This window comes from Ambystoma mexicanum, chromosome 13 (assembly GCF_040938575.1).
Source record: "Ambystoma mexicanum isolate Mex_15411 chromosome 13, UKY_AmexF1_1, whole genome shotgun sequence".
NCBI classification, from domain to species: Eukaryota; Metazoa; Chordata; class Amphibia; order Caudata; family Ambystomatidae; genus Ambystoma; species Ambystoma mexicanum.
In genome coordinates, this window is record NC_090938.1 from 207356925 (window position 1) to 208510357 (window position 1153433).

The following is a 1153433-nucleotide window of genomic DNA, read 5'->3' on the forward strand; positions in this document are numbered from 1 at the left end:
GCGATGCTTTCTTGCTCATTCCGCCTCAGCCGCGTAGCGTCTATGGCAGGGATGTCTGGTTCTGGAGCTATCCACTGGGGGTGTATGGGTAGTTCCGCCTGAATGGGTACGCCTAGCATGAGGGCTGCCGGGCTGATCCCCGTAGAGGAGTGCAGGGTTTGCCTGTGTGTTCTCAGGAACCGGTACACTGTTTTCAGCCACGGGCGTCCCTGTTCTTTGGCGATCCTGATGACTTTGTTGAGTGACCCCATGAATCTTTCAGCGTCACCGTTCGCTTGGGGCCATCTTGGGGTGATTCGCTGGTGTTTGACATTTACTTCTTGGAAGTACTCGCGCAGCTCTTGACTAGTGAATGATGGTCCGTTGTCGCTTTTCACTTTCCTCGGTATTCCATGTGTGGCAAATATCTTCTCTAGTGTGAGGATTGTGGTCTCTGCGTTAGTAGATGCTACGTGTTCCACCTCCGGGTATCGGCTAAACTCGTCGATCACTACGAGAAGATACCCTTCGCCAGCAATTGTGCAGTGGTCCATGCTGACAGCGTCCCAGCGTTTGCAGCTTCTTGGGGTGCTGCTAATCGGTTCGGGGTGTTCTGGTCTTCTGGATGCTTGGCATGCTGCACAGGATTCGACTAACTCTACTACCTTTTGTTGTATGTTGGGCATCCACATCCTGGACTTGAGGTATGCAGTGGTTTTGACGATGCCTTGATGGCCACTGTGTGCTAGGCATAGAGCTCTGTCTTCTAAGGACGCGGGCAGCACGATTCTATGTCCTTTGAGTAAGATGCCTTCTGGGGCTACCGAGAGTTCATGTCGGATCCCAAACAGAGCTCTGAGTTTGACTTGGGCTGACGCAGTGCGCTGGGCCATCAACGTGAGATAGTTCTTCCAGTTGCCAGCTCGGACAGCGGCAGTGGTGTGTTGCAGGACAGTGTCTGTTTCAGTTTCACTGGCCACTTCTTGTAGGGTCAGGGCCCGTGGCCTCGCGCAGGCGACTATGTGACAGACGTGTTCGTCGGTTTCCTTCGCTTGGCGCCGTTCTCTGTCAGTGGCAGGCCGCGGGTGGCGGGATACGTAGTCAGCTGGGTTGTCTGTTCCGGGGCGATACTCAACCTCGATGTTGTACGGTTGTAGCTGCAGCATCCATTTCTCGATGCGTGTTGGTGGGTGAGGAGCGGATCCACGGAAAATCGGGATCAGAGGTTTGTGATCCGTGAGGACTTTTGCTTGTTTGCCTAACAGGTACACTTTGAAGTGACGGCATCCCCATAAGATGGCTAGTGCTTCTTTCTCTATGTGTGCGTAGTTCTGTTCAGGTTTTGTAAGCGCTCGGCTGGCGAACGCCATGGGGACCACGTTTCCCTCGTTGTCAGTTTGGGTTAGGACTGCTCCGAGGCCGACGGGGCTGGTGTCGACCAGGAGTTCAGTCTGCCTATCTGTGTTGAAGAATGCCATGGTGGTGGACGCGGATAGGGTGTCTTTAATTTGTTGAAACGCTTGCTGGTGGGAGGTGGTCCATTCCCACTTCTGGTCCTTCTTCGTTAGTTCCCTGAGTGGGCTTGCCATGCTGGCGAGATCGGGGATGAAGCGTGCACAATATGTCGCCATACCCATGAAGCTTCTCACTTCGGAGGCTGATTGGGGTGCTTTGGTGTCCTTTATGTCTCGTACCTTGGACGGGTCGGGGGATACGCCCTTGGCGCTGAAGATATACCCGAAGAAGCATATTTCATCTTTGTCGAACTCGCACTTTTCGGCGTTGAGCGTTAGGCCCGCTTCTTCTAACCTTGCTAGGACCGCTGCCAGTCGTTTGTGGTGGTCCTTCTTGTTTGATGCGTATACGAGAATATCGTCGCTGATATTGGTGGTGCCTTCTAACCCCGTGATGACTTTTCGGATTTCGTGCTGGAACACTTCCGCGGCAGATTATATTCCGAAGTTGAGTCATTTATACCTCATCAGGCCGAGGTGAGAGGAGAATGTAGTGATGTATCTCGACTCTCTGGACAGCCTCAGTTGGTGATAGCCTGATCTAAGGTCAAGTTTGCTGAAGACTGTTGCTCCTGTGAGGTCTACAATAAGCTCGTCTATCGTAGGTGTTACATGCCGTTCTCTCCCGATGGCTGTGTTGGGAAGCCTCATGTCAATACAAATTCTTACCGCGTCTGGTTGTTTGGGTTTTTGAGCCACCACCATGGGCGAGACCCACGGGGTAGGGCCTGACGTTTTTTCTATGATTCCCGCTTTTTCTAGCTTGGCCAGCTCTTTTTCCACTGCTCCTCTTAAGTGGAATGGAATCCGTCGATGTCTTACTGCTTTAGGTTCAATGGTGGGGTCTATGTGGAGCTTGATGGTTCTTCCTTTTAGGCATCCGATGCCTTGGAACAGTCCCTTGTGTCGTTTTAGCAGGCTGTTGAGTTCGTCATGTTGAAGGTTGAAAGCGAAGTGGATCAACTCCAGTTTTTCTGCTGTTCTGCAGCTCAGTAATGTCTCGCAGCCGGCATCTACTACATAGATGCGTGCTCTATGGTTGGCGTTTTTGTAGGTGAAATCCGACTTGAAGGATCCTTGTACGGGCAAAGGCTTCTTGCTTCCGTAGGCATAGAGCCGGACTTTCCTCTTTTGGAGGGTAGGCTTCGGGCAGAGCTTGCTGTACGCCGTCACCGGCATGACGTTCACGGTTGCGCTGGTGTCGATGACTACTTTCAGTGGTGCCCCGTTGGAAAGAACGTTTCTGTCTGTTTTTGTCTCTCCCTTCTGGGGACGAGCTGTCGTCGCTGTCATCGCTGCTGCTCGTGTCTGGGGACTTTTGGGAGTCGTCTACGGCTCTAGCTTTTCCTCTTCGCTCTTGTTGGCGGGAGGATTCTCTGGGTGCAAACTTTTTTCTGCGATCCTGTGCAGGCTGCTGTGCTGCGTCATTTCTGTTCGGTGGGTTCAAACAGACTGCGGCATAGTGGTTAAGGCGGTTGCATTTTCTGCACGTGGATCCCCATGCTGGGCAAGACTCACCCTTGTGCCATGGGCCTCCGCACCATTTGCAGTTCCTGTCTCGTCCCTGTGCCGTGTTGGGCCTTTGGCCTTGTTTCGTGTGATTGCTCTGATGTTTAGAGATGGCAGCGACGTCCTCGGTGGGTTTAGGGCTGTCTAGCGGCAATCTTTGAATCGCGGCCTCCATGATCACCACCTGGTCTTCTGTTTGTTCACGGAGGCGTGCCATTTCTAGGATGCGAGAGAGTCTTATGTTTCTCTTAGATAGGATGGCTCTTCTTAGCTTTTCTGAGGATATCCCGTTGATGATCTGGAGGCGGATGGCAAACTCTTCGTCCGGGAAATCGCAGCCTACTGCCATTTCTCGAAGGCGAGCGTGGAATTTGTCTACTGTCTCTTTCTCTCGTTGTCTCGCCATGCAGAAATGGAAACGTTCGTAATCTGGGTTGAGATCAGGCTTGAACATATTAGTCAGCGTAGCTTTGGCCGCGTCGTAGTTGTTGTCGTTACCACGATTTGGGGTCGCGTTGAATAGGCGCAGGGTGGCTGCTCCAATGTTGAGTAGGAGGAACGTGCGCTTCTTCTTCGCTATGGTAATGTCTCTCGCATCTAGATGCATTTCAAATTGCTGTAGCCAGATTTCCCACCTAATAGCGGCTCCGGTGGTAAAAGGATCAAACGGCGGCATGAAGGTTGTCTGCGCTGGGTCTGGAGGGTCTAAAGTGAGGCTCCTTCTGGATGATGAATTTGTGCTGGCCATGTTCTGGAAAGTTCACGGTGCTGCCCTTCCAGGTTAGGTTTGAGCTCACCAGATTTGGTTTGAGGCGTAGTTTGTGGGGGTTTGTGATGGCTCCTGGGGTGAGGTGAGGGCTGTGTCTTCACCTCTCGAGGTGCAGGGTGCCTGCGTTGCTGCTACACTCCCCTTTTCTCGTTTCTGGGTGATGGTAGAGGGTTGTTGTGTGAGGAGAAGCTTGCTGCTTGCCAGTCTTGTGAAAAAAAAATTCTTTTCAGTGCCCCACGTGTTGTAGCCGACTTATGGCATGTGGGAGAGGTTGTCCGTGTGATGCACGGCTCATTTGTCCGTGTGGGAGAGGCCCCGGCGTGTTGTAGTGCTGCTGCGTGGATTCGCCGGGTAGATGCAGCAGCAGCTGGTCATCCGCGTTTGCAGGCGGAGGGATGATACGCGGCTCCGCGTCGCGCTGGCACGCGGAGTGATGATGAGCGGCTGTGCTTCCCAGGGGCGCGGGTTCTTACCGCCTCGTCGCCAGTGTGATGATATGCCCCCGGGGTCCCTGGTTCTGCGTCGGACCTCGGGATGGCAGGCCTCTGGTTCGCGGCGCGGGAAAGGGGGGCGCAGCAAAGAAACACACGCACCACTTCGATCAGTGCATAAACCCGGACTGGCGTTATGACGCCAGTTCCGGTGATTCCTTTATTTCCTGTGTGTCACGTGACCCTCGATTGGCGGGGCACGTGACACCACAGTTAGTACCATAATGGCAGTGCCTGTCAAATTCTATCTATATTAATAAAAGTCAAAATGTGTGGGATTGCGGCTTGGCAAAGCGTTGTTCCTTATACAATTCCACACCGTTTCACGAATCTGCACTAAATTGTGCATAGTTCCTACATGCCAACCCTCCTGATTTAGGCTGGAGGCTCCGGATTTTATTAGCAAACAAGTTGCTGTTTTTTATTGCCTCCCTCCTAAAATAATTCTAACCCCAATACATTCTAATGGGGAAATTCAGCTCTCCCGATTGCTTGGAGAGAATCTCCCTCCCAGCTGCTGCAAAATGTTGCCATGTATGCAGACATGCCAACATTCTGAATCCCTTGAGAGGGAGATTTCAGCACCAAAATCGGGAGAATGCATTTTCCCCATAGGAATGCATTGGGGATATTGTTATTTTAGGCGGGAGACAGTAACAAATAGTACAGTTTTTAATGAAAAAATCGTCAGTCTCCCGCCTGAATCGGGAGGGTTGGCATGTATGTGTATGATAGGTACCTGTTAGGACCCTGAAGACAATACTGGCTACTTGCCATTTGGACACCCCACCCCCTTCACCACCTTAACACATGCAAACCTCTCAAATCACATGCTTTTGGAGGGTGTCTCCCACCACTTAGGCAGCTCTCTCACCCGCTAAGCTTCCCACACTCCCATAAGAATCAATGGGCTTTCATCCGCCAAAAACAAAATTGGGTGTTTTCACCCGCCGAGGCCAAATGAAAGGTTGAGAGCTATGCGCATGTGTTGGCTGCCGCAAATCGGTGAAACATCAAAACATCAAAGTGGTCGTAGAAGGACTGGTCCCGACACGAGGAACAAAACTCGAGGTAGGATACACGGTTTCCGAGATATTTGTACCAAACAGCACCACGCCAGGGTGAGGCGACAGGTGGGGACAGAGCACAGAAGGTCCCAGTATGCAGCAGCACACCAACTCTCGCCACCCCCCAATGTCTGCTGCAGGGTAGGTGAGCCAGCCACACCGGCCCTTTGTCAGTGCAGTTTACTTCAGGGTGCAAAGCATATCAAGCAATAAGCGAATCAGGGCAGCGACCTACAGGATCATTGATTTTCATTGATGAGAGTGTTATCATGTCTGTCTACAGAACCCGTTTGGAGAACGGGTACTTTTGCTAGTGCCTTATAAAAGACAAAACTGTAGGCGTTGTAGATTTACTTTACTTTAATATATTATATTTGTAACATGTACCAAATGACCCAGAGGCTTATGGGCGCAGACAACATATAACAAGAAAGAACACATACAGTAAGTGTTTCCAACATAAACAGAAAAGTTAGGACCTCTCAAAAAAAAAAATAATAATAATAAGAGAACCCGCAAGGAGAAACACCTCGAAGAGGAAAAAGAGGATATGTTTGACCCGGACAGCATCAGGAATCCGAGGTCGTCAGACTGACAGCCCTCCCCCAGGGTCGCTCAATACATGACCATAAGGTTGAGGAAAGCCCTAGATAAGGAAGTCAAACAGCGCCTTTCGAGCAAAGTGACTGAGACCAGACCTTCCGGGGAAGGTAGCAGAGACTCCCGAGCTGGACCCCAAGATGCTAACTTTCGTATCTAAGACCAGCGAGGATCCCCGCAAGGGCATCGACCATTCATGGAAGAGTTGCCAGGAGAAAGTCCTAGACCTAGCAGGCCGCTAGCTAAGATCATGGATCTGGCGGAGAGGGCGAAAGATACGGGCGAAGAGGTAGACCCCGACGCCCTAGCAGGCTGGGCGCAGAGAGCCATATGCTTACTGGCGAACCCTAATTGCGCCATTGCCTCTGAAAGAAGGAGAGGCTTGCTATTGAAGACTGACCCTAAGCTCAGTGACCTCGCTTCTCACGAAGCAGGTGAAGCAGCGCAAGGTTTTCTTTTCGGTGACACCTTCGGAGAAGAGATGGGTCGCTTCGTGGGAAATTATACTTCGCTGGAGAAGGCGCAAGCGTCCATCAGGAAGATCTTCCCAAACAGAGTTTTTGGCGGGACCGGTCGCTTCAGGGGTTGTGCGCCCGATTGAAACCAAGATGGTAGAAGACCCCACAATCCCTGAGCCCAATACTGGGAGAGCAGGCAACAGGATTCCTTCTTCCCAGCTAGGGGACGTTTCCCTAGAGGGCGTAGAGGAAGAGGAGCCAGCCGAAGACAAGCATTCACTCAAGGTGAGAAAAGTTCATTACCCTCCGGTGGGAGGGAGGACTGCTATGTTCTGTGGAAACAGGCGCGCACTTTCCAGCGATGCCTGGATTTTGCAAACCGTGGAAGGACAGCGACTAGAATTTATAGAGCCGCCAAGGCAAGAGCGCAGGCCCTATCAGCAGAACCTATCGCAAGTAGAGCAGAACTGCTTAGACCACGAGTTAGCGCAACTCGCGCAGAAGGAAGCTATAGAGAGGTGCCCAAAGCCCCCCAGCTTTGTGAACAATATGTTCCTGGTACACAGGAAAGAGAAGGTTCGCCCAGTAATAAATCTGAAGGAACTGAACGGCTGGATAGTCTACCGCCATTTCAAAATGGAAGGCATTCACCAGCTCCGAGACTTCCTCAGGGAAGGAGACTGGTTGACGAGGTTAGACCAGAAAGATGCGTATCTGACGGTTCCAGTGCTAGAGGAATACAGGGAGTTCCTAGCTTTTCATTGGAAAGGGCAGCTTTGGTGATTCAAGACGATGCCCTCAGTCTTGTGTCAGCACCCTGGGCTTTTACCAAGCTCATGAAGCCGGTAGCAGCAGCAATCCGAGAGAAGGGTATACAATTAATTATATACCTAGACGACTTGCTGCTGCTTAGCCGAAGACCGGGAGACGCTGGTGTACCAGACAAAATGGGTGCAAGGCTTAATACAGTCACTGGGATTCCTAGTGATGTCAGTCTAGAAAAAGTAGGCACCCCCCAATGATGGAGGCAATGTATTTTGTTGGCCAAAGACCAACCGCCTCATGTGTTCGTTATTAGAAATACGCATCTACCAGCTTGACTAAAGTGCAGCCATTTTGATGTGATTGAAATTGCCATTTTGTTTTTAACATTCGCCTCTTGCTTTCTGTTGAAACTGCTTTGCTGAAAGCTTATTCTGCTCCACTATTACATTACTATTCATGCATAGAGCAAGGTCGCGAGATACTTGGTGAATCATGACGCAGGCGATCCAGACAGAAATGCCCAGTCTCCTCCCTCACAAGTCCTTGGAAGTAAGCAGCAAGGCATTTAATCATTACACAGGTGCCAGCCAGTCTCGCTCATGCAGTAGAAATGGTAGGAAAGAACAATTAATGGCTTGAATTATGCTCTTCTTTGCGGCCCCCCTTTCCTGAGCCCTGGAGAGCCCTGGAGAGCGAGTTGACCCCTAGCACACGAATAGAAACTAGGAGATAGCGAGGCCTGGAATGTGTCTCTCCCCTGCATGCAGCTTCCTTACAAAAACAGAAGCAGTGTGTTCTTTAAAACAAAGAACTTTGTCTGAAACTGTTGCTAAAATGAATGTCTGAAGGTGTCATACCCGTCACAATTGTCAATCATCGAACCCAGTTCAAAGGAAATGCATTAAGGGCGGTATCAAATGTGTCACCACTGATTGTAAGATGCTAATTTTTTATATATGTAACTGTTGTAGAATGATTCGCTCTCTTGCGTCCCTCGGGGTCTGGAGACACAAGCCGCGGGGCGTGAGACCGAGTTGGCCAACTGAGACTATTTGCTTTGCAATAAACCCTAGCATTTGGGAATACAACCTCATGTCTGGCGTATCAGTTTGTGAGTGGTGATTGTGCCTTGTTTCCATACGCGAGGGTCCCCTAGGGGCCCCATCAACATGGCGCCCCAAAAAGGGACCCTCCCCCACTTGATCCATCGTGCACGTTGTAAGATAAGGAAGGCGGAGAGAACGGCGAGGACGGGACGATCGAGTCGGGATCAAGAGGTGTTCGGGGCGCCCCTGTGTAAGTGATGAGAGACTCCTTTGCAGATCTGCACGCAACTGATCCCTGATCGACGTGTCCGGCCAGAGAACAAGGAGGCGAGGGTCCCGAAATGAGGCAGAGTGAGCCAAGATACGCAGACAGGACGATTATTGGTTGCGTCAGTATACGGACGAATTGCATTTTGAAAGACGACTAGATTGTTCAGGTGAGTCGTGCCCCGATTCAAAGTAACCCTGATATTGGTTGAGAGTTGATTTTGCTAAATCAAATGCCCAGTGTAAGGTTGATTAGCTGAGGGTAAGAATAAAACATGCCTGGGGTATTGTCCACCTTAGCGGGATTTTTCCACTGCGGTATACAATCTTTGCAAACTGGCCAGGTCGCGCCACCCGTGGGGTCGCAGGCATATGAGATGTATGTGAAGTATGGTGTCGGGGCGATAATGTTTTGTGACATTTGGCATAGGCAAACCAGAAAAGAGGAAGATTTACAATGGCCGAATCACAGGAGTTTTGAGATTTTGAGGATAGATTATTTGGAGAAGGTGTTGTTGAAAAAGAAAACATGTCTCGCGGCATTTGATATCCTTACGGACTGGAGGAAGGAAGCTATGCTTCGTTGGAAGAGCAGAGAGAAGAGCGCACGCAGGCATAAGTCGAAAGCAGAAAGAATGAAAGAAAAGCAGGAGGAGGAGTGGGATGATAGTTTGAGAAAATCAGACAGACGAGGTCAGTTGAGTATAGACAAGATATATCCACAACTAGAGCTGCTTTCATCAGATGAGTTGATAAGCAAAATACTAACTGAAACCAGGCGAGAGCGCCCAACGAGAGGGACTAAGAAGACCGCATCAGTGACTATTGCTCAGCCCCTTCCAGTTGCTCAGCCCCTCCCATTAGCCAGCCAGTGCTGCAGCAGTTACTTCCCGTTCCCGTTGTCCCATCCGCACCTCCCTCCCAAGAGATTGCTTCTGTCCCATCCGCACCTCCAATTATTGAACTTGAACTCACTGAAAGAAGAGAGGGGACGGGACGAAGTGAATGCACTAGAGTGACCCGTAGCGTGATTAGCAAGGAGAGAAAATGGGAGTTGCAAGAACAGGCAGAGATGTTTATAGACGGGAATGATGAAACGTCGACGCTGGCTACGATGTATGATTTCAGGAGGAGCAATGAAAGGCAGGTATTGTTGGAATGCATGGGGGAATATTTAAAGGGGAAATGGAAGCAGTTAATTGAGAGGGTACCATCGCAGCAGTTCTTGGATTTGAATGCGTTGGCACGTTGTAGAGAGAGAGATGAAGAGATAAAGGAACATGTAGACAGGCTTTTTGAATTTAAGAATGAACTTGATGATGCATATGCTGAAATGTTTGGTATACCAGGGTATAGGAAAAAGGATATAGGGAGAGACAGGGGGGAGGCGGCGATACCATATGTACAGCGGCGATTTCTTCCGTCGTCAAGACAGGCGAGTGAAAAACTAAAAGTATGTATACGAGAGGCGTTAAGATGGATTACAGATCCTAGTATTCCCACAATGGAAATACATGAGATATTTGATGAATACCCCTTTCCAATGAAAAGAAAAGCACTGCAGACAATGGTTGAATATTTGGTAGACAAAGATATAGATGATAAGAAAGCTAGCCCCCCAGAATTGATGGCGATATACAAGAGAGCATTAGAACGTGAAACAGGAGAAACAGCCTTATCACTTGATTTGGGAATAATATTGCATATGAGAGAAGGGGTAGGAAAAGTGAGTGCGGCCTTCCCTATGAGAGAAGTCCCACCTACTTTTGTGCCTATGGTGGAGATTCCTGCAACAGCCGACACACCAGCGCAGGTAACGGAAGCACATTTTACAGCACAATATGTGCATGTCCCCTTCTCCAGACATGAAGTGAATAATATAAAACAGACGGTTCCCGATATAAGGAAGAATCCGGTGGGATTCTATAAGGAAATAGAGTCATATTTGAGATCGTCCATGTTTACTATGAATGATATAGATTTAATATTCCCAGTAGTTGTACCAGCAGATATATGGAAGCAGATCAGAAAAGTGGATGATGATGTGGCCTATGGTGCCACTTGGGCGGATTTAGTAGCAGAGGATAAGAACAGAGAAGCGGGAAGAAAACCATCGGCAAATATGGGCGGTGTTACCAGCCCGGATAATACAAAAACAGAAGGAAATTGTTCCAGAAAAAAGAATTGTATGGGACAAATTGACTGCATGTGTTCAGGGCAAGGATGAGTTATCCACATATTATTTTAATAGATTTGAGGAAGTATTCACAGATTTTAGTGGACAGGATGTAAGCACAGAAGCAGGTTAAATACTATTTGTTGATAAGTTTGTGAGAGGGTTCATACCTGCAATCCAAAATGTAATAATGACATCAGAAAGTGCATGGCAAGAAAAAACGCTGAGCGAAGTATTGCATATGGCCCAATATTATGAGAACAGAGTGAATACAGAGAAAGAGAAAGAGGTAAAGGATAGGGTGAATTTGAAAACAAGGGTGCTACTTCAGCAAGTGACAGGACACAATAGAGGGAGAGGAAACGCACAAGGCAGAAATAATTCGAACATGCATGGAGGGCCTCTGGGACAAAATCACTGTGCGTACTGCAGAGAGGAAGGTCACTGGAGAGCGCAATGTCCACATTTACAAAATAGAAATGGGTATGGACAGAGAAGACAGCATAGGGGACACCCAGGAACAAATGGGCAGAATAGAAACAATATGCAGCAGCACCAAAATAATCAAGGAAATGTTACCCAGAATCAGAACCAAGCCCAAAATCAGACTGTTCACAGTCAAAACCAGAGCCAACAGAACACACAGTATAGAAATAGAGGGAGGAGAGGAAACATTTTTGATACACAACCAAATACATATTATAGTAGTGATTACACATCGGATGATGTGTTGTTCCCTCAATAGGACAGCCCAAGACAGGGGTCGGAACCAGTCTCTATTCCCGTGAATCAAACAGGTCCCTACGTAGAAATGAAAGTCGGGAATAGAGAGCATAGCTTTCTCGTAGATGCAGGGGCGCAAAAGTGCTCGATAAACCATCACTTGGGTCCGGAAATACCACTGTCAGGAATATTTCAGTAGGGTTCGCAGGTATCCCAGTGATCAATCCAGTGTCCCAACCAGTAGCAGTGACATTAGGTCCATTCACTGAATATTGTCCATTTCTCTTAACAGAAAATTGTGGGGAGAATCTTTTTGGATTAAATCTGTTGAAAAAACTGAGTGCAGTTATCCATTGCACTCCTGATGGAGTGTTCTTGACAATTTCACCACAGAATATACCAGTGTCTGAATTTTTGTCCACACCTTTGCCAGGAGAATTGAGTAAAGTGCCAACTTGCATATGGGCGATGAATGACAATGATGTGGGATGCTTGAAAATAGAGCCAGTGAAAATTGTTCTAAAAGAGGGAGTAACGTTGCCACGTATTCCACAGTATAAAATTTCGGTAGAGGGAGAGAAAGGATGGAAGAGTATTGTTTCAGATTTGGTAAAACTGGGGGTGATTGAAGAGATTACTGGCAGTACATTCTCCCGGTATATAAGAAAGGAGGTAATGAAGTACCATATGATTTCATAATTAATCTGCATGCATTAAACAAAGTGGTTGACCTTCAATTCCCATTGGTCCCAGACATCACCACGATTTTGACCATGATATCCGCCTCGGAAGAGTACTTTAGTGTTACAGATTTGAAGAATAACTTCTTCAGTGTTCCAGTACACAAGGAAAGTAGATATCTGTTTGCCTTCACATTAGGAGGACGATCATTTACATTCACGTGCATTCCACAGGGCTACACAGAGAGTCCGAGTATTTAGAGTAGGGCATTGAAAAAACAACTAGATATGCTAGAATTACCGACCGGATGTGTATTGTTACAATATATAGATGATCTATTGCTCGCTGCTGATACAGAAGAAATTTGTAAAAAAAGGTACTGTTTTACTATTGTCACATTTAGCAGTGCATGGCCATAAAGCGAGCTTAAAGAAATTCCAATATTGTCGAAAGGAGGTGGCTTATTTGGGCTACCTACTTTCGGGAGAGGGGAGAAGACTGACGCCAGAGAGAATAGAGAGTATTTCTGGTATGCCTATTCCAAAAACACAGAAAGGAGTCATAGCTATAATAGGCATGGCTCCTTATTGCCGGCAGTGGATTATGAATATTGCATTGATTGTGAAGCCAATGGTGGCATTGACAAAAAAGGATGCTGTGATGCCTTTGCAGTGGAATGAAGAATGTCAGAGAGCATTTGATCTGCTCAAAACTGCATTGTGTTCTGCTCCAGTTTTGGGCACACCAAATTATGAAACCATTTTCAGATTGTTTGTACACGAGAGAGAAGGCTGCGCGTTGGCTGTTTTGACCCAGGAACAAGGTGGAAGAAATAGGCTATGCGGCTATTTTTCTTCCGTGCTGGACCCTGTAGCGCACGCACTACCACGTTGTTTGCGAGCTGTTGCAGCGGCTGCTGCGTCAGTGAAACATACTGAAAGAATGGTGTTGGGGCACACCTTAATTTTGATGGTGCCACATGCCATAGACGTTCTATTAAATAGAACGCAGACGCAACACCTCACATCTGCTAGATTAACTAGATACGAAATGGTCCTCTTTGTGCCACACATCCAAATTATGAGGTGTAGCGCTTTGAATCCTGCAGAACTAATGCCACTGCCCACGGAAGAATTAGGGGAGAATGAATCCCCTCCCCATGATTGTTTAATGACCACTGAGGAAGAAACGAAAGGAAGAATTGATTTAACAGATACCCCACAAAAAAAGCCAGATGGAGAATTGTTTTTTGACGGCTCCTGTTTTAAATTACCTGATGACACATCAACTGCTGCCTATGCTATCACTACACTGAAAAGAATTGTGCAAAGCAAAAGAATCCCCTACAACTCCGCACAGGCCGCAGAGATAATAGCTTTGACGAGAGCCTGTGAGATTTCTGAAAATCTGAGAGTAAACTTATATACTGACAGCCAATACGCCTTTGGCGTGGTTCATAACTTTGGCCGACTCTGGGCTGAGAGGGGTTTCTTGACATCACATGGAGCCAGAATTCAACATGGCCCTTTGATTGTACGATTGCTGTCTGCACTTACGTTTCCAAAATGCCTAGCAATAGTGAAATTCGAGGCGCATAAAAAAGTAACATACAAAGTGGGAGAGGGAAACGCATTTGCAGGCAGAATTGCAAAGCAAACTGCCACTGATTTGAATACCAAAATGTTGACAGTGCAGTCTGAGGAAGTGCCCTGCATGATAGAAAATGGAATTGCTACTGTTAAAGAGATGCAGGCAGAAGCAAGCTACTGCTGATGAGATACAAGAGTGGGCTGAGGGCTCTGCAGAATTAGATCTAGAAGGTTGCTGGGTAGACAAGAAAAGTAAAAACTGGATGCCGCCCAACATCTATGTAACTGCAATGGTCATGATGGCCCACAGTCCTACACACATTTGTGCTAGGAAGATAGTCCAGCATTTAGCCACAGTATGGGAGAACACAAACATAAAGAAAAATGCCGAAAGGCTGGTCCAAAATTGTATCACGTGCCTACAACACAATGTGGGGAAAGGAACGGTGACTCCAACAGGCAGTTTCGGCCCTCCCTCTATGCCATTTGAGGTAATCCATTTTGATTTCATAGAGATGGAGAAGTGCCAAAAACTTGAAGTAGGTTTTAGTGGTTATATGTGCGTTCAGTAAGTGGGTGGAAGCATATCCATTAAAAGACTGCACCGCCATGAGCACTGCAAAAGTAATGTTAAAGGAGTATTTTTCCCGGTTCGGTCTGCCCCGTGACATATGGTCAGATAATGGCCTGCATTTTGTGGGCACAGTGATATTACAGATTTGCGCAGGTCTCCAGATTGACAAGAGATTCCATTGTTCTAGACACCCCATGAGTGCTGGTCTTATTGAACGTCACAACAGCATTTTAAAGGCCAAAATAAGTAAAATTTGTGCAGGAAACAAATTGAGTTGGGTGGACGCATTACCGCTAGCGTTACTGTGCATGCGCACATCTGTGCAGGCAAGAACTGGGCTCTCCCCATAAGAGATAGTGATGGGGAGACTGGCGAATGTTAGGTGTGCACCACAGCCAAAGCGGCTAAATGAGATAGAATATCCTGTGCTCAGTATTTACTGTAATCTTTTAATGCAGAAATTGCGTTTGATTCATTAGCAGGTGGAGGAGGCTATACCCGTCAGGTACACTGGTCCGGGGCATTCACTGAAACCCGGAGAGTGGGTTCTAGTGAAGAATTTCGAAAGGAAGTCATCACTTGCACCCAGATGGCGTGGACCCTACCAGATACTTTTGGCAACACAGACTGCAATCCGCGTGGACGGGAGGAAGGCGTGGATACATGCAACACATGCTAAAAAGATCCCATCGCCGTTGAAAGAACTGCCTGATCGAGACGAGAAAAAGAGACAGCGGCCCCAGAGACGAAAGAAATTGTTGCCAGTTCCTTGCCACAAAATCTGTCTGATCCTGAAATAAAGCCTGAAACGAAGCCTGAAAAATTGCTATAAAGGAGAAAGGGCAAAGAGTGCCCCAACGTTGCCCAGCAGAACCTGCATCACTGCTGGCTGACACAAAGCATGTACCACTTTGGCGCCCACCATCTGCCATTGCACCGCAAGCTGACTCTGAGCCTGAGTCTGGAAGTGCGCCTGCACTATTCATTGATCACACAATACCAGGAGTAAGACGGTATAATTTACGGCCTCGGAAGAAGGAGTGATCAAATCTTCATTTCTTTTGATCTTTTGTTGCCTCTGTTTCCCATAACGGGTGAAGTGGGACCTGGAGGCCTAGGGGAGAGCGGCGTGAGGGTTGTGCAAATTGGACAGCTCAGGAGCGCGGTTCCTCAGTGATAAAAAAATCCATGTGCAGATCACCCCTTATGGACAAGAGGGGCTCACATGGTACGAAGGCAATTGATAACTGCTCTGGAGTTCTTTGAGCAATGTGCAGACGAACATAAATCTTGCCCAACATATAGCAAATCAGGCTGCTGAGAACTGGCAGAACAAACTGTTGACATTTTCTGAACTTAATTGACATCCGAACGAGTGCAACGGGAAGAGATATTCACGACGAACATTGTTGGAGAAGAAGTACCGGGAGGGAAAAATGCCGGAACCAACTGTTGCCCCCTCCTGCACCACTGCTGATAATGAGTTAACTATAGAGACTGGAAGAAAGAAATTGCCGAAAAAATGGTATGCTGATCTTAGCAATAGTCATGTGTGTGATGAGTATATTAGCCCCAATAATAACAGTACAGGAATTATGGTACTTAGAAGAAATACACCCATTAGAAGTGTTCTTGCCTTTTAGAAACATCTCCACTACTGAAAGTCCGGTCCATGTGATTACTTACACTTTGCCCCCGATGGAAGAAAGACACAGGGAAGGTTATGGAAATAACACATTATTGTTGATAATGAATGACTCACTCAATATTGAGAAAAAATAATTGTTGGGTATGTGCCCACTTGCCACAGCATGGTGGTAAGGGAATTGGTTGGTATGTGCAGCCACTGCCATTGAGTTCTGCATGCTACGCGTCCTTCAGTGCATTATATTATGGGAAATGGAACAAAAGTGAAACTGGTCAATTAGATAGGACAAATATGAATGAATTCGAGGAGAGTATTATGAAACCTGTAGGTTGTTCTATATTTCACAAAGCACAACTGATCACACCAGTAGTGATGCCACAGGACAGATTATTTGTGCCCTATAAATCATCTTTAATCACGTGTCATATGAACCGAGAAGGAAATAAATATACAGTGCCCCCCTCCTATACAGTAAATTACAGTCCACGCTCTGTCCCCTTTTGCCTAAGGAAAGAGGGCTCCTATTCAGTGGGGACATTCACTAGATGCATGAATATAGCATTCCTTGATAAAGAGGTAGAACCAGTTTATGTAGGTGACCCTGTTTATTTCATATGGGGAGAAAAAGCGTATCCTTGGTTGCCTAGAAACTGGGGAGGTACTTGTTACTTGGGACTTCTGTTCCCGGGGGTATTCCTTTCAAGAACAGCAGATATAGCCAAATTGTCAAGGTCAAGACCACAGCGAGATGGGGAAGGAGGTTTGATCGCGGAAGACATAGCAAAATAATTCATACCATTTTGGGGCCAAGCAATAAACTCCTATAATATAAGACAACTGTCTAGGATATTCGAAAAAAACAATAAATGGAACAACGGGTATATTATACAATATGACATTAGAGGAGAAAGCAATTAGATTGATGACACTCCAAAATAGGATGGCTCTTGATGTAATCTTAGTTGATCGTGGGGGAGTTTGTAAAATCGTGGGATCAGCATGTTGCGTATTTGTAAACGACTCCTCCCCTACGATTTTCGAACCAATAAGAAAATTGCACGTTTTGAGCTCTGACCTACTCCCCCCAGAGGGAAGTTCGGAATTGAACATAAGCTCCTGGTTCTGGAAGTATTACGCTAATGGGGATGGAAATTAGTTGCGATCCTAGTAGCAGTTCTAGGAATATTTATGACATGTTGTTGTTGTATACACTGCTTACCTATAATTTGTACTGAAATAAGTGAGGAGTGTATACAGATAGTAACAAAAAAGAGCACCACTAAATCAGACACTCAAATAAATGATGAAATGAAGACAGTGAAAGAATTCATGTCAATTAATATTGATGATAATGATAATGAGGAGGAAACTAGCAGTATGCAAGATTCAGAATCAGATACTTGGTCAGAAGAGGATGCAATGTATGGATGAGATGTTTGGCATACGGCCAAAAGGAGGGTTTGTCAGTCTAGAAAAAGTAGGCACCCCCCAATGATGGAGGCAATGTATTTTGTTGGCCGAAGACCAACCGCCTCATGTGTTCGTTATTAGCGCAATACGCATCTACCAGCTTGACTTAAGTGTGGCCATTTTGATGTGATTGAAATTGCCATTTTGTTTTTAACTTTCGCCTCTTGCTTTCTGTTGAAACTGCTTTGCTGAAAGCTTATTCTGCTCCACTATTACATTACTATTCATGCATAGAGCAAGGCCGCGAGATACTTTTTGAAACATAACGCAGGCAATCCAGACAGAAATGCCGGTCTCCTCCCTCACAAGTCCTTGGAGGTAAGCAGGAAGGCATTTAATCATTACACAGGTGCCAGCCAGTCTCGCTCATGCGGTAGAAATGGTAGGAAAGAACAATTAATGGCTTGAATTATGCTCTTCTTTGTGGGCCCCCTTTCCTGAGCCCTGTAGAGCCCTGGAGAGCGAGTTGACCCCTAGCACACAAATAGAAACTAGGAGATAGCGAGGCCTGCAATGTGTCTCTCCCCTGCACGCAGCTTGCTTGCAAAAACAGAAGCAGTGTGTTCTCTGAAACAAAGAACTTTGCAGGCTCACAAAATTGCAAACTGTTGCTAAAATGAATGTCTGAAGGTGCCATACTCGTCACAATTGTCAATCATCGAACCCAGTTCAAAGGAAATGCATTATGGGCGGTATTGAATGTGTCACCGCTGATTGTAAGATGCTCATTTTGTATATATGTAACCGTTGTAGAATGATTCGCTCTCTTGCATCCCTCGGGGTCTGGAGACACACGTCGCGGGGCGTGAGACCGAGTTGGCCAACTGAGACTATTTGCTTTGCAATAAACCCTAGCTTTTGGGAATACAACCTCGTGTCTAGCGTATCAGTTCGTGTGTGGTCATTGTGCCTTGTTTGCATACGCGAGGGTCCCTCGGGGCCCCATCAGTGAACGTAGAGAAGTCAGACACGACCCCAGCGCAAAGACTGGACTTTCTAGGATTTGTCCTAAACGCCAGGAAGGCCACGCTAGAGCTTCCAGCGCGGAAGTTAAGAGACATCAAAAGAGAAATACGAGGATGTCTGCAGAAGCAAGTAGTCTCCCTCAGAGTTCTAGCGAGGACAGTGGGGATGCTAGCTGCCTCCATCAAAGCTATATTTCCAGGGCCGTTACATTATCGAGTCCTACAGAGGTTGAAGATTCAACATCTGCAACAAGGACTGAAATATCTTCAATTAGTGCCTTTGAATCAAGATTCCATATCAGAACTGGCATGGTGGTTAAAGAATATGGACGCCTGGAATGGGAGTGCCATTTTCGGAGATCGACCAGACCTGATCATAGAATCTGACGCCAGTCGCCTAGGCCTGGGTGCGCGATGCAGAGACCTGCCGACAGGACAGAAATGGAGCGAGGAGGAGCTTCTCCTCCACATAAACTGTCTAGAGCTGCTAGCGGGCTCTTTCGCGATCAAGGCCTTTACAAAAGGAAAGATGAAATCTTGTGTACTGCTAAAGATGGACAATATTTCAGCAGTCCAATCCTTGAAGCACCTCAGTGGGACGAGGTCCAAGATTCTAGCCGAGCTGGCAAAGGACTTTTGGCATTTTTGTCTCCAGTCAGAGACATCAGTGACGGCGGAATACCTGCCCGAAGTGCAGAATGTAGTAGCCGACTGGAATTCGAGGTACCTCACAGACTCCAGAGACTGGAGATTGAATCCGACAGTGTTTCAGACTCTGAATCACTTATGGGGCCCGTTGCACATAGATCTGTTCGCATCGCGCCTCAACGCGCAAACAGCAGATTATTTCAGCTGGAGACTGGATCCGGGAGCATGCAGCATGGATGTGTTCCTGCAGGAATGGGTAGATGGGCCGCATTACGCCTTTCCTTCCTTCATGATGCTGAGCAGAGTGCTCGCGAAGTGTCGGAGGGAGAGAGCGGAGCTACTGTTGGTCGCACCACTGTGGAAGTCACAAGTATGTTTTCCCACACTGATGGAGGTATCAGTGGAACTTCTGAGGATTCTGCCGGATGGAGAACGACTACTCACGGACCCAGCTGGGTCATATCATCCTCTGAGAGTGAGAGGGACACTCCCGCTCATCACATGCAGGATATCAGAAGACGCTGGGCGTTGCCAGGTATTTCGACGCAAGCTGCAGAGCTTATCGCGGAATCCTGGGCTCCTTCCACTAGAAGGAGCTACAACGTGGCTTGGGCCAAGTGGACTAGCTGGTGCAAAGGGAGAGGTGTTCATCCCATTTCAGCCACTGTAGAAGTGATTCTGAATTTCCTGGCACAACTGCTGCAAGACGGCAGAGCTTTCAGGACCATAGGGGCGTATAGATTGGCAATATCGGCAGGGCACCTACCGATTGAAGGAATACCAGCGTGTGAATATCCAGCGGTAGTAAGGCTCATTCAAGGAGCAAAATTTAGAGTACCTCCGGAGCCTCGTTATAACACAGTTTGGGACGTGGCGTCAGTCCTCCAGCTATTGGAGAGTTGGCCCTCAGACAGGTATCTATCCCTCAAGCAGCTATCAGGTAAACTAGCAATGCTGTTTTACCTCATATCTTGTAAGCGCATATCAGATGTTAAAGTGCTGGAGACTACCAGGAGATCCTTTGGTCCAGAGGGAGTTACATTTAATATAGTCAGAAGGACTAAAACAGGGACCGCTTCGGTTCACTACCCATACTTCCCAAATAGAAAGAAGTGGTGCGTAGCTAGTTGCATCAAGGAATATGAAAGTAGGACGGCAGAATATAGAGCAGCTAGTACTACACAATTGCTTATAGCTCTCAGGAAGACGTATCAAGCAGTGTCCATGGCCATGATTGCTAGATGGGTTAAGGAGATAATGCAAACAGCAGGTATAGATCTAAGTAGATACGGTGCACATTCTGTACGGGGAGCGATGGCCTCTAAAGCATAAAAGGCAGGAGTATCATTGAGAGAAATAATGCTAGCAGCAGATTGGGCAAGTGATCGCACATTTAAGGAATTTTATTTTAAGCAAACAGACAATCTAGCAGTAACTGTATTGGGGAAGCTTTGAACAAGCATAATGCTTACCTCCAGTCTTGTCATAGAATGAAGATTACCCCTGCTAACTGCGCAGGGAGTATTAATTCTATTAAAGACTAGGAGGCAAGCATTAATTTCCCGCCTGTATATGTATTGTGATTGATGATGTTGATTGATGATAACAATACAAGACGCCACCCTGATACAGATGTTTGATGTTTCCCTAGTAGAAGATTAGAAGAGTAATTGAAGAATAGAACAATCAGAGGAGTTGGACGAGTCGTCGAGAGCAGATCGGCGTGTCAGTTTGCAGTGATTAAAGTCTTCGCTCTGTTGGCAGGACATAGTTGGAAGTGTTTGAGGGATAGTTCAGAGCACGTAAAAGAGAGGAGGAGCTCAGGGACAGGATGTGGTCATAGCTGAGCAGAGGAGATCATGGACTACAGAGATCATAGAGTTTGTAGTTCGGAAAAAAAAGCCACTGTGGGCATTTTATGTGTTTTGGTGTTAATTTGTTGAAACTGCTGGAGAGTAGTGAATAAAGAAGTTGAAGCATAATGCTCGCCTCCTAGTCTTTAATAGAATGAATACTCCCTGCGCAGTTAGCACGGCTAATCTTTATTGGTGTTGTTAGATCTAAGGGCCCTTGTGCTAGATTTAGTAACCGAAGCTTCACTCAAATATAGAGGACTAGTGCCAACCAGGACAGAGGAGGCAAAATTCCATTCTAGCTTCAATAGGAAGCCAGTGCAAACTGCATCTGGCCTCCAACACATGATCCCTCCTATTAAGACGAATGATTACGAATGATTACTCTAACTGCACTGTTTTGCAGAGTTTGCAATCTGGCGCTGACTTAGCAATGCCCATCAACAAGCTGCTACAACGATCTATGTTTGACCCTATGATAGCTCTCGATAAGGTCTCACAACTAATTTGGGAGATATATGGTTGAATCTGTGCTAACAATTTAATAGAGTAGGCAGTAGACGAGACCAACATTCTCACGTGAGCCCGCACATTCAGATTCATGGCTACGTAAACTCCCAACATTTTCGCGTTATCTTTGGTTTTAATATCGCATACAGCCACTAGAAAGTGGGTGTAGTCTGAACACATCTTACAGAATTTGGCCTCTATGCCTATCACAATTAATTCAGTCTTTTCTTTGTTCAGTGCAAGGCCATTACTTATCATCCAGGTTTGTATAAGGTGATATATTTTACTGACAGACTTTACGTCCTCTCAATAGTTGCTAGACAATGGGATGGCACACTGTGTGTCATCAGTGTAATTCGTGAAGCCGACACTATTTTCTTCCAGGAAGTCGAAAAAGGGCACAGTACAAATATTTAAAAGGAAGGGGATAGACAAGCCCCTTGTGGCACTCCCTAGGCTAAGAGCGTTGGTTCAGCTTCTGCATCCTTACTGCCTACTCTACACCAACGGTTGTTCAGAAATGAGCTAATCCACAGGGTAACACTGCCTGAAAAACCTGCAACACCGTTGAGCCCGGTGACCAACAACCTGTAGTCCACCAAGTCAAAAGTCGCTGATAAGTCTACCAGCATGAGCGTTGCAGTCTGCCCTCTGTCCATTATCTGAAGAAGTCTAGATTTCAGGTCGAGCAGAGTCATCTCCGTTCTTTTGCCCCTGCCTGAAACCTGACTGCCATTTATTAAGGATCCCATGTTCATTAAGGAGTGTCGAGATTTGGGCATAGGCTACACTGGCCAAGATTTTTCACAAAAACAGAGTGTTAGTAATAGGCCAGTAATTAGCTGGTGTCTCTGGACATAAACCTGGCTTTTTTGTATCAGGGTTATCCATGCTTTTTGAAGATTCATAGGAACGTGATTTCTTTAAAAGAAGCATTGACAAATTTACAAACAGTGCTAATCAGTATATGGGCACAAGCCTTTATGACCATGCCAGGAAGGCATCCCTTTCGCAGCTGGTCGGTTTAAGATTCTCAATAATTAAACCACGTTCTGATTCTGAAATAGGTTTAAAATGGAACTGGTTGCATGGCCGGTTAGGTATAAATACTACCACATCAGGAGTATCAATACCTTATTTACTAGTCTACTCACTAATCTCAATGTTATGTTTTATTCGATTCAGTTTACCTAACATGGCTTCTTTAATAGACGTGCACCGGGAAACATCTTTAACAATTGTATTTAATTTATTTGGACATGGGTGTTCTAGTTCTCTCAGAATTTTAAACAGTTCTTTAGATTCAGATTGAGCTTCGTCAATCCTAACGTCCAAGAAGGTTTTCTTTGTAGCTATGACAGCTGTTTTAAATAACATAACCACCCCCTTATACTCCTCCCTATCTTGAGTGTCCTAGGAGGATCTCCAGTTATAACAGCATTTGGTTTTATTTGATTTCAGTTTGTGGAGCTCTGGGCACAACCACGAATTGCTAATTCTAACCATAGTCTGCTTCGTTTTTAGTGGTGCCAGATATTAGTCACCTCTTCAATAGTATGTTGATAGGCCTCCATAATATCTTCTGCTTGTGTGAGATCTCTTCCTTGCTCCAGCAGAGGAAGCAGCAAATGCTCCACAGCATCTTGTGTACGTTTCTTAAGGTTCCTGGATAGTATAGTTACTTTTTTCACCTTCCTTAGTTTGAATAACATTTCACAAACTATAGTAAAATGAACAAAAGAAATGGTCCGACCATGGACATAGTAAAGATACCATCAAATCAGTAGTAGCAACCTTGTGCAAGGCCACCCAATCTAATGTATTTCCTTTATTAGTACCCGGCGAGAGTCAAGCAGAATGCAACACGCATTCTGATTGCCTCTCGCCGGGTCCTTACCCGGCCGGGAATCCCTCCGTCAGGATTCCACGGCCTTTTTATTCCCTTCCCTCCCTCCCATCCGCCCCCCAACCTACCTTCTTGTTCCTGCGTCCCCGGCGAGGGACGAGGGAAGCCTCCAGCCATGTGGAGACTCAGAGCTCCACATGGCTGGAGGCTTCCCTCATCCCCCGCCGGGGACGCAGGTACGTTTTTGTTTTTTTTTGTCTTCCACCGTCCCACTCCCGCCCTCCCAACCCCACTTACCTTCTTTTTGATCCTTTTTCGGGAGCGGTCGCGCTGGGAAACAAGTGTTACCAGCGCGTCCGCTCCCGATGGCGCCGCCATGGAAAGGGAAAACAGACCCCGTTTTCCCTTTCCATGGTGGTGGCCATTTTCTTGGTCGTTTTTATTTTTCTGTCCCGAAACCGCAGCGTTTCGGGACAAAAACAATTATTTTAGTGCCCCGGTCACGCACATAATGCGGGCCGGGGTACTAATAGCAATATAACCCTCGTGGCGGGGGCATTACCGACTCAGGTAATGCCCCAGGGCCTTTGTTAAGGCCCTCGCTTCGCTCGGGGCCTTACCTATGGGCCCCGGGGCATTACCTGAGTCGGTAATGCCCCCGCTGCGAGGGTTATATTGCTTAAATATGAATAGGAAGTTTAATGAGTTTCTTTAGGCCGGTATTCTCTAATGACTCTTCAAGAAACCTAGCTTGAAAGTCATTTTTGTTACCGAACCACTGATTAAAGTCTCCTAGGACCATCGCTCTGGTATTGGGTTTTTGGGTTTAAGAAGAGGTAAGAAGATATTACGCAATTGTGCAGCAAACTCTGACATGGTGGATGGAGGTCTATAGACCAGTGCCAAGTTGTAAGTAATTTCTGCATTAGTTTGGATTTTTAATATTACCATTTCACTCCCCATAATACCCGCTGTCTCGATTTCCCACACATAAAGGTTTATTTTAAAAATAAAGGCAACCCTCCCTCATTTGCCTACCTCTCTGTCCTTGCGCACAATATTATAGCCAGGATGGATGGCCAGTGCAAGTGTAGGTCCCGCTGCACCATAGCACCATGTCTCCGTAAGAGCACAAATATCTATGTCCTGGTTAGTAATATAGGTAGCTACATCAAGTGCATGTTTAAGAAGAGACCTAGCATTGGGTAAGATTATTTTAAGCTTGCCAAGATATATAGTTTTCACAAAAGTCCCTTTATTAGGTAGCATATTCGTGTTTTGCATTTCTGGGGTATCATACTTCACACCACCATCTCTACTTGCTGTCGCAAAATTTAGTACAGTACTGGTCATTGCTACAATATACTGTTCTTCCCTGTGCACAACATTTTTTCCCAGACTAATGCTGACACTCTCTGGGGTTATCAGTGTAGACGATGGGGCATTGACAGTCTCATCCATGTCTGCTGCTGCTACTGCTGATCTATAGGCAGAGGCGACCTTAATGTGGGCAGTCTCTGTATTTACTTGCCCCATTAAGGTAGATGCCCCATCAAGATAACGTTTGACTATAGCTGCCCTGCGTGAAGCTCTCAGCGCTTCCAACGCATCAAGTCTCGTACTGACATTATCAGTCACAGCCTCAGCGTGCATAATGTGCAAACAGCTTACCACGTCCTTGAACAAAGTCTGCAACGGGCATCACCGAGCGCCACTGACCGGCCCAGACCGGCTTCGTTCTCACGTGCCGGCGCTCATGCTCCTGTTTGGCAAAAATATATACCCCAAAAACTACAGCGCTGATGGAAAACATAGTTCCAGGTAGCACGCTGTACAGTCACAGGCAGGTAGGAATTCCTCGTGGAGCAAAGCACGTTAAAATGAAACAAGGCTAAATATCTAGTACATTTTTAACAAATCAAGAAAATACTAAAAGTAAACAAATATAGGAGCACATCCGGTGGAATTGCCCCGCTCTATCAAACTTTTGGGAAGAGATAAAAATGACGCTGATCATTGCAGCATGGCTAACAATAGGGAAACAATTGGCTCCAAAAAGTGTGGAGATCTGTATCAATGGAATGGATGACGTATAGAAAAGGGGATCCCAGAAACCTTCTGGACAGAATGGGGGAATATCTTATGCTACAAAGTGATTATATGCTCCAAAGATTTCTTTCTTCAGCTGGGGCCTCCCTCTGGAACAGCCTCCTTGCCTCCCTTAAACTTGAGGCGAACCATCTCCGGCTCCGGAAGCACCTCAAAACCTTTCTCTTTGCCTCTGCCTTTTCTCCTCCCCTCCCCTGCTGACCTCCTGGTTGTAACCTGATCTGCACTGGTTACCTGGACACCCTCTGAACTCGGGTCCAGGTCCTCCCCTGTCAGTCTCACACACCTGCGCTGCCTGCCTGCCAAACCCTGCACTTAGGGACTGTTTCTGTATCCCTGCAGTCCCCTACCAGCACTTGACACCTGATGTCTGCACTTACCCTTGCACTGGCTACTTGCTGGCCCTTACCTTACTTATCGCTATTCCCTTGCACTGTACTGCACTCTCCCCCTCCCCCCCATCCCATGCACTTGCGCGATCTGAATGACACCTGGCCTAGTAAGATCGCTGTCTGTCCCCCCTTTGTTCCCCCTCCCTTGCCTCATAGTGCCTTGAAACAAGTCGTGTATAGGAGCGGTATAAATGCCATATCATATCATCATATCATATCATATCATATGAATGGTGCCCACACAACATCAGAATTATAGACATCTTTGAAACCAATGCGCATCTCGAACTCTAGCGACCGAACTGCCACCCGAGGGGAGGGGGGGGGGGAGTTAAGATGTTATTTTTGTCTGTATAACCTGTAAAACAAATAAAAACACATTTTATTTAAAAAAAAAGTAAGCAAATATAAAATCAATATTTTTAAAGCAGTTTGTAAAAAGAGTATTTCAAATGAAATGACAATGTATAATAGCAAGGTAGGAGTTGGTACTAAGTAAAGCTAATCTGATAGCGATTTGTGACGTGGATAAAGGGCCATTTTGGCTGCTAGAACAGTTTAAGATTGCTTACATTGGGATGTGTTAACCTCTTCATTATGGAACCCCGTTGGTTTTACACAGCACTTCATTAATAATGACACTTCCAGCTATGTCCACACTGTTCCTTCAGGTGGACTGAAGGAAAAGAAAAGTGCACACTTGCTGTGGGTAATTTTGTAAAAAAATTGTAGTTGGATCCAGGGTACCACCGCGGCTTAAACATACGTGTTGCTGGTCCCTTGCATGCAATTTTTAACACTCTCAAAGCAGTGCGTAAAAGTAATAAGTAAATAAATCCGAAACCCCATGTATTCTTTTACTCGTACTCTCCACTCTAGGAGAAATAAAACGCTGCCTGAAAATATACTTTGTAGTTTGCATTTTACTATAGATTTCAATGGAATCTGTCTTTTCTTTAGCAGGTGATAATGTGAGGCATATTCAGTTGGAATCCATTTTCTTGAGGGCTGCATAAAACACATATGCAGGCGTAAAGCAAAGTGCTCTGTTGAGACGGTGGAGAAAAGGGAAGTGGGGATGCTATCTCCTCGTTGCTGCCTTTCTACACCTCAGGACGGCTACACGAGGAACTGGAGAGGAAAATGAAAGCGTAAAAACACATGCACGCTTTCATGTTCTGCACCACTCACTTTAAAGTGACCCCATGCTGGCCGGTGAACAGCACGGCTGATGGCAAATGCAGTATTGACTCACTTTCTTTCAAAACATGTATCCATGATTGGTTGGGTACCTTAACTATCCAGAGAACAGTCTCCCAATAGTCGCTACAATAGTGATACAGAAACAATACGACAAGCATTGATTCAGGTCCAAAATTACTCGTAAAATGTAACAATAAAATTAATTTACATGTCTGTGCATCAAAACATTTGTGATCTAAACGGTATGAACACGATGAATATAAATGTATTTCAAATTGTAATGACTGCCAGCATTTTCTTGATTCCATTACTCTTTAAATTACCATTTGATGCTAACAAGTTTGTATTTTTACTGGGAATCTGTCCACTGATTCACTGATTGTGCAATCTCAGTAATAAAAAGCACAAAGAGATAATATGGATTGTTTGGCATAAAACAATATTTTAAAGAGGGATGCAATCAAATTAAATGATCAGTCAGTAAGATTTGGAATACGTTTATAATTGGGCATCATGGAGTATACGGCTTTGAGGCCAAATGTGTAGTGCACAGACATGTACACTTTGATTTTTTTGGATTACTGTTGGATTTTAGTCAATGGTGTAATTTGTACTGTATGGATATTGTAGAGACAAGTTTAAGGCTATTTTGCTTTTACCTAGCACTTAGGTAGCAAACCATTCATGGATATATGTCCTGACATAAACTACGATTCTCATCAGCCACGGTGTTCAGCGGACAGCACTGTATAAACACTGATATGAAGATACACAAATAATATAAGTTATGACTCAGTCAAATAAGATTTTGTGAACTTTGCTGTGATTTCCTGTTATATTTTCTGCTTTAAATTTCTGTATTAACGCCATCAGAATATTACAGAAACCTCCTTAATCTCTCACTAGCAACAGGAACGGTACCAAGAGCCTTCAAATCAGCATATATCAAACCGCTTTTAAAAAACACAAGTCGTGACGTAGAAGACCTCTCCAACTATAGGCTGATCTCAACCATTCCCTGCCCAGCAAAACTCCTTGAAACCTACGTATATAAAATAACCCAAACACACGTAGAAAAGCACCACCTGCTAGACCAAGCACATGTCGGTTTCAGACCCGCAAGAGGAACAGAAACAGCACTACTATCCATCTGGGACGACCTAAAAACTAACGCTGATTCCAACACAACCTCAGCCCTGATTCTGCTCGACCTTTCCGCAGCCTTAGACACGGTCAGCCATGACACCCTAACTAAAAGACTAGAAGACATAGGCATAGCGGACATGGCACTGCTCTGGACAAAATCATTCCTAGCAGACCGCACAGAAACCGGATGGATAAAATCCTTCAAATCCACCCCACGAGTTAACGACTGTGGAGTACCACAAGGGTCTTCGCTATCACCGCTGTACTTCACCATCTACCAGACTCCAGTAATCAGAATCTTCAAAAAATAAAACATTACATGCTACAACTATGCAGATGACACTCAAATCATCTACAAAATCGAAGACACTCAAGCCGATCACTCAACCCTAATCGAGTGCCTAAAAGAAGTCCTTCATTGGATGAATGCCAACAACCTGAAAATCAACCCAGGTAAGACAGAAATCATGATCATATCCAATAACCAAGAGAACAACACCTACATTCCTTGGCCAACGGTAATGGGAACTGCACCAACACCATCTAAGGTAGTAAAAAATCTAGGAGTACTGATGGACAACACCCTAACCTTAGAACCACAAATAAATGCAATCATCAAGAAATGCTTCTTCCTCCTCCACACGGCAAGAAGAATCCTACCTTTCCTATCCTTCACCCACAAAACACTCACAATCGTCGCCCTCATCATGTCAAGAATTGACTATGCAAACAGCCTCTATCTCGGGATACCAGAATACCTCCTGAAGAAACTACAACAGATCCAAAATACAGCAGCCAGAGTGCTCCTCAAACTATCCCAAAGAGACCATTCAGCCCAGCACAAAAAACACTGCACTGGCACCCAGTCAAACATCGCATCACCTTCAAAACAATGTGCATAACACACAGGGCAATCAGCAGACAAGGAGCTGAATTCCTACAAAAGAAAATAACAATCTACAAGCCAACAAGACTCCTCAGATCAAGCAATGAAATCCGCCTGGAACAAAAACCATACTGTAAGAAAAAGCTTGGGGGCGCCTCCTTCTCCCACTTAGCCGCAAAAACCTGGAACAACATCCCAAAAGAAATAAGAAACACCAAAGACCACCTACAATTCAGAAAATCACTAAAACCCTGGCTCTTCAACACCACAGATCCAAACTGAAAAACCAAAACAACTGAAAGGGAAACACAAGCAAAAGGAGGACTCAACATAGGATGACACTGACCACAGCCAGAACCGACAAGAAACCCTCACTATAACAATAGAGACAATGCAAAGTCAAATAGGACACAAGCGACACACATGAGGACAGAAATCAGCATCCCTAGCCAACTCCATCCAACAACCTCACCGCCCCATAATTGCTACCAGATTTCATTCTTGTATAGAGTTGTGTGAATGTTAGCACTGGCCACTCTTGAACTAAGTTGTGGAGATTGGAATGGGCACTGACTGTGGAGTTATGCATGAAGATACGTGCCGCCCCTGGACATAATTGCAAGCGTTGGCATGTGCCACGTCTCGAAGGGGCTGGGAGGAATAGCTGGCAAACAACCGTATAAGACGATGAATGCCAACCACCCACCACATATGGATGGAGTAGTATTAGCTAGTCAACGCCAAGCCCCGACTGGATTACGAATGCTCTATGGGACAAATCTGAAGGACACACAAATGCCTGCCCGCCCCACATACAGACAGGTGCCAAGTAGGTGGCTGAGGCCGAACTGGGGTAAGGTTATGAATGTGACTGGATGCCATGTGTGAAAGGGACTGTGAGTATCGGACGGTCCAGATCAGGACAGAGACGCAGAGATACTCCTGCACCCCACCTACAGAGAATACGGAAATTTAACGCCTAACTTCCAGACAGCAATACCAATTTACCTATTCACTAATGATTTCACCCCTCCGCATACACCTCTCCAACTCTAACCAAACACAACCACAATCCTACAACACAACAATCTGCACAAACTTCACTACACTGCAACAACAAAACAAACCACATATAGACTCGCACAACAGCACACAATGACTACCTACCGTAAAACACCCCAAACCCAACCAACGGACCCACCGGGTTGAGGCTGCCAACAGCACATCACCGCTCTCTTGCACTTTTCTAGCTTATTCCCACTGACTGACCCCCCCCCACCCTTCCCTCTTTTTTTTCAGAGCCGCCAGAGCGCCAGTGGACCACTCTGATGATGATAGTGCAAGGTACAAATGTCCTTTAACATTAACATTAACATCAAGCTTGTGCATCCAAGGTTGTGATGTTATATAATTTCTTTTTTGTTTTATTTTTATAATTTTTATTGAAGTATATAATGTACAATAATAAAGTCCTTATATCCAAAGCATAATGCATTTATCCATTGAATAAAAAACACTTAATAAACAATAGTTAAACAAATGTGACTATATAGAACAATTAAGAGAAAAAAGTGCACTGTAAGCCTATTCTGCTAGTATAATAGCTGAAGAGTGTAACTTTGCAATAAGGTTTACACAAACCAATATGAAGTATAGCCATATGTTGTGCACAACTTAGTGTAGAAACATTTCTGCATTATGATAGATTAAAATGAGGGAGGACAAACACATGACAAACACAGGACAAACACGAGAAGATGGGGGAGATTGGGGAAAGGGGGGGAAGTCGTAGCGAGCTAAGTAAGGACGTAAGGCACTTTAGTGGTTAATACAAATATTCAATGAAGTATCAGGAGTAATATTCATATATAAACAAAACTTTGGAGCATCCTAGGAGTGTTATATATTAAGCAAAGTTCTTGTTCAGAGGAGAATTGCCTAGCATTTCGGCGCTGGACTGCCCCTGGGCAGGACAAAGGCTGATATGCGGGAAAATTTCTTCTCTGTGAAAAGGACAGTGAGCTAAAGACTTGGTAGAGTCTCTCCCAGGGGTTATTCACCCAAGAACAGGTCATTGGGCTGTGTTCGTGCTGGTAGAGAGATTCCCAGACCCCCCTTTGTTTGCATACATTTACTTTGGGTTTCACCCTAAGTTAACAGGGCAATCCAGACGTGGACCCCTTGCTCACTGTTCTTAGAGAGGCAACAGTTTCACCTCACTGATGATGCCCAACAAGGCTGAAACACGTGTATGGGGTTACTGATGGTACTCTTGTTCAGAGGAGAATTGCCTAGCATTTCGGCGCTGGACTGCCCCTGGGCAGGACAAAGGCTGATATGCGGGGACATTTCTTCTCTGTGAAAAGGACAGTGAGCTAAAGACTTGGTAGAGTCTCTCCCAGGGGTTATTCACCCAAGAACAGGTCATTGGGCTGTGTTCGTGCTGGTAGAGAGATTCCCAGACCCCCCTGTGTTTGCATATGTTAAGCAAAGTCACATTCCATGTGTGGTTGCATTAAAGTGATCAAGATAGCAAATTAAAAAAATGACCATTTAGCATTGTACTTAGATATAGCATGGAGATTATTTGCCATGCACAGTTCCATCCGTTGTGTGAGACAAATGTTATTCCACCAGCTTCTGATGCACAGCGAACAAGAGTTTTTCCAATTAGCAGTTATGCTTTTCAAAGTGAGACAAATAAAGAGATCATAGAGTTTAGAAGCACCTGTCGGTAAGTATGTGGTAATAGCAAGGCTTCCTATAACAATATTCATGAAAGAAAGTGGGATATCTAAGAAAAAAACAGAACTAAGGTATTTCCATACTTGTTGCAAAAACTTGAAAGTATAGGGACACAAAAAACACATATGCATAAATGATGCTGAGGCAGCTCCACATGACCAACAGTTATCGTTGGTATTTATCTTGGATGAAAATAGTTTAGCAGGTGTGATGAATGCTCTGTGTATAAAGAAGAAGAAACGCTGAGAGATATTTGCTGAGTTGGAGATATGTTTAATTCTGGAAAAAAGCATAGACCATGTGTGATCATCTAAGATGTGGCCAAAGTCGTCTTCCCATTTGTGGCGCATTGTACATAGCTCTAGAGAAGTGCTGAGAATATGGTAGAATTCTGAAGCTTTAGTGTCAGAAGGCATTGTAAGTTGTAGCAGTCTTGAGGCATCCAGTGTGAAAATATCATTGGAGGAGCTATGAAGTGCATCTAAGCAGGAGTTAACTAATTTGTTGTAGAAATTGTATTCTGTATTGGGAATGGAGAACTGATTTTTGAGCTGTTGAAAAGAAAGAATAGTTGACCTGTTTGTGATTTGTTGTATAAATCTAATTCCCTTTTTCAACCATGATTTTCTGTTTAGGGTTCTGTTATTAATCAGAATCTTACTATTATGCCTTAAGAAAGGGGAAAGGCATTTTTTTGGAAAGTTTGCATGAGGAAATAAAAATAATTGGAGTGCGGATATTGTGGCTCTAATAGGGTCTCATGTGATCATTGAGGAATGATTGAATACATAAATAAGGTCAGTTATTTCAACAGGGCACACTAACTGCTTTTCTATGGTACACCATGAGGGGATATCTGATAATATTGGACAGGCGAGCCAACTTCTAGCTTGTTTTAGGAGAAAGGCAGTGTGGTATGCTTTAAAATCTGGAAACCTAATTGCTCCTTTATCGTAGGGAGCCTTCAGTTTAATCAGAGCTATTCTTTTGCTTTTGCCCTCACCCCAAAGGAAATTAAGTAATATGGAGTAAATAGATTTGTAAAAGGAGGGAGAAATTGGAACACAAAGGTGTTGTAGATAGTATAAGATTATTGGAGATAGCATCATCTTGATCGTATCAAGTCGTCCCCAAAATGATAGATATAAGGGGGACCATCTGGATGTTAGTTATTTTAGTCTATTTAATAAAGATTGTGTGTTAAGTTTTATGGTATCCTGGATAGTAGGAGCAACTCTTAAACCTAGATATTTAATAGAAGAACTACTCCATTTAAAACAGAAGGCGTCAATGTCATGTTTAAGGCAGTAGGGATTGAGGGGCATAATTTCAGATTTGTCTTTATTAAGTTTATACCCTGATACTGAGCTGAATTGAGATAGTACTTTGAGTAAATGTGGAAGGTATATTTTAGGGTTCTTAATGAGGATGAGGATGTCATCAGCGCAAGCAGCTATTTTAATAAAAGATGAACCACTTGGTATACCTGGGATATTTTTGTTAGATCTGATTAGTTCTAATAATGGTTCTAAGGAGAGTATATATAAAATGGGTGAGAAGGGGCAGCCCTGTCTGGTGCCTCTACTAAGGGAAAAAAATGGGGAGAATAAGCCATTAATACATATTGAAGATTTCGGGGAACAGTAAAGTAACCGAACTAGGGAAATGAACTCGTCGCCACAACCATGCCAGTGTAGGGCTTGAAACATAAAGTCCCAATTGACCCGATCAAAGGCCTTTTCTGTATCTAGTGCTATGACAGCCGAGCCTTCCACGTTGGGAAGAGAGATAGGGCGATAATTTCCGGGTAAAGAGGGATCCTTATCAGGTTTGGGGAAGAGTATGAGTAAGGCTTCTGAAAGGGATCCAGAGGAGGCTTTCTGGGAAATAAAGTAAGAGGATAGATTCAGGAGCTTAGGAGTGAGGGATTGAGATAGGCTATTGAAGAATTCAGTAGAGAAACCGTCAGGGCCCGTAGCCTTACCTTGACCTAAGCCTTTTATTGCCTTGGAAATCTATGGAGTAGTAATTTTGTTATCAAGATGAGATAAATCTAATTGAGGATAAGAGGATTTGTTTATGTTATCGAAAAAGGATGTGATGGTGTTATGGGGAATAGAATTTTCAGGGGTGTATAGGTTAGTATAGAAATCTCTGAAGCAATTTCGAATATCCTTAGGATGGTGCTTAACGGTACCGGATGAGTCTTTAATATGAGAGATAAGAAATTTCTCTTTTTTTGTTTTCAAGTAAGAGGCTAATGCTTTTCCGGCTTTATTGGATGTTTGGTATATTTTCGTTTTATATTTAAGAATAGTCCCAGCTGCAAGGTTTGTAATCTCCTTATTTATAAGGAAGCGAATAGACAATACCAGACGGAGGTTGTAAGGGTTGGAATCATTATAATAATGTTGTTCAGCGGTAGTAAGCTGAGAGTAAAGGTCATCTGGAAGTTGTTTGCGTAGAGCTTTCGTTTGACCTGAATAGGCCATAATATGACCTCTTAAAGCAGCCTTAAAAGCGTCCCAATTATTCACTGCCGACGTGTCACAATCTCGATTATCAGCATAGAATTGATGAACAAACGACTCAACAGATAGAATAAATTGAGGATCTTGTAAAAGAAAATTATTAAGCTTCCAGCGTGATGACGGTTTATGCACGTCTGAAATGATGATATTGTCTATTTTAGAATCAATGATGGTGCCTGTAAAGTTTTTAGTAGTGAAAATACAGTCTAGGCGGGAGAGAGTATTATGTGCGGAAGAGTGGAAGGTGTAGTCAAGTTGGGTAGGGTGAGAAATCCTCCAAGTGTCAATAAGGCCAGTTTCTGCTAGACATCCCAAATACGACTTGTGTGATTTGCTGTTTTTGAACAGGCAACTCGATTTTCTATCAAGAAAAGGGTCAAGGACTTGATTCATGTCCCCACACATAATAAGATTTGTAAAGTTGTTTTGAAGTATCAATTGTTTTATGGAGATCCAAAATTTGGGTTCAGGATTAGTGGGACCTTAAAATTCAGAATAGTAACACATGTAGATTCTATTTTTAGTTTGACCCAAACCCACCTTCCTTCCGTATCAGCTTGTTGCTCAAGAACTTTGTAGGGTAAGTTTTTATTCATTAGGATAGCTACACCATTTTTCTTAGCAACAGCAGGACTAGAAATGATTTCCTTAACCCATCGGGATTTCAGTTTCAATGCTTCTTTGTTAGAAAGATGTGTTTCTTGTATGCATGCTATTGTGGGGTGGAATTTGTTAAAATGAGAAATGACCTTACATCTCTTAATGGGGTTATTACATCCTTTGATGTTCTATGTGACACATTTGAGAATCATTGTAACATTTCAAAGCTTATGATAACAAAGCAATAACCTAAGACCATATAAATACAAATAATAGGTGCCAAAGAGCAATATCTTGAATAATACTTGCCAAGAGTAAGACACATAAGGAAGACACATAAGGTAGAGGGGTGAGGGTTGGGGAGTCTGATCATGAATGACTGCTTGAAGACTTAAGAATATGAAGTGGAACACAGATTAGACAGGAAAAGGGAAGCTAGGGGAGAATAAAATTGTAAGAAGGTGTGACACCCACTGAGTCGTCAAAAAGGAAAAAGAGCGACTCAGGATGGAAGACGGACGTCACAAGGTCACCCGTCCTACAGTTAATATATATGTGATAATCCTGGCATTATATTTAAGATTGCTAGGTAGATGAAGGAAGTAAAGCATTCATGCAACAAAAGAAGAGGAGGTACTTGCAATAGAGGATGTGTCCATATTATCAGATTTGATGGACCGTATGAATGTCCTTAGTTCTGTAGGTTCTTCAAACATTATAGTATGGCCTTCATGTGTTATTTTAAAAGAACAAGGATGGTATAGACCATATCGTATATTGAGCTGTTTCAAGGCTGGACGGAAGGATAAGAATACTTCGCTGAGCTGTGCTTTTAGCCACATCTTGTGAAATATAGATCTTGTTGCCATTCCATATGAGAGATTTGCGTTCTTTTACAGCAGATATGATGAGCTGAAGTTGGGAGTATTCAAGTAGATATAAAATCAGTGTTCTGGCTAGTGGTCGATGAGAGGTTGAAGTGGTTACTTGGCCGATTCTATGAGCACGTTGAATATTAAGCATTAAATCTGAGGGTAGGTGAAGCAGAGTTGTTAGAAATCTTTGCAAAAAGACAATGGCGTCAGATCCTTCTGAGCCCTCTGGAAGACCCGAAATACGGAGGTTGTTTCGTCTACTACGATTTTCCAAATCTTCATTATGTTTTTGAAGATCCTTAATTGATTTTTCAAGTTGTGCTACTTTTAGAGTAGTTTCTTCCACTAGACCGACTCTTTTTTCAACCTCATCCATTCTGTTCTCAAAGCCTTTCCATCTGTCATCCAGCTGTTGTAATTTTAGATTTGTAGTCTCTATGAAGGGTTTGAGAGATCTGATTTCCGATAGAATTGCATCAATAGCAGGGTCAGAGATGCTTAACCGAGGAGGAGAGTCACTTTTGGGTCTCTTGAGGTTGGAAGCAGGCGTATTGGATTCTTTGGTAGTAGATGTATTGTTTTTTTTTGTTAGCAGCCATGTTATTAGCTGTAATTAATTGATATAAGAACAGTTGCAGGGAGTTTGGTTAGATATATTAATGTTGGGAGGTAAAGAGACGTTGGAAATTGCTATGGAAAAAGCAATTATAAGTATCACTTCAGAGGAAAACTGTTTAGAGGAAGGCTTGTGGTAGCAAACACAGATGTATAGAGAGTCTTAGCAACTAATATGTGAGGCTCTATAACCCAGAGTTTAAAATTATTATATCCATATTATAAATGTAGTGCTACTCCTGCTATAGGAGGTTAATAGGAGCACTTTTAAATAATAAGGCGTAAACTTAGGCACAGATTAGTAGTACTACCAGCCTTATACCAATAAGATGCATCCAATTCATATAGGTATCCAGTAATAGGTAGATGCATTTAAGAATTATGGTAGCACATGGTTTCCAGCATATTCCAATATGTTGAATTTGAAGTTTATATATAGTGAGGATATGAGCAGGTCAGATATATACCAGCTGTAATAAACAAGAACTGAAATAGGAAGGGTTGTGCAACTGTTGTAGCAAGAAATGGTTAATATCCTCTGGAATAATGCAGTGTTCTTTTCAAAGTTTTACTTGTCAAAAATAGATTAGAAAATAACAGAAGGGAGATATTCAGGGTAGCTGTTGTGAGGAGGTATATTGCAGAAATGTTAGTACCTCAGTCAGTACCTCAGTGTCTCTTAATATTGTTATGGAAATATAAAATAACGTTCTGCTTTCTTCTTTTTTTAATTTTTTTTTTAATTTTCCCTCCCACTCCTTTGCTAAAGGAGGGTTTTGAATATTATGCAATTGCGCGCCTTCACCATAGGCGGCAAAGCTAATGGAGGAGGGCCGACCAGGCCGCAGCCGGCGCGTCACAGTGGGCGTGACGCCGACACTTACTTCATCTGAAGTGGATTGCAGATGGCAGCTGCCGCGGTCGTCGGGATAACATTTTCAGAGCCCCCGACGCTGGAGGAATAACGAGGAACAGCGCCGAACTTCAATCCAGAGTTACAGGTCGCGGTCCGGTCCACTGTACTGAGAGGATCAGGTAGGTAAAATTCTGATTTAGTTAATAAATGCTGTGTTTTAAAGTTCTGTGGGACGGAGCTGCCAGGTTACACGTCCGTCTTCATTGGCGTCAAGCCACGCCCCCAAATATATAATTTCTTTGAGAACACTTGCATATCATGTAGTCATATAAGCATATTTACTCACCAGAAACTGCTCTGCCGAATCAGACTGGCAGTAATTCGGTAAGATTCTTGGACATTTCAGGCAATTGGGCATATCGCGGCTTGGGGACATTTATGTGCTGAACACTGGAACACATTACATATGTTTTACTTTAGTGATACAGCATTATGTGAATACATTTATTTTCTTTAGTGCCCCTAAGAAAGTGTTGAATATAGCCCAAAAGGTTATGATCACCTGGGACTGTGGTCCTCAATCAGAAATGAAGTGTCATGTATCACGAACGGGAAAACATAAACAAGATATTAATATCCTCATTTAAGCAATTAATACAATTAATCTCAACGATTTGACCTTTTGTTTCTGCCACAGCATATTGAAAGAGTGCAGGACTTCTAGAAAAGAATTTATTTTAGATTGTAAAAAAACAGGTTTAGCAAGGAATTACCTTTTAGGCCTCAAGGCAAGAGGATGAGGTTTTAGTATATCAAAATATAGACTTCTAGTTACAATAGCGACTGCATTGCCTATAACTATCATGGAAAGTGTATCATTCACAACTGCTTTAAGGGGGTTCTATTGGGAACAAAGCAGAGAGGAAGCATTAAAAATATCTCAATGCTTTCTTTTTAACAGGACTTCAGTGCAAAGAACAGATATAAATCAAGTGGCTGGAGGCACACTTGGTTAAAACATTTTCATTACATCATTAGTACACATTAAAACTGCAATCAAGCCATTAACTCTCAGCAGACAGCTTGGAAATAACACTGGTAGGCCAAAGTTTGATATTACTGCTTCAGAAAGATAGCTCAAAGAGATCCAAGGAGGATGTGTTGTGGTTGAGGACCAGAAGGTACTGGGAGGAAGTAGACATAGGAATAAGTGCAGAGATGGGCACTCAATGGGTGGGCAAACAAGCAAAAAAAATGCAAGCTGTGTGTCACTCCTCACTGTAGGAAATCTAATTCAAAGAAAAGATGCAGAGCAATGTGCCACTTTAAAAATAAACATCTAGCTGTGTCTTGTGCACAGCATTAAAAAAAATATGTGCAAGAAAAGTGTGAAATATTTCCAATCTACCTAAAATCAAAATATAGTGACAAGGCCCGAGATAAACATTTCCAAGTACAAGACAGTATTCTGGAAATGATTAATCTGAGGGGAAAAGCACAGCATTTTAAAGTGACAAAGAAAAACGAATTTGCATTTTCTGCTACTGGTTGTTCTATTTTCATTTACAGGAATGAAGAGTTTGGATTAGGAAACCTGAAAAGGGGGACATTGATAAGAGTTGATAAGCTAATACAATGGATAAACTGCTGTGTTTGGTGAGAATGTGAAGTATAGGGGAACAGGACAATTTTCATTTAGAAGCTGCAGTTTTGAATGGGAACAAATTAAATGAAGCCAGGAAGGAACTCTGACCTATGGTATTATGTCGTTCAACTTCCCAATGCCAGAAACAAGATGGGTAAACAGATAATTTCCCCTCTCAAGGAATTGGAATTTGTGTGAAGCTGAGCCATAATGAAGACTAACCGGCTGTCCAGTTGTTTGCAGAAAGAACGTATACAATCTGGAGAACAGTGCATGGAGATTTCTAGTCGAGGTTTCCATCGGTGTATGAAATGCAAAGCCTGCCAATTTGCACTCAACTGCACAGCATATGAACATCCGGTGTTGAAATACCACATTAATATCGAGGATAACATATCATGCAATACTGAGTATATAGTCTATGTATTGATGTGTACTTGCAAAAAGTTGTATGTAAGCAGCACAATGGTAGATTGAAGTTACGTATATGACAACATATAAAAAATACTGATCAATCTTACCCTATGGCCAAGCATTTTAAGGAAACACACAACAGTGAATTGACTGGTTTCAGGTTTTTTGGTGTGTTTAATATTCCAAAGTGTCAGAGAGGGAGACTATATTAGATTTCGAAACACAGTTCCCCGAAGGACACCATATAGATGAGGAATTGATTATGTTTTTGTAGCATTTATATATTTTTGTTGAAACATATTTGTTTTGTTTTTTTGTTGATTCCTTGATGAATTTTATCTACATTTATGGATTTTTATTCATTCTGTGATGGGTTTTATATGTTGTGTTATGTCGAATAATATTGCGTTTGTGGAGATGTCTGTTTGTTAGTTATTGTTGTCGGTATCTTATGGTTGTAGCTCGATTCATTTATATCATTGATAGTCTGATGGCCATGAGCACAAGTCACTTTATACAGCATGAATTATCATTCTAGTTTTTAATCAATCTCAGGTAAAGCGCCATGCACTTTTACAACGCAATCCAGCCTGACCATTACAATATAGAATGCTTCTACATGTTTCTGGTTGTTGAAGAGTAATTCAACTGCGTTTTTTTCCATATATTTTTCCATCATAATAATTATGTGAACTTTAAGATTAAGTTTACAGCACTCAGCACATTATCAAAATGATTTTAAATTTTGATAATGTTGATAAGGATGTTCTTATTACAGTGTTATTGATTTTTATCTATGTGTGAGGATTACCCGTCGGGATAACATTTTCAGAGCCCCCGACGCTGGAGTAATAACGAGGAACAGCGCCGAACTTCAATCCAGAGTTACAGGTCGCGGTCCGGTCCACTGTACTGAGAGGATCAGGTAGGTAAAATTCTGATTTAGTTAATAAATGCTGTGTTTTAAAGTTCTGTGGGACGGAGCTGCCAGGTTACACGTCCGTCTTCATTGGCGTCAAGCCACGCCCCCAAATATATAATTTCTTTGAGAACACTTGCATATCATGTAGTCATATAAGCATATTTACTCACCAGAAACTGCTCTGCCGAATCAGACTGGCAGTCATTCGGTAAGATTCTTGGACATTTCAGGCAATTGGGCATATCGCGGCTTGGGGACATTTATGTGCTGAACACTGGAACACATTACATATGTTTTACTTTAGTGATACAGCATTATGTGAATACATTTATTTTCTTTAGTGCCCCTAAGAAAGTGTTGAATATAGCCCAAAAGGTTATGATCACCTGGGACTGTGGTCCTCAATCAGAAATGAAGTGTCATGTATCACGAACGGGAAAACATAAACAAGATATTAATATCCTCATTTAAGCAATTAATACAATTAATCTCAACGATTTGACCTTTTGTTTCTGCCACAGCATATTGAAAGAGTGCAGGACTTCTAGAAAAGAATTTATTTTAGATTGTAAAAAAACAGGTTTAGCAAGGAATTACCTTTTAGGCCTCAAGGCAAGAGGATGAGGTTTTAGTATATCAAAATATAGACTTCTAGTTACAATAGCGACTGCATTGCCTATAACTATCATGGAAAGTGTATCATTCACATCTGCTTTAAGGGTGTTCTATTGGGAACAAAGCATAGAGGAAGCATTAAAAATATCTCAATGCTTTCTTTTTAACAGGACTTCAGTGCAAAGAACAGATATAAATCAAGTGGCTGGAGGCACACTTGGTTAAAACATTTTCATTACATCATTAGTACACATTAAAACTGCAATCAAGCCATTAACTCTCAGCAGACAGCTTAGAAATAACACTGGTAGGCCAAAGTTTGATATTACTGCTTCAGAAAGATAGCTCAAAGAGATCCAAGGAGGATGTGTTGTGGTTGAGGACCAGAAGGTACTGGGAGGAAGTAGACATAGGAATAAGTGCAGAGATGGGCACTCAGTGGGTGGGCAAACAAGCAAAAAAAAATGCAAGCTGTGTGTCACTCCTCACTGTAGGAAATCTAATTCAAAGAAAAGATGCAGAGCAATGTGCCACTTTAAAAATAAACATCTAGCTGTGTCTTGTGCACAGCATTAAAAAAAATATGTGCAAGAAAAGTGTGAAATATTTCCAATCTACCTAAAATCAAAATATAGTGACAAGGCCCGAGATAAACATTTCCAAGTACAAGACAGTATTCTGGAAATGATTAATCTGAGGGGAAAAGCACAGCATTTTAAAGTGACAAAGAAAAACGAATTTGCATTTTCTGCTACTGGTTGTTCTATTTTCCTTTACAGGAATGAAGAGTTTGGATTAGGAAACCTGAAAAGGGGGACATTGATAAGAGTTGATAAGCTAATACAATGGATAAACTGCTGTGTTTGGTGAGAATGTGAAGTATAGGGGAACAGGACAATTTTCATTTAGAAGCTGCAGTTTTGAATGGGAACAAATTAAATGAAGCCAGGAAGGAACTCTGACCTATGGTATTATGTCGTTCAACTTCCCAATGCCAGAAACAAGATGGGTAAACAGATAATTTCCCCTCTCAAGGAATTGGAATTTGTGTGAAGCTGAGCCATAATGAAGACTAACCGGCTGTCCAGTTGTTTGCAGAAAGAACGTATACAATCTGGAGAACAGTGCATGGAGATTTCTAGTCGAGGTTTCCATCGGTGTATGAAATGCAAAGCCTGCCAATTTGCACTCAACTGCACAGCATATGAACATCCGGTGTTGAAATACCACATTAATATCGAGGATAACATATCATGCAATACTGAGTATATAGTCTATGTATTGATGTGTACTTGCAAAAAGTTGTATGTAAGCAGCACAATGGTAGATTGAAGTTACGTATATGACAACATATAAAAAATACTGATCAATCTTACCCTATGGCCAAGCATTTCAAGGAAACACACAACAGTGAATTGACTGGTTTCAGGTTTTTTGGTGTGTTTAATATTCCAAAGTGTCAGAGAGGGAGACTATATTAGATTTCGAAACACAGTTCCCCGAAGGACACCATATAGATGAGGAATTGATTATGTTTTTGTAGCATTTATATCTTTTTGTTGAAACATATTTGTTTTGTTTTTTTGTTGATTCCTTGATGAATTTTATCTACATTTATTCATTCTGTGATGGGTTTTATATGTTGTGTTATGTCGAATAATATTGCGTTTGTGGGGATGTCTGTTTGTTAGTTCTTGTTGTCGGTATCTTATGGTTGTAGCTCGATTCATTTATATCATTGATAGTCTGATGGCCATGAGCACAAGTCACTTTATACAGCATGAATTATCATTGTAGTTTTTAATCAATCTCAGGTAAAGCGCCATGCACTTTTACAACGCAATCCAGCCTGACCATTACAAAATAGTATGCTTCTACATGTTTCTGGTTGTTGAAGAGTAATTCACCTGCGTTTTTTTCCATATATTTTTCCATCATAATAATTATGTGAACTTTAAGATTAAGTTTACAGCACTCAACACATTATCAAAATGATTTTAAATTTTGATAATGTTGATAAGGATGTTCTTATTACAGTGTTATTGATTTTTATCTATGTGTGAGGATTACCCGTGTATGTGATTTTTGGGGAGAATAAGAATTATTTCTATGGAATAAATAGTTAATTTTATTAAGGTTCAATACCATGCTTCGGGAGGATATCTCAGGGGCAACTTGCTCGCCTTGGAAGCAAGCCGACACAGAGCACCGGAGGCTCAATCCCCGGGTTTGCGCTTAGAAACCTCTGGCTATTAGGAACGTCATAAATAACCCATCATATCATAGCATGCACTTTACCCTGCATAAACCCCTTTTAAATCATTTTTTAGAGATAATTGAATTTTTAAGAAACTCAATTTGCAACTTTGCACATGCATGAGGATACTTGAATTTATGGTTTGCAGCACTATGCACTTTAAGATCAGGGTTGTATTGGGCATATATGAATTCTTGTTATATGAATATTAAGAATGTATTGTATATGAAACATTATTTGTTTTAAATCATCTATTGCTGATTTGCCTTACTTTATGTTGGTAGTGGTGATAATAACACATAAAAATCTGATGTCTCAATACGTATATGGATGGGGCGGCGGTATAAGTTCCAGGATTTATCCCTTCAAACATTCAAATATCCGGAAAGATAGTTTTGCCTCCCCGCACACTACTTTTCTAGCTTAAAACATTTTGTCTATGAATACAAAGCAATATATATATTTATTTATTGTGCATTTGTAAGGCACTTATGCATCAAGAATTTGTGTTTCAAAGCGCCCACTCGGCAAAGGGGAGGGAACATGGGAACAAAGGCAAATTGAAAAAACGGATGAACAGAAAAGGGGCAGTCCTACCAGTCCTTGGTGCATTCAGATCATGCAAGTGCAGAGAGAGAGTGAAGGGAAAGGGAAGGGGGTAAGTGCTGGGAGTATACAGAGGGAAGTGCCAAGGAGTTAGTTGTGTGCAACACTAACAGGGTAATTCATAGAATTTCGCAGAAAAGTGTCGCAAGCGGCTGGCGCAGAGTGTCCGCGTGCGATTGTCTGCGCCAGGCACGTGCGCTAAAACCGATTTCCGCGCACAGCGTATTCATGGATTTTAGGCTCCCAAACCAGCCGTGGCGCAGAGTATCGCAGCGACCCTGCAGCAGCGCCAGTAACGCCCCCAAGAACGCCCTCGCGCAAGGAAAAGCCATCAAAATCGCTAAATCATCGCAAAGGGCAGCGCTAACCCTGGACCAGTCCACAGGGCTGCCAAACAAGGAACGCAAAGCGGGTAACGTGCATATCAGGGGTATGCGTGAAGTTATACACGCGATTAGCCAGGGTACGTGTATTACAGGGGTACGCGTGAAGTTTCACACGCGATTAGCCAGGGCACGTGTATCACAGGGGTACGCAGGAATTATCACACGCGATTTGGCTGGGTACGTGTATTACAGGGGTGCGCTGGAATTATCACACGCGATTTGGCTGGGTACGTGTATTACAGGGGTGCGCGGGAATTATCACACGCGATTTGGCTGGGTACGTGTATTCCAGGGGTGCGCGGGAATCATCACACGCGATTTGGCTGGGTAGGTGTATTACAGGGGTACACGGGAAGTCCTACACGCGATTCGGCTGGGTACGTGTATTACAGGGGTGCGCGGGAATTCTCACATGCGATTTGGCCAGGTACGTGTATTACAGGGGTGCGCGGGAATTATCAGACGCGATTTGGCTTGGTACGTGTATTACAGGGGTGCGTGGGAAGTTCTACACGCGATTGGCCAGGGTACGTGTATTACAGGGGTACGTGGGAATTATCACACGCGATTTGGCTGGGTACGTGTATTACAGGGGTACACGGGAAGTTCTACACGCGATTCGGCTGGGTACGTGTATCACAGGGGTGCGCGGGAATTCTCACATGCGATTTGGCCAGGTACGTGTATTACAGGGGTGTGCGGGAATTATCACACGCAATTAGGCTGGGTGGGTCCTCACAGGTGTTCCCTGTACACCCTCCACGGCCCCTGCAGGCAGCCCACAAAACAGGGGACTACCCTGCACACCTGCTCATGTCCCCCTGAACCCCCACCCCCCAGCAGTGCAGGGGCAGCCTCCACCAGGCCCCCACCCATGTCTCCCACCCCCCCCACCCCCCAGCAGTGCAGGGTCAACCTCCACCAGGCCCCCACTCATGTCCCCCTGCACCCCCACACCCCAGCATCCAGGGTCACCCTCCACCAGGCCCCCACTCATGTCTCCCACCACCCCCACCCCCCGGCAGTGCAGGGGCAGCCTCCACCAGGCCCCCACTCATGTCCCCCTGCACCCCCACCCCCCGGCAGTGCAGGGGCAGCCTCCACCAGGCCCCCACTCATGTCTCCCACCACCCCCACCCCCCAGCAGTGCAGGGTCAACCTCCACCAGGCCCCCACTCATGTCCCCCTGCACCCCCACACCCCAGCATCCAGGGTCACCCTCCACCAGGCCCCCACTCATGTCTCCCACCACCCCCACCCCCCGGCAGTGCAGGGTCAACCTCCACCAGGCCCCCACTCATGTCTCCCACCACCCCCACCCCCCAGCAGTGCAGGGGCACCCTCCACCAGGCCCCCACCCATGTCTCCCACTACCCCCAACCCCCAGCAGTGCAGGGGCACCCTCCACCAGGCCCCCACCCATGTCTCCCACCACCCCCAACCCCCAGCAGTGCAGGGTCAACCTCCACCAGGCCCCCACTCATGTCCCCCTGCACCCCCACACCCCAGCATCCAGGGTCACCCTCCACCAGGCCCCCACTCATGTCTCCCACCACCCCCACCCCCCGGCAGTGCAGGGTCAACCTCCACCAGGCCCCCACTCATGTCTCCCACCACCCCCACCCCCCAGCAGTGCAGGGGCACCCTCCACCAGGCCCCCACCCATGTCTCCCACCACCCCCAACCCCCAGCAGTGCAGGGGCACCCTCCACCAGTCCCCCACTCATGTCTCCCACCACCCCCACCCCCCTGCCACCATGGGCAGCCCCCACCAGGCCCCCACTCATGTCTCCCACCCCCCCACCCCCCAGCAGTGCAGGGTCAACCTCCACCAGGCCCCCACTCATGTCCCCCTGCACCCCCACACCCCAGCATCCAGGGTCACCCTCCACCAGGCCCCCACCCATGTCTCCCACCACCCCCAACCCCCAGCAGTGCAGGGGCAGCCTCCACCAGGCCCCCACTCATGTCTCCCACCACCCCCACCCCCCTGCCACCATGGGCAGCCCCCACCAGGCCCCCACCCATGTCTCCCACCACCCCCACCCCCCAGCAGTGCAGGGTCAACCTCCACCAGGCCCCCACCATGTCTCCCACCACCCCCAACCCCCAGCAGTGCAGGGTCAACCTCCACCAGGCCCCCACTCATGTCCCCCTGCACCCCCACACCCCAGCATCCAGGGTCACCCTCCACCAGGCCCCCACTCATGTCTCCCACCACCCCCACCCCCCGGCAGTGCAGGGGCAGCCTCCACCAGGCCCCCACTCATGTCCCCCTGCACCCCCACCCCCCGGCAGTGCAGGGGCAGCCTCCACCAGGCCCCCACTCATGTCCCCCTGCACCCCCACACCCCAGCATCCAGGGTCACCCTCCACCAGGCCCCCACTCATGTCTCCCACCACCCCCACCCCCCGGCAGTGCAGGGGCAGCCTCCACCAGGCCCCCACTCATGTCTCCCACCCCCCCACCTCCCAGCAGTGCAGGGTCAACCTCCACCAGGCCCCCACTCATGTCCCCCTGCACCCCCACACCCCAGCATCCAGGGTCACCCTCCACCAGGCCCCCACTCATGTCTCCCACCACCCCCACCCCCCGGCAGTGCAGGGTCAACCTCCACCAGGCCCCCACTCATGTCTCCCACCACCCCCACCCCCCAGCAGTGCAGGGGCACCCTCCACCAGGCCCCCACCCATGTCTCCCACCACCCCCAACCCCCAGCAGTGCAGGGGCAGCCTCCACCAGGCCCCCACTCATGTCTCCCACCACCCCCACCCCCCTGCCACCATGGGCAGCCCCCACCAGGCCCCCACTCATGTCTCCCACCCCCCCCACCCCCCAGCAGTGCAGGGTCAACCTCCACCAGGCCCCCACTCATGTCCCCCTGCACCCCCACACCCCAGCATCCAGGGTCACCCTCCACCAGGCCCCCACTCATGTCTCCCACCACCCCCACCCCCCGGCAGTGCAGGGGCAGCCTCCACCAGGCCCCCACTCATGTCTCCCACCACCCCCACCCCCCTGCCACCATGGGCAGCCCCCACCAGGCCCCCACTCATGTCTCCCACCACCCCCACCCCCCAGCAGTGCAGGGTCAACCTCCACCAGGCCCCCACTCATGTCCCCCTGCACCCCCACACCCCAGCATCCAGGGTCACCCTCCACCAGGCCCCCACTCATGTCTCCCACCACCCCCACCCCCCGGCAGTGCAGGGGCAGCCTCCACCAGGCCCCCACTCATGTCCCCCTGCACCCCCACCCCCGGCAGTGCAGGGGCAGCCTCCACCAGGCCCCCACTCATGTCTCCCACCACCCCCACCCCCCAGCAGTGCAGGGTCAACCTCCACCAGGCCCCCACTCATGTCCCCCTGCACCCCCACACCCCAGCATCCAGGGTCACCCTCCACCAGGCCCCCACTCATGTCTCCCACCACCCCCACCCCCCGGCAGTGCAGGGTCAACCTCCACCAGGCCCCCACTCATGTCTCCCACCACCCCCACCCCCCAGCAGTGCAGGGGCACCCTCCACCAGGCCCCCACCCATGTCTCCCACCACCCCCAACCCCCAGCAGTGCAGGGGCAGCCTCCACCAGGCCCCCACTCATGTCTCCCACCACCCCCACCCCCCTGCCACCATGGGCAGCCCCCACCAGGCCCCCACTCATGTCTCCCACCACCCCCACCCCCCAGCAGTGCAGGGTCAACCTCCACCAGGCCCCCACCCATGTCTCCCACCACCCCCAACCCCCAGCAGTGCAGGGTCAACCTCCACCAGGCCCCCACTCATGCCCCCCTGCACCCCCACACCCCAGCATCCAGGGTCACCCTCCACCAGGCCCCCACTCATGTCTCCCACCACCCCCACCCCCCGGCAGTGCAGGGGCAGCCTCCACCAGGCTCCCACTCATGTCCCCCTGCACCCCACCCCCCGGCAGTGCAGGGGCAGCCTCCACCAGGCCCCCACTCATGTCTCCCACCACCCCCACCCCCCAGCAGTGCAGGGTCAACCTCCACCAGGCCCCCACTCATGTCCCCCTGCACCCCCACACCCCAGCATCCAGGGTCACCCTCCACCAGGCCCCCACTCATGTCTCCCACCACCCCCACCCCCCGGCAGTGCAGGGTCAACCTCCACCAGGCCCCCACTCATGTCTCCCACCACCCCCACCCCCCAGCAGTGCAGGGGCACCCTCCACCAGGCCCCCACCCATGTCTCCCCCAACCCCCAGCAGTGCAGGGGCAGCCTCCACCAGGCCCCCACTCATGTCTCCCACCACCCCCACCCCCCTGCCACCATGGGCAGCCCCCACCAGGCCCCCACTCATGTCTCCCACCACCCCCACCCCCCAGCAGTGCAGGGTCAACCTCCACCAGGCCCCCACTCATGTCCCCCTGCACCCCCACACCCCAGCATCCAGGGTCACCCTCCACCAGGCCCCCACTCATGTCTCCCACCACCCCCACCCCCCGGCAGTGCAGGGGCAGCCTCCACCAGGCCCCCACTCATGTCCCCCTGCACCCCCACCCCCCGGCAGTGCAGGGGCAGCCTCCACCAGGCCCCCACTCATGTCTCCCACCACCCCCACCCCCCAGCAGTGCAGGGTCAACCTCCACCAGGCCCCCACTCATGTCCCCCTGCACCCCCACACCCCAGCATCCAGGGTCACCCTCCACCAGGCCCCCACTCATGTCTCCCACCACCCCCACCCCCCGGCAGTGCAGGGTCAACCTCCACCAGGCCCCCACTCATGTCTCCCACCACCCCCACCCCCCAGCAGTGCAGGGGCACCCTCCACCAGGCCCCCACCCATGTCTCCCACCACCCCCAACCCCCAGCAGTGCAGGGGCAGCCTCCACCAGGCCCCCACTCATGTCTCCCACCACCCCCACCCCCCTGCCACCATGTGCAGCCCCCACCAGGTCCTCACAATCCCCAATCATGTGCGTAATGGTCAGCCTCCACAGCCAAAAAGCCCTACCAAGTAACCCATTCACCCACATGGAAATGGAAATCACATGTTACACCCCCAATGTTCATGAAGCAAATGAACCCATGTCCGTCACACACATATTTTCCAATTGAATGGGAAAACACACAACATGACATGCATGAAACCAATGAGATGAAACCACACAGTGAACAATGGAAAAAAAAATGTATTGGAAAAAAATACAAATGCTAAAGAAAGAAAACTAACTACAATGTAAATGTGAAAAAATAAGCTGCATGTCCGCATAAAAACACAAAACTAGAAAATCAAATCCAAAAAATTTTGTCCAAAGTGAAATGTAAAAACTCTCCATGCAACAAAGAACTATGTACAAAAATAACAAGGGTCCATCATCACAACTGAACTAAGGAAACCTCCTAAAAAACCTACCTAAATATCAACTATATACAAAAAGTGGAGCAGTGTCCGTCGACTCCAAATCATAAGAAAAACCAAAGGAAACCTAAAACAAAAGAACTATATACAAAGGCGGCGGGCAAGTCCAGCGGCTCACTCCGTGGTGTTCCGGGCCAGGGCATCATCGAACTCCTGTTCGATGTCCCGGAGGCGGTCCAGTTCCATGCCCCCGAGGGTCCGCAGGGACGACGCCGTGTCCTCCTCCAACCCGCTGCGGATTGCCTCGAGGCACTCGGCCCGCCTCAGGGCCCTCCGCATGGAGTTCTCCGCCCTGACCATTGTGAGCCGCGCCTCTTCCGCCCGCCGCCGCTCCGCACCTATGGCGTGGCCCAACCGCTGCCACACGGAAGACACTCTCTGTCCTGGGTCCTCCTACCCTCCGGCCGATGCCTGCCCCTCCGATGTCGAAGGCCCCGAGCCTTCATGGCTCCCACCATGTTGCTGCTGCTGCTCTGCCTCTGCCGTGCACTGCCTCCTGCTGCCTGCACATCCTCCGCCGGCTGGGGTGCAGTTGTTGATGTGGCCACCCCTGCTGGACGTCCGACTCCCGACTGTGGCAGGGATGCCTCCTCCACCAGCCTGGCCGCACTGTCAGAGGCAGCTCCACAGGGCACCCAGGTGACTGATGGGTGGGAAGATGGCACAGAGGACGACTGGCGCGTAGGGGGTCCAGTTGAGGAGGGGGTCGGAACAAGCCCCATCAGACGGAGGAATCCGGTCTGGGTGACCTGTCCCAGCAGGCTGACGTGGTCAACGAGCCATTCGAGATGACGTGCAGTCTCTCCATGAAAAGACTGCAGGTCACCTCGCATGGCCCGTTGATGCAACGCCACACCAGCCAGGACAGGCTCAACCCGGACCTGGATAGCCACGTCCGCAGGCAGAGGAAGGCCAGTTGACGTCAGCTCATCCCCTGCCTGGAAACGGGTCTGGACGTAGGCATCCCTGCTGGTGCAAGATGATGCAGGGACAGGATTGGGGACAGGATTGCACACAGGCACCTCCGCGGCGGCCTGTGCTGCCTCCTGTCCCTGGTCCTGGACTGCACCACTAGCACCAGTGGGATCCCCACCTCCAGACCCCGTCTCTGGTGCTTGCACGGCCTCCTCCTCCACCAGACCCCCCACCAACCTGGATGACTCCGTGCCATCTTCCCCTGTTGGGCCCTGTGGGGTCCCAGCTGCCCCTTCTGCTGCCGAGGAGTCCAACTCCAACCTCCGCCTCTTGGACCTCCCCCCGGCAGCTGCGGCCTGGGATGCGGCACCGGACTCCTCACTCCCCGACGAGATGACAACACGGGAGGGGAGCCGGGCCTTGCGTCTCCGGCTGGCGGTCGGATCCCCGCCGCTGTGCTCCACAGCACCTTCTCCGCCCTCTTCATCAGTTGACGCTGCAGACAGGGAGAAACAAAACACAGGCATCAGGGCACTGTACAATGGACACATACACACATGACAGTTGCACATGAGTGGCATTGGCAAACCTCAGACATGTCATCACAATCCCCAACACACATGTCATTGCAACTCGCACACATGAGCCATACCACAGCCATATCGCAACTGCCACCACCATCCATACACATACAACAGCATGAGCAGCCAAAGGTGACCCAGACATCACATGCAACACAGGAAGTGCACCACACATGTACACACACCACCACACTTGCATGCATGTGTACACCTCTGCCAAGTGTCGCACTGTTCAGACGGGCATCCATGTCACATCTGCCAATCAGGCTTACACATACCGCAGTCACATGCATCCATGTTGCATCACTGTTGCACCCTTGTCAAATACACACACATGCACATGTACACAGTGCTCATACATGCAGCCCAAAACAACATACATGCGTGACATCACGGACATGTCTACTTACATACACATACATACAAACATGTGTGCACGCACAACTGCATTTGCCATGCAAGCCTACACACACAAGCACCATCCATGTCTCACACATTACAGCCTTCGCATGTGTCAGCCCCACGGCCATGTACACCCCCACCCATACTCGACCCCATACAAACAGATGTGCAACCTGCACAATACCGAATAATCACCACACGCACTGCTCACAATCAGGATGCATGTACACTCACCGCTCGACTCCAGACGGGTCTGCTTCTCCAGGACCTGGACGTGGAGCGCTGGGGATATGCGTTCCAGGACCCCCATCTGTTCTTCCGACAAGTGGCCCCGGCGCCCCTTGGCATCCGCTGCCTTCAAGAGGCGCCGGGCCTTGTTCAGGGTCCTGGACCTGAAGTCCTCCCAGCGCTTCCTGACATGTTGTAAGTCCCGGACTGCCACCCCCTCCGCGTTGATGGCAGTCACGATGTCAGTCCAGATCCGAGTCCGTCCTTCCTTGTCGGCGCGGGAACTTCCGAAGAGGGCATCATACTGCCCCAGGACTTGCTCCACCAGGACACCAACTTCGGTGGCACTGAAGCTGGTGCCCCTCTGCCTCTCTGGCCGGGGGTTGTCAGTGGTCACAGATGGTGTTTGCCCCGACATGACAACCCCAGAGGCAGGAGTGGGTGGGCAACTGGGTCCTGGGGCTGGGCTGTGGAGCGATGGAATTCCAGTCGGGAGTCTTCGGTTCCAGCAGGGGTGGTCACAGCAACAGCACCCCTGGCTGATGTGCAGGCAGCAAATGGCAGTGCACGTGGGCAGCAGGCAGTCAGGCAGCAGCAGATGGTAGGTGGGAGCGTGCTCGGGGCTCTGGGGGGCAGTAGTTCGGCCTTCTGGGCAGGAGCGTGGTCTTCCGTGTGCTTACGCGTGGCCAGCTTGGTACGGAGTGATTTGGCACGTGAAAATCCTGCACGTCAGCGTTAAAATCGGGGAAAGGCCCTTAGCGCGTAAGCGCGTCAGCACGCATACGCGATTCTATTGGACCAAAGGCCCTCAGCGCGTAAGCGCGTCTGTGACGTGACCCGCACGGGTGTTTCCCACACAGCACGTGATGACAGAGCACACGTGGAAAGACTGCACGTCAGAGTCTCATCGCGTGTGATTGGTGGAAATGGCCCTACACGCAGAAGTGACAAAGCGTGTAATTGGTGGAAATGGCCCTACACGCAGAAGTGACAAAGCGTGTAATTGGCGGAAATGGCCCTACACGCAGAAGTGACAAAGCGTGTAATTGGTAGAAATGTCCCCACACGCAGAAGTGACAAAGCGTGTAATTGGTGGAAATGGCCCTAGCGCGTACACGCCGCGTAAGTGACGCTGGACGTGTGGCCCTGTATAAAAGGTATGTGTAGAACACGTTTTCCTTGTACGTGCTTTTCGTGGAGAGCGAGTGGGTGAATTCTGTACTTCTTGTCGTTTCACACGCGATTTACTTCACGGCGTTTCTAGTTCGTATTCCCTGTTACCTCTGACAGCTTTTTCTCTTTTTTCGCTTTTACTGGTTTACCTGGGCCTGTTCCCTCAAACAGTGTTCCCTTCTACTGTTGTCCTGTCTCCTCAGACAGCGTACAAATCTTCTTTTGGCGGGGGTGTTGCCAACCAAACGTGCTCCTTTTACACGCTCGTTTACCAGGCAGACGGTGAGTCACGCACGTATCTAACATCTGTGCTTGCCCCGTGTGTAGCCTACCCCTTCAGAGGTCATTCTAGGCTGCGTGTGACACGCATACGTTCATTCTTGTGTTACTGGGTGCCACAGCATAGTGCAGGTTTATCTTTCTGCACACGTGGTCTAGGAGGGGTTGCGTGCACGTCATCTCCCTTTTTTGGGGCTCCTGTGCGTAGCGTGACCCGTCATCTTTCCCCAGGGGTTACAATCAGCCTTTCAAGAGCACTAGGGTACAATTACCATCTGGTACCCAACCCCTTTGACCCCCAATTGCCCAGGACAATAGTTTCCAGCCACTCCCATACGCACATTTACATCAGTGCCATGGCTGGGAGGCGAGGATTCCGTAAGGGTGGCAAAGGTGGAAGAGCCACAAGTGGTGGCCGTGGTGGATCCGGTAGGGGATATGGTCGTTAATTGCAGGGTGAGCCTGTCCCCCCATGTGTGGAGGACCAGTCAAGGGCACCCATAATCCCCCCCCCCTCCCGTTGAGGCTGATGTGGCTGACACCATCCATGCTCAGCCCTTGTTGGACCAGCCCATTGTGGCACCAGATCTGGCTGACTCCATGGCTGACTTCCAGGTCAGCAGGCCTATGACACGTGCGCTGGTGCACGTTGATGTCACCATGCCACGTGCATCTGGGCCAGCAAGGTCATCTGCTGCACCAAGGAGGCAGGGCGGAGAGGCTGCAGGGGCAGCTGCGGCTCCATCCACCCCAGCCCTCACACACCCAGCCAGGACAGTGTCGGTCCTAGTCCATGCTGCTGACATTCCCCCTGACACCATCACACTAGAGCCAATGCCTGCACCAACTCCCATGCTGAGTGTGCCATCCCACACTCCTGATACAGAGTCCACCAGGGCTCCTGCCCCTAGTGTCCAGAGCGGCGCAGGACACTCAGGATCACCACCACCTTCCAAGCGGAAGAGGAAGAGTGCTCGTCCCGCACAGGCTGATGCCCCAGACACGGCTACACAGTCCGGCCCATCCAGGAAGCCCAGCTTCACGGATGACGAACTGAATGCACTTGTCGAGTATGTGTCCGGACATGACAACGAGATGGTCATTGTTGCAGGATCCAAGACCACACCTGCACAACGCCAGGCACACTGGCAGACCGTTGCGGACATCGTAAGTGCCCTTGGAATCGTGAGGCGCACAGCCAATGATTGCTATAAGCGCTGGAATGACCTAAAGCGCAGGGCAAAGAGTAAGCTGGCCTCAAGTCATGCCGCAACTCTAGTGACTGGAGGTGGGTCTCCAGTAGTAGACATGGAACTCACTCCACATGAGTCAGTCGCTGGGACCTACGTCACGGAGGAACAGATCCAAGGCGTGGGAGATCTGGCTGATTACGAGGCATTGTCCGGTGAGTGCACATGCATGTGTGTGTCATCCATGTGCATGGTGTGTGTGTGAGGGCTTCTGTTTGTGTGCCAGGTGAGAGTGTGTGCGCCTGAGTCGTATGGGTCAGCCATGTGCTTCATGCAATACTTCCTGCGCAGCTGCATTTGGCCATAGCAGTATCCCTTCTGCCAACAGTAGACATCTAGCCCAACTGCACGCCAGTTGCCCTTGAAGTGTCACCTTGCCACAACATAGTTGCTTATTTTTCACTGTTCATTCAGTCAGTTTGTTTGCATTCCACCACTTTCACTAGGCATGTCGCTGTCCACTAGTCACATGTCTGACATGGCTATGGTAAAGTGGAGTGACTTTGTTACCTGGATATCATTTGTACACACATGTCTCTGTGCAATTGGACCATTTCAGACTGGCAGCTCCAGGTGAAAAATCTGACCTGTTAGAATTAGAAAAGCGATTACATGCGGGAACTGGACTGAATGAATAGGTGCTGCCCTCCTCTCCATCTTCACTCAATAGCAATGGTACATGCCATCTGTGTGATGGCATGTGTGTATCACCTGGCAATCACAGGCCAATGTGTGATGCCACTGCCAGGCAGCATGCAGAAAATGTGTTCATCTTCCATCTTGGTGTCATCAGTGTGTGCCATTTGCCTGCACTTCATACGCAGTGAGGGTGCATGCATGGGAGGGTTTCAGTCATGTGGGACATGTGTCAATCAAGTACTGGTTCTCTTGCTTCTCAGCCCTCATTGTGTGCCATGGTGCTAATGCCTGTTTCCATTTCTTTGTTTTCATGTCTTTGCAGGGGAAGACGCACCTGATACTGCTGGGGTTGTGGAGATGGTGCAGACCCAGGAGGGGTCCGAGGGCCGACCAACCACCAGTGAGGGACGTGGTGTGGTGGTGGGGGAGAACCCACAAGTGCTGCAGGTCGTGCTCTCAAGGGGTGTCTCTGGCTGCACCTCCCCCGAGCTGTACTCAGGTGTTGATTCGGATGAGACCTACGTGCCGTCGCAGGTGAGTGTTCCAGGGAGGGATTCTGTTCTGTCTCACCCACCTGCACCAGGGTCAGAACCCTCCATGGGGATGTCAGTGTTGGCAGCTACGCCTTCGGTGGTTACGGATGCAGGGTCACACTCCGCGACATCTGATCCTGTTCCTGGGCCAGCAGATCAGAGGGGGAATGCAGTCCTGCAGCCTCAGGCAGTGCCGGCACAGCAAGGCGCAGTTCGCCTTGCCCCAGACAGGTGTGGTGCCCGCCGACGTGGTGGCCGTACGCCACCCGGCAATACCGCATGGGAGCAATCCATTTACGGTATGGCAACCCAACAGGCTGCATCATCCGAGATGATGGCTCAGGCCATGGATAGGGTGGCCACTTCCATTGTCCCCCCAGAAAGGCTGATGGAGCGACTAGAGCAGGCAACCGACTCTATCTGCCAGTCACACAGGGAGGACATGTTGGGGTCCAACAGGGACAGGCGGGCGGCACTGGCGACTCTGCAGGAGGCCATCTCCATTGAGTCCCAGGGCCACAGGGAAGCCCTGAGGCAGGAGCTCCTTCACCTCAGGACGACTCTTGTTGAGCTTGAGGCTTCAACACACCAAAGGACAGAACAGCAGCTGGAGCGTCTCACCCGTACGCTCTCAGCTGAGATGCAGGCAACGAGGGCGGAGGTCCGGGCATCCCGTGAGTTGTTGCATGGGGACCTCCGCACACTCATCCTCCAGAACCAGACCTACCACACCCGCATGCTTGCAGCCATGGAGGAGCAGACTAGGGCCTTGCGTGGGCTGCCTCCCATAGTGCAACCACCTCCGGATGCAGCTGCACAGGGTGATAATAGCGACAGCAGTGATACTCCCACAATAGGGTAGCCGTGTGGGCCATGAGCCCATGGAGGTGTTTTATCTTCCCAGGATCCACGCAGGTGGGTTCTGGTGTGCATCCTGTCCTCGGACCTCCTGGGTGGCCTCCCCAACCCCCCCGGGCCCATCAATGGCCATTTTTGATTGTTTCTTTTTTTTATTTTTATTTTGATTTCTTTTATTCCCAATTTTTTTGGGACGATTTGTTGGCTTCCGTGGTTCCTGTGGGCATACGCTGCATTGTGGCTGGGCACATGCAGGCTTGTAATGTATTTGGTTCAGATGCTTGGGTTTGAGTCACACACACCCCTCCTGCTTCCCGTTTCCATGGGCTTGCAAAGGGTGTGCCCAAGTGACAGTGAATTACACAGTGACGTTGGACTCCCATGAGCTGTGTGGCCAGTCTGTAGTCAATACTGTGTATACATTCCTAGTGCATATTGCTGTTGTGTTGTACACTGCATGTTGCATTGATGTGTAACTCTTCTTCTGTGTCTACCTCCCAATTTGCAGGTCCCTTCCTCATGTCTACACAAGGACCTCTAGTCTGGAGATGGGGTCCATGTTGGCAGCAGTGCACCTACAACTCTACATGGCGCCAACACTGCACAGTTGGTAGTGGTGGGAGTGCAGGCATTTCCAGGTGGTGAGACTACTAATATGTAACATTTGTGATGTCATGTTAATGGTACTGCGTGCTCAAGTATGTTGTTGGTCCGGCATTGCTGTGAGCATTTCAGGTGTTGCAGGTTTCTAATAGGGACACTGTACATAGTGAGACTAGTGTCATGTTGTGGGGATTACTTTGTTTACCTGCAATTAGCATGACATGGCACGGTGTGTCGTGTGGCGGTGCTGGGGTTGGGTTGGCTGACATGGCACTGTCCTCTTGTTGCATTTTGCAAGTGGGTATTCATTTTAGCTGCTTGAATGTGTAACTTCACAAAACTGCATTGGTGGTGTCTGTGTGGGTAGGGATGCACACATTGTGACACTTCCAGGTGAACAATCTCAGGCTGATATGGTATTCACGGTTCATTCTCCAGACATTCAGGATCAGTGTCAGGTTGAGTCATCATTGATTGTCAGATGGAATGTGCCAGGCCAGTGTGCACTCCACAGGGGTGTGATTTCTATGTGAAGTAATTAGCCACTAGCTGTGTACCGGCTGCCTCCCCCCGTGCCCTTTCCCCTCCCATGCGCAGCGGCTGTGCATGTGGTTGGGGATGTGGGGCCACCACCATGTCCACGGCCAGGCCCCGGCGTGTTGCAACGTTGTGCAGGACACATGCTGCCACTATGATCCTGCACACTACTGGGGGAGCGTATAACAGCTGCCCGCCAGAACGGTCAAGGGAGCGAAAGCGTGACTTTAGCACTCCGAATGTGCGCTCCACTATGCCCCGGGTCGTAATGTGGGCTGTGTTATATCTTACCTCGGGTGGCGTGGTGGGGTTCCGAATTGGCGTCATCATGTGGGGGCTGAGAGGGTAGGCACTGTCCCCTGTGGAGGTGGTGATTGGTATCATTGGTGGGGTTGTGACCTTGCTCATTATCCAACATGAATGCATGTGCAGTGGCATACATACTCACCAAGCAGCCATGTATCGCCATGCCGCCCAGCTTCTAGGTCCCGGCTTAGGGTGGACATTCGGTAAATGAAGCTGTCGTGGGTGGAGCCGGGATAGTTGGCATATACTGAGGTGATGATTCCCTTGGCATTACATGCTACCTGCACGTTGATGGAATGCCAGTGCTTGCGGTTCCTATAGATGTGCTCAGATGCCCTGGGGGGACGTAGAGCCACATGGGTGCAGTCGATGGCACCTAGCACTTTGGGGAATCGTGCCACACCGTAAAAATCCAGGTTGGCAGCATGCCTTTCTGCAGGTGTTCTGGGCAGGTATATGTGCCTGCGGACTGATGGGCGTGCAGTCATGATGTTCAAGACCTGGTGTAGGCAGCGTGACTGGGTGGCCTGTGACACCCCACCCACTATGGCACTTGTCCGCTGAAATGATCCAGTGGCTAAGAAGTGCAGTACATTGAGGACCTTCTCCAGGGGGCTGAGTGCTTGGGAGCACAGGGTGGGTGATGTGAGGTCATCCTCCCACTCACCAGGTCCAGTATAATGTGTGGTGGAAACCTGTACCTCCCATACACCTGGTCATCAGGCATCCCGAAAAGGCTGGTTCTAGGTGTGAATATTCTGGCCCTGACTATCCTCCTCCTCCTCCTTTGGTAGCCCACTGCCACTGCTGCTAGGAACGGTATGTTCATCCTGGCGTCTGAGCTTGTTATTGTTAAAGTGCGCAAATTTATGCTTTGCGCGTGTTCTAGGCGAGCGTGTGACCCGCGCACCCCTGGAATCCAGTTCCCAGTCCAATAGCGTGTGGAAATTCACACGCACCACGGGATACAGGTTCGCTGACATACTTGCGTGTGTAAGTGCCCGCGCACCCATGAAATACACGTACATAGGCCAATCGCGTGTACGCGCACTTTTGTCCAATTACACGCGATGACACTCTGACGTGCAGTATTTCCACGTGTGCCCCGTCATCACGTGCTGAGTGGGGAACACCCGTGCGGGTCACGTCACAGACGCGCTTACGCGCTGAGGGACTCTGGTCCAATAGAATCGCGTATGCGTGCTGACGCGCTTACGCGCTAAGGGCCTTTCCTCGGATTTCACGCTGACGTGCAGGATTTTCACGTGCCAAATCACTCCGTATCAAGCTGGCCACGCGAAAACACACGGAAGACCACGCTCCTGCCCAGAAGGCCGAGTTACTGCCCCCCAGTGCCCCGAGCAGCCTCCCACGTGCCATCTGCTGCTGCCTGCCTGCCTGCCTGCTGCCACCGTGCCCTGCCATTTGGTGCCTGCACATCAGCCATCTGCAGGGGTCCAGTTGCTGTGTCCACCCCTGCTGGAACTGAAGACTCCCGACTGGGATTACATCGCTCGACAGCCCAGCCCCAGGACCCAGTTGCCCACCCACACCTGCCTCTGGGGTTGCCATGTCGGGCACTTCCACATCTGGCACCAGTGGCAACCCCAGGCCAGAGGGGCAGAGGGGCACCAGCTTCACTGCCACCAAAGTTGGTGTCCTGGTGGAGCATGTCCTGGGGCAGTATGATGCCCTCTTTGGATCGTCCCGCGCCAGCAAGGAAGGACGGGAGAGGATCTGGGCCGACTGTGTGGTTGCCATCAACGCGGAGGGGGTGGCAACCCGCAACGTCCTGAAGATCAAGAAGCGCTGGGAGGACTTGAGGTCCAGGACCCTTGTGAAGGCCCGGCGCCTCGTGGAGGGGGGCCGGGGCCGCATGAGTTCCATCCAGATGAGGGTCCTGGAACGCGTACGCCCAGCGCTCCACGCCCAGATCCTTGAGAGGGAGGCCCGTCTGGAGTTGAGCGGTAAGTGTCCAAGCATTACTGTGTGAGACAGGGCATGTTGCGGTGTGCTGGTTCTATGATACTTGCCTGTATGTGTGCTATAGGCCATGTATGCATGTATGTGTGCAGGGACATCATGGTAATGCATGTGCGACCAGTGATGTGTGACCCACATGGTTGTTGCATGTGTTCAAATGCCGCATGGGGAGCCCTATGCAGATTTTGAACATGAGAGCATGCCAGTCTCTGTACCTGGACATGGGTAGGGGTGAGGGATGGGTGCTGATGCCAGGTACATATATGGTAGCCATGTCTGTGTGCCTGACCTGCGTGTCTGTGACTTGTGCATGCCATGGATGCATGACACATGTGTGTGACAATGCACAGATTCAGTGAAGCAGCCAAATTACCCTTGTATCCGCTGTGTTTGGTGTGTTTGGGGCCAGATGGATGTGACTGAGGTGAAGTGTGTGCATGTGATAGGCATGAGCCATGATGCATGTGAGTTACATATCATTGAATGTTTCAAGAGTCCATTGGACATGCATGGAAATGTCCATGGCATGCACCATGCCTGTTACTGTGTGTGTTTTGCCTGGACTGACCCATGTGTTGTGGAGGGACATGATGGAAGTGTACTTTGACAGTGGTGCTCATCTGCTATTGCTTCCTGTCTAGGGGACCATTGTACAGTGCCCTGATGCTTGTGTTCTTTGTCTCCCTCTACGCAGCGGCTAGTGAAGAAGAGGGCGGAGACGGCGCTGTGGAGCAAGGCGGCGGGGATGCCCCCACGGCTGCAGCGGAAGGGGTGGGTGAGCCCCCACAGGGGCCTGCTACGGTGGGAGACGGTGAGGAGCCATCCAGGTTGGTGGTTTGCACAGAGGAGGAGGAGGCCGCCACTGGGGCACACATGGGGCCTGGTGGGGGCATCCCTGCTGGTGCAAGTGGTGCAGTCCAGGGCCAGGGGCAGGAGGCAGCACAGGTCACCGTGGAGGGGCCTGTGCATGTCGCTGTCCCTGACCCTGTGAGTGCACCACCATGCACCAGCAGGGATGCCCCGTCCCAGGCCCGTCCGCAGGTAGAGGGGATGTCCATGTCACCTGACTCCCCTCCACCTGCGGACGTGGGAACCCCTGGCCGTGTGGAGAAGGTCCTGATTGGGGTCACGATGCGCACGGCTGTGATTCGTGATGCCGTGCGTGCTTCCCGGGAGGACGACGCACGTCATCACGAAGTGCACCGTGCCGACGTGGCCCAATTGGGATCGGCCATGTTCGGGGGTTTTCTGCATGTGTTGTCCAATCTGGCGGCCCTCTCCTCCTCTGTGCAGGCTATACACCAGTCGTTCTCCTTGCCGTCTTCCGGCCCAGATGCCACCAGGGCCCCCTGTGGACCTGCCCCGACCAATGCAGCCAGCTCGGTGGGGATCCCATCCCTGCCACAGTTGGGAGTCGGAGGTCCAGCAGGGGTGGACAACACAGCAACTGGACCCCAGCAGGTGGAAGATGTGACAGCATCATCAGGCAGGGCACGTGCACGACGGCGTCGGTGGTTTCCATCAGCCTGGATGCCGTCGTGCTGGCAGAGGCAGTGGCGTCGGAGGCAGCAGCAGGCTCGACGTGGGAGGCATCATGGCTCGGGGCCTTCAAGATCAGAGGGGCAGGCATCGGCCGGAGGGCAGGGCAACCCTGGGATGGTGGTGTCTTCCGTGTGGGAGCAGTTGTTCCAGCGGATAGGTGCGGAGCGGCAGCGGGCGGAAGAGGAGCGGCTCACCATGGTCAGGGCGGAGTTCTCCATGCGTCGGGCGTTGAGGCGGGCTGAGTGCCTCGAGGAAGCTCGCAGGGAGTTTGAGCTGGACATGGGGTTATCCCTGCGAGACCTCGGGGCCAGGACAGAGTCCCGCCTCCAGGACATCGACATGGAGTTCGATGATGCCCTGGCCAGCAACATCACCGAGTGAGCCGCAGGACTTGCCCGCTGCCTTTGTATATAGTTATTTAGTTAGTTAGTGTTAGGTTTCCTTTATTAATTTTTGTTTTTTTGGACCGCTCGGACAATGGCCACTTTTTGGTATATATTATTTTCATTAGGTAGTAGTAGGTTTCATTTATGGTGTTGGGCTCATGGACCCTGGAATTTTCGTGTATATAGTTTGCTTTTTGAAGAAACATTTTTTTTATTAATTATTGTGTTCACCATGAGGAAATGGTTTTTCATTATTTTACTTCCACATGATTTGGCTTTGGACAACATTTGTTTTTGGATTACTTTGTTTTTTTTATTTTTACATTTGTTCTCGGACATGGACCATTTATTTTGTTATCCCCATTGTTGTATGTTTGATTTTTTTACTTATTTTTCATCTTTAATACATGTTCTTTTTAACTTTCACTTGTGGTATTTTCTCATTGGTTTCATACATGTCATGATATGGGTTTTGACATTGACTTGCACCCATTGTGTATGTGTGTGTGACGGACATGTGTTCATTTACAGACTTGCCATTCGGGTTGTATCATGTAATTGCATTCACTATGTGGGTGGATGCAATCCTTGCCTGGGTGTTTGTGCTGGGTATGCTGCCCATTACTGCCATGATTGAGTATCGTCAGGACCTGGGGGCAGGGGGACATGTGTGGGTGCCTGGTGGAGGGTGCCCCTGCACTGCTGGGGTGTGGGGGTGGTGGGAGACATGAGTGGGGGCCTGGTGGAGGGTGCCCCTGGTGGCTGGGGGGTGGGGGTGGTGGGTGACATGAGTGGGGGCCTGGTGGAGGGTGCCCCTGATGGCTGGGGGGTGGGGGTGGTGGGAGACATGAGTGGGGGCCTGGTGGAGGGTGCCCCTGGTGGCTGGGGTGTGGGGGTGGTGGGAGACATGGGTGGGGGCCTGGTGGAGGGTGCCCCTGGTGGCTGGGGGGGTGGGGGTGGTGGTAGACATGAGTGGGGGCCTGGTGGAGGGTGGCCCTGCACTGCTGGGGTGTGGGGGTGGTGGGAGACATGAGTGGGGGCCTGGTGGAGGGTGACCCTGGTGGCTGGAGGGTGGGGGTGGTGGGTGACATGAGTGGGGGCCTGGTGGAGGGTGCCCCTGGTGGCTGGGGGGTGGGGGTGGTGGGAGACATGGGTGGGGGCCTGGTGGAGGGTGCCCCTGCACTGCTGGGGTGTGGGGGTGGTGGGAGACATGAGTGGGGGCCTGGTGGAGGCTGCCCCTGCACTGCTGGGGTGTGGGGGTGGTGGGAGACATGAGTGGGGGCCTGGTGGAGGGTGCCCCTGGTGGCTGGGGGGTGGTGGGTGACATGAGTGGGGGCCTGGTGGAGGGTGCCCCTGGTGGCTGGGGGGTGGGGGTGGTGGGAGACATGAGTGGGGGCCTGGTGGAGGGTGCCCCTGCACTGCTGGGGTGTGGGGGTGGTGGGAGACATGAGTGGGGGCCTGGTGGAGGGTGCCCCTGGTGGCTGGGGTGTGGGGGTGGTGGGAGACATGGGTGGGGGCCTGGTGGAGGGTGCCCCTGGTGGCTGGGGTGTGGGGGTGGTGGGAGACATGAGTGGGGGCCTGGTGGAGGGTGACCCTGGTGGCTGGGGGGTGGGGGTGGTGGGTGACATGAGTGGGGGCCTGGTGGAGGGTGCCCCTGGTGGCTGGGGGGTGGGGGTGGTGGGAGACATGAGTGGGGGCCTGGTGGAGGGTGACCCTGCACTGCTGGGGTGTGGGGGTGGTGGGAGACATGAGTGGGGGCCTGGTGGAGGGTGCCCCTGGTGGCTGGGGGGTGGGGGTGGTGGAAGAGATGAGTGGGGGCCTGGTGGAGGCTGCCCCTGCACTGCTGGGGTGTGGGGGTGGTGGGAGACATGCGTGGGGGCCTGGTGGAGGGTGACCCTGCACTGCTGGGGTGTGGGGGTGGTGGGAGACATGAGTGGGGGCCTGGTGGAGGGTGCCCCTGGTGGCTGGGGGGTGGGGGTGGTGGGAGACATGAGTGGGGGCCTGGTGGAGGGTGCCCCTGCACTGCTGGGGTGTGGGGGTGGTGGGAGACATGAGTGGGGGCCTGGTGGAGGGTGACCCAGGTGGCTGGGGGGTGGGGGTGGTGGGTGACATGAGTGGGGGCCTGGTGGAGGGTGCCCCTGGTGGCTGGGGGGTGGGGGTGGTGGGTGACATGAGTGGGGGCCTGGTGGAGGCTGCCCCTGCACTGCTGGGGTGTGGGGGTGGTGGGAGACATGAGTGGGGGCCTGGTGGAGGCTGCCCCTGCACTGCTGGGGTGTGGGGGTGGTGGGAGACATGAGTGGGGGCCTGGTGGAGGGTGGCCCTGCACTGCTGGGGTGTGGGGGTGGTGGGAGACATGAGTGGGGGCCTGGTGGAGGGTGCCCCTGCACTGCTGGGGTGTGGGGGTGGTGGGAGACATGAGTGGGGGCCTGGTGGAGGGTGACCCTGGTGGCTGGGGGGTGGGGGTGGTGGGTGACATGAGTGGGGGCCTGGTGGAGGGTGCCCCTTGTGGCTGGGGGGTGGGGGTGGTGGGTGACATGAGTGGGGGCCTGGTGGAGGCTGCCCCTGCACTGCTGGGGTGTGGGGGTGGTGGGAGACATGAGTGGGGGCCTGGTGGAGGCTGCCCATGCACTGCTGGGGTGTGGGGGTGGTGGGAGACATGAGTGGGGGCCTGGTGGAGGGTGGCCCTGCACTGCTGGGGTGTGGGGGTGGTGGGAGACATGAGTGGGGGCCTGGTGGAGGGTGGTCCTGGTGGCTGGGGGGTGGGGGTGGTGGGAGACATGGGTGGGGGCCTGGTGGAGGGTGCCCCTGCACTGCTGGGGTGTGGGGGTGGTGGGAGACATGAGTGGGGGCCTGGTGGAGGGTGCCCCTGGTGGCTGGGGGGTGGGGGTGGTGGGAGACATGGGTGGGGGCCTGGTGGAGGGTGACCCTGGTGGCTGGGGGGTGGGGGTGGTGGGTGACATGAGTGGGGGCCTGGTGGAGGGTGCCCCTGGTGGCTGGGGGGTGGGGGTGGTGGGAGACATGAGTGGGGGCCTGGTGGAGGGTGCCCCTGGTGGCTGGGGGGTGGGGGTGGTGGGTGACATGAGTGGGGGCCTGGTGGAGGGTGCCCCTGGTGGCTGGGGGGTGGGGGTGGTGGGAGACATGAGTGGGGGCCTGGTGGAGGGTGCCCCTGGTGGCTGGGGGGTGGGGGTGGTGGGAGACATGGGTGGGGGCCTGGTGGAGGGTGACCCTGGTGGCTGGGGGGTGGGGGTGGTGGGTGACATGAGTGGGGGCCTGGTGGAGGGTGCCCCTGGTGGCTGGGGGGTGGGGGTGGTGGGTGACATGAGTGGGGGCCTGGTGGAGGCTGCCCCTGCACTGCTGGGGTGTGGGGGTGGTGGGAGACATGAGTGGGGGCCTGGTGGAGGCTGCCCCTGCACTGCTGGGGTGTGGGGGTGGTGGGAGACATGAGTGGGGGCCTGGTGGAGGGTGGCCCTGCACTGCTGGGGTGTGGGGGTGGTGGGAGACATGAGTGGGGGCCTGGTGGAGGGTGACCCTTGTGGCTGGGGGGTGGGGGTGGTGGGAGACATGGGTGGGGGCCTGGTGGAGGGTGCCCCTGCACTGCTGGGGTGTGGGGGTGGTGGGAGACATGAGTGGGGGCCTGGTGGAGGGTGCCCCTGGTGGCCGGGGGGGGGGGTGGTGGGAGACATGAGTGGGGGCCTGGTGGAGGGTGACCCTGCACTGCTGGGGGGTGGGGGTGGTGGGAGACATGAGTGGGGGCCTGGTGGAGGGTGCCCCTGGTGGCTGGGGGTGGTGGGTGACATGAGTGGGGGCCTGCTGGCAGGTGCCCCACAGTGCTGAGGGGTGGGGGTGCAAGGGGACATGAGTTGGTGTTCATTAGTTCAAGGAGACATGTGCCTTTGCTGGGGGGCATGCCCATGTTGGGTGGGCTGCCTGCGGGACATGACCAGGGATGCAGGGTAGTCCCCTGTGGTGTGGGCTGCCTGCAGGGGCCGTGGATGGTGTACAGGGTACACCTGGGAGGACCCACACTGTCAAATCACATGTGGGACTCCCCGGCACCCCTGAAATACACGTACCGTGCAGAAATCGCGTGTAAAACTTCCCGCGCACCCCTGAAATACACGCGCCCAGGCTATTCGCGTGTGGAACTTCCCGCGCACCCCTGAAATACACGCGCCCAGGCTATTCGCGTGTAAAACTTCCCGCGCACCCCTGAAATACACGCGCCCAGGCTATTCGCGTGTGGAACTTCCCGCGCACCCCTGAAATACACGCGCCCAGGCTATTCGCGTGTGGGACTCCCCGGCACCCCTGAAATACACGTACCGTGCAGAAATCGCGTGTAAAACTTCCCGCGCACCCCTGAAATACACACGCCCAGGCTATTCGCGTGTGGAACTTCCCGCGCACCCCTGAAATACACGCGCCCAGGCTATTCGCGTGTAAAACTTCCTGCGCACCCCTGAAATACACGCGCCCAGGCTATTCGCGTGTGGAACTTCCCGCGCACCCCTGAAATACACGCGCCCAGGCTATTCGCGTGTGGAACTTCCCGCGCACCCCTGAAATACACGCACCCAGGCTATTCGCGTGTGGAACTCCCCGCGCACCCCTGAAATACACGCGCCCAGGCTATTCGCGTGTGGAACTTCCCGCGCACCCCTGAAATACACGCGCCCAGGCTATTCGCGTGTGGAACTTCCCGCGCACCCCTGAAATACACGCGCCCAGGCTATTCGCGTGTGGAACTTCCCGCGCACCCCTGGAATACACGTAGCCCGCTCCCCCAGGCCCGATCGCGTGAGGAACTTCACGCGAACCCCTGTAATACACGTAGCCCGCTCCCCCAGGCCCGATCGCGTGTGAAACTTCACGCGAACCCCTGAAATACACGTAGCACGCTCCCCCAGGCCCGATCGCGTGAGGAACTTCACGCGAACCCCTGTAATACACGTAGCCCGCTCCCCCAGGCCCGATCGCGTGTGAAACTTCACGCGAACCCCTGAAATACACGTAGCACGCTCCCCCAGGCCCGATCGCGTGAGAAACTTCACGCGAACCCCTGAAATGCACGTAGCCCGCTCCCCCAGGCCCGATCGCGTGAATTACTTCACGCGAACCCCTGTGATGCATGTACCCTGCTGAAATCGCGTGTGAGACTTCCCGCGCACCCCTGAAATACACGCGCCCAGGCTATTCGCGTGTGGAACTTCCCGCGCACCCCTGAAATACACGCGCCCAGGCTATTCGCGTGTAAAACTTCCTGCGCACCCCTGAAATACACGCGCCCAGGCTATTCGCGTGTGGAACTTCCCGCGCACCCCTGAAATACACGCGCCCAGGCTATTCGCGTGTGGAACTTCCCGCGCACCCCTGAAATACACGCACCCAGGCTATTCGCGTGTGGAACTCCCCGCGCACCCCTGAAATACACGCGCCCAGGCTATTCGCGTGTGGAACTTCCCGCGCACCCCTGAAATACACGCGCCCAGGCTATTCGCGTGTGGAACTTCCCGCGCACCCCTGAAATACACGCGCCCAGGCTATTCGCGTGTGGAACTTCCCGCGCACCCCTGGAATACACGTAGCCCGCTCCCCCAGGCCCGATCGCGTGAGGAACTTCACGCGAACCCCTGTAATACACGTAGCCCGCTCCCCCAGGCCCGATCGCGTGTGAAACTTCACGCGAACCCCTGAAATACACGTAGCACGCTCCCCCAGGCCCGATCGCGTGAGGAACTTCACGCGAACCCCTGTAATACACGTAGCCCGCTCCCCCAGGCCCGATCGCGTGTGAAACTTCACGCGAACCCCTGAAATACACGTAGCACGCTCCCCCAGGCCCGATCGCGTGAGAAACTTCACGCGAACCCCTGAAATGCACGTAGCCCGCTCCCCCAGGCCCGATCGCGTGAATTACTTCACGCGAACCCCTGTGATGCATGTACCCTGCTGAAATCGCGTGTGAGACTTCCCGCGCCCCCGGTATACACGCACACGTATTTTTTGTCAGCGGGTGTCCGTGTTTGTGGGTACCCCTTTGCACGTCATTTTTCCTGGAGGGCCACAGTATGGGACATTCATCATGGCAGTATATAGGTGCTATTTGTTGGCGCACCTTTTGGCGCACATTTCTTACAGCCGCAGAGACGCTACCGCCTGCTTTCTTGTGGCGGTCGTGTTTGTGCCTGTGCGCTGGTTTGAGCGTGCGCTTTTTTCCCCTATTCTATTCCATGAATACGTGTTGTAGGCGAGCGTGTGGGCGTTCCGCGCACTTGTGCCCTGTACTTCCCCCGTGACGCCCACGTTTTGGCAAGTTGTTCCCCATTCCGAGTGTTACGCCCGTGTTCCGCCTACTTTTGTTGCGTGCGCCGCGCTATGTGCGAATTTCGCTGTGGCCTGTGCGATTTTCGCTGTGACCTGGCGCACGCTGTTAGATGGCCTGTGCGCCAACGTGCGCCGCGCACTTTTTTATCGCACATCCGCTGGTTTTCTCGCGCACGGCCTTCCATGAATCGACGTGCGCTGCTTTTCGCGCGATTTTCGCACTTGCACTGCGATTTTCGCTATTCCACTGCGATTCGCACGTTTTTGCCCACTTGCGCCGCGCTAATTATTCCATGAATCGGCCTGTAAGTGCCTGGGAGAGATTGCTTGGTACAGAAGTGATCACCTGCCAATAATAAGTGCAATCCTGTGGCAACACAAGCCAGTGGGCGCTCCCAGGGGGGAGTGCTTGGATGGGGCGGAAGGCTGAGGGCGATTTGGCGGAAGGCCGGGACCTAGAGGGACACATACGTTTCCAGGCCACCAATCTCAATGACTGTGGGGTATTAGTATGGGAGTGAGAGGGAGAAGGAAGAGGTGAAGAGGAAAGTCTTGTGGAGCTTCCGGAATTTGAGGAGATCCGGCTCAAGATGTAGAGGAAGGGGGAGGCTCTTTTCTGAGGAGGGAGCCAGCCAAAGAGAGAGATCTACCACAAACCTGTTGCTTAGAAAATCACCTGACACGCAGAGAGTTGGAGCCGGAGGAGCGTAAAGATCTGTAAAGAAAGAACGTTTTTGGTGAGAGCAAGTTGTAGATAGATTGGTCCATGGCCGTAGACAGCCTTATGGATGATGTAGAGGGATTTGAATTTGACCATTGCAGCAACCGGGAGCAAGTGGAGAGTTTTTAGGCTGGAGAGATACGGTCCCTGGGCTTGAGGCCAAGGAGCCGTATTCTGGACAAGCTGGAGGGGGCAGAGAGAGGAAGAAGGTAGATTGATGAAGAGGCTGTTGCAGTAGTCAAGGCTAGAGAGTACCAGAGCTCTAGAGACATTCAGTTTCTGGGGAAAAGTGAGGAAAGGCAGGATACCTCTGAGGAGGTGAAGTTGAAAGTGGCCTTCATGGCAAGGTCCAGGAGGTGAGGGAGAAAAGAGAGAGATGAGTCGAAGATGACTCCAAGGTTTCAGGCTTCAGGTGCAGGAAAAGGGGGGAGACCAAAGAGGGTGGCCAGAGTGAAGGGAGGAAAGAGGGGATGGGAGTCACAATAGGAAGGATTTCAGTCTTGCTGGCATTGAGGCAGAGATCATTGGTGGCACACCAGGACTGGATAGCAGATTGGCAGTCTGGAATGGTAGAGGAAGTAGGGAGAGCATCAGAGGGAAGTTTGAAGAAGAGTTGAGTGTCATCTGCATAACACTGGTAGTGAGTGGAGAAGTGGAGATAAGGTGATCGAGATAGACGTTATAGAGCCCGGGTGAGAGGTTAGAGTCCTGGGGAATGGCACATGTGGAGATGGAGGTATGAGAGGAGAAAGAGCCCAGAATGACCTGGGAGTGGAGGTCGGTGAGGAAGGAGGTCAGCCAGTCCAGTGGCCGCTCCGGGATATCAAGGGTGGTAATGTGAGTAACCTGTGGGTATCCTCACACCTACTCCCCTTGCATCCTCTTCTCAGGTGGCCACGGAAAGGCCATCATTTTTGGATCCTGACCCTGTGGGTGGAGAAGTAAGGAAAAATCACTTGGGTGGAGGGTCCTTGGTGATTGTGGGGAGGATGTCCACAGACGAGACATGGTATCCCCCTTTTCCTTGTGAGAATCAACCTTACCCCATCCCCGGCCTTTGTGGGCTGTTGCAAACCATCTTCCTTCATTTCCCCTCATTCAACCCACTATAGTACTGGAATGCGGAAAAGGCAACTAGGAGTAGTGAACACCAGTAAGTCATTTCACCAAGGGCCGGGCAAGCTGAGAGAAGGTCTCAGGTGTGGGAACCACACTTGTCAGAAGTTCGCTGCCAGAGCTGTGGACACAGAAGAAAGGAACAAAGTTACTGACATCGTCCGCGGCGAGAAAGCGGAGCTGCCGGCGAGATACGAAGAGAAGCTGAAGTGCGAGCAGGGCTTACGGTCAAAGGGAGGTGTGTCAGCGGAGCAGAAGCCGAAAGCACAACTGCACGGGGAAGACGCCAGGGACCGGTCAGTGAGAATGGAAGAGCTGTCAAACCGGGAAGCTCCTGTGGGGGGCTCACCACCACATGTCCTTGAACAAAAAAAAACAATTTCTTTTTTAGTCACTACGCCTTCATAAAGAAATTATTTCTTTTTCAGCACAACATAAATTATTTCTTTATGACGGCACAGTGACTAGAAAAAGAAACTATTTCTTCAGGGGTGCAACGAAACCTAAATTTGGGGGAGTGCTAACTCTTCAAATGTTGGATGAGGTGCTAACGTCACGGGCGGTGGGGGAGGGGCAAACTTATTTTCTTGGGGCATCTAACTTTATGAATTCTAATGAGACTATTCTAGTGCAGCATCAACGTTACAAGCAGTTAACCCTCTCCTTTAAGCCTGAAAGCACCCACTTATGGACTACTGTGAGAGTAAGCGACGTCCTGTCCCCTCTCTACCCTTCCAATCACTTCCCTGGCATGCAAGTACTAAACCCACATCAAGGTTTTAATTGCCTAAATAATTATTCATTTGAATGCAGGTACTAACAGTGAAATGCTTTTCCTTAGTAATTGCTGGGCCTTTGTTAACAGCGAAACCCAGGTGCCGTTTAACATCTGTGTCCTGTTCTGTCCGGCAACGGCTCTGTAGGTCAGCCAAGTCGAGTCAACATAGTCCAAAATGTCAAGGGGGGGGCTGAAGCCCACTCAGCCCAATGGTATTGCACCACTTCTTATGTTTAATCCCTTGGTTACTTACTGGTAATCTTCATTACTCATAACCATATTCTTCCTCGTCCCAGTACTTGTTAATGAGGCACTTTGACTCACACACAAGTACTGGGATGAGGTAAAGGGACATGGAGGCAATGCCTGGCTTAGTTACCTGTAATCATCATTACTTCTAGTCCCACTCTTCCTCATCTCAGTACTTACCTATGAAGCAAGGAGGCTCATACGTAAATACTGGGACAAGGAAAAGGGACATGGAGGTAATTCTGGGCCGAGAATCTGATTTTGGGGGTTGGGAGGGAGATGGGATGCACGGGGTTTCTCACTGGAGAATTGTGGGGGGCCACTGGGGGGTGGGACTTCAATTGTGCAATAAATCGTCATGGTCATCCAAGTCCAGCCTAAGCAGGCACAATATGTGGTATTAGTGGCTAGAGAGGCATTTTGGTGCAGATAGTCTATTCATTTCTTAGTTTGGCTTGACTTTTTTTTTAACTGGGCATCTCTGATAAAGCAGTCCTGCTAAGTCTAATTACCTGGCTAGACTGGCATTTGGGTGCTGCCAGTCTAGCTGTTTCTCACTGGAGAATTGTATATATTTATGGGCATCTGTGATAAAATAACCATGATAAGTGTTATGGCTTCGACTGTCATTTTGGTGAAACCAGTCTAGGTATGTCTAAATGTGGCCTGGCATGCTTTACTGTAATATGTTATTATGTGTCTAGACTGGTCTACTTTGTGCAGCCAGTTGGACATGTTTTCATTGTGGCATGGCATTTTTAATAGCAAAGTATTATATTAATTAAAGCATTAATGTTCCTGTGCACTGTTGGTGAATTGCATGTATTGGATTTTTGGATTGTTATTACCCTACAAAACAATTGGAAACGCTCTGGCCTTTTAGCCAATTTTTCTCAGAAAGTGTGCTGTAAAATGCAGTAAAACACATATTTCTCTCTTACTCCTAGTGCAGTGTGCACTGTACCCCTGCATACTGCACAACCGTGGTAATCTAGGCCGGCCAAGAGAGTGACACGACACATGATTTGTTGCCGAGTTGGGGGTGGGGGTTGTCCTCAGCATGGCTCGCAGGGGGCCCCCACATTTTGTATTACGTCAGAGACCTTTGATGAGTGGACCGCATGGTCCAACAACTGCGCTTAGACCGGGAAACCCCAATTGTGAAACCCAAAGAGGTTGCTTAAGAGAAAGCAATCTGATTCAACTGTTAAGAAACCATAAGGAGTACAAAGTTGGTCTGGAACAGTTGTTGAACATTGAGAGATGGAGAATAAGTATAAATCGACAAGCTGAGCTTGGGGAAGGCAACCATGAGACTTTGTGGAACTGTCTTGAACTTAAGAAAGGGAATCCCGAGACTTTGTGGAACTGTCTTGAACTTGGCGAAGGGGAGTTGGAAAGTAAGCCAGGAGCTGGAAGAAGCTCAGAACTTTATTTGGAACACTGTTTTGTTTATTACTGACATCCCTGCACATATTTAGCTATAGTTTTGATGGAAAGAATAGGATTTGGACACATACAGACCTTTAAGTTGAACTTTCTGACTCAGACTTTCCATAGTTTCTTTAGGTGGGGAAATCCCACCTTAGTACAGGGCAAGTTAGGCCTTCAACCATCCTGACATTTGAGTTAATAAAACATTTATTTTTGAACTTTGAATCTGTTGTGTGTGGCTTGCTTCATAATGCCTTCACAGTAATCAAACATAGGTTAAAATGGCCGATGAGTTTCTTATGAAGAGAGCTTAGTTTAGTGTGGCACTAACAAAGGACTGATGTAATTCATAAGTGAACCATAGAGGTGATATAAAGACTGACAATGGACTGTGTAATGTGTATGTGAACAAGCTACACATGTGTAGCGAAACGCGTATTACCAGTGTTTCCTTTTTACCCTGAGCTCAGGGCATTTATTAAAGATCCCATTTGCACTTGCTTTTTTTCTATTTTTGGGATTGGGGGTTGAGTGAATTTGTGGGGTGCTGCTGTGCCGCATGCTTTTGAATTTGGATATATATAAATGTATATTGCAGGGACGTTAAGGTGAGAAATTAACGCAACAAAACCCCTGAAATTCAGCTAAAGCCACCTTAACTTTGCGTCCCCTATTGCGCAGCCTATAACCAAAATGACATCACAGATCACATAACTGATGACATCTCTATTTACATTACAACAGTAATTGGCATTAAGCATGGCCTTCAGCCATGGGCAGTGTGCATGGCCAAATATATTTTAACAAATGAATGGGTACTAGTCATGGCCTTCAGTTATGGACAGTGGTCACAACCTTCACCCATGTGCACTGAATATTTTCAAACACTAACAGGCTGCCAACCATAGATTTTGGCTTTTACCAGTGGATACAGCTTTCAACCATGTCCACTGTATATTATATGCACTTATCAGGCACTAGCCATGGACTTTAGAACAATACTGGCCAGCGGCCACAATCTTGGCTGTGCCCACTGTATATTCTAACACATAAATGGGCCACTAGCCATGTCCTTTGACCTTGAGAAGTTTGTACATCTTTTGGCCATGTCCACTGCATATTTTAAAATAATAAAATGCAGTAAGCAATGGCCTCCAGCCGTGACCACTGTGCATTATGCAACACTAACCAACCTCTAGCCATTACCTTCAGCTGTGCCCACTGTACATTATATACACTAACCAGCCAATAGCCATGGTCTTCAGCACAATACTAGCCAGTGGCCACACCCGACTGTATATTCTAACATATTACTGGGCACTTGCTATGGCCTTTAGCCATGGCCACTGACTAAACCTTTCAACGTTGCCCACTGTATTGTTTAAAACAGTGATGGGCTTCTAGGCATGTATTTTAACCATGCACATTGGTATTTTTTAACACGAACCGAACACTAGCTTTGGCCTTTGGTGCTGGCCAGTGACCAAGCCTTTGTCATGGCCAAGTCCATGGCCTAAATCGTTATTAAGGTAATCAAAGTTTTCATGAGCTAACTTATAAATGATTTTATGTCTAATTTCATTATTGATGTAATCAGTAATATACAATGCAATCAGTGTTGTCACCAGAGGTGTCATCAGTAATGTGATTTGTAATGTCATCAGTGTTCTCATACAACATGTAATTAGTGATGACATCAGTCATGTGTTCTGTGATGTCATCATTGTGGTCATAGGCTGCACAACGGGGCGTTAAGTTAAGGTGGCTCTCGCTGAATTTCAGGGATTTTATTGCATTAAGTTCTCACCTTCCCGTCCCTCCAATTAAAGTTCTTTCCTTGAATTTCAAGGGTTTTATTATTCCCTAAATGTTTAGAACGCTTCCAGATCATGGCCTTTGGCCATGTACATTTTAAAACGCTATCAAACCACTAGCCATGGCTTTCGGTGGGCACAGCCACTCTATATTTTAAAACACTTGCAACCCATCGCTCAAAGACGTTCATCAATCACAAACTGATTTTGTCATGTTTTGACAGTGGTATTGTTATGTATAAAAGATTGACGGCTTTGAGAACTCTCAATGTTTTTAGGCAATGTGCAGTGAGATAAAATTATTTGCCATGGACCACACACTTTGGGTTAAGCAGCTTGCTCCAAGCCCCTTGTTTTATGACCAGTCTCTTGGTGACTGTTGTGATACATCGCACAACCCCAATTTACCACATTTAAGCAGCACAGAAATGGGGAATAAATGATGGCTGCAAGAATAACATATGCCCAGGAACTTTCTGCACCCATACAGAAAATCAAAAGCTTCCACCCATGAATATATGCACGGTAAGTGAACATATATCTTAAATGTAGGTAATCTGACTTGCCCCTTCGAAGTTAGTGAACAAGACAAAATAGCATTGGATTTTAAAACAAAGTATTGAACACCAGAAAAATAACCTCACAAAGGAAATGTTCCAATTAATATGCTGGCAAAGTATAAAAGGTGCTCACCTTTTAAACTCAGCAATCTGTCGTGAAATATTCCCTGATAAACAAAATCCCAATACGAAACTTGTGGTCTTGTGGGTAAGCGTCTGCACTGGGAACATGACAACCTGAGTAAAATCCTGGTATTCAAATACTTGAGCGAGTTTGCCAACCTTAAAAATCCCAAGAGGATGTGTGCGCCGCTGAAAAAATGTTACGTTGTCCACCCACATGTGTCCTTTACTAGTGCCCTGGAAAGCAGCAGCCACAATCAGGGGAGAATAACTGTACCAGTGTCCAGAATTACAAACTCTCTTGCCACATTGTGGGCAAGTACTCATGACTTACTTGCTCTCTCATCATTTCCCCTCCTAACCCTCTTGGCTGACTTTCAACAATGCTCTACTTTATAAAGATAACTTGAAAAATACACATTCCATAGTGGCACTTCAATATATACATTTTTATTGAACTATGTTAGGCTAAACGTGTACCATTGTGCCATTATCTCTCCCTCTTGACTGGCAGACTACAAATACCAGAATACAATTCAGTAAAAGGCACAAAAATTGTCTCTGAGTGCAATACTTTCAAGGACTGACAGTAGCATGTTTAAAAAAAAAGTGGATGCCATGTGTTTTCTTAATGTGCTTTGAGATATTCAAAACAAATAACACACACAGCACCAGACTGTGGAATGTCTTCCATACATGCAGTAACTAGAACCAACCCTGCTTAGCTTCAAAGGGAGGAAGGGGACAGCCCCCTCAGGACATGTCTCTTTAAGTGGTCTTGCAATTTTGCCTTATTTATTAGGCACCATGTCCTGAGGGGGCTGGCTGGCCATTTCTTCACTTTGACTCTAAGCAGGGTCGGTCCTGGTTACTGCATGGATTGGAGATCTGGGTACCCCTGATGTCACTGTAGCTGTATAAATATCTATCTTCTTTTATTATGTATAAAAGATTCAGGCTTTGAGAACTCCCAATGTGTTTAGTTAGTGCCCTGTGTGATTAAATTATTTGCTGAGGATCACACACTTTGGTTAAGCAGCATGCTACAAGCCCCTTGTTTTATGGCTGGTCTCTTGGTGACTGTTGTGATACAGCATACAACCCCAACTAGCTGTATTTAAGCAGCACATAAAAAGTGGAAAAATGACCAGCTGCAAGAATAACATATGTCCAGGAACTTTTGCCCCCATATTGAAAATCAAAAGCTGGCACCCATGAATATATGCACAGTAAATGAACACATATCTTAAAGAGAAATATACAAATGTAGTTCAATAGACCTACTCCTTAGATGAAAGTGAGCAAGACAAAATATCATTGGACTTTTAAATAAAGTAATGAACACCAGAAACATAATCTGAGAGAGGAAATGTTCCAATAAATATGCAGTTAAAGTAGGAAGGGTGCTCACCTTTTAAACCCAGCAACCTGTCGGGAAATATTCCCTGGAAAACTAAATCCAATACGAAACAAGTGCTTGTGGTCTTGTGAGTAAGTGTCTGCACTGGGAACATGACAATCTGAGTCAAATCCTGGTAGACAAATACTTGAGCAAGCTTGCCAACCTCAAAAAAAAGAAGGGGTTGCATCCGTATTCTGATGAAAAGTTACGCTGTCCACCCACATGTGTACTTTACTTGTGCACTGAAGAGCAGCCACAATTAAGGAAAAATAACTGCACCAGTGTCCAGGATTGCAAACTCTCTTGCCACATCATAGGCAAATACTCATGAATTACTTGCCCTCTCATCATTTACCCTCCTAACCCCATGTCTGGTTTTCAACAATAATCTGGTTTATAAAGATAACTGGAAAAGTACACATACCATAGTGTCACTCACATATATAAATCTCTATAGAACTATGTTAGGCAAAAAGTGTACAATTGTGGCATTATTTCCCCCAACTTCACTGGGAGACTAAAAATACCAGAATGCAATGTAGCAAAAGGCAAAAAATGGTCTCTGAGTGCAAAGCTTTGAAGGACTGACAGTAGCATGGTTTAAAATAAATAATGCATATGCTGTGTGTTATGAGATATTTAAAACTAGGGAAACACCAACATTCTGGACTGTGGACTGTTTCCTTTACAGGCAGTAACCAGGACCAACCATGCTTAGCTTCAAAGTGAGGAAGGATCCAGCCCCCTCAGGCCATACTGCTCTAAGTGGTCTTGTAAGGGGGTCACATTTATGAGGCAACATGGCCTGAGGTGGCTGGCCCTTTACTTGCTTTGAATCTAAGCAGGGTCAGTCCCAGTTACTGCATGTATGGGAAACCCACTGTAGCCGTAAACATGTCTATTTTTTTAAATTATGTGTAAAAGATTGCAAGTTTTGAGAACCCACAATGTTTTTAGTCAATGCACAGTGAGATTAAATTATTTGCAGAGAATCACACAGTTTTGGTTAAGCAGTGTGCTACAAGCCCCTTGTTTAACGGCTGGTCTCTTGGTGACTGGTATGATACATGGCATGACCCTAATAGCCACATTTAAGCTGCACGGAAAAGGGTAAAAAATGATCAGCTGCAAGAATCACATATGCACAGGTACTTTTCCCCAGAGTGAAAATCAAAAGCTGGAAGCCATGAATATAAGCACGTTAAGTGACCATATATTTTAAAATGAAATATACAAATGTAGTTCAATTGATCTTCTCCTTAGAAGAAAGTGCACAAGACAAAATAGCATTGGACTTTAAAAAAAAGTAAGTAACATCAGAAAAATAACCTGAGAGAGGAAATCTTCCAATAAATATGCTGGCAAAGTATAAAGGGTGCTCACCTTTTAAACCCAGCCATCTGTAGTGAAATATTAAATGGAAAACCAAAATCTCAATAGGAAACAAGTGCTTGTGGTCTTGTGGGTAAGCATCTGCACTGGAAACATGGCAACCTGAGTAAAATCCTATTATCCAAATACTTGAGCAAACTTGCCAACCTTAAAAAACCCAAGGGGTTGCATCCGTCTCTGAAGAAAAGTTGTGCTGTCCACTCACATGTGTCCTTTACTGGTGCCCTGAAAAGCAGCTACAATCAGGGAAAAATAACTGCACCAGTGTTCAGGGTTGCAAACTCTCTTGCCACATCGTAAACAAATACTCATGACTTACTTGCCTTCTCATAATTTCCCCACCTAACCCCCATGTCTGGTTTTCAACAATACTCTGCTTTATAAAGATAACTGGAACATTACACATACCATAGTGTCACTCAAATATATAAATCTGTATAGAACTATGTTAGGTAAAAAGTGTACAATTGTGGCATTATTCCCCCCAGCTTGACTGGGCGACTACAAATACCAAAATGCAATGTAGCAAAAGGCAAAACATGGGGCCTCATTACGAGTCTGCTGGTCCGGAAACAACAGTGGCGGTAAACACGCTGCCACCGTTGTTTCCGGACCAGCAGATTACGAGTTCTGCAGGCAGGTTGTGTCACTCCCGCCAGGTCTTACCTGGCGTGAGTAACGCCACCCGTCTGCAGGCGGTAATGGAAACACCGGCTTCGTCATAGACGGAACCGGTGTCACCATGGTCCCCATTCCCATAGAATCCTATGGGACACTATGGGAAAGGGGAACAACACAGTTACCGCCTCCGGAATTACCAGCACCCAGGGTTGTAATATCCCAGTGTTACCCAGTGGTCCGGAGGCGGTAACTGTTTACGAGTCCGGCGGCTTCCTGCCGGTTTTTCCGGCACGGTTACCGCCGGACTCGTAATGAGGCCCATGGCCAATGAGCGCAAAGCTGTCAAGGACTGACAGTAGCATGGTTTAACATAAATAATGCGTATGCTGTGTGTTATGAGATATGTAAAACTAGGAAAACACACAGCATTCGGTACTGTGGACTGTTTCCTTTACATGCAGTAACTGGGACCGATCCTTCTTAGCTTCAAAGTGTGGTAGGATCCAGCCCCCTCAGTTCATACTCCTCTAAGTGGACTTGTAAGGGGGTCACATTTATTAGGCAAGATGGCCTGAGGGGGCTGGCCCTTTCTTTGCGTTGAAACTAAGCAGAGTCAGTCCCAGTTACTGCATGTATGGGAAACCCACTGTAGCCTTAAACATATATATTTTTTTAAATTATGTGTAAAAGATTGTAGGCTTTGAGAACTCACAATGTTTTAGTCAATGCACAGTGAGATTAAATAATTTGAAGAGGATCACACAGTTTTGGTTAAGCAGTGTGCTACAAGCCCCTTATTTACAGCTGGTCTCTTGGTGACTGGTGTGATACATCGCATGACCCTACTAACCGCATTTAAGCAGCACAGAAAAGGGTAAAAAATTATCAGCTGCAAGAATAATATATGCACAGGTACTTTTCACCAGAGTGAAAATCAAAAGCTGGAACCCATGAATATACACAAGTTAAGTGACCATATATTTTAAAGTGAAATATACAAATGTAGTTCAATTGACCTTCTCCTTAGAAGAAAGTGTGCAAGACAAAATAGCATTGGACTGTAAAAAATTTAATGAACACCAGAAAAATAACCTGAGAGAGGCAATCTTTCAATAGATATGCTGGCAAAGTATAAAAGGTGCTCACCTTTTAAACCCAGCCATCTGTGGTGAAACGTTCAATGGAAAACCAAAATCTCAACAGGAAACAAGCGCTTGTGCTCTTGTGGGTAAGCGTCTGCACTGGGAACATGGCAACCTGAGTAAAATCCTATTATCCAAATACTTGAGCAATCTTTCCAACCTTAAAAAACCCAAGGGGTTGCATCCGCCTCTGAAGAAAAGTTGTGCTGTCCAGCGACATGTGTCCTTTACTGGTGCGCTGAAAAGCAGCCACAATCAGGGAAAAATAACTGCACCAGTGTTCAGGATTGAAAATTCTCTTGCCACACCGTAGACAAATACTCATGACTTACTTGCCCTCTCATCATTTCCCCACCTAACCCCCATGTCTGGTTTTCAACAATACTCTGCTTTATAAAGATAACTGGACAATTACACATACCATAGTGTCACTCAAATATATAAATCTGTAAAGAACTATGTTAGGCAAAAAGTGTACAATTGTGGCATTATTCCCCCCAGCTTGACTGGGCGACTACAAATACCAGAATGCAATTGAGCACAAGGAACAAAATGGTCTCTGAGTGCAAAGCTTTCAAGGAATGAAAGTAGCCCGGTTTAAAAAAATAAAATAATTTGGATGCTCATTTGGTCAGCCATAACCAGTAACCAGAACTGACCCTGCTTAGCTTCAAAGGCGGGACTGACCCTCCCTCCTCACTTTGAAGCTAAGCAGGGTCTGTCCTGGTTAGTGCATGGATGGAGACTTGGATGGCAATTTTTTCACTCGCCATGTCCTTGGGCCATAGCCATTTATTTTTACCCCCGATGTCATTATAGCTGTAAAAATATCTTTAAAAAAAATAAAAACTGTAACTGCGGATACTGAACTGCACATACCCTCGGCTATCCAGCAGAAAAAAATGTTTTCCTGCCCCCTCAGGCCTCACCAAGTGCCCCCTCATCTGTGCCAGCTCCCACTACTCCCCAGATGGCCCCCCTGTGCGCTCTTCCTTCCCCCAACACACTCTGTTTCTGTGACGCAGTTTGCTTTGAGATGTCAGCTATTCGCAACTATAGCCAAGGCTACAGAATGCTTGTGTTGCAAACTCAGTCCCTAGACTCCCTCCAACTCCCACATTTCACTTGGTGCCCTCTAGCCAACCACCCCCCTTCTAATGGCATTTGCATGTTTTCTGACCTGCAAATGGCTTTTGTTCCCTCTGTTTCATTTTCCCATATCCTCAGCTATAACCTTGAATACACCTCACATCGAGAGAAAAACAAGATGGTGGCTGTTTTATTTCTAAAAACACCCAGTTTTGGGGTACATCCCTGAGATATAGCCATTTTTGAGAGGGGGATACGCCCTTCTTCATCAAATATTTAAATAACTACTGCACAGAATAACCCCAAACCAAGCATGGATCGGGAGTTAACGCTTTGTGCCCAAGTAGTTTCAGACCTGGTTCAAATCCATCCAGCGGTTTGGGCTGTGTGCTTTGGCAAATAAATGACCTTATTTGTCTATGAGAAAATTGATGGGAATTAGGCCGCAACTTTGGAAAATATATTTGTTTGTCTTCTTAATAACGTGCTTATTTTTTAACGTATCTTTACAAAGAATCCTGAAGGGGGGGGGGTTTGGTGAGAGTCCCTAATCACTTATGACATTTCGGTCACATCGGCTACTCAAATCAAAAGTTATTAACAATATCATTTTAAGGGGGACCTATGAGTGTCCGACTCACCTTAACTATAGGGTGGCTATCTCCGCCCTATAAAATATATATATATATATATATATATATATATATATATATATATATATATATATGCATGTATATGCCCTAGTGTACACATTGGTGAGCCTGTTACTTTGAGATGGGAAAATAATTTGCATATAAAGGTGGAAGTGAGTAAAATGGAAAAATATGTAAGTCAGCAACCGTAGGTCCAACTAAGATAAAAATTGTATTATTTAATTCATGTCGGAGAGTTCAATCTGGTAAATCTATTAGTATGATGAGTACATGTGTGGAATTTACTATTTCAGAATATTGCAATGTTTAATGCAAGACACCTGTAAGATGATATCACATCAAATGGGAAGGAAGTTGGGTTTAGAAGTTACTGACTGCCCTCTTCATTAATATACCCAATGCCTATGAAGGGGTCAATCTAATGTGATGTCACTTTTGGAACATTGTCCAATCACATAAATTGACCAATGCGATTAGAGATATCGTACACACCTCAAAAGGGGGTGGTTTCTGTTCTATAAAGGTCAAATACACTCACTCAGGGAGACTCACTCGCTCACTCACTGACTGATGGGGAAGAAGGAGAGAAAGGGGAATTGATAATAACAGTAAGATGAAGGAATAGATTTCCCTCCTTTTGGATGCATATTAGATTATCATCAGGGCCCTGTAAGTGAGGCCTAGCAGGAGGTAAAATCCCAGGCCTTCTTCAGTTTAAGAGACAGCAAACAGGCTGTGGAGAAAAGGTGATCCCATCTTGCTGAGTGATGCCCACCTGGTCCTAGATGGGGAGAATTGAACCAGTCCTTAAGAAGGTGCCCACCTTTCTGTGAGACAGCCAAAGAAATTAATATGTCAGTATGATCTAAAAGGAAAGGCATCCAGAGGGGAGCGATAATACTATAAAGGGAATTAGATTAATCCTGACCCCTGTTATTTGTCAGTATTGTGAGTTGGGGTATATAAATTGACTCCATATCCTGGGAAATAAGTAAAAATTCCATAAACCTATGTGCATCTGGAATTATAGATTGATGACATTGAACCTGTGGTGTATATCAGGGGATATTCCTTGACTCCTATTCTGTGCAATGAACGAGCACAGAAGAGAAGACGACATCTCGATGTCTGCATACCTAGACAAAGTAATAGAAACCACTTCCTGGATACACCATCAAGCAGAACACTGTTATTAATGCTGAGATGCTTCAGACCAAAGGGAGAGGGTGAACATTTGTTACCCATTTTCCCGCTTTTTAATTTGCCCATTAAAAGTCAGAAAGAGACACCTTTACACAATAATTAAACAAGAAACATCACTGAAGGGATTCTAGCCTACATACATGTTGAAAATACATTTGCCTTTCTACGAGCCATTCACATACAGGAAGGTGCAGGCGCCCCTTTGTTGCAATTGAGTTTTTGGAATGCGTCTGAAATTCCGACATGTCTATTGAGTAAAGGGGCTGGTATGGAGAATTGGATAGGAAGGAATAGCGTGAACTAATTTGTTTTTTTTTAACAAATCAAAGATTACTCCTGGTCTCAAATGCATTTTCAATCCATGGTGCATGTACACTCAGGGTGAATAAAACGTATAGATACCTACAGTGATGGGTGTGTTACAAAAGTCTCTATTGCTATAACTGTAACATGGAGGCATAACTTGTTTATCCTTAAACTGGTTAAATTATTTCTATTTGGCTAATAAATATACCTTCTGTGCAACCCTATGTGTTTCTTGTCCCGAAAGAGGATGTAGTCTGTAAGGAATCAATTATGTTAAATTGAGGGTCCCAAATTCATAAAAATAACTTTATTAAATAAAGGAAAATTGTGCATGCCTGGTTTGGGGTGGGTGGAAAGTTCCCCTGAATTGGTTGACGCACGATTGAAACATCCTACATCACATGCCATTCCCCTCCTAGCTGTACACCAATGCAATCTTAAACTCAATGCTTAGGAAGCTTATTAATGCATACTTGCCACCTAATTGCCAAAACTAAAAATGTAAACAAGGTATGTTTGTTAAAAATACTGCCAAAAAAAACCAAACAACACAAGATCTTGTAGACATCATACCTTTTTCTTGTGACACATATTTGTCTCTTCTATCTTTCAAGATCACTTGTGTCCATTCCACAGGTGAAGTACAGCCATTTCCCTTTAACACACCACATAATTCAACCAGAGTAAATGCATATTAGAGAACAACAAACAAAGCAGTAATGCTTCTCAGTGGTTGCCTAACCCTATTACCTCCACATCCCTCTTGCTCATCCCAGTACTTACATTTGAGGTTTACCTTGCCAAACAGGAACCATACTCATTTTTCTTTCCTTTCCCCACCCCTTCAGGAGTTATGAATAATGCCTCAATCCCCGGTCCTCAGTAAATAATTTTCCTGTATTCAACAGGAATGCTAGGTCACTGGGGGGGATCTTCCCTTATTGTAGTGCTTAAGGGATAAAAGTAGCTGGGTCTTGCCCAGGGCTAGACCCCACTGGGCAGGACTATGCCAGGAGGTGATGCTTTGCCCCAATAGGAATGTGGAGCAAGCCCGAATGGGGAGAGATATGAGCAGCAGTGGCCCGGTGGTGGAGGCAGTTCCCTGGTGCACCATTCACCTGTATTTAAACCTGCAATTAAATGGGGAAGAAGCCAGTTTACTGCCAGTGGTAAGTCACTCTTCTAGAGGGATGATCACTGCAGGAAGGGTTGCTTCGGGAGGTAGAGGGAGTACTCCTCACAGTCTAGAAAACTTCTTCTACTACAGCCGAAGACGTCACCGGCACAGAAACAGAGGCCCTGACAATTACAGCAGTCCATTTAGTGCCAGACCGTGTTTTTTGTGGATGAATGGGAGAAAGTGGCATTGATCACTGAGTCCTCAGATTCTGAAAAAGGGGTACAAAATCAAGTTCATCCATCCCCTGCTATGGTCAGGGTATTAATTACTCATATTCCCAAGAAAGAAATCGAGGAAGATCGAAAGGTCATGATCATCGGCATTCTAAACCTCTTGGAAAAGGAGGTCATTATAAAGGTTCCGGTAAGTGAACAGGGTGAGTCTTCTCCTCCATTATATTCCTGGTACCCAAGCCGTCAGGAAAATTTAGGATCACTTCAAGCTTGAAAGCCCCCAAAAGGTTTACAGAGAAAAATAGTTTTAAAATAGACTCCCTACAGGCAATAATCCCCTTGATCTTGGGGGAAGATATTCTGGTGTTGCTGGACATTCAGTATGCCTACTTTCATGTCCTAATTCATCTAGAACATTAAAAATGGTTGGTTTTGCAGGACTATCTTCCCATTACCCCTGTCGGGCCCTCCCTTTTGGAATGATATTGGCTGTGCGTGTCTTTACAAAGATCTTGGCTTCTGCAGTGTCTACACCATGAAGGGATGCAAGCATTTGCCTCAATGGACGAATGTCTGTTCAGAGCACCTGTGATAGAGTTGTTAATATGGAGGTGGAGCAGACATGCACAATGTTGTCTCATCTGGGAAGGCTGATAAAGTCATGACAACTGCCTTCACAAAATCTCCAATATGTATGGGCAGTGTTCAGGATGGACTTGGACAGGGTCTTGCTTCCCACAGTTATAGCAAGCAAATTAAAGAGATTACTGCAGAACATTTGTGGTCTACAGGAAACATCAACAAGACATTGTTTGTAGACGCAGAGGCGCATAGTGGTCTGTGTTCGGGTGGTTCTGTGAGCCATATCATATCTTTACCTCTGCTGAGGCACTTGCACAATCATTGGGTCATTGCAACACAGGCCGTTGAAGCAATTCTTTTGGCGACCAAGAGGCTTAGGAGAGGGTTCAGCTGGTAGAACCTAAGCAAAGGATTCTCTTTGAAATGTCCTTTTCTGATCACACTTACCAGCAACGCCATTGAGGTAAGTTGGGGGCAACAGTGGGGAAACTCTCTCATAGGAAGAAGTGGGAAGAGGAAGTGAAGCACCAATAATAGAATTGCAAGCAGCTGGCAGCTTTATACAGGGCTCTTCTTTGGTTCTGAGCTCAAGTTCATCAAAAGAAAGTGGTGGTGCAGACGGATATTGTGACAAAAATGGCTCATATCAACAAGCAAAGGGGTTCACAGTCCCACCCCCTGGCTCTTCTGGATCACTGGTTGGGTTTCCAGTTGGAGAACACCTTGGTCTCCCTGACAGTTGTCCATATCAGGCGGTGGAGAACACAGCTGCAGATCTGTTGAGCACATCTTTCTGACATCTCAAGAGTAGTTAATTAATTCCTGGGTGTTCAGGGAAGTATGAGTTATATTAGAGACCCCTTTGCTGAATGTTCTTGCTACCCTGGGAATGCAGCACCTCCATCCTTTCGCTCAGGATTCCTGTGAAACTAGGTCTGCGAGTGGAATCCCTTTTACTACAATGGACAGATGGCCTGTTGTATGCCGTATCCTAGGCACCTTTGATTCTTAAGGTAGTACAGATAATCGGGGGGCAGAGTCCTGGTCATTCTGGTGTTCCTTCATGGAATTGAAGGCCTTGGTTCTCTCTCTGTCACAAATTGGGGATTTATCCGTAATGTCCAAATCACTTTCTAGTTCTGTTTCCTCCCCCTCCTCCTCACCTGAAGAAATATCCTTGGAGGCTTTCTTTCTTCTTTCCTTGACGGATGATTTATTTTTTATGAGACACGGTCTACCACAGAACGACGCCACACTGGTTGCGGAAGGCTTCTGGAAACCAGTGGCCCCGGGACCGTGATAGCCAGAAAGGGGAAAAAACCACACAGGCAAAAGAAAAACAGAACCTTCTTGCAGAAGGGATGGTAACCACGAGGCACTGGAGATCGTTGGGTGACACGAAAGCTTCGAGCAGGCAAGTGAGTATCAGGTTGCGGAACAGGGACTTGAGAGAAATCCCCAGTAGAAACGGAAGCGCTCGGGGAAACCTGGAGAAGGCGCCGCCGAGAGCAACCCCACTGGGAAGGAGAGACGAGAAGCTGAGGCAAAATACACCGAAGCTTCCCGGAGGGCAGTGCAGAGAGACAGAGAGAGCGAAGGGAGTGGAACTGAGAGAGAGTTCCGGCTGGTAAGAGCATAGAGAGAGAGAAGGAGAAAAAGAAGGTACGGAGAGAGGGGCGAGTACCCAAGGAAAGGCAGGGCTCAGCAGAGCTAGAGAAACGAACAGGAGCATGACAACAGCAGGATAGCGAAACACACACAGTTGCAACGCGGCAAGCCGGCAGCAACTGAACGCTGATATGCTGGGGGCGGCCATGTTGGAAAAAGACTAGACCACAGCTCAGAAAACGTGTCAAATGTAATGGAACAAACGATGGTGGCCCAATTTCCATCGATCCCAATGCTTGGCGAAAAAGGGGTGCATGACAGTATGCCCCCCTCCAGTGCGGGAGAACCCTGGTTTACCCAGATGGGCCCGATAGAACTGTTTTACCAGCGGGGGGCATGAACATTGCTACTTGGTTCCCAGGAGTCTTCTGATGATGGGTAACCCTTCCAAGAAAGCAGAAATTCCAAACATCCCCGATGATAACGGGAATCCTTGATCTTGGCTACTTCATATTCTTCCCCCTCAGGCCCTTGTTCCTCCACCAAGGGACCCAAAGGGGCTGTCGGAATGTCAGCCAAAGCCGGGCGTAACTGGGAAGCATGAAACACAGGATGAATTCTTTTCATGATGTTAGGCAGCTGTAATCGGAAAGCGACTGGATTTATTTGAGAAGTCACTGTATAGGGTCCCACGAACCTGGGTGACAACTTAGATGGGTGAATCCACCGGGGAAGAAATCTGGTGGACAGCCGGACCCTTGATCCTGTCTTAATTGCGGGTGCCTCAACACTTCTTCGATCTGCCAAGCGCTTGTATCGGTCTCGAGCTTGAATCAGGACTGTCTTGGCCGTTCGGTGTGCCTCCGTAATTTGCTGTAGACGGTCCTCAATGGTGGGACATACTGATGTGGAATCCGAGACTGGTAAAATACTTCTTGGATGTATTCCAAAGGTATTGAAAAAAAGACTCAGTCCTGTGGCAGAATGGATGCAATTATTATAAGCAAATTCGGCGGTAGGCAATAGATCATACCAGTTGTCTTGTGTATCATTGGTATAGCATCGAAGATATTGTTCCAATGTTCCATTGAGTCTCTCGGTCTGCCCGTTGGTCTGAGGATGGAAGCCGGAGGATAGTGCTCGTTCGATACCCAATCTCTGACAGAGAGCTGTCCAGAATTTCGAGGTATATTGGCTTCCTCGTCCGAGATAATTTTAGTAGGCAATCCGTGCAACCGAAATATATCTCGTAGAAATACCTCAGCCATCTGGGAGGCCGTAGGAATTCCCGGGAAGGGGGAAAAATGAGCCAATTTAGTGAGTGTATCGATAGTGACCATGATACATGTGTGGCCTTGAGATTCTGGAAGGTCCACTACAAAATCTGTAGAAATCTGTTCCCACAGGACCTTGGGTAAGGGAATCTGTTCTAATAATCCGATGGGTTTTTTATTACAATTCTTGTTTCGGGTACATTGAGCACATGCTTGGACATACTTCTTTATGTCAGAGGAGATTCCTTGCCAAAAGAACGATCTTTGAACTAGAGCCTCTGTGTTCTTCATACCCTGATGCCCTGCAGTGGGGTGGTCGTGACACCAAGATAACACCTTCTGCTGCAAGCTGACCTTCGGCAAGAACAATCTCTTGTCAACAAAGCACAAACCGTCTCTAAGGTCCACTTGAATATGAGGTGAAGAAGAAACGGGTAATGGTGCTTTAGTGGTGGCGGACCTGACTTGAGAGAGGAATGATGAGACAACGGCAATAAACACTCTGTCGGGCAACAACCTTTCTTTTAGGATCACTGAAGGGTCTTCCGTGGTATAACAACAGGAGAGTGCATCTGCAATCACGTTCTGAGTACCTGGTACGTATGTGATCTCGAAGTCAAAATGGGCAAAGAAGTGTGCCCACCTAGCTTGGCGAGAGTTTACACATTCCATATTCTGCAAAGACCTGAGATTCTTGTGATCTGTTCTAATGAGGAAAGGATGACCTCCTCCTTGCAACAGATGCCTCCACTCTTCACAGGCCAATTTGATGGCTAATAGTTCTCGCTCAATAACAGAATAATTCAGTTGGCTGGTTGTGAGAGTCTTCGAGAGTTATGCGATGGGATGTTCCTCTCCTTCCTCTTCCTGCAGGAGAACAGCTCCCACTGCGTTGGCTGTGGCATCCGCCTCTACAATAAACCTTTTGTCTTGGTTAGGTTGAACCAGAATGGGTGCCGAACTAAATCTTTGCTTCAAGGCCAGAAATGCTGTCTCAGCTGCAGGAGACCAAACAAAGGGTTGATTTTCTTTCTTTAAAAGAGCGGTAATGGGAGCTACTGTGGCAGAAAAATCTTGAATACATTTCCTGTAAAAATTTGTGAAACCCAGGAATCTCTGGACCTCCTTTATAGCCTTCGGAGATGGCCAGTCCAAGATGGCTGAGACCTTCTTATTGTCCATCTTTATCCCCTCTTGGGAGAGTATGAATCCTAAATATTGGATAGATGAGACAAGGAATTCACATTTACTGGGTTTTACTAAAAGATGGTTCTCTTGAAGACGATGGAAGACTTTGTGGAGATGAATGATGTGATCTTGGTGGGTTTTTGAAAATACCAAGATGTCGTCAAGGTAAATGATCACTGAATGAAATAACAAGTCAGAAAAAGTGCGATCCATGAATCGTTAAAAAATGGCAGGGGCATTGACCAAACCAAAAGGCATGACCTTATACTCATACAGGCCGTAGGGTGTTTCGAAACGCCGTTTTCCATTCATCACCTGTCCGGATGCGCAAGAGATGATAAGCATTTCTTAAGTCGAGCTTCGAAAAAACTGTGGCTCCTCTCACAGCTTCCATTATGTCTGCAATAAGGGGCATGGGGTATCTATCATGAATAGTTACCAAGTTAAGCCCACGATAGTCAATGCAGGGTCTAAGCTCTGTGGAGTCTCTCTTAGCGATGAAAAACAACAGGGCACCAGCAGGAGATTTTGAGGGTTGAATAAGGCCATTGGTTAACTTGGCATCCAAGTATTTCCAGAGTACATCCTTTTCTTTCAGGGACAGAGAAAACATTCTGCCAAAAGGAACTAAGGCATCAGGTACTAAATCGATGGCACAGTCTTCAGGACGGTGTGGAGGAAGATCATGCTCTGCCTTTTCCATGAAGACTTGATGATGTACCTGAAACTGAGGAGGAATCAAGTGAATAGTTCGTGATTGAGCTTCCACTGACTGTAGAATCGCAGGTTGGTAGCTTGCAGATTGTAGGCAGGATTGTTGGCAATGGGGTGAAAGGAAACTGAGGGTGTTCTTAGACCAGTCTATGGTGGGATTGTGTAGACGAAGCCAGGCAATGCCCAGGATGATGTGGAAATGAGCTGCCCGAATAATCTTGAAGGAAATGTCCTCCTTATGCTGTTGAATGGTAAGGCTGATCAGTTCCGTGGAATGGGTAATGGGACCCGAGCAAAAAGGAGTACCATCAACTCCCTCTACCTTGAGATCTTCCTGATACCCATCTTCCCGGCCCACAAGGTGTCACCAAAATTGCCTGCTGCTCCGCAATCTATAAGAGCAAGAGTCTCTACTGACTCATCCCTCCAGGACAAGTGTAGAGTAACCACCATCAAACGGGTGTCTTCTGACTGCATGGAAGGTGTGATGGATAATGAAACATAGGGACTTTCTGTAATTCCTCGAACCATGGTCCCCCCTAGGTTTCCCGACCTTCTTAGAGGGACTTCGGGACAATTCCGAAGCAGGTATGAAGAGGATCCACAATACATGCAGAGACCCAAGTCTCTGCGTCTCTTCCGTTCTTCTTGAGTAAGTGGAGCCCTCATGGATCCAATATTTGCATTGGTTCTTCCTTGGTTAGGGTTGTAGACGAAGGTGAGGGAGGTGGAACGGGAGCAGGAAAACCTGTTATTCCTTTCCCTCTCTTCTTCTCTTGTCTGCGTTCATTTATTCGGTGTTCCATCTGTAGGACTACTGACACAGGTTCTGAGAAAGAGGCGGGCCTAGGAACTCTTGCCAATTCATCCTTTAGTTCCTCCTTGAGACCTCTGCGAAATGTGGTGAATTGCACCTGTTCTGACCAGGTGGATTCGGTAGCTAGTCGCTTAAATTTTGTGATGTAGGACAAAAGATTCATCTGGCCTTGGTGTACCTCCAGGAGCTCCTCACACGCCATGTAGGTTATTTCTGGTCTTTCAAAAGTCTGTCTTAGCTTAGTAAGGAATGCTTCCCAATCTTGTAGGACCGGATCATTTCCGGTGACCAACGGGTTGGCCCAGGCCAAAGTGTTTCCGGACATATTGGAAACTGCAAACCCTACTTTGCTCAGACCTGTCGAGTATGCTGTGGGTCGAAAGGCAAAGTACACATTACAGGCTTCAATGAATTCTTTAAGTGATTTAGGTGTGCCATCAAACCTACCCACAGACAGAGGTAGTGAAGGGAGATCAGAACGTGTTTCCCGGGTAGACACCAATTGTCTAAGTACATTGTTCTCCACCTTAAGGTTTTGTACTTCTTGATTGAGATTACGGACTTCCACATTAAGGGACTGGACTGCAGTAACCAATTCCTGGAGTTGTTCAGGGGTAGCCATCTCGGTTTGTGTTGGGCGTTGCAAACTGTCACAAATTGGGGATTTATCCGTAATGTCCAAATCACTTTCTAGTTCTGTTTCCTCCCCCTCCTCCTCACCTGAAGAAATATCATTGGAGGTTTTCTTTCTTCTTTCCTTGACGGATGATTTCTTTTTTATGAGATACGGTCTACCACGGAACAATGCCACACCGGTTGCGGAAGGCTTCCGGAAACTAGTGGCGCCGGGACTGTGATAGCCAGAATGGGGAAAAAGCCACACAGGCAAAAAAAAACGGAACCTTCCTGCAGAAGGGATGGTAACCACAAGGCACTGAAGATAGTTGGGTGACACGAAAGCTTCAAGCAGGCAAGTGAGTATCAGGTTGCGGAACAGGGACTTGAGAGAAATCCCCCGTAGAAACGGAAGCGCTCGGGGAAACCTGGAGAAGGCGCCGCCGAGAGCGACCCCACTTAGAAGGAGAGACGAGAAGCCGAGGCAAAAATACGCTGAAGCTTCCCGGAGGGCAGTGCAGAGAGACAGAGAGAGCGAAGGGAGTGGAACTGAGAGAGAGTTCCGGCTGATAACAGCGTATAGAGAGAAGGAGAAAAAGAAGGTACGGAGAGAGGGGCGAGTACCCAAGGAAAGGCAGGGCTCAGCAGAGCCTATAGAAATGAACAGGAGCGTGACAACAGCAGGATAGCGAAACACACACAGTTGCAACGCGGCGAGCCGGCAGCAACTGAACGCTGATAAGCTGGGAGCGGCCATGTTGGAAAAAGACTAGACCGCAGCTCAGAAAACGTGTCAAACGTAATGGAACAAACGATGGCGGCCCGATTTCCATCGATCCCAATGCTTGGCGAAAAAGGGGTGCATGACACTCTCTTACTGGAGAAGGCAGCTGAGCCAATATGGTGGATTCCCCGGTTCCTTCCTCAAGACTTGGGGTCACAACTAAAACACTCCTATGGCAGGAGGAGTTGGGGGTATGGAAATCGAGAGGCGCCTTATACCAAGCTGTGGCTTCTCAACTCAGCTAGCCTAACTGTCCAGAAATCTGTGTGTCCTTCCACACAAAGTTTACAACAGGCATTGGAAAATCTTTGTCTCATGGGGTGATAGGAATGGGGTCACTCGCCTGTCATGTAGGCTACTGGAAGTAATGCAGTTGTTAGAAGATGATTTCATGGGGGCTTTGGTGTTGTCCACCTCACGTTCCCATTGGGAAACTTTCAAGGCATTTAGAACACTGTGGGTGGAGCTTTCTCAAGGGAGGTTTTGGTTAACCAGCTTTTGTAAGGAGTTTTCTCCCCTCCAGGTCCACCGCTTCAAGTGTGGTTCCTCAGTGGGATCTGCACTTGGTTCTAAAGGTTCTTCGGCCCCTCTTTGGAGCCTCTTGAGGAAATTGATCTAAACCTCTTTACTTTTAAAACATTGTTTTCAGTGGCTATAACATCTGGCAGAAGGTTGGGAGAAATTGGTGCTCTGATGATAAAACCACTATTTTGTCTGTGCTTCCAGAAGCCATATAAACAAAGAACAGAGAATTGATTACCCCTCTCTATGCTGCTTGAAGGTTTGAGATTGGTGAGGTCTTTACACTATACTTAACAGACAAACAAACATGTTCAATATATTGTTTACACTTTTATGGCATGATCAATGAGAGAAGAAGTAGAACCACAATTATATTAAATACTTGGATTTTTATTAATTGTTAAACAAATTTGAAAATAATTAAGAAACTGGACATAGTCAATATATTTTCATCACAGTTGACAAAAGACTAAAAATCGAGTTATAAAGGGGTATAGGTCACTAAATGGACATCACTATACAGAGGTAGCTCAACAGACTTCTATTATTTGTGGCCGTTGTGCAGATCGTCGACATGTTTCGGCCACAACTTTACATTAGACACTATCCCTAGTGTTTTTTCAAAAACAAGTATACGGGCCTTCTTCAGGACAAAATATTTCTTCCAACTGCTGGCTCATGCTGGGAAAGCACGAGCGTGTGCTGTGCTCCAGAATCCTACCTTGTCCTGTGCTTAAAACGTGGGGGAGGGAGACCCCGACTCCTGCATCCTGATTTATTATTTGTGAACACTTCTTTCTTTCTTAGGATCATTATCCCACACTTCTTTTGTATTTAGGGTAAGGATTGGCAATAGGTTTTTCTTAGTATATGACCTTTTATTTGACAAAGACACCACTAGGACTGCCTTATTATTGTTTGAGGCTCGAAGCTTGCTGCTATCTTATATTTAGGTTTAGAATACACGTTTTCCCAACCTACCTATACAGTTTAATAAACACCCTTGAACTGTGATCACTTGTGTCTGTCTTTACTGTTGCTACCATGAGTCCCTTACATCCCCCAGGGGCAGGATCCAAAAGCAATGGCCTTTCCCTGGCCACCTGCATAGAGGATGCTGAGGCAATAGATGTGAGAACACCCCTATGTTTCTCACACTGGCCACCCAACAGGTGGATATAGGGGGAAAAGAAGTGAGGACGCCTTCAGGTCCTCACATACCCTTCCCCTATGCGAGTTAGACTAAGGTGTTTCACAGGGAAACCGGGAAAGGAAGTTGACGTTTCCCTTATCTCAACCCTTCTCGTGTTCCACAGTGAAGCAATATGTTTGAAGGTCCAAAAACAATTGCATAATTCTTGGGTTTGTCTATTTTTATTGGCTGATCCATACTAGAGCAGAATGATCAGTAACTACTCTGAATTTGCATCCCAACATGTGATTTTTCAGATGGAGTATGGCCCTCTTGGTTGCAAGTGCCTCGAGTTCAATAACTGAATAATTATTTTCTCTGGGAAAAAACTGTCTACTGATGTAGAGTAGGGGTTGTTCTAGTCCATAATGATCTTAAGAGAGGACAGCTCCTAATCCCTTTAAAAGGGCATCCGTTTGTAGGATTAACTCTTTTGAGAAATAAGCTACCTCTAAAATGGGGCTCTGGCAAAGGGTCTTCTTCATTGTGGTATAACAGTTTTGATCTTCATTCCACCTGATCTTTTAGGGCTCAGCCTTTTTCAACATGCCTATGAGTCTAGTAGTCTTACATGAGAAGTTACGGATAAACTGACAATAGTAGCCGATTAATCCTAAAATGGCTCTAAGGTCTTTCTTTATCCTTGGAGTGGGGGTATCGAGGATGGCTTTAACTTTTTCCTGTTGGGGCTTTACAGTGTCATTGCCCACGAAAAAGCCTAAATATTTGACTGCAGATTGAACCAATTAAAAATGTTTTGGATTAGCTGTTATGTCTGCCTTCCTCAAGACTCACATGACTATATAGAGGCGATAAACATGATCTTCCCAAGTTTTACTATGTATTACAATATTGCCTATATAAGTCCCACAAAAATCAGAGTACGGTTCTAGGATCTTATCTACCAACCATTGGAATGTTGCTGGGGCTCCATGTAATCCGAATGGGAGGACCTTAGAATGGAACAGACCTATGAGGTGGCAAAGGCATTCTTTTCCTTGCCAGGACTGTATAACAGAACTTGCCAATAGCCTTTTGTAAGGTCTATGGCAGAGAGATAGACAGCGTTACCCAGCTGGTAAATCAGGACATCAATACGCAGGATCGAGTACTGTAGGGAAGGCATGTATCACAAGTATGACACTGACACAATGTATACAATTTGTAAAACCTTTATTGAAAATGTTGGGGTCAGAGAAATTCCTATTTGGCCCTATAACTAAGATGGGAGTAGTCTCGACCATCAAACGATAAACAAAACAGTCCTAGTGGAGTCAGTCAAATCAAAATGGCCTATGCTAACAAAACCTAATGCCAGCCCTATCTCTTGTACAAAAAGTGTAAAAAAGGAGAAAAGTATGCCAAGGAAAAATCAGTGTTCAAAAGAATAAAGGTAGTTGAACCAGCTCTCCTCCTCACATTAAACCTCTCAGTCTAAGGCTGTCCTTGTAGGCAGGACGACCCACTCTGTCTCAGTTACTAACACTCTAAGCAGTTCCAAATCGTGGATTGAGGCCTGCCTCGCCTTCCACGTTAAAGTTTCTTTCTTGACTTTCAAAATTGTATTCCAATGTAAAGTTCCCAAAGGTCCCCCTCTGCCAGGCTCAGACCTTACAGCACACAGTTCATGTAGGTCCCCCTCTGTCGGCTCAGACCTCTCACGTCACAGTTCAATACAGACTTGCCGGAGCTCCCTTCCCCAAGCTTTTTGTACTTTGGGTCTCCCTCAACCGGGCTAGGACCCTTTTCGGATGTATAAGACTTTCGGATGTGCATGGTTCTTTTTACAGACCACCACAGGACCACTTCAACTGAAAGTTCACGTTTACTCTTGCTTAATTCACTTTTGCTGTTTGTTCACTTTACAGCCTCAAACTATGTACCTTTAACAGAGACTTTCGAATGGGCAACTTCCTTTTGCAGGACCACTCAGTTACTTAGTATCACTGATCTCAGAGATGCCTTTTACTTCAAAGTTCATTCACAGGTCTGACTTTCTTCGCGTCTCATCCACACACATGCAGCCTTCCCTTGTGATATATTGTTGCTACTTCATTCGCTTTAACAGACACCAGTCTCTCAGGTCGCTTTCCAACTCACCGTCTGTGTGCACTTCTTTCTTGTTTTGCTATTTCCAATTCACGAGTCAAGGTTAGTACCACAGGCGTTCACCCGGGAGGGTTGCTGGCGTCCTTGAAACACAATGCAATCTTCACTTGTGGGATCTGGCCATCTTCACGTGTCTTTCGCTGCCTGTCAGAGGCAACAACCTCCAGCAGGGAACCCTTGCGGTTTTTGGCCCTCTTCTCTCGTCCCTTGGTCCGTTGCTCTGCTCCAGTAGGTGTACCTTCATCCCGGAAGTTCTGCTCATACTCATGTTTCACCTTGCTCAGAGTGTGTCTTTAAGTGTTGCCTTTTATTTGAGTGAAGAGAGCTAACTGGTATCAGGTGTGTACTTATTGTAAAGTGCCTGACTTTGCCTGACCTGATTAACGGGACATGTCCAGTACGATGTGAGAGAGTTAGACTGGTTATTCTCAGTCACCCTCTTCCTCAGCCCAGTGTTTGTATAAAAAGGGGGAGGTTGGGACTTCGGAAAATCCTACAAAATAGGATGGGCTAGATTAACAAAAAAGTGGGGAATACCACGTCTCACCATCGGCTATCTCACCCCCACTCCCTGAAGATCCCACACTGGTCCACCACCAGGGTCTGAATCCAAAGGTGATGGCTGTGCCCTGGCAACCTGAGAGAGATCCCCAGGGACTAGCGGGTGAGACACCCTCTGGTTTCTCACAGTGTTCATCAAAGGCAGATTTGGCATTGACTTTCCTGAAGTCAATACACAATCTCAAGCTCCCATCGAGTTTTGCCACCAACACAATGGGGGAGGTCCAGGGGTTAGTAGATGGTTGAATTCTATTAGCCTCAAGCATCTGCTTGACTTCCTGGATGATGGTTGCTTTTCTGGATTCAGGTAGTCTATACGGTTTTAAATATCCCACTTTGCCTTCAGAAATGCAGATATGATGGTAGATATCCTTCACTCTCCCTGGTTCCTCGCTAACTACATCAGTAAATTGGAGTATGAGGTCAAAAATATCTTGTTTCTGGTTATTACTAAGTTCAGGTGGGACCAGAACTTTATTATCAGAGTCTTCAGGCAACAAACAAGATAAAATGGTGGTAGCAGACTCTGTAGAATTTTCCTTACATTCCTTTAAAAGGTTAATATGATACACCTGGGTCTTTTATCTGTGGTCAGGTTGGAAAATGTGTAGTTACAGGGTACTGTCCGTACTAACACCTCATACCATCCATGCCACTTAGATATTAATTTATTCTCAGAGGTTGGCATCAATACTAATACCTTTTGAACTACTGAAAAAGATCTTAAGGTCACCTTTCTATCATAAGAGGTTTTCTGTTGTTCCTGTGGCTTGGCCATATGGGTCTTGTAATGGAGGCGCGGCATCACAAGTATGACACTGACGCAAGAGATACAATTTCAAAAACCTGTATTCAATTTTCGGTGTTTGGAAAAACTCCTGCTTTGCCATATAGCTAGGATGGGAGTAGTCTCTACCATCAAGTGATAAAGAAAACACAGTCCTAGTCAGTCCTTGTCAAATCAAAATGGACTATACTAACAAAACCTAATGCCTGCCCTATCTCTTATACAAAAAGTGTGTAAAGGGGAATATGTATGCAAAGACAAGTCAGTGTTATAACATAAAAAATAAATGTGGCTGAGTCAGCTCTCCTTCTCCATGTTGGATAGTATGGAGTAAGGCGGTCCCTGTAAACAGGATGACACACTCTGGCTCAGGTTCTCAAAACAAAGGCAGTTCAAAACATGGATTGAGGCCTGCTTGTCTTTCACAGTTCAATAAAGAGTTCACATAGGTCTCCTACAGCCAGGCTCGAACCTCTCAAATCCAAAAGTTCACCTTGTGCTCCCTCAGTCGGGCTCGGACCTTTCAATCACAGCACTTGCAGGGGTTCCCTTCCCCAAGTTTAATTCACATTCTTTAAGGGTTCCCTTCCCCTACCTTATCATACTTTCGGACTCCCTCAGTCGGGCTCAAACCGTTTCGTGATGTCAAAGACTTTCGAATGTGCGAGGCTTTTACTATAGACCTCCGCAGGACCACTTCGACTTTCCCTTCAGTTCACACTCTTATATTATTTGCCCCAGTGTCTCTTGGTCTGAGTATTTCAGTATTTTAAGCACAAAAGTTCAACATTCACCTTTTCACTTCCCCTTTTGCCGGAGTTAATCTTGATCATTACAAAGTGGTCCGGCAGAGGGCTATAGTAAAAGCCTCGCACATTCGTTGCTTCATAACAACAAAAACTCACCTTTCGCAGAGACTTTCGAGAGGGCTACTTCCTTTCACTGGACCACTCCACTACTGTGTATCACTGGCTTCACAGTTATCAGTAATTTAAAGTTCACCACAAGTATGCTTTCCTTCACGTCTCATCCACACGTGTGCATCCTTCAATTGTGAGATATACTTTTGTAACTTCAATCTTTCTTTAACACACACCAGTTTTTCATGTCGCTTGCCAACTCACTGGTTGTGTGCATTCCTTTCTTGTCCTTGCGTTTTTTAATTCACGAGTCAAGGTTAATAACACAGCTTTTGGCTCCCCTCCCCAACTTTGTCGTTCACCCAGGAGGGTCACTGCTACCCTTGAAACACAATGCAGTTTTCTTGTCTGGGATTTGGCATCTGTGTATCTTTCACTGTTGTTCTGATGCAACAGTCTCCTGTAGGTATCTCCTGGGTTTCTTTACCCCTGGCTCTCGTCCCTCTGTTGCTCACTCTGCTCCAGTAGGTTCGCCTTTGCCCCAGAAGTTATGCTCCTTCTCGGGTTCCACCTTTCCCATTTTGGGTCTCTATGTTCCGCCTTTTATCCGTGTGGGGAGAGCTAAGGTGTACCAGATGTATGTAATTAAAGTCAAGTGCCTGACATTGCCTGACCCGATTAGCAGGACATGTCCAATGTGAAAGTGTTTATGTAGGGAAGGGGGGAGTTGAAGTCTCAAGATATCCTACCTGGTAGGATGAGTACGGGAAAGGGGAGAATATTGTGTTTCACTGTTGGTTGCCTCACCCCCACTCCCCGAAGACCCTCCGCCCAGGTGATTCTCCTGCACTGGTCCATCCCCAGGAACTGGATCCAAAAGCAACAGGTGTGTCCTGGACACCTGGATGACAAGCCCCCGAGGATTAGCAGGTGAGACACCCTTTGGTTTCTCGCAGTCTGAACTAAAGACCTAACTACTGTCATGTGTTCTTTAAGTCAGTTGGCAGTTTGGGAGAGTGGAATTTGGGCTTCTTCTCTTTCTTACCAGGTTTCTCTCAACATATCCAGGATATCTCGAGGTTCCCATCCTTAGAGTAATTAGAACAGGGAGAATCCTGTCAAAGACTGGGCTGCTCTTCTTAACAGCAAATATGGCACAAGGTATCATTTGATCTCAATTTCTGCCATCCAGTTTCACAAATTTCCGCAACATGGTCTTCATGGTCTTATTTAACCTTTCTACAAGGCCATCTGTTTGTGGGTGATATACTGATGTTCTTAACGTGGTAATATGTAGTAGTTGTTTCACTTCCCCAGTGAGTTTGCTCATAAATGTAGAGCCCTGATCTGTCAAGATTTCTCTGGGAAACCCTACTCTCAAAAAGAAAGGGAGTAGGTATTTCTAGATCTGGTGGGTGGTATTAGCTCTAAGCGGAAAAGCTTCTGGATATCGGGTGGCATAATCTACTATTACCAAGAAATACTTGTTCCCTAATTTTGAAGTTTCCAAGGGGCCTACAATGTCCATGTCAATTCTTGAGAATGCAACTTCAATAATTGGAAGTGGTTGTAAGGGGACTGATGGTGGTATATGGGTACTGGTCTTTTGGCAAATTACAAAACCCTGAAGAAAGATTTTAATGTCAAATGTGTTAAGGGTTTGTGTCACACGCCGAAGACACTGGGGCGTGTGGTCTCGGTGGCGACTGGGCAGCCATTATTGAGGTTCCCAGCACGTCTCTTCCACGTTTCATTTTTGATGGACTAGCTTCTGCAGCCTCGGCCGCAAGAAGCCTTTTTTGTCTGTTTCACCTGGAAGCCTGCGCGTTGCAACCCATACGCATCAGGCTCTGACTGAGACGCTTCCGAGTTTTCCTCGCTCCGTCTGTACTTCGTTTCGCTTGATTTCTTTTCTTTGTCCCTGGTTCCTTGCCCCTCTCCACGGCCCCCCAGCTCCCCTTCTCGGCCGTGTCTCTCTCTCTCTCTCGCTCTCTCTCTCTTTCTCTCTCTCTCTTTCTTCTTGCCTGTCGCTTCTCCCCGCTCCAGTCATTTCCTCCTCTTTTCTTTCCTTCCGTGTATTTAGCATTTTCTGCCCTGCCCTCCCTGCTGTTTATTATTTTTTCCGGACCTTATTTCTGCAGACTCCAGTTCTTCCCATCCGTATATTGGGTACTACAGGTTCCCACTCCTGGCAACTTTCCAACTCAGAAGTCAACGTCTTCTAGTACCTGCACAACACCTACCCTGAGGGTTTTTTTGTGCTGTCAGGCTTTTCCCCCCTAATTGTTTGTTCCGGAAGAGGGGGCCCCCCAGACCTGTCTGCTCGAGGTCAGGGTGGCTTCCTTCTGGGGTAGACCTTATCCGCTAAAAAAAAAAAAGGCCTTGTGGAAGAAGAAACCTGTGCAAACTGTGGATTCTGATACTTCAGGTGAGGAGGAGGCTGAGGGGTTAGACCGGGAAGAGGGTTTAACTTCTGCAAGCACTGACAGTTTGTGTCTGAATTTTTGTCTGTCCTACAGGACCTCCTGTCAGATGGGATTTAGTTATTTCTAGGACAACCTGCTTATGACTTTTAGGAATGACTAACTGGGCTCTTATTATGTCCTCTGGAGTAGTGCCTCTCTGTATATTAACCCATGTCTTAGAAAGAAAAAATGTCCCCCTATCTCACAGCCCTATTGTTCAGGTACAATTTGCAAGAAGGCTTCGGCCATCAGTGGGTCGCTCCTTTGGACAAAGGCTAGGTTGTAAACAGTTTCTGTTTCTTCTTCCCTAAGCCTTCTGGGTTCAGGGTTTTGAGGGGTGTCAGGTGTATCATCAGCCTCACCAAAGCTTCAGGTATCTCGATCTGTAACTTCCTTCCCAGCCTCGTCCTTTACCCTAGGGAACACTTGAGCACCCCTTGTACAATTGCATCACCCTGACAGATTTGGAAGGGGTCCTTTCCATGATTTTGTAATAACACTTTGACGTCACCCCTGAAGTCTGGATCTAATACTCCTGCTAGCACAGCAATCACAAACCTCCATGCTAACCCTGACTTGGGAGCCAACCTAATGTAGGTATTTGGGTGTGGAATCAGAATCAAATCAGATGGTATTAGTCTTCTTTCACCTGGGGGAATGATCTCTTCCCTGCTGCTGCAGATATGAAACCCAATAGAGCCCTTTGTGACTACCGATGGCTCTGATGATTTGGGACTTCTCAAACTTTAGGGTTTCCCAACTTGTATCGGTTGAGCCGCATCCCATGCCTGACACCATTTGTGAAGGCATCACGAAGTAGACACAGACAACTGAATTCAAAGTTTACTTCGAAACTTGTTTTAATAGAAACAGTTTGGAAGAAGGCCTATTTTGCCCCATACTAAGGTCGGATTTCCCTACCTAAATAAACTAAGGATAGTCTGTGTCAGGAAAACCAAAGCAAATGTCTGTCTGTGTCCACAACATATACTTGCCCTCACGTCTAACGGTATACAATGTGTAGGGATGTCAGCCTCAAAATAAGTAGTGTTCAAAATAAAGTTCAAAGTTCCTTTCTGCTCTTGACTTGTAATCAGTTTTACCTTCTGCAAGTTGAAAATAGTTTATGAGGCACAGGGGTTCCGTTCCCCAAGAGTTAAAATCTTCCAGCTTTTCAAAACAACACAATTAGTTGGGACACTTCCCAGCTCTTCTGTTGTTGTTACTTTTCACTATTTTACATAAGCAGTTCAGTATCTTGACTTCAAAATCACATACAAATTGTTGCAGTTTAAACACAAGCTTATTTATGGGTGCTTCCAGTGGTTTTTCCATACAGGGGCACTCAGTCTAAGGGGCAGTGGTCAGACAACATACCATCCCTTAACAGGTCACGCAACCAGTACCCCTTCTTTGCTGCTTTTCTATCAACATTAGGCCACTGGTTCAACTTGACAGCGATGCTCGATTTATTCACCTGTGTCACACAGTCCTGACACTGTACTGTGGCTTGGTTAACTGCTATGCACTTATTAAACTTTCTTGTATTCTCATGGCTCTTGCCAATGCAGGTTTTCTCATGACATACCGTTTCTTGAATTCTCTTGGCTATTGCCAAAGCTTGTTTATCTTATAATACAATTCTTTGTATCAGGCAGAGTCACAAACTTTTTTTCCCTCAGATCAATATTCAAAAGTGTTCAAACTTGCTTTCACTCCGATCGGTATTCAAAAAGTACTTATATATATTTGCTTTCACTCAAATTGGTATCTGTAGCAATGCGTGCTTCTATTCAAATCAATGTTCTTTACTTGATTCGTATGTTCGCCTGCCAGCCCGGTGTTCCCCCTACCGGGTCCCTCGCCGGTTGGAGCTTACAGCTTTCCTGCGAGGTCCTCTGCCACCACGAGTTCTTTCCTTCCGTGCGGTACCTCGTGTACTCTCCCAGTACCTCTCCGTGGCTCCACTCACCCAGCGATGCTCCTTCTGAAGCTCGGGACTCACACAACTGATTCGCATGGCCTCCAGCTTTGATTCCAGCTGCATATACTGCGTCTCAAGTACTTTGCTTGCCGCACAGCTGCTTCGGAGAGGTCTGCTTTCAGCCAGCAGTCCGTAGTCCCTCTTCCACACCTTCCTCCACACCCTCTTTCATTTCCACAATGATTCCGGCTTTTAAAGTTCCTGCCTCCAGGATTGGGCCAAAAAAGAAAAGACCGCTGCTTATCGAAACGGTAGTCCTCCCTTATTAGTGCTGTCCTCCACCTCATCGCAGTAAGCAGCTAAGGCCGGTATGTATAGGGGATAATAAAATGTGGATGTGTCTCTCGAGTTGGTCTCTTCCTCGTCCCAGTGCCAATTTGATGTTTCTTGGGGAATGTTTCAAGGGAAGAACAGGGAAAGGGCTGACAATGCCTATGATGGCTTGAGGGATAGATGGTTAATTATGAAAAGGAAATGGGGGATAGCATGTCTCGCCTAAGGACATCCTCTCTCCACTACCCATGTGTCCTGCACTCAGGTGATCCTCCCTCGGATATCCACCCCCAGGGTCAGGATCCAAGAGCAATGGCCTTTCTTTGGCCACCCGAGAGGAGCATACAGGGGGAAAAGAAGTGAGGATGCCCTCAGGTTCCTCACACTACCAATACATTTGTAGAGCTGTATGACCACATGCTGGAGTGGTACTTGTCAAGCTTGATGGCCTGAGTTTTGGTTCCCTTTCTTATTTATTTATTTATGTAGGCATTTATATAAGCGCACCAAGCCTGTGGGCATCTAGGCGTTGGTTACAATAAAGCAGAGAAGTAACATATCACAATTGCAGAAAAGGAGGTAGAAGAGTGTCAGTTAAAGAGGTAGGTTTTGAGCCTTTTCCTGAAGATGTTGTAGTAAGGTTTGTCCGGCAGGTGGATGGGAAGGTCGTTCCAGAGAGTGGACACACACACAGGGATGCTAGACCCCCCAGATCTTTCGTGTTTGAATCTTGGGGTGACGAGGCAATGTTTGTAGGCAGATCTTATAGGTCTTACAGGGCTGTGTATTTTGAGTTTTTGTGCAAGGTATGATGGGGCGTTGTTAGTCAGACAGTGATGAGTAATGGAGAGGATCTTAAAGTTGATTCTATCCTTGACCGGGAGCCAATGGGTGGATTTTCCAACCGCTGTGAAGTGGTCACTCTTGCCAATGTCAAGGGCCACTCGCAAGGCATTGTTCTGTATCGTTTGAAGCTTGCGCAAACTTTTGGCAGATGTGCTGCTGAGCAGGCAGTAGCAATAGTCACATTTTGAGCAGATTACACCATGTCCAACTTCAAGCTGGTTTTTAGCAGGCAGGAAGAGTTTGCTGGCAGTGATGAGTCCGTGGCATATCCAGATGTGGAGGCAATATTATTGACCTGACGAGTCATGTTTAGCAAGGAGTCCAGGTATACACAGAGGGTTTTATTGAGGTGGCAACAGGGATGTTATGGTGTATAAGATGCCTGACAAATTGAAGTAGTTGAATAGTAATTTTGTGTATATGTTGTACAAAGTGGGGGAGCCTTGTGGTACTCCAGAGGAGGTTGAAGTGGGGCATGCAGATGCTTCGCCAGCAAAAACCCGAGAGGTTCTGTCGGGTAGGAATGAGGTAATCCAGTTAGCAGCATCCAGGGAGGAATGAGCTGAAGTTGGCCAGAGCGTTTTGGTGGTCAACAAGGTTGAAGGCTGCAGAGAGGTCCAAAAGTAAAAGAAGGGAAAAGTTGCCTTGGTCATTTGCACCATCCAGCTGATTCTTGAGATCCAGAAGGGTTGTTTGGGTTCCATGCTTGTGGCGGAAACCTGTCCATGTAGACACCATGGAAACAGCTTTCCTCACAGAGACACGCCGTGGTTTGTCACCATGGCAAACACCACCGTTGCAAGAATGGAGCAGCCAGGTGACGGGGTGGAAACAAAGTATGCATACTGGCACGGGAGGCCTGTGGACCCCGAAGTGTAACAGGCCACATACTAAGCCCAACAGATAAGGAAATGCGGGCTGTTCACAAGGCGCAAGGTTGCACAGCAGGCTGGAGTGTGGAGCAGGCCGGAGCTGGAAGCTGATGAGCCGGAGAGACAGGAGTGGGAGGCGCGAGTGCAGGAAGCCATGTCAGGCAAGGACCAGAGATGCCGGAGCTGTGGCAGGGTTAGAGAAGGTCAGGAAGTTCTGTGAACCCTCGGTGTCGAGCGCAAGCGGAAGCTGCGCAGCGCCAAAACATTCTGGTCACTGCGGACCTCCGGGAGAGCAAGCAGCGCTCTCCTCCACCTCCGCGAGAGAAGAGCGGAGACTGTGGAAGCTGGAAAGGAAAGGTGAGGAAAGGAACGAAGTCGACGGGAGCTGCCGCCTGAAGCCTGTGAGTGCAGATTGGAAACAGTCATACTGGGGCACTCCAAAAACATGAAATAAGACTTTCTTGAATATTGAACATTTTGGAAACTGTCATAAGCACTTTTGACTACTGAAGCAAGTGCTTATAATCTTAAATTAACTGAAGGTGATTTCAAGGGTGAAACAGATGATTTTTGAATATAGGATGAACTGAAAGCATTACTGAATACCGTACAGAATTAGAGCAAGTCAAATCCCAAGAAGGGTGTGAGAAGAGAAACCAAGTATTGACAAACGCCAAGTGGTCAAGGAACTACAGGTTAAGAGGAAACTTATATTGGCAAGTGCCAGAGAAGTGCTGAAAGGGTAATCAAGTGCATAGTGGCCAACCTAGCCACGAGAAAGTGCTGGAAGAAAATAATCCTGATACAAGGAATACTCTTCACTGTCAAGGGAAAGCAGTGGACAATTGTTAACACAGATGGAAAAAGGGTATTAGTTGCGTGACCTATAATGGGTGGACCTGCTCTGTCTATGTGCAGTTGTCTGTCAACTGCACATAGACAGAGCAGACATGGGAGCAGCATTGATGAACAACAGCTAAGAAGAGGGTATCGGTAGGGTGACCTGTTATGGGTGGACTTTGTGGTCCGACAGCTGCGCCTAGACCAAGTGCCCTGCATAAAAAAGCAAACAAAAGGAGTGAAGATTGTTGATATCAAAAGGAGCAAGTCAATGAAAATATACATGGAAAGACTTGTGTTGTAACAGACGTATGTTGGTGAACCAGAGAAATTACCTATGGTAAGAAGGTTGGAGAGGATCCCAACCCTTTGTGAACTGTTTTGTTTTGAACTTTGATCTTTCTATCTTGGACTTGGGGAAGGGAAGCCCCTAGCCTTTGTGGAACTGCCTTGAACCTGGACTTGGGGAAGAGAAACCCAAGAGTTTTGTGGAACTGCTTTGAACTTGGGGAAGGGGAGCTGAGCTGAAAAGTAAGCCCACAGCTGGAAGAAGCTCTGAACTTTATTTGAACACTATTTCTTTTTATTGCTGCCATCGTTACACATTTTGTAGTTTTAGTTGTGAGGGCAAGTATAGATTTTGTACACAGACAGACCTTTACGCGGCACGTTAAGCAAGCCTTGATCAACTGATCGTAAATGTCTCCGGGGGTGTACTTTGAAAACTGTTTTTTAAAGTAGGTAGGTGCATCACCAAATAAACACCTATGAACTATTGTCATTGACTTAAATTTGACTCTGTCTTCAATTCTGAGCCAGTGTAGAGATTTTCTTCCTGTCGTTATGTGCTCGCTGTTTTTAATCCTCTTTTCTATACGTACCGCGTCGTTTTCCATTACTTGGCATCTTAGTGGCTCCAAGTAAGAGGGCATTCCAATAATCTAGTCGCGACAAGATTATTGCCCTGGCGATCGTGGCTGTATTTTCCTTGTTCAGAAATGGTCTAATGGCTTTCAGGAGATGCAAATAATATGCATTTTTCTTGTACAGGTAGTTAACCTGTACCTCTGAGCCTACTGAGGCCTCTACCATCATCTTGAGTGTTTTGACTTGCGTCTTTACAGGGATTTTTGCCTCTTTTATGGAGAATTCCTCATATTCATTTCCTAGCTTAGCTCTAGCCTGGCGTGTTCCAAAAACCAGTAACTCCATTTTGGTGTTATTCAAACACATCCAGTGTTGTTGCATCCAGCGGTCTATGATGTTATAGACCTCTGATATTTTTGCACTATCTTTAAGATGATCGCCTTCTAGTTCAATAATTAGTTGAGTATCGTTAGCGTCATTGTAAAGAAAACCCTGACGCTTTCTAACAAATCACAAAGACGGCGGTCCTTGAGAAATGAGGAGAGCCAGGCCAGGGCAACCGGGGAACAACCTGCTATTTTATCTAGGGCGTTTTGTAATAACTGGTGGCCTACCAGGTCAAAAGCTGCACTGAGGTCGAGCAGCATCAATATCCCTATTTTGCCTTTATCTACTAACTCAAGCATGTGATTTTGTAAGGGAAAGATAGGCCTTCAACCATCCTGACATTTTGGGTAATAAAACCTTTCTGTTTGAACTTTGAAACTGTTGTCTGTGTCTTGCTTTCACTGCATGTCCAAATGCCACAAGGCCTGGTAGGACCACGATTGTATATTACTGTTTTTTGCTACTCTTATTCACTCCCCTGTTCCCTCCCCACTTAGCCTTGTGGCGCTTCAAAACACAATTCTGTTGTAAAGGCGCCAAAAAAATGCTGAATAAATAAATAAATGCCTACACAGTAGGCAAGTCTATCAATCATTTTCAAGAGGAATGGGACTGTCATGATTGATCGGGAATTGGTGGGGTTTGAGGAGTCGAGGGAGTTTTCTAGCAGCGGCGAGATCCAGTATTCTTTGAGGATAGTTGGGATGTGGCAGGTGGCGAAGGAGGAGTTGATTATGGTGGCGATGAGAGGGAGAAGTGGTTCTGCACAATCTTTTACAATAGAGGCTGGGCAGGTGTTGTGTTTGCATCGAGAAGGTTTGAGACCTTTAATTATGTTGCCAAGAGCGGAGGCACAGGTAGGTTGAAACTCGAAGGGTGGAATATTTATGGGTTCTGCAGGCAGTGGGATAAGGGGAGGGGCTGCCAAGGTACAGGATCATTTGGCTTCGATCTTAGCTTGCAGTAGTGCAATTTTGTTTGTGAGGGTATCTTGGACAGTGTTACACCAAGAGTTGTCTTTAAGGATGGTGGGGGCTGGGTGGAATGAAGGGGTCTCCAGCTCTCAAGGATGGCAAATAGTTTGCTCAAGCTGGAGGACGCCTTGGTGATTCTGTCATTGTAGGCGGCCGCTTTGCCAGCATTAGTGGTTTGTCTGTAGCGGAGTGCAGTAGTGGAGGGAAGTCTTGGTGAAAATAGCTTTGTTGGCAGTGGCAGTGGTGGGACCTTTGTGTGAGACAGCATCAGCTGCTCTTTGTTTTGCACATGTGTCCCTAAGCTCTGGGGTGAACCATGAGTTGAGGCGTTGGATGTTTTCCACTTTCTGGGCTTTGGGGGATAAGGGGGCAGGCGGTCTACAGTTTTACTGAGCAGAGTGTTGTAGTGATGTACCAAGGAGGCAGTGTCCTTGGTGTGTGGGAGGGGGTGCCGAAGGAGTGGGATGATCCGGGCACTGGTCAGGTTGCGGGTTGTGTGAGCCATAATGGTAGCCGGCGTGGTGATTGGTTTGGTACACAATGGTCTGTGTTGAGTTTTTACTCCAAAAATGAGGCTACTGCAAATAAATGAAAACACACCAGTCACGAGGAGCAAAGTACAACGTTTGTTTGTATTTCATATGAAAGTCTCAGTCTCAGTCATGCATGGTCTTGGGAGGTTAGCTCATGGGCAACATGCTTGCCTTGGAAGCAAGACGACATGAAGCAACACAGGTTTGATCCACAGGTCCGCGCCTAGAAAACTCTGTGGATTAAGTATGTTATAAATAACATATCATATCATATCATATACACAGGCATAGCGTAGATTGAGCAAAGAACTCTGGGCAACTGCCCGTTATATACCTTCCGGATAGCATATACCAAGCTTGTCCTACCCCTTCATGTATTAGGGTTCGTGACCTATAGACGTGGATAAACTACCATAGCAAAATACAGCTAAAACCTGCACCTCATGTCTCAGACAATTTACTGTCTGGGAACAGGGCAAAAACGGAGTATGGGAGCATATCTTGTTCTTTAGTACAAGGTAACATTCATCGCGCTACTTATCTGTGTTGCTCCTAGAGCCTAAGGTCAGACTGCATTTCAGCTTAGCAATATGGTTTCTCTAAAGCAGCAAGTTTCAGAGGCACATTATTGCATTTAACAGTGGAGAGGAAAACACAGCCCCGACAGGATGGCACCTAATTTACAGATTAACTACGCTCTGTGTGAGATCTTCAAGGTTCTTCAGTGAAAGACAAATAACGGGTTCAGCAGTTTGGGCATTCCTGTACTGGAGTGTCAGAAAGGTTCAAGTAGCGGTATTTTACCGCATTCAGGATGGAAAGGACAGTGAATCGAGCAAAGCAACCAAAATGGCGAAGAAAACAAAATGGCAGTCTAGTGGGCATCAGCGCCTTGGTGTAAGGCGCTCAATAAATAAATCAATCAATAACACGGTTCAATGCGTTTGTGCTTAGGCCAACATTATACTAGTACAATACTACAACATAATGCATATATCAGTGAGGCTGAACTTCTAGTTCGTCCCCAACATGCCAAAAAAAAGCTCGAGATTTGGGACTGGATCGCTACATACAACAGTCGCTCATCCCTTAAATCAACTCTGCCCCTTTCTCGAAGCATAGTTAAATTGCATTTTCAACCGAAATATCTTACGAACTGCCCGTCACGCCATCATAGGAGCCAGTTCTTAAGATTCCACCTAAATGCCCTATGCAATAAAGAAATGCAAAGGAATCAGCATCAAAAAGATCTTAGGGACAACAAATGTCGGTTCTGTGACTCTCAGGTGGATGAGTCCTTAAAACATCTTGTAACCGAATGTCCCATGCTTAGTTGTCAACGGGAACTCCACCTGAGTAAATCCAAGCCCTCTTGTTATGATGTGGACGACTGGTGGGACTTTGTTGTTGCCGGCAGAAACATCAATCTTTCTTGCAGCTTAGTCAATTTTTTAGATATGATTTTGAAGGATGACCTGATTTGAGTAGACCTTCACTAAAGTTATGAACCTGGAGATTTTACTTTGGACTTCCTTACGAAAGGACGTAACTAATCTCATGAAGGGAGATAACGTTTTGGAAATTTTGTGATATAATCCTCTTTTGCTTGCTGCTTTCTCTCTTTTCTTCTTTTCTTTTTTTCTCCCTTCTACGAGATTGTTCTGAGTTTTTTTCTCTCTGAGTTGATTAAGTTGGTCTGGAATCCACTATTGACAAAGGATGTTGACTTAATGTAACAAAAGTTTGATATTTCATATTGAACTGTAGTTTTACAATACATTTTTTTTTTTAAATGCATATTTACATGGTGGGGAAGGGGATGGTAACAGTAATGGTGTTGTGGTCTGACCATGGGCAAGGGAGGTTGTATAGGATAGCGATGTTGCTTTTGTGATCCAAGATCCAATCTAGCGTGCGGCCATTGGAGTAGGTGCTAATAGAATTAAGATATTTGCCTTCTTTGTAAAATGAGGCACAAGTACAATCACTGGGGTCATTTCTTGCATGCAGAGTTATGTAAACCACATATAGCTGACTGACACGTCTTTCATCAAATATGTCACTTAATTTATTGTCAATAAACTGTGACATGATTGAGGAAAATCCTGGATTCTGTTCGGCCGACTCCAAAATCCTCCGTTCATCATCCTGTACTAAAATAGAAAATATTGTGACTCACTCTCTGAAAATGTTAAGGCCAGTACCCCTTCTCTCTGTGGACAGGTCCATTGTTCCTTGTGACCTATGCTCTCGATGACTCTGCGGACTATTTAGTGAAACAAGTCAAGGTGTGCTGGGCAGGCTCCACGGGGAGTTCTGCCACATACGGCAGTGATGTAAGTGAGGTTAGAGCTAGATCCAAGAGGATATCAGGAGTAGATATTCAGGTCATTCGGTCTGGAATAGTATGGCATGTGCCAAAAGCCATCCAAACGAGGGCTAACCCTGTCGGTACACCAAACACCAGAATCTGATTGATGATAACATTTGCTTGGCCATTCTCCATTAAAGGTGGGTCAGTGTGACACAATGTTACACTCCTTCCAAGGTACGGGTAAGTCAGGAGGGACAACCGAGACCCCCTTAAATTCACAACATGTGGTTGGGTGGTTCTGTGTGAGGAAAAGGAACGTACATCAGTTAGGATCCCCCCACATCCGACAGGAGACCCATTTTGTGTCTGTGGCTATGCAGATACCACAGAAAAGGCAGCTGGCCTCTGCCTGCCAATCAGCTTTTAAACGCTGGAAGTATGATTTGTGCAGGACTCCCGTTCTAGAATTCACAGTCCCTAGGAATGGAATCATATAGCAGATAGGCACATGCAATTCTGGAATTGGAGCAGGCTCAGTGCAGTGCAGCTGAGCTCAGAAGGGGTTGATTAGTGGTGGCTAATTGAAAGAGGGAGAAACTGGGCCACAGTTGAAAAGTGTCCAGGGCTTTGACACTGGCCCATATCTCTATGGAGATCCGTAATGTACATACAAGCGAAGCCTGTATTGCAACATTTCAAGGCAAATGGCCTCAGTATATTTTCTTGATTGGCGGATGAGCTCGACCCTTCTAAGTGTGATGACACCACGAAGAGAACACATCGATGGTGAAGTCAGAGAAAGAGATGTGAAAAAGAAGCCGACCAACATACCGACCAACAGAGAAATGCATCTGAGAAAGACTTTAATATTGGGGACAAGGTAATTGTTCAACAAAGACAGACAAGGAAAAAAGACTCGAGATATATGAAACAGTCATGGTTACATACAGCAGCTGCATCAGGGAACAGAGAAGTAACTAGGAATGCGTCGCAGTTTAGACATTTCAGAAGACCGGATGCGGAAGGAAGAGGAATGTCCTAGGCCAGGAGACAGGAACTGCAGACAAAGGCACGAGAAAGCTGAGAACCCTGACGCAGAAGCACAAGTAGGGCAAGGCGATGATCAGGAAGAGCAATAAGGAAGCCTCGTCAATGGGTGGATGAAATATAGACATGGACAGTAAAGAGGGGGTGGGCGTGCTGTGTCCTCGGCAGACAGACACCTTACCGGAAGCCATGAGGGTGGAACTGAAAGGAGGAAAGGAAGTGACGTGAGAGAAGAGAGTTAGTTGGATATATACGAATAAAGAAGATGGTATTAAGGCCGCCAGATGGTGCCATACAAATGTTCTTTAACATACACAACGTGTGGAGTATTAATACTAGGCAAATACCTACAACAGACAGTATTCCTGTTTTTAGGCAGCAAAACACCCCTAGAGGAGATGGAAGTAGACTGCCTGTTGAACCCCTGAAAATTCGTTCGTGCTTCTTTATTTATTTTAATAGGTTTTTTTTATAACCTGCTAATTACCCGAGTTCGGTTTCTAAGTGCAGAGTGCTAAGTGCTTGCTATCCTCCTTTCACAGGAGCTTTGTTATAAAAGCTATCTACACACTTTAAGTATCTTGCTGGAATATTCCCAGAACTCGTTTGGGACCTATATTTGAAAGATGTCCTTGCATTATTGTAAGCAGTTCCCCACAGCTCTCCGAATTGTTAGGCAGGCATGAGAGTTACAGATATGAATAAGGGGAGTGCCTGGCCCCAGGCATGGAATAGGAAACCTGTGTGTACCACATACCATGACCTTTGCTGGGCAATAGTTGAGTGTGACTTGAAACTTGGCCCTTGTTGCACGAAGACAGCTCAGAAAGTGTGCAGAAGCGGCAAGCATGTGTGAAATTAACACAAGTTATAGGAGGCTTTCAGGAGTGCTTCAGTTTGCAGAGCACCGTGCACCACGCACCCAATTACTTGGGCAGATTGAGAGGAACTGGGCAGAGGAGAACAAGAGGGCATTTGGTCATTGACACCAGAAACCACTATTGAGCTTGGTGCTCCTCTGTTTTAATGGTTTGGTGCAGGCTCCACTAATAGCCTGCACCACTGCTATAGAAAGCAAGAGGGGGTTAGAAGAGGATAGTACAAAGAAAGTATAAGGATTGTTATCAGGGTTGGCCCTTTTCAATAGGATGCCACCTTAACATGAGCTTGCCTTAAGGTCGGCAGTATCAGATATAAGACATATGATATGATAGGATATTTGTAATGCGCGTAATACCCAGTGGTTTCTAAGCGATAGGTTATTTGTAACGCTCTTAATACCCAGTGGTTTCTAAGCACGGACTGGGGATCGAACCAGTGGTGCTCCATGTCGTCTTGCTTCCAAGGTGAGCACGTTGCCCCTGAGCTAACATCCCGAGACTGGATGGGAAAGGAGAGATGGCATACGCGCCAGCGTGAGATTCCATCGTGCCCTGTGCCAGCCAGTGAGGGTAGCCTGGCTCTTGTAGTAAAGGGCAGAGTGACTATAGGACTGTTTGATTTGGCTCATTCCCTTGTAAGTTGGACTTCACTCCTCGCTTGTGTAGGACTCTAGCCTTGTTGTGCAAGCGGAGCAGTGCCACAGACCTCCACTTGGATCTGCCATCACACCTTCACCGAAGCCTGCGGCCTGTTCCTTTCAGAGAACAAGTGTTCACTTGAAGCTTGGCCAATGTACCTTATTTCTGACCTAAAGTGCCACTGCTGGTTACGCACTGGGACCAAATACATCACCAAGGACCATTGTATAGACACCATTTGCACTGCAGTTCTGGCAATTCCACCAATATCTCAGCCAGTCTTTTGCAGCCCTAACCTGCAGTGGAGTGTGCCTGGTATTCCTAGTGGAGCCAAGTGACCCAGCACAAATACTGGACACCAGATGAAAAGCGTGACTCTCACAGTTTTGAGTGAGAGGGCGCCTGAGGATCACACTTGCTTCCCAACCATATTTTCAGAATAAAATATGAAGTAGTGTAAATTGCTGCCTGCAGAATGAAACAAATATAATTGCCAGACATTATTACATAAGGGCCATATTATTCACTGTAGGTCGTATACGCCGATCATGGCACCCTATATAAGGGAGTGTGGGGATTGGAGTAGAGGTCAGTGTAAGGGCGCTCAGCGTAGAAATGCATTGCAATATTTACTAGTAAAAGCTGCTATGCTTAACAGCAGGGCACTGACTTCTGCACTGCATCAAAGAGTACAGGGCCGTCTTCCCCCAAGCATTCCTACCCCATCTCTCTGTCTCTCAGCTCAGCTCCCACTTCTATCACGTGGGCGGTGCTCTCTCAGCACCAAGGAAACAGGATAAAGAGCAGATGTACAGGGGCGCGATGACTAGCAGGCGGCAGTGACGTCAGGAATCTGGGCGTTCCGTCTGAATCCAGCCTTTACAGTGTCCAGTCTGTCAGATAAGGCTGTGCATTTCACCCCTCTTCAGCTTCACTTCCGGGGGCATGCAGCACTCCCCAGGATCAGCACGAAGTGGCGGGGAGGGGGCACTGTGGAAGAGGGGTGGGTTTTTAGCCTGGCTTCCCACCTTGATCAGTAGCTGCCAAATGCTTGTGTGGGATGGGTGGTGTTACAATGCCAATTGAGTATACACATGCGCGAGCCTCGTTTGATGCTCACGCATGCGCGTTAATAATAAACGCGGCCGGAACAGCAGTTGCCGCCGGGACCTCCACAGCACCAGATGTGTGTCAGAGTCTTACTCCGGATGAATGCGTGTGTGCGTGTGTGAGATGGCCCGAGGCCCAGGCGGGATACTAACATTGGCGACGAGGACAGCGGATGGAAGGAGGATTACAATTGCGTTCGTGAGCGCAATTTATATCAGCACTTCCTCCGATGCTGCCCGAATCCGAGGCTGATGCGGTCGGCCATCTTACATTCTACTTGTGGTGCAGTTGTGGCCCGCGAGAGTGCTCGTGCGCTGCCCACGAGTTGGAAACAATTACATTTTTGGAATCTTCGCGGTTCTCCTGAAAGGGGAGCCGCGGTCTTGGCCTGAGGGGCCTTTTTCTCCAAGGCCTAATGGAGAGCCAGCAATCCAGTCCATGCCCGCAGGCCCAGCCCAATAGGGTCACCTACAGGGAAGCCTGCGCGCCATCCAGTCAAGACATCCAGGTCAGTGGACAGTAGTGGAGAAGTGCTCCAGGGGAGAAGGTTTGCGGCCTCAGCCACGAGAGTGAGGTGCCTGTGCGACCTACAAGGATGAGTGGCACTGATGAGGAGTCTGCAGCACCCACTTGAGGGGCATGTCGGCAACATGGAACTCTGGCGCCCATGCCGGAGTTCGACACGTCAGGCCCACCCTCCAAGCTAGGGCATAAGTGTCTCAGATGGATAAAGAAGTTGGAAATGTTCTTCAGAGCAACTGGGGAAGATGATGATGACGCAAAGGTCGCTACACTTCTATACTCAGCATGAACAGAAGTGCTACGCATCTATGAGTCGCTAACATTCCAGCGGCAACGTATGCTGCTGTCAAGACGGCTCTTTAAAACCACTTCATCCCGCTTTCCAATGTAGACTTTGACAGGTTCGTGATGTGTGGGGAAAAGCAACATGACGATGAGTCCCTGAATCAGTTCTGCGCCCGACTGCGCCAACTATCGAGCACATGCAGGTGGAACAATGAGGAGGTAATGATAAGGAACCAATTGATACAAGGCTGCACCTCCAGTAAGTTGCAGAGGCAGATCCTGAGGGAACCGGAAATTACTTTGGTTCAGATCTTGGACAGTGGCAGAATATATGAACTAGTTGAGAGCACAGGGGCTAAAATGGACGCAGCAATACTCCCTAGCAAGGGGGAGGAGGCTTTCGCCCTGAAGAAGTCCACCCCGTCAAAGTCTAGGAGGAGCCAAAAGCATCAAGACACGTCTCCTGCCCAAGGGTCTCCAGCAGTATGTCAATATTGCGGGTATGATCTGCTGCACGCCGAGGACTGCCCCGCAAAGTCAAAGGTGTGCGGGAGGTGCAACACACCAGGCCACTACGCGAGAATGTGTCGAGCGCCAGCCCCGGTGATGACACACAGGGGCCCGGGGAGGGCAGGCGGGAGTAACTTCAGGAGGCCACGTAGTGTTGCGGCACTGGAACAGGACACACAGAGACTGAACATGGCGGAGGAGGAAGAAGACGGCGAAGAGATCTTCTTCATATCCAATATTGGCACGGGAACCAAGAAAAGGAGGCAACCAATCTGTGTTGTGGACATAAAGAACACCCCCACTCCTGTCCTCATTGGCATGGGAGCATCTGTATGTGTCCTGGCCACGGAACACTACAAGGCTATTCTAGGCCCACCACAGCTGGACCAGTCAAAAGCAAGAATCTACACGTTCGGAGGTGACACGCCCCTGCCAATACTAGGAGAATTTGTCGCACCGGTCACTCATGGCCCGAATGCAATTAAGGCTTGTTATTATGTGACCGACGTCAGCCCACACTCCCTCCTGAGCTGCGCTGCGTCAGAGGCCCTCAACATCGTCCACTTCACGCTAGCAGTGTACCAGGCGGACATTGAAGAACTCCTGAGTAGGTTCGAGAACTTCTTTCAAGGGGTGGGCAAGCTCAAAGCGGCACCGGTTTGCTTACACATCGTCAAAACAATCAGACCTACCACTCTTAAGCACAGGAGGATACCTTTCCACCTCAGACCGCAAGTGGAGAAAGAGCTGCAGACTTTAATCGAGCTGGATATCATTGAGAAAGTGGAAGGCCCCACGCCCTGGGAGTCGCCAATCGTTGTAGCACCCAAACCAAAACAACCAGGGGCCGTCCGCATCTGTGTGGACATGCAACTACCCAACGCGGCGATAAAAAGGGAACGCCACATTACCCCAACCCTATACGATATAGTGAGTGAATTACAAAGGGCCAAAGTCTTCTCGAAACTGGACCTACAATCCGGGTACCACCAGCTAGAACTCCACCCGGAATCTGGTACATAACGATTTTCAACACCCACGAGGGGCTATATCAATTCAAATGGCTTAGCTTTGGTGTGTATTTGGCCGCTGAAGTTTTTCAGAACACAATCAGGGGTGCGCTGGCTGGCTTAGGTGGAGTTCTCAACATGAGCGATGACATTTTGGTATTCGCGTTGTCGGAAATTGAACACATGAAGCGGCTGGAACTGACGCTGCAAAGACTGCAAGAGCTGGGCCTGACTCTACACCGCAACAAGTGCGAATTGTCCCAGGATCGCACAGAGTTTTTCGGATTCATCTTTCATGCGAAGGGGATCTCCCCCGATCCGGAAAAAGTCTGCGCTGGAGTCACCTGCTGAAGTGCGCAGCTTCCTTGGAATGGTGAACTATTGCGGCCGTTTCATAAAAGGACTTGCATCACTCTCGGAACCTCTCCGAGCCCTGACCAAGAATGACGTGCCGTGGACATGGGACAAAAGGGAACAGGAAGTGTTTCAAGACATCAAGATGGCCTTATCTGATCAGGACACCATGACCTACTTTGACCCTACGGTCGAGTCAGAGATTGTAGTCGACGCCAGTACCGTGGGGTTGGGAGCCGTACTGGTGCAGGCGGGCGCTCAAGGCGGCATGCGTCCAATTGCGAACGCCAGCAAGGCACTATCAGAGATGGAAAGAAGATACTCCCAGATAGAGAGAGAGGCACTCGTCATCTTATGGGGCTGCCGGCACTTCCGCCTCTACATCCTCGGAAAGCCGGTGATCGTGGTCACCGACCACAAACCACTCATTCTCATCATGGCCGCAGTGTCATCGAAACCCCTGCCACGCATTGAACGTTGGATGCTGTCACTCATAAAATATGGTGTGAGACTACTGTACAGACCTGGGACGAACAATCCCACAGACTACCTGTCTCGCCACCCGAACAGCAAACGGGAGCAAGGCCTAGGGGAGATTGTGGCGTGCCAGGAACTGATACAACACATTGTGGAAGTGGCCATGCCCGTAGCACTGTTCAGAGAGGTCGTTACTAAGGCATCCAACGAAGATGAAATCTTCAAAATAATTCAGTCAGCCATCCGGAGTGGGAAATGGAAGGAGGTTCTGAACAACAATGCCAGGCGAGAGGCGAGAGCACAACGGGATTTACAGGCGCTGTGGAAAGTAAAGGAAGAGCTCTCGATCTCGGAGGAAGGCATGCTCCTACGGGGTAGACAGATTGTGATTCCCTGTGCATTAGTACCCAGAGTACTTGAACTCGTGCACACCAGCCATCAGGGAGCGGAGAAAACGAAGGCGAGGTTGAGACCAAAATTATGGTTTCCCGACCTAGAGGATCGAGTGGGTGGGCACGTGAGAAGATGTTTGCAGTGCCAGGCCGCGAGCCCGGCAGTAAGGGCACCTTCCATCAAGTCCATGGACCGGAGCGAACTCCCCTGGGGGACAGTGCATGCCGACTTTGGCTCAACGGGCAGAGGGATGTATTTCCTGGCGGTCGTGGACCAGTGGTCGAGGTACCCCGAAGTTGAGCTAGTGGACTCCACCTTGTGTGATCACACCATCGTAGCCCTCGAGAAAATGTTTGCAACCCATGGGTACCCGCATATCCTGTGTTCGGACAATGGAGCACCGTTCATGGGGAACCAGTTTGCAAAGTACATGGAAGAGAGGGGGATACAACACCGGAGGGTAACACCACTATGGCCCAGGGCGAATGGGGAAGCCAAAAGATTTATGAGAACATTGAACTAAGTGTTTCGGATCTTGGCAAGTGGAGGGGGCGAACTAAAAAGAAACTTGTTTGAGTTCCTGCGTGAATATAGAACCACCCCTCACCAATCAACCGGGGTGTCCGTGGTGTCCCCGGCTCAGGCCCTGTTTGGACGCTGCCCCAGAGGGCTCCTGCCCAAACTGGAAGGCAGAGAGCCAGGCGTGATCGATGACGCCCGGGTGTACCAAGAAAGAGTGACCAGGAATGAGAGAGAGAGAGCGAGAGGAGAGGCCTACAGTTCGGTTCATAGACTACATCATGGACTCAGGAGACTGAACTGATAGCACTGTGAAGTAAGCTACTCACGTTGAGTCATGGTTATGTTGTATTCTGTTGTTTGTTTCTGTTTAAAGAAAAGGAGGGATGTTACAATGCCAATTGAGAATACACATGCTCAAGCCTCGTTTGGGCCCACGCATGCGCGTTAATAATAAACACGGCCAGAACGGCAGTTGCCGCCGGGACCTCCACAGCACCAGATGTGTGTCAGAATCTTACTCCGGATGAATGCGTGTGTGCATGTGTGAGGCGGCCCGAGGCCCAGGCGCGATACTAACAGGTGGTATAGTGGAGAGATCCCCCCACCCCAGAGTGATCCCCAAGCATTTGGGTGAGTGTTATGGCCCAGGTGCCCCTAGGGGAGGTCAGGAAGGGAATTGTTTCAGAGGTAGCTACCATTCTGCCCAGGGGCTTTTCAGGGCCAGTTGGGTGAGTGGCTCCTTCCATCCTTTGCTAGCATGGGTAGTGGTTAAGCGTACGCTCCATTAGCCTTTTTGTCTTGGGTCATTGTCGGGTCATGAGGCATGGTTGATGAGTGATGTTACTTCGGTCCTCTGGGCGAGTGTTTCGGTATTAAAGAGCATGGGGGTGGGCCCAGCGTTGGGCCAGCGTGCTTGTGTCATCTCTCGGCCTAGCTGTATGCTGGTTTTGTGTGCATGTGACTTTGAAGGGTTGATCCTGGGGCTGCTGGCCAAGGTGCCATTGTGTGACCAGTTAGGTAGGATTCGGCCCATCTCCCTGGTGGTGTCTGCTTAGTTCACAAAGCAACTGTGAGGCTCCATGAACTCTGGCTTGTGTGGCATGGTTTGAGTACTTTCCAGATGTTGCCGGCGAGTGCAAAGCATGGGTAACCTAGAGTGAGTTTGGTGGGGGCATAGCAGGGATTGCCTGTGTTCTCTGTATGGTGTGTATGGTCTCATGGTCATGGCCCAGTCCGAAAAGGATTACCAACAGCCAAGGGACACCGCAAGTGAAACTGGGCCAGGTGCCGTGGGTGGTAGGTAGCATAGCTGTGCAGGAGCGTGGCTGCAGAGTTGGTAGCAGTGCACAGGCTGATTGGTACGGGCAACCATGGGTGGGTCACAAAGGTCTCTGCAGCCATGGAGAACAGTAGGGATCAGCCAGGTGGAGTCTGCTTGGCATGTTTGGTGGGCAGCACCAGGAGGTGTTTCAGCTGTGGTTCTGAAATCCATACTGAATAGAGCCAAGGACCGAAAGAAATTGGATAGGTTCTCGAAGGGTTTGGTGGAGCAGGCTTTGGCGTATGCCGCAAAGGGGTCTAAATGGCAGAGGGTGATAAGGCAAGGGCAGAGGAGGATTCAGCCTGTAGGCAAAAGAAGAAATGAGGGAGGGGTGAAGCCCCCCAGAGGCTTGTGTGTTTTTAGGAAAAACATGGGCATGGTGTCCATGTGATGGATAAGGTGGGAAAATGGGAAGTTGGGCATTGGGAGGTTGCACCAGGGTGGAAACAGGATTTGGGTGCGGTTTTTCCAGTCCCCAAAAGAAGGCATGGGGCGGAGGCACATGTGGTTTAAAGGGAATGGAGACAGAGCTTAAGAGAAGGGGAAAGAGGTCCATGTCCAGGAGGAAAAGGAGATGGAGGAGTGGTGAGGGAGAGGCGGTAGATGAGGTGGTAAATCGAGCAAAGCTTGGAGGAGGTTGAGTCATGAACCTGGTGCAAAAAAGTAGAGAGGCAAGGAATCTCTTATAGAGGTGTTAGATGGGGGAGGGGAATGGCAGCAGGGAACTATCTGGTTGGGGGAATCAGCTCCTTTGGCAATGTGGGCTTGATGCCACCTGCAGAGAGACCTGGTCATGGGTCCAGATGCTGTACGCGTAGTACAGAGGTAGGTGGTGAGGCATGGTGGGACTGGGTAGCTGCACGGGGCACTTGAATGGGTTTTGATGGAAATGGTTAAGAAGTAACTACAGAAAGGCCAATATCTGCTGAGGAAGGTTTGAAAGGAGAGCTCAGGAAGGTCCAGTGAGATGAGGCGCCTGGTCCTTGGTGGACCAGATTTGGGAACTAGTGCTTGAGAGGTACAAGAAGAGTGCAAATCCCATCGCCGGGGAATAATGAGCAAGGAGGAATTGCTGTTTTAAAGTAAGAGGTGCCTATACCGTATGGCAGAGGAGAGCCCCCCACACACAACTTGCAGTATTACCGAACTGGTGGGCGGAGATTGCTTGGAGACATGGATGCAAGAGTGGCCAAGAATGGTTTGTAGGCTGCAGAAAGGTGAGGATACAGGATAATAAGAGTTTGTAACGGGGACTTGAAACAAAGAGATGAAGCGGGGGGGCTTGGGATGATCAGGCTTGGGAACTGGGTATCAACAGGGGTGCACTGGACAAGTGCAAGGTGTATAAGGGGGTGGGTTAAGGATGCCATTGTAGTTCCACAGTGTGAGAAAGAGAGGGACTATGGCTGAGGGGACCCTGGAGTATAGGGGAGCAGTGGAGGCAATAGGCAAAGGTGCATCACTGCCGTGAAAGTGGGGACTCGGGGGAGAGGTAGAGGTTTTCCTATATTGGGATTACTAAATCGCTGAAGGCCTGCCACAAGGCATCTAAAGAGGAAATCCGTCCTTTAAGGAGAGTCCCAGCCAAGAACAGGTGGGATGGGGCAAGCATCCACAATAAACATGGTTCTGCAGGGCATACAATCAAGAAATATGCAAAAGAGCATGTTGCAAGACCCAGCATGTGGGTAACGAGCGAGATAGAAGGAACCTGGACATCCAGTATTTGGCACCAATTGTGGGGGATTTCAAGGCTGGAGAGTCGAAGGGCTTCTCAAAGAAGTGCCAGAGGTAAGGCTGCTTATGCAAATTAAGGGTTTGTAAACCTATATGGACGGCGGCAGCACTGATGTTGGAAGACTTAAAAAAGGTTTTACGTTAGTGATATGGGGGCGCCATAGTTGTTGCAATGAGCAGGGAATTTAAGATCGGTCACAGGGAGGCCCGATGTCTTGAGGCTGAAGTTGGAGAAGGAGTCCGCCACATGGAGTATTTAGGGGTGCATGGACACAGTGGCCATGGAAAGAGAGAGAGGTAAGATCAAGAATTAGGGGAATTTTCTTACCATTGGCATATCAATGTTTTTGGCCGTAGGGGTATTGGGGTATCGGGGGAGCAGAGGATTTGGTTTGTTTAGACAGGACGGGGCATATGGCTTATATGTGGAATGGGTTTTGTACAGTAAGGCTGGGTAGACGAGCTGAAGATGATAAACACATGATTTCTAATTAATACATTTGTTAAACAACTGAACATATGTTTACACGAAGCACATTAGTTGCGGGGTAAGTTTATGTGCACTTCTCGAATATTGTGAATTTAGAATAAATAATACTAAACTTGGGCAAAGTGATTGTATCATATATTAGCTATTAAAATATAAGATGGATTGGTAAATTTGAAATTTACCATAAGGTTGGTATCTCATACCCATGTCTTCTACCCATGCACTAGCTGATTAATTTCCCTACCTTTAATGTAATTCACAGAATGTCAGACCTCTCAACTCACACGCTTTAGATGGGTGTCATCGGCCTTGGAATTAATTAATTCACCCACCAAGCCTCCTACCCATCCATTAATTTCAATGGGTTCTCACCAGCACAAAACACCATTCTTCTTTATCACCGGCAATGGGGCCTAACAAGGTTCAGAGGTGTTCAATGTAGTTCATTGCACTATTTCATGTGTTCTATGCGAGTGCATGTAGACTGGCATAGGATCTAGGTGCATATAGTTCACTAATTATGAAATTAAAATTGTTAATGTTCATCTGCGACTAACAGAGGGACCTCAAACACCTCCCATGGTGTATTTGTTATAATTCTTGTCACACACCAGTATGTATTCACTCACATAGAAGATACGAAGTAATGCACAGAACTACAGTGTATGAATTACATTAAAGAAAAGGAAATTAACTAGCACACTCTAGATTGTAGCTAAGGTCTTGAATCTAGGTGAATTTGATTGGGTAGCCAATGTATTGAATGTAGGTCCTTTTTAGAGTGTAGCCAATGTATTGTATCTAGCTGAATTTGAGAGGGTAGCCAATGTTTTGAATCTAGGTCATTTTTAGAGTGTAGCCAATGGATTGAATCTAGGTGAATTTGATTGGGTAGCCAATGTATTGAATGTAGGTCCTTTTTAGAGTGTAGCCAATGTATTGTATCTAGCTGAATTTGAGAGGGTAGCCAATGTTTTGAATCTAGGTCATTTTTAGAGTGTAGCCAATGGATTGAATCTAGGTGAATTTGAGTGGGTAGCCAATGTATTGAATCTTGCTGACTTTGAGAGTGTAGCCAATATATTGAATCTAGGTCCTTTTTAGAGTGTAGCCAATGTATTGTATCTAGCTGAATTTGAGAGGGTAGCCAATGTATTGAATCTAGGTCATTTTTAGAGTGTAGCCAATGTATTGAATGTAGGTTAATTTGAGAGTGTAGCCAATGTATTGAATCTAGCTGAATTTGAGAGGGTAGCCAATGTATTGAATGTAGGTTAATTTGAGAGTGTAGCCAATGTATTGAATCTAGCTGAATTTGAGAGTGTAGCCAATATATTATATTGGGAGCATTTTCTATAGCCAATGAGTAGAATTTTGCCGCTCTTTGAATTGACCCCTTCCTAAATTCGGCTGCATCTACGCAACCAAGAAGCCAGCTAGGACACACGGGTACGTATCACACTCTAAGCTTATGGAAACTAGCCAAAGGCACGTTCACCCACCCGCACGCATCTGCTATCATACACTACTCAAAGACACTTTCACAACACCTCTGCCATAAGAAAGCAGCTACCACCCACAATACAAATTAGGTCTAGAGCTGGACACATAATGATTGTCCTGCTCTCGCATACTCTCCAAACTACCTCTCAGCACCCTTCCACATGCCAGCTCGACATGGGTGGCTAGTAGGGACTTGGCCACCCCAATGTACCTTCGTTTTGCCTAAAATGCACACACACATTCTAAACCCCTCTGACGAGTTTCCCATACTTGGACTTTGGTCCCCCGAGGGTGTTCAACCTACAGCGCATTGAGACCAAACCAATGGCGAAAGGCGCTATACAAATGACATAGAGGTGAGGTTGAGAGCATTAGGAAAAATAGATCATTGCGCTGATCATACTGTATATAGGGTGTGGAACCTGCTGCCGGTTGTTGGGTTCTTAGGCGACAGTGCTCTACTGTCCAGTGTTATAGTGAGAAAAGGAGTTTATAAGAACTACGTACACTCAGCCGCTGGACCTCGCATAGTGTGACCAGTTAGGTTGTGTCTATGAAGCGAGTAAATAAAAAGTCTTGTCACTTCCATTTGGATTTTAAGGTGCTGATTTATTGTCATGTAAAGTGCCCTGGTTTGTTAGCATACATAGTGCCTGATTGCATGCAAAGTGCCGACATGAAAGATCACTGTGACCGCTCATATTGTCTGGCCATCTTGTCTGCAGATGCCTCGCTGGCTCTATCCTTGCTATCCAGCAAAAAAATCACATTGGAAATCTCCCTCAAGCCCCCAGGCTCAGCACCTTACCTTACCCGCCTTGATAAAGACGTAATGGTCGAAACATGTGTCGGCGCTTTGCATGCAATCAAGAACTTTATATGCCAATAAATCAGCACTTTAAATTCCAAACGGAAGTGCCGACTTTTTATTTACTCGCTTAATACACACAACCTAAGTGGTCACGCTATCCACGGTCCAGTGCCTGAGTGTACGTGGTTCTTACTAACCTCTTTTGCTATACAAATGACAATTACATTACAAATGCATGGGAAGAAGACATGCATGAGATACTCCCCTTATGGGAACTGTCAGATTTAGCGCCCATTTTACGTTTTAATTGCTAATATTACAGGTAGGATATGCTCACTGTGACCAAGTTTAGTAGTCTTCTTTACAAACCCACAATATTCGACATCTGCACCTACATTTACTAAGAAATTCACACCTTTTCCTTAAAAGTAAGTTCAATCATTTTGATTTAATAAAAAATAATGCACTTTTATGGCTCCAACAGTGAACAACCTTATTTACAGAAGACCACATTGACCCTAGCAACTTAATTTTCAAAGCACAGTATTGTGATAGTCTTATTTTCCACCCGGTACCTTTCAATGACATGATTCTCACAAAACATTTAGCCGCATTGACTCTCCAGACAAATAATGTGATATATACATATCCTTTAAGCACATTCTTTATTTTGAATGTAAACATTCTGAAACTTGTATCCTCTCTATACAGCACATGCTGTTCCCTTTGCAAAACGTGCTGTTGTATTCTTAAGTGCTGAGGACGAGCATGCTCGTCCTATTTGCATAGACATACATAATTGCCCAGCAGTTAAGGGGTTAATCTCTTCCAAAAAAGCATTGAATCCACATTGTTCCCCTTTAAAAAAAACATAAAGCACATTTTATTCTCTAGGGACACAAGTTTGAAGTTTGAAGTCTGCATTTAACACCCACATCATTCTGATGCCTTTGTTTTATTCACCAATAATTATCATGGTGCTTTTCTGTACGGTGTCAGGTTTCGGGCAAATGCAGGTCCAGGAGGGCAAATGCAGGTACATGAGAAATAAAGAAATAAAAGCTAATGCAGGTCCTGAGAAATAATAAAAGTTAATATTTTATTTTGATTAAGTTTTCTTCTATTTGCTGGTTAGGCCTTAACTTTTTTTAGAGTGCAGTTGGGAGCCTAAGCCAAAATGGAGGAAAGCAGCCACAGCCATGATTGGTTGAGAAAGAAACAAAGACTAAACCTGAACATTCTAAACTGACTTTCATTTTGTGATTCTTGAAAACAAGTGATGTTTCTGTGTTCTCCTGAGTTTTTAGGGCCTATAGCCTCTTGAAGTAAAGAAAAGTATTCTGAAAGTAATCTGTTAAAGACTGTTCTCAACTCAAAAGAAGAAGGATGCCGTTTCTGTGATAAGAAGGCTTAAAGTTCATCTACATGAAACTCCAGTACAAAAGCTAAGTACCTCTTCATGAATATTTGTGGATTATTTTTGGAAAGTTAAGTTCTTGCTAAATCACTTCAAATATTTTTGACTATTGTGTAATTTTTATCACGCGGTAATTTTTTATGCGCGTGTTGTCATGAGCGCTGTGCTAATTTTTATCATGCGTTCATTTTTATGCACGTATTGTTTAAATATGTAAATAGTAGCTTTATCTAATTTATATTTGCTTACCTCTAGGGAATCCTTTCGTCTTCTTCCCATTGTTGGTTGACGTGCTGCGTGTTTTGAGTCGCGTGTGACAGCCGCGTGTGAGTAGTTCCGAGCAGATTCAACGTCGTGCGTATGCTCGTCTTCTTTTGTAAGTCCTTCCTAAGTAAGTCCTTTCTGGGTTGGGACTTGAAGAAAAGGTAAGCGATCCTTGTATTTGCTAGTTTTGTTTCTTTTATTATCTTTTTGTGGCTACGCGAACGTCCAGTTTTCTTGTTTGTTTACATTGCTTTTAAATGCTATTACGCGTGCGCGGCGACTGAACTGCTTTAGACAGAGACTTTCCTTTTGAGTGAAATTGATTTTTGGAAAGCGCCTTTCAATGTAAAATACAAAAAGACTATTCTTAAATGTAATGTTCTATTGAAGTAAGAGTTTATTTTAACAAAGTTGGATTTACAGCATTACAGAGTTTATTTCAAAGCAAGAATTATTTTCTTCAGATGCAATTTATTTTAAAACTGAATAAACAAATGTCATCTTTTGAAAACTCTTCAGAGTGAAACCAACGTTAACAGTTTTTAAAGAAAAAAGGATCACAGTTCAGTTTTATCCTTAAAGGTTCATTGTGCTCCAGCCTTTTGATTTTAAAAACTGATTGACTGATTCAATTCATAAGTGGTGACTTCAAGGCAATCAAAAGAACTCTTCATTTTTATTTCTTTTTATTTAGTCTCTAGTAAGTCCTGAAAGAAGAAGTCTTATGTTAAATTAAATGGTGCACATTGTATTTTACAAGGAATATGAACACTTGCTGAGCAAATTTCATTTTGAGTGCTAATCTTTTAAAAGAGAAAATTACTGGAGAAAACTAGTAATATAAGAAATATATATATACCCTCCTGGCAATTGCAGAGTATTATCAGGTAATTCTAGTTTTAAGTGATTTTATTGTGTAAGCTAGAAATACATATTATTTGCATACTTAACTTGTTAAATTTGTTAATTTTTCACTATGCAGATACTTACCTCCTGAAGGAAGTTCAAGTTCCAGTGTCTGATTTAGTTTGTTACTTCATCCAAATTCCCTTTTCCCCTCGGGGTGTCACAAGCTCAACTATATTTTATAGTTAGTTGAGAACCCTACGCTTTGGTGGGTCTGTGGGGCTCAGAAGCTTCCACGTTGGATTGAAGACAAGACCTGACATACAGAAATCATTCTTATTGCTTTATTCTCAATGTTAAGTATTCCCATAGTGTCACTCTTCAAGGATATTGACCTGGTGTCTTCATTCTCTATGCAAAGCATCCTGGTCAATGTAGTCTTGAAAGTAAATCATGCTGCTATATTGCATTTAACTCCTGTATTCTTACTCCTTTACCCTTTTTGGTTATGCAAATGTGGCATCCTTCCACTGGACCGTAGTGTAGGTGCCCTACCATGAATACTGAGCTCAGAGGCTTGATGGCAGAAACCAGAGTGTTGTGGCGCCGCCCACTCAACCTTCTGCCTGCTTCGGGCTCATCCAATGCGCTTGCAGTTGGTACTCCTTTGACCATCACAGTGGCAGGATGTGTGCTGAATGGGCTCATATGTAACAATATGTTATCTATCCAAATTCTTGCCGCCTTTCTTTAAAGGTGTGCTTCTACGCCCACAAATGCTAAGGCGCATTATAGACACATCCCTGCTCCACATAGGATGTTTCACTGGTTGCATTTGGAAGTGCAGATTAATATAAAAATTGATTGTCCTCAAGGGTCAAGTCCTAAAAAAAAGAAAAGTGGGCGGACCCATTAACATACCAATTGAATGTGGTGTCACCAGAAATTAGCATACCAAGGTGCCCTCTGAAAAAAGTGGGAGGAATTCTGAAAAAAGTGGGGGGTACTCCTTCGACTTGAGCCCTGGTTCTCCTACTTTAAAGGCTTTACTAACTTTGACTAATTTGATGGAAACCTCATTCATTAGATGGCAGCCAAAATGATTACAGCCAAGCTAATCTGTCACTGAACCCTCAGGATCGCCTAAATCACACATCTTCCATCACTAATTCTTGGCTGCTCCCCACGTGCTCCCTTTGCATCCCAGCCTTCATTGCTGACCTCCAGGAAGCATACACAAACCTGGACTTCTCATAGATGTTTATAGACAAGGTTATAATATCTAGCACGATTCCTGGGTGTACATATTAGGGATTACTCTTAATCCTATATAAACATCAATTATTATGATAATAATGATGATTACTTGGTGATATTCATCAAACTGACACCGTTTTATGCCCATTTTCAACACTTTATTATAAACTTGTTACCAAGCAAAAACTGAAATATTCTCGCGGCAAGATGTACATTATTCTAAATATAAGGCATTGCTTTTGCTAATACTTAAACAGGAAGGACAACTAAAATTGTATTCTGGCATTTATGGGATGCTGCATAGGCTTGCTAGTATGTGGGGAACATGCAGAGAGAGAATGCTGTTATCTCACTGTGTGATGTTGTCAGGTTTATCTATGAAACAAATCCCGTTTCTACTCAGGTGCTCTGAAAGCTATGTTTAAATATGCACCATTTTTGCATGTAAGTTGTTGGGTTCATGTCTTGCAAAACTATGTATCATTACAGAGGCCCTTGATCAATTCTGTTCTGAACTCTGCCCTTGGTGCACTACTGGAAAAAGAAAAGAAAGAGAACTTTGAGAAGGACCCGCACAGAGCCCTGACAATACATCTTGCATGTGACTGCAGCCCCGGACCACAATCAAATACTAAAGCTCTGCAACTTGCTGCTCTACTGAGGTTTTCGGTTGTCACTCCCATTATCCCTTGCCATTCACTGTGCTAGCTAGGGCAGATGGTTGTTGTGGTCCAAAATATCTGGAGCATACCTGGGTTGCAAGCTACCTGGCTCTGAACTCCTGTTCCCATTGTATGTGGGATACCTTAACAGGATTCTGTGTCTTTAGCCCACAGCACTGTGATTCTATGAAGAGGATTTCCATCTGTGTGTGGGTCCTCTAATGTGCCAAAGTCTCCTTCAGATGCAAATCTGAGCTGAGAGGGTTCAACAATAAGGCAATGATAGGCACCTCTTCAGGGCGCCAACAGCCACGGCATACCAGAACATACCGAATGGGTCTGGCAAACAGCAACTGGAACACTAGTTCAATGGAGTTCAGGTATCAAAGTGGCACTAAGCCTGATTTGGAATGCATCTCTGTAACACTCCGCTGTCTGAGGAAGGTTCCTCAGTCGCCCGCATGCTTTTTTAGATAAATATCTGAGGTAGTATCCCCAGATGTTCTGGATGTCCATCAGATATATATCTGAGGAATGGCCCTCTTTGATTCCAATGCCTTCTTCTCATGCAAACCTGAGGAAAGGTCCTCTGATATCCTACAAATTATCTGAGCAGGGGTCCACTGAGAGCTCCAAAGTTCTCGCAGAGATATATAGCCGAGGTAGGTTCAGCTGTGACCTCTTAGAGCTTTCTCAGATGTCTAGCTGAGGACGTGTCCTCTAAGGTATCCCAAAACGGTTCCATGTAATAATGTCCCTGCAAAAATGTCCCCTGACAAAAAAGTCGCTGTTTTTTGCAGAGACATTATTACATTGAACATGCGGGGGACACCCCCGCAACCCCCAAATTGTTTTTTTTTTACACAGGAAGAGCAGGGGGCATCCCCACAACCAGTCCTCATACTTAATGTCACCATGTATAATGTCGCCAATGGCTTTTCCTGGCGACATTATATATGGGGACATTACATTATGTATGGGGACATTATTACCTGATGCCCCCAAAACTGCCTCAGATATATATCTGAGGAACGGTCCTCTGAGATCTCAAAAGCATCCTCAGATATATGTCTGCGGAAGGATGCGAAGCGTCCCCTGAGCTCTCTCAAACCTGTATCAGAATATATCTGAGGGAGGTCCTGACAAAATAAGGCCCTCTTTCCTTCCAATGGCTTCCTCAAATGCATTTCTGAGGAAGGCCCACTGAGGTTCCAACACCTCCCTCAGTTGTATGTCTTGGGACTGCCCCAGAGGCTTCATCATATATATAAATATACATATCGGTGGAAGGGTCTTATCATATCACGAAAAGCTCCATCCGGTATATATTTCAGAAACAGCCTTCTGAGGTCGCAAATGCTTCTTTCGATATGCCCACGCATTCTAGAACACAGTTAGTGATGGCAGAGGAGCAATTTTGCTTTCACTATAGATTGGAGTTGCAAGCGCTGTGCTCCCCTTGTGATGCATTTTATCTGCTGGTAAATTATGTTTTATACTTACGGTGGGAATATATATCCACGTGGGTTCCATGTAATAATGTCGCCACAAAAATCTCGCCATGCAAAAATATCGCCGAAAAATGGCCGTTTTTTGTGGCGAAATTATTGCATGGAACATGCGGGGGACACCCCCGCAACCCCTAAAGTTTTTTTAAAAAAGTTTACATTTTTTAAAAAAACATTTTTTTTGCCCCTGTCCCCATATATATGGTCACCTAAATAATATTGCCACGACATTTTCCCGGCGATATTATTTACGGCGACCATATATATGGTGATATTATTACCTGATTCCTCCACATGCTGTGATTTGATCAGGGTTAACATTTCGTTAACATTTCGTTGATTTCCATTGCAGTGATGTCATTGCGGCAAATGGTCATATAATGCCACTCTTGTGCTATCACCATGAGTCAACGGGCATACGTTGTCACACTCACTAGCACTATGATTTTGGTACTCGGACGCCATTGCACCCTAACCTTCCATTTGTTTGGTTGAATGAACTTTGGCGTAATGGTGATAATTCAACGGAGCCCCCAGAACCCACAAAAGTGAGGAGACAGTCTACAGCTGCTTGAGCGATGTCATATGTTAATGTAAGAAGGCAAGTACCTTAGACACAGACATAACAAATAGCAGACAAGATTTTCAAAATTGACCAAAATGTATATTTTATTTCATCAAAAGTAACAACGACCCTCTTATCGCTTACAATCTATAATATCTTTGCAAGCCATGTAAAAATGAATTGACAAAACCCCTGTTCAAATCGTTTCCCCCACATCTGACTCGAAAAAAGTGTATTCCATTGTTTCAATGTTTATAAATATAACTACGTCATATTCAATGTACAAACATAAAAAAGAAAACAACACTTCATTTTAAGAAGGCTATTTTTTGCTGTTCCTACATAACACTGGTTCACATACATTTCTGTACACCGAAAGCGAGCTCTAATCAAGATGGCAGCTTTAAACAGTTTCTTAATTAATTGTGCACTGTTTAGTCTAGTCTTGTGTCAGAGATAGAGTAAATTCCATAATTGAGAACCTATTCTCGTTACCTGTTTGTTTTCCGTAACAAAGTTTGGAAGCAAAACAATGCAGTGATGATTGTCTGACACTTTTGCTTGACAAATACCAATCGTAAATGATCTGGCAACAAAAAAATAATGTTTTTTCATATGAAGGCCCCAAGCAGATCCTGTTAGAAAGACATTGGTGATATGCTTCGAGGGGACCGAATCTTTCACCCTCCCCTTCCCCATGTTTCCCTCATCTTAACGATCATGGCAATCGGCAGCACAATGTTCCCTTAATAGCACTATCCTTTTGTGTGACATCACATGCCCCAGTGTCTTCTGGGACTCCTCTAGGAAAATGGTGTAGTGGTTCATTACTTCCCCAACTCCAAAGAGACTATTATGAGTGGAATTATGATTGCCCGACAGCCATAATGGCTTTGACTGATGGTCCACGCACAATTCTATAAACCAGTCAAGTACTTCATTCGGCATCCCTGTACAAAATTTAATTAATTACTGGTTGTGGTGTCAGGTCAGCAACACAGAAAATCAACGTAGGATTATGAAATGCATCTAGCACCATCGAGATATGAAACTGATATAAAATGTGATTACTTTCCCATTGTTTAGGGCAGCTGAACTATCAAAACAGGTTCTTATCATCTTCAAAGGTAGTAATATCAGGAAAACACTTTGGCATGACATAGCACTGTTTTTCAGAGAATTCTCTTGGATTCCCGAGTAAAAAATTTCCTTGACATTTCAGAAGATCTCTTGCAATATAACCACTTTGAAATATTGTAGATCTAAAAGCTTCCAAGATGTTTTGTGAGAAAAAGCTTTTACTTGTAGGTTCGCAAAGCTTTAAGTGAAGATATATCACAAATGCAGAACTGCCTCCGAAAAGTGAAATGTTTTTACTGATGTTTGATTGATTATTCCACATATTTGATGAAAGTATAGATATGTACAATTGGATTATCCTCCCAATGTAGGGAGTGCAGTTGATTTCACACTTACAGACACAATGTAAAAACACAGTCAATTTCTAGTTAATTTGCTCATCTGAGAAATGTGGCAGTGGTCTTGTAATTTATTTCTATGCGTTCCACCAAGCGGTAAGGCGGGGCCTTTATACGATTAATGGTGACTATACTATAGAGGAATCCATCATGTTGCATTTACAATAAAACATATTAATTATGACAGATTTTAAACGAAAGTGACTATGAAGAAACTGTATTATGCTTTAAAAATGATTCACATTTACTTAATTTATGTTTAACAATTAGAAAATAAAATTATGATTAATTAAAAATTAAGGACAATTTGGAAAATGAGCTGTCATACTATTAAATGACCTGATGTGAACTGCTATTATTATTATTGTGATTATTATAAAGAACATAATTGTTAAAGTGTGTAAAGTAACAAAACAATTCAGTAACAGGGAAATCATCGAGTGTCTTATAATTACTAGCAATGATACCAATTAAATTAACAATTACAATAATGGTGAAACAGAGTAATAATGATAACACAATATCTTGAAACTACAAAGAGCCTGAATACATAATTATAGAAATTGAAGCGTTGCAGATGGGGCAGGTGTTCAGTGTTTTAACAGACAATCTACTCTAGAAATAGTGTCAGAGGTCAACATAAAAACCAAGACAAGGATGCCTCCAATTGGATGTTTCCATTCAGGGCATTCATCATTATGGGTTTGGCATAATTAACAAGGAAATGTGAAATAAATAAAACATATCCTAATTAATTCTTCATAATGAATCACAGAGCTCCTGGGGGACAGCACCCACCGGTTTCATAGTGTTATCAGGGAAACAGCGGGCTTGAATCACGTCGAGAAAAAGCACATAGGGTTGGGGCTAGTCATTGGTATAGGCTTGGTAAGAGAAACCATTAACCCCGTCTAAAGGGCAGTGGGTGGTTAGGTGGTGTGACCTCTACAGTAAGAAAGTTGTTTCAGTCTATTTTGGGAAGTCAGATTGCAAAGCTTCAATTCCAGAGATTTCTCTGGGGTCACTCTGGCGTGATAGTTCAACAAGCAGGGTCTGCGTATGTTTCAAGGGAAGGGTGATCACGCGTGCACTGGATGCTAGTGGAGGTAGCAATGATAGCATTCTTTGACAATCTGCCTGCGTATGTCCCTCAGGGTAGACAGAACCTGACTCATGCCCTTGAATCTAGTGGAGGTGTTTAGGGTGGCAGTGATGAGATTCCTTAGAGTTCAGTCTGTATAAGTTCCTCATTTTAGAAGAAATGTGGCACATCCCCTGGGCACTAGTGGAGATGTTTCATAATCGCAGTGATGAGATTCCTTGATCCTAAGCCTGTGTATATCTCTCCGGGTAGAAGTTTTGTGACAGAGGAAGTTGGTGGAGGTGTATAATTGAAGCAACAGTGCAATTCCTTGGCTTGTTGCCAGTGTATGCTCCACATGGCAATCCGTTCCTGGCAACAGCTGAACATCCACATTGTTATAATCTCTTCCTGGCAGCGGCTGTCAGAATCATAAACATGGTTTAGGTTGCTAAAGCTGTGGACTGACCACATGCTGGCTCAGTCTATATAGGGACAGTTCATTATGTCTGGCAACCCCTAACCACAAGACCCTGGGTTTAAAGAGCTAGGTAGTTCTATGGATGAACAACCCATTTAAGATTGAATGTATTATCCACATAGTAGAGTGTGGTTAGCAACCTAGTATCTATGAATAACGAAGAAGGATCCTCATCACTGTGCTCTTACATCTTAACTTCAAATACTTCTTTAAATCCCATTGTACTTATTGTCTCAGGCTGCGGCCAAGTTACCCTGTTTTGAGCTGGGCTTGTCGACTCATTCCATATTAACTTGCGCCCCGTTTTTAAGGATATCCAAAATGAATGAATGAGGAATACATTTACCGTGATTCCGAGCAGAGCATATTTGTATTTATTTCGGTTATTCTGAAAATCTAGATTTTACTATTCAAGAAATCTGCGAGACCAGCTTTGGTTCTCTCTGGTTGGACCTTAAGCATAGAATAAGTAATGTTTAGGAAACATGGCGGCTTGTTACTCTGCTGCCTTCTTCTCTACATCAAGCATCTTAAGACCCATGCTTGAAGATTTAATTACTGTTCTCGAACTTAGGGTACGGAATATGCCCCTCTGGGTGTCCAATAAAGCCCGCATTCAACCACAACCAATGACATTAAGTCCAAATCACCTTCTCAAAGATATGAGCCACACGTACTGGGTGGGCACGTAATGTCCAAACTTAGGTTGCGCATCTCCGTCAAAGACATACTGAAAGGCTTAGTGGAACCTATATAGTTTAGGAAGGCACATGCTAAAATGACTTTGATGCGGCTTCAATGGACCTCCATATCACAAGTGTACAAATTGTAAAAGGCTGTATCAGGCTGGTAAATGCTAAAAGACCCAGTAGAACCGCAACATCTCAGAGTACAACTTACTGGAAGTTTGAATGGAACCTAAAAACTTAAGAGTGGCACATAAGGGAGGACTGAGCAGAACCTGCATATCTCAGGAAGGTACACAATGAGAAACGGAGAAGTGGCACGTCTCAGGCTGGCATGCAGTGAATGACAGTTGAATCTGCATATCTAGGGATTGGCACATATTGAAGCTATGTTAAAGGTGCACATCTCAAGGCAACGCAAATTGAGAGCATAAGCTGAACTTGTAATTCGCAGGTTGGCACAGTATGTAAAGCTGAGATAATCATTCAACCTTTCAGGTATTTCAGCACTGAAGTACTTAGCTTGGGCTGTACATCCCTCATCTCGGGCTGTCACATGCTGAATGCAACTGAATAGGCGCCGGTCAGGATGTCACATATGAGAGGCTAAGCTATAATTGCACCACTCGTGATGTGCACAAACCGAGAGGCTGAGCTGACTTTACACATTACACATACACTCAAAGGCTGAGTTGAACTTGCAAATTGCAGGTTGGCACATCAATAAAAGCTACACACATGCTGAAACAACGAGCCGCACTTGCACCTCTCACACAGGAACGACTGAGCCATAAATGGCAGGTACTACATGGTGGAGCTGAAGATGCCCGTCCAAAGATGGCACTTAGTCAAAGGTTGAGAAGACTTTTCAAATCACAAACTGGCACGTGCTGAAAGGTTGAGTTGAAACGCCACCTCTCAGACTGGCACAAACAAAAAAGGATTAAGCAAATCTGGACATTTATTGCTGGCACATACTGAAAGGTTGACCTGAACATAAATATCTCAGGATGGCAACATATGAAATGGTGACCAAATCTTTTGTGGTCCAGCATGATAAAAGGCTGAGCTAAACCAACACATCACATTTCAGCACATCCTGAAGCACTACCTGGACATGTAAATCTCAAGAGGGTGCACAAAGAAACTCAACAATGAGAGCCCACAATGCGATGTAGCTCACTATGAAAAGTGGAGATACACTAGTGCACTAAAAGACTGAACTGAACAATGCACCTCAATATTTCACTCACTGAAAAGTGTCGCTGGTCTACCTGTTGGTGTGCCCACATCAAGCTGGTCAAAGTGTTACTTGCTGATGTGCCCTAGAGGGAGTGCTAAAAAGCGTGCTGTGAAAGTGAAGATGGATACCTTAGTCCTTATAAAAGTCTTGTGAGTTTCCAAAACTTAAGCAAACATTCCATTAACTGGGTAAGCTTCTAAATCATGTCTGCAAACCTTTGTGATGCAAACCTTCCAAGGGAGTGTGTAGGGGTATTCGTTTTTGTAATCCAGCACTAGCGCATGTTAAGGCACTGAGTTAATAACACACCGCAATCTTTCACATGCTGAAAAGCCAAGCTCATCTGCCTGTTGCTTTGCCCACATCAACCTTGTAAACGTGAAGACAGATCCTTACTGCTTATAGGATTCTTGCAAATTGTGACTGTTTCACGAAATTACAGCAAACATTCCATAAACTGGGAATACTTCTAAATTCATGGCTATGAACCTTTCCAATGCAAACCTATGATGAGCGAGCGCTGGGGGCCGGCGTTTGTGCAAACAAAATACTTGATGGCTACACATTGTGAGATTACAGTTTTCTTCTTGTAGATGTTGCATGTTGTGTTGGGTCGTGCTTTACACCGCAATCAGGCTATCTCAAAGCACTAAGAATGAAGACGAAACGGGGATGAGAATTAGGGTAGCGTTAGAGAGACTAGTGGCCTAAGCGGTCAACCGCCGACCCTGTAACACCGTTTCCGCCACCTGACATCCCGGTGCCACCGGGCTATCGGAGGCAGCGCCAGAACGGTTATTTCCCATGAGAATGGGAAACCGGACGCACCGCCCCAGTTAGTAACGTTGCTGGTGCTTCAGTGAAATGCCTGCCGTTAGGGGCTGAGCTCCCGGTAGGTCAGGCATGCTGGGAGTTCTGTGCCCCTACCGGCACACTCTTAGTTTGGCAGTCCGGAAAGGGTCCCGTATGTTGTTACCAGCACCCTTATTTCCGGACCAGAAAAATTATAATGAAGCCTTAGATTGGATCGGCTGTAATAAACCTGTAAGAGAGAGTAGTTGATGAATGTTGGTTACCTGTTGGCAGCCTCGCCTGTCTTAGAAAGTGAGTGAGGGGAAGTTAAAGTTTTTCAGCGATGGGTTACAATGCAGAAAAATACAGCTAAATGGTACAACTTAGGGACAAAAAGCAACAAAGAAAACAAATCCTTGGAGGGGTCATGGCACTGTAATCAGATGCTTCCAGAGAACCCGTGGTGCAAATTCACTCTACTGCAGCTGATCATTATCAGGCCCAACCATTGCACCAGAATTGGGGCAAGAGAGCATGGCATACAATGCCTAGCATGTGAGACCTGGGTCAGGTTGAAACGCCCACTTCCGTCAAAATAGGAAAATTGATCTCTACCATGCAGCGATCATGAGAACCAGAGCACGCTGTAGCGTATGGTAACCATGAAACGAACTCCCATAGAGCCAGGGACGTCTTTGAACGATACACGAAGGCGATTGCAGGGCGAAGTAAAATCATTGCATTAACAAACCAGCATAAATGTTAAAAAAAGAACCGTCTTGGCAACATAACTTACAATAGGCGAGCTTAATGTTAGGCACAAGGGCTATACATATAGGGCCTCATTACGAGTATGGAGGCAGCCATGCCCTTAGCAAGGGCATGGCTGCCTCCATACCCGGTTCCAGTACCGGGTTCCTCCAATGAGGACTTACCGGGCTATTCCAACCATGGAGGACCCGGTAAATCCTCATTGGAAAAACCCATCCCCATTCCCATTTGACCCCCCATAGGGCTTAATGGGAATGGGACGGGAGCTAATAACGGGCCCGTTATTAGCTCCCTGGTCCCCTTGCAGAACCCGCTAAGGACACCTGGTTTTACCAGGGGTCCTTACCGGGTCCCGCAAGGGAACCTCGTAATAGGGTCTCCCGCAATGAAGGGTGCCGGTCCCGTACCGGCACCCTTCATTATGGGATCGCCATGGCCGTAATGAGGCCCATAGTCTCATACATCTGCTGCTACCCCAAGTTACCCACTAATCACAGAATGGCCTAAAGCACACGTGCTGATAAAGCCTGTCTCTTAAATTAAACGGTTCTTGTTTTTGCCTCTTAACATTCCTTGATTCAGTTTTGGCTCAGGCAAGAAGAACAACTCAGAGACAAGTCCCTCCTAAAAGAAAACAAGCCAGAACAATGGCAACTTCCTGACAGAGACACAAAGGATTGCATTGGGGGTGTAAGAGAGCAGGGGGAGGAAAAGGCAGGTACATAACCTTTGCCATATCCACATCAACATTCCACTTCCGGTAGGGAGAGGGTCATATTAACAGGCAGCACATATTGGCCAATTTTGGCAACACATTATAAGAAAATTAGTTGTAGAGAAACAAAGGCAAATAATCGCCAAGTTGTTTGGCTGTGCCTTGTGCTGCACTGATTTCCACAACCCTTTGTCTTCCCTCATTTTGCTACTGCCAACAACAAAATAGCTGTATATACATACACAGACTAACATACACAACTTGTGTTTCAGTCTAGGTCTAAGACAGCAGGATCAGAAAAAGGAAACAAACATGGGACAACTTCATTGTAAAATTGATCCCTGTATTTGGTAGTGTTGCTAGCAATGTCACATTTAGTGTAAAAAAAGACAAGACATAAATACATCAAGAAGAACAATCAGCAAAAATGTTGTCCATTAAGGCCACAGAACTTGCTTTCCAAACAGCAGACATCCGGGCAGGAATGTAGCAAATCCCCTCGCCGTCTTAGAGTGCTTACTGCAGGTAATATGTCGACATTTTGTCCTCATGTGACGGATGGTACATGGAACCTCAGCAGGTGTCTCTGCAGGAATGTTCTTAGTGTAGCAGTGGAAATGAGGTGGTGGTGGCGGCGAAGGTGCTTCAAAGATCCATGTCTGTGATTCCAGAGGAACTTTTAAGTGGGACAGAATCAAAGCCGTCTGATGTTCTCTGCAAAGAAAGAATAATATCAGATGAATGTGATTTCTCAATGTAAGTGTCTAACGCAATGATTGATAACTTTACTGCAGCAGCAGCATGCGCAGGAGAAAGGCCGCACGGAACACTTATGCCATCAAGATTCACAGCAGGGAGGATTCTGACCACAAACTGATTAGAATTTCAAAGGTGAAAGCAACAGTTTAAGAGACAATGGGTGTCAGCTACCCCATCAAATAAAAAATGTCATTCGTAAGGTCACATGTTTCTAGTTACATGGTGTTTTTGGCATGACAAACAAGTAATGCAAAGGTATGGGATGTCTCGAGAGTCAGAACTTCAGATTGAAGCAATGGAAATGTTGTTGGGCACCATAGGCGTCTTCATCAGGACTAAATATTGGGAACATGTGCTCTTTTCTTCTTGGGAGTGAGGAGTGTACTCTGGATCCAAGCTCTTTTTACCTCACAGCGCAGTGATGGCCTACTCCAAATGTTTTCGTGCCTTGTGCAATTATCAGGAAGGCAGTCTTGCGGAAAGGAAGGCCAGTGTGCATGGATTGCAAGGCTAATTAATGTACTTGAAATATCGATGGAATGTGCATGCTATAATTTATTTTGTGATGTGGTTTGAAAAAGTAAACCTTTCGCAAACATTTAACAGCATACTGACAATTGGTTAAAAACAATCGGCACAATTAATGGAATCAAAATTAAAAATACAATAATTGATTCTCCAACCATGGAGATTTAAAACACTAGCGCATACCTCAGTAATAACTATGATAACATTCATTAACTGTAAAAGCCAAAATAGCATTTCACAATAATGAAGATACATTCCTAACCCTCACTATGTTCAGAAATAATGCAGGGGATTCAACCCTTTTAAAGTAAGTTATCTCATAGAACGCATAGTTCTGAATACAATAGACGCAACTCCTTATGTGACAGGAGAGATATATTCCTTGCAGAGCAACAAATGCAAATAAATTGTATGGTTAGCATTTCTATTCTAACAGACCACCCACTTTACTCTGATCTCATAGCCGTGGGCTCATTTCCCAAGGTAAAACATATTTATTTAAAAAAAAATATACCAGTGCTATTGTCAGAGGACGTTGCCATTCCATTCATTGTTCTCAACAAGAATGCTTCAGACAGGACACCACCTCCAAACTAAATACATTTCTCAAAATAGTAGTCGTCTATATGAATTAAAATAGTGCAATCCAGTGCTAGATGCCAAAAGGTTTCTAGATGATTCTTATTGCAAATTTTACAGGAATGTAACTATTGGAGGATTTTTCAGCAGAGACTAAAATATGTAGAATATTAAATAAAAATATTAGATGCCAATACCTATAAGAAGAAGCAGGACATGTTTGGGTGCAGACCATTGCTGACTCTAATACTATAAGACACTTTGCAATCGTTTCATATAGTTTCCACTTTGAAAATATCTCCCTGTTTTTAATATTATCCAACTCTCTTAATTTCTTTTGAACTAAAGCAGGGTTATCTCTCGTGAGAGTCGACTCTATGTTAACTTCCACAAGATATTCTTTGCAACAAGAAGAAAAATTCTTCAGTGACTGGTCTGAACCTTGATCCAACTTTGTTTTTTTACTCCCCTGTCATATCATTTTGGACACATGTTGACCATATTCACAACCTGAATTGATGGTGGGAGATTCAACACTGAACACCAAATCTTACCTTCCAATGCAGTTAGCCAATTCCAATTACTGAATTTAAATAGTTCCAACACATACATAATAATTGGGGAAACTTTGTTTTATAGAATTCAATTGAGGGTTGGACAGAATAGTAACAATATTTGTCCATTAGGATTTTCATCTCGATTATACATTCATTTTTTACAGAACATTTATCTTTACTGAAGCCTGATTGCTTCCTATTTGAAATGTTCAACCCTAGGAGTGAGAGATGATCTACCTCCTTAACATTTTTATGATTGATATACCATTTAACATTTCTAAATTTCCACTTAATATTCCTCTTAAAATAAATGATTTTTGTTTTCAAGGGATTGATCTCCAGGTTGTTAGCATTTTCAAAATGACCAAAGTAATCTAAGCTCAGTTGTAAGGCTATTGGGATTGCGTCTAGAAGAATTACGTCATCTACGTAGACTAGTCAGCCAACCGAAAGGGAGCCTATTTATCTCTGTTATCTAAATCTCCCAAAGCTACAGCGAAAAGAAAATTACATTTAAAGTGTCCCTTTTGTGCAGCCACGTTAGACAGAAATGATAAATGGTTGTATATTATATATGTTAAAGAAAGGCAAAATTGGATTATAAAAAATAGACAATAGGCGGAGCATGTGGAGAGAGTTTTGCAACATTGTGATGGCAGGAGTCTTGCTACTCTCCTGATTGCTTTTGGAGGTGGACCTTCACCTTTTTCAACACCGTTCCCAAGCGGAGATGTGCGGAGTGCGCAGAGAGTGTTTTGCAACATTGTGATGGCAGGAGTCTTTGTACTATCCTGATTGCTTTGGAGGTGGACCTACACTTGTTTCAACACCGTTCCCAAGCAGAGCAGTGCAGAGAGCGTGGGGAGTGTGTTGTGTTCTGTGGCTCTGTGGCTGCATGCTCAGTGTCTACAGAAAGCTTTTAATAATCCTGGTGCCTCCTGGAAATCTTGTCATAAGTAAAGATTGTACCAGTAAGTGACTGCCTATTTGTGGTCTTCTGTTTTGATCCAACTTTGAGAGGCGTTCCGCAGCAGCCTAAATGTTTTTGTTTGCTCGAGAACATTCTTTTATAATAATGGTGAGGAGTGGACAGCTCTGCTTGTAACTGTTGCCAGTAATTTAATTGCGGGTAGCGGTGACGTCCCTTTGAGCCGCTTAATGCTTACTGTGACTTGGGTGTGGGTGATGGTGACTCTGGGGTGAAGCATAGGGTTTTTCTCTTTGAGCCACTTACTGCAACCAGGCAGCATGTAGAGGTGAAGCGTTCAGCTTTTCCATTTGAGCCACTAACTGTAGTCTCCTCCTTTAAAAAGAAAGCAATCTTATGGCTTTGCACACTTGTCTGAGAAGCCAGTCTGGCCCTGTTTGCCCTAACCAGTCGGGCACTCCTAGTAGTGGCACTCCATTGTGACTCAAGTCTGGACATTCAATATGCAATGCTGTAAAAACGAATGCTACGATTCATCAACAAGAGGTAATTGTAGCCGTTTTAATGTATAATCTTGGAGATGAGAGGCAGTATTCAATGCACATTCCTGAGGTTGGAGGGCTGTCTGTCCATTTAATTGAGTCCCGCTCCAAAAGAAGAGGGAAGCATCCTTTAAATTCTATTTCTTACGTGCAGACATCTATGCTTCAGCCTATTTTTTCTCCTGTAACGAGTCAGAAGATGACAATTTCCCCAAATCTTCTGGCACTAGTACTGAAATTAAATCCATTGTGCCAATTTGAAGTATTGCCATGCTGGATTGCACGCACATGAATGACCTGAATGACTTAAGTATTATTGAGCATGCAGACTCTCAGGGTAACGAATGCTGTGCAGCGGGAAACATGGTTCAAGAAACTTGTGACATGTCCTATATTAGGTCCCCTAACAATTTGACTAATTTTTGGAACATGATATGGGAAAAAACATATCACCCAAGGGCCTGGAGGAGGATGGTTGGCAGGATGATGGTGTTATTCATCATACTCTAAGGGAAGTTGACAAACGCATTCGCCTAAGGTGTCTGCAATCAACATGGTGTTGAGTTCATGTGTTGAAGATTTGGAATTGAATCTGGGGCTTCACATCCACAGATGTGAACGTGTTATCATGTGTTCTAACAATAATGCCCTTAAGAACACCCCATTATCATTCATGATGAAGCTTGTGAATTTGACATTAATCCAGTTTCGTCAATTGTTTCTGTTGGTGTTTGTGAGGACGCTTTAGCGATTTCAGATTAAGTGAATATTGGGGTTCAACCTGTTTTATTTGAAAGTGGCCCTACAACAAGTATTGGGGATGCAGGGAAGAAAATGGCACTTACATCAAATAATTGTGGGGTGTAGTCAGAAGAAGACACAAAATCAAAAATTGGTGAAAAGAAGAAATGTCTCCTCTTGAAAATTCTCAAGAAATCTTATGATTGTGAAGTCAATGAAAAGGGCACATACAGGGGTCCAACAAGTTCACATGGTAATTACCCAATATTGGAAGAATGCATACATTCTCCAACTGTGACTGTAGAGGTTTTGAGTATTGAAAGCTTACATACTCACAACCTCTAGCTTAAAACCTACAGAGTATTTGAGTTATTTTTTGGGTAAAGGAAGGGGCTTTTCAGAACAAGGCACCTGTACTAAAAAGGATTTCGGAATACACACTGATGGTAAACAGGTCCATTATGAAGAGGGGATTGTTACGAATAATCAGTTCGTACGATCGTCTTGCGTGGTGTGTGCAGTTCCTGTAACCATTCTAAAGAGATCCAATTATTATGCTCCTTCATTGCACAGCGAACCATTCATTATTCAACATAGCTTTCAATACACAGTTGGATGCTGTGCCCCTGAGCAGCCCCCTTTGAGTGATACTCCTTCCATTGGCTTTTTGAGCAAATTATACAATCCAGGAAGTGCAAGGGTTAGTTACCATGGTAAGTTTTCCCCAGGTGAACAGACAATGGGGAATCTTGCACCAATGCATCCACTCATCTGGTTTATGAGAGAGAGGTTGAAACAAGTGACCAACCTAGCCTTCACAGTACTGAAAATAATAAGCTGTATAGCATACCAAGGCAGTCTAGAAGTTGTGATGTCCCACAGAATGTTAATGAAAGTATGTCCTTGTAAAAATCTATCCAAAAAGTCCACAATATGCCCTTAGTCCATCAATTGTGTAAGGACCACTCAGCCAAAGTTGATATTAACAAATTAGTGGTCTCTAGTATACTGGGTGATAGCTTCCCAGTTTGTTTGAACCGTAGTACTGTTTTAACAATATTTTCTGAGATCCCTAGCTTGAGTGCTCTGTCCTTGGCCGCTATTGAGAACTGAGGGAAATCAGACCGTTGTATACTTTATCTTGGTTCAGATTAGTGAAATATTTGGTCTACACAGAACATGAAAACCTAAATAACCTTGGGTTTAAAATTAACCAGTGGAGTGAGGGTGATGCAATCAAATAGGATTTGTTATGCAGGGGTAACTTAACAATATCTTCTTTTTCTGATGCAAGAAGATCTACCAAATGGAATGAGCATCAGGACAAATGTTATGATTCACAGGTAAACTGTCCAAAAGTTACATCTTCCTTGTGCAATAGGAGTGGACGGTGATGACCTTGGCGTTGGTGACCCTGTTGGCAATTGGGAAGATTTAAAATTATTATCATGGAACACCTGGGGCAGCACCCATTTGTTGTCAAAGGTTGACATTTGGTTACTTTTAGGAGGGTCTACCTGTCTGTTTTTCAAGAAACGTGGATTATTGCCCCTACTGTATTATATGGTTTCTAAGTTTTCACCCAATCAGCCAAGCCGAGTAAAGTAGGACGGCACACTGGTGGGTTGATCATTGCTATCAAAAGTAGTCTTGAGTTATCTGCTCAAACACTTCCTAATATGCCATCTGGTGTACTGGCAGTATCTCATTCCAGGCCAGGCATCATACTTAATGTACTACTGATAAACATTTATTGGCATAGAGAGGTGGGCCCCTTTGATGGGTTTCTTCAAACTGGTATGGATTGTATAGCACTGTGGCAAAATAACTCTGAGAAGGGTCACATAATTGTTGCTGGAGACCTAAATGTTACCTGTTTTCTGCCAGATCTGGGCTGTGAGCCATGGGATATTTCCTCAGTCATGGTTGCTATATATGTTAAATCCCAAGCTGGCAGGAAATACTTTTTGGCAATGTCATCTTTAGGGCTTCATTTAATAGATGGCAGGATAGGGGGTAATCAAAGTACCGTGCCAACTTGGTATTGAGGGAATAGTGCATACATTTTGGATTATAATTTTGTGGACCACTTTTTGTCGGACTGCTGCTCTGACTTTAAAATACCTGGAGCGATCACTGTGTTCTGAAGGCTAACTTAAGAAAACTGTTAAAAACAAGATACCTAGGTGGCCCTACAAAGTTGAAGGTAAATGCACAGTACATTTCCCTCGTTGGTCACCTCATAACATTGGGATTCTGAATTATAATTTTAAGTGGGCTATGAAACACTTTACGCTCTTTTGGAAAAATGAGGGTTTTAATGTAGAGCATTTTGATATATCAATCTGGATACAGTGTTAAAGAACCCTTCTGTTACGAAAGAGAAACAGCATGTACATGTTTTCTGTGACTTTATAGCTGCGGAAAAACGATTGATGAGGCAGACTGTTAGGGACATTACTAGTTCTGATGAAACAAGGGAAGTACAGCTGAGTAAATGCAAAAAAGTGAAACAGATATACACAAATCTCTGTAATTCAAGACATGCACTAATAATGCAGACAGATGCTGAAAACATGCTTATTAAAAATATGTTAGCGCATTTTGGTCTCCGGTGAATGGGCAAGATTCCTCTCTTGAATGCTGTATCTGAAAGAGAATGAGTTAAGTTATTTGAGGCTCTGTATTCCCCAAGGGAAGAAAATCAGAATTTGAATCTCATAAAAAGTAATTCCCAGAATATAATGGTTACTGAGTGTTCTATACGTATTAAAGTCGATAAGGTTTTGGAGTTGATAAAAGCTGGTAAAATCTCAAGGGCATCCGGTCCTAACGGACATACAAATAATACTCTTAAGGTTGATCCAATTCTTTGGGCAAATGCCCTAACAATCCTCTCAATCCAAATTCCTGGGGCACGGCCTATGTTGTACCAATTTTTAAGAGGGGTGCAAGATCTGATCCTAAAAACTACCGCCCAATCTCTTTGATCGACGTGGATAGTAAGATCTTTGCATCCCTCTTGCTTCAACATTTGGAATCATGGCCCTCCTCTATACATTGATTACATAAATTGCAAACGGGCTGGTTTTAAGAGCTAACCAAGAAATTGCATGGTCGGATCTGTCTAGATGTACCTATGTGGCTTCAATGGATCTCGCTGCAGCCTTTGATAGTGTGGAAATCAGTGGGCTTTGGTGGAAATTAGATTCTTGGGGGCTTCAGAACAATCTATTGAAGCTACTTAAGGGTTTGTATGAAAATTCTGGTATTCATGTTCTTCTGGACAGAGGGTGCACTGTCTAGAAGAATTCTGACTAAAACAGATCTAAGGCAGTGGTGTATTGTGGCCCCCTGCCTCTTTAATTTGTATGTATCCAACATTAATGAGTATTTGACATCTGCAGCTTTTATCACTCCAAAGCCCAGAATATTCCATGGATGGCATATGCAGATAACAAGGGGGGTCCTGGGAGTCCCTCTGCCGGACATTAGTCCCAGTTACAAGAAACTTACCCAGAGTCTTTAGCTCACAATCTTTCACAGAGGAGAAATATTTAAAACATCAGTCTTTGTCTTGCCCTAGGGCACCACAGCACCAAAATGCTAAGCAATTCTCCTCTGAACAAGAGTACCAACAGCAACCCCAGACACATGTTTCTGTCTGGTTGGACCTCATCAGTAGGGTGGAGTTGTGCCTCTCTAAGAATAGTAAGCAAAGGGTCCACGTCTGGATTCCCCTAGTAACTTAGGGTGAGACCCAAAGTTACTTGAATATGCAAAAAACAAGGGGGGTCCTGGGAGTCCCTCTGCCGGACATTAGACCCGGTTACGAGAGACTTACCCAGAGTTTTTAGCTGACTATCTTTCACAGAGGAGAAATATCTAAAACATGTATTTATATATTTATTTATTCATATTTGTAGAGAGCGCAACAGCCCGGAGGCATCGTGGGGCTTGTTACAGTGAATGAACAGAGCCTAATTACATGTAAAACAGACATACTTATTGTACATTTTGTATACAACAGTTTATATAGGACATAGAGCGAGGTGGAGGCTAAGAAGGTGGTGGGAGAATTGAACGTTGGAGAGTAGTTGGTTAAAGAGGGACGTTTTCAGGTTTTTATGAAATGCAGGGAGAGAGGTTTCTGCTCTGAGGGCAGTGGGGAGAGCATTCCAGAGCTTCAGGGCTAAGTATGGGAAGCTTATCCCTGCTGCTTTGGCTCTGTTGATAAGCAGAATGGTGCGTTGGTTGGTGTAGCATGTTCTGGTGGGTCTGTCTGAGATAGATCTGGATAGTGTGTCTGAAAGGTAGGACGGTGCAGTGAGGTTAATGCATTTGTGTGTGATCGTGAGGATTTTAAAGGTGATGCGTTCTTTGACTGGGAGCCAGTGAACAGTCTGCTTTGCATGTGAGATGTGGTCTCTTCTTGGGATGCTTAAAGCTGCTCTTAATGACTTAGTTTGGGTGATTTGGAGTCTGTTTATGTTTTTTATGGAGGTGCCAGCTAGGAGAGCTTTGCAATAGTCAAGCTTAGCCCCTATGGTGGCTCTATTGAGAGACAGTTGTCCTTTGTTAGGAAAGGTTTTATGGCGTTAATGAGATTGGTACTTAAGGCGGAGGCGGAGACAATGGCGCTGACTTGCTTGTTCATGGACAGTGTTGCATCAATGTGAACCCCTAATGTCTTAACAGAAGATAGGACTGGGGTGATGCAGTTGTCAATGCTAAAGTTGGAATAGAGACAGGCTAGCTTAGCTAGAGTGGTCTTTTGCCCAAGAATAAGAATCTCTGTCTTGTCTCCATTGAGGCATAAGCCATTTGTGGCCATCCATGCTTGGATGGTGGAATAGATTTGACATAGTGCTGTAGCGTCTTGGACATATGTGCCTGTTAGAGGAAGGAGCACCTGAGTATCATCAGCATACTTTGTGTATGCGATCCCAAGTGCATCAAGTTTATCAAAAAGGGGCTTAGTAAAGAGATTGTATAGCGTTGGGGCAGTACAGCATCCCTTTGGGACTCCACAGAGAATGATAGGGGAAGCTGCATTCGCTGTGTTTGAAAAGACTTTCATTGCTCTACCTTCAAAGAAGGAAGTGATCAAGGAAGCTGCTTGGTCAGAAAAGTGCGCTGCTTGCGTTAGGTGTGCGGTGAGGGTTTTGTGGTATACAAGATCGAAAGCCACTGAGAGATCTAGTAGGAGAAAATATCAGTCTTTGTCCTGCCCTAGGGCAGTCCGGCACTGAAATGCCAAGCAATTCTCCTCTGAACAAGAGCACTAACAGCAACCCAAACACGTGTTTTGGTCTGGTTGGACCTCATCAGCAGGCTGGAGCTGTGTCTCTCTAGGAATAGTGAGCAAGGGGTCTGCGTCTGCAGATGACATCCTGCTTTTTGATATTTCTTGTGTTGGACTGAAGACTATTGCAAGCCTTTTCAGTTTATGTAGAGGACAACGGCCTCCATATAAATCCGTCCAAAACTAAGATCGCCATTATCAAAGAGCAGGAAACGTAGGAATGCTGTATGGTCATTTGGAAACACCACACTCAAATCAACTGAAAGAATGGTTTATTTGGGATACCACTTCTCGGCCCAGGTGGGTTTTTTCGGAACGTACATCACGTGTTGATCCAAAAGGCGGCGGTTTTATCCAATTAAATGGTAATGCTTAACCAAAATGTGAGCTTTTTAGATTAGACAAGCTATTCATTTTTATGAGGGGGAAAGTAGTTTCCAAGATCATATATGGTTTGGAATTATACACAGATGCAGACCTTAAATGACTTGATCCTCTTGAAGCTACGATTTGGAAGTGGGTTTTGGGCATCCCAAATCCAGTTCCTTTAGCTGCAATAAGATATGAGTGTGGTATGCTCTCTTTCAGAGCTTGCATGTATTGGAACCTGCTGACACTTTATCGTAATATAAAAGCCTTACATGACGAAATGAAATCTAGCATGAATCTGAAATGTTCTTAGAATGGTACTCCTAATTTTGTGCCAAAATTGGGATTGCTATGTGAAAGTATTTTCTGCAAACTGAGTACGACTGTGGAGATCTTGTTTACTAATCCCGTTAAAGTAAAAAACTTGCTATATGATAGCGAGTGGGTAAACACTATTGAAAGCTTTCATGACTATCCCTCTATGAAACATTTCTCTCATGAATATAAGAAGAGAGGCATAGTATCACTCTTTTTATTGCGATTTCCCAATACCATTTATAGATCAATCCTTTTGAGGTTTCAATAGAACCTGTTGTTAACTAAGGAAGTTCTATTGAGAAGGGGTAAGATAGTACCTTTGGATGTAACATGCAGATTTTGTAAGAAGGTGGATACAATTGAAACTATTAAACACTTGGTTGTACATTGTCCATCACAGAATATTCAGAGGATGAGTTATTTAGGGAAAATGTTTTCATTTATCCACTGGAACGATGAAGAAAATCTATCTCCGGAGGCGCTGTCTGTACAGCGTGAATATGTCAATCCCATAAATATTTCTGATTAATGCTTATTAGTGGCATCCAGTACATTTTCTTTTTTAATAGAAAAGAAAAAAGTTAAAATAATGTTTGCTGTGGGTTTTAGCAATTCTCTGTGGAACATCTTATGGTTTTATATTTCAAATGTATTTCCAATATTATGATGTGTATATTCTGTGAAGAAAGACATTTTATCTAAGAATTCAAGTTCTGCATTGATATTTCTTCTTTATTTTACATTGTTGTACTGTAAGTTCTTTTTTGTAAATCTTTTTTAATCTATATACTTCTTTTTTGTAAATCTTTTTTAATCTATATACAATAAAAGAAATAGACACTATAAGGATTGAATTTAATTACAGTATCAATTTCTGAATATAGAAGAAAATACACCATGGCCCTGCTTCATATTTTACATGTCATGTCAGAAATGTGCAAATGCAGCTGAGTCCTGACCTGTGTTTGTTAAAAAGCAGTTCCCAAAACCAGAGGTCACCCATCTAGCAAAACAAGGCGTATCAGCAATCATAAAATCCATTAACTCAACAGAACAGAAACTGGTGCAGTATTCAGAACACATGGGCCCTCATTACGACCCTGGCGGAGGACCATGGTGCAATTTGCACCATGGTCCATGGCGCAAAGCTGCCAACTCCGCCATGGGGGTTGGCGGACTTACCGCCCCATTCCGACCTTGGCGGGGCGGTAAGTCCCCAATCCCCATTTACCCTTCCCCATTCCCATTTTTGCCCCATAGGGTATAATGGGAGTGGGGAAGGCGTTAATTATGCCACAGTAAATTACGGTGGCGTAATTAACAACAGGTCCCGTAGCGCCATGGATTTTTCCGCCCGGAAAAACCAGGCGAAAAAAGCACCATGGCGCTACGGGAACACGTAGTAAGGCGGAAAGGTACGCCATGCATTACGCTGGCGTAAACCCCTTTCCGCCAGGGTCGTAATGAGGGCCATGGTGTTTCTTATAAATATAACAAACAAGGTCCTTTTACGTTCCAGAATTCTCATGTTTGCATTGTTTGAAAGGTTTTATGATGGAGCTCCATCAAGGGGTCTTAATCTGTTTCTTAAGAAACAATACAACAAACAACCAGGTTTCTAGAAAACCTTTAACTTATCACCCTGTGGCATAGCCATTAATGCCCATTTGTGCGTGTCTGTTTCATGATTTGGAGCATAAACAAGCATTCCAAAGATAATTACTAGCTAATATGGGGACTTCCAAAAATGAAATTGCAATATTTAATTTAACATTGCACATAAATTAAATCACCTTTTTGGTCAGAACTTCGTAACGCCTTGCTTGTTTTAAAAACTGAAAACAGATTAAAGTTCCCACATATGAACTATTAGTAAATGTTCATATTTCCTTAACTTTTTCAATTAACCAGTTATTGATATATATATGGGATATATGCAAATGCAGAATTCTCAACTGATTTCGAATATTTGGTCCTCGATAATGTGAGATCTTCATAACAGAAGTTATGAGGGGGAAATGGATTTCAGTTCAAACTGACCAAAAACTCCAGATGGGAAACATACCATTGTCAGATTATAAAATACATTGGACCAATCAAAATAAAGGAGAAACTAATTGGGAGTGCCAGTATCTGAAGAGCACCAGTGATAAAACCCATCTAATGAGAAACTGTAGCATCAAATTATGCTGCAAGGATGGGAATGATCCGTTATTTAAGCCCAGATACATAGAAAATAGAGGTGATTTTGGAAATATCTGCATTCAAAGGGGATTGTATGGCGAGAGAGATGTTGGGTGGGATTCTACCTTGGTTGTAGCTGATGGGAATCCTCTTAAGAAGGACTTTTTTCTGGAGGAGGCTGCTGCAGAACACCTTGCCAAGATAGTGCCTGATTGCCTGACAGGGATTTTGGAAGCAGGGGCCAGACTGGAATCAGCATTTACCTGACTAGATTGGCTGGAGCTGTAGATGGTCCTACATGTCCACTGCCTTAAAAAGACAAACCAAAAGTGAGTATACTATTACTTATGTGATAACATATATACATAAGTATTTAAATATATGTCCTACAAATAAGCTACAACCCTTGATAGTAATTGAAAGCCTTCAAAAGGCAATCCTTTTCTAGCTAGGCCACCCAATGTGGACAGGGCTGTGAGGGAAACTTTGTGGAGGTATATATAAAATAGAGTGCCCCATAATTAATGATTGCGCAGGGAACATAACATTGTCTGACTGTAGTCAAATAAATTATTTACCGAGTTTTCACAGGGGCATTTTAAGCCTGGATCTGTGAAATGTAAAACATATTCACAGATTTGCAGGAAATTATTCAACATCTTCCCTGTGAAAACCATAGTTACATAAAAAGAGAAATTCAGAGTAAACTGATTGCCTTAGTTTGGGATATTAATGAGGTTTTTTTGACCATTTTATTATCAGAAAAATTATATCAATGTGTCCATTGTCATTTTACCCATTGTAATTCTAGCAAATAATATTGCACAGAAAAATGAACTCTGCATTAAGCAGACTTCTAATGCCAAGTAGAAATAAAATATTTTCTCATGTCCTATCTTAAAGTTAGATTCCTGTTTGCCTGGCACTTTAAATGAACCTAGATTTTACGCTCTCCAAAAACAAATTCTATTCTAAACCAAAACCTGCAGAATAAATAGTGAAATAAAACACACACTGTATTTTATATCCATGCGCAAACTAGGAACCAGCTATACACAACATTAAGAGTAGAATTGTCTAAAGAACAAGAAAACTATATGCACATTACAAAGTAAATATTTCTTTGCTGCCAATACTAATCCACGGTGTCAGAGAAACCCAAGTAAAATGCATAATGCAAAATTTATCTCTGATGCCGGCTCTTGCCGATGGCATGAGAGAAGATAATGTGAAAAATATATAATACCATTTCTCAAGAGAATATTTGATGTTTATATTAAAAAAGTGATGTCGACAAGCAGCAACAATTTGAATGTTTACTTTGGAGATGCATAAATATATTTGTATAGAATAGTTATTCAGACTTGTTTCATTATAATGGTTGTTAGTGTGTATCGGGAATCCAGTTAAAAGGCAGGTTGTGTTTTCTTTTCTGTAGGCAAGATGCCTGTACTTAATTGTACATAATATTATGTGATTTCCCCAGTATATGGAGGTACCTTTGATTGGATAAAATATTTTAAATAAAACAGAATATTCAGATCAAAATCTGGTTCCCTATCCAATAATTTTGGGTGGGGCTGTAGAGGGAGTCAGACTAAGGAACGTGTCTAAGTAACATAAATATTTAAAATTAAGGAATATTTTCTAGCTCAAATAACATTACATATAGTACCATTAATGCTAGGCATTCTGGTCAATGTAGTCATTTGAGTCAGCCAGGAAACAGCTGTTTCCCAGCTCTTTCCCCCTCACAGCTCAGTGAATTTCTCCTCCAAACGTGTTCATGCCCTCTGCAGCGGTCATCGTGGTTATCTAGCAGATTAGACAGTCCAGGTGTGTATGGCTGGTACCATTGCTGCTAGGAATTCTGCAAACCTGTAGCCTCTCCATGGAGCCATAAATCAACGTACCCACATTCCTTTAAAATTGCAACCACATTGGGTATAGGTTAGTAGTCAGCAGTCTGTCACTCCTAAATCTGGCATGAATCAACACGGTTTCATAACAGATAATCGTGGATGCAAGCATTAAGATCAATAGTTGGAAACATATGAGGAACTCTATAATGCCTCCTTATAAGCAACTAAAGTACCCCTGTTGATTACCTTTGACATACAAATGTTACTTACCTGTTATTCTTGAATTGTGGTGCTGATGGGTTCTGAAATATCAATCTTGGTAGATGTGAGCAATCTGAAATAAATTTAAATAGTCTCCACCATAGTGGCTTCCTAGGCCCTTATCATATTTAAGTATCAGCCATAAAAACAAACAAAAGAAAAGGACAGCAGGTCAGTGGGACTTCCTGTTTCTCTACCTATTGTTCGCTTGGGAGACCCGGTTTGCCCTTTACGTTTAAAAGCAGAGCTCATTCCCTGAATCATCTTTACATGCACTGATGGCTAAGAAATGCTGATGCCCTTGGTAGAGTTCTCATTGGATGTCTGCCGTGCACCCAGGTTAGGGTACACATTTCCGAGAGAGCCTAAAGACTAGTCTGCCATCGAAGCAGGGCTGACAATACTGTGCCCTGGCCAGCTCATTTTAGGTACACATCTCCCTTCCTACCCACCACATCCTACATATTGACTATCCCTGATACCCTTACAGCTATTTTAGGGAGCTGGCACCACTGTCTATGGGACACCCTTCTTCCTCTTCCATTCCCTGTCAGTCCAACCTTTAGAAAAAAAGATGTATTCATGGGAAGGGGTAAATGAACCATGGGGTTTAGAGGGCGGCATAGCCGTGGCCCTCCCGCTGATTCAACTGCTCACGAACTGATGCCTGCATGCATGAAGAAGGCAAGTATGAGGTAAGGTTTATACTAAATATTTTCCAGATAAGCACATTTACTTCTTGGTTAGCAATACTTTTTCTAAAAAAGAAAAGTAATCAGTGAAACTTTGTCCCACATTAATGACAGACTTGCTGAGGCTTAACAGCGAAAGCCCTCATTTTCTGGTGGCTGATAAGTAGTGCTGACAGAGAGCTCCAGACAAAGTTCAAGAATCTATCCAGGTCAATTCCTTTTGGGTTGCAGGGCTTTCCCACCTTTTTAATTAGAACCATACCAAAGGTGACACAACTTTGTAGGACAGTGTTCCAAATCCTTGCATCAGAGCTAGCATCAGGGCCATCACAGTAATGGTTATGGTGTGCTTGTGAAGTTGGCCCTTGAGCATGCTTGCACATGCCAAAGTAATTGAATCTCACTTAGAAGAAAAGTAGTAACAGCTGTAGAACTTGTTTAGAGTGTAGGGAAAGGTGGTCTTTGCTATGTTTCTGTTTTGTGGATGGACAGTGACATTAGGATCAAAAGTCACAAAAACACACACAACTGAAAATATTTAGCGTATTTATCCTCACTAGATAAAAGATGGGTGCTCTGATAACATCAGTTTTATGACACCTTTTCCCCCATTTGATATTCAAGGCCAGAGAAAACAAAACCGTCTGATTTAGATAGAAGTTTGGCGCCACAATTTGCACAATAGGTTTCCACCCTTTATGTACTTCCTCACAGAAAGGAACTAATAGCTGCTTTTTCCAAATCCTTTTCAGTAGACTGAAATAGCACTGGGGTAGACATTAACTATGTTCATTTTCTTTCGCGTTTAGTCTTGCAAGATAATTCTGTGAGAGGAAGGACTGAGTTTATTTGTAAGACTCCAAATTGCCAGTTCTAGCTGTATATTAGGTTGGTGTGTGGCTTCTTCCCGATACGATCAGAACACTAATAGATTTTTATAAGAGATGATGCAGCAACCTTTTATGTACCAGCTCTATGTGGTGAAATAGACCAGAAACAGATAAATGAATTTCAGCTCCACAGTGGAATTGATTGCTTCTGGAGGTCCCATTTGCCACTCTTCACTAATTGGTAATGCTATCCATTGAAGATGAACTGTATCTGAAGAGTGGAACACTCTTTTTCTGTTCATGAGAAATACATCTATTTGGGGCAAGGTTCCCTGACCTTCACAATGTTTATATAAAGAAGAATATCCTGCTCACCATATAAGCCACCTAATGAAAGGTCGCCACGTTGTGAACCAGCCACTGGGTAAAAAATTGGTCACACTCAAAGCATGTTGTCGAGGCTCATGAAAAGGAGTCTGCAGAGAAAGAAGAGAGACACATGCCCCAGATGACAGAGGCCTCACTAATTCTAATTGACTGGGTTGGGGAACAGCTTGTGCATCTCTGGAGAAATGTCCCAGAGACTTTGTACTGTTAATAAAATATCTACCATAGAAGACAAATGTGAAATGTCAGCATAACAAGATTCTCAGTGGAAAATATCATGATACATCAGAATGATTACAGCCCTACAAGAAAACAGCAACCCATTTACAACACAGTCAGTGGAAGATCAGATTGGCAGTTCAACACACTAGTCCTTTAATTGACAAGTGGAGAAAGGTTCTGAGCAAATGAATGGTGCTGTAGGAAGGAATGGTGGCTAGCTGGATGCAGACTAGTGCTGGCACGAGACTCAAATATGCACTTCCCCAAACACAGCATTTGGATGCAAAACAACCAGCGGAGTGTACATTTCCTTCACAAAGAAATATACTCTAGTAGTGTCAGCCTAAATCATAAGAATAGTTCTAATCACAACATGCCGACATTCCAGCCTCACCACCAGCACTACACAGCTCTCCCAAAGATGAAGAGCAGCCCAAGGAAAAAAAGCCTTTGTGCACCTTCAGTGAATCTTTTGTATCTCATTTTTCTGAAAACATTTTTAATTTCACAAAACAAGTAGGAGATGGCCACAGTGAAAAATATATTTTTGTACATCTGTCAAAGTGGAAGGGGTTTCCTTATGTGTGACTTACATGCACAGAGTAGACATGTCTTGATAATTCATTTGAGATGATCTTCTGCAACAATGGATATTCGAAGTGTCAGGATATATTGAGGAAACTGTGCATGAAAGGTTGACATCCTAAGAATCGTTGGCAGGAAGGCTATGCTAAGCAGCCGGAGCAGACCTCCAGAAACGGTATATATGCCAGGTGGGGTGGGAGTGGGCAGAACGTGGAACGGGGCACAGCCACCACCCTCAAACGTCTTAACTTAGCTTCAAAGCTCAATAACAATGAAGAAGGAAGACGCTAGGTTAGATTATGCAGTCTGGCATATGTGGGTGAGAAGAGTAGACTGGATTTTAAAGTCAATATTTTGAATTAATGCCTTGCTGCAAAGAATTATGCTAAAAAAGACCTTGAGGGGAATTTTCTAGTTATAAAGACTGTGGCTGATTTTATCAAAATATTGACTTAAAAGAAAGTGAAAATATATCCCAATCTTCTTTGCCATGAGAAAAGGGAGTGGAGCTGGTACATATTGCAGCTGTTACCAAGATTACCAAAGTATAGGACCTATCCATTTTGAGAGTTTTTGTGCTGACGGTTCATGTTTGGGATCTGATATATCTTGGACGCTCTCATTAGGAAAGTTTAGTTAGGGGAATAGAAAATGCGTGGGTGATGTGTTCAATGCATGCGTTGTGAGGTGGTCCTAGTGTTAGCTCTGTGCTTATTTTCTATTTTTCTCCAAATATGAAGCAGACAGATGGAAGGTGTGTTTCACTGTACAACAAATATACTTGGTGGGCACCCATCGTGGCTTCCCGTTCTCCAGCAATGGTGGTTTGATATTCCTTGACGAAGGTCAGAGAATTCTGAACTTCTGAGGCAGAATGTTCAAAGTGTGTGAATGTAGGAAAGATTCCAATGCTAAAGAACTGTAGTTAAAGGTAAGTAACATTTTCATTGCGTATAACACAAGTAAACTCTGTCCGTCCTTTATTCGTTCTACTGAATCCCACCTTCTTCTACTTTAATGAAGCCTGTGTGGCCTCCAAGCATTCGTCAGAATACAGAAAATCCCTGAGAAATGCCAATAAGAAGACAAACATCCAGGTTAAAATACAGCTCTTACGATACTTTTAAAGTCAAAGGAATTTTTTTTTAGCAGGATCTACTTGAGTTCAAAGACCAAGAACTGAAGGCAATGCTGGCAGCATGTTCGGAAATGTTTCAGAAGCTTTTCCCCCTACGCCTTGACATTTTAAGGAAAGAAGACTCAGGGCATTTGGTTTGATTAAAGGCTCTCACTGCCACCCTTCAGTCACATTGTTTGTGCAGTTTTCATGAATCTTAAGGTATCTCGGGAAAGGAGAAAGCCTCTTCCACACCTTACAGGGCAGGATTTGTTCACGGCTCTTCCCAAACTCCAAGGACCTCTGGTGATGGTCACTGCAGCTGCATACCTCCCCACCCCCCAAAACAATCAAGGAATAGCGGGTTTGTAGAGCACTTGTCAAATTCAAATTTAGTCAGACAATGGCTGGTGATGGTTCTGACTAAATTTCCCAACATCCGTGAGGGGCCGGAGTAAGGAGACACTGACACAGGTAGGTAGTTTGCCGAGAATGCGCCCCACTTTCCCTAACTCTATGAGGGGTCTCCCTGCCTTAACAAAAATAGCTAATGAGACAGTGGTCAGGATGTCAAAATAAAGTCCACCGTCCAGTGCCAAAACCTGATCTGACCCTCACACTCTATGTTCTACAAAAACTAGATTAAGGGAAAAATAATATGTAATTCCTACAGCCTTCCTTCACTTGGATTGTACCAAGTTTCTACTTGAAAGTTCCGCCCCTCACAATAATCGCAAGAACAAGGTTTCACAATGTCACATGTGAGATTATCTCACTTGTTGTCTGCTTATCATTAGGGAAAATTGTGTCTTTTCCCCTCCAGTGGATTTAACAATGCCTGGGGTGGGGACAATCCACTTCCCCTGGTCTTTTCCTGTGGATGACAATTTTGGGGGAGCAATTTGTTTTAAATAATGTTTCCCTATTTATAGGTAGGCCGGTTTTGTTCCTTGCCAAATATTGTTAATGTGGTATTCCTAGAACCACTGAGCCCAGAAGGAGTTGAATAAGGTTCTCCATGTTACTCTCTCACTCTTCCTGTTTATAGTTCACTTGCTGGACTCAACTGAACACTGAACGTCTTACAGTGCATTAGGGTCCATTATTTGGGCTTGGATTCATGGTGTTTAAGAACAGGCTTGATGTGTTTCTTTTAAACCACACATCCATTTTCCGCCCTGCCCCGTTTCTGTAACTTCAGCACCATTATCTGCTTTGTCAGTCAGCTGCTCACCGAGTTGTTGCAGTCTTGAGCCGTGTTGCTGATTCCTTCCCGAACGGCACTGAAAACAACAGTCATGAAAACGCTGCTCTTCTGACTGCCCCTGCGGATTACGTATTAACAGATTTTCCTTAACGCGGCATCTCGCATCCTTAGCTGTAGTGATCCTTACTTTGTAGCCAGCATCTTCACTTGACTAAACATTACGGGAAAGCAGGTTTTGTTTCCCGTACAGCAGTGGTGTCAGAGTCATAACACCACTGGTCCCCCACTGGCAGGGGTTAGTTTGGCGGTTTTCCTGTGAGGTTGTGAACAAGAGACAGTCTTGCGTTCAGGCTTTCCGTTTCCTAAGGCAATGCTGGGTTTCTTTGAGTCCTCCTGACAAGCTGGGCCGTGTCTCCTCGCTTCCCGTCGGCACTCCGGTACAGCTGCTTTGCCTGTCAAACGAAGGTGGCACCAATTCAGCCAGCCCTGGTTTCTTCCAGCGCTTGTGCTGGAAGAGTTGTTTCCCACAGCTTTCGACAGTAAATTAATAGCTTGCACTCTTGTGTTTCTCTACACTTCTTCCACTCCCGTTCTTACTGTCACATAGTATACACGGGTCTCCTGTCTTCTTTCTGTTGCAGTTTCATTTTGTGTGCGTTCTACGGCTCAAACTCTTCCTTCCCACTCCTCCAAAGTGTCTGCCACGACCATTGAAACTACTGTTACTGCCACCACAACAACCTCTTCCTCTACTGCTTCTACCACAACTACAACAACATGTGTTTTGTCCTTCTTCTGTTTTTATGCCTGGATTACTCTTGGTTAGAGGAAAGCAAGTATAATGTTGCTGGTACTTTCCTAGTACCTCTGTATAGGGCCTCCTCGTCCCAGTACAATGCATTCCTGTTACTGGTGTCGGTTTGCAGAAGTATCTCAGTTGTTCTGCCGCAAACGAGTTCAGAGGGGTAGTTAAGGGTAACCCTTTTTGGTTAAGTACTGCGTAAACCAGTGGAATAGTGTTTGCTGTCCTAGACAAAGGGCTGATACCCCTAGGTACATCACACTTCCCACTCCCATCTTACTGAATGACCTCAACTAATAACAGACCGTGCACGTTTCCCAGCTTCCGAAACACGTTTCTCGCGCTCTGAAACACGTGTGTATGAGCGCGATACAAATAAAATATCATATCATATCCTAGGATATATGGTAAACAACCCTAATACCTTCTATCTCCCAATTTCTTAACTCTTCCTATTATTTACAATTATTTGCATTTTGAATAAGGAAGATCTTTAGGGTAATTTTATTATTGTCTTCTCCCTGTCTCCTTGTGTGCTCTGGGAATCCTGCATAGATCTCCATCTCAATAAGGAGAAGGGAGATCTACAACAGGGCCACATCTGCAACCTTCAAGTATGTTTGCATTGAGAGACATGTATGTGCAGCAAACACCAACTGTGGTAGGTTACACCAACAACCGCCTATTGTCATAAGCGTATTTAAGCCCAACCAATTCCCAGATTCCTAAAGGTTTGGGGGAGTACTGACAATGCCAAAATTATTCTAAACTTTGAAACATGCTCTAAAAATGTTTTTGTGAGTCTGGTAGAGCCCCCCCAACATACCTCACATTCTTGAAGTCTGTGGCAGGCCTGACAATCCCCAGGCTCTCTGAAGTTTGGGAGAGCCCTTGACACTCCTCTCATTCCACGGCATTTGGCAAAAGGCCCGAAAATGTTCAGAAATAGTGAATGAGAGAGTCTGGAAAAAGGACAAGCGGGAAAGTGTTAACCTGTTTATGGGTTCTGGTGGCTTCCAAAGCACAAGAGCAAACTTTGATCTATTGGCAATGCTAAGACACTGTTACATGAGGCATGCTTGTTTCATCTCTTGTAAATAGTAGTGCACCATTACATAAGGTCACGGAAAGTGCACACAAAGTAAGAAGGGAACACCAAAGCAGACACAGTCTACCACTGGTAACAGGCTGTGACGCCTTGAGTGAAGAATACATTCTTAACTCAAGCTGCAATGGTAAATACCAAAGGGAGGAAGCCATCACGCATTTTCTCTTGAATATGTCTCAGTGTGCCAGCCTTGCCATTGTACAAAATATGTATATCTGCCATTTCAAATTAAAGGGGCAATTACTTTGGAATATGATGAACATTCCATCTTCTGACTAATTCCAAGATTTCTAGAATTCATAAGAAACACAATGCACCTATTGCAAGTGCGTGGCTGCTTTCCTGGTAGCCAATGTCTCTCCCTGGGACTATTCCTGCATCCTGGCAGAGCGTGCCTTTCATGTACACAGCGCTCTGGCTGAGGCACCGCCTACTCATACACAAGTTGAGTGCAGAGTGTGACATGGCAGCTGCTCCTCTAGGCTGATGTTCCACCAAGCTATCCAGTCTTTCATAGATCCCTAACATCTGGCATTGTCTACCTGGAGAGTGAGGGGGATTGGGGACCACTTTCTTACTCTGACCCTCTGTATTGGACTAATGGCTACTGGATGCAGACTTGTCCTCTGCCGACACCATCTCTCCACATCCCCACATGGAAAAGGCCACATGCTATAGATCTGTTGTGCTAAAATAGCAAAATAGCCTCTTTCTCACAAGACTACATAATTCAGAAGCCACTGCATATTGCTCTTGGCCCTGTACGTATAGTATTCCTGGCTTTGAACATCGCTAAAACATCCAATGGGAGGCTTCTATTTATTTGCTGAACCTGATTGCTTTTAATTTACTCTTATAGATAAGCCCCCCCACTGTATGTAGGGTTGAGATCCAAGAGAAAGCACTATTCTCCAGTCGCTTCTTGCTTAGCAAATTAGCTGCAATCATGGCCCTCAATTTGTTCTACATTACCCCATTTCCTGTGTACAAAATCCTGCTATATAGGAATTTTGTCTCTGTTTCTTACCAAACTGGAATTTGAGTTCAGGGGTGTTGCTAGGTTTGTAAAAGATCTGGGGCTACGCTAATGTCAGGACTGCCAGGATAGCCTGTATCCTTGGCTACAAAAGAAAAGACCCTGGGCTATAGCTCCCCAGTCCATCCTTAGAGATGCCTCAGCTTGAGTTGCTACTGAATCACTGACCGCTTCTTCACTGACCTACTCGGTGGAGAGGCAGAGCACCTAAGGGGTCAGCGAGATGGAATCGCTGCATGGCCTGCTACCACTGAAGACACTATGACTGCACATTTCTAAACATCTTAAAATATGATATCAGCAGAGACATGTACCAGCCACCAAGGGTGGTCGCTGTGCGATCAAATCCTATTGCTTTCGTTCAGAGATTCATTATTATAGGTGAACCTAGATAAGTGCAATTCTTTTCACTTCCTTCTGTTTGTAGCCACACAGACATCACTTGAGCTAATTGCCACATGAGCACCCCTTTAACCAATAAAGGAGAGGGCTAGAATGGGAATTCCTACAAAAGCATGGCATTATCCATAGTTTCCAGTGTGCACAATAGCATTTAGTGGGGCCTGTGTGTTAGGATTTCCACTTCATTGACGATTCTGAGAAAAGCAGTTGCCTTCCTTCTACTAGAGTTGGCATCAAGCACTTTGGAGAACAGTTAATCCTCCAATCCGCAATGAAACCTTGTGCATTCCAAAGGATTCTCTGTGCTTCTCTGATTCAGTGTGGTCCTGAATAGTTGAGTCCTCTCCTGAGAGGTAGTGAGGTGTTTTCTTCATGATGCACTGTTCAAAGCCACTGAAAATGCATTTGGTTCTTGGAACAACCTTCCATTGCTGTAATCCAATAGGAGCACCAGAGGAAAATGGTCTTAGCCTGCTTATCGTCATTATGTCGGACACAAAATACTTTTAGAATGTAATCTCGGGGTGTCTTTTTTTTTTCGGGCTCTATCCCATTGTCCATCCGTCATGGGTTCACCCACCTCCTCCTCCCAGTCTCGCCTCAGTTGGAGCAGATCCTTCCCCGCCTTAATTCCCAGTAACTCATATATACGAGATATTTCATGCCCAGCCTCCGAGACATCCTACATTGTCTCTATGGTAGCATCAGGTTGTTCCGCTAGCACTACACTGCCCCAGGCCACCTTTCTCTCACCCGTTTAATGATTCTAGAATAAGTAATGTGTTGGCCTTTATGCACCCGGTATCTTGCATTAATCTCTGAAAATCCAATGCCTCCCCCTCTTGCCATATATCTCCAAGGGTGGCCACGCCCACCGGTTCCCAATATCTGCGGACCGCTTTTATCAGTTGGAGGTCTCCCTCACCTAACGCCACCAACGGCACCTGTAGGGAGAACGGGACTGGGTCACCCACTGTTTGCCATGCTCTATGCCACACCTCCCAGCCAAGCACCAACAATCTCGCCATTTCTAGTATCTTAAATTTAGGCAACCACACTGTCTCTCTGAGGAAATAGGGAGCAGGATCCTTCTGCAAAAGCCTGGCTTCAGCCGTGTCCTCTTCGGACAACCACCTGGCCACATATAGTAGCTGTCCCGCCAAGTAATATAATTCAAAGTTCGGCAGGTTTATACCCCCATTATCGCACGAGTTTTGTAGTTTCCAGAGGGCCACCCTATTCCTAGAATTGTGCCATATGAAACCCCTGCACAGGCTATGGAGTTTGGCAAAGAAGCGTTTTGGGATCAAATACAGTATATTTCCAAAAAAGTGTAGCAATCTGGGTAGGACTACCATCTTAAGCAAGGTCGCTCTCCCCATCATGGCCAGGGGCAACCTGGACCAAAATACCATGCTATTTTTAATACGTTGCACTGCCTTCTCCGTGTTGTGTTTGTGTTCTGCCCCCGTCGTGTGGTATATATCGATACCTAGGTATCGAAACGTCTCGGTTCGCCAAGGTATTGGCAAGATGGGCAGGCTATCCAACGGGGTGCCTTTGTATCTCCCCAGGGGGAACACACTGGACTTCCTGGGGTTCACCGGTATGCCGGAGAGGATAGCGTAACGTTCCATCACATCCAGGACATATTGTAGGTTCTCCTCCGGGAAGCGCAGATATAAAAGCATGTCATTGGCATACAGAGATATAAAATGTGCACCTCCTGCAGTGCGGATCCCTATCTCCCCGTATTGTTACCTAAGGCAGACTGCCAGCAGCTCCAACGCGAGGATATATAGCATGGGTGACCAGGGGCATCCCTGTCTAGATCCCCTACCAAGTCGCCATTTATCTGAGATTATAGCACCCGTTTTAACCCTCGCAATTGGGGAGCTGTATAGCATCTTAACCCATCTCAGGTACCCCGGCCCCATCCCATATTCTTTCAAAGTTGCCATCAACCAGGGCCATCTCAGTGAATCGAAGGCCTTGACCGCATCCAGCGAGACAATAGCCACCTCGCCGGGGTCTTTCTCTCTTTGGTCAATAATGTGATGAAGTCTCCTATGATTATCAGTTATGTTCCTGCCTGGGACGTATCTTGTTTGGTCCGGGTGTATCAGTCTGCCGATGACTCGCTTAAGCCTATTAGCCAGCACAGCTGTAAGGATTTTACTGTCCTGATTGAGCATTGATAAGGGCCTATGTGACCCACAGTCTGTACTTGGCTTGCCTGGTTTCAATAGCAGGATGATCACTGCCTCCCGTAGGGACCCTGGCAACCTCTTGGGGTGTCTTCACTAGGACACTCTTGCCCCATAATTAAAGCTGCTTAAGAATGAATTCAGTAAAAGGATAAGAACTACAATTGGAGCTGTATGAACAAACTCTACAGCAATCGCCCCGTCAGTGACAAATGAGAGAGGAGTCAAATATTTCTATAGGTCATTTTCATCTTTATGATCACACACAATCGGAGCCTGGGTCAGACAAAGCTAAGCTCTTTGATAGCGAGGGGCGGGCAGGCAGGCACTACTCCAATAAATTCTTAAATGGACAAAAGGCATTCTTCTAACAACACACAAAAACACTCTCAAATTTGGAGAAGTACATTTTGGCATTAGAAAGTATTGCATTGTACTGTGATGAAACATCTATTATTTTGTGTTTCTGTTGTGCTGCTGGATGTTTGGTTTGAAAATTAATTAAAAGTTTCAATCACAAAAAAAGTATTTTTTGCTTCTTTGATGAAACAATCTTCCCACACAGCTGGCAAGATGGCACACTGCAGTGAGATATGTACAGGATGCAAAGCTTGTGTTATGCCACCCTACTATGGATCCAGTCCACCCGCTTATCTGCCATGGCAAATGTAGGCTCTTGTGTTACCTACTCTGACCCAATACACTCACCTGGGTGTGTATATTAATATGAAGAAATTGATTTGTTAAATAAATATTTGCTTTGTATATGGTTTCCTTTTCACCTAAAACATTAAATGGTCTGCAGACAAAAACCTTTTGGGGCAAGTTAACAATCTCAAACATGTAATGCGTGGCATTGTCTGGCCTAAAAGGAACCCAGTGAATCTGTGAGCAGGTCTGATGGGGCTGTTGAAGAAAGGGTGTTATTATCTGAGCCACCTTCTTTTATGGTAGATGTTGTCAGGACCCTAGCAACCACTTAAATTATTTATTTTTTAGAGCATTGTATTAGATCTTAGATCAAGCCCGCATCTTAGCTTCCCATGTTTTAGGGAACAAGTTTAAAAGGGGGAAAACCTTCCTTTTCTTGATTTTATCAACCTTTGTCACTGTATCTGAACACAAAAAGCCCTTGTGTGTAAAGAGTCTGGTAGAACAGGCCTTCTAGTTTGACCTTTGTGAATACATAGTATGATATACCCCCTTGCCACTGAGTTTGCAGTTCAAAGGGACTTCAAATTGTCACCCCATCTCAGATAAAAGCAGCCAGTCTACCTCCAACTGGAGAGTGATGGGAGGAACCCTTTGTGGTTACACCCAGAGTATCACTGATAACGTGAAGCATTCCGAAGCCTGTTTGGGATTTTGACACCGGGACTGTCCCATGTCTGCAGATGCAGATCACAGTGGCTTCTCTTTAGGGTTACCTTTCAAAAGTGTGGTTGTAAAAGAAGTCTTCTTATTTACGCATGGTGCGTATGAGGTTTGTGTCTTAAAGATTTGATTTCTATATCAAACCAGAATTCTAAAACTCCATCAGGATCTTGTAATCAGAGCGACCAAAGTCAATATTAGAGGACTACAAAGTATTTCCCTTGTAACAAAGATCCATAATCATCTGATGGATTCAGAATGCACCCCATGCATGCTCAAACAGGCAGGCTGCACATTTCCAATCCATGCAACTGTAGTCTACTGCACCATGTGTAGAGGTAAAACTGCCCAGTGTGATATACAGCACTTTCCATGCTCTACTGAGGAACCTGCAGTAACTTCTCCATCATGGATGAGAAGCACTCGTCCAGAGGCTTGGAAATCTGAGGTTTGTATTGGTCGTCATCCCCAGTGAGTTTTACATTCTTAGCTGTGATCCGCAGCTCAGGAGGCCTTCCTGAACACAGTATCCAACCTATTGATCAGTGTTTTACTAGCGGGAGCAGAGACCGGAATGCCCATTCTCTCTAGCAGCTGGCATCTCTCTGCCTTTGGATTCTGGAAGACAGCACAGAGATGTACATGAACCTTCCTGATTGGTCGGCAGTTCTTCTTTTCTGCTATTACTGACATGGTATCTTCACAAGATACCAAACAACCAAACACGCTCAATTACAGAACCTTTCCAAAATGTAAAACAGTCACTTGCACCAAAGGCAGTGCTCTTCCAAGGGCACAGAGGACACCTCTTACTTTTGGGGTGGTATTTTAATTGGGTACTTTGACAAAGTCCACTGCCTAACTTCCTAGATTATGGTTGGTTCACCAAGGGGGACAGTTCCGTGTGAAATCAATGGATGCTGACACCGGGTGAGGTATGCAGCGGATCCCCTATCCAACGCCATGACAACACCAGAAGATAGAGGCTTGCTTCATGCATTCTGTGCACTGTGCTCTCCCCCAGAAAGTTCTAGTACTGTTGTTAATTCTCTCTAGACCACCCACCCTTTGAATCTGACCCTACAGAAATGCCCTGGCTCTTGAGTTAGGTATGTAAGCATGTAGGAGAAAACTGTCTCAAAGCCCACTGGAAAGGTTGAGTGGTAGTGTGAGTCCTGCGGGGTTCAGAGAAATAGAGCCAAGAGCCAGCGAGTAGCCACACTTGTAGCTCAAGTCCCAATGGCTGAGACTCAGATAGTACCAGATATGCACATGTGTCAGTCACGCAATGTACCCAAGATAGAGCACTGGAATTGTGATGGCCCAGTCTGTGTAGCCTGGCGCATTTGAGCAAGAAATTTGAAAACACTTGAACCAAACAGACAATTAAGGGGGACACTGATCTCAGGAAAGGTAAAATGAAAACACACATGCAGACCCTTGATTTTGGCTGAACCACAGTCAGGGGGCGGACGTTCAGAAGATTGTTTGGGATGTTGAATTCGGAGCCGAGGTAAGTTTGGTGAAGTCAGGAGAGGAGCAGAGAGTCATAAAGAGATGAGCTGGAGAAATGAAAGTTGGAATGGGATGAAGTAGAGAGTAGGAGGTGGAGCGGCAAGGAGGAGAGAGAGGAGCGTTGTTGAAAAGGGGAGGCAAAGTGTTCTCAGGAGGGTGAAAAGCTATCAGAAAGAGAGAAGTGGAGGTTAATTGTTTTCAAGTGGGTAGAGGAGTGATACAGAGAGAAAGATTCTAAGCGAGGTACACAGCACATACAAGAGGGACTGTGGTAAGTCATGGGGAGGCACCTCTCTAGCTTTTTGCAACTATTAAACAAACCTTTATTTATCAGTATTTGAGGAGATATCATCCCGTTTTGTTTGTAGGAATACAATTAATTTACCCAAAGAACCACTGTGATCATTCTAATAAACCAGGTTTAATCCATCTTCTGTTCTTGTCCTATTTGAGGAGTCCACTTGATTTGGTGATAGTACACACCAGAGGGCATCGCCAACAGAAACCTGATGCATGTCATTGCTGAGGGAGATGCTCTCAAATGACTTATCTGCAGAGTATGGAAGAAGGACACCTGATCTTGGATTTCCCCTCCTGAACAGATAGCGCAGTCCTGGCAAAATCTGTGTTTCTCGCTGAGCCTTAGGTTCCCTGTAATGTGCAAATCGGGTATGGGGCCCGCGGTGGCAAAAGACAATTTTGTGTGCAGTGCACAGTATACAAAAATAAATTCACTACGCCTGCCCGTAGGTAGTGGGATAGAGGAGAATCATAAAGGCCATCCTGTTTGGGACGTCATTTGCGCAGAGCCGAATTCATGAATATGCATTGCCCGGTTCCCCTTCCTTCCAAAAGAGGAGTGTCCAGGCCAGCACCCTTACCCTCATTGCTTCTTTCCTTGCTGGGCAACTGGAAGACAGAGGCCCTTCCTGATGCATGATAATGCATCCAGAATGAACTCAAAATTCCTTTCTGCCTGATGTGGGGTTTATTTCTGTCTGATTAGTCGGTGTGGAAGGTACAACAGCGCTCGTGACATTAATGCTAACAAGCAGCAACTGAATAAGCACCCCAAAAGAGACAACACCTTCATGGGAGACTCGTCCATGATTCCTGAAATAGCAGCCGCAATCAAATAATGTTGGTCACTCTCTTCGGAAGGACCACTTGGGCATCTCAGGTTCAAAAAAAGGGATATTCCATTGGTGTGGGGTTTAAATTGAAGGTAGAGATCACCCGACACCCAAGGTCATCCCAGCCAAGGTCAGTGCCAATGATAGAGGTTTGAGCTCAGGTGCAATTCCCAGAGAGCCAACCATCATTGGTGCAAATGTTAGGGAGCAGAGAATCATTAAGTTTCATCACCAAATAATAAGCAGTGCAGCAGGTATTGTTGACTTCATTATCCGTGTCATTACAGCCTGTGAAGCAGGTCTTATTGTTAATCAGAAGAAGGCTTTCTTACTGGAACCCTGTACATACCTTTTACAGATCATTGGTCGGACTGTCGTTTTCTTTCACCCCAGGAAGCTGACAGGTGCAGTGAGTCCCTTGCAGTCTGCCAACTCCATCTTCTTCCATTATACTCATCCGTACACTTAGCAACGTGAAGGTGTGCCAGAGTCTGACCGCATACGTTGTAAAACTGATGTACATCTGTGTGTCTTTCAGATATTTCCCAAGCAAGCAGAATGGGACAAGCAAGTACAGGCAACAGTAATTGCCCAGGGATCCCAGAAGAAAAGAGGTCCTGGTGCTTTGTCAGAACTACAGCGAAGGCCAAATAGATGTTTCTCTTGATACAGGGCCATAGAATATGCCAAGAATCCCAAGAACATGGCCGCAGTACTGAATAACAGGATTAAATAATACAGAGAAGATACAGAACCGCTGTTCGTCATGCAAGCTTGAGGGACAAGGCATGAGTTCATAGTATTCCAAGAGCAAAATCCTTATAAAGGAAAGGGAAAGTGTTAGGAATGATTTCTTAATTGTGGGTAATTTTCCTTCCATGTGGCAACCCCTAGACTTTTTGCTGTTGTTTTCACCATGATCTAGACTTTGCCAGAGAAGTGCAGCCTTCTGCCACACTCCTCTGGGCTTTCGCTCCATTCATACAGGGAAACTGACATGCCCTTAAGACAGTCAGTACCGGGAAACGTTGTTTTCCGTAGTTTCTTTATCATGTTGCAGCTTTCGCGCAACATGGCACAAGAGGGCACTGTAAGCTAAGTTACTGCTCTCTTGGGTCTCAGTCTTCTACAGGCCTTAGATACTCTATTTGGGTTGTAATGAACGATGCAAGTGAATCACGGACGGGACTGGTGGCAGCGATCGTTTCTTGTGTTTTTGAGCTCCTTTTGGCGTTTAAGCGCGTTTCTCGCGCTAAGCCCAAAATGGTGGCCTTGCTTCCAAAATGGCCAGACCACGAGGCTCTTAGTCCTGTCCGCTGACCGTCTTGCCCCCTTCACCTCCCCCAGGTCGAGCCGACCCGGGGCCTTCCTTATTTGGGCATGTACTTTCCCGCGAAACACAGCTGCTTTTGCGGGCTTCTACAGGCCTTGTGTGTGCCGCCAGGATGTGGGCTGGGATGTCTGGTCCCAATACACATCCTGGGCGCCAGAGAGTCTAGGTTTCGTAAATGCCTGGGACCGTCGTGGTCTGTGATAGGTCCACATATGGTGTGAGTGTTTTATGAGCAGATCTCCCATTGGGTCCCCTCCGTTTTGGCGCGAAGGGAACCGTGGATAAGAGGGAGCTGGAAACACCACTACCATGTCGATCTCCTGAGTTCTCACGAACGAAGGAATACAGGAGCCAAATATTCTGCAACCACGAGGCTGAACCGAGGAATCGCTGGTGACCCGCTAAAGGACTGCTCCTCTGCACTGCTGTCACTTTGTGAAACCCTTTCTACCTCTGATCGAACGAGAAGGCCTGTACTGGTACTTCGACCCTTGGAATAGTGGGAACAACTATTCTCGGCATCTTCACCATCTCCTGCACGTAAGCCTTCGGAAGTGTCTATGGGCCATCCAGCAGACTGATCAGCCTACCCAGGAGTCTTGCTCTGTAACCGCCGTCAGGTTGTGTTGTATTACGAGTCCTTGCACTCTCACACGATTCGTACACTTGGCATTCCCAGGTCTGAAGTGAGTAGTGTACATTGGGCTGAAATACACACGGCGGCTCCGTTGTCCTGCTGTGGTAACAAACTGTGCGGGTTCACTGCGTTTGGGACATCCTCAACTCAACCTCTGCTACTGCGGAATCTACACAACGCCGAGACGTCCCCTGCTCGTATCTGAACCTGCCAGCACTGAAACTGATGCGGAGAAGCCTGGGTCTGCCTGCATCGGGGACCGGTGAGTAGTATCACTAGGAACTGGTCGCCCTCCTGCAGTAGCCCATCGCTTTTCCCCGCTGTGTCTAACAGCACGCCTTTCCGTACTCGCGCTCTGCTTCTGCCCACAGTGGAGGCTGCGCTTGAGTCGCGGAGCTCTGTTCATCTTCATTTGTTCATCGAACTAAACTGCCTGAGTCCCTCGAAGAGACTCCCCTTTTGCCCGTTGGCACCAGCGTGTGCAGGTACTTTTGAGCACAAGGCTCCACTCTTCGAAGGGCTTGGACTCCCTTTTAGTTGGGTGCCTCTGAAGGCGGACTGGGTCTAATTATTATTCGCACTGCCTGTTTTCCTCTCCATCTATGTGGTCTACACATTTCGTGCGTCTAACTCGTTAGACTTGTTTGTATTTGTATATATATTGTATTAGATTTGTATATGTTGGTTTACTTGAGTTTTATTGTGATTTCTCGCTACGGTCAGTGTTACAAAGGCCTTGTAATAAATGTGTCTATATTTTTAATATAACACCTGCTTGGAGTAATTTGTAAGTGTCCTTGCTTTGTGTGCTCATTGCGGGCTTTCAGTCACCCTCACCCCTCTTGAGACCTAGTCTTGACTGCCGCGATTGCTACGCTGATTGGTCTGGCTTGTCCAGAGGTTACCCTGTTCCAAGAAACTAGGCAGGCCTTCTGAACCTCTGCCCCTCCAGGACAGAGTTCAGAAATCCATCTTAACAAATTGGTGTACAGCGGTGGGATACGAATGAAGGTATCCAGTGTTGCGAAAGTGCAAAGGCATTTCAAGTTATTCCTACCAGGACACGTAGTGAATTGTCGTAGTATAACTTTTAAAAGGCCATAGTCCTTTCTAAACAGTATGGAAACAAATACCTTGTTAACTTTAAATGCTTCTAAATCCGAAACATTGAAAAAGATGTGTGCGGAGAGAGGTGTCTCCTCTCAAGGCACCAAAAAAAAAGTCCAAAGATAAGGAGGGTGGAGAATCTGATAAATCTTCTTCTCAAAAGGGCCACAAAAAAAAAAAGTGTAAGACACAAGAGAACTCACAGGGTAGAGGAGGTCAGCCTCCGAAACAGAACTCTGGTTACAGTAAGCCTCCCTATGTAAACAGACCTAATGGATCTTGTTTTGCTTGTGGAGCAATTGACCACGTGAAGGGGGATCCCCGGTGTAAGGTTAAACCTTTGGGGGTCTACTCCGCTAATCTGGCCTTCTCCTCCTACGAGGAAGAACAGATTACAGGAGCATCCTTCTCCTCACACTCCTTCCCCAGCGGGATAGAAGCTGAGGTAGTTTTAGTTTCCCTGGGTTCCTGGGAGCCTAAAGTCGCAGAGGCTTATGCTAGGATTCCAGATAATACCAAGCACTACTTTAAAGACAGTGTGCTGATCAATGGAGTGGATACTCCGGCTCTTAGGGATAGTGGGTGCAGTCGAACTGTAGTGGATTCTACCTTGGTAGACTCAGAGGAAGTTGCCAGAGCTACTCTGATGCCCACTAAATTGGCTGACGGCCCACCTCGCATGTTTCCAGTAATACCTGTAAATCTTACTTTAAATGGTACAGCAGTCAGGATTCCAGTGAGCATTCAGAGAAACGTCCCAGGAAAGGTCTAGTTAGGCAACGATCACAGAGCTTTAGGGCTCGTAGGAGACACTGCCGACAGACCCGGCACACAGGCTCAAAGACGGGCAGCATTGGCCAAGACCAATACGCCGCCCCAGCCGAAGGGGAAACCCAAGGCGAAAGGAGTAAGCAAGTGAAGACAAGGGAAAGAGAGCATTCCCCCGAACTCGCCTACCACTGCGGTGGAGGAAGTTGGTCAATCGCCCGGGCCTGACGAGGAGGTGGCGATGCCTGAAGTATTTGACCCCAACGACCATCCGGAACTAAAAGACTTGTTAGTAGAAGGTGGTCCTGACAGGGAAGAATTCAGTAAAGGCCAACGTGAGTGCCCATCTCTGGAAGGCCTTAGAAGACAGGCTTGCTCCCAGTTTGAAGGTGAACCTCCTGGGACGCATCAGATTTATTGGGAAGGTGGACTCCTGTATAGTGAGCCCACAGAGTCTACAGAAGGAGACTATAGGAGGTTGGTGGTTCCCCTTGCTGTAAGACCCTTCCTCCTGCAGTTGGCGCATGAAGTGCCCCTTGCTGGTCACCTTGGTATTAAGAGGACCAAGCAAAGGTGATCCATGCACTTCTACTGGCTCAAGATGGGGGTGCAAGTAGAAAGTCACTGCAGGAGTTGTGCCTCCTACCAGTTATCTGGTAAGAGTGGCTCAACAATCCAAGCTCCATTGGTACCACTCCCAGTTGTGGGAATACCCTTCGAAACGGTAGGGATCGACATTGTTGATCCTCTTGACCCGCAGACATCCTCAGGCAATAGTTTTATCTTGGTGCTAGACGACTATGCAACTAGATATCCTGAAGCCATCCCATTGAAAACTGTAACTGCCAAGTCAGTTGCAAAAGCGTTACTTGGGGCCTCATTACGACCCAGGCGCTGGACCATGGTGCTATTAGCACCATGGTCCATGCCGGTCTCCGGCATGGTGGATGGCGGAATTACCGCCCCCATCACAAGGTTGGCGGGGGCGGTAATTCTCCATTCACCATTTGACCTTCCCCATTCCCATTTTGCCCCATAGGGCATAATGGGGATGGGGAAGGCGCTAATTACGGCACCGTAAATTACGGTTGCCGTAATTAGATCCAAGGTCCCTTAGCGGGTTGGATTTTAACGCCTGCAAAAAGTAGGCGTTAAAGCCTCCAACCCGCTAAGGGACCTTGTAATCAGGCGCTAATGGTTTAATGGCGCCGACGCTCTTTACTGCGCCGTTAAACCATTAGCGTCAGGGTCGTAATGAGGCCCTTGGCACCTTTAATAGGGTTGGCTTCCCTAAAGAAGTTGTGTCTGACAGAGGCAGCAACTTTATGTCAAAGTATATGCAGGCTATGTGGAAAGAATGTGGGGTCACCTACAAGTTCTCTTCTGCATACCGCCCCCAGGCCAATGGTCTGGTGGAACGTTTAAACAGAACGTTAAAGAGCATGATTGGGGCTCTGGGAGAACCTCAGAGAAGAAAATGGGATCTTCTTTTACCATGCTTACTGTTTGCCTACCGAGAGGTACCACAGGAGGGTGTTGGCTTCAGCCCCTTCGAACTTCTGTTCGGTCATTCTGTACGGGGACCCTTAGCCATAGTCAAAGAGGGATGGGAGATGCCCACTCCCCCTGTTACTACCAACGTAGTAGATTATGTGCTGGGGCTCAGAAAACGGATGGTACTTCTGATGGGCTTGGCTAGTGATAAATTGAAGGCAGGACAAGCGCTGGTGAAACATTGGTACGACCAGAAAGCTTCCCTCATCAACTTTACACCTGGTCAGCAAGTCCTGATCATGAATCCCATAAGGCCTCGAGCTTTACAGGACAAGTGGTCAGGCCCTTCCACAGTGGTGGAGCCCCTGGGTGAGGTTAACTATTTAGTGGACCTTGGAAGGCCTGGACAGGCCCCAAAAGTGTTCCACGTAAATAGGCTGAAGGCTTTCGTCCCAAGAGTCGAAATCGCAGCACTGCTACTGGCTTCAGATGTTGAGGAAGAGGAGTCTGAACCTCTCCCCGACCTGTTCCAAAGCGGTCCTTCAGATAGCTCCTTTGAGGGTGTCCGAGTGGCCCCTCACCTGACTTCTGATCAGCAGGCTGAGGTGAAAAAGTTGCTTAGGCAGTTTTCCCCCCTGTTTTCACAGTCGCCTGGTTTGACACCTTGGTGCAAACATAACATAGACACAGGAGACAGTGTACCTACCAAAAGTAGGGGATACAGGATGTCAGACAAAGTACAGTCTTACATTAAGACCGAGGTCAACAGGATGTTAGACCTTGGGGTGATTGAACCCTCTAGTAGTCCTTGGTCCAGCCCTGTGGTTTTGGTTCCAAAGGCAGGCACTTCTGACTTGAGGTTCTCCGTGGATTACAGGGCTCTGAATGCTGTCACCAAGACAGATGCACACCCCTTGCCTCGAACAGATGAGCTGGTGGATACTTTGGGTGCCTCCAAGTACCTCAGCACGTTTGACCTCACTGCTGGCTATTGGCAAATAGCTTTAGCCGAACATGCCAAGGAGAAGACAGCGTTTTCTACTCCAGACGGCCTTTACTAATTCAGGGTAATGCCGTTCGGGTTGAAGAATGCACCTGCCACTTTCCAGAGGCTGGTGAATCATGTGTTGAATGGGTTGGACGAATTCTGTCTTGCATATCTGGACGATGTAGCAGTTTTCAGTGCCACCTGGAAAAACCATGTGAAACACCTCGGGATTGTGCTCCAAGCTCTTCAGAAAGCACACTTGACCATAAAGGCTAGTAAATGCCAAATTGGACAAGGCTCAGTGGTTTACCTTGGACATGAAGTAGGTGGAGGGAGGATACAGCCTCTTCCCAGTAAAGTACAAGCAGTACAAGCCTGGCCTACCCCCACTACGCAGACCCAAGTGAGAGCCTTCTTAGGACTCACGGGGTATTACCACAATTAATGGCAGACTATGGCACCATAGCTGCCCCTCTGACTGCCCTCACCACTCCGAAGAAACCCAAGAAGGTATCTTGGACCGACGAGTGTGAGAAGGCCTTCAACGGCTTAAAAGAATCCTTGTGCCAGGCCCCTGTCCTCAGGGCCCCTGATTATCAAAGACCTTTTATTGTGCAGACAGACGCCTCTGACACTGGGATAAGAGCTGTACTATCGCAAGTAGATGAGAAGGGTAAGGAACACCCTATTGGTTTTATTAGTCGCCATCTTAAGGACAGAGAACTCAGATGGTCCACAGTGGAGAAAGAATGTTTCTCTGTTGTGTGGGCCCTACGGAAGCTGAGGCCCTACCTCTATGGGACCCACTTCACTGTGCAAATGACCATAAGCCCTTAAAGTGGCTAATGAACATGAAGGGAGAGAATCCAAAGTTGCTTAGGTGGTCCATAAGTCTACAAGGCTTCGACTTCACTATTGAGCATAGGCCAGGTGTCCAACATAGCAATGCTGATGGGTTGTCCAGAATGTTTAACCAACCTGAACACGAGACTCATCCAGGGGGGGATTAGTTCCCCCTGTCCATAGTCTGGGAGGGGCGAGTGTTAGGAAAGATTTCTTAATTGTGGGTAATTTTCCTTCCATGTGGCAACCCCTAGAATTTTTGCTGTTGTTTTCACCATGATCTACACTTTGCCAGAGAGGTGCAGCCTTCTGCCGCACTCCTCTGGGCTTTCGCTCCATTCTTACGGGGAAACTGACATGCCCTTAAAACAGTCAGTACCGGGAAACATTGTTTTCCGTAGTTTCTTTATCATGTTGCAGCTTTCGCGCAACATGGCAGAAGAGGGCACTGTAAGCTAAGTTACTGCTCTCTTGGGTCTCTAGTCTTCTACAGGCCCTAGATACTCTCTTTGGATTGTAAATGAACGGTGCAAGTGAATCACGGACGTGATTGGTGGCAGCGATCGTTTCTTGTGTTTTTGAGCTCCTTTTGACGTTTAAGCGCGTTTCTCACGCTTAGCCCAAAATGGTGGCCTGGCTTCCAAAATGGCCAGACCACAAGGCTCTTTGTCCTGTCCGCTGACCGTCTTGCCCCCTTCACCTCCCCCAGGTCGAGCCGATCCGGGGCCTTCCTTATTTGGGCATATACTTTCCCGCGTAACACAGATGCTTTCGCGGGCTTCTACAGGCCTTGTGTGTGCCTTCAGGATGTGGGCTGGGAGTCTGGTCCCAATACACATCCTGGGCGCCAGAGAGTCTAGGGTGTCGTAAATGCCTGGGACCCCCGTGGTCCGTGATAGGTCCAGATATGGTGTGAGTGTTTTATGAGCAGATCTCCCATTGGGTCCCCTCTGTTTTGGCGCGAAGGGAACCGTGGATAAGAGGGGGCTGGAAACACCACTACCATGTCGATCTCCTGAGTTCTCACGAACGAAGGAATACAGGAGCCAAGTATCCTGCAACCACGAGGCTGAACCGAGGAATCGCTGGTGACCCGCTGAAGGACTGCTCCTCTGCACTGCTGTCGCTTTGTGAAACCCTTTCTACCTCTGATCGAACGAGAAGGCCTGTACTGGTACTTCGACCCTTGAAATAGTGGGAACAACTATTCTCGGCATCTTCACCATCTCCTGCACGTTAGCCTTCGGAAGTGTCTCTGGGCCATCCAGCAGACTGACCAGCCTACCCAGGAGTCTTACTCTGTAACAGCCTTCAGGTTGTGTTGTATTACGAGTCCTTGTCACTCTCACACGATTCGTACACTTGGCATTCCCAGGTCTGAAGTGAGTAGTGTACTTTGGGCTGAAATACACACGGCCACTCCGTTGTCCTGCTGTGGTAACAAACTGTGTGGGTTCACTGCGTTTGGGACATCCTCAACTCAACTTCTGCTGCTGCGGAATCTACACAACGCCGAGACGTCCCCTGCTCGTATCTGAACCTGCCAGCACTGAAACTGACGCGGAGAAGCCTGGGTCTGCCTGCATCGGGGACCGGTGAGTAGTATCACTATGAACTGGTCACCCTCCTGCAGTAGCCCTTCGCTTTTCCCCGCTGTGTCTAAAAGCACGCCTTTCCGTACTCGCGCTCAGCTTCTGCCCACAGTGGAGGCTGCGCTTGAGTCGCGGAGCTCTGTTCATCTTCATTTGTTCATCGAACTAAACTGCCTGAGTCCCTCGAAGAGCCTCCCCTTTTGCCCGTTTGCACCAGCGTGTGCAGGTACTTTTGAGCTCAAGGCTCCACTCTTCGTAGGGCTTGGACTTCCTTTTAGTTGGGTGCCTCTGAAGGCGGACTGGGTCTAATTATTATTCGCACTGCCTGTTTTCCCCTCCATCTAGGTGGTCTACACATTTCGTGCGTCTAACTCGTTAGACTCGTTTGTATTTGTATATATATTGTATTAGATTTGTATGTGTTGGTTTACTTGAGTTTTATTGTGATTTCTCGCTACGGTCAGTGTTACAAAGGCCTTGTTATAAATGTGTCTATATTTTTATTATAACACCTGCTTGGAGTAATTTGTGAGTGTCCTTGCTTTGTGTGCTCATTGTGGGCTTTCAGTCACCCTCACCCCCCTTGAGACCTAGTCTTGACCGCCGCGATCGCTACCCTGATTGATCTGGCTTGTCCAGAGGTTACCCTGTTCCAAGAAACTAGGCTGGCCTTCTGAACCTCTGCCCCTCCAGGACAGAGTTCAGAAATCCATCTTAACAGAAAGGTTTGCACATTTTGTGTGTAACCAGAAGAACAGAGGTGGGATTGAATACAATTGTATTGTATTATATTGTAATTGTCATTTATATAGCGCCTTTTACCATTGTTATAGTCTCAATGAACGCCCTCAGGGACTGAAATCCAGAGTTTTGGAGGTCATGAAGTAGGATTAGAATGCGTGAGGGAATTTGGCCCAATAAGGCTTAGCAGGGCTGGCAAGGATCCGGTAGAAAGCAAACAAACCATAAGGTCTGGCACGTGGATGGGTGCTGAGAGGAGTCAGGAGATGCTGTTAGTGCTATAGACTCGCTATGTGTCCAGGGGGCCCGTATTTGTCGTAGGTCTTCACTGCAAACTGATGTCAGAAGTATTGAGCCGTAGGCTGGTGTAAGTAGGCGGTAAAATTAAGTGATCAGCGAGGCCGCATTTGTCATAGTCGTTGCTGTATTCTGACATGTGTGGGTAGCCATGCCTGTGGACAGTGTCCACCAGGGTGGTGCGTTATATGTAACTAGCAGTTTGGTGCCGATTCTTGTGGCTGCGATAAAACGGTTGGCAGCCGTCTACGCTTCAGAAATTGGAACTAGAGCAGCACGGGCTATAATTACAAGCTCTTCCAGGTGGAGAGCATGGTGAATCTTCCATGTGGGCGTACTAAGCAGATATTGTGTGGATACTAAACCTTCACAATTGTTACCTTAACCATCGAAGGCCAACCCTATAGTTCATACAGGGGCAATACCCACCTATCCCTCAAGTACTCCCAGTTTGATTCTGGACTAGCTCTTGATTGCCTTCACTGATTTACACCAGAAAAACCTCCACCTGGCCTTCTGGCGGGAGACGTGGCCATGGCAACATAATTCTTTCCATGGCAATGCCCTGCTGTACATCCCAATCTATCCAAGTGCGTTGGTGTTGTCATACTATCTCAACCACTTTGACTGCGATTTGCCTGTTTTCCCTGTACGTGCAAGGTGCAGTGACTAATCAATCCTGTGACATTTCATAGTGTGAAAAACGAGATGAGGGGCTGTGTTCCCAGCTGCGGGTGCTTGTGGGAACCAAGGTCATGATTGCTGTTTGATAGTTTGTCTGGTCCGTGCTGCTGCAATAACAGCCGACGCCGCCAGTGCTGCAAAGTCAGGCCACTGTGAAGACAGCTGGTGCCACCTGGTGGTGAATGTTCATATGCTCTGATTGAGAATTGGAAGGCATGGGATGGGTTTCAGGATAATGCAGCAAATAGCCAGGTTTTGAGGGCTTTTTTGAAGGACACGTAGTCATTTGCTGTGGCGGATGTGCATAGGAAGAGTGTTCCAGATGGCGGGAGCTTGGATATAGAAAGCAGAAGCACCAACTCTAGTGGAGAGGTGAGGGGGAATAGTGAGGAGGAAAGTCGAGCCCGATCAGAGGTTTCTGGGTGGGTGGTGGGGGGGCTGGTAGTAGATGATTATTTTCTGTAGGAACTCTGGTCCTGTATTATGGAGCGCCCGATGTGTGATGCACATGGCTTTGAAGGTCGCTCTTAGGCTGATAGGGAGCCAGTGTAGTACTCTGAGGGCAGGGTGGTATGTTCTCTGGGCGAGAGGATAAGGGGCAGTCTGCCTGCTGAGTTTTGGATTTGTTAGAGCTTCCTGAGCTGGCATGTGGGACGCTGAGATAGAGGGAGTTGGCATAGTCTAAGCAGAGGTGATGATGGCAAGTATTGCAGAGACTCTTTGAGGATAGGTGAGATAGGGAACGATTCGCTTTAGGATGTGTAAGTGGAAGTAGCAGGTTCGGGATATGAAGTTGGTGAGTTTGGAGAGAGATAGGTCTGCGTCCATGGTGCATCCAAGAATTGTAATGGAGGTGGAGGCCGGCAGGTGGGGCACATTGGGTTTGTGGCCATCGTATATGTAGGGGAATAAGAGCAGTTTAACATCATATCAGGATTTCTCATTTTCCCGGTTTGAGGATAAGGTGGTTGGTCATCATCCCTAGATCAATATACGAGAGGCAAGAGGAGAGGTCGGGAAGTGGAGGCTGGAGTCTTGGGAATTTTAAAAATGATCTGAGTGTCATCTGCATAATTGTAGGAGGTAAGATTGTGAGAGTGGATGAGAGTTGGCAATGAGCTTAGGTAGATGTTGAAGAGGAGGGGTGTAAGGAAGACTCCTTGTGGGACCCCTTTTGGGCCAGGGTGAGATGTGGAGGAGAAAGATGGGAGGAGAATAATTTGTTAGTGATTAGAAATGAATGAGGAGAGCCAATTGACGGCACAATCTTTGATGCCTATGGTGTTGAACCTGTTCCTGAGTATTGTGTGGTTGATGGTGCCAAAGGCCACACATAGATCGAGGTGGATGAGAACAGCGCATCCTTCTGAATCAGCATTTTTGTTTAGGTCATCCCAGATAGAGACCAGCGTGGATTCCATTCCACAGAGGGGTTGGAACCCTGATTGGGCTAGGTCGGCTTTTGTGAAGAGGCCAAGTTCCTTGTATGCAGCGCAGTCAATTAGTTTAGCAATGAAGTGGGTGCTGGAGATTGGGCGGTAGCTAGATGGGGAGAGTGGGTCGAGGCTGGGTTTTTTGAGTAGCAGTTTGACATGAGAGGTTTTGAAAGCCTCTGTGAAGGTCCCAGATGAGGGGGAGTTATTGATGATGGAGCAGACAACGCAGCCTGCACAGGTGGTGGTAAGGACCTTTTTTTCTCCAGCTGAGCCAGAGGGTCAGGTAAGTGATATTAGGTTGTATATATCAGCTTGGGAAATAGGTGTGAATGAAGAGAAGGTTGGTAGGGAGGGTGAGGAAAGGATTCTGTTTGAGAGAGGGCAGGATGTGGATAGTTCAACGCAGACAGCTTGTGTGTTAGAGGAGGGGGTTTAAGCAACTAGGGGAATTGTATTCCCTAGGATTTTGTGGAGTTCCCTGCATGGATTATTGGAGTTGGAGATTCTGTTTCCATAGTAGTTTTTCCTTTGGCTTTCTAGATTTTGGACAGGCCTGGCCTGCAGTCTTGCGACGGCTGTTTTGTTTTGTGGAGTAGGGTAGGTCCTCCAATTTTTCTCTAGGTGATGTTTGAGGGTTTTGAGAGCTTTGAGGGAAGGAGTGTACCACTTGGGGTGTGGGCACGATCATGGGGAGGGGCAGCGGGTTGGTTTGAGGGGGTCATAGCTTTGGAGAGCCATTGGCCGAAGAGGTCAATGGAGGGGTGTCCTTCCATGCAAGAGAGATCAGGAAGTGTGAGTATTTGGGAATTGGCCGGTTCTGGGTTGATGATGATTGTATTCCAGAGATGGAGGGTGAAGGGGGTAGTTGAGGAGAGGTGGGGTTACGGGTGGTACCGAAGTGAGAATAGTATAGCATGGTGATCAGTCCTGATGAGGGGGCAAGGCGGCAGTAGCGAGATTAGGTCTGATGTGCAGAATAGTGCATCAAGGGTGTGCCCTGCAATGTGGGTAGGGTGGGAAATCAGCTGTGTTAGACCGAGAGCTTCCAGATTGTTGGTGAGGGAGCAGGCCATAGGGTTGGCAGGAATATGAAACCAAATGTTGAAATCTCCTAGCAAAGTGAACGAGGGGTGCTGGATCAGTGTAGTTGAGAGGGAGTCACAGAGGTAGTCTGCGAAGTTCTGGTCGTAGCCGGGTGGCCTATATAGAAGGAAACTGTGAGAGAAGGAAGGGTTGAGGTGGAACTTTGTGACAATAGATTTACATTCAGTGCCGCAAAGCAGATTCTCAAACAAAAATAAAAATAAGTGAAAGGTGTTGTTTGTGGGGGTTGGCTGAACCCCCTGCTCTGCTGGCCCTGTTATGTAGGAGCAGGGAGTAGCCGTGGTGGAAACGCCTTTTGTGCAATGGGATTGAAGTCATCAGTGAACCCGGTTTCAGTGATGAATAGGATGTCTGGGTTCTCAGTGGCTATGAGGTCGAAGATGTGTTTATTATTTGTCACCCATCTGGCGTTACTGAGTATGCAAGATAGTTTGAGAGAGTTCTGGTGTAAGGTGGGATTTAGGAGTGGCGGGGGTTGGGAGGGGTGGGTGGAGTGAGGATGTGAGAGCGCAATGTGGGAAATCCAGACAGAGGGAGGTTGAGAGGAATGCTGGTCTGGGAAGGGGGTTTTAGAGGGGAGGTGAATAGGGCTGGGAATGGGTTGGGTGTGGGCGTGTAAAGCTGAGAAGAATAGGGATGGGGTACAGGGGGTGCATTAGGGCAGAAAAGGGGAGAGCAATGTGTCAGTGACGGTTTACGATGAGTATGGCCTGTGCTATTTGCGGGGTGCTTGAGGGGCTCAGGAGTGTGCGAGAGAGTAGGAGGGCTTGTTGATTGGGTTGTGTTGGCCAGGGTGGCTCATGCAGTGCTGAGGGAGGGGAAGAATGAGTTTGGTGTTGGGGGGGGGGGTGGAGGGCAGAGAGGAGGAAGGGGGTTTTTGCAGGGCTGGTGGGTTATGGTGTGAGATGTAGACTGGAGTGAAAAGATGGGGATTGGGAGGGTGGTGCTCCAGTGAGTTGCCTGAGCCGCCTATTCCTGTAGGGGTGTGGGGAGTGGGTGGGAATGGTCTAGAGTGAATTTGGACAGGCGGGATGAGTTGTGTGAGCCGGGGGCTGTTGTATACTAATGGGGCTCTGGAGGGTGGCGCGCCAGTGACCTACCTGCCTGGTCACCTTATTATTGCCGAAATGTGGGGGTGCACAGGGAGGGTTGCTGATAGAGGGAAGAGAACGGGGGTGGGGAAGGGGTATGGGGTGGGGTGTGGCACATCCAGGGTCGCCATGACAGGGCGAGGACTGAAAACTATGCCCTGCCAAACTCTGAGCTCCCCTGGGAGAGAAAATATAACAGCAATGAAATGTTTACATAAATTCCTATTTGTTTGCGCAACTGGGCGTGAAATTAGTAAAATGTGAATCCTTACAAAGAGTCTCTTTTCTGCGCGCAGTTATAGCCTCTTTCGAATTCAGGTTTGGCAAGGCAATAGGAGCCAATTAGATTCAACAATTTCTGAGTGATGAATACCACTTAGATTCCAACTTTGCCAGTGAAATGGGGAACCACCCTGAATAAACTTTCGACAGTGCAATAGAAAAAACACCTAGATTCACCCTTGGCACTGCAAGGAGAAATCACCTAGATTTAACGTTGGCACAGCAATAGAAAGCCACCTTCATTTAAACTTGGCACTGCCATGGAAAAACTCAGATTCCATTTTGACAGGGCAGTGGAAAAGCACTCAGATTTAACTTTGGCACAGCAATGTAAACCACATAGAATCAGCGTTGGCAGTGCAATGGAAAACACCTGGATTTAACTTTGGCACAGCAATGTAAACCACATAGAATCAGCGTTGGCAGTGCAATGGAAAACACCTGGATTTAACTTTGGAACAGCAATGGAAATACCACCATGAAACAGAATGTTTTGTCAGTGTGAGGAAAACCACTCTGGTTCAACTTGGCAGTGTAGATGAAATCATTTAGATATGGTTTTGGCCCAACTGTGAGGCTAGGTAGATCTTATTTTGGAAGTACAATGAATGCCAGTTAAGTGATTAGGCTAGGTTCATGTAGGTATAAGATATTAGGTAGTAACAGTGGTGGGGTTTTACTAGAGTACAGTAATGGCTGTACACCCCACCGACACCAATGATGCAATAATGGCTGTGGATTGAAGAAGGCCCATCTATTTCTGCACCATTGCTATCTGATGTGCCTGAGGTCCTGGAACAAGTCTTACTGGGATAGTGTCAATACCCAAAAGCACAGAAGAGGTTCATAACATTCAGGGCACCTGGTACTTCCCGATCTCCAAAATTAAAAATCTATACAATCTGAATTGACCTAGATAAACATCACCCATCTATTGGATGGGAATGCATGCATGATAGCTTGCACAGAGTGAAGCTTGGTTTGTTTGAAAGAAATTAAATTACTGTTTAAGACAAACTGCAGTTGTGATGATAGGTGCTGCTGAAACTTTATAAAGATGTTACTGGGCTCAACTTTAAACCATTTATGCGCAAGGCACAGCAAACTCGCATTTCTCATATTGTGGTGAGTGTAATCATTTTCTCTAACCAAAACCTGGACTGATAACGGATTGAGGGCATATCGAATTATTATCTTGTGTTAAAGAACAGGATTTATAAAGGTAAGAGAGAGAGTTTAAGCAGTTCTGCTGCCCTCACCCCTTCGCCCGCCTCCCTAGCCCAAAGTCACTTCCCCTGGAAAGTGGCCCCAACATGGGCCGACCCACATAACGATGCAACTAGGTAATGTAGAATTAACTTCAAGCATTGGATCACTACTTGTGTAGGTGAGTCAAGCACTTAGGGACAAACTCGTTCAACAAGGTAAAGGGATAAACAAAAAAGCACATTTATCTGTTGCAAGAACTGATATGAATGAAAGAGCACTAATGAGAGGGTCTTCCCTCGCTGACCTAAAAGCCTTGTTCCTTCCAGAAATAAGACAAGGGGAATCAGACCAGCTCCCTTGCTAAAGGCCGGGGGCCTGGACCTTGGACCTTGAGTCCAGGATTAGAGTTAAGACTAGAGATGGGGCTGTGATCACTGTACTAGGTCAAGGGCGAAGGAGTCTCCTTTACTTAGCTAAGTTCAAGGATAAATGTTTAGCTCACTAAGCTTACTGCATAGTGTCACAGTCAGGACAAATGGAATGGCAGCTGGAATCCTGGTTTCCGCTCAGAGATCAAAAACAGGCCAACGATGAGAGTGAACAGGACTGTTTACAGAAATAAAGCAGGGCGCAGTCTATGTGTTGGGCCTCAGGTAGATATGAATTGAGAAGGCCTATCTGTGGAAAACGCCTGAGTCCATTTGACACCAAAAGGCCTTAACAGGAATGATATGATGTGATAAGTCATTTATAACGCACCTGTACACAAGTGTTTCTTACCGGCCTCATTACAAGTGTGCCGGTTCGAAAACAACAGTGCCGGTAAGCTATCGGCACCGTTGTTACCTGACTGGCAAACTACGAGTTCTGCTAGCGGGTGCCTTTCCGGCTGCCAGGTCTGACCTGACGGGCGGACCGGCACCTGAGAGCAGACCTCAACAGATGCACCGGCACCATTCATTAATAGTGCCGGTGCATCCGGCCTCCCCATTCCCATTGAGTCCAATGGGACTCAAATGGGAATGGGGAGTAATAATTACCGGCAATGGGGATGTACCGGGTCCGCCGGAGCTGTAATGCCCGGTAAGTCCCCATTGCCGGGTGCCGGCAAATTCATGACTCCGGTGGCAGCCGTGCTGGTATTTTTACCGGTACGGCTACCACCAGGGTCATAATGACACCCTATGAATTGGTCCACAGCCATAGAGGTGGATGATGTGAAAGCATCAACTATGTATTTTACATAAATATGGTTTAAACTATATCACTGAAAAACATATTGTCCCTCGTTCCAAGCAAATACATATCATCCATTAAATATCGTCCTGCACTGACATCTAGAGACGTTTAAAACACACATGATGAAAATGCACATACATCTGCCTTGCTTCCAATTTCTTTTTTTGCTTGCTCTATATATATACACAACGGAGAGAAACCCCCCGAGCCCCACTCAGCCCCCTCTCCTCAGCCTCAGATCGATGGAATTTTACTTGACACCATTCAGCACACTATGTTCTCCTAACCATGTTTCAATTTTGGCTCGGTTGTTTACAATGATATTTACAGGACCGATGTAATCACTGGCCACCCTAGCTCCGATGATTTCTGGAATCATGGCTGGTTGCACTTAGCATGACCACTCGTGAGAAACATTGCCAGCTTGACTCGTGTCCGCAACAATGTGTATTGTGATGCCCTTGTAGCTTGCTTTGCATGGCTTGGTAAGAGAATGTTCACACTTGCTTCCGGTGACCAGTTTTCCCTTTCAATATCCCAATTCAGCAACAGAATTCCCCTCTCCCTGTAAGATATGTCACTCCTGAACCCCTTTTCAAGAATATACGTAAAGTCCACATACCTTTGCAGAGAAGGATTTTATCTTCCCAAAGATAGATTTCCGGCTGGTAAAGATCAGGTCGTCCTCTGCGTCTTCGCCCTCCATGATGGCGCAGCTGTCGGCCGCCGGCAGGTCACCGTCGTGGTTGCTGGAATTTATCATCAGTTTGGAGTATTTGTATTCCAGCCTAACCAAAGGAAAACATGGTGAGGATTCCAAAATCGGGGCGCACATCAGTCCATCTGTAATTATTCATGGATTCATTTCAATATTTGTTTAGCGCTGGCCCTACCCAAAGGGTCTCGGAGCGCCTTACATCGTTTCAAATATTGAAAAGGTGAGAGTTGAAAAACAAAGTTACAAATAATGTTTTCAGGAAAGGATAGGAAGATTAGGATAGACAGGTGGTAGCATTGGAGGAGGGCAGGGTTACATGGGGGCAAAGAGGTATGTTTTGAGGCTCTTTCTGAAAGTGGTGATGGAGGATGCATCTTAGGTGAAATCTCATAAAATACAACAGGTTGGCAGAAGGACATGCCATTGCAGTTGGTGATACCATGAAATGTCCACTAAGTTATCGCTGGTCGTTCATCCGTCAGGTCATCAAATACACTGCACCAATCAAAAGAAGTCCCTCAGCCTCCACTTCACAGATCAACACCAAGGAAGAACACAACCACTTATGCATCGGTGGCCCTTATATTCTCTGCAGAGTTCTCTAGTGATGAGCACCTCAGATATGCAAGTCAGAGGGTGTCTGCAGGCACGCGGCAACCCTATGGGTAGGAGCCCTTTAGGCCGCACCTTCCTGAAGGGTTTCTGCATGTCTGCCGGCAATCATTGCTTTCTCGCTGTTGCATGAAGGGGCAATCATTGATTTCTCGCTGTTGCATGAAAGGGCAATCATTGCTTTCTCGCTGTTGCATGAAGGGGCAATCATTGCTTTTTCGCTGTTGCATGAAGGCGAGATTGCCAAGACAAAATCCTCGATTTTCATCACTCCCGTTCTCAGGAGGATTCAATGAGTGCTCACACCCCAAGCACACGACCTGGAAACACAATTGTGATAATGGATGAGGCCTTAGAAAAGGATTTTCCAGGGAAGGCGGCTGAGCCAGGCATAGGGTGGCACAGAATCTCCATGGGACGATAACGCACAATTACGAAGGCTACCCGGTCAGTCAGTGATCGAAGTGAGTGGGAACGGTCGGAGGCGGTGTTCCACAACTTTTAGTTTTTTCTGTTTACCCTTCCTCTACTTTTTACGACCATATGCACCATTCTATACAGTGCATTTGCCAATTCATGTCCCTGTGCAAGTGTAAAGTTGTAATAGGAGCCTTAGTTACTAGTCACTTAGACTATTGCAATGCCCCGGCTGCAAGACCTTGCACATGTTGCACTAGGCTACCTCCTACCCTCTCCCCTGCTGAGACCACAGTTCCACTACTTTCTTTGGTGTAGTTCTACCACTGTTTTCAGGAGAATGGCCTGTGGTTCAGGCAGTGCTGTGCTCCTTTGTCTGCAGTGAGCACTAGGGCATGGAGGCACACCTCGGCCAGATCCCTGCTCACAGCTGAATCGGGGATGCATCAGAACTATGTCTTTCTCTGCATTTTTCGCCTGCATCCGGTATTGGAGTGATCACAGAATGTTTGCAACAGGTGTATCATAATTTTCCAGCCGCAAACCAACTCTTTCTGCACAAACCATCCATAATACCACTCTAGTCAATATCCATATCAACAATTCAGCACGAGTGGTAAAAACTGAGCAAATGCTATTAGCAGCAGTTTTACTGCTTTGTGTGAAAAGGAATGAGACAGCCACATTTTTCACCAATTCCATTTTACCTTCTGCTTTTTGCAATAGATTGAAATGGTTTGGTCTATTTTGTCTGCTACCGTGCTAGTAAATGCAGCAATTAGGGATTACTCCAAATTTAACTAGGACAGAATTGCAAAACATTTTGAACCAAGGCAATAAAACTAACCATACAAATGGATTTGTCCTTTTTATTGAAGAAAAGAAGAAAATATTTTTCCATTGTGAAAGATTTGACTTTGAGGCAAAGTCACTTTTCTTTTGATGTCACACAGGAAATATTGCAAACACAAAACTGACTTTTGTTGCTAGCTGTTTGCTCAATCCCTATTACAAGAGCAGCAAAACTGGTTCCTGGTATATTTGCTCAATGTTAGGCATTGTTGCAAATGTTAGATAATGTGCACCCGTGCGGCTCCATGCCGCTTGGAAAACACTTTTCCAGTCCAGGTGTTTCCTTTAACATATCATTTGTTGGCATAGTCGTAGGTCACACATGTTCAAGTGAAGGGAACTCAAATTATAACTCCGAAAAAGGCAACAGTTTCTTAAATGAAAGCTTGAAAATGGTAAAGTGTGTCACAATAAGAGGGAGCCATCTGTTTGGCATTCTAATGAGCAGTGTAGGTGCTCTATGGGATACCTGCTACATGACACAACCAGCAAGGTTCTTGCTCTCTTTTGACGGCTGTATGCTGGGTTAGCGAAAATGTGAACTAGTGTTAAAGCAGTTTCCAATTGCACAATGGATGCCATTTTTTCTGTCACAAATGCAATTGCACAGAAAATGCATTTGCGTTTGCACGCATTTTTGTTAATGCACACCTGGTTGAGATTCTTTTGTTAGGCGTGTGTCTCCCCCTTTTGTACAAGGAGCAATTCACCAACCTAGACAGTTCTCTCTCTGAACACTGGGAGGCACTGTTCTTCCACAATTTGGAAACGCGAGTGAGTCAGCCTGCACAGTGAGAACATTGGAAACCAGCATCACGGTTCTTACAACCCATACAAAGCCAGTGCTTTAAGTTGGTCGGAGTTGCCCAGGCAGTCTCCAAAAAGTGAGGCTGAGCCGGGGCCCTGCCGAGGGGCCCCCAGTCCCACAAAGCTATGGCGCTGGCAGGTTATCCGCTTCCACAGCCGGGACAGATGATGAGCCTACCGGCCGCTCATGAATAAGTCAGGCAACAGCTATGACTGATAGAAATGCCAGTCAGGCGCAGCGTCACGCAAACTATTTGAGCGATGCTGTGACTGGCTGACACTTCTGCAAGTCACACCTGCCTGCTGCCGGAAGTGCTTCACTTTTGTAAACTCTAACTTCCTCTGGTGTCCCCTCCCGAGGGTCACCAGAGGAAGTTAGACAGTCCCAGCCTGACCAGCCCTAATAAAAGGGTGCGCCATTTTAGAATGACTTACCTTTGGCACTGGATTCTATGCCCATGCTGCGATGGGCGACGATCACCATTCGACAAGAATGCACCCGATGAGAAGGAGAAGCCCCACATCCACAGTAACTGATGTTATGTGTACGCCCGTGCCTCGGGTCGTACCGCACTCACGCTTGCACGCAGGCATGCACACAAGAAGACACGGGACGCGATGTGTTCTGTTCCGCGTCCCGGCGGCAACTGCCCGCACGGGCGTGATTTATTCAATCGCGCATGCGCATAGCCAGAACGAGGCTCGCGCATGCGTCAATCGTGACTGGCACGTCACACCCCTTTTTTTCTTTAACGAAAAACACAACATAACATAATATTCCAGCAACAGTGCAAACTTCCAAAACATAAACATTTTATCTCGCTAACGGAAAATCGCCCGTGACCTTGGCTCAGTCTCCCGAGTCCAGGACGTAGTCCTTGAGGTAAGCAGGTGGTCTGCGGTCCCTCCGCACTGGATACCTCAAGGCACTGGGCATGGTTTTGCTGGGACCGTCTCCACATGGGACTGCGGCCCTCGGGCCATCTTCAGCTGGACCTTCTGAGATCGCCTCGGGGTCAGGGCTCTCTCCGGGGTCAACGGTTTCCGACAAAGTGTCCACCTTCTTGAAGAAAGACCTGTTGCGGGTGACCGTGCCACGTTCACAGGCCGCCGTCACCATGGTCCCTTTCACTTGCGTGATCTTCCACGGGTGAGGCTCATACGACAGAGACAGTTTGCCCTCTGGGCGACGGTTCCGGACTAGCACTGAATCGCCTACACACACTTCTTTGTCTTGAAGACCTCTTCTTACATTTTCCCTCTGATTGCGTGCCTCGCGCTCCTCTCTTACTTTCTCGTTGTCGATGACACCTGGCTCTCGGCCATCCATTTCCGGTATCATGCCTTGGGGGCAGCGTCCAAACAGTGCTTCCGCGGGAGCCACCCCAGTTGACTGGTGAGGGGTGGTCCGGTACTCTCTTAGGAATTCCACGAGCTTCTTCGGAAGGTCATCCCCCCATGAGTGGATATCCTTAGCACTTTGTTCAAAGTACGCATTAGCCTCTCGGCTTCTCCATTGGCACGAGGCCACAGCGGCGATACTCTGCGGTGATGGATGCCTCTCTTCTTGAGGTATTGGGCGAACAGACTGCCAGTAAAAGGGGGCCCATTGTCCGAGCATATTATTTCTGGGAACCCGTGGGTCGCAAACATTTTATCCAAGGCCCTGGTGGTGTAGTCCGTTGCAGTGGATTGCACTACCTCCACCTCAGGATACCTTGACCATTGGTCTACGGCCACTAAGAAATACATGCCCCGACCTGTCGACCCGAAATCCATGTGGACCGTTCCCCAGGGCTTTTCGCTCTGTTCCATGGAGCTGGTCGGTGGGGCCTTGTCCCCCAGAGCCGCTGTTTGACATGGCAAAACCTTTTCACAAAACACTCAACCATCCCTTCAAGATCAGGGAACCACACCTTGGGCCGGAGCCTCGCCTTGGTCTTCACGACCCCTTGATGGCCAATGTGTGCTAACTCCAGGATGCGATTCCTTAATGCCTGTGGGATCACGATTTGTCTCCCCCTCAGCAGCAATCCGTCATCCGAAATGGACAGCTCATCTCTGACCTTCCAAAGTGCCTGAAGGTCTTTTTGGGCGTTTGCCTGCCGCCTGGAGTTGTTTCTTAGTACCTCTCTCCAGTCTCCACTTCTCACAGCAGCCTTGATGATGTGGAACACCTCATCCTTGGATGACTCCGTCGCTATGGCAAGTCTCGATAGCGCCACCGGTAACGCACCTTCCACCATGTGACAGAGTAGCCCTTGACAGTCCGCCACCTCGTCGTTCTTCTCCACACTCCCAGTGCTGGGGTGACGCGACAGGTAGTCCACCGGGTTATTGGTCCCTGGCCTGTACACGAGTCTAACCCCGTACTCCATCAGTGCCAACATCCAACGCTCAATTCGGGGCGGCGGCTTGGATGACACGCCCGCCAGGATGGGCAGCAATGGCTAGTGGTCTGTCACCACCACAACAGGTTTTCCCAGAATGTAGAGACGAAAATGGCAACAGCCCCATAGGATGGCCAAAGCTTCTCTTTCGATCTGCGAGTAACGCTTCTCTGTGTCCGAAAGCACCTTGCTCGCATAAGCGATGGGTCGCATGTCCCCTCTTTTGTCTGGCTGCAGCAGCACCGCTCCAACACCCACGGGACTGGCATCAACAACAATCTCGGATTCCACCGATGGGTTAAAGTACGCCATGGTGTCTCCGTCAGACAAGGCATTCTTGAGGAGCTGAAAGGCCTCCTGCTCCTTCCTTTCCCATGTCCATACGGCGTCATTCCTGGTCAACACCCTGAGGGGCACCGACAAAGAGGCCAAACCTTTGATGAAGCGCCCGCAGTAATTTACCATCCCCAGAAAGCTCCTCACCTCGGTGGGGGACTGGGACGCTGCGGCCTCTCGAATGTCCTTGATTTTAGCCGGATCGGGTGATACACCACTGGCGTGAAAAATGAAACCAAAAAACCCAATCCTGTCCTTGAAAAATTCACATTTCTCACGGTGGAGAGTAAGACCCAAATCATCCAGCCTCTTCAGTATGCAGTGCAGCCTTTTCAAGTGTTCTGTCTCCGATTCCGCAAACACTAAAATGTCATCACTCATATTCAAAACACCTTTGAGGCCAGCCAGCGCCCCCCTGATGGTATTCTGAAAGACCTCGGCGGCAGATGAAATGCCGAAGCTCAGGCGCTTAAACTGATAGAGACCTTCATGTGTTGTGAATGTCGTGATAAATCTGGAGTCTGGGTAGAGCTCGAGCTGATGATAGCCCGCACGTAGATCTAACTTTGAGAAAACTCTTGCGCCCTGCAGTTCTCCAATAATATCATCAAGAGTGGGCATAATGTGTCTCTCCCTCTTGATGGCGGCTTTGGGGAGACGCATATCTACACATATGCGCACCGCTCTGGGCTGTTTTGGCTTTGGGGCCACCACGATGGGCGAGACCCAGGGAGTTGGGCCCTCCACCCTCTCGATAATGTCCATCTGCATGAGCGATCGGAGCTCCTCCTCTACCTTCTCTCGGAGGTGAAACGGGATCCTGCGATGCTTGAGAGCCGTAGGTCTGATGGTGTCGTCAATGTGTAGACGTACCGGGGGAGCCTTCAAATTCCCCACACCCTTGAAAATTCCTGAGAACTTGCCCAGTAGCTGCTCAATGTCCACTTGGTAGACCTCCCATGCAAAATGCACTAGGTCCACGGCCTCTGATGCCGCACAGCTGAGTAAAGAGTGAGGGCTCACGTCTGTGACGAAAAATCGGGCTTTAATGGTCTTGCCGCCTTTGGACACAGGCGCAACGAAAACGCCCTTGATTGGGAGTGGCGTGTCTCCGGCAAACGTGAACATTTTCACTGTCGAAACATCTAGCACCGGTGGTCCCGGGATAGATTGGTAGTGATCGGACGCCAGCACACAGACTGAGGCCCCCGTGTCGACCAGCACTTGTGTCGGTACTCCCTCAATGTCCACGACACACTTGGGTTGTCTCTTCTTTTTCGCCCCTGTTGCAATGCTCGAAATGAAGAACACTTCATCCTCCTCGTCCTCCTCTTCCTCGGCCATGTTGAGCTTCTGCATTTCCTGTTCTAACGCTGCGATGCTCCTCTGCCCCCTCAAATTCCTGCCAAGTGCCCTGGCCGGACCCCTCTGTACAGTTATTGGGGCGGGAGCGCGACACATCCGGGCATAGTGTCCAGGTCCATTGCATCGGCCACAAGTTCTCGATTTGGCGGGACACTCCTCAGAGTGCGGCAGGTCATATCCGCAATATTGGCAAATAGACATCGCCCCTTGCATCGGGCCTGCTTCCTGGCACTTCTGGCCCCATTTGGCTTTCGACGCCGACTGCCTCCCAACGGCAAATGCTTCTTCCGACTTTCCCGGACGCACCGCCGCGTCCATTTTGGCGCCCCTCGATTCTGCCAGTTCATATGTTCTTCCGCTGTCCAAAATCTGTTGCAGAGACCATCCAGGCTCCCTCAGCACTTGCCTACGTAGCTTGCCTGAGCTACAGCCTTGGAGGACCTGATGCCTGATCATGGACTCTTCATTGTCCCATCGACAAGTTGTGGCCATTTGTCGCAGGCGAGCGCAGAATTGGTCAAGTGACTCCTCATCCCGCTGTTTTTCACCACTAAACAGAAATCTCTCGTAGTCCATGTTGGACAACGGAATGAAGTAGTTTTTTAGAGCAGTTTTAACAGCATCATAGGTGTCTACCTGCAGGTTGAGGGACTCATAAATGCGCAGAACGTCCATGCCCACTGAGTACAGGAGAGTGGCTTTCTTAGTGTCATCATCGGTTTCCCCAGTTGCCGTAAAGTACATGTCCAATTTTGTTGTCCACAACAACCATCTTGGGCCCAATTTGGAGGGGGGACCGGATGTGTCGAATTCTTGCATGGGTAACAAAGCCCCCTGTTGTCTCCTTACCGCCACTCTCGCTGTTTCTGCCTCGCCGTCACTTTCCGCCATGTTCGCAGGTCGCACAGGTACCTCGTGGTGATTCAGAGGCCGCAAACCGGACTTGGGTGAACCGTGGACGTACCTTGGGTCACTGCGTCATCATGGAACGTTCGAGGTGACGAGGGCCTTCCCCTTCAGTTGCCCCTTGTGTAGTGACAACTAGTCCAGGTGCAGTCCTCCTGGATGGTGAAGACTGCTAGGTTTCCAAAAATTGTTCAGATGTATTTTCAGGTATAAGCAGCGCACGAGCACCTTTTCAGGCCGCTACTGCCTCCTACCGTGCGTGAAAACACGTCCGCTGTGTTCGCGCCGGGTTCATAACGCTCAGCGGTGTAGCGTTATGATGAATGACACGCGGCGGTGTGTCAACAAACGCTCCGCTTGCATCCCACTTCGTCACCAGATGTTATGTGTACGCCCGTGCCTTGGGTCGTACCGCACTCACGCTTGTACGCAGGCATGCACACAAGAAGACACGGGACGCGATGTGTTCTGTTCCGTGTCCCGGTGGCAAATGCCCGCACGGGCGTGATTTATTGAAATGCGCATGCGCATAGCCAGAACGAGGCTCGCGCATGCGTCAATCGTGACTGGCACGTCACAACTAACTGCTGCCACTGGCTTTGCTGTTTCTTGTTGCAGTTTCAACTGGTTGAGGCAAACTTCTCACTTCAGTGTGTTCGCCTCGACCAGCTGAAAAACTGCAACAGGCACTTCTGTTACTTTCACTTTCTTTATTTCTTCTTTGTTCCCTTTGCTTTCTGTTCTCTGTTTCTTTGCTTTTTTTTTATTTTATTTTTCCCGTTTCAAACTTTCTGCTGTCTGTCACCACGCTTTTCCTTTCATTTTCTTTGTTCCCGTTTGGAACTTTCTACTTTCGGTTCCCTCGATTTTTCTTTAATTTTTTTGTTCCCGTGAAGAACTTTCTGCTCTGCTTGTTCCCTCGCTTTTTCTTTCATTTTTTATCCTACACATTTTCATGTAGTCATGTTTTGTGATAACACGACAGAAAAGGCTTCATATTGTGGATGAGTTTTAGGGTAACGTTGACAGAATGAAGTTGAGCTGCTGTGGGTGTTCAGTGAGAGGGTGGGTTAATTGAATTCAAACGGCTTGCATTTGTCAACCACATTTTAACGTGCCTTTTTGTTGCTCGTTGCACACTGGTCAGTGTTTGTGAAGTAGGGTGCACTTAAAATAAAGTATGAAATGGAAGGGGTTCATTTCACGCTTTATTTTAAGTGCACCCTCGCCTCACTACTTGCCATACATGCTTCCCAAAGTACTTTTGTCCTGAGTTTTTTTAATGAAAATTCAAGTACTGCGAAATGGAAATGTGGGCCACTTTTTTCTTTATGCCCAAGCATATTTTGTATTCTCAGTCGGTAATTACACCAACAGCTGCTTTCTCTGTGGTATGGTTTATGACCTGTTGGGATGTTGGAAAAACAAGGTCTAGGAGTGCTTTAAACCGGTATTTGGTGGTAATGTTCTCTAGTGCCGAAGCTCATTAGTGAGTTTCGCACTTAACGCAGAGACCACCTGTGACTCACTGCAGACAATTCACCTATATTATCATTGAAAGCTTGGTTTTAAGGTGTTTTAATTGGGAAAGCATGGTTACCAATAAAAGTATTTGGGCCATATTATCTCTTGCAAATTCAGTCTATACCTACAGCCCATTGGAAGAACCCCATGCAATAAAAAGGCACTCCCATGCCTGTTTACTGTGAAAACTCTGTGCCACAGATGGCCCAATTAATGAAGCTGGCAACTTTAATTAGCAAACTCTGATGTTGAACCAACTGTTGGCTGTGCTAGCACGTTTCAGCTCTGTGGAGGTCACTTGCGTTCGATGCCAAGGCTAAAAGACAGCCCTTATTGAACAAATCACATTTCTGGAGTTGCATAATTTTGTATTGTATCTGAAAACTGCATAGGGTGTCTGATCTGTGTGAAGGAGCTCAATACTTGCCTGCCTACTTTTTCAATATTCCGGAAAATTCTAATTGTCACAAGTGGTATACGGTTTATTTAACTGTTGCAAATTCACATTTAAAAATGCCACCAGGCAAAAACTATTGTGTCTTTTGCAATGTGACTCAGTAGCAATGTTCCCTTATTGGAAATGTGTGGTCTATAAAAAATGCATGTGGATAGCGTAAGAGAGCAGGGCATGGGTAGCTTAAAATCTGATTCACAAATAAGATATAGTAACTTACATATAAGCTATGTTCAGTGCAGTAAACCACATTTTAATGTTTTACAGATAGTAAGCGAGAATTTCGAGCGTGCACAGGTTACAAACAGATGCGCTAGTGATATATCTCTCCAAGACTTTCTGCAGCCATTCACGATTTAGGCAAAGTCTGTGGTACTTCCCAAGCACAAGTCTTTGCAGACTTCTCTGTTTGACTACTTGCCATCAGTGAAAAGATGTAAGGTGGCGGAGGCTGCCACCAGTCTGAGTGGGGATGAGGAAGCTAGCCCAGTCAATTTGAGTACTGAGGCTGCAGAAATATGCCAGGATATTTGCGCTAAGGAGGCCAGAAGCTCCAGTGCATCTCTCGCTACACTGCAGCCTGTGGCAGAAGAGCCTCTTCTAACCCCTGATTGCTGGAGCGTGCGGCAATGGTGCTATTTTAATAAGGAATATGAATGGATTTTTCTGGCTTCAGGTCACATTGGATGCTCTGTATGTAGGGACATGAAAGCAATAGGTGGCTTATCAGTGCACTCTAGTGGGCAAGGTTTGCTCCTAAGCATAGAAGAACAAGTTACTTACCAACTGGTAACATTCTTTCGACTGGATGTTCCTCCAACGTATTCCTCATCTTTGATATCGCGTCCAGCTTCGGCTGCTTTTGGTAAAAAAATTCTCGCCAGAGGGATTCATGCATGGCTTCTTTGCCATCCCTAACAATAGCTAGGAAACCCTCTCTTTCTTCCCCTTCTGGAATTTGCTCCGCCGTCATTGAAATGCACTCCCACAGAGTGTATGTAAATTTTGCTAAGGCACATGTGCAGTTGGCCGATTTTAGGGCCATACTCCAAGCTGAAAATACTATGCGGCCCCATCCATCCACACGCTTGTCATCCCTATCCGGAGGGATGGTAGGGTACACCACCTTATTAGATGTAGCTGTGGCTGCTTGGACCACCAAACTCTTGGGAGTGGGTTGCTTAGACACATAGCCGGGGTCGCGACTGGAAGGGCAGTATTTTCTTGTGAGGGATTTATCCACCGCAGGGATAGAATCCGGGGACTCCCAATTTTTGGCCACTCTATTTTGCAAGGCCACATGAAAGGGTAAGATTGAGTCTGTAGGTGGTCCTTGGTCCAGAATGTCAGTAAGATCATCTTGGATGAATTTAACAGGTGGTCTAGCCCAGCACAGATAATCAACTACTTTTGAAATCAGTTGTCGGTATGAAGAGTCAACTTGTTCTCCTGGCTTTGGTCTGCTGAACTCATGTTTCAGGTGATGTATCTACACCACTGGCATTGTGCAATGTGTCAATGAGGTCTATCATTTTACTCTCTTCTGAGATTAGACATTCTGGCACATTAGGAGTTCCGAACTCAAGACCAAAAGGAACCTCCTCTTCCTCAATGCCATGATTCGAGCCCCCTGGAAGCTGTGGGAACGATGGAGGAGGAAATGAGTTGAGTACGCTTCTGGCGAAGTCGGTGTAACGTTCTAGTGTTTCACCCTGACTTCGCAATGACGTGTTTAAAGATGCGTCAAAGCTAGCACTCGGCGCGTTGCAACCCTGCTTTCTACCCTAACATCTGCAAAGAAAAGCCTAACAACTCCTGGCGAGAAAGACGACAGATTTCCTCCGGAAGTTCCTCAGACGAAGAATCCACAGGTGAGGAGGCGGAGGAGGTGGGAGACTTGGAGGTTGAGAATATATTTACTATCAAACCAGAGAGTTTGCAACGCCAAAACATGGCTAGTCTAGAACAATACCAGGAGTTGGTGAACGCTATCCAAGGGATCAATGTTGAGGTACAGAACCTCAAGACTGATAATGCTGGTTTCAGAGCAGATAATACCGCCATGAGACAACAGTTACTTCAGAGGGAGGAAGTAAGAGGAGACCTCCCCCCATTACCACTATCATGTGGCAAATATGACGGGAACCCAAGGAAGGTCAAGGAGTACTTGGATGCCTGTTTGATATACTTTACATTCCGCCCTAAGGCATTTGAACAGGATAAGGCCAAGGTTGGCTTTCTTATATCTAATATGGTGGGTAATGCTCTAGCATGGGCCACCCCATTGGTGACAGGTTCCGATCCTGTGTTGGATGACTACGGTCAGTTTGTTCAGCTGTTCCGTACCCGCTTTGAGAGACCCGAAGTACAGTATTCTTCCTATGAGAACTTGTTGGATACCAAACAAGGGACTTCGGATGTACAATCTTATGTGTCCACATTTCAAAGACTGGCGCAAGAAACCGGATGGCCGGATACTGCTAAACAAACCTTATTCCGGAGAGGATTACAAGAGGAAATAAAAGACGAACTGCCCAGAGTTGCCAGACCCTCCACATTTCAGGATTTGGTTACACTAGCTCTACAGATTTAGTTTCACCTGTCAGAAAGGCGAGCAGAAAAGAAAAGACCCAAGTCTTACCCTCTGTTACCTCCTAACCTCCCGATCCTTTCTGAGAAGACATCCGTAACATCCTGTTCCGAAGAACCTATGCAGATCGGATCAACCAGAGGACCCTTAACAGCAGCAGAAAGAAAGCGAAGGAAAGACCTGAATCTCTGTTTGTATTGTGGTTCGGAGAGGCACTTACTCCGAGACTGCCCTGAAGTTCCTCCCAGAAAAGCGGGAAACGAAAGACCCCGACCCTGAACAGGGACAAGGAAGGGGTTCAAACTGCTAATCCCTGTCTTCCTACCCCTTCAGTCACTTTGGACGCATCCCATCATTTGATGGTGTTTAAAATATTCCTCAAATGGGTGAACCACCCTGGAGTGGAGTGTCTTGCCATGTTGGACTGTGGGGCTGCAGGTAATTTTATGGACGACCAATGGGCCAGAAGTCAGTCCATACCGAGGAAGGTAAAAACCCAGCCCATTCCAGTTGAATGTGTAGACGGCACTCCCTTGACATCAGGACCCATCATTGAAGAAACCCAGGAATTATCGGTACAGATGCATTTCCACCAAGAACGACTGGGTTTCGATCTCATAAAGGCTGCACATTTTCCAGTTATACTGGGTATACCTTGGCTCAGAAAACATAATCCGTGTATTGACTGGAAGGCTAATACAGTGGAATTCCAATCCGAATATTGTTCTGGTTCTTGTTTTACACAAACGGAAAAGACCATAACTCAAGAAAAACCAGTACCTATTCTTAGTCTAAACATCGTGCCTCCACAATACAAAGATTACACGGATATCTTTTTGGACGTGCAACCCCGGCCTTTACCTCCTCACAGACCAGAAGACTGTAAGATTGACTTACTGCCAGGGGCGGTGGTTCCATTCGGGCGTATGTTCCCGTTATCCCTACCAGAAAAAGAAGCTTTGAGGGAATACCTAAATACAAACCTTCAGAATGGATTAATTCAGACATCCACTTTCTCTGTGGGAGCATCGCTGTTCTTCATTTCTAAAAAAGGGACCACAGAACTTAGGCCATGCATAGATTACAGAGGTCTAAACAGCTATACTATCAGAGATAGATATCCTATGCCTCTTATCAAGGATATCATGGAAGCAGTTCAGGGGGCCAAATGGTTCACCAAATTGGACCTGAGAGGCGCCTATCACCTGCTCAGAATAAAAAAGGGGACGAGTGGAAGACGGCATTCAGAACACCTCTGGGGCATTATGAGTATTGTGTTATGCCTTTTGGTTTGGTCAACGCTCCTGCTCAGTTCCAACGATTTATGGACAAGGTCTTTGCGGATTTACTCTTCACATCAGTTATTGTATACTTAGACGATATACTGATCTTTTCAAACACCCTGGAAACCCATCGTCAACATGTCAGAGAAGTGTTACAAAGACTCTGTCAAAACAACCTTCTTGCCAAACCAGAAAAATGCATATTTGAAGGTACCACTTTCCCATATTTAGGCTTTATCCGAGGCGCTAATCTAATAGAGATGGACCCACACAAGACGGAAGCCATAAACAAATGGCCTATTCCTGAGTCAGTCAAGGATGTTCAACGTTTTTTGGGCCTAGCAAACTTTTATAGGAAGTTTATCGCCAGGTTCTCAGAAATGGTTTTACCCATCACTGCGTTATTAAAGAAGGGAGTGAAGTTTACATGGAGCCCAGAGGCTGATTTGGCATTCAATCAACTGAAAAGAGCCTTTACTTCGGCACCCGTACTCAGACAACCGGACCAGTCATTACCTTTCATTCTGGAAACCGACGCCTCCCAAGGAGCGATAGGTGCTGTCCTTTTACAGAAGAAGGAAGATCAATTGGAACACCCCATAGCCTACTATTCGAAGACATTAACCTCAAGTGAAAGAAACTATTCGGTACTCGGAAAAGAACTACTCGCTATCAAGAGAGCCTGTGAGGAATGGAGGCATCTGTTACAAGGGGCTCAACATCCCTTTTGTGTACGTACAGATCACCAAAACCTAAGTATTTTACAACAAATGGAATGTCGAAATTCACGTCACGCAAGGTGGGCCTATTTTTTTTCTCAGTTCGATTTTGAACTCACCTATGTACCCGGGAGGGACAATCAATTAGCAGACGCTCTATCCAGAAGTTATGGAGAAGAATCTGGGAAGTACATTGGACAAGAGCTTTTGTTATCAGGAAAGAGATTTGTGTGCGCCGTTAACCTGTTTCTACAACAGGTGTACGATGCACAAAAAGACAACCCCATTCCCCTTGAGGAATCATTAAACAAGAAAGGAAAATACTGGTTTAAGGAGAACCAGTTGTACCTACCTACTCAAGAACTTCAATCCAGGGCCTTATCATGGTGTCATGATACACCTACGGCAGGACACAAGGGTCAAGCAGCCTCTCTGGAGCTAATCAGAAGACACTTTTGGTGGCCTACTGTCGTCAGTGATGTCAAAAGATATGTTTCCTCTTGTCCCACATGTGCTCAAAACAAATACAGCACAGCCAAACCATTGGGCCTTCTACAACAAGAGGAACCTCCAACCGGACCCTGGCAACACATATCAATGGACTTCATAGTGGAATTACCTGATTCTATGGGTCATACGGCCATTATGGTGGTAGTGGATTCATTCAGTAAATTGGCTCACTTTGCCGCCTTAAAAGGAACACCCTCTGCCTCCATAACGGCAGAAGTATTCCTGCGAGAAGTAGTCTGACTCCATGGAGTCCCTGTTACTATTGTGTCCGACAGAGGAACACAATTTACCTCCAAGTTCTGGGCTTCTCTTTGTAAGCAACTCCACATCCAGCGGGCCATGTCCTCTGGATATCACCCAGAAAGTAACGGTCAAACAGAACGTCTCAACGGTACCCTGGAACAGTACCTAAGGTGTTTCTGTAATCAAGCACAAGACAACTGGTATCAACTCCTGTCAGTTGCTGAATTTTCGTACAACAACACCTTTCACTCAGCCATTGGTATGAGCCTGTTCCATTGTACATATGGGTACAACCCCAGACATTTACCTTTTTCCGTAATCCAACCTACCAAAGCACCCACACTTGATCAGGTTTTAAGCATCCTGAAAGATACCCATAAAAAGGCTCAAGAGGCTCTCAGAAACAGTCGACAAAGATACAAAAGGTGGGCCGATCCAGAAAGAAGACCTAATCCAGAATGGCAGATCGGAACCAAGGTTTGGCTTTCTACCAAGTTTCTACCCAGGTGGGTTCATCCCGGGAAATTTGCCCCAAGATACATAGGTCCGTTTACCATCACAGAATGCATCAATCCAGTAGCGTTCAAGCTGTTGTTGCCTCAGTCATTACGAAGGATCCATCCTGTATTCCACTCATCACTACTCAAAAAATATATATCTGATCCCCATCAAAGGAGATACAAAAAGGAAATCACAAAGACAATCCTTCCACAAGAATATGAAGTATCCCGTATTCTTGATTCCAGATACAAGAATGGAACATTGAAGTACCTGATACTCTGGAAAGGATATCCCTGGTCAGAAAGGACCTGGGAACCAGCAGGGAATCTTAAGGCTCCTCGGCTCCTATGTCTTTTTCATAGGCAGCATCCCGGAAAACCAGGAGGGATGCCATTGAAAAGGGGTCATACTGTCATGATTCAAGCCCCCTGGAAGCTGTGGGAACGATGGAGGAGGAAATGAGTTGAGTACCCTACTGGCGAAGTCGGTGTAACGTTCTAGTGTTTCACCCTGACTTCGCAATGACGTGTTTAAAGATGCGTCGAAGCTAGCACTCGGCGCGTTGCAACCCTGCTTTCACCGTCGGGTTTACACGCTGCTCGAGTGTTCCGCTTTCTTCCTTCAGTTATACTTTCCCCTCTAGGCATTTCGCCTTTGTTTCTTCTCCTTCAGCGTTACTCTTAACGCTCCTCTGGCATTTCTGCTGCCGTCTCGTCTGTGGTTCGGTGCCGGTCTCCTGGTTTCCTCCTCTCCTCTTCCGCCCTTTTACCTCTGAGTATTTCCTACCTTATCCACGGCTATTCTTGTTCCTACCTGAAGCTTCACCGGCAACTAGTCAATCTTTCTCCCGGGTCCGGTGCATTCTGGGTATCGTAGTATCTACGCTCTCAAGATCTACGCTCTCAAGATCTACGCTCTCAAGATCTACCGACAGGATAAGAAGAGTATTTACCCGGTCATTCCATTATCAACCATCAGAGGATCGACATCAGGTTTTTTCTGCAAAGGCTTTTCCCTGAAGTGGGGTGGACTCCGTGGGAGCCCCTACTGCCATCTTATCGCTAATAGGCAGTGTGGCTTCCAGAGGAGCATACCCTAAAATCTGCAAAGAAAAGCCTAACAACTCCTGGCGAGAAAGATGACAGATTTCCTCCGGAAGTTCCTCAGACGAAGAATCCACAGGTGAGGAAGCAGAGGAGGTGGGAGACTTGGAGGTTGAGAATATATTTACTATCAAACCTGAGACTCAGACCTTTCTTCTTCTTCCTCAAAAATCGAAGAAAGGGATTTGATTAACTCCTTTCTGTGCAAAGGAGTGTAAATTTTCTCAGTAGATGCCAAAGGTGTAGCAAGCTTAGCAGAAGGCTTGGGTTTAGCACCCTTGTCAGGCTTAAAATGCTCAGAGGGCTGCGCTGAAACCTTAGGAATCTTCGGCGCCGATGGTTTCAGCGTTGACATCGACAAAGGAGTCGATGGCGTCGATGGTAATGCCGCAGATGGTGTTTAGGGTTCGACGGCCCCCTTCAAAGATTTTTCGTCTTCGAGGTGTGTGGAGTCTTTGATGGCATTGAGGACCTTGTGCGCTTGTCTCGACCCGAATTACTTTTCTTCTTTGGAGACCTCAAAGGCTCTCGATGGGTTTTTCTTCGACCAGCCGAGCTCGAGGACGCACGAGTGTCGGGACGGGACTGCTCTCGGCCGGATCCCGAAGAAGGCACGGACAGAGGCTTGCCCTTCTTGAACTTTTCAAGCATTTTCAAACAAAATGCCTTCCACTCAGCAGATGAAGAATGTTTGGTGGGGCACTTAAATTTAGTGGGGGAATCATCTGACGAAGAGGACGGCGACCGATGGTGCCGTCTCTTCAATCGTTTTGTCGAGAACTACCGGATCTCGATCCTTTTTTGTCACCCTTGCGTCGAGGAGAGCGATCTCCAGAGTCAACAGTCGAGGACCGATCAGTTTTGGCTTTACGGCCTACCTGCAACTTCCCCTTCCTTTCTCGCAGGGCTTTGCCAGTCATTGCCTGATACTTCGAGCAGGACATTGTGTTGTGGTTTTCCCCCAAACACCACAGGCAAGAGAAATGCGGATTGGTGAGGCAAATCTTCGAATTGCATTCCTTGCTCTGGGTCGATGACGAAGACATGTCAATGTCGCTCGATGATTTTCTTCGTTTTGGCAGAAACTACGTAGTAATAATACTATCGAGGTGCGCCGAGTCTCCGAAGCAACACGTTCTGTGGAAAAACGGAACTGAAGCCAAGGGACGCAGCGTGTGCTACTTATACCCCCGATGGCGTCACCCTTGACAGAGGCCTTCGAGGGACAGCGACTCGATGCCAACGACACACCGCGCCCTCTTCCAAGAATTCTTTTGCCGAAAGCAGCCAAAGCTGGACGAGATATCAAAGATGAGAAATACGTTGGAGGACACAATCAATTTGAATGGGCCGATGGAAAGGTGGGTCCTTCAAGTTCTGGCAAACATGCTAGGAAGAAGCAGCTCCGAAAGAAGAATATGGAGCACAAGTCAAGTGGTGCTCATTAGGCATCAGAAGACATTCTAACAGCGCGAAAAAAGAGCTACATGACCTAAGCGATACAGCAAAGTAGTGGCAAACATTTGGAAAGCACATGCAGTGTTTCACACCGTTTTCTGCCTGGCCAAAAAGAATCAGCCATTCACAGATCACCCTGATTTGGTGGACCATCAGGAAGTGTGTTATATCAGAGAACACAAGCCAAAGATTGCTGTGTTTGTGAATGAGAGCACGACTGTCAGCAACAAATCAACATTGATTATTCATCTGAGGGGTCTTTCTGGGGCTTATGGTAACCCAGTCACCATTTTATTTGCACTACTGGAGCTGCAAGAGACACATGCCTTGGCAATGAAGGCAGCTCTGCAGGGATATTTTGAGAATGTTGGCATTACAAAGACCCTGTTGCATGAGATCTGGATTGCTATTTGTTCTGATGGTGCAGCCGTAATGTTTGTTAGCAAAGGTGAGGAGACAACATTATTGTGAGCTGAATTCCCATGTCTTGTTTTATCATGGCATTGTCTAGCTCACTGCCTTGGACTGGCCGTAGAGGACACAATTGATGAAGTCGGCGAGGCCAATCATTTCAAAATGTTCCTGGACTCTTTGGACGCCACATACAGCACATCGCCAAAAAACACAAGACAGCTAGAAATGGCTGCCAGCTGCAGAAGATAGGGAAAATGCTGGACACACCATGGGTTGCATCAAGCTTTAGGACGGCTCAAGCTGTATGGAAATGCTTCCCTGCTTTGTTTAAGCATTTCGGAGAAGCTTCTAAGGACCACTCAAAACCTATTAGGCACCGAAGCAAATGTGAGGGTCTGCTTAGGAAGCTTACCTCCTGTTCTTTCGTGAAAGATTTGAGGCTGATGTGCGATGCCCTTCAAGAACTAAAGGACTTGTCTCTGACTCTTCAGAGACGGGATATCACAATTGTGGAAGCACAAAGACTCTTGGTAGGGCAAGTCTGGAGATTTTTTGTGATGAAAGAATCTCCTGGGGAGTTTACTTCTACTGCTCAGAGTGCAATTGATTGTGGACAATTCAAGGATGTTCATATTTCCCAGGAAGGGCAAACTCTGTGTCACTGAATGGAAGGTAATTTTATAAAAAGCCTTTCAGTTAACCTTGCCAAAAGGTGTGCTCCAGACTCTGATAAAGAACTTGTAGCCAGTTTTAGTGTCTTGGATGGAAAGAATGTACCTAATGATGAAGAAATTGTACTTTATGGTGAAAATGAGATTCAAAGACTGTGTACGAAATTTTAGCTCCCAAACAGAGACACCATCAATCCCTTCAGGGATTTTAAGGACTTTGGTGGCAAAAGGTGCCCTGAAGCATTTAGGGCTTTGGTTGCTTGCATGGAAATCTTGCCTGCAATTAATACAGATTGCGAAAGGGGCTTCAGCGCCATTAATTTAATTGCTTTGCTAAGCCGAGCATCCCTCCATGTGGCCACTATTTCCTCATGTTTATGGCTGAATATTAATGGCCCTCTAGTAAAAGCTTTTATGCCACTGTCCCTTGTGAAAAGCTGGCAGATAAAAGAGAGACACACCTCTGAGGAAAGGCACTGTGAGCAACCTCATGCAAAGAAGGAGTCCCTTGAAGATTATTATGTGGGGTTCTGGGAAAGTGTCAATTAATTGTTTACAAATTTGAATGCACCTGCTAATGTTCCTCAACACCTACCCATTCATCAATGGCCCCAGTTAAGGGTCCAATAAATAAGTAATGTCCTTGACCTTTGATTTGTTATACTTTAAGGCATGTAGCAAGCAGTCTGTTACACGATATGTACTTAGTAATGTAGGCCAGACCAGTTTTACATGTTCGTCTTTAGGCCATGCCCATCAATTAGGCCACGCCTATCAATTCTTAGGCCACGACCCCAAATGATGCCCCCCCTCAATGTCTTACCCCACTTAAAGCACTGTGCAGAGCAATTGAGCATTAAAGGCCTCATGCATTGTTCACTCTTCCCATTCCAAGCTGCAGCCTTCATCAACTCAGAGCGGGTGCTATGTGCAGCTACCATTGTGAGCTTACATGATCCATTTCTGGAAGTCAGTCACTGTGTGGCCATTCAGGGCTGAGGGGTGCTTTCAGTGAAGAACTTTGGGGGCCCTGGCGCTTAAATTATTGGCCTGCAGTCTCGCTCCCTGCTCCTACAATCAGTGTTGTGTGGTGGTTGGCCTCACTGCTGCATAAAGTGCCATGCAAACAACCTGGTGACATTCCTGAAACACACACAGCCCCCTGTACAGGAACCCTGAGCTGTTCCTGTACACGGGGCACCCTCAGACACATGTCTACAATATATGATCAGACTATTGCATTATTTCCTCGCACTGTGTGCACCCTCAGTTTGAGACCATGTAAATATGGCACTTTGTGAGGCGGCCCATACATCTGATTTCTCTTCCGCTGCATGCCCCCCTCCATTCTCCTCACCCACTGCCCACTTTGGGCTCTGTCCCTTCTGACAGTTGGCTGGCAGTCCCAGGTCTATATCTCTCAGCAGTTTGCGAGCTTACACTAACACCTAAGGGATAAACAAGCCACCATACTTTAAGGGTACGCTTGTGCACACTTAAAGGCCACCACACACAATTACTCAGTGGCTAATTAAGTACTTCCGGGTAAGAAATAGAAATTGCCCACATGGGTATAGACTGCTTCACAGGAGCTCTTGGATGTGTCCTTTTCTGACCTGCGCTAAGGGCCTGATGGTTCAGCACTGACCCTGCAAGCATTAATATGACCACAAACTCCATCCCTACCCCTCACTCCCCTTCTTCAAGGTAGACATGTTTTAAGTGGATTTAAACGTTGTTCAACGTTATCCCCTTCTTCCACCCCTTTCAAGCGTCCCACAGACTAAATTCTGGCTACTCCGGCCAGGGGCGCAATGAGCCCCTTCCCAGAGAAGCCCCCACTCTGCTAGAACACTAGAGTGGTGGCTGGTGCGCTATAACAACTCTTCATATAATATTCTTCCAGTTTCGCCTATTCCTCCTCCTCTTCCTCCCTCTTTACGTTCTTTTCCACCATCTGTTTTTCCTATCTCTTCTTCTGCTCGCAACCCTGGTGTTATTCTAGTTTCTTCCTTATCTTTTCTACTCATGTTTCCCCTATTTCCCGCTCCTGTCTCTATCAACTTTTTAATATTCTTACTTTTTCCTCTGCTAAACTGCTTATTTCTTTGTTTTTGTCTCGCTTGTTTTATTGTTGTTCTCTACTCTTGGGACTTCCTGCATCTCATCTCACCCCTCTTTGTTCAATTTATCGTTCTTCAGTTCAGTTTCTTTGTTCTCTTGCTCGCGGGAGTCTATTTCTTCTGCCCTACTTTCTTCAAATTTGGCTCTCTTTTGAAAATCGGCTACGTTTTAATTTCCTTTGTATTGTTTTCAAGTGTCTGTATGGTCTAGTGCCTCACTATCTGTCAGGCTTTATTTCCTTTTACATGCCTGCTCGTTCTCTTGGTTCGGAATCCCTCTTCTTTTTGCTGTCCCTCGTGCTCCGCTCAGTTCCGTTTCTTTGCCCTTTTGGCCCCTAAGAATTGGAATCCTTTCTACCTTTACTTGCATTCTATATCATCTTTTTTGCTTTTCAAGACTCGGCTGAAAACCTATATTTGTAATCTGTTGGTTCCCTTTTGTTTTTATTTGCTCATGTGATTGTACCGTGGGTTGTTTTGTATAGCGCTTAGATGTCAAGCGCTATAGAAATGCAATAAAAACACAAACAAATACAAATAACATAATTGGTTGCCAAGGCCCTTGCCTTTAGAGAAGCTGGCAAAGGGCTCAGTGCGACAACAGGACCTGCACATATTGAATACTAAATTGGGGATTTGCATTTAAGCAGATCGTTCAACACTCACAACATTTCATACATACAATTTGAGAATGTGGGCAGTACACGTCGTGATGCCAGGCTGAAATTCTGCCTGGTTTCATTTGTAAAGCTGGTCCTGTAAAGCACACAGTGATGGCTATAGTACTTGCTAGGATGTGTGATATGCTGAGTGTCTGATTGATGGCACCTAGTTGCAGTGAAGACCTCCTTATTCGCACAGTGTTCCCCATCCCAAAATCTGATTGCTTGCGGTGTAAAGACAAGCCCCTGTCCATCTGCTGTGTGTTACACTGAGGTTCTGCCTGCACATAGCTGTAAGGCAGGCACCAGAGTGCTCTCTGTGTATGCTGTACAGCTAACAGCACACACACAGGCCCTTCTGCATCCCTGGGCGTGTGCTATATTCAGAACTGGCTGCACCAGACTATAGGATAGTGCTTGCAATAGCAGCTCATGTACAGACACTCTCTGAATTCTGTCTGAAGTACGGCTTAGTTGGACCTACTTTTGATTTTTCTTCCAGAAGTAGCAGGTCATGACGACTAGCAGCATGGCCGTGCAGGTTCCAACAGCGATTCCGACCTTCAGCCAGAAATCCATGGCTTTGCAGATGGTCACGCCCGCTTCGGGCAGGGCGACGCCCCCGTGGCACCTGCGCGGCTCCCTCCAGATAAATGTTGTTTTCTGTGAAGGTAACAGAGAAGTCATACTGCCCATCAGATAGGTGGTTAGGAGTGTGTGGCAACTTTTGACTCTTGTGTGTGTTTGGTGACGAGTCCAGCCATCAGTTATCAGACTGTTTTTAGTTATTAGTCAAGAACAATGGGCAGTTTCGATTTAGCGACATGTAAGGTCCACCCAACCTGCACCATGCATTGAGAGGTGAGGTGTTCCAAGATCAGATGCTGTCATGTTCACACTGGAGCCTCAACTACTGCGTGAACAGGATTGCTTTGCAAAATGGGTTGGAAAGGTGTGATGGATTAAATAACCCTACAGAAAAAGCATGAACATGTGGCGTGCAACCATGAATTGCACAATCAGGAAACATCAGAGAGTACCCATATAGCAGTGGTATTCAAACTTTTTCATACCAACCCCCCCCCCCACTCTCTCAGTAAAAATATTGTTTCTGGGCTGCCCACCTTGGGCTGGAGCTCTTTTAAAACGGATTACGGTGACTGCTTTTAATAGAAAATATAAGCAGTAGAAATATATTTAAAATTGTATCTTAACCCTTTATTAAAGAGTCCCCCTCCGGACTTCCTTCAGGCCCCTCTCTGGGGGGGGCAGCCTCATAGTTTGAAGACCACTACCATATATAGTTAAATAAGGGCCCCCAGCCGTGGGAAGGCATTAGGTTAGGCAGATCAGGCGTATGCTGGTTAAATAGCAAGTATACAACCACCATAAGACTAATGGGGATTCTAAAGGTGCATTAAAAACCTTTGAAATTCAGTGGCAAAAACCTTGGTTAAAGGGGTGCTATGGTTGCAGCACAAAATAGAAAAACACCAAACATTCACAAGTTATGGTTTCTAAAGCAACCATAACCTGGCCACTGCCAAGTTTGTGGTGTGTGGCTGTGGCTCATTACAAGTTTGCCGGTATCCTGACGGTAAATCCGCACTGATAGCGGCAAACTCTCTTACCGTTACCGGCACTCGGTCCGGTGGAATGTCGAATGGATTACGAGTCCCGGGTGATGGTGTAACTCCCCATTCCATGAGTTTGCCAGTATTACAGGCACCGGTATTGCTGGAGCCTGTAATCCTATCGGTTTTTACCGGTAAATTGGCAGAATAACCTCCAGCATTTAGTTGAAGGTCATTCTGCCACCTCTCTGGCCAACTTGTGGTTGGCCGGTGCAGAAACGTGCCAGTAAACTTAATACCGGCACGTTAATTCCACACCGGCCAACTCGTAATGAGGCTCATTTGAATTTAAAAAGCATTTAATTTTAGTAATGTTTAATAAAGTTAAAGTGCGTCATGGGGTGTGGAAAGGGCACAAGAATGATCCGGGCCAAGCACTCTCAACACATATAGGAGGTCATGTTGCTCACTTTTGTAATTTGAGGACGGAGAAGTGCCGCCATTTGTCCTGCACTTTTACACTCCGTCATTGCAAAGTGAGTAAACACTGCCTGGCATTGTACACGCTGCGTGCACAATTACAATTAAAACGCTGTCCAACATGCGTGCATGCTGGTGCATAAAGCTGGTGGACTCCATAGCGATCTCCAGCATATGCGACGGCATGAAAATTCCACGCCGGTGCTGAAGCTAGAGCACTTGCATGGCGGTGAGGAAGGAAAGAAGCGGAAACGCAATTTGCATTGTGCTGCTCCTCTCCGCCACACACACGCTTGAAAATGTGGCGTGGCATAAAAGAAAGGCGTAAACGTCTTTATTAAGGCTTTTACGCCTATGATTAACATTACGCCACAATAACATAATGAGCTCCATAGTGTGCAGTGCGCAAGTGCTAACGCAGTGTTGCTGAAAGTGCTCCTCCCATCTGCTAGAGAACGGGGCGTGAGAGGGAGGAGCTGGCATGCGGGTGTGGTTTTCATATACTCCCCAACTCTTTTTTTTTATTATTGTTATACAGAGTGCACCAGGCCTGGCCCCACAAGGCCTTTATGCTGTGAGTGTGGAGGAAGGGGAACAGGAGCTCAAAGTGCCCAGGTCGCCATCATTCGTCCGGTACTTTCCATGTCTCCTCTCTTTGTCCCCTACGGCACAGTTAACTACCAATCTGTTCCTTACATGCTTCACTTTGACCACATGGCTCATTTACTGTTCTTGAGTAGGGCATATCAGTAGGAAAGGATTACAAATAAAAGAAAAACACAGTTAAAACCTTGAAATATTTGTGAACTCATTTGAAGAGTGGCAGAATGTTAGAATGTCTGAGATAGACCCTCTGCCCCAGCAACCCATATCCCTGGTTCAAGCAGAACATCTTCTGCTGAATGGATGGTGTGCTTCAACAGCCTGGCATGGAGCGATATGCCAGTCAATGCCAAGATGGCACTTCCTTCTCTGGGAGTGGGCATATGTAATGATTAGTATGGCCCAAGCTGATTGCTAGAATAAGAACAAAACCCTTGCACAATACCAATTCTTATAGCGGCCCTGTGCCTGGTTTCTGATAGAGACTAATGACAGAGCACAACACTCCCGCCCAATTTTCTAAGTTAGAGACTAGGGAAAGTTCTTCAATGAGTGGGTTCCCAAGGTACTAGTGTCCTGCCCACAGGGTCACCTGGGGGAGTGTACCTGGATTCCGTGAGAGCAGGAGCTCACTATGGTGTGGTAATCATGAGAGGAGCAGAGTGGGCAGGCATCGGCCGTCTCACGCAGGAAGTGGAAGGTGCATCCGTCACAGGTCCCGTCCATGCATTTGCTGTGGAAATAGAACACCTCATTACGGATCCATCTTGAGCAGTGTCTCACTGCGCACATTCTGACCAATGTTTACAGAGATAAAGAGAGAGCCATTTCATACGTCAGGAAATGGGAGCGAGAGAGAGGGACAGCTAGGTGGTGTAGGGGAGGAATGGCCACGAGGCCCTCCTCACCTACAGCTCCCTCCCCAGGTGAGGGCCATGGCTCGGTGGGCGCACCCTCATGCCACCCGGGCCCAGGTGGAGGAGGGTTCACCCGCCGACGACATTGCCCACACGCACCCTGTCTTTGCATTTACCGAAAATTAAGTTAGGCCTAGACGCCATCTTGCACAGCAAACATGGTGTGAGTTCAGCACACTGTAACGAGGCCCCCACCTTTGGAGGGCCTTTCATGCATCTCTGCCGCCTCAGCAGCCCTGGCAGATCCGCTGCGAGCGCGTTCCCATGAGAAAGTCGGAGATGAGCTAAACCCGAGATGCCAACACGGCAACATTATATTAGTAACAATGTGATATTGCACCCCGTATGACCCGGACCGCAAGGCCGGGGCAACGGGGAAAAAAGCTGAAGCATCACTATCTGAAGAAGGTAGAAAATAGTTCAAGTATTGGTATTAATGAACTACCTCTGTTTAAAATGTGAATGAACCATAAAAATGTAACGTTATATGATATCCCTCCAGGTCTGGACTAATGCTGCTATAACCACGGAGAAAGATGTTGACCAAACGTGTAACCTCTATTTGTAAAAGTGTTTTTCAATAGTATGTAGAAACTTGAACTCATATATGTTTTGAATCACCCAAAGCGGCGAGCATCAATCTCTGTAGGCCATAACCTAGATATCCCTCGTATAACGTCTAATGTACATACAATACGCACACAATGTAGTGAACATAATGTTAGGTAATGAAAAGGTACTGGAACCGACTGTATTAAAGAAATGTGTAACGAAATTGAAATATATATATATATATATGTGTGTCTGAATAACGTTAAAATAAGGCAGAACAGTATAAAACTTCTGCATTCACTGATCAGCAACGCACGAGGAAAATACCTTTGTGAGTATATGCAAGGTCATTCCCTCTCCCACCCCACCAAGCCTGCCAGATAAAAAAGCTAAGACTTGTGCCGCGCTCCCTCACCTCCCCCAACCAAGCTGGCGTTACTTCAGAGAGTCAGAGGCCCCGGCGCCGCAACCAAGGCCACAGCCCGCCACCTGTGTTATTTACAGCACGGTAATAAACCCACGGATGAACCCACTGATCTACCAGCACCCTCTCATAAATCCCACGAACCCCCCAAGAATCCTGACCCCGTGTAAGGACGACCCCCATCATTGGGACAAGACACAGAGACCCATCTATATAATAACTTCTAACGCAGCAGACAGACATGTATCACTCGGCCCAGGTCCCAGAGCCCCGTCCCGTGACCTAAAATACCGGTCAATAAGACACAGGTAAATCTCACCCCAACCGACAACCACCAGACCTCTCACGAGGTGCATTCCTCATGTGTTGTGTTTATTTTATAAGATAAGCTGGTGAAGCGATTTATTAATGAACGTAAATGTCATTTTCTGAATAACTGTAGTGTGCATGGCCTAGGGCAAATGAGACAGGAAAGGTATTCGTCATTGTCACAGGCTGCCCCAGCACATCAACACCGCACGGATGACCTCAAGCCGGCCTGCCAGGCCCAACCCAACCCACGAGGCTGACCAGTGACGTCGTCCCGCCAAGACCAACCCCGCGGCAGCAACACCTATAGTTAGTCGACGCCACCCAATCCCAATTGACTTGTGCCCCCTATAGTGTTTAGGTGTTGATGACGTCTTTTGTATTAGAAATACGCCTGTCTTTGCTATTGTCAGACAGAGCGCTCTCGTAGGTTGCAGAGTTCTTTGCATGCCTTATCCTTGGATAAACTCCCACTTACGCTCACCCGCACTCTGTCTTGGTCTTATTCCCACTACGGGAGAGTCCCTTATTGTCTCTCATTGCGGGGAGGATCGTGCTGAATTGGGGGCGCTTCCTTTCAGTGGTGACCCCGATAGCGTGATATCTCCAAACTATTTTTCCTAACTCCTTCTTAAACGACCCCCTTGTGGCACGAGAATCTCCGGTCGAGAAGGGATACGCACGGTGAGCCGTCTCCGGGAGGCCGCCCGCCAACGGCGACCGGCACAATAAGAAGTGCGCACTCAATGAGAAAGGGTACGGGATCCCGATTGGAAAAAAATCCCCTTTGAGTGCCGCTCGCCGGAGCCAGGGGCTGACCGTTGAGTTACCGGTGACGCCGCCTGGACGGACCCAGTTTCGGAGAGTATCGGTTCAAGACGGGCACGTGAGTACCGAGTGCGAGTGATCGTCAAGGGGAAAAGAAAGGGAATTGGGAATAACAGAACGGGGACAGGTAGAGGAGAAGAATATCGGGGGTCTACTACAGACGGGTCTTGAAACTTTCTTTATTCTTTCTTTTTGCATATGGCCATTAGGAGTAAGAAATAAGTGACGTGGTAAAAGTGACGGAAACCTAGCTCCGAGAGGGGGTGGAAGGCGGCGCCGCATAGTGCTATCTAGACTAGTACTGGGAATATATGAAGAAGTGAGAAATAAGTTATTGGTGTCTAGCAAAAGGAGACACCGGGAATATTTTTTAGTGATTGTGCTCTCTCTCTCTCTATTTCTTCTTTTTCCATTTCCACGGGGTAGGGGGCGAAAATGAGAAGGGTATAAAGAAGTTAGAACATCTTAAAAAGTGGGGACTCAGTAGTGGCACGTACAGACGTGAACACAGTAACCTTAGCAGGAAAACAGGGACAGCTGGCTAGGGAGGAAAGGGAGGAGAAAGACAAAGAGTGTGAGTGGAAAGCATTGTGAAGGGTGCGCGCACCGTACGAGTGTGAGAGACGAACGGGTGGCCGCGAGGTGGTGTCAGAGAGTGTGGCCATAACCAGTACTTGATCAATTACAAGTGAGATCACATAAGAGTGCCTGGGAATGGGAAGGAGATGAGATATGGTGAGTGAGAAGAGATTTGTGCAGTGAATAACGGTGGGTGATAATTTTAAGAGGTCCGCTCTTGTCTGTGCCATAAAGGAATACATACGCATATTTACAGCTAATAAAAAGTAACGAAAGCGAACGTGGTAGCGCTAGCGATTTAAAGGATGGGGGCTGAAACTCCCTTGTCACACATTTGCAAGAGCTTGCCGGGATATGCTGAACGCATAAATAAATATCATGATCAATGGTTAACAGAATTGAAAGGGGAGGGGTTGCCCCAGATTTGGCCAGAAGGAGGGTCTTTTGACAAAAGCGTTCTTGATATGGTATGTACATGTATTCGCCTCAAGTATAAGGGAAAACAATGGCAGAATAGGAAGGAGATATTGGATCTGTGGAGATTGTTTGAGGAAGTACCCCCACCCAAAGCTCCAGCTCCAAATATTGATTTACCTTCCACCACAGACAATCCACTAATGATCCCGCGAGAGGAAAAGGAACAGTTAAGTACAGAACAACCTACTGAAGTGGTTATGTTGTACCCAATATTACCTAAACCAGCCCCTGCAGCAGGATACAGCGACCCGATTTATGTACCTCCCCCTTCGACCAGCACGCCACAAAGACCAACTGCACCCCCACCCTACGAAAACACCAGAGAGCGCGCCCAGGGAGGCACACAGAGAGTGGACATAGAGAAGTTAACGAGTGACTTAGAGTCGAGGCTTACAGTGGCACGAGATGAACTCTCAAGAATAAAAGACATATGTGAACGCACAGCATGCGCCCCCACACAATCTGGACGCACGTCTAGAGCGTCGAGCGAAAGTAGACAAATTGAGGAAGGATGGAAAAAGGGGGAAATACTGTTCAGAATAGAGGAAGAACCAACCAGGATAATAGAAGTAGGGACAGCAGAAGGAAGCATTGGTGATGTCTCGCGAGAGAGAGGGATCAGAGAGGATTTGTTATGTGATGTCAGAGGAGGGGGGGATGAGAGTGATAGATTGAGCATGGCAGTAGGAGGAGACGGCGAGGAGCTAGATGGTGCATGTTCACTGGGGACTATAGAAGATGAATGGATGGGACGACTAAGAAATAGGGTGGGGAAGATGGCGTCATTAGAGTCAGCAGTGACTAAGGGAAAGGAAGCTGCAACGGCAAAAGGGAAATTACAACTCCCATTACTCCATAGGGGGGGCGGGAGGCCGAACTATATACCGTGGGCTCAGATGGACAAGGCTAATTTAATGAAATTACTACCACAGCTGTCAGGAGGGGCAAGCAAGTGGATATATGCATTTGAGAAACATACCGCGGGTATACCGCTGGCAGTAGGCGATGTGAAAAGCCTACTAGTGTCCGCAGTAGGGGATCAGGCAGACAGAGTGTGGGCTAAAGCGGGTTTTCCAGCTGTAACTTTAGAGTGTGATCGCCATGATGGGGCTTCTTTTAACACCGTGCGAGCAAGGGTGTGGGACGCACTGCGGGAAACCTTCCCAGATACCCCTGATTTGCAGTCAGTAATGCAATGTACCATGAATGATGGGGAGGACGCTATGGATTACATTCTCCGGGTGCAGGAGATGTGGAGAGCGGAAACGGGTACGCCCTGGCACCAATCCACGTCTCTATTTTACTTCATCATTAAGAGAGGGCTCCCAAAGGAAGTGCAAAAGGCACTAGATAAAATAGCAGGTGTTGAGGCAAAAGGCTGGCCGGAGATCCAAAGCATAATAGTACACCATTGTAAACGGATCAAAGAAAGAGAGAGGGAAGTAGCACAGAAAAGGTTGGCGGACGAGGCGAAGTTGGTGCAATCAAAATTGGTGAAGGTCGCAGCAGCGGTAGCGGGACTCCCACTCATAAGGGAGGGAGAGGAAGGAGAGGAGGGGCAAATAGCAATACAAGGAAGAATAGCAGCGAATTGGGCAGGACAAGGGCAACGACAGTGGACAGAGCAGGAGCAGAACGGAGGTCCAACGTGGCAAGAGTGGGCCCCAAGAGGAGGAAGAGGTGGGTACAGGGGGCGAAGAGGAGGACAAGGGTATGGAGGAATGGGAGGAAATGGGTGGCAGGGTCCCAGAGGTCCACAGGGGAGCTGTTGGAATTGTGGGAGATGGGGGCATTACTCAAGGGAATGTAGGAGCAGACAAAACAACGGTTTCCAAGAGATAGAACAGTACGGACACCCCCATCCAGGAAGCCCCTACGGCCTCCCCATGGGACAATACCAGCAACCAGACAATGTAGTACAAAGGAGTAACGCACAACTACACGGACATCAATACCGAACACAAACCAGCCCACAGAATAATGACAATGTGCACTACACGCCTGGTAATACTTTCGCCACAGGAGCTAATGGGGCACCAGCCCCCGCACCTTACAGTGGAGTGTCAGTAGTTTCGGGGAACATTTTCGATCAAGGGGGGGCAATGAGACACCCCGCATAGGACAGCCCACAGAGAGCACTTGCGTGTCCAGTACTGTCTACGACCCACAATGCATCAGAGGAACCATTGATAGGAGCGCAGATAGGAGACAAGCAATTCATATTCATGGTGGATTCGGGAGCGGAGAAATCATGCATTAGAGAGGGCCGGTTCCCGTTATCTAATAGAACGTTAGAGACGCAGGGGTTCTCTGGGGCTGTAATTGAAGTTCCTTACACAGAGGTATTGGATGTGACAGTGGGGGGTAAAACAGTGAAAGCACCCTTACTGTACTATGAAAACTCTCCCATCAACTTACTGGGGAGAGATCTCTTGAGCAAACTAAACATGACCATATCATTCACAGGGAGCGGCATCGTATGTTCAACGCCAGGCATATGCCCCCTCCGTATATTAGCAGTAATACACGGCCACACAATAATAAAAGAGATCAGAGGGGTACCAAGAAATGAGGAGATGTTTGTTGAAGGCATGAGAACATTGGCTCTCATAGTACCAGAACTAAAAAGGGTGGAGTGGAGGATCCCAGCAGAATTCCTTTTTCGTCCCATAGCAAGCCCTGACACTGCTCTTGGGGCAGTACTATCGTTGGATTTGCATGCAATACATGTATCAGCAAACAGGATATGTGTGATTGGTATTGACATGGAAGGGTGTGAGTGGCGGACAGTATTGTGTACAAATGCAAATATCCCGCTGAGAGAGCTCTCGGACGAGGAGCTATTTTCTGACACCGAGGGAGATGGTGAAGTAGTGATGGAACTGGCAATGCCCTGCGACATTGTAGTTACAGCCAGACAAACTAAGGTTGAACTAATGGCGGTAGTAGGAGCACCGCACACATTTTTTGATGAAGACATGAGGTCAGTACCCACTAACTTATGGACTAATGGCCCCCACGATGTAGGGTTGCTACATGAAGTTCAGCCTGTGGTGATAAAAATAAAACAGGGAGCAATACTACCCCGGGTGAAACAATATCCACTGTCGCGAGAAGCAGAAGAAGGGATCAGAGAGACAATCGAAGCACTGCTAGCACAGGGTATAATAGTGCCCTCAAACTCCCCATGCAACACATGCATTTACCCAATCAAAAAAGCGAAGGGGGGTTCATGGAGGATGATACAAGATTTACGCCCATTGAACGATGTGGTAATGAAGGAGTTCCCTTTAGTCCCGAACCCGGCGACAATACTGTGCAACATTCCAAAAATAGCATCACACTTCACAGTAATTGACTTAAAAAATGCATTCTTTTCGATTCCCTTGGCAGAAGAGAGCAGGTACTTGACAGCATTTACATTGGGAGGAAGGAGGTTCGAACACTGCAGACTACCACAAGGATATTGCGAGAGCCCAAGCATATTTAACAGGGTACTACATGAAGATCTGGGGAATTTGTCTGTAGAAAGCACAGTGATTCAGTACGTTGATGATTTATTGGTTTGTGCACAGGCTGAGGAAGAATGCAGACAGGACTCGATAACACTCTTGACATTGTTGGCAAATAAGGGGTACAAGGTGGACAAGGGGAAGTTACAATACTGTCTGACGGAGGTCCTATACTTGGGTCAGTTGATATCAAAGGATGGCAAGCGAATTATACCAGACAGGGCACAGGCGATTAGAACAATTGGGGAGCCCAAAACAGTAAAAGAGATGCAGAAATTTCTGGGTATGTGTAACTATTGCCGAGCATGGATATTGGACTATGCGGCGTACACAAGGCCCCTGCTACAGGCACTGAAAGAAGCACAACAAGAACACAAACACATAGAATGGACAGAGGTGATGAACACAGCATTTAACTCACTAAAAGAGCTGATATCAAGCGCTCCAGTACTAGCAAACCCAGATTATGGGCGCGAATTCTTCTTATTTTCACACTGCAAAGGAACATTGATGACAGCAGTACTGACACAGAAAACATCCTTAGGGCACAAACCACTAGCTTACTATAGCGGCACCCTAGACGCAGTAATGCAAGGTCATTTCGCCTGCGAGCAATCCCTAGCTGCAGCCGCGTTCGCAATTGAAAAAAGTGCCACTATAGTAATGGGCTGCCCGGTGACACTGTTTGTGGAACACTCACTTTTTGCAATATTAGAGCGAACAAAGAGCACATTGACAACACAACGCGCCACAGCATATGAGATAATACTGTCCAGCGCTAACATCCATATAGTAAGATGTAAAACAGTGAACCCAGCCACATTCATCACAGAGGCATGCACCATAGAGGACATGGAAAACCACAACTGCGCCACGTACTCAGGTGACGAAAGTAAGGATCCAGTGATTTTTGGAAACGCCCTGACCGAGGGTGAGGTGTATTTTGTGGACGGGTCAGCATCAATTGACCTGGAGACAGGAGAAAAGCATGTGGGTATGGCAGTGGTACGATTAGAGGAAGATGAATATGAGATACTAGTACAACACCGCCTCCCATCACACTATTCAGCGCAAGCAGCAGAACTAATAGCGCTAATAGAAGCATTGCATGCCGCCAAGGGGTGCGCAGTGACCATATATACAGACTCAGCATACATGACAACAACAGTTCACGGTGGGTTGGCCCGGTGGGGGCGGAGAGGGTTCCGACGAGCAGACGGAACGCCAGTCCAGCATGCAGAATTATTGAAAGAACTGATTGAGGCCCTGCAAGACCCCACGGCAGTGGCCATCGTAAAATGTCAAGCTCATACCACCAATACAGATTTTGTATCTTTGGGGAACGCGGCAGCAGACGCCGCTGCCAAAGCAGCTTCATATCTACAAAAAGGTGAAATAGGAGAGTACATGTTGCACCACACAGCAAGCCAAGAGGTCCCCACAGGATACAACATGATGTCCACACAGGAGATAATAGAGCTGCAAGAGGGAGCTAGTGCAGAGGAAAAATTGCTGTGGACTAAGAGAGGATGCAGCAAATCACCGACTGATTTATTGTGGCGACAAGAGAGTTCAGGAAAAGTGGTAATGCCAATTACGCTGTTAGAAATAGCATTTCAACAACTACACTTTCCTGCACACAACACAAAGAAACACATAATGGCAGAGATACAAGAAGATTGGTTTACACCTTGCCTCCAAGAACACGTCACAAGGTTAGCTCTAGAATGCACGACATGTCAAATTTACAACTCAGGTATGACATTGCGTACACTAAGGGGTACGATACCAAAACCAAGTGGCCCATTCAGAGAGCTCCACATTGATTATGTAGACATGGGAGAAAGGTGTAACGGGGCTCGATACATGATTGTGGTTGTATGTCCATTTTCGAGGTGGGTGGAGGCAGGCCCATGTGCCCGCCCTGACGCGAAGGGCGCCGCGAAGTTCCTAGTGCGGGAAGTGTTTCCGCGCTGGGGAATTTGCGACGTTATTCGCTCAGATAACGGGACGCATTTTGTTAATGAATTATTTAAAGAAGTGACTACATTATTGGGTATAAAGCACAAATTATGTTCGATTTATCATCCTCAAAGTAATGGCGTCGTGGAAAAGATAAATGGCCTGTTAAAAGGCAGATTATCAAAACTTTGTTTTTCCCTTAAAAAGACTTGGATGTACTGCCTGCCTTTGGCCTTGTTTGAACTACGAAACCAGCCAAGTAAGGATCACCATTTGTCCCCGCACGAGATCGTCACGGGAAGAAGAATGCACACAGCGCATTCGCCTCTCCGTGAACGTTCTGATGCACACAGAAGCGCAGCTATATTGGGGGAGGAGTTCACAGAATACCTGCGAAAATTGACACGGGCAGCGCGCGTAATTGCAAAACAACTAGCCCCCCCCTCGACAAGAGAGGAGGGGAACGCGACTGAACCAAACGGTTTGCCTGAAAAACCACTACAGCTAATGCCTGGTGACCTTATATATGTTAGAAGTTTTGTGCGGAGGTGGAACGCACCACGCTTCCATGGCCCCTATGAGGTAGTGTTTTGCACGCCTACAGCAGTAAAGGTTAAGGGCCTGCGATATTGGGTGCATTTGACAGATGTACGTAAAGCTTACAGCGCTGCGGAGAGTGAGGTGCAGGATGAGGCACAGGCAACAGCGGACGATGAAGTTGTGCGGAATGAATGATTGGAATTTTGTGTGCTTCATGAAATGAACAGTGAACACAATTAGCGCGCAACAAATGTCCTGGACTAAAACATGTACACATGTATATGTAAATTTTCTTTTTTACAATTTTTGAAAGTTTTGCGTGGGGTTCTTTTTTCCCCTCCTGTGCTCTTTAAGATGTTTTTTTATTATTGTTGTTTTTAAAATGTCATGTTTTTTTATTATTTATATATATATATAGTAAGGTACGAATAATGATGACTGAAAGCTACCTTGTCTGTCAACAAACCCCCTCCCTCACCCAACCCTATATTTTATCACCGAAACGTTACAATGTGGAAATGCTTACATGTTTGTATTTAATGAACTTTTGTGTCTCAAACAGGATTTATCATGGCATCGAATGGGCAGCCTGCAACTAACAGATATGTTAGATTTAGAGAAATGTTAGTGGCTAGATTAACATATTCATTTGAATGTGGTTTATCAATGTGTGCTATCGTGTTCTTCATCTCAATGTTTTGTCTGGTGTTACACTGGATTATAGCGTTCATCTCTACCGAGATGAACGAGGGGGGAGGGGGGAACAACACCACCCTTGCTCCTGGAACGAAAACAATTCCGACTGTAGGTATCAAAGAAGGTGATTTCTTGATCTGGGATGGATCACACTTTGTGTGGGGATACTATACTACACCACCCACTGCTGTCCTCTCACAATGGAGAACCAAAAATGTAGAAAATGACACAATGTCCCAACCTGGAACATACAACAACCACACGATCCCTCCCGCCCCAATTTCAAACAACGATCTCTTGTTTATTAAGGAGGATGGAAAAGTGATTATGATGACAGAACACAAGTCCCTATATGAAGAATTAGAAAAGGGGGGTGGGAGGGAGAAAGGGGGGCCTGGTTCTTCACCTCCTATAACGAGAAGGTACAGAAGAAGGGAGAAAAGTAGGCGGAGAAGAGAGACTGGTGGAAAAGGGTATGATGAGTATTATGGGCTAGGGTTAGACAAAATGGAAGACCCACGACACCCTCACCAAGCAAATAAATGGTATGCAGATATGAGCACAACAGCCAAACAAACAACCAATGAGAGCTGTTATGTCTGCTCACTTATCCCCCATGCATCAGGCACACCTAAAGTATTGTTGCCACGAGAATTGCCCATTGTGGATGCCCAATGTCTCCTTCATCTCACGCTGTGTAGAATAAAGAACACTTTCCAAGCACACGATGTCTCTTTCAGAATGTTACAGAACAACAAAACGTGCTATTCGCAAGCTACTGGAGTGATCTGCCTTAAAGAACCTTTCTTTGCAATACAAGGGACACTGTTTTCCGAAAACAAATGGAAAGACGAAGAAGTGCTGTGCAAGGCAGAAGCACTGAAGGGTGTCCAACCAGAAAAGCTGCGGTGGATGGAAAGAACGTGCTTGCCAATATGGAAAGAACACATCCCTAAATTAACATGGGTAACAGCGATGGAGAAACCCTTCAAGTTACAAAGTGAAATACAAAACGAACTATGTTTCAAGGGAGAAGGAAAAATGGCAATAGGAACGAACAAGAACTGTAACAAAACTCTCACCATCCCAGATATGAAAAAGGGAACAGCAGCACTAATGGACACCTACTGGGTATGCGGAAACAAGGCGTACCTGCACCTTCCCCAATCATGGAGTGGTAGCTGCTCAATGGCCACTTTGCATTCAACACTAATGGTGATTCCCGAAAGCCATATTGACAGAAGTAACATGATGAACGGAGGCTTGAACCAGAATGCAGCGTCTCCAACTACACAAGCGCACCTTTATGTCCTGTCCTCCGGAGGGAAAGGAGAAGAGCTCTCAAGGAACAAGCGAGCCTCGAACTACATATCACAAGCATCATCTGATTTATTGGCACAGATCCCAGACAAGTATCGCCTGTTCAGCTCCGTGGAAACATTCTTTGCTTCGCTAGTATCAAGTGTCCAAGCAAGAGCAAATGCAAAATGGCTCCAGATCACACGGTGGGAACTGATCCAGTTGGCCAATGACACTGAAGAAGGGTTTAACATAATAAAGGTGGAACTACGAGCTCTGCGATTAATGACCATGCAGAACAGGTATGTTCTAGACCTGTTAACAGCAATCGATGGAGGTGTTTGCCGAAAAATAGGAAGTGCGTGCTGCACGTTCGTACCTTCCGAAGACGCAGAAAATGGGTCCCTGTCCCACGTTATTGAAGCAGTACATAACCTGGGCGAGAAGATGAAAATGGAAGGTGGAGCTGAGGATAGCTCGTGGTTCGACAATATCTTCTCTTGGGTTCCCTCATGGCTTGGAGTGACAATGAAGTTCCTGATACCAATAGTGGTGGTCATCCTTGTGATGTTCTGCCTGTGCCAGGTGGGCCTCCGATGTTGTGCTAATGCAGTTCCTAACGGTGCAATGATGATGGTGACAATGGGCAACTCCGGTGGTACAATTAAAGCAACACAAGAAGTACATGTGCAGACAGGAACAGACAACACCCCCAGGTACCAGTTAGTGCCTATGTGCCGTGACAAGTACATAGTAGATAAGCTATGGCACACCACGATTAAAGAACCACGAGACGTAGAACTGGAATGGTATGAGGAGGTCTGGGTAGATCTGGAAGAAACTGGCGACTGTATATATTTGACATGTACACCAGACGAGTATGCTAGGAGAGGTGAGAGCTTAAGGGGGGTGTGCAGAGCATGGATGCCTATAAAAGGAACCCCTGCATGGGATGGTGCAGTGTTAGAGGAACAAGAATGTAGAAGATTAGAAGAGCTAAAGAAATTCGTTACTTTAAGTAACGAAAGGGGGGAAATGTAGGGGAGGAATGGCCACGAGGCCCTCCTCACCTACAGCTCCCTCCCCAGGTGAGGGCCATGGCTCGGTGGGCGCACCCTCATGCCACCCGGGCCCAGGTGGAGGAGGGTTCACCCGCCGACGACATTGCCCACACGCACCCTGTCTTTGCATTTACCGAAAATTAAGTTAGGCCTAGACGCCATCTTGCACAGCAAACATGGTGTGAGTTCAGCACACTGTAACGAGGCCCCCACCTTTGGAGGGCCTTTCATGCATCTCTGCCGCCTCAGCAGCCCTGGCAGATCCGCTGCGAGCGCGTTCCCATGAGAAAGTCGGAGATGAGCTAAACCCGAGATGCCAACACGGCAACATTATATTAGTAACAATGTGATATTGCACCCCGTATGACCCGGACCGCAAGGCCGGGGCAACGGGGAAAAAAGCTGAAGCATCACTATCTGAAGAAGGTAGAAAATAGTTCAAGTATTGGTATTAATGAACTACCTCTGTTTAAAATGTGAATGAACCATAAAAATGTAACGTTATATGATATCCCTCCAGGTCTGGACTAATGCTGCTATAACCACGGAGAAAGATGTTGACCAAACGTGTAACCTCTATTTGTAAAAGTGTTTTTCAATAGTATGTAGAAACTTGAACTCATATATGTTTTGAATCACCCAAAGCGGCGAGCATCAATCTCTGTAGGCCATAACCTAGATATCCCTCGTATAACGTCTAATGTACATACAATACGCACACAATGTAGTGAACATAATGTTAGGTAATGAAAAGGTACTGGAACCGACTGTATTAAAGAAATGTGTAACGAAATTGAAATATATATATATATATATGTGTGTCTGAATAACGTTAAAATAAGGCAGAACAGTATAAAACTTCTGCATTCACTGATCAGCAACGCACGAGGAAAATACCTTTGTGAGTATATGCAAGGTCATTCCCTCTCCCACCCCACCAAGCCTGCCAGATAAAAAAGCTAAGACTTGTGCCGCGCTCCCTCACCTCCCCCAACCAAGCTGGCGTTACTTCAGAGAGTCAGAGGCCCCGGCGCCGCAACCAAGGCCACAGCCCGCCACCTGTGTTATTTACAGCACGGTAATAAACCCACGGATGAACCCACTGATCTACCAGCACCCTCTCATAAATCCCACGAACCCCCCAAGAATCCTGACCCCGTGTAAGGACGACCCCCATCATTGGGACAAGACACAGAGACCCATCTATATAATAACTTCTAACGCAGCAGACAGACATGTATCACTCGGCCCAGGTCCCAGAGCCCCGTCCCATGACCTAAAATACCGGTCAATAAGACACAGGTAAATCTCACCCCAACCGACAACCACCAGACCTCTCACGAGGTGCATTCCTCATGTGTTGTGTTTATTTTATAAGATAAGCTGGTGAAGCGATTTATTAATGAACGTAAATGTCATTTTCTGAATAACTGTAGTGTGCATGGCCTAGGGCAAATGAGACAGGAAAGGTATTCGTCATTGTCACAGGCTGCCCCAGCACATCAACACCGCACGGATGACCTCAAGCCGGCCTGCCAGGCCCAACCCAACCCACGAGGCTGACCAGTGACGTCGTCCCGCCAAGACCAACCCCGCGGCAGCAACACCTATAGTTAGTCGACGCCACCCAATCCCAATTGACTTGTGCCCCCTATAGTGTTTAGGTGTTGATGACGTCTTTTGTATTAGAAATACGCCTGTCTTTGCTATTGTCAGACAGAGCGCTCTCGTAGGTTGCAGAGTTCTTTGCATGCCTTATCCTTGGATAAACTCCCACTTACGCTCACCCGCACTCTGTCTTGGTCTTATTCCCACTACGGGAGAGTCCCTTATTGTCTCTCATTGCGGGGAGGATCGTGCTGAATTGGGGGCGCTTCCTTTCAGTGGCAAGGCACAGGGATTGCCTACCTGAAGACACAGTAGCAGAAGAAGGGGGGGTGACAGACTCCCTGGGACCTCTCAATGTGCCCCCTGACCTTTCACACAGACTCTTTTTCTTCATAATGTTTTCCCTTGCTTCTCAGCTAAAAAAGCTCTCTTTCAGCCGCACCTCCTTCACTCTCCCCTAGTCCCAGTCCTCGTCCCCTTTTTTGCGTTGTGATGTGCCCTGAGAGTCATATCGCTTGCTATACAATAATTCGACATACATAGGTAGAATAATAGTCGGTCCATGTCAGGTTAATCCCTACATGTGTTATGAAGGGTGAGTCGTAGGTGGGGATTACATTATCGGTGTTGGATGACCACCCCATATTTATGTGCTATCATGGGCCTGCACTTATTGTATTGGCAGTTGACCACTCTTACCAAGTGATCTCTGCCAGTCACTTAACAGTCTGCAATTTACTCCGTAGCAGTTCCCCTCCTTGTTACTCCTAGCACTGACCCCCACCCCCTCCCTCATTCCTCTCTCTTCACTTGCACGCTCCGAAGGATCACAAGGCCTGGTAAATCCGCCTCTCTCATTCATTGTTATGTGTGCCTTTCATTCCCATGTTCCCTCCCTGTTGCCCTGTGGGTGCTTTGAAACACAATTTACTTGATGTATAAGCGCCGTACAAATGCACAATGAAATAAAATAAAAAAATGTTTGTGGAATTAGTAATCCTTGGACACTATAACCAGGCGCTCACTGATTCCAACAATGTATGACTCATAGGGATGGAAGACTATTTCCAAGCAATGATTGTTGGAATTTCTGGACCTTCACTAATCCATTTATTTTGAGCTTGAAGAAGAGTTCAGAACTTGAGTTCATGCCCTCGTTCTCTTCTGTGTCTGTTAAATCTGAGTTTCCCCCAAGGTAGATGTCCAAATTAATGGGGGTAGTCTTGGCTGCAACTCTGACCAAAACAATGACCTCCATTTTGGTGTTATTAAGAACAAAGAAATCCCCCTCCATCTAGAAAGCTATCTGGTATTAACCCTTTATGGCATTACTCGCAGCGCCACAGACTCCTTTTCTAGGCAGAGGTGGGTTTCATCTGAATGATAGCTGGTGCCTTTGGATAACGTATCAAGTAGCTAGAGAACATTAAAGCACAGAGCGAGGATCCGTGTGTGTGCCACATGTTACCTTACACCCGGGTGACACGATTTAGTACAATTACTTTTGATAAACTGAGAAATTCTACAGGAATGAAAGAGCCCATTTGTGTTCTAATAATCAAACTCAAATTCACTCCCTCGAGCATTTGATCTCAATGTTTTTGTCTGCCATACTGGAGGCTGCCGATAGGTTAAGTGCTGATCCCTTTTACAAAGACAATCTTCCTTGAGGAAGGCTAGTATTGAGAAGATTAAGGCATTGCACATCCTATGCAGTTACCTGTGCTTCAATTTCTACAACTGTGCAGGCTCTGGGAGGTTTGAGAGTGGTAATAGTGGCTAAGATCAACTGGACCAGATGTGGGTGTTTTTCAACAGGAGTATGAAAATTGCATGTTTCAATGGGCTAGACCGATTGCCTTTCACTAGGTCTGTGATGTAGGGCAAGTATTGGGAAGATATCCTTAATCCAAGATGCCGGACACAACAAGTCATTCAGTAATTTGGAAGCTTGAAAGATGTCCTTCGCAATGCCTCTCCGGCCATGGGTCTTCCTGTCAATGAAGTCAGAGGAATGTGTGCGGGTGGGTGGGTGGGGGTTCATTACTACGGGCTCCAATACCATCCAAAAAAGTGAGTGCTCGGTAAAATGGATCCTTAAAATAATTTGTCAAATTTCAATGAAAGGCCAGATTCTCTCCAGATCACTATTTAAAAAACTGAAATAGGAAAAAGGAGAACCTCTGAAGGGCCACCTTCCCCAGGTACACACACTACAGCCCTATGTTTTGGTAGAACAGAAAACCGCTCGAAAGAGATGAAAACAGGCCAGCACTCTCCTGTAGTAAATCACCAGACTGACTCTTGTGACTGGTATTGGGCCACAGGTTCTGACTCAATAAATTGGCGTTAGGCCACGCGCTGATTCTGTTGACCTAGTAATGAGTTAACATGTGTTCCAGAATGTGGTATTTGGACCACATATTCTGCCATTGCTTCCTTGAAAAATGCCAAAGGGGTAGACTCTGGCACCTTGTATTGGGTCACAGATTTTGACTCTAGTATCTGATGCTAGAATATGGTATATGTTATTGGGTCTGAGTACAGTATATGGTACTAGAACCCTTGCGCCTGGATCTGGGGCAGAGGTTTCAACTGTGGTAGCTGACGATTGTATTTTTGCATTATCGTATTCTTGATCCCTCTGCATTGCTTCCTGGTTATGAATGTTATGTTATATGGCATTTGTATAGCATCTACTGCCATTGGTATGGCCTCAAAGCGCTTTGGGGGTGAAGACCGTGGTCCGAGATGTGGAGGTAGGGTTTTAAAATGCATATATGCATTTTTAACCAGCACGAAGGGAGGTCGCAAATGGCTAGGTCCCAATGTTATCTAATGCATGTGTGCATTTGTTAGCCAGCTGAGGTAACCAGTGAGTGGCTAGAACCATAGTAGCGGGCCCATAGAACTCAGAGAAGATGGGAGCCATGATGGACAGTCGGGCAGGAAGATAGTCAAGGAGAATAATTATGTGCACAGCTGGGCCGAAATGTTATCGTGGGACTAAGCTGTATTCTTTTGAAAGTAGGGCTATGTGTTGGGAGCGTGGAGTCGAGCAGTGTTTACTGCAGATGCATGGGGGTGAGAGGCTATGCCCCGGGAGCGGCACAGCTAAGTTCCATTGTGATGGAGTGCAAGACATTGTAGAGGAGCAGGGTTGAGACTTAGCTGGAGCGATGCCATGCAGGGATTCTCATGGTCCCTGACTGAGAAGTCCCTACATAAACACCTAATGAGAGGAGCTTTCATGAATCTGGCCTGCTGCAGCAGCAATGTTCCAATTATAAAGGACAGGGGAAGAGTGCATAAGGGATTACAGATTGCTTTCCCATGCTTATTCCAGGTACCAGTTGAAGATTGTTCCCCCAAGAATTCAGTTGGCTTAGTAAATTCTTATTTCTATCCGATTAGTACACCCATGCAAGTCTAGTACTCAGCCATAACACCAAAACGATTCACTTTGTGACGAGTTCATTTATTTACAGTTTTGTACATTATGCAAATGTGCAAAACATGTACATGACAGATGGTTGGATTTTTAATATTAGTTTTTCTGCTGACATTCAACTCATTTTGCAAGCTCAGGACAGGCTGGTCTACCCATACCCTAATTTGATTTACAGTTGTCCCATTGAGTGAGTAGTCAGGGGTGTCTGTTGTACTAATTCTACAGACAAGGAAGGCATCTTCAACAAGTCATGGAGTTGTGGGCGATTGGTCCAGTTGACTTCTTCAGGACCATGATTTGGAGACGGCTTTAGGAAAGGCCTCCTGCAATGAGCAAACCCTGGCTCCATGATTTGATCAGTGGCAGCAGCTCGGGAGGGTCCCTAGGTATAGACTCTGCCTCTCCCACCAGGGCCGTGGTGTTCGACTGGCTTGGGTTGAGAAGGACTGGGATGCGGGTGACTCTCGGGGAACTTAGTTTGTACTCCAAGGTGACAGTGGAGGGTGTAGCAATACGTTACATGTGGCGGGGCCCAGGAGGAGAGTGCAGGGATTTGCAGCTTCCCCTCCTAATGCAGTAGGGAAAATTGGGCCCCAGGTTCTGCCCTGATACCAGGCCGCATGTTATGATGATGGGGCTTGATCTTATGCTACAGGTTCTGATCCTATTTCCTGGTGTGGGCCCACAGGCTTGGATATCAAGGAATTTGTGATGGTGCATTGTGCAGCTGTAGGTTATTTGCCCATCGTAAACAATACCTCGTACCACCCTCCCTTTACCTTGGCACATAGAGGGATCCAGGTCCAACCTTTGCTGGATCACAGCGCAGACGTATTGCAGTTGCTCTTCCAGACGGGCAGGCCTTTGTTACATCATTTGATCTTTGGGCAAAGAAGAGATAGAATAAGCACAGTAACATGAAAGACATTGTCCTACTTAAGGACATTCTAACGTATGGCAATCTTACCTGTAATAAAATATTACATCCGATAATGGAGAGTTGCCCGGGGGGAAGAGATCAGCTGGCGAGGTGATGTTGTCCAAGGTTTCATCTGCTGTTACTCCTGTAATGACATTGAAAGCAGAGGATAGCTGTACATACTGATTGGGCAGAAGAAGATGATAGGTGAACAGGTTTTCAAATTAGGCTGCTCCAAATGGCATATTAAAGAGAATGGCTATTGATGTCCAATGAAGATTACCAGGCCCATTTGGTACGTCCACTTCCTTGATTGAACACTGAGGGATTTGATTACTCATCTCCTTCTTCGTCTCAGCTGAGCTGTCTCCAATTATGAGTGAAGACCAACTATGCGCAAATCAGTCTGACCCCACTCCAAAAGGAACAGATCCAGCTGAACGGCCAATGGGTACAAATAAATAGTAGCACTGCAGCTCCAATGGGGAATCCCAGTTACTCATGATATAAAAATGATGCCAGTCATATCATAACATTTGGGGTTGTTGTAACTATAACGTGTGTGGAATATGCAAAGATCGACTTGCATACTCCAAGTCCCTAAGAACTCAACCTACACACCACTGACAAGATCCAAAGGGACAAAAAACATGCCTGCCTCTGTCCTTGTTTTGTGTAGAGACGATGTGGTCTAGAAATGTGAGTTCAACTGCTCTCTTTAGACAGAGGTCTGGCTGCGTGGCTGTTCTCTTTCCCAAGGAATCAGCGAAGTGCACAGAATGTGATGAAATACATCTCAGAGAATCAGAGGGAATATTCTTTGTAGAAAAAATGCAAATGTGCAAATATCCTCATTTAAACTAAAACACCCCAAGAGCAGACATTCTTTCTAGTTGGTAGTACATCTGGGAAGAATCCAGGGTATTCGTCACTTCTCCCCAAGGGGGAGCTGTCCCTTTTCAGGTTAGGGAGGTGAGCCCGCTCCGCAAGACTCTTCCTAGGGGTTTGGGAAAGCAGATCCTCACTGGGAGTGACCACCACTTTGGGGATGAGGACTCCCGGGGGAGGGTAGGAAACACTATAGAACCTGTGCTCTCAGCCTAGGTGGAAAACACAAAAGTTGTAAAGACGATAAAGCCTTTTTATTTGACTGACACCACTACTAAGCTCTTCTCTGACTTGACCTCCTTTAATCAGAAACCTGTTACTTCTCATTACAGAGACAACTATAAAAACATTGGGGTCCTCACCTGGGGGAGGAGACTCCCTGACGTGGAGCTAGGTGGCAGGGGAGGAGACATGCTGCAGTGCAGAACAAAGACTGCCTGGGTACAGGACCACACAGAAGACGTGGTGGGCCAGGAGCCTGTGAAACGCTGCCAAGTTCAGGGATTCTGCGGGCGGAAGCCCTCCAGTTCCCGTACCAAGAAGGAAAGAGAGAGAGAAAATGCTGTGCAGTGGTAAGGCCCCGAGAAAGCCGTTAAACCGGAGGAAAGCAAATGGCAGGCAAAGATTAACGCTACAGGCACAGGCATCACCAAGCCTTCATGGTAACCCCTGTCCTGGGAGAATAGCTCAGCAGCAACGTGCTCACCTTGGAAGCAAGACGACAAGAAGCAATACAGGTTCGATCCCCGGGTCCGTGCTTAGAAACCTATGGGTATTAAGCGCGTTATAAATAACCTATCATATCATATCATGGTGGAAGCTCCTTGAAAAAGCAGGGAATTGGGCCACCTGCGAAAAAAGGAAGAGATCAGTGGATTTCTGTGAAAGGGGAATTCAGACCCGATTGGCTGCCACAACCAGAGGAAAGCTAATGGCAGGTGAAGACTAACGCTGCAGACACAGTGATCACCGACCCACCCTGATGGAAGCGCCAAAACAAAAGCAGGTGCGCGGGCCACCGAGGAAGAAGGGGAGAGGGTGGTGGATCATTTTATCAGGTAACCAAAGTCTGAGTCTGGACAGGAGGGTCCTGAATGATATAAAATAAGTTAAAAAGTGATAAAACTACAAATAAGCAGAATGAAAAGTCACATGGGGAGAAAGAGACGCAATCTCCGGGAGAAAGCAACAAGAGCAGTACAGGGGCTAGACAACAGCACTAAGGGGTCCCTACGGACGCAAGAACTAATAATGGAGAGTGTCAAGAGAATAGGAATATTGAGTTGCCAAGTGAAAAGTCCACGCTGCCCCATGGTGGGAAATGCAGAGGTAGCGAGGCGGACTTCAACATAAGACGTTGTTGGGGGGGGTATTAGTTGAATATCCGACTGGATCAAAGAAATGAAAGCTTTGGTGCATGGAAGGATCAAAGACTGAGTGACTGCCTTTTTGATAGAAGAAAATGAGAAAGATTGGGATTTTCGTTGCAGGAACCTTTGCAGGAACCCTGACGAGGAACCATGTACTGCGATGAACATTTGTTTTGAAGGTTGTCTGCAGCAGAGGGGATCAGTTAACAGGTGTTGAAAGCCTCCATGGTGAAAGCCTGTCTTTTTGGTTTTGATTGTTTTCATCTAGTGGTAGGGCCAGATAGTTCGACAGATTAGGACGGGGGACTGTGTTTTGTATTCAACATTCTGATGAGCACCTTAGTTTGAGGTGTTAGGAAGGGAATCCCCTTTTAGCAATGGGGTCAGTGAGGCGTTTTCTTTTGAATTTACTAAATGAAAGTTAAATCCTGTCTTACTTCTGGTTCGCCACATACCCCATGATTCAGTTTGCCACTTTACCTGTAGTTCCCACTGAGTCAGTCCCGTTTCTATCAGTCAGATTAAAGTCTCCCATAAACCAGAGCTCACTTGGTTAGCTTTGGCTATTATGTGGCACGGTGCTTAAGAGCGACCTTTAAGCTGAAACTATTGCATTGGATTACAGCTAGGAGGGAAATGACATGTAAAGAGGGGAACATTGCTTGTGGACGTTGTTTGGGTATTTGCCCACTGTTTCACTGCCCTGGACCTTGCTAATCCCTATGCCCATTCTCACCCACTAACAGCCCCTCCCCACCCCTGGCATCTCTTTAAGTTAGTTCTATAATGCAGTAACATCAAGCCCTAGCCTGACAGCTCTAAATGTGCTACTGCTGCAATAAAATGGCTTATCCAAGTATATTCAGCCACTGCCACTTGATGTATAGCTGCTCCTTGCACTGAAGCCATCTTAAAAATAAGCATTGACAAGGCAAGCAGTTGTGGCCCCTCTTTCTACAGGTATTAGGCATTTGCCAAACACTGCTATCATATGCCCAGGATGGCACACCATTTTCCAGCTGTTGTCAACTCATGGCCAGGTAGTACCATTATGGAAGGGCCCAGCAAATGTTTACCTATGCCTATTATTACACTATTGTAACAAATCCCAGGGAATTGTCACTGCTCCCATCGGGGGAGTCCCCTCCCGTGAAGCCAGGGAGGTGAGGCCGCTACCTGATAGTCCCGCACTCAGCGGGTGGATCTCATGGGTAGGGAAACCCTCCAGGGCACCAGCGACGACTATCCTGGAAGAACATGGTATGCACCCCTTTCCATCTCTGTCCCCTCACACCTCTCACCCCACTCCACCCTCTATAGTTCCCCAGAAATCTATATATTTTTGTAGGGCAGAAGACCCCATCTACTCAGAACACACTGGGAAGAGGAAGAGTAAGAACTACCCAGATGGAGTGCTTTTTACAAATTACACAAAGAAGATTGGGCAAGGAGGATAAAACCCACCACAGAACCAACAAACGTGGTATAGTCAATCAGAGTCAATGCAAAACATAAAAAGGGAAGAAGGACTGTGCACTGTGTCAGATCCTCACTGGAGGAACCATAGCTGATTGGAGGCTCGCCGAGGGGAACAGGGAACGCTGACAGAGCCTCGATGAACACAAATTGTATTCACAGTTATCTGGGCTGGAGAATCAGAGGTCCGGAGCAACCGGGAGCCGGACCACACGATAGGAGCAAGTGACGCTAACCAAGGGGGACCAACCTGGAAACACAATGAGGAGAAACGGAGACCGTTGGAAAGTGCACGGAATCCCTCAGCTGAACAAGCCAGTCCTGCAAAGCCACCCGAGCAAGCTGGTAACGCCACTAAAGTTACATGGGTTACCATAGCGGGTGGTCGTGATTACAGAGAATGAAGGAGGCAGTTTGGAGAAAGCAGAAGAACCCCATCTTCCTCATACCAGTAATTGGGGAAATATATGAAATGGACATATGAGAAACAGTGTCTGGCAGGTTAGTGAACCAGGCCTGAGCAGTACATTCGATAGACCTGAGAGAGGGTCCGGGACCCACATGAAACTGGGGAAGCCCACAGAAGCACGCAAACAAGGGGCTGATGCCCCCAGCAAGTCGGGGAAGCCTCAAGACAGTATAAAGGGTTTGGGGACCCACATGAAAGAGAGAGAAGATACTGAGAAAATCAGGGAGATCCTGAGGCATCCGTTAGAGGTCTGGGACCCACGCAAAAGTGTGAAAGAAGACATAAAGATAAAGGGACAAGGATCCATTGTTAAAAGAAGACAAACTTTCTGGAGCAAAAAGAGCGACAGTCAAGTCTGGCAGGAGAGTGAACCAGACTTGATGCTACACTTGCGAACTTTGTTTTTGTTAAACACAACTTCAGGTGAAAAGAACCACAGTCAAGTCTTTCTGTGAAAGTATAACTTGTCTGAAACAAGAAGAGTTACAAATCAAGTCTGGCAGGGTAGTGAACGAGACTTGATAAGACCTTTGTGAAGCGAAAGAAGACGAGGGGAAGGTACTTCCCCCTGATACTTGGGAACTGTGTTCTCCTGCCAACAATTAAACATTTAGAATCAAACATTTGAGTTGAAGTCCAGAACAAGAGAAGCCTCCTCTGCATCAAGAAGACCCCAGTTTTCCTTAGTTAATTTAGTGTGTAAGGGACAGAAAAAGGTTTGGACACAGGACCGTGGACATATTACGTTTTCGGACATCCTGACAGTGTCCTTAGTCTTTTTGTTGAGGTAGGGAAACCCCTCTTAGAAATACGGCCAGATAGGTTTTCCTTTTCTTTACTTTTAATAAAAGTCTTTGCCATCAAATATGCCTCCTTTGTGTCAGACGTGTACTTCTGCACCCTTACACTATACAAAGATCCAAATTGTCGGCTTTGCCAGTGCATGTTTTTTTAATCTTATGGAAGGATTCACCCATATTTCTCCAGCTGTGTGAATGTGACTTGCATATATCACCATTGAGAAGGTCAGTCATAAGTCAACATTCTACAGAAAAAACAAAGTGGATTTGCATACACTTGGCTTTCTCACAGGCTCTTCCTCCCCACCAACTTTCCTTACTAACCACTCTCCCTGACGCCGGCACTCTCCCTGAGAACACAACCAAGAATCGTTCAACTGTGCTTATTTTCTCACTACTCATGAAGGTATTTAGAGCTTCATTTTGAAAACAGTTATTGATCAGGTTGCAACCGTGTGTCCGCACAACGGCAATTGTTTTTCTAACCTGGATCATTGAGTTTTTAGGTGAAAATCAAGCACATCTAGTCTTACATGGTCCTGTGAAAAGTGTCAAAGGATGATCAACTTCTATAGTTCCACCTATTGGACACAAGAAGGATGGCGATGCTGCATAATCATCGATGCACGTGAAAGATCATCGGGGCATTGGTAGGGGGGTGCCCATAGTGAAATGTGTATATTAAGTTCCAATAAGAGCCACAGACACAAAGGCAGGCGTAAGAAAAGTCTTTCATATGAGTGGCATCCAGAAGGTCAGGGATCTCATAGGGATTTTGTATGGATTGTGGAAGCCGGGACTAAAGCACTACAAACTTTAGATGAGAACTCAAGATTGCGCATGGAATTACAAATGGGCTACAAAGTGAGTAGCGTTCTTAGCCATGTGCGGCACTGGAAATATTTAGTAAGAAATTACATTGAAAATGGACCGGGAAAGACCAAATAGACTCCCCATGCAGCGTGAATCCCAGCACCAACAGACAATCAATTAGATTTCACAGAGAGGAGATTATTCCGTATAATCGTCAATGATCAGTAAAACAGTTGAATTGCCAATTTGGAGGGCAGGCACTGCATGGTATTTTGGTTTTTGGGCCTCACACATCAAGATGGCTGGAATATAGAAGAAAGGGCAATATGTTGAGGAGGATATGCAAATAAAACAAGGCGTTGCCTGAGAATTCAGACAGTGAGTTTCAAAGTTACCGATGGCAAAGAAAAAGCCCACACTGTGTCCCACTTACCTACAAAGCGATCAGCCAGACTGACCGGCTGAGAAGAGACCGCTGCCTTTAAGCCCATTGCTTCAGATGGGATGATGATGGCCTGGCACGCGTAGGACACGACGGTCGTTGTGAAATCTTCCGATGTTTCCATTCCTCGCACGTCGGTAATATTTTCAACACAGACCGACGTCTTCTTTCCCTTCAGCAAGACAAGAAAAGCAGAAATGACACAACCTTTGAACAGGGTGTTTTGTACTATAGTACTATAGTACTGGTGACCTTTGTAGATGGTAGATTTCCAGGACATACAGTCTAGTCTACTTAGCACTCAGACGTCAACTGCACATCAAACTGGGGCTTTACAAATACTTAATATCATTACAGGGCATGCAGGTATTGTGGTCCAGTGGGATGACTAGGTGGTTCGGTTGACATTTACAAACCACCCAGTCCTTGGCCTTATTATTCGTCTTTCTGTCACTGAAACTCTGTATTGGCACTGTATGACAATAATGCACAGATTCCTGTCATGCATCCTTTGATGACATGTATATGTCATCCCCATAGATAACTAACTAGTCCCTGGCCTTGTTATTTGGTTCTGTCGGTATTCCTCTTCAGTGTGGCACAACCACATAATGGGTCCTAGACCCCTTACATCCAAACATTTCCAAGGAACAGGATAACTTGGCTCAAACACAAACAAGAAGCCTACAAGGCCATCCACAAAAGATTGAAAGGACCATTTAGCCAACCTGAAAAAAGCAGTACTGGTTCTCGAGTGGGAACTATGCCTCAACTCTGACAAGACCAAACTCCTCCTGGTAGGTTCCCCCGACATGCTAAAAAATCTAGACTCACAATTCAGCCACTTCACCATCGACACCATCAAAATTCCTGTCTCAGATTCTGTCAAAACTCTTGGAGTCTATCTGGATTCCAGCCTATCGATGGACAGACAAGTCAATGCAATAGCCTCCGCAGCTGCATATCATGCTAAACTTATCAACGCAGTCAGACCCTTTCTCTCCAAAGAGAACTGCACCAACATAGCCAGAGCCATCACCGGCTCTAGGCTAGACTATTGCAATGTACTCCTTTTAGGAACCTCCACTAAAATCCTAGAGAGACTACAAGTCATACAGAACAATGCTCTCCGGGCAGCCCAAGGCATTGCCAAAAGAGAACACACTGACCCACAAATGCATTCACCTCACTGCTCCTGCCTACCTCTCAAAAATAATCCACCCTGTCTCCACTACCAGGCCAACTAGATCACCGTATACCAACATGCTCTCTGTGCCACTTGTAAAAAAAGCAGAGCGGGCGGATCCAGTTTCCCCAATCTCGCACCCATTCACTGGAATGCCCTGCCCCCCACGATCCGAGGTGAGGCCTCCCTCACCACCTTCCGCAAAGCTATGAAAACTATCCTCTTCACATAAGGCCTCGCACACTAGCATTTATACTCACCACATGACCCAATGCATAAGTTGTAACACAATGACCAAGTGCAATGGCTGTAACAACAGTATGATGTTCTGTAGTATTCACAATGTATCAACGACCGCCATTATGCCTGTACCTGTGTAACTACGTTTTTTCCAAGTAACAGCGCCTCAATGCCCTCGGGCTGCTTGCGCGCTATATAAATATAAATAAATAAATAAACAACAAAGTACGGCCGGAAAGCTCCTCATAAGGATATCTGTGAACTGAAAAAATGATTTAGCTCAGGGCTAGTACCGCTGAGGAACTTCTTATTATTTATTTCTAGGTCCTCAAGAGAGGATAACAACAGGCAGTGAAAAGATTAATGAACAAATACTTTTCTATTAAGATCAATGATGCCCCAAACCTGCTAGGGAGTTAATTTCTGTCTTCCATGAAATCGTCAAGGCCACATTCTATAGAGTTAAACCCAAATGCGTCATTGTGTGCTACAACATACGGGCAACTCACCGAGCTGTAATAGACATTCTATGTCATGGGTATCTTTATTCTATTCATAAGTATCTTTAATCTAGTAGATCTATTTGTAAAAGGGCAGATTCACAGTCCTGAAGAAGGTGAGGTACTCTAAAACATGCTCTGCACATAAAAGGGCCCTTACTCCATCCTGGCACTGAGGTATTTAGGTGGCACTCTTAATGATGGCTTTGTGATAATTGGATTTACAGATGCAATGTGGGGCAGCATATTAACCTACTTATGCTTACACACTATCATTTTAGCTTGGAATGTTTCCTACTCGGCTTGTTGTTCAGGGTTATCCTTGAATAAAGTGTACACCCAATTGCTAATAGATTAATGACACAGCGAAGTTTGAGTAGAATTCTGTAGCGTGTTGTCATTTTAGAGCCCAGCCCTGTAATACTCGCAATTACTAGCACTGACCCAGTAACGTGGACCCCATAAAGCTACAATAAAGATACCAGGCATTTCTGGAATATGGGGGGAATTGGAGTGCAAATACCAATCAGACTAAAGTACTTGAAATGGAGGACTTCCATTAGAGGTAAGTCATATTTCATTCACACGAATAGCAGCTTACGTCTAGGTGGGTGTGGGTCTCAATAGTGTCTTCGGAGAGCTGTGGGTGAGTTCTGAAGGTCTGGCAAACTGAGTGCCTCATTGAGAGCTCACATCCATAAAGCAGTGCTAGCAAAATGTGTGATTTATATGTACCAGAATCAGTGAGGACCTTAATCAGCATCTATGGGCCTCATTCCGAGTAGGGCGGTAAGGGATACCGGGCACCGGTAAGGAGACCGGTGCTGGTAATCCCTTACCGCCCTACTACGAGGTCCCTTAGCGGGTCCCTCCTTTAACGCCTGGTCTGACCAAGCGTTGTGGACGGGACCCGTTAAGGGATCAGGGCGAAAATAACGGGCTAGACATGTGCCAGTCCGTTATTTGCGCCCTCTCCATTCTCATTGAGCCCTGTGGGGGCTCAAATGGGAATGGGGAGTGGTTTGGTGAATGGGGACTTACCGGTCCCGCCAAGGTACAACTAGACCAGTAAGTCCCCATTGCACCAAACCGGACACGGTACCGTTATTGGTGGCAGTCATGGCGCAAATAGCACCATGACTACCACAAAACCCGAATGAGGGCCTATGATTTATTACTATGAGCACCTTTCCATACGTAAAACACTGCATGATTCACAGAAGCAGAGAGCCTGTCATTTGCCAACCCTCACCCTTCAAATAGAGATCAAAGTAACAAGGAAAACAGTCTAAGACTGGAGGCCATGGGCTTAGAAGGCTTGAAAGCTGCAACAAACAAAATCACCATTAAGATCCTGAAAAGAAAATATTTATTTTGGAGTTCAACCCCTTTGCATATTAGGCTTAAGGATTCTGCAAACCTTAATTCTTGGAATTCTTAAGTGCTGTGAACATCGACATATAATTTAATATCGACATATAATGTACAGGATGGATCCGACCTACATACCTGACCTGTATAGTTCAGCAACAAAAGACAAACTATCACCACAGGAACATTTTAGGGGATTGATCTTTGTGTATAAGGCTTAATGGCAGAATGGGAACCATTTTCTCTTTACTACTCTATAGTTGAGCACTCTATCCATTCCTCTTGCAAAGCCCTTAGTGCCATTGCTGCCGAAAGGCAAAAAATCCCTACTTTTGCAGAGAACCAATCAGAAGATTGGGGGTGCCACCAGGTCAAACTGTGCTCCAAACCAGAGCACATTTGGCAAATATGGAGCTGCAGAATCACCAGACAACATGAAGATTTCCTGAATTTCTTCACAACATTGGAGTAAGAATGCAAGAAGGGAAGAGACATAACCAAATCTATCCTGCCAATTCAGAAGAAATACATCCCAGATGAAGGTGGAATTTAGTCACGCGCAAGAAGAAAACAGACTGCAATTGACACTGAACACAAACAAATCCCCCTCACGTGTGACACCAACTCACAAAAAGTGAGGGCGACTACTGAGTCGTTGAGCTCCCCTCTCCCACTTGTGATGAAAAGTGTATGTAAAGCAAAACACCTGAGTGTTTGTGGATGCGGTGTGAGGAACCTGAGGCCGTCTCCCATTTACTCCCCTTGGGTCTTCCTCTTAGGTGGCCAAGGAAGGGCCTTCACTTTTTGATCCAAAGCCTTGTGGTGGATGTGCGAGGGAGGCTCACCAAGGTGGAGGGTCCTTGGGGATTGGAAGGAGAATGTCATCAGGTGAAAGACGGTACTCCCGGGTCCCATTTCATAATGAACCCTCAGTCCCTGAAGCTTTTATAGGGTACTGTCAAAAACCCTCCAGTTCTTCTTTTCAAATAAAACCCCGGTACCAAGGAACTTAAAAGAAAACCCTAACAAGAACACCTCATTACAGAATACTCCCACATTCTAAACCACTGGTAAAAGCGAGAAGTTATCAGAATAACCTTTGCCCTCCACATAATTCTGTTGGGTATTATCAATCTTCCTCATTACCACACACTCCAGCTGCCGCATATGTACTTCAATATAGTACTGGGACGAGGGGGGGGCGACTAGGAGTAATGCACACACTAACATATCCTTTAACCACTCTAGTACTGAGACGAAGAAGAGGCCTACAGATTTGTGTAAGGGTAAGGCATGTCCAGAGTGCTCCATTAATTGTGGTCAGACAATTGGGCATGAAGACTCACACCTGCAACCTGTTAAACAGTTGCAGGTGTATAAAAGGTGGAGTCGGAGAGATCACAGAGAGACAAGCAGGGAGGCCTGCAAAGGGAGAAATCATGTGGAATACAAGGCAGCCGAGGGTGGTCCTATCGAGAAACCAGGATGCCAGCAAGAACTGGAAGGAACTGTGGTGCTGGGCCCTGGAAGGGTCATGTGAAGGCCACAGTACTGGTCAGTGCCTGCATCAAGAGCTGCGGGCCGCAGAAGAAATCCAATCATTGTAATTCACCGGCAGCACCGGCAACCCACAGAGAGACAGAGAGAAGTGAACAGTGAGCAGGGCTCGCCGTCCATGGAGGATGTGTACTCGGAGCAGAGCAGGAGGTGACAGCCGCCCGGAGTAGGCGCCGGAGACCGGTGAGTGAGAAAAAAGGGATCACTCGAACCAGAGTGCTCCTGCAGTTGTTACATGGCAAAAGGGAATGCCGAATAAACGAGAAGTAATTTACAAGACACAGTGAACCAAAGTAAATGGATTTTGACCATTACTGCAAACTGTGAGCAAATAATAACTGGAAACTATTCAATACCGAACTGAATGGAAGCTTTTGATAAGCATATGAAAGCTGGTGTGAAGAACGAATACCATATATTGCAAGTTAAGAGTGAATTTAATGAAATGCAATGTAAAGTCAGTATAGAACATTGCTGAGGAGTGTGAGAGCAATGCGGTGAAGGGAACAGATCACCACAAAGGGAACTGTTTATCAAAACTCATGGTGGCAAAGTTCAGAGAGTGGCAAAGAGTGAAACATGTTGTGGCAAAGCCAAAAGGCTGGCAAAGAGAGAGCCAAGTGAGTGCGACCAGAACACAGATGCAGCAACAAAAGAACATGTGTGGGCAAGCAAGCCTAGGGTGACCGATTGCGTGACCTGTAACGGGTGGACCGTGTGGTCTGACAACTGTGCCTAGACTGAGTATACCCTATCTGGGGAAGCCAAAGAAGTATACAGAAAGCAATTACAAGTGACTGAAAGAGGTTTCTGAAGTTAAGCAGAAGAAAGCAATCTATATAAACTATCAATAACCAGAAGGAGTGTAAAGTTGACCTGTAACTGGTTTTGAATATTGAGAGACTGAACTTAAGTACCAGTTGGCAAGCAGAGCAAGCGCGTGTCTTGGGGATGGAGAATCCTGAGACCAACTTTGAACTGTGTTGTCTTCTCGAGGAAGGGAACCCAGAGATTCCTGTTGAACGGTGTGCAGCTGTGTTGTCGGTTAGGATGAGAACCATATTTATTCTAAATTAAAGTAGGAAAGAAAGGTTCAGGACTTGGAGAAAACTTGTTTCAGTTGCAGAAAATGTATATGTCTGAAGGACATCACAAGAGCCTATATGGCAAAGAGTGGTGGCGCCTTGTCTGTATCCCAGCGAGTCTGGGATAACTATGATTGGAGTATTTTGTGGATGAATCACAATTTGGCACCAGGGACCACCAAAGCAGACATTAGGAAACATGTAATTTGAAGTTTGCTGGATTCAATGAGAGGCAGCTGCTTCTTAGACTAGTAGGTCATAGGTGAGCAAGGGGAAATATTCGTACACAAATGGCCACCAGGTGCTTAGCTGTCTGAGGCCACCTTGAAGGGATGTAGGTGCGAGAACTGAGGTGTTTGTAGTTTTCTTGGATTGCTCTGTGGTTCTCTAAAAAAGCAATGGCCTGTCTAGACAGAATAGCCCTGATGAGGGAGCAGCTCTTGGAAGGTGTAAATAAGAACTTTGGTATCTTGACTGAAATACCCAGATTACATAGCAGTCACAATGCTCGAGGAGCAAGTATGCAGCTCTTTTGGGAGAGGCATACCCAACACTCATGCATCCAAACAGTGATAGCGGTAGATTGCTTTGTTCCTGGGACCTCTGCTTCTAATGCCATGCTTTTCAGAAGCTCTGACCATATGGGAGAACTTTGTATTGGAACGTGCTCCTCCCACACCAAATCCCAGGAATGTTCTGTATGGCATCTAGAGGGAATCTTGGAAATGTGCTTCCAGGATATCAATGGCATAATGCAAGGCCCTCTTCTGAATGCATGTGGACCGAAGGGACCATCTTGAAGGGATTGCTGAGTCATCAAAATAATAAGACCAACCCAGTAGGTGTTGCAGATGTCCAGATCTGCAATCCTCATCTCCACAATAAGAAACAGTAGATATTTCAAATAGTACTCGTCGAAAGGTACGTGGCTCTGTTTACCCCAGGCTCTCTACGTTTCAATGTCTACAGTCAGTGTTCAGGCAAATTGTGTAATAGGAGGGTGGAGAAAAGGTAATGGAAGGAGACACAGCTTAAAAATCTGCAAGGTGCATCAGAGAAAAATTGCATGTGTAATTATGTGGTGGTTTACATGGCAGCCAAATTATTTAAACCCATGTATGCCCAACACAGGCTGAATTCTTCCTCACGTTTCTAGGAGGGGAGTGAGATTTGCCTCTCGCTCAATAGAGGGCAAAGAAAATAAGTATCTCTCGCGTTATGCTGACCGTCCTCTCATTGCTGATAGGCATGTCCTCTCTATTGTGTTGTTTCGAAATGCCTCCACATTTCTGCAAGGATCTCAATATGCCATTGAAGGGGAAACCAAGGGCTATTGAAAAGGCTTAATAATACCCTGAGTGGCAGTGATGATGGCTTGCCTGCTTGCACCCCAAACAACCCATCTGCAAAGATGACATACAAATATTTTTAAAAAAAAATAAAACAGGAGATCTATCTCTTCTTCCGCTGCCTTGTATTTTTAAGCAGAAGCAGCCCAGCCATGTAGCTGTATGCATGGAATCACCAACATTCATGTCCTAGTCACAGAATCTGGAGCTTCCGGTTTAGAACAGGATGGAATAGAGGAGGAAAGGTCCAGTCTGGTAAGTGTTACATTCTTCTTGCAGTGCAAAGATCTTGAACAAAATCAAATAAGAGTAATGTGACTTTTGTGACAGCATCAAATTAAGATGGCATCTGCAGTAGCGTTGCGGAGCAAAGTGACGAACAATGGGACAATTCCTTCTCTGTAGAACAGAGCACCCAAAGTGTTTACAATTCAGAAAAAAATTAGTGCACCTGCCCAAATTAACACTGAACATACCTCACCCTAAGAACGTGAAAGTTGCACAAGCCTTTGCAAGCAAAATTCACAACATCAAGACAGCATCAACGGTTACCGGAGGTATGAAGTCAGTCCTGCATTTTGTGATGTCACCAATAAAAGTATTTTGCCCACATATTTGTTTATACATTCAGCGGAAGGCATATTTTCAATCACTACCCTGAAAAGTTCTAAACTAGTAGGGAACTCACACCCAGCACGACAGACAATTTCTCCAGTGACGAGCCTAATTTGTGATATCTACTTTTGTTCATTAGTCTCAGTTTATATAGGTACCGCAAAAATTCAAATGAAAGTAGGCATTTATCAACCCACACATAATAATCACAAGAATCCCTGCCTTAATCCAACTGCTCCACCACGGTTGTCTATTTTCCACTGTATCCCCTAATTACCACCATAGGGTTGCAGCCCTGTGCAGTGGCGACTCGTTCAAAATGGGCAAAAGGGCACCAATACACCGGTTTGTGGCCCCCTCTCGCCCATTACGGAGGAGCCGACAGCCGAAGAGCCAGCCCAGTGAAACACTGAGCGGCCAGGGCAGTGAAACACTGAGCGCTTGCTCCTCCACTTTTTCCAGCTAAGGGAGTGCTCCTGGGCTGGTTGAACTGTCAAAGGGCAGGACAAAGACTGATATGTTATGGATATTTCTCCTCTGTGAAAGAGACAGTGAGCTAAAGAATCTGGGTAAGACTCTCGTAACCGGGACTTATTGGCCAGCATACGGACTCCCAGGACCCCCTTGGTTTTTGCATAATTAAAGTAACTTTGGGTCTCACCCTAAGTTACTAGGGTAATCCAGACATGGACCCTTGCTCACTGCTCTCAGAGAGGCACAGCTCTGCCTTACAGTGGAGGCCCAACAAAGCTGAAACACATGTCTGGGGTTGCTGTTGGTACACCTGTTCAGAGGAGAATTGTCTGGCATTTCGGTGTTGGACTGCTCCAGGGCAGCTCAAAAACTGATATGTTATCCATATTTCTCCTCTGTGAAAGAGATAGTGAGCTAAAGAATCTGAGTAAGACTCTCAAAAGCGGGACTTATTGGCCAGCAGAGGGACTCCCAGGACTCCCTTGTTTATGCATAATTAAATTAACTTTGGGTCTCACCCTAAGTTACTAGGGTAATCAAGACGTCGTCCCCTTGCTCACTGCTCTTCGACAGGCACAATTCCACTCTTCTGATGAGGTCCAACGAGGACAAAACATGTGTTTGGGGTTGCTGTTGGTACCCTGGCTCAGAGGAAAATTGGCTGGGATTTGGGTTAGGGGTAAGGTGGGTGGAGTGATTCAAGGAAAACTGCAGGAGGTTTTGGAGAAAATGGAAAGGTGGTGTCCGGCTTGGGCTTTTAAGGTGTCCTCCTCAAAAACAGTGTGTGCGTTGTTTAACAGGTGACATAGTGGTGTACATTTGGATCTCAAGTACAGCGGGGATGTGATGGTTTGGGTGTCAGAATTCCGGTATCTTGGTGTGCTCTTGGATGAGCGCCTGTCATGCAAGTTGCAAGTGGAGAAGACGGTGGCAAAGTGTAAAAGCGATCTTCCTGTCGGGTCAGGAATGGGGTGGGGAGCAGAGGAGTATGAGGATGTTGTATGTCGGGTTGGTCAGGAGTGTGCTGGAGTTCGGAGTTCAGCTGCAGTGCAGTTATAGTAGGGCTCAGCTTGATGAGCTGGATGGTGTCCAGGCAAGGGCAATGAGGATTGTGACTGGGACTGGTTCGGTCATCCCCCACAGAGGCTGTGCAAGTGTTGACTGGGATGTTGCCATTGTATTTGAGAAGGGAGGAGCTGAGTCCTAGGTATTGGTTGCGATGTAAGTCCCTCAGTGTGTGGCATCCTGTGAAGAAGTGTCTGGTGGTTAATTAGTTACATGCCTATAAGAGTGGGAGTTGGGAGAGGAAAGGGGGGACTTTTGGGTTCCATGCGGACAGTCTGGTGAAACAAAGGGGTTGTGTATGGTGGAAGATGTGGATAGGGTGGTAGTGCCGGTTTGGATGCAGCATGATCCAATTGTCTGTTTGGATTTGGCCAAGTTGGTGGTCAAGAAGAGTGGTGATCGGGGGGTGATTAAGAGATTGGCGGTGCAGTGTGTGGAGGGGAAAGTTGGCACTCAGGTATATACGAATGGTTCCAGGGATTCAGAGAGGAACAGGGTTGGTATGGCCTGCTATTTTCAGATGGATGAGGAGTTTTGTGTGGTTAGGTTGTCGGAAGATGTATCCATCTGCACGGCAGAGTTGATGGCTGTTAATGTGACAGTACTTTGGATTATGGGGAAACAGTTGGCTAAGGTGGTGGTGTTTGTAGATTTGATAAGTGTGTTGTTGGCTATCAAGAAGGGGAATTGTGATGGGGGGATTTAGTTGTGCTCATTAGACAGCGATTAGAGGAGTGTATTGCGGGGGGTACCATGGTGGAATTGGCCTGGATCCCCAGTAATTGTGGGGTGCTTCGGTAATAAGTTGGTGGATCGGGCTCTGTATGGGGCCACATTGAGGGGGGAGGTCGATGTGGAAGTCCCATTGCGTGTGGCTGAGGTACAGGTGATGGTGTGTGGCAAGATTAAGGATATGCAGCAGGATCAGTGGGATATGAGTTTGAAGGAGCGGCAGTTGTATGCAGTGTGCAGGGAGGTGCGGATTCAGGAGTTTGAGGGTGGGGTGGAGTTGGCACGAAGGGAGGAAACTATTTTGAATCGCCTTAGGGTGGGTCATGCAGGGTTGGCAGGATGGAAGTGTATGATGGGTAGAGTTGATTCAGTGGCATGTGAGGCTTGCGGTTGTCTCATTATATGTTGGACTGTGTGAGGTTTCATGTGCAGAGGGAATCGCTGAGATTCAGGATGAGTGGCGTGGGGTGGTTGTATAGGGATCTGTTCTGTTGGAAAAGAGGGATGGAGGATAAACAGTCTAGGTGCCTGCTTCAGTTTGTGCAGGAGACTGGGAATTGGGAAGAGATCTAGTGAGGATGGTTGGCTGATTGGTGCCTATTTTGGCGAACCTCATCTAGATAGAGGGAAATCGCCAGCTCCAGGTTTCTGGAGTCACCCTAACAAGAATAAGAGAATTGCCTGGCATTTCGGTGCTGGACTGCCCCAAGGCAGGACAAAGACCAATATGTTATGGATATTTCTCCTCTGTGAAAGAGATACTGAGCTAAAGAATCTGGGTAAGACTCACGAAACCAGGACTTATTGGCCGGCAGAGGGAGTTCCAGGACCCCCCTTGTTTTTGAACTGTCAAAGGGAAACATTGTTTGTTACTTTGACAGTTTATTTCCCCAGTCACGCAAGCTCAATGAGCCATGCAAGGCTGGGAGGATTTTTGCTTCCTCAGACTTGCATAGCTCATTGTAAAGGCTGGCTGGGGAACTGCATGTCTGTATGTGCAAGGGGGCGCGCCTGCGCCTCCTCACACATACAGACAGAGCAGGCTGGAGTAGGGCGTCTTGTCACCCATGCTCAGGCCCCTGCACGCATGTGTACAAACCAGAAAGTATCCTGATTCCTGTTCATGCTAGCAGGGGCTGTAGCACCAGGGAGGAAACTTCTGGCCCGGTGGCAGAATGTACGATTATGTTTGTGTATTTATAATTTAAATATGTTTATGGATATGTGCATGATTGTGTTGTTGTGAGTGAGTGTATGATGATGGATGCTCATGTGAATGAGAGAGTGCTTGCTGTGTGTATGTTGTGTAAATGTGTGTGTTTGCATGTTCATCATTTATTTATTGTTGAAATGTGTGTTATGAATGAGTGCATAATTATAGGTTCTTGCGTGAATGAGAGAGTGCTTGTTGTGTGAATGTGTGTGTATGTTTGTACTGGCCCGTGGAGCTGATTTTAGCGAGGTGGGGGTTATACAATAAAGCACAATCTCCCTCCCCACCGGCCAAAATCAGCTCTCCTTCTGAGGCACTGGGGTGCCCAGGGGACAGGGATGGTATGTTTTTACTGGATATCTTTGATAGATGTCTAGTAATAAATACAATGCCTGCTCCCTGGGCCCCAGCGCCTTGCATACATGGATAATCACTTTAATTGAGTGCATGTGTTAGGCACTGCGGGGCCCAGGGGACAGGGATGGCATTTTTTGGGACAGGGATGGCATTTTTTACTGGAATCTATCATTGTCTCCCTGATCTGTCGCCCAATGTCCTAACACATCAATTACTTATGTGAGTCTCCTGTTGCCATATGCCCATTGATTCTGCCTGCCAGACGGTGAACTAGGTAAGTGTTCTATCTGTGTGATGCATGAGAATGGTGAGTGAGATGGATGCTTAGTGAGACGTACTCGGACTATTTGGTTTTCATTTCTCATTCATTTTGCCTAACTGCCTTCCAGCATCCCTCAAATTCTCGAACGTCTCCCCAGGTCCATGAGCACCCACCTCCTGTACCAGTTGTTCCGCACCCACTCCAATTCTCCTCTTCCACGCGTCCTCAGCCCGCCCGTTCCCTACCACGCCTTATTATCATATTGAGGTGCTCCAGTGATGTGATAGGGTCAATACTATTCATTCATCGTGTACAGTGCGACTACAGTTACAGGAAAGCACAAGCATGGCAGGATAAACGTCTGCATAAGTAGGAGAGTCTTATACATAATCATAACCATTATTGCAAATCAATGTACTTTTTACGGAATTGTTGAATGGAGGCTCATATTTGTATAACGTCTTGCCTTCATAATTCTGAACTTTCTTTAGGTGATGTATTATTCTTATGGAGCTCCAGTGAAATTGGAATTACATCATTTGGACTTTGTAGTGGTTATTACCTAGAAATAGTGGTAAGTTATTGCTGTTAAAGTTATGCTGGATGTGATGCCATAGTTCTATGGAACAAACCACTCATTAGCACATGCTTTGCAGCCACTAAAAACTATCTTACAGCTTCATGACTTGACTAGATTCTTTTTTTTTCTATTTTATGGGCTTTTAATGGTTGTTTCCAGGAAAGAAATCAAATAAGCAGGGCAGCCCAACCCATTCTACTAATGTAAGAGGAGTACACAACAAATAAGCGCCATGCAACTTCCCCAGGCTCACCTGGTTCCCACACATAGCGAATTTAAACAGATGGAAGTACTTCCGACCCTTGGAGGTAAAGCTTGAACCACTCGTGAAGGAGGTGCTGTTGGCAAGGGCTGAGAAGTCATATCGAAAGTTCACGCCCCCCTTCTGGACTGTAAAATGGCAGCCGCTGTAGCACAGTGATTTGATCTGTTGGAGGCAAATACCACAAGAAGCGTTAGAACTTGCATTCATCCAGCCCACGAGTACGGCCATACCATTCAGCAGTTGACCGAGGAAAAGAGAGAAGATGTCTTCAGCTTTGCCTAGCATTACAATGGGGAAAAGCCATTGTGACTACGCAACTCTTCCCTGTCAAGTGCCAATCACCTTAAAGAAGTAGCACATACAAAAATAGGAACATCCCAAACACTGTAACATTGAGTAAAACAAGATATGTTTGACAGGAACATATACCTAAAACAGCCCAATTACAGCCCTTAGTTAAACATAGTTGCATGGCCATAATTAAGATACATGGAGGAGCTGAGAACGTCCATCTATAGGGGCTACCAGCACAATCTGCTTTCCTATTAATTCTCTGCTCTCCTCCTACCCCTACACTTGAGTCTGTTGATTCTCTCCTTGGCAATTTTGCAGCAGTTTTTAATTTCTATCCAATCACAGCAACATATTTAATCAATTTTGTTTTCAAAACCAAGTTTACTTAATGTTCCTCCGATCCCTGCCCTGACAATATTAACACCCACTGCATGAGGGAATTGGTATCTTGTGTTAGTTGGTTTATTAATTATGACATTGAATATGAAACTATTCCAAGTAATCTCAAACAGGCTTGCATTACTCCTCTGTCAAAGAGATCCAACCTAGACACTGACGTGCCTAGTAGTTGTTGGCCAATCCAAATCTACCTTATCTTGCAAACATTGTTGAGTAGGTGATTATCTTGCAATTGCAAATTGTTTTTATTTGTATTTGAGTTTTTGAATAGCAAAAACCTAGCACGGGAGAACCAGAGCGATGTACACGATTTTAAGGAACAGGAAGACCATTCAATCTAATACACGTCTAGGGGCCAGATTATAGAAACTTTGCACAGGCGCAAGTGCAACGTTTGCACGGTATTAGCACTAGAGCAAAGTTTGCCCTATTTTTAAAAACACTGGGACATGAAAAAAAACATTGCACCCCGACAAGTGCAGTTTGGCATAATAAAAGCACCAGGGCAAAAATAGCCCTAGTGCAGAAAAGATGCATTTTCACTAAACTTTTGCACCAGGACAAAGTTTGCCCTTGTGCTAATACTGTGCAAACTTTGCACTTGCACCGGTGCAAAGCTTCTGTAATTTGGCCCTTGGAAATATTAGAAAACCTTTGCACCATGACAAGTGCATTTTGGCATGTTATAAGCATAAGGGCAAAAATTGCCCTAGTGCAGAAAAGATACCTTTTCACTGTCTTTTTACACCAGGGCAAAGTTTGCCATGATGCTAATACAGAATAGTATTAGCACTAGGACACACTTTGTCCTGGTTAAAAAATGAATCGAAAATGTATCTTTTTTGAACTAGTGTAACTTTTATCTTGGTGCTTACACCATGCCAAACTGCACTTGTAATGGCGCAATGGTTTTCTAATGTGTCCCAGTGTTTTAAGAAATAGGGCAAACTTTGTCCTAGTGCTAATACTGTGCAAACCTTGCAGTTGCACCGGTGCAAAGCTTCTGTAATTTGGCCCTAGGTATACATCACTCGGTATCCACGCAGCAGATGATATAGAAACAGCACTGGCTGACGTCTGTAAACACCTTTTTTTCTGATGGACACCCTCTCTGTTGTCGTACTACACCTCTCAACTGCCTTTCCGACCTTCGACTCTGTTGAGTCATTTTTGGCTGCCAGATCTCACTGTGTGCCTCTTGCTAATTTATCTACTCAACCCTCATCCATCCAAATCGGCATCCCTCATGGATCATCCTTTTCCCTGCTGCTTTCCAAATATTTGTAAAAACCTTTTCCATGATCTGCTCCAGTTGCTAAATGTCGGGTTTCATAGCTTACGCTGATGACTCCAAGTTTTATTTTATGGCAATTTTGGTCGAAATATACTTAACATTAAATCCATATTTGCCAGCATCAAGAACTGGATGAAAACCCCCCTGGCTAAGTTTAAATTATAGAAAAACAGGAATGCTGAGGAATAATTCAGCAAGAAATGAAAAACCTAATGAAGGCCTGTCGCCTGTTTAACAGTAGATTCACGGTCTCTACCTTTGGGGGAGGTGTCGATCGATCGATCGCTCTCCACGAATCCTTAACGGAATGCAGTGGTCAGTAGCTCCAACTACTACATTCAATCTTTCCGACACAATCATACATCTATCTCTGATGATCATGGTATCACCGCTAGAGCCAATATTGCCTGAAAACCTGCTTAGGAAAACTATTCATATGTGGGCACTCTGAAATATTTATTGTAGCATCTACAAACCGTACAGAACTGTGCAGCCTGAATAGCTACTCTGGCTCCCCGGAGGGACCACATATCTCCTACACTATTCCTTCTTCACAGGATACCAGTCGAGGCCTGAATCAAATTGAAGCTAGATACTGTCGTTTTTTAAAAAAAATATCTTAACAATATGGGTCCCTGTATCTGGTCCCCTGAATCGATTTTTAAAAGACCTGTAGAACCTTGTGCTCCTCTTCTTTGATCCTGGCTATCCCGCAGATTTAAACTTAGGTTGGCAGGGAGGAAAAACTTTGCAGTCAAAGTTTCCACTATTTGGAATTCTCTGCCAGAATATCTCTCTTCATGCCCCTATCTCCTCCAGTTTTTTGTTTCAGACTTCCTTCTGTTCTTAGTCCACTTCTGGGGTACTGTTCTATACCATATGTGCTTTTTGTGAAACTATTGAGGTTGAAGGGCTACAAGCACCTAATAAAAATAGCAATAACAATAGTTTTCATTGCTCTCCATGCTTTTTGTAATGAGGCAGCATAGCCGAGATGTGTGGCATAGAACACATGCTTTCAGAGAAAATGGTCCCAAGGAAGAATAAAGAAAACTGCATCCCTCAATTGTACAGCAAGAGAAATATTGAGAAAACCATACTCTTATGCATCTGTGAAAGATAAACACCTATCGTTATCTGAAAATATTAGGATTAATTTAAGACATCCTATACATTTTGACAATATTCTGAACTTTTGTCTGGAATCTCAGAAGCTAAAAATGGGTGTTTACTAGTAATATGTTCCATCATCACTCTCTTTCTCCAGGTGCCATGGCTCTTGGATATACCTCGGTATGACGTGATCAAGGGTAAAGTTGTGATATGTAAATCTTCCTAAGTAAGTGGAAGCATTCTTAATTGGCTGCTCTGGATACATTACCTGGTTGGCTGTAGTGCCAGGGCCACAGGGGATGCAGGCCTGTTTGCCGTAGGGCTGATGTGCCTTGAGGTAGGTGTTTACCGGACAGTGCTGGCACGTGCTGGTCACCCGGTCAATGTAGTTCCCTGGTGGGCATGAGGAGCACAGAGATTCGGACTGGGAGGACTCAAGGGCACAGGGCTGGCAGTAGGAGGCTACTCCATCCAACACATTTGTCACATTGATGGAGTAGATCCTAGCAAAGTCGTTGCTGAACTTTGGTGTCTGAAACAAAACAAGCATTGGCAAATCCATCAGTTTTGGTTTTTCTATAGGTAGAGCCTTTGCCCCAATTCAGAATTTTTTTTAACATTAAAGCCTTTGTATATTGCAATTTCCTACAAATCATTACAATACAATTAAAATGTCATTGCTGGTGTTGACATTTTCTACACAGTAAAAAAAAGTATACAAGATAAGTACTTTAATTCTGGTCTGTCTGTGTGTTGCAATGCCGGATTGATTAAAAATGAAGTTGCAGAAGGATCACTTGGCTAAGAAGTTTTTACTACACCAGCTGCTGCTTCATAGATGCAGCTAACCCATTGCCTTTCAGGCACATGTGCTTCCAGTCCGGAAAGAATGTTTTAAATTAACTGAATGTGACAAGGATTTAGAAAACAGAGGGAATTTGCCAATGGAATGTGTGTCTCAACAAATGTAAGAAAGAAGTGCCAAGCCAAAAAGTCGCTTTCATACCAATATTTCCTTGCTATTTTACCAAATCACATAACACCACCTACATTTCCTAACCTATCAAAAGTTTAATTTCATAAGCAACCAGAAAATCACATGGAGTTGAAAGAATGGTGAATAGACCAAGCAAGTATAAGAAATAAGTGCAAGTGTATTTACAATTGGAACAATTTGTAGGAATTTGATATACCCCAGCAGTGCTGGGTATAGAATACAAATGGTTGCAGTTCACAATCCTATACCAAGTGACAGGGCCGCATCCCTAATTAAAAAGACTCCCACCGATATACTTGGTGTTCATGGATTTGGCTGTCTGTGTCAAAATGAACTACCGTCATGTACATTCGCACTTATTAACCATTATGTTCAATACATTTCCATATAAAATGTAAGCCCAATAAAGTGTAAAGACAGATTTCAAGGTGATCACAACCCAACACTTGTTTCGGGTCTATTGCCTCTTCTTCGTAAATGCTATACAACTTTTTGTGATGTTAATAAATGTGGGTGTTAAATATTATTAATCACAGAATAAATTCAGTTAGTACATCCCACTTAGGACATATAGCACTAATATCTTCATGTGGTTTTCCGTCAGAACACACGCTGATCTGCTTCAGACAGCCAGACGGCTATCGACACGCCGAGTGACGGAGACCACAATCAAATACTAGGCAGCCTCCAACCGCTGTACAGGACCACGTGCGACACAAAGCCTCAAGCTCTACAGAGTATCACCCTCCCTCAACACCATTTAATGGTGTACGCAAGCAGTCTTAGAACAGCAGTCCCTTCTCTGATTCTGACATGCTCCCATTAATGGAAAACCTCAAAGGGATACCCAAACCACGGTCGAGATGAAGGCCGCTCCACACTTTACTTCGCCTAAACGTCACTGGACAAGGACAAGCCATATCAGCTCTAGCTCCTGACCTCAATTGCAGCTAATTAATAGAGACGTCAACCCAGGATTGATTATTTTGAGTATTATTACAAAATACAAAAAAGGAAATGCTAAATGATTGACTAGAAGCTATTTGAACAACAGGACACACATGATGGTATATATATATATATATATATATATATATATATATATATATATATATATATATATATATATATATATAGGCACTGCTACAATGAGTGAAAATAAGCCAAGTGCCCAGTTGCCCAAAAAAGCACTGCAGGATAAGCACTGGAATTTTGTTTTGACCATTGTTCTTCTTGATGTCCTTTTTTGTTCTTGTTGTGAAAATCTTAAATAAGGCGGCCAAAACAGTAGCTCAAAATCAAAAATGTACCTATGCAGCATTTTGTCTTATATGTTTATGTCAATGTACCAGGAGTAATAACCTTTCCAGTACTCCGAATACACTTACATGTTGTTTTTTCACCATGTATATGTCCATGCAACTGTCTGTTCACATAAAAACACAATACCTTGAGAAATGATCATGGTACTGTTCAAAAATGTTATAAATAAATAAAACAGGGCAATTTTAAAACACCCAAGAATGGAAAAAGGAAAACTGTCAGAAATGCTTATGTACCTATATGAATGTCTAGACTAATGGTATTTGAAGGTTAGGTGGGAATCAAACGCCTCACACCAACGAATATTATAAGATGCAGGATTGATGTATGTTGAATTTGAACATGTTAGGACACCTTTAGTTATAGGAGTATTCTTTGCCCACCAGCCTCACACTTTAGGGCCACCCTTCTGTTTAATTCAGCCTGAACACAGGCTGCATCCTGAATCTTTAAGATCACGTTTAATTTAATAGTGAAACAAAATATCAATTCATTTAATTAATCTCACCGATAATCCTAGTTTAAAAATAACGATTATCACGAGTTGATGATTTATAGGAGACATTTTAGTAAATGACAAGAAGGAAGGTTGATATGAAAAACAAGGGTTGGTCAAACCACACGAAATATGTGTAGAATATGTTATAGTTGATATGAGGATAACAGTGCTATATGTCCTAAGTGGAATGGACTAATTATTACATGTCCTAAACGGAATGGACTAGTTTTATTTTTTCTGTGATTGATAACGTTACCACTCCCAATTATTAACATAACAAGTAGTTGAATAGCCCTGAAGAAGAGTTAATAAACACTGAACACGTATTGGCTTGTAATCAGCTTGAAATCGGTCATTACACTTAGGACCAGTAATTCATTTTGGCACAGAGATAGCGGAATCCATAAAGATCAAGTAGATCAGTTGATTCCTACTAGTGCATTAACGATGTGTATACTCTGTTCTCTTCCCATCACCAGAGCTACCAAGTGGGCCATGCCAGGAATGCAAACTCGAACAAGTCCTGGTTTCTCACTAACATAACTTAGTATGTTTGCGCCTACAGGCCCTTGTGTAAAATGTGAAAAACTGAATTATAAGTTATTGGGCCTCATTACGACCCTGGCGCTAAGGGGTCTGCGCCAGCGTTAGCTGCGCGGACCCCTTACCGCCAACTACGAGTTCCCGGAGCGCCATGGTCATTTTTCCGCCCGCTTTTTGCGGGCGGAAAAATCCATGGCGCTCTGGGACCTTGGTGTTAATTACGCCACCGTATTTTACGGTGGCGTAATTAACTCCTTCCCCACTCCCATTGAGCCCTATGGGGCCGGAATGGGAATGGGGAAGGGTAAATGGGTCAATGGGGACTTACCGCCCCGCCGACCTCGGAATGGGGCGGTAAGTCCGCCATCCGCCATGGCGTAAAGGGACTTTGCGCCATGGCCGGAAAGTCCGTCGATGGCGGAAAAAATCCGCCAGGGTCGTAATGAGGGCCATTGAATGGCCTCGGCTAAGAGGCCCGAACAGATGGTGTTGGTCGCGCATGTCATAGGTCGACGTGATTGTGGACTTCATACTAAACCACCTGCCGATGGACTAAACCTTGGAGTCAAGATATCTCTTGCTGCTGTTGGATCACAGGAAAGGTTGGGTAATGCATGGACCCAAGAGTCTATGTATTCAGGTGCACTCCCGTTTTATTTAGAGTCACAGAAGGAGAGAGGAGGTAGGACAATCTGAGTGGCCTGGCTCTTGATGTGTTGCTGCATCGAGGTGTCTGATTTGATCACCAGGCTTACTCTGGATGTACCCATTGCAGCAAATGTAACAACGGTACAATTTGATATATCTGCACACTGTTTCAGCAATAGCCCTCAAATCAATGGGCAGGCAAATAGCAAGCAGGTGAGAATGCACATTCTGACGTGCAGTGTAATATTTCTATGTGCAACATTTATTGCACTGTGAACATCCTTTGACATGGTGAAAACACACCTGTTTACACATACTGGCTTGGCACTGGCTGGAAGGGCTTAAGGCATCCAGACATAAGTAGGGAGGTCATCCGGTGCTAGACAAGGTATGGGCAAACTCAGGAAACATGGTGGACCTATAGCTATGGCGTTCTATGTATAAATATGTATGAATCGCTCGATGGGGCGTGGCCTCTGGAATTCCCTGGCAAAGTCATGATTACAGATGAAAAGCTCTAATTTGCAGTTTCCAGTGGCTGGGACGTAGGTGTTTCTGTATAATGGGAAGATAAAGGACACCTGGGACATTCTCATCACATCACAGAGACTCTTCTTTGGAATACTTTGTTGGAGCTCTTTTCATATTATGGGCAGGTCCCATTGGAATGCCCTGGTGAAGGCCTTACCATGTTATGGGAAGGGACTTTTTGGAAGGTTTTGATGAAAGTCGGACATGTGTTTGGAACTGCCCACTAAATATCCTGAAGATGGATCCACCATATCAGGAAAGGCTGACCTGCGGCGTGCCCTAATGAGGATAATGCACATCAAGAGGCACTTCCTTTCGGAATGCCCGGCTGAAATTCTCAAGTATCCTGGGCAGCTGTGGCATGGAGTGCCCTAATAAAGGTCTTACATATTGAGGCGGCAGGCCCTTCAGAGTGAAGGAACATTGGTTTTGATCATCATATGTAACTACTCTTGGGAATGCCTTGATTAGGATCTTACCATGACATGGGACACTGCTCTTCAGAATCACCAGGGAATGTTCTTACTGTGGGCGAGTATGTTACCTACAGTGGGAACATACCCTTTCTTTGGTAATCCGTCATGAAGCTCTTACGTTATACTGAGACGCTGCTCTTTGGAATGCGCGGGTAAAGGAATTACCGTGTCATGGGAAGCTGCCCTTTGGAATGCCCAGGTGAAGGTTGTTGTGGCGTTCTTTTCAATCCTATAAGTGTAGGACTGCTTCCCCTTGGATCCGTTCCAGTTTTCCACAACTACTTTCTTCTTGTAATTCATACCCTAAAAAATAAACATTAAACAAAGTGTTATGTGAATTCAGAGTCCCTACCACATGCTCGTCTTAAAGGCATGGTTTAGAGGGCTCATCTTCTAAGAGGGAAAACACTAATTGAGAAGAAGCCATGCTTGTCTTGAAAAGTCAGCAACATTAAACCACTGAAGGAGACAATCATGTAGCATAACTCAAAGCTCCCCAACTAATTCCTTAAGTAGAAACCCATCCATCCACCCATGTAGCCAGCCATCCACCCATCCAGCCACCTATCCAGCCACCTATCCAGCATCGAGCCATCCAGGTTGCTATTCATCCAGCCAGCCACCTATCCAGGCAGCTATCCATCCAGCCAGCCATCCAGCCATCCAGCATCCAGCCGGCCATCCATCCAGACACCTATCCAGCCGTCCAACCATCCAGACATCCAGTCAGCCATCTATCCATCCATCCATCCATCCAGCCACCTCTCCATCCAGCACCTATCCATCCTTCCAGCCACCCAGCCAGCCATTCAACCAGCCATCCAGCTAGTCATCCAGCTAGCCATCGATCCACCCAGTCATCCATCTGCATGGCGTCTGTGGCTCAAATGATGAATAGTGAACAGGACTAGTCTTAACACAGATCCACCATACAACTTCCTTAAAAACGGCCAAAAAGAAAGTTGTCATCTTGTGCTTGTTTCTTTTTGGTTGAGAAAACTACCCCAGATGTCATCACATGCATCCCATAAAGCACATGACAGTTCAATCAGCCCTAGAGCATTAATCCACAGGATATGAAATGCTGCTTTGGAAACAGTGCTTTAATAAAAGAAGGATCTTTTGATAGAGACTCTGTACACCTGCCCTTTCCTTACTGGCTTTTACTATCAGCACTGTCTTTTTTGCAATTTATCTCCCCGAAACAATGTAAATTATATCATATAAATATAATAAAAGAATGCATTCAATAACTGAATAAAAACTGGCAAATGCATTTCTTATTGGTCTAGTTGTGACATCATTGCTCAACTGTAATAAAAATATGACATCATTATCCAGCGGTAATATCTTATTAAAGGAGAGTTGTGATGTCACAATACCTGCTGCTAGTGGCAGCAAACGGCAGAATTCAAGTGACCACTGGAGCATATGATTAAAATCCTGACAAGCCAGTCACATTCTTTTCTTCTAAATTGACATCCACGAGGGGGGCGTGATCCAATCGGGTGGCCACAAACGTGGACAGAATCTGCCAGTAACTGCCTTCATTCTTTCTTGGTCACCTGCACATCTCCCACAGGCCCATCATGTTTTGCCTGTCCCTCGCCCAAATGGCCCCTGCGCCCCAGCCCTGAGTTTCCCCTCACTTTGTCACTTACCTGTCTGCGCCTACGTCACTCTTTCATCATCCACCGCCAGCTTCCAATGAGAAAGCCAGCCAGTGCTTTATTTGTAAAAAATAAAAAAGTGGCAGGGCCATAAAAATATTGGCCCCATAATCCCGGGCGCGTCGCCGCCCACAGTGCGGGCGTGCGGCCCGGGCCACCTCAGTGCTAGACCTAGATCACCCCACCACCAGCCCATCACACTGCTGCTGCTCCATGTCATATGTTTGGCGCTTTGGGGAAGGGCACACATGGGTTGAGGTAGTATAATGCTTTTTAAACACTTGTTATGGTAGGTGTAGTGGTTCCAGCATTCCGGCAACCCCAGAGGCAAAAGAGTGCATTTGAACACACTTCTAGACCACACTTGGTAGACGTCTGGACCATACTTGTTGTCCTCAAAGTGATAATGCATTTGATAAAATTGTTGTTGTTATTTGTCAATTTTGTAAAATGACCCCCCACACCCTCCCACCACCCGGTTTCCCAAATGGCTCTGAGTGGAGCTGCCCGACCATGGCTCGCGCCGTGGTGGGCACTAGATTAAACTATTGTAATGCTCAATTTGCCAGCACCTCCTGCTACAATCTAAAAAAACTGCAAGTCATATCAAATAATGTCCTAAGAGCTTCCCTCAACCTCCCCAAAACCGAACACATCAGCTGCCTGCAGGAAGGTACACCGGCTCCCTATCCGGGAAAGAATTCTCCTCAAGACACTAACCATTACCCACAGATGCATATCCAAGTTAGCGCCACCCTACGTGTCTCAAATATTTGCCAAACCGCAACCAGCCCCGTCAGAACCTCCTATACACAAGGGCTAGTTCAACCCACCTTCAAACGTGACAAAGCAGGTGGCTCAAGCTTTCTTGTCACTGCAGCCAAGCAATAGAACTCCCTCTCACACAATCGCAGATCAGAAGGCTCATACTGGGCTTTCTGTAAAGGCCTCAAAACCTGCCTGTTCGACTAACTCAAAGGTCTTTGGCCTCCCACCGTTTCCAGACCCTTGCAGCAATACTATGCACTGTTTATACTTTGTCTTTATGCACCAATGTAACCCATGCACCAATGTAACCTGTAACCGCCTTCTGGGCCAAAGTGGCCTCAGTCATGTAACCTTTTGTCCGCAACGTCCTGATGCCTGAGGGTTTGTCCGTGCTATACAAATGCAAGAAAAAATAAATAAATAAATCTAGGGCTACAAGTTTCAGAATGCTAAAATGAAACCATTACAGACCTAGTGTCTCCTGAATGGAGTGGATAATGTTAGCCTGTATTGTCGGAGTGTTAGATCACTGTAAATCAGTTTTACGTCTATAATAATATAAGTCTAAATCTTAAATTCATTTAATTTAGAATGCCATAAAAACGATGAATGGCACTTGAAAATAAGCAAGATCACATTTCTAAAAGTTGTCAAATGGTTTAGATCACCTCTGGTGGCATTGTGGCGTCACGGGCACCATGAATACATCAGAAATTAAATCAGAAATGGAAAAAAATCTCCTACTTTAATGACTTGACTTTAAACAATGACACACAAAGTTTGTGTGGAAAAAGCTGATATGAATGTTAAAACGTATGAATGTGTGGATTGCAAACAAAAACACGATATGCTTGCTGTGGATACGGGTACTTGAGAGGAGTCAAACGAATGCTGAGCAAATAGACATCCTTTGATAGCAGGGACGATATGCTATCCCTTCCCTCCGCGCACTTCCCATCACGAATATGTGTGACCTTACACCTCCAGCTCTGGCATTGTTCAGCCATGCTACACAACAAGTACATTTCCATTATTTGCTCAGGGGTGGCATACATTAAACCTTCCAGAATTATCTACCAAAGCGCAATGACATGAAGGAAGAAGGCAACGGGAAGAGAGAAGGCCGGGGAGAGGAAGGGAAAGGACAGAACAGAAACCTTCCAAAATGATTTACCAAAATGCGATGACATAAGGGAAGAAGGCAGCGGGAAGAGAGAAGGCAGGTGAGAGGAAGGGAAAAGGACAGGACAGAAATCTTCAGGAATTGTTTACCAAAATGCGATGATAAGAAGGAAGAAGGCAGCGTGAAGAGAGAAGGCAGGTGAGAGGAAGGGACAGAACAGGACAGAAACCTTACAGAATTATTTACCAAAACGTGATGACAAGAAGGAAGAAGGCAGCGGGAAGAGGAAGAGAGAAGGAAGTTGAGAGGAAGGGAAAGGACACAGGATCACTAGCGTCTAAGCCAAAGAGCAGGGAAGCAAGTGGTTGCAACACAAGGCGTTCAGTGAGTAGGGACAGGTCAGGACAGTTGTTAGAAACATTCGAGAATTATTTACCAAAAAGCGATGACATGAAGGAAGAAGGCAGCATGAAGAGAGAAGGCAGGTGAGAGGAAGGGAAAGGACAGAACAGAAGCCTTCCAGAATTATTTACCAAAATGGGATGACAAGAAGGAAGTAGGCAGCGGGAAGAGAGAAGGCAGGTGAGAGGAAGGGAAAGGACAGAACAGAAGCCTTCCAGAATTATTTACCAAAATGCGATGACAAGAAGGAAGAAGGCAGCGGGAAGAGAGAAGGCAGGTGAGAGGTAGGGAAAGGACAGAACAGAAGCCTTCCAGAATTATTTACCAAAATGCAATGACAAGAAGGAAGAAGGCAGCGGGAAGAGAGAAGGCAGGCGAGAGGTAGGGAAAGGACACAGGATCACTAGCGTCTAAACCAGAGGGCAGGGAAGCAAGTGGTTGCAACACAGAGCAGTTAAGTGAGCAAGGACAGAAAGGAAGAATATATACTTACCTGAGAGCAGCAGAAAGCAGTCTTCTAGTCTCACAACCGTAGTCACCGAGTCAGGCTCACACTGACTCTCGGAAGCCTAGCAGTACGCGTCGCTGCCTGCTGGCTTCTGAAGGTGAGGAGGAGGCTGGCAAGCTGCGCAGAAGTGCACTGCGCACTCCAGCCCAGCCTAGGGTGGCATGTGCCATATTCCCCGGGGGTGGGGTAGGAGGGGAACTCACGAGTTGTTAAAAAGTCTTGCTCGTGGAACTGTGTCCTTCTCCTCCCCCTCCCCCACTGTTGTTGCGTGAAATTAATCATGCCATGGAATCGAATCCACGGCCCACGCCTGCTGCGTGTAAATGTCAGACAGAGTCTGAGGTTTGCACGCATCAGTGAACATGATGGCACACACAGGCCCCCCTCCCCCCCATGTCCTACCTTGTTGTGCTGCACTCCTAGGCCCAGCCAGGCCCTGCAAGCAGAGCAGACTCTGAATGATTTATGATGGAAGCTCAAAGTTGGAACAAACAAAGCAATTTCAGGTGCGCCAGCAGGCCCAATGATGTTCTGGTGCCCAAAAAAGAGTGCTGGTGTTGCCCACCGGCAAACAGCGGCACAAATTAAGCACTGAAGCCAGCATGGAAATATTAAAGGGACTTTCCCCTTTTCAAGCCATTTTGGTTTGCAGTGTTCAATGGGAAAAAGGCAAGCACGATTTCTCATAATGAAATAACCTATTCATACCTTGGATGTTTGACCATGGTGTTAATAGGGATTGTCCTGAGCCCTCGCCAAGGCTCGAGCTGGTAGGACATTACCACCTAAGTCCACTCCTGACTCAGTGATTATCATGGTAATAGCTTTCTGTGACACCTTAAACACAGCAGTCTTCCAATTTTTCATAAATGAGGTCCTTCGAGAATTGTTGGACATATTGGTCAAAGTGTATATCAATAACACACTTATTTTTTCTCAAGACCAACCACAACATCAGAGCCAGGATCAACAGGTGTTACAGAAATTGCAGACAAATCATTGGAAAATAACAAATTTTGCATAGAGAAGGTGGTGTTTTGAGCACTTCTTAAATATCCCTGTCCTCTGGAAATGGATTCCCACAAGGGTCAAGCGGTGTGTGAAGGAGGTGCAAAGTTTCCTAGGCTTGCGGATTTCTGTAGGCAGCTAATCAGAGACTTTTTGCATGTGCCAATTCAGCTTTAGGAACAGAACAGGTTCTCCTTCCTAGGCAGTAAGTTATCAACGTGATCCTTAATTGCCAAGCATGTTAGGTCAGAAGGATTTGGGACTTCTGACTCTATACACGTGCCCTACTGTACCCTCCAGAACCTTACAAATCTCCTTTAGGCTCTGTAAGGTCCACCAGTCTAGAACCTAATGTTTTAGGGGAAGCTAATTAAGAACCGTCAATGGTATAATTGTTATTTGTGGTGTTTTTGTGTGCCCGCGCGCATTTGTGCACGTGTGTGTGTGTATGTGTCTTTTCTTTGGAAGGTGCTGTCCTTATGTTTTCCAAGAGACTAGGCCTTTCCCAGTACAAGATGGTGAGGGGAGTAGTGAGTGCTGATTGGTCCTGAGGCCTTGAACCTCCCACTGACGTCTGCCAGCTGCTGCTGTTGCCTGGGAGCTGTGCGCACTCCGCAGTACGAGCAAAAAGACTGCACTTCACTATATGGCCGTTATTATTTTGATTTGTATGCAGCAATGCTTTTTGACACTTTACTTTATTAAATTTGTATCGCAAACATAGACCCTTAGGCTTTAGGGCGCTGACTTACAACAAAAAACACAAAAGGGTGCTGCCTCAATATATAGTGTAAAAAACAGTGCAGTGATCAGAATCCATGGCGGAGATCTATGCGAACAATAGAGTCTTCACCCTCTTTTTAAACATATCCGTGGAGTCGATGCTTCTTATGTCCCTGGGCAAATCATTCCATATCCTGGGAGCAATCTCACAAAAGGCTCCTTTTAGAGCCTTCTCAGTTCTGCATCTAGGAGCCAATAAGACATCCTGATAATTCGACCTCAATATTGTACCATAACTTTTTTTGGTGATTAGAGTTTGCAGGTATGCCGCATTCTTACGCTGCCTATACTTTTGGATAATAACCAGGACTCGGAACTGGATTCTGGATTCCACCGGAAGCCAGTGAAGTGAGCGTCTCGCCATAGTTACAGGGTCTCTGCGAGAGAGTCCTACTACCAGCCTTATCGCTCCATTTTGGACTACCTGCAGTTTCTTGCCGATAGACCTATTTATTCCAATCAAGAGACTCGAGCAATAATCGATCTTGGCACCTACTATTGCCCTTGCTATCGTCTCTACATTGGTTTGCGAAATCAGGGGCCTAAGTTGAGCCAGAAATCAAATATAATAGGCGCATTATGAAACAATACTAGAGACATGGGGCTTCATGGTATAATATTGGTCTAAAACAACCACCAACATCTTTACTTTCTTAAGAGGACAGATGTTTACATCTCCTATATGGAAATAGTCATATGCTGTGCCCATTTTTCGTAAAATATTAGGCGAGCCGACAACTTAAAGCTCAGTCATCCCTCTGTTCAAGGCTAGTCTGTTCTGTACCATCCACGACTCAGTCAGTTGGTAAGTTTTGTTGATCAATACTTCATCCAGGTCATGATTCCCAGAGAGAGGGATGATACACTGTGTATCATCCGCGTTGTTCCGAATGATAACCCTCTCATGTGCTAAAATCACAAAAAAAGGAACAGTAAAGAGGTTATATAGGCATGGCAAGGTGCAGGAGCCCCGAGGCACCCCAAAGCTGACGATAATAGGTGCAGCTTCTGCTTCCGGACCAAATAGACAACTCTCTCGGTTACTAAGAAAAGACAGCATCCACTGAGTCGCCTCCGGGGAGAAATTAGCAACCTCACCCAACCTAGTGGCCAGGATGTAGTGGTCTACCAGGTCGAATGCTGCGGACAGATCCAACAACATAAGAAGGGAGGCCTCCCCCTTATCCATACGATGAAGTAACTAAGACTTAAGTACTAGGAGTGCCGATTCTGAACCAAATCCGGCCCTAAAACCTGACTGAAAGTCATTAAGAATGGGATATTCCTTCACATGCTTTGATATCTGTCGATAGGCCACCTGATCTAGAATTCTCAGGAGGAACGGTGTGTTTGTGATAGGCCTGAAATTATTAGGACTATCAGTGGAGAGTCCTGTATTTTTAAACATTGGTGTGACCCAAGCCTTTTTTTGGACTTGTGGGACGACTCCCGTCTCCAAGGAAGTGTTAATATAAATGTACAAATAGATGCCAGTAAGGTAGGAGAGCAGGTTTTGATAATCATGGTCACTGAAATGTTATTCTTACATTTTTTTTTTTTAGAACTCTGTTTATTGAGTTTAAACAACACAACATCAATCAATACAAGCATGAATCATAGGCATACATCAGACCAAGGCAGTATGGCAGTATCAAAAGCAAGAGGAGCCCTGCAGGGCCAAGGGCCGTGAGACATTTGTAAGACAAGGTAGGTAACCAATGTTAACAGCAGTACCGATCAACATTCATTAACGAATATCAGTGAGCATCAAGCCATTTACCCCATACTTTTTCGAATTTGCGGGGGCAGCGCTGTGCGTTATAGATCCGGCGTTCCAAAGTCGCGCATCTGTCCAGCTCATTACTCCAGCGGTTCAGAGATAGTGGGTCGGCAGAGCCCCATTTAGCCGCGATTAGCCTTTTGCCTGCCCCCAATGCTATTGCCAGAATTTTTTTTTTCATATTTTCAGAGGTCAACTTCACCCCGGATGCCTAAGAGTACCATTTTGGGATCCCTAGGGACAGGCGTCGCCAGGGCAGTCGAGATCATGTTAATACAGCTCTCCCAGAAGACAAGTACTACCCGGCAGTCCCATATCATATGGTAGAAGGTGGCAGGGTCCGTTTTGCATCTAAGGCATGTCTCGTCTTCTAATCCCCCCCATCTGGCATAGCAGTGCGTGAGTGGTATGAGCGGTGAAGGATTCTCAATTGTATTAGCCTGAGTTTAGATTCTATACCAATTTCTCTAGGGAACATTAATGCCTCGACCCAGTCTTCTGGTTCCAGCTGACCTATATCTCTTTCCCACTTCTCCCTGAGCCCATCGAGCTGAGTAGCCCTGAAGGAGTTAAGGGCTTGATAGAGAGTGGAAGTGACCTTAGAGGCAATGCATTGCGGGAGGACATTGGTCTCAATGGGAGAACAGGGGGGAATGTTTGTCGTATCAGGGAATTGGGTGCGGATGGCGTGGTCCAGCTGCGCATGTCGAAACCGATCCATGGGTGCCAGGTCGAATTGCTCTTGCATGGCCTCGAAGTCCAGGAGGTGACCTCCTTGTATCACGTGTGCTAATGTGTGTATCCCTTTTGCGCGCCAGTGACCGAAGGAGCCCATTTTCACTATTTCCTTGAGGAGCGCGTTGTGCCATAGGGGTTGGGATAGCGTTGGCTTTCCTTTCCAGCCAATTAGTTTGTGCGCATCCCGCCAAGCCTGGCAGATATGGTGCGTCATTCTGGGTAACATCGGGGGTTGGTCGTGGGTGGCGTACAGGATCTGTAGTGGGGTTAACGGGGCCATGATCTCTATTTCAATACGGATGTGGGGGAGTGTGGGGTCTGCGTGCATCCAGTCGTATACTACGTTATTCTTACATTTAATGGCTTTTAATTGTTTTATAATCAATTCCAGTTCATCAATTGAGATGGTATTAAAATTGAAAGTGGGAATAGAAGGCATCTCTCAAAAACCCAATCTAAGTTTGGAGTGTCGGCACGAGGAAAATTAGCTTGTTTCATATCAATATCTGCCCGAATGCTGCTAAGTTTCTCTTGCATAGCCTGCTGGATTCCTGAACACCAGGTCTTATCCTTGATCAGTCTTTCGGGGTCGACCGTGTTCGTCGTTTCATGTTCTTTTAAGATTTTAAATAGCTCCCTGGTATCAGACTTATGATACCTGATCCAATTAGTAAAAAGTAATTTTTTGCTTCCAAGACAGCTGCTTTATAGGATCTGGCTGCCGTCTTATATGCTTGTAGAGTTAACCTCTGGTTGGACTATGTTTAAAGTCCGCGCCGGAGTGATCTGTTTTCAATCAGACTTGTTCTTGTGTTCCTGATCCTGAATGTAGTGAAGTCTTTTGCATTCTCTGTTACGATGAAAGAAAACATCTTTTTCTTACATCTTTACGTTTTGGATGGCGGGATTGAGATCGATCTTATCTTGTAGGTAAAAACCCACCTGGACAGTGGTATGGGGTGTGCATGTGGATAACAGGGCCTGCACATATGAACATGTAGGGTGGTCCGCCTCCTTTCTGGTGTCGAGTGAGTGACCTGTTTACTTCTAGTAAACAAGACAGAAGGCGGTCAGTGTTTACACATCGCCATAGTGATCATCACTAAAACATAAATTGCCCCAGTGCACTAAATGCGTATCCTCAACTTGCTATTCTCATGCAAGCTTTCCGCAATCCAGTTTGTTATGCACAATGCATCTCCTATTGAATATCTCTCTAAATGCGGTTTCTGTTCATCTGCATCGACCTGTTTTATTTACATTCTTTATCCCTCAACTACTTTTCTTGCCCCCATTACTCTGTTCCACCTTCCAGTGTTACGCATCTGTTCATGTGACTACACTGTTCTGTTTGGCTAATTATGCAAAGTGTTTCAAGCGCAAGTACACTTCTTTTATCTTTAATAGTGAAAAGACGTTTTCAACAAAGTGTTAGTTCAGTTTAAAATCATACAAGATGCAGATATGGAACACGCAGTGTAAGAAGCTAGGCAGTGTGAGCATATTGCATTGAAGAGCAGTGTGATGAGCTCCTAAACTTGTGGGCAGTGTGAGAAGTGCCACTGGGAGCAATGTGAGCAACTGGCATTGCTGATCATTGTGAGGACACTGCACTGATGAGCAGTGGGAGGAGCTTGACGTGACGGGGCAGCGTCTGGACAGTGTGAAACATTTTCATTGTTAGCCATTTCAGATGTTTGCAGGAGCAGGCGATGAGAGGTGCTGGCCCTGGGGTAGTCTCAGAATCTGTCACCGATGCTACTGGGCAAGAATTTTTTTAATTAATTTACACGCTATCGTTTCTATAGAACCTTCTGTGCAAAAGACAGAGAAAACACCCATTGGCAATGCCAACAGTTTGGGTTTTTCTGTTGGCATGGGGCCACACCACTTGTTTTATCTTGCAGCAAGTGGTGACTTTATATGACAGATCTGAACCCCCGCAGAGGTTTTAACTTGTTTTGTTAGCTTCCTGGTACTTCTTCCCAAAGTGGAAGAATGGGTCATCAATGCGATAATTATATACTTATGGAAACTGATTCAGTGATCGCTTCAAATATTCAATACAGGCACGCTTACTTTTGAATGGATTGTGGAGCCGTCAGCCCTTTGAGGTGCTTTCGCGAGCTTCCACGCATTGACTGTTGCCGGAGACATACACACAGCACACCGTTTCTTACTGATCAAGAGACAAATATCACTAGCCAGTGGCTAGAGGCGAGTGCACATTTTGCACCGTGGCATGCACTACAGGGTGCATCTCTGATTTGCTCCAGATATGGAGAGGGTAAAGGGCAGGGTCCCATCCTGGGTTATACGCCTCAAACATGGTGTGCTCTTGTGAGCACCAAGAGGCACAGATTACAAATTGCCTTTCTGAAGGTGGGAGTCACTGAGTTAGCAAGCAAGATATACATTTGGTAGGAATAATTTAACTTCAGTAAAAATAACGTGTGTTCCCTCTCTGGGGACCAATTTATTCATCTACATTTACATGGAGAATTGAGGAAAGTCTTCACAGAAAGGGGAACTCTGCAGGGATTTCCTGTGGGAGACTGTCCTGTTATGAAGGATGTTGTGGCTCGCTCCCGGACCACTGGGGCGGGCCACATATGCCGTCTGGATCTCCCGACATGGACCATTTGGGCTGCGCTCACGCAGCAAACAATGAGCAGGGATCACCCTGCTTGCCCCGGAACACAGGAGCGTGTCACGTGGGCTGGGGGCACCCAGCTCAGAGCAGCCCTGGCTCTGGGGGCACCCAGACCAGGGTTGCACCTTCAGCCATGGTCACATGGCCTGTACCTTCAAGGGGGACGGTGTTGCCCAGCAGGGGCACCGTCCTCGTGCAGGGCCCCATCCTTGGGCCTCCTGCACACAGTGTGGCACCAGCAGGGTGCCTGGAAGAACGACACCAGAGTCAGGCTAGGATCGACTGACCCGCCGGAAACGGCTGGTCACTTTCATAAACTTGGTCACATGGTAACCACCATGTGACCATTATTCACATCCTGGGAGCTACCAAGCTCCCAGGAGGGGGTGACATACAACAAAGGAGGCACATTTTCTTTGTTCATTCCCATAAACTGTACTGTGTTTCCCATGCCACGAAGATAGGTTTGGTGGGTTGCATAGGGATTTCGGGGTGGGGGGGTGATCCAAGGGTCTAACAGGCAGATGACGCGGGAGCTTTGGGCCTGATTGGCTGTGAAAAAGGGAAGGCTCTTCCCAAAGGCTGCTTTTCCACACTCGTGTTAGTAGACCTTTTACTATGAAAATGTAAAACAATGAAACCAGAAATGCTCTGTTATACCAAGATGGACAGAGTTAGTGAATTGGCGCACCTGTTAGAGATTAGTGCACACACATTCTAGTAATCTGATTAGATCGCCTTAGCAGGTCTCCCGATTCACAGTGCATTTTTGGTTTGCGTGCATTTTGGTGGTTGTTGCTCTATTCCCCTTCCTTCTCATTCTCTTGCACACACCCACCCCTTATCGCGACCTCCTTTGAAACTTTGCATCCTCCTCCTTACACCCTGGTACCTATGAATGAAAAATGCAAATAACGTCAGTAAACGCCAAAACTATTGGCATTGGCAATGCTTGTTTTATTGTATCCACTTCCCCGAAACTCTATTTGGGGGCTGTGGAGTTTAGCAGCTCTGGCAGAATTCGCCCAGGGGGGTTCTGACAATAGCTTTCTGTGACAGCTGAAACCCATTCATTGAAAAGGAATTGTTTATGGTACCATGTTTATTACATTTTCCTTTGGAGATCCCTATTGCAGGAACCCCATGCAGAGGTTTCAGCTTTTCACCCCTCATTTGAGGTAGTCCTGCAGGCTGCCTGCCTTAGTGCCCTAGAATTTTAAGATCTTCACCCTCGACTGCGCTAGCTGTCTGGCTAGTGAGTCACAAGAGAAACTGTGAGATTAAAAGGCATCTGCCCTAGTAGCCCCTACTCTTCCTCCTCTGTCCCTGGTGTCAAGTCTTTCCTTCTTCTCTTAAGGTGGTCCCTCATTTAAGGTGGCTCGCCCTTTTCCTCTGCAACAATATCCTTTCAGCCAACAACGGAATGGCAGAGTCATGCTGCTGTGGACTTTAGAGCATCTTGTATTCCAGCTATACTCAACAGCATGGACATCTGCTCCTCTGAAGAGAGCATAGCTTCCCAGATGCCCGACAGAGGTGATCGAAGAAGAGTTGTCACTTCGGGCTAATAGGACCTATGGGCCAGGTCCAAGAGTCCAAACTTTGACTCCAATTGATGCAAATGGACTGCTCGGCTCAGAGTTAATAGATTGTAGTCTGCTCGCTTTTTAGAATTATTCAGAATTATTCAGAATGTTTTTAATGTTTATCAGATTGTATGCTTGTGCTTTTACAGTTCTTACATTCTTGTGATTCCATGTTGTTATTATTTGTCTAGGTGTTAGGGATAGAGTGCGGCAACCTTTGGGTGCGAGGGATAACATATTAATTGACAAACGACTTGCAAGATATAGCGGAACACTGTTTCAGTGTAGTCTGCTCTCTAGCTCTAATTTCAAATACTGTTTAAACAAAACAGCATAGCGCGACCCGGCATTACTTGAGGAAAACTGACTGCATGGCTCACAGTTAACATTAGGAATAGATTGCACTAGCTTTTGGGTGCAAGGGATAACATATTAATTGACAAACCACTTGCGAGGTATTAACAAAGTTACTCACCGTAGTGACTCCCTTACTCGTAGACCGTAGTCCCATTTCCTCCATACTTTTGGGACATTCCGTCCTTTGGGACGGGACCAGAGCACTTTTGAAGCATCAAAAACATGTTTTGCCCATCTTTTATTTTTATGCAGGTCCACCGCACGTGGCTGTATCCCCTCCTTCCTGAGCCCTGCCCAGTGCATGGCCCTTCAGTCTTTTTCTCCATGCAGGAGGGGTCCGACGCACTTGCATCTTGGGGATTTAGTTTTTTCCTCTTGTCCTTCAACTCTTCCTTCGGTCCAGTCCAGCAGGACAGAATGTCCCAAAACTAAGGAGGAAAGGGGGGACAGGACGTAGGAGTAAGCAGAACACTGTTTGAGTGTAGTCTGTTCTATAGCACTAATTTCAAATACTTTTTAAATAAGGGGATGGTGCGACTGCACAACATAAGTGCACTGTCAGCGCGCCAAAGGCAAACCATCTGGAATGAATCCAAGCAAGAGGCTAAACCACACTCGCAGGAACACCAACATACTGACGCTGACACAACAGATTACCTAAATGTAATCCTGAAGTACTTCCCAACTTCTCATACTCCCGACCGCTCAAAAGATCAGAAGATCCTTTGTGATGACTACCCAGATGTCGTCACTTCTGGCCTAGGGTGAGCCCCTTCCCGTGAGGCCAGGGAGGTAAGGCCGCTACCCGATAGTCCCCCTGTGGTTGATACTCAACAGGTGGATCTCATGGGATGGGAAGCCCCCTATGGGATTAGTGATGATCTGGGGAGAACATGGTATCACGATAGCCCACCTAACCATAACACACCTTCGTACCCCCTTACACCAACACTGTCCTTAGTGTTCCTATTTGTTTTTGCCATGCCAACAATATAGGAGGTACCGGGACAGGAAGAGTGTGGACTCCTCAAGGGACATGTATCCCTTAAGTACTGAGATGAGGGAGAGACCAATTGACTCACTGGAAGACCTCAATATCAGTACTAGGACACAAGAAGAAGTGCAGAAGCATAGAGAGCCCTCATGAGAACTTGAATGAATGGCCTAATGCTTCCTGAAACCTGATTGTGTCATAAATCTCCCCCCGTCTCACCTGGGATTGCTTCTTGCTCTGTTCTGCGGGAGGATTCCTCTTGTGGACGGATCGGGTCTTGTATAGACTCGCTCGAGTCCCGTCCGGCTGCAGAGCGCGTTCAGAGTTCCGGGAAGGCCGTTGTTCCAGGATGTCCAGGGAAGTAGGTAGCGGTGGCTAAGAATGGGGATTCCAGGAGTCGAGTAGAGGGAAAGGAAGAAGGAAGGAGGAAGGGAACCAGGATCTTGGATAGAAGATTCGCCGAACAGCATACACAAGTCACTACCGAATGATAACGTTGAGACGCGCGGGGCCGCGGGGGCGTGGCCAATTTATAGGACGTGCCGTGTGCGTTGTGAAAGCTGGTGTGAGGCTAGTCGCTTATTGCGGCCATGTTGGAAGTAACAAGGAATACAAGCCCCGGCGCCATAAGGACCAGGAGGTCCAGAAAGGGCAAGTTCTATGGGTCATGACAGATTGGGCAGAACCTGTTCAGAAGTGAAGAGGGAAACCAGGAAGGAGAGAAAAGTCCTTCCTGGAGGAACCGTGAGACGGGAAGCAGACCGGAGAGGAGAACAGAGGAATTTGTTGCTGGGGATGCAGCCCTGCACGTGGAGCTGTGCCTATCCAGTCTGTCATGGAGAGACTGACTGGAGCCATGGAGAAGCAGACGTCGAGGCTGCAGAAGGAGCTGGAACATACGGTCAAAGGGAGATACGCAGTCCACGAGGAATCAAATGCTGTGCAGCAGGCATTTATTTTACTACAGCCAGAACATTGATTCAGCTTCGAATTCCACCCAAAAACTATCCACAGTGGTGAATGTTTTATACGTTGGACCGCAAACGCCAGAACTAATTCCATCTCAACCTCTTGTGGATCTACTTTCATCTAACTTCACACAGAAAATTGAAAGAATTATAACCAAACTGGATAGGTTCTCCTTAAATAGAGGCCCACCCAGTTCGAATGAGGTACACACAGAAACTTCACCATTTTTGTTCTTCAAAACCTTTACAACTCTTGAGGAGAATGTACTTCTGTATCTCTTACTATCAGCCAAATGCTCAGGTTCTCCATCTGACATGGTTGAGTAGGAGGTCCTCGGGGAATGGGGGAGAAGCACCCAACGGTGAGATATGGTATCCCCCTTTTCCCACAACCAATCTAACCCCTATGCCTGCTTATGTTATGGGAAGCTATAACTCCCATAATTCCTCCCCACTTTATCTTAACAACAGTCCTGCGTGAGGAAGATGAGGAATGCGGTCAGAAAGATTACCTCCCCTAACTTGCATTGCTCCTGTCCCTGTAATGAGGCCAGGCAGAGTCAGGCACGTAACTCTAACAATGTACACCTGACAGTTATTAACACTCCCTGTGAAGATAAAAGGTGGCGCACACAAGCACACTTTGAGCAAGGCTGGGTAAGAGAAGAAACAGCTCTTTCGAGGCTGATGCAAACCAGGCTGTGGAAGTTGGAAGTCCAACGGGCTGATCGGCAGTTGAAAGGCTCAAGAGAAAGATAAGATTTCCATGCTTTTGGGAAGCCGCGAGCGTTCGAAGAGCAAACGCGAGCAGAGGAAAGAAACCTCAAAGTTGCCACAAAGCGGCCTGCAACCTTCCCGGGTGAACGGCAGAGTTAGTGAGGAGCAGAGGAGGTGTTGGTAATCGCCTTTAGCTGCAGGAAAAATATTAAAGAAATCCCTTTAACACAACGGGTGAGTTATCAAAGGAAACAAAAGTCCGGTTGATATTAAAGGGAAAGTGAATGTAATTTGAAAATTTAAGGTTGCGCGTGTGCCGATAAAACCCGAATGAAGAGGACAATAGTTGAAAGGAAAGGATTCAAAGTAACAGAGTGGCCCTGCGAGGGAAAGTGACTGTGATAAAGAAAGAAAGTTGAATAAGAGGAAAGTGAAATTTGTGAACTGGGAATATGCCAAGAGGGCAAAATATAAGAACTATGGAAAAGTCTAAGAGGGCAAATGAAAGAGAATAAGAACTACAAGTACCAAAAGGCATTGGTGGAAAAGAAATACCAAGAGGAATTGGGTGTTACACATGAACTTTTGAAAAGGCCAAGAGGGTAGACTAAAAAGAGTGAGAACCACAAGTACCAGGAAGTATTGATGCCACAAGATGAGTACTGTTTGTGAATTTAAGAATTTTTGAAAAAGAAGTTGAAGTGGTCATGCAAAGGTCTATATAAATTCCTTGCAGTTTCGAAAGTCTTTGACAGTAGAAAAGGATACCATAGATTAAACGTGGGGTAGGGAACCCCCCCAAAAGAGAGTCAGGCTCGAGCCCGTCAGATGGAAACCTGTGCAGAACTGTGAGAAATTGAGAAAGTGAATGCAGACTGAATATTGATGGCAAGGCAGGCAAAGCCTAAAGGAATTAATTGGACTACCAGAAGACGGAAGCCTAAGAGTGAACTGTTGAATTATACCAGTAAGCCAAAGTGTACAAGACTGATAGAATTGTGCCATCCACCTATCCTTTGTTTTTTTAAGAGACTCTTTAGAACCCGTGCGGTTGAACCTGGGGAAGGGAGTTGGCGCTGAAGCCATTCTGACATAACTCTTTGAGACACTATTGTCCTTTTGCACTCCCCTAACACATTTATCAATGAGAAGGAGGGCAAGGTTAGGTTTTCTTAGTATAAGCCTTTTTATTTTGACCAGGCGGACTTGGACATATTTTTTATTTGTTTTATGGTCGAGATTACTCCGATGTTAGAGTTAGGGCTAATTAGGAAATTTACCAACCCAACTTAAACTTTAAATAAAGGTTTTTGAAACTTGTATCCATTGTGTCTGTCTCTACTGCTTGATACCATGCCTTCCTCACAATTGTAGCACTTTTTTAAACCTATTTAACCAGAATGAATGCAGTCACTAACATCTCTCTCTTATCCAGTCCAATAAAGTTTGTGCCAACATACCTTCCAGTAATAGCTGCGCTTTATCAAAACTCCCATAACATAACATAACATAACATAACAAATAAAGTGAACCTTATGACACCTGGAACTAGTTTAGATTTCACATAATTATTTGGGTCAGGCCATTTCTGTCCCCACAGTCTGCAGGTGTGAGGCAACTTTGCTTGGAGTATTGACCACATTTTTTCCCTGTTGGCCTACAATAAATTGTTTCCCCAGTGCTGCTGGAGCAGGATTATGCTTCATGAGGCAGAGGACATGGTACCACAAACCCCCTCACTGTGCCAAGGACAGTAATTGGACCTTCGTGGGTATAGAATTGCAATCAGTACATGCCATGAAAATCATTTGCGAGGTTCACGGTAAGTGTATTCATTTTACGCATGTAGACTTAAGTAAGGTGGGTCAATGAGTGTTTCACAAGAAATTGTTTCTTCGGGAGTCATTGCATTGCAGTATGTTTCACTGCATATGGACAGATGTGTCTTCACCTGACTTTCTGTGGGTTGCCACCATGAGCCGAGATGACACTGGCAGCCAGTAGTCAATTCAGCAACAAGTGGAGCTCCCACCGACCTAAGGATTCAGTGCTGACATTAACAAGCAATACAAATGGCAAATTACGCAAACTGCCCCACCACCTCTCCTAAATATGTCTTTCAACAAATTATGCTAAGGGTCCAGCCTTTGCTCCAAAGTAGCATCATCCAGAAGTGACCACAGAGCAGTTTCTCTCTGCCTGGATTACCAGTCTATTTTATTTATTTATTTGTTTGATTTAATCAATTTAATGATTTTTACAAAACAATGTAGAAGAAGAAAACTGCTGAGAACAAAACAGAACAACATATGTAGAAGGTAAAAAGAAGGAGAAGAAGAAGAAGAAGAAAGATGAAGTAGATGAAGCAAGGAGAAAGAAGAACATGGTTGCAGGAAATAATGTAGGTGAGTAAATTTGAGTCCTTGAGGTCGCTGTGAATTCTTAGTTGCTCAAGAACCCAGCGTTTACATCACAGAGACAGAATGTGTTTGAGAGTCTGAGTGGTGGCAATTGTCCAGGTGGTCCTTTCTCCGCTGATCAAGCGACCCCACCAGAGGTCCTCTTCTTTTGTGTAAGATCCCGAAAGATGTGATAGCAAAAAATGTTCGCCTGTTGTCTTTGTTGCTGGACAATTTAGTAACAAGTGGCGTAGGGTTTCCAGTCTATTTTCAAGCTCTCAAGGAAGAACTTTAAGATCTCCAGTCGATCCAGATCCGAGTGTCCAAGCTCTCTCTGGGATTCAGGAAGACGCACCTGATCTCACAAGTATTTGAAGAACTTCACAGCTTCCCGTCTAGCAAAGAATTGCCCTTAGGGGAAAGCACAAGAAACCCCTGTGAATAATAATATTCTGTTATATTCCGTTCAGTATCACGTGGGACACTGACTACGGCTGGTTATTTCATGGTTGGATTTTGAACACTGGATTCGCCGAACACTATAAGTCCTTTCTCGGAGTCGATAGTCGGCGTATGGTCGGCGTATGAGTGCTTCCGGGTGTGGCAGAAGAGGACAGACAGTAAGATGGAGCAGGGACGACAAAGGTAAGTGAACGACGACATGTTAATTAAGAGGTCGTGGGTGGGCATAGTTGGTGATATGGAATGGGGCCCAGTCAAAGAACGTGGGGGGGCAGTGACAGCGGTATGGGGTGGAAGGTGGCTGCACCGATGAATTGGTGCACAGGAGAGGGATGGTATGGGGAGACCCTCCCACTGACACTCCACAAAGTTTGAACAAAAAAACAGGAAAAGAAGAAACGGGGCGAAGCGCTAGCAAACATAGTTGGTGAAACAGCATAGAACCATTCCTCTCAGGATGAAACCTACAGTTAAAAAAACGCCATCCTGCCCAACTAATCGATATTTCAATGCAAGGATCTTGGAAGAAAAAAGTATCAGACTGCAGTGATACCTGAGCTGAAATGACAACATAGAAGGACTATGTTGTGTTTGGTTAAAAGAATCCTGAAAAGAAGCCTATTTGAGGGGACAGTTGCCACTTAATTCACTGCTACCGGAACCACACCCGCCCACTCAAGAAAAGGAACTGGGTTACATCTCTGCTCCACAAGCTCTCGCCACACCCTTCACTGCTAACAACACCGCTCCACAGGCTCTCGCCACACCCTTCACTGCTGACAACACTGCTCCACTGGCTCTCGCCACAGCCTTCACTGCTGATAACACTGCTCCACAGGCTCTCGCCACACCCTTCACTACTGACAACACTGCTCCACAGGCTCTCGCCACACCCTTCACTGCTGACAACACCGCTCCACAGGCTCTCGCCACACCCTTCACTGCTGACAATACCGCTCCACAGGCTCACGCCACTCCCTTCGCTGATGACAACCCTGCTCCAGAGGCTCTCGCCACACCCTTCACTGCTGACAACCCTGCTCCAGAGGCTCACGCCACTCCCTTCGCTGATGACAACCCTGCTCCAGAGGCTCCCGCCACACCCTTCACTGTTGATAACACCGCTCCTCTGGCTCTCGCCACACCCTTCACTGCTGACAACACTGCTTCACAGGCTCTCGTCACACCCTTCAATGCTGACAACACCGCTCCATAGGCTCTCTCCGCACCCTTCACTGCTGACAACACTGCTTCACAGGCTCTCGTCACACCCTTCAATGCTGACAACACCGCTCCATAGGCTCTCTCCGCACCCTTCACTGCTGACAACATCGCCACGCCTCACTGCCGGTGATAGACTGGGCCAAGAATCAACTCATGACTTGGGTTGTGAGTTGGTAACTCAGTGGCATGCTATATGTTATACAACAGTTACATGTCTAAATACATCAATACATATAGGACACTCAATATGCAAATAAGATATCATCAATAAAGGTTTGGTGGGCTGTTATGGTAGTATTGCTTCTAGAAATGTTTTTGAATGATTTCATATAAATGTTTATAATATGCATATACTGCATAGAAACATTTTGATAGAGCATTTTTTCAATACATTGTCGGTATGCGGAAGGTGGCAATTTCATCTGCTATTTTATTGCATGAATAAATGATGTTCAGTCTATGATGTGTCACTCAATTAGCTGTCAATAATAAACAATTAACTGACCATCTCACAGACTGTGCGTTGCTTGCATAGAGTTTCTATAGGGACTACAACCATTGTTTATCCCATATGCTAACCTCAGCATTCATATTGGTTGAGTCATTGCTAAAAAACACATCATATTTCATCCTATTTTTATTTCCATTATCCACATCAATAGGTAACTTCGTCCAGTTTGAGGCTGAGTGTACAGCGCAGCTTCACTCACCGTCATGAAGTAGAGCTCACAGTTGCTGGTGCAGACTGTCTCGAATACAAAGGTGATGCGACCCACTTCCTTATTCTCCACGTCCTCAGTCAAAGAGAAAGGGGGGCTGCAAAGGCAAATCCGGCATTAGGACCAAGCCTGGAAACATGGGGTGCCTAGCTTGCAATAACACATTGAGAGGAATTACGTCATGAGGTGCTTTTCAATGAGACAAAGTAGACAAACAATTAAATACCTCGGCCACCTCTAATGCCCAAATGAGACAGGGGCTCTCATTAGGAGGCAGGCGGCAACGTAATGAACGGTGCCGGTACGGGACCGGCACTGTTCATTACGGGCTGCCCTATTACGAGGACTGCTGCGGGACCCGCTAAGGAACGCCTGGTCAGACCACTGGTCCTTAGCGGGTCCCGCTAGCAGACCAGGATGCTAACAACGGGCCCGTCATTAACGGGCCTGTTGTTAGCATCCTCCCCATTCCCATTGAGCCCTATGGGGGCTCAAATGGGAATGGGGGTTGTACCGGGTCCGGGTCCCGTGAAAGGGATTTACCGGGCCCTCCAAGGTCGGAATGGCCCGGTAAGTCCCCTTTTGCGGGACCCGGACCTGGAACCCAGTATGGAGGTAGCCATGCCGCTTTTAGCTTTTAGCGGCATGGCTACCTCCATACTCGTAATGAGGCCCAGTATCTTGCCTATGAGTGTGGAAGTTGAAAATATTGGTTTGGAAAGAGCAGTGAGGTAGGTAGAAGCACCATGAAGAGTACATGGATCCAGTTGAACACCATAAACAGGGTTACATATCTATGGCTCCTTCTGCCTCACTGTGCAACCTCTGTAGGTGAAACCTGGCTACCAATGTCTTACAAAGATGCTATGCATATAAAGGTAAACACCTCAGTGTTTTGGACCTAACGCTTCTAAATGTGATGCATATCCTTAAAGAGTGCCCATGGCAAAAGTCGTCTGAATGTTTCATGTACATTTGCTTGTGAGTGGTGATGACCAGAGGGCAAGGTTGGAAGAATTGATAGGGTCTCGAGGGGGCAGTGTAATGTCTGGCCAAGCCTTTGCCCTACCTTTCATCCCAAGGCATAAGCTGCTGGTCTGCCTCTGTTGGTCACCAAAAGATATTTCTAAATTGTGTTCCAAAAAAACATTGTTTTCCTACCACATTGTGCTATCACAAGCACTGCTTACATAAAAGAGTTTTAAAAAAAAACAACTCGCCATGTGTTTAAAATACATTTGTTTGCCTTCAAAAGCTGAACGTTATATATGTTCCCTTTAACGTAGGTAGCCCCCAGCAGAATGGTGGTGGTACGAACAGTAGATCTGCAGCACAGTGGCAGTGGGCTCTGGATCCCCAGATCCTGACAGGCTGGACATACTGCAGCCTGCAAGTACAGACGGTCTAAAACTGCAGCCAGGATAGCCCGCACTAGGAGCTGGTGACAATCGAACCATTAGGTGTCTTTTCACATCAGAAGAATGATGAGAACAGTGTGCTTCAAAAGCTGCAATGTGTTTAATAGACAATGGGCCTCATCATGAGTTGTGTGGAATGGTAAAATGCGTCAGTAACGCTATTACCGCCGCATTTACCGCTCCACCCTTTCTCGAGTTGGGTACAAAGTGTGAGTTTACCTTCTTTTTGCTGGAGGTAAATATCTCCCATTTCTTCCCATTTTCGGCGCTATTGTGCTATTAGCGCAGCGCTAATTGTGCCGATGCTAATAGCGCCAAGAAACCCCATTAGGTCCAATGGACCCTATGGAAACAGGGATTTACCTCCACACCGCAACTCTGGATCCGGCGTAAATTGCGCCAGACTGAGTTGTGGTAACTCTAATAGCTTTGGGTGGTATCCCGGTGCAGTTAGCGCAGGGGATACCGTGCAACTCAGAATGAGGCCCAATGAGTCCACAAAGCAGGAACTCTGTTCAGAACAAGAAATCGATTGGAGACACAAGGTCTCCTCAGTCAAAAGCCATGTTGCAAATCTTGCTTCCTACATCCTGTTCTCTTATACTTAACATCATGTTTTTTTTTACCAGTCTTACTGGCACCTGGCGGAGGTTGCCCCCTCCACCCACCTGACCTGCCCAGGAAGAGCACTCGGCATGTGTGGACATTTAAAAAAATGTATTCACTTTTTTTCATAAAGCACTGTGTTCCTTGGCTAGCCATGTTAAGATTTAAATGATTTTTATTTTTATTTCACTGTTTTTCACAAATTTTCTACATTCCAGTCATATGCCTTGTGTCACAATTGTATAGTTATTACATCATCACCCTGGGTTTATGAATTGGTACATCCTTTCTGAACCCCCCTAAACCTGCACTTGGTATATTTCCAAACTCTTTAAAAGCTGAGCCTTTCCCTTGTGTGTTGTGTCTATCCTGTCCCTTCTATAGGGACCTGTTGCTGAGTCACCCTGTGCTCCACAGACCCTTTTCCAGACTAACCTGTTCCTGCAGCCCATACTCTGAAGTAGGCCTTGCCATGAGACATTGATGCTGATCCCGTCATATCCTGCACCCAGATTTGATTGTTGTTGTGGGTACTCTGCAGCAACAGCTGTGTCCCCTGCTTAACCGCAAGGCACGTCAGACTGTGAGAGAGCTGCTGCAGCTACAATGCTCATGAACCGGAGAGACGAGAGAGGTAGAAGATTGACAACACTGCCTCTGCTGTTGGGGTGTCCCCCGCACCCTTGTTCACTATAATGTCGGCAGGGGTGTCCCCAGCAGCCGTTCGCATAAAGTTTTAAAAAAAGAAAAGGACCCTGCGTCAAAGGTTCCCGATCACGGAAATGAATGGGAACAGGTGTCGCAGGGTCACAGTGAGTCGGCGGTAAACAGCTAAATTTGCTGCCACAAGGTAAGTAAGGGGGGGAGCAGGTAATGTATTTGGTTTGGGTTGTTTTACTGTAACAACTAAACAGTATTTTCAAGCAAAAACGCAACGTTTTTTTCAGCCGTGGTTTTATTTGTTACTGTAAAACAACCCAAATCCAAATTAATCCCTGCTCAAACTTTCCCAAAGCACCTTGGCCCTTCACCCAGCCCGTATTTTCCCCTTATGTACTGTTCAGATAAACAACACATGTCTCTAAAAGACAGTGGGCCTCATTCCGAGTCGGGCGACAAGGGTTAATGGTCACCGGTAACGAGACCGGTGCCGTTAAACCCTTACCGCCCTATTCCGAGTTCCCTTTGCGGGTTGGAACTTAACACCTGCTTTTTGCAGGCGTTAAAAAAACAACCCGCAAAGGGACCTTGGAACTAATTACGGCACCGTAATTTACGGTGCCATAATTAGCACCTTCCCCATTCCCATTGAGCCCTATGGGGCAAAAATGGGAATGGGGAAGGGCCCATGGTGAATGGGGAATTACCTCCCCCGCCAACCTTGGAATGGGGCGGTAATTCTGCCATTCACCATGGCGGAGTCGGAGTGATAACGGCGTCAACCAAGGCGCTAATAACGCCTTGGTTAACGCCAGGGTCGGAATGAGGCCCAGTGTAAATAAGTGAAGTTATTGCAAAAGCCCCAAGTGCTAAACATCAATACTCAAGTTGCAGGTGAATAATAAGTGGTTATTGTGGGTGGGTCACTTGCTTCCTATTTTTGGAAAATATGAATGTTGCTATTGAACTCCCTAGCATACGGATTCTAGGCTACATATATGTGATAGTTGTGTTTTCCTTGTGTGAACTATATAATGCAGTTTATAATACACAGTGACACCTATTCCCTGTTTTGATAAAAATACAGTGTGCTGTTTCAGGAATTTTCTAGTGGTTGAAGTAAACAGTGTTATATCTGAACAGTTTCAGTTGCCTCTGAATTCAGAATATACCTAGCATATTTTAAACTGCCAACATTTATTCCACCTATGTAATAGTCAACCTGATTTAACATTTCCGCCACAGGAACTATGTAAATGCTTATTTTATATTATCTGACTGGTCTCAGAGTTAGCTGCTATTATTCTGCCTTGCCTTATATCATTTGCATTCACCTGGCATATTATTCTGCCTTGCTTTATATCATTTGCATTCACCTAGCATATTATTCTGCCTTGCTTTATATAATTTGTATTCACCTGGCATTGCTTTATATCATTTGCATTCACCTGGCATATTATCCTGCCTTTCCTGATATCATTTGCATTCACCTGGCATATTATTCTGCCTTGCTTTATATTATTTACATTCACCTGGCATATTATCCTGCCTTGCTGTACATCATTTGCATTGACCCTATATATTATTCTGCCTTGTTGTGTATCATTTGCATTTATCTTGCATGTTAGTCTGCCCAGCTATACATTATTTGCCTTCCCCTTCCATTGTATTCTGCCAATTCAATTATACGAAACTAAGGTCTGAATGGGATTCCTGGTGCCAGTCTTCTTCATTGCCAATTGTATTACCTATTGAGCACTGAGGCCCCCGGTATGGAAGGGGGATGAAAACACAATGCTAAAGTTTATTGCTTGGATAAATCAGCAAAATCAGCATTTGAAGTTCACCTCTAATTACAGTAAGGATGAAATAAACTACCTCGACATCACGATAAAAGCTGACAGAGCAAACAGAATATTATATGCAAAACCATATAAAAAAAACCCACAGACCGGAATGCTATTCTCCACTATAAAAGCTTCCATCCAGTACACATACGCTACAATTTGCCCTTTTGGGCAATTTTTGAGGCTCAAACGGAATAGCACTAATCGAGTGAAACTGCGAAAAAATCTGCAAAACCGAGAATACCCAACGAGTTTGACGAAGAAAGAGATGAAGAGAGTAGACAACAATAACAGAGAAGCTCTACTTGAATACCAGCAGAAATCAATGACAAACAAAAAAGACGGTATAGCCTTTGCAAATACATACAGCAACTAGTCTAACAGAATTAGAAAAATCATTTTTTCGAAACTGGAAGATCCTGGAAAAAAGTAGTGTTCCAATACAGAAACCACTGATTACAGAAACATTCCATACTAGGAGCACATCATCTATATATATTCTCCATATTTGGATATTGTCTTTAAAGGGGTTGTTTTCCATATAGATGATGCCTTTTTCAAATGCCTCCATGTAGAGATTGGCTATACTTGGGGATAAAGTAGCCCCCATTGCCGTTCCCTGCGTTTGTTGTAATAGTTCCTTTTTCTGGTCAGCTTTCTGCTATATGAAGTAAATATTAAAAAAGGCAAGCATTTCCCTCATCAACAATGCCCAGCCCAAAAGCAAGTCAGAGGGTAACCTCTCTACATTCTTCACTGAAAAGTTGAAAATAGCCACATCCAAGGCTTAGGCCCTATTTTATTGAGCACCCCTGCCATAACTGTTTCTCACTTGAATAGTTTGTCACCATTGCTATTAGAATACATTCATATTAAGGAGCAGTGATGAAGATAAGAAGTGGTACATTCTACAAGAAAGGCCGTATATGGAATGTTTTTGTTTTTTTTTAGATTATTCACTGAAACACAGGGAACTCCAGCGGGCGCCCATCATATTATTACTGCAGTTCTGAAAAAGGATTAAAATAAGCAAGTTATAAGGCATCTCTCACTTAGCTCCTCTAAAATCTGTTTTCAATGTTTCCATTTGTCTTTTATATTTGCTCTCTCCCCGTGACTCTGTTTCACTGTCCTTATCGTCTTTTGGTTGGCTTTCTTTTCATTTACACCTTAAATTCAATTTCCTCTCTATTGTCTTTAGCCTCTTTATGGCTGTGTGCCTCCTTTTCTTTCATCTCTTGTCTCTTTTTATCTTCCCTCTAGTTCACTTCACTCTCAGTCTCAATTTCTATTATCAGTTCTTCTCCCATGTGTGCTCAATCACGGTTTTGTTTGTTTTCGTTGCTTGCCCCACTCTACTGCAATGCTCTTCCCCTCTCTCTTCGTTCTGTTACCTCCTACTCTCTATTTCACACTACTCTTAAGAGCCATCTCTTCACTCTTGATGTAAATCTTGGTAATTTTGTATAGTCTGTAAACTTAATTTTATTGTATTATTAGTGTGTTCTTTACAGTGCTTTGGAGTAAAGAGTTATATAAATGTCAAATAAATACAAATAAATACAACTGGAAAGGATGCTATCTTTATAGGCCTAATTAATATTTCTCTTTGGAAGCTTCCAGAAATACATGTGCCCCTTCTTCAGGCAGTTCATGCACAACTGAGCAGTTTGTCTCATTTCCAGGAAGGCAAGACAAATAAATAATATTTGACCATTTTTACAAAGCACGTATGTCAGTATTATTCAAGTTCAACAAGTTCAGGTAAGATTGACCGCTGCTGAGAGTTCAGAGAGTGTATTGTGAAAGGTATTCAGAACAACTGACTCTGGGGCAAGGTGAGAGAAATGCATCCTGTGTGGAGTACAGTAACATTCTTTCTCCCATCCAGCCGGGGTTTAGACCATGTCTTGGAACTGCTGAGTAGTCTTTGAACCTTTGTTTGGTTGTGGCCCACACAATGAACATCAAGGAGGGGCACCTTTTTCTTGCCTTCGTCGATCTGAGCACCGCCTTCGATAAGGTCAATCGTGAGAATCCCTGGTGTGTGCTCAGGTCCATGAACTGCCCAGGTGCATTGGTAGTTTTCCTGGAGAGGCTGCATCTTTCAATGGTGGCCTGTGTGAGGAGTGGACGGTGTTCTGCCCTTTTTTAAGTGGCGGGTGTGGCGGTTCAGGGCTGCATGTTGGCCGCCCTGCTTTTCTGCTTGTACATTAATGGTTTATCTGACCACTTAAATCTACTCCAGATGTCGCTCCGCAATAGGCTTCTGCCACTTCTGGCTTACGCAGGTGATAATGTCTTGCTGGCCCATACTCATTGAGCATTGCAGCGTCTCATCAATGATTATTCTTCATTCATGGACGCACTGGACCTAAAGGTCAATGCTCAAAAATCGGCCATCATGGTCTGCAGTAGTTTAGTTTAGTTTGTTTATTTATAAAGCGCATCCGAGCCCTCAGGTAACTGGGCGCATAATCATGTGTACAGCAGGGTTACATATCGTTGCACGAACATCATATTAAAACAGACAGAGCGTACATTAGTGCAAGCTCTGAGTGCTTACATACAAGAGTAGAATATACCAAGAAAAGAAAAGTATGTACAGAGAAAATGGAATGAGGAATAAAAGTTACAGTGGATAATGCGGACCGGGTTATAGGTTGGTCCTGACTATGCTGTAGGTAGAGTAAACATTACTACAGGTGGAGAGCGGCGACTAGCAGGTCATGACGGTGAGAATCTGGGTGCTTAGGCTAGTAGCCATGATTTTACCATGACTCTGAATGGCCAGAATGCGGCTTCCGATCTAATTGTAGTGGGGAGGGTGTTCCAACATTGTGCTGCGAGCACTGGAAAACTGGAGCCCCTGCTGTTTTTAGGTTATAATTCGGGATCTTTAGTTGGTGTAGGTAAGGTGTTCTGGTGGGTCTAATGGGGCAGTGTCTAGAAAATTTGTCAGAAAGGTACCGTGGGGCAGTGTGTGATAGGCACTTGTGGGTGATGACCATTGTTCCTAGCTTAATTCTGTCACGGATCGGGAGCCAGTGGACTTCTTTTCTAGCCGTAGATATGTGCGCCTTGCGCGGGAGGTTGAGGACACATCTTAGTGCATTATTTTGCAGGATCTGGAGTCTATTCAAGTTTTTAGTGGTAGTGCCTAAGTAGAGTGTGTTGCAATAGTCTAATTTAGACAATATCAGCGCTCTAGATAGGGTGAGGCAGCTAGAGGTGGAGAGAAAAGGCCTGCAGGCATTGATCAATTTATTGGTGAATGAGGTAGCTGCGATGGTAGAGTTTATTTGTTTCTTTAGTGATAGGGTAGAATCGAGGTATACACCTAGTGTTTTAACCTCTTTGTAGACTTTTATGATGTTGCCATCAATAGTAAAGGAATGGTACCTTTGGTCCAGTTTGTTGAGGCGCGCCTGGGAGCCTACGATAAGCAATTCTGTCTTATCGTCGTTAAGGCAAAGACTGTGTGTGGCCATCCAGGCTTGGATTTCTAAGTAGATATCATTAAGCTTTGCAACATCTTCCTCATAGCTACCAGTGAGCGTGATGAGGACCTGGGTGTCGTCAGCATAATTAGTGTAGCTGACACCCAGATCGTCAAGACGGTCAAATAGGAGCTTTGTGAAGATGTTGTAAAGTGTGGGAGAAATGCAGGAGCCTTGTGGCACTCCACATGTGATTGGGATAGGGACGGCAGCCGTAGTGGGGGTGAAGACTCTAGTCGTCCTGTCAGACAGAAATGACTGGATCCATTTAGTGGCATTCTGGGAGAATGCAGCAGCCGAGGAGAGGTGTTGAGTGAGGATCTGGTGGTCAACCAGATCAAAGGCAGCAGAGAGATCCAGCAAGAGCAAAATGGCCAGTTTGCCCTTGTCTTTGGCGTCATCCATTTGGATTTTTAGATCCAAGAGGGCAGTTTCAGTCCCGTGCCTTGGTCTGAAGCCGGATTGTCGCAGGCCTAGGAGGTTGTTATCTTCCAAATGTTGTTGTATTTGGAGATAGGCTACCCTGTCCAAGATTTTGAGAAGAAATGGGACTGTGGTGATGGGCCTGTAATTTGTGGGAATGTTGGGATCTAGGTTAGGTTTTTTGAGCAGGGGTAGGACCCACGCTTCTTTAAGGTTGTTGGGGACCACTGAGTTTTTGAAGGAGGAGTTGATCAGAGAGGTGATGAGAGGGGCTAACTCATTAGCGCCATCTTTGATGACGCAGGCTGGGCAAATGTCACCTTTGCAGTTGGATGGTTTGAGGCTGGCGATTATCTTGATTACTTCCTCTTCTGTGACTGGTGAGAAGTGGTAAGATGGGCAGATAGGGGTAGTGTGGTTAATTTTGCTGCTGGGGTTCTGTTTAGAGGCAAGGCTAGCTTTTTTTGCTTCTATCTTAGTTTGTAGGAGGGCACTTTCGTTAGCAAGGGCGAGCTGGATATTGTTACACCAGGCCTTGTCTTTGATGCAGTCCTCTGTAGGGGGCAGTGGTGATTCAAGTTCTCTTAGTATAGAGAAAAAGTTCTTTGGTGCCAGATTTGGCATTTTGTATTCTCAAATTGTAGGTCTCTTTCTTAGCATTTAAGATGGCGGATGTGTAGGTGGAGGCAGCTGAAGCGAATTTGTCTTTAGTGGAGAGAGAAGGGGCTTTTCTCCAGCTAGTTTCTGCAGTTCTTTTAATATTGCGGAGAGCTTTTAATTCTGCTGAGAACCATTTGTTGGAATGGGAAATAGGTTTGGCTTTTCGTTGTTTGAGAGGAGCTATTTGGTTAAGGGCTAGTTCTAAAGTCTTGTTATATAGGTCTACTATGGCTGCTGGTTGTTTTTTTGCGTGGGTAGATTAGCTTTACTGATAGGCGCGAGAAGAGGTTTGAAGTTCTCTATAGTGATGTTGTGGTTGTTTCTGGAGATTATTTGAGGTAACTTTGTGAGTTGTGTGATAGATGGTAGGGATCTGGGTAAGGAGAAGGTAATGAGATGATGGTCAGTCCAAGCACAGGGTGTGATGTCAGTCAGTGAAAGGTTGCAATTAGCATCTGCAAGCCAATCCAAGGATCTTCCTTTTGTGTATGTAGGTTGGTTAATGTGTTGGGTGAAGCCTAGATGAGTAATCGTGTCGTTTAGGGAAGTGGCTTGGTTGTCATTAGGGTCGTTGAGTCCCAGGTTGAAATCTCCCAGAATGATGATTTGGGATTTCGGTTTCAAATTGGTAGTGGGTAGGAGAGAGATATCCTCTTCAAAGGTAGAAGGGGGTCCTGGGGGTCTGTATATAATATGGAGCAAGATGGTTTGTGTGTCAGATAATGGGAGTTTGACAGATAGTAGTTCGGCAGAAGGTAGGGTTGTGCTGGTTACTTCTCTGATGTTGAGGGTGGATTTTGCAATAATTGCTATTCCTCCGCTATTCCACTTTTCCTGTGAGCTCGGATGATGTTGGAGTTGTCTGGAGTGGCTAGCGCTATTGTGGGACCGGCTGCTGGGTGGAGCCATGTCTCCGTGATGGCCATAAAGTCTAGGTGGTTAGTGGAGATAATGTCGGCGACATCAGTCGCGTGGGAAACCAATGAGCGAGCGTTGATGAGGGCTCCCTTGATAGAAGTCTGTGGAGGGTTAGTTTTCGTGTGTGGTGGCGAGTGCGGTATAGTAGGGTTGTGACTGGGTGGGAGTTCAGAAAGTGAGGTAGGCTGCTTGGGGTTCGTAGTCTGATTGGTGAGCATTCTAGTGAATTTTGTGACAGGATTCGTACGATAGCTGAGTCTATCGTTTCTAGTTATGGTCAGTGGGGCTGCGTTCAGGCATGTGGTAGAGGGTACAACAAGGCGAGAACCTAGTCTTGTGTTTCTAAGGGGTGTGGGACAGGGTATGCATGGTGAAGGTGGGCGGGCGAATCTGTTTATCCATTCTATTGGAGATAGTAGGTCTGGGTAAAGTGGTGTGGTTGTGTGGGCGCGGAGCAACGGGAGGAGGGTAGCCATAGTTAGAGTGGCGCCTCTAAATGTGGCCATTGTAGGTGGCTTGGCTCTGATGGTGGGGGCAGTGAAATTCATAGGTTTTTAGCAAGAGTGCAGTAGTGACTACAGGTAAGGCACAACACAGGTCAATGAGGTCTATTAGCGACCCTAAGGCACAACACAGATCAAATGAGGTCTACTAGTGACCATAGGGCACAGAACAGATCAAATGAGGTCTATTAGCGACCATAGGGCACAACACAGGTCAAGTGAGGTCTATTAGCGACCATAGGGCACACACAGGTCAAATGAGGTCTATTAGCGACCATAGGGCACAGCACAGATCAAATGAGGTCTATTAGCGACCATAGGGCACAACACAGGTCAAGTGAGGTCTATTAGCGACCATAGGGCACACACAGGTCAAATGAGGCCTATTAGCGACCATAGAGCACAACACAGATCAAATGAGGTCTCTTAGCGACCATAGGGCACAGCACAGATCAAATGAGGTCTATTAGCGACTATAGGGCACAACACAGGTCAAGTGAGGTCTATTAGCGACCATAGGGCACACACAGGTCAAATGAGGTCTATTAGCGACCATAGGGCACAACACAAATCAAATGAGGTCTATTAGCGACCATAGGGCACAACACAAATCAAATGCAGCACATGATGCAGTGTGGCAGCATCTAGGTCCAGAGTAGTGCATCGTGCGTTAGGTAGCGCCTAGGATTGGGTGACAGTTTACTCACATGGCCGACTGGATATACGGGGTGCAAGGTTGTGATGGATCATCGATGGCGCCTCATCGGTAAATGCAGGATTTAACGGATGCCCTGGGCAGTTATATGGTTGTGGTCAGAATGTTCAGATGGTGTTCAGGAAGGATCTGGTGAGGGGCAGCGTCTCTGGCCCAGGCTCAGAATGCTCGGAACAGGCGCAGGAACAGGCCTTTGTGTGGCCTTTGTGTGCGCCGCCGTCGGATCCGCCTGCCGGCGGGAAATTGGATTCAAATGCGAGGCTCAGCCTCGTTTTTGCGCCGCGAAGCGCCCGGCATGCTGGGGTCAGGCAGGGCGAAGAGACAAGGTCAGGCAGGCCTTGTAATGTGCCTCGGATGATGCCGCACAGCTAACAGCTGTAATCCTGGCTTCTGTGATGGGGAAGGGGCTCCTGTCCTCTTCCCTTGGCGAGGGGGACGGAATAGTAGGGGGAAGCGTCCACCCAAATTCCAAGCATTGTTCATCAAGGGTGTGCTGATTTCTGGATTGTATAGTTTTGACTATCTGGGGGTCAGATTCTCTTCGAACCTTAGTCCTAAAGCCCATGTTAATGAGCAGACTGTAAGATTCAACCAGACCACCGGTAGGGTGGCCAGAGCAACGGGCATGTTTAAAGCAAAACCGGTTGAACTGGTGCTCAAAATGTACAGTGGGAAAGCTACCTCTGTTGCTAGGTATGGCATACTGCTGTGAGGATATAGTAATATTGAGCCCGTCCATGTGGTGGAGAACACCTTTTTTAAAAGAGTATTAGGGCTTCCTCGATCGGCTCCAAATTTCACTGTGCACCTGGAATTGGACTGTAGGTTTTTCAGTGATCTCATTGCTGTTCAGCCTGCCAGTCATTGGCCCAGTGGTTGGGGGAACAGTGAAGCTGTTCTGACTCATGAGGTAATTAACTATCTGGTTTGCAGGGACCCTCATCTGGAGATTCCCTGGCGCAGGCATGTAAAAGCTATGCTGGCGGAAGTGGACGTGGCTCAATGTTTTAATATGACAGATGTCATGCCTTGTAATGTTTTGAAGTCTGTGAATGTTTGGGTACACCACCATATCCTGGATGAAAGGGAGTTATCTGAGATCATGAGGCCGGCCAATAGGAAGCATATGATCATTGCGGGCTCAGGTCTCCCAAAGTATTTGCAATGGGCTCAGAATCTTTCTCAGTACATTATTAAAAGGGCCAGTTTTAATTGTATTCCTCTGAGAGCAGTGGCGGCGGCCTGGTAATGAGAATCAACCGTGTATTTTCTGTGATGCATCCATGGAAGACCTGGCCCATTTTCTACTGTTTTGCCGCGCATTCTCGCCTATCAGAGGTCGCGCGCTCAGGCCACTCTCGCAGGGCCAGGGATCCCTTCAGTATGGACCTGGTTTACGTTATCTCTTACGGGCAGATTCACCATGTGTGGGCGGGGCTTTACTATCATTTTTAAGGAATGCGTAATATGCCTGGAAACCTTTATTAAAATCTGATGCAAAGTTTTTTCTTGTATCTGCAAAATGTTTGATGGTTTTAATGATGGGATTTTCTGTCTGTGTTGACTTGTAATTATGCTGTTTATTGGTGTTGTTTTTATGGGAACGTTTTGTGCTCCCGAACCAAACTTTCTACTACTACTACTACTCCTACTACTACTACTACTACTACAACAGCATCCTTTACGCTTGTGCAGAGATTTGCATTTTAAATGTTAAGCATCTGACTTCTGTTTCCAGCAGGAAAGGAGAAAATAACCTCATGGTGTTTTGAAAAATAAATTGGAATGCACCATCTCGGGAGGATAGCTCAGGGGAAATGTGCTCGCCTTGGAAACAAGACGACACGGAGCACCACAGGTTCGATCCGTGGGTCCGCGCTTAGAATCCTCTGGGTATTACATGCGTTATAAATAATCTATCATATCATATCATCTAAAAGTACGGGACACTTGGACGCCTCCTAGAGTCTATTTGTGCATGTCCAGGTTTGTTTCACTGATGTCTGCGGAATAAAGGGCACATGTTAAATTCGGTAATGTGCCATGAACCGATGCCTGTGGGCTGCAGCGCATAATAAGAAGATAAATAATAATAAATAATGAACCCTGTGTGCCAGTACAGTGCTTGCATGCTCTCAGTATATACACTCCCTGCATCGTTTTATATCCACGCGATCATTAGTGTGCACACTATCAGGACTCTTCAATTGGGAATATTGGCTTAGTCAATGATGCCCCGGATGAAAAAAGTCATGATTGTTTGCACCGCGGCTACCATTTCTGATCCTACCTGAATCCAGGGACAGTCAATGACAGGACTATGAAATCGTTATCAGAGGCACCAGCCACAGTGTAAATGTAGTCGCCAGCCACTTCCCACCCTGGAGCAGAAAAGAAAGAGACACTGTGTTATAAAATCAAAACAAAAGAGATGTATAAACTTTAAGAAAAATACATGTATGTACTAAATCTACTGGGTAGCCTATGCCTTACCCGTCCCAATAGGACACCTGACTTACCTCGGTACACATAAAACTGATGAATTCTGCCCTAGGTTATAGAAAGGCTTTCATGGCTACATAGTATGTGAGGACGGGTTGGTTTGATGTTATATAGTAGATATCCCCAGGACGCCTTGTTTTCAGATTTTCACGTAAGTGAATTTGGGCCGCAACATACTAGAGCATATCTTTCTGGCTATTCAGTCCCTGTATTGGCTACACGGGAAAAATTGTATTGATTTGAAGATTATATATGCTTGACACACAAAAAGAACAGAAGTCAACCAGACCAAATAGCTTCTGCTACCTTAGACACAATCAGGAACAAGAGCCTCCTAAAAGATATAGGAGACGAAGAACTAAAAGGAATCTTTCTATGCTGGATCACCTCATTCCTGACCGGGAGGAGAGCAGCAAAAGACAAGGCCCCTTTCAGATCACATCCTCTGAGGCCGACATGCGGAGTACCCCAGGTATCCAATTTCTGGCCGCTCCATTTCAACATGACCCCACTCCTGAAACTCAAACAACTTGGGCTTTAAATGCTTCAACAATTTAGATGACAAGCAAATCATCTACAAATTCACAAACAACCGCAAAACTAACCCACCGGATCTCAGCACATCCCTCACACACTTGCACTGCTGGATGAAGGGAGACTCAAACTCAACCCAACCAAAACTGAGCTTTTGATTTGGGACCCACGCCAAGATACTCCGCCATGCCAATCCCCTGGCCTGAAGATCCGTCAGTAGCCCTTTGCCTACAGTAACCATCCAAAATCTTCAATTCACTTTGGCCCGCAACCTTACACTGGAACGTCTGGTTAAAGGATTGCAAGGAGTTGCTTCTTCCAGCTTCGGATTACCCCACGCGTCATGTGCTATTTGACTTTCACGCACCGAATGGGAGTTATGTACTCTCAAGACTAGATTATGCCACCCGCCTTTATCTAAGGCTCCCACAATAGCAACGCAAGAGGCTGCAAATAGTCCAAATCAAGGCAGCAAATGAGTACAGCACTCTGAAGACTCCACAGGCTCACACTAAAATGGAGGATTCGCCTAAAACACTGTGCATTCCCACCATGCTTTCCAGGACAGGGGTCCAGAATCCATCACAAGGAAACTAAAGATCAAGAGCGCTTCATTCGAACAATAAGGCCCTCGCAGTGGTATCAAGCTTCAATAAGATATGCCACAGGGAATTATCCTGCTCCTTCCTCTCAACCAAACTCTGGAACTACACTGCCCAAACTCCCAGTCCCAGCGCCCTGACCCAAACGCCTTCACACAGAGGACCAGGTGACCTTGGGAAGACAGCTGAATACCTGGCTACTCGTCTAAGACCAGCACAAAACCAGCACTAAAACCTCAACCAACAAAAGCCATCTCACAGTAAATTTGGTAGGAGGAAGCCAAGTGGAGCTGATCAATTACACCAACAACACTCACTTTTGCAAGCACAGATGTTGCAATTGTTGCAAAGTCTGCCAGCAGTAGCTAGTGTGATTATAGCCTATCAGAGTTCCTCCTTTCTGTTTTGTATTGCAGTTCTCTGTTTCTAAAATGTGCTTCCAAGTTTGCTTGGGAAGGCAAGAAAGGAAAGGACAGGGAGAATAAAAAGGCTTGACCATAAAGATAGTCCCCAAAATAGTGGTCAATCCCTGAATGTGTATAACTCAACAACACCAAAGTCTCTTTAGGCATATGTTTAAGGCTTTCGAGGCTCCAGAAATCACATTCCTACCAGTTATCCCCTTGTACTGCAAGTTGAAACCATTGAGGACGTTGGTCTGCATGTTCTCCGGGAGGGTGTTCCACCATTTATACTCATATCCCAGGGAGGGTTCTGTCCCAACAGGGCAAGGGATGCAAACTGCAAAGGAACGAAAATCAGGGCTTATCACAGAGAGCTTCCAATTGACAAGTCATAGCTACCTTGCTTTCACTGGGCTGAAATGCCATTAAAGGAATTCATACTGAATGCATGGATTTACAGGACATCTGTAGTCTTGTTAGAGTGTTTTGGTGCATAGTATGTATAGTTCCTTCCCGTTGATCCAATTATTTCATACTGCTTGCCTGCAACATGAACTTCCAGTGACTCTGCATCAATGTTTGCCTTATAGTTTGAGAAAGTGTTCAACACAAATTGTTTTTAAAAAATGTGTGAAGAAACATATATCAATAAAGAGAGTTCAGAGAGGCTAGGTGAACGTGCTGACTTAGTAAGCATCCATCAACAGCTGGTTCCAACTCAAGATGCTCAGTGACTGATGTCCGAAAGATCATCAGCGATGCATGAATGGGAGGATCTTTATGTGAGGTGCTGAGCTTCCTAAGAATAACATATTAAACCTGCCTGTAAAGCGATGGGGGGCCTGTTGATTGGCTTAGTCTACATTCCTCAAGTATCACATCAATCCTCATTGCCTGCCAATCACTGTATCCCTCATTTGTGTCACTCATTTTCTTGAAGTTCCTTGTGTTTGGAAGGAATGGGCTTTAAGCATGGACATGATGTGAAAAGGCAGAATCCTTCTATTGATGTCCTCGACTTCGGAATCGTACCAGTACTGCGACCCTACAATGTCGTCCAGTAGGAAAACTGCATCTTTGCGCACTTCATAAATCCTGACCCCCATTACTGCGCCCAAGCAGAGTGGGGGTTGCAGGGTTGTCCCACACTCTGCTTGGTCGCAATAACAGGAGTCGAGGGTTGCAGGGGTGTCCCTCGCTTGCCAATACGGCAAGCAGGGACAGGAAAAAAAAAGACTGAGATGCGTCAGCACCGGCCCACGTAAGTGGGAGGAACTTACGCTGCATGGGTACAAGGGAGTTGGCGAAACACACATAAGTGCACCGCGGTAAAGGCAGGTGGGGTGGGGGTTGGCGGTTGGACAATTGCAGGTAAAGGTGATCTATTTGATCACTGCACTGTGCCGTAATTGGCGTCAACATTTTCGTCAGCACAGTTATGGGCGGCGCAGTGAACACAGATTCCTCGACTTCCCTATGTATTGCTTGTTGCTGATGGGAGCCCTTGGCATTTGGGCCAGCATGAGACAACCTCCATGGCAGTGGCAGTCAGCAGCACGAATCCTGTATACAGAAGCTGAGTGGAACGGAAGTGGACTTTCCTTCTGTTACCACTGTACAGTCCTTTCTTAACTATGGAAGAGGACATTCTACCAAGCCATTTATCAAAGCACCACCATTTCCCTGCACCGAGCGGCCATTAAGTTTTGCTGTTTACAATGTATTAGTCCGGGGTCTGCAACCTTTGGTTCTACAGCCTCTATCAGTACTAGCCAGAATAGTGAATGGTGGGGGATCATGGGTGTCTTAGTAAAAAACATCTGGAGAGCCACATGTTGCAGACTCCTGGTATGAGCCTCTCCTTTCTGGTATTACTTGTGTTGTGTTTGGAAGTCACTGGAAGGTTAGGAAAGGTGGAAAGGTGCTGCGCAACGATAGCCTTGTCAGAAAAGCAATCTGTGGGAAGAGGCACGGACATCTCTTAAGATATGTGTTCTCTCTTTTTATCATGCAAGGAGGTCTAAATACAAAAACTCTACCGACTGCATGGGCTGAGAAGTAAAGAAAACAAAGGCAAGATTCCATAGTCCCGTCTGTGATGGCAGTGGTAAAGGACATGATGTCATACATTATGTTTAGGCTCTTCCGCACATGGCAGGTGTCACCTTGGTCCCAACACAGTACAAAACAGATTTAGTGTTCTAATATCCTCATCTTAGGGCGAGGGATAAGAGTGGCTGCATAGTCCATAGGAAGCCCCACATCAATATATATTCATATATAATTTTGACAGAAGCAATACTCTTCGGATTCATTTAATATCCTGATGCAACAGGTATTGTCCAACCCATCATCAAGTATTGGTCCCAAAGAGCCACAATTACCGGACAGAATAATAAGAGACCTTATTCCTATTGGAAGAAGCAAACGTTTTCCCAAGGCTTTCCATTTGAATACTATACAATGGCAGGGCTCTGCAAGCAATGTTGGACCACAACTCCCATCAGCCGTAGCCAGCATTGTCAATATGTGAGTGAGCATGGGAGTTGCAGCCGAAGCATCTGTAGAGTCAAAGGTTTCAGGCCCCTGTATAATGGAGATATTAAATGCATGTCAGTATTACTGCCCCTGCTCTGGAGGTAGATCATGGGGAGGTCCAGTATCTCCTTCATGAGACCAGAAGATGCTTTGCCTGGCCATCAATGCCTCATGAGCACAGCAGTGCTCACCAGCACAACACTACAGTACCAGTCACTGTAACTTTACCCGATCCATTGGAGTATGACCCATACAGGCAGGGCTCGCAGACACTGGTGTTGGTCTGGAAGAATCCCGGGTTGCACGGTGGACATCGCGTCTTGGTTCCCGAGGCAGGGAGCTTCACCGCGTCTTTTGCTTCTTCGGTGCAGATCTTTGGCTCAATCCATTTGTACATCATTTGAGTCTTGGAAGAAAATATGAGAAGACAGTACAAAGCGACATCATGATTATTAACCTTATTATTAATATTTTCTATTTTGTAAGGACAGACAACGCTCAAATGGTTACCATGGCAGCAGAAATATAAAATTACATGATAAAAACATGTCAACGGGGCAACAAAATGGCAAAGTAAAGATGTACAAAGCACCATTCTGCTCTTAGGTAAAATACTGCATGAATATTTTCCTTCTCTGCCAAGAACACTCCTCTCTCCAGTCTCTCAGATAGAGCTGTGGCATATCCCAGGGGTGTTTGACTCACTGTACTGTAAGCCCATTCTAACTGATTGTACAGACACATTTCCAAACAAGAAAATTGTACCGCTCTTGGCCATGACCAAAGCGTGTATTTGTGGCTTTATATAGCTCAAATCTAGCTAGAAAGTCCAGAGCGGTGTACAAGTCATTGGGCCTCATCACGAGTTGGGCGGTAACGCCGGCGCTATTAGCGCTGGCGTTAATAGCCCTACCGCCAAACCCCCCGGCACTAATAACGCCGGATCACGGGTTTGGCGGAACGGGAAATCCCCATTCCCCATTGAGCCCATTCGGGAATGCCCCATTCCACATTGGGCTCAATGGGGAGATTTCTCGCTCAGACCGCCGGTGGATTTCCTGCCGGCGGTAAGAGCGTGGATTTTCGGCAGATTTCCCCCCAGCTCAGAGCAGGGGGGGAAATCAGCCTAAGCCTTGATTTGGCAGAGCCTTAAATGCAGTGGTAATAGCGCTACCGCTGCATTTAAGGGTTACCTCCAAACTCGTGATGAGGCCCATTGAGAGTAACACATGAGATAAGGATGGGTGCTTACATGGTGGTTGCTATAGACTTTTATTCACCAAGAAAATAAAGAGAAAACTTAACTTTGCCTACTTCTATGAGGGGTTTTCCCGGCTCAAGTAAAATAATAATGGGTATGTCAGAATGTCTGTGTAAACTAAAGAGTCCACCATTCTGTGTCAAAATCTCTAACTCTGTCCCTCACACTTATTGTATTGTATTGGTTATTTATACAGCACCTTTGTATGGCCTCAATGCGCTTTCTTATATGATATATGATATGATACGTTATTCATAATTCGCTTAATACCAAGAGGTTTCTAAGCACGGACCCAGGGATCGGACCTGTGTTCCTGCGTGTCGTCTTGCTTCCAATGCGAGCCCGTTGCCCCTGAGCTATCCTCCCGAGCCTTGTAGTTGAAATGCGCTCAGGGACCGAAGTCCATGTATGGGACATTCTAAGAGTTAACTTTAAGATGCGTGTGTGTATTTTGCCAGGTTAGGACTTAGGAGGGCTGGTTGTACCCCAGTAAGCAACACAGAGGTTAGGCACGTGGGTGGGTGCTGTTGGCGGTTTTAATGCAGGAGACTCGATGTGTGTCCAGCTAGACCGAATTTGTACATAGGTTGTCGCTGTATACGAATGGCAGAGGTGTTGAGGCACATCAGGGGTTTCAGTGTGGACGGCTATGACTAAATTTGACATAGCCATAGCTGCATTCTAGAGTTCATGGATGGGGAGCCATGCCTGTGGCATGTGTCCACAGACGTGATGCGATTTATACATACCTTAGACTATGACTGATTTTTGTCTTCAGTGTTGTTTTCTTAGGTCTCTCAAGACAATAGACTGGTCGTTCCAGTGCATCTTCTGGTGGGGTTAGCATACTACCTTTGGGCAGGACCTGGCTGGTGGCATTCTTTCAGTGCAACAGGAAACAAATTAAATAGATCTTGCCACCTATGGCCTATGACCAATGGTAATGTTCCCGAACTCATTGCAACAAACCGTCTAAATGCGTCTTAGTGCACCTCTATTCCTATCCCCAAAAGTCATTAAAGTGCGTTCCGTGCCCAATGGCCCCAGTTGAAATGGTGCATTTCCACTCTACCACCAGTGAGACCTATGTGTTGAGCGTTCTGAGTGCTTGGGTGAGCCTCTTTATAATTTGGTAGGGACATACAGGGGAAATGACTCCCCTGGCTCTGGCCTGGCTGACCTCTTTCCTCTCTGATCGACCCTCCTAGGTCAAACTTGGGTCCTTCCTATCATCTATCTTCCTCTCTACCTGTGGTGTTCCCCAGGGGTCTAACCTCTCGCCCTGGCTTTTCAACCAATACCTGGCAACTGTCGCCCACTGCATTGCCATTTTCTGCTCAAATTTCCAGTGCTACGCTGACGACACTCAACTCATTTTCAGGCTGCCCTTAGCCACCTCCTCTTCCACTCTTATCTCTGATTGCCTAACTGCCATTCAAGATTGGTGTGCCGCCAATGATCTTTGTCTGAATGCCAGCAAGTCAGAGATCCTCCTCATCAGCACACCTTCACCATCCTTTCCTCTCACTCTCTGGCCAGCCTCCCTTGGCCCTCCTCCTACCCCCAACTGCGAGGCTAAGAATCTCTGGGTCATCTTTGACTCCACACTTTCCTTCTCCACCCACATCTCTGAGGTCTCTAAACAGTCAAACTTCCTACTGCTCCCCCTCAGAGGAACTCTGCCTTTCCTCTCCTTCCCCCAGAAGCTCATGGTATCCCAAGCTGTGGTTCTCTCTAGGTTGTACTATTGTAACAGCCTCTTTCTAAATCTACCTGTCTCTACTCTCTGCCCTCTGCAACTAATACAGAACAGGACTGCAAGACTTGTCCTTGGCCTCAAACTCTGGAATCGTATCTCTCCAGCTCTGAAATCTCTCCATTGGCTCCCAGTGGATGCCAGGATTAAATTCAAAACCCTCTGCATTGTCCACAAGGTTTTCTGGGGCCTGGGTCCAAAATACCTTCAGTTATCCCTCTGCACATACCTCCCCTCTCGAGCTCTTCGCTCCTCTACCTCTAACTCCCTCAGGGTCAGTCGTTTTTAAAAGAAACGAGCTGGGGGTAGACCTCTGTCTTTGGCTGGGGCCTCCCTCTAGAATAACCTCCCTGCCACTCTAAAACTTGTGGAGAACCATCTCCGGTTCTGGAAGCACCTAAAGACCTTCCTCTTTGCTTCTGCCTTTGCTCCCCCTCTCCCCTGCTGATCTGCTCTCTCTTGGCACTGTGCATCTGGCCACCCTCTGTCCCCTGGGCCCAGGTACCCGCTCACCCTGACACCCTCCTGCACTGCCTCCTGGCCACCCCTTCCTCTGGGGACTGTATATGTACTCATATAGTCCCCACCCCCACATTTTCTTCTTTTCCTGCACTTATCAGACTTACCCAGTCTGCTACCATCTACACAGCACTTGCCACTTGCTGGCTGCACTACCACTGTTTATTGCCTCTATTATATATTTATTTGTATTTATTATTATTTATCCATTCTCCTCTGCTCCGCACTCTCCACTCTCCCCCTTCATGCACTTTCCCCTTTCCCTTGCGCGTTCTCAATGTCACTGGGCCTAGAAAGATCGCTGTTGTGTTGTGCCCTGTTCCCTTCCCTTGCCTTATCGCGCTCTGAAACAGTTGTGTATGATCGCGATACAAATAAAATATCATATAATATCTTCCCCGGGATCACAAAATTCTGTGGTTTGATCCTTTTTTGCAGATTCAACTACCAGGACAATGGGCCTCATTACGATTGTGGCGGTAAGGCAACAACGGCGCTGGTAGTGCTACCGGTGCCGTTGTTACCAATGTGCCACATTACAAATACTGCTCGCGGGTGCGCTCTGCACACCTGGCCAGACCAGGCATGCAGAGTGGCACCAGCGAGCAATACAGGATGGTAGCAAAGGTATCGTTATGAACGGTACCACTGCTACCATTCTCCCCATTCCCATTGAGCTCTATGTGGGCTCAAATGGGAATGGGAACGTACCGGCCCGGGTCCGGCGCAAGGGAAATTACCGGGCCCGCCAAGGTCGGAATGGCTAGTAATTCCCCTTTCGCGGGACCCGGAGCCAGATCCGAGTTTGGGGGTAGCCATGCCGGTATAAACGGCATGGCTACCTCCAACCTCGTAATGAGGCCAATGACTCCCCGCTCCTGGTCTCTGGCTTTCACTGTTCCTCATACAAAACCAGGGGGAATCACTCCCTCGCCCTGGTGATCCTTGTTTCACTAATTCCTACTTTCTCAACAGTTCATGTACAAGTATGATCCCTGAACCAGATTTCCCCAGTATAGCCCACTTGGTCTTCTGGCTTGCCAAGTACAGCCACGAGGAAGAGGGTCACTCTCTCTCTTGCCTTTTGAAATCCTATGCCCCAGACCCGTATTTCTCTATTCAGCTTATTGGACAGACCTGGTTCACTATCCTGCTAAGTACTGAAATGAAGAAGACGATTTACTAAGTTCTCTTGACTCACTCTTAGTTCATTGGACAGACTTGGTTCACTAACTTGCCAAATACTGCCACAAAGAAGATTATTTGTAGGGCTCTTCTTTTATGGGTGTCGGTCCCAGACCTGTGTCTATCCTGCTCTAGTTTGGCAGACCAGGTTTACTCTCCTGCCAGGTACTTCCACAAAGAAGATAATTTGTACTTCTCTCTCGTGGGTGCGGGTACCAGACCTATCTTTCTCTTTCAGTGTTCACTTCTCCCCCAAGGGTTTCCTTATTGCCCCTGCTCTTTGGGTTCTTGTCTGCTCTCTTCTTCTGAGTCCTCCTCAACTCTCTCAGGCCCCCACCAACCGTCCCGGCAGCCCAGATACCTTCTGGGTTCTCACTGCTGTCCTCCGGACGGTCTTGAGCATTCTGTTCTTCTGCTTCACTTTTCGGCATGCTGCGGTGTCTCTGCAGCCTGTGGTTCCTCGCAGGATGGGTGTCTTCACTTGATCATGTGGTCCAGCTTCCTCGCACACCTGGGCCTTTGCTTCATGAGCTTTCCAGTCGGTCCGTCCACAGTGCACCGGATAGGGACGCCTCTAACTTCTCACCAGCAGCCTCTTCAGTCTTCCGCTTTGAATGGCTCACCCACTAGCGTCTCCTCCAGAGTTAGCTTGGCACAGAAAACAGTCCTTCTTTAGTTTTTGTTTTGTAGCAAGGTCCATTTCCTTGCAGAACACTAGAGCGTAGCTCTTGGCTCCATCGAGCCTTCTCTATGCTTCTATGCCTCTTGTTCGTCCTAGTACTTTGAAAGTCAGTTATCTTTAATCTTCCTGTGCTCTCCTTCATCTTAGTGGATTTTATGTCACTGGCCCTACAGTGGTACATATAGTGGTTGGGTATAATACTGGGTTGTAGGACAAGTGTAGGATTAGGAGGGGTGATTGGGAGGGGATCATAACGCATTCTCCTTAGATGTCTGTCCCTGTCCCCACGTTCTCCTTAGATGTCTGTCCCTGTCCCCAGAGGGGGAGTCTCTCCCCACGAGATACTCCCGCTGTGCACCATCCCCAGGGGAACTATCGGGTAGCAGCCTCACCTCCCTGGCCTCATGGGAAGGGGTTGCCCTTTGGGGAAAAGTGACGACATCTAGGGATTCGTCACACTTCCTGAAAACCAAATATGTCTTTCCTTGTAGTGTTCAACTTTTCATGAGAACAGTGGGTTGTTGGAACATTTGAAATGATAGAAGAAGTTATAGAAGTAGATTCTTTAAAACTGTCATCGAGTGTGCTGTCATGTATATGCCCAGTGTTGGTTATGTGTCATTTTTTCTTACCGTTCTTTTTGGGTGTCACCTTTATTCTACCTATAATTTGCAATTTTATCCACTTTAAGTTCATCTTCTGTATGAGTAAACCGATAATTTGTAAGTCTTATAGACCTTTCTTTACTAGTTTGATGGATGTGCCTATTCTTTTGTTAAGGATGAAAAGGGATGTGTTAAAGTGACATATTTTAGTAGTGCAAATAACTGTGATTCAGTACATGATGTCCCCCATCAATGTCTGTAGAGCACAATTCTATCAAGAAAAGGTGTCCTATGAATAAGACGATCTTACCACGTTTCATAGAAAGCACTGAAGTACCTGACACTTTGGAGGAGAACCTTCACAGCGTTGCTAGCTGGGCTTAAAAGAGCACTCTGATGAGATTTACGATTTCTTACATACAGTATGAGACTTCCTCAAATGTGGAACACTCCTGGTGATCCTAAAAAGTGTTAATACCTTGAAATGCTACAGAAGTCACCCCAAATGTATATCTGTGAAGGTAAGACAGGCCATATTGTACTATGTGATATTTACTAAAATATTTCCTATTATTATTAAAAGGTGGTATGACCTTTAGATAGCATTTTGCGTCTTAGTTTGGAAGGTAGAATTCAATTTACAGAGTGTGAATGTCCCTTTTCCTGCTAATGCTATTAGATTGTGCTAACACCCACTGAAAATACAGAGTTGGAAAGAATTTCCAAACTCAGTGTTACCTTAGGACAAGAAAATACCAGGCGGTCACCTACGGCTCGCTCCCTTTTCCTGCTAATGCTATTAGATTGTGTTAACAGGTGTCCAGTCAAACGATCAAAAAAAATGATCGAATGACCTTTTGCACGAATGCAAAAGGATAAAAAAAAGGGTCGAATTCTTTTTATTTATTTATATATATATTTTTAGTTTTGGTTGGTAAAAAATGTATTTAATAAAGAAAACAGGGGGTTTTGGGGGAGGGACCATAAAAAGAAAAAAAGAAATTCAACCCTTTTTTCGTTCCTTTGACTGTCAATCAAAAGGCATTCGGTCCTTTTGTTTTTGACCCTATCACTGGTAACCGTGTTAACAACCACTGAACATCCAGAGTTGGAAAGAATTTCCAAACCCAGTGCTACCTTAGGACAAGATAATACTAGGCGATCACCTACGGCTCGCCAGCAGGGAGTTTCTGCTTCCCTTTGCAAGCAGCAAAGTAATCTCATTGTCGGGTGTCAGATGTATCAAAATCGCACCTAGGGTGCAAAATATTCCTTGTACCAGCCAAGCCAAACACATTTGCTTTATCTTGCTTTTTAGGGTTAACTCTTTTAGGAAAAAAGGGTTCATAATTCAGTAGCTTGCTTGGGACCATAAATCTACACACCCAAAGGCGAGACCTACTTACCTCTCGCCAGAGTGCATAAAGGCTTGCCTCTAGCTTCACAAAAGACAACTCAAATGCAAGGATAAACAATTTTATAAAGAACTAACTTTCCTATTATCTTATCACCTGCATATTCACAGAAATGATTTTCCTTCTCACTGTGCTAGCGTAGGTAAAGCGATGAGGGACTGGTAACTGGGGGACAATCAGTGCCAGTGGGTGTTTTTTAAACATCACTAAAAGAAAAGTTGACTGAATGAAAGTTTGCAGCCTTTCAGGTGATTTTCACTAGGAGCAAGGAGATACTATGCATCTGAATGCAGTGCAATTACAAGCACATGGTGTTCAATGCCCAGCGACGGTTCATTTGTACACAACGCACAAGAACACCATTGTCTGTCTCCAAACAAGACTTATTATAATTTATTATTACCCGTGAATCCTGGCAATGTTGCAAATCGGATTTCTGCTTACCTCCCCATTTTGATCACATGCCGTGTGTGTGTAGAAAAAATCATGGTCGGTGCACGGGGGGCGATCGATGCATGAGCTGGATCCCGCCACTGCAAAACAATGCAAGGAGAACTCAAATTAAAATCTTTTGCGAAAACTGCCATTATCTAGTAATGATCCCATAGAGTGCCAACAAGTGTGTGTGTGTGTGTGTGTCTGTGTGTGTGTTTCCACTTCGTTGCCAGTCCATGACAACGAACCAGTATCACAAGTAAGGAACAAAAAATTATTAGAACACTCAGTCCGCTTTTATGTGTAAAAAAATATATTTAATTTTTATTTGTACAAGGATCCACAATTGCAATTCATTTAACTAACATGGATTTACATAGCAGTATAACTAGTCCCTCCTCTTCACACCACGCGTTCCACTCCAAGCACTGGCACTTCTTCAGGTGAAATTAAATCATATTTTCAACTGGCATTATTTATTTCTACACACCTCTCTGAGTCATCACTTATCCGGTCATGTGACTTACTCTCTACTTATTCCCAACCAAATGTGTGAAAGTCCAGCGGCCATCTTAGACTGGCTAATGATAGATGTACTAATGTTGTTACTGACTTTTGATGTTAGTTTAAAATAAACCTACAACATACATGATATATGTAACTCCATTTGGTGCTTTTTCTCTCAAATATCGTTTTTCGATACTGGTTTGTTATTATGGAACAGCAACCAAGTGGAATAATTGTTTGAGATTTTTTTCCCGGTTTGTCCCGCAACTGTAGTTAGAGCATCTCCTTGTTGTAGGCTTGTGCACCACTTTTGTGGGACCTTCTTGTTTTCATATACATATACATATATTTATATATATAGTCACTGAAAAAGCTTTGTTAAAGGGACATTATGGTTAAGTTGCACTAATCAAAACCAATGAAATTCAATGAAAAAACATGTCATCTTTGATGTCCTGGGTGTTAGTATTAGCAGTGTACGGTGGTGGCGTGAGTTATGGTTGCTTAGCTTACCATAACTGGCGAATTTCTGAGGTTTTTCGGTTTTACTTGTTACCATAATGTCCCTTTAACAAAGTTGTTTTCAGTGAATTTTACAGGTTTTTGTTAATACAGCTTAACCATAACGTCCCTTTAACAAAGTTGTTTCAGTGAATTTCATGGGTTTTTACCAGTGCACGCTAATTTCTTACAACTTACTAATATCATACTTACCCCAATCTAGCAACATTTTCATCCAATTTACAAAGTTTCACCGTGAGATTCTGCCATTTCCCATCTTCTAGAATCATTTTTAAAACTTTTGCACGTCTCACGTCATCGCAGACTTTCCGGACAGTGTCACGTGACCATGCGCAGCAGTTCGGAACTGCATTTTCTGTTGATCTGGCAACTTTCAAGTTTAAAATGTACCCTTGCCCAATTCCTACACCTATTCTTACTCATTATCCATTAACAATCTAGCACAGAGCACATACTAGGAATAATATTAGCAAAACTGCTATTTATCTTAGAAATGGAATCAGCTATTGCCATTCCTCCTTCCCAAGAGCCACCACCACCACCACCACCACCACCAGCTGGAGGACCTACACAACATAAAAAGCACTGTACTTCCAAAGACAATGAAGAGGACCAAGAGGCTGAGGCATAGCTCTCAACTCACACGCTTTTGGCGGGTGTCACCCGCCTTGTAAAGGGCTGACTCACCCGCCAAGCCTCCTGCACGCCCATTTATTCCAATGGACGTCTCACCCGCCAAAAACAAAATCGGGTGATTTCACCCGCCTTTGCAACACAAATGGTTGAGAGCTATGGCTGAGGTACAGGAAGTGCCGACCTTTACCCCCCAAAGAGAATCATAGGTGTGGCAGTTCTTTACCACTTTTGGGAATGTATCAAAGGCTAAAGCTACCAAAGTGAAATGCACTGTCTGCAACGTGGCACTCAGTCACGGACTACCTCGACAGTAATCCTACGGGACCACCTCCATGTGCCGCCGCACCAAATCCAACCACGCAATGCTCTCAGAAATGTTATTCCTTTGTTAGCAAGAAGTAGGCTGTCTTCCTCCACCTCATCTTCCTCAACCAATACTATAACCACACAGCCTACTTATGTGGGACATAAAATTCCACCAGCGATAAAAGTGGCTTTTGATCCATATCTTTCGAAGACAACAGTACTCTGTATATACTGCAACACACCACTCTGCACAGGGAGCAATTTTGAAGTGTTTTTCAAGCTGTAATCATGGAACATGGGAAACACTGCCCTACCTTATATGCAACACACGTGCAACATCTTCCCCAGTCAACCTGCCCCCCCATATTAGTGCTTGGTGCCATTTCCCTCCCCAGCTTACATTCTGACCTCTCCAGCAAAAAAGAAACAAAAAAAAGGTTCCTTTAGGAACCTTTCACAGTTAAAAAATAGAACTAAAAAAATAATCTTATAGACTCCATTTACTTTACATTTCTCAGTAAAGTAGATAGACTCAATAAGATATTTCAACATTTCCATTAGCATTTTGTGTTATGCTAATGGGAATAATGTAGCGTTCATGCCCCATTACAGGGTCTGGAACAGGGGACAATGGCCCAGCAGCCCAAATTATTGTCCCAAGTGAAGCGAGGGTAGATAACAAGGGACTCCGGACCATTACCCCCATGTTCCAGCCCCTGCAACGGGGGATGAAGGCCATTAGCACCCAGGGTTGCCAAGGCGGTAACCCGGGGTACTAAAAAAAAAGGATTTTCCTTCCTACACCGGGACGCGCGCATACAGAGTCCCTCTTCCCTTTCCATGGCGGCCTGCGGGAGGCAAAGAGAAGGAGTGAATGCGGCAGCAGCACCTGCCACAACCGAAATAAGATAAGTAGGTGCGTGGGGGGAAAAAAGAAAAAAGAAACCGGATGGAGGGTGGGGAGGAAGATGGCAGTGGGGCAAGCCAGCCGGCAGGCGGCTTGGAACGTGGACTTGTACCGGCGGTTCAAGCCTGAGTTCGTAGCCACCTGATTGGCTATCTCCCCCACCCATAGTGCTAATGTACAATTCTATATTAAAGAAAAATATAAAAAGACAGAAATCATTTTCTGTCTCAAATACTTTTCTCTAGCATACAATAAGGAACATAATCGGTGGACCTTTATAACTATCCACGGTTTCCACAGACCCTTTTCCACGCCATGGATCATTAAAACACCTGGATGGCACATGCACACCATCGCACAGAGCAGCCATTCTACCCTTTTTAATTTTATATTTGTAACACTCCCTCAATGTCTGCTTTCAAACAGTCACACATCCATCCACTAATCACTTCCAATAAACTTTCCATATAACGCTATGACCATATTAAGCTTCCACACACCAACTACCACTTAAAGGGATGGTCTAGTAAAAATGTTTATTAAAAAAATAGATAGGCCACATAAAAAAAAAAATACTAGCATCCTCCGTTTTAAAACTTCCTATGTAAAATTTTGAGCTATTCAAGCTCAAAATTCGAAAAAGCAAGCACAGTGGCGCAGCCATTTTGTGAAATGGAGGCCCTCCTGTGCTGGCTTTTGCTTTTGCGGCACTAATGAAGGAAAAGCCAGCCAGCTGTAGTAAACAAAGTCTACCGCTGGGTGGCTTTCCCTTCATTAGTGCCGGGACTCGGAGGACGCGGACTGGAGACCAGAGCAGGAAAGCTGCAGCTGAATCTCGGTAAGTGCTATTTATTTTTTTTACAAAAGATAAGCACTAGCTGCATTTTTTTTTCTAAGTTTTCCGGGCTGGAGGAGCCCAGAAAACTTAGAAATAAAATCGCAGCTTTAAAAACGTTGTATTCATGTTTGTGGTCGCTTTTGAAGCGACCGCAAACATAAATACAACGTTATTGTGTTGGAAAACGCTGCGGTTTTTCTTTCCAAGTTTCTCAGGCTCCTCCGGCTCGGAGGAGCCTGAGAAACTTGGAAAGAAAAAACGCAGCGTTTTCCAACACAACCGCGTTGTGTCTGCCTGAATCTGCTTTACCATTTGGGGCTCTCGGGCTCCCCTTGATTCAGGCAGAAACAATGCGGCATTGCGGAAAACAACCGCGTTGTTTCTGCCTGAATCTGCTTTTCCATTTGGGGCTCTCGGGCTCCAGGGAGCCCGAGAGCCCCAAATGGAAAAGCAGATTCAGGCAGAAACAACGCGGCATTGCGGAAAACAACCGCATTGTGTCTGCCTGAATCTGCTTTACCATTTGGGGCTCTCGGGCTCCCCGGAGCCCGAGAGCCCCAAATGGAAAAGCAGATTCAGGCAGAAACAACGCGGCATTGCGGAAAACGGAGCCTGAGAGCCCCAAATGGAAAAGCAGATTCAGGCAGAAACAACGCGGCATTGCGGAAAACAACCGCGTTGTTTCTGCCTGAATCTGCTTTTCTATTTGGGGCTCTCGGGCTCCCCACGGGGAGCCCGAGAGCCCCAAATGGGAAAGCAGATTTAGGCAGACAACGCAGCATTTAGCATTTCCCATTTGGGGCTCTTGGGTTCCCCACGGGGAGCTCGAGAGCCCCAAATGGGAAATCAGCTGCAGGTAGAAACACTACGCGGCATGTAAACATAACCGCGTGTGTTTCTGCCTGCTGTGGCTTTCACTTTGGGTCTCCGGTGCTCCGGAGCACCGGAGACCCAAAGTGATAGCCACAGCAGGCAGAAACACACACGGTTGTGTTGGAAAACGCTGCAGTTTTTCTTTCCAAGTTTCTCAGGCTCCTCTGAGCCGGAGGAGCCTGAGAAACTTGGAAAGAAAAACCGCAGCGTTTGCCAACACAATAACGTTGTATTTATATTTGCGGTCGCTTCAAAAGCGGCCACAAACATAAATACAACGTTTTTAAAGCTGCGGTTTTATTTCTAAGTTTTCCGGGCTCCTCCAGCCTGGAAAACTTAGAAAAAAAAACGCAGCTAGTGCTTATTTTTTGTAAAAAAAATAAATAGCACTTACCGAGATTCAGCTGCAGCTTTCCTGCTCTGGTCTCCGGTCCGCGTCCTCCGAGTCTCGGCACTAATGAAGGGAAAGCCACCCAGCGGTAGACTTTGTTTACTACAGCTGGCTGGCTTTTCCTTCATTAGTGCCGCAAAAGCAAAAGCCAGCACAGGAGGGCCTGCATTTCACAAAATGGCTGTGCCCCTGTGCTTGCTTTTTCGAATTTTGAGCTTGAATAGCTCAAAATTTTACATAGGAAGTTTTAAAACGGAGGGTGCCAGTATTTTTTTTTTTATGTGGCCTATCTATTTTTTAAATACAAATTTTTACTAGACCATCCCTTTAACAATCTTTTACAAATCTTTTGCTTTTTGAAATTTATTTTTTTAGTTCTCTTCTTCCAAATGATTGTATTGTTTTTATGTTGATTGCACAGTCAATCTGCTGTTCTAATATGAACTTGCGTTCTGTGGATCACTTGAAAATGGTTTCATGGAACGCAAATGGAATTAATAATGTTGTAAAGGATCCAAGGTGTTGTCTTGCTTAAAAACAATGTCTTGTGATGTTGACTTTTCTCCAGACGACACACCTCACTGATGATGAGGCCGCCAAACTTAGGCGGCGTTGGGTGGGTCAAACATACTTTTCAACACTCAGTTCGAACAAAAGGGATCTCTCGATTTTAATTTAAAAAAATCTACAAATATAGGTTCTGTCTAGCAACTCTGCCAAAGAAGGGATAATTGTCTCGCTAATAGTTAATTTGATGTCTCTCCTTACAATATATGCTGAACAAATCCATCAGGTGGAGAATGAACACAGCCATATTGCAGAATAAGCGTATAAAAGAAGAGATTGTGAATGAAATTGAGAATTTTATTGCAATTAACAGAACTGCTGCTGTTGCTCTTTCAACGGTCTGGTAGACAATGAAGTGCTATATGTCAGGCAGACTGATGTCTAAAACAGGGAAATACTGGAGAATGAAAGAGAAGGAATTGAAGAGATTAACCAGCGAAGCAAAAGCACTGGCGAAACAATGTGCGATGAATCAGGACCAGAATGTACAGTCTGAACTCAGGAAAAATATGAGTTAAACAAAATTATATCTGACCAGGTTAACAACACTTTATTCAGGAGTTTAATTAATTACTTTGAGAATGGGGAAAAGGCTGGAAGGTTACTGGCCCACAGCCTAAAGGTTGAAGAGAGTGTACAATGTATTACTGCGATAAGAGATCCATTTCGGCAATCTGGTGACACATCATAAGAGCATAAATTACATATACATGGGATTTTATGAGGATCTGTACCAATCTGAATTAAGTTGTGACCAGAACACAATAAAATCGATTCTTGACTGTGTTGAGATCCCTCAGCTATCGAAAAAGCAAGAAACACTCTTAGAAAACACAATAACAGTGGAGGATGCTCATCTGGCAACTTCGACGGTCCGAGGAGGCAAAACGCCAGGAACCGATGGATTGCCTGCTGAATTACACCGGATCTTACATGAGTATGCCCTACAGCTACTATGTGATGTGCTGAACCCATCGTTCGAAACTGGGTCCTTGCCAGACTCTATGACATGCATTGGTGATGGTACTGATGAAAAAAGTCAAATCACCAACACAATGTGGGAACTATAGGTCAATTAGCCTGATTAATTCTGACTGCAAGCTCCTGGCAAAGATATTGGCCAAACGATTGGAACCTGTGGTGCCATCGCTAGTGCATGACAACCAGGTGGGATTTGTGTCTAGAAGGTCAGTGGCGGATAATGTGAGGCGGCTGCTCCAGGCGATTGATATTGGATGTAAGCAAATGTGCCCAGCTGCAGTGTTCTCACTGGATGCACAGAAGGCCTTTGATAGGGTTGAGTGGCCATACCTATTCGAGTGCTTAAATAAAATGGGTTTCGGGGTGAACTTCCAGCAGTGGGTGAGGCTTTTATATACTGACCCTAATACTAGTGTGCTCACAAATGGACTCATCTCAGAACTCTTCAGGCTAAATAGGGGTACCAGACAGGGATGCCCACTGTCCCCTCTACTATTCATCCAAGCTATGGAGCCATTGGCGGTGATGCTGCAATCAAATGAGGATATCCATACTGTCGGCGAGGGTGTAGGTGCTCAAAAGATTTGGTACTATGCTGATGACTTGCTTGTGTTTCTCAGTTACCCTGCCACAGGTATTTCGCACCTGATAGAGGATTTTCAGTGTTTTTCTAATTTGACAGGGTACAAGATAAACTGGTCTAAATCTGAGATTCTACAAGTCGACGTTTTCTTGCATGAGACACACGTGCTGCCAATATGACTTTATTTGGTGCCCAGGAAAAATGAAATATTTTGGAGTCTGGATTTGTTCCAAGGTTGAGAAATTGCCAATGATGAATTTTGATTTGATAATTCCCAAGCTAGAATCTGACATGTACAGGTTGGCACTTCTGAGACTCTCATTGTGGTGCAAAACGCACTGTGAGTAAAACTGAAACTGAGAACTGTAGTAAAAATGAATTTAGCACCAAAAATGCACTCAGTTCTCTCAATGCTCCCTATGTGCCAAGGCAGATTTTCAAAGAGCTGGATATGCAATACAAAAGTTCCTGTGGGATGGCAAGCCGCCGAGCTTGGCTCTATGGAAAATGCAGCTTGCACTGAGACAAGGCGGTATGAACCTGCCGAACTTCTTTGACTACCATCTCGCTTTTTCCACCCGACACTTGTGTCGGACTATAGGTTCAGAGCATGAACTTTCAGGTGAGATTGTGGCTGAGTGGAATGGTGTCTCGCATCTGGCACCACAAGCCTTGTTTAACAGTGACTATACCTTCTCGTCTTGTGAACACCCTGACAGCGTTATTGCGTGAGTTCTGGTGCAACATATCACGAAAGATTGGAAGTGACCCATACCAATTCTTGGATGCATCAATCTGGTTGAATCCTGCATTGACCAGCAATGGGAAGGAACTCTTCTGGTCATCTTGGTTCCTGGGAGGAGTTAGATATATCAGAGGTCTGATTAAGGAAGGAAAATTATTCCCCTTTGCATGTCTGTGCAATGACTTTAACTTGGCTGATTGTTCTTACGCAGAGTACAGACAACTAAGGGGAATCGTTGCCACCAAAATAAATCCTGCGCAAATGATGCCTCCAAATACAGCATGGACGGCGCTGGAGCTCTGCAAGAATGCCCTGCATCCAGCAGCTACAATGTATGGCATACTGTTATCCAGTCGGAAAGGAGACCCTAAACTGGCCAATGTCTGGGCTATTGAACTAGGTTAAAGAATCGATCAGGACTGCTGGCAGCGATGCTGCAATAATGTCTGCCTGGTGAGCTTGGATTGGGGCTTGAGGGCATCACAGACCAAGCTCCTCGTCAGAACATATTCGAGTCCGGATCGTATGTTTAAGAGACACCTTATTGACTGTGACCAATGCTGAAAATGTAAATTTGAGAAGGGCACCTTAAGTCACGTGCGCTGGGCCTGCCCCAAAACAAAAGACTTTTGGAAACTAGTTTGTGAAAGGCTGGGCTTGGTTTTAAGCTGCACGATTGCAATGAAAGCATCTATTTTGGTTCTCGGAGATGTTACAAAAATGTGTGGCTGCTCCAAGCTTGTATGGTGGCAAAAAAATGATTCTAAAGGGATAGAAGTCTGCGGCCTCCTTTTGTATTCATGACTGGGTGGACGAATTATTGACTGTCTCCACATATGAGAGAGCAATTTACAAGTAGTCTATGAATGATGATACTTTTGCAGACATTTGGGGATAATTCCTTGATGCATATGGTTGATGTTTTAACTATATAATGCATGTTGTTAACTGTGCACTTATCTCCCACGCATTTGTTTTTTTTGTTTGTTTTCTTTTTTCTCTCTCTTCTCTTTTTCTATTCTTCCGTTAATTCAATGTTTGATTTTTATGAACCATTATTGACTATTCAATGCTGTTTTAATATTTGCTGGTCTGTACTCAGTGGTTGGATTTCAATGTTATGTACCATTTGTTATGGCTCTTGTGACTTGCTTTTGACAAGGGAAAATAAAAAATTTACTGAAAAAACAAATCTTTTGCATTTACATTTCCCTTACTTATACAAAGCAATTGTACACAGTGTTCCTATAAATGCACGTATGCATTTTGCAGTGAGAGAAGTGCAAACATAGAACGGGCGCTACTGATGGGCAAATGCTCATGAGTACCCAGGAGGGAAATGCCAAGGGGGAACGCCACTGGGTAACTACTGGAGCAGAGGAGTTCCAAAAGCGCGATGCATCTTAAGCATAGCATCCCTTTAACACATTTTTTCTGTCAATTTAATAGGTATTTTATAAGTGAAAATGTTTCATGGTGTTATATCACTATTAATAATTCCTCTTTTCATATATATGAAAGAACTATAAACCTCCTTCCTTAAAGATACACATTTTTTGCAACACATACTTATGCCTGTCATTATGAGCAGCGCATGTTGCACATGGAAATCATTGTTCAATTGCCTACAGCATAAGGCTCAACCATAACCCCAGCAAACCAAACCACCCCTATTATTCACTGCACCTACACTGCATCTTAGCTCAGTGTCCACTATACCCTAATAATATAACCAATGGCCAGTGCTCATATCTGACCAGTCTCCAAATCCATGGGGCATAGGCTTTGGCCATGCCGCATTCTCAAATTAGCAAATCAGAGTACACATTTGCGTTTTTGCTGAGGACCAGACCCACTACCCAGACACCAAATGTATATCACTAGTTTTTCTAATTATAATCTTACACTTTCGAAAAATAAAACACAAGACATATTTCCAAAAAACATGCTATTAGGTCCCTGCTAATGCTTGTTGCACAGGTTTGTTGTAATCTAAACCACTACTTCAGGCTGTAACCGCAAGCAGAATATTTTTTCTCATTCAAACCTACCACTATGGCTGCATGCCCCAATAAGCAAATTACAGAACACATTTTTCTTTGCTGACGGCCAGGCCCATTGCCCAGACACCAATGTTATATAACTGTGGTGTGTACACTTTAAAAAAAACAAAAAAACACAGGAATATTTTCAAAACCATGCTTTCCAGTTCTTGCTGACCCTCCTCGTGCACATTTGCTGCAATCCCATCCAGCACTTCAACCAGTACCCATGAGCAACATTGTTTTCCCTTTTAAACCTATACCAATTTTCAAAAACGTTACGACATAGCGGTCCCTGGTGGCCATGCCCAGTTTAACCCCATTGCTGGTCCCACGTAGTCATGGCCAGTAGCCAGATTGTTCGGGTCATAGCACTAGGCCATGACCCGGACAATCTGCACACTACCCATGGCCACAGGCTATACCTCAGTCACCAAAGGTATATCACTATTTTTGGTACCTACTAAATTATGACACTTTTCCAAAAATAAAGAAGAGGCCCATTTACAAAACCATGCTCTCAGGTCCTTGCCAATGCTCCTTACAGAAGTTTGCTGCAAATCCGCCCATGTTTTATTTTTTCAAAAGTGTACATACATACAATAGTCATATAACTTAGCCCCCACTTGACAAAATAAATCCATTCACACTTTGCACAAACATTCAAGGTTGGGTATAAAATCTTTCTGAAAATATTCGTCAAACGGCAACAAAGTTAGAAACCACATAAACATTTTGAGACCCGTCCCTCTAATGTTGCCCCCTATTGACAAAATCCCACTAAACTTTCATATCTAGATCTAAAATCTCTTTGCAAACTTTTGTGCAGATTCATCAAATGACACCACATTTATAAGCCTTTACAATATTTTGGGACCCCCCCTCTAATTTTGTGCGCTCTCGGCAAAACAGCACCAAACTTGTAGAACCATTCAAGATCACGTCTTGAATAATATCATAACATTTCATACAGTTTCATTGAGTGGCGCCAAAGTTACACAGCATCCAAAAACTGCTTTTCACCAACCCTGTAATGCAAAAATATGTATGGATACCCCCAGGCCTCCAGATAAGGTGCGCCCGAGGCCTTTTTACGCATGAAAATCTTGTAAATACGACAGCTTTAGTATTTCCCTGTGTACATTTACACACAAGTTTAGAGCAGAGGGCCGTTCAAACGTCAGCTTACTTGACAGCAACCAGAAGGCTTCTTTTGATTTTTATCTACCTAGATGTAATCGCAAACCATGGATAAATGCCTCTGAAACAGTATGCATTTCTCTGAAGCCTTTCAAAAAAAGAAACTGCACACTGTGATTAAAGAAATGGTTTACTTAATTCAGCTTCTGCTGTGTTGCTGCTCATGGAGCAAACAGAAGCACTGTGCATAATTATTTTCCTAGCATTTTAGGATTGTAAAATTAATAAGATGGAAAATTAAGATGCAATTGAGAGTTAATATTTTGTAAGAAATGATGCGTTTTTCCCAGTGAATGCAAACCAGTATTGCACTATTGTATTTTTTAGAGAAGTTCTGTGCTGTGTGCATAATCATGCAAAGGCAGATCATTTTTACACTTATAATTTAATTTACACTCTAATTATAGAAACCGTGTGTAAAATAACTATGCACGGTCTAGTTTACATCCATTCAACCTTGCAGTAAAGGGGTACATTATTATAAATGGTCAGTGGCAGCAGAGTCTTTGTTCAAGGGTGAGTGATTGTCATTTCACCAATCACAGGTCTTCTAGCCTCTCAAATCTTCAAGACTACAATTAAAACATCCAAAACCTGACTCTCCAGGAAGTGCAAGCACTGCTCAAAAATAAACAAATGAAAGTTAAATTTGTAATTGAAATAGAAACTCAGCAAAACATGCCCCTGTGATAATCCAGGTAGGTATTTAACTTTATGTAGCGCTTCATACATGGTTCGTCCAACATCTAGGCACTGTGATTATTATACCTCAATCGATACTCAGTTAACCGACCTCGGAAGGATGTTAGCCAATAAGATAGCTCAGCTGGTTGGGCACTCGTTGCTGTAATCTGTTCATGATCTGTAAATTGCAGGTTTGAATCTCAGCAAGGCCAACTCATCCTTTCAAGTTTGATAATGGAGTACCGACTACGGTTTGATGATAATTGTGATCAATATGTTTTATGTACAGCGCTTTGCCAAAAGCACTATATAAATAACCATTTAACCATGATAGTAGATATAGAATTTAGCATGGAGTCCTTCCCTCAATGCACTGTTGTACCATCAGGTAGTAATAGCTCCAGAAAACGAAGACTTTCATTAAACCTCAAAAGACAATTCTGCTATCGAACCTCAAAACACACAATACAAATTATGCTTGCTTTACTATGTAATTTGCTAGGTTTTTGTGTTTTCAATATTGAAATATATACAGGTGAGATCAAATGGCAGGCCTTACAGAAATAATGAAAGGTGTATTCTGTCACAATGCAGAAAGCTGCCACATAGTAATGATTTCCATACAGTTTTTGCACATGTCGGCTCGATGTCACATACATTTTTCTCTCTTGCATAGGAGAAAAGTAATTTTTACTCTCTTAAAATCACATTTATTCTCAAAGAGTTAAAATAAGAAGTAAAATACTCCCACCTCAAAATCTTATTTGGAGCACAGGATGCCCCTGAACATCTGAGATGTTTGCTAACATCACAGGGCTGTCCCCAAACTGTTTGCGGACATCGTAGATGAAAAAACACCTGTTTTGGGGCTTTTTATGGCCATATCACATCCCATCCTCATCACCCCTCACCTCCCCAGAGATCGTTTGATTAGTTTGACAAGTGCAATGTTGTGTGTTTTTATGTTTTTACTGCAAAGTTCACAGAGAACAGGCCCTGTCTGCGAATCCAACATGACGGGCATTTCCAAAAAATAAGATGCACCTCATGCTTATCACCATCCAATCAGCTGGCATGGTTAAAAGCCATGCCTAGTAGCCTGTCACTGTTTTAAAATATATAGTGGGCAACGTTGAAAGCTTTAGTCAGTGGCCAGGGCTAAAGGCCATAGCTAGTGCCCATTCATATGTCAGAATATACAATTGAGACAGCCAAAGGCCGTGGGCACTGGCTAGTATTGCATTGAAAACTATGGCTAGCGTCTGGTTAGTGAAGTGGGAGAATGGAAGAACAGGCTCCCGTCCTTCACCTCTCGCGCTTGGCCTAGAGGGTCACGGCCCAGACACCCGCCGCGAGAAGAGTTTGTCCATTTACCAGACGACCAGGTACCCTGGTACAGGAACATACGGATGTGTCCACCTGCCTGCCCAGCAGCCCGCACTGGCCATGCCGACACCTGCGGCTCGGATCAGCTAGACTAAAAACCACACGTCGTTAGAGATGCCATGACGACCTAGACAACGGGAAGCACATCTGTACAAGTATACACACTTAACATTTCCACACCAATCTACACGAAGAACATACTCAGTGCTCTGACGTAGGCGACAGGCATATTCACGGACGTGCATCTTTATTATTTTTACATAGGCTTTCAGAATGCAGAAACGCAAGATGCATCATGAACTCATCTATAACGCTTGCTCACGCTTCCCTTGAAACCCGTTACCACCATGAGAGGTATAATGGAAACACGATACTGGTCATGGAAATGTATGCTACTATAATCTAAAGCACCTATGCACCAAACAGACTACTTAAGCACCAGGCCCGAGTAGGCCTCAAACAAGAGCTCCCGTGGACATTAACAAAGCAAGAGTCAGGTTGCTGATCCTGCAGAAAGAACCCGATGGAGCAACCAGCCAAGGTCGCAATGTTGCAAGCCCACATCCAAGAACAAATCATCAAAGGCACGATGTTGCAACCTCGCACTCCGCGTACCAACGTTAAAGTCATATCTACAAATTAAACCAGACACACAGTGGAAAAGCAATATTAATTGTGCAGAATTCTGCCTCAAACACGGTCCCGCCTCACGTGACCAAGCCGAATCTGACGAGATGCCAAAACCCAGGAGAGAAAAGGCGTCTGGGTCCCTCACTACGAGACACAGGCCGAGACACTTGAAAGGCTCAATGGACACCTGCTACAGTGGGAGCGGTCAGCCTTCCACCTATGAATAAATCCTCACATTGTCTGCACGTACCCATATTGAAACATTGTTGCAAACACAGGTACACCGAGAGCTGGGAACAACGGTGGTCCCAGGCTGGGGAGCTCACGGATGCACCAATCAGAACATGGGGCTCTTATCTCAGACGTCAGTAACATTAGCCAATCCTCAGGAGCCTTCATGTAACAATTCTTATGTATCCAATTATAGGGACAACCCAGATATACCACCTGACTACACCTTGTCCACTAATATCATTCTCTATATGTGTACTATACTAACCCTACCACTCGAGCAACCAATTAAGAGTGGCGATAGGTTTTTTGTTAACTTTCTGAAGTGACGCAAGTAGCGCGTCATAATGCAGTAAAAAGGGCCTGCGAGCCCCACGATTATGTGTGTGTCAGGACGGACGCGTACGCTCCTTGACCCATCCCTGCCGTTTTGTATAAATAAACAGCAGAGTCGCCTTGCTCCTTGTGTGTGTGTCTCATACTCTATCTCATCTGGGATATACGGGAGGAGTTGGGGCCTCCCTGCCCGGAGGTCTGCGGACGGCCCGGCCGACCCCGGCAGAATTTCCCCCCGACAAGTTGGAGGCACTGCTGAGATCTGTTTAAGATCAACTTTTATTTTTAGTTTTTCCAGGCACTCCCGTTGCGAGGAGGCCCGGCGGCGCGGCCCCCTCTGCCGTTGCCCCCTTCTGAGGACTACAGGACCATCGCGGAGCCGCGAGAAGACCGGACAGCGCAATCCGGATATTGGCCCTCGGGAGCCGGTTGAGAAGTATCCCGCCCGCGGTCGGCGAGTGTCCAGACGTGGTCCAGACGAGGGGAGGTGGCGAGCCGCTTGGAGGGTGCACGCAGTCGAGCGGCCCTGCATCGAGAGAACTTGGTGAGCATGACACGCACAACAAGCAATGCGAAATTGTGAGGGAGGGGGAGGAAGTAAATAAGGGAGGGGGGAGGTATTGTAGAGATGTGCGGCGAAGGTTTAACTGAGTGTTGCTAATGGAATGAATGGTAGCAAAACGAGTGCGAGAACAGTCGGCTAACGTTACGCGAAAGAGGGGGGCGGGGCACGAAAACATCACGTGCAGCCGCTCGTAACAGTCAGCTAACGTTACGCGAAAGAGGGGGGCGGGGCACGAAAACATCACGTGCAGCCGCTTGTAACAGTGAGCTAACGTTACGCGAAAGAGGGGGGCGGGGCACGAAAACATCACGTGCAGCCGCTCGTAAGACACTGATGGTCTAAATTGCGACTAAGTGTGAGGGTGGGTGTGTGTGGTTTCCTACGACTTGACATTTATTGATCAATGAGTAGATGAGGTTCCCTATTGTTCGAGCAAGAAACTCGATAGGTAGATGACGTTTCCCTGTGGGCGGTAGCTAGTTACATAGTTGCCCAAAACGGAAGATAATTGGCTGGTTAAGCCCTCCTGTTAAGGGGCGTATCACACGCGAGGCGACGCAGCGTGCGCAGTCCGGTTATATTATTGATGAGATTACCTTGTTCCAGGAGAGACAGGAAGACAGCTGTAGGGTTAGCGGGGTAGATTGCAAGTGTATTTTGAACTTAAAAAACATAACAAGAATATACCAGTAGCTCGAAGAAATCGGTGACGTCACCAGTAGGGATTTAATAGGATATCGCGAGCACAAGGAATTTTGGGTTTGAGAGTGGTGGGGAAGAGAAGCATGATAAAGGAGCTGGTACGGAGATAAACTATAAACCAGTGGATCGAAAAAAGGGGAAAGGGGCGTGGCTGCGCACGGAGAACGCCGGCCACGGCAAGTGTAAACGGGGGAGGAGAACGGAGAAACAGGACGACTGTATAAGATCATCGTAAGGGGTACGCAGCCGCAGGGGGCTGCGTGCGCTTCGGCCGCAGGGGGCCGTAGGGGAAGGAATATAATATAACATCATATTTATTATCATTGCATAATTTGTCAAAAGGATTGTCGAAAGTCCCCACACTTGCGGGGCGAGGTAAGCAATACAAGGTTGTATATCGTAAACTGCTAGTAAGGGGAAGGGTAACAAGGGGAGTGAATTTATGTCATACGGGAGAGGGTCGGGAGGGTGGGGGAACACCCTCACTACCCCACTACAGCACATATGCACCACACTGCCACCACATAGGGAGAAGTTAATTAAGTACAGCATAGAGTGGACCCAGGGGACAGATAACAAAATGTTAACACCATGGCCGCCTAATGGTAGTTTCGATCCATATGCCCAACATTCACTACTGAACCATCTGCACAATACATACAAGGGGAAGAAGTTGGCAAACCATGTGGAGGTGTTTAACTTATGGAGGATGTTCCAGGGGTCTCGACCAGGACCAAATGGAATGTTCACTATGGGGGAAACACCGGAAGAAAAGGAGATTAAGAAAGAAGGAACGGGTGGGGAAAAGGAGTGCGAAAGCACAAAGAATACGGGGAACGAAAGACAGGGAGGAGAAAAGATTGATAAATCAGACGACATAAAAAAGGAACCGAGCAATGGGATACCCATAACACCGGGAGTGAAAACAGAGGGAGGAGGGTTGTACCCTTTAAGAGAATTAGGAGAAATAGCAGGACAGTTAAGGGCGGCTGAAGGATACTCAAACCCGGCATACAGCCCTCCACCATATGTGGCTCATGGGAAGATACCAATGGGGGACAGGAGGATTAGAGAAGAGCAGACTGTAGAGATAGGAAACGATGAGTGGATAGCTGCACAGATATTGTTGAAATTACGAGGCTCACTAACTGGAGAAGAAAGGGAGGCGGTAAGGAGAACAAACGAGGATAGTGCCAGAGAGAGTGAAATGAGGGGAGAGGAGCTACTACGGCAGAAGGAAGAGATTTTGGAGGAAAGATTAGCAGAACTAAGGGATGAGCAGAATGAACTGATCAAACAACTTGAGCGGGAGGAAAGAGAGAGAGTGAGGAAAAGGAAAGAAGGTAAGGACGAATTGGAAAAATTAAGGGAACGAAGTGAGGAACAAAAGAGAGAAGCTGAAAGGGTAAAAGGAGCAGCAGATAGGGTATCAAGAGTAGTGCTGAGAGAGAAGAAGAAGGAAGAAGAAGAAAAGGAAAAAGAAATGGAAATATGGAGGAGGAGGATAATATCAGAGGCAACTAAGAAATATGAAGAGGGGAAGGTAATAGAGAGTATAGTAGAAAGAGAAAGGGTGAAATGGGAAAGGAAGAAAGAGGATGAAAGGATATTGGAACAGATGAGCAACGAAGTAATGGAGGAGTTGAAAAGGAAAAGGGAGGAAAATAGTAGGGAAATGGAGGAGAGGAGTGAAGGAGGAAGAGAAGAGAGGGGTTGGGAGAGTGAAAGATGGGGAGATGTATATAAAAGTAGAGAGGTAGCAACAACATCAGCACAAAGGGGGACAGTTGGTAACAACGGAAAGGGAGAAAGAGACCTAATAGACTTAAAAACAGTAACAATAAAAGGAAAAAAGGCAGAGTGGGGGGTGCAATTTATGAATGATTTTTGCAGTGAGGAGGAAGGAGGAGTGGAGAAGGATGGAAGGAAGAGTGAAAGGGAAAGCTTAGATAAACTATACCTTACTAGAACAAACATAGATTCGCCCTGGATGAGTAGAAGATGGGAGGAGCTGGAGAGAAGTAAGGAGGAAGTGAAAAGAATAGGGGAAGCACAAACCAATGAAACCACGCCACCCACATCACCATCGCACCCTCCCACGTCACGCCCTACATGTTCAACTACCGCGCGCTCTCTGCACAGAATAAAGCTCGCGCCCTTCATGAATGAACTTACACCTTATGCATGTCGGCTTAGGGACCTCCCTAGTCGCAGGCAAGACAGACAAATAAACATACCCATATTGAACACAGGAAATGATGAAAAAAGGGGAAAGGAAGAAGAGGGAGATAGGAGCAGAGGTAGTAAGGAAGAATTTGAAGTAGTAAAAGAAATGGGGGAAGAGGAGGGGTGTGAAGACTCAACATTATGGAGCGTAAAGGGTGACACAAGACAGAATTTAATGCCACTGCTGGAGAGAGGAGGGGTTAGACCACAGTATGTACCTTGGAAACATACGGATAAGGAAAATATAAAATGTAGGCTCCCATCACTAAGTGGAGGTGCGGGTAAGTGGATATATGAAATGGAAAAACACACCGCAGGACAGAAACTAGCAGTAGGAGATGTGAAGGGCCTGTTAATATCAATATTAGGGGATAGAGCGGATGACATTTGGAAAAGAGCGGGATTCCATGGGGTAACAATAACGAACACATCGCATGATGGGGCACCATTTGCAAACTGCAGACATGCGCTATGGCAGGCACTGAGAGTGCAGTACCCAGACACATCAGACATAGGAGCCATTACTTCCCGTAAGATGGGTGAAAATGAGGATCCTGTTGATTATATACAGGATGTTCAAGAGAAGTGGCGCATGGAAACTAGAGAACAATGGGACAAAACACCAGCCATATTTTATCATATACTAGTACAAGGGCTCCCAGAAGGAGTTCAAAAACAACTAAAGAAAGTAGTGGGGATGGAAGCAAAACCATGGCCAGAAATACAACTGACTATAGTACATCACTGCAGAACATGGCAAGGAAAAATGAAACAAAAGGAAGAGGATAGGAAAACAGAAGAGGCCAAATTAGTACAGAAAAAACTTACTAAATACACAATGGAAGGGGCACTAATAACTACGCCCACACCAATGGCCCAAAGCCCAACGCAAGTAGTGGCTGCACAAGATCCCGCACAAATAACGCCTCCACAAGGTGTAATACAGCAAGTGCCGCCTCTGCAATTACACGCACCAAACATGGGAGGAGGGTACCCAATGCAAGGAACTGGGTATTATAGTTATAACAGAGGGAGAGGAGGGTTTATGAGGGGGAGAGGATATGGATATAATACCCAACAACAGGCTGGGGGACTAAGAAATAACTACCCCACAGGGCAACCCGTATACCAGGACAACACAGGGAGCTTCCCATGGCAAAACAGGGAACCACCCGTGTGTTGGAGCTGCGGACTATTAGGACACATGTCACGTACATGTAGGGTCAGGCCAGGAACACCAGCATGGAATGAACAAGCACAACCTAGGACATTACAAGAACAGCAGGGCATACAACAACAGCAGACGTCACAAAAAGGGAGTGACCCACAACAACAAACAACACAACAGCCACAAACCTATTCACTGCCACAACAACAAATAACACAGTACCTGCCACCGCCACAACAACAAGTAGCGTTAATACAACCACCACCCCAAAATGAACGAACACAATTGGGTGGGGTGACGGTGTTGGGACACAACCCTTACACAGGGAATGGCCAATCATTGTACCCCCAATAGGCCAGCCCACAGACGGCCTTGGTGTGTCCCATCCTGTCAGTAACACCTAATAGTGCGGAGGAACCACGCATAGAGGTAACGATAGGTGACAAAAAATTATCATTTCTTGTTGACACCGGGGCAACCCGGTCTTGCATAAGGGAAGGTAAATTTAAGATGTCAGGCGAAGCCATGAACACCCAAGGATTTTCTGGGGCTAAAGGGTTGGTTCCATTTACTGATAATGTTCCCTTATCTATTGGAGATTATGATCTGTCAGTTCCACTCTTGTATTATAGTGCCTCACCAGTAAATATACTGGGGAGGGACATAATGAACAGGTTGAACATGACGATCTCCTTTACAGAGGATGGCATAATTTGCTCTACTCCAGGGATTAACATGCTCGCAGCACGACAGATTTTGCAAGCATACTGTGGACAGACAGCGATTAGGGCGGAGCCAGTAGATGGCGAGATATTCCAATATGGCACTGACATGGCATTTGCATGGATGCCAGGGATAGAAGGGAAAATATGGAGGAGACCAGCAGCCTATCTATTCCGACCAGAAACACCAGTTAATGAACTAGAAGGGAAGGTGTTTGTAGTGGACATTGAGAGCATTATTGCAACAGCTGATTATGTTGCTGTGCACGCCCAAGATAAAGAAGGAAGAGCATGGAGGGCGGTGATAGCACTAGCAGAAGGATGTAGGCTGACCCAGGTGTCAGATGAAGAGCTGTTCTCAGAAGAAAAGGAAGAAAATGAAATGGTGTTCATGATGAGTGTAGAAATATGGCTAAGAGTGGCTCACAAACAAGTAGCACAGAAAATTGCAATGGCACTTGAGGCACCCGCAGGCACCCCAGTCCCATTTTTTAAGGAGGATATGTCAAAGGTGCCCAAATCATTATGGACTATTAGCCCTTATGACGTGGGATGCATAAAAAGCATAGGGGGTGTAAGGATAAAATTGAAAAAAGGTGCCATACTACCAAGAGTTAAACAGTACCCATTGTCAAAAGAGGCAGATGAGGGCATATTTGAAACCATAACAGCCCTTATAAACAATGGCATATTGGTCCCCTCAGAATCACCATGTAACACAGCTGTGTACCCGGTGCGCAAGGCTAAAGGGGGGTCTTGGCGCTTCATACAGGACCTCAGACCCTTGAACAACATAGTAGAAGCAGAGTATCCAGTAACAGCAAACCCGGCCACAATATTGTGTGGCATTCCAGCAGAAGCATCACGATTTACAGTGATTGACCTTAAAAATGCTTTCTTCTCAATACCATTACACCCAGACTCACAAGATTTGACAAGCTTCACTTACCGAAATACAAAGTGGAAACATACCAGATTACCACAGGGGTATTGTGAATCACCCTCAATTTTCAATAGAGTAATACAGATGGATTTGGGTAACGTTGAGGTGGAAAGCACAGTGTTACAGTATGTGGATGACATAATAATTTGCAGTACAAACGAAAGTAAATGTAGAGAGGACTCCTTAAAAATGTTGACGATACTGGCAGAAAAGGGGTACAAGGTAGACATGGAAAAGATACAATACTGTCAGGAACAGGTACTTTACATTGGTCAACTGATATCCCAACATGGAAGAAGGATTGCACCACAAAGAGCACAGGCCATCTCAAGCACTCCCGTGCCACAGACTGTGAGAGAACTGCAGCAATTTCTGGGGCTGTGCAACTACTGTAGAGCATGGGTATTTGATTACAGCTCATACATAGGACCCCTGCTTGAGGGTTTGAAGGAAGCAAATAAAGGGGAGAAAAAGTTGGGATGGACTATGGAAATGAGGGAGGCATTTGACGAATTAAAAGACGCGATATCAACTGCTCCAGTACTTGCATCCCCAGACTATGAGCGGCGCTTCTTTATATTTTCACATTGCGACTCAGCAGTGATGAAAGCAGTATTGGCCCAAAAAACTAGCATGGGCTATAAACCAGTAGCATTTTACAGCGGTCACTTAGACCCTATAATGTTAGGCCACTTCTCTTGTGAACAAGGTCTTGCTGCAGCTGCTTTTGCAGTAGAAAAAGCATCAGCAATAACTATGGGGTGTCCAACTACACTATTTGTGGAACATGCACTATTTGCGATATTGAATAAACCTAAGTCCACATTAACGACACAGAGGGCATCAGGTTATGAGATTATTTTGTCTAAAGCTGAACTGGCAATTGTTAGATGTAGCACGGTTAACCCTGCAAGGTTCCTAGCAGAAGTAATTGAAGAGGGAGATTACGCCCACGACTGCACCCAAGTAACTGAAATATACTCATGTACTAGGAAAGTTGAAGAAAACGCACTAGAGGGAGGTGAGCTTTTGTTTATTGATGGGTCATCAACTATTGATCAAGGAGATGGGATACGAAGGACTGGGGCAGCAGTAGTAAAAATGATGGAGGCGCCGGTGTGTGTGGCTATGAAGTGTGTACAATTACCACAGCATTACTCTGCTCAAGCGGCGGAACTCGTTGCACTAATATTGGCATTAAAGGAAAGTTTTAATAAAAGAGTAACTATATATTCCGACAGTGCATATGTTACATCCACTGTCCACTCAGGGCTATCAAAATGGAGAAGGAGAGGGTTTAGGAGAGCTGATGGCACTCCAGTACAACATGCCCTCTTGTTGGCTGAACTAATTGAAGTAATAAACGACCCCCAAGAACTAGCCCTAGTAAAATGCACCGCACACACCAATGGAGAAGACTACGTTTCAAAAGGAAATGCAGCAGCAGACGCACATGCGAAATATGCTGCATATTTTGGTGAGATATGGAACCCCACAGACTCACAGAGAGGGAGAGGGAGGGGAATAGCGAGGGAGATGTTAATAAGAGAAGGGTACACCCATCTCCCAGCCACACAGATTATGGAGCTACAAGCGGCTGCACCAATGGCCGAAAAAGAAGTATGGGTGAAAAGAGGATGCACAATGTCACCAACCGACGCACTATGGCGCCAGGGTGGCACTGGGAAAGTTGTAATACCGTTGGCACTGTTAAATACCGCCTTGAGCCAATTACATCACCCTGCCCATACAGGCAAGGAAATAATTGCAGCACGAATTAGAGAAGATTGGTTTTGTCCCGAGTTAACCTCCCATGTGTCAAATTTTATCAGCAATTGCCTCACATGTCAACAGTTTACGGCCGGTCATACTCTAAAAGTGATAAGAGGTACAATACCCCGGCCAGAAGGACCTTTTCGGCACCTTCAAATTGACTATGTTGATATGATCAACATCTGTCAAGGCAATAGGTATATGATTGTAGTAGTATGTCCATTTTCTAGGTGGATTGAAGCAGGGCCCTGTTCACACCCTGATGCGTTTAGAGCAGCCAAATTCATAGTAAGGGAGGTCTTCCCCAGGTGGGGAGTGTGCGAGGTGTTAAGATCAGACAACGGCCCCCATTTCGCAAATGAAATGTTCCAGCATATCACATCCCTGCTGAACATTAAACACAAATTTGCATGTGCATACCACCCACAGGCTAATGGTGTATGTGAACGCCTGAATGGCCTATTGAAGGAGGCAATTGCTAAAATACAACAAACAACAAAGAAAAGTTGGTTGTATTGCCTTCCGTTAGCATTGTTTGAACTTAGAAACAGGCCAGGGTCCGACCACCACCTCACCCCTCACGAAGTGGTTACTGGACGTCAAATGCGCCTTCCCCTAACACCAACGTCAAGGGCATTCACCGATAACGAAAGTTCAGCGAATGTGTTAGGAGATGAAATGTATCAATATGTGTCTTCTTTGATTACTAGTGTCGTGTTTGTGTCTCAACAGCTCGAGCGCACACGGGGCGGGTCTACCAGCAATCAAGAAAAAGACGAAAGTACGGAATTGGGAAAGGAGAACTCGTGCAAACTTGCCAAAGGTGACCACGTACTACTTCGCAATTTCAATAGAAGGTGGAACGAGAAGAGGTTCACTGGCCCCCATCTGGTAGAGGACGTATCAACAAGAGCAGTAAAACTAAAGGATAAGCGTGCCTGGAACCACCTACATGACGTAAAGATCTACAAACTGCAGACCCGCCCCAGCGCCAACGACAGGTCCATTGGAAGAACAGCAACAACATCGCCGACAGCGGAAGAAAGTTCCACCACAGACAACGACCCAATTGTTCCCTCGGAGACAATAACTAACGAAGAAGGGGGTGACCCCCATACTGCCCACCCCATGATCACTCGCTCAAAGAGTAAAAATACTTCCGCCATCTGAGCGCAAACCCCCCCCATTGACTGCTAAGTACAGTTGTAACTAAAATTGAAGGACATTGCTTGCACCAATACACATGTAAACACGTGAATGTTCTCTTTTTCTCTCGCACATACAGGAACTGCGTAATATTGTATTGTTAAGAAAAGCTAATTAACAAGTTCAGTGTGCAGGTGTAGATGGTGCTGCCAGACGATAACTACCCAGAAGAATTGTCACACCAATTTGTATACGAAATAAAGAGGCCAACATACTTAAAAAGGAGAAGGGTACGTGTATACTACACAGCCTTCCTCCTGGCCATAGAATATTACATGCCCCACCTCCGCCCATACTTGCCGGTCCTAAGAGACCCATCACTTAGAGTAGCGTGGGAGCAGCTCTTCGCCTGGGCACTGAATGACTACTTGATAGGGAGAGCTTAAAGGAAACAAAACTAACATTTAATAACGAGCACTTTTGAGAATTTTTAGGCGGGCAACTGTAACGTCGCAAGAATAAGCTGCCAGGACCGCAGCAAGGTAAGAGCAAAATGCCGGTGAAATTAGCATATGTAATAAAAATAATAGGGATTTTTATGATCACCGGGTTCTTGGCTGCCTCTGTCTGGCAGTACAGCTATGCTATTGATTTTATTGCTGCACCCAAACTTAATATACCCCCGTCCCCTGCTGCAACAGGTGTTACGTCAGGTGGTAATCGTAATTTTGCACCCAAGCAAAATAGAGTTAAACGCAGCACGTACTCAGACAATAAAGGTATTGATAATTATGTACAAGACTCAGCACACGTCACAAACAACATATGGTACCAACACATGACCCGCATTGGTAAGCAGACAACTGAGGATAGCTGTTACGTTTGCTCATTAATACCATACGCCATGAGCGCTTCACGAACATTTGTTGCCACAGAAATAGATGAAAAAACAGCACAGTGCATAATATATTTGGCCCTGTTCCAAACGAAAGGAAGATTTCAAGGAACAGTAGTGCACATGACATGGAAAACACGAGACTCATACCCATATGAAAACAACTTCCTCAAGACCTATCTGAGTTATCACAAGACCAGTTTACATGCTGAAGCATTCAGGTACATAACAAGTGGCCCTGCAAAAGGAGAAACAAAGAAGGTAACACTGCAGTATCTACCATGTGATTGGTACGCAACTGAAGTTCCGGGTAAACAAGGATGCTGGGACAGGCCGCTACTGACGATAACAGGAAAGGTGTTCCTGGGCAACAGCTGGGAGATAGGAGTGATTGGCAGCAACATGGTAACAAAAGAAACTATCTCAACTATCGAGACACACAATCATCGATGTTGGACGACGTGGATCAAGTATGTACCAATGCTCACGTGGGTAGAAGAAGATGAAGACCCGATAACTATACTACCATTGACTGCGCCTAAAGTATGCTACCAGCATAAAGGAGAGGTGGACGTAGGATATAACACCAATTGTGCAAGCGTGATGGAGTTGCCTGAGGGGGGAGCGGGAACAGCAGTAATAATGGACCATTATTGGGCCTGTGGAGAAAAGGCATATCATACACTGCCTCCCCTGTGGAATGGTGTGTGCACAATGGTACACGTCAATGTACCATCACTAGTGGTACCTAAGAAGCATGTCGATGTGGCGAAATTTCCTAAAATGGATGAAGGGGATAAGAGAAGAAAGAGATCTGCACCACTTCAGAAGGAGCAAGGAAACAGGACCAACAGCAATGATACTGTCCTAAATAGGAGAAAAAGACAAGGAGAGCCATTGACAGGAAATTACCTGTGGGGAAGGTCGGAAACGGAACTAACATCAATACCGCCAGAACACAGACTATTCAGCAGAGCAGCAATGTTCTTCTCATCAATAATACATCCGGGACTGCAGGCATACGCAAACGCAAAATGGCTCCAAATAACAAGGTGGGAACTAATGATGACCATCAATTCAACAGTAAATGGGTTCAACGCAATTAAAGAGGAGCTGCGAGCTGTAAGGATGGTAGCACTCCAGAACAGATATGTATTGGACCTTCTCACAGCAATGGAAGGAGGAGTTTGTGCAAAAATAGGACAATCTTGCTGCACGTTCATACCTGCCAACGATGCTGACAATGGTACACTGACAGAAGCAGTTTCACAATTGGCCCAGATGCACTCCAAAATGATGGACGAAAGTAACGGTGTAAACAAGGATAAGAGCTGGTTTTCACTATTATGGTCATGGATGCCATCTTGGCTGTCAGATGGACTGAAAATAATAGTGGGATGTGCTATTTTGGCTGGAGCTACCCTGATCATAATTAGATTTTGGAAGGCCCGGAAGGCACGCACGACTGACGAGTTGCTGGAAATGGTGGGAATGCACCCCTTAATGCCAGCAGATGACGGCCAGCATACAGGTGTGATAATACAAGAAAGGGAGAAGTTGCGCACCCAAATCATCACCAATCATCTAGACCCACCATCAGTGAAGATTGAGAACCCAAGGAACCCCAGGAGCTACATAGGAAGATGGGTATACTGTACTCCTGGAGGAACATGTGAATACATGTATTGGTCATTTGAAGATCATGTAAACCATTATGGACATCTCGGAGGGATAACTAAGATATGGAGGGTAAGAGGAGATAACGAGAAGGATATGTTTGTGGTCGACAGGTCGACCAGAGGGGGGACTGAAGTGGGAGAATGGAAGAACAGGCTCCCGTCCTTCACCTCTCGCGCTTGGCCTAGAGGGTCACGGCCCAGACACCCGCCGCGAGAAGAGTTTGTCCATTTACCAGACGACCAGGTACCCTGGTACAGGAACATACGGATGTGTCCACCTGCCTGCCCAGCAGCCCGCACTGGCCATGCCGACACCTGCGGCTCGGATCAGCTAGACTAAAAACCACACGTCGTTAGAGATGCCATGACGACCTAGACAACGGGAAGCACATCTGTACAAGTATACACACTTAACATTTCCACACCAATCTACACGAAGAACATACTCAGTGCTCTGACGTAGGCGACAGGCATATTCACGGACGTGCATCTTTATTATTTTTACATAGGCTTTCAGAATGCAGAAACGCAAGATGCATCATGAACTCATCTATAACGCTTGCTCACGCTTCCCTTGAAACCCGTTACCACCATGAGAGGTATAATGGAAACACGATACTGGTCATGGAAATGTATGCTACTATAATCTAAAGCACCTATGCACCAAACAGACTACTTAAGCACCAGGCCCGAGTAGGCCTCAAACAAGAGCTCCCGTGGACATTAACAAAGCAAGAGTCAGGTTGCTGATCCTGCAGAAAGAACCCGATGGAGCAACCAGCCAAGGTCGCAATGTTGCAAGCCCACATCCAAGAACAAATCATCAAAGGCACGATGTTGCAACCTCGCACTCCGCGTACCAACGTTAAAGTCATATCTACAAATTAAACCAGACACACAGTGGAAAAGCAATATTAATTGTGCAGAATTCTGCCTCAAACACGGTCCCGCCTCACGTGACCAAGCCGAATCTGACGAGATGCCAAAACCCAGGAGAGAAAAGGCGTCTGGGTCCCTCACTACGAGACACAGGCCGAGACACTTGAAAGGCTCAATGGACACCTGCTACAGTGGGAGCGGTCAGCCTTCCACCTATGAATAAATCCTTACATTGTATGCACGTACCCATATTGAAACATTGTTGCAAACACAGGTACACCGAGAGCTGGGAACAACGGTGGTCCCAGGCTGGGGAGCTCACGGATGCACCAATCAGAACATGGGGCTCTTATCTCAGACGTCAGTAACATTAGCCAATCCTCAGGAGCCTTCATGTAACAATTCTTATGTATCCAATTATAGGGAAAACCCAGATATACCACCTGACTACACCTTGTCCACTAATATCATTCTCTATATGTGTACTATACTAACCCTACCACTCGAGCAACCAATTAAGAGTGGCGATAGGTTTTTTGTTAACTTTCTGAAGTGACGCAAGTAGCGCGTCATGATGCAGTAAAAAGGGCCTGCGAGCCCCACGATTATGTGTGTGTCAGGACGGACGCGTACGCTCCTTGACCCATCCCTGCCGTTTTGTATAAATAAACAGCAGAGTCGCCTTGCTCCTTGTGTGTGTGTCTCATACTCTATCTCATCTGGGATATACGGGAGGAGTTGGGGCCTCCCTGCCCGGAGGTCTGCGGACGGCCCGGCCGACCCCGGCAGAATTTCCCCCCGACATTAGTGTATATAACATACAGTGAACACAGTCAAAGGCCAGATCTAGTGGCTGGTTGGTGTTGTGTAATACACAGTGGGCAAGGCTGAAGGCCATTGCTTATTGCATTTTATTATTTTAAAATGTACAGCCGAAATGGCCAAAAGATGTACAAACTGATCAAGGTCAAAGGCCATGGCTAGTAGCCCATTTATATGTTAGAATATATAGTGGGCACAGTCGCAGATTGTGGCCGCTGGCCAGTATTGTGCTAAAGTCCATGGCTAGTGCCTTTTCAGTGCATATAATATACAGTGGACACTGTTGAAAGCTGCATCCACTGGTAAAGGCCAAAATCTATTGTTGGCAGCCTGTTAGTGTTTTAAAATATTCAGTGCACATGGGTGAAAGTTGTGACCACTGTCCATAACTGAAGGCCATGACCAGTACCCATTCATGTGTTCAAATGTATTTGGCCATGCACACTGACCATGGCTGAAGGCCATGCTTAATGCCAGTTACTGTTGTAATTAGTGATGTCATCAGTGATGTGATCTGAAATGTTATCATTGTGGTCATAGTCTGCGCAACAGGGGGCGCGAAGTTAAGGTGGCTTTGGCTGAATTTCCAGGGTTTTGTTGCATTACATTCTAACCTTAACGTCCCTGCAATTAACGTTTCTTCCTTGCATTTCAAAGGTTTTGTTATTCCATAGATTTTTAGAACACTTCCAGACCACCAGCATGGTCTTCGGCCATGGTACACCGCTTTTTGGTGCCATCATTTAGGCACGGGCCTGATTTGGCACGCCCATTCTACCACACTGTCCATTTCGGCATGCTCTTTTAGGCGCAAAAAGCCCTTCCAATGCTGATAATTTGGTGTGAAGGATGTTTGGACGTGGCTGACATTGCAGCCACGTCTATATGCCCTCATGCTAAATAAGATCACAGGACTGCACTGCAACAAAGCTCGCCACCTCCCACTTGCATTGCTTTTCTTTTAATTAAATAAAATTAGTTAAATAAAATATTAAAAAACAGCCTTGAACCCTGGTCTGCCAGAGGTTGAGGACCAGCATTTAACCACTAGGCCACAATGGCTTGGTGCTTCATAGGGCATCCATTTCATACTTAGCCTATAATTTAATATGTTCAATGATAAAAGGCTAGGTACGAAACTTGTGAAAATCCAAACAATAACATCATTGTAGCATAATGGTTAAGTGCTGCGTCTCTAACTCCTTAACGCCAGGGTTCTCTAATAGCGGTGCTCAGCATAAATGTGATTTTTCTTTTATTTCATTTTTTCTGTTTTATAAAACTGCAGATGCTCTGTGTTATGGGATGCTTAAAACTAAGAAAACACACAGCATTCAGGACTGTGGACTGTCTGCCATTCATGCAGTAACCAGGACCGACCATGCTTAGTTTAAAAGCGAGGAAGGATCCAGCCCCCTTAGCCCTGTTTCTCTATGTGTTCTTCTAAGTGGGGCCACATATATTAGGCAACACAACCTTAGTGGGCTGACCCCCTTTCTCACTTTGAAGCTAAGCAGGGTTTGTCCCAGTTAATACAGGGATGGAAAACCCACTGCTGCTGTAAAAATAACTATTTTTTTTATTTTATTGACTGGGATACTACGAATACCAGAATGCAAGTCAGCAAAATGCAAAACATTGTCTCTGACTGCAAAACCTTCAAGGACTGACAGTAGCACGGTTTAAAAAAAGTAAATCATTCAGATACCCATTTGGTCGCCCATCTATTCAGTAACCGGGACTGAACCTGTTTAGCTTCAAAGCGGGGCTAACACGGCTTAGCTTCAAAGCAAGAAAAGGGCCAGCCCCTTTCTCCAAGTGGTCTTGTAAGTTTGAATGATTTATCAGGCAACATGGCCTGAGGAAGCTGCCCCCTTCCTCAATTTGAATCTAAGCAGAGTCTGTCCTGGTTACTGCATGGACGGGAGACTTGGATGGCAGTTGAGTCCCTAGCCAGTGATTTTTCACCCTGATGACAATATAGTTATAAAAATATGTTTCCCCCAAAAGAAGTTTTAAAAATGTAACTGCGGGTACCAAACTACACATGCCTGCGGTTGTAACCTGGGCAAAACAGCCACAAAAACTAAAAAATGTCCCTGCCCCCCTCATCTGTGCCAGCTCCCCCGCTCCCTCCACTCCCCAGGTGGCCTCCTCACTTCCCCTCCCCTCTTCCCTTTAACCCAGAGCACACGCGGCTTCTGTGATGTCAGCTATTCGCAGCTATAGCGGAGGCTACAGAAAGCTTTGTGTTGCAAACTTGGTCCCTGGACCCACTCCAACTCCCAGATGGCATTTTAATGTTTTTTGACCTGCAAATAGCTTTTTACTGCATTTCATTTTCCCATAACCTCGAGTATAGCCGCGAATATCTCTTGCACCAAGAGAAAAACAAGATAGCGGTCATTTCATTTCTGAACATCATGATCCTGCAATGCACCATGGAGATACAACTATAATTTTTGGGGAAGGGGGCACCCCTTCTCCTTCCAATTTTAAAATAACTACAGCATGAATAACCCCGAACCACTCATGGATCACGAGTCAATGCTTCGTGCCCAAGTTGTTTCGTAGCTGGTCCGAATCCGCCCAGCGGTTTAGGCTGTGCGCTTTGGCAAAAAATGACCTTTTTTGTCTATGCGAAAATGAATGGGAAGAAGTCTGTCAAATCCGTTACTCGAATCAAAAGTTATTAACAATATAATTTTGAAGGGTTCCTATGTGTCTCCGACTCACCTTTACTATGATGGAACGCCTAAGTAAGGGCAACAAAACAAATGCATGAGAATATGCAACAATACATGTAAATATTTGGCAGGATTTTTCATCTGTTTCTATGCAAAACTGCACACAAATCATACTCTTCATAACTGGGACTGTGTCTGTGCTCTATGAAATAATATGTATATATGAGATATTGTGTTTCAAACTCTTCTACTACCTTGATCGTGAGAAAATAACCTCAAAGAAATTAGCTTCTGCTGTCCTTCTACCATAACCACCATTGCCCGATTGTTCCGGCCTTGGATTGGCATCAAATGTCCTGCAAATTAGTTCAGATCCCAATAACCATCAGGAAGCTCCGAAGAAGGAAAAAAGCAAGCACAGTATGGCTGTCCCCAGTGTAGAAAATAGATCTTTGGAATTCAGATTCTCGCGTTAATTGGGCTCTTCTAAGCCAGGGGTCTGCAACCTGTGGCTATCCCGATGTTTCAGGACTGCAATGCCATGATCCCTCACCATTGAATATGTTGTCTAGTGCTGCTGGAAGCTGTCATTTAAAAAATCTGCAGAGCCAAAGGTTGCAGACATGTGTCCTTGCACATTCCCCATTCATACAGCTTGTTTGTGCTACAATTCGTCGATACACAACCAACGGGATAGGTCATCATTAAAATGGCTGTACCAAGACTCCTGCAGCCATCATGAATATCTTACATGATAAACTAGTAGAGCGAGATGTGGGCCATTGGCATAGCCAAACACGAGATGACAAAAGTAGTGATTACCATGACTCTGTTTGGGAAGGCCATGTAGTGGGAAATTCTGACGTTCAATTGACAATTCTTCACCTCCATATAACATTTCTGTGCTAGTTCACACATTCAGAATGTTGCCCGGTATAACCTACATCACATGGGATAGAAGGTGGTAAGGTAAGAAGATGTATCTTGTAAGTGTCATGCGTAGTAGGAAGGATACCCTCAGGCACATCGCTCTGCATAAGACTCATACTCATAGGGATATGGACACTCGCGCTCTCACCCCCGGGGATTCCCCGACACATAACACAGCTAGAATCCCCAAGTCACAGTCAGCTCCTCGTAATGTCACGCTACCTGTGGTGCAGGGGAGGCGTCAGAGGGCGACTTCCTTGGTTCCCTCGTTTCCAGTGGCAACTGCCATGGAGATTGCGAGCGGGCTGGAGCAGCTGAGTGCAACCATTTCCTGGTTTCAGAACGACTTCCCGATCACGTGCCCTGAGCTCCGCTCACGTGATCGGGAGTCGACAGACATAAAAGTCAGGCAATTTGAATCGTTCGCCGCTTCACAGCTGTTTTCATGACACTGTTCGGCGTTCTCGATACACGTCTCAGATTATTTGGACAAAGACCTCATTTTACGGATTACGGACTGGCTATTCTTGCATCTTGGATACTGTTGTTGGTTTCTGCTCGGATACACAGACTTTTGATTTTGGATAACTGTTAAAGTATTTTTTCGGATTCCACTTCTCTGCTTTGCCACTTACCCATCGCTGCCCGGATTCGACAATAAGATTGTTTTTGACCTGTCTTCGAATTTCTCCTTGAACTGCTACGGTGCCTCCACGTGTTCCACGATAACCATAGTGCCCAAATACATCAAGGATCACACAGGTGTGTAGCCAGCGCTGATTTTCTGGCGCTAGGCTTGATGGATTGCTGACGCTCCCTTGCACCCTAGCCTCAGAGCCCCTAGCACCTTTCCATTGAAACTAGGTAAGCCTTTTTTGAAATACCGTTACATTGTTTGAAAGTACTGTGCTTGTTTGTGCTAATACATGACTTCCTTACAACAGCTCTGGGGTCCTCGGCGGCGTCTGATCCTGTGAAACAACAACCACCTGTGGCCTCAAGGCTCGCACAGGGAGTTGTTTTCTCTCTCCCTGTGGGGAACTTGGGGACAGAGGCCCATATACTCTTCACGACGCAGCAAGTCAAGACAGACTGTGAAGCCTCAGTGTTGTGTTGAGTATGGAGGCCGTAGCCGACAACCCCGTGGCTGCATTGGTACAGGCAATCACAGTGTTGAGGCCAATACTGCTATACATCAGCGGTTAGATCTCATCCAAAGTGCACAACACTCGAGCTATTGGACTTAACTCATGGAAAGGGCTCACTCATAGAATACATTGCCCGATTCAATCAATTGGCTGCTGAGACCTCATGGCCCGAAACAAAGAAGGCAGTGGTGTTCTATAGAGGACTCAATAATTCCTTGAAAGATGCTATGGCTGTCGTCCCCTCTCTGCCCACACAACACACTGAATTAGTAGACCTCGCCCTACAGATTGACGCACGGCGTTCTGAACGCAAATCCGAAGCGGGGTTTCCTAATACAGTTCAGGCCTCCCCTTCCACAGATACAGGTGGCAAACCCATGCAAATAGGCGGAATCCGCAGCCCGATTTCACAAATAGAGAGAGCGCGCCGAAGAACTGACAACGCTTGCTACCATTGTGGCCGAAGTGGACATTTTGTAAAGACCTGTCCTCGACGTCCCAAGTCTAAAAATCCGGTTTTTCGGAATGCTCGACCCTAGATCCGAGGGCCGGATCGAGCAGTTCTTCTACTCCCTCGGACACGGTACCCGCCTTTGGGAGGCTTAGGCCGGTGGTGGTACAGGCTACATTAAAACCCACCATACAGTTTCCATTGTTATTGATTCAGGTGCCACAGGCAATTATGTCGATATCATGTTGGCCGAGTCATTGAATCTACCTCTGGTTACCAAACAACACCCAGAACCTGTACAGGCAGTGGACTGCACGGCACTGATTTCCGGTCCGATCAGACAACAAACTGCCCCAATCACCCTGAATATACAGAGCACCCATCAGGAAGTTATTTCCTTGTACTTAATTTCAATGCCGCAATTTGATTTGATTTTGGGTCTTCCCTGGTTGAAACAACATAATCCACTGATTGACTGGAAGTCTGGGCATGTTCATTTTGAGTCAATATTATGTCAGAATTTTTGCCTCACCGCACCCGAAGGCATTGAATCACCCCCACGTGCGTTGGGGGCCATCGCTCAACTCACACTGAACGATGACATTCCTTCTCCTTCAGACCCACACCTGGTGAGGGCTGTTGCAACCGGTATTCCTGTAGAATATCAGGACTTTCAGGAGGTTTTCGATAAGGGCTCTTCCGAAATTCTTTCTCCACTTCGCCCTTACGATTGTCCCATTGACCTAATTCCTGATTCCATCATTCCTTCGGGACGCATCTACTAACTGTCTCCCTCGGAGGAACAGGCTCTAAAGGAATACATCCAAGAGGCCCTGAAGATTGGTCACATATGCCCTTCTACCTCCCCGGTGGCCAGCCCTATTTTTTTTGTTCCCAAGAAGGAGGTCGACTTACGTCCCTGTGTGGACTACCGCCGCTTGAACTCCATTACTGTAAAAAATCGGTATCCAATCCCTTTGATCACCCCGTTTTTGGATAGACTAAGTCACGCCAATATCTTTACGAAGCTCAATCTCCGTGGAGCATATAACCTGATTAGGATTTGCCCCAGAGACGAGTGGAAAACGGTCTTCTGTACTCGCTATGGGCTGTTTGAATATGTGGTTATGCCCTTTGGTCTTTGTAACGCCCCAGCCATGTTCCAACGTATTCTGAACAAAGTATTCCATGATTTGCTGGACGTATATTTAGCAGTATACCTCGATGATATCCTCATTTTCTCACAAAACCTAAAAGAACATGTCTACACGTCCGCAAGGTTTTGTCTCGTCTTCATCAATATTCACTCTTCGCTAAGCCTGAGAAGTGTCAGTTTCATACCGACAGTGTGGAATTTCTGGGATTCCATATTACCCCTGGGGGTCTATCCATGAATCATTCCAAGGTCCGTGCTGTGTTAGATTGGCCGAAGCCCAGTAACCTCAAGGCATTACAATCATTCCTGGGTTTCTCGAATTACTACAGGCGTTTTATTCAGGATTTTTCCTCCATTGTAACACCCCTTACTGCATTGACCAGCCCTAAAGTGCCTTTTGTGTGGCTAGAAGAACACCAGGCAGATTTTGATGCATTAAAGACAGCATTTACCACTGCCTCCGTTCTAAAGCACCCCGACCCAGAACTCCCCTTCATAGTGGAAGCAGATGCATCCTCATTTGCTCTTGGCGCAGTGTTATCCCAGCATTGTCCCTTTTCAGGTCAGCTACATCCGGTGGTGTTTCATTCCTGGAAGTTTTCCCCTACTGAAAACCATTACACTGTCATGGAAAAAGAGTTATTGGCCATCAAAGATGCCTTTCAAGTCTGGTGGAATCACCTGTTAGGGGCAAAACATCCAATCACGGTATTCACAGATCACTGTAATATCCAGGACTTGGCTTCGCTCAAATGTATCAATAGCCGGCAGGTGCGGTGGCATTTATTCTTTGCGGCCTTCGACTTCCAGATCAAACATCGATCAGGTTTGTCCCATGGAAAGCCAGACGCATTGTCTCGTTCCCCTGGCGGGGTCTCCTTGCCCGTTTTCCCTGAAAGCCTATTAGACCAACACGTCATTTGGCTTTGTATACCCCCTTTACCACTACTGAAGTCAATCCGTACATGGGTTTCGCTACATCCCGAACAAATCTCCAAGTGGGATCCTGTGTTTCATGATGGGTTGCCATTCATCCAGAATAGATTATGGTTACCAACAAAGACCTCAGTTTACGGATTACGGACTGGTTGTTCTTGCTCCTTGGACACTGTTGTTGGTTTCTGCTCGGATTCACAGACTTTTGATTTTGGCTAACTGTTAACAGATTGTTTCGGATTCCACTTCTCTGCTTTGCCACTTACCCATCGCTGCCCGGATTCGACCATTGGATTGTTTGTTACTTGTCTTCGAATTTCTCCTTGAACTGCTACGGTGCCTCCACGTGTTCCACGATTACCATAGTGCCACAAATACATCAAGGATCACACAGGTGTGTAGCCAGCGCTGATTTTCTTGCACTAGGCTTTATGGATTGCTGATGCTCCCTTGCACCATAGCCTCAGAGTCCCTAGCACCTTTCCATTGAAATTAGGTAAGCCCTTTTTGAAATACCGTTACATTGTTTGAAAGTACTGTGCTTGTTTGTGCTAATACCTGACTTCCTTCCAACAGCTCTGGGGTCCTCGGCGGCGTCTGATCCTGTGAAACAACAACCACCTGTGGCCTCAAGGTTCGCACAGGGAGTAGTTTTCTCTCTACCTGTGGGGAACTTGGGGACAGAGGCCCATATACTCTTCACGACGCAGCAAGTCAAGACAGTAAGTAGCCGACTGGGTTATGTCTGCCAAGGAAAATCTGCACCACCTCTGGCATCAAGTTCCATATTTTAATTAATTTCTGTGTAAGGAATATTATGAAGGTCAATAAGCAAATCTGCTCTACAAGTAGAGATCTGAAAAAACATAAGAATTTTTTATCTAGTGTGGAGAGTCCTAAAATGTACAGGAACAGGCTACTTCGTGAGTTGACATTAAAGCAAAACGTAACCAACAAACTGTTTATGAGTCCGTCTTCTAGAGACAGATCCTGGTTTAAAGTAATAAACAGCTTTCAGGACTTGTAGAACCACCTCTGCCTCAGAAGGAATTTTGATCTTCTTCCTATCTGCCTGATTTGTCAAATTGTGAAGCAGATGAAGCAAAGCTAGTTATAATATGTGACCAAAAGTACAGTAATGGCGATGTAGGGAGTAGTGGTAGTAGGTGGACAGAGTAACTAGCATAGGATTAGAGTGGGAGTTAGTAGAAGGGGAGCAGGGCACCATATCCATGGGTGAGCAGGGCACCATATCCCTGGCAGTCCCTGAAGGTTGAACAGGGGCTAGTACAGAGGGTGAGCAGGGCACCCTGTCCCTCGGTCTGTAACAGTGAGAGTGGTGCACAGTGCACCTTATCTTGGAATACTAGAGACAGAGAGAGGTAGTGGTAGTAGCATAGTGGGATCAGTAGTCCTGGTAGTAGCCAGAAGAGCGACAGCGAGTGAGAAGTTAGGAGTAGATATTGGTATACAGTTGAAGAGGAGTTAGGATTAGAGGGATAGTAGTAAGCAGAGAAGTGGGTGAGAGGAAGGAGGGAGAAGACAGAACAGAGGTAGACGAGTAGTGGGAGATATCAGTCATAGTAAGAACAGGAGTGGGAAAGGAAGCAAGATCGAAGGGTGGAGGTGGAAAGGCAGAGTGTGATATTGGAGGGGCAGTGACATGGTGGAAGAACACTACATAAAAAGTTTAGTATAGAAAAGGGTCAGGAGTGAGAGGCTGTGAAAAGTGTGAGCGTGACATTGGGTGAACGAAGGCACCATTCCCGATTTTCCCAGCAACTAACCAACGATAGGAGAGGGAGAGTTAGAAATTCCCTAAGGAGTCTGATAGCCAACGACTTAGGGAGAACACCATTAGTTGTAGTAAGAAGAGAGAAAAACAGGGGTTACCGATCCATAGTCACTAACAGCCCGGTTGGGACATCTGGTGCTGGGAGGTGGGTCCCAAGCCCGGGGCAGTTGAGATAGAGAAAAGGGGCGGCCCTAGAGCCAATTATTTCCCAGTCCCTTAGACCCCAAAGAGGAATCAAGAAACAGCTATTCTGACAATTTATTTAAATAAACACCCTTGGAAGAGTCAGCAAGGTTATTTGTGGCGGATAGCCCGTCACAACATTTATTGCCAAATTGTTAACAAGCAGAGAATGACTAGGTTTAAAGCAATCGTTTTTAGTCATGCAGCACATACTGCAAAGGCATAAGAAACAGTGCTGCGTCAGTGGGCTTTGTGACAACTGGAACACATTTTTCTTGGGGCTCAGTTGTATTCTATGGGATGCAGCGTGAGAGAGGGTGAAGGTGATGTAAGAAGCCGGTCAATCCCTAAGTCAATTGTCTGCAGATGAGGGCTCTGCTGTAAGTTATCTGCATGACACCTGCCTCACAGTCCGCGTGCAAATCACATGCACAAGTGTAAGATAAGGCACAGCTACCACCAGTGTACATCCTCTTGTCTGTACCATCTTTTTTTGTTGAGTAGAAAATGCTAAGTTGGCTTCAACCGTGGTGATGATAATGCATCGTCCCCTATGGAAAATCAAGCTTGTCGTCCATGCGATTGCCAGTCTCCTGGAGTACCCATTCTCTAGAGAGAAACCACATGCTAATCCCCCCCCCCGATCACCCACCTGCCTGAGTCCCCTGGGTGACCGATTCTCCACATGGGAGAGTTCTGACTGTCTAGTCCATATTGCTTGGCGAGGTTGGGGAACCTGATGGAGAGGCTGAGTACCTACGAGTGTATACTAGTGCGTGACGGGTCACGGAAGGCTTCAAAGAGTGGATGGAAGGTCCATATGGGGAAAAAGAAGCTTATGGTTAGGAAAGCCTACATTATGAAATACTGGAATGAGAGGTCTCCATGGGGTGCTAGGACAGCTCAAGTTAAGAGAGCCTAAAGTCATGTAAATTCAACTAACAGGTGGGATCCAGGAAAGCCTACAGAGAGTTATGCTGGGAGAGCCTGATTCATTCAGTCTCATTTGATGACACTTTTCGATCAGCCAGATCTGAAGAGAGTAGGTAGGAAGGCTGATAGATGGCTTGTGTGAGAGGAGGGAATGGGGTGCTGAGGATGGGCGCATCAGGTGGTTATTTGCCGTGCTGGGCAAGTGGCTCTGATTATGAATGCTAGGGTGCAGGAAGGAAGGCTGATGGATAGGGTTGTGTGGGCTGTAGAAGGGGAGAATAGGGTGTTGAGAATTAGTAGGGTGGATGAGGCTGGGGAGGGGGTTGATTGTCGTGCTGGGCAAGTGGCCCAGATTTCTTATGCAGAGGGGAAGAGCCAGGTTTTTCGTGCTTTCCTGAAGGCAAGGCGGTCCTCTACGCGGTGGATGGTTACAGAGAGAGAGTGCCAAAGTGTGGGTGCTTGCATTGAGAAGGAGGTACCCACCATACGAGATGATCTGGTCACTGGAATTACGAATAGAAGTACTGAGCCAGTTCTTGGGCTTCTGTTCCGCCTGTATCGAGAACATTTTTGCTGCAGGTATTCAGGTCCTTTGTTGTAAAAGGCTCGATGAGTGATACACTTCACCTTGGAGGAAGCTCGCCGACCGATCAGAAGCCAGCAGAGACCTCAGAGGGCGAGAGAGATGTGTTCTCTAGGGCCTAAAGCTAGGAGGAGTCCTGTGGCATTGTTTTGTATGCTGAATCTTTGCAGTTGTGAGGTGGGAGCTCCTAAGTATAGTGTGTTGACATAATCTAGGCATGAAAGGATGATTGCAACAATAGCAGTGAACGTGTTGAAAGGTCAGGAAAGTAAAATGCACCAGATGATGCGTATGTGGAGGAAGCAGCTTTTTACCACTGAGTTGATTTGATGAGACAGAGTCCGGTCCGAGTCATGACGCACACAATATGTTTTACTGTGTTGTTGGTGGTGGGGGTTGGGCCTAGAGAGGAGGAGTGGGTTGAGGTGGGGATCTGTTTGGGGTGGCTGCGGTGCATTTGAGAGAGTAATGTTAGTTGAAGTGAGGGGGATGTGGTTTATGATAAGGTGGACCAGGTGGGTGGGAGAGAGCTGGATTGAAAGGCTACGTGGGATGGATGATGGTGGATGAGTTGCTGGGAGGGGGGTCATATCGGGAGGGGGAGATTGAGTGTGCAGGGGCAGATCCTGCAGATGAGCTAAGAGCTGTGGGTCAGGGGAAGAGGTCAGGATTTGACTGAGAAGTAACAGCCAAAGGGGCTTGTGAGGATTTTGGATGGGAGGTGGGGTATACTATTAGAAGAGGTGGAACTTGTGAATGGTGTTATGTGGGGTGAAAGTTAGAGATGTGGGAGTAAGTGGAGATGGGGCAGGCAGGGATGGTAGGGTTGATGACAGTGGGGGTTTGTGGGTGCAAGGAGGAGGAGACTGAGTTAGCGTCAGAGGTGGCGAGTGGAGTGTGCCCAATGGGCAATGGATGGAGGTTGAGGGGGGAAGAAGGGATTGGGTAGGAGGCCAGTGTCTTTTGGGAAGATATTGAATGCTGATGGGAAGGGTGGAATTGAAAGCTGTTAGCAGGGCAGGAGGATTGAGTCTTAGTCGAGAGGTTGGAAGGGGGATGTAAGATTGTTGCTCAAATTGTGTGAATAGCAATGGTGGATAAGTGGTGAAATTGTTGGAAGTGTTTGATCGTCGAGAGAGCTTGAGTTCTGGAAGCGGGCGAGAGTAGGTTTGTTGAAAGAGGGCTGTATGTCAGGTGTCCACTGAAGATTGAGGGTGTGTGAGTTGAAGGAAGTTGAGTTTTTATCAGGGAAGGGCGGGCGGGGGTCAGACCAGCTGTAAGGTGGTAGGGTTTGTGTTGTTGGATGCCATGAGAGAGAGAGGGGGTAAATCTATGGGTGAGTGCAGAGGGGATAGTTAAGGGGTAGGTATGGGGTGCTACATGTTGCTTCTTTTGAATGCTTGGGTGGGTGAGGGCCATGGAGGAGAGAGGATGGTGTTTGACCGGATGATCTGTGACCTTTCTGGTGTGCCATTTGTAACCTCTTATTTTGAAGCTGTTGGTCATTGTTGGATGTTGTATGCTTTAAGATAGATAGATAGATAGATAGATAGGTAGGTAGATAGATAGATAGATAGATAGATAGATAGATAGATAGATAGATAGATAGATAGATAGATAGATAGATAGATAGATAGATAGATAGATAGATAGATAGATAGATACTAGCCTTGTGGAATGGGTGTAAGTCATTATTCGGCATCTCATGAGGTAGAGAATTGAGGCCAGCACTGCCCTAGTGGGAAGCCACGGAGACCAAATCAGGACAGTTCTTGTTGGAAATAATTCAAAGTTAAAAACTCGCAGTAGCCAGGTTTAACGTGACAGGGTCAAACAGTGGCAAAATTCAAAGATAAAAGTCTCACAGAGGCAAAATTCAAAAGGACAGAGCCCCACAGGAGTAAACATCAAAGTTAAAAACTCACAGCAGCAAAGTCCAAACTGACATAATCTCACAGTGGCAAACTTCAGAGTGACAGTATCTCACACAGTGGCAGAATCAAAATTAAGAAAGTCCCACAGTGGCACAAGTCAGAGTTAAAGCCTCAATGCAGCAAAAGCTCAAAAAATGACAGTCTCGCAGTGGCAACATTCAAAGTTGAACACTCACAGCATCTAAGTTCAAAGTAACAGTCACACAGTGGCAAAACTCAGAAGGACAGAGTCTCATAGTGGTAAAAATCAAAATTAAGAGCGTCTCACTGTGGCAAAGTTCAAAATGACAGTGGCAAAATCAAAGTTTGGAAGATCACAGCAACTACGTTTAAAGTTACAGAAAATCACAGTGGAATAAAACAAAGTTAATGACGTCCCACCATGGCAGGATTCAAAATTAGAACTCACAGCAGCTTAATTTAAAGTGAGTGGCAAACTATAACAGTGGCAAAGTCTTGTGGTAGAACAATGTAAGAGTGGCAAAATACTAGAATGGCCCAATCGCACAGTGGCATAATTTAAAGTGTTAAAAGTTCATGCTGGGAAAACTCAAAGTGGCAAAATGCAACCTGTGGCAAAATCTCACAGCAGAAAAATTGATTGTGGTCAAAGTCTTCCAATAGCAGAATTAAAAGTGTCAGAGTGCAGGAGTGGCACAATTTAGATTGGAAAAATGTGAAGGTGGCAACATCTCACAGTGGCAGAAATTTGAGTGTATTAGGTTTTTTCTTATCTTCTTCTCTGTGTTCCCCTTGGTTGGTGGGATCTGGAGGGTTGGGCTGGGCATCAAACAAATAGGGAATTTCCCTTATCCACTGCCCTTCGCCGGCTGCCCGGCAAGGCTGCCCTGGGTGGATCTAACAGAGCAAGAACAGTCAGAGAGATAGGACTGAAACCACTGTGGGATAGTACCTGAGACACTGATAGGAAATAGATGAAAGTAGAACAGAGTGATTGATGGTGTCAAAAGCGATAGTTTGGTGTGACAGGCAGCCAGAAGAGAGTTAGAAACTGAATCGAGTGCAGATAGCATAAGGAGGCTGTTGGACAAATGTGATTTAACCCTACGGTGCTCAGCCTTTCAATGCAAAAAATGAAGGGATAGAAGAAGAGAAGCGTAGCTTTGCCTGGGCTTAATAAAAAGAGCCACTAAGGTTGTTAGCAGCACATGCCTTTACTAAAAGAAGGGCCCAGGGCTCCTGCCACCTACATAGTGACACCTTTTGAGGGGGGTGGCCCACAAAAGTATGAGGATAAATGTCCTGACCTTCAAGAGAACCAGGTCAAACCGAACCTTTAGGGCAGAGGTCTCCACATACAGCCTTGCAGATCCAAATCCATTCCATGTTTTGAAAATATCCTCACAACATAAACGTGAGAACGCGAATCTAGATAACAGTTATTGACATAGTCAGTGGTTATCCTGAAACTCTGGTGGGATTTTTACTCTCGAGGAGCGGACTTGATGACACCAGCAGTAAGGTAAAAATGATCTAAAGTACATGTACTGAACCCTATTTTGTAATGCACCCTTCGTATGGCAGATGGTGTCCTACAAAATCCTTATGATAGAGCATGAAGAACATTGCACAGTAAGCCCAGCAAAATCAGAATGCTCAAAATCATCAGGCAGAGCAGAAAGAGGAGTAGTGCACCCCTGCAAAGCAGATGACTTGCTGAAGCTTTGCCAACAGTGGTGACAACTGTAAGAAACCCATAGAGGTCAGTCAGAACCACCACATTCTTCACTTTGCAGCTAAAGAACCTCACTTTGCAAGTTGATGGAGAAGCCCACTCTGCACAGGTGAATTGTGGGTCTGTGGGTCCTAAGAAAGGAAAAACCTATTCTTTCCCTAAAGGAAATATTTGCACAAAACCCATACCATGCTAAGCAAAAGGGTGCAAGTCCTCTCGGACAGATTAAAAGCAATTGTTAGTCTAAAAGGGTGTTCAAAATCCCCTGCTTTTAACAGAACATAGAGGAAGCTGTGAGCCACTGAAAACATTCAGACTAAAACACCCGCTGAGAAAACAATGATGTCACAGTTGCATGGAACACAACGGTGAGACTAGGGGCCTGATTCTGAGCTTGTGATAAAAAGTTTGTGAAAATACGACATTGTCCCCTCCAGTTTCCAGCATCACCATTCTGAGGTTGGTGAAAATATTGGAGGGGAGATGTCCTGCTTTCCAGCAGCAAAAGCTTCTAAAATCACGCATTGTGGGGGAAACATGTGCTCCAGTGGCATTGTGAGCCTTTCTTAATAAACGGCCACTTTTCTAATTTGAGAAAGTTTTCTTAAACTTTCATTAAAGTGGAAAAGTGCTACTGCAGTCTAAGAAATGCTGTATTTATAAAGATAAAAAGTGTGCAGTGAAGTTTAACTGCACCTCAAAGGTACCATATTTCTACTTCTTTTTCTGTCAGGCTAAACCAGTGCTTCTCGGAGGAGAATCCCCTCCATGTGGCTGCCCTGCATTCCTGATGGTTGCTAGGGCTGCCCTGCATTCCTGATGGTTGCTATGGCTGCCCTGCATTCCTGATGGTTGCTAGGGCTGCCCTGCATTCCTGATGGTTGCTAGGGCTGCCCTGCATTCCTGATGGTTGCTAGGGCTGCCCTGCATTCCTGATGGTTGCCAGGGCAGTTGTCAAGCCGTAAATCAGGCACGTGCAAAAGCCGAAGCTTTTCATGCCCCTGCACCACATTCTTTCATCATCAGAATACGGTGTTTGTAAGTTAAGTGTTCCTCCTTCAAGAAAGAACACTTTCTTACATCTGTACGCACCTCAGAATCAGCACCATCACCAGTTTAGGGAAAGTGACAGCTGTCCGTTTTGGAAACGCAACCGCATGGGGCTGCATAAGAATTAATGGGGAATCAATTGGATAGGAGAAAATAAAGGCAAAATTGGCATGAAAACTGAATATGAAAAGATGAGGTTAACCAACTGAGACCCCTTATTCAAAAAGCTGGAAAGGTATATAGGGATTATTGTAACTATTTCCTGGAATTTCTAAGTATGGTTTTTTCGCCTTCTTTGAAATAACAGATGGATCAGAAGGTTGGCAGTTGCAAAAGTCTAAAGCTCATCACCAAATAATCCAATAGGGAGTCGGGCAGCAAAAAAGGTAGAGAGAAGTTCGATTTCCATACAGATGTGCAGAAATGAGTCAAGAAACCAGCATAGCACCCCTTTCATGAAAGTGTTGGCCATGAGCACAGAAACCTCTGTTTTGTTTACAGTTTTACACAATGAACAGAAATCAGTAAGATACATTTAGAGTGTTACATTAGAAACTGACATCCTAAGGTACATCCTGGGGGCATGCCTTTACAGGACTAGCTGCACTCCATGAAATTCAGATCGGCCCAATCATGTGACACAGACCACCTCCTCATTGGCAGATTTCCATCGCACCTAATGGTACCAAAACTGCGGATGCAGTGCTCATGCGGTCGGTGTTCCGGTTCTCTGGCTACTAAACCTGCCTAAACGATCTCATGCAGATTGTGTAGGTAGGCATACCTTCGCCACTACGTTGGCTGACAGGCTCGCACAGCCTTGTGGGTCCTCATACGCGTGCCAATCAATCGGTATTCCCTAGCTTGGCTGCAGCTCCTATGCCATTGCCACAATTAGGGCTGCCATTCTGCACCGTCTGAGGATAATGTACGTCCACAGACCTAAAGTAAAATGCTAGCAGCTCTCACACATGTCACAGTACCACCTGCATCGTACAGGGTCCACTCCATACGTGTATAAACCCCTGACATCTTTCAGGCTCATTTGCTGTTTTCCCTGAGCAGTAACTTGGGTCCCTAGGCATGGCAAGCTCGGGATCCACAAGTGGGACATATATGTCCCACTTGGGGCAAAACAAAAAGAAGATGGCTGGAAGGTTTGAAAAACAATGGTGTGGAGGCCTGTCCCGAGCAATTGCCAGTGGTGAGATTAATTCATACCCCTCCATGGATTAACCTTCACTTTTGCAGTTGTCGCCCCAGGAGGACGGCTATGTCCAGAAGTGGGTCTTGAGCCTGACGTGCCTAGAGACCAAAGCTACACCTCACTAGTGATAGCCAATGGGGCTGAAACATGTCTGGGGTTGCTTGTGGTCTCGTGTAGAAGGGATGTGACCTAGCAGTTTGGGCTGGATTGCCCCTTTAGGGGTGGGGTCTAGACAGGCCTTATCCCTTCTTTAGTGGCATAGGAGGCCAATATACAATGGTCTGGAGGGTTATCCGGGGCAATTGCCAGTGCTTAAGCCACCAACCCTCAGTTTTGCCTTTGTAGGAAGAAAATGACCAAGACGTTCTTTAGATTATAGGGGAGATTACAAAAAAAAACCTTCTTGTCAATTCTAGGTGTGCAGTATTACATACAACTGATTACATGTTTAGATGGAACCATGCCAGCAGGGTGGGACGTGATCAAAAGATTTGGTTAAAACAAAGTCTTGAAATGTGGAGTGACCAAATTGAGCGAAACTGTTGATGTTTGCGATGTCCCTCTTTGCAGTAAGAATGTCATCTTTTTAAAAAGGCTTAATACTGGTACGATTTCTATATATAGTGTATGGCAACTGCAAAATGAAGTCACATGTAACTAAGACTATTAGTAAGAAAAAAATGATGTGATACCTATTTAGCGACATGTGAGTGCTATGGCCATTACCATGGATTCCGTAAACAAGATGAGGTGCTGGAGCTCTACTCCATTTTGGCTTTAATTTGCACTGTGCTCCTCATCTCCTGACAAGGAATATGGGATGGTCCCTATGCATAAATTATCAGTGCTCTGGCACAGATAATAGAGTCAAGAGAGTCTTTCTTCCCTTTCTAGTGGCTTATTACGCAAGCTATTTTCTGTGTTCCATGTGTTTATGTGTGGGTTGCGTATTTTTATGGCTAGAGTTGTGTGTAAATGCTCGAACTGTGCCACGTCGTGGCATTGGCAGTCTGTTAATGCAAGCATGGCTCCCAAGCAGCCCCTGTCATGTGTGGCCCCTTGCGCCACTGCTGTTTTTCTCATTGAAAGCTGAGACTTGCGGTTTCGTTTTTCCCATCGCCAGTAGGGGCTTTCAAGTCCCAAGAGGCACAGTTAAACGCCAGGGCTGGGGCAACGTGCCCCGCATGACTTGGGGCCCCTTGGCAGCTCTGTCTAATCGTGACTCTTTTGTGTGTGACACAAAGAAAGCTTTGATGCCTCAGACTGTCATGGAGGGTCGCGCAGCGTGTTAGGTAAGTGCTAGAGGCACTATTTTGTTTCTAGTTGGGATGACTGAAGGGCCAGTCGGGTATATAAGTCTTTGGATGCTGCTTTTCAGTGTCCGCATGAGACCATGAACGCTTTACCTGAGTACTTCTCTTTGTCACACTCCTGGCAGGAAGTGGCCCCTTTGCCAGAATAGGAGCCCGCCGGGCACTCCTTGCAGGTTGGAGAACCCCGCTTCGAGGCGTAGGTCCCTGGTTTGCACGGGAAGCATTCAGATGTGTACGCCACTCCTGGGAGAAGGATAGGGAAGAGGATGGAGAGGAAAAATAGAATGATCATTTCGGCAGATTATGGTGAAAGGCGCTATACAAATGAGAAAATGAATGAATGAATGGATTAATTAAATGAAATGTACCAAGCAATCCAGACACCTCTCAAGACCTCAATTCTATTATACATTCATTTAAAACACATATATTTTTATTCCATTTTTCAGAGAATGCATGCTACAAACAAACAGCAATAACTCCTATCCTGATAACCAGCCCCTGAAATCATTTTGAACCCGAGGACCTTGAATACATTTAAATCCCAAGTGCCACCTGCGCTCTCTAGGATCCCCTGAAACAGCCTACCCTACTTAAATGGTGAGGGGATACCCGCCCCCTTGTTTGCCCTAACATTTCGACCTTGCAATGTCAGTTATGCCTCTAGACCAGGCTGAGCCACGAAGTAGAGTGAGTCCAGAGCCCCCCAATTCTTAAACATGAGATTAGGGTTTAAATGATGCCCACACAGCTACAGCAACAACATATATTACACATTGATGGAGTTGGAGTCTCAAGGGTGTTAGGCTCTTTCACTGGTAATTATCATGCCCAGGCCTCAGATGGAGAATGTGCCACCTTCATCTCCCACTAACTTCTAATGGTCAAACGTGCTTTATCAGTGAGTTACTTCTAGCACGTGATTAAAATTTAGCGGGTTATGGTTGCAGAGCTTCACCACACAGTATAGTGAACAGAGTTCACATACACCATTAGTACCCGGCACGGAGCGTCCGCGAGAAACATTAAACGTGGATTGGCTTGTTTCCGAGCCATACCACAGTGTACTCCTGTGGACGCACGAACGTTGTTCGCGTGCTGGGTACACTCTTTTTTTGTTCAAGGCAACCTTTGAAAGAGAGAAGGAACCACACGTAGCCCCTTCTCCCTTTTCCAAGGTGGTCTTTTTTTATAAAAATGTTTCTCCCATTCATTAGTACGGAGCAACTTGTCCCAAAATAGCGCCCTGTTGCTCCATATTAATGAGCAGTAGGCTCGTTCTAGTGTTCCTAGAACCAACACGTATTGTGACGAAACCTTTTCAAACGGCAAAAGAAATGCTGCTTGATAAGGTTTCGTCAGCCATTAGTGTTCCGGGGCTGCAAACTCGGGAAAATCAATATCCCAAGCCTGCAAACCCCGGAATACCAATGGCAATAACCGCCTCGCCGGTGGGACATTACCACCTTATAGTAATGCCCCCCGGGGCCACCGTTAAGGCCCTCGCTATGCTCGGGCCTGTAACTTCAGGCCCCGGGGCAATACCATAGCCGGTAATGGCCCGCCGGCTCAGCGGTTATTGTCACAATAGGATGCTACACCCAAGGCGGTCTACAAAACGTTCCACCACAATCATGATGGCTGGTCAAAGGGTGCATGCCCAATGCTGTGGTGTCTCTGCTAAACACAGAAAGTGTACTAGGAGTTCACCACATTTGCAGCACACACACACACAAACCCACACACACAAACACCCATAGAACTTCTCTAAGCATGGAGAGGGTGCACAAGGATGACATTGACTCAGGTTGTGACTTGTGACACACAGCTTTCAGCTAAGGAAGGACTGCCACCACTCCTTTTATAGCGCATGCCGTTTCTTCGCCAATTGGATGTGGAAAAGGAATTCAGACAACCACTGAAATACTGCTGAAGAGGATGATTACAGCTACATTTGGGAGCAAACAGATCTTTGCATCTTAAATGATGGCGCACAGGGATACCCCTCAAACACAGCTTGGTAAGGATAGCGTTAATGTGCCTAGCAGATGGTACACACAGCAGCACAGGCCACAAGAATGTCGCACAGCGCCTTGTCAGTCAACACGATGGTAGAGAGGGCCTTTGCACACATACAATATCTAGGGCAGTGCTGTCCTCTACTGACAGGTGATTAAAGTAATCACCCATCCGTAGGGTGTGGGGACATTGCTTGGCCAGCACAGGAACAACTTTGTTCGATTGCACACCCAAAACGTTTGCATCGATAGGTCGTAGCAGAGGTCTTCTCCCACCCACAAGATGGTTGACTGAATTCAGTTTCAGTGTGCAAAGTTTGGAAATCGTAGTGTAACCCCTAACAAAGGCATTGGATAGAAGCTCAGGGGGTACAACCAAAAGGCTAGCTAGCCCCGAATATGATGCCTATACACAAGTGTTTCCAGGCGCGACGAGGCAAGGGAGGGGGAACAGAGGGAAGACAAAGACAGCGATCTTACTAGGCCAGGTGGCATTGAGATCGCGCAAGTGCAGGGAAAGGGGAAAGGGGTAGGGGGCAGTGCAGTACATAGGAACGACAGTAAAAAAACAAAAAAATTGAATAAATAAAAGCAATGAGTAAAAGTGCGGCCAGCTGGTGGCAAGTGCAAGGGTAAGTGCAGGCATTAGGTGTCAAGTGCTGGTAGGGGGCTGTAGGGATAAGGAAAAACGGTCCCCACGAGCGGAGGATGCCAGGGAGGCAGTGCATGTGTGCAACTGGTGGGGGAGGGTTCCTGAGCCCGAGATCAGAGGGTAGCCAGGTGACCAGTGCAGTTTCAGAATACCAACAGTCCCGGCATTGGCATAACCCCGGTACTTTTCCAGACCTAGCAACACCCCTGAACCCTAAGAACAGTTCAGAGGACAGGGAAAGGAAGGAGCGTTAGAAGAGTGCACATTGGAAAAGTAAGGGGCTAGAGAATGAAGACATGAAAGTGGGAAATAATGAGAGGGGGTTGAGAGATGTGCAAAGATGAACGCAGGAAGGAGGAGGTGAGAGTGGCAGTCTGGTGGGGGGGGGGGAAATAATGCTGGGGGCGGACCACTTACCAGTAATGCTGATGGATCTGAGCAGCACAGGCTTCGGGGGCTTCAAGCCCACTGCAAACGCGGTGGTCCTCCAGTACAGAACATTGTTGCCTCGGGTCAGGTCCAGCTTAAAAACAAACCATACGTCGTTTGATTATGATAAGTATTGATAACAATCTTTTTGTTGTTGTTTTAATAAAACGTAAACTATGCACTTGAGTGTGCGAGAGTGCTCTACTAAGTTACAAATTAATCAAAAACTCAAAAAATACATGCACAAATATAAACGACAAACTGCTGCCTAACCATGGATAATGCATCCAATAACGTAACAACTACTTATAGCAGAGGAATAAATGAGCACCATACACCGTCGTAAATAAGCAGCGCTCAGACGCCTGAGGGTTCGTAGCGCTATATAAATGCAAAAAATAAAATAAATAATAAATAATGAGCAACAGTATAGCTCTACAACAAAGTACATGTCGTGAAGACCCTAAAATTAGAGCCCAAAGCTAGGTCTCAACGTGCTCCGTGTTGTAATCCTCATACTAACAGGTAATAGTTAGCGAGAGAACAGTATCACCAAAAAAGGCAGAGTGGCTTAGACACTCTTCAATGTATTGCTGAATTTGGCCGCAAAGTCCTGCCAGACAACCAGACATTTTTTGCTAGTTAAGTGGTTGCATGAGTGGGCCGAAGAGTTAAAAATACCATTTTAAATTGGTAACGAATGTCAATGTCGTTGTCTCGGGAGGATAGCTCAGTGGCAACGTGCTCGCCTTGGAAGCAAGATGGCACGGAGCAACACAGGTTCGATTCCTGGGTCCGCGCTTAGAAACCTCTGAGGATCAAGCGCGTTATAAAAAAAACCTATCATATCAATGATGCAGTGATTAAAAGAGAACGCAGAGCGCCTACACTTGAAATAATGTATATCATTTCAAAGGCTGCACATTCCAAAATCACAGCTAGCGTTCCTCGGCACCATATAATTTGACATAAGGTTATAACAACTCGAGGAACGTGCGCCTAAAGAGAGATTGGTGAAGTACACTTGTCCACAGCTAAACCTATTGTTCTTGTAGAAAAAAAGGAAATCTCTGGAGTAATGTGGAAAAACCTTTCATTTTAATCCATGGTGATTCTTTTACAAATGTGAGGTCATTTGGCCAGCACATGTTTCTCTCCACTTGGGAGCTGCTTCAGGGCCATGGAGGTCATACGTCGGAGTTAAAGTAGCCAACACTGAACCTGTTGCTCGTTTAGAGCTTTCAATGTGATGCTTGTTTCTTATGGTCGAAAGCAAAATCTTTAAAAGTTAAAGAAACATTTCAAATAGTTCTGTTGTTAGTTGCCAATGCTTTAAATCCATAGTCATGAATTTATTAAATCCAAATCCCCTATAAATGAAGTGTTTTGGTAATCCGACTCTGCACCAAGAATCGAAGACAGAGAGGATTATACTAATATTAGTGTCTATTTTCTAGTCGAAATTGATGAGCATGCTATACAGAGTAAGCACCGCAAAATTGTATCAAGTGCAAAAGAAAAAGTACTCTGGGCACTAACGCACAAGATACTAAATGTATTATTCTTGCACCAGTAAACTCTTACTGGATATACACTGTTACTTATCAATGAAAGAATAACACATCTATCGGTAGTGCCCAGAGTACTTTTTCTTTTATATTAAATCAAAATCTCGCTTTGTAGCTTTATGGTTGTCACTGGTTGTTTAATTCCATTGGAGCGGACTACTCTTCAAACAAACATGTTAGTACAAGTTCGGACACACGTTCCTCAATAAGTTTGTAATGGGGAAAGAGTCAGCAATAGAAACCCAGGGCTTGAACCAGGCACCGACCTGGGTGCGGCTTGAAGCACTCCCCTCAAAGGGGCAGCCAAAACCGAGTATGTGAAACCAGTCTAGAAAAGCATGGAGGACCAGGCAAGTACAAGCAGGGCAGAATGAGGCAGAGTATGTGCTTCAAGATGGACCAGATGGAGTGCAGGCAGTTTTCTGGATATGAGACTTCTATGTCATTTCATCGACACCCGTTTTTACGACAGGGGTTTTTACGATGAGTTTTTGCTGTTGTGGAGGGTTCCCCCTTAAAGCCTCCCATCCTCTACCTATTTTTTGTTATTCCCGACCCCCCAACCCTTTATATGCCCATTCCCACCCCCCCGAAAAGAATTTGAAAAGCACCCGTCGTAAAAACGGTTGTCGATGAAAGGACGTTGTAATCATATTTAGGTGAGAATACTTCAACCAAGGGACTTTCAGGGGTGGAAATTGGAGGGTTGACACAATCATGTGCCAGCTCTTGTATCAAATGCTCAACAGCTGAAAGAGGAATTGATAAAAACAGGAACTCCACTTTGGTAATGGTAATCGTCAAATAATCGGCAGGCGCCCAACCCTCTGATCCCTGGAGACTGTGTCTCAGCACCTGTATGTCCTCGTCCAATGCACCCTTGAGTACAGTTAAGTATCGTCTACAGTCATGGCATACCACCTGAAAGATTCCCCCAATAACTCCATATACATATTAAACATTAATGGACAAAGGAGCAAGCCCTGGGGCACATCGGAGAGAATGGGGACCTCCTCGGACTCGACTTCTACCCCAAGCAAGTGTGACTATCAAGGAAAGAAGCGAATCAAGCCAAAGCAAAATCCCCAAGCTGATTGCTATTTAGCCGGGATGGCGGATAGACTGGATAGAATGTTACAATTCTGGCTGGCATAAGAAAATGGAGATTTGCAATTCCTTGCACCAAAAATGTAGAGTCCATGATTTTTCCAGACCAGCTCGTTATGAAGCAATTGATACAGCCTTAAAGATTTGGATGTAGTGTAGTCAAGATTTAGGAGACTTTAGCTCTGCGGAATATCTTAGCCAACCTGAACTGAACTTAGATTTCAAGTTGGAGGACTACTGCGGGATCTGCTTCTGATTGGGTCCTAAACCTTTGCTAGGCCTAGAAATCACATTAATTGCTTAATCTATTTTACTTATTGTGCATTTGTTATGTGCTTATACAATAAGTCAATTCTGTTTCAAAACACCCACAGGGCAACAGGGATAGAACATGGGATTGAAAAACAATGAATACAGTGGAAAATAAAGACAAACCGACTATGCCTTGTGAGAGACAATAAGGCTTGGCATGGCGGAAACTTGACGGCACTATGCGATCTGAAGCAATACCCCTGTGGTAAACTTTTGCAAAAGATTTTGCCACATTGGAAAGGGAGCTGGTCCAACAGTTAGTTAGCTGCTAGATCTAATTATGAAGGTAAATAACCGTAAGTCGAAAGGACGGGTAAAATGTCATATATTTCACAATATTGAATGGCATGATTTCTAGCACCACATCAGTACCACATGAGACATGGGGGAAGGAAAACATTACGCACCTTAGTGACAACTCTACTCTTAGTCCAGAGTCTGTGCGAGAAAGTTCTAGAAAATGCTGCTATGCAACATGATCCGAGTTCCGTGGGACGTCCCACCAGTATGGAGGAAAGGGGATGGGACGTAAAAGTAATGGTGCCATCTAGGGCATCGAAATGTAAAGGTGTGTTTACAAAGTTGTGCGCAGTCATAAAGAATTGGATTACTTTATGTTAAGATTATAGAAGCCATGATTTTTACTCCTATCACTGAGTGTGCGTCACAAAGTCACGCAGTCATAGCGTGGGACAGCAGGGAAACCGCTCAAGGAGTGCTGGAAGCTGGTCCTGTTAGGTATTCCCTGTCAACTGCTTGTACAGCCTTGAGGCCTGTGTTAAAACACTAGATTTCACTATCAGCAGTGAGTTTAGAGGGACTTGCTTATGTTTGTTTTGGTATGGGTGACTTAGATAGTATAGTTTGAGTGGGAAAACGTAGGAAGTCTTTTGTTTGGACTGAACACAAGCAACAAAGCAATTTGAACAATTATGCAATATAAAAAAACCACGCATATATCTACTCTTTCATGTTTTGGTTTTGTGATTGTTGAACAGGCTAATAGAGCCTTCCATAAAGGTGTAGGCATCCCAATATGGAGCCTATAGGGCATTTCCAGAAAAAATGAAAGTGCAGAAGTCTTCTTTATGTTATTGTCTGATATCCGGTCCAATAGCACAGCAAATCATTGGAAGTAGTTAAATCCTTTCTTAAGGAAGAAAGGCTATTTAATTGTTAAATATCTTAGAAGCCCTCCTGGTAGAAAGTATCAATGAGGAGAGGAGCATAACCTGCATTGCATGTGGCAAATACAACAGCGGAACAAACAACACCAATATGTACCTTGTCTTCCAAAAGAAGTTGTGAATTTCAATGTTGTTGAAAGTGAAAGACTTTTCTAAAAGGTTTGAAGTAAACCTCCCCACAGAGTACTTGTAGTAGTGTTAGGAGCTTTAGTCCTGGCAGGTGAGTCTACCAGGATAGGGACCTTTAGTGGTAGTCCTGGCAGGTTAATGGACCAGGAATACATCATTTAAGTACTGCATTGTGGTTAAAGGTTGTGGAGAAGAAGAAGTGGCAAGACCACTAAAGTGTTCACTTAAATTGTTGTGGAATTATCCTGGCAAAAACATTGTTGTTGATACAGAACAATTGTGAAAGTGTTTTGGTTTTCTTAAGGAGAAGAGGTTGTGTTGAACGTTTGTCTCTATGTGTGGAGAGATACAGACTGTTTGCTAGGTTGAACCTTTGTTAAAGTCCAAGTGAAAGACCTTTGGAGTAAGAAGAGCTTTATGATCAGAACTTTGCTACAAAACAAACTTTTCTTATTTGAACCTTTGATTGAAACTCCTCCTTTGAATCTGGGAAAGGGGATCCGACCCAGGATACAAGGATATACAGTGAAAAGGTTTATGGTGAACATAACTGTTATTTCTGTTACATTTGAATTGCTATATATTACCTTTATGAGTTTGATGTATGTATAAGTGTGAGGGACAGATCCCTTTTATTAGAGTGTTTTCCTTTAGTTTATTTTGATAGGGAGGGAAATCTTCTTTAGGGTAGGGATGGTGAGGCGTTTGTCAAATCCTTATGATTTAATAAAATGGCTTCTTGTGAAAAACCTTTACAAAGTTGTCCGCTTCACATTTCTGACCTCTCACAATAGTTAACCAGTGCATGCTTAGGTGCAGGAATGCAACAATTAATGGAAGGGCTGCCAGCTTGTCTTGCACCTGCAACCAGCCCTGCACCCAAATCCCTTTGTGAATCAGTGTTTGCATGTAGGGAAACCAGGGTGCTGAATGTAAAGCACACTTGAATCTCATATTCCTTATTTAGGGGGCTTTGCGAATTGATCCCAATATGTACTTTCTCCTCCAGATAACTACTCTCTTGACCATACACCTTTGAAGGAGCTAAAACAATTGCTCAGCATGTCGTGTGACATCTCAAATGTAGACTGGAAAACCTTTTCAAAGATGTCTCCTGTGAACACAAAACCTTAGTTATGCATCAGGTTTGTGATTGCAGTGATATACGTGATTGTGAAAACAAAAAGATAATAGAATCCTGGGTTTCCTATATGGATATCTTGGTGGATATTTGAACACCTGCTGTGAGAATCGTCATTGGAAAAAGAGAGGAAGTTACACATAAGAACACACAGTAGTGTGATTCTCTGTGCTCCAGGGTCTATGTTTGAAGCTGGGCAAGTATGGTCTGAGTATGCACACATCATGGAAATTGTTCTGCATGACACTCTTAGAGGCTATGATATATGATTTTAGCTCTTAGGACTGTGATGAATCTGGACAATTTGTCCCTTCTCCTCAGGGGGGGAGCCACTCCCTTTGAGGATGGGGAGTGAGCCCGATCAGCAAGACCCTCCCTATGGGTCTGGGCAAGTGGAACCTCACTGGCAGTGACTCCTCTCTTGAGGACAAGGACTCCTATTCCAATAAGAAACTCCCAGTAAAGAGTACATAATCTGCCTAGCTGGGAATCGGAAAGACTGTTGCTAACCCTGATCTGGATTCACCAAATACTGACATTTCTTCATTCACGTTGGCTTTAGGTAATGCTGGATCACACCTGAATGCTATAATCAAAGAAGAAAGATACAGGCCCTTTTGTTTCTGATGATGTATATAAAACCTCTAGGGACATGGGATGAGGAGGAGAGAATCCTATGCAGAGACAAGTGTCTGACGGGATGACGTCTGAGAGGGGTGGAGCCACGTTAGACCCCAGAGCTGGCAGTGGACTGAAGAGCAAGCAAATTGCTATTTAGGCACCGGAAGGCTGGCATCCTGATGGAATGAGAAGCCAAGGTCGGTAAAGAGATGGAAAAGCAACTGTCTTGCCTGGTGTCATGATCACACAAATGCTGTTGTTGGCCTGGGTCCTCGTAACTGACACAGAGACCAAACTGAAGCAGAAAGAGCAAATCCCCGAGTTCCACAGGAGAAGTGCATTAGCTGCCAAGCTGAGCAGCGGAAAGAAAGCAAATGCTCTCGAACAAGTAACGACATCGAGAGAGGCGAACAGTGTGAATCGAGGCTGGGAGAGCCACAAGAGTTACAGGAACCAGACAAACCTGAATACAGACAAAGCATGGCTATCCGAGGACCATAGGGCTTTGGGGAGCACTGAGAAAACGAATGACAATGACGCTCAAGGCTGGAGAAGCCTCAAGGGTTACGGGAGAAAAACCCTGAATGGGCAGATGCCGTATTGAGGGCCTGTTAAAACAAGTCTGATAGAAGGCCAGTGAACTGTGGGGAGTCCAAGACATCTGAAATATAAAAGTCCAAATTGGGAAGAGAGAGAACCTTCAGGGTCCAATTGTTCAAAACAATCTAAGGCCATGTTCAAACACTGAGTGGGAAATGGCGGAGTTGTGTGAAGAAAACCTTGTCTTTACTGAGAAGAAAAATTGTATGAAACATATGAAGACTGAGAGCCAGGGCATACTGAACCTGTAGAGAGGATGAGGATTGCATTGCAAAAAATTGATGTACTTTCACAAACCTTTAAAACCTGCTTCTTGCAGAAGAGATGAAAGTGTTGGGCTATTGCTCAGGCCTCCTTCTTCTTGTCAAGTTTTCTTAGTGGTAGGGCCAGTTAGCAGAATAGGATTTCAACTAAGGAATCTTTTTATTTTGGACTTTGACAAGCACCTTTAGTTTTAGTTTGTTAGGCAGGGAACTTCCCTCATAGCAGTAGAGCTAGACAGGTGTTTTTCTTTTCTTTTAAATAAACACCCTTGAACAAGCCATTACTTGGTGTTATTCGACATTGTTCATATTAGTAGCCTTCGTGTGTATTATCTAAAGCAGGATCATCCAGGATTTTTTCGTCTGATCCAGGAAGTCTGAGGGATCTCTTGGTCTGACAAGGCAACGCTTAGGGAAGAGGTGGGTTGAGCATGAAGCTCTCTGGTCCTCTTGATGGAAGTCTGAAACTTAGCTGTGGGGTCAGGATCCATAACCATTGGGGTAATTGTTTGAGCTATAAACTCACAAGGTGATTTTGGTCCGAGTCTTCTCATTTCTGGTAAAAAATGGTCTGACGTTGCAGGACTCAGGGGGATCTTGGTATGTGCATGTAGCTTCAGGGAGTGTATGGATTGATCTGCATCTGCAACCCTCACACATCCCTTTCATTTGCGTCTGCAGTTTTCAGGCCAATGTGGTTTGAATTTGCAGCATTCAGTGAATATGGTGTAATGAGAGAAATGTAATGAGTGGTTTCATCAACCACATTTAACTTGACCACCTTTAGTTTCACCCCTGTCGGTTGTACAACAAACATACATATATATATATATATATATATACATATATATATATATATATATGTATATATATATATATATATATATATATATATATATATATATATATATACACTAGCTGCCCAAAAGTGCTCTTCCTATGAGTTGAGCAACTTAACCATAACTACACAGCTGCTATATATCTATATATATTATATATATATATTCAGTGAAAAAACTTTATTACAGGGACGTTATGCTTAAGTTGCGCTAATAAAAACCTATCTAATTCACTGAAAAATCTATACTGAATGAACTTTCTGGTTCCACTGCCCTACTAAAAAACTATCAAATAAACCAACAAAAAACATTGTTAAAGGAACGTTATGGTTAAGTTGCACTACTAAAAAACCTATGAAATTCAATGGAAAAACGTTGCTACAGGGACCTTATGGTTACAGGTAAAACCGAAAACCCCCAGAAATTCACCAGTTATGGTAAGGTACGCAACCTTAACTTGCACTACCACTGTGAACTGCAAGGACTAACACCCATGACCTCAAAGATGACATCACATCATATGTAGTGGTGGCTCTAAAAAGAGCCTTTGTGGTTTTGATTTTTAGATGCTTTTAAGCAAACACTTTTTTGTGGTTTTTATAGATATTGTTATTTTTCTGCACTTTGCCCATTCTTACAGTAAGCTCTTCACTGCATCCTGTAGATGGAACAACAAAACACCATTGCCAACATTGGACAAAGAAATGCCATTGTCATGGAATACGTCTGCATGTTTGGAAACAATGATGTCATTGTTGCAGAAGAACATTGCAGCATCATACAAAAAAGTAGACATGCTTCCTTTGATGATGCACCTTCCGCCCTCTCGCTTTGAACAAACTGCATTAGAACAGGCGCATACTCTTTTTAGTGGTATGGATAAGAAAAGATTTTCGCTTTGTATACAGATTTTTCTTTTTCTGTACTCTGCACATTCTTACAGTGAGCTCTTCAACGCATCTTGTAGATGTAGCACCACAATGCCATTGCCAATGTTGGACAAAGAAATGCCATTGTCATGGAATAAATCCGCATTTTGAGAATCAATGATGTCAGTGTTGCAGAAGAACATTCCAGAATTGCACAAAAAAGTCACACTTTTTCCATTGATGATACACCTTCCGCCCTCTGGGTGTGAACAAACTGCATTAGAACAGCCCCACCCTCTTCTTGGCGGTATAGATGAGAATAGAATTTTCTGCACTTGGAAGAAAACGATCAATGCTTTCATCAATCTCTTGAGTTGATGCAACACATATGAACACGGCGTGTAACCCAAATGCTGAGCTCCGTACTGTACCACAACAACATGAAAAGGCGCAAAAGTGACCACTTCTTTGCAAAGGTCAATGACAATGCCGAAATTGCACACATTGGCAGCGCACCACAATGCCTCCACTCCTTCCAACCCGAAATTGCCATGCAAGTCTCTTTCCTGGGCATACCTGTGCAAATGTACCACAAAGACATCACCCAGTAACAGCACTCTGCATCTCCCCATTTCTACCAGTCTGAGTACACAAAGTAAAGTAAGAATGTGTTACTGCCCCTTCCTGTGAGGCGGAACCTAAGCAGCTATTTGGATAATCCCCACAGTCACATTCCGATTGGCCAGCATGCTTAGAAGGGCAGAATGTGGCACGTGCGCTTTCTGAACTAGTGCAAGGTCCGCGCCCCAGTGAAGCAGGAGGAGTCCTTCCTATTGGTGCACTTTCCTGTGACGCACAGCCTGAGCGCCTGATAAGACAATCCCTACAGCCCCATTTCCACAGGCCAGAATGGCAAGAAGCGCAGAATGTGGCACGTGTGCTTCCCCAATTACGGCGAGGGCCGCAACCGAGTGAAGCAGGAGTCCTTCTTCCTATTGCCGCACACCCTAATCACCTGATTGGACAATCCCCACAGTCCCATGTCAATTGGGCAACATGATGGGAAGGGCAGATTCTAGCACGTGTGCCTCACAAAGTACCGCGAGGGCTGCACCCCTGTAAAACTGCAGCACTACCTCATTGGGTTATGTGTAAATAGGGACACGCGCATCCACCAATCGCATTCAAGCCGCCATCATCCAACACTGTCACTGCTGTACAATACTTCAAATATACCGTTATACATTTGCAGTAAAAGTGTCGTGCCATTCCAAAGCAAGTCCACTGCAAACCTCAGTAAAAGTATGCACAATTTCTCCATCGGCATACATCCACATGGCCACCTAGGATGTGGCACGTGTAATACTGAAAGTACAGCGGAATCCGCTAACTTTTCTTGATAGTGAGTCGAGGGGGTTACGGGGGGTGTGCGGGCGAAGCAATATCAATCTGGGTAGGGGATTGAGTCTTCCATCGTAGATGTATAAAGGTTTTTTTTATGTGCGTGCAAGCAACTTCTTTTGCTTTTTCTCTTTATGTGTGTTTCTGTTTACCTCTCCTCACATTTTTACCACATTCTGGTCAATGCTTCTTGCACAGTGTAAAAGAAAACAGGATTGCCAATGGCGCTCAAATAAATCCAATTTCTACGGAACCACTGCATATTTTACCACCTCATGATCTCATAGTGGGTGGAGAACATGCCAGCAGTCTGCATAAATTCACACATGCTTCTGTTTATAACACACCTTCCGACCTCTGGCTGGGGTCAAAATGCACCGGCATGGGCCCATATCCTCTTGGTGTTATGCATGCGAAAACAACCTTGGCATTAGGAACAATCTGCATCACTGTGTTCAGCAATTTCTTCAGGTGACGGATTAAACATCCACACGACATGTAACCCAAATGTAGAGTTCCATAGTGCACCATGACAAAGTCTACGTTTGTGACAGAGGCCACATATCTGCAAAGCCGAACCATCCCGCCGAAACTGCAGTCACCCTGACAGCCCCAGAAAGTGTCCACTCCTTCCAAACCTCACGACACAGTACTGGGAAGGTGTGGTACCGCCCCTTCCTGTGAACCACACCCTAAACAGGTAATTTCCTATTTCCCACAATTCCATTTCCATGGCCAGCATGCTCATAATGGCACGATGGGCCACATGCGCTTTCCCATCTACAGTGAGGGCCACAGCCCAGTAAAGCAGACACAATACTTCTTTCCTTTGCAGTGGCATTTTTGCAGCGTTCCCTCATTGAATGCTGTAAAAATTATAAACACAAATGCAGCTATCACATACAAAACCTCTGCATTGCACACTATCATTTCTGTACACCACTCCATATTTACCGTTACACACTGTCAGTGCACGTTCCGTTTCATTCCAAAACCCCTCCACCAGAAACTTCTGCTAACAAATATACGATTGCAGCATCACCAAAGATTCTGCGGCGCACCCAGCACACCTTTGGCCATGCACACAACAGTGCAGCCCTTGCCCACACCCACCACAACACTATGGATACATGCATGCAACCATGTGGGCAGCTAACAATATGCACAAATGTAACATACGTACTAGCACTTCTACCCAACTCCCCCACACCATAGCACATCCATTCAAGAAAATGTTCACAATTAGCAGAATCCACAAACATACCACAGCCTGCACCACCCCTACCCACTGCCATTCACAAAGTCTTGCGTCACTGGCAACCTAAGCCAACAGCTTCACAACATTGGGCCTACTTCAATAAGTCTGCACACAGCACACTAACCAAGCACATATAAGCTGCAATTCAACCATACCCTCTTCCATACTCACATTCTATAAACACTGCACCCTGTGGCCACACTGTACACCTTCTCACTGCACCATCTCCTACTGCACACCAAATACTGTAGCATGTTGCAACTATCACCACAACCATGGAACGCACAACTATCTTCTGCTGCTGTAGCACGTCTACACACCCATTCTCCAAAGATCACCACCCTGTGTCTCATGCACTGTCAAGCCTGCATTGCTGCAGTGGGTGTGCTCCTTACAAACATTCCCCGCAGCGTATTGCATCCTTGCATGTCAGCATGTCACCAGCTACCACTGTGCACATACGCAGCACTGGCACCAGCACTCCTACCCAACCTCTGCACCGAAATGGAGCTATACAGCATTAAATGCAACAGTTACCATATTCTACAAACATTACACTATCTCCGGCACCCCTACACCCTTTAATTCACATACTATGGTCTTACCCACTTCCACTCAGAAAGTATTGTGTCACTGCGAACCTAACTACAAACTGTTCACAACATTGCCCCTACTCCAAGCAATCTGCACACAGCGCATTATCCAAGCACATATAAGCTACACTTCAACAATACCCTCTTCCATACTGACAATATGCAAACACTGCAGCCAGTCCCCACACTGCGTGACTTTTCACTGCACCATCTCCAACCACACATAAAAACTTGACTATGTTCTAACAGTGACCTCACCTGCGCAACCAAACGTACACGCATGCAAGCTCACTTCTGCTGCTCTATTGTGTCTGAAATGTGCTCCTCACCCATTCCGGGCAGGTCACCACCCTCTAACTGATGCAGAGTCACAAATGCATTACTGCTGTAAATGTGTTCTCAGCCTAGGGTCTTGACTGCATGGCCTACGGCCTTCTACTGAAGAGTCACACATTCATTACAGTTGTGAGTGTGCTCAAGCCCTAGGCTCTTCAGTGCATGGGCTACGGCCTACGGCCTTCGGCCATGCACCCAATAGTCTAGGCCTTAGACACACTCACTGTAACGTAATGCCACCATGCATGTCACCATGGCACCAATTATGACAATCCACATTCACACCACTGCCACCAGCACTCCTACCCACCATGTGCACTGCCATGGAGCTACGCAGCAAAAAAGTGGAAATGGTACCACGATGTAGAAAGAAACCACTGTCTCCTGCACTTTCATTCACATACTATGGGCGTACCCACTTCCATTCACAAAGTATTCTGTCACTGCCAACCTACCCATATACTGTTCGCAACATTGGCCCTACTCTAACCTATCTGCACACACCACACTATGGAAGCACCACCCTCTACCGAATGCAGAGTAAGACATTGCTCCGGTGGGTGTGCTGAAGGCCTAGGCTCTTGACTGCATGCCCTATAGCCTACGGCCATGCACCCAATAGTCTAACCCTTCAACAGACCCACCGCAACTTCATGCACCCATGCATGCAACCATGTGCATAACTACGGCAATCCATCTGCACAGCACAGCCACCCGCGCTCCCACCCAACCTATGTTATGTGCAAATCACTCCCCTTCTGAAAATCACCTGCCACCACTCACCACGGAAAGAGGTTGGCGCAAACAGGACATGGCACAAGCTATCGGGCCGTTATGACAGCTGCCTCCAATCACCACACAAAGTAGTTGCCTGCCTAGGTACCCACGATTTGGAGCTATACACATGAATACTGCAGCCACTCCTCTGTCTTCTACACCTATTCACATATCTCACATGAACCACGTCTCACTCCCCCAGCTTTTCCCCTCCAACAAATGGCGTACAGTATATTTTCCAGACCCTTCTGCCAGCGCACTCTCCTCCGATACACCATGCAGCATTTCCCAAAATCTTTTTTACCCAACACGCTTCCCTCCAGCCAACCACCGGCCGCATCCACTGTTCGCTGACAGCACGGCGTAGCGCAGGCCAATTAGACTTCAGTCCGCGGAGCGAACAGGGAAATGGGTCCACGGAGCGGACCCAGATATCACTAATTTTTTTAGACGTACATTTCAGTCGTTTCCAACAAAAGTACTGATCGGATTCCCACCAAACACACAAAAGCACGCTTTCTGACCCAAGCCCCTGCTCCTGTGGCAAATTTGGTGCAAATCCGTCCAGCCGTTTGGGCTGTAGCCGTGCACAGTTTTTGCCCATTCAGTCTATGGAGAAAAAATAAATGTGGGACCTCCCCTATAACTTTGCCCTCCCTGTACGAAACCTGACCCAACTTGGCAAAAAAAATCAGAGGTGGCCATATACTTTTTTTTGCAAAATTTGGTGAGGATACCTCCAGGGGGAGCGGAGTTATAAGCCGCTGAAAAAGTGCTCTTCCTATGAGTTTAGCAACTTAACCATAACTACACGCCCGCTACCGCGGGCCGTGTGATATTATATATATATTTTTTTTTACTGAAAGAAATATAGGGCCTCATTACACGGAAGGCGGTGAACCATGGCGCTATTAGAGCCATGGTTCATGCCGGTAAAATACCGGCACCACCTTGGTGGAAAGGGGAATTACCGCCCCATTCCAAGGTTGGCGGGGCGGTAATTCCCCCTTCCACCATTGCCCTTCCCCATTCTCATTTTTGCCCCATAGAGTTCTATGGGAATGGGGAAGGCGCTAATTACGGTACCGCAAATTGCGGTACCGTAATTAGCTCCATTGGTTCCTTTGCGGGTTGGTTTTTAACACCTGCAAAAAGCAGGCGTTATATTCCCCAACCCGCAAAGGGACCTCGTAGTAAGGCGGTAAGGATTTACCGGTACTGGTAAAATACTGGTACCAGTAAACCCTTACCGCCTACCGTGTAATGAGGCCCATAGTTACATTGATCAGATTTAATGCAATAAAACCCTTAAAATTCAGCAGCGGTGGGAATTGATGATCATCTTAACTTGGTGTTGCCCTGTTGATGACCCCTAAGATTTAATGATGTATTATTTATATAGAGCTTAAGCCTTAGCGCTTTACATAGATCACATATACATACAATATCACCCAACCAGAGTTGGTACTCATTTATGAACCTCGGAAAGATGAAAGGCTGGATTTGCCTTGCTTGGATTTAAACCTGCATATCACACACAGATTGCAGCAGCAAGTGCTCAACCAACCGAGTGATCTTGCCGGCCTCTAACTGTGTATGTTATTGTAATTACCATCTGTTATGTATGGGCTCATGGGCTTTGCAGCAGTGGGGTGCCGAGTTAAGATGATCATCACTTCCCACATCTGCTGAATTTCAAGGATTTTGTTGCGTTAAATCTGATAAACTTAACTGTCCCTTAACTAAAGATTTTTCAGTGAATTTCAAGGGTTTTGCTATTCCATAGTTTATTCAAGGGCACCTAGCCATGGCCTTTGACCATAGCCAGTGGCCACAGCCGAATCTTTAGTGCCCACTAGCCATGGCCTTCAGCAATGGCCACTGTACATGTTCCACCTATAGGTTTCCTTGGGGCCCACTAGCCTTGGCCTTCATCCCTGCCCACTATATATTTTTAAACACTAAGTCTCTTTCAAGCCCACTCGTTATGGCCTTCAGCCATAGCCAGTGTACATTTTGCACCAATAGGTTTCTTTGGGGTCCAATAGCAATGGCCTTCGTCTATGGCCACTGGCACCGGACTTTGAGCAGGACTACTGTACATGTTGCACCAATAGGTTTATTTGGGGGCCACTAGCCATGGCATTTGGCCGTATCCACTGTAAATGTTGCACAAATAGGTTACTTTGGGCCCACTAGGTATAACATTTCTTTTATTTTCACTCTCTTCTGATTCCAGTGGGATTCCCCCGAGATTCCTCCGATAATGCCAATGAACTACAGATACAGAGGCAATGAACTCATGCCCGCGGTGTTCCCCAGGTATTTCGGCGATAATGCGAAAACTCTCACATTTAAAAAAATTAAAAAATATTCTTCCCTGCCCTCACAGGCACTCAACAAGCACCCACTCCTCTTTCCATGGTCCCCCCACACCTCTCAGCTGTTTTTCCCCGTGGACCTCTCCCCTTAGCCCCTTGCACTCTTTGCTAAATGAGATGCATTTTCTTGTCCCAGCGCGGCGTGCGTTATTACTGTTGGAATCTTGCGAGATTCCCCAGGTATTCCCCCAACAATCCAAAAACATGTAACAGGCTCCCTGGACCAACCCAACGCTCCAATTTCACATGGTATCCTCTTTCCACTTCCCCCTCATCTAGCCTGATGCAACTTCATCCTTTTTCCTCCTCCAAATAGCTTTTAGGAGGCTGGTACGGTAATACACGTGAAAATCAATTTTTCCAACTCATTTTCATGATGCCTTTGTCCAAAATATAGGGCAGCATAAAAACATTTTTGCTGGCCCATACTTGTCCATGCATGCTGCACCAATTTATGGAAGTGTTATCATATAGGAACATACTCCTGTTGACTTTTCCAGTAAAACATGCCATACCACAGTAAGAAGATAAGTCCAGTCAGGCTGCATCAATGTAGGCCAGTATTGCCACATAGGAACACTCACTATGTTGGCTTTACCCTTGATGTAAGCAGAAAATGCCATGCGTCATTAAGAAAATATATCCAGACTGACTGCACCAATGTAGTTCATTCTAGCAAAATAATGCAAATGCTGAACCACAGTAAGCAAATATAACCAACTGGATGTACTGATATAGGCCATACTAGACAGGCCATACCACTTATGAAGTTTGTTTTACCGTCGAGGACCAGTAATAAATGCCATGCCAGAGTAAGACCATACAACCCAAATGGCTGCAGCAAAGGCAGCCAGTCTAGCCACATAATAGCACTTATGTTTTACATACATACATACACACATACATTATTTACACTTAATGCCATGATGCAATAAGAAAATATACCCTGACTGGCTGCACCAATGTAGGCCAGTCTAGCAATGTAACAACGCTCATCACCCTAGCCTCACCCTTGATACTAGTAGAAGATGTCAAACCACAGTAAGAAAATATGCTTGCTGCTGCACACATTTAATTTGCCTATACCCAAATCAGAGGCCCATTCCCTTGCACACCAACAAATGCACTCATACAAATCCACCTGCGCACCCATGAAATATACACTCTCTCATTTACACGCACACCCATACAACATACACCTTTTAATTCACATGCGCACCACAACACACACTCATTATTCACATGTGGCCATGCACACATACTCTCATGCATACTTTTTCAATGTTTTCCTTACCTGCAGCCCTGGCCCAGAGAATCTGGTTTAGTGAATGCTTCTATGATGGTTGTGAAAAATCAGACAGTTTTTCACAACCTAGTCCCCAGGGATCCTATACTCTGGTGGCCAGGGAAAGGCCATCGCTTTTGGATCCCGAACCTGGGGGTGACTAGCGAGGGAGGATCACCTGGGTAGGGGGTCCTCAGGTAGTGGGGGAAAAGCACCTGGTGGTGAGACCTGGTATCCCCCTTTTTCCACAACCCATCTAACCCCTATCCCTGCATATTTTATGGGAAACTACAGCTCCCATAATTCCTCTCCACTTCACATTGACAACAGTACTGAGCCAAGGAAGATAAGGAATGAGGCCAGGAAGATTATCTGACTTGCAATGGTTCTGTCTCTTTAATGAGACCCGGCAGAGTCAGGCACGTAATCCTAACTATACACACCTCCCTGATGAAAGTTGGAAGGCCAAGTGGCTGATCGGCAGTTGCAGAAAACAAGAGCGAGAGACGGTCGAGAATCCCACACTTTTGGGAAGCCGTAAGCGTTCCAAGACTGAAACCGAGTGAGTGGAAGGGAGAAACCTTTGAGCTGCTTCAAAGCGGGCCTCTCCCCCCACCCCACCCCCCCCAGGAGAACAACAGAGTTGGGGAAGAGCAGAGGAGGTGTTGCTAACAGCCTTGACTGCTACATGAAATGCGTTGAAGAAAGAAGCCCAATTAACATGACCAGTGAGTTATCGAAGGGAACAAAAGCCTGGTTTGTGTTAAAAGCAAAAGTAACTGTAACCAAAGGTTGAAGGTTGCGTGTGTGCTGATAAAATGTGTAATGGATAGGACAACTGCTGAATGGTGACGAAAGTATACAAGTAACAGAGAGGTCCTGTGAGGTGGAATCACACATTCGAAGGTCTCTGTGAAATGTTCTGAGTTGAAGTGTATTAAAACGGGAACTGAAGGCAAGAAAGTAACCGCAATCCTGAACAAAAGTTGAAAAGCGGAGTGAGCAGCAGAGTGAGGTCGCAGACAGTGGCAGATTGGAGTCTTTCTGCTGTTTCTCTACTTTTCCCAGCATACCTGTGTCTACAAAAAGGCCTCCCACCCGCGGAGCAGCCGCGGAGTGAGCAGCAGAGTGAGGTCGCAGACAGTGGCAGACCGTGGCCCGACTGTGGACCAAAGGGAAAAGTTACCGGTATGGACACACACCCGTGCACAGACAAGTCTGAGAGGACTACCCTTGCAATGAATACTTTGAACGAAACTCCAGTTGCAAGGGAGGAGTCACCGCTACCACAATCAGGAGCGGTCACAGGTACGGCACCTCTTACCTACCTCATTCGGGGAGTGGAGGGTTCTTTAAAGGGTCCCTTAGCCTCGGACTCTTTAGCCCCCCATGTTTCCCGCACTCCCTCTCCGTTTCCCTTTTCGGAGAAGTCCCCCTTTCCCGTTACCTGTTTTCCCGTTATCTTACCCAATTCCCTTGTCATCTCCCCGCCTTCCCTCTCCCTTACCTGCCCGCTCACCGAGGTTGAGACTGCAACAAATCACCGGGTGCTCAGACCGTTGAAGGAGTCCTGTCTGGGAAGAGGAAATCCCAGGAAGCGCGGAGAGAAGATCACGGCTCTCAAGCGGGTGCCGAAGCGTACCATCTCATCTGATCAATCCGAGTTTCCTGTGACACCCAAATTCAAGAACACGAGGCTGCTGCTGAATAATTCCAGCGGCGGAGTGCTCCCCCTCATACCGGAAACGGAACAAGTTTGGCCATTGCCTTCGGTGGACCTGAGAGGCGACCTGCAAGCAGAGGCTCAGCTGGCAGGAACTACTGAGTCAACGACGCCGGCCCCCCGATCCGCACGCGTGTGCCCAGAAGGGGAGGGGAACCAGACTATAAGAAAATACACAGTCCACGCCGCATTGCCTGCTGACATTACGAACTACAGTAGCCCAAAGGGAGAAAAAGAACAAACTGAGAACCATGTTGGACAATGCTTAAGGATGGCCGTGGCCGCCAATGGTGAGTCTTCAGAGCCTTCAAATAACACAGGCAGCAATCAAGACCGAATGTCTAAGCCATCAGGGCTTGCAATGAAAACTTTATGCGCTGTGCAAATTCATAATACATCAGCAGCAGTAAACCAAGAGAGTCAACTAAAGGAACATCGGCCGATACTAATTCTGGCCAACGAAAAGCCAGGAGAAGCACTTCATTGTAAAACTGCACATCGAAACCCGGCGGTTTTCGACTCTGCAGAGGATGGAAGCATTGAGGATAATGAAATCGTCACTGAATTGGACATTGCACCCAAGATTCTTGAAAAACCGACAGTTGCATATTTTCAAATGAAAACCCAACTGAAAAAGAAAAAAGAAAAAACGGGAGTGGATAATGAGTGTCAGAATAGCATACCCTTAACGACGACCTGCAAACCGCACCGATATAATTACAATAAAGTGAGAAGTAGAATGACCTCAAGACCCAAAGCTCTCTTAAAAAAAAAACTGGGGCCAAAAATCGGTCCTATTAAAGGCTGCACAGCGGCAGCCATGAATGATTTTTTTAAAAAGAAGATGGAGCTAAATTTAAATCAAGGACAAGAGTTGTCAGACTGTGGAATTCTCGAGAGTTTAGGTGAAGCAGAAATAAACACATTAAAACTAGACTGCCATACAGTAGAGGTCCCTGCAAGTCCAGAAGCATCGAACAGCACATCAACCAAGACACAAGGAGGGATTGTCCCTTCTCTAAGATGGCATTACTCAAGTAACCACAAGGAGATGATTGAAATTAGCGAATTAACGGGAAAGATCACTGAAATAAGCACCCAAGCTTTACCTGGGGTTGAACTAAGGTCAGACATAGAGATCACTGAAGAAGAGGCTTTGAAGCGAAAGCTGAACACACACCTGCATGAAACTATACCTATAGAATGCAGCTCTACCAAAGAGCCTCGAGATATGGCCTCTAAAAGTGAAGAGAATAAGGGATCACAGGCAGACGAGAAGCAAGAGATGGATATCGGAGCATTGATGCCTTTAGTCGAACGGGGCCCAATCACCCCCCCCGAAAGAAAACGAGATCAACGGGGGAAATACAATTTTACTGCATCCCGCCCCAGTCGTAACGAGGAGAATCGAGGAAACCCAACAACTACCTCCACCAAATCTCGTGCAGCAAAGTATGGACCTACCAACATTAATGTCGTCAGTGACGATAGCAATGGCACCATTTACAAAGATGTACGAGACTATAAATGACACACTCCGGGACCAGGTGTCTATGCTTACCATAATGCAATCTAAACTGCAATACTTGGAAGGCTACATTATGGGGGCCCAAAATCCTGAATCGGATGGAAGAATGCAAAAAAAAAGGCAGGCTGAAACCCGCCTTTGCTGTTGCGTTCATGGATCCCACTCGTCAGTTGATGAACCTGAGAACAAACAATCACAATATCCCAATATATATCAGACAGCTTCATCTGTCACAAAGGATGAAACTGCAAGATCACTAGCTCATGACGAAAGAATCGCCAACATCTCCAACCCCAAACAAGGGGACGAGCCATTGGATGCCATTATAGCCATTCTTGAGGAAGGAGATAATCACATGGTGACGGAAAAAGAAGTAGATACGCTCTGGGCAGCCCAAGAAGCACCTAATCCCTTCTCCTATATCAAGACCGGGGAAAAAGTCTGGAAACCTAGTAAAGACATCAATACAAAGCCAAAGAACTTCACATTTGGAATATTTTCGCAACAAAAATCCATCGTCAATCGAAATTTGAAGAAGGACGTGAACAGACCAACTGCTTCACTGGCTCCTCAATCACTGCCGAAGCAGCAAAAAGTCGCCGTTAGGAAAAACGGTCCTTCAACCAAACCAGAAACGAAATCTATTGCTCGTATTATCGATGGGAGAGAAAAGCGATCTAATTGTGTAAAGGAAAAAGGGCCCGTTTTTGTGGTAGAGGAGCAGTCGGATTGGAGCATTTTGACAGTGGATGAGATAGGGTTCGAAAATCACCCAAAAAAATCATCAAAGAGAAAGGCACATAAAGTGATTACTGACTCTCCTAAAAACGAACCACCACACAAGGTCCAAGTGCACGAAATTCCTGACTCGCCAACAGAAGTAACAGCGAAAAACCTAAGATCTCAAAAAGCCGAATCCACGTCTACCATAAATCCAAGGCCTAATGTCCAGGAAGAAAAAAGATCAAACGAGGGACGTAAATACGTTACAAATATATGGAAGGAAAATAAAAACCGGTCTATTCCGGCTTATACCCGAGGACAGGATGACAAAGGGGAGCGGAAAAAGCCTAGTAAATTTAGCCATGACAACAAAAAAAAGACATCCGATTCCTACCTCCAATACATCACTGAGGTGAATTTGAAAAAAAAAGGAGAAAGCAAATCAGAACAAGATCGAGAGCGGAAAAAAGGAGCAAAACAAATTATAAGTGCCCATATGCTAAGACTGAAAAACATCAACTCAAAGCAAGACGACATAATCATGAACAGAACTAACATCATTAAAATCTTAACTCAAATTACAAGCCTGCAGCACATTGGCAATAAAGATCTCTGGATAGTAGAACCGAGTACCACAGGGAGAACTGATTATTCTTACATACATCTCTCTTCGGAAAATACCAAATGCTACCTATTGAGAGAATCCGAAAATTTGCTGTCCATGGGATTTGAATTATCAGAACCCAAATGTGCACATGAAAAAGAGGATTTAATTAAACGAAGTGATAGAGACACGAGAAATCAAAAGGCCACCCAACAAACGAGTACTAGATATATCAGTAAAATGCCTCATGCGCAGCCTGTTCAGATGAGCCGAGGACCATACAATTTAGGAACAGGAGCGGTCAAACAGAAAGAAAGAAAAAGATCTGAGACAAATCTTCAAAAGGAACCTCAACGGGAACAAAACTTTCATCGAAACAAAAGACCTCAGCAATCTAATTGTAATAATCAATCTTCCAACAAAGATGGTAGATTAAGGTTAAACGAAGTGGAATCATGGACATGGCATAGAACTGAAGCAATAGATAGAAAAGACCATTAGCAACGAACGACGGAAAAGAAGACTTCCACATATTTGGGCAAGCTTAAAGTAAAGGAGACACAAATTCCATCGCCAAACCCACTAAGAATTGGTTGTTGGAACACGAGAGGCTTTGCTCATTTAACAAAGGAAACCGATGTTAACCTGGGAAATTTTGACGCACTTTGCCTACAGGAGACCTGGCTAACCACCAAACCTCAACTAGATGGTTATGACATAGTATTCACGTGCGCCAGAAAAGGAGTATCGGGAAGACCGTCAGCAGGACTTATTACCGCCATCAAAGCAGGGTCAGGCCTGGAAATTTTCGAAACATTAAAATCTCCTTACTGGATACAGGCCTCGCTTCTCATAAGAAAACCTTCCACTATGAACTGAAAGGAAAGTATGGTTCTTTTGGTCAACGTCTACTGGAATCCCCAGTTAACAACTAACGAAGATTTCATTAACGAACTTCAAAATGTTTTGGAGGGAGCACAGAAGATACGGATTGACCATAGTACCATCATAAGTGGGGACTTCAATGCCATCTGTGAAGGAATTGGAAATCGCTCTACATCGCTAACCCAAAAGTCTCCCGCACGGGAGAGAGGCAAATTCCTTGAAAAGATCATGGCTGAACGAGATATGCACAACCTGCACTGGCAGCGAAATAAGGCAAACCTGGCAATCCCATCATGGCAAAGAGACGAACAAACAGGAACGATAGATCATATATTCGTATCGAGAGACATCTTGCCAGAGATTTGCTCCTTTACAATCAGGCCAACAACTTTTAGTGATCACAATCTCTTAGTGGCAGAAGTTTGGGCAGCCAAACCTCAAATGACCCTGAGCGATTTGTCATTGGAGACAACAGAAAAAGGCAAGCGAGTCAAAATATCTGCAAAGGGCCTACGGGAATTGGAAGCCCAATTTGTAGGTTCTCAAACTCTAAGATCGACGGAGCAAAAAAGAAAAGAGATTGACCTGGATTATACACCCTTACTAACTAGGTTTCTAATGGCCCCAGCGAAAGCATCAGCCGTGAAGAAAGATCATTCTCATTCTCATGCATACAGTAAAGATCTAGTAGAGAAAAGGAAGGAGTACAGAAAACTTAAAAGACTAGCACAAAGGGACCCATCTCTAGAGAATAACGAAAACTGGCTAAAATCGGTACGGCTTTACAGAAGCTGGCTTCAAAATCATCGCCATCAGCTGTATTTGAATGATTCCCAGCAATTGCTGTCGACCATCTGCGGCAAAAAGCCTAAAGAGTTCTGGAACTTGATCAAAGGAACACAAAATAATGCTAACGAGAGTATCCAGAACAACGTGGGTGAGGCACGTTGGATCGAACACTTTTCAAAACTATTCGCACCCATCAGGGTAGTGAATATAACTGAAATTTCCAAGAGCGATCGCCATAAAATGACAACCCCATGGTCAATCCCCGACGATAAAGAGTCCATCTTAGACAAACTCAAGAAATTAAACAACTCGAGGGCTCCAGGACCTGATGGGATCAGTAACTTGGAACTGAAAAAAAATCCTGAGTGTTGGGCCAACATCATGAGTGAGCTTTTCGCAAATTGTAATAGAAAAAGAGCAATACCATTAACATGGCGAAAAGCTAACATCATGCCCATTTACAAAAGAGGTGCTACTGACGATCCGAATCAATACAGGCCTATTGCCCTCTTGGACGTAATGGGAAAAGTATTCGCGTCTCTGGCCCTAGAGGCGTTCCAAGATTGGACGCGCTCGTCAAAAGTAATGGACCCATTCCAGAACGGTTTTATCAGAAACTCTGGAACATCGACGAACATCCTACTTATGAGTGCTTTAAAGGGAAAGGTTCTTCAAAGTGGTAATCCAATCTACCTTGTCTTTATCGACCTGGTTCAAGCGTTTGACCAAGTAGATAGGGATCGGCTTTGGGCGAAATTGGAATCAAAAGGTTGTCCGGAGTCAATATTAAATCCTATAAAGGCTCTACATCAAGGGACCTCAATTCGAGTTCGCCTGAGTGCAGAAGGTCGACTTTCGGAAGAGATTGAAACAGCTCGTGGAGTCAAGCATGGCTGCCCTCTGGCCCCATCGCTGTACAACTCCTATATTGCAGACTATGGAGACACCATCCACACGGTTAGACATTTTCCCCCGACGATGGGTGGGGAGAAGATAGATCGCCTATTGTACGCGGATGATATCATCCTGATGGATTTAACACCTATAGGCCTTCAACGCCAACTGGACAATATGGTATCATATATGTCTGAAAACAACCTGCGTTTAAATAATGCAAAGACAAAAGTGCTCATTTTGAGCAGACCTGCAAAGCAGAATCCTAAATTTACTTGGCACTGTGACGGTAAGAAGCTAGAAAGAGTGGAAGCCTTTAAATATCTTGGGATTACAATTAGCAACGACAAAGATGAAAAGACCATGCTTGAAACACTCTGGGTAAAGTTAAAAAATCTCACAGCCCAAGCTAAGGCTGTGGATAAGAAATACGGTCGTTTTTCGATCGTTCCTATCGTGAGATTTTACAAAGCCAAGGTCGTTCCGGCCTTAATTTACGGCATGGATGCAACGTTGCTGGCTCCGAATACCATCTGGGAGAAATTGGAAGCTTTCTTTTGGCGAAGGGTCCTTGGCTTAGCCCAATCTACACCTATTGCACTAATAAGACGAGAGTTATGTACTTCCTCAATGTTGGCAATAAAATTGAGAGCCACCTTGATGTTATACCGCAAGGTAATAAATAATCCAGAAGCCCGAGTATTGGACCTCATACGGAAAGAACTTTCTGAGGGCGACAATCGGACGCTTGTAACCTGGGAACAATCTAATCGGAGAATATTGGAAGTACTGGACCTGCCTGTTGAGACACTCATACACAATCCAAATCGAGTGTCGAAAAAACTATTAGAAGCCGACTGGATTCATACTCAAGAAGTGGCTTGGTCGTATTCCATCACAGCAAAGTTACCAACTGCTCCAATGAAGCTTAATGCCACGCGTGGTTACTTACTTAGGTTCCCAGATAAGAATCTTAGTCGTCTGTTTTTAAGACTCAAGCTGAACCAAATAAAAACCAACGAGATTTTGGCTATGCGTAATCAAGTACCATTGAGCACCTGCCGCTTCTGTCAGTCTATAAACGTCATAGAAAGCACAAAACATCTACTAATGGAATGCTCTAGTCTAAAAACGGAAAGAGCCAAGTTTCTTGCAGACCCGCTGAAAAACTATTCAACTCTCGATGAGGACAACCTCTGGTCACTGCTGACGAATGGGAATAACACTAGATGTGTTATAGGAGTAACACTTTTTTTAAATCCCTGAATCTCGAGTAGGAGGAATTCCTACTATGCATTTGTTACACTGGACTTTGGACAGAAGGGGAAAAGGGGAAGGGGAAGGGAAAAAAAAAAAAAGATTAAGAACAAAGAACTGTTTTAAAGGAAGTTTGCTGTCTGGTGTCTGTAGACTACTTACGTCTTATTTTTGTAAAAATTGTGATACAATTAAAACAAAAAGGAAAAAAAAAAAGAAAAGCAAAGCATATGAACTTTGAAAGTGGCCAACAGGGCAAAGTAAAGAGAATAAGAAACTACAAGTACCAAGTGGCATTGGTGTTGCGAGAAGAGGAAGACTGTTGATTGTTGAATTGTTTATAGAGAGGTTGAAGTGGTCATGCAAAGGTCTATGTAAAATCCTTGCAGTTTCAAAAGTCTTCGAAAGTAAAAAGATATAAACACAAAACGTAGCGAAGGGAATCCTCACAAAGAGAAAGACAAGCTCAAGCCCGGCAGAGGGAGGCCTGTGATGAACTGTAACAGAGTTAAAGTTAGTGTGAAGGAAAGTGGGGAAGGGAACCCCCACAAAGTGAATAGACAGGCTCGAGCCCGGCAGATGGAAGCCTGGGCTGAACTGTGATAAAGTGAAAAGGTGAATGTGAAAAGAGAGGCAGGCTCTAGCCCGGTGGAGGGAACCCTGTGTTGAACTGTGGCAAAGTAAAAGTCAAGAGCAGAACTGTGTATTTATGACAAGGTTGGACGAATCCTAAGGAACTGATTGAACTGCCAAAAGCTTGAAGGCCAGGTCTGAACTGTTGAATTGTACCAGTAAGCCAAAGTATGAAAGACTGATAGACCTGTGCCATCCACCTATCCTTTTTAAGAAACTCTCGAGACCTTGTGCTGCTGAATGTGGGGGAGGGAGTTGTTACTTAAGCCATTCTGACGTTTCTTTTAAGACACTATTTTTCCTTTTGTATTCCCTTAACACATTTATCAATTTATCATTTGAGAAGGAGGGCAAGGTTAGGTATTTTTAGTATTGGCCTTTTTTATTTTGACTAGACTGGCTTGGCCGTGTTTGTTATTTGTTTAATGGTGGAGACTACTCCCATTCTAGAGTTAGGGCCAGCTAGGAATTCTACCAACCCAACCAAAATACCAAAAGAAAGGTTTCAAAACTTGCATCTATTGTACCTCTGTCTACTATTGATGCCATGCCTTCCTTACATGGCCCTGTGGCACCAACACAGCACACAACAGGAACCAGGAGAAGAAGAGAGTGCTTCCTGGTTTCTTCACATTCGTGGTGGAGTCACAGTGGTTCTAACTCTAAGCCCCAGGTCCCAGACTGTGTGGGGAGGCACAAATGTACCTCCTATGCACATTCAGGAGTGCAGTAGCCTAGGCTGCAGTCCCAGTTGGCCCTTCAAGGGACTAAAAACACCCCTGTAGTTGCATGGCCCATTTGGAATGCGAGCTGTGGTACTACAAAATTCCAAGGGGGACATTTTTCCTTTCCTCTCCGTCCCCCAGAAGATTACTGTCTCTAGAGCTCTGGTTCTCTCTAGGCTAGACTACTGCAACAGCCTCTTTCTAAATATGCCTGCTCCTACTCTCCACCCTCTGCAACTCATCCAGAACAGGACTGCGAGACTTGCCCTTGGCCTCAAGCACTGGGATCATATCTCTCCAGCCCTGAAATCTCTTCATTGGCTCCCAGTGGCTGCAAGGGTTAAGTTCAAGACCCTCTGCATTATCCACAAGGCTGCCTGGGGCCTGGGTCCAAAATACCTTCAACTCTCCCTATGGAATTACCCCCCACTCAAGCTCTTCGCTCCTCCACCTCCAACTCCCTCAGGGTCAGTCACTTCTCCAAGCAACGCCTTGGGGGTAGATCTCGTTCCTTGGCTGGGGCCTCCCTCTGCAACAGCCTCCCTGCCACTCTGAAACTTGAGGAGAACCATCTCCAGTTCCGGAAGCCCCTCAAGACCTTCCTCTTTGTTTCTGCCTTCGCTCTTCCTCTCTCCTGCTGAACTGTCTGCTTTGGTACCGTGCACCTGGCTACCCTCTGACTTTGGGCCCGGGTCCCTGCCAACCCAGACACTCAACCGCACTGCCTCCTGGCAACCCACACACTTGGGTCTGTAGCTGTAATTCTGCAGTCCCCTTAGCTGCACTTATTAGACACCCCCTGTCTGCACCTTAAACCTCGCACTTGCCACCTTGCTGGCTGCACTACCAGTTGTTGTTTTTATCCCTTGCCCAACACTTTTCACCTCTCCCCTCTCCCATGTACTTTTCCCCCTTCCCTCTCCCCTGCACTTGCGTGTTGCCAATCTCACTGGGCCCAGTAAGATCGTTTTGTCCTCCCTTGTTCCCCTCCCTTGCCTCGTCGCTCTCTGAAACACGCGTGCATGAGCGCAATACAAATAAAACATCACATCATATCATAACCACTGTCCCTTCGCCAGTTAAAGCAAGCCCAGGAAATCTCACTCAGCTACTTGCTGCAGCTAAGGTAATGCTCAGTGCTTACACTGGGCTGGCTTGGATCGTCCATAATGAGAGGCAGGTTGGCGCCCTGTTGTCCATTATGGAAAGGCCGCCCCTGTTGCTGACATGTCTTTCTGTTTGAGTGTTTTGCTGTTGTGTATAGAAATATCATACTGCCTTCCAGCTTCTGCGCGCTTTCAGACAGTGCGGCATGCTGCAATGCCAGAAAAGGCCACGGAACAGACGGCCACATTAAATAAAGTGATCATCAGTGGAGAACAGGATCGGTGCTAGGGCACTGTTCCCTAGGAACACACGAGGGTGCAACACTCATGAAATGCTCTGCTCCATAGGAGGATCACAGGCTAGTACTCCAAACACTCTCAATTGATGGTGGCCTTCGATGTGTATTCCCAACTGAACACAAAGGTCTGCGACCACTCTCCTGGAGAGTCTCCCAGTGTTCCTTTGGCATTCCGGTGGTGTGGTTCTGACAGGGCCCCTCTACAGCTGTGACTGTTTACATCTGGGACTCATAGTCATAGACCTCCGGTTCCCAAACACCCTTGCTGTGCTGAAGTTACCTGCTTGCATTGAATAGGGAGCCTTGGGACATTCTGAATGTGCCCCTATGGGATTGTGTCAGAAAGATGTGTAGGGGTGCTCTTTATTGTATTGTATTGTATATTGTTATTTATATAGCGCTCTTTCCCCACTTGTGTGGCCTCAATTCGCTTTTTCCTTGGTTGAACGTCCTTGGTGACCGTAGTGGATGTGGTTAGAGATTTTAGGGGATTAGTTTAGATGCATGTGCATGTTTGCCATTCTAAGACTTGGGCGGCTGGCAAGGCTCGACTAAGCTGCCCAGTAGTGGTCAGACATGTGGGTGGGTGCTAGGTCAGAGATAGATAGCTGTTGTTGGGGGAGTCTATGTGAGGCCAGCTATACTGGGTGGTGGTCGCTGTATGCTAGTGGCAGATACGTTGTTGTACGTCAGGTGTTTCAGTCTGAATGGCTATGTGGCAGTGCTGGGGACGGTCCAGGTCTACTAAGATAGAGAGAGAGGAAGACACAAGGAAAACATATGAAGCAGTAGGCCACAGACCCAACAAAATCTGGCAGTGCATGAATGAGTGAATGGCAAATGCGCGCCCGCGCACGTGAGTGTGTTTCAGGGCAGCTTGCTCTGAGGTACTGAGGAGGGAAGGATACCTGTTTGGCCAACGGTTTCTGGTGAATCGTTGACAATAAGGCAATTTTGATGGACTCAGTGGCATTTCAATGTTTTTTTTGTTTAGGTGTTTGTATAGTGCTAGATTTCGCCTTGTATGCCTTGCGGACAGCTGCTAGTTGCATGATCCGTCCTTAGATTGAGCAGTTGCTGTGGTCTGATTGGTTGATTGGTTGGAGCAACTGTAGAAGGAAGGGAGAGACCAGCTGAGTTGCCTTCGATGGGTTGAACCCTCACTTAATGAGCTCTGTGAAGGTTGGTCTGCGTCTGCGCCCCATTGCAGGTCTCGTTTCAATCCCCCCTAAACCAAGGTTTTATGTTGCAACTTCTCTTGATCTTAACAATATGAAAAGTAGAATTGAGATAAAACGGCTCTCACGTGATGGTACTCCCATCCGTTCTCCGTGGCTTTCATCCACCTGGATTCTTCCACCGTCGGCTGGCACTGGTCATTCTGTACCTAAAGAGGGCACAGGGAACAGTGTAAACATAGCATGGTACCAGGCAGAGACATACAACTTGCCAACAGTTGTGGACCATCCGGTCTATTCATGCTGTCCATTCCCTATGGGACCATGAGTAGGATGAACCTCAGGTTTAAACTCATCAACCAGGAGCATCCTCAGAGGCACATCTCTCCGACCAGTGTGGGAGGTCATGTACTTCCTAGTGCTACTTTTTGGCCTTCCTCCATCGCTAGTCGTGCATTCCGGCCACTTGTTTTTGATGCACGCTTCATCGAACACTTCACTATCGTCTACCTTGTTTTCCCACTAGGGATTTGAATGTGTAAATCATATCTTGGCTCGAATTTCTTCCCTTAAAGGTCTAAAAGCTTATATTTTTTAGACTAATCTTCAAGATCTTCCAGTGCAACCAATCACAATGTAGGGACTGCTTGCAATCAGCCTTTACCATTGGAGCGAAGGAGCCTGAACAATAGGTCTCAATAGTCTGGAGGAGTCCACAATAGTGACCTGTACGGTGGTAACAACATTTTTTTTTTGGGGTATCAGGTGGCGCTTGCACCACCTATAAGCAGAAACTATTACATTAGAATATAGATAGGGAGTAATTGCATAAGAGGTACATAGTTTGTAGGTGTTGTTTGATTATTTGCCCACCCATTGACTGTCCATGGCAATGCTAATCCCTATGGCCATTCCCACCCAGTTCCTGCCCCTATCTGCCGAAAATACCTCCTCATCTCCTCATGGGAACTCTTTGAGCTTGCTTTAATCAAGCCTTACCATTACACTTTGCACTCAAAGTGCCTGCCAGTGTTTTTGCAGAGCAGTCTTATGAGAGTTAATGGCTTAATTTGAGCTGTAAACCCGCTACTGGAGTAATAATAATATCTTAACCAGGTCTGCCTTCAGCCACTCGATTTATAAGCACCATGCATGTCCTTGACTGAAGTCCTGTTAAAGACAAGCATTGGCAAAGCAACAGTTTTGGCATGTGTATAATTATTAGACATTTGTCAGGCACTGCTATTAGATGCCCAGGTTCCCTCACCATTTTGCATCTGCTACCATTAATCGCCAGTTCATACCAATACGTCGGTGTCTTGCCTTTCCCAAACTGTTGGCGTTGCCAATGCTTATATTTTATTTACGAACCTAATTCCCACCTTGTGCAGCTCCTCGTGATATCTCATGACCTAAAATCCATGACTTTGCATATGAATATATTGACCCTTTGCAGGCCATCCTGGCATGTTTTTCGTTTCCATTCCATCTTCAACATGAGGCTAAAGACAGGCCTCTATCATGTGATAATGCACCCACCTTCTGTACCAGCCGGCCCAGAATATGAGGAGTATGGACTGATTATTGGTTGTATTATGTTATTGTACCCCATTGGGGGATATTTTGGCATTGCAGTACAACACTTGCCCTTGCACTTGCCACTTGTTGGCCGTTACTTACTTATTGTTATCATCTTTTCCCATGCACTGCACTATCCCTGCCCCTCCCCATGATCTTGCGCGATCTGAATGGCACCTGGCCTAGTAGGATTGTTGTCTCTGTCTTCCCTCTGATACCCTCCCTTGCCTCGTCGCGCCTTGAAACACTTGTGTACAGGCGCGTTATAAATGCCATATCATATCATATCATAACATATCATATCACATCATAACATATGATATGATATGATATGATGTTTTATTTCTATCGCGCTCGAACACAAGTGTTGCAGAGCGCGACAAGGCAAGGGAGGGGAACAGGGGAGAACAAAATAGCGATCTTACTAGGCCCAGTGACATTGAAAACGCGCAAGTGCATGGGAGAGTGGGAGGGGAAAAGTGCATGGAAGGGGGAGAAGTGGAAAGTGCAGAGCAGAGGAGAAACAGATAAATAAAATAAATAAATAATAAAGGCAAAAAAACAGTTTTAGTGCAGCCAGCAATTTGCAAGTGATAGGTTTAAGGCACCAGACAGGGTAGGTCTGATAAGTGCAGGAAGAAAAAGGTGCAGGGATATCATATATCATATCATATCATAATATATCATATGATATCATAACACAGTGTTTCTGCAAACCTGGAGTCCCCCAGATATGTATAAGTGCAACTGTAATTAGCCCCAGGGAGCATTGTCAACGGCGAGGGATCATGTGAGCCATAGTTCAAAACATTTGGCGAGACCGAGGTTGCGGACCCTTGTTGTAGTGGCATACATTAGTTATGATGTCAGGACATACCTATATTTGCAAACCTGCGATTTGACCAATCCTTGAACATTGGCTAGTTTCCATAACTCACTGTACACACATGCTTTTTTTATCGATTGTTATACACATGCTAAAGCCTCATGTTGCTCTAATCATTGGTTACATTAATCTTAGAGTAATGTGTGTAATTGGGTCAAAGACTATTTGATGTGACGTTCTGTGATGTCATTGAGGATCAAGGTTCATGAAATGACACTTATACCACCCTTATTGTTTTGGAGAAAAGAATGCACCACTGCTTTGAACTGCTCCTCATGTCTGTCCACCAGAGACACAAGATTTAACATAAATTTCACTGTCATGCCTGCTTCAAAAATCTCTAATAGTTCGCCCAAAGACCATTGAGATAGAAACATCTACAGTTTAAAGCATCTGAGAAGTATCTCACTGATAGCTTTCCTTCAATGACTTCACCAGCCCTTGAAAAACAGTATTGTATAAAAACACAACGTCCAGATTATGCTTTTTTTCAGGATTATGCACTTTAGGGAGTATGCAGTAATAAGCTTTGGAGCAGCAACCTTTGCATTAAGGATTAGTGGACAAAGATTTCCTTCTGGAAATAAAGACACCATGAAACGGTGCAAAGAGCTTTTCTGCAGCAAAATGTACATTATACAGTGGTGTGAAGATCTGAGACGTAGTCATGGAGTCACTGGGGAGGGGGGATAGCTCAGGGGCAACGCGTTTGTCTTGGAACCAATGCAGCGCAACACAGGTTTGACTCCAGATCCCGCGCTTAGAAACCAATCTCTGGTTTAAGCGTGTTATAAAAGAACAATTATAATTATAATAATATTGGCACTTGACGTATAAGTTGGGTGTCAGAGTATTGGGGCACTGTAGGGCTTTTGTTTGAAAATAAATTGTGAAGATTAAATCTTTGAAGTTAAATTTGCAAAAAAACATCTTTTTGAATACTCTGCATTACTTTAAGTTTAGAAATGAAAGTTTGAGAAATATTATTTTTGTCGGTTCATTTCTTTTTGTAAAGTTACGCTTGGAAATCTATCGCCCCACCCACACTTCTGACATCCCCAGGTCCCATCTCCCCCGCCTCTGACCCATAGTGCCCATACAGCCACAGCCCTCAGTTACCATCTTCTCCCTACTAAGCTGTCGCCTTCTTTTGTAGGAAACCATGTATCCGGCATTTATACACATTTTTTAAACTTTTTTTGTTAAATATTAAAGTATGTGCACCCTGCTCCCATGCTCCTGCCACCTTCTGGCTGTCCTCTACTTTCTGTTTTTTTTATAATTATGTTTTTCTTTTGTCAAACCTTTCATCATTTCCTGCTTCAAAAATGTTGTGTTTTAAAACTTTGTTAATCTTTAAAAACTTTTTTTAGACTTCTTTATTTTATTTTATTTATTTACTTGATTTAATCAAATTAATGATTTTTACAAAAGGAAGCAGAAAACGTAAATGCAGAAAATGAATACAGTTTTGCATTACATTAGTTAGAGGGCCAAGATTTGTTTCAACGTCTGTGCTGTGGCGATTGTCCAAGTAGTCCTTTCGCCGCTCATTAGCCGGCCCCACCACAGCTCCTCATCTCTAGTATAAGAAGCCGATAAATGTGGTAACAAGTACTTTTCACCAATTGCCTTTGTGCCCGGGCAGTTAAGTAACAAGTGGCGTATAGTTTTAAGCTCATCTTCATTTAAGCAGAATCGGCATTTTAGACTTATGCAACAGGCAGCGGTATACTAAGTTCAGTATAGATGCATTCTACACTCAAACCATAGACTAGGTCAGCAGCAGAGGACCTGAAGGAGAAAAGAAGCAGGTTAGCCACAGAGAAAGGTCACTCACAAAGAACTCGAAGGCAATGCTACTGTCCGGGTAGTAATATTCAAAGGAGACACCGCCGGGCTGCTTCAGGTTGATGGCGTACATCAGGGTGGCGGTGCATTCGTCGGTGTTGGAGGCGATGTATTCACCTAGGGGGGTCCAGGTGGATCTGGAAGGAGAAAGAGCACATTGTGTGAGGACGCCCAGTGTTGGTGAGTTTGTGTGTTTTATATGACGCCACTTCCCACCTTACACTGACTTGAGAGCATTCAGCGACCCTGCCAGGATGCAGAAATGCAAAACATAATACGGCTGATATAGAGTGTTTTGTAAACACAATGCACAGGGTTTCCACTGGTGCAAGAAGACCTCATTTGAACTTTAGAGTCTTGCTTTCCATGGCCGGATTCCTGGAGGAAATCTGGTGGAATGTCCGTCTTGGAAGGATTGTATTTACACCGCACCGCACTCAAACCTGGCCATAATAGCAACATTCAGGCCAGGGCTGTCCAAATCTGGTCCTCAAGGACCAGAATCCTGAAGGGTTTTCAGGATATCCCTCATTAATATTCAGAAATGAGCATACATTTAGAATCATTGTTTGCAAATTTATCTCAGGAAAAATTAATAAGGGGGATCCTGAAAACCTGCATGGATCTGGCCCTCGAGGCCTGGAGATGGACAAACCCTGATTTAGGCAATCATGAATCGCAATTACTATTATGCGTAATAGGGCTCATGCTAGGAAGTGATCGTGTGTCATGTGCCTTGGGGTACTTAGAAGTGGTACTCATATTATCAAGATGAATGAAAAGTGATGGCAGAATGAAGACCACCACACTCAGAATGTGCCTCTATTATCACCTGGCTGTGCCAAATCTGACTCTTCATTGCGAGTTGAAAGTTTGTGAGGAGTGGGCATTTAGACATTCTGTCGGTGTGACGCCTTCCTCACAGTACCTTGCCATTTCACTGTTCCATCTAGATTGTAAAGCACCTTACTACCTGAGAGAGTGAGCCAACGCGAGTAGGTGCCCTACTCTCTCCTTTACATCTATCCAAAAGAGTATGCCGTCCTCTCCAGTGAGACCTTGCAGGTCATGCTGTTCCATGCCCAAAACTGAGAGGCATAGTATTAATGCTACGAGAAGGATAGAGTGGGATGGACAGCCTGCCCTGTGCACTAGGGGATGACTGCTCTTTCCACCACCTAGCTAGTCATGGATACAATAAGGCAAATCTAGGTGGCTGTCCCAGCCATCATCAGTAGTGGTGAAAGTGTGGTGGGGGCATTCTGGCCATAAAAACATAGGGTCTCATTACAAGTATGGTGGCGCAGCAAAAAGTGGTGGTAATTCTGTTACTGCCACATTCATTCACTGATGTACTAAACATTATAAGGAAAGGTGGAGACTGTATAACCAGAAAAAGCTGGTGGTAAATCATCCACCCTACAGCCAAAAACCATTGGCTGTACCATGCAGAATTACTACTCCTATGAACTCCAAAAGTGGGGACTGACACCACCGTGCCACCACTCTTAATCCCATGGCAAGTCCATGCATCTGAGTGGCGGTAACGGTAATCGATTTTGGCAGGAAAATCTGATTCGCCAATCTCGTAAAGAAGCCCATAATCTCTGATCCTATTGGGAAAGGAGGCGCCATAAATGCATTTTGCATGGGGCTACGTAAACCATTACTAGTGGCCTGACCGGTTGCACCAGCATTCCTTTTTATGTTAGTAATGACTCAACCTTCACATTCCCAGTCTGATTGTTCGCATTGCTACCTTGTCACATGGTTTAGCTACTTTGAGGCCATACAGTGTGATGACCACAAATTCCTCTCCTTTGCACTTATTATTCTGCTACATAAATGCTAGCACTGGTCTGGAAACTAGAGCCTTTGCCACCTGTCCTAGTCATCATGCAATTCTGATACAGAGTGAGAGTGATGTGTTAGAGGGCAGGGCTATAAATCAATTAGGGTGTACATTTAGTGCTTGTAATTGGAAGAGTTGGACACCCTATATTAGGCAATAGTCATCAAGACCTACCAACAAAGCGTTGCAAGGCCGGGAGTGTTCACTTTGGCTGAAGGTTGGTAAAGAATCCAGAGGCAGTCACTGAACAGAAGGAAAGTTGCAGGGCTAAGCTGGTTCTCCAATGGCATAGAGTGGACCACTCTAGCCAAGAAAGGAGAGGTCACAAGGGACCAGAAACAGAGTAAAAGAGTGTTAACATTCCGACAGTGGCCCACTGTTTTATATTTGTGACGTCATTCTCCCTAGCACAGAGGAATTTTCAGATGCTGTCCCATCATAAGTCAGGAAATATCTGATGTTATGTTAATTAAGTTTGTACTATGTTATGCTGGCTCTTATAAGAGGCTTTCTGCCAAGCAGCGGGCATGGGCTATAGCAGATCTGGTTATGAATAAAAACAAAGTTTCACACAGCTTTCAAGACAAGTTGGATTTGGAACAGGGGTCGTTGTAGAAAATAAAATTAACTGCTGCTAAGAGGAAAAGGGATGGGGAACAAGAGTTGCTCAGGATTGTTCTAATAGCACTTTTGCTGGGTCAGACCTAGGCTTGTTTTTAAAGCTTCTTATGAGCAACAATGTACTAGTACTTTAGGTGAGTGCTCTTATGGTCCGATAAGTGATGTTATAGTAAGAAACCAATGTCGGTTGCATACGTCGTAGGTGAGGTGTTGCCTCATTTCATGCTATACAGGAAGTGGGCGGCCTTGCTCTTGACTATCTGGAGCCTCTTGACGAGGTATCCGTATAAAGCATCCAAAAAAAAAAACAAAAGGAAGAAAATGGCAATTACAGCATTGAAAAAACAAACGAATCCCAAAAATGTAGATGGAGCGTGGGTTGCGGGGGTGTCCCTGCTCTCCTTGATAGACATTCTAGGACTTCGGGTGTTCCAGGGGTGTCCCCGCTTCCATAAAAAGAAAAGTGGGGGGCAAGTAAAGTTTTTTTTAAAAGGAAAAGAGCCTGCAGCTCCAGTTGCCAGTCAAGTACGTGAAGGGAACCAGCGTTGCAGAGGGATGACGGAGATGGCGGCACACTTTCCTTTGTGACGCTGGAAGGTAAGTAGTTGCAAGAAATGTGTGGGGGAGACAAAACTGAAAGTTATTTTCGGTAAAATAACTTTCTTTTTTTTCTCCCTCGGACATTTCCTGTTCGACCTAATCATGGACTGCAATAGAAGGCCACAATATACTAACTGAAAGCAGTTCTGCTTAATCCTATTGAAAGCCCAACATGGTACATGGCATTTGTAGAGCACAGTATTCAGTTAACATTTAGTCAAGGAAAATGCCACCAGTGGGCTACATTTCCCCAAATATGCACCCTCAGTAAAATCAATCACTTTCCCTAAATATTCTAGGATTGGAGTTTATAATCTTAAATGACACCCCTGCTACAATATTTTGGGAAACTATTTTAGGGATCGGGAAATGAAATACCCCTGCCTGACGACATTTTTCAGGCAACATATTCACATGGGAATGTAAAGCGCTTCCCTGCCACTCAAAAGGCCTCAGAGCGCTGGTGTTCCTCAGATTACGGGGTATCAATCAATCGTGGTCCAACATATCAATTACATAGTGAAGCTGTGCATTGGACAATATCATTAACAGATTACATTAGAAGAGGAGGACTTAGGCAGTTCCTGAGGCCGTTCAACCTCCAGCGCTTTAAGGTCATACCAATGATACATAAGGCGCTATATAAATGCCAAGTAACATAACATAACGTTGACATCAGATACAATGAATGTATTGAGCTTATATTCAGAGAGTTTGGGTGAGTTTTATTTTCACCTATGTTTCTTTATAGTGGAAGGAGTGCTTGAGGAGTTACAGTGAGGCATAACCCAATGAGTGCAGGGTCATTAGCGAGCCACGACGCTTCTCATAATGCATGGGTGCTGCCTCCCGGTTATAGGTCAAAGGATCGATTCAAAAGGATCGAATGGTCAAAGGATCGATTCAAAAGGACGGAAAACAAAAGGATCGGAAAAAATCAAAATGTAAATTTTTTTTGGGGGGGGGGGGGTACCCCTCCCAACCCCTGTTTTTTGGGTAAAAACCACTTTTTTTACCTATACGAAAACCCCCCCAAAAATATATAATTAAATAAAAAATGCAATCCTTTTGTTTTCGGCCCTATTGTGTCGACCCTATTGCATTCGATCCTTTTGAAGTCGACCCTTTGACCGGACACCCTGCCACCCCACCATACACACACACATGCATGCAGTGAACACGTGCCCAAACACATACACACACACCACTGAATATCTCACAAAATGAGCCCCCCATCTTTATTTACAGCTTGAAAGCCTTTCAAGGTAAGGAAGCAAAGCTTGACGAGACATATCTGTGCCAGCAATGCTTGTTGTAAATGCAAGGATTTTTCCCCAGAGGTACTTGCGCTATTCAACTTTAATTGTAATGTCTTCTTTTGATGCTATACGTCCTTCAGTTGGCCTCCATAAAATGGCCGGAATAAAATATAAAATGGCTCATGCCTAGCCTGGGACAAGTTTAGAACTCTGTGATTCCAAGGAGTGAGACACTGGAAAGTCATTGAGAGCGGTCAGAGTGTTAGACTGTAGTCAGTGGTGTGAGACACTTTCATTGTGAACGTGGAGCTACTCAAAAAGATAGGGCTGGGATACTAGTTTGTCATTTTTCTGGTGGCTCTCAGTCCTAGTTTTTGTGTTCATTATTATTTAGTGGCTCCCATTATGAGCACAGCCTCGGTCAAGGACTGGGTACGCAAATTTGGTAACATGTGTGTGTATAGCATGGTTCTTAATTCAAAGAAGGATACGCTGATCTGGTACTTGGCAATATCCGTAACATTTGTCGAAGTCTGTAGCCTTTTTGTTTTAAAATGGTACATTTTAACGTGCAAGATGTGCTTCTAAATTGGGACTCATGAGCTAGAATTTAAAAAAAGAAATAATACACAGACTCTTGTGGGGAGAAATGGCCATCAGGATTATGATAATTCCGATACCTGGAGAGACAGAGTTCCACAATTGAGAAGTGTCATGGAAAAGTGACCACTGACTATTACGATGGATTGGTGAACAATGTATTAGTAGAAACCGAACAACAGGCCAAAACAAACCAACAAAAGGACACAATCGGCCTAAGTGAGAAACCCTCTCCCTCCGTAACCGTTCTCTTATACCCAAATGAACATGTGCATCTCAATGGAAGGGTTGGTCCAGACAAGGCAAAGAATCATACTGAAAAAATGTTGCAAGCAGGCAACAAAGCCCCACTATACAAGCCTTTGATACCAGCTGCGTTCTTGCATGTAACGTGGTGGTATCAGGAGGACAGCATAAAGTGATACATTTAGTGGAGTTGAATATACTCCTCAAATGTGCACACACAGTCGGAGGCAGGCGAGCATGCTTACAACATGGAATTCCATCTACTAAAGCTGCTTTACCTAAGCAAGCAGGAGCCTAAAAAATGCTTACAGATGCCAAAAGGGAAACAAGTCAGACACAGGAGATGTGAAGGTGAGTATTGATACACACTATGCACAGAGCCTTCATTGCAAAGACATGTGCAGTAAAGCCTACTCACTCACCTTATGTGGGCAAGAAACAGTGTGTAAACATGGCAGTTTACAGTGCCTGCTCAATATTTTAATGAAACAGTATACTAGGGGAGTAGATAACATTTTCAATTCCGAACGTTCCCTCACAGAAGCCTGTGCAGAAAAGGCTCTGCCTCCTTTGTGTGCCACTTTGAAATGTAGAATGATTACATGGCCAGGGGTGGTGGGTTGCAGATTGCACAGGGAATTTCGTACGCAGTTTCAATTTAGGATGGCAGAATTGGCAGCCAGTTGTGATGTGCTGTAGCACCTCTCTGCATGAACCTGCAAATGTGCTGCCAAATTTTGGATGAGCTTATTCCTTGAAAGCAAGTGTGGTAGTAGATTGAGGTGGGATGAGATTTTGATTGGTATAGCTAATAGAATATACCACATACAACAGCCATGTAATGGGGTAAGGAAAGTAAATAAAAAATGCTCTTAATTTATTTCACTTGAAATAACAACCACTGAATCTTCCCTTGATCTGACCAATCAGGGTTCGTTTTAAATCAATTTGGAAGAGGAGGGGTGCTGGAGTTCAAGCCCTGGTCTTGGAGGGTACTAGCTCAGAAATGCTTGGCTGCTGATTGCACTGCTTGTTCATTGTCATTTATGCTAGAGAGCCATGGCATCATTATAGCAATAACAGCCAGGCCGATGCAAGAGCCTTAACGATGGGCCCCAGTGATGCTATCACTGATCCAGCCCACCAGGTCAGGAGTTGTTGCTATTAGCAACCCAGGTTTTTAATCCAGGGTGCTGATAGTAATCAATTTTATTTGAATGAACGGGACGATGAGCGTCTGGTACACTTAAACAAATACTTACCTAACATGGCCGCTATGAAAATAGTGGTGGGACTCTATGAGGAGCCCTACTTCCATTTCCATTGAGGCCCAGGATGAGGGAGTGCCGCCGCCAGAGGAAACAGGTAGCCGGCATACCAGGCAATTTCCCTCAGCACTCCACATCTCTTAAGCACCAGAGAAAACCACACATAGCCTCTGTGAACATAGGTTCCCCCAGCCTACACTTCCACATAGATGGACCGCCCACTGACCTAGCCTCCCCCTCACTTCAACACCCTCTTTTGCTCCTCAGCTCTTTTCATGCTACTGACAACAGTACACCCCAAAACCCCTGTCACACTGTATGTTTCAGCCCCAAACTACTAACTACTTTGTCCACTGGACCAAATGTACCCACTGATTAATCAGTCCTAGTTACCCCTTCTCTCGACATTTGCCTTCACCCTCCGTGCAATGACACCCCTCCTGCAGAGGTGATTATGCTAATTTCCCTGACATTGCAACTAGAAAGAGTGTCTACCAAGCTGAACACCCTTATCTCACACCTTGCACTCTCCCACGCCCTTTCCAAACAATGAAACCAAATAATCTCCAAGCTAACCTGTCAAGGAGCAGCAGGGCCTTCTGAAAGTACTTAGCAGTTATTTGGGCAGACACTGGGCTGCCAATGCCATCAACTCCAGGCCACGACTGGCACTTGCCAGTGGAGTAACTCAATGGCCATCTGATGTCACGTTCTGTCAATACGTCATTGTGTCCTCCTGGGCAGATATTATATTCCCCTGATGTAAACATTAACACCCGCCTCCCATCCCATGGCCTGCAACAGTGGGTTACAGCCGAGTGCAGGCAGCCTCGATTCGAATGCAGGTTGGCAATTGCTCAGATTTGGATAGTAGCCCTTGCTAGAGTTAAAGAACAGGAGCACGGGAATTATTCCACTGAAATGCCTAGCAACCTGTGTCTTCAGGTGTGCCGTATCAGCATTCTTTGTGCATTTCTAGGGGTGTTCAGATGCACAATAAATAAAAGTGGCAGGTTGTTATGTAGCACTTCGTGCAGGGTCCCTCCCACTTCTAAGTGCTTTAATAACAGGGGCTATGTTCCTCAACCAATGTATTGTTATTCATTGTATCAAGCTGGTAAGGATAAAAGTCTGAGTAGGCCCTGACAGAATGTGCAGCTGTGCCCTGCAGAGTGAACACAGATGTCAGCACTTCAGTCTTGACCAATCTTGCTCCTGTGTGGGTTTCTGGAGCAGGGGTCTGCAACCTTGGACTCACGAGACGTTCAGGACCCGGGAGACAGGACAGACATCTAGAGAGCTGCAGGTTGCTGAGGGAATGACATCTACCAACATGTTGGAATCTGTGAGGGACTGATTGAGAAGGTTGCAACATGGCTTGTTTGGGCTGGAATGAGCACAGGCCAGGGCATTCCTTTTGGCTTCTGCAGCTCTCCTCGCCTCTAACGCCCGGGTGCTTATTGCGTTTCGGGGGCTGGCTAACAGCTGAAATGCCTGATCTGTGTTTTTCTTTTTCGGGGCATGTTTGGAGAGGAATTCATGTAACACTGACCACCCATCTGTGGAAAACAACCTATTGCTGAATTCGATCAAAATGGCGAATGACAAGAAAGTGAGTCCCGCCTCACGCCTCTTCAGGAAGCACCTCGCATACAGAAAGTGAACTCCTACCAGAGAGTACACAAGCGGGTGACTGCCAGAGAGTACACAAGCGGGTGACTGCCAGGGAGTACACAAGCGGACGACTTCAGCAACTAGACTCAGAGAATCAAGTTTCTCTTTGGGGCTTTCCTCTATAACTGTCCTTTTCCGATCTCGCTTTCCTCCCCCTCTCTCTCACCTTAGGTCACAGCACTTGCACTGTCCGAAACGCCTTCGGGCCTATTACGACAGTTCTGTTATTTGTTCCTCCCTCCCACCCTCTTTGTTTATTACTCCTGTCTCTGTTTAGTCGCTATCCTCCTGTATGTATTGTCTGTCCCGCAGGGGAGTTGCTAGGTCTGCAAAAGACCCGGGGCTAAGCTGATGTCGGAACTTTTGGGACTGGGGGCTAGCTAGTCTTTTGGCTGTAGCTCCTGAGATTCTATCCGGGGCTACAACCAAATGATCAGGGGCTATAGCCCCCTTAGCCCCCCCTAGCAACACCCCTGCTGTCCCGCCCCGCCCCTTTTTCCTTCATTCTCTGTCATAGCTCTTACACTGTCCGAGATGTCATCAGGCCCAGTACGACAGTTCTGTTCCCTATTTCGTTTGTTCGCACTGCATAACATCCCAACCCTAAGATGTTCCTTGTCTGTGCCATTTAAACTTTGCCCTTGTTCCCTCTCCCACCTTGAAGCGCTATGAAACACTGTTTCTGTGTATAGGCTCTATACAAATGACCTATAAAATGAAAATATACGGCCATATGCAGAAATAGAAACGAAACAAATGCGATTTAAGTAATCGCGCTGCATGAGGCACATGCAGCGCCCACCTGGGCATTACTGCAGCAATGTATGAAGAGGCCAGCAAAGTCCATCCGTGCCTTTGCTGGGGGTTTTTGCATTTTGCATTTGTGGTGCCTTTCAGCCGATGCTGTCATGAGCCCAAGCAGGCATATAAAAAGATAAGCCCTGCCTGGCCGATGAGGACAGGCAGGGAGTGGGCACCAGGTAGTGGGATTGGGCCTGAGCGGGAGGCCGCCCCATTGGTTCCACGCCCAGCTCTTCTACCGAGTCCCTGTGATGAAATGACTACTGCTGTGCATGACCTCAGGGATGAGTAGTGGCTCAACATCCTGCTCAGCCACACACTACTACTAAACCAGCAGTGATCCTAATAATAAAGGTGAAATAGACATAGCACGATTACTGTACCACCTTCATCCTAATTATAAAGGTGAAATAGACACAGCACGATTAGTATACCTCCTTCATCCTAATAATAAAGGTGAAATAGACACAGCATGATTAGTATACCTCCTTCTGTTAGGCAGAATCCCGTGCAGTTCCCTCAGGGACCACTACCTAGGATTAGGACTACAGGTGAGAGCAATAAATCCCCTTTGGTATCGGTCTGTACCATAAAGATTTAGTTGATAGCTGTTGCTGAGCAGTCAGACTTATCTCAAGAGGGAGATGAGCAGTATTCAAGGTTTACACAATAGGTATCACAGCCCTATGGAACAAAGAAACACTGACCAAAGATTTGTATCAAAAAGAGAATATCTATTTATTTTATACACATCTAGTTCAACACATGAATCACAGTTGATAAAGTAAGTTAAGTTTAGTCAAGGAAAAGTATATACAACTCCCTATTCAATTGAAGACAAGTTTGCAGTAGAGTGAAAACTGAGCAAAACAGCACAGTGAAAACCAACTACAAATGACACTCTAACAATTTAACGAAAGGGAGGGAAAGCACAAGTTAAACCTTCAGACACCCCCTAGCAACACTTCCCTGAAGTTTTGTGAACAAGTAATGCACAGTAACACTTTAGCAGAAAGATAAGTGAATGAAAACTGAGCAAAATGGCACTCCACAAGTTAAAACAGTAGGAAGGAAGAGAGGTTTAGAAGATTCAGGTGCATCAACACATTTCTCATTGAAAATCAATCTAGTGAGAGCACATTTAACAAATCAGCCAGAGCCAATAGGCCTGAGCCAGAGTCAGTGGTACAGGACCAAGAGTTTAGGAGCAAAAATGTTCTTGTAGCTGCAGTCAAGTCTTTGGTAGACGAATATTGAAAAGGTAGATGCGAGGCAAAAGACAATGTTAAGAGACAGGGCGGCCAACCCAACAAGTAGATAAAGGATTTAAGACACCTTTAGGGCTACCACGGGGAAAGGGAGGCCTGGCGGAACAATGTACCTTAAACGTGAAGAAGTGGCTCATGCGGTGGCGGTTGTTCCTGGTAGTTCCTGCAGGTCGATGGGTCCAGCAGAGGAAGAGAGGCTCTCATCGTGGAGGAAGGTTCGAGACACTGCACTACCCAGGGATGAAACCAGCCGTGGTGCTGCCAAACAAAGTTTAAAAGGTACGCTCCTTTTAATCGCAGTCCGGATCGATAGCTGCCTGGCTATCCGGTCTCCAAGTGCTGTGCACTGTCGATTCGACCAATGCAGGTCCGGGGAAGCGATGGGGGAACTGGTTGTTCCCACCAGCTCAAGGGAAGAAGGCTCTTTCGATGAAGATCTCCTCTCGTCGTGTGGAAGAAAAGTGGTGAGACGATCCGGCTGGGCTTCACCGGTGGTGTATATGCTGAAGATGTCTGTGGCTTCTCTCCCCTTCGGTTCCGTAGTTCCAGTGACGACGTCTTGCTCTTCCAGTCCTCAGGACCCTGCTTTTATGCAGAAAGAGACCCATTCATACAGCCTAGCTTTCACTCACACAGTGGAGTGGTCTTCTTGGCGGGAGACCCTCCAGCCTATAAGGTTAGAGTGCGACCTGAGTTGCTGCGGCAACTCTGTCCAGGGGTTCTACTCCCCCTCCCAAACAACAGACCCATCCAAGACTCAGAGGTGCCGAAAGGAGGGCTTCTTGGCAGAAGTCTGCCAAAAGAGCAAACAAAGGATCCCCGACCTGGGTTAGGAGTTTAGAGTAAGACACGAGAAAGAATTTATATTAAAGTTCTGGCAAATAAAACCTACCGGAGTAAAGTTACTAATACAATAAACCGGCGGTATGTTAGCGGCTGTCAGTAAAAAGTGTTAGCCTCGAACAATGGGAAAATCCCATAGGAAAATATTTGCGGTCAAATATTTAAGGTAGTAACAACTGCCACCAACCAGAAACTTTATAGAGTGGGACTTTAAGGTTCCCCCCTCGAAAATGAACCCAAGGGAAAAACTATTAACCCTTTCCCGTACCTCCATAGTAGGATGGGTTGGATTGGTTAAGTTCATAAGATTTGACGAGTAAAGTCAATGGGGACTTTAGATGCCCTGGGAGACAGTAGTCAGTCCCAGGGTATGGAGTCTATGTTTGGGGGTCACTACGACACCCCTGTGTCACTGCACTGAGGGTGCTGTGTAACACATGTGAATAAAGATGGTTCCTATGGGTGAGAGAAAATTCCATAAGCATTCAACACAAAAATAGCCTAGAACACACATAGCAAAAATGCCTAAGAGTGGGAAAAAGAGTCTCACTCTTAGCAGGTAAAAAGAAACAAACCCTTCAAATCCAGCAAAGCTGCTGGGGGACTCTATAGGTAAGGGAAATTAGCCATAGAATGAGAATTCTCCCTAACACCTTCATCCTAATAATAAAGGTGGAATAGACACAGCACAATTAGTATACCTCCTTCTTCCTAATAATAAAGGTGAAATAAACACTTCACAATTAGTACACCTCCTTCAACGTACGTGATAAAGTGGGCCGAGTGCAGGCTGTACTCTCAGGAGAAGTGTGATTTGACAACAGCAGCAACATAAACAGCAATAGTGCAAACAGCCCAAAAATGAAAGAATGTCCAATCAAGGGTTCTATAAAAACATAGGCGGCTAATTAAATAATGGAAATGCGAATAGCAATCTATAAAAAAAAAATGCAAAAGCCCATCCCTGAGACTGGTGTAAACTAGCACTCTGGGTGATCAGGCAAAATATTGCAGCAATGTCACTGTTCAAAGGATATCTCTTTCAAGAAAAGTATTGAAAAGGGGGCTTATAAGTCACTATGGTCCAAATGTGGACCAGGGCAATGGGGCCTATTCACAGTACCTTTTCCTTTTCCTTGGTCTTCGGTGGTTCGACAGCACCAAACTGAGCTTCTCTGTGCTTTCCTTGCAGTCAAACTGGTTTGTTGACCGGGCTGCGTGCGGTTTGAGTTGAGTTGGTGTTCGAGACAATGTGGCTTGAAGAGTCCAAAGGGTTTGGATAGGCAGCCGAGTAGGTTTGAGGTGATCTTACTGCTAGGTTGAATCGGCGCATGACACAATGGCCTCCAGCTTTTCGAGTCGATGTTAGAGTCATGTCAAGGCAAAGTCCTGTTGGTTCAATGTAGTGATTGAAAATGCCAGAGTAAGAGACGAGGCAGTGATGAACCCTACTTGTACGAAGCAGTGTCGAGCTGGCTCAAAGATGCAGCAAGCAGTTTAAAGATGCAAAGTGTGACAAAAAAATAGCACTGTGGTTTCTGTCGACCCAAACAGCGGGTTGACACTAGTTTGCAGCTGTGAAAACAGGATTCCAGTTGTTCTGGGGCTTTCTGGTTCTTGGGAGTCCAAATCCAGGGGTTTCAGGGCAACGTAAGTGCATTTTGCCCTGCTCTCCAAATCCAGGGAGTTAGGCTGGCATTTGTACAAATTACTTCACCCTGAGCGAACAGCCTGGTTCCATTGCAGGTGGCAAGTGGCAGGCCTTGGCCCACAGCAGCTCACACCCAATGTTCCCAGGGTATGGTTAAGATACAGAGCTCTCCTCTGCCATTGATGACTTCGATTACACCTCACTGTTGGAGGACTTTGAAATGTACTGCCTTCCCAGTAGAGGTCCAGTGAATTATTCTTGTCTTCTTGAAAGTCCAACGATGAATTAAGGAACAAGTGGGGACCCTTTCCTTATAAACGTAAATAGTCACTGGGGTTCATACAAAAGCAAGCTTGCTGTAAGGTGCCAAATCCCTGTTGTTGTAGCAAGTGACTCCTGCCTTATTACATCATACCAACAGTACCTTGTTCTGCATGAAATGGAGACAGGAAGGGAAAGAGCCCCAACAGAAAATCAAAATGGTGGAACCCCTTCTCAGCTCCACCTTTCCCTCTATAGTTTTTCTGATGCCACCCCTTTCCTATGCCTGCTGACTTCAAAGGCCCTCTTTAGTGAAGAACGCTGGTGTGAGGATGGCCTTTGTACTGTGAGTGTCTCTTTGGAGCAGTGTTCCCATGGGAACTCTGGTGAGAGTTCCCGTGGCCTGAGGGGTTGTGTTACCCCTTCTACTGGGAAATCAAAGGAAGAGAAAATCCTGCTCTTTGTCTCACTGAGAGTACTGGAGACGGCCAGGCTAAACATAAATATACATTGTCTTGACATCACTGACCTGGTCTCACTGAGTTGAAACTTGTCTGATGTCAAATTGGCGTGGCTGTAATATGGTGTCCCCTCTTCAGTCACCATGCCATGACCGGGTATGGCTTGTTTGTAAAGATTACACTACCACTAGACGTATAAGGCAAAAATGTGTTCAGAGGTGCAGAAGTTAAATTGTCAACTCTGGCTGCAGTGACTTTTTGTCACAGCAGATGTCAGTGATGCACATGTCACTTTTGGACCTGTGATGCAGATGTCAGGAGACTGATGCAGCTAAGGCACACGGATGCACTATGCTTTTGGCATGGAGGTTTATGATAGGGTGTCTGATTAGCAGATTCCACTTTCAGAAACAGAATTACCCACATCATTTGATAGTATTTCAGTACTATAATCAAAAAGGTTAGGGTTTTCACACCTTCACCAGATGGCATTCTGTCATAGTCTCTCATAGCACGCTTTCGTGCACCAAGGAGAAATCGCATTCAGTGATCGTTAATGGTGAACAGAGGGAACAACAAGAAACACCGGCTCTGGAACAGCTTTTGGAGACTGCAGTCGAAGTGCCCCCAGCCCACTTATAGCCCTACCCATACAGCCAGGTAGTTCAGATCTTTGCAGTGCATTAATTGGGAAATGAAATTAGGGGGCTGCAACCAAGGGGTATGGCATGAGTGATTGGCTTGATATGGAGAGTAATGGCATGACCTAAAGGGGGACAACTCCCGCAAACCATACATCATGATAACCTGCAAACATGTGTTTTTGTCACTCAGGTTTGCAGATGGTCTTGTTTGCATCCAGTCTGCATCTTGAAAATAATTCTCTCTCTGGTATGTTTTCTTTAATAAATAGCTCTCTGTAAATAAATCACTGTCACTCAGTATAGAAAAAAATCATTCAACCGGTAAATTATCCAAATCTATAAATACATCTTTTTTGAGAAATGGGAGGGAGACAAAAATCACCAATGTGGTGTACTCTCGGAATTTACGAATGAGCACATATTTTTATATTGGAAATATACCACATCAACAACCTACAAACAACACATAAACCGCACTGACAGTACACAAAGTTTCGCTTCGGTCCGATACTCACACCTAAGCTCACCACACGGTGAAAAACAAACTGAAGCCGCCAACAGCACACCACTTCTCTCACTTTCCTGCTCCCTCTTCACCCGACTAACCTAACCCGCCTGCCTTCTTTTTTTACCGATCTGCCTGAGTGCCTGGGGACCAATTCCATTGCTGACGGTGCACAATATAAATTCCTATAAAATTTAACATTTAACAATATATGTGTGTGAAAGTTATTCAAGCATGCACCCCTTCGGAGTGCATACTAGTGCACACTGGACTTGGTGCTGATTTCATTTGTTACAGCACTCACCCTAAGAGTAAAACATTTGTAAACCATGAGCCATCTATACTCATTTGATCAGTTACGTGTTCATTTCATGCGTGAGTCTTGTGTTATTGCTTGAGTACAAGCCTACCTCCAGGTTTCCTGAATTCGTTCTTTTCACTGCTTGCAAATGATCCCTCTTTCACACTCTGCCCCCGCAGGTCCTGGTCACTTAAAGCCCTGGATCTTCCTAAATGTTTAACAGTGATACTGGGTGAGCTGTTTTGACTCTGTTATTCTGGACCCATTACATGCCCTTCACCCAGCCTATAATTTTCTGGTTCCTGTTATACGTTCTTGAGCAGCGCCCCACTGTTAGGGTTGCTGGATTTCTAGGATTTAATTTTTTCACCTGGTAAGAGTGTGAGCCATTTTTTTCCTACTCTTACATGTGTTTTGCTGTGTGTGTTTAACATTTTTGTGTTCATAGACTGTGGAGCCTCACCTACTCCATAGGCATCATCTTTTTACTGTGTGTTACACGGCACCTTTAGTGCAGTGACACAGGATTGTCTTTTTCAGACTTCCCAACTCAGAATCCATTTTCTGGGACTGACTACTGTCTCCCAGAACATGTAAAGTTGCCATTGGCTTTATTAGTCTTTTTAAATTCACAGACCCAGTACAAACTATCTTACATGGAGTACTGGAAAGGGTTAACAGCTATCCCTTTTTGTCTGTCTCTCATGGAACTTTGCTCTGTTCCCTTTTCAGTAAGATTTGGCTGGTGGCAGTGGTATCTACCATATTTGTCCTACCAGAGTTATTTTAAATATCCTTGGTATTGTTTTAGGCTACCTTAGTAGCCTCGAACTTAAATCCGCTGGACCACATTTACTTTTATTTGGTTCCGGCTGGGTTTATTTGCCATTTCTTTTTGTAAAGGTCTTTCTCGTGTTTTACTCTGCGCACCAACCCAGGTTTGGTTCCTTTGTGTGCCGTCCTTTGGCGGGCTTCTGCACAGAAGCCCTCCTTAGGCACCTGAAAGTCTGTGTAGGCAGGATGTGAGGGATGGGTTTTAGGACCCCTGTCATGGGTTCCCTTGGTAACCCAAGTCGCACTCCTGTTTGATGGGCTAGGTGACTGTCCCACCAGGACAGCCACCCTGCTGTGTGATTGACAGCCAGGCTGTGTGAATGGGGAAAAACTGCATAAAAAGCAGGTCTCTGGGACTGAGAAGGCAGAGTCGCCACTGGATTTAGAGAACCCAAGAGAAGCTGACAGAAGAGGACTTCTACGTGCCGGTGAAGCACTGTTGCGGGTCCAAATCTCCAAACTTCAACAACAGGGAAGATCTGCAAGGAATCTTCTCTCCTTTAGCTGGTGAGACCAACCAGTTCACCAAACTGCAAGCCAGACCTCCCCCTCTGGTCGAATTTGCTTTGCACAGCTACAGTGAACCGGATAGCCAGAAGGACCAGACCCTGCTTGGGTTTTAAGGCGCACACCTTTTATCTGTTGCTTTGGTCTGCTGCTGGTTTCTTCCCTGGGCAGTGCAGGACCCTCCAGTCTTCCTACTTCGTGTCAGTCCGACTGTCGCTTCAGGAACCGTGAGCCTGCAGGACCTGCCAGGAACGTCTGCCTCAGCTACAGCCTTCTTCTTCATTTAAGGTACTGTTCAAACCCGGTTGTTCGTTCTGTCCGACCGCGGTGAAAGTGCTTGAAATCTTTTGCCAATCCGAGGGCTTGTCCTCCTCTATTTTTTAAAGTAACTTTTCATCTGACCAACTTCGTTCCGAACTCTTGGCAAAGACTTAACCACAAACTACTCTGAACTGTGTGTTCGTCTGCAAAGACTCTGTACCACTAATATTGGCCCAGGCCTATTGAATTGAATCCTCACTGTAGAAAGCCTTTTCTAGATTGCCCTGCTTACTTACTTGTTGGTGCTGCTCAACTTTTGTCTAACCTTGTCTTTCCCTCCCTTTTAAATTGCTGGATTATAATAATATTGGCACAGGCCTATTGAATTGAATCCTCACTGTAGAAAGCCTTTTCTAGATTGCCCTGCTTACTTACTTGTTGGTGCTGCTCAACTTTTGTCTAACCTTGTCTTTCCCTCCCTTTTAAATTGCTGGAGTGCCATTTTCCTCACACTTCATTTGGAGCTTAACTTGTCCAGAATCTATTGGGTGGTGGTAGTATATTAAGAGTGGGATTTTTCTACTGCTTTACTTTATTGAATTGTTTTACAACTGATCTGTAAATAAATGTATATTCTTTTACACAGAAACCTCAAGTCAGTGTTTGAATCGTAGTAATTGCTGTCCTTTGTGTAACTATTTGTTACTGCTCACTTTACTCTTAAGATAAGTCTGGCTGCTCAGCCATCGCTACCACTTTACTGTGTAGTACAGGTGTGTACCAAAGGTGAATTTGTACTGTCACTTGTAGTCTTATTTGGGTGTGGTGTTCCCAAGGGGTACTGCATATGATTCTGCATAACACCCACACAATACTCTTTTAAGTACAGCAGGTCGTTCAAGGTGGGCTTCTCTGCTGTTTTTTTTTACTGTTATATAAAACAGTTTGAAATTAATGAAAAAAAGTTATCGGCAGCAGACAATATAAAAAAAATCAGTAGCATAGAGGAACATAAAACAAAAATCACTCCAGGATTTGCCCATGCTTGCAATAAAAAGGTCACAATTTCCACAAATGTGTAAATATTGTGATTGTATGTTCAAATCCACCAAGGGTTCATGGCACAGGGTGGTAACAATGGCCCTGATTCATTGAAATATTTGCATGGAAAATCAGGGATTTGTATGGCAGTCTGTGAGCAAATCGCCATTTGGCGATTCATGGAACCGAATGCGCAGGACTTTATCAGGACTTATGTGGTTTCTGTGCAGACCCGGCACGTCTCTGCGAGTGGATGAGCGCCTTGCACAAGACTCCAAGCAGAGTGTGGGCCTGGCCTACGCACCGACCCAAATAAGGGGCGCAGCACAGAAAAATGTGGGCTTGTTGAGGGACGGTTCGTGGCCAAGCAATCGCAAGCCAATACCAACGCAAGTACAACCGTATTCACGGATTTGAACTCAGAACGTTGCATCATGAAAAATCACACGCAAACCACAGGACCCATATGCCACATGATAGCAGGCGTAAAGTCCAAAGGCCCATAGAAAACAAAGAGCGCACAAAATGGCAAACATACCGGTGACGATATGTACAATCGCAGTGGTGAATAAAAGTTACGAGCACTCGTAACTTGAATACTCTCTATAATTTACGATCAGCAACACTCAATTTAGGATCAGCATCACTCAACATACGATCAGTATCATTCAACTTGCATGCCCTCTGTAAGTTAAGATCAGCACCTTGTAACTTGGGTTCATGCAAGTTGAGTGGTGCTGATCATAATTTACAGAGGGCATGCAAGTTAAGTGATGTTGATCATAAGCTGAGTGATGCTGATCGTAAGTTGAGTGATGCTGATCATGAGTGGAGCTGAACGTAACTTGGGTGCACACAAATTAATGGGTGATTGAACTCAGTTCTCAGGGGTGCTGGATGGTCGGTAAAGGTAGACGCAAAGGTTGTTGAGTGGTTTGCGTGGGGACATGTTGTGGGCATTTCGGCCGCGACTTGCGTATACGGTTACTTGCGTAAACAATTCTATTAATACTCAGAGCGCGCAAAAAAACATCCGCGCACAGGCTTGGCAGAATCGTTCTCGTGCCAAGAACTGCGGGATCGAAGCTCCGTTTTCCATGAATCGGAGGCCAAAGTGTGTCATTACGACCTTGTTGTAACCGATGAGTGGCATAGAAAGATCAACATCTTTTTAGGCTAAAATTGAAAGAGTAGGTCAGCTGCTGGAAATAACAGGTTCCTTTTAGATCTGGGGCACTAGAGGAAAGTGGACATAGTGGGTCAATTCATCGGCTGCATACATATTTTGGCATAATGCAGAGTTCGAATTCGTGTGTCTTTCACATTGTTTTTTATTTTCCCAAGGTTGAAAATGCAAGTAGCATTGAGTTGGCGAATAGTAATGGAGCAGTCTGCCTTACAGCCCTCCAGGAGGCAGACACAGTGATAGAAACAAGTCAGTTAGATTCCAGGGGCCTTGGGAAGGTGTGCCAGATATGCAAATGAGGCAACATTTGACCCATTAAGGAACCACAGAAAAGTGTTGACTACAATTCAGTGGTTGGTCTTACTTCATAGCAAAAAGAAGCTAACCGTGCTGTAAGAAAGGGCACATAATGCATTCCAGCGTAAGACCCTCCTCTTCAAGGCTCCTCCCTCACACGTACGTCCACACAACCTCCTATCCCAATCACCCTAACAGAGACTGGGTGATCTGATCCCCACTGTTTCCTCCCCTGGTTACCTGTAGACTCCTCTGCTAAGAATTGCCCCCCCACCCAACCCCTGTTGTTAGATCCCCATTCCCTTGTTTCTCTGCTCCCTAAACTTGTTCTTCCCCCTATGATTGCAAAGCGCTCTGTGGCTTCCAGGAGCTATGCCAGCGCTCAATAACTACCCTAACAATAATGACAAATACTCGTGCAATATTGGCACAGAGGCAAACACTCCTGGCATGGGGGAAGGGCGAAGGTCATGTCAAAGTCAAAGATATGATAATCTCATTCAGAAAAAAAAACGTCCAGAAAGTTCCAGGGGACGCCTGAGGCCAGGGAGGGCAAACAGCATCTGAACGGTTCCCACTTTGGTGACAGAAAGTCGGTGTTTACTCGGGAAAAGCTTTTTCGATAAAAGCGCTATCAAGGTATCGAAGCGGTGCCGATAAGCGATTGCAGTGGCAGAAAGAGGCGGCTTAAACTGACCCTCTTAATAAGCTCGGCGTGTGCCCTTCAGACTGGTGATGGGGCAGCAGGGCAGTCTTCCCAGCACCCGCAAGAACGTGCAAGGGAACAGCAGCTCCTCTAAGCTTCACACTCCCGGAAGGCTTGGCGTTCCAACCTAAATATGTCAGTGGTGACGTTTCTGAGCGTATAATACAGCGTATCTCGTGGGTAACGGAGGGGTGGAGGTTGGGGTGTCAAATGGCCATTTTGGGGATTTGGAGGGAGCGACCTCCAGTTCTGCCTATCAGGGGCCACCAATAAGCCCAAACTACTGCACTGGAGTAAAGCTGGAAGGGGATGGCATTTGGGAAGGGGCACACACCTTGTGGGTGTTGTTTGGTTATTTTCCCAGCCATTGGCTTCCAGCACCTCCCTTATCCCTATCACCATTCCCACTCACCACCTGCTCCTCCGCGCCCTGAGCACATTCTACTGGGAAGCTCTATCAAGCAGTAGCATCATTCTTTGGCCCGCCCTTTGTATTCCTAAGCAGTCTGCGGAGAGTAAACGGCTTCATTGCAGGTGTACGTGAACTGAAAAGCCAACGAACAAGCTTCAGACTATCCCAAAGAAAACGCAGTTAGTTTATCCTCCCAGGGCCAAAACACCCTGTTGGGAACTCAAGTCGGGTTCCCTCTCCCCCTTGCTCATTTGATGTCCCCGTGTCCTTTTCCCAAAATGTTAAGAATGCGGGATGTTACTAGCAATCCCGCTTGGGATGTCAGCAGCAAGTAGCAGGATGTGTTATGCGTTACGCCTTCTGCGTCACGCCCTGCCTTTCATTGCCCCTCCTGATCAGCCAGCGGTAGTTGGCTCTCTCGTTAAATCCAGATTTTAGCCGGTAGCCCATTGAAACAGCTTCAATGTCCACAGTGGGTACAACATGCGACGTTTAGGCTTATTTTCAGGCTTCCCAAGTTTGCCTCTATTCCCCAATCAGGGATGCCTCCTCCCTGGCGGCTGCCATTAAAGCCAGAGGATGTGTCCCGCCTCTGTGGCCTCCTTTGCTAGGGGCATTGGATGAAATTCAGCTGTTAAGAGTATGTGCAGAATTTAAAAAAGGGCGGGCCGAACTAGAGGCGAAAACATCTGCTAATGTATAAATGCATGCATTGCGAATTCATGTTATTACCGTTTTTCGGTGCTCTCTGCAACGGAGCAAACTTAAAAGGTGGTGGTTGATTATTATTTTTTTTTTTTACATTTGGAGGTCAGCGCGTACATTATGTTTTCCTCTTAGTTTCCATTAACTTTTCAAGCTTTCTTTTCTAAATGTGCATTTCTCCATGTGACCAGTAGGTGGTAGTGTCTACTATTGCACCAGCTTCTAATGCCTTTCCTAATCGCATTGACATAATTGGAACGAATTATTTTAAATAGTCTGATAGCAAAATATTATAAACAAGCAAACACATGAGGTTAGGAGCAGGGGACGGTAATCGTGGGACAGGTGTGCTAGATGCAGCGCCACGATTCTGGGGGCTCAAGGGGCACTGGACACCCAGCGGAGTAAACTCGACACACTAGGGGCTGCCCTTGAGAATCCCTCAGCCCAACAGTGGTCTTTTATTTTCACGATCTAGAAGCTGGTTTCCTCCCAAAAATGTGTGTTTATTCGGCATGCAGTTAATTACAAACTTTTTGCCAATCACATCACAAAGCATTTTCTTTTCTCCGTATCTTATATCGCCGTTATTTTTTTAAATACAATTTCCAAGTATTTTACCAGTGCATGCAGCTTCTTGACATATCCTCCCATGTATAGGGCTTCACACCATCTCTCAGCATCTAGATCACATTTTGGGTACAAGTGGCCATACAAGTATACACATCTGAGGTGACGCAGTCCTGGGCAAAGCAGAGTCAGGTGTTGCAAAAACTATTTCTGCATCACGTGGTCTACAGTCTGTAATATTGAAGCTAATTCCGTATCTACACAATGTCGTTCTGTTGTGTAGGATGTTCAATCGGAATCTTAGGAACAAGTCTCGGTGTTTGGGGTCCGGAAATCTAGTCAAGTAGGGTGGAATCACATTGAGCGAGTAGGGTGGAATCACATTGAGGGAGTAGGGCGGAATCACGTTGAGGGAGTAGGGTTGAATCACATTGAGGGAGTAGGGTGGAATCACGTTGAGGAAGTAGGGTGGAATCACGTTGAGGGAGTAGGGTGGAATCACATTGAGGGAGTAGGGTGGAATCACACTGAGGGAGTAGGGTGGAATCACGTTGAGGGAGTAGGGTGGAATCACGTTGAGGGAGTAGGGTGGAATCACGTTGAGGTAGTAGGGTGGAATCACACTGAGGAAGTAGGGTGGAATCACATTGAGGGAGTAGGGTGGAATCACGTTGAGGGAGTAGGGTGGAATCACACTGAGGGAGTAGGGTGGAATCACACTGAGGGAGTAGGGTGGAATCACATTGAGGGAGTAGGGTGGAATCACGTTGAGGGAGAAGGGTGGAATCACGTTGAGGGAGTAGGGTGGAATCACGTTGAGGGAGTAGGGTGCAATCACACTGAGGAAGTAGGGTGGAATCACATTGAGGGAGTAGGGTGGAATCACACTGAGGGAGTAGGGTGGAATCGCATTGAGGGAGTAGGGTGGAATCACACTGAGGGAGTAGGGTGGAATCACATTGAGCCGTTATAGTTTTTTCGAGTGAGTGAATCTTGGAGCCTGGTTGTTCCATTTCTGTGATTCTCCAGTCATCTGCCCACAGGATTCGTTTCACGTATGACGGGTTACGACATAGAATCTCAACAGTGACACCCAGTTCAGACAGCAGGGCAAGATAGGATCTCTTCCACAGATCCAGTGTCCAATCTTCAGACGTATTCGGTCTTGATGACAGGATATCGAATTGAATCGGGTTTTACTGAAGAGAAATATAGATTCCCATTTTACTTTTGAGAAGAGGGGAAGGAGCCCAATCTCATGTCGGATAATGGCAATGGGCGCTGCGTCGGGTAGATGTAGACTGGTTCGCCAACCTTTTCCTTCACGCCAGTCCCAGGAATTCCAGGGTAACCCAAGGCATGCTTCTGCTGCCTATGTAATGGCTGGAGTTACCTTCTGGTTGTAAAATAGCACAATTGGAGCAAGTGAAAATGCTCCATACTTCCCCCCGATTATCATGGCTTGAGATGTCAATTGCTTTACTTTGCGCTCCAAGTGGTCTTTCCATGGGCTTCCATCCGCACTTGCACTAATCATTGACATGATTGATGGTGTTGCTTGGAGATACAATGAAGCGAGGTGAGATAGAGTCATAGGCTACCCTAGACATAGGCGTGACGCGGGGTCACCAAATACTTGCAGCGAGGCCAGGTGGCTGCTGGCTCCAAGAAAGGAATATCACCGTGGAATACCGGAATGTTAAACAAACAAGTGTTTATTTTAACTAACAAAAATACATATTTACAGAGAGTGCTGTGGCACGTGGAATATGCATGATCAGCACTTTGTGGTCTGCATATTTAGTGAGTTAGTAGACAGAGTGGCAGTTTATTTTATTTCTTGTATTGTTTTACAGTAACAATACGTTAACATTGTCTTGTGTTGCTTGGAGACAATGCCCATTTATGGACCATCTGTTCCGTGCACTTCTCTTTTTCAGCACTAGTATTTTGGATTTATTGTGGTTGATTGATAAGTCGTTTTGATCTACGTAATTTTGCAGGATATCAAGTTTCTCCTGCAAGCCCCTTCGGGTTCTGTCTAGTAACACTAAATCGTCAGCATAAAGGAGCCACCCCAACATTTAGCCGTTTATTTTGGGTGAGCACGATGGAGCGGGGTCGATGACGTGCCTCACATCAGAGATGAAGAAGTTCAACAAAAATGCGGCAAGGGGGCAGCCCTGTTTTAAGCCAATATAGGTGGGAATAGAATCTGTCAAGATGCATTCTCTATTCAATTTTCCTGCAAGGATGATCCGTCAATCGCTTTTAACAGATCAGCTGGACACTTTCATCCATAGACGTTCTCTGACAATGCGCTTTCTAGGTCGATACAAGCCAGGCATATTTTGCAGTCTCCTCTAAGGGTTTGCATTTTCATCACACTCATTGGTAGCAGGTTACGATTACACCCGACTCCTTTAACGAAGCCCGTTTGTCTACAGTTTAAATTTCCTGTCTAAGTCACCCATTCATTCAGTTGCTTTAAAAGGACCGAGGCGAAAATCTTGCCCAACACATCGAGGAGGGCGATGGGGCGGTCATTTCTTGGATTTGCCTGCTCATCTTTCTTGAAGACCAGGATGATTATACTCTTTTTCCATGAGGTTGGGACTTCACCATTCCAGGCAAACCTTTTGAACAACGTGCAGCAGAATTTAGCCCTTGAGTCCGGGGCTTCTTTTCGCATTTCATTAGTGAGGCCGTCTGGTCCCGGGGCTCTCGATTTGCTTGCCTTCTTTATGATGGATAGTATTTCATCTTGATCGAAGTTGATGTTCCATGAACTTCGCACCCGTCTGGTGGAGGTCACCTCTTTGATCGGTGTTGTTTTTGTATAGATCGGCGAAGTGGCTGACCATGCATTTCCTGCCACTGTGTTCAAGAGTAAAGGACAAGTAGGTGAGATGTCTCCCGTTTAGCAATTGCCAAACATTTTGTATTTTTGGATCCCATGGCTTCAAGCATTGTTTCAGTGTCTTTTGAAACATTGTGGCTTTGTGTGCTGCAATCCAGTTGCAGTATTTCTGTTTTCTCTTTTTATCAACTGTGTTCTCACTAGCAGTGGGCGCTCTGTAAGGCTCTCACTTCTTTGTGCATTTGACGCTTTTGCTTAAATACCGTACTATCAGAGCAGTGTTTTGCTTTGAAGGACGGTCTTAAGTTTCTTTGATTGTTTTCTTTGAAACTGATCAATACTTGTTCGTACTTCACTCCGAATTTGTCAAGCTCTTGCCAATTCAGTAGTTTTTCAGTGAGTTTTTTGGCATCTTCTGGTTTGAAACAAAGCCGATTTCTTCCTGGTTCTGTTTGATGGTATGAGGTCATGTTTTTGCCACCATTTTGCTAAACATGGAGCAGGTTAGAATAATGGTTATAATCACTGACTAGCATAGGCAATCCTCTTAATATAGTAGTTCGACTTGGCATATTGCTTGAAGCAAAAAGCAGTCCAATGTTGAACTCATTGTTCCATTTTTGCAAGTTTTTGGTCCTGGCAGGTCACCTTTCCAGTTACCATTCAGCATATGAATCTGTCTCGCAAAAATACATCTGTGCCCAGATGTTATGTTATATTAAAGGATTTTATACCATGCACTGTTGCCACCTGCATGTTTTTTTGGCACTCTGGCGGATCTGTGAAGGGGTAAATTAGTAGGACTGAGCAGGAGAAAAGAGCAAGAGAGCTGTTGGCAGCTTCAGTTTGGTTGGCAACATTCATTAAGTGTAGGTGTGTTTTGCAGTTGGTAGCCGCCATGTGCTGTCGGGGAGGCTATGTGTGGTTTGTTTCATTGTTGTGGTGTCAATCAGAATGGAATCTAAACGCCAGGGACAAAAGCTTGAAGGTGATAACCAACTGTGGCAGCTTCATGGCCCTGTCAAAGGGGAAGGGGAAAGGGGGACCCCATTCCCTAAGACCTCCATGCATGTGTTGTGCATGTTGTGGGGGAGGAGCTAGCTTTGATCTGGAAGGTATAGGCTTAACAGTATTCTGACCCCTCTGAGGATCTTAGATGTCTGGAAGGTTCCACGAGACTTGTACCTGTAACTTCACTTGTGGGGTACAGAAGTCTTAGGACTGATGGAGGAAGATAACTTGTTCCCACCCTGAGCCTCCTTTGCCAGTTCCCCCAACTGAGAGCCAAGCAGAAGTTGCCCAAGAAGGGAATCCGAAGAAGAATGGCCCTCCCTCTGCAAGGCCTCCCCCTATCAGTCACGCAGACAAAACTGTCTCCTAGCTGGGAACTCCGACCCACTCTGGAGAGTTATGGCTCTGAAGAGATCACGAGTGATGTCTGAACAAAACATAGTCTCCTTTTCCAGGATCTCCAGGATGTCAGTCTAGTCGGGGGCTTGAGGGGGTGGACAAGGTAGGGACAGCCGAGCATCAAAAGGAGCATTCACAGTCTCTCTAAAGGAGGCCTTAAATCCAGCCGCCGAAAGAGAGGTGGACACTGAAGGTGGCGCTGGTGCCACAGGGCCAGGAGGCCTTCTATGATCATTCCTGGGGGCTGGTGGAGAATGGTGCCTTCTATAAGAGCGAGCTCTACTCCTGGATCTCCCCTTCTCCCTTCTTCAGAGGGACCCGGAGTGTCTCCTGCCACAGTGTTGCATTGTAAACTGTGAATAACACACACACACACACACACACAAAAACACAGTTGCACCTAGGAGCACCCTCCTGCGAAATGGTGGGTAGGTTCAGACATCATCTCAGGCAGTCCTCCCTTGATTCAGACAAGCTGTGCCTGTTGAGCAGCCCCCTCATCATGGCCGGGCAGGAAAGGAGCCTCTCCCCTAGGCTGGCGTGCAACGAGCAGTCGTTCCTTCCTCCAAGCGGGGAGGTCCTGAAGTTGTGACTTCAGGTGCACCAGGGTGCGTGCCTGGCCACATGTGATTGATTAATAAATAGAGGTGGATGGCTTCCCGCCCGCCAGTTGCCTCCCAACTCCTGCTCCAGAGTGCGTTATTGCTGCACTACGCGCTACGACCAAGAAGCAGTGGGCCTGCCTCCCGGGCCCCATAACAACTGGCAACGAGGATTGGATGCGGTCTGATGCCTATCCAGATCACTGAACCAGCAGCCCCTGCATGGTGGACCCCAGGGGACACAGACTGTCCATGCTGTGCCACCAGCCACTCTGGCACGTGGCGAAGTTCACTCCTGGCATCATGTGACCTGGAGCTGAAGTAGGGCACCTCAGGACACCACAGCCCTCGCCACAGCCCTCCCAGATGTGCAATTTCTATGCCAACCTCAACGGCATGCAAGAAGAAATGGTGACCGCTCCCCACAGAGGGAGCCTTGACATTGCACGGTTCATGCCACTGCCAAGTAAGCACGGCTCATGCGGCTGCTGAGTAAGTGCATATCAGACCGCTGCCACAAACTGCTCCTGCCTAGGGGATCCCAAATTCTACACAACTCAGACCACTACCAATCTGCGCTGCCCTGACCTCTGCCACCATCCCCACCCACCTGATGGTGGACCACTGATAAAATGCCCCCAGGAAGAGAAGACACAAGAGTCAGACCGTCGGGCCCTCGATGTGTGGCAGACAGTGCGCCAAACATGACTTATATCTCACAGGCTGTGAGTGTGGCCTGCTTCTTCCCCGCCACAACCTGCTGACCAAAAGAAAAGGAAAGAAGGGATAAGGAGGAAAACTGACCGGCCCCTACACCTCCTGCAATGGACTGTGCTGCCGGCTTCTCCAGCACACAGTCTCAAGGTGCCACCAACTACAGGCACAAGATGCTGGCCCTAGGCACGCTGCAGAGCCTGCTCTCTGCGATATGAGGCCCTACCTCTGCATTGCAGCAGGAGCGAGCCACTCCACAAGTGCCTGCCGGTAAAAAGGGATCATGCCATGCCGCAGCTTTCACCAATAGAGTGCTTGTGCAGCTGGGCGGGAGTAAGGCAACATTAAGACCCGGCCCACCTGACAGATGATGCGGTATGCAGCTGCCAACATGGATAGGGGCATGGCACTGTGGCCCAAAATGAACAGCCAGATCAGCCACCACCAGATGTCTTCCGCTATGCTGTACAGCAGAAACAGCCATGCTGGTGCGCTGCCCGAGGGCCACCATCAGAGGGACAGCGTCCACATGAACAGGGACATCCGGCATACTCCACAACCTCCACACGGTAGCTTCAGCAGGCCCATGGCCGTATGCCAAGGACCAAGGTGGAAGGAAGAGTCAGGTGACATAGCCACAATGCAGGGCAACCACTGTGCCACTGGGTTCGCGCAACACGCCTCTCCATCACCTCAGAGAAATTAACCTGGCCTTGCCATCTGCATAAAGCAGCTCACCTGGCTGTGGCTCTCCCCATAATAGACTGCTCATACGGCCAGGTCAGGGAAGGCCCTGAAAAACACCAGACGAGGGCACGGCGAAGCCTGACCAGTCCGGCCACCCTAATGCCAGCCCACCACGCCCGGTGAAACCCCTGGTGGTGGGCACACCTCCCTACACCGTATCGACACCCCTCACTGTCTCTGCTCATTGCTGGGATGAACAATGACAATGCCAGAAGCCATGCCGTGTGCCGAGGTGGTGTGCACGGTTCGTTACACCGCCTCTACATAAAACCACTGGCCAAAACCGTGCAAGACTGTGCTGAAAGCGACACAATCAATGGGCTCCCTGACAGGCCCTCAATGGCCGTCATACAGGCGCATCACCTTGTGGAAACATTATACTGATGGCTGGCTGACTGAAAGGGAAGGGCTATCCAACCGCAAGGGATTAACTAATAAAGTGGACACAAAAGTGTACATGTCCCGGTACTCAAACTGAACCTATTCATAATCTATGCAGTCTCCCGTGTGACAATGAACAATGATGTGCATTTGAACGGTGATCCTGCATGTCTCCTAATGCTTAAAATTGACCACGTGATAATGTATGCCTTTGTTGATTTGTCATTACCCTTGGTATGGGATGTTGTGACTTCAGCACGTAACCACTAGGGTGCGTGCTTGGTCACATGTGATCCATTAATAAATAGAGGCAGACGGCTTCCCGGGAGCAAATCGGACAGCACCATAGAGAGAAGTGGGAGGCCGCAACAGCCAAGCTGAAGGAGGCGGACAACTCAGTATGGAGAATGACTCCTCGCCTGACTGGGAAGAAGGAGCCAAGCGCACCAACCCAGGGATGAACCCATCTTGCATGCAGCAAAAAGGACAAGGCAGAGGTCCTTGCCGAGACACTGGAGGCTTTGTTCACCCCAAACAAGGTAAGCAGGATCTCAGACAGAGTGGAGGAAGAAGTTGAGAAGCACCTCGCAGAAGACCGAACCGGTTTGGGAGCAGAAGTTATCAAGGAGTGCAAAAGCTCTGAGGTAGAAGGACTTGCAGAGAAGCTGGTGAATAGCAAGGCGCCAGTGAGAGATGGAAAAACCAACCTGGCAATCAAGAACCTCCCTCCAGCATCAAAGGAACACCTCACAGAGATATTCAATGCATGCATGAGGCTCCAGCACTTCCCGAGATCCTGGAAGGAAGCAAGGGTCATAGTTTTCCCAAAGGCAGTTAAACCACTGAGGGATCCTGGGAACTACCGCCCCATCAGCCTGCTCTCTGGATTATCGAAGCTCCTGGAGAAGGTCCTCCACGCCCGACACTGCGACTTCGCCACCGAAAGAAATCTACTAGCAAAGGAACTGTTTGGATTTCAAAAGGAGCATGCAACAACCAATCAGCTGCTGAGAGTGGTGGACACCATCAGCCACGGATTCAAAATCAAGAAGTGCACAGGAATCGTCTTCAAGGATGTCGCAAAAGCATTCCACCGAGTCTGGCACATGGGACTGATTGCACAAGATTGGCCTGGGATTTCTGAACTACCTGGTGAAGACGATTGCAAGCTACCTGGGAGACCGCACCTTCCATGTCGCCATGCGGTCTGAGATGTCCTCATCACATCCCATCTGAGCAGGCGTGCCACAGCGATCGAACCTCAGACCCTTCCTGTTGAATATCGTCACCAACGACATCCTGACAGATCTCCACAAGACCGACCTGGCGCTGTATGCGGACGATGTTGCAGTCATCTGCCAGTCATTCAGTGAAAAGGAAGAGGCGAAGAACCTGCAAGCTTCATTGGATACCATCTCCACATTGTACAGCGACTGGCGGATAGAACTGAACACCAGCAAGACAACTGCAATGCTGTTCACCAGAAAGAAGATCAAAGAGCACCCGTACATCAGGCTCAACGGAGAGACCGTCAAATGAGAAAGTAGCAGCCGCTACCTCGGTGTGACCCTGGTCCGCAAACTCAACTGGGGAAGCCATATCGAGAATACTCAGCAGAAGGCAACAGGAAAGATGGCAGCACTGTACCCACTCCTGAAGACCAAGTCAATGCCCCTCCGGACAAAGATCAACATCTACAAGGCGATCATCTGACCTACCCTGACGTATGCCTCCCCAGCATGGATGACCTGTCATGAGCGACACCGGAAGAGTCTTCAGATAGTCCAGAACAAGGCCCTGCAAATCTCGTCCAGAGCTCAAATCTTCACAAGATTAGCAGACCTTCACAGAGACCTGGATATTGAGATGTTGGATGAACATCTAGTGAAGCTGAGTAAGAACTTCTGCCAAGGACTGGATCAGAAACCGAACCCTCTGATCAGAAGACTCAGTGCCACCACTGCAATCCCCTTCGACCACTACCCGCGGCCCCTCACGGTGAAGACCCTGTGAAACCAGCCCTACTGTGACAAGTCCACACAGACCAAGAAGAATCCTAACCCACGACTATACACTCAACACGAGAAGATGGAGTAATGAGGCTCAAGCCTCGGTATCCAAAATTCACTGCTGATGGATAAAATCTGTCAGCAAGAAGAAGAAGAAGCGCCCACCTGCCAGTTGCCTCCCAACTCCTGTTCCAGAGTGTGTTATTGCTGCGCTATTACCCTACGATAGAGTGGGCGTGCCTCCAGAGGCCCACAGCACTGAATTGCATCCTGAGCCGCCCACGATCCAGCAGCGAGCAAGAACAGAGGAGGGGTCTGCCATTCTGGCTAGTACAGAGTGCACACTGCTGCCCCTTCTCTAAACACAAGAAGTGAGCCCTTTCCAGCAGGTGCCATCTGGCTGCCAAGTGCCCACATCTCCTCTCCAGCACCTTGGAGCCAGCTATGCTGGAACACGGCAGGCCGCTGGGTCGCCACGTTGGAGAGCGGGACTTGCACAAGTCAGGGCCCCTGTGCGCCCTTACTTTTCCCCAGCTTGGGTATAACCACCTGAGACATCATAGCTGCAGAAGGTCCCTGACCAAATGCGGACAGGAAGAAAAGGGGAGTGTTGGTCGAGCCTGGCATTATACCCCACGTTGAAGAATGCTTTTTTTCTACCGTTACAGAGGGTTTCCTGCTCATGAGTCTAATGGACTAATACGCAGGAAGTGGAATGTATTTTGTGTCCTTCCCTTTTCTGGTGTGCGGTGCACTGCCCCACGGCTGCCAGGGATTTGGACTTTTAGTTTTGGCTTCCGGTGGGCTATTTGGTGCCACTGAATGGAAAGCTATTGCATGGGTAAGTTGGGATGGACTGCGCTAAGCATTAACATTAGCAACCCACATGATTTTCTTTACTTTTAATTTTTTTTTATTTTTATTTTTAATTTAGTTTACATTTGATTATACGCCCAAACCCAGGGGTATAACGGCATAGGTTACAAGATTACAGTAAAACCTTCTGGTTACGTGGGAAGAGGAGTCAGGTGAGCATAGGAACATTGGCACAATTGCAGTGCAAGTACTTGTAGTGACGGAAGTATGAGCATACATTGGTTACAAGGTGAAGTGTTATACAAAAACGTGCGAAAGCATTTGATAGGTACACAGGTTAGAATTTGTTGAATAACCAGGTTTTTAGCAGTTTCTTGAAGTGAGTATGGGAAGGATCATTCCTTATATTCAGTGGGAGTGAGTTCCAGATTCTAGGAGCTGCTACAGGAAAGCTGGAACCTCCTGCCCTTGAGTTCTTGAATCGGGGAGTGAGTAGGTGATCTTAGACATCTGATTGAAGTTTTTCGAGTGAGGCATTTATTAAGATAGGGGCGTTTCTCACTCATCCTCCTTGAGACTCGGGAGGGCAGCTCATGGGCAAGGTGCTCGTTTTGGAAACAGGACAATATGGAGCCACACAGGTTCAATCCCCGGGTCTGCGCTTAGAAACCTCTGGGTGTTAAGTGCGTTATAAATAACCAATTACAATCACTTGCGCATGCCAAACACTAGCAGTGGAATTATAGATCAAAAATTGGTCTCTTAACTGAAAACAGTGCATTTAGTATTTGCTGAGGATTATTTCTGCTTGCTGACAAAAGAAAGTGCAATACACGTCAAATGCAAAGGCTGATTATGATAAAGAAAGCAGCACCCTCTGGGAGCAACGGTAAGAAAGGTGGCGCAGAGATATGCACCAAGGGACTCCATCAGTGAAATTGTGTGAAAGGGTCACCTGAGTAGCTTAAAGTAAAACACTGTTGTTTTATTTATTTATTTATTTATTAATGTATATGCCGGGAGGAACAGTGCTCTTTTGATCACAAAAGAATACACAATAGATAAGAAATCAGATTTGACGGGAAGCAGTGAACTTCTTCCATTGGGGTGAGTTTGTGGGACATTCTAAGCAGGTTGAGAGAGCGGGGGGAGTAAATGGAACAGTCACCGGGGACAAAACATGGGTGGACATATATAGATCATGGACAACCAACATTAGCCATTTGTAAGTGCAGGTAGGCGGTACGGACAGCTGTTTTAGGGTTGTGACCACAATGGATGAAGTGCTAGAGTGGAGGCAGAGAAAGTAGAGCTTTAGAGTGATGTTATGTATTTACACATTCAACATTTACATAATTGTGCTTTATGCATGTGCAACAATCTGCTTGAAATGAGCATTGTGTGTTAAGCTGTATGTTTAGGCCAAGAAGCAGAACCTGAACCACTGAATATTATAGTGCCATGTAAGCAGGAACCAAAATCTGAGCATGTATATGTCACCTAGTTTAAGCGCTTCCCCACAAGCTGAACCAGGCTGTTGATTTTAAACAGAACATAAATAACACAGGCGCAAGCCATATATCAAATGTACTCTACGGTGGAAAATGTGACACCGCTCTGGACCTGATATAAATAGATCATGTTCTATTCATAGTAGTTTGTTTATTTCTTATACTCATATTCTGGCCTTTGACAGATAAGGAAACTCGGTTGCGTGAAGGTAAGTGGATGGGCATAGGGTTACACAATGTGGTCAGAGGTGGAAGCCAGGATTTAAAGCTAAGTCACAAGCACAGTCTCCAACTGAGTCACTAGAACATATTGCCTCCAAAATAGAGGATTGCTACTCAGTAGAGAAAAATGTGCATTTGCCAAGAGGGTGGTATCTCTAAACGGGAGGTAAGGCTGTGGCAGGGTCATTCACACCTGCCAAACTGACAAATGCCTGAAGGTGCCTGCAGACATGCTAAGATTTCTGTATGCTCCAGTAAGTCTCTCTCTCTCTCTCTCTCTCTCTCTGTCTCTTTCTCTCTCTCTGTCTCTCTCTCTCTCTCTCTCTGTCTCTGTCTCTCTCTCTCTCTTGCTCTCTCTCTGTGTCTCTGTCTCTCTCTCTCTTTCTCTCTAAAAGAGTGAAAGCAGTGGTAATGGTCATTAGAACACCTCTAGGCATGTCAGTTACGTGTCCATTACTTGGCAAGCTTATGGTCCAAGGGATGACCGGATCACACAGCAAAATCAAAGATAAGCTCCACCTGAGCCTAAGGTATGTATAAACGCACCAGTCCTTTGGGAATTTCCCACAGGCACGACTATACATCCACACACTTTAGAATGCAGCCACGCCCACTACAAATTCGGTCTAGCTGGACACGCAACATCTCCGCACTTACACCAGACTCTCCTCAACACCTCTTCCATTAGAATACAGCGAGAACCTACGTCAATTTTCGGCCTGGCTGGGCACACACCAGATCTCTTGCACTAGCGCTCTGCCGTGACTTCCCTCAGCACTCGCCCACCTGCCTGACCTCTTGGGTTGCTTACTGGAGACAAACCCGGGCACCTATTTCCTAATCTTGGCCAAATGCACACTGGCACTTTAAGCTTTTCTGAGAATGTTCTGTTACATGGAGTTCGGTCCCCAAGGACGTTCCTAGCACAAAGCGAGTTGAGGCCATACAAATGGGAAAAGGTGCTATATAAATGACAACTACAATACAATACATCTATGTTACTTGTGTCTCAGCGGTTGCACACATTCGGCTGTGTTCCATGAGCCCATCAGGCAGCGCTTGGCCTGCATTGACAGAACAATGTATTCCTAAGTACAGGGCAGAATGCAGCCCTGGCTGTAACATAATACAGTTTCAGCTTAATTAACTCTCTTTTAATTATTTATGTATTGATAATACATATACATTTCCATTGAGCCCATTTCTAAGTGCTCAGAATTTTGGGAGAAAGCAGGACTGGGGGCAAGGTATTTTAAGGGATTTTTCCAGGATTCCAAAAAGTGGTCATGTGGGGAGCCCGGAATATAAATAGGGGCACTTGATAGTACTGTCGCCATCTTACCCACTAGACCACATCCCCTCCTAGGAGGGGCTTGCTGGGCTGTAACGAAAACAGGAAATGGCCCAACACGATGGCAGCTGTGAAAGACGAATACGGTTGGAGCAAAACCTCCTAGCCTACTTTACAGGAGAAAACAGGCGATTTCGAAACATGCTTCAAATGCGGTAAGGCTGTGGTAGGGCCACTCACCGCATCCCCTAACTGCGGTGCAAGGAAGGATCTGAATGTACCACACCCCTCCCTTGCATGGTTGCGCTTTGAACCACTTGTGTATAAGTGCAGCGGACAAGGGTTTCTGCGCTCTGCGTATGCCCTGCCGGCCCCTGGCCCCACCACTTTTGTTGGTAGGCTGGGGTGCCACAAGGAGTGACCCATCCCAGAATTTCGAATATAGCTGAGTAGCAGATGCGCATGCGAAGACAAATGGCAACAATAACCAATACATTGGAAAAGGTTTTTATGATATATATATACCAACCTTAAAAAAATATATACAAAGTTTATTGTTCCACTGATCAACACTGCCACAGAAACCCACGGCCAAACGCATGCTTTGGAAATGGGTATGTAAGTGCAGTGATTTCTTTAGGGCGCACTTAGCTATCGATGTGGGGTAGGGGGCGAGGCAAGGGGCAGTGAATCAAGCAGCGCTGGGGGCGTGAGACGTTCGGGGCCGACTGTCATTGCATCTTACCTTAAAATCACCAGATGGAACAAGCATTGCAGGGTTCTAAAAAAATGACAAATGCATTCTCGAGGGGAAAAACAAAAACTTTTAACACAGCATAGAAACATCTATACTCATTTCTTTATGCTTTCTCTCGAAAAATAGTGTTTTTGCACGCATGGATTGCAACAAATCGTGTTTCTTTGGATTTAAGTAGTTGGCAAGGGAAGAGATCATTGGGAGAGAGTGAGAGCTAGAGAGACAGAGGAGGAGAGAGAGCGAGAGAGAGAGAGAGAGAGAGAGAGAGAGAGAGAGAGAGAGAGAGAGAGAGGCAGCAGAATTTAATAACCAAAAAAAGGACTGAGGTGTATATTAAAAACTATATGTATTTCAGTGGGTGATGGCTACGGGAAGCAATTCTCACTCAAACTGTGCAAAATATTCACCCTCTACGATACCTCTCCAAAACCCGTGCTAAGAAAAATAGTAAATTAAGTCATGGATGTTTTGTCTTGTGTCTTGCTGCCTATAACACTTCTTCCTTGCTAATGAGACATGGGGCCACTCTCAATAAAAGATTGTGTTGTATGCCTTTGCTGGGTGTGTTTTGAACACATGGACTGTCCTTCGCGCCTATATTCCTGTTTCGGCGTTTGCCTCACTAACAAAGTCGTTCATTTTCTTATCATTGGTAAAACCCTCTGCGGCGAAAATTGTTTGCTCAGCAAACACAAACTAAACATAAAGGCATAAAGTAGTTTGTGGCACACGATTGCAGCACAGCCAGTCAATGCACTGCTCCCGGGCACTTTCTAATTTCTGATTTGAATTTGTATTGTGTCATGGGCAGACTGAACTACATCAAGGTACAAAAGCATTATTAACTAGAAGAGAGGTCTGAAACCTTTCAGATGTTTCAGACTTCAATTCCCATGATATCTGGCTATTGACTAGGTTTGTTAGGGATGATGGGAGTTGTAGTCCAAAACATCTAGAGAGCCAAAGGCTTAAGACCCCTGAAATGGAATAACAGTACAGAACTCTTTAACAAAAAAGTGATGTCTTCAGGGCTTTGCAGGGGGGCAGGTAATTTATCTGTGCAACTGTCGAGAAAGTGCATTCCAGAGACGAGTAGCAGCTACAGAGAATCCAGAGATGAGAAGCAGCTACAGAGAATCCACAGACGAGAAGCAGCTACAGAGGATCCAGAGACGAGAAGCAGCTACAGAGGATCCACAGACGAGAAGCAGCTACAGAGAATCCAGAGACGAGAAGCAGCTACAGAGAATCCAGAGACGAGAAGCAGCTACAGATAATCCAGAGACGAGAAGCAGCTACAGAGGATCCAGAGACGAGAAGCAGCTACAGAGAATCCAGAGACGAGAAGCAGCTACAGGGAATCCAGAGACGAGAAGCAGCTACAGAGGATCCACAGACGAGAAGCAGCTACAGAGAATCCAGAGACGAGAAGCAGCTACAGATAATCCAGAGCGAGCAGCTACAGATAATCCAGAGCGAGCAGCTACAGAGAATCTACAGTCACCTTGAACATTGGATTCAGGAATTGTTAGCAGCCTTAAGCCAAGGGATGGACTGGGAACCAAATGTGGAACCTGGAAATGTTTTTCAGAGTGGTCTCACATTACACTGTGCAAGAAAGCCCCGCCCCACTGAGCAGAGCTTGACCTTTTCTGCCTAAGAAAGTTTGGAAAAATGTGTCCGAATAGAGAATTTTAAAGCACACGTGTCCATATATCTTTCATTAAAAAGTAGTTAATGAAAACACACACAAAAATGAACCATTTGTTAAGATTGAGGACCTATAAAAAGTTGTAACAATAGTAGACACCGTAACCAATACAGCATGCCGTCAATAAACTTATGGAAAACACAAACAATACGTTGGGAATATGTGTCCCATTATGTTATGTTAAAGGTTCTTATACCAAGCACTGCTGCCACCTGCGTGGTTTCTTGGTGCTTTGGTGGGTGTGTAAAGCAAAGGGGAGGGTGGGGGCTAAGTTAGTAGGACTGAGCGGGAGAAAAGAGCAAGAGAGCTGGGATGTGCTGTTGACACCGTTCACTGAGCGTGGATGTGTTTTCCGGTTGGTAGCTGCCATGTGCTGTTGGGCGAGGCTTTGTATTTTGTGGTTGTGTTGTAGAGATATAGGAATTTCCCTCCCATTTTCAGACACTGATGTTTCATAGGTTGGTTGTAAATTGTGTACAGCACCCCTAAGCTGCTAGACAGTTATAAAGGAGAATAGGGGAAAGAGGGGTGTTAAGAAGATGCATAGGCGAGTGAGTGAAAGGTTGGAGGGGAACACAGGGATTCCAGTGAAAGGAAACCTAGAACATAGGGACGCCAGAGAGAGAGGAAACCAGGAGATTCGCATTTCTTGCTTTGCTAGAGGACCCACCGCCACCTCTTTCCTCCGAAAGCACCACTCATTCGCCGGTGGGACTCCTTTCCCATCTTCCCGGTGGCGGAGCTTCTCGTGCACCTGGTTTACATGAGCTTGTCCCCTGACCATGTTTTCTAGTAAGCCAAACATAAACTATGCAGTGCTTTGGACAACGGATTTCCAGGCCTGGGTTGGAATCTAACCTACAAAGGCAGTGTATGCTAACGCTAGAAATATTAGATTGTTTCACCAGGAAAGTCCAGGTTTTGTAAGGATAAAAATCTCCATTAAATTTACTGAAGCAGGTATTTTAGTGTTTGACATTCAGTTTATGCTCTTTACTTTGAGAGTTGAGTGGCCCTTAGGCAGAAGCCTATGAATACCTTACCATTCATTTATTTATTTGCATTTTAAAGCACTCACACAGCCCGCAGGCATTGAGGCGCTGTTATAGGAATTGTTTATTTTAGTTACGTAGTTGTTTGTCTTAGTTGCGTATTTACAACGCGCTTAAATGCCCAGAGGTTTCTAAGCGCAGACCTGGGGATCGAGCCTGTGTTGCTTCGTGTCATCTTGCTTCCAAGGTGAGCGCGTTGCCGCTGAGCTATCCTCCCGAGACGAATGGAGAGGGTATTAAACTAGTTTGGTAAATATTTTTGATGATGCCATAAGGAGAAGGCTGTCTCATTTTCTCGACCCTCTATGTAGGAGTTTCTACAGTACAGCAATCACTACTAAAGTGCTTTCAAAAGTTAAGAAAGCTTTTTGTGACATGCCAGAGATGTGCCAGAATAACATGCCAAATGGGGATTCATTGAGTGTGGCGCGGCAATGGCATTGAAGGTTTGTTTTGTCTTATTATATATGCCCTCTTATCTTATACTGGGACTCAGCCATAGGTTGTAACCTTCACATTTTAATTAGTGTCAAGTTTATGATTTGTGACTTGCATTCTATTCGCTGTGCCTAATCCCTGATTTTTTAAATTATTTTTTATTTTTTACATATAGCTAAACCAAAGTTGCACTCTTTCTGCCCACTAGTCGAGAGTAACTATGTTTTCCCAGGTGCAGTGATGTGATGTGTTCTTTCCTTGCTGAGTTTAGATGAGGCATCATCTTCTGATGTAACCTCATGCCATCTGGCATTAGCATTACGACTCCCCTTATAATCTGATACATTCATGAAAGTACTATTAAGACACTCATTTGATAGCACGGCATTAACTCTGCGACTATTCTGATATGAATCTCTGGCACTAGCAGCCTGTGATCATTAGTGTGTCGTTGTGTTCCCTCTCGCCACGGAACATTGTGTGGTGCAGGCATCATTAGTGTGGCACTTTTTGTGAATTTGTATTTTGCATTCTATCTTGATAAGGACATTGCCCAGTCCAAAGTATTCGTATTCTTTTACGCCACAACAAAAATAATGATGTCAGACAAGGGATACGTTTTGTTGACTAGTGCTTGGAAGTGACTGCATTCTCCACTGGCGCCTTATAAATCACCAATAAATTAAACAATCAATAGTGACAGTTTACTATTTTGCTCGCACTATAGCTTCACTGGAGGTTTTGAAAAGTAATCCTACGTGTACTATTATAATTGGGAATAACAGTTGAAATAACAGGTAACCAAGAATCTTCATGTTATGGTTGTAGCGTAAGAAGTGTACAATTTCAGTGTTTTCATCTCTTACATTTATTTCTTGGCGTTTTGCAAGGCGCCAACTGTGAACGCTGTTGATTGGTTGCGGCCAAAGTGGAAGGAGAGAAGATGGGACAGGGTGAGTGGAAGGGAAACAAGGCATATGAGGGGGTGTCTGACATTCGGGATCAGCTCAGCCTTGAAAGGAAGCGGGTGAGAAGTGCAACAGAAAGCTGAATAATTAACGCCACCAGGGTATACTGAGTGGGAGCAATCCTTGTATGCCAGTTCACAGCAACAGGGGGCAGCTGTTACGAACCGTTCCCAACGGTGGTCTTTTCTGCGCCGGTGGCGCTTCATGCCATCTATTCACGCCGTCACTCCCAAGATGGCGTCGCGGAATCGAATGGACGGTCTAGAACCCATTCCATCCATTGAGGAAACTCCGCCCGGTGATTTGACCATGTTACTTAAACCGCCGGAATGGAAGACTCAGCGCGTTGCTACTGTTGTTAGTGGTCACGCTCCGTAAGTCTTCGCTTAGGAGAAATACTGGAATTTCGTTTCCGAATTGGTTCCAACCTTCCACCTCCTCCCTTTATTGAAACCTGCTTGTCTATCCTCTTTTCTCTTTCCCAGGCTGACCGCGACCAATCACTGTCACTTCATAGCGTTCAAGAGCTTGTTACCGGTGAAGTCGCCTTCAGACCTGCTCACAGTCTGTAGGTTACCTCCCCTCTCCCTTCGATTCACATTTCATCACACAGGAAGCCTTGTTCTATACTTACCTCTCATTGTTTGCCCCTCGTGTCCATTCATTAGGAATCTCCGGACTACATCTCCCATCATTCATCCCGGGAATCTCCATTCACATCCCCCTTCGTACTCAGACTGGGTAGGTGGAGCCAAATCCCTTACATATTCCTACAACCTGTCTTCTCTTAAAACATCATTGACCTTGTTTTCTTCCTCTCCCAAAGTTCCCGCCGGTCCCGAACCTCTCAACAAACCCACCTCCGAGAATCGGCATAGCAATCGGCGAACTATCGGAGAACCTCCGGGAGAAACCCGCACGCTGAAACATTTCCACCTCGAGGCTGCAGCAGAAGTCTTGTCAAATCCCATTAACTCAACGCTCTCAAGCGGCACAGGGTTTTTTCCCCTTTACAAAGGGTTTCCCTGCCGCATCCTTCATTTGCCAAATTAGAGGCGAAGGGAGGGTGTAACAGGTGAACTCCTGATAGCTTCATCTCACTATTGAAGACAAGGTAGGAAATCTCCAGTTGTTGTGTGGTGTTGGGGGAAAACTGAGTGAGCCATTACGTTCCCACAATTACAACTAACTCTAAAGTTAACAGCAGCTATCGATAGGATCGCTTAAGGCATGGAACGTGTGGCCCAATCCATGCTCCCCCCTGCTAGGCAGGTGGAGTTCCAGCAGCAGGCAGCGCAGTCCACGGGCCGCTCACTCAGGCTGGGCATGGCAGCCTCAGACAGGGCACGCCGGGCTGAAATGGTGTCTCTGCATCAAGCACTTGCTGCTGATGCAGAGGCACACATGGAGGCCCTGAGGGATAACCATCAATCCCTCAGATCTTCTCTGGGTGTGCACGCGTATCACGTAAGGTGCTGCATGCTGACCTACGTGCCATCGCCACACAGGACCAGGCTTATCAGACCCGCAGGCTTGCTGCCATTGTGGGGAAAGCTGCGCATAGGCATGGTCAGGCAACTGTGCCATGTCCACCTTCTGATTTCTATCCCGAGGGTGACTCGGACAGCGTCGGGCCGTGCAGTCTTTGAGCCCATGGGTTTTTTTTTTTAATCTCAACATCATCACATGTGGGTGTTGAGGTGCACCCTGTACCTCCCCCCTCGTGGGTGCCCCCCCTGCTCCTGCCAGGGTCGTATGTGGCCATTTAAAAAAAATATATATATTGTTTGTCTATTGTGCATTCATGTGACAGTGTGGTGCTTTGTGGCTTTTGAAAGTATCCACTGTCTGTTCCAGCTGGGCCCATACAAGCTTCTCTCGTGTATGTGTTTGTGGCTTGGGGTCCAGACATATATGACACTCCTGCTTCCCCTTTCGCACACCAAAAGAAACGCACAGGTGTAAACACGTCTGCCACACGAAGGCAGGCGGCAGCATCCCCGCGCAGTATAAAGGTGCATGCAAACAACAAACACGTATATACAGCTACGATGAATGTCCCATTTCTTGCAGGAGTGATCGTGGGACACCGCAGGAGGAGGAGAATCGCCCACCCACCCCCGAGGCAGGTGTGGGCGGGCAACTGGGCCCTGGGACTGCGCTGTGGAGTGATGAAACACCAGTCGGGAGTCTACTGTTCCAGCAGGGGTGGTCACAGCAACTAGACCCCTGCAGATGGCAGATGTGCAGGCACCAAATGGCAGGGCACTGTGGCAGCAGGGAGGCAGGCAGGCAGGCAGTAGCAGTTGGCTCGTGGGAGGCTGCGCGGGGCTCTGGGGGGCAGTAAATTGGCTTTCTGGGCAGGAGCGTGGTCTTCTGTGTGTTGTCGCGTGGACAGCTTGATACGGAGTGATTTGGCACGTGAGAAAACTGCATGTCAGTGTGTAATTCAAGGAAAGGCCCTTATTCCGTAAGCGCCTATGTGACGTAACATGCGCGGGTGTTTCCCTGCAACGGGTTGAGGGTACCACGTGGGTTTCCATCGCTCTGTACGTGCTTTTCATGGAAAGCGGTGCATGTATTTTCCAGGCATTGGGGTTCACACGTGATTACTTCACAGCGGGTGGGTGTTGGCTACGTGTGCTTCTTCTACACGCAAGGCAGACGGTGAGTCACACACGCTATTTTTCCCACTGCGGGTGTCCCTGTTTGTCACGTACCCCTTTTTTTCACCCATACTAGCCTGCGTGTTGATCAGGTATGTATTTTTGGGGTTCCTGGCTGCCACAGCGTACTGCGTGTGTTTTTTAACTGGCACGTGGGCTACAGGGGTCGCTTATCTCTTTTTCTTGCTTTTATTGGGATGCCTGTGCGTTGTGTGACATGTCATTTCCCCTAGGGGGCCACAGAATGGGACATTCATCGTAGCTGCATATACGTGTTTGTTGTTTGCGCACACTTTTGTTATGCGCAGGGACGCTACCACCTGCCTTCGTGTGGCAGACGTGTTTAGGCCTGTGCGCGTCTTTTTTGGCGCACGGATTTCCCCTGTTCGATTCCATGAATAGGTGTTGTTAGCGCGCGTGTGGGCGTTGCGAGCATTTACCTCCCATACTTCCCCCGTAACGCCCACATTGTCACGCGTTATTCTCCATTCCGTGTGTTACGCCCCGTGTTACGCCCACCTTTCTTGTGTGCGCTACACGTTGTGTGCTTTCCCTGTGTGCTTCGTGCACAGCTTTTGGTGACGTGTGCGCCCGCGTGTGCCACCCACAGATTTGGTGCACATCCCAGGGTTTACACACGCAGCGCATTCCATGAATTGATGAACGGCTGCATGCGCGGATTTAGCATGCGTGCACTGTGTTTTTCACGCTTGCGCTCCCCTTTTTGGCGCACATTTATTCTATGAATTACCCTGTAAGTTTATTATGTAGTCATTTCATTGTCCAATATGAGAACTTTTGATTTTGTTTGTATGGTACCTGCGAGCTATGAAATACGGCTCAATACATCTTTGTATAAAGAAAAGGCTTTCCTGAAATTTATGTTTCGCATGTATCAGGTGGGTGGTACAGAATGACATTGTGTTTATAAATCCTTGTCCAGATTGCACTACTCTGCTTTCAAGTGATGCACGCGCCTCCCTGTTTAACCCCTTAACTTCTGGGCTATTATGCATGTCTATGCAAATAGGACGAGCATGCTCGTCCTCAGCACTTATAATAACCCGAACAGGGGGCCAATGCTGTAAGTATCATTTGAGGACACTTGCTATGACCCTTGGGGTCTACTCCTCACTAATTCACAGACCAGGCCATTCATAATAGTTTCCTTCCAGTCTCCCAAATGAAAACCCTCTCTTAGACATTTAGGCAATAGCGAGCTAAAGGGAGATTAATGCCCCCCTCCAAGTACGGCACAATTGCTCTCCTTTTGTGCCCCCCCCTCCCCCACTCTACTTCTGTGCCAGCCCTACAAGACGAAGATTTTTGTGCAGAAAATCTGTTTTGACCACCGCATAAACCTGACAAAGAAAGAACAGCGGTTGCCATGACACTCACAGAGCCACCTGTACCAGATGGGATTCAGGAGGTCTTGGGATTTGAGATTAGTCTCTGAGTGACTTATTGAGACTCAACAGTGGTTGTTTTTGTGATATATTTTTAGCCACATGAACCTGCAGGTGTATATAAAATAATGCCTCTCCTGAGAAACCTTTTGTCTTGCTTTCTTTTAGAGGATTGCCTGTCCGGCTGCCCCACCATGTTTTTAATATATTTTTCATTTCATGGTGTCCTCCACTTTTTTATATTTGATCTATGTTGTGCTAAAAATGGTTTGTGTTTTGTACTTTTTTATGTAGGTCAACCCCAGTTTACCTGCAGAGTTTATCTGCATAAACAAGTATAAAACCCAAACCATGGATGTAGATTTGTTAGGGAGAATTCTCCCGAATGGCTAAATTCCCTTACCTACTGAGTCCCTCAACAGCTTTGATGGATTTCTAGGATTTATTTTTTTCACCTGGTAAGAATGTGAGCCTTTTGCCCCACTCCTACATGTGTTTTGCTGTGCGTGTTTAACATTTTCTTGTATTCATAGACTGTGGAGCCTCACCTAATCCACAGGCATCATCATTTTACTGTGTGTTACACAGCACCTTCAGTGCAGTGACACAGGGATGTCTTTTAGACTTCCCAACTCATACTCCATTTTCTGTACTGTCTACTGTCTCCCAGAACATGTAAAGTTGCCATTGACTTTATTAGTCTCTTTAAATCCACAGATCCAGTACAAACTATCTTACATAGAGTACTGTAAAGGCTTAATACTTATCCCTTTTTGTCTGTTTCTCTTGGAGCATTGTTTTGCTCCCATTTTATTATGACTTGGCTAGTGGCAGTGGTAACTACCCTATTTTTCCTACCGCGTTATCTGAAATAACCCTGGTATTGTTTTAGGCTTTCTTGGTAGCCTCGAAATTAAACCCGCTAGACCATATATGTTTTTATATGGTTCCGGTTGGGTTTATTCACCATTTCTTTTTGCAAATGTCTTTCTCGTGTTTTACTCCGCGCGCTAAACCAGGTTTGGTTCCTTTGTTCACTGTCTTTTCTCGGGCTTCTACACAGAAGCCATCCTTAGGTGCCTGTATGTCTGGGGGGGACAAGGTGTGAGGGAGGGGTTAGGACTCCCTGCACAGGGTCTCTTTGGAGACCCATGTCGCACTCTAATCTGATTGGCTGTGGTGACTGTCCCGGCGGGACAGCCACCCTGCTGTGTGATTGACAGCCAGGCTGTGTGAATGGGGGAAAACTGCATAAAAAGCAGGTCTCTTGGTCTGGAAAGGCAGAGTCACCACTGGAACGAGAGAACCAAAGAGGAGCTGACAGAAGAGGACCCCTACAACGACTGAACCGCCCGGTGAAGCCCTGCTGCAGGTCAGAATCTTCATACTCCAACAAAAGGGAAGATCTGCAAGGAATATTATCCCCTTGAGCTGGTGGGACCAACCAGTTCACCAAAACTCCAAGCCAGGACTCCATCCTCTGGTTGAATTTGCTGTGCAGAGCTACAGTGAACCGGGTAGCCAAGAAGGTTGGACCCTGCTTGGGTTTTAAGGAGCGCACCTTTTTTTTGTTGCTTTGCTCTGCTGCTGGTTTCTTCCCTGGACAGTGTAGGACCCTCCAGTCTTCCTACTTCGTGTCAGTACAACAGTTGCTTCAGGAACTGTGAGCCTGCAGGACCTGCCATGAACGTCCGCCTCAGCTACAGCTGCTTCTCCATTTTAAGGTACTGTTCTAATCCGGTTGTTCGTTTCGTCCAGCCGCGGTGAAGGTGTGTGAAACCTTTCGCCAATCCGAGGGCTTGTCCTTCTCTACTCTTTAAACTAACTTTTCTGCCGACCAACTCCGTCCGGAACTCTTGGCAAAGACTTAACCGCAAACTACCCTGAACTGTGTGATCTTGAGCAAAATACTTTTGTCCTATTGACTTTGGCCCTAAGCCTTTTTGATTTGATTCCCTCACTGTAGTTCCTTTTTCTAGATTGCCCTGCTTACTTACATGTTGGTGCTGCTCAATTTGTGTTTAACTTTGACTTTCCCTCCCTTTTAAATTATTGGAGTGCCATTTTGCTAACACTTCATTTTTTTAGCTTAACCTGTCCAAAGTCTATTGGAAGTGGTGTGGTGTATTAAGAGTGTGATTTTTCAACTGCTTTACTTTAGTGAAATGTTATACAACTGATGTGTAAATAAATGTATATTCTTTTACTCAGAAACCTTGAGTCAGTGTTTGTTTGAATCATAGTAATTGTTGTCCTTTGTGTAACTATTGATACTGCTCACTTCCTCTTGAGATAAGTCTGGCTGCTTAGCCATCGCTACCACTTTACTGTGTAGTACAGGCTTGTACCAAAGGTGAATTTGTACTGTCAATTGTAGTCCTAATTGTATGTGGTGTTCCCAAAGGTTACTGCATATAATTCTGCCTAACACTGGGGGCAGCGGTGGGATAAAGTATAGTAATTACACTTAGAGTGCTGCTATTACCTTGGATCAACTAACCACAAGGCTAACATCACTAAAACGCAATATTAATCATATCTGATGTGGAAAGCTACAGTCAGGAGACCCCCCCCTTAATTACACTATGGATTATCTCAAAAATCTGTGTAGAGAAAGGAATCTCTTTGCCAAAGGCAAAACGCCTGAATTGATTGAAAAGTTGTTAGAGAAACAAAGTCTGGAGGGTAGGTCTGAAATACCTGACCCCTCAGCAAATGTGGAAATATTGAGGATGATAATGTGTCTATTATTGATGAGTTAGAGGAAGTAGATGTGTCTCCTAATGTAGGCCTCACTGCTCCCGTACCTGCCCAACAACCTCAACCTGTGTCCACTGGGACCCCTACAGGTCCTACACTCAGTCCTGAATTCATTGCTCTAGGAAAGATGAGGCTTGAATTGGGATTTAAATGGTTAAATGCTCAAAATGAACAAAAGCATCAAGAACTAAAGCTCAGAGAAATGGAGATGAACTATGCCTTAGAAATGAAAAGGTTGTCTTTAGAAAATGCTTCTCTCCCAGAGTCTTCTAGGTCTTCCCGTTCGAAGAGACCCTGTATGCCTAAAGGAATTGTGGGTATGTATGAGGTTAAGCTTGATATTTTGGATTTATTGGCAATGTTTGAATATAACCATGGGATTCAAGGTCTTACAGGGAATCAGTTGATTCTCTGGCTCTTCTCTAGGCTACCCACTGTTGAATATGGTGTTGTGATGGAGTTTGGGGAGATGGATAGGGTGGATTATGAGTGTTTGAAGCTAGCTTTAATTGCTAGATTTGGGAAGACCTCTTCCCAGTACCTTAAGAGGTTTAGGACCCTCAAAAAGCATGATGGTACCCCTTGGGCTACCTGGGTATGTGAATGTTTGAAAAACTTAGATGGTTGAGTTAAGGGTTTCAGAGTAAACACTTATGAAGGTATGAGAAATCTTGTTATGTTGGAGTCAATTTATGATGCCTGCTTACCTCAGCTCAGACAGCACCTGGCTGATTCTAAGGAGATAGATCCAAAGAAGTTAGCTAAGGCTGATGACTTGTGGGTTGCCAACAGGGCTACTCACAAGGATTCTGGGGCAACTCATAAGAAGGATGAGGGAAAGCAGCCAACGAAAGATAACAAGGATAATTCTAGTACCTCCAATCCAAAAGAGGGCCACAAACAGCAACATAAGGGTAAACCACCAGGGAAACCGAATCAGGCTAGTGCACCATCTGGACGGAAACCTGATGGAGGTCAGAGCAAACCCCCATTGATCAAGACATTTACGAAATGTTATGTTTGTGGGTCAACCGACCATGTGAAAGGGGATCGCAGATGTAAGGGTAAATCTTCGGGGCTCCACACTGTCTCCTTAGCCTTCTCCCCAGAGGAAAAGTACCTATGAGAGTCTCAGCTAGTGTTTCTTTAGTGTCCCTGGGCTTGTGGGAACAACAGAACTTAGATGTCTATAATGCCATCCCAGATAATACTAAAGAGTATTATAAAGATAGTGTTCTTGCAAATGGCAAAGAGACTCCTGCCATCAGAGACACTGGAGCCAGCATAACGGTGGAGGATGAATCATTTTTCAAGGTGGAGGATGTTGCTAAGGCACCCAAAGGCCTCACCAAGTTAGCTGGAGGCCCTGTACAAATGCTTCTCCAGTTACCAGCTCTCATCCAGTGTGATGATATGACTGTCAAAATACCTGCTAGTGTGCAGAGTGAAGTGCCTGGGAGAGTCCTGTTGGGTAATGACCTGAAAACTCTTGGAGTTGTGTCCAGTACCCCCAGGCCTCCCAGTAAAAGGAGACAGGAGCTCACTAGACCTGCAAGGGAGAGGACCTTAAGAGGCTCCCCAGAGACGTTGATAGAAGAAACTATCACTCCAACTCGACAGGAGTTGCTCACTGCTATTTCTGGAAAGAAAGAGGCAAAGGAGAAACCCAAGACCTTAAGGGAAATGTCAGACAGCACCCCTGTGCAACCAACAAGGACACCCCGAAGATTGTCCAAGGTCACACCTGTGACTCCCCCCACCTGCTGAGGCAGAATATGAGGTACAACCATGTGTGGTTTATCCAGTTTCTGAGGAATCAGATCTGGAGGAAGACACTGTTTTGACCCTGTTGACCATCCTGAGCTGCAGTCTTTACTGGCAGAAGGTGGACCCAACAAGGCATAGTTCAGCAGAGGACAAAGATAGTGTCCTACTCTCGAAGGTCTTCGACAACAGGCTGCTAACCAACTTGATGGGCAAGAATTTAGAAAGTATAGGTTAAGCTGGGAAGATGGCATCTTCTACAGTGAACCGACTGAGTCTATCCCTGGGGACTGCAAAATAATTGTAGTGCCCCGTGCCAACAGACTCCATTTCCTACAGTTGGCCCATCAGATACCTTTGGCTGGTCATTTGAGTTTCATAAAGACCAAGGAAAGGCTCTCCTTATACTTCTACTGGCCTAAGATGGGTTCAGAAGTTGACAAATTCTGTAGGAGCTGTCACACTTGCCAAACCTCTGGCAAGAGTAGAGCCAAGAATGTGGCACCCCTGGTGCCTCTCCCAGTGGTGGGAGTTCCTTTTGAATGGGTGGGCATCGACATTGTCGGTCCCCTTGACCCTCCCACATCTTCAGGGAACAGGTTTATCCTGGTTGTAGTAGACCATGCTACAAGATACCCAGAAGCAATACCTATGAGGACTGTTACGGCTCAGGCTGTGGCTAAGGCTCTACTTGGTATTTTTACCAGAGTAGGGGTTTCCTAAGGAAGTGATATCTGACAGGGGATCCAATTTTATGTCCCACTACCTGCAAGCCATCTGGAAAAACTGTGGTGTCACTTACAAGTTCTCTACAGCCTACCATTCACAGACAAATGGACTGGTAGAGAGGTTTAATTGTACTATAAAGAGCAAGATAGGTGCTTTAGAAGAACCCCTTAAAAGGAAGTGGGACCTTCTACTGCCATGCCTTCTCTTTGCTTATAAAGAAGTCCCTCTGGAGGGAGTTGGATACAGTCCCTTTGAACTTCTCTATGGCCATCCAGTCAGAGGTCCATTGGCCCTGGTTAAGGAGGGGTTGGAGAGTGCTCCTTCCCCCAAGCCAGTCAGAGTGACTGACAATGTGATCGGTCTCCGGAGGAGAATGTCACACATGATGGCAGAAGCTAGTGATAGAGTTTACTCAAGACCAGCTTGTATTAATTATGGTGCCAACAAGGCAGAGGGCCTTGCAGGACAAATGGATAGGACCCTTCAATGTTGTGGGTAAACTTGGAGAGGTGAACTATTTGATGGACTTAGGTAGACCTAAGGAGGCTCCCAGAGTCTTTCACACTAACCGTTTAAAGGCATATGTCTCGAGACCAGAAGTAGGAGCTTTGCTTCTAGTGTCAGCTCAAGAGGAGGAGGAGAGTGAACCTATACCTGACCTCCTCAGAGGCCAACCTTTGGATGAGAAAATAGAGGGAGTCAATATCTCTTCTCAACTGACTTCTGAACAACAGGAGGAGTGCAAAGTTCTGTTAAATCAGTTTGCCTCCCTGTTTTCACTTTCACCAGTCCTGACCCCTTGGGGCCAGCATGATATTCTCACGGTTGACTGTTTACCTGTGAAAAGCAGAGGTTACAGAATGTCAGAACATGTGAGATCCAACATCAAAGTAGGGGTCAACAAGATGCTTGATCTCGGGGTTATAGAGCCCTCTACAAGTCCATGGTCTAGTCCAGTTGCTCTAGTACCAAAGGCAGGATCCAAGGAGTTAAGATTCTGTGTGGACTACAGAGCTCTAAATGCAGTCACAAAGACTGATGCCCATCCTTTGCCAAGAACAGATGAACTGGTGGACAGACTTGGTTCAGCCAAGTACCTCAGTACATTTGATCTGACGTCAGGCTATTGGCAAATAGCCTTGACAGACCATGCCAAGGCGAGAACTGCATTCTCAACCCCAGCAGGCCTCTACCAGTTTAAGTTTATACCTTTTGGACTAAAGAATGCACCTGCTACATTCCAGAGGGTGGCCAATCAAGTTCTGTATGGGATGGAGGACTTCTGTATGACATACTTGGATGACATTGCAGTGTTCAGCCCTACATGGAAAGAACAAATTGATCACTTAGGATATGTTTTGCAGGCTCTTGAGCAGGCCCATCTGACCATAAAGGGAAGCAAATGTCAAATTGGTCAGAGCAAAGTGGTCTACCTTGGTCATGAGGTAGGAGGAAGTGAAATAAGGCCACTGCCTAGCAAAGTACAAGCTGTACAAAACTGGGCCACCCTACTACCCAAACCCAAGTGAGAGCCTTCCTAGGTCTCACTGGGTACTACAGGAATTTCATAGAGAACTATGGGACCATAGCTTCTCCCTTGAATGTGATCTCCTCTCCAAAATTCCCTAAAAAGGTTAGATGGAATGAGGAGTGCACTCAAGCCTTTGAAAACCTGAAGAAAGCCCTTTGTCAAGCTCCTTTCCAAAGAGCTCCTGATTATCACCAACCCTTCATTGTGCAGACAGATGCATCCAATACAGGTGTAGGTGCAGTCCTTAGCCAACTGGATGAGAAAGGTAGGGAGCACCCCATTTGCTTCATCCGTAGGAAACTGAAGGAACCAGAAACACGATACCATAGAGCGTGAGTGTTTTGCCATTGTGTGGTCTCTGAAGAAGTTTAGACCATACTTGTATGGATCTACTTTGGTGATTCAGAGAGACCACCAACCCCTGAGATGGTTAATGCAAATGAAAGGGGAGAACCCAAAACTTCTAAGATGGTCAATCTGCCTGCAAGGGTTTGATTTCACCATTGAGCACAGAGCAGGATGTCACCACCAAAATGCTGATGGTCTTTCTAGGATGATTTTAACCGACTAGAGGTAGAGATTCATCCGGGAGTGGATTCAATCCTCCTGTCCCTTAGTCTGGGTGGGGGGGAGGTGGGGAGTGTTAGGGAGAATTCTCAAGAATGGCTAATTTCCCTTACCTACTGAGTCCCTCAGAAGCTTTGCTGGATTTCTAGGATTAATGTTTTTCACCTGGTAAGAGTGTGAGCCTTTTGCCCCACTCTTACATGTGTTTTGCTGTGTGTGTTTAACATGTTCTTGCATTCATAGACTGTGGAGCCTAACCTACTCCACAGGCATCATCTTTTTACTGTGTGTCACACAGCACCTTCAGTGCAGTGACACAGGGATTTATTTTAGACTTTCCAACTCAGACTCCATTTTATGGGACTGACTACTGTCTCCCAGAACATGTAAAGTTGCCATTGACTTTATAAGTCTCTTTAAATGCACAGATCCAGTACAAACTATCTTACATAGAGTACTGGAAAGGGTTAATACTTATCATTTTTGTCTTTTTCTGTTGGAGCATTGTTTCGCTCCCTTTTCATTAAAACTTGGCTGATGACAGTGGCTACCCTATTTTTCCTACCGCAGTTATCTTAAATAACCCTGGTATTGTTTAAGGCTATCTTGGTAGCCTCGAACTTAAACCCGCTAGACCATATCCGTTTTTATACGGTTCCGGCTGGGTTTATTTGCCATTTCTTTTTGAAAATGTCTTTCTCGTGTTTTACTCTGCGCGCCAAACCAGGTTTGGTTCTTTTGTTCACCGTCTTTTCGCGGGCTTCTACACAGAAGCCCTCCTTAAACGCCTGTATGTCTGGGGGGGGACAGGATGCGAGGGAGGGGTTTAGGAATCCCTGCACAGGGTCTCCTTGGAGACCCATGTCACACTCTAATCTGATTGGCTGTGGTGCCTGTCCCGGCGGGACAGCCACCCTGCTGTGTGTTTGACAGCCAGGCTGTGTGAATGGGGGAAAACTGCATAAAAAGCAGGTCTATGGGTCTGGAAAGGCAGAGTCGCCACTGGAACAAGAGAACCAAAGAGGAGCTGACAGAAGAGGACCCCTACAATGACTGAACCGCCCGGTGAAGCCCTGCTGCAGGTCCGAATCTTCATACTCCAACGTCAGGGAAGATATGCAAGAAATCTTATCCCTTTGAGCTGGTGGGACCAACCAATTCACCCAAACTCCAAGCCAGGCCTCCCTCCTCTGGTTGAATTTGCTGTGCAGAGCTACAGTGAACCGGATAGCCAGGAAGGTCAGACCCTTCTTGGGTTTTAAGGAGCGCACCTTTTATTTGCTGCTTTGCTCTGCTGCTCGTTTCTTCCCTGGACAGTGTAGGACCCTCCAGTCTTCCTACTTCGTGTCAGTACAACAGTTGCTTCAGGAACCGTGAGCCTGCAGGACCTGCCAGGAACGTCCGCCTCAGCTACAGCTGCTTCTCCATTTTAAGGTACTGTTCTAATCCGGTTGTTCGTTTCGTCCAGCCGCGGTGAAGGTGTGTGAAACCTTTCGCCAATCCGAGGGCTTGTCCTTCTCTACTCTTTAAACTAACTTTTCTGCCGACCAACTCCGTCCGGAACTCTTGGCAAAGACTTAACCGCAAACTACCCTGAACTGTGTGATCTTGAGCAAAATACTTTTGTCCTATTGACTTTGGCCCTAAGCCTTTTTGATTTGATTCCCTCACTGTAGTTCCTTTTTCTAGATTGCCCTGCTTACTTACATGTTGGTGCTGCTCAATTTGTGTTTAACTTTGACTTTCCCTCCCTTTTAAATTATTGGAGTGCCATTTTGCTAACACTTCATTTTTTTAGCTTAACCTGTCCAAAGTCTATTGGAAGTGGTGTGGTGTATTAAGAGTGTGATTTTTCAACTGCTTTACTTTAGTGAAATGTTATACAACTGATGTGTAAATAAATGTATATTCTTTTACTCAGAAACCTTGAGTCAGTGTTTGTTTGAATCATAGTAATTGTTGTCCTTTGTGTAACTATTGATACTGCTCACTTCCTCTTGAGATAAGTCTGGCTGCTTAGCCATCGCTACCACTTTACTGTGTAGTACAGGCTTGTACCAAAGGTGAATTTGTACTGTCACTTGTAGTCCTAATTGTATGTGGTGTTCCCAAAGGTTACTGCATATAATTCTGCCTAACACTGGGGGCAGCGGTGGGATAAAGTATAGTAATTACACTTAGAGTGCTGCTATTACCTTGGATCAACTAACCACAAGGCTAACATCACTAAAACGCAATATTAATCATATCTGATGTGGAAAGCTACAGTCAGGAGACCCCCCCTTAATTACACTATGGATTATCTCAAAAATCTGTGTAGAGAAAGGAATCTCTTTGCCAAAGGCAAAACACCTGAATTGATTGAAAAGTTGTTAGAGAAACAAAGTCTGGAGGGTAGGTCTGAAATACCTGACCCCTCAGCAAATGTGGAAAATATTGAGGATGATAATGTGTCTATTATTGATGAGTTAGAGGAAGTAGATGTGTCTCCTAATGTAGGCCTCACTGCTCCCGTACCTGCCAAACAACCTCAACCTGTGTCCACTGGGACCCCTACAGGTCCTACACTCAGTCCTGAATTCATTGCTCTAGGAAAGATGAGGCTTGAATTGGGATTTAAATGGTTAAATGCTCAAAATGAACAAAAGCATCAAGAACTAAAGCTCAGAGAAATGGAGATGAACTATGCCTTAGAAATGAAAAGGTTGTCTTTAGAAAATGCTTCTCTCCCAGAGTCTTCTAGGTCTTCCCGTTCGAAGAGACCCTGTATGCCTAAAGGAATTGTGGGTATGTATGAGGTTAAGCTTGATATTTTGGATTGATTGGCAACGTTTGAATATAACCATGGGATTCAAGGTCTTACAGGGAATCAGTTGCTTCTCTGGCTCTTCTCTAGGCTACCCACTGTTGAATATGGTGTTGTGATGGAGTTTGGGGAGATGGATAGGGTGGATTATGAGTGTTTGAAGCTACCTTTAATTGCTAGATTTGGGAAGACCTCTTCCCAGTACCTTAAGAGGTTTAGGACCCTCAAAAAGCATGATGGTACCCCTTGGGCTACCTGGGTATGTGAATGTTTGAAAAACTTAGATGGTTGAGTTAAGGGTTTCAGAGTAAACACTTATGAAGGTATGAGAAATCTTGTTATGTTGGAGTCAATTTATGATGCCTGCTTACCTCAGCTCAGACAGCACCTGGCTGATTCTAAGGAGATAGATCCAAAGAAGTTAGCTAAGGCTGATGACTTGTGGGTTGCCAACAGGGCTACTCACAAGGATTCTGGGGCAACTCATAAGAAGGATGAGGGAAAGCAGCCAACGAAAGATAACAAGGATAATTCTAGTACCTCCAATCCAAAAGAGGGCCACAAACAGCAACATAAGGGTAAACCACCAGGGAAACCGAATCAGGCTAGTGCACCATCTGGACGGAAACCTGATGGAGGTCAGAGCAAACCCCCATTGATCAAGACATTTACGAAATGTTATGTTTGTTGGTCAACCGACCATGTGAAAGGGGATCGCAGATGTAAGGGTAAATCTTCGGGGCTCCACACTGTCTCCTTAGCCTTCTCCCCAGAGGAAAAGTACCTATGAGAGTCTCAGCTAGTGTTTCTTTAGTGTCCCTGGGCTTGTGGGAACAACAGAACTTAGATGTCTATAATGCCATCCCAGATAATACTAAAGAGTATTATAAAGATAGTGTTCTTGCAAATGGCCAAGAGACTCCTGCCATCAGAGACACTGGAGCCAGCATAACGGTGGAGGATGAATCATTTTTCAAGGTGGAGGATGTTGCTAAGGCACCCAAAGGCCTCACCAAGTTAGCTGGAGGCCCTGTACAAATGCTTCTCCAGTTACCAGCTCTCATCCAGTGTGATGATATGACTGTCAAAATACCTGCTAGTGTGCAGAGTGAAGTGCCTGGGAGAGTCCTGTTGGGTAATGACCTGAAAACTCTTGGAGTTGTGTCCAGTACCCCCAGGCTTCCCAGTAAAAGGAGACAGGAGCTCACTAGACCTGCAAGGGAGAGGACCTTAAGAGGCTCCCCAGAGACGTTGATAGAAGAAACTATCACTCCAACTCGACAGGAGTTGCTCACTGCTATTTCTGGAAAGAAAGAGGCAAAGGAGAAACCCAAGACCTTAAGGGAAATGTCAGACAGCACCCCTGTGCAACCAACAAGGACACCCCGAAGATTGTCCAAGGTCACACCTGTGACTCCCCCCACCTGCTGAGGCAGAATATGAGGTACAACCATGTGTGGTTTATCCAGTTTCTGAGGAATCAGATCTGGAGGAAGACACTGTTTTGACCCTGTCGACCATCCTGAGCTGCAGTCTTTACTGGCAGAAGGTGGACCCAACAAGGCATAGTTCAGCAGAGGACAAAGATAGTGTCCTACTCTCGAAAGTCTTCGACAACAGGCTGCTAACCAACTTGATGGGCAAGAATTTAGAAAGTATAGGTTAAGCTGGGAAGATGGCATCTTCTACAGTGAACCGACTGAGTCTATCCCTGGGGACTGCAAAATAATTGTAGTGCCCCGTGCCAACAGACTCCAGTTCCTACAGTTGGCCCATCAGATACCTTTGGCTGGTCATTTGAGTTTTATAAAGACCAAGGAAAGGCTCTCCTTATACTTCTACTGGCCTAAGATGGGTTAAGAAGTTGACAAATTCTGTAGGAGCTGTCACACTTGCCAAACCTCTGGCAAGAGTAGAGCCAAGAATGTGGCACCCCTGGTGCCTCTCCCAGTGGTGGGAGTTCCTTTTGAATGGGTGGGCATCGACATTGTCGGTCCCCTTGACCCTCCCACATCTTCAGGGAACAGGTTTATCCTGGTTGTAGTAGACCATGCTACAAGATACCCAGAAGCAATACCTATGAGGACTGTTACGGCTCAGGCTGTGGCTAAGGCTCTACTTGGTATTTTTACCAGAGTAGGGGTTTCCTAAGGAAGTGATATCTGACAGGGGATCCAATTTTATGTCCCACTACCTGCAAGCCATCTGGAAAAACTGTGGTGTCACTTACAAGTTCTCTACAGCCTACCATTCACAGACAAATGGACTGGTAGAGAGGTTTAATAGTACTATAAAGAGCAAGATAGGTGCTTTAGAAGAACCCCTTAAAAGGAAGTGGGACCTTCTACTGCCATGCCTTCTCTTTGCTTATAAAGCGGTCCCTCTGGAGGGAGTTGGATACAGTCCCTTTGAACTTCTCTATGGCCATCCAGTCAGAGGTCCATTGGCCCTGGTTAAGGAGGGGTTGGAGAGTGCTCCTTCCCCCAAGCCAGTCAGAGTGACTGACAATGTGATCGGTCTCCGGAGGAGAATGTCACACATGATGGCAGAAGCTAGTGATAGAGTTTACTCAAGACCAGCTTGTATTAATTATGGTGCCAACAAGGCAGAGGGCCTTGCAGGACAAATGGATAGGACCCTTCAATGTTGTGGGTAAACTTGGAGAGGTGAACTATTTGATGGACTTAGGTAGACCTAAGGAGGCTCCCAGAGTCTTTCACACTAACCGTTTAAAGGCATATGTCTCGAGACCAGAAGTAGGAGCTTTGCTTCTAGTGTCAGCTCAAGAGGAGGAGGAGAGTGAACCTATACCTGACCTCCTCAGAGGCCAACCTTTGGATGAGAAAATAGAGGGAGTCAATATCTCTTCTCAACTGACTTCTGAACAACAGGAGGAGTGCAAAGTTCTGTTAAATCAGTTTGCCTCCCTGTTTTCACTTTCACCAGTCCTGACCCCTTGGGGCCAGCATGATATTCTCACGGTTGACTGTTTACCTGTGAAAAGCAGAGGTTACAGAATGTCAGAACATGTGAGATCCCACATCAAAGTAGGGGTCAACAAGATGCTTGATCTCGGGGTTATAGAGCCCTCTACAAGTCCATGGTCTAGTCCAGTTGCTCTAGTACCAAAGGCAGGATCCAAGGAGTTAAGATTCTGTGTGGACTACAGAGCTCTAAATGCAGTCACAAAGACTGATGCCCATCCTTTGCCAAGAACAGATGAACTGGTGGACAGACTTGGTTCAGCCAAGTACCTCAGTACATTTGATCTGACGTCAGGCTATTGGCAAATAGCCCTGACAGACCATGCCAAGGCGAGAACTGCATTCTCAACCCCAGCAGGCCTCTACCAGTTTAAGTTTATACCTTTTGGACTAAAGAATGCACCTGCTACATTCCAGAGGGTGGCCAATCAAGTTCTGTATGGGATGGAGGACTTCTGTATGACATACTTGGATGACATTGCAGTGTTCAGCCCTACATGGAAAGAACAAATTGATCACTTAGGATATGTTTTGCAGGTTCTTGAGCAGGCCCATCTGACCATAAAGGGAAGCAAATGTCAAATTGGTCAGAGCAAAGTGGTCTACCTTGGTCATGAGGTAGGAGGAAGTGAAATAAGGCCACTGCCTAGCAAAGTACAAGCTGTACAAAACTGGGCCACCCTACTACCCAAACCCAAGTGAGAGCCTTCCTAGGTCTCACTGGGTACTACAGGAATTTCATAGAGAACTATGGGACCATAGCTTCTCCCTTGAATGTGATCTCCTCTCCAAAATTCCCTAAAAAGGTTAGATGGAATGAGGAGTGCACTCAAGATTTTGAAAACCTGAAGAAAGCCCTTTGTCAAGCTCCTTTCCTAAGAGCTCCTGATTATCACCAACCCTTCATTGTGCAGACAGATGCATCCAATACAGGTGTAGGTGCAGTCCTTAGCCAACTGGATGAGAAAGGTAGGGAGCACCCCATTTGCTTCATCCGTAGGAAACTGAAGGAACCAGAAACACGATACCATAGAGCGTGAGTGTTTTGCCATTGTGTGGTCTCTGAAGAAGTTTAGACCATACTTGTATGGATCTACTTTGGTAATTCAGAGAGACCACCAACCCCTGAGATGGTTAATGCAAATGAAAGGGGAGAACCCAAAACTTCTAAGATGGTCAATCTGCCTACAAGGGTTTGATTTCACCATTGAGCACAGAGCAGGATGTCACCACCAAAATGCTGATGGTCTTTCTAGGATGATTTTAACCGACTAGAGGTAGAGATTCATCCGGGAGTGGATTCAATCCTCCTGTCCCTTAGTCTGGGTGGGGGGGGAGGTGGGGAGTGTTAGGGAGAATTCTCAAGAATGGCTAATTTCCCTTGCCTACTGAGTCCCTCAGAAGCTTTGCTGGATTTCTAGGATTAATGTTTTTCACCTGGTAAGAGTGTGAGCCTTTTGCCCCACTCTTACATGTGTTTTGCTGTGTGTGTTTAACATGTTCTTGCGTTCAAAGACTGTGGAGCCTCACCTACTCCACAGGCATCATCTTTTTACTGTGTGTCACACAGCACCTTCAGTGCAGTGACACAGGGATTTATTTTAGACTTTCCAACTCAGACTCCATTTTATGGGACTGACTACTGTCTCCCAGAACATGTAAAGTTGCCATTGACTTTATAAGTCTCTTTAAATGCACAGATCCAGTACAAACTATCTTACATAGAGTACTGGAAAGGGTTAATACTTATCATTTTTGTCTTTTTCTGTTGTAGCATTGTTTCGCTCCCTTTTCATTAAAACTTGGCTGATGACAGTGGCTACCCTATTTTTCCTACCGCAGTTATCTTAAATAACCCTGGTATTGTTTAAGGCTATCTTGGTAGCCTCGAACTTAAACCCGCTAGACCATATCCGTTTTTATACGGTTCCGGCTGGGTTTATTTGCCATTTCTTTTTGAAAATGTCTTTCTCGTGTTTTACTCTGCACGCCAAACCAGGTTTGGTTCTTTTGTTCACCGTCTTTTCGCGGGCTTCTACACAGAAGCCCTCCTTAAACGCCTGTATGTCTGGGTGGGGACAGGATGCGAGGGAGGGGTTTAGGAATCCCTGCACAGGGTCTCCTTGGAGACCCATGTCACACTCTAATCTGATTGGCTGTGGTGCCTGTCCCGGCGGGACAGCCACCCTGCTGTGTGATTGACAGCCAGGCTGTGTGAATGGGGGAAAACTGCATAAAAGCAGGTCTATGGGTCTGGAAAGGCAGAGTCGCCACTGGAACAAGAGAACCAAAGAGGAGCTGACAGAAGAGGACCCCTACAATGACTGAACCGCCCGGTGAAGCCCTGCTGCAGGTCCGAATCTTCATACTCCAACGTCAGGGAAGATATGCAAGAAATCTTATCCCTTTGAGCTGGTGGGACCAACCAATTCACCCAAACTCCAAGCCAGGCCTCCCTCCTCTGGTTGAATTTGCTGTGCAGAGCTACAGTGAACCGGATAGCCAGGAAGGTCAGACCCTGCTTGGGTTTTAAGGAGCGCACCTTTTATTTGCTGCTTTGCTCTGCTGCTCGTTTCTTCCCTGGACAGTGCAGGAATCTCCAGTCTTCCTTCTTCGTGTCAGTCTGACAGTCGCTTCAGGAACCGTGAGCCTGCAGGACCTGCCAGGAACGTCCTGCTCAGCTACAGCTGCTTCTCCATTTTAAGGTACTGTTCGAATCCGGTTGTTCGTTTCGTCCACCCGCGGTGAAGGTGTGTGAAACCTTTTGCCAATCCGAGGGCTTGTCCTTCTCTACTCTTTAAACTAACTTTTCTGCTGACCAGCTCCGTCCGTAACTCTTGGCAAACACTTAACCGCGAACTACTCTGAACTGTGTGATCTGGAGCAAAAGACTTTTGTCCTATTGACTTTGGTCCTAAGCCTTTTTGATTTGATTCCCTCACTGTAGTTCCTTTTTCTAGATTGCCCTGCTTACTTACCTGTTGGTGCTGCTCAATTTGTATCTAACTTTGACTTTCCCTCCCTTTTAAATTATTGCAGTGCCATTTTTCTCACACTTCATTTTTTAGCTTAACTTGTCCAAAGTCTATTGGGAGTGGTGTGGTGTATTAAGAGTGTGATTTTTCAACTGCTTTACTTTAGTGAAATGTTATACAACTGATGTGTAAATAAATGTATATTCTTTTATTCAGAAACCTTGAGTCAGTGTTTATTTGAATCATAGTAATGGCTGTCCTTTGTGTAACTATTGATACTGCTCACTTGCTCTTGAGATAGGTCTGGCTGCTCAGCCATCACTACCACTTTACTGTGTAGTACAGGCTTGTACCAAAGGTGAATTTGTACTGTCACTTGTAGTTCTAATTGTGTGTGGAGTTCCCAAAGGGTACTGCATATAATTCTGCCTAACAAGATTGTATGAATGGTACCGCAGAGAGGTAAGTAGGAACATCAGGCTGAAATAGGGGATATTTACAAACTAGGCCTCGATTTTCGTATTGGTGCATTACTTATGGGAAAGGTGAGTTTTTAGAACTCTCACAAAAAGGTATTTCCCTTCACACATGCAAACAAAACATGTTTCACACACCACAAAACTGAGTTCTCTTGTACATGTATCTTTTCTCACCTGGGTCCAAGCTTAGTACAATGGCTTTTATTATTTGTACAAATAATTGATTGCTTGCCCATATCTAATCCTTCAGATCGTCTTCTGCAAGGGTATGAAGGAATCAGCTTTTTTGATTTTTATTGCATAAAATAATAATCGCAATTCCGTTTCTCAAAGGGAGGTCTGCTAGCCAGGTCCCCTTTCAAAAAAATTCTCCATGCCAAAATTTTAGTATGCACATGTGCCTTTCCTGACAAAGCCTCATAGTTCGCTCAGCACACACCCTGTAGCTACACAGGGCAGGTTCAAAGGTCACATGTGTATTTCTATCTGCTGCTGGAATGCAAACTTCCTGCAGGCAGGGGTGGCTTTTTAATCTTTTGTACCCCTGTTTTCAAATTTAGAAATGGCATGCCTTAGTCAGTCTGGTGGCATGTAAACCTATAAATATAAGCCATGGTTGGTAGTGGTATGGTGATTGTTAAGAGCACACACGTATACAGCCATACCAATTTCACATCACAATAGTGTCAGCTTTATGAACAGGTCCAGCTATGACAGGACCGATGTGTATTGGTGCTTGGTCTGACTGCCTCCACAACTGCCATGTGGCTAGGATGCTGCTTCTTTGATTCCCTCAGAGGAATACCAACACCTTGCTCCCAGGGTATAGGGGCCTTCCACTAGGAGAGTTCCTGGGAACCAGTGCCTCATAGGCTGCACTGACATAAAAGCCACACCCACACAAGGGTGCTGACAGCCAAAGTCCCTTTGACGTCAACAGGCATGAGACGGGGGCAGAGTTAGAGTAGTCAGGAGGGAGAGGTGGGCTGAGGGAGGGGTTCCATCATCTTGGTATCTGTTAGGACTTTCTACCTTTACCTGCAACCCCCCACACCCCATTTACTGCCAGCAAGGCACTCTGGGTGTGATGTCAGAAGGCAAATGGAACTTGTTACTGCAGCATGGATAGGATACCTTACATCAAGTGTGCTTTGGACCAATCCCCTACCTTTATATAAGGAGAGGAAAGCTATGGTCTGTACAAGACGAGGAAGGATTCACTGGATCTCTGTAGGGAATACTGCCTATCCCAAAGTCCTCTGGCAAAGAGGTGAAGACAGAGGTGAAGGCATTCAAGCCAGAAGTGAGTTCTGTCCACTAATCATCTCCAGGGAACAGTTCGAGTGAACTGCTGTGGACTAAGGCCTCCCTGTCAGCCATGGCACTGGGATCGAGAACCTACCTTCTGGAGGTGAAGAACTCCCTGCAGATGCCAGAAAACCGTCTGGAGAAGGTGAAGTACTCACCTAGTCCCTGTAGACCTAGATTGGGCTTCCCAGCAACATCAGAACTGGCTCTCCCTCCATCTCCAAACTGTTTCAACCCCAGTTTTGGCGGTTTTATGTGAGCTGGTCGAATTTATTTGGTTGAAAACTATTTCACCTAACTTGTTTTTTTTTGCTTTGTCTTTGCCACAAATATATGCCGGGGGAGACCCCCGCAGCCCTCCTGCATAAGCCCCACACATTAGTTATTCACTTAAACCCACCGGCCACATATATTTGCAGCAAACATTGTAAAAAGAAATTCAAAGAATTCGGCTTTAACCAATTCTTCCATGGCCAAACCATCCATTTCTGTTTTGGTATTTTAAAACACCATCCATGCTGCTTCAAGGGAGCCCCCAGATTTATCAACAGCCTTAACGCTCCACTGCATTCACAACTCTGAGCTGCGCTCAACGCTGATGCTGAAGCTCCGTCATCTCTGAATCTGAGACTTGCCAAGTCTCCAAGCATTCCAAACTGAACACTACCACCTGGTCACCAGCTTCTTCGAGCTCCAAGCCATTGCCCCTGTGGTAACCTGATGTTGTGTGGAGCCAGTCAAGCCTGAAGGCTAGTCTCTGCATCTAGGCACCTGAGGCCACAGAGTCTTTCAGTACCACTGACCCAACATTGCATGCCCTCCCTAGTGTCTTTGACCCCCAAGATGTCGCTGACACTAAAAAAAGCACTGCATCACTGGAACCAGCGAGTCCGCCCAGACTCCTGGTTCGATGCCGACAAAATCCTGGCTTAGTGATATTCAGCCCCAAAGACAAGAACATAAGGGATTTGAAGAGGCCATGCACCCCTGGTCCACACTCCCACACTCCCTACCACCTTTCCACACCACCCCCCCATGCAATGATGCGGGCAAGCCCGAAGGATTTCCCAAGGAAAGTGTCATCACTCGACTTCCGTGGAGGTTATGGAACTGCTGGTGCTGGCACCATTTATCTGCCATCATGTTTTTTTCACTAGAACGAGGACTTGTTCTAGTCTTTTTCCAAGATGGTAAAAAAAAATTAAAAAAGGGGGGTTGGGGGGAACCCCCCCATTTCAAAAGAAAAAATGCATTGAAAAAAAAAGTCGACATTTTTTTTTTCGACATTTATTTTTCGAAATTTTGACTTTCGACATTTTTGTTGTCGAAATTATCACTATAAACCGGTGCCAACAATGTCTTTTTATACGAACCTCCCGGTCAATGCTTTGAGTTGCAACCCATGCTGTTCTCTCTGGGTAAGATGCTGTTTTCTCGAGTTCCTATGATCTTTCTTGCTTTTTGAAGCAACTGTTCTTTCTTTCTTCCTTTGGTAGCGACGGAACTAGGGCTGTCGCTCCCCTCTCTGGCGACGTTCTTGCTCTGCTGCCTTCTGCTCCTGTTCTGCTCACTGTTCCCTTCAGACAGCATTCTGCTGATTTTCTGTTCTTACTGCTTCCTTTTCTCTGACCTGTTCTCCTGGCTATCTCTGCTTTTATGGTACTATTTATGAATCCAACCATTCAGGCTGCCAGCTCTTTGCTGGAGATTGCACTGGAAAGTACAGTTATCCAACTGTTTTTGGTTTTGACTCCACAGAATTCCTGAACACGCCAACCACCACAGGAACCACCATCTCTAATCAGAGGGTTTTTCAGCCTGCCAGCTTTTCCCCTATTTCTGTCAGTTCCCGGGTGTTGGGGGGGGCCTTATCTTTGCTGGTATATCGAGCAGGCATAGTGGCTTCTCCTCGAGATCGGCCCTATCTTTTCAAGGAGCAGTGATCTACAAGAAAAAAGAAGAATTCTCTTCCTCTTGAAGACCCGCTATCGTCAAACACAGATGAAGATTCAGGTGACGAAGACCCTATTGATGTGAACAGTGACAGTTTGTAACGCTTTCCATTTCAGACCAGAATGGCTTCCATGGAGCAAGTTCAGGAACTCATCAATGCCGTTCAGGGACTCTCACTGGAAGTCCAGAACCTTAAGGCAGAAAACACTGTTCTTGAACATCTTGCGACTGCCACAAAAGACCGGTCTTTGGATCTTCCACCCTTGGGACTGGTTTCTGGCAAGTTCAATGGATCACCCAAAAGGGTTAAAGAATGTATTGATGCTTGTTTCATACATTTCATCTTTCGTCCTTCCACTTTTGCTACGGACCAAACCCGAGGGGGCTTTATGATTTCGAACAAAGTTGGCAATGTGTTGACTTGGGCAACTCCTTTGGTGACTTCGGCTAACCAAGTGCTGCAAGACTATCGGTCATGTATTACTCTACTGAGGCAGACCTTTCAAAAGCTGTAAGTGGTCTATACAACTTGTAAGGATCTTTTAGACATCTGTCAGGGATTGATGGATCTTATGACCTATATCAGCCACTTCAAAAAGAATGCTGCAGAGGCTGGTTGGCCCGAGGGTGCTCAGTATTCAATAATTTCTTTTTATTATTTATTTATTGCTTTCAAATTGTAAAACTATTTTTTAGCAATGACATGAAGGATGCAGTAACAGAGCAGATTAGAACCAATCAGCTGAATGTTCCAGTATCAAAAAGATAATCGCTCCAGAAATTGTATCAGGGCTATAACGTACTTGATTTTCGCACCAATAATTACAAGTGACCACCAAACTTGGGGATCAGAAGCAATGAAATCTGAAAATGGATGTTTAAAGTAAAATGTGCAAAGGTCTTTCAGCCCAGGGCATTTGGTGACGATATGCACCAATGTTTCAATCTCGTCAACTTGTCTACAAAAGCGACACCTATTGTCCTCATATTGCATGGATCTCATGTGTCGAGTACAAGTGCAGCCGGGCTCGCAAGAAATTGTCTCTAACATTTTTGTCCGGAAAATGTTTCAGGTATGTGCACACACTGTTCAGTTTCCAACTGTCCGAGGGCAAGTGTGTCACTAATTGACATTCAGAACCAACTTGCAGCGTTTGAATCCAGCCAAACCTTTTCAATGTGTCTTTCATCCTGTTTGGGTTGGTAAAGAGTTGGTCGAGACACCTGCCAATGGCATCTAAGCAGCTGGTCATATCCTGGAACCAGCACTGCAAGGATGGGTTATGTTGTTAGTTTGTCTTGTTGTGAATAAGGTCCAAGATTGAAGGTCTTGATGGAGTAAAAGTTTTACCAAAGAAGGCCAGTCTGTTCCAAATGACTGAACACCTCAGTGACGAGAGGCCCAGTTCTTGGCGAAGAATGGCAAACGGGGTAGATTGTGGGACCCCAAGAACTTGCTTCCAGAAAAAGCCCTCGAGGCGAGACCATAAGGGGTCTGAAATGGAAAACATGGTGTCCACCCCGTAAGCTACTGTCGGGATAACCTTTGCTTTGTAATATCGGATTACCGGTAGAATGGGGAAACGTCCGAATTTCCTGTTTAAGGCACACGCCTGAGAGATCAAGTTTTTCATTTTTCCTACCAAGTATGACAACATCAGGGCTTCCGGCTTGGAGTTGCTAAACCAAACCCCAAGGTATTTAAGGGCATCCACATTCTAGATTTTTCACCACCAATTTGCCAGGAAAACCGTTTTTTGCCTTTGGTAGACGTGCCACAGCTCATGGTTTTGGTCTTGCCTTTGTTGATTGCGAGCCCATTCTGTCTGATGTAGTTATTGAGGGCATTGAGTTGCCGCTGTAGGCCCACCAGTGTTTGGTAAATGAGTACTATATCGTCGGCGTAGAGTAGCCAAGAAAGGTAGACCACACCCACCTTTGGGGGGAATGATCTTGTCGAGTGAATGCCTCAGGCATATCTTTCAGAAAAAAGTTGAAGAGGCCAGGCGCCATCGGGTACCCCTGTTTTACCCCTCGCAAGGTCTTAATTTCCTTGCACAGGAGACCGGACTTGTTTAACCTGACTCTTAAGATGGTGTGGGAGTGCATGGCCTTGATAGGTTCCAATATAGATGGTGGGCAGTTCTTTTTCCCCATTTGGACCAGAGCAGGCCTCTGTCTACTTGGTCGAAGGCCTGCACAAGGTCCACAAATACCATGTAGATCTTTATTTTAGGATGCCGAGCCCTTTCTTTCAGGACCTGCAACAAGAGGATGTTCGCAGCCATACACAGGCCTTTCACGAATCCACACTGGAATTAGTTGTAACTCGCGTAGCCCCTATACCAGGCGTGAAGATTGTCCAGAAGGATCGTACCAAACAGTTTGCCGATAACATCCAGTAGGGCGATGGGGGAAGGTTACTTGGATCCTTCCGTCTCCCTTCTTGTGGATCGGAACCACTATCGCCCTCCTCCATGTGCTTGGAATTTGAAGAGAAATGACGATCTGATCAAACAAAGACACAATGAATTTGGCCCAGTCCTCTGGGTGCTCTTGAAGCATAAAATTTGTAAGACCGTCAGGACCTGGGGCTTGGGAGATCTTAAGTTTCATGATGCATGCCTTTATATCGTTGGTGCTCAAAATAAGAGCTCAAGGACCCTCGCTCATAGACAGCGGGACCTCCTCCACTCTAGCCATAGTCGATGTATAGAGCTTGGTAAAATGAGTGATCCATGCGTCCTCTGCAATAGGATTGGTTTGATCTGCCCTTGAGCAGGTGTCATTTGGTTTGATGAGCAACCAAAAGGCGCGGGTGTCTCTGCTCGCCAGTGTTCTTAACATGGCTTCGGCATCGTTCTGATATCTTAGGTGTTTAGATGAGCAGAGCCAGTTTTTATAGTCACACTGGGCTTACCTAGCGTCGCTGAGTGCTTTGGGTGAGTTGGATTTATTTGCCAGCCGCCACAATTTTCTGACTGATCTTCTTTTCGCCACCAAGATAGGGTCAAATGCGTGGCAGCCAGTTTTAATAGTGTAACCGTCAGATGCAGACTAGAGCAAAATACTTCCAACAAAGGAGAATATTCGACCGTAGGTGTGGTATTTGCGAAAAAGGAAGCGAAAGCCCTTACTCCTGTTGCCGACATCCTCACACAGAGACCCTTGTTACAAGAGTCAACCACAATCGGGGTGTAATCGCGAACTGAAGGATTGAAAGATCGCCATTCAAGGAGGAGAAGGTTGTGGTCGCTCTGGGGGGGTGGCAATTATCTGAAGGCTGCGGACCAAAGGCAGCAAATTGGAGGACATGTAGATATAGTCTAGAGTAGAGGTAGAACCCCTGCTTTGCCAAGTAGATTGAGCAGGCACATCCCCTGTGATGTTACCGTTAAGGAGGTGCATAGCTTTAGAGTCCATCAGTGTGTTCCACTGGTCGCGTCTGGCGGTTTTTGGGTCGTCACGATTCCATAATTGGGCCTGCATTGACTGCACGAGATCAGGGATGTTAAGGGCACCATAAATAATTAGATATGTGAGCTCCTGATTTGTATAGAACTCATCCAAACTTGAAGCGATGCAAGCAATAATTGAATCATCAGAAATTGTTGCAGGACGCCAGTAAACATTGATGACCTGGATCGTAGGTCTTGGAGTCCTACCTAAAGAAGGCAGACCAGGATCCAATGCAATCGTGTTTACTTGTATGTGAAAGTTGGAGGATACTGAATTCAAAAGTTTCTGGGAACCATCTGATTTTACCGCAGCAAGTAAACCCGTAGATGGACGACTCAAGTCACCCTTCACAGCCGGAACAATAGACAGAACAAAACCGCCCAGCGTTGGGCCCAGCGTTGGTGGTTTCCTCAACCATGTCTCCTGGAGGTTTATTAAGTCGAAATCGGCTAAATTAAAGTTGCTAGGACATGTCAAGTGGTGAAATCCCCTCGTGTTCCAGGAGATAGGTTTTAACCTGTCAGTGTTGGTTATTGAGGAAACATTCAATGAGTCTTTTGTTGGATGTTTTAAGCTGGGTCTGACTTGCTAAGAGGAAGGATGAGACGCCAAGGTATTAGCCAGCCAAGACCAGTCAGAGGAAGGCAAGTTAGGTCTTTTAGTGGCTTTTTGTACAGTCACACTTCCCACTTCTCGGGATGAGGAGTAGCGCTTGAAGGTGACATTCAATTTCATAACAGGGCCAGACGGGACCCTACCGATCTTCAACAGGAAAAGATTTAAAGTCTGTTGTTCCTTTGTCCCTCCACATGTTTCCCCTCTCGGGAGTGACAATTTGATGGCCTGGCGGAAAAGAGACTTCGGTGGAAGTACAGCATGACAGGTCAAATCCTAGCAGTAACAAGCTTTCTGTAGAATCCTGCAACATATTTTTAACTACTGGTGACGACAGATGAAGAAACACAGATTCCATCCGTTGCTTGTCGTACAATTCAATGAGGTCAAAATCAGAGGAGCGTAATGTACGCAGATTTGGAATAGAGTGGAGCAGTTCCAGGATCGCTTGACGGTTTAAGATGAGGGAGGTGTTTTTGTCCAAGACCCTCTCCAGTTTGAATGACCAGTTATGCAGCTTAGCATGTTTTACAGTGGCTTGTTTGTGATCTAGCCAGTTGTTTCTAGAGGTGTTACTTTTGCCACCCCCCTGCCTGCACTTGAATTCATCGACGTAGTTTGCGATTTTAGAATGAGCAACGGAGGGGGTGTTGGCCCCCACTGGGGCCTGCAGACTGAGACGCTTCCATTTGTCGCTCATGGATTCAAAACTGGGGGAAACAAGTGACTCTTGTTTGTCTTGTTTGTCAGTTTGGGGCACCAGCTAAATTCCAGCATCAGGCTCAACTGGAGCTGGAGGCTCTATGTTATGAAAGTCCTCTGGGGTGTCCTCAATCGAATAGGTGGAGAGGTTCAGCAAGGACTGCGAGATGGGACTGGTGTTAGGAGGACATATCGAGGGCCCAAGAGAAGCACCACACCTCTCTAGATCACCGTCCACCGAGGGTCCTCCATTAGTTGAAGCCATCCTCCTCGCGGCCGATTTCAAGGCCTGCCTTACCTCAGTTGGAGGTTGTGATGAAACCTTATTTGGCACTTGTGTTGCTCCCTCGCCGTCTAGCAATGGGCTCTTCTTCTGTTGCCCTTGTTTTTGGTTGGAAAAGATCGGGAAGGGGTTGTTGTCCCCCACCCCATCCTCCTCTATTGAGGAGATTTGAAGGCTCGTGTACCGTGCTATACACGGACCAGTCACTGTTGTCTGAACAGAAGGAATACCTGCCGCAGCATTCTTAGTACCTAGAGGGTTCATACAGTCCCTGGTCAAATCAACAGCAAGTGACTGGTTTCTTGTCTGAGTGGACTGGCTCCTTGTCTGTGTAATTTGCAAGATTGGTGCACCCATTTCATTGACAGTTTGTGAAGTGGCGTGAGAGAACCCCACAAGACCGCTAGGTCTTGAGTCGTACGTTTCTTTACCCGTTATGAAACCCTCTAAAAATATTAGCTTAGAATGTGTCATAGCTAAAAGAGTGTTGTGATCTTTGAGGGTGTTGTTCACTTGTTCGTATAATTTAGTGAATGGAGCAAGAGCAATAGTCAATATAGACATAATGGAGAAGAGGTCAAGTTTGTCCTTCCGAGTCGATGGGGTAGTTAGAATAGGAGGCTCCAAGGGTTGATTTGCTGAAGAAGAGCCCCATAGGGGCCTGCAGTCTGAGACGCTTCCATTTGTCGCTCATGGATTCGAAGCTGGGGGAAACAAGTGACTCTTGTTTGTCTTGTTTGTCAGTTTGGGGCACCAGCTAAATTCCAGCATCAGGCTCAACTAGAGCTGGGGGCTCTATGTTATGAAAGTCCTATGGGGTGTCCTCAATCGAATAGGTGGAGAGGTTCAGCAAGGACTGCGAGATGGGACTGGTGTTAGGAGGACATATCGAGTGCCCAAGAGAAGCACCACACCTCTCTAGATCACCGTCCACCGAAGGTCCTCCATTAGTTGAAGCCATCCTACTCGCGGCCGATTTCAAGGCCTGCCTTACCTCAGTTGGTGGTAGTGATGAAACCTTATTTGGCACTGGTGTTGCTCCCTCACCGTCTAGCAATGGGCTCTTCTTCTGTTGCCCTTGTTTTTGGTTGGAAAAGATCGGGAAGGGATTTCTGTCCCCCACCCCATCCTCCTCTATTGAGGCAATTTGAAGGGTCGTGTACCGTGTTATACACGGACCAGTCACTGTTGTCTGAACAGAAGGAATACCTGCCGCAGCATTCTTAGTACCTAGAGGGTTCATACAGTCCCTGGTCAAATCAACAGCAAGTGACTGGTTTCTTGTCTAAGTGGACTGGTTCCTTATCTGTGTAGATTGCAAGATTGGTGCACCCATTTCATTGACAGTTTGTCAACTGGTGTGAGAGAACCCCACAAAACCGCTAGGTTGTGAGTCGTACGTTTCTTTACCCGTTATGAAACCCTCTAAAAATATTAGCTTAGAATGTGTCATCATAGCTAAAAGAGTGTTGTGATCTTTGAGGGTGTCGTTCACTTGTTCGTATAATTTAGTGAATGGAGCAAGAGCAATAGTCAATGTAGACATAATGGAGAAGAGGTCAAGTTTGTTGTTCCGAGTCGATGGGGTAGTTAGAATAGCAGGCTCCAAGGGTTGATTTGCTGAGGAAGAGCCCAAGTTGAGTTGAGGAGAAGGAGGAACAAGCGGGTCAAGCGGTCGGTGAGCTTCCAATTCCCGTTGTCCGAACTGACCAGCTCCGACCGACCCGAGAGTCTTAGAAACCACATCAACAGCCACTTCTGGTCACAACTTCGATGAAGCGATTACCAAAGCTGAGGCAGCCGACTCGCTGGGAGTGGAATCCAAGGGAGCAGGCACCATCTCCAAGATTGAATCGTCCTTCCTGTGGTCTTCCTGGTGGGCCCCTTGCTGGGGCTGAAAGTCATTGCCTAGTGTAAGTAGCTTTGCTGCACCCAAGCCCCCTAGAGTATTTGATGTAGGGGTGGCTGGAGGCGCGAACTGGGCCTTCGTGCTCCTAACAACAGCTTTGAAGTTGAAAGGGACTATCAACGGTGATGCTACTAACAGACCCCCTTCAGCTTTGGATGAGTCGGAGACCAGTTCCAAGTTTCAGTGCTTTCAAGTAACTCTGCGTCAGACACGTCACTGAACCGTGAACCGAAAGTAGAGACAGCTGATTTTATTTCATGGAGAACATAGAAGGAACTGTGGGCATAGTCTCATGCCCCTGCCTGACCAGTTTATGATGGATACAGGGGTTGTGCCGCAAGTTACCCAGTTTAGAGGAAGAGAGGGCAGGTGGTACCCCTGAGCTTTTAGTTCCCTTTCTGCTTTTTGAACGTGGTAATTTTTTAGGATGACAAGGACCATCCAAGACCCCTGAGGCGTTCATTGTCGCGTCTTCCTGTGGCCTTTCTTCGTGTAGGCGAGTTAGCCTCCTGGGCAGCTGGAACTCCAACAGGAGAGCCTGCCGTAGGGGGAGCAGTGGGGAAAAGATTTTGGTCAGCTTCGGCCGAAGACGACACCACCGCAGGATACCATCCAACGTTGACAGGATTTGACGGGTCAAGCTTAGGGGATCAGAGGCGCCGACTAGCGGCAACAGAAGATGAGTGAATCAGAACCCTTGTCGTACTGGGGTGTCCTTGAGCCAGCGAGACAGGAAGGGTTTCCCCTTCAACTGCTGGGGCAGCAAGGTCTGGTCGACCCAATAGTGCGACAGGGTAGCCCCTCGGCTGGGGAACCCAACCCCCCAGGGCGATCCTCACTGGGCTGATGGCTTGAGGGACAAGCAAACCACTTGCAAGCAGGATGGTGGCAACATCAAACCTGAGACTACATCAGTCAATCGTTCATGCCGGATTAGTGGGTGACTCGCTGTGGAGATAGAGTGGTACCTGGACACTGGAGATCCTGTGTCCCATACAACATCCCGGAAATAAGAAGGTCTTGAGGAGTTCAGTAGGTAGGGAGTAGCAAGAATATCATAACATTCACCCACCGGTGGGGAGCAACTCGAGGAAGGAAGGATAAACCCTGGTTGAGCAGAGATGTTTTACTTACCGGCCGTGTGTCAGAGTCCCTTTGCCTGAGGTCAGACTAGTTGAAGAGTGCTGCGTGAGAGACGTAGAATTATGAAGACTCGCCAGCCGATCAGAAGAGCTGCGAAGGTGCATGTGCATGTCCATCGACAACTGGACACCAGACACTCTGCCTCACTCTGCCACGCTCCACTATAGAAGTGGTATTAGAGCGAGCGTCGGCAGGAGGTGGAGTGTCTGCAGTCGCCAAAGACAGACTCAACGAAGCAGCAAGGGCAGTGTCCCAACGTAGTCCGGAAAACAGACTCTGCAGCACAAGTCAAAACAAAGTGCAGAAAATGCTTCTTAATGTTCGCAGTGTTATCACGGGTCCACACACTGCAAGAAAAGGCTACTGGCGACACACCAGACACTCTACCTCACTCCTTCAATCTTTAGGAGAGGGTTGCACGGAGATTTGAAGGATGAATTAGCCCAGACTGCTTGGGCAGGTACTCCTACGGAGTTGATAACATTGGTCCTGCAGATCGATTACCAGCTCACGGAATGGAGGACCGAAAGGAGGAAGCGATATAGCAAACCTTCTTCTTCTTCAACTGTGGGAGAAACAACCAAGGACAAACCTATGCAAATAGGTTCAACTAGAGGTCCCTTGTCAACATCTGAAAGAAGACAGAGAAGAGCACTTGGACTGTGTATGTATTGTGGATCAGATTCTCATCTGCTATGCAAATGTCCCGAGGTCCTGCAAAGATGACAGCGAAACGACACACCCTCGTCCTAGAAGGTTCAATGCCGGGGAAAAAAGACATGTCCCTTTGCAACTGTTGAAGCTTGTTCTGCCGTCCAGGATTCCTGCCTCCTTGTGATGTGGCTATTCCTCTGGATACCCGGAAGAACGCTTGAGGCCTTAACTTTGGTTGACAGCTCACAGCGTTTTAGATACAATCTGGGCCGAAAAGGTAGGAATACCTTTACAGGAATGTTCAGTCAACCTGGCTGTTGAAGGGGTAGATGGAAAACCATTGGGCTCCAGTCCCATTACCCACTCCTCGGTGCCTCTAGGAGCCTCTGTATTTAGTCATCGGGAGACTATTTGTTTTGATGTCATTCGGGCAGCCAACTTTGCGGTCATACTGGGAATTCTCTGGCTGTGGAAGCATAACCCACTCATAGATTGGGAAAAGAATACTCTACCCTTTAAGTCTGCTGGCAAGCTATCCAGGAAGACCCATCATAAGCAGCGGAGACTGTATCTTTGTCTCTGACAGTCAGGGTACATTGCATTCCTGGGAGATATCAAGAATATCGGGAGGTCTTTTTGGATAAAGTACCAAAGGAGCTTCCTCCTCAATGCCCTGGAGACTGCACACTAGACCTGATTGCGGATGCCTTGGTGCCCTTTAGCCATATGTTCTCGTTGGCCATTCCAGAGAAAAAGAGAATCTCCAGAACGGTCTCATCAGACCTTCTAAATCGCGAGCCGTTGCGTCATTGTTCTTTATTCCGACTAAATAATTATCTGAACTCCGGGCGTGCATTGATTATAGAGGACATTTAGGAGGCAGTGCAAAGGGCTGCTCTATTTACCAAACTTGATTTGTGTGGAGCGTACCACTTCTTAAGGATCCTCCCAGGGGATGAGTGGAAAACGGCTTTTAGGACCCCTTTTGGTCTATACGAGTACCAAGTTATGCCGTTTGGACTGGTCAACACACCAGCAGTGTTTCAGCGGGTTATGGACCGAATGTTTTCAGACTTGCTCTTTAGATCCGTCAGAGTCTACTTGGACGACATTTTGGTATTCTCCAAGTCTGCAAATCACCATCAGGCTCACCTCGCAGAAGCCCTGGACCGATTATACAAGAATTGGCTTCTGGTTAAACTAGAGAAGTGTCTGTTCGAGGTCACATTGGTACGATACCTGGGGTTTGTACTATCTGACAAGGGGATAGAGATCGACCCACTTAAGGTGTTGGCACTACTACAATGGCCTGCAACCTCTTCAATGAAGGAAATTCAGTGCTTTTTGGGCCTGGCCAAATTCTACCGGAAACGTATTTGCATTTTCTCAGAGAAGGTACTCCCTATTACTGCAATTCTTAAGAAAGATCGACCTTTCATTTGGAAACAGGATGCTGAAGATGCATTTCGACAACTAAAGGTCCTGTTTTGTTCAGCACTCGTCCTTAAACAGCCTGACCAAAGAATTCCTTTAATTGTGGAAACTGATGCCTCATCGGGTGCTGTTGGTGCAGTCTTGAAACAGTTGTCTGATGGACAGGAACACCCGGTTGCTTACCTTTCAAGGACAATTAGCCGTAGTTAGCGTAACTACTTGGTCATCGAGAAGGAGTTGTTGGCCATGAAGCATGCGTGTGCTGAATGGCGACACCTATTGCAAGGGACCGCTCGTCCTTTTAAAATCAGAACTGACCATCGCAACCTGCGCGTCTTGCAACAGATGGATTGTATTAATGCCCGACAATCTCCTCGGGACTACTTCTTCGCACAATTTGATTTTACAGATATTTATATCCCTGGCTCAGAGAATAGTGTGGCAGATGGCCTATCTCGCAGCTTTCCCATTGAATCAACAACCCTTACTAGAGCAGTGCCTTTTTTTCCCAGAAACAGAAGCATATACTCAGTAACGTCCTTCCTCCAGAAAGTGAAAGAAGCTTCTTCAGACTTTGTCGCTAGCAGTCCCACTCAAACCTTTAACAGGAAGGAGGGATTCCTTTTCTGAGATAAGCAATTGGTTCTTCCCAAGGAGTCTCTTCAATGGCAGGTAATGACTCAGTGCCATGATGAAAGACGGCCGGACACAAAGGATATCAGGCTACCTTGGATCTCAATCAGCGTTCATTTTGTTGGCCCCACATGGCAAAGGATGTGAAGTCCTTTGTACTTACTTGTCCTTTGTGTGCTCAGTGCAAGTATAGCTTGGGTAAACCCATAGTCTTCTTGGAACAAGATTAGATACCCACCAGACCTTGGAGTCACATGTCCACTGACTTTGTAGTTGACCTTCCCCTCTCTCAGGGATGCACGGCAGTGATGCTCACGGTCGATTCCTTTAGCAAGATGGCACATTTCATGCCCCTTGCAAGGTTACCAACAGCCACTTAGATGGCCATAATATTCTTCCATGAAATCTTTTGCCTGCATGGGCTTCTGGAAAAGATCCCCTCTGATAGGTGTCCACAATACACCTCGACTTTCTGGAGGGCCCTCTGTAACCTTCTACGGATTGACAGAGCTCTATCATCAGGTTATCAGCCACAGACCAATGGGCAGACTGAAAGGCTGAACTATACTATGGAACGGTACCTCTGTTTCATCAACTGCCGACAGGATGATTGGGTATATATTTTACCAATGGCGGAATTTGCCTATAATAATACCAAACACACCGCCATAGGGATCAGTCCCTACTATTGTACGTAAGGCATTCATCCACAGGCCTTTCCTAGCTCAGCCTTCCCAGCCTCCCTTGTTCCTTCTATTGATTCCTTCTTGGGAGACATTGCCAAAATGCAGAAGGAAGCCCTCTGCAATCTTGAATGCAGCAAAGAGAAATACAAGAAACATGCAGATGCTCATAGAAATACTTTTCCGGTTTGGGATATCGGATCCAAGGTATGGCTCTCGACAAAGTTTCTACCTCAGTGGGTTCATCCTATCAAGCTACCTCTCCGCGACATCGAGCCATTAGAGATTCTTGCTAAAATGAATCCAGTGGCCTTTAGACTCAAGTTACCATCTACGTTGAAGAGGCTTCACCCAGTGTTCTACTCTTCTTTGTTGAAGTCATAGTTACCAGACCCTTTTCCTTCGCAATCCCAATAGATTTCTACTCACTCCGCCTGCTATTCCTGAAGAGTATGAAGTCTCCCAGATTTGTGATTCAAGATACCGCAGACAAGTTCTTCAGTACCTGGTTCAATGGAGGGGTTATCCCACTTCTGAAAACCCCTGTGAACTGAGATTTCATATTAAGGCACCACTGTTGCTTCAGCATTTCCATCGATTGCATCCGGGAAAGCCTGGCACCTGCAGCCACAAGAAGGACATACTGTCATCACTCGATCTCTGTATGTAGAGGTTATGGAACCGCTGGTCCTGGCGTCATTAATGTGCCATCACGCTTCATTCACCAGAACAAGGGCTCATTCTAGTCTTTTTCCAAGATGGCGCTGACGTTGTCTTTTTATACGAACCTCACGGTCAACGCTTTGCATTGCAACCCTTTGCTGTTCTCTCTGAGTAAGATGCTGTTTTCCTCGAGTTCCTAGACTCTTTCTCACTTTTTGAAGCAACTGTTCTTTCTTTCTTTCTTGCTTCAGTAGCAAGGGCCCTTGGGCTGTCGCTTTCCTCTTTGGTGGCGTTCTCACTCTGCTGCCTTCTACTCCTGTTCTGCTGGCTGTTCCCTCTGGGAGTTTTCTGCTGATTTTCGGACCGGTTCTTACTGCTTCCCATTCTCGGACCTGTTCTCCTGGCTATCTCTGCATTTTAGCTACTATTTGTGAATCAGCCCTCCTTGCTGGCGATCGCAATGGAAAGTACACTTATCCAACTGCTTTTGGTTTTGACTGAACACGCCAACCACCACAGGAACCACCATCTCAAATCAGGTTTTTTTGTCAGCCTGCCGGCTTTTTCCCTGTTTCTGGCAGTTCCCATGGAGGCTGGGGGGGCCTGCCTTTGCTGGTATATCGAGCAGGCATAGTGGCTTCTCCTCGAGATCGACCTTATCTTTTCAAGGACCAGCGATCTACGAATCCTCTTCCTCTTGAAGAACCGCTATGGTCAAACACGGAGGAAGACCCTATTGATGTGAACAGTGACAGAGGGTGCGGAAATAATCCCAGTGGATAACAGCTGAATTGGGGTATCACTGTGACCGCAGCAGTATACAGAGTTTGAATGATGTTTAAGGAGGTATTGCAGTCAATCCAATTAGAAGAATCAATGGGGAAAGGCAACCCAGTGACAAATTGAATAATCTGAGTGGGATGGGTGGACTATGACTTTGCAGGCACAATGCAATGCTGCCAAACACAAATGAAGGACTCATGAAAAGGTTCAGTGCCAATGGTTCCTGTTTGATTGCTGAACATCTTAATGCCTGGCCGGCCTCTTGATCAAGGAGATACAAAGGTCAAGGCTTCTAGGGTGCCCGCTGATATGACACTGTCAGTCGAAAAGCTACTTTAATGGTAAGCCTGGGCTCAAAGTTGTAACTCCTTAGTTCAACAGTGAAATGAAAAAACGATTGTTTCACAGCAAAGGGTTTCAAGGCATCCATCATCAGAGACATATTGACAACAGACTGCATCCAAATGATTTTACCAGAAGAGGAAGGTTTTCAGATCCCTTCTCAAGATGGCACGTGAGGGCTCGAATGCTGACTACAGGGGGGAGTTTGTTCCACTGAAGAGGACCTTGTACTCCAAAGGATCTTTCTCCAAAGCAGCATTTCTGGAGGCAAGGTTGCACCCACAGAACTTGGCAACAGCGTGATCCACAGAAGATTAGGAGCTAAAAGTTTGGAGCGAGCAATGATGAGACACCTGAAATTAATTGGTCGACATCTCTGAGCAAAGTGAGACTGTAGATATCCCCAAATGAATTCTTAGGTGCTCGCCCACCCACAATACACACACCTATTGTAATAAACTCCTAGATCTAGTCCTTGCCAACTCAATGTTCATTGAACTCGGAAGTGCGTGTAGCGAACAGTCTGAAGACTTTGCTGTTCATCGTTCGCACCAAGTCCTTGCAAGGCACCTCTTTTCCCTAAAGACTCCCTTGTGAGAACTGTTAAAGGGCTTATTCATCGCCCCTCTCAATAACCTTAAGGCTTCAGTATCTTGATAGGTTTCATTTCTGTGTAACCCGCGTGATCCTCATATGAAATCCACATTGAGAAGCAAGCTGTTCACCTGCAATAGTCCTTAACAATGCACATTTCAGTTCCTGTTGTAATGTTTGCGTTAACAATAGCCACGTTGTTCGAAGATGAGTTTGGGCTCTTGCTCTTGGCAGGTTGGTTTCTGGCCAGTAAAAGAGGAACTTCATTCTGCGATCAGCCTTTCACAATCTCTGGATTTTCCTTGGAATGCTTTCTCAGGAAGCCGGTTGGGATAGCCTCGCCCTCCCCGCAACATGTATTCTGTTTTCCTACGGAGAACGGGAACTCGTTTTTCTTGTATGGCGTAGCACTCCTTTCTGCCACAACCCTTATCTGTTTTGATAAAAAATAAAAGGAGGCATTGTTGTGCATGGAATATATATATCTGCTAAAATAAACAAAACACAGTGGATTAATGGCCTTCTGGGTGTGCCACTCCGAGAGCTCCCTTTTTATTGGAAAGGTGTTCTGCCATATTTTTGATAAATAAAAACGCAGAACTTTTTGTCTTTTTATCTCGCTTCTTAAATCTTTCTATGGAAGCAGTAGTATATCTGTTTACTTTCTGGATGCACCCAGAAGAATATTGTTTTTCATGCAGTTACAACTTTTGGAAGTAGTTCTCGAATGTCTATATCACGATGCTGCTGATTTGCCAATGCTGATGAAAGGGATCACATCTACATTATGAAGATTGTTTTCATTGTTTTCATTGAAGCTTTGACCTCCACCATCCACCATCCCTATCCTACACCGCTTTTTCGCTTTGCTTTCCAATCTCTTTACCATCTTTCTTCCACATAACCTGCTTTTCTTCTCATCTTCACCCACCTTCCATTGACCCCTTTTTCTAGTTTTGGTTATCAGGTGGCACTTAGACACCACCATGTAAGCCTCACCGTTGCAATGGAGGGCAGCTAGAAGGGAGATGGGATGTGAGGTGAGCGCACACCTTTTGGATGTTATTGGATTTTCACAATCCAAATAAGTGCCTATGACCATGCTAAAGCGATGCTCATTACCCCCCAATGCCTTCCCCTGCACATCCAAAACACCCCCCCACGGCGATCTCTTTGAACAAGCTCTATCACACAGTAACATCATACTCTGTGCTGTAGACATCTGTAAATGCCCACTCCGCAGTGCCGTATGGGCATTAACAGTTATTAATGTCACCGCACTGGTCCCAACGACAATAGCTTCAGGCCCCACTTGTTGGACAATTCTGGCTACTCCGCTGGCTGTAAAGGGCCTAACAGTGGTATTTTCAGGCAGATGTCAGAGACTTAATGGCTTTATTGCAGATGTAAATGAACTTCTGGTGTAATAAAAACGATTTAACCAAGTGTGCCTTGGCCCACCGAAGTAATCTATAAAACAAGCATTGGCAAAGCCAAGAACTTTGTCTTGTGTATAGGTATTCAACACTGGCATCAGATGAGGAGGTAATCAGGCCATTTTCTAGCTGTTGGCATCTCATTGCCAGGTAGTGCCAATATGACAGTGCCTATATCATGCTTGCACAAAAGCCAAAACTGTTGGCTTTCCACTGCTTGTTTATTGAAAGCAACTGGCAGATTTTCAGGAAACTATTTGGCAAACTGTCCTTTCTTATTTCTTTTCATAATCGGTTCCTCAGACTGACTGCGTAGTCAATTAATGTACAACAAAGCAATGTTTCTCTGTTCAAAAGTTTAAGTAAAAGTTAATTTGAGACAAACGACATGGTTTGCTAGCTCCAATTGGGTTTTGTTATTTTACTGCATTCTGGGCCATCAAATGCGGTACCCTGGTGGGCACATACTGTGGATCTTGGCAGACCATATACTATCATACTAATCACATGCTGAAACTGGGCAGAGCTGAGGAAGGATATTTGACCCCCTGAGTCATATGGCATGTTGCAGTTCCCCTCCCCAGGGATTCAGCTAGGGGTGCTGCCGGGACAATCTGCTAGGCACATGGTAGGGCGATGGCCGAACTAGTGAGACATGGACACTGTGCTTAATTTGAGGGGGTGTTTTCCAGGGCTTAACCCTGGCACTTATGTTTGAGCCCCGGCACTTATTGTCTCAGACTCCGTTTGATTATGAAGTGGTGATAGTCAGTGCATCAATTAACCCAAATGAGCAGGTGCGCGCTGTAGAGTAACCCCAAACATGTTGACAATGGGGAGTAGCAATTAGTGGTGGCTGTAGTGGTGGGGAACTGCTCACCCGCAGTGTTACAGGAGTGCTGGAAAATGTTTGGGCCCTGGCACTTATTTCTTTTACAAATTCAGCACTGCCTGGACAGCAACGTGAGCAGTGGGGCTGAAGCCAGATCCCGTGCCACCAATCGGGCCAAGTTATAAGGCAATCGAAGTACATTGACGCCTGGCCAATAATCGTTATTCTCATCGAGGTCAAATCCTGTGACAGTCAGGCAGTCAGTCAGGCAGTCAGTCAGTCAGGCTATATCCTGGGGCACTGCAGCAGGTTCGAAGACTGATGGACATCCTTCTGTGCGAATGCTCATGGTCAACTTGACGTAAATTAGGTAACTGAAAGCAGGTTGGCATTTACGCAAGTCGACTTCCTATAGTTCTTGCACAATACATTTTCAGAATCGCCTTTTGGATAAAATGCTTCAATCAGTGACGCCAAAAAAGTAGTGGTAACCCTGACATATTACTCTTTATAAAGAACACTGTCGTTGAAGATCGAGGGAATGGTTAGATGGCAGCATTTGCTGCACAGTTTCCTGAAAGTGGACGTATTGATCTGGTGGGTTAATGAGAATGAAAGATATTATTAAATTAACTCATACTATCTTTAATGAATTGTGCCTCCAAATTATTCTCTTAACTAGAGGTAATTTTAGTTTGAAAATGCAACTAAGCCTTTCTGTTGACTACTATGACAACGGGTACTGACTACAATTTTAGAAGATCCATGCTCGAATATGATCAGCTTATCATTTGTTGCAATAGTCTATGAACTAAGTTTTAAATCAGTCAATCGCAGAGTCCCATGTTTATGTGTGGTGGAGTATCCTCATTAATTGATTACTTCCTTGCACATCTTTTGACTCGGAGTTGTATAATTGACTTTTATATTGATCCAAGACCGGATAGCGACCATAACCCTTTCATCTAGAGGAACGAGTAGGAATATGTCACAATCCCTAATGAAGCACTGTCTCGCTTCTCCTAGATTGACAAATAACAGAATTTCACTGAAACACCCTCGATCAGTCCTGCAGAAAAAGCAATGCAATTCATTAAAGATTCAAAGGAAAATAGTAAACCATGTTAACCTCTTTCAATCTTTAGATAACCACATACTTCAAGCATTCATGAAAATAATTAGTAGTGGGAGTCCTAGATTGGTCCACACTATATAAAAACCCACATGCGAACAGAAGGTACATAATAAATAAAGAAATTAATAAATAAATGAGGTATAGAGCTGTGTAAAGTGGGTAATACACCAGAAGTTAACAGAAGGGGATGGGAAGGTGGGCTACACAATGTATCTCATCTCCATCTCTCATCTCTACTCTTGTCCTCTGTAAACTAGACTGCTGTTCCAGCTTCATGCTAGACATCCCACTACATTCCTTTGCCCCCCCCCCAACAAAGTTAAAACTTTGCCACAACTCCCTTTATAATCTGCCCCACTCAACACACATCTCTAGCCACAGACTTTTGTAAAGCACCCAGAAATGGGATTCTTTGTCACAGACTATGCTGGATTGGAGTAATGGGAGTTGTAGTCCAAAACAGATGGAGGGCCACAAATTGTGTACCTAGATGACACTAGGTAGAAGGACATTGTCATATTTAGGGATGAGAGAAGTGAAGTGTGCCATCCTGCTGTGGCAGAGGTGAGCGAAATGGAAATAGGAAATGGCGAGTGAGTGTGTCGGAAATTTGAGTTTAATAGAGGTGGTCCGTCAGGAGCAGTTCGGCAGGACAGATCATATCGTTAGAAGACGGCATTGGGTAGTATTGTGGGCAGAAAAGGTAGGAGCACTGGACGTGGGAAGTGAGCAGAATCACAGTGATAACAAAATGAAATCATTGGGGGGAGGAGGCAGCAACAAATAGGAAATATTAAAGAGGGGGTGAGAAAAAACGAAACTTGGTAAATGAAGAAGAGTGCTATAAGAGGCACGCGATAACTGGACGCAGACAGTGATATTGCAACATTTGCATCGTGGTTTATTACAAATTGTGAGAAAATAAGTAAGGTAAGGAGGGAGAGGGCCAGGTAGATGGAAAAATAATTTAGGATGGAAGAGGTGAATTGGATTATCAAACAACAAATGAAGAAACAGAGCACAGGGCGTCTACGCAGAAAGAATGCTCTGATCACTGACCAATCAGGTCAAATTCAATAATTAATAGGTTTGTTAATTTTCAGAAGTTGCTTAATGACTTTTTTTGCATTGTCAAAAAATGGAATGGAGTTTGAAGGCCTCTCATAGCTACATTGAAGCAAAAAATGCTACAATGGAATGAAAAGAGCTTCTCTCTCTCTGAAGATACTCAAGGAGTGTACAGGAAGGAAAAGGCCCTTTTCAGGCCCCAGTGCTTCACAGAAGTCAAATGGTCTACGGGAGAATCAGAGGAGGTGTCCACAGGCGGGTGCCTCTGAAAGGACAAGAGCAGGAGAATGGCGTGTAAGAGTCAGCGGCCTGAAAAGGAAGCTTCCGATTATCAAAGAGGTCAAAGTGGGTGGGAGCTACAGGGTACAACGTTCCCTTACTTGTCAGGACAACTCGTCAGTGTTCCCTTTATGGGCTCAGAATACTGTCCCAGGACGGCAACTTTTTAAAAACCCCTTTTTGTTTTAAACTTCATCGCTCCTGGGACTCGAACAGGAGCCCTCCTGATATCAAGCCAGTATAACATTGCACTGCGCAAGTTCTAGAAGGGGAATCTTTATTTTGAATAGACTGTTTGGGATGTACAATAAGTTCCCAAACAGCCAAGATCCAGCTTGACGGCGATCTGTATCTGCGTATGATTGGCTGTAGGCTCAGACTTGTATGTTGGAAACGGGAGGCGTGTGTCTGTGGCTGGCCATGTTCTTTAAGAGGTGCGAACGGTGGGTGGTGAAGGGGAGGCTGCATGAAGGTTAATGCTGAGTGGGACAATTACACCCTAATGGTGGGCATTTAAATCCATTTTCTTTCATTGGGCCTCATTACGACCCTGGCGGATTTTTTCCGCCATCGGCGGACTTTTCCGCCATGGCGCAAAGTCCCTTTACGCCATGGCGGATGGCGGACTTACCGCCCCATTCCGAGGTCGGCGGGGCGGTAAGTCCCCATTGACCCATTTACCCTTCCCCATTCCCATTTCGGCCCCATAGGGCTCAATGGGAGTTGGGAAGGTGTTAATTACGCCACCGTACACTACGGTGGCGTAATTAACACCGAGGTCCCATAGCGCCATGGATTTTTACGCCCGCAAAAAGCGGGCGGAAAAGTGACCATGGCGCTCTGGGAACTCGTAGTTGGCGGTAAGGGGTCGGCGCAGCTAACGCTGGCGCAAACCCCTTACCGCCAGGGTCCTAATGAGGCCCATTGTGTTTTCTTCAGTTTTACTAGAACTGTTGTAAAAGACAACATTGCGGGGTGGAGTGGAGGCAAGGAAGGAGCAACGAATGGGGTTTGAATGGGGAGGTTGGGGGAGGGCTGACGGTGAGTATGGAGGGAGTGGGATGAAAAGTGGGCTGGGTGAGGGAACATAGTTCCACTACTTTTTAGTTTTACACTTCGGGTAAGACAGTCCTAAGCCGCACAAGTCTAAGCACCTTTTTGGACACACTTACGTGTTGCAGCTCCCCGCAGACTCCAAGCTGTCATCGCTCTCAAAGTTGGTGGCTAAGTTGGCAAATCCGTGCGGAAGTTCGTCCCACTCGTCAAAGCGAACCCCTGTGCCCAGCGAGTAGGTGCCTTCAGAGCAAGGCGTGCAAGACTGCTCCTTCATGTCCAGGAACTCTCCGACCTTGCAAGAAAATGCTGTGGAGAAATGAAAAGGGTATGAAGTCTGACCAAGAAGGTAGAGGGTGAATAGTGCAGAAGCATAGTTAATGGTCAATGAGCTAATGGTTTGAGCCAGAGCTTTATGTGGAATGAGGGGTCTCACAGGACATGGCCTAAGTACATGACCCAGGGTTTATGTCCTAGGATAGAAGAAGAGGTTGTTTTTTGTTTGAAAGCTAGGCGGGCTTGTGACTAGCATTCATTTTACTACACTGTCTCGTAAAAGGGTTGCCTGCAGAGAGTCAGTGCAGCAGAAACAAGAGACAGGTGCAGCAAAATGAATGCTAGCAATGCACCCACCCCTCCCAGTGACCTCTTATAAAAAGGAAATGTCACTTCTTCTCATCCCTTGCAAAAGACAGTGGGAGAGGTGGGTGCATTGCTAGCATTCATTTTGCTGCGCCTGTCTCTTCCTTTGTTTCATAAGTTGTTGCGCTGACCCCTGCAGGTGGCCCTTTCATTGCGTGTGATGAAAGGGCTGACTGCAGGGGGCAGCGCTAGTGGCTCTGGTGTACTTTTCGGAGACTGACAGAGCTCTGCCCCGGCTAGCCCCAGCCCATTCAAGGCCCCTTCTGACACACATCTCAATCAAAGCAGCTGTTATAACAATCTATTCTGACAAGAGTGACTGTGCCAACAGGGGTAAACAATCAAAATAACGTTCACAAAAAAATTACCTAAAAAATGAGATTTCAAAAATGATCCACCTTTAATATTCAATAAAAAAACATGAACTGCATCAAAGCTAAAGGAAAAGAGCTTCTGTTCTGGAGCAGTATGGTTTAAAGAAGTGAGAATGGCAAAGGAAGGATACTGAATGTAAAGTATACATTCACAGATGGAAATAGGCAAGTACAAAGCAAGGGGCTCTGAGCTGACATAGTGTGGGAGTAATAGATGGTTGCAATTTGCTACTAAATAATTAAGAACACAAAGATACATTTTAAAGCAAATACATATTTTCAGAGAATTTCTATTTTTTGAGTAAAATAAAGTAAAATAAAAAATATAATCGGCCTCTTTAGGAGTTTGGTGGTAAACTGGCGGTAAATCCACTGATTTACTTCCCTAATGGTTTACTCTTTCCGTCACTCAGTGCAGTTGCATGACAATGGGATTAGGAGTGGAGGTAGGGCGATGTGAACCCCCATTTCTGGAGTCTTTAGGACTCCATGGGGATTTTTGGGGTATTTACCCTGAGCAGTGAGTCAGAGCGATATATCGGATGGCGATTCGAGGTAAGTGGGGGATTTGTCTTCACCTTGTTGCTGAAGGTGGAGCCTCCACTTTGCCTCCACACTGGGAAGTTGGCGGGTGCAGTAATGCAACTACAAAGTGGCAGTAACAGAATTACCGCCACTTTACTGACTTTCATACTGCACCACCTTACTCGTATTCTAGATTCTAGATTTCAAAATGACATTGCTTTTAGTTTCTACATTGTATTCAATAGAAAATGTGTTATTTTTACCATTTTATTTTCAGCACTTCACTTTCATTCCAGGCTATTATAGTTCCTGGGATATTGTACCATAGAACAGAACATTGCCCAAAGGAGACCAGGCTTTCGAGACAAGACCTCCAAGGAACTGCTGTCCATAGGGAAATTCCTTGAATGATCAGTATCATTGAAGATCCAATATATTGCGGACGAGAATCTTCTCCGACGTAATCAGCAAGCAGGGTTCCGTCCTGCACAGAAGACTGGGAGTGTGCTTGTGGGGGTCCTTGAAAAGCGACCGATAATGTAAGTTCTGCACTTGTCACATCATGTCCTACAGTGAACGGCCAGCCACCCCTTGATTGACTATATGACCTGGTCTTCCAGGGCACAGTGCTGGACTGCTCCTTCCTCACGTGACACTCATAAACAGTGACTTTGGGGCACTAAAGAAAGTGAGCACCAATGAAGGGGGCAGATATGAGAGATGTGTTGCGGCTATTGACCGATGGATGTGGCTCAACCCTCACAAACTCAACGGTTACAAGACAGAGGCAAATTTCGCACTGGTATGTAAAGGAGTATAACTCCCCCCTGTTCTGGTAGATCCTATCAACTTGGCCGGTATGCTGAATGCCACACACAAAGGCGTTGCAACACAATATAAGAATGTGATTTCCTAATTTAATGGAAGAAGATTACACATTATTGTTATATATATGATAACTTGCGCAATATGTTTGCATTCAATATTTATACAAATAAATACTGTATATAGACAACGAACTATAAAGTAAAGAACCTTTGTCAGTTTCGATTTATCCAACATGGCCGTTACGTTGAGGACTGTACACTTGCCTGCATTTTGCATAGCAACGCACAGTTACGATGTGATTCCACGTCCTCGCGGTTTATAAATACAATATGCCCATATGGTTAATGGTGGCATCCATTCCATAACAAGCAAAGGTTTTTTCAAATTATAATGGATTAAATACATACAGGTAAATTAAAGTAATCCTTACTTTTAAGAATATTCTGCAGTGTTTTGGGTTGCAAACTAATTAGGTTATCTGTACAAATATATGGTTTTGTATTTTCCTTTGGTTCCTTTAAATGGAGACATTTTTTGGGGAAACGAACACATAAATGAATATTATGTCATTTCAAAATTGACAAATACATGGATCATTCAAAGTCCACCTTAGTAACCTCCTAGGAAAAAGCATCCAAAGAGGGAAATTTTATAAAGATTTGGCATGGCCGTGTAATTAAACAGGTTTTGACTGCAATTATTCAACAGGAAACATTTGCAGTGATCAATTAGAGATACTTTGGGATTAAATTGTGACTTAAAAAGCTCCCTTTGAAGGAAGTTAATAGGTAAAGTTTTTGCATTTGTTCCTAGTATCCAGTTTCCAGTGCGGCTTGACAGTGACGTGGCGCAAGGTCCTTTCTTCCAACGGGAAGTCCGGAGAGGGTCTGTTGGAGAAGACACTGTTGCAAGCATTCGTGAATGTGAACGTGTGTGGCTCTTTGCGTTTTTTTTTGCGGTTCTTGGTCAACGGATTGGGGCTAAGGACGGGGCTAAGCCTGGAGTGCTGTCCGCGACTGAGACCGGACCGGACGCGTGTGAAGTGGAGTATCTCGCGTTCTACGAGAACCACGCGGCGAGCCAAGCAGTTTGAGGCAGCAAGCTGCACAAGCCCTGCAAAGCCGAGCCGAGTAAAACCAAATAAAGTGTGGAGCAGAGTTGGGCAGTCTGCAGCAGTCCGCGGCGGGAGATGGTGCCAGATGAAGAAGAAGAACCGCAAAGACGTTTGCGTAGCAATAGCCAGCGGACAGAAGATTCAGAGCTCGACCATCGGAGCCCACTGAAACCTGCGACATCAAAACGAGGTAAGATCTTACTGGAGGACAAATTAACAGCGCAATGAAAGCAAGGGCAGCGATTACCCAGGCTTTCCGAAAAACCTCAAAGAAGCCAGATTCCACCAAACACTGACACTAATATCCCCGCTTTCACCCCTTCCGAGGTGCTGATGAAAACGCCGTCAGTGGAAGGGGGGAGAGAAGGTTAATGGAGCTACCACCTGTCTTTGTCCCAGGAGAGGAAAAGAGAAGGGAAAAGAGAGACAAGACCAAGAGGGGCAAAAAAGTCTGCTCACCCTCACAGGCTGGAGTCTATCGTCCTGGGAGAGGGTTGCGATCTGAAATGACGGATGAAAGCTATGTGGACAGAGTCTCTTTACACACGGAGACGATCAATATATCGATTGGAGAAAAAAAGAGAAAGGATGAAAGCATGCTCGCTTCCGGTGCAATTAGCGGCCTAACAGAGAAAATGGACGGGAAAGATGTCGCTGTTTTAACAGACGAACCGGACAAGGCAAAATCTAAAATGGGGTGCATAACGGAGTGTATTGTCCACCCCATATCTAATGTCCAGAATCTCCAAAGCCCCCCGGCAGGAGGCAGCATGTCTTATCTCCAAGACCAGGAGCTTGGAAAAATATCATATGAGATATCGAACGTGATGATCTTAACAGATAATGTTATAGACTTGGAGGAAAGGCTGGACCTCTCACAGATTATAGAAAATCCACTAAGCTCGACAAACAACGAGGAGGGAAATGAGCCTAGAAAGAAGGCAAAAAATAAAATCAGCCTAAAGAAACAGAGAAAATCAAACTTGAAGGAACTAAAAACTAAAAAACCCAAGACAAATAACATTATAATAAAGCCACCTATCTTGATGAGAAAAAAAGAGAAGGAGCAGAAGAAACTGGAAACCGAGATGAAAGGAAAACGGCTGTATAAAAAAATCAACCCGATAAATAGAATAACGACAGACCAACCCACGGTCTCACACTTTTTTCTGAAAAAGCAAAACACAAAGGTTCAAAATTTGGGAGAATTATCGGATGCAGAAATTCTACAAGGGGCAGACATAGACCCCAAGATCCACTTACCAGGTTTGCAGGTTTTCTCATGGTCAGGTATGGCTAATGCACAAACCGAGCAAAACTTGGAGAAAGACCCCACCAAGAGGGGAGGCCGCATGAGCCATGACGTAACAAGACCAATTGCTCAGTATGGGAGAAATTCAATAGAAGTAGACTGCCCACAGAAGCAACGAGAGAACGTGGCAACTAATACACTGAAGAGCCCGGGAGAGGACATGACGAGACAGCCATGTTGCTCTTTATCGCAAAACACTTTAGAACCAACTAATGTTACGTTGACAACTCAGACGAAGGAGAACCGAGCACAGCTTGAAACTAAAACATTAGTAGGCAAATGTGTTTCAACTGTTGGAATACAGAGAGAGGAATCGACACCACGATTAACTGAACTACATGACAGCATAGTGCCAGTCCTAACGAAAGAGAAAACCACTAATAAAGAGCAAACACCGTTAAGGAACCAGACAGAAGGCAATCTCAAAAGCCCAACGAATGGACTCGTATCGAGGGAAACGAGAGGCAACAAAATCCAATCCCATACTTCAGGGGAAACCCTCCCGAAAGAAAAAACACCAACGAGAAAGCAAAACGAGTGAAAGACCATCAGTGCAATGATCGAAAAAACACCATCTCCAGAACCCCGAAAAAAGAGAATATCAGGCGAAGGTGAGATTAATGATATCGTCAAAGGGGGCACAAAAGGAAATAAACCATCACAACCACTGTCTACCCCACTAACAAGAAGACATTCTTTATCAAGATTCCCGGAATACCCACAAAAAGAAACACCGACAAAAAAACGGACCTTATGACAATAATGTCCACCTTCACTATAGCTCTGGCACCTTTTACAAAGCTATACGAGTCACTTAATGATACGATCAAAGATCAGGCTTCATTACTAACAACGCTGCACACTAAAATGATGTTCTTAGAGGGCTATATTACAGCATTACCAACTCAAAAACAGCTGTATAAATTCACCATCGGGGAACAATTTAAAGAGCATCAGGAGGCGAGAACACATTGTAGCAATCAAAAAACAGAACCTATGCAAATAGAAACAAGGAATCAAATGATACAAACAGGTTTGGAGGCGGAAGGACAAAACGAGGTGTTACGCAGAGTGGAAATCCGGAGAGAGAAGACAAATGATAATGATAAAAAAAGAAAAAGGAAGAGGAATCCGCAGGAGAGAGAGTCATTGGGGTATACCTATTAGAAACACCCCTACAATCCCTAACGCAAATCGAGGGTCAAAGTAAGAAATCAGATCGAAAAATAAACTCTAACCGAAAAGAAATGCAATGTGAAACAACTAGGAAACGTGTGAACGGCTGAGTGGTCCTGAAAGAAAAAAAATCATCATGAATACAATTGGATTGTAAACTACAGGATACACGACAACAATCTACACAAAATTTGAGAGGTGAGATATACCCGGTATTCTCCCAGATTCAGGGAGACAAACTCACCAAGAAATGGAAAGTAATATTTGAATCTCCTAACAATAAAGAGAAGAAACAGGAAGCATACGATGAGGAAACAGAGGATGAAGTAGCCCTGTCTATCTTAGCACAACGGTTAGTACCAAACAACCCCCCTCAACTTAAAGAAACGGAAGAGGGACTGAGAAAAAAACTACTAATCCACCGATTAAGAGAATCGTGATCATAGATTCAGAAGAATCCACGAACCTATTAGATCTATCACAACACCAGGAGGAGGAGGGAGATAATGAAACAAGTCATATAAAGGAACATCTAGAGAATACACAAAGTCTAAGAAACAGCTCTAGAGATATTAACCTGGACGGTGATTTGTGACCATTTATCTCGCTAGAAGATAAGAGGAAAAAAATTGATAATGAAGAAAGAAAAAAACGAGACAGGATGACATGGGGGGAAAAACATACCGAAAGAGAACAAATAAAAAATTACTCTAACAAGAGAACTCAACGCCTACAGGACGAGAAAGAAAAAACAAAATCTCCTAGCGTTAACACATCTAGAAGAGCCTTCAGGGATAACCAGAGTTACAAACCAGGAAGACAGCGAGAATATCAATCGAGATCGAGAATTCGAAACTCGAGCTATACAAATACCAAAAATGACAGATTAACCTATAAAGAAAAAATAAAAAGCTGCAGAAGCTTTCATCTGGAAAGTATAGGAAAATCAAACGATACTATTCTAAACAGGAAGAACATAATGACTTTGCTACAATGTATACCACCCTTAAGAACAATAACCTCTGTGGATATCAGGATTGTGGAATTCGCCAAGCGAGGCAAACAGGATAGTGTATACCTACATATTCCTTCTCCGGTGGTAAGAACAATGATGGAACAAGCCACCGAAAATGTTCTGATACTGGGATATGAGTTAACAATATATAAAGATTTAAATCAGAAAAGGGAAAAAACAATGCGAACAGGATCCCCACCTAGACGAAGTAATGAGCAAAGGAAACATAAACATTTAAACCCGGATAGAAAAGCAGCAGTTACATCGCCAAAAAGAAATAGAACTCAAGCTACTGATGAGAACGAAAAAACTACAGAACAAAGCAGTAGTCACAACAAAAGTAGAAATCAAAAAGATCAGGAGGGGAAAACACAGAGCTATAGGAGGGACTCGACATCTCCACAAAATGAATTAGTCAAACCATATAAAGACCCTACGGGGCGGGCCGGCTCCCTAAAGGTCCCCAACCAAAAATAAAGATCACATTCAACCCAGAAGATAACAAAAAAGAAGAGCTATCATCGGCAAAACTGGAAAAAGAATGGAAGAAATTGAAAGAAGGTCAAAAATGGAGATGGATTTCCAAAGTTCTCAATCAAAGTGATTCCAGTTAGCAAACGAAGACCAGGAATTTGGAACCTCCACCAAACAAGGAAATCAGGGAGGAGACTGTATCTTTGAAATCTGCGTCCTGGAACACTAGAGGTTTCGCACATCTCCTAAAAAAAAGTGACGTACATCTAGGAGACTTTGATATTCTCTGTCTCCAAGAGACATGGTTAAGAGAGCAGCATACAATGGATGGTTATGAAGTATATCTTTCTCCAGCGGCAAAAGGACTTTCAGGTAGACCGTCATCCGGCCTCCTGACAATGTTACGTTCAAACAAAGATCTACAAGTGACAAGAGTATTAGAATCGTCGCTATACTTCCAAGTGCTACTATTACCATGGGAAGGAAGAAATCAAAGATTGCCAGCTCAGAAGCCAGAGAACATCATAATAATTAATACTTATTGGAACCCACTGGCATTAAGTGACGAACAGTTCTTAAAACAGCTAAATAATATCATCGAGAAAATTGACTTGGAATTTCAACTGAGTCACAGGATTATATGCGGAGATTTGAATCTGGAATATCCTAAACTACAGCAATGTAATCAGAATTACACAAAAACCCCAGCAAAGAAAAGGGGAATAAAATGGGACACACTAACAGAGGCGTTGCTAGGGGGGGCTAAGGGGGCTATAGCCCCTGGTCTTTTGGTTGTAGCCCCTGATAGAATCTCAGGAGCTACAGCCAAAAGGCTAGCTAGCCCCCAGTCCCAACCGTTCCGACATCAGCGTAGCCCCGGGTCTTTTCCAGACCTAGCAACACCCCTGCACACTAATGAAAACAAGATCCTTAAAAAATATCCACTTTTTGATTGAGGAACACGCGCCCCGGATACCAACTTGGGAAAACGGCTCTTCAGCATATATCTTGGATCACATCTTTGTCAGCCCGGAATTCTTATCATATGTCACCAATTTTAAGGTCAAGCGTACCAAGAACAGTGACCATAACTTACTTGAGTTCGAATGGAAAACCCAACAGGAACCAAGAGACCTAATGAAAACAGAGATCGAAGAATCCCGAGGCAGAATAAGATTAAAGGTAAAACCGGAAAACATAACTAATCTTATCAAAAAATATGTAGAAAAAAATAACAACGAAAAAGAAAAAAAAGTTGATTACGAACAATGTTTAAACATCTATAAACAAAGAGTGAACACGGTAACAAAGAAAGGAAGTGAATACATGCATAGTTACAACAAACCTTTGATAATCGAACGGAAAAAGCTAAGAAAACTGCAGGGACGGGCAAAGAAAACTAAAGATACAAAAGACGTAGAGGCGGCCCAAAAAGCAAAAAAATATTATAAACACTGGCTAAGATCACGCACAGCAGCAATGCTCCAAGCAGATGCGGAGTTGATGCTAAGATCATTGAATGGGCGTAACTCTAGAGATTTCTGGACACTAATTAAGCAAACAACGAATACTCCGAGAAACGCAATCGATAATAATGTAGGAGAAGGCAAGTGGATCGAGCATTTCACCAATCTCTATAAAAATACCAATAAGAAAACAAAGACCGCAAATAACAAAATGGAAGTAAAATGGGTACTCCCAAACGACATACCTTCAATTATAACGAGAATCAAACGACTAAATACCTCTAGAGCTCCGGGGCCGGATGGCCTAACGCCCATCTAAAGGAATCGCCACAAAACTGGGCACTATTCATTAGCAAGGTATTTGACATCATCGAAGAAACTAAATCAATTCCGAAATCCTGGAAAAAGGCTATAATAGTTCCAATTTATAAGAACGGCCCAAGACAAAATCCAAAAAATTACAGACCAATAGCGTTATTAGACGTCATTGGGAAAATATAAGGTTCAACCTTGTTGGAGATGTTCGAGAAATGGGCTAATGAAAATGAACTGATGGACCCTTTTCAATCGGGCTTCGTGAGGAACGCAGGGACTCTGGCCAACATATTCATGATTAACATCTTAAAAAGCAGAACGAAAGAAGGAAAACCGGGCGTTTATATGGCCTTTATTGAGCTGGTTGAAGCGTTTGACCAGGTCAATAGAGAGCGCCTCTGGAGAAAATTAGAAACAAAAAAATGCCCGGGTAACATACTAGAGCAAATTAAAGCACTTTACACAGAGACATCTTTATCAATCCGCCTGAACCAACAAGGAGCGTTATCAAACCCCATAGAAACAGCAAGAGGGGTGAAGCAGGGCTGCCCGTTGGTGCCAATGTTATTTAACGCCTACCTGTGGGATTTCAGAGATTCGGAAGCTGAAATTAGATCTGACCCCCCAAAAATAGGTGGGACCACCCTGTCTCGACTACTATACCCGGATGACCTAATATTAATAGATCAAACGCCGATAGGACTACAAAGGCAACTTGAAAATCAAAGCAGATATGTCGAAAAAAACAACTTAGAGATCAATAAGAGTAAAACAAAAATCATGGTGCTACAAAAAAGTAACACGTCAAAAAACCCATTTTCATGGCAGTTGGAAGGTGCAAAGATCCAGACGGTAATGGAGTTTAAATACCTGGGAGTGTTACTGAGCAACAACCAAATGGAAATAAGTATGCAACATCATCTCTGGGAAAGAGCGAAGAACTTAACATCCCAAGCTAAGATCATTGGAAGGAAATTCTGCCAGTATTCACTCAAACCAATAATACAATTCTATCGCACAAAAGTGATTCCATCAGTTACATAAGGAGTGGAGGCTTTTTTTAACATCCCAGAAGAAATCTGGATAAAGTTGGAAAGTTACTTCTGGAGACAGCTTTTAAATCTCCCAACATCCACGCCCATGCCTTTAATAAGAAGGGAACGATGTACCCTATCATTGCAAGGAACTGTATTAAGAAATAAACTGATGATGTACAGGAAAGTGATCATGCCGGAGAGATCGAATATTTTTGATATCATCCACAGAGAAATCTTAGTATCAAATTCCGAAACTTTAAAGAACTGGCAACAGAAAAATACCCTCGTACTGGAAGAAATAGGATCTTCAGAAGAAGAGCTAATTCATAATCCAACAAAAGTTGCAACAAGAATAGAAACTTGGGATTGGATAGAGGGGTCATACAAACTAGCGGCACACGCAACACCGATTTGCAAAAAGCTAAATGAAATAAGATCATACCTGAAGCTCTTTCCAAGTAGAAAACATTGACAAACATTTTTGAGGGCACGCCTTAACATTCTACAAATAAACGAGATAAGGGCAATCAGAGGAATATCAGCTACTGATAAATGCCGTTTTTGTCAGGAAACGGGGTGCAAGGAAACTTTAAGGCACCTGCTCTTAAACTGCAAGGGCTTAACCGAATTGAGAACTACGCACATGTTACATCTGTTTGAGGATTTACTCTTCTATGATGAACAATACTGGTGGAAACGCCTAATAGAAGGTGAAGGAGTAAACGAAACAATTGCAGTGACACAATTTTTGCAAAACATCGACTTCAGAAAAACATGAAGATGGAAGAGCACGAGGAAGGAATTAGGAAGCAATAGCGGGATGTGGATTTTTAGACTTGAGTGAAGTAATTTTGTAAAATAAAATGTGAAAACATTTTTTAAGTCAAAAAAAAAATAGGTAAAGTGATGCCTAAAGGAAAAATATATCATTTTATTGGTATTATGTATACTAAGTGCTGATATTTTACTCTTTATGATCTAGAGAAAAAGAGAGCAAGAAGAGATTTCAATTTTCTCCCACTCTGCATTACTACCCAAATGGCAAACCTATCACCCTGAAATGTCCAACAATATGTTCTTTAGGACAGAAACATGTAGGGAATTTTAACACATATGAACACAGCATATGTGATACAATCAAAAGTTGGGTTTATAAAGTTACAATTGGTTGGCTAAGAGTAATGTTTCTTTAATAAATTATTGTACCCAATAGCGGACACATTTTTATATGGGAGTCAGATTAATTTTATATGATTGTATGGCTAATAAGCTGTTTGTTTTAACTGATATGTCATTTATGTGTTGTGTGAAGGCATCATGAGTCAGACGCAAACAATAGGTTCAAGTGTTCTCAACAAAGTTTTATTTAATGAGGAATGCTGCACTTGGCGCCTACTATCTCTAAGGTTTCACAGTTATTACATTAAAAAAGTAGATAGCACCTTATTATCTTACTGTCTGGGTAAGCAGCTCGATATTTCAGTCTTTCATGTGTATACGACCAAAATTGTAAAAACATCCCACTATTACACTCTGTGACGAGCTCAATCACATCTCTTTCTTTTCCTGGAGCATATATCATCCTTTTCAGTAAGGCTGTAATCTTTATTTCTGATAGTACCAACCAGTCATACGCTTGTTCCTTTGTCCATTTAAAATACACAGATCGTATAAAATATAGAGTGTATAAATCACGGGCATTATCAACATTTTTAAAACTTTCCATAAGTTTTGCAATAAAAGTATTATTATTCAGTGCATTTAACTTAACAAACAACATGCTAATCTTATACTCTAAAATATTGCTTATCAGCGTCACATCACAATCAAGTAAAATATATTCAATAGCAACAGATTTAGGGAATCTAAATAAAATCTTTAAAATTTTAGCTTCAAATTTGTTCATTTCTTTTTTGTACTGTTTTCCCCAGATTTCTGCACCTTGGATGAACATAGCAGCAGAATTGTGTGAATAGAACAACCACCTGGGGTTCCTATAAAGTGGCTTAATGCCATTGTTATCTTCATACATTTAGTTTTAACTTCTTGCCATTGTTGTTTCCAACAAAGGTTTTTGTTAATTATCACTCCTAAGTATCTGTAACAACTGACCACTTCAATTGGCTGTTTATCAATCGACCACCGGACATTTGTGATACGCTCTAGTTTCGTTTTTCCTAGGAACGGGATGATTTTGTTTTTTGCAATGTTAATTTTTAATCCGTTCTTTCTCGCAAACTTTTCTAAGGCATTTAGCTTGGTCTGCAAGCCTTTAGGAGTATAGTCAGTTAGTACTAAGTCATCTGCATAACCTATCCATCCAATTTTAATGCCTCCTATCTTAATGTCTTTGGATGGATTTACATTTAATTCATCATCAAAATCAGTTTAGTACAGGTTAAAAAGAGTAGCAGCTAATATACATCCCTGTTTTACACCTTGAGATGTTGGAATGGACTCAGAGATTTTGCCGTCGCCATCTAAGCGAACTATAACCAATGTATCTGTGTACAATAGGCGTATCATTGCTAACAACCCTGCCGGCATGCCGCAATATTTCCATAATTCTTCCCTTATAATGGTATTGAATACCGGGCTAAAGTCGATAAACGAGGCATACACTGGGAGATGCTGTCAATTCCATGAATATTCAATAATAATTACAGGATTAATTATATTGTGCATAGTGGATAATTTAGCATGAAAGCCCGATTGGTTTGGTGGCAAGATATGGTTCTCGGCTACCCATTCATTCACTTCTTTTTCAAAAGGATTTTCGCAAAGATTTCGGTAGGGATGTCTAACATCGCTAACATCCTGTAATTAGCCAGATCTTTCCAACTTCCTTTCTTATGAATAGGTAATATTATACTTTCTCGCCAAGATTGGAGCATTAATCCATATCGACTGATCCATTGAAATAATAGAAATAGATTCAACGCATATGGCGATTTCTCCGGTGACAGTTTCAACAATGCGTTGCAAGTGCTATCTGGGCCAATAGCTTGAGAGGTGGGTAAGATTTTGATTAATTTAATGAGGTCATCAATCATGTAGCAGCCTCTCCACACTACTATGCTATCGACGACAGCTTGATTAATTTCATTTTCAGCACCCAGAGCCTTGGTCACACGGATAGTCTAATCTTTTTCAGATATGCTGTTTATCGGTAAAGATTTCTTTTTACTACTATTTATCACTGCCCAAACACCTTGATTATTAAAAATATGTTTAATCTGCTTTAATTTGCTTTAATTCCTCTCAGTATTTAAAGTATGTTTCTTCTGCTTTAACTTGCTTTCATTACATTCAGTATTTAAAATGCCTTGCTTTTACTTCATTTCTATCACTGCCTGCCAGCCTGGTGTTCTCCCTTTCTGGTTTCACTCACCGGTCAGGGCTTACGGCTCCTCACAAGTCCTTCTGTCGCCACAGGTCCCTGTTTCCTCGTGCAGTCAATCACATCTTCTTCCGGCGGTCTTCTTGTGGCTCACACACACCCAGTAGTGCTTCCACAGTGAAGCAGGATAGGTACAACCACTTTCCTCGACCCCGCCCGCCTCCTTCTCATGGCTTGCCATCGGCCTCCAGCTTCTTGTGCCACCGCTTCCACTGCATACACTCTGCACTGCTTCACGGACCTCCAGTGCTTGTCTTGCCATGCCGCCACACCAGAGAGGTCTCCCTGCACACAGCTGACCCCGCTCCCCCAGCTGACTTCATTTGTTTCGGGCTTCCAGCTTTTAAAGCTCCCGCCTCCATTTTCATTACAAAAACGACTAGACCGCTCACCAGCAAATCTGTAGTCCTTCCTATCTCTTGTTGTCCTCCTCCTCCTCCTCCTTGCCCCAGTTATTATTTGGGGCTGATAATTGTTCGCGTTCACAAAATGAGGATGTGTTGGTCCAGTTGTCCTCTTCTTCGTCACAGTACCATGTAGAAGCAATTTTGGGAATACTTTAGGGGAATCACAGCGAAAGGGCTGACAAAAGCCTAAGAAGGGTTGAGGGATGGAGGGTTCATGGTGAAAGGGAAATGAAGGATACCATGTCTCACCTAAGGACGTCCTCTCCTCACTCCCCAAGTCTCCTCCACCCAGGTGATCCCCTTTTGCATATCCACACCCAGGATCAGGATCCAAAAGTGATGGCCTTTCCCAGGGCAGTTGAGAAGAGGATACCAGGGGAAAAGAAGTGAGGACGCCCTCAACCTCCTTGCAGTTTAACTAGATGAATAACATTCCGTAACGTTTGTGTTATTACAGTTCTCTATGCACAACACCGACTTAAGCTGTACATGTATGATTATCTTTGCAGCTTTCATTAAATAAGTTGTGAATGTATGTATTCTAGGTGACTCCTGGGAATGTAAACCCGGGGTCTGCAATGAATCCAATGGAGTCATCACTGATCCCCCAGTGGTAACCTCCTCCCATGTGGCCAGGGAAAAGCAGCCGCTACTTGATCCTGACCCTGGGGGCGGTTATATGAGGGAGAATCACATGGGAGGAAACAACCTCTGAGGAGAAGGCATGACTTCATTGGATGAGACATGGTATCCCACTTAAACATATTGAAAGTGACTATTCAAGCTTTGGAAATCAATCATCAACAATGGACCTCTTGTCCCAGAATCATTGAAATGCTGGGACGAAGAAGAGGGAAAGAGTAATGTAGAGCAGTGTGAAGGCATCATGAAGAAAGACACAGACAACAGATTCACTTTTCTACAAAATGATTTATTCTTCGTAAATGTCAGGATGCAGTAAGGCCTACCTTGCCCTATACCAAGTGGGATTTCCCTACCTAAAGAAACTAAGGATAGTCTGTGTCATTAAGTTCAACTCAAAGTATGTCTGTGTCCAAAGCCTATACTTGCCCTCACAACTAAAGATATACATTGTATTGTTTATTTTGTATTGTTCCCTTGTTAGACGCTTATACAGGAAGTAAACACTGTTTCAAAGTGCCCACATTGCAACAGAGAGGGGACAAGGGAATGAGAAGCAATTAAAATACATAAGGAAAAAATACTAAATACAGTGGTGGGGGGGACCTAGTATGCCTTGTGAGTGTTCAGAACGTGCAAGTGCAGAAGGGAGGGTGAAAGGGATAGATGCTGGGGTGCTCATGGGAGAGCAACAAGTGAAATGCAATGTAAGGTAAGTGCGAGCCTCCAGGTTGGAGAGTGAGTTTGAGGCAAGTGCTGAGGATAGACAGAAGTTGGGGGTGATTCAGTGTGGGAGGTCAGGGCCCCAAGGATTCATAACGGTTCTGAACACCAAACAAGCAACTGTGAGATTTGCAGAGGAGAAAGGGCGGGAAGGAGGAGGTAAAGAGGAAAGTCTTGTGATGAGCTTCCAGAAATGTAAGAAAGTCCTGCTCAAGACAAAGAGGGAGGGGGAGGCTGTTCCAAAGAAGGGAGGCAGCTGAGGAAAACAATCGGCCTCCTGCTCACTGTTTAGTGAAACGCTTTTCAAACAAATAGTTGATGCCTTAGGAGCGGAGAGGTCTAGAGGAGGAATATTTAGTACGAGAGAGTTGCAGATAGTGTGGTCCCGGGCCCCAAACAGCCTTGTGGATGATACGGAGGGATTTGAATTTAATCTGTGAAGAAACAGGAGCCAGTAAAGACTTTTTAGGGCAGGAGATTAGGGATGTCAGCAACAAAAGAAACAGTGCTCCAACATAATGTTCAGAACTTCTTGCAGCTCCTGGCTCGCTTTTCAGCTTCCACCTTCCCCAAGTTCAAAACGGTGCCGACAAGCCTCGATGTACCCTTCCCCAAGTTCAGCACAATCCCAAAAGGTCTTGGGGTTCCGTCCCCAAGTTCAACACAGTTCACAACATCTCAGGGGTTTCCTTCCCCCAAGAAGGCAGCTCTTCCAGCTTCAAAACCACAGTCATTTCAAATCTCTCAGCTTTCAATAATAATTCCAGATCAATCTTTGTCATCTTTCAGGCTTTTCAATAGTTCACCTAGATTGTTCCTTTCTTCAATCACCTCAGCACTTATTATACAAAAACAGCTTCTGTATCTTGACTTTCCTTGGTTCTTTCCATGTAGGGGTTTCTCGGTCTAGGCGCAGTTGTTGGACCACACGGTCCACCCATTACAGGTCATGCAACAGATAACCCATGGCACTTTGTCAGACTTGTTTGTTCTATTTGGTCTTTCTTACCAACACAGGCTTTCTCTCTGCACCTGTGTCATTAGTCCACATTCAATTCGGTTTTCCTTGGCAGTCTCTTGGATATGCCACAACGTGAATTTCACACAACTCATTCCATATTGTTTATTCCTTTCCTCCACCTTGTTTTCACATTATCCATTAGTGCTTATCACTTGCTTTCCACCTGGTTCATGAGTGCTCATTTTCACTTTGTTCATACTTTCACATTGTCCATCAATGCATATTGCTGCTTTTCACTGCGTTCATAAATGCACATCACTTTCTTTTCAATAATGCAGTATTTTCATATACTTTTAATATTTTTTCTTTAGTTCGGTATTCAATAATACTTGTATTTCGAAAGTACTTTGCAGCTTTTTCGGTATTAAAGATTCTTCCATTCGGTCTTTAAACCCAGTTATTATACCTTTCCCTTAGATCCGTATTTCCAACTGCCCAATTCCAGCCCATGGAGCATCCCAGTCTGAGTGTTCCCTTTCTCTCACTCACCGGTGCGCAGCTGCTCCATCTGGCATCTTCGTTCTCCTCTCCCGCTTTCACTCGCAACGCTTGTGCTTGTCGGTAGCTCCGGCGAACAGCTATTGCCGCCTTCAAATCTTGCTGCAGGTGTCTGTGGACCTCTGGAATCTTCTGTGTCCCACAGCTCCGACTGTGGACACACACCACAGGGGAATGCAGGTGTCTTGACCCTCTCATGGCCCGTTCTGGACCCGGTGTCTCTCCCACTTCTCTACAACACACAGCGTCCTTTCCACCGACCCCTCTCAAGACTGCTTCACGTCGGTACACTGCGTCCTTCTCTCCAGGCAGGCTTCTCCCTTCCTGTTGCCGGTCTCCCATTTTATGCACCTGTAGCCTCTTAATTGGTTGCAGGTTCAAGTCCTTAGTCTGACCATAGTTGAATCTATTAGTGGGACATGCCTGGCCATTATAATAGTATTCCATACTCCCCTCTTCCACCTCACATTCAGTATCAAAGTGGCGTGAATAAATGGAACTGTGCATAACTCCCAGTTGCCTCCACCTTGTCCCACCTAGTTGGAGTCTTTAAGGAATATGATTGTGGGACAGTTTGTGTGTGTGTGAAAGAGGAAAAGACTGACAATAAACTATGAAGGTAGGAGGAGAGGAGGGTTCATTCTGACAAGGAAAAGGGGCATACCATGCCTCACCCAAAGACATCCTCTCCCCACTCTCCAAGGTCCCTCCACCAATGTGATCGATCCTCCTTTGCATATCCACCCACAGGGTCAGGATCAAAGAACAATGGCCTTTCCCTGTCCACCTGAGAGAAGGTACCAGGGGGAGTAGATGGGAGGATGCCCTCTGGTTCCCCACAGGGGGAGAAGCCACCTGCCCAAGGAGCGCGCTAGTCTTTTCCTGCAGACACCTATGCCCGGGAACTTTAAAGGACGGCAACAAGATGCTAGAGGCTGCTGTTGGAGAGACAATGTTTCACCTCTCTGCGAGGCTCGAAGGACTTCAAAGCAGAAGGAGGTGTGGTGATCCGGGCGGCTCACCAGCAAAAAAGGGGAACACTGACAGAGTGGGTCACGCTGCCGGGACGCCAGGAGCCAGGGAAAGACTCCTGGGCATTTGCCGATTGCCACAAGCAACCCCTTTCTTACCGTAGCCTGAGGCAAAGCGGGTGCGTGGAAGAGAAGCCGCGAGAGATGGGAAAACGTATAGCAAACAACCACGAATGGAAAGTAAGCAGCGTACCTTCTCTGAATGACAGCAAACGAGCCTGAGAACGCCAGCAGGAGCCGGTGAATCAGCCCAAAGAAACTGGGGACCCCGGGGCATATCGGCAACTGCGCCAAATACCAATAACAGCAATAAAAACAACAGAAGTGACAACACAAAGCGACTAACTGTAAAAAGGAGAACAAACTAAATTACAACCCTTGTCCGTATATGAATGCATGGAGTGTAAATACATGGGAACACCAAAGCAAAATATATATCAAGAGGATATACTGCCCAACCAAGTAAATGTACAATTGTGGAAATGGTTAGAACCCTGTTTGAATGCAAGAAGCTCTGGCTCGAGAAAATAGCAGGCAGTTACAAGTTTGTGAGCAGGAAAAGCCCTGGCAGGAAAGGCAATTCCAAGTGTGTAAGAACACGAAGCCCTGGCAGGAGAGTATACCAAGCAATTGCAAGTGAGTACGTAACAAGAACTTCTAAGTAGAGGAATATCAGAACTGTGTTAAGCATATGAGGAAAAGCCAGGTTCTGACCGAAGGATGTAGAAAGCTAGGGAGCTTTGGCTGTGACAGTGCTATTGTGCACCAAGAAAGACACAAGGAACTGTTGTAGTCAATGAAGAGAAATCCAGGAGAAGGGAACCCCATTTTTGGAACAAAAACTCTTGATACCTAAGGAACGTTTGTGTTGGAACTATTTATTCTTCTTTTATTAACCCTTTGTCAAGAGCTTCAAAGGTTAAAGACATTTCTCTTTTCACATTTATAATGTACTTTTAGTTTGAGGCTCAGAATGGAACTTTTGGACACAGCGACAGTTTGATTTTTACATCCTGACACAGACAGATCCTTAGTTTTGGTTTAGGCAGGCAAATTCCTCTTACATCTGGGTCGGAGAGGCCTTTTCCCAAACCCTTTAATTTTCAATAAATGTCTTTAACCAAAAACATGGCTAACTTGTGTCCAAATTTCATTCCTGACTCCTGTAAGGTCCCATATGATGTTATATTGTGGGCGTGATTCAGTTTCCCTTTAGCTAACAACAAATCGCCCTAAAGCAGGAGTAGCCAACCTTTGGCTCTTTAGTGTTTTGGTCTAAAAACCCCATTTGCCCTGCCCAGCATAATAAATGGTTAGGCATAATGGAAGAATACTCTTAAACAACCCTGCCCTAGAGCTGTCATTAGTGAGAGCTGAGTCAAGACCCACTTCAAATGGATTTCACGCCTCTGTTTGAACACCGCTCACGGCACTTTCTGTGCGTCAGTCCTTGGGATCTACAAATCCAAGGGCGCCCTTCCTTAATGAAAAGCACTGTTCTTCTACAGCGCGAGCAACAAAACAGACTTAATTAAGCTCCCTACGTACTTTTCTGAATACCATAGACTAAGCAGAAATAATAAAATTGATTAAGTACCCACACGAACATTCTGCCTAACAACGTAAATAGGTATGAGACATTAGAAATTGACCTACAAAGGAAAGCATTTGCTTGTCTTAAAAGTGTTTCGTAGATAGGTTTTAGCCTCATGTATTTGCATGTTTTGCTTATATAAAAATTATTACTGTCCCCGCCCTGAAACTATTTCAAAGCGCTATACGGGAAAATAAGACGCGCGTGCACGTGTGTGTGTGTGTGCGCGCGCGTGCGTGCGTGCTGGCGTGCATGTGTCTGGGGCCAAGTAGCTAAGAGCTACTTAAAAGCCCGATACTAGGTAGGTTAAGAGGGTGAGGAGTAGGAGAGCAGGAAGAAGGAAGGCCTTGTTGACACAACTGGCAGGTTACTTTTGAATAAATGCCCCCACTCGCATAGACACAGCATCTATGTCATGGCAGCCCCCCACACCTTACCTAAAGACCTGGCACTTGCAGACACCCCTCTGTTTATTACAAGATTAATTACTGGACCCGATTTCTGCCCTAGTGCTTCTCCTAACACGCCTGCTTCCTGTGCCTTCTCCTATAGTGCTTTGAATTAGCTTCAAGGTGACACTATCCTGCCTCCTTTTCCTGATTTCCTAACTCCCCTCCTTTCTTCCACAGTCCCTCCCCTTCCGCCCACCCGCACCCGCCCTATAGCTGCAGCTTCTGAGTCGGGGTGCGTGCGGGGTAACATGCGCCCCAACATACACCACATAGCTTGATTCCACCCGCTCCCCCTCTTCTCTTACCCTCTGTCGCTCCCTACCTTTCCCTCTCCCATTTCCCTCACAGCTCTGCGAGGAACAGGTATTGCTGTAAACGCTCAGCAAAACGCACATATGTGCTCACTCATTTTAGCACTCACACATTTCGAGTTTTCGTCTGGATTGGGCGTTATTCATCAGTGCCCCCCTTTGTTGGCTTCTTCTGTCCTCCACTGATATATCTAAGCCAGGGGGTCTTCAACCTTTGGCTCCCCAGATGTATTGAACTACAGCTCCCATCACCCCTCACCTTCTATGTTAAAGGTGAGGAATCATGGGAGTCGTAGTCCAAACACCTGGAGAGCCACAGGTTGCAGACCCCTGATCTAAGGGAAAGGTTTCCTCGTGCACATTTTGAGGGTTCACCCTGCTGATGAGGTAGCAATGTGTTAGGGAGGGGAGCTTTGGAAGATCTGCTGTGTGCAGATGACGTAAAGGGTAGCCCAGCAAAGACATGTGTTTCATAATTTATGTACTTTTGCTTCACAATACACCACCCACGGGACTGCTTCAGAGAACAGGGGCACAAAAAGGGATTGAGAAGGGGCCGAGAGAGGGATGTGGAAGGTGGGGAGATGGAAAAAGTGCCCAATCAGGATACATATGCTTGTGTTAAGGGAAGTATGAAGCTTATGCAGTAGACTATTTTAGAAAACATGTTTACTAGGGGTGGCAACTAAATCTGTAAGTGGCAAAGAACCATTCAGAATTGGCATTCTCGTCGGGTCAGGTGGCACCAGCGGCTGTGATTGGTCTGTAGGAGGCTCCTGACATGTGGGCGTTAGAAGGTGTGCATGATGATTGGTCTGTAGGAGGTGCCTGACGTGGGGGCGTTAGAAGATATGCATGATGATTGGTCTGTAGGAGGTGCCTGACGTGTGGGCGTTAGAAGATATGCATGGGTGAACTAAACAGTAGGTTCTTTCCAAATGGCAAATGTGACATATGGTGTCTGGAGTCCACTTGGATCTCGTTCCACCTTTTCAGGGATAAATAGGAAGGGATTTTTCCACCAACACAAGCATCTCTCTGCCGAATGGGGGTTTGTTGGAGGAATGTGTGCTGGGATGGTAGATAAGTAATTAGGTCCAGGGCCCTCGAATGCCATGCTGTACAGCAATTAACTAGGTGGGGCAGGATCCAGGACTTGGTGTGGGCCACATTGCATTGGAATCCCATGGGCCACACCGATGTGGTGGCCTCCCTCATCTTGGCATTCGTGGTGATGAAGAAGTCCCACAGTTCGTCTGCCAGTTTCTGAGACTGTCCAGGGATGTCAGTCAGTGCTCCATGGTGTCAATGGCTGGTAAGACTCGGGATCATAGCATGTTCACATTCTTTTCATATCGACACGGCATGTGTGTTCCTCAGCCAGTGTTCCAAACTGATTCAATTGACAAGGAATTAACCATAGGCAATGATGGCAATTCCCAGGAGAGAGCAGAAACGAAAAACCTCTCTTGTGGATATTATCTTTCAGGGATTCTCTATACAACACAGACCAACAGAACATAAATGGAAGGAATGATACTCTAAACCGTGTGCTATAGATCCTGAGTTCTTAGACACAAAAATAAAAGTATGTGTAGTGTGGGGACAGTGAACAAGACACAGGAAAAGTTACAACGCATTTATATGTACTAAGGCACTCATCTGAGGGAAATGTACTAAGGCACTCATCTGAGGGAATTGTATATAACTGAATGACACAGAAGTGCATCTGTGCCAGAGAAACATGTGCAGCAGCCATTTTGTATTGGGAACAACCTGCTACTGTCTACATGGAAGCCATCTTAGAGTGGTTACAATATCAGATTGGTGACCACCTTGAAAAAGAAGATCATGAATGTGACCTCAGGAATCCCACGCTGTAACATCCTTTCCCAGTTTAGCTGAGCCTTGCATGTCCTGGGCTCACATGCTTCTAAGCGCAGATCATTCATGAAGCAAAGCAGTCATGAGATTGCTGAGGGAAAGCAGTCGATCTTGCCACCTGCCTTGAGGATGGGCCCATATAGAGAACAGCAACATGTCAAGACACACACAGGTACTGCAGCGAGACAGGCACCAAGCTTGCAGCTCACTTCAACCTAGGAAAAAGAGACGCAGTGCACTCTCATTTACCACAATATGTAACATAGGGTTCGTCATAATCGGGGCTCAGCTTTCAGAAATCCCCTTGAACCAAACCTTGTGGATTGCTGAAGGAGAATTCAAAGGGCCCCAGCACTAGTTAGTGTGGTAAGGGTGCTTCAAAAACTGCAAGACCAGCAGGAAATGGGTCTATTTTCGATGTCTACACACATGTGACACCGTCAATAGCCCTATAAAATAGATCAAGGGCAGAGGGGCCATGGGAAAGGAAGTAGAGAGAGGTGGTGGAGGTGAACACGAATCAAGAGGAGGAGATAAAGAAAATCCCGAACGGGTTAGGCTGCAGGCTATGCAGAGAAAGATGTGAAGAGTCCAACAAGGGCTTGCGCGAGAGAGATGGCGAATGTTGGACACAGAGCCTATATGCAGTAGCGAGGACGAGATGCAGAGCAGCCTTGGAACGCAGGAGAACATGATGCTGTAGAAGATGGTTGTGAGCGAGAGGCGAAGGTGAAAGGCCAGATACTGCACCCACATGGATCCACCGAGAGTCGTTCTGACAGGGTGACAGGCAAGAGTGAGCGGAACAGGAGAAGGGAGTGTATCCAGGCAGGAGAGAAGTTCGTGGATGCCTGACCTTGGAGAATGGGAGAAATAGGGTAAGAGGGAAGAGGTTTTTGGGAGGGGTCCGGAGAGAAAGCTTCGCGAGCCATGGGAGAGGATTTAGGGAAGAAAGACTGCTGGCTGAAGCTGGGAGCAGACATTTTTAGACAAATTGATCTCCAAAGTGTAACATGGATTACCACATTCTGGAACTTGAATGACATATAGAAAGCCATGGACGTCATATAGAGGTTGCCAAAGGTATCAACTTCTACCCTTTTATTCCCTTTGAAAATGATGGGACTGCTTCTGCTATCCCTAGCCTCAAAGGCAGTGCTAGCAGCAGCAGGCGCAGCCTACAACAAACTTCTGCATTTTCTTTGTTCTAGGCTCTGTGCTATATGAATTGCGGGTACAGAACTGCAGGCCTTCCCAACTCTTCACTACAAAACACCAAGGGTGTTTATTTTGACCTCAGCCCAGAAGTATTTTTTCTTGCGCTTGTGTACATACTGCAAAAACTTCATGCAAGTGCGCATGTGTGCATAATACACAAAGTACTGTTGCTGTAACCAATACATAGCCCAGGATCACATAGTTCATGCTTTATTGCATGTTTTAATGAAGGTAACACTTATTAAAACACAGAACCTCTACCTAGCTTTAGTACTCAGTAAATCATAATATATGTTAATATGAATCGTTGGTATTGTGTCTATATCAGTACCTGTATGATCAGTCTGTATGTTGGGGCACCAGTTGGCATTTGATGAGTTGAGGCTATCTTTGTACATGGGGGCAATACCAGTAATGTGGTTGTTATGGCGAGAGAGGGTGGTCTCTGAAGCTCAACGGGACACATGATTGTTGCCTCAGAGCCTGTAAATCTCTACCCTGCATATGATGCCTACACGTGATTAATGAGGCATTCCCTGGCATGGATATTTGAGGTGGCACTTGACACATCTTGGCAACACCGGAACGGGTAAGGCTGCACCTTGCACGGGATGGCTATATCTGGATTGTGAGGCTCTGTCCGACATAGGATGACATTATTTGGCAATTTGAGGTTCACTTGGCATATGATGGCAGAACCTGGATATATGAGGTTGTACTTGGCATGCAAGGGCATAACGCCCCTAGGGTATGTGAAGTTATAGCTTTCATATGATGCCGATATCTGACATGCAAGCCTGTAGCTGGCATAACATTAACCTATGAGGCTTTACTGGTACATGAAGGCAATGCCTCTGGCCTCTGCTTTGTTTGTGACAAATTAAGGGAACACCCATTGCACACCACAGCAGCAAATTAGCTAACATATAATTAGTAACAAAAATCGCTTTTTGTCTATGTATGTAACGTTTTGTTATTATATAGATCCTATACAAGTGTAGTTTGTGTTTATATCAGTGATGGCACTTCCTGTGATGTCATTCGGATGAAATGCCTCATTATATCAGTTCTGGTAACACCATAAGGGTCAAAAGGTCATTGATACCAATTTCTGTGATGTCATCGGTGTGATGTCACTTTCGCACTACCTGACATTTTCCTCTTACTGCCGAAATACACTGAGGGGGGAAAAAAGCTACATTCCAGAACTTTACGTCTTAGCTCTTAGTTGTGCCCAACCTCCAGCTAAAGGCCACAAGAGACCCCTCTCGGAACACCAAACAAGAAGAAATCGCCTCAACCCGCCAAATCTAGGGACAAAATCAGAGAGACCAACCACTGATTGAATAGGTGATCAGGTGATGAGAGCATATTGTGTCACTTCCAGTTTGTGGTTTCACTTCCTGTTGGTGACATCACTTCCAGTCCATAACATACCCTCTTGCGCCCATCTTAATTTGGCCCAACCTCTGGCTAAAGGCCACAGGAGACTCCTCTGGGAACACCAAACAAGAAGAAATTGCCTCATCCCAGCAACACCAGGGACAAAATCAGAGAGACCATCCACTAATTGAATAGGTGATCAGGTGACGAGGGCGTCTTATGTCACTTGCAGTTTGTGGCTTCACTTCCTGTCAGTGACATCACTTACAATTGATTGCATCACATCCTGCACCCATCTTAATTCAGCCCAACCTCTGGCTAAAGGCCTCAGCAGACTCCTCTGGGAACACGAAACAAGAAGGAATCACCTCACCCCAGCAACACCAGGGACAAAATCCAAGAGACCAACCATTGATCGATTAGGTGACAGGAGTGTGTGACATCTTATCTGAATTCCCTAGGGGGGTCCAGCCCAGGGAGTCCCAGTTAAGGGCATTACAGTAAAGGGCAAATACCAGCTGTTGACAAGCCTCTTTGCCTATGAGCCTTTGCTTCTCCCTCCCCACCTGTTGAACCTGTGAGTACCCCTAGCTTGTTAATTACTGGGTTGTCTCTCCACACTGCGGTACTCACCTATAGCACATTTGCTCATGCAGCTCCTCCTACTCACCTCTCCCTACGCTTTCTATAATCATGCTTTAACTTTCTCCTTTCCTATCCCTATCATAAAACTCACATCTCGAAACTCCCACTACTCCATCTCTCTTGCACTGCTTACTTCCAACAAACAAAGCCGATGAGAAAACCACACCTTCCCTAACACCTATCCACCTCGCTTCTCTTCCGCTGAGAGCCAACTTCTCTATTCTTCCTTACCGCATCATCTGAATATTGCATTCTGGAATGCCCGGTCTATATGCAACAAAACGTCCATTATCATTGACAGCTTTCATGCCCACTCTCCTCCCCAAGATCTCCTTACTATCACTGAAACTTGGATTTCTCCATCTAACACCCTGGTGGCCCTACACGGCTCCAAATGATCCTTTATTCACTCTTCTCATTTAGCTGGCAGAGGTGGAGGCATCAGACACCTAATCACTACCTGCCTCATCACCTCACACATTTCCAATCCACTGTCCTCTCCTACCTCTTTAGAATTCATCATCTCTACTACTGCTCTGCCTCACTCGCTTCACATATCACCATCTTTCGTCCTCTTGGTCCCACTGGAGCATTCTTTCATGAACTCGGGCATCTCCTTGATTCTATTTCCACTAAACATCACCTCATTCTCTTAGGTAATTTTAACCATCCCTCTCCAACCACTTCTCAGAAATCTGAACTTCAGTCTTTTCTTAGAGATCATGCTCTTCGCTCTATCCATAACCTACCAACCCACGCCAGGGGTAACTCCTTGCATCTCTTATTCATGTCAGCCACTAACACCACTGTCACACCATCTGTATCTGATCACTCCATTGTTTCAACCACCATCTCCTTTCCGCCTACTGACCTCTCCTCGCCACTTGACACACATATTACCATAATGAAATGTAAACCTTCTGCCAATTGTCCTTTTCAATCAGACCTACAGTTCCCAACCTCCTCCTTCACGCCTGATGTCTCTTCCACTATCACTGCCTTTTCCAGCTTCCAATCCCTACAATATGACTCATTCTCCTCTCACTTCCCACTGCTAACTTACACCCCTAAGTCTCAGCATCCTGAGCCATTATGGACCCCAGTCATATGCTCTCTCTGCAAAGATATGCGTTGGCTGCTGCGCAAATGTATGCAAACCCACTCGCATGAGGACCTGCAACTCTACCTATCTGCCTATAATTCTCTCAAATTCTCTCTTGATAGAGCAAAAAGGGAATTCTACCCGACCCTCATTGGCTCTCACGCCAACAATCCTCACCGGCTAGAGGGCACTCTATACTCATCCCTCACTCCTCACTCATACTAAACATATGACTATCAACTCCACTCTCATAGCTAATGACCTAGCTGAATACTTCACTGCAAACATTTCCAAAATTGAAGACTCTCTCCTGATCTTTCTCACACTCCCTCCTCCTACATTCTACACTCTGTCTACTCTACCATCATCCCCTGCCTCTATCTCCAACTTTAGTCACCCTAATACTGGAAAAGTCCTATCTCTACTGATGAAGGCTAACCCCTATTGTGCCTATCAGACACTCTGGCTCCTCAGCAAGTCACACGATTGCCTCTTTAGTGGCCTCTCACCTCGCTGAATTCTTTAGCCTGTCCTTCAACTCTGCATGCTTTCCCTCTATTTTCAAAATGGCCCCAGTCAAACCTCTACTAAAAAAGAGCAAGGGGCTGATCCAAACCTGCTGGTGAACCTTCGACATTTGCCTCTCCTTCCGTACTACTCCAAAGTTATGGAAAGGGATTGCAACCATCTTACCAATTTCCTAGCCACCCAAACTTTGAGACACCCTACAAGCAGGTTTCTGCTCATGTCACTCCGCGGAAACTGCTCTCATAATTGTCTCCAACTTCATTGCCTCTGCAAATCACTCCGACCTATCCTCTATCCTAATTCTCCTTAAACTGTCTGCTGCCTTTGACACCGAAGATCACACTGATCTCCTTAACACTCTCTCTCTATTATTGGGATTCACGATTGAACCTTGTCTGGATTGAATCCTACCTAGCACCTCGCCAAATTGCTGTCACCTGTAACCACAACACTTCTCAACTCACTCCTCTAACTGTTGGTGCCCCAAAAGGGTCTGTCTTGGGTCTTCTTTTCTTTACACAATACAGCGCTGCTCTTGGGGCACTAATCTACTTTTCTCGTACTAACTCTTTGCAAACAATACCCATATCCTTTTCCCTCTTCCTAAATTCTCAACTGATCTCTTTATCAAAATGTCAAACTGTTTCTATCCCATTAAATATTGCATGGCTTTGCACTCTCTGATGTTAAACTCTTCCAAAATGGAGGTGCTTTTCTTCCCTGTCAAATACTGTCTCTCATCTCCTCTCCTGCCTATCATGTTCCCACCTGACACTTTCTGCTGCTCCTCTTCTGCTAGAAACCACTGGGTCTTCTATACCTCTTCTCACACCTTCTCTTCTTTCATCTCTAAAACTGCAACGGTTGCTCGCCTTAACCTCCTAAATATTAGGAAAATCAGGCATCTCCTTCCTTTCAACACCGCCAAGTATCTCATAGCCACACTTGTCTTCTCTAAACTGGACTACTGTGCCAGCATCCTCTTTGGTCTCGCCAACTATGCTTTCTGTCCTCTAGACAAGATCATAAACTTCGCTATCAGGACTCTTTTTAAACTCCCTCACACCTTCTACTTCTTACCGTTACCAGGCTGGATGGCTGATGATGCAAAACATTGCTAGATTTAAATTTCTTCTCCTGGTTTCACAAATCTATGCAAGGTATGTCACCACCGTATATATCCTCCTGTATCCGACTCTACAAGCTTTCTCGAAATCTCTGCTGTGCTCCTCCACAACCCTTGTGGCACCTCACCCTCCCGGTGCTTTCCCTCACTTCTGCTCTTTCACTCATCGTGTTCCACTTGCATGGAATTCCCTTCCTCCGGACATCTGAGAAACAGTCCACACCGATGTATTCAAAGCCAAATTGAAAACCTACATCCTCGTCTCTGAGTTAATCCCTTAACCTACTTCTCATCTGCCTTCGAGTTAACATTTTTCCCTCGCCTCTAACCTGCCTCTGTCCCTCACTTTCTCTGCCTTCACTCTAACACCTCTTCCATCATGGTCTCATCCCTAACAGATCTAGTCGTACCACGACCTGCACTTAAATAGGTTTAACATTGATTGCCCTCAATCTATGCAAGTCCACCCATGTGTTGTCCCTGGTGACTGTTATATTTACTCCCCAACACGACCTGGTCAGAATGTCCCTCAAAATCACTTCATTGTATGTAGCTCACTGCTTCCCATCAAATCTGATATCTTTGTATCGTACGTTCTTTTGCGATAAAAAGAGCATTGTTCTTCCTTGTATATAAATATAAAACAAATAAATAAATAGTTCTCAGAACCATTGAGAAACGTATTATGTCGAAAGCAAAAACAAGAATACGTTTTCCAGACCACCTGAAAACCTGTGTTAGTTTAATTAACAGTCTGGGCTCTATTCCGTTTTTTACGTGCATCTAAATCGGAAACCACAAGGAGCATACAAACAAACACCCTCACAGGAGAGTGTCCCAAGTCTTGTCCGAATATCCCACTTCAAGAGCAAGGCATTTGCATGGCCCTTTTTGAGGATAGTGTTCAGCGCAGATCCCTTGGTGCACTGATGTTCACTCGGCTTCATGGGTGTAATTTTAGGGGGGCACAGGGGTGTTTGTTCCCCCCGCCCCAACTTTCATGGCACACTATTTGGTCACCATTCATTTGGCTGGGGCACCTTTTCTTCAGATGTCATGTCCCTCCCAACATTTTCAGCAAAGTTACTCGACTGCTCGGCTTACTACTGCTGTCTGAACCCCACCTTTTTATTCTTATTGCAGCATGCTCCTGTGTCACAGAGTGCTCAGTAGCGGTCAGACATTTTTTTGTGGTGCCCTATGGAAAACCCAAATAAACAAATACAGCAGGTTGCCAGAGCATTGCAAAATATATGTAATCGGTACGGTACGGCTATGTTGTATTTCTTGGCAGCCCTAACAACCTTTTAAGTGGTAAATGTGAACACGGGCCGGTTATATGCTAATAATTGTTTAAAATAGAACTTCACTGGTTAAAAGAGTTATGGATTAAAACTTAACTAAAGGAGTCTTCATCTAGTACAATTGATCAAGTTGTCAGTGGTTATCTCTTAAATTGGTACGAAAAAGTCTGCTCAATGGATTTCGTGACATTTTGTACTGACATGTTAACATTGAGGTGATTAAAGATGATTCTAAAACTATTTAATTATAATCTAAGAATGGAGGGTTCCATCAATGGGGCCACTTGTCACCAATCATGTTTGCTTTTGCGTTAGAGTTACTTATCAGGATTATTCCAATTCAGGAACTGACTCTTCAACAACTTCCCGAGTCGCCTGCCAATCTTACTGTGCCCACATGGACGACCCCAGACACAAAACGACAGCTTCATGCCCACTAGAGCCATCCTGTCACATGAACCTCAGCAGACCCGCACAGAGCTCACGCCACAAGGCTTGAATTTAAGGCTGGCAAGTACCTATTTGCATGCTGAAAGTCTTGTTTGGCCAGTTTTCAAAAATCGATCGCTGGCATCGATCGCTGGCAGTTTAATATCAAGTGGTCAAAAGCTTTCGCCATTTTGGATGCATGTGCACACCGAGATTTTGGATGTATGTGCAGCCATTGTGTGTACGAGTGTTTGTGTATGTGTCAGTATGTGTCTCACGTGTGTGTATGTGGGTGTGTATGTGTGTGAGTGTGCGTGTCAGTGTGTGTCTCACTTGCGTGGCACCTAAAATCTGGGAAAGTCACAAAGCTTGGTTTTGGGAGACCCTCTAACCTCTTCATTATCTACCCACGCACAACCCAACAACCTCAAACTACCACTCTATTGTCATCATTGGTTCCTCTTTCATGTTGACTCACCACTTATGAGTCAAACATGTATTAATTGCTAATTGTGCACACACCTCTGGTATTACTAATGGTGTATGCCCATCATTGGAAGATATGGCCAGTAGAAAAATATCCTAAACCACTGACCAAATCAAAAGCGGTGGCAAATGACTCTTAGGGCCCGATTCATGGAATATTTGCCCGGTTCAAAGTGACTTTGCACTGCCGACACAAACCCTGATTCACGGAACCGTGCAAAGTGTATTTTTGTCATGCAAAGTTCGGGCAAAGTCATTTTGTACTGCAAAAATGACTATGCGCTGACTTTGCCCGGTATAAATACACTTTGCACGGTTCCGTGAATCAGAGTTTGTGTCTGCAGTGCAAAGTCACTTTTCATCAGTACAAATTCACTTTGAACCGGGCAAATATTCCATGAATCAGGCCCATTAAGGGCCAGTGGCCAGGTTAATTGCCTCAAATGAATACAGACGGTGTTCCTGTTGGCTGCTTTAAATTCGTCGCTGTTTCAACTGGATCTACAGACATTTGATGTACTTATTAAAGGCAATCTGACAAACTTAGGTCTGATAATCTTTCTTCCCGAATCATGAGTCCAGCTATTCAATATCAAAAATATACCAAGAGAAAATCATGCATACAACATATTGCATTCGCTGTGACAAATTATGGAACAAAGCATCCATATGTCGCAACATGCATTGCAAAAAACGAATTTACCTTTTTATCAAAAAGCACAATATCCACAAATCACATATATATCTCAGTGCATAAGTCTGCTAAAATACACACAGGCCATATTCATGAATTACCAGACACGTTCTCCCCAAACAGTTGAATCTTGACATAATCCTCTCTCTCTTGAGTCAATCAAAAGTTGTAGAGGGTCATTACGAGTTTGGAGGTAGCCATGGCGCTATTGGCGCCATGTCTGCCTCCAAAGCCGTGTCCCGGTCCGGGTACTCAGAATGGGGATTTACCGGGTCATTACAACCTTGGAGGACCCGGTAAATCCCCATTCTGAAAACCATTCCCCATTCCCATTCGAGCCCCCATAGGGCTCAATGGGAAAGGGGAAGGAGCTAATAACCGGTCCGCAAATTGCGGGCCCGTTATTAGCTCCCTGGTCCCTTAGCGGGTCCCGTTAAGGGCGGCTGGTAAAACCAACCGGCCTTAGTGGGACCCGTTAAGGTACCTCGGAATACGGCGGTTGGGGTTAACGGCACCAACATCCTTACCGGTGCCATTTACCCCCTACCGCCGTACTCGTAATGAGGCCCATAGTCTAAGGTATTCGGAAGGAACGCCATTGAGCATAAATAAAATTAGATTGAAGTTCTTTTAACGTTTCGGCATTTCGGAAATTATTCGCCTCTTCAGGACACCGCAATTAATCAATATTTGTACCCCTATAGTCTTGTATACATTGCAAATTATTTCCATTGCCATTTAAAATTATAGAAGGCTCGATCAATCTCTGGACTTTCTGTTAGTCCTTGCCAAAGACGTTGATGAAACACCATCAACTTCTAGCAATCAAACTCCAAAGAGTTTCTGTATTTATAGTCTAGAAAATAATATGTTCAGTTAGTAACTGAAACTGTAGAGGTAGATTACCAATACAAGCAGTGCGAGGAACACTCAGACAGTTTTATCAGAAAATTACATTCCTTGTTTTGGCTTGGCTGAAAGGACTCATGTTCCATACTTGGACGACTGATCAGGATTCTTATCTACCCCCTGCATTTGCCCGAACTCCTAATCTTTAACCATCTTGCATTGCCACCTGGATTTGCCAATTGCCAAACCGGAGTTCTAAAGAAGCACTAGTCACCTCGATTATACACAGTTCACTGTTTGTTCAACAGATAACGGATACTAATTCTGAATGCACTTTACAGGATGAGGCAATACATTGCATGGCTCTCCTCAATTGGGGCTTGTGGCTATGCATCGTTCTATTTACATTGTGGAAGCAGTTTAAAATCTCAATTCCATGCTTGTTCCCTGATCCAGGTGGATAGCCCACTAGTTAAGTCCTCATCTCAGAGATCAGGTGGCAGCCATTTAACCCTCTGAGCTTGGTAAATTAAGTATAAGGAAATTGGGTAATTATGTTATTTCAGCACTAACAAGCAGGAGGAACCGGCACAAAACGCTTTACAAAAAGACATATTTTTAAAATTATCATTGGGCTCCCTGGCATAATGAAAGTTTCAAAAGCACATAAGAAAAGCTGGGCGGGCTGGAATTGACATTCAGGCCTCACAGTCACAAATAAGAAAGTATTGATTTTAAAAGCATTCAGAATTCTCAAGCCCAGCATCCTTTTCTCCATGCTGCGCTGCTACTGCTTTTATTTCCCCCATGTGAGGAATCTTAAAAGTCCTTGCTTTTCCTTAGTCAATTCCAACATGTATGATTCTGACTCACCCCATTTCAACTCTTGCTCTTTCTGTCTTCAGCTAAATCTCACAGCCTCAACAATCAAACATCCCAGAAATCTAGTCAAATTTCCAGTTTATTAACCTTGCAGTGAACATGCTTGCCTTCTAGCCCCCAGAACTTGGTCTTCCCCTCCTATTCCCTTAAATGTATTGAGGGGTCACTAACGTAGAGTGCACATTGGGCCTTGCTGGTCTTCTCGTCATACAGAGATGCTGTATTTGCTCATGTTTGGAATCTAGGAGGCACTGGCGACAAGGGGCTAAACCTCTGATCTACAGTGACAGATAACAGTATTGCAGTGAGGGGTGGACTGGCCCACAGGGAACTCGGGAGATTTCATGGGCCTTCCTTTGTGTGGGGTTTCTGCTCCTCTTACCATCTCTGCCTTGCACCCCACTCTATTTCTCTATAGCAAGGAGGAAGTTATACTAGACAAAAACAGATTGGAAATCTGACCTACCACCCCAGAATGGGAGGCCAAAATGTGATTGAAAACCCTTAAAAATGAGCAAAATGACATTCAGAAATTCACTGAATAGTATTTTACATGTGCGGTTGAATGGATAAGACAGGAATTTGTATGACTGTACTAAAGAAGCAAGAAAACCTACAAGCTACAAAGCAAGATACTAAATAACATGCATACAAGTGGGAAAATCGACTTTGGGAAGGAAACAGTGCAGCAAAAATCACACATGGCAGAATTGTAATTTCTTAGTTTTCACAGGTTTAAAACAAGCAAACAGCTTAGAAAATGAGCTAAACAGTCAGAATCGGAAATCGGTTTTATTGATGAGGTACAAAGGCACATAACAGGTATGAGACTGAACTGAAAGGGTAACTCTTCATGGGTGACAGTGTGGGTTCTTTGTACAAAAGGAAAATCAGATTTTAAAAGGGAAACACTTTCACGGGCAAACTCGGTTTTGTTACCAAAATGATTTGTTCTACTGCAACTATATTTTAGTGGCTAGATTATTAAAGAAAGACACAGTATTCAAGGAGGTTAATTTGCAAGGTTAACCTCTTCACGCCGCGTTCATCTCTAAGGGAAATTAATTAATTTATTCAAAATAGTACTAAGGATTTACACAAAGGACTGAAATTATTTAGAATTAATTATTCTAACACATGGAGACTAACATGGATTCTTCTAAGGAGAGGATACACAAACGGTTCTGACAATTCAAGAATTTACTAGGATACTTATAGGATTTTTATAGGGTTGGACAGAATGCAAGGAAACAGAGTGGTGTATGCAGCTTTTTGGTTACTGGGAAGGGTTGATACTTACAAAATGCACTTGAAGTGGGTAGTTTGGACAGCTAACTGGGTCTCTGGACAGCGGGACAAGGATCTGGTCACTGTGCAGCAGCTGGGCTCTCCTTTAAGGGAACAGCGGGGCAACGGGGTCTCGTCACAGTGGACAGCAGTATGCATCAGCTGGCTAAGAACAGGTCTGGTCACTGGATTCTGCCAAAGGGGTCAGTGGCCTCTCTTCCTTTCTCCCTGAATTATTGGGATTTTTGTAGGGTTTAATTATGGATAGTGGTTCTGCCTGGATATGGATCAGCTACCTCTGGCCTGGCTCTGGAGTCCTCCAGGGTGAATGTGGAATTTTGAATGCCTGGATCTCTGGATTTTGGATGTCCTGGATTTTGAATGTCTGTCTCTCTCTTTGCTTCCTCCTTTTATAAGCAGGATGACATCAGAGGATTTTTACTATGTGGGTGGAAATAACCTGGACCTACCTCTAAAATGGGATAGGTCAGGCTTTGTATGTTGCTACCTACCTCCGAGCTGATTGGACTGAAGGAAGTGACCTCCCCTTAAGTGTATGCATTTTATGACCCATTTTGTTCCACAATCCACATTTTTCACAAAAGGAGTATAGTCACCCTTATACAAATCAGATAGGCAAATCCCATATTTCACAAGGAATATGCCTGTTCAAATGCCAAGTTTGTGCGATAATGCTTCACCCTTATAGCACTCTTCACAATTTCTATGGAAACCATTTTTTCACAGATCCTACAACTGGATACACATAAGCCTAACAGTGTCAGGCATATTTCCATCAAATTTTATAACTGTACCATATACACTTTCCTCAGAAATGCCTTTTTAATGTTGTTCGCGCCCACCACATGTCAGGAAAACCCACATGGTCTTATTTCAATGGAGCAAAAACTACATTAAAGCTGTCATAATTTCACATTACTGCTTCTTTACATTATTGAAATAAATGTCTTAATATAAAAAGTTCTTTCAAGTCTTATGGATTGCATTTGTCACTATGGGGCAGTCCTTCAAATCTCCACAGCCAGCCTGCCCCCTCTGTTTCAGTGCTGAACAACAGGGTTACCATAGCGCCCTTTGATCCTGGGCATTTGAAGCTGAGGAGAGGTGTCAAAGGAATTCACACTTGTGTGACAGGGCTAATTCCCTTGGTCCTTTGTTCCCGGCAACAGAAATGCCGGTCAGTCTGACGAGGTCATGAATTCCCACACCTTTGCCCTTTCATAGTTTGTGGAGGGGATTTCTTTCCCATGAAGGTTTGGTGCCTTTGAACAGCCTGCCTAGACCAACTTATTCTGCTGTTTTCAAACAATTCTTTTTCCTTTCTTTGTTTCTTTCACAGAAACCAAGTCTTTTGGTAAATATATATAATACACACTTAAACCCCCAGTTCCACACGTAAATACTGTTTCTGTGCGAGTATTTGGGATGATTTCACATTTTAGCTTTCAAAGTGTCATTTCACTGCTTTTGCAAATAAAATAATTTACAAGTGTTCATTTTACATGGGGATTTCACAAGATGCCGTTTCTTTTGGCATATATTTTCTGAAAGGCCTTGACAGATCAGAACAGTTTCAGAGCACAGAAAGATGCTGGAAATAGTTTTCTTTGTAATTGATGCATAGCCAGGGAGAAAGAGCTTTCTTTTGAAGTGCTCTGCGTGGGTTAACTTGTTGCAAAAGTAAACGCGGGCTGTGTGGACTGAAATTAATTATTCTGCTCTTCACAGATTTTACTTGATAAACAATGCCATTCTGGGTAGGAAAGCCTTATTTGATGATGGTGAATTGGAATATATGGACAGGGCTGTGTTGAATTAGAACAAAACTGTGTGAGGTTTGCAATGAAAGTAGCACCAGTGCGATGTCATTTTAAATGCAGATCATTTCTGGGCGCAGCCTTGGGTTTTCAAATGACAGAAGCAGTGCAGAGCCATTCTGCATCTAATTTATTTTCTTTGGATTGACATGAAGAAAACAAAGTGCAGCCATTCTTGGGGGCTATGTTCCATCTCACCCCATATGTGCCCAGCAGACACAGTGCAGCCATTATTTCTGTAACTGCTAAAATGCAGTTTTGTGATGCAGGGATTTCTGTTGGGCTGGTAAATGTAATGCACAGAATCCACAGCTGAACAATGACAAACAGCCAATGCTCGCTAGAGCAGTAGTAGGTGATGGCTGGAATGCTGCACAAGTGTACACATCCTGTTACCATGCAGGGAACCACATGTCTGTGTTGCAAGGTTCCTTGCCAACATTTCAGCTCTAGTAAACCCATACCCTCATCCATTCCTGAACACGAGCAGCCATGATTACACATAGACATGCAAATTCTACCACCTCAGAGCACGAGAGTCCTAGAAGATAGAGGCAAGACAAGCCAAGGCCCAGGTCTGCTGCTGGCTGCTGTCATAGATGGCACAAAAAACACTTTGAGTCTTTGAGACAGTTTGAAGGTTTTGATTTTCTTTGTTGGGCCTAGAGGCATCCCTCTGTATCCTGTCTGGCCATAGTCCTCCTCCCTAGCCCAGGTATCCATAACCCCAGGTTAGTACTACCGAATGGTAACCCATACTATCTAGTAACTGACTTCCACTACTGATGACTCCCTAAATTGCAGCCTGTCTAGTTGCCACCTGGGACTTCCTAGCTGTCCTTACTCTAACCAAATGTTAGTGATCTAATGAGATTTTTGGATAGTACCTTACACTTGATCTATATTTTTCAGCCAAGATCAATCATGCCCACTCACCTCTTCTTTTCTATTATTACTACCACTCACTCCAAATTACTCCTCCCTCCAGTTCTTTGACCCTTCTCTTACTCCTTGCCTCCACCCTTTGATGTAACCACTCCTCCCGCTCCACTTCACCACCCCACTCTCTACTACTACTCCCCGTCATACTCCTACTCCTCTCCTCCACTTACATCATACCTCGTCCTTATACTTTACTTTTCCTCCAACTACTACACTCCTTCTCCCACCACTACACTGCTCCTCCCACCACTACATTTCTCCTCCCACTGCTACGCTCCTCCTCCTACTACACTGCTCCTCCCACTACAACACACCTCATCCCTCTAACACATTCTTCGCTACACTCTTCCTCCCTCTATTCCACTCCTTCCTCCAAGCTACACAAACACGCTTCTTCCACTCTGTACCAGCCCTTTCTCATGCACTTCTTACACTTACTTCCTCTACTCACTCACCACACAAACACACACACACTCGCACTGCAGAACCACTTTTACTCCTAAGCCAATATGTCACCTGCACCAAGACTCTACTATACAAACCACACTCCTTCCTTTCTCCTATGGTCTCTTGATCGTCCTCCACCTCTGACTTAAACCCCAAAAAAACACACTTGCTGCTTCCTGTTCCTCCCTTAAATACCCTCCCTCCTTTGGGATTGGTCACTTTCACCTATCCAATATGTACTTCTCTCTCCTTCCCGGAATGTAAATGTGCAACACGTGTGTATAGGTGCGTTATAAATGTCATATCATATCATATCATATCATATCATATCATATCATATCATGGGAAAGCTTTGAAAAAGGGACTAAGCCCAGACCACTGTATCCATGCAGGATCGCAGCATGCCTTTGATGATGGCATACCAAGTTCACTGCAAATGTTTGTGTTTCTCGTTAACAATTCTAATGTCTCTCAAAGTATTCTACTAATTAACCCTGTAGCAGAGACAACTTGGCGCAATCATTTCAAAACTCTACTGGGAGAACTCTCTAACGAACAAATTGAAACTTAACCTGAATATAGAGTGGAGGTTATATATGAGAGTTGATTGTGAAATCATCTTCCTCCAGAGCAGCTTGGCCAAACGGGCTCACTAATGAAATTATTAAGTCTAGTGTGAATCTCTGGGCAAAAATTCTATTGGTTCTTTTTAGTGTCGTTCTAGAGAGTAAGTGCATCCCAGAGTCATGGATATCTGCTACTATCATTCATATCTAAAAGAAGGGCTATTGGGCAGACCCTATGAATTACCACCTGATCGTCCTTCTCTATGCAAATAGCAAAATCTTTGCTGGAGCAGTTTCGAAGGAGTTTGAAACTTGGCCTCTGGATAAAAAGATTCTATCGAAGCACCAGATCGGCTTTAGAAAAGGCCTTTCCACCACTCTAAATGGATTAGTGATGAGCACTGCAAGTGAGAAGTCTTGGGTGAAGCATGGTCTACCACTGTACGGGGCATGGATAGATCTTTAAAGAGCTTTCGATACGATTAACAGAGAATGATTGTGGATGAAATTAGAACATTGGGGAAGTCCTAACTCTCTGTTAGCAATAAACGTGGCCTTGAATGAAGAATCAAGTCTACAAGTAAGGTTCAAGCTCAGGGTGAGTTGTCTGCCACGGTATCTACCGGGCGGGGTGTGAGCCTCTTTAATCTGTATCTAGCAGACTTACAAAAATACTTGAAGATCATGCACTGGGTAGCCCCAGGATAGACTCCTTTCCCATTAATTGGATTGCCTATGTGGACAATATAGTCCTCTTAGACTATACACTGATATGCCTTCAACACCTTCAACACCTTCTATCCGCTCTTGAAGATTATGCACAACAGAATGACTTACAAAGAAATCCCGCAAAGTTGAATACAGAAATCTTCAAGAAGCCGCTTAAGCGTGTCCCGAATTCTAAATGGACCGTGACCATCAAACTATAGCAGTAATGCAAGAGATTACATACCTGGGCATTAGACTGCACTCATATCCAACGATAGCACATTTAGAGTCAGAATTGAATGATAAGCTGTCTCAGTTGATGTGCCAAATGAGAAACATTTCAGTTCCTACTGCACATTTTCTATAGTCCCGCTGGTAACATTGTAGAAAAGTAAGACCTTGTACTCATTGCTTTATGGAATGGTGTTTAAATCTCAATCCTGGCAATGTATTGGTCAAGATTTGAAGGGAAACTTTGGAAACGGGCCCTGAACCTCCCCCACAGTCTGCCCATGGCAGGTCTGAGGTATGAGTTGGGCTTGCAGTCAATGAAGATGTGCTTAGATTGGAAGCTTGTCTCCTTATACAGACATATACTGGTTCCACAAAGGCACTCTACATGAGGCAATTGGGCGTCAGTTAGATAACGGGGAAAGTTTGTTCCTCATGTGAATAAGAAAACATGTGATGGGAATTCTGCAAGAATGTGAACGTAATGAAAACGATTTCATAAACATCCCAGTGGGGGTGAAAGAGGCTTTCTCAAGGATTTGCATGATTTTGGAAATGCACCAATTAGTACTCACCAAATCACTAACTCTTTACGTCAATGCTAGAGGATTTCTACCATCTTATCTAAGATGTTTCCCTAACCCCAGATGGAGACAGGAATTCAAGTTTTTTGATTGAACTTACTGTTCACAGGGGAGATCCCTACGGCACGTAACAACTGTCTACGAGATAATAACATCTGTTTTATGTAATGAAGTAGCACATCAGTCATTGAAGCATATAATGATTGACTGAAGGGGGACTTAGAAGAAGAGAATGCAGTTTTTGGGTGGATTCGTTGACAGGGCAGAACGCCTATCTTCAGAATCCTTCTGGGAAAGATTGACAGCCAGACATGAACTATACTTAACTATTGAAGTATTGAAAGTCTTACATTAATCAGATCTTGTAAAAATGTGGTGAATTGTATGAATTAACATGTTAGGATTTTCTTTTCTTTTTAACCTATTTTTTCCTGTTTTCTGAATTATTAATATAATGTGAAAGGCTGAATTTTCGTCTGGAATTCAATACATACAAAAAAATATAAATAACAGTTGTGTGTTTTAGGGTCTTTTCTTTCTGACAATATCAGTAAAATATTTTTAAATGTCTGTGGGGTTTGATGGAACCAGTGAACTGAATAGTATGGAGTTTACCATCATGGTCAAACCAAATACCTGAATGGGAGATATGCACTCGTATGTTCAGGACAAAGTCTGGTTAATTTTCATTGTTTATCAATATTGTTTGAGCAAATCTGATGTCCGTCTAGAGTTTGAAAATACAATTTCACTTGATCAAAGTTTGGTCAAGCTTCCCGTCCTTTTCTGCTTCATGCAGTTTAGGTGTTTCTTCTGCCATGGGCAAACTCAATAAAAAAAGCATTAACATGATTTGAAAATATTGTCATCATAAGAATTGTGTTGATCCCAAGTAAAAAGTACTGTAGAAAAATGAAGAATACTGATAATGAAGAGGTAAAAATAACTGTTACTGAAAATAACTAAGGTCAAAATGAAGAAAGTAAAAATATCCTGATTGCAATATTTAGTAAAACAAAACTCACCCAATAGATCGAACTAAAAGAAAAGTCCTGGCAGGGATTAGTAGGGCTAAGAGGAGATGGAGAGGGCAGAGGACGGATGATGTGGGGCAGAATGGAGTTGTCTCCCCCCATCTGGAAAGTATACCTTCAAGATTGGAAATGGGTAAATGCAAATAATGGGATGATGGGTTTACCAAGGGGCGGTATTGTGAGGTTTCCATTGGACTGATGAATCAATAGGAAGAAAAAAAAACATTTTTAAAACTAATACATACATCTGCATAGAATTAGCTTTTTCAGAAAAACTATAAAATAATACATTTCTTTATTTTTACTTTCTTCATTTGAAATGTCTATTTTTGTGGTTTACATTACATTACTTCACTTCTTCATTTGTACTGCTTCATTTTCAGACTGGGTTATTATTTCTGTTGTGTTAATACACAGAACTGATTAAATCACTTAGTCTTCAAAGAGCAAAGAAAGTGAAGAAAGGGGAACGAAAGCCAATTCAGACTTTACAATTCAATATTGCTTCATTGATGGGCAACAGATCGATATTGTGAATTGTTATGACCTCTGTTACACTGCCACCCCTTCACCAGACGTGACTCTGGGACTTTGAACAGGGTAGCAGGATATATGGTACTCACTCACCTGTTTCATTGCTTTTCCCCACCTAGTTAAGAAACTTTGTTTTATGTGTCTCTAAAATACAATTATACATTCTGTAATGGTCCCTAAAATTTGTACACAACGCCTGTCGCTACTACCGATTAGATGGTTTAGTGAGGTCCTCGGATCCGCCACGACTATCTAGAGGTAGTAAAAGTCGTAACAAGATCAATTTACTTTGGTCGAGGGCTACATATATTTTCATACAGAAGGTTGTGATTGTTCAAGTTCATGTATTTTGCTGGGTTGACGGAAAGTCTTCTGTAGGGGACCCACCCGCCCACATGCCTGACCTCCGGGCTGGTTAATGGAGCCTAGCCAGCCCACCTAAATCCTAACCTGGCAAAATGGACACACGCATCTTAAAAATGAACTCCTAGAACACATGGACTTTGGTCCCCGAGGGCGTTCCAATCACAAAGCGCATTGAGGCCATCGAAATGGGGAAAGGGTGCTATATAAATGACGATTACAATACAATACATTGCAATAACGTCTGTAGAGATGTACTTACTGCATTCTGTGCCCTTGACTGGGTCGGGCAGGCCCGTGCATAGTCCTGGGGTGTGGGGCACAGCCACTCTCCAGCGCGAGCCCGTGCTGTCACACTCGGTGTACTCAAAGTGGTATTCTGACTGAAAAAAAGGAGAAAAGAAAGAAGTGTAAGAGGGCTGAATGAAGTGCAAATGAGTCATAGAAAACCAGAGCATCACATAAGGTGCCCTTCTCAAGTTGAGAATACAATTTCTCTGCTTTAATCACCACTGTAGCAACACACTTCACACGTTTCTCGGTTCCTCAATGCTTAGGCCATCATGATGAGAATGGTCTCAATCTTAAAACTAGGCATTAATCAAGGCCACCTAATTACAAGTCATGCAGTATTTAAATCATGCAGTATTTCAGGGGAACTGCGAATGCAGACATACTCCGGAAACAAATACGTGGGAATCCCCAAAAAAGGTGAAAAAGTGGGTATCTGCCTCCCCAAATCCTTGCCATATAATGCACAGAAGGGTCATTACTGGACCTCATGTGCATTATTCTGCATGGCGCATTAGTGGTATGGTCCATTACTGATCTTAATGCATCAAGAAGGAGAGCCACCCGCTGTAGTGACAGTAACCTTGCTCGACTCCCGCTTCCCCACTGGATATTCCTACCAGACTCAAAGTAGCAGAGGTCGCACTGCATACATACTAAAACATATTCAACTGTGCTTCTGGGGTAACACAGGAACGAGTAGTGATTCCTAGACCACCTCCCCCCCTCCCTTTACCCCACCTTCTCTGCTATAGGAGTGATTTGCATGCAGTGAGAACTCTCAGGCTTCCTCATGCCAACCATGATTCCGTCATCCATTGCTGTTTTTAATTTGCATTCTGGTACTTGTAGTTCTGGATTTCAAATGTTGAAAGAAAAGCTAGACGACCCAGAATGCAAAAGAACCCGGCCCAGATCACCGACTCATGCATGTCATGTACCATCTTTAGATAGATTTTGAAGGAACTTTTGGGTTGAAATCATTTAGAACCCCCGCGACCTGATTAAATGCAAAAAATGTGCATTGTCGCATTGGTGTGCCATAGAACGGAGACTTCGAGTTCCTCAACTCCGTTTGTTTAATTAGGAAACCAGGCTGCTGTGGTCACACCTTGTTACTGTGCCAGAAAAAAATATATGCTGGAGACTGAGTCCAATTGCTGTTGTGTGATAAGGAAGTTTAATTGATCTGCCCTATGGATTACACGTGTTTCGGCAGGGTGCCTTTCTCAAATCAGGGCTTATCTAATTATGACCCATCATAAGTGAAAATAATAAATGCACCATCCAATCCCCATGTACCAAACCACATCGTAAAAATCAAGTTAAAGCGGAATATCCAGAAAAGAAAGGTAATTCAATCAAACATTATTGAGAAGAAAACAAAAGCAAATGGCATTTTTTAAACGTGTGCATTTCCATTTCAGTTCCCCATTCACAGAGAGAGAGGGTAGGGGATAAGGGATGGATGTTTAGGTTTGGAAAAATCAAAAGGAAAAAAGGAAAACACATTAGAAATGAATAATTGGTGAGTGGTTGTGATTGAACAAACTCGTGCTAAGTGTGCTGTAAAGTGAGAAAAGATTTCTTACCCAACTTTATTTCTCTTGATCATTACTGGAAGTGTAATAACGGGGATCAATCCCAACTGTGAGGTAAGGGCGTGGGAGAGAAAGGAAAGAAGGTGGCGGTTTGTGAACACTTCTATGCACATTGTCAGCTAAAGTTGCAAAAAGATGCTTTTACTTTTAATGCGGTTTGCATCATGTTAAAAAGCTTGCGCTGCCCTTGGTTCCATTTAAATAGAAGTTAAGACTAATTTGCTAATATTTGAGGTTGTACATTAAAAGCCACAAATGGCGTGTGTGCTGTCTGTTGATTTAAATAGCTCAGCTTTTTAACATGATGCAACCCGCATTAAAAGTGAAAGCACCTTTTTGCAACTTTAGCTGACAATGTGCATAGAAGTGTTCACAAACCGCCACCTTCTTTCCTTTCTCTCCCACGCCCTTACCTCACAGTTGGGATTGATCCCTGTTATCCAGCATATATTTTTTTCTGGCGCAGTAACAAGGTGTGACCACAGAAGCCTGGATTCCTACCTCTTTAGATGTCTGCACACCACACATACATGTGCATGAGTAGATAGATCTGAGGCTGTTAGAGAAGACGTGAAATGGCTTCGCCAGCTCACGCCCCTACTGCAAGAACCTCCCCTAGCAGTTCTCCAGTGTGTTGGTAAAGAAACAGTGCAGTGTTACTGAGGTGATAGTAACCAAAGTGAAAGGTTGATAATGCAGGTAACATGGGCTGACTCTGCCCGTAACAGCCTGCTGCCCAAGTTAAGAGCCCATGGAAAGAGAGGCACCTTAAAACAAGCGGCGGCTGCGGTTCCGTTACTGGTAGAGTTGGTTTGCCACCTCGGTTAATATCAATTTTAGCATCAGCGAAGCTTGCAGTGCAGGTGGTGAAGACTAGGCCAAAGTCATAAAAAAGGAGAAACTAACTTACTGTGGAAAATACGACACCGCTTCAATGAGAGGCAGTTCATTTTCAATAAACAAACACTGAAAACAGACTCCCTCTCCCCAAAGCAGACTCGAGGGATACAAGGTAATTTTGTTGTTGTGATAGGTGACGGTGTCGAGTGAAGATATGCAGATGGGTGTGATGACGGCTGTGCAGGAGTCCATCAGCTCTAAAAAGGTAAGGAAAGGGGGAGTAGGACTGAGGGGATGGAGGGAGTGGGAAGGAGACTAGATGAGCCGGGTAAGGCCGAACAGAGGGAAAGCGAGGGGGAGACAAGGCCAGGAATGCAGGCTTTCATCAGTATATAAAGCCCACTTTCCACATAATCGGGTTCACCGGCTGTGCCCCTTGTACCCTGGGGTGCTTTTTAGGTGTGTGTCAACCTGCTTTAATGGAATTCACATTGCCAGTGTGGAGACCTGGTCACAGCTAACTCTGTGACACGCCGCCACCCTTCGCGAAGCTCATGTTGCATGTGAGTATCTGGCAATTTCAATGCGCCAAACTCATTGGGCCTCAGGGGTGTTGCTAGGTCTGGAAAAGAGCCGGGGCTACGGTAATGTTGGGTCTGTCAGGACTCGTGGCTAGCTAGCCTTTGGGTGTATCCCCTAAGCTTCTATCCGGGGCTAAAACCAAAAGACCCAGGAATATAGCTCCCCAGAGTCCCCCTAGAAGCCCCTCGATTGGGCCTGATTTACAGGGTGTTTTTTATGGGATTGCCCCATTGGCAAAGGTTTTTGTAAATCAGGCTCAGTGTGCGTATACTTACTTGTGTATGCACTGTAGCAAAAAGCAACACTTTGGTTTGTTATGTTATGTTATGTTATGTTAGTTATGTTAAAGGATATTTATACGGTGCACTATCACCACAGGAGTGGTCCCCTGGTGCTCTGGGAGATTTGAAAGGAGAGAGGGTAGGGTAAGTTAGTTGGAAAGAGAGGGAGAGAGAGCAAGAGAGCTGTGATGTGCTGTTGGCAGCTTCAGTTCAGTTAACAAGGTTTGCTGTTGTCCAGGGCTATGCGTGGTCTGTTTTGGAGGAAAAGGGAACTGGGGTCTTGCTCGGGATCTGGGAACGCTGAGTCCAGTCTCCTTCAAGGGTCTAGCTGGGAACAGGTTTTACGGCGAAAATGAACAGAACCCACAAACCATTCTCTACCCATCGAGAGGGGCAGACAACACTAAGATGCTGATAATGGGCAGCGAGAATGAAACAAAGGATAGTTTACTAAAATATCCTTATACATTTGGAGAAAAAAAAAACACTGACCACTAAAAGGTCAAGGGGATCCGTGACGGGTTTTCGTAGGTGCAGAGACAGAGGTTACTGTGTGCTACACCCACTAGAAGAATCACAGTGCAATACAATGTTAAGGGGGAACACCAGAACTGCACAGGCAACATATGTACGCATAGGTGTTTACAGAGCTGATATCATTGTACACATTCTGACCTGGGGAAACAGGTTGGGATGAAAAATACCTGCAGTGTGTGTTGAATGGTTTACAGCCAACATTGTGAAGGTTAGGTTGCGGTGGAGGAGAAATGAGAGGTGGCCAGAAGGGGTTTAAGCACTTTTCTGAATCTTTATGAGGAATGAGTGGGTTTCAGGTGGCGTGTAAGAGCATTCCAAATTGTAGGAGCATAGCCGGAGAAGGCCTCATACTTTCTCTTTTCTGAGTGTCTTATGGGTTTCAATGATCAATGCAGTTAAAGTGTGAGGAGTGTGTGTGTGTGTTTGGTGAGATGGGGTATTTCTCTTAAGTAGAGAGGCTCTCTACTATGAGGGCTTTGAAGGTGATGCATAAGGATTTAATCTGCATTCGTGCCTAATATTGGATAAGTGGCCAATGGCAGTCTATGATGGTGGTGGGGGGAGTCTCTAATCTGTGATGGTTGTAGATCAGGCATGCTGATATGGTGTGCTGATACGTGTAGGTTGGCCATGAGGGGGAAGTATGATTGGGAGGTCCATGAGTAGGGCATTCCTGTCATCCATATGAGACAAAAACAAAAGCTGGTATAGCGGAATCAAAGTTTGTTTTTTGAGGGGAAGAAGTTTTTCATTTTTCTAAGAAGACCAAGCTGATAATGAGTCATCTTTTCTTTTTTTTTAAATGCATGCATTATTTAATGGGTAAGTCTGTGTATATGTAGAATCCCAGGAGCTGGGTGGAAGCCGAGAGAACTGGAGAGAAACCATCAGACGCATCTTTGTCAGACACTCTAGTATTAGACTTTGACATTTGTCTGCATTGACCAGAAAGATTTCGGTTTTTCATTAGGTTTAATGTCAGGTAAACTGTAAAAACTGAGGTCAGGTCCAAATTATCTAACATTTGCACCAGTGCTAAATCGAGTAAATTCTTAGATAACTGAGAATGGAGAAAACAGATTTTGTCTTAATCTGTACTAAAAAAAAAGAACCATACTATACTTTGTTTGCAAGATAACATAATAAGAAATGTGTTTACTGGATTTCTTTTGATCTTACACAGCAAACATGGTAAATAATGCTTTCTACTCTTTTTGCTGAAAGACAACAGTTTTAAATAGTACGGATTGGAGATAAACCTGTTTGCTCCATTTCATATTATCTAAGCAGCAAATTTGATGCTAAATTAATTGGGTCGGTTGTTTTGCATAAGATCAAAGTTTTGATAATCTATCCCCAGGAAGGTATTTCGACAACATTTTAGACAGTCAATACCGATGGCTGTGAACACTTTATGAGGTTGTGAGTCATCAGCATATTGATGGAGTGACTTCCTGCCTTGACAGTAGTGATCCAAATGGTTTCATTTAAAGGTTGAATATTATTGGGAAAAAGTTGGAGCTTTGGGGGGCTTATACAATTAGTGGAATGATATGATAGGTTATTTATAACGCGCTTAATACCCAGAGGTTTCTAAGCGTGAACCCAGGGATCGAACCTGGGTTGCGCCGTGTCGTTGTGCTTCCAAGGCGAGCACGTTGCCCCTGAGCTATCCTCACAAGACAGTGGGGAGTGATTGTCTGTATGTATTGATCCGTGTCGGAGAAGAGTGAAGTGCCTTAGTGGTGAAGTCCTTGAAGGATCCAGCAGTAGTTTGGGATGACTTTTGTGAAGTGAGTTGGTTTAACGATGGAAATTGAGATGCATGCTCAGTCATGGCAGTAAGGAGGGGAGATGGGAGGTACTTGTATAAGTAGCCAAGATGATGAGGTTTAGGGTGCTGCCTTTGAGTGAGCAGGTGTTGTGAGATGCAAGGTAGAGTAAGGAGGTGATCTCGAGTAGGCAGCCTTTTATAGATTTGGTCGAGGTGTGCCTTGCAGACTGGAGCCTCTGTGGTCAGTGTTGCCTGTGTTTGTGATGGATGACAAGGAGTTACATTTAGCAAAGAGTTGCCACCAAACAGAAAGAGGAAGCCCTTCCACACATTAGGCTAACATGCAGGCGGTCAAGAGCTACGTTTCAGAATGCCCTTCCTCTCAGCATAAGTTCAGCGCCCAGATGCCTCCGGGTTGGGTGTACTTTCTAAATTACTAAATAAAATCCAAGCAAAATCAAAGATAACTCAACGAGCGGCCCCCCGGGGATCCCTTGCTCTCTCTTTCTCTGCCTTTCTCTCATTTTCCCCTCTCATTCCCAGCTCTCTTTCGCTGTCTATATTAAACTGTCTCACTCGATGTCCATGTCAGTCTGTGGGCAAGAGTCACATTGTCAGGTACCTATTTACTAGAGTCTCTCCAGCAGAGAAAGCGCAGGCATCATGAAGGGAAGGGTGTGCTGTGGACTTTAATGTTTTAAAGTAGAATGAGGCCAGCAGCAATAGACGCATCCACTGCCAAAGAGACAGTACTGATAGTTGGAGTCATACATTGTCATTGCGTGCGTGCAGATGCATTTTCCGTAAGGGGGGGCACGAGGAAGGTGCAGACAGCTTTTGTTGAGACTGCTGGGTTCTGAAAAACCTTGCAAGGGGCCAGAGGAGTGCAGGGTCCACAATTGTGTTTGTTATTTTCTATTTTTGGTTAGTTACTAGTGTTTGTGACCATTGTATACGGGTTCAGGAGCACTACTGACCAATCAGTTAGCCCACGAAATAAACATTGCCTTGGAGCTCACAGTAAAAAATGGTTCCTTGATTTTAATCGAAGAACAACTCTGTCCAAGAAGGAAGAATACTTTGTGGGACATGTTACGTTTCCTTGGCAAAAGAAGCTAACAAAAAGGAAGATATTTAATTGTTGTTACAATGTAAACTGGTTTTAAAAATTGTTTTACAATGTGCATTTCTAATGCCAGTATAAATTGTAGTCGTAGTAAGAACTATACAATTGTTTTACTGAGCAAAGCACATAAAGAAAAACGTGAGCCAGGATCTAAAAATCAATGCTATTTTATTGACAAGGAACAGTCTAGTACCCTACTTTTGTACTCTTTTGAAACACCCCTATAGGAACAAAAGGGGGCAAACAGCAGCAATGTAGGTACCTGGCTGCTTTGTATAACAGTCAGAGAGGATTTTGCAAACATAAGAATGAACACAAATCTTTATGTTTGACAAATACATGTCATAAAAGAGTTGTGTGCTTGAATCACAAAGGATATAATGTATGCTGGGTGTGACTAACCCTAAAATTAAATTGTTTGTTACCATGAATCATACATAATCATTCAGAAGCCCCAGCTCCTGGATGTGATAATAAATTGACTACTACATCTGTCTCCGCATTGGGGCGGAGGGCCACCGTGCAACTTTTACTTGAGATAATCAAATGTTTCCTCTCAGATATGGGGAGAGCCTCCCTGCATTTAAGAAAAGGAGGGGCTGGATCTCTGGGAATTATTCGTGCGCGTGTGGTGCTCTGCTCATACATCCTTAGGTACTTACATATATCGGATGCCACAAAGGACTGAAGCACCACTCTTTGCAGGTAACAAGCAGCAAGGCTACATATGTGATAGTGCATCACAATACAGGTAATACAGGTAAGGCAATGCATATATAGCATGATTTACAAACCAGCAAATAGCCTTTCTGAGTACACAAGACATTCATATGTTCTGAAGCTCTGCATCTGATTTGAGATGTGGCAGGCCTGACCCTGCAGAGAAAGTGAATGTCACACATTTCTAACTCAAAGCCTTGAACAACAAAGGGAACGCAAGCTGCTGCGAGTTCTAGATTAAGCTCTAGACTAGGGCCAATTCATATTAGATAGCTGTCACTGATTCCTCTAAATCAGCAGCTGGCATTCAACACATGATCTAAGCAGATCAGAAATCTTCACTATCCCCCAGAGTGTGGACATCTTCATCCAGATGCTGGTAGATGCTTGTAGAAAAATGTCAGTGGGCAGCCCATCACCAAAAATGGAAGTGGCAATGGGCCTAGAGGCTTCCATGTCATCCCTTGGGCTTCAAAACGAAATAGTTTCTTTTTGTAGTCACTCTGCCTTCATAAAGAAATCATTTCTGTTACTCTGTAAGTGCAAATGGAAGTGCATCAAAGCAGCCGTGAGTCTGATGTGTGGAGGCTACGAGCATTGGGCTTCAGACAAGAGGCACCCAAATTCAACCCATGGTGGTTGCAAGCTGTACCAAGTTCGCCAATGGGCACGTGACCTGCCTCTATGAGGGGGCGAGAGGTTGCCTTTCTACTTGATTGTCTTCACATACTGTAACATTAAACCCAGCCTTGATCAGGGTCACGTGGTGCAGTGTTCACAGGCCCAGGCTTTGCCTGAAGGTTATGCTGTATTCAGAATCAACAGATGCACGCTCAGCTGAAGGAAATTAACAACAGTTCACTTTACCCAAATCCTAACAATCACATTTACTAAATGAGGCTAAGGGCAAATAGCCAAGAGAGGGCCCGGACTTCCCTGAGCTTCAGAGGCAACACCCAGCACCACAGCTCGATATGAAGCCATTAGTACAAATAACGTGATTGCTTTCCAAACAGAAATAACCAACAAAAAACAGTGCCACCACGTATGTGTTCACTGATGCCATCACTGGAAATTACAGCACACTATTGATTTTACAGGTGACATCACAATGACATCCCAGGTGACACTGCATCATGAAGAGAGCAGGTCTCTTCTGGACGTGAGAGAGAAGATGCAAGATGTAAATGTCCAATCAGTACTGCAATCTGTTTTAAAAAATGAATGGAGTTTTAAAAAATGGATGGAGTGAAAAAACACTTTTAAAGATGTGAGAAAAAAAGACTGATTTAGAAAGACCGCTCTTAGACTGCTCCTAGTGGTATTTCTAAATGAAACTGTCATGTCCCTGTCCCACACGAGTGTGCGCATGGGGTGACAGGCGCGGGGAGCAAGGTCAGTAATACCCCCAGTGTTGGGGGTGTGTGTGCCTGTGTGTGTGGGAGAGGGGGGTAATGTGTGTGGTGGGGAAGGGAGTGGGCGGGGAGTAAAAATGTGTTTATGCGACTGTGTGGGAGAGGAGGGGGAATGTGTTGGCTAGGAAGGGTGGTGGGTGATGAAAGCAGAGGTTCTGGGGTAAAACCCCATGATTTTATTGGAAAGCAGCGGGTGGGGGTGGGACGGAATTGCCTTCCCTGGGGGTGGAGTTGTTCAGAATGTCATATTTCAGCATTTGTAAGGCCACACAAAATCGACCAAAAAACACTGGGCTTCATTACAAGTTTGACGGTAGCCTTGCCAGTAAAACCAGCAGGCTGCCGCCAAACTTGCAACTTGTTCTGGCGCACGCAAATGGGCAATTACCGGGTCATTACGGCCCTGCCGGAACCTGTAATTGCCCATTTGTGGGTGCCGTAAAAAAGATGCTCTCCATTCCCAAAGGGCCCGAATGGGAATGGGGAGGTCGGATGCGGGCAGAAAGGCACCCGCGAGCACAACTCATAGTTTGCCGGTCCGGGAACTACGGTACCAACATGCTTACAGGTACCGTAGTTCCCGGACTCGCAAACTTATAATGAGGGTCTTTTCTTGTGTTGGGCCTTTAAAATGCGGAATGATCACATAGAAGCAAGGAAACAGTAGAATAAAATGAACAACATGTATTCCTAGCTATGCACCAAGAATAAGTCTTAAAAAACCGAATGAAAGAAAATGAGCCTTGGCTGCCTTTGAGGGTGAATGCCACCATTTTGAATGATGGAAGGACTACCTCAAAGAACCTTGACCAGTTCCCCTGCAAGCACTGATGGCCCAGGTGAGATCCAACTTGTTAAATGAACAAGTCGAGGTTGATGACGTTCTAGGCCCCAGCCAGACCCCCACACTGCCGATGCCATGCGCAAATCAGTATCTAAGCAGCCTCTGTGCAGTGTGTATACTCGTAACGCCTAGAAACACTTTCTTATAGGCGCCATACAAATGTCCAATAAAATAAATACAATTTAAAAAAAGAGCATTTAATCTACAGTGCTCTACGCTAAAAAAAGTGATGTCATATATTGTTGAATAACTAAACTACAGCAGAAATAAAAGGTTCTATTGTGTAATTGATTTTTCTTTTTGCAGTGGCAGAGTGCTATGGGTTGTTGCCCTCGAGGGAGTAGGATTAACACCTTCCCGGGCACTCAGGCTTGACTATTGAGGAAGCCGCCAAAGTGCAAACAAGTTATCCTTGATGGTTGCTGTGGGCGAGAGGCATCTGGAATATGGCCGGGTGGCACTGGAAAGCAGTTGGCAGGGGAAAACAGTGATAGAAGAGGCATTGCAACCAATCTCCTGTACATGCCAAAATGTCCCATTGCATTCTGGTGCTGCAAGTCCAGCAATAAATAATGTAGTTCTTCTGATTCCCCCATTCAGGACTAAAAGAAACGGGATGCGGATAAACACCTCTATTGCTCAGCAGATAATTGGTGCCAAGCTGAAAAAGCAAATTACTCTTAAGTTGCACAAACAGTTTTTATAACAAGTAAGTAATAATGGGAGGTGGAAAATAATATGAGGTTATAGATGGAGAGGACAGAACCCACAGCTCCACTACTAACTCTGTTAGAGGGACCAAAAATGTGAGTCAGGAACTCGTGGGATGTTCTCCCTAAATCTTGTACAGGTGATGTTTTATGCCACCCTCAACTCAGCCACCACTTTATTTTACTTTATTGTACATTTGTATGGTGCCTATACACAGGTGTTTCCAGCACCACAAAACAAGTTGGGAGGGGGGGGGTATGGGAATCAAATTGTCAAACAACAAAAACGGTTATATTGGACTTGTGACAATCCTACCGTACAAGTGCATGAAAAGGTGGTAAGTGCAAGGGGAGGGGGTGAGGGAGAAGTGCTGGAGTGGAGTGCTCCCAAGGGTGGAGTGCCGGGCAAGAGCTGGGCGGGCCAAGGTAGCAAATGCCAGGGGACAGGGGAGGAAGAGTGCAGTGGACAGGGAGGACCAGTTGGGCTAGTCCGGGAAAAAGAGCTTGAGGGTTAGTGCTGAGAAGGGATGCTGGAGGGGATTGGTAGGGGGTGGTCTGGCCCCTGTATGGTGCTGAAGGGACCAGGCCCCGGTTGCAATGGCAGCTGGAGAGTTAGCATGGGAGGGGCTGAGGAAGAGGAGAAAAGGAAAGTCTTGAGAAGTTTCCTGGAACTTAAGAAGATCCAGCTCAAGTCTGGGGGGGGGGTGGGTGAAGTTCCAGAGGGAAGGGCCAGCCAAGGCAAGGGTTCTACCTTGCACTCTCTGCTTGGAGAATCGTTTGATCTGCAGAGAGTTGGAGCCAGAAGACCGAAGGACTCTGTTTGGGAGTTACGTTAGAGTTATGTGACCTAAGGTTCACACTAAATGAGGTGTTAGAACTCATTTTGAATCCAGAGAAATCAGAATATTCCGAGCAGGTCTCCAGCTCTCCAGTCTTCCTTTTAGTGTCTCCACTTCTTAGCTGGTGGAATTTTATGGATCTACAAGGAAGCAATAGATGTTGTGGGATTGTTCACTTTTCACTGTAACAAGGCACTGAATACTCCTTTAGTGGAGTTAGCTTCATCTAGGAACGTGGCACAGAGATGAGATCGCTTGAGAAGTAGGTTGACTCAGACCCCTTGTTTGAGCAAGTATTGTGCTAGATCATGATGGAGTTTGCACCACCATTAGCTAAAACTATTTCATTGGAGTACCCTTTGGAGGGAGGTGGGACATGAAGTAGGACACACAGCCTGTGTGCGCTGCTTGGCCTATTGCCCACCACTGACCCCATGCAAATCCCCCGATGGCATTGCCATACTCTACCTTCCCTTCCACCGCTAAGCAATGTGTGTGTGTGTGTGTCCTCACATCTGTTTTTTGCACTGAATTCTTTTACAATGTCACGAGTTTTCGCTTTTATATATGTATTAGATGGGCATTTGCAAGGCATTGACATCATAGGCCCAAGTATTCACACAATTTTCCAGCTGTTGATATTAGGGCTGTACCGAATAGCATATTTAGTATTCGGCCGAATAACGAATAGTTTGTCAACTAATCGGCCGAAGCCGAATATGAAGCCGAATAGTTGCTTTATTTAATAAATCATGTTCCAAACTTCGAAAAACACACTTATCAAAATAAAACAAATAAAGCACCATTTTAAAAGCATTCTATACTTTTATTTCTCTTCGTTGTAATTAATGTTACATCTTTATTTAAAGTATAAGAGCCAGAAATAAAGCAGATTTAACCAAAATGAAGGGACCAAATGTACAGACGATTGTTGCATATTCAGTGCCAGTTAAAGTAAGAGGCTCCACAAATGCAAAAGGACTGCCTTTGTGAATCAGATTCATTGCATTCTCTGTCCAGTTGCAAAGTCGATGCGGTTGAGTTTCGAAATTTCTTTGCAGCTCACATAGAAACATATAAAATGGTTCATGACGGCTCATGCAGGACACAGGTCAAGAGGAAATGTGAAATGTGTAAACTTCATTTCATAACTATTCACCCCACCCAAACAAATGCTGCTCACTTTTCACTTATCCTAGCCACTCTTTCTCGCCAATACACAAACATATGCAACTTATAATTCCGGATAAAATATCAGATAATGTTAAACTCAAGTCCTTAAAAAAAGAAAAGGGGGTACTGTAATATAAATGCACACTCCAAGCTGCTTTAAGTAGCTTCTTAATGAGTTTACTTCAGTTCCTTAAGTTACATATTTCAGGACAAGACATCAAGTATAAGACAATAAATCACCGGCACCCATCACCCAGGGAGGGAGGGACCAACTGACCAGTTACAGAACACTCACCACATCATTCTCACACTCATACATCAACATTCCAATTGATGCTTGCATGACATCACTGAACAAATGACCAGACTAGGCTCAATTACAAACACACTCAGGCACAATACAACACATCTCCCTCCTTACCGAAACATATACACAAACAATAAGCACTTTACATACAGGCAAGTCACATCACCATCCACCATCCAACTTCACGAGTACTCCCACAGCTATGCAATTCCAAACTTCACCTACACATTCAGGTCACTCTCAATACTAACACAAATCACCTTCAGTCTATCCCTGCCACGGATAGACTCTAGACTCTCACTCTAGACACAGCCAGCCCGTACACAAGGCTAAAACTACCCTACAAACCAAATGGCCACCAAAATAACATATATCCTTCTGCCCGCCCCCGCCACAGGCGAGCCTCCAGGCTGCCACCCTGGAGCACAGCTTGTCATCCCGGCGCAATACTAGACATCCAAGAAGACAACAAAATCACCATACCTAATAGGAAAATTCATAAAACCGCTAACTACTGTTGAAATATCGCCAACTATGCCTACATCACGAACATACACAGATCATCAATGGACTAGGCCATGGAGCCCACTCAACCACACCAAGGTATACAGATCCTGCAACACAAGAAGATGCTGGCAAGGCATCTCCAAGACCACCAACAAAACATGGGGTTGGCCTAAACACTCATCTCAATGGCAGTACTACAAGTCCCATGATGCTGACCTTGGTAGACCAAGGGTGCTTGGCCAGGATTTACATCTAACACACCAAGAAAACAACTGGTAAGACAACTCTTCATCTTGGACAGCACACTTCCCTTTAGCCAATATGTTAACCAGAGGGCGTCCCCAACCAGTACAACAGGTATTTCTAAGAGAACCACTACCACTACTTCATCCAACAAAACCACCTGTCCATTACAGATAAGAGTCAACTTCTTCAAACAGTGCACTACAACTGTTCCTAAAATCACCAGACCACAACTCCCACTAACCTTAGTGCACTTCTCCACTTACCCCCCACTCCTACACCTGGAAGGGCGCAACCCCCAGGATTTACCTCACATGTCCCCATAACCAAAAGAGGAACTCTCTCACTATGCTTAACTACACAAAGGCGCTACCTCTGTATACAAAGTACTAAAATCCACAACTACTGTGGATCCTACCTCCCAGTAACGCTTAGACATCTTAAAGAAAGTGTCCATTGCCAACCAATTGACAACTTATTGAGGCGCTACCTCAATACAGTCAATTTAAACAGAATCGCTACCTCCATCTCAATACTACACCTAAATGAGGCGCTACCTCAATACAGTGCATTTAAACAAAAGCGCTACTTCAATGCAGTGCATTTAAACAAAAGCGCTACCCCCATCTAAATACTCATAGGCGGCATTACTAACCGTCCTGCCTCCTAACCTACCTATCAGAATAATGCACCCAAAGTGATTTGAATAAGAACTAGGCTCACATCACTCATAACCAGATATATATTCATTAAGTTTCAGATTCACAGTCAACCTTGTGTACAGTGTATATACCACAATTGACTTTTCTTTAGGATTCACAGATGACAAAAAACTTTTCCTACATAGTTCCTTTGCTTGTCCATGTCCTGCATTAATCCTAAATGCCTAAAAGTCCAAAAGTCTATAAAACACTTTGCACCTAAAAATCCTCAATAGGTTATGCTAGCTCATTCACAGACAAAGAGCTCCACACCGTATCACATTGCATTTAATTATGCACCTCTCGGTAAAATGTATAAAAAGTCCATAAACCTGCAAATGTTAAAGAAATGGTTAAATTCGAACAGCAGTGACTTAACCTTTTCCATACACACTCTCATCAGACCAGCACTTTTCACCAAAACCCACACTATTGCTCAGTCATATTACCAATACAACATCAACCAACATTGCATTAAGTTCTTAACTTAACTTAACTTAACTCGCCCAAAACCAGTGTTTCACGTACAACGGTTTCCACTAAAGCTCACGATAAAGCTCACAGTTGTAACACCAATGAAGCATTAACCAGCAATGCATTAGTTAAGTTCTTGTCCTAAATGCAAAACAAAATGAACTCCATCTCAACATGCATTTAAGCATTATACAGTCCCATACAAGTAGCATTGTACAACAATTTTACCAACATGTTGGCTGCTGCATAGCGCCTCGGTAGTGAGGCGGAGTGGCGTTATCTGCACCCGACCTCATGAGCGAAGGATGCCTTCCACAGTACTTCGCCACGTCGCCCACTACATCGTACCCCTCGCGGGCGGAGCATGTTTGCTGCGTAGCGAGCAGTATAGCGTTCCTCCCCACACAGTAAAATTAGAGCGCATTTCCGAAACGCGGGATCGCTTCTCCCTTCCTAGTCTCCGTTCCATCCAAATCCAATTTAAAAAATAATAATAATCTTCCGGGTCACTGAACATGACGCTGCGTTCAAAGCGCAAGGTCCCTTACTCAGAAGGTTCGGCCTCCCTCCATGCCTACAGTAGGCGGTGATGCCTTTCTTCATGGAGTTCAGTTGAAGAACTAATCGAACAGAACGTTCGATCACACCGCCAACTCCCCCTTACAGGTGAAATACGTCATCACTCTCAAATAGGCAGTAGTGCATGAAGGTACTCCTGTGCTCTCTAGTAGACCAACGGTCAGTTGAGCTCCTCTGCTTTCTGCTCTACGCGCTGTTTCTTCACGCACCACTGAAAAGAGATCCGCTCAAACTCCCGAAGCACTGATCATCCGTGCACTGAACAGTCTCAGGAAACATACTTGGCACATATATATTACGTCCATTGTCCTTCCGTTATGAAGCACATAAAGAAACAATTATCCTTTCTTTACTTCATTTCTGTTTATGGGACCCTTCACTGCGTGCACACAAAGGAAAGGCTTCACTTCAAATTAAAAGAGACCCTTCCATCTTATTGGCGATCCTTTCATCACTTCTGCAGTCCCTTTAAGTTCCTTATGGCTCCAGACACAGCACTCCCTTAGATAGCAGGCTGCTGGTCCGTCCAAATTAGAACAGGAGCACTTTTACTAAAGCGGATCAACGGATCTTCTTATTCTTATATCCTAGGACCCAGCACTCTAGGGGCACCCTTCTCGTATAGACCCCTTTCACTTCTTATGCCCCAGGACCCAGCACTCCCACGGCTATGGGATATTGGTCCAATCTGCTATGGTCCTCCTCCTCCCTTATCCACCCTGGGTGATGGGTATGCTTACTTGGGGGCGGTGATGTCTTCTTCTTTCCTTGGTCCTGATGGTTCCTGCACCCCCGCAGCATGTCTCTGCAGTCACCTTCCTTTCCAGCTTTCTTTTCACCAGGGTTCTTCTTCCAGAGATCCTCATTGCCATTGTAATATAAATGCACACTCCAAGCTGCTTTAAGTAGCTTCTTAATGAGTTTACTTCAGTTCCTTAAGTTACATATTTCAGGACAAGACATCAAGTATAAGACAATAAATCACTGGCACCCATCACCCAGGGAGGGAGGGACCAACTGACCAGTTACAGAACACTCGCCACTTCATTCTCACACTCATACATCAACATTCCAATTGATGCTTGCATGGCATCACTGAGCAAATGACCAGACTAGGCAGACTCAATTACAAACACACTCAGGCACAATACAACAGGTACTATGATGTAAGCAATGGGAAGTGACATGACAAGAACTGAAAGTATCTATCCACATTTCTTTCCGTTTGTTTTTTCCATCTGAAGAAAGTGCTCATTGCATATAAACATTCACCAAAAGAAAGATGTTCCTGTATTGTTGCAGGCTAAGTATAAAAGATGAGCACCTTTTTTGTCTAATAATCTGTAACAAACATGCCCTTACGAGCAGATTACAATGTAAAATATTTTTCAGCTGTGTGATAGCTCTATGTCTGCTCTAATTCTATTCAGTTTTGCAAACTGAAGTCTATATTTGCCTTTATGAGTTCATGTTGCATTGTATTCAAATGAGAATGTCAAATTATTCGGCAAGAGCCAAATAGCAAGAAACTATTCGGCTGGAGCCGAATAGCCTTTTTTCAGCTGGAATTCGGCCGAATACTTACTCGAAGCCAAAGTTCGGTACACCCCTAGTTGATATCTTATGGCTAGGTAGTAAGGGCCCTTGTGATGCCTGGAAAATGTCTATTAATGACTACACAAAAGACAAAACTGTTGGCTTTGCCAATGCTTATTTGATAGCTTTTGACTACAGCATCTATCTCTTGGCTTTGTTGAATAGAACAACTCTATTGTCTTCCGCTTTCTGACACCAATGAAGGTATAGCTCCCATGAACACACTCGGATGGGCTGATTTGTACCTCTGCTTTTCTTTTAATAGGACCTCCACATGCACTGGAGTAATGGGGCCCCAACTGCCCCTCCGGTGCAGGGGGCTCCCACCTACATGTCCCAGGAGGGGGTCCCCCTTGGACTGAAAATATAATGCTCTTTTTCTTTTAGTCACTATGGGCCTCATTACAACCTGCCAGTCCGGGACCGTGCAAAATCCGTGATGGCGGCAAAAACGTTTCCGTGTCCGCAAGGGTGCGGAAAAACCGCCCGATTACACGCTGTCGGTCGCGCGCACCACACGGACTCGGAAACGTTGTTACCGCCGTCACGGAATACCCCACGGAAATGGAAATAACGAAGCCACAAGTGGCGCAAAACCCGTTTCCGCCTCCGCCGCCACGGACACGGAACCGGAAATACCATGATCGCCAAAACAGGAAACAGAGAGGCGGCCATCATATAAAAGCACAATCCATTGCCATCCAGAGCCAGCACAAGCACAATCCTGACTCTGAGAAGCCAAAAGGGACCACAAGCATGTCTGCCAGGATTCCTGCTCAGAGGCAGCGCAAACAGCGCTTCAGCGAGGCGGAGCTAACCGTCTTGGTGGAGCACATTGTGGACAATGCTGAGATGCTGTTCAGCGCCGACCAACGGCGTGCCACACAGCAGCGGAGGAAGGAGGTGTGGGCCGAAGCTGCACGCAAGTGCACCGCTGTGGGCGTGGCAGTGAGGAGCGTGAAGGACTGCCACAAGCGTTGGGACGACCTGAGGCTGAGGGTACGCAACCTCATTTCCACGCACCGCCAACGCAGCAGTGGGACAGGCGGAGGACCCCCTTCCCCACTGAGGCTGCAAGCATGGGAGGAGCGTTGCAGCAGCGTCCTCCACCTAGAGGGAATCCATGGGATTGGGCAGGCTGAGGCAGGAGTGAGCCCACCTGCAGATGCCGGTAAGTGCCCAAACATGAATGCCACATGTAAATATGCAGTTGTGAGTACTGGGCCAAAGGACCCATTAACAATCCCCCCCCCCCAGGCAGTGCATGTGTGGGCCAAAGGACCCATTAACAATCCCCCCCCAGGCAGTGCATGTGTGGGCCAAAGAACCCATTAACAACCCCCCCCCCCCCAGGCAGTGCATGTGTGGGCCAAAGGACCCATTAACAATCCCCCCCCAGGCAGTGCATGTGTGGGCCAAAGAACCCATTAACAACCCCCCCCCCCCCCAGGCAGTGCATGTGTGGGCCAAAGGACCCATTAACAATCCCCCCCCAGGCAGTGCATGTGTGGGCCAAAGAACCCATTAACAACCCCCCCCCCCAGGCAGTGCATGTGTGGGCCAAAGGACCCATTATGATCCGTATGGCAACCAATATCACTGAATGCAGACACCAGCAATCAGATGCATGTGACTAACACTATTCAATGTACAATCTTAATGACGCATGTGATGCACCCATCTGCCACCACAACAACACTAATTGCATGCCCTTTGTGTCCCCACAGCCGTTTCAAGTGACAGTGATACTGCACAACAGGCCAGCCAATCAGCATCGGCAAGTACACTAGCCACCGCCACCACACAGGAGGATGCTGCCGGCAGTTCTGCACCTCTGGCCACATTACCAGCCACTACAGATGTGCAGCACACCACCACCAACATCCCCACCATCTCCACACTGGCTGAGTCCAGACAGGTGCCACAGGAACCTATCATGGCCACCCAACACAACACCGAAGGCAGCAGCACTGCAGAGGGGGCGGCCTGCAGTGATAACAGTGCCCCACAAGAGCACTCGGAAACGGGGCCACAGGGGGAGATGCCCACATTGGAAGACCTGGGCTCCTTCCATGAGCTGGGGTTCAGCCCCACTTCACTGGGGAGTCCCATGAGGTCGCCCACCCCATCCATGGCCGAACTGAATGCCCGCATGCAGCGGATGGAGGACCAGCAGGCTACCCTCACCCAGCTGGTGGAGAGGCAGCTAGAGGAATCCAGGCTGCAGAGGGAGAGCTACAGCGCCTCAGTGCGTCGCCTGTCGAGGTCCATAGGACGCTTTGCGAGCACCATAGTGACCCTTGCACGCCATGTGCGGGAGGGCAATGACCACACCTCCAGGCTTGTGGAGGCCATGTTGGTTGGCCAACAGGCAAATCTGGCACGGATGCCCTCAATCCCTGATTCTGGCCAATCAAACACTACCACCCCATCCAGCTCCACTACTGCCAGTCCAAGGAGGCGCTCGAGTAGGCTAACGGGTCCCTTGGGCAAGGTTGCACAGAAGCGCACACGGAAGTGATGGCATGTGTGTGGGGCAGTGCAGGACACATGTGGACTACAAGGGTGTGAGAGGGGTGGTCACGTTTGGGTGGTGGGGTAGGTAGTTTTGGGGGTTTGGACAATGGGCTCTGGGTGGGGGTGGGCACGTTTGGGTGGTGGGTGGCCCCGGGTGTACAGCTTCCCTAACCAATGCACCTTCTTCCCTGTTGTGATTACATCAATACATCACCATTTCAAATCAAGACATACATGTGTGGACATTGATCATTTATTTTGCAGTGCAACTATTAATTCATTGTCGTCACCATGTTTGTGCATTACTGTGAATGTGCTGTGACTCAAAAGTAAATGCGAATCAGGGCATCCCGTGCTCTCTGGCCATCATGTGCACCCCCAGGGGGAGGCGGTGCCATCCCATCCCCATCTCCATCTCCATCCCCATCTCCATCCCCATCCCCATCCCCATCCCCATCTCCATCCCCATCCCCATCCCCATCTTCCTCATCTGCGTCTGGTGGCATTGGGATGTTCCTGCGCAGGCATATATTGTGCAGCATGGCACATACCAGCGTGATTTTGCCCGTCTTCACTGGGCTGTACAGCAGTGATCCGCCAGATCTGCTCAGACAGCGGAAACGGGCCTTCAGCAGTCCAAATGTCCTCTCAATCATTCCACGTGTGCGGATATGTGCCCTATTGTATGCCTCTTCATGCCTGTTCCTTGGTCTCCGTACAGGTGTCATCAACCATGGCGTGAGTGCATATCCCGCATCACCTACATGGGATGTAGATGGGGGAACATGTCAGTGTTTGTGGCATCATGTCCTCATCTGCTGCTGTGCATTCTTGTATCATCATTCATTCATGCATATGAACCATGCAGTGTCTGGAGGTATGTTTTGGCCATCACGAGGAATGTCGCTGACTGCATATGGGCCTACACATTAACTTGCATGTTTGCTGTGCCCTGCGGGTGACATTTGATTGTGTGCATGTCATGGTGCAGTGCTGTCCACACATGGCAGAGTGACTCCACTGTACGGAAGTAGTAAATACTCGTCGTATCATTTGCACGCCTCTCGTGCTTTTTGGGGCAGTGTTTCAATTGAGGGTGGGTGTCTGCAGTGGCACAGGGTTCATGGGACAGTGACGGGATTGGCTGTGGCAGCGTGTGCACGGGCACATTGTGGTGCCCTGTCATGTCTTCCTTCATGATGTTTGGCATCCGCTGTGTATTTGGTAGATGGAAGGGGGGTGATGCATGTGCGGTCACAGCGGCACACTCACAATGCTCATTGCCTGGACACACACACACCACTCCGACAGGGTTTTAGCATCGTCAGCTGTACTCACCCAATAGCCATGTGCTTTGTCCGGCATAGCGTTCCATGTACCGTGGCAACGTGGAATTCCGCAGTACCATTGAGTCATGTGATGAGCCTGGGAAACGTGCGCAGCAGTGTGTAATCAGTTGCATGGCATCACAAACCATCTGGACATTCAAAGAGTGATACTGTTTCCTATTGCGGAACACCGCCTCAATTGCATGTGGTACTGTCAGCTCGACGTGGGTGCAGTCAACTGCGCCTATGCAATTTGGCATGCCTGCCATGGCATGGAAGGCCAACTTGGTGGCAATGACCTCGGGGAGGGTGCGGGGTAGGGCTATGTGTTCCGACACATGGCGCAACAGGGCATCCAGTACCTGTACCAGGACTTTTGAGAAACACGGTTGTGATATGCCGTGCAGCTCACCAACCGTGTGTTGATAGGTGCCAGTGCCAAGGAAATGCAGAACTGAGACAACCTTCAAGAGGGGGGGGATGGCGGTGGGGGTGTCAATTAGGCTGCTGATGTTGTCCTCAATCATGGCGGTGATGTGCATGATTGTTGCACGGTCCAGCCGGTATAGGGTGTGGATCTGTCCTGGGGTGAGGTTCCAGGGTGAGGCCCTGATGCGTGGTATTGGTGGCTGGTGGCGGGGTCGGGCTGGCTGGGCAATGGGGTTTGCCATAGCTGCAGGGTTGGCTGGTTGCCGCCTGCGCCTCCTCCGCCTACGCCTCCTCCTCTGCGCCATTGCTGCCACCATGTGCAGTACTGCCTGTTGGTTGAGTAGGCCCAGTCCCAGTGCTACTAGCCCTGCTGCCTGCATGGTTCTGTGTTGTGTTGGGCTGGGTGTGGCCCTTTTGTAGGCTCCCAGTGGCCTGCTAGGTCCAGCTGGGCTGATTTGGTGCACCTGTGCCCTGATTCAGTTCAGCCGGCAGTGTATAACGCCATGTTCGCGGTGGCGGCGGTTCCGCCACCGTGATCACGGTATTTCCGCCATTTTTTTCCCGGTATTTCCGTGTCCGCGCTAGTTGTGATGCTCACGGTGTTTCGTGTTGCCGGTAACGGAGGGGTTTCCGTGCAGGCGGAATTAAGGGGAACCCTATTTCCGCGGTGGCGGTTTAGGGTGGTGCTATTACCGGGGCCGCGGGTCATGATTGCGCGGACATGCAAACGGTGCCGGTATGGTTTTACCGGCAGTGTTAATTCCGGACCGGAGTACTTGTAATGAGGCCCTATGTCTTCATAAGGAAATTATTTCTGTTACACAGTAAAAGAAATGATTTCTTTATGAAGGCAGAGTAACTACAAAAAGAAACTATTTCGTTTTGAAGCCAGAAGGCTTTCCCCACCCCATGACATGGAAGTCTCTAGGCTGGAGGCCTCCATGTCATGGTGTGGGGGGGCTCTATGACTTCATAAAGAAATTATTTCTATTATGATTCAGTCCTTAACTGAAATAAATTATTTATCAAGTCCGAGTGACTTCAAAAAGAAACAATTTCTTTATGAACTAATGGGACTCTCCTCAACCCCATAACGTGTGCGCGTATGGTGAAAGGGTGTACACTTAAATCTATAGGTGGCTACCTGTGTGAGTGTATGGTGAAAGGGTGCACACTTAAATGTATGGGTGGCTGCCTCTGTGTGCCTGTATGATGAAAGGGTACACACTTAAATGTACAGGGGGCTAGGTGTTTCTGTGTTTGTTTGTGTATGGTAAATGGTGTGTGTGCTGGTGTTCAGGGTGCAATAAAATCTACATTTCGGGAGAGGGGTGCTAACCCTTCAAATGTTGGGAGAGGTGCTAACTTCACATCGGGTGGGGGAGGGGCATTTTATTTGTGTGGGGCATCTAACTTCTTTATACATTCTAATGAGACTATTCTAGTGCAGCTTCAATGTTACAAGCAGTTAACTCGCTCCTTTATGTCTGAAAGCACCCACTTATGGACTGCTGTGAGAATAAGAGGTCTCCTGTCCCCTCTCTACCCTTCCAATCACTTCCCTGGCATGCAAGTATTAAACCCACATCAAGATTTCAATTGCCTAAAGAATTATGCATTTGAATTCAGATACTAACAGTGAAATGCTTTACGTTAGTAATTGCTGGGCCTTTGTTAACAGCGAAACCCAAGTGCCGTTTAACATCGGTGTCCAGTTCTGTCCGGCAACGTCACTGTAGGTCAGCCAGGTCGAGTCAACATAGCCCAAAATGTCAATAGGCAGTGGCCTTTTAGCCATTTTTTCTCAGAAAGTGTGTTGTATAATGCATTAAAACACATATTTATATCTTTCTCCTAGTGCAGTGTACGGCGTACCCCTGCAGCAGCACGTTCGTGCGTATTGCGCAAGCGTGGTAATATAGGCCGGCCCAGAGAGTGGCACGACCCATGATTTATTGCTGAGTTGCGGGGTGGCCCCTCAACATGGCTCACAGGGGGCACAGGGGGAGCAAATATTGTGTTACGCCACTGTCCACATTGTAAACGAAACACAAATGCAGCTTCTCGCTCCCTCCTGATATTTCTGGACAAATCTATCCCTTTTTTTAAAAAATGTCTTTTATTTATTTGTGTTGGTTTTTCCAAACCTTTACAATACACGATACAAATTTAGAGCAAACTCTTTACATAGTAGTTCATATAATTAAACACGGTATATAATTACATTAGAATAATATATCAAATACAGCATTCAAAGGTGAGATAATACATACAAGAATTCATATGTTTCCTAAAAATGTCCTAAAACACTTCCAAATTAAAAACCTATTAAAACATTCTGCTGAAAAGTTTGCATACATCAGCTAAGAATCTTAAAACTGCCAAGTTCAGAGGAACATATTTACTGTGCAGAATCTCCCACCACAGAAGCTCCAAAGAAACCCAATAGGAATCGGGCACTCATTTCATAAAGTAACCAATCCTGTGTGGTCTAAGAACAGGCCAGGTTAGAAGCAAGTTAAACGCGTTTCTTTTGCAGTGGTGAAATGTATCCTTTCTGTTTATTAGCAAGAGCAGGGGTTCAGAATCGTCCAAAAATAGACTCTTTTTTTTCTCCAGGAGATAGATATGTCACGACATTCAAGGTCAGGACAGAACATATGTCAGGGGCCTAATTCAAAAAATACACACTCATTGGAAATGAACGCAGACTGCAGTGCAGACTGGTTGGACTCCAAGGGCCCTTCATGCGAAGAAGTGGAGATCTTGATAAGAGCATAACTGCGGCATGGGCGTCCTGTCCCTTAATGCAAACACCATGTAAGAAATTGGCAGGTGCTTCATGTTACAGGATAACAATGAGTCAGCAGAGCTCTGCAAACAAGCACGAGAGCAAACCCGGACCTCAAGAGCTTAGAATAATGAAGTGCTTTTCCGCACTGCCGAAACACGGACATGGCCTTCACTGAAGTCAGAGCTATGAAACTTTAACAGACTTTTTTTTATGGAACATATTTACCACTTTTTTACCACAAAATGTGGGGGGAGGCCCCCTGCACTTCCACTCATGATGGGACACCCACTTCTATATACCTTAACCCAATTTACCATATGATTTTGCGTTTAAAAAAAAAAAGTGGTAAAAAATGTGGCAAAAGTGTATGGAGTGATAACCTGAAGTCAAAGGGGCAAAGCTTGAATTGCAAATGCATGTTCTTTCAGGCTCAAACAGGGTGGAGAGGACCGCGGCCACTATCGCGTACATGTCCACTACCTTCCTATGAAATTACGACTGCCTTGTGTGAGGAGTGTAAAAAAGGCACAGGAAATCAGGTGATCCTGGCTTCCTGTGCCTTTGCACACCCCTAACAAAAACAATCACTATGTGCGTGGAAAACAGCATTAAAATGGCTTCCAATGGATTCCGCCTGCTTTTTACAGGTCAAATTTAGAAGCGGGCAGAGATGTTGACTCGTTCATGGAGCAGTGTTTAAGCACCGTGTCCCACCTCAGTGCATACAATAAAATCAAATGGGCGGGGTGTACTTAACAAGCAGAGCGGGCCTGCCTCCAGCTGTTAATTAGGTTTCAACTCCTTCACCACAGGCAGGACAAGGAGCGTGTGTGTGATTTGCACAGGACAGTCAACAGGATTTTATGAGGTCAATCCAGGACTTGTCTTCAAGCAATGTTAGGTTGCTCGTGTCCCTCCGTTTGCACGGAAGAAGGTTGTCAAAAGGCTCCATGTGACGATTGCTGGCGCTAGAACGTGTGCGCATTGGAGCATTTAGGAGAATGTCCCCACTTTGCATCCAACGTTAATTGGCCTTTGACAGTCATTATTTTGAAACACAACATCACTTAGCTTCTGTACTTTATGGAAGAAAAGAAGCAGCATTTGCTGCTGAAATGTAAGTCTTTGACTGCTCTTTGACAGTTGTACTTTAGGAAGTGCATCCCAACATTGTATTGGATTAACGTAGAGAATGTATGGGCCAGACTGTTGACGGGTCACCGGTATAACGCTCTTTCATTGACGGGTGCATTTTCGATGTTTTTTTTCAAGTACGTTTTACCGAAAAAACTCATCGAAATATATAGGGGGTTTGGATAAGTATATATAAGAGGTGTGGGTGTCAGGAATAGGTCCAAAACAATAGGGGATGGGAGGCTTGGACGGGAGCCATTTTGATGAGTTTTCTTTCGGTAAAACATACTCGTGCAAAAAAACCATCGAAATTGCACCCGTCAATGAAATGACATAGAACCGGGTCACCCTACCTCGGTAGTAATCGCTGTTGTGGGTTTTTATAAAACGTTTAAACTTGAATTAGGATTTTTTAAAGTTAGTTGGATGCAATTTTATGGTTGTGTGTATATAACGCATGTTTGACCATTTACTGTATTGTTATCATTTATTTACATTGTATTATAATATTTCGGTTTTTTTCTCTCAATATGTGTGGAATTGTATATATTTTGCAAAAGGGTGAATTATTTCATTTTATCCCAATGCAAATTCCTTTTTTTTTTAAATAAACAATTACAAAGGTATGTACGTTGCATCTTTCAGGTTTATTTAACCAAATTTCGATTTGGCAGGAATTAATTTAGGGGACTAAGATTAGCATAATCGCCACGCGGTGCTTTCTTTTATCTGCAAATTTTAATTCAGAAAATGGACTAATCAGTGTCCAATATATCTACTTAATGTGCCTTGTGCCTGCAAAATGCAGGACAGACCAGCAATCCCTGCTTCTTTTCTCCTCCTATAATTCGGGTTTGAAGTGCAAGCCCACTGTTCTTCTATCCCACCCATATACCCATACCGATCATTTGGATCCACCACTCACTTACGTCTCTTTGAGTTATGCTCGCCCAAATCTCACCTTTCCCCACTCTCTCACAGCCTTTTCAGGGATCGGACCACCCGTCTCTGGCCTGTTCTCAATCATAGTCATACCTCAAACTGTGATGTCTGACTGGGGTAGTTCGGAAGAACAACTTCTGAATACTTCTCCCCCAAACTGAACAGGTTTCCCTATTTTACTAAGAAAACCCCTTTGTGTCTCTCTAGTGCAGCTGCCAAGCTGGAAGCACTGAGTATAGATTGCACGTCTTCCACAAGGGGAGCCAATCTGAAGCCCCAAAAACCTACAGCAACTTACTGTTCAATCAAGAAGACTGCCTTTGGGCCCCAAGCCACAGGGAAAAAAGGTGGAATGCAGTGGATCCTGTTTCGGGTAAAGACTCCAGTGGAACACCCCAAATTCCAATACCACTTTCGCAATCTTATATTGCCCTCTAATATCACTATTTAAGTACACCAAGATATCTTATACCCCACTAATATAATGTCTTTTTTTATATAGTGTAGAGGAGCAGCCGAATGCCTCTGCAGGAAGTCCCGCAACCCTCCTGCCTATATGCTGGAAGTCAGAAGTCGCACCATGCATGCCACCAGTGGTTGTGCCTATTCCGTGGAGAGTCTTTGAGAAAAGGTATGCACTAAGAAAACCTTATCTGATGTATCCCCATAGAGAGGACAATATCTCTTGGTAGAGATCCCAGAGGGAATCTGAAGAAGAAAGAAAGAGAAGTTGGTGACGTCACAGGGGATGAGCGTGACGCACTGAGAAGAGTGGCTGAAGAAGAGGATGTACAGACCTTAGGGAATCTGATGCCGAAATAAAGAATTAAGTAAACTTTCAAATGCAAAGTGAAGTTGCACGTGTAAAGAACACTGCAGAAAATGCAAGCCATTTAATAACTGTACAGATGCAGCACTGCGAGTAGACTAAGTAATCATAGAACCTAGCTATACATAGTGAATAGACTACAGGCGGTGCCTCCGTTATACAGAATCTGGACATCGTTGTCCACCTGACTGTAGAGACCCAATCACAACCCAATCACTTATAGAATGTATATTTAGATGATCCCTTTGAGCCAACCACAACCCCGCATAGGTTTTCCTTATTTGCCACATAGTATGACGTCACGTATGACGAGTTTAGACAATATAAATGTAATTTTATATGAAATGCATTGAGAACAATTACACCGTGCAACGTCCGTTGATGTCCGTTGTAACTCCCTGTTTTAGACAATTGATATTAAAACAGTTAAAAGACTTTGTCTTCTTCCTGGGTTATTTTCTCTGATGTAAGAGTTACTCTGCATCCCATCTACTGCACGATATGCTACATATTTAAGGGCCATAAGCCAACACTTGGTAGCAGTGGTAGGATGGTTTGACCCATCCACTAAGTAACTCCAGTATTTCGGACAAGCGGACATCCTCTGTCATCTAGCCGGAAGATCACAGGGTTTCCTGTAGAGAGCGGCCGAACATAAATCTTGCAAGACGAATCGAGATGGTGGGCAGTGTCCCTCTTTGACAAAATCCCTACTTGGTTTCCACAGGCGCTCTGCGGACAGAAGGTGAAGTGGTGAAGTGGTTGGTTGGAGGAGGAGACGATACTGAAGGCCTCGTGCCACCCGAGTAAATGGTGAGTAGACTAAGGGGAATGGCAAACTAAGGGAACAGGGTTGTGGTAATTTTAAAAGTAATTAGAGTAACAGGAAATATTGTATAGAGATATAGCGCCTAAGAAACCTGACCCAAGGGGGCCAGAAGAGGTTGTCTCATATCCCAGTCGGTATATCTAGGCTATGTGCAAACAGGTTTACATAAGGAGACAAGCTAAACTCTGTAATCAGAGCATTAATTAGAGGCAAAGAGGGAAAAAGGGTGAACACCAATGTTTTAAATATGAAAGTCAACTAGCCTGTGTGTTTGTGTATTGTGTTGAATTAAGGTGTCGAAGAGCGATACGAACAGTTGTGAAGGAATTGAGATAAAGTCAAGAAGTTATACTATCTATCTAGGGAAGTGGTTGGTACCAATCCAGAGGTAGACAGAGATCATTGAAGAAATAGAGGTTTTGAGCGGCGACTGTTGGAGTGGCTTGTTGTTTTTGGTAAAGGTAATGTATAAAGTCTGGTATTGACAGTCAATTGAGACTCGTCACAATGGGAGACACTCCTCTGATGCATTTATGTAAGACATTGCCAAAGCACATGCCCAAGATCAAACAGTATAGTACAGAATAGGTGGCCGGTACAGCAGATAAGGTGTTCATGCCATGGCCACAAGGGGGATCATTGTCAAAAGCAGTACCTCAACACATGACCACATACTTGCATGCTGCGTACACGGGGAAAAAATTGGAGAAAAGGTTAGATATTTTAGAGCTTTGGAATATGTACCAGGAAGAGAGGGAAGATCTGCCAGCCGAGCAGCGGATGCTTGATCAGCATAAGGAGGAAGGTGTTCAGCCTTCGGCTCCCCTTACCTCGCTTTAAGTAAAGGACACTAGTACGGAAGAAGTAGGGTTGTATCCTTTAAAGGAACTGAAAGTGATGACAGGCTATAGTAACCGATATACAAACCGCCCGCTTATAGCAGTAACGATAGTCCAGAGGAGAGCAAGAGAAAAGAGGAGCTCTTTAAGATCATAAAAAATAAGGAGGAGAAAAATGAGCGATCAAATGTATTGACAGAAATAGAATGAGAAATTAAGAGATGGAAAGGAGAGAAAGATAAAGCTGATGAGGTAACGCTTGTGCAGAATGAATGGATGGGAGGACAGATATTGCTTAAGCTAGATGGGAAAAGCATTGAGAAAGTGGGGCAAGGAGAAGATCAGGACGAACAGGATAGAAAAGACAGGGAATGAGGAAAAAAGATAAGAGAAAGAGCAAGGAGCGACGAGAACATATGTATCAAGAGGAGCAAGAGAAAAAACAAGAACGGACAGAAGAGCAAAGGAAGTATGACAACAGGCAAAGAGCAATGGAAGATAGGGACAGACGAGAAAGGAAGAGAGAAGACAAGGAAGCACATAAATTAAGGGACAAAAGAATACAGAGACGAAAAGAAGAGGAAGAAAGGAGAGCAAGAGGAAGAGAGAATGAGAAGGGAAGTGAGAAAGCAAAGAGAATTAGATGAGTCAGAACGTGGGAGGAGACAACGTGAGCTTGATATTAACTTTATGGAGCCAAGTCCAGCAGTATGATGTGACAGATTGGAGGAGTTCCTTCTGTTAAAGAGAGCAATGTTAGGGGCATCCAGAGTAGCACTAGACAAAGAGAAATTTGATATAGGAAGTATTGGGGTCAGGATCGATAAGGCCAATCAAGAATTAAAGGAAAGTAGCAAACCGGGAAGCCGAGGTTAGGCAGATCAATCCCTATTATTTCAATTTTGATACGAAGGAGAAAATCCGTTCATGCCTCGAACACAGAGCATTATCCTTAAGCAGACTGACCTTAGATAAGGGTGAAGTGGATGAGAGTCACACTAGTTGGGGACTAGACATGTCTGATGAGGAGAGAGAATCCTTCAGTGGGGAAGAGTGAGGAGCCGCATTTACCCCTGAGGGAAGCCTGTAGGCGGACAAGGAAGTAAGATGGTCCGATCTAGAGAAGTCTAAGAATAGGATGCCAGATCCCACAGCATACCCACAGCGTCCCAGAGGACAATCATATAGTGAGAAAGGAGAATCACTGCCATATGTGAGCAGGTTAAGCTCACTGCCAGCGAGGAGACGGTCAGAGATCATTGCCCCTGTCATGGATAGGCAGACAATAGGAGCCGATTGTGGGTTAGGGTTCACACAGTTTCCCTTATTGGAAAAAGGGGGAGCAACACTGCAGGATATTCCATGGCCACAAATGGATAAGGATAATTTAAGATGCAAACTCCTGGGTTTGACATCAGGTGTGGGAAAATGGATTTATGAATTGGAAGAAATGAAAGGAGGAAATAGGATGGCCATAGGTGACATTAAGGGTTTCTTGGCAGCCATTCTTGGGGAAAGAGCTGGTGAAATATGGAAGAGAGCACGCTATTCAAGTGTGACAGCACAAAACACAGTGCATGATGGTGCACCGTTTAATAATTGCAGAGCAAGATGTTTGGAGGGCTCTCAGGGTACAGTATTCTGACACATCAGATATGGGTGCAATTATGACATGTAAGATGAAAGAAGAGGAAGATCCTATTGCTTACATTCAGGACATTCAAGAGCGTTGGACTCTTGAAACGAGGGAACCATGGGAAAAAATGGTGGCATTATTTTACCACATTTTATGTCAGGAATTGTCTGAGCAAGTACAAAGGCAAATTAAGAAGCAAGTGTGGATGGAAGAGAAGCCATTAGCTGAAATACAGTTGACAATAGTGCATCATTATCGGCTATTTGAGGATAAAAACAAGAAGAAAGATGAGGTGAGGAAAATTGAGGAAGTTGAATTAGTTCAGAAGAAATTGTCAAAGTATACCATAGAAGGGACATTATTGAAAAGTGGAGAAGGGCTGGGAATGCAGCAAGCAGTTGGTACATTGCAGGCAAATAATCAGCACCCGATGGACCAAGGAGGGAATGGGTTCATGCAATGAGGCAGAGGCTAAAGAGGATTCCAAAGCAATCAACCAAAGCAATCAAGGTGGGTTACAGAATACACAGAATGAGAATCAGAATGTGCAAGGATTCAACCAAGGAGGACTTATCAGGTGTCCTCCCCCTGTATGTTGGTCTTGCGGAATGACAGGGGACATTGCACATGTAGGTGGGAGCCAAGTGAATATACAGAATGGTCAATACTCTCAAGAGGGGGGATCGCTTAACCTCCACTATATAGCACACAAACTAGGGAAGGGTTTGCCCAAGATCAGACAGTGTATCAGACACAAGTGCTGTGAATGCAACAGACACAGCAACTACAGCAAGTGCAACAGAATCCACTGCAATGGCAGTCGCAACACGCCCCCATGCAGACACAACAGTATGCAGACATGGGACAATTACTGACACCCAGAATAGGAGGAGCCACCATAGTTGGAAGGAATCCTTTCACAGGTACAGGGGTATGCATATACCCACAATAGGACAGCTCTGAGGGTGACTTGATATGTTCAGTACTATCACTGTTACCAGACTCCCAAGAGGAACTGAGGGTTGATGTGACAATAGGAATAAAATCATTTTCTTTTTTAGTAGACACTGGGGCTACTAGTTCATGTATACGAGAGGGAAAATATCCAATGTCGGGAATTGCTATGAATGCTCAAGGGTTCTCTGGAGCTATGAGTCGTATTCCTTTTAATGATGAATTACCAGTCTCCATAGGAGAGTGTGACATGTCTGTTTCATTATTGTATTCACGGCACACAGCGGTTAACATTTTGGGAAGTGATTTGATGTCGAAACGTAACATGACGATTTCTTTTACTGATGGAAGGAAAGTGTGTTCCACTCCTGGAATACACTGCATGAATTTGGGCAAACATATACTGGCATTCACAGGGCAAGTGGCTCTGCAAGGTGTACCAGTAGACAAAGGGGGATTTCTTTATGGGATGATCATTCTATTGACATGGCTACCTTAGCGGAAAAGACTATGAGGATACCTGATGAATTCTTGTTTAGACCACAGATACCTATGGAGGAAGAGGGGGGACTGCCTATCCCTCTAGAATTAGAAGCAGCCATAGTACAAATGGAAATGGTGATGCTTGAAGGAACAGATAATGAGGGTAGACCGTGGAGAACAGTAATAGCTCTCGAAGAAGGGTGTACGTTGATGATTATATGTTTAGAGATAACCCAATAGATGATGAACTAGTGTTCTTTACGAGCATCAGATACTGGATAAGAACAGAGAAAAGAGAAATCCCACAGCGAATGACAATAATGAGGCAGTGTCCAGCATTTTTTAATGAAGGTGCCAAGTGTCTTATGGACCACAGGCCCTTATTATGCAGGACTACTGAAGGGAATAGGAGAGGTCAAAATAAAGCTGAAGCCAGGGGCGATTTTACCTCGAGCAAAACAGTACCCCATGTCTCAAGAGGCCAATGAGGGTATATTTAAGACAATTTCAACACTGATGAAACAAGGTATTCTGGTGCCATCTGAATCATTGTGCAATACCGCAGTGTATCCTGTGAAAAGAATCAAAGGGAGCATCGTGGAGATTCATATACAACATGAGATCAATTAATCAGATTGTAGACGAAGAGTTTCCTTTCGTTCCTAACCCAGTGATGAAACTATGCAGTATCCCAGTGGAAGCACGATATTTCACAGTGATTGATTTGAAAAATGTGTTTTTTTTTTCAATCCAGTTGCACAAGGACTCATAAGGCTTCACTTCATTTACGTTACGCCAGACTCGTCTGAAACACACTCGTTTGCCTCAAGGGTACTGGGAGTCTCCATCAATCTTTAACAGAGTCCTACAGATTGACTTAGGCAATATTGATTTGAAAAGTGCCATGATATAGTATGTAGGTGATATTCTAATTTGTAGCACTACAGAAGATGAGTGCAGACAGGACTCAATTCAGCTGATGACTATTCTAGAAGACAAGGGATACAAGGTAGACAAAGAGAAGCTACAGTACTGTCATAAAGAGGTGTTATACATAGGGCATTTGAGTTCACATGAGGGAAAGAAGGTGACACCTGAAAGGGCTGAGGCGATTATGAAAACCACAAAACTGCACACAGTGAAACAGATGCAACATTTTTTGGGGCTATGCAAGTATGTTAGAGCATGGGTGTTTGATTACAGTTCGTACACAAGACCGTTTTTGCAGGCTTTAAAGAAAGTACAGGTGAATGGTATTAAAATAGAATGGACTGAGGAAATAGAGGAAGGATTTGAGGAGTTCAAGAAAGCAATTTGCACAGCTCCTATTCTTGGTATCCTCAATTATGCTAAGGATTTTTCTTATTTTCGCACACAAATGGGACAGTCATGGCTGCAGTGCTTACACAGAGGACTACATTGGGGCATAAACCTCTAGCATATTACAGTGGGATTTTAGATCCAGTTATGAAAGCACACTTTCCATGTGAACAATCATTAGCAGCCACCGTGTACGCAATTGAGAAATCTGCAAGTATTGTAATGGGCTGTTCTATGATGCATTTTGTGGAACATGCTTTGTTTGCTATTTTAGAGAAATGCAAGAATACATTGACATCCCAGATAGCTTCTGTTTATGAAGTAATAATTTTGAATCCAACGATCAAAATTGTCAAATGCAAAATAGTGAATCCAGCCACATGTGTAGCTAAACCAGTGGCAGAGAGTGATCATGTGCATGACTGTGCGAATTATGTTGAATTTTATGATGATATACCTTGCATAAATGATAATGCTCTGTCAGGAGGGGAAATTCTCTTTATTGATGGTTTGTCAAAAATTGATCAGACAATTGGAGAAAGGCATTGTGGCGCAGCTTTAGTGAGGCATAGAGCAAATGGCGAGTTTGAAGTTGTAGCAAGTGCTAGACACCCGTCTCACTTTTCAGCGCAACCGGCAGAATTGGAGCGCTAATTGTCGCATTCCAGAATCACAAAGGGCAGGAAGTGAAGGTGTACAGTGACTCTACCTATGTGATGTCAACCGTACAAGGAGGGCTAGCACGTTGGAAAAGGAGGGGCTAATTCGGAGCGGTCAGCACTCCAGTGCAGCATGCAGCTTTATTGGACAGGCTTTTTAAGGCACTACAACTCCCAGTAGCCCTAGCGATAGTTAAATGCGCAGCGCATACTAAGCAAACAGATTTTATTTCTTGAGGGAACAAAGCCACAGATGCAGAAGCCAACAAAGCTGCGTATTCACCAGATATCTAACATTTTTATCCTCAAAATGTCAAAAAGAAGGTAGTCACGATTACCATAATGCGAGAAGGATTTAATAATTTGCCAAAAAACCCAATTAATGGAGATTCAGGAAAGTGCACTGCAGGAAGAGCAGGAATTATGGAAATGAAAGGGGATGTTCTTTATCCCCCACAGAAGCATTATGGCAACAGGATAGCACTGGAAAGCCAGTAATGCCAGTAGCATTATCATAGATCACGCTAGAACAACTGCGTTACCCCGCACATGTGACTAGGGAGAGTCTTGCTGCAACGATTACGGAAGACTGGTTTGTATCCAAATCTGTTAGAACATGTTGCATTCTATGTAATGAATTGCATCGTATGTCAGAAATTTACAGCTGGGCATAAACTGAGAATGATTAGAGGAGTAAATCCTCGAATGAATGGTCCTTTTCAGCATTTCCATATCGATCATGTTGATATGCTGCAGGTATGTAATGGATACAGATATTTGATAGTCGTGATGTGTCCCTTCCCCAGATGGATTGAAGCAGGTCTGTGTACGCACCCTGATGCCACTTGCGCAGCAACGTTTTTAGGACGTGAAGTCTTTCCAATATGGGGTGTGTGTGAAATGCTGAGATCCGATAATAGGCCACATTTTTTCAATGAAGTGTTCGAACAGATAGGACTATTGTTGAGCATTAAGCACAGGCTTTCACGGGATATGTCAAAGGCTCAACGGCCTCCTTAAAGAAAGGATTGCCAAGCTCAAGCTAACGTTGAAAAAGGAATGGCTATACTGCTTGCCCTTAGCTTTTTATGCCCTTAGGGATACGCCTGGGTCGGACCACCACCTCACACCCCATGAACTAGTAACAAGGAGGTGAATGGGAATGCCTCTTACACCTCCATCGAGGGGTAGAAGTGATGCCCATGGTACTGTGAAACTGCTGGGTGATGAGCTGCACAAGTTTTTGACATGTATGACCTCTAGCATCTCTCTCATTTCAGATCAACTCAAGTGTCGGGGGGGGTCAGTCTCAGAACACAGATGAAAACCATTCAGCAACCAGATCTCCTGAATTACTACCAGCAACAAGATTATTTGTTGGCCACACTGTGTTAATCAGAAACTTCACTACGAAGTGGCACAAGCTGAGATTGAATGGCCCCTTTTGCATTGAAAATGTCACTCTCTCAGCAGTAAAGTTCCAAGGCAGACAAGCGTGGCTTCATTTAAACAATGTGAAGCTATACACCGGCAAGACCGTATCACCCCAGCTATCGATTCAGAAGCAAGACAAGAAGATGAATCACAGCTTGTGCAGACTCGATCAATGACAAGGAAGAAGGATGATAAAGCTGTCAGCTGTTGATAAATGCAGATTTGCATTTGGACTGTGACTCGCCTTGGACACTCCTTATTGATATTATAGCAGGCGTTCAACCCATGTCGAGAGTCACAGGAATATTTTGAAAATTGTATTTTAGAAAGTCACTGATGTGTTACAGATATGCCTAATCTCGAATTTAAGTTTGACGACTGGAAACGCAAGCAATATCCAGACTCGTTTCTCAAAGAGTTTCAATTTGGTTGAATCTATGGTCTTAAACGAAGATGCTCACAGATTTCTACTTGCTGTTTTTATATTTATCCTTCAAGCTTATCCTGCTCTTGTCAGAAGAGATGTTGATATTCACACTTTTTTACAGGATCCTAAGAATGGCCCTGTAATCAGGAGGCTTCTTGTAGCAATAGTAGAGGAACTATTGCAGCTACCAGATTTATTGCTGCTGCCGGAGTAAAAAAGAAATGTCCTTAACAATTGAAGCAAAAATAAGGAATGTTGAAGCTGACACGATTTTGGGGAATGAGCGAGCCCAACCAATTTCAGAATGCCACAAGTGGCGGGGGTTAATAAGTTGGTTTGTGATATATGTATGTGCGACTATACTTTGTGTCTTTCTGCTTTTCCTGTTTACCATCCCTCATTATATTGAAGCTCCTATTGAAATAGAGACTACTATGGTTCCCCACACCACAGGAACTACTACTCTTGGGTTGCTCACTTCCACTGAGGTAGATGTTCCTATGATCCTCCCCAGAAAGAGAACTCTTTTTAATATGCTTCATGAGTATTATATAAACCGTGCCTTGGGGAGATACGAGAGAATTACAGAGTAAGATAATGATGGGATAAACACATATCTAAATAGTAAAGCACACCTGGGTAACAACATGTGGTACCAGGACATGAAAAAGGTGGGACAGAGAACATTTAAGGAGAGTTGCTATGCGTGTACCCTAATACCTTATACCATGGGACCCTTCAAAATATTCATAGCTACAGAAGTACCAGTGAGGAAAGCTCATTAACTGATGCATATCGCACTTTGCCTGACAAGAGGACAGTTCTATGGTCGAACAGCATCCGTAGTGTAGATGAATAAAGCGACAAATCAGAAAGAAGATAATTATGTGTAAGATTTAAAGACAAGAGAGAAGCCAGAAAAAAGGCATCGAATAATAAAATATGAACAGCCTTGAATGAATGGAGCAGGAATCAGGATCGAAGAAAGCAAGATGTTAAATTGCCAAGGCAAAAATAAAGAAGAGATACAGATATGTTGGGAAAGAGGACAATTATAAATTAAAGGAACAGTGCTGACTCACAAAGGATGGGTTGACGGATTGGTTGTGTGCAAAGCAGCAGAATTAACCGAATGATGGGAAAACGTTGTGTTAAATGTAGAAAAGGAATGCAAGGATCAATGATCGAAGATTGCAAAATTGTGGACATGGGTCGATGATAAAGGAGGGCCATTGCATATACTATCTCTAAAGAATGTGTCCTTATTTATCAGAAATAACGGCACAAGGAAAGTCAGAGAGAAACACCAGTGTTTCCGAATTTTTGATTTAACATGCATGAAGGAAGGAGCAGCAGTCATGATGGACCATTATTGGGCTTGTGGGTCCAGAGCCTACATGAAGCTGCCCAAGGACTGGGGAGTGACGTGTTCCTTAGTGCTTATCCATGTTCCGGTGTTAGTGGTTCCACAGAGTGACCTGAACATTGGTGAATTTCCAAAAGCAGATACCCATTTAAGAAGGAGAAGAGCACTCGAATTTCTCAACCGAACAAAGAGGGAGAACTATTTCTCAGCAAAATCAATAGAAGCTTTTGATGCTTTTCCATATGAGCACAGGTTGTTTAGCCAGACTGCATCAGTATTCATGATTATCTTTATGCCAGGAATCCAGACGATGGCTAATGCGAAACAGTTGCAAATCACTCGCTGGGAGCTCCTGCAGACGATCAACAGTACCATAAAGGGATTCAATGGTATAAAGGAAGAATTGAGGGCCATACGACTGATCTCCCTCCAGAACAGGTATGTCCTTGACATGATCATGTCTATCGATGGAGGAGTTTGCACCAAAATCGGGCCATCATATTGCACATTTATACCTTCGCACGACGGTGAGAATGGGACATTGACAGAGGCCATAACGTTGCTGACGAAACCGCACGATCAGATGGAAGATGAGTCAGGGGTCATTGCAGATGATAGTTGGTTTGCGTCTATCTTCTCATGGATTCCACAATGAATGGCGAACATCTTCAAGTTTCATGGAGCAGTATTAGTGATGATAATGTTTGGATTCTGTGTTTTCAAAATAATAATTACACAGTGCAAGAAGACAGAAAATAAGGCAGTTGAAATGAAGACCATGATCTATGCCAAATCAGTGTTTGGACCCAAGGAGTTGACAGATGAAGATATCAGAAAATATATAGAGGCCAACATCTTAGCAAGAATGGGATTCACTTTAAGATGTGCAGAAAACATCCCACTGCGCCAAATTGGAACATGTGCAATGGGTCGCGCATCACATGACAGAGCCATGCCCGACCCTGGCATGCATGGACCAGCAGCGATACACTTCTATCCCTTGAACAGGGATAGTTTCCCCTCCCATACACACATTCTTGCTGTGACAGGCGCTTGAAGGGCCAGTGACTGTGAAGTGCACTCCCAGCACCCATGTAGTTACTGGGAGCCTGTAATAGATTTTTGTCGGAAGCATGCAATAGAGCTAAACAGTGAATCTTATGTGCTGCTGTCCAGCGCTGCGGAATAAGGTGGCCTGTGCATTTCTCAAACATATGCAAATAAAAAAGAGGCATGTGCCACTTTGTTTTTATATGCATTTGCTTTTCAGAATCCGGCCAATGGTGTGGCTCTTAGGTTTCCTCTCTGCTTCATGAAAAGACTGCAGCCCAATCAAAATGTGGCTACACGTGTGCATTTGCACCATAGGTGCAGAAATTACATCAGCTCTGTCCTCCGCGCTCTCCACTGACTTCGAGCCCAGCAGAGAGTGGAGTGTCCATGCAACTAATATTCCAATTCCAAATTTGTTCAACTTCTCAAACGCTGAAAGCTATCAAGTGGCCATGCCCAAACTCACACATATGAATATGTTGTAAAGTGAACACCAATGTTTTAATCGTCTCTAGCAATGAAGCTATTATGCCTGATTCATGGAATGTTTTGCACTGGTACAAAGTGACTTTGAACTGCCAACAAACACCCTGATTCACGGAGCGTTGCAAAGCGTATTTGCACTGCAAAAGTACTCGTTGCACCGTAATTAAGGCCCACTTAGGCCCACTTAGCATGGTGCAAAGAGTACTTTTGCAGTGCAAAGGGACTTTGCACTGCCTTATACACTTTGCACCTCTCTGCGAATAAGGGTGTTTGATGGCAGTGCAAAGTGACTTTGCACCGCGATAAAAGTTCCATATCATCCAGACTCCGTCTCATACAACTCAAAATATTGCACAGAATATACGACCCGAGGGTTGCACCCACATACAGAGATATTGGCAACAATGTTGTGACACACTTTCGAAAGTCTTAGGTTGTGCAATTCCCAGAGATCCTAAATTATTGTTGTTGGGTGTGGAGGATGAGGGAACGATGACGCGCTTTGACAAACTGCTGTTCTCAACCTCCACAGCATTGATCAAACGCAATATTGCAAAACAGTGGGGCTCTAACATAGCTCCAGAACACGCACAATGGCTCACAGACGTGGTCTCGTGTATAGCAATGGAACAAAGGGTGTATACGGCTAGGGGATGCCCAGAGGAGGCCAACAAGATCTGGAGAAAATGGCAAGGTGGCCAGTAAATTGTGTAAATCCGTTTAAATGTGTGCTTTGTATGTCTGCTGCAATTCTACTGACAAGAAGGAGGGTGATTATAGTATATGACTCAAACTGGGACTCGGGATGGTTTTTTCGAGTTGAAGTTGTTTAACCCCTAGGGGTCATGGTTTTATTTGTAATGAACAGTGAAAATTAATAAAATGTGTTACAAAAAAAAGTTCCATAAATTAGGCCTGTAGTCCCTTTTCCACTGCTCTTTTCATACTGTTGTCAGTGATCGAAGTGAGCGGGAACGGTCGGGAGCGGTGTTCCACTACTGTTTACCATTCCTCTACTTTTTACGACCATATTCATGATTCTGTAATGCGGATTTGTCCATTCATGTTCTCGTGAAAGTGTAAAGTTGTAATAGGAGCCTTAGTTACTAGTCACTTAGGCTGTTGCAATGCCCTGGCGGCAATACCTTCCGCCTACCCTCTCCTCTGCTGAGACCTGAGTTCCACTACTTTTTTCGGTACACTTCCATCACTTCCAGTTGTACAATGTCAGGCTATGGTCTTACGAAACCGAGAGGAAGCACGCAGCAATGCACACGCAGGCTCACCAAACTGCTTCAAAGCACTACACATGGCAGTTTAGAGCTATACACATATCACAGCATAACTTAGATACATGTCTTCTCTGATAACTAGACAGGCCTGCTAAGGCCAGTGGAACAAATGCCACCAGAGCAGCAAGCCAGACCTCTAATGACTGTAGAAAGCAGAATGGATACATTGAGAAAACAAGCAATGAATCTGGTTCGTAAATAGTTTTTAGCAAAATAGTGCATTCAAAATGTCAACTACATAAACATCAGAACGTGTGGCAATTACTTTTCTGACTTTTTTTGCTGACTTGCTCTGTTACACATTATGGGCCAAATTAATGGAATTTTGTGAACGATTCAAAGTAACTTTGCACTGCTGAAAAGTGACTTTGCACTACTGTCATAATACCTGATTCATGGAACTGTGCAAAGTGTATTTTTCCAGGGCATAGTCAGCGGAAAGTCATTTTGTACTGCAAAAATGACTTTGTACTGACTTTACACTGACAAGTCATTGGGCCTCAGTACGAGTCTGGCGGTAGCCGTGCCGGAAAAACCGGCAGGCTGCCGCCAGACCCATAATACCATTCCGCCTCGTTGATTCCCGGAATCACCGGGGCATTAAAACAACGGTGACCCGGTAATTCCAGAGGCGGAATTCTATAAATCCCCATTTCCATGGAGTCCCATACAACTCCATGAGGATGAGGACCATGGAAACACTGGTTCCGTCTATGACAGAGATAGTGTTTCCATGTCTGCCTGCAGAACTCAGAATCAGCCGGTCCGGAAACAACGGTGGCAGCGGATTTACCGCCACTGTTGTTTCCAGACCGGCAGGGTCGTAATGAGGCCCATTTTGTACTGCAAAAATGACTTTGTACTGACTTTGCCCTGTAAAAATACACTTAACACAGTTCCATGAATCAGGGTTTGTGTCTGCAGCGCAGTCACTTTTCAGCAGTGCAAAGTCACTTTGAACCGTTCACAAAATTCCTTGAACTAGTTTTTCTGGCTTGTACGCTTATGTGGGGGAAGACCCCCTTCTTCCATTCTTGCAACCACATTCTTCACCGTCCCCCGCAACTGCATATTATGGCCCTGATTCAAGGAATTATTTGTGTGTAAAATGGGGATTTGCGTGCCACTCTGCCCGGAAATCCCCATTCATCAAACAAAGATTTGCGGGCAGAACGGCACGCAAATCCCCGTTTTGAGTGCAAATAATTTGATGAATCATGCACTTTTCCCCCAACCCAGGCGTGATTTCCTTTTTTGTTTTTTTTCACTTTATTTATTATTTTTTCATAAAATTACAACAGAAGAAAAAATAAACATACATATAGGTGGGTGTGTATACACACATAATCCATAGAATCAATATCTACATAACACATGCCACAACGACTTATCATAATATACTATAAGTCACCCACTGCCACTTTTCATCTCAACTACAAGACATCAAAAAGACAACACAAAAGACAAAACAAACACCCTCCCTCCACCCAATCCCCAATATTATCTACATACCTATTAAACAAGTCCTACACTTCAGTCAAAAAAATCATTGAACGATCCCCACATCTCAACATATTCGAACTCCTGATCACGTTTACGAGCTTGAGTCTTTTCTGAAATAAGTTTTCGTTAAAGTGTGCATCTCCTCAAATCATCCCACCAGCCATGCGCAGCTTCCAAGTGGCCCAGTGTCTTGCATGATAGCTTGGGCCTGTCTGCAGAGCTCTAAAATGTCCCAGTTGCACGAGTGAGAAATCCACCCAATCCTGATTTATGCTTGGAATTCTGGGATTTGTAGTCCTAAATTTAAAGTCCCAGAATTCCACACAAAAAAACAGGTCTGGATCGATTTCACGCACTTGTAACTTTGAAACATGGCCACCATGTACCTGGTTTTTCCCATTGCAGCTTGGGACTTGTTTCGTTTTTCTTAATATAGGTATCTGCCCACATCTTCAAGCATCCAAAATGGAAATCCAGGACCGGCTCAAGGTGTCAGGCATGACATGGGGCTTGCTTGGCAGCTATGGCAAAGTATTCATTTGACCCAATTCACCCAGGGCACTCCACCTTCATCCACAAAACACTTCTGATAAAGCTACCATAGCTCACTATAAGGTCACCTACAAAATATGTATTTTCCTAAAAATGTCACTATACAGAATGGGTGCTCGAGTGGGATCGAGGGGACTTCTGTGATCTCATCCGAAAAATAATCTATGGTGCCTGGGCCTGATGGTCTAGCTGTTATTATGTTAAAGAAGGACCCTGGCACTTGGGGCAATGTTTTACATGAGATCTTTTAAACAGGTCTTGAGGAAAAATGCTTCCCGAGGTCGTGGTTAACCTCAGTTATAGTGCCAATCTTTCAAAAAGGTTTGTAGTGCTTGCCTAGCATTATAGGCCCATATCGTTGCTGGATAGCCCATCCAAGATTTTTACAGGCCTTGTGCTTCGGGATCTGAGATCCTGGGCAAACAAGACAGGAAGGTTGGATGCTGTTCAAACTGGGTTCTTTCGAGGAGTGGGGACAGAAGTAAATGGCTTTATTATTGAGTCATTGAAGAAAGAGGCCATATTAAACAAAAAACATTATTTGCTGCTTTTATTTATTTTACTATTTGTATTTATTTTAAGTCAAGACGCTGTACAGAGAAACAATGAACAGTACAAAAAAGTGAATACGCATAGTCAATAAAAACAATCATATTAAACATGTTGGAGAAAATGAGACTTCAATGGCTTACGAAATAGAGGATCGGCAGAGATAGAGCGAATAGAGTAGGGGAGAGCGTTCCAGTGTAGAGGGGCTAAAAGAGCAAGAGAACGAAAGCGAGATTGAGGGCATGGGGCGGGGTGCCACCAGGAGAAATTGAAAATAGGATCGAAGAGAACGAGAAGGGATATAGAAGAATACCCAGATAGAACGATAGTCAGGAGCAAGACCGTAGAGGGACTTGAAGACAAGACATAAATTAAATTTGAGTTGTGAGTGAAAAGTAAACTAGCAAAGAGAAGCCAGGGAGAGTGAGATAGAATCTCAAAAAGAGAGAAGACGAAGAAGATGAATAGATGTGTTAAAGAGGGCGAGATGAGAGACTGGGAGCCCAAAGAGAGCAGTGGAGCAATAGAAGAGTCGGGGAAAAAATCAAAGAAGAAATCATCTGTTTTAAAGCTTGAAAAGTAAGAAATGGGCGAGCTTTGCAGATATTGTACAGATGATGGCGGCGGGTACATGATGCTAGAGAAATATGGTGAGAGAAGGATAGAGAAGAGTCAAGATAAAACCCCAGATTTCAAGCAGTTAGGGAAATTGGAAGCTGGGATGGGGGAAATGAATAAAAGACAGAGGAAGAGAAAAGGGAAGAGTATTAGCGGGGAAAAAGGAACCTCTGTTTTCCCAGCATTGAGTGTGAGATAATGAGAAGACATCCAAGATTTGATGGCTAACAGACACACAGCGGCAGTGTGGTGAATATCAGAGAAGGAGAGAAAAAGTTTAGTATCATCAGCATAGAAGTGGTGTGAAAGGCAAAAGGAAGAAATAACCGTGGCAAGAGGGGAGGTATATAGGAGAACAAAAGAGGGCCCAGAACAGACCCTTGCGGAACGCCATGGGTAAGCAGAGAGGACTCAGATGATTTGCCGGCCCACGAGACAGAAAAGGTTCTCTGAGACAGGTATGATTGAAACCAAGAAAGGACAGAACCTGTGAAACCAAAGGATGAGAGGGATGCCAATAGAAGGGGGTGATCAATAGTGTCGAACCAGCAGACAGATCCAGGAGAATAAGAAGGGATGAATGTTTAGAGTAGCATGCAGTAAGTAGTGAATTCAAAAGAGAAAGAAGAGTGGTTTCAGTAGAGTCAGAAGGGCAAAAGCCTGACTGGAATTGTGGAAGAATAGACGAAATAGAAACACAAGTGAGATGAGCAAAGGGTTGACAGTAGGTTTCTTGAAGAATGGGATAGTGGAAACATGCTTAAAAGATGGGGAAAAGTTGATGTTGATAGACAGATATTAAAGAAAGAAGTAAGGTAAGACACCAGTCCCCAGGAAAAAGCTATGGAAAAACTTGATAAATGAGGTTGCCCCTCATCATTGTTAGCTATTCTAATAGGACTCCACTCATCTACCTCCATTCAGGTCAGATTGGACAGAACGGGCACATCTGTCTGCCCCAATTATATCGGGAAAGGGGTTAAAACAAGGTTGTTTGTTGGCCCCTCTTTTATATAGTTCATTTATCTCTGATATTGGGTCTGCATTTTCTGATGTTCAGTGTTTTCTGCCTAGAGTGGATTGTCTTCATTTGAATGATCTACTTTATGGTATTATTGAATCATACACCGATTGAATTGCAGCTACAATTGACTGCTTTAGAAAATTATTTTAAGATAAATAATATTTGTATAAATATCGGGAAATATAAAGTTCTCACTGTATCAAAGAGTGAGAAAAGTGAAAGGCAATTTTAATTGGATTTTAAGTAAGACTTCCTTGGAGAAGGTCGATTCATTTATATTTTTGGGTTTCCCATTATTTGGTAAATAAAATCGGAAACAGTTGATGGCGTTTAAGATGCAGACAATGAAGGAATTGATAGCTCAGGAGATTCGTATAAACAAGAAATTCTGTCAATTCTCGCTGGTGCCAGTCAGAGATTTCTACTGCTAAAAGGTTGGGCCAATATTGAGTTATGGGATAGAGACGACGATGTTCTAGCTAACTGCCAAATGAGAAACACTGGAGGGGGCATGTTGGAAAATAATTTTAAAGCTACCACAAAGTGTCCCCTCTCCCGCAATAAGATACAAACTGGGGTTGGTATCCTTAGAGGCAATATCTAGTTGGAAAAACAACAATTTTCTAAGGAAGATCTATTTGGCAGAACCAAAGTCAATTTGGGAACTATTAAAATAAGCTATGGTGAATAAGCTATCAGCCCCACTAGTGGGTTGGCAGGTACAGTCATTGGATATTTTGGGCTCCCTTGATGTGTCAATTGAATGTTTGCTTACTAACCCAGTAAAGGTAAAGCGAAGAATCTGGGAGAGAGATTGGGTAAAGACCATTGACCGCCTTAGAGGTTTTCGTCTCTTTGAAGGATTGTTATTGGACATTAGGCCATATGGCGCTATGCCTTAATATTATCTTAAATGTTCAGGGGAGTACTGGCGCATCTGTTTACGTTTTCGTATGAACCTTTACCTGACCAGTGAAGTTTTGGGAGCCAGAAGAGGTATAGAACGCGGTCTTAGGAGGTGTAGATTTTGTTTTCAAGAAGTGTGTGTGGAAACCCTTTACCATCTGACTATAGAACGTACCTCTGTAAGTATACAACGCGAAGGTCATTTTTCGTACATTCTGAAGGACTTCAAGGATGTTCAGGCTGGTTGGTTATGGCAACGTATATTTTTAGAGAAATCTTTTAAATGGCCTTTGACAGCTATACGTTTTTTACAAGAGTTGCTTGCCAGTCATACTGTGAAAAATGAGCACGTATACATGAAAATAATGATGCCCTTTTGGTTGGGACAACTGTGGATGTGAGATCGTATTTTCAGTATCAGCATGAGATTAAATGTTTGTTAATTAAATGTTTTATGGAATGTGTTTTAAAAATTATGTTTTTATAAGAAAAATATGTATTGAAAGTGGAATATGAGTTGTTTTAACGTGAAAAGTTCCTAGTGAACTATATCACAATAAATAAAACATTTTATAAAAAAAAAAATGTTTACTAATAGGACCACGATGTAATTTCTGATGCTATTACAGTATTGTTTAAAATGAATTACGTGTTTCCAATGTCTCACTAAAGCTTTTGAGCTTGGATTATTAATTCATTAGTTTGGCCTCTGAGTGTGATGTTCAAGATGCTTCATTTGTAGCGAAAAGGTGACATTTGTTTAAGCTTTTATGCCTGTGGTTTACACAAAAATATGAATTCAACCAAAACGAGACAGCGCCCGCTGTCTCATTAAATGCGATGGACTGTTATCAGCTCCCAGGAGCCCTCGTATCGCAGCCATCTGTCCCGGAACTGGGCCCACGCAAACACCTGTTGATTCCTGCTGTTGCCGCCCATTAATGCAGACCTTGTAATGCCAAGAAACGAGCTCAATTTGCTCTAAAGCCGGTTAATGAGGGGGCTTCACCTATCAATCTCCTGTGTCTAAGATGAGAGCACAAAAGGTGGGCTATTCCTAATGCATGAGGTTAAAGCAGAACAGTCAGGCAGTAAGCCGCACAGGTCTGCGTGCCCATGTTTCCATGGCGACCTTGCTCCTCTTATCTGTGCTGACCAGTGTAACATCCATATGCAGCGACGTCTGTCTGCCCCCTGAAAACTGACACTGCTTGGCGTGTTGGGGGTGAGGAGGAAGGGCAATTTACCTTGCAGTGAAAAAAATTAATATTCAAGCTTGGACTACTGATGGCCTGCAATGATTTCGGGATATCAGGCTTCACAGAGAGCATATCACCCACCAGACACGTGTATGGGTAGCACGCAGTGCTGGTCATAGGGCCGGCTCTCGGCGGATCTGAGATCCGGCACCAGATGTATAGCCGGATCTCGGGATCCGGCCAAAGTCAGCCCCCTAAACCCATGAACCGCGCTGGAAAACTTAAAAAGAAAAAAAAGCGCCCGCGACCACCGCATTGCCTTTTACCTCGGCTTTAGCACTGGTGTGTAATGCACAATGCTGCTACATGTACAACTAAAGCCGGCGGTCAGAGGCAATGCTGCCGCCACAGGCGCATTTTTTTCTTTTTTAAAGTATTCCAGCATTGCTGGGTGTCCACTAGGAGCCCCGCCCCCTCTATAACACGCCCCCTCGGCACCCCCCCCCCCCCCAACTCCTCCCCCACAATGGCCCTTGTGTTGTGAGATCCCCCAGCACATTTTTTCCATTTCCACCACTGGTAGCACCTTCAGTTTAGGCCGGTTCTGGGATTGCGAGGCCCTGTGCAGCAGAAAACATGTAGAGACCCCTCCATTTCATATGTTTTAACATCACTGCTGGTGATATCACAGAAGATGACAGTACATGGAGTGTCCTCAGTCTTTTCATACTTAAGGCGATCCCTGGAAGTTATATTTGAACAAGTTGACCAGAGTAAACCAAGAGATGAATAACTTTGTAGTGTGCAATATATGATTAGTGCGTAGGGGGCAACACTGTAGTATATTGAGCCATGAATGAGTTTTACTAGTGTACAGCGTGAACTGAATCATTTCTGAGTAATCCCCATTTCCTCAGAAAATGCCCATTGAGATGACATGATTCGCCCAGGATCACACGCACCCTTCATTGAATTAGCTGGGATGTTAGCCCAGTCTGCAAGTTAGATACTTGACCTCTGATAATTTCAGTTTTATTTGGTACACATATGTGGTAATGTTTGGCAATAAGGGGCTTAAATATTACCATGTTTTATAGACTTGACTTGAAAAACACATAACTAATATTGTGAAGCGACCTGGCAAATATGTACATCCTGAAAGAAACACGCTAAGCAAAACGAGTCCCAACCATAGCTTTGATTTTTCACAGACTGAATGGAAGACTTACAAGTACGTGAATACAAAGCAATGGTGGCCTAAAACAGTCTCCTCCAGTCTCCTCCGGGTTACAGACCGTACTGTCAAGACTTAAAGACACTAAACAACTAAAAACTATGGAACAATGTCACCTGCTTGAAGTGAAAGGCCACTTGCTCGGAGTCAATAGTTGACACAGTATATTACTTGTCATTATGCACGATATGGTATGATATTATACGTTATTTATAACGCGCCTGTACACAAGAGTTTCTAGGCGCGACAAGACAAGGAGGGGGGGACAGAAGGAGGACAAAACAAAAATCTTACTAGGCCTTGTGTCATTCTGATCGCACAAGTATGGCGGGAGCATGGGGGGTGATGTGATGTGAAAAGAATGTGAAGTTCCTAAAACAAAAGCAAACTCTAGACTCACTTAAATTTCATAAAAAACAAAATAGCTAAATAAAAGATGCACAGTGACATCAAAATTCAAAGGATAATGAAAAGGAAATGAATTAGTAAGGTACTTAAAACGCATCAAAACAATAAAGAAGGGTTATGTAAAGGGGTTAGGTTAGGTCAGGGGCAACGCTTTTGGCTTGGAAGCAAGACAACGCAGAGCAACACAGGTTCGAATCCCGATCATGCGCTTATAAATCACTCATTGGTTTTAAGTGCGTTATAAATGAACAATTAAAATAAATCTAAAAAAAGGTAGGCACCAAATGGAGGGTATGAGGAACTTCCCTCATTAATGAAGAGTGAGGAATAAAACAACTACTACTGCACCTTTAAAAACGTGAGATGAAAAGTACTCAAGACCCATTTAATTAAAATCGAGTTCTGGGAGATAACTGCTTTGAGGTTCATTTTGGTGAGTTGTCTTGCAGTGAAATGCCACAGCGCTGCATTCTGAATTAAAACGCCAGCCCGAGGCAAAAAATAACCTTACAATGCACACGTCATATTTTATCCACATTACATAAGATCACCACTTGCCCACTGCCTCCCCACCAACTCTTTGAAACCTGGACCCAAGTGCAGAGGCAACATTGTGTATAAGCTTTAATATAATATTTAGCTTTAATATTTTGGAAGCCAGAGGATCGGGTAGCTGCAGCCTTAAAGCAAGGCCTGTCCCCAAGATGGCGTCAACATGCCTCGTCCTTGTTATTGTCAATGGCCCTCATTACGACCCTGGCGGTAAGGGGTTTGCGCCAGCGTTAGCTGCGCCGACCCCTTACCGCCAACTACGAGTTCCCATAGCGCCATGGTCACTTTTCCATGGCGCTATGGGACCTTGGTGTTAATTACGCCACCGTAATGTACGGTGGCGTAATTAACGCCTTCCCCACTACCATTGAGCCCTATGGGGCCGAAATGGGAATGGGGAAGGGTAAATGGGTCAATGGGGACTTACCGCCCCGCCGACCTCGGAATGGGGCGGTAAGTCCACCATCCGCCATGGCGTAAACGGACTTTACGCCATGGCAGAAAAGTCCGCCGATGGCGGAAAAAATCCGCCAGGGTCGTAATGAGGGCCAATGTAGGCAGCAGGTTACAAAACAGTTTAACCCAGGCTATACAATGAGAAATACATTGTCCCCAACTGCACGTAGGCTTTCCACGTGGTTAAAATAAGTGCAATGTGTTGAGGCTTCACACATAGATAACAATATTTTCTTATTTGACTCTAACTTGTTTCAGCAAACCCAAAGAACAGCAATGGGTGCCAAGTGTGTCCCAGTCATATGCCAACATTACTGAAGAAAAACAAGGTGCCTGATGCTACACAATGTTTGCCAATCTGTCAATAATCTACCGAGGCAGTTGCGTCAACAACCTTTAAGATTTGGGTTTGTGACAAAGAAACAATCCAGAGTTCTTTTACCGACAAAAAATTAATGTAGCAAACTAAGAATGACGTTCAGCAAAACATGCAAAGACTTTCTTAGACAAAAATCTAGTCATTGCTCATGATCAAATGCATGCTGCACTGTCTCAGAAAGCAGCAGCAATCCGCAAGCAAATATCTCCTACGGAGGCTATCTCAGACTTAGGAGAAATTGCAGCACTGACCAGGAATATATTAACCAACTAGAAGTCACCACAGAACTATTCCAGGAAAGAGATTGCCAGAGAAATCTACCACTTGATGCTGTAGAAAGATCAACCAAGGTTACAGAAAAGAGCCTACCAGTTCCCAAAACCTGCACACTGGACAAGCAGCTCATTCTAACCAGAGCCAATGCATTTTCCCAGACGTTGCAAAGCACAGAGAGACTATGGGGGTCATTACGAGTTTGGAGGCAGCCATGGTGCTATTAGCGCCATGGCTGCCTCCAAACTCGTGTCCGGGTCCCTTGAATGGGGACTTACTGGGTCATTCCAACTTTGGAGGACTAGGTAAGTAACCATTCAAAATACCCATCTCCATTCCAATTCGAGCCCCCATAGGGCTCAATGGGAATAGGGAGGGAGCTAATAACGGGCCCGTTAATTACAGGCCCATTATTAGCTCCCTGGTCCTTTAGCTGCTCCCGCTAAGGACGGCTGGTTTTACCAGCTGGCCTTAGTGGACCCGCTAAGGGACCTCGTAATGCAGCGGTAAGGGGTTAACGCAGCGGCATCCGTACCGGCGCCATTAACCCCTTACCGCCAGCCTCGTAATGAAGCCCTATGAAAATGGCAGCCGCAAGCAATATACAACTCAATAACATAGCATACAAAATATTACCAATCACATACAACCAGCATCAGGTTCATATGTGCACCAACCATTGCAAACATAATAAGTCCCAGCTTCTTACCTGCAGCCAAGAAAATGACACCAATGGGCCACCTTCATTAACATCTGGTTTCCTCAAATGTGCTAAATGCAAAATATGCCCACTCACAATGAAGGGAAAACAGACATTTGAACATGCCAATTTCATGGAGGTTAAGCGAAATAACTTAAGGTAAATGACACTTGCAGTGAGGCAATTAATTAATACATTGGCAGGACTGTCTTATCTTAGAGCGCCAAAAAACAAATACATGGCTTATCCCATTTCATGTCACTGGTATGAACAACTCCTCGGTGATAATCAAGGACGTATCACGTCATTGTGAATTAAACATGTGCCATGATACATAAGAGGAGGAAATGGAACCTTACGTCTAGCAAGCAGAGAAGCAAAATAGTTCAATAGATTTGATTCCTGCCACTATGGTCTAAATAATAATCCTCAACTATATGTCTTTTTTAGGTCATAGAACATGGTTCTTCAATAACAGTATCCCTTTGAAATGGACCACAAGAACCAGATGACAAGCCTTCTCTGTCTGTGTCCCCAGACTCTGGAACCTCCTCATCGTCCATTCCAGACTTGCCCCCATTGCTACTTTCATTATTGAGTAAATAAAAGAGAAAACCCTATCTGACACTAGTTCTAAAAGGGGTTTCCCTGCCTCAAATAATACTAAGGAAAGTGTCAGGATGTCAGTCTAAAACAAAGATGTTTGAAAAAGTACTAACCTCACAGACTGCGCTCTAACATGCTGTCATAGTTAAACATTTGTCCATCCAAGTGGTTCGTGGTTTATTAGCAACTCAAAGGCATAGTAGAAAAAAACGCATTGAGTCAAAGTAAGTATATATACTTCTGTATTATTATTCATACAAATTGACATTATATACTCAAAATAGTTTAAAGTATAAATCAACACTCAAGTTGGAAGATGTAAAGAACACAACGACACGCCAACACGTGTTTCAACCAGAAAAGGTTGTCCTCAGGGGTTACCAGTCAAATGGTCGAAAACATTTGGTCGACAGACAATTTGGTCGACACCATTTGGTCGAATGCCAAATGGTCGAAATTTTTTTTTTTTTTTTTTACCCATTTTTTGGTTTTTTTGGGGGGGGGCCCCCCCCCAACCTCCTTTTTTTCTTTTTTATTTTTTTCCCCACACGAAAACCCACAAAACACATATATATAAAAAAAAAAAAAATTCGACCATTTGGCATTCGACCAAATGGTGTCGACCAAATTGCAGTCGACCAAATTGCAGTCGACCAGTTGACTGGACACCGTCCTCAGGGCGTAAGAACAAATCGTATTTAGAACAAATTGTATCACTAAATACATTCAAGAATGATCCCTTGTCAATGGCTTTGTTTAGAACATTTTCTAAATGGCTTTTTTCAATAGGTTAGGTCGATTTCAGTCTATCCTGTTGCTAACACGTGTTTCAACCAAAAAAGGTCATCCTCAGGGCGTAAGAACAAATTTTATTTAGAACAAATTGTATCACTAAAGACATTCAAGAAAGATCCTTAGTCGATGGCTATGTTTAGAGCATTTTGTAAATGGCTTTTTTCTAAGGCGGAGAGTGAGCAGACAAAAAACCAGAGAGGGGAGTAGAGACAACAAACACACAGACAAAAACAGAAAAAACATTGTTAGATGAAACTAATTTTTTAAAAACACAAGGTACTCAAACTGTAAAGATTCATCATTAAATGCCCCACTAGATTATGCTACCAATTGGCACTATTGTTTATTCAAAGCAAGATTTGTAAGTCATTTTATAATGATTTTAACCACACAGATTCTATTCCAGTATGTGGGTTTATCACTCGGAGCACAGCAGGTTTTGGTACAGGTACAAGAGTGAAGAAAATTATATGTACCTATAGGTTAGGTCGATTTCAGTCTATCCTGTTGCTGCTTATTTAAAGCGCAAAATAAATGTTGTTTTTTTAATCAGGCTCAAGGAATGTCTGTTTGACTTAGACAACTACAATGAGATAAACACATTTTGCAACCATAAATTGCAAGTAATTTGGGTTATTAGTTTGGTAAATTGTAAGAGGGAAACTTAAAAAATATATCTAGGCTTTACCTGAAGTATATTAGCCGTTAAGTAAGTAGCGGCCACTTCTCTTGTGCATCGGTTTACGGCAGGTGTCCCCCTGTGATTATATGGCCGTAGTCTGAAAAAATATATGAAAGAACAGGAGGGATTCCAGTCATTCCCTGGTCAACATATAACTAAGAGCAATACTAACTGGCATGGTTAAGTCCTCACTATCGATCAAATGGAGAGGAATTTGTAATACACTCACCGGCAAGTATCCTGGTATAACGTGCGCAATGGCAAACGCAGTCGGGCAGTGCAGCTGCATCGGCAGACAGAGCTAGTAACTAAGCAACGGGAAAGAGTACCCGGCCATGTGACTTAGCACGTCACCCCCGTTGCTAGGCACCCAAAGTGTTGTCCGGAAATGCTATGCTCAACAGATTTCAAATAATTCTGGCATGATTCGGGTGCTCAAAAGAAGTATCTGTAAAGTGTATGAATGCGTATGCATAGGCGCATCTGTAAGTAAAGCTTGGAACTCTTAAAGCAAATCTTCGTGCAAGCGTGATAGTCTTAGGGACTCCATTTGCAAAAATGATGCGTGGTTGGTTATACACGATCCACAAAGCAAGATGTGTTTTCCTAAACAACGAAAATATGAACACATATTTAATGGGGGTTATTTACACACTGCATTTTATACGGATGCAGTGCAGGAAGTGCCTAAGTTCGGCAGTGCCCTTGCTACCTTATACACAAAGCTGTTGTCTTTTACGTTGCTACCAATTAAGGGCACGTGAAGGTGATATTTAGAGCGTTACTGTTATCCACATTTAGATTTAAATACCAAAGGTATCATATTGAGGCTCCTCCATATTTATCATTTTTAAGCAATTGAAAGCTATATAATATGTCAGTTGAAAAGGAAATGTCTATCATAGATTATATAGCTGAAATACATTATTTACTAAGGATTGGCTATATACCATAAGAACTCAATCCGCACTTCTGAGTCAACAATATCTATCATGCATCATTAGAACATGCAAGAGGTTGTGCTGGATACTTATAAAAAGACATTGAGCTCATGCTCCTGATTTAAACCAAGTGAAAGACAACGTAATTTGCATATTAGTCTAGCTTCTTGTTGCCTTACAATCAACTCTCTGTCGCCACCTCTCAAATGTGGTTTAATCTCTTGGAGTCCAATGTATTTGATGTCCTTGACGTTGTCCATCTGGTGATGTTTTTGCCAGTGGGAGGCTAGCGGTAGTCTGATGTCTTGACTGCTGAGATTATTCAAATGTTCACGGATACGAAAGCGTACTTCCCGGATGGTGCTACCAATGTGCATTTTCTTACACACACACTGAATACCGTAGATGACATATTTAGAGCGACAGTTGATGAAATCTCTAATTATGATTTTAATCCTCCATGACAGCTGAACACCTTGGTTGGTGACAATGCATACTGGCAGAAGTTACATGAACCACATTTATAAAAGCCAACAGGCTTAGCGCTTGCAGTAAGCCAGTTATCCGGTCTGATTGGCTCAGGTTTTAGAAAGGAGGGACTCAACAGGTTCTTCAAAGTGGTAGCTTTCGTGAATATAATATTTGGTCGCTCCGAAAGGTAGATGGACAAATCTGGGTCTAAACGTAGCATCTGCCAGTGTTTTTGTAGTATATAGTACAAGAATTTGCTGTCTTGCGAGTACTTGGTAATAAAACCGACGTTGGTAGGATAAGTAGTTTGGTCCAATTTAACCTTGTCTTCCAAAAGTTTAGGCCTATGAATCGTTTTCAATGATTCTGTGGTTTGCCTAATTCATTTTTTTGGGTACCCCCTTTCCTGAAATCTTTTGCCAACTGACTTGCATTCTAGGTTGTATGTGGCTTCTTTGCTGCAGTTTCTTTTGGATCTGAGGAATTCACCTCTTGGTATATTTCAAATGACACTTTGTCTGTGGCTACTGGTAGCATGGAGAATAGAGTTAACTGCAGTAACCATTCTGTGAGTGCAAGCCTGAATTGTGTTTGAGACAATTTTTATTTGTAAATCCAAAAACATGATTTCATCTGCATACATCTGTGCTGTGAAATGGATCCCAAATGTATTGTCATTAAGATAGAGAATGAATGTCTCAAACTCTTCCCTGCTACCTTCCCAAATGGCTAAAACGTCATCAATATACCTTCTCCAGGTAATAATGTGATGTTTGAAGGGATTGTTATTGAAGATATATTTGTTTTCAAAGAAAGCCATGAACAAGTTTGCCAAAGAGGGTGCATATTTTGCCCCCATGGCTATGCCCTTGATTTGGGAATAATTATCGCTGTTGAAAATGAACTGATTGTGTGTTAGGGTAAATTCCAAAATGTTTTTAAGCATTTGTAAATGTGTATAGGGAGAGGCTGAGAAGGTTCTGAAACAAAAATCCATTGTTTCCAATGCCAGGTTATGGGTAATAGATGTATATAAAGCTGTAAAATCAAGTGTGGCCAAAATGTTGGTTTCCAGATAACATTAGTTAAAATTTGTAGAGTGTGTGTGTAGTATCTTTTAGATACGCAGGGATAGCAGATACTAGGTTTTTTATATTGCTATCTATGTAGTCAGCTAGTGCTTCCGTGGCCCCTCATTGTGGGTCTTACAGACGGAAGTTCAAGAAAAGGTTTATGAACCTTTGGCAGAAAGTAGATTGTTGGTATTAGTGGTTTAGATACCATTAGAAAGGCCTTTTCATCATCGGATAATAGGCCCTGATTGTGCCAGTGTTGTAACATTGACTGAAGATCATGCAATGTTTGGGCTGTCGGGTTGCTTGTAAGTTTCTTGTAACACCCAGGGGTTGATAAGTGTTCCATAGCCATTTTAATATAATCAGTTTTGTTGAGGATGACAATATTACCCCCTTTATCTGCTTCCTTGATTATAATGGTGCTATCTTCACATATTTTTTGTAGTGCACATCGTTCCAGTTTTGTAAGGTTGTTTTTTTTACTGCTGTAACTGGATTGAGAACCGTCAATGTGTTTGTGAATTTCCTTAGTGATGGTTTTATAGAACGTTTCAATCACATTGTCTCCACTGATTGGGGGCATGAATTTGGACCTGTTTCTGTGTTCTTTTATATACAAGTTGCATTGATGGATCCCAAGTTCTTTTTGTCACTTACAGTTCTGGCTTCTTCTCCCGATAGGCTTGAAAGTAAGTGTATATTTTCTATTTCTTGAATACTTTTCGAGCTGATCGGTGGTAGATTCTCTGATGGTTTAAAAGTAATGGGTTTATTGTGAAAGAATTTCTTCAATTTATGTTTTCTCGTGAATTTATAGAGATCAATTTGGACTTCTGTCATATCTGATGCTGCACTCAGTGCAAAAGAAAGGCCATAGTTAAGCACCGATGGTTGTTGTTGTGAGAGGTGTTTGTCAGACAAGTTGATAACTAGGTTTCCAGTATTGGTTTTGGTCTGGCATTCTTTAGGCTGGATCTGATGAATCTTTTGTTTGTATATCTCCCTTCTTCTCCTCCTTGTTCCTCTCCGTCTTCCTCCTCTGAAGTTGTTGGAGTAGTCATGATGTCTGGTCCTAAAGGGACATTCTTTTGGAAACGTTCTTGTTTTTTAGAGGATTATAGGTGGTTTGGTTGCCCTTTTTGTACCTCTTTATTTCAGCAAGAAAACCTCTTCTATGATGTTGTGAAGATTCTACTGCAGATATTGGTTCTTGATCACTAGGATTTTCTATCATTTCAGATTCTGAGTCTGCATCCGATGTAACGGGTGACACCTTTGGTGTAACAATTTGCGATTGGTCACCATCGTATTTTGGCTGATAAGTGTACACTTTGTCATTCAGGTAGTCTTTTTCATCTCTGTAAAATGTTCTAATTTTCTGGAGCTTAATCTGATCTTGATATTCTCCCAAAATCTGGTGCATTTTGGCAAACTTCTTGTCTTTGGTACTGGCTGGGTTTTTCATTTCCATGATTTCTGTCTTGATTCGATCAATTTCTATTGTAACCCGGGCATGTTCCCGTTCAGCATGGGTGACCAGTATCTTCATCATATTTTCTGAGCTAACTGTAATGTTAGCTTCCCAGTCTGCTGCCAGGTCTTGATCGTCTTTATGCGTGAAGTCTGGGAAAATTAAAATTCTCAGACCTCTAGGGATGATATTTTGTTGGATATCGTTTTTGAGTGAAACTTGCTCCCAATATTTATTGATTTCAATTTTACATAATCTCTCGAGTTTGATCAATTTTTGTGCCAAAGTTTCTGTGGCATTCAGACGGTTTTTAAAAGGATTAGTGTCAGTGCCTCTAGGTGCAAAGAGGGCAACACTATCTTCTTCTCTGTTCTTTAAGTAATCTGCCATTTTTAGGGTTATGATTGTAATTACTGAAATGATATAAAATAAGCTAAGTGCAGCATCCCCTGGGGCATGTTTGAAAAAGTACTAACCTCACAGACTGCCATGACAGCATGTTAGAGCGCAGTCTGTGAGGTTAGTACTTTTTCAAACATGTCTATTTTATAGGCCGTAGTGGAAAATCGCCTAACTCGCCACATGGCTGCAGCTACTTTCAATTCACGTGCACACAAAACTTTATACAGACGTGCGCGTACCCACCCGGGGGGATTTTTTGTTTCCACAAACCATAATACAATCTAAAACAAAGAGTCCACTGTCCTGTGTCAAAAGCCTCATTCCATCCCTTGCACTAAAAACTCAACTAAGAACGAGGGGTGTTCTTCTTGGTCCATAAATATGACTCCCTTCTTCTGGACAACAATCCAAAGTTCAGTTCTGGGTGAAGCAAACAATTGTTATTCTCCAGGAATGTAAATCAAAATGTCTCAAAAAGGTTCTTTGAGTGTATTCCAACAAACACAGGAAAAGAAAAGTCTTGAATGGTTCTCACAATACCACGACAAGTGTCATTCTTCTCCTGGCCTTTAACAGATGTTTCAAAAGGCCACAAGGACATGTCCGTCCTCTTGGTTCTTTCAACAATGTTCATCAAGACCATGGGGTACGTCTCCATTCCCATGTTCTTTCCCAGGGTGTCAAGCGAAGGACTCCCTTCTCTTGGCTGGTTCAACAGGGTTTTTTGAAGACCAAGGAGTTTGCCCCCCTTCCCTTGGCCTTTCTGAAGCACTTCAGGATACCAAGAGAATAACTTCCTGAATGTAGATATAAAGATTTTTACTAAGATGTTGACAAATAGGTTAGATAAGTATATGGGAGGACTGATTGACAGATCACAGACAGGTTTTTTGAAACAGAGATACAGATATGATAATATTAGAACACTCTTGGATGTAATGAGCTTGCCAGATTTAGAAATTAGGGACATGGTGTTGATCTTTTTGGATGCCAAGAAGGCTTTTGATAGAGTAAACTGGACCTTTCGGAATTACACCTAATTCAAGATGGGATTTGGGCCATTGTTTATCAATGCTATAGGGGCATTGCAATCAGATATCAGATATATCTGCTAGAGTTTGGCTAAATGGGGGATTTTCGGAATTGTTTCAGCTGCATAGGGGCACAAGACAGGGCTGCCCTCTGTCCCCCTTTCTCTTTAATCTGGCGCTGGAACCCCTGTTAGTGTATATTCGGCAGAATGTGAATATAAGAGGGTTGTGTGTGGGAGGTGGTGAAGTTAAGGTATTGGCCTACGCGGATGATGTTGTGGTCATATTGAATAATCCTGTGGAGGGAGGCCTTCAGTTAAAAAATATGATTGAAGAAGTGGGAAGGTTGTCGGGTTGTAAGATCAATTGGGTGAAGTCAGATGTTTTTCCGGTCAGAAATACTCCAGATCATAATCAATTGCTAGGATGGGACTGTAAGTGGGAAAGTGAGTGTGTAAAATACCTGGGAGATTATTTGATTTGGGATGTTAAAAAACTTGTTGAATATAATGTAGATTAAATAATTGAGGTTCTTCAGAAAGACGTTAGGAAATGGCGCTGTACTGTTTTGAGTATCTGGGCAAAAGTTAAATTAAAATGATGCTACTACCGAAGGTCTTATACATTTTACAATCAATCCCTCTACAGTTCACAAAGAAAGTCCCTGGGCATATAGATAAAGTCTTTCAAGGATTTTTGTGGGGTGTCCGAAAAAGGGCCAGGATTCCTCAGTAAATTATGGTCCGGAGTGTTCAAGAAGGTGGATTTGGTTATCCGATACTTAGAAAATATTGTAAGGGTTTTCTGTTAAAAAAGCTGTTTATTTCATAAATAGTGATTGGGACCTGATGCCATGGTAGGTACAAATAGAAAAAGGAATGCTAGACCCGTATCATGTAAAGAGTCTGTACTCCTTTTGGGAAATTACCACAGCAAGTAATGACCTTAAAACCTGTTGTTGCTACAAAAGATGCATTAGTTTCATTGATAGTGGATAATGGGCACGGGTTGTATATGTTTAAGGATGTGTCACTTTGATGTATTACAGGATTACAGGTAAATAATAAGATGCTGAATTGGAAGAGTTGGATTAAGAGGGGTATCCTGGTGATTGGTGACATTGGAGTGATGAGGGAATGAGTGATGAGGGAATGGTTTCCTTTGAGAGTCTGAGAGATAAATATGGATTGAGTGGGCGGGAGTTGGGGAGGTATAGAGTCTTGTAAATTTTGATTTCTGAAAGGCAGCAGATGTTGGATGCAACATTTGCGCAGAAACCGGGAATTTGTAGCTTATTTTGTGTAATGTTGCAGAAAGTGTCTAGTTTTATGAACCTTATGCCTTTAGAGAGTCATTGGTTGGGATCATGGGAGAAGTTAAGACTGTCCTGGTCTGAGGAGTTGGGTAGAGACATCCTGGTGGAGGAATGGGAGCATCTCTGTAAAGTCCAGGTTAAGGCAAAAATTGACTTGAACCTACGCTACATTCATCAAAGGGTGTTGGGAAGGGTTTATTGGACCCCTGTCCATATGTATGGCTTGGGAATGATAGAGTGACTGCTGCTGGGAGTGTCGGAAAGAGAAAGGTACTCTAATACGTATGTTATGGGATTGTGATAGGGTGATGCACTATTGGGAGGATGTGCTGGACAGGATTGACGCAATCTGGAACATTAGTTTCCCACAAAGCTCCTCGGCTGTGATTCTGCAAAATCCAGGATGTGACAGAAATATTGACTGTTTAACAAGGTGCTGGATTAACAGAGCTTTACAAGTGGTGGTTAAACAGGTGTTGAAAGTATGGAAAACGAGGAAAAAGCCACTAATTGAAGAATGGCTCCATGATGTGAAGATTCTTTCAAAATATGAGAACTGTTTGTTAAGTAAGCAGCACAAAGAGACAATATATGAAGATCTTTGGGGACCTGTCAATGAATTATGTGGAAATTATTGGATGGCTAGTGGAGTGTGAGTGGTAAACATTTTGAATGGAGGTGGGAGGGGTTGGGGTTTGGTTGTGTTTTTGTTTGTCTTTCGTCCTGTTTTGTTCAGTTGTATCAATGTCGTGTGGTATTGTGCTTATTATAAATTCTGGGTTTGAGCTTTGGTTAATGGATACTCTGCTGTGTTTGTTGGTTATAATATTTGAACATGACTTGTAATGTAAAATTGTAGATAGTTCAAGCTCAGTATTTTGGTTGTTGCTAAGTTCTGTTAATGTAAAATTAGAAATAAAGTATTTAAAAAAATGAACAATGTTTATAAGACCAAGGGATAGGAATCCCTTCCTCTGGCCTTTCTAAAGCACTTCAGGGTGCCAAGAGAATAACTTCCTTCTCTTAGCTCGTTCAACAAAGTTCATAAGACCAAGGGGTATGTCTCCCTTCCTCTTGCCTCTCTCTCAAGCTCTTCAGGATGTCAAGAGAATGACTCCCTTTTTTGGACGGTTCTCACAATGTTCATAAGACCAAGGGGTATGTCTCCCTTCCCCTGGCCTTTCTCAAAGTGCTCTTCAGGATCACCAATGTTCCCCATGCTCACGGTCTAGCTGGTTCACTACCCTGCCAGGTACTGTGACTATGATGAAGATTCCTGAGTCAACTCGTCATTGGCTGTGGGTCCCAGACCCTTCTCAGTTCCTCTTATTCCTCAGGCATTACACCCAGTTCAGTATCGTGCCAGGAAATTCACCTTTGTCGGGTCCCAGACCCTCCTTATTAGTTTCATTCTCCATCGTGGGTCCCAGACCCATTTTTATGGGATTCTTTCCCTCCCTTGGGTCCCAGACACCTTCCTTTGGCAACGTGTTCTCTCTCTTTTGGGGGCCTCCACATCCACCCAGTCTCCCCACCATCTTCTGGGTGCTTACTGGTGTCTCATGGTTGCATACAGGCTTTGATTCCCCTCTCTGGCGTCTACTGATCTTTCCAGGGACTGCAGCGGCTTTGCAGCAACTCCCTGAGGCCTCCAGCCCTCCTCTGATCATTCAAGAGACGGGAATAATACTGCTGTAGTTATGCAGCAGCTCCCTGCTGTGAGGCTGCGTGGCCCAAGTGGTTCCTTTGCTCCAGCCTTCTCGTTTGGCTTGGTGCTCCACCTCCTGTCACCCGCTCCAGCCTTTCCACAATGGGCGTTCTTACGACCTAACTTCAGGAGGGTATCTTTCTCATCCTCTGCTGTTCCTTCATTCATACCAGGTTCAAATCTCCCGGTTCCGCCAGGGGGAGCCTCTCTGATTTGGAATTCCCTCTTCTGTTTTAATGGTAGCTCAGCCAATGCAATACTATAACAAATAGACTTTTCGGTAGAGGTGCTCTTTATGCTTCCGCACTGCTCCCCCGTCCCAGTACTGATGTTGAGGACTCCCAGTGAGTCAGTTGGTCTCTTCCTCATCTCAGTACATAAGGGGCATAAGCCCCTTGAGGAGTCCACACACTTCCTCATCTCAAACTAGGGAAGGTACTGACGGGAGGTGGACTATGGAAATACTGCATTCTCCCCAGGTTGTCACTAATCCCATGAGACCAACCCGCTGAGTAGTATCGGGTAGCCCACCTCACCTCCTTGGCCTAATGGGAAGGGGCTACCCTAGGGGAGAAGTGACGTCATCCGGGGATTCGCCACAGAGTACTGTTTGTAACTTTGATCGAATACTTTCCTATTTGGTTGGTCAAAAGAGTTCACAATATTCCAACACTCTTAACATGTCCCTGCACTGTTTTCCACTAATTCCTATAGCACTGTATATCAGAATGTTTATGCAATTCACTCGAAATGTGCAAAGAATATATATATAACTGTGTACAGCTCTGCAGGTCCTTCTGACACTGTTGTAGGGGTTACGTCAGTAACACCCAGTTGACCCTGTCTAAGGGGTCTGAAAAACGTTCTTATTCCTTCCTTCTCTCACACACACACACACACACACACACACTTTGTTGCTTCGTGTTATAGTAATGCACACTGCTGAGAAGCATTATTTGTATTTCTCAGTCAGTGTCTTTGATCTATCCAGCGCTGACGGTGTGTGTTTAATGGACTAAGCAGATGCAGCGTATAAGGATAGGCGAATTAGATCAGCATATTTTTGAGCTAATATTGGCTTGTTCATACAAGGCCATGAGAAAGACAGGCCTTCAAACACTCTGCAGCAACTCCAAATTATCGTACAAACCTTTGCAGGTCATGTGTGAACTGATCTTTTTCACTTTCGTTCTGCTTCTTACCATCAAAATACTTAAGTCCCATTTCTGATCTGAGCGAGAAGCCTCGAGTCATATTCCTCAGGGACTGCAAAGAGGGGGCTTTCAACATAATTGGAACTGCCCTTTGCATCTGACCTCACCAGAGTCCATCCTCAAGACCATCCTCGAGCCAAAAGAGCAACGAGCATCCTGGGAAAAGGCCACTAGCAAGATGTGGATGGTCTACTGTGACGTGCAGGTCTGAGGAGGGACTTTTGAGGATGGTATGTTAGCAAGTGTCCGCTTAATCAGTACAGTCACAACGCAGCATCTAATCAAACGAGTCCATGTACTCAACATCAAAAGTGACCTGTACAAACACCAACCCACATAATACTGCTTTCAGAAGTGGTTAACTATTTCGGAGGCTATCCCAGAACCCTCAGAGCTCAGTCATCAGAGGGAAACTGGTAACGGCGGGTGTCCAGCCAATAAGGTGATTCAGCACAGGTCTTTACAGGCCCAACATCAGCATAGTCACCATCCAGAATACATTGTCGGAATAGACTGCTCCGCAGGCCAGCGCTGAGGCATGGCATCTTACATTGGTTCATGAAGACATCAGGAAGAAAGAGCTCTTTCAGAAGGCACCGATGCAATTTCCACCACCTGCTTGAGACGTCAAGTTAACAATCTTGCTGTCTAAAACTAATTGAAAACAATTCTGGATTAAGTTGAATTCAGGCTTTTGGAAGGTGTGTAGATAAAAAATATGTTTCCAAACAGGTATCTTGATTTATTTAACACAAAACTGTCCCCCTTTTTATTGCACTAGATGACTTGTTATGTATTGTACAGCGCCTGCCTTAGGAACAATTGTATTATGGAGGACCATGGCTCTTCTTACAGCATTCGGAAAGGGACTAAAAGTTAGGAGTAACCGGTCAAAATCGGGAGAATGGGTCCTCGATGGAGAGATCAGGTTAATTTGCTTCCCTTTGCATCTTTAGACATGGAAGAGCTGCTTGTATCCATGTGAAGCAATTTTGGAGAAGCTGGATTGTGTTGGCCAGAGGGCCAGTTATCGTACAACAATAATCTCTTGGATTTTGGGCAATGCATGATGAACTACTGGGTAACACAGAATTCTGGCATCCATGTCCAGTATTGAGAATCATAGAAACACATGTCGGGAACAGATGACATCTTTTTCTAGAGGAAAATGCCTTTTAGTCAAAGGCTTATGCTGAGGATGGGCTATTACAACGCTATGTTTTTTTTCAGGCATGGTTCCCATAGCATCAGGGAGAAGGGACAAAACTGGGATGCACCCTTGCTCAGTATAGCTAACTTTTCAAACCTCGAGTACCACTCCTCCACCCCCCAATCTTACTTCTGGTTATGGCAGATGCTTAACAACTAGGTCTCCTAAAGGATGTGCTCTTTGGAAATGCACCTCTTCCCTCAGCGTCAAACGCATCACCCAGAAATCCTCTATGCAGACCTGTCGGGAGATGAGTTGGGTCCAGTGTCCTTATTCAATGAAGACAGCTCCTGCTGTCGCAGCAAGACATTGGGCCTCATTACACGGATGGCGGTAAGGATTTACCGGTACCGGTAAAATACCGGTACCGGTAAATCCCTACCGCCTTACTACGAGGTCCCTTTGCGGGTTGGGGGATTTAACGCCTGCTTTTTGCAGGCGTTAAAATCCAACCCGCAAAGGGACCTCAGAGCTAATTACGGCACCGCAAAATTGCGGTGCCATAATTAGCGCCTTCCCCATTCCCATAGAGCCCTATGGGGCAGAAATGGGAATGGGGAAGGGCAATGGTGGAAGGGGGATTTACCGCCCCATTCCAAGGTTGGTATTTTACCGGCATGAGCCATGGCGCTAATAGCGCCATGGCTCACCGCCTACCGTGTAATGAGGCCATTGACTTGGATAAACACTGCAATCTTTAAACTAGGTGAATACTGCCTAGCCTAAACTAACAGAAAACACCACAGAGACTTGAAAATACTCACATACCTAGAAGAAATAATTGAACAGGAAGACTTGGTGATCATTAAAAAAATAAGAGGAATCATTGATCAATATTTCTAACAGATGGCCAAATGTAACACAAAAGGGCCTCACTTAATTCAGCAAGAGGACCGCAAAATGAGTATGTTTCGTGCTAAAAAAAAAGGTTAGGGGTCTGGTGGCATGGGAAACTGATGCCAAAAGGCTGATTCAGAACAAAACACAACAGTAAAATGCACACAAATAAAGGTGAAAAAAGGACAACTGGGTGAGGGATGGTACAAAAGAAACAAACAATCAAAAAAGTGGAGTTGGAAGAAGGACCACCCCATGCATTGCTACCCATAAAAAGAAAAAGTACAAATCTGCAAAACTTAAATCACAGAAAAATATAGTTTGGTAATGTTTCACTCCAAATAAATCCAGGAAACAAAAAGGCAGTGCACAAATTGCAGAAAGAGTGTTCTTTAATGCATGCACTTAAGAACCCCATGATCAGGATCGATCAGTCCCAGGTGACCAAAGAAAGCAGACTCTCACTCTCAGGTTCAACCTGCCCACACCAGGCCACTGTTTTTATAGACAAGTACCCCAAGATTGCAATATTTCCATATTTGAGTAAATGCAAATTCCTATTCACCTACTGGACCTCGCCATTTACAAACCTAAAGATCAACATACATTACCCTTCGCTATTGGCTAGTACATTACACGTGACCTTCCAAGTTTATCCCCCTGGAGTTGACCAAATTTGGCAATTAGCAATAGTGAAATCAGCACCTAATGGCAATAACAGTAGATACACTAACATCCTTTCCATGACACCAACCATTTTGGCACCCAGACGGTTCCCAGACCTTACAGCTTCCTCACCGTGAAACATAGCTTTACAACTACCACATTGATGCATTCACTAGACCAAGGATAGAGACCGTTAGTTTGCAGGGTATTAATCTTGCTTCAGAAAGAGAGATCCTCATGGGAAAAACATATGACAGAGGCTTTACTTTTGAGAAGTTATTTCTTGTATTATGTGTGCTACTGGCAACTCTGCCATGTACCCGGTGGTCCTATGACCTCGCTAGAGGGCAGTAGATTCAAGGCCGGATTCAGTATTTTGTCAGTGCCTCAACCTGAATCCTAGTTCACAACAGAACACATTATTTGCTCCTGTTATATTTCCGTCTGACTAATGCTAAAGACATAATTCGTTATTACTCCATGTGCTCAACTTCCCTGGGGAAAGCTTTGTGAGAGAGAGAGAGCAAGAGAGAGAGAGAGAGAGAGACAGAGAGAGAGAGAGAGCGAGAGACAGAGAGAGAGAGAGAGAGAGAGAGAGAGAGGACAGGAACCTCATTCTTGAACCAGTAACTAATATGATAACTTTCTTCTCACTGCCTCCAGTCAGCCACTTACTCAATGACTTTGGAAGGTTTCTTAGATGCAGCAGATCTGAGGCCTAATTCAAAGTGGCAGAGACATTAACCTTTTAACTGCCATGGGTTTCCCCCACAGTGCCAAGGCCTTTTTGGTGATTTCAGTATTTCACCATGCAAAGCCTTCTAACATTTTCTCCTTCATTAACCCCTTAAGTGCCAAGGACGAGCTATCTCATCCTTGGCACTGGGGAGGTAATGGCAAAACCCCTCACATGGTTGGTATTCTCTTAGTTTGTATTTCCCTTTATATTGTCTCTGGAGGATATCTCAGGGGCAACGTACTCGTCTTGAAAGCAAAATGACAGGTTCGATCCCGGGTCCATGCTTAGAAACTTCTGGGTATTAAGCGTGTTATAAACAACCTATCATACCATGCTTACGGCATTGCATTTCCATGTTTACAAAAACACTGATATGTTTGCTGTGATATAATCAAATGAAACACAAAGGATTCAGGTTAAAAGACAGCCCAAATTAAAATCACATCCCAAAGTCCACGTTTCACAGGTTAGGGTAAAATAAGGGCTATCAGGGTATTCTGGGATTCCGAACGTATGTGAGTGGTTTGGAACCGTTTTCTTACTGCTTTATGACTGACTCTCCTGTTGCTATGGAGTGAGTTGAGGATGTTTTTGTTTTCTAGATAAGCACTAAATGTGGTTCATTCTGTTTTGTTTTGTAGGCAGTGTTGTGAACTATTGGGAAGGAGAGAGGAGTATTGTTATTTATTATTAAGGCAATGTAATGTAATGCTGGGGTCACTATTGTTAAATGTGCAACAATCCATTAACCATGCTTGATCATGTTTGTGTTTTAGAAAAATATTCTATAAAAATCCATTAAAAAAAACACAGACATGCAGCGATTACAATGAATGTGGGCCATGTGAGTTGTAATCCATAACATCTGGATAACTATGGGCTCTAGACAAATGGATAAGAAAGTAATGAATTACACAGGCTAACCTTTGTTGGTGACTATTAAGCAAATAACAAAAACAGCAGAACGCTTTTCTGGAAATTGAGCATTTCTGATCGAAACTCTTTGAGTTACAAAGGTTCGTTTTCAGGATAAAATCAAATGGTAAAATATATTACAAGGAAAACATGTGCTAAAGGAGAAGAACTATACATTTATTTGCAGCGCACAAATCCCATGAGCACCCAGACTACTTGCAAAGTGATGAAGAAGTTCTAGGGGAGGACAGGAAAAAAAACACATAGAGCAAGGAGAGGTGCGTCTTGAGATGCTTTCTGAAGTTGTTGTAGGATGGTTCATCTTGCAAGTGGGGTGGGAGCTCGTTCCAGAGTGCAGGTGCCCAGACTGGGAAGCTGCCCCTCCCCCCCCCTAAGCTCTGATCTTGTGCGATTGAACCTAGGTGTGACAAGGCAGTGTTTGTAAAGTGATCTAATGGGCCTTGCTGCAGAATGTTACTTTATTTTGTCAGCCAGGTTTTGTGGGGCGTCGTTCGAGAGACAGCGGTGGGTGATGGACAGGATCTTGATATTTATTCTGTCCTTCACCAGAAGACAATGGACGGCTTTCCTAGCCTCTGAGATGTGGTCCCACTTAACAATGTCCAGTGCCACCTCGTGGGCATTGTTTTTAATTGTTTGTTATTCATGCAGGTTCTTTTCTAAAGTGCCACAAAGTAAAGAATTGCAGTATTGAAGTTTAGACCCTATAAGGGCACAGGCAACTTTGAGTTGGTTCTCGGTGGAGAGGAAGGGTTTGCTGGCATTAATGAGCTTAGTGGCATAGCCAGAGGATGAGGCGATGTGGTTGACCTGGTGGGTCATAGTCAGCGAAGAGTCGTGGTGACAGAGTGTGGCCATCAATGATGAAGGTTTTGCAGGCATGTGGTAGTTTTGCCAAGTGGGCAGGAGGCCGAATGAGGAGAACTTCTGTTTTTTCATCATTGAGACACAGGCTATGTGTGGCCATCCAGGATTGGATGGCTTCATAAATGGGGTTAATTTTGAGAGTATCCTTGGTATGGTTGCCAGTGTGGGGATGAGGATCTAGGTGTCATTGGGGTAGTTTGTGTATGAGATACCAAAAGGGCCAAGGTGGTTGAACAAAGGTTTTGTGTAAACCTTGGCACATTGGGTTACTTAAGGAATCTGTCGTTGCATTGAAGGACTGTTGGCTAACATGGCTGGTGGCAATGGTCTGAGGATTTGAGTACCTTTTAAAGGATGCCGTTGGAGACAGCTCCACTATTGGCAGTGCTGTTGCTACAACTTCACCCACAACTAAAAGAGTGGACTGATTAGGCCATGGTGGGTCACTCTGTAGGTACAACTTGGCCCAGGGAGGTTGGACACTATAGGAAGCCATGTCTAAAAAGTGTTGCAGAGGGACTTGAGTGAAAGAAAGTGAGACCGCCTTAAATCCTTACAGATTTAATCACCTACTCACATCTCACCTGGCAAAGAACTTGTGCTTTCATCGACAGCAACCCTCCAATGTTTGATGACTGCACAATATTTCCAGAGAATAGCCCTGTAGTGATATAACTGGTTTGCCTTGTGATCACTTGAGTGTGTGCTGAGCAGATGCGATTGAGATGCAGAGTAGAATAAATCACTCATGTTAAGACCGGAGTCACTTCAAAAGAATCCTATTGCCCAGAGGAGTAACAATGTTATAGATATATTCACCTTGGAGATCCGTGGTCTCTCCAGGCTGGACTACTGCAACAGCCACTTCCTCGATCGGCCTCTTTCCTCCCTTCACCCCTTAAACTAATCCAGAATAGGGCTGCAAAACTTATCCTTGGCCTCAAGCCCAGAGGCCGCATCTCTCCAACCTTAAAATATCTCCACTGGAACCCGGCAACTGCAAGGATCACATTCAAAACCCTTTGCATCATCCACAAGGCTGTCTGGGGCCTGGAACCTCTCTACATCCAGCTTTCCCTGTCTAAATAAATCCTGCTAGAGTTCTTCAGTCCTCTGGCTCCAACTCTCTGCAGGTCAGACGATTCTCCAAGCAGAGAGTGGGGGGTAGATCCCCTTCCACGGCAGCTTCCTCCCTCTGGAACGCCGTCCTTGCCCCCCTTAGCCTTGAGCCAGATCTTCTTAAGTTCCAGAAAATTCTCAAGACTTTCCTTTTCTCCTCTTCCTTCCATTGCTCCCTCCCTTGCTAACTCTTCCTCTGACGCTGCGACTGGGGCCTGGTCCCTGCAGAGTCATACAGGGGCCAGCTGACCACCTACCAGTCCCCCCAGCATCCTTTCCCAGCACTTCCCTCTGGCTCCCTTTCCCAGACTAGACCAACTTGATCCTCGCTGTCCACTGCACTCATCCTCCCTTCCCCCCTCTTCCCCTTGCCGCCCTGGCCCACCGAGCACTTCCCACCCCCACCAACTCCTGCACTGCTCCCTCTTCCCCCTTCCCTTGCATTTACCACCTTGTCATGCACAGTAGGATTGTCACAAGGCCAAAATAACTGGGTTTTTTTGTTGTTCTACTTTTGCGATTCCCATCCAACCTCTTTCCCCCCCATCTTGTCCTGTGACACTTGGAAACACTGATGTATAGGTGCCATACAAATGTCTGATTAATAAAATAAAATAAATAAACACAATGGGCCTCATTCCGAGTACGGCGCTAACCAATGGCGCTATTAACGCCTTGGTTGACGCTGTACCCGGACCGGCAGCGCCTTGGTGGATGGCGGAATTACCGCCCCATTCCAAGGTTGGCGGGGCGGTAATTCCCCAATCCCCATTTACCCTTCCCCATTCCGATTCTTGCCCCATAGGGCATAATGGGAGTGGGGAAGGCGTTAATTACGCCACCGTAAATTACGGTGGCGTAATTAACATCAAGGTCCCTTAGCGCCATGGATTTTAACACCTGCTAAAAGCAGGTGTTAAAACCTCCATGGCGCAAAGGGAACTCGGAGTATGGCGGTAAGGGATTACCGCCACCGCTCTCTTTAGCGGTGGCCGCTATCCCTTACCGCCATACTCGGAATGAGGCCCAATGTTTTTTTTGCAGACCCATTTAACTACAGCCTCAGGGGCACCAGCCGTTTCAAAACACTGGCATATTGTACTGGAAATGCAATAATAAACTGCCCCTCATGATGCTTCCGGGTACGGTTTACCATCTTTCGGTACAAGCCACCATTCTTCTCTTGCTTGGCTATATGCCGTGAATTTACGGAGGCGTTCACCAGGTTCCAGAGTGGCTTCCCAGACCATGAGCCACAGTCCCAAGTAACAGGTATGAGGTTGTCACTGCTTCCTCTAATGTAAGCAAACATTCTCCAGGGTGCTTAGAGTGCAACTCTGATTCTCAAAGGACAACAAATCGATGAGTTGCGACATTTAAAGGTTTTGAAAGCTCCATCTCCGGAGTAACTTGCCTCATGTTGCCCATCGGTCGGCAGTCTTTGGCTCATCAGATATTTTGGACTATGTCGCACATAAACCTTCACCATTGACTAGGCTGGCAATGTCATAATGGGAGTTGTAGTCCAAAACATCAGGAGATCTGTGCCCTAGTGGGGCTTCCTGTATATAGAATTAGAAATCCAAAAAGAGATTTTTTTCTGTTTTAAAATAGCCTGAAACTCTCCCTTCTTAAAACCCTTTAAAGATACCATATAGTAACACATTCCCTAGATAACATTTTGTGGCACGAGTATTTTACTTATTACTTTTGGAAGTTGGGAATTTTAGGAAGTAAAAAAGTAGTTCAATCTCAACTGGATAACAATGAATTAAGTACAAATATTTTCGTAATTTGAAAACAGAAACTTTTGCAGTAATCCCTACTTTCTTGGAATTGAGTAATTCCTGCAAATCAATATAGCTACTTTTTACTTTTATCTGTAAGCCCTCCTTAAAATAGGGTGACCAGACGTTCCGGAATTGGGCCCGTTGTCCCCCCCCCACCCCCCGCCCCGGCTTTTAATTTAAAAACCACGTCCCGGTTTTCTGAAAGGGAGGGTAATCACTGTAGCAACGCGCCGTTTCAACGTGGCTTTTCTAAATAATACATAAATACATAATAGTAGAACCGTTCACGAGCTTCTGCAGCACCACCTGGTGATTTTGGCCTGCCAACAAACACGTTAAGGCGGCCATGATTCACATAGTGGTGCAAAGTGCATTTTTGTGGAGCAAAGTCACTTTGCAATGCAAAAGGACTCTTTGCATCACGCTAAATGGGCGGTGGAAAGAGTACTTTTGAAATGTAAAGTGACTTTGCTCCACAAAAATACACTTTGCACCGCTCTGTGAATCAGGGCTGGTCCAACATGTTTGTTGACAGTGCAAAATCACTTTGCCCCAGTGCAAAGTCACTTTGCACTGCACTAAAAGTTCCATGAATTAGGCCCTTACTCTAAATGTCTGTGTTTGTGCCCTACCATGATCCATGATACCAAACTGATGGATGTTTTAAAGGGTAAACAAATATCGGAACACCACCCAAGCATCCCCACACACGAGATTTGAGATATTTCTTAACAAGAAAACATTGTGGGCCCGATTCATGCAATATTTGCCCGGTGGAAAGTGACTTTGCACTGCCGACAGAAACCCTGATTCATGGAACTGTGCAAAGTGTATTTTTGCTGTGCAATGCCCAGGCAAAGTCAGTTTGTACTGCAAAAATGACTGAGCGCTGACTTTGCCAGGACTTTGCTATGCAAAAATACACTCTGCACAGTTCCATGAATCAGGGCTTGTGTTGGCAGTGCAAAGTCACTTTGAACCGGGCAATTATTCCATGGATCGGGCCCTGTGTCTGTAGCTCCCAAGTGGCCATATGTCTGTCATGCATTGCACTTTCTGACTTATGTTTTAGCCAATGGTACTCCTCCACCCAGGGACATCAAGGCCCACACCTATAATAGTAAAAATAGAATTTAAGGTGCTGTCGGCTGAAAGGCTGGGAGAGGTTTATGGAGTCACACCTGGGATTACCCAGATGTGAGACTTGATTAAAGCCACAGAGGCCACGGAGATTGGCACAAGTATAAACATGATCAAGGGCTTAAGGTTCTGTGTGTGCTATGTTCTTAGGTGCTGATGCCCAACACATGTTCATAGTGACAGGTAGGGAACCCAGGAGACTGAGATGTGCAGAGTCCAGGGCAGAGTTCTTATCCCAGTCTCAATCTGGTTAATGGTGCATTAGGACAATGACCAGGGGGCAGGTCCAAAAGGCCAATGGGGGCACGTTTTGTGGGCCAGTTTGATAGGTTAATACAGTTTGGCTAGCAAATGCCCTCAAGCACTACTGAAATAGTTTGAAGAGTATAGCAGGGATTGGAAAATGAGGGTCCTTTGTGTATTGTGTCTTTCCTTGTCCGTGTCCCAGTGCCACCTTGCACATGTCTGCTCCTTTGTAAGCCACATGCCCACGCCAGCTCAAGTCAGTCAAGCAAGCCCCCCCCCCCCCCCCCCCCCCCCCCCCGTCCTCCGTCGCCCGAAGCTTGACCAGACCAGGAACTGTTTTCCAGCACCCGTTCTGGCTGTTTTGTTCAAAGACATATCGTATCATTAGTCAAAAGCACCTGCGAAAAGTGAAATATGGGCTTCTTATCAACAGAGCCAGTTTGAGCAAACAGCGCCGGAGCCCTGCACAGCTGGTGGCCACCCACACTATGCACACAGCATTAAATCCACTCACGCTGCCGCTCTCACTCCGGGCCTTAACTTCTGCGTGGCGACAAATGCGACCTTGTGTTATTTACTTTTATACCCATTCACTCGCCCGAATACCCTTCAGGGGTGATTAGGGAGAGGTAAATAGAGACATTTCCCGAAAGACAGGGGCCTCTGAAAGCCAGTAGCGCTGGGGTAGAGTCAGTCTGTCTGGCAAAGCTGCCAAGTGTGCCCATGCCATTTATTTATTTATTTGTTTATTTATTTATTTATTTGAAATGATAGAGCGCTTTCGCCAAAGCGCTGTACGGAAATGGAAATAACACTGTCACCCAGTCTTTTCTTGGAAACAGCACTTTACATACTGGGCAGGTTGGGCCCATAAGCATGATGGGAGAAACAAGCCTGTAAGTCCCGGATTGCAGGGGGCTGTAACCGAATAATGAAGGACTCGCTGATGGCATCACATATCATAAGGTTGGTTGGGCAGCCTCTCTTAATGGTCCCAATTTTCACTATAGGCGCCTCCCCCAAAACTGTCTTCTTATGACCTTAAAAGACGCAACTTACTGATTGCTTTCTTTACAAATTTACGATTTCAAACATTTGCAACTATCCTGTCATAGGACACAATGATGGTGTTTAGGATTGAACATAAAAAGACTATTATTTTGACCAAATAATGACTTCTTACAGACTTACCAACTTTTAAGTGCGTAAGTGGGTGGAGCTTGCAATGATTTCCTTTGTAATTCAGGACGAGCTTATACGCTCTAAACACTTAAAGGGAAGTACATGATGCTGCAGAGAATTCAAAGATCTGAAGTTTCCCCGTGTCAGGGGTGAGTAGCACATCCCCCTGTCATGGATGAGTAGCACATCCCTGTGTCATGGGTGAGTAGCACAGGCCCCGTGTCATGGGTGAGTAGCACAGGCACCGTGTCATGGGTGAGTAGCACATCCCCCTGTCATGGATGAGTAGCACATCCCTGTGTCATGGGTGAGTAGCACAGGCCCCGTGTCATCGGTGAGTAGCACATCCCTGTGTCATGGGTGAGTAGCACATCCCCGTGTCATGGGTGAGTAGCACAGGCCCGTGTCATGGGTGAGTAGCACATCCCCTGTGTCATGGGTGAGAAGCACAGGCCCTGTGTCAGGGGTGAGTAGCACATCTCCCTGTCATGGATGAGTAGCACATCCCTGTGTCATGGGTGAGTAGCACATCCCCCTGTCATGGATGAGTAGCACATCCCTGTGTCATGGGTGAGTAGCACATCCCCCTGTCATGGATGAGTAGCACATCCCCGTGTCATGGGTGAGTAGCACAGGCCCGTGTCATGGGTGAGTAGCACATCCCCCTGTCATGGATGAGTAGCACATCCCCGTGTCATGGGTGAGCAGCACATCCCCATGTCATGGGCGAGTAGCAGCACATCCCCGTGTCAGGGGTGAGAAGCACATCCTGCGTGTCATGGGTGAGCAGCACATCCCCCTGTCATGGGTGAGTAACACATCCCCGTGTCAGGGGTGAGCAGCACATCCCTGTATCAGGGCTGAGCAGCACATCCCCCGTGTCATGGGTGAGTAGCACATCCCCTGTATCATGGGTGAGAAGCACAGGCCCCGTGTCATGGTGGAGTAGCTCATCCCCATGTCATGGGCGAGTAGCAGCACATCCCCGTGTCAGGGGTGAGTAGCACATCCTGCGTTTCATGGGTAAGCAGCACATCCCCCTGTCATGGGTGAGTAACACATCCCCGTGTCAGGAGTGAGCAGCACATCCCTGTATCAGGGGTGAGCAGCACATCCCCCGTGTCATGGGTGAGTAGCACATCCCCTGTGTCATGGGTGAGTAACACATCCCTGTCATGGGTGAGTAACACATCCCCGTGTCAGGGGTGAGTAGCACATCCCCTGTGTCATGGGTGAGTAACACATCCCCGTGTCATGGGCGAGTAGCACATCCCCTGTGTCATGGGTGAGTAACACATCCCCGTGTCAGGGGTGAGTAGCACATCCCCTGTGTCATGGGTGAGTAACACATCCCCGTGTCAGGGGTGAGCAGCACATCCCCCGTGTCAGGGGCGAGTAGCACATCCCCTGTGGCATGGGTGAGTAACACATCCCCGTGTCATGGGTGAGTAGCACATCCCCTGTGTCATGGGTGAGTAACACATCCCCGTGTCAGAGGTGAGTAGCACATCCCCTGTGTCACAGGTGAGTAACACATCCCCGTGTCAGGGGTGAGTAGCACATCCCCTGTGTCACGAGTGAGTAACACATCCCCGTGTCAGGGGTGAGTAGCACATCCCCTGTGTCATGGGTGAGTACCACATCCCCGTGTCAGGGGTGAGTAGCACATCCCCTGTGTCATGAGTGAGTAACACATCCCCGTGTCAGGGGTGAGTAGCACATCCCCCGTGTCATGGGTACTATTTTCCCTTCAAATCTGGATCTAGTGTTCCTGCATTTATGATCTGGAAAAATGCTACAGGAACCGTACACAAATTCTGAAGGTGGCCCACAGGAAATGTAGTTTATTAAAGTAAATTAAAGTGTTTAAACTAGAGGAGGAGTTGGAGCGTGGTGAGGGGCTCGGACAGAGCCAACAATATTAGCATGCTGCAGGACTTTATCTATACTTTGGGTCGTCGCAGTGGGGGGTCCTCTAACCCTAGAGGCCCTAAAGTTTGACTCGACAAAACCACATGCGTAGGGTTCTGCCACCTTTGGGTCTCTAGATTTGAGCTGCAACTTCCATCAGCCCTAGCCAGCAAAGTCAACTTGGGGGGATCATGGGAGTGTTAGTCCCAAACATCTGGAGAGTCACAGGTTGCCTCCGTGGACTATTGCGAGGTATATTTAAGGCCTCATATGGGATGCAAAAATAAGAAGAAAAGAAGAAAACGTCTGCATACTGCTTAGGGACAAGTTTTAGACGGAATAAATACTCGGTTTGGGCTAATTCGCCACAGGCGAAGTGAAATTGGTGCATTTCTCCTTACATTATTATGCTTTGAGGATTCTCTTTGCCTAAACCTTGATCCGCGAAACTTAGAAAATAAATGTGTGTTTCCCTTGCAAATTATTCACTGTATTGCGATTTCTGGGAAATGTTGCCCACAAATAGGAATTCATCACTCTTAAGCCCTTATTTACAGAGAGGGTTTTCCAATGAGGGTTTGCCATTATAAAACCCTTCTGGGAATTAGGGCCTTAGTGTTTGACCTACCTTTGCATTTGCACGAGTATGTATATGCATGCATGCATGCATGTGTCTGTAGACATATGTATACCACAATCCTGTCTGGCAAGCAACAGGGCCATGTTTAGTAGCCATGTGTGTTAATGAAGGTAGCAGCAAAATGAAAGAGGTGATGGCTGGAAGGTTTAGAATTAATCTTAACCTCTGGCATCGCTCTGGGCAACCCCCCACAGACCATCCTTTGTCGCCTGCGAAGCCATTACAAAAGGAGATGCAGAGGGGACCTGGACTAGCAGTTCGGGCTGGGCTGCTGCCATTGGTGGCAGTACCTGACTTATTTGCATATGGCTGGACCCCCTTTTGCAATGGTGCAGATGGGCTAAAAAATTGAGATGTGGAAAGTTGCCCAGAGCTTGATGGTTTCTGCAACCAGTATTTCACTGGATTGAATCCCAGCGGCGTCAGCTTAGCCTTTTTACTGTGCTGACGTGGAAAATTGCGCTACAAAGTGCAGTGGATGCAGCAAGCGCTATATAAGAACGCAGAAAATGATTGCTCATTTTTGATGGCCTGCAGTTTTAAGTAAAGTAGTTGCGTTTTGCCCTACAGTGACTAGCATAAAGAGCCACACTTGCACTGGAAAACACCAACAGGTCCCAGGGAAAGAAGTGCTGCTAGATGGAAACTCAGGACTGTCTAAAGTTGTCACACACAGCATTGGGCCACACAGCAGCGGGGCTGATACTAAAGTTGCAGGATACCCCACAATATCGCGTGCATCGTTAATAGCATGGTTATGAGGTCCTCCACTTGCCAACTGAATGCCGCTGGGAGTTTCACAGACTCGGTTTACCGGTTCTGTATGTTTTGCTATGGGGCGCGGTGAGGTATGCACGGTTTCAGGAAGGCGGGAATAGTGCCGGATATCTTTTTGCGGCTTGTGTTGTCAGGGGCCAGGCAAAATACACTTCTAGACTGTAGGTTGTTTATCACGGGACTGGTTCCAGGGATATCGCTGTGTCCCTCTAGTGGAAACAAATGCTTGCACCTGATACATGTGCTGTGCATGTGCGCAGGTATTGTTGCACCTTCTGCCTGGCATAGCGCAGCATCTGCCTTTACTACTAGGGCAATTTGCGCACTCACCGGGATGTCATGACACAGGACCTTTAGAACCCACTCTAAGGGCTTTTGCATTGTTATTGTTCTTATAAATGAGGCCACTTGTGCGTGATGCCATATTCACATGTAACCGCAAGAGCGGGCATACTAAAGCACGCAGAAAGAAAGACTGACGCCAAATACTGTGATTCGCTTCCCCGTCACGGCCTACGAAGACGGGGCGGGCCGAGCAGCCGGGAGACCGGTTAATGCTGCCAGCTGTTTGGGGGGCAGAGTATGGAGAAAGGGGATGAAAAGCAGGGCAGGAGTGTGGCTAGGTTTGTAAAAGATCTGGGGCTACGCTAATGTCGATTGAGACTGTCAGGACTCGGGGCTAGCTAGCCTTTTGCTTGTAGCCCCTTAGCTTCTATCCCGGGCTGCAGCCAAAAGTCCCTGGGCTATAGCCTCCCCCCTAGCCTCACCCAGCGATGCCTCTGCAGAAGAGGATGGAGAGGCACAGAGTGACCAAGCAGGAGTCGGCCTATTAAAAGCGGCCTTCTGCAACGTCGCTCTTTGACACACCGGATTCGGACGTAGATCTGTGAAACTGTGTTAATGTGTGCACAATGTAGCCCACTTCTCTGCATCCCCACAATCTCCCGCCTCCCGGGTGTCAAAGAAGTTCCTGGGAGAAAGCTAAGCAGGAGGCAGTTATGAGCACCCTGCTAAGGCCAGACCCAGGATGCAGCTGACATCTCCTGGAGGCCTGGGAAAGCCTGCTCGACGGGTTGATGTCTGCCAAGTGAATGGAAAAAGGCCCCGACCAGTTAGCCGTTTGTTAGACACACAGCCTAAGGGAAGGTACCTGCAGGTCTTTCCAAATCAGGATAAAATCCCAGTGTGTGTGCTCCTTTGCACCGTTGGGCACACAGTTACTCCATAAACAAATCATATGTTCTAAAAATCATATGTTCTACTCAGAGTCTTGCGACAACTCAACTAGAGAACCAATGGCCAGAAGTTACCAATAGAAGCGAGGTGTGAGGGGGTGAGCAACACACGAAGGCTTTACCAAGTACAATCATGCTTGTTAAGTGTGAGGCTCTACCTAAAATGAATGAGGTCGTTGGGCTTGGGAAGAAGTCAGCTCCGATCAGAGGTGTCGCTCTCACCCCAACAGCAACATTTGAGGTGTCGGATCTTTAGCGTCGAGAAATAAAATGTTTGGGTGTTGATGGGTGTTTTGACTTCACTTCTAATGTCTAGTGCCTTATTTAGAATCTCTCTTCCCCTGGAGCTGCTGGAGATAATCTTGGCTCTGTCTTTTCATGATTAAAATATACATTTTGGAGTGTGATTTTCCAACATCAGTTAATGCACCTTCATGGAGTGAATCTTTGGTGCACATTTTCTTGAATTTAGTAATTTGGCGTCAGGGAGCCATTCCGTTTACTCTTGAACGTAAACAGGCCCCCGCATCCACATTTTCATTACTTGTATTTGTATTTATTAAGTTTATATAGCCCTTTACGCCAAAGCACTTTACAATATAACAACAAGAATACATTGCATATAATAAACCAGAAGCATATTTGCAAATATGAGATAAGCCTTTAAAAAACAGTAAGTAGAACAAGTTACCTAGGATAAAGAACGAGTGAAGGAGGGTGGAGGAGAGAGGGGGAGATGAGGGGAAGAAAGGGAATAAGATGGAATTTCAAGTGAGCAAAGGACGTGTGAGGGGGGGTGAGGGAAAAGTGAAAGGGAAGTGAAGAAGAAAATCATGTCGGGGAAAGGAGAAGAGATTTTAAGGAGCACTACGGAATGCACATGCAAGGGGCAAAAGGCGGCATACGCTGCCTTTCGCCCTTCACATTTGTTCTCCACAGTGCACAGTGAGTAAATACTGCCAGGGATGCTGGCATGCGAGGCAGCGTTTACATTTCATTTTGAGCGCTGCTTACCACACCCGCATGGTAAGCAGTGTCCACATAAACAATTAAACCCTGCCCAACATGCGAGCATGTCGGTGAGAGTGTCATTTTCTTTTTTTTTTTTTAATTAAATTGTTGTCTGGTTAAATAAACCTTTGAACACTAGATATATAAGAAAACAATTCATTACATATCACCACATTATTTCACATACTATTTCAACAATAAAATGCATGAAAATACACAATCTCATTACATACAAAACCAATACCAGTAAATTAAAAGATACAGTTAGAGGAGGAGCAAAATGCCTCTACAGGAAGTCCCGCCCCCATTTTGCCTATACGTTGGCAACTGGAAATTGTGACATGTGCAACACCAGTGATGGTACCTATACCGTGAAGAGTCCTTGAAACAAAGTATCCATTGAGAAAACCCCAACATGATGTATGCGCGAAGAAATGACAGTCTTCTGAAGGAAATTCTGGAAGAAGTGTGAAGATGAGTGAAAGAGAAGACTGGTGGCTCATCTGAAGCAGGACTGACGCACCCAGAAGAGATGCCTATGAAGAAGGTGAATAGACCTTATAGAATCTGATGGCGAAGTAAAAAATTAAGTAACATTTCATGAGCAAAAGGAAGATTACCTGTGCGGGAGAAGCTCTGAAGAAAACGCAAACCTGTTTTATAATTGTACAGATGCAGTAAAGCAGGTAGACTAAGTAATCATAAGGCTGGCTATATGCAGTGAATAGAATGCAGCCAGTGCTGCCAAAATATAAGTGTGTATAGAACCTGGATGTTCCACGATGCGTTTTAGCAAACTTGGACCCTGTGAATAGAAGGGTTGAAAGTGTGGCGCAGTAGAATAAGACAGCTGACAGCGAAGGACCATTTGAGAAGGCTTGCCTGGCCCAGTGTCGAGGGTTGACGCTGCCAAGAAACAGGTTCTTTACTTGAGAAGATCCAAAGAACGTGAGAAGCGAGCTGAGATCCTGTTTGAAGTGAAATGCAAAAACACTAGAAGTGCCAGGTTTTATTCATTTAATAGTATTAAATACAACGAAAGAGCTCAGAACATGGTCTCCTGTCACATGGTCAGATGAAAATAGACTTTGGGCAAGCTACACCGAGACCAGAAGATAAGGCCATGCTCACACTCCCTTTTATTCTCAGGCATAGTGATCCTTTGCAAGGCTCAGTTCAAAGAAGCTAATTGAATGGCAGACCACAGGAGTGATGATGGATGTTGGGGTAATTGGGTAGGAGGCATGACCAAGCCAACCCCTCCAGCACCTGAGGTACCAGCTTTCGTGTGTCAGAAAGCACCAAAGTATAAACTGAAAAGGATACGGTACTTAAAAGGATACAGGTGGTAGGGTCTTCCGGATCCTTGTTCACGCGTTTTGATAGTTGTGAAGTCAAGTTAAGACCTTCCAAATGATACAACTCTCTGACTGGTAAAACAGGCAGAGCGATGGATCACTGGAAAGGGCGTGGGTAAGGTATAAGAAGTCAGCCTAGAACAAAATAAAGTATCATGAATAACTGCCCCGACCTGGGTATGGTGGAATAGGAAATGTCATGAATGCACACACTGACCTTGAGTCTAGGGCAGATGAATCCAGCGGAGTCTCTTGAGGAATCCAAGGTAGAACAAACGACAAGGAAGGGAAGATTAATAAGGGAGACTTATCCCGAACGGAACGAGGCTCACGCTAGATACCGGGTTGAATGCACCACAGGATAGCGTCCAAAGTACTGTTCACTGTCACCTTCCAATTATCCTTGAAAAGTTTCCTTCCCACGTAGTGTGAAGTATAAGTATAGAAATGAATCAATCCCCCTGTTAACAACACAGGTGCAGGAGTTGGAAATAGCGCTCCTTTTTAAGGTATAAACAAAGTACACGCGGTTCTGGACAGCCGCGAAGAAAAGAGCGTGTGCGTGTGGATTTACACGCGATTAGGATTCACGCAGTGCAGGCCAGCAGCGCTTGAAGACTACATATGCGTGTGGATTTTACACGCGAGCAGGATTCACGCAGTCCAGACCAGCAGCGCTTGAAGATAGTGTACGCGTGTGGATTTACACGCGAGCAGGATTCACGCAGTCCAGACCAGCAGCGCCTGAAGATAGTGTACGCGTGTGTATTTACACGCGAGCAGGATTCACGCAGTCCAGGCCAGCAGCGCTTGAAGATAGCGTGCGCGTGTGGATTTACACGCGAGCAGGATTCACGCAGTCCAGACCAGCAGCGCTTGAAGATAGCGTGCGCGTGTGGATTTACACGCGAGCAGGATTCACGCCGTCCAGGCCGACAGCGCTTGAAGATAGCGTGCGCGTGTGGATTTACACGCGAGCAGGATTCACGCCGTCCAGGCCAGTAGCGCTTGAAGATAGCGTGCGCGTGTGGATTTACACGCGAACAGGATTCACGCAGCCCAGGCCAGCCGCGTTTGACGATAGCGTGCGCGTGTGGATTTACACGCGAACAGGATTCACGCAGCCCAGGCCAGCCGCGTTTGAAGATAGCGTGCGCGTGTGGAATTACACGCAACCAAACAGCTCCAGGAATCAGCGTGTGGCGGAAAACACGCTATAAAAGGCCAAAAGTTAGCTGTAGTAACCTGCAAGGATGCAGACCGGAGGATCAGCTACACAACGCCAAATGATTCGATCAGAAGCAGCGAGTGAAGTTTCCACGTTGCTTAAATACGTAATGCCGTAGTTCACGTGACGAAGCAGAATACACGTGATGTTAGCGACGTGAAAAGTGCAAACGTCGTTTTCCCTGCAACGTGTCGAACAACCGCCATTTGGAATAGAACGGTCTAGCTGTTCTACGAGCGTGGGAGGTAGGACCACGTCCAGCATGCATGACATCGTGCTGCTAGTGAGAGGAATATTCCAGAAGTGTACAAGAGTACCAACCAATTGTAGAGGGCCACATAGTAAAGAGCCCTAAAGCTTGAAAAGCAAAAAAAAAACATTGTGTATTAGTATAACACGGAAGAAGACTTGCACTAGGGTTGGGCTTAGCTGTCCACCTGACCTTAGAAACCCAATCACAGTCCAGTCCCCCATAGAAAGTATACTTCGATGTTCCCCTTAAACCTATCACATCCAAAAGTAGGTTTTCTTATTTTGCCACATAGTATGATGTCACTCATGACGATTTTTTACTATGTAACTGTGTTTTTTCATGAAAATCGTTGAGAGACTTATGACTGTGCGGCATCTGTTGATGCCCGTTGTACTCCCTGTTTTAGACAATTGCAATTAAAACAGTTTTGTTTTTGCCAACTTCCTGAGTCAGTCTGATTATTGCTGTATGAGTAAGATCTGCATCCCCATCCATCTCAGATACTGTTACCTCGTCTTAAATGGCCTACGGGTTCCCTTGTTAGTAGAAAGCGGGTGGTTCAGGTCCGGCGTTTAGAAGGCTTTTAGTGTTTTTGGAAAATCCGACATCCTCCGCCATTTAGCCGGAGGATCGTGAAATTTCCTATGGAGAGCAGCCGATATAGAACTCTTTCAAGAAAATTGATATAGGTGGTATGGGTCCCTCTTTCACAAAATCCCTCCTGGTTTCCACTGCACTGAGCATACCGAAGGCGACGGTGGCAGATTGGAGGAGGGGACGATCCCGAGGATCTGGAGTTGAAAAGCAAATGGTGAGTAGATTGAGTGGACTGGCAAAATAAGGGAATGGGGATTGTGGTAAAAGTAAAAAGTAACAGGGGGTTGATTAATATATGATGAAGGGTGTCAGAGATATATGACGAGGAGTGTCAGAGATATATTATGAGGAACCGTCAAAGAGCCCAGTGTCCTAGCTCAAGGAGCTTTCGAAGGAGTCATTTCAAAACCCAAGTGGGTACTTAGGCGGCACATAGACAGGTATATGAGAGGGAATGATTCAAACTCCAATCTGAGTATTTTAAGGTCTGAGAGGGAAGGAGTATTATGATGAGATACATGTAAAATCGACTAGTCTGTCTGTTTGTGTATTTTTAAATTGAAAAGAAGTGTCAAAGAACGACAAGAGTAAACTGTGAGTTTAAGGAAGAGGAAAAAGTTGTTATCTATCTTTTTAGTCATTGTCGGCGCCGACTGAACATGCAGATTGGAATAATTGAGAAGCAGAGGCTTTGAGCGGTGAGGGTGGTGCGCGCTCATATTTGTTATTTTTCTGAAACGTATTCTGTGTAAATAAATGGTAAGTATCGACAGTCAATTTAGACTTGTCACAATGGGGGGTGTTACTCCACTAATGCACACGTGCAAGACACTGCCAAAGCATGCACCCAAGTTCAACCAGTATAGTGAAGAATGGGTAATGGGTACAGCAGACAAAATTTTCATGTCATGGCCACAAGGGGGATCGCTGTCAAAAGCGGCTTAGCAGCACATGGCCACATACGTGCACACTGCGTACACAGGGAAGAAATTGGAAAAAAGGTTAGCTATTTTAGAAATCTGAGAGATGTACCAGGAGGAACGGGAAAAACCGCCTCCTGGTGACTGAATGCTTAACCAGTCTAGGGAGGAAGTTGCTGAGCCTCCTGCTCCCCTTACCTCGCCCGATGTAAATGCTGATAATGCAAAAGATGAAGGATTGTATCCGTTAAGGGAATTAAAAGCAGCGACAGATTATAATAACCCGATATGTGAACCGCCTGCCTATAGCAGTGACGATAGTCCAAAGGAGACTAAAGGAAAAGAGGAGATCTTTAAGGTCTTAAAAGACAAAGAGTAGACGGAGGCCACCAGGGGGCGCAGGCAAGATGGCTGCCTGAACTTCAAGCTCCCCGCATGGCCCCGGGAAACAAGCCCAAAACCATGCTTTAACTGCCTTCAAGCCCCATTTGCCAGCAATATTCCAGAAGGGGAGCCGTCGAGGAACGTACGGGAGCTTGTCCGGATTCTGGAGGTGCCTCCGTTCTCCCGCTAGCGGCCTATGATCCACCCCCTCCTCTCCCCCAAGCACCCACGTGAAAGCTCCGCGCCTGGAGCTGTGTGATTCCCAGCCGCGCGGAGGGAGGAGGAGCCGGGCCCCTCTGCCCGCTCCCGGCAGCACTACGATCAGCGCCTGGCACACCATCGCAGAGCCGGGCGGGCCCCACGAAGATCCCCAGCGCAGGAGACGGGCGGCGCACGGCCGCCGGCGTAAGCGACACAGAGTGAGCAGGGCCACGCTGAGCACACATCAAGGCACTCGGTGCCCCCGGCCTCCTGTCAAGCAGCTTGTGGTTCGCGGCCCCCCACCTCCCCAGGCACCCCGGTGGAGCTCTGGGCCGGGAGCAGCTTGTCAACCAGCCCCGCCGAAGGAGTGGGAACTGGGGCCTCTACCCGCTCCTCCCCATACGATGAACAGCCCCCGACACACCAGCATGGGGCCGGGCGGGCCCTAGGAGGACCCTCGCTGGCTGCCGGTGACCTGCCCGCCCACTGCACCGTGCGGGGCTGGCGGTGCACGGACGCCACTATAAGGAGCACAGAGTAGGCGACACCTCGCAGACCACAACTCGGGTCACTTGGGGAGCCATGTCTTACCTGCTGGTCTCTCCACCACAAATACGATCTGGCCCGCGCCAATGCGGGAGCACGCCTGGGCCCAACTTCAGTGGCTTGCACCCATGTGCTCTGCTGCCGCCGTGCGATCACCTGGAGGCCGCCCTACATATCCCTCTGGGGGGATCGACAGCCGGCAGAAAAGCCCATGAAATCACCAGGGCAGGCCCGGGCTGTCGCGGGAGTGTGCCTGGGCCCCACCACCTCCCAACCTGCCCACTTGCCGTTGCGGGTCCCTCGGGGGGGGGTCTCCTTGCTGGGCTCTGCGGCTTCAGGACTACACAGCAAAGCAAAGTCTTACTAGGCCTCTTGTCCACCAGCCGCACCCTGCTCCACGCTGCGAAACACAGGTGAGAAACAGCGCCACCCCTCGGGTGGACGGGGGGGCGGCGGCTCCCTCAAGGCCCTCAACATCTCCCTGCAATTAACACGCTGACAATGGGAGCTTGCCTTACCGAAGGGTAACAGGGCACCATACCAGGCCAGACTCCCCCTGGAAGTGAAACCGCCAGCGGAGATCCCCCCGGATTCCCTGAGAGGACCGCCAGTGTGTGCCAGGGAACTATAGCGACTCGGAGCCGGGCTTAGGGAAACTGTAGCCCGAGCGAAATCAACGGGGAGCCCCATAAACTGGAATCCGGACACAGGCACACGGCCCCACCACTGAATATAACCCCTAGTACTTGGCACACACAGAGGGGCTAGTGATCCAGGACCCTAGGACTTCCCAAGAGGGTACCCCAGGAGGTCCCTGTAACCCAAGGTGATCGACACCCAATGAGTTGGAGAGAAAATCTTGCGAAATACCAGTTTACCCCGGGACACCGCAAAATGGAGACTGGCCCTACCACCGCGCAGCCCTCGGATATGACAGCTATGCAGTGCAATATCCAAACGATTCTTGAAGAGATCAGGGGCATGAGGACGGACATGGGGGCTAAGCTGGCTGACCTCACGGCCAAGGTCTCTCTACGCTTGAGGACCGAATGGAAGGGGTCGAGTGCAATCAGACATCAACGGACCTCCATGAAACGCAAATGGAAACCCTTATTCCAGGAACTGCAGCACCGTGAAGAAGATCTCCGGCTCAAGGTTGACGATATGGAAAATCGGGAGAGGAGGAAAAACGTGAGAATTTTTGGCCTTGAGGAGACAGAAGGAGAGACCCCAGTAGGACTGGAAAGCAAAATCCAAGACATCATCAGAATTGTTCTGGGGTCTGACTCAGGCGAAACCCTCTTGCTTGACAGGGTCCATCGGGCTGGTGGTGGAGGTAGAGGCCCGCGCTCAGTCCTAGCAAGATTTCATTATTATAAGGACAAAGCTAGGGTGTTGGAGAGGGCGAGAATCTTACGTGACATTCAACATGGCAACTCCAAGGTGACAATATACCAAGATCTTTCCACCCTCACGCTTAAGATGAGAAAGAAATACGGACCCATCACCAGATGGCTACAAGAGAAGGGGATGCGATATCGCTGTGGTCATCCATTCTACCTAGCGTTCAAATGGCAGGGCCAGAGGTACCAGCTAGTCACGGAGATGGACATTCGAAGGGCCACAGAGGATCTCACGGGTGACATTGCGGGACCATCAGGTGACCAGAACGGAACCGACAGAGATCGCAGCCGTGCCCCTCGGGGCCGGACCTCTCCCAGGGGAAGCTAAAGGTCAAAGGCTCACGCAAGTTCTGGAAAACTAGACACCCCCACACAGACCGGGGGGACACCACATGATCACGCAAATGGCAATCAAGGCTTAATTTCCACGACAAGGCTCGATTCAAGTCCTTCTGGAGCCCGCCGAGACCTAAGGATCCCGTTGGACTCAAAATGTTTTTCCCACGACTAATGGCGAGTTCTTTGTTCAAATGACCTAGGTCAGAGTTGACATGTTGCCCATTCAGAGGCTGTTTTATGGTTCTACAGAGTGACACTCGTTGACCCTCCACTGAGGAGTGGCGGCGGCTTATGGCCTTGCGCAATGGCACGCTCCACGAGAAACAAGGGGGGCTGACCAAGTGCTAAGGTTTGGGGACACAATGAGCAGGAGGCACCACCGCCGGCTCCCAGCCGCTAACCAGAAGGGGCCGATACCTAATGGAGGACGGCATGACGGAAGGCATCACACCCAAAAAATTATTTTTCCCGGGGCCGGGGTAGCGACCCTGCCGGTTCGTTGCCTGTTACATCCCCACCTGGGGAATCGGCGGCAAACGCCCTACAAAATGGGTAAGGGGGAGGGAAGGGGGGAGGTGGGGATTGGGGACGGAGTTCTTTACGGGGTTAAAGGGAAGGGGAAAAACCAGCTCAAGCCACAGACACTTGCATTGCAGCGGGCTCCGAATAGCGGACACTTAGAGGTGCTTAAAGTGGACAAAATAAAAGGCAATAATGATTGAAGGGAAGATAGGCACGCTGAACGTCAAGGTCCTTAACTCCCAGAATAAGAGGTCCCTCACTAGCAACATGTTCCGCAAGCAACACCTAACAGTCCTTTTCCTACAGGAAACACATTACAGACAGGGAAGGGAGTCGAAAATTAAGGGGAAAGAGATTGGGTGTAACTATTGGGCCTCACACAGGAGTTCCAAGAAGCAGGGGGTGGGTATCCTCCTGGGCAGGACGTTCCGTCTCACGGGAGTAGAAACCAAAAGGGGCTTCGGGGCTCGATTCTTAGGTATCAAGGGAACCTATGAAGGAGAGCGCATCACCTTGGCCACTTTATACGCACCCAACTCAGGGCAAATACACTTCCTTACTCAGATCTTTAACGTCTTGGATGAATGGGCAGAGGGGGCCATGATACTGGGCGGGGATTTCAACCTTATAATGGACCCCCGTCTGGACTGGTGGTCCACGAAGGGGGGGTACCCAAGGGACGTTCCAAAGATAATCTGGCCCTGCGGACCCTCCTGAGGGAACACTACTGGGTAGACATCTGGCGCAAAGCACATCCGGGCCAGGGCGGATACACCTTTTTCTCACTCCTGCATTGCACTTACACCAGAATTGACCTCTTGTTAATCTCAGAGGAAGGGAATGGAGCGGTCCAACAGCCAAAGGTGGAACCTATAACATGGTCTGACCATGAACTAGTCATGGCCAACTGGTCACTGCCCATCTCCCCAAGATCTTCCCGATGGTGATGTAACGATACACTTCTCAGGGACCCTGTATTCCGGGATTTTATGAGGCAAGAAATGCTGGCCTACTTTGAGACAAACGACAATGGTGAGACTGACATGTCCATGGTGTGGGAGGCCGTAAAAGCCACTTTTAGGGGCCTCCTTATAGCGGAGGGCTCGAGGCGTAAGCGGGAAAGGGGCCTAATTGAAGGTAAGATCCGCACAGAACTGAGTGGACTGCGAGCCAGACTGGGTCTCCCTGGGGTAGACCGGAAGGCTCTTCTGGAGGAGATGCAGGGCAAAAGACGAAAGCTTCACACGGTCCTCATTGGGGAAGTCGTCAAGAAAATGCGATATACCAAGCAAAGGTATTATGAACAGGGAGACAAGGTAGGGACCCTTCTGGCACAAAGAGCTCGGGGTTGCAGGGTTGAGAGAGGAGTCGCTTACCTTAGAGATGGGGAGGGCGGGACTTATGGGGGCCGGGAGGAAATAGCAGAATGTTTCGCGGATTATTAAAGCAAACTCTACTCCAGACAGACAGGCGAATCACTGGAGGATATCCGCACCTACCTGGCGGAACACCCTCTGCCTAGGTTGTCCGACACGGGGCTAGGAGTCCTGGAGGGGGAGATATCAGAAGAGGAGGTGGAGGGCGCCATCAAGAGATTGAAGGCGGGAAAGGCGCCAGGGGGAGACGGCTACACGGCTGATTTTTACAAGCAGACCCAATCTGTCCTGCTGAAGACTTTGGCCAAATTGTTTAATCAGATCAGAAACCGAGATTCAATTCCACCGACGTTCCTGCAGGCCCTCATCACCGTCATACCTAAACCCGGTAAAGAGCAGACAGAGTGCGGGTCTTATAGACCTATCTCACTTCTTAACCTAGATGCCAAGATTTTTGCCAGAATCCTGGCCTCCAGACTGGAGAGCTGCCTTCCTCGCCTGATACACCCCGATCGAGTGGGATTCGTCTTAAACAGGCAGGGCTCTGATAACATGCGGAAGACACTTCATGTGTCATAAATCTCCCCCGTCTCACCTGGGATCGCTTCTTGCTCTGGTCCGCGGGAGGATTCCTCTTGTGGACGGATCGGGTCTTGTATAGACTCGCTCGAGTCTCGTCCGGCTGCAGAGCGCGTTCAGAGTTCCGGGAAGGCCGCTGTTCCAGGATGTCCAGGAAAGTAGGTAGCGGTCGCTAAGAATGGGGATTCCAGGAGTCGAAAAGAGGGAAAGGGAGAAGGAAGGAGGAAGGGAACCAGGATCTTGGATAGAAGATTCGCCGAACAGCACACACACGTCAAGCCACTACCTAATGATAGCGTTGAGAGGCGCGGGGCTCCGGGGGCGTGGCCAATTCATAGGACGTGCCGTGTGCGACGTGAAAGCTGGTGTGAGGCAAGTCGCTTGTTGTGGCCATGTTGGGAGTAACAAGGAATACAAGCACCAGCGCGATAAGGACCAGGAGGTCCAGAAGGGACAAGTTCTATGGGTCATGACAGCATGCCTCCTCCGAAGACCTGTTCCACCAGGTTTGCCCGGGTGTATGAGATGGAATCTTCTAAGCAGTCGAAGGGTATTTAAGTTAGAAACTGGTTCCCAGGTTCTCTCACTAGGAGGGTATCCTTTCCATTCAACCACGTATTGAAGTCGACCCCGTTTATACCTGGAATCGCATATTCGGGACACTTCATATTCTAGCTGATCATTCACCACAACAGGACTGGGTCTGCAGGATTTTCAGGAGGATTGGAAGTAAGGTTTCAATAGGGAGGTGTGAAATTTTCTTCCAGGAATCGGGTAGCCTGATTCGGAATGAGACAGGATTGACGACTCCTTTATGGAAAATGGTCCATAGTACCGAGGAGCCAATTTGTTTGGCCGTAGCTGTCGGGGTAATAGTTTCAAGGACAACCAGACTTGATCATCAACAGAATAAGAGGGCGCTGGTCTTCTCTTGGAATCCGCATAGAGCTTAGTGCGTGTTTGGGCCTCTTTCAATTGTTCCTTGGCTTCCTTGTGAATGTTGATGAGAGTCTGTATCCAAGAGTCGAGAGTAGGTACTGGAGTGGGATGTGGAAGAACAGAAGGTAAAACGGACGGATTAAAACCTTGACTGAAATAGAAAGGGCTGACCTTGAGTGCTGAGTGGTCAGAATTGTTGTAGGCAAACCTGGCCAGTGGTATGAGGAGAGACCAGTCATCCTGAACCTTGGTGGCAAAACATCGAAGATATTGCTCCAGAGTTTGATTTACACGTTCCGTGGCTCCGTTGGTTTGTGGGTGATAACCTGATGAAAGAGCGCGTTGGATCCCTAGAATACGACAGAGATGTTTCCAGAATTGTGAGACATATTGAGGTCCTCAGTCCGATATGATCTTGGAAGGAAGTCCATGGAGACGGAAAATATGTTCCAGGAAGATTCCAGCAAGTTCGGATGAGGATGGTAGTTTATACAAGGGTGTGAAATGAGCCATATGGGTGAACAAGTCTATGGTTACCATGATGGTCGTGTACTCTCGGGAAGGTGGTAACTCCAAAATGAAGCCTGTAGCAATAAACTCCCATGGGCTTGTTGGCAGCGATGGTTGCAGTATAAGACCCGCCGGTCTCTTATTATCATGTTTGTTTTGACTGCAGACAGTACAAGCCTTGACGTACTGTTGTACGTCGGTCTTCATTTCAGGCCACCAAAACTGTCTTTGTATAAGACGGAGGGTGTTAGTTATACCACGATGACCGGAGTGAGGGGTATCATGGCAAAGGTTTATTACCTTGTGTTGTAATTTCTGCGTAGGAATTACCAGTGCATTGTCCTTGAATAGATATTCTTCCTTGACTCTTAGATTCCATGGATTCTTCCTTGAAATTTCCTTCCCGAGGTCAGAGGACTGGGTTTGCGCTCGGATTTCTTCCAGGAGGTTGATTGCTTGAGCTACAAAGATAGTTTGGGGAAACATCTTAGGGTACGCCTTGTCCTCAGTGGCTGCGTAGTCTGGAGGTCGAGATAAGGCGTCAGCAATCATGTTTTGTGATCCGTGAACGTGAGTGATTTGGAACTGGTATTGGGCAAAGAAGTAAGCCCAACGGGCCTGACGACTGTTCCTGCACTCCAAAGACTGTAGGATGTGGAGATTCCGATGATCTGTGCGGACCTGGACTGGATATTTAGCACCCAGAAGTAGGTGTCGCCATTCAGTGAAGGCTTGGCGGATGGCCAAGTGTTCCTTTTTCAGGACGGAATAGTGAGTCTCACTGGGGGTCAGGGTTCGTGAAAGGTAAGCAATGGGGTGTTCCAATCCATCCTCAAGTTTCTGTTTCAAGACCGCCCGTATGGCGTAGTTAGAGGCATCCGTTTCCACTAGAAATGGGTGATTTGTGTCGGGCTGGGTCAGTATGGGGGCTTGTGTGAACTCTGTCTTCAATCGTTGGAATGCTTTATCTTGAGATGTACACCAGATAAAGGGGGTGTCCTTCTTCAATAGAGCTACGATCGGCTGAACAATCCGGAAAAGGTAGAAATAAACTTCCGATAGAAGTTGGCGAGCCCCAGGAAGGATTGCACCTGTTTCACAGAAGTGGGAGCGGGCCAAGCCAGTATGGCCTTTACCTTCGAAGGGTCCATGCCAATTCCTTCTGGGCTAAGGATGAATCCTAGGTAGTGAACAGAAGTAACGTGGAACAACAATTTTTCGGGTTTGGCTAACAGCTTGTTTTCACGAAGTCGTTGTAGTACTGCCTTAACGTGTTCTTCATGTTTTAGAGGATCTTTGGAAAAAATCAATATGTCATCCAGATAGACAATGACGAAGAGGAACAACATATCAGAGAACACCCTATCCATAAAACGCTGAAGGACTGCGGGAGCATTGGCTAGTCCAAAAGGCATGACTAGGTATTCAAAGTGACCAAAGGGTGTTCTAAAGGCTGTCTTCCATTCGTCCCCTTCCCGGATTCAAATTAAATGGTAGGCACCCCTGTGATCCAGCTTCGTGAAAATTACGGCTCCTCTCACAGCTTCCAGGATATCCGAAATCAGGGGCAGTGGGTATCGATCTTTGACGGTGCATTGGTTTAAGCCTCGATAGTCGAGACAAGGTCTGAGTTCCTTGGTGTCTTTCTTGGGAACGAAGAACAACGAAGCACCCGCTGGAGATTTCGAGGGTCTTATGGTGCCGTTTTCAAGATTGGTATCGAGGTAGTCCCGAAGGGCCTTTTTCTCAGGTTCAGAAAGGATGAACATTCGGCCGAAGGGAATTACAGCTGAGGGATCTGTATCTATGGCGCAGTCTTCAGGCCTGTGAGGGGGTAATGCTTGAACTATGGCGGTAGAAAATACATCAGTAAACTCCTGATAGGACTCTGGAACTTGGATGATATTGGAAACCATGAGCAGTGTTTCTTGGTCTCTTGGAGGTTCTTTAGGAGTTATCGAGGAAGGGTCCAGGGAGAGACAGTGGGACATACAGAACTCTGAGCCCAGGAATAATGATCCTGCTGTCCAATTGATATACGGATTGTGCTTTTGTAACCAGGGCATACCCAAAACCATGGGGTAATGGGCTGACTTAATGATGTCGAATATAATCTGCTCTTGATGATGATTTATGGAAAGTTGGATCTCTTTAGTCTGCAGGCTTATGGGTCCTGAAGAGAGAGGTCTTCCGTCAATTGCTTCCACCGGCTGCATGGTGTTTCGTGTCACGTACGGAATATGATGACTAGCAACCCAGTCTTGATCAATGAAAATTACCATAGCTCCGCAGTCCACCAAGGCCAGAATGGGATAGGTCTTGTCTTTGGAGGGCGAGAGGAAGGCCTGTAGTATCACCAAACTATTTTGTCCAGGAGAGTTCAAGGATGGAATTGATGTGGAGCAAAGATCTCTCTCCCGACACCTCGCTCCATCTAGGATCGGGAGCTGGCGTTTCCCGAACGCTGTGGAGGGGCTAGAGGGCATTCTCTAACAAGATGTTTATCCGAGGCACAATACATGTACAGGCCTGTGTGGATCCTTCTCATCCTTTCTTAAGGGGAAATAGGCCCACGGAAGGCTTCGATTTGCATGGGTTCCGGATCTGTGTCAGGGGTTGGGTCAGAGTCGGTTTTAACAGAGGTCTCGAGGGAATTCTTTTGAAAAGGTGTCTTGGTCTTCCTCCTTTCAGCCTTTCTTTCCTGGATTCGAAAGTCTATGTGCAGGGCTAAATCCATAAGAGCCTGGAAGGAACTAGGACGAGCCACCCGGGCTAATTCATCCTTAATGTCCTCGTTTAGACCCCTGCGAAATAGAGTGAAACTTGCTTCAGAAGACCAATCCGCTTCCTTGACCAGTTGTTTGAATCTAGTAACGTATGTTAGCATATCCTGGGTACCCTGTCGGAAATCAAGTAAGCGTTCTTGAGCACTAAAAACCTGTTCTGGGCGGTCGAACATAGTCTTGAGTGTCTAAATGAATCCTTCATAATCATCCAGTAGGGCATCCCCTGAGTTGACTAAGGGCGTAGCCCAGGTTAACGCGTTCATTGTGAGGTGCGAGATAATGAAGCCCACCTTCGCCCTAGAAGTAGAAAAATAATAGGGCTTAAAGGTAAAATGCACCAAGCAGGAATCCAGAAATCCACATAAGGATTTTGCCGATCCATCATATTTGTCCACCACTCCACCTAGTAACACACTGTCCTTGTTAGCGGGGTCGCGAGACAAAACTAGCTGCTTTAGTGCAGCATTCTCAGCCTTTAAGTTCTGTACTTCAGTTTTGAGCTCTTGCATGCCACGCATAAAGTCCTGGACTGCTTTCTCCATAGCTGTATCTGTGTCGGTCGTTTGGCGTCTCAAACTGTCATTTGAGTCTCGTCCGGCTGCAGAGCGCGTTCAGAGTTCCGGGAAGGCCGCTGTTCCAGGATGTCCAGGAACGTAGGTAGCTAAGAATTGGGATTCCAGGAGTCGAAAAGAGGGAAAGGGAGAAGGAAGGAGGAAGGGAACCAGGATCTTGGATAGAAGATTCGCCGAGCAGCACACACACGTCAAGTCACTACCTAATGATAGCGTTGAGACGTGCAGGGCCGCGGGGGCGTGGCCAATTTATAGGACGTGCCGTGTGCGACGTGAAAGCTGGTGTGAGGCAAGTCGCTTGTTGCAGCCATGTTGGGAGTAAAAAGGAATACAAGCCCCGGCACGATAAGGACCAGGAGGTCCAGAAGGGACATGTTCTATGGGTCATGACATCATGTACTTACCCCAAGGGGGGTCCGTGACGAGGGCGCTCTCTTACTGGCCCTCGACGCAGAGAAAGACTTCGACAGGGTCAGTTGGGCTTTCATGGGGGAGGTCTTCACGACTCTGGGGATGGGCCCGAGGTGGCTGGGTTGGATGTCCACGCTCTACTCCTCCCCCTCCACTAGAATGGTGGCAAACGGGACAGAATCAAGACTATTCCCCCTCGAGCGCGGCACACGGCAGGGATGCCCACTGTCCCCGCTTATTTATGCACTGGTAATGGAACCATGGGCAATCTCGGTCCGTAACGATGTGACCATCGAGGGAGTACAGGTAGGAGGCACGCAATGTAAAATCTGCCTCTTCGCAGATGACGCGCTACTATACATCACAAAACCGTCCCAAACAGTCCCCCGGATGTTACAGGGTCTCTCGCGCTATGGGGAACTATTGGGGTACAAACTCAACCTTGAGAAATCGGTGGCATTTATAAGGGGAAACTTGTCAGACCCAGAGACAGCCTTTGTGCATGAGCTCCCCTTTCAGCTAAGGGAGGAGGGATTCCGGTATCTGGGGGTCCAGGTCACACGTGACCCCAAGGGTCTGTACTCGGCCAACCCCCCCCTTTGGGCTGCAATTAGAAAAGACACGGAGGGGTGGGCGGGGTCAGGTCTCTCTTGGATGGCACGCCTTAATCTTATAAAGATGGTAATCCTCCCCAAATTCCTATTTCTCTTTCAAATGCTCCCGATACTGATCCCCAAACCATTCTGTACGGAAACAAAGCAAGTCTTTCTCAACTTCCTCTGGTCGGGTAAAAAGCATAGAATCTCTTACAAGGTGTTAACCAGGCCAAAGGAAGATGGCGGGTGGGATATCCCGACTTGGAAACATACCACAGAGCCTCACGGCTAAGGGTCTTGGTCGATCACTTCGCCCCGGGTACCAAGAAACAATGGGTAGCCATGGATAATGGGCCCCTTGCGCCTGTTACAATAGAGGAATGGCTCTGGGTCCCAAGGAAGAAGATCCCTAGAAGTGTCCTGAACCCTCCAGTCCTAAAAGTGCTGTGGTCCCTGTGGAGGGAGGGAGGCTATTATCGTTGGCTCACAACCTGGCCTTCCCCACTAAGCTGTATCTGGGCCCCCCCCCTAGCCAAGATAGCAGAACCAGCGGCATACCAAAAGTGGTTCGAGGCAGGCCTTAGCAGGACCGGCCACCTCTGGGTGGAGGGTTTGTTCCTACCGTTAAGAGACCTGGAGGAGGCCCTGGGAATAGGTACCCTGTCCCCCTTTCGCTATCTCCAGCTCAAGGGAGTCCTCACTGAACCATCTTGGGGGGACACCCTCAGGAGGGACCTCACAGATTTTGAAAAACTCCTCCTTTCTGCAAGGGGCTCTAAGGGGATAATATCTCGCCTTTACAAACTCTTCATGTTCTCTGTCCCAAGAGACCCTCCACCGGCACGCACACAATGGGGAACGGACCTGGGAGAGGAAATTGATGATGAAAGGTGGGCGGAAATGTGTAGGTGAGCCAATCGCTCCACGGCCTCACTCCAATATTGCCACCAAGCCCTCAAGGTATTACATCGATGGCACTACCCCCCACAGAGGATTGCTAGAATGAGGCCGGGATATTACCCACATTGCTGGAAGTGAAAGACTGCGAGAGGGGACTATATCCACATGTGGTGTGGTGCCCAGTGGTCCAAAAATACAGGGGAAAGGTATTGGCCTGGATTAAGGGGGTGGACGGGTTGGCACAGTCTTCCTGCCCCTGGCTCCTCCTCTTTGGAATCAATACAGGGGATGGCCAGGAAAACACCCAGGACCACATGCTGTAGGTTATGTGGGTGGCGGCCAGGTGCTGTCTGGCGCAAAAATGGAAGAACCCCGGAATGCCGGGGGAAAAGCATGGGTAACCAAAGTGCGGGCCATTTACAATATGGAATTTCTTACACATTTACTAGACGAGTCTAAGTCCAACATCAAAGAAATATGGCTCCCCTTCTTTGACAAACATGGCCGCCCAGTTTAATGTCATGCATCCAGACCGGGGGAATCTCCCCCAGGGGCGTCAGGCCACTGCCCACTAACCCGATTGCGAACCTCTCAAAGCTCGACTCATGACTTTGGCGTGCTAAGTGCGCATCGTGAAGACACTGCTATGCTCTCCGAGAACCCGTCAAACAAGCAACTAGTGAGAACTTGAACTGGAGGGGGGTGGGGGAGGGATGGGGGGGCGATACATTGCAATTGGTTTCTTGTTAATTCACGTTTAAATATGTTCTGTGTTGTTGAAACATATGCACGAAACCTAATAAAATATGATTTTTTTTTAAAAAGACAAAGAGTAGAAAAGCGAACAATCAAATATAACCCCAGACATAGAACAAGAGATGGCAAGGAGGAAAGAACAAAGCTGACGAGGTAACGCCGTAAAGAACAAATGGATGGGTGGACAGATATTGCTCAAGCTCGATGGGAAAAGTATCGATGAAGTTAGGCAAAGGGAAGATCAAGACGAACAGGATAGAAAAGACAGGGAACGAGAGAAACGAATGAAGGAGGATGAACATAAGAGAAAGAATAGACAGGCAGGGACAGATGTATCAACAGAAGCAGCAAAAGAAAGGGCAGAGGAACAAAGGAAGTATGACAACAGGCAGAGAGCAATCGAAGAAAGAGATAGGCAGGAAAAGAAGAGAGAAGAAGAGGAAGCACAGAGATACGGGATAAAAGGATTCAAAGCTGAAGGGAAGAAGAAGTTCGTAGAGCAAATGAAAGAAGGGAAGAGAAAAGAGAAGAAGAAGAAAGGGTCAGGCAAGAAGCGCTAAAGCAAAGAGAATTAGATGAAGAGAAGGAGCAAAGAAGCAGACAAAGGGAATGCGATATTGATAGCATTAATCAGGAGTTAATAGAATCAAGTCCAGTAATAGCATGGAGTCAGTTTCTCCCATCGCAGGAAGCAATGATAAGACCACTTAGGATAAATCAAGAGGAGTTCCTCCCATCACAGGAAGCAACGTCAGGGCCATCTAAAGTAACATTAGATGATAATTTCAAAATAGGAAGTATCATGAATAGGATCGATAGAACCTATCAAGATTTGAGAACAAGAGGTGAATTAGGAAGCAGGGGAAAAGGAGATTGATCTATAGTTGCCCAATCACAAGGCGAAGAAGGAAGTCTGTTCAGTCTTGAGCATAGAGCATTGTCTTTAGACAGGCTGACATTAAATAGGGATGAAAGAGATGAGAGCCATACTAGTTGGGGACTAGATATGTCAGATGAAGAGAGAGACACCTTCCGTGGGGAGTAGGGAGAAAGTGCATGCCATCCCGAGGGATGTCTGCAGACAGACAAGGAAGTAAAATGGTCTAATTTAGAGCAACCTAAAGATATGACGCCAGACCCCGTGGCGTATCCAGAGCACCCTAAGGAGCGATCGGATAGTGAGAAGGCAGAGACATCACCACATGTGAACAGGTTAAGGTTATTTCCAGATAGGAGGCAATCAGGAAGCATTTTCCCTACTATCAATAGGCAGATGATGGGAGTCGATTACGGATTTGGGTTCACGCAGTTCCCTCTATTGGAGATAGGAGGGGCCAGACCACAGTATATTCCTTGGTCACAGATGGATAAGGATAATTTAAGATGCAAACTCCCTAGTTTAACAGCGGGTATGGGAAAATGGATTAATGAGCTATAAAAGATGACAGGGGGAAAGACTCTGGCTATAGGGTACAATAAGGGTCTTCTAGCAGCCATTCTTGGGGAAAGGGCTGATGAAATTTGGACGAGAGCAGGTTACTCAAGTGTCATGCCACAGAATACAGCTCATGACAGAGCGCCATTTAATAATTATGGAGCAGACGTTTGGAGGGCACTCAGGGTACAGTACCCTGATACGTCAGATATGGGTGCAATTATGGCACGTAAGATGAAAGATGACGAGGATGCACTTGCTTATATTCAAAGTATTCGGGAACGGTGGCCTTTGGAAATGAGGGAGCCGTGGGGGAAATCAGTGCCAGTATTGTACCACATTTTGTGTCAGGGATTGCCAGAATAGATACAGAGACAGCTCAAGAAATTAGTGGGAATGGAAGCGAAGCCATGGGCAGAGATACAGTTGACTATTGTGCATCACTGCCAGCTGTTGCAAGAGAAAAATAATAAGAAGGAAGATGCTAGGAAACTTGATGAAGCCAAGTTAGTTCAGAAGAAATTGTCAAAGTACGCCATGGAAGGGGCGGTACTGACAAGCGGAGAAGGGTTGGGAACGCAGCAAGTAGTGGATACATCGCAGGCCAATAATCAATGCCAGATGGACCAATGAGGGCAGATACAGCAGAATGCAAACACGGGACAGCTATTGACTCCTCTAGTAGTTGGTGTCACTGTAGTAGGAAGAAGTCCTTTTACAGGCACAGGGATAAGTATGTACCCACAATAGGACAGCTCACAGGGTGACTTGATGTGTTCAGCACTAACGGTAACACCAGACACCCCAAGAGGAACCAAGGATTGATGTTACCATAGGAGACAAATCTTTTTCTTTTTTAGTAGACACAGGTGCAACTCGCTCATGTATACGAGAGGGAAAACATCCCTTATTGGGAAATGCCATGAATGCTCAAGGCTTCTCTAGAGCTACAAGTAGAGTACCTTTTACGAATGAATTACCAGTCTCTATAGGATAGTGTGAGATGTCTGTTCCATTAGTGTATTCAAGGCAGACAATGGTTAATATTTTGGGCCGAGATTTAATGATGAAGCTAAATATGCCGATTTATTTTAATAATGAGGGCATAGTGTGTTCCACTCCAGGGATACATTATCTAAGCATGGGTGAATTTATATTGGCATTTACAGGTCAAATGGCTCAGTGAGGAATGCCGTTAGAGCCAGAAGTCTTTCTTTATGGGGTGTGCATTTTGTTGACATTGATGCCTGGCTTAGTGGGAAAGATTATGAGAATACCTGATGAGTTCCTGTTCAGGCCACAGGTACCTATGGATGAAGAGGGGAAACAGATTATTCCCCTGGGGTTAGATGCAGCCATAGTGCAGGGGAATTGGCCATGCTCGAAGGCACAGATGACGAGGGCAGGCCATGGAGAATAGTGATTACCATTGGGGAAGGGTATAGATTGACTGATGTCACAGACAGACAGATGATGAAGTAATATTCGAAATGAGTATTACATATTGGACAGAATATAGAAAAGAGAGGTCCCACAGTGCCCAGCATGTTTAGACGAGGATTTGGAAAAAGTGCCAACCTCTTTATGGACTACAGGCCCCTATGACGTAGGCCAGCTGAAGGGGTTAGGGGAGGTTAAGATTAAGATGAAGCCAGGAGCAATTTTACCTTGAGTAAGACAGTACCGAATGTCTCGAGAGGCGGATGAGGGTATTTTTAAGACTATATCAGCCATGACAGAACAGGGCATCTTAGTGACGTCAGAGTCACTGTATAACAGTGCTGTGTACCCTGTAAAAAAATTGAAAGGGGGGGTCATTGAGATTAATTCAGGACATGAGACCAATTAACTAGATTTTAGAGGCAGAGTTTCATTTAGGTCCAAATCCTGCAATGATACTATGTAGTATCCCCACAGAAGCACGATATTTCACAGTGATTGACTTGAAAAATGTGTTCTTCTCAATCCCGTTGCATAAAGACTCCCAAGACCTTATATCCTTCACGTTTCATGAGACTAAGCTGAAGAGCACTTGTTAGCCCCAAGGGTACTGTGAATCTCCATCAATCTTTAATAGTGTCCTGCAGATGGACCTAAGCAATATTGATTTGAAAAGTGTTGTGTTGCAATACGTAGATGACATTTTAGTTTGTAGCATGACAGAAGATGAGTGCAGGCAAGACGATTCAGCTGATGGTCATTCTAGCACACACAGTATATAAAGTAGACAAGGAGAAGTTGCTATAATCAAGAAGAGATGTTGTCCATAGGTTAGTTAATCTCACATGAGAGGAAGAAAGTCGCACCTGAAAGAGCTGAGGCGATTATGAAAACAGCAAAGCCACACACAATAAAGCAAAATCAGCAGTTTTTGGGATTGTGCAACTATGTTAGAGCATGGGTATTTGATTATAGTTCATACTCAAGACCCCTTTTGCAGGCTCTGAAGAAAGCCCAAATGAACAAGGAAAAAATAGAATGAACTGAGGAAATGGAGGGAGGGTTTGAAGAATTAAAGAAAGCAACTTGAACTGCTCCAGTTTTAGGAATTCCCAACTTTTCTGGGGAGTTTTTCTTGTTTTCGCACACGAATGGGACAGTTTTGACAGCAGTGCTTACACAGAGGACTACACTATGATACAAACCTCTAGCATATTACAGTGGGATTCTAGATCCAGTTATGAGAGGACACTTTCCTTGTGAACAATCGCTGGCAGCAGCCGAGTTCACCATTGAGAAAGCTACCAGCATTGTGATTGGGTGTTCTATGACATTGTTTTTGAGCATGCATTATTTGCCGTTTTGGAGAAACCTAAGGGTAGCTGGACATCTCAGAAGGCTTCTGCATATGAGGTAGTTATATTGAATCCAGCGATTAAAATAGTGAGGTGTAAAATAGTGAACCCTGACACAGTTGTAGCCGAGCCTGTGGCAGAGGGTGAGCAAGTGCATGATTGTTCAAACTATGAGGAGTTCTATGATAATATTCCACGAGTAAAGGAGAATGCGCTAGCACGGGGGGAGGTTCTCTTTATTGATGGGTCTTAAAAAACTGTTCTAACTGATGGGGAAAGACATTCAAGTTCAACTGTGGCAAGGCACAGAGCTAATGGGGAATTTGAAGTGGTAGCAAGTGCAGGAGTACTGTCTGATTTTTTGGGACAAGCAGCAGAATTGGTGGCACTTATTGTCGCGCTCGCGAAACATGAAGGGCAGGAAGTGATGGTGTAAAGTGACTCTGCCTATGTGATATCAACCGTACAAGCAGGGCTATCACGTTAGAAAAGGAGGGGCTACCTCCGAACGGCACTCCAGTGCAACACAAAGCATTGTTGGACAGGCTTATTAAGGCACTACAACTGAGCAGCACATACTAAGAGAACTGATTTTATCTCATGCGGGAACAAAGCCGCAGATGAAGAGGCCAAAAGGGTTGCATTATTCACCAGATATTTCAAGTTTTGATACTCCGAATGTAAAAGAAAAAGTAGTCACAATTATGATTGTAAATGAAGGGTTTACTCATTTGTCCAGAACGCAATTGGTGGATGTTCAAGGCAGTGCTCGACAGGAAGAGCAAGATTTGTGGAAACGGAGGGGGTGTTCTATATCCCCCTTTAAAGCATTGTGGTGGCAGGACAGCACTGGAAAGCCGGTGATTCCTGAAGCCTTATTAAGTGTAGCGATTGAACAGCTGCACAACCCTGCCCATGTAACTAGGGAAAGCCTTGCAGCAGCTATTGCAGAGGACTGGTTCATACCAAACCTGCTAGAACATGTTGCATTTTATGTAGTAAATTACATTGTATGTCAAAAGTTTACCACTGGGCATATACTGCGAAAAATCAGAAGAGTGATTCCTCGACTGAATGGTCCTTTTCAGAATTTACATATTGACTATGTTGATATGCTGCAAGTATGTAGTGGGTATAGGTATATGATAGTGGTGGTGTGCCCCTTTTCAAGATGGATCGAAGCAGGTCCATGTACACACCCTGATGCCACTTGCGCTGCGAAGTCTTTATTCGGAGAAGTCTTCCCTAGATGAGGAGTATGTGGGGTGCTGAGATCAGACAATGGGCCCCATTTTGTTAATAAAATATTTGAACAGATCAGCTTATTGCTTAGCATAAGACACAACTTTTCTTCTGCTTATCACCCACAATTCAACGGTATATGTGAGAGACTCAATGGTCTTCTCAAAGAAAGAACTGCTTAACTCAAATTGTCACTGAAGAAGGGATGGCTGTATTGCCTGCCCCTTGCATTATATACATTAAGGAATCAGCCCAGATCGGACCACCACCTCACACCCCACGAGATAGTAACAGGGAGGCAAATGAGAATGCACCTGTCTTCTCCATCGAGGAGCAGGAGCGATGCCCAGACAACTGCAGAATTGTTAGGAAATGAGTTATATACATATTTGACATGTATGACCGCTAGTATCTCTGTCATTTCAGATCAACTCAAGCGTAAGGGGTGTCAGTCTCAGGACACAGATGAAGACCATTAAGCAACCCGGCTGCAAAAACTATTATCTTTCCAGAAATTATTTGATGGAGACCCAGTATTGGTGCGCAACTTCACAAGGAAGTGGCACAAGCCCCGTTTTAGTGGACCTTTTGTTGTTGAGAATGTCACTCCGTCAGCAGTAAAGGATCAAGGAAGGCGCAACTGGATATACCTGGAAGATGTGAAGCCGCATGCTGGGTAGACTGATGCACTCTCAATCATTGATTCGGAACCAAGACAAGAAGAAGTTGTTCAGCATTTGCAGACTCGATCGATGACAAGGAAGAATGACGCTAAGAATGCTGATTAAATAAATGCAAGTGTTCATTTGGACTGTGGCTCACCTCTGATAGTCTTCATAGATATTTTAGCATGAGTGCAAAAAGCTAACGTTCTCGAGCTGCAGGAATCTTTGAATTGGATTTTAGAAAGTGTTGATGTGCTGAAAATGCCAGATCTTGACTTTGAGTATGACGATTGGAAAAGGGAGCAGTTCCCTGATTCATTCCTCACTGAGTTTCTCTTTGGTTAGCCTCATGGTTCTCGCTAAGGTTGATGCCCATTGACTACTTATCGCTGTCTTTGTATACATACTCCACCCCTATCCTGCTCTTGTTTGGCGTAATACTAACATTTGTGTGTTTCTGCAAAATCCTAAGAATCGCCCTACAACTAGAAGATTACTTATGGAGATAATTGAGCACATTTGGCAGCTACCTGAGCATTTAACGAGGCTGCCTGATTAAAAAGGTGTTTTCCTTCTTAAAAGTAGTACACAGGCACAATGTGGACTGTTGAGAATAAAGCAGTTCTAGAAAGTGTGCAAACTTGATGACGTGTGTAGAAACGCCAATGGTGGGGTCTCATGTATTGGTGCATAATGTATGCGTGCTCAGCATTTATTATTGTTTTTCTGTTTTTGCTAATCCACACTGTCTACTTCGCTGGTCCCAAAAAGGTAGGAGTGCCCTTGATTCTTCCCACTCCAATGACTTATGCAGAATTAACTGTTGTAAAGAGACCAAGGCCTTATGTGATTATCCATACACCAGTGGCATATGAAAAATCTTCAATTTCGCTGACAAGTGTTCCCATGATTCCCCCTGTAGGAAGGACCCTTACTGATGTATTACATGCACTTTATGCATACACCCTCTTTACAAAAGGGAGACATAAGAGAGGTGCAAGGGAAGATGCTTATGAGTTAAATATTTATCTAGACAGTACAGCACATTTGGGGAATTACATGTGGTATCAGTGCATGAACGAGGTGGGAAAAAGAACCTCTGAGGAGAGTTGCTATGTTTGTGCTCTCCTACCTTGTGCTATGGAAAGTCCAAGATATTCATAGCTATAGAAATAGACGTCCAGACAGCTCATTACCTGACTCACCTTGCACTCTGCCATAGAAGAGATCAGTTGCAGGGTCGAACAGCAGCCTTGCTATGGGTGACTGAATGGTCAGCTCCAGAAGAAGATGATTATGTTCAAGATTTGAAGACAAGAGCAAGAGCACACACATCAGAGATCATGTGATAAGATATGAACAGCCTGGAATGAAGGGAGCAGGAATCAGATGGGAAATAAACAAAAAGCTCAACTGCCAAGGAAAGAATGATAAAGAAATACGAAGAAGCAAGGAGAGAGGACAGATGCAGGTCTGGGGAACAGTACTTTCTCCAGATGGATCAGAAGAAGGCATAGTCGTATTCAGAGCTGGGCAGTAACAGGACATCACAAAACAGTTATAGAACGTGTGGAGAAGGGATGCAAACCTCTGTGGCCGAAACTTGCAAAGCTGTTGATATGGGTTGAAGATAAAGGAGGCCGGTTGCAGATAGTGCCTCTGGCTAGTGCCGAGCTATGCTTCAGAAACAATGGCAAAAGAAAATCAGAGAGAATCAGCAGTGTGGTCGAATCTTTGATAAATCAGGAATGAAGGATGGAACAGTTGTGATAATGGAGTACTACTAGGCCTGTGGATCCAGAGCATATATGAAGCAGCCCAAGGACTGTGTTCTATATTGATCGTTCATGTTCCAGCATTGGTGATTCCAAAGAGTGACCTGAACATTGGATAGTTTCCAAAAACAGTTGCTCACCTGAGGAAGAGGAGAGCAGTTGGATTCCTCAATTAACAAAAAAGAGAGAACTACTTCTCAGCTAAATCAATAGAAGCTTTCAATGACATTCCGTATGAAAACAGGTTGTTCAGCCAGACTTCAGCGATATTCATGACAATCTTCATGCCAGTGATCCAGATGATGGTGAATGCTAGATGGTTACAGTTAACCAGATGGGAGCTCATGCAGACGATCAACACTACTATAAAGGGACTTAATGCTATCAAAGAAGAGCTGAGAGCCATAAGACTGGCGACTCTTCAGAATAGATATATCCTGGACATGATTACAGCTATGGATGGAGGTGTTTGTGCCAAAATCAGAGAATCGTGTTGCACATTCATACCTTCTCATGATGAAGAGAATGGGACATTGACAGAGGCCATAACAATGCTGACGAAACTGCACATCAAGATGGAAGATGAAGTAGAAGATATTGCAGATGACAGCTGATTTGCATCAATCTTCTCATGGGTTCCACAATGGATGGCGAACATCTTGAAGTTTCTTGGAACCTTGTTGGTGATGATCATGTTTGGATTCTGTGTGATCAGAATAATAATCAGACAGTGCAAGAAGACAGCAAAGAAAGCAACAGGAATGAAGATCATGTTCGATGTCAAATCAGGGTTTGGACCCAAAGAGCTTACAGATGAAGAATTAGAGACTATATAAAGGCCAGTATTCATGCATCTGAGGGAACAAAGTTCCTGTATCCAAGAAACCACAAGAAGTATGTGGGAAGATGGATCTACTGCAGCCCGAATGGACAATGTAGTCTCATGACCTGGAGTATTGATGAGCATGTGAAATCAGCAGGATCTTTGAAAGGAGTAATGAAGATATGGACTCCAAAGAAGCACTTCTTCAGACGAGGATGTCGAGATGTGAAGAATGTTGGGATAGTGGTCGATAAATCAACCAGAGGGGGGGGAATGTAGAGGAGGAGCCAAATGCCTCTACCGGAATTCCCACCCCCATTTTGCCTATATGTTGGCAACTGGAAATTGTGAAATGTGCAACACCAGTGATGGTACCTACACCGTGAAAAGTCCTTAAAACAAGGTATCCATTGAGAAACCCCTACATGATGTATGCGCAAAGAAATTACAGTCTTCCGAAGGAAATTCGGGAAGAAGTGTGAAGATGAGTGAAAGAGAAGACTGGTGAAGTCATCTGAAGCAGAAATGATGCACTCAGAAGAGATGCCAATGAAAAAGGAGAATAGACTTTATAGAATCTGATGGCGAGGCAAAGAATTGAGTAACATTTCACGAGGAATATGAAGATTGCACGTGCGGGAAAAGCACTGAAGAAAATGCAAAGCTGTTTTATAATTGTACAGATGCAGTAATGCAAGTAGACTAAGTAATCATAAGGCTGGCTATACATAGTGACTAAACTGCAGGCGGTACCACCAATATATGTATAAGTGTGTATAGAATGTGGATGGTCCACGACGCGTTTTAGCAAAATTGGACCCCGTGATTAGAAGGGCTGCAAGTGTGGTGCAGTAGAATAAAACAGCTGACGGTGAAGGAAGATTCGAGAAGGCTTGCCTGGCCCAGTGACAAGGATTGAAACAGCCAAGAAACTAGTTATCTACTTGAGAAGATACAATGAACGTGAGAAGCGAGCCAAGCCCCTGTTTGAGGTGTAATGGAAAAACACTAGAAGTGCCAGGATTTTATTCCTTTAATAATATTAAATACAATGAAGGAGCTCAAAATGTGGTCTCCTGTCACATGGTCAGATGCAAATAGACTTTGGGCAAGCTACACCAAGACCAGAAGATAAGGCTGTGCTCACACTCCCTTTTATTCTCAGGTAAAGTGATCCTTTACAAGGCCGAGTTCAAAGAAGCTAATTGAATGGCAGACCACAAGAGTGATGATGGATGTTGGGCTAATTGGGTGGGAAGGCATGACCAAGCCAACTCTCCAACACCTGGGGTACCAGCTTGCGTGCTGCTAGTGAGTGGAATATTCCAGAAGGGTACACGCATGCCAACCAATTGTAGAGGGCCACGTAGTAAAGAGCCCTATAGTTTGAAAAGCCAATAAAACGTTGTGCATTAGTATGACATGGAAGATGACTTGCACTAGGGTGGGCTTAGCTGTCCACCTGACCCAATCCAGTGCAGACCCCCATAGAAAGTATACTCAGATGTTCCCTTAAGTCTTTCACATCCCCTAGTAGGTTTTCTTATTTTGCCATGTATTATGATGTCACTCATGACAAGTTTTTACTATGTAACTGTGTTTTTAATGAAAATCGTTGAGACTTATGACTGTGCTGCATCCGTTGATGCCCGTTGTACTCCCTGTTTTAGACAATTGCAATTAAAACAGTTATGTTTTTGGCAACTTCCTGAGTCGGTGTGATTATTGATGTATGAGTAAGATCTGCATCCCCATCCATCTCAGATATTGTTACCTTGTCTTAAAGGGCCTACGGGTTCATGCATTATCAACCTCATCCTATTATAAGGCAGCATCAAGCAGGCCCAGATGATCCACAATTGTGCACCAAACATGATACATAGTCAAGTTTAAAATTGTACTGCTAACAGAATATAGAAGACCCCAGGATTGGTCTGATTTAAAATTGTCTAATTCAAATCTTAAATTATAATATGCTTTGACATAAAAATCCCATATTGTTTCACAATTTGTGAGAAGATGGCTCTGGGTTTCCACCTCCTTATTGCATATGCGGCAGCATCTTTCCTGGTGGGAGTATTCCTCCGTGCACCTGTCCTGGAAAGCTTAGGTAAATGTTCCAGTCTCAATTGCATTATGAATCTTCTCACCTTAGTATTGTATACATTCTTAAGATAAGCACAAGGTGCGTTGACCGGGAAACATTGTGTTGTATACAGATTATATTTCCTTTGTTGCCTCAAAATGCAAACATTATTATTTCTTTCCCATATCCTGTATTTTTATCTTTGTTTGTACTGATGACATATTAACATCCTTTTCTATAACAAATCCAATTTCATCAAAGAACGAGGCGAGCTCTCTTTTCCACTGCTTCGGAGCTTTAGGACAAGGATGTTGTGTTAGAAATTCAACAAAATTGGCTAACAAAGATCCATCATTTTTTTGGGACAACATCTTTACATAGAACATTCCAGACAGAATTTTTTCTTTGAGTACTTAACGCTGTGATTCCCAGTTCGCAACATATTGCTTCTAGAGGTGTAGAGTTAGGTAAGCCCAGAATTCTTTGCCACAATCTACCTTCGAGTTTTTTCAACCACTTGGTTTCTATGTTTGTAAAGATCTCAATATGCTGGGAACCAAACTGGTTTTATACAACTTCAACATACCCTCAAATGAAAATCCATCTTTATAACGAACAAAGTTTTTGGATAGAGTTGAATTTCTTTTCAGCCTTCAGACACATTACGACCCTGGCCGAATGGGTTTAATGGTGCCGGTAAAGGTGCCGTCGCCGTAAAACCCATTCCCTCACGGGATTACGAGGTTCCCTCACGGGACCCGCTCTGGACGTCTGGTCAGACCAGACGTCCTTTACGGGTCCAGTGAGGGGACCAGCATGCTAACAATGGGCCCGTTACTAATGGGCCAGTGTTAGCATCATCCCCATTCCCACTGAGCCCTATGGGGTCTCGAATGGGAATGGGGATGGTCCGGGTTCCCTGAATGGGGAAATACCAGGCCCTCCTAGGTCAGAATGGTCAGGTAATTCCCCATTCAGGGTACCCGGACCCGAGTTTGGAGGCAGCCATGCCCTTTTTAAGGGCATGGCTGCCTCCAAACTCGTAATGAGGCCCATACTATTTTCTAAGTCCAAAAGATTGATAGTATTATAGATATACATCCCTAAATAAATATAACAACTCACAATATCAATTGGCACATTCTCAATTTTCCAAACAAAATTAATTCCTTTTTTTGTTTTTCGAGACAATTTTTTGAAGATTAAGGATGAGGTTATATTCTAAGGAATATTTATAGAGGGTATCAATGTTATGTTACAATCCAATCTCTGTCCTATCAATAAGAAGGGAGTCATCCGCGTAAGCGAGCCATGAAACCTGTTGGCCGCCTACTCAAGGAGGGTAATTGTGACACTCGTTTAGTACATTTCCAACATTCGACAAGTAAAGATTACATTGGATAGGGGCTAAAGGGCAGCCTTGTTTAAGCCCATAATTAGTTCTAATATTTTTGCATAATAGACCCTCCTGATTTGGAGAGTGTAGTTGTAATATTACACTCTCCCTGCCATGCCATGCCATGCGTGTAAAATGGATCACTATGGGGTCTGCTTGTTTTATGCTGATGCATAAAGCAGGCCCACCACATAGGGATCTCCAGTATTTGCGCCGGCGTGTAAATCCATGCCAGCACAGATGCTGGAGCATTTGTATAGATAAGAGGAAGGGAGTGCCGGAAATGCAAGTTGCATTCCACCCCTCCTCTCTGCCATACAAATGCTTGAAAATGAGCCAGGGAGTAAACGAAAGGCCATAAAGCCTTACTCAAGGCTTTTACACCTTCCCTTCACCTTACAGCTCTCATGGGCATGAGCTCCTTAGTGTCTTCTGTCTGGCAATGGCAATGTTTAAAGTTTAACTGAGGCTAAGGCTTGTTTTAAATGTATGCATACAACACCAATAAATACAAACCCCTCATGCGTGGAGCACACTCCTTGTAGGATTCTGAGCAACCTTTGAAAAACCAACCAGTGTCATCCAGCTACCTCCCCTATGTAGCAAAGTGACCACATTGACTATACCACATCGGCATGGATATGGTATCCGGAGCTACACAACAGCATGTGTCTGCATTAAATCCACAGCCAAAGACCAAAGCCTTTTGGAGAAACAAACCAGAAATACGTACATCTCCCATAATTGAACAAAACCAAAACATGGACTGGATCCAGGGAATGGAATTTTGGACCCTGGAGAGATGAACCATACAGAAGAGCCAGTCAGGTCACACAGGCCAGGAAGAAGGCTGGAAAACACCTCCTTGGGCCAGATGGCCCGACCCATGTTAAAAGAAACAACAAGAAAGCGACTACTTCTCCCATGATCCCTCTTTCTCAACAAAAGAAAGACTGGACTAGCAAAACGTGCTTACAAATGTGGACTCAGAAAGATAATGGGGAAGACTGGGGTAACCCACGGAAGTGTTTTACAACTCCTAAAGGGGGCAGTCTTTCGGAACATACAACCTCCCCATTTAACCTCCAGAGAGGCAGCAAGTAGCTCAGTCCGCACCTCTACAGTTAATAAACGCTCAGACAGAGTCGCACTTCCTTTCCACACTACAAGGAACGCTGTGTAAGAGAGAACTATTGTCTATTTCATAATTGCCAGCAAAAGGGAGACAGACTCACATGCCGCTGCAGCTGCCATTAAAAGCAAAGAAAAGGGTACCAGGAAGGTGCCAAACAAAGGAGAAGTGTGTGTTCCAAAAGGGCAATCAAGAGGCGAAGCAAGCATGTGACCCTCGATCAGTGGGAAGCTAGTTGGTCAAAGCACTATATATGGGCCAGTTCTCATGAAAAGAGTGTAAGGGAGGTTTGTGACTTGGAGGTGAGTTGTGGTGTGCAAGAGGAAATAGATTGCTTGACTACCACTGCCCTCGTCATGAAAAGGGCAGAAGAAGCAAAGGCAGAGGTCTTTAATGTGGAAACGACAGAGAAGGTGAAGACGAAAGTTCTGATCAAGGGGCGAAGCAGAGCAGGAAGGCAGAGCATGTGAAGATAAAGGCTCTAGGGAAGGTAGAGCAGGAAAGGGCAGAGGCCCTGACAAGAGAAAGGGCAGAGGCCTCGGACAAAGAGAAGGGGCAAGTGCCCCAAGGCAGCAGAGAATTGAAGGATAGAGGCTCTGACATAGGAGACAGAGAAAGTAACAAGAAAGAGAAGGCAAAGAAATAAAAGTCTCTTGAGGACTAACTCAGGTAAGGAGAAACTACAGTGTCCTTGTCAAGTGTCAGAGGACACTATGACAAACCCCAACAATCTTGACAACTTAAATAAAAAGCATGAACTTGAATATCCTCCTTGCGCCATTTATTGCAACTTTTAACACATACTAAGGAAGAAGTGGAAAGCAACAGCACTGCGTGCTGTATGCACAACCAGACTGCAACCTCTGGTTCTCCACCTTTTTAGACTACAGACCTCATCAGCTCTAGCCAGCATAGTCAATGCTGAGGATTAATGGGAATCAAAGCCTAAAACATCTAGAGAGTTGCAGGCTGCAGACCCTCTGATGTACATGGTTGCCTTTTTCGAATTATTGATAAAATACATTCTACTGTCATGGTTGATGTCACAGGAGTGGGTTCCGTAAGGTGTGGCTTGGAGATTGAATTAATCTGGAGGAACGAGGCGGCAGAGGTAGAATGGTAGGGTTATTGATATAATGGGAGCCTACTGCAGGTGTCTAGTCGCAAGCCACTTCCCAAACCATCCTCCCACTGAAAATCCCTTCTCTCCACAAACCATCCAACATTGCTTGCTTGTGCAAGGGTGTGAGCTAAGTGACACGGAGTATGGAGGGTAGCCGGCCATGATAGTCCTCCAGCTTACAGACATCCCATGACATAGTCCTTAAAGCCTCAGGGGAAGAGGTGAGGTCATGAGGAGTAGGAGACAGCAGAGTGAGGAGGCACAGACAGGACCAGATTGGCAGCGGGAGCATCTCTCTCTCTCTCTCTCTCTCTCTCTCTCTCTCTCTCTCTCTCTCTCTCTCTCTCTCTTTCTCTCTCTCTCTCTCTCTCTCACACACACACACACATACATTTGGATCCATCCTCCAGCTCACCACCGTACCCATCACACGACACACATTTGTCTTTGTAGACAACTTGGGTACAGGATTTGCCCATGGCCTGGAATTCAATACTCTATCCCAATCACCCACACAAGGGCAAATCACACACCCCCCGCCTGCTAACAGAACATTTCTTGTACTTAGCCTGCTACTCCACAGCACATCTTAACAGCTCCTGCCAATTCACCTGCAGTGGACCAGACATGTCCACCCACTCGAGCACCAGTACACACAATGGCTTGCACCCCTAGGGTGACGAACGGGGAGATGCCGGGAGCAGAATGGGGCCGATACACTAGGCCCACAACATGTGCCCAAGGATGGCATGCGCCTAGACGCAAGGCTCTGACCAACTGTGTGCACCCTTCACCATCCTGTTGAATCGTTCCTCCAGGTCATTTTGGGGCAGTACAGAGCCTTGGTCTTATGTCACACACCCACTTTGACCAAGAAATCCTGGCCCAAATTGCACTTGAATTGCATACCAGTGTCCATCAATGAGACAACACAGAACTGTTCCTCTTGGAACTCACAGTCCAGGAAGTGAAACACAATTGAGGCTGTGGTGTTGCGAGTGCTCTCCAACATCTGCCACTTGAAACAGTAATCAATCAGCACACAGACGTAGCGCTGGTCATAGTCTAGACAGGAAATCGACGCAATGATGTCTAGGTCCAACGTCTGCCATGGGCCTCTGCAATGGGAACAGGGAAGCAAGGCGGCTCGTGGGTGGCATTAGACTGGTCAGTTTGTACACAAAGCTGGCACCATTTCACCTTGTTTCCACCTCGATATCCATGCCCGAACACCAGTACCAGTCACGTCCTCATGCTTCTTTTTAAATGGCCACTCTGGGCCATCTCAATAATGAGGGGATGGATACCCTTGGGAGGCACTACCTTATCTCCGCAAGAACTAGGTTTGTCGCAGAAGGTGTAGAACTGCTCTCCTACACACTCGATGTTCAGATGCCACGAAATGGATGTGTGATGCTTGACCCTTTGCCACTCCAGGCCAGCGGCACCTCACATAGCACCGCAGCACGGTTAATGATGGAACCCACAGCCACTTGACCAGATGCTGCACACGTGTCCTAGTTCTCTCTTCTCGTGAGAACTCAAGGGCAGTTGGGACAAACAATCAGCGACCACAAATCATGCAGAAGTTGTACAGCTGTAGGGCTGCGACCGGCCAGCTTATCCTGGTTGAGGATGAAGGAGCTCCTTTGATGGACAGTGCATGCGCCACAGGCTTGTGGTTGGTTTTCACAGTAAAGAGTACACCACGCAAGAAAAATGCGAAGTGCTCAACAGCCTAGTGACACAGGTAAGCCTCCTTTTCAAATGTAGACTAGTTCACTTGAGCATCCTGTATGCTGCGGGAGGCGAACACCGAGCCCACTGCTCGTACCACCCTCTACTTGGTAAAGGAGGCACCCAGCCCCACTTTGTTGGCATCCATGGGAAGTACCGTCCTGTCACTGGGGCCCGACAGGCTGTTTTGCATTCAGACAACTATACAAATGCTTTCCCTTTCTTTAAAAAGTTTCTTAGGAGCGTGCACTTTGATGAGCACTTCCTAACACATTTAAAATAATATTCTGTTAGACCAAGGAAGGCACCTAGCTCTTGAAATTCTCTGGGCACATTGGGTCCTTCATGGCCTGGACTAAGTTCACTTTATGTCAAAGCCCATCAGCATCCAGCGTTCCCCTTAGATATTTCATTTCGATCACTCTGTAACAGTCAGCATATTTTATGTTTAACAGTTAGACTGGCCTGCTTGAGAGTGCCCAGTACGCGAGTGAGGCCAGCGGTGCGAAGCGAGACAGCCCGAGCCAAAATTAAGATGTTGTCTTGGAAACATCTTTTGCATGTTTTTAAAATTGAATCCCAAATTGAGAAGTCTGATTCACAGTAGCAATAGTATTCAGGCATGGGGCACTCAAAAGTGACAGTTGATTGAGGGTTGAGTATGACCAGCCTTCCTCTTTGTGCCGGGACACTCTAAACACTCTTCTATACACCATCATTCAACTAGAACACAGCTATACCCCTGATAATTCGGCCTAGCCGTTCACATACAAACACGACCCCACGAACACCTCATCACCCTAAGAAAACACAGCTAGCTGAAGCACATTCCAGCTAGCATAAGCATTCCTCAGGCCTAACGCAGCCAGAACCCAGTCCGGTTGTCCACCCGCCAGACTGAACACATCCCACTGATTTCCTCAGCACACCTATCGCTAAGAGGCAGCTATCATCTAATAACTACACCAGCTGCACACATATCCGGTGCACCCACGAGCCATAAGACACTCTCTCTCTCTCTACTGACTTGAACTGCGGTTCCTGAAGGCGTTCAACCTACCAGCGCTTTGAGGTCATACCAATGATATATAAGGCGCTATATAAATGCCAAGTAACATAACATAACATAATATAAACGTAACACCTGTAGTGGTCAGTAGCTATATGGAAGCGCCATTCACTGTAGATAATATTGCTTGGCACCCAGAGTGCAATGGTCAGATCTCTGACACCCAACCATGATGTGAGGCTTATGCAAAATAAGCCCCAGCGTAACTCAACATTCTACCTACTCTGATGTCTGGCACACACAGTCACTCCTCCAGCTCCTCTCCCAGCCCCTACAATTACTTACATAGTGTCTTCCCTTCCCATTTACCGCCGCTGTTTTGGGGAGCGGTGCGGCGAGGAGGACGATTGGTTGGCTTGCACGTGGGAGCCCATGAGGCCGGTGAGAATGTTGATCAGGCGCTGTCTAGGTTGCAGGCGCGTCCACATTCCGGCGTGATGTCATCACTGAGGGCAGTCTACTGAACCCGAGTACTGGAATAGGCGTCAAGTGAGCAGTAAGTTCTAGACCAGGCTTTCATTGAGAGCAGTGGTCTATCGCATGGGGAGGGTGAGCAGAATTGTACAGGTATGCAATAGTGCTGCAAGGCCATTCTCTCCGAGGTCAGAGGATGTAGCGGTTGGAAGATAACTGTTAATGTAACCGACTGAAATAATTTATCAGACTTTACTGTATAAGGCTAATTATTTAAAATCCTATAAAAGCTAATAACGTTTTCTGCACTCGAGGGCAGAGTAGCGGGTTGGGATTCTAGGTCAGTTTCTCTGTCCATTTAGGCACAGCCTTGTCCTACCTTTGCAATCTGGTTTCCTATTGGATGATTTGGCGATGAGCTACAGATTCTGCCATTTGGTGCCCTGACACGTTGGGTTTGCCATGCCCACCTGAGATGGGTTTGCCATGCCCACCTGAGATGGTAACAGAAGTAGCAGACCGCTTCTGCTCAAACCTTTCCACGCAAGAGCCCTGATTGAAATCTCTAAAGCGGTTTCAAGGGAGAGTCTTTCTCCTTGAGCTGCACAAAAGGCTGCATTATTTAAGTTAAGGGAGCACTGGTAGACAAGAGGAGGGTAAAAGAAATTAAAGGGAAAGGAATAGTCAGGGCTTGGGCGCAAGTAATCAAAAAAGGGGGTTAGAGGGAAGATTCTTTCTGTGTTAATAATCTAGGGGCAAAAAAATAACATACTGCTGAGATAACCTTTAATCAGGTAGGGAATAATGGAAGAGAGGTGTTCAGGGAAGAGCTATGAGGGAAAAGAAGATGAGGTTGAGAACCAAATAGTATTGTCAAGGGAAAGTAAATGGAATCCTGTTTTAGGATAAAGGGTCAAAACGGATATACGAAATCTGCAAATTGATGCCAGAAAACAGAAATGAGAACGCAACTAGGAGATAAAAGAAATAATTATGAAATGTGTAATAGCCAATCTAAAAAGCAGGGTGCCCAGATTGGGGGGATGTCAGCATACTTTACGTACATAAATGATCAGCCGGAGGCCTGGAGATATTTGGAAAGGTGGTGCCCCATAGCAAAAGAGAATAGAGAACTACAATACCCAACAGATAGAACATATGACTTAATGAAGCGGTTCCATTTAAGAAGCCGCCTGCAGGATGTGGCAAAACACTTGAAGCCAAAATAATAGGAGGTTTTTCTGAACGTGTTTGCAGAGGAATCAAAAAGACTTGAGGAATCAGGAATAAGGGAGATACAAATGCAATACTGCCAACTAAAGTAGACACGGCACAGGAGGCGGGTCAGGACAGAGGACAAAGGAGCGGGGTCTAATTTGCCAGCTCCGATGAGAAAAATTATGCCCACAACAAACAAGAGCAGGGCGGACGGAAGGATGTGGATGAGGAAGATGTTGTTGATATAGTAGGATGTGCAGGAATAAGCCGCACATGCAGCGCGCTAGCACAAGAGATGCAGCGAGGTCAAGCAGCGTGAGCACAATCCCAAAGCTCCCAGCGAATGCAAGCAACCCGAAATCAAGCCCCAGCCGGGCAAGCAGTGGGTGTATCCACCATAAGCCCATCCCACACCCGTGCCGGTCTGATCTGCACAACTACAAGCCCTGCTGAGACAGTTACTAGGACTGGGTGCTGTAGTCTGGTAACAATTCATACCCCCTCGAGTCCTGGTGTTTGGAGGAATTTGTGTAAAGTGCATCTTAGTGTGAGAAGAGCCAGAGAGATTTACTGAGGACTGGGATTCAGTGCTGTAATGCATAATGGGCTGATATGAATCACATCATGAGAGTGCTTATGCCTGCAGGGCTATATCATTATAATTGTTCTTTTATAACGCGCTTAATACCAGGGACCATTTTCTAAGCACAAGCCCGGGATTCAAACCTGTGTTGCTATGCGTTGACTTGCTTCATAAGCAAATGTGTTGCCCCTGAGCTATCCTCCCGGCACTATGCCAGCAGTTGACTCAAGTGAGTGGCAGTCTGATGAAAGCATAAGGGATATGGTATTGGATTGCTTCAGGCTAGAGATGCATTGATAAACAATATTGACATAGTCTCCCCATGGAAGGTCTATTAAGCCAAACACGAATAACTGTAGGAAAAAGAAAGATTAGACCTGGGCATATTATTTGGATCATTGGAAGGTTGTGCTCATGCATCATTGCAAACAAGCCTCCAGAGGCGCCACAGGAAGCTGTACTGGCTACCTTTGTTCAGGGGCTTATTTTGAGGGGGTGCAAAATGAAACACCTCCCTTCTGGTTGCAAATTGTTGTGTCTCTTGCTTGGAGCAAAATAATGTGACCGTGGCCCTTTAATTGGAGAATTTACAGCAGCAGCAAGCGCAGCAGCAAGCGCAGCAGCAAGCGCAGCAGCAAGCGCAGCAGCAAGCGCAGCAGCAAGCGCCGCAGCGCGGAGTGTGCATTAATGTGGATGGTGCGGGGCCAGTGGCTGCAGGAGGACCCAGAGGAATGGGAAAGGGTTGTTGTGGTGGTGGTGGTGTCCCCGACCCACAGAGTAATGGAAGTGGTTTTGTGAAAAGTAACATGTCATGTCGCTATTATTAGTAGGGGGAGGGGCATTGGGTGTTTGAGTGCTTGAATCAGCCTTAGTTACGCATCACTGCAGGGCAGCTAAGTCCTCTCATGCGCCACATAAACAACAAAATAATGGTGATGAATGCCCAGGGGAAACTGGCATCATCTTGCAAACTCTGTAACCCATTAATCAGGGGGGACCCTTTGCAGATCTTAAAATGAATGGAAAAGGTGGTGCCATGTCTGACTGGCATGCTAGCGAACTGTTTGGAAATTAGGAGTAAGGATGTTATGAATGCCCCAGTTTCTTGAGGAACAGTGCAGCTGTAGAGATCTCAAACAATCCAATTCACTCAGTAAATAGACCATTGACAGTATCAAACGGGCCAATTTCAGATGGACATGCATTTCCTTTCAGCCCATTGTCACCTGCAAATTTGCTACAGAGTTACCTATTGTGCATGTTACAATACACTATAAATTGCACTCTGACCTGAATATCTTCAGAAATCGAAAATTAGCATGAGCAAGAAGTGATGGCTATGATGCACAAAGAGTGTGAAGGTGAGAAAGAGACAAAGCAAGGAGATTTAGAACAACTATTATCAAAGGTACCGCAAGAGTGATGGATGGCCTCCGCATGCAAACCAAGGATGGTTAATTTGTACCACAGAACCATTGCGCATTCAGGTAGCGAACACAAAGCCATTACCTGGAAAACCACATACATTTTAAAACCCAAGGCACAAGCAAGAATTTCAGTAGTGATATATTAATGATTAGACCACGAAACACTTGTGCCAACTGCAAGTACATTACATAGGACATTATACACCCCCAGGAAGAAGTACATATACAGAATCAAGAATTAACCTAAATTTACCTTAAGGCAGCATTGCTTAATCAAATGGGGTTCTTTTTAGATGCAAGTGGGTATTTCTGCCGGTGGATATCAGATTATGGCATTACAAGATGTAACCCATTTAAACATACCCAAACCTTAATACAGACTGAAGAAGCAGAATCCAGACTATGAATTCTATGTGGTGGGTTAATGTCAGGAATGAGAAAGGGGAGTTACAATATGCTTAGGCAGCGTGGAGTGCAATGGTAGTGATACAATTGGGACAGTTACCACGTTTCTTCTCACACCATGTGGTAAAGCTAGTTTCATTAAATACATGCATGTACCATAGCAAAGGACAAGCAGGTGAAGGTTTTCATAGATTCCTGCGGTGTGTTGGGGAAAGAATATGATTGTGGAGATAGGAGGAAGGAGAGAGGTGCCCTAACAGCAACAGGGATGCCAATACACACCCTGTTACAATCAAGAATACTTCCTACAGAAATGGTGATCATAAAAGATGCCACGCACCTAACCCCCAAAGAATGGCATCAGCCAAGTATTTGCTTTTCTAGATGAACCAGCAAGAAAGACTGACATTTCCACTGAGCCCTTGACAGAGGCAATTATGCAGTCTGCAAAGAGACTATATGATACACTTGAAATAGATACAGAAACAAGCCCCGACTACAGAGCAAAATACATGGCGCAAAGCAGGTTGTTCCCTTCACAGCAACAAGCTTTGGCGATTGCATGAAGGACACCTGGTAGTTTTCAAGGCACTCCAACATTACTTCACCCAAATGCTGTACAACATAGCACACATTACTCAAAGAGGAATGACAGCACAGATAAGGGAAGAATGGAAGCCCATTGGTTTTTCAAAGGTTCAGGAGCAATTAGTCAGAGTTTGGTTGGCCAACAACAAAACATACGACATGCAGACACTTGCTTCCGTAAAGGCTTTGATATGTGACTTTATCCATAGATTAAAGATGCCATTGAGTATCAGCAGTGATAGATGAACACACTTCATGGGAAAACTACTACGGGGCTATGTAAAGTGCTCAATATACAGAAGAAGCTGCATTGTCCTTATCACCCACAATCTGCAGGGTTGGCGAAGAGGGGAAATGGCATTCGGAACAATATTAGTGCCATCATTTGTGCAGAAACTGCCTTCAAGTGGCCAGATGTACCACCACGCACTCTAGTGAGCGTGCTTGGCACAGTGAACAGGGTGACATGATTGGGTCTGCATAAGGTAATCCTTGGGATGCTGATGTGTCTGCCAGAAGCTCCAACAGTGCCTTTGTGCAAGAGCAAAGTGCAGCTGATGGATGTTGCAGTGTTTTACGGATGAAGTAAATTAGTGAAAGTTGTTAAATGTGCATCAGCAAGTGCCGGAGGCACTCCAAGCAGCACTTTTTCATTTGTTTCAAACTAGCCAGTAGATCTTTGTGAAGCATCACCATTGAAAGACCTGTCAAGATGCCAAGTTTTCCTGTTTTCATGAAGTGCTGTTAACTTCATGCACTGCAGTTCACTGTAAGGATGTCCCCACCTGGACTCATGCCAGTCATTGTAAATGAGCAATTCCGCCAGTCGATGCAACAGCAGCTAGTTCAGACATTTCGGTTAGCTAGTTTGTTGGATGTCTTTCTCTCTTTGCTAAGCTGTTACTCATGCTATTTTTAAGGGCTGGGAAACAAACACTAAAGCTTGTGAAAAGAAGTGCATAAGAAATAATCACAGCAGAGATCAGAAATTGGATATAGTGATGATTGTGATTGTGGTTTGGCAGGGAGGAAATTGTGGCCAACTTCTTGAGAATATGGGATTAGATATTATTTAGGGTCTATGACTGGTGAGAGGGAGTGCGCTTAAGAACAAACGCCATCCACATGTAATGCTCTGCCGGAGTAGGTGCCAACAGACTGGGAGCCTGATATATTTGCAACAACAGCACTAAATTCAAAATGGGGGGCTGGGGGCGAAAGTCACAAAGCTAAAGTGAAGCCGGATAATGTGATAAAGAAAGGAAGAGGTGCCTCGACCAACAAAGAAAATTAACCTAACTGAATATTGCTCTAAATATGTATATTTGCTAGACACAGGACATGTAGACAGCAGAGTCGTGGAGTGGATCACAAATTTCAAGATAATGATCAGCAAGGATCCTGTTTGATCAAGTAAATGTTTTAGAAGGTAGCTATATTACCACATATCTTTACCGAAAAAGTTGGAGGTGATGGTGGCACCAGGAATTTGTACACCTTTCAATGAATGTGAAGTACGTAGGGTGATGTTAACTACATCATTTAAGTCCAGATGAATGTGATGGCACTATGGCCCTTATTACAACACCGGCGGTAACCAATGGCGCTATTAGCACCATGGTTGCTGCCGGTATTGGAACAAGTCCACCATGGTGCAATGGGGAATTACCACCCCATTCCAAGGTTGGTGGGGGGTAATTCCACATGCACCATTGGCCCTTCCCCATTCCCATTTTTGCCCCATAGGGCTCATTCGGACTGGGGAAGGCGGTAATTACGGTACCGCAAATTGCGGTACCGTAATTACCTTCAAGGTCCCTTTGCGGGTCCCTGCTTTAACGGCTGGTCCAGACCAGCCGTTAAGGTCGGGAGCCGCAAAGGGACCTCGTAATTAGGCGCTAAGGGGTTAACGGCGCCGCGGCCTTTTACGGCGCCGTTAACCCCTTAGCGCCAGGGTCGTAATGAGGCCCTATGTCACTGTATGGGAGATGACGAAATCCACTGTCAGTGTAGGATGCCATTTAAAAAGAACAAACATATGTACTGCTATTCAGCAAGTACTTTATCATGTCACCAATCCCATGAACCAGACAGAAGAACTCAAAAAACAACCACAGACAAGACACTGTGGTGTCAACATGTGCATAATGGACTAGTCAGAAAAAAGTGGACGGCGTGAAACACCACACTCGGTTCAGTGCATTTTGTTCAACCAATATTAAACTTTCTAGTAATGTCTGATTTTACTAATTGTTCAGCGGGATGAAGCAATCATATTAGCCTGGCAGAAGCACATGCAGTCTGAGGGAAGAATATAGAATGGGGTCAACTCAGTGCCCTCAACCTGGAGCATCTACAGGTGAAGCGTACATGAGGAGAAATTAGGAGAACTGGAACAAATATTTGGACTCATAGCATGGTCAAAACTGACCAAGGTGGATGTCAGCCTAGTAAAACATCGGGGGCATTAGGAACTAGGCGGTAACCATGGCGCTGGTTGTGCCATGGTTGCGGCCGGTATTTTACCGATTCCACCAATGGTAAATGGGGAATTACCGCCCCATTCCAAGGTTGGCGGGGCGGTAATTCCCCATTTACCATTGGCCCTTCCCCATTCCCATTTTTGCCGCATCGGGCTCAATGGGACTGGGGAAGGCGGTAATTACGGTACAGCAAATTGCAGTACTGTAATTACCTTCAAGGTCCCTTTGCGGGTCCCGACCTTAACGGCTGGTACAGACCAGCCGGTAAGGTCGGCACCCGCAAAGGGACCTCGTAGTAAGGCGTTAAGGGGTTAACGGCGTCACAAGCTTTTACGGCGCCGTGAACCCTTAACGCCTGGGTCTTAATGAGGCCCATCAAGTTATATAGGATCTGAGCAGTTGCACACAAAATGTGTTACTGAGTCTTGCTTCTAACATCACAGATGCAGGCCAGAAGATCGAATGTGCTATTGTTTGCAGAAATGTGATTACCTGGACGACCAGCATAAATTCATTTGTGAGGACGTCAACCACCAGTCAGAGCCAGGACCACTGAAAGACATTTATGAATCACAGCAATGCTGTGGCAAAGGAGGCATGCGTAGTAGTTTAAAAGCTGACATTGTGATATCGAAGCAGCAGGATGCTTGTTCGCTGCTTACGGTCGATCAAAGAAACGTTAGTTCTGTTGTACCGGCTGACTGAGAAACTGTGGGCAAGCTGTCAATGGGATTGGGTGATGTGGGGAGACGTCAGGTAGGTGCAGATTCCAGGAAATTAACGTACATTAAATGAATCCAGACTTGTGGATTGGAATAGGAACACACTCTGTGGCCAAAAGAACCTCTGTAAATCCAGTGTCTGTAAAAAGGTAAAGGCTGGCCACGTGTTGTGTGTCACAGAAAAAGCTTGCTGGGAAGGAGGTGCAACGGGGCTCAAGCCAAACGTAACTCACGTTTTCCTTTTAAATGATAGCTGTGTGCACCCTAAAGACAAACTCGAATTTGATGGGAAATTGTTCTTAATTACCAAGAATGAAAGCCACGAGAAGTATTAGTCTGATGAAGTAGGCAATGAAATTCATTTGCAATATGAAGTCAATTTTGATTAGACTGTCTTGATCCCCTATTGACTAGAGGACTTAAACAAATTACTACCAGAGGTGTGTGCAGTAGCACCTTGAGCATTTGAAGTGCCAGATGGGAATACCAATGAACGATCTCACACCCAAATAACTGGACAGACTCGAGAAATATGCCAAAATACTACTTTATTATCAGCTCAAATGAAGGAGGGAAACCTGGCGAACAAATAGATTGCAGCTCACACACTCTCAAATATATTTAAATTACACAAAAGCTTAATACCTCAATATACGTCAGCTATGACATCATCCTACATGGCTAACAATAAAAACCTATCAAAAGGAGGGATTGGTTAGGGGTACACATATACCTATACTTCATTTAGGTGTTAGTAATAAAATTGGCTGCCCCTTATCTGATAGGCACGCCTTGAACCGCCTCTAACTACATATAATACAGATTAATAGTAGAATAACAGCAGCAGATTGGCTTCTGCAACAGTGTATGGTTCAGCATCACATAGATGGAAGGAAGAAGGTTAGCACCACTGATTCAGTAAATTCAACTTAAGTCTGTGTAAGGAATATGCGTAACTGCAGTGCAAAACAGATTTTTGAGGAGCTGTCTGGTGAAAAAGATCCTAGGACACAGGATCAAAGGCAACAGTGAAGGAAAGAAACTTGGTGGAATCCAAAGTTATCCAGACGCTCGCATACTGCTCTCCAAGAGGAGCTGCTCAGTATTGAAATACATTACTGCAAGTTTTATGTACTTTCCGAAATCGTCAAGATAAATCTTTTAATGCAAAAGTTGTGCAAAAAAGTTCCAAAAGCGTCTTACATTGAAGAAAAATGTTTTTTAATGACAGAACAGTAGAGGTAGTCATCAACCTCATATATTCGAGCTCATATGCCAATGCCTTTCAGAGTTAAACTCCTTCATCAGGGCTGAGCCCTGGTAGATACCAACATAAAGTGCATGTACACACATTTTAATATACAAGTGCATCATAATAAAACAGTGAAATGTATCTGAAAGAATACATCAATACATACCACAATTTCCACACAGTTTTTTTTCCTTCACTGTTGCTTGTATTGGTATGTATGGTTTGTTCTTTTGGATTGATTTGACTGTTTTATTACGATGCACTTGCATATTTGAATTTGTGTACATGCACTTTATGTTGGTATTCCTTATTACTGAGCAGCTACTCTTTGAGAGCAGTATGCGACCGTTCGGAGAACTGTGTGGTTTCCACCCAGTTGTTTTCCTTCACCATCACATAGGCCATCCTGATTGGTTGGCACTCTCTTCCAACCTTAGACATTCGGCTTGTTAGCAGCAGGTACGCAAAACAAAAGCAAGGTGCAGGAACAATGTCAAAACACTGCCCACTTGGCCAATTAGCCTACCATCTCTCATCAGTAGGCCCTAAACCAAGGCTTCTTTGAAGTTGACCTTGCTGACCGTTCGCTTCCTCTGGACTTTTGAGGGAGTGAAGGTACATTGCTGTCTTGATCTGGAGTTCAATGAATATGCCTTGTTTTCTGGTCTTACACCGCATGTGAGGAGACTACGATTTTGTCCATTCTGACCTTTTATTTAGTACTATGGCCTCTGGAGACTTGGTTGCTACGTCTTGCATATGTTTTTTTCTGCATCTTTGATTGTTTAATACTAGGCACTTGCAAATGTTCACTCATTTACTTAATCTAAGAGAAGTATGTCGTGCGTATGTATCTTATCCTCTTCGACTCCTCTTGTGCCTTGCAGTTCTTTCTTGTTGTGGCATCCTTGATCGTAAGCCAAACAAATACCCTTTGTTCCTTGCATGAAGCTGTTTTCCAGCACCTGTCAGCTCTGCAGCCTTGGTCTCTCTCTCTCTCCATCAGGCTTCCTGCTTACTATTTATACAGAGTCGACGTCCATCTTTTCATCTTATCTGCTTTACCCGTGTTATATTTTCTACTTCAGCAAGCTTCTATATGTCGCATCTACCTTACGTTTCTGCATATGTACATCTGCTGCATCTCTTCTCCTTTATCTTCTCCGGGTATAGGATTTCTTTGTATCTGCATAAATGTTCACTTTATTACTTTAGTCACTTCTTCATTCTTTTACTATTTGCATATCATTTCAGTGTGTCTTCATGTCTTCTCTTCATTACATCACTTTACACTCATCAGATTTCACTTATAGCTCTTCTATGTTCAATGGTGTCTGCAGACATCATTCTACCCCGTCAGTGCGAGGGTACAATCAATATGGTTGTCTGAGCGCATAACGTCTCTCATATCTTCGATGCAGTATTGGGATGATACCTGGTGTTCTTCCAATATGACAGAGGTGAGGGGCGGGCACTAGAGATGTTGTGTACATCTGCCACTCTACAGGTGTAAAACTGTTTCATGTGAAGAATTTATATATGGTAGAAACTACATTTGACCGTGAAAAGACTGCTTTCGAATTAGCCCACCAAAAGATCACTCTTTGCTCTCACATTTGATGTAGTTTAAAGAATACGAGCCAGCCAATTCAACCCATTGTGCTACATGGCATACCACATTTAAAGTGATATGCCTGTTACGAAATGCGTTACATTGGTGGACTCTTGCACATGGATATTCCTGCCCATTGCTAGTGCAGTTATTGTTTTCACCATCTCTTAGTCAGTGATTGGGGTACAATGACACCAGATGTAGCAAGAAATCACAAAGTTTGGAGGACTAAAATAACTTGCGGTATTGTGCTAACAAGAAGAAAAGAGAGGTACTGTCGAAGCAGACACCATCTTATTTCTTCATGAGCTGTGGACTTAAATGAACCATGGACAGAGCAAAGCTGCAGCCATGATACAAGAAGACGCAGCGTCAGCAGACAAGTTTATGCATGCCGGAGCCCATAAAACCGTGCAACTGTTATGTCAGGGTTATGTCAGGCACTGTCCAGGAAGCAGCTGAGCCCACTTTCCAGCTCAGTTTCATCATTTAGGGAGGCTTATGCCACCTAAGAACTGGAACGAGAGTCACATGGTCATTAGGTGCTGGATCTGGCTTAGCTCTGTGTAATGGAAAGTATCCATAAAAGGCAGGGGCTATATCAAGTAGCTAGACCAGGTGGCATTGTAGAGGTCTTGAATGATGGTGTAAATTCATGCCCATGAAAATTGAAGGATGTACCGTTAGGATGTTCATTGTTATTGCAACCGACGTAAAGTATCATACAGACTTTTCTGTATAAGGTTAATTGTGTAGGGCCATATACAAACCCTGAGGTTTCTCAATTCAGGGCAACAGTATAAGGAGAGGGACATTATGCCAGTTGTTCTGTCCATTTCTGCAAAGCTGCATAGAAGTAATCCTTGTCTCTACCTTTGCTGCCTGGTCTCCTATTAGAGTATTAGATTATTTGGTGATAAACTGCAGATTCTGAGGAGTTAAAAGCATTAATGCACATTAATGCCCTGGCAGGGGTCATCCGAGGTCATAGACTCGCGTCCACATTTTGCACCTTTGCATTGAGCTTAGGCTCGTATGGAGGGAATCCATGCTTAGAACTCCCAGTACTGCCAATGACCACAGCAGCTATCGTTTCGGAGTATGTGTATTGTAATATTGAGAGCTGGACAGATAATCGGTTTACAGGGAATGATGCTGTCCATAACTACGGGTACCGGCTGCCCTTGAATCATTAACTGAGATCAGTCATATCATTTGAGGAGGAGGCAATGTGTAGAGGTGAAAATGCTGAAGCAATGTGATGAGAGACACAGAGAGAGAGAGAGAGAGAGAGAGAGAGAGAGAGAGAGAGAGAGAGAGAGAGATATTAACCTTGCCCTTAACCACCCTGTGAGCACTCGCCTGTGACTTGGTCCCTACGTCGAATAAGGGCGTATCCACAGGTATCCCAGAAGAAGGAATAGAAATGATCAGTGGTCTCACGGATAGAATCACATCCAGAGTCACTCCCAAGCTTTACACATATGGGTTTATTTAAATTCCTAGACTGAAAGCCCATCGGGTTGTGTTTTTCAAGCAAACTTATGAGGGCATTGAATCTCATTAGTATTTTTGTCAAATATGGGTGTGGCAATTAAAGCACATTCATTTGTATTGCACTGTGCACACGTTGAATTGACTTACTTACTAATGGGTGTGTGGACTTAGTGGCACCAGAAACGGTTAGATAGCTAGCACGAGAGAATAAACTCCTTCACAGCTGAGTGTTAGGTTACTGGTGGGCAGGGGTTGGGAGACAAATCTCACCCTGCCATCCTCTGTACCGTTAAAACACAAAAGACAGGTATGGGTGACTTTTCAGCCTACAAGGGCATTGTTGCACCGTGGCTGGTGCAACTTACTCATAGTCACCCTCCCTGCACCCGTACCGGGCATCTTTATCCCCATTGGAAGCGCCATCCGACCCTGGGACTCCAGCGCTGGGTTCCAGGAAGAAGCATACAGAACCAACGACAGTAGTGATGGAAGGGCGCCACCATTACCCAACCTGAGGGCGGTCCTTTGGCAGTGTTACACGATTGAACGGTTGCTCAGGCTTTTTGGTCTCCCTAGCAACAGAGACGCTGCAACGGAAGCCACTTATGGACTTCCGTAAAGCTCTGTTTCATAGGTGGCCGAGTCTCCTTGGGTCGTTGCATCTCAATGCTCAATTGTGTTGGTCTGCCCCTTGCTCTCTGCCTGTCTTAGCCTTGCCAGCCTTATCCCCCCCCCTTACGATCTTTCTCCACCCTGCCATTCTGTCTCCTCCTTCCTTGGTCTGCCTACCTGTTTTTCTTCACTCTTGTTTGCTTGGAACCATATTCCGCCTACTGTATACATGTTCCTCCTTCTGCTGCGTGCCCCCTGCCATTTCCATCTTCTATGCTACTTACCGGCCTTTTGTCCGCTGTGCCTCATCCCTGCCTGCCTAGCCTTCCTTCGTCCTGCTGGTCCTGGCGGAGCCGTCTGTGGTTCACTTTGGATCACCAAGTAACATCTAATTGGTACACCTCTTCAGTGCCCACACTGTTCCTGCATCACGTAAATAGAGGGTATCGTACTTTGTGGTGCACAGAGTCTCTGCTCCCACTTCAGCCATGTGTTGCCATCCCACATCAGTTGGGGGCGGTTTTCCACTCCATACTACACATCAGAGGTAAAGAAGCGAAACAGCCATCATGGACAGCTGCCAAGTACCAGGTACGAGGAACACGCGAGACGATCTGCTTGACAGGTATGTGTATATACATCTGTATATGGTCACATGGGCAATCAGGAGTGTATTGTTGTAGATAATGACTGGAGGCTGACAACTAACTCACTTGGATGCAGTTACCTTTGGAGAAGCACTCCAGATGGTGGTGATTCAAGATGATCAGGAGTGCAGGACACAGACAGGTGCAATATGAGGTGATATGTGGCTATGATCGTAGATGGTTATAGGTCAAATGTTCGAAAACAAAAGGCTTGAATGCCTTTTTTTCGACAGTAAAGGGACCAAAAAAAAGGATCGAATTTTTTTTATGGGGGTTTTCCCCCTCAGCCCCCCGTTTTCCTTTTATAAAAAAGTGTTTTATACATGCTAAACTAAAAAATATGTAAATAAATAAAATAAAAAAAATTCGATCCTTTATTTCGGTCCTTTTAATGTCGAAACATTTGACCGGACACCTTTAACTACTTCTGATGATTAGAAAAGGTCCAGGAACAGCCAGAGGCAAAGTCCAGCAAGGATTCCCCTGGGGTGGGAAGAACCAGCTAACCTGAAAGTAATATCATGCCTGCTTCATGAAGTATTTCATAGGTTAGTGTTTCTGTTGTAGGCAGGTACACGCGTCGCCTAGGGTTCCTCTTGCGTTTCTAGATTGTCCCTTTTAACTGTTCGCTGACCTGCCCAAATGCTTTGTCAGCAAACACCAGAATACTCTGAAGGTAGTGCAACACTGAAAAAATTCGATCCTTTTTTGCGGTCTTTTTACTGTCGAAAAAAAAGGAATTCAAGCCTTTTGTTTTCGAACATTTGACCTATAATCGTAGTTACCGATACCCTTAGGAGTGAGACCCAACCCACTGGTTCCTGACACACAGAACACTATTGGGTTGAAGGTATTAGCATGTAACAGTGGGGTTCTCCAGCCAAAGGGTCAGGACGGTGGCAATAGGTCATCTGGTGAGGGCAGGTCAATCCTTCTAGGTTTCAGCCCACTTAGCAGAGCCGGAAAACCTAGGTTACCAGCATGTGTAAAGCGAGGGCAGGCCTGAGGCATGTCTGATACTGAATGTGGTGCCAGCCCAGACACTGTGTCTTCAAGTCTCTGACACCACAGGTGCCAGTGAACTGACACCATCCCCCAGTGAACATTCACCTAATGTTGCCAGCCTCAAAAGGCTTTCAACTCATCTGGACAGAGGGCATCTCTTCGCCTGTCCTTGACTCCAGTAACGGGAACTCTCTGGTGATAAACGAGTAGGAAGGCAGCATGGCTGCAGCGACAATAAACTGAGCCAAAAAAAACGCTAACCAATGTTTTTTTACTTTCCATTTTGGTTTAATTACTTCTGCAGCATTTACAGGGCTAAGCAAGAAGCTGTTTTATTTTGGCTGGAAGGACGCTTCAGGTGACCTGATACCCCCACTGAGACTCCCAGGAGCGGCTGGTACTGCATTATCGTTATTAACAGCGATTATACCTCCCACACCGAAGAGATACCATCTGCCAGAAACAAAGGCAACAGCGTCTACTGATTTCATTTGAGCAGAGTGGATCGCAGGAGTTCCTGGGAGTGATTTTCAATCCAGTGTTCGCGAAGAGGGTTGTGGAGCACGCTGTCCAACAGGCGATACCCAATAGCGCCCTGCATGATACTAGTCCCGAATTCTTAGAGGTGTGCTGAGTTGATCTACAATCAGTGTTTTAAGTGGCATGTCAAATGGTACGCCCTCTATGACGCATCACGAAGAAGGCGTGGCATAAAAGGGTGGCACTGCATATTCATCATTATTCCGTTTTTCTTAAGCTTCTTGATATACGCAGTGCAGCCTGTTCAGAGCATGACACACGTGCACATTTGGTATCCCCAAATAATGTTGTTACAAACAGTGCTTAAAATGGAAAAAAGGAAGTGCAGGTATCATCAAGCTACGAAGCTGGACGGTCCTGCGCGCGTGCTTTCGGCGCGGCACATAATGCACAGATCTCTTTTACGCACACCCTGTTGTTTGCAGGCAATGCACAGAGAGATTCAGAGCCAAGGAGCACTGAGGTAGCCATGGTGCTATTAGTGCCATGGCTGCCTCCAAACTTGGGTCCGGGTTCCTTGAATGAGGAATTACCGGGTCATTCCAACCTTGGAGGACCCGGTAATTCCTCATTAAAAAAACACATCCCCGAGCTAATAACGGGCCCGTTAATAACGGGCCCGTTATGAGCTCCCGGGGCCCCTTGCAGGATCCGTAAAGGACGTCTGGTCTGACCAGACGTTCTGAGCGGGTCCCGCAAGGGAACCTCGTAATAGGGCGGAATGGTTTTACTGGCCCCGGCACCATTACCGGTGCCGGTAAACCCATTCCGCCCGCCTCGTAATGAGGCCCTGTATCTGAGATCCTTTCACACAATTTTCCAGTTTGTTGTTATGCATTGTGTTAAGAAAGTTTATATATCTATATCAAATTAGACTTTGGCCCTCATTACGACCCTGGCGGAGTACCATGGTGCAATTTGCACCATGGTCCATGGCGCTAAGCTGCCAACTCCGCCATGGTGGTTGGCGGACTTACCGCCCCATGCCGACCTTGGCGGAGCGGTAAGTCCCCAATCCCCATTTACCCTTCCCCATTCCCATTTTTGCCCCATAGGGTATAATGGGAGTGGGGAAGGCGTTAATTACGCCACCGTAATTTACGGTGGCGTAATTAACAACAAGTCCCGTAGCGCCATGGATTTTACCGCCTGCAAAAAGCAGGCGTAAAAATCACCATGGCGCTACGGGAACTCGTAGTCAGGCGGAGAGGTACGCCATGCACTACGCCGGCGTAAAACCCTCTCCGCCAGGGTCGTAATGAGGGCCTTTCTATTTTACGTATCAAACTAGCAGATATCATAGCTGTAAACTAATCTTTAGAAGTGGAGTTTTATTATTGCTCACTGTTATTGGGCCTCATTACCAGCCTGGCGGTCCGGAAGTAAGGGTGCCAGTAGCAATGTACCAGCACCCATTATGGACCGCCAGACTACGAGTATGCCTGCAGGGGCCATGGTGCCCCTCAGGTCTGATCTGCCGGAGGCACCGGCCCCTGCAGGTATGGTTTTCACGGTAGCACCGGCACCGTTAGCAATGGTGTCTATACTTCCGTGTCCCCAATCCCGGACTCCACGGGAATGGGGACACACTTTTCACCGTCTGATATCCCAGGCTGCCGGGTCTTGCAATGTCCCAGTGGCACCGGGAAATCAGGCGGCGGAACGGTGTTACGAGTTCGGCGGCAACGAGCCAGAAGCGCCAGCGGGTTACCGCCGAACTCGTAATGAGGCCCATTGCCTAATAAGAAATTCGGTGTGTAAGTGGAGCTGTGTGCAGGTTTTCAGTTGAAAATGTTCCAACACAACTCCAATTACTTAAACATTTGCATATTAGAAAAGGCCCTGCTAATAACAAAGAAACACCTTAAAAAATAATTCCCCAGTCTTTCCAAATCAATCCAAGCTCCATCAAAGGACACCCATGGTAAGAAGTAAAGCCCGCTTAGCGGTACAGTGTTCCGCGCCTAGTGTGCAGAGAGCACAGTAGACACATGTTTGTCTCTCCTTTTGTTCTGCAGGGTGGGCCCTGTAGGAGCCATTATGGGCACTGCGGGCGGTGCAGTGAGGAGAAGGGAGAGGGCGATGCTTTCCACAGTGAAAGCTGCAGAATATTAGTCCTTTACATGGCGATAAAGTGAAATGGAAAGCTTTCATTTTCACATGGCAACATAGTTGAGTACCGGTACTCTCTTTCAGACCTTGAGAAGAGCATGTACTCAAATGCTCAAAAATAAGAGGTGCAGGCACTGAGTGCAGGGAAGCACCGGCTCATTTAAAGCACACGTTTCAAATCTTGCTCTGTATAAGAGACTGCAAAAAAGTCAGGAGACAAGTGCAGAGCTCAACAATGAGAGTGGAACCGCTGCTGAACACATTCCGGGGCACATATGTCTCGGTTCTGTGTTTTATGCACTTTCTCTTTCGAAAGAGAAGCGGACTGCGGCACAGTGAGAGTGGGAAATCTGCAAAGGATCACACAGTTTGGGCAATGCAGAGAATTCGGACTGGAGCCTAGGTTTCCTGGTTCCCAATGGCACATCTAAAACAGTTGAGTAGTCAGATGAGAAATGGTGGGGGGGGCAGAGGGTCCAAAGAGGAGGGCCCAGCATGGAGCCTGGTAGTTGTTGAAAAACGAACATATCAAATGGTGGACTATTTGCTTGATTTGGATGTTGTCAAACTGCTATCTCTCGCTTGAGGCTTTTTTCAAAAGCATTGTTTAGTTGATAATATGCACAGATGTGATCCCCCTCATTGCAACTTCACATTGTGTGCGCTTGTGTGTGTTTTAAAAAAAACATTTTTATTAATAATTTAATTTAATAATTTAGGGATAGCACGAATCATCTTATATACCAATTCCTCATGAATAGGGACAAAAACAATAGCTTGTGAACCCACACTATAATTGAGACAGTTAATCACCGACAGTCCCAATTGAAAACATTACAGCGGAAGCAGTTTAACATCATCCGGCCTTTGCATATGTCTAAAGGACAGATCCAGGAACCCAAGTGTCTATCTAGAGCAGTGGTCTTCAAATTGTGGGTCTGACCCCCATCCTCGCTCCCCAAGGCGACCCAAAGGAGTACTGAGACTGCTTTTAATAGACAATTTAAGCATTTCTGGCATTTGGGGGACGGGCAATAATGTTTCCTCATGGGGGTAGTATTAAAAAGTTTGGATAACACTGATCTAGAGGGATATCAGTAAGTGGTTATGTTTAGTATTCAGCCCCATAGTATTGAAAATGAGATGCTGCAAAGAAATGAAAAGAGAACCACAATGTATTATTAAAGCGCCGAATGGGGCAGGGGAGTAATGTGATTGGCTAAAGTGGTAGGCACAGCTATACTAAGGATAAACAGTTATCAGACATAGATGACGATATCATTCTTTTACCAACACAGTTAAAGCCTATAGGGCGATGTATACGCGATAGAAGAATACAACAATTATGCGAAAGGTTTAGGACATAAAGGGAATGGGGCGAGAGAGCTTGGAGACGGTAGAGGGAACATAGGAAGTAGAGAGTAGTAGAACGGAAGCATGTGGCATGCACGAGCCAATGTAGCACCACACTGATGCACACACTTATCTTTTCTCCCTTCAATGTTATGTTATGTTGATTTATACTGCGCACCACTACTACCCAATGGGCAGTCTCCAGGTGCTTGCGTGGCTCTGCAAGAGAGAGGGGTGGGGAGGTTAGTGAGTATAAGATGAGAAGATAGGTTCAGAACCAGGAGGAACTGGCCTCTGTGAGTGTTGTTTTGCATGTGGGAGTTGGTGTGGGTGGCCCCAAGCTTTGTAACCGTATGGGTAAGACTCAGGAATTGGGTGTGCAATAGTGTTTGTGTTAGTGAGTTGTGTGATGTTGGGTTGGGTTGCGGTTGTGCGCATTGGTTAGATTGTGTCTATAAGGGATCCAGAGTCGCGTGTGGCTGTTGCTGCATGACTATCTGGTGTCTTGGTGTGTACTTGTGTTGTTGACGGTTTTATGGACTCTGTGGCATGTGGTTCACTCTAGTTGTGCTTCCAGTATTCTTGGTGTGTTTATGTGTAGTGTGGCTAGCCCAAAGCCTGGTGTAGTGGCGTTGGTTATGTTGGAGGAGCAGGAGGGGGAAGTGGGTAAGTAAGTCTGTTGGTTTGTTGAAGCCTCTGATGTGACTCTTTGGTTGCCGCTTGATGGTATCTACCCATGTTTTGGTTGCAGTTCGTCGACCCATCTGGCCTCTGCTCTCTAGTTGTTTGTCTGTTATATTATTGTTGCTGGTGTCCCTTTGCCGTTGTTACTGTCTCATTCTCGAAAGAGCAGTATAGGAGAATTCAGCAAGATGTACATTGAAGCATTAAAATAATACATTGAACATGATGCCAACAAGGGCCATAAGATCAGAAGCAGAAGATCCAAGGGCCTCCTATCTAAATGTGAGGTCATTGTTTCGTGTTTATCAGTCACTGAGGGCACTGCCAACGCATGCTTGTTTGCTACATGATTTTCAATAAGGGTGTGGCCCCATTGGCACTGCCACACTCTTGTCATAAGTATCATATGAATGCAGCCTGAACTGTTGTAAACTTGCTATGTCCGTTGTGTGGTGAACCAGAAGAAGGAGCAGACAAATTACTGACACGTTTCAAGGGTGTTTATTTAAAAGAAAAAGAAAATGCCTATCTAGCCTCATGGCTGTTAGGGAAGTTCCCTGCCTAACAAACTAAAAACGAATGGTGCTCGTCAAATGTCCCAATATTGTATATGTTTTATATGTATGATGTGTGCTTTGATGATACAATCACCGAATAAAGCTTGTATGATGATGAAATGTCCCAAAAGAAACAGTCGTTAGTCCAAATTTCATTCAGCTCACTGGCCCTACCACTTAAAGAAAACTTAACAAAAAGAAGGAAGGCAGAGCAACAGCCTCGGTCCTTGGCGATTGCCTGGCCCAATGGTTTGGACCCTCCCGAAACAGAAGGATTAAAAGTTCATCAAGTTCTGGAACTCTTTCCATAAAGCAGGTTTTAAAGAAACGTTCATCAAATTCTGAATCTCTTCCTAAACAAAGGTGTTAAAGAAATGATTGTCAAAATGCGTCCATTTCTTGTGGCACAGTCCACAGCCTCCCTCCAGGTTCTGTATGCCACAGTTCTCAGCCTTTATAAATACTTCATGCAAATTCCTTTTCTTCAGGAAAAGCTTGCTTTTCGTAACACAACTGCATTAAGCCCGACATGGTACTGTAAGGAACTCATGGTGGCAACAGTAGTGGGACACAAGTGATCACAGTTCAATGGTTTTTATTAAACTGTATAAATGGGTGAGAAAAACGCCTAATGTAAACCTAACTCTAAGATGGGAGCAAGCTACAACCATCAAACAATAATAAGGCTGTCCTAGTGGCATCTTGTCCAATTAAAAAGGGCCTATACTAAATCAATCTATTGCCAATCCTTTCCGCTAAGTTACAAAATAGTGTGGGATAATGTTCATCAGAAAAGAAAGTAGTGTTCACAAAATTATAAGTCAGAATGGTATAACTGGGGTCTCCCTTCCCCATGTTTTTTAGCACAGGACAAGGCAGGACTCTCCATCACAGCACACTCCTGGGCTTCTCCAGCACGAGCTTAAAGTTAGTTTCCAAAATATCTCTTTTACACAAAGTCTCTTGCCTCAGAGGGCCTGATGTGCTATAAACAACAGAACAAAGGTTCCTCTCACTAATCTTCCCAACGGGTGATTTCCCTTCACCCGTGGATCCCCCTCAACCAGCCTCGGATCCTTTTTGGCAACGTTGGCCTCCCTCAGTCGGATTCACTAGGCCTTTCATTCAAAATATCAGCAACTTGTAACATTCAAGAGTCTCAATGTCTTTTTATACATCCGTTCACTGTGGACGTCCCTCAGCCGTGTTCACACTTGTCGACGCAATGTTTACGTGGTGTTATTTTCTGTTCTCATTCGCGGGCATCCCTCAGCTGGGTTCACATTTGCCAGTTTAACACAGTTCAATTATTTGTAACACAATGTGGGATTCACCTCCATTAGCTTTTCCTTTGGCATCCCTCTGTCGGCTTGACATAGCCATTCTAACACAGTTCATTATTCTACCTTCTCATCAGAAAAGCGGGGTTCCCTTCCTCTAGCTTTCTTTCGGCATCCCTCCATCGTATTCACACTTGCCTTAGTTTGCAATTTAGCAATCTTGTCAGAAAGCTGGGGTTCCCTTCCTCTAGCTTTCATTACGTGTCAAAGACTATTGAATTACGTTTTACTCGATCCTTGTATGACCACTTTGACCTTTTATGTGGGGCTCTGCTAGGGCCTCCTGGAATTTGTAGTTTCAACAAAAAAAGAGGACCACCCAGAGTCTTTCAAATGAGCGCCCTCGTGGTGCCAGACCACTCTGCAGCTGGTCTTTGCCTGGGCTTTAAAAGTATAGTAACACACAGGTTCTTTGTTCATAAGTTCTTTCAATTCATATCATGTTGCTGTTTGCAACCTTCACTCAACACAGATGGTTCTCCCTCCTACTCACCTGCTGTGCTGAACTCCTTGATGATTCTTGTCTCTGGAGTCAAGGACAGAACCACGGTAGCAAGCATGTCTCCCCACCTTGGTTATCAGTGGGGGGGCCATGCACCTTTGAAATCTGTTACACCACAAGCCAGCTATAGTTCCCGGTCTTATAATTCCTTTCACAGAGGCTTTGCAGGTCTGGGTCGAAAAAGGGCAAGGGCACATCCCTCCTTGTTGTCCTTTCAGGTCTCACTGCCTTTCTTCTCCGTTTGCACTGATGTCCTGGAACAGCTGCTTCCTTGTGCATTTGGCCTTGCTCAAAGTGTGCTCTGCTTTTCATCCCTGTGGGGAAGGGCAAGGGCCGTCAGGTGTGTGTAGTTATTGTCAATTGGCTGACTCTGCCTATATCTTGTGCTGGGAAATGCCAGGTAAACGGCTCTGGTGTTAGTCCGTTGTTTGTTACAGTATGAGAAAGAGTTTGTGTCGGAAAGGGGGGGTAGAGTTTCTAAATCTCCTGCTGAGCAGCATGGGGAAAAGGTGTCATAAGAAGTTATATCCCTTATATTAGGGGGTTTGATAAGCTCGGGAGGGTGAGTTAGGTAGAGTTTGTCAAATGAACAGGAGGAATTGTGGGAATGGAAGTGTTTTGTCATTGTAGACTGGAAGTTCGGGAAATAATAATCAGAGGGACGTGGAGAAGAATGACTAGGAGCACTTGGGTAGGTAACAGGAAGACAAGGATTCTGGAAGATGTAGTCCCCAGGGTTTGAGTTCCTGATAGGTTTACCAAATGCGGAGGGGTTGTTGGTTTTGGGTAAGGGAGATTCATTGGGATGAAGGGAGGTAGATTTGAAACAGCCTACAAAAGCTTAAGGGACTTCGTCCTCCTCGCCTTCTTCCCTGGTATAATACAGCGTCTCGCCTGGGGGATTCCCCCCGTGCATAACCCCAGGCTCCCCCACCCAGGTGATCCTCCCTCACCCATCCACCACCAGGGTTGGGATCTGAGAGTGCCAGCTCTTCCCTGGCCACCTGAGTAAGGGATTCTCGAGGTCCACTTGGGAGGATACACCCAGGTTTCTCACAGTACCTGGTAATGATTATGTTTTATCCTTGAGGACTGGAACTTTCCAGGTTCTCTCTCCCTCCAATTCTGTATGGGATCTTTTGGGTTTCTTGGACTCCACAAACTCCCCTGGTCCCTGGACAGGCTTGCTTTATCTTGCTTTATGTCTATTGGGTTTTTTCTGGCTCCCATAACCCTTATGGCTTTCCCAGCCTCAGATCTTGTTTTCAGGACTCCTCAAAGTTCTCTGGCCCTATATCAGACTTGATTTAGATGGGCCTCGATGCAGCATCTGTCCGTTCGGGTTTTTCCAGTTCCCGTAACCCTTGTGGCTTCTCCTGCCTTGAGTGTCAATGGCCCTTATTACAGGTCCAGCGGAAACCATGCCGGAAAAACCGGCAGGTAGCCGCCAGAGCCGTAATGAATTACTGCTGCCTGACTTGCCAGAATAACCACAGCATTATAGCCCCGGCGGTCCGGTAAGTCAGACGCCGGCAATTGTTCATTCCCCATTCCATTTGAGTCCCATAGGACCCAATGGGAATGGGGACCATGGAAGCACCGGCACCGTTCTGGGCAGGCCTGGCGTGCGGCATGGCACCAGGCCGCAGACTTGTACTGTGCCGGTCCAGAAACAACTATGATGGAAAGCTTACCGCCACTCTTGTTTTCTGACCGGCAAAGTTGTAATGAGGGCCAATGTCTTTCAGTTTCCCAGTGTTCCCCAAAGCCATCTGGCCCTCTTATAGGCGTGCTCTATCTCTGTTCGCGTTTATCTGGCTTCTGAAACCTGTGTGGCTTTACCAGCCTCGATTCTCACAGTTCGCCCCTCGCCACAGTGTTACCTTTTCGGCAGCGTGTGTTTCCGTTCTGCTGCTCAGCAGTAAATGCACCTGTCATGGGGAGCTTATGGATTAGGTCTCTCTGCTGCTCTCTGGTTTCGGGTGTCAGTTACTGGCCCAGGGGCCCCCCATGGTTTCCGTTTGGTCGCCCAACCAGTCGAGATGGTTGCTTTATTGTCCCAGTCTCCTTCGAGACCAAGGCTTCTTTGCCAGTCAGTACACCAGACTTCCAGCATCTTGCAAGCATATCGTTCACTCTCCATGGTACCGCTGGCTCCGCAGTCTAGCATGGCTCCACCCCTTCAGAACGTCTTCCCATCAGAGCTTTACTTTTGTGTAGGATTCTCTCATCCTTCAAGTTGTCCTCATTATCACAGTTGGTAGATGCAACGTGAAGTGTCTCTTTTCTTGGCCCCATATATGGCCCAGTTTGCACCACCATATTTTTCGATGAAGCTTAGAGAAGTCTTTTGCTTGTGAAAGTGGATCATCGAGTGTCACAGAATTTGCCAAATTGGAATTTTAAACCTGCCTGTGCTCACATGCAATCAAAGGTGTATGTCCTCTTGTCAAGTACAATCACTCTCTTTAATACATTTAATTTCAAAATATGAAATAAAATACAATTTTAAAATATTGACAAATGATATGGAGAGTGGTGAATTATAGGAAAAGGCAGTTCAACGTTGAGGTGAATGCAGCATGCACATGTAGTGGCAAGATAAAACGGTCACCATTAAGGTGTGGTAAAAAGGTGTGGGAAGAGAAAGAGCAAACGGCACATATTACATGTTCTCCATTAGCCAACACGTAATACGCGCACGCAAGCTTTTCCTGCCTCAGGCTGTATCATATGAGGAAGCAGGATGCCTAATGCACCTGTCCCTCTGTAAAACTAGGGGTCTCTTCCATGGACCGAGTGTCTCTGCCCAGTGGGTGGATGAAGGGGAAGAGGTGTGCACAGACTATTACTTACAAATCGACAATATGGCAGAAAACAGAGAAACAAAAAAGATGTTAGTAGAATACATAACAGAAGGCTCTAAAAGGGTGGAGCAGATAATAAGTGAACGGTTTATAGTCATATAATCGAATGTCAAAATGTCGAAAGTCATAATCTCGAAAAAAAATGTCGAAAACAAATAAGTCGCATTTTTCTTATTACGTTTTTTATTCGAAATGTGGGGGTTCCCCCTCAACACCCCTTTTTTAATTTTCTTTTTGTTTTACCTTTTTTTTTAATTCCCGGACCCCAAAAAAAAATATAAATAAAAAAATTAAAAAATGCAACTTTTTTTTTCTACATTATTGTTTTCTATATTATGACTTTCGACATTATGCATTCGATATTTTGACTGCACACCTAAGTGAACACAAACGACTGCAGTGCATAGTGTGAGAAACCTGAAGGTGTCTCCCAATCAAGTCCCTGGGGATCTGTCATGCAGGTAGCCAGAACACACCCATTGCTATTGGATCCAGTTCCTGGGAGTGGACCAGTGAGGGAGGATCACCTAGATGGGGGTCCTTGGGGAGTGGGAGTGGGACACTGACAGATGAAAAGCGGTATCCTCCTTTTTTCTACAGCTTTTCTCCATCCTACCACGTAGGATAGTCCAAAACACTGCCTCCCCCCTTTTTCTACACAAACACTTTTGCACAACACGAAAGACAGCGGACTAACACCAGAGCCGTTTACCTGATGTGTCCCAATACCAGGGTCAGGCAAAGTCGGGCATTTGAACAGAATCATGCACACCTGACGGCCCTTTCTCTTCCCCACATGGATAAAAGGTGGAGCGCAAGAGCACAGGACAAGCAAGGCAGATAGCCTGACCTAAGAGCTAACTCAGCAGGGCAGCTGAAGAGGAGGAGAAAGATGGCACAGACTGAGAGGGTGACAAGGAGATAGTCAACCTTGCCCTTTCCGACCAAGGCCTGTGAAACCTCTGCAGAGGAAATTATAAGTCTGCCAACAATAGCCAGCGTGTATTGTAACAAATATCAATGGTACACGAGACCCTCCTCCACTGATTGCCAAGCCAGGGAGAGATGCTTGTCCCTGTGGTACCAACCTTGACTCCGAGGTGAAAGAAAGCCAAACAGTTCATCAGAGCCGGTTAGTCGAGGGGAGTGTCAATAAGAAACCAAACTGCATTGAGTTTCAAGGACTGAGTTGAACTTTGAAAAGCAAAAGGATACTATTAACGAAGGATGGGGAAAACCAGATACAGAGGAATCCGGCACCACATGGGTGCTCACGCAGGCAACTCTGGCCGATTACTCAATGGTAAAGACTAGCAAAGAACGGTCAAAATGGTCATACAGGGGTCTTGTAAAATCCTCTGTACCGTTGAAAGTCTTTGACCGACAGAGAATTGTTAAAGCTAAAGGAAGTGAATCCTGCATGGTGAAGATTCGTATATGAACCGTGTGTTACAAATGTCGGCAAGAGTGGACCCGGCAGAGGGAAGCCGACAACCAAAGGTCAGCGAGAGTGAACCTGGCAGAGGGAAGCCAACAACCAGGAGCAAAGGCTGGAAACCTGTTTAAGAAGTCATTAAGATTTCTGAAAGCAAGAAGCATTGCAAGACAAGGGGAAGAGAATTGTCACCCTTGTCATCTGGGGTCCAAGCCCAGCCGCGCAGTGGATGAAACGGATACAGTAGACGGGACAAAACAGATGGAGTTGATGAAACTAATGGAGTAGATAGGAACAGATGGGGTGGATGGAACAGATGGGGCGGACGGAACAGATGGAGTGGATGGAAAAGAGGGAGCGGGTGGAACAGATGGAGTGGGTGGAACAGATGGAGTGGATGGAGCAGATAGAGATGAATAGGAAGGATGGAACTGATAGAACACATTAAGTAGATCATGTGGAGGAAGGGTCGAGTGGATGAAAGGGATAGAAGGACTATTAGATTAAATAGATGTAACAGACGAAATGGATGAAGAGACTAAGTGGAATGAACAGGCAAAGTAAATAAAACGGAGAGAATAGATGGCACAGATGGACTACTCGACCTCAAGCGCTTTACTGATAACCACCATATCACACTACCACGCTTACTCTCTCCTATACACCACCACTCAACTAGAACACAGCGATACTATGACACATTCGGTATAGCTCTTCTCATACTAACACCCGCCACATACTCCTCATCATCCTAATTAAACACAGCTAGCACACACCACAAGCTACTAGCACCATGGTCCATGCCGGATTCCGCCATGGTGGATGGCAGAATTACCGCCCCATTCCAAGGTGAGTGGGGCGGTAATTCCCCATTCACCATTTGCCCTTCCCCATTCCCATTTTTGCCCCATAGGGCATAATGGGGATGGGGAAGGCGCTAATTACGGCACCGTTAATTACGGTGCCGCAATTAGCACCAAGGTCGCTTAGTGCCTTGGACTTTAACGCCTGCAAAAAGCAGGCGTTAAAGTGTGAATCAGGCGTTAAGGGTTAACGGCACCGTCAAACCCTTAACGCCTGACTTGTAATGAGGGCCAACGTCTCAGTATGACAATTAGGCAGACAATATTTAATGTTTAATTCTATATTGTTCTACTATAACCCCTTGGAAATACAAGTGTATGTATGTTATAAATCACCAGATGATTGTAAAGTGTACCAATCAGTATAGCACATTGTTTTCTTTTCCGTTATGAATGTGTTAGGTTCCCTATGCTTTTTCCGGTATGTTATGTTCATCAATTTCTCTATATTACTACACAAAATTGCATTTTGTGCTTGAAACACCATTGAATTGTCAGTATGTTCTTTTGTTGTTGTTTTGACTGGGGTCGCCCTGACCAATTGTTCACACATACCCTGATAAGGAAAGGACAGCTTTCTCAATGCCTCTGGGACTATTCCAGTTCAAAGTTCTCCCTTTTGGCTTACATGGGGCACCCGTGACTTTCTAATGACTTATAGACAGGATTTTACAGCCCTAATCCGATTTCTGTAGGGCATATATTGACGACATAGTCATTTATATTAAGACTTGGAAGACCATCTTTTCCATCTCTTTACTAATATGTGTGCCCTCAGAGAAGCTGGCTTAACTGCCAATCCATCCACATGTTGGCCCAATCACCCATGAAATACCTTTGCTTCTTTGTAGGGAATGACAGTGTCCAGCCTCAAAGAGAAAAAGTGAAAGCCATCCTCGATACCCCACGCCTAAAACCAAGAGAGACCACAGAGCATTCTTAGGCCTAATCGGTTATTACCATAGGTTTATCCCTATTTTTTCAGCCAGAACAGCTAGGTTGACAGATAAATTAAAGAACGCTGACCCCAGAAGATTCATTAGACTGAGGAGGATGAGGTGTGTTACAACAGCTTAAAACAAACCCTGTGCCAGAACCCGATCCTACAGGTAGTGGATATTTTAAAAGAGTTTGTATTACAAACGGATGCCTCTCTTACAGGGTTAAGAGCAGTTTTGTCACAAGTTTGCGATATATTATAACATCCTATCCTATTCACTAGTTGAAAACATTTCCCACATTAAAACAACTACTCTGTATTATAACTATAGGCCCTTGCCATCAAATGGGCCATCAACTATCTAAGATACTACCTCCTAGGAAGAAAGTTCACTCTCATCAAAGATCACTCTCCATTAGTATGGATAAGCCTATGAAAGGACTCTGACCCCCGAGTCATGCAATGGTTCCTAGACTTGCAACCCTATTTTTTCGCCTGCAGCATCAAAAAGGTAAAAACCAGGGGAACGTCAATTTCCTTTCCCGAGTTTCCCTGTGAAACAGATGCGGCTACATCGCATAGAGGAAGGGCATGCGAGAAACCACAAGGTGTCTCACCCACTTGTCCCCGGGGGTCTGTCATCCAGGTGGCCAGGATAGACCCATTGCTTTTGGATCCAGTTCCTTCGGTTAGACCATTGCAGTAGGATCACCTGGGTGAGGGGTCTTCGGGGATTGGGAGTTGGACACTGGATGGTGAGATGCGGTATCCCCTCCCCTGTAGCCCCTTTGTCCCATTCTACTCAACCCCCCACTTTTACAACACAAACACTTTCTCACAGAAAACCTGCTATGAGAGAAAACAAACTAACTCCCGAGCCGTATACCTGACGTGTCCCAATACAATGGTCAGGCAAAGTCAGGAAATTACTGACCATCACACACACCTGACTTCCATTAGACTTCCCCACAAGGACAAAAGGCGGAGCACAAGAGCACACTCTGAACGAGGCAAAGCACACGAGGAAACAGCAGTTCCAAGATGGCAGTTTAACAAGAGGAGAAAGATGGCAAAACAGAAGGTGATCGCAAGGAGGGAAGTTCTCTCAAACTTTTTGACAAGGAACCGTTACTTTCACGAAGCCGCGAGAATAGAAAGTGAAAAACCAGGAAACCAGGTTGAAAAATCCTACATTTTGTGTCAGAGGTACCCGGACCCTCCTGAGTCGATAATTAAGGCAGGGAGATTCGTCAGCTGCCGTGGTACTGTCCTTGGCTCCAACAACAAAGCAGCATCTGTGAAATCAACACAGCTGGTTAGTTGGGGAAGCCGATACAAGACCGGTCTGTGTTGAAGCCAAGGTTGCAAGCTGCAACATTGTACACCGAGAGCTGGAATGAACATTGCATGAAACACGTGTGATAACCAACGCGAGTAAAGTTGAACTGCAGATTAATGATTGAACTTTGAAACCAAGATACAATACCTTTGACAGAATGGACAGCACCACATGTGTGCTTATTCAAAGGTCTCTGCAAGGTATCCAGCTGAGAGTTGACAAAGGTTTAACAGTAGCAAAAGATTGTGACTCGAAGTGGTCCTGCGAAGGGTCAAGAAAAATCCAGCACACAATTGAAAGTCTTCGATGTTAATACAGTAAGGGAAGTTTTGTGTTATAATAGATAAATTGGTCCTAGCCCAACAGAGGGAGACTGATAAAGATTTTGTGTCAAAGAGGATCTGAGCCCGGCGAAGGGGGATCCGGGATGAACAGTCAATCACCCAAGAAATTGGATATGTGTAAATCCTGAGACCATTGTGTTAAAGTGAATCTGAGCCCAGTGGAGGGGGATCCAAGGTGAATAGTAAATCACCTAAGAATATTGTGTATATGTGAAATACAAAACGACTTTGGCACAGAAGGTCATTATGTTGAAGCTTTCAACTGTATCCTCGTGCTAGAGAAGCCAGAGACTGTGCTAAGCTTGAGTGTGCCGTCTTGGTCCATGCTGAAAACATGGGAAAGGTAAGCCAACGGCTTGAATATCCTGACATATCATTTCTTGAACACCTTTATTTTGCATAACATTATTTCTCACACTATTTGTATTTGGAGGTAAGGATTGGCAATAGGTGTATTAATATAGGCCCTTTTATTTTGACAAGACACCACTAGGACTGTGTTATTATTATGTGATGTTCGTGGCTTGCTCCCATCTTTCGATTTTGGATTCGATAGGTGTTTTTCAAACCCAATTGAAGTTCAATAAACACCCTTGAATTGTGGTCACTTGCGTCTGTCTTGCTGTTGATGCCATGCCTTCCTTATAGTGCCCGCCTGGGTTGGTGGAGTATTTAGAGTGACTGTTCCCGCATTGGTCCTCATGCTCATCACCTTTTGCATTGGCAAAGCTTTTTTTAGACACTATACTATCAAAAAGAGAGGAAAATTCATGCTGCCCCTGAATGTTGATGGGGCAGATGGTAAACAGGAACACACTAAAAAACTAACCATTGATGAGGAAATTGATAATGAAGTTGACTGAGTAGCAACAGAACCCACTGACATGGAAAACTATGAGGCCTACTGGATTTCATGTGATAAGGATGGGCTGGGATGTATCATCATAGATGGGCCATTGGAAAATTGGGTTGGAATGGAAGCGATATGACTAGACTAAAAGAGTATGGATCCCTAAAAAGACAGTAGCAGAGTGGGGAATGAGGGGATGAAAAGAATTGATTATTGATGGATCAATAAAAGGGGGGAATAATGTGGTAAAAATGCAAGTTCAGTGAGGTAAAAAGGCACAAACTTATCTATCATCTGCAGGATTAGCTCACTATATAGGAGGGGCTTTGTTGATAGCCGCGCAGTCCTACCTATGCACTAAGCTGACCCCAGCAAATTGTGTACTAGATAAATAACCTACAGTAGTGTAGCTTGAATTACAGGTATGTAAGGCTTATCATTAGACACAGGCACTGTAAACAGGCCTGGGAGCATGCTTTCATTAGAAATTAATTCACATGTTATTAATCTGCAAAGCAGCCACAGAAGCTGGCTGCACATTGCAAACTGCCCATTCGCAGGATCATGTTGTAAGAGATGAGCAGCCGTTGATACTTTCGAGGCCAGGAAGCAAAGCTCATGGTTGCCAGGGACGGCAGTGAATGCACAAGCATTTTAAATTCAGCATTTTAGTTTATGAAACTGGTCTACTGACGCTTTCAAAGTGTCCCATGGCGGTTTTAAATTGTCCATTAGCACATCTCAGCCTGGGAAGTAGTCTGAAGAGTTCCTAATATGCAACATTACGCCAGTAACTTGTGAACAGTTCAAAGCTCTTGTCATCTCATGAACGATTGTGTTCCCATGAGAAACGGATGTAGATGACCGGCGGCAGATGAATAAAGATCTGCTGGTAATCTCAAATGTCTCAATTTTTTGGCACCATAATGTGGGAATTGTGGGCTCAACTGTCACATCACAGAGGGGGCCAAGGGTGGTGTGATAAGGTTTGCAGGACCCAATCATTTCAAGATAATTTATGTCCTTCTATAGGGGAATTATATGGCTTCACCAATCAGCTTCGCATAGAGGACTATCCTAATGTTGCAATATGAATTGATGCTAATTAGTTTGTATGATTATAAAAGCTTTGGTTCTTGCGGAGTATCTTTGGCATCGCTTTTCATGGAGTTCAGTTTCGCATTCTGGTTGAATTTTGCTTTCCTAGCTGTCTCTGAGCCCAGAATAAATTGCGTTACTTTGTGCCTGGTGTGCGCTCCTTTTTTAGAGTACTTTTGTAATTTTTACTGGTGAGTTCCGAGGCAACCCGCAGTACAAAGGTATAGTCCAAACTGTGCTGAGTGTATATAACTGAGTCAATAATTGGTATAACAAAAATTATAATGAAAGTTTTTTTTTTAAGAAAGGTTAAGTGGTAATCAGTTTATTGCTTACATTTGGACTCAATTTTCAAGATGTGGCGGAATTTCTAGAAAAACTCATAACAAAGATGCAAAGACATTTCATCTCAAACCTTATCTGCAAATCACTTTATCAGGGCACCAGAAAAGAGGATGAGATAGAGAGCTCGTTTCTTCACTGCATAACCAGCAAAAATCATTAGCACCAGTAAAGAACGCACGTGCCAGTCAGGAGCCTCAAAACGCATATGTGCATGGATAGTGTGGCCCGCAAAGCCCTTGTTAGTTGGCGCCTTCATTCACTTGTGTCGCCTCCTAGCCTTGCCACATTAGACTGTTCCTTGTCTCTTCTGATCTAACCCTCCCCTTCCATCGCCATCTTCCCCACTGCACAGCTCCTTACTTGTCCTTACCGTCAGGGATTGTCTCTTCACCTCCAGGCCTTTAGCAGCCTTGCTGCACTGCGGTCACTCCTACTCTTAGCATACAAATGAAAGAGGAGTTCCAGACAGAGCTCCGGCTTTCATTTCAATGTCAGATTACTTTTTTATTCAAACCGACTATTAGCACCCAGGATCCCTGCCAGGTGTTAATATAATAAATTGCTCTCTTGGGTTGTGAGTTTGGCCATTAAAAGTCAGAGCGCCCACCAAGGTGACAATTAATGCTATATTCTTCTTTCATTTCAAATTGTCTAATTTAACTTGCTTATTAAGTTTGTATGGTTCGATAAGGATTGGGCGATACCGGCTCCCAATGAGGTTTCATTTATTCATATCCGTTACCAAAGCTCATCACCAGATCAGACCCATGACAAGACAATCTATTAACAGACAGTCATGCAGACATCCCCAGAATGCCTTTTAAGTCCCAGAAGGTCCTATGGAGACCCATGAGGTTGATGAATAAGGAGAATTTCAAAAACACCTTCTCTGAACTTGTGGTTGAAATAATTAAGGCAAACTGCCCTGAATGATGGTTCCAAGTCATTTTGGCAAAACACAGTAGAACAATGGTCGATTCAGAATCCTGGAGGAACCCCACAACGAGGATAAAGAATACCAGTAAAGGTTATAACCTTGAAATAGACACAATAAAAAGGGAAAGGAAGAAACTGCTGCAAGACCGTAAAAATGGCCAAACAAATCCACTGTGGCAAATGAATAGTTAACGCAAAGAATATAACCAAGAAACTCCTTGACATATCAAGGAAACTTCCAAACCCTGACCAAATCAAGACTAAGATAAGCCAATCGTAGCAGTTGTTGGCTAAAATCTCAGATTTCTTTAATAACAAAATGTAACCTATCCAGGGAACTCAAGTCAGGCAAACCAACTATGATTCACAGACCCTCCACCCTGACAGCTCCCACTTTCATAAGCTCTGACATATCAACAAAGTGGAGGCTATAAATGTAATCAACAAAATAAAGGGCTCCAACGCTCTATGCAGTCCATACAAGCCTCGGTCGTCAAAGACCAAATGCGAGCACTAGGGCCTTGACTTCTCAAACTGTGTAACTCATCATTTCAAATAGGTTGCACCACATCTTTCCTTAAACATGCCGCTACTTCAATGATTACAGAAGATCCATAGATACTGTAAATCTATAACAATTTATATCATAATTTATATCACTAACCTTTTGCACATAGCCAAGATTTGTGTACGGTCAGCCACAGCACAATCTCTAAACCACAGCAAGAAATGTATCCTATTCCATGATAATCTGTTTGTTTAAGCCAAACTGAAGTACACAAACAACCTCACTAGACATCAAAGAACCCACCCTTAAAACCATGGACAAAAATGTAATTATCCTGAGTCATCAGTGGAATACAACTTCCTGTCCTTACGGAGAGAACCACACAGGTACAAGTAGGACAATTCAAGGTGGAAACTAAACCTCTAATTTGTGGAGTCCTACGAAGATCTTTCTTATCACGCTGGCCCTGTTAAACGTATACTTGCACCCAGCGGCTGAACAACTAAACGCTGTCACTAGCACGTTCTGGATTTAACCTGGCCTTGTCAAGATGGGGCAGGAAATCCTCTCAACCGGGGGTGGGAGACCTACCGGGGGAAAGCATGGTGGCAGCAGGGAGGGCCCACATTTCTGCCACACCCACTTTTTCCAAAATGTTTCTAAGCAGACCGCTCTATACTGAGGCCATACCTCGACAAATTGTTTGCCAATCTTCGCTAGCCTTTTGCAGGAATATCATACCGAAAGATAAGCAAGACGAAAGAGAGATCTCAGAAGGTGGACCTGCTACACAGCATATGCACTGCAGCCAGGCGTGGTGAAGAGAGGACGCTTCCCAACAGAGGAGAGACGCTGCAAGCCTCCCACAGCTCTCAAACTGTCCAATAAAGCTTGTGCAACACACAAAAGACTCCCTATACCAGCGGAAAGAGAAGGCCCCACCCTCCCTCAAAACACTTACCGGGAGACCACAGGCAAAGGGGCCCTTAAACGTGAACATGAACATGGGCCTATCCAAGGCCTCCGGCCTTAATACAGGGCAAGCCGTCGCAGAGAAAGTTGGCTGGACTAAGCCCCCTATTTATGATTATTTGTTACAGATACTCGCCCCGCGTGGGAAAGGCGGGGCTAGATCGGCCAGGTAGAGTTACCAAATCTCGGCATAGCGAGGGACTTTTAAGCAGGGGAAAGGAAGCAGGTGATGTGGGTTTTTCAGGTGAGGTCAGAGGTGGAGTTGGAGGACGACCAAGGCACCAGCAGAATGAACGAAGACGTGTGGAACTGTGGCAGTATTGTCTTAGGAGTGAAAGTGGTTCGGCAGTGTGAGTTTTTTAGTTTGGAGCGTGTACAGGAAAGCTACTGAAAAGAGTGCATGTGAAGCAAATATTAGGCATACAAAGGAGGGTGTTTGAATAGTTTTGGAGGGTGGAGGAGGGAGTAGTAGTGGTGTGGTTATGGTTTGTCACACAGGATAGGTTTCCAGGGATACAAATGGAATGTTGTTACTTTGCTTATATATATAACCCCTTTATGCGCCCAGAATCAAAATAGCCGGTTTTGAGCTTGGCACAACTCTGGACAAATTACAACAAAAAAGTAAAAACATCTCTTCAGTACCAGGCACAGAGAACTTTGCTCTCAAAAGAGCACCAAGTGGCCAGGAAGGAATCCCTCAAGGGGTGACCCATCACAAAGCTTGTCTCGGAATGAAAGCCTTCCAAACCAACCTTACTGATTTCCTTGGGAGCCTTAAGCTTATCGAGCGAAACTGTAGGCCTTTTTTCTCCCCACACAGAAATGATCTAATTTGGTCATCGATCATCATAAAGATTGTAGCTGGCCAACTCTAAAGGCAGAATACTGATATGGTTGTCCATGCCCCTCCTCACCAACCGGAACAACATAAGAGTTGACCTTATATCCACAAGCTTTTTTATCCTGTCCACGTCTAAGCAGTACTTCCTAGGACTGGAAGGCCTACAAAATAGCTCAGACCTCCTCTGACAAATTCCTCTCTGAGGGATAAACACTCGAAAGAAATGTGTCAAACACCATAGCGATTTTATATTATGTGTTCAAAGGTATTGTAGATTCCTAACACCCAAGACTCTGTTTCTTTACTATTGTTTCTTCAGATATGATGCTAGGAGAGTTTCATTGAAAGATTCGCTCCAAATGAGTATTTAGCTTTAACCAATAGAGCAATACTGGACACTTCAATTGAAGCCATTTTGTTGTAAATTAACGGCGCTTGAGTGGATCACAATAGCAAGACTCTCTACAGATAGAAATGGATGCCTGTAGATGTTTTTTTAAAAATATTTACCAGAGAATAACTCTCCATAGTGATTATACGCTTTTTCTTTTGAGCTACACATGCTATTACATTAAACATAGGGGCCACCCAGCTGTTATGTATGTTTGTATGTTCTGGCTTACTTTTTTCAAATTAGAAAATAGTAAAGGATTGGATAGTCTCAACAAACTGGGGGTATCTAAGTAAAAGAGTGCTTAATTTCAACACGTAATCTAATTTTCAGGGAGTGTTAAAATCAAGGGTTGCATAGTCTGATATCAGGAAGGAGGAAGTGTTAACCAAATTCAGCCAGGGAATTTGTGACTTACTGAAGAACTTAAACTCAATGCAGGACAGCATTCCAGACACCTCTGGCATGTATGTGTAGTCCTTGTGTAGTTCTTGTCCTGCTGATGGAAAAATCTCCATGGGTCCTTTAGGCCAGCTACAGCCACAAACACTACAAAGACTCTATGAGGTGAGCTGTGTCGAAAGGTGGATTGTGATGGTCTAGAGTGAGGTCAAACATTGCATTGCAGGACCACCACAGAATGAACTCATTGTGCAGTAGTTGTGGCAAAGTCTCCTGCCCAACTCTGGAGCCTTGAGGTGGGGGACCAAGGTGGCTATGTACCTCCCCTAGCTAGTGACATCTTGCCCCAGAGGCAGGTGGGGGAGGTATGGGTAGGATCTTCTGGCCGTCCTGCTTGTCCCCGTCATATGGCAGGGGACAATCACAGACCGCCCACCAGTATAAATAGCCTGAAGGTCCCCGCAGCCAAATCCAAAGTCACTGAGGGGAAAATCAGACACATTGATTCATTGACATGCATTTTTGCACACAAGAATCTTTCAAAACCCACACTGCTACTATTGCCAAAACCTCTGTAGTACTAAATAACTCAATTCAAAGGCTCACGGAAATTCTGTGCAAGCCGTGAGATCTCACGCATGATACTATGTTGTCAGTTCACAGTTTCATGGCAGAATTTTGACACACAATTAATGCAAGCTTACACATCCATTGTCCACCTGCAGAGTTTACATTCGTGGGTGATACAAAGTTACAACTTCACCAAAGACAAGCATTCCTTTGACACTCAGAGGGATTCAAGAGACTTCCAAAGGATTTACCAACATACCCTTAATCTGCTGGGGAAGCAGGGAAGCTGTGCCCCTCCAGTGGACTGCTCTGCGGTAACAGAAAGGGGGATTGAATTCCAAGATGGCAGACAGGACAGATACAGGCTCGCTCTGGCCATTAAGTCCACAGTAAGCTCAGGTGAATCTATGAGGGGCAGTGAATCCCAGCCCTTGCAAGGGCTCCCAGGGGTAACAATAAAACGTGGATTCAGAGTGCTAAACAGAGTAATTGTGGTTTTAGAGTGCAGAATACATTTTTGAAGAGGTTGCCTTGGTAAATTATTATAATTTCAGTTTTTTCATAGCTGTTCTTTTATAACACGCTTAATACCAGTTTCTATTCTGGGATCAAGATTCGAACCTGTGTTGCGCTGCATTGTCTTGCTTCCAAGACAAACGCTATGCCCCTGAGCTCCAACTCCTCCCCTGGATACAAGTCTGAGAATATGTTTGATGAGTCCTAGCAGTGTGTGCAGAATACCCTTTAATAATGATACACATTGCTTCAAATTATCAATGTAAGACTTTGCCTAACTTTCCACAGGCCCAAGAGGCAGATAATATCAAGGAGTCCTTGCACTCTTGATGTGCGGTAGGAAGTGTGCGAGGCGGAAGCTAGGAGCCTCAGACGTATCCTGCTGCCACTATCTTCCAATCCTGCATTTTAGGTCTGAGGGATGTGTCCGTAGGGGAGCAACCCTAAAGTTGCTTCTTACCAGTCGCTACCCCAGTCTGAAGAAGAATAGTGTTCCCTGACCTGAAAGCCTGCTCTGGGAACATTCCCTGCTCTCTCCCTGAGGGTGTGCTCTATTCTTTCACGCTTGGACTCAGATTAGATGCGGATTACTTTAGCCTGTAAACACTGAAAGGTTCAATGTAAAACATAAACTAAAGAACAGCATTGATGCTGCCATTAGAGTCTTCTAGACTTGTTCAGGATCTGCAAAACAGTTGTCGGGCAATTAAATAAATACTAACATCTTTCAGGAGAAGCCAGTCTGAAGAAGTTTTAAAGATGAATCTATATTTTTTTAACAAGCAGTTACATCAGTCACTATTTGGTTGGTTTGGTCTGTTTTCTCTGAAAATACAAGTAGACCAGAGGAATAGAGCAGTAGAAAAATAAATGAGGGATAGCTCAGGGGCAATGCGTTTGTCTTGGAAGCAAGACAACAGACAGGTTCGGATCCTGATCCTGTGCTTAGAAACTAAACTCTGGTATTAAACGGGTTATAAAAGAACAATTATAATTATAAAGAGGTAATATATAGTGAGCATTTAGTTGGGGGCAGGTATTAGGATATGTTGGAGCTTAAAGTAGGAGGTTAGATTAGAATTGCCAACCTAGCAACCTAAAATAAATGTAAAAGAATCTATTCAGTAAAAGACGACTTCCGATGTTCAAAAAGAAAAGAGGCCACAAGAGAAAACAATCCAGTGACTATATTAGAAAAATCCCTCAAGACACATGACCTATGGGAGAGCAAGCTGAGGCTATTTCTGCCTCAGACTATTGGTAGCATTGATTAGGTGACTACTAGAAACTGGGGTTCCTACTTGTAGGAAGCATTATTTATTTTGAGGCAAACTAACAAAATACAGTCTAGATAGTTGTTCCCATTGTGTTTTCTAGTCCAGAAACTTTACTGAAAAAGCAATGGTTTTTTTTATGCAGTCCCATTCTCCATTTCCCCTGGAGCTAAGTCTTCAAATGGCGTAATTGAGCGGCTATTGTAGGTTTTGTTTATAAGGGATCTCTGGGGCACAGATGAAGACCTTCAACCTGAGGACCTTTCACTGATTTCAGGACGCGTGTGCAGACTCGCACAAAGATCTCAGACGTGAAGAAATGAACATTACAGCTATCAAAGTCTAAAAGCTCAGTCCGGCCCCGTGGGACTTTAGAAAAGGCTGGAGCAAGCGGTAGGAGCGAGTTTCATGGTGTTACGAGGGTTGGTGAGGAGAATTTGGTGAGGAGGCTGGAAGCCAGAGGGGGAGAGGAGGTAGCTGGAAAAGGAAAGGATGAGGTTGGTGCTAGCGAGGAAGAGTTTGTGGAACATTAGAAGGCCGTTGAAGGAAGTAAGGAGTAGTTGATGATTTTGAGGAGGAGGTTGGAAGTGATTAGAAGAAGTAAGGAGGAGGAGACTGGGGACATGGAGAAGGAGGCTGGGGACGTCCATCAGGAGGTTGGTGATAACCCAGTGGAGGTGGGGAGACAGCTGGGGGCACATCAGGAGGAGAGCCCTAGACACCAAAGGCTGGCAGAGCCTAGAAACCTGGAAGTCAGGCAGATAATGAAAGTATGAAGACACTGAATTGGCTCAATTAAAGTGATAGTGTTGGAGGAGGATGAATGGGCTTGTGTCAGAGAGATTAGAGGACATCTTTTCTGTAGTGGGGGCATGTGAGGATCCCAGTGGTGAAGGTTATCAGGCCCCAGCCAGAGTCATTATGATATCAAATAATATGTTGTTTATAACGTACTTAATACCATGAGGATTCTAAGCGCGGACCCAGGGATCAAGCCTGTGTTGCTGCGTGTCGTCTTGTTTCCAAGGCGAGCACGTTACCCCCGAGCTAACCTCCCAAGACATTAAGAAAAGGGGTGTATGGGAGGCTGTGTCTCCAGGTTTCTCCTGCAGAGAAACTGTTATTAAACCAAAGGCTCATTGAGGTGATAAGATTCAGTGTAGAGGTCAACTATCCAAAGAGTTCAAGAACCCCTGATGGCCGGAATAGACAATTGAGAAGCGAAGAGTGCGGGAAAACCACAAACCTGTGATTAAGACTGAGAGAAAACCTGCAAAGACGAGCATACCGTGACATAGACTTTTGATTGTATTTTCTGTTGTTTTCCCAACCTGATTTTTTGGTGTGTTTTAGGGTGCTACATCCTGCTTCCTGCTTCCGGTCTATAAGTGCTTCACACTCAGATATATAACAAAGCCCAAGATGCATAGTCTTCATCTGTAAACAGAGCATATTGCTGACCTTTTGTTATTGTTATTGTTATTTTGCATTTATATAGCGCCTTATATACCATTGGTATGGTCTGAAGGCGCTGGTAGGTTGAACGCCCTTGGGAACCGAAGTTCAGATCAGTAGAGGGAGTAGAGAGAGTCAAAGATGCGTGTGGGCACCATGTATGTGTGCAGCTTGTGTGGTATTCGTGTAATAGCTGCTTCTTAGCGGTAGGTGTGGTGGTTGAGGGGTCAGGAGTATGTGTTCGTTCTGGCAGGATTTATCCAGACCTGATGTGGCTGCGTTAGGCCTGAGGAGAACGCCTGGCTGGGGGTGTGTAACCAGCAGTGTTTACATAGAGTGATGTGGAGTATGTGATGGATGTTGGTATGAGAACAGTTATACCGAATGGTGTCATAGTATCTCTGTGTTCTAGTTGAGTGGTGGTGTAAGGATAGAGTAAGCATAAGGTGGGTTATATGGTCATTCAAGTGTTTTCTAGAATCTTCTAACGAGGCTATTGGGAACATTTCTAAATTCAACTTTCACAAAGAGGCTATTGGGCACATTTCTAAAGTCAGTTTTCACAGACGGCTATTGGGGACACTTCTAGGTTCAACTTTTCACAGAGGCTATTGGGCACATTTCTAAGTTCAACTTTCACAGGGGCTACTGGGCAACTTGGCAATTGGGCACACTTCTAATTCTACTTTCCACAGACGCTATTGGGCACTCTTCTAGGTTCAACTTTCCACAGAGGCTATTGGGCACATTTCTAAGTTCAACTTTCGCAGGGGCTACTGGGCAACTTGGCTATTGGGCAAACTTCTAATTCAGCTTTCCACAGAGGCTATTGGGCACATTTCTAAATTCAACTTTTCATAGAGGCTATCGGGGACACTTCTAAATGCGACTTTCACAGGGGGTATTGGACACACATCTAAATTCAACTTTCTCAGAGAGGCTATTGGGCACACTTCTAAATTCAACTTTTCACAGAGGCTATTGGGCACACTTCTAAAGTCAGTTTTCACAAAAGGCTATTGGGAACACTTCTAGGTTCAACTTTTCACAGAGGCTATTGGGTACATTTCTAAGTTCAACTTTCACAGGGGCTACTGGGCAACTTGGCTATTGGGCACTCTTCTAATTCTACTTTTCACAGAGGCTATTGGGCACATTTCTAAATTCAATTTTTCATAGAGGTAGGAATGTAGATGCTCATTCACAGGCCAGCGTCCATCTCCCCTAAGTGACCTTCAGCTTTTCATGAACAAGGGTGGCAGCACAACATTTCTTGCCCACAGCAGAGGAGTAGATAGTGGTACCACTTACTGCTGCCTAAACTTGGGTGACTATAAGTAAATATGAGAAAGGGTACCTAGTTAATGCCCTGCTCTGCCCAGGCGGGTACAGTAATATTAAGGTTTATTTTTGAGTGTAGCACGTGTCACAATACACTTTTAATTTTTAGAAACATAGGATATTCGACATCTAAGACATACAGAGTGTAGTACCTGAGTTGTACAGTTCAAATGGTTAATATTTGAAGAACAATTTCTAGATTTTGTACATTCTCTAAAGATTCCTTGGGTAGGAAGCTAGAGAATTTAGTGGAGTCATAATCAGGTTACATACCTGATTATGACTCTATGTTTCTAAAAATCAAAAGTGTATTGTGACACTTGCTGCACTCAAAAATAAACCTTAACTGCAGCACACAATTGTTGTGATAATTCCGGGTGCACCAACACACTTGGTGACCCCCCCCCCCAGGAATGAGTTGGTTGATTATCAGCAGGTAGACCCTGCTCACTTGTATTGTTAGATATGACCTTGGGTGACTACAGATAAGAAAAGGGAGTTCGCTGCAAATGCGTTTTGCCTTTTTGGGGAGGTTCCCAAAGACTCTGAGATTCCAGATCTCATAGACACTGTTTACAGTGTTGAGAATTGTTTAGATAAATGAACGTTCCAGCACAACATTTGAGCTCTGTATGTCTTGTCCATGCAATATTCAGAGGATGCCAATAATGACCTGTGCAACTAAAGGTGGAAGGGAAGAAGGGAGATGAACAAAGAGGGGACGGAGGATGAACAAAACTAGAAGCAGAACCAAGAGAAACAGGGCCTATGATCAACCAGTTTCACCAGAAGGAATTATGAACAGCAAAAACTAGACTTAAGGGTTTCATTCTGCTGGCTGAATGGACTAAACTAGCTATTCATTCATAGGAAAGTCAGTAAACACAATGCAAAGGAATAACATTTCAAATGAATGACATTGAGATGGTCAAAGCCCCACAGGATCAAAGGATATGTACTCTCAACTGGAAATGTTACTGGGTAATAGACAAACATATAGATGTTTTATAACCACGTGGAAGCGATGCTCTGTATAAAGATCACACATCAAAAGAACCCATGGCAGGTTCTACAGTCAAATTCCATATATAATGGTTAAGGGAAACAATATAATTGCCGCTAAATTGAAGACTGCCAGTGGATTCAGCCAATTCACAATCTGGATTCTGAGTGGCTTCTCAGTTGCTATCTTAAATAATTTTAGGATTGACACCACACTGCAGGTAGCGGCACCCGTACCCTCCACTCTATCCAGTTGGCTGTAGAGGGGAAGATTGTGTGTCTGCTTGTGCTCTCGATGCATTTACATTGATTTTTCCGCTTGGCTTCTGAGCATTCCAGAAACATTGGTCATCGTAACCTTCTGAATTTCAGAGAGCGAGAGAGAGTATTTTTCCTCAAGTATCTTCTTTGCCTTCAGGCACTTGTCAATGGCTTGCATACATGTTTGTCGTTCCTCTACCACCAACAGAACACCCTTTAGGCAAGGATCAGGGGGGCCTTCTTTGTGGACGAAGGGACATTATTCACACGCTTCAGGGATCTTCCCCCCAAGGATCGGACAATTCCTTTTCTTGCAGTAGTCACGTGAATATGTGTCACTGCCTGAGGTCTAGATGCACTCTTTGAGTGAGCCGTGGTGCTCTTCGTGGGACACGTGTAGAGAGTGGTGCTTGTCTAAGGTAGACCGAAGCTGGCCCCCATATACAATGCCAATGTACTTTCCCTGCAGCGAGTTGACAGTTACACCCAACGGTCACCTGACTGACTCAACGGTGGCACATCTGCGAAACACCCATGAGGTGTCAAGTGATCAGGGTAATGAACAAGGGCGCCCCACGTGCACAGCCAAAAGCCATATCGGACCACCTTAGTGGGAATGAATAATGAGTTTGGCAGATCCTCCTAGAGCAACATCACTGAAAAGGAGAGGCACTCGGCGTAAAAGACTGCTGCGAGCAGAGCAAGCACTTCCGATGAACTCTGGTCAGCTAGATCATCACAAATGCTCACTCGAGTTCATATAGGAGAATACATATGCAGCCATTCCCCAACAGTTAGGGTTATGATGCATTCTGAAATCCACCATGTTTGTCGTGAGGCACTGCACAATGGTTATTCAACTGCAACAGGCTCTACGAGTCAGCATTGACAGTGTAGTTGACTCAGGCTGGGGGATAGTCTAGAATATGGGTGAGGGTGTGCGCACAACAGTGAGGTAAGCAGCGGCTCAGCTCAGAGCTCTTACATGGCGTCTTCTTCTCTGATGTGAAATGCATGCCACCACCACCATCTCCAGCAGGAACCGTAGGTAATAAACCTGGAAAGCAGACGATCCGCACATAAAAAGAGACTGATTCGAAGGCTGGACGTAAGTTATATCTCCAAACTCATGCCCTCCCTTCAGATTACCTGAACCACAAGGGAAAAGCATACTGATTAGCCGACTATGTTGGTTCCGTAGGTCGAGTTCTCCGGAAGTTCAGACATCTTTGGTTGGGCTCACTGGTGCAGCCCTGTTAGCTTAATTACTAATATCACGGCTACATGGGGCCAGGCAAAATTGGTCAGAGAACAGAACAATTATAGAACTGCTGGAGTAATTTGGCATTTGGCACTCTGGCCTATAACTCTCAATGTGGATCTTAGATTAAAGTAAGCGTCCCACAGGGACCCAATTTGCCTGCTTATAGAAGCATTTCCGGTTCAGTGACATCAAGGAACTTTGCCCACATAAAGGCTCGACTACAATCACAGTTGTTATATTTCATCAGGAAGGTTAGCTGGCTAATTTGCACAGCTACTTATGTATATGTGGGAATATGTGTATGGATATGTAGGCATATGTGTCTCTGTACTATTGGGTTAATGTGTGAGCCTCTGTATGTTTGTGTGTGTGTAAACATCTACATATGAGTGCATTTGTGATTGTGTTTTCTTATGTTTGTTTTTGTGTGCACAGGAGTTTCAGACAACAATCCCTTAACATGGGAGTGTGACACAGAAAGATACAGCAAAGACGTTCCTCATCATTGAGCCTGCAGAGGCTCTGTTAAAATTCAATGCAAAGCTATGAAGGGCTCTAGAAACCTAGGAGGCGAGAAGCTGTGGCGACAACACGCACAAGCAGGAAGGCACAAACCTCTCTGTAAGAGAGAGGGGTGCAAAGGGGTTGGGTAGAGAGGAAGAGGCAGAGAGAGAAAGACACAGAAAGAGAGAAAGAGAACATTGGGAAGACTTATTTGGAAATTATTGGGTGTGCTATCACCATAGAATAGTGGTCTGCAGCCTATGATCCCATGATCTCTCCCCAATGACTATGCTGGTTGGAGCTGATGGATGTTGTAATCACAGGCGAGACATAGTATCCCCCTTTCCCTATTGAGGACCAGCATACCCCTCCCCCAGCCTTTATAGGCTACTACAAACAGCTCCCCTCATTTCCCCACATTTAACATCTGATAGTACTGGGACAAAGAAGAGGCGACTAAGAGTAATGAACACTCAAACTTCATTTCACCACTTTGGTACTGGGATGAGGAAGATGCCTGCAGAGAGCTCTGAGGGTCAGGCATGTCCCTTTAACTATGGTCAGGCAAGTCTAATTATGAGTTCACACTTCCAAACTGTCAAGTGGTTGCAGATGTATAAAAGGGAGACCGGTGAAACAGCAGAGAGAAGAACAGGGAGACCTGTGTGGGAGAGACCAGTAAGGTACCGTGAAGTGATGAGGCAGCTGTGGCGGGGCCTGGGAGGAAGCCAGGACGCCGGCCAATACCCAGTGGACCTTTGGAGCCCAAGGCATGTTAAGTCGTTAGGCTATCACAGGTGTGGGGGCCTCAGTGTTGGGAAGCGTGTTGCTGATCCTGCGAGCAAGCAGGAGAGAAGAAGGGATGCTGTCCGTGCCGGGGAAGCAGAGACACCGGCGTGTGGAGGTGAATATCCGGAGTGCGAGCAGGTCTCCCAGAGGAGGGCCCGCTGACTGGAGAAGAACAAAGGCAGCGGGAGCTGCCAGAGAGGATGCCAAGAACCAGTGAGTTTCGGGGAGTTCACTCAAAGCCAGGGTGCCTCGGAAAACGCTACGCATTAGGTAACGAACTGCCCTATAATGCTTATTGAATGCCGAACTGAATGAAAACTCAAAGTAAAGCTAAATTATGCATATCGAACACCGAACTGAATGAAAACTCGAAATAAAGCTAAAATATGCATATTGAATACCTAACTGATTGAAAACTTGAAACAGCGCTGAATTATATATATTGAATACCGAAATGAATGAAAACGGGTAAAACCAAGTTATGCATATTGAATATGGGCAAAGCTAATAACGAATCAAAGACAAAAGGGAAAGTGCCCAATTGAAAGTAACCTACATAAAAGAGCACAAGAGTGAAAGAGTGTAACAAAAGGACGGGACATGAACCAGACCAGCACAACACAGTGAACTTTATGAAAGGGTACAGTGCTGCAAGGCCAAAGACTGGCAAAGAGGTGTGTAACACATAACGGCAAAGCCAAGAGGCTGATAAAGAGAAGCCAGGAGAGTATTAAGCTGTACATAAAGCCATGAGGCCGACAAAGAGAAGCCAAGTGAAGGTGAATTTGGACACAGGGGTAAATACAGAAGAACCTGTTTGGGCTGAAGAGCCTAGGGTTCCTGGTTGAGCGACCTCTGATGGCTGGACTGTGTGGTCTGGCAACAGCGCCTAGACCAGGGAGCTCTGAAGTGTGAAAAACAAATATATTGTCAAATATACCAAGAAGGAGCACTACAAGTAAACTGGTGATGCAAACCAGAAGGAGGGTCAAGTTGGCCTGGATTTGTGTTGAACTTTGAAAGATTGAAATGAAGATCAGTTGTTACATTGAAGTCTTGGGGAAGGGAAACCCTGACACCTGAGGAACTACAAATGCTGCCTTGAGGACGGAGCCTCAAGACCCTTTTCTTTTTAACTTTGTTACTTGGAACTTTAGGAAATGAATCCTGAGGATTGTGTAGAACTGTATTTCCTAGAACTTGAGAAAGGTAATCTTGAGACTTTTGTGGAACTTTCTTGAACTTGGGGAAGGGGAGCTGAAAATGGGGCTAAGAGCTGGGAGAAGCTCAGACTTTGTGTTGAACACCATTTCTTTGATTATTGACATCCATGCACACTGTTCAGCTTTAGTTGTGAGGGCAGAGATAGGTTGTGGACACAGAGAGACTTCTAAGTTCAACTATTTGACTCAGACTATCAGTTTTGTTCAGGTATGGAAATCCGACCTTTGCATAGGGCAAGTTAGGCTTTCTACCATTCTGTCATTTGATTTGATAAACCATTTGTTTTGAACTTTGAATCTGTTGTCTGTGTCTTGCTTCATGCTGCCGTCACAATGCCTACCAAGCAACTAAACACATTTCAGAACAGTTTGGCCACAGCACAAATGTAGTGATGGAGTGTCATCTGTTTTTTCTCATGCAATCGGAACACTAATAAAATAGTGTGCAGATATGTAGCAACAATGTGTGGCTTGGCATGTAACTTTGGACCTCTCCCAGATAGTCGAATGTGTGATCTAATTGTGCACTGCACCAATGAAATGAAGTTAAAAGAGACTACTAATGATGAAAGTCCTCCCCCTAGATTAAGGGATAGCAATGGCCAAGATGGCAGAACAGTCTGCAGATTACACCCACACTCTGGCCATCACCAATAAGGGGAAGTGAAGAGCCTACATACCCAAACCTTTAAGAACATCACCTAGGGAGCAATGTAGTGCATTTAGAAGTGAGGGACCAGGAACCAACATTTGTAACAAACCACAAGAGATAAGATACAGATATGCATGTTTTGCATCTCAGAATAGTGATCATTTAGTTAGCAACTTACATTGCCCAGCAAAAGGGGTTATTTTCAAGAAAAGCAATAAGAAAGGGCACCTAGCCAAAGTATGCAGAAGCAATTAGGGGTTCAAAGGTATTTAGATGAGGAAATGTACCTAGTATTTGAGGAATTAACTGACCTGTTCATTGCTGCAGTTGAAAAAAGATGAAATAGAGGTCCGGTGGTGTGAAGTGAAGGTAAATCGGCATGAGTTGAGGATGATGGCTGACTCAGGGTCATGTTACATGGTCATAGGGGCATATATGTGTCTAAGATTAGGGTGGAAACTTGAAGACTTTTTAGGGGAGAGATTTAGGAGCGAGAAAGAACATGGCAAGCTGTAGGTGGCAGAAAAGGGAGCTCCCCTACTAATCCCATGTACCAAAGAGACCTAAAGATTTGTTTAGATCCAAATGCTTCCGGTCCCACAAAGCAAGTTGACAGTGACAACTGCAAGAGGTTTGCAAAGGTTTTCAATCCTAAATTAGAATGTCTGAATTGATTCACACACCAGATTATTCTTAAGAAGAGTGCAATGCCTGTAGCAAACAAAGTAAGACCAGTTACACTGATTTTGAGGGGGAAGCTCAAGGAAGAACTAGACAAACTGTGTGACAATGGGGTGATAGAGAAATAGAGGCAACAGAATCGGTTTCTCCATTGGTAATCACAAAAAAGCAGGATGGGGCCATAAGGATATGTGTAGACCTGAATTAAAATATACGGGTGGATTGCCACCCTTTACCCAGGAAGTAAGAGATGATATCCCTCTTGGAGGGGGCAAAGTACTTCGCTACACTGGATCTTACTGGAGCTATCCTCAGATAGTCCTGCACCAAGATCCAGGCCCCTAACTTAATTTATCACACCTTTTGGGGCAGACAGGTTCAAGAGAATGCCATTCGGCCTTGGCTCTGTCACAGCAGTGATCCACAGAGTTACAGAGAAATTGTTCCATGTATGTCCAATGCCAAAAGCTTCCAAGACCGCATTTTAATCTTTGCAAAAGATGTAGATCAGCATGATGCACATCTTAAACAAGTGTTAAGGATTCTCAAATAAGCCAGGCTAGCCTAAAAAGAGAAAAATGTTGATTCAGAGTACGACAAGTGACATACTTAGGGCACATAATCAATGATCAAGGAATCCAACCAAATATTAGTCTGGTTGATGCGATTAGGAATGCACCATCACCATGAACCAAATACACATTGGGTGTGTTTTGGGGCATTCTGAGAACTATTCAAAATGTATAGAGGGTTTTGCAACAAAGTGTTCCCAGTTACAGGAAATGCACAAAAAGAATCAGAAGTGTGAGCGGTCAGAAGAGACCAACCAAATGTTATAATAGGTGAAGAACCTCATAATACGAGCACCCAATTTGTGTCTGCTTAGTACATTAGACCGCAGCAAATTGACAACAGGTGCGAGCAGCTAATGGTTGAAAGCCAAATTCACTCAAATAAGGCATGGTCAGAAAGTAGTGATCACTTTTGTATAAGAAACACTACAAGGAGCAGAAACAAACTACTCCACAGTATTGAGAGAAGCCTTGCATCTCGCAGGGTGTAGAGCACTTCACCTTTTTCTTGTGGGACATCCCATTTGGGATCAAAACGGATCATAAAAGTCTAGTTCATGTATTAACAGGAAGGTACACATGAACATCACCAATGTTGAACTGAGAGATGCAAGCTGTCCAGGAATTCAATGGTTCTATAGTGTACAAATCATGTCCAAAGAATGTTGTCATGGATTGTCCTTCGCGTCTTCCCCTGGAGGCAGACGTAAAGCTTCCGGAGGAGGAACCATGAGCTGCAGTAGCTCAAGTGACTCTAGAAACATTTTGGAACTGCCCATGTGGCAGCGGGAAAACACATGTGATACAGAGTTGACTGACGTCTGTTGCTTATTAGTGGAAGTCTGGCCTACAGAATCTGCAGGAATAAGCCCTCAATACTATCAGGTTTGAAATGAGCTTTGGATGGAGGGAGACATCTTCTTTAGGGGAAAAAATAATCCATCCGAAAGGGGTAAGACCAGTAATTCTTGAGATTCTTGAGCACAGAGGTCATTTAGGCAGGTGTATGATGAAGCAACGGTTAAAGGAATGGTATGAGTGGCCCAGAAGGGACACTGAGGTAGAGAACAAGGTAGCACAGTGTCTACCATGTGCAGATAGTGAACAAACTCATGTGACTATGCAACCTGCCTCATGTCCAGTTGCAATCCCAGGCTACCCCTGGGAAAAGCTAACCCTTGATATAATAGGCCCACTATCAAGACTGAAAGAAGGAAGGAAATCTCCATTTGTATTAATGGATTAGCATTCTAAGTGGCCATGTGCATGTGAGTGGTCTCATGATGCCACAGCTGGGTTAGCAATATGATTTCTGGATATCGTGTTTAGGGACGAGGGATTCCCCTCCATCCCCTTAACAGATAATGGAGTTTGATTTAAATCGTATGCAGTAACAAAATGTTTGACTGCAGCAGGTGAAGGACCATAAACCACATCACTGTACTGTTCAAGACAGAATGGGATGGTAGAGAGATTTAACAGTGAAAGGAACACCCCCTCCCCTCGCCCACATATCAAATCTAGATGCACACGTTTTACTTAAGGACCTTGTATGGGCCTACCCACGATACCTCATTCCCCCACTGGGGTCACACCTTTTGTTGAGAGCTGAGTGGGAGATGTCATTGGATGGCTGGGAATGACAGACCAGTTCAAGTAAATTGTCAGGAACTCATAAAGAGAGCGGAACAATGCCAGGCCAGGGACAAACAATGGTTTGACAGATGCAAATGTGTGTGTGCAGACTCCTTCAATGTAGGTGATTGGGTCTGTATAATAAATGTCAGGATAGGGGGAAGAGGGTCCCCCGTTTGTCCCTCAAGATGGATATTAGCCGCATCATGGGCACTGTGGTAGTCCTAGAAGACGGAACAAAATGGTGTCAAAGACAGATAGTCAAATGTCATGATGCGGAATTGAACGAAAATAGATTACGCATCCACATCTTCAGCTAGTGCAGGTGCAAAGCTCTGCCGGTGGGAGAGGAATGGTTGGGCAACCACAGAGGGGACTTGCAAGAAGATGAGGAGATGAGGCGCTGTATGGAGAGTCTGGTGTCATGTCATTTCTAAGTATGGTGTTATCTCCAAAGACCTTGGGGAATGATTCTCAAGATTTGGGGACAGGAGGAGTACAACCAGAACAGAGTGTGACAGAGCATAACACCGGTGTCAGTGTGGAGGACACGGCTAGGAGATCACATTACCTGCTCCGAGTCCCCACAAGATTGGGCCTCATTACAAGGACAGCGGTAACTCGCTGGTGCTACTGGATGGTTGCTGCAGTGCTCCTAACACCGAATCAGCCACCTGATATCCCAGTGCCCTTGAGACATTACAAGTCCGGCCGCCCGGAATATCAGGCAGCAGGTTCGGGAAGTCCCCATTCTAAGGAGTCCATAGTTAACGGTGCCAGTGCTTCTGTGAAAACTCTGCCATCCGGGGCCGTTGTGCCCAGCAGGTTAAACCTGCCGGGCGTAACGGCCCCTGTCCGCAAAGCCAGAGTGTGGCGGTCCAGAAAGGTTGCTGGTACGGTGCTGCTGGCATCCTTATTTCCGGACCGCCACACTCATAATGAGGTCTGAATTGGCGTTGTTTGCATATGGAGAAGGAGTGTGGTAGCCTAGCTTGCGCCGTGCTCAAGCTGGCCCAAGCATTGATGCGGTACACACTGTACTGTGCCGAAGGTTGGCAGCCATTGAGAGGCTTTGCATGCAGCTCTCCTTTATACTTGTAACGAATAAAGTCCTGTTACCTGCATAGGGCTCTGGCTCCAGTCAAAAGAAACACCTAGGGCAAGAGAGGTACTTTACTGGGCTTGCTCCGGTAAGTATTTCAAGGCTAGAGCAGCTGGCTACTCAACGCGAGGATCATCTGACAAGGCCAAGACACAGACAAAGAAGAAGACATAAACTTGTGCTCAGCACTCAAAACACCCTGAGACTGAGTGACCTGAAGGGGACTATCCTGGATGAGGAAGCCACAAGAGTTGTCATTTAGATGAGGAACTTCTTGATAGTGGACTCAAGACAGTTCAGGGAGCACTTTTTATCGCCTACGAGTTGACCTTCTCTCTAAATACTTTGTCATCAGGAAGCCATCTACCTTTGGCGTCTTATATTTCCTCTATGACCTGGGAGAGTTTCTCAAACACTACCACCACCCAGAACTCATAGGTGAACATACAAGGTCCGAAATCCTAAATTAGGGTCATGGAATATCTGGTTGGTAGACACGCATAGCCCACCTCTGGCAAGGAGGCGATTGCATTTGTGATATAACTTGTTTCTCTACAGCCTTACATGTGTAGTTTTGTGCCAGCATAAAACGGATTACAAATCATGGTTTCTTGTGTCCGAGCCTCTGTTCCTTCCTCCTTATGACACCAATCTATGCAGCACACTAGAAAATCAGAATATCCTCCTAGCATGTGCACAACAGGTGCATATCCTACATCAGTGCTAGGAAACGTGTCAACCTTGAATGGAAGAAATACGCACTACTGGGTTTCAATGGAAACGGTAGAAGTTACCCGCTGATCCCAACAGAAACAATAACCAACTGAGCTATCAGTCCATTGAAGGATAGTAAAAAATGGAAGTCAGAACAGAGCCCTTATCAGATGAAGGCTCTTCGGAAAGAAACTACTATTACAATGTGCAACCTTGGCATGGGCCCAAATGGGCCTCAGAAAGGAGTTTATTTGGGGAATGTTCTTCTAACAAACGAGGTCTGCAAACTGAGGCTCTCCAGGTGTGCTGGACTATGACTCCCATGATCTCCCATGATTGACTTTGTAGGCTAGGGATGATGACATTTGTAGTCCAAAACATCTGGAGAGCCAAAGGTTGCAGACCGCTGTCCTGCCAGGAATTGCTCCCAAAGGGAGGGGACATAGTAGGATTGCATAAATGTGTCCTTGTTGTCACTGCATATCCCTTGTACCCCTATTGATTGAATGATTGATGTATTTATTTATATAGCGCTTTACACCAAGGCGCTGTAACTATAAACATAGTCATAAAGTCAGGGCTTTAAGTGGGTCGGGGTTAGCCGGGGCAGAGCCCGGACTCTCTCCAAAAAGGGCTCCCGAGTTGGGGCTCTGCCAGGGTCCACCTCCAACTGGCCCCAGCCACGCTGACACCTGAGGCAGCCGGTGTAGCCGAAACACAGGCTGCCTGCAGGTGTTAGCACTTCGGATTAGAAAAAGAAAAGCCATTGCTGCCTTTCCTTTTTTCTAGACCGAAGTGTTATCACCTGGAAGCAGCCTGTGTAACTGTGCAGCACTTCGGCTACACGGGCTGCTTGATGTCTCTGTACTCAGAAACAGGAGGAGGGTTGGACTGCCCAGCTCTCCTTTTAGTTCCAAGTAAATAGTCATCAGGCAGCATGAAGCACCTTGGCTTCATGCTGCGTGATGAGTTTACTCGAAAACAAAAGGAGAGCTGGGCAGTGCAGCCCTCCTCCTGTTTCTGAGTAGCGAGACATCAGCAGCAGGTGGCACTTTCATTCAAGGAGCCCGTGGTTAAAGCGTGGCACCACAGGGCTCCTTGAATGAAAAGGCTGCCTGCTGGGTATGAGCTGGGGCACTCTGGTGTCACCTTTGGTACGCCCAGCTTTTGTTTTAAAGGAGGGGCTGGGCGCATCAAAGGTAATAATGCCAGTGGGCTCAGTTCTACTCCTTTTACCAGCCCCCCCCCACTTAGGCAAGGGGCGGGGGTGTGCGTGGGGGCGTGGCCTAGGTACGGGTATACTTAAGCACCGCCCCCTAAGGAGTGCCCCCCACCCACGATTTCTAATCTCACTTAAAGCACTAATCATTTTCAGGAGAATGGCGTTTGCGGGTGGATTCGGTGGCACTCTAAATGTCAGTGCTTGAGATGGAAGATAGAAGCACAGACACGCACTATCCCAGAGTACTTGCGACCTTCGGCGACGTGCCAGTACTGTCCTGTCATTATAATTGCAACTCTTCTGTGAAGTGCTCCGTATCTGCCAACTGAAAATGCTGCACACATGCTGAGAAGTGCCAGTACTCTACCACTAAATGCAGAGCACCCCTGCTGAGAATTGCAAGGTCTCTATCACTGCTGGGAAATGCCAGTACTCTACAACTTAAAGTGCTGAACCCCATCTAAGAAGTGCCATTAATCATCCAATCACTGAATACAAAGAGACGGTACTCTCGCATTTAAAACATTACGTCACTGTTGAGGAGCGCCAGTACTCTACCGTTGAAATTAGTGGACCCCTGCTGAGAAGTACTAGTATTCGAACAATGAACATAGTGCACTCCTGATTAGATGTGACACTTTACTATGAAAGTACTGAACCCCAGATGAAAAGTACCAGTACTCTACCACGTAACGCAGAGCATCACTGCTGAGAAGTACAAGGTCTCTATCACTACAAGTAATGCACACCTGCTGGGAAAGGATAGTACTGAAAGTACTGCACGCATGCGGAGAAGTACTAGTACTTTACCACCGAAAGTAGTGTAATCCTACCCAGAAGGGCCAGTACTCTATCACTAGGAAGTACCGAACTGCATCTAGGAAGAGCCACTAATTGCCAATTTAAAGTACTGACCACCAGCTGAGAAGAGCCGGTACTTTCTCATTTAAAATAATGCATCATTGCTGATAAGTGCCAGTACTCTCCTACCTAAAGTCATGCACCCTTGCTGAAAAGTGCTAGTACTCTACGACCTTAAATAGTGCACTCCTGTTCAACAGTGTCAGTACTCTACTACTGAAAGTAGTGAAACACTAATAAGAAGCGCTAGTACTCTACCACTAAAAGTCCGGAAACCCTGCCGAGAAGTACTAGTGTGCTACCACGTGCTGAAAGTACTGTGCCTCTGCTGAGAGGTGCCAGTACTCTAGCTACTCTACCTGTGAGTGTACTGAACATCTGGTGAGAAGTGCTACTACTCCATCACGGAAAGCACTGCTCCCCTGCACCCACTGTTGAAAGTACTGAACTCCTAATCAGAAGCACTAGTACTCTACCACTGAAAGAACAGCCCCCCACCTGAGAAGTTCTAGGATTGTAACACAGAACGTACTGAACCCCTGCTGAGTGATAGTGCAGTACCACTGACAATACTGCCCCCCCCCCGCTGAGAAGTGCGAGTACCTCTAAAAGTACAGCATGCCTGCCGAGAAATGCTAGTTCTCTACCAAAGTACAGCACCCTGGCTAAGAAGTACCAGTACTATACCCCTGAAAGTAGAGAACCCCTGCAAAGAAGTGCAAGTGTTCGAGTACTGAAAGTACTACACACCCCTGACAAATGGTAGTACCCAATCACTGAAAGTACAGCAACCCTGCTGAGAAGTGCCAGTACTCTACCCCCGAAAGTACAGAACATCTGCTAAGAAGTGCAAGTGTTCGAGCACTGAAAGTACTGCACACCCCTGAGAATTGTTAGTACCCAACCACCGAAACTGCAGCACACCTGCTGAGAAGTACCAGTACTCTACCCCCGAAAGTACAGAACCCCTTCTAAGAAGTGCAAGTGTTCGAGCACTGAAAGTACTACACACCCCTTGAGAAATGTTAGTACCCAACCACTGAAAGTTCAGCAATCCTGCTGAGAAGCGCCAGTACCTCTAAAGGTACAAGCATGCCTGCCGAGAAATGCTAGTTCTCTACCAAAGTACAGCACCCTTGCTAAGAAGTCCCAGTACTCTACCCCCCGAAAGTACAGAACCCCTGCGAAGAAGTGCGTGTTCGAGTACTGAAAGTACTAGACACCCCTGAGAAATGGCAGTACCCAATCACTGAAAGTACAGCAACCCTGCTGAGAAGTACCAGTACTCTACCCCGAAAGTACAGAACATCTGCTAAGAAGTGCAAGTGTTCGAGTACTGAAAGTACTACACACCCCTGAGAAATGTTAGTACTCTACCACTGAACGTACAGCAACCCTGCTGAGAAGCGCCAGTACTCTACCACTGAAAGTACAGTCCCCCTACTGAGAATGCCAGTTCTCTGCCCCTGTCGAAGCACCCCCTGCTGAGAAGTGCTATTACACTCCTTTTCGGATAAAAGCTGGACAGCTTTCCAGCGCAGGTCGCATTGGTCCCATTTCAACACTAGAAGCTGCATCCGTGCCCAAGAGCGTGGCGTCTTTTGCCCGCCTTTAGGCGCGTATAGTTTGCGAACCAAGCCCGCGTGTGCACGGAGACGCGTGCTTAACATGTCTTGTCTCAAGTGACACGTCATGCTACCGGGACTCTCTAATGCGCTCCAGCGGAGGACGCTCACTCGCTCCCTGCTCCAAAAAAACACCTGCACTGGGATTTGGCAAGCTGGGAGAAAATGTGACTTTGATAGTGACTTAAACACTTTCAATAATGCAGTTTACATAGGGTTCGCTGCCATGTTCTGGCAACTTCAAAGCGCTGTAAATGAGTTGTACGACTTCAGTTGGGTTCAAGCGCATCCACAGTCCGTGCGCGCACTCGTCCCTGGGCTCCAGTATCCAAAGGCGCTAGGACAAGCACGCAGCGCTACGAGGCCAGCCCAGTGGCAGGAGTGTGCGAATGGCATCAGGTGCACAGGGGTGAGTCCGTCTTGTTATGCACTGAAGTGAGGCTCTTAGACAACTCAAAGGAGCTCATGGAAGGCCGAGGCAGGTGCATTGTGCCACCTGCAAGCATCAAGCTGGGGGCAGGGGGTGGGGGACAATTAAGGAGAAGGCGAGAACAGGAAAGGGAAGGAGGGTGTAAGGAATAAGGAAGCCGAATACAAGTGTTTCCTAGTTGCTTCTATAGCGCTTATGCTGCCCATGGGCTGCCTTGCAGCGCCCGGAACAAACGGGGGGTGGAAAGATGATGAGGGCGAAGGAGGGGGATAGGGGGTGCATAAGAGAGAGACGGGCGGAAGAGGAGGGGTGAGTCAGGGGACTTGCTTTGTATGCCAAGCAGGCCGCTTGAAAGCGCTACGAAGGTTCAATAGGCGCTTGATGATAGCTTAGAAGATATGCGTTGACATTGCAGCCCACGTGATACCTTTCTGCAGGGAGGCGGGGGTGGTGGGAGTAGGGGGGGGGCTAACGGGTGTAGAACTGTGTACTACTATCATAAGTCACGCCATGGTCTCGGTATGATGCCACATTACTGGTGTGCCAATGCTTATTTTCTGTTCCATAAGGGACATTTATGTTGGGAATTAAGGAGAGTTGCGGGAGCACATGTTATATGCATTGTTTTCATATATAGTAAATATACTTTCGGCTCGACCAAAACTACCATTTAAAGGGAACCCCCTACTTTAAGTAGGCTACTTATATAATACAGCAAATCAAGCTAGTGCTTTCATGTACATGAACACAGGGGGCCTGGGGGCGCACCAATTCTTATTCAAGGGTCATCTCTGGGCTTCCTCGAATCTGCAAACAGGAACAACTGGCACGGTTCTTTCTTTCCGTTTATGCACTCACACACACTCACGCACACACGCACACACCGGCAGCCGAGGGCGTATGGAAAGGGGGAAACGTGGTGGCATACCTCTTTGCAGGCGTGGAGGTCCTGGCCAAGTGCCCCGTAGAAGGCACTGCTCGCCCAGAGGAGGAGCAGGAGGAGATGGTGGGGGCCAGGCATGGTACCCCTCTTAGAATAAGCAGCAACGCCGGGGAGGATGGAGCGCGCTCCCAGCTGCTGCCCGGGTCCTGCCGCTGCTGCTGCCACTGCCACCTGCCGCGCGCCTGCTGGAAGCAGAGAAAGCGAGGGAGCCAGGGGGAGGGAGGGGGGCAGGGCCTGGGGGGTCAGGCACACCCTGCCTTTGTGTGCAGGTGCGCTCGGCTGCCTCTGGGCCTCTGGCGGGGTTGGGCAGCCGTGATCGCTCTGTGCGGGGTCTGGGCGGCTGTGGCTGGGCTCAGGGATGGGTGGACAGTGGCAGGGCCGTGGTCGGGACGGGCCGCCGGGGCAGGGCTCGGCAAGGGCGGGGCTGCCATGGTAAAGCCCTGGGAGGGCTGTGCTGGTGTGGCAGAGCTCCCGAGGGATGCTGTGGGGGGCGGGCCTACTGTGGCGAAGCGGGAGGTGGGCGGGTCCGCCGTGGCAGGGCTCGGGGAGGGGGTCATTGGCATGGGAAAGCTGTGCGAGAGGTGCGTTGAGGCGGGAGGGCTCCCCTGGGCTGCTGTGGCAGAGCTCGGCACTGTCAATGCACAGCACCGTGAGAGTCGTCCCGCTGTCACAGAGCACCCCGGGGAGACCGTGCTGGCGCCCCAGGGAGGATGCACTGGTTTGGCAGGGATCTGTGGTGATGCTGCGGTTTATTGAGAGTGCATTGTCCATCTGGTCCAGCCTGGCATTGGTCCTGTGGGCAGTTTCTGGGCGGCTCTGGCGTGCCTTTGAAATGTCTGATTTGCTGTGGTGGGGACAAGGGGACGCCAGGAGACTGTGGCTGTGGTGGCGGTGCTCGTGGGGGGATGGATTACAGTGGGAGGTCTTGGGGGTGGCTGGCTCGCCGTGGCAGGGCACTGCATGGACTGAGCGTATGGTGTGTGTTCCAGTGAGTGCTTCTCTGCTGTGGCTTAGCTCCCGCAGGGCCGAGCTGCTCTGTCTAAGCTGTAAGAAAGCTGGCACATTGTGGCAGGACTCATCACAGTGCGCGTGGGACCTGCTGTCGGCGTCCTGGCTGTGCTCTGGTGCCCACTGCTGCTTGTCTCTGTCTGTGGAAAGCGTGCACGCGGATCCGGCTACCCGTAGGACACCGGATGTGGCCTGGAGCTCTCGAAGTTTGTGTGTGCTTCTCTCACTGTGCCCTGCCTGTGTTTGTCTATGTAAAGGGCGGTGGCAGCACTTGCCGCCGGGTCCCTGCGCCTCTTCCCCAGCGGTGTGTGATACACAAGGCGTAGCCACGTGCTGTGCGTGCCTGTGTGCAGCAGGCGTGCCCGCTTTGCTGGTCCTGCATATGCGTGCGAGTGTTAGTGGTACCTGGTACTTCTGGCGCGCCTGCATGCTTGCTGTGGTGCGTCTCTGAGTCTTGAAGCCCGCGTGCATCGCGTGTGTCACTCCCCGTGTGCGTGTGGAGATTGGGTGAATATCTCTTAGGTGTAGGAGTCTCCGTGATGGATGTTGCTGCTGTTTATGTTGGTGACTGCTGGGTGCTCCCACTGAGATGTGTCTGCTGGCTCTTTGTGTTGAGGACTGGTGTTTCGGTCTGACCGTCTTCTGTGATTGGTCCTCCTATGGGATCTGTGTGTTTGTGACGGGCGTTGGGAGCTGCCACTGGCTGCACGTGTGTGGCTGTGTGTGTGTTTGTGTATTAACCCTCCGTCTGGAACTTTGAATCTGTGATTGGTGTTTGGTCCTCGTATGGGATCTGTGTGTTTGTGATGGTCGTCGGCGGCTCCCACTGGCTGCAAGTGTGTGGTTGTGTGTGTGTTTGTGTATTGACCCTCCTACTGGATCTTTGAATCTGTGATGGGTGTTTGATAACTCTGCTAGCCCTGTGGGTTTGTGGTGGGCGTTTATGTTCTGCTTCTAGTGTAGGCTGGTGTTGGACGCCTCTGCTCAGTCTTCTGGGGCTCACTGCTAGGTGCTAGTGCCCAAGTTGGATGAATGTGTCTCTGCTAAGGGCCCCGTGCTTCCCCTGGATGTCTGTGGTGATTTGCTGATGCTCCTGCTAGGTGTGTGTGTGTGTGCCTGTGATGGCTAAGTTATGTTCCTTAAGGATTTAAGTCTCTCTGTTGGGTGTGTCTTTAGGGTGGGTGCTTGGTGTGTGCTCCACAGATCAGTGCCTATGATGTCTGCTTCCCGTATTAGAGCTGCGTGTCTTAGACAGGAGCTTGGGATGTGTGTGGTGCGTGTTTGCTGCCTCTCCTGACTCGATGTGTCTGTTGTTGGTGTGTTGCACTGCTGCAAGCATGTGCTTCTCTGTTAGATGTGTGAGTCTCCCTGTGGCTCTGTGATACCCCTGTAATGCCCCTGATAGTTCCAGTATCTGTGGAGGGTTCTTGAAAGGCCTGTTAGCTCGGTGGGTTTGCAACAGGTGTTTTCTTCTCTGGATTACTCCAGTTCTGCGATAGATGCTTGGGTCCTCCTAGGGGGGCCTTTGAAGGATTGGGGTGGATGTTTGATGCTCCCGCCTGATTTCTGTTTATGCTGATTGCTTGGTCCTGGTGTTGGATGCAAGACCCACCTGATAGGCCTGTTGTGGGTGAATGATGCTTTTGGTGGATGTCTGGGTTTTCTGTGCTAGGTTTATGGACCCCGGCCTTTTGGTTTTGTGAACGTCGAGTTACTTTGCTAATTATGTATGTGTAGAGGCGGATACACGTGACATTCACCTCACAGGTACCACTGAATACTGCCGTTTTAATCGTGTATTCACGTGGTGACAGGATTCTGTGTTCTATAATGATGGCAACTAGGTGTTCATTTACTAGAAGTAAACACGATCTTCAGCATGCTAGTACATTGCATATGTGTGTAGTTTATATGATATATATTGGCTATATTATATTAACTATACGTTATTTATGTCCCTATAAAAAAGGGAGGGGTGGAATTTAAAGGGAGTTGGTATAGCGCTGTATGTGGTATTAATACACTCTGTATGCAATTGTACGCAGGTATATGTGTAAACATATATCAGGATACTTATCGGGGAGTGTAATTTCCGTGGGAGAAATGTTTATGCCTCTATCAGACTGGGGCTGCACCAGGGCTCCTTGCTAATTTCCCGCCTTTTTTTAGGGCGCTGCCTCAGCACCGCCTCCTGGTGGTCAACTCCTGCTTCACCCTGCTCTGCCTCCAGCGCTCCGCTCCCCCTGGTGGCGGCTTCTGCCGAGCTCCGCTGCCATGAAGCAAACCTGCCGAGTCCCGCGGGGAAGACGCCAGCCTCCCTCAACCTCCAAGAACACGTGCATAACAATGCTGCCAGGACCCGCCACCGCATGTCACAAATGCCACCGTTCCATGACGCACCTTCCTGCTCGAATCTAGCGCCCTGCGCGTGGCCCGTGCCGTCAGAGAACCATCTTTCGTTCTTTTAATCTCAGCACGCCATCTCGTGGTCAGGTCTTGTACTGGGCGCTGAAACCTTCTGGACTCGCACACAAAATACTTTCTGTCTGAAGCGTGAAAACATCTCTGAAATGGTTGACTAAAAACAAGATAGTCAAATTATGTATTTCTAAGCACACTGCTAGAAGACATTGAACAAAATAGATTGTGATCGAATAGACGAGCTGGCAAGCTTGTACAGGTGACTCGGTGACTGTGGCCGTGTGAGGATTTATGAGGAGCGAAAATCAACCAGGCTTGTCCAATCAGTGGCATACTCCTAATTGTCCACAATGCAATCTCCCGTAATCTGTAGTAACATTGCAACTCTAGAATACAAGGACTGGGGAGGAGGGATCTAAAGGGGGGGGGGGAGGGAGTGTGGGTGGGGGGGCGAGAAGGAGAAAGAACAATGGGAATATATCATCCTTTGAAAGAGGAGTATAGGGGTGCACAGACAGGTTAAGTAAAAAGTCTGAAAGTAGTAGGATTTATAAATAAGAAATGTATCAACAAAGGGTAGTGTTCAGTATTACAATCAGTCTTATGGTGCAATCGGGCTGTCGTCACAAGGCCACTTGGGACAGAAGAAAGCAAAAGAATCCAAAGCTGTGTATTGCTACACAGCAAGCCCAGATGCACTCAAATAGGGGAAAATATATCCCTCTATTTCTATTTAAATTCATTAAACATTTGGTGCCAAAAGAGGGGTAAATTTTACGATGTGTTAACAACGTGTGAACTTCTCTTATTTGCAACAGAAAGGGTCATTTAGAGCATTTGGCAGTATTATTCAGGATACAATATACAGTCATAGAGGTCAAACCGATAGAACAATCAGAACGAAAACACTAGAGCTGACTTATGGATTTTAATCTTCTGAGTCCAACAAGTCGTACATTAGTAAGCAAACAGTAGTACAATCAGTGTTCCCTATTTGCACATGGAAAGGACACTTGTAGGTATTCAATATAACAAAGGTGAGAGCAACAAGCGTTTACAAAAAACCGCTTGTAAGGAGTAACACAATTGTAAAGCTGTATAATAGTTACAGTGCAAACGAACTCTAGATGTATGGATTTGATCATTCAACAGTTCATAAATGAAGTCTCATATTCAGGTGTGACCCGAATAAGACCGACGCGTTTCAGTTCATGGAACCATCTTCAGGGGATAGACTTCATTTTTATTTTCATAAACATTATCACTACACTTTTCTGAAGCATGTCACACCATTGCTCAATTGAAATGTGTTATCTTGGAACAAATCACAGCAGGAAGCAGGGGTGGAGATGTGCAGCGTAAACTATTGCAACGTGAGATTTTATGGATTGAACTGTTGGACTCTCTAAGCCCACGTGGCATGAATACGGAATTCAACCTTATGTGCTTTGTATAAACCTGTTGTCTCTTTGAAAACTAGTATGCTCTGCTTGTATTAATATGTCACTCCAATTAGCACCATTCACACACTCTGCGATCATTATTGTTTGTGTGTTTTAAATTTGACAACATGTACCATCCAGTACGGTACTTACCGGATGATGTATTTTCATTTGTTACCCCATTGCTTTGTTGAGCTCCTCCTCACCTCTCATCGAGGTAGACTGTTGACCTTTTACCTCCCCGATGTTCTCAGTTCTCCTCCGACTTGTGATGTCTCCTTGTCAGCTATTCTTCAAGTTCCGACATGCATCTGACTCTCCCTTCTGCCTTGTTGTTGGCTGCTTGCCCGCGCCCAGGGCTTTGAGTTCTCCTCTACGTTTCCATACATCTCGTGGCCTCCTTGAATTGCCATGGAGATTAGACTCCTCCATTGTTGTCGATTACTGTCTCTGTTCCTTTTTGGGTTTTTTAGACCTTTTCTCTTGCCTTTGTGGATGCTGGTTAGCTTCTGCTGACCGATCGCCATGATTAATCACTTGCCGTGCCGTGGGGGCACCCCGTAGTTCCTTTGAACTACGGTTGTTGCCCCCACGCGCGCGTTATTTTAACCCCTTGACTAGGTGTTATGTTGGACACGTACTGCCCTTCTCTTAATGACCATTTGTCATTTAACAACTGTTATGTTCAGCCCTTTCTCCGGACTGCTCGAGACCGCCCCGTCTCTTTCAGTGTGTCACTCTTGTTTACTGTTACATTACCTTGGCAACGCTGCACTCGTTGGTGCCCACACCAAGATGGACGTCGCTTTTGGTGCTCTCACGCGCATCCGCGGGGTTACCAAGACGACGCTGTAGTTTTGGGAAGCTCAGTTACTTCGCTCGCACTGCAGCGGCGAGACGTTCATTGCGTGTTCGCATTGGAAGGTATTGTAAGGATATTTAGCGTGTTACAGCACAGAGTACAGCACTACTACACAGGTAGCAAACAGCACAGAGTACAGCACTACTGCACAAGTAGCACATTTTTTTTTGCATTACCACCACAAGGGTGCGGTGCATTGCTATATGGGTTACCAGATTAACAAGGAAAGACAGGCTGTTCAGTCAAAAACGATTTTAATATATAAGATGCAAATCTATTTTTACAGTTAAAAGCACACGTGCTCATTTAAAAATGCACACTATTTTCACCTGAAATGCCTATGGTGCGAGAGACACATTTGAAAATTAACAGCTAACCTATTAACCATTAACCTGACTAATAAAACCTTATTTAACATAACCCACTAATAAAATGTGTTCTCCACTGCAGAATTAGGCATACTCTGAAAGCCATTTAAATGCGTGTGCAGATTTTTTTTTCTTCTCTGCCTGCTTCTCCGTGTTTTTGTGCACAGTAACTGCAGGAAGAAGGAAGTCAGATTTGCAACAATTGCAAATGTATAAGCGAAGCTATTGTTGAGAGTAGGAGGATGAGAGATGATGGATTTCATTGGGACACGTCATACAGAGGGCTGAGATGAAAGTTTTAGTGGGCAGTATCGGGGAAAAAGACAGGCAGACATTTTTCTGCACTACTGGGGAGAAGACCTGGCTGTGGGACTCCTGACTGAATGCAGATCCCTGCGTCCTGCTACAGTCAAGATTTGGCAGTCGAGATTGGGGAGAGCTGAAAGAAGGACCTTTCCACTGGCTGAGGCGTTCCTATCTGAAAAAGCTGAGAATTCCAGGCAATGAACCCGGTTTGAGAAGGCAAGCGTTCCTTTTTGCTGGAGTTAATCCAAGGGAGCCACATTCACAAAGAGAACAGCCAAAGAGAACAACTAAAAAGATAAGGTAATGAGAAGTGTGGGAGCTGAGTGTGTACGGTAATATGCAGTCAGTGTAGGATTCCTGTGCATGCCTTAATCAAATGCTAATGTTGCAATTTGAGTTCTGTTCTCCGCCACGCTCTTTGCAGTGTGTCATAGACAATGCTTTTACTGTACCATTTTATTTATTTCTGTAAAGAGTGAGATCGTGTTTAAATGCAACTTTTATAATACAGAAAAATATTTGAAAACAGACGGGTGGTGTATTTAATATTTACCATTACAATGCCGATGAAGTGGGGAGATTTTTAAACAGTGCAATGGTTATTTTAAGACAGATGTGTGCATGTCAGATTCAGTATGAACAGTTGTGAGTGATTGTAGCATAGCTCGTTGGAGGTACATGAGCCAACGGGAAGAGAGACTCTCTGAACATAGCTCCCTACCGTATATAAGGTAGTGGAAATTACCACAAGATTACCATATATAGCTCTCTGTCGTAAATAAGTCAGTGAGATCGCCCATGGTGGCACACTATCACTGAAAAATGTGGTATTCCTAGAATGTAGGTCTGAGGTCTCTCTAGTGATTACACGAAAAATCTAAGCAAAGATAAGGGATTTTAGACATTGGGGCCACAAATAAAACAAGGGAATTATGCTCACCAAAATACCACCAACCGCGCCTACCACCCACGCATACCAAATATGCATGCCTGGGTGCTGAAATAATGCATGTTCACTGTATTATTGTTGTACATGGCCCAATCTGAATACAAGGAGTGATTGTTGCTAAGTTATATTTCGGCGGTAAGAAAATACCGTCAGGCCCCAAATCTCCACAAAATACCCTACATATTTATGGTGCGTTGCAGGCCGGGAAAGTGATCATAGAGTACCTACTGGGCGTGGCAAGCGTGTCTCACACTGCCATTTGCACATTAAAGGGAACCCATTTTATAATAGCAGTGTGCCACTAAAAACGAATTTCAGAATGTCACAAAGGGAAACCACATTCTCAGATCTAGTGCAATATTTAGAGGCAAAGTTATTTTCACATGGGAATTGGTCTTCGAATAGCACGTTAGAATGGAGTAACCGCATTCAGGGTGAGGTGCAGAAAGAAAAACTAGACAGTATTTTTGCAGAAGGCAGCATAATTCAGGTCTGCCTTACAAGATTATTGAATGCAGCCGATAAAAGTGCAGAGAAAGACTGTTTAATACGGCTATGCGGCAAAATATGGTTTATTTTAAACAAGTCCCTGCGAATGCAAGAGAATGATACTCAGCTAATTAACAGGTTAAAGACTGAATTAGAAGGGGCAAGTAAAAATCAGGAAATGTTGAGAGCAGAATTGGATGTATGCCAAAAAGACATGCAATTAAAATGCAGAGACTTTGATACTCAGTTATCCAAAAGCAAGAAACAATTTGAAGATAGTGAGCAAGAATTGGCACACTTAAAAGCCTTAGTGGATCACATTAGGCAGGATAAAGATGAGGTTGTTTCAGAAATGCAGATTTTACAAAAAGAACATTGTGAAAAAGAAGGTGATCTCCAGAGTGCAGAACAAGAAATGATTAAAATGATCCAAGAAAGAGACAAGAGAAATAAAGAATTCAATGAATGCCAAATGCAAATGTGCGAAATGCAGGAGGTGATTAATAAAATGAGTGATGAAAATAATTATTTGCATGATGAAGCCAACAGACTCCTTAAAAAGTGTAAGGACTTAGAACAGCAAATGTGCATTCCCAGGTCCCAGGAGAGGCGGCAGGGTACCACATTCAATGGAGTGGAGGTGAATTCTAGCTCTGCCCAAAGAGCTAGTGCCCCAGTGACTGGGCCGGTGACTGAACTTGGTTGCAGCGCCCTTGGGGGATTTGATACTCCCATTGGGGGCAGCCACCAATCTCATACACCTGAAAACAGGATTGAATCACAAAATAGTGCAATTCCATGCATTGCAACAAGTAGCCCCATAAAAATAATGAAATCCATTAAAGCCCTGATCAAACCATTTAAAAAGGGAGGTGAATGCTGCATTGAGGATCACTTAGAAGTGGTGCATGACATTTTTAAAGCACTCCAGATACCTAGGGAACAGTACAGACAATATTTTCATTTAACTTTAGATGCCCCGATGGCCAGCATCATAAGGGGATTAAATGAACAGCAGAATATGACATGGCTGGAGTTTGAAAAAGAAATTAGGCGTCATTTTTCTCCTTTTCAGTCATTGCAGGAGGCAAAGAAAGTCGCGTACACAATTACTGCTGGACCTAATACATCCCCTCGCCAATTTTTACAAGACTTAAAAAGAGCATTCTCTCGCTTTGATGTATCTTTTGACTCAAATTCCAATGAGTTTAAAACTGCATACTTCTATGGGCTACAGAAAGACATCATATCCCAATTGGTCCGTGAATTTGACCGTGACAAGTCCCTTGAATGGATTGTACATCAAAGCACAAAGCTATATGAGGTACTCTATTGTCAGGGTAGAGAAAGTGATAAAATGAAAGATACTAGGCCTAAATCTAAAGAACCCTCAGCCACAGTAATGGAAATCAGGTCAGCCAAAATGTCCCTTGAGTCTGCTCAAAGTCAAGGTAAAAATAATGTGACACCTGAACAAAGGGGTAATCAACAAAGATCGCCATTTCCTGTACCAATGTTCCAATCACATGATCCTAGTAATAGAGAGAGCTACATCAGCCCTAGGTATCAAGGGGACAGACCCCGGGTAGGATATCGGCCTGATATGGCAGGTATGAACAATAACCAGAGACAAAATCAAGATCAAAGAAATGATGGTCCCTACCAGTCATTGGGGACACAGAGCAGATTTGATCCCAGCACCATGATATATGGTAATCAGGATAGGCCCCGATATGTGGATCGATTTACTGATAATGGAAATCAACATAGGGGCCAGTACCCACAATCTGAGAGACAGGACATGAGGCAAAACGTGAACTACAGTCCACGCCAGTACAATGATTTCCCACCAGGGGACTATAATCAAAGGATGGGTGCAACCCGCTCCCCTCCACAAATGAATCAAGAGTTCAGAAACCATCCCAACCGACATCAATCACCTGAGAGGTATCAGAATAGATCCAATCAGGGGGAAAACAACCAATATCGACCTAGGCCACAGAAAGAGGATCCTAGAGAGATGGAAAGGTTCCAGTGCCTTGAGGCCCAAGTGAAAATGTTAGCTGAGCAAATAGGAAAGCTCTATACAGCGCAAAAACAACCTTCCAAAGAGGGGGCTGATGGCCATAGCAATGACCGGGGGGCTTCCGAAAAGTGACTAAGTACTCATGATAATCGCAGTGCCAAAATGACAGATTGCTCTGATAAAATTTTGCATAACGACTCTGAGATGCCTAATGGATTAAAAATGAAAGTACCAGTAAATGAAATTGTGACAGAAAGTGCAAATACTTCTAAAAAAGAGGTACGGTTTAACTTAGAGCTAAATAAAACAGTAAAGATTTGCACAAATGAAAAAGAAACATTAGGAATTCCAAAAGAACAAAGGAACAGATTTAAGAAAAATGACTCATGCATGGGGAATACCAGTGAACAGGGAGTAATTGGGGATGCCATAGCTCCTTCCCTGGGCAAGCAAAACAATGACCAAACACAGACAGAAAAGGGAAATACTCACAAGGAGGGTACAAGTCAATCACCTGAAGAATTCTTTGAGCCACATATTTTTGAAGAGGCTGAAAGGGCTGGTATTACACTAAATGATCACAAATGCACGGAATTAAAAAATGACAAATTGCTGAATGATGTTGTTACACATGTTCAGTTGGAAGGTTGTAATGTGGTCTCTGATGTTACCCAGATGGATGGGCGAACAGTGGCCACACTCCAAAAAACCTCTGAACATGGAGAAATGAATAAAATATCTCGCGCAGAAATGGGTGAAAAGGAGGGAAAAATGTCTTTCCATTTACCAATGTGCTTAGCCAAAAGTGAAAAAGACCTGAGAAAGGTGAGCCCTGAAATCAGTAAGAATTCACATTTCTTATGTGTATTAGAGGAAGTTGAGGACAGATATTATGCACCCATCACTGTAGAAGAAAAATGCCACACCTTCGCTATGATTGACACTGGCGCACAGGCCACAATTATGTCCAAGGAGCTGGTAAAGAGTATCAATGAAGGGAGGCCTCCACAGAGTCAGATCACAGTGAAGGCAAATCAAGGCCCAGTGCATAACTTTAATGGGGAGGAGGTGCCCATCATAGGTGTAACTGAGGTTGACATAAAAATAGGAAAGCACAGAATGAAACAAGAGGTATTGATCACATCTATTTGTGAAATTCCATTTCTGATGGGGACAGATTGCCTGAAAAGATTGTCTCCTCTCATAGATGGGGTGAATGGAGTGCTGTGGTCCTTAACCAAAAAACCATTGAGGCCTAAGAAACTAAAATCACAAAACAGCAATATAAATGAATGTCACACCGTTGCCAAAACAAATGATGCTGTGGAGGTATATCTCCAGAATAGCTGCATACCTAGTGTCACCGTTATATTAATGTGTCAAGACAAAATGCAGAGCGACAATGAAAAACTACCTGTACAAATATACTTGGACCCAAGGAAAGATTGGCAGACTGCCATAGATGAGCACACATTACGTTTCTATTTAAAAGAGAAAACATGCAAACAGAATATTGCTCCTAAAACAGATTCAGAAAAACACATTACCACTCTGGCAGAAATACACATGGAAGATGAGCAACCATGGGTTCATGTTGGTATAAATGATTATCTTAAAACAATAAAAGCCACTTTAGCACTTGAACATGAAAGGAGTTTCATTAATGAGAAATTGTTGCAAAAAATTATGGAGAGGGAAGAAATCCCGAAATTTAGGATTAAAAACCAATATGTTTCTGGGTTGGACAGTCCAGACTTTGAAAACCGAATTGCAGGCAGATGCATGCTTAAAATTAGCATTGGGCAGAAAATAATTTACCATAATGTATGGATAGTGAGTGGAGCACAAAATGAATTTTACATGGGCAATGACATCATGCACAGAATGTGTATGGTGTTAGATTTCCTTAATCAGAAAATATGGTCACGCCTAGGTGGTCCGGCACCTGAATTTGAAGACAAAAGAAGGGCTTATCATTGTGCACAACTGGTTCCTTATGCAGTCGAATTACAAATGAGGAAAAATACTATTATTCCTGCATTTACAAAACAGTTTGCAATAACACTGAAATGCAAAAATGGACAGCAGATGAAAGGCTCTGATGCATTTGTATGCCTGAATGAATCCATAAAACAGCAAGGCCTGGATTATGAATACATTCCATTGGTAGACATTGGTGAGGGATCTGTAAAAATCATGGTAAATAATAAAGGTTGTCAGGATATTCATTTAGAGGAAAACTCCCCATTAGGAATGGCCATACAAAAATCACATTATACGGCAGATTTAAATAACATGGTGATTGGGAATATTCCTGAAAAATATGTAGATGCCAAGGGCGAGTTGCCAGAACACCTGGACTCTCAGCCCAAAGGAATATTTAAAATTCATTCTGTGTATCCTTATGATTCAAATGAGACAGTGTGTTGCCATCAAGAGGATTGCATAATATTTAATTTAAATGAAAATGAAACAGGAAATCAGCCCATTGAAGTGGAAGCTGATATGCCAAAATATTTAAAAGTGGCAGCTCTACAAAAAGATACAGCCACACAGTTAGAGGAAAGCGCTGAGATTCCTTTACCAGAAGAGTTTCCAGAATTTTCCAGAATGGTAGAAGAGCAGATCTCCTTAGCGGATGCATGTGACAGCGATGAGGATCGAAACAATCTGAGGGAAATATTTATGGAGTTTAAGGATGTATTTGCAAAAGATGCTTATGATTGTGGTTTAACTGATTTACATGTGGCCACACTACCAGAAGGTTGTAGCAGAAATCCAGTGTTTGTACGCCAGTATAGACTACCGCTGGCATGTTTAGAATCATTGGCAGAGATTATTAAAAATTTGGAATCACGGGGAATAATCAGGCCCATTCATAGCACATCCAATACGCCTATTTTAGGTGTGTTAAAGCCAAATGGTCAATGGCGGCTGTGTGCAGATTTAAGAGAGTTAAATAAAAGAGTACCAGTATCTAGATGGCCACTACCATTCATTGATCAGGGCCTAGCTCAGATACATGGTTCAAAGGTATTTACCACATTAGATCTCACCTCTGGATATTGGTGTGTGCCATTGGCAGAGGAGATACAACACTTATTTTCCTTTACATTTGACAGGACTCAATATGCCTGGCTTAGAGCTCCGTTCGGGTACATCAATAGTGGGAGTGAATTTGGCATATTTTTGAGAAAGGCCATGCCGGATGCAGCGGAAAGAGGAACAATAGTTTATGTGGATGATGTCCTGATAAAAAATGAAAGCCTGAAAAGCAATTTTGATGAAATAAGACATGTACTTGGCCAATTGCAGAAAGCAGGCGCCAAAGTATCTTTGCAAAAAGCACAATGGTGCAAGAAAAAAGTGAACTTTCTAGGGCATGAAGTGACTGAACGTGGGCTAAATCCACAAAGGAAGAAAATAGAGGCCATACAAAGATTAAAAGATCCTAAAGATGTGAAAGGAGTAAAAAGTTTATTAGGGATGACAGGCTATAATAGAAAGTTCATTGAGAATTATGCAGAAATCACTCAACCATTGACTAAACTGCTTAAACTAAATACTCCCTGGAGATGGGAAAGAGAGCAGTCTGATGCAGTGGCTAGATTGAAGGAATGTCTTGTAAAGGCACCATGTTTAGCATACCCCATAAAGGACAGGGATTTCTTTATAGAAATAGGTTTTTCTGAACATTGTATGTCAGCAGTGTTATCACAAAAACACGATTTGAATCACAAAACCATTGCATATGCAAGTAAGGCATTTTCCCAAGTTGAAATGAAATTTAATGAATGTGAAAAGGCCCTATTAACCACTGTGTGGGCGCTACAACATTTCCGCCCCATGGTTCAGGGAGAAAAGGTGATTATTGAAACAAATCATCAACCTTTGCAATTTTTAGAGAGTAAAAGAATTAGATCAGGCAATCTAGCACAATCCAGAATCACTTCATGGACGCTGGCATTACATGGTTTTCCCGTAGAAGTGAGATATGGACAAAATAAAAAGAGCCCAATTGCTCAAGGGTTAGCTGACTTACATGACTGTGCAGCTGAACAAATACCAAATGAAATGGAAGTGGAAACTAGTTTGCAGGAATTTGAACAATCACCACACAAAGCTTTTGATGAAAAAACATGCAAGGATTTGCCAACTGTATATGTGGATGGTTGTGCTTTTCACATTGAAAATGACAGTAATAAACAATTAGTGGCAGGAATAGGAAATGTCTGGTTGAAATGTGAAGGCGTTCCCAGTATAGGGATGAGGATTGGAGATAGGAGCAGTAAGGTGGCGGAATTGGCAGCCATTTATAAAGCAATTGCTACTGCAGTTGATAAAAAGTTCAGTGAAATTGTCCTGGTGACTGATTCTGACTATGCACGGAATAGCTTTGTGGAGTATTTGCCTGGTTGGAAAGCAAGAGGCATGGTTACATACAACAAAAAGCCACTTAAACATGGAAAAATGATACAAGCCATAGACAAATTGGTGTCAGAAAATAATTTAACAATATACTGGAGAAAAATTCGTGGGCATTTAAAAACACCAGGAGAGGATAAGGAGGGAAATGATAAGGCAGACCATCTGGCTAAGATTGGGGATGTGATGGGAGAATTGCTACATATTGATTATTTAATGGGTGAAATACAAATTGATGCAGTGACACGTTCTAAAGCACCAAAGGAGGTAGATCAACCGGTGGTGCAGTGGAGTCATGACACGCCAGACCAAGATTTGATTGAGGCACAAAAGAATGATCAAATTTTGGGAATCTATTACAATCATTTGATAGATCCTGAACAAAATCCTTTAACAGAAAAAGATTGTGTGGGAAAAGAAGAGTTGAGGGTGTTATTAAAGAACAAAACAAGAATTAGATTACAGGATGGACTCATGATTAGAGAGTCCATAACAGGGCAAATACAGTGGGTAGTACCCCTTTCATTCAGAGGACTAATGCTACACCATGCACATGATGCCATAACTGCAGGCCATAGAGGTTCACAAAAAACATTAGAAATACTAAAAGATTATGCTTACTGGCCACATATGTCCCAAGATGTGGAATTATATACTAGAGGATGTCTAGTATGCGCCCAATTTAAACCTGCTTCACCAATGCATAGAGCACCATTGATGAAAAGAGGCCTAACTCTCCCATGGTCAGATTTGCAAATAGACTATGTAGGTCCTTTAAAAAGGTCGAGCAGGGGACACCGTTATATTTTGAGTGTGGTATGTTTGATGTCGAAGTGGATTGAGTGCATTCCTGCACCAGATTGTAGTGCGCAAACAGCAGCCACATTACTGGTGAACCATGTGTTCTCAAGGTTTGGGTTGCCACAAAGAATTGAGTCAGACAGAGGAAGTCATTTCACAAGTACTCTAATGAGTAAGGTATGGCAAATACTAGGTGTGAAAAGGAAACTACATATCGCATATCGGGCGGCGTCCTCAGGTACAGTTGAAAGAAGCAATAGGTCTGTTGTGGATATTTTAAAGAAATTTGTGGCAGAAGCAGGTTCCAGCTGGGATTTGCGTTTACCATTGGTTTTGATGGCAATCAGGTCGACTCCTGCCAAAGCAACAGGTGTTAGCCCCCATGAGGTCTTAACAGGTAGGAAAATGGTGTTACCACAACACCTACTATACAGAACACATGAGCAAACCCTTGTGAGTGCATCCACAGTTCATGAATATATTGATGAACTGAGGAGACATTTGCAACATGCATTTGCTTTTGTGCAGAGAAATCTGGAAAGAGCTGCTGACAGTGCAAAGTCATATTATGATAAAAAGACATCAGTAAAGGAATACAGTGTAGGGGATCAGGTGTACAAGTTTCATTTTGGAAAAAGTAAACAGAAAAATTCTAAATTTCTAGCGGCCTGGCAGGGGCCATTTCGAATTATAGATAAGGTCTCTCCTGTAGTGTATAAAATTTTGAAAAATGAAGGTGAAACAGCAATAGAGCAGTTTGTCCATGTAAATCAAATTAAACCATGCCATCCCAGACATGAGATCAGGCAGCTTGAGCATGTAGAGACAGATAAAGTCCCTTGAACAAAAAAGGAGAAAATAAGTGGGTGTAGTCAGGAGGCAGTGACAAAGAAGTTAAAAAAAAAAAAGTTGATTGTTATGATGGCACATAAACACTGTAATATATGTAAAAATATATAATATAAATAAATAAATAAATAAATAAATAAATAAATAAATGCACATATAATGGAAGCTCATGGTTGGTGTGCAGAGAGAAAGTGTGTTAAGTATTGAATATCTGCTTGTTTTCTTTAACTTGTGTTTAATTTCAGAAAAAAAAAATGAAATATTTTTACCAAGCATGTTTTATTTTTGGCAAAAGGATGAAGTTAGTATTATGCTATGTACTTAATTTGTTTATTTTCTATTTTGATTTAGACAATTAACATTATTTGATCAGAGGTTCCGAGATCAGAGCCCATGGGAGAGACGATGGAGTCCTGGAGTCCCCTGGATGAAGACCAAAAGATGCCTGCCTCCAGGTGGAGGTGAAGACAAAATAACCGGAATGCCAAAAGAGATGACTACTGTGGATTCAAGATTGCCAAGATGAAAGAGTACTCGAATGAACCGAATAACATCGCTGGTCGGGACATACCAAAAGAGACAAAACAAAAGTTCCGGCATATGAAGTTCCACGTATTTATTATTTTAATTATTTATTTTAATTTGTTATATTAATTATTTGTTTTAGTTAGTTGTTTTATTTCGTTGTTTTTAATTGACTTGGAAAATTTAAACTTAAAGTAATGCCACTTCCACTGAGAAGGCAAATGTGGAACATTTTATGAACTGATGGACTCAGATGAAATGTTGATTGCAAATTTTCATTGATGCACATGAATATTCATTTTGTTGGATTGCTATATTGTAAAAAAAAAAAAAAGAACAAGTTGTTTTTAGGAATTGGCTTGGATTATAGCCTAGTTCTAAAAACAAAAAGGAGGGTATATGTAAGGATATTTAGCGTGTTACAGCACAGAGTACAGCACTACTACACAGGTAGCAAACAGCACAGAGTACAGCACTACTGCACAAGTAGCACATTTTTTTTTTGCATTACCACCACAAGGGTGCGGTGCATTGCTATATGGGTTACCAGATTAACAAGGAAAGACAGGCTGTTCAGTCAAAAACGATTTTAATATATAAGATGCAAATCTATTTTTACAGTTAAAAGCACACGTGCTCATTTAAAAATGCACACTATTTTCACCTGAAATGCCTATGGTGCGAGAGACACATTTGAAAATTAACAGCTAACCTATTAACCATTAACCTGACTAATAAAACCTTATTTAACATAACCCACTAATAAAATGTGTTCTCCACTGCAGAATTAGGCATACTCTGAAAGCCATTTAAATGCGTGTGCAGATTTTTTTTTCTTCTCTGCCTGCTTCTCCGTGTTTTTGTGCACAGTAACTGCAGGAAGAAGGAAGTCAGATTTGCAACAATTGCAAATGTATAAGCGAAGCTATTGTTGAGAGTAGGAGGATGAGAGATGATGGATTTCATTGGGACACGTCATACAGAGGGCTGAGATGAAAGTTTTAGTGGGCAGTATCGGGGAAAAAGACAGGCAGACATTTTTCTGCACTACTGGGGAGAAGACCTGGCTGTGGGACTCCTGACTGAATGCAGATCCCTGCGTCCTGCTACAGTCAATATTTGGCAGTCGAGATTGGGGAGAGCTGAAAGAAGGACCTTTCCACTGGCTGAGGCGTTCCTATCTGAAAAAGCTGAGAATTCCAGGCAATGAACCCGGTTTGAGAAGGCAAGCGTTCCTTTTTGCTGGAGTTAATCCAAGGGAGCCACATTCACAAAGAGAACAGCCAAAGAGAACAACTAAAAAGATAAGGTAATGAGAAGTGTGGGAGCTGAGTGTGTACGGTAATATGCAGTCAGTGTAGGATTCCTGTGCATGCCTTAATCAAATGCTAATGTTGCAATTTGAGTTCTGTTCTCCGCCACGCTCTTTGCAGTGTGTCATAGACAATGCTTTTACTGTACCATTTTATTTATTTCTGTAAAGAGTGAGATCGTGTTTAAATGCAACTTTTATAATACAGAAAAATATTTGAAAACAGACGGGTGGTGTATTTAATATTTACCATTACAATGCCGATGAAGTGGGGAGATTTTTAAACAGTGCAATGGTTATTTTAAGACAGATGTGTGCATGTCAGATTCAGTATGAACAGTTGTGAGTGATTGTAGCATAGCTCGTTGGAGGTACATGAGCCAACGGGAAGAGAGACTCTCTGAACATAGCTCCCTACCGTATATAAGGTAGTGGAAATTACCACAAGATTACCATATATAGCTCTCTGTCGTAAATAAGTCAGTGAGATCGCCCATGGTGGCACACTATCACTGAAAAATGTGGTATTCCTAGAATGTAGGTCTGAGGTCTCTCTAGTGATTACATGAAAAATCTAAGCAAAGATAAGGGATTTTGGACATTGGGGCCACAAATAAAACAAGGGAATTATGCTCACCAAAATACCACCAACCGCGCCTACCACCCACGCATACCAAATATGCATGCCTGGGTGCTGAAATAATGCATGTTCACTGTATTATTGTTGTACATGGCCCAATCTGAATACAAGGAGTGATTGTTGCTAAGTTATATTTCGGCGGTAAGAAAATACCGTCAGGCCCCAAATCTCCACAAAATACCCTACAGTATGCATTTTTTGTTTCCCTGAAACCAGTTACACGTTGCAATAACCTGGTCCACGTACCTCGCTTGGTTGAGACTTTAGTATTATATTATTGTACTCGCTTTTATTATATACCTTGGACTTCACTGTACAGCTAAACCTTACCAGTATGTGTTGCTGCACTTGTGCAGTGTTCTAAAGCCTCCAATTCCCCTTGTTCATGCAGTTTACTTGCATTTGTCCGCACGGGCTAATGCCTAACGATTTGTCGTAGTCTGTCATTGTTTACTGTCTGTACTTATATTCTAAATCTCTCTTTCTCTTCACTATCGACTGATTGCCCGTTATTGGTGGGCTTAATAGCTTAACTTTTGTCCTTACCTCCATAGATACCCCAACATACTGTGGTTTTTGGCTATCCGTTGTTTATTGTCTGGATTACCTGTCTGTTTCCTGGCACTTATATCAGCAAGGTTAGTGACTCTGACTCGTCTCACTATGTTAATTGACTTCATGTAAATCAGAGAGTTTTTATTGAAATATCTTTTTTCTTTCCTACCCCACAGAGACTGTGTTAGAATCTAATGTTTATGAAAATAAAAATGAAGTCTATCCCCTGAAGATGGTTCCATGAACCGAAACGCGTTGGTCTTATTCGGGTCACACCTGAATATGAGACTTCATTTATGAACTGTTGAATGATCAAATCCATACATCTAGAGTTTGTTTGCACTGTAACTATTATACAGCTTTACAATTGTGTTACTCCTTACAAGCGGTTTTTTGTAAACGCTTGTTGCTCTCACCTTTGTTATATTGAATACCTACAAGTGTCCTTTCCATGTGCAAATAGGGAACACTGATTGTACTACTGTTTGCTTACTAATGTACGACTTGTTGGACTCAGAAGATTAAAATCCATAAGTCAGCTCTATTGTTTTCGTTCTGATTGTTCTATCGGTTTGACCTCTATGACTGTATATTTTATCCTGAATAATACTGCCAAATGCTCTAAATGACCCTTTCTGTTGCAAATAAGAGAAGTTCACACGTTGTTAACACATCGTAAAATTTACGCCTCTTTTGGCACCAAATGTTTAATGAATTTTAATAGAAATAGAGGGATATCTTTTTCCCTATTTGAGTGCATCTGGGCTTGCTATGTAGCAATACACAGCTTTGGATTCTTTAACATATCATCCTTTACCATAAACAACAAACGAACACTCTTTGATGGTCACACACCAATGCACGTGAAAATGAACTGTCCTTAACTTGGGAGATCGAGTGTTTATAGAATACAAACTATTTTGAACTTTCCAACATCATGACTTTGGAGTGGGGGGTGGGGGGGTTGGAGGGCAGCACCAACTTCTAGTTTCACCAACTCTCTGCACTCACCGGTAAGCGCGAGAAACAGGCCCTGGCTTGCACCGTACTTGCAAATGAATTGTTTTCTTGCTGTTTTAGATCGGGTACATTTCCTCTTAGGAGTCTGCTTCTTCTTTGCTGGCCCCCTTCAAGGGTGTGTGTGCCCTACTCTCGGGCAACCTCAGGCTGCTGGCCAGGAAATTCACTAATGCCATACCCACGCAGAGGTGTCCTATAATTTGTACCAATGAGTACCTATCCCCACGGCGATGCATGTGCTGCTCTTTCTGCGCTGCCCACCTTGAGCTGGTGGACTGTGACCATCCTCCTTCTTGGCTGGGGTCCATTACCATCAACTCTCCTTCTTCTGTTTCTCTGCCATTTGCTTAATCTCGCTCCCCTCTCCATAGTGTCCACAGAACTTTCTTGAACCAGGATGCGTTCCTGGTGACTAACTTCTCTTTTTGGCTGGCACTGATCATGGTGCCCTTCCGCCCAGTTACTGTCCAGTGCTCGGTCTCAAACAGGCTCACCAGCTTGGTCATTGATGGGTTCCGGAGGACTAACGCCTGATTGCGGACCCTGGTGTGTGACTTCCTGGCTCGTCGTTTGCTACTCATATATTCATTAGCTCTGACTTTTATCGTGTGTCCTCTGCTTGTCCACAGATATTGCTTTTTTGTGGTGATGATGTGGTATGGAGTACCGTATCATTGTTCTGTACATGATGTCAACCTGGGGAGTGGGGGTGGGGGGGTTGTTGGTTGGCGCGTGTGGTGTCAGACGGTGTTTTCGGAGGAATCAGTATAGTTCAAATTCCCATGGTGCTGCTTGGATCTTTGTGATCCTGAGAACCTTGTTAATTGTTCTCATAACACGTTGGGCATTGCCACTGGCATGGGGCCAACACGATGTGCGATGAGGTAATGTGTGATTTAGAGGTCGTCCATATACTTTGAGGAATCGGCCCCTTAGAATTGTGACCCGTTGTTACTTTCCAGATGTTTGGGTAGCAGATGTTTCACAAATATCTTTTCTAGAGCTGGAATTACGGCTTCCGCCACCGTAGAATGGGCTACTTTCACCTCCGGGTATCGGGAGTGTTCGTTGACGGCGACCAGGTGGTAGGTCCCTTACCACCTGGTCGCCATCAACGAACACTCCCGATACCCGGTAGAAATCAACACTCACTGATTCCCAGCGTGACGTGCTTCTTAGTGCAGATTGGATCGGTTCGGGTAAGGGTGGTGCTCCGGTTGTCAAACACGGGAGGCATGACACAATGAATGCCTCGACTTTGGTGTCAATCTGTGGGAACCACACTTGATCTCTTATCTTTGCTTTGGTCCTCACTATGCCTTGGTTGCCTTCGTATGCCAACGCTATTAGTCTTTCCTGCATCTTGCATGGTTTCAGGATGCAAGTCCCTCTCAGGATGAGGCCTTCGTCTGTGATGGACGTGGCAGACGGTAAAAATCACTGACAGAAAGTCTTTTACCTACGATGTATGGTTGTGGTTGTTCTGAAGAAAAGAGTTCCACACCCCTTATAGGATGGCCTTCTTCATCAGAGTACACATGATCACTGTTCATGGTTTCTACCAATTCTGCTGTGCTCACAGCTTTCGGTTTAGTCACTTCCACGATCAGGCATTTGTGTTCTTCAGTTTCCGCAGATTCCAAGATTTCAGCCGCAGTGGCGGTTCGTGGGTGTCTAGATAGAAAGTCTGCGGGATTATCTGTTCCCGGTTTGAACACAAGGTCGAATACGTACTGTTGCAACTGAAGCAACAATTTTCCCACTCATGCTGGGGGGTGTGGTGCCGATCCTGTAAATATGGGGATTAGCGGTTTGTGGTCGTGATCGTCTTGAATTTCCTTCCGTACAGGTAAAGATGAAAGTGCCTGCATCGGCACAGGACGGCAATTGCTTCCTTTTCAATGTGTGAGTACCTTGTTCTGTGGGAGTGAGGGCTCTGAATGCGTAGGCCACTGGTCGTGTGTCTCCTGACGGGGTGGTTCGCACAAGCACCACCCCTAGACCTACCAGGCTCGCATCCACGTACAGTTCTGTGAGCCACAAGTTGTCATAGTAGGCCATTGTAGTACTGGCCAACAACGAGTCCTTAATCTTGTCGAATGCATCCTGACGCAATTAGTCACACACCCATTTTGTGTTCAATTTAGTTAGGGCCCGCAGCGGCTCTGACAGCATGGCCAGGTTGTTGATAAACCTCACGCATTATGTAGCCATCCCAAAAAAACAGCAGATTTCTGTGGGTGTCGTGGGTGGCGTGGCTCCCTTGATGTCAGCTACTTTGAGTGGGTCTGCTGACACACCCTTGCCGTTGAATATATATCCAAAGAATTTAAATTCCTCTTTAAGGAACTCGCATTTGTCCTTGTGTATGGTCAAACCTGATTTCTCGAATTTATCGAGGACTGCTTCCAGCCTAACCCCATGCTCCTCCTTGTCTTTGGCTTGTACCAGGATATCATCACTGACATTAAGTACTCCAGGGAGGTCTTGCAGGACAGTATGTGTGGTTTGTTGGAATACTTCTACAATATCCCAAAGTTTAGACGCTTGTATCGCCTCAGCCCTAGGTGCGTCGAGAATGTGGTTATATATCTTGAGTCCTTGTGTAGCTTGAGATGATGATATCCGCCTTTAAGTCTATTTTGGAGAATACTTTGGACCTTGTGAGGTCTGCGATTATTTAATCGAGTCATGGCATGCTGTGTCTCCCCCGGATGATGGCCGCAGTGGGAAGACGCATTTCTATGCATATCCAGATTTTCCCTGGTTGGTTCGGTTTCTTTGTCACTATCGGTGGGGAGACCCATGGCGTCGGTCCTGTCCCCTCCTCTATTATGCCGGCTTTCTCTAGGTAACGTAGTTCTTTGGCTTCTAGGTCCTGCATGTGTAAAGGTGCTCTCCGGTGCCATACTGCTTGTGGCTGTATGGTGGGGTCTATATGCAGCTCAATCACTTTGCCTTTCAGGCACCCATTTCTTTTGAATAACTTTGGGTATTTTGCCAGGAGGTCACAGATTTCATTGTCGTCTGAGATGTCAAAGATAATCTTGATCAGTCCTAGGACCTCTGCTGAGTCCCAACTGAGTAGGCATTCAATGCCTGTGTCCACGACATATAACTTTGATTGGATCATTTGTCCCCCAACTGTACTGAGTGCGGTTCGGCATCATCCAACCACTGTGAGGGGCTTCCTGCTGCCATAGGCATACAGCCGTGTGTTAGTGGCCTTCAGCATTGGTTGGAGATCCATCGGACGTAGAGTAGCGAGGGGCAACACATTCACCGAAACGCCTGTGTCGATCGTCATCATGACCTTGTGTTCCCCCACCTAAATGTTGCATCTGGGCCTTTTTTTTCTTTTTCTTAGCCTTCTGGTCTCCTTGCACCAGTGCCGAAATGAGGTGCATTTTCCCTTTTTTCTTCTTGGTCTGGTGTGCTGCGATCGCCACCATTGACGTGTTTTCTTCATCTTCCGACTCCACCAATGAGGAATTGTTCTCGTCTTCGACCTGCCATACTTTTGCTTGCTTCTTGTCCCTGGGTGTTCTTTTCCCCATCAGAGAGCATTGGCTGGTGGAGTGCCAGAGGATCAACAGACCTTTGCTTAGTGGTCAAGGAAGCCACAGGTGCTGCATGTGGTGCCCTGTGCTGGGCAGTTCCACTTTCCATGTCGTTGCCCACCAAACACCACCCACAGTCGTTGGGGCCAGGGATTCTGGATCACCATCCGGATGTACGGGTTGGCCCGTGGTCCTCTCTGTCACTGCCGCCGGCGACTGGCGTTTGTGGCGAAGGTGGAAACAAGGACGCCATTGAAGTGTTCCGTTACGTTCCTTCTCGCCTACCAGACTCGGTCTAGTTGTTTTCAAGATGGCCGCCGCCGTTTGTATATCTCACTCGGCTGCCGGCGGCTCGGCGCGTTGCAACTGAGTTTATTCCTCGCCCTGTTGCTTGCGCTAGTTTCCCTCCTGACGGTTCTGCCTTACTATTACGCCTTCCGTACTCTTCTTGTTTTTCTCCTCCTCCCGTTTCATATGGGCTCTCCCCCCCTTCTCTGGTTCCCGCTTGCCTTCTCCTGTGTTTTGTTCCCGTGCTGATTCTCTGCTGCTATTTCTTCGCTCTAGGACACACTTACTCCCGGATTCTCCCGTTCACACTTGTCCTCCACCCCGAGGGTACCTACCTTAAACCGCCCTATCCATTCACTCGATCTGCAGAGACACGCCGACCTTACCATTTCCTGGGTTCTCGGCGGAGGACCCATTCAACCTACTACAGTGCAGACGACTTCCACAGCCTTCACGACTACCTTGGATCCAGGGTTTTTTTGCCATTCCAGTGGCTTTTTCCCCTCTGGCTGTCGCGGAGGGGAGTCACCGTGGGTTTTCTCTGTCTGGGAGTCACGGTGGCTTCCTTCCGAGGTAGACCATATCTTCCAAAAAAGAAGAAGCCTTACATAGGACTTACCCGCCGGAAGAAACTGGACTATTCAGGTGAGGAGGAAGTGAGTGGGGAGTGTTATCAATCGAGTGAAGACGAAGACATAGCTGATCACCTAGCAAGTCCCGTAGCCCATAGCGCCAGTCCTGATAGCTTGCAACGCCTAGAAGAAGACATGGCTACGCCACAACAACTGCAAGAGCTGGTGACGGCTGTCCAAACCCTCAACGCAGAAGTCCAAACACTAAAGGCTGACAACGTGGCGCTCCAACTAAGAGTAGCTGCAAGAGAACAACAGACAACTGATTTACCCCCACTACCCCTGGTGTCGGGTAAATTCGACGGCTCGGAAAGAAAAGTTAAGGAATTCCTGGAAGCCTGTAATATTCATTTCACCTTTCGCAGAAATGCCTTTTCCACAGATCATTCCAAGGTGGGTTTCATGATCACGCACATGACGGGAAACGCCTTGTCATGGGCTACTCCATTGGTATCCCTATCAGACCCAGTTTTGCAGGACTATGCGGCCTTTAAGGAACTACTGCTACACACCTTTTTGCAAACCGAAAGCTCACACGTGGCTAGCGAAGACCTGCTGGATGTGCGTCAAGGGAGTACCGACTTACTATCTTATATCTCCACTTTCAAGAAGCTCGCTGCAGAGGCAGGTTGGCAAGAGCAGGCCCAGTATGCCATATTCCGCAGGGGCTTGCGAGAGGAGCTCAAGGACGAGCTTGCCCGGATCCCGCACCCAGAAACCTTTTTAGATCTTCAGACTGCAGTTCTAAGAATCGATTTCCGCCTGACGGAACGGAGAAACGAAAGGAAGAAGGCTCGAGGTCCACATCCTTTCTTGGATACACCCCCGTCAGCCTCCTCACCTGCATCACGTCCCGCCAGAGATGAACCCATGCAGGTCGGAACCACCAGATCTCCGTTGACTGCCGAAGAAAAGAAGAGGAGACGTGAAGGGAACCTTTGTTTATATTGTGGAGCCGCCAACCATCTGCTGAGAGACTGTCCCGATGTGCCCCCAAGGAGATCGGGAAACGACCGCCCTCGGTAGTCAGTGGAACAGACTATCGAGGGGCTACACCTTGTTCCTACACTACACTTTCTGTGGCCTCATCTCAGATGAGCGAAGATTTGCGTCTCATGGTTATCGCCATTAAACTCCGCTTCCGGAAGAGAGAAGTAGAGACGCAGGCTCTACTGGATTGTGGGGCGGCTGGAAACTTCCTTGACACCTTTTGGGCTGATAAGGTGGGTCTGCTAAGGATTGAGAAAAAAGAGGACCAAAAGGTTGAAGGAGTGGATGGTACACCCCTATGTTCGGGACTCATTACTCACACCACCGAGGAGATTCAGGTATCCATTCACCAGCATTCTGAATTCATAAAGTTTGACATTATACGGGCGGCCCACTTCCCGGTCATCTTAGGAATAGGCTGGCTCAGGAAACACAACCCAACGGTGGATTGGTCTAAGAATCTACTAAGTTTTCATTCCGCTTTCTGCCTACGAGAATGCCTTCCGGAACCAACATTTGCAACTGTAAAGACCATGTCTGCTGTCGAAAGCAGTTCCATCCATTGCATACCGGAACGTCTTTCCGAATACACAGAAGTCTTTCAGGAGCAGACCCCCATCAAACTTCCTCCACATCGCCCAGAGGATTGTGGTATCGACCTAGTACCACAGGCATTGGTCCCCTTTGGGAGGATGTATTCCCTCTCTGTATCGGAAAAGGCTGTGCTCTGAAGTTACCTTGATGATAATTTAGCAAATGGACTCGTAAGACCTACCAAATCCCCCGCTGGGGCCTCTTTATTTTTCATACCCAAACGGCATACTAAGGAGTTGCGGCCCTGTATCGACTATCAGGGGCTAAACAGAGTGACCATAAAGGATCGGTACCCTATGCCCATTATATCAGAGATTCGAGAGGCTGTCCAAGGCTCTGTTGTGTTTACTAAACTTGATCTACGGAATGCGTATCATCTACTCCGCATAAGAACAGGAGATGAGTGGAAGACGGCGTTTCGCACTCCCTATGGGTTGTTTGAATATCAAGTCATGCCGTTTGGCCTAGTCAATGCACCTTTCATTTTCCAGAGATTCATGGACCGATTGTTTTCCGACCTTCTGAACCTTAACACAGTGGTTTACCTGGATGACATTTTAGTCTTCTCACGGAGCCAGGAGGAACATACCCTACATGTCAAGGAAGTTCTGCGTAGACTACAACATCACAGTCTTCTGGTAAAAACCTGAGAAATGTGCATTTGCTCAATCCTCATTGTCATACTTGGGATTCATCCTATCCGACAAAGGGGTTACTATGGACCCAAGGAAGGTGGATGCCATCTTGTCATGGCCGTCGCCTTCTTCAGTTAAGGATATTCAATGTTTTTTGGGGCTGGCAAATTTCTATCGGAAGTTCATTCCGAGGTTTTCCTTACTCACTCTTCCCATTACATCCCTTCTCAAGAAATCCACAGGTCTTTTCATCTGGTCAAATGAGGCTGAAGAAAGCTTCCTCATCTTAAAACACAAGTTCTGTTCAGCTCCTATCTTGAAACAACCAGATCAACTACTACCCTTTATTCTGGAGACTGACGCTTCTGCAGCAGCCGTAGGTGCTGTTCTTCTTCAGAGAGTCAAGGACCTCGAGCATCCGGTGGCATACTTCTCCAAGACTTTGAATCCTAGCCAACGCAACTACTCAGTCATAGAAAAGGAATTACTTGCTATGAAGTTGGCTTGTGTGGAGTGGAGGCATTTGCTCCAAGGGAGCCTACACCCGTTCCAGATACGAACAGACCATAAAAATCTGCAAATACTCAAGCAACAAGAGTGTTATAACACCCGTCAGGCCAGATGGGCTCATTTTTTCGCCCAGTTTGATTTTGTCATCACAATCATCCCTGGCTCTCAAAATCTAGTTGCCGATGCTCTCTCCCGCAGAGACGATGTTATTTTCCCTTACAGAAAGGAGTTTATGTTTCCTCGTACCCGGATCATATCTACAGTGTCTAACTTCTTGGAAGAAGTACGAGGAGCCTACCTCCAAGAACCTACTCCCAATATGGGAAATCAACCAGTCACCACTAAGGACGGGTTGCACTTTATCCACGGAAGACTGTTTATTCCTTCCAGTAATCTCAGAAGACGAGTCACTCAGTGGTGCCACGATTCCAAGACTGCAGGTCATCGAGGAGTACGAGGCACTCTGGAACTTCTCCAAAGAGCTTTCATCTGGCCCAACATGAAGGCCGACACTCAAGCCTATGTTCAATCCTGTATGGTGTGCTTACAAGGCAAATATACCACCTCGAAACCTATGGGGCTGTTGCAACAGGAACCAGTTCCACATGGTCCCTGGAAATGCATTTCTACGGATTTTATTGTGGAGTTACCGGTTTCTCGAGGCTGTACCTGCATAATGGTAACCGTAGACGCCTTCTCGAAACTTGCACATTTTTCTCCATTGACAAAGATCCCGTCCGCCTCGGTCATGGCTGATGTATTCCTCAAAGACATTTTTAGGCTACATGGGCTTCCTCAAAAGATAATTTCAGACAGGGGCAGCCAGTATACCTCCAGATTCTGGTCAGCATTGTGCAATTCATTGGGCGTTGAGAGAGCTCTTTCGTCGGGGTTTCACCCCCAGACAAATGGACAAACCGAGAGGTTAAATGGTACCTTAGAGCAATACTTAAGGTGTTTCATCAATAAACAGCAAGACAATTGGGTGGACCTGCTTCCCACAGCAGAATTTGCATACAATAACGCTGTCCACACGGCTACAGGAATTAGCCCATTCTTTTGTACCTACGGATACAACCCGCAGTCCATAGTTCCGACTTTCTGGGAGGAAACTAACATTCCTTCTTTGGAGAACACCCTTGTGCAGATCAAGGAGGCCCACAACACGGCCCGTCAGAGCCTCTCTAAGGCTAGCAGACATTATAAGGAGCAAACCGACAAACACCGGAGTCAAGTTCCTGCCTGAGACAAGGGCTCTAAAGTCATGCTGTCCACCAAGTTCCTTCCTCGATGGGTTCGGCCTTTGAAGCTTTCACCCCGCTACATTGGACCCTTCGAGATAACTTCAAAGATAGATCCTGTGGCTTTCCGCCTCAAGTTGCCAAAGGGACTCAGGCGGATTCACCCCGTGTTTCACTCATCTCTCTTACGTCCCTTTGTGCCAGATACCCGGAAACAAGCATCCCCCAAGCTATGGACTTTGCCGGTTCCAGCCTTTGAGGAATATGAAGTTTCTCAGATACGGGACTCCTGTTATCATCGGGGACGTCTTGAGTATCTCGTACATTGGAAAGGGTATCCCTCCTCAGAAGACACTTGGGAACAGCATTTCCACATCCACTCTCCTCAACTGTTACACAAGTTCCACCGACTACATCCAGAAAGGCCGGGAGGGAGAAGCCTTCGGAGGGGGCATACTGTCACTGCCGCCGGCGACTGGCGTTTGTGGCGAAGGTGGAAACAAGGACACCATTGAAGTGTTCCGTTATGTTCCTTCTCGCCTACCAGACTCGGTCTAGTTGTTTTCAAGATGGCCGCCGCCGTTTGTATATCTCACTCGGCTGCCGGCGGCTCGGCGCGTTGCAACTGAGTTTATTCCTCGCCCTGTTGCTTGCGCTAGTTTCCCTCCTGACGGTTCTGCCTTACTATTACGCCTTCCGTACTCTTCTTGTTTTTCTCCTCCTCCCGTTTCATATGGGCTCTCCCCCCCTTCTCTGGTTCCCGCTTGCCTTCTCCTGTGTTTTGTTCCCGTGCTGATTCTCTGCTGCTATTTCTTCGCTCTAGGACACACTTACTCCCGGATTCTCCCGTTCACACTTGTCCTCCACCCCGAGGGTACCTACCTTAAACCGCCCTATCCATTCACTCGATCTGCAGAGACACGCCGACCTTACCATTTCCTGGGTTCTCGGCGGAGAACCCATTCAACCTACTACAGTGCAGACGACTTCCACAGCCTTCACGACTACCTTGGATCCAGGGGTTTTTTGCCATTCCAGTGGCTTTTTCCCCTCTGGCTGTCGCGGAGGGGAGTCACCGTGGGTTTTCTTTGTCTGGGAGTCACGGTGGCTTCCTTCCGAGGTAGACCATATCTTCCAAAAAAGAAGAAGCCTTACATAGGACTTACCCGCCGGAAGAAACTGGACTATTCAGGTGAGGAGGAAGTGAGTGGGGAGTGTTATCAATCGAGTGAAGACGAAGACATAGCTGATCACCTAGCAAGTCCCGTAGCCCATAGCGACAGTCCTGATACTCTCCTTGTGGTGGTTGATCTGTAACTGCCGCAATCGGTGGGGCTGGTGAATTTCTGAAACCATAGTGCCCATCTGGGTCTGTTTGATGATGGTTCCATATAGGGGTTGAAAGGAGCCATGGGCATGGCCGTGTGTCCATGTGGACGTGGTGTTAGATTTGGGCTAAATGTAGGTGCCAATCTGGCAGGATGTGGATGGGCCTGGCGTAGCAGACATGTTGGGTGCCTTGGAGCAGTCAGTCACCCTCCCTTGGATGGCAGTTCTGGCGCCTGGGCACACCTTAGCAGTGTTGACTGCATTCCTTTCCTTGTTATGTTCTGGATAAGGGTCACTGATTTGGCACCTGTGGTGATCTTCACTGCCTGTGATCCACCGAAAGAAATGCATGTGTGTTTTGACGTACGTGATGTTCCTGCCGCGCCGGCAGAATTTCATTTCGTCATAGTTATTTGAATAATTATCTTTTTTCTTTTTCGTGTGCTGCTGTCCACCTGGGCCATTTCCTTTGTTGCCTGCCAGAGTTGTGTGGGTTTCTGCTGCAGTGCCAGCACTCCGGCCCGGTGTGTGTGTGGGGCCCGGAGCCGGTGTATTAGGGGCACGTGCGTGGGTGCACAAATACGCATCCACACGGGTGCCACAGTCCCCCGCTACTGTCCTTCCGTTGCCAGAGGTGTGCCACAGTGTTTATTCTACTTCACGTTTGCATGGTGACGTCTACATAACAGACCCATTTATCAATTAAAAAAGACTTTCGATTTTCCCTCCCTTTGAAATAATATACAAAGAAAATAAATGGCAACCGTGGTCGAGTCAGACAGGGGGATGAAATTGGCTCTGACAGCAATTAAAATGTTGCCACGGTCGCAAACAGGATGGACGGACATTCTTGGTTGTAGAATTAGTTCATTACATAGTCTTTAGACCACACAGGAGGTCTCTTAACCCTACCCCCTTGTAAAAAGGAACCATGTGAATACATATGTGCACTCTCATCACTCTCATAGTCTTCACTCTCCTCCTGTGGGAAATTCCCAAATGTTTGTACTTCCCTTTGTTCATTCACCACATCTTCTACCTCATTAACAACATCACTCACACTCCCCTCCGCTGAATCCACTTGAGTATCTTCCTCAAACAGTTCAATAGCTCTCCTTCTCCTCCTTTCCGTTACTCTGTCCACTGTATCATTACCTGACCATCTCCATATGCTGATTCTATCCATATTCCAAACAGTACCATCCTGAATTCTGACTGCACATCCAAACACCTCTTAAACTTTTACCAGGTCAGAATATTGGGATTCTGTCAGGCGCTGGGCTCCCCATCGTCTCTGGAATCGCTGGTGTCTTGGACGCCATTGAGCATTCCACTACGTTCGGGGCCCAGCGTCTGTTCCCAGACTAGCGGTTGCGACGTGCGGCCGCCGGATGATTTAACTTCCTGTTGTAGCCGGCGGCCGTCGCGTTGCAACCGCGGCTTTCCCTGCCCTGGAGTTACGCTTCCTGCTCTTCCTGTGAATCCTGCTATTTCATCTGTTTATTTTTCTTTTTTCCTATTTTTTTCCGGCCCAGCGCCCTTCCTCCCTGCTTTCCTCCTCCTTATCCTGTTATCTCCTTTACCCTTCCGTTTGCCTTTTTCCTTTAGTCCCTATTTCCCCCAGTCCTTTTTGCCTGGCCCTGTATTACCTTCTGCTGCTTCCATATATTTTCCTCCCGTTCTCCTCCTTGTCAGCTGTTTATTTCAGCCTTCAGCCACTCTCTGCCGGTTACTCATCTGGATAGTCACTTGGGTCCTACTTTCTGGCAGTCCTTTTCGCGCACCTGGGACTCCCTGCAGCACCCTTCCCGTGCATCCACCGGTACGGTCTTCAGTCCTGGACTCATTTCTACACCAGTATCCTGAATCCCATCCAGGATTCCTATCAGGGTTTTTTTTTTAGCCTTCTGGCTTTTTTCCCCTTTTGGGCTTGTTCCGTGAGAGCAGCCTGTGGTGTGCCGTGTTCTATCAGCGGCCACAGTGGCGGCCTCTTGGAGCAGGCCCTATCTCTACAAAAAAAAAGGAGCCATTGGAAGAAAGAAAGAAAGGTGGAATCAAGATATATCAGAAGGTTTAGGTGAGGAGGAGGGCATTGAACTGGTTTCGGAGGGCGTTGGGTCATTCGTGACAGATTCTCCCTTCCTAATCACACGCCCTTTCCTTATTCTTACTAAATCACCTGGAAAAATCTTTAACCTGTTTTCTATCATTCTTCCTATGACATTTTCTAACCCCTCTATAGTTAACCCAACTAGGTTAACTTAACAAAGTGTTGGGAACTCTGCCCCCCATTAACTTGAAAGGGGTTTGGCCTGACTCTCTCCTGATAGAAAGTCTACTACTCCAAACTCTGTCTCTCAGAGCATCTTCTAGAGACATGTTGTTGCGCAAAGCCAATTCTATAGTTTCTACAACAACTCTATTACACCCCTCGACCATCCCATTGGTCTTGGGATGATACAAAGATGAACATTTCCATTCAATTCCTAAATGTTTTGCAAAATCCATCATTTCCTTGCTTTTGAATTGTACTCCATTATCACTTACTATTGACTGGGGAAAACCTTCCCTTCTGAGAATTTGCAGTAGAAATTTGATTATCTCTGCAGTATCAATTTTATCCACAAATTTTACTTCCATCCACTTGGATTAGTAATCCACCAGTACAATTACAAATTTCGTTCCTTGCATGAACCAGTATGGTCCTACTATATCAATACCTAACTTTTCCCACGGACACTCTGTTAGGAAAGATTTCGTAATTGTAGGGAATTTTCCTTCCATGTGGCAACCCCTAAACTTTTTGCTATTGTTTTTAACCTTGTCCTTGACTTTGCCAGAGAAGTACAGCCTTCTGCCGCACTTCTCTGGGCTTTCGCTCTTTTCTTACGGGGAAACTGACATGCCCTTAAGACAGTCAGTACCGGGGAACGCTGTTTCCCGTAGTTTCTTTTATCGTGTTGCGGCTTTAGTGCAACATGACACAAGAGGGCACTGTAAGCTAAGTTACAGCTCTCTTGGGTCTCTAGCCTTCTACAGGCCCTAGATACTCTTTTAGGATGGTATTTGATCGGTGCAAGTCATTCAGGGACTTGAATGGTGGCAGCGATCGTTTTGTTTATTTTGAGCTCCTTTTGGCGTTCTGAGCACGTTTTTGCACTGAACCCAAAATGGTGGCCTGGCTCCCAAAATGGCCAGGCCGTGAGGCTCCTTTGTCTTGTCCACTGACCGTCTTGCTCCCTTCACCTTCCCCAGGTCAGACGACCCGGGGCCTTCCTTATTTGGGCATGTACCTTCCCGCGAAACGTGGTTGCTTTCGCGGGCTTCTACATGTCGTTTGTGTGCCTCCAGGGTGTGGGCTGGGATGTCTGGTCCCAATACACATCCTGGGTGCCAGAGAGTCTAGGGTGGTGTGAATGCCTGGGACCACTGTGGTCCGTGATTGGTCCACGTATGGTATGTGTGTTGATGAGCGGATCTCCCATTGGCTCCCCTCCGTTTTGGCGCGAAGGGAACCGTGGATAAGAGGGAGCTGGAAACACCACTGCCAGGTCGATCTCCTGAGTTCTCACGAACGAAGGAATACAGGAGCCAAGTATCCTGCAACCCAGAGGCTGGACCGAGGAATCGCTGGTGACCCGCTGAAGGAATCCTCCTTTGCACTGCTGTCGTCCTGTGAAGCCCTTTCCTCCTTGGATCGAACCAGAAGGCCTGTACTGGTGCTTCGACCTTTGGAATAGCAGGAACAGCTATTCCCGGCGACTTCATCATCTCCTGCCAAGTAAGCCTTCGGAAGTGTCTCTGGGCCATCCAGTTGACTGACCAGCTTACAAGGGAGTCCTGCTCTGTAACTGCCGCCAGGTTGTGTTGTATTTCGAGTCCTTGTCACTCTCCCACGCTTCGTACACTTGGCGTTCCCAAGTCTGAAGGGAGGAGTGTACATTTGGCTTGAATACACACGGCCGCTCCGTTGTCCTGCTGCGGCAACAAAACTGTGCTGGTTTCGTCGATTGGGACGTCTTTTTGCTCTACACGACTACGAGGCGTTCCCTGCTCTTCTGAACCTGCCAGCTGCTGAAACTAGCGTGGAGAAGCCTGGGTCTGCTTGCTTCGGGGACCGGTGAGTAGTTTAGCTAGGATCTGGTCGCCCTCCTGCAGAATCCCATTGCTTTTCCCTGCTGTTTAAAAACAGCACCCTTTTGCCGTACTCACGCTCTGCTTCTGCCCGCTGTGGAGGCTGCGCTTGAGTTGCGGAACCTGTTCTCCTGCTGCTGTGCACTAACCCGAACTGCCTGACTTCCTCTGAAGAGCTTCCCCTTTTGCCCGTTGGCACCGGCGTGGCAGGTACTTTGAGCACAAGGCTCCACTCTTCGCAGGGCTCGGACTTCCATCTAGTTAGGTGCCTCTGAAGGCGAACTGAGTCTAAAGCGTTATCGCACTGCCTGTTTTCCTTTCCTTTCAGGTGGACTACATATTTCGTGCTTTAAACGCTTGCGACTGTGTATTTGTATATATATTGTGTTGATATGGTATGTGTTGGTTTAATATTGTGATATTGTGATTTTCTCGCTACGGTCGTTGTTTTAAAGGCCTTAAAATAAATGTGTTTCTATTTTTGATATAACACCTGTTTGGAGTAGTTTGTAAGCGCTCGTGCTTTGTGTGCTCATTGCGGGCTTTCAGTCACCCTCACCCCTCTTGAGACCTAGTCTTGACCGCCGCGATCGCTACCTTGATTGGTCTGGCTTGTCCAGAGGTTACCCTGTTCCAAGTAATTAGGTTGGCCTTCTGAACTTCTGCGCCACCAGGACAGAGTTCAGAAATCCGTCTTAACAAATTGGTGTACAGCGGTGGGATACGACTGAAGGTATCCAGTGTTGCGCTCGAACTAAGGCATTTCAGGTTATTCCAAACAGTACACGTAGTGAATTGTTGTAGTATAACTTTAAAAAGGCCATAGTCCTATCAAACAGTATGGAAGCAAATACCTTGTTAACTTTAAATGCTTCCAAATCAGAAACGCTGAAAAAGATGTGTGCGGAGAGAGGTGTTTCCTCTCAAGGCACAAAATTGGAAATGATCCAGAGAATCGTGGCGTGGCAAGAAGCGCAGCTTGACGCTATAACTTCCGAGGACAGTGCAGAAGGTGGTGGGGCTGCACTCACTGGCAGAACCGACGGTTCTGCCGCTGCACTGATCCATCGCGACCACGAGGACAGGGAGGATGTAATGTCTAATGTTTCCTCTGCCAGTGTTGATGGGGAGGCTATGCTTGAATTCAAGAAGCAAGAGCTGCGGTTTAGGCAGCAGGAGCTTGAATTCAGCATAGCCAAACTAAAAATCGAACAGGCAGAAAAACAGAAAGACAGGGATCACCAGTTGGAACTGGCCAAGCTTCAGGTTGCAAATGGATCCAAGGGTCCTGGACATGGTTCTGGGGCTTCCTCTCATCCACGGTTTCCAAAAGATCTGCTCAGTGTGTATGAAGAGAGGAATGACATTATGGACTGGCTGAATGCGTATGAGTATGCATGCGAGGTCCAGGAAGTTGACAATGCTGATAAGATTGCGTGGTTGCTCAGTAGACTGCCCCATTCTGGCTGTAGTGCCATTATGGAAATGTCGAAGGCTGAGCGGGCTGATTTCGCAATGTTAAAGCAGACTCTCATTTTAAAGTTTGGGAAGACTCCGGCCCAATATTTAAAGCGTTTTCGAGAGTATAAGAAAAAGGAAGGTGGTACTTGGGTATCTTATGTCGCTGAATCTTTGAAAAACTTAACTGGCTGGGTCGAAGGCTATAAGGTTTCTACCTTCGACGGCATGATAAATCTTGTCATGCTGGAACACATTTTTGCTTCTTCTTCCCCGGAGCTTAAGCAGCATTTGGCCGATTTGAAGGAGATAGATCCTAAGAAGCTGGCCATTGCAGCAGACTTATGGGTGTCACATCGAGTGTCCCATAAGGACAAAACTCATCCTGGTAAGCAGGAGGAGGGGAAAAAGTCCAAAGATATGGAGGGTGGGGAATCTGCTAAATCTTCTTCCCAAAAAGGCCACAAAAAGAAAAACGAGGGTAAGACACAAGAGAACTCACAGGGTAGTGGAGGTGCGCCTCCGAAACAGAACTCTGGTTACAATAAGCCTCCCTACGTAAACAGACCCACTGGGGCTTGTTTTTCTTGTGGAGCAACTGACCATGTGAAGGGGGATCCCCATTGTAAGGTTAGACCTTTGGGGGTCCACTCCGCTAATCTGGCCTTCTCCTCCTCCGAGGAAGAAGAGATTACAGGAGCATCCTTCTCCTCGGACTCATTTCCCAGCGGAATAGAGGCCGAGGTAGTTTTAGTGTCCCTGGGTTCCTGGGAGCCTAAAGTCGCAGAGGCGTAAGCTAGGATTCCGGATAATACCAAGCACTACTTTAAAGACAGTGTGCTGATCAATGGAGTGGACACTCCAGCTCTTAGGGATAGTGGGTGCAGTCGAACTGTAGTGGATTCTACCTTGGTAGACTCAGAGGAAGTTGCCAGAGCTACCCTGATGCCCACTAAGTTGGCTGACGGCCCCCTCCGTATGTTTCCCGTGATCCCTGTTAATCTAACTTTAAATGGTACAGCTGTCAGGATTCCAGTGAGCATTCAGAGAAACGTCCCGGGAAAGGTCTTGTTGGGCAATGATCTCAGAGCTTTAGGGCTCGTAGGAGACACTGCCGAAAGACCCTACACACGGTCTCAAGCAAGGGCAGCATTGGCCAAGTCCAATACGCCGCCCCAGCCGAAGGGGAAACCCAAGGCGAAAGGAGTCTACAAGTCAAGACGAGGGAAAGAGAATATTCCCCCGAGCTCGCCTACCACTGCGGTGGAGGAAGTTGGTCAATCGCCCAGGCCTGACGAGGAGGTGGCGATGCCTGAAGTATTCGACCCCAACGATCATCCTGAACTAAAAGACTTGTTAGTTGAAGGAGGTCCTGATAGGGACGAATTCAGTAAAGGCCAACGTGAGTGCCCATCTCTGGAAGGCCTAAGGAGACAGGCCTGCTCCCAGCTTGAGGGTGAACCTCCTGGGTTGCATAGGATTTACCAGGAAGGTGGACTCCTGTATAGTGAGCCCACAGAGTCTACAGAAGGAGACCATAGGAGGTTGGTGGTTTCCCTTGCTGTTAGGCCCTTCCTCCTGCAGTTGGCGCATGTCGTTCCCCTTGCTGGTCACCTTGGTATGAGGAGGACCAAGCAAAGGTTATCCATGCACTTCTACTGGCCCAAGATGGGGGAGCAAGTAGAAAGTCACTGCAGGAGTTGTGCCGCCTGCCAGTTGTCTGATAAGGTTGGCGCGACAATCCAAGCTCCGTTGGTACCGCTCCCAGTTGTGGGGGTACCATTTAAAAGGGTAGGGATCGACATGGTTGGTCCCCTTGACCCGCAAACATCCTCAGGCAATAGGTTTATCCTGGTGCTGGTCGACCATGCAACCAGGTATCCTGAGGCCATCCCATTTAAAACTGTAACTGCCAAGTCAGTTGCAGAAGCTTTACTCGGCATATTTACTAGGGTTGGCTCCCCTAAAGAAGTTGTGTCGGATCATGGCAGCAACTTTATGTCGAAGTATAGGCAGGCTATGTGGAAAGAATGTGGGGTCACCTACAGGTTCTCTTCTGCATACCGCCCCCAGACCGATGGTCTGGGGGGGCGTTTTAACAGGACGTTAAAGAGCATGATTGGGGCTCTGGAGGAGCCTCAGAGAAGAAAATGGGATCTTCTTGTTTCATGCTTACTGTTTGCCTACCGAGAGGTACCACAGGAGGGTGTTGGCTTCAGCCCCTTCGAACTTCTGTTCGGTCATCCCGAACGGGGACCCTTAGCCATCGTCAAAGAGGGATGGGAGATGCCCACTCCCCCTGTTACTACCAATGTAGTTGATTATGTGCTAGGGCTCAGAAAACGGATGGTACTTCTGATAGGCTTGACTAGTGATAAATTGAAGGCAGGGCAAGCGCTGGTGAAACATTGGTACGACCAGAAAGCTTCCCTCATCAACTTTACACTTGGTCAGCAAGTCCTGATCATGAATCTCATAAGGCCTCGAGCTTTACAGGATAAATGGTCAGGTCCTTGCCCAGTGGTGGAGCCCCTGGGTGAGGTTAACTATTCAGTGGACCTTGGAAGGCCTGGACAGGCTCCAAAAGTGCTTCCCGTGAATAGGCTGAAGGCTTTCGGCCCAAGCGTCGAAATCGCAGCACTGCTACTGGCTTCAGATGTTGAGGAAGAGGAGTCTGAACCTCTCCCCGACCTGTTCCCAAGCAGTCCTTCAGTTAGCTCTTTTGAGGGTGTCCGAGTGGCCCCTCACCAAAATGGACAAGGCTCAGTGGTTTACCTTGGACATGAAGTAGTTGGAGGGAGGATACAGCCTCTACCCAGTAAAGTACAAGCAGTACAAGACTGGCCTACCCCCACTACGCAAACCCAAGTGAGAGCCTTCTTAGGACTCACGGGGTATTATCGCAATTTTGTGGCAGACTATGGCACCATAGCTGCTCCTCTGACTGCCCTCACAACTCCGAAGAAACCCAAGAAGGTAACTTGGACCGACGAGTGTGAGAAGGCCTTCAATGGCTTAAAAGACTCCTTGTGCCAGGCCCCTGTCCTAAGGGCCCCTGATTATCAAAGACCTTTTATCGTGCAGACGGATGCCTCTGACACTGGGATAGGAGCTGTACTATCACAAGTAGATGAGAAGGGTAAGGAACACCCTATCGGTTTTATTAGTCGCCAGCTTAAGGACAGAGAGCTCAGGTGGTTCACGGTAGAGAAAGAATGTCTCTCTGTTGTGTGGGCCCTAAGGAAGCTGAGGCCCTACCTCTATGGGACCCACTTCACTGTGCAGACTGACCATAAGCCGTTAAAGTGGCTAATGAACATGAAGGGGGAGAATCCAAAGTTGCTTAGGTGGTCCATAAGTCTTCAAGGCTTCGACTTCACTATTGAGCATAGACCAGGTGTCCAACATAGCAATGCTGATGGGTTGTCCAGAATGTTTAACCGACCTGAACAAGAGACTCATCCAGGGGTGGATTAGTTCCCCCTGTCCATAGTCTGGGAGGGGCGAGTGTTAGGAAAGATTTCGTAATTGTAGGGAATTTTCCTTCCATGTGGCAACCCCTAAACTTTTTGCTATTGTTTTTAACCTTGTCCTTGACTTTGCCAGAGAAGTACAGCCTTCTGCCGCACTTCTCTGGGCTTTCGCTCTTTTCTTACGGGGAAACTGACATGCCCTTAAGACAGTCAGTACCGGGGAACGCTGTTTCCCGTAGTTTCTTTTATCGTGTTGCGGCTTTAGTGCAACATGACACAAGAGGGCACTGTAAGCTAAGTTACAGCTCTCTTGGGTCTCTAGCCTTCTACAGGCCCTAGATACTCTTTTAGGATGGTATTTGATCGGTGCAAGTCATTCAGGGACTCGAATGGTGGCAGCGATCGTTTTGTTTATTTTGAGCTCCTTTTGGCGTTCTGAGCACGTTTTTGCACTGAACCCAAAATGGTGGCCTGGCTCCCAAAATGGCCAGGCCGCGAGGCTCCTTTGTCTTGTCCACTGACCGTCTTGCTCCCTTCACCTTCCCCAGGTCAGACGACCCGGGGCCTTCCTTATTTGGGCATGTACCTTCCCGCGAAACGTGGTTGCTTTCGCGGGCTTCTACATGTCGTTTGTGTGCCTCCAGGGTGTGGGCTGGGATGTCTGGTCCCAATACACATCCTGGGTGCCAGAGAGTCTAGGGTGGTGTGAATGCCTGGGACCACTGTGGTCCGTGATTGGTCCACGTATGGTATGTGTGTTGATGAGCGGATCTCCCATTGGCTCCCCTCCGTTTTGGCGCGAAGGGAACCGTGGATAAGAGGGAGCTGGAAACACCACTGCCAGGTCGATCTCCTGAGTTCTCACGAACGAAGGAATACAGGAGCCAAGTATCCTGCAACCCAGAGGCTGGACCGAGGAATCGCTGGTGACCCGCTGAAGGAATCCTCCTTTGCACTGCTGTCGTCCTGTGAAGCCCTTTCCTCCTTGGATCGAACCAGAAGGCCTGTACTGGTGCTTCGACCTTTGGAATAGCAGGAACAGCTATTCCCGGCGACTTCATCATCTCCTGCCAAGTAAGCCTTCGGAAGTGTCTCTGGGCCATCCAGTTGACTGACCAGCTTACAAGGGAGTCCTGCTCTGTAACTGCCGCCAGGTTGTGTTGTATTTCGAGTCATTGTCACTCTCCCACGCTTCGTACACTTGGCGTTCCCAAGTCTGAAGGGAGGAGTGTACATTTGGCTTGAATACACACGGCCGCTCCGTTGTCCTGCTGCGGCAACAAAACTGTGCTGGTTTCGTCGATTGGGACGTCTTTTTGCTCTACACGACTACGAGGCGTTCCCTGCTCTTCTGAACCTGCCAGCTGCTGAAACTAGCGTGGAGAAGCCTGGGTCTGCTTGCTTCGGGGACCGGTGAGTAGTTTAGCTAGGATCTGGTCGCCCTCCTGCAGAATCCCATTGCTTTTCCCTGCTGTTTAAAAACAGCACCCTTTTGCCGTACTCGCGCTCTGCTTCTGCCCGCTGTGGAGGCTGCGCTTGAGTTGCGGAACCTGTTCTCCTGCTGCTGTGCACTAACCCGAACTGCCTGACTTCCTCTGAAGAGCTTCCCCTTTTGCCCGTTGGCACCGGCGTGGCAGGTACTTTGAGCACAAGGCTCCACTCTTCGCAGGGCTCGGACTTCCATCTAGTTAGGTGCCTCTGAAGGCGAACTGAGTCTAAAGCGTTATCGCACTGCCTGTTTTCCTTTCCTTTCAGGTGGACTACATATTTCGTGCTTTAAACGCTTGCGACTGTGTATTTGTATATATATTGTGTTGATATGGTATGTGTTGGTTTAATATTGTGATATTGTGATTTTCTCGCTACGGTCGTTGTTTTAAAGGCCTTAAAATAAATGTGTTTATATTTTTGATATAACACCTGTTTGGAGTAGTTTGTAAGCGCTCGTGCTTTGTGTGCTCATTGCGGGCTTTCAGTCACCCTCACCCCTCTTGAGACCTAGTCTTGACCGCCGCGATCGCTACCTTGATTGGTCTGGCTTGTCCAGAGGTTACCCTGTTCCAAGTAATTAGGTTGGCCTTCTGAACTTCTGCGCCACCAGGACAGAGTTCAGAAATCCGTCTTAACACACTCCACATTAGGTATCTTGATGGGCACATTCTTAAAACTCTTGCAACTGTTGTCGCTATTTTGGCATGGCCAACATTCTCTCACAAACCTCTCAACTGCTAAATCTACTCCTGGCCACCAATATTTGGTTCTAACATTAACCTTTGTACCTGAAATGCCAGGATGCCCTTGATGCGCTTTTCAATTAATTCCAGCCGCAAAGTTTGGGGAGGAATTAGTTTGTCACTCTTTAGTAATAATTCATCATCTACTGAGTACTTGTCTGTCACTTCCCAAAATGTTGAACATTCTTCATCTAGCCTTTTCCTTTCTGGCCACCCCAACCTGGTATATTGTATGACTTTATACAAAACCTGATCTTTCCTCAGTTCTTCTAACCATTCCACTCTGGAGGTCACTTCAAATACAGTAGCTACTACCTCCATTTCTTCATTAGTCTCCTTATTAGAATCTATCAAAGGTAACCTTGATAAAATATCTGCCACTACATTCCTTTTTTTCCTGGGACATATCTCACCATGAAATTGTAATCCTGTGACTTAAGACTCAGTCTGGCCAATCTTGGAGATGCCTTGCACATGCCCTTGACCGATAAAACCTCTTCTAATGGTTTATGACCAGTTTGTACCACACATTTGCTTCACCACAGATATTTTCTAAAATATCCAATCGCCCATACACAGGCTAGCAGCTCCCTTTCTATGACTGAGTATCTACTCTCCGTATCTGTGATCGCACGCGATGCATGACTTATAATTTTTTCTTGCCCCAACTCTGAAATTTGGGATAGTACCGCAGCTAACCCAGTTCCACTGGCATCTACTGTAAGCTTAGTTCGCCTACCAAAAATAAAACCTCCAAATTCTGCTGTCTCACTGATATTTTTCCTGATGAAATTAGCTGCACTTTTGCATTGTTCATCCCATATAAATTGTACATCTTTTTTCATCAACCTCCTTAATGGTTCAGTTATACCAGCAACATTTTGCATCAACCGATTGTAATACTCGTATGATCCCGAAAATGATTTTAACTCATCTTTGTTGAGTGGGTCAGGAGATTCTCTAATTGCTTTCATAGCCTCCACTTTGGGTTTGTATCCCTTTCCATTCACCACATGTCCCAAATATTCAACTTCACCAACTTTAAACTTGCATTTTTGTTTCTCACCATTCAAACCCTTTTCATTCAATCTATCTAGAAAGTCATTCAATCTACTATCATGTTCCTCCGCACCTTTCCCAAAAACAATATCATCTTGATATACCAATGTTCCCTTCAGTCCCTTCAATGTGTGTGCGCCATAGTTCTCTGAAAAACAGCTGCCGCAGACGCTACTCCAAAAGGCATACATTTATAGCAATATAATCCAAAAGGCGTGATAAAAGCTGTGATGTCTGTGCAATCCTCTGTCAGTGCAATCTGATGGTAGGCATTCGATAGATTTAATATGGTAAAAGTATCTGAATTTAACATTTCCGAAATTATAGGCAACGGGTACATGTCTAAAATTATGTTCTCATTCACATCTCTTAAATCCACACATATTCTCAATTTACCGTTCTTTTTCAAAGCCACTACTATAGGGCTTATCCATTCTGATGCTTCAATTTTCTCTATGATATCTTCACCTTCAAGTCTTTGCAATTCTTGTTCCACTTTGTCAATTAAAGCCACTGGTATAGGCCTGGCTTTCTTGTGGGCCAATGGTATTGCATCTCTTTTTAATTTTATTCTGTGCATAAAATTCTTGAGTAATCCCAATTTTGTTTGGAATATATCTCCCGGGACTTTGTCTCTTCCTTTTATCTGTTCATTTTTGCTTTTCACTAGTAGAATGGGCTCCTCTTCGCATGGGTCAAGTCTGATTCGCAGTGGTGCTTGATCTCTCCATCCAATTACATTCACTCCTTTCTCTGCTACATACAATTTTATTTGGGCCGGGCGACCTTTGAATTGTACTATACTGGTGAACCATCCCTTTATTTGGATTGTAGACCCTTCATATCCTCCTGGATTTTTTATGTCTGGGGTTTAAAAGTACGTTTGAAACCTTCACTCCTTAATCTTTGCCAAGTTCCTTTAGTGATGATGTCCCGGGAGGATAGCTCAGCGGCAACGTGTTCGCCTTGGAAGCAAGACAACATGAAGCAACAAAGGTCCGATCCCCGGGTCCGCGCTTAGAAACATCTGGGTATTTAAGCGCGTTATAAATATGCAACTAAGACAAAAAAAACATTACGCAACAACAACAAAAAATAATTCCTGTAACAGCGCCTCGATGCCTGCGGGCTGTGTGAGCACTTTAAAAATACAAATAAATAATGATTGTGTATGGTGAACAACTGTCCACCATTACTTTGCAATTATCTAGGATAATTTCACAACGTGGGCACTTTAGCTCTTCCCCGGGAGGTTCACGAATCACCATAACTCTTTCCTCATCTGACTTTTCTTCTTCTTGGACTATTGATATTCTTTTCTTACGTCTACACACGACTGCAAAATGTCCTCTAATTCCACAATTTCTGCATTTCTGTCCAATCGCTGGACAATTTCTGGAGTTTGAGTAGTGTCCAAACCTACCACAATTGAAACATCTGTCTCCATCCTTGGATTGTGATGAGTACATTCTTGAGTCACCTTTTACCCATGGTTTCTTGAAATTTCCTCTGGTTTCTTTATGTTCATGTCCTAAACTCCAATTCTTGGTTCTGTTGAACTTGTTCGTGCCTTCATCTGTTTTCTTTTTAACGCGCAATGCATTTACTATTCCTTGTTCTTCTGCTTCTATTGGCTGCTTAATGTTGTTTTGTGCGGCATTTTGGGATGCTTCTAGCTTCTTAGCCTTCATTTCTTTTGAACACAAATGACTGTGTTCTACCCTTTTTGCTATTGCTAATGTCTCATGTAATGATGGATTTCCCACCATCCATAACCTGTCTTGGATTAAAGTGTCTATGGCGTGGATTATAATTTGATCTCTTATTAGTTCCTCGAGGGTAATGCCATTCCCAAAGCGACATGTTCAGTATAAGGTTTTTAGAGCTGATACATACGCCTCAATACTCTCATTTGCCTTCTGTGCTCTGGTATAGAAGTGGTACCTGTTGATGGCTACATTGATTTCTGGCGTGTAATACTTATCCAATTGTCGTATGCCTTTTCATGTTCATCACTGTCTCCTGCTTCATCAACAGTCAACTCAGGAAGTTTCATATACATCATTTGACCCTCTAAACCTAAAGCATGTGGGAATAGTAGCTTTTTCTTTTGTAGTGTTAATCCTTCTTGTTCAACAGTTTTTGTATAGTTCACCCAAAATTCCATTATGCCCATGTAACTACAGGTTGATCTGGGCCAGGCAAGCAAAAAATTTGCTGGTGGTTGTATGCTTATTCCTTGCATTTTTTTCCACCTGTAAATTATGTGGTATAGCTATATCTTATAATCAGTTTCTCCTTGTACCTAAATTATTTTCCACTTCTGTGTTTATTTGGTGATAGAGAAACCACATTGAATCCACACTGAATGAGAATGAGAAAACTCTATTATTTTTTTCTCACTTTGACGAGTGGGAGGAGGATCGTGTAGTTCTTTGACTGACTTCCTGACTTTAACGTGTATTACGATGTGAATCACGTGATCTCATGTATTTCTTTTATGTCCTTTCCTCTATTCTTCTAATTAACTCAATGCAACGTAACATGACAATGCAGACCACTGGGCCCCCACCCCTCTCACCATTCTGTTTAAACACTGCAGTGCTTTTCCAAAATGTCCTGGAACAACTTCAATCTTCACCAAGTCCGATCTGCACAAAGGAACAACAGTAGTGTCCCTCCGGAGCTCCTGCTCTCGATCTCTCTGCGTGGGTGCTGGCGCCGGGTAACACTTGTCGCCAAAATGTAGTAATCAAACAAGGCTTCTGAGACAGGCACAGGTAAGTTTATTGTATGAAAACCCAACGCCCCGCCAGCATCCGCTCCGCATCCCCTCAGCCAACCTCTTCAGCCTCTCCAATGCTCCACCCGCTCCATGAGCCCTCACCATTCAAACCCAAACATTCCACAAACATTCTGGCATGCGGATGCAGGGTAATTACATAACAAAGTAAGAACAACACATTCAGTATACAACACACACCCAAAGTGTCCACATAGAACTAAAAGCCTTCTGGATGGCTTTACAGACCTCAGTGTTTGTTATCAAGGAAAGAGAGGATGAAGTTGAAGACAGAGTAGAGGCCTTGGAGAACAACGGGCTATCATCAGAGGTCCTGGAGGCGAGGATGGAGGCAAAGATTAAAAAACTAGAGCACCAGGAAAGGGAATCACAGAGTATGATGGACAACGTCAAGAACAGAGAGCGAAGGAACCACATACGCCTGTGGGAGTTTGCTCAGAAGGACAATGAATCATCGGGAGATCTGGAGTCGCAGGTAGGAATATTGGTGAAGGAGTTGCTAGGTCTGGAACACTTAAGAGAGGTCTTGTTTGACAGAGTCTACAGAGGAACTGCCTCAGGGTCATGACCCGGATCCGGTGTGACCAAATGTCACGACTTTAGAGACAAGGAGGATATTTTAAAAAAGGCTAGAGAGGGGGGGGGCGTGGCTTGGAGCCATGGCAGTCGGACGTGCTCTGTGAGAGCTCCCGGCTGGTGTCACGTCGCCACTGAAAATGCCCACGTGAACGCCAGATCTACTCGATCCACTCGACAGCGATCGAAAGCTGAGATGCTGCGGCATGCCTGGGCTGCATAACGAAGCCCCACCGATGCGGATTGCATAGATCCGCCGCCTGCGACACACCAAGAGGGTGCGAGGGACGGAACAAGATGGCGGCCTCTTCCCCGGCCCGGCGCTGGGTTCGGGGCCGGGGGGCTGGTGTTGGACAACCCCGGAGGCGGGACTAGGCTGGCGGGATTCAGTGACTTGGCCACCACATCACCCCTGAGGCTCGCCGGCTCCCTCCTGGGGCCCGGCTGCACCCGACGGGGAGTCCGGCTCTCGGAGCCCCTCCCCCACCTCTCCTGCTCCGGGGATCGGAGATCGGCAGGATCGGCGGCCCGCAGTTCCATACCAGCCCCGCACCCCGACTACTCGGCCTGGACCGTGGTGCCTGAGCGGGGGGCTGGGTGTCCGGGGGCCCCCCGCCTCCTCCTCCCTCCTCCCGGATAATTACATCGGCGGCTCCCGTCTGCCTCCGGTCTCCTGTGGGGGCAGTCCAGCAGCAAATCGAGCCGACCCGGAGGACAGCTAGCCGCGGCGGGTCATCTGGGGTCCCGGCCTCCAGGCCGGCAAACTCGCGGAACGTTCCGGGGGGCCTCCAGCTGTGAGCCCGGACAGAAGCCACAATCTAACAGCCGCCCAGGGGCTGCAACCAATTCGCTACTCACCGTGCACCCTCCTGCTTCATCCTCCGGCCACCGCCATCGGAGGGATCCGGCTCCTCAACAGCTCCCACCCTTTCCTCGCCAACTTTCAGCCATGCCGGCGCCTGGATCTGCCCGCTGCAGTGTGGACGGGGCCCACTCGCCTCGGGGCCACGAAGGCCCCCATCATCCAGCATACCTCCCAGAGGGGGGGCTCATCTCCGGAAGCAAGGTGAACCTGGCAACTGACGACCCCCCTCCTCGCACAGCATTGGAGGCACAACAAGGTCCCCCCCTCGGTGCCCTGAGGCAGCAGTTGGGAGACCCGGTTCCGGGGGTCTCTCCACGCTCCCAACCCTGCAGGTTGAGTCCGGGCCGGGGCTCCCCTCAGCTTCTGCTCCACGCCTCTGGGCCCCTGGACTCCCTCTCGCCACACGCTTCTGGCTCACCTCCAGAGAGGGGAGGCAGCCTTCCTAAGCTACTGCCACAAGGTAAGGCGGCACCCGCCGCATCCCGCCCTGCCTGGACGCTCTGCTGCCCTCCGGGTCTGGCTGGTTGCCCCTCCGCCTCTGTCTTAGCTGCAGGGGCGGCTTCGGGCTGCCATGTCCAAATCGGGTAAAGCCGCCAAGCAGACGGATATTTATACACTATTAACTATGCCTATTGGGGGGGAAAAAAGCAAGAGGGGTGAACGCATTGACGCTGGGGTGGGGAACGGCCTCCCCGAGGACCAAGCATCACAGGCGGTCACGAAAGCAGACCTCCATGACCTTCTATCGGCCCTCACCAGGGAATTCCAGAAGGGCACTGAAGAAGTTAAGACCCAAATTGCCCAGTTGGATAAGAGAGTGGGGGAGGTGGAAGCAAGAACCGAGGAGATTGAGACTACATTGTGTGAGCAGAACTTTGAGATCAGAGAGGGGGCGGACAGGGTTAGGGCCCTGGAGTGCAGGTGCGAGGCGCTGGAAGCTAGACAAGAGGATGCCGAAAACCGCTCGAGGCGGAATAACATCAGAATCCGGGGGATCCCGGCTGCAGTCCCGGAGAAGGATCTCTCATCCTATGTTTCCGATCTCCTCCGCCACATTATCACCCTCCCAGATAACTCCCCCCTGGAGCTGGACAGAGTACACAGGGCTAGACCCAGGCAGAGGCCCAGCGGGGCGGCTGATGTCCTGGTCAGGGTTCATTTCTATAAGCTCAAGGAGGAGATCATGCAGGAGGCCAGGGCCATGGGTCAGATCCACTTCCGCGACTCGGAGATTGCCCTGTTTCAGGACTTAGCTGCTTCTACCCTAGCCAAACAAAGAGCTCTCAAACCCATGACTGATTGGCTACGAGAAGGCAAGATCCCCTACCGCTGGAGCTTCCCTTCAGGCCTCTCCTTCACTTGGGCGGGTAAGACTCAGTAAATTCCATCTCCACGGGAAGCGGCAGCATTTATGAACCCGGACTCGGAGGAGGAGGTCCCAAGGGGCCCGGCCCGCTCTCCCGAAGGGGCTGAGGGGGGGGCTCTTCGCCCCTGGTCCCGGGTGGTCGGGCGACGCAGGATGCGAGGCCCTCTTGCAAAGGGGAAAAACACCAACACCCATTGAGAGCCCGAACGCCCCAGTTCCAAGCTTATCCTCTCCGGGGCCCTGCAGTGGCCGCCTGTCCGCCCTCTGGAAGTCTAGCTGTCAATCCTATAGCCTCACAATTATCTGGCCCATCTGGGTTGCTGTTGAACGATCCTCTAACCTTACAAGCTTGTGGGCCGAGGCAGTCTGCAGAGCGCTCTCTTGAGCTACAAGATCTTCACCACTACAGCACGAGACCCCTTGGTCTCCGACACAGATGGCGTCTGTGGCCCAGCCGACAGCCCTGTTGGTAGAAGGCTGGCCTGGATACCTTTATTTGTTTGCTGTTTTAAGTTATGTTTTAGTTTATGTTGTTGGTTCTCCTTGGTCAGGGGGAAAAGAGGAGCTGGAGCTTGGGCTCGAGCGGGAGGCGTGGGGGAAACAAAGGTCAAAAATACAAGCTGTCCGAGCGCCCTCCTCCCTGCTCGGTAGCCCCAAGGCAGCGGCGAAGGGTCCTATCAGTTCTGAGGGGGCTCCAGCTCCACAATCCAAAAGATGCAGCATAAAGTTGTTATCAAACCCACCCAACAATGCCTCAGCCGGATAAGGAACTCTCAATCTTGATCTGGAACGTCCAGGGTCTGAACTCCCCCCGGAAAAGAAAGTCCATGGAGCATAGGCTTGCCCAACTGGCACCCGACATTATTTGCTTGCAGGAGACTCATCTCCTCAGAAGCGACGAACGCCGCATAACCTTTCAACGCTACACCAAAAGATTCTTCGCCTCAGCGGATCTCAAAAAGAGAGGGGTTGCCATCCTGCTAAGCCGGGACTTACCATTAACCAATATAACCACCAAACGGGACCCCGAGGGTCGTTATCTCCTGCTAAAAGGCCTCTTGGTAGAACTTCCCATCACCATCGCCGCTATATACTGCCCAAACACCGAGCAAAGCAAATTCCTTCGGAACCTCCTACCAACACTTGCTGCCTTCACTGAAGGTCACGTATTTATAGGGGGCGACTTCAACTTGACCCCCGACCCAAACCTGGATAAATCGCTCCCTCCATCGAAAGAGGATTTTAGCAAGGCCCTGGCCATGGCAGAATTCTTAAGGGAAACCAACACCATAGATGTGTGGAGATTGGCCAACAGGGGAAAAAGGGACTACACTTTTTTCTCCCACGTGCACCTGGGTCACTCACGGATCGATCTCCTTCTCATCTCAAGCGCCCTCATTCCCTGCGTCGAATCCATCCAAATCGGGCTCAGAGCCCTCTCGGATCATGCTCCGGTCACATTGAACCTGAGGGTATCATGCCTCCCGGAGCCGCCCCAGAGGCAATGGAAACTGCAAGAGCACATTCTATCGGACATCGCAATCAGAACGGAAATTGCGGAAACCCTTAAAAATTATTTCAGGGAAAATACCACCAAAGACTCCTCGTTGGCCACGATTTGGGACGCCATGAAACCTGTCATTAGGGGCACGGCAAACGACTGCACAGCTCGACTCAGACGTCTTGGCAAGCTACAACAAGACGCACTTGAAGTAGAGGTGGCAGAAGCGGAAAACATCCTTAAACGAGGCCCGAACAGGAAAGCTAGCCGCATGCTCCAGAGGGCGAAACGTTCCCTAGAAATGCATCTGGCCGACAAAGCGGCCAGGGCTCTAACATACACCAAACAGTTTTATTATGTGCACAGCAACAAAGCAAACCGGCTCCTGGTCCACAAATTAAAAAAGCTACAAACAAGCAACCTCATCCATAGCCTCGCGGATGCACAAAGGACTCTTCGTTACTCCATCAAAGAGAAAATGGAAATCATGGTTTCTCATCACAGAACGATTATGTCGGGGGTCCCCACGTCCGAAGCAGCACAAGCCAAATACCTAGCCGAAGCGCAAATGGCCGTCCCATGCCCGCAACCCGAGGCCCTGGAGGCCCCCTTCTCGGCAGAAGAAGTTAGTGAAACCATAACCAAACTGAAAAATTCAACCTCTGGTCCAGATGGGCTTACCGCCCAATTCTATAAAAAATGTTCATACATCCTATCTCCCCACCTGGCCACCCTATTCAACTCATTCCTATCCTCAGGCACGACCACCCCCTCTATGGAAGAATCAATAACGGTACTACTGCCGAAGCCTGGAAAGGACCGGAGCCAGTGCGCCTCCTACAGACCTATCTCCCTTCTGAACTATGACGCAAACATTTTTACCAAAACCCTAGCGAACAGGTTGGCCCCCTTGCTTCCGTCTATTATCCACCCGGACCAGACGGGATTCATACCCAGCCGCAGTACCCATGATAACATAAGAAGAACCATCAACGTCATCGAATCTGCCAATAGAAGGGGGCAGGCACTGATGATACTATCCTTGGACGCACACAAAGCTTTTGATATGCTTGACTGGGGCTACATCCGAAACTCACTCTCACATTTCGGCTTCGGCCCAAACTTCATAAAATGGACATTAGCAAACTATCAGCACCCCTCCACCAGCCTCAGAATGAATGGAGTCAGGTCCGAAATGATCAAAATCTCAAGAGGCACTAGACAGGGTTGTCCCCTGTCCCCTCTGGTATTCGCCCTCTCCATGGAGCATTCGCGATCAGAGTTCACCACAATGCAAGGATCCAAGGTCTGGCAATCAAGTCCCAAACATATAAAGCCGCCCTTTACGCCGATGATGTCCTCCTCACCTTAACCAAACCAGAGGAATCCATGAAGGCCCTATGGAAGGAACTACTAGAATTCGGGGAAGCCTCGGGCTTTAAGGTTAACCTCACCAAGACTACAGCATTAAGCATCAATCTACCTAGCCAGCTAGTATCAGGCCTGGAGAAAGAATATCAGATCCCTTGGGCCAAAAAGAACCTCCCGTATCTGGGGGTCCAGCTTCCCGGCGCTTCCAGTAGATTATATAAAGCCAACTTTCCGGCACTCCTGAAAGAACTCAGAGGCGATCTCGTACGCTGGCAAAAGCAGGAGATCTCATGGTTCGGAAGAATCACGGCCTTGAAGATGAACCTCATCCCTAGACTCCTTTACCAATGTGCTGCCATACCCACCACAATCCCGAAACAAGAGATCCAGAAGCTACAAAAGAATATCATGAGTTACATCTGGGAGGGGAAACAGCCACGCATCCCGCGGAGGGTCATGCTCCGGGGTCGGGAGACGGGAGGTCTGGGAGCGCCCGATGCTGCAAGATATGTGCTGGCCGCTCAGATCTCATCGGCGTTCGCTTGGCTCCCCGCCACATCTAAGCCTCGCTGGTTGGAGTTGGAGGAGGCCTGGAGTCCAAGCCCAATAACCTCGCTGCCACACCTTAAGGAACCCAGCGCAAACGAGGGCAGGGGTCCCCTGGCGGCAACTGAAAATACAGTAAGGAGCTGGAAGAAAGCGGCGCGACTGTGGAACCTTCGCGGCACGACGGGCCCACTCACCCCGGTCTGGGGAAACCCAGAATTTACCCCGGGCTGTAACCCCAGGAATTTTAGGAGCTGGAAAAATGGAGGTCTGGAGAGAATACAAGATTTTTACGAGGAAGGAAACCCCCTAGACTTCGAGGCCTGCAAGGTGAAATTCGATGTGCCGGAGAGCGAGAGATTCAGATACTCCCAGCTCCGCCACTGGCTCTCGAGCAGGGAGATGAAACGTCACGGAAGCAGAGCCCTCACAGCCCTGGAACTCACCCTCACAGGGTCCCTGCCAAAGGGCAGAATCTCCATCCTCTACAAGCTCTTGGACAGAACAGACCCATCCCGCAAAGAGCCATATATGCTGAAGTGGGAAAACGACATTGGGAGGCCTATCGAGGTGGAGGAGTGGAACCACATCTGGGCAAGAGCAAACAGAAGCTCAAAATGCGTCTCCAACAAGGAAGGGGCATTTAAGGTATGCTTCAGGTGGTATCGGACCCCGGAGACACTCAATAAATGCAACCCCACAATTCCCCCGGCTTGCTGGAGAGGATGCCCGGACAAAGGCACACTCTTTCATCTGTTCTGGTCATGTCCCAAGGCTACTCAATTCTGGAAAACAGTGCTGGATCACATCAATAAAATCACAGGACTTACTATCCCATGGGACCCGGGCATCGTTCTATTGGGATCAAGCGGGTAGGGCCAATTCCCCCTCTCCGGGCACAGAGCAGAGCTATGCTCCCACCTGTTAACGGCCGCAAAAATCTCCATAGCTAGGCTGTGGAAAAACCCAGAGGGCCCGGCAGTGCAAATGTGGTGGACAAAATGCTGGGACATAATTGCAGCGGAAAAAATTACGGCCCTTCGGTTCGGAAACAGAGACAAATTCTCCCAAACATGGGCTCCCTTTTTGGACTTCACCCAGAAATTCCCAGATCTGGCACGACAACCCCCCCTCCCTACGATGGATGGACAAAACCAAATCAACACAAAGGGGACAAAGCAGAGCAGAGGTACAGATTGGCCCAGGGTCCGGACTGCTAATGAACTCAGGAATGATGCTCCAATGCCCGAATAATCTATCGCTCACCGCAATCTAAGAACGACTCAGTACCTAAAGCCCATACTAGGATCCCTTTCCGCCCACATGCAATCCATCACTGCCCATCAGGGCTAGACTAAACGCTTGCTTCGACCCATGAACTGCCCTCTGACCTGTTATGATTGTTGTTTTGTTATGAAGGACATTGTCCTTGTTGTTCTACTACTTGCACCTCTAAACTCAATCGCGCTGCGCGCAGCGCTCTTTATGTATTCGCAAACAGTTGATGCAATGTATGTACAAAACCAATAAAAATATACGCGAAAAAAAAAAAAAAAAAAAGGCTAGAGAGCTTGGTACTTTTGAATGGGAGGCAGCCTCCAGCAAGCTGTTCCAGGATCTATTGACATATACGATGAACCAAAGAAGGAAATGCAGACCACAACATCTTGGATAAGATTGGAGGGGATTCAATGTCGGTCGAGATACCCATTTGCATTGTCCTTCGAGGTCCCAGGAGAACAATATGAATGGAAGGAAGGAGAGATGGCTGAGCAACTCTTCCATGATTCGTAAGAGATAGGAAATCCGCCGGTGCCAGAAGGTCAGCTGGTAAAGAAGGAAAAATTCAAGAAGGCCTTTGCCCAACCAGGACTAAGGAAGAAAATGAGTGAGGCAAGAAAGTTCAGGAAAATGAACGCCTCTTCACTGAAAAACTTTGGATGAGGGCAGGTGATGGCTGCATTGAAGGCAGATGATTTAAAGGTCTTGATGATAGAACTTAAGCCTGACCAAAGTTGCAGCTAATTGCTGAATAGCCGGAGCGATGGAGCGGATGCGAATATTGCACTAAGAGGCTGGCAGGGAAGGTGAACTGTGCTCCTAGTGGCCCAGGAATGTCTGGGCATCTCAACCCTTTTTTGGTACCTGAATCCACTGTCAACATTATTCATGTTGTTAGGGCTGTTGGGGTTAGGGACACACACCACTGTGTGCTTGTGGGGGGATGGAAGGGGTGGGTACCACGCTACCCATAGATGTCAGGCTAGGGTCTAGGAAGGGAATGGAGAGCACAGGGTTGATACAACAGGAGATTGTTGCCTGGGAGCATTGGTGAGCTCAAGGTGGCAATGCTGAATGTGAAGAGGCTAAACTCACAACATAAGAGATACCTGTTAGTGTTAATCAAAAAGTTTAGAAAACTGCGCCTTTCAGTCTTGTTCATACAGGAGATGCATTTCAAACAGAGGGACGAGGCACGGCTGCTCAGTAGGGAGGTAGGGCAAACCTTTCGGGCCTCAGAAAAAGGAAAGAGAAAGAGTGGGTTGGGTATTGGCCTAGCATGAGCACTGCTACTGAGAGCGGCTCAAATTAGGATAGTGCTAGAAGGGAGGCTACTTATTATTGAGGGATATATAGAAGATATCCGAGTTACAATGGCCACGCTCAACACAGGCCAAAAACCTTTGGTTAACACAGCCTTCAATGTGATAGAGTAACAGGCGGAGGGACTTACAATATCGGGAGGGGATTTCAACATGATCTTAGACCCTGAGATAGATTGTAAGTCGAGCAGAAACAGGGCCCCGAGGGAGCAGGGCAGTGACAGCGAAGAATATTCAAATATCCTCACAGGCTACTTTTGGGCTGATAGATGGAGAGCTTAGTATAGTCATACAGGAGGGTATAACTTTTTTCACCCCCTCACAATATTTATTAAATAATAGACTTCTTGCTAGTCCCATGGGAACATCTGGGACACGTAGGGGCCTCAGTGTTGGAAACTTTAGCATGGTTGGACAATGACATGGTGACAACATTGAAGTTGGGAAAGAGGCAGAGGATCAGCTTCAGATGGCGCTGTAACGATTCTCTCCTATGGGAAACAGTCTAAAGAGGCTTCCTGGAAAGGGAAATTAGGTGCTTTTTTAGGAGTAAATGACATAGGAGATGTGCCTCTGAGACATGTTTCGGAAGCAGCGAAGGCCATGTTTAGAGAGCTCATTAATGTGGAGGGGTTTAGGAAGAAGGAGGAGCCTTATAGAAGGCAGATTAAAAGAGGACATACGGGGTTAAGGGCGTTAGGGGTTAGTCTGACAGGGAGTTTGGTTGATGTAGAAGCAACCATACTTTCCATGAGAGAGAAGAGGGAAGAATTGCATTCTTTACTCATAGGGGAAGTGCACTGGAAAAATAAGATTTACTAAACAAAAGTACTATGACAAATGCAACAGGGCTTGGATGATTTCTCCAATAAACTAGGTACTATAAGAGAGGACAGACAAGTGGGGCAGATAAGAGTCAGGGGGAAGTTGGTGGGAGGGGATTGTTCAGAGGTTTGAAGATTTTTATCAGTTTCTCTATCCTAGTGAAGAAGTGGTGCCAGAGACCAAGATTGAAGGGTACTTAGGTGATTTAATGCTACCGCCTCTTGCTCCAGGGGATAGTGAAGGTTGAGGAGCAGAGATTACAGTGGACGAGGTGAAAAGGGCCATTATGCATATGAAACCTGGAAGTGAGAGAAACCAGAAGGTGTCTCACCCACTAGTCCCCAAAGATCTGTCCTCCAGGTGGCCAGGACACGACCATCGCTTTTGGATCCAGTTTCTGGGGGTGGACCAGTGAGGGAGGCTCACCTAGGTGAAGGGTCTTCGGGGAGTGGGACACCAGATGGTGAGACGCGGTATCCCCTTCCCTGTAAAACCTTTTCCCCATCCTACCCGGTAGGATATTTAGGAACTCTATCCTCTACCCTTTATTACAACACAAACACTTTCTCACGGACAGCCCGCTATAAGGGAAAACAGACCAACTCCCAAGCCGAGTGTGAGAGACAACCAAAGAATTCGGGGCAATGAGATTCAGGGAAGGATTACAAGCTGAGCCTGTTTGCAAAGATGGCATAATGTATGTCTCCACATGCAGGGAATCGATTCCACACCTACTGCGAGGGCAGTTGGAATATGGAGGCTATCTGGATTCAAGATAAACCTTGATAAGTCTGTGGTCTTCCCGGCAGGCTCATTACAGGCCGGGGAATTTGAGTATCATGGAAGTCTGCCATCTGTGATTAAGGAAGACGAGTGTAGCTATTTATGGGTAGAGGTACTAGGGAACTTGATCATCTTATTTGAGGTGAACTACCTTCCACTCTGGGTCAAGGTCAGACAGGAATCTGGACAGATACGGAAGAATGCAGCACTCATGGATGGCCAGGTTGAATTCCATCGAAATTACCCTAGTTTTTGTTTGTATTCCCTATATTACCCATGGTAGGGCTTCATTCCTTTATTTCAATGGTTATGAAAGCCTTGCAGAAGTTCCTTTTGGCAGGCCAGGCTGAGGATTGCATATGGCACACACATTCTTTCCAGGTAAAAGGGTGGTGTAGACTTCCTTGATCTCTCATTATATTACAAAGCAGCACGATTAAGAGTACTGGTGGGGCATTTTAGCCCAGTGACTGGCACACAGTGGGTGAATTTGAAAAAAGCAGTCCCGGGCCCAGCGTCACTGGTGACGGGCTGTGGGTTCTGCAGATTAGAATCCCCATAAGGGTAATAGAGCAGGAAGGAGGGGAATTTCATGAAGTGGCTCATATCCTGCCCTCAACCCTCTAAGCAGTATTTGGGCCTCTCCATTGAGTGACCTTGTTAATGAACTTACAGGTGCGGTGTGAAGCAGGACTGGAGAAGGCGGGACCTCTGTGGGTAGGAGGGTACGTTTTTGTCCTGAGAGAAGTTGGGGGAATACCTACATAATGAAACACTTCCAATATTTCATTACATACAATTGAGGGGAGCACTCTTGGACCCCGGATGGGGGAAATCCTCTGTAGGGGATTGAGATCCTTTGAGACAATTCAAATACAAAGAAGAGAAGCCAGAGGACTGCTACTTTGTAAAGGCAGTTGCTTCTTGCTGAACTGGCCGGTGACATTAAAGCAAGGGTGCAGTGGGGAAGGGACCTCGACTTGCAAATCTCTGATGAACTTTGGTCAAATATATGTTGCAGGGTGTCGTATTCCACTGTATCCCTGCAATATAGATTGAAAGCAATCAAGTTACTCCACAGATGGCACTACTCCCCAAACAAATTGGCAAGAATGTATCTGGGGAAAATGGGGGTAAACGGACACACTATGCTGGCACTAGTTTGCACTGTTACTTTATGGCAATTATATGTTTCTGTCCTCACTTGGAAAATGGAATAAACTTCAATTTTGAAAAAGAAGTTGAAGCAGACTTTGGAGTGACGTTTTAGCAAAGCAGGTGGTTACTTATACTCCCGGAGACGAGCCATGAGCAATTATTTTAGCAAATTGTTTAGAACTTCTTGTTTTATTTTCTTATGTCAAGTTATTTTTAAGTACTTATTTTAGCTAGTTATTTGCTTTGTCATGTGGACTTGTGTTATTCAGTTATTTCTAAGTTGTTATCTTTCCAAGTTATGGAAGGTGTGAGGTTTGCATGGTGGCCAGAGAGACACAGACACAAAAGATATTGGTTTCAAACACCTTTATTCAAGATAGTGGGTTGGGATAAATGCCTAACTGGCTCTAACTCTAAGGTGGGAGTAATCTCTACCATAAAGAAAATAAAAAGAAGTGCAAGCTGGTCAGTCAAAAATAAACATGGCTGTCTGTGTCAAACTTATGCTTGCCCTCACTTCTCTAGAGTGACAATGGGTACGGGGTTGAATAAACTTAAATAGCGTTCAAAGTAAAACAGGAGGACACTGGAGCTTCTCCACAGCTCCCTTGCCCAAGTTCAAGACACTCAGGTTCACCACAGTTCAGTAATGTTCTCACAGTTTCCAAATAATTTTCCCACTTCTTACAACATAGGCAGGCTTCTCTGGGCTCCTTTTCCCAGACTCAAGTCTTCTCTTACTTTCACATACTTCAACAGGCTTCTCAGGGCTCCCTTCCCCAAGCTCAAGCCTCTTCTTATTTTCCACTTCAATAAGCTTCTCATGGCTCCCTTTTCCCAAGCTCAAGCCTCTTAGATTCATGAATATTCAATGTGCCTCTCAAGTTTCCGTAACTCAAGCTTAGACTCTCTTGGTTTCAATTCTAACTTGAAAGTATTCACATCATCAGACTTAAAGTTCACCTTTTCAAAGTACAAATCCTTTAGGGGTTCCCTTGCCCATATTTCACAAAGTTCTCTTGACTTGACTTTATAATTGACACATTCGGTGGGGTCTCCCTGGGCGTGGCACAGTCGTCAAATCGCATCGTCCACCCACTACAGGTTGTGCAACTTGGGCCCTTGAGGCTTAGCTTCACCCCTTTAGCAATCCTAACTTCATCTTCTTGATCAACTTCCAACTTGATACTTGTATGGTTTATTTTCCCTTCAAATATTTCTTCTTGGGGATTTTGCTCACTTTTACTTTCTCCCTTGGCTCCTTTGCAGGTACTCTCTAGTTTGCTCGCTTTTCAGTTCGCGCAGAGCCCCCTTCACTTTCAGAGCTTCCTTTGCTTTCCTTTACTTTAACAGAGGCTTTCGAGAATGTGTAATCTTACATGCAACCACTCTGTTACTTAGTATCTAATACTTTCTTTCCTTGTCAATTTGACGATTGCCTTTCACACAGTTCAATGGGTGTGTTCCTTTTCCTGTGCGCTGGCTTGCAACTTTGCATACTCATTGTTAAGACGGATTTCTGAACTCTGTCCTGGTGGCGCAGAGGTTCAGAAGGCCAACCTAATTACTTGGAACAGGGTAACCTCTGGACAAGCCAGACCAATCAAGGTAGCGATCGCGGCGGTCAAGACTAGGTCTCAAGAGGGGTGAGGGTGACTGAAAGCCCGCAGTGAGCACACAAAGCAAGAGCGCTTACAAACTACTCCAAACAGTTGTTTATATCAAAAATAGATACACATTTATTATAAGGCCTTGAAACTAATAACCACAGTAAAAGCAGCAATATACAACGATATTAAACCAACACATACACTATCCACCCAATATATATACAGAATACACAGTTTCACAGCATTAGCAGCACGAAATATGTTATCCACCTGCAGGGGAAGGAAAACAGGCAGTGCGAACCAATGCGTGTGATATGTCCGCCTTCTGAGGCCCCTAACTAGATGGTAGTCCAATCCCTACGAAGAGTGGAGCCTAGCGCTCAAAAGTACCTGCACACGCCGGTGCCAATGGGCAGAAGGTGAAGCTCTTCGGAGGACGTTGAACAGCTCTGTAGGGAGCTCTAATGAAGGAGAACACGGTCCGCGACTCTAGCGCAGCCTCCACTGTGAGGCAGAAGCAGGGCGCGAGTACGGACAAGGGGTGCTGTATTTACAGCGGGGAAAAACAAGGGGCACTGCAGGAGGGCGACCAGATCCTAGCTAATCTACTCACCGGTCCCCGAAGCAAGCAGGCCCGAGCTTCTCCTCGATAGATGCAGCTTCTGGCAGGTTCTGAAGAGCAGGGAACGTCTCGTCGTCGTGCAGAGTAAAAAGACGTCCCGATCGAAGAAACAAGCACAGTTTTGTCGCCACAGCAGGGCAACGGAACGGCCGGGTGTATTCAAGCCAAACGAGCACTGCTCACCTCTAGCTTAGGACTGCTAAGCAAACGAAGCGTGTGAGCATGCCCCGGACTCAGAATACCACCCAACCTGTCGGCGATTACAGAGCAGGCCTCCTTAGTAAGCTGGTCAGTCAACTGGATGGCCCAGAGACACTTCCGAAGGCTTACAGCAGGAGTTGATGAAGGTGCCGGGAATAGCTGGTCCTGCTATTCCAATAGGTCGAAGCGCCAGTACAGGCCTTCTTGTTCGATCTTAGGTGGAAAGGGCTTCACCGGACGACAGCAATGAGGAGCAGAAGTTCTTCAGGGGGTCACCAGCGATTCCTCGGTCCAGCCTCGTGTTCGCAGGATACTTGGCTCCTGTATCCCTGGGTTCGTAAGAACTCAGGAGATCGACATGGTAGTGGTGTTTCCAGCTCCCTCTTATCCACGGTTCCCTTCGCGCCAAAACGGAGGGGAGCCAATGGGAGATCCGCTCATCAACACACATACCATACGTGGACCAATCACGGACCACAGTGGTCCCAGGCATTCACACCACCCTAGACTCTCTGGCACCCAGGATGTGTATTGGGACCAGACAGCCCAGCCCACATCCTGGGGGCACTCAAACGACATGTAGAAGCCCGCGAAAGCAACCGTGTTTCGCGGGAAACTACATGCCCAAATAAGGAAGGCCCCGGGTCGCCTGACCCGGGGGAAGGTAAAGGGAGCAAGACGGACAGTGGACGAGACAAAGGAGCCTCGTGGTCCGGCCATTTTGGGTAGCCGGGCCACCCTTTTGTGTTCGCGGCAAAAAGGTGCTCAGAACGGCAAAAGGAGCTCAAAATAAACCAAATGATCGCTGCCACCAGCCCAGTCCCTGAATGACTTGCACCGATCCAAAACCATCCTAAAAGAGTGTCTAGGGTCTGTAGAAGGCTAGAGACCCAAGAGAGCTGTAACTTAGCTTACAGTGCCCTCTTGTGTCGTGTTGCACTAAAATGGCGACACGATAAAAGAAACTACGGGAAACAGCGTTCCCCGGTACTGACTGTCTTAAGGGCATGTCAGTTTCCCCGTAAGAAAGGAGCGAAAGCCCAGAGGAGTACGGCAGAAGGCTGCACTTCTCTGGCAAAGTCAAGAAAACAGGTTGAAAACAATAGCAAAAAGTTTAGGGGTGGCCACATGGAAGGAAAGTTCCCTACAATAACGAAATCTTTCCTAACACTCGCCCCTCCCAGACTATGGACAGGGGGAACTAATCCACCCCTGGATGAGTCTCTTGTTCAGGTCGGTAAAACATTCTGGACAACCCATCAGCATTGCTATGTTGGACACCTGGCCTATGCTCAATAGTGAAGTCGAAGCCTTGTAGACTTATGGACCACCTAAGCAACTTTGGATTCTCCCCCTTCATGTTCATTAGCCACTTTAACGGCTTATGGTCAGTCTGCACAGTGAAGTGGGTCCCATAGAGGTAGGGCCGCAGCTTCCTTAGGGCCCACACAACAGAGAAACATTCTTTCTCTACCGTGGACCATCTGAGCTCTCTGTCCTTAAGCTGGCGACTAATAAAACCGATAGGGTGTTCCTTACCCTTCTCATCTACTTGTGATAGTACAGCTCCTATCCCAGTGTCAGAGGCATCCGTCTGCACGATAAAAGGTCTTTGATAATCAGGGGCCCTGAGCACAGGGGCCTGGCACAAGGAGTCTTTCAAGCCATTGAAGGCCTTCTCACACTCGTCAGTCCAAGTTACCTTCTTGGGTTTCTTCGGAGTTGTGAGGGCAGTCAGAGGAGCAGCTATGGTGCCATAGTCTGCCACAAAATTGCGGTAATACCCCGTGAGTCCTAAAAAGGCTCTCACTTGGGCTTGCGTAGTGGGGGTAGGCCAGTCGTGTACTGCTTGTACCTTACTGGATAGAGGCTGTCTCCTCCCTCCAACTACTTCATGTCCAAGGTAAACCACTGAGCCTTGTCCATTTTGGTGAGGGGCCACTCGGACACCCTCAAAAGAGCTAACTGAAGGACTGCTTGGGAACAGGTCGGGGAGAGGTTCAGACTCCTCTTCCTCTACATCTGAAGCCAGTAGCAGTGCTACGATTTCGACGCTTGGGCCGAAAGCCTTCAGCCTATTCACGTGAAACACTTTTAGAGCCTGTCCAGGCCTTCCAAGGTCCACTGAATAGCTAACCTCACACAGGGGCTCCACCACTGGGTAAGGGCCTGACCATTTGTCCTGTAAAGCTCGAGGCCTTATGGGATTCACGATCAGGACTTGCTGGCCATGTGTAAAGTTGATGAGGGAAGCTTTCTGGTCGTACCAATGTTTCACCAGCGCTTGCCCTGCCTTCAATTTAGCACTAGCCAAGCCCATCAGAAGTACCATCCGTTTTCTGAGCCCTAGCACATAATCAACTACGTTGGTAGTAACAGGGGGAGTGGGCATCTCCCATCCCTCTTTGATGATGGCTAAGGGTCCCCGTACGGGATGACCGAACAGAAGTTCGAAGGGGCTGAAGCCAACACCCTCCTGTGGTACCTCTCGGTAGGCAAACAGTAAGCATGAAACAAGAAGATCCCATTTTCTTCTCTGAGGCTCCTCCAGAGCCCCAATCATGCTCGTTAGCGTCCTGTTGAAACGCCCCCCCAGACCATCGGTCTGGGGGCGGTATGCAGAAGAGAACCTGTAGGTGACCCCACATTCTTTCCACATAGCCTGCCTATACTTCGACATAAAGTTGCTGCCATGATCCGACACAACTTCTTTAGGGAAGCCAACCCTAGTAAACATGCCGAGTAAAGCTTCTGCAACTGGCTTGGCAGTTACAGTTGTAAATGGGACGGCCTCAGGATACCTGGTTGCATGGTCGACCAGCACCAGGATAAACCTATTGCCTGAGGATGTTTGCGGGTCAAGGGGACCAACCATGTCGATCCCTACCCTTTCAAATGGTACCCCCACAACTGGGAGCGGTACCAACGGAGCTTGGATTGTCGCGCCAACCTTACCAGACAACTGGCAGGAGGCACAACTCCTGCAGTGACTTTCTACTTGCACCCCCATCTTGGGCCAGTAGAAGTGCATGGATAACCTTTGCTTGGTCCTCCTCATACCAAGGTGACCAGCAAGGTGAACGACATGCGCCAACTGCAGGAGGAAGGGCCTAACAGCAAGGGAAACCACCAACCTCCTATGGTCTCCTTCTGTAGACTCTGTGGGCTCACTATAAAGGAGTCCACCTTCCTGGTAAATCCTTTGCAACCCAGGAGGTTCACCCTCAAGCTGGGAGCAGGCCTGTCTCCTTAGGCCTTCCAGAGATGGGCACTCACGTTGGCCCTTACTGAAGTCGTCCCTATCAGGACCTCCTTCAACTAACAAGTCTTTTAGTTCAGGATGGTCGTTGGGGTCGAACACTTCAGGCATCGCCACCTCCTCGTCAGGCTCGGGCGATTGACCAACTCCCTCCACCGCAGTGGTAGGCGAGTTCGGGGGAATATTCTCTTTCCCCCGTCGGGACTTGTTGACTCCTTTCGCCTTGGGTTTCCCCTTCGGCTGGGGCGGCGTATTGGACTTGGCCAATGCTGCCCGTGCTTGAGACCGTGTGTAGGGTCTTTCGGCAGTGTCTCCTACGAGCCCTAGAGCTCTGAGATCATTGCCCAACAAGACCTTTCCCGGGACGTTTCTCTGAATGCTCACTGGAATCCTAACTGCTGTACCATTTAAAGTTAGATTAACAGGGATCACGGGAAACATACGGAGGGGGCCGTCAGCCAACTTAGTGGGCATCAGAGTAGCTCTGGCAACTTCCTCTGAGTCTACCAAGGTAGAATCCACTACAGTTCGACTGCACCCACTATCCCTAAGAGCTGGAGTATCCACTCCATTGATCAGCACACTGTCTTTAAAGTAGTGCTTGGTATTATCCGGAATCCTAGCATACGCCTCTGCGACTTTAGGCTCCCAGGAACCCAGGGACACTAAAACTACCTCCGCCTCTATTCCGCTGGGAAATGAGTCTGAGGAGAAGGATGCTCCTGTAATCTCTTCTTCCTCGTAGGAGGAGAAGGCCAGATTAGCGGAGTGGACCCCCAAAGGTCTAACCTTACAACGGGGATCCCCCTTCACATGGTCAGTTGCTCCACAAGAAAAACAAGCCCCATTGGGTCTGTTTACGTAGGGAGGCTTATTATAACCAGAGTTCTGTTTCGGAGGCGAACCTCCACTACCCTGTGAGTTCTCGGATGGCTTACCCTTATTTTTCTTTTTGTGGCCCTTATGGGAAGATGATTTAGCAGATTCCCCACCCTCCATATCTTTGGTCTTTTTCCCTTCCTCCTGCTTACCAGGATGAGTTTTGTCCTTATGGGACACTCGATGTGACACCCATAAGTCTGCTGCAATGGCCAGCTTCTTAGGATCTATCTCCTTCGAATCGGCCAAATGCTGCTTAAGCTCCGGGGAAGAAGAAGCAAAAATGTGTTCCAGCATGACCAGATTGATCATGCCTTCGAAGGTAGAAACCTTATAACCTTCAACCCAGCCAGTCAAGTTTTTCAGGGACTCAGCTACATACGACACCCAAGTACCACCTTCCTTTTTCTTATACTCTCTCAACCTTTTCAAATATTGGGTCGGAGTCTTCCCAAACTTTAAAATGAGAGTCTGCTTCAACATTGCAAAATCAGCGCGCTCAGCCTTCGACATTTCCATAATGGCACTGCAACCAGAATGGGGCAGTCTGCTGAGTAACCATGCAATCTTATCCGCATTATCAACCTCTTGAACCTCGCATGCATACTCAAACGCATTTAACCAGTCCATAATGTCATTTCGTTCCTCATACACACTGAGCAGATCTTTTGGAAACCGTGGATGAGAGGAAGCCCCAGAACCATGTCCAGGACCCTTGGACCCATTTGCGAACTGAAGCTTGGCCAGTTCCAACTGGTGATCCCTGTCTTTTTGTTTTTCTGCCTGGTCGATTTTCAGTTTGGCTATGCTGAATTCAAGCTCCTGCTGCCTAAACCGCAGCTCTTGCTTCTTGAATTCAAGCATAGCCTCCCCATCAACACTGGCAGAGGAAACGTTAGACATTACATCCTCCCTGTCCTCGTGGTCGTGATGGATCAGTGCAGCGGCAGAACCGTCGGTTCTGCCAGTGAGAGCAGCCCCACCACCTTCTGCACTGTCCTCGGAAGTTATAGCGTCAAGCTGCGCTTCTTGCCACGCCACGATTCTCTGGATCATTTCCAATTTAGTGCCTTGAGAGGAAACCCCTCTCTCCGCACACATCTTCTTCAATGTTTCAGATTTCGAAGCATTTAAGGTTAACAAAGTATTCGTTTCCATACTGTTGATAGGACTATGGCCTTTTTAACGTTATATTCAATACTTTACTGCGTGTCCTGGTTGGAATAACCTGAAAACGCCTTAGCTCGTGCGCAACACCGGATACCTTCAGTCGTATCCCACCGCTGTACACCAATTTGTTAAGACGGATTTCTGAACTCTGTCCTGGTGGCGCAGAGGTTCAGAAGGCCAACCTAATTACTTGGAACAGGGTAACCTCTGGACAAGCCAGACCAATCAAGGTAGCGATCGCGGCGGTCAAGACTAGGTCTCAAGAGGGGTGAGGGTGACTGAAAGCCCGCAGTGAGCACACAAAGCAAGAGCGCTTACAAACTACTCCAAACAGTTGTTTATATCAAAAATAGATACACATTTATTATAAGGCCTTGAAACTAATAACCACAGTAAAAGCAGCAATATACAACGATATTAAACCAACACATACACTATCCACCCAATATATATACAGAATACACAGTTTCACAGCATTAGCAGCACGAAATATGTTATCCACCTGCAGGGGAAGGAAAACAGGCAGTGCGAACCAATGCGTGTGATATGTCCGCCTTCTGAGGCCCCTAACTAGATGGTAGTCCAATCCCTACGAAGAGTGGAGCCTAGCGCTCAAAAGTACCTGCACACGCCGGTGCCAATGGGCAGAAGGTGAAGCTCTTCGGAGGACGTTGAACAGCTCTGTAGGGAGCTCTAATGAAGGAGAACACGGTCCGCGACTCTAGCGCAGCCTCCACTGTGAGGCAGAAGCAGGGCGCGAGTACGGACAAGGGGTGCTGTATTTACAGCGGGGAAAAACAAGGGGCACTGCAGGAGGGCGACCAGATCCTAGCTAATCTACTCACCGGTCCCCGAAGCAAGCAGGCCCGAGCTTCTCCTCGATAGATGCAGCTTCTGGCAGGTTCTGAAGAGCAGGGAACGTCTCGTCGTCGTGCAGAGTAAAAAGACGTCCCGATCGAAGAAACAAGCACAGTTTTGTCGCCACAGCAGGGCAACGGAACGGCCGGGTGTATTCAAGCCAAACGAGCACTGCTCACCTCTAGCTTAGGACTGCTAAGCAAACGAAGCGTGTGAGCATGCCCCGGACTCAGAATACCACCCAACCTGTCGGCGATTACAGAGCAGGCCTCCTTAGTAAGCTGGTCAGTCAACTGGATGGCCCAGAGACACTTCCGAAGGCTTACAGCAGGAGTTGATGAAGGTGCCGGGAATAGCTGGTCCTGCTATTCCAATAGGTCGAAGCGCCAGTACAGGCCTTCTTGTTCGATCTTAGGTGGAAAGGGCTTCACCGGACGACAGCAATGAGGAGCAGAAGTTCTTCAGGGGGTCACCAGCGATTCCTCGGTCCAGCCTCGTGTTCGCAGGATACTTGGCTCCTGTATCCCTGGGTTCGTAAGAACTCAGGAGATCGACATGGTAGTGGTGTTTCCAGCTCCCTCTTATCCACGGTTCCCTTCGCGCCAAAACGGAGGGGAGCCAATGGGAGATCCGCTCATCAACACACATACCATACGTGGACCAATCACGGACCACAGTGGTCCCAGGCATTCACACCACCCTAGACTCTCTGGCACCCAGGATGTGTATTGGGACCAGACAGCCCAGCCCACATCCTGGGGGCACTCAAACGACATGTAGAAGCCCGCGAAAGCAACCGTGTTTCGCGGGAAACTACATGCCCAAATAAGGAAGGCCCCGGGTCGCCTGACCCGGGGGAAGGTAAAGGGAGCAAGACGGACAGTGGACGAGACAAAGGAGCCTCGTGGTCCGGCCATTTTGGGTAGCCGGGCCACCCTTTTGTGTTCGCGGCAAAAAGGTGCTCAGAACGGCAAAAGGAGCTCAAAATAAACCAAATGATCGCTGCCACCAGCCCAGTCCCTGAATGACTTGCACCGATCCAAAACCATCCTAAAAGAGTGTCTAGGGTCTGTAGAAGGCTAGAGACCCAAGAGAGCTGTAACTTAGCTTACAGTGCCCTCTTGTGTCGTGTTGCACTAAAATGGCGACACGATAAAAGAAACTACGGGAAACAGCGTTCCCCGGTACTGACTGTCTTAAGGGCATGTCAGTTTCCCCGTAAGAAAGGAGCGAAAGCCCAGAGGAGTACGGCAGAAGGCTGCACTTCTCTGGCAAAGTCAAGAAAACAGGTTGAAAACAATAGCAAAAAGTTTAGGGGTGGCCACATGGAAGGAAAGTTCCCTACAATAACGAAATCTTTCCTAACACTCATGCATTCACAAACCTGGCTTTTCCTTAGCATACAAACTCACTGGCTGTGATTTGCTTTCGAGGTTGCTCGCGCTGAGGTCAGGGTCTCACCGCCTGCCTCTTAGACACTCCTGTGCTCCTTCTTTAGCCCACGGGAATGAGCAGCTTCTGGACAACACTTTCCAGGGGATCATCACTATTCCGAGCTTCCTTTCCCAGACCGTTCTAGCTCCTTGGAGACACGGCTCCCTCGCCACACTTTATCTTGTCACTTCCTCTCGCAGACCTCCAGCACCTCTGCGTCCTGTGTTCTTCCTGTAAGTCCTGGGCAGCTCTGGTGCTCCCTCTCCTACTCGCTCTGCTTCTCTGGCAGTACTATGTGGTAGGCAATAGACTGCAGGTGTGTATGAATGTTGTCAAATGCCTGACTCTGCCTGACCTCGTTAGAGGGACATGTTAGCTTCCACCTTACAGTACTATAGGGACTGTTCCCATAGGTAATCTTAGTTGCCTCTTCTTCGTCTCAGTATGTGTTGGGGAGGGGGAAACAGGATAAGATGTACAATGTCCCTTTAAAGCTGGGAGAGAGTAGGGGGATTGATAATTGGGTAAAGGTGAATTCTGTGTCTCAGTACCAGTAAATGTTACAGGTGGGAAAATGAGGGGAGATGTTTTATCGATGCCTAAAGAGGTTGTGGGATGGGTAAGAGTAGATTTACCATCCGTAGGAAAAGGGGGATACCACATCTCGCCTGTGAGTACCCCACTCCTAATCAGTGGCGTAACACACAATTTGGGGGATCCCCTGCAAGCCATGCTGATGCCCCCCCCCAACTCGGCAACAAATCACTGGTTGGCCACACTCTGAGCTGGCCTATATTAGTGCGCTTGCGCAATACGCATGCACGTGCTGCTCAAGGCGTATGTCGCACACTGCACTAGGGGAAAGATATAAATATGTGTTTTAATGCAATATACAGCACACTTTCTGAGAAAAAGTGGCTAAAAAGCCATTGTGTTTTCATTCTTTTGTAGGGTAACACCAATCCAATACATGCAAGTCACCAACAGTGCGTAGAAACATTAATGCTTTGCTATTAAAAATGCCATGCCACAATGAAAACATGTCCAACTGGCTGCACAATGTAGACCAGTGTAGACACATAATAACATTACAGTAAAGCGTGGCAGCCACATATAGACATACCCACACTGGTTGCACCAAAATGCCAGTGAAAGCAATAACACATCAAGAAGAGAGCACACATTCAAGCCTGCATCTGTGCCGGCTCTAACAACACGGCTAAACTCTTTAAAATGTGCAAGGAACTGGCCAATCCTATTGCGGTCACTACCTCTCCTGTTCCCTCCCAACCCCTGTAGGGCTCTGGCCTCTCACTTCTCTGCTAAACCTCAGGACATCCTGTCCTCTATCTCCTCTTCCTCTTCCTCTCTCGGTCCCCCTTTAGATCATATTGACACCCTCGCTCCAGCCTTGGCCGATTTCTGTAATCACTCTTTCGTCGCTGGAACTTTCCCCTCTCCCCTTAAGCACTACCTTGTGCACCCACTACTCAAGAAGCCATAGGCCTATCATACCTGCCTGGCAAACTATCGCCCAAACTCCATCACCCCTTTCCTGGGCAAACTCTTGGAAAAGTTGGCCATCTCCCAGCTTACTCTCCACACTGAATCTGTTGGCTGTCTCCATGACCATCAGTCTGGCTGCAGAGCTGCCAGAGGCACAGAAACTGCTCTCCTGAACACCTGTGAAGATCTGCTCTCTGACCTTGATTCCAGCATTCCTTCTGTCCTCATCCTGCTTGATCTTTCCTCTGCTTTCGACATGGTCAACCGCGCCATCCTGATCAATCGACTGTGTGAGAACATGGGCATCACGGAGAGTGGCTGACCTCCTTCCTCTTAGACCGCCCCTCCCAGTCCAACTTGGTCCCTTTCTTTCCGCCACCTTTCTCTCTACCTGTGGCATTCCCCAGGGCTCTATCTTCTCTCCCTGGTTTTTCAACCTCTACTTGGCTCCTTTGGCCCACCCAATCTCTACCTTCAGTGTTAAGCGCATGACACTCAGCTTTCCTTCAGGCTCCCCTCAGCCTCCTATTCTCTCTCGCTCATTCCTGTGTGTCTATCCACAATTCAGGATTGGTGCACCTCCAATGACCTCGACCTTAATGCCAGTAAGACAGATCCTTCTCATTGGGAGCCCTGCCCCTGCTTTTCATCTCTCACTTTAGCTGCCCACCCTGGGCCCTCTTCCTTCGCCTTCCTACGAGGCAAAAAACCTCCACTCTCTCTTTCTCTCCTCACATCTCGTACGTCGCCAAGAGGTCCCACTACCAGCTGCACCTCCTCAAAGGGACTCTTCCCTTTCTCACTTTCCCCCAGAAGCTCACTGACTCCAGAGCCCTGGTTCTCTCTAGGATGGACTACTGCAACAGCCTCTTTCTCAATCTGATTTCCTCTACCCTTCGTGCTCTGCAACTAATCCAGAACAGTTTATAGTCTTTTCAAGGAAAAAAATCCATCGAAAAATAAATCCAACGAAATAAAAGCACCGAAAATAAATGCATCGAAATGCTATCTTTTACATTTAAAAGTACATATCCATTGAAACTTGTCAATCGAATATAGGAATTTGATAAAACATGTTTAACGTTAAAACGTTGCATGGAACTGTCCAGTGCTGAAATCTTTAAAGTATTTCTGCACTGGCAAGCTTCATGTAATGTTTTAGTGTGTATTGTTTATTGGGAGGGGTCCTCCCAACCCCCAAGGGCACCCCCCTAACCCTAACCCTACCTCTAACCCTAGACCTAACCCTAGCCCTAACTCTAACCCTAACCCTAACCCCAACTGTAACTCTAACCCTAGCCAAAATCGAAATCCAACGAAATGTATTCAATGGAAATGCATTTCGATGGAAAGGATTTTCATTGAATATATTTTGTTGGATAGTAATTTGAGGAAACGAATTTCGATGGATAGACTAGATACCATCCAGAACAGGACTGCAAGACTTATCCTTGGCCTCTAGCCCAGGGACCATATCTCTCCAGCCCTGAAATCTCTCCACTGAAGCCCAGTGGCTGCAAGGATCAAGTTCAAGACCCTTTGCATTGTCCACAAGGCTTTCTGGGGCCGGGGCACGCACTACATCCAACACCCTCTTCCAAAATACCTTCCTTCTCGAGCCCTTCGCTCACCTACCTCCAACTCTCTAAGGGTTAGACGATTCTCTAGGCAGAGAGTGGGGGTAGATCCCTTTCCTCTGCAGGTGCCTCCCTCTGGAATGGCCCCTCCGACCCTCTCAAATTTGAGCTGGACCACCTGAAGTACCAGAAGCAGCTCAAAACTTTCCTCTTTTCCTCTGCTTTCTCTTTCTCACTCCCCTGCTGATCTACCTGACCTACCTGTCTGCTGTACTGACTGGTTGCTTGGCTACCCTCAGAGTCTCACTGAGTCCAGGCTCATTCTTGATCAGTCACCCTTGCTTCTCCGGGCTTACCACGCACTTAGGGGCTGTAACTGTAATCCTACAGTCCCTTGTTCTCCTTGCACTACCCCAGGCCGCGCTGCCCTGGCTCCACTTATGCAGAGCATTGCCTAACTTTTCCACCACCCTCTCCCTTGCACTTCCCCCCTCCCTTTCCCCTTGCACTTCTCGTTCTCGTACTTGCACAGTCTGAATCACACAAGGCCTAGTAAGATCGTTTGTCTAGTCCTCTCTCTGTCTTCCCTTCCTTGTCTTGTTGCGCCTAGAAACACTTGTGTACAGGCATGTTATAAATGACTTTACATGCTGCACCAAAATGCCTCTCTAGCCACTAATACCACATATCATGCCAGCTTAGCCTGGACATGGACAACATTTATGGTTTCTCGCACAATCCCACCCACCCCACACCAAACCGAGGAATAACTAGACTGGCTGCACCAAAATGCCTCTCTAGCCACTAATACCACATATCATGGTGGCTTATCCTGGACATGGACGAACATTATGGTTTATCGCACAATCCCGCCCACCCCACACATGTATTTCTTTATGAATGCAGAGTGAATTCCAAAATATTTATTTTTATTTTTTTATTTTGATAAAAATGTTGCCTTTTTTTACTTCAAGTGTGGCCCCCTCCCAAGACATCTGGTGGTGGGGCCCTCCGCACCATGGGAGGTGCGGGCGCCCTGTTACACCAGTACTCCTAATCACCAAGGAACCTCCCCCCAGGTGATCCTCCCTCGCTTGTCCACCCCAGGTTCTAGATCCAAAAGCGATGGCCGTCCAGTGGCTACCTGAGCAAAGGATCCAGGGGGAGAATGAGTGAAAATACCCTCAGGTTTCTCACAAAGGTAATATTCAAGCACCCCTGCATTCCAACCAACCACGAGTTAACCTAATATTGCATGGCACATTGGAAAAAGTTGTTCAATATGCATGTAATTGCAATAGGTGGCCAAACCTTTGACAAAGAATGTAAATAAACGACACTATTACGTTGCTTGGACATAGTACAGTGCAGAATATATGAATACAGTGGCTTTTGACCTGGTGGACCATGCAGTGTTATGCAGTGTTATGCAACCATCTAGCGTCTGCCGCCCACTTCTCAAGTGAAGCTATAGCCTGGGTACAATCCTTCCTAGCCAACCGTACGATGAGAGTGTTCTCCCCCTTAGCTTCAGCGGACCCAGTACAAATCACCTGTGGCGTTCCACAAGGTTCATGTGTCTCCCCTACAATGTACAACATCTTCACTAAGCCACTCGTCGACAAGCTTGACAGACTAGCGGTAACTTACACTAATTATACGGATGATACGCAGATCCTCATACCACTATCTGGCAACTTTGTTGAAGACACAGCTACAGTAAACAAGATTTACCTCCTCATTCAGGCATGGATGGCCACCCACGGCAGTGAAAAGGGGAATGCGAGCCAATTTCAAGCAAAGCCGACCAGGCATGCAAACCACAGATTTAGAGAAGAACATGACCAGAGCAGAAAGGTAGACATCAAGTGGTGAAAACAAAACGCTAATGGCAAGGAGGAAATTGAACTGTTGCATGTGAGAACAGTGATTATAGCAAGTAATCCAGGATGTACTTGAGCTTTTTTGTCACCCTAGGGCCAGTTGGACAAGGCTGTTGAACTAATGCCAATGGTTCACGCAAGAAGGAGTCAGTTAAGGCAAGGAATCCTTCACCGGGAGCGGAAGTCTTGAGGGGGTGGAGGCACAACCCCCTCGCCTGGGATTGACAGGACCGGAAGTGCACCTGATCGGCCGGAAGGACATCATCACATGCTATTGTTCTACATCCACACTGTCATCGGACCATGCATCGGAATGACTAGGCTTCTTTGTTTAAGGTGGAATGCGGGAATAGCGTCCCAGAAGGCCTGTTGTGAGAGTTCTGGATTGATCAACAGTCATGTGGCTGGAACGTTATAAAAATGATGTGTTTAGAGGGAAGGATTGGATAGTTGGGAGGGGAAAGGATAACAGCTAGGATGCTGTCAGTTTGTCAAGCATGCATCTCTTTTTGCTGAACCAGGACCTGTATTGAGAAGTCGGTTCTCATTGACTTTCACAGTTTGTACTGCAACTCAAACCTGTCCTGCAACACAATGTGGCACCGGACTTGTGGACAACGTCCTTTAATTTGCATGGCCAAAGAAGGCAAGGAGACATAATTAAAAACTCCATATTGTTTATCTTTAGACTGATGCCCAGAGTCGCACAAGCCTCAGCCGCTCAGGGGAATTGAGGATTTTATCATAATGGTTAAGCAACAGGAGGATCTGTTTCGGGGATATGCAGATTTGTATTGTAGATTCTAGGCTTGGACCAGGGACATCATTCAGGGGTCGCCAGGGGTTGCAAGAGCGACCCCTGCCATTTGGTTTGCAACCCCTGGCGTTTGGTTTGCGACCCCAGTATTTCTTCCAATCAGAGAATACTGGAGGCGTGGTTACAGCGAGCCAAACACACTCTATGTTATCTTCTCTCTCTCGATGCCACTGACTCTCAGCAGCAGGAAGCACGTGTGTCCTGTGTCGAACTAAGCAGCTGCACCCTAGGCCTGTGCCTCAAGGTGAGTGGTTAAGTGGGAGGCTGTCCGTCTTCATGCTTTCTTCCCTCGATTGCAGAGCTAGATGCAGGCTTCCTTTTCCTGATCAATGATGTTGTGTGTTGGTCTAGTGGTTTTGTGGCGTGAGCGTCATGACTCTGTCATGACGCTCCTTGAATAAAACAGACTCTGCTGGCACGCAGACGGCAGTGCAGCAGAGTCCCTGGAAGCGGCAACTCGGGTCTGTGTCATGGCCTGGTTCGGCAGCACGGCCTAAGTGCCCTTGGAGCCATGACTGCAGATGATTGGGGTGACCCCCAGACAGAGGATATCCAGCCCGGTGATCCGGGCATAGTAGGGTGTCCCCTACCCTCAATACGCTGGGTGCGCCCAGCGTGCCTGCGGGGTCGGGTGATCCCGACAGCATCAGTGGCCCGCCCCGGTGACCGGAGGCGGGCCACCACAAATATTACTGTGACCAGTTAGCTACACCAGTGGACTCGCTTCATGGGAAGCTCTCCTCCTGTCCCTGCCATACTTCACATCGACCACTCAGCATGCCAGGGCACTCAAAGGGCACTGCCACCTCTCCCCCTCTGCCTAGTGGGTCTCAGAGGGTGATTCCCTAGGCCGTGTGAGTCAGCAAGCACTGCTTCAGATCCCGTGACCGGTAAACTATGCTTCTGCCTTGATGTTTTTTAAGCAACTGGGACTTCTGGAACGTAGACACATGGACGACAGTCCTGCAACAAACGGTCAAGCCGCAGCTCACTGACAAACGGTCAAGCCGCAGCTCACTGACAAACGGTCAAGCCGCAGCTCACTGACAAACGGTCAAGCCGCAGCTCACTGACGCAGATTACATATTGCAATTTACGACTCGTTGAGTCAGCATTGTAGCTGTTTTTAACCCAATACCTGCGCCCCTGTATCACAAACTTTTATAGGGATGACGTCATCTTCCTTTTATCCCAAACTTTATACAAAATGGCGTCATCTTTCTTTTATCCCCAACTTTATAGAGATGGCGTCATCTTTCGTTTTAGGGGGCAAGCTGTAATGTGAAGGAATCACATAAGAACGGCACGGGCGAGCAAGGAAACTTCAACTCTATTATCAATGTGTTTATATAAAGTTTGCAACATTGGCATAACAGCAGGATGGTGACATCTTCATCACCAGCCAGGCGCCTCCAATAAAGTAGACTGGTTTACGCATGCCTCGCCTGTTGATGTTCGCGCGCACCCTGTCTCTGTGGTTATCCCAAGGCCCAATTGTTGGTTCCACAGATAATTCAGAGCGCCCGGGAACCTCCCTGTAACAGCAGGAGGGCCCCGCTGCGGTTCTCTTTTGGTGCCTTGGGTCAAGCCTCTCTGTTGGGGTTAGTTGGCGTGCCACCCGCCAACTGGCCCAGGCAGGGTAAAATAAGTGCCAGTGTTGGTCAGGGGCCCGGTCAGGTGATACAGGAGAGGTTCCACGCCATAGAATGAGGATGGTACAGATGATGAAAGCACACACCTTGCTTTCTAGGGCTTACCTGCACCATGAAGCTGCCGCTCCCATAGGGTAAAGCTGGAGACCTACACTGATAGAGCCAGGCTGGATCTGCAGCATATTCCTGGAACTAGAACTACTCTCCTGGGATCCCCAGGCCTGTACAGTGAGAGGTTCTGCTCCCATAGAGTAAAGCTGGAGACCACAGACAGCAGGAAACGGCGCGCCCATACATCCATCCCCATGAGAGGAGGGGGGAGCCACAGGCACCAGTTAACGCATTTCTCTTCCTCAAAAAAGGATCCGGGGAAGAGGGTTCGTCCCAAATTGAATTCCTTAAACATTGAGTGACCATCCCTGGAGTAGAAAGCTGCACAGGTAGTTCAGCAGGTTGCGTGCAGCGTGCCTGTGGCTGAGATGTAATAATTCAGGGCAGTCTGTAAACCCCTGAGCTCATCCAGTTCTATCCGTGGAAGTGTGATTTCTAATGGCGCCGCTTGTCTCTAAATGCCATGGCTGTTCCCGTACGGCTAACAGTGCCACCCATGATTGCGAAGCACTTTAGCACAGTTGCATAATGCCCGTTATCTCCCCTCCCCTGTGTTCCCCTTAGGCATCTAATGACATCCGTGCAGAGCCAGGAGCATTCATCCTTCCGAGGTCGATAAATGAGCACCGCACACTGTGGGTAATAATAAGCAGCGCTCGGATACCTGAGGGTTCATAGCGCTATATGGATTAAATTATTATCTTAATATTCTGAACCCTGCTCCCCTGGCGCGAGCGATCGTGTAACCGACCGCCGGACTTAAATGCGGCCCTTTGAGAAGAAAAGTAAAGCCATTTGCACAAGTTGAGGGAGCGCTTTTCTCGCTGTGCTACCGGACCGGATATGTTGCCAGCTGCAGAGGTAAAGGTGCGTTTCCACTCATTTGCTGCCAGTTCTAGCCTAATTGTGTCTTTCTGTGTGCGGGGTCGTGGTGGCAGCGCAATCATGCATTCAAGCCTCTTTGGCGTTTCCCTTCTGTTACTGGATCGAGTTTATGTATTTGTTTTCCCCTTTGTGTCCTATGGGTGCAGGGTACGCCTGGGCCTTCTGCTGATACAAGGTTTAGCTACTTTAAGCACTTCGGGGTACACACATTCAGGGGGCACAGCTATACAGAGGTCATCGCCTTTCATATTTCGGGGTGTGGAAATCATTACACGTTCTGTCCTTTGCTTGATGTAGTGCTGCATTAGGTTTTGGGGCCCCCAAATTAAAAGCTTAAGAAGAATGGGCCAGTGTGCTTTCGAAAGTTAATGCCCCTATAATAGGGGCCTGCAGCCTGTGGCTCGCATGATATTTTGGACTACAACTCCCATGATCCCTCACCATTGACTATGTTGGCGTTGGATGATGGGAGTTGTAATACGAAACATCTGGAGAGGCAAATGTTGCAGGCCCTTGTGACCTATACCATCAACTTACTTGGCCTTCAGTCTAGTAGACGGCTTCCACTCTGCAGCCCAAAAGCGCTACAGTGGGGCCAAGAAAGGTTCAAGAGGGTTGACAAGCAGGGTGTGGGTGGAGTTGATGCATTTAGACCCCCTAGTGGGCGTGGGAAGTGGGTGATACCTTAATGATAGCGTGGGCTGATGACTGTCAATTGTACCAAACTTTTAGAGCCATGGCTCTCTATTCGCAGATTGGAGCCTTGTCTGATATGTAGTCTTTAGCAATATATAGATTGGAAAAACATGGCCTTAAGCTTAAGCAGCCGAGGCCAGTAGTTTGTAGAAGGTGGTCCATGGGTGGGAAAGTGGCGCACCAGTGAGCTGGATTCATCCGGCCTCTCTAATCAAAAGGCTCACGTGTGGGCAAGGTGTTCCCTGGGGCGCAGGGCAGGAGTTGGGATGTGGCTGCTGTAATAGTCACGTTTTGAGTTTTATTTTGTTCCTGAAATGCAGTTACTATAATGAGCGCGAATGTTGGGGTGTTGGTCAGCTAGATACTGAACCCATTGGATCCTAGTTGGCTTTGCCCCGTGTTGTCGCACTAGTTGGGTTTGTAGTGTATCCTGCGTAGAACCCGCCCCCTCAGTCAGTGCAGGGCTGGGCCATAAAATTGGGTCGGACACCAATGGAAAAAGTGGCCCTGCAAGCCAATGAATTTGTTTAGTGATGAACTGTTTGTATGAATAGTGTCCAAAGAGGAGTGTTTTGGTAAAAGCGTGTTGCAAATCATGCATTATTTTTTTTTTTTTTTTTTTTTTTATTGAAACATCAGCCTAAAGTACCACATTGCGAGCAATGTGGAATCAGACTTTTATTACAAAATAACATCATTCATCGAAAATCGTCCAGCCAAAAGCCAATTCATGGTACTGTATCCGATATTCTAAGTGGAAAGAAAGATTCAATTTCGGAGAATCATTTACAGATCTTCAAGATTTAAGGCGTCTATGTAGTTTATTACCGCACAGCTTAATTTTATGCTGTGACCGGCTGCTACGTAGGACCACCAGTCTCGTGTGATATAATCTACTGGGATATATTCTCCTAGATGTTGCATTCTCTTTGAGGTTGTCTTCGTGCATTTGGTAATCAGATGTTCTAAGGATTCTATTTCGTTATGACAGAAGCGACATAAATTATCCTTTGCTTCTTTAAAGTGACGACCCCACATCATTTCTTTTGTTTTGATTGCGTTTAGTCGAAATCTTAGAAACTGCTCGCGATGGTGACGGGATGGACAATTCGTTAAGTATCTACTTGTAACATTTAGTTTATGTTCTTCGATTCCAGAGTCTAGGGTGGTCTTCAACTGCAAGTGTCGCTCCTTGTTCTTAATCCAGCACCATTGTTCGAATTTTGTTTTTATGGATTGTGGTCGCGTCAGCAGGTCTTGCAAGGTCAGATCGGCATTAGATAAGGTTGATATCATTATTTGTTTCCACTCGTCTAGCAGTTTCGAATTTCCTGTAGTTTTTTCCCCAGCAAAGATTTCAAATGCTGGCGTTATGGGGATCAAATTCATTTTGCGTAGTACCATTAGTGATTTCCACATTACATGAGTGTGTAGGGAATTTAAGGATAATTCATGTCTTATGTGGATCATCGAGATGTATGAAGGAAGCTTCAGGACACGCCGCCAGTAGATCCCTTCTAGCTTTTGCCAGAACAAAGCATCGATGTTCCAAACAGACTCTGAACCGAAGGTAATTGCAGGAATCACCTTTTGGATGTAGAAGGTCAGGACTGGTGCTAGAGTGAACTTTCCAAAGTTTCTATTCAGCAGCTGGCCTTGAATGCTGTATTGAGTCATTCTGTTGACCATATCGACCTTCCAATGATGTTCATGCACTGAGTTGTTGAATGTTATTCCCAAGTATCTGATCGAGTTAACTGCATCCAGTCGCTTGTCGTCAATTTTCCACACAAAAGCTTTCTGTTTGTCAGTGCGGTGGTGACCAATAATGACAATTTTGGATTTTTCGATGTTCAGCTCCAGGTCATTTTTTTTGAGATAATCATGGAGATTTGTTAGCTGGCGTTGCAGACCAATCTGTGTTTGGTCCAGCAAAACTACGTCGTCAGCATAAATTATGCATCCTATTTCATTATTGTTCAATTTCGGTGAAAAACAACGCACGTCTTTACGATATGCTGGGAGGTCAGAAATGAACAATTTGAAAAGTTCAGATGCTAGTGGGCATCCCTGTTTCACACCTGAGTTTGTTGAGATCGGCTTAGATAGTGAGCCTTGATTATTTAATCTTATTTTGATGGTAGTCTCTGTGTGTAGAGCTCTTATCGGTGCAACCAGGTCGCTTGGACACTTCCAATTTATTAATTTTTGACATAATTTACTGCGGTTTACGCTATCAAAAGCTCCCCTCAGATCGATGAATGCCAAATATAATCTCAACTTTGCTTTTAGGCTTTCAAGTTTTAGTATATTTATTAGCAGCAGGTTTACCTCTACACCTACGCCTTTTGTGAAGCCTGTTTGCCGGATGTCAAAGATTTTCTCTTCTATGGACCATGCCGTTAGCCTTTGTCGTAAAAAGGAGGCGAAGATTTTTCCAATGGTGTCCAGCAGGGCAATCGGACGATAGTTGGTTGTATCAGCCCTGTTGCCCTTTTTATAGATTGGCACTATGATCGCCACACGCCAAGAATCTGGTATCGTCATTGATGTGGACAGGCGTGCAAATAATTGTACAATAAAGGTAGCCCAATGTTGTTCATTCTTCTTCAGCATCATGTTGGATACTAGGTCTGGGCCTGCTGCATGCGAGCTTTTGTGGGTTCGTATTGCAGCTCTGATATCTTCCACAGTTGTTTGAAGATTCCAAGATGTTAGCTCATTTATGGGTATTCTTATGTCTTCATTAGATGGTTTATTGAAGATTTTAGTAAAATGATGTTCCCATGTAGCGGCGTCAATCGTATTGGATGGTATTTGATGATGTCTCGAATTGCCTGTATTCAGAATTATAGTCTTTTCAAGGAAAAAAATCCATCGAAAAATAAATCCAACGAAATAAAAGCACCGAAAATAAATGCATCGAAATGCTATCTTTTACATTTAAAAGTACATATCCATTGAAACTTGTCAATCGAATATAGGAATTTGATAAAACATGCTTCACGTTAAAACGTTACATGGAACTGTCCAGTGCTGAAATCTTTAAAGTATTTCTGCACTGGCAAGCTTCATGTAATGTTTTAGTGTGTATTGTTTATTGGGAGGGGTCCTCCCAACCCCCAAGGGCACCCCCCTAACCCTAACCCTACCTCTAACCCTAGCCCTAACCCTAGCCCTAACTCTAACCCTAACCCTAACCCTAACCCCAACTCTAACTCTAACCCTAGCCAAAATCGAAATCCAACGAAATGTATTCAATGGAAATGCATTTCGATGGAAAGGATTTTCATTGAATATATTTTGTTGGATAGTAATTCGAGGAAACTAATTTCGATGGATAGACTAGATACCATCCAGAACAGGACTGCAAGACTTATCCTTGGCCTCTAGCCCAGGGACCATATCTCTCCAGCCCTGAAATCTCTCCACTGAAGCCCAGTGGCTGCAAGGATCAAGTTCAAGACCCTTTGCATTGTCCACAAGGCTTTCTGGGGCCGGGGCATGCACTACATCCAACACCCTCTTCCAAAATACCTTCCTTCTCGAGCCCTTCGCTCACCTACCTTCAACTCTCTAAGGGTTAGACGATTCTCCAGGCAGAGAGTGGGGGTAGATCCCTTTCCTCTGCAGGTGCCTCCCTCTGGAATGGCCCCTCCGACCCTCTCAAATTTGAGCTGGACCACCTGAAGTTCCAGAAGCAGCTCAAAACTTTCCTCTTCTCCTCTGCTTTCTCTTTTTCACTCCCCTGCTGATCTACCTGACCTACCTGTCTGCTGTACTGACTGATTGCTTGGCTACCCTCAGAGTCTCACTGAGTCCAGGCTCATTCTTGATCAGTCACCCTTGCACTGCCTCCGGGCTTACCACGCACTTAGGGGCTGTAACTGTAATCCTACAGTCCCTTGTTCTCCTTAAACTACCCCGGGCCGCGCTGCCCTGGCTCCACTTATGCAGAGCATTGCTTAACTTTTCCACCACCCTCTCCCTTGCACTTCCCCCCTCCCTTTTCCCTTGCACTTCTCGTTCTCGTACTTGCACAATCTGAATCACACAAGGCCTAGTAAGATTGTTTGTCTAGTCCTCTCTCTGTCTTCCCTTCCTTGTCTTGTTGCGCCTAGAAACACTTGTGTACAGGCATGTTATAAATGACTTATCATATAATATCATATTTTATCATAGATATCCAGAAAAATATACAATGCCGCAGTAAGAAATGGCTAGACTGGCAGCACTCAAATCCCAGTCTAGCCAGGTAATTACACTTAGCAGGAATGCTTTATCAGAAATACCCAGTTAAAAAATGTCATACCAAACTGAGGAATGACTAGACAGGCTGCACCAAAATGCCTCTCTAGCCACTAATACCACATATGCCAGCTTAGCCTGGACATGGACAACATTTATGGTTTCTCGCACAATCCCACCCACCCCACACCAAACCGAGGAATAACTAGACTGGCTGCACCAAAATGCCTCTCTAGCCACTAATACCACATATCATGGTGGCTTAGCCTGGACATGGACGAACATTATGGTTTATCGCACAATCCCGCCCACCCCACACATGTATTTCTTTATGAATGCAGAGTGAATTCCAAAATATTTATTTTTATCTTTTTATTTTGATAAAAATGTTGCCTTTTTTTTACTTCAAGTGTGGCCCCCTCACAAGACATCTGGTGGTGGGGCCCTCCGCACCATATGAGGTGCGGGTGCCCTGTTACACCAGTACTCCTAATCACCAAGGAACCTCCACCCAGGTGATCCTCCCTCGCTTGTCCACCCCAGGTTCTAGATCCAAAAGCGATGGCCGTCCAGTGGCTACCTGAGCAAAGGATCCAGGGGGAGAATGAGTGAAAATACCCTCAGGTTTCTCACAAAGGTAATATTCAAGCACCCCTGCATTCCAACCAACCACGAATTAACCTAATATTGCATGGCACATTGGAAAAAGTTGTTCAATATGCATGTAATTGCAATAGGTGGCCAAACCTTTGACAAAGAATGTAAATAAACGACACTATTACATTGCTTGGACATAGTACAGTGCAGAATATATGAATACGGTGGCTTTTGACCTGGTGGACCATGCAGTGTTATGCAACCATCTAGCGTCTGCCGCCCACTTCTCAAGTGAAGCTATAGCCTGGGTACAATCCTTCCTAGCCAACCGTACGATGAGAGTGTTCTCCCCCTTAGCTTCAGCGGACCCAGTACAAATCACCTGTGGCGTTCCACAAGGTTCATGTGTCTCCCCTACAATGTACAACATCTTCACTAAGCCACTCTGCGACAAACTTGACAGACTAGGGGTAACTTACACTAATTATACGGATGATACGCAGATCCTCATACCACTATCTGGCAACTTTGTCGAAGACATAGCTCTAGTAAACAAGATTTACCTCCTCATTCAGGCATGGATGGCCACCCACGGCCTCTGCCTGAATGATGACAAAACAGAGATACTGATCCTGGTTTCCGACTCTAACCTTAAAAAACGTAGCCCTAATTATCTTGCCTTCAACATAGATGGCAATATAATTAAAGTGGCAACCGAGGTAAAAACTTTAAGTTTCTACCTCGACTCTACATTATCCCTCAAAAAACAAGTTAATTCCCTAGCCTCCTCCACAGCTTACACCTGCAAATTAATCAGGGCTTGCAGAACCTACCTCTCCAAAACTAATTGTATTACACTAGCCAATGCCTTAGTAATATCCAAACTGGACTATTGTAACACCCTTTATGCAGGCGCTAGCAAAACTGTCATAAATAAAATGCAAATACTGCAGAACAATGCTCTTAGAGCAGCTTTGGACATACCCCACAGAGCTCACATATCCAACATCAGGAAAGACAAGCACTGGTTAAAAATCAGTGATAGAATTCTCCTTAAGACGTTATCCCTCACCCATAAAGGTCTGAACAACACTGCGCCCCCTTATATCTCGGCCAGACTGACCAGAAAAACTTCTACTCACCACACTAGAACTTCTAACCACCTCCTACTTGAAATACCCAGATTTAGACTAACTAAAGCGGGTGGAGCAAGTTTCCCTGTCAGAGCTGCCCGTGCCTGGAATGCACGCCCTACCGCACTGTGAGCCAACTTACCCTACACGAGATTTAGATGCAACGTGAAAAGCTGGCTCTGGACCAATGATGACCTACAATCTGTGCCTTTGTGCTAGGCCCGGATCTATTATCTCATTTAATGACCATGATACCTCTGAAACTTGACATCAGTCCATTTAATTCAGGAACCTGTATATTCTATACTGTATTCACAGCTCATATATTTTGTATACCTGTATTGCAAATACCTTAATAACACATGTAATGTATCTATTATATCCTTTGTATGCATCCTATATCTGCAACCTAAGCTTAAGTATTCTTGTGACTGCTGCGCCCGGCTACCCCTGGATTTGGAGCGCATTATCAAATAATAAACTAAACTAAACTAAAATCTAGAGCAAACCCTGATTGGAGGAGTAGGAAATGCCTAAGACATTGACCAAGCAACTGAGGGAGTACTTAAAGAACCTTCTGGACCTAGTAAAAATGTTGTGATGTAAAACCACGTGTTTTTCTCCAGAAGCCAACGATCAAATAAAACAATCATCACATATGTGAAAATCTTGAGAGGCCTAGCTAAGGATTGTGAATTCGGTCCTCAGAGAGAATCTGCTTCGGGACCAAATGATACCTTGCTCCAACGACGATAAGCTACAAGAAAGACTTTGGCTCATCAAGGACCTCGGTCTGGAACAAGCCATACACTGGTCAAAATGGTTGAACTATCTACAGAATATGGTGTGGCAGGCAGTGAAAAGGGGAATGCGAGCCAATTTCAAGCAAAGCCGACCAGGCATGCAAACCACACATTTAGAGAAGAACATGACCAGAGCAGAAAGGTAGACATCAAGTGGTGAAAACAAAACGCTAATGGCAAGGAGGAAATTGAACTGTTGCATGTGAGAACAGTGATTATAGCAAGTAATCCAGGATGTACTTGAGCTTTTTTGTCAACCTAGGGCCAGTTGGACAAGGCTGTTGAACTAATGCCAATGGTTCACGCAAGAAGGAGTCAGTTAAGACAAGGAATCCTTCACCGGGAGCGGAAGTCTTGAGGGGGTGGAGGCACAACCCCCTCGCCTGGGATTGACAGGACCGGAAGTGCACCTGATCGGCCGGAAGGACATCATCACATGCTATTGTTCTACATCCACACTGTCATCGAACCATGCATCGGAATGAATAGGCTTCTTTGTTTTAGGTGGAATGCGGGAATAGCGTCCCAGAAGGCCTGTTGTGAGAGTTCTGGATTGATCAACAGTCATGTGACTGGAACGTTATAAAAATGATGTGTCTAGAGGGAAGGATTGGATAGTTGGGAGGGGAAAGGATAACAGCTAGGATGCTATCAGTTTGTCAAGCATGCATCTCTTTTTGCTGAACCAGGACCTGTATTGAGAAGTCGGTTCTCATTGACTTTCACAGTTTGTACTGCAACTCAAACCTGTCCTGCAACACAATGTGGCACCGGACATGTGGACAAGGTCCTTTAATTTGCATGGCCAAAGAAGGCAAGGAGACACAATTAAAAACTCCATATTGTTTATCTTTAGACTGATGCCCATAAGAGTCGCACAAGCCTCAGCCGCTCAGGGGAATTGAGGATTTTATCATAATGGTTAAGCAACAGGAGGATCTGTTTCGGGGATATGCAGATTTGTATTGTAGATTCTAGGCTTGGACCAGGGACATCATTCAGGGGTCGCCAGGGGTTGCAAGAGCGACCCCTGCCATTTGGTTTGCAACCCCTGGCATTTGGTTTGCGACCCCAGTATTTCTTCCAATCAGAGAATACTGGAGGCGTGGTTACAGCGAGCCAAACACACTCTATGTTATCTTCTCTCTCTCTCGATGCCACTGACTCTCAGCAGCAGGAAGCACGTGTCTCCTGTGTCGAACTGAGCAGCTGCACTCTAGGCAGGGGCCTCAAGGTGAGTGGTTAAGTGGGAGGCTGTCCGTCTTCATGCTTTCTTCCCTCGATTGCAGAGCTAGATGCAGGCTTCCTTTTCCTGATCAATGATGTTGTGTGTTGGTCTAGTGGTTTTGTGGCGTGAGCGTCATGACTCTGTCATGACGCTCCTTGAATAAAACAGACTCTGCTGGCACGCAGACGGCAGTGCAGCAGAGTCCCTGGAAGCGGCAACTTGTGTCTGTGTCAGTGCTTTGTGTAACTGTGTGCCACGTGATCGTGGCCTGGTTCAGCAGGGCGGCCCAAGTGCCCTTGGAGCCATGACTGCAGATGATTGGGGTGACCCCCAGACAGAGGATATCCAGCCCGGTGATCCGGGCATAGTAGGGTGTCCCCTATCCTCAATACGCTGGGTGCGCCCAGCGTGCCTGCGGGGTCGGGTGATCCCGACAGCATCAGTGGCCCGCCCCGGTGACCAGAGGCAGCCACCACATTGGCGACGAGGCGGTCCAGGGGTCCCTGCTCACTTTGGTGTGAGCGGGCCTCCAGGGCCCTTTTGAAGAAGCCACGTGAGTGTCGGCCACGTGGAGATGCGGCCGTTTAAGGGACACAAAGCGGCGGTGACCGTGTGGAGGTGTGGCCGCCGGTGTGAGGAATTACCATCTGCCCAGCGGAGGCAGTGGGGAGGTGCAGCGGCATCGGCCCCGTCGCGTGGAGGTAACATGCCGGCCCCCGAACGAACAAAGAAAGGGGGCAGGGCCAACCCTCCGTTGCAGTGTGGCGTCGGCCGCAAGAGTGGAGGAGGCACAGCCCGCACCGCACACCCAGGGACCTCGTGCAGGATAAAGGCACGGGTCGCCTGGTGCTGGCAGCGGGGCGGCAGTGACGAGGATTGCGACAGCGGCCACCACGGGGGAAAAAAACAGTGAGAGATCACTCTGGCCCCTGACATAGGAAGAGGGCGGGGCCTAGTCTTCTGTCTGGCCCAACTGTGAGGGGACAGCCTCTCCCACACCCGGGCCGCAGCAGTAAACAGCCCTGCCACACTGGCCAGCCCCAGTCACGCCTGGGCTGTCGTGCGATAGGCGAGGGGCGTGGCCTCCACGTCGACCGCCCCTAAGACAAAGGAAAGGGGTGGGTCCAACCACTCTGCAAGGCTCCGACTGAAAAAGGGTATCATCAGACTCGTGACACACCCAGAAAGAGGGCGTGGCTTCCACAGAAGCACTCCCTTCCACACATAAGGGAAGGGGGCAGCCAGCAAACCCGGGCTGCAGTGGTGAACAAAAGAAGCCATGGGCACCCACAAGGAGCTATGCGTGAGTGGTCCAGCAGCACCAGGCAACAAAGAAGGAGAAAACAAAGAGGGGTGAGGCCTGCAGCTTCAGCAACCCAGGTGATCAGCACAGGGGAGGGCACCCAAGTGGCAATGGATCCACCCTGGTAGACCTGCTACCATCAACCTCCCCAAAAGGGTGTCAGTCAACATCCCTGCTCCAACTGGTCTCCCATGACCCCCCAGGGTAGAAGCTCCTCCAGGGGTGCCCGTGCGATTTTCCAAAACTTCCACATAAAGGGGGGGTCAAACCACTGAAGGCCCGCTGAGTGTGGGCATTCTCTGAGACTCTCCAGTGGTGGTCACCTCCTACACCCGCCCAGGGATCATCATGTCGGATGACAAAGGGACATGTCGAGGTCAGCTTGCACCGATACCCCATTTTCATGTCCTGGGTGCGCTGGCCAGTCTGGGACCCCGGTGGACAGCCTGGGTGGAGAAAACCTTGGAACTATACTTTGAGGCGGTTGGGATAAAAGATGCAGCCAAACGCCCAACACTCCTATATTCCACTGGACTGGCTGTTCTGAGGCTGTTTAAGACATTAAGGCCCGCAAATCAGACCTATGAAGCAGTCGTCGTAGTCCTGAACGAATACTTCAGACCCATGTTCAACAGGGACTATGAACGTTTCAGGATGAGGTGTGCGAGGCGGGAGGAAGGGGAGAGCCTCGATGCATTCCACGGTAAGCTGTGTGGCACCGCACTGTCCTATGACCTGGTAAATTTCGAGGAGGACGAGGTCAGGGCGCAGATCATCTACGGCTGCAGTTCTTCGAAACTGCGCAAGCAAGTCCTGAAAGACCCAGCGCTGACCCTGGACGGATACTAGACCTTGGCCGGGCCCAGGAACTGGCAGAGGTGCGGGCCTCAGTCATGGATTCATCCAGACAACACCTCAAGCTGGAGGCCCCCATGCAGCGGGTCAAGCTGGAGGAGGTGGCAGCTGTCGGCAAGGGGCAAGGAGGAAAGCTGGTGAGGAGGGGAGACTGACCAAGGAGAGACCCCAATGCCACACTATGCCATCAGTGCGGGTGGGATAGTAGAAACCAAGAGGAACTCCAATACACTGGGAACTCAATGGAGCACACTAACCTATAACAAAAGGAAGTTCCCGCTAAAGCTTAAGTTTTAATATGGTTTGAGGAGCTATCAGTGCATATTCAACTGATAGCAAAAACAGAACAAATCATTCAGTTACACATATGTGTTTTTATCTCACCAAACAGATAAACCTCAATAACCATTCAAAGGATATGTAACAAAATATAAAGATTTTTATTATTTCAAGTGAAACAACAGATATAGCCACTTGTTGGCTACGTACATGAAAAATATTTACACAAATAAATAAACATATATGGACCAATCTGCAAAGAAAACAAAGTACTTTCAATTATGTAAAGAAGAGGGGCAGGGTAATAAAAAGAGGGGAGGAGGAAGAGAAAAAGGAGAAAGCAACAAAAAATGGTGCAACAAATATAATAGGTTAAGCAAAAGGCATTTGCTCTATTAAAGGTTTTTATCCATCCAAAAGTTGCACAAAGGACAGTATGATTAGTCACCAACAATTGTTTATAAGAAGTCAAAAAGAAGAAAGGTTAGCTATGACTAACTGGCCCTTACTAACTTGAAGGACACTTAATTATAACCAATCAACACATCAAGAATATTTTTTGTTTGCAAAAAAGTAAAATAAGAGGTGCCGTATTTAGGCAGAGAAACAAAAAGATTTAGGCAACAAACCACAGATCAATTTGTGCAGCTTAACTGACAATAATGTACACAATTGCTTTTAATATGACAAGAACAACATAGAATATGTCACAGGTGAAGTAAGGTACTACGCCTTCCGCTAGTGAGCGTGTGGAGCCGCGTCTACTGGTCACAGGTACATGCGTACCTACAGCCAGGGCGTGGCAAAAATGGCGTTTCGGTGGTATGAAAACAGATGAAAGCCACTTTCCTCAGATAATTTTTGATGTTAAGGTTCAGCCCCTATAAAAGCAATCAAATGAAATTACATCATTTGGGGTAGTCTCAAGAGGAGTTTGAGATGCGACTTGAGGTTTTGGCATGAATGGTGGATTAAAAGTACCAACAAATGTTTATAAACATCAGGCAGCCACCCCTTTGGTCTGGCATACCAGGGACCCCCTCCCTTCACCTCTCCCGCTCATACCCATAGCCCATAGGTTTATATTGAAAATAAAAGCCACCGTGAGTGAGTGATACTAAATACCCAACGACAAGGATTGAGATGGAGGGTAGCCAAGTATGGAAAGTACTGAATATAACTGCCATCACCTATGTGCAGAAAAGTGAGCCCAGTAAACCTACACAAGTGAAGTAGATTCATACCTAGAAGGATGGTACTGAAGCTTCCTAGACAGGTCTGTGGCAGTCAAAGTCCTGCGACTGGATGACACAAGTAATGAATATCGCCGCCTCCAAGGTGTATGGGCGCATCTGAAGTAAAGCACAGCTATGCAACGTTCACAAAAACACGTATTTATCAGTGGTTATAAGGGCTTGGAGCTCGTAGTAAATAAATGTGAACAGACCTCAGATCGGCAGTGCGATCGAATGCGGTGCAGCGCCGTGAAACTCCGGCACGATTTGGGGGGGAAAGCAAGCTGTTTCCAACGAGTCAAAAGCTATCCATAAGCACGAACAGTGCAGTAGCTGTGGACAAGATAAGGGATCCGTGAAGCTGGTGCACGGCAACGAGGACCGTAACAAAATAATCAAATGGACAGTGCTTACCTACACAGCGCCTCCAGATGAAGAGAGCCCATCAGTGCGGGTGGGACCTTCCACACCCGCAAGACTGCCCAGCGAAAGGACACATCTGTGGGAGATGCAGGAAAGGGGATCACTTTGCACGGGTGTGCCTCACCCCGACACCAGCCAGCATGTGCGGGGACATCACAGGGGAGTGAATCGAGGGGGAGAAGGACTCCCAGAGTGGCTGCGGTCCAAGCGGCGCAAGACCAAAGGAGAACACAGTACCATGCGGGAGAGGAGGCAGATGAAGAAAATATATTCTTTAAGTCCTGCAGCAGGGCCACTGGCCAATTCGATCCTGGAATCTTCTAAGCTCCAGCCCCCCCGCTGTGGGGCCCGTGGTGTGTGGACTGGAACACATCTGTTTGCTTTGTAGTGCCAAAAGTTGTTGTTTATGAATAGCTATTAGGTGGTGCGCGGACTGGAATGCACCCAATGTTAGCAGTGATGATGCAGGAGCGCAATTGGTGCACAGACTATAATGCACCAAGTTAGACCCGATTGAGGGTCGCTGTTTGTTTGCATGTGGGTTGTGATTTTTCTTTGTTATAATAAAGGAGGGATGTTGTGTGTTGGTCTAGTGGTTTTGTGGCGTGACCGTCATGAATCTGTCATGATGCTCCTTGAATAAAACAGGCTCTGCTGGCACGCAGACGGCAGTGCAGCAGAGTCCCTGGAAGCAACAACTTGTGTCTGTGTCAGTGCTTTGTGTAACTGTGTGCCACGTGGGCATCGTAGGGTGTCCCCTACCCTCAATACGCTGGGAGCGCCCAGCGTGCCTGCGGGGTCGGGTGATCCCGACAGCATCAGTGGCCCGCCCCGGTGACCGGAGGCGGGCCACCACAAATATTAGTGTGACCAGTTAGCTACACCAGTGGACTCGCTTCATGGGAAGCTCTCCTCCTGTCCCTGCCATACTTCACATCGACCACTCAGCATGCCAGGGCACTCAAGGGGCACTGCCACCTCTTCCCCTCTGCCTAGTGGGTCTCAGAGGGTGATTCCCTAGGCCGTGTGAGTCAGCAAGCACTGCTTCAGATCCCGTGACCGGTAAACTATGCTTCTGCCTTGATGTATTTAAGCAACTGGGACTTCTGGAACGTAGACACATGGACGACAGTCCTGCAACAAACGGTCAAGCCGCAGCTCAATGACAAACGGTCAAGCCGCAGCTCACTGACAAACGGTCAAGCCGCAGCTCAATGACGCAGATTACATATTGCAATTTACGACTCGTTGAGTCAGCATTGTAGCTGTTTTTAACCCAATACCTGCGCCCCTGTATCACAAACTTTTATAGGGATGACGTCATCTTCCTTTTATCCCAAACTTTATACAAAATGACGTCATCTTTCTTTTATCCCCAACTTTATAGAGATGGCGTCATCTTTCGTTTTAGGGGGCAAGCTGTAATGTGAAGGAATCACATAAGAACGGCACGGGCGAGCAAGGAAACTTCAACTCTATTATCAATGTGTTTATATAAAGTTTGCAACATTGGCATAACAGCAGGATGGTGCCATCTTCATCACCAGCCAGGCGCCTCCAATAAAGTAGACTGGTTTACGCATGCCTCGCCTGTTGATGTTCGCGCGCACCCTGTCTCTGTGGTTATCCCAAGGCCCAATTGTTGGTTCCACAGATAATTCAGAGCGCCCGGGAACCTCCCTGTAACAGCAGGAGGGCCCCGCTGCGGTTCTCTTTTGGTGCCTTGGGTCAAGCCTCTCTGTTGGGGTTAGTTGGCGTGCCACCCGCCAACTGGCCCAGGCAGGGTAAAATAACTGCCAGTGTTGGTCAGGGGCCCGGTCAGGTGATACAGGAGAGGTTCCACTCCATAGAATGAGGATGGTACAGATGATGAAAGCACACACCTTGCTTTCTAGGGCTTACCTGCACCATGAAGCTGCCGCTCCCATAGGGTAAAGCTGGAGACCTACACTGATAGAGCCAGGCTGGATCTGCAGCATATTCCTGGAACTAGAACTACTCTCCTGGGATCCCCAGGCCTGTACAGTGAGAGGTTCTGCTCCCATAGAGTAAAGCTGGAGACCACAGACAGCAGGAAACGGCGCGCCCATACATCCATCCCCATGAGAGGAGGGGGGAGCCACAGGCACCAGTTAACGCATTTCTCTTCCTCAAAAAAGGATCCGGGGAAGAGGGTTCGTCCCAAATTGAATTCCTTAAACATTGAGTGACCATCCCTGGAGTAGAAAGCTGCACAGGTAGTTCAGCAGGTTGCGTGCAGCGTGCCTGTGGCTGAGATGTAATAATTCAGGGCAGTCTGTAAACCCCTGAGCTCATCCAGTTCTATCCGTGGAAGTGTGATTTCTAATGGCGCCGCTTGTCTCTAAATGCCATGGCTGTTCCCGTACGGCTAACAGTGCCACCCATGATTGCGAAGCACTTTAGCACAGTTGCATAATGCCCGTTATCTCCCCTCCCCTGTGTTCCCCTTAGGCATCTAATGACATCCGTGCAGAGCCCGTCGATGCAAGTTCGAATCCCGCCAGAGCCAGGAGCATTCATCCTTCCGAGGTCGATAAATGAGCACCGCACACTGTGGGTAATAATAAGCAGCGCTCGGATACCCGAGGGTTCATAGCGCTATATGGATTAAATTATTACCTTAATATTCTGAACCCTGCTCCCCTGGCGCGAGCGATCGTGTAACCGACCGCCGGACTTAAATGCGGCCCTTTGAGAAGAAAAGTAAAGCCATTTGCACAAGTTGAGGGAGCGCTTTTCTCGCTGTGCTACCGGACCGGATATGTTGCCAGCTGCAGAGGTAAAGGTGCGTTTCCACTCATTTGCTGCCAGTTCTAGCCTAATTGTGTCTTTCTGTGTGCGGGGTCGTGGTGGCAGCGCAATCATGCATTCAAGCCTCTTTGGCGTTTCCCTTCTGTTACTGGATCGAGTTTATGTATTTGTTTTCACCTTTGTGTCCTATGGGTGCAGGGTACGCCTGGGCCTTCTGCTGATACAAGGTGTAGCTACTTTAAGCACTTCGGGGTACACACATTCAGGGGGCACAGCTATACAGAGGTCATCGCCTTTCATATTTCGGGGTGTGGAAATCATTACACGTTCTGTCCTTTGCTTGATGTAGTGCTGCATTAGGTTTTGGGGCCCCCAAATTAAAAGCTTAAGAAGAATGGGCCAGTGTGCTTTCGAAAGTTAATGCCCCTATAATAGGGGCCTGCAGCCTGTGGCTCGCATGATATTTTGGACTACAACTCCCATGATCCCTCACCATTGACTATGTTGGCGTTGGATGATGGGAGTTGTAATACGAAACATCTGGAGAGGCAAATGTTGCAGGCCCTTGTGACCTATACCATCAACTTACTTGGCCTTCAGTCTAGTAGACGGCTTCCACTCTGCAGCCCAAAAGCGCTACAGTGGGGCCAAGAAAGGTTCAAGAGGGTTGACAAGCAGGGTGTGGGTGGAGTTGATGCATTTAGACCCCCTAGTGGGCGTGGGAAGTGGGTGATACCTTAATGATAGCGTGGGCTGATGACTGTCAATTGTACCAAACTTTTAGAGCCATGGCTCTCTATTCGCAGATTGGAGCCTTGTCTGATATGTAGTCTTTAGCAAAATATAGATTGGAAAAACATGGCCTTAAGCTTAAGCAGCCGAGGCCAGTAGTTTGTAGAAGGTGGTCCATGGGTGGGAAAGTGGCGCACCAGTGAGCTGGATTCATCCGGCCTCTCTAATCAAAAGGCTCACGTGTGGGCAAGGTGTTCCCTGGGGCGCAGGGCAGGAGTTGGGATGTGGCTGCTGTAATAGTCACGTTTTGAGTTTTATTTTGTTCCTGAAATGCAGTTACTATAATGAGCGCGAATGTTGGGGTGTTGGTCAGCTAGATACTGAACCCATTGGATCCTAGTTGGCTTTGCCCCGTGTTGTCGCACTAGTTGGGTTTGTAGTGTATCCTGCGTAGAACCCGACCCCTCAGTCAGTGCAGGGCTGGGCCATAAAATTGGGTCGGACACCAATGGAAAAAGTGGCCCTGCAAGCCAATGAATTTGTTTAGTGATGAACTGTTTGTATGAATAGTGTCCAAAGAGGAGTGTTTTGGTAAAAGCGTGTTGCAAATCATGCATTATTTTTTTTTTTTTTTTTTTTTTTTTTATTGAAACATCAGCCTAAAGTACCACATTGCGAGCAATGTGGAATCAGACTTTTATTACAAAATAACATCATTCATCGAAAATCGTCCAGCCAAAAGCCAATTCATGGTACTGTATCCGATATTCTAAGTGGAAAGAAAGATTCAATTTCGGAGAATCATTTACAGATCTTCAAGATTTAAGGCGTCTATGTAGTTTATTACCGCACAGCTTAATTTTATGCTGTGACCGGCTGCTACGTAGGACCACCAGTCTCGTGTGATATAATCTACTGGGATATATTCTCCTAGATGTTGCATTCTCTTTGAGGTTGTCTTCGTGCATTTGGTAATCAGATGTTCTAAGGATTCTATTTCGTTATGACAGAAGCGACATAAATTATCCTTTGCTTCTTTAAAGTGACGACCCCACATCATTTCTTTTGTTTTGATTGCGTTTAGTCGAAATCTTAGAAACTGCTCGCGATGGTGACAGGATGGACAATTCGTTAAGTATCTACTTGTAACATTTAGTTTATGTTCTTCGATTCCAGAGTCTAGGGTGGTCTTCAACTGCAAGTGTCGCTCCTTGTTCTTAATCCAGCACCATTGTTCGAATTTTGTTTTTATGGATTGTGGTCGCGTCAGCAGGTCTTGCAAGGTCAGATCGGCATTAGATAAGGTTGATATCATTATTTGTTTCCACTCGTCTAGCAGTTTCGAATTTCCTGTAGTTTTTTCCCCAGCAAAGATTTCAAATGCTGGCGTTATGGGGATCAAATTCATTTTGCGTAGTACCATTAGTGATTTCCACATTACATGAGTGTGTAGGGAATTTAAGGATAATTCATGTCTTATGTGGATCATCGAGATGTATGAAGGAAGCTTCAGGACACGCCGCCAGTAGATCCCTTCTAGCTTTTGCCAGAACAAAGCATCGATGTTCCAACCAGACTCTGAACCGAAGGTAATTGCAGGAATCACCTTTTGGATGTAGAAGGTCAGGACTGGTGCTAGAGTGAACTTTCCAAAGTTTCTATTCAGCAGCTGGCCTTGAATGCTGTATTGAGTCATTCTGTTGACCATATCGACCTTCCAATGATGTTCATGCACTGAGTTGTTGAATGTTATTCCCAAGTATCTGATCGAGTTAACTGCATCCAGTCGCTTGTCGTCAATTTTCCACACAAAAGCTTTCTGTTTGTCAGTGCGGTGGTGACCAATAATGACAATTTTGGATTTTTCGATGTTCAGCTCCAGGTCATTTTTTTTGAGATAATCATGGAGATTTGTTAGCTGGCGTTGCAGACCAATCTGTGTTTGGTCCAGCAAAACTACGTCGTCAGCATAAATTATGCATCCTATTTCATTATTGTTCAATTTCGGTGAAAAACAACGCACGTCTTTACGATATGCTGGGAGGTCAGAAATGAACAATTTGAAAAGTTCAGATGCTAGTGGGCATCCCTGTTTCACACCTGAGTTTGTTGAGATCGGCTTAGATAGTGAGCCTTGATTATTTAATCTTATTTTGATGGTAGTCTCTGTGTGTAGAGCTCTTATCGGTGCAACCAGGTCGCTTGGACACTTCCAATTTATTAATTTTTGACATAATTTACTGCGGTTTACGCTATCAAAAGCTCCCCTCAGATCGATGAATGCCAAATATAATCTCAACTTTGCTTTTAGGCTTTCAAGTTTTAGTATATTTATTAGCAGCAGGTTTACCTCTACACCTACGCCTTTTGTGAAGCCTGTTTGCCGGATGTCAAAGATTTTCTCTTCTATGGACCATGCCGTTAGCCTTTGTCGTAAAAAGGAGGCGAAGATTTTTCCAATGGTGTCCAGCAGGGCAATCGGACGATAGTTGGTTGTATCAGCCCTGTTGCCCTTTTTATAGATTGGCACTATGATCGCCACACGCCAAGAATCTGGTATCGTCATTGATGTGGACAGGCGTGCAAATAATTGTACAATAAAGGTAGCCCATTGTTGTTCATTCTTCTTCAGCATCATGTTGGATACTAGGTCTGGGCCTGCTGCATGCGAGCTTTTGTGGGTTCGTATTGCAGCTCTGATATCTTCCACAGTTGTTTGAAGATTCCAAGATGTTAGCTCATTTATGGGTATTCTTATGTCTTCATTAGATGGTTTATTGAAGATTTTAGTAAAATGATGTTCCCATGTAGCGGCGTCAATCGTATTGGATGGTATTTGATGATGTCTCGAATTGCCTGTATTCAGAATTATCCAGGTTTCCCGAGAATTCTTCTGAATTAGATGTTTCATCAGAAGCACGGCTTTGTCTTGCTCAATTATTAATTTCTGAGATTTCAACCAGTTACGGTATGCTTGACGACGCACACGTATTGCGGCTTTGATTGTAGTTTTCGCGCTGGTTGAATTACAAGACTTCTTTAGGGCTCTAATGTCGCGTCGCATAACCTGTTTAGCTTGAGTCAGGATTGTAGACGAAAGATGTTTGTGAGTTGCACCCATTATGTGATTAGCAGCTTTAGTTGTAATAAAGTCCAAAAGCAAGGGAGCATAATTCACAGACAGATCGCTGTCTTGACAAAATTGCTGGCGTAATTTTTCGATCTTGGGACTGTCAATTCTAAGACGATTACCGCCGGTATTTACGGAAATAGTAGGTTCGTAGGATCTTTGATCGAGTGACCATTCTAGCATGCAGGTCAGTCTGAGGAGCTTATGATCACTACTAGGCATAGTTCTTATTGACAAAGTCAGATCGCTTTCAAATAGATGTTGAGATACCCAGAAGTAGTCAATTATTGACTGCGCATTCTGAGACGACCATGTTGACTGAGGGGGTTGATCCCCTATAGCTTGGCCATTTACCATGAAGCAATTTCGATTCCGTAGTGCCTGGCTCCACTTAAACTCTCGACTTTTTTCTTCGTCTCGAGTTAATCGTTTAAACGTCTTCGTCACAAGATCATGTTTAAACCATGAGCAATTTAGATCACCTGCACAAATTATGGATAAGTTCTTATTGACGGTTAGTGATTTGTCAATACAAGATGTTATTGCGTTTATAAAATTTTTGGTGCTGATTTTGTTCGGATTCCAATATCCGTTTAAGACAAGCAAATGTTTCCTTGTGTCCAAATTTTCATCTGTTGTCTGGAGCAGTGCACTTTGCACAAAAGGATTGGGATTAGAGGAATCAACAAGGCGCCACCTGGTATTTATTTTAATCATCATTAGTAAACCAGAAGAAGGTCGCCCCTTTAAATTTTTGATTGCTGGGTTTAATAATGTTAAGAAGCCATCTCGTGACGGAGGGTCGCATAACCAAGTCTCCTGCAGACAGATGACGAAGACTTTGTCTAAATCAGCGTCAAATTTGTTGAATAAGTGAACAAATCCTCGAGTATTCCAGGAGATGAAATCACGAGTACACTTGTTTCCGGTCCTTGGTGGCTAACATCGTTCAACCTCCATATTATGGTTGATGATTTTCGCAGAGTGGTTGTTATTTGATCTTAGGTTCTCCTTAGTGGTCGTAGCTCTGCGTAGCTCAGCACATCTTTGCTTTTGCGTTTCTTGAGAAGTTTTTTGTCCGCTTGTCTTCGACCTATCGAATCTTGTGCTCGTAGGTTCCACAGAGATATCGAACCCAAGCGCTAGCAATTCCTCTAAGGCTTTCACAATTGTGTTTCGAACTGAGACCGAGGTGATATGTAATAGAACCTGGTCACAGCGTTTTTCTGTTGCATACTCAACAATGCGTATGTCTTCAGACAAGATCGTTCGTAGAGATGGAATGCAGGCAAATAATTTCAAAACATTATTGCGATTCAGGTTTAGATCACGATCTTCTCGATTTAGATTTTGTAGTCACAGTTTGTAGTTCGTAGGACTTGAGCCGTTTCTTAGGGATGAGGAGGCATGAGAGATGTAGCGAGCTTGCTTCTTTTCTTGGAAGCGTGTGTATTTGGGATTTAGCCGTGACAGCCGATTGGGGGATGGCCTCAAATTCGTAGACCCGTTTTTGTGGTTCATGTCTTCGTCCATATTAAGGTTTATTCTATGTGGCAATTCGTAATGAGCGTCATCAGGCACCACGATAGGGTCAATGATGAGGTTTCCAGATGCAGCGTCGTCGGAGTAGGTTGAAAGATTGCAGAGATCGATTTCTGTATCCGATGACTTACTTATACGGCTTTCGCAGTCTGATTCCGTTCTTTGTCGTTTGCTCGCTGGTGCAGTGAGGCGCCCATGGCCTCCAGGATCGTTGTCCGCATAAGCAATGTTTTCTTTGCTGGACTTTGACGATTCTGTTCTGCAAGATGGAGCAGACCTGTTATCAGGCATTGCATTTCTGATGAATTTCTGTGACTTCGCGTTACTGGCGTGTTTTTTAGTAGCATATATTCCCTTCCCAAAAGCTGATTGTCGACCATGTGTTAGCAAGGCTTTTTGGTCAGAAATCGTGGAGGCCTTTATGGCTTTTGCCGCGCCTTCGAAAATTCCAAAAGAAGTCAAAGGCAATTCAGGTTGGATACTTATGGCTGAACTGGGTACTTGTTCGCTCAGCGTCGGCACGAGAGCAAGCGCAGGCAGGGGCGCTGTCAGATTTCTTTCTCCGTTGTTGACGGCCGCAACAATGGAGGTTGTTTCTACGGCTGATGACTTCAAAGATTGAACAGAATCATTTGTGTCTTGTGGTCGTTTTTGCGGTGGTATTGAAGCCTTGGTTGATCGTATGGGTGCTTGAGGGATTGTTGAAACGATGTTTGAACCCATCATGGTTGATGAATGTCTCATCCTTTTCACAGCTTCAAGTAACCCATCAGATAAGATGTCATTTTGGCAATGATGCCGTGCTGCAAGGTCACTCAAACGTTCTTGCCATCGCATCGTATGTTCTGCTTCCTGAGACAATTGTGATTGTAAGAAGTTTGTCACGTTGTCAAATTTGTCCATCTTTTCTTTAAGGGATAAGATAAGTGATGTCTGGTCTTTATAGGCCTCCTGCAGTGACTCGTACATCTTCAGAAATGGAAGCAGGGCTGCAGAAGAAGCTGCTAAAACATTGTTATAAATCTGCATCGCTGCAGCTGAGGAGAGACTCGGTTTTGAGTCGGTAGTGGTTTTATCCGCCGAAGATGAATGTGAGCAATTTGTGTTTTCTGTTTGAGGCTCACTAGAAGCCGACGTATTCACTGCTGTAGTGACAGAGATATTCTGTGGAAGTTGTAAAGGATTTGGCCGTGGATGAACATTTCTTGGAGTACTAAAGGAAGCCGTATTGGAGGTGTGAGATCTCGTCTTGATGTGAGTTGTATTAGTAGTGCTATCATCTGCACTACTAGTGATTCTTTTGTCGTATGATGTTGGACACATTTGGTTTCTTTTCCGCATCAGACCACGATCGGAAATGTCGCGTGATCTGTGCAAGTAATCACTTGCAGTGTCAAGGTTGTAACTGAGTTGATTAGTTACTTGTCCTTGGATAACATGAAAGTTCGTAGGCCCGGGAGGGGGCTGAGTATTTCCTGGCATCACTAGTTCTTTTGCTTGTTCTGTCGAAGAGCGATCCTGAAGACTGTGTGACGGTGTTATATTCGTCGTCCTAGAATTGCCAATTAAGAGTTTGAGTTCCAATGAGGCACTCGATTGAGTTTTATGTATATGACGAGATTCAGCTTCAGTGAGCAAGGGATCATTATCCGCAACCTCAAGATCTTCAATCAAAGGTATCGCAGTTTGCATTTCCTCATCGAGTGCAGTCGAGTTGTCAATTCCTTCCTCATCTTGCGAGGCTTCCATAATTTCTGCATCTGTAATTTCGAAAGGAGTGAAAAATTCCTCAGTGTTTCCTATTGAGTTTAATGTTGGCTGGGATGTATAGTTAGGCTGACATGATCGTGATCGTGAGGAATCTAAAGAAATAGGAGGTAGGTTGGTTAAAGTTAGTAATGGTCGTTGTAAAGAAACGTTTGATTTCCCTCCATCGTTCACAGTGGGAGCACTCGCTTCAGATTTGTCGGACTCCGACTCAAGCGTAGCCTCCTCAGCAGTGGGTTTGGGCATGCTTTGAACCACCATGGGAACTGTTTGATTAGTTACACAATCGAGCAAAAATACAGATTGCTCACCGACGTAGGAGTTTTTGTGAGCAGAGATTGATTGTGTATCAAAGCTCGCAGACTCTACAGAAGTCGCGGCGCAAGCTTTCTTTGTCCATTCCGCGCTCTTCGCTCTAGCGTTTGTGCTCGACGTATTTACGATCAAAGCTTCCGGGTCAGCAAGAGGAAAGGTGGACGCTACGGTCGCAGCGATCTCAAACGGGGTCACATTAGTAGACATAGGAGACACAAGCGGCACCGGTGTTGCTAGTTGGTGCTTATCAGTCATTAAGTCAACAGTTTCAGGTGATCCTTTGGCCGCGTGTCTCTTTAAAACAGAGCGTACCTTCGAAGACACGGGAGCAGAGTCCGCCTTCAAGGGTGTCCACGGATTCTGCATCCGACGCTGTTGTATTGTTTTGTGCCTTGTTTGGGGGCCCACATGGCCAGTTTGAGCAGTCATTTCACAACTTTGTGCACAGTGCTGCCAGGCGCGGACTGACGCAGACTCCGCGCTTGATGTGGGGTTATATAGTTGCCGCTCACAGCCCACAGCCGGCAGGTTTAAAGCAGCAGTGCTTGATTTAGAAAAACACTCGGCAAACACTTGGCCGGACACGTAGCTGCAGCTCCTCACAACCCAAAAAAGTCAAATGGACTGACGCAGACTGACTCTGCGCACTACTCCGCGCGCGCTCCGCGCTTGATGTGGGGTTATATAGTTGCCGCCCACAGCCGGCAGGTTTAAAGCAGCAGTGCTTGATTTAGAAAAACACTCGGCAAACACTTGGCCGGACACGTAGCTGCAGCTCCTCACAACCCAAAAAAGTCAAATGGACTGACGCAGACTGACTCTGCGCACGACTCCGCGCGCGCTCTGCGCTGGATGTGGGGTTATATAGTTCATGCATTATAAGAAATATGTGTTCAGTAACACTGGATCTGCGTGAAATTACCGAGTTAAAAAGTCCGACCACCAAAAGTCCGTTTTTTGTAATTATTTTTTCCCCTCCATTTTTTCGCATATATATATATGTGGGGGACCCCCCCACAGTCTCCCCACCTAACACCTTACACCTATACATTCGTATTCATTTTACCCCCACCACATATACATATGTGAATAAATGCAGGTCAGACTTTGGTGGCAGGACTTTTCTACTAAGGTAATTTCGTCCTAACCCGAAAAACTACTTGTGTCACAATTAAGTAACCCATAAAACTGGCCCACTTTGACCAAAAAACTGACCCACACTAGCATTTCGGGCCTGCACATCAGGCATTGCCCTATTGCACTCTAGGCCAGTCTGAGGCTGCCCTCCGTGGCAGTAGTGTTCTATGATGCGGAGTATGTTTTGGCAGTGACTGCTACTTGTTAGCTGCAGTGGGCCACAGCTCATATCACCCCATTGGTTATGAGTTTGCAATGCGAGGTTCACTTTTTAGCCATACAGGTTTAGAGAACGTAGGTTCTGGAAATAGTGTGCACCATGGCTGCTCCACTGGAGGCCTACTATCTGCTTTACTGGAGGTCTTAGCGCCTTGAGACATCTTCGTTGGAATGTTGGCCCATCAACAGCATGCATCAATTCAGAGCAAATATTGTCCAAATAGTGGGTTGGGTCAAATGACATCACTTTCTGTAATGACACTTGGGGGTGGGATCAAATTACATAACTTCCTGTGATGTCATCAGGAGGTCAAGGGTCATGTGCTGTCATTTCCGCTACCCCCCCCCCCCCCCGGCATTTTGGTGAAATGACATCCCTGCTTGGTAAATCATTCTAATATAGACTTACACACTGGGGGAGTGGTACTTATCGCAGGATAATCATCTGCCACTGAGATACTGGCCGAGGCGAAATGTGGTCCATAAGGCTATAAGCCCGTGGAGTATGTAACAATATAGGTTTTGGAGTTTGAAGTTTCAGTGGTTAAGTCTTTAAGAGTGAGTAAGTAAATAGCCAAAGTGAGTTAGTAAATTGAATATGGTTTTATTTTGTAGCATTTAAATAACATGGTTGTCTTCATAAGTTAAGCATTTTAATTGCAACTTGGTTTAACTGGAATAGGTTTAATATGAGCAGGCATTAGGTACCATGTAAAAGTAAATGGTTTCTCTATAAGAAAGTGAAAGCATTTTCACATGTTTTAGCTTCCTCAATCGTGTCCTAAGTAGCATGCTGCAGCCAAAAAAAGGCCCTCCCATAGAGGAAGTGAGTTGTTGGAAAAAATAGTTCCTTGAAATTGCATTGTTGTTTCCCTGGTTGCTTCTGAAGATAGAATGTTCAAAATGCAGTCAATACCAGTAGTTATTGACTGCACTTTAAAAATTCTGATTGGCTGAGAAGAGGTCAATAATGATCTCCATATATACCACTGATTTTGGTCTAAATGCATTTACATTCTGGTTCATTTTAAGGCACTAAGCGGAAGAGGCCTATTTGTTACCAGTATTTTTGTTTTTCTCAGGGAACCAGTAAAAAGAAAAAACAGCATCCACTGTGGGTAAGAAAGCCTGAAATCTTAATAGAGAAAGGTGAATGCTTGCAGGTTGAGTGCCCATTAGTCCTTTGTGCACCACTCTGCGGAGTCTCTGGTAAATACCCCTCCCATCTCAGGACTGTAAAGGAATGGAGTCAAAGAGTGCGTGTTACAGGGGTGAGTGTTTACGTGGCTCCTGACGATAAAAGGAGGGGCATAACATGGACAGAACAGTCAATATCGGCAGAAGTCACACCTAAGGGCTTTCCCAAACATTTCATGTTTACCAACTTTAATATTACTTCTTGGGTCTTTCCAGATTCCTGGCCCAATCTGATAGATCTCAATAAGCATAATCAATTCCCCATAGAAGGGGCATTTAAACTGGATAAGTTATGGGGGCTAAAATGAGCACTCGAAGAACAGCAGAGCAAAATAAGTTGCAGAAAATTAGGGGTATTTGTAACCTGGTTAGAAGAGGCAACAGAAGGCGCTACGTCTCGAAGATTAAGGGGCTGAAGGACATTAATAACAGACTGCAGGCACAGATAACAATTCTGAGGGCCAGGGGGCGACTGGGAAAATGGCGCTCTTGTGCCCCAGAAAAGCCAATATGAAGATAGATGCTGGATAAGATCAACAGAATAATAAGACCGCAGAAGACATTGTAGACTTCTTTACCAGCATACGCCCAACAGCAGGAGTCAGACAGTGACAGGTGTAACAGGAAGCAGAGGCCTCAGGAGCTGTCCAGCACCCTGCTGCTGTATACTCCAATCCCCTGGACCATCATTGCTACTCGGGCCCAGCACCTCGGGTGTTCAGAGATACTCTCTATCACCTGATTCACCTCCATCTTGCACTCCATCGATGACGAGGAAAGGTACACTATATGGGTGAGATTCTACGATCCTCCAAGCAGATGCCAGAGGGACGTGAGGAAGAGGGGGAGCTGCAGTCCCACCTAGTTACGGTACATGTCCCATGGACACAAGGCAAATTGCAGAGCCTGGCCAAAAAGTCCCCAATATTAGAGAAGAACTACTGTGCTTTGTAGAGGAGCTATTCAAAGTAATACAGTGTTATAATCCTGCTTGGGCAGATATGAATCATCTCATGAGGGTGGTGAGGCCGCCCGAGGTGTGAAAGCGGCTTACAGAACATGCTGATGGGCCAGCACAAGGCCCGGGTACTGAAGATGCCCTTAACCAAGCAAGGGAACGACTAGTTGGCACAATCCTAGAAGTCTGTCTCTGTAAAATGGACTCAAATAAAATAGGAAACTGTAAGCAGAACAAGAGCAAATCCCCTGCAGGTTAATTAGACGGACGTAAGGTAGCATTTGCCAACACTCGTGTATCACCAAGCCAGGTTAAGACCACACAATGGACCACAACTAATTCTTTTGTAGCCGGTCTGTCACCCAAAGTACACACACAGTTAAAGGCTGTGTGCATCGGGTGGCAGACTGAGCCAGTGGCAGAGCTAGTGCAATAGGTGAATCACTGCATGGCGTGTTAAGAACAGAGACATGGAACCTTTGACAATATACTAATGACTCTTCAAATACAGAATTCACATGGCAAAGTGCAGATTTTCACAGCAAGAAGAAGTCAATGTCTGGGCAGGGGAAGGGGAATGGGAGCACCACATCCAGGACAGATGGGACAAGTAGGACAAATAGGGCAGATGGGGATACCTGAGTCAGTAAAGCTAGCATGCAATTATGGCAAACAGGTTTGATATTGGTAGAATGAGTGCCCGCATACACCTGAGAGGCCTACAACCACGATAAGCAGGCACAGAACAATCCTCAGGGTCCTCCTAGAAGAAGCTCTGCCCCTTTCCAGATGTGAATTGGAAAGCACCAGCTCCCTTCCTAAATCCCAACCTACCTGTCTATGCTTCCGGACCCCCTCTCCTTCCTTAGCATAATCAGGATCCATTCTGACTAAACAGGGGAGAGGGGTTTCCAATGGACCCCTTAATACTGTGTGTAGCGGGTCAGCCCACTATGCAAGATCCTACCTGGGGGTCAGGGCAAACAGGGTCCCAATGGAGGTGACCCCCTCCCTCTGGGGACAAGGAAGGCCCAGACCAGCTTTGCATCCCACCTCCCTTTCCCCCTAGTGTCTGTGGGTTACATGAGAAGCAACCATGTTGATAACATGCAGAGCCCCTTTAAGGTGGATGGCATGGTGTTACGCTCACCTGATATCCCCAGGGGCCTCTGGAAGGCTCTGAGATCTGGAACCCTGGATGCGTAGTTGCCCAGTGCTGAATAATTAATCTGAGTTATTTGTAGGGTGAGTTATCCGTCCTGCGTTTCTTGTGCAGGGGCGCTTGACGTTTGTTGCGAGCTGCCCGAGTTGCTTCACTGGTGCAGTACGCCTTCCTTGGGCCCAGGCCTGCTGTGACCCCGAATCTGCTGGTAGGCAGGTAGGTTTGTTAATTGTAAGTCTTTGTTCTGTTTATGGTAGGAATTCGTTAATGTCTTTATCTCCTTCTTTTCGGGTGCGAAGGTCTTGATGCTCGGGTGCCGGATGGAGAGGTACGTTTCTAGGTAAGAGAAAGCGCGAAGCGCAGCGCCTTTACTGTCTTTTGAAGCTAACCTGTGTTTTCTTCTTCTTCTCCTCACAGGCCGCCGTGGTGCTGCGAGTGGATGAGAGAGGGATGAAAAACAGGCCCCCGGAATCCGTTAAGGTAAGTACAGCGCTGTGTGGTTGTTTAATATTGAAAGCAAACCTGAATATGTCTCTTTTCCTTTGCAGATGTTGCTGTGGTGCTCCGGATGGAAGCATGGCATGGCGCGATGGAATTCAGGTAAGACTGATGGAATTCGATGTTTTGGTAGCGCGCGTTCTGATATTGTTTTTCCATTTCTCGTTATTGCAGGTCGCAATGTTCGAACAGCTTCTGTGGTAGCGGTTTGCCAGAAGTCCTTAAGCTAGTACTCACAGGTGAGTGAAGTTTCTTCTTCTCTCGGTTTCCACAGATTGCAGCCCAGTTGAGATGCTGAGTGCTGGATGGTGTTTTCTCAGGTAAAACAGAATAATTTTGTTCTTGTTCTTGCAGGATTACAGGAAGATGCTGAAGACCAGGAGCTGGACACGGCGAGCCTCACGCTGCTGGTTTCAGAATAACACAAAGCGTGTTCTGCAGTCAGGGTGTGGTTTATATAGCCCAGGAAAAGTAGCACCAGGGAAAGTAGTTCACGGCCTGCCACACCCAAAACACTAGACCGCATGGCTTGGTTCTTAGAACTAGACTGTGTGGGTGCTTCCATGTTGGATTTAAAGGCCCATGTACACAAATGGGACCTAGTTTGAACAGCCCTTCCTTCCTAAAAATGAGCTTGGTGCCAAAGGCGCCAGGACTGGCTCCAGGAGCCCTTTTGCAGTGGTTTTAAGGTCCTCAGGGTTCTTGTGGGAGCTTGCTTGTGGCACAACTTGTGCCCCCTCACAGTGGTCATGACAATAAATTGGTCTAAGCCCGACAGAGGGAGACTGATTGAAGTTTTTGTGTTAGAATGTATCAGTGTTCGGCAGAGGGGGACCGTGAATCACTCGAGAAATTGGATACGTGGAAATCCTACGGAAATTGTGTGTATGTGAAAATGCGAACTTTGTGTTAAAGTGGATCTGAGCCCGGCAGAGGGGGATCCAAGGTGAACAGTAAATCACCTCAGAAAAGTGTGCGTAGGAGAATCCTGAAAGGAAAGGAACTTTATTATTTGTTTGTTGCATCAGGCCTTTTGAAATAAGAGACTTTGAAAAGCAAAAATACTTTGGCATAGAAGGCTATGATGTTGAAGAGTCGAACTGCACCCTCCTGCTAGAGAAGCCAGAGACTATGATAAGCTTGAGTCTGCCGCCTTATCCCATGCTGAAAACACGGGGAAGGGAAGCCAACGGCTTGAATATCCTGACATATAATTTCTTTAACACCTTACATTTGCATACCATTGTTTCCCACACCATTTGTATTTAGAGGTAAGGATTGGCAATAGGTTTATTAGTATAGGCCCTTTTATTTTGACAAGACACCACTAGGACTGCATTAGTATTATTTGATGGTCATAGCTTGCTCCCATCCTTTAGATTTAGTTTAGATAGGTGGTTCTCAAACCCAATTGAAGTTCAATAACCCCCTTGAACCGTGGTTACTTGTGTCTGTCTTACTGTTGATACCATGCCTTCCTTACATGTGGTGTCATGACTGGGATATGACTCAATTGAGACAAATTGGGGAACCATAAAATTGCAAAAGCTTAGTCATAGAGCCTCAGATTCCTCTATCGCCACAAAATAATCCATAGGCTTTGGTATCTGGAGCAGCAGAGAAGCTATTATCCCTCCAGGGAAAAGAGGAATTATTCCCACAGACTTAGTTTTGACACCCGCTGCTGGGTGTTATATATGATCTGCACAAAAATCTGGCCTTGCCTGGAAGTTCAGTCAAGATGTTCTAACAGGGGTCATAGATCCTGACTTCTGGGGAAACATAAAGGTTCTACTACAGAACCATGGTGAAATTCCATTTGAAGTACATTGTGGGCACAGAATTGAACAGGGAATTCTTTTAAGGGCTCTATTTCCTCGTTAGAGAGAGGGAACCAGAAGATAACGAGAGAGGTACCTTAGGCTTTGGGTAATCTGATGAACTATCTACCACTGAAACAAAAAGGGAAGAAGAACCTACCATCCTTCCCGACCTAGCCTTCGCCCAGTGACATGATCCAGCACTCGCACAGGCTTTCTTGACGGTCATTCCTGAAGGAGAAGGATTAGAGAAGGGAAGTCCTTTTTTCTTCCTAAGGCAAGGATTACTATACAGAAAGGAAACATCCACAGTCACTCATAACCCATCAGAAGATTGTATTAGAGATTGCACATTCTCATTTGACAGGGGGACATTTAGGACAATCTAAGACCCAGGAGCACATCAGTGGTATGTTTTACTGGCCAGGCACTCATGCTGATAGAAAGAACTTCATTCAGACATGTGAAATATGTCAGAAAACCAGTACTCATACCCCTTACCTGCCCCTCTGAATCCTTTACCAATAATAATAGTGCCTTTCTCAAGGATTGGGATGGATATCATTGGACCGTTGGAAACCTCTAGACTGGGTAACAAATATGTCCTCGTAATCGTCGATTACGCTACCAGATACCCCAAGGCATTCCCTACGCGGAACAACAAAACCAAACAGATTTTAAAACTCTAACGGATTAGAGATCCAATTTTATGAGCAAACTCATTTGTGAAGTCAAGGAATTGCTCCTCCATATCGCCACCTTAAGAACCTCAGTTTACCGCCCCCAAACAGACAGATTGGTAGAAAGAGTCAGTAAAAAACTCAAAATGATCCTAAGAAATTTGGTAGATAGAACGAGAAGGACTAGGAATGCATGATCCCCTGGGCCCTATTGTCTAGGGAGGATAGCTCAGGGGCAACATGCTCGCCTTGGAAGCAAGATGACATGCAGCACCACAGGTTCGATCTCCGTGTCCGCGCTTAGAAACCTCTGGGTATTAAGCCCGTTATAAATAACCGATCATATCATATCATATCTGCAGTAAGAAAAACCCTATGGGAGACCACTGGAGTCTCTCCTTTCAAACTACTTTATGGTAGAGAACCTAGAGATGTCCTGGATTTCTGTGGGGCTTATATTGACGACATAGTCATTTATAGTAAGACGTGGGAAGACCATCTTTTCCATCTCTTTACTATTATCAGATAACTCAGAGAAGCTGTCTTAACTGCCAATCCATCCAAATGTAAACTGGCCTAATCAGCTGTAAAACACCTTGGTTTCTTTGTAGGGAATGGCAGTGTCCAGCCTCAACTTGAAAAAGTGCAAGCTGTCCTGGATACCCACATGCCTAAAACCAAGAGAGACCTCAGGGCCTTCTTAGGGTTAATCGGTTCTTACTGTAGGTTTATCCCTAATTTCTCAGACAGAACAGCTGGGTTGACAGATAAATTAAAGAATGTTGAACCCCAGAAGATTCATTGGACTGACGAGGACGAAGTGTGTTACAACAGCTTAAAACAAACCCTGTGCCAGAACCCGATCCAAAAGGTAGTGTATTTTTCAAAAGAGTTTGTATTACAAATGGACGCCTCTCTTACAGGATTAGGAGCAGTTTTGTCACAAGTTTGTGATGGATTAGAACAACCTATCCTATTCACTAGTTGAAAACTCTTCCCATGTGAAAAACACAACTCCGTGTTAGAATTAGAGGCCCTTGCCATCAAATGGGCCAACACTCATCTAAGATGCTACCTCTTAGGAAGGAAGTTCACTCTCATCACAGATCACTCTCCATTAGTATCGATAAGCCAATGAAAGGACTCTAACCCTCAAGTCATGCGATGGTTCCTATACCTGCAACCCTACTGTTTCATTGTGGAGCACGGAAAAGGTAAAGACCAGGGGAACGTCGATTTCGTTTCCCGGTTTCCCTGTGAAACAGATGTGGCTACATCGAATAGGGAAAGGGCATTTGAGAAACCAGAAGGTGTTTTACTGAGTAGTCCCTGGGGATCTGTCCTCCAGTGGCCAGGACATGGCAATCGCTTTTGGATCCAGTTCCAGGGGGTGGACCGGTGCGGGAGGATCATCTGGGTGGGGGGTCTTCGGGGAGTGGGACACCAGATGGTGAGACGTGGCATCCCCTTCCCTGTAACACCTTCACCCCCATCCTACCAGGTAGGATATTTAGGAACTCTATCCCCCCTTTTACAACACAAACACTTTCACATGGACATTCCGCTATGAGAGAAAACACACTAACACCCGAGCAGTGTACATGATGTGTCCCAATACAATGGTCAGGTGAGGTCAGGCAATTACTGACCATCACACAGACACACCTGACTTCCCCACACAAATAAAAGGCAGAGCACGAGAGCAAACTCTGAGCGAGGCAAATCACATGAGGAAACAGCAGTTTCGAGACAGCAGCTGAACGAGAGTGGAAAGACAGCAAAACAGAAGGGGATCGCAAGGAGGACCTTGGCCTTTTTGACAAGGAACTGCTACTTTCCAGAAACCTCAAGAATAGAAAACGTAAGACCAGATAACGATGCTGAAGAATCCCACATTGTGTGTCAGAGGTACCCGGGGCCCTCCCGCATTGATAATCAAGGCAATGAAAATCGCCAGCTGCCGTGGTACTGTACTTGGCTCCAACAACAAAGCAGCGTCAGAGAAATCAGCACAGCCGGTGAGTTGGGAGACCGATACAAGACCGGTCTGTGTTGAAGCCAAGGTTGCAAGCAGCAACATTGTATGGCGTGCGGTGGAATGAACATTGTATGAAACGCGTGTGGTAACCAACGCAAGTAAAGTTGAACTGCAGATGGGTGATTGAACTTTTAAACAAAGATATACAATACCTTTGACAGAGTGGTCCGGCACCGCATGCATGGTCAATGAAAGGTCTCTGTAAGGGGTCCAGCTGAGAGTTGACAAAAGAGTGACAAAGAATTGTGAATCTAAGTGGTCCTGCAATGGGTCAAGAAAAGTCCTGTGCACAATTAAATGTGTTCAATGTTGATACAGTAAAGAAAGTTAATTGCAAAGTAGATAAGTTGGTCCGAGTCTGGCAGAGGGAGATCAATTGAAAGCTTTGCATTAAAGCAGGTTTGCGTTACAATAGATAAAAGGCAGAGGGGGATCCAAGGTGAACAGTAAATCACCTAAGAAAAGTGTGCATGGGAGAATCCTGAAAGGAATGGAACTGTATTATTTGTTTGTTGCATCAGACCCTATGAAAGAAGAGACTTTGAAAGGAAAAGAGACTTTGGCATAGAAGGCCATGATGTTAACGTTTTTAACTGCACCCTCGTGCTAGAGAAGCGAGAGACTGTGCTAAGCTTGACTGTGCCGCATTATACCGTGCTGAAAACGTGATGAAGGGAAGCCAACGGCTTGAATATCCTGACATATTATTTCTGGAACACTTTTCCTATTGCATAACATTGTTTTCCACACCATCTGTATTTAGAGGTAAGGATTGGCAATAGGTTTATTAGTATAGGACCTTATATTTTGACAAGACACCACTAGGACTGCGTCATCATTATTTGATGGCCGTAGCTTGCTCCCATCTTTTACATTTAGTATTAGATAGGTGTTTTTCAAACACAATTGAAGTTAAATAAACACCTTTGTACTGTGGTCACTTGTGTCCTTCTTACTGTTGATACCATGCCTTCCTTACAGACAAGATTATAATGCATTATTGCATTATGGAGTGCTCTTGCAGATTCAGTGTGACAATGGCACACGTTTCAAAGTCAAGCTAATTTAGGAGTATGGTCCAGAGACTAATGTTGAATGGCTCTATCATGTCCCTTACCACCTGCAAGGGGCGGCCCTAATTGAGAGAATGAATGAACTGTTGAAAGAGCAATTGCTTAAGTCAGGGAACGGGAGCCTGGTAGGTTGGCGTGAGTGTGTGTTTGATGCGGTGAAGGTGTTGAATAATCGCCCGGTGGCTGAGTGTGAAACTCCCATGACACGCCTTTTGACGCCTACTATGCAGATGCAACCTCATTTAGCTACAGAAATGTTGGTATACTGGGAGGTTAAGCCAGGTGCTTTAGCTCCTTACTTACTGAGCAACTCCAGAATCTGCAGGAGTAGATTTGCATGCTCAGCGAGAAATCAGATTAGAACCCAGAAATATGATTGTCATGGAGACTGGGATTGCAGTACAAATTCCCTCAGAACATGTGGGGTGGATTGCCCCTAGATCTGGATTAGCCTTGAATGGCATCCAAGTGCTGGGAGGAGTGATAGATGCTGATTGTCAAGGAGAGATAAAAGTAATTTTAATGAACAGTGGAGACCAGATATTGCCTATCCATGTAGGGGACAGGATAGCCCAATTGATGGTCATACCTGTCAAACTGTCCATGATCAAAAAAGGAGAGCCACCTACAGTGTTAACTACTCGGGGGACCGTGGTTTCGGTTCATCAGACCACATGGTAATGGGTGCAAAAGTGTGGGTAGAAAAGCCTAGTGCCCCTCCTGTATTTACAGATGTTATAGCATCAGGCAGAGACCAAATGGTTCTGGTCATGGAGCCTGGCAAGAAAAAAATGAACTATGTTTCAGCTGACAAATGTTACTTAAGAGTATAATTATCAAAACTCATATGCCTTTTTCTGGTTTGTTTTATTTTGTACCCGACGTGCATGGCTGGTGTAAGTGCACATAACAATGGTCTCCATTTGGAAGGATTAGATCAAATAATGGAGAAGTCAATTTAAAATGCCACATTTGTGCAAATGATCAATGTGAGAGTGACAAGAATGGAGAATGTGATTCATAAGTCACTTGATACCAACGCCAAAATACCAGCCCAAGCAGGCACAAAGAAACGGATTAGTGCACACATACAAACTGCTCAAACAGAAAATATCTGGAAATATTTGGCTAAAGAGATACGGAACATCTGTTATTTCTGCCTATTGGACGCCCATAATGGAATGGACTTACTGACAACATGTTTGGTAGCGGTGCAAACACCCGCTTCAACTTTAAAACAAATTTTCAGCGTAATGCGTAACGACTCTTCAGTGGAAAAGAATGATATCCATCAATTATTTTCAGTTTATTAATATTTTTGCTTTTGTCAGGAAACTAATGACAAGTGGAAAAACCTACAGGACACTGACCCCCACCCCACCCAGTCCACCCCCTCCTCGCCCTTAACATGTGAACCCAACCCCCTGCACCACTTGCAATCCCTGGCATTTGCCCTCCTGTCCTCCCTGTAGAACTTGACTACCCCTGGTAGCCCTCTTCCTCCCCTCCTGCACCCCCCTTTCACTTCCACTCTCTCCTCTTTACCCTGCCCTTCCCCTTCCAACCCTAGCATTTCGCATCTCACACAGACCGGCAATTCCCCGCTGTGCCTCGCACTTCCGATTGCTGCACTTGCACAATCTGAATGTCACAAGACCTAATAGGACCGTTATTGTTAACTTTCTCCCATGCCCCGCCCCTTTATGTCTTGTGGCACCTTGAAACACCATTTGTTGAATAGGAGCTTTACAAATATACAATGAATAAAATAAAAGGGCAAAGAGGCGGCCCTTTTGGGAACAGGTTGCAAATTGCTAAAGTTGTAGGAAATATTGATATTGCAGAAAGAGAAAAGTGGCAAAGAGTCTGCCCTTCTGGAAGGTGAATGTTCAGAAGAACAGTGCCTTGCCTAGATGAAGGTGTTGAGGAGCACTAATGTGAATATTGTCATTTATGAAAAAAGTGTTGGAAGTCATGAAGTTGCAAACTGCTGAAGCTGTGGTAAAACATTTGGTTGTCAGTAGATCTAAAAACTTCAGAAGCAGAGTTGAGTGTGGAACACTATCAGGCAGGCCAGTAGACCCGCCTGGTCAATCCTTGTAGAAGTGAACCTGGTATGAGAGTCAACCATGAAGAAGAAGAGGTGCTGTGACGTTATCATGACAATGATATACTCTGTGATTTATGGTGCTGAAGAGAGAGAGCTGAAAAGCTAACCACAAGTTGTGTGCATTTGAATTCTTCAAGAAGTTGTGTTTCTTGACATTCATAAAGTGTGGAAAAGCATCGTGATCAAGAATCTCATTGATGCAATTTGTGGAATTTATCATTCAAGGAAGAAGAGGAACTGTTCTTTTGATTGAGCATTGGTTAACAGCATTTTCTTTTGACAAAGTGAAGGAGCCAAGAACTGTGTTGGAATTTAGTTGCAAACCCGTATTTCCTTGTAACTTTTTGTTGAACATTGGAACTGAAGTCAACTTAAAACCTGGGGAAGGGCAGTTTTCCCAGGTTATTATTAGAGACTGTGAATACATTATAAATGCCATTGTTGATGGTGTTGTGAATTGCCACATATCCATATTTTCTTGTGTATTTTATGTATAAGTATGAGGGCCAGATATCCTTTGTTAGAGTGTTTCCTTTAGTTTGTGATAGGCAGGGAAATCCTTGCCAGGGTAGGAATAGTGAGGCATTTATTGAAACTTATAATTTAATAAAATGGCATATTTTGAGAAATCATCCAAAAGTTGTCCACCTCACAGTTCTGATCCCTCACACTACGTCAGACCAGAGGACATGATTCAACTCTACTTTGTTCAACAAAAATCGAAAATGCCTCACTTGCCCTACTGCTAAAAGGAGATTCCCTTCCTAATAAACTAAAACTGAGGTGCTTGTCAGGATGTCAAAATAAACAAAGTCAGTTTGCCGTCCTAATATGTCCAACTTTCTGATCCTACCACCAGATAAATAGAAACAAAACAAGAAGACAGGTTTTCAACAGCTCCTAGGTAACTAACTCTGCTTCAGACAATCTTAAAAAATAATATTCCTCCCAGGACACAATTCCTGCAAGGGCCATTGCAGCAATTCTCGCAAAGGAAATCCTGATCTCCTTCAGTTCCTCTCATGAAAAGATAAAGTCACTCTGTCCTTGATCATTCAATTCACCAAAGCTCTCATTGCTTGCAACCAGTGGTGTATTCAAGTTCTCCCCCTCCAACAATATCTTATCTTGAAGCCCACCTCGCTCCCTCAAAATTTCTCACTCTGGAGTAGCGGGGGACAATACACTTTTCAATTCAATGTTCTCTTGAGTTGTAGGCTATCTGTGGGCTCTCTAGCCCCTGACTTCCCCTGGTCACCTCCTGCGAGGGTTGGCATCCTTTTCTCCCCTTGGGATTTGGCAATCTGATTCTCTTGACTTTCTCTACTTGTATCACCCAGGACTCTTCGGTCCTGATTTACATTGTTCCCGGGCTTCTTAGCCAGTAAAGGGTTCAGGTTTGGATCCCCCACTTGTAGCAATCAACCACCCATCCCACTTCTTCCTCCCGCAGACCTGGTTTCTCACTGCACTATCGCTAGGGAGGGTTGGTGATGCCAGTGTATGTGGCGTTAATTTCTGCCTCCTGTTTGATTGCCTCTGGTTGTGGCGGCCTTCTCGGGACCTCGCCATTGCTCTTGGCTCTCTCTGCTTTTCAGACTCTCGGTACAGGGGCTGAGCAGCTTTTGCTTTCAGCATTCCTGGATTCAGTAAAGTTCTACACGTTTCCAGCCCACCACGTCCTCTTCGGAGGTCTCACCTCCAGTCCCCTGTGTTCTGTATTCCAGCAGCAGCTCTTGCCCCTGCCATTTGGCCGTGTGTCAGGGTATCGCCTCCTCCGAATGAGGACTTCAGTGTTCTTATAATCGTCTGTGTAATGAGAGGTAACATGTTTCTGATTATAAGATGTCAAGTCTGAGGAGGGTTCAGCAATAGTGTCAGTGAAACGAAAAGGTCTTATCACATTTCTAACTTCTGTGTACCTCATATAGGCGGAGAGTACAGATTTCAGAGGGGTCTTTCTTCTACTTTGGGAGTTCTCATTCCCTAAGGGGGAGTCAATCCCAATGAGGTCCCGCTTGCCCAAACCCCTATGGAGGGTCTTCTGGAGCAGGCTTACCTCCTTAGCCTCAAAGGTCTGGCCTTCCTTGTTGGAAAAGGGACACATTTCCCCAAGTCATCACAGTAGGTTGGATACTCTGACTTCCACCTTTTACTGGCATCCTGGCATCCTGTTGCCCTATCCCCTTTTTTATGAAAATGCTGGAACTTGTGGTTACCCCTCAATAGAGATCCTTTTTGGAAGACCACCAGCTGTTAGATCATAGTCAACTGAGATTAGACCCATTGATGGGCATGTAATCAGTTCTAGCCTCAAAGAAAAAAGATCAGCGGCTCAGTATTTAGCAGAGGCTACCAGGCGCTAGAAGATCTTTACTATCAGAAGGAAGGGTCATAGAGGAGGAGTCTAATGGTGGCCAAGTTTAACTGGTACTGTGTGTGCTTCAGATTACCAACTGGAGTCTGAAGTCCAAGTGTGAGAACTAGCAAGGCCTGATCTAGTTGTTTGTTATTTTATCCACTTACCATTTACCCGCGTGGGTATCGTATATGAAACTGAAGTAGGATCAGTTGCAGGTGTGACATCTTGGGAGGGGTATGTGGGGTTCAGCATCTTCAGCAGGTTTAGTGTCTTGGGACCTGAGACAGTTCTCCTTACCCCTCTCAAAGTTCCTCTTCCGTCTTCCTTCTCTCACTTAAGTCTCTCCACCTTTATTCCCTCAGAGGCTGGTTTACTCATACAAGGGATTGCCATTGCTCCTTGCCACCAATATCCCACAGTTCCAGACTCTCTTTTTCCTAGTTTGTCCTTCACTGTGGCACCTTGAAGCTCCTGGTAGCAGATTCCGGCAGGGTCAGCAGATTGGTCCTGCAACACAGACATCAGTGATTCTGTGGGGCCTACTGTAATGCTGGACCAGGTAACAAATGTAGGAGAAGAGGCCACACTCTGGGGGCTGTTCTTCACCTCCAAACCTTGGTAACTCTCCCCACTTCCAAGGCCATCCCTGGTCCCATTGCCCCCAGTTAATCTGTGTCATCCAGTCATACATCCTGGGGGATGGCATGTATGGGATCGCTGGAGATCTCGATTCCATTGTTTTCCCGGTCATGTTTTCTACGCACTCTGTGTAGCGGTATAGTTCTTTGCAACATGGCCGCCGCCGGGAGCTTTTGTTTCAGGAGTTTCCCGGCGGCCGGCGCGTTGCAACGTACTAGGTTTTCCTCTGTTGTTGCTTGCGCTCCGTAAGTTCCTTTCACTAAACGGTGCTCCGCTGTTTGCTTATTTTTCCTCTTTTTCTCACTCCTATCACCTTGGATTATCGCTCTGCCCTTTGTTTTTTCCTGCCACTTCTAGTCATCTCTTTGCAGCGCGTTATTTCTTTCCGCTGCCGCTATTCTTCCCGGGCTCTGCCTACCTTATTCTTCTGTTTTGCTTTCTGCTTCCTTCTGCCTTACCGGGTGCCTTCTTCTTGCCGCTTGTCGGTTGTGTTGTTTACTCCGCCCAGGTTCTTTCCACTCTGGGTTTTGAGCTATTCTCCAGCTTAGGTACTTCTGTTCCCCTTAGATTCATTCTTCCATTACCCTTTGGGGGTTGTGAATACCCAATACCTACCAACCATCCACGGACTGCCTTCCACTCATCAGTGTCCACCGGAAGCTCCATATTCTCTGACTTAATATCCTGTCATCTGTGGACTTCAACAGTTTCTTACCTATCTGGAGTTCTTTCGGGTTTTTTATGCCTGAAGGCTTTTTCCCCAAATTAACAGGCTGTTTCAGGAGGGAGACCGCTGGCCTGCCGATACCTCGCAGTCACAGTGGCTTCCTTTCGAGACAGACCGTATCTACATTAAAAAAAAAGGAGATCCCCATCCGAAGAAGGACAAGAGCGACCAACTCAACCTCAATAACCTCAGGTGAGGAGGAAGAGGGGGAGGTTGCTACAAGGTACTCCGATCTAGTGGAAGACGTTATTGACACATCTTCACAACAAAGATCAACCATTTGTCATTTCCTTGTAAGACATTTGGCTTTATGTTTCGACAGCCCAGCTCAATTGCCCCTGCCCCAGGGTCAAGTTCATGGCTTCCCTTTGCCTTAAGTTTCAACCACCCAGCTCAATTGCCCCCACCCCGGGGGTCAAGTTCATGGCTTCCTTTTGACTTAACCCTGTAAAGAAATTCATCATGCACCGCTTTAATAATAATACTCTTTTTGTCATTGGCTGTTCTTATTTTCCTTTTCAGAATTATGCCGAGCAACAGCTCAGACACACATTGTGTCACTTGACAGCCAACCCTATTTAGCTTGGCAACAGATTTTCTCTGTTGACATTGATTGACTCTCTTCTTCAAAGCAACTTTGGAGAAATTGTAATGAAATAACTAGCTCATGGCCGTTTTGTGCCAAAGCAACATGCCCATTCGATAGTCCAACTGGAGGTGTTGACTCTTCCTTTCCTTCTTTTTTGATGGTAGGATTGATGAATCCAATGTTCCTGCACTTTAATGTTCCTGGACTAAGGCGGTTGCCACACAAACTCTTCTGGTAACATCATGTGTTGCAGTATTTTGCCAATGCCTGCCCAGCTCATGGGTGGGCATTGTAGATTGTGGTATGAGTGTTAAAATAATTCAGCACGATGTTTTGGGACTTTGTGAGCCTAAGGGCTATGTCCTAAGCCAATGCTGAGAGAAAAAAAAAGATGATAGGCCCTGGGATGGGGAAACAAAGAGGTATAAGGGCCACCTCGGTCCATTAGCAGTGGTAGGAACTGCTTAGGTCTTGGGGTTGTTGGATCTTGTTTTGCCTCAGTCCCTGTCAACTATTGATAGCACCAGAGTAGGAGAGATTGTCGCAAATGGGAATATTGGGTATGTGGAGATGTCATCTGGGATGCATGTCAACGATCCACATATCAGTGAGAACAGTCAGTCTCACCTTTGTAGATTCATCAGTTTGAACGCAGCAGGAGTAGGTTTAAAAATTACAGACGCAGTCTGGTTACAGCTTATTTGCCGTTTTGAAGACTGAGACTGGAATGCCCATTGAGCCTGAGCTCAATGAGTACATCTCATTTATCATCTCTGCATTTCCAACCATTAAGGGGTAATCTTCCAAAAGTCTGCAAGTATTTATATCCATCCACCTTGATCACATAATCCATGCCTCCCTTTACAAAGTCCACAATATTTGGTTCCTCATATTGAAGGCTAGATGGGGGAATAGACTATATCTGATTACCTTTGATGAGCCGTAGTTTGGACCGAGATAGCCACCAGGTAAACAAGCTGCATGCCCTTATACTTGATCTTAAAATGATTGGTCATCAGAATGATAATGATCCAAATTTAATAATCAGGGAGGATTTAAATCTTCAGCTCAAAGATCTGTTCACTGATAGGGAGGATTCTGCCTCTCCCGTCAGATAAAAGTGTGGATTCCAAAGTCTTGAATTACAGAGTTTTTGATTGATACAGGTTTCAGAATGCCTAAATAGTAGGTTTAGCCCTGTAGTGCCCAGCTTCAAATATTTAACAACAGTAGAGATATTAGCAACTGGATTACTCTCTGTTCCATGTGGAACTCTAGGGCTAAGAAACGGCTTTGAATTGAAGCTCTGTTCAGATAGTGATAACATTCGCTAAGTCTGACCTTCCACGCCCAACATGAACCACACAATGATGGTACTTACTAGTAATACCAGAAATCTTCACTGGTTCCTAGTTTTTCAGACAAGTATACAAAACAACATTGTGAAAGTCGCAAAGTCTCTGATCCACCAAACGCTAGACCAAGTGAACATTGCAGATGATTTCACCCTAATAAACCTCTGAACAATGATTAAAGCATCCCTCTCTTTTAGGAATAAGGGGCTTGAAGAGCAGACACATCTTCAACTAGTCATATGGATGGAAATACTGCTATTCTTTCTATTACATTATTATCGACTAGACTATGGTTCATATGCCACTCTGGGCCAATGTGGTCCACATGCAGGTGTTGACAAGAGTTGAAAGTGAACAGAGTCCCCTTATAGATTTGATTAGACGCTTGGGTACTTTTAGTGCCTGGGTACTTAGAATTGGATTTACCAGAAGAAGTGGTGATATCAATGAATGGTAGCGTGATCAAACAGGAAGCAATCCTGGGTAGTCATTTCTCTTAGAAGTTTTGCCCCTTTGGAGGTATGTTTGACAGAATGGTCTCCTCGGTGGACTCATGAAGCACACAAGAACTTGTGAGTAACCCTCTGAACCTTGTTTTGAGAATATATTGGAGTGAATACACTCTTGCTAGCTAGAATATGTTCTCCAGGGGTTGAGAAGGATTTTACAGAGGAAAGGGTAACCTCCAAGTGATCACAAGAGGTTGCAGGTGCTATGCGGAAAGTGGTCTAATGGTCAGGCAGGAGGGATGAGGTATTCGGCCTGGTCTGATGTAAGAGCACGACAGTGAACTGGAGTCATATAAAGCTATCTAGGGAAAGGATACAAAGGCTTTTAGGGAACTGGTGACCCATGGCATGGAGGGTTCACACACCCTAGAGGGCTATGGTGATCCAATTGCAAACATGGGAAAGCCATCTTGGGAGTATGAATGTTGCTCCCCATGATCCTAGTAGCTGTTCTAGAGGGGGAAGAGCGTATATTTATGTTGGCATGACCAGCCCCTCTTTAACACCTGAAAAGTTTCAAAATCCCCTCGTCCAGATGGAATCAAATTGGATCTTTTTGCCTCGGCTCTTACCATCTGGGTATCAGTTCTCCTAAGAATTTCTACACCTTTCCTTGAGTCTAACATGTTGCCACAGTCATGGGGAGGGGCTGATATATGCCACATATAAATAAGCCTTGGCAAAGCCAATAGTTTGGCTTTGAATAGGTCCTGGATAATCATTTGTCGGGTATTACCATCAAATGCTCAGCTAATCGCAACATTTAGTAGGTATTGGTTACATATCCCCAAGTACTTGCATTATCGCCAGGGACTGACTTCAAATGTCCAAGAAACCATTGAACCAATAGTATGAATTGCCATGAAACGCCCAGGCACTCCCAACACTGTGAGTGTGTGTGTGATAGAGAGTCAACAGGAGTGAAGTGAACGTGGTGTCTGGTAATAGCAGTGGCGACGTTAAATGTGCATGCTATGTCGGTGAATCCCTGAGTCCCCAGCTGTGTGCTGCTGTGAGCGCCAACCCTGTGAGAGGCAAGAAGAGTAGAAGGATGCCCTCAAGGACCCCAATGTAGAGCACAAAATGGAACCCTGCCAAAACATGCCTCTTCAGTCACTTCTGCATTGCAGCAAACAGTGTCCTTCAACAATTTCCCTCAGTTGCATCTCAGGAGAGAAGGATGTGCAGCAGAACCTGCCGATCCACACAATACCGGGCCTGCATCGGCATCATGCACATGTAGTCACTGCTACATCACACCAAATTGCAGGCTCCGCTGTATCAGTCAGTACCATGCAAGTATCATGCCTTTGCATTATCCACTGCATCAGGCCGTGCAGCAACATATACATGAACTCTTTGTTGGAGCAGCAAGCCTCCATATCTGTGAACTCCTCACCCCTCAACTGTGCGTAAGCTCATCTAGTTGTGTTTTCTCCTTTGCATCTGGTACTTGATTCTTGCATTATAATTGCACAACCACAAGTCCAAGAATACAAAGAAAAGGTAGGACTGGTTGGGCTACGCATGTAGGAGTGGCAGGACTGTACTGGAAACAAAATGTTGCCCACTGTGTAATCTTGCTCTTCATGCTGGCGACGGATTCTGGTCCTAATAAAAATGTTCCCAAGTAGTGACAATAGTAGTTATAAGGGCCCCCTTTCCTCGTCAAGTAAATTTTGGCATGTTCGAATGCCCCCTGCTTCCGGCCTTAGTCCTGCCTTCCTTTTGATATGGTTTTGATATAAACTTGATATAAATGTAACTTAAAATTGATATCAAAGATATCTATATTATATCAAATGTATATTTCTTGATATGGAGTGTTTTTGTAGTTTTATATCAAAAGGATATAAAGTGATATAAACTTTATATTAAAATATCATTTTAGTGTGTCTGGGAGCATGCGTGTGCACAGCTGGCTCGTTGAGCGCAAAGTGAGTTGTGAAGAGCAAGACTGTGAATGTTAGGGTTTGTTGTGGTGATGCGTTGATGTTGCACGACTGGGGTTGGCCTTTAAGGGTATACATTTTATATTTAAAAGATCTTTCAAGTATTTGATATTAATTTTATTGATTTTAATAATTTTATATTATTTGTATACAAAGTTGGCGTACATTTGATAAGACTTTTAATAATGTGGAGTCGGTATACATTCGATACAACATTAATCCAATGGATATATTTTAAGAATTTCAAGAACGTTTGATATACAATTTGATTGAAACGGCTGGCTTAAGGCTGTGATGGCGCCTGGAGCGAGCTTTACTTCCGGATACATAGCTTTATGCAGCGGTCTGAAGAACACATGCACTTTTTGAGCTTTTCAAGAGCTAGTCAGGAAATGGCAATAATGAACAGCTACAATGATGACGAGGGGAAAACATCCCAGGAAGCATGGTCAGTTCCGAGGATAGCTATGTTACGCTACTTGTTATTTGGCATTTATATAGTGCTCTATATATCATTGGTATGGGCTCAAAGCGCTTGTGGGTTGAACACCCTCGGGCACCGCAGTCCAAGAAGGTCGAGAGAGTGGGGTTTTATATGGTGCATGGGTGCACTCAATATGTGAGCAGCTGATGCGATTGCTTGATGGTAGCTGCATTCTAACCTTAGGTGTGTTGGTATTGAGAGATCAGTTGAATGTGTGCAGTCTGGAGGATGGTCTCCGAGACTGCATTCTGGTGGCGTTAGGCCTTTGTAGGACGCTTATGTGTGCCGCTAGGCTATTTTTTTCATGGGATGTAGCTGCGATCTAGCAGGATGTTGAGGTGTTCATGGAGTTTTGTTCCTATGTGAGCAGCTAGGCCGGTTATACCCCATATTGTTTTATAGAGAATGATGAGCTGGATATTATTCAGGACTTGTGGTCAGATTGTGAGACCGGTGAGCTCTGCAAGAGCATGGCTACACTTTCTGTTGACAGCAAGCCACCTCTTACTGTTATGGCCATGGGGGAGTCTGTTAGAGATTTCATTCAAAACATTAAGGAGCATGGGCCTATAACAGTTGCTAATCTGGAAATGGCGACCTGGAACAGTGATGACGTGGTTTTGGAGCAACCATCTGCAAGTGACGGGGGTTCTGAGGATAGTGGATATGAATTTATGATATTTCAGGCAGGTGCGACGATGATGCCAGAGACTGATCTGTCTCCACTGAGTTATAGGAAAAAACAGGGGACCAACCATCCCGAGTATCAGACGGCCTGTTATCCGGTAAGTATATTTTAAAGCAAACGTGTGTATTTTGTGAGGCATAAGACGTATCCATAGTTAAAAATATCTATATTTGTTTTGTTTACCGTCTCTAACCGATGAACTGGACGGCTGTGAAGAGAACTAGGCTCTAGCAGAAACTATACATATTTACTGCGTTTGCTGTTCAAACGAAATTGAAAACTCAGAGGATTCTTAAAATATCGTGTGTAAAGGCCTATGTTTCGCTAATGGAAACTGATAGCATTAAAAATGTTATGGTTACAATGGCTGTGACCTGGATGGATAATTTGGCCATCAAAGGTTTTACGGCCATTGTTGTGAAAACTTCTTTAAAACAACACTTTCACAGATGGTGCTCAGGGCACAAAATTGCTGACCCTCAACAGCGTGCTCACGAATGTTTGGAAAAAGCTTACACAGATAATTTGCTGCATGAAATATGTCACATGCTGAGCCCTAAATGCCTTGTAGAAATGATGGGCTTGATACAGCCGTTGACACAGCTAAAGGCTGGTGTAGGGACGGAACGATGCATATCTAAAACATTGTGGGCTAGACAAATGGCAAATAACCCCCTTTTGAAAATGAAGCAATTTAGACAGGGGTGTCTGATGTGTGTTCGAAACATCATTGAGAAAACAGTTTGCAAGTGGGGCGATAAAGTATATCAAAGACAGTATGGTACAGCAATGTGCAAGAAACCCCGTAAATTGACCTGCAAGGATTTAGACTGTAGAGGGTTTCATATGTATTTACGCTTAATTGCAGGAAATAAAAAATGAACATGTGCTGGAAAGCGATCAATTTCATGTGGAATCCGCAATTCGATGTCTACAACAATTATTGCTGGATTTACCCAAAGAACATCTGGGTGCTATACGCACAAGGAGTTATACAGAAGAAAATGTAACAACCTTTTATGTATCGCAAACATATGCGTCAACACCAGCCACCTGCTAATGGACTACTATTGGGAAAAGCATCACCAGTGGGCCCTCATTGCGAGTGAAGGCGGCCAACCTGTGTGAGCAACCTAAAGGTGTCTCCCTAGCTAGTCTCCGGGGATCTGTCATACAGGTGGCAAGGACACAGCCATCGCTATTGGATCGAGTTCCTGTGGGTGGACCAGTGAGGGAGGGTCATCTGGATGGAGGGTCCTCAGGGAGTGGGAGACCGACGGGTGAGACGTGGCATCCTCCTTCTTTCAACACCTTTTCCCCCCATCCTTCTATGTAGGACATGCAAATCCACTACCACCCACTTTAGCACGACATACTGTAGCAAGTACTAAAACCAGAACCATTTACCTGACATGTCCCAATACAAGGGTCAGGCAAAGTCAGGCAATTGATCAGAATCACACACACCCAACGGCCCTTTCCCTTCCACACAGGGATACAAGGTGGAGCAAGAGAGCACAGTACAATCAAGGCAGACCGGACGACGAGACAGCTATCCAGGTCTGACAGTTCAAATGCGGCAAATATCGAGAGGCTGACAAGGAGAGACATAACCTTGCCCTTTATGACGCAGACCCGCCAAACCTCCGCAGAGGGAATCGTAATACCGAGGACAATAGCCCAAGTGTGCTGCAACAGATGGCAATGGTACACAGAGCGTGTCGACGCTGATAAGCGGGAGCGAGGGAAACTCATGCTACTGTGGTTGCCGGCCTTGACTCCAGTTACGGAGAAAGCCAAGCAGTTCATTGCGGTCGGTGAGTCAAGAGGAGAGCCAATAAAAGCCGGTCTATGGTGGCTGAAAGTCTCAAACTGGAAAAGTGAACTAAGTTCAAAAGAACTGTAAAAGTGTTGAGGGGAGACCAGCTGCAGAGGGAGCTGGCACCACGTGGGTGCTAACTTGAGAGACTCTGGTTGATCCCAGTGTGAGTGAAACTACAGAAACCAGAAGGCCATAGGAGAGCCGCCAAGTTAGGTCAACGTGGTCATGCAGGAGGTCATGCAAAATCCCTGTACAGTTGAAAGTCTTTGATCTACAAACTTGAGTAAGCAAGGGAAGTGAATCCTGCAAACAAATGTAAATGTGAAGTTGACAAGTGTGAACCCAACAGAGGGGTGCTGACGAGAAAGGGGCAAGTCTAAAGTCCCAGGAAACAGTTTGTTGAGAAGATTGAACCCGGCCAAGGGATGTCCACTGGAACTGTTTAAAAAGACATTAAGATTTGTGAAACATGGATCTAATCCCTAAAGAGGGGGATCCCGGGGTGAAGAATCCTCACCCTACGCAAAAGAAGGACCTTTTGTTTTGTTGTTTGAACACATCAGGCCCTCGAAGGCAAGAGACTTTCTAGGGAAACAAGACTTGACCATCAATGCTCCTGATAAGCTTGAACAGAACTGTCAACTCGTGCCAAGAAAGCTTGAATGTGTTTTGTGCTCCAAGATCCCACCTTTAGCAATACGTTTCTTAGTAGAGGCACTTTTTTTTCTTAGATTTAGGTTTAGTTTATGTGTTTTTCCACCCTGCAAATATTGTTCAATAAACATCCTTGAACTATGATCACTTGTGTCTGTCTTTACTGTTGCCACCATGAGTTCCTCACACCTGCAACAGAGTTTTCGCTGTGTTAAAAGACACTGGTTGTTTAACAGGGGATTTATGAATGTATGTCAACCATTTCTCTATTATCTATGTTTGTTTATCGAGGCCGCAAGAGACAATCTGTATATGAAGTGATTGATAATACATCAAAATTTGTATCCGAGAAGGTCGTTATACAACATTTAACATCTCAAGCTATTCAATGCGAATAAAATCCAAATAAAAATACATGTTTTAAATATCAATAAAAATGTGTTTGATAAAACCTCGGTGGGTCTTTATGTTCAATGGTTATGGGGGCGAACATGCTCTGCATAAATCTGGCAGAGAGATATTATGACAAATGGGTGTTGAGAGCTTGTAGCGTCATCTGTGAGAATAAAAAAAGCCAACATTTGAAACAAGGAAGGAGTTCTTAACTTACACTGGGAGTTTAAAAACCGTTCCTCTAAAAAGTTGTTGACTCCACCACAACCAAGCATTATATGTATTAATTAAATAAAAGAAAATCAAATTCAACAAGTGCTCTATGTTAATCTACATAATAAATAGGACCGCATAATAAAGACCCAGACCATTTTATGAATTGTTAAACATTTGTTTAAGTATTCAATTTTAAAGAAATTGAATACAGAATCACATTTAATGCAATAGAAAAATTAAACATGCAGATTCAAATACCCAACTCTCAGACAAGCACGTAGAAGGACATGCCACTTATGTGGCCTGGATGATTTAGAGATAGAAAGATGGTAGGAGTGCTGTGGAATGGTGGAGGGGCTGGTAAAAATTAACATTCAAATATTTAATAGCGATAGGGGTGCGTCAATCCGATTGGTGGCAGTGCTCCTTTATCAACACTATACTGAGCGTCTTTTGTAAAGTGACGGTGCTAACATCCCACTGTTTTATATTGCGCACTTTACCCGGATGTGCAACAATGATAGACTGTGGGGTGTTACATACATCTTTTTGTATAAAGGGTTGTACCAGCTCTTTTAAACTGTCAAAATGTATTGTATGTGTGTTGTTAACATTTAACGTTATACCTTTTACTTTCATGCTGACGGTTCCTAAAGATGTGGGATAGGCGTATGTTTTGGGGCCACTGTATACAAACTCTATATTGTATTCTTCAGGAGCTGGCTCAGAGGTTATATCCCCTAGATAAATACCGGTGGGCGGGTTGACATCGCCAGGGCGGCTGACAAAAATAATGCTACCAGTATCGTGATACAGAACCCGATCTTCTAATTGTTCCATCACAGCAAACAGTTTTAAACATGTGTGAGCTGTTGTGAACGCTTCTATGAATATGTTTGTGTTGTCTGAAGTTGTTGGATATTTCACGGCATAGCACCAGCAGAGACAAGCTGTTTCATTGTCTAAGAACATGCAACTACTTACGTCATAAGAATTATCAAACAGATATGCCTGAAGCGCATCAGGGTTTGTGATGATGGATGTGTTTTGCAAATTAACTCTTTCTGCAAACTTACCCCACAAGGAATTAAGGCATAATTTTGCCAACAGCCACCGAGCAAGGTTGTGTTCAATGTGTTCCATACGCAAGCATGTGCCTTGATATTTGTAATAATCATCAATTTAAGGCTGTTTAGCGGCATCATCCACATACCCCACAGGAACGCCAGAGGCTTCCTGTTTCTGTTGTAGGAACATGCTGACATAAGCATAAAAGAGTTCTCTCTCTCTCTCCCTATCTTGCTAACCTAGCTCTCTGCTCTTTCTCTCCTCTTCCTTACAGCTTGCTGACTGGCCGCCTGGTGTACCTCAGAGTCTCACAAGTCCCGGGCACCCCGCCAGTCCTCTCTCGCACTTGCCTCAGGGCCCTGCACCCCACCCTCACTGCACTTGAGAAACAACCCATGAGAGTGGCTCTCTCTGCACTTATCCCAGTCTCCACTGACTGGGTGCAGTTGGACCCTCCCCCCTGTAACCATCTGTGCACTTGCACAATCCGAATGCACATGCCTGAAGATTATCTGTTTTTCCCCTGTCCCCGCCCCTTAATTGCACTTAGTAAAACTGAAGAATCGTTGTCAGGCCTATTTGCTGTCTCAACTGTTAAAAGTATTATATGCACTTATTCTGCCTGTGCAGATTATTATCGTCTCAGAATTTCAAGGGCTCTGAGCACCTGTTGTTTTGCCCCATTTTTCCCACACTCCTTGAGTGCTTTAAAACACTTTCCGGTGTATACAGGCTATATAAATAAACAATACCAATACCAAGGGTGATTGTTTTAAAATTCCATATTTTGTGTATGCACCCCAAGTGATACACCAAGTACCGGTCAGGTGTCGCCCCTCATCCCTGTGCTTGCAACAGGACTGTTTTGTCTCAACGCTTATGCGGCAAAGCAGAAACATTAGTTTACTGTTGCATCTGTCGGGTAACACAGGTATGTAATGTCCTGAACGCTATATGTCACATCAATGGAATCCTTCAAATCCGAATAGTCCCCCACCTCCTTCTCCTCACCTGAGTCCTCTGTGGACCACCCACTCCTCCGGTCTTTCTTCCGTCGGAAGGTCTTCTTCTTTTTATAGAGAAATGGCCTCCCTCGGATGGAAGCCACTGTGTCGCCATGTAGGTAAACAGCGAACACAGGACCTCCTTCTGCGAGCACCTGAACAAGAGGAAGAAAGCCAGAGGCTCGAAAAAAAACCTCTTGTTAGAATCCAAATAGAAGTTATTGCAGGTACTGTCGTGAATCAACGGACCTTCCTGGTGAAATGTGGAAATCAGGCCAGTGGGTAACGAAGGCAGAAGTAGACCGGGCACGCAGAGTCCGTAGCCGGAAAACCACGTAAAGCAAAAGGCAAAGCGGGTAAGTAAACAATACAAAGAAGGGCAGAAGAACTGTATCAAGTAATAAAAAGAGAAGGACCCTAAGAAGACAGCGAGAAAGGACGGGAAAGAAAATGGGAAAAAACAAAGAACACCAGAGGCGTGGAAAGAGGCGCGGAAAAACAAGGAGGGAGGAGGAGCAGAAGGGAAGGGAAAAGACAGACCGCAGTAAAGACAGCAGCGGAAGGCGCACAGAACCAGCCCGGGAAAATAATAATATCAGGGGAAGCAAGCAAGCATAAGGCAGCAACGGCTGCAAGGGGAAACTACAAGGGAGCATAAACCCAAAGAGAAAGCAAAGCTCCAAAGGGGTTGCAACGTGAAGCATAAACAGAGGGCAGGGCTAAAGTAGGAAAGAGGAAGAAGATGGCCAAAAAGACCAGACAGAAACAGGGAAGAACGTTACGAATGTAACAGGAAAATCAATGGCGGCGCAGGGGCCAGGCTTGCCACATACGCCAGGATTTGTTGGGTAGCTTCAATTTATATGCTACAGGATTGATCCTTTTAACAACTGGATAGGGCCCTACATAGCGAGGCGACAGCTTAGATGGATGCAGCCATCGAGGAAGATATTTATTTAGTGGACAACCACACCAGAGTACCTGGAGACCATACAGGAGCTGGACAACGATGAGGATTGGCTTGTTCTTGGTACCGTAATTGGCTCTCGCGTAGGCTCTCACCAGCAATACTGTGAGCTTCGGCTATATTGACCAAAATGCCGTCGTCTGAAGGAACCACAGTAGGACATAGATCAGAAGGGACTTCATCCAGCGGGTGGAAACCATAGTTCCAAAAAAAGGGCTGATATTGGTAGCAGAGTGTTTGGTGTTGTTATAAGAAAACTCGGCCGTTGGAAGCAGGGATACCTAATTGTCCTGCATATGGTTAATGAAACATCTGAGGTATTGCTCGAGTGAGGCATTAAGGTGCTCGGTTTGTCCGTTAGTTTGTGGGTGGAATCCAGAAGACAAAGCCCTATCGATACCAAATTTGTCACATAATGCCTTCCAAAAGTGAGACATATACACGGTCGGAGATGATCTTTTTGGGTAAGCCATGGAGCCGGAATATGTCTCTGGTGAACACTGAAGCCATTCCAGCAGAAGTGGGAATTTTGGAAATGGGTGAGAAATGAGCCATCCGAGAGAATGTGTCGACTGTGACCATTATACAAGCACATCCTTCAGAGGGGGGTAGGCCCACTATAAAATCTGTGGACAGGTGACTCCAAGGTTTAGTAGGAACAGGACTTTGTTTGAGAAAACCAAGCGGCCTTTGTGTGTCATACTTGGCCCGACATCAGCCGTTGCATGAAGCAACATACTTCTCAGTGTCAGTGGCTAGACCCGGCCACCAGAACTGTCGTCGGAGTAGATTAATGTTGAAAGTAATACCCCCGTGTCCTGCCAGCTGGTTATCATGGCACCATTCAAGTGCTTTTAGTCTGAGAGAAGGGGTAGGCAAATACAATCGGTTGTTTACAAACACAAAACCCTTATGATGATGTAGATCATCCTGAGGTTTGTTCATAGGGTCGTGTTGTTGAAGGAACAAGACGTCCTTGACGTCTTGAAGGAAAGCTGAGATAGAGCATGCGATCCTGTCCTTAGGTAATATGGAGTCAGCGTCTTGTTTTCAAGAGAGACCGGAATAAGGAAACCTAGACAAAGAATCTGCCAAGACATTCTTGCTGTCCGGAAGACCATGAAATCAAATTGAGTGAAAAAGTGGGCCCATCTGGCCTGTCGAGAGTTTACGCATTCCATTTGTTGAATAACCATGAGGTTTTTGAGGTTTTTGTGGTCAGTTCTGATTATGAAGGGGTGTGAGGCGCCTTGAAGAAGATGACGCCATTCCTCACAGGCGGTCTTCATGGCCAGCAGCTCCATCTCGAACACAGAGTAGTTGACTTTGCTGGGACCAAGAGTCCTCGATAGATAAGCAACTGGGTGTTCGATGCCCTTGTACTCCTGTAGGAGAGCACCCCCTAAAGCAGCAGCCGAGGCATCAACCTCAACAATGAAAGGGAGAGTCTGATCGGGCTGGCAGAGAACAGGAGCTGTACAGAAAGCCTTTTTGAGGGATCCAAAAGCCTCTTCAGCAGCAAGAGACCATTTAAAAGGAAGTGAGGATTTCTTCAAAAGGGAAGTTATAGGCAACACCGTCTCAGAAAACCATGGTATGAAACAGCGATAGAAATTTGCCAAGCCCAGGAAGCGTTGTACTTCTTTAACTGATGTTGGTGAAGGCCAGTTGAAAACCACCAAGAGTTTTCTAGGGTCCATTTCGACACCTTGTTCGGTAAGGATGAAACCCAGATAGGGAACTGAGGATACCTCAAAAACACATTTGTCGGGATTAACCAATAAGCGGTGTTCTTGAAGACACTGTAGTAGCTGTTGGAGGTGGGTTTGATGGGCTTGTCTAGAAGAAGAGTACACCAGGATGTCATCCAGGTAAACAATGGTATGATGATACAATAGGTCAGAAGAAATACGGTCCATAAACCTCTGGAATATTGCGGGAGCATTGACCAATCCGAACGGCATGACCCTATATTCGTAATGGCCAAACGGGGTACGGGAGGCTGTCCTCCATTCATCCCCTTCTTGAACATGTAGCAGGTGGTAGGCCCGTCAGAGGTCTAGCTTAGAAAAAACTATGGCACCTTGTACGGCTTCAAGAATGTCTCGGATGAGGGGCATCGGGTATCGGTCTCTGATGGTTACTCGATTAAGACTCCAATAGTCAATGCAAGGCCGCAACTCGTCCGTGTCCTTCTTTGGTACAAAAATCAGAGAAGCGCCTGCAGGGGAGCGGGAAGGCTAAATCAGACCGTTCTTGAGATTGGAATCCAAATACTTTCTAAGTACGGCCTTCTCTCTCAAGGAGAGAGAAAACATGCGCCCAAAGGGAACAAGGGCATCAGGCTGTAGATCTATGAGGCAATATTGAGGACGATGAAGTGGTAATTCTTGAGGATCCCTCTCGGGAAACACAGACTCGAAGCCTTGTAGGTTGGCAGGAATGAAGTTAACACCGAGAGTTGGCAAAAAGGATGATTCGTGCGTCAGCACATTCATGGATTCATGTGTTTTCCCTGTGGAGCACGACTTGCTGCAATGATCAGAATTGAAGGTGATATCGTTTTTTGACCAATCTATGGTAGGGTTATGCTTCCGGAGCCAAGGCACCCCGAGGATGACCGGGAAGTGTGAGCCCGGATAAGATCAAACTGTACGACCTCTTGATGTTGCTGTATGATCATTTGCATAAAAAACGTGGCACAGGTTATCAAGCCGGAGCTGAGAGGGGTACCATCAACCCCTTCAACCTTCTGATCCTCTTCTTTAGCTACTTGCTCGATTCCCATCTGTCTAGCCCATAGGATGTCCATGAAGTTTCCTGCAGCACCGCAGTCCAGGAGTGCCAACATTTCAACTGGTTTGTCCTTGATCTTCAGAGATAAAGGGATCACCATAAGCTTGTTGTCTTCTAAAGGAACAGTAGATGAAACCGTAACAGAAACGTAGGGACTTTCTTGCCTTCCTCATAAACGCGTCCCATTCAGTTCCGAGGACGTTCATTTCCCGAACGGTGGGGTGGTACTTCTGGGCAGTCTTCAAGAGGCGAGTGTCAGAACCACAAAACATACACATGTTCTTGTCCTTGCGTCTCTTGCGTTCCTCAGGGGTCAAGGGACCTCTCGTTGTACCTATCTGCATAGGTTCTTCTTTGGGTAAACAAGGAGCAGGTAAGTAGGAGGATGGCAGGTCGGAAAACATCATGGAAGACCATTCCTTCTGCTTTTTGGTCTTCCGTTCAGACAGCCGGAAATCAATCTGTACAATAGCAGTTAGGAGATCGGCAAACGTAGATGGGCGAGGTGAATGAGCGAGCTCATCCTTTAATTCTTCACAAAGGCCTCTCCTAAAGATGGTTCATTGAGCCACTTCAGGCCATCCTGCTTCGGCAGCAACCATCTTGAACTGCGAGATGTAGGCGAGCAATTCGTTGGATCCCTGTCGGATATACAGCAGTTCTTCACTGGCCACTTGTGAAGTTTTCTGTCTCTCAAAGTTGTGATTAAACTGTGCGTTGAATGCCCCATAATCCTGCAAAAGAGGACTGGCACTTGTCACCTACGGGGAGGCCCAGGTTAAGGCATTGCCCGTTAGATTGGACACCAAAAACTCGATCCGTGCTTGGTCGGATGCATAGGTGTGCGGACGGAAAGTAAAGTATATAATGCAGGCCTCCATAAAGTCCTAAAACCGTCTGGGATTCCCATCAAACTTCCCAGAGACCAGTGGCATGGGGGGTAGTTCGTTCAAGGTTGTTCACGAGAAGTAACCATTTGTCGGAGGTTATCATTATCCACCTTTAGGGCACGGAGCTCTTGGGAGAGACCCTGCACAGCGCTGACAAACTCCTGTATCTGTTCAGGGTTAGCGATTGCAGGTTCTGGTAGGCGTTGCAAACTGTTCTGAACACTAGATGTCACATCAATGGAATCCTCCAAATCTTAATAGACCCCCTCCTCCTTCTCCTCACCCGAGTCCTCTGTGGACCACCCACGCCTCCCGTCTTTCTTCCGTCAGAAGGTCTTCTTCTTTTTATAGAGAAATGGCCTCCCTCAGATGGAAGCCACTGTGTCGCCGTGTAGGTAAATGGTGAACACAGGACCTCCTTCTGCGAGCGCCTGAACAAGAGGAAAAAAGCCAGAGGCTCAAAAAAAACCTCGTGTTAGAATCCAAATAGAAGTTATTGCAGGTACTATCGTGAATCAACACCTTCCTGGTGAAATGTGGAAATCAGGCCAGTGGGTAACAAAGGCAGAACTAGACCGGGCACGCAGAGTCCGTAGCTGGAAAACCACATAAAGCAACAGGCAAAGCGGGTAAGTAAACAATACAAAGAAGGGCAGAAGAACTGTAACAAGTAAGAAAGAGAGAAGGACCGTAAGAAGATTGTGAGAAAGGACGGGAAAGAAAATGGGAAAAAATAAAGAACTCCAGAGGCGTGGAAAGAGCCGCGGCTTGCCACAAATGCCAGGATGGCAGGCGCGTGACATGTAAACACAGGTATGTAGTGACCTTGGGGGGATAAACCTCTGATTACACCAAAATACTGGTCTATATCACCAGAATTATGACAGATGATCTTGTGATGTGTCCAAGTGTTTTTTACTAGGTGGCAAGGATTGAATGCTCCTGCCCACCTTAATGTTACCTAATGCTAGGTCTTTTTTGGTTTACATTATTGCCAATTTCTGCTTTTCTCATCTGTCTGTCCTCCCCTCTTCTTCCTTTCCTTCTTGTGTTTTTTTGGCCCAATGTTTAATGATGATTCTTTGAATAATACATGTTTAGGTTTGTTTGTTTCTGAATCAATTCATGAATTTTGCATCAATACACATTAGCTGCATGTAAAAGTTTTTTCTGAATGTCTGATTTTGCTTTTGGTTTACTGTTATTGTTTTCCAATTATACATATGTTCATCTATTTGCTTACTAGATTGAATACAGAATGATTTAGAATTCTCTTCTCTGTGTTGATTCTTTCTTCTTGTCAATAGGTTTGAATGTGATTGGTGTCAATAAAATAGAAAATTATTTAATTACATTTTGGGTAGATAGAGGTTTGATATAGAGTGGTTATCAAAATAAATTAACTCAGTCCAAATCCTCTGGCACAGCAACAATTTTTCCCCTTGGTTCAGAGTACGTATGCCCGAGTTTGTTGTTGCCTTCTGTAGGGCAGACTGACCCCACCTTCCAGGTGGTTAGGTATTCATGATTCCTAGGGTAGGGTTTCTCATTATTCACAGGGGGTACAGACTGGTACAATCTATGTAGTGTATTTGCTCACCCTCTGAGAGGCAGTGGTGTAACTCTAAAGCATTAGTGCAGCCACCGTATAGCGCATCGCAGTGGTTTATGGGGCCAGGCAGATTTATCTTTTAAAGAAAATGTCCCCACATCAGAATTGTTTTTCACTATCGCCTTCCACTCGTGTTCCCAGATAGTGATGATGCGAACACCCCAACTGGCAAGAAAAGTTGTTTCAAAAGAGTGCATCTATACAACTGTTCATAAGTAGTACCCGTCAAAGTGTTGAATTCCCCCTTAGGGGTAACAATCGGGATAGCATGATAAAAGCAGCCGTTAAATTCAAAGTCTGTTTTCACTCCCTGAACCACTGCATAGCCGTCCAACCAATCTTGCCCTTAGCATTTTTCACTGCCACCATTTGGGGCGTGCTGTATAGAGATGTTCTCTGTTTCTGAGATGTATAGGAGCCACTGAATAGACAGCGTTGAATAACATTTTAGATGTCTAGGATATGAATCACGGGGCAGCAGCATGATTGTTTTATGTTTTAGATATAGCTGTCTGTAGATCTGCATACAACTAGCAGGTGTGATATTTTGAAAAGGATTGATGTACGACACATGTAGCCCACCCTTTATAGGTGTTTTACAACAAGTTATCTTAATGATTCCATCCCTGAACAAATTACAAGCTTGTATTAAAATGTTGACATCTTCTTGACAGTAGGCCCTTAACTCTTGGCGAAAGTTAAACACACCATGCTCATTGGCCTTGTACCATGTCATGAACATATCTTTCTCGCTAGGCATCAAATATTGAATGCCATACTGATCAGGGGTTGGCATTGGTCCTATGTGGTTTTGGTTAGCAGCTGTGTTGAAAAGATGAGGAAAGAAAAGCTTTGAACCACAAAATCTAAAAGCTTTTGGAAGCTTGCAGAGTTTCATGGATTCAAAGTTCAAGGAATCAAGGCGTATTTATAGAGCTACCACAAAGATGGCCATCAGCTTAACACCCTGAGTGACACATTTTACTCTAATTCTTTTCTGAACCAATTGGTGCAATATAAAGTATCCATTACAGGCTTTGGAGTTATGTGCTAGAAAGGTGTAGCCCGTAAATTTGCTTGCTACAAAAGTGATTACAAGGCAGCCACACACAGGTCTTCTGTAAATTCCCAACAGCTGTCTCCCGTTAGATGTCTGGCATAGATATAGTTCGGTTGGTGGGTTACATTCTCTTGGCGAGCTTCATATCATATACTATGTAGTTCTCAATTTTATGTCGAGGTCTACCGGGTGTTATGTAACATAAGTGTTAATCCAGGTTGAAAACAGAAATTTTGCACACCCTACAGATTATTCCGGTACAGTTGTGACTCTCGGGAAGAAAATGCTGACATGCGGGGCAGTCAATGCGTGGTTCACACACGACTGCCCCCAATGCTGCTTTTTAAATATGTGTGTCTAGACAGCTGCGAGACCTCGCAAACGCGTGAAAGTGTGGACATTTTTCAGTTTTTTCCTTAAGCATTTGACACTCCTCCTTAAACTGTGTCTATGTTTGTTTTTGGAAATTAGGTGGCAGTGCTGACAGAGATGTTTAGCCCCCAGAAAACCTTGTAAATTCATTATACCATAGAAATGGTTGTCATGATGTAAAACATACAAATTGTTTCTGGCTGTTTTAGCCAATGGTGGGAAATATAGCCAAACGCCATTGTTAAAGCAAAGTATCTTAATGGGTCTATAAAAATATTCCTCAAAGACGGACAGTTGTCCAAACCCTACCCGAGTGTCCGTCGGGAACCCCACCTCTGAGTGTACTTGCAGAGCTTTCGTATGTATATCAGCGTCTGTTATGCTCCGTGGTTCAATTAAACTTATGAGACTAGATGCCAGGCAGAGATTTAAGGGCATGTGATCAAATTGCTCAAAGGTTTATAAGCACTACGGAGCATGGCCTGACAACTAGCACCACGATTTTTAGCAGCGCAAAACACAAAATCGTATTCTTACTCTACAGAAGCCTCCGTAAACACAGAAAGTATCACAAGGTGATGCCTTATAAGCAATGGTCTGTTTAAACCCTCTGCCTTCATTCCTATTTGAACAAAATCAGTGGGCCCAACATTTTCCAATATCTGACAGACACGTGTTTCCACAGCATCCATTATGACTATTAGCCCATGCCCCAGGGAGCGCAAGTGGTTCAAGTTCACAAATCTAAACTCCTCATAATGCTCCACAGGTGAGAATGTTTTATATCTACTTTGACAAGTTTGCACCCTTTCCAAATAAACTGGTGGATAGAATGTGTGGGGGGTTGGTGCCTGTGGCATCCTAAGCTGATCATGTCTAGATATAAGCAGTCAGGATTTTAAATAGGCAACACCTCAGAGCTCGAGATATGGCCCATTTAAAATGTTGTCTTCTGTTTTTAGAGCTCTGTCGAAACAAATATCCACCTCTGCTTTGAACAATTAGCCAGTGGGTTTTTAATTGTACTCGGTCTTTCAGAGGAGCGGGCTGTGTGGGCTTGTTCTTGAATGGTTTTTTGTTTTCTAGTAATGATGGGTTGCAAAGAATCATTAGTTGAAAGTCATAACTTTTTGTGCTCGTCTGATATGTTTGGTGTTTGGGGTTTTTCAGGATCAGGTGTTGACATAGATCTGGGTATGCTAGGCCCCCGTTTGTGGAATATCGGCTAGACGGGCGGCTGAAAAAGCCTCAATGGATAGTGCGCTGTGTTAAACAGCTTAAACTGTGTCTAGCACTGTAGCGGGCTGTGCATCTGTGAATGTTTCATAAAATGCAGCACAAGACCACTCTGTAGCTGATGTGTTATGTTGAACAACTGGACCATCGGCAACTGGCATATTTGACTGCAACACTATGGCTAATTCACAAGCCTCTGCCGCCACTAAGGTGTTAGTATCACCCCTCAAATGTTTTATTCGCGTCAAAACAGCCCCTTCCACATTTTCACAAGTGCTTTGAACCATAGATTGTACAATCTTTTTCTTTTTGCATGACGGCTTTAAACTTTTAACAATGCTAAGCAATTTCTTATAATTTTGTTCTAAAGTAGACTTCCCCATCTGATGTTTATGACTTTTTCCTAATCAGGGTATTTTCTCTTTTTGTTCTTTTGAATAACCACTACACGGGTACATCTAAAAAGCATAATAATATTGGCGCTGGCATCGCTGGAAGTGTTAATGATGTGAACACAGTGCCCTGACTCCACATTAGGACCACCTCCATTTTGAGTGCCTGTATCACTATCCAGAATTAGGATGGGGTTATTGGGAGGTGTTTCAACAGCTGTATCGCTGATATTGTGCAATGTTGATGCAAACACAGGGGTAACATGAGCCTGTGGTTGAACACTTACCGACTGGCCATTTGTAATATTAATACAAAAATAAAAAAAATAAAAAAATATTAATAACATCAGCATTGTACATCTCCCCATCACTTTGCTCCCTGTGGCAGCAAGTTTCAAGTTGAAGACCCTTTGCATCGTCCACAAGGCTTTCTGAGGCCAGGGACCGCATTGCCTCCAACTTTCTCTTCCTAAGCATCTTCCTTTTTGAGCCCTACACTCATGCACCACCCACTCTCTGAGGGTCAAACGCTTCTCTAGACAGAGAGTAGGGGGTAGATCTCTTTCCTCTGCTTGGGCCTCCCTCTGGAACAGGCTCTCTGCCTCTCTCAAACTTGAGCAGGACCACCTGTGTTTCCAGAAGCAACTCAAGACCTTCCTTATCGCTTTATCTCTCCCTCGCCCTTGCTGCGGTCCCTGGCTGCTCCGCATACTGGTCTCCTGTCCACCCCCTGAACTCAGGTCCAGGCTCCTGCATGTCCAGTTGCCCTTGCACTTCCTCCGGGCATCCCTTGCACTTACGGGTCTGTATCTGCAACCCTTCAGTCCTCTGGTTCTCTGCACTTATGAGCCACATACCGGCAGCACTTATGAGATGCCACCACTTTCCCTCTCCCTGTACTTCTCCCCCTCCCCCCACATTTGCATGATCTGAATGACACGAGGCCTAGTAGGATCACTGTTTTGTCCTCCCTATGTCCTCCCTTCCTTGTCTTGTCGTGCCTAGAAACCCTTGTGTACAGGCGTGTTATAAATTACTTATCATATCATATCACTGGGCCCAGACCCCTCTTGAACATCATCTAAAGCAGTATTCGAAACATTGGCATTGTATGCTACCCATCGTTATCTACAACCTCCTCTCGAATAGCAACAGGAATAGTATTACTAACTACCGCATTGTATACCTCCCCATCGTTGTGCCCACCCTCCTCCTGTCTATCAACGGCTACAATATTAGGGGGATCAGCATCTTGACTCTCAACACTATCGATACATGCGCCTGTTTCATCGGTGCCATTAACAATGCCAGCATTCTTGAGAATCACCTCCAGGAGTAAATGGTTGCTAGTAGACATAATGTGCTGGGTTGTAGTGAATTGTGACCTATTCTTCTGCATAGTGATTATTAGCGCTTCCAGCTCATTTAACGTGTCATTATGAATAACAGCTGCACCACCCGGTTGTACATAATCCACAACACCCTCATTCACCACTGCCCGAGGGTCTACCTGCAAAGGCATTACAAGTTCACCCACCTGCAAAGAGCAAAGATGAAGGATGCATCGATGAGTTCTCGACAGGGTTTACTGATGCATTAGCTAGGTTATCTAAAATGTTAACATTGGCCAAGTTGATAATGTTATTTTCGCCTTCAAAACTAGAAACAGTTACATTCGCAGAATTATTTATTGGCCTTGGTAGTCTAATTGTCGCTAATAAAAAAGCATGTGGCCCATGGTGAACCCTGATGCACACAACTGGTTGTATTGACCGCCCCTTTCTGTACAGGTGTGACACCCGGTGTCTCATCCTTGGAACCATTTTTCTTTAGCTACAGTCAAGGGCCATGGCCCGTAGTTGTTTTACAACATTGAATAGATTCTCAAGATTGTGGAGTGAGTTTTACAGCTAGAAGTATTCAGAATTTACATCACAACACCCCCGCCCCCGCTTCACACTGCGTGTGGCCGGCGGCTGTATACTTTCAAAGGAGGATTCTATCTGAAGCCAAGAAAAGATGTGTCTGAAAATATAGCGTCTCTCATCCCCACACTGGCAAGAGAAGTCTGAGCATTTAAATGGCCTGTAATATCTGTCAGGGCCCTTGAGCACACCAGTGGTGGGGGGTCAGCACCAAAACCAGAGTTTTTAAACCAGATTATTCCCTCTGGCGCTCAAGGGCTGCCAACATGGTAAATGAGTTATTCCTGTAACTCTGTCCCTTGAGCTGCTAGAACACTGGGGAGCAGCTTGTCCCGGCAAACCCCTGGTTAGGCATCCATTTGCTATGCCATTTCCAAGACACTGACTGTTACATGCTAATGTGGGATCAGCACATAGACCATAATGTTTTATCGGACCCCCAGATATTCCACAACGGGTTGCAAGGGTCCTCAATTCAGTCATGCTCATTCCCAGGTGTGAAGAAAAACTTTGCTGCATCGGGACCACCAGAAATGTTATGACACATGATGACTGTACAAAAACAGGTGCATCTGCTGCCATACCTGAAGCTAAACTCTGATTTCAGAGGAGCCACCAGAAATTCCAGGGGCCCTTGATGCCTGTACAAAAACAAGTTTGCCCTCTGCCTTATCTGCAGTGGAACTCTGATGCAGCAGATCCACCAGAAATTCCACGGCCTTTGATGACTGTACAAAAACAGGTGCGCCCGCTGCCATAATCCTTGGATCTTGCTGCCCCCAAAAGTGTGTTGCGTTAGATGCATCAATTTTCATGAAGCCATTGAGGGCCTGGAGCCGAGCTCCACAATTCACCTCCAGAGAGCCTGCCGGCTGTGGCATGATCCAGTTGTTGACAGACATTTCTATAAAAAACATAAAAAATATACAATCAGTATAAAACATAGTTTACTCATTAAACATCAGCCTATCAAAATATTCAACATCTTAAACCCTTATACAACCAAGCGCATCTTGAGCCCATATAACACACTGGGCCTCAAGCCGAGTTTGCCGGTCCAGAAATAGGGGTGTCAGTAAGCTCACCGGCACCCTTGTTTCTGGACTGGCAAACTACGGGTTTGCCTATCGAAGCCGCTGTACCCTTCAGGTCTGACCCTACCGGACACAGCGGTCACAGTAGGCAAAGCCGTCATGGAAGCACTGGGTCCTTAAACAACGGCGCCAGTACTTGCATGTCCCCACTCCCATAGAGCCTGACTTCCGAGCTGCCAGACTTATAATAGCCCAGTGGCACCGGGAAGTCAGGCGCCTGTAATTTTGTTACGGTACGGCTGCAACCCGCCAGTAGCACGTTACCGCCAGACCTATAATGAGGCCCAGTTTCTTGCCACCCTTAACGATTTCAAATACTTAGTACAACACTTCAGCAAATGTCTGATCTGTGACACATTGGTATAACTGTAACATTTTATAAAACGCAGTAAAAGTTGTAAATGTATTTTTAATTCATGCCACATAATTAAGAAAGCACACTGCACATGAATCATAAGAGCCAAAAGTGTGAATCATTATAATGTAATTATTCCAGCAACATACGATGCAATGGTACCAAAAACAGCTAAGGCCCCATTTATAAATGGTGCTCTCCAACTAGGCCCAGAGTGTAAATTAATATAATACAACAACCTAGAATTCTGGCTGTAAGCACAGCTCTCCTCAAAACTTGCATAAAATATATGCTCTGCGCTCCCTATATTCAAATCTATTTATTCAATGCAAACATTACTTAAAAACACATTTTCTACAAAATAAAGGCCCCGGGTGTAACATTCTCTATTCATTTCTGCTCGCTTTAAGCAAGCTTCACAATGCCTATATAAAAGGCCAGGGCTAATAAACATTTTCATATGCCCGTGTTACAAAAACTGACTGCACTTTTTATTCCATAACATGCATGCTGTTCCCTTCTATTCTCCATGTGCTATCGGCCACACCGGGGCTTCACAATGTCCCTGTATATTGTGCTAAGCAAAGTGCACAGCCAGGCCTCAGCATTGGAAAAAAAAAGGTTTAAATAATTGCATAATGCACAAACCCTGGCACATTTTTACAGAAACCTGCAATTTAAAGCTGCAGCATTATTGTGTGCACAACCCTCTAAACACACAATGGCCATCCAATGCTGCGTGCTAACAGCAACACAGTTTACAAGTGTCAAAATAAGGGCTAGCATTGCAAATAAAATGCTCTTCCTGTGGCAGGCGGCAGAAAAGATTGACAAGAAAAACAAGCTTGATAATACTACATAGTGACGAGCCCTACAGCACAAAACAAATATAAGTATAGATTGCGAGCCTGCCTTATCTCACCAGGCACATTCCAAAGGCAGTTTCAACATCCGCTAACATTTTATATGCCCATGCTTTTTCTCGTATAGCTTAACCCTACCCTGACAATGTTATAATTTTTCTCACAACTGTGTTTTAAAAGTACATTGAAGCTTACGTATACAAATGCAGGCTAACACTCTGAGTTACCCTGCACAGATGTCGGTTGTAGCGCTTTGCTGTACAATTTGTTTTACATTGTGTCACTTTACGCTTTTCAACCAGTCCCATACTTAAAACACAAGATGAGTCCAGCACAATCTACAACATAAACTTAAAAGAAGCCAGGCTTTCACACCAAATAACTCTTTTAAAAAATATTAACAATTACTATTGAAAGATGTGCGCTGTTTGGCAAAAACTCAGATTCACCCTTGCACAACCTGTCAGACCAGTAGCCTCACAATGCAGCTATATTTTGTTTACACAGCAGCCCCCAAAGGACTAGAGCGTGTATCTGTACAGGGTGTGCAGTTACAGTCTTAAAAGTCTGTCAATTTTTCATACTTAGAGCAGTGTAGAATTAAATAATTGTACAGAGATCTAAAAAAATATATACATTTAGATTGCAAGCCTTTCTTATCTGTCCAACAGCACACGTTCTACAGTTCTTCAAACATGTGGGCTGGCATAAATTCATTTCTTTCATGTTCACATGAGTCTAACACTCTGAGGCTCACAATGTTACATCTCTACTGTTTGATACATAGAAATAGGCTAAAGCTGCTCTCAGACTCTACAACATATAAACACTAAGTGCAATTTGTTTAACAATATACCACTCATTTGAAATGTGAAAGGATTACATCTTACCTTATTTTTTCTTTCTTTCTTCTAGCTCAGGTTTTTACTCCACAACGCAGAAAATCAGCAGGGCCCAGAAAATCACTGTGGCTCCAAAGCAATATTTTGGCTGATGTCCAAAGTCTGCTTTTAAACACATCCTCTAGCCCCCACACCATCCCCTGACACCGACAGCTGCCAGAGATAACGGGCCTGGACACACATTCACCAAGCATGACAGAGCAAGAAATATCCCTTCTATTGCACAATCTAAAATAATGCGCATTCATAAAAACTGTGTTGCTTTTAGATATGACAGGACCAAAAACAGACACCACTGTTTATCAATACCAAGCAGCTGTCCTTTTTTGCAAAGTAAGAGCTCCAGGTGTGAGAAACCAAAGGGTGTTTCACCTATGAGTCCCCGGCGATCTCTCTCTCAGGTGGCCAGGGCACAGCCATCGCCTTTGGTTCCAGACCCTGGGGGTGGACCAGTGCTGAAGGATCACCTGGGTGAGGGGTCTTCGGGGAGTTTGGGGTGATGCAGCTGATGGTGGGACACAGTATTCCCCCACGTCTTTGTACACCTAACCCATCCTATTTTTTAGGATTATCCTATGTCCCAAATCCCCCCTTTCTACACAAACACTGGGCCGAGGAAGAGGGCGACTGAGAGTAACAAGACTAACTCATATATATCACACTGGACATGTCCCGCTAATCTGCTCAGGCCAAGTCAGGCACTTGACTTTAAGTACATACAACTGATACCAATTAGCTCTCCGCACACGGATAAAAGGCGGAACATAGAGACAAACTCTGAACAAGGTGGAACACGAGTAAGAGCAGAACATCCGGGGTAAAGGCAAACCTACTGGAGCAGAGAGGCAGAACAAGGGACAAGAGCAGCGGGTTGAGAACGAACCCCAGGAGGTCGCTACCAGAGGTCATTGCCTCCAACAGGCCACAAAAGACACGTGGAGAAGGCCAAATCCCAAAGCAGAAGGCTGCATTATGTTTCAAGGATTCCAGTAACCCTCCCGGGTGAACAGCCGAGTTGGAGAGGCGAGGCCGAGCCTGTGGTACTAACCTTAACTCGTGGATTGGAAAACTGTTTGTTTGTTTGTTTGTTTGTTTGTTTGTTTATTTATTTGTATAGCGCTCTTGACCCAGGGGTATATGTGCGCTTTGAACATCAGGTTACAAGTAACAGAAGGGGACAATAGTACAGTAGTAATAAGGCATAGGAAAGGTTGACAGGAAGGCAGTTAGTGCATAGATAATAATAGGCAAGCAACATAGGAAACATTTGAGCATTAGGTATACATACATACATGGTTGGTCGGTTATTTGTTGAGTAACCAGGAGATGACCTTAGTTCTGAAGGGTTGGAAAGTGGGTGTGGATTTGATATCCAGTGGGATAGTGTTCCAAAGTTGTGATGCCAGAACTGGGAAGCTGGATCCACCGGCTCTTTTGAGGGAGTATTTGGGCACTGTTAGTTGTAGTGTGTTAGACGATCTGGTGGTTCTAGTATTCTGTCTTAATGTAAATTTGTTAGAGAGATAGGGCGGGGCAAGATGGTTAAGAGCTTTGTATGTGAGGCATATAGTTTTCAGGTCTATTTTTTGTTGGATGGACAGCCATTTGCAAGCAATTCTGGTGGCGGAGATGTGTTCTCTTCTGGGAAGGTTTAGGGCGGCACGGAGTGCATTGTTTTGTAGGACTTGCAATTTATTGATTACTGTTTTGTTGGCACCTACATAGAGGCTATTACAGTAGTCCAGTTTGGATTGAATGAGTGCTCTGGCTAGAATGAGGCAGTTGTTAGGGGAGATCAATGGTCTGCAGGCCCTAATTAATTTACCAGTGTAGGCAGTGGCTGAGGCAGTCATATTGATTTGTTTAGCTAGATTGGTATTCGTGTCTAGGTAGAAACCAAGGGTTTTTACGCTCTTGGCGATGGGTATGGCGTTACCGTTAATAGTAAAGCTAGTGTAGCCGGGACAGAGTTTTTGGATGGTGTTAGGTGAGCCGACAAGGAGCAGTTCAGTCTTATCATCATTCAGGCACAGGCCATGTGTGGCCATCCATGCCTGAATGATGGAAAAGACTTCATTGATCCATTTGGCGTCCACGTTGTAATTACCTGATAAAGTGAGGAGTATCTGGGTGTCATCTGCGTAGTTCGTGTAGGTGACACCCAGATTGTCCAGCTTATCGAATAGGGGCTTTGTGAATATATTGTATAGGGTGGGTGAGACACAGGATCCTTGTGGGACACCGCAGGTGATGGGGATGGGGTCAGCCGCTGCAAGGGGAGAGAAGACCCGCATGGTCCTATTGTCCAGGAAAGATTGGATCCATGTGACCGCAGAGTGGGAGAAGTGTGCTGCCAAAGACAAATGGTTGCACAGGATTTTTATGGTCGACCAGGTCAAAGGCAGCGGAAAGGTCGAGGAGAAGAAGGATGGCAGCCTTACCTTTGTCTTTGAGTTCGTCAATCTGGCACTTGAGATCAACAAGGGCCGTTTCTGTCCCGTGTTGTGGTCGAAAGCCAGATTGGCGAGTTCCTAGTAAATGATTTGCCTCGAGGTAGTCCTGGATTTGTAAATAGGCCACTCTATCCAAGATTTTTAGTAAGAATGGGACGGTGGTAATGGGTCTATAATTCGTGGGAATGTCAGGGTCGAGAGTAGTTTTTTTTAGTAGAGGTAGGACCCAGGATTGTTTCAGATTGCTGGGGACCAGGTTATTGGCGAAAGACAGGTTTATTAGTTTAGTGATGAATGGGGAAAGATCCCTAGCTGCATCTTTTATGATCTGTGCGGGGCAGCTGTCCCCCTTGCAGTTTGACGGTTTCAAGGATGCTATAATTTTCTGAACCTCCGATATGGATACCTTTTTGAAGGTGAAGCCTGAGCTAGTGGCAGTAAGCGGAGGAGGAATGGGACTGGAGGTGGGATCAAGAGTGAGTTGTTGTCGTTTGTTGTTAATTTTGGTTTGGAGCCCTGAGATTTTGTTAGCTAGGGCATTCTGGATCCCTGTGCACCACGGTTTATCCTTAGTGCAAGAGTCAGTGGGAGTGATGGGGTTTTCTAATTCCTTTAGTATGTTAAAAAGCTCCTTAGTACTGGAGCTTGCCTGGGAGATCCTAGTGTTGAGAGATTCTTTCTTGGCACGTGTAATCTCATTTTTGTAGAGAGTGGAAATGTTGGTGAGATTAGTTCTGTTATTTACAGAAGGCACTGATTTCCATAGTGCTTCGAGTTTATTTTTTTGTTGACGGAGAGTTTTGAGCTGTGGGGTGTACCATGTGTTCAGGTGCGCTTTAGGTTTCCCTTTGCGCAGTTTCAGTGGGGCAATGATGTCGATGGCTTTGGCCATGGAATCGTTGTAGACGTTGACCAATTGGTTCAAGTCCATAGTAGCAGGTAGTGCGTTCAAAGTAGGGATCACCAAAGGTATTAAGGCTTCCGCTGTGATGTTGCTCTTTTTCCTGGTTGGGCAGGCAGGTGCAATAATGGGCCTTTTATGCACTAAATTGCTGGTATGAATGTCAAAAGGGGGGAGGTAATGGTCAGTCCAGATAAGTTGTGTGGGATCTTTCACAGTGACGTTGCAGTTAAGGGCAGTTATCCAGTCAAGGATTCTGCCCTTCGAGTGGGTGGGTTTGGAGCAGAGTTGTTGGAGGCCATGCTCCTCTAATGCCAAGGCCAGGGCGATGGCTGGGGTGTCGAGAGGGTCGTTAAACCCAAGATTAAAGTCTCCAAGTATAATCATTTGTGCTGATGGTTTGGAGCTTTCAGCAACTAGTGAGGTGATGTCTTCCTCAAATGAGCCAGGTGGGCCCGGGGGTCGGTAAATTAAATGCAGCGTGATAGTACTTTTATGGGAAGTTTGTAATTTGACTGTGAGATGCTCACAGGATTTAAGTGGAGGAGAGGAGGCTAGTCTGATGTCAAGCGTGGACTTAAAAATAATGGCTACACCGCCTCCTCGAGCGTTCGGTCTATCTGCTCTAAGGATGGTGTAGTTATCAGGTATGGCTAGAGTAAGAGATGGTCCTGCAGCATCGTGCAGCCAGGTTTCGGTTACAGCAAGGAAGTCCAGGTTGTTTGTTAGAATAATGTCTGCGACTTCTATGGAATGGGCGACTAATGATCTGACATTTAGGAGAGCTCCTTTAGGAATGGGAGGGATAGTGTTGATAGGTGTTACAGTGTGAGGGTTGGTCTTATTAGGTGATTTGGCTGGGCTTTTGCTAAATCTGTGGTTGGTCTTATTAGGTGATTTAGCTGGGCCTTTGCTAGATCTGTGGTGGGTTCTGGCGCCAAGTCTAATGTTCCGATCGGAAGGGATGAAGGTAGTGGTTCGAGAGATAGTTGGGTTAGCCATTGTGGAGGTGCTGTAGTCGAGAGTGGGGCATGATGCTCTCGTGTTGATGGGGTTCCGCTTGTAGACAGCTGAGTGCGTATTAGCTGGGACATCCGGAGAGTGTGCATGGCTTTGGGTAGGATGGGCGGATTTAGGTTCCGGGAGGAAGGCTGGTGTGGTGGGCAGGAATGTGTGGGGCAGGTGATCGGGTGATGTCTTGGGCAGGCAGGTCTGACTAGACCATTGTTATAGGCTAAGTAACTATTGCTAGTGCATGGTATGTTGCTTTGCATGACACAGAAGGGGAACATGATCGCAGTCAGGCAAAGTAGCATGCTGGGGCTAGGGTGATGTACAGAGGAGTGGCGGGTAGGGGGCATTGCTGATATAGGTGGGGCACAACACAATGTAAATGAGGTCTGGGGCGACCATAGGGCACAACACAATGCAAATGAGGTCAGGAGGCGCACAACACAATGCAAATGAGGTCTGGGGCGACCATAGGGCACAACACAATACAAATTAGGTCTGGGGTGACCATAGGGCACAACACAATGCAAATGAGGTCAGGAGGCGCACAACACAATGCAAATGAGGTCTGGGGTGACCATAGGGCACAACACAATGCAAATGAGGTCTGGGGCGACCATAGGGCACAACACAATGCAAATGAGGTCTGGGGTGACCATAGGGCACAACACAATGCAAATGAGGTCTGGGGTGACCATAGGGCACAACACAATGCAAATGAGGTCTGGGGTGACCATAGGGCACAACACAATGCAAATGAGGTCTGGGGCGCCCATAGGGCACAACACAATGCAAGTGAGGTCTGGGGCGACCTTAGGGCACAACACAATGCAAATGAGGTCTGGGGCGACCATAGGGCACAACACAATGCAAATGAGGTCAGGAGGCACACAACACAATGCAAATGAGGTCTGGGGCGACCATAGGGCACAACACAATGCAAATTAGGTCTGGGGTGACCATAGGGCACATCACAATGCAAATGAGGTCAGGAGGCGCACACCACAATGCAAATGAGGTCTGGGGTGACCATAGGGCACAACACAATGCAAATGAGGTCTGTGGCGACGATAGGGCACAACACAATGCAAATGAGGTCTGGGGCGACCATAGGGCACAACACAATGCAAATGAGGTCTGGGGTGACCATAGGGCACAACACAATGCAAATGAGGTCTGGGGCGACCATAGGGCACAACACAATGCAAATGAGGTCTGGGGTGACCTTAGGGCACAACACAATGCAAATGAGGTCTGGGGCGACCATAGGGCACAACACAATGCAAATGAGGTCAGGAGGCGCACAACACAATGCAAATGAGGTCTGGGGCGACCATAGGGCACAACACAATGCAAATTAGGTCTGGGGTGACCATAGGGCACAACACAATGCAAATGAGGTCAGGAGGCGCACAACACAATGCAAATGAGGTCTGGGGTGACCATAGGGCACAACACAATGCAAATGAGGTCTGGGGCGACGATAGGGCACAACACAATGCAAATGAGGTCTGGGGCGACCGTAGGGCACAACACAATGCAAATGAGGTCTGGGGCGACCATAGGGCACAACACAATGCAAATGAGGTCTGGGGTGACCATAGGGCACAACACAATGCAAATGAGGTCTGGGGTGACCATAGGGCACAACACAATGCAAGTGAGGTCTGGGGCGACCTTAGGGCACAACACAATGCAAATGAGGTCTGGGGCGACCATAGGGCACAACACAATGCAAATGAGGTCAGGAGGCACACAACACAATGCAAATGAGGTCTGGGGCGACCATAGGGCACAACACAATGCAAATTAGGTCTGGGGTGACCATAGGGCACATCACAATGCAAATGAGGTCAGGAGGCGCACACCACAATGCAAATGAGGTCTGGGGTGACCATAGGGCACAACACAATGCAAATGAGGTCTGTGGCGACGATAGGGCACAACACAATGCAAATGAGGTCTGGGGTGACCATAGGGCACAACACAATGCAAATGAGGTCAGGAGGCGCACAACACAATGCAAATGAGGTCTGGGGTGACCATAGGGCACAACACAATGCAAATGAGGTCTGGGGCGACGATAGGGCACAACACAATGCAAATGAGGTCTGGGGCGACCGTAGGGCACAACACAATGCAAATGAGGTCTGGGGCGACCATAGGGCACAACACAATGCAAATGAGGTCTGGGGTGACCATAGGGCACAACACAATGCAAATGAGGTCTGGGGTGACCATAGGGCACAACACAATGCAAGTGAGGTCTGGGGCGACCTTAGGGCACAACACAATGCAAATGAGGTCTGGGGCGACCATAGGGCACAACACAATGCAAATGAGGTCAGGAGGCACACAACACAATGCAAATGAGGTCTGGGGCGACCATAGGGCACAACACAATGCAAATTAGGTCTGGGGTGACCATAGGGCACATCACAATGCAAATGAGGTCAGGAGGCGCACACCACAATGCAAATGAGGTCTGGGGTGACCATAGGGCACAACACAATGCAAATGAGGTCTGTGGCGACGATAGGGCACAACACAATGCAAATGAGGTCTGGGGTGACCATAGGGCACAACACAATGCAAATGAGGTCTGGGGTGACCATAGGGCACAACACAATGCAAATGAGGTCTGGGGCGACCATAGGGCACAACACAATGCAAATGAGGTCTGGGGTGACCATAGGGCACAACACAATGCAAATGAGGTCTGGGGTGACCATAGGGCACAACACAATGCAAGTGAGGTCTGGGGCGACCTTAGGGCACAACACAATGCAAATGAGGTCTGGGGCGACCATAGGGCACAACACAATGCAAATGAGGTCAGGAGGCGCACAACACAATGCAAATGAGGTCTGGGGCGACCATAGGGCACAACACAATGCAAATTAGGTCTGGGGTGACCATAGGGCACAACACAATGCAAATGAGGTCAGGAGGCGCACAACACAATGCAAATGAGGTCTGGGGTGACCATAGGGCACAACACAATGCAAATGAGGTCTGGGGCGACGATAGGGCACAACACAATGCAAATGAGGTCTGGGGCGACCATAGGGCACAACACAATGCAAATGAGGTCTGGGGTGACCATAGGGCACAACACAATGCAAATGAGGTCTGGGGCGACCGTAGGGCACAACACAATGCAAATGAGGTCTGGGGCGACCATAGGGCACAACACAATGCAAATGAGGTCTGGGGCGACCATAGGGCACAACACAATGCAAATGAGGTCTGGGGTGACCATAGGGCACAACACAATGCAAATGAGGTCTGGGGCGACGATAGGGCACAACACAATGCAAATGAGGTCTGGGGCGACCATAGGGCACAACACAATGCAAATGAGGTCTGGGGTGACCATAGGGCACAACACAATGCAAATGAGGTCTGGGGCGACGATAGGGCACAACACAATGCAAATGAGGTCTGGGGCGACCATAGGGCACAACACAATGCAAATGAGGTCTGTGGCGACCATAGGGCACAACACAATGCAAATGAGGTCTGGGGTGACGATAGGGCACAACACAATGCAAATGAGGTCTGGGGCGACGATAGGGCACAACACAATGCAAATGAGGTCTGGGGTGACCATAGGGCACAACACAATGCAAATGCAAGTGTAATTGCAGGTAGGTTGTGGGCTCGGCGGAGCGTTGATATAGCAGGCACAGTGTTACCTTGGCCGGTGAATGCGGTGGACCAGGGGGTCTGGCAGACGGCAGAGTCGGCAGTTAACAGTCAGAGAACAGGCTCCAGCCTTGTTCCCGTGGGCCTTGGAAGGAGGGGGCCGGCTTCGCCTGCCGGCACCCAATGGCAGGGGTTGTGTACGCTGTAGCCAATCAGGCAGGGCAAGGCTACTGATGTGTGCCTGGTAAGGCACAGAGTGAAGCAGGCCTGAATACGGCGGCCATCTTGGAAAGGGGTACCTCGTGTGCCTCGGTGCAGGATACGGGGCAAAATGAGCTTTGGCAGGCGCGGGGCAGGTGCAGGTTGCCTGGGTCCTTAATGGGGCAACTCAGAGCACTTGCGAGCATTTATGTAGTAATTTAGCAAAATCGAACTTGGATGGATTAAAAATGAGCGCAATTGTGGCAGCGCTTACCGGATAGCAGCAGCTGATCCTGGATGGCTTCCTGGCCCGGCCCGCTGCTCCTGCAGTGTCGGGGCCTTGAGGGATGAGCTCCTGCTCATCAGATGGAGTCCACAGCAACGGACTGTAAAAAGGAGAAAGAAATACACAGAGCCGGTGAGTTTGCAAGCGAGCTGAGAGACCGGTGTGTGTTAAGGAAAGATTGAAGTTGCAAGTTTATATCATAAGTGAAGGTTGCACGTGTGTGGATGAGACGTGAAGAAAGGCAGACCTGTGAAGGAACTTTGAAATAAGGACAGCTGTGAAACCAGCGATACCGAGTAACGCAGTGGTCCAGTGAAAGGAAGTTGCCACTTGAAAGTCTCTGTGAAAGGTGCATTGTGTGTAGCGATAAAGTGAATGAACTGTAAAAGCAAAGGGATTAAAATTAACCCATAGAAAAGGGCAGAGTAAAAATCGGAATGTTGAACTTTAACTTTGAGTCAAAGTAATCCTGCGGAGGTCTATAGAGAAAGCCACGCACATTCGAAAGTATTCGACATCCAAAAGCGGTCTGGGCCCGACTGAGGGGGAACCAACATGAACCTTTGTTGTGAAAGGTCTGAGCCCGACAGAGGGGGAACCAACGTGAACCTTTCTTGGGGAAGGTCTGAGCCCGACAGAGAGGGACCAACGTGAACTTTTGTTTTGGAGAGATCTGAGCCTGCCAGAGGGGGACCGGCGTGAATCTTTTGTTGAATGTTGTTTGAAGGGCTGAAAAGAGAGACTTTAATGTGGAAGGCCGGACGGGCCCCGATCCATGTTTTGAACTGTTTATGTGTTAAAACCCAAGCCAGAGTGTGTCATCCTGCCTACGGGGACTGCCTTACTCTGTGCTGTCTAATGTGGTGAGGCGAGCTGATTCAGCCACATTTATTCTTTATATTTGAACACTGATTTTCCTTTACACACATATCTCCTTTATACACATGTTGTACAGGAAATAGGGCAGGCATTAGGCTTTGTTAGCATAGGCTATTTTGATTTGACGGGCTCAACTAGGACTGTTTTATTTATTGTTTGATGGTAGAGACTACTCCCATCCTAGCTATAGGACAAAGTAGGAGTTTCTCCAACCCCATTGAAACTTTAATAAAGGTTTTACAAATGGTACCTTTTGTGTCAGTGTCGTACATGTGATGCCATGCCAACCTTACACAGCATTGCAACATTCTTCTACCTGTGCTAAAACACAGCTGACTGGCTAAGTGACACAGCACATGTCTACCCATTCACAGCTGATTGCAGCTTTACAGATATAAACATTGTGTCAGCTGTTATGTGTAACCCAGCCAGCCAGTGTAGAAGTATTGCTTTCAACTATAGTAAATACTGCGTTTTAAAATGACAAGAATTCCATGTTTGAAAGACCAGCCACATTTTTCAGACCCATGGCCATTTGCATAGTCTCCATTTAACTGCACAAGGTATTGTCCAGATCTATTAGTTTTGATATTTGTCTAGGCTCTGTGAAACAACCATTGCTCTGTCATTTTGTTTCTGGCTGCACTGTGTTTTTAAAATGGTAAGCATTATCTGGAGACTAAGCATTGCTCTTCATTTTTTTTTAAACTGTGTTTGCCCTCTATTAAGTATAATGTTAGTAGAATATATATTCTATATTTGTATTCACGCTATAGCTCTTCAGACCTGCTTTGTCATCGTATATTTTCAATGGTTTCATGCCTGCATATGGGTCATGAAGCTTTTTTGTGAACATTGTGTTTTGAAATGGCAAACATGCACTACTAGAAAGCATTCTATCATTTTGTTTCTGACTGCACAGGACTGTTTTGCAGCAATGAAGTATTTCACAGCATTAGATCTCTACTTTAAATTTATTTTAAAACCCTTCTGTTTGGCTGGCCTGCGCAAGATTCTGTTGCTCTAGTGCCAGGCCTTGGTGCTGTAAAACTACACTTTACACTGCCAAAGAAAACAGCTTACAACTTTTCTGTCTCAACCTTTTAAAGCACTCTTTTCTTTTTTCTTTTTGCCAACCTCTATTTTCATTCTATCAAGTTCAGTGTTAGTACAATATATATTCAATGTTTTTATTCATGCAATGCAACTTAAATGTTTTTAATATCAACCCATTATAAAAAACATTTTTTATTCACATGTTTACCTTTGTATTCACATTTTATTCAACTTAAAATACCAAAACCATTCCAAACGATTTATAGCGCAATCCTCTCCTTCACATTTTAAAATTATGACGGTATGTCTTAAAAAAACACAACCTCCTTTTTATAATAAATCTATGTAAAAAGTGTTATAAAATCATGATGTCAGCTACTGTGCCTAGAATTATATTAAAACTATATAAAATTCTAACAGCGGCTCTATATTTAAAAAACCCACTCCCGCATCATCGCCGCGTTACCACGACAAACCCTAACATTCACAATCTCGCTCTTCACAATTCAATTCCACCTCAAGCAGGCAGCGGCGCACACACATGTCCCAGCCATTTTTTATAGACATTTTATATTCAAATTGTATCTTTTTAATATAAAATTGATATCGCTTTATGTCCTTTTTTATATCAAACTACAAAAAGAATTAATATCAAGAAATATACATTTCATATAAACTAGATATCTGATATCACTTTTATATTAAATTTATGTCAAGTTTACATCAAAACCATATCAAAAGAAGGTGGGACTGAGGCCGGAAGAAGGGGCATTCCCACGTGTCAACATTTACTTGACAAGGAAAGGGAGCCACTATAACTTCTGACAATGAACACTAAGGCAACACCAGGTCATCAGGCTCATGCTTATAAATAACAATGCAGCATCATTTTATCAAAAAAGCATGATGAAATGCTGGGTGTTACTGTTCATCATCCACAAGAGAACATGACAATCTAGGGCTCTAATGTACATTAGTGGCAAAGGCATGATCATGAACACGTTGAGGCCGCTATGCAATTGTCTGCATTTTGCATACTTATTTTTGGAGACACAATATTTGGTGTTTTGCTCTCCTCGAAAAGTTGTCAGTATATTTGTTAACGCTGGGAATACTTTTATTTGTCAGCAGCCGATTTGTTTATATAAAGCTGTGTCTGATTATGATTGAAGACAATTGTTCCCCCTTACAGTAATTTGAGGAAAATGTAATCTGTTTATTATAACATCTATTTATTTATTTATAGAAATCACCGGAAAGCAATGCATTTTTGGCAAGAAAACGGGTACATAATTTTACATTGATAACAGAGCAGATGGCATGGGTCCTTGACAATGGGGTGAGAAAATACAGGGGAAGGTGGGCACATAAACCAGGGACGATGACATGACAGAACAGCATGGGAACGGGATGGTGGGGGGAGTGACAGAAAAGTGCTGTAGGGTCATCTGTGAGGGTGTGGAGAGAGGGAGGAAGGGTGATGGAGTAATGTAGAGTGCTAGGAAACAGGTTCTTCAGAAAGTAGGAGGGTTTTGAGGTTTGATTTAAATAGTGGTAGCGTTGGAGTAGCACGGAGGCTGAGGAAGAGCATTCCACAGTGGGGGAGCGAGGAGAGGGAGACAGCAGAAACGAGAGGGAGGGTAGGGGCAGTCGATTAGTGGCAAGGAGCTGAGCCAAGGATGATTGCAACAAGAGGGAGGGGGAGTAGGGAGTGAGATGAGCAGATAGGTAAGGTGGGGCACGTCCATGTAATGTAAATATATACATATATATATATTTCAACATCTATTTAAGATATAATTTATATTTCTTAATTGTGATTCAGATTTATATTTTCGAGACAAGCTCTTCATTTTTTGAAACATCTATATATATATAAAAGTTGAGCGTGGGTTTGTGGCGTGAAGCGTTGTTCCTTGTACAATTCCACACTGTTAATCCAATCTGCACCATATTTTGCATAGATACCTGTTAGGATCCTTCAGACATTACTGGCTACACAGTATTTGGCCACCCCACCCTTTTCCCTGGATTTCAGCAAAACTTAAAATGTATTTGTGGGCTTGTGGCCTGCTGACAAAGCTGTAAACCATGTTCACCGAGAAGGGAAACAAAAAATGCATGCGAGGCGAATGAACCTGAGAGGCGAATGTCAAGGCAGGTGGTATTCTAGACGTGTCCACATTTCTGCTGAATTTGGTGAAAATATTGTTTCTGAACTGGTCCCGACACGAGGGACCTCAAAAACCACTTTTCAGGCCCTAGGATGCATGATTTCCGAGATATTTGCACCTCACCATAACAAACTGCACCATGCCAGCATAAGGCAGAACAGTGACCTACACGATCATTCATTTTCAACAATTAATGAGAGTGTTATAATGTCTGTCTACAGAACCCGTTCGGAGAACGGGTACTTTTTTAGTATCTTATATTTTTGTTATCTGTTATGAACAATGTGGCCATTCAACCTTACCTGCTCTACTTTGTCAAGAGAGAGGGACTCACAGATCAGTGGCCCCACTACTGCTGTCCGAAATGCATTGAGAGCCCCAGTGTACCAACACATCAATAGTTCCCCAAAATAAGGGAACAGCAGACAGGAGGCTAGGCTACCGCCCAAAGGTATTTGTGTTACTGCCCACCCGTCTGGCGCAATTAGTGCCGGATCAATGATTGGGCAGTAAAGGGTATTCCCCATACCCCATTGGGTCCATTGGACCCAATGGGGAATATTTGGGGCAATTACCACCAGCAGTATTACCGCACGGTAATTGCACTGAAAACCAGCATTTTTCTGGCGCATTTATCCCCAGCTTACAGCTGGGGGTAAATGCTGCCAACTCATGTTTGGGTGGTCCCTTAAATGCAGCGGTAATAGCATTACTGCTGCATTTAAGGACTACCGCCTGTTGCGTAGTTAATACGCGGTACTACGCATGCGCGGGCCACAACGAGGCTCGCGCATGCGCGTTATCAATAAAGACGGTCCTGGCCGGCAGTTCGCGCCGGAGACCAGAGCAGCAACACGTCTCCGGCGTGTCTCTCTGTGCGAGTGCTGGATGCGTGTGTGTGTGTGTCTGCGTGTGCGGCCTGACATCGCCCCACAATACCACACTGGCGATGAGGACGGCGCGGGAGCAGTCCTCCGCTCCGGTAGCGTCCAGCGAGGAGAACGCTGCTCCGTGTCGGCACGGGCCCATACGTGTGGCCGGCGGCAATTTTGGATTGTGCGTGGAACGCAGTGGTTGCGGCCCGTGAGGGTGCTCATGCGCCACCTGTGATTTTGCACAGAAAAACATCAATTTTTGGACCCTCCACAGCCTGTGCAGCCGCAAGGTTGTGGCATTATGACAAAAAAAACGAGGAAAAAAGAACGGCACTGAGGAAAATATTGCGCCAAGGGTGATCCGGGGCCCTATCTTCATGCAGTTCAACGCATACCTGTGAGTACCATGCAGAAAAATGGGGGAGGAAGAGGAACAGGATGGCGCTCCTGCCCTCATCCCTCGCAGGGTGAACAGCACACTAGCCCCCATGCCCGAATTTGATACCACAGGCCCACCTTCCAAGTTGGGGCCTAAATGGCTCCTATGGGTGAAGAGGTTGGAGATGTTCTTCACGGCCTCGGGGATCACGGAGGACGAAGAAAGAATCGCAATCATGGTGTACTCGGCAGGGGCCGAGGTTCACAAGATATATGACTCTCTGAACATTCCGGCTGTGACATATGCTGCAGTGAAGCAGGCGTTCCGAGATCACTTTCTGCCAATGACGAATGTAGACTTTGATAGGTTCGTCATGAGTGCGGAAAGACAACGAGAGGAAGAGTCATTGGATCAATTTTGTGCACGACTCAGAGTTCTGGCAAGCTCCTGTAGATGGGGAAATGAAGAGGAGATGGGTCAGAACCAGTTGTTGCAGGGCTGCAGCTCTGGTAAACTGAGGAGGCAGGTATTGAGGGAACCTGGTTTGACCCTACAACAGATCCTGGACACAGGGAGGGCCTATGAGCTGGCTGACGCGAGGGGTGCGAAAATGGATGCAGTCACGCATGGGATAAAGGAAGCCGAGGCTTTCGCAATTGGCCACACTACCCCAGGAAAGTCAAGGTGGGCGTCAAGAGGAGGTGATAGCCCCGAGGGGCATAGCAACGCTCCCTCGTGCCAATATTGTGGGTACGACCTGCCACACATGGGTAACTGTCCAGCCAAACCGAGAACCTGTGGCCGGTGTAACACACCAGGACATTATGCTAGGGTGTGCAGAGCAACAGCACTTGTTGCAGCATCGAGAGGGCCTGAAAGGGTTGCCAGAGGCAGCACTCGGAGCGTGAGGGGTGTATCATCCATTGAACAAGGTATGCAGGACCTAAACATCGCCGAGGAGGAGGAGGAGGAAGATGAAATCTTCATCTCAAGTATAGCTGAAGGCCCTGGCAGAAGACGACAACCCAAGTGCACGGTTAACATTGGGGAAACACCCACACCGGTCTTGATAGACACTGGAGCGTCCGTCTGTGTGCTGGCGACGGAACATTACAACGCACTCCCTGGTCCACCAAGCCTAGCCGAGTCCACAGCACGTATATATGCTTTTGGAGGACACACACCGCTCCCCATCCAAGGAGTATTCGTGGCCCCAGTCACTCACGGACAAAATCGAATAAGGGCAAGGTTCTTTGTCACAGATGTGAGCCCACATTCCCTTCTGAGTTGTGCTGCGGCTGAGGCATTGGACATTGTACACTTCTCATTTGCGGTCTACCACACTGACTTGGAAAACTTGTTGAGTCGTTTTGAGATGATATTCTGAGGGATAGGGAAACTAAAGGCTGACCCAATACGCTTCCACATCGATGGGTCTGTGAGACCAACGGCTCTCAAACACCGCCGCGTCCCTTTCCATCTGAGGACACAGGTGGAACGCGAGCTGCAATCCCTGATAGACAGGACATCATTGAGAAGGTAGAGGGCCCTACCCCGTGGGTCTCCCCGATCGTGGTAGCCCCAAAGCCCAAACAGCCGGGTGCGGTACGCATCTGCGTGGACATGAGGCTTCCCTACCTAGCGATCAAAAGAGAGCGCCACATAACACCCACCCTAGACAACATCATTGGGGAGCTTCAAGGGGCGAAAATGTTCTCAAAACTGGATTTGAGATCCGGGTACCATCAGTTGGAGCTCCACCCCGAGTCAAGATACATTACAACGTTTACGACTCACGAGGGGTTATACCAATATAAAAGACTCAGTTTTGGTATTTCTTCCGCAGCAGAGGTCTTCCAGAATACCATCAGAGGAGCCCTGTCTGGGCTCAAGGGAGTGATAAACATGTCGGATGACATTCTGGTCTTCGCCCGTTCCGAGGCTGAACACCTAAAGCGCCTGGATAGCACACTGGTGAGGCTGTGCGACCTAGGGTTGACACTGCACAAAGAGAAGTGTGAGTTCCTGAGAGACAGGCTGGAATTTTTCGGGTTCGTCTTCCACGCGGGGGGCATATCACCTGATCCCGAAAAAGTGAAAGACATCCGGGAAGCGACCCCGCCAACCTCACCATCTGAAATCAGAAGCTTCCTGGGTATAGTGACGTATTATGGTCGCTTCATCCGCGATCTAGCCTCCCTGTCGGAACCCCAAACGAAATCGCCTGGAACTGGGGGGATAAAGAACAGAGGGCTTTCGACACCATCAAAAATGCCCTATCGGAACAAGAAACAATGGCATACTGTAATCCGGATAGGGAGTCTGAAATTGTAGTCGATGCCAGCCCCGTAGGACTGGGGGGTGTCCTCATGCAGGCCGACAATCAAGGAACAATGAGGCCCATCGCATATGCCAGAAAAGCGCTAACAGAGATGGAGAGACAGTACTCTCAGATTGAATGGGAAGCGCTGGCCATCCTATGGGGGTGCAGGCATTTCCGGATATACATTTTGGGCAAACCGGTCGTGGTGGTAACAGACCACAAGCCTCTCATCCCGATCTTGTCCGGAGCCTCATCCAAACCACCACCTAGAATAGAGAGATGGATGCTGTCGTTAATGGAGTACGGGGTCAAACTGCTGTATCGACCAGGCCCTGACAACCCAGCAGACTACCTGTCCCGCCATCCAGGTGCGGGGAGGCCAAAGGACACAGTGGAAGTAGCAGAGGGTATTGAAGCAATACATCTCGCGGTCGAATCGGCGCTGCCCGTTGCTCTATCTCGCCAGGAGATCGCGGAAGACTCCAACATGGACGAGACGTTCACAAAGATCAAGCTTGCAATGGCCAATGGAGAATGGCGAGAGGTCCTCCAGGACAACTCCCGAAGGAACGCAGGGGCTCAGAAAGACCTGCAGGCCCTCTGGAAGGCGCGCCATGAGCTCTCGGTAGCCGAGGATGGCCTCCTGCTAAGGGGTCACCAGATTGTCATCCCAAGAACACTGGTTGACAAGGTTCTGCAGCTCGCACACAATGGGCACCAAGGGATGGCCAAGATGAAAGCAAGACTGAGACTCAAGGTCTGGTTCCCCGGCCTGGAAAGTAGAGTGGAGGAGTTTGTGAGAAGGTGCATCCCCTGCCAAGCAGCACACCCGCTGGAGAGGGCCCCGCCAATCCAAACCATGGAGAGAAGTGACCAGCCATGGGGGACGGTCCATGCCGATTTTGGATCCAACGGCCGAGGGCTCCATTTTCTAGTGGTGACAGACCAGTGGTCCCGCTATCCGGAGGTTGAACTGGTGGAATTGACCGCAAGTGACCACACCATCATGGCGCTGGAAAAGATGTTCGCCACGCATGGATTTCCGGTGGAGATATGCTCAGACAATGGGGCACCGTTTCGGGGGCAACGTTTTGCTCAATATTGTGAAGAGAGGGGAATACACCATAGGAAAATCACACCTCTCTGGCCAAGGGAAAATGGGGAGGTAGAGCGCTTCATGCGAACGCTCAACAAAGTGTTCCGCATATCAGCAGATCGAGGCGCAGACCTCTGACGCAACTTAGTTGACTTCCTTCGAGAGTATTGCTCGACCCCCCATCAATCAACCAGGGTCGCCCCAGCCGAAGCACTCTTCAAGCGTGTACCAAGAGGGCTCCTGCCGGAAATGGAAGGCCGCCAGCCGGGGGAGATTGAAAATGGTCCCGTGCGAATGGAGGGGGCGGCGCGGAACGAAAATGAGACGATCAGGATGAAGCTCTCGGAGAGGCCGATTGCGGTGGGGGATACCGCGCTGGTGCGAAGCAGGAGAGCCGAAGGGAAGTTATCGTTAATCTACGAAACACAGCCCCTGGGGGTGACGCATGTAAACGGCTTGATGGTCACGGCTGCTAACGCACGTGGAACTGTCACCAGGAACATCTCGTTTTTCAAGCGCGTGGGGTCTGCCGAAATGGATGAAGTCGACACTCCGGCATCTGAGCCAAGCGATGGAACGCCACTGAGACACGATGGACTGGCTGAGACTCAAGGGACCCAAGAGGTGCCTCAGGCCGAGGCACGCAGGTACCCGAGCCGGGCGGGGTGCAAGCCGCCACAGAGATTCTAAGACTTTATTATGGACCCTGCTTCGTAATCTTGGTCGTGCTGGAACGTTTACGTTTGAAGCATAAGTTGTTAAATTACACTGTTAATTAATGTTCATTGTTTGGGGAAAAAGGAGGGATGTTGCGTAGTTAATATGTGGTTCTACGCATGTGCGGGCCACGAGGCTCGCGCATGCGCGTTATCAATAAAGACGGTCCCGGCCGGCAGTTCGCGCCGGAGACCAGAGCAGCAACACGTCTCTGGGGTGTCTCTCTGTTTGAGTGCTGGATGCGTGTATGTGTGTCTGCGTGTGGGGCCTGACATCACCCCACAATACCACACTGCCCAACTCGAAATGAGGCCCACAGTGATTTATGACCAAATCAGATGAAGAGGGTTGCACCCCTATCGCGTGCAGGCCTTGGTGAGAAAGGTGTAAAAAAAAGCAGGCAAATGAGAAACATTAGAGATGAGGCGCGATAAGCAATTAAAGAGATAAAATGAAGAGTGTTCTCAATATGTAATCTGCTGATGATCATTACAATTTATGGCATCAGAGTGTTTGCACACTATTGCATTCGCTTCTTGCAGCATCAGTTGCCTTTTTGTACTTTGCATTTAAAAGTACAGTTAACACCACAATTCTGACATTTGTCTTTGAAGTTGCAATGGCGCTTAGTGGGGCCAAGTAGATCCAGGTTAGAACAGGCATTGATAAAGCCAATAGGTCTGACATGTAACTTACAAAAGAGAAGCCAGAACTATTGCTTTCACCGTTGCTTTTTTAAGGTGATGGTCATGATTTATACTGAAGTAAGATGGTCTCCCAAATCAAGTTTTTCATAATGACAAAGCATAACGCAATGCTAAATCATGGATCCAAGGCAGCTTTGTATGACCTATGTAGTACTGTTGAATACTTGGTTCCAAGAATGAAGGGGACCCTCATTAGACTGTTCATTCAGATTGAGTTGCCCGCTGGTTGTTATGGCATATTAGCTTCTCACTGTTGTTTAGCAATTATTTCATAGCTTTAGTTGCAGGGGTAGCGGAGGAGAACTACATTGGAATCCATTTGCAGGCTGTATTTATATTTTTTCCAAAAAGGATTGGAAAAGTGAAGAGTAAAGACAATTTCACCCACTGTTCACATTTCCACTCCCTTTCGGAAATGTCCACAATTGCATGGAAGAGAACCTTTTGCATATAAGTGCAAATGACACAGTGCCCTCTGTGCAATTTAAGAGACTGTCCCAAGGACTGTTCCAATACATATACCCCTGAAAGGAGATAGAGAAACAGAACGGATATCCTTAGATTTTGTCAAAACCCAGAGATCTGACTGCTTACTTAAAATTGCCTTTGAATGAGCAACTACATATGAAGAAGCTACGGAAAAAGCTAAGGCCCCCACACCAGAGTAGTAGCATATGGCAAGAGCAATAAAATAATACATAGACATGCTGGACAATCAGATGGAAGGAAAGGGGAGCCTCAGGTGTAATCCATTCTGGCTCGTCGGAGCGAAAGACTTTGCACTTATATATGGAGATTTGGACAAAATATGACCGGCTGTTCCAAGAAGCAGAAAGAAAAGTTAGGAAAAAAGTAGCTGGTTAGAATCCTATTACTCAGATTGCTCAGAGGTCACCCTAAAGGAATAGCAGAACAAATTCAAGGATGTCAAAGTGAGGAATGGAATGTAGAAGATAAAATTGGACTACGAGTGAAGTGGTGTGCAAAGAAAAATGACTGGAGCCAAGGATTGATCAAGGACCCCGTCACTTGTTCAGCAGCTAGAACGGCTGCCAAAATAATTCTTCTATGAGGGCTTGGACCGCCTCTCTACTGGGAAAGTAAAAAGAAGGTAAAAACTCTAACTGCAGCAGGTAAAGAAAGAACCGACAGCTGAATTGCAGATGGTCCAAGGTACTGACACCCTTACCAGACATTTGACATCCACATCAAGAATAACATGAAGGAGCAAAATAGGAAAGTCTTTTAATATCTGAAAAAACACACAAGGAAACTCATCTGATAAGGCATGAAGAAAAAGATTATTTAATCAATTCACCAGAATGTACCAAGATTGGTTAACAATTGGATACAGTCAACCACCAAAACCGCAGTGGTTTGTCTCAAATTAGAATTTCAAATACAAATGGACAAAACAGAAGCATATAGACAACAGAAAGACAAAGGTATCCGATTCAGAAAATAGTTTTGCCGTCAGACAGTTTACTTAATTCTTGAAACCAATTTCTCACACTTATTACGGAAACAGGAAGAAGGACTAGAGACCTTCTGTCTAAAAAATTGGTCTATCAAAGACACAAAGAATACAAATTTGATGGCCCAAATGTTTTTTGCATACTGATTCGACCAAATAGTTTAACAGTGAGGGGCGTATCGCCAAAAATTGTTTCATGCATTGATTCTAGTTACCAATCACATCTTAAAGAAGGGGTATGTGGATGATCAACTCTTCTTTCAAAAAACAAAAATGTCCTAAAGGGAGAGGGTGCTTTCTAGGGAAGGGTTTCCCCAGGAAAAATATCAATTTGATGATTGAGGTCAAGACCTTAAGCAAAAGAGAAACTACAGACTGGCCCATACATTCAAAGGAATAGCAAATTTGAAATGGTCAGCAGTCTTAAATAGCCTGGGTTACCTCTGTAATGTGGCAGGGGTCAAAACAAAGAACATTATAGAAAGGTGAGACGACTCACAGCCTTAAAACCAACCAGAAACTGGATTAAATGGGCAGAAAAAAATAACCTTTCTGTTCCAAAGTTGAGGGGTATAAGTGAAGAAAGCTGCAGAGTGGAAGGCATTCACTGTGCAGAGCTGAAGAAAGAAGTACCAGAGAATCTGCTGTAGCTGTGCTTAGCCTCTATTGACATCTGAGGGGGACAAAGGGCGCTCTTTATGTGGAGGCTGAACACAAACATTGAATCCTAAAACGGAGGCTCAGACATCCCAAAGTAACCCACTCTATTTTGGGGTTTGCTTGTTGAGTTAGGGTTATTTCATTGAATTCTCAGACTTGTATTCCTGGATTCCTAGTTGGAATTCCTGCCATGGAAAAGCACTTCCATAATGGGGGACTGTGCATAGTTCTAGTCTCCATCAAACCCTGAATGTGAGATTGATGTTTACATAGTTTGCATTGAATCCTGAATGGGAGTTGAAAGCTATCCCCAGGCTCCAATGGGTCCTGTATGAGAGCCTGAAGCCACACTTAATCTGCTGAGGTCCAGTAAGGTGTGGTGGCCTACTGAAGGGAGAGGTAAGTGGCAGGCTGCAATAGACAGTCAGTAGCTGAGGGAGAATGGTGGGAAGCAGAGGTATGACTTTGCTCCTTGGGTGACTGCACACCGAGCTGAGGGGGAGCATTATTTACCAAGTTTCCAGCTAGTGTAAAGTGAAACTCTGTGAATGTGCGGTTTGTGGTGGCCTTCTGACACTGAATGCGTCACCCAAATGCACAAAAACACATACCACTGAAATGTTGGAAATGAGAGTCATTTCTGGTGGGCTTCTTGTCCTCTCCCCTTGTTATGCTTGAACTAAAATGGCGCTGGTGCGCAGTGCATTCTGGGAGCGCTTGGAGCCATGATGGATATTTGCTTCATGCCGCAGTGAAAAGCTGCACACATTTTGCTGAGTGTTAGATTCACGGTGCTGAGGAAAACATGTTTTCCAAACCTGGTATGTGGTCAAGGACATTTCTGCTGGGAAAGCTAACTTTGTTATGGTTTGTTACTGTTCTCTGCGGAGCGTGTTTTTAGAGGAGGGAGGCACTCTGCTCCTTGAGGGTGGCTGTTGATTGACCCGGCTGGCAACCGACGGCCGCTCATCAACTGTGCAAGTGCCATTTCCAGAAGGTTCGAGAACTGCCACCCCTTTTCGGAGTGTGTATATATGCGGAAACCCGTAGGTGGTCAGGTGAGACTTCAGCCGGAGGAGGACGCTTACGTCCGGCACTCCTGTGAGCTGTGGTGCTCTTGGCCTGGCTGTTCCCGGGGTCTTCCAGCCGCTTTTGGGCGAGATGAGGAATCCAGTTACGCTCACGGTGATGTATTTCCTTTTGAATTCTTTGCTTCTTCTGTGATTTATGTCTATGTTATTTCTGTGAGTTATTTCTATGTTATCACTGGTTGCTTCTAAACTTTGAATAAATAGCCGTATAAGTGCTGATTATCTTCTAAGAGTGTGTGGTTGCGAGTTATTGCGTCTTTCTGCGTTCAAAGTATTGGCTCTATAATTGCATTGGTGATTTATGTTTTTCCGTGCACTCTGGGGAGAGCAATACATTTTTGGCGTCACAAACAGGATACTTGTGATGAGTTGTTCCGAGTATTCAAGAATCTGTTTGAACGTAGATAGGATTCTGTTGTCTTGCAAGTGAAGTTTTTGAGTAATGAAGTTTTTTTTCCTTTGCTGGTGTGTGTGTGCCTGTGGGAGTGATTGCAGTGTGGAGAGAAAAATATATAGATATAAAGAGGTTTTGTTTTGTTTGCGATAATGAGTAGTTTGTTCAGGAAAAAGAGGGTTACCGCTGGTGGTGAATGTTGTTATTCCAGGCTGGACTAAGAGTCCATATGATAAGTTGAAACATGGGATCAAGGATTAGGAGATTCCGATCCGTCTGATGTAATGGCAAGCCTGCAACAAGTTCCAGTAGAACGTGGCAGAGAATGTGCGGCATTAGGTAGGCGAGGTTGGGTTCTTTTGCATGCTTATAGGAAAATACATCAAATGAAGGTGGAAATGAAAAATGAGGTTGTGCGATTAGAGAGAGAGCTGGCTGCAGAAAGGCAGACTGCGTTAATGCAGCAGATTCAAATGAAACTGTTTAAAGATAAGGCTGACACATATCAGGCTGTGGCCGAGAGGGCAGCAGTCAGAGTAGCCCGGTATAAGTATAGGAAAAGAGGGGGCGTGGCTACATGGCCACGGACTAAGACGTGCTTCCTGCAGGCTCCTGCTGATCCGACCGAGATCCGACCGATATTTGCATTTAAAACCTGCTGAAAGACGTGGATTTTTAGCTGCAGCTACATGAATATTGGGTGCATACAGTGGTCCTGGACGCGACACTCTGAGCAGCTGTTTAAAGAAACTGTGAGCTTGTGAAAGTAGTGAAGATCCCGCGAGCTAGCCTCCCAAAATGGCGCCCTGCTAAGAACAAAGGATGTGCCCAGCGCTGCAGTCTCATGGAACCGGAGCACTACAACAAGGATAGCAACATGAGCCAGGGGGCTCGCAGGAGTGACCAACACTGGCAGCACACTCAGTGGAGAAGGAATTGAAAGAAAACGAGCCGCAGTGCTCTGAAAGCTCACAGTGATACATTGTTACAGTGCGAGTTTGAGCAGAGAGCCGAAGAGAGAATTCCAACGTGAAACTGACATGCGGTGGTACTGATTATGGCGTGGTATCACGGGTCCCTCACAACACAGGCAGGCAGCCCCTTCATGAAGAACAGACACTGCACACATTGATACATTGTTACAGTGCGAGTTCTCTCAGAGAGCCGAGAGAGAATTCAAATGTGGAATTGACATGAGGTGGTACTAGTTTATGCCATGGTATCACGGGTCCCTCACAACACAGGCAGGCAGCCCTATCTATGAAGAGCAGACACCAGAACAGCATACAGACCCTGCATAAGAACAGAAACTCACCGGCAAGTGGTGACATGGGAGCCGCTCTGCTGGGCAAAGGCAGGAGGCTGGATGGTCTGCGCTATACACCTTATTGCTGACCCTATCCAGGCACATGATATAGAGTGGACTGGTGAGCTTGGAGGCTTGGATGCCGTGACCTCAGTGCAAACTGTGCACGACAGGTAGTGGATTAAACAATCGTTCTGCTTATGCACAAGACACTTCCACAGAAGATATAAGTAAGAGAGGCGGATTGGAATGCTTGCAGGATTAAAATAGTCACGCACAGAGCCCTCTCTGTAGTGACGCTGTGCTAATAAACACTGTGGGCTAGTAGTATTACGTGGGGGGCTACAACCCATTGAAGCTATTATTTCAAGGGGACTTGATAAATACAAACAATAAGTAAAGCACCCCAGCAATCATGAGAACCTGTGGAGCTACGATTCAAATACGGATCTGGAGTGTACACGAGCTTAGGGGACATTATGTCAATAAAAAGTTTGAGCACTAAGACCAAACAATCCACAATGGAGTTTTTCGCAAAAACGCAGAGAATCCCTACAACATCAGCAGAGAGCATAGTTGCGACCCCTGTGGAAATTGCCCCAGATGGAGACAAGCACCAGATTCTGGATGCCATTGCAGAACTGAGCACTAAATGGGGGTCGGCAATGGCGGATTTACGAACAGCCTTGGAGAGTAAGATTGATACGATAGGAACTGAACTCATTCTGTTAAGGCAAGATGTTACAGCATTGGCAGAAGGGACAAGTGGGCTAGAGAGCGCAGTTAAGACCAACACGGACGCCAGTGCGAATAATACAAAGGAAGTGCATGTGCTGAAACAACAGGTGGCCAATCTCGAGAATCGGGTGGAAGAAGCAGAAGGAAGGGTGAGAAGAAATAACATACGGGTGGTCGGCCTACCGGAGGGGGAAGAAGGCCAGGACCCCACGAACTACGTGGAGAACATGATCCTACAGGAGATAGGGGCAGACAAGCTGTCGCAGGGGTTCACGGTAGAACGAGCGCATTGCTCCTTGATGAGGAAACCACGGCCTGGGGCTCTGCCAAGACCGATCATTGCAAGGATCTTGAATTACAGAGACAGAGAGACGATCCTCGAATATTTTCTCAAAGGCGGAACAATTGAAAAATCATCCACCAATGTCACGGCATACCCGGACTACACGTTGATGGTGCAAAGGCAGAGATACAATTACATGACCATCAAGAGGAGGTTGCGGGTGGCAGGCATTAAGTACATGCTTCTGTACCCGGCGAAGATGAAGGTGCTACACAAAAGCAAAGTGTTTTTTTTTTATATCCCGGAGGAAGTGGCGACTTGGCTGGACCTGCAAGGCTGCCCGGAACAAGAGGCGGACCAGGACCAGCACGGAGAAGATAATTAAAGATTTTGTGTTGAGGATGGTGGGGGGGTAAGTGGGAAATTGATCCTAGTATACTGAGGAAGCGAGTCTGGTTGAACAATGATTGACTTTTGAGCGTTGAGCTCTGCATGGACTAGAATGTAGTGGTTAAGATACCATTGACAGCTATGTAGTGTTAACATTTAGAATAAGCATTTGAAAATAGGAGAGACAGGAGGAAGGCAACCTACCCCGAAATATTAATAGTTAAGTGGCCATTAGGGCGACTTCACCCTTCTGAGCCCTGAGCACAGATGTGGGGATGCCTGAGATCCAGGAATGGAGCTGGGCAACCGTTGGGGGGGATGTTGTTGGGGAAGGGATGGGTGGGGGGATGGGGAGGAGGTGGGGAGTTTAAGGTGTATATAGTTATGGGGAGTTTCGATTTAAACAAGAGCCTATGCGGACTACTGAGAGGGAACTGTTTTTGTGTGAGCAGGGAGGACTGGCCTGATGTAAGAAGGGGAAGTATTAATGAACAATGGGGGAGCTTAAGATAATAACGTGGAATGTCAGAGGACTTAACAGTTATTTGAAGAGGAATAAGGTCATGCTATATTTGAGACGGCAAAAGATAGATATTGCACTGCTACAGGAAACGCATCTGACATGAAAGAAAGTAGAGCTAATTGGGAAAAAATGGAAAGGTATTGTGGTGGGCTCATCATATCTGCCTATGCTAGGGGAGTGCTTGTTTGGGTGGCGCCGCATGCCCCGTTTAAGCTAATCGAGGAAGTGGTGGAGACAGATGGGAGGATGGTCATATTGAAGGGGTTGATAGAGAATAAAGAAATATGTATTGTGAATATGTATGCCCCTAACCAAAACACGGCAGCATACTTCAGAACTCTGGGCACAACCATGGGTGCGTGTGTGGGCAGTGTGATTTGGGGTGGGGATTTCAATTGTGTAATAAATCCTAAGATAGACAGGTCGGAGGATAGGGTTGATAGGCCTACCCCGGCGGCCAGAATATTGCGGACGCTGCTAGATTATTTTGGCCTGGTATACGTTTGGAGAACAAAACATCCCGATGATAGACAATACTCACATTATTCGGCCCCGCAGCAGCTGCACACAAGACTCGACTATGTCTTTGCCACTCCAGATGTGTTGACAGGGAGCAACCATATAGAATAATAAAGGGAGGGTCCACTCGGATCACTCGCCCTTGATCCTCGGATGGCAATATTGCCCCCCGAGAGCGCGGATTCCAACGTGGCGCCTCTGTGCAGAGGCACTCAGGGATCCAATCTTTAGGGAGGACATAAGAGATGAGATTATTAACTATTTTGAGGTGAATACTGGCAGTGTTGACTCGGCGGGAACACTATGGGAGGCCTTTAAGGTGGTGATGCGAGGGGTTGCCATATCCAAGTCAAGGGGATTGCAGGGTGGAGTAATAGCTGACTTACATAAAGCAGAGGAGGAATTGGAAAAAGCACTGGGAAGAGGCAATGCAGATATGGAGCTAGTACTTAAATTACAGCAGCAGTGCGCGGAACTCTGGGAAAGGCTCTGCAATCTCAATTATAAAAAGTACACAGAGAGACAGCATGCAGGGGGTGATAAAACGGGCTGGATTCTAGCTTGGTTGTACAAGAATGAAACCCCTAGACCCCCGATCAAGACTATAACTAGAGAGGATGGTGAGGAAGTGGATACTCAAGAAGGAGTCAACAATTAATTTGCGTACTATTATAAGGCGCTATATGAGGATAGTGAGAGGAGCAGCCCGGAAGAGATTGCTGAAACACTAGAAGATATAGGACTGCCCAAGATAAGTGAAGAAGAGAGGGAAGAGCTGGATGCACCAATTACTTTGGAGGAATTGTAAGAGGTAGTGAAGCAGTTGCCCACTAGCAAAACTCCAGGTGCAGACGGGTTCCCTAGTGAATTCTATAAAGTATATAGGGTGGAAGTGCTCCCTTCTATGCTAGAAATGCTTAACGAAGCATTGAGGTAGGACGGCTGCCGGAGTCGCTCAGAGAAGCGATTATAGTAGCGCTCCCCAAGCCCAATAAACCAGGGCATAGTTGTGGCTCCTACAGGCCCTTATCGATGCTGAACCAGGACAGTAAGATATTGACAGCCGTTTTAGCGAACAGATTGCGGAGAGTGATTGGCAAATTAATTCATCCAGATCAAACGGGCTATGTCCTGAGTAGGAACATAACTCACAACCACAGGAGACTCTATCGGGTGGTTGAATGGGGGTGTAGCAGCGAAGGCGAAATGGCGATTGTGTCACTAGACGCAGTTAAAGCTTTCGACTCGGTTAAGTGGCCATGGCTGTTGGCGGCACTAGGAGGGTATGGAGTAGGGCCGGGTTATATTAAATGGGCTAAGATGCTATACAATGAACCATTGGCCAGAGTTCGAACGGGATCAGTAATATCTGGGAGATGGCAACTTAGCAGAGGCACTAGACAGAGCTGCCCCTGGTCCCCGATGCTTTACATTCTAGCCCTGGAGCCCCTAGCAATATACCTCAGGCAACAATATGATACGATAGGTATTGAGGTGGGAGGAGAGCGACACTTAATATCCTTGTATGCAGATGATTTGTTATTATATCTAAAATACCCGGAAGAAAATCTCCAATACATTTTGGAAGTGATGGAGAGGTATGCCAGGCTTTCCGGCATAGCGGTGAACCCCCAAAAATCCAGCATATTCCCGCTAGGTGGCTATGTGGGAACCCCTGTAGAAAGGTTGCCGGTGCTACAAATACCATGGGCGGTTAGTTCCTTCTGTTACCTTGGGATAGACGTGTGCCACACGGCGGAAGAGGAACATAAGTGTAACACCGAGATAGCCATTGAGAAAATCAGGAAATGTATGAGGTTTTGGAAGAAGTTGCCCCTAGCAATGATGGGACGAGGAGCAATGCTTAAGATGGTGGTCCTACCTAGGCTTTTACATCACTTTAGTAATATTCCATATATGATACCTAAGAAGTTCTTTGTTAAGCTGAACAGTATGTGTAGAGACTTCCTGTGGCACGGCACCCGGAACAGAGTGGCGTTATGGAAGTTATAGAACTTCTATGAAAAAGGTGGTATTAAACTACCTAATTTTGAGGCTTATTATGCAGCGGGTCAACTGCAATATGTGGCCAAGTGGCTCTCTGATGAAGAGACCCCTGTACATAGGTTGTTTGGGCAGGACTGTACTCCATTTTACTTAAGGGAAATGATCTGGTTGCCTGAGTCAGAAATGAAAGAGCACCCTGGGATGAGGATATCTGGGTGGAAAATGTGGCGTAGAGCTTGCCGGATGATGGGAGACCCTGTCCCATGCTCCCCGCAGATACCGTTGGTTGCGCTGGCGGGGGGGATAAGCAGTTGAGGGTGATTATCAGGACCTACTGGGAATCAGTGGGGCTGGTTACATTAGGGGACATTTGGCAAGAAGGGGCCATAAGGGATTTTGGAGAACTTGGGGAAGCAGCGCGATTACATACAGGTCAATATGTTAGGTATCACAGAATGGTGCAGAAGATTCGTAAAACATGGCCTGAAACAATTTTGACAGAGGAACCAGATGCTATTATTGGGGCAATATATGACATATCGGAGGGGGGGCATGAGATCCCTAGATTATATGAGATGGTGATGTCTAGGGTCGGGAAGGAATTAGTACATTTAAGATCGGAATGGGAAGCGGAAGCGGGTGTCCCTCTAGAGGATGGGATGTGGGAACGTGCCTTGGGATACCACAAGAAAGTGTCAAGAAATGCCAGATTAAAACAAATACAGTTATATATAACGCACAGGGGATACATGACCCCTCTGAGGATATCGAAGTTTAAAAACGTCAGGCGCCAGGCATGTCCTAAGTGCGATGAGGAGAACGGCGACATGATACACATGTTTGGGCATGCCCGGTAATTGAATGCTTCTGGGGGTGAAGTAGCACAAAAACTAGAGGAGAAAGGGGTCACGCTCGTCCTAGATACAGTCTTGGCCTGCTTGCTGGGTGGTTTCCCCAGATCACCGAAATTTAAACATGTCGATAAATTGAAAGATTTGGCATATGTGCTTGCCAAACAAAGGATATGTGGAAGAAGTGTCACAAACCACGGGTGGAGGTGTGGTGGAAAGAAATACAGAAATGGGCGGAGGCTGAAACGATGGTATGGAAGGAGGCGAGCAGCATGAGTGGGGAGGAGGAAATGGGCTCTCTGATGGCATGGAAATAATTGATAGGGGAAATGTTCGGAGTAGTATCGGATCCAACGGAATCCGAGGGCAGCGAAACTCTGCCACACGAAGCAGATACTGAATGCAAAGAACAAACAGGCTCATAAAGGGGGGTGAGATTGGGAGAGCAGTGACTAAAAACTAAATGTGTTTATTGGAATTGTTATAAATTGCACTGCAAGTTTGGTTTGTATTGTTGTTTGGTTTGAATAAAATTAATAAAGAAATTTAAATAAATAAATAAATAAATAAAAGTATAGGAAAAGACGGGGAGGGGTCAACAAAAGAAAGGTGGCAACTGTAATCGCTACCGCTTGTGTGGACTGGGATCCGGATAAGTGGGATGGTGATATTTTTGATTCAACCAGTCTAGAAAGTAGTTCCGCAATTGAGTCTGACCCTAAAATGGAAGCGAAACAGAAAACAGTGGCGGCTAAGCCCGTTAGAAGACGGCGAGCCGGACCCCACCCGCAGAATCCTGCTGGCGGAATGGTGGATTTAACCACGCTGGAGGATTACACACAGCAGGAGGTTGGGGAAATGATTACCCGTTTGAGGCAAAAATCAGGGGAAGCTTTATTGACATGGATGGTGAGATTGCTAGATGGGGGTGCTGCAGGGTTGTTGGTAGATTCTACGGATTCACCACATTTTTTACCCCTGTGAATTGACACCAATGTACAGGAGGTCTTAAGGGCAGGACCACCCCCTGACGCAAATGGTCAAGATACACAGGTATCTTTGTTGCACCTGGTAGCCCAAGCATGTAACCGTAAATACCCCATTACCACAGATTGGCCTAGTGAAGAAACAAAGTGGTATACGTTGAGAGAAGCAATTCAAAAAGTCAGAGAGCATGAGATGAAAGAGGCTATTCACATAGATGCTCCTGATCACATGAGAGCCGTGCCGCTCTCAGTTTCATCTCGAAACATGGTGATTAGAACCGCGCCACCGCATACAAAAGTGTCATTATGACTTTGCTCGTAGGTATGACGGGAAAAGCTACTGATGAGGTAGTGGATGCCATTCGGCAACTTGCAGATTTAGGTGAGTGGGATAAGAGCGATAACAAGCCACGGAAGAGAGAGGGGCGTAGTGAGAGAAGAACCGAAGGCAGGTGGCAAAATAACAGAGACTCCTGTCATGATGCCCGCTCCCGGGAAGCCGGTTCAAGCCCTGCGTCCCCGAAAGCGGACATCCAGTCCCCAAGGAAGGACCCAGCAACCCCATATAGGGGCCCTTTGGACAGTGTCCTGGCGCCTATGGCGCCAGGCTCATAAAAGACATCAGTCCTGGCGCCATAGGCGCCAGGCTCATTGTGGATGTGCTTGGGTGCACTTACCTGATGCAGACCATGCTGCAGGATCCCGGCCACCTTGAGGCCTGAAAGGAACTACTTTACCTGTGGGACTAATTTACCATCCGGGCATGGTCGGGGAAGGATACATACCTGATTGGAGGAAGGATACATACCTGGAACTTCTTCCAAGGCTATTTAAACCCCACCCGAACAGCCACACGTGCTTCGCGTTGTTCTGCATCTAGCAGCTGGACGCTCACCGTGTCTGCTCCTGCATCCTGACTTCTGCCACGCCTGCCAGCATCCTGGATCACCTGCAAAAGAAGAGAAGAAGAGAACAGAAGAAGGAAAAGTCCTTACCTGCTAAATCCGCATCCCGGAGACATCTCGCTGACAATCCTGAAAAGGAAGACTTTTATTTAAAAGCTCATCGCGTCGATCGCTGCAGCGCCGCATTCCATTCACCTTTACTGGGCGCCTCCATGTTCAGCAGCAATCATCCGGATTCGCAGTCACGCCCCAGCGCCTAGGGAGAAAAAGACCAGAACAAAAGGTGAGAGATGCGCCGCATCCTGGCATTTCCGGACCCCGGCCCCTAAGGGGAAAAAGAGACATCAGCGTTAATGAGCGAATGAAAAGACATTACCAAAAAACGCTCATTAAAGACTTACCTGATTTCTACAAGGATTTCACCTCTCATCTCGGGTCGGTGCCTGTTCCCCGGCATTCCGTACCCCGGCCCCTATGGGGAAAAAGACACTAGCATTCGTACATTAATGCATGGACACAAGGGGAACCTCTTATCAAAAAACGTACCTGGAAGCCAAGCAAGTTTGGTTCTCACCAATCCGAAAATCCAGTGAAGTAACTGGATACCAATGCGCCCCTGCATCAGAAGCAGGATGGAGAGCTCATCCTTCCAGACCCTAAGGTGAGACGCTACGAGGAATCACAGAAGGGTTTCGAGGAGGGTGAGAGGGGAAAGTGGGAGGCTGATTGCATTACCCCGCAGACAGTTAATTCCCTATTTTCGCCTACAGAAGGATACTTCTGCAAGCCAGACAAGCCAGATTTGGGGGCCCGGTCCAGTCCGTCTTCCGAACCCTGCGCATCACCTTAGAAGAGGTCACAGCAGCGCGAACCAGGCCAGCGCCTCCGTGGAAGTCAGGTGAGCGTTACAGAACGCGAAGCCTTCCTACAAATTCCCACCCAGGCGCTATGGAAAGTTCTGAGACTGATCAGTTGGCCCAATTACTGAGGGAATTACGGGCCGAAGTACATGCCGCTCGTCAAGAGACTAATGCCCTCAGGGGGGAATTAATAATGTCAAAGGAAAGAACTGATGACCTGGCCAGACAGCTTTTGCAAGGTCAAGCTGGGCAAACTCCTCTACCCGGTTCCGGAGGGAACCCCGCTCCTGTGGTTTCCAGTAACCCTGTGCAGATTAATCTACCTGGAAAAATGCCGCTGACCCCACCCGAACGCTTTGCTGGGGACCCCAAACGATTCGCCGTATTCATGAATCAGTGTTGTTTGCACTTCCTATGCAGACCTGGGGCCTTCCCTAATGATCAGACCAAGGTAGCCTTTGTATTGTCATATCTCAGCGGCTGCGCTGCCGATTGGTCAGTTCCACTGGTTACTCAAGATGACCCGATTCCCCGTGATTTTCAAAGGTTTCAAGCAAGCATGGAAAGGTTATTTGCTCGATACTCTCAAGGGCAGCCTCTGGATGACGAACTTCTATCCCTGCGACAGGGCAATCAGGACCTCCTATTCTATATTGCAACCTTTAATAGACTAATTGTGGAAACGGGATGGCCAGAGGATAAAAGAGTCACGTTGTTTTATCGAGGCCGACGCAGAGAACTTAAAGATGTCTTGGCTCAAGTTGTAAATCCGCCCCAAGAATGCACAGAGTATATAGACTTAGTGGTCCAATTGGATCACAGACTTCAAAACAGAAAAGCAGATCGGTCCAGGTTTGAGACCCGGGTGTTGGTCAAGACCCATGCTAATCCCAAGGGAGTTGATGTCTCTGAGCCTATGCAAATTGGAGGGGTTAAAGGACCCTTAACTCAAAAGGAACGTGAAAGGAGGCGGCAGTTAAAATTATGTCTTTATTGTGGAATTCTGGACACTTTCTACGAGATTGCCCGGCAAAACCGCCCGAAAGGCGGTAGGAGCCGCTGATAAAAACCATGAAGACTCTGTTTTGGGAAATGACTCCGCCCGACAAGTGTAGGGGTCCGCTTGCGGAGCTTGAAAACTAACTCTCAGACCTCGCATTTCATTGTGCCAATGGTTCTCGTAGATCCAGAACAGCCTAAGCGGTTGCATGCAATGAAGGCATACATCGATAGTGGGGCTATTGGAAACTATGTGGATCGTGAATTGGTCTCTAGGATTAACCTCCCTCTCCGTCCTAAAACCAGCAAAGATGTCATCACCACAGTCGATGGAACTGAAATTGCCTCTGGACCGGTAACACATTCCACTACTGAGGTGACTCTTATTGGTCCCGACGGCCATCGGGAGGGTGTTGAGTTTGATGTAATCAAGGCTCCACAGTTTCAGGTTATTCTTGGAATCCCTTGGTTAGAGACACATAATCCTCGAATTGATTGGCGATCTAAGAGAATAAACTTCCCGGATAGTTCACAAACCTGCTACTCAGAAAACCTGAAGATTAATCTAGCATCTGTAACCTCTGCCTCCATGCAACTACCTCCGGAATACCAAGACTTTCAGGACGTCTTCCAAAAGGAACAGGCCAACACGTTACCTCCTCACAGATCGTACGATTGCCAAATCGATCTGGTGCCCGGTGCACAACCCCCTTGTAGCAGGATTTATGCCCTTACCGAACCTGAGAATCTGCATTTGAGACAATATTTGGATCAATACCTAGCTAATGGTTTTATTCGCCCGTCAAAGTCCCCGGCATCCTCGGCTTTGTTCTTCGTGCCCAAAAAAGAAGGCGACCTTAGAACTTGTATCGATTACCGCGCATTGAACCAGATAACGGTTAAAAACCGTTATCCTCTGCCTCTGATCCCTGAACTCCTTGACCAGGTGAAGGACGCTTGCATATACACCAAGTTAGATCTCCGGGGGGCTTATCATCTGGTACGAGTTAAAGAAGGCGACGAATGGAAAACTGCCTTCCGTACTAAATACGGATTATTCGATTACCAGGTGATGCCTTTCGGATTGTGTAACGGGCCGGCTGCCTTCCAATACTTCATGAATGATGTCCTTCGGGAACTCATCGATGTTTGTGTTGTCGTATATATTGATGACATTCTGGTGTACTCCTCTTCGGAATCTGATCACAGAAAACACGTCAGGGCAGTACTTGAAAAACTGCGCCAACACAAACTATTTGCTAAATTGGAGAAATGTGTTTTCCATACCACAGAAGTCGAGTTTCTAGGTTTCATCCTGACACCCAAAGGAGTTCGAATGGACTCAAGAAAAGTGGATGCCATCCTCAAATGGCCATCACCTAGCTCTGTAAAAGGGGTTCAAAGCATGCTCGGCTTTGCCAATTTCTATTGCAGGTTTATCCCGGAATTTTCACACGTGGTACAACCCATTACTGCACTCTTGAGGAAAAATAAACGTTTTGAATGGTCTGAAGAAGCCGAGCAGGCCTTTCAGGATTTAAAAGCTAAGTTTACCTCCGCACCTATATTGAAACACCCGCGTCCAGATCTCCCTTATGTCGTCGAGACTGCGCATCCAGCCTAGCCATGGGAGCTGTCCTGTCCCAATGAGATCCCGAAACCAACCAACTGCATCCCGTAGCATTTTGGTCCAGAAAATTCTCGGCACCCGAGGTTAATTATGCAATCACGGACAAAGAACTGTTAGCCATTAAGTCCGCTTTTAAAGCCTGGCGGCATTATCTGCTTGGCGCTCGACATACCATCACAGTGATCACTGATCACCGGAATTTACAGTATTTGAAAACCACCAAGGCTCAGTCATCACGGCAGCTCAGATGGGCTTTGTTTTTCACTGAATTTGATTTCGTGATTACCTATCGACCTGGCTGCAAGAATGGCAAAGCGGACGCCTTATCCCGAATTGGAATGGGAGAATCTGATACAAACTCAGAACCAGTACCAATAATTCCCAAACAGAGGATTCTAGGCATGACTTCGTTACAGACGCTTGAAGACATTCAAGCCAGAGTGAAACAACTACTGGACCCTACAACCTTACAGGATTGGATACAAAAGGGATCAGACTTTACCATAGATAATGGTTTACCTTATTTTCAAGGACGCTTATTCCTGCCACATAAGGAATTACACGAACTAGTTATTTCCGGTTATCATGATGCATTAATAGAGGGACACCCCGGTATTGCCAAAACAGAGGAAAAGGTGAAACGACAATTTTGGTGGCCCTCTTGGCGAAAAGATGTTAAATCTTTTGTGATGTCCTGTGGTGTTTGCGCCCAAAATAAAAGTCAAAAGAAAAGACCAGCCGGTCTCCTTCAACCTCTAGACATACCGCCAGCACCCTGGCACACCCTATCAATGGATTTTATTACGGACCTGCCTCCTTGTTCGGGGTACAATACTATTCTGTTAATTGTGGATTTGTTTTCCAAAACGGCCCACTTTATTCCTTTGAAAGGTTTACCTTCAGCTTCTGTCCTAGCCAAAGAATTCCTCGAAAATATTGTTCGGCTACATGGATTCCCATCTATACTAATCTCTGACCGGGGAAGCCAATTAATTTCCCACTTCTGGCGCAAATGTTGTCAAATGGCGCAGATCGACGTAAGATTATCGACCAGTCACCACCCTCAGACCGATGGTCAGACCGAGAGGACAAATCAGACCCTTGAGCAATACTTACGGTGTGTGTTACAGCATCTGAAAGCAACTGGAAAGACATCCTTTGGATAGCCGAATACGCATATAATAATTCGGTACACTCTGGAACTGGCCACAGTCCTTTTTATACTTTGTTTGGGCATCACCCTCGAACCTCAAACCTTGACTCTCCTCAGAACCTCGGAATGCCTGCAGTACAACATCTGCATTCTACAATTACCCAAGCCTTCAAAGAGGCAACTACGCATTTACAACAAGCCAAGAGAAAATACAAGGAGAATGCTGATCTACATCGGAGTGAAGCACCTCCGTATCAGATTGGGGATCAAGTGTGGTTAGCTACCAGATATTTACCACTCAGAGGGCCTCGAACTTTTAACCCAAAATATCTGGGAGCTTATTCTATTACGGCAATAATTAACCCAGTGGCTGTTAAACTTGATTTACCAGCTAGTATGCGAATTCACCCTGTTTTTCATGTGTCACTTCTGAAACCAGTGGTACCCGGAACCCGACTACTCAAACCTCCAGAACCTATTCTAATAGATGGGGAGCCCGAATTCGAAGTGAAGAACATTTTAGACTCAAAAATGTTTAGGTCAAAACTGTTCTACATAATTGATTGGAAGGGGTAAAGGACCTCAGGAGAGGTCGTGGGAACCCAGCGACCATGTGCATGCACCTCGATTAGTCAGGAAATTCCACCGACTCTTCCCAGACAAACCAAAACCCCCGGAGGGAACAACCTTGGGAGGGGCCTTGGGGGGGGAGTGCTGTCATGATGCCCACTCCCGGGGAGCCGGTTCAAGCCCTGCGTCCCTGAAAGCGGACATCCAGTCCCCAAGGAAGGACCCAGCAACCCCATATAGGGGCCCTTTGGACAGTGTCCTGGCGCCATAGGCGCCAGGCTCATTGTGGATGTGCTTGGGTGCACTTACCTGATGCAGACCATGCTGCAGGATCCCGGCCTCCTTGAGGCCTGAAAGGAACTACTTTACCTGTGGGACTAATTTACCATCCGGGCGTGGTCGGGGAAGGATACATACCTGATTGGAGGAAGGATACATACCTGGAACTTCTTCCAAGGCTATTTAAACCCCACCCGAAAAGCCACACGTGCTTCGCGTTGTTCTGCATCTAGCAGCTGGACGCTCACCGTGTCTGCTCCTGCATCCTGACTTCTGCCACGCCTGCCAGCATCCTGGATCACCTGCAAAGGAAGAGAAGAAGAGAACAGAAGAAGGAAAAGTCCTTACCTGCTAAATCCGCATCCCGGAGACATCTCGCCGACAATCCTGAAAAGGAAGACTTTTATTTAAAAGCTCATCGCGTCGATCGCTGCAGCACCGCATTCCACTCACCTTTACTGGGCGCCTCTATGTTCAGCAGTGATCATCCGGATTTGCAGTCACGCCCGAGCGCCTAGGGAGAAAAAGACCAGAACAAAAGGTGAGAGAGAGAAGGGAATAAGGAAAGCTAAATCTCCATGTTAAGATTTACCTGTTGATTCATTCCCTCTTCATTTCGGGTCCGCGCCGCATCCTGGCATTTCCGGACCCCGGCCCCTAAGGGGAAAAAGAGACATCAGCGTTAATGAGCGAATGAAAAGACATTACCAAAAAACGCTCATTAAAGACTTACCTGATTTCTACAAGGATTTCACCTCTCATCTCGGGTCGGTGCCTGTTCCCCGGCATTCCGTACCCCGGCCCCTATGGGGAAAAAGACACTAGCATAAGTACAAAAATGCATGGACACAAGGAGGAACCTTTTATCAAAAAACGTACCTGGAAGTCAAGCAAGTTTGGTTCTCACCAATCCGAAAATCCAGTGAAGTAACTGGATACCAAAGCGCCCCTGCATCAGAAGCAGATGGAGAGCTTGTCCTTCCAGACCCTAAGGTGAGACGCTACGAGGAATCACAGAAGGGTTTCGAGGAGGGTGAGAGGGGAAAGTGGGAGGCTGATTGCATTACCCCGCAGACAGTTAATCCCCTATTTTCGCCTACAGAAGGATACTTCTGCAAGCCAGACAGCCAGATTTGGGGGCCCGGTCCAGTCCGTCTTCCGAACCCTGCACATCACCTTAGAAGAGGTCACAGCAGCGCGAACCAGGCCAGCGCCTCCGTGGGAGTCAGGTGAGCGTTACAACTCCCGAGTGTCCTGAAAAGAGATTGATGGCATTGAAACCAGAGTAATATATGAATAATACAAAATACGAGGACTTGCAGCCAAAGAGCGCTATAAACAGGTTAAGAAACAAGTAGTCACCACGCCACAGGGAGATACCTCACCGTCTGCTCCCCCTGCGGAAGAACAAGACAAAGGGTCTATGGGGACACCTTCCCTGTACCAGCCAACATACGCTGATTTGAGTCACACTCATTTGAAGTTTGACTAGGGCTTCGGCCAAGTTCCGGCAGCGTCTGCCCGCATAAAAGTTGATAGGCGGCCTCATGTTGATGTTAAGATTTTTTGGGGGCCATGAAATACACAAGGGGTGCGAGCATTGATAGACACCGGGGCGAAGGCCTCTTTGATTCATGGCAATCCAAAACAATTTAAAGGCAAACAGTTCACTATTACAGGTCTAAAACGAAAGTGGAGATGAAAATAGGCAATTTGAATAGGCAGAAATACCAAGTGTTGATTGTCCCGATAACTGAATATATAATTGGCTTTGACATTTTGGAAGGGTTGACCTTGGGACTTGGTGGTAAAACGTACCAGTTTGGGGTGAGTGCATTGATCTGTACACCCATTACCGTAGGCAAATTGAAAATGCCCCCAGTGCAAGTGCCGGTGGCAACCAAGCGGGTAACAATGAAACAATACTGCATTCCTGGGGGGCACAAGGACATTTCAGACACCATCAAAGAGTACGTGGAGGCGGGTGTATTAGGCCCTATTTTTTTTTTCTTTTTTTTCCAAAGTATTTTATTGGTTTCATGATAAAGGTGAGACAATACAAACTCGTGAATTAAACAAGTGAAAGAGAAAAGAGAAAAAGAAAAAAATAGGAGTAAACAAAAGGAAACTTAACTTAAACAACGATAGTCTTCGTGTGATTTAACATGTAGAGTTCGTGATGGCGGTTCAGCCCAGGGTGTAACTTCTCAGGAAGTGGAGGGGGACAGTTGCAGGGGACATCTGCATTGTGATGGTAGGAGCCTGTTACAACAAACCACGACAGATGTTCAGGGGGGCTTATGGTCCGCATCGAAGAGCATGTCCATCAGAAGAGCCTTCCAGGCGACCAGGGAGCCGCTTGTGGCGTCCCCGTTGGATGTGGTTCCTTCCTGCCAGGCTCTGGTCTCTGCAGCTGTCCATCTCGCCATTTCGTTTAACCAGCGCTCGTGTCTGGGGCCTGCGGGTGTCTTCCAAGCCATCGCTATGGTCCTTTTAACAAGTATGCATGAAATGTCCATTAGTTTCACAAGGTGTTTGAATTTACTTGGTCTGGGGTATGTACCCAGTAGGCATTCTCCTGGTGACCATTCATATCGCTCCATACCGGCGTCTCTACAGGACTGCTTGACTTTTGACCAGAGTGTCATCGCTTTGGTGCAGGTCCAGAACATATGGATCATGTCTGCCCTGTCGTTCCCGCACCATGGGCACACCGGTGGGACCTTCGCGTTGAACGAGGCAACTCTGTGGGGAGTCATGTAGGTTCGGTAAAGGACGTTCAGCTGTATTTGGCCAAATCTGGAGTTTCTTGACACTTTCTTGGGGAATATTAGTGCTCTTTCCCATTCTTTATCAGTGAGTGGGGCTGCGAGGTCTGCTTCCCATTTTGCCCTCAGCGCCGCTCCCTTAGGGTTAGGTTTGTCGATGAGCTTGTTGTACAACCTGGAGACCGGTCTCCATCTATCGGAGAGGTCATACATTTCCTGTAGTAGAGGGTCCGAGGTAGGTTCCTCCGGCCAGGAGGGCCACTGTTTCTTGGCGGTGTGTTTGAGCCTATGGTACCAAAGGAACTGGCCTTTGGGTAGCCCTTCGATATCTTGTATCGATTCAAAGTCCCTGAACACTCCATCTTCAAACATGTCTCCCCATGTGTATATTGCGGCTTCCTCCCACCTCCTTGCTATGGGGAGGTCTGCCTCCTTCTTGCACACATCTGCCATTATGGGGTGGTCTGGAGAGTATGGGTGTTGCACCTTCCTGATGTAGCAAGTCCTGGTCCATATCTGTCTGCCAAGCCCCACAACCAAAGGGGTTTCCGGGGAGCGGCAGAGGGGGTTCCATAGGGTTTCCTTGGGAGTTAAGTTGGTGTGAGGTTGCTTCAGTAGCCCCAGTTCAGCTGAAGATTCGTCCGACAGCCACCTCGTGATGTGACTGAGCTGAGCGGCCAGGTAATAGAGCTGGAGATCTGGAAGTTTTATTCCACCTTCTTTATGTGGCAGGGTTAGTGTAGCCAGTGACAGTTTATGCCTGTGAGGTCCCCACAGAAAGTCCTTAATAATGGCCTCCAATTTCTTGAAGAAGGGGGGCCGTACGTAATGGCAAATGTTCACAAAGAAGTATAAGAAGCGGGGAAGGATTATCATTTTGACAATCGCCGCTCTCCCCACCATTGCCAGTGGGAGTTTGGACCAGAATTTTATGGATCGTCTGAGGTTGGTGACGGCGACTTCTGTGTTGTGCTCATGTGTGAGCTGTGGGGTGTGGCTGACATTAATCCCCAAGTATCTGAACTTCTCGGGTTGCCATTTTATCCCTACGATCGGAAGGTCCTCCGCTAAGGCGTCTCTCAATCCGGCCAGGGGGAATGCTGAGGATTTGTGTCTGCTAAATTGGATTCCGGAGTATCTCGCGTAGTTGTCGAGTACTTCCAGTGTTATCGGTGCATTGATCTCAGGGTCTTTTAGGTACAGAAGAACGTCATCTGCGTACAATGATATTATGTTATAAACGTTGCCCACCTTGATGCCAGCGTCAAAGAGCTGTTGACGAAAGTATAAGGCAATCGGTTCCAGTCCCAGTATGTACAGCATGGGCGAAAGTGGACATCCTTGTCTCGTGCCCCTCTGTATTTCCCAAGGTTCTGAGACTATTCCGCCTGTCTTAACCCTGGCCACTGGGGAGTTGTAGAGAACCTGGACCCATCTGATGAAACCATTTCCGAAGCCAAAAGCCCGCAAGGCCTCCACCAGCCACTCCCAGTAGATGGAGTCAAAGGCCTTAATGGCGTCAAGCGACAAAATCGCTAGATCTTCCTCCGAATCGTGAGTTTCGGCCATGATGTGTTGAAGCCTCCTCAAGTTGGCTGTGGTGTTGCGTCCTGGGACAAATCCGTTCTGATCCTCATGAATTATGGACCCTAGCACTCTAGCAAGTCTGCTGGCCAGTATTGAGGTGAGGATCTTGCTATCGTAGTTGAGCATGGCCAGGGGTCGGTATGAGTCGCAGTCAGTGGGCGGTTTGTGGGGCTTAAGCATGGGGATGATTATAGTTTCTCTCATGGTGTTGGGGAGGATCCCGTTTGTATAAGCTTCCTGGTAGACTTCGTGTAGGATGGGGGTGAGGATGGGCTCGTATGCTTTATAAAATTCCGGCATGAGCCCGTCGCTACCAGGGGTCTTGGAGGAAGCGAGCGACCTGATGGCCCATCTTACATCGTCGAGAGTGATTTCCATGTCTAGTTCAGTTCTCTGTTCGCTGGATATTTGGGGTAGGTCGATCTCTTCCAGGGTATCTATTATTTCTGTGGTGGGGATCCGGGCTTCATGAGCATATAGTTTTGAGTAAAACTCGGCAAATGCTTTGTTGATCCCCATCTGTGTCCTGTGGGATGCGCCCTCGGCGTCTATTATTTCCGTTGGTAAGTGTTTAGGGTGCTCTCTTCTACACAACCAGGCCAACAGCCTACTTGGTTTGTCTGATTCCCTGTGGGATCGAGCGGTGTATGTGGCGAAGTCAAATTTTTCCAGCCTGTCCAGGAGAGCTGGCATTTTTCTCGGGCTGCTTTCAGTTCCGTTTCGACCCCTGGGGAGGTGTCAAGAGTGGACTCTAAGCGAGTGATCTCTGATTCTTGGGCCTCAAGTGACGTCTTTAGTTGCCTGCGGGTGCCACCAGCTCTAGATATGATTTCTCCTCTGGTAACCACCTTCATGGCTTCCCACAGTGTGCTCCAAGTGGAGACGGATCCTTTATTGATTTCGACGTATTCCTCTAGTCTCTCGGCAAGGTCCTCTCTGAACTGTGGATCCTCTAATGTCGCGGAAGGCATTCTCCACATGGGGATCGGGGGTCTGGGTCCCCTCTGCCGCCATTGCATGATTAACGGAGAGTGATCGGAGATGGATCTCCCCAGGTACTCTGTGGCTATCGCCAGCGGGGCCTCTTCTCGATCAATGAACAAGTAATCTATTCTTGTGTGGACGTTGTGTGGGGCTGAGTAATGTGAGTAAATCCTGTCGGCTGGGTGTTGTATCCTCCAGATGTCCACTAGATTGAGTTGGTCCAGTGTTTCCGCCATAGCACGGGTTGCGGGGTTGCTTGATTGGGGGGGAGGAAGTGATCTGTCCATAGTTGTGTCCATGACACAGTTGAAATCTCCTCCCCATAGGAAGGTTTGGCCTCGGTGGTGTGCCAGCTTGGGACTCAGTGAATTGAGATAAGACGGGATTCCGTGTTGCGGGAAATATGTGTTAGCTAAGCAAATCGGGGTCTGTTCCATAGTTCCCCACATTATTACGTATCTGCCGTCCTTGTCAGATTCACATCCGTGTAACTGGAAAGGCACATTCGGGTTTATCCATATTAGCACACCCCTTGCGTATTTGGAATATGGGGATCCTCTCACAGTTCCCTCCCATCGGTCTGCCAGTTTGGACAGAGCGTCTTCGGTGAGGTGCGTCTCCTGTAACATCGCTATCGAGACTTTCTTCCTCCTAAGGTAAGACTGTATGCGGTTCCTCCTGAGGTACGAGCCCATTCCCCTTACATTCCATGTCATGACATTGAGTTGTGATGCCATTGGTGCAGCGTTCTGGGTTTGGCGTGGGGGACAACTACGGTGGCCCGATGCGGCATCAAAGCGTGGTTGGTGAGTTGTAGGCGATGGTCCTCTGATTCGTCGATTCTTGGGGCGTATCCTGTGGCCATCTCGATATTTTCAAGCATCAATGGGACGAAGACTATAGAACTAACTAAGCTAATAACATAACTCAAACTGGTGCGCCCAGCGACTACAACTCTGTCGCGGTGCTCAGGCGCTCCCGCGCCGTCTAAACCCATCCGGGAGTCGGGCGCGAGTTGGGTCGGGCAGAAACTCGCCCGGTTGGATCTTTCGCTGGGGGCGCGGCTGCTGCGAGGCGGCGAGGCCAATCGAGGGTCGTTTCCATACGATATACTGTTAATTGGATTACCTGCTTGGGTCCGGCTGTTTATGCTTCATGTGTGGGTGGTGTGGAGGGTCCCTGGGGTCTAACTCAGCTCCCCCGAGGTTCAGTCTTCCCCTCCTGGGTTATCTCCACCGTCAGCAAGGTTATTGTCCTCTAGCCACATGTTGGCTGCTTCCGGATTGTCGAGGAAGATTGCTCGCCCTTTGTGGATAACTTTCAGGCGGGACGGGTACAGCAACCTGTATTTAAAGTTCAGTTGGCGAAGCCTTGCTTTGATCGGAACAAACGAGTTCCTCTCCCTCTGTACTTTCTGGGTATAGTCCGGGTATATGGAAATCTTAGAGTCGCCCTGTACAATAGGGCCAGTTTCCCTGGAGTATCTTAATATAATTTCTCTGTCTTGGAAATTTAGTATCTTGGCTATGATTGGCCGTGGATGTGAGCCAGGGGGAGGTCGTTTCTGTAGGGACCTGTGGGCCCTCTCCACCGCAAATCCCTGAGTCAGTTTGCCGGCCCCAATCTCCTGTAGCAGCAGGGTTTCCACATAGGACGTGGTATTTAGGCCTTCATTCCCCTCCGGGATACCTAGGATTCTGATGTTCCCTCGTCTAGCCCGACCCTCGGCTTCCTCCGCCCTTTCTTCTAGGAATGCGACCTTCCTTTTCAGGTTCGAAACTTCAGATTGTAGGGTCGCCGTGTCCGCGGACCCCTCCTCTGTGGATTTCTCCATGGCCGTCACCCTTTCCGTTAAGTTGCGGGCATCTTGGCGAATGAGTTGTATGTCAATTTTGAACTCGTCTATCTTGGAGTCGATGTGAGTCTTTAATGAGGCAATGGCGTCCATTATCTGGGAGTGATTATCTTTGGGCTCCGTCTCCTGCGAGCGAATGATTTCAGTGGAGCTGGCCTTGGTTTGGGTGGGAGTCTTTGCCCTGGCTGAGACAAAGGAGTCCATGGTGGCGGCTCTGGTTTTATTTTTGGCGGCCATGTTGGAGGCGTACTAGTGGTTACCCTGGAATCCTGAGTCTAGGGGGTGAGGTTCAGGGCCACTCGCTTATGTGGCCCGGAGTGGTGTTCTAGGGTGGGCTGTGCCCTGGGGAGTTATTATTTTCAGTGGTTGGGAGCTGTCCAGGGCACATGGGGTGGAGTGTCCCACTGTGCGTTCTGATGCTTTATCCGCTGTCTTAGCGCCTGTGTCGCTGCCCCTGGACTCAGGGGTGATGGTGTTGGGGCGCTTAGGGCAGGAGTTGTCCCCTCTTGGTGAATGAGTCCAGTTGGGTGGCCCAACCGCGAGGACAATGCAGGTTGTGGTTGGGGAGGGTAGCTGGGGCCGTGCTCACAATTGTTCCGTGACTTGGCGCACCGTCGCGACTTTCCGGGTCTTTCCTGGTTTCCGGGCCTTTGGGCAAGGTGACGGGCCACTGCGACCCAGTGATCCAGCAGCTCCTCCGGCCCCGCCTCCCGGCGGCGGCCTCCCTGCAGATGGATGTGGGCCCAGGAGGGGGAGGCCGGTGGTGTCGCCGCGTACTCCCGTCCCCGGAGTATGTGCCGTGCCTATTTTCGGGTAGGTCGCCGGTGGAGGGGAGAAAGAGTTAGAGGCGGATGAGTTCGGGCGTTGCGCGGAGACCCTCACCGCCGTCTCCGAGATGTGATTTGTGCCGCGGTGAAGCTCTGGAGATAGAGCGACACCGGCACGTAGTGTCGACCGGAGCCTTCCGGCGTGGTGGGAGAGGAGAAGGGCGAGGATCTGGTGCCAGCCACGGTCGGATATTAGAAGGAGGCCCGCTCCGCTGTGGTGCTCCTCTTCGACGTTCACCGCCTGGATGTGCTGGCGGGGGTGCTCCGCGGAGGCCCCACTAAGCTCTGTGAGACGCCATCTTGGATCCAGGCGCGGCGGGGGGAGGGAGCGCGTTCTAAGATCAGCGCTGGCGTCTAGGGGGCCGGAGAGTCCGACCCCTCGAGCAGGTTTTGTGCGGGATCGCCTCACACACCGCTGCGTGCTTCTCAGCGGGCTGCTATCTCGCTGGAGCCGGAGAAAAAAGATTCGGAAACGGCGTCTCGGCCGGAGCCCGGCGAATCAGCCTCTGCTCGCCATCGGCTCCAGGCCACGCCCCCCGTGTATTAGGCCCTATTACCACCGCATGGAACAATCCTCTCTGGCCTATTAAAAAGGGAGATGGGTTGTGGAGGATGACGGTGAATTACAGGGAGTTGAATAAACACACTCCTCCCTTAGTGCCCGCAGTCCCAGATGCCATTACCTTGATTGAGAATGTCCAAAAGTTTGAGGGGACTTGGTATGCAGTGATCGATTTAGCCAATGCATTTTTCTCTGTGCCAATTGCTGAAGAATGTCAAGAGCAGTTTGCATTTTCGTGGAGTGGACGTCAGTACACTTTCACGAGGCTACCTATGGGGTGCATACATAGCCCGACTATCTGTCACCGGCTGGTGGCGGAGCACTTAGACAAGATACCGTGAAAACCTGACATACAAATCTCTCATTACATTGATGATATTTTGATTCAAGGCAAGGATAAGCACAGTGTGCAAAGCCAGTTAGATGTCATTATGGAAGGATTGAAGAAGGAAGGGTGGGAGATTAACCCGAATAAAATACAAGGTCCAGCTGAAACAGTGATATTCTTTGGGATTCAGTGGCATTATGGGCATCGGGAAATGGTGCCAAAAGCCGGACAGAAAATACTTGAATTCACCACTCCAACGAACAAAAAGCAAGCTCAGCAGTTTATAGGGCTGTTTGGGTTTTGGAGACAGCACATTCCCCATTTAGGGCAGATATTGGCCCCCCTCTACAAGGTGACACGAAAGAAATATGAGTTTCAGGGGGGGAGGAGCAACAGAAAGCCTTTGAGTTGGCGAAAGACACCGTGCAGCAGGTGCTTGATTTGTGGCCATTGAAGGAAGGCGAAGTGGAATTAAATGTGTCTGTACAAGACAATTATGCTAACTGGAGCGTGTGGCAGAAACAAGACAGGAAACGTGTGCCATTGGGGTTTTGGAGCCGTAAGTTGCCCGATGCTGGTAACTCATACACTCCGTTTGAGAAGCAATTGCTGGCATGTTAATGGGCCCTTGTTGATACCGAGCAAATGACGGTGGGCCATGATGTATTAATGAGACCAGAAATACCAATCATGCAATGATGTCAGTCTAGAAAAATGGATACCTCTACTGTGTGACCGCAAACGCATTTTGGTGGCCGTGGGCCAACCGTCTCATGCACGATATGACATAATATAGGTTTTCGAGTTTGCCAATGAACGGCCATTTTGATGTAACAAGAATCGCCATTTTGTTTTCTAACCATTGCTCATTGCTTTCTGTTCTTATAGCTTCGCAGTACATTTTCCGCTTACACTGCTCGACTGTAAAACATTGTTGTCTGCACGTAAAAGGACAAGGCCGCAGGGCCGCGAGCATAACAAGAGTTCGTTGAAACACAACATAGGCAGCGCCAGGAAGAATGCCCGGCTCCCTCCCGAATGTAGCCTTGAAGCAGAGCTGCAGGGCATTTAATCATTTCGCAGCTGCCAGCCAGTCTCGCTATATGGTAGAATATGTTAGAATAATGCAGCTAAAGGCTTGAATTATGCTTTTCTTACGGCCCCCTTTGCTGAGCCCCGTTAGAGCGTGTCGGCTCCCACGACACGAATAGCACCTCATAGATAGCAAGGTCTGGAATGCAACTCTCCCTTCCATATGTAGCTCGCTTCCAAGAACAGAAGCACTGTGTTCTGTTCAACAACAGAAAGATGCCTCCGCACTCACAAATTGCAAATTGTTACTAGAATAGATGTTTGAAGGTGTCATAGTTGTCGAAAATGTCCATCATCACACCAAGTTCAAAGAAACCCAATAAAGGGGGGTGTTAAACATATCATAGCTGATTGTTTGATATGCATTTTGTATATATGTAACTGATGTACGTAATTTACTCTCTTGCGTCCCTCGAGGTCTAGAGATACACGTTGCGGGGCGTGAGACCGAGTTGGCCAACTGCGACTTTTGCTTTGCAATAAACCCTAGCTTTGGGAATACAACCTTGTGTCTGGCGTATCTATCGCGTGTGGTGACTCGCCTTGTTTCCATAGACGTTAGGGACCCCTAGGGGCCTCTTTCAATGGGTACTGAGCTCTCCTAAAACGCATAGAATAGGACATGCTCAAGAAGCCAGCATAATTAAGTTGAAATGGTATATTCAAGACAGAGCCATATCAGGGAAGGGTGGAGTTGCAAAATTACATGAGAAAGTAGCCAACATACCGCCCTCAGATTACATACCACCGGAAGTGCCTGAAAAACGTGAGTCTCCCGTGAAATGGGGAGTACCTTACAGTGATTTGACCGTGGAGCAAACAGAGCATGCTTGGTTCACGGATGGTTCAGCTCGATATGTGGGAACTGAGCGGTACTGGAAAGCAGTGTCGTACAATCCCAAAACAAAAAAGATGTTGACAACGACAGGGAAAGGGAAGAGCAATCAGTTTGCAGAGCTTTACGCAGTTTACCAAGCATTGAAACAAGAGACCCCTGGACAACGTTATGTGTACACAGATTCATGGTCAGTGGCGAATGGATTGGCAGCGTGGTTGCCAACTTGGCAAAAGAATGGGTGGAAGATTAATTCAAAAGAGTTGTGGGGAAAAGAACTGTGGCAAGATATTGCAGAAATGTTATCACAAATTGAAGTCACTGTATATCATGTGGACGCGCATTGTGCCACAGACTCATTAGAACGTTGGTTTAATTCTGTTGCAGACGAACACACCAAGATTTCATCTGTGGATGCAGAGGCTCAGGAAGACGATTTGCAGGGTTTGGCCAAATGGGCTCATCAGAAATGTGGGCACCTAGGAGAAAAGGCTACTATCAGGTGGGCACAAGCTTGAGGAATGAGTCTTCCGTTAGAAGTAGTGAAAACAATCATTTTGCAATGTCCAGTGTGCCAACACCAACTGCATAGACCTATCCCTCAGATTGTTCGAGGTACATTGCGAAGAGGAAAATTACCAGGTCAAATTTGGCAGATTGATTATATCGGTCCCATGCCAATCAGTAAAGGTTGTCAGTATGCATGCCCTATTGTGGATACATACTCAGGATATTTTATGGTTTTGCCGTGCAAACGTGCAACACAACTGAACACCATCAGGTTGTTAGATCAGATCATACTACATTATGGAGTGCCTTTGCAGATTCAAAGTGACAATGGGTCACATTTCAAAGGCAAATTGATCCAGGAGTATTGTCAGGAAAAGAGCATTGAGTGGTTGTATCACATACCTTATTATCCAGCTGCTTCCTGGTTTATTGAACGAATAAATGGGTTATTAAAAGAACAGTTGCGCAAATCTGGAGATGGCAGTTTGGCAAGCTGGCGTGATCGTGTGTTTGATGTGGTGCAAGTATTGAACAATAGACCTGTGAATGAGCATGAAACTCTTTTAATGCGACTAATGACTCCTACTTTACAGGTTCAACCCAATTCAGTCAGAGAAACACTATTGTACTGGGAAATTACTCTGGGTTCTTTAGCTCCCTATCGAGCAACTCCAGAGTCAGCAGGGGTAGACGTGCATTCCCATGAAGAAATCAGATTGGACCAGAGAGGGATGGTTGTAATTGAAACAGGGACTGGAGTACAAATTCCCCCAGAGCAAGGCGAGATTAAAGTCATCCTAATGAATAGTGGGGACCAATTGTTATCGATCCACAAGGGTGATCGAGTGGCCCAATTGATCATTATTCCAGTTAAGTTGTCCATGATTAAGAAGGGGGAGCCTCCTACAGTGTTAACTACCCGTGGGGATCGCGGTTTTGGCTCTTTAGACAGTATGGTACCGGGTGCATATGTGTGGATGGAAAAGCCAAGTGGCCCACCAGTGCCCGCAGATGTCATTGCATCAGGCAAAGATCAAGTAGTTTTAGTCATGGAGCCTGGTAGAAAGAAATGGCAATATGTGCCCGCAGACAAATGTTACCTGAGAGAGTGATGTACAACACTGATATCTCTTTTCTGGGTTTGCCTTGTAGATCCTGTGTCTGGCTGGTGTAATTGTGGCACTAAATGGACTCCTTTTGGGAGAGTTAAACAGCCTGCTGCTACCAACGAAAAATGCCACATCTGTTCTACTGATCAAGGGGATACTGATAGTGATGAATAATGTTGTCCCAAAGCAGCCTTATGCCGATGCTGAAAAGCCAGCCAGACCGAAGACATGGATTTGTGAAATGCGGCAAACACGTCAGGAGCAAGTGAAAACAACCTTAATGCCAGCCATGCGAGAAGCATTTTCAGGATGGCGAAAACATTCTCCTATGATCACCCAGACGGAGAATATGTGGATATATCTGGCACAGCAGGTGCTCAACATATCGCACTTCTGTTTTACTGTGCCCAATGCTGAAGCTTTACTGATTACGTGTTTAGTAGCAGTGCCGACGCCTGTTCCGGTTTAAAAGCATATCTTTGGCGTCACACACAATGATTCTTTGGTTCAAGATTCTGATATTAGGCAATCTTTATCCGTTTATGAGTACTGTAGGTTCTGCCAAGAAACCGATCGCAAATGGAAACATTTGACATGTGTTATTACTTATAATATAACCCAAGGTGATGTATGTTATTTTATGACCTGCAATGCACAAGAAATTGGCAAATGCCAACAGATCGATTTAACCAAACAGCACAATCATACGAGGTTTGAGCAACGACTATGTTCGCGAGTGCCACGCACATGCACCAGTGTAAATAATACTATGGGCCTCATTACACGGATGGCGGTGGACCAAGGTGCTATTAGCACCTTGGTCCATGCCGGTAAAATAGCGGCAGCGCCTTGGTGGAAAGGGGAATTACCGCCCTATTCCAAGGTTGGTGGGGCGGTAATTCCCCCTTCCCCCATTGCCCTTCCCCATTCCCATTTTTGCCCCATAGGGCATAATGGGAATGGGCAAGGTGCTAATTACGTCACCGCAAATTGCGGTACAGTAATTAGCTCCCTTGTCCCTTTGCGGGTTGGTTTGTAACGCCTGCAAAAAGCAGGCGTTAAATTCTCCAACCCGCAAAGGGACCTCGTAGTAAGGCGGTAAGGGTTTACCGGTACCGGTAAAATACCGGTACCGGTAAACCCTTACCGCCTACCGTGTAATGAGGCCCTATGTCTTGTAATCATACAGTGATAGCTGCCAGTCATTTGAATCATGTGAAACTTCCAACAGGATGGCTCTTTTCATGTGGCAACATCACATACACTTATATTCAGGACAGGTTATGAGGTAGAGGAACTTTTTTGTGTATAGAGATATCTTAAGCTGTACTTTCGCGACCTGTTTCTGATTGCTGTTTGAGCTGATTATGTCTTCTTTGTGTAATATTATCCTTATTTTTTCATCATTTATTGTTGGGTTGTCGCATGGGTGTAGGTCATCACGGAGACACAAGTTCCTCAACTCCGTTTGAAAATTGTGAAAAAAAGTCAGTTTGTGCCTGCACCTCTTTGCGCCAATTTTAACACATAGCAAGAAGTCACAAAAGCCAGTTTTCTTGAAAAAGAATTTTTCTTAATTTATTGACTTGTCATTTAGCTCTTGTTGGATGACACGTGTTTCGGCATGTATCTAGCGCCTTTTTCAAATCCGGGCTCTTTATGTGCATGAAAAGTAAAACAAAACCAAATACAATTTTGAGTGCATTGTTAAGTAACATCCTCTTTAGTTCCTCATTACATAGTACAAATGGTGACTCTCATTAGTGCTGTGAACTCATTTGTAAAGGTTCCCCACAACAATAGAACAGAATGACACCTTTACCATACACCTCGGGCAATTCTCTGTGTATCAATCAAAATAGAGAAAAAGAAAAAAAACTAAAAAGAAGAGATTTAAATAGATTGTATCTGTTACAGAAAGACGGGGAGGATAAGTAGGACTTATATTATATCCTGTTAAATAACGAATTTAGCCATTTCTTACCCTTTCTTATTTGATTTTAGTTCCCCCTCTGGGAAAAGTCTCTCTTGGTTGATCACAAGACCGGAGTCCTAGGGCTCAATCCCTCCTAAACACAAAATTCGATATGATTGTCAATCTGTATTGATAATTATATAAGGTCCAATGTTCAACACTCTCGTACTGAGTACATCAATTCTATGTTAATGTTTGTATTGAAACCATAGTTATTCATTCATATATTATTATCTTTAATTATTTGTCCAAGGTCACTCATAGAATTCCCTCCGTCACCTTATTGTATATTTTGTATTTATCCCCATGGTTCTAAGGCTTAGTTCTGTTTGCCCACATCATCTACAGAAAGTTCTGTGTTCTACAGTAACATGGTGCTTCTCCCCACTACTAGGGGAGAGATAGACATACTGAGCACGTGTGTTTACAACATTTGCCTCTTGCGCGAATTCCTTTAACCAAATACTAATTAATTCGCACGGTTAAGAACGTGCGTGCTTATTCACGGTGGGCTTCCCACCCAGAATAAGGGCTTACCTGAAAATTATAATGCACATTATAATCAACCACAGTCAGGTTTCAGAAAATGCGGCTTCTGTTCGATGTGTCACTACGCTGTACCAGAAACAGATGTTTTTGTAAACCAAGATGGTGTGAAAATAAGGATCAAAGAGCAAATCAACTGTAGATCCAAATATGTCATTTATGCGGTGATATGTGTTTGCAATATGATATACATTGGCAGTACTATTCGCGAGTTCAGAACCAGAATCAGGGAACATATTTCGGCTATTGGAAGCCAAAATAAGAACCTCCCGTTGTCCCTACATTGGCAAAATCATCACCAAATGCAGAACAAACAAGATATAAGGTTTGTTGGTCTGAAAAGAATAAAGATGGGAAAATGAGGAGCAAACCAAGAACTATGCTTACGGCAGGAAGAAGCCAGATTAATCTGCCGTTTCAAAACGGTGGAAAAAGGGTTAAATTCAGACAATGAAATGATACATTTTCTCTGATTGAAATGGAATGGAGATTGGAAACCAGTTTTAGAGACTTTTCAAAAAGGTGTTTTTGTCATTGTAATTGCTTTAACTATCATTGTGACACTCTAACTCCTAGAGATATTCTTGACCAACAAATGACAATTGTCTTACTACGAATACATACTCTTTCAGATTTTTGAAATATTATCTATAATCAGGGCTCACTCACAATGAATGTATAACAATTGACCTTTGAAACAAATATGACAAATATGACAAAAAAGATGTTCATACATATAAATCACATAAGAATTATTCAAAAGTCCTGGCTCATTTAGAGGTCCTAATTGGGGAATATTAAACAACGAATAATTAACCAGCCATTTAGAATGGAATGATTGAAAAGGAATTATAATATCGTAACAATCAAGGGACTACTATAACCAGAATCCTCTGCACCCAACGTGGAGGTAGTTTTGCGCAGGGTAAGTTTAAAACGAGAAGTCCCCCTTCTTTGAAATAAACGGAACATTGAAATTGTAAACCAAATAACACTGCCTTTTAGTAAACTAACATTAGTTAAACATACTGATACAAAACATGTAACTATCACGGGAAATTAGAGGTATGTTGAACGTGCCACATAGTAAAATATAGGCAGGCATCCCAAAATATGGCCGCTAAGGAACGCGCATGGAGAGCGAAGAGGGACTGGAGGAAATAGACTCCATATTAACAAGGAGTCAACTCCAGGTAAGATGGGACCCCCGACGCGCGAGGCACGAGCATTATAATTTTCAGGTAAGCCCTTATTCTGGGTGGGAAGCCCACCGTGAATAAGCACGCACGTTCTTAACCGTGCAAATTAATTCGTATTTGGTTAAACGAATTCGCGCAAGAGGTAAATGTTGTAAACACGCGTGCCCAGTATGTCTATCTCTCCCATAGTAGTGGGGAGAAGCACCATGTTACTGTAGCACACTGAACTTTTTGTAGATGATGTGGGCAAACAGAATTAAACCTTAGAACCACGGGGATAAATACAAAATATACAATAAGGTGACAGAGGGAATGCTATGAGTGACTTTGGACAAATAATTAAAGATAATAATATATGAATGAATAACTATGGTTTCAATACAAACATTAACATAGAATTGAGGGACTCAGTACGAGAGTGTTGAACATTGGACCTTATATAATTATCAATACAGATTGACAATCATATCGAATTTTGTGTTTAGGAGGGTTTGAGCGCTTGGATTCCGGTCTTGTGATCAACCAAGAGAGACTTTTCCCAGAGGGGGAACTAAAATCAAATAAGAAAGGGTAAGAAATTGATCAATTAGTTATTTAACAGGATATAATATAAGTCCTACTTATCCTCCCCGTCTTTCTGTAACAGATACAATCTATTTAAATCTCTTCTATTTAGGTTTTTTTCTTTTTTTCTATTTTGATTGATACACAGAGAATTGCCCGAGGTGTATGGCAAAGGTGTAATTTTGTTCTATTGTTGTGGGGAACCTTTACAAATGAGTTCACAGCACCAATGAGAGTCACCATTTGTACTATGTAATGAGGAACTAAAGAGGTTGTTACTTAACAATGCACTCAAAATTGTATTTCGTTTTGTTTTACTTTTCATGCACATAAACAGCCAGGATTTGAAAAAGGCGCTAGATACACGCTGAAACACGTGTCATCCAACAAGGGCTAAATGACAAGTGAATAAATTAAGAAAAATTCTTTTTCAAGAAAACTGGCTTTTGTGACTTCTTGCTATGTGTTAAAATTGGCGCAAAGAGGTGCAGGCACAAACTGACTTTTTGTCACTATATTCAGAACAGAGCTGCTGTTGATTATCTATTGCTAAAGCATCATTTAGGGTGTAACGCATTTGAAGGTATGTGTTGTTTCAATTTAAGTGACCATTCACGATCCATTCAAAGTCATATTCGAGGTTTGAGGGATCTCATTTCTCAAGTGTCTCAAGATCAGACTGGGAATTGGTGGGATTGGTTATTTTCATGGATACCTGATATTGGGGGTACACTACGTTACGCTTTTGCTTGCATTTACATTATATTAGCTATCATAATAGCTTGTTGTTGTTGTATTCAATGTATTCCCAATTTAGTTTTAATGTTTCGTAGGTTTCAGAGACCAGCTCCTTTGCCACCGGGCTATGGAAGGTAAATATCCAAAGGTGGAATTGTTATGCTTGAACTAAAATGGCGCTGGTGCGCAGTGCATTCTGGGAGTGATCGGAGCCATGATGGATATTTACTTCATGCCGCAGTGAAAAGCTGCACACATTTTGCTGAGTGTTAGATTCACGGTGCTGAGGAAAACATGCTTTCCAAACCTGGTATGCGGTCAAGGACATTTCTGCTGGGAAAGCTAACTTTGGTATGGTTTGTTACTGTTGTCCGCGGAGCGTGTTTTTAGAGGAGGGAGGCACTCTGCTCCTTGAGGGTGGCTGTCGATTGACCCAGCTGGCAACCGACGGCTGCTCATTAACTGCGCAAGTGCCATTTCCAGAAGGTTCGAGAACTGCCACCCTTTTCGGAGTGTGTCTATATATGCGGAAACCCGGAGGTGGTCAGGAGAGACTTCAGCCAGAGGAGGATGCTTACGTCCGGCACTCCTGTGAGCTGTGGTGCTCTCGGCCTGGCTGTTCCCGGGGTCTTCCAGCCGCTTCTAGGCGAGATGAGGAATCCAGTTACGCTCACAATGATGTATTTCCTTTTGAATTCTTTGCTTCTTCTGTGATTCATGTCTGTTTTATTTCTGTGAGTTATTTCTATGTTATCACTGGTTGCTTCTAAACTTTGAATAAATAGCCGTATAAGTGCTGATTATCTTCTAAGAGTGTGTGGTTGTGAGTTATTGCGTCTTTCTGCGTTCAAAGTATTGGCACTATAATTGCATTGGTGATTTATGTTTTTCCGTGCACTCTGGGGAGAGCAATACACCCCTGAATCTGTTGTGATCTAGGTCTCTACCACTGGGCCTTAGTTGAGTCAGCCGCAGGTCTTCGTACCCTGCTGGCTAAAATGTCATCTCCTACTTCCAGTTTCCTTTCCATATCATCTCCCAAAAGAATAATTCTTGCTTCTCTCTTTGCAATTCAAATGCTGTTTTCTATTCTGGGCATCATTTTCTGGGGGATCTGACTCAGTAGCCAAGGATTAAGTTCCCAATGTGAGGAAACTTGCGTCCGTCCCCTGAACACTATCTGGGGCTGGAAAGACCAAACATTTCAATGTTTATAAAGATAAAGTATTAAAGTGAGTGTAGTGTATTCAATGTTGATGCACTTCACAGGACTTGTTTATAGAAAGAAAATAGTACAATAATGCATTTCAAAATATAACTACAAAATGTAATCAAGTACCCAATGCATTGTGAGATATCTATCTCTTCATCAGGGGTACAATTCATTCACATGTCTGAAAATAAGTAAGACAAGAATCTCCATATGTATATTGACATAAGGCATCAGATAATCTCATTCAGATACAAACCAAAAGAAAAAAGTCTATAGGGTACCGTAGGCATGGTAATTTACCTAATAAATTCCCTAATCCAATTGGCACCAATGGGTAAAATAAAGATGAGCAGAATGGTCAATGGAAAATATTGTGAAGAAGTGAAATAAGAAAAGGTGTATAAGAATATACAAACATTAGTGAAGTTTACATGTTCATATGTGGCCTGTAATAGCAAAGGTCGAGGTAAGTGGTCTCACCTTATCTATGAAACGTCAACATATTTTCTCACCCGCAGCTGAAATCTGATTACCTTCATTTGATAATCACATTACTATTTCATGTTTAAATATAAGTAGACAGGTGTGTATTGTGCAATACATTTGGGTTCCGACTCAGTATACAGCAACCTGAACTTGAAATGATGCCCAATCATGAGCTCAGCTGGCCTCAATAAGGTTTTGTCATGTGGGTTATTGTGGTATTGCCGTACAACACTTCAGAAGTCCTGGGTGTTGGGAACCTCAAACACCTTAGCTCTTTGGATTTCTTTTTGATTCTAGTGATGAATCTCTCCACTAATGGTGTTGCTTAGTTCTACATTTTTGGATTATGAAACAACTGATTGAGATTATGCTCTACATTTTTCAGACTCAGGTGTGCCAGCCTTCTCCCAAGTGATCCCCTTCACTTGGTTGAAGTTCTGTTCCCCCAGTTCTGCATTTGTGTGCTATTCAGATATGAGTTTTATATGTATGACTCCCTAATACTTTACCTATCTGTGCGTTTTCTTATCTATGGAAACCCACTATCTATTAAGGGTTAGCTTTGTCGATTTAATATGGTTTTATCTATTTGAACTTAATAAAATTTGATATATGTAAATATGTTTTTTCTATGCTGATCTGATTTAGCCTGCCTATAGCCATTCATTAGAAGTTTTTTGAATAGTATTTAATTCAATCTGGAGTTGCGCATGACAGGATCCCCCTTAACATTTTGAATCTCTCCACCATGCCATAAGTGATCTTTGTCAGGATGAACCATAGATAATCAGCGAATGATCAGAAAGCATGGTTGAGGAAGGGTGGACAGTTATCTAACTTAAGTACTTCAGGGATCCCCGCTCACTAAATAATGTCATCCTGGAAGGAAGTGACCAGTTCGGATATGTCATGGAAGTAGGAATGCATGCCATCGAGAAATGAGAGTCTCCATTAACACTAGTAGCTACTTCTCTGGCTGGAAGCCTACTCTTGCACTCGGCTATCTCATCTCCCAACTCTTGGGGGAATCCTGGCTTTTGGGTTTCTAAAGATTGACAGAGGGACTTGGTGGCCTGTGACCAGTGTGAATTGTTTGCCAAATATTTGAATGTCCGCACAGCTGCAAAGCGTTCTTTTTCTTGCTGCGACTAGCCTCTCTCCATTGCAGACATGGCTTGCGCACACCACCACAAGTGAGGTTTCACTTCCTTTATTATATTTATATTGGGTTTCTCTCACCGTAACATCAGTTTGGGGTAAAAGCAGGCTAGGTGGAAGGCCCCCATAAGTGCAATCTTGATGGCTGAAAGAGAACTTTCATTTGAGTCATGTGTTCTGCCACATCAGAGTTCTAAGTGGTCAGGCTAGAATAGCATAAGGCTTGTATAACCTGTGCCCAAAATAAACATGATAACAAAAGACCGGCGGGTCTTCTTCTGCAGCCCACTCTACCCTCTAAACCATGGGAAATCATTGCTACAGACTTCATAGTGGAGTTACCACCTTCCCGAGGATATACTATCATCATGGTCACAATAGATTTGTTTACCCATATGGCCCATTTTACGCCACTGATGAAACTACCCTCCTCTTCAAAGCTAGCTGGAATATTTCTGGAACACATATTCCGACTACATGGGCTTCCTTTCAAGATCATATCTGACCGGGGTCCCCAATACATTTCACAATTCTGGAAAGACCTCTGTCAGGTACTAGGAATCCAACGTGCCCTCTCTTCAGGATATCACCCCCAAACCAATGGAGCCACAGAACGTGCAAATCAGACCCTGGAACAATATCTCCGATGTTTCGCCACCATGGTCCAGGATGACTGGTCTCTCCTGATACCCGTTGTGGAATTGCATTACAACAACTCCGAACACTCAGCGCTACAGACCAGACCCTTTCATTGTAGCCAGGGGTTCCATCCATCGGTCTTACCCTCAGTTCTTCCTTACCCTACACCAGTACCTACTGTTGACTCCTGGATCGAAACTCTTATCAACATTCACCGGGAGGCTAAAGAACACTTAGAGAAAGCCAGATTACAGACCAAGAGGTATGCAGATTCCAAGAGAAGACCAGGTCCTTCCTATACGGTCGGTGACCGAGTGTGGTTGTCATCAAAACTACTTCCCCGACACTTGCGACCAAACAAGCTGGCCCCCCACTACTATGGTACATTTCCCATCAAGGAGATTATCAATCCTGTCTCATATCGAATCAAGCTACCTGACTCCTGGAAAAGAATTCATCCAGTTTTTCACACATCCATATTGAAGCCCTACATCCAATCCTCTCGAAAATCCAGTAGACCACCTCCTCTACTGGTTGACAACCAACTGGAATATGAGGTGTCCCGGATTTGTGACTCCAGGTATAAGCGGGGCCATCTTCAATACCCAGTGGAGTGGAAAGGATATCCTCCTAGCGAAAGGACCTGGGAACCTATTTCAAATATCAAGGCTCCTCGGTTGCTCAGAAGATTTCACCTAATACACCCGGGCAAACCTGGAGGGAAAGGCCTTCGGAGGAGGCATGCTGTCATGAACTTCAGATCACGCCCCTTTTGGACCTCCTGGTCCTTGTCTCAAAGGGGCTTACATTCCGTACTACTTCCAACATGGCCATCCAGAGCTGAAGCCCTTGCTCGCTCCATGCGCTGAACACGGCGTGATCTATTTATAGACCACGCCTTCCGCGGCGCCGCGCGTCTCAATGCTATTGCAGAGTAGCCCAGACGTGTGTTCGTAGCTCGCAGTATTGTTTCCTTTGTCCCAGTGTTAATACCCACTCCTTTCCCTTTCCCCCTTACTGGTTCCGAGCATTTGTAGCCTTTCCCAGTCTCCCAGATTCCTGGAATCCGCGATCCCGGAACTTAACGCAACCTGGAACCAGACGAGACTCGAGCAGCGCTGTTCAAGACCAGGAGCGTTCGCAAGAAGACAGCGATCGAAGACACCGCCAAACACCAAACCCAGGTGAGAAGCGGGGACCTCCTTGACAGTTATTGCTTTTGGGTAGTTGTTTCTAAAAGATGGCGGGGGGCAGCCCTCAATTACTCTTAAGTGGATTGCATCATAATTTGAGAATGATTCAAATTTGCAATGAGTGACCAAAACCTGCAACCGAGAGAAAAACTCAGGTATTGTCAATTCTTCTTGTTGTCAGCCTTGGTTAAATGTAATTCACAGTCAACATTTTCTTGTATCACAAACTTCTTGTTGAGTGCTTTTAAGAGCGTTTGTTAAGTTTGTACCTCATCTGTCATCAGTGGCTTGATGACAAACTTGACCTCTTTTCCCACTCGGTTGATCAATATTCTAAGCTGCTGCACTGCTTCACGTTCGCCTAGCACTTTCATGACATTTGTAACCCTTCTACCCACTCAGTCCATCTGGGACCTCTGTTTTGAGAGGATGAAAGGTCAAATCAACTGGGCCTCTGCAGCAATGTGTCCCTTTGAAATTGCACGTCTGCACTAATGCTCTGACCTTGCCTCGCTTCTTCTCAAGACATGCCGACCTGTGCTATTGGACATTGGTTGACTTGGAAGATTGGGAGAATGTCTGGACTTATTTACAGTCACTTTTGGATTGGCGCTAGGTACCTTGTCTCCCTGTTCCTCCCTATTTCTGTAGCTACCCCATGGGCTTTGCGGTCTGGTGAATCTGCTTATCTACATGTCACTGGTTGGGTGGAGGAATGAATACCCACTGTGTGCTGTAAGGAACTCATGGTGGCAACAGTGAAGACAGACACAAGTGATCACAGTTCAAGGGTGTTTATTAACCTGTATGGGTAGGTTGGGAAATCGCCTAATCTAAACCTAAATCTAAAATGGGAGCAAGCTACGACCATCTAATAATAATAAGCTAGTACTAGTGGCGTCTTATCAAATAAAAGGGCCTATTCTAAAAAAAAAAGATTGCCATTCCTTACAACTAAATACTAGAAAAGAGTGTGGGATAGGGTTCACAAGAAAGAAAGAAGTGTTCACAAATTATAAGTCAGGATATGATAGCCGGGGATCTCCCTTCCTCATGTTTTGAGCACGGGACAAGGCGAGACTCCTGAGCAAAGCACACTCCCTGTGTTGTTTGGGTCTAGCGACCCGCATTTAGCCTTGCTTGCCTCTTTGTCTCAGATCAAGCAGGGGAGTGCTCTGCCCCTCAAATCCCCATTTTGCCCAAAAATAGTATTTTGAAAATGTTTCCAGCCCCCAGGCCCCTGTGTGCCCGCATCTCCCTCCTTGTTTGTCTGTTTGTTTTATAATTTATAATGCGCGCCAATCCCGAGTGTATCAAGGCTCAATAGGCATCAAGCAAGTTTTCAGCTTTGGTTACATTGAAGTACAGTCAAATATGCATACAATATATACAGGAAACAAGTTGTGTACAGGGGGAAGTCAAAGTAAAGATACAGGGGGTCATTCCGAGGTTGGAGGCAGCCATGGTGCTATTAGCACCATGGCTGCCTCCAAACTCGGGTCCGGGTAGTCGGAATGGGGACTTACCAGGACATTCCAACCTATGCGGACCCAGTAAGTCCCCATTTCGAAAACCATTCCCCATTCCCATTGAGGGCTCAATGGGAATGGGGAAGGAACTAATAGCGGGCCTGCAAATTGCGGGCCCGTTATTAGCTCCATGGTCCCTTAACGGGTCCCGCTAAGGGTGGCTGGTAAAACCAGCCGGCTCTAGTGGGACCCGCTAAGGGACCTCGGAATGCGGTGGTAGGGGGTTAACGGCACCAGCATCCTTACCGGTGCCGTTAACCGCCTACCGCCATACTCGGAATGACCCACACAGTGTTGACATATACAAAATATACAGAATATAGCGGAAGTATACCAAGGAATAGGAGGCAGAGGTGAGGAGAAGTAGTCGGAGGCAGTGGGTTAGCGGTCATTTTCCTTGATCCATTAGATGAGGTTGGACCTAAGTGTGGGTATGACTGATCTTCCCCTCAGGACTGGGGAAGGGAGTTCCATTGTTGAGCGGCTTTAATCGGAAAGCTACTGCCTCCAGCTTTGACACGTTTAAATCTAGGCACAGTTAGGAGATTGGAGTTTGCAGTTCTAGTGGGGCGGTTAGAGGACTGTCTCTTGAACCTGGCTATGAGGTATTGTGGGGCAGCGTTGTTAAGGCATTTGTGAGTGAGTGAGGCTGCTTTAAGTTTGATTTTGTCTATTGTGGTAAGCCGATTGTTAGCTTTTCTTATGTCAGAGATAGGAGCTTTTATTTAGGAATGCTCAGTGCTGCTCTGAGAGCATTGTTTTGTAAAAATCTGGATTTTGTTGGTGAGGTGTTTGTTGCTGCCTAAATATAGGGCGTTACAATAATCCAGTTTTGACAAAACAGGGGCTCTTGTCAATGTAGTGCAGCTGTTAGTGGAGAGGAACGGTTTGGCTGCTCTGATTAGTTTACATGTGTCGGCGGTGGGTGAGGCCATGGAATTAACCTGTTTATTGAATGAAAGGGTGGCGTCTAGGTAGAAGCCTAGGGTTTTGACTTCCTTGGCTACTGTGATATTGTTGCCATATATTATGAAACTGGAGTAGTTGTGGCCAAGTTTGTTCATATTGGCGGAGGTACCGAGGATTAAGAGTTCCGTTTTGTCAACATTCAGGCATAGACCATGACAGGCCATCCATGCCTGGATGATGAGGTACACCCTATTCACCAAGGCCAAATCCTTGCTGTAGTCTCCTGTTAATGGTATGAGGATCTGGGTATCATCTGCATCGTTAGTGTAGATGATACCAAGACCATCGAGGACATCAAAAAGGGGCTTTGTGAATATGTTGTACAGGGTGGGGGATACACAGGATCCCTGGGGTACTCCGCAGGTGATGGGTATAGGGTTGGTAGATGTTGAGGATGAGAAAACGGGCATGGTTCTGTTGTTAAGGAAAGACTGTATCCAACCTATTGCTTCTTGTGAGAAATGGGCAGCTGAGCCCAGGTGATTACAGAGGATTTTATGGTCTACTTAATAAAACGCTGCTGATAGGTCGAGGAGAAGTAATAGAGCTGCTTTGCCATTGTCTCTAAGCATGTCAATCTGTACCTTTAGGTCGATTAGCGCTCTTTCTGTCCCGTGTTGGTGTCTGAAACCGGACTGGCGGACTCATAGGAGATGGTTGTGTTCTAGGTATTGTTGTATTTCAAGATATGCTACCTTGTCTAGAATGTTAAGAAGGAAGGGGACTGTGGTGATGGGTATGTAGTTGGTGGGTATAGAAGGGTCCAATGTTTGCTTTTTGAGTAAAGGGAGAATCCACGACTCTGTAAGGTTGCTGGGGATGGTGCTAGAACAGAAGGAGGCGTTGATGAGCTTGGAGATGAATGGTGATAAGTCTCTGGCTGCATCCTTTATGATTTGGGCTGGGCAGGGGTCACCCTTGGCAATTTCAGGGTTTGAGGCCAAGTATGACTTTTTTTACCTCTAGGGTGGTTACTTTGGAGAAGCTAAAGCAGGGAGGGGGTTGTTCAGACGGTATTGGACTGTGTGGTGGGGGTATGGTAGCTGCCGGGGTGGAGAGGTGGAAGGATTCTTTTTTATTGGCAATCTTTACTTGGGGAGTTGCTACTTTATTGAATAAGCTATTTTGGATGCCGGTGCACCACAATTTATCCTACATGCAGGTATTGGGGACTGGGATGGGGGTTTCCATTTCTTTAAGGATAGTAAACAATTCTTTTATGCTTGAGTTAGCTTGGGAGATTCTTTGGTCAAAGGAGTTTCGTTTAGCAGGTACAATTTCTTTCTTATAAAGGGAGGTTAACTTATTGAGGTTGGTTTTGTTACTTTCGGTAGGAGATTGTCTCCATAATTGTTCACATTTTCGTTTTTCGAGTCTGAATGATTTCAGGAGTGGAGAGAACCAAGTGTTGAAGTGCTTTTTGGGTTTGCTCTTTCTGAGTTTTAATGGAGCTATAGAGTCTAGAGATGAGGTTATAATTTTGTTGTATTCATCAACATAGATAAAGGGATCAGTAGAATCTGGTAGTGAGTTCAGGGTCGGTAGAAAGAGGAGGTGAGTGTTTCTGCTGTGATGTTTCTTTTATTCCTGGTGGGAATGGCAGTGGCTAACGGGTTGTTCCCTTGAATTCCTTCCTGCTTCCCCTCCACCTCCCGCCTCCCAGTCCATCCACCGACCCTGATTGGTAGTTTCTCTGTGTTGTTTGGGTCTAGCGAATCACGTTTAGCCTTGCTCGCCTCCTTGTCTCAGATCAAGCAGGCGAATGCCCTGCCCCTCGAATCCCCATATTGCCGAAAAATTGTATTTTGAAACCTTTTCCAACCCCTGGGCCCCCTTGTGCCTGCATCTCCCTCCTTGAATCCCTTCCTGCTTCCCCTCCACCTCCCGCCTCCCAGCCCATCCACCGTCCCTGATTGGTAGTTTCTCTGTTCTGTTTGGGTCTAGTGACCCGCGTGTAGCCTTGCTCGCTTCCTTGTCTCAGATCAAGCAGGTGAATGCTGTTCCCCTCGAATACCCATTTTGCCCAAAATTGTATTTTGAAAACTTTTCCAGACCCCAGACGCCTGTGTGCCTGCATCTCCCTCCTTGAATCCCTTCCTGCTTCCCCTCCACCTCCCGCCTCCCAGCCCGCCCACCGTCCCTGATTAGTAGTTTCTCCTTGTTGTTTGGGTCTACCGACCCGCATTTAGCCTTGCTCGCCTCTTTGTCTCAGATCAAGCAGGTCAGTGCTGTGCCCCTCGAATCCCTATTTTGCTCAAAAACTTGCATTTTGAAAACGTTTCCAGCCCCCAAACCCCCGTATGCCTGCAACTCCCTCGTTGATACCTTCCTGCTTCCCCTCCACCTCCTGCCTCCCAGCCCACCCACCGTCCCTGATTGGTTCTCCACCCAGGTCACAACTGACCTCTCCAGGGCAGCCCTCTGCCTGTGCAGCCCCTGCGGCTAAGGGCTCCAAGGCAAAGGGCGCTCCTACAGAGACGGTTACATATTAAGTCCTCAGGTGTCTGCAGGGGAAGCCAGTGGCCAGCCGTCAACCAACAGCAACCTGTAAGGCAAGTGTGGTTAAGTTGGGGGTAGAGCAATTACTCTACCCGAGAAGGGCTACCACTTTACAAATTATCCAATCACTTTAAATGTTAGCCTACGTGTCATCCTTTATTTTGCAACTCAGACTGACCTTTGATAATACTGTATATTCTGCCTGTCACACACACTTATTATTTGCCCATTAGCCTGTTTCACATCTAGATAGTGCACCTTAGATACTACTGTATTGTATTCAGAACTAGACAGTGCGCCTTAGATACTACTGTGGTGTACCCTGCCTGTCACACACTCTTATACATTGTTCCTGTTAGCCTGTCTCGCATCTAGATAGTGCGCCCAACAGATTACTGTGTTGTTCTGTCCCTGCCGCACACACTTAAAAAATTGTTCCACTTAACCTGTTCTCACATCTAAATAGTGCACCAAGATTCTCCTATCTTATATAATGCTGGTCTCAATCACTGAGAACTCATTCTGCTAGCCTGTTTCTCATCTAGATAGTGGACCTTAGATCCTTAGATACTACTGTGTTATAGTCTCCCAGTCCCAAACACAGAACATTTTTTGGGTTCAGTCGGCTTCATCTACTCTGTTTCTGATTCTGAAAACACCCCCCAAGGTGGCCCTGTGATTTACTTATCTACGCTACAGAACTAAACTGCTTTCTCACAATTACAAGTGCCGCTTGAGATGTTATGTTATGTTATTTTTTCTTATACCGCACCAAAGCCCGTAGGCATCCAGGCGCTGAGAGACAAATAGTGGCGGCTACCAGTGAAGAAAGATATATTAAGAGAAAAGGTAAGTCTTCAAGAGTTTCCGAAACATAAATAGGTCCCCAGCTTTGCGCAGGGTAGTTGGCAGGGCATTCCAGGCTTTGGCGCCTTGGACATGAAACGCTCTGCCAAGGCCACGGGCTTGTTTAACACAGTGAGAGACTAGTACAAAATCTTCCATTGATCTAAGTCTTCTTGAGGGTTTATAGACATTTACAACATCTTTCAGATAACTTGGTGCAGTCCCATAAATACATTTATGGCAGATGGTAAGTAATTTAAACCGAATGCGAGCCTCAATAGGAAGCCAATGTAATATTTTTCTGGCAGCCGTAGTTGGGTCAGAACTTTTAATCTAAAAGATGATGCGGATGGCTTTATTTTGTACTTTCTGGAGTTCATGAAGATCAGCTTTACTTGCCCCACATAAAAGTGCATTACAATAGTCCACCCGTGGTAAAATAATAGCTCTCACAAGTTTAGTACGATTTTCAATGGAAACCAGCGGGGCAACCTGTCTGAGCACTTTGAGGTGGTAGTTAGTGCTCTTTGAGATAGCTGTGACATGGGCATCACAATGTAAACTACTCTCCATGAACGTGCCTAGCGTTTTGACTCTCTTCACAACTTTGATATCACTGCCATCAATTCTAAAGCCTGAGTATGCTTGATCAAATTTAGTTAGTGTTTGGCAGGGTCCAAAAAGCATAAACTCAGTCTTAGAAGCATTTAGGCAGAGCCGATTGGTAGACATCCACTTTTTTATTAATTGATACACCATGTCCACCAATGTTTGGTCAGTATCATGATTACCAGTGATGCCAAGAACCATTTGGAAGTCATCCGCATAATTACAAAAGAATATCCGGGAAAGTTCCAGATCATTACAAAGACGGAGAATATAAATGTTAAACAATAGCGGGGAGAGACAGGCCCTCTGAGGAACTCCACAAGTCAATAATTGTGGTTCAGAGGCACGGTCCCCCCAATATACCTGTGATTGTCGACCTTCTAAGAAAGATCTCAACCAGGCTATGGCATGTGCAGAGAGGCCTCCGACCAACTGCATTCTTTCAAGAAGGATATTATGATCAAGCAGATTGAAAGCTGCTGATAAGTCCAGCAACATCAGCAGCCCCGACCGACTTTCATTCAGCTTAGAAAGCATAAAGGTCTGTAGGTCGATGAGGGCACTCTCAGTGCCATGATGGCTTCTGAACCCTGACAGCTTAGTATGAAGTATATCAGTCATTTGTACATGGTCCTGCAATTGAATAGTTGCTATCTTATCTATAAGCTTCAGTAAGAACAAGGTGTTAGTGATAGGCCTAAGGTTTGCAGCATCAGAGGGGTCTAATCCAATTTTTTTTTAATAATGGTGATACCGCCACGTTTTTTAGTGGACGAGGGATTTTACCTAACCGAAAGGAGGCATTTGCGAATCTACATAGAAAGGGCGCAAACTGCTCTTTGTGCTCTAAAATAATTTTGGATGGGAGAAGTTCACCAGGGCAGTTAGTAGGGTGCATAGATTTCAATATATTTATCATTTCCACTACAGTAGTATCCTTAAAAGTAAAACCAGATGTAGATTCAGTTTTTGTACCAGTGTTAGGTCTGATATCCTGTTTCATATCAGTTAATTTAGTATATTTAGAGATAGCACTGTATTTTACTTGCTTAAGTTCTAGGTGCTACTTCCTCATCTAGACCCCCACCCTACACCAAAACTCTTTAGCCCTCTCCCACTCCCATGGTGTCCAGTTCCTAGTCACATGTTGTACATCCAGGGCCCCACATCTACCACTTGTTACTACCTATTAGTTCTTCAATCCCCAGCTACCCAACACTGGATGGAGACCCCAGCCCACACAAATTACCCTCTCCCACCCATCCTGATCCCCAGCCTTCCCCCTTCCCTCCCACCCTCATCGCTCACCCGCCATGGCACCTAGCTCGGGCTGTAGCTCCCACCTTCATGGCCCCCCCATCATCCCCCCTGAGCACAACCCTAGACCCATCTACTAGCACCCCATTACACCGAGACGCGACTCGTCCACTCTCCTACCACCACCCCACATCCAACTCTAAAATCAGAGGTGCACTCTGATGCGCCAATCACCTCCCTCCTCAGATGCCTATTCCCACCCTCCTTCCCCTCTAACTGATCATCTTCCACTTCCCTCTGGAACCTATTGAGAACTCCCTGATACCCCTTGCCGTGACACCTCGCCCCTATCAAACTCCCAAGCCAGGGGAGCTCCAACAGCGCAAATCTACCTCTTCCCCCACTCCTCCCTTGTACCTTCCAAGGAACATCCCTCCCCCTTCCGCTCCCACTTGCCCCCAGTCCCTCCCCCTTAACCCACCAGAGAACTCACCTTCCTCTCGCCCACCCCCAACCACCCATTTCCCCCACCTTTCTCCCACAGCTTCCTACTCATCTACAGATACCCTGGTTACGACAGACATTTCACCAACAACCTCTGCGACTGTGTAGCCACCATTCAAGTAAATCATTCCTCTCTCACACTCCTTGGAGACTTCAATATCTGGTTGGACATTGCCACCAACCCCATGACCCATCCACTGGTCGACAGTCTTGATGCACTCAACCTCTCCCTTCATACGACTGGTCCAGCCCACTCAAGGGGGCACACCCTTGATGCAATTTTCAGCTCCTGTGACCTGATTTATATATCCCGCTCCAAACAACTCATCTGGACCCACCACTTTGTCATCCTCTTCTCCATCATCACCCCTCCCCCTCCACATACAGCCCCCTGGCATCCCCCCCAAGTCCTCAAATGCTGGCACAAAGTAAAGATACTTCCTGACCTCGCTGAAGCCCTACTTCTTAGATCCCCTACAACTCCCACCCCAGACAAAGCCTTAACCATCGACTATTTCAACTCTTGGCTCAATAACTAACTAATTCCTCTCACCCCCTCACACCCGCTTCCTCACGCACTGGATAAGTCCCCAAATGGGTGACATCCCACCTGAGGAACGCCCAAAAACATAACTCTCTGGAACGCAAATGTCGAGCATCTAAAACCGATCTCAGCAGATCAATCTTCGCCTTGCACCATCGTATCTACAAAGCTGAAATCCGAAAGGCCAAAAAAGCCTATTACAACAAAGGAATTCTCAACTGCCGCAACCACAGCAAAGAACTCCACAGAATCATATCAGAATTCATCAAACCCACTTGCACCTCTACCCAATCCACCCCTTCTCAATCACTCTGCGACTACCTCCCCCTACACTTCTACTCCACTGCTCTTGACAGGATGCCCTCCCTTAACAACAAACTCTCCAGTCCTCTCTCCCTCCGACAACCAACCAATCCAACAACCCCCCCTCACCCTACAGCCCGACCCCCAAATCCCCCATCTTCAACTCCTTAAAAACCCATCTCCAGAGACAAGTTTATAGACCTGCTATCTGCTAGCAAACCGTCTGGGTCCACCCTTGACCCATGACCCGCTGCTGTCCTAAAAGAAATATTCTCGTCGACCTACACAAGAGAACATGCAAGAGCCATTCTAAATGACTCCCTCACCTCTGGCATCTTCCCTGCTGCCTTCAAAATTGCTCATGTCAAGCCTCTTCTTAACAAGCTATCCCTCGGCCCCCTTCACCCCAAAAACTACAGACCCATCTTGAACACCAGATTCCTTGCAAAATTCATCGACCGAACAGCATACTCACAGCTCAACTCCTTTGTAGAATTCCAACAACCTACTCGACCCTGCAAAATCAAGCTCCAGACCACGACATAGAACTGAAACCACTCTGTCCTCAATCTGAGATGATCTTAAGGTCACTGCAAACTCTGAAGGATGCGCAGCACTAATTCTCCTCATTCACTCTGCAGCCTTTGACACTGTCAACCACTCAATCCTCCTCGACTGCCTCCACTCCCTTGGAATACGTGGCTTTGCTCTCAAGTGGATCACCTCCTTCCTCAACAGCAGGAAACAAATAATCCTCCACTCCTCATTTGTCTCAGCTGCTCGCTCGGTTAACACGGGAGTCTTGCAAGGCGCATGCCTATCTGCTCTTCTGTTCAACCTCTACATGACAACCCTCCCTGGAATCATCCGCATGCACAATATCTTGTGCTACAACTCTAGCGACAATACCCAAATCATCGTAAGATTCCCTAATTCAGGCACCAACCCCAAGCCTGACCTCGAAGTCTGTCTTCGAGATATTGATTGATGGATGACAATAAACCACCTCCTCTTAAATCTCACTAAAACCGAAATCATGGTGTGCGGCAACACTGCCATTCTACCTCATCCACTCCCATGGGCCCAGTCTCTGCCCCCCCCGACACAGTAAAAACCTAGGCTGCACTATGGACTCTGGACTAACCCTCTCCCGTCAGATCAACAATGTTTCGAACCTCTCAGACGCATCTTTCCCTGTCTCTCCTTCCCGAGCAGACTTGCAGCAGTTATCTCTATTGTGATGTTGAGACTGGACTATGCCAATTCCCTATACCTAGGAGCCCCAGCATACCATCTTAACAAATTCCAAAGAGCACAAAACGCTGCTGCTAAACTGCTCCTTGCCCTGGGTCCGAGAGAGCACATCTCTCCAGCTCTCCGAACCCGCCACTGGCTCCCAGTCGGACAAAGGGCCACTTTCAAGACCCTGTGCATCACTCAGCGTGCAGTGCACAAGACCTGGCCCATATACCTGCAAGAGGAGATAAAACCATACCTCCCATCACGCACCATAAGATCAAGCACTGCCCCCCCTTTTAGTGATTCCAACCTCTAACTCTGTCAGGATCGGAGGATCCGCCTTCTCACCCTTAGCCCTGACTCTGTGGAGCTCGCTTCCCCCACATATTCATCACACCCAGACTATATGACATTCTGCAAAGCTCTAAAAATGTAGCTCTTTCCTTAATACCAACCCGAAGCAATTGAAACCGTAGCAACCTGGTGACTAATGTTCTATGAAACTCCCTACAATGTCATCAATGAATACGCTCACTGATTTGGCTATTAAGCAACCACATACCGAAATGGTACCCCGTGTTGTCGCTGTGAGCCCCCTGCCCTCTGTGCTCCCTGTGTTGTCGCTGTGCACCCCTCTGGTCGCTGTCTGCCCTGCCCACTCTAGTCCCTGTGATGTTGCTGTGTGTCCCTTTGATCCCCGTATTGTCGCTGTGTACCCCCTGCCTCGAGTTTACTGTGATGCTGCGGTGCACCCCTTGGGTCCCCCGTGCTGTCGCTGTATGCCCTGCCCTCTCCAGGCCCCCATGCTGTCCCTGTGTACCCCCAGCCCTCTGTTTCCCTGTGATGTCAATGTGTACCCCTCTTCCCCTACCCTCTGCCCCTGCCCTGTATGTTCTGCCCCTCTAGTCCCTGTGATGTGGCTGTGTGCCCTTTAGTCCCCCGTAATTTTGCTGTGTAACCCTTACCCTCTGGGTCCCTGTGATGTCACTGTGTACCCCTCTGGTCCCCCGTCCTGTCGCTGTACCCAGCCCCTCTATTCCCTGCTATTTCCTGTCTGCCCCTACCTTTTCCTGCCCCCATGTTATCACTGCGTACCCCAGCCCCCTCTGTTCCCCCGTGATGTTGTGATTGCCCCCAGCCCCTCATTACCCCCTCTGGTCCCCCGTGATGTCACTGTTTCCCCAACCCCTTGTTTCCCCTTGATGTCACTATGTACCAACAACCCCTCAGGTCCCCATGTTTCACTGTGTGCCCAGACCTTCTGGTTCCCGTCTCGTCACTGCGCCCCCTAACCCCCTGGTCCCCCTGATATCACTGTGTGCCTAGCCCCCTTGGCTCCCCGCGATGTCGCTTTGTGCCCCGGCTCCCCATGGTCCCCCTTGATCATGATGTGCACACCATCCCCCTCTGGTCCTCGTGATGACTCTCTGTAACCCCAGCCGCTTCTGGCCCCTCCATACTGTGGCTGTATGCCCCAACCCCTGGTCCCGCACAATGTCGCTTGTGTCCCACCCCTCTGGTCTTCATGTACCATCCTGCCTGTGTCTTGGCACTTGCACTGTCTGGATATCGCTACGTTGAGTGCTGGGATTGGTCTTTGCATTCCTGCTGCTCATTGCCTGTGCGATTGTTTTTGCGTTTTCCCTTGTTCCCTCCCATTGTGTTTGGTCGCTGTGTGGATATTGATATTGAAATTTTATTTATATCATGCTCATACACAAGTGTCACATATATCATATCACTATGCTTACTCTCTACTCTACACCATCCCACAATTAGAGTGCAGCTACACCCCTCAATCAATTCGGCCTAGCTGCTCACATACAAACACTATCCCATGAACACCTCATCACTCTAATAAAATGCAGCTATATCCCATGAAAATAACCGGCCTAGCTGCACACATACACCTCCCAGAGGCCTAACGCAGCCAGTACCCAGTCTTGCTGTCCACCCACCAGACTGCACACGTTGAACAGATGCCAATACCACACCTAATGCTAGAATGCAGCTACCATCAAGCATTACATCAGCTGCACACTTAACTGGTGCACCCGAGCACCCTTCGACAGCGTACTCTTTCAACTGACTTGGACGAAGGTCCCGGAGGGCGTTCAACCTACCAGCACTTTGAGGTCATACCAATGACATATAGAGCACTATATGAATGCCAAATAACATAACATAACTCTCGAGCTTTCCCAGCACAAGAAACAGTTCCATTCTCAGCTATCAGGACCTTCAATGGTTAAGTCCCTTTTCTACAAAAATAATAAACAAAAAGTTCCTTTCCGTATGCACGTTGGGTGATGACTTTTCACTCCTGGATCCCCCTCTTCCAGGCTCAGACCCTTCCTGAATGCTAGCCTCCCTCTGCCGCGTTCACTATGGCTTGGTGTCCAAAACAATTTCTCCTTGTATTCAAAAAACTTATCTGTTGCCTACATGTGTTGGTGGGTGTTGGTTTTTCACCCTTGGATCCCTTCTTCCGGGCTCAGACCCCTCTCAAATAGCAGCCTCCCTCTGTCATGTTCACTATGGCTCTTATTCACACGCGTTCTCCTTTCTGCTTTCACACATCTTTGGGTGACGACTTTTCATCCTTGGATTCCCCTCTTCTGGGCTCAGACCCTTCTTGAATGTTAGCTCCTTCTGTCGGGTTCAATATGACATGGTCTCCAAAACAATTTCATCTTTTGCAATCATAAATCTTAATGTCTTTTTAAACAGTTCACTCTGGACATCTGTGAAAAACATGAGGGCATTCCCCCCAAGTAGATCTCGGGAATCTCTTATTCAGGTGGCCAAGGAAGAATTGGCTCTCTACAAGTCCAAACATAGGGTTAGATGAAAAGAGGAGGATCACCTGGATAAGGGAACCCAGTGTTATGCTCAGGGAAATGCCCCAGGGAGATGCGGTTCTATACCGAGAGAAACAAGGAGGAGAATGAAATCCCTGAGGCCTTTGTAGGCTACAAAATTAGCAAAACAAAAAAACAAAAAAAAGCAGGGCAGACCGCCAGAGGTTGACTACATAAGCCGCAAACTTCCCCATTTCTTGGGATTCTTTGGATGATATTGCGCGACAAAAGCCACAGAGCGGCACATGGACGGAGCCCACTGTCACCAATGTGAGGAGCGCCTCTTCCTTAGCAAACGATTGGAGGATCAACTTCAGGCCCGTTCAAAGTACACAGCTGAGCTTTTACAAGCCTGTTCAACGGAGCGCCTCCTTGTACTTCAATCAAACTGTTTCTTCCAACAGCACCTAGCAAACGACCTAGTTTGCTACTACACAGAGCCAGCCCACCCAGCTTTTTTGCACATCGATGGTTGCTCCCAACTCTTTGTCTTTTTGGTCCTGAGGAAGGCAGCACTATCCAGACAACTACCGCCGAAACGTATTTAGCACTGTGTGGCAAGTTGACACACGCACTTAGAGGCTTATGGTCTCCTATACTCAGAATTTGAGACCGACGTAAACCCCTGAGCCCATAAATCGCTCAATGGGCAGGATTCTTTAAGAATGATCATCCATTAGTTAGATAGAGAAGCACCATGGAAATGATTTGTAATTTTAATTCTTCTATATTTTGTTTCTCTTGTTTTTGCTAAATTCATATGTATTTTCTAAATTGTATTATTTTTTAATGTTTCCTACACATTTATAATCTCTGTAATTATTGTTAGCTTGTTTTGGCTGAATATATTGATAATGCACACTCAACAAAAATGAATCAAAATGGACAATACATACATTTTTTGATTGGTGAAAAAATAAAAAGGTTCATCAATCATTCAGAGATCATTGGGTCCAACTAGAAAATTAAAAAACGCTTAACACTACCAGGTCTTTGTCAAAATAATTGGGATTTATTTTCACACATAAATAACTTTCTTTTTGGCAAATTGTTTTCTGGGTTGACTTTGTTCAGTTCCCCAGTCCAAATCAAAGTAGGGGAAAGTCCTCATTTAGTGAGCTTTGTAGGCTACAAAACATCTGCCTCGTCTCCTCCCATTGAATTTCTGCTATCCAGATCCAATGACCCCTCTTTACTGAACCAATCCCCTAAAATGTCCAACCCACTTGTGCCTGAAGATTATCTACCCCAGAATCCCTGTATTCCTGCGTCCTGCCGGAACATTCCCGGACATCCTTCTCTACGTCCCTATGATCATTCTTACCCGAATACTCCCAGTCATTTTCCTTCCCGTCGCGCTGATTGTAATTTTCTGCACTTCCAACCTGCTCAGCTAAAACACTACCATTCCCCCAATCCCCCTGTTCCATTAACGATTCCAGTTATCCCCAATTGTTTCGTAAGCCCTACCAATCCTGCCCCTCTGATTATCACGTTCCAACTTCCCAGTCAAATGTGATCAACAACTACAGTTTCAATAAACCCCCTTAAAGAAAAACCTTACTCACTGCAAAAACCCTACAACAACCACCCTTCCGAAATGAGATCACCAAAAATCCCTCTATTATGAGGATGGTAATCCCATACAATACGTCTTCTTCTCCATATCCCGTAGGATATTCAAAAACACTGCCCTCCCTTTTCCAACACAAACACTTTCGCACAACATGCAAGAGGATGCACCAATTTGAAACCTGTTTACCTGACATGTCCCGATGCAAGGGTCAGACAGAGTCAGGCAATTTACCTAAATCACACACACCTGATGGCCCTTCCCTTCCCCTACAGGGATAAAAGGTGGAGCAAGAGAGCACTGTACGAGCAACACAGGCTGCACCACGAGACAGCTATCCAGGCACAGCAGTTCAAGAGGAGGAGAAAGGTGGTGAATATCGTGAGGCTGACAAGGAGAGACACACCTTGCCCTTTTCGACTCAGACCCGCAAAACCACTGTAGAAGGCATCGTAAGACCAAGGACAATAGCCCAAGTGTGTTGCAGCAGATGCCGACTGTACATGGAGCGTGCCTATGCTGATAAGCAGGAGCGAGGGAAACTCCTGCTACCGTGGTACCCACCCTGACTCCAGATACAAGGAAAGCCAAGCAGTTCATCACACCCGGTGAGTCGAAGGGAACGCTGATAAGAACCAAACTGTGTTATATGAAAGTCGCAAAGTGGTATATTGAGAAGAGTTCAAAGAACTATAAAGTGTAAAGGGAAGACCAGCTGCAGAGGGAACTGGCACCAGGTGTGTGCTAACTTGAGAGACTCTGTTCATTCCCATGTTGAGTGAAACTACTGGTTCCAGAAGGCCATAGGAGAGCCAGCAAGACAGGTCAAAGTGGTCATACCAGAGGTCTAGCAAAATGCCTGTATAATCGAGAGCCTTTGACCTAAGAACTAGAGAGAAAGCAAGGGAAGTGAATCATGCATTTTGAGAAAGCAAGAGAGGTGAATCCTGCAATCATTAAAAGCAACAATAACTGTGAAACGGCACGAGGGGACCCGATGGAGGGAAGTCAACTGTTCATTGTGTAAAAAGACATTGAGACTTGTGAACCAAAGGTACAAGTGTATCAAAGGGAAATTTACAGTCGACAAGGGGTCTAATGCCGACAGAGGGGAGTCTTAGGGGTGAAACACTGACACCCAACGAAGAGAAATGGCAAGAGTGAAACAGGCAGAGGGATCCCAATAAAGAGGGGTGAAGTCTAAAGTCCCAGGAAACAGTGTGTAAACAAAAGTGAACCCGGCAGAGGGATGTCCACTGTGAACTATTTTTGTGCAAAGCCATAGTGAACCCGGCCGTGGGAGGCTGAGAATCGAGACCGAGATTCGAGAAGGGTCAGCACCCAGAAGAAGGGGAACCAGGGGTGAGCCACTATCACCCTAAAAGGAGAATCAAGAAGACAGAAAGTAAAGAGGGGTCAGTGCCCTGAAGATGGGGACAAATGGGTGAGGAATCCTCATCCTTAGTAACATAAGGAAACAAACTCTCATTTGTTAAAGGAAGTTTTATGTTGTTATCGTGACTACATCAGGTCCTCAAAGGCAAGAGACTTTCAAGACTAACCAGACTTGGCCATCGACATCCCTGATAACTGAAAGCGGAACTGTTGTCTCGTGCTGGGGAAGCTCGAGAATGTACTGCGCTCCACGATCCCTACCTACCTCGTGCTCAAAACGTGGGGAAGGGAGACCCAGGCTACCCATCCTAACATATTATTAGTGTACGCTCCTTCCTTTCTTCTGAATATTATCCCACACTCTTTTTGTGTTAGTTGTAAGGTTTGGCAATAGGTTTTTCTTACTATAGGCCCTTTTATTTGGCACAACGCCTCTAGGACTGGCTTATTTTTCATTTGATGGTCGACGCTTGCTCCCATCTTAGATTTATGTTTAGATTAGACGTTTTTCCAACCTGCATAGAGTTTACTAAACACCCTTGAACGGTGATCACTTGTGTCTATCTTTACTGTTGCCACCATGAGTCCCTTACACATCCCTCTGTCGGGTTTACCCTTGTTAACAAACTGTTTATTGGGACTTCAGGCCACGTTCTAGCGGCATCCCTCTGTCGGGTTCACTCCTGCCATTCATACGGTTCTCTCTCTTTTCTCACTATGCAGAATTCATCTCCCTTAGCTTTCCAATTACGTGCAGGTCAAAGACTTTAGACTACACATGGGGTTTTGCTAGACCCCTGTATGACCACTTCGAACTTTTCCTTAAGGCTCTCCTAGGGCCTTCTGGTATTGGTAGTTTCAACAAATGTGGATCAACTAGAGTCTATCAAATAAGCACCCACGTGGTTCCGGACCCCTCTGCAGCTGGTTTTCCCTTAATGTTAACAGTTCTTTGAAGTTTCTTTAATTTGTCATTTTGCGTCTTTCGTTCAACACATTTCAATTTCTTATCGGTTCTCCACTCGATTCACCGGCTGTGATGAACCGCTTGGCTTTTCTTGTCTCTGGAGTCAATGATGGTACCACGGTAGCAAGCATCTCTCCCTTTTCTGCTTATCAGTGTAGGCGTGCTCTGTGTACCATTGACAACTGCTACAACACACATTGGCTATTGTTTGTAGTCTCATGATTCCTTCCAAGGAGCCTTTGCGAGTCTAGGTCGGAAAGGGCAAGGTCGCTTCTCTCCTTGTCACCTCTTCGGTTCTCAACGCCTTTCTACTCATCTTGAATTGCCACCCTGGGATACCTGTCTTGTCGTGCAATCTGCCTTGCTTGTTGTGTGCTCTCTTGCTCCACCTTTTATCCCTGTGGGGAAGGGATCGGGCCATCAAGTGTGTGTGGTTCTGGTCAATTGCCTGACTTTGCCTGACCTTTGTGTTGGGACATGTCAGGTAAACGGCTCGAATGTTAGTCCGTTGTCTTTCGTGTTCTAAGAAAGTGTTTGTGTCGGAAAGGGGGGTAGGGGCTAGAGTGTCTGAATATGCTATGTGGTAGGATGGGGTAAAGGTGTTATATGAGGGGGGAAACCGCGTCTCACCCGTCGGTGTCCCACTTCCACTCCCAAGGACCCCTCATCTAGGTGATCCTCCAGCACTGGTCCACCCACAGGAACTGGATCCAATAGCGATGGCCATGTCCTGGCCACATGGATGACAGATTGTGCAATGACATTAGAAGAACTCACACATCTGCAGCATGTTTCATCGGAGATGCTGGCCTTGACCCTCATGCAGAGGTTTTTAGACTAAAGGGGCTTAACAGATGCGGCAGAGGCATTTTGTGGTAGCAGAGCGGTAAGCAGCCACTGGTACTATGGAGGAGCTGGTGCAAGAGAAGCTGTGTTGGCAGGTTGGTGCTGACTCCCACAGTTGCTGTATGAAGACCTACCTACAGCTGCTGGTTTGTGCAGAGCTTCCGCACAGGTACTGGTGGTCGCTCGCCATCAGGTAATTACAGTAATACTGCTTTATTCATGTGAATTAGGCAGGTAGCACAACGTTAATTGCACAGTATCAGAATGTCTGCAATGCAAGCCATGCTCAGCACAGGGCGCGCCACATGCTGGTCTTGGACTAGGTCAGCACATTGAGTGCAAGGTGGCACAAAGATCTGATCTTCCCTCATCCAGTTGTTCTATCCTCAGTATTACAAGTGCAGTCTCTGTTTAGGAGATAATAGGGCTCATTGTAAATTGAGCGGTGAAGTAAAACAAGTGGCAGTAAATGTGTTACAGTCACTTTTTTGGTGATGTAAGGGAGGCATGTTATCACAGGTATGATACTGACACAAGAGTTACAAGTTTCTAAACCATTATTATCATTTGGGGGTTTGGAGAAACTCCTACTTTGCCCAATAGCTAAGATGGGAGTAGTCTGTACCATCAAATAATAAAGAAAATACAGTCCTAGTCAGTCTATGTCAAATCAAAATGACCTATACTAACAAAACGTAATGCCTGCCCTAGCTCTTATACAAAAAGTGTGTAATGGGGAATATATATGCAAAGGAAATTCAGTGTTATAACATAAAGAATCAATGTGGCTGAGTCAGCTCTCCTTCCCACGTTGGACAGCACAGAGTAAGGCATCCCCTGTAAACAGGATGACACACTCTGGCTCAGGATCTCAAAACAAAGGCAGTTCAAAACGAGGATCGAGGACCGTTTGGCCTTCCACGTTAAAGTCACTTATTCCAGCTTTCAAAAGTTTTTTCACAGTTCAACAAAGGTTCATGCAGGTCTCCCTCAGTCGGGCTTGGACCACTCAAAGTAAAATGTTTACATAAGTTTCCTTCGGTCGGGCTCACACCTTTCAACCAAAATGTACCTGATTCAACATAGATCTCCCTCAGCCGGGCTCAAACCTCGCAATCACAGGACTTGCAGGGGTTCCCTTCCCCAAGGTTTATTCACATTCGTTAGGGATTCCCTTCCCTTACTTATCACACTTCCAGTCTCCCTCAGTCGGGCTTGGACCTTTCACGGATGTCGAAAACTTTCAACTGTGCAATGCTGCAATGCTTTTAGTGTAGACCTCAGCAGGACCACTTCGACTTTCTCTTCAGCTCACACTCTTGTGTTATTTGCACCAGTGTCTCTTGGCCTTGGTAGTTCAGTATCATAAGCACAAATGTACATAGAACTCTTTCTCTTAAAGTAGTTTGTTCACTTTGCTGCTTTTTTACAAGATAGCACATATTTCGCCAACATTTTCAAGTGGGCTATTTCCTGTCACCGGGCCACTCCGCTACTCTGTATCACTGGCTTCACGGTTTTCAGCAATTTAAAGTTCACCACAGGTCTGCCTTCAATTGTGAGATATACTGTTGCAACTTCCATCATTCCTTAACATACACCAGCCTTTCATGTTGTTCACTAACTCACCGGCTGAGTAGATTCCTTTCTTGTCTTTGCGGCTTTCATTCACGAGTCAAGGTTAATACCACAGGCTTGGCCTCGCCTCCCCCAACTCTGTCGTTCACCCGGGAGGGTACCTGGCATCCTTTAAACACAATGCAGTCTTCTTGTCTGGGATCTGGCCTTCTCTGTATATCTTTCACAGCTCTTGTGAGGCAACAACCTCCGGAAGGAATATCGTTGGTTTTCCTACCCTTTTCTCTCCTCCCTCAATCGGTCGTTCAGGTCCAGTGGGTCTGCCTTCGCCCCGGAAGATCTGCTCCTTCTCGTGTTCCACATTGCTAAGAGTGCGTCTCTATGTTCTGCCATTTATCAGTGTGGGGAGAGCTAATGGGTATCAGATGTATGCGATTAAAGTCAAGTGCCTGACTTTGCCTGATCCGATTAGCGGGACATGTCGAATGAGATATGTAAGGGTTAGTCTCTTTACTCTCAGTCGCCCTCTTCCGCTGCCCAGTGTTTGTGCAGAAAACATGGGTGTGGGGAGAGAGTTGCGACATTGGAAAATCCTATAAAATAGGATGGGGCATGAGTACGGGAAAGGTGGGGGGGGTACCAGGTCTCTCTATCAGTTGCCTCACCCCCGCTCCACAAAGACCCCTCACCCAGGTGATCCTCCCACACAGGTCTACCCTCAGGTTCTGGATCCAAAGGCAATGGCTGTGCATTGCCCACCCGAGAGAGAGAGATCCCCGGGGACTAGCAGGAGACACCCTTTGGTTTCTCAAAGTGAGCTGTTACAGATATGCCCACACTTTTACTGCACTGCCTCTTCTTCCACACGGCATGTGACCAATTGCGTAATTCCTATTCGTGCTTGAACCCAGAATTTCCATGTGCAGCTTCTATAGTCTTCTCAGAGTGCGTCGTTTTGCATCTGCTCTGTTCTGAATGTCAACTGTAGGAAATAGATGTTGCCCACTAATGAGGTGGTGCAAAACAAAAGTTACGATTTATCCAAATAAGACTATAGTGTTCAACCTGACAACTTGAACACTACTAAGCAAATCATGCCATTAGTAACTTGGCCTGTGGAAAAGGTGAGGCCATTGGCTATTCGTTGAAACTAGGGCACAACACAACTCTGTGAACAAAGCATCACTGAACTTAACTAATGCATCTCAGGCACAGCAGATGTTTAACAGATTTGGCTTCATGATCTGTGCTGGAGGACATAGATACATATTTTTGCAGATTCTGCCATATTTTCAAAACCTTTTTGGGCAAAAGTGAGGAGATGTGCTAACACTCATTCAGATGCCCTTTTTTTCCCCTTTCTGCATTTTTGCACATTTTAAAGGGCCTCCTAAACTCTCAAAAGGGATGCGCATTAAACAGTACCGAATCTAGAGTCTTCCCCTGTGACTTTTCAGAAAAGGCGTAGGGGGAGGCAAAATCACAGTGGGATCATTTCTGACCCCGCCATGATTTGTTTAAGCGTGACAGCCGTGGGTCAAACTGCGGCTGTCGCACTAGCATTTCCATCGCCCAGACGGGGATAGAAATGCTTTTTTTTGTAATTTTACCGAGATGGACCCTTAATGGCTCTTGTCAGTAAAAATGCGCTCAGCCTGTCATTCGTTAGTGTCGGGAGTGTGTGCAAAGTGGCAAGACAGAGCATATTTGCCCCACTGCCCAGCCCCTCCTGAACTGTGCAGATCACCTTTGAAAATAACGTGTCCTGCGCATTTCTAAAAATAGCACAAATTAAACAACTGCATTCTCTCTGTTACTTTCATTTGTGCAATTTTGGTTGAATATGCCCCATTGTATCTAGGTTCTCCTAACTGGGCGGCATTCTTAAATGGCACTTTAGTTCATGATACGAGATTGATGTAGGAATTAATGAAGTTTGATGTTTTGATGTGATTTGTGCTGCTATGTACTTGAACGTTAGATGGTTTTTGCACCTATTTTCCAAAAGAATATTTATAGTAAAAAGTAATTTGCATAATTTGCTCCGTTGCTCTTTGCTTGCGTTTCATGTTAATGTTAAATGTTAAAGGACATTTGTACCGCGCACTATCACCACCAGAGTGGTCCCCTGGCACTCCGGCGGATCTGAAAAGGAAAGGGGTGGGGGTGAGTTAGTAGGACAGAGCAGGAAAAGTGCAAGAGAGTAATGATGTGCTGTTGGCAGCTTCAGTTCGGTTTGCACAGTTCGCTGAGCTTAGGTGTGCTTTTTGGTTGGTAGCCGTTGTGTTCAGTTGTGCGACCGCTATGTGTGATTTGTTTTGTTGTTGCAGTGTAGTGAAGTTTGTGTGGTTTGCTGCGGTTTAGAGGTGTGGTTGTGTTTCGCTAGAGTTTGAGAGGTGTATGCAGAAGGGTGCGATTTTTAGTGGGTTGGTTAATGGCAATGCTGTCTAGATGTGATGCATGCTTATTTCCAAATTCTTTCTAGATGTGGCGCATGAATATCTCCACATTTCTATCTGTATGTGGCATTGGCTAATATTCATGATACTGTCTAGATGCAGCGCAAGTTAATATTCCCAGTGTCTCTTAATGTGGCACTGGCTAGCATTGACAATTCTATCTTAAAGTTGCACAGGCTAGTATTCGCAATTCTATCTGGATGTGGCACAGGCTAATGTTCACAATTCTGTCTGGATGTGGCACTGGCTAGTATTCATGACCCTGTCTAAATGCGGTACAAGCTAATATTCACAGTTCTGTCTAAATGTGGCACGGTGTCATGATGCCTACCCCCGGAGCACCAGGCCAGGCCAAGCACCCCCGGGAGCAGGCATCACGCCCCCGGGTAAAAGCCCAGCTGACCTTTATAGGGGCTCTTTGGACTCTGTCCTGGTGCCGTTGGCGCCAGGCTCATGTTGGACATCAGTCCTGGCGCCATAGGCGCCAGGCTCATACGGGGAAGTGTTTGGTGCAATTACCTGAAGCAGACCATGCTGCACACTCACCTGATGCAGACCATGCTGCATGAAGAACCAAGCCAAATGAGGCTTAGGAGGGACTATTTTTCTGAAGGAACTATTTTGTTACTTGGGTGGGGCTGTGGAAGAATACTCACCTGGAACTTCTTCCAAGGCTATTTAAGCCACGCGGGGACAGCCACACGTGCTTTGCGTTGTTCTGCATCCCAGCAGTTGAACGGTCACCGTGTCTGCTCCTGCACCTGGACTCCAGCCACGCCCGCCTCGAACCTGGAACACCTGTAAGGGAATAAGAGAAGAGAAAGGTGAAAACCAAGAACTTATTCAACCTTCTTACCTGCATCCGGAATCTTCACGCCAGCATTCCTGAAGGAAGACTTCCATTTAAAAGCACTGCGTTGCTCGCTGCTGCGCCGTGCTTCACTCACCTGTTCCCAAGACGCCGCCCGGCTCCATCGCGGCTCTCAGCACCGGTCGCCACATCTGTGCACCTAGGGCAGAGAAGAAGAGACAAAAGGTGAGCAAGGGAACACAAGAGGAAAGCCGAATTTTCAGCCATATTACTTACCGGCTTTTCTTGGTGAACCATTCCACATCTCGGGTCGGCGCCGCATCTTTGGCAGGTACCGCACCCCGGCCCCTATGGGGAAAGGACAAAAGACATTACTGGGGAATTATAAAAACATTTAGAGGGGTCGCCCTCATCACTAACTCACCTGATTTTACCACCGGCAATTTAACCCCTCAACGCATCGCCTTTGTTCTGCACCTGAAATAAAGGACAGAAAAAACAACATAAAAGGAGGCTCAGACTTGAACTTTTGCATCTTCATACTTACGGCGTATCGCTCAGAAAAGTCAAGTGGATTTGCCAGCGCCATTCTGAAAACCAGTGAAGTAACTGGACGAATGTGCGCCCCTGCACCAGAAGCAGGATGGAGAGTTCATCCTTCCAAACCATAAGGTGATCTTAAACCGGGGGTTTTGGAGGAAGTCAGAGAAGAACGAAGGGGGAAAGGGGGGAGCAAGCACACTATTCCGCAGACAGTTAATCCCCTTTCTCATCTGCAGAAGGATATTCCTACAGGCCAGACAAGCAAGATTTGGGGGTCCTGTTCAATCGGTGGTCCGAATTCTGCGCATCACGTTTGAAGAGGCCACAGCAACCCAGACCAGACCAGCGCCTCAGTGGGAGCCAGGTGAGCGTTACACACGGATCAATATTCACGATTCTATCTTGGTGTGGCACGGGCCAATATTCACGATTCTATCTTGGTGTGGCACTGGCTAGTATTCATGATCCTGTCTAGATGCGGCGCAAGCCAATATTCATGGTTCTGTCTAAATGTGGCACAGGCTAACATTCACAGTTTTATCTGAAAGTGGCACAGGCTCGTATTCACAATTCTATCTGGATGTGGCACAGGCTAATATTCACAGTTCTATCTGGAGTGGCTTGCACAGTTAGGGTACAGTTCATCTAGATGCGAGAGATGGCTAGGCAATACAGTTGACAGCTTAGTGGATATATATGGGGTTAACAATTGCCAAGAAGATTGTGTTACATCATGCAGGCCTCAATCTAATGGCAGGGGGGAGAAAAAGGTAGGAGGGAGGTGGGCCAGTCCAGCGGAGTGCAGCGATTGCTGAGCTCCCTGTCCACACCACACCCACCCAGTCCATCACTGCTGGTTGTTGGCTACCTGCTTCCCCTGCTAACACCTGCAGAGACCATCTGGAGCTGCCCCTGCCGGAGCCGCCCCCTTCCCTGGGGTCCCCAGTCGCAGGGGATGCCAAGGGTGGTGCTGCTAAGAACATTGCAGCAGCAAATGAGGGGGAGGGGTGAATGGGGACCCAGAATGGATGGAAAGGCCATAAAGAGTGCAGGGAGCACACATTTAAAGTTAATTAATGCAGCTAAAGCTGATGAAATTGGGGTGGGCAAAGGGGGTGACCACGAGATGGAAAACCACTCACATGTGACTTCCGAGCTATAGTGAGGCAGAGGAAGTGTTGCCAGATGGGAAGAACTTGCAGTAGTGAGGAGACACCAAGGGGGGAGGAGTGGGGTCTTGGGTGCAGGAAGGGGTGCATGGGAACCTAGAATGGATGGAAAGACCTTAAAGGACGTAGGAAGCGCACATTTAAAGTTAATGGCCACGAAAAAAAGCAGTCTTATAAGTGAGACACCCAAGACTGGTTTTTGCATTGGCTCAAAAGGAGGGCCCATACGTTTAGTAAGGACTACAGTTGGATATTAAATTGGAGGTTGTAATCGTTTGACCTCTTCCATAAAGGCTTAAATGGCAGGGACTTTCCACCAAGAAACTTTCTTTTGAGAGGTGGTGTAAGCAGGAAGAGCAGCTACTAAAACATGTGATAGATGTCATATATATGTTTTGAATTATTGTATCTTATTACTGTTTAAAAATATATGTTTTTGGAAAACATTTTTTGAATGCTATTGTACACAAAGAGATCTTCGTGAGGTTTCTGGGAATCCGGATGTAATGTTTATGTAGACATTGCAGGAAGGCATCAACCACCGACTACCCCTGAACCAAAGACATACTCAAATCACTTGAACATTTCACACACAAATGTCACACATAGCAGCTTCACCAGGGACAGAGAGACACTTCATTTCTGGCTCAATATAATCACTAAAGTGTCTCACACTAAAAGAATGGCAGGCTGACCCCATAAACTGGTATTCCAGAGATCCATTAAAGACCGGCCATGGCGTTATCGAAGTGCATTCACTTTGCACACTGTCTATTCTTGAATGGGCAGTTCTTGGCTCTGGGCTTGGCAGTCCCAGAATCATTATTTAAGAGTTTGTCCCCTGTGAATTTTAAGATAAAGCCAAGCAAAAAAGCCATCAAACTTCAAGGGCCTGCTAAAGCCTATCTGAAGTCCATCACACAGCCAAGCAGTACTTGATATGAATTACCTTTTGCTTGTTGGCTGCAAGACTAAACCCCCTTATTAGTGGGAGTTGGGTTCAGATTCTATAGAGAGACATGGCACAGAGTATTAAATTCTTCTTTACTTCAACTAGCAGAAAATAACGAAATGTTTCAAAACTTTGTGAACAAGAAAATCTTTTCTATAAACACAGAAAAACATTCAAGTACCCCAACCCGAAATGGAAGTCTGGGTTGTTCTGGCCACTTAACAGCCAATTAGCCACTGCGTCTGAGTATAAAGCCCCCTTCACTTACCACTTCTTCCTCATCTTTGCTCCTGGATAAGTAGAAAAAAAAGCATTCCCTTTCTCCATGTCCAAGTGCATTGTATTACACTAGTCAACCCCCACGCTATCTGTCATCACCTTGTGAACCAGGGACCCTAAAGCAAAGACTTACGAGACCCTTTAGATTACAAAGAGCTTGCAAGGGGAAAGACAACGGGTCTTTGAACCACAGGGCGCTATCTAAACTACTTCAACAAGTGACCTCACTTCCAAGTTACATCACCGAGGATATAAACATTCTTGAACCAAATCCCAATGGGAGGAAGGATAGTTCCTTCTTACACATCTCCTTGCGCGCCACGCAGGCACAGTTGTGGCACGCTATGGATAAACTATCCAGGCTGGGGTTCGACCTATCTATTGTGGAAGATCCCTCACCCATTGGGAAGTGTGAAGACACAGGTCGCTTTACCTAGTTAAAAGCCGCCCTACAGAACAGAAACGAGACCCAGGAATAATCCTCAACATAGCCCTCTAAGGGCAACTCCTCGCCGAAGGACTCCTCTGCAACAACTAGGCCGACCCTTGAGTCCCGCCCCAAGAAACCAAAAGACAAACTATGGCATCTACCATCAAACCATGAGGGAGAAAACATCAACAGACGAGACAAGGAAAATCAAAGATATCCCTCAAGTCCCCTGACTCTGGAAAAAGAGAGATTTCCAAAGGGACCTCGATCTCGCCAGCAAACAACCTTTCCTGAAGACAGGAAAAATCACGAGACAACGTCCAGCCACAGAAGAGACAAGTCCAGATCCCGCAGGCCAACCGAAATGACCAATGAATGGGCAGAACCCCTCCGGACCTCTTCCAGAAGAAACTAGCCATTAGACGAAAGCAGAACGGTCTGCCTCCAGGAGCCCAAGGACAGGGCGAATGCCTCGACCTCAGAGCTGAAAACAGGCTTGTGGAATACGAGGGGTTTCTCACACTTAATTAGAAAATCTGATGTCTTCTTGGCAGATTTTGACATGCTCTGCCTTCAGGAAACATTGTTTATGACCAAACCACTGCTCGATGGTTTCGAGCTAGCCCATTCTCCTGGATTACAAGCCCACAAGGGCAGACCCAGATCTGGATTAATAATGGCAATAAAAATGGGCAGCAGACTGCTATTAAAACAAGTGCTAATGGTGACAGAATTTATCCTGGCCACGATCATTGAATGCTCTAGAGTCCCCAGAGTTACCAGATGAGATTTTAGTACTCAACGTCTATTGGAATCCAGCTAGAGTGAAGACCACGATACTGCTGAACCGCATTGAAGCCCTGATTGACAGCACCATGGCCAGTCAGAAGTCCATCCACATTATCATCATGGGCGACCTGAATGCGGACTTATCTATGCATAAAAAACAACTCCACCGGACGCGCCCATGCATGGAATAAGCTCATGGACACGAGAGACTTAAACAACCTCCAGCAAGTGGCTTTGGGGATCGCCCCGCAGATACCATCCTGGGAAAGAAATGGTCTAGCAGCAACAATGGACTACATTCACATCTCTCGAAGTCTCCTGACGCTACTAGACTCTTTCGAAGTGGTCCGCACCAAGCACAGGACCATAACATCCTGATCGCTGCCTGGCTCATGGAGAAACTGCTGGCGAGGCACTTGAACGTTGCCTTGGACACAAACACCAGCGGCAACAGGATAAGACTGTCAGATAAAGCGATTATGCTACTCACGAAGAGCTACACCACCCAGGCGAGAACAGATAATACAACACTGGTCACTACTACAGATTATTCTGTCTTCCTGGCTGCTCTGGTCCCACAAAAGACAAAGACTTCCAAGCACACCAAACCTACTATGCACGTTTACAACGCACTAGTAGTGGAAAAAAGGAAAGTCATAAGGAAACTGCGACATATAGCAGAAAAGTCACAAATTGCTTCCTTGTGGGAAGAAGCCAAGCTTGCTAAGAACAACTATAAATCCTGGCTACGAAACACTAAATATCAACGGTATCAGGACGATGCTGAACAAATGCTACGTGTGATATGTAGCAAGAACTCAAGGGATTTTTGGTCCTTAATTAAGGCCAGCAACAACAGCTCTAAGTGGCCCTTGATAAACGCAGTGAGTGATTCAGTTTGGATAAATCATTTTGAAACCCTGTAAAGTCCTCCTAGCAGAAGTGAAAGCTCGATTTAGGACCTTTCAACCATCGAATGGGACATCTCAGTGGACCAGGACACAATTCTAACAAAAATAAGAAAACGCAACTCGCGGGCCACAGGCCCGGATGGTATAACCAACTTTGAAATAAAGCAACATATTGCCCCTTGGAGCCTCTTCATCTTAGAAGTATTCAAAAAATGTGTGGAAACGACATCAATCACTCCCTCATGGAAGCAGGCAATTGTGGTCCCGATTTTTAAAAAAGGGGCCAGGGACATCCCGAATCACTACCGCCCCATCGCCCTGCTCGATTCAATAGGGAAACTATTTGGATCTTTGCTACTGGACACCTTTCAACGCTGGACCACACTTTCGAAAATGGCTGATCCACTCCAAGCTGGATTCGTAAAAAACCTGGGCACGACAGTCAACATCCTGGCACTGAGTATATTTAAAGCTAAGGTCCTGGATGGTCGCCCAAATATTTACATCCCTTTTATCGATCTGGTACAAGCGTTTGACCAGATCGAACGAACAATGCTTTGGGAAAAACTCAAACATCGGGCCTGTCCGCCTCAAATCTTGAACCCCATCAAGGCTTTATACAAAGGCACTTCTATGTGTGTGCGGCTCAACCAAACTGGCCTGCTCTCCCCTTGGATCAAAACAGGCCGTGGAGTTAAACAAGGTTGCCCATTGACCCCGGCACTGTATAATGCCTACATCGCTGATTACGAGGGATGCGAGAACAGAGTAAAATCCTTCCCCCGACTCTAGGCAACGAAAACATATTGCGTCTGCTCTATGCAGATGATATAATATTGATGAACCACATGCTGATAGGTCTCCAGGGGCAAATCTCCAACCTGGCTGCCTATTTGAAAGACAACTTCCTACATATGAATGGAGAAAAAACAAAGATCATGGTTTTGGATAAGCATAAGACCACAAAGAAGATCTTTATGTGGTCGATTGCCAACCAGCCCCTAGAGCTCGTGGAAGACTTTAAATATTTAGGAGTGATCTTGAATAAAAGCAACACTGAAGTCCTGATGCAGAAATGCCTGAAGGCAAAGACACGTCTCTTAATAACGCAATCCGTTGCCATCAATAAAAAATATGGCCGTTTCACAATATCTCTGCTACTGACTTTCTACAAGTCGAAAGTAATCCCTAGCCTCACATATGGAATGGAGGCAATGCTTTATCTTCCAGGCAAACTGTGGCCAAAGTTGGAAGGACAATTTTGGAAGAAAGTCTTGCACCTTCCATCTTCCTTGATGATCTCCTCAGGAGGTAGCTCACTCTTCCATCTTTAAGCTCCATTGTGGCAAGGAATGAGCTGATGCTATATAGAAAAACTTTGTTACCCTCTCCACCTTTCATCTTAAAGGTCATCAGCAACAAAATTCAAGCCAGGAAGGGCAAAAGGCTAGGAATATGGACCAGTAAGAACAGACTCCTGCTGGCTAAGATAGGCAGCACGGAAGCTGAACTCAACCAGAACCCAGAAAAAGTTAAAAAAAAGATCCTAGAAAACTGGATCCAAACGCTGGAAGAAACAAACCAATTGAAGTCTTTGTTGGAGTTCCCATTAAATGCAAGAAAGATTAACGAAACTCGCAGTTACCTGGCAAAAAGTCCGGACAGGAAGCTCCGAGAAAATGTTATGAGAATTTGCTTAAACATCATGCATACTAACAAAACTTTAGCAAGATGGAAATTGAGCAATTCTGCTTCCTGCCATTTCTGTACACAGAAGGAAATGAAAGAATCTACAAGACATCTCCTCCTGAACTGCCGGGGGCTGATCACCGCACGCTCGTGCTACCTCGGCCTCTTATTTAAAAACTTGCAGTTTTATGACGAAGACGAGTGGTGGAGTTGGTTAATGAGTGGGGATAAAACTCACTGGGTCATCGCTGTAGTTGTTTTTTTTCCAAGAAGCAGGAATACTCACTAGAGACAAAAATTGAAAAGACTGCTGCCCAAAGAGATAAATAACAAATGATTCTCGTTGGATCACAATGGAAATCGAGGAATCTGGGTGTATTTAAAACAAGGAGCTTGGAATCCGTTGGGACCCAGTAACTTATAGGAAACACACACATGAAAAACACTTGTAAAAATTGTTTACATTTCAATTGAAGTGAAACTGAAAAAACACACAGCTTGTCGAGTGGGGATGGATTGCAAAAGGGCCAGTTACTCTGACTGGGTTTTCCAACACATCTCTAATGCACTGTGATGTGCTAAAAGGCACATGCTAGACCACCTCAGTCTACGCATGTGTCTGCTGCCTTGCAGATGAAAGACATTGTTTTCTTTAATGGGTTTTCTCTGTGTTGGCAGGTGCAGGTTTCACTAAAAACAAGGAAGATAACGTTTTTCGATAGGTTCCTCTCAAGAGGTTTCTTTCTGGAATGGATCTCTGGTTTATTACTGTGGGGATCCTTTTTAGGAACAACCTGAACCTGTGCGGATGGCAATTTGCACTAGGTCAGGTCGTTCTATAGCTGTAGACTGAGGTGGTCTAGCATGTGCCTTTTAGCACATCACAGTGCATTAGAGACGAGTTGGAAAACCCAGTCAAATAACTGGCCCTTTTGCAATCTAGTGTGACTATGATTTTGGGCAACACAGTTGGCAATCCCATAAACAGCCCCTTGTGTTTTGTTTAGTCCTTAAATTTCAATTGAAACAAGAATAAATAAAAAAGAAATATTGTATTATATTGTATTGTGTTGTTTTTTTCTTTGTCTGTTGGAAGTATGTTTTGATTTATCCATGCTTTGGCTGCTGTGGGCATGAGACTTGCATGCGGCTGAACATATGCTCCGAGCCATACGCGCACCATTTCGAGCATTCCTTCAACATTGCTGTGAAACCTTTGTGGCACGGGAGCTTGTGCCTAGGTCTTGTGCCAGTTGCCATTGAAAAGCATCACTTGTAAGGAAGGGTCTTAGAGGACGGTGCAACACCCCACCCAACCAGAGTCACTGGCAGCAGAGCCTCGAAGTCCTGCAAGGCCACGCACCAATGTCAGTGAAAATGAGCCAGCAGGAGCCCCATGGGCAACCGTGCCACATCACCACAAACACACAAGATGCCATGTGCCCTGTGCACTGAGAAATATCCTGACAAATGCCATCTCCATCCTGCGCAACTCCTGTAAAAAAAACCCTCAAGAGAAACAGCTCAATCCAAATGGGAGCAAGACTTGGCCCATTCCATTCAAAATTACATCCCAATAAACGTCAGATTCTATGAGGGCAAAAGATAAGATTTTCCCCGTTGTTCAAGAAGTCCAATTGAGCCAGTCGAGCGCGTGTAGACAGCACCCCCTTCCCTAACCAATCGTCCAGGTACAGAAAGACCCCCTCCAAAAGCAGCAAAGCCACCAATGGAGCCAATACTTCTATTAACACCCTTGGGGATGACCGCAGACCAAACGGGTGAGCCAAGGAATGAAAGTAGATGCCTACCACACTGCAAATTGCAAGCACTGATGATGTGACTTCTGACCCGGAAATTGAAGTTTGTATCCTGCGGGCCTATGAAGGCCAGAAAGTTCCCTCTTCGCATCAGAGGAATAATCCTGAGTCTACATGTTGAAGCAAAGTTTGGCCACAAATGTGTTAAGCCTCCTCAAATCCATCACCAAGTGGAATTTGTCCAAGTCCTTTGGGACAAGAAAGATGATTGAAGAGAACCCCTGGCCCATAAAGGTCCTGGGCACTCTCTGTGCGGCTTCTTGGCCAGCAGTTCCTTGTCCCCCTTCCTCCACTGCCAATCTCTTTAGACTGTGTCTGGGCCAATGTGCTATAACGGATCCTGACAGCGTGGGAAGAGCCACCAAGTCGATTTTGCGCTACTCGATGGGCCTTGGGATCGGATTGCCAAAGGCCACAGAAATATTGCAGTCATCCTGACACCGGCCGCTTCTAATCATTAGGACTTCTGCCCCTCCTGCTGATTATCAAATATGGAGGACTTCCAATTCACCTTCTCCCTGTCTGTAGCTGAAGAGACAGACGAAGACCCAGGCCCACCAGGCATGAGAAACCCATTAAACAACAAGAAATTGAGGGCCCTCATAACAATTACATAGATTGGAACATATATTCTGTGTGGCGTTAACCACCAATCCGATACATTTGATGGCTCACAGAAGTGAACCAATGCTTCATTATTTATTTCATATTCATTCTTTTTAAAATGTGAAACATAATATAGAATGAATACAACATTTTAGACATTCTACCATATATTCACCTCAATCACACCACATCACAAAAAACATCCAAGGTCAAGTGCATGTAAATTACAAACTGTAAACATATAGAATGGTGATAATGAGTTCCCACCTAGCCCCACCCTTTTATTCACTGTGCGCGACTCCTCTGTAACACATGGAGTTACAGTATATTGACAACTACATTCAACATAATAAAACACAACCAGAATTAAGAACAATCACAGAAAAATCCATATTTTGAACTGCCAACTCAAATTTCGGCCAACAGTGTGGATAGTTTTGTTTTAAACACACAGCCTTCGTCAGGACAAATTAAAATGTGCTGGTGGACGGAACATTAATGTCACATGAACGAGCAATTCAGCTGTTCATATCCTTCTAAGCATCTGACAGGTGCTCAGGCGAAGCAAACTCCCCTGACTCCCTGTGCAGAGGCACCACAGGCAATATTGGAAAAGCCCAACACCAGCAGGTTAGGCAATCAGAAGAGTTGAAAAAGGTACATACTTTTGACATCTTTTTAACCATCTCAGTTTAGTGGATCCTAATGTTGAAGCTGGAAAAGAACACTGTCACTCCATGAATTCAATTGCGCGTTTCCCTCTGTTGCAGGGCCAAGCTCTGTCGCCTGGTCATCACAGCATGGCCCTGTGTCATTGTTTCAGGCCCTATAGCTACAGCTCTGCCTGTGATTTGTTCACAGTTTACGTCTGTTTGGGGGCTGTGTGACCTGACATGTTGCTGGTGCGGTTTAGCAAACAGTCACCATCAGCCAGGTGGCGTGGGCAGGAGCCCCCACCCTCCACAGCCCAGGATCAGCTCATCTGAGCTGCTGCACCGTGCCACGAGGCACGAAGAGGATCACAGCCCAGTCAGGCCCCCACGAGCCCCCACCAGCACCCCTGTGCTGCCCACCCCTCCTAGAGCAACATTTCACCACCCCATCGGCCATCCCTCACCTAGAAGCGGCCCGGGTCGCGCTCCAGCAACGCGTCGACATCGAAGAAAAAAACCAAAATGTCGGGCGCGATGCGGCGCCAGAGCGAGGCTCAGCATCCTGGTTGCTAAGCAACCGTGCTTCGTAGCACACAACATCCGCCGGCAGGCGGAAGAGCCGGCCACCTTCAAAGGCCATTCTAAGGCCCTGTTTGCCCCTCTGCATTCAGTCACCATCAGCCAGGTGGCGTGGGCAGGAGCCCCCACCCTCCACAGCCCAGGATCAGCTCATCTGAGCTGCTGCACCGTGCCACGAGGCACGAAGAGGATCACAGCCCAGTCAGGCCCCCACGAGCCCCCACCAGCACCCCTGTGCTGCCCACCCCTCCTAGAGCAACATTTCACCACCCCATCGGCCACCCCTCACCTAGAAGCGGCCCGGGTCGCGCTCCAGCAACGCGCCGACATCGAAGAAAAAAAACAAAATGTCGGGCGCGATGCGGCGCCAGAGCGAGGCTCAGCATCCTGGTTGCTAAGCAACCGTGCTTCGTAGCACACAACATCCGCCGGCAGGCGGAAGAGCCGGCCACCTTCAAAGGCCATTCTAAGGCCCTGTTTGCCCCTGTTCGCCGCGTACGGCGTGTGGCGAGTTCCCACGATATACATTTATGACCTTCTGGTGCCCCTGGACATTACATGCTTACACGGTTGGAACGCTGCCGATGAGCAGGAGCTCACCTCATGAGGCCCGACACCGCAGGAGTAGCGGACCTGGCAAGGAAACCTTCCGGGATCAGATACCTGGTAAGCGCTGCCACATTGCGCTATTTTTTTTATTTCTGTTCGTGCTGGTCATCCAGCTTTGAATCTGCTTCATTACGGCACAAATGCAGACAAGTGCTCCGAGTTGCCCCATTAAGGCCCTAGGCAACGTGCACATGCATGCGCCTTGTACTCTCCTGTGACAATCAATACCCGTCAGTTAACTGTGTCACTCTCATGCTCATTGCCTTACTCTGCACCCACCTTGCCACCCTCTTGCCGTTATGCAGGACCTCGGATTTTGCGCTCTGATGCAAATGAACTCACTATGAGAGTTCAGCACATGTGTGCCCTATTGGGTATTCGCACTCTAATGCTTTGATGTACTCCAGCCAACATGCGACCCCAATGCATGTGAGTTGTGTTGTGCCCCATGGTCGCCTACTGACCACATTTGAACTGTGTTGTGCCTTATGGTCGCCTACTGACCACATTTGAACTGTGTTGTGCCTTATGGTCGCCTACTGACCACATTTGAACTGTGTTGTGCCTTATGGTCGCCTACTGACCACATTTGAACTGTGTTGTGCCTTATGGTCGCCTACTGACCACATTTGAACTGTGTTGTGCCTTATGGTTGCCTCCAGACCGCATCTGATTTGCTGTGTGCCTACCTTATGTCACCAATGCCACATACTCGCCAATCTCCTGCAAGCCGCCCCTGCTACAGCATGCTATCCTGCCTCATCGCAATCATGTTCCCCTTTTGTGTCATGCAAAGTAACATACCTTGTAATGGCAATAGCTACACATCCCATAAAAATGGTCTAGCCAGGCCGGCCTGCCCAAGACATTACCCTATCATATGCCCCACACCATTCTTGCCTACCACTCCTGCCTTCCTCCCAGTCTCACAATCCGCCTCTCCGAACCATTACCACACATACTTTTCTGATGTTCCGGCTACCAAGCACCTAGATACCTCCAAGCGGAACCCTACCAATATAAGTACTTCAAGCCCCACCTTTGGCCCCAGTACCTCCACAACTGCTGACCTTACTGTCTCTCGAACCACCACCCTCACCCCTATTGATCAGAACAAGAGACTTGGTGCCAGAACCCACCATAAGACTAGCATACCCCTAGCTAAGCGACCCAATAAGACTATCAATCACACTGCAATACCTAGCAATTCCACCCTTTCCATTCCTAAAGGAGCTCTTCTAAATGTTAGATCACTAGTCGCCCACTCCATAGAAGTAGCCGACATTATTCTAACTAACAACTTGGACTTCCTTGCTGTTACCGAAACCTGGTTGCATGATGCTGCAGGTCCATCTCTCACCCTAGCTATACCGGACAACTATACCATCCTCAGAGCAGATAGACCCAACGCACGAGGAGGCGGTGTAGCTATCATTTTCAAGTCCTCGCTTAATATTAGACTAGCCTCGTCTCCTCCACTTAAATCATGTGAACATCTCACATTCAAATTACAAACGTCCCCTAAGAGCACTATTACGATGCATTTAATTTACAGACCCCCGGGCCCACCAGGCTCATTTGAGGAAGACACCACCTCACTAGTTGCCGAAAGTTCGAAACTTTCAGCACAAATGATTATACTTGGAGACTTCAATCTTGGGTTTAATGACCCCCTCGACACCCCAGCCACTGCCCTGGCCACAGCATTAGAGGAGCATGGCCTCCAACAATTCTGCTCCAAACCTACCCACTCGAAGGGTAGAATCCTCGATTGGGTAACCGCCCTTAACTGCAACATTACCATGAAGGATCCCATACAGCTCGTATGAACTGATCATCATTTCCTCCCATTTGACATTAACACTAGTAACCTAGTGCATAACAAACCTGTTACTGCACCAGCCTGTCTAACTAGGAAAAAGAGTAACATCACAGCGGAAGCCTTAATACCCTTGGTGACCCCTATTCTGAACGCACTACCAGCCACAACTGACCTGAACCAACTGGTCAACGTCTATAATGATTCCATGGCCAAAGCAGTTGACACTATTGCCCCACTAAAAATGCGCAAAGGGAAACCAAAAGCGCACCTGAATACATGGTACACCCCAGAACTTAAACTCCTCCGGCAACAAAAAAGTAAACTTGAAGCACTATGGAAATCAGCGCCCTCAGCAATTAACAAAACGAATCTCACTAATATCTCCACTCTCTACAAAAATGAGATTATACGCGCAAAGAAAGAATCGCTCAACTCCAGGATCGTGCAGGCAAGTTCCAGCTCAAAGGAGCTCTTTAACATCCTAAAGGAATTAGAAAACCCCATTCCTCCCACGGATAGCTGCACTAAAGATAAACCATGGTGCACAGGGATCCAGAATGCCCTTGTTAACAAAATGTCAGGGCTCCAGTCTAAAATTGACAATAAACAACAACAACTCACTTATGATTCGACTTCCAGCCCCACCCCTCCCCCCCTACAGCCACCAGCCCAGGGTTTACCTTCAAAAAGGTATCCATACCCGAAGTACAAAAAATTATAGCATCATTGAAACCCTCGAACTGCAAGGGGGACAGCTGTCCCGCACAGATCATAAAAGATGCTGCAAGGGATCTCTCCCCGTTAATTACAAAATTAATAAACCTGTCATTCTCTGATAACTCGGTACCCAGCAATCTGAAACAATCCTGGGTCCTACCACTACTAAAAAAAACTACCCTCGACCCAGATATACCCACGAATTACAGACCCATCACCACTGTCCCATTCTTACTAAAAATTCTTGATAGAGTGGCCTATCTACAAATCCAGGATCACCTCGAGACTAACCATTTACTAGGAATTCGCCAGTCCGGCTTTCGTCCACTACACGGGACAGAAACGGCCCTGGTTGATCTCAAGTGCCAGATAGACGACCTCAAAGATAAAGGTAAAGCTGGCATCCTTCTTCTTCTTGACCTATCCGCTGCCTTTGATCTGGTTGATCACAAAATCCTGTGCAACCATCTGTCATTGGCAGTACACTTCTCCCACTCCGCAATTTCATGGATCCAATCCTTCCTGGACAATAGGACCATGCGGGTCTTCTCACCCCTAGCAGCTGCCGACCCTATCCCTATTACTTGTGGTGTCCCACAAGGATCTTGTGTATCACCTACTTTGTATAACATTTTTACAAAGCCCCTATTCGACAAGTTGGACCATCTGGGTGTCACCTACACCAACTACGCAGATGACACCCAGATACTCCTCACCTTATCCGGCAACTATAATTCGGACGCCATTTTGATCAATGAAGTCTTCTCCATCATTCAGGCATGGATGGCCACACATGGCCTCTGCCTGAATGATGACAAGACTGAACTGCTCTTTGTCGGCTCACCCAACACCATTCGGAAACTTAGTCCCAGCTACACTAGCTTTACCATTGACGGCAACACCATCCCTATCGCCAAGAGTGTAAAAACCCTTGGTTTTTACCTCGACACGAATACTAATCTAGCCAAACAAATTAATATGACTGCCTCAGCCACGGCCTACACGGGCAAACTAATCAGGGCCTGTAGACCGCTGATTTCCCCTAACAACTGCCTCACCTTAGCCAGAGCACTTATACAATCTAAACTAGATTACTGCAATAGTCTCTATGTAGGTGCCAATAAAACGGTAATTAATAAATTGCAAGTTCTACAAAATAATGCACTCCGTGCCGCCCTGAATATTCCCAGAAGAGAACATATTTCGGCTACCAGAATTGCATGCAAATGGCTCTCCATCCAACAAAAAATAGATCTAAAAACCATCTGCCTCACCTATAAAGCACTCAACGGCCTTGCCCCTCCCTATCTCACTAACAAATTTACACTAAGACAGAACACTAGAACAACTAGATCCTCTAATACACTACAACTGACTGTGCCCAAATTCTCCCTCAAAAGAGCTGGTGGTTCCAGCTTCCCAGCTCTGGCTTCACAACTTTGGAATACCATTCCACTGGATATCAAATCTACACCCACCTTCCAGCCTTTCAGAACTAAGGTCATCACCTGGTTACTCAACAATTAACCTACCATGATTGAATGCATACCCTCTGCAAGAATGTATTTTGCACTATGTCAGAATATTATTGTCTATGCACTAATTGCTATCTTGTCAAGTATACCTTTGCTTCATCACTGTACAATTGTGCCCTACCTTGCCTGTAACTCGAAGCTTAAGCGCCCATATACCCTTGGGTCAGGTGCGCTATACAAATTAATAAACAAACAAACAAACAAACAAACTACCCTAGCCATCTCAGCATGGACCCGGAAACAATATGGTCAATACCATCGCCAGCAGAGGGGTGGTTCCTCGTCCCGCTTGCACGCGCTCCAGCGGTTCTTGAGGATGCGTGCCTGTGGCCGAGAAACCCAGACTGCTGAAAATGAGTGGATGTCCTAGTCTTACTTTTGAGCTTGTCAGTTTGCTCTCTAACTTAAAGACTTCTCTGCCTAAAAGACCTTGTGAACCTCATCTTCCAGCAGGTCCCCAAACAACTTTGCCCCCTCAAACGGATGTTTCAATATGCATTCATAGTGCCAGTCTCTGATAAGCGAAAGCCACCTACCAGACACAACAGCTCCAAGAGTCATTGCCACAGCCTGCACACTATCAAAGGGAAGGTCGGACAAGAATTGCAGTTGAAGATGCATTTCCTCCAAAACGGTTGCTGTGATGAATCAAGGGAATTAGTCCCTTCTCTCCAAGGGGAAGTCCCCCTGTGAGGGTATGGAGGTGAGCCCGCTTCGCAACACCCTCCCTAGGGGTCGAGGCAAGTGGGGCCTCCCCGGGAGAGTCTCCCCCTTAGGGGAAAAGGACTCTGGTTCCAAAGAGGAACACCGTAGAGCTGAATATATTGTGGCCTACATGGGATGTTCTCAAAACCCAGAACCTTTTGAATAACAAGACTGGGATGAAGAACTCATAATTGATGAGTCTCTTACAGAAAAATGAACATATCTCTTTAAATTGAGTTCGCTAATTTACGGGGACGAGTATGTTAAATAAAGCGAGGGGGATAGGCGAGGAACAATATGCAGGCACGGGAAGGCCCTGCACTGTGTAACACCTGGAGGAGGCAGAGCTAGCAAAAACCAGGAAGCCTGCAAGTTTGAAACTCGCTTGATACAGCAGACTGGGACACCAGAGCCACGGCATAACCTCAGCACAAGAAATCAGCAGGACTGGAGCCCGGAGAAAGAGACTGGGACACCAGAGCCACGGCACAACCCCAGCACGAGAAACTAGCATGGCAACAGCCCAGAGCAAGAGACTGGGACGCCGTAGCCACGGTGCAACTCCAGCACGAGAACCCAGCAGGCCAGGAGCCCAAAGAAAAGATGGCAAGACCATGGAAGCCTCGTGGAGAACAGCCGGTCCGAGAACCGTTGCAGATACCACTGTGCATAGTAAACCACAGGGGTCCGGCTCCTCGTCGGAAGACCAGGACACTGAAGAAAGGAGAGAAGCTGCAATGGGGAAGACGCTGAGAAAGAGAAGGTGACGGTGGTCCTAAACCAGAGAGAGGGTCTCAGAGGAACGCAACTCCTGAGCACGTTCTCCTTCACAACAGAAGTTAACAGGGAGAACAGGAACAATGTCACGTTGAGAAGGGATCATTATACCGTTCAATCAACTTGTCTCAGTGGAAGTCATGAGACAAACTTACCACTGAAGCAGATGAACTTGAATTATTGGGATACTAAATAAAGAAGTTTTGAGAATCTGAATAATAAGAGAAGATCAATGAAGAATAATACCCTGGGAAAAGAGGAAACTGGATATTTTGTTGTAAAAAAAGGACACAATATTAAAAAAAGGCGAGAGTATTACGAGTCAGAGTTCAGTTGAACTGGACCTTTGAACAGAGTGCATGACCCAATAGGCCAAAGTAAGTTGAGTTATAATTGGCCAGCAGGGGGAAAGACTATCTGAATAATACTTCCTTCCAAGAATCTGCTGGAAACAGTCAAATTATTGAGCTTGAAGGAGATCCCCATAAAGAGCTTCCAAGAAGAAACCAAGAGCACATTAAAAGAACTACAGAGACTGATCCAAGGAATCACGAAAAACTATTTAAAGATTATACACTGAAAAAGAACCCTATAGACTGGTACTAGAGGTGCCCTCAGGAGAAGGGAGTCATTATCCAAATATAACTGAGTTTACATAGTGGTGTGGTGAGTTAGGGTAGGTTTGGACAGCAGACATATGCTTTTGGGACATTCATGACTGACGGGCAAGCACCTTAGTTAGTAACTTAGGCAGGTACCAACCATAATGATAGGGAACGTTAGGTTGTATACACTTTCTTTAATCATTCTAGTAAACCATGTCCTTAAAGTGCCTACTTCCTTCTTCTGACTCAAAATAGCGCCCAAGGAGCTCCCTCCATGATTGTCAAGAACAGCTTCTGAAAAAGCCCCAAAACTCTCTGTGCAGCACAAGAAGCACAGGTATTAGTTCTTAGAGCCTAATATGCCCCAGCATAGAATTTCTTAAAAGCTGCCTCCACCTTCCAGTCCACAGGATAAGGCACTGATGCTTCTTCTGCACCCATGGAAAGACTACCCACCAAACTGGACAAATGGGATAATTACCCACCACCTTCCACTTCAAAGGGTACAGTTTGGACATAAACTATGGCCTACCTATCGCTCAGGGTCCTTAAAATCCAACAACACCTCATATCAGTTATAAAAAGCAACTCCAAATTGGGAAATTGCCTATCGCTAGGTTTTCCCCCCAGACCTAGGAACTTCCAGAGGGGGTAAACTCCTGCCATCTGAATCAACAGGTTACCGGGCGCATCGCCAGATATTTGCTTCTGGGTCTGCAGCGCTCTTCTGAATAATCAGACCAGCTGAGTGAACAAGAATCAGAAGAGGATGACTAAGAAAAGGCACAGCCACGCACCTGGATCTCCATCCATGCCATTGAGCTACCTTGAAAAGTAATATGTTTTCCTAAAGGAAAATGTTTTCCTTCATTTCTCTCTCTTTCTGTGTTGAAATTTCACTCCCAGGAGCTTCAGATTGGTGGCACGTATGTTGCCAGAGCTCAGCAGCGAGGGAAAGAAAAACATTAACTGAAGTTGAGTGGAAAAAATGAGGTATTTGTGGGGACATCACGTGATCGCGGGAGCGTGTTCTCGCGAGATCTCGATGCACGGGATCTCGCGAGCCCACGCTCCGCGGGAAAACGTTCCCGCTTCACAGTTGGCGCCCTGCCAGCGAGAGCGGTCGCACAGGAGCGCTGCTCCTGATTTCACAGAAAGGAGAATCATCTCCAGGACCATCTCTACAGCTCATAGGGCATAACACCACAGCCAATGGAGGTTTCATGGGGGCCCTATGAGTTTACAGCGTGCCACCGGTGAGCACAATCCTTCCACAGTGAAGTAACTGGGGAAGCACAGGACCTGGTCAGTTCAACAGTGAGTAAGCGCCCCGCGCCACCAGTCCACCTTAAGACATTCTCCCTTGTTCTCAGTCAATAAAGACTGTTAGAAACCCTATTGCGTCCTGTCATCCATTCAGGCCACAACATAACTGGCGACGAGGATACCTGAAGTCCCACGGACCCACCATGCAAGGCGCCACGCCACCCCCTGCGTTTCTACCCCTGCCAGGGACTCCGGCGATTCCGTGGATGCAATGGGAACCCCTTTTTTCCACCTACTTGGAAGCGGTGGGCGGCACGCGATATGCCCCCATCAGGAAGAGGGCGATGCTGTTGAATGCGCTAGGGGTTGAAGGTCAACGTATCTTTGCAGGCCTTAAAGAAATACCGGCGGCCGACGAAGACGCCGATGACGACGACGTGTACAAAGAAGCCACGCGTCGCATCATGAAGAGGTTCACCAATAAGGAGAATATTGTACTGCATAGGTTGAGATTCTACACTCGCAAACAGGAAGGGAGCGAAACCGTGGATGACTACATCACCAGGATGAGGGAACTCGCTTCTCTGTGCGCCTTCGGAGAAAATGCAGAACAGGTCATCTGCGACATGCTCGTCGTCCACACCAACTCTAGGAAAGTGCAGGACAAATTCATCCAGGAGAAGGAGGTCACCCTCGACAAAGCCATCCAGATTGCCAGGGCGGAGGAAGAAACCTCCAGCAGACGCAAGGAGGCGGGAAGTCACCTGCCTGTGCCCGAAATGGCGGCGCTACAATGGAGAGGTCGCAGAGACAAGCAATCCCGCGACGGCCCCAAGGACAAAAGTCCCAGGAAAAAGGAGGCACTGAAATGCTACAGATGCGCCAGTCTCAAGCACATGGCGAACGACCGCGACTGTCCCGCCAGGAATAAAGAATGCTCCAAGTGCGGACGCATTGGCCACGTGGCTCCAGCATGCATGTGGCGGGAGAAAACCGTGTCCCGTGTCGACGGTGACTGCACCTCCACCGATGAGGATGAACTGCTGGACAGACCCATGGTTGTCATGGTCAATGCCCCCCATGCCAGGAGGGAAAAGCCCCACTGCACCATTAAAGTGGACGGAATGGAAACGCGCGTCATGGCTGATTCGGGATCCGACCTCACCATTCTGCCCATCGACACGTACAAGGAGATGATGGGACAAGAAAGAGTGGAGATTAGATCCACCAGGCAAAAACCCACCGTGTTTGGAGGGGCAACGGTCGACCTGTTGGGCTACGTCAAGGCCCGCATCGATTTCAAGGGGAGGTCTACCACCACCAAGGTGTATTTTTCCCCCAAAGGTCCTGCCGTGCTGGGGTGGGATGACCAACACAAACTCAGCATGAAACTAGATCCCAGCACTCCGGAACAGGTGCTCATGATCTCGTCAGGAGCAGCGCAAAACTATAAGGAGATCTTTCCAAACCTGTTCTCCGAGAGACCGGGAAAAGTGAGAAACTTCGTACACAAAATTCGACTAAAACCCAACGCCACCCCAGTCAAGCACAAAGTAAGGGCGGTGCCTGCCACCGCAAGACCAGCTTTGGACGCTCACCTGAGGAAGATGGTCGAGGAAGGAACCATCGAAACCGTGGAATCCTCGCAATGGCTGAGTCCGGTGGTACTAGTTAAGAAGAAGTCCAGCAACGACCTCAGGATCTGCATCGACCTGAGAAGCCTGAACTTGGAGGTGATCACGGATAGCTTTCCGCTCCCCAGCATCAACGAGATTGTCCTCATGATGAAAGAGGCGGCCATTTTCTCGAAGCTGGACATGCGGGATGCCTATCACCAGATCCCCCTACACAAGTCCTCCCGCCCCCTGACGGCGTTCATCACTCCTTTTGGCACCTTCCAATACACCCGCATGCCTTTCGGGTTATCGTCCGCAGCATCCGCATTCCAGAGGATGATGAACTCCCTATTGGAAGGCCTCACCAATGTCTCATTCTTCCAAGACGACATTCTGGTATACGCCAAGGACAGCGAGACCCATGACAAGGCGCTCAAGTCAGTCCTAACCAGGCTTCAGGAGGAAGGCATTCGCCTACGCCATGAAAAGTGTGTCTTCGGGGTGAACAAAGTAGAGTATCTTGGGTACTGCATCTCGAGTGATGGGGTGAGCCCCAAAAGGAACCTCATGGAGGCCATTACTGAGGCGCCGGCGCCGATGTCTAAAGAGGAACTGCGCTCATTCTTAGGCCTAGCTGAGTACTATGCCAAATTCGTCCCCAGGTTCTCTGAGACCACGTCTCCCATGAGGGAGCTTCTGAAGAAGGGGGCAGCGTACTCTTGGGGCCCAGAACAAGATGAGGCCTTCGGCGAAATCAAGAATAGGATTCTACACGCGCCGTGCCTTAAACCATACAACCCTGAATGGGACACCTACATCACCACTGACGCCAGCGCATACGGCCTAGGGGCCACCTTGACCCAGAAAAAGGGCGACACAGAGAACATTGTGGCGTTTGCATCCAAGGCATTATCCTCATCCGAGAAGAATTACTCTACGGTAGAGAAAGAGATGTTGGCATGCGCTTGGGCCGTCGACTACTTCAGATCATACGTATGGGGGACAAGATTCAAGTTGATCACCGATCACAAGCCGCTAATCCACATGTTGAGCCCGGGCGGCACCAGGACGGCCACCCCCAGACTGGCCAGGATCGCCGCGAAGCTCCAAGAGTACACCTACGAGATACAACACATTGCGGGCTGGAAAAACGCACAAGCGGACTGCATGTCCAGGCTCCTCAACCAAAGCGCCCCCGGCACCACATTCCTGGAAGACGAATGTGTCGTTGCGTCCATCGGCGACCTGAGGAACGTCGAGTACATGGAAATGAGCGAGCGCCACTGGCAAGAAGAGTTCGAGCAGGACCTCGCTCTAAGGCACGTAAGCACCTGGGTTCGAAATGGATGGCCCAACGAGAGAGCGATCCCTGAAGGCCTTCGCCCCTACTGGAAGGTGAATGAGGAAATTACCGCCATGAACGGTCTCATTCTCAGAGGTGATCAAATCATCCCACCCAGCGGAATCCGTAAAGTCATACTGTGCAGAGCACACTCGGGCCACTTAGGGTGCAACATGACCAGAAGAAGGATACGCGACGCATACTGGTGGCCAGGTATGGACCAGGACGTTCGGCAGATGGTCGACAGGTGCCACGAATGCTCCAACAGCGACAAGCGCCTAGCCGTGAGGCAAGCCCCCATGCTGCCCACCGAAGTCCCCAAAGGGGTGTGGCGAAAATTGGGGCTGGATTTCATAGGGCCGCTGGACAACATGCCCCCTGAGCACAGATACGGGATAGTTTTGGTCGACTACTTTTCCAAATGGGTGGAAGCTGACTTCACCCCGGACATCACTACGGGAACAGTCATTGAAACTCTCACCGCCATATTTCAGCGGGAGGGCCTGCCCGAAGAACTCGTCACGGACAACGGAGTCCAACTAGTATCCAGGGAAATGGAAAAATTTCTCAAGCTTAACAACATCAAACAGCGGAAAGCGAGTCTATACCACCCACAGGCAAATGGCCTAGTCGAGCGGGCCAACCGCTTCATCAAAGGGGCGCTGCAACTGGCCCACGCCTCGGGCCTAGACCCATACAAGACGGTCAAAGAAGCCGTAGCGGCTCACCGTCTCACCCCCAATGCCGTCACAAGTGTTTCTCCGTTCCATCTGCTGAGGGGGAGAAGGGCGGCATCCTCACTGGTACCACCATGGCTTCAGCAAGTGAGGGCCGACGAAGACGTCGACATGGCTGACGTAACGTGCCGCATGCAGCGCAACAAAGAAGCAATGAAAGCACAGGGGGACTTGCGCCGAGCCGCTCGACACACACAAGTCAACAAAGGGGATCTGGTGAAGATACGACTTCCCCACAAGGACACCATCACAGGTTCCAAATACAGCAGTCCCATAGAAGTCATGGAGAGAGGGACAAACCACATCCGCACCAGCGATGGCAGGAGATGGAATCTAGAGAGGGTAGCCATGTACCGCAGGAAAGATGATACTGTACACTCCCCTGGAGACACTGGAGGAGATCAGGTCTGCCAAGAGCCATACGAGAACCATCATCTCCCGAGTGGAGACATCGTAGAGCCGCAACATCGCAACGATCTCGCAAGCTCCCTTTTCCCAACCACACCCAGGGGATCACAGCAAGGAGCTGGGCAAAGAGATCCCGATTCACCAGCACCCTCACAAGGACACTTCATCGATCCCGCTACATACCCGGATCCTGGCAGGCCCCAGAGAGAGAGAAGGAAGCCCGGGAAATATGCGGACTTCATCATGGAGTGACCTCCCATTCCTTTTTCCAGCAGAGGAGGTGTGTGGGGACATCACGTGATCGCGGGAGCGTGTTCTCGCGAGATCTCGATGCACGGGATCTCGCGAGCCCACGCTCCGCGGGAAAACGTTCCCGCTTCACAGTTGGCGCCCTGCCAGCGAGAGCGGTCGCACAGGAGCGCTGCTCCTGATTTCACAGAAAGGAGAATCATCTCCAGGACCATCTCTACAGCTCATAGGGCATAACACCACAGCCAATGGAGGCTTCATGGGGGCCCTATGAGTTTACAGCGTGCCACCGGTGAGCACAATCCTTCCACAGTGAAGTAACTGGGGAAGCACAGGACCTGGTCAGTTCAACAGTGAGTAAGCGCCCCGCGCCACCAGTCCACCTTAAGACATTCTCCCTTGTTCTCAGTCAATAAAGACTGTTAGAAACCCTATTGCGTCCTGTCATCCATTCAGGCCACAACAGTATTATACCTCCTAGGATAGGGGCATTGCATTTTTAATTTGGTAGACGTTTCATGTCGGTGGAGGCTGGGTATCAAACGTAAGTACTGGCAGGAGGGTAGAGGGGCGTCGAGGTAATGGCGGATGCACAGATATGCCGGAGAGCAAATCAAATACCTAGGAAGTATCTAAGAACAACCAATTAACTGTTTTTGGTGTTGCCATGGAAAGTCATGACCCGACAGATTCTTTCTCCTTCTGGCACACACTTCTGCAAAGCCAAAGACAGGAATTAGTTTTCAGCAGGCTAGATGCCGAAGATAGAACACCGATGCAATGCAAACTGTTTTCATGTGTAAGCTGTAGCCACTGCTGCTGCTGGTGCTGTCTCTGCCGTTACTGCCCCGGAAGAAACTATTGCGTAACATCCTCTTTCCACATAGTGGAAAAAAGACTAGAGATTGTGGTTAAGAACAGACGGACTTCCTGCTTCTTCTCATTCTGCCACCGCCTGGCAGATGAGACATAATAATAATGGCATAATATAAAAAATAAAACACAAAACAAAGGGGCTGCATATCTGTGTTGTCGAATGCTCTCCATCGCGATGTCCGGACAGTTTCCGACCCTTACGTACGAATCGGCATCTATCCAGTCCCTGCCTGCAGGAAACGAGCAGGGAAATATTTCTACTTCTGCTCGGGTAGGAAAATGTTCTTCGTTCATAGAAATATATTGAATACTGCTGCGATCTCTGTCACGGGGCCGACCGGCTACTACGTGTCTTTTCCCCAACCCTCCCGATTTGGGCGGGAGACTCCCTATTTTTTCATCAAAAATGTTGCTCATTTTGACTTTCTCGCTCCTAAAATATTTGTAACCTCAATTCAATCCAATGGGAACATTTCCTTCTCCCGATTTCTGTAACAAAATCTCCCTCCCAGCTGTGGCAAAATGTTGGCATGTATGGAGCTCACCCTGGCAATTTTCGTCATCTCTGTCAACAGATGGTCATGTGTATGTTTTACATTTATATGCTACGAGAGGGGCCTACTTTCCAACCAAAAGCTGGTGAATTTGGGAATCTGACGATACACTAACAATTCCCTTAAGATATGAATCTACTTTAGTTACTGTAATTAGGTAAAATTACACTGAATGTTAATGTAAGCACAGTGACAGTATGTCAGGGCCCATTTCGATGTGGTTTTTGGAGGCCGCCTTGCCTACAGTTAGGGGAAACAGTCCTAGGGACTCGTGTGGTGCTCAAGTCATTGTGGGCGCAAAAGAAAGCAGCGAGGATGTTAATGGCTGCAGATTATCTATTAGCAGCCACAAGCCGAAACATTAAGGAGCTCATTTTACTGCTCATGGTAAATTTACTCTAGGCAACCGCATATGTTTGTACTTACGTGCAAACAGGTCCTCCTGTCGGAAATCTCTTTACACCTAATGTTTGCGCTCTGCAATGTGCATATAGTAAATGCCGCTTGCAGTGCCTCAAGTGGGATTAGAAATCCGGGCAGTAGTCTCCATAGGGGGCGTGTCCCACTTAGGCCACGCCCCCATGGAGAGCCCCTCACCTAAGTTTGGGGGTCGCTGGTAATAGAAGTAGAGCTGGCGCGCACTCTTTTTAAACAAAAGGGGTTGGGCGCACCAAAGGTGTGACACCAGTGTGCCCTAGCTCACACAGCAGACAGTCCTTTCATCCAAGAATCCGATCGTAGGCAAAGCTTTAAATACAGGCTCCTTGAATTAAAGGACACCCTACTGATGTCGCTGTAGAATAGGGCTGGACTGTCCAGCTCTCTTTTCGTTTTCGAATTTCATCAAACAGCATGAAACCCCTTGGCTTCATGCTGCTTGATTACTATTTACTCAGAAACAAAAGGAGAGCTGGGCAGTCCAGCCCTCCTCCTGTTTCTGAGTACAGAGACATCAAGCAGCCTGTGTAGCCGAAGCCTGCACGGTTACACAAGCTGCTTGCAGGTGTCAATACTTCCGAAGTGCTGACACCTGCAGGCAGCTTGTGTAACTGCAGTGCTTCGGCTACACAAGCTGCCTGACGGAGGTGTCGGCGTGGCTGGGGCTAGTCTGGGGGTGGGCCCTGAGTCGGGAGCCCTTTTTGGAGACTGCCGGGGCTCAGCACGACCCACCTAAAGCACTACTTAAAGCACTGGCTGCTTGTCATGTTCTCGTGCAGGAAGCGTTTACCATGATTTCCTATGGAATCCTGCTTTTTGGCCGGGGGAAAAAGCAGACCTTTCCATACAAAATCAATGGCATTACATCAGCATGAAAGTCTCATGCTGGTTTACGAGCAAATCACACATTTAATGTCTTGAATTAAAGAAACATGTTGCTGTGTAGTCAGATACCAACATGGCAGCAGCTGCTCGGGGCTCCGGTACATCCCATTTTGGCGCAGGCTGGTTTGGCACGGACGTTTGGCCTTAAGACCCATTTTGGCGCAGGCTGGTTTGGCACGGACGTTTGGCCTTAAAACCCATTTTGGCGCGCCCAGTTCTCAGTGATCTTTTGGTGCCAGCATGTTTGTGTGAGACTCTGGTATGGTACTATTTATTTATATAGCAACTATACACAGGCAAGTGTTTCAAAGCGCTCAAGGAGGGTGGGAACATAGGGAAAAAACAAACAGTCGCACAGAGCCCTTGAAATTCTGAGACGATAATGGTCTTCACAGGCAGAGTAAGTGCGTGAAAATACAATTAACGGTTTGGGGGACAGCAAATATGCCTGGCGGCGATTCTGCTGATTTAACATTGCAATTAAGGGGTGAAGACAGCAGAGACAGACGATCTTCAGGCACAGTGCGTACAGATGGAGCAAGTGCACAGAGGGTTACAGGGAAGGGGAGGATCAAGTGCAGAGAGAGCCACTCTCTTGGTTTAAATTATCAGTGCATTGAGTGAGGGTGGGGTGTAGGACCCTGAGGCAAGTGCGAGAAAGGGCTGGCAGGGGTGCCAGGTACCAGTGAGACTCTGAGATACACCCGGCCGCCAGTCAGCATGCTGTAAGGTAGAGGAGGGAGGGAAAAAACAGAACTGTGTTAGCAGGGTAGAGGGAGAGAGAAGGAGGAGAAGATTAAAGTGTTGAGAAGTTTCCAGATATTAAGGGGATCTGGCTCAAGACGGAGGGCGGCAGGGAGGTTATTCCAGAGGGAGGCACCTGCTGAGGATAAGGATCGCCCTACAAATCTCCTCTTGGAGAACCGGCTCACTCGTAGAAGGTTGGAGGTAGATGAGTGGAGGGCTAGTGAGAGACAGTATTTACGTAGGCAGCGTTGCGGGTAGGCAGGTCCCAGGCCTCAGAAAGCCTTGTGGCCAATGCAAAGGGTCTTGAATTTGATCGTGGCAGCCACAGGGAGCCACTGAAGGGATGTCAGCGCCAGAGATGCGGCCCCTGGGCTTGAGGCCAAGGGTAAGTCTCGCGTGCAGTTCTGGATGAGTTGCAGAGGGCACAGGCCAGAAGAAGGGAGGTTGAGGAAGAGGCTGTTGCAATAGTCCAGCCTGGAGAGAACCAGGCTTTGGAGACAGTGAGCCTCTAGGGGAAAGTGAGAAAAGGTAGAGTACCTCTGAGGAGCTGAAGCTGATAGACTTTTTATAGATGTCTGCCATGTCACAGGAGAAGGAGAGAGTGGAGTCAAAGATGACGCCAAGGTTATTTGCTTCGCAGGAGGGTGCGGGGACAGGGCTAAGGGAGGCCGGCCATAACGAAAGCGGGAGCAGGGGTCCCAATGCGAACAGTCTTAGCGGCGTTGAGCCAGAGGTTGTTTGCAGCACACCAAGACTGAATAGCGGACAGTCAGGTATGAGTGAGGAGGAGGAGGGAGCTGAGGGTAGCCTGAAAGTGGCAATCACACGTGCCAGGGCTGCCATATAGACAGTGAAGAACCAGGGGGATAGGTTAGATCCCTGGGGAACGCCACAGGTTGAGAAAAGTGATAGTCGAGTGAAAGGCTCCGAGTTCCACCTGGGATGGGCAGTCTGAGAGGAAGGATGTTAACCATGCCAGATCCTGATCTGTGATTCCCAGCGTGTCACAGAGACGTGCAATCAGGATGTTGTGGTTAACCATGTCGAAGGCAGAGGAGAGGTCAATGAGAATCAGGATAGAGGGGGGTGTTAGTGTCAAGATTTGAGAGCCGATCCTCATGGGTGTTCAGAAGAGCAGTTTCCATGCCTCTGAATGCTCTGAAGCCAGATGGATGGTTGTGGAAGGAACCAATAGATTCAGGGTGGACGTTCAGCTGAGAGATAGCCAGTTTCTCCAGGAGTTTGCCCAGGAAAGGAGTGATAAAGATAGGGTGGTAGTTTGCCGGAATGGAGGGTTTTTTGAGCAGAGGGTGCACAAGGGAGTACTTCAGGGCAGTTGTGAAAGCTCCAGTGGAAAAGAAAGGATTGCAAATATCAGTCAAGGCTGGGGCGAGGGAGTCAATATTGTCTTTAATGGTTTTGGAGGGGCAGGGGTCCGTCCACCTGTTTGGATGAAGCCTTCATAGATCAGACTTGTCTGGTGACCTCATCCGATGTGACGGGTGAAAGAGAAGAGAGGGTAAGAGGAGGGGGCCAAAGGAGGCTCCGGTGTTGGTGTATGCTGTTGTGTGGAAGATATGGTGGAAAGGATGTCTTGGGTTTTTGTGGTGAAGGGTGCAGCCAGGGCCGAGCTAAGGTCCTGGGTGGGTGTGACAGAGGAAGAGGCTGCTGCAGGATTGGCCAGTTCCTTGCAGACTTGAAAAGTTGGCATTGTTGTTTGATGCTGCCGAGATGCAGGCTTCAATAAAGATTCTTTTCTTGGTACGGATGCAGAGTCGATAATGCCTTTGAAGGAGGCGGCAGGCCAGTTTGTCAGATGGTTCACCCGACGCATTCCATTTCCGCTCAGCTGCCCTACACTTGCGTTTAAGGGCAGCTAGGTCGGAGTCGTACCAAGAATTGCACTTTTTGGAAGGCTTCAGTCTGACCCTCATGACGGGGCAAGAATGTCAAGAGTGTTGGAGATAGAGATTGATGTTAGCGAGGGCTGTGTCAGGGTGGGAGTCAGCCGAAGGAGTGGGAGATGGAGAGTAGGAGGAGGCAAACGCAGCCACTGTCACTTTTTTCATGGGTCTTGTGACTTTGAAGCCAAGTGGCTGTGCAAGACTTATTGCTGCAAGAGGAGAGGATAGCTTCTGGTGTGTTGAGAGAAGAAAGTGGTCAGTCAAGGAGAGGGAGGTAGTGAGAGGTATAGAGAGAGGGATGTCATTAGAGATGAGGGCCTCCAAGGTGTGGCCCGCGGTGTGTGTGGGGCCAGAGGGAAGTATAGAAAGGGCTAGAGAGTTGCATAGGTTGCGGAAAGGACCTCAGGAGTCAGTATCAATATCAATATGTTTAAAAAAAAAAGAATTAAAGAATTGATCAGTTGCAACCGTAGGTCTGCAGGACTGAAAGACAGAAGAGTTAAGCACAAGGCCATAAAGATCTTATTGCTTTCATATGCTCAAGTTACATATATTAACCCAAGTCATTCTGGATACTTTGATTTCCTTTTACTGAAACATGACCTGGGTTGTTCTATATATATATCTTGTGCTTATAAACACAATAAGACGGCAGCATTGCTTTCTTTTTTATTTTATAGAAATAGTGCCATTGTCGCGCCCAATTGGGCACGCTAAAACGGGTCTTGCGGCCAGACGTCTGCACCAAATCGGGCCATGTCGAAATGTCCTGCTCAGACTGGGCTCATTTCAACTGAAAAGTTTGACAGTCTCTGACGACCTCTCTGGTCAGCCTATGCCCTATTGATTTATGCAGTCCTTTGTATGTAAATATGGAGCCACCCAGTGATTGGTGGACCAAATTACATTGAATAATTTCAGCGCTTAGATGCCAGTCTCAGCGATTCGAAGCTTTAAGAGAAGTTATACCATATCAAACAGAAATTTGAACCCAGGACCATTCAAGTGATTATGGACATATAGTAACGTAAACATAAACAAAGGTCCAATATAGTGATTAAAAACAGTTTAAACACAACAGCAGCCTATTGTTTTCACAACCATAGTTAACCCCCCCTCTCCCGCCTTCCCCTTCCACAGTCCCTCTAGGTGCTAAGAGGCATATTTTCGTTCTGAATTGGAGGTAATCATTGTAAACCCCGCCCACAGCCACACTGGAACACAGGACAGTCTAGTGTCCACGTGTCCATATGGTTGCCAATGTCAGGGTAAACAGTGAGTCATCAAGTGATGTCTGAATTAATCCATTTGCACTGATAGGGCCATTGCAGTGCTGGATGGCCCAATGTTGATTCAAAGAGATTGTGTCAATATTAACACCCTGGTACAGTGTACAGAGCAGCTGCTTAACCTCCCAACTGATACAGGCACTTTAGACGGTTGCTCTGTCGCACAGTGCCCCTCTTTCTCCCGCCAACCCTTCCCACACCACCTGCGTTTTTTCAAGGCGTCTCGTCTTAATGGAAAAGAGACTTCTCATTAAGCTGCTTTCCCATTTTGCTATTTCGAGCATTTTGGATGAGGTATTCCTGTTCACTTTGTACGTGAACGTTTGGAAGTGTTTTATCACAAAATAAAATAGTGGTTATTAGTTACCTGCTGCTTGTAACAGGTGCCAATTCCAAAAGCCTTCCCTGTAGGGTGACCAAACGTCCCGGTGTTGCCGGGACTGTCCCAGAATTGGGTGCTCTGCCACCCATTCTCAGGATTATTTTTCCATTGGAAAATGCACAGGTCCTGTTTTTTTGTAGTGGACAACGGAGGGAATGAGTCGCAAAGACGGAGCAGCGCTACGGCAAAACATTTCTTGGAGGAGCGCCGCTCTGTCCCCCAGACCCAGGGGCTAGCACATGACTGTGTCAGATCCCGCGACCCAACTAGCTGACCACTTTCAGAAGAGTCTTCTGAAAGCAGTCTGCTCCTCAAGCGCAGATTGCTCACTGTCTGCTACAGAGCACTGCCCCATCCCCAGGTCCAGGGGCTCGCACAGAAATCTGCCAAGCCGCATTATGCACTAATTGCACGCACAAGTAACCTGCTCTTCAACGAGCTTTCAGTAGATTCCGCTCTGGAGACCACTTACATACGCCCTCAAACAGAGTGTTGGAGCTGTCCAACCTGATATTACTAGGGTGCATATAGTGACCAAGCAAAACAGGAGAGTCCGGTATTTGCTTAAAAGGGTTTCTTTCTGAATCACTATAAAACATGTTTAACATTTAAAATTGTGGACATTATGATTTTCCATAATGCTCTTTATTTTTATGCAAATCGCCAGTATTAGGTTCTGTGAAGAGATACCTGTTATGCAACCTGTCCAGGGCCACGCCCCTTGGCCCCGCCACTTTCTTCACACAGCCCCGCCCCTCCAAAGAGGTGATAGTTCCCCCAGTACATTTGTTACATTTCCAGCACTCGTAGTAGGTCTTCATAGCTGGCAGGCAGGAATGCACCATCTCGCATAGAAGAAGTGCTCCATTTTACGAATTTAGATATTGGTAGTTTGTGATAAATTAATTATGTGTTTCTCCACCAGTGTTAGGACCGTTTTTCTAAAGCCCAATTAAGGGCTTCATAAAACCATATCTGAGACAGTACAAAAACTTTTAGAATGAGGCTGTACCCTCTGAGAACATTTGGTAGGGTAGGCAGAGCAGCCAGGCTTATCCTATGATGGCGAGAGGGCTTTAGATTGGTAGAAAGAAATTGTAGCATACATATGGTCCAAAGAAACACTGAAACACTATGTATTGTAAAAAATAAATGGTTTATTTAAATACAAGTAGGCCAAAATAAATCTTGGCGAAGTCAGTACTACATATCATGTAAGCACAGTTATAAAAACCAACTCAATACTTATGGTTTACAAACCTAAGTATAACCTTATTTGGATTACAATAAACAGTAAAGATGAGTCAAACCTATAACGCATTCAGAATAACATACAGCTATTCTCGGGGAGTAAAACAACAGTTAGTTACTTTTTGATTACATAAACTAAATCAAGGGTAGTAGAACCTATGGGTCATAATATACAGTGTTACTTAGTTATATCAACACTGGTTACAAGTACCTCTTACAACCCATATAACCTTTCTTCTGTCAAGAATGGATACAATTACCAGATCAATGTAACTTTTAAGAACATAGTTCGAAGGGAGTAGCTTAACTTGTATACTACCTAGAGGCCTAAAGCTACTGAAGAATAGGTATGGATACAGTAAACTATTTTAGAAGTGCCCTAGAGCAGGCCAGGGAAAGCACAACCTGGGTATTGAGGTTTAAACTATTACACTATTTCTAAGCATAGGAACAGACCGTTTTACCGATTATACTTTTTAGAAGTGTGTTATACAATTCGAAGGTAAGTAAGAACTCTTATGACTATTTTAGAAGTGGTCTAGAGAAGTTCAGGGAAAGCATAACACAAGTTATACAATTTTAGAAAGGCACAATGTATTTCAAGGTAAGTAACCTAGTATACTTTTAAGAAGGTCATTCAGCAATTCATAGGTAAGTATCAACTATAAGACTGTTTTAGAAATGCACTAGGCAAGTCAGGGGAAGCAAAACACAATAATACCCTTCAAGAATGACAATAAGTTATTCAAGGTAGGTATGCTTTTACACAAGAATAATAAAATAGTACCAACACAATTACTTTTAAGAAGAGTGGAACACTATTTAAAGTTAGTAACACAACTTATGTGAAGGAGCAAGCAGCAACGTAAAGGTAATTAATAACACGTGTGACACTTTGAAACCTATTCCATTTCAGAGATACAATTACAACACTAACTCATTTACAAGTAAGTACACTTGTTATAGTGTTCAAGACAGCAGCCATATCTATTAAAGTCCTTCCCTATTATGTAGCATGAGTTTTCCCAGAGGCAGAAGAGGGACCCTAGTGGTCTAGGAGTCAGCTGTAGACAGAGTTCAGATGCAGGAAAGTCAGAGTTCCAGTGGATACCTTCAACAAGTAAGTATTGGCTTTCGAGTTAGTTAAAAGTGTTCAAGGACTTCACAGAAGGCTTTCTATAGGCGTTCCAGCATTAGGCCTGGGCAAATAGTATGGGCAGTCTCCCAAGCACACAAATCACCCACTCAGCTTCACAGGATTCACACAAGGCTTAAGGTAAGTATTACCCAACCCAACACAGTACCTTAGGAGAAAAGAAGATAATCTGGGTGGATGCCTTCAGGATGCCACAGCACAGGACCCAGTCCCTGTATTCTTGGTCTGGAGACTGAAGAAATGGATACTGGATGGGAACTTGCAGCAGCAGTTGCCAGAGGAGGCTTCCAGCAAAGGATTATTTCCAGTTTCCTGTGGCTCTGTGGATTTGGCGCCTTTTACACGAACCAGATGAAGGATGAATATCGTCTGTCGGATTATCTTCACACTCTCGGTCGTGCACTCTGGTGAGGGGACTTCGGGGATTCGAATTGTGTCTTTGGAGGTACAGCAGGATTCCACCAAAGTTGCAGCGAGATTAAGACGTCAGAAGTCCATGCACTGCACTCAAGCTCGAGGTCCCCTGGTATTGGCAGTGTGCAGCGCAGTAAGGTCACAGCACGTTGAGGGATGGCTCATTTTGCAGGGCTTCTTGAGAATAGTGGGTCTCAACAGCCTCTGGGTAGGAGTCGTCTTTTTCGGTACCTCCAAGTCGATTGGAAGGAAGGGTTATGTCAGGTGCCAGTTACACAGCAGGCTTTCTGGTAACTGGAAATGGTTAGAGCCCTTCTTTCTTCATCTTCCTCTTCGGATTTGGTTCCAGTGGTCGACTTGTCACCAACTTCTAGAATCGAATCAGGAACTACAGCACAACGTTTGCAAACTCTCCCTTCAGTTTACAGAAAGGGGCGGTGTGGTTGTCCAATCAGGACATCCAGACCCTCAGTGGGAAAGGGTTCCTTTCAGGCAAGGTGAAAGACAAAGGGCTGCAGAGGTCTTGAATCCTCCCTCACATCCTGCCTTCTCAGACACTCTGGAGCCTCTGCAGGAAATCTAAAGGATTCCTGCTGAAGACATAACTTCAACCTAGGACTGCAGAAGAAGACCAACTAACAAGCAAACGAGAAATGGCGAAAAGAAGGAGCCCACCATTCTAGCAGAATGGTGTCCCACCTGTGCATGCGGCTGATTTGACAGCCTGCGAGTAATAGTGACTAAAAGTCATAAAAGTAGTTTCACTGCCACCAGCCATTCAAGTAAATTTGCAATCATAACTAACATGTTACCAGGTAAGTAAGCAATGCAGGGATGTCATTTAGGGGTTGCCAGAGGTCGCAACTGTGACCTCCGAGGTCTCCCTTGCGACCTCTAAAAAATAAAACGAAAAAAAACAAGAAATCCCCCTCCCCCGACCCCCTTGGCCAGCACCATGTGGCTCTTTACTTCTGTAGTGGCTGGCTTTCTTGTTCAGGCCCCTTAAACAAAATAACAGGAGTACCACAAGTCTAACACTTTCAGCAATTACCCTAATTAAGAAAGAATAGGAATACCAAATAACGTGTCATTCTGGAATTCTATGCAATAATTGCCTTGACTCATTAAAGGTTTATTTCAGGCACACTTCAGGGGGCGAGTCACTGATTTAGTCTGTTCTTTAACGCCTCAACTCAGCCTTTCGTCCTTCTGAGGTCGATAAATGAGTACCAACACCGGTTAGGTGATATTGGGTGTATATTTTTTCTATGTAAAGCGCTTAAGCGTAAGTGCTATATAATAACACATCATTATCATTTGGTCATGGACGTCTGCTTGCATTCACAGTAAATTGGTAATATGGGCCTATACACACTGATCTTAACGATACATATGGCGATCCATTCTTGTATGAAATGTACATCACATTATAGTGATATCGTAACCATATTTTTCGTAGTGTACAATGCTATGTGATGCCACTTTTTGTTTTGTCAACAGGTGAAAGGTTTTGCTCCATCATTTCCAGCGATATGACTTCGGGTTGGGGTCAAATGACATCACTTCCTGTGATGTCATCAGGGGGTCGAGGGTTGTGTGATGTCACTTCCGCTACCCCTAGCATTTTGGTGAAATGACGTCCCTGAAGCAAGGGGATACACTGTACCTCCCTAGCACTCCACATAAGGTTGGGTGTGCTGGCTCACTATATTAAATGTAAAGGGGATGGAAATCCCACTTTACTCCTTGTGAGCAGTAATTCACCAAAGTACATTAAAGACAAATTAAAAGGAACCCACACATTTAAAATGCTGTGTGCTGCCATAGTACTTTGCAGTCAGTCCAAATTTATAGGAAACTATAACTCCAATCACACAGTAAGGAGAGACATAAAAAGGTCACACATAAAGAGTAAAAGCGTAGGTAAAAGGGGGAACAGATTCCCACTCACCTAGGGACAAGGTAAAATAATTACTAAGTCTAAGCAAAATGTTCCGCGGTTGACACAGGTCAGGAAAATTATTCACATTTATGGAAATCTTACCTCACAACCTGTAACACTTAAACTGCCTTCTCCTCTAACCGCTACTGAAGTGTAGTGCCTTGTCAGCCACTTTCAAGAGTTTGTCCTACGTTTATGTTAGTTGCCCTGTCCCGGTTTTTTACTTTTAAATCTGGCCACCCTACTTCCCTGGCTTGCTGCAACTGCCCTCCACCTTTGTTAAATGCCCTTGCTGAAGCCTATTAATTTGGTTGATGTGCTTTATCAACTGATATAGGCCGCCTGGGAATGTATTATCACCAAAGTAATGTAGCCACAGATCCAGCTTGTTTATTTATGTATGGGCCAATGTTAATAAAGCATTATTTCCTATTCTTGCACGCCATACTGGTAGTTATGTGCCTGAAAGTCTGACATATGGGCTCTTGAGTGGAGCAAGAGTGCATAAAGAAGTCCCTAGGCACATTATTGCTCATATTGCCCACGCAAGGCAATAAAGCTTCCGTGTGCCCATAATTGTTTATTGAAGAATTAAAAACATTCCGGCATGGTCACTATCCGACTTACACACCTCCTTTCTTACAGAGCCATGCGCGGCAAGGCCAACATTATTTGCAGAAGGCTGCTATATAAGATCACTTTACATTACATAACATGATGAGAAGCTGTGGGTCAGCAACCATGAAACAGAAGTGACTTCTCGCTTTCTATCAAACAGGAGGTGAGCCGAGTACAGGCAAGATGAGCAATGGGGAGGCGGGTGATAAGGAGGCAGCCTGAGAGGCGTGGTAAAAGAGGAGGTAAGTTGACAAGCAAGAGTTTGAGCAAGCAGTCATTAGAGTAGACTCCGACTTCCCATGAGCTTTTTGGAACATTGCCATAACAGCAGTTACTGCCAGACGGTCTTGCCCTTCCTCCCAATAACTCTATTCATTCTCTATTCTTCTTCCTCATCCCATTACTTACTCTATGAAGCCTTCAGCCTCCATGACCAGGAACCCCTTTCTTTTACTCCTCTCCACCCCTTTATTACGTAGAGAATAATACCCTACTTTAATCAGACGTCCCTAGTTCTTTTTTTCCTGCTTATATACCGGGACCGGGCGTGTGACGACCTACGCCACTCTCCCCACCCCCTCATTACTGCTGGGCTTTTGAGAGGTAATGGTGGGGCTATGCTGGATGCCAGAGTAGAGTGGATCTGGGCCCTGAACCCCAGACATAAGGCTCCCTTGCCTCTCCTGTGGAACATAGGGGCCTGTTGAGGTAGGAGGCCGCACACCGGTCTCTTAGGTAACCTGCCATTCAAGTGGGGCGGGCCATGGAGGAAGCTTCTAAAAGGATCCTAGAAATTGTGAACATAAGTGAGAGCGTGATCGGCGCTCATATGTAAGGCGAAGCAGGCATGTGCCCGGGAGCAGAGCTTGCGGTAGAGAGCTGGGTTAATTCAAAAGTTTCAAAAAAAGAAACAGGTTGCTGTTACAGTGCAGGAGCATGTATGGTGCAACGGCAGTTTCTAGCCAACTTGGTGCCCAGAGCGAAACACTGAAATGTGCTCCCTTTACTGGCACACGTCACCCCTAAACTAGATATCTGTGTAACCCAACAAAACTCTCCTCAATATCGGTAAATCGTTGCTAAACAAATGAAGCTGGTTTCATTATATTGTAATTCAAGTACTTTACAGAAGAATTCTATTGTGAAAACTGCTGTTGATGGCCAAGTAAATGGTGCTTATGTCACCTCGTCTTAATGAAAGCCTTGCCTGAATGCAGTTTCAAACTGCCCGTACTGGCACACTCTGGTGTGACCGACCTGCTGCGGTCTGAGGGCCCACTGACCACTGGCCCTGTTTTGCAGGGGTTATGTTCGAACCACCTCACCAGTATTTCACAAGGGCTAACACTAAACTAACCATATGAATTATTTTCTGTTAGAGGGTTATCATTCCAAGGTGGACAGTCTGGTACAATCCTATTGTACTCTCTCAAAATACCCCTATGAGAGAGGAGAACGGGACAAATAGCACCAATGACGGTTCCTGTCTGCTTTGTAATAAAACACAGAACATTTTGGGAATATAACAATGATCAGAGATTTCTATATTTGATCAACAAAAGGGTTGTATGTGTGAATCAGTAAATGCATAACTGACACAATGCTATTCACAACACTCACCCTACCATTAAAATGTTTGTAACCATGTACCATGTATACTGTCCTACCGAGCAAGCTAAAACTAAAGAAAGATGAACTTAACATACACAACAAAAGTGCATAAGGTAAATGTATCTGATTTCAGTTCAACCAAACTGTGCAACGTTCAAACTTATAATTCTCACAAAGCACTCCTTGCGACCAACACAAAATGTTTTTTTCCATCCAGTGCGTCTTTGAACTTGGTAAAGTAAATGTCTTTTTCGCAAGACACTTGTTCTAAACCAATGCAACTGTTTCTTCCACAAAGTATTCTAACCAAGATGTAAAGCGGTTGCAAGAATATCACAATTATTCTTCCGGTGAAATATTTTAATAGTTTCTTTCCACAACACTTCTTCGGCAAAACCACATTTCTGCAAAGCAACTGCTTCTTTCTTGGTGTACTTGCCTGCCAGGAATAACTTCAACTTGTCCCTTTCCTGGTTCACTTGCATGCCATGAACAAAAACTCCTACAACTATAAATGGTCTCTTCTACTAGTGGCAATATTTGTTCCAAGTTTCTCCACACCACTATCCAAGTGGTGAGGGTTGTACAATGCTTGCCTGTATTTATAGTATTTTAACTGCTGGCAATGTGGGTTATAGATTACCCCAAGTTGATATCTCATGAAAGGAGAATTGCGATGTGTTGCACATTTATCAGTATTCAAAACTGTCTTTTACTGATAAATGTTCTTCTCGGAGCACCCCAGGGTTACCTCTCTTTAGGCTAACTCACCAGTTTCTTTCAGCGTCTCCGCGTCACTCTTTGATGCTGCGCCAGACCCTCTGCGGTCCGGCAAAACCATTGACAGCTCTGCTGTGGCTGCCGCTGCCTGCACAGCCCTTCTCTGGAGCTCCACAGGCTCCGTCAGGTCTCTGTCTCCTCCAGAACACCTGAGCGACTAACGTTGCATACTCTGAAAAACCGCATGCCTTCTCTTCCCTCATCGGCTTCTGCTGGCGCTCTCACTTCTGCTTCAGCATCAACTGCTTTTTAGTGGCTTTCCTGACTTCATCGGCTTCTCTCCCGACTGCTTCTGCCTCTGCTGCTCCCTATCACACCTGTGGATGATTTCCACATTTAAAAGTCCTGCTTAGGTGACTTGTATGGAAAGAACTAAACTGTGCGGTCTTCTTAGTAGCACCATTGATCATCATCAACTCTTTGTTCCTCTTCCGCCTCCCAGTACTATAGGCATTATGGGTCGAAGGCCATAATGGTTTTAGGTTTTCCATGTCTATTTAGTTTTGATTGATTTGTGAACTGAAAATTAACAGAGCTAGGGGATGTTATGTGACTGATATGGGCTTTAACATTGGAGTTATTGGAGTTAGGACTTCCACTTCAGACAGAATCATGATAATTAGAAGATGTCGCATTTGGTTCTTGAATTCCTACGGTATAAAATGTATTCTCTTTAGGGGGGTTTTCAGAAAACGTTCTTAGGGGTTTCTCATGGGCGGGACTTGTGCACTGAGAGCATGCCATAAGATATTTAGGAATGATAGGATCCTCATCCTCCACTGCGTCTGTCCTAAGGAAGTTACCGTTTTACCCTGACAGCCATCTCCTACCATGTTATCCTCCATCATGATGCCACACCCAGGGTTAGGATTGGGTAGCAGCTACCTTCCCCTGGCCACATGGGAGGAGAGTTTAGGGTGGGGTTCCGCAGGAGTCATCACAACAGATAGGCGTTTATCTCACCCCTATTTAATTTCAATAAATATGGCAAACCTTGAGAAATTTCAACTTTGTGTCTGTCTCTCATTTCCGACCCCTCCCACAGAGCTGCTAGAAATCAAAGAGGATATTTTTAGAGAATGGTCTGAACAGACAGAAACATGTCCCCAGATTCCTGGCAAAGAAGTATCTCCTCAAAGGGTTAGAGAAGGAGCTACCACAGACGTTACAGATTGATTTTGTGATGGGGCGTTCAACTGTGTTATCAGAGGATACTATAAAAGATGGCATTGACAGAAAAGCCGACTCTGTGATAAAAAAGCATATTCAAAAGCAAACCAATGGGGTCTGACTAATGGTTCGCTGTTCTGACTTGAGTGTCGTGTAGACCGATGAGACCTCCGTCCCCAAGTGACGCACAGGGTAACAAATAGAAACCCGCTGTGCGACCCTTGAGGCCACAGGTGAGAGATGTCTTCCCAGATCCACGGAGCCTCTGGAACACCGATGCTGCTGTTAAGAAGGAAGGAGGTTAAGCACCAGGCAATCACAATACAGCAGGTAAACAAAGAATCTAAAATGTCTTACCTATCTGGTGTAAGGGAGACCCAGGAAACCTAGTAGGGAGGTTCGAGGCTCAACAAGATACAGCGGTCCCTGGAGTGGTAGAACCGCAGGTAAGCGTAGATACTGGTAGGCCACCTGTAAGATAGGGCTTGACTTGGGCGTAGGAGTACAGCAAGATACTCAGGGATGATCCAAAGACAAGTCGATGTGCAGTCCAAAAAATCCGGCAACAGGTAAACAGTTCCAAGCAAAGGTACAAAGGGGTGTCCAAGAGAGTCCAAGATAGAGTTCCGTGGTCGAGGTAGCAAGGAGCAAGTAGAAACGCCAAACAGGGTCCGAAGCCAGCTGAGAAGCAATGATCGTCCTGCCTCTCAGTTCTTTATACTGTGTGTCCCTGGGTCATGTGACGTCTCTGGGTCATGTGACGTCCACCAAGATCACGTGAGGAACGCCACACCGAATCACATGATCGACGTGATGACGTAACGCCGCCCCTTCTGCGATGTATTCTCCAAGGCAGTTGCCAATGCAGGAAAGGTTGTAATCGAGCCCGTACACCAAAGGAGGTACGGTGTTTTCGGTTCTGTGGGTTCACCGAATCCCTTGAGCCTCGAAGCTGGGGTGGAGAAGTTGGGGGAATGTGAGCAGTGTTCTGATGTGGGGAGGCCTGATGTGCCGAGGATCGCCTAACATAGCCCCTCCCCAACGGCCCACGACCCCGTGGGCAAGAAGGATGGTCCAAATGAAAACGGGCCACCAAGCGAGGGGCGTTCAGGTCAGAGGCGGAAACCCACGAACGCTCCTCCGGGCCGTAACCCTTCCAATCCACCAGATACTGGATCCCACCCCTAAACCATCTGGAGCCCAAAATGGCCGACACCTCGAAAACATTAGGAGAGGTCAAGGACACCGGCGCAACAGGGGTACGAAGACGGACAGAGTCGGGACAAGGTTTGAGGAGGGAGACATGAAACACAGGATGGATGCGCCAAGAGCTGGGAAGCACTAGACGGAAAGCCACCGGATTCACAACCTTGGATATCACATAAGGACCGACAAAGCGAGGTAGCAACTTCCGACAACCCACTAGGCGAAGATGACGTGAAGACAGCCAGACCCTGGAACCCACCACCAGAGGGGGAGCAGCCCGACGTTTGCCATCCACACGGGCCTTCATAGCAGCCTTAGCTTCAGTGAGATGAACCACTGTACTAGCGTGTAAGGCAGAAAGATCCCTAAGACATGTCGTGGCCGCAGGGTTCGCAGAACCAGAAGCATCAGGGACCGGCAAGACCTTGGGATGCTGGCCATAGAGGGCGTAAAAAGGAGAATAACCAGTGGCTGAATGAGCCGCGTTATTATATGCGAACTCTGCAAGCCGTAAAGCGGCCAACCAAGAGGTCTGATGTTGCAATATAAGGCAATGAAGGCAACAAAGGTATTGTTCCATAGATTGATTCGTCCTTTCGGTCTGTCCATCGGTCTCGGGATGATAGGCCGAAGAATACCTGGTATCAATGCCCAATAGCTTAGTCAGGGATCTCCAAAACCGAGAGGTAAACTGTGACCCTCGATCAGATATGATGACCGAAGGAAGGCCGAATAGCATAAACACATGTTCAAAAAACAACTCCGCTAATACAGGAGCCGAAGGGATACCTTTGCAAGGAACAAAACGGGCCATTTTAGTGAACGTGTCCACCACCACCCAGATGGAGTCAAAGCCCTTCGACTTGGGGAGATCAGTAACGAAATCCATCGTCAACGTATGCCAGGGCCTGGGAGGTACCGGAAGCGGAAGCAACAACCCAATCGGTCGACCCCTTTGATGTTTAGCCTGAGCACATACTGCGCATGATCTAACATAACATTCTACATCGCGCCTCATTGAAGGCCACCAACACCAGCGCTTGAGAAGATCTAGAGTGCGCTCTTGTCCGGGGTGAGCGTTAAAGGGAGCGTCATGAGACCACTCAAGGGCCAGATTACGTGTGTCAGGTGTGGGAAGGAACAGGCGTTCATGTACGAACGGCAGTCCATCAGAATACACTGGATCCCATTCTCGCAACTGATCAGAATGATTACTAGTCCAGGATCGAACCGAGTCTATCAGTGACAATGAGGGAGTACATAGACAAATCACATGACTCTTTCCGAGAACAGTGTCAGGGAATGTAGGCAATTGGACCCCCCCCCCGGGGAACGTGACAAGGCATCCGCCTTCCCATGTGCCGTTCCAGGACGGTGCATAATACGGAAGTCAAAAGAGGAAAAGAAAAGATGCCATCGGACCTGTCTGCTATTTATGCATTTCAAAGAGGCCAAATCCTGTAGATTCCGATGATCGGAGTATACTGTGATGGGATGTTTAGCCCCCAGAAGATGATGACGCCAAACACGGAATGCGTCCATGACAGCCAAGAGTTCTTTCTCCGTAACGGTATAATGAGACTCATTACTGGAAAACTTACGGGAGTGGTATGCCACTGGATGTAATTTGCCTGTATTAGGACATGATTGTGACAGTACCGCCCCGAGGGCAAAGGAAGAGGCATCTTCCTCGACTATGAACGGAAGATCAGGATTGGGATGTTGGAGTACCGGTGCGGTAGTAAAGGCGGTTTTCAAAGTATCGAAAGCCTCCTGCTGTTCTCTCTGCCACTGATATGGTACCCGAGGACTAGTCAGGGCCGTGAGTGGGGCTACAATCGTAGAAAAGGAAGAAATGAAACGCCTATAAAAGTTGGCGAATCCTAAAAAGGCCTGCAAGGACTTGAGTGTTTGAGGTACTGGCCAATCTAAGACTGCTTTGACCTTGGACTCGTTCATGGATAACGCCCCAGGGGTGATGTGAAAACCCAAAAACTCAACAGAGGTCTTATGGAACTGACATTTCTCAGGTTTGGCAAATAAGGAATGTGTTCTTAAACGGGTTAATACTTCTCGGACGTGTTTTACATGGTCATCAAGATCACGAGAGAAGATCAGGATGTCGTCCAAATACACAACCATGTACACATCCAGAATATCCCTGAAAATGTCATTCATGAATCGTTGGAACGTGGCCGGAGCGTTACATAAGCCAAAGGGCATGACAAGATATTCGTACAAGCCGTAACGAGTACAGAAAGCAGTTTTCCACTCGTCTCCCTCGCGAACGCGTACTAAATTGTATGCGCCGCGTAGATCGAGTTTGGTAAAAATGGAAGCATGTGTTAGATGATCTAAGAGTGGAGTAATTAACGGGATGGGATATCTATCCTTCTTGGTGATCGCGTTAAGACGCCGATAATCCACACAAGGACGTAGATCCCCCTCCTTCTTGGGTACAAAGAAGATAGGACTAGCCGCTGGTGAAGTGGAGGGGAGGATGTGTCCTAAACGCAGGGCGTTCTGTACATATTCTTTTAACACCAGTTCCTCCGAAGGAGACAAAGAGTAGATCCTGCCCGAAGGAACAGTGGAATCGGGAAGTAATTCGATTGGGCAGTCATATGTTCTATGTGGAGGAAGTACCTCAGACGAGCCTCGATCGAAAACTGATTCGAAAGCCCGATATTCTGGCGGAATCCCAGACACCAACTCCCCAACAGTATGGGACTGTATGACTTCTGAATCGTCAGCGGTCAGTGTGAGTTGTGCTAAGGCTCCCAAGAACCGAGAGGGCGTGTCAGGGACTTGATGGACCGGGAGACAATAATTCTGACAAATCTCGGACTCAAAGAGTACAGTGCCTGCTTGCCAATTGATCAGAGGATTATGTTCACGTAACCAGGGAATTCCTAGTATGACACCGAATTGAGGTGCGGTGATCAGATCAAAACTTAAGGTTTCTGTGTGTATGTCTTGGATGTTCAACAAGAGGGGTGCAGTTTGTTGTCTAACAGGATCAGAAACCAACGCGGAGCCGTCTACGGCTTGGACATGTTCCGGTCGTGTTTTTACCACTAAGGGTAGATTGAGGGTATGGGCCAAATCAATATCTATGTAATTACCAGTGGCACCGGAATCAATAATGATATTGACTGCACGAAGAAGGCCAGTAGAGGGACATAGAGTAGCCTTTACGGATATGGGATGAACGCGAGCAAAGGCAAGAGGGGTACCCGGAGAAGATGAAGGGACACTCGACCTGTTCTCCGGTTCTAAGGTCGAGCCACCCGAAAAACCTGACTCTTCTTGGGACGTCGAGGACACTCTTTCACGAAATGTCCAATGGTGCCACAATAAAAGCATGCATTATCTACCCTTCTACGTTCCCTCTCAGATGTTGTAATAGGACTGCGTAATCCTCCCACTTGCATAGGTTCTTCAGTACTGGAAGCGGGAGTACTAATAAGAGTAGGAGAGGAAGAGGCCCCCAATTCAGCTCTACGCTCCGATCGTCGTGCATCTACCTGCAGGACGAGATCAACCAATTCATGATACTGAGTAGGCATAGAAGGGATCACTGCTAGAGCGTCTTTCATGGTGTTACTTAACCCCCTATAAAAGACCACCGCCCGCTTGTTTTCTGGCCATGACGTTTCTGCAACCAGCTGATTGAACCGGGTGATGTAATCTATCAGAGTCCTTTTGCCCTGAGTCAATTCCAACAACTCCAGATCCCTAGACTGTGCCTTGTGTCGGGTATCGAATACTCGGGACATTTCTAGGATCAACAAATCAAAGTCATAAAGAACTGGACTATTGTTCTCTAACAGGGGATTAGCCCAAGCGGCAGCTGTTCCAGCTAAATGGGAAAGGGCGAAGGCGGCCTTAGCAGTGGACGTGGGAAAAGCCAAAGGCCTGCATAAGAAATGTAACTTGCACTGGTTAACAAAGGTTCTGAATCTCTTGGGATCGCCCTGGTAGCGTTCAGGAGCGGCCAGGGGGGAAGGAGTTGGGAGGATTATTGGAGTCGGGGCTGTAGAAGTAGCCAAGGGAGGGGGTGTAGTGGAGGAGCTGCCATCTCCAAACTCAGGGTCTGCAGGAAGGGAGTGTTGAACGCTCTGTATGGTGTCCAACCTTTAATGGATCACCGTGTTCGCAACGGCCATATCTGCCCTTAATATTGTAATTGCCTGAACCAAAGCAGTTATGGGTTCGTCCGTGGATCCCTGCATCGTCTAACACGACTATACGGCTTCTCAGTCTGTTCTGACTTGAGTGTCGTGTAGACCGATGAGACCTCCGTCCCCAAGTGACGCACAGGGTAACAAATAGAAACCCGCTGTGCGACCCTTGAGGCCACAGGTGAGAGATGTCTTCCCAGATCCACGGAGCCTCTGGAACACCGATGCTGCTGTTAAGAAGGAAGGAGGTTAAGCACCAGGCAATCACAATACAGCAGGTAAACAAAGAATCTAAAATGTCTTACCTATCTGGTGTAAGGGAGACCCAGGAAACCTAGTAGGGAGGTTCGAGGCTCAACAAGATACAGCGGTCCCTGGAGTGGTAGAACCGCAGGTAAGCGTAGATACTGGTAGGCCACCTGTAAGATAGGGCTTGTCTTGGGCGTAGGAGTACAGCAAGATACTCAGGGATGATCCAAAGACAAGTCGATGTGCAGTCCAAAAAATCCGGCAACAGGTAAACAGTTCCAAGCAAAGGTACAAAGGGGTGTCCAAGAGAGTCCAAGATAGAGTTCCGTGGTCGAGGTAGCAAGGAGCAAGTAGAAACGCCAAACAGGGTCCGAAGCCAGCTGAGAAGCAATGATCGTCCTGCCTCTCAGTTCTTTATACTGTGTGTCCCTGGGTCATGTGACGTCTCTGGGTCATGTGACGTCCACCAAGATCACGTGAGGAACGCCACACCGAATCACATGATCGACGTGATGACGTAACGCCGCCCCTTCTGCGATGTATTCTCCAAGGCAGTTGCCAATGCAGGAAAGGTTGTAATCGAGCCCGTACACCAAAGGAGGTACGGTGTTTTCGGTTCTGTGGGTTCACCGAATCCCTTGAGCCTCGAAGCTGGGGTGGAGAAGTTGGGGGAATGTGAGCAGTGTTCTGATGTGGGGAGGCCTGATGTGCCGAGGATCGCCTAACATTCGCCAAGGAATGGCAAATGGTATCATCGGATATTTGGGTCAACAATTTCATACAATAGGGCTTCTAATTAGAATTCTGTCAGATTCTGGGTATAAACACCACTACTTCGATTGGGAGCTCATCAGAGAGCCTCAACAGAGGAAGTACAATAATTGTAACCAAAATTCCATTGGCTGGGTGCCTTAGAAATGGGTAATCATTTTTCTCCAATCATTTTCATGGTACCCAAGCCAAATGGTTCCTTCTGGCTGGTTTTTGATCTCGAGCACCAAAGCAAGACATCACTGTGGCTTCAAAGACATTCAGTATGCAACCCTACATGATTATTTGGCCTCCATAGACTTACAGAATGGCTATTATTATGTCCCGAGGTCACTAGAAGTTTCTGAGGTACTTGTTGGCCGTATGCCATTTTCAATTTCAGTACCTTCCTTTCGGGCTCAAGATGGCACCAACCGTATTCACCAAAATTATGAATCCTGTTCCGGCCCATCTGTATGAGAAAAGGATGTTTTTATTTCCTTACCTGGATGATTGGCTCCTGAAGTTTCCAACGCAACAATTGCTGAGTGAACAACTGTATCAGGTTTGCAACGTACTGCAAAGGTTGGGACTACTGATCCAAGAGGTAGATGTCAAATCGGGTGCCAACAAAATACCTCCAGTTTATTGGTGATCGAGATCTGGGGCAGCATTTGCTCGAGTATGGTTGCCAGAGGTACTGGCGGCCAATCTACAGACATTATTAACTTTGTCCTATGAGACAGATGGGTGTCTACGAGGAGGATACTGCATTGAAATGCCATGTGGCATCCTGTGTCTTCACGGTGGGAGGGCACAGCTCCACCTGCGACCATCCATCCCATCATTGGTAACTGAAGTCGGGGAACTATGAGAGAAAGATCCAACTATTGGCAGCCGTACAATCCAAACTACAGTGGTGATGGACAAGGACAATCTGTTAAAAGGATTTCACTTGACGTTGCTCTCAGAGATCACTTTTATAACCAACGCCAGAAGTCCGGGGCAGGGTGCAACTCTTATTGACCTGTAAGCTCAGGGCGAGTCAGCAGCATAAAACTCTGGCAGGTCGACCTAATTGGAGGGAACTGGCTCTTCAATGGTTCTCTCTAAATGTGTTCAGAGAAGACTGGTGTTCTTCAAAATGGATAACAGTACGGCAGTAGTATACATAGAGGTCCCTAAATCAGGTGGTTGAGGAGATAGTAGGCAGCGCACTTTTTCTTGTTTCTCAAGATGGCCCACATCAAGGGGGGGAGGGGTTAGTGTTAAGGCAGATCGATTAAGCAAGGTAATTCCATCCTTTTCTCTGGAGCTAAATCCAAGAGTTTTCTAAAAGATCTGTGAGAGGTTCGGGACTTCACCGGTGTATATGTTTGCATCCATGCAAAAGGCCAAGCTTCCATGTTCTGTTCAAGGCATCCTATTCAATGGGCCTATGGCTAGAAGTGATGACTGCTCAGTGGTCAGATGTATGTGTCCTCCGCTTGACGCTATTACCCAAGGTTCTGATAATGTTCAGGGACTTGGAGCCTCAGGTTGTTATGGATATTCCGGTGTGGCCCAGGAGGTGTTGGTTGCCCTATTGATGGAGTTGGCAATTAAATCTTTCCAATTGACTGACTATATGGGTCAGGAAGTGAAAGGATCAGCCCTCGGGGCAGGTGCATGGATCAGATGTGGTCTTGGCGATTGAAAGGGAAGAGTGGTCAAGATAGGGGCCAGTGTCTCAGTTGACTACGGTTTTGCTGGATTCTTGGATGTATGCAACTCAGAAAGCATATGGTAGTCAACGGCGTTCCTTCACTTCATGGTGCAATACACATGCCTCTGACTCAATACAATGTTCAGTCCCTACAATTTTACAATTCTTGAAGGGTTTGATATAGGACTGTCAGTATCATCATCACTCAGTTCTCAATGGGCAGCCCATAGGACAGTGAGGAAACCATAGGGTCAGGGATCATAGGGTAAAGCACTGATAAGTAAGATATTGAAAAGCTTTACTCAGGTTAGCCCTCAGGTACAGGAAGGCATGCTGCCATGGTACTTGCCTTAGGTTCTGTGGGCTTCAGGGGTCACCCATCAATCGTTTGGAATCAGTGAATGTGAAATATTTAACCATGAAGGTTGTCTTCTTGGTAGCAATCACTTTGGCCCATAGTCTAGCAGAGCTAAGTGTATTATTATGTAAGACTCCTTTCTTAAAGGTTCTGCCAGAAGTCTTGCTTATGAGATGTGACCCTAAGTTCACTCCTAAGGTATTCTGCTGTTTTCCTCATATCAGTAGCTGGTGCTGTGTCAGTGCTTTGTCAGCAACTTTCCTCTCGGAAGAGGAGGGTGGGCACCTGTTGGATGTTAGGTGAGCTGTATTGTTGTATTTGGATAGAACACAAGGGATGCATTTGTCAGGCGCCTGCTCATCACCGGGAATGAAGGCCTTGCTGGTCTTCCAATGCGGTAGATGGATGAGAGGGGCTTACTGCAGAAGCCTTTTAGATTGTTGGAGTTCTATTATTTGGGAGAGTTCATGGAGGTCTACTAGACGGATGGTAGCTTCCCAGGCAGAGGCAACAGAGGTCTCTATTCAGGACATTGTTCAGGCAGCGATGTGGATTGACCCCATCACATTTGTGAGACACTACCAGCTAAATATTCATTCACATGTATCCAATGCATTTGGGCCAGGGTGTTAGGGGCAGGCGCTGAGCACTGAGGGTGGTAGTTAATAAAGGTGAAGTTGGCTGCAAATTGTGGTTCCAGTTTATTATTGACCCAGCCATCTGTCTGCTTGGATATCCCTCATAGAGTATGTAATGGAAGGAGGAAGAAGGAAATAGAGGTAATGTGGGTATTACTTACAAGTAATCTTCATTACTTCTATACCTGTTCTGCCTGGTCAAAGTATTTATGACCCACTGCATCTGCTGTGAGGAACCTGAGGGCGTCCTCAATTCTTTGTTCCCAGCATCCTCTGCTCAGGTGGCCAGGGAAAGCTCATCTTTCTTGGATCCCGATCCTGGGGTTGAATATGCGAGAGAGGATCACCTGGGTGGAGGGAACCTGGGGAATGGGGATAGGACGTTTTGAGTGAGACATGGAACCCCCCACCCCCATTCTCTTTTCATGATGAAACTTCTATCCAAACCGCCTTCATAGGTTACTGTCCACCTTTTCCCTTTTCTTCCTTTCCAAATGGCTCTCCGAAATGCCTTTTTATACTGGGACGAGGATGAGATCAACTAGTAGTACACACCCTCATTTGGACCAGATCATCACATATCAGCCTCTTCTTGTTAATACAGACAAATATCGGCTTAATACCGAAAGGAGAACTAAACAACTGGGAGTTATGCACACTTTGATTAATTCAAACTCCCCTAACCACCACTTTAGTACCGAGACGAGGAAGAGGATCTTGGAGGAGTACAGTTGTAACTAGGCATGTCCAGCTAATAGGTTTCATGAGGGTCAGCCAATCAAAGTTAAAGACTCACACCTGCAGTCATTTGCCAAGTCGAAGGTGTATAAAAAGGGCAACCGCCCAACACAAGAAGAGAGACGGTCTGGAGAGAAGGATGCGGTCTGAAGAAGTGAAGCAGGTGGGATCGGAAAAGGCTTGAGAGAAGCCGTGCAGAGCAGGAGTGCGGAAAAGGCACCAGGGCAAAGCTGGCCATGAGAGGGTCTGGGACCTTGCTATCCTCCCTGCCTGGTTCTCACACCAGGAGCTGGGGAGTACCGAAACCTCCCGACCGTTGCAAGTCTCCAAGAGAGCGAGTGGTGCTCTCGGTAGCGTCCACTGGGGAAGAGCGGAGCTATGCTCTACAATATTCCATGACTGCGAACGCTGCTCGTTGTAGCTCCCACGACAAGAATGCCGAGCGAAGATGAGAAGCAAATCTGGGAAAACCAAAGGAACCGCCACACAACACCGGCGAGTGACAAGAAAGGAACACTCATATCAGGGCACTATGGGGATTGGAAACAAACGCTATTACAAGTGGTTTTGAAAGTTGAAACGCGTACTATTGACTAACGAAGTGACTAAAAAACAGTATGAATATAGTTGGATGCTGTATAAAATAAAGCCACATAACAAACACTTATGAAGTAAATAGAAGCACAGTGGAGTACCCCGGAATGTGAGGTGTGAGACACAAGTGGTGGCAAAGCCAGAAAGCTGTAAATAAAAGTGGAAGCCATGAGTGGTGGACAAGTTAAAAGATTGCTACACAAGATATGAGATGTGAAATTGAGCACTGGCCAAGTATGAAAGAATCCAAGGAATCACTGGTTGAAAGAGAGAAAACCTGTGTTGGCAAAGGTCAGAGGAATACTGAATGCATATTGAAGTGCACAGGGGTATCGGTTACGTGACCTGTAATGGGTGGACCGTGTGGTCCGACAACTGCGCCTAGACCGAGAGACCCCTACCTGGGAAAAGACAAGGAAAGCAAATGTCAAGAGGTTTGTATATGGCCACATTTGTTGAAGTGAATTGAAAGGGAAGAAGTACAAACCAAAGCAAATTATTGGAAAACCTGGATGACTAACGATTTGAAATGATATTGCTTTAAAAGCTGGAATAGTTCAACATTTAGGAAAGCGAACCCCCGAGACGTTGTGAACTGTGCTGAGCTCTTGGGGAAGGGAACCCCAAGGTCTTTTTGGAACTGTTCTGAACTTGGGGAAGGGGAAACTGAGTTTAAGCCAGAAGCTGGATGAAGCTCAGAACCTTTTTTTTTAACACTATTCCTTCTGCTGCTGACATTCCAAAACATTGTATACAGTTAGTTGTGAGGGCAGGTATAGGTGTTAGACACAGACATATTTTTTAATTGAATTTACTGACGCAGACTAGCCTTGGTTTCTTTAGTTAGCGCAATCCCATCTTAGTATAGGGCACGTTAGGCCTTACTCCATCTGGACATATAAGAGAAATAAAGCTTTCGATTTGAAAGGTAAATTTGTTGACTGTGTCTTACTTCATGATGCCTTCACACTACTCTATCCTCCTTCCTTCTCATTCTCTTGTACACCCATGCCCTTTATCGCATCCTCCTTTAAAACTTTGCACTGTCCTCCTTGCACCCTGATGCCTATAAATGGAAAATGCAAATAACAGCAATACATGCCAAAACTATTGGCATTGCCAGGGCTTGTTTTTCGTAGTAATTACACAGATCCAAAGGAAAAGGGTTCCTTATGTTGCCGTGTGGCCTTTTAGAGTCAGAACTACAATGAGGATGAACTGGACAGAGTAATAGAGATTAGCAGTAAGTAATCCCCACATTCCAGATGCTAACTATCGAGGGCCGTTATGCAGAGCTTTGAATGCAGAGCTTTCCTTTTTTTTAGTACCACTCTGTGGGATAATAATATTTTGTTTGTTTGTTTGTTTATTTATTTGTATAGCGCTCTTGACCCAGGGGTATATGTGCGCTTTGAGCATCAGGTTACAGGTTACAGAAGGGGACAATAGTACAGTAGTAATAAGGCATAGGAAGGTTGACAGGAAGGCAGTTAGTGCATAGATAATAATAGGCAAGCAACATAGGAAACATTTGAGCATTAGGTATACATACCTTGATGGTTGGTCGGTTATTTGTTGAGTAACCAGGAGATGACCTTAGTTCTGAAGGGTTGAAAAGTGGGTGTGGATTTGATATCCAGTGGGATAGTGTTCCAAAGTTGTGATGCCAGAGCTGGGAAGCTGGATCCACCGGCTCTTTTGAGGGAGTATTTGGGCACTGTTAGTTGTAGTGTGTTAGACGATCTGGTGGTTCTAGTGTTCTGTCTTAATGTAAATTTGTTAGAGAGATAGGGCGGGGCAAGATGGTTAAGAGCTTTGTATGTAAGGCATATAGTTTTCAGGTCTATTTTTTGTTGGATGGACAGCCATTTGCAAGCAATTCTGGTGGCGGAGATGTGTTCTCTTCTGGGAAGATTTAGGGCGGCACGGAGTGCATTGTTTTGTAGGACTCGCAATTTATTGATTACTGTTTTGTTGGCACCTACATAGAGGCTATTACAGTAGTCCAGTTTGGATTGAATGAGTGCTCTGGCTAGAATGAGGCAGTTGTTAAGGGAGATCAATGGTCTGCAGGCCCTAATTAATTTACCAGTGTAGGCAGTGGCTGAGGCAGTCATATTGATTTGTTTAGCTAGATTGGTATTCGTGTCTAGGTAGAAACCGAGGGTTTTTACGCTCTTGGCGATGGGTATGGTGTTACCGTCAATAGTAAAGCTAGTGTAGCTGGGACAGAGTTTTCGGATTGTGTTAGGTGAGCCGACAAGGAGCAGTTCGGTCTTATCATCATTCAGGCACAGGCCATGTGTGGCCATCCATGCCTGAATGATGGAAAAGACTTCATTGATCCATTTGGCGTCCACGTTGTAATTACCTGATAAAGTGAGGAGTATCTGGGTGTCATCTGCGTAGTTCGTGTAGGTGACACCCAGATTGTCCAGCTTATCGAATAGGGGCTTTGTGAATATATTGTATAGGGTGGGTGAGACACAGGATCCTTGTGGGACACCGCAGGTGATGGGGATGGGGTCAGCCGCTGCAAGGGGAGAGAAGACCCGCATGGTCCTATTGTCCAGGAAAGATTGGATCCATGTGACCGCAGAGTGGGAGAAGTGTGCTGCCAAGGACAAATGGTTGCACAGGATTTTATGGTCGATCAGGTCAAAGGCAGCGGAAAGGTCGAGGAGAAGAAGGATGGCAGCCTTACCTTTGTCTTTGAGTTCGTCTATCTGGCACTTGAGATCAACAAGGGCCGTTTCTGTCCCGTGTTGTGGTCGAAAGCCAGATTGGCGAGTTCTTAGTAAGTGATTTGCCTCGAGGTAGTCCTGGATTTGTAAATAGGCCACTCTATCCAAAATTTTTAGTAAGAATGGGACGGTGGTAATGGGTTTATAATTCGTGGGAATGTCAGGGTCGAGAGTAGTTTTTTTTAATAGAGGTAGGACCCAGGATTGTTTCAGATTGCTGGGGACCAGGTTATTGGCGAAAGACAGGTTTATTAGTTTAGTGATGAATGGGGAGAGATCCCTAGCTGCATCTTTTATGATCTGTGCGGGGCAGCTGTCCCCATTGCAGTTTGACGGTTTCAAGGATGCTATAATTTTCTGAACCTCCGATATGGATACCTTTTTGAAGGTGAAGCCTGAGCTAGTGGCAGTAAGCGGAGGAGGAATGGGACTGGAGGTGGGGTCAAGAGTGAGTTGTTGTCGTTTGTTGTTAATTTTGGTTTGGAGCCCTGAGATTTTGTTAGCTAGGGCATTCTGGATCCCTGTGCACCACGGTTTATCCTTAGTGCAAGAGTCAGTGGGAGTAATGGGGTTTTCTAATTCCTTTAGTATGTTAAAAAGCTCCTTTGTACTGGAGCTTGCCTGGGAGATCCTAGTGTTGAGAGATTCTTTCTTGGCACGTGTAATCTCATTTTTGTAGAGAGTGGAGATGTTGGTGAGATTAGTTCTGTTATTTACAGAAGGCACTGATTTCCATAGTGCTTCGAGTTTATTTTTTTGTTGACGGAGAGTTTTGAGCTCCGGGGTGTACCATGTGTTCAGGTGCGCTTTAGGTTTCCCTTTACGCAGTTTCAGTGGGGCAATGATGTCGATGGCTTTGGCCATGGAATCGTTGTAGACGTTGACCAATTGGTTCAAGTCCGTAGTAGCAGGTAGTGCGTTCAAAGTAGGGATCACCAAAGGTATTAAGGCTTCCGCTGTGATTTTGCTCTTTTTCCTGGTTAGGCAGGCAGGTGCAATAATGGGCCTTTTATGCACTAAATTGCTGGTATGAATGTCAAATGGAAGGAGGTAATGGTCAGTCCAGATAAGTTGTGTGGGATCTTTCACAGTGATGTTGCAGTTAAGGGCAGTTATCCAGTCAAGGATTCTGCCCATCGAGTGGGTGGGTTTGGAGCAGAGTTGTTGGAGGCCATGCTCCTCTAATGCCAAGGCCAGGGCGATGGCTGGGGTGTCGAGAGGGTCGTTAAACCCAAGATTAAAGTCTCCAAGTATGATCATTTGTGCTGATGGTTTGGAGCTTTCAGCAACCAGTGAGGTGATGTCTTCCTCATAAGAGCCAGGTGGGCCCGGGGGTCGGTAAATTAAATGCAGCGTGACAGTACTTTTAGGGGAAGTTTGTAATTTGACTGTGAGATGCTCACAGGATTTAAGTGGAGGAGAGGAGGCTGTTATTTCAGCGCTCTGAGACCTATGCATGTGTTGCGCTATATAAGAATGTTTATTATTATGCATGAATTATGTGTCTAATGTACAGATCAAGATTTGAGTCCTGTAAAAAAAAAACAGACTCTGATCTTCATCCTTCCTAGTTCCTTATAATTAGTTTAATTACATGTGTTAATAATAACAATTATCATAGTGCATACAAGCGCAGGGATATCTCTTGCAGTGCTATATAAAAATGGGATAGTAACAGTGGTAGCATAAGCATATTCGAAAGTGTCAGTAAAAGAAGGATTTTTCTTTTGTTGTAAAAACTGTGATGGTATAGAGGAAAGCAGCCTCAGTACATGATCTGTGCGTGACAAGAAGGCAGTGTATGGCTAGACGGGTTGGGACCAGAAGTCTTAATCTGGCATCAGATTCTTTGGTTCAGTGTTAAATTGGACTTTCAATTTACTGAAAATCTCAAGATAATGAATGGCTTGCTGGGCTGTTATTTAAAGGGAAGAGCCATATGAAAAGTATATGTTTTGTTGGTATGGTATTGTGACTTATAACGCGCACCGCTGCCATTTTTATGGTCTCCAGATGCCCAGGCGGATCTGAAAAGGAAGGGGTTTAGGGTGTGTTGATTAGCAGGATTGAGGGGGGAAACACAAAAGTGCTTTGATGTGCTGTTGGTCGCTTCAGTGCGGTAAAAACGGTCACTGTGTGCTGGTATGTTTTTGGTTGATCGTTTGTGCAGCGTTTCGTGGGTGGTTGTATGCCAGTGTTTTATGTGGAGCTTGTGTGTTCTATAGAGTTGGTATAGTGTCTTTAGCTTGGGGGTTTTGTGGCAAAGGTATGTGGATTGTTTCTCCAGTGTTGGGTATACAGAGTATTAGAGAGTTCTGAGTTAGGTTAGTCAGGAGTTGTCTGGGTCTTTTTCTGTGCATTGGATCAATCCATTGGGCTAGTCTTATTCTATCGAGTTTGGGGTTCAGTTTTCTTTGGGTGAACCAATTACAGCAAATGCTTGTGTTATGTTGGCGGTCTTTCTCTCTCTCCAGTGTTCGTTATTCAGCTATTAAAGAGCCATGTTTTGAGAATTTTCCTGAATTTTAGGTGGTCTCCTGTTATTTGGATTTTCTTTGGGAGCGAGTTCCAGAGTCTCACCACTATGCAGGAGAATGCTGATCCCACGGATGTGTGCTTTGCATATTCTTTCAGTTCGAGTGTAACAGAAGGGTGCAACAATCTTGGACAGACAACGTCCTCTTTTCCTTTGAACTCTCCACCTCCAGACCACTCCTCCCAGTTCCCACCTTGGCCCCGCCATGTCCAACAAGGAACAAAAAGAGTATCACAAAGGATACAGTGATTCCCGCCATCCTACCCACTCTCAACCAATTAGTGGATGGTTTACACCTGGCAACGCTCGTCGATAAGTATAACAAAATGATGTTAACCACACTCGACAACATTGCCAACTCAGACCGAGTAAACCCAAATCCCATCTAAATAAATGGTTTACACCTGAACTTAAGGACTTGCGATAACTCAAGAGGAGATGTGAAACCGCATGGTGGCTACTCCCCTCAGAAGACCATAAAAACAAACTAACGGAAATCTCATCCGTTAATAAAAAGGAAATCCACACAGCCAAGCGTAACTCATAGAACAAGTGCATATCCAATGCTAATTCAAGTATGAGGGAACTCTTCACCATCCTCAAGGAATTAGTCACCCATCCCCACTCCGGATACTTGCTCCAAAGATAAAACATGGTGCTCAGATATACAACAAGCACTATCAAACAAAATAACTCTGCTCCAAAAGAAAATAGCTAAGAAAAAATCCTCTCTCAATCAACCATCCCTGACTATAACACTGAATACCGACCACCATTCAAAGGAACAGGACCTAGCTGTGCGTTTCATGTTCTCAAAAACCACCATCCTTGAGGTAGAGAAAGTCATCCTTTCTCTCAAGCCATCGAACTGCCAAGGAGACCTTTGCCCTGCCCAACTTAAGATGCTGCCAGAGATCTCTCCCCATTTGTTTCGAAACCTATCAACGCATCATTTGCAACAGGCACCGTGCCTAGCAACCTGAAACAATCCTGGGTACTACCTCTGCTTAAAAAGCAAACCCTAGACGGGGGGGGCGCTGTTGCGCGCAACTAAGATGGCTGCCTGATCGGAGCGCTCCGATCCCACGAACATCCTTTATATAAATAAATCCTTTTTGGAGCCGCGGAGAGAAGAAACTACTACACCGTACGTTTCCCGTACTCCTACTGCACATTGTGTGCAGATCCTGTTCGAAACCGCGGAGGCGTGGGGGAGTTCGCAGACCGTTTAGAACTAACGGCTTCTCCAGTGGACCGCGGCCCGCCCAGGGCTCCGGAAGAATCCTACGCCAGACCGAGGTGGCGTCATCAGCACAATGCCGCGAGGGGCAGCTCCTCCGCTGAACACTGCAGCGCCGCAACACGTGCCTGGGACCAACCATGTGGGCAGACATCAGGCTCCCGCCCGCCTCCCGGATAACAACTGGGTCAGCGCACCATCTTTTCACGCAAGGCCACGCCCGACTCATGCACCGGGCCTTTCGCCGAGCGAAACCTCGCCCGACGTTGCAAGTGCAGGTGAGGGAGATAGAGCCGTGCGGACCCAGAGACAACGGCTGTGTCGCGGAGTAAAAGTTCTATAAAATCCTTTTTACACTGGCTGTCGCCCAGAGACAGTGCTTATCCTGTGCGGACGGCGGGCCTGACCTGAGTCATCGACCCTTGCTCCGCGCGGGTGACCCATGGGCCGTAACGAGAAGAAAGGCACGGGCGTGAAAAAGACTGGCCCAATGCCAGCTCCCAACCCCAGGGGACTCCGGCCGCCATAAACATGGGGGACGACAATCCTGCTGCGATTGAACAGGGCGACATAGAAGACCGCCTAATGACCATGGTGCAGAATGGCTTCCTTGCAGTGAACGCAAAGCTGGACGACATTGTCTCAACTATCAGCTCCCTTAAGGCTAGAGTGGAAAAGGAGAGCAATCGCATTACGGAAGCTGAGAACAGAATCAGCACAAATGAAGATATCCTGACGCAACACGGTCGAGACATAGCACAGCTGAAAGGGGAACTGCGTAAGACTCAAGCAAAATGCGATGACCTGGAATCTCGATCTAGAAGAAACAATATCCGCATTGTCGGCATTCCGGAATCCTTCTGTATGGGTCCCATGGAGCGACAAGTTGAGGCCCTTTTGAAAACTCTTCTGGACACAGAATCCTTCTCTAGCCACTTTCTTGTTGAGCGGCCACATCGTACCCTAGCGCCGACACCCAAACCTGGGGCGCCACCGCGCACGATTATTGCGCGCCTCCTGAACTATAGGGACAGGGACGCGATCCTGAAACTTTCAAGGGAAAAAGGCTCCTTCCAGTATGAAGGAAGCAGAGTCCACATGTATCCAGATTTTGCGACCAGCGTCCAAATGCAACGCAGATCCTACGAACAGGCCAAAAAGCTCCTGAGATTGCGACATGTCCCATACGCCCTCATTTTCCCGGCGAAACTACGGATTCAACATGGCGGCAGATCGCATTTCTTTGAGACCCCGGCGGAGGCCATAATGTACATTGAGGCGTCCATCCCCATCCCTCCCAGAGAACATACGCGAGATCGGAACGGGCCACCAAGACCGGGAGATGAAGTCCCGGATTCAGCTGATTGTCATGGACTTACGGAAACATACTTAGCTGTGAAGACGTCTCTCCTGAGAGCAACAGCTCCAATTGATATTGTTTGTTGAGGTGGGGTTGTGGGCCTCTGCTGATGGAGGCCCTGCGAATGCAACTAGAGACCCTCAGGAAAGTTCCACAGGTTATGGGGATTGGGTTACATCATCGGGTTGGGGTTGATGGTGCGGGCGTGGGTGGGGGCAGGGTACAAAGTTATGCCACGGTTGGCAGGAGTTTCAAAACGCAGAGATTGGTTGCATTGGGTACAAATGTTAAGGCTGATGGCGTGAGCGATTCACTACACACATTGATAGTCATTGGAATACCATGGTACTGGGGGACAGGGGGGTAACTGTTAAACTTCTTTCATGGAATATCCAGGGATTTAACAACCCGATTAAGGCCAGGAAAATCACAGCATACATAACTAGACATAACCCCCAGGTAGTGTTACTGCAAGAAACTCACGCACTGGGGCAGGTCTGTTCCAATTTTCTCCCTAGATGTGGCGCATTGCGATACTATACCGAGTACTCCTCCCAATCCAGAGGGGTTATGACCCTGATACATCCGAATCTGGGCTTCCGTGTACAGCACGCAAAAACTGACACTCAAGGGAGATATGTGGTAATATGGGGCGAGCTGGCGGGACGGAAGATGGTGATAGTTAATACGTGTGGCCCCAACATTGACGACCCTGAATTCTATAATGCTATATATAATTTGGTGGTTGAAGCTGATGATGCGGTAGTGATCTGGGGAGGTGATTTTAACACGATACTCAACACGACCCTCGACAGGTCTACTACTTCTCATAGAACCTTGACCAAAACCGCATTAGCGATACGACAAATAATGCAACAGATGGCCATGGTAGATATTTGGCGAGAACTACATCCCCAAGAACAGCGCTTTACCTTTTATTCATCAGTGCATGATTCTGAATCTCGAATTGATTATTGGCTTATCAGCTCCACGCTCACGAATATGGTCCAGCACTGTGATATGTACCCCGTACCCTTTCACTCCCCTATGACAATTACTTTGTGTGTCGGCGAGGCAGCCCCAAGGGCTAGACGCTGGAAAATGCCCCGTGTGCTACTTGGAGACCCTAACATTTGTGAAGCAATGCGCACTGAAATAGAGGAATTTTTCCAACTAAACGAGGGGTCGGTAAACCGGTGCGCTACGCTGTGGGAAACATTTAAGGTATGGGTGCAGGGCGCAATTATGGCCAAAACTACGGGTCTATTGAAGGCGGTTAGGCAGGAGTTGGATACAATGGAGGCCAAACTTGAGCTCCTACAGTTACACCTGTACGCACAGTAAAGAGGCCCTACTAGATATTCACACTACACTGGCAGAATTTAATAAACTTGCTGCGAGGGAGGTACAATACATGGCTGCCCCGGCCCGGGCTCGTAGATACGAGGAGAGTAACAAGGCAGGGAGATTCCTAGCCCGGATGCTTAAGTCCGAACACAGCCATCCCCCTATAGCGACAATCCAGACACCTAGTGGTGACATAGTCAGTGGGGACCAAGAAATTAACGATATGTTTGCTGCATTCTATAAATCACTATATGCTAATAAAGACACCAAAACTAATGAAGAAATAGTGGAATATTTAGACGTGATTGATCTCCCAACCCTGACCCCGGAGACACGATTGATAGTAGACACCCCCAGATGACTTGAGGAAATTACAGAGGCAATGAAAGCATTAACATCAGGAAAAGCCCCGGGCCCTGACGGCCTAGGTGCCGAATTATATAAAGAATATCATGATATACTAGCCCCGGTATTACTGAAAGTATGGGAAGAGGCAATGGAGCGCGGCATACTTCCAGACACTATGCGAGAGGCAGTGATAATGGTCCTTCTAAAGCCCCGTAGACCCCCACAGGACATGGGGTTTTATAGACCCCCCTCTCACTCCTTAATACCGATGCGAAGATTTTCGCTAAGGTCCTAGCTACTAGGCTCCTGCCCTATATGCCTATATTGGTACATCCTGACCAGGCTGGCTTTATACCCACAAGGTCCACTGCTCTTAATCTACGCAGCCTCTTTGGAGTAAGGACTCCGATAGACCCAGCGGCGGATGCAGTGGCGGTGTCCCTAGATGCTGGGAAAGCTTTTGACTCTGTCTCCTGGGTCTATCTGTTTCGGGTCCTGGAGAGATTTGGGTTGGGAGGATATTTCGTTAGCTGTGTCAGGTTGTTGTATACTCGCCCGGGTGCAAAGGTACTAACAAACCAAACCATGTCATCCCTGTTTGACCTGGGTAGGGGCACCAGGCAGGGCTGCCCCTACTCCCCAATCCTTTTCGCACTTAGAATAGAACCCATGGCTGAATACGTCCTTTAAAACCATGCATGTAGAGGTCTTCGCATGACAGGGAGACCACAAATCATTTCCTTATATGCAGATGACACCCTACTATATATTAGGAACCCAGAGGTAAATCTAGCACCAATTATGGCTGAGGTCAATAGGTCTTCTGAATACTCGGGTACAGGGTTAATGTCTCTAAGTCAGAACTGTTTCTGCTTACACCTAAAACTAGAGATATGTCAGACACGCAGGGATTCAAATGGTCACCAACACACATCCGTTACTTGGGGATCTTGGTATCCAGGGACGGGAGTACACTGCTCTCAGAAAATCATGACAAACTCCTACAATCCCTGACTATTAAATTACAAGTCTGGAACAGGCTCCCTCTATCCCTATATGGGCGAATAGCGTTACTTAAGATGGTAGTGCTACCCAAACTCCTATACCTTTTTTGCAATATACCGATTTGGCCGGGGAGAACATTCTTCACAAAACTCAATATGCTCGCCACTACATTTGTATGGGGAGGGAAAACGCCCAGGTTGAAATGGTCCAAAATGATAGAAACCTTTGCAAAAGGTGGGATTGCTGCACCAGACTTTGAACTTTACTATTTAACATCACAGGCACACTTTGCGAGACACTGGTTTGATCCAGAGGACAGGGCACTACACATCACCCTGGAAAGATTTGCGGCATCTCCCTCAGACTTGCGAGCTGTCATGTTTGACCCTAATCATAAGGACATGTGCAGATATGATCCTGTGGGCGCCACCGCACGTGCATGGGCCAGGATATATAAGAGATTGGGCATTACGACCCCATATGATCCGGAGGTACCATTGTGGAACTTCCCGGCATTAGCCCCACATTTGATAAGGCAGTCCAGGGTGCCTGGGAGCCACAGAAGCAATTTAGAATGCAAGACATGTTCCCGGAAGGGAGGTATTGTGCACTGGATGACTTTGTCGGGGCAATGGGGGGTGATCACCTAAAGCGATTTCAGTTTCACAGGATGAAATCTGCCTTTGCTGCCAAATGACCTTCCTTCCCAGAAGAGCCACCCACACACGTATGTATTGCAGCCATGACGGAACCAGGGGGACACAGGAAAAGTCTGTCGGCACTATACGGCCTTGTTCAGACCCACTTCAGGCCATGCAATAATGTCAAGGAGACCTGGGAACGAGATCTGGGGGTGGAGCTGTGTGAAGCCACATGGTCGAGATACTGCCATTTGACTAAATGTGTATCCATGAACTCAGGGCTACGTCTTATCCAGTTTAAAGTTCTGAACCAGTTACACTATACCCCAGCCAAATTAGCTAAGTTTGTGCAGGGCAACACAGGGAAATGCCCTAAATGTGACGCCCCTGACGCAGACTCCTATCATATGTATTGGGCCTGCCCACCAATATCTAAATTCTGGGGGGAGGTGGCGGAGATTTTGGAAGACATCACGGCAATACCTGCTACACCCTCCATGCGGAAATACCTCTTTGGGGATATTGGTAAAGCTGCAACTACCACTAGACGATTGTTTAATTTAGCATGTGTGATTGCGAAGCGAAATATATTGAAATGTTGGAAGTCCATAGATCCTCCTAAGTAACAGGACTTCTTGAAAGACCTGTCGATGGTTAATGAACTTGAAGAACAATTAATTATTACATTGCCATCAAGATGCCGCCCCAAAGATATATGGTCGCTGTTAAGGCTCTATATATGCAATATGCTATCTGATGAAGAGGACAATCCACCGTCACCGCTCTAGTACTGTCAAGCAAAATGCAAAAGTGTAATGTATATTGTAAATGTTCATATATGTTTTTATATGATGTTGCGATTCGCTGACCGCTGGCCAGTTTTGTCTTGTTGTACCTTTCTCTGAACAAAAATAAAGTTTAAAAAAAAAAAAAAAAACAAACCCTAGACCCACTTATACCCACAAATTACCACCCCATTACGACAGTCCCATTTCTGCTTAAAATCCTGGCCAAGATTGCGTATAACCAAATTCAAAAATTCTTATAACAACATAAGCTTTTAGAAGCACGTCAATCAGGATTCCGCCCCCAACATGGCATAGAGACTGCCCTCATCGATCTAGAGGCGCAAATAGATGAACTACGAGACAAAGGTAAAACAGCCATACTCTTGTTGCTGGACCTTTCGGCTGCATTCGACCTTGTCGAGCACAAGGTCCTTTGTAGCCACCTAGACTCAGCTTCACATTTTTTCCAAAGCGACCATAACCTGGATGGAGTCTTTCCTTAGCGACAGGACTATAAGAGTGTTCTCCCCTATGGCAGCGGTCTTCCCCCACCTTATACAACATATTTACTTAGCCCCTTTTTGATGATCTGGACCTTCTTGGTATCACCTACACTAATTACGCAGATGATACTCCGATTCTCCTCCTACTTTCTGGGGATTACAACAAGGATTTGGCCTTGGTAAACAGGATGTATCTCATCCAGGCATGGATGGTTACCCACGGTCTATGCCTGAATGATGATAAAACAGAGCTAATCATCCTGGGTACTCAATCTAATCTTAAAAAACTAGGCCAAAATGACACCTCTTTTGAGATTGATGGCAACATCATTAAGGTGTCAATGGAAGTGAAGACACTTGGCTTTTATCTGGACTCCATCCTATCCTTCGATAAACAGGTGAAATCCATGGCATCTACCACAGCCTACACTTGTAAACTCATTAGAGCAGGTAAACACTTTCTCTCATTATCTTAGCCAGAGCCCTGATTCTGTCCAGGCTCGACTATATTAATGCCCTTTACGTTGGAGCCAATAAATATATCATCCACAGAATCCAAATCCTATAAAACAATGCTTTAAGAGCAGCTCTTGGCGTGTCCAAAAGAACGCATATTCTAAGTGTGGGCATCAAAACAAATGGCTGTCTACCCTAAACAAAATCCATTTAAAAGTGGTATCCCTTGTCCATAAAGCTCTGAATAATGCCGCACCCAGCTATCTCACGGACAGATTCCTAAATAGAAGCTCCACCCGACCGGCATGAACCACCAATGTCAATAGCCTTATCATACCAAGATTCAGGCTGGCTAGGGCGGGGGGAAGCAGCTTCCAAGTCCGAGCAGCCCAATTATGGAATTCATTGCCACATCCTTTACGGGAGGAGAAGCCTTTTGTGAAATTCAGATCCAACTATATCAAGCTAATGAAGTCTGCTGACGACTAGCTGCTCACTAGCTCCTACTAGACTCCAGATACCTCCTAGTGTACATATCTATACTCACTATCCGCTGCCTATCTATACATCTTCCAGTTAGGCTAGCATTGTGACCTCCTTCTGGTGCCTACATATAGACTATCTTGCTGGTAACCAGTAACTTACCTCTTTGGCCTGCATATATTCTGTCTTGCCTGTAATCTATTTATGGACTGTATATATTTTGTCTTTCTTGTAATTTGTATCTGACCTCTCTATTGCCTGTATATATTTGTTTTTGCTCGTAATTTGTAACCTGTAAACCCCAAGCCTCGCATATTCTGTACTGTTGCGCCTGGTTACCTTCGGGTCTGGTGAGCATTATAAGTGAATAAACAATCAAAAAGCAAACAAGAGAGTTATGGCCTGAATGCTCCCCACATGGCACGTAATGAATAGTCCCAGTAGTAGAAACACATTTGCTTAGGTCTCTTCACTGCATTTTATAAATGTCCATAGATTTGTTATGTGAGCACTGTTATCATTTACTTGTTGTGCTTAGATTCACAAGTTACGCTGATAAAACCAGGGAGACCGAAACACACAAAGGGTTGTTTGTTGTTTGCTTTTGAGGTATGGGCAGACCCTCGTCTGCCCTCGGACAAGTGTGGTGCTGGTACCCTTTCCTTACAAAAGGACATAATATATGTTTTAGTTCAATTACAGCACCATTTTGTGAGGTGCAAAACAAAGGGGGGTCTGGGAGTCTCTCTACCGAACGAAACAAACACAGCCCATTGACCTGTTCTTGGGTGGATGGCCCCTGGGAGATTCTCAACCAAGTCTTTAGCTCACTGTCCCTTTCACAGAGAAGAAATATCCCTGCATATCAGTCTTTGTCCTGCCCAGGGGCAGTCCACTACCAAAATGCTAGGCAATTCTCCTCTGAACAAGAGTACCAACAGCAACCCCATACATGTGTTTCAGTCTTGTTGAGCATCACCAGTGAGGTGGAGCTATGCCTCTCTGAGAACAGTGAGCAATGGGTCCACATCTGCATTCCCCTGGTAACTTAGGGTGAGACCCAAAGTTACTTAATATGCAAAACAAAGGGGGTTCTGGGAGTCTCTCTACCAACACGAACACGGCCCATTGACCTGTTCTTGAGTGGATGGCCCCAGGGAGAGTCTCAACCAAGTCTTTAGCTCACTGTCCCTTTGTCCCTTTCACAGAGAAGAAATATCCCTGCATATTGGTCTTTGTCCTGCCCAGGGGCAGTCCAGCACCGAAATGCTAAGCAAAAATCCTCTGAACAAGAGTACCAACAGTAATTAGTGAGGTGGTAGGTATCCACAGAGTTGACTTATTGTACAACCAGTCCTGGACATGGTCTATCGGTTTGTGCCAGACTGTTATTTTTGTATCAGGATAGACTGTTCTAAATATAGATAACATCCCTGTAGACCTTTAACAGGAGGAGCTCTTAATGAAGTATTTCAGTGCGTTGTTGAGCTCTAATAGAATTCTGCCTTCCTGGCAATGTTGTCCCAATCTATAATAACGAGGTAGGGAGTCTCCAGGTAACTACAGACATATTTCACTGTTAGACAGCGTAGAGAAAATTACATAATTGACCCTTTGCAGGTTGGGTTTCAGGTGCAGTAGAGTATAGTGGACCAGGGGCTCCAGCTCTTTATGTTGGTCCAAAAATGTATAGCCCTGAGAAAAATGTAAGTTCTATGCTGTCTTTATTGACATCAGGGCGGCTTTTGATTGGGTCCCCAGGAACCTCCTTTGGTTGATTTTGGCGAAGAGGGGCATAATGAGCAACTTGCTTTTCATTATCCAAAAACCTTATGTGTGCAATACAGCAAGTGTACGTTGGGGTCTAGGAGGTGAAACCACTGAACAATTTCCTGTGGTAAGGACGGTGATTAATTAAATTAAATTAGAGAGCTTTTGTTTTCTCTGTGTTAACCTCAAATTGCAGCTCAATGCATTTATCCAAGAAAGCATTCAGTGTTGTTCCCAGCCCTACTGGTGACCTGGCTAGAATAACTGTGTCACCGGCAAAGAACAATGCTGGCACAGATTCCCTCCCCAACTTTGCCTGGTCAAGACAGTTGGAATGCAATGATTTTATTACCTTGATATAAATCAAGAATATGTAAGGGGGCGAGGATGCATCCTTTATGCCCCAATTAAACAGAATTGTGAAAATTAGCTTGCGTCATATCTAGAAAGAACCATAATACTAGTGGGCATCATTTCTAGAAAGAATTGTGAAGATTAACTAGCATCATATTGAGACAAAACAATATTACCAGCTTGCATCATATATGGACAGAATTGTGAAGATTAGCCTGTGTTATATCTAGACAGAGCTGTAATACTAGCTTGCATCAAACCTAGGCAGAATTATGAATATCAACTTGCATCACATGAAGGCAGAATTGTGAATGTCATCTTGTACCACACCTAGATAGGACTGTAAAGATTAGCTGGCATCGCATTTAGACAGACTTGGGAATGTCAGCTTGCACCACATCTAGACAGAATTGTGAAGATTAGCATTGTGTCATGTCTAGACAGAACTGAAATAGAAGTCTGCTTCATACCCAGAAAGAATTGTAAAGATTAGCTTCCGTCAAATCTAAAGAGAATTGTAATAGCTCGCGTCGCATCTAAACAGAATTGTGAAGACTAGCATTGCGTCACATCTAGTTAGAATTGTGAAGATCAGCATTGTGTCACATCTAAACAGAATTGTGAGGATTAGGATTGCGTCACATCTAGAGAGAACTGTGAAGACTAGCATTGCGTCACATCTAGACAGAATTGTGAAGATCAGCATTGTGTCACATCTAAACAGAATTGTGAGGATTAGCATTGAGTCACATCTAGACAGAACTGTGAAGATTAGTATTGTGTCACATATAGACAGAATTGTAATACTAGCTTGTATCATATTGAGACAGAATTGTGAAGACTGGCATTGGTTCAGATTTAGACAGAATTATAATACTAACTCGCGTCACATCAAGACAGAATTGTAAAGATGAGCATTGCGTCACATCTAGACAGAATTGTGAGGATTAGGATTGCGTCACATCTAGAGAGAACTGTGAAGACTAGCATTGCGTCACATCTAGACAGAATTGTGAAGATCAGCATTGTGTCACATCTAAACAGAATTGTGAGGATTAGCATTGAGTCACATCTAGACAGAACTGTGAAGATTAGTATTGTGTCACATATAGACAGAATTGTAATACTAGCTTGTATCATATTGAGACAGAATTGTGAAGACTGGCATTGGTTCAGATTTAGACAGAATTATAATACTAACTCGCGTCACATCAAGACAGAATTGTAAAGATGAGCATTGCGTCACATCTAGACAGAATTGTAATACTAGCGTGCCTCACATCTAGACAGAATTGCAAAGATTAGCATTTCATCACATCTAGACATACTTGTAATACAAGCTTATGTCACATCCAAATAGAATTGTAAAGATTAGCTCGCGTCACATCTGGACAGAATTGTGAATGATAGCTTGCATCACATCTAGATAAAATTATAAAGATTAACGTTGCGCCACATCTAGACAGGATTCTGAAAACTAGCATGTGTCGCCTCTAAATAGCGATGCCACTAACCAACCCCACTAAACAATCTCTTCCCGCTGCATACAACTCTCATACTCTACACAAGCACACCTCCAAAGCACTTCAAACAGCATGCACTTCACTACATCGCAACAACAAAACATAACCCACATAGCCTCGCACAACAACACATGACGGCTACTAACCGAAAAGCACACCTAAGCTCAGCGAACAGTGTTAACCGAACTGAGGCTGCCAACAGCACATCAACGCTCTCTTGCTGTTTTTCCTGCTCAACCTTATTTATTTATTCACATTTGTTGAGCGCACAACAGCCCAAAGGCATCGTGGCGCTTGTTACAGTGGGTGATTAAAGCATAGTTACATAAAAAATAAAAACAACAGACAGTGATATGTATAAATAGTATAGGGCAGAAGGGAAGCATGAGGATAGAGATGCTGTAGAAGTAGGAGGTATTAGTAGTTAGTTGAAGAGAGCAGTTTTAGGTTTTTTCGGAAGCCGTGGAGAGAAGTTTCAGCTCCGAGTGCAGGTGGGAACACATTCCATGGCTTTGGGGCAATATACAGGAATCCTAGCCCTCCTGCCTTGGCCCTATTGATGCGCGGTACCAAGAGTTGGTTGGAGTAGCATGTTCTGGTGGGTCTAGTTGAGAGTGATCTGGATATAGTGTCTGAGAGGTAGCATGGTGCTGTGTAGTTAATGCATTTGTGTGTGGTCGTGAGAATTGTGAACGTGATGCGGTCTTTGACTGGGAGCCTGAACCGTCTTTCTTGCTTGTGTGATGTGGTCTCTTTTAAGTATACTTAGGGCTGCTCTAAGCGAATTATTTTGGGTAGTCTGGAGCCTGTTTGTTTTTTTTGGAGAGGTACTGACTAGGAGTGCATTACAGTAATCAAGCTTAGCCCCTATATTAGCTCTGGCAAAGGAGAGACAGTTGTTCTTTGTTAGGAAAGGTTTTATAGCGTTAATGAGCTTGGTACTCAAGGCGGATACAGAGACGATAGCGTTGACTTGTTTGTTCATGGACAGCGTGGCATTGATGTGTACCCCTAGGGTTTTTACAGAGGATAAGAACGGGATGATGCAGTTGTCGATGTGGAAGTTGGTGTAGAGGGAGTCTAGGTTAGCTAGTGTGGACTTTTGGCCAAGGATAAGAATTTCGGTTGAGACAAAGGCCATTTGTGACCATCCATGCTTGGATGGTGGAGTAAATTTGCCTTAGGACTGTAGCGTCTCGGTGATAGATTCCTGTCAGAGGAAGGAGCACTTGGGTATCGTCAGCATAGTTAGTGTATGTGATCCCAAGTGCATCCAGTTTATCAAAAAGGGGCTTTGTGAAGAGATTGTATAGCGTAGGAGCAGTACAGGATCCCTGAGGAACACCACAGTGGATGATGGTGGGCGCTGCATTTGGAATATTAGAGAAGGCTTTCATAGCTCTGCCTTCTAAGAAGGAGGTAATCCATGCACTTGCTTGGTTGGAGAAGTGCGCGGCATGTGAGAGGTGTTTGGTGATGGTTTTATGGTCAACCAGGTCAAACGCTGCAGAGAGGTCTAGCTAGAAGGAGTAGGAGAGCAGGCTTGCCCTTGTCCAGGATAGGGGTGATTTGGTTTTTTAGGTCTAGTAAAGCGGTTTCAGTTCCGTGTCTTTTGCGAACACCAGACTGTCTTTTACCTAGAATGGAGTTGGTTTCAAGATAGAGTTGGATTTGGCTATGGGCGGCTTTGTCTAGTATTTTTAGAAGGAATGGGACCGTCGTTATGGGCCGATAGTTATTAGGTTGTGTGGGGTCTAGTGTCGTCTTTTTTAAGAGGGGACGCACCCATGCTTCTTTGAGGCTGTCAGGGATTATGCCTATTTTAAAAGATGAGTTAATGAAGGCGGTTAGGAGGGGAGCAAGTGGCTCGGCACACTCCTTTATGATCTTAGTGGGGCACACATCGCCCTTGCATTGCGAAGGTTTGAGAGGTTTGAGGATGTTTATGACTTCAGTTTCTGAGATTTCCTGAAATGAGAATTTGGGAAAGTCAATACTTTTGGGGTTGGGCCAGGTCTGAGAGTGTTGGTTCTGCTTAATGTATTGTAGTGATCTCGAATTTTGTTTTGTAGGAGGTCTATTTTTGTTAGCGTGGCAGTTTGTATGCTAGAGCACCATGCTTCATCTTTGATGATCTCATCGGTGCATGTGGGAGGAACTGTGAGCTCCCTAAAGATGGTGAAAAGTTCTTTGGTTTGCCAGTTGGCATTAGAGATTCAGCGGTTGTAGGCTTCAGATTTGGCATTAAAAATTGAGTCTTTGTACTTTTTTGCAATAGTTTGGAAGTTTTCTTTAGAGGTGTCACAGGGGGTTGCCTGCCAGTTTTTAAGCGCCTGGTGTTTACTATTCCACAAGGTTTGGATCTCTTCTGTGAACCACAAGTTCGAGTGGAATGATTTTTTCCTCTTTTTTGTTTTCTAATGGGGCAGTGGTGTTGACTGCACTGGTAAGGGTTTCCTTAAATATATCCACTAGGATGTTGGGGTCTTGTGAGAACAAAGGTGCTACTAATCCATCCCACCCTCTTCCCTTCTCAGATCCGCCAGAGCGCCAGTGGACCACTACGGTGGTGATAGTGCACGGTATAAATATCCGTCAACATAACATAACATTCTTATGTTCTAGGTAACCAGAACCATTGTATTTAGAAGCTGCTGCACCTGAGAGCAATCATAATGGCCCTGCAGGATAAGTATTTTAACGGGCATTCAAACTCGGCGTTTGCTGAAAATCCTTTTTCTGCACATTCTTTGTTTAAAGCAGTGTGTGTGTTATTGGACTCCGTCATTGGTAACTACAGCAGATAATACAAGGGTTGTAGGAGGTGCTCATTTCCTGTAAGAATTCTCACCTTTCAACTTGTTAATAAATGTGCCATTACCATGGGTAGGAGCATTTGCGTTTCAAATCCCCCATTTGCTTCTCAATCTGTGCTTGCTCGTAAATAAAACAAATGGCCAAGTATTGATAGACTTAACATTTTTTGAAACTGGTCAGTGTCTGCTTGTTGTGCAAAAACAGAAGTGGTGCCTAGAAGCAGTTTGTGTGCATTACCAGCTTTCGTGGGCTATACAATTGTTAACTGCAACAGTTACTTTGCATGTAGATTATCGTGCAGCAGGAAAAACACATTTACTACTGCAAAGTGGGTCCATCCCATGAAGCCATGTACATGTATGTCAACCTCCAAAGATATTGGTGCAAACTGCACACATGCTTGAATTCTAGCAGAACCGTCTCTGCCTTCCTTGCTTAAGCAGTCAAAATGAGCATCATTTAGTTTGATAATAGCAACAACTGTTATTCGCAATGCAGAGATGCCACTGGCCCTTATTGTGATGCAGTGAAGATTACATTTTGCACAAGTAAGGCCCTAGACTTGTAGCAAGGTTGTGAGAATCTGGCATGAGAGCCAGTGTGATGACTGATAATGTCTCTCCTTTTGACCATGCAATAGGAGTTCCAGATTTCCATAAAAACAGCTTTATTCAGTAGCTGTTTCCACCCTCAAAGCCCCCCAAACCCTATTACCCCCAATCAGTCCTCAAACCCACTCCTGCCATGCTTACACATCGTATATCACCAAAGGACGTTTCTTATACAAAAGGGCAAAAAAATACAGTCCGTATCTTTTCAAACCCTACCCTGGATCTTCATCCAACAAGAGAGACTGTATGCAGTAGAGCACAAGAACAAGCGTTTAGCAGAGGGGAGGCAGCAAGAAAGAGAAAACTGTCAGGGCAGTGACAGGATGGCAACAGGGGTTGATGTATCGGCATAGATACAATAACACTGATGATATAATGGTATACAGATTAGGTAATGGCCAAGTGAGTGGTAGCAGCATAGTGGCATTAAAAGTGAATTAATTGTAAAGCAATACGCCAAATGGCAGAGGAACCAATAGGTACAGTCAGGAGGAGAGTGTGTGGTGTATTCATTTGTGGGTTTGTGTCAGTTTGTAAATAAGATCAAGTTACACGATTTTCCAAAAACTAGAGTGAGTATTCTAACAAGGGGGTATCTCTCAATGTTAATTATTATATACGTTCGATCTGTGTTTTTAATGTGCTTTTGCTTATAGCTTTTGATCTAGTCCATTAGACATACACTATGGAAAGGAGGCATTCATGTCTTTTCACTTTAGTTGCTCATGGGTCAGGTGAGTAACTCCTGGTCATAGGAAAAGCCAGAAATAAAGGAGCTACATTCAGCTCCTGCTCCACGAATACAATTTCGACCCCAGCCCATGTATTAAGTATCAAGGGAGGGAGGTGATTGCCCTGGTCCAGTCATGTAAAAGAAAGGACCCAGCATCTATTACTAAATCAAATGTCACAATAGTAAAGAATTGGGCTGCTGAGTTGGCTGGGAGGAACCTGTTGAATGTATGATGTAGATGGTCCACAGGACCAACCTACATCTCAGGGAAAGTAAATTTGGGTTTTGAGACATATTTGGACAGGATCCATCTGCCTTTTGCACATACACTCTTTCTCAAACTTATATTTAACATCCTCAACACTGCACGTGTTGCATGCAAATGGATCAAGGATGGAATTGATGTCTGCCCAGCATGTGGTCCGGAAAATGAAACACTGGCCCACTTTATGTTTTCCTGTATTAGTTTTAGGATACCTCGGACCAAATACATGAGACCATTTCTCAATGCTGCTAACATCTGCTGTATAGAACAAGCTTTGACTCTGTTCAGGCAAACGGAGGATATGACTATCATACATAATGTGGCAACATTTATGAATAGTGCTTGGCGTATAAGAGCGAAAATTATCCAAGTTTCATGATCGTACTGGTGATGTATGTTTTGCACTCAATAATATTATTTTAGATCAGAGGATTAAGCAAAGTATTGTATGATTTTATCATGATTGTTTTTCTTTCTTTTTGATCATATCTGGAAACTTTTTAAGTGGTATTTGTATAATGTTTCTTTTTTGCTAATGATATATTGATTTTGTATGGTTGCCAAATGACAATTTGTCAAATAAAGGCATGATGATGCTATGATGATGGTAAATCTATTTAGTCCTTTTCTGCAGTTGCGTAAACTCGCCTTTTCTGTAATGGGACATATTATCTCAAAATGACAGAATACTCCCCACATGGCACAAAAGTAAGTTCCAAAGGGTCTTTGCCCACATTTAAATCAAATATTAGTACCTTACACATTGGGACACCCTACAACAAATTGGTTAGAATTAGATGCATTTAATACCTATCTGTACTTTGCTAACTTACTCATCCCAAATTCATATTGTTTGAAGCTAATAAGAGCAAAATATCTTGATCGCTTTCGCGCTTGTCCATATCTTTGATAGATTGGCATGAAAAAACTAGTTTGTGGCCTTTTTTGTTTTTTTGTCATGCAGAGTGGTCCGGTAGGTGTGGTTTCTTTTTATGGGAGGCTAGCTTGCTAGAGTTGAGGGCTTTGTAATGAACTGTCTGTGGCCCTTAAGTACACCTAATGGTTGAGAGTAGGAAGCAGTCATTTTTAATTAAATGGGGATCAGACACACTGCAAGACAGAAAATAGCCCTTGGGCATGATGATCAAGTCAAGGGGAACATTTTGGAGGGCATTGGTCCTATCAATGTAAAGGATCAGAACTGTTTGCACAGTGATGTGGAAATAGCTGTGTAGCCTTTGAGGAGCTGTAGCAAGGCCTGTATACATGTCCTGTCAGAGGAGTGAGTGAGCCCACCCCAAACATCCTGCGGTTACCACTTGAGTGTGTACAGGTCATCCCCCATCCCCACCTAACCTGTGATGATGGCGGCATCATCACAGGTGGGAAGCCACCATGCAGCGAAGCCTCTATGTGTCTACATACCATCCAGAAATAGAGGGCTTATTAATGAAACTCCCATCAGCCCACCGGGGCCATTAACATCAAATGGCCCACTAGAATGCCTAAGCAAACAGGGACTGCAGTCTCTCAGAAAGTATTTTACTTTCTTTTGCAAGAGATGCTGCCAGAAAAGGAGGCAGGGCTTACAAGCACTTTTTGAAGCCTCCCTAAGCACTTCTCCTGCCACACCCCCTTAAGCCTGGTAGGTGATTGGACAGGGTGAGTATCCAATCCTGGGACGGGGTGGGGTATTTAAGAAGGTGTATGTGAGTTGTGCAGTGTGGGTTAGTTGGGTGAGGACAGGCAGTTGAGAAGGACGTCCAAGGAACCAGAGAAGCCAAAAGGAGTGCAGAGGCTATCAGTGAGAAGGGGGTCTGTGGAGTGTTTGTGTTTAAGAGTAGTGTGGTGGAGGTCAGTAATGGGAGGCGGACAACTGTTTGTAGTTTTCTCAAAGTAAGACATTTTCGAAAGTAAAGGTTTGCAAATAAAGCCTTGCCTGCCCTACTCTCCCGAGGAATTCCCTACCTAGTCTAAAGGCTAAGGGAACACTCTCTAGCATGGGTTAACTGGCCTTCACTCTAAACAACAGACATTTAAAGAAAATGACAAAGCAGCATGAGATGATAAACAATAACTTGAACAATATTTGGATGACCTTCATCTTTCCTGGGTAAAATCCTTTTCCCAGGTTTCAAAGTCCACTTAAAACGGTCAAAGGAAAAGAAAAGTCTTGAACCAGTTATTATCAGTTCCAAGTCAAACTAAAAGTTCATCAAACAAAATCCACTGGTAACAATTCTCTGGTTTGGTTGAAAAGATCCCCTTCCAATTCCAGCAAAGAAAATAGCACTAATCTTGGTTAACTTCTCTTCTGTGCCACAGTTCAAAAGGAATAATTATATGACTTCTCCAGCTACAACCTTACAATGGGTTAGAATGTCTGTAGTACATTTGTTATATTTGTCAGTATGCTTCTCTTTGGGTTGCTGCTTCGTTTTAACAACCACTCTTCTACTAATATTACTATGCGAACAGTCGCCTTCGTCCCACAGTATGCCACTACTTCAAATCACTCCAATGTGTACTTCTACCACTGCTTTAGATTTCTTAATTATCAGGCAAAGTTACTACGACCTCCTCAGGTAAGCAAGACACTCTCCCCTTTAATGACTTCCAAAAAAGGGGGCAGCCTCTTTGCCTCTTCAGCCTGTCTGACTGCCACAAAGTTAACCTGCTTCTGCCCACAAGACTTATTTCCTTTCAGCTTCAGCAGTCTTTTAACATTACAGGTTAACTTTGGTAAATACTTTACAAGCACCCAGCTCTTCTTCCCCAGATTTCTCACACCTTTTCTGCCCAAGTAATTAAATGGAAGCCGTTGTGCCACTGTTCCAGCTTGAGGTAACAATGCCACATTTACAGGGTTACAAATTGAGATTTGATGAGCAGGAGCTAAAACCAGCATGTGTGTGTCAGACATCACCATGGAGGCAGGAGCTACTGCAGGGGCACCACGAGCTACCAGAAATGCTCCTTTAACCTATTGTCCATTTTGTATGAACATTGTGTTTAAATCTGTATTAGATGTGTTGTAATTCTTCTTATTTATTTAATTTTTAACATTTATATAGCGCAGAAACCACTGACCCGAAGGCTTAAGGGCGCTGACAAACAGTTGAGAGAAGTGATTGAGCAAATAGAAGGTTAAGAAAAGGATCAAGAAATTAGTAAACCAGAGGTAGATTATTTAAACAAATGTGTCTTCAAACCTTTTCTAAATACATGAATGGAGTTTTCTGATCTCAATTTCAAGGGCAAATTGTTCCAGGCCACAGGAGCTGCAGAGAAAAAGGCACCAGCCTTGGTTTGCGATAGTTTACATACTGGAAGCATAAAATGATATTGGTTGTTGGATCTGAGATTATGTTTGCTCACTTTAGGTCATAGTTCCTCACTGAGATAACTAGGGCCTGAATGTTTCAGGCAGTTAAAAGAGATAGATAAGAGCCGAAAGAGGATACGTTCCCTAATAGGGAGCCAGTGAAGTTCCCTTCTCGCCTCGGAAATATGATTGGACCTTTTCTTGTCCATGACAACCCTAACAGCATTATTCTGCACAACCTGCAGTCTGTTAAGCTCACCATTAGAAAGACCAATTAAAAGGCTGCTACAATAATCAAGCCTGGAGCTAATCAATGCCCTGGCAAGGGTTTCCCTTCTAGTATGGGAAAGAAATGGTCGAGCATGTGAGAGCAATTTGATATAGTAGGAGGATGAAGCCACCAGACTACCAAACTGAGCTTTCATATTAAGATTACAGTCAAGATAAATGCCCAGAGTCTTGACTTTCTTCTTGACGACTATAACACATTCATCAATAACCAATTTGGAATATTGATCTTCAAGCTTACGGATCTTGGGGGCGGTACCCACAAGCATAAGCTCTGTCTTGCTTGTGTTAAGGGCCAGGCCATTGGAGCACATCCAACTTTGAATAAGCAGATAAATTCTGTTGATGTTGAGTTGTCATCGGAGAAGACACCAGAGATGGGTATGATACACTGAGTATCATCAGAGTAATTAGTAAACTCAATGTTGTTAATGTCCAAGAAATCAAGAAACGGAACCGTAAAGAGATTATAGAAAATCGGAGAGAGACAGGCTCCCTGAGGAACCCCTTGTGTCAACTCCTTGATATTGGCATCAGCTAAATTGCTGCTCACTCTCCAGTAATGATTTTTCAAGAAAGAGGTGACCCAATCCGCCGCCGATGACGAGAAACCCGCCACCTCCCTCAACCTGGAGACCAGTAACGTATGGTCTACCAGGTCGAAGCCGGCGGATAGGTCCAACAGCATCAGCATGCTGGGGTCGCCTTGATACATGTGTCTAAGGAGCCTAGATTTTAAATCCAACAAAGCAGACTCTGTGCCATGTTTTTCCCAAAAGCCAGACTGTCTCTTATTCAGGATTAACATTCTCAAATACCTAAAGGTAATGGCACATTTACATGTTTAAAAGGCACCAGTTGGCCCTAAGAGCCACACAAAGCTCCTGGTAGCTGTTGGCTTCAAGCTAACAAGGGTCTACAGTGCTGGAATCAGGAGCTACTTAGCTCCCAGCTCCCCTCAATTTTGAAACCTGCACTTTATCTGAGGCCATTGGACTGTTGACAACTTCACAGATTAGGTGGATGTGTTTTACCAAGGCTTGTTTCACTATAAAAGGGCTTTGCCTCTTGGCTTGGGCACTGCTTAATTAAGTACTGCCTCAGGCCTATCGCCATACCACCTAAATGCACCATCCTCTGTAAAGATAGACTAGACTCTACTGGTGGTGGCGGGGTGGCACTCATAGTAAGAGACTCCCTCTGTCTCAGAGAAATTGATAACGCGTCCTTCACAAATGGAGAGCTACTCACAACCAAATGAAGCCTTTCCCACACCTCCACTATAACTATGCATGTGGTTTACCGTGCCGCAGGCCCTTTGGTCCCTTTCGAAGAAGACATCTTGCACCTCCTCTCCATGAGCATCAAACCTTCCTCCAAGACCATACTCCTTGGTGACCTTAACCTAGGCTTCAAGGACGAGACCAATGAAAAGGCCTCCTCTCTAGCTAGCTCCCTCACAGCTCTAGGCTTTACACAATGAATCCTCAGCCACAAGCACTCCAAAGGTTGCATCTTGGATTGGCTGGCTGACCTTAATTGTAATGCTTCAGTGACTTCCAACCTGCCATGTCCTTGGACAGACCAAAACATCATCCTATTCCCCATACCTACGGCAAACCCCTCTCTAGCAATGACCTTGCCCCTACTTCCAATACTAACCCAGAGCTCTCGCAAATTTACTAAAGAGTTCATTCTACAAATGCTCAAGGAGCTTCGTCCTTTGCAATTTCTGGCCAGCGACCCTGCCCGGCTGGTAGACATCTACAAACAAACCCTCACACTCGCTGTCAACACCCTAGCTCCCCTTCCACCACACAAAGATAAACATGCCTCACATCTCAATACATGGCTCACTGCCGCCATCAAATCCATCTGCCTGAAAAAACATGAGGCTGAAATTAATTTGAGAAACACTCCTTCTGAGACCAATAAAGCCGGCTTTATCTCATTAGCGAGAGAATATAAATGGGTCATACTACAAGCAAAAAGCGCCACCTTCTATTTCGTTTTGTGTATAATAAATGTGGTATAGTCAAATTCATGACTTTTCACATATAATCTCACACATATAAACAAACTCATAACAATACTGATGAATTTAAAATGTCTTGATTCTTGAAATTCATAAATCTTTGCCTAACCAGTCTTCTGAACATATACGTCTCTTTTCATTATACAATTACAGAACACCTAATTCATCCACTACATTCATTATTTGTAAACTCAAAACAATTTCATATCCAGAGGACAACTCCACCAAAACCTCTAGGGTTTTGTCACATTTAGTTAATATTTACGACGCCACCTTTTGTAAAGCTCTAAAATAGAAATACACATTTTCGTGTAGGGTGTCAACAGGTGGAACCAACCTGGATAAATCTATATAACTGAACCAGTTTCCAATGTAGATAAACACTCAATGAACTAATTCCAAGTTTGTAATGAAGAGAGGCCATTGGCAGTGACTGCAGGAGATTCAGAACTTTTTTCCATAAACTCCCCTGAAGTTTTACCCAGTTCAACTGCCAAGCCTGTGATTCTATGTCCATTCTATAAAGTAGTGTCAGAATAACTTTTCCCCTTATAGAATTTGATTAATGGTGATATTGAAAACCTGCAATATCTTCTCATCGGGCTTTTCATTTGACAGATCATCTATTCTCAACTAGTGGTATTTTCAGATGCGAGTTTAGCATAAATCCCAGGTATTTGGTTTCATATATTCTTTCCAATTTCTCCCCATTTTAGAAACCATTTTGTATATATTGTGTCTTTCAATGGGTTGCTGAATCACATTATACTACACTTTGTGGGATTGATAATAAGATTGTTCTAATCAGCATAGATCTTCAATACCAACAATAGGTGTTGAAGGCCCCATGGAGTGTGATCCAGAAGAATGATGTTGTCCTCGTATGCAATCCAACACACCTTGCTCAAACCCACGATAGGGCTTGCTAAAGCCCGGAGATCTAGAGCATTATTCAGGTCTGCCAATAGAGGTTAAAGATGCAGGGGGAACGAATGCACCCATGCCTCACCCCCCTTTCTGTTGGTATTAATTTTGATAAATGTCCTTCCCCATCCAACCAGACCTGAATATATTAATTATTATACAGATGTATTATTAATGAGAGGAGACCTGGTGGAATGCCCCAGTCAATCAAATGTATGCCATAGGCAACCTCTAAAAACTCTATGAAAAGCCTTCAATAGATCTACTGAGGCAACATATAGAGGTAACTGATCTTTTGACCCGGCCTTCCCCCTCATTATATTTATAATCAGGCCATTCAGTGAGGTTGACGTTTGTTAGGGTAATTTCTGGGACCCGCAGAGCCATGCCAAGGGTCCTCGGACTCCTAGCTCACAGAAGGCCGTAACTCTTTCCCTGGTCCAAAAGAAGTCGAGGTCCACACAAGGAGCAAGGGTTACTGTAGTTTGTTATGCAAAACGCACAGGGGTCATATGCTAGGAGCGATCCAGGTACATCTTGCAACGTTCTGTCTCGCAGGCCAGTTTTGTATCCTCGTGACGCAATAAACATCGTCACTGAGCAAACTCCCTCCAAAACCTACCTATGCACAGGATTGGCTCCTCAGTAGTAGGTCCAGTATAGGACCCTATAGAGAAGAATTGTTATTGGACGTTACTGTGTCAGGTGGTCTACTTGGATCATCCTCGAAAATTACCATTTCTAAAAATGTTACAGTAAGGAAGCAACGTGATTGGTTGGCAACCCTCGCCACCTGCCCCAGACCCCAGCATCGTGATAAGTCAGTCTTCGGGCCCCAAGTCTGGAACTAACTGCGTTCCCAGGCCGCGAGACACCTGTTCCCACTACATGTCTACTATGACTCAGCAAGTTGCAACTATGTGTCTGCGTTTTACAATAGTGTGTGAACGACTAATGCCATGAGAGCGTTGCATTCCCATCGTACGAGGTGGCTGAAGTTATCGAGTATGTTGCGAGTTGCTGTTTGGCTGTGGGGCGCTAGCTCGTTCCCAGCCTCCAAGTCTTGGCCCGTTCTCAGCTCGGCCGAGTCACGTGCTTTGAGACCACTCTTCCAAGCTCAATTTCCTAGAATTTAGCATGTATTTTGCAGGGAATAGTCTTTGCTGCAGCCGAAGTCACCTTGGTTCGGGATGTGGAATATCGCCTTGCAACATGGTGGCCTTGGTAGCCTGTTGATCACAGCGGATTTTGTTCTGCTAGCACAGCACCTTGCGGCTTGGGATTTCTCGGAGACCATTGCGGCCTACTGTATTCTCCTAAGGCCTGCTCTGGCTGCTATTATGGAGATCTCATAGTGTCCATAGGGTAGTGACAGTTTTACGGTTGGTCAGGTCCCTTGAGTGCTCCTGGCCTTCCATGGGATTAATTGTATTTAAGCATCTACAAGCATATACGCAAGCTCTTCTTTGCTTCTTGCGTTTCTGCAGTGCTATAGCAAGCTTAATGACAAAAGAACAAACATGCTGATAGTGTGTATGAGTCACCGTCCTCTATTTCATTGAACTGTACATGTTCTTCGTGTAGATTGGTGATTGTGTGTCCCAATTGCGCGGATTGCGCATGCGCTTCATGTCTAACGGGGCTACGTTGTTGGGATGTCTCTAACGACCTGCAACATGGCGTCTTCATTTTGATGCCATTAGCCAAGTCTGTCCATGCGATTGTCTCCAGCTCTAGCCTGTGTCTCTTCGTCCAATCTAGGCAGAGTTTGCGTTGTAGCAGGAGATCAGATCGACCGGTAGGGTACCTTTCGCGGTAGTTGTCCATGGATGGAGCAGTGGGGATGGGCATAGGTTCATAGGATCGGCGGCCATGTTATTGCTGGTGCTCCTTTCGGTTACGGGTCGTCCGGGACTGAGGATCTGCTCGGATTTTCCCTCTTAAGTCCCCCCTCTGGTTGACTTGTCGACCACAACATTATGGTTTCTTCTGTAATCTATCAAATGCCATACTTCGGTTATTCCGCCCAAGTGCCTGTAGTTGTTGACATGATCTTCAAAGGGCCAGTACATGTAGACACAGCCACCTCCACACTTGCAATAGACCCACTTCCCTATGTACTTTCTTGGATTGTGCAGGTTTTCTAATTTCATCGTAGGGGGGTGTACATCCACCTCTGCTAACTACTGTCTTAGCTGTTACTTTGTCCATGTGTTGGTCACTATCCATAGCCAACAGTAACTTCATCCCCACTGCTTCTTCAGTAGCCTTTTTACATTTTGCCATGCAAACCTTCACGCCAAATAGAGGTGCCACTCCCATAACTAATCCTCCTGCTAGCACCTTTAGGCCATCAGATAACCAGGAAGGCATCCAGGACCAAATGTATGAAAACCAGCTCCTATCTTTCTTCGTACCCTTTGATTCTTATGCCATCTTAGCGTGCATTCGTGCCAGCTGCGCTACCGCTTCAGATAGAGTTCCGTTGTCCTCGTCGTTTGCTGGTTTGAACGTGCAGCACAAACCTCCAATTTTGGCGCAAACTCCTCCTTCCATAGTCGTGAGAGGTCCAGGACATACCTGTTGTGTAGCGCCACCATTCGTATCACTTGGAGCTCCTCTTTTATTGCATTGAAACCGTTAGTTGAATTTATGGTCATCATCAGCTCCCAGCACGCTATTTGGAGCCACTTTGCGTTGGCATCGGTTTGAAATCCGGGGTGTATCAATGCTGAAAAGAACATTGCAGTTCTGCTAAACAGCCTGTGTGCTGGAGGGATCTCGTCGAGTCCCACCTCCGACAAGTAGTTTCCTCTTTTTACTCTCATGAGTGTTTTCTTCTTGGTTGCAACGTTGTCTTTAGTGTCTTGTATGGATGTCAACGACCATTCCTTCCTACCATTTCCTTCGTCCATTTTGGGGAAGTTGTCTATGTTCACATGCTTTTTGGATACCACTAATGAGGGTATGTTGACGTGTGCCAAGGTGGGAGTTTCTTGTATGCCTTAGAATCACATGCCCAATAGTGATCCATCAGCACCGCTGTTCCTGTCCCCATTTGTGGGATCTTCTCTATTCTTCTGCATCCTTCCTTTTGTCCTACTTCATCAGTGCCATCATGCTGATAGTACAGAGCAGGTGTAGTCAGCGGAAATATTGTGATTGGCCCGTCTTCCTTGTCCACCCAGGTTAGCAAGCTCGCACTCCTGGCCCATTCCTTGAGGCACTTGTCATTTTCTTCTTGAACCTTGTTCACTGCAGCTTTTGTTAATGTCAATGCCTTGCTCCCTAATACTCCATCCTCCCATCCATCCTTTGTATATACCTTCCCATACACCAGCACTTGCGGTCATTCCCAGCAGCCGGGCTCTCTGCCTATCTCCTTTGCTCCCCATTTGCATGGTAGTTACTGCAATGCCACCTCCTTTGTTTCTTCTTTCTCTGGTCTGTCAGTGATGTAACGCAGGGCCTCCGCGTGTTGCCAGTAATTGTCCATCATTGGTAGAGTCTTGATGAAATTATCCTCATAGGGACATTTTTCTTGGGATCTCCATCTGAATGTTGCCATCTTCCCATCTAACCTTCTCCGCGTTTGGAACATTGCGAGGTACAGGAGGCATTGCACTGTAGCAACTGGCACTTCCATTGTCATGTAAGTCCTGGAAGCACCCATGGCATAAGGGATTAATGAGCAGACCTAGCAGCTCTCCCTTGTTGTATCCTTACCAATTTTTGACATTTGTTTATACTACATGTTGTTAGCTACGTGTGTGGTACCAGTTAGGTAAGTGTCTACTCCATTTACATCTGTCCCACGCTACGCTTACCTCTCCTTACCTTGTGTTATCTGTACCACCTGACACAGTTGTCCTTACTGCTTGGGTTGGGGTAACGTTAGTATTCAATGCAGCGGAGACATGCAAAGCCATACACATTTGCCAAAGGACATCAGCTAAGAGACCCACCGAGAGTAATAACCACACAGCTTTAATGACAGTTTATATCAAATTAACCATTTTACCTTTGCGTTTGTCGATCTTGCGGCTGATAAGATGGTAAAGTTGCTGCCTGAAAATCACGATAAAAAGCGTTAATGTGTTTGTAGTTGTAAGATTTTTAAGCTATGTTCACTAGATAATCATTTAATGCCCACGCAAAACATTTCTTCCCATATTTTACATATGGATCTATGCCTAAGTGTCGGTATAATATGATGAAGTTGCAGGTATGTTTGTGCTAGGTACTCAAGGAATGCGTAATAGTAAATTCGGGGCGGCCTTGGTCTAGTGTGGACAGCCCTCCGTATAGCGTGAATATATTGATGAGACAATACTTCTGGGTAGGCAGTGGAAGGCAACATCTAGTATCTGTAATCCTTATGTCATATACTACTTATACATCAACAATCAGTCACAACAACCAGCATGTGCGAGAGAAAAGAGAGAGAGAGAGCATCGAAACAGTGCTAACACAGTGTATTCACTAATGAAATTGTGTGTGTGGTATGGTCAATTCTGTTTTAGCCTTTAGATGACTTCCATTAGAGTTACTCGACTCGATGGAAAGATGTTGTACAACTTCCGACACTCGTAGTTTCTTAGTACTGGGGAAAGTGTTTGTCTTATTGATCAATTTGTACCAAAATTGCAGTGGGGATATGTATTGCTCGCCCAGAGTGCACGGACAGTCATTAATCACCAGTGCAATTACGGAGCCAATACTTTAAACGCAGGTAGTCGCAATAACTTGCAACCACACACACTCTTAGAAAATAATGAGCACCTATACGGCTATTTATTCAAAGCTTGGAAGCAACCTGGGATAACATAGAAATCAATCACAGAAGAAACAGAGAGTACAAAAGAAAATACATCACCGTGGGCGTAACTGGATCCCTCATCTCGCCAGAAGCGGCTGCAAGACCCCAATGACAGCCAGGCCGAGAGCACAACAGCCCACAGGTATGCCGGACGAAAGCGTCCTCCCTCCGGCTGAGGTCTCACCTGACCGCTAAGGGGTTCCGCATATATGCACTCCTCAAAAAGGGGTGGCAATTTCTCGAACCTTCTGGCAACGCACTTGCACATTGATGAGCAGCCGTTGGTTGCCAGCTGGGTCAACCGACAGTAACCTCAAGGAGAAAAGTGCTTCCCTCCTCTAAAAACAAGCGCCACGGAAAACAGTCCCATAACTCATAACAAGACATAACAAAGCTAGCTTTCCCAGCAGAAATGTCCTTGACTGCATACCAGGTTTGGAAAGCATGTTTTCTTCTGAATCGTGAATCTAGCTCTCAGCAAAATGAGTACAGCTTTTCACTGCGGCATGAAGTAAATATCCATCATGGCTCTGAGTGCTCCCAGAATACACTGCGCACCAGCACCATGTTTTAGCTCAATCATAACAGGATATCAGGGGCTTGTGAGTGTCTGACCATTGAGTGGCCAGCACGTTCTTGTCTGCCTGTGTTTAGGGAATCATCAGTGTCTATAGTGTTTGGAATTGGGACATTACAACTATCTGGGGCATTGTTTATTTCTGTAACGTTGGCCCTCTCGATTTCTCTGGAAGCATTTTGAGGTGGGGTCGATGCCTTGTAGGGTTTTATGTCCTGCGCGTGGTGCCAGGCTGGCCGGCCTTCGAGCTTGATTTCCCTTTCTGTTACTGCTTCTACCGTATGGAGTCCTGTGAAGCAGGGGGCGTTCCAAAGCCGTGAAAAATGTCTAAGGAGCACCTGCTCTCCTATTTTGATAGGTAATTCCCTTGTCAGTTTGTGGATGCTGTGGTCTTATCGTGCATCATCCTGCACTCTCCCTTGTGTTCGATGAATCTGTCGAGAGATAAAAGAGGTACTAGAAACAAGTGAATTCACATAGGAAAATATTTAATTTCCAAAAATCTCTGAAGCTGCCTCACAATCGTTCACGGACCTTGTGGGTGGGGCTAGTGGGAGGCGCATGCAACGTCCTGTCACCACCTCGTGGGGTGTGAGGTGGTGATCAGAGCCGGGTTTATTCCGTAATTCAAATAGGGCCAGGGGAAGGCAATGTAGCCAGTTTCTCTTGGTACTTTGTTGGGTTTTGGCTATGCTTTCCTTCAACAATCCATTAAGATGTTTGCACACTCCATTTGCTTGCGGATGGTATGCACACGTAAATGTATGTTTGATCCCTAACGGGGCTCTTATGTGCTGGAACATTTCATTGGCGATGTGGGGGCCATTGTCAGACCGTAGGACCTGGCAGATGCCCCATCTTGGGAATACTTCTCGGACCAGGAATTTAGCTGCCCTAAGGGCATTGGAATGGGAACATGGCCCTGCCTCTACCCATCTAGAGAAGGGGCAGACCACTACTATCATATATCGGTATCCTTGACATACGTTGATCATATCCACATAGCCAATATGGAGGTGCAGAAATGGGCCTTCAGGACAGGGAATCGTTCCTGTTACTACTCTTGGATTGTTTCCATCAGTGAACTGTTGGCATGTCAAGCAGTTACTGATAAAATTGGAAACATGTGCATTTAAGTCCGGACAGAACCATGATTCTCCAATGCGCGCTGCAATGACCTATTTCCCGGTATGCGTGGGATGGTGCAGTTGTGTTAGAGCCATTTTCAGTAGTGCAAGGCCACCATAAGGCATCAGTGGGAGACATTGAACACCCCCTTTCTACCCAGAGTTCCTTTTCATCCATTGGTGCTGCTGCCTGTAATTCCATAATTTGAGTTTCTGGTAGGTGGTACACCCATCTTTCATTAACATTTGTCTTACTGCTCCCCTCTCTTTTTGTTTTTCTGGCAGGTCCCACATTTCTCCAAATTACGATGCATGTTTTGCATTATAGTCGGCTGCCTCATTCCCCTTTGATATTGGGTCATCTACATTAGTATGAGCTTGGCCCTTTACTAATGCTAGTTCTGCCGGATATATGATGGCTTCTATCAATTCTCCCAAGAGGACGGTGTGCTGCACGGGGTTCTCATCTGCCCTCCTCCCTCGTCCAAACCATCTCGCTAGTCCAAAGTGTACTGTTGAAGTGACGTAGGTGCGGTTGGAGTAGATTGTAACCCTTTTCCCTTCACATTCTCGGAGTGCTAATATCAGGGCCACTAATTCCACTGCTTGTGCTGAATATTGTGGGGGCAGCCGAACACTCCTAACTACCTCATTTGTCCAGTCTTACATCAACCTAACCACTGCTGCACCTGTTCTCCTGATATCATTGCCTTGGTCAATCGTTGATGACCCATCAATGTATATCACCTCCCCCCTCAACTACGTCTTCTTCTACTTTCCGTGTTTCTGTGTATAATTCAATAGCCTGTGTGCAATCATGACCATGTTGCCCCTTTTCGTATTCTTCTGCCAGAAATTGTGCTGGATTTACGTTCTTGCCCCTCACTATTTTCAATTCAGGCAGGGACAATTTGATCTCATACCCTGTTGCTCTCTGTGTTGTAAGTGTGCTTTTTGGCTTGTGCAGGATCGCAAATAGGGCGTGTTCCACATAAAGTGTTGTTGAGCACCCCATAGTTATTGGTGATGCTTTTTCTACTGCGAACGCTGCAGCAGCCAAAGGCTGTTCACACGGAAAATGTTCTAGCATTACTGCATCCAATTGTCCGCTGTAATATGCTATTGGCTTGTAGCCCATGCTTGTTTTTTTGTGTCAGTATTGCTTTCATGACCACCCCATTGGAGTGTGAAAATAGGAAAAACTTCTTTTTATAGTCTGGTGTTCCTAGAACGGGAGCTGTAGAAATTGCTTCCTTAAGCTCGTTGAATGCCTCTGTCATTTCCCTTGTCCAACACAACTGTTTGTTGTTCCTCTGCGCTTCTTTTTATGCCATGAGGAGAGGACAAGTATAGGTGCTGTAATCGAAGACCATGCCCTGCAATAGTTGCATAACCCAAGGAATCGTTGCAATTCCCTTACTGTTTTTGGCTGGGGTCTATCAAGTATTGTTTGTGCCCTGCTTGGTGATATGTGTTTGCCCTTTTGCGAGATTACCTGGCCGAGGTACAACACTTCCTTTTGGCAGTACTGTAGCTTGGCTTTTTCTACTTTGTATCCCTATTCTGCAAGCAGAGTGAGCATATGTACAGAGTCCTCCCTACATTCTTTCTCAGTGATACTGCAAATTAGGATATCATCCACATATTGCAGTACTGTGCCTTTTGCTTGTACATTGGCCAAGTCCATCTGTATTATTCTGTTAAAAATGGATGGGGATTCACAGTACCTTTGTGGTAGACTGGTGTGTTTCCATTTCTGATTGCGGTACATGAAGCTTGTCAAATCTTGTTAATCTTGGCGCAGGGGTATTGAGAAAAATGCATTTTTGAGGTTGATAACTGTGAAACATGTAGCTTCAGCTGGGATGCCACATAGGATTGTTGCAGGTTAGCTGCTACTGGCTACTCTGCTTCTATGATATGGTTAAGGGGTCGCAAATCTTGTATGAAATGCCATGACCCCCCATTCGCCTTGCGTACAGGGTACACTGCAGTGTTGCACAGAGATTCTGATGGTACCAAGATACCCTTGTCGATAAGGGCACTGATTGTCTCATAGATGCCTTCATCTGCTTCTTTGGTCAAGGAGTATTGTCGGGCTCTCAGTAGAATGGCTCCTTGTTTCAGTTTTATCCTCACTCCTCCTATGCTTTTTATGCAACCCACGTCATACGGACTGGTAGTCCATAGCGTCTCGGGCACCTTCGTTAGGTCCTCCTCGCAAAAGGGAGGTGGAGCTTCCAAGGCCATTGCTATTTTCTGTGCCATCTCTCTGTACATTATGTGTAGCCAGACATACACACTCATACCCAACATCATCTCGCTACTTCATTTTACCTGTGAAAACAATTCCTCATCGGACACTTGTGTTAAGTGACACCATTCTGATAGTGCTATAATGGCCCTCCATGCCTTCCCCTTGTCATCTAGTGCGTGTACAGCAATCCAGTCTTCTCTTGCCACAATCCCCTCTATGTCTATTGATAGAAATGATCCTTCCTTCTCATCAGCTGGTGTTTCTGGCCTGAAGAGGTACTCCCCTGGTCTTCTCCACACTTTCCCTGCAATACCGGGCAGACATGCAAGGGCCATGTCTGTCCCGTACTGAAAAACCTCTGCATCAACAGGCTCTCCCTCTGCACACGTTGTCCACAGTATGCCTGAAGTATTTGCCTAGCTGCGAGCATGTGAATCCCTGGTGTGTAGCAAATTATTCCTTTGTCCGTAAAGGAGATGGTCCTGTTCAGTCTGTTCATGTCACGCTCACCTGAATCTCCGCAGGAGCGATGGAGTCCGCCGACCTCTGCACTACTCTCTCTTCACCCGGGATATTGGGATTCTACCTGTAAGGAGAACAACGGATTAGTGAGTGGTGTTACCTAAACCCAGGGAACCCCATTCCCCAATTCCCTGTGTGCTGGGATACAGTGTCTAGGGGGCTCACCTCTTAGTTTGGGATGGTGGGCTCTCCGTCCTGCCTCTGCAAGGGCGCTACGGTGCGGGACCAGTTGGATGTCGCGCTGGCTTGGTACTGGTTTTGCTGGCTGATGTGCTGGCCTGGTACTGGTTTTGCTGGCTGATGTGCTGGCTTGGTACTGGTTTTGCTGTCTGATGTGCTGGCCTGGTACTGGTTTTGCTGGCTGCTGCGCTGGTGCTGCGATGTTAAACAAGGCCGTTTATTGGGTTAGTGGAGTCCTGATTCTCCCAGGGCCAGTTACCTCACTGGCCCCTTCGTGCTGCCAGAATGGTAGCTTTGCGCACTGGATCGCTAAAATCGGATCAGGTAAGTGCTGTATGTCTGTGGATTGGTTCGTATTGTCTATGGAGATTATTACAAACAATGTGTTCTTCAAGTTCTAACCTGTCTTTTCCTTTGTTTTTCGCTTTGCAGGTTTCCAAAAGTTGCTCGGAGTCGGAAAATCCAGAAGCGCCTGCTGAGAAGACAAAGCGCGAGTGACTTGCCAGTCCGCGAGTTGAAGAGGAAGTCGCGGAAACCTCTGGACGGCTGCTGGAAAAAGGTGAGTAGAAAACCGTGGGTCAGTTAACGTCCCTGTTCTTCTCTTTTCAGGCGCGGGTGTCCGCAGTGAAGAGGATTGACCTGCCGGCCGCGAAAGCTGTGGAATGCTGTAGAAGTTTGTGGAGTCAGGAACCAGGTAAGCGTCTGCTCGAGGCTACAGAATGCACACGGAGCATGGCTTGTTCATTGGGTGTGGCTTTTATAGAGAGCCACGCCCGAAGACTAGAGCGTTCAACTTAATTCCGGGTTGGCACTAAAGGATCCATATCACTGGAACAGGAAGTTCATGTTACTCTATGAGCGCAGGGAGTACCAATGGGTGAAATGGGTATTAACCCTGTCTTTGCTCGCCATGCTCTCACCCACAGTGCTCCTGTCTGTTTTTCCCCCTTGCCATCATGAATTGAATATGAAGGTGACTTGGTAATGTAACCTAGGCTAGTACCCATGACAGTCCTCCCCTGCAAAGGCCTCTCCCAATGATGTGCTTCCTGGACCGGGCTTAGTGGGATTGTTTCGATGGAATTTGAGTAGTAACCGGGGTGCATGAATGTTCTTGCTTGGCTCCCATGACCTATCTTGGGGCCCATATCCCTTCCAATCCACTAAGTAATACAAGGTGTTTTGTACTATTTTGGAATCTAGTATTTGCTTGATCTCGTACTCTGGTTCCTCCCCATTGATTACTATGGGGGCGGGTGGAGTTAGTGTTCTAGTCCCAGGGTGTACGGGTTTCAACAAGGAAACATGAAAAACCGGGTGTATGCGCATTTGTGGAGGTAGGGTCAACCTCATGGCAACAGGAGTAACTACGCTTTCAATTGTGAACGGGCCTTAGAACCTGGGTTGGAATTTGCTGGCCCCTTTTAATGCTATATATTTAGATGCAAGCCATACCGAATCTCCTGCCTGGTAGTTTGGGGCCTTTTGTCGGTGACGGTCAACATATCTTTTTTGTGTAGCTTTAGCTTTCTCAAGATGTACTGCTGCATCTTTGGTTGCTTGATTCTTTCGTGTAAGGTCTTAATGGCTGGCATATCGATAGCCTTTAGGGGGTGATGTTGAAGTTGTTGGGTTGCGTACGTAACAAGTGTAAAACGGGGTCATGCGTTTGGAGGCGTGTATTGAATTATTGTATGCGTATTCAGCTATCCACAGGATCTCCTCCCAAGAGCAGTCTGTCTGATGTAATAGGCAACAGAGGTATTGCTCCAAAGTTTGATTTGTGCACTCTGTTTGCCCGTCTGTTTGTGGATGGTGACTGGTGGACAACCGGATTTCTATTCCGGCCAAAGCGCAACAATGTTTCCAGAACCGTGACACAAATTGACTTCCCCTATCGGAGACTAATATGGATAGAAACCCATGTAACTTCACAATGTTATTGAGAAATACCCGAGCCAAGGCCTGAGCAGTTGGAATGCCTTTTAAGGCTATGAAATGGCCCATCTTGGTGGATACATCCACCACCACAAGGATGGTGTTAAATCTGGAACTGGGAGGTAGGTCTGTGACAAAGTCCATTGAGACAGTGTGCCAGGGTGTGGGCAGTATCGCCAGTGGTTGCAATAAGCCAGCTGGTTTTTGTCTCGAGGCCTTATTTTGAGCACATGTTCCACATGAGCTAACAAATTCGTGGGTGTCTTGTCGCCAAGTTGGCCACCAGTAGGATCTTTCAACATTTTCAGTAGTCTTTGCCACTCTTGGGTGTCCTTCAATTTGGCGAATTGTGGTAGTTAGCGAGTATTTCTTCCAGCAAGGCACGCGTCGGGAGGTAAAGACGGTCTCGGTAATATGGTAGGCCGTCCTTGATGAAAAAGTTGACTCCCTTGGCTCCCCATGTTCGTAATTCTCTTACGGGCAGGCTGTCCTTTATCTTCTGCTTGAATGCCTCCCATGAAGAATCATCTCCACACAGACCCAGCATTTTGTCACCAGAAATGATGTCTACCGGATCAGGAATGCTGTAAGCTTGTTTCCCTTTGCTGATGCGTGATAAAGCGTCTGCCTTCCCGTTTCTTACTCCGGGCCGGTAAGTGATTAGAAAATCATATTCCGATAGGAACAGAGCCCAGCGAAGCTGTCGAGATGATTGTGCTTTAGCCAAGCGCAAGTACTGGAGGTTTCGATGGTCGGTTATTATGGTAATGGTATGCTTAGCTCCGAGTAAATAATGTCTCCATTCCTTGAGGGCCTCTTTAATCGCAAGTTGTTCCTTATCCGTAACTGCATAATTCAGTTCTGCTGGAGAAAACCTCTTCGACCAGAAAGCCACGCGGTGTAGATAACCAGTGTCAGGATTCCGTTGGGATAAGACCGTTCCCATGGCTACACTTGAAGCATCAGTATCAACGATCTAAGGGAGGTCTGGTTGTGGATGTTGTAATACAGGGGCTGATGTAAATCTGCTCTTTAGATCAAGAAAGGCCTCTTCTGCTTCGGGAGTCCATTCTAATTTTCGGTGCTTACGTAGGAGGTTAGTAATAGGAAGCAACATGTGCGAAAAACCTGGTATAAAACGTTGGTAGAAGTTGTCAAAACCAAGAAAACTCTGCACTCCCTTTAGAGACGAGGGTGATGGCCAGGTGAAGATCGCCTAAACTTTCCTGTTGTCCATTCAGATACCTTCTGGTGACAACACAAATCCTAGAAACTCAACTTGGAAGAAGCATTTTTCAAGCTTGGCATATAAGTGGTTTTCGCATAACTTGTGGAGAACTGCCTGCACATGCTATACATGTTCTTGTACTGTAGCCGAGTAAAAATGAGGATGTCATCTATGTACACTATGGCACATAAGTCTAGCGTTCTCGCAGGACATCATTCATAAAGTGTTTGAATGCCACTGACGCATTACATAGCCCGAACGGCATTACTTGATACTCGTAGAGGCCATACCTAGTGCGCAACGCGGTCTTCCATTCATCACCCTCTTTTACGGGCACCAGGTGATGGGCCCCTCAAAGATCCAGTTTCCTGAACACTTGCGCTTGTCGTACTTGGTCGAACAACACAGGAATTAGAGGTAACGGGTACCAGTGCTTTACCGTGACCTTATTAACGCACGATAATCGATGCACGTTCTTAGGTCCCCCTCCTTCTTTGGTATGAAGAAGAGGGGAGAAGCCGCCGGGGATTTGGAAGGTCGGGTGAAACCATTTGTGAGATATTGGTCCAAGTAGGTTTTTAGATGGGCGTTTTCCCCTTCTGTCAGGGCATATATGCGGCTACACGATACCTTTGCCCCCGGTACCAGGTCTATCTGGCAGTCGTTTGAACGATGCGGGGGTAGTGTGTTGGCTTGTTCTTTGGCGAATACGTTTTGAAAATCCTGGTATTCTGTGGGTAAAACCCCTAGTATCCCCAATACTGGGAGTGTCTTCTGGAATGCAGATATCGGATGTTCCGGTGCCCGACCTGTCTCATAACAGTGTTTGCAGCCCTGGTATTCTGGAAAGGTTAATGACCTGCTACGCCAATCTATGAGCGGGTTGTGTTTCTCAGGCCAAAGTATGCCAAGAATCATCTAGAATTGTGGAGCCGAAATCAGATCAAATGAGATTTCTTCCTTATGTCCATCTTGACAGAGCATAATGACCTTTGCAGTACAAGGGGTAACCGGGCCTGAGAGTAGCTGAGTTCCGTCGACAGCGGTTACATTGTCTATGGTTTCCTTTGCACAGACTGGTAACCCAATCCTGTCTGCCGTCTCCAAGTCCAAATCATTTCCAATGGCTCCACTATACACGAATGCTTCAAGTGCGTGTAACCTGGAGGGCTGGTGTTGGTCCACGATGGTCACCGGGATGGTAAAGTGGGAGGTCAAGGGATTCTTAGTTGCGCTCGACAGACCGACCTGTATGTCTGTCGGGCGTTGGAGTTTTCCGCCTCAGTAGTTTCCTTTGCTCCGTCCATAGCTCCAACAGTCTTTCGAGGGGGTTTAGCCGGGCAATTACGGAGAAAATGGCCAGATTGTCCACACTACAAGCATAACTGCTCTTGCCGCCTTCTGTCACATTCTGCCTTGGTGAGTGGACCTCAAACTCCACCCAATTGCATGGGTTCAGAATGTGCTTTCACGGGCTGGCGAACAGGCGTCTCCTTGGGCTGCATGTAAAACGCCCTGCTCTCAAAGCGTGTGTGGTCGGCCCTTCGGGTTTGTAAGCAGTGATCAAGCTGGATTGCTAGGTCAATGTATTTGCACACCCATCAGGTGGGTTAACTACTTGTGCCAGGACATCTTTGAGCTCTCCTCATAGACCTCGGTAAAATAGAGTTTTTCGTTTTTCTTCGGGCCAGTTTGTTTCGGCTACCAGACGATTAAAAGTTGCTACATAAGCCAAAAGATCCCGGTTTCCTTGCCGAAGGGATAACAACTCGTCATCCAAGGCGTGTCCTTGTGTGCTGCGGGCAAAGAGCTTTTCCAACTCACGCTGGAAAGCGGCAAAATTCCGGAGCAAAGGGTCGTCCCTATTGACTAATGGAATGGACCAGTCCGCTGCATATCCCCTCAAGTATGACAACACAAAGGCCCCTTTCGATTGGTCTGTGGGAAATAACCCTGGTTTGCACAGGATATGTAGACGACACTGGTTCATGAAAGTCCTGAACCGTTTGGGCTCTCCTAAAAACCTCTCCGGGGCGCCAGTGGTATGTTACCTGGAAGGACTACTTGTACTGTTGGTGCTATGGGTTGGGATGGTGATGTTGGTGCGGCCGTGGCTCCCCCTGGCAACGGAGCCAATCCCGCTTGAGTCTGTAGTAATTGGCGGGCAATCTCGTCTGTTTTGTCCCTGTTCACTACCAGTTCACGCCTCAAGGCGTTTGTCTCAGAACAAGATGCATGCACCTCAGCCCGCAGCTCCCCCAATAACTGTGACAGCTGATCCACCTCCGAGGTCTCCATCGCTCAGGCGGAGGTGTTTAAGGTACGCTTTGTGTTCTGTCACGCTCACCTGAATCTCTGCAGCAGCGATGGAGTCCGCCGACCCCTACCCTGCTCTCCCCTCACCCGGGATATTGGGATTCTACCTGTAAGGAGAATGACGGGTTGGTGAGTGGTGTTACGTAAACTCAGGGAACCCTCTTCCCCAATTCCCTGTGTGCTGGGATACAGTGTCTAGGGTGCTCACCTCTTAATTTGGGATGGTGGGCTCTCCGTCCTGCCTCTGCAGGAGCGCTACGGTGCGGGACAAGTTGGCTGTCGCGCTGGCTTCGTACTGGTTTTGCTGGCTGACGCGCTGGCCTGGTACTGGTTTTAGTAGCTGCTGTGCTGGTGCCGTGATGTTAAACACCGCCGTTTATTGGGTTAGTGGAGTCCTGATTCTCCTGAAGATTGTCCCAGGGCCAGTTACCTCACTGGACCTTTTGTGCTGCCAGAATGGCAGCTGTGTGCACTGGATCGCTAAAATCGGATCAGGTAAGTGCTGTATGTCTGTGGATTCCCAGTTGTTTCACTGGGTTAGAGCGTGTGAAGAGTTTGGTTCGTATTATCTATGGAGATTATTACAAACAATGTGTTCTTCGAGTTCTAACCCGCCTTTTCCTTTGCTTTTCTCTTTGCAGGTTGCCAAAAGTTGCCCGGAGTCGGAAAATCCAGAAGCGCCTGCTGAGAAGACGAAGCGGGAGTGACTTGCCGGTCTGCGAGTTGAAGAGGAAGTCGCGGAAACCTCTGGACGGCCGCTAGAAAAAGGTGAGTAGAAAACTGCAGGTCAGTTAACGTCTCTGTTCTTCTCTTTTCAGGCACGGGTGTCCGCAGTGAAGAGGATTGACTTGCCGGTCGCAAAATCTGTGGAATGCTGTAGAAGTTTCTGGAGTCAGGAACCAGGTACGCGTGTGCTCGAGGCTACAGAATGCACACAAAGCATGGCTTGTTCATCGGGCGTGGCTTTTATAGAGAGCCACACCCGAAGACTAGAGCGTTCAACTTAATTCCGGGTTGGCACTAAATGATCCATATTACTGGAACAGGAAGTTCATGTTACTCTATGAGCGCAGGGAGTACCAATGGGTGAAATGTGTATTAACCCTGTCCTTGCTCGCCATGCTCTCACCCACAGTGCTCCTGCCTGTTTTTCCCCCTTGCCTTCATGAATTGAATATGAAGGTGACTTGGTAGTGTAACCTAGGCTAGTACCCATGACATTATGTCACGTCCCAATATGTTTTCAGGTGCCTGCTTGGAGTAAAGTAGGGGTAGTGATATGTTGTGATCTCCTATTGCTAAGGAGATGTTATCAGTAAAGGAAACCACTTCTCGAGCCCCAGAGAATCCTTGTGTGTTCATGGCGTCACCTGCCAACTTGTATTTTCCCTCCTGTATACATGACCTAGTCGCCCCAGTGTCAACCAGGAAGGAAAAGATTTTGTCACCTATAGCCACCCATATGTGAGGTTCCCCCACAGGGTTAGGTGTTACTGATAGGATGGGACACATCAAGTTTGCGTGTGAGCTGTCCTATTGTGGGTACAATGACTGTCCATTCCCAGTGTAAGAGCTATGCCCACTAGTGTCACTCCACCCATCCTTGTCACGGATATCATTGCCGTTGTGTCCATGGGTTTTGGGGAGTCGTCTTGTAGTTGCGTCAACTGTGTGACTGATTGTGCATGTTGGGGCTGTGGTGTTGCCATGTGTTGTGGTTGTAGCTGCTTGTTTGTGGTGCTTGTAGGTGTTGGGTTACTGGTATTGTCTGCTGCTGCACCTGGGGTTGGTGTACATTTTGCTGTGGAGCCTTTTTTGACTGCCCCGTCTGTCGGACGTCTTGCATGTAATACCCATTCTGCCCACTCTGGTAGCTCTGTTGTCCTTGTTCGCCCCATCCTGGTTGCATTCCCCTACTTCTGCATGTACGGGAAATATACCCTAGTTGTCCGCAGGTCCAGCACTGCGGTGGCTCTGACGTTTGCCATGGGAATCCTACCCCTCCTTTACCCTGTCTCTGTGGGAAGCCCCTGAATCCTCCTCCTGGACGCCCTCTCTGGAACCCTCCCCTTCCTCTATAGTTGGTTTGGTTACCACCCATTTGTGCGTACCCTCCTCCCAATTGAGGTGTGAATCGCTGCACAGTAGTATACTGTTGCTGCGGTTGGAGTTGGGATTGCGATACTGCGATCTGTGGTTGCGGGGCTGGGCTAGTTATAAGTGCCCCTTCTAGGGCGTACTTAGCCAGTTTATTTTGAACTAGTTTTGCTTTGTCTGCTTTCCTGCCCTCAGCCTTTTGCTTCATCTTCTCTCGTCATAGCCTGCAATGGTGTACTATTGTAAATTGTATTTCTGACCATGCCTTAGCTTCCATCCCTACCAACTTTTTCATTTGTCTCTGTACCGGCTCTGGTAACCCCTTTATCAAGATGTGATAAAAGATCGCTATCGTTGTATCCCACGCTCCCTAGTCTCATGGCACCAAAGCTCTTGAATCTCTTAGATGCAAGTAACAGGGGTCCTCATCGTCCCGCATCTTGCGTGACGTGATTGCTCCTAAATCTGACATGTCAGGGTATTGTGTCTGCGTGTCTGCAATTTGCGAAGGGGCCCTGCCATGCTCTGTGTGGTCACCCCTGGGAACCCTGCCCTTTTCCAAATATCTGCTGTATCACCTAATATGGAGACCAGCAAGCCCTTGACGTCCCCTACCGCCAACCTGTGCCCCGTTGTCAATTTTTCCATTTCATATATCCACTGAACCGCCCCTCTGCTTCGAGAGGGTCGTCTGCACTTGATGTTCTCGTTATCTGTGTGCTTCCAGGCTACATACTGTCTTCTGGTGTGCATCTATACTGCTGTATCTGAATAGGCCCTCTCTCATCCTCTGCTTCTGCACCTATGTCTGTTACCTCTATTGTATGTGGCCTGTGCGGGGTGTCCCGGTGTGAACATGTGTGCCCCTTAGTTTGTGTTATTGCTGCCCTATCTCTCCTGTGCCCTGGGAGGTCCTGAAACCTGCATATATAAGGCATTTGCAGGGCCGCCCCTTCTGCTGTCTCTTGAGTCGTGTTGTTGGCCTGTTGTCCCCCGTCTCTCTCCTTTTGTGTTTTATACTCCCATGACATTCCCGTGCCTGTGCGTGTAATATAAAGTTTACTAGGCCCTTCCCTTTCTTCATCACTTTGTTTGTCGGCTCCGTCCTCGCCTACCTCATTGCTACAAAATCCGTCAGAGAATGTCAATTTGCGTGCATGTGGTTAACGTACAGTTACAGTCTCAAAATCAATATTTTTATACCCACATGCATTCTCCTCTTCCCGTGCTCTCAAGTGTATTACCTCTCTGCCTATCGTAGGTGCCCTGGACATACTTGCGCCACCTGCTGTACACTAGTGAGAGACCTACCTATCCTGTTGATTCTCCCAGCGCTCTTCGTCGCGTCGTTTTCTGTCTAACGCCCCCTTGATTGCCTTTCTCACCATTTTGAGTGCCCGCTCCCGCTCGTCATTGTTATTACGCTCCCTTGTTATTCCCGCCAATCTCCGCTCTATTAATTTGCCCTCTTCATACTTACGTGTCTGCAATAATATATTTTTCCTCCAGAGCACCATTTCTCTTTCTGCGTCTTCCCCTTACTCCCTCTCTACCTCCTGTCCCACTTCCTCCATTTCTGCTACCTGCCCTGCTCCCTTCGTGTCCCTTTCCGTTGCCCCTTCCCACTCCTTTCCCAATAAGGCCACCGCTCCTTCCGTTCCTGCCCCTGAAGTTCCAGCCCCCTTAGTATTGTCTACTTTTGTTCCCTCCTCTCCTCCTCCGATTTCTTTTCAGCATTTTCCCGCTGCTGCTCCCTACTTACCACATGCATCGCCCTTCCTCTACAACCCTGTCCCAATTCCAACTCCTCTATTGCCTTAGTTGCACCTTCTGCCTCCCCTGTTGTCACCCCATGCAACTTCAACAGTAGCTGTGCCCCTACCCATTCATCTGGGCCTATCCCTGCAAATTCCATTTTAGTGGGCCGCAGCCCTTCCTCACTGAGGCCTGGCCTGTTGGCCTCCTCCCCCTTCTCTTGCTGCGGGATGTTCGTGGCGTATACCTTTGGGGCATATTGGGGTGGCTTGTACGTGGTGTTTGAATATCCTTATGCTGCTTTTAATTCTCGTGGCTCCCTTACTTCGTCTAGGTCCCGTAATGGGTATACGCTCTGCTCCTCCTCTGAATCATCAAAGGTGACACTGGGTTGTGCTGGAGGTGGCGCGCATGGGTCCGCTCCATCCTCCGTCACCCCCCACAAGCTCATCATCCATGGCCTGTCCTCCTGGAACATGTGCCATAGTTTTACGATCTCCATATGTTTTGCTAACTTCTTTCCCTTATATGTGTTCTGTAGGTGGGTCTGTAGTGATTGCAGCGCGTCTTTGGAGAAAATGCCGTTAGGCAGCCATGATCTTATTATCTTCCCTTCAGTAACTTTAGACCATTGTAGACTGTATTTAACTATCTTATCCTTGTAGAGGGACATGGTCTTACACATGTGCTGTATGGGGGTCACCATTTTTCATGATTCGGTATACATTTCCCTCGTTACCCTCTCGTGGAAAACAGTATCGATTTGTATTTTACCTGACCTCTAACTGAGGATTGCGATCCCCGCTGTCAATGCAAGGGGGAAAGAAAATCGTAGGTTATGCAATGCAGTTTATATTATTTCTCTCTTCTCTTTTTCCTTTTTCTACGAACCTCTGTACCTTATGCAGCATATTCTCGTACTGCCCTGTCTTCACCAGAGCTGCTGCAGTTCGGCACACCACCTCAATCATGCGCAGGCGCCGCCCGCGCACTGCTGCTCGTTCACCTGTCCAGCAATCCCAATGCAGTCCTGCTAATCCTTCATCACTCACAACTCAATGTCCTATGCAATGGCCTATGGGTGATGTCACCAAACTAAGGTTTATTCAGAATATTCCTCAAACTTCGTTCCCTACAAATAATTTGCTGTCCCTACAGAATATCTCTTTTATCCCTCATTCAGATGTACCTCGCCCTAGATTCTTCCCATCCCTCACTGGATGTTTACTCAGTGGCAGTGTGTCCTATTGGATCATCGATTCAATGTTATTCATTATTCCTCACAGGGGAATATCATTCCTGGGGTGGTCTTTTTGTCTCACACTTGGCCAGAAGTGAAATCAGTCTGTTCTTAGGATATCCGGTGCTATATGCTGTACTGACATATGTCCACTTTTGCAGTACCTCTAATATGTTTGTTTTTCCAATATCGATGCACGTCTCGCGGCAAACGTCTGCTGCATCCCTCACTGAGTAAACATCGAGTGAGGGACGGGAAGAATGAAAAATTTGAAGTCCCACAATCAGAATTGAGACGCCCTCCACACAGTGAAAGACGGAGCGCAAGACACCAACCCCCAGAACCCATATAGAACAAAAATGGGCCCGTACAATCACAGCGTTAATTTTATCTTTTTTTCTTTTAGCTCTTAACCACACGAATTAACAGTGAAACACATATTGTATAAGGATATTATTCAAATGGTATTGCTCTTTGTTGATAAGTCACATGAAATGGAAGCAACAATAATAAAAAACAGTCAGATTGACTTTCAGTAGTAGTGCGCACCTATTTTTAGTAGATCATTTAAATTAGTGATAGAGAACAGGGCAAGTTTTCTCTTTTATCCCCTAACCTTGACAGGCGATGCACCAGCGCACCACTAAGGCGAGGTACATCTGAATGAGGGATAAAAGAGATATTCTGTAGGGACAGCAAGTTATTTGTAGCGAACTAAGTTTGAGGAATATTTTGAATAAATATATTCTGTTTCTGTTGTGTTATAATGACGAATGGGTTGAGACAGGGTCGCTAACCCGTTGACTTTAGTTGTGATTAACTACCAAACTAAGGTTTGGAACACCTTGTGAGCGCACAGAACAACAGTGCATTATTTCAACCCCACACCAAACCCACAATGCCACACAGCTGTCTTCCCACCTCCCAGTAGTGGAGTGTGCTCATCAATTCAATATCAATTCTATGTAATTAGACTGCACCTGTCGCGTCGCCAGATGTGTGACACGTTTCTCACGGGGGAAACTTAACCTGCTAAATCACCTTCCGCAATTTAAGTTAGCTTCGGCTAACTCTTAGGGGAATACATCATCTATTCACCGAGCTAAAACGTCGGACTAATAGGAATCCATCACATCTACATATACATTCACAATCCAAGCCTCTTGAGCGACCGACCCTGCTTAACACAAGAACCTGTTGCCTCGCAGCCTGAACACTTGCTAGACACAGAAAAGGGACTGCTACCTACGCTCCAATCCCTACCACCATGCACGTGCTACCCAACACTTAAATGTCAAAAGAAGAAAATCATCACAAATTACACTCCCCTCATTCTATTTACGTATCCCCCCACCCACACAAACTGGGTTGCTCATTTCATGGACCACACTTACGTTGTTACATGCCTGCCGGCGCCACTCGGCCGCTGACTCATATCTTTTGGCTCGTCTCGCCCCTTGTGGACTGCGTTGACAACTCGCAAATCGCGAGCGGGATAATTTGTGAAGTCGGCTCCCAACGACCAATCTCCGTTTGTGCAATCCAGTTTTCTCTCAATTCCCGCGAGGGTCCTGCAGTCCTCCGAGGTCCGACGTCTGAGGAGGCAGCACCTGGCCAGGTGATGTCACAAACGATATTGCAGGGACCTCCAACTTGTTAGGGTAATTTCTGGGGCCGGCAGAGACGTGCCAAGGGTCCGTGGACTCCCCGTTCACGGAAGGCTCTAACTCCTTCCGTGGTCCCAAAGAAGTCCAGGTCCACACAAGGAGCAAGGGTTACTGTGGTTTATTATGCAAAAGGCACAGGGGTCATATGCTAGGAGCGATCCAGGCACATTTCGTGGCATTCTGGCTCGCAGGCCAGTTTTGTATCCTCGTGATGTTATAACCACCGTCACTCAGCAAACGCCCTCCAAAACCTACCAATGCCCAGGATTGGCTCCTGAGTAGTAGGTCCAGTATAGGACCCTATAGAGAAGAATTGTTATTGGACGTTACTGTGTCAGGTGGTCTACTTGGATCATCATCGAAAGTTACTATTTCTAAAAATGTTACAGTAGGGAAGCCCAGTGATTGGTTGGTAACCCACGTCACCTGCCCCAGACACCAGCATCGTAATTGGTCAGGGTGCGGGCCCCCAAGTCAAGGACCAACTGCATTCCCAGCCCGCGAGACACCTGTTCCCACTACATGTCGACTATGTCTCAGCAAGTTGCAACTATGTGTCTGCGTATTACAATAGTGTGTGGACGACTAATGCCGTAAGAGTGTTCCATTCCCATCGTACGAGGTGGTTGGAGGTATTGAGTATGTTGCGAGTTGCTGTCTGGCTGTGGGGCGGTAACTCGTTCCCAGCCTCCTAGTCTTAGTCCGTTCTAAGCTCGGCCGAGTCACGTGGTTTGAGATCACTCTTACAAGCTCAATTAACTAGAATTTAGCTTGTATTTTGGAGGGAGCATTCTTTGCTGCAGCCAAAGTCACCCTGGCTCGGGATGTGGAATGTCACCTTGCAACATGGTGGCCTTGGCAGCATGTTGCTCACGCTGGTGTTCTTTCTGCTAGCATAGCACCTTGCGGCTTGGGATTTATCTGAGACCATTGCTGACTACTGTATTCTCCTAAGGCCTGCTCTGGCTGCTATTATGGAGTTCTCATAGTGTCCATAGGGTAGTGAGAGTTTTACGGTTGGTCAGGTCCCTTGAGTGTTCCTGTCCTTCCATAGGGTAATTGTATGCAGTTAACTGTATGTAGGCATCTGCAAGCATATACAAAAGCTCTTCTTTGCTTCTTGTGTTTCTGCAGTGCTATAGCATGCCTAATGACAAAAAAACAAACGTGCTGATAGTGTGTATGTGTCACCGTCCTCTATCTCATTGAATTGTACATGTTCTTCATGTAGATTGGTGCGTGTGTGTCCCAATTGCGTGGATTGCGCGTGTGCTTCATGTCTAACGGGGCTATGTCGTCGGGATGTCTCTAACGACCTGCAACATGGCGTCTTCAGTTTGATGCCGTTAGTCAAGTCTGTCCATGCAGTTGTCTCCAGCTCTATCCTGTGTCTCTTTGTCCACTCTGGGTAGATTTTCCATGGTAGCAGGAGCATATGATCGGCCGGTAGGGTACCTATCACGGTAGTTGTCCATGGCTGGAACAGGTGGCCATGTTGTTGCTGGTGCTTCTTTCGGTTAGGGGGTCATCCCGGACACAGGGTCTGCTTGGATTTTCCATTTTCATGTCCTCTTCCTGAACCCAATCTGTTCTCCACAGAGGATCCCATTCGTGTCTGCTGAACATTCCAGTTCTTTTAAGATAATGCTTGTAAAGAGTTTGCTATCTACATTCAGTAAGGCAATCGGGTGATAGTTCTCTGGATCTGCCCAGATTGCCCTTTTTATAAATTGGAATAATTATTGCTACGTTCCAAATGGATGGATAGCTTTACTATGAATAATGTTTTCATGAAGTCACTTACTAAGTCTGCTGTTACGCTGGGAACGCTGCTTTGTGGACTTTGTTAAAGACTTTTTCAGCTGCTTAAGGAGCCACAGACTTATTTGACTCAAAAAGTGCCTAATCAGCTGTTTTTGTCTGTTTTTGTGCCTTGTAGGAGATTGTAGGAGTTTAACCAAGGAAAAACTCCTCCCACTTACCCAAGTTTCCTTTATCTACGTGAACGCAGCGCTTCTCGAGCGAGTGCTTCACGAAGTCGCTTACTAAGTCTGCTGTTGTGCTGTTAAGCGTAGTTATAAACCATCAAGGGCACTACAAGTGCAGTGAGCAGGGTGAAGCCCTAACAAACTAGTATTGTAACACAACAAAGGAGGGCAACACACAACTGTGTATCATTTTGAAAAGGCAGTGGAGAGACCCATTAGGTATGGACCCAAAGCGCTGTGCAGAGTGTGGCCAAAGGAGACACAAGGTTACCTTAGAAAGACAGTAGGACAGAGAGGAACAAAACTGTCTATCCCTTAGCCCTTAACCTCACTCAAAAAGGTTTCAAGGGATCTTTCCCTAGGAAGCGCTGGTGTGCCGCTTACAAAAAGGGGGAGATAGTAAAAGAGGTCAAAGAGAATTCATTTTTGAATAACTGTAACAACATCAAGGTTGTTCAACTCTTGTGTGTCCTTGGTCACCATCAATAGAGTATCAACGTGAAAGTAAAAGTAAGGTTTACACCTGGGACTGAATATACATATACAAGGTAACAGATCTGAACTGTCTATTACGGGTACTATATAACTTTACTATCCCATAGACAGATCAAGATTTCCCAGGGTGACTCTACAAATAAAAAGACCCCACATTGGAAACAGGTATTAAGACAATGTCATTCTACTGCTGAAACCCATATTTATGAATACAGCAGGTCCCCACTATTGGGGATGTACCCGTTTTCAAGTGTAGATCAAGTGAAGACAAACATATAGGTTACGTAATCCCTTCGAGTAAAGTGTTTTTGTAGTGGAAGAAAACATCCCCCAAATGGAGACCTTACGTATAGTGGAGAGAACCCTACAAGAAATGGGGTCAAGTTTGGAAATGCCAGCCCAGTTCATTTTACAACTAACAGAAATAGCACTAACAAAAAATGTCTTCCTATATGGGGAAACATTTTTCCAACAGTGCTCAGGTACTGCGATGGGAGCAACTTTTGCTCCGTCTTTGGCCAACTTATATGTGGCTCATTTTGAGGAAACATACATTTACCCCCATACAAACCCATACTGGGATAACATCACAGTATGGGCTCGCTATATTGACGACATTCTCCTAGTGTTTACGGGGGAGGAAGCCACACTAAATGAGTTCATTCTTTGGCTTAACTCTAGAAACAGATACCTAAAATTCAGCCATAGTGCGACAAAGAAAACTACACAATATTTCTTGATGTAGAGATAAGTGCCAACTCCGTAGCCTTGACCACAACGGTCTTTAGAAAACCCACAGAACGAAATTCTTTGCTACAATATTCTAGCTTTCACCCCAAAAGCTTGCGGGATAATCTGCCCTTCGGGCAGTTCCTCAGATATAGAAGAAACTGCTCTAGCCTACAAGAGTATGATGTTCAATCTCTTGTTTTGAAAGAACGTCTCCTGGAAAGAGGATATCCGACTAGAATCATTAGGCAAGCCAGAAAACGGGCGAGAAACATTCCCCGGGAAGTCACATTACAACAGGCCAGACGTCCGGAGGGACAACAAACGATCACAGCAATCTTTGGATACTCCTCTAAAATCAACCAAATCAAAAGGGAAATCCTTAAGCTCTGGCCCATACTGAATGTAGGGGATCTTGCCCCTCCACGCTTTGCCATCAGAAAAAGAAAAAACATCAGGGACACCTTAGTTCATTCCTATAGAGAACAGGGAAAAGATACATCTACCACCCTATGGAACACTACACCTGCTACGGGACATACACCATGTGGCAGGTGTAATGTGTGTGATCTGACCACACGCACCAAATCGTTAGAGCTGGGGCTTCGTACCCCCTGGACACAGAACTCCCTGACTAATTGCAATACAACAAACGTGGTATATATGGTCACATGTCCTTGCAATCTGTTGTATGTTTGTATGTAGGTATGACTAGTAGAGCTATAAAAAAACGGATGCAGGAACACATGTCCTGCATTAGAACTAGGTGGGAAAATGCACCTCTAGTAGCCCATTTTCTGGCCCTAAAACACAAACCTGAGGATATAAGATGGAATATAATAGAAAAGATCAGGTGCCCACGAAGAGGAGGCGATGTTGCCAGCATGCTTCTTAAACGTGAGCAAAACTGGATTTTTCGCCTCAAAACGGACTCAAGGGGCCTTAATGAATCCATTCCCTGGCAGGCCCTCTCTGTCATGATATGATCAGACAGGTATTTACTTACTCCCATTTAAAAAAACAATATGAAAAAACAAAATGGGGCCACACCCTATTTGATTTCTGCCCATATCCATCAAATTAAATTACACTCCAACATATATGCGACCCACAAAAAGCTATTTGTGTTTTGGAGTATTACCAGCAGAAGAACATTATGCCCACTACAAGTACATGCCACTTCCTCTATTTGTCAGCATCGGCGACATGAGGGATAGAGATAGTACATATCTGGACATTAATCTATATATAATTTATTTATTTACTTCTATATAGCTTTACTACCCTCGCCAGGGTGCACATATTGCGTGACTCAATGTCGTGCAAAGCCTTCCTTTGGGTCTTGTTTCCCTTTGTTTTGGACGCGCACGCGAAGGAAAATCCGCATACAGCTGTTTTCCTCGCTCGGACGCATACGCGAAAGGGAAAACGCTCACGTGACGTAGGTCACGTGTCCCTGGCGTATCATCCATTCATCACAGACCCGGCTACGGCTTCTCCGTAGTTTCGGGGTTTGCAGGAGCGGAGCCGTGGTCTCTGGACAACAAGTAAGCATTCCGGCCAGTAATGGTAGAAGTTTTCCTTCTTCATTTTCTCTCTCGCTCCCGCGTTTACCATCTTTTTGAAAACCTAGGGAGCGCGTGACCTTGATTTAAACAGAATTGAAAAAAATGAACACACACTCTGAGTGGTACTTGCTGTTTTTTCTTTCAGCCACCATCACTCGGCTACTGTGTGGTCTTACAACATCGAATCAATAACTTTGTCAGGCGAGAAGGTTAGTACATGTGGCACTTTACTTTCCTATCCAAATTACCAGAGGCTGTAGATCTACTTGTTTCTCGTTCTTGTCTTTTCAAGGATACTGTCCCAGATTGGTCACTTAAGAGAACAACATGCATTATGTTTTTAATAGTTTCAATTCAACTGCTACCACATAAGTGAACCACAGATTTGATTATGACACTGTCTGTTGGCCCCCCTTTTTCTACATGTATCTGTTTTGTGTTATACTTGACCTTATAGGCTTGTCCTTGGTCTTATGAAAGGTGACGCAGTGATTTCACCTGCAGTCTCCTAGCATTTAGTGCGCATGGCAGTCTTTGGGAGCTACTAAGGCTTTGTTGTCTTTGTTTTCCCTTAGGTTTCCCCTGGGAACTTTTTCCTGTTCTGGCACTGGAAGTTGGGGTAATGTATAAAGAACAAACCCTACTGGCAGAAACATGGTGATTGAACACCATGCACCATTATAGACTCCTTCCCCTTTGTTTTTAGAAGACTGTCCTGAAGAAAGTGGTTACACCTAAAATACACCACTGAAACCGGTAGACAGCGGTTGTGATGTGGCGGAGAACCAAAACATACTCTACCATGACCATGAACAACCTTTAATGTCTTTTAGCATAGCCTTACGTCCCCTTCCACTACAAAAACACTTTACTCGAAGGGATTACGTAACCTATATGTTTGTCTTCACTTGATCTACACTTGAAAACGGGTACATCCCCAATAGTGGGGACCTGCTGTATTCATAAATATGGGTTTCAGCAGTAGAATGACATTGTCCTAATACCTGTTTCCAATGTGGGGTCTTTTTATTTGTAGAGTCACCCTGGGAAATATTGATCTGTCTATGGGATAGTAAAGTTATATAGTACCCGTAATAGACAGTTCAGATCTGTTACCTTGTATATGTATATTCAGTCCCAGGTGTAAACCTTACTTTTACTTTCACGTTGATACTCTATTGATGGTGACCAAGGACACACAAGAGTTGAACAACCAGTTATGTTGTTCCGGTTATTCAAAAATGAATTTTCTTTGACCTCTTTTACTATCTCCCCTTTTTGTAACCGGCACACCAGCGCTTCCTAGGGAAAGGTCCCTTGAAACCTTTTTGAGTGAGGTTAAGGGCTAAGGGATAGACAGTTTTGTTCCTCTCTGTCCTACTGTCTTTCTAAGGTAACCTTGTGTCTCCTTTGGCCACACTCTGCACAGCGCTTTGGGTCCATACCTAATGGGTCTCTCCACTGCCTTTTCAAAATGATACACAGTTGTGTGTTGCCCTCCTTTGTTGTGTTACAATGCTGTTAAGTGTGTCAGCGTTTCGCTGTTGCTTTGGATTACCTTTTTTTAAAACATTTTTTTATATTTCCTTTCACTGATGCGCGTTTTTATTTAAAAGTGCAAATTCCGTACTTCGCACCTCTGTCAATTAAACTCTAAGTTTGAATGTATATGCTGAAAACAGGGATGCTGGCCCAACCAGTTGTATCAAGTGCCTCTGTACTTTTAAAATCCACCACTCCGAATCCCTCACCCACGATATCCCTCAAAAGAAAATTAAGCGGTCATCACTTACTTGCACCAGGAAAGAAAATGGCCTCTACTGACATTTGTGACTTTTACTCGATATGTCAAGATTCATCGCGTGGTTCGGAAAGTGAGCATATTGCATTAAATGCACCGAATAATGCAAATATTGTTGTCCCTCCATGTGTTGACTTAACATGTTCCTCCCCTAATACTTTAAACATTTCGATCACTGATTCTCAAATTGCTCATGTTTCTGATAAACCACCCCCTCTCTCACAAGTGCATTTAGAACCCCCGTGTTATCTCCTAGTGCAAATATTAATCACGTCACTCTACCAATCGTGATTCCTGATGATAACACAAGTGCGCAACTACCTGACTCTTTAGGAGCTGATCCAAGGGACCTTCAGGACAATGAAATCATTGCTCCAATTGCTTTAACTTCTCCTTATACTCCCTTGTCCAAAACACCCTCTGTCCGAAGTTCGTCTTCCTCCTCCGCAAATTTGGAGTCCTCTAAGAACAACAATGATAGCTTGTATCATTCCCCCACTTTATTTGAACCGGAACATGATAACTCTATTGCCTTGTCGACCTCCATCATTCATACCATTCCTCGGAGACCGCCTTTCAATTCCATCCTGCACCTATCAGGCTCGGCGGTTCTCACCCAATCAAATACGCTAATAGAAATTACATTAAGCGCAATTAACTCCTCAGTTAATTCTATGCTTAAATTATTTGAAACTTTAGAAACCAGAAGTCAACAGCAATCAATACAATTGAATACACTGGTATCCACTATCAACATAAGGAAGGCATCACAGGGTACTCAAATGATTGACTTTCCTCGTTCACCGCCTGATGTGAATTCCAATTGCTTTCTTGTAAACCCAACCAGAACTCCCACTGATTCTAGACGATCTATGAACACTGCTTATACTTCTCTGGCTTCTTTTTCAGAGGTTATTCATCCAGTTGAACCTACAAACTTGCCAACATCGAGCTTTCTTCCTTCTGTCACTGATAATAGCCCAACCATTCCTGTGGCTACCTTAACAGTAGACAAAGCCACAGTTCCAACATACAACATTTTCAGTTCTCATTCTCACTCAGATGCCATAACACAACTCTCTACTAAAGAAAATCCCAAAAAACAGATTGTCTATTCAGTGAGCACGAGATCAAACATTAGACAATTCGTCAAATGAATACGACTCATTCAAATGCAGAACAACAATGTCAATAAAACAACCAGAACCAAACAAAGAAATATTGTTAAATCTAAGGGACGTAATCGTGCTTCAGCTGTGGCTCGAATTGACGATCATGAGCCATTGAATGACCTAATTCAAGCCATTTCTGTTCAAACAACAAGTTCGGTAAAACCTGACTCTGCAACGGCTCAAGTTACAATGGTATCTGATTTAACAGCTTACCACACCCCTGCCTTACCTTTACTGCCGCCTTCAAATTCTGCCTCACGAGAAATACTTTTACCTTCTATTCCCAAAGAAAATTCTTCCATTACCATCTCACAAACTGAGGCAATATTATTAGATGTGCGGGCAAAAATTAAGAGATCAATGGACAAATTTCTAAAATTCAAAATCTCTTCTGACCAGCTTGCTTTGCCTACTCCAATGATCTCCTCATCTTCTTCTTGTCTCAGACCTTTAACTAATCAGCAACCCGAAATGATTGAGGAAACCAATAAGCTCTATTCCACACAGAACATACATAATAGAAACAGGAATGAGCGCCCATGTAAATTAAGCGCTCCTTTGAAATCTAGACACCCCTTACCAATTAACCAACACCACCGATTTCTTCTAAAGTGTCGAGCTGCTCCTTTTCCAGCTTAGTATGATCTGTCAAGATCAAGGTGTTCCAGCATTACTAGGTGATATTGAATCATTGTGCGATATCGCGACATGAGATATAGTTCAAGATGAGTTCTAAGATGAAGAAGATTGGTCTGTGATTCGCATTTGGGTATGATCATCATTGGTTCGCAACACCTTATGGCAAGCCAAAATGAAACTCTTCTCGATGGGCTTTCTTTTGGCTCTTGACCCACTTGACCATGAAGAACGTTGTGATGCAATTCCCCAATCCACAAATTTTGCAACTCCGACGACAAAGAAGCTGAGGTTGTACTCTTCCTCTAGACTCCAAACGCATCCTCATATAACTACTCGGCTTAATCCAAACCATCAGCCTGAGTCACGATTCTGGAATCACCAGGAATAACCATCATTGCAACTAATGCCCAATCATTATCGAATCGGAAGCTGGCACAAACGCGGTCACTCACATCTGATGACTGCTATGAATTCTATAACATTAAGCCACACCATTATGGCCTTTCAAGAAACATGGTTATTAGAGAGGCCAGTGTGGAGTGGCTATGATTTAATCTATAATCCTGCTAAAACTGGACTGATGGGTCGACCCTCTGCGGGCTTATTAGTTGCGGTGAAATGTGGACTAGGGTTACAAATTAGCCCTTGGCTCGCCCCAAACCACCACCTTCAACTTGTGAGAATTAAATTTACTGGGGGAGCTATTGCTTTTATAAATGTCTATCGGAACCCAGCTGCCATGACAGATCTAACCTTTTTTTCTGAATTGGAAGCAATTCTAGACATAATTATGCAGGATGCAGAAATTACAAATGTATTTATAGTTGGTGACTTCAATAAAGACTGTCTTCCTAGCTCCAAAAATAAATCCATGCCAGCCTTTTGTAAGTGCAAGACCTTAATGGAATATCTTAATCTCATTATGTTGAATGGTGCCTGTGAGTGTGATATTCCTCCGCATAATACATGGTGCCGAGGCACTACGACTTCCACTATTGATTTTGCATTAGTTAATGCCTGCACATTTTCAGAAATTGTGAACTTCAGAATTATCGAGCGCAAATCTAGTGACCACAAACTACTATCAATACTCTCTAAACAAATAACCTATCTAAAATACAGCTGCTGTGGTCAACAATGCAAGAACTAGATTGCCCTGGACGAACAATTCGTTAGAACACTTTAAAGAACTCATTATTAATAACAAGACTTCTCGGTGGCCTTATGAACCCTACACATCACACTTATCATTGTTTCGAACCAAAGTTGTTATAAATTCACATTCGCATAATGTACATAAACACACCTTTGATCGAGAGATTCAAGAGCAAACAACTTGGTTAAAATGTCAAAAACGCTGCACCGCACATTTACCATCTAGGACAAGGCAATCTATGCTGAGAGCTCTTAAATGTAAATATAGGAATTGGCTCAAATGTTAAAAGGCAACCTAATGATGGTGAAGCTATGCTTTCTGCAATAACTTCAAAACATTTGTCAGCCATATGGTCCCTTCTGAATACTGTCAACCATGACTCACAAACTCCAGTTCAAGTGAATGGTGCTTTGGAGAGTGTGTGGATTGAATACTATACAACTTTATATGCACTCCCAAGTGAGCCCCCACAGCCGGTCACACTACCATCAGGGCTTTTTGGACAACTGAAAATACTGGAGGAAGACATATTGTACTTTATTCAGAAATCCAGTTCTTCAAGAGTCCCGGGCCCTTATGGTCTTTCGAATTACACATTCAAACAGAATCCTTCGGAATGGGCTGCTATATTTCATCATCTTTTTGCACAAATACTTAGCTCAAATGTTATTCCTGATTCCTGGCGCCAGTCGATCATCGTTCCGATCTTTAAGAAGGGTGATCGGTCTGATCCATCAAATTACAGACCGATCGCCCTTCTTGACGCCCCTGGGAAGATGTTTGCTCGCTTCATTCTATGAGATTTCAATTTATGGACATTGAAACATTTTAAACGTGACCCCTGTCAGACGGGTTTTATCCAAGGCTTAGGCACCTCAATTAACCTCATGACATTAACAATTATTATTAATTCTTATCATATGACTAGACAACCACTCTATTTAGTTTTTATTGATCTACGAGCCGCCTTTGACTGTCTCGCGGGAAATTCTATTAGAAAAACTTAAAGTTGCAGGATGCTCCACTTATCTGACAGCACTGATTCATTCTTTACACACTAACACTACTATCCAAATTAGACTTACTACTGAAGGTGTGTTGACTTGTCCTATTAATACTCATAGAGGTCTAAAACAAGGATGTGTGCTAGCCTCATTAGTCTTCAATTTGTTTCTAGCTGAAATTGGCCTTGTTCTCATACAAGCACTGAGAGATCCTCCAAAATTAAGTCTTAAAGCGACCCGAGCCCTGCTTTATGCGGATGATCTTGTTCTACTCTCGCAAACTCCTTGTGGTCTTCAAAATTGACTTAACGCAGTACCTTCATACACTCGACGAAATTCGTTAATATACAAAAAAACAAAATTATGATTTTTGCACCTAAGCGGAAAAACATTGTAGCGTCTTACAATTGCCATATTGATAATTCTCAAATTGAGATTGTTAATCAATACACTTACTTGGCCGTGACTATTTCTCCGTCGGGATTTCGTCAAGATTCCTTCTGGTTGGAAATCACTTTTGTAAAAATCTTTTTTTTGATTATATACAAATAAAATAAAAATAAAAAAAAATTCTAATGTTAAATCACAGTCCCATTGGTTAACTATCAATGAGAAACTTGGACAGATGATCTCCCAGACTAAGATCCTTCAAGCAAGGCTGGGGAAGTTTTCAATTGCTCCGGCTGTGACCTATTGTCAAAAGGTTACTCCGATTCTGCTCTACGGGTCTGAGACCCAGGGTCTAATGCCGGAGCCCTGCTGGAGTAGATTGGAGAGCATCTATTGCAGGCACTGTTTAAGTTTACCAAATTGTGTATCGATTTGCTGGATCAGAGACAAATTAGGTCTCTTCTCTTTATATACACGACACTTGTGGCTCATTGTCAGTTTATTTCGTAAGTGTGTAATGACCACGGACAATCAAATGTTAATAGGCACACTGTCAAATCATTTATTTACAAGTAATGAAGCGCATGTGTCCAAATGGCGTCAAATTTGCTATTAATGCTTTAGCTGAGGCTGATAATTCTTTTCAGACCCTACTTGATAATCCTATGAGAGTCAAGAGCCAAGATGTTTACTGCTGACTGGATTGGAAATCGAGCACAATGTCTAAAGTTACATGATTTTGGAGACTATCTACAATTGCACAAAAAACAGGGTGTAGTGGAGCCATACCTAATTAGATCACCTTCGGTGACAGATAGGATGGAATTTTCCAGGCTGAGATTTAACCTCTGTCCCACTCGCGAAATATTGACAAGGCGTAAACTATTAACGACAGTGAATGGCTATTGTAGACTATGTAATGAGATCGATCAGAAAGAAACTCTACAACATTTACTCACTAAATGCACGGCCCTTGTCCATAAGCGTATACAGCTTCTTAAACCATTGCTTAGACATTACATAGAATTGTCTCCAAGTTTGCTGTGGCAGATGATACTTGAAGGCAAAAACACCTCCTTAAGAATCAATGTAATTCGATTTCTGCATGAGTTAAATTTGTTAGATAAACTTACCGATGAAATCGTGGAGTAATCTAAATTTTAAATGTGAAATCTTAATATGTGCCTTGAATTGAATGAAAGATATTAACTATTGTTCAATTGTGATCATCAATAGCTGACTAGAAAGCTTAATTGCTATTTTAACTGTTTCTCTGATGAATTGTTTCGTTTTCTTACTTCTCCTTTATTATTATTTTATCTTGATTGTTAACAAATCAAACAGTTTAAATTGTGCTCTTTCTTTTTCATTAATGTTATTTATAAATTGGTGTAATTTCAAATTTGTAATTTGTATCATTATTTGATTTTAAAAGTTGATTAAATTCAGCTAATATTTTTTTTAAAAATGTTGTTCAAAAGTATCAACAGAATCTAGGACCAAAGAACTATATTAAACTTGAATATAATGTTTGTGAGACCATTTGGTCCCATAGCTCTTGAAGTCGACGATACCTTTGAGTTCTAATATGACTTCTCTGGTCAGATATAATGACCACTGACCGCTGCCCTTTAGCTCTTTGCAGTTTCCAGGAATTTTATAAAGGTCTTGAAAATGTTTTATCCAGTCCCCTTCTGACACTGAATTACTCATTAGTTCTATTTTGAGTTCCTTTGTTCTTTTGGATGAATGACCAAATGTTTCTCGCATTATTACACACCAGGGCACTGAGCAAAGTTGCCCGTCTTTTTGGAGTCTTAAATATTTGGACCTTCGCACCCAGTTCTGATAACCTGGCTTCAACTTTTTCGCATAAATTCCGATGTACATTTGCACTCCTTTCTCAAGATCCTAATGTTTGGCCTTAATTTTTTTTTTTTACCAGATGTCCTCATCAAAAACATGGGAACGTACGGGCCTCAGTTTATGACTCATAGAAATAGGTTTATCTTATTCCCAAATTAGTTTCAGGAAATGTTCTGTGTGCAGACTGACTCCAATTGATTAACCTCCATGCCTGCTATGAGATCATTTAGATTTTTATTTAATTTTGACCCACCTGCTCTAAACTTTAAAATCCAATTTCCACCCTGGTTCACTTTCTGACGAATCACCTTCCGGGGCACCAGTGGTGCAGGGATGAATATTGGTTTCTAAACCATCAATCAACCCCACACCTCTAGTACGCCAGAAAGGATCTGAACAGATTAAAATACAAGTAAATTCTAAGACCACCTTGTCCAATTTTGGTAACGTGGACAGAACGGCAGGATTATCACTGCAAGCTCGTGGATCGTTGGTTAGTTGCAACACAGCGAAAATACAATTATTACCAATGATAAAAGGGATTGTCCAGTCAATTTTGTATAAAGATATCTACTTTTATTATTACTAGAAAAGACCGTGCTAGTACACTACAATTACAACCCACACTGTAAAGCAACACAGAGGATGGACAGTTTCACGATGGAAAGGGATGCACTTTGGATACTGACAGGAAGGTAGTTGCTAAAGCAATCGGGCTTACTGTTCAAGATTATTTGGTTTCAACTCCAAAGGGGCAAAGGGTTGTAACTGTCTCTATGGGCCTTCGGAGTAGGACCAGGGGGGCAGAACCACAATGCATGTGGTGCTGAAGAAGTTCATGGTGCTCGACAGCGTTTAGGCAGTTCCGGGGCGCTTCGCAGCCTGTGACACAGAGTTGGAGGCAGGAGACAGATGCGGGTACCAGGCGGCAGGCAGTTTTGCGAAGCTGGACGGACGTCTGCAGGCTGTCCGTTGTGCGAGACTTGGGGCCACAAATCGTGGTCTCGGTGCTGGTTGGCGTATCTGGAATGCTGATCGAGGCATCTCGGATGGCACTGGTGTCCTTAAAAAGATGGACGCTGGATGATGCTTGAATGGCACTCCTCTTAGCTTCTTCGCAGGGCTCATGTCCTTTCAAGGTGGACGGCCCAAAGCTCAGGAGGTTGTTAGTAGGTAACGGCCTTGTCCTTTCTCCAGAGACTCTCCGGCACTTCCCACCTAGGAAGCTTGCTGTCAGAACCTAGCAGGGCATGCTGTGTGCTGGCAGGGTACCGGTTCTGGAGCTGCTGGACGTGTTCTTGGAGTCCGAAATTCCTCACACACTTCCAATTTCTGCTCAATTATTTCACCAATTTCAGTAACTGTTAGAAAAAATGTTGCGGTTAGCATATTATGGTCACTCTTAACAGTTTTCTTAATTTCCATATATGTACATTGTTGAAACATGTCACTAGATAAAACTTAGTAATCAATGACAGAATTAGACACGCGCATTATTCCATGTTGCGGCTAGATGGAAATCCCCATTCCCTATTAATAAATCCCAGTCTTGTTGTATATATTGTCTCCAGAGCTTCCCATTTTCTCTCGAAATTTGAATTTTCGTCAATTTAGGTGTGGATTGGGAGGCAATGGGAGTTTAGATCCTCTGCTATAATTCTACTCGCTTCCTCATCCAAAGAGCGTGCTTCCAGTAGAACTTTAGATAATTGAGACAGAAAAAGAGCCAAGTTGGAATTCTCTATGTTCCAATAAAGGTTGAATACAATTATTTGTCTCTTTGTTTCACCTCCATAATATTAACCACCAGGATACCCGGATATTGATTTTGCAGGGGAACTATATTTCTTATCTTAGCATTTCATCCCGCAGTCAACAGACCGTCAAATGGCCTAACTTCATTACTTCGGGTTGCATGCTGATCGATTAAATATCAATGGTTTCTCAATAAATACAGCATTAACCAGGTCTCCTGTAATACTATAGGATCATAGAACATGTTGCGTTGTTGGTAACACATCTGAATCCCTGCGTATTACAACTCAGAATCATCATGTCATCTTCTACTAGAGAGACATTTTGCCCTACATCAATTTCTGGAGGAATTGGGCAAGAATTTCTGGTAATTCAGCCCACGATGTAGAAGCACTCTGAGAACATGTCCTCCTATCAAAGTTCAGGTTTGATGTCTCTTCTGGATGTAGAGCGGCCTGTAGATCTTGTGGATTACTCCTGACCCCTATTAATGGGGAATCCTCAAATACAACTCTCTTATTCAGTCCAGGATTTTTAGTTGTAATTTTGTATCCTAGTTCATGGACATTTTTACGAGCCCCTAATAGTGCTGCTTTCCCCAGACGGGACTTCAAACCAATATCTGCTTCTTTTGTGTTCTCATCATAAGGGAAATTGATATATTCTATATCATGGCATGAAAATAGGTGGAGGCTTGGGATCTCTCTTGTCATTTTCAGAATTATCACTCTATTGGTCTTGTGTTAGTCATTTCTGTCACATTGGTCGATTGACTTGTTGTATTACTTGATTTTCTTTTTCCCTACTGGGTGCTAAATTAATCTTAGACTGAATATCACATTCTACATAATTTGGTTTCAGTTGAGTCACACCCATCGAGTTACCTGATCCTGAGGACTTATTCTTCCCGCAATAGAATACAGACTCCCAATTGCCCCGCAGAAGTATGTTCCTTTCTTGCAAATGTTATTTATTCTGCATTAAAGTGTCATCTTTCACCCTGTTTTCCCCTCAGTCTGAGTTTGCGCTGTTGCATTTTTTCTCTGTGCAATTGACTTTTCATTAATCAGAGGGTCATTTTCCCCTCCATTTCTCTTAATCATTTGCGTTTGTGATGTCACTTTGTTGTTTTTATTTCCTTGCCAACTTTGACATTTGAGATCACGTCTTTCCATCTCCTTCCATTCTTTTTTTACAATATCTTATCAGTAGAACCTTAGACCTCCTCTTCTGCGTATACCATCAATGATTAACATAGAACCACTAACTCCGAATCGGAAGTGTCACTAGCCCATGATTTAGATGGCATTCTACATTGTTTTTTAGAGAGTGCAGTCACCTTTGGGAGATGTTCACTCGGTCGATTATTCTTGATGTGTGTTTTTTTCTCCCCAACAGTCATCTCATTAGGTTGTTTTTCTTCCACAACCGGTAGATTGCACATTAACTTTCTTGAGGCCTTCAGCATTTTTTTCAAAAGGCGCCACTTTCAATACAAGGAATTCAAATACCAAATCTAGCACCTGCAAGCTTTTCACAATTCTGTGCAACCTTGAATCTCCTACTCCACCACCCACCAACTGTGCCAGGGATAATACCTGGTGCTCAAACATCCAAAATGTCCTCTTGAAAAAAATTGACTCTCTTCAAAAAAAGTTCTTAACTGAAAAAGCACCACCTGTAATGTCTCCTCACGTTCCCCAACACATGTCTGACGGCCTCCCTTTCTGGCAGATTGTTCCATGAGAGTCTTCCCGGACAATGCCTCGGGTCCTTGTCACCTGCGGCGAGCCCCAAGGCTTGTGCGTCTCCCTGACCCTCGACAATATTTCACGAAACCTCTATTTGACCCCCCCTGATGACTTGGGCATTTCCTACACACATTAGGCAGATGACACACAGATCTTCCTCGCACCAACAGGAAACTACACCACTGACTCCAACACGCTGCATTCCTTATGCTACACTATCCAAGCCTGGATGGCTTCCCATGTCCTCTGTCTCAATGACGATAAGACAGAAATTCCTCTGTTCGGATCTCAGTCCCAACTCCACAAGGTAAGCGATGATTACAATACCTTCACCATTAACGGCATAACTTTCCCAGTCTCTAGTGTTGTCAAGACCTTGGGTGTTCACCTTGATGCCACCCGATCGCTTATGCGGCAGGTCAACGCTATCACATTTTCTGCTGCATACACCAGTAAGTTGATCAACGCCAGCAGACCTTTCATGTCCTTGAAATGCTGCCTCACCATCATCCGAACGCTTATTTGCTCCAAACTGGATTATTGTAATGTTTTCTTTGCTGGCACCTCCACTCGAAACATCAACAAACTCCGGATCATTCCAAACAATGCACACAGGGCTGTGCTTAACATCCCTAGGAGGGAGCACATCTCAGCAGCAAGAACAAACGCTCACTGGCTACCTATACGTAAGTGTATTATATTCAAAACATTAGCCATTACCTATAAATGCCTATCAAACTCAGCCCACACCTACCTATCTAACAAACTCAAAAAAGTTCAATCTTCAAGACCCGCCCGCTCCACCCATGCCCACAGGCTCATAACTCCAAGATTCAGACTAAAGAGAACGAAAGGCCTAAGTTTCCCGGTCATTGTCTCCAAGAACTGAATCTCACTACACCTGGCACTAAGATCAGAACAGTCTTACTGGGTCTTCCAAAACATCTTAAGACATATTTATTTTCTCAGGGACTGACACTGTTCTGATTTACTCACCTGTGTTTTTGTTTAATCTTTTATTCGTATCTGCTGTTCTAATCCTGTAACCAGCGCCCTGATGCCCGCGGGCTTAGAGCGCTTTACAAATGCTCAAAATAACGAAAGCGTCAAAGATAGCAGTGAGATAAAGGAGGACAACAATTGAGAAATGATTAAGATGGCATGCAGAGAGTAAGGAGTTAGAAACATAGAGTAGCCTAGGTTCTGTTGAGTTTCGAGTAGAGCAAACAATTCTGATCAACCATGCTGTTCGCTGATGAGCAATCCAGGAGAATCAATAGGTCAGGGTTAGTATTGTCAGCGATTCTCAAGGTGTCTTCCACAACCTCCAAAGGAGTGGTAGAAAGGTGCACTAGTGGGCTTGGAGGAGGTCTTTGCACCGAATACGTTCTCGGGTTTTGGGTCAAGACTGCCTTTTCGAGCAGGTCGTCCATGAGAGAAAAGTGGGTCATGAGAAAGTCGTTTCCTAGTTGCAGGTCGGGCTTTTTGAGCAAGGGATGGATTTGGACAATTATTAAGGAGGGATGCATAATTTAGATGCAGTGAGGGGCCGAGGATGTTCAGAAATGGGGAAGGTGCAGCTGTACTGAGTAATTTGATGTATAAGGGACTGTTATGGCCATATGATATGACGTTGAGGGATTTGAGGTTGGTGTTGATGGAGTCACTGGAGAGTGGTTGAAAAGTGTGCCAGGAGAGGATGTTGTGGTGCCTGGTGAGGAGACGATCAGAGTCTGCTTTGGCAAAGCAGGTGTCAGATATAGTTAACCTTGTTCATGAAGAATTGGGTGCTATTGATTGAATTTTGGTCTGTGTCTCGGATGCTATGTGTTGAGGTTGGGAAAGTGTTTGAAAGTTTGAGAAAATGGCTTTGCTTCATTGGCAGCTTCAGAAATAGCTTTGATACAAATGTTGGATTTTGCCTTGCTAAAGAATATCTGTCCTGCTGTGCATTTGTTAATTGATGGCGTGTTCACTCAGGATCTTATTGCATTGCAGCCATTTCCTAATTTCCTGATGTGCTATATATTTGCATTGAGGTCATTTCTGTGCAACAGTGCAGAAATATTATATATTCACTTTTTTGTGCCTCAGTGTCAGTGCAGGTACATAGTGTTTGGGATTGTGCCTGTTGTGTTTGCGAAGTAAGATGAAAGTTAACAGGGATTTTCTACAGTGTGCCCATTGGGAGATTCTTGGAAGATCTGATGTGATGATGGATGGTTGCAATTGTCCTTTTGACTGGATTCAGAGGGTCTGATGTAGCTGGTTAGGGCAAGGTGAACAACCCAGATGGATAGGTTGTTGACGGGCAAAAGAGAGTACCTGAGAGAATAAGGTGCGTTTGTGCCAGATGTTTTTAAATGTATTTTCTAGAATGCCCCTTGGCCGAGAAACCCTGCCCAACTCCACCCCTCCAACCCGCCTGGCTTTATTAACTGTTTAACAAAGGTAAACTCTTGACAGTGGCCATCCTCCCGCCCCTCTGTCTACGTCTTCACTGACCTGTATGGTCTAACTTGCGCTCAGGGTTTCCATGTACATGCAATGGAGTTTTTGCATACCTCTCATCTGTTTCTCTGCCTTGTCTCTGGTGTGCTGTTGATGCCTTTCCTATTCCCTGTAACTGTTGGAGTCGTACATGGATTTCTCTCTCACCTCTCATTGCCTCATCAATACAATTCTTAGTATGAGGGTAAATGGAGGCACTGAGAAATACTCTGGAGACTGGAATCTGATTATGTTGCACAAATGTTGTTGAGGCAGTGGGAAACTCCTGTCAATATTGGACGCACAATATTATTTGAGTTTGGTAATTGGGCATACTGACTTTACTAATGCCTGTATAGGATGAAGATCTCTGATATCAGACGAAGCCCATATATCAATTATAATTTTGAGAGAAGGGGCATCATTTATACTGAGTCCTGGTGCTGATGTCTAAATTAGCATAGCCAGCAGCATTAGATACAGATTGACATCTATACCGTAAATTCCAGTTAAAATTAATGTGGTGAATACATTATACTAATTTGTACCTCAGTGCATTTGGATCAAAACATATTTATTAAAACTGCTCATGTAAATCAAACTGTTGTCATTTGCACATTAATCAAAGCAAATGTAATTCAGATGTGTCAAAACCACAAGTAAATTTAAAGTCCACACATATTGATCAACCAATTTGATGAAAAATTTAGTAGTCTGCCAACTAAGCAAATGGAAAAAGACGTACACATATTTCACTCCTTAATACTTTCTCAGGGCCTTGCTGGTACATGTAATTAAGTAAAAAAAGACAATCAGTAGTATAAAACATATATGCTACCAGTGAATAAGGGACATGCCATAAAACAAAATGTAGTTACAACATTAAAGACACAACCATAGAATGTATTTGGAATGAGAAGAAAAGAAAAGGAAAAATACATTATTAAGGAAGAGTTACAATATTTTTCTAATTTCAGTAGTTCGTCAAATCATACATTATTAGTATAAATAATAAGTAGACAGAAGATAGAAGACTTATGTATATATTAGCCGCAGACTGAAGCTTGCCATAATTGTGTGTAACCTTAGGCCTTGCATACAAAAAGCTCTCACAATATGCAACATAAGCAGTCCTCGCCAGTTGGCTCAGTCAAGAATGACATGGATTTCGCACATGTGGTTTCCTGCAGTATGAGTAATTGTGCCAAAGACAGAACCTCCAAATTAACCATTAATAAATATACTGGGATAATCAATCGATTCATCGACTGCCCCTGTTGTTTTGTGATTTATGCCATCATCTGCGAATGTGACAAGAAATATATAGCCTACAATGAAAATAGGGAACACATAGGATAAACGACTGTGATCAAGGAGAAGACTTTGATGAAGGGTGATGACAAAGGAAAAGGACTATGATGAAGGCTAAGGATCAGGACTAAGGGGAAGGACAAGGTTATGAATAATAAATAGGAAAAAAGGACTATGATGACGGAAAAGGGCTAAGAAGGAGGAGAAGGATTTTGACAAAGGTCTATGATGAAGGAAAATACTACAATTGACGATTATGATGAAACATGAACTTTGATGAATAACATTGATGGAGAAGAATGATGATGAGAGAATGGGACTACCTTAAAGGGCTTTGATGAAGGAGAAGGAGTAAGGACTATGACGAAAGAGGAAGACTTTAATGAAGGACGTTGGCAATGCAGAAGGATTAGGACGAGTGACTATTACTAAAATGAAGGTCTATGAAAAAGGCCTCTGATGAAGGAGAAGGATTAAGATGGAGGACTCTGAAGGATAAGGACTAGTGTGAAGCACAGTAGTGAAGGAGGACTATTGCGAAGGGCTATGCCAATGGAGAAACATCAATACAAAAGACTATTATGATGATGTTTTATGACGTAGGAGGAATATGAGGTAGAACAAAGGATAATTTTTTGGGTTTTTTTTGATGTTTTGGTTTCGTTTCCAAAACCTTTCATCATCCTTTCACATTCCAGGTGGATATAGAATCGGTGGTCTGATACAAATCAGTTATATGTTTCGTCCAAACTTCCTCTGAAACATCAGTTAGCATTTTCTGAAGTGTTACAGTTGGGTTCAACAAGTTCCAAAGGTTTTAAGTGTTCTTGTTGTTTAAGGCATATAACTTTGCTTCTGCATCGTTCTGATCTTGCATTGCTCTGTTGCTTTTTCTCCAATTTCGATATCTTTGTTTAAGTTGTTTGATTGATACTAGATCATATGGTGATTTTTCCTTTAGTTGCTTAATGGTTCTTCGTAGCTCTGTTTTTTTTTACTCCTTTTGTCCTCGTTGTAGGCGTGTCGATGTTTTGCCAGAGACTTGAGACAGCGTAGTCATATTTTTGTATGGTTGCAGGAGCCAAGTGTAGTTCAATTTCTTTTTGTCCTCAAATTGATTCGCGTCAGAGTTCTGGAAGTTTTTCTAGAGCATGTCGTGGAATTCTTATTCTGGTCGACCTGTTATTGAGCATTAAATCTGGAAGTAGTATTTGGTCATTCACTTGATTGTACATTCAATCGCTCATGATCACTTTTGGATGTTTTGATATTTCCAGTTTTCTTTATTTTGTAATGAAGATCGGTTGACATGTATATGTAGTCTATTGTGGCTGCTGAATTGAGAGTTCGATTCCCTCTTGAATGTTGTTAGATTCTATTAATTCTAGGTTCCTAAATAGGTATAAACCTAGAATTAATAAAATCTAACAACATTCAAGAGGGAATCCAACTCTCAATTCAGCAGCCACAATAGACTACATATATAGTCTAAAATTAAATAGGGTAAGAAGACCAGCCGAGGGGCGTCCTCAAGCATTTTTCCTTGCCGGGTTGATAATGGTGATGTATCCATCGGAGATAGGCTGTTCGCACATCCATGATTCCTGAATGCAGATAATGTCATAGTCTTTTAGATCTTCATTTGGCTGGTTAAATAGATGTCCATTTCCTCACGTATTCCATGTGCATAAGGATATTGTTTCTTTTTTATTTCGGGTTAGTGGTTAGAAATCTTGTGATTGATCAAGATCTCTCCAAAAAAGAAAATGCTTGTTGTGTTCTGTTCTCAATCTAAATCTGTATTGTTTGTCATTAGCTTTGGTCGTCCGTTCTTGTCCTCAGTTAAAAAAGTTATGACTTTGTTCAAGTTTTCTATCTTCCAGTTCTCTAGATGGCACATGACTCGAGTTGGAGTGTAGACGAGGTTTTTTGGAGTCTTCGTTATCCTCTTTCGACAAATCCTCTGCCTGTACTGTGAATCCCAATCGGCAAAGGTCATTCATATTCTGTAGGATCAGTTGTTGGGTCTCTCTGGTTTCAAGATTGATTCTGTCTAATCTTGCATCATCTACAAATTCAACTGTGTGTATGTCTTTTGATCTAATATTTGCCAATTTCGGAATGACCTCAAATAAGCGGGGTAGATTTGCCCTATTTAGTATCAGGTCATCTTTTCTGTTTTGTGTCTGAGTGATCAATACACAAACATGTATTGGTTTATGCAGTGTGTAGGATTGATGGATTTTGGTATACGCAAAGTATTGCTTGGAGTGGAAGAGGTAGAGTTCATCGTCATAGTGGAATCACTGATATAGGATACACTAAGATTATTCTCAAAAATCTGTGACTTGAATGTTGAGGTGGAAATCTCTTCACAGGTCAGTTCCATTAATGAAGTACTGGACGGTTGAGATTCTTCGTATTGATCCAGCACAATTAATGATGCGTCACAAGGCTGAACTTGGGCCTCTTCAGAAGGCTCTATGTTGTAATCCAAGTGCTGTGAAAGCTCCAAAAGTGTCTTTAATAACGCTTCTTCATCGGTCATCTGTGACAAAGGGTCTTTGGGTTGAGTCGTAGATTTTGTTGGCTGTACTTGTTCATTCTTTGAGGATGCTTTGGTCTGACATATCGTTTCTTTGATGTTCCATGAGGGTTTTGGGGTAGTAAGATTTCTTAGGAACGCCCAAGAGCCATTTTTTCTTCCTTTTAGATTTTTTTGGGGAATCTTTCTTTGCAATCTCAGATTCTCCTTTATTCTTTTGATTGAATATTTGAAATTTCTCCTTCATAACCTGAGAAACTGATTGTACAAGTTTGATTCTTAGATTTATTGCAGGGTTTAGCGGAGATACCATAATTGTTGTTGGTTGTTGTGAGGAGACATCTTCATCTTGTAAGTCAATGAAATTTATCACTGCAGGTTGCGTTGGACTCGTCGTCCTTTCGCGTGTGGTAATTATGTCCTATCGAGTGAGAGGCCTTATTTCCATTTTGAGTATATTTGGTTCTTTAGACTTAGTTGTGGAGAGAGTTGACATCAATTTGATTAAAGCATGGGCCAGGTCTTGTTTTTCTATCCTTTCGCTTCTAGCGATATCGGCAAGACGGTCTTGCCACCTAATGGAGTTTTCAGCTTCTCTCTTTAAGCGTTCTTGTAGAGATATTATGAAAATCTCCATCTGAATTTGTTTGAGTATTGTTGAAATCAACCTTGCTTGTTCTTTGCTTGCATCAATATTTGCTTCTTGCAGTTTAATGAATGGCATCATAGATTGTGAGGTGATGGTTGTTAACATATTTTGTAGATCAAGCATGGTTGTTGGAATAGCCTCCGTAGTTGGCATACCATTTTCTGTTCAAGAGCATCTCTCATTGCATTGATCTTGTTCGATTAGATAGTCTGGTATAGCAGTTTTTGGTTCCTCTTTAAATTTTGGATTTTATAAAATTGATCTTTGTCTTAAGGATTGATTTAAGGGTTCCGTTGTCTTTGCTTGAGGTGGTCGATACAGTACTCCAGATGTTAAAGGTTCAATGGTCAGTGGAGGTTTTAAGTTTTATTTCTCTTCTGTTGTCGACTTTCTGCTGAGGTACTTCACTCTCCTTTTCGTTTAGCATGATGCCAAACACTTCTCTCCTTTTTCTTTGATTTTCCATTAGTGTTTCAATTTCTTGTATGTCTAGGGAGAGACAGGCCATTCTTGGGGTTTGTTGGATGATAGCTGGATGGAATGGAGCTTCCGATTGGGTTAGTTTTTCATGCATTGACTGCCATATTCTTTTAGCAAGTACCGCTTTGTCTTTCTGTGAAATACTCGATGTCGGAGTCTGTTGAAGGTATGTCATAGGGTTATATAGTTTTGCATTATAAATGGAAGTAATCTTCATCAGTGGCATGATAGGACTTTGAGTCAGTTCTAATTGATCTTGAAAAGGCATATTAGCATTTGGTCAACTTGCACAATCGTCTGGCAAGTTGGAATTTCAAACACGGTTTTTGGATAATTGTCATCGGATTTCTTTTCATTGATATGCACAATATCTATGTCGGGGTCTTCATGGTTTTTTGATTGCTTGAGGTTCGCTGTCGAGACTGTCAGATCAAGTTTCATTACAGATAGGTTTTCTGTAATATACTCAAAATCGTGTTTTTTCTTTGGAGGTAACTCTTTGATTTCTTGTGAGCATAGGATTTGTGATGGTTCGTTTGTCTGTAAGTATTCAGCGATAGAGATCGTTTGCTGTTCATTGGCCATCATGTTATTTGGGGAAGGTCCTAACTTTAGTGGGGGAGTCACAGTCTTTAAATGGGATTTTGAGCGGTTTCTTGTTTGTGGCACCTCCTGTAAATTAACTGCCGTTTCAGATGGTTTCGTCTTTGTCATCATGAGGAGTTTGAATCTATCATCAGGCAAGTCACGTGTGATGGTAGGTACTTGCTGGATATGACGCAAGGATGATAGAAGTGTGTCTCAATCACTCGAGTTAGAGAGTAATATCTTGAAAAGCATCCACTTATAAACCTCCCAATTGGATTGTTTCCAAATGGTTTGACAGGGTCAAAGGTATAAACCCGCAGTCCCCTGTCAAAAGACTTTGTTGGGAGTTAGAGTCAGTAATACAAACAAAGCAATGCAACTCGGGGTCAAAGGCAACTGCCCGCAGTCCCCTGAATAGAATGTCTGTTAAAGAGACCTAGTCAGATTCTTAATAGTCCACTCGCTACCAGAGTGGCGGTGTATTACCTGTGACACTGTAAGTTCAATTCATAATGATGCAAGTATAGGAGGGTTTGCTGTAATAATTCACCAATGGTAGACAAACAGATGAAATTGACGCAATAGCAAACTCCTAAGCGGTCTAAGAAGAAGAGGAAGGACTATGGCAAATGATTATGTTGGAAAAGGGCTAGGATGAAAAAGAACGACTTTCATGAAGGAGTAGGAACAAAGATAATGACTTTGATAAAGGACTACGATGCTAAAGCACGGAATGATGAAGAGAAGGACAGGGTGAAAGAACTGGTGTGAAGTCAAATACTATGATCAAGGGCAAAGATAAACTGTGAGGAAGGACTATGATGAAGCATTATGAAGAAAGAGAAAGACTACAACAAAGGTCTAAGGTGTAGGAGGAGGACAAGTACTTTCGCAAAAGAGAATTACTATGGTGAAAAGGAAGGACTCTGATGAAGGTTTCTGATGAAGAAGGGCTAGGACGAAGAACCATAATAAAAGACTGGCTAAGAACTGTGATTAGGGCAGAGGATTGACGCAGGAGAAGGAGAAGAACTGAAGGACTGCGATAACGGTCTATTGATGAAGGAGTTCTATTGACAATTGCATTGCCAGATGCAATGGCAAAAAATATTTGCTTCTTTTTCCTCTCTGTAGCTACGATTGGTCAGAATGTGGTTCTAAAACACCACAAGTTGTGCCAAAACTAAGTACGAATAATATTGACTTTCAAAATATAAAGGTGTTAATCCTTGTAAGTACAGCAATAAACACACACAGAACCGCAGCCGTTTCCACCAACAGGAAACTACTTTATTTAGAGACATATCTCTTTATATATACAACTCCAGACCCACATGTCAATGCACACGTGGGTCTGTTCTAAAAGGCACAGGCTTCGTTCCATTAGCCCGTGACATCACCCCCTCACAAAACTCTAAGGGTGACTCAACATTCTTCTATTAAGCGCTGTGGTCGTTTTAAAGTCCTCTGGGGTCGACCACCACCCTCAACCACACTTCTTCCTGTCAATAATTTTTCTCTGTAACATGCTACCTGAAGCTCCTCCACGCCACTCTTCCTCCACCTTGGGTATATCTGGTCCCCCTTCATGGTCCATCCCTACCTCAGTCTCTTCTTCACCTCTGACCAGAGGTTTAAAATAGGGCGCATTCCTCGTAACCTCCTGAAAGTCATTTCCTGCTGTTATCATAGACCCCTTTACAGCTGTGATGCTGAGAGGGTAAGTGGTATAATGCGGATCCGTCTTCCTTCGAACTTGTTGTTTCACCAACACCTCATCCCCTACTTCTAAGTCTTTAGACCGTACTCTTCGTCTGCGATCCCTTACTTCCTTGTTCCGACACTTCCGCACATCCGCTCAGCATCCCTTTCCTTGATGTCATCACCTCTCACACCCGATCATTGGGTAGCGTAAGCAGGCGGGTGTTAACTTGATAGGCCATCAAAATGTCAGCGGGAGTCTTCCCATTGGCCTACTGTGGAGTATTTTGGTAATCCCGCAACATACTACAAAGGGCTTGATGATAAGAAAAACCCTCAATCGATGCCCTCTAAATAGTTTTTTTTTATAGAGGACATAAATCGTTCAACCATCCCATTCGCCTGACGCCACCTCAGAGTCACTTTTTGATGTCTAAAGCCCATATGTCTAGCGAATGTTGGAAAATCTTGTCCATTATAAGGAGGCTCATTATCTGATTTAATGATGCTGGGTATTCCCCACTCACGGAGCACCTCCTCAAACACAGCCGCAACCTGTGGAAAAGCTGTTGTCACCACCTTTTTCACTAAAGGAAATTGTGAAAACTCATCAATAAAGATAAGTAAATACCCTCCAGTGCTAGGAGGACCATAAAAATTCACTGCCACCCGATCCCAAGGTCTTTCCGGAATCTGAGTAGATTGCAATGGTAGTGGAGGATCCACCCTAGATGTGCACTGGCAAGGTAAAAATTTCCTTACTAGCTCTTCCACCGTCTGGTCCATATGCGGAAACCACACATGCCTCCTTAACTGTTTTTTTGTATTTCAGCACCCCTAATACCTTCATGTGCCATCTGAATAACCATTTGCCTCAATGTGGGAGGAATCACTAGGTGGCACCTTGTGCCAATTACCTCTGCCTTAATGCCAGTAAGACTGAGATTCTCCTAATGGGCACACCCGCTCCCTCCTTTCCTGTCACTCTCTGGCCGGCCTCTCATAGCCCTCCTCCTGCTCCAACCTGTGAGGTGAAAAACATTGGGGTCATCTTTGACTCCACACTCTCCTTCTCTCCTCACATCTCTGATGTCTCTAAGAAGTCACACTACCAGCTGCACCTCCTCAGAGGTATTCTACCTTTCCTCTCCTTCCCCCAGAAGCTCACTGTCTCCAGAGCTCTGTTTCTCTCTAGGCTGGATTACTGCAACAGCCTCTTTCTAAATCTGCTGTCCTCTACTCTCCGCACTCTGCAACTTATCCAGAACAGGACTATGAGACTTGTCCTTGGCCTCAAGCCCAGGGATCGTATCTCTCCAGGACTGAAATCTTTGCACTGGCTCCCAGTGGCTGCAAGGATCAAGTTCAAAACCCTCTGCATTGTGACCACAAGGCCTTCTTGGGCCTGGGCCCAAAATACCTTCCAACTCTCTCTTCCTAAATATCTTCCTTCTCGAGCTCTTCGCTCATCCGCCTCCAACTCCCTCAGGGTCAGTCGCTTCTCCAAGCAACAAGTAAGTGGTAGATCTTTCCTCAGCTGGGGCTTCCTTCTGGAACAGCCTCCCTGCCTCCCTGAAACTTGAGAACCATCTCCGGCTCCGGAAGCACCTTGAAACCTTTCTCTTTGCGTCTGCCTTTTCTGGCGGATTCGGAATCTGCACTGGTGACCTGGCCACCCTCTTTCCCGGGCCCAGGTCCCTCCCCCACCAGTCACACACTCCTGCACTGCCTGCCTGGCATCCCCCGCACTTTTGGACTGTTCTGTATCCCTTCAGTCCCACCACCAGCATTTGCACTCACCTTTGCACTTGCCACCTGCTGGCCGTTACTTTACTATTGTTATTTTAATCCCATGTACTGCACTGTCCCTTCCCCCCATCCCCTGCACTTTCCCCCTTCCCCTTTCCCATGCACTTGCGCGATCTGAATGACACCTGGCCTAGTATGATCGTTGTCTGTCCTCCCTTTGTTCCCCCACCCATGCCTCGTCGCGCCTTGAAACACTTGTGTATAGGCGCGTCATAAATGCCATATCAGGAAACCACCAGGGGGCGAAGGCTGCATGGAAGCCTAAGAGCTCATCTCCCTGTGAACCTTCGGTGAATAGCGTCATTCAGATGTCTACCCAGCCAGCAAACAACTGAAACTTGATGCCCGTGTAATGAAAGGGGTCTGGCACCACCAACTCCATGTTCTGGCTGAAATCTGGCTGGTTTAACTGGAAAACGTAGCTGGAGAAGTTAGTGTGGCGTTGCCCCTTTAAGGGTACGCACGCGACGGAGTGACGTTCACTCCGTCGCGTGCGCTGTTAAATAAACGGGGCGGTTCCTGGTGACGGCAGTTCACCGGGGAGCCCACACCGACAACATCACTGTCTCCGTGTCTTACTATCACGGGGGTGGGGGGCTCACGGAGGCGGATCACCGGAGACCGCCAACAGTGGCGACGAGGCCCGGATCGCTTCCTGGGACAGGCGGGGAGTTTCGTCGGGAGCGCAGATGATCGCATGTGAACGCTCCGACGAACTCCGACCGCAGAGAAGGAAGCGACGCACGCGGCCGGCGGCCATTTTGATCAATAGGCCTCGGAGACTCACGGCTTCATAACGAAGCGTCGGTGAGCCATCCGGACACAATTTTTGGGAATTTCAGCAGCGGATGATCGCTGAATACAGCACATGTCAGTTCCAAAAGGAAATTTTGACATCTTCACTGTTATTACCGAGCAGAGGCACGGAGACTCCATGGAAAGCCTGCTGTTGCACTAGGGGTCTCTTCCTCTACTCAATTTTTGGACACCTCATTGTCTGCATGCCGGCTGGAGTGACACCTCCACGAGGATCACGGCTGGTGGTGAGTTGCAGCCCCTTTATTCTCAATCCTTTGGGGTGCCTGTGCGCTTTCCACCATGGATCAGGCTGCTGCTGCTGCTGCTGTGGCTCCTGTACCTCCGCCTGCTCCTCCGCCGAAACCACCGGGGTCCCTACAGCCAATGCCTGAGTTTGATATCTCGGGTGCTCCATCAGGCCTGGGACAGAGGTGGAAGATGTGGATGGATAGGCTGGAGATGTATTTCAGGGCCACAATGGAGACAACGGACGACGGCAAGCTGGCCACTCTCCTATACTCTGCTGGTCCTGCGGTGCATGAAGTATTTATGTCCCTGCAGCCGGTGGACGGATCGTTTGCGGCGGCGAAGGAGGCACTCCACAATCATTTTCTGCCGATGGCCAATGCGGACTATGAACGTTTTCTTATGGGAACGGCTCGACAAAAAGATGATGAGACTCTGGATGTGTTCTGTGGGCGGCTGCAGCGATTGGCAGCACCTTGTGCCTGGAACGACCCTGAGGTTATGATTCGGAACCAACTCATTCAGGGGTGTAGCTCTGGGAAACTGAGACGCCAGATACTGCGAGAGCCGGGCATCACCCTCCCTCGCATCCTAGAACTGGGTAGGTGCCACGAGGTCTCGGAACTGCGGGCAACCAGGATGGAAGCGGGTGCTCGCCCAGCCAAGATGGAAGAGGTCTGCGCGGTCGGAAGAGGCCGCGGGTTAAGGCGCCCCATGAACACTCAGAGCCAGCGCGCGCAGGGGTCGAATGCCTCGTGCCCGAAGTGTGGGTACGATCTCCCGCACCCCGCGGAATGCCCTGCAACGGGAGTCAAATGTGGCAGATGCGGAGGCCCTGACCATTTCGCCAGAATGTGCAGGTCTGCCACCCCCAAGATTGTGCCGAGGGGACCAGTTCGAGCCGGCTTCTTCCGGCCCCAGAGGACCTCCAACGTTGCCCAGGTGGACCAGGGTGACGAAGGGGCCCCTCAGGATGAGGAGGAGGAGGAAGAGGACGAGGAGAACGTGTTTTTCGTGTCCAGTGTGAGCGTGCTCAAGTCCCGCTCCAAAAGACAGCCCAGGTGCAACGTGCTGGTTAATGGAGACGCTGTGCCGATGCTGGTGGACACTGGCGCATCCGTAAATGTAATGGCCCGCCAGCATTATAAGACCATGCAGGCCCCGCCCGCGCTGGCTGCGCCGAAAGCACGCATATTCGCCTTCGGCGGGGACCGGCCTTTGCCTCTAGACGGTGTGTTCGTGGCTGATGTGCAGTATGGTGACTCACACATACGGGCGAGGTTCTATGTCACACCGGTGAGCGACAACACCCTGCTCTGCTGTGCCGCGGCGGAGGCACTGGGTATCGTCACGTTCGCCTACTCAGTGTACTTAGATGACATCCAGCTCCTCCTGGCCAAACATGGATCCCTGTTTGAGGGCATTGGACAGCTGGTGGGTGAGCCGGTCCGGCTCCATATCGACGAGTCTATACAACCAGTGGCGCTGAAGCACCGACGGGTTCCTTTCCATCTCAGGGATCTGGTAGATCGCGAACTTGACAACCTCGTGGGGCTGGACATAATTGAAAAGGTTGAAGGCCCCACCCCCTGGGTGTCCCCCATCGGCATCGCACGCAAACCCAAGCAGCCAGATGCCGTGAGAATCTGTGTGGACATGCGGCTCCCCAATAAGGCCATAAAGAGGGAGCGACACCTCACCCCCACCATCGATGACATTATTGCGGAACTGCAAGGTGCGAGGTTCTTCTCCAAGCTCGACCTGAGATCGGGTTATCATCAGGTGGTCTTGCACCCAGAATCCCGCTACATTACTACTTTTACCACACATCGGGGTCTCTATCGATACAAGAGGCTGAGCTTTGGGGTGTCCTCCGCAGCGGAGGTCTTTCAAAACATCATAAGGGGTGCACTGGCGGATCTTGATGGCGTCCTTAATATGAGCGATGATATCTTGGTGTACGCCAAATCGGAGACGGAGCATCTGTCACGCCTGTCCAAGACCTTTGAACGGTTACGCTTGCTGGGCCTCACCCTGCACAAGGACAAGTGCGAATTCCTGAAGACGACGATCGAATTCTTTGGGTTCGTGTTTAAGGCGGATGGGGTGTCCCCGGATCCCCGCAAAGTGAGGGACATTAAGGAGGCGCGCCCGCCTGAGAATGTTGCGGAGGTGAGGAGCTTCTTGGGGATGGTCACGTACTGCGGTCGTTTCATCAGGAATCTCGCATCCCGCTCTGAGCCACTGAGGTCGCTCACCAAGAAGGACACCACCTGGCAGTGGGGCCCTCTGGAACAGGCGGCATTTGACGATATCCGAGGGGCTTTAGCGGCGCATGACACCATGGCGTTTTTCGACCCGAGCCTGCAGACGGAAATCGTGGTGGACGCCAGCCCATATGGGCTTGGGGCGGTGCTTACGCAAGTAGGGAAAGACCAGGAGGTCCGACCAATAGCCTACGCCAGTAAGGCCCTTTCCGACACTGAGCAACGATACTCCCAAATCGAGAGGGAAGCCCTGGCGGTGCTGTGGGGCTGTCGGCACTTCCGCCTCTATATTCTGGGGCGTCCCGTGACCGTGGTCACGGATCACAAGCCGCTGTTGCCGATCATGGCGGGCTCGTCATCTCGCCTGCCAGTGAGAATTGAGCGCTGGATGCTCGCCCTGCTGGAGTACGGAGTGTCGTTGATCTATCGTCCTGGTGCCAACAATGCGGCGGACTACCTATCTCGACACCCCAGAAACGACTCGCAGGAGTCGGCATCGGCGTAGGAAGCCGACGAGCATGTCTGCCTGGTCGTGGAGACCGCGACACCCAACTCCATGCAGGTGGAGGAACTCGAGGCTGCGTCGAGAGGCGACGAATGCTTCGCCATCCTGAAGGAGGCCATGCAGAAAGGAGCCTGGAAGACAGTGCTGGAGGCTGTGGAACGAAGGACATGTGAGGCCCGGATCGCCCTCGAGCAATTGTGGAGAGTGAGAGAGGAACTAACGTTCTCGGAGTCGGGGCTACTGCTGAGGGGGGAACGAATCGTGGTGCCCCAGACCAAAGTGGCACAGGTCATCGCACTGGCGCACCAGGGTCATCAAGGGGCCCCCAAGACCAAAGCTCGCCTCCGTCAGAAGGTGTGGTTCCCTGAGCTGGAGCGAAAGGTGGAGGCGTTTGTGGCCTCTTGCGTGTGGTGCCAGGCGGCGGCCCCGGCCCAGAAGGAACCATCCATTGAAGCAATGCCCCGAGGGACTCGACCATGGGAAGTGGTGCACGCTGACTCTGGATCCACGTCCAGAGGTACGCATTTTCTGGTGGTGGTCGACGAGTGGTCGAGGTACCCGGAAGTTGAGTTCATAGACTCAGTGGCGTTTGAGAACGTGGTGGTGGCGCTGGAGAAGATCTTTGCCACTCATGGCCTCCCCTCTATGCTGTGCTCTGACAACGGGGCCCCATTCCAGGGTGAGAGTTTTGCCGAGCTCATGAAGGAGTATGGCATTCAACACCGGCGGGTCACCCCACTGTGGCCCCGCGCCAACGGGGAGGCCGAGCGCATGATGCGCACTCTCAACAAGGTGTTCAGAATTGCCCATGGAAAAGGGGAGTGTTTACAGAGGGCTTTGTACGTCTTCCTACGAGGTTACCTAACCACCCCCCACTCGTCAACGGGGGTGGCTCCGGCAGAAGCACTCTTCCAGCGGTGCCCGAGAGATGTCATACCGGAGGTGGGGGACAGAGACCCTGCCGTCATCGACAATGAGCAGGTGGAAGAGGACAGACAGGTCAGGACACAGATGGAGAACATCAGGAGGGGCCTCAGACCCCCACACATCGCGCTGGGAGATGAGGTGCTGGTGAGAAATCGTCACCCCCATGGAAAACTGTCTCTCACGTATGAACCCGCTCCCTTAGATGTGGTGGCCGTCAAGGGGTCGATGGTGACAGCCTCGGATGGAACTTCATCGGTAACCAGGAATGCGTCATTCTTCAGGAAGATCGGCGACCCCAGAGTGGACAGCCCGGACAGCCGAGAAGGTGAAGGCGCTCTGGATGAAGGTGGGGGAGAAAGTCCCGCAGTGGAGTCTCCGGCTCGAGGCGGACCCGGTCCAGGGACACCAGCCAGGGACGGTGGCAGGAGGTACCCCCTGAGATCAGGGCGTGGGAAACCTGCCCGTCTCAATGACTATGTTACGGACTGAGCTGGGGAGGCTGACCGGGGATTAATGGTCAGGCCAGGACAGGTACCCACGGGGGATCCGGGGTGGCTGTCAATAAATGGGGGTTTTGTTGAAACTTACAGAGTTATATGTGTTATAGATGTGTGCTAGTTAGGTACTCCTGTTTCCAATTTGTTGTTATGGAAAAGGAGGAGTGTGGCGTTGCCCCTTTAAGGGTACGCACGCGACGGAGTGACGTTCACTCCGTCGCGTGCGCTGTTAAATAAACGGGGCGGTTCCTGGTGACGGCAGTTCACCGGGGAGCCCACACCGACAACATCACTGTCTCCGTGTCTTACTATCACGGGGGTGGGGGGCTCACGGAGGCGGATCACCGGAGACCGCCAACAGTTGCCCCTACCCCGCTGGTGAGAAGGCCACCAACGGTGGAGCGCGGTGCCAGTGCCGAGATGCCTGGTAGCGCACTGAGCTACAGAAAGGAACCCAGGAAAGAGCCGATCGCAGAAAGGGGCTGGTCCCATCGGCTGTCCCGCTACAAGAAAGATTCAGAAGCCAGTAGCTTCTCCAAACCTTGCAAGCGATCCTGAAAAGCAACCCACGCAGGGCCAGCGGTTGGCTCACCCCCCCTACCTCCCGGGGTCGCGAACAGTAAGATCCTCACATAGAACTTTGGTGGGCCAGCTGCAGCCGAAAAATAGCTTCAATGCAAGCAAGTACCCCGGAGAGGCGCTTGCAGCAGCAGCCGCAGCAGGTTGACTCGGAGAGAGGTGCCGGTCCGTCGTCCGCTCGGCTGGGCCCCCGGTGAGCCGCGCACACATGCCGTGAGAGGGGAGGTGGCAGCCCCCACTCAGCTTGGCGCTCTCTCCCCCCAGAACAGGTGTAAAACTAAACCGGCAGCAAAACGAAGGCCAGGCCACCCGTGCGCACAGAGACAGCCGCCGGAATAATTCAGCAGCAAAGATCAAAGGTGCTGCCGCCCCGGCACAGCGTTGGTGCCCCAGCGGGGGTAGCCTTGGCGGACGTGCTAGCTCTGCACCATGATTTAAAGAGACCCGGAACTGAACCGGCCGTGCAACAAGAGACCCCGTGAGCTCGGTCTACACTTGCCGACACCAGCGTCCAGAGAAGACTTCTCTGGACCCTATCCAGCACAAAAGCGAGGTAAGGAGAGTGGGTGGACCGGAGAAAGCTCTGTGGCTCGTGAGCACCAATAGTAAATCACGGCACGGCGAGGGGAATCGAGTGCCTCGCCTGCTCCATGACACTCCAGTTCACAGGAGGAGGCCTCACAATAGGCCTCTTCAATCGGGTGACATCTCTCCCGCTTACCCCCTACCCGGAGGACAAAACACTATAAGCGAGGCCTGACGAGATTCTGCACTGTGGTGACGACTAATTAACTGCACAGCAGGGAAGCACGGGATCGGTCTGATCAGGCCATCTGCATAAACGGTCAAATTCAAACGCTATTCCCCCCCTGCCGCCCTGAAAGGAAGGGAAGCATACCCCATGCACTCACCCCAAAACCAAGCGATACACCATCCTTTTTACGGCAATACAGAGAGGCCGCAACACAAGCCAGGAGGGGCTCTAAAAGCATAAAAGCGCCCGGCTCCACAAACGTACGGAAATCAGTAGGTGAGACACACAAACCGGCGTTGAAACAGGTATTCCGCCCTGCGAGTTGCAGTGCCAGGAAGGAGAATATCCCGCAGGACAACCCTCCTCCCCAACATCTGGCTAACAATAAAAACGGAGAAGGGCCCGGTAAACTAACTCTATGACAGAACGGTGCTGAGAGCAAAGACCAGTGATTGCACAAAGAGCCGCACTGCCAAGATCTCGCTGCAAGGCCTGTAACTCTTCACAGGGAGAACTCTGCGGGATTACGCAGGGAGGTGGCAGTCAGGGGCGCGCCTCCTTTGCACAAGCTATTAAACATTGATCCAGCAGCAACACCATAAGCACACCCTGTATGCAGTCTGACTCGACCCTCCCAATAGTCCACAGGCTGCAAAAATTCTGCACGGAGCCCATAAACATGGCATCTCCTACGCCCCAAGAAGACTCCACAATCCCAGGAGAAGACCAGGAATTATCAACCAAAGCAGATATCCGCCTTTTGCTGAGAGAAATTCGAGCATTCAGAACCAGCATGACCACGACGGTCAATGTGCTTCAGGACAAGATCCACAAGATAGAAGACAAGGTCGAGGTGCTGGAAAACTATCAGCAGTCAGCAGACATAATAGAAATGAGAACAGAGGGCCGTTTTCAAGAACTTGAACAGAAAAACCGAGATCTGGAGGCAAAGGTCGATGACTTGGAGAATCGAGAAAGAAGGGTGCACATAAGGATACAAGGCCTAAAGGAAACCCCAAATGAGATGCCTGCGTCCCTAGAAAGAAGAATCAAAGCTCTTATAGCCTCCATACTTCCCCCTCCAGTCTCACCCCAATTGGAATTCGAGAGAGTCCACCGAGCCACCAGCCCTCCAGCCGGGCCGAGATCAGTCTTTGCGAGATGTCACCACCACAAGCATAAAATAGACATTCTCCAGAAGGCGAGAGAGCTAGAATCAATTGACTGAGGATTCCAAAGTCAGGATCTACCAAGACCTTTCTGCTGCCACTCTAGCACAGAGAAGAGCATGCCACCCCCTCACCCTGTGGCTGCGAGAGAAAGACACAAGATATAGGTGGAACCACCTGTTTGCCTTGGTTTTCTCTTATGGAAATGAAGAATACAGGGTCACCTCAGGAGAGGAAGCTGGAGGGAGGGGTCCTCGAGGGCTTGCAAGCAGGGAAAAACGCAGTCCAAGGTGAAGAAAAACCATCATCATCGGAGCAGACACAATCACCCACAGGCCCCTGGAGGCAAAAAAGTAAGACCAAGGGCGGCAAGAAGTTTCAGAGACTGAATACCCCATGATAGAAACGCAGAGAGGAGATAATGCATACCAGGAGCAACTCAAAACCAAAGCCGGGCTGGGCATTATAGACAGTGGATATCGAGCATTCGCATACGATTCGTAGTCCAAAGTAGTTGAAAGCTGAAGGGTTTCAGGGACAACACCCGTTGTGTGGCCCTATGTTAACACCCGGGGGGTTTTCTCAGTTGTGGGAGGAATGGACTTACTTTCTTTGTTTTTTTTCTAATCTTTTTCCATCTTTCCTTCTTTTCTGGGGGCTGGGAGGGGCGAGGGGGAGTTGGGGCTTGACCACGACGTGCAGAACGTGGAAAATCCACCAAGGGGAAGTAGGGAATCCAAGGATACGAACAATAATGTGACACGCCAGAAAACAGGCAGCAAGCTTGTACAAGAGTGATGATGGGGGCTGACGCAATCAAAATAGGGTCCCTCAACCCGAAGGGGTTGAACTCGGCACAGAAAAGATATATGTTGAGGTGAACTTTCAGACTAGCCAATCTTGACATTTTATTTGTCCAGGAAACAAAATTTAAACAACTGGGAGAATTTGATGTCAAAGGGCGAAGTATAGGAAGTGCGATATGGACCTCTGGGCCTGAAAAGAAGAGAGGAGTGGGTATACTGTACCGTGCCTCTTTGGGACTCCAAATAACTCGCCTACGCAGAGACCCAGGGGGAGCGTTTCTCATTATACACAGCTCTATTAATACCACAACAGTCACACTGTGCTCAGCATATGCCCCTAACACTCAGCAAACATCTTTCTGCAGGGATCTCCTGGCGACCCTAGAGGAGGAGGGAGGTGGCCCTATTATCTGTGGAGGAGACTTTAATCAGATTACAAACCCAACATTAGACTGGCGATCTTATCGCTCAGGCGCTCTACCCCCCCAGACAACAGAACTTTTCAACACCTTATTGCAGCGCACCATCTGATAGATGCATGGAGGGTCGTCCACCAATCGAATAAAGACTAAACATTTTACTCATCACCTGACTAAACATTCACCCGAATTGATGATATATTACCGGAAGGATACCTAGATGTCATGGCCACTGGTCAAGAACCACAACTGACATAACTTATAGGGTCAGTTGGACCCAGTCCTGGCGCCTTTGGTGCCAAGCTCATGAGAAAGTGTGTTCTGCACACTTTTTTCCTAGTGCACATGCTATTTCATCTCTTGCTTAGCCCCCACGTGCACCTAGGGTGGGTGTGGCCATAGGAATGCATTGGGCTACACGTGCAGCATATTCTGGGAGTGTCATGGTTGAGACATCAAGCAGAGCCAAGGGACGTGGCGGGGACCAGGCTATTTAAGCCTGCCCCGACCAAATGCCAGCGCTTCGCGTTAGTCTGCTCTTGCAGCGTAACGCTCACTGACCCTTGGAGTAAGTTTGAATACTTACGCTGGAGTTATTCTTGGCCAGCATCCTCGCGGCTACAGTGATCCATCACCCACCGACAGGTCTTCGGACAGCTGCTCCTCGTCAGGCGTCGCCAGGCAATACCTGTAGAAGAAAAGGATAATTAAGGTCAGAAACCACATACAGACAATCCGCAAAGGTCGCGCTTTACATAACCCTCACTCTGACCTTAGGGCTCAAACTTACCATTTATTTGGGACATTGTAAACTCCTCAGGGCTCTATTCGGGCTCACTTCCAGCAGCGCGACTCCACTGGGCCATCATCACCTACTGGAGAGAAAGAAAGACATTACTAGGGATATGAACACTAATCATGTGGAAAAAAACATTGCTAACGAATACGGACAATAATCATTGTTGAAGAACACTTACCTTAGAAGTGGATCAGTCACAGCCGGTCTGGGCTGCCACACAGCAGAGCCAGTGAACAAACTAGGCCCAATTAAAGCCCCCCTGCAATTGAGAAGCAGGGCAGAGAGCTCATCATCATAGTTTAACAGGGCAGTTCCAGCCATCAGAGCAGTTCACAACACGGTAGCAGGGGAAGCAGCCTGATCCAGGGAAGCCAGATCCTGGGAGGGCTGCAACCGTGCCTCAACGTCCCTGCAGAGACCAGGTGAGCGTAACACTAGAGCACCTGATCATGGAATCGGTCATTGAAGTAGTGGGGTGGTCAGACCATGACATGGTCACGGTCAGCCTAGACCTACTAGGGCGCAATACACCGGTTGACAAACGGTAGACATGCAACACTAATCATTGCTGCTCTTCCCAGAGACTCTAGACGAGGAGATACGTAGCTTTTTAGGAAGAAATAACTCGGGTGAAACCCCCATCCAAACTGTTTGGGAGGCTGCGAAAGCCACAGTAAGAGGTTTTAATTATAGCGCAAGGCTCCTCAGTTAAAAGACTGAAATTACTAAGGGAAACCCAGGTTAAACATTTGATAGGTAATAAAGAACAAATCCTTGCTAGAGAGGAGGGAGATTCGACTGAAACGAGAGCGGAGATTAGAGCCCTCAGGCAAGAGCTCAAAGAAATATGGGAAGGCAAAGCACTAAACAGTCTGTGTTTTGTTAAGCAAAAATACTTCGAGAAAGGGGATAAGGCACACCCGCTTCTAGCAGCTAGGCTTAGGAGGGAAAGAGCAGACAGGGCGGTCTTGAAAATTAGGGCCTCCTCCAACACGGTTCTGACGAACCCAACAGAAATCACGGCCCGATTTGCCCAATTCTACGAGCCGCTCTACAGCTCTGACACAGCCCCTTTCTCAGAGAGCAACGAAGAATATATGTCCAAAGTAGCGTTTCCCTCATTGTCAAATGTGGACCCGGATCAGTTAAACAGACCGGTAACCACAGAAGAAGTTGATCATGCCATTTCCAGCCTGAAAGCAGGCTCAGCTACGGCTCGGATGGATTCACCCCGGCCTACTATAAGAGGTTCAAAGGTGCTCTAACTCCATTCCTCACTCTACTTTTTAACAGTATTTTAGAGTCCGGCTCAGCCCCACCTTCCTTTACAGAAGCAAGGAAAATAGTAATACCCAAAGAAGGGAAAGATAAGATGGACTGTGGGTCCTACAGGCCAATGTCACTATTAAATGTCGACGCCAAGGTCTACGCTAGCATTCTGGCCAAGAGGTTAGGCAGAGTTCTTCTCCGGCTGATACATAATGATCAGGAAGGGTATGTCTCTGAAAGGCAGGGCTCAGACAATGTTCGCAAAACGTTGGACCTTATGGCCTCCATCCCAGCAACAGAAGGGGAGCCCACACTGATTTTGGTCGATGCTGAAAAGGCCTTCGACCGGGTGAAGTGTAGGTTCATGTCGGACGTCCTACATAAGGCAGGTCTGAGCCCGGACTGGATCAGAGGAGCCTGGGCTCTGTATCGGAACACCCAAGCCAAGGTGGTGGTAAATAGGGTCGCCTCGAAGCAGTTTAAACTGACCAGGGGAACCAGACAGGGGTGTCCACTTATATATGTTCTAGTCATGGAGCCGCTGGGCCAAAACATTAGGCGAAACTCCAAGATCAGAGGGCTCCTTAGATATGGCTTTGAATACAAACTGGCGCTGTTTGCGGATGACGTGCTGGCCCATGTCTCTCACCCCAAGCAGTCAATCCCAGCACTCTTGCAAGAAATAGAGGAATACAGAGCGCAATCTGGGTTCCGCATTAACAGAAATAAAACAACAATTCTCCCCCTTAGAGACCCAGACCCATCACCCACCCCACATCCCCAGTCATGGGGTTTCCAAGTCTCGCATACAAACAAAATATCTGGGAATCACAATCACAAGAAACCTCCAAGAGTTGTTTCAGTTCAATTATAAAACACTCTGGTCCGCGATCCAACAAGATCTTAACAGATGGGGCAAACTCAACCTCACCTGGGCCGGTGAACTAAATGTGATTAAAAGCCAAGACTCCTTTTCCTTTTCCAGTCCCTCTCGATCGCACTTCCCAGCATCTTCCTGAACACAGCTAAAAGAACCCTGCTAACATTTCTTTGGGACAATAAGAAACCGTGTATTGCATACAAAACTCCCATCCTTGCAAAAGAGAATGGGGCCCTTGCCTATCCAGACATTCATAAATGCCATATCATATCACCCTCTCAATAAAATCGCATTGTCCATCACCGCCAGCTCAATGTGCACCTTCGTCAGTCTTTCCATCTCCCCCATACAAACTCCAGGCTGGTTTCCACACTGTCTCCAATAATTTTTCCACTGACTGATTTGTGAGCTGAATAGCCAAACCCATCGAACGGTCCTGCTTTGGATTCACAGGCCACCATCTCCAAAGTAAGAGCAGGAGCCAATGCATTGACCACAACATAAATGCGGTACTCCAGATCACCCACTCTCGTCACAGGATCCCCTCTGGGATGCTGCGAGATGTAATCGGCCGGGTTCTGGCCACCTTCAGGTTTATGTATGATAGTATAATCACATTCTTGCACACGGATCCCCCATCTCTCGATCCTAGGTGGCATTTTGGTACGAGGATTTCCAAATAAAGAAAGAAGAGCCTGATAGTCTGTCACCAACGTGAAACACTTTCCAATACCAAAACTGTGAAAGTGCTCACATGCCCATACTGCAGCAAGACTCTCTTTCTCCGCCTAGGAATATGCCATCTCAGTACAAGACCAAGCCTGACTGGCATATGCCACAATATGCCTAGGATACACATGGAGGGGCGTTAACTTCAATTTCCACCTGAGCCAGAATGGCCCCCTACCCGACAGGGCTGGCGTCAACAATAATTTCTGTATGCCATTCAGGATTGAAATACGCCAACTTCTTAGCCTCAGCCAACGCCTCCTTTTTTCCTTGAAATGCAGCTTGACATTCTTCAGTCCACTCAAATCTCAGGTCCTTCTGCAACAGCCGCCTCAACAGCTCCGTTTGAGAGGCAAAATGCAGCAAATACCTAGCACAATAACCTGCCATAGCCAAAAAAGATCTTACGTCAGTCACTGGCAGAGGAGGTGCTACCTCCACAATTATTGATGTTGATTGATTGATTGATACTATTGCACTTAGCGGCATTAAGAGTCGACCCAGCTTTTTGCAATGCCTCACATGTGGCCACCAAAGCATGGTCATGTTCTTCCTGAGATGCTCCATATACCAAGATATCATCGCTGTAATTGAAAGTAGATTTTATAGGCAGAATTGCTTGGCGAATGGCTTCTTGGAAAACCTCAGCGGCCGAAGAAATGCCAAAATTCAATCTCTGATACCGAAACAGGCCATCATGAGTTGAAAACGTAATCGCCCGAGACTCGGGATGTAATTCCGACTGATGATAACCCTGATTCAAATCAAGCTTTGAAAATACAGTAGCACGGTTGAGTTGCACAATCAAATCCTCAATGCTAGGCCTAGTATGTTGCTCTCTTTGGATAGCGGTATTGGCAATCCACATATCAATACATAGCCGGATCTTTCCACCATCCTTTGGGACTACCACCAACTGGGAAATCCATGGGGTAGGTCCTGTCACCCTCTCAATGATGTTATAATGTAAGAGCTGCTCCAACTCCTTAGTTACAGCTGCTTCCAAATGAAACCCCACTCTGCAGGGATTTTGAGGAACGGGTCGGACTGATTCATAAATGTGCAATTTGACCACCATCCCCTTGAGTCTGCCTACACCATCAAACATTGTTGGAAACCTGGCTTGACCAGACTCTTTAGACAGTGGCCCACCAGATGTCATTGCAGCCATCATCCTAAGGGACTTGGTATTCTCTGTTGACCTTTCTATTGGGTGCACCACATCACCCACCTCATGGTGAATGTCAATCAGTCCCAATTGGTTAGCTGTAACATAACTAAGGAGACATCTCCCCTTTGTAGGACTCCTGATAACATGAAAAATGGCATCTGTAGATCTGTTCTTGTACACCAGCCGACGTTTAAATTAGCCCAAAGACTGCAAAGGTTGTACAGCCCCCCACTGAAAAATCCTGGCCATAGATTTAGTCAACTTAAAATCCATGTCCATCAACATAAAGTCCTGTTCCCCGAGAACATTAACAGTTGCCCCTGTATCTATCAAAAACACATGGGTTCTGCCTCCCAGTTCAATAGACTCCCTTGGGGCTTCCTCCACTGTCAATTCACACGTGGGTCTGTTCTAAAAGGCACAGGCTTCGTTCCACTAGCCCGTGACAAAAGGGGAAACAGTAAGGTTCTTTTTGTGTGGCAGGCTATTGGATGCTAGCTCTGGGGCTCTGGGGGCAGCCTCTCCCCTTCGGTCGATGATCTGTGGAAGGTAAATATGTGTATGGTGGTTGCCCCATAATCCCTGAATTGGAAGGGTGCAGATTGAAAAAAGATAAACCCAGGGTATGCAATTATTTGGATAAGATGAGTTTGAATGTGGTTGATGTGTTCATTTAACTGTCATGTAGGGAGGGCACACAGAAAAAAACCACTTTTTGATATTTGTAAAGTAAAGAACAAGCGGTAGATATTATCATCTACATTTTTGGTCTATTCACATGTAGTAGACATTGTTTCACTCATTTACCAAATGCAAACATGCTAATTTCTCCTTGATCTGTATCTCTACACACCATGTGTGCCTTTTCTTGTAATTCATGTATTTTTCATTTTCAGTCTTTACATGCTCAACGGATAGAAGATGAGTAAACCACTATAAAGAAGGTCCATTATGAAAGCAAGAATTGAAACATAGCAGATACTTGAAAAAAGAGCCAGCGATAAAGGCATCAGGATTTCTGAAAACAGAAAGCATCAGCAAGAAATAAAACCTTTCACATGAAAAGACACACGTTCCAGGAAGCACGGAAGATGGATTCGGTGAACGCAATCATCTGTTCGGAGTAATATGGTGTGTGTGTCTGTTGTTACAACATAAAATGTTGCTTCAATGATGATAGCATTCCTCACTACAACATCCATTGAAAAAGTCCAAAGGCAAAGCAGACATGAATCCTGAATCAGACAACATATGGCTTATTGAGGACTATTCTGTCAAGTCCTAGGCAAGTATTTATTCTGAATGCAAAAATGCAATACAACTATAAAGCACTAACAACAACAGAGAAGCCATCCATATTTTATGAATATGGCAGGTGTGTTAGGGACAATTTATTGCCCACTGTAAAATTGGAAAATGCATGTTCCACAATGCCACACACATTCAGATAATGCTGAAATAGCTGTAATGTTTTAGAAAACATGGAGACCTGTAAGAATACAGTGCTGCCACCTTTATTTGAAAACATGCCAAATTTGGAGATACTGACCCCTATAAAACAGCATTATACAAATGGCACGTTCAAGAAGAGAGTTTTTTGTTTGCCTCAGCAAAGGAGCCATCAGCAAACAAACGCAGGATGTGCAGTTCCATCAGTTCCTATGCACGAAAACTTATGCAGCTTGGAAACACTAGCCGTAAATGGAAAAACCTATGCTTGCAGTCGATGTGGGGAATGTTTCAATAAGTTGTCAAAGCTAAAGTATCATCGGAATGTGCACAGAGGCAAAACATATACTTGTTTTGACTGTGGGTTGGGTTTCATTAATTCATCATCCTTAAGAATCCACCAGGGAATACACATGGAGGAAAAACCATACACTTGTGGCGAATGTGGAGAAAGTTTCAGTTTCTTATCATCACTAAAGCGGCATCTGCGTATACACACAGGGGAAAAACCATTTAGATGCAGTGAATGTGGGAAAGGTTTCGTTGCTGCATCACCACTAAGGATCCATCTACGAATACACACAGGAGAAAAACCTTACAAGTGCGGTGAATGTGGGAAAAGCTTTAGTCAATCTTCAGTCTTAAAGTCCCATCAGCGAACACATACAGGTGAAAAACCATACAAGTGCAGTGAATGTGGGAAATGTTTTAATCAGTCATCCGCCTTAAAGTCGCATCAGCGAAAACACACAGGGGAAAGGCCTTACAGCTGTGGTGAGTGTGGAAAGAGTTTCAGCCGCTTAGAAAGCATAAAGGCCCACCAGAAAATACACACAGGGGTAAAACCATTTAAATGCAGTGAATGTGGGGTAGGTTTCTATGTTTCAACAGCCCTAAAGCGCCATCAGCGAACACATACAGGGGAAAAACCATATACGTGTAATGAATGTGGCAAGAGTTTAAGTGATCTGTCAACCCTAACAACCCATCATAGAATTCACACAGGAGAAAAACCATTCAGTTGCAGTGAATGTGGGATGAGTTTTAGTGACGCAAAACCTCTAAGGGTCCATCAGCGAACACACACAGGGGAAAAACCATACAAGTGTGATGAATGCGGGAAGAGCTTCAACCGCTCAGAAAACAAAAATGTCCATCAGCGAACACACACAGGTGCAAAACCGTACATATGCAGTGAATGCGGAATAGCTTTTGGACGCTTATCAGTTCTAAGGTGTCACCAGCGCACTCATACAGGAGAAAAACTGTACAAGTGCAGTGAATGTGGAAAGAGTTTTAATCGATCTTCAAATTTAAAGACACATCAGCGAATACATGCTGCTCCACCATTTAGATCTTAAAACATTGCTCACAGCCAGCTTTGGTCCCCTCAGATTATAAAGTTGTTTAAATAGACTCCTCTATGGAGTTAGTCGATTGTGAAAGTTAGTTGATTGTGAAGACTGTTCTCTGCCCTACAACATCAGTAAAAACAAAAAACAAATGGCAAGACTTGAAACTGTGCATCAAATGTTTAAAGGAAATTATATCCTGCGGCTGGTCATGCAGACCGAACTTGCTCCTATCCTTCCCTGAATTTGGAATTTAATATTTAATAGGCAGGGAGACCGAGAAGGATAGCAGAGTACTAAAACAGATGACAGAACACAAGAGAAGAGAGTACAGACTTAGTAGTTTGCGTGGTGATGAATAGACGGACCTACGTATATTATGAAGTTGAAAACGACAGGAGCGGGAAGTGGCAGAGATATAGGCAGCAAAGGATAATGAGGAATGAGGTTCCTTCACTTGTATGCATTATCTTTTCTAACTTGGACAGAACTCCACAGAATAAAACAAAACGATTAATGATGAAATCGCTTGGTCTATTCAGTAGAGGCTTGAAAAAAACTGTAAATAAAGCCATAACCTCAATATGTCTTTCCTCAATAATGAAGTTGCTACTGTCATTGCATGCTTGCAAAAACCCTATTAAACTTGTGTACCTTGGTCCAGAGAGAGAAAACGTTGTACCTGGTGCACCTTTTCAATTAGGGTGAAGTGATTTTGTTTCTTATGAGTCTTAAGGTGTCATTACTGATCACAAGCAAGATTCCACTTATTGCATGATTTCCAAATTACTCTGCTGGGACGCAATGAGATAATCCAGAAAAATATTACTCATTAACTTGAAATATGGAACGAGCATTCCCTTCTTAATGATATTGTATGTATGAGATGTATATAGCACAAACCTAGCTAGAATGCAATGAGCGCATTATAATTTTGATGAGTATAATATATTGGGGGATTGTCTTGGCGCTCTGTGGTCTTTATTAGTTGGTGAAGGGTTCCTTCAAAAGCAGGATCTTCAGATCTTTCCAAAATTGGAGAAAGGAGTAAGGTTGATGTTAGCAGAAGGTTGTTCCAGAGCTTTGATTTATAGCAGGAGAATGCTTGTTTTCTGGTCTTCTCCATCTTTCACGTCTTGGATTACAGTCTGGCAATATCTTGGCTCCTGGTGTTGCGATGACCTCCTGATAAGGTGATAATTTCAGCTGTATCTGACAGAGTCTTGAACATTAGAGCGTTGTGGGGAATGTAAGCTGTCTTGAAGGTGATGCAAACTTAACACCGTTCATAGCAGGTGAACCGTGGTCCAATCTTTTCAGTCCTTTGAAGAGACGTGCTGGGCAACATTCGGAGGGGCCACAGTAGTGGTTGGGACACCTGTCAAGAGACCATGGCCACAGTCTACCTGGGAGAGCACTCGGCCCTCAATGTTATGTTATGGAAGGCCCTTCAGAAGACCGTATTCTGTGCAAACATTACAATTAAAAAGAACATTACATGACATACACATAGTAATTAGAATTAGGTGATTATTCAATTACTAGCAGAGATTACTAGTGTACAACATTATAAAGATCATGACGAGCCTTGTGTTCAGGCACAGAGATGACTGCTATGTCAGTGACTATGTGACAGCTGGACCTATTTTTCATGGGACTCAGCTGTATTCTTTGTGTTGCAGTGCACAATGGCAAATGATCCTTATAAACAGTCTCTCAACCCCTAAGTCAACTGTCTACACCTGAGGGCTCTGCAGAACACATGCACACTGAATAGCATGCAGTCACATGCAAATTACATGCACAATTGTCAGATATGTCAAAGATGCATTCAACGCATGTCCTCTTGTCTGTACCATCAGGTTATTGCAGTACAAATGTTTTATATTCAATGCAAACATGATGGTGGTAATACATAGCCATCTGTAAGGAAAAATACCATCTTGTGCTCCATGACATCACCAGTCCCCAAGACTCACGGTGCTTTAGAGAAAAACACTCCCCCGCACTCCTACCCCCAGCTGATTTCCTCCCCACACACCAGATTCCCTGAATATCAATTATTCTGCCCAAAAGAGTCCTGTGTGTCAGTCTCTAAAGAAGACCTTATCCCCACATGGGAGCGAAATAATCAAACTGCCATCATTGACTACATTCAGGTTTCACGTAGCTTTTTAATAATAAAGGAATCGTTTGAGGTGACTAGGACCAAGTATAGTGACCATAATATTTTGAGCTTTACCTGGTCCTCACCAACACTGGAAGCTCGTTACACAACTTCTAACCTGGAAGTCAACCAAAGTGGTATAAGGTTGAGGCTGCCTGAAACCGCAATTGTTCAGCTGACACAGTTGTACATGGAGGAAAAAAGTACAAAACCAACCGGGGTCAATGTATCAGCAGATTATGTCCCAGTTCTCTCAATATTTGCCTCCACGAAGGGAAAGAAGCTGTCATCTGCAATCCCAACCAAGCATGTATTCAACGCACAGCTAGTTGAACGTAGAAAATGGGTGAGAAAATTGAAACGAGCAGCGGCAACTTCTAAATCTATACAGAAAAAAGAAGACATTTTGGCGGTTAATAACTATAAATCCTGGCTAAGGACATCGAAATTCCAGCGTGCTCAAGATGATGCCGAGACCATGCTACGAACCATCTGTGGAAAGAACGCGCAGGACTTTTGGTCCCTAATTAAGGGGGATTCGAAAGTGTTGAACCAAGCTTTGCAAAATTCAATAAGTGATCAAAGATGGGTATCTCATTTCAGTGATCTTTATGGTGTCCCAGCATCATCTAAAAATCTTCAGACAACCAGATAAAAGAACTCCTGGGCTATTCCAACTGATCTTGAGACGATCCAATGGAAAATCAAAAAACTTAATGGTTCTAGAGAAGCGGGCCCCGATGGCATTACAAACTTTGATCTGAAAATAAATCTGAAATCTTGGTCCATTTTCATCAAAGATGTATTCACGATCTGTGTCAAGCTCTCAGAGATTCTACCTTCGTGGAAGAAGGCAATAGTGGTGCCAATTTTCAAAAAGGGCTCAAAAGACAACCCCTCGAATTACCGCCCCATAGCACTGTTGAACACCATAGGAAAACTTTTTGGGGCATTGGTCTTAGACAATCTGCAATCCTGGATATCTACATCAGCCCTGTTTGATCCACTACAGGGAGGCTTTGTGAAAAACATTGGGATGACTGCAAATATCCTGGCAATGAGCACACTGAAAGCAAAGGTATTAGAGGGCCGGCCTAAAATATACATGGCATTTATTGATCTGGTACAGGCCTTTGACCGAGTCGATAGAATGCTACTGTGGGCCAAATTACACCATCATGCCTGCCCCTCTGAGATCTTGGATCCAATAAAGGCCCTCTATTCAGAAACCTCAATGTGTGTGCGTTTAAACAACTTGGGTCGGCTTTCTTCTTGGATCAAGACAGAGAGCGGGGCTAAACAAGGATGCCCACTGGCCCCGGCTTTGTACAACGCCTATATAGCGGACTACAAGGACTATGAGGATAGAGTCCGCTCTTTCCCCCCGACATTGAGAACAAGTAAAATATCAAGGCTGCTATACGCAGACGACATTATCCTCATGGACCTCAGCCCTATAGGCCTACAGAGGCAGATCAACAATCTTAATGCATACCTCAAAGTAAATCAGCTCTAGATGAATCTTAATAAAACTAAAATAATGACTTTTGGAAAGACGCCCCGGGATGTGGAGAAATTTGTTTGGTCAGTGGATAAGAAACAGCTGGAAAATGTAACCAATTTCAAGTACCTTGGCATCATCTTAAATAAAAGTATCAAAGAAGTCCCAGTGCAAGAAAACATAATGACGAAAACTCGCCTCCTCATAGCCCAGTCGTGTGCAGTGGCGAACAAATTTGGGCGCTTCACACTACTACCAGTACTGACCTTCTATAGAACGAAGGTAGTACCTAGCTTGACTTACGGAGCTGAAGCACTACCAAGTATGCCAACGAACTTCTGGGAAAGAGTAGAGGGACTCTATTGGAAAAAGGTCCTTAATCTCCCACAGTCTCTTCCAATCGTACTGATTAGGAGGGAGCTGTCGCTTCAATCTTTGAGTTCCATTGTGGCCCGAAACGAAATTATGCTTTATCGAAAAACTTTGTTACCCTCTCCGCCGCTGATCCTGAAGGAAATACATCAGGAAATAAAGTCAGGATCGTGCAAAATGCTGTCGAATTGGTCACTAAGGATAGAAACTTTGCTAGACTGGGCGGGTAGTTCCAATGAGGAACTCATCAACAATCCTGTAAAGGCAAAACAGCGTATTATAGAAAGAGACTGGATTGATACGCTGGACAAGGCTTCGACTTCAAAACTGATACACAATTTACCTTTGATCTGGCCAAAAGTCAACTCTCTAAAACCTTACTTGTCAAAATGTCCTGACAAGAAAGTCCGAGAGTGTTTCCTGAGAATTCGGTTGAACATCATACACATGAAGGAAGTTTTGTCAAGATGGAAATAGTCAGAAGAACATTTTTGCAGATTCTGCCAACTCCAGGATGAGGTGGAAACCATCAAACACCTGCTGATGAATTGTCCAGGAGTGTTGGGTTCTCGTACATTACATCTCGGACCCTTGTTCAGAAATTTACATTCTTACGATGAAGATGAATGGTGGTGTCGACTAATCAGTGGAGAAAAGACGACTTGGGTCATCGCAGTGGTGGGCTTCTTCCGAGATATTGGATTAATAACTCAATAAGAAAGGGATAGTAAAAGCCCACACTGCTCACACCGTTTGCTTCTGTTGGAGACACCAAGAATACTGCATTCAAAAGAGTCTTGGACTGAGAATCGAATAGGATTTTCTTTTTCATGGTTTCATCCTCTCCTCCTGTTATTTAAGGGAACCAATCTTGTAAAAATTGTTTTTAACAATTAAATCAAGTAAAAAATAAAAAATAAAAAAAGAGTCCTGTGTGTCTAACCATGGGCTAGAATAAATTCTAGTTAAGTATTATGCTCCTGAGGGGGACCTGCTATTTTCCTAGGACCACCACAACCAATGCTAAACCAAAAACACAATGGCAATACAAAATCAACATGCACTCTTGGCAGGCACATCTGCAACACATTGCATCGCACGTCCATCGATCGGGGGGACCCTTAGGTATACTCAGTAGGCCAATCACATTTTCACATGAGGACATGTATAAATGGCAATATAACAGCAGGAATGACAACGTAACGGTATCCTAAAATATCTTTTTGAAAAATATGTGAACACCATCTCTTACTTACAAATCACAGTGTATCATATAAATAAAGCTATATGGGTTGTGAAGAATCTAGCAATATTGTCACTTATTCCCTGGAGTGAAGGTTCCCGTACGTGGTGGGGAAAGGCAGAAGCTGCCTGACCCTGGTGGTAGTTATCTGCAGGAGGACCACCTAGGGGAGGACAAACTCCAGGACTCCAGGGAGGCAAACTAAAACCCCTAGATCAGAACAATCCTTTACCCGCATTCCTGAGTGACACACATTCACCTTTTTCCCACTCTTGTATAGCCTATTGTGGTGTGTTTTTCTAAGCATTAGCCTTTATATCCTCTCCTTTTATAGTACTGAGAAGAGGAAGAGGGATGGAGTAATGAGGATGACTGGAAGGGGTAAGCCCAAGCCGTGCTCTAGTCGTTGGAAAAGGCTGTCCAGGGCTGGGACATTCAATTTTGGCACAGGTGAGCAGAACGGGAGGCTGACTGCTCCCAACGTTGGTTCGGACACAGGAGGAGAGTCGGCAGCACGTCGAAGCAGGGGTGCTGATGAGGCTGGCGTGCAGCAAAGTCCGAAAGAGGAAGGTTCACAGCAGCAATGCAGAGATGGAACCAAGGAATCAATGAGACTCATTCCCTACCAGTCTTACAACCTCTTACAACTTTGGTACTCAGATGGGGTACTCACGGCTCTTTGGATTCTAAGATCAGACTTGAAGAGTTAAGAGGCGTCCCCCCGGAGGTTCAGAGGCCAGATAATCTGTGCTCCCCAGGGGGCCTCCCCTGGGAAGCCCTCTTGGGGAAGAAAACCCAGACTCTACAGGTGTAGAGGAGGATCAGATGCACAATGTCCGTAGTGTCAGGTAGAAGGACGAAGACTATCCCAATGCAATCGGTGCAAAAAGGACTGAAGATTCTTGAATGCAGTAGAATACGTGGACGGCTGTAGCAAGAAGGTAAGGAATGGGGCAGCAGAATAAAGGGACAGAGGAGAGACAGAAGATTGAAAGGAGAGAGAGAAGGACAGCTAGAACCGTGAAGAAGAAGAGTTAGGTAAGTCAAAGCTGAGACGGGTGAAAGGTAAGCGCAGTAAGAAGCCGCGAGCGGCTGCAACAACAGAAGCTGCAAGCGGAGGCTAACCGAAGCTGGAGGAAAAGAAATGCCGAGGGCGGCAGAAAAGGTAAGCACTGGAAGCAGCCGCGAATGGCTGGAAAGAACAGGGGCCGCAAGCAGCGGCGAATAGGAGACGGAGGGATAGGATGCCAAGGGCGGCAGAAAAGACAGAGAGCAGATAACAGTGCCGAGAACGGCTACTAGGCGACAGGCTCCGAACAAAGGAGTCGGAAGCGGGATGAAAGGAATAGGAAGAAACCGAAGTGACGGTGACTTGCGAAGGAAGGGAAAAGGAGGAGGGAAAAAGGGGGACTCAGAAGGAGGTCTGAGTGAGAGCAGGTACCAAAAGATACGAGCGAACAACAACAAGGGAGCAATGCAATAGAACAGAGTAGCAACGCAGTTACCAGTTTGTTCGCGGGGAATAAGTACGAACAATTGGTAGAAAGAGAAGAAGGACAAAGTGTAAGAAAAAGACTAGACCTGCATTGTTAGTGGATAGAGATGTTATCAAGGATCCGCCATCTTGGATTCCACTGAGTATATCGTGGTTGATGTAACTTCCAGTGTCTCCATAGGCTTCTAGGAGTTCTTCCAACAGTATGCCCTCCCCGTGGGGGGAAAGGACTGGGTTTCCAGGGATGGAATCGATGGAATTTCCTCACCAAAGCAGGTGCATGCACTGCGGATGCTGGTTCCCAAGTTCTATCAGATGGACCGTATCCCTTCCAATCAACCAAGTATTGTAGGGTACCTCTGTGATACCTGGAATCAGCTATGGCGGAAACTTCGTATTCCGGTCCTTCTGGTGTATCAATAGGAGGGGGTGATATCACTCCTTGTCTGCAGAATCTGTCAGATACATAAGTTTTTAGTTGGGAGACCTGGAATACATTGTGTATCCGTGACCATGAAGGTGGTAGTTGTATCTGATACGATACCTTTCCAATAGCCTTGAGTACCTGAAAAGGACCAAAGAATTTGGGAGATAGTTTGGAGGGTATCAATCTTCTGGGTAAATAACGAGATGACAACCATACGAGATCCCCTTGTTTGTACGTTGGTTCTTGGGATCTTCTTTTATCCGCTTGGACTTTGGTTCTCTGTTGAGTGTCTTTCAGGATGGTACGGGCAATGTTATGTCCTGATTGAATGTGTGCCACCCACTCCTCTACAGAGGGGGAGTTCGTTATCCGAGTGGCTGTGATGGGTACAACCACAGGATGGAACCCATAGTTACAGTAGAACGGGGACATCTTGACGGCAGAATGTTGAGAATTGTTGTAAGCAATTTCTGCATATGGTAATAACTCATTCCAGTTTTCCTGTGTGGCGGATACGAAGCATCTGAGATATTGTTCCAATTATTGATTTGATCTTTCGGTTTGACCATTGGCTTGTGGATGGTAACCTGAGGTAAGATTCCGGTGTATGCCTAAAGCTTGGCAAAGATTCTTCCAAAAGGCGGAAGTGTATTGTGGCCCTCTGTCAGAGATGATGTTCTTTGGTAAGCCATGTAAACGAAAGATAGTCTGTAGGAAGCACGATGCCATCTGGGCAGCCGTTGGAAGTTTTACCATGGGAATGAAATGTGCCATTTTAGTCAGCGAATCAATGGTCACCATAATGGTGGTGTTGCGATTGGAATGAGGCAATTCCACAATAAAGTCAGTCGAAATCCTTTCCCAAGGTTGATTAGCAATGGGAGGTTGAACTGACTTCCCTATAGGTAGTCTTCTTGGTGTCTTTTCCTGAAGACATACAGGACATGCTGTAACATAGTCTCTTACGTCCGAAGAAATAGATGGCCACCAGAAATGTCGATTGACCAGTTCGAGGGTGTTGGCTATTCCCCTATGTCCTGCGATTTTGTGGTCGTGACACATGTATAATACCTGTTCCCTGAGGGATTCAGTAGGCACGTATAGCTCTGTGCTGTGGTAGTACAATCCTTGTTCTTTCTGGAGTTGGTACTTTTGGATATCCATTTCGTTGATTCCATGGAGCTGTTTGCGAAAATATCCTGAAGAAAGGTGGATACCAAAAAGATAAAAGTAGCTTGAGGTAATATTTTCTCTTGAATGTGGGTTTCTTCTGTTTGTAGACTCCGGGATAAGGCGTCCGCCAATTGATTGTTGGTTCCAGGAATGTGAGTAATGATGAAATCAAAGGAGGAAAAGAAGTAGGCCCAGCGGGCTTGGCGACTGTTCTGACATTCATAGTTTTGGAGTACCTTCAGATTACTATTGTCAGTTCTGATGGTGATAGGATGTCTTGCACCTATTAAGAGATGTCTCCACTCTTGGCATGCTTTCTTAATAGCGAGTAGTTTCTTCTCAAGGACTGTGTAGTTTTGTTCCGAAGGAAGTAAGGTTTTTGACATGAAGGCTATGGGGTGTTCAACGCCCGACAAGGAGGCCTGTTTTAGCACTCCCCCAATAGGGAGAGTGTGAGGCATCAGTTTCGAGAACAAATAGTTTTGTTTGATCTGGTAATCTCAGGATAGGTGCAGTGGAAAAGGCAGTCTTAAGTTTGTCGAAGGCTTGTTGTGTCTCGGTAGTCCATATATATTTTTTACCCTTTTGAAGAAGAGTGGTCAAAGGTTTGATGGTTTTTGAGAAGTTAGGGATATATCTACGATAAAAGTTCGAGATTCCCAGGAATCTTTGGATCTCTTTTACCCCTTGAGGAGCTTTCCATTGCAGTATGGCTTGTACCTTTCGTGGGTCCATGGAAGCCCCTTCGACAGAGAGGATAAAACCAAATAGGGGATACTAGTTTGATGAAACGAACATTCCTCCAATTTAGCAAACAAGTGATTGTCTTGTAGACGGTGGAGCACTTCGGAAACATGGCCTACGTGTTCTTGTAGATTTTTAGAAAATATCAATATATCGTCTAAGTAGACGATTAAGGAATGGAGAAGTAAATCGGAAAACAAATGGTCAACGAACCTCTGAAAAACTGAGGGAGCGTTCGCTAATCCAAATGGCAATCACACGATACTCATAGTGGCCAAATGGTGTGCGGAACGCGGTTTTCCATTCATCTCCGCTTTTTATCCGAATCAAATGGTACGCACCACGTAAATCCAGTTTCGAAAAGACTGAAGCACCCCTGACTGCTTCGAGGATGTCTTGGATAAGAGGTAAGGGGTGTCTGTCTCTGTAAGTGACCTTGTTTAATCCTCTATAGTCTATACAGGGTCGAAGTTCTTTGCGATCCTTCTTTGGTATAAAGAATAGCGAAGCCCCTGCTGGACTTTTGGATTCGGTTATCAATCCATTGCGTACATTGGTTTGTAAATCTTCCCGTAAGGCTTCCTTTTCTGGGTTAGAAAGAGTATACATTCTTCCAAAAGGGATCTGAGCATCTGGTAGCAGCTCAATGGCGCAGTCATCTCGTCTGTGGGGAGGCAACTCCTTGAATTCCTCGTTGGAAAATACTCTGTGAAATTTATGATAGCTCTCAGGCAGCAGATTTAGATTCAGTACTACAGAAGAGGAATTCTGTGGTGCTACTTGAGCTTGGGAGATATGTACGCCAGTGTCACAGTGGGGTAAGCATGTTGCGATGCAGTACTCGGATTCCAAAAACATAGTTCCGACCTTCCAGTTAATATAGGGGTTATGTTTTGATAACCAAGGAATTCCTAGGATTATAGGATAATGTGCGGCCTTGATAAGGTCAAAGATCACCTCTTCTTGATGTGCTTTTATCTTCATCGTAAGGACCGAAGTATTTTCTTTGATGAATCCTGAGGACAGTGGTTCTCCGTTTACTCCTTCCACCGGTATAGCGGTGGTCTTGGATAGATGGGGTATCTTATGTTTGTATGCCCAATCAATGTCCATAAAAAGACCTGCCGCACCACAATCCACCAGTGCTGGTACCTTTTCGATTATAGAGTCCTGGAATTGGATGGTTAACGGTAACACTACCATTTGCGGGGCATTCGTTACGCAGTTGAGGGAACGCTTCAAAATGGACCCGTTCACGGTTCCCCTTATGAACGGGTGGATGCGTTTCCCGAGCGCCGTGGAGGAACCAGGTTACAGTCTTTAAGTACATGGTTTGTCGGATCCGCAATACATGCACAACCCCAGAGTACGTCTCCTGTTCCTCTCTTCAGTTGTAAGAGGGCCTCGAGTAGTGCCTATTTGCATAGGTTCATCTTCGGTGGTACGGGATGTCTTGAGTGTTTCACTTCTAAGAGAAGATGGTATTCCTTTTGCCTTTCCTTTTCTCCGAATTTCATTCTTGGATGCGATAATCCATTTGAAGAACAAGAGTGATCATCTCTGCAAGATTATGTGGGCGGGGAACACGAGATAACTCGTCCTTTAATTCCTCGTTAACATTTCTTCTGAATATGGTTAAGAGGGCATCATCGGACCATGCTGTCTCGTTAGCCAAGTGTTTGAATTGTGTTATAAAAGACATTAGTTCCATGGTTCCTTGCTTTAAATCAAGAAGGTTTTCCTGGGCTGTAACCACTAATTCTCTGCGACCAAACATGGCCTGTAGACTATTGAGAAACCCTGCCAAAGAGTCTAAGAGTTGATTGTTAGTGGTCACTAATGGAGTAGCCCAAGCCAGCGCACTACCAGAGAGGTTAGAGATAATAAAACTAACCTTAGACCGTTCTGTAGGAAAAAATCCCGGTTTGAGCGTAAATTGTACGGTACAAGAATCTATGAATTCTTTAAGCTTCCTGGGGTTGCCTTCATATTTTCCCATAGGTAAGGGTCCTGGAGGTAATTCAGTCCTTGTATTTGCCATTTGGCGGAGCAGGGTGTTTTTATTCCGTAATCCCTGCATTTCTGTATTCAAAGTCTGCACCACAGCCATCAACTGCTGGATTTGTTGATCCATGCTTCTATTTCCTTTGGCGTTGCTATCTCTTACAACCTCTTACAACTTTGCTACTCAGACGAGGTACTCACGGCTCTTTGGACTCTAAGATCAGACGTGAAGAGGTAAGAGGCGTCCCCCCGGAGGTTAAGAGGCCAGATAATCTGTGCTCTGTGCTCCCCAGGGGGCCGCCCCCTGGGAAACCCACTTGGGGAAGAAAACCCAGACTCTACAGGTGTAGAGGAGGATCAGATGCACAATTTCCGTAGTGTCAGGTAGAAGGACGAAGACTATCCCAATCCAATCGGTGCAAAAAGGGCTGAAGATTCTTGAATGCAGTAGAATACGTGGACGGCTGTAGCAAGAAGGTAAGGAATGGGGCAGCAGAATAAAGGGACAGAGGAGAGACAGAAGAATGAAAGAAGAGAGAGAAGGACAGCTAGAACCGTGAAGAAGAAGAGTTAGGTAAGTCAAAGCTGAAACGGGTGAAAGGTAAGCGCAGTAAGAAGCTGCGAGCGGCTGCAACAACAGAAGCTGCAAGCGGAGGCTAACCGAAGCCGGAGGAAAAGAAATGCTGAGGGCGGCAGAAAAGGTAAGCACTGGAAGCAGCCGCGAACGGCTGGAAAGAACAGGGGCCGCAAGCGGCGGCGAATAGGAGACGGAGGGATAGGATGCCAAGGGCGGCAGAAAAGACAGAGAGCAGATAACAGTGCCGAGAATGGCTAATAGGCGACAGGCTCCGAATGGAGGAGTCGGAAACGGGATGAAAGGAATAGGAAGAAACCGAAGTGACGGTGACTTGCGAAGGAAGGGAAAAGGAGGAGGGAAAGAGGGAGGACTCAGAAGGAGGTCTGAGTGAGAGCAGGTACCAAAAGATACGAGCGAACAACAACAAGGGAGCAATGCAATAGAATAGAGTAGCAACGCAGTTACCAGTTTGTTCGCAGGGAATAAGTACGAACAATTGGTAGAAAGAGAAGAAGAACAAAGTGGAAGAAAAAGACTAGACCTGCATTGTTAGTAGATAGAGATGTTATCAAGGAGCCGCCATCTTGGATTCCACTGAGTATATCGTGGTTGATGTAACTTCCAGTGTCTCCATAGGCTTCTAGGAGTTTTTCTAACAACCAGGAGGCAGAGTGAACAGAGAACGGTTTTTTTACCTACTTCTGAGAATAAAATGCTGTCTGAATGGCATGGGCCATATGATATATTGGAACAAACGGGTCCCTGTAATTACCAGGTTTCTCAACCAGACAGGCGAATACACACTCAAATACATCATATTAATCTTTTGAAAGAGTGGAGAAAAGACCCAGTCCAATCTAAATCAGTAGTAATACCAGTCTTTTAACGGAAGATCCAAGTGAGAACAATCGAATTCCTTCGGATCTGTCCCAAAGTCAGAAACGGGATCTTCACAACCTACTAGAACAATTTTCAGACGTCTTCTATAACGAGTCAAGAAGAGTAAAGGGGCCTTCCATTATATTGACACTCCCCTCAGGAAGGTGGTTAATTTAAAACCTTATAAGATCCCTGAGGTCCAAAAGGATGTGATGATACAGGAGTTGGAGAAAATGTTAGCTTCTGACATAATCGAGAGCTTGCAAAATCTACTAGCCCTCTCGCATTGGCAAGCATATTCTGTGAAGGGCAAGTATCGTTTGTATGGTACTCAACCTTTTTGGCGAGTATGAGATGTTTTAAACCTGTATTGACATTTCCTGCAAACAAACTTTGTTTAAAGTAAATGACAAATAAAATATTCACTGTGCATGGCTGGCCTTTGGTTGGCAAAATTGTACCAAATATGAAGTGTGCTTATGTTGACATGCTCCACTTTACAGAAAACAATGTGTCAATATTTTGTCACCCATCACCATGGGGGAAGTGCATTTCTCTTAGGTCGATTATGTTAACCAAGGAACTCACCCTGCAGGTCTAGTGGTATTTTTAAGAATTTGCAAGGGCTGTAATCGAAACTTCTCAAAGTACCAGGTCCTCCCCAATAGGTGTTGTTGAGAAACATGCTAATACCTGGAGGTTTTGTATAGATTTTCAAAAGCTTTCCACCATTTGACAATTATCACATGCCGCGGATTGATTATTTGATCGATCATTTAGGCTCTGCTGTTTACCTTTCCACAATCGACTTAACAAAGGGCTATTGGCAGGTACCAGTGAACCCAGAGGATAAAGAAAAAAATACTTTAATCACTCCCGTCGGATTGTACCAATGCAAAGTACTTCCCTTTGGTCTACATGGGGCGCCTGGTAAGTTCCAAAGACTACTGAACAGGGGTACTCCTTTCATTTTCATAATTTTGTGGGGCCTATATTGACAACATAGTCATCCATAGTAAAACCTGGAATGAGCATATGTATCATCTTTACCAAGTAATCAAAGCCCTGAGAAAAGCAGGTCTCACTGCTATCCCTAAAAAGTGTCATCTTGCCAGATCAGCAGTGAAGTACCTAGGATTCTTTGAAGTAAATGGACCTGTACAACTCCAAACAGAAAAAGTAAAATCTGTACAGGAAACACCAACATAGAAAACAAAGGGTGATTTAAGGGCATTCCTTGGTTTGGTAGGGTATTATGGAACATTTATACCTAACTATTTTACTATAACGGCTTGTCTTACTTGACAAGCTCAAGAATGCTGAGCAACAAAAGTTAAAATGGACCCAAGAAGATCAAGCTTGTTTTTCCTCCCTTAAACAAATTCTTTGTAACAAACCAATTTTGAAAGTAGCTAACTTTAGTAAAGAGTTCATCCTGCAAACGGATGCCTCCCAGGTTGGGTTGGGGGTGGTCCTGTCAGGAATATGATGGTATTGAACGCCCGATTCTGTACATCAGTCGGAAGCTCTTCTGTGGCGAGAGGAACTATGCCACAATTGAACTTGAAGCATCAGCTATTAAATGGTCTGTAAATGACTTGCAGGATTACCTTACCGGGAGAAGATTCAGGGTAGTTACTGATCATTCACTTTAACCTGCATCAGTCTCCGGAAAGATACTACTGCCTGAGTTCTGCACTGGTTTCTAGACTTGCAACCTTATTGTTTCACTATAGAACAGAGGAAAGGAATAGATCAAGAAAACATTGACTCTCTTTCCCTTTTTCCAATAGCTACAGACGAAACCAGCAGCATTAGGGGAAGGGTATGTGACAAATCTAGCAACATCGTCACTGATTCCCTAGAGGGAAGCTTCTCTTACGTGGCCATGGAAAGGCAGAAGCTACCTGACTCTGACCCTCGGGGTGGTTATCTGCGGGAGCACCACATAGGGGAGGATAAACTCAGGGAGACAAACTAAAACCCCTAGATGAGAACAATCCTTTACCCGCATTCCTGAGTGACACGCATTCACCTTTTGCCCACTCTTGTATGGCCTCTTGAGGTGAAGACAAGGAATCCTCATGCTTTTCTAAGCATCAGCCTTATTTACCTCTCCCCATTTATAGTACTGAGATGAGGAAGAGGGATGGAGTAATGAGGATGACTGGAATGGGTAAGACCATTCCACGCTCTAGTCATTGGAAAAGGCTGACCAGGGCCGGGACTGACTACTCCCAGCATTGGTTGGACACAGGAGGAGAGTGGCAGCATGCCTAAGCAGCGACGCTGTGATGGTGCCTCCAATGACTTCACACGACTCATCGAATCTTAGTACTCTTATTTATTTAGGCACAGGTTCTGAGCAGTGACCTTGCAGCTCAGCACCCTTCAACTGACTCTCATGGAACCTGGAGTTGCCTCCCACTCTAGACTCCAACCAATACTCCAGGTTCCATGAGTGGCCATCTTAACAGGATACAGTGAAATGACACATAAGAAACAGTAATTCTAATTATGTGCCAGGATTGATATTGCTGAAATAAACTATATACAAAACTAGGCAACCAGAACTAAAATAGCATGAGGAGACCTATTCCTAACACCTCCCTTCCTTGCGCCAAACACCCTTTAGCTCACCTCTTCTCTTTATTACTTTACTGACATCCTCTTTACTCCACACACCTCCGCCTCTGACCATGATGGATTCACCCAAATCTTTCACTACCTCCATTCCCCTCGAAAAACTTGAACCACTTTTCTCACCTTGTGTGAAAGTTTCAGTTTCACCACATCACCTGGACTCACACTGACCAATCTGCAACACTTCTTATCATCAAATCTTTCCTTGGCCCTCTCGCCTGACGGACGCATTCTCTCTCTCATTGGTTCCACTTCTATTGTCTCGCACCTCGATCTCCTCATCCACCCCAGACACAGATGATTGTTGGGCTTTCTCCCTCTTCAAACGGTGCCACTCCTGTGACAACCTATACTGTAATGTTACATCACGGCCCTTATCCAATCTCCACCTGTAGCTACTGCTATTCTAATGGCATCCATCAAGGTGTGATGGAATCTGTTAAGGATTTCAATCAGGCGACACGCACCTTGGTCTCAGCCTAGTATGCAACGCATGACTGAAATGCTTATCTCTTTATATTATATAGATTCAATATTGAGATGGTACACCACTGATATCACACCCTCTTTTCAAATACCCCGGGTCACAATGGACCATCAACCAGGCTGGTTGGTAAATACAATATTTATTTATTTATTTTAACATTCGAAATAAATCATACACTTTAATATGGGGCAGCAATCACCAATGGGGTGATAATTACAATGAGAATGTGCGCAATGCACAGGTTTTACCTTTCTAGTGGAACATATACACAGCACAGTGGAATAGGGCACTTTTTGATTTAGGAAAGAGAGCACCCAAGTTAGGATTTCCCCCTGCAATGTTCCCTCAACCCACAAATAATCAATTTGGATAAACAGAAGCAGCATGTAATCAGGAATAAGAAACAGGAAACGGAATCCAAATCTGACCTTCCCTCCCCAAATAAGAGAGAAAAACAGATTTTTGAACCCCTTGCAATGTTATGAAATGACACTCGGGAATGGACAAATAAATAATGTGTGTTAAAAACCTTGAAGCAAATATAATTCCTCACTAAAGCAACAATGCAAAGACACTAATAATCACAAAGAATGGATTACCAAGAGCATACCGTTCCAAAATGAGTGGAAAGTTTAAAACAGATGGCAGCAAAATTACACGTGTAAAAGTTGCATTTTTTTCAATTCCCGGCTTAAATTACCCAAATGGGTTTTAATAATAAATGAAATAGACTGATTTGGAGTGCGTTTTTTGGGCTGGGGGATAGAGGTATATCCTGGGGATATTCTATAAATGAAACTAGGTCTTTAGCTATGAAACTGGATGAGTAATGCAAGATCTAAAAAGGTGCACTTTGTGTGAAATAGGAAAGGAAATCAGTTATGACAAGAACAGTTTTACTCTAAACTAGAGTATTCAGGCTAGACCACCAAAGATGGACACAGTAAGATCCAGAGTTGATTCGCAACTTCAACCATGTCACCCCACCTCCCAACCCTGGCATAAACAAGTCCAATCACTCCGAAATATGACTAATGGCATAGGATTACAGAAGACAGAATTGAAAAGGGAGATGGCGCTAGCACTAGAAATCAAGGGCAGGGTTGCAGGGATAATTCTGACAGTTTTAACAAGTTATCAGGATAAGGATAGGATGACTTAGAGAGAGATACAGACCAAGGCAAGACAAGGTATACTATGGATTTCTTTGGGGTGGTGATTGATACTTACAGTCCACTTTTAGTTTGGGATTTTGGACCATCAATGGTTCTGGTCACTACATGGCAGCGCGCCTGGAAAAGGAAAACAGCTGGGCCGTTCTGGTCACCGGATGGCACTTCTGGAATGGCAATTCTGGTCACTGGATACTAAAGGTCAGCTCGATGGCAGGATTGCAGCAGGCATGCAGTTATGGGGTGCTAGCCAGGCTTGTTCAGGATGCAAAAGGTACCACCGCTTTCCCCTTTTCAATGGGAGATTAGTGGGTTTTCAGATTTGAGGCCTTGCTGGGATATTATCAGCATTGCTTGGGTTCTGCAGTGGGCCCTGGAGTAGAATCAGCAATGCTTTGGCCTTGTAGTTGGAATCTGGATGATGAATAGAACAGGAACGCAGCGGAGGAACTTCAGGAAGAGTATCTGTCTAGAGTCTTGTCAGGGACTCTTATTTATAATGCATAGTAACATCATAAAAGTATATGGCTGGGGCAGGCTTAACTAAACGCGCCTCTAACAACTGTATTGGACAAGGCTGATAGTCTCCGCCTCGCTCTCAGCTGGTTGGATTTCCAGAAAATGATGTCAGATTTATTGAGTTTTACAATGTCCAAACCCTCCCACAGTTACTTTACTTAAAATCCATGTTTGCCCTAAATGGTACCTTCATACAGTGGAAACATCTAAACACTTACATAAGCAGGTTACAATCCTCCAGTTTGTGAGACCTTGTTTTGCCCTTCTACCAGTTTTTGCCCTTTTCAATGGGATTTATATTCTATAACTTTATACATGGGTGTGAATGATCATAAGAGATGTATGTATAAAACTTTTCATTTGCACCATGGATGCTTTTCTTGTAATCCGCAATACTTTGCCATTTCTGTCCTCAAAGTGTCAGTGAATTCTACCATGTCTTTGTCAAACCCGGAGGCTAATTCCCAGCACTCCCCCTCACCTGGACCTTCGATGGAGCTGTCTTGGGTATCGGAATCCTTCTTCCGACATGATCTTCTCGACTCCTTTATCTTCCTTCCTTTCTTTTTGTGCAGGTAGGGACGTGCTCCCTCGGAGGCTACCTTGGCAGGTATAGTTACCAGGTCCAGAGGGCTCCAGACGAGCAAACCCCCAAACAGGGAAAGAGCCTTTAAGGCACAAAAACCCTGGGCTGTAGCTGATTCAATTTGAGTGTTTGCAGAGAAGTAACTGGTGGGCAGAAAGTAGTCCTTCTTCCTAGATAAGTAGTCTCTTTCCAGGAACACAACCAATCCAGTGAGTGGACAAACAGAAGAAAATGTCAGTTCCAAGTCTGTAATCACGTGAGTACCAAGAAGTAGCTCTTGGAAAAGGCTTGGGTACAGCTGCAGAAAGTGGCCCTGTAAACGAGACAGCAAGGGCTTGTCCAATGTGATAAGTAAAGGAAATGAATAAGAGGTAGATGGAAGAGGGTCCGCTATAGAAAGGAATAGCAAATAACGTAAGAAACTGAACAAAAAAATCAAAAGTAGTAGCAGAACTAAGCAAGAGAAACGTAACGATAACACAATTCAGAGTGAACAGAAGCCGTACTAGAGAGGAGGAGCTGAGAGAAAAATATTAGTGCAAGTTGACTAACAGTAAAGATCCCAAAGAAATGAACTCGGAAAAGATAGATAGTTGAGATAAAGCGGAAAAGAAAGTCTAGAGAAGACTACAGGATAGAGAAGTATCATAGTAAATCCCGCGAAATAAATACCTGGAGAACAATAAACACCTGAGCGTGTCGGAATGCACCAAGGAAACGAAAAGGAGTACAGGGAAAAAACAAGAGAGGAGTAATGGGGAAAATCGCTGGAACGCTGATGAGACAGGCACCGGCAGCGCTTCACCATAGACGGATACAACGCAAGGAAGCAACAAACAAAGCACAGTATTATGGGAGCAACTTCCATCTTGGAAAGAACTAGATCTGTACAATGGAACAAAGGGCAGCCATATTAGGTGTACTTCCACCTTTGCCAGCATTTCCAAGGGTGGTGCTTGACAGTCTTAAAAGAAAGCCCATAAAATCACTTTTAAACTGCAAAATTGCTACATTTTACAAAATCTTGCTGCAGAAATAAAAGTCCTTAAAGTTTATTTATGAAATGGTCTCTGGAAGCAAATGGCAATCCTTTATCACTGGACCATTTTTTTCTCTCTTCAGTAGCCACCAACTGTCACTTCCTCCAGAGCAAGGTGCGGGGTAATAGCTTGATTGAAGGTTTATTGCCCCCTCCCCATTTATCACTTCCTTGTACTGGAAGTTCCATTGCCAGTGGGTTCAGCCCAGACTAAATTCTTTCCAACCTAGTAATTATCAGTGGGGTATTAGTCTCTACCGAGAGTTAATGGTGTGGCTCCCTTCCTAGGGGGAAGCTTTAACTCTGCCAACCGGAATAATCTGTTTTTGACAGCTTTCAAATCCAGCCAAGGCGGTTTAAAACCTTTATTTTCTGGTATTTGGTCCTGAATTAAAAAAAGCCTGTGGAATAAAATAGCCCATGTGTGTATTATCACCAGCAACAAAACCCCTTCACATAGCTAGCTACTGGCAGGTTTTCATTCAACAGTTTACTTTTTAAACAGGCATGTTTCTCCTTTAGTTTTGCAAATCTGATTTTGTACACATGGTACACAACTGGCATTTCTTTGCACAATCATTTTTGCATCTCCATCAGATTCCCACTCTGTCCTACTGCCATGGTTATTTTTCTGAGTGCAGGGGTTTTATCTGAAGCGCAGATGCATTGAAAGTGACATGGCTCAGATAGCTGGAGTCTCTTTTGAACTACTGAGCTTTGATACATTTGTAAAGAAATGAACGCGTTTTCCCGTGCTGGAAAAGTGATGCTCCTTGTTGATTTTTCTCTAAGTTGGTTTGACAGGGCCTGTCATTCAGAAATCATGCGTGGTTTGGCTGAAGCACAATGAGATATCCTGGGCATGGCAGGATCTTATTGATCACAGAGGTTTAAGAAAGAACAGATGGAGTTGGTGTCAAAGCATAATTTTTTTAAGGGTGAATATGTTTCTTTTTCAATGCGGATTTTGAGGTTTTCAGCAAAGCAGTTTTGCCTTTTCACTTTCTTCCTTTGGTATATGTCAGGGCACACTCTTTCAGTGTGCCCCTTGTTCCATCCTGCCCAATGTATGCTTGGCAAGAAAGTGCAGTCATCTTTTTCTTGCTGCAAAACACAGTTTTGAGGCCATGGCGCTCACAGGAGCCAGCGCATCCATTTTGCTGTTTCTGCGCAAATGCAGCTTGGTGATGTAGGGAAGTACTGTTGAGTGAGTCAATATATCCCACAAATCGCACTATGCATCCATTGCCCTGGGGATGGTACAGCGCAGTATTAACTTGCTGTATACCATACCTCTCCAAAAATTCTATGAATTCCCTGAACACCAACTAGGGACCATTGTCAGACAAACACTTACATGGAAACCCCTCACGCCAAAATAAAGGCTCCAAAAACCTGATGATGCTACTAGAAGTCACATCCTTCAATACACAAGCCTCTGGCCACTTAGACAGCATGTCCATGACCACACCAACAAATAAGTGTCCCATGTCCCCCTGATGTTAAAAGGACTCTAGCACAATCTCATCCCACGGCACCTTGGGACTCTCATGCACCTTCATAGGTGGCTTGCATACCGTGATACCTTTATCACCATCCTTACAATCAGAACACTCCATCACCATAGTCTCCACTTCCTTATCTAAACCAGGCCACCAGCTCTGATTACTGCTTGCGTCCCCACAAGACCCAAAGGCCCTTTGGAACCCAAATCCATAACTCACATCTCCTCAGGAACTACTAGTCTGTGTCCTCTACATAAATAAGACTCTTTAACACACAATTCATCTCTCACTCTCCTATATTCTTTGACTTTTTCATCACCACCTGCATGGGAACTATTCTTTACTAGCTTCTGTACCTTCTGATACACTTATATGATTTGATATTTTATTTATATTGCGCCCATACACAAGTGTTTCATGGCGCTATGAAGGGCAAGGGAGGGGTACAAGGGAGGAACAAAACAATGATCTCACTAGGCACAGTGACATTGAGAATGTGCAGGGGAGAGGGAGTGGGGAACGTGCAAGGGCCAGGGGAGGAGTGCAAAGTGCTGAAAATGTGATTAACAATAGGTAGTGCGGCCAGCTGGTGGCAAGTACAAGAATAAGGCGCAGACAATGGGTGTCTGATAAGTGCAGGAAAGGGACTGTAGGGTTGCAGGTACAGACCCCGGTGCAAGGGTTGTCAGGAGGCTGGGTGGGCAGGGATCTGGGCCCGAAATTAGGGGGTAGCCTTGTACCCGGTGCCGAAACAGACAGAGATCAGCAGGGGAGAGGAATAGAGAAGGCAGAAGCAAAGAGGAAGGTCTTGAGGTGCTTCCAGAGCCGAAGATGGTTTTCTCAAGTTTCAGAGAGGCAGGGAGGCTGTTCCAGAGGGAGGCCCTGGCTGAAGAAAGAGATCTACCCCTAACTTGTTGCTTGGAGAAGCGACTGACCCTGAGGGAGTTGGAGGTGGAGGAGCGAAGAGCTCGAGTTGAAGGTACTTCCGAATGGAGAATTGAAGGTATTGCGAACCCAGGCCCCAGAAGGCTTTGTGGGCAATGCAAAGGGTCTTGAATGTAATCCCTGCAGCCAGCGGGAGCCAGTGAAGAGATTTCAGGGCTGGAGACATACAATCCCTGGGCTTGAGGCCAAGGACAAGTCTCGCAGTCCTGTTCTGGGGGAGTTGCAGAGGGTGAAGAGTAGTATCAGGCAGATTTAGGAAGAGGCTGTTGCAATAGTCCAGCCTAGAGAGAACCAGAGCTCTAGAGACAGTGAGCTTCTGGGGGAAGGAGAGGAAAGGAAGAATACCTCTGAGGAGGTGCAGTTGGTAGTTTGACTTCTTAGAGACATCATCTATGTGTGGAGAAAATGAAAGCGTGGAGTCGAAGATAACCCAGAGGTTATTAGCCTCACAGGTGGTCGCAGGGTGAGGGCTGAGGGAGGCTGGCCAGAGAGTGACAGGAAAGGATATTGCAGGAGTGCCGATGAGGAGGATCTCTGTCTAGACAATTCATCCACCACTACATTACTTCTCCCTTGAACATGTTCCACCTGAAACTGTAAACCTTGCAGACTGCTCACCCTATTCATGATCCTCCTCGACCCACCTTCTAAACCACCCTTGTTAAATATGCTCACTAGCGGTTTATGATCAGTTCTCACTCTGAACTCACACCCCCATAAATACATTTTGAACTTTCCAACTGCCCACACACACACCAATGCTTCCTTTTCTACCACTAAATATCTCTTTTCCACATCCTGGAGAGCCCTTGACGCAAATGCCACTGTCACTAGCAACTCTTCTTGTTCATGCATCAACACTGCGCCAAGACTAACATCACTTGCATCCGTATACACCACTGTCTTACTGCTTTCCTCAAATCCAGACGAAACCGGTACTTGAATCATACTTTGCTTAACATTCTCAAAGTCCTTAATGCAAGCTTCATCCCACACAAATGCCACTCACTTCCATGTGAGTTTCCTCAAATTCTGTGTCTTGGCTGCAAACTTCTCCACAAACTTACTACAGAAATCTACCTGTCCTAAAAATGAAACCACTTCACTTTTGTTCTTTGGCTCTAGCATCTTTCTGATTGCCTCAACCGTATCATTTTTTGGTTTCACCCCACTCCCAGATATCTCATGACCCACATATGTCACTTTATCCACTCTGAAAATACACTTCTCTCTCGCTATAGTCAACCCAGATCCTTTAAGAATTTCTTGAACTCTTCTCAACCGAGCATCATGTTCTTCTGCCGTACCTCCACACACCAGAACATCATCTTGATAAAACATTACTCACTTTTCATTTCCCAGCAATTTATGCATCACCTTCCGAACACACTGGCTGCCGGGACCAGTCGAAACGGCATCCGCTTGAATCTAAAAAGGCCAATAGGTGTTACGAACGCCGTCAAGTCCATGGATTCCTGATACAGTTCTATTTGGCGATAAGCTGCTCTTAAATCCAAAATGGAAAACACCTTCGCTCCAGCCACTCCTGCCAAAAGATCATCGATCCTGGGCAGCGGGAACTTCTCTGCGACGACTGCTTTGTTCAGATTTCTGAGGTCGATGCACAACCTCACTGATTCATTGGATTTCCTCACTACTATAATTGTGCTCACCCATTCCGCATATGTTCACAATGATTCCCTCACTTTCCATGCATCTGATCTCCTGTTCCACTTGTTATTATAAGGCTAACGGGACAGAATGCAGTTTTGATGAAATTGGATTTTCTCCTCTTCTGAGCTTTATCCGATGAACAAAACCTTTGAGATGACCAAGTTCTTTCTTGAACACCTCCGGATACCAGGATGCCACATCTTTGCCCGTCTTCTCTCCCTGAATTGACAGAACTTGTTCAGGGTGACGTGCAACAAGCCTGATGGACAACGCTGTTTGGTCACCCCAAGATAACAACTCCCCAACTTCCCTTGCCACGTAAACAACACTGGTTGTCTTTCTGTCCTTAAATTGTAGTTCTGCCTCAAACTGGCCAATTATGTCTATGGGAACATGACTATAAGCACATGCTTTGACTTTAACTTCTTCCATGGTACAACACTGTATCTCCACGTTCTCTCGCTGATCAATGTATAATCTGCTCTACTGTCTATCAACATGGATACTTGCACTCCATAAATGCATAGGGCTTCTTCCTTTTCACCGCCTGCACTGAATGAACTACTTCCTTCCCCATATACTCATAGTCATCACTACCTTCTTCATTGACTTCTCTCACTTGGCCAAATGACTTGAAGTTTTTGCAACAGCGTGCCATGTGTCCCTTCTGGCCACAGTCACGACATACTATGTGAACAGCTACACACTTTTTGACATTTGCCAAATGTGTGCCACTTCCACACCTATAACACCTTTTACCTTGGGTAAATCTAGAATCCACCCTGGGTGGGCCCTGCGGCCGACTCCAGTTCCTGTTTTTTCTGGACACTGCTTCGCTCTCTCTTCTTCTTGTGTCCTCTTCTCTATCTTCTTTCCACCTCCTGCCCACTGTCTCTGTTTGGTTTTGTTAATTGTACCTTCTGATAGTCCTGTTTTGCATTCTTCATCACTCTTCTCTGATGAAGCTCTTTAATGCACGCCTCTGTGTGCTCTATATTTTTGGTAATTTCAATACCTTTGTCTAATGTGGGATTGCGTTCTCTCCACATCTCTTCTCTGATGTTATTGTTCATACACTTTAGGCCTCATTACAACCCAGGCGGTAAGTTACCGCCTGGGTCGTACCTTTACCACCATGGCGTAAACTACGTTTACGCCATGGTGGTTGGCGGACTTACCGCCCCATTCCGAGGTTGGCGGGGCGGTAAGTCCCCAATCCCCATTTACCCTTCCCCATTCCCATTTTTGCCCCATAGGGCATAATGGGAGTGGGGAAGGCGTTAATTACGCCACCGTAAATTACGGTGGCGTAATTAACATCAAGGTCCCTTAGCGCCATGGATTTTAACACCTGCTAAAAGCAGGTGTTAAAAGCTCCATGGCGCTAAGGGACCTCGGAATCAGGCGGTAAGGGTCGGCGCTGTTTACGCCGCCGTAAACCCCTTACCGCCTGAGTCGTAATGAGGCCCTTTATCATCAAATGATCACTTAAATGCTCCTCCTGGCAGTGTGTAAACCAACATTTGACTGCTAGGCCTCTCAAAATTGTAACAAATTCTTCAATCGATTCCCCTGTCTTCTGTTCGCTGGTGGGAAAGTGATAGCATGCCAAAATTACATTTTTTGCACTTTAGAAAGTTTATCTAATTTGGCGATGCTCTTCTCATATGGATCTGCATCACACATGCCTGCAGGCTCTCATAGCTTGTTTAGGACATCTTGTCCAACTGGCAACAAACAATGAAATAACAGTGCTTCTTTTCTTTCATTCGGATAATTCGGGCCAAATACTGCCACCACATACTTCATGAACCTATCACGCCAGTCACACCACCTTACTTTCAGTTCACCTGGCAATGCCAAAACAAAATATTGGCCACGGGAACGTTGGCCATGTTAATTCTCTGTCCCATGAGTGACCATCTCAACAAGACACAGTGAAATGACAAATAAGAAACTGTAATTCTAATAATGTACCAGGATTGATATTGCTGAAATAAACTATATACAAAGCTAGGCAACCAGAACTAAAATAGTGATAACAGCAACATGGATGATAGCAGATGAAAACATGAGGAGACATATTCCTAACACGTTGGTTGGACACAGGAGGAGAGGCAGCAGTGTACCGAAGCAGGGACGCTGATGACACCGGCGTGCAGCAAAGTTGGGAAGAGAAAGGTTTGCCGCAGCAGTGCAAAGTGAAAACCAAGGAACCGATGAGGTGCATTCCTGGTCAGCAAGTGGAGAGAAAAGAAAACTGTAACACGTGAGGGATGCTGAAGCCGCCAGAGAAGACCGGTAAGCCCAGGGAAGGCAAATTGGATACCGGGGCACTTCAAGGCGAATGTTGCGTGCCATTGACTGCATGTGAGAGCCTAGATAAGGGATCTTGACTTGACTGTTTGACATGTAAACTAAGACTGCTGTGGAAGAGTCAGTGACACAACATATGAAAAACCTAATTTGTTGGTGCGAGAAGGTGACCAGTGAACCCAAAAGTCGCTGGCAGGAGAGTAAACGAAGCAAGCCGTGAGTCTGGGGCTTGCACCCATGTGAAAGGATAAAAGGCCCTGGGAAGAGAATATACCAGGCATAAGCAGTTGGAACGTGATACCCTGGCAAGAGAGTATACCAAGGGTAGGAAAAGGCTGAGAAGACTCAGGGGCTGAAACCCCTCCTTGAACTGTGGAAAATATAATAAGGGAAGACCCATACCCCTTTTTGGAAGACAAGTGAGCTCTAGAGAGCAAAAGACTGGATATTGTAAATAACTATATGAAAGAAGTGGGAAAAACTCAGGGTAAGAGTCGTCCCCCTTGAGCTTGTGGAATATTCAAAGATATCAAGTGAACTGCCCCCTTTTCTGGTGGAACATTATTGATCTTTCTTTTCTGCTCTTAAGAACTTTATTTGGAACTCTTAAAATAAGCTGTAGCTATACAGCTAGCAGACATCCTTATTTTTCACATTCTTTTAACTTTAGTGTGTGAGAGTCAGTTTAGGATTTTAGACACAGGACAGAGGGCTTCCTTGATTTATAACATTCTGACACAGACAGTCCTTCGTTTCCTTGAGGCAGGGAAACCCATCTTGGAGTTAGGGATAGATAGGATTTCTCCAACCCCTTTTTCCTTTGTCATAATAAAAGTCCGTAACCAACACCAAACATGGCACTGTATCCGAGTTTTACTCTTGATCACTTACAGGGTGAAGGGCTCACCAGTGTAAAGCATAGCGTATCCTGCAGTACCATCAAAGTTTGTGTTGTAGATGGCCTGCCAGTCTTATTGTTAAGCAATCTACTGAGACTGAATGTCTACATTCTGCATATAAATGAGTTCCTGTTGTAATTAAAGTAAGGCAGATGTATATCCTTGCACCTATTCCTTGCACTTAAGTGCGTGTAGAAACAAGTACTAACAAAGGAAAAGGTTTTGGATTTTGTATAGGTATTATGTAATGTAAGTGGTCTTGTATACCGCACGTCTGCCACTATTCGTGGCCTCGCTGCACTTGGCTCCGTAAGAAAAAAGGTGGCATGGGGTTCATTAGTGGGAAAGGCAGATGCGAAACCTGTGGTGTTGATGGGTGGAGGTCGGAAATAACCGGTTCCTGAGTCCCAATCTGCTTTCTATGGGTTTGGTGGAGCTACCTGGAGGTATGCTATCAACAGGGAAGAGCCCAAGACCTGATAGAATACAGCTGTTTGGGTCTGGTAGCCGCTGATGTATGAGTGTGTGACAGAGCTAAAGAGGAAAGCTTAGTCGTGGCTCGGTTAGTGTTGATGTGCTCAGGGCTAGGTCTGTGGTGGCAGTCTGGTGGGGATTTTTGTGTGTAGTGTAAAGCGGTAGGAGATCTTAGAGGGGAGACGGTTAGTCAGAGAATGGGGGAGTAGGCTATACAGGGAAAAACAACCTGCAACAGTGCATTTCCAACCGTGGCCCCTTGCATATGGGTCCCATTTCACTAGTTCACACTGCAGCAGTTTGTAAACTCCAGTCAATTACCATAAGCTACAGCTAAGGGTTTTGGAAGTCAAGAATCTTCGGTTTAGAGAAAAGGCTACTTGAAATTCGGGGCCGCAGTCAACCATTTTGCTTTGCTTAGCATACTGGTTGGCAGGCTAAGAGATGCCTCAAAGCTCACTCTACAATGCTCAGGTACTTTGTTCAGTGATCTGCTGGGAATTTTGCCCGACAGGGCAGAGCCCGTCTAAGGCAGGGCAAGTAGGCGTTTGTCAGGTGTTCGTCAGGCATTGGTCTGGGCACTGACTAAATTCCTTACCTTGCTGTCTCTCTCAAGCCCCAAACTATTCTCACACAGTCCAAAATGTAAATTCCCCCCTCCACCAACAGATACAAACTCAGAAGGTTTTGACGTGGCACCAGGCCTTCAGTATCAGAGTGATGCTGCAACGCTGTAGGGAATTCTTCATGATGAAACGTGTGGCAGAAAATGGGGGTGGGGTGTGGATTCCTCAAAAATGTGCTGCACTTTTGTGTAAAAAAAGGGGACAGGGAGGGGCAAAGGCTGGAGAATGGTGAAAAGCAGTGTGTTGGCAGTGTCAGACAGGGGCTATGGCCCTGGGGGATATAATGGACTTCCTAATAAGGCTGCAGTTGTGGGTTTGCAGTCTCTCAGGCCCCTTTCTAGTGAATGGTCTTGGGGAAGGTATGGACCTCCCTTACTTGTGCCACAGTTAAAAGATGAATGATGGATCAGAGTATGCAGTGTGGCTGAAGGGTTTGATTTGCTCAGGAGTAAGAGCTGGCCCATGCTGTTTGTACCTTCTTGGTGATGTGTGCTGTGAAAAACCAGAGGGTCTTCTCACTGAAAGTCCGCCGAGATCCTTTGTTCAGGTGGCCGGGGAAGGGCCATCACCCTTAGATACCAACGCGGGTGGCGGACGTGTGACGAGGGATCACCTGGGCAGGGGGTCCTTGGGGACTGCGGAGGGAACACCCTTAGGTGAGATGCAGTATCCCCTGTCTACCAGTTACCCACAATCACACACTCTCTCTTTCTGGGGTATTTTCAAAAACACAACATCCCCCTGCCCCATTTTCACACAATACCAAGAAGAAAAAGAGGCAACCTAGAGGAGTAAAGATTTACAACAAGAAACAAGGTTAGGAAGACCCAGCCCTGACCAAACACTTGCAGATAAATAACCTCTCCCATGTGTACAGAAAGAGACTGCAGGGGAAAGGGAGTCGGTTGCACTTGGGAAGCAGAGGATCCCTACCTAAATCCCAAGCACTCAGACAACAGCAGTTGGGCTGGAAGAAAGGAGGCTGTTTTGAGGAATTCAGCAAGAGAATCCTTCTAATACCCAGCCTAAATTGTTATCTGGACCAACAGAGAGCAGCATGCTGGCCTGGGGTGTCTGAAGGGTTGCAGCAGGGCGAGGGAGCCGTGTCTCCTGAGAGCCAGAACAAGGAGAGCTACTCCAAATGGGCCATGTCCAGCCCAGTGCTCGTTCCTCTGAGGCATTGAGGAGCAGAGGAAGAAGTGCATGCTGGGAACTGTAGTGCAATGCCTCCCAGGTGAACAATGGAGTTAGGGAGGACCAACATTCCCAGAGGCATTAATTTCCCTCCCAGATGAACAAAGGAGTTGGGGAGGAAGGAGGGACAGGTGGCGAGAACCTGACCTTAACCCAGAGATCCCAAAGAAGTTGCTCGCCAGCACCACGCCAGCCGGGTGAGTCTTGTGATAAGAAAGAGAGGAAGCCCGGTGAACGGATGTGTGGCTGGAGCGGGAACCTGAATATTGAATTGAAATAGGAAACAATTTGACAAGTGACTGTTGCATTATTGTTGCGCTCACCTGGTCTCTGCGGAGGCGTTGGGGCACGGTTGCACCCTCCCGGGGGAGAGGTCGCCTGGTCCAACTTTGCCCTCTGCGCTTATGTGGTGACTGGTGGTAATAGGTGATGCTGCTCGGGACTACTCCTGCATGGAGAATAGGGGGCGTGAGTATGCCAGCTTATGCGCCTGATATCCTTCCAGACCCCTTCTCCCAAACCGTGGTACCCGTGGGATGCGCTGTCCCTGGAAAGCTCACCAGTTGGTTACTTTTTGGCGAACACTCCGTCCTGCTGTCAAGGAGTTCCCCCCTTCTCACCTGAGTTCGATCTTTGCTGGATTTCTTGATTGATGCCTTCTTGCGTACTGCTCGAGTCTTGAATAAGGCTGCACGAGTCTCTTCTGACTCCAGCGTGCATTCAAGTACCGGGATGCAGGGGTCCAGGAATCCAGGAAATAACAGGGTGCGCAACTAGCACACGAGTCCAGGAATCAAGAAAGGAAGGAAAGGGACTAGAATTGGGTTAGAGTGGAGGAAGCAAGGGAAACAATACCGGGAACTACGGAGCACACGTCTGGTCGCTACTTTGCAATAGCATTGAGACGCGCGGGGCCGCGGGGGCGTGGCATATTTATGGAACGTACTACGTCCGCCGTGAAGGCTGGTGCGAGGCGTGTCACGTGATACGGCCATGTTGGGAGAAACAATGAATGCAAGCCCCGCCGTGACAAGGACCAGGAAGTCCAGAAGGGGCGCGTTCTGTGGGTCATGACAGCATGCCTCCCCCGAAAACCTGTTCCACCAGGTTTGCCCGGGTGTATAAGGTGAAATCTTCTGAGTAGTCGAGGGGTCTTGAGATTAGAAAGTGGTTCCCAGGTTCTTTCACTAGGAGGATATCCTTTCCATTCAACCAGGTATTGAAGCTGACCCCGTTTATACCTGGATTCACATATTCGAGATACTTCATATTCCAATTGGTTGCTGACCAGTAGAGGAGGAGGTCGGTGGGATTTCCGGGAGGATTGGTGGTAGGGTTTTAATAAGGAGGTGTGGAATACTGGGTGAATTTTCTTCCAAGAGTCTGGTAGACTAATCCGGTATGAAACTGGGTTGATCATTTCCTTGATGGGAAATGGACCATAGTACCGAGGGGCCAACTTGTTTGGCCGTAGATGCCGGGGTAGTAATTTCGAGGACAACCAGACTTGATCACCGATTGCATAAGAAGGACCTGGTCTCCTTTTTAAATCCGTATACCTCTTAGTCTGTGTTCTGGCCTTCTCTTTTCAATCCAGGAGTCGACAATAGGTACTGGTGTAGGATGAGGGAGAACAGAGGGTAGAACTGATTGATGGAAACCTTGGCTACAATAAAAGGGGCTGGTCTTAATTGCTGAATGGTCAGAATTGTTGTAGGCGAATTCAGCCACGGGTATCAGGAGCGACCAGTCATCCTGAACCTTGGTGGCGAAACACCAAGATACAGGGTCTGATTAGCACGTTCTGTGGCCCCGTTGGTCTGGGCATGATAACCAGATGAGAGGGCGCGTTGGATTCCCAGAATGCGACAGAGATGTTTCCAGAATTGAGAGACGCACTGAGGTCCTCGATCAGATATGATCTTGGAAGGGAGTCCATGTAAAAGAAATATGTGTTCCAGGAAGATTCCAGCAAGTTCGGACGAGGATGGTAACTTACACAGGGGTGTAAAATGAGCCATATGAGTGAACAAATCTATGGTAACCATGATGGTCGTGTACCCTCGGGAAGGTGGTAATTCCACAAAGTCTGTAGCAATGAATTCCCATGGCCTTGTTGACAGCGATGGTTGCATTAGAAGACCCGCCGGTCTCTTGTTATCATGTTTGTTTTGACTGCAGACAGCACAAGCTTTGATGTACTGCTGTACGTCGGTCTTCATTCCAGGCCACCAAAACTTTCTTTGTATAAAACGGAGGGTGTTGGTTATGCCACGATGTCCGGAGTGAAGGGTATCATGACAGAGGTTTATCATTCTTTGTTGTAATTTCTGTGTAGGAATGACCAGTGCATTGTCCTTGTATAAGTATCCTTCCTTAAGTCTTAGGTTCCATGGATTCTTCCTTGAAATATCCTTCCAGAGGTCAGAGGATTGGGTTTGTACTCAAATTTCTTCCAGGAGGTTGACTGCTTGAGCTACAAAGATCGTGTGGGGAAACATCTTAGGATAGGCCTTGTCTTCAGTAGTTAAATAGTCAGGACTTTGAGATAAGGCGTCAGCAATCATGTTTTGTAATCCGGGAACATGAGTGATTTGGTATTGGGCAAAGAAGTAGGCCCAACGCGCGTGACGACTGTTCCTGCACTCCAATGATTGTAGAATTTGAAGATTCCGATGGTCCGTGCGGACCTGAACTGGATATCTAGCACCCAGAAGTAGATGTTGCCATTCAGTGAAGGCCTGGCGGATGGCTAACAGTTCCTTTTCCAGGACGGAATAGTGTGTCTCACTGGGAGTCAGGGTTCGTGAGAGGTAAGCAATGGGGTGTTCCAGTTTATCCTCAAGTTCCTGTTTCAAGACCACTCCTATGGCGTAGTTAGAGGCATCCGTTTCCACCAGGAATGGGTGATTTATGTCTGGTTGGGCCAGGATGCGGGCTTGCATGAACTCTGTCTTCAATCGTTGGAATGCTTTGTCTTGCGGTGTAGACCAGATAAAGGGAGTGTCTTTCTTCAAGAGAGCAACAATCGGCTGGACAATCTCGGAAAAGGTAGAAATGAACTTCCGGTAGAAGTTGGCAAGCCCCAGGAAGGATTGAACTTTGAGGTGGGAGCAGGCCATGCCAGTAGGGCCTTTACCTTTGAAGGGTCCATACCAATTCCTTCTGGGCTAAGGATGAATCCCAGGTAGTGAACAGAAGTAACGTGAAACAAGCATTTTTTCGGGTTTGGCTAAAAGTTTGTGTTCACGGAGTCGTTGCAGTACTGCCTTTACATGCTCTTCATGCTTTAGAGGATCCTTGGAAAAGATCAATATGTCATCCAGATAGACAATGACAAAAAGGAATAACATGTCAGAAAACACCCTGTCCATAAAACGTTGAAAAACCGCAGGGGCATTAGCTAGTCCAAAGGGCATGACTAGATATTCATAGTGACCAAAGGGTGTTCTAAAGGCTGTTTTCCATTCGTCTCCTTCCCGGACACGGATCAAATGATAGGCACCCCGGAGATCCAACTTCGTGAATACTACGGCGCCTCTCACAGCTTCCAGGATATCCGAGATCAGGGGTAGTGGGTACCGATCTTTGAGGGTGCATTGATTTAAGCCACGATAGTCGAGACAAGGTCTGAGTTCCTTGGTGTCCTTCTTGGGAACAAAGAACAATGAAGCACCCGCTGGAGATTTTGAGGGTCTTATGGTGCCGTTTTCAAGGTTGGTATCCAGGTATTCTCTGAGGGCCTTTTTCTCAGGTTCGGAAAGAATGAACATTCTGCCAAAAGGAATCACTGCTGAGGGATCTGTATCTATGGCACAGTCTTCAGGTCTGTGAGGGGGTAAGGCCTGGACTATGGCAGTTAAAAATACATCAGCATATCCCTGATAGACCTCTGGGACTTGTATGATATTAGAAACCACGAGTGGTGTTTTCAGATCTCTTGGTGGTTCTTTAAGGGGTGTCGAGGAGGGACCCAGGATTAGACAGTGGGACATACAAAACTCTGAGCCTAGGAATAGTGATCCTGCTGTCCAATTGATATACGGATTGTGCTTCTGTAACCAGGGCATACCCAATACCATGGGGTAATGGGCTGACTTAATGATGTCGAATGTAATCCGCTCTTGGTGATGGTTTATGGAAAGTTGGATCTCTTTTGTCTGCAGGCTTATGGGTCCTGAAGAGAGGGGTCTTCCGTCGATTGCTTCCACCGGCTGCATGGTGCTTCGTGTCTCATACAGAATATGATGACTAACAACCCAGTCTTGATCAATGAAAATTCCCATAGCACCGCAGTCCACCAAGGCCAGAATGGGATAGGTCTTATTCTTGGAGGGCGACAGGAAGGTAGTATCACCAAATTGTTTTGTCCAGGAGAGTTCAAGGATGGAATTGATGTGGAGCAAACATCTCTCTACCGAAGCTCTGCTCCATCTAGGATCGGGAGCTGGCGTTTCCTGAACGCAGAGGAGGGGCCAGAGGACACTCCCTAACTAGGTGTTTGTCTGAGGCACAATACATGCACAACCCCGTATGAATCCTTCTCATTCTTTCTTGCGGGGATATAGGTCCACGGAAGGCACCTATCTGCATGGGTTCTGGTTCAGAGATTGAGCCTGGGTTTGTGTCTGCCTTGGTGGTACTCTCAAAGGACGGCTTCGGAGGATTAGCTTTGGATTTCTTCTTCTCTGCCTTTCTTTCCTGGATATGAAAATCTATTTGCATGGCAAGGTCCATTAGTGCCTGGAATGAGTTTGGGCGAGCCACTCTGGCAAACTCATCCTTAATCTCCTCATTCAGTCCTCTCCTGAAAAGGGTAAAACTCGCCTCCGGCGACCAATCAGCTTCCTTGACTAACTGCTTGAATCGGGTAACATAGCTGAGCATATCCTGGGATCCTTGCTGAAAGTCAAACAGGCGTTCCTGGGCACTATAGACCTGTTCTGGATGGTCAAACATGGTCTTAAGGGCTTGTATGAAGCATCATAGTCATCTAGAAGAATGTCACCAGAATTAACGAGGGGTGTGGCCCAGGTTATGGCGTTTCCTCAAAGGTGGGAAATTATGAAGCCCACTTTAGCCCTGGGAGTTGAAAAGTAGTAGGGCTTAAAAGTAAAGTGAACCAAACATGAATCCAGGAATCCTCAAAGGGTTTTTGGTGAGCTATCATATTTGCCCACTATACCGCCCAGCAATACACTTTCTTTTGTGGCAGAATCGCGGGTTTGAACTAGTTGTTTGAGAGCAGCGTTTTCCGCCTTTAGATTCTGCACCTCGGTTGATAGCTCTTGCATGCCACGCATCAGGTCCTGGACGGCCGCTTCCATGTCCATATCGAGTTCGGTCGGTTGGCGTCTCAAACTGTCAAGGAGTTCCCCCCTTCTCTCCTGAGTTCGATCTTTGCTGGATTTCTAGATCGATGCCTTCTTGCGTACTGCTCGAGTCTTGAATAAGGCTGCACGAGTCTCTTCCGACTCCAGCGTGCGTTCAAGTACCGGGATGCAGGGGTCCACGAATCCAGGAAATAACAGGGTGCGCAACTAGCACACGAGTCCAGGAATCAAGAAAGGAAGGAAAGGGACTGGAATTGGGTTAGAGTGGAGGAATCAAGGGAAACAATACCGGGAACTATGATGCACACGTCTGGTCGCTACTTCGCAATAGCATTGAGACGCGCTGGGCTGTGGGGGCGTGGCATATTTATGGAACGTACTATGTCCGCCGTGAAGGCTGGTCCGAGGCATGTCACGTGATACGGCCATGTTGGGAGAAACAATGAATGCAACCCCGCCGTGACAAGGACCAGGAAGTCCAGAAGGGGCGCGTTCTGTGGGTCATGACACCTGCTGCTTTTGGCAGGGACGCTTGTATGATCTGGACCGAGTTCCTTCACTGGTCCCTTGCATGTGGTAGTCCAGTCCTGCTGCGAATAAGCCCCTATACTTCAGGTAAGTATTCCGGTTTGCCTTTGTCTTTCCTCGTCTGTTTTTGATGTATTGTAAAGTTTGTTGTCTTGTATTGCTGTCCATTCCACTTTTGATGTTTGCTCTTTTGCTTTCTTCCCTTGCAGGTGATGTTGCCGGCCCGGCAGAAGCTGTGGAGCTCGAGGCGGCAGCCAGAGGGAATGAGGAATGAAGCTGCAGCGGTACAGTAGCTGGTAAATTGTTAAATAGGGGGCGCACAGGATTCAAATGCGGCGTGGCCCTAGGACGGATTTTCTAACCTTGTCTTTCTTCTTCTTCACAGGGTCCGAGTTTGTGGATGCAGAGTGCGGTGCAGCGGCCTCGGCATCAAGATCACTGGATGTCAGGAGAGGAGTCTGCAGATGAAGCGATGAAGCACCGGTTTCCTGGAGATGAGTATGCAGGGGAACGCCTGGTTTCCAAGGTAAGTAAACTGATCCAAGCGGCAGTGAGCGCCACGTTGCACGCGAGTGCACAGTAACGCGAAGCACCGGCCTTAAGGATGGAGCAGCTTATATAGCTGAGCTTCTTAAGCCACGCCCACCAGGTTCAGCCTGCTTGCCACACCCTGCCACACCCGATGAGTCAGCACATGAAGACCAGGCCTAGGGAGCCACACCCAATGAGTCAGCACATGAAGATGTTCTCTGGAATAAAGGCTTTCAGCTCCTGGAAAGTTCTTATAAAATAAAAGCACTCCTGCACTGCTCACATCCCTATATGAGCCTGGCCCCAAAGGTGCCAGGACTGAGTCCAGCCAGGGCTCCTGTGTTTATGGGTCCCAAAAGGACATAAGTGAGTCAAGTGACCCATTGCCCCCATCACTAGATGGTGTGGTTTTTGTGTTCTGGGGCCTGTGGCCATGACAGCCCTCCCCCTCAAGGCCCCTCTCATGGGTGGTTTCCCCCCTGGCACTGGTTTAGTGGGGTTATTGCGGTGGAACTGCCTGATTAATCGTGGAGTGTGGACATGCTCACTGGGTTCCCAGGTCCGATCTTGGGGTCCATAACCTTTCCAGTATATAAGGTAGTATAACTTGGACTGGACCATCTTAGAGTCTAGGATCCTTTTAACTTTGTATTCTGGTTCTCCTTCGACTATTTCGGGATCCGGTGGAGTATCGATCCGCGTACCTGGTCTCAATGGTTTTAGGAGGAAGACATGAAACACCGGGTGGATCTGCATGTGGGCCGGTAATTCTAATTTCATGTCCGCAGGGTTGCTCACAGCCTTGATAGTGTAGGGTCCCAGATATCTGGGACATAATGCCCATGGTCCTTTCAGGGGGATCTTTTTGGATGCTAACAAAACCTTGTCTCCGACTTGGTAGTTGGGAGCTTCCCTTCTGTGTCGATCCGCAAACTGTTTCTGTTTCTCTTTGGCTCTGGCAAGATGCTCTGCTGCTTCCTTAAAAACCTGGGTGATGGTTTTGTGTAAGGTCGTTACAGCAGGCATTTCTAATGATTCGAGTGGGTCGAAAACGGATGTCCGTGGATGTCGACCGTACACTATGTAGAATGGGCTTTGTCCCGTACTCGTGTGAATGGAGTTGTTATATGCATATTCTGTTAACCAAAGTTTGTCCTTCCAGGTATTCTCGGTTTGTTGCAGCATACACCTTATGTATTGCTCGAGGGTCTGGTTAGTCCGTTCGGTCTGGCCATCGGTTTGGGGGTGATGGCTTGTAGATAACCGGAGGTCGATTTTGACAATTTTACAACATCTTTTCCAGAATGCAGAGACAAACTGAGTTCCTCAGTCTGATATCAATATTGATGGGAACCCATGTAGCCGAACGATCTGTTCCAAAAACACGGTAGCCAGAGTAGAAGCAGTTAGGAGACCTTTCAGGGGAATAAAGTGGGCCATTTTGGAAACAGATCTACGATGAATAAGATGGTATTGTATCCGTTACAGGAGGGAAGGTCTGTAATAAAATCCATTGATAGCGTATGCCAAGGTGCTGGGGGTGTATCTAAAGGACGTAGCAGACCTGCAGGATTTTGTTTTTGGGACTTGTGTTGTGCACATGTGCCACAGGTTGCGATGAACTGGACAATGTCCTTTCGCTAAGTTGGCCACCAGTAATTTTTCTTTATTTTAGCTTGGTTTTTGGCTATTCCCGGATGTCCTTTTACTAATGAATCATGATAGTTTGCGATGATTTGATTCTGTAATTTCTTATCCGGGATGTACAATCATCCTTGGTAGTATGGTAGGTTGTCCACGATCGTATACCGGTCTCTCTTCCCTAGCCATTCCTGTTATGCTGGTGGACTCATGAAGTGCTGCAGGTCAGATTTTAAGTTGTCTAGAGTGGTGGTTGCGCCAATCATGCCTTGGATTCGTCCTTCAGGGATGATGGCCACAGGGTCTGGTGTAGTCAATGCCTCTTTTCCCTCACTCATGTGAGACAGGGCGTCCGCTTTTCCATTGCGTACTCCTTTTCTATAGTTGATGACAAAGTCATATTCCGCAAAGAAGAGAGCCCAGCGGAGTTGACGTGATGATTGCGCTTTAGCGGTCTTCAGATATTGTAGATTGCAATGATCCGTGAAGACGGTGACTGTATGTCTAGCTCCAAGAAGATAATGTCTCCAGGCTTTGAACGCTGCCTTATTTGCTAGCAGTTCTTTACCAGTGATTGCATAATTCAATTCAGGGGCTGAAAACTTGCGAGACCATAATGCCACGGGATGCAACTGACCTGTTTCGGGGTCTCGTTGTGGCAGGACTGCACCCATTGCTATATTGGAAGCATCAGTTTCAACCACGTATGGTAGTTCTGGTCGAGGATGCCGTAGAATTGGCGCTGTGGTAAATGCTTGTTTTAGCTCCTGGAAGGCTTTCTCTGCCTCTGCGGACCAATTACATTGTTTATTTTTCTGTATTAAAGAGGTGATTGGGTGGACGTTCTGGGAGAACCCGGGAATGAGCCGGCGATAAAAGTTGGCGAACCCGAGTACACTCCGTCGAAAGGAAATAGCCCACTCGAAAGTCTCCGTGAAATGTTTGATCTCTTGGTTTAATGCAACAAAGTTAATGAACTCAGAAATGTGCAATGGTCAAGATTAATCCTGATGAAAGGGGAAGTTAAAAGGTGAATGCTTTAAGAGAAGGATTTCTTTGAACTTTTTGGATTGTGTTATGGAACTACCAAGACTAAGAGACACTGGGGCAAATAACATAAGGGAAAGCTGAAGTGAAATTCGAAGTGATCCTGAAAAAACCATGCACAGTCGAAAGTTTTCGACATCAGTGAAAGGTTTGAACCCGACTGAGGGAGACCTGGAATGTGAAATAAGTTAGGGGAAGGAAACACCTAACAAATGTGAATGAAGCTTGGGGAGGGGAACCCCTGCAAGTGCTGTTATTTTGAGTTCTGTTGATGGAGATCTACGTTGAATCAGGTACTTTTTGTTGAGCGATCCGAGTATGACTGAGGGAGACCTGCGCAAACTTTTGTTGAACTGCAAAAGAACTTTCGGTGGAAAACAAGTGACTTTATTTTTTCTTTATTTTAGCTTGGGTTTTGGCTATTCCCGGATGCCCTTCTACTAATGAATCGTGATAGTTTGCGATGATTTGATTCTGTAATTTCTTATCCGGGATGTACAATCATCCTTGGTAGTATGGTAGGTTGTCCACGATCGTATACTGGTCTCTCTTCCCTAGCCATTCCTGTTACGCTGGTGGACTCATCAAGTGTTGCAGGTCAGATTTTAAGTTGTCTAGAGTGGTGGTTGCGGCAATCATGCCATGGATTCGTCCTTCAGGGATGATGGCCACGGGGTATGGTGTAGTCAATGCCTCTTCTCCCTCACTCATGTGAGACAGGGCGTCCGCTTTTCCATTGCGTACTCCTTGTCTATAGTTGATGAAAAAGTCATAAAGAAGAGAGCCCAGCGGAGTTGACATGATGATTGCGCTTTAGAGGTCTTCAGGTATTGTAGATTGCAATGATCGGTGAAGACGGTGACTGTATGTCTAGCTCCAAGAAGATAATGTCTCCAGGCTTTGAACGCTGCCTTATTTGCTAGCAGTTCTTTATCAGTGATTGCATAATTCAATTCAGGGGCTGAAAACTTGCGAGACCAGAATGCCACGGGATGCAACTGACCTGTTTCAGGGTCTCGTTGTGGCAGGACTGCACCCATTGCTATGTTAGAAGCATCAGTTTCAACCATGTATGGTAGTTCCGGTCGAGGATGACGTAGAATTGGTGCTGTGGTAAATGCTTGTTTTAGCTCCTGGAAGGCTTTCTCTGCCTCTGAGGACCAATTAAATTGTTTATTTTTCTGTATTAAAGAGGTGATTGGGTGGACGATCTGGGAGAACCCGGGAATGAGCCGGCGATAAAAGTTGGCAAACCCGAGTACACTCCGTCGAAAGGAAATAGCCCACTTGAAAGTCTCTGTGAAATGTTTGATCTCTTGGTTTAATGCAACAAAGTAAATGAACTCTGAAATGCGCAATGGTCAAGATTAATCCTGATGAAAGGGGAAGTTAAAAGGTAAATGCTTTAAGAGAAGGATTTCTTTGAACTTTTCGGATTGTGTTATGGAACTACCAAGAGGCACTGGGGCAAATAACATAAGGGAAAGCTGAAGTGAAAGTCGAAGTGATCCTGAAAAAACCATGCACAGTCGAAAGTCTTCGACATCAGTGAAAGGTTTGAACCCGACTGAGGGAGACCTTGGGGAATGAAGCTTGGGGAAGGGAACCCCTGCAAGTGCTGTTATTTCGAGTTCTGTTGATGGAGATCTACGTTGAATCAGGTATTTTATGTTGAGCGATCCGAGTATGACTGAGGGAGACCTGCGCAAACTTTTGTTAAACTGCAAAAGAACTTTCGGTGGAAAACAAGTGACTTTAACGTGGAAGGCCAAGTAGGCCCTGACCCATGTTTTGTACACCCTTTATGGATGTCAGTGAGGGCCAGTTAAGGATAGCGTCTACCTTGCGCTTGTCCATGTGTACACCCCGTGGTGTGAGAATAAAGCTGAGGAATTCTACCTCTGTCACATGAAAGAAGCATTTCTCCAATTTGGCATATAGCTGGTGTTGCTGCAGTTTCTCCAAAACTGCCCAGACATGGTTGATGTGATCCTCCTTGGTGGTCGAATAGATAAGAATGTCATCAATATAGACAAGAGCGCAGACGTCCAACAGTTCGCGGAGCACGTCATTCATGAAAAATTGGAACGCCGCCGGGGCATTACATAGTCCAAAGGGCATAACCTTATATTCATGAAGGCCATATTTCGTGTGAAAGGCTTTCGTCCACTCGTCTCCTTGTTTGACTCTTAATAGATGGTAGGCCCCTCTTAAGTCTAGTTTTGTATATATCTGAGCGTTTTTGACTTGATCCAAGAGCCCGGGGATGAGCGGTAACAGGTACCGTTTTTTTACCGTGATCTAGTTAAGTGCTCTGTAGTCAATAAAGTTCTCAGGTCTCCCTCCTTTTTAGGCACAAAAAAGAGGGGCGAAGATGCAGGGGACTTGGACGGATGAATGTAGCCATTTGCCAGATACTGATCGAGGTAGGTTTTTAGATGCTGGTTTTCCTGTTCTGTTAGGGTGTAAATCTGGCTGCAGGGAACTTGAACTCCAGGTACCAGATCAATTTGACAGTCCTACGGTCTGTGTGAGGTAGGGCGTTTGCTTGCTCTTTTTGAAAGGCATCTTGGTAATCCAGGTATTCAGGTGGTAGTGAACTGGTGAGGCCCAGTATGGTTTCTTTCTTCAACAAACCTGGGTTGGTAAGACCTTTTAATGAGAATCCCTTGCTAAAACAGGTGTCGGCACAGTCTTGGGGAAAGGTCAGAACTCATTTACGCCAGTCAATCCTGGGATTGTGGGTCTCCAGCCAGGGCATTCCCAATATCATCTGGAACTGAGGCGCACCGATGAGATCGAAGGTGATGTCCTCTTGGTGACCGTCCTGACACAGAAGCGTGACCTTCTCGGTGTAATGTGTCACTGGGCCGGATGATAGCTGAGATCCATTAACTGCTGTGACGTTTTCCAAAACCTGCTTCTGTCGTAGAGGAAGGCCTAACCAGGTAGCCAGATCTTAGTCCATGTAATTTCCCACAGCCACCCTGTCAATGCATGCCTCCAAGGCATGTATTTTTGAAGGTTGCTTGTGGTTTACCAGGAGCACAGGGATGACTAGATGTGAGGTCTGTATAGGTTCCTTTTCACTGCTCGACAAGTGGACTCCTGCGCTTGCCGGGCTTTAGAGTTTCCCGAGTCCTGTTCTTCTTCTTCTTCTTCTTCTTCTTCTTCTTCTTCTTCACCCTTGTCAGTTGCTCCAACTGCTTTCCAGGGTGGTTTCACCGGGTATTCTCGGAGATAGTGACCTGCCTTACCACAGTACAAGCAAAGCTGCTGCTGTCTCCTTTTTTCTTTCTCTGCCTTGGTGAGTGGGCTCCGCAAGCCTTCAATTTGCATTGGCTCGGACTGATCGTGTGATTTGGTTTGATTCTCACAGGGTCGCACATAGACTGACCGCCCCTCGGCCTTGGCCCAATCCATCTTCCGATCCTGCAATCTGTGATCGAGCTGCACTGTCAGGTCGATGTATTCAGCACATCTTTCTGGGGGATTTACTACTTGGGCTAATACGTCCTTAAGTTCCCCTCGCAAGCCTCAGTAAAATAGCGTAGTTCTTTTCTCCTCTGGCCAGTTAGTTTGTGCTATCAGACAATTGAAGGAAGAGATATATGTTAGTAAGTCTTGATTACCCTGCCGTAGTGATAACAGTTCATTGTCCAGAGCCTGCACTTGAGTATGCCTTGCAAATAGTTTCTCCCATTTCACGCTGAAAACCTCCGAAGTCTCGAAGCAAAGGATCATCCTGGTTTACCAATGGTATTGACCAGTCCGCTGCACTACCTCCCAAATATGAGAGTACAAATGCCACTCTCGGTTGATTGTTGGGGAATGCCGCAGGTCTGCAGACGAAATGTAGGTGACATTGATTCATAAAGATGGCGTACTTATTCAGATCGCCTGTGAAGCGTTCTGGTGGGGCCAGGGGAACTCCCGCTGGAAGAACCACCTGTACTGGCGTGGGCTGTGGAGGCATGGCTCGAGGGGCATACCCCGGCAGTGGGACCTGGCCTGCCTGTGCCTGGAGCATTTGCCTTGCTAGTTCATCTGTGCGCTCCTGGTTGGTTCACAATTAGATCCCTCCTTAGGGCATTGGTTTCCTGTTTTGACGCATTAACGTCAGCCCGTAACTCTCCCAGTAATCAGGCCAACTAGTCCATTTCAGAGGTTTCCATAACGCCCAGGCAGAGATTCGAAGAGGCTTTGCGTTCTGTTACGCTCACCTGGTCTCTGCGGAGGAGTTGGGGCACGGTTGCAGCCCTCCCGGGGGTGAGGTCGCTCGGGTCTGACTTCGCCCTCTGCGCTTATGTGGTGACTGGTGGTAATAGGTGATGCTGCTCAGGACTGCTCCTGAGTGGAGAATAGGGGGTGTGAGTATGCCAGCGTGTGTGCCTGATCCCCTTCCAGACCCCTTCTCCCAAATCGTGGTACCCGTGGGATGCACTGCCCCTGGAAAGCTCACCTGTTGGTTAGTTTTTGGCGAGCACTCCGTCCTGCTGCTTCTGGCAGGGGCGCTTGTATGATCTGGACCGAGTTCCTTCACTGGTCCCATGCACATGGTAGTCCAGTCCTGCTGCGAATAAGCCACTTTACTTCAGGTAAGTATTCCTGTTTGCTTTTGTCTTTCCTCGTCTGTTTTTGATGTATTGTAAAGTTTGTTTTCTTGTATTGCTGTCCATTCCACTTTTGATGTTTGCTCTTTTGCTTTCTTCCCTTGCAGGTGATGTTACCGGCCCGGCAGAAGCTGCGCAGCTCGAGGCTGCAGCCGGAGGGAATGAGGAACAAAGCTGCAGCGGTACAGTAGCTAGTAAGTTGTTAACTAGGGGGCGTGCGGGGTTCAAATGCGGCGTGGCCCTAGGACGGATTTTCTAACCTTGTCTTTCTTCTTCTTCACAGGGTCCGAGTGCGGTGCTGCGGCGTCAGGATCAAGATCACTGGATGTCAGGAGATGAGTCTGCAGATGAAGCAATGAAGCACCGGTCTCCTGGAGATGAGTATGCAGGAGAACGCCTGGTTTCAAAGGTAAGTAAACTGGTCCAATTGGCAGTGAGCGTCATGTTGCACGCAAGTGCACAGTAACGCGAAGCACTGGCCTTAAGGATGGAGCAGCTTGTATAGCTGAGCTTCTGAAGTTTATGGGTCCCAAAGCGACATAAGTGAGTCAAGTGACCCATTGACCCCATCACTAGATGGTGTGTTTTTTTGTGTTGTGGGGCCTGTGGCCATGACAATTATGAGACTGGCAGTTTCGGAATCTCACAATTGAAGGTTGCATATATGCTAATGAGAGGCAAAAGAAAGTAAACCAATAATGAACTTCAAACGTACTGATCACTGTGAAGCCAGTGATACAGAGTAGCAGAGTGGTCCGGCGAAAGGAAATATCCCACTCGAAAGTCTCAGTGAAATGTTTGATCTCTTGGTTTAATGCAACAAAGTAAATGAACTCTGAAATGCGCAATGGTCAAGATTAATCCTGATGAAAGGGGAAGTTAAAAGGTGAATGCTTTAAGAGAAGGATTTCTTTGAACTTTTCGGATTGTGTTATGGAACTACCAAGACCAAGAGACACTGGGGCAAATAACATAAGGGAAAGCTGAAGTGAAAGTCGAAGTGGTCCTGAAAAAACCATGCACAGTCGAAGGTCTTCGACATCAGTGAAAGGTTTGAACCTGACTGAGGGAGACCTGGAATGTGAAATAAGTTAGCGGAAGGAAATACCTAACGTATGTGAATGAAGCTTGGGGAAGGGAACCCCTGCAAGTGCTGTTATTTTGAGTTCTGTTGGTGGAGATCTACGTTGAATCAGGTATTTTTTGTTGAGAGGTCCGAGTCTGACTGAGGGAGACCTGCGCAAACATTTCGGTGGAAAACAAGTGACTTTAACGTGGAAGGCCAAGTAGGCCCCGACCCATGTTTTGAACTGCCTTTTGCTGTCTTAAACCAGAGTGGTTCATCCTGTCTACGTGTGCAAGCTTAACCTGAGCTGTCCAACGTGTGGAGGTGAGCTGACTCCACCACCTTGATTTATGTTATAACACTGACTTTCCTCTGTATACATATTTCCCTTCACACATTTCTGCATAGGCTTAGGGCAGGCAATAGGTTTCTTAATTTAGCTATTATTGTTTTTGGATTAAGACTGCTAGCACTGTTTCTCTTTATTTTGAATGGTCGAGTATACTCCCATTTTAGCATTAGCGCAAGTTAGGAAGTCTCTGACCCATTACTAAGAGTATAATAAACACCCTTCAACTTGCTCTTTTGTGTTGTGTCCTTACTTGTGATACCATGGGTTTGTCACAGTGCTCTGAAGGAAGGAGAGCTCAAGTCAATTATGTAGCTGATGGACTTTGTACTAGGGGTAATTTGGGTCTTGTTGGCTTTTCCCCACATCTGTATCAGCCAGTTTTCAACTCTGGTGCATTTCGTTGCGTTTGGGTTGAGTTGAGTTTCAAATGGACACTTGACATCCAGGCTTAAATGGTTGACAGGCAGTGTTTCAATCCGTGCAGGTGAAGGCAGTTGGCCTTCAGTTATAGATGTGTGCCTTCAGTATACTGGTGGATTTTGACATTGAATTTGGCTTGATCAGGGCTCTGTAACCGTTGGTTCTCCTTATGTTTTGGAGTACAAACTCCAACAGCCTCCAGTTGAAGACCACATGCCCGAAGTACCTAGTGGCTCCATGTATTGGTTGAAGATGTCAGGGGAGTGGATGTAGCCTTATGCGTCTATGCATGTCCTTCCCCATCGTTAGGATCTGCAGGTGCCCATCTGGATTAGCTGGTGTCTGTTAGTGCGGTAGGAGTCAAACCATTGAAGGACTGTGGTATTGAGTCCCATACGGGAGGAGAGGTTTTGACTAGCGTTTTGTGGTCGACCTTTTCATATGCGGCAGAGCGGTCAAGCTGGGCCATGGGTGATAGGTCACCCTTGCCATTGATGTTGAGTGCCTCGATAATGACCTGGATGGTGGTGGCCTCCGTGTGGCATATTGGTCAGAAAACAGAATGATAATCTTCAAGTAGGTTGTGTTGGACGATCTTTTCATGTAGTTGAAATGTGTCAGTTTTCTAATTGAGCTCGCCAATGAAGGGTAGATGTGTGAAGGGGTCATTTGATAAGTCATCCGGGTCAAGTGTGGGCGTCTTTAGGAGGGATAGGATTTGCCCCCTTTTCAATGCGTCAGGGTAGATGCCATGCATGAGTGTGGGGTTGATGGTGTGGAGGAGAGGAGTGAGTGCCATTCCTATGATATTGTTCAAGCTGGTGGCTGGGATGTTGTCATATTTGTGAGTTCTTCTAATGTTAGGGACTTGAATTCTGACCACCTTGGAGTATTGCATGGTGGTATGGCAGGGGTGCCTATTGTGGAAATGGTATTGTCAATGTGGCAATAGGTCTTTATTGATTTTGTATGTGAAGAAAATGTTGATTGCATTGCATCCCTCAGTGCATTTGGGTACTGTGAGAGCTTGTAGAGGGTTGATGCAGTGTTGTATGGCCTTCAAGTGGGCTCTTCTCTTGTCGGGGGCTTCTGAAATGGATACTGTGTAGTAATGTGCTTTGGTTGAGATGATGGGGGTCCTACAGGTTAAGCATACACCATTCAAGGTGCTGAGATCTTCGGTTAGTTGCATTTTCTTTCAGATGTTTTCGATTGCAATTGACTTCTTTACTAAGGGCATTTTTTTTTGTACATACTGTTGTACGGATGGCTTGGTCCGATGAAAGAGTGAGTGTGCAAGCCAGGTTGCTGGAGTTTTCTTCCAAGGCTTCCAAAGGGAAGTTTTTGAGTGAGCCTTGAGGTGTCTTCGTTGGTTTCAATTGCCCTTGATGGGAGGGTCTTCGTTAGAGCTTGATAGTATGACTGTATGGTGTGAGGTAGGCATGATTTCAAGAGATTGACACAGACACAAAAGCTTCTAAGTTTCAAAACCTTTATTGAAATACTTGGGTTGGGATGAATACCTATATTGGCATATCTTTACTTTGGGTATTCCCTCAACTGAGGTTTCTAAGGATAATCGATGTCAGTAAGTCCCAACACAAAATCTGTCTGTGTCCAACCTATGCTTGACCTCGCACATTAAACAAAAAGTTGCCTAGGGATTTTTCACAAAAATAAACTAGTGTTCCAAAAAGAAATGTAAAGACATGGCTGGGGTCAGGTGGCCTTATCTTCAGGTATTGAAGTGCCCTTGGCTCTTCAATGCACTGCTCAAAACAAATCAGTTCACAAAAGCTCTTGGGATTCTCTTGGGGTTCCCTTCCCCAAGCTTCTTAAACCTTACAAGTATTTTAGGCCTCTCAGGGTTCCCTTCCCAAAGCATAAGCCTCTTGTCTTGATCATCCAACTCGACTTCTTCGACCCTCCCTAATCCCTGCTCCTTCTCCTCCTCACCTGAACCACTGTTGTCAGTCTCTTCAGCTTGTAGGTGGCGCCGAGTAAAGTAATCCTTCTCTTTCCTTGATGTGAATTGCCTGCCACGGGGGGAAGCCACAGTGAATGGCTGTTATACAGCAGTCCTGTGACCCCCTTCCCGAGAGGGGCTGAGATGAAGAAGGGAAAAAGCCGGAAGGCATAAAAAAAACCTTCGCCATTGTTTAGAGTCAGGTACAGGCAATAGATGCTCCAAGGATGGCCGGAATAACCAGAAATGAACTCTGAGGAGTACAAGAGCTTGAGGACTGTCCAAGAGGCAAGATAAGGAAGTAGCGCCTCAAGTGTGGAGTGCCAGCAGAGTACGGGGACCCAGAAACAATGCAGGTATGGTAGAGCCGAGCCGAGGGGCTCACCAAGAACCGGAGATAGATTCTGGAAGCAAACCGTAGGGGAGAAAGAAACGGCAGAGAGAGAGGGTAAATACCAGACCGCCAATGCGGAAGGGCCGGTGAAAAGAAAGATCCCCGGAGAGGCGAGTGAACGAACAGACAGAGGGAGGCAGAGGAAAACGGAGATGAAAGCCTGGAAAGTAAGCGGCAAAAGAGCTTCAGGAGAAGCGAAAACTAGCGTCTAGCCCAAAGGAGAAAGGTACACACGCCAGCGGGTTGCAGCGCAATGACCGGTGGGAGGAAGGGTGTTAAATCCCTCCCAGTGGTCACAAAAATAAACACTAGACCGTCACGTAGGATAAAGAGGAGAATACATGATGGAGCTAGAAACGTGGCTGGCGGCGTAGTTGCCAGTACGGCAGCAGCAGTCAACCATGGAACATGACAGTATGCCCGCTTCCAGTGCGAAGAACCCCAGGTTAACTAGGGTGTAGCTGATGAAACCGATTCAGGAGCCTTGGGGCATGGACATTAGAAGCCAGTTCCCAAGAGTCCTCAGACTCCGGGTACCCCTTCCAAGATATCAGGTATTCCAAACGGCCCCTATAGAACCGGGAATCGCGGATGGCAGCGACCTCATATTCGGCATCGCCGCCGCTGCAAGGCAAGGGACAAAAAGTGGCTGGTCTACGTTTGGGGTCTGATACAAAGGGCTTGAGGAGAGAAGAGTGAAAGACAGGATGAATGCGGTTGAGCATAGCTGGTAGTTTAAGCCTGTATGTGACAGGGTTAATCTTAGAAAGAATAGGAAAGGGCCCCAAGAAACGGGGTGATAATTTGGAAGGATGGACCCATCTGGGTAAGAATTTCGTAGATAGCCAAACTTTAGTTCCCGTACTCCAGTATGGGCATGCCTGGTGAGACTTGTCGGCCTGCTCCTTATTTCTCCTCATACTAGCTAGCCTCTAAGCAGAGTTTGGCTTTTTGATGAGCCTCGAGAATATTAGTTAAGACGGTCTCTGCTGTTGGTGAGTTGGTAGGCTTGAGAAATATGGGTAGAAAAGACCTTGGGTTTACTCCATATGTACAAAAGAAAAGCGAGATACCAATAGCTGAGTGTGTAGTGTTATTGTAGGTAAATTCTGCGGTGAGAAGTAAAGACACCCAGTTGTTCTGGTATTGGTTGCTGTAACACCAGAGGTATTGCTCTAATGTGGCGTTTAATCGTTCGGTCTGCCCATTGGTCTGAGGGTGGTAACCCGACGATAATGCCCTCGCTATGCCGATACGGTCACAGAGAGCTTTCCAGAATTTAGATATGTACTGGCTTCCTCGATCAGATATGATCTTATCACGAAGACCATGTAACCTGAATATGTCCTTAGCAAGCACTTCAGCCATCTCAGCTGCTGATGGTAGGCCTGGAAGAGGAGAGAAATGTGGCATCTTGGAAAAAGTGTCCACCGTAACCATGATGCATGTACAGGAGTCAGAAACAGGAAGATCTACGATGAAGTCAGTTGATATCAGACCCCATGGACGTGTGGGTGGTTCAGTCTGGGTAAGCAGACCTAAGGGTTTTCCTGTTGCTTATTTGGCCATGGCGCAAACCGGACAGGCCTTGATGTAGTCCCTGACGTCTTTCCTCATCTGAGGCCAGTAGAAGGATCTTCCGATTAGTTCCATGGTGGAATTTAGGCCTCTATGGCCCGCGGTGAGATTATCATGACACCAACTAATCACCTTTCTTTGTAGAATCTGAGATAGTACAAAAAGACGGTCCTTGTGGAAAAGTAATCCTTCCCTCTCGACATACGTAGCCCTATTTTGTCCGAGCAAATCTGGAGACTCTGAGACTAGGGCCGTCTTTACGTCTTGTTGAAAAGAATTGACATGTGTCACGGATGGCACTCTGTTAAGAGTGGCACAGGGCACCCTGGTAGGGTTTGGGTGGCTGTGCTGAAGTAAGGTGGACAGACAAATACACACACAGCAGAAAGTAAAAGATAACAAAAAGTAGGCAAGTGTAGCAGGGGAATAAAGGTACAAACAAACTGGATTCCATCTTGGGGTGTATGCAGAAGTGGGAAAGAGTGTTCCACGGACCTTAGAAAAAACTCCAGCCTTCTGCACAGATTGCTATAACAGAGGCCCACGTTGTTTGCTCATGGCTGGGAACAACAGCTGTGGGTGTCTGTAACACAGAAACGAGACAAGGGAAGGGGCAGAGGTTGCCAGCCGGAAACCAACAGACAAACTCTGTACAAAGGGGTCTACAATAATACAAGAGAAGACAATTACAGACAAATCCAGGAAAAAGGAAGTCGATGAACAAAATAGCAGAAGGAAATGAAAGGAAAGCAGTATAACTGAATTGGACAGGGATAAAGAACTGAGGGTTGAAAACAAGGAAGAAAGCAAGGGAGCAGCAGTCAGAAAACAGGGGGGCTGCAATAACTGAAAGTAATAAATGCAGGTAAACTGTTGTGGATTGCAGAGGACTGTAGGTTGTAAGGTAGAGAGCTCAGAGGAGCAGGACAGCAAGGAGCAAGCCCAAAGGAGCAGGGCTGTAAGTAAGGGAGCCCAGAGGATTAGGGCTGTAGGCAGCGGAGTGAAGCAGGCTGCAAGGCAAGGAGCCCAAAGGACAAGGGCTGTAGGCAAGGAGCCCAAAAGACAAGGGCTGAAGGCAGAGGAGTGTAGCAAGCTGCAAGACAGGGGTTCCAGAGGACAAGGGCTGTAAACAGCGAAGTGATGCAGACTGCAAGGCAGGGAGCCCAAAAGGCTAGGGCTCTAGGCAGCAGGGTGTAGCAGGCTGCAAGGCAGGACGCCCAGAGGAGTAGGGCTGTGAGACAGGGAGCCCAAAAGGCTAGGGCTGTAGGCAGCAGGGTGTATCAGGCTGCAAGGGAGGACGCCCAGAGGAGCAGGGCTGAGGCAGGGAGCCCAAAAGGCTAGGGCTGTAGGTAGCAGGGTGTAGCAAGCTGCAAGGCAGGAAGCTCAGTGGACTAAGGCTGTAGGTAGAAGGCAGCAGAGCGTGATCGGCTGCAATGCAGAGAGCTCGGCAGGGCACTGGATCAAAAGCAGGAGTAAGCAGGAACAGCATACAAAAATTCGTAGATAGAAGCAAAAAGGTGCTGGAAGGACTCTTAATGCAAGAGACTGAGCCCCTGCAGGCAGCAGCTTTTATACCGCCCTGCCCAACACAGAGGTAGGCTAATTGGCCGCACCTGGATCAGCACACCTGAATACAATCTGCCTCCTCCCTCTCTGTTCCTGAGCTGGTGGAAGCAGAGCTGATCCCTAGGGCTTCTGGGGATTGTAGTTCTGATGATGACGAATAGGAATGGCCAGAAATAGATAGTTATGGCAAAGTGCATTGTGGTACTTGTAGTTAGTTGGGAAAAAAAACCCACCAAAGTCTCGCAAATGGGAAATAAGGTCCAAAAAGTGAATAGAGGTTGATCCAAGAGTTTTCTGTAGATAAATGAATAACAATTAGTCCATATTGATCGCCAATGTATGCGCCCATGGCGCAGGCATGACAACTTGACCTAGGATTCTGTTTCTGCAAAACATAGGTTCCCTGGGGTGAGAGACAAATCGGTTCTCCGAGTCCTTGCGAGACAGTGCATCTGCCAGCATGTTGTTGGTGCCAGGCATGTAAGTATTCTGAAAATTATATTGAGCAAAGAAGTACGCCCAGCGGGCTTGTCATGAGTTGGCACATTCCATAGTTTGTAGGACTATTAAATTCTTGTGATCTGTTCTGATAATTAATGTATGTCGAGCTCCTAACAACAGATGCCGCCATTCTTCGCAAGCTTGTTTAACAGCGAGAAGTTCTTTTTCGAGTACAGAGTAATTCATCTGACTGAGGGAGAGCATTCGTGAAAGGTACGCAACAGGATGTTCCAAACCCCTCTCTACTTGCAACAGAACTGCCCCGATGGCAGCCGCTGAGGCATCGGTCTCGACAATAAATTGCTAGTTCTGATCAGGATGTCGTAGTATAGGTGCTGAACAGAAGAGAGTTTTGAGATGACGAAAACTCTTGTCAGCTTCCGAGGACCACAAGAAAGGGCGGCCTTTCTTTTTTAGGAGCCCAGTAATGGGAAGAACGATCTCCGAGATATTGGAGATGAACCTTCTATAAAAGTTGGATAGTCCTAAGAATCTTTGGACTTCTTTGACCGTAGAGGGAGGAGGCCAATCTAATATGGCAGAAACTTTGCGAGGATCCATGGAAATACCCTCTTTGGATAGGATATATCCTAGGTAGGCCAAAGACACATTTCTCTGGTTTGATCAGTAAGTGGTTCCTTTGCAGACGGTCCAGTACCTGTGTCACATGGAGGACATGCTCCTTTTCTGTTTTGGAAAAAATCAGAATGTCATCGAGATAGATGATGACTGATACCAAGAGAAGATCTGAAAACATTCGGACCATATAACGCTGGAATACAGCTGGGGCGTTCACCAAACCAAAAGGCATCACCTTATACTCGAATAACCCAAAAGGGGTGCAGAAGGCCGTCTTCCATTTATCCCCTGCAGCGATGCGTAGAAGCTGATAGGCATTCCTGAGATCTAGTTTGCTGAATATCTGTGCCCCCCGTACTGCTTCAATGATGTCTGCAATCAATGGCATGGGATAGCGATCACGTACCGTGACTTTGTTTAAACCTCGGTAGTAGATGCAGGGGCGAAGTTCGGTCGAGTCCCGCTTCTTTATACAAAGAGGCTCCTGCGGGGGATTTGGAGGTTTGGATGAGGCCATTTTGTAAATTAGAGTCCAAGTAATCCCGCAAAACATATCTTTCCGTCTGGGAAAGAGAAAACATCCGGCCGAAAGGAACCAAAGCACCTGGTTCCAAATCTATACTACAATCCTCTGGCCGGTGAGGGGGTAAAGAAGAAGGTTTCCTTTCAGTAAAGACATGACTGTAAGGAGAACAATAATTTGGGATGGCATGTACTCCAATGTGGTCTTGTATAGCAGCAGTGGTGGCTTGTACAACACTATAATTGCTTGGTGTTAGACAATGTCGGCTGTAGAACGTCGACTTGAAGCTCAATTGGTTGGTCGCCCAATCTATCTCGGGATTATGTGTCCTTAGCCAAGTAATCCCTAATATAACAAGGAAATTGGCAGCTCTGATGATATCAAACTGGAGGATTTCAGAGTGTTTGAAGATGGTAACTTGTAGGTCCTCAGCGGTATGCGTAATTGGCCCAGAAGAGAGGGAAGAACCATCCACTCCTTCCACCTTTTGACCCTCTTCACAAGTTATCCTCTTCAGACCCACCTTATCAGCCCATAGGGTGTCCACAAAATTGCCTGCAGCTCCACAATTCAGCAAGGCTAAGGATTCTACTTGTTTGTGATTGATCTCAATATGTACCGGAATAACCATCAGTCTGGAATCCTCTTGAGGTTCCACTGCAGATATAGAAAGCGAAACACAGGGACTGAAACATGAGGTAGAGAACCCCCGGAGACCAGTCCGTAACGGGGCCGGGGGAGACCATTTCCCGACCGCTTAGAAGGCACTTCCGAACAATCTTTGAGAAGATGTTTATCGAATCCGCAATAGGCACAAAGTCCCTTTTCCTTCCGTCTTCTTCTTTCTTCTGTAGAGAGAGAGGCTCCCTGGTGACTCCAATCTGCATTGGTTCCTCATGGGAATAGGAGGAAGAGGGGGTCGAAGGAGACTGTGCTTCAGAAAAAGGAGTGTTTCCTCGCCGTCTACGGCGTTCCGACCGCCTTTCGAGTAGTCGGTACTCGATTTATAGTACTGAGGACAATAGGTCTGAAAATGTCGGCGGTCTGGGAGATCTAGCGAGTTCATCCTTGATCTCTTCTTTTAGTCCTCTCCGGAAGATGGCATATTGAGCCTGTTCTGGCCATCCGGCACCGGTCACCAAGGTTTTGAAGTTTGAAATATAGGATAGGATGTCTGTAGAACCTTGACGGACGTCCAACAATTCTTCACAAGCCATGAAGGTCAGTTCCGGTCTTTCAAAGGTTTGTTTGAGTAATGTCTGGAATCCTGCGAAGTCCTGGAGGATGGGATTAGCACTATTAACCAGCGGGGTGGCCCAAGTGAGAGCATTTCCATTCATGTTGGAAATGAGGAAGCCAACGCGAGACTGGTCAGTAGCAAAAGTACGGGGTCTGAAGGTTAAGTACACCAGACATGCCTCCAAAAATTCTTTTACCTTCTTAGGTGATCCATTAAATTTTCCGGAGGAAAGAGCCATTGGAGGTAGTTCAGCAGGTTGCAGCTCTCGTGCCATGACAAATTGCTTAAGAACAGTGTTTTCTGCCTTTACTGTCTGTAATTCCTGGGACATACTTTGGACAGCCGTCCAAAGTTCTTGGACCTGTTCAGCAGTTGCCATCCTTATATTTTGGCATTGCAATCTGTCTTGATCATCCAACACGACTTCTTCGACCCTCCCTCGTCCCTTCTCCTCCTCACCTGAACCACTGTTGTCAGTCTCTTCGGCTTATAGGTGGCGCCGAGTAAACTAGTCTTTCTCTTTCCTTGATGTGAATTGCCTGCCGCTGACGGAACCCACAGTGAATGCCTGTTATACAGCAGTCCTGTGACTCCCTTCCCGAGAGGGGCTGAGATGAAGAAGGGAAAAAGCCAGAAGGCATAAAACACCCTTCGCCGTTGTTTAGAGTCAGGTGCAGGCAATAGATGCTCCAAGGATGGCCGGAATAACCAGAAATGAACTCTGAGGAGTACAAGAGCTTGAGGACTGTCCAAGAGGCAAGATAAAGAAGTAGCGCCCCAAGTGCGGCGTGCCAGCAGAGTACGGGGACCCAGAAACAATGCAGGTATGGTAGAGCCTAGCCAAGGGGCTAACCAAGAACCGGAGATAGATTCCAGAAGCAAACCATAGGGGAGAAAGAAACGGCAGAGAGAGAGGGTAAATACCGGACCACCAATGCGGAAGGGCCGGTGAAAAGAAAGATCCCCGGAGAGGCGGGGCGAACGAACAGACAGAGGGAGGCAGAGGAAAACGGAGGTGAAAGATTGGAAAGTAAGCGGCAAAAGAGCTTCCGGAGAAGCGAAAACTAGCGTCTAGCCCAAAGGAGAAACGTACACACGCCAGCGGGTTGCAACACAATGACCGCTGGGAGGAAGGGTGTTAAATCCCTCCCAGCGGTCACAAAAACAAACAATAGACCATCACGTAGAATAAAGAGAATATGTGACGGAGCTAGAAACGTGGCTGGTGGCATAGCTGCCAGTACGGCAGCAGCCGCCAGCGGCCGCGGAACATGACACCTCTCTGATTTCACAGTTACACAAAGGTTCAGCTTTTCAGGATTCACTCTTCCAAGATACAGCTTTCTTCCTTGGGTTTAAACAGTCTTCCTAAATATTTTGGGGATTTTGCTTCCACTTCACTTTACATGTAGCTCCCCTTTTGTTCACCCTCACAATCTTCTTCCTCTTTAGTTCAAACAGCCTTTTGCAATATTTTGGTAATTTTGCTCCAACTTCACTCTCGGTATAGCTCCCCCTTTTTTCACCTTCTCTCAATTGGTGCTGTTTGTATCGTCCTTTTAATGCTGGTTCAGTATTAGAGACTCTCAAGAACGCACAGCTTTACTTTCCCCTATGCGCGACTATATTGATACTTCAGGCCCTTCTCGTTCCTTCCATTTGTGCCGCTCCCACGTTTTCAAGCTTCCATTTTAGCCTCACATCTCACATGCACACTGGGTTTCTTGGCATTCAAAAACTCACCAGACGCGATGTGGTCAGGAAGGCTCGCCAGCTTTGGCGCTGAGGTCAGGGTCTCACCACCTGCCTCTCAGATACCCCTGGGACCTGAACTCCTCCCAGGAGAACATGCATCTCCTTGGCCACAGCCCACAGGACTGCATATGCCCCAGTCTGACTATTGGAGACATGGCTCCCTCACCACGCTGCAACCCTTACAGCACACCGGGTCAGCGTTTAGGCATCCCGCTCTCCTCCGGACTCATCTGGGTTTTCCTGCTGCAGCTTCCTGGCCTCCAGCTTCCACGGCTTGCTCCCTTTTCCTTAGCAAAGCTGGCTTAAAAGCAAAAAGGAATACCCGGCTGGACTCAGCCACACATCCTCCCTGTGGCTATCCTAGCTGCTGCCTTCTATTCTGCTGTGTGCTCCGCCTTTTATACACCTGAGCACTTTCAAGGGGTTTCAGGTGTGAGTCCTTGGCCTCCTTTGCCTGACTCTTAGGACCCCTCTTATTTTCAGTACTAGAGTGGTGTTCAATAGAGTACAGGTGTGCATAGTTGTTGTCAACTGCCTGACTCTACCTGACCTAGTTAGAGAGACATGCTGGTGGAGGGTTGTAGTGTGCCTCTCTAATCCTCTTCCTCCTCTCAGTACTATAGGCACCTGTCCCATAGGTAATCTGTGTTACTCTCAAATGCCTCTTCCTCATCTCAGTATGTTTTTTTTATTTATTATTGATTTGGCTGAAAAATGCAACCTTTCAATACAAAGCAGATTTATAAATAAAAAATCAAAAACAATTATCTTCATTTACATAAATTCACAACAACCAATCATTTCAAATTTAGGAAAAAATTACTACAACGAAATAAGATAGATTGTATAAAAAAGACCGAAAAAATATAAACTACAGAATTAGAAGATAATCATAGTAGAACAGATTATGACATATCCTAGTTATTCAGTAATATTCCCCACATTACTTGTGTCATTGTCTAATTTCAACTCATTCCGAAAGTTCATTGTGGCATAGCCCACAGTTCTTGAGTATACATGATATATATATTTCCATAAAACTTTGGTCTCCATGTGTATCATATGTTCAAATAAATTCTTAAAATGTTTACTTCTTATACACTCTAGTTCATCACATTCAGTAGTGATGTGTTCAAGGGATTCTATTTGGGTGTTACAAAAACGACAGATATTAATGCCTTTATTATCATTATCCCATTTCGCTGTGACTTCTCTGGTTTTCCACAAGTTTAGCCTTAGGCGCAAAAGACCTGCCCGATGCATAACATTAGGGGATTTCAACAAATACGCTTCCGGAGTCCATATCCCTTCAAGGCATACGGATTTTGATTGAAACATTTATACTTGTAGCATGTTTCCCTGTTTCCAATCCAATCTGTTTCCCACATTTTACGCATGGCCTTGTCTGGATTTTGCAAGAGCAGGTCATCATTTATGTCTGCTTCCCGCATAAACTCCTGTGCCCTCAATTTCCATCGCTCAATAAATTTGTCCTCTGATGTTTGCACATAGTTTGCCAGCTGGGTAATCAGCCCATTCTGATGGTTGTCTAGAACACATTTCCTGTATAGCATGCAAACCTTCCATTTATATATGGCATATATAGATATTAGCCCTAATTCATGTCTTAACAAGGCTACAGGTGTAGATGTGGGAAGTTTTAATATTGTCCTCCAATATGCACCTTCTTTCTTATTCCAATAACTAATAGGCTTATCTGCTTTTGTTTCTGCACCATATAATAATATTGGTAAAGCCTTTTGTTTATAGTAATTTATTAGCGGGGCGATGGTAAATTTGCAATATTTGCCACTAATGATTCTGGATTGGGATATCAAGCTCTTCCATTTCAACATCAGATTAGTTTCATATGGAATATCATTAGGATATTTGTTAATATTTGTACCTAAATAGATGTATTCACGCACTGATTTGACCTCCTGGTTATTTAATTGCCATCCAAACTTCTTGTTACGTTGCTTACAGTTGCCAAATTGAATTATCTGGGTCTTTTTGATGTTTATGACCATTTTATTACGATTTGCATAATTCTCCAATGCTCGTAGCATATTACGTAAGCCCAAGGGTGTTTTGGATAACAAGAGGAAGTCGTCAGCATACAACAACCATTTAATTTCCCTTTGGCCAATTTTCGGCGAGTCGGTTATAATATTATCGAATTCCTTACCCAAATCAAGAATGAAGATTTTACAAATTGCCGAGGCAAGTATGCACCCTTGTTTGAGGCCTCTGGAGGTCCTGATAGGATCAGACAGTGTGCCATCGTTGTCCAGTCTTATCTGCAAGGATGTTTGTTCATGAAAATCAATAATCTATTTTAAGATTCCAAGGACAGTCGTTTTTCATGCGTTTCATGATCAGGAATTCCCTTAGGATTGAGTCAAACGCTGTTTTGAAATCGACAAATGCGACATATAAGGGTAAATTCATCCTAGCTTCTTTAGCAATGAACGCATTGATGCACAGCAAATTAACGCCCGTACCCAATCCCTTTATGAACCCTGTCTGCCACGGATCTCTTAAATTCTCTCTGTCCAGCCACCAATTGAACTCCCGGAGCAATATACGAGCAAATATCTTCCCCAGACAGTCCAATTATGCAATGGGCCTATAGGATGCAGGGTCTAGTCTGTTTCCTTTCTTATACAAAGGGATAAGTATGGACTTTCTCCAAGACCCAGGCAAACTCCTAGAGCTCATCACTTCTTCAAATATTTTCATTAGTAGATTGGACCAGATCTCTGGATTTTCTTTGAGCATTCTGTTATCAAGCCCATCAGGGCCTGGAGCTCGGGAGCTACTAAGATTTGATATATAAAATAATACATCATCCTGGTCAAATTGTATTTGATGATCCCAATTTTCACTCTTGATGACTATATGGTGATTTGGTATTGGCGTTTGATAGATTTGATAGAAGTATGCGCACCAGGTGTTTGCTGCAAAAGAGTTTACCTGCACAGAGTTTTGATCTTTATACGTTGCCTCATTTAGCACACCCCATATTTCAGCTGATGATTTTGAGGACATTTTTTTCAACATATGTTCACTATCCCTCTGGTAGCATAATGCCTTCCTTCCTCTTTGCAAGTTTTTATACATTGTGCGTAGATGTTTTGTTTTACGCATTTTTTCTTCTGTTTGAAGATGTTTTAACATACGTATTTGTTGTCTTATCTCAGTTTTTTTGCTTTCGACAACAATGTCAAAAATATGTGAGTGTTTATGACAATAACCTTGTGCAAATTCCTTTACCAACACATATTTCTGCATAGATGAGTGATAATCCTTCCCTGAATTTTTAGACAGCTGTTTAACAAAATTGATCAGTGAGGAACTAGACCATTTTATACAATTTCTCATGTTGTTTGCAGTTATATTGCCTGCATATTTCTTACAGCTTGTTGTGGACTGACCTCTCTCCAGCTCCCAGACTAGACAGAGCTGACTATGGTCACTATTACCATTAGGTCTTACATTCAGGGATTGGATTATGTTCATCATTGATCTATTTACAAATATATAGTCGATGGTAGCTTCGAATTGACCACTAGACCATGTACTGGCAGCCAGAGTATCGCCTTCCACTGATCCATTTACCATTAATAATTGCATATTTTCCATAATTTTACACCACCTTTGTTCTTCAATTGTAAATTTGTTTTTGCCTCTTGCCAAGAGGTGAAGATTAATATCACCCATAACTAACACATAGTCAATCTGCTTTTTCGATGAAATTCTGTTAAAGGTTTCCTCAAGAAAACCAAAAAAACTGTCTGGGGATAGATGAGCCCTACCCCAATAGATATGACAATTATGATCGAGTATACTTCACTGGTCAATTTAATGGTTTGGATAAAAGGTGTGTGTGAGTCATACATTGTAACTCTAAACCCCTTGGATTTTCTTATTGCTATGATAAATCCTGCCATAGGTCTACCCCAGGGCAGGCACAAGGCAGGTTCTACAACTATTTCATAGTCATCCCATTTGGGGGCCTCCACCAGCCAAGTTTCCTGTAATACTACTATGTCGAATCCATTGAGGTCAGTGCTTTGAGTATTAGTAAAATGTGAGAATCCACGTGTATTCCAGCATATAATTTTTCTTTTGTTATGGATTGTTATGCATAATCAATCTGTTGCCTTTCCACATAGTTTTGTCCCTTATTGTTGGTTCCAAAGATGCGTGGAACCCATTTGCTGGCACTCAATCTATCACCATCTGTTCCACGCAGTTTCTCCTAGTGTAGGTTAAAGCCCATGTTAGAAAAAGTATCTCTTACTGCCCACACAATATCAGCTAGTACAGTCGATCGAATAGAAAATCAAGATCTCGAAAGATCTAAGTCATTCAGGAACTCAACTCTATCGATGTCAAATGATGTTATATTTCTCAGTTCAGGAATTTCCTTGCAGATATTTAGGACACTGGATCGATTTAAGTCAAACTGTGCAAACGGGAGATCTCTACATTCCAGAATGAAGCAGTGGTGGTTATTTTACATCACTGCTCTTGATTTGTAAGTGTAATCTTTACTTGAATTGATATTTGACTTCCATTGCACAGATTGAACCAAGTTTCCTCTATCTGCCACCTTCTCACCTGGAATAATCGAGGTGGGCTGCATGGTACACACTTCAGAAGTGGGCTTCCAATTTCTTTGCATAACCTGTGCTGTTTCACTTTGAGATTTTTCCTTTTGCCTATCGACCATGTAACGATCTATAGTTTTATTTATTTCTTCCCTCAAGTGGGCATCCATCAGCCCACCCGACTTCGTCTCAACTTGTTCAAAAGGAGCAGAATCACCAGCAGATAACTGCGACTGAACTCTTTCTTTCTCCATCATGATGCTATTCTCTACCACTAGATCATCTAATGGTTTATAAGACAAGCTAGGAGCATGTTTCTCCTTATCCTTCTCAACTTGTAACAATTGGCTATTACTTCCAGTACTCTCCTGCTTTTTATCATCATTAGCTTTTACAGCATTTGTTATCTTCAAAAAACGTCTTGTTTTCACACATGCTTTATTAGCTAAGTGATTAGCAGGCACCCTTTTTGGCTTATTTCTAGGGGCCGTGCTTCTTTGTTAGAATTATTCTTTCCTGAATTCACTTTTACAGATGTGATAGGCAATTCATGTTGACATTCTCCCTATTAATCTCATCAGCGTTTTTCACTGGGTCAGAACAGGTTTTAGGCATCTCCCCACCCTCACTACATGAATTATCCTGTGATTTGGGTTCCCGTTCTTTAACTGGTTCTTTTGTACATGTTGCTCCATAAAAGGTGAATTGTTTAAACTGTAGTATCCCCCTGTTTCAAACATCTTGCAGGATTTCTGTTTGTGTTTCTGAGTCTCTTACACTACAATGTCTGAATATCTCATATTGTGGATCACATTCTCTTATTTCTCCCAAAACATTCCCTTTATTACTTTGGTTTGTCAATTTTGTCAATAATATCGTTTGGTAATTGATCTTTTGATCCATTGCCTCATATAATTTGGCCAAGGATAATAAGGCCGAGTTCATAGACAATATCGTTGCTCAAGTCTGTTTGCAATAAGGTCTCATCCGCGTGAATATTAACAGACCGCGGGAACCTGTGTTCATTCCGGGGGTTCGGTTGCCTTGGGGTTAGGGGGGGACAAACGACAGCGAGTTTACAGAAGCTTCTTCTTCTGAGCATATCGATGTATTTGGAGATGCTTTAGATCTTTTATTTACTGATGGCTGGAACTCACAAGCTTCTTCAATTCTTTTAGGCAAACTATGATTACTTAGATTTTGCCTTTGAATTGGGGACAAGTCATCTACCTGCATTAAGTCTCCCGTGTTAGAATGGACAAATACAACTTCTTCACAAACTGACACCGAGCTCAAGTTCATGAAATTGAGTGCCTCTTCATCCACTTGCCCTATAATGTGCATATTTTGATAAGCTTTTCTCAGTCTTTGTTGGGATTCCACAGAGCATAGTTTTGGGGGGCTCTCGTTAATCTTTTCAAGTGTTTTATGCGTTAGTAGTACGTCATCGTCACAACGTTTACTTTCATTTTCCATAGTTGTGTCCGATATGGCACTTCCATTTTTAGCGCTTCTAATAGTTGGCACATTGATCTTGATAGCAGCCACTTCTATATCAAGGTGAGAGTTTAATTCAAAGAGTTTATCATGTTTAACATGGCTATCTTTGGTCAACTCATTTTAGTTTTTCTCAGTCCCCAAGCCTACACCATAATTGTAGTACTGGCGAATATCACGCCCTTTTGATATCGAGTGGTTTCTGTTTTTGTTCAATACTTTCTTATCACCTATATGTGCCAATGCATTTTTTTATGTTGCTGAGTTGGCGTGTTAGGATTTACTAATACAGTTTTCGGTGTCATAAAAACTCCTTCTTTAAATAGGGCCACATTTACAGCAGGCATGCCTGTTTTCAAGGTGAACGACATTTTCTCCATTTTCTTGTGTTTTAGGAGGAGGATGTTTTACAATAGGTGGCTGCACTTTGCTCAGTTTTAGCCACCAATGTAAGACACTCACAAACTGCACTCTGGTCAGCAATGCGTTCAACTATGTAGAGCTGACACTCGATTGACCTCTAGAGATAATTTCAAGATGTAGGAAGGGCCGCACTTTTACCAATTTTAACCAACAGTGTGCACCGCCGACAATTTCTACTCGGGTTAATAATACGTTCCAGTATGATTCGTTAGCACTCAATTAGACCACAAAGCACAAGAGTAATATATAATTTACAGCCCGATGTTAATTTCCAATTCGTGCCTTTAAGGTTCACTTATGCAAGGTTAAACGCCTGCATTAAGCACACACGCTGTTTTAAATTTATATTGGACCACAGACACAGGACTCACTCTTGCAAACTCCACACATATGAAGTCGCGCTTAGCATGTAAAACACTATTATTACCTTCACTGGTTGCTTGTGAGAGAGAGAAATGAAAAGGTAAAAAGAAAAAAAAAGAAGAAATCACAAAACCCGCTCTCCCGGCTATCCCGCTAGACAGCGAGACAGCAGGCACAAATCCACTTGCCAAATGCACGTTTCAAATGCACGCCCGCAAATGCACGAGCACCTTATTTTTGTTTGTTTCCGGTCGGGAGGCGGGATTAGTTCTGTAGAATTAGCAAACAAAAGACTGTTTTAGCCGCATTAACAGTCTATAGCAGGCTCTAAGCCACAACTACTGGCAGTCTATAACAGTCAATGGCAGTTTTTTCCAGCATACGCTTGTACGCGATCAATCCGTAGCTTCCACACACCTCTCTGATCTCCGGCGTCACAACGTCACAGTCACAGTAATTCCGGCTCCAGAGCAACAGCGAGAGAGGAGGCACAAATCCACTTGCCAAATGCACGCGCGCAAATGCACGAGCACCTTATTTTTGTTTCCGGTTCGGGAGGCGGGATTAGTTCTGTAGAATAAGCAAACAAAAGACTGGTATAGCCGCTTTAACAGTCTATAGCAGGCTATAGCGGGCTCTAAGCCAAAACTACTGGCAGTCTATAACAGTCAATGGCAGTTTTTCCAGCATATGCTCGGACCCGACCAATCAGTAGCTTGCACAGATGCCTCTGCTCTCCGGCGTCACAACGTCACAGTTATAGTAACTCCGTCTCCAGAGCAACAGCGAGACAGCAGGCACAAATCCACTTGCCAAATGCACTTTTCAAATCCCCATCTCAGTATGTGGTGGAAATGGGGAGTGGGGGGAGGATAGGCTGAGGGAGAGTAGGGTGCTGGAAAGAATGTGAGGATGCCACCAGGTTTCTTATAGTGGTCTTTACGTTCGATTACCCTAGGTGGGAGGCAATTGATTTGTGGTGTTGTTGATGTGACTCTCAGGTTGAGAGTGCTGCCTTTGGGGTGGTTGGGATTAGTGATGAGCAGGTCTCAGGATGAAGAACGAGTCCTCTCAGGTTCCACAGTGACTCGAGGTGCCGGGAACACCTGAGGGCACTGTTGATCCAGAGAAAATACGGAATTGGGGAAAAGCTTTAGCAGCTGCCAAAAACCCCACATAGAAAGCAGCAGTTGAGGAGGGCAGGAAGGTGTCAGTATGCAGTAAGGAATCCAGGAAGGAAGAAGCAGCCACAGAGGAGGCAGGACAAGGAGGTAAGGATCCAACAAGGAAAATCTGGTAAGCAGCAAAGGAATCTCAACTAAGGCTGGGAAAGGCAAAATAGAAGGGAAAAGACAAGGGCAGCATCTGCTCACCAGGAAAATCAGAGAGCGTTGAGACGCGAAGTACATCTCTATCCGGTCTGATTTATTTCTTGCAATTAGCCTGATTGGCTGTCTGCTGACGTCCAATGGCATCTTGAAGTACGGAGGAAAGCGGCATCTATTGATTGGCTTTTCAGCGGCCGTAGGGACAGCCATCTTGGGGTTAGTACCAAAGATGGTAATGGGTGCCATAGAGACATGGAACTCTATGAACACCCATAACAATGTGAAGGGTGTCCAGGACAACCAGCAGAGCTTCCTTGGTTTTCTTGATTATTTGCGTACCTGGCAGATTAAGGTCTGCCGTGCAGATATTTATGTAATAGTTGACAGTTGGTGGAGTGATGAGGTTGATGATTTCATCAGGAGGCTTTGCTACTCTCTGGTAGACAGTAGATCAGGTGGAAAGTAGCAGTTGCGGTGTGGTAGAGCAGAAAGCCAACGTGAGGGGTCAGGGATCCTGGAGCGTGCAAGTCTAGTGGTTTATTGCAAAGTACCCATTAGACGTCTGTGTACAGTTGACATGCTTGATGCTGTAGTAAGCTGAGACAAGGGCGAACCAGGAGGTGTAGGTAAGCCATGCTCCCGGTATGAACAGTGTATCAAGATGTCTGCTAGCTTCATATCATTCACCAAATCTTAGGAACCATCCCCTAACCCTATTAGGAGAAAGAAATTTGAAAATTGTATCCAGAGTCAATAATTTGAGATTGAAACGATGGCATTAACCAAATAGTTCTATTTGTTGCAAAGGCTATCGTTTGTTTTCGAAGATGTTTAAGAAAGAATCAAAAACAATAACCTTTTAGTAGGCAGGTCTTGGTATCATAAGATAGCTAACTATTTTGTCCCCACAATAAATATTTTCATTTAACTACTGTTTAATTACTTGCATTCTTGGAGATTTAATGACAAATACGTTTTAAAGCATCGATGAATGGCTTTTTATGATTAAATTTGTTTTCAGAGGCGCAATGTGTTCTTTATAAATGCTTCAAAACTATGGCTAGGAATATCTTATATTGAGGACAAATATCAAACATTTGATTGAAAGGTAGCTCCTCCAGTTTAGTTTAGTAAATGATGCTGTCTTGCAGGCAGCGTATAGAGGAATGTCTAGAAATACATTTAAGTTGTGCCAAATGATGACATTTTGGATGATTCCTCCTTATTAAATTTATATTGTCATGCTATGACCTTAAATTAAATATTTCTTGTCCATATTTGTTTATTTCTATGAAATGTTTGGCACCTTTTTACAACATTTCTATGCAAAACTTTGCCCCAGCAAAACACTAAATTTACTTATTGTACGTGTAGAAAATGTCCAATCATTTATTGCATATTAGACGCAATCAAGAAATACAAACCATACATTGCCCCACTACTATAGATTTTGCCCAGTGTAGCCCTAAGTAGATTGTGTTGATCATCCCATGACATTGACATCATGGGCTGAACCTAGGAAAGCCAAAATAAACTTCCATTCCTATATTTGTAGCAGACAGCTTCAATTTGGCATACCCTGACTAAGGAATGATCTATTTTACCATAATGCAATGCATGTAAAAATATATCCACCCGGCAAGTACTGACAGATTTGATTTATTGCACCACATTTTTAAATTCACTGAATCTCTTATACAAATAATTGCAAAAACAGCAATAATATTTCACGTTTCGTAAGTGCCCCAATAGGAATTCTTACATTTCTAAGTGCTGTGATAATAAGTCCCGTTACTAACCAATTCACAGGCACTCAAATTATCGAACTGGTTGATGAGGTCGCTCTGAAATCAAATCCAGGGAGGGTTTCTGAAGTGTGTACCTAACCCGCAAAGGGGTTACCGCCTGTGTTGAAAATGTTAGGTACAATTCACAACGTGTTTACTATGAGCAACTCTGAGCTGCTTATGAAAAGGGTTCTTCAATTCCCAAAAGAAACCATGTGTAGCTCTGACTAACTCCTGACTTACTCCTTGTGAGTTGCATATAGTAGCTGCTTATGGGAATTGAATAGTCCTCTCCAGGAGTATGCTGTGGGTATGATAGAGTTACTCCTAGTGACTTCTTCTTGTGAATTGTCCCCATTGTCTCATACGTTATTCACACATATTACAAAGAAGAATATTAACTGTTGATATTAAATATGTAGAATACCTCTACATATTACATAGGGCAAACACGTTCATACCCTGTTAGAGGGGCTGAGTAATTAATAAGCAACACATTCTGTGTACTTGGTTCTTTCCAACATCGCTGCCTTTAACGGTGTCGTAGAACACATCTTTTTGGTTCACGTATAATTCATTATCACTCCCACCTGCTTGAGGACACAATTGCATGTCTGTCTCAAACATAAATAACACTTGGTCGTGTCCCGTTCTTCGATATGCAAAAGACAGTTCTGTGGTTCTCAATCTGTCTATTGTTGGGTTAGACGTCTGGCCAGAGTGATGTGAGAAATGCATTTTTCCCACCAAAACACCATGGTTTTTTCGGGGAGCACAGAAGGATTTAATGAATTCTCTTCACCACAGTGCATCGCAGAAGTGCCACATTACCTTCAAATTCATAAGACTTTCAAATTCATTAATGTTGCAATAATGGAAGGCATCGGTTACCTCTTTTCCAGGCTGTGTGCCCAGATTGGGAAGCCATGCATGTGTGGTGAATCTGAGAAGAGCTTCACCTGCATTTTGATATTGCATTTTGCAGCATAGGGCATTACCAATTCCCATCATGGATGGAACCACCGATAAACAGGGCCACTATAAATATGAAAAGAATGAAGACCAAATAATACAGAAATGTTGGTTAATTATGGGGGATCGTAAAGAGTCTCTATGTGGCAGATCCTGCCTATAACTGCACAGCTTTTCACCAATAATGCACTATTTTGCTTTGCAGGTGCTCCATTTGGTAATCATTTACTTAGCAAATCCTCACACGAGTGCAAACAGTTTGAGAAGCCTCTACGCCACCTGCACTCAGCAAAACATAGATTCACACATAACATTTGATACCAAAATATATTGTATTTTGCTCAGGCGTACTATGATTTAAAACACGCCTTCTGAAGGTCAATGACATGTATATTCTGTGTTCATATTGTGAGGCTTCGAAAACGTGACATTACTGTGTAACAGTTGCATATTTTGTTTATGTCTCGCTAAAAGGCACTTAAAGATCCATCAGAAAACCATAGATGTAATGTACTGGGATTTGTGTAACTCGGTTTCCACTCCTAAGAACACTGCTTGTTTAAAGCCATGGTGATGCCAACACGAATTGCCTTTGCCAACTAAAAAATATTTTACCGAAGCAAGAAAAAGCATCACTTTAAAAGGCAAAGTAGGCACTAAGTAGGTCTATACTCTACACATATTATTTTTCCTCCCATATTTTATTTCTTGGATTTTAACGTTGAAACCCTTCTCAAATGTTTGCATGAATCATGTTTCATTGTAAAGAATCATTCATTCTCTTCTGCATTTATATGTTGAGATGTTTTGTTTTCATGGTGCTTTTCTGAAGACACAACACAGGCCATAGTATCTTGCAACCTGTCAAGCTGCATACATGGTCCGAAAGAATGCTTAGATGAAGAGTAGCTACTCGCTGCTTGTACTGTACAGCGGGTATTGCTAGGTAAGGAGCTACCTCTGTGGAATCAGGAGGTAGTACATTGCCTGCTACAAACCTAACTCCTAAATGGGATGCAAACTCGATCCTTTTTCCATTCTACAGGGACGATTCTGCTTTAAACATTTTCGAGATAGGTTTTCGTGCTCTGTCATACCTTTTCCTTAACACAGAGATGTGATGTTTCTTTGCAGCTGCTTCAAATTAAAGCCACACATGGTGCTAATGAAATCCATAGGAATTGCACACGAGGCAATTAATCAACAAAAGTTCCCATAGTTTTGCAAGTTTATATCAAGACGTCATTACACAATACCACTTATGCAGCAAGATACTGTACCCGTTTGTAATCACAGAAACATCTACTTCCGGGTGCATGTGCTGAAGGAAAAGTGAGAAAGGCGGCCAGTCGCAGCGTTCACAGTACAGTTCATTGTTTGTATAGCAGAGTACACTCAGGTGGGACTCATCCTGATTATCACAGTATCTTTCAAGTCGATCATGGTATCGCCTTACTCGCTTTGAGCTTATTGCGGGGAATTGGAATAGGAGCTGAACCTCCCCCCGCAGGCCCTGCAGTTGTAGAGTACAATCGGGCATTTTTGTTTCTTGGATATTGCACCAAGTAAGTTCCAGCACCCACTGCTTTTCAGTAGGCGGAGGGCCTGCATCTCTCACACCACTATCAACGTCTCTGCAATCATGAACAAAATACCTTTGAAACACCCATGCCTCCTGCTAAGGTGTCCTTGTATTCCAAGAAAGCAAACCTCAGGCGACGGGATGTTCTTCCCTAATAGTTCTTGAGTTGCTTCTCATGCCTCCTTTGAAACAGACTATCTGCAGGCAGCACCACGTCATATGCAAGAAACTGGGAGTTAAAAAGCTCTGTCTAATGCAGTCTCTCTTATATGCCTCAATCAATCTTGCTAGTGTGATAGGGGTGTAGTAATATTGGTGCAAAAACATAAACTGTATTGACTCGTGGGAAAACTTTATCGACATTTCTTTAACATGCTGCAACATGACCATTGGGAGTCTGTTATTTCATAGTAAGTACAGTCCATAACTTCAGTCTAGCAGTTCAAGATTGTATGGAGGAAATTGGACCAGTCTTTGCTCTGAAATTCAGAACAAAGGTAACAATTGGGCTTTATTAGGGCAGTGCTGGAAAGGTCACAAAGAATGTTCTCATATAGAACCAAAGTCGAATATATAGCAGTTCATGCCTGTTCGGCATCCCCGGTTCCCCCGCCCCCTCAGCTCTTAAATCTGCTTATAGTCAATGAACTAGCTGCCAGGAGGTCCTCCAATCATACCAATACGCATACAAATGCTGTTTCAAAAGTGATGGAAGACCACGTATTTCATCCAAGAAGAGCCAGGCTGAGAAACATCTAAGAGTGCAATCTTCTATGCGCTTTCCAACAGGCTCATATTGCTGGATCTACCGTGCTGATTTCGTTGGTGTATCTGTATGACTGTTTAATCAGGTTACTCGCTAAGTTGCAGAACTGTAATAGTTCATTTTCAATGCACACATATGTTGGGTTTTGGCCATTTAAATACCAGAAACAAGCACTGTATAATTTAGCAGCAAAGTCCTTGTCAGTTGGAGCAACAAGTGGTTGCAAATGGTCTTACGGTCTGAATGCTGTATGGTGCTGGTGATGAATACACAGTCTTTCTTAGGTGGCAGTAGTGGAGGAGGAGCTCTGCTGCCGAACATTAAAAACACTCAAACCAGCGTGGAGCAACAAGTGTTTGCACGTGGTCTTACAGACTGTGATTGCTGTGTGGTGCTGGTGGTGAACACATAGTCTTTCCTCAGTAGCAGTAGTGAATGTGGAGCTCTGCTGCCAGACATTCAAAACCTTCAGACCAGTATGGAGTGCCGTATGGAGCAACAAGTGGCCTTGCGACTCGAGGGGTGAAAGGAGTCACAACTGAAGTCCTTGCCGTTATTCCATCTACCCAAACCGCGGTAAATGCAAAGCGTTTGAGTCAGTCGACGAGTTTGGTGGGGTTGACTTTTACAAAGCTAGCCCAAACTACCACAGCGGCAGAATGTTAATTACTGACAAGGGTCTGGCGGCACTGAAGGAAATGGAAGACAGGAACTTAAATTGGGATAAGGACTTAGCTGGACAGTCAGCATTAAGACAGGAGGATCGAAGGGAGGTCGGCAACATCTGATGCGGTATCCCCCCTTCTCAGAAATATTGGGCAGACCTCAGCCTCCTTCATTTTCCAACAACGTCAACAGTAACGTTACCCCTATAATGGGGCCAAAGTGCACTCCATCGAACAGGGAGCCCGCTGCCATGAACCAAAGTGCTTCTTTGGCGGCAGAACTGCAAACTTCTAATTCCCATCCTCCCGACTGCCTCAGGGGAGGGGAGGGACACGCCAGGCTTGTGCTTGGCCTCCATGGCAACTTTGAATTAATCTATCGTCCTGCACCACTCCTTTGAACGCCTCTGCCAAAATATGGAGGGCATCACCAACAGAGGCTTTAGAAGAACGTCTATGGGAGTGTATTTTTCTTCGGAACAAACAGATTTGCCTCCTAGCCACCTCCTAGGAAATTCAGCGATTCCCTCGCCGACAAAGCCAAGATCAATTCTCAAGCGCCCACAGAGTGCAGATTCTTTCATCCCCCGCAACACAACATTGAGACGAGATTCATCACTTGTGTCGCAGATGGACTCCTTGGGGGCAGCATCTATTTCTGCATTACACCTTGTACTAGGATTGCTGCTTAGACTTTATGATACCATTATAGATGTTGTGCAGGACAATGCAAAGAAGTTGGCCAAGCTTGACATAAATGTCGCCTACTTGCTGGGAGGAACTCATAATGTTCCCTTGGTTCCTAAACCTTCAAATGTGGAGTTACTTAGTTTGAATAACATCCTGGTAAACCACATTGCTGCAAGGGTGGATGTTCTTGAACTCGTCGGGGGCCTGTGCAGGCTTTACTAGACAACAGTGTGCCTAGCTGTAATTCAACACCCGACACTCCTACGGCAATACTGGATGCTCATGCCATGGAAGACAATAAGGGTCTCGCAGCTAATCACCTACCACAGCAGGAAGATGACTCCGAACCTTGGTATGTGATCGAAATCTCCTCTTCTTTGAACAATAACAAGCTTTTCTATCAAGCAAAACACAGGAGACAACAAAAGAAAAGGAAGGGTCCCGAAAAATCCTACCTGCCCCTAATCTCAACAAGCAAAAAAGTGTGCAGAACCTTATTGCCACACTGTCTTGATTCAGATTCCATCAAGGATTTGGCACTGGCCCAACCTTCGTCCAGTAATGCTTGTAGTCTACACTTCAGGAGGACAGCAAGGCCCAGGTCACAACATCAAAGAATAAAGTAACAACCAAACAGAGCAAGAACACCACATTTCTGGGAAACCAAGTACCATGTTCCTTAACTTCTTCTGCTAGCTTGGCGGAACCGTTGGTCCTTTTGGGGTAGTATAGAGGCAGTATAAAGTTCAGGGCACAGCAATGGGTTCGGAGATATTAACGCAGAGTAATGAACAGAAGCCAGATGATGAAGAGTTTTCAAGCAATTCCATCGCTGCGTGCTTTGCGCGCTGACAACATAGTTTGGGTTCTCTTTCCCAAATGGGGCGAAGAGATCACTATGTCATTTCACATCTAATCTTACAGCGCGTATAGTCATGCAAGGAAGACACCTCATGAAATCCCTAGGCTATGAGTTACACGACTTGCATATACCGCAAGCAGCTACTGACTTTTTGGCCTCTAAAACATCAACATGCAACACCACCACGGTTTCTTTAGTTTAAACATTACGGAACAGAATGTTTACGAAGGTCCTGTCTGCCAGGAACATCCTCTAGGATGGGGAACTAACTGTTGTAACATGGAATGTGTGGGTTTATGAATTTAGCTAGGGACGCTGAAAGCTGTGTGAGAGACTGTAGTATAGTTTTCAGGAATCCATGGCCACTAGTGCTTTTCAGTTGGAAGGTTTCCATATATACTGCAAAAAACGCCACCAGAGGTAGCAGAAGCCACACTCGCGGGCAGTGGGGGTGGGGGGGTATGGCTATAGCAATAGACCTGAAACTGACTTCCACTCATAGAGAGGTGAGTACTGAATGTAAAAACCTGTTGGCATTTGGTGTGACATTTGTGGGCAGGGTGGAAGAAGTTATGTTTGTGAACATGTACTGGAATCCGGCAAAGTAGACTCTGTCAGCATTTCATAGGGTTCTGGATAATGTATTGGAGGGGTGGTTGGAAGTAAATACGCCACTAACAATCATCTTGGGGAGGGGGATTTCAACGCCAGTTATGGAAAAAAACCTTGGGGTTGGCGTACTCGTTACCAAACGTGGTGATAAGGCAAGAACTGGGCCTGGTGTCTCTATCAGGAAGGGCTCTGTGGAAGAATCTGTCTGAGTATGCTGAATTTCTTAAGCTTACTAAAACTCACTCCACCAAAATCTGGGGGAAGTGTCCACTTTACAGTCAGCAACTTCAGTTATTGATTTCAAGACAGAAATGTGCAAGATCCTGCACCTGATAGGCTCATCAATAGACGAGCTGAAGATCCCCCCCCCCGAACGTTGTAAAAAAAAAAAGTTGTTTACGTTGGACTGGTGTGAAACTTCTTATTTACTGGCTATGTTCGCCCTTTATAGTGAATACGCAAAATGTATAAGGAAGAGAGGGAAACTCTTCAATCCTTGTCTTTATTTCCTTATCCCAAAATCCAAAGAGTCTACATCCGCTTCCGTTGAAACTAAATTCCAATTCTTGAGCGGAGGAGCAACTGGGGTAACTCCCATAAAAAACATCTACTTTAGGTCCTGTATGGAGCACTCCATTGAGGAATCTTTGAAACGTATTGTTCTGCAATGTGCAGCTTTCAAGCTTTGCAAGGTTGAGTTATCTGGGCTTGATAGAACTTTCTGAGCTGTTCTGAGCCAGAGTCATGTGGGGAAACGGGATGAAACTGATGGTAGCCCTTTAGTCTTTTCTTTGTGTTGTTATCAAAAAGCTAGAGGAGTTTTAGTTCACATCGTTTCTCATGGATGTCTTGTTCTCAAGGAAATGGGTGGAGGATGATGAACTGTGTTATAAACTATTTTGTATCAATTTAATTGTGATGGGCAATTAACAATCAAATGGGTCCTTCTACTTTGGACGATTTTTATTTCAGTGTGATTTTTATTGTATTTTCTTCTGTACTTGTTTGTGAAAGGCTTATTTTTATAGGATAAAACACAACAATAAAAAGGTCCTTGTCAGGGACAACCGTCCAACCACTGTTGTAGTAGAATAGTGGACCAAGTCACCCAATTTTGTTTCTCACCCTACATCAATTTACTAGCTAGGTCTCACAGTTGCTTGAAGTGTTTGTTCCTAAGCTTGATATACACATTGGGAAAAACATGCAAGAATTGCCTATAGAATTCTGAAGTTAGCCCGTCTGGCCATGAGGATCTATTGACTGCCAAGTCACCAATCACTTTCCTGACCTGTGTCAGAGTTAGTGGGTGGCCAAGCATTTTCCGGGTGACAAACTTCCAGCCATATCATAGTTGCGTCATCCTACTATATTTTTATATCTGAGATTGGTGCCATAGCTGTAGAATTGTACAGTTCCCTATAAAACAGAGCAACTTGTCCGTTAATTTCAAGAGAATCTATGTGCAGTGTATGCAGTAAATCCCTTCTCTTTAAAATAGGTTCATGTCCTTTTACCTATCCCTGCTAATGTTCTACCAGCCGTATCAGACTCTGCATAACTCCTAGTTTCAGATCTACTAGTTATCAGCTGTAGCTCCTGTGGTGCTAGTTTCTGCAATGCATCCACCTTAGCAGGGTCTGTATCACAATGGACCCTTGTTCTTCATGACAAATGGCTTGTTATACTGATGGTGTAACGAGAGGGATGGGACTAAGAAAACCTAAGTGTTAATCCCCAGGAACCACATGAGGGTGATAATGGAGATAGCCTACTCCCACTTTACAGCTGGTCCCAATGCGGTAACAAAGACTCAGGATCAGGTTCTTAATACATTTTACTGTCCCGGCGTATGCACTTATGTGAAAATCTATGTGGCCAATTGTGAGAAATGTCCAAAGACCTTGACTACTCTGGTATGCCAGAGCTCCATTACAGCCTCTACCTATCATTTAGGCACTGTTGTCGCGCATAGCTATGGATATAGTGAGACCCTTTACCCCTGAAGGGGCCAAGAACATTGTATTGCACACATGGCCAACGAGGCCGAATATCCCACAATGGGTTGAGAGACCCAGTATCCCTGGAGGGGGTAAGAAGATTGTATGACACACATTAATGCTATTTGTATCATGCACAATGAGTACTGGGTTTCTCAACGCAAGGCTGAGAAACCCCATACTCCTACAGGAGATGAGAACATTCAACCACGCAAGCAGCCAGCGGAGCCAGTAAACCCATGCCAGACTGAGAGACTGCATGCCCCTGGGGGGGGGGGGTGAGGACATTGTACTACACCTACGACCCTTTAGGCTGCATAGCTCACGTAGGGCTAACAGAGAGACAATAAATAGCGAGATACCATGGAGGGATGAGCAAGAGAGACGCAGAACCAGAGGTTAAAACCCTGTTGGGACAGACAAGTGACTAAACTACAAAAACAAATATTGTAACTTAAGACAGAAGTTTTTGAGTTGAGCAGAACCTTTGTGAGGGGGTCAGGAGTACCCTTCTACAGAGAGTCAGGAGAAACGCAGAACCTGTTTTGAACTGTGTCTGGAGGCCTGAACCTCAAGGAAAAAAAATGGCAATACAAGTGGATGGGGGTCATGCACCAGCAAGCCCAGCCAAGACGGCAGTAGAATACTTCTATAGGCTAATTTATGTTTGTTTGTTTGTTTTTAGTGGTAGGGTTAGGCGGTGGAGCAGATTAGGTTTTGGACAGAGGGCGAATGTTATTTTGCAAGACATCCTGTCAAGCACCATCTTATTTTGTAGAATAGAACAGGCATTTCTTTACCAAACCTGAACCAATTGAGAATATTATCATTGTGTTCTCCTATGGCTGACTTACTGCAATCTCTATTCTTTACCAATAGATGCATGTTGCGTACTTGCCTTGTGTGTTTCCTGCAACAATAGGATGATAATACCCGTTCCAAAACAGTCAGCATGCCCCTTCCTTGTTTTTATCACATCATTTAGTCCCAGCACATTCTAGGTGGCACATTCCATGTTCACATACTGGTGCAAGCCTTAGATACAACTTGGTTCAGCAACTGCAAAGTGCTTTCATCTCACAAACATTCTAAACGAGAAAACGTTGCCTCCCCTCCTGCATTATGCATGCAACTAGGCAGTGCAAATTACCCACCGCCTCAGACCCTAAGCAGCAAGGAACCAGGAAATATTAAATACAAAAACCCCCACAGTGGCGAAGCTGCAAAAGAAGGGGGACGTCCCTCAATAGCAACAATAAGCAATATGGTGAAGAGAGTCTGTCTCAGTGTACTACCTGGGCTGTGCACATCAGATGAAAAGGAAATATCCCATGATAAGGCCAGGAAATTGAACATGATGACATTCTAGTTAGTGAGGTGCCTCCTGGAACCTGAGTGTCCCAAAATGTTTACGGAGCAGTGAAAGCACATGCCTTTATCAAGATGAAATTAACATTTGGTATTGGGTACCCTTGAGTCTTAGTGCTTCCTTGACTTTCAAAAATGTTTTCTGTGCTTCCTGCTCCCCGTGCTGAAATTCGGATACATCTGGAGCATGGTATTTTTTGATCGTATTTCACAGACTTCTCTAGCCACCCTTAGTATCAGATTTATATTTGTATTGTATTTATTGTGTTTATATAGATAGCATGGTCCCTGTAGTTAAACACCCTGGCAATGATTGGTTGATGTTTTTGGCCCATGAATGTGCTAGCACCAACATCCTAGGTATTAATACTGACAGAATTACTATTCATCAGTCTCGAAGTAACAGTTATTCCACAATCCTTGTAAATACTTCCATTTGACGCCGCTGTGCTCGGTTGCCAGACATTTGGTGGAAAAAATTTGGTCGACTGGACAAATGGTCGAACCAATTTGGTCGAAAGCCAAATGGTCGAATTTTTTATTTTTTTATTTTCACCCCCTTTTTTTCTAAAAAACCCTTTTTTTCCCTAAACGAAAACCAAAAAAATACATATATAAATAAAAATAAAAAATTGGACCATTTGGTTTTCGACCAAATTACGTCGACCATTTGTCTTTCGACCAATTTACAGTCGGCCACTTGTCTGGACAGCGCTGTGCACCAGTCAGTGCTGTCAGTTAATGTCTTCCACTTTCCCTGCTCAATCGCTTCCATTGTCAGTTTGAAGCCTCTTGTAACTCTTGCAAAGTCATTCACTTTGGGTTGGCTGCATTTGTCACCATACATTTGACACAGGCAACTAATGCCTCTTGTCCTTCCTATTTCTCACAGGAACGGGCACACCAAGGACCTCAAAATCCTTACAGTGTACTTAGACACTGCCTCCTCTCGAGCCACTGCGCTCCAAAGATCCGGTAAGCACCGGCTCTTTCCTCTAGTGAACTCTGTCACTTTCTTACTGCTAGATCCTGCCGATTTGACTCACTCCTAAAACATTCCTGTCTGTTTACTCCAATATACCTCAAAAGATACCTCCACCCATGGAATCATCCTGTCCTGATGAAGGCCACTCCACTAGAGCTCACTTAGCTCACCTCCTGGCCGAAACACTGTCGTGTTGACCTTTTGTATTTTGTGTGTTGTTGTTGTTCAACCCTACATTGTTTGGACGCATTGTCCGCCGCTAAATGTGCTATCGCCTCACTAAGTCCGCTGGTCTCCTTCTAAAGGGCACATCAGTGGACGTAGAAGCAATAGATTGATACCACAAATATTCAGCATTTGTACCCTACAAACTGGTTACTTAACCTCGAAAATGTACACCAGCTGATGTATCTTTTGCTCCAGATTATGTGTATTGAAAACACCCGCTGCAATTTAATTAAAACCCCATTGCAGCCTACAGAATTGTCTTGTCAAATATTTGTCACAACTATTGATATTAGTTTACTGCCACCACTGAAAGGTGGTTTTCATTTAGGATTGTGGTTATCTGGCTTTCAGCAGCAAGACTCTCATGACCTTACTCAATTTTGTTCTACTCACAATATTACCCGCCTGGGCAGAGTAAGGCATTAACCAGGTGCCCTTTTTGATAATTACTCAAGAGCACAGCCCGCGGCTGTGGGCATTTGCAATCGTTCTTCCCCCTTCAAGGAATTGTTGTTTGTTTCTAAGAAAATATTTACTACTACATCTTCTCCACTTCTACCAACACCATGGAGAATGTCAACATAGTCTCCTTTACAGACGGCTATTTTAAAAAACTGTTGGGGACAACGTCCACGCTTAACAACCCAGATGGCATCCTCACATTAGGCCTTGCAAAAGATGAACTAGAAAACGTCAATCAAAAGAAGAAAAAATTAATCCGGACAGAAATGCACGGCAAGTTTATGCTGGAATACCTTAAAGCAGGCATAATACCAGATGGGCTACAAGTAAGAAATATCCCCCGGGCCTTCAGCGACAATCCCAAATTCACAAAAACCTTCAGCGGCATTAGCAACAAATGCAGCCGTGACTGGCTCATCCTAGTCATTGACACAGCCGACAAAGAATGCAAGAAGCAAGGAGCAGAACTCATGGAAATGGAGAAAAAATTCCAACAAGACGCTACCATTCAAGATGCCAAAGTAAAACTTCAGAAACGAAGCAGAAATCGACAAGTTCAAAGCAATCACCATTGAGAGAAAGGCACAAAAATTTTAAAAGGACTTGCAAAATTATGCTGAAGAGAAAACTTACCTGTATCTCCGAGAGAACTACTATACTGAAATCCAACAACAAAGCAACTACAACAGAAGAAATCGAGGCGTCAACTTCTCAGGACCTCATCAAGCAGAAGTTCCAACGGGGGCCAAGGAAACCAACAGCACCAACAAAAACATTTTTTCCCCGGCATGCACGAGATCGTCCGAAGAGGAGACCAACACCACAGGGGCAACAAATGCGCACCTGCCAATGGTACCAAAACCAAGGACAGCAGAGAGGATACCAATCTTCAACCTATCCAACCACATGATGACATCGGCAGAACAAAACCTGTTGGAAAAAGGTCTGTCTTTTGTTCCAGCAGCCAAGGCACAAGCTTTCAGCACTGAAGTTGAATTGAAACGTTTCTTCCGCAATATTCACCGCAAATACTTCTTAGAGTTCTATTTACCCGAACATTTTTTCTGCGGGACCAACACTCCGAACGAGGAGAATGACAACACCACAGAGTGAAATCCACATTTATGCCACCTGCACACACCATTCCCTGTGAATTCGACACCTACGAGAAAATGGTTACCAGTGCCATCCAAAAGGGGCTTACAAAAAGAAATGTTTATCCTGACAATCTTACTACAGAAGAAAGGAAAGCCCTCGCCTCACTGAAAACCAACCACAACATCACCATCAAACCTGCCAACAAGGGAGGCGGGATCGTGATTTCCAACACCATGGATTACGCCAATGAATGTCTACGCTTGCTCAATGACAATGAGGCCTACTTGCCTCTACGAAGAGACCCCACAAAAGAATTACAGGAGGAAATTCTGAGCTTGACCAACCACGCTCAACAAGAATCTTGGATCTGTGATGATGGACATCGTTTTTTTAACAAAAGACATCCACGCATCCCAGCTTTCTACATACTTCCTAAAATACACAAGAATGCTAAAAATCCGCTAGGTAGACCCATCGTCTCGGCATGTGACTCGATCTTCGAACCTCTGTCAGTATACACCGATTTTTTCCTCATACCTTTTGTCAACAAAATGGCCTCCTACTTGAAAGACAGCACCGACACCATTGTGATGCTTGATGCCATCACCATGCAACAGGAATATATCCTAGCCACCCTAGATGTTGAAGCACTGTACACATCCATACCACAGCAAGAAGGCCTGGAAGTACTGAAACTTTTCGTGGATACCAGAACAGATACCACAACCGTGCCCACAGACTTTATATTGGAATTTGTAAGATTGGCGATGATCGAAAATTTACTTTTCTTCAGGGACCAGCTGTACAAACAAATCAAAGGCGTCAACATGGGCGTTACATTTGCACCGGACATAGCGAACCTCTACATGGCCCACTACGAAACTGAACACATCACGTCAGCCACCAATCCCTACAAAGAAAAAATCATCCTATGGAAAAGATACATCGACAATCAATGATTGATACCACAAATATTCAGCATTTGTACCCTACAAACTGGTTACTTAACCTCGAAAATGTACACTGGCTGATGTATCTTTTGCTCCAGATTATGTGTTGTGAAAACACCTGCTGCAATTTAATTAAAACCCCATTGCAGCCTACAGAATTGTCTTGTCAAATATTTGTCACAACTATTGATATTAGTTTACTACCACCACTGAAAGGTGGTTTTCATTTAGGAGTGTGGTCATCCGGCTTTCAGCAGCAAGACTCTCATGACCTTACTCAATTTTGTTCTACTTACAATATTACCTGCCTTGGCAGAGTAAGGCATTAACCAGGTGCCCTTTTTGATAATTTGTCACCATACATACATGCGCCTTCGTTTCAGCTTTCCCTGTTTCCATTTTGTGACCCTTTTTATACGTGAGTCGAGACAAATAGTGTTCAGGATTATTTTTCTTAAATTGGGACTTATGTGGTGTGCGATCCCAGAAAATCAGTACCAGTCAGTAATCCAATTGATTGATATGATATGATATGATAATTTATATGTATCGTGCTCGTACACAAGTGTTTCATTCGTACATTTTACATAGATGTGTTTTTCATGCATTGATTTCATACATTTCTGTGTTTTTCATGTATTAATTCCATACATTTCCATTATGCACTTAGCATTCCATTGTGCACATTTGTCATATGCTTATTGTGCTATTGTGAACTCCCTTATCATATGCTTATTATGCTGTTGTGATCTCCCAACACGTGTTTCCCCACAGCACTGGCCGTGGTTCCTCAGGAGAGATTCTAAATGAAAAGGTAAAAGAAGAGAAATTCAAATCTAAGATTGTTTTGGCAGGATTGAAATGAAAGTGAAAGGAAACAAAATATAGATGTTGAAGATAGAGAACTAGTATATTTCTTTCATGTTATAAAAGTTAGATTCACTCACCCTTTACTTCAATTATTTTCATAATAGTAGTTTGTATTTTTCATCACAGCCTCTTTTAGATCACATTAGAGACTGGTTGTCATGAATCTGCAAGAGTCCAAGAGGACTCGTTAGTTGCCAGACCCCTGACAAGTTTACAAACCCTTATCCTATTTGCTATTTCCCCTAATGGGATGGGGACTTTGAGATTTGTGGCATAGCCCTGGTACAATGGCCGTCAAAATATTTGTTTTTAACTATTTCCCCTAGTGAGATGGGGATTTTAAGCTTTGTGGCTTAGCCCTGGAGTAGAGGGCAGTCAAACTAGAAATTACAATTCTTGCCCATAAGCTTATTTCCAAAAGAAACAATTTTACCTTTTTAAGCTGCTCTCTGCATCAAGATTCGATTGCCTTGTGTTCCCGCCAGGATCCGCGATGGATCTCAGTGTTTGTTACTTCCGCTTTTATAGTCCGCTTTTTTCCGTGATGATGTCATCACGCTCATGTGCCGCGATGACGTCACACATTGGGATGCAGCCATTTTGGAGTGGCTGGCTCGCCACTCAATACAAATTTGTTTATTTTGGTCTTTGTCAAAAACAAAGTGTTTTGTTTTTCTTTTTTAAGGATGTTGTTGTCTATAGGCTGAATTATTTTGAAGAGATGAAATCTGATATATCTGTCTCAAAATTTAAAAACTACATTATTTAGGATAGATAGAAAAAAAGAGATGGAGAAGAAAAAAGAGTTTTTTAATATAGAGAAAAGGGTAAAAGAAAATGATGATGCACAAAAAAATCATATTAAATATATGCATGATCTTGAATTACAATCAATTTCTAACAAAACAATTATAGTATCATAAAGTTTTTAGAGATTGAACCAATTATACATATATTGCCCCTATCTGTTATACGGTTTATAGTCATAATGTCGAAAAAAAATGTCGACAAACAAAAATGTCGAAAAAAAAATGTAGAAAACAATAATGTCGACATCCTATACATATAATGTAAAAAGTCATTTTTTAGAAAAAAAAAGTCGACAAAAAATGTCAATTAGAACTATCAACACCTCACCCAACACCCCACTGCCACCCCCCACACCTCCCCCCACCACCCTCTCACCCCTCATACTCAACACATTCTAATTATATATTTATTTATTTATTTATTTATTTATTTATTTCAATAAATAAATAAACAATAAGAGTATCATTTACTATGGGGGGCGGTCCCCCCCAAACCCCCCTCACCCAACACCCCCCTGCCACCCCCCCACCACCCTCTCACCCCTCATTCTCAACACATAGTAATTATACATTTATTTATTTATTTATTCAATAATTAAATAAATAAAAAGAGTATCATTTACTATAGGGGTGTCCCCCCAACCCCCCTCACCCAACACCCCCTGCCACCCCCCACACCACCCTCTCACCCCTCATACACAACACATTTTAGTTATATATATATTTATTTATTTATACAATAAATAGAAAATTTCGAAAAAATATTGAAAAAATGTCGACATTATTGTTTGTCGACATTATTTTTTTCGACATTTATTTTTCGAAATTTTGACTGTCGACATTTTTACTGTCGAAATTATGACTGACCACCCTGTTATACACATCTAAAAAATGCTTACATTTCCCTAATGACATATTCTAAAGCCAATAGGCCATCTCGTGTTCTGTGTTTAAGCTTTTATGGCATGTGTCAAAAGTACACATCCACTTTGCCTCTCTTCTACGTAGTAGGAGCTTTCTGTCACCACCTCTTTCAGGTTGATACATTTTCTCTAAACCCAAAAATGTGATGTCCTTGATGCTTGATTGGTTGTGTTCTTGTTTGAGATGAGTGGCCATAGGATATCTTGCATCTCCATTTTTTATTGCTCTTAAGTGTTCCATGATGGATTTTTTAGTTCTCTTATTGTGCTGCCTATGTATTTTTTGTCACAAACACATATAATAGCGTAAATAACATATTTACTCTTGCAATTGATGAATTGCACAATTTTCTGTGTTTTTCCAGTTGGCATACTTATGTGTTTCGTTCCATGTAACATTTGAATTCAAATTGTACAATTACCACATATGTAGGAGCTTGTCGGTGCCGGCACTTTCAGGAATTCACTAAGATTACTTGTGCTTGGGTTCTTGAGGTGGCTTGGACTCAATCTCTGTTTCAATGTAGGTACTTTCCAAAAAATCATTGTTGGCTGCTCTTCTAAATATTTGTTTAATGTTGCATCTGTTTGTAAAATATTCCAATGTTTATTTAGTACTCCCTTCACAATAAATGCTTCACTACTGTATGTAGTGATAAAGTGTGTTTTTGTATATTTCTTTGGAGTTTTCTGCATGTTAGTTAGTAAACTGGGCCTAGAAATGTTTTCAGCTTTCCTTATAGCTTGGTCTAAGGAATTCTCGTGGTAGCCTCTCTGCACAAATATTTCTTTCAGATCCATTATGTGTGTTTGGTTTTTTTTTTTCTTCCATGCTGCATTCATGTTTCACTCTAAGTATTTCTCCATATGGGATATTTTTAACGGTATGTTTAACATGGTTTCTTTGTGCATGTAGTTTGTTATTAACTGCCTTTGGTTTGATGTAAAGATCTGTTAGTATTCTTTCCCCATCTGGATATAGTTGTAGATTCAAGAATTCAATTGTCCTTGAGCTAACTTTTTCTGTGAATTTTATGTTGTAGTTGTTATTGTTGAGATGAGTTATGTATTCTTCGAGTTCAGTCTTGTTTCCATTCCATATCATGAGTACATCATCGATGTACCGCCCCCAATGCACAACTTTTTTGTCTATAAATCCTTGATTTTGCCATGCATGGTTTAGCTCGAAGTGCCCCATAAATAGGTTTGCATATGTGGGTGCAAATTTGGCACCCATGGCCATTCCTTGCTCTTGTTTGTAAATTGTTTTGTTAAACAAAAAGATGTTATTGGATTGGTTAGAACAAGGTGAAGCATCTCTAAGATCATATTGTTCTGCTGTAGGAATGAAATAGATCTTGTTTTTGGAAAAAAGTCAACAGTTTCGAGTCCCTTTGTGTGCTAAATGCTGGTGTACAATGACACCACATCAAGGGTAACAAGTAGAAAATCTGTCTCCCACGGAATGAATTCCATCTGTTGAATAACATGAACATGTTTGGTGTCTCTCAGATAGGACGCTCGTCCTGTCGTAAGTGGTTGTAGATGTAAGTCGATATACTGGGAAATCCTCTCTGTGAGAGATCCTAGCCCATTAATAATGGGCCTACATGGTGGAAAAGTCTTGTAATTTTTATGTATCTTTGGAAGGTAATAAATAATTGCCATCCCTGGTTTTGCTATGTCCATATAGTCTGATTGTTCTTGTAACGCTCACCTGATTCTCGCAGAGGCGCCGGTCTTGACTGGGCGACTACCGTATCTTCAAAGGTGATGTGCAGCACCCGGTTGGCTCTTTGGGCTGGACCTCTGTGCCCTGTATGCCTGACGTGCAGAGTAAGATGTCTGCAGATAGAAAATACGGGGTTAATGAACTGGGGTTATTGGGGTGTCCCTATCTCTTTCCCCTTCTCCTCTCCTGTAGACCCCCACAGGTTAACGCTCTCACCTTAGGTAAGTGAATGCCGAGCTCTCCATCTGCCTCTGGGCAGGGTGCTGTAACCAGTTTCTTCACTGGATAGGTAGCGCAGGCCTCTTGACTTCAGAGGACTGCTGTCCGTCGTTTACTGCACGAACGGTAAGTTTCGAGTAACTCAAATGTCTTTAAAGTCTTTAATAATGATGTCTCTTGTTTTGCAGGGTTCCGGCGATGGCGGATGACGGGCTGAAGTGAGTTGAAGATGGAGCCCGTGTGATGGATAGAAGCGCCTGGAAGCACGTAAGTAAGCGCTTGTTGCCAGCTTCACGATGCGCTCTAACTGTCTTTTTATTTTGCAGGTACAAGTTCGGAGCGGCTGCAGGGTGCCGGGATACCCACTGGGTTAGATGTGGAAAGGAGTAATGGCACGTGAGTATTAAAGTTCCCCAATGTCTTTAAACGCACCTTGTTTTGTCTTTCAGATGCGGGATGCAGCGCCGACGGCCTCCGGAGCGTGCGAAGAGTTGGTAAGCTTTTGTCTTTCAGATGCCGGAATGCAGTGTGAAGACCTCCGGAGCGCACGAAGATTAGGTAAGCCTTTGCCTTTCAGATGCCGGAATGCTAACCTGTTCTTTCTTGTCTTTATAGGTGTTGCTGAAGACTGGATTCAGGATGGTAAGCCTTTTTCCTTATGCCCAGGACCGGATGCAGAAGACACGATGAGCGTTCTGCTGCAGAGGGTGCAGAATAACGCAAAGCAAGATTCATCCACCGGGTGTGGTTTAAATAGCCTCCTGTAGTGCTTAGGTGTCTCCTTCCACAGCCACGCCTAAGTAAGAAAAGAGTTCCTGGTAAGAAAAGAGTTCCTGCCTTCCAGAAGAGTTCCAGTGTTCTGAATCTAGGGAGTGGCTCCAGCCCCACCCAACAGGAAAAGTAGTTCCAAACAGAAGAGGATCAGAGGCTCAACTGGCAGGCAAGTAAGCAGCATGGTCTGCTGCAGGTAAGTCCACCCAAGCATTATGAGCCCGGCGCTTCCAGCGCTGGGACTGGGCATATTTATGAGCCTGGTGCCACTGGCGCCAGGACTGGGTCCAAAAGGTCCCAATTGGGACTGGTTGGCACTCGGAACCTGGGTTATGGATCTGCTTCCAAGGGAGTTGGGAAAACCCTGACCTTTTGGAAGCAGAGATCATGACAGTACCCCCCTCAAGGCCCCTCCCAAACCGGGCTTCTCCGGGGGTTTTGGCTTGTCAGGAAATGTTCGGTGAAATCTTTTGATTAGGCGAGGAGCGTGGACATATTCAGCAGGTTCCCAGGATCTCTCTTGGGGGCCGTAGCCTTTCCAGTCAATTAGGTAGAATAGTTTAGATTTGGAGATCTTGGAGTCCAGAATGCTTTTGACTTCAAACTCGAGTTCTCCATCAACTAGGATAGGTTTTGGAGATTTGGTTAGTCGGGTTTGAGGTTGCACGGGTTTTAATAGAGAGACGTGGAAGACCGGATGTATCTTCATGTGCGGGGGCAAGTCCAACTTGACCGCTACTGGGTTTACTATGGTAGTGATGGAATAGGGACCAAGGTATCTTGGGTTGAATGTGCGTGGCCCTTTTAGAGATAGATATTTGGTGGATAACCAGACTTGATCCCCTACTTGATAGTGAGGGGCTTCCTTCCGATGTTGATCTGCTCCTTTCTTGTATTGTTCTTTAGCCCTTTGAAGGTGAGAAACAGCTTCCTTAAAGGCTTGGGTGATTGTAGAATGCAGGTAGTCTACTGCTGGTGTTTCAAGATCTTGGAGGGGATCCAACTCCGAGGTTCGAGGGTGACTGCCGTACAAAAGAAAAAACGGGGTTTTCCCAGTTCCCGAATGGACAGAGTTATTGTAGGCATACTCGGCTATCCAAAGGATATCTTTCCAAGTTTTTTCAGTTTGTTGCAGCATGCAGCGTAAATACTGTTCCAGAGTTTGATTGGTCCTCTCGGTTTGTCCGTCGGTCTGAGGGTGGTGACTGGTCGATAGTCTCACATCAATTTGAGCCGACCGACAGCAACTTCGCCAAAAATGAGAAATAAATTGACTACCTCGATCCGAAATTAGAACCGAAGGAAAACCGTGCAGTCGGACGATGTTTTCGAGAAATTCTCGGGCCAGAGTTGCTGCTGTTGGCAAGCCTTTGAGCGGAATGAAATGCGCCATCTTGGAGAATAAGTCCACGATTACTAGAATCGTATTGTATCCGGAGCATGGAGGTAGATCGGTGATGAAGTCCATAGAAAGCGTATGCCAAGGGCGAGGTGGGATGTCAATAGGGCGTAAGAGGCCTGCTGGTCTTTCCTTTTGACTCTTGTTTTGGGCGCATACTCCACAGGACATTATAAAGTCTCTGATATCTTTTTTCCAAGACGGCCACCAGAAGTAGCGCTTGATCTTTTCTGAGGTCTTGGCTATACCGGGATGACCTTCCATTAAAGAGTCGTGATAACAAGAGATTACTTTGTTCTGTAAATCTGTGCTGGGTAGGTATAATCGTTCTTGGAAATACAATAAGTTGTCCTTTACTGCAAAGTCCTTTCCCTGCAGATGCCAATTCTGTATGTCTGCTGGAGTTACAAGTTGCCTGGCTTTATCCTTAACTTCCTCTATGGATTCTGTGGCGATTACACCCAGAATTCTTTGTTCGGGAATGATTGGTACAGGTTTAGGGTTGATCAAGTGTTCTTCCACTCCCATCCGAGAAAGGGCATCGGCTTTACCGTTCTTTGTACCAGGTCGATAGGTAATTATGAAGTCAAACTCGGCAAAGAATAATGCCCAACGGAGTTGTCTAGAGGATTGGGCTTTTGCGGTTTTCAAATATTGCAGGTTTCGGTGATCCGTAATCACAGTAACGGTGTGTCGGGCCCCCAGCAGATAATGCCGCCAAGCCTTAAAGGCAGACTTGATAGCCAGAAGTTCCTTGTCAGTAATCGTGTAATTGACTTCAGGAGGCGAGAATTTGCGGGACCAAAATGCCACGGGATGCAACTGATTGGTTACCGGGTCCTTTTGTGATAGAACCCCCCCCATGGCAAGGCTTGAAGCATCAGTTTCCACGATGTAGGGGAGTTCGGGGCGAGGGTGTTTTAAGATTGGTGCAGAGATAAATTTAGTCTTCAAATCCTGGAAAGCTTGTTCCGCCTCGGTAGACCATTCAAAACGTTTGTTTTTCTTTAACAAGGCAGTGATGGGCTGGACTATTCGAGAGAACTCGGGGATAAACCTGCGGTAAAAGTTAGCGAAGCCTAACATGCTTTGCACACCTTTTACGGAGGATGGTGATGGCCATTTGAGAACTGCATCGACCTTCTTTGAATCCATACGCACTCCGCCAGGTGATAATATGAATCCCAAGAATTCAACTTCAGTCACGTTGAAAACACATTTTTCCAACTTAGCGAAAAGTTTGTGTTGACGCAATCTTTCGAGGACCATTTTCACGTGTTTCCGATGTTCAGATTCCGATGAAGAATAAACGAGAATGTCGTCGATGTAAACAACAACACACACATCTATGAGCTCTCTGAGGACATCGTTCATAAAATATTGAAAGGCGGCCGGGGCATTGCAAAGTCCGAAGGGCATGACCTGATATTCAAATAGCCCATACTTGGTGCGGAAGGCCGTCTTCCATTCATCGCCCTCTTTTACTCGTACCAAGTGGTAAGCTCCTCTAAGATCCAGCTTTGTATATATGCATGCTTTTCTGACTTGGTCCAGGAGTTCAGGGATCAAAGGTAACGGATATCTATTCTTAACGGTGATCTGGTTCAGGGAGCGATAATCGATACAAGTTCTAAGGTCTCCTTCCTTTTTTGGAACGAAGAACAAAGCTGAAGAGGCAGGGGACTTGGAAGGACGAATAAACCCATTTGCCAGGTATTGATCCAGGTATTGTCGAAGGTGAAGGTTCTCAGGCTCGGTGAGGGCATAAATTCTACTACAAGGAGGAGTAGATCCAGGTATCAGGTCTATCTGGCAGTCATAAAACCTATGAGGAGGTAGAGAGTTAGCCTGCTCCTTCCGGAAAACATCTTGGTATTCTAGGTATTCGGGAGGTAACTGGGGAGTCTCTGAAGAAATTGCTGCCAGTGCAACACCAGGTGGAGGGTGACAAGTAGAGACACATTCTGGAAACTGGACCGTTCTTGCTCGCCAATCGATCAGAGGATTGTGTTTCTCTAACCAAGGTATTCCTAGAATAATCTGGAACTGAGGGGCCTTGATCACATCGAACACGATCTTCTCATGGTGTCCATCTTGACTTACTAGCGTCACCTCTTGAGTGGTATGCGTTACTGCCCCGGAGGCTATCTCCGTACCATCCACCGTAGTAATGACGTCCTTTACAGCCTTGGGACAAAGAGTTAGATTCATCCTCAAAACCATTTCATGATCCACATAATTGCCGATGGCACCGCTGTCGACGTAAGCTTCAATTGCATGTAATCGATCCGGATTATCGGGGCCAATGAGGACCATAGGTATCACGAAAGGCGAGGTCACGGAACTGGTTTTCACGCTCGGCAAGAGGACCTCTATTCTTGTCGGGCGAGGTCGTTTCCCTGCTCAGAGTTTGTAACTGTGGTAACTGCAGCTCCTACTGCCTTCTTGGCAGGTTTCACCGGACAGTCTCGAAGAAAGTGCCCTGAGTTTCCGCAATATAGGCATAATTGCAACTGTTTTCTCCTTTCCCGCTCCCTTTGTGTTAGAGGACCTTTCAGACCCCCTATTTGCATGGGTTCCCCGGAGTCTACTCCTTTGGAAGGAGTTGGCGGTTTGGAAAATACTCGAGCATCAAACTTGGAACGATCGGCCTTCCTGTTCTGCAGTCTGTGATCTATTTGAACGACCAAGTCTATATAATCCGAACAGTCTTGTGGGGGATTCACTACTTGGGCTAAAACGTCTTTGAGCTCTCCACGTAGACCTCTATAAAACAGCGTAATCCTTTTGTCCTCAGGCCATTGAGTTTCCACTATTAGTCTATTGAAAGATGCAATATAAGCCAAAAGGTCTTGATTACCCTGTCGCAACGAAAGAAGCTCATTGTCCAAGGCCTGCCCATGTGCATGTCTTGCGAACAGTTTTTCCATACTAAGCTGAAAGGCTTGAAAATCATGGAGAACCGGATCATCTTGATTAACTAGAGGGATCGACCAGTCTGCCGCATTGCCACCCAGGTACGAAAGTACAAAAGCTACTTTAGCTTGATCAGTTGGATAGGCTGCTGGCCGGCATAAGAAGTGCAACCGGCACTGATTGATAAATATCGCAAACCTCTTTGGGTCACCAGAAAATCGTTCGGGCGGAGCCAGAGGTACATCCCCAGGTAGGTTGATCTGCACTGGATTCATAGAGGATGTTGAAGGAAGATTTGCCCCTGATGCGGGTAGCGGGGTCTGTCCGGCTTGTGACTGTAGCAATTGTCTAGCAAGATCATCTGTTCTCTCCTTGGAAATAATTAGTTCCCTTCTTAGAGCGTTCGTTTCCTGACGAGCTGCATGCACTTCTGCCCTTAGTTCCCCAAGTAACCGGGCTAGGTGGTCAGTATCCGAGGTTTCCATAGCGCCTGGGCGAGAGTTTTGCGGTAGGCTTTGCGTTCTGTAACGCTCACCTGATTCTCGCAGAGGCGCCGGTCTTGACTGGGCGACTACCGTATCTTCAAAGGTGATGTGCAGCACCCGGTTGGCTCTTTGGGCTGGACCTCTGTGCCCTGTATGCCTGATGTGCAGAGTAAGATGTCTGCAGATAGAAAATACGGGGTTAATGAACTGGGGTTCTTGGGGTGTCCCTATCTCTTTCCCCTTCTCCTCTCCTGTAGACCCCCACAGGTTAACGCTCTCACCTTAGGTAAGTGAATGCCGAGCTCTCCATCTGCCTCGGGGCAGGGTGCTGTAACCAGTTTCTTCACTGGATAGGTAGCGCAGGCCTCTTGACTTCAGAGGACTGCTGTCCGTCGTTTACTGCACGAACGGTAAGTTTCGAGTAACTCAAATGTCTTTAAAGTCTTTAATAATGATGTCTCTTGTTTTGCAGGGTTCCGGCGATGGCGGATGACGGGCTGAAGTGAGTTGAAGATGGAGCCCGTGTGATGGATAGAAGCGCCTGGAAGCACGTAAGTAAGCGCTTGTTGCCAGCTTCACGATGTGCTCTAACTGTCTTTTTATTTTGCAGGTACAAGTTCGGAGCGGCTGCAGGGTGCCGGGATACCCACTGGGTTAGATGTGGAAAGGAGTAATGGCACGTGAGTATTAAAGTTCCCCAATGTCTTTAAACGCACCTTGTTTTGTCTTTCAGATGCGGGATGCAGCGCCGACAGCCTCCGGAGCGTGCGAAGAGTTGGTAAGCTTTTGTCTTTCAGATGCCGGAATGCAGTGTGAAGACCTCCGGAGCGCACGAAGATTAGGTAAGCCTTTGCCTTTCAGATGCCGGAATGCTAACCTGTTCTTTCTTGTCTTTATAGGTGTTGCTGAAGACTGGATTCAGGATGGTAAGCCTTTTTCCTTAGGCCCAGGACCGGATGCAGAAGACACGATGAGCGTTCTGCTGCAGAGGGTGCAGAATAACGCAAAGCAAGATTCATCCACCGGGTGTGGTTTAAATAGCCTCCTGTAGTGCTTAGGTCCCTCCTTCCACAGCCACGCCTAAGTAAGAAAAGAGTTCCTGGTAAGAAAAGAGTTCCTGCCTTCCAGAAGAGTTCCAGTGTTCTGAATCTAGGGAGTGGCTCCAGCCCCACCCAACAGGAAAAGTAGTTCCAACCAGAAGAGGATCAGAGGCTCAACTGGCAGGCAAGTAATCAGCATGGTCTGCTGCAGGTAAGTCCACCCAAGCATTATGAGCCCGGCACTTCCAGCGCTGGGACTGGGCATATTTATGAGCCTGGTGCCACTGGCGCCAGGACTGGGTCCAAAAGGTCCCAATTGGGACTGGTTGGCACTCGGAACCTGGGTTATGGATCTGCTTCCAAGGGAGTTGGGAAAACCCTGACATTTTGGAAGCAGAGATCATGACAGTTCTTCTATCAGTAGGCCTATTTCCTCCCAATTCTTCACCATTTGGTGCCATTGTGTTTGTAGATGTTTAATCGGGTTAGTTTTCAATACAGCATAGCATTTGGTGTCACTAAGTTGTCTACTGCCTTTCGCAATATAGTCTGATCTTTGCATAAGTACTATGTTTCCTCCTTTGTCTTCTGATTTTATGACAATCTCTTGGTCAATAGCTTCTTTCTCTGCTCTTTTAAGGTTGTGTTTGATTTTAAGAGTTTTGTTCTTGAGATATTTTTCCCTTAATTCATCGCTCACTGCTTTGTGAAAAATATCTATGGTGTTATTTGCCATCAAAGTTGGAGTAAATTTAGATTTAGGTTTCAAATACGTTCATCTGCTTGAAATGGATCTATGTTTTGTTCCTCCATGACTTCTTTTAAAGAGAAATTTGCTTCAGTCTGATTCATTATGTTTACCGATCCTTGAGCTAGTTCCACAGTAAAGGCTGAAATATCTTTGATGTTATGCTCCTTTGTTTTCATGGTAGTTTCAGCAAAATGTTTCTTTAATTTTAGTTTCCTACAAAATGTGAACAAGTATACTTGTGTATGAAAGTAGTCTGCTCTGTTTGTTGGACTATAATTCAGTCCTCTATTTAATGCTGTTTCCAATATTTCATTTATATGATGTTTTTACAGGTTGAGGACTAGATTCACTGGTTCGCTTTGTTTTCTTTGTTTTTGGATCCTGTTTGCATGCCTCTTTTTCCTGAACCTTTGTTTGTTTGATCCTCCTCTCTTTCCCCTCTTGGTTTTGTGAAATTGGTTGAGATATTTCCACTGGAATTGAGGTTTGATGTTGTTTTTGAAGTTGTGGCTTGTTGAGTATATAATCGGGTTGACAGTTTGTGTCTGTGAAATTCTTCTAAAAAAGAATGATCTTGAGAATTGGTGGAGGTACTTGGTATAACACTTATTTCTTTTTCTGATTCACTATTTGTTTCTGTATCTGATGATTGCGTCAGTGTACTTGCATTAGTTGCTGCAGATGCTTTAGTTTTGGATTTTGAATGACCTTTAATGTCATATTTTCGTTGATACATGTACACTCTTCCAATTTTATAGTCTATTTCATCCCTGATGAAAGTTTTTTGTTTCAGGATTATCACAGCCAGGTTTGTATGTTAATATGATATCATATTCCTGCAGTTACAGGAGACACCTTCCTACTCTTTCCAGCAGGAACAGAGCCCCTCCTGACATAATAGGTGCTAATAACTTGAGGTCAGTGATAACTGGAACTGGCTTTCCAAATAAGTATACGTGAAACTGGCTGCACATCATTAGTGCTTTGAGCTCTATCTGGGAATAACAAGCTTCTTATCTCCGATAGGGCACTGTTGGCCTAAGCTCTCTTTCCAATCTCTCTACAGCAATCCCTCTGTGTGAGTACTGCAAGCCACTCCAAATGGACTTGCATCTACCAGGAGTTCCAAAGGCTTGCTAGGGTCCAGGAATGCTATGATTGCAAGGGAAGATAAGATCCTCTTCATTTGAGTGAATGCATTTTCTTCCAGGGGAGTCCAATTCCACATGGAATCTTTTTTGTGAACCTTCTGAGGGGTTCCCAGAGTATTGGTAGGCTTTTCATTAACCTGCCGCAGTAGGTCACAATCCCCAAAAAACATCTGACTTCCTCCAATCTCGGAATGAGGCCCAATGTCTCTTACCACCGAGCCAAGCGAGTGCATTAAGATACCCCTTAGGCGGCGCTCCTCACGAACCCCTGATGCATCAATATATATTTGCAATTCTGTGAACCATCTAGCCCATCTGGGTACCAAGCTACTGGTGTCGGAGATGTCAAATTGGGCATGGCCTGCAGCTGTAATGACTCAGTGCCTTTCTCTTCCCTATGGTCAGGGTGGCGAGGTGTGGAGCTGGTTTGGGGACTCTGCAGACTGCTGTCTGCTTCATTGCTTGACATGTTGGCAGGTGCGATGATCACATGTGCTCACCGTAGGATTTTGCTGTATGGCGCCCTCAGTGCTCACTGGTGCTGTAGGTAGATCAGCCTGGTAATTAGTTTCGGAGCATTGTGGCAGGATGGCAATAAGGCAGATGTCAGTAAGTGTTCATGCGGTTTGCAATGTTCACTCTTAATAATGCTGGTTGCACTCATGAAACAAACGTAGTGTCTTGAAAATGTTTCCTCCGTGGTGATGCAAATGAAGCACTTGCAGGCGGAGCTGCTTGGGAGCATTATCTCTGTGACGGTATAGTTAAGACGTGTGAAGGTAGGGCGGCCTTGTAATAGCCAGTGCATTGCACGGTACACATATGTTGGTGCGGCGTGATAGGCGATCTGCTTTGTAGCGAATAGCACGTGCTGTCCACATGTTGCGCCTCACAGCAGTATGCGGTCTGTGTTATCCGCTGCATCGGCGCAATATAGTGGTTGGAATACGGCTTGCTCACCATCAGTGGCTCGTGGAGCGCTTGGCTGCGTGTTGTTCTGGGCCGTGGGTCGGTCCAGGTGCCAGCCGCGTGGGCATACTGTCTGGAGCTTCGGATGATTCTGTTTCAGCGGCATGCAGCGTTCAAAACATGGTTTACTGTCAGACTAGCCTCATCGCCATTGTTGAGTACACACATGCATTTTTAATAAAGCAATAAGGCAGTGAAATCAAATGAGACGCGGAGACAGGAATGTTAGCTGGTAACACTTTACTAATCAGGCGTGAACTGAACTCCGGGCGGAAGTCCCGCCCACATCACAATACATGGGTCGCAGCCCACTCAAGCATGACAACAGAAAGGAGATGCAGCTCCTCATAATAATAATAATAGAAATGGGACATTAAACCCCCCCAATGCAAACAATCCCCACCTCGCCCTCCCAAACCCACCTACCTTCTTTTTGGTCCATTTCGGGAGCAGACGCACTGGCAACACTTCTGCCCACAGTGCATCCGCTCCCGATCCGCGACAGGTCGTCATGGAAAGGTAGAAGAGACAACACTCCTTTCGAGGTGGCGATTTTCTTTGTTTACGTTTTTCCTTTTTTTTGAATGGCTGCCATGGAAAGGGAGAATGGACTACTTATAGTCCCTTCTCCCTTTCCATGGTGGCAATTTAATTTGTTTCGCTTTTTCCATTAATTTTTTACTTTTTTAAAACTGTTTTTTCTGTTCCAAAACGCCAGAGCGTTTCGGAACAGAAAAACAAGGCTCTTAGTACCCTGGCCTTGTGGGCAGTGATACTAATAGCAAAAAGCCCCTCGACACGGGGGCATTACCGAGTCAGGTAAAGCCCCGGGGCCTTCATAGTATGGGCCCTGGGCTTTGCCTGACTCGGTAATGCCCCCGCGTCTCAGTGCTTATTGCTTAAATAAAACTTATAAAGTGCTCAGCTGCTTTCTGAAGCTTAGTCTGACCTCACTACATACCATAATAATATAAGACATAGCACATCCACTCCGATTATCTCCATACTTTAAAAAACAGCGATGCTTTGTCTACCATTAGACTTGACAAACATTTGAACACAATACATTTTGACATCCAAATGTAAACTTCATGCCCTGATCGTGAAGGTTTACACAAACGTCCCCCAAATTAGAAATGTGCTGCTCTGCCCTTCAATGAGAAACACCATGCAACTCGTCCGACCCAGTGGCATGATTTATGTACAGCTATGCCCTATATCCTCACACGGATTGCATCACACACAAACGACACGTAATGCTCCTTGTTTCTATGTAGAACAGCTCAGGTTTTCTGGCACTAATGTGTTTTCTGAAGCTTATGGAGTGCATCAAACTATCCAAAAAAATGGGATGTCCTCCAGGATAATGTTAACACCTATCTTTAATAGGTATACATAATGTGGTGCATGCCAGTCAGCAGGGAGGGGCTTTGTTTCACCTACACCATGTTTTCATCTTTAGGTAAGAACACTTGTTTAAATGATACTGTAGCTCAACACAGAAGCGTGTTTATTTGAAAGGTGCTACCAAGCATGCAAAGTGGCTAACCACTCTTCTAACCTCTTGCTGAACCTGGCCTTTAATGCTATATAACTATGGCAGTAACAAGCCATAGGAGCGAGGGTTCAGTTCCCCTTACCGGAGAGCCACTCTTGAGAACACAGGGAAATGGTCCTCCGTCATATCCTCTGCTGAATGTTTGCATCTACCTACCACTGTTATCACGGCTAAGTCCAGCAATACATGTGGCCCCTCATCTTTCCCGTTTGCACATCATCCCACTGCAACATAAGCTTTTCTGGGTTCGTTCAGTTGTAAGAGCATGTTTTCTTCTCTTTAGACAATCAGAAAGTGTTGAACCAAGGCGATCCTTTACACATTATAGGTCTGCATTCCATGGTTATCCTTTGTTTTTCCCACATCTTTCAGCTCTCTAGCGAATCATCAAGCTCGAAATAGAAGCTCAGGCTTCCTCTTTGTGATGTGCACACACTGGGCATTATATGGGGACATGGGCAAGCCCCTGTTGAGGCGGCCCTTTTTTCCCTCTGCTCAAGCTCTAAAATCTTTAGGAGCTCATTCGAGTGCAAAAGTGCAGGGGAAAAAGGCAGCGCACACGCGTGTACGGGTTACATGTCTTTCCAACAAAATCTTTCCATCGAAATTAAAATGCATCGAAACTTAGCCAACGAAAAAATGTGCATCGAATGCATTTTTTTATTTTTTTTGGGGGTCCCCGACCAGCCCCCTGTTTTTTACCCTTAAAAACCCACCCCAAACAAAATTAACCCTTTAACCCACACACACATATGCATTCGATGCAGATTTTTGCGTTGGATAAGTTTCGATGGGAAAAGTTTCACTGGAAACTTTTTCAATGGAAAGACTGCATACCGCATGTACGCCATCTTTTGCCCTGCAGATTTGCACTCTGCCATGCAAATGACAAACATGTGACTGCAGGGATAAGGCAATGCCACAGTGCAAATGTCCAATTCAGATTCAGAGCTCCTTAGAGCCCTTTCTATCAGGCTCTCTTGTGTGCATGGTGACGTTCGCCACTGTTGGGGCCCCTGGCCTTTGGCTATGGACCACGAAATGTGTTAAGGTCACCTACCACAACATAGAGCTTTCTGGTGCAGGCTTTTAACACATCATTGAAGCCATTTACTTTTAAACCCAAAGGGTTAGAGTCTCAAAGGTTTTGCACATAGTTAGATGCACCCATTCGGAGGCCCTTCTCGCCCACGTGCTGAATAGCACATAGCAGTGTTTTTACTGGGGTGGTTCTTTACAATTAAATGTGAATCCCAAATTCAAAATGGAATGCACTTTGAAATGCACAGTAATTAAGCACAGTTTCTCTGCATGGCAGTCATTATTGACACTGTCAAGCATTGCCTTTAAGTGGTACAGCAGAGGGATGATCACATGATGTCCCACTTGCATTTTTGGCTTTCATACAGGGCTAGAAATGCTTTATTTCGGCATTTCCTACACATCTTAAATACAATTTCCTTAAAGAGGATAGTGTAAAGGTTGAATTTGCACGGATGTATGATTTGTGGGCTGCAACAAGGCATCAAGAAGTGCTGGGGAGGGGGCGTTTCAAAGCAAATTATACAGAATAATTAAATAGGTCAATATGTTTGCAATGAAGCAACGAATGACTTCTCCGTTTTGTTTGACCGTGCACGTAGTCTTGCTTTCTCTGTGCAACCAAGGACCTGCAAGATAAGCAGCGCAGAGTTGAAGGAGAGAAAGGTGATTTAACTCTCAAGTGAATGGCATTTCCTTTAGATAAAAGCCTTGCGGTGCGCTCGGGTTTGCAGCACTACATGTAGAATGCTATGCACTCACATGCTGCCACCAAATGTAAAACTCAGCCTGTTAAATCAGAATAAACGTGATCAAATTCAAAATATAGGCCTTTAAAATGCCAGCTGGGTGGACAAAGTACAGGTTTCAAATATAAAAGTTGATATTACTCAAACGTGGGTCCGCCGGAGTTTTGTAATGTCGGCCTGCAACCAAAACATTACATTTTAAAGTTAGTATTGAAGTGAGTTGGAGCTTCTTGTTTGCTAGTCTGCAGCATGCCCTGGTTCGTATTCTCTCTGCTCTTCAACTGTTTACTCGCAAGTGGGTTGTGCCTTCCCTAAATCAGAGGCATTGCTAGGGTGCTGGGGGGCTGAGTGGGCTATAGCCCGAGGTCTTTTGGTTGTAGCCCCGGATAGAAGCTCAGGGGCTACAACCAAAAGGCTAGCTAGCCCTGTGTCCCGGCAGTCCCGACATTAGCGTAGCTCCAGATCTTTTCCAGAGCTAGCAACACCCCTGCTTCCCTTCAACACTGCAAGGCCTTCTGGACTCTGCAGTCTTAAAAAGAAAACAACTAAAAGGAGTTTCACTGACCGGTATGGCACTTAATACCAGTTACCATCACACATGGGTAGGGGAAGAGACTAGGGCCCTCCCAACAGCCTCATCCCGTCTCTGGGGCACGACTGCTCAGGCAAACTCCTTGGAAGGCCTCCTGCCCCAGGTTGAAAGGGGTCCCCGTGCCCCATATACAAAGTTTGATCCCTGACCTGTCACACACCTGCAACCTTAATCGTAAGTCCCCTTCTTCACCGGGGCATCTGGCTACCTGGGGGTAGTAGGAAAAAGAGTCTGATGTCTGATTTTTCCTCCTCTCTGTACCTAAGAGAACCTCTTCATGGAGTCTTCGCATGACTATCACTGGTATGGAGAGGTGATTCCCTAGTATTTGGATCTTCACAGTTGCCTGAAGGTATAAATCTGTGTTTCTGTGCTGTGAGGAACCTGAGGGCGTCCTCACTCCCCCCCCCCCGGATCCTCCTCTCAGATGGCCTGGGAAAGGCCATCGCTTTTCGATCCCAATCCTGGGGGTGGCTATGCGAGGGAGAATCACGTGGCTGGAAGGAACTTGGGAAGTGGGTAGAGGACGTCATTAGGTGAGACATGATATCCCCATTCCCATTTCAGAATGAACCCTCTATCCCTCAAGCCTTTGCAGGGTACTGTCAACCCTTTCTTCCCCCAAAATGTCCCCCAGAAACACTATCCTAACACTGGGACGAGGAAGAGACCAAATAGGAGGACACATCCTCATTTGGGTGGGATAAATACATATCTGCTTTATATTGTTGATGCAGACACATATCAGTCAAGTACCAAAGTGAGGAGGGAACAACAGAGAGTTATGCACACTTCCTTTAATTTCAACATTCCCAAACACCACTCTCGTACTGAGACGAAGAAGAGGGCTATGGAGGTATGCAAGTGGAACAACCAGGTACGTTCACTTAATGAGTTTCACCATGGCCAGGCAATTGAACTTTATGACCCACACCTGTGGTCATTTAACAAGCCCAATAGGTATAAGAATCCAGGCCACATAGAACATGAGGAGAAAGCAGCTTGGGAGAAAGCGGGCTGGAGCAAAGCAGGCTGGTGAGAAGCAGACTAGCAATAGAGGAGCACGAGACACAGGTGCCGGGAGCAATGTCAGGTAGGAGAGAGGGATGCCATGGCTGAGGCCAGTCCCGGGAGAGTCTGGAGGTCCTGCAAAACCTCCTTTTTGGGTGCGCACAGTAGGAACTGCGAGGTGCCGAAGCTCTCCATTCGCTGCAAGACTCCAGGAGAGCGAGCTGTGCTCTCAACATCCTCTGCTAGGGAAGAGCGGAGGCAATGGAAGCCAGAAAGCAAAGCAAGAACTGAACAGAAGCCGAAAGGAGCCGCACACAACCGGTAAGTGGAAACAGGGAAACACTCACACCGGGGCACACAGGGAACCTGAAGTATAACGCGTATTGAATGCTGAACGAACTGAAAGATGTAATACACACTTTTGAATGCTGAAACAAGTAATCTTGAAGACCAAACGAATTGAAAGACTTGGTGAGCACTTTTAAATATCATGCATAGCAAAAGCAAGGTATGAGTACTTGTGAATGGAATGAAAGCAAGGTGGTGTAAACAGCAGATACCACAGAATGGGCCTCATTACGACCCTGGCGGAAATCGTGGTGCAATATGCACCATGGAGCACGGCGGAAAGCTGCCGATACCGCCATGGGGGTTGGCGGATTTACCGCCCCATTCCGACCTTGGCGGGGCGGTAAATCCCCATTCCCCATTTTACCCTTCCCCATTTTTGCCCCATAGGGCATAATGGGAGTGGGGAAGGCGTTAATTACGCCACCGTAAAATACGGTGGCGTAATTAACAACAAGGTCCCGTAGCGCCATGGATTTCTCCGCCCGGAAAAACCAGGCGGAAAACGCTCCATGGCGCTACGGGAACTCGTAGTAGGGCGGAAGGGTCCGCCGCGAATACCGCTGGCGTAAACCCACTCCGCCAGGGTCGTAATGAGGCCCAATGAATTGTTTGAAACACAAATGTTGGCAAAGCCAAGTAAATACCAAGAAGGGTATGAGATGAGAAGCCAAGTATTGGCCAAAGCTAAGGAGTTCATGGAACTGCAGGTTAAGAGGAAACCTTTATGGACAAGAGCTACAAGAATACAAAAGTGTAACAAAGTGTATATTGGCCAACCAAGGCACAGTAAAGTGTTGGAAGAGTGGAAGAGTGTAACACTGATGAAAGAAACAAGCTTCACTGTCAAATGAAATGAGTGGACAATTGTTGATGAAAAGTAGACCCGAAGGGCTATCGGTTGCGTGACCTGTAATGGGTGGACCGTGTGGTCCGACAACTGCACCAAGACCGAGTCCACACCTTTATAACAAAAAAGCCAATGAAAGTATTTTTAAGAAGCTTGTGTTTTGCAATAGCCACTTCTGTGATTTTGAAGTCAAGAGACCGACTTACCTATGTGAACCAGTGAAACGTATTGATGACAGAAGAGCTGGGAAGTGTCCCAAGGAACTGTGTTGTTTTGAAAAGCTGGAAGATTTGAAGGGAACGGGAACCCCGATATATTGTGGACTGTTTTGAACTTTGGGAAGGTGAAGCTGATTGCAGGCAAAGAGCTGGAAGAAGCTCTGAACTTTCTTTTGAAAACTATTCATGTGATGCGGACACATTGTGTACAGTTAGAAGTGAGGGCAAGTATAGGTTTTGGACAAGTATAGGTTTTGGACACAGATAGACTGTTGATTTGGATTTGACACTGACTATTCTTAGTTTTCTTTAGGTAGGAAAATCCCACGTTAGCATAGGGCAAGTTAGACCCTACTCCATCCTGACATTTAATTTAATAAAGCTTTTGAAATCGAATTCTGAATCTGTTGTCTACTTCACGATGCCTTCGCAGTGCACACACATTATCTGGGACAGGTACCCTGGGTCAAGATCTTCAGCGGTTACCATATCGGCCCTAATGGAAATCCTCTTGCTTCCTGAATATAACATGGCTTTAGGTGGAATCCTATGAACCATTACAGGCATATTCGGCCTCATCACGAGTTTTGCGGTATACCTTCACTGCGGCAGAAATGCCATTACCGCTGCATTTAAGGGTCCATCAAATCACGGGTCTGGCAGCATTTACCTCCAGCAATGAGCTGGGGGTAAAGGCACCGGGAATTTGCCGATTTTTCAGCGCAATTACCGGGCGGTAATACCAATGACAGTAATCAAGGCAAAAATTCCCTATTGGGCCCAATGGGGAATGACTGTTCTGCCAAATCCATGATCCAGCGCTAATAGCGCCGGACCGGTTAGCGGGAATACCATCGGGATATCACACAACTCGTGATGAGGCCCATTGAGTTTCCGATTGGCCTCGTCTGTAGTATAGACTCTCTGGGGGGAACCCAGCCCTGTGTCTTCCTCTCGTAATATGTATGGGAGATATTCTAGAGTGGTTGGTTCCTCTTCCCATTCTGGGTTGATTTCATCGAGAAGTGTTGTTTGTAAGCTTGTTATCTCCATTGGATCTTCCTTGGGGTTTTCTGGGCTGAACTTGGCAATCTGTCCCTGTTTCCCCACGGTTTCTTAAGGGCTGGACTCCCTTCCCTTCCCTGAGTCACAGGTCACTCGTTTTACTAAGCCACATTACTGGTTCCCACAAGTACATATCTCTCGGGTTGCACATTAGCCATTTGTATTTCTTCTTTTAAGGAGGTTTGTCTAGCTGTGAAACTACTCTTTGCAGATAAATATTGATAAGTGCGGATATCCAAGTGCTAAATTATGCCACTATTTAATGGCATTGCAATTTGCCTGTTTCCAAAAATAATTTCATTTTTTTATTGTTTCTTGTCAATTTCACAATATTGTCGTACTTCCATCAAAGTATGTTTTCAAAGAGTTTTCAAAATACATCAGTTTTCATTTCATCTGAATATATAATTTATCATTAGCACTTTATCTATTTAGTCTTTAGCTTGTGATTAATTTGACATTTGTTGTGCTCATCAATATATTTTGCCTTGCATATTCTATGATCTTTAATTTCATCCTCAATATTTCTCGTAATCCATGATCTTTGTTTGCATTGTTAATACTCCTTGACGCGTGTTTCGCCACTGTATTGGCTCATCAAGAGGATATATGTATTTATTTAGGATCCACACTTTTTTGTGTGGGATATTATGTTATAAATGCCCCTGTTAAAAAGTAAAACAGGCAAATTGCATTATCATTAAATAGTGCCATAATTTAGCACTTGGATATCCACTCTTATCAATATTTGTATGCATATTTGGAACCAAGTGCAGCCTATTTGCAGTGGTTTTTCTAGCATCAATTAGCCACACAAATAGCCAATTCTGCTACAATAGTGCATTGGAAGAATGATATGCCTTCTTTATATCATTTTATACCTTTTGCAGATACAGGGCGCAAGGAATCCACAATATGTTCTAAGACCAACATCTCTTCGGCCTCTTCATATGTTTTGTTATTCAATAGGTCTCTCGCTCCAAGCAACATTTGGTGGAGTGTTTCTCCTTGTTATAACTGTAGATGTTGTATTTGGATCCTATAATGCACCTGATCATGCCGAGCCTCTTCATGGTACACTGCTTCAGCTTTTCGTATAGAGCTGTCCCATCAGGAATTAAGGTTTGAAAGGGCTGCTGAACTTCTAATGAAAGAAGGGGTGCAATATACCAGGCCCAGCAATCTCTGAGCCAGGGTGCAGTTTCTGACACTCATTCAAAATTCATGAAGAAGGCAGCTGGCCCTTCTCCATTATTTAACTTTTGTTGGATCGTGGGTGGCACAGTCGGTTGTCCCTGTCTCTCATTGATGGCTCCCCACAAGGGCATAAGGGTGGCTTGACGCTGATGGCTAATAGGCCTTTCACCAGGGCCCTTAGCAGGTCTTCAAGCAAACTCAAAGGGTTTTATAAGATGTTTTAATAGGGTTTTACTAAGTTGCATCCCCTCTCTCTCATCTTCCCCGGGTCTCTCCCCACCCCAGCCCAGACTTCCCTAAATCCCAAGGTGTTCACTAGAGACAGGTTACTGATACTATCTAAATGTTTATCTGGCTACTGTTGAGGGCCTAAAGGCAACTGCCTTATTTCTCTTACACCCTCCGGGGGCTTTCTACGTGGATCCCAACCTAGGGTCCCTCAATCAGAATTTTATCAAGAGGCGGTGCCTCCCAAACACCTAGGTCTCACTCAGTCTTTACCTCTCACACTCCTTTGTTCCTTCCCCTGATGTTCTTTCTTTCCTTTCCCTTCCTTCTATTCTCCCCCTACACTTCCTCCCATTCTCCTCTTTTTCTCCCTTTCTCTTTTTATCTGTGTCCCTCCGATGTACTTCCATCTATTGCTGCTGTTCCTTGCTCTACTATTGTCAACTACCCTCTGCACTCCCCCTTTGGAACTCTCTTCTCCCACTACGCTCTGCTAATCTCTTTTCACTAGTCTCTCCTCTAACTACTATCCACAACTCTATCCTCTCATTCTACACTCCACTCCACACCTCCTTCTCTCACAGTAACCCATTACATTCAGCTTCATATTCTCCCCTACTCTCATCTGTGGGGTTGGAATCATGGAAGCAGACACAGGCAACAGATTCAATGTATAACAAAAGCTTTTATTAATGAAAATGTCAGGCTGGAGTAAGGCCTAACTTGCCCTATGCTAAGGTGGGATTTACCTACCTAAAGAAACTAAGGAAAGTGTGTGTCAATATGTCCAACTGAAACGTCTGCCCGTGTCCAAAACATATACTTTCCCTCACAACTAAGACAAAACAACGTGTTGGGATGTCAACCATAAACTAAAGAGTGTTCCCAAAGTAAAAGTTCAGAGCTATTTCTAGTTTCAGCATATTCTTCATCTTCTTTTCCCCAAAGTCAATAAGTTCACCACAATGTTCAATATACCTTTGTTTGTGCTTTGTAGCAAATCAGTTCCAAACGTTTGTGAAGGTCAGGATGCTCTTCCCCAAGTTCAACACAGTTCGAGGGCAACACAATTCCAGGGTAATAAGTCTCAGGGTTCTGTTGCCCATGTTCAATATCAACACAAAAATATCTTAAAGCTTTGTCTTTTCACTGGATTTACACAATTCTTTATAACTCAGGGCTCCCTTAACCAAGTCTGATATGCATCAATGAATGTTTTCCTTCTTTCACCACAGCAAAACTCTCTTGTTGGCACATAGAGTTTCTCTGGTCTTGATACAGTTTTAGACCCCACGGTCCACCCATTACAGGTCAAGCAACCAGGTACCTAGCATTTTTTTGTCCACAGTTCTTTGTTTCACATATAGCAGTTCTCTGGTCTTGGCACAGTTTAAGACCACATGGTCCACCCATCACAGGTCATGCAACCAGGAACTTCCAGGTCTCCTTGCAAAGTTCAATACTCAGCCAAACAAGCAGTTTCTTACAGCTTCACAACTTTAACACATGAGTAGTTTCTCATTCTTAATTCTACTTTATTCAGAGTCGTTCATGTCACTTAACTTGCTTTTGCTTTCAATTCAATGTCATTGAATTATAGCTTATCTTACTTGATCTCATTAAATCAGTTCAGTTTTGCTTAAATGCTGCTTTTTATGACTCATTCAGTTTGTTAATCACCAGTTGAGTCTTCCTCGTCTCAGTGCCATAGTGGTGAGAGGAAATGGTATTCATTTCTCTATGTTGATTGTTCCTTATCTCAGTATCATAGTGGGGAAAGTGTGTGTTATCCATAACTCTCAGTTGGTTCTTCCAACGTCTCAGTACTATTAGACGCCCCAATTCCCATGATATTCCCCGTGCGGCCCGTAATCTTCTGTTCCCGGTCGGGAGTCCTTGTTGTAGATGGTCTCACAGCTGATCACTGCGAGACCATCTACAATGAGGACTCCCGACTGTGAACAGATAAGATTACGGAGCCCCGCACAGAGAATATCATGGGAATTGCTACGAGATGCTATTCGTATCACAATCAAGAACGAGAAACCCACCACTTTATATTTTTTGAACAATTACTATACAGTACACCCGTTTCCTTTGAAAACGGCACTCACCAACCGGAACCACGCAACCAACGTCATTGCCTTGAGAAAAACCTTAAGGTTTAAACACGTGCTGGCACCAGCAATACCATGAACATGTTGTTCTTACCAAATTCTACAGAAGCCATATTAAACTAAAATGTATGTCACAACGGTGACAGTCATTGTTTAAAGTAGAACACAACAAGGAATATAAATCAATAAGTATTGCAAAGCACTTACCAAGTGTGGAAATTGGAATTTATTCAATATTAAGTATCACTTCACCAGCGCCTAAGTATGACGTTGGATCTCAGTTACCAAAAAACAATTAACCATGATACTCATACTGCACTGGTCACCTGGCTACCCTCTGTTCTCGGGCCCAGGTCCCCTCCCCGCCAGTTGCACACCTGCACTGCCCCCCTGGCAACCCTTGCACTCTGGGGCTGTTTCTGTATCCCTACAGCCCCCTACCAGCACTTGACACCTGATGTCTGCACTTACCCATGCACCTGCCACCAGCTGGCCGCACTTCTTCTTTATTGTTCCTATTTATTGTTTCTATTTATTTACTGTTATCATATGTACTACACTTCCCCTCCCCCTCAGGCACCCCCTCCGCACCTGCCCTGCCCTTGCGCGATCACAATGACACCTGGCCTAGTAAGATTGTTGTCTCTGTCTTCCCTCTGTTCCCCTCCCTTGCCTCGTTGCGCCTTGAAACACTTGTGTACAGGCACGTTATAAATGCTTTATCATATCATATCAATGCTGGCCTGAGTTGTTCTTGTCTCATTTCAGAACTACCAGTACCAGCATGCCTAGCTGCCACCATAGACTGCAGAGAAATGTAGAAAGTAACCAGCGGTACAACTAAAGTCTCAGAAAAACCTGTGTTTCAAAGAGCTGCCGGCAGTACCAAGCCAACAATACTCACCACCACATATGAAGACAGCAGAGCCAATAGAATACCGAACTATCCATAGCCCAAAACGAAACTAGAATGTTGCATGAGAAAGAAGAACAAGGACTAATTAGACTTGCAAAGACTTACAGTGTGAACACCTATCACAGGGGTAAAACACAGACATAGATTGGTCCACTGAGATGGCAGATCAGTTAAGGGCAGTTAGGAGGACAGAAACAGAAAGGGAGGAGAATAAAAGGACAGTAAAGAGGAGGAGTTTGTGCCTTAGACTGTTCCAGATGATATGTTTGTTGTGTGTGTGTGTGTGAGAGAGAGAGAGAGAGAGAGAGAGAGAGAGACAGAGACAGAGACAGAGACAGAGAGGTACTAAACAGTGAGATTGAAGCTGTGAGTGAGTGTTAATGTTATGTGTGTGAGGGGCTAGATGTTTGAGTAATCAGGGTGATAGCAATGCGAGAGAAGGAGGAGGTGTAATGTGCACAGCACGTACCACACATCCGTTGTGGCGCGTCCCAGTGATCCTCTCCCCGCAGCGCTGCACGAGGCCACCTCAGTGAACCTGACGGCTTCCTTGGCAGATTGCTGATGGCATGAGGCGAAAGCGGCTCCTGTGTTGCTTGCAGTGCATGTTGGCGATCACATGACCCCTCGCTGATCACATGACAGGCAATGATGCACATCAGGAAGCCCAAAATCCCAGGCTATTTAAATAACCCAGGCATCCGTCCATTTTGGACCCAACATATAGAAATTGCTCATTCCCCTTTCCCCCAGAAATGTGTAGAATGAGTCTTGCTTAGTTTTGTCATAAAAAGGCAGCAGATTTATTTTCCACAATCTCGTAAAAAACCACACTGCACACATTAGTGGAAATCACTCAGAAGATGCGGCGACTGCTCCGTGTCCAAATAACCTGCTTCCCCCTTTCTTTCCCAAAGAGTCCAGAATAGGCCCAACTCTCCCAACCTCTTGCGTCCGAGCCTCTCCTGCAAATGCTCCTGGGCGGGAAGAGTGCTGTCTCCTTGGGGGAAGCTGAGCCCTTGTTGTTCCCCCCAGACGCCCCTGCCGCTTAGGCTCCCAAGGGGCACTGGGCTGAGAAGAGCGAAGACCCTTCCGGCTTTCTCCTGGCTAATCCGGAGTCTGTCTCTTGTGTTTGTTCGGCCAAACACCGCCACGCCACGGGTGGGTTACCGCCCACCATGGCTCCCTCCTTGCTCCTCTCTTACATTTCAAGGATTTTTGTGCAGATGTTCCAGTAAAACAATTCCATCCCCATCGGTGACAAATGCACCCCATCCTTGAGAAAGTATTCCGGGGATTTCAAATTGATCAGGCCGTGCCTGATCTGACCAAAGCCCCTGCCCCTGCAGAACTTTGCCATTGCACAATTTAGCTTCCGTCTGGATTTCTCCACAGCTGTGTGATTCTCCACGCCTCTCCATTCTGGCCTCGGAATTATCTCCGACCAGATGATTTCCATTTCTCCCATTTGTCCTGCCAGGTCCTGTAATGAGAACATAATTTCCTGCATCAATGCACCCCTCCCTAGGCTTGTCAGATCGTTGCCCCCTAAGTGGATAACCAGTACGTCTGGCTTCTGCTGTTTCTCCAGCAATCTGCGCACCTGCCCCTGCAGCTCAGCGCATTTCATTCCTGGCACCCCGTGCCACCCAATCCTGAACTCGCCGGCTGTCAATTCCTCCTGCTCCGCCGTCCAGCTTGCCCCTGCCCAAGACACAAAAGAGTGTCCTATTAGCCAGACTGATCTCCTCCTCCTTCGGGCTGGTGCTAGTGGGAGAGAAGGAGGCATGTCAACCTATATTTTTTTACCGGCCTGATATACCTCTGCAAAAAACCTGATTTCCATCTCCCAATCTGCTTGATTACTCCCTCACTCATGCCCATGACTGCGGCGGACATAGCTGCCCCAATCCGGAATGAGTGTGTCCCAAAAACTCCCTCTGTTTCCCCAATTCTCTCCAATGCCAATTCCATCACCCTTCTGAATTGGAAGCGCTCAGTGCTGATCCATCGTGGTGGATGAGCAGTGGCGCCCCCCCTACCGAGGGAGGTCTTAGCCTGAGGAAGTCTGACACTGCCCTGACTGGGCAGACTATGCTTCCCATGATGGGTTGCAGGGTAACTGTACACCCATTGCCTTCTTGATCCGTTTTTGATCTCTTTAACCACAACACAACCTGCTCACCTAAACAGTGTACATCATGCAACTGTAGAAACCCTGTACCCTTTGCCCCCTTATTCTCTGGTACCAGTTCACTCACCCTGAATGCCCCAAAGTATGGTAACGTAAAGGCTGCTTTGAACAATGCTACCTCAAAGCTTCCGTGGCAAACTTCCCCCAGGCATCCCCCTACCCTCTGCAGCTTGACTATGTCTATAGGCCTTCTAACGTCACTCTTCGGTATTCCTTGCTTGGGCCACCCTTTCATGGCTGTGAAAATATAGTGCTCCTTTGTAGGGTCACCTTTTCCTTCCAGTTTAGAATAATGGGCGATGGCGGCCAGGTGGTAAGCCATCCACGACCTGGTTTTTCCTTCCTGCCAGCCCCACCCACAAAGGTCCTCACCGGTAGCTCCTGCTGGCTTTCCCCCAATACCAACTGCCTTGTATCTCCTTGCCGAGCCTGGTGCTAGCACCGTCTGAATCAAGACACTCAGATTGCCCCAATCATGTCCCACCACCGTGTTTCGAACGGGGACATCACCTTATCTGTCCCCGAACAACTCCCTCAGAATTTTTCCCACTGTAAACGAGAGAGCATCAGCAACCATGTTTTGCACCCCTGGAATGTGTCTTGCTCGCACTTCGATATTGCATTCCAGCAAGCTTCTGTTGAGTTCCCTTAGCAATCGCAACACCCTTGTGTTGCTAGCAGAACCTTGGTTTATGATCTGAACTACTGCTAAGTTGTCTGACCAGAGCATGACTTTGCTATCCTTCAGTTGTTCCCCCCAAAGTTTAAATGCTACTACAATGGGGAAGAGCTCCAACAGTGTGATATCCCTGGTGACCCCTTGCTGATGCCGCTCCTCGGGCCACGCTACCCTGCACCATTTCGTGTCCAGAATTGCCCCAAACCCCAGGGCCCCAGAAGAATCTGTGAACAATTTGCACTTGTTATTGGCACTCCAGTCCCTTCTCCACATCAATACCCCATTGAAGTTGTCCAAGAATGTGTCCCACATGGCCAGGTCCTACCGCACCTCAACCCCCAGCCTGACATGCTGGCCTGCATGCTGTAAGGCCACAGTTTTCAGCTCGATACTCCTTGCAAATACTTTCCCCACCGGGATGACTTTTCCTGCAAAATTGAGGTTCCCCGCCAGCGCATGGAGTTCTTTCAGGGTTGGCTTGTTCTTAGGCATCACGGTAAAGCTCTTGATGGTCTCCTCCAGTCTACCCACCTTGTCCTGAGGAAACCTGCACTCCCCTTTTTCCGTGTCAATTTCAATTCCCAGACAGGTCAGACAAATCACTGGTCCTACTGTTTTTTGCCCGGCTAGCGGAACCCCCATCAACTTCATCAACCTTTGAAATGTACTCATGAAGGCCTCACACTCCTTGGACCCCTTCTTGCCGATAAACAGAGAATCATCCAGGTAATGAACCACCGCCCCTCCTGACACTCTTGCTTTACCGCAAACTCTAGAGAGGTGCTAAATGTCTCAAAATATGCACAGGAGATGGCACACCCCATCGGTAAACATTTATCATAATAGTACAGGTCCTGCACTTTGAACCCAAACAAATGTTGACTTTCTTCATGAATGGGCAACAACCAGAATGCAGACTCGATGTCTGCCTTCCCCATCAGGGCTCCCCTCCCGGCAGCCCTCACCACTTCCACTGCATCCTCAAAGGATGAATAATGCACTCTGCACAGCTCTTCACTGATCACATCATTAACTGACTCCCCTTCAGAAAAAGAGAGATAGTGGATAAGTCGATATTGCCCCTCCTCCTTCTTAGGGACCAGCCCCAGGGGGGATACTACCAGATTAGACATTGGTGGTTGATTGAATGGGCTCCCCACCCTGCCTAACTTCACCTCTTTGGTCACCTTTAGTGCCACAACCTCTGGCATCCCTAGTGCCGACCGTAGGTTGAGCGGCTCCGTGCCCTTTTTTACCTCTGCAATGGGATCTTGAACCCCCACCTGAAACCCTCCCACAATAATTTAGCATCCCCACGGTTGTGATAAGTATTCAACCACAGAGTCATTGCTTGCAAGTTGACCGGGGTTGGCAGCCCAATTTTAATCACATTATTACATCTCTGCTGTTGCGCTGACTTTGACATGCTGTTCTTAACTTCATTCCCTCTTGACCTTGTCCTTTGCTTTGGGGCTGCTCTTACGTTTCCCATCGCTGGTTGAGGAACTGCAGTCCCTGTTACCACCCCCTGTGGATGCTTAAAGTGGCATGATTTCCCGAAGGGGCAACCCCCTTCTGCGTTGACCCTCCAGCAATCAGCTTGCTCCCCCTGGTAGCTGGCTCTGTTGTTCCAGCAGAAGAAGGGGGGGAGAAACCCTCAGGGGAGAAGCCTCAGGTCTGGAGGGGCAGAGGAGGGTACACCCAGCATGGGAGGTCGTCCTTTCGCGGGTACTCACCCGCGAAAGGACGACCTCCCATGCTGGGTGTACCCTCCTCTGCCCCTCCAGACCTGAGGCTTCTCCCCTGAGGGTTTCTCCCCCCCTTCTTCTGCTGGTACTAATTTCTCCAAAAAGCCACCCACATCCATTTCATCCCAGGACAAAGCTGGCCATACCTGCATTTTCAACCGAAAACCCCGGTCATACTGTAACCATCCCTCGCCCCCATGCTTCAAATACAGGTCATGTATATACTGTTCATATGCCATCATAGATAATGCATCCTGTGGGTACTTTTCTATCATTATTGACGCATATACTTTGAATGCCTTTAGCCAGTAATGTATGGATGCTTCTGTCTGGGTTTCTCCCTATCCCTCTTCTCCTTCTCTTTTTCAGATAACTCCTTTATACCTTCTCCCAGAGGTTCCATCCCCACAAAATCCAAAATCTCAATGAATTCTTTTCTCCACACCCTCTCTTTGATGGCCATTGGTATGTGCCATGATAGGGAGTTTACCGATACCCTGACTGGAGCGAAACCCGGCATTGGCCTTCCATACCGTGTCATCATAGGTGCCCCTATCCCCTCTTGCCCGCTACTGGGGTTGGAGACAGTGGGTAACCCTGCCCCTGACACCCCTTGCCCCCATTAGTTGGGTGCTTGCACCCCCCCAGCTGTTGCCCGCCCGTCCTGCGGTGTAGCAATGACCCTGTGCACAGAATCCGCATTGGCTCCTGAATTGGCCTGGTGACCTTGGGAGAACTGTGTTGCATTAACCCCGCCTGTGGGGTTTGAGTTGGCCAATGCAGCGGCCTAGTGACCCTGGGCAAACTGTGTAACCCCGCCTGGCAATGCAGTGTTGAGGTAGGTACTTGCCCACTGGCCTGCTTCCCCTGGTACCCTGTCGCTGGGAGGGTTCCCTGTTTAGTAATCCCCTGTGCCCAGGCCTTCCTGCCCCAAAGTCAATCCCTTCAGCTGGACCACTGCCGCCCCGCTCGCCATTTGGTTACAAGCATTTACATTTCCACTCAACAATTGCCCATTGCCCCCATTCCCCCATGCTCGCATACATTGCATTATCATACCTTTCACAGCTTCCAAGGAGGTGGGCCCGTCTTCCTCGCAGCCACCGGTCTAGTTGCAGGCGTGCTGGATAACCCCCAGTTCCTTGGTGCCTCCACTGGTGCAGGTGCCGGTACGGCTACAACCTCCTGTGTCCTTCCCTTATTCTTTGCCCCAGTTGCCCTGGGTTTCCTGCCCTTCGCCGCTTGCTCCTCGCTCGCTTTGGCCTTTTGGGTCATGGTTGTTTCCCTTTTTCCAGCTGGTTCCTCCTCCTCCTCCACCTGTTCCACTTCTTCCACTTCTTCCTGCTCCTTTAGATCATCCAGGAACATTAGTGGGGAGACAGGACTCTGGCTTGTCCCTGCTTGCTCCTCCCTTGGTTGAGGCATCAGGGCCTCCATCCATTTGGGGCCGTGTTTGGCTGCTGCTGATCTGGCCATCGCCATGAATGCCTCCAAGTCCATGGCTCTGCTGTAGACTGTTTAACCTGGCCCTCGATTACTGTCTTCCTTGCTGTGCTTCCCTCCTTCAGCCTGTGCGGGTTATCGTGGCTGTCCTCGGTTTTATTGCTGGAAGTCTTTGAGCCTCAGTGCCCACTGAATGTGTGGGGGAGGAGGGGGTAAATTTCCTGCAGTGCGGGCCGCCATTATCCCCTATTGAAGCGGGCCCTGTGTGCTATTGCAGTTTTTAGGCGTTTCTAATCTGTTTATGCTGCCGTGCCCCTCTGCTGCCACTCAACGGCCTTTGTCCTGTTAACGCGCTCCTTATGGATCAGGGAGCGGTGAGCCGCCGAGCGTGGCGCCGGGGATGTTCCGGGCCGTTAGCAGCTTCCTTCCAATTTTTGAGCTTCCCCTCCAAAGGCCTCTGTCCTGCTACCAGTGTCTCTTTTGGTCCGGGAGCAGTGAGGCGGTGCATGGAGTGGCACGTAACACCGGGAAAGCGTTGTGCTGTCAGCCGCTTTCTTCCGGTTTCCGAGCGTTCCCCTTACTCCACACCCTGCACGCAGCCCGCCTCTTGCCTGCTCACCTGCTGCCCGCCCCTCTTCTGCCGGCATCGCCTCTCCTGGTTCCTTCGTTCGCTGCATGCCTCCGGGGCACCGGTCTGTTCCCTCACTGCGGTTGTTCCTGCCGATGGCACCTTCCACGTTCCTTGCCGCTCCTTCTGCGACTGCTGGCGTCCTCTTTGCGCTGCCGTGCTCTGCTCCCTCGACCGCCACTCCTGTCGTTGGAAGCACCTTTCCGCTGCCCAGGTCACTCGATCAGGATCCTCTGGTCCGCCTCGGTCACTTCTCCGCCTGGGTCTGGGGCCGCCTCCACTGGCCGCACCGCTTGCGACTGCTCTGCTTCCACTGTAGCTGCGCCGAAGATTCTCCCACCGACTAGTGCTCCTCCTTCCACGGGTCTTCCAAACGAAATCCTCTTCTGTGTATCAGGCGGGCGTCCTTCTGCCGAGGCTGGTTGCTGCCTGCTGTGAGGAGCCCGCCCGTTATAAAGGGGTGGCCCCACCCCTTCCCTTTTTTGCCCTTCGCTGGCTTTTCCCTCATTTGGCCGCGCTTTTGGCCGGTGCCTCCCCTTCTTCCCAGGAGGGGGAGGAAAGGAGGAGGACACTGCCCGGGTTATCGGGGGTGCCTCCTCCATTTTGCTTCGCTTGTTCGTCGTCACTTGGCATGCTTCCTGTTCCTTAGCGGTCTGCTTTTCAGCTGTTCTGCAAGTAATGTTTTCTGTTGGATTTAGCTTATCTTGACTCTTTGGATTCTGCGTTTGGCTTGCTTTGGACGTTTGAATTTGCCCCTGGATTGCCCATTTGGTCTTGGTAACACCCGGATTTTGTACATTTTGTATTTCTGGTGACTCTTGACTTTGGACTTCAGGCTCCTGGAACTGTTTTGGTACGTTCCTTTTGGTTTGACATCTTGGCCCAAGATTCCCCCCCACCCTTCCTGTCCCTAGCTATGCCCTTGGTTACTTTCCTGTCCCTAGCAGCACCCTCATTCCGCTAGGGGTTAGGGTCCTCCCCTCATTCCCTTCTTGACCTCCCTGCATCCCTACACCCAGCCTCCCTACACCCAGCCTCCCTTTACAACGGCCCAAGCAAACACTATTTGGGATAAGAGTAATGGATGTTGTGCTTTAAGGTTAGTGCTGATGACGTCTTCTTTTCTTACAGCTCTACCAACTACCTGACAGCACCTTCCTTCTCCATACCTTTTTTCCTATTGATGGACTAGGAATTCTAAAACCCCTGTTCTGGCTGATCTATGAGGAAGAAGGGGCAGATGTTCACCGGGGACACCTGGCATGACAGGAGTAGAGAGTAGTTGGCGAGAGAGGAGAAGAGTAGAGACCGAAGAGATGTGGAAAGAGTAGATAGAAGATTAGGGGAGAGAAGGGTGACAAGAGGGGAGCGAAGAAGGGGAGAGTGCATGCACATTGGAGGGACAGACGAGTGAGGAGAGAAAAGAAGAATAGACTGAGGTAGGGAGAAGAGCAAGAAAAGAGCACAGTAGAGAGTAGGTAGAAAGAAC

General features: G+C 45.8%; 2 protein-coding genes and 1 long non-coding RNA gene across 6 annotated transcripts; 1 reads left to right on the plus strand and 2 right to left on the minus strand.

Annotated features, from left to right (window-relative positions):
- Positions 1-130007: 130007 nt before the first annotated feature.
- Positions 130008-680316, minus strand: ELAPOR1 (endosome-lysosome associated apoptosis and autophagy regulator 1). Of its 2 annotated transcripts, XM_069633660.1 has the most exons (23): positions 677043-680316; positions 508281-508401; positions 466717-466906; positions 384096-384243; positions 379920-380000; positions 350769-350874; positions 347775-347924; positions 301804-301892; positions 294165-294342; positions 291607-291735; positions 289647-289737; positions 276098-276203; positions 255413-255550; positions 250499-250762; positions 247119-247292; positions 234271-234451; positions 228070-228166; positions 227882-227983; positions 209494-209620; positions 206715-206893; positions 184195-184360; positions 158779-158914; positions 130008-137891 (listed from the first exon to the last, which is right to left on the minus strand). In XM_069633660.1, exons 1-22 carry the CDS (start codon positions 678534-678536, stop codon positions 158780-158782), a joined length of 4446 nt encoding a protein of 1481 aa, XP_069489761.1. In that variant the 5' UTR covers positions 678537-680316; the 3' UTR covers positions 130008-137891; position 158779. The 2 variants fall into 2 exon arrangements, with proteins under 2 accessions (XP_069489761.1, XP_069489762.1); XM_069633661.1 differs by lacking the exon at positions 158779-158914 and having other exon boundaries at positions 677043-680313.
- A 133143-nt stretch (positions 680317-813459) lies between these two features.
- LOC138521098 (uncharacterized) lies at positions 813460-923096 on the minus strand. The gene is made up of 3 exons (XR_011282934.1): positions 922875-923096; positions 825418-825529; positions 813460-814619 (listed from the first exon to the last, which is right to left on the minus strand). It is a non-coding gene; the product is annotated as an uncharacterized lncRNA (long non-coding RNA).
- On the plus strand, positions 921918-1042481 carry LOC138521097 (zinc finger protein ZFP2-like). Of its 3 annotated transcripts, none has more exons than XM_069633663.1 (3): positions 921918-922165; positions 933635-933716; positions 1039875-1042481. In XM_069633663.1, exon 3 carries the CDS (start codon positions 1040460-1040462, stop codon positions 1041786-1041788), a length of 1329 nt encoding a protein of 442 aa, XP_069489764.1. In that variant the 5' UTR covers positions 921918-922165; positions 933635-933716; positions 1039875-1040459; the 3' UTR covers positions 1041789-1042481. The 3 variants fall into 3 exon arrangements, with proteins under 3 accessions (XP_069489764.1, XP_069489765.1, XP_069489763.1); XM_069633664.1 differs by lacking the exon at positions 933635-933716 and adding an exon at positions 1002632-1002675; XM_069633662.1 differs by lacking the exon at positions 933635-933716.
- The last annotated feature ends 110952 nt before the right edge of the window (positions 1042482-1153433 follow it).

Bases quoted from the DNA above. Each gene is read 5' to 3' on its own strand.
- LOC138521097 (XM_069633663.1), top strand. From the start codon at position 1,040,460: ATGGAGACCTGTAAGAATACAGTGCTGCCACCTTTATTTGAAAACATG.
- ELAPOR1 (XM_069633660.1), bottom strand. From the start codon at position 678,536: ATGCACGCGGGCTTCAAGACTCAGAGACGCACCACAGCAAGCATGCAG. The intron at 301,893-347,774 runs GTAAAGCGTTCA...ATTGTTTTGCAG, and splicing joins TGACAAAGAGAAGTACTCAG to TGGCGGGATCCAGCTCATGC. The intron at 228,167-234,270 runs GTAAGTGGGACA...ATGTCATTACAG, and splicing joins TCTGGCTGATCGCTTTGTAG to GAGTAACAGCAGATGAAACC.